The 1,108,360-nt window shown below is 39.5% G+C and overlaps 5 protein-coding genes, 7 long non-coding RNA genes and 3 other non-coding genes across 34 annotated transcripts; 8 read left to right on the top strand and 7 right to left on the bottom strand.

Annotated features, from left to right (window-relative positions):
- The first annotated feature begins 100,662 nt into the window (after positions 1 to 100,662).
- On the top strand, positions 100,663 to 104,339 carry LOC138755868 (uncharacterized). The gene is made up of 2 exons (XM_069922655.1): positions 100,663 to 100,754; positions 101,204 to 104,339. Exons 1-2 carry the CDS (start codon positions 100,663 to 100,665, stop codon positions 104,337 to 104,339), a joined length of 3,228 nt encoding a protein of 1,075 aa, XP_069778756.1.
- A 41,685-nt stretch (positions 104,340 to 146,024) lies between these two features.
- Positions 146,025 to 167,728, bottom strand: LOC138744264 (uncharacterized). The gene is made up of 3 exons (XR_011345417.1): positions 167,402 to 167,728; positions 148,186 to 148,251; positions 146,025 to 146,775 (listed from the first exon to the last, which is right to left on the bottom strand). It is a non-coding gene; the product is annotated as an uncharacterized lncRNA (long non-coding RNA).
- On the top strand, positions 165,623 to 223,953 carry LOC138744246 (uncharacterized). Of its 2 annotated transcripts, none has more exons than XR_011345401.1 (5): positions 165,623 to 165,712; positions 178,477 to 178,538; positions 218,547 to 218,817; positions 221,653 to 221,878; positions 222,379 to 223,953. It is a non-coding gene; the product is annotated as an uncharacterized lncRNA (long non-coding RNA). The 2 variants fall into 2 exon arrangements; XR_011345391.1 differs by adding an exon at positions 216,686 to 216,802 and having other exon boundaries at positions 221,653 to 223,953.
- Positions 173,696 to 620,026, bottom strand: sbf2 (SET binding factor 2). 9 transcript variants are annotated; one of them, XM_069900038.1, is made up of 42 exons: positions 619,761 to 620,002; positions 543,511 to 543,596; positions 469,651 to 469,788; positions 447,821 to 447,943; positions 433,012 to 433,122; positions 425,776 to 425,881; positions 411,621 to 411,753; positions 405,310 to 405,418; positions 402,446 to 402,559; positions 397,568 to 397,645; positions 397,357 to 397,470; positions 393,646 to 393,774; positions 379,244 to 379,342; positions 371,910 to 372,114; positions 369,075 to 369,184; positions 350,500 to 350,649; positions 313,638 to 313,706; positions 291,776 to 291,946; positions 290,707 to 290,969; positions 282,737 to 282,909; positions 280,361 to 280,434; positions 271,416 to 271,611; positions 270,264 to 270,391; positions 269,971 to 270,146; positions 266,933 to 267,081; positions 253,092 to 253,290; positions 242,938 to 243,134; positions 241,628 to 241,765; positions 238,118 to 238,219; positions 229,203 to 229,277; positions 218,520 to 218,701; positions 217,577 to 217,753; positions 216,656 to 216,757; positions 201,244 to 201,429; positions 198,293 to 198,419; positions 193,751 to 193,878; positions 193,404 to 193,643; positions 189,637 to 189,744; positions 182,209 to 182,393; positions 181,663 to 181,750; positions 180,875 to 181,006; positions 173,696 to 175,061 (listed from the first exon to the last, which is right to left on the bottom strand). In XM_069900038.1, exons 1-42 carry the CDS (start codon positions 619,966 to 619,968, stop codon positions 174,963 to 174,965), a joined length of 5,877 nt encoding a protein of 1,958 aa, XP_069756139.1. In that variant the 5' UTR covers positions 619,969 to 620,002; the 3' UTR covers positions 173,696 to 174,962. The 9 variants fall into 9 exon arrangements, 5 of the variants coding, with proteins under 5 accessions (XP_069756139.1, XP_069756155.1, XP_069756152.1 ...); XR_011345373.1 differs by having other exon boundaries at positions 174,982 to 175,061; positions 179,245 to 181,006; positions 619,761 to 620,004; XM_069900054.1 differs by lacking the exon at positions 469,651 to 469,788 and having other exon boundaries at positions 619,761 to 620,003.
- Positions 200,327 to 205,292, top strand: LOC138744260 (uncharacterized). Its single transcript, XR_011345413.1, has 3 exons — positions 200,327 to 200,426; positions 201,199 to 201,361; positions 202,313 to 205,292. It is a non-coding gene; the product is annotated as an uncharacterized lncRNA (long non-coding RNA).
- LOC138752057 (U2 spliceosomal RNA) lies at positions 310,425 to 310,615 on the bottom strand. Its single transcript, XR_011350344.1, has one exon. It is a non-coding gene; the product is annotated as a U2 spliceosomal RNA (small nuclear RNA).
- An 11,066-nt stretch (positions 620,027 to 631,092) lies between the features above and the next one.
- Positions 631,093 to 632,826, bottom strand: LOC138744252 (uncharacterized). Its single transcript, XR_011345409.1, has 3 exons — positions 632,633 to 632,826; positions 632,385 to 632,518; positions 631,093 to 631,364 (listed from the first exon to the last, which is right to left on the bottom strand). It is a non-coding gene; the product is annotated as an uncharacterized lncRNA (long non-coding RNA).
- A 1,803-nt stretch (positions 632,827 to 634,629) lies between these two features.
- On the top strand, positions 634,630 to 669,851 carry LOC138744208 (pro-adrenomedullin-like). 3 transcript variants are annotated; one of them, XM_069900021.1, is made up of 6 exons: positions 634,630 to 634,785; positions 635,215 to 635,324; positions 635,444 to 635,578; positions 641,033 to 641,141; positions 666,294 to 666,435; positions 669,425 to 669,851. In XM_069900021.1, the coding sequence occupies exons 2-5, from the start codon at positions 635,224 to 635,226 to the stop codon at positions 666,408 to 666,410; spliced, it is 462 nt and encodes a 153-aa protein (XP_069756122.1). In that variant the 5' UTR covers positions 634,630 to 634,785; positions 635,215 to 635,223; the 3' UTR covers positions 666,411 to 666,435; positions 669,425 to 669,851. The 3 variants fall into 3 exon arrangements, with proteins under 3 accessions (XP_069756122.1, XP_069756126.1, XP_069756112.1); XM_069900025.1 differs by lacking the exon at positions 666,294 to 666,435 and having other exon boundaries at positions 634,640 to 634,785; XM_069900011.1 differs by lacking the exons at positions 641,033 to 641,141; positions 666,294 to 666,435; positions 669,425 to 669,851 and adding an exon at positions 636,215 to 637,053 and having other exon boundaries at positions 634,654 to 634,785.
- Positions 648,837 to 838,980, bottom strand: LOC138744187 (USP6 N-terminal-like protein). 6 transcript variants are annotated; one of them, XM_069899988.1, is made up of 17 exons: positions 838,868 to 838,980; positions 827,369 to 827,635; positions 790,200 to 790,273; positions 781,744 to 781,820; positions 781,547 to 781,586; positions 779,509 to 779,589; positions 778,098 to 778,205; positions 772,234 to 772,343; positions 746,422 to 746,470; positions 741,233 to 741,353; positions 723,554 to 723,648; positions 718,939 to 718,992; positions 707,368 to 707,433; positions 702,544 to 702,643; positions 685,890 to 686,042; positions 652,542 to 652,617; positions 648,837 to 649,066 (listed from the first exon to the last, which is right to left on the bottom strand). In XM_069899988.1, the coding sequence occupies exons 2-17, from the start codon at positions 827,433 to 827,435 to the stop codon at positions 648,886 to 648,888; spliced, it is 1,452 nt and encodes a 483-aa protein (XP_069756089.1). In that variant the 5' UTR covers positions 827,436 to 827,635; positions 838,868 to 838,980; the 3' UTR covers positions 648,837 to 648,885. The 6 variants fall into 6 exon arrangements, with proteins under 6 accessions (XP_069756089.1, XP_069756043.1, XP_069756053.1 ...); XM_069899942.1 differs by lacking the exons at positions 648,837 to 649,066; positions 652,542 to 652,617 and adding an exon at positions 661,530 to 666,012; XM_069899952.1 differs by lacking the exons at positions 648,837 to 649,066; positions 652,542 to 652,617; positions 718,939 to 718,992 and adding an exon at positions 661,530 to 666,012 and having other exon boundaries at positions 838,868 to 838,979.
- A 570-nt stretch (positions 838,981 to 839,550) lies between these two features.
- trnaa-agc (transfer RNA alanine (anticodon AGC)) lies at positions 839,551 to 839,623 on the top strand. The gene has a single exon. It is a non-coding gene; the product is annotated as a tRNA-Ala (tRNA).
- Positions 839,624 to 857,148: 17,525 nt separating this feature from the next.
- trnav-aac (transfer RNA valine (anticodon AAC)) lies at positions 857,149 to 857,221 on the bottom strand. Its single transcript has one exon. It is a non-coding gene; the product is annotated as a tRNA-Val (tRNA).
- An 8-nt stretch (positions 857,222 to 857,229) lies between these two features.
- LOC138744185 (uncharacterized) lies at positions 857,230 to 865,146 on the top strand. The gene is made up of 2 exons (XR_011345347.1): positions 857,230 to 857,363; positions 863,590 to 865,146. It is a non-coding gene; the product is annotated as an uncharacterized lncRNA (long non-coding RNA).
- Positions 865,147 to 865,272: 126 nt separating this feature from the next.
- On the bottom strand, positions 865,273 to 1,049,695 carry lrp5 (low density lipoprotein receptor-related protein 5). Of its 4 annotated transcripts, none has more exons than XM_069899872.1 (23): positions 1,049,509 to 1,049,695; positions 1,007,862 to 1,008,255; positions 984,173 to 984,370; positions 971,557 to 971,753; positions 959,257 to 959,388; positions 942,133 to 942,529; positions 941,791 to 941,962; positions 904,978 to 905,194; positions 903,292 to 903,581; positions 902,300 to 902,526; positions 900,779 to 900,963; positions 899,727 to 900,050; positions 896,002 to 896,204; positions 893,089 to 893,300; positions 892,133 to 892,323; positions 891,079 to 891,288; positions 890,037 to 890,162; positions 887,499 to 887,735; positions 885,529 to 885,639; positions 876,446 to 876,685; positions 872,769 to 872,908; positions 867,939 to 868,036; positions 865,273 to 866,697 (listed from the first exon to the last, which is right to left on the bottom strand). In XM_069899872.1, exons 1-23 carry the CDS (start codon positions 1,049,561 to 1,049,563, stop codon positions 866,424 to 866,426), a joined length of 4,830 nt encoding a protein of 1,609 aa, XP_069755973.1. In that variant the 5' UTR covers positions 1,049,564 to 1,049,695; the 3' UTR covers positions 865,273 to 866,423. The 4 variants fall into 4 exon arrangements, with proteins under 4 accessions (XP_069755973.1, XP_069755981.1, XP_069755989.1 ...); XM_069899880.1 differs by having other exon boundaries at positions 876,446 to 876,682; XM_069899888.1 differs by lacking the exon at positions 1,049,509 to 1,049,695 and adding an exon at positions 984,905 to 984,953 and having other exon boundaries at positions 1,007,862 to 1,007,876.
- Positions 868,009 to 894,188, top strand: LOC138744186 (uncharacterized). The gene is made up of 3 exons (XR_011345348.1): positions 868,009 to 868,224; positions 870,030 to 870,220; positions 894,055 to 894,188. It is a non-coding gene; the product is annotated as an uncharacterized lncRNA (long non-coding RNA).
- On the top strand, positions 945,700 to 959,481 carry LOC138744182 (uncharacterized). The gene is made up of 3 exons (XR_011345346.1): positions 945,700 to 945,858; positions 947,391 to 947,692; positions 959,288 to 959,481. It is a non-coding gene; the product is annotated as an uncharacterized lncRNA (long non-coding RNA).
- Positions 1,049,696 to 1,108,360: the final 58,665 nt, after the last annotated feature.

Below are 1,108,360 nucleotides of genomic sequence, written 5' to 3'. Positions count from 1 at the left end.
TAACATAAATTAGAGGAGAATATCTCAACTTACAACTGTTGTAGAATATTTTCAGTGGAGCTGGAAGCATATAGCATTACTCTGTGGTTTTCCACCATATAAAGGGACTTCTGATATCAAGGGATTAGAATGGTAACATTTAGAAGTTTTGCAGGCTGCACCACCACCTTCTGAGGTACATATTGGGAGTGCTTTTTCCCCTTAGCATTTAACCTGAATAGTGACATGGCTAGCAGAAAACCATGACTTGGGGGTCCCATCATCATAGCCATAGTTGATGTGAAGGTGGGTAAATACATGCTACATCAGGTAGTTTGCTTCCACAGGGTCTTCATCGATACCACATTCTGTCGTATCTATCTCTGATGAACCATGCATTTCCAAGCTTGGGGGACTCTTCAAAGGAGTTCTTCATGAGATGTGTGTTATTCTATGGGAATACCTTTGGGCCATGCTCTAATACCTGGACTGCACACTTAATAATGGTCAATGTCATGTTGAATCCCACTTGGCAGATATTTGCTGCCTCTCTCAACTTGCTGCCTACCTGTGCATCAAAGAGAACACCCAGGTATATGTAAATAAAATTATTTTGACTTAACAAGGTGCATCTGAGGCACTGGGAATTACTGGCTTTCTATGGGTACAGTTGGTGCTCACAGCAGTTCCTCTGAAAATCCACGACGCAGAGAACAAGTAAAAATAATCATTTCATCAATGTGCAAGTCTTTATGGCTCACACAAAGAATTTGCATTTGCTGGTTGTGATGGACAGTGCATGATTCCTGAAGGAATCTTTGCTGATGGACTAAGGCATAATGATGGACTATTTCAGTAAGTGACAGTGCCAAGAGGGATGGATTTTGAGGGACAAAGGCTGCCCTTTATTTCCCTGCGTGGCTCCTCAGACTAGAAGGCTCGTCTACTGCAGCAACAACACATATATGAGGACTATATATGTGCCAGGACAGCTGTGAGAAGTGCCACTGATTTCCTCAAGAAGCTGCTGCAGCATTATAAACAAAGCAGATGTGGAGCTTTTCCATTCTATGATGCAATGCTACAAATCATTAATAGCAGCTAGTAGGAGATGGAGAAGGGGCAGCCCTGGGGGCCAGAGGGTCTTGGGGCAGAGCCTGAAGTCATTTGAAGTAATGGGACCAGAGGAAAGCAGCAACAATGAAGGGAATGTCTGCACTGAAATCCGCGGTTTCTTTCCAGGCACTGGGATTTTTGTAAGGAGTATACAGAACTGCAATTCCCTAAGAAAACCAATTGATTCTCTGCACAGTGTCATCTTCAGTGCTAAGAAAGTGCACAAATACTCAACATGAAGAGGAAATGACGTAGAATGCAGCAATAACATTGGACAATGAAAATTTTGTTTCTTGAATTTATGAATTTTGGTCTGCTGATCATACAAATCATCTTAAAAATTTCTGTTGCTTAGATATAATCTATTTATGTGATTTCCTGTCATAATTTTAACCTGCTTCAAGCATAAAAAACCAATGAAGTGCAATGTATCAATGAAAATTATTTTCTGCATTCGCCCTTGGACTCCTTCCCTGCTGATCTTGGTGCACAAACGTGCTCAGAACACAGCAACCGTGGAAAAGTGGTATCAGGGCAACTGGAATCCATCAATGCTGGCCGACTATTGTTGGACACTGACACGAGAATCATCAGATGCTGAGTACAAATGAAAATCAGCGGCAAAACATTTTTAGGTCAATTGAATTAATGTAGCATGTCAGCATCATTTTGCTTACACGTTTTTCTCCAACTTCTTACGTGATACTGCAAACCTGAAATGATCTTTGTGTTCATCTTGAAGTTGTCGTATCATAAACCCCAATTGTTTCCAATGCTTTCCACAAATTCTCAGTATTTCTTGATGAGTGCTCAGACCCTGCAGGAGTAAACAGGTGTGCAGATCACTGGAATTACCTTGTGTGATCACGTAAATTATTTCAGTATTGCTTGATTGTACAAGGATTCTTATTCCAGAGGATACTACTACAATCAATATCTTACTGCCATGGGTGGCCCTACCTGGAGCATAGCTCCAGACAGCATCACTCTTGGTATCTCAGGACCACACAAGCTTCTCCACTACAAGGTGACAATCCACCTACAACCTATTCTGATTGCCTTAAATTGTGCATTCACAAAACTTGGACTTAACAGCAATTCCAAAAAGACTTAAGTCATCTACCAACTATCACCAACTGAGACAAATCGGGTAGAACCATCGACTCAACTTGGCAAAACAAACCTGGAAAATATAGACCACTTTTCTTGGAAGTCACCTCTCTTCCAATGTCGACTTTAATGACGAGATACAACATCGTCTTAAATGCACTGGAACAGCTTTTGAACATCTCCAAATAAGACTCTTTTATGATCATGACATTTGAATGGACACCAAAATGTTAGTGTACAAAGCAGTGGTGTTCCTAATACTTTCGTATGCATTGGAAACTTGGACAACATACTGATGACATCTGAAGGCACTTGAAAAGTTCCATCAAAGCTGTCTTTGAAACATCTTAAATATCAGCTGGGAAGATAGAAGAGCTAATGTCAGTGCTCTAAATGAAGCAAAAACAACAAGCATTGAAGCCTGTGTCATTAAGAACCAACTAAGATGGAGCAGTCATGTTGTTCAGATGGAAGACAAATGTCTGCCAAAACAAATCTTCTATTCCAACAACAGAAGAGTTTCAAAGATGTCTTAAAATTCAACATGAAGAAATGTAACATCGACATCAATAATTGGGAAATCAATGCCAAAAACAGGAAACTGGAAAATCATCATCTGAGAAGGAACAGCTACTTTCAAAGCCAACAGATGTGCAAAATTAGAAGAAAAAGAAGTAAATGGGAAAAGAGGCAGCAACAACCAAAGCCTGATCTGCCATCTGGAACTACCTGTCCTGAATGCGGGAGATCTTTCAAAGCCAAGATTGGACTCATGAGCACTTGAGAGGCCATAAATAGATCAACAGAATGGTCCATCATCCTCGACCTTGAGGGATAGCCATGACAACTACAATCAAGTCCACAAGACTTTCAAAGGGTGGACCTGCCAGGTATCCTGGCCCTTCCCTTGATGCCCAGGAGCTTTATATCTTGGCATTAGTTTATTTGACTTTGCAGAATTATGGGAATTCCTCTTTGTTACAGTTTTTCTCCATGGTCACCAGAGTGTGTTTTTAAGGGTTGGTGTCTCTCAACCTGACAGGATATCTGTGGTATTCTCTGTACAACGAAGCAGTGAGGCCTGTCTCATTAAATGTACTGAAGACACAGATAGATTTTTGAAAAATACGATGTTAAGGGTTCTGGGGAACAGGAAAGTAAACAGTTGAGTTCACAGCCAGGCCGACCATGATCTCATTAATAGGCCAGGTGGCCTCATCCTGTTCCTATTCTTGTGTGTGAGTTGCATAGAATTTGGTGAGATCTGATAAAGGAGCATGCAGGTCCCCTCCCAAGAGCTTGTTTTTTGGTGTAAGGCACTCTCGTTGCTGTTTCAGCATTTTCATTTTGGTCAATTTTGTTATTTCCTTATATTTCCAAGCTGAAATCTAGCAGTAAATGCAATTGTGTTTCAATATCAAAAATGAGAGCCATCCAATTTTGAGGCAAATGTCATTTCCCTGGCAAACTATTTCCACCTCCTCCCATCCAAATAAAAAGCCCCAAACGCATCCTCAGCTGAGTTCGGTAGGATATCCCTTGACACGTTAGGTGGGTATACCTATCTTTGATAATGTACCATGAACAAGAAGGGCCATTAAGATTGGAAAGGTTAGGTAATGGTTAAAAAAGCACACCTGTTACGGTAATTTCAAAGTAAAGGATTTTTAATTGAAAATCAGTGTGTACCACAATTCATGTGCAAAGAGGAAGGGACTCGAATGGAAATACAATTATATTAATGTAAGACCAACATGGAAATGTATGCAGTGTCAAGGAAATTCAACACAGTTTTATTTGAATAAATAGAGGAAGTTCATAACATTTGTAACATACCCCTAACTGAAATATATTTTAGCTTGAAGTGGCATTATTTTAGAATTAAGGTTTCTTTGGTTTAAAAATAAATTACTAATTTTGGAAAGGAAATTTTTTGAGAATTCTCTTCCACTAATCTCTGATTTTAAAGAAAATTTAAATTCGAACTAAAATCTAATTGTTCAAAGCTGAAATCATAAAATCTCCAGTATTTCAAGATACAAGCACAAATTGATTTCTGCATTTTACTGTTAACGTGCTTGAATTAAAGTTCATAACTGCATACAAAGTGAAATTTTTATCACTATTTGTAAGTCTGAATCAAAGAAGTGGTTAGTTAAAAAATAAAGTTGTACGTCAAAAATGCAGTGTGGCTCTTGACTGCTAATTATCATATTGCCACCCCTCCCTGAACCTTCCACTTTCTTTCCCAAGCATTGGAATGTGAAGGCGTGTAATTGAGTTCCACCAGGAGCACTGTAGTTTCACTATGGTTGCTGAAGAGAAGTGGATCAGAGGTCAATCCATAGGACCAGAAGAGTGGCAGAGAGGATCATTGGAGACTCATTTCCCTCTCCCCCCCCCACCCCCCTTCAACGTGATCTACCGGGATCGTTGTCTGAAGATGGCACACAAAAGTTGTGTGTGTGTGTGTGTGTGTGTGTGTATATAAATAATTGTCCTGCATATGTATTATTTGTCTATGTGGACGTTGTGTGTGTCTGCGTGTTTTGCACTGAGGACCAGTGAATGCTGTTTCATTGGATTGTACTTGTACAATCAGATGACAATAAACTTTACTATTTCTATGCTTCCAAGTGTGGGAGAATGTCAAGAAGTTACACACCCCAGCGGATCCTGCCTTGTTACACCTGCTTGTTAACTGAACAAATAAATTCAATATAACTTAATCCATTTGTGTGCTTCAACAAAAAAAGTTTTTCTTTTTGGGACCAGAGGGAATATAGGCAGAAGTCACCCAGCACTTACAAACAATATTCTAATGTTTTTCTCTTTGTTCATTTGTTGCTGTAACTGTTGTATGGGATTTTGAAAAATGTTTGCTTACATTCTCAAGGAAATATTCGCTGATTTTTCATCTTGAAAATATAGTAAAGTTGAATAGGACATAAGGGTGATGCTGAATAAATAATTGGTTTAAAAAGAATAAATGGAGAAACATTTGTGCGATTCCTAGTTCGTGAAAGTATGACCAACTCCATTAGTACCTTTTGGCCTCAGCACATCTGTGGCAGAGAAAGAAAAATGTGTTGACTCCACCAATTGTATTGTTGGAAAGTACATAACTTTAATGTTAGATAAAGCAAAATCAGTTTTGGCACTTCTATCCTCCATAGCCCAACCTTCTTCTTGGGCAAGCCTTGAGGATAGGGGAATTTACTCTAATTTCATCATCTGAGGTTGATGATGAGACTTCCCCAAAGATGGGGCAGTTGTGTACCGGACATGACAGGAAGGTAGGTAGTTTGTAAGCTTTAGTGCGTTCCTCATACAAGGACTCAAAAGTTCCCAAAAGGATTCTATATGATCCCAAATGTAGTCCCCTTATTTAAAAAAGGCAATGGGGAGTATCCTGAGAATTATAGATTGACGAGTCTTACATCAGTGGTGTGCAAACTATTGGAGAGGACTCTTAAGGACAGGATTTATGAGCATTTGGAGAAGTACAATCAATTCAGGGATAGTCATCATGGCTTTGTGAAGGGAAGGCTGTGTTTCATGAGCCTAATTGACTTCTTTGATGAGGTAACAAAAGAAATTGATGTGGGTCTATATAGATTTTAGTAAGGCATTTGACAAGATCTGTCATGAGAGCTTTGTTCAGAAAGTCATGAGGCATGGGATCCATGGAATATTGTCTGTGTGAGGGTGTACATTAATGGTTTTTTCACTGTGGAATAAAGGTATTCAAATTTTAATTTTAAAAAATGGTAGGTGTGGTATTCTTTTGCACACAATTTCTTTTGACTCGCGATGGTTTTGCCAGAACGAAACCTGTACCTGCAAAACTAATAATCAAACTCTGAGATCCGTTCATCCCTCTGCAACTGGATCCTTGATTTCCTCATTGGCAAACCCCGATCAGTGAGGATTGCCAGCATCACCTCCTCTTCACTGCCCATCAACACGGGCACCTCAAAGATGTATGGTTATTCCCCTGCTCTATTCCCTCCACATTCAGATTGCATTGGAGCCAAGTTATTGTTCTAATTCAATCTGTAAATTCTCTGACAACTGCTATTGTTGGCTGAATAATGGGAAATTATGAATCAGAATAGAGGATGGAGAGCGAGCATCTGGTTGTGTGTTTCCAGTGGAACAATCTTGCTTTCAATGTCAGCAAGACGAAGATTATTGTGGCCTTTAGTAAGGGGAGGCCGAGTGACCATACCCCTATCATTGACAGGACAACAGTGGAGAGCACTGGTACCTTCAAGTTCCTGGGAGCCTACAAATCAGAGGACCTCACTTGGGGCCAGTACATTGAGGCAACCGTAAGGAGGCTTCGCATATCATCACATAGTCCATCCAACATTTGCAGGTGTACTGAGAAAGTATACTGACTGGTTGCATCACAGCCTGGTTTGGAAACTGAAATGCCCAGAGGAAATCTGAAGGCTGCAGAATATAGCACAAAAAATAGGGAAAGGCTGGAGGAACTCAGCAAGTCTTGCAAAATCCAGAGGAGGTAATATAACTGTCGTTTCTGGCCTGAGCCCTTCTTCAAGTATCACTCAGGGGTACCATCCTCCCGTGCACTGAAAGCATCTATAACTCAATGAGAGACACTGTTTCAGGAGGCCAGCCAGTATCATAAAAGACCACCCTCACCCTGGTCACATCCCACTGATCCCTTCGGGCAGAGCATACAGAAGCTTGAAGTAAATTATGAAAGTCTGCAGGCACTGTGGTTGAAGTAAATCACACACAATGCTGGAGAAACTCAGCAGGTCAAACCGTGTTCTTTCTGTAGCAACGATAAAGATACAAAACCAGTGTTTTGGGCTTGATAACTCCTCATTGGGGCTGTGCTCTTCCTGCCCCTCCCCCCCAGCCATTTTATTTGGGCACCTGCCTACATATTTCATACCTTGATGAAAAGCTCATGCCCAAAAAGTTGGTTTTGTATCTTTATCTTTGCTACACTAAGTATCCTCTTTGACCTGCTAAGTTTATCCATAACACAGAAACTTGAAGTCCTAAAGGTTCAAGAAGCATTTTTACCCAACAACTATCAGGTTCTTGAACTTTCCCATTCTACTGTAACCTTAATGACCCCCCAGGACCACCAAACATCTGTCTGCACTACTGAAATGTTTGTTATGCACTAATTGCATTTATCTGTCTTTTCATGTTTATTTTCTCTTTTTGCAGTCATTTACCATTTTACTACTGTAGTTGGTGTATCTTGTGTCCCTGTTTGGCTGCAGCATGAAATATTTTGGTGCATTTGTGGATTGTTATGTAGATGACAATAAACTCACGTCGGACATTAATGTTAAGGCAAAAAAAGTCACTGGGTGAGATGAAAATGTTAAATTTGGCACAATAAGTGACCAAGAGGCAATTTAGACCTGAGGACACACTGTGGTGAGGGGGAAGGTTGAATGTGGGATAGGAGCAAGGGAGCACATAGTTTGATAGTTTGAAGTTCATGAAGGATGGGAAGTTGGCCAGCTGAGAAAGCTGTGGAACAATCCCTCCCCAACAGAACAACGTGGAAATCAGAGTTCCAGCTGTTGATGAGCTGCGAGAAGTCATGTTCTGAAAGTGGAATTGATCAGGGTGGGCGAGGGATGCTATCTGATAAAATGCCGGTGATAAAGCACAATGTCAGCAGCCAACACTGTGACCAATCAGGTTTCACGTAGGTACACCTGGGGAGTGAATCAATGATGAGTGATGAAGCTTGCGTTGAGGTCATAAGGAAGTGGTCCAATGGTCTTTCTGCTGTTTCATTGGAAGAAATTTTGAATTTTCTGGATAATCTACCAATCCCTGTCAGTTCTGGATACCTGGGGTTTTACTGTAATTATCCAATTATGCTGCAAATTTTCCGGTTGCTTGAGACTCACTCTTACAATTTCTAATGAATAAACAGTTTAAAATACAAAATACAATACAAAATGTCAAGTAATTTAAAAAAATCAGTATTGTTTAATTATCTAAAGTTCATTTGAATGAGGTAATTCCTATAACTTACAAAACTTGAATTTAAGTTCGAACCCTGTTTGCTGGCACTGTAACAGTGTTGCACTAATCGCTATGCTAACCTTGCCACCATCGTAACTATCCCACCCTCAAAGTTTACAGATAAAGCTTTACTCGTATACTAATAAATATAAAGACTCTTACTAGGCAGGGATAGGGTGACACTTTGGGAAAGTTGCCCCAGCGGTGAGCAGCACTGGCCAGCTCTTCATCCTGGATGCCGCCATTTTATTCAAACACAACTTTATTGAAACAAATAAACAACTGCTGTGGGCGAGGCACGACCGAGGCCCTCCGATGACTGAATGTTTGCTCCCATCTTCATCAAGGGTGTTGGAGAACATTTACTTTTACAATTTTGGTTGCTTGGAGTTGCCGGTTGCTTGAATGGGGATTTTACTTTAGTATGTTAATATAATAAAAACAGGCTGTTCAACAATTAAGTAACACAAATCTGGTTAGAAATGTTTGTTTTTTAAATTCAGATTTTATTTGAGCTTGTTCATGTGTCTGGAATTCCCTTGGCAATGTGAAGTCAGTTGATTGCCTGGAACATCTGTTTCCCGAAGCAACAAGCTCCCACACCTGTTCTCTCCTGGTGGTCTCCCAGTCAGTTACTGACCGCAACTGCTTTGCCCAGAAACCAGCACAGAACACAGCTCCCAACAAAGGTAATTTAAGAAATATTTCTTGTACTGTATTTCTTGTACTAATTTGATCAAATTCTTGAACATGCTGCAGGTTCTACATTTTAATGTCAACAAAATGTGCAACAAAGAACACATTTTAAATGGAAAAAATGGAAATGCATTATCTTTTCTTTTTTCTTCATTGGCTTGGCTTCGCGGACGAAGATTTATGGAGGGGTATGTCCACATCTGCTGCAGGCTCGTTGGTGACTGACAAGTCTGATGCGGGACAGGCAGGCACGGTTGCAGTGGTTGCAAGGGAAAATTGGTGGGTTGGGGTTGGGTGATAGGTTTTTCCTCCTTTGCCTTTTGTCAGTGAGGTGGGCTCTGCGGTCTTCTTCAAAGGAGGTTGCTGCCCGCCGAACTGTGAGGCGCCAAGATGCACGGTTGGAGGCGAGATCAGCCCACTGGCGGTGGTCAATGGGGCAGGCCCCAAGAGATTTCTTTAGGCAGTCTTTGTACCTCTTCTTTGGTGTGCCTCTGTCTCGGTGGCCAGTGGAGAGCTCGCCATAGAACACGATCTTGGGAAGGCGATGGTCCTTCATTCTGGAGACGTGACCCACCCAGAGCAGTTGGGTCTTCAGCAGCGTGGATTCGATGCTTGCGGACTCTGCCAGCTCGAGTACTTCGATGTTGGTGATGAAGTTGCTCCAATGAATGTTGAGGATGGAGCGGAGACAATGCTGAGTGACAAAAACATTGTTCATGCTAACTTCTTGATTTATGTCTGTAAAAAAAAGTAAGCATTTTAATTTTAGCTAATAGCTTGACACAAGTTTATTCCCAAAGTGGAATTTAGGACATTTTGGCTCAAAAGGCTTTAGTTGACTGAGGATCTTTTTCTGCTTTAGATGCTGCAATCGTTAGTCCATGTTGATCTCCTTTTGAGCATTGGAATAATTGGATTTCAAGATATATTTTAATGCCTCTACAGTCCATTTAAGATGACAAGAGATTGAAAAATCTGACCTTTTCCTGCAAATGGGTCAGGTGTAAAGTTACAACACAATTGATGGTTGACTGTTGGGAATCATGTATGGATTTTATGAATGAAAGTCCTTCGACACGCTCCATTTTGCCCACCCCTTTCAGTTAGTAATTATAAAAAATTGCCAATGAATATTACATATATTAATACAGAAGTAGGTGTTCTTTCCTTTTGTTTTTTTCTTCCTTGGGGGGGGGGGGGTGGGTAGGGTTGGGGAGAAAATTGAAAATTTTTTGTATTGCTTATTAAGTTATAATATTGAATTTATACTTTGTATATATACAAATGATAAATAAAATTTTCCAAAAAAAATATGGTTGACTGCAAAAATTGCAGCGAGTCAACACAAAGATGGTTTGATGAGCAATACATTTGCCATGAGGCTGGAGACATTTTGTTTCACTTTTGTCACCAGGCATCTGCTGTACAGGAAGCAGAATCATAATGAGTTGCTGCATCTGTGAGGGAAAACATTATCCCCACAGCCTGTTCTGTGGGTTTAGTGGTCCTTCTCAGAATTAATGTTCAGTAAACTACAAATTTACAAGAATTTGATCTATTTTGGTTTAGATTTGATTTTTCTAAAGGCAATATAAAAAAATGGTCTGATGTGACCCCAGCAAGTGAAAGTTGAACCCCACTCTGGGGAATGGCTTGTTTTTGTGGCTAGTGCTTTTTCTAGTTTACTTTTTCACGAAATGACTAAATGTAAATTCTAGGCTGCTGTTTTAAAAACAAAATCTAATTCCTCTTGTGCACATTTAAAAATGCACTGGGCTGCTTCTTGCTGTGACTTTCTCAATGGTTCCTTACTTTTGCTGTTTGCCTATTGCTTTTAGGAAATTCTTGAGTGTAGTTGTAGACATCATATGAAGTTTCTGTAATGCTTAGAAAACATTGATTTACAAAGCTATTTTTCACTTTAATGAACGCTGTGCCACTGTCATTGCCTTGAAATGCAGCATTAAAAAAATGTCATAATGCAGCTCACACAGCTTTTCAATTTACAAAGTTTTAAAACAAAAGATGGCACACTAAACAGCAACCTGTTAAAACCTGATATAATTGTTTTTTTGAAGAAAAAGCTTCGAAGGGGTGGGTGGGTTGTAGGGGGTAATTTTTTTTAGATGAGTATATTTATATGTTTATTTTGTAAAATTCTTAATTTTTTTAAAAATTCCAGATACCAGAGGTTTTACTGAACTGTTTTTTTTTCTAAACTAAATCTGGGGATTCACAGGGTGGGACCTCAGCAAGTAAATGAGGACAGAAAATGTAGACTGTGCAATTGAAAAGGAGAAATGTTCAGCACGCTGTATTTTAAACCTTGCACGCAAATACCAAGGGCTCAACACAAGCATGCAAGAGTTGCAGATCAACACTACACTGACACATCGTTTTACAAATAACTACAGACTACTTTTCAGATTTAGTACTGTAACACCACATGAATATTCTGAGCCTGATATTTTTCTTCTGAGTCTGAATTTTGAAAGTGTTTTTCTAAGTCCGCAATCTCCTTTCCAATTCCTCAACCTCCCTTAAATATTCTCTTTTAAATGCTTTTGTATAAACAACTTATTTGACCTCTCAAGTATGCCTTAAGAGTGTCCCAAAGAAGGAATTTGTCCGCAGATGAGTTACAGTTGGTCTCACAGAACACATTTATCTAACAAAGCGACTTAAACTCTGACTTCTTCAACAGCATTGGATTAAGGCACCATCTGTACGCTGTCTCCTGTTTATCTGGCATTGCAATTGTCATGTCAAGGGGGAATGGTCTGACAAAGTCTTGCCTTCTATTTGGGCTGATGCCAAAAACAAATCTATCCTGGTGTAGGAGTCGTGCTGCTTCGAATAAAAGGAATAATCCCTTTCCCTTGGATGCATCACCTCTGTGCATCTATTAAATTCAGCTCTTTCATGAATGTCTAGGTAATTTTAGCAGCCCTGGCCTTGGTTACCCTTCTTGATGACTTATGCAAGACCAGATCCAGACAAAAATTGAAATCCTCCCCACCCCCCCAAACCAGGATGTTTTCTCTTCCCTCAGCCAATTTCAAAAAATATCTTGTATAAATTTCTCATCATCCCAATTATGGATGTTCAATAAAGTCCAAAATTTTGAACATACCTAGCAATGCACCATCACAAATCTTTCCGCTATATCCGTGACCATGCTTCCACCCTGACTGGAAAGTATTTTCTTACCAAAATCGCCAGCTCCCTTGCCTTAGAATTAAAGGAGGATGCTATTACCTGACCCACCCATCCTCTCTTCAGTTTTTGATGTTCACGTTCTATTTGACATGTTTCCTGAAGGAAAGCTATATCCACTCCCAATTTTCTTATGTGTGCCAAGACCCTTCTCTTCACCATTCTGTTTAAACCATTTACATTAAAACTAAGGTATTTTATGCAGTTGGTCAGTGCCACAGTGATTTCACCCTTAGTTGTGCCACCCTGGTATCCTCAAATCCCCCAATCTGATACCCATCTAGTCTTTTATCCTTAACCAGCTGGACCAGCCTGCTGGTTCCACGATAAATCTCGGGAAAAAAAATGAGAAAAGACAAAGACAACATACAATAAAACAGCCAATCCATACCCTTTCCCCGTTCCCTTCTCCTAACCCACCCCATCCTTTCCTCCCCCCCCTCCCCGGTGATCGCTTCTCCCATGCCGTCACCATTTTCCTCTATTGTTTGCTCTGTGTAGTCAACACTTCTTCCTTTCATCTTCCTCCTCCACCCTCACCCCAGAGTCCTCCCAGATCTCTTCCATTTCTCATTTCCAATACATTTTCATAAACCCAATATTTACATATATTTACATCAAAATACTTTACATTTTGCAGCAGCTGTTTATGTTGACATACATTAATCCCCGTTTTTATTTTTTCCCTGAGTGCTGGCAGTTCCTTGAGCCTTTTGCTGAGCCTTTCCCAGATCTGCAAAACGTCTCCTTTCCTCCCTGGCAGTACTGCTTTCAGAGTGGCCAGGTGCCTAAGGACACACTCAAATCCCTTCTGTTTCACCAGTCCTTTGATTGGTTCAATTCTTTTCTGTGCATTAAAAGTGCTGCACTGATATCGGAGTAGAAAAATACTTTATACGCCTCTAGTTCCATCAGCTCCCCCCTTCTCGCACCAGTTGCCACCACCCCCCCAAATGTTTTCCCTGTCACCAGGACTGAGCGAGGTTTCTGCCCGGGCCTTGGTTTCAGAAGGGGTGTGCTCTCTCCACCTCCACCCCTCTCAATATATGTCTGCCCACCACATCAGTGATCCAACACTGGGGGGGGGGGGGGGGGGGGAAACAACTCACAGGATTCTTCCACTCAATGACCTCCATCAACCCCACTATTTTTATATTATTTCTACAAGAGTAATTGTCCAGGTCATCTAATTTATCCCAGAAATGTTCACTCTCCCTCACCAACATATCCAATTCATTTTCCATCATGCTTATCCTGTCCTCATTTGTACCCACTCTGTCATTGTCTTCTTCCATTCTCCCTGTTAAGCCAGAGAGGGCACCTTGCATTTTGTCCAATTTCCTGGTCATTTCCTCGGCTCTCCTCTCCAGTGCCTGGAACAGTCTATCTTATATTAGTCACATAGCCTCTAACAAATCACACAAAGAGGGTCCCCCTCCTCCCTTTTCCTTGCCTCGCAGTCCTTAATGGCCTCGTGTTGCTCCTCCTGTCCTCCATTTTGACCACTGGCACCTCCGTTTCCATTGCTGCTCCCATCGTTGCTGCTTGCCATGTTGCCTGACCCATCATTGGATCTCCTTGGGTCTGCTGCTCTCCTGCTTGACGTACTCCCCATGCTTCCCGGCCACTCAGTCTCACTGCCGCTGCTCCCACTGACCACCACTTGCTCATCGTGCTCACCACAAGAGCTTTCAAGCTGGTACTTTCTCCGAGGGAGGGGGTCCCTGACCCCTTCCTGCACTCCGAATCACTCCACAGGACTTTCACTGTCCATTTACCAGTCCAGGGTAGTGTTGCTTCCCCTCCACGGACTGGTCTTAATTTGACCTCAATGTTCCTGCGGGTTGGGCTGCACCTCCATTCCCACAATGTACTCTGCAGTGGGCCTCGAGCTGGCACCACCATTTTCTTTACCATGAGGTGCCTCAAGTTAATCCCCTGGCATCGGAGCTTATTCTTTGGTGTTTTTGCTGGCTGTTTTATTTTTCTTTGACATCTTCCTACTATTGATCCCTTCCGATGCCACTGGTGAGTATTTTGATAGTTCTTTTTCATGTATTTCTAGCCTTTTCTTTCCTTTAGATTTGGGAGCTCCGGGTTTCACCTCCTCTCACTCTCTGCACATCATGTGACCCCCAAAACTGTTTATTCTTAATGCAGGCATATTAGTTATGTATTGCAAGAATAGGTAACTGGAAAACACACTTATCTGGCATCTACCAATCCCAAAGGTGCCGGATACCAGAGGTTTCACAGAAATCTAATTCAGATGTTAGTCTCTTGAAGTATGCACCTCTATCCAATTCACAAAATTACTGTATGACCTTCTACATTAAGGTCCTCTTCAGTTTTATTGCCCTGTTTGCTCTGTGTTCACTTGTGCTTATTGCTGCTTGGAATACATCATTTTGCTTACGATGAACTGAATGCCTTCATGGCCAGGCTCGCAAATCCAAACCTACCAATTTTCTCCAAAAAAGACCAGGAATGTCTGGAAATGGGGCATCTCTGGTACTTTTCTCTCCCAAAGTAAAGGGACATCAACAAGGAGCTGATAACTTTGTCCAGATGCTTGTAAAGTCAACCTAGAATGTGGTCCAAGTCTGGATAGCACAAAGTCCTGTAAACATATTAATTATCTACCCTGATGATCATCCTTTCCTGGCCCTCTGTAAAAGATGACCTATATCTTGGTCTAAATGAATGTTGTCCTGAATGAACTAGCCCAGAACTTATCTGGGTGGTTAATGTGGCTGGCACGTGAACCAGGCGATCAAGATTCTTTTATAGTAATTTTATGGGACAGAACGTGTAATATTGCAGAAATCGCCTTCTATCTGCCATAAGGCAGACAAAGGGCTGCCATAAATGTTATCCGGTGCCCATGACAGTAGGAGAAAGAGAAACAAAACAGAGCTCCTCAGAGTCACTGAATGTCTATGCATTTGCCTCCAGTGCTCTCATGGCCATTGCAATTGCAAAGACTCTTGTTCGATTCATCAGCGGCCCGAGCTCTAGATCCAAACCTCAGATATGATCAGGAAGCCTTCACTGACCAGGTCCCTTTGGGAGCCCTTCTTTCCCTCAGCAGCCACTCGAATCCGGGTTCCAATACCTGATTCCCATGAGCCTATGTAGGTCCTTCGGCCCAAATATGGCCCAGGCAAAGATCTTGTCATCTGTGCTACACATAAACAGAGATTTGTCTTCCTTTTAGTCCTCCACCAACCAGTTAATGAATTGCCTTAAAACAGGTTTTAACTTTTGCTGTCAATGACCTAAAACCAAAAGAAATTCCCATTGCCTGTGTAGTTCCTGTGATGTTCGTGGTTTTAGGAGGGAATTATGGAGAATCAAAATGTGACAACAATAAATAAATAAAAGGCAGATCTTTTTATTTAAAAAAAATGACCTTGAGCTTTCTTGGGAATTTTCTGTTGCAAAACTAGTAGAAAGTTGGATGGTACAGGAGGAAGGTCAAACTGCTACATTAACCATATTGTGTTGAAGCCTGAGCTAGGTGCATCTTTAATCATGGGCTCATATTTGAGTACTTTGGACACCGTTTTTTCAGCATCAATTTATCATGTTGGCCAGGAATTTTGCAAATTGAAATCTGCTTGAAAGTTTTAGAAGTGTTCACTTCAGTGATTTTAATCACATTCTATCAATGTAAATCATGAACACAGGTGGTCCACATTTTACATGTTGACATTCTTGTGTTTTATTATTTTCTTGCACTGTCTGAATTTAAAACAAAAACTCTTCTATGCAGCACAAAGCATTGCATCATCCATTTTGTGCTTCTTCACATTTAGAATGGAGTCATGTGCTTTCTCGGCAGATTTTGATTGTAAACCAGCAGACAGTATGTGCAATTGCTCACAGTCCATTAGACAATATATTAATTGAGGTTGAACTTTGAAAAGAAGTAGATATGATGTTGGCAGGCTTAATGCACTGCCTCGTACATGGGAAATCTGTGTGCTCACTCACAGTGAATGTATTCTGAATAATGAGGATGACGACTTCGGTGTGGGAACTTTTTCCTCATCTCCAGAGACCTGGCTTTAATCCTGACCTCAGGTGTGACCAGAGAGGAGTTTGCACATTTTTCCCTATCACAACACTAGTTCCTTCTGGTTGCTATAGATTTATTCTTAAATCCAAAGAAAACACAGTTTGGTCAGATAATGGTCACTGTAAATAGTCCCTAGTTGGTGAGTTGCATAATCTGTTGGGGGAGAATAAAGGATTAATGTAAATGAGCAGTTGATGATCAGTGTGGACTTGATGATGAGGGACCCATTTCAGTTCAGTATTTCTCTATGATTCTATGGCTCTGCCCATGGGATTTTCGATGTTCAGTTCTCAAAATGCAGGGAAATTTTTCAATTTAAAATAAGCTTGACAATTTCAGAAATAATGTTATCTCTTTGCTTCTTTATGGTCTTTCTGTTGAATACTATCCATTTGTGAAGGTAAACGGAAAAATAAATGATGCATTGGACTATAAATCTTACATTAAAGTTGATGGCAAGTGAAAGGATGATGCGTTTATGATCAGACCTCTGGGTAAATTAAACACAAAGAACCATGTGTAATGCGTTGAATAACTCAAAGACTTGTTGATTCAACCCAAGGCTTTTATTACCAAAAGAATGGAGTGTAGTATATCGAGCTTGACCCATCCAGACTGACCTGGATCTGGTTAGGTGCAGCCCTTTATGACCTAGCCAGTAGGTGTGGCCAAGTCTCTCAGCCAATCATCATTCTATGCAAATATATACAGTGGTGATAGGATCCCATACTATCACATATTGCCTGGTGGGGCATGATTTTCAATGGTTTAGATTAGAATAAGGAAGATAATTATAGCTGATGTAACTTGACCACAACCTAATATCTGCTGTGATATTTAAGCATGCCCTTATCCAGAGTTTACTAAGAGTCCAGGTTAACCTCCCATTTTATTTACCTACTGTTCCAGGCCCAACTCTTTTTATCAATGTGTAGAAATTACTGCCTTGTAAAGTGCAGCTTATTGCAACTTGAAGACAAGAGTGCAGATATTTGAGTTTGGAATGAAAGCTGTGCTGCTGGAGAACCTCAGCAGGTCAGGCAACATCTGTGGAGGAAGAGAGAAGGGCCATCAGATAAGTTGGAGAATTCTACCATCAGCTCACTTTATTGCATATTGTATTTTCAAAGTCGGTGGCAAAATACCAACACATGTGAAATCTGGTCATTGCCTTTGACAAACTAAGAGTTCAGAGGTGGAGTATGTACCTCAGATGGAGAATCGTTTATGGGGAGACAACACAGAATTTAGAGGGAGCAGGAGAAAAGCTGTAGATGGAGATAAAGAAGGGAGAGGGGAAAATAATCCCTTTAAAATAAATGTGAATCAAGGAAAATAGAATTCAGAGCATGAACTCTGTATAATGGAGGTCTAAGTAAATTGGCAAAGTCAAAGATAACAGGCAGATCCAGCAAAAAATTATATGTGTGTGTGTGTGTGTGTGTGTGTGTGTGTGTGTGTGTGTGTGTTTGTGTGTATATAAAATTATTTTTACAGAAAGTTATGGCCTAGAAGGAGGCTATTAACCCATTGTTTCTGCTCTGGACCATGTTTCTTCTTGTATGAAGAGCAATAATCTGGTTTGTAGACAGTTAACAACTATGGGCTCTGAAAATGTTTTTTTCCTCAAATTAATTCAAGAAATAGAATGCTCTTTTGGAACACAGGCATGTTAGCTCACTAAATATTTACAGATCTCACTTGGGTTGGTCAACAGACATCCCAGTATCTATATCCAATGAATGAATGAATGAGATAACTGAGTGAAAATATAATTTGTATCAGAGCTCAGTGGTTTCAACAGTGCACGTCTTCTGTCCTTAAATCCAATAAATCTCTGGAATTCTCTACTCCAGAGAGTTATGGATGCCAAGTCATTAACCATATTCAAGGCTCAGATGGACTTGAGGGAAATCAGGGGGATCAGGCAGGAGAGTGGAGTTGAGGCCAACAGTCAGATGGACCATGATATTATTGTGTGATGGAGAAGGTTCAAGGGAATGTGAAGCTGGCTCCTGTTCCTAAAATTCTGAGCAGGATGGTCTAGATGTCCCAGAGTTAGCAAGCAAAACAATTGATATTGATGTTGAATAGGTAATTGGCTCTGTTAGATTGCTACCTAGTAAGTCATGGAAGTTTCTGTTGAAAAGCAATTCCAAGTATGCCAAGATTGTGACAGCTAAAATCAGGCAGGCACATTAAATATATAAGTCTATCTCCTATAGTTTTGTTCATAGCTAAAGGAATAAATTATAGGGTTTATGGCAATCTGGTAGCACCAGGAGAGTGACATCAGGATCTGGCCATGTCTCAAGGCTGCCAAATTATTGGGATTTCACTGTAGCATGAATTTTTAAGAAAACAATTCCCATGCTTAATAAATACAAATGTCCATAAATGAAATTTATTTTCAAATGTTTAACTGATCAAACTGTTTCCGAAATCTCCAATACAGGTCAAAAAAGATTAGGCATGGTCTTGTTGGATGAGCCCTAAATCCAAAATGATCATCTTTGTCCACCTGGGTGGCCTATTTCACTGGATTCCACACTCAATGGTCTCAGCAGTGACAGACTCTCAGCCAGGAAAGTGCTTAGGCCCGGTCCAAAACCCACCTGAAAGACTGTGAGGCCTCCAAAACAGAGGCGAAGCTTTGCCTTTGTCGAAGCTGTCAAGGATCCAACATTTGAAATGTCACTGACATTTAACATTTATCCAAACTGAATAAATAACTAATAGATAAAAGACGTGGAGTTTTAAAATAAAAAATATAGTTAAATTTAAAAAATCAGAATTATTTGAAAACATGAAGCAAAATGAAAATAATCTGTGAAACATACATGTTTATTGAGGTTTGCTAAAAGGCAGAGACTACACCCAGCAAGATTCACCAGGGTTTTGTTCTTAACTTGAATAGGCGTTGAGATGAGAGCCTCCTCAGAAAGTTGAGAAAGAATTGATGCAAAGGCATTAAAATTGGAAACAGGACCCCCAGCTAAAGGTGTTGCATATGATTGGTGATTGAGGAGTCTGAGCCATAATTTACCTCAGAAACATTATTAGTTGCCAAAAATTTAAAGAATTCTGACTTTCCATGTTTGAAAGTCTTTTGGGGAAAAAATGTAATTAAACACTGAGATTTTTATGAGCTGAAGGACCATCAATTTGTGCTGGGAATTTGGGGATAGCTTGACTAAACTTTAAATGTTTCAAATTCAAATTTAGACGTGACAGGCCCTTCTGGCCCATGAGCATATGTCCCCCAAATACACCAATTAACCCACAAGCCTTTTGAAGGGTCGGAGGAAACTGGAGCATCCAGAGGAAACCCATGCAGACACAGGGTGAATGAACAAACTCCTTACAGACAGCATAGTGTTCAATCCCTGGTTGTTGGTGCTGTAATAGCATTGCGCTAACTGTGCTGCCAATATGCTAATAAATAGTTGGTTAAAATATGGTGAGGCAGAAACCTCTCCATATTTGGAACCTGAAATTAATTAGTAATGTTCTGGGGTGAAGAACAATGTTTAAATTTTAAGGATTAGGACATAATTGCAACTGGTGCAACAATTCAGAAGATTGTTTGAATTACCTGGTGAGACAAATTCATTTTCCAAGCAACCAGTGGAGCAATTGGATTCAGTTAATGTCGGTACCAATTATAAATCTGCAAAAGTACTAGATTGTTACATTAAAAAACTTTCTGAAATATAGAAACATTCAGCAAGACGGGCAGCACCTGTGGAACAGAAAATAGATGCAACAAGTCTAAAAGGAACAGCTCTCATAAATTTGTTTTCTCTCTTTCACAATTCTAGTTTCAAATTGCAGAAAAGGTGGGGAAGTGATAGCTTGGACAAGAGGAACATCTTCAATAAGCTGTGTCCAGGATTGCCAGGGGAATGAGGTATCTGGTTGATCAAAATGAACATAAAAGCTATGAAATGAGGCAGTTAGAGAGAGAATCCACAAAAAAATGGAATGTTTGACTGCAAAATGCAAGTTGTCAGAAACTCAACAGTTCCAGCCATGAAAATAGGAGGTAATAATGTTTTGGTTCCTTTATTATCATGTAAACAATATACAAATTTTGTTTTGTTTGGCCTGTGAAGGCACGCAGAGGAGCCACTTATCCAGGGCCTATACCAAGGGACAGAAAGCAAAAGGAGCCAACCTCAGAGCCAACGAGTGCCAATGGTTCCCGCCACTTCCTCCAATGCAGCCTCTTCCCACTCTCCTGGTACCTCCGTCGATGCACCACCTCCCATCCATTTCAGTGGTGAACCTGAGCTCCAGGCATCTGTCACTCCCCCTTTCCCGTGTTTCTGAAATCCCTGCCCCCAATATGATCAGAAAGTTGTTAACACCTGAGGCCCATCGGCACTATCACTCTTCTCAGTCGCAATACCTGGTTCCCAAGAACCAGCCCCTAACAGCCTTGTATGAGGCTTTTAGGCACAAGCCCCTCACTGGTCCACTGCTGCGATCTCCTACCCTCAGGTTTTCCCCTTCTCAACAGGGCAGTGTTCCCCCATCTGGTGCCCTGCACCATCTGCTCTTCCTTGGAGCCCAGAATGGTTGCTGCCTCTTGGGATTTTCTGATGTTTAAAAAAAAATCAACATCTTACAGATAGTTTAAACCTGTAAGATGACCAGTCATTAGGTCCCTCAGAGGCACCTGGGTTTGTACCTTCACTAATGACCAAAAGCTGAACCAGCCAGTTCATTACAAAATGAGAGCAGAGATACCTGAAATTGTAGAATTCAGTGTTGGATCCAAAAAGTTAGGTTGTATATGGTTTATTCCTTATTGGCCTTAGCTGTCTGTGACTCAAAGTTCAAATTTATTGTCAGAGTACATACATGACATCACATACAACCCTGAGCTTTTTTCTTGCAGGCCAGGTAGTTTTTTTTCAATAGTTTAACTGTACTTAAGAAAAAGATAAATGTACAAAAGAGAGAACTGCCAGCAAAGAAAGAAATATGAACAAACTGACTTCAAATACAGAAAAAAAATTCAATAATAAATAATGCAAAGTAAAAGCACTTAAATTAATCTCTGATTCTGTTGTTTAGGAATCAGATTGGGGGGTGGGGGGGTGGCGGTAGGTAGGTAGCAACTGTACCTGAATTTGGTTGTACAAATCTTGTGGGACCTTTACCTCTTTCTTGATGTCCTGGGTGGTGTGGATCCTTGCTGCTGCTCTTTGACACCAGTGTTCCATGCAGATTTTCTCGATGGTGGGGAGAGTTTTGCTTGTGATGTACTGGGCTGTGTTCACTACCTCGTGCAGGGTTCTGCTCAAGGGTGCCCCGCACCTGCGCCCCCCCCCCCCCCCCAATTCCAAGCCGTGACGGAGCTGGTCAGCATATTTTCCACTTCATATCAGTAGAAGTTTGCCAAGTTTTCTGATGTCATACCAAGCCTCTGCAAACTCTTAGACTCCAGATGTACCATAGCGGTTGACTTTCAAGGGTCGTCTGAGCTGCTTGAGCAGGAAACTCAATTCTATCCCTGCCAATTGCGCATAATAATTATCTTCACCACAGCTTGCAGTGGCTCAAGAAAGCAAATGAACATTCACTTCTCAAAGGAAACTAAGGATGGGCCACAAACATTGACATTCAATTAATGAACTTTAATAACATCTTAATATCACAACTTCTATTATATCTATTGACTGCAAACAGAGATTGGTCTGATCACAAAAGAGAAGCATGTGTTCAGTCACCTAGGTTTTGAACACCTTGTTAATCACCATGCCTCCCCCAGAGAGCTACATTTGATGATGTTTATTATCATACACATAAGTGCTATGCACCAAAATTCTTGCTTACTGCACCAAAGAAGTACTTGTTTTTTTAAAAAAACTAAAATAGTGTACATCAAATTACCCCAGTGCAGAATGCAATAATAAATACAAAAATATATTCACAGTTACAGTTAGTGCAAAAACAACATAGTGTTTCAATAGTGCAAGACAGATCTTTTTTGTGGTCCCAAAGTAGTTGACGCTGAGGAGAGATCAAGAGCCTGATCACTGTTGTGAGGAAAAACTATCCATGAACCTAGAGGGAGACCTACAATAAATATAAGAAACAAGGAAAAAAGATGTTCGGAGAACACATTGAATGCAAAAAGAATCTTTAGAAAGAAATTAGAAAAGCTAAAAGAAGGTACGAGGTGGATATAGCAAACAGGGTGAAAATAAATTCAAAAGGTTTCTATGATAGCAAAAGGAGAGTGAGGGATAAAATTGGCCCCTTAGAGAGAATCAGAGCGGACAACTGTGTGTGGAGCTGAAAGAGATGGGGGAGATCTTGAACAATTTCTTTTCTTTGGTATTCACTAAGGAGAAGGATATTGAATTGTGCAGGGTAAAGGAAGGAAAGAGGGTAATTATGGAAACTATAGTGATTAAGAAAAAGGAAGTACTGGAGCTTTTGAAGGATATATAGGTGGATGTCTCCAGGTCCCGATAGGATTTTCCCCAGGACCTTGAGAGAAGTTAGTGAACAAATAGCAGAAGCTCTGATGGTGATTTTTCAAAGGCCATTAGAGATGGGTATAGTGCCGGAGGATTCATGTATTGCACATGTGGTTCCTTTGTTTTACAAGGGTTTGAGGAGCAAGCCTAGCAATTATAGGCCTGTAAGTTTGACGTCTGTGATAGGTAAATTGATGGAAAGCATTCTTAGAGATAATATATAAGTATCTGGAGAGACGTGGTCTGATCAGGAACACTCAACACAGATTTGTATGTGAAAGGTCATGTTTGACCAATCTTGTTGAATTTTTTGAGGAGGTGACTAGGAATGTTGTTAAGGGCAGAGCAGTGGATGTTGTCTATATGGACTTCAGTAAGGACTTCGATAAGGTTCCACATGGAAGGTTAGTTAGGAAGGTTCATTTGTTAAGTATTAATTTTGAGATAGTCAAATAGATTTAACAGTGGCTAGAAGGGAGATTCCAGAGAGTTGTACTGGATAACTGTTTGTCAGGCTGGAGGCGGGTCCTTTGCTGTTTGACATGTAAATTACTGATCTGGATGATGGGGTGGTGAATTGGATTAGTAAATATGCAGATGATACTAAAATAGATGGAATTGTGGATAATGAAGAAAGTTTTCAAAGATTGCAGAGGGATTTGGACTGCTTAGAAGAGTGGGCTGAAAGATGGCAGATGGAGTTTAATGCTGATAAGTGCAAAGTGCTTCATTTTGGTAAGAATAATCAAAACAGGACATACATAGTAAATGGGAGGGCACTGAGGAATGCAGTGGAGCAGAAAGATTTAAGAATTATGGTGCATTGTTCCCTGAAGGTAGGGTGGTGAAGAAGGCCTTCAGTAAGCTGGCCTTTATAAATCAAAGCATGGAATACAGAAGTTGGGAAATGATGTTGAGGCTGTTCAAGGCATTGGTGAGGCCAAATTTAGAGTACTATATGCAGTTCTGGTCAGTGAATTTTAGGAAGGATATCAACAAGGTAGAGAGAGTGCAGAGAAGATTTACAAAAAATTTACCTGGGTTTCAGCATCTTGATTACAAAGAAAGATTGAGCAAATTAGGCCTTTATTCTTTGAAGCATAAAAGGTGGGGGGGGGGGGGAAGAAGATTTGATAGAGGTATTTAAGATTCTGGGAGGGATAAATAGAGTTGATGTGGTTAGGCTTTTTCCATTGAGAGTAGGAGAGATCATGTGTTAAGAGTTAAGGGGCAAAAGTTTAGAAGTAACATGAGGTGGAATTTCTTTACTCAGAGAGTGGTGGCTGTGTGGAATGAGCTTCTGTGAGAAGTAGTGGCGGCAGGGTCAATTTTGTTAAGGAAAAATTGGATAGGTATATGGATGGAGGTGAATGGAGGGTTCTGGAAAGGGTGCAGGTAAGTGGGAATAGAGGAGAGTACTTAGTTTGGTGCAGACTGGAAGGGGAAAAATGGCCTGTTTCTGTACCTTCATGACAGTTTAAGGCTTTATGAGGCCTGTAGCATAAATTTTAAAGGGGCCCTAAATAGTGCTGGCTGGTGCATGCATGGAGAGGAAGAAGCACTTGCACTGAAATTTCCCCTCTCATCCCCTCCCCTGTTAAAACTTATTTACACATTTTGTTAAAACGAAACTTACAGCAGTGGCTGGCCACTGGCTCAATGCGGGATCAATGACTGTCTTCATTACCCATAATCCCCCTGGCAGTGATACTGGAAAAGCAGTCCCAGGTGCATGGGGGATTATGGGTAATGAAGACGGCCATTGCTCCTGCATTGTGCTGTCTCCATGAGCTTCCGGGGCAGCTCCAAAGCAGCCTGATCAGATGCCAGAGTAATACTCCAGTGAAGTCCGGCAGCACTGCACCCCTGCGTTGGGAGTTAGATTGGGGGGGAGGTTGCAACAGACGGCCGGGGCTAGGAGCGAGGTGGTTGGGTGAGGCGAAGAGAGGACAGTGAGTCCCTCCTCCCTCGATGGCATGTTACATCCTTGATGAAAATGTATAATAATTTGGCAGGTAATTCTAAAAACCCTGAGTAATTTCCATTATGAGGAGACCCAACAATTTCATCACTACCAGGAAATGAAAGGCCTCATTCTGCTAAAAACTTTACAATTTCAATTATTTGCTCTAGAAATGTGCCTCAATATTTTTGTTCAGTCTCTCCATTTCACAGTTCATAATTCATAGTAATGTCATAAATGCGGGGGCCCTTCAAAATGGTGGGCCCGTAGCATATGCAACTTCTGCTACTATGTTAATTCGGCCCTCCCTTCTTCCCGAAGGTAGCAGTGGGAAGAAGTTGTGACCCGACATTCATTATTGCAATTTAAAGTCGTACATCGAGCTTACTTTTCCAAAGTTCATTTGGCTAAATTTTATTCTAATTTCTCATCAAAGCCTGAATGATGTAAGACTGAAGAAGGTTCATTATTTCATGTTTTTGACATGTTCCTCACTTTCCAGTTATTGGGAAAGTATCTTCCGTACCCTGTCTTTAGTTCTTAATGTTAATTTGGCTCCTACATTTTTTTTTTACCTATTTGATGTAAGCAAGTCAGATGATTTAAATTTGTCTGAGCGACAATCCCATGTAGTTGCCTTTGACTCTCCTTATTGCCAGAGGCGCTATATTTATGAGCTGTAAGGACGCTGTCCCTCCTACACATACTCCACGGTTATCTAATGTGATGGCATGCTTAACTCTGGAAGTAAATTAGATGCTCTATTAATGTAATGAAATTTAGGGTTTTTTTACATTAATTTGTAAAATTTCCTTGATTATTTTCAGAATTTTTAAGATCATTGGATCCTGTCTTATGGGTTGGTTGTTCTTTCTTTCGTACATTAATGGAATACTTATGCTTAATCATAACTTCACAAGAGAAGGGTTAGATCATTAGAATAGTTTTTGCTTTATATACACGTTGCTTTCTTGTCTCTTTCATAGGCTGCATACAGTTATTTGTTAGTATGTTTACTTTGTTCTCTATATTTTCTCACATACACATACATAGATAAAAGTCAATACAAATATTGGAAAGAGAAGAAGTTGTGACCAGGTTGATGGGAATCCTTCATGCTGTTGGAGCAATATCTCCAGAAAATAACAGGAGGCAGAGGAATAAGGGAATGGAGCCATGATCTCCTTTCCCCATACACTGACAGACATGTTTGGCTCCGATGCAATCTATAAATGAGCTGATGCCACCACTGTTGGCTGAATAATAGGATATGAGTCAGAATTTAGGATGAAAATCGAGAATCTACCAGAACAACAATCTTGCTCTCAACTTCAGCAAGGCTGCTGAGCTTGTGGAATTTTGGACAGGGATCCTGAGGGCCCGTGCACCTGTTCAAACTGCTGGGATGGAGAGGGTTAGTACTTTCAAGTTCCTGGGAGTCTACAAATTAGAGGACCTCTCCTGGAGCCCACACATTGAGGTAAGCATGAAGACACACCAACTTTCTACCAAGTCTGAGGAGATTTGGCATGTCGTTGAATACTCAGTCAAACTTCTGCAGTGCACTGTGGAAAGTATGCTGACAGGTTGCTTCAAGGCCTGGTTTGGAAACCAGAGTGCCCAGGAATGCAAAAGGCTGCAGAAATGGGCAAACCTTGCCAAGTTCATCATGGCTTCCAATCCATTGTCCATTGAAAACATTACCATAAGCCAGCCAACGTCATAAAGGACCTCAGTCACTTTAGCCACATTCTCTTCTTTCTGCTCCATTCAGCTAGAACTTTCAGAAACCTGAAATCCAGCACCACCAGCTTCATTTTATCCAAAAGCCATGGATTTTGAACTATCCTATTTTACCCTAACCATAAACAGCTCTGGAACTGTAAAAAGATCTGTCTTCACTACTTTTTATTCCACTTTCTGCAACTCACTGGGACTCAACACCCCTTTATGGTTGTCAACTTCAGGAGGTCCAGGGGAGATCACGCTCCTTTGACTATTGATGGCTCCTACCATTGAAGTCATCAAGAGTATCAAGTTCCTCAGTGTGCACCTGGCGAAGAACCTCACCTGGTCCCTTAACACCAGCTCCATAGCCAAGAAAGCCTAGCAGCTGCTCTACTTCCTGTGAAGGCTGAGGAAAGTCCATCTCCCACCCTCCATCCTCACTACTTTCTACAGAAGATGTATTGAGAGCATCTTAGGCAACTGCATCACCACCTTGTTTGGAAGTTGTACCACCTCAGACCGCAAGACCTTGCAGAGGATTAGTGAAGTCAGCAGAGAAGACCACTGGGGAACCTTACCATAAAGGGCATCTCCTACACTCGATGCAGGCAGAAAACAATAAACATTGTGAAAGACTCCACACATCCTGCACGTAAACTGGTTTCCCTTCTGCCATCTGGCAGGAGATAATGAAGCACTCGGGGTCTTATGTCCAGAGTGAGAAATGGCTTTTCCCCCTCCAAACCATCAGGCTCCTGAACTCCCAGTACAGATGTGTATAGTGTACCATGGACTTTCAGTGTAAATGTCTTAGTACCTTAATATTTTAATGTATTAACTGCTTTCCTAACTTATGCTCTGTGATCCTGGAGAAACACTATCTTGTCCTACCATGTGAGCATGGTATGAACGATAAATAAAGTTGACTTGACTTGGATTCTGGACTTAAGAAAGGAAAAAAAATCACAGTCTGTCTGGATCGTTAGCAGAAGGTCGAGCACCATCACGCTGATCACTGGCAAACCTCAGGGCTGTATGTTCAGCCCGCTCCTGTTCACGTTGCAGTGCCATGACTGCATCGCCAGATCCACCTCTAACAATGTCATTAAGTTTTCAGATGACACACGGTGGTTGGCCTCATGAGCAACTATGAGTCACACCACAGAGAAGAGGTGGAACATCTCATGATATGGTGCAAGAGTAACAACCTGAGTCTCAACATGAAAAAGATGAATCAAATGATTGTGGACCTCAGGAAGACCAGGGATGACCTCTTTCCACTACACATCAATAACTCTGTAGTGGAGAGATTAGAGAGCACCAAGTTTCTTGGAGTCCAATTAACTAGAGTCTTATTGTGAACACATGATATCTTCTAACTTGTCATGAAGGCACAACAGCGGCTGCACTTCCTGAGAGGATTGAAGCGGGCAAGGCTACTGGCCACCATTACGTCGACCTTTCTACAGGCCAATTTCATCACTGTGTAATACGGTTGCTGCAGAGAAATGGATTGGAGGTCAGTCCACAGGACCATAAGAGTGGCAGAGAAGATCACTGGAATCTCCCTTCCCACCCACTGCTCCCCCCCCCCCCCAATCGAGGTGGTCTACCATTGTCTGAAGGTGGCATGCAAAATTGTTAAGGACCCCTTCCACCCCGGACACACTATCTTTCAAGTACTCCCATCGGGAAAGAGATACAGGAATATCAGAGCAAACACCACCAGGCTGAGGAACAGGTTCTTTGCACAGGCAGTGAGAATGTTGAATGACCAAAGGAACTGCTCACACTACCCATCCAAGGCTCATATTTACTAAAACAATATTTATTTGTATCTATGAATACTTTTCCTGCATATATATTGTTTGTATGTGTGTTACGTCTGGTTGTATATTTGTGTGCTTTGCACCAAAGTCTGGAGGATGCTGTTTTGTTGGGTTGCACTTGTGCAATCAGATATTAATAAACTTGTGAATATTTACTAAATATCCCTTCATTATTAATTATTTCTCTTTCTGTCTTGGTATATTGCAGTAATTTAATATTTATTTCTGTTGTTAGTGTACCTGATGTTCCTGTTTGGCTGCAGTAAGTAAGAATTTTTTTGAGCACTTATACATTACTCTCCATAATAAGCCATGTATCTCCCAGTCTTACCTATTTTAAACTCAAATAATTATTTCAAGTTCCTTTCTGTGAGAATGCATTGTTATTTATTGGCTCTCAGTACAATCTCTAGTTCTACCACATGATGGGGATCTTGCATCAGTTACATTAGGATTGTTGCCTCTTAATCTTCCCTTCTGCTGTGGGTGAGTTGGGAGTAAATCTGTGTGCATCAAGTTATCAAGTGCTACTACAATCCTTATCAGGCATTGCTGAAAAGCTTTTGAGTCGTGTTGATCAAAGGCAGAAGCCACTAGGCCCCTGGAGGGATCTAAAGCAATGCACAAACTCACTGGAGAACCTCAGCAGGTCACATGGTGTCCATGGGAAGTAAAAGGCAGTTGATGTTTCGGGCCCGAGCTCTTCATCAGGAATAAAAAGGTGGGTTGAGAGGAAGGGGGCGGAGTACAGGCTAACACAGACAAGGTAATCGGTGGGTGTAGGTGGGAGGGTAAAAGAGAGCGAAATTGTGAAGTTACAGGAGCAAAGGACTAAGAAGGATAGCTCTCCAATAGAAGGGAGGAAAAGGATGGAAGAAGTTAGACAGCGATGGGGAAAGAGGGAGACTGGAGAGGGGGTTAATGGAAATTGGAGAAGTTGATACCAGGTTGGAGAGGGCCAAAACAGAATGTAATCTTTTTCCTTCAATTTGCGGGCGGCCTCAATTTGGCCCTGCAGGAGGCCATGGACAGACATGTCAGTGTGCCAATGGGGTGTGGAATTGAAGTAGTTGTTTTATCAGCAATGCTGTCATTCAATTAATGAACTTCAATAAAATCTTAATGTCTCAACTTCTAATATATCTATTGTCTGTCAACAGAGTTTGGTTCGTTCACAAAAGAGGAGCATGCATTCATTTACTGAGGCATAGAAAACGTTGTTAATCACCATTCCACCCCCTAGGAAGTCCTTTCTGTTGCATCGGACAGAATGAAGGCTCTTTGAATGATATTTTTAACGAATATAAAAGTTGCGGGAAATTAAGTTACATTTGTTTCGGGCATACAAAACAGCGCAATCTTAAAATTCTGCAGTATTATTTTTGTCTTGCTTCCACCCTGCCCCACTGCTTATTTTTTTTCTCCTTTGTTTGATTCTCTCATGGTTTCATCAGCTTCAGCTGCTCTTCATTACTCTGGCAAAGCAGCCAGTCATAAACTGGGACAGTGAATGTCAGCCTCCTGCTGCGTGCTGGAGGACATCACCTGCCACTCCCACCCTTATCCTCATGCGGCATCCAACCAAGTACTTTTGGATCGTGCCCCATGAGATAACAGGCTACAGAAAGTGAATGCTGCGTGCCCATCCATATTCTGCTCTGACGAACATAGATTAGCTTCAACCACTTTGCAAACAACGGAGCCATTGGGATATATTTTTCTGCAAAATGAACGTGGAAAAGGGATCCAGTTTTTAAAAAAAAAACATTTATTTGGAGATCAGCACTGCTGGCAAGGACACCTTTTACTGACCATTCCTCGTTGTCCCTGCGAAGGCAGTCATGAAACATCTGCTGCAGTTCTTCTATTCTCCCTCAGCCCTCTTGTGCAAAGCAGGTGAAGAAAAGATGTGCTTCCACAGCAGGCTGGTTTGCTGGTCTGCTCTTCTACTCCATAGTGGGAAAAGATGGGAAGCACAGTCAGAGTAATTGGTCGAGTCAATGGAGAACTTTGTGTTAACTATGGTGCACCAGGTGGAGGAACGTGTGATCAGGATGGCAGGCTGCTTTTCCCTGGATGGTGTGGAGCTTCTTGAATGTAACCAAATGAGCTGACAGGAAGGGAAGGGTATTCCATTATGCTTCTGGCCTCTTTTGTGGTGGAAAGGATGTGCGGTGATTTGTTCACCATAGGATACTATCTCTGGCCTCCCTTTTGCCATCAAAGTATCTATGTGGCTGTTCCCGATGAATTTCTGGTCATGGTGAGCTCCAGGATGTTGATGGGTCTCAGTAATAATAATGCCATTGGATGTCAAGGAGGTGAGAGCTGCGGCTGAGCCCTCTACCTGTTTGGATTCACCCTACCCTATTTTAACATAGAACAAGAACAGCTTCTTTGACCCATGATACCTGCCTGGACATAATCCATATCTCCCCCCACTCCCTGCATATTCAGGTGTCTATGTAGATGGCTCTTAAACATTACTATAGTATCTGCCTCCACCATTACTCCTGGCACCCAGTTCCAACCTATCACACTGCACATCTCCCTTTGAACTTCCCCTTCTCACGTGTTTGACATTTTTACTCTGAGAAAAAGATTCTGACCATCTACCCACACAATTTATGCCTCCCACAATTTTATTATCTTCTATCATGTCTCGCCTCAGCCCCCCACACTCCAGAGAAATCAAACCAAGTGGAACCCACCACTTGCCTTAGCTCTTATCCTCTAATCCAGGCCGTAACATGCTTTATCTCTTCTGAACCTTTCCACATCCTTACTGTATTGGGATGACCACAATTCCACACAATACTTTTTTTGAATATTTTGTTTATAGAATTTACAAGTCAAACAAACCATATAAATCCAACAATGTATTTAACAACAATCCTTCTTGTTGACTATAATGGCAAATAACCCTCCTCCCTCCATCTCTTCGAAAAAGAGAAAAAAAAACAAAAGAATAGGATAGAAAAACAACAGAAATAAGAGATGCAGCGGTAACAGGCACTTCTGGGTGACATTCAGCAATATCTTTGATCCAAAAAACAAGCCATTGGAGGAAGTCAGTGTGGGAAGAAAGGACTCATCAAGAGTTCAGATGGAGACCCTTCAGCAGGACTGAGAGTGGAGAGAGAAGATGGCCAGTCTGACAGGTGCCAGGAGGTGATGGTAGACTGAGGAGGGGTGAAGGATAAAGGGCAACAGGAGCCATTTGGGGGATAGGGATGGATAGAATTGGGACTCAAAAGCAAGGTGTTAGGGGGGAAGGTGATGGGTAGAAGCAGACAAGGGGAAAAAAAATGATAATCTGAGCCAGGAAGGGGAGGGGGAGGTGATGATAGCTGCTGGAGGTTGATAAGTGGGGACACAAAGGCTAAAGGTGCTGGAATCTGATATGTAAGGAAGATTATAGTGGAAACCATGAGAAGAGGATATGGGCAGATGGAACAAGCTTGATGAAGGGATAGGGAGGCTGAAGTGTGTATGTGTTTGGAACTAGGAGAGGAAAAGGATATAAATGGGGGGAATGGGGGAGGGGAACTGGTAGGGAGGGAGAGGAAGGAAAACAAAAATGGAAGGACTGAAGGTGGATGAGAAGGGGGAGAGAGGGAAGGGAATGGAGAAGATAAGGCTTACCTGAAATGGGAAAATTCCATGTTCATACCACTGGGTTGTTGACTACCCGTGGAATATGAGGTGTTGTTCTGGCTGTCCAGCAGTTTTCTTTTCTTTGCTCCAAATTCCAGCAGCTGCAGTCTCTTGTGTCTCCAATAACTTTGACCCACTTGGCTTCCAAATGCATCTGTATGTCAGCAAGAGTACTGGCATTTCTTTGAACTTTTAGCTCCATCCTGAGATGCTGCCTGTCTAATAAAAATGCTTGACTGGATAGGTTTAAAAAAAACCATGGCTGGAGATGAGAAGTGTGTAGGAGTGAAATATTGGTGGTTGAGACAGCAGTGAATAACTGCCAATTATGTATCAGTCATATTCAAGGTGCAGGAATGGACTCTTTCAAAGAGGACCGGAGGGTCCTGAAAAAATGGAAGAGTCAGTGTTCTGTAACAATTTGAACAAAAGAGTGAGAATTTTAATGTTACATTAGAAATCAGATCCTGATAAAGTTCAGCAAACACTTCACAATCAGCAAGTAAGTTAGATTGCAAACAGCAGTGCATTGTAAGATCTCAGAGTCCCACCATCTTCCATCATTAAGTATGAGGATTAATGCAGGGACTCTGCCTTGCACTCTCACCTGGGCAAATATGTCCTTTGTTGATGTACAGAGTTCAAAACTGCACATAGTGCTTCAGGTCAGTCCCAATGAAAGGTCCAAATATCTCTATTCCCCTCCCTTACCTCTGAGGCTCAGCTTAGCTAAAAGTCAACATTCCACTAACTTTCTTTTGTCGGTTTAGTAACTTGTATATTGCAGACCAATTGCTATCATTTTGGACATCTACTTCATCAGTGCATACAGTATTTCTCTCTGCAGCTTTCTTTCCAAGATGCATCCCCCACTGAAGGAACATGGTGGGTGCTGGGGGTGGTGGTATGGATTGGAGTCGGAGAACGCTGTGGAGGATGGCAACAAATTCTGAAACTTCTATGAGCTTGTAGGGTGGGCATGTAACTGGAAAATTACTTTCAGCATGGATAAACAGTGCTATCTGATTGAAGGATTATGGCCTGGATGAAAAAGCTGCATTGTCCAAATTTGCCGATGGGATTAAATTGAGAAGGACACTAATAATGTGAATGAAGAAGAAAGCTGCAGATGGATTGAGAGCAAAATGAAGACTATTTGGGCAAGTAGTGAGGTCAACCAACCTGGACCCAAAAAATATTCTCGTGAAGTAGAATTAAAAAGAAGAAATGTAATGCAAACTTCAGTCATAGAGCCTTACAACACATATTAGACCCTTCAGTTCAACTTGTCCATCCTGACCATTTTGGAATTCAGGGCTAGTCCTATTTGCCTGTATTTGCTCCATCTTGTTATAAGCTCCTCCTATCCATATGTCTGTCCAAATGTCTTTTGAACATTGTAATTTTACCCACTCCTACATCTTCTGTCAGCCTGCTTCAGAGGCAGGCTGTTCCTGAGTGAAAAAGTTGCCCCTCAAGACCCTCGTCTCTTCTTTCACACCGTAAACCCAATGCCCTCTAATCCTGGAATTGTCTATTCTGGGAAAATTCTGTGATTACTTTATCCACATCTATCATGAACTTCTGAGGTCCCTCTCACCCTCTGGTGTTCTCAAGAATAAAGCCCTAGCCTCTCCAACCTCTCCATATAAATTGAGCCCTCCAGTCCTGGCAACATCCCAATAAATTTTCTCTGCAACCTCTCCAACATCCTGTTTCTGGGCAAGCAAAACTGCACAGAATACTCCAATTGTGGTCTCACCAATCCCTTCCACAGCTCCATCACAAGGCCATATATGGAGCATTGTGGTTGTAGCTGCCATATTATAGAAAGGATACACTAGCACCCAGAAAGATACAAAAGTAAAATTCACAATAAGAACTGAAAGGTTATATCTTTAAAAGAAATTATAAATAGGCTACATCATATTTGTTTTGAAAAGGGAAGAATGACCAAATAGAAACTTTTAAAATAGTAGGTACAGGGCTTATGGGAAATGACAATAAAAGGTAATTGATGCAAGATAATCAGCTGGGTGATGAGGGTCCTTGAGGATAGAGGCTGCTTTCTTGTAGATGTCATTGGTGGAGTGAAGACTGATGGTTGTGATGTCACTGGCCGAGTTAACAACTCTCTGTAGTTTTTTTTCCCCTGTACATTGGCACCTCTATACTGGACAGTGATGCAACCAGTCAGAATGCTTCCAATTTAGACATTTTTGAGAGTCTTCGATGATGTACCATATCTCCTCAAACTCTTTACAAAGTATAGCTGCTGCGGAGCCACCTTCAAGATTGCATCGATATGGAGGTCCCAGGACAGATCTTCAGAGATGTAGACATCCAGGAATTTGAAGTCCTTGACCATCGACACTGCCCACCCATGATGAAAACTGATCCGTGCTTTCCTGAAGTTCACAATCATCTCCTTGGTTTTGTTCACATTGAATGCAAGTTTGTTGTTGTGACACAACTCAACTACCTGATCTACCTCCTTCCTGCACGCTTCCTCATTGCCGTCTATGATTCTGCCAATGACTTGGTGTCGTTGGAAAATCTGGATCAGTGACATTAAACACCCTCGATCTCGCCATCTGCAGAAAAGAGGGTTTTTCAATGAAGTTGAACAAGGAGGCACACCTCCTCATTAATTCCTGCATGTCTCCTCATTAATTCCTATTTTCCTTCTCATTACATTTGTCTGCAATGCATTTTGTATGTCATTGTTCTGTTAATACATCTTGTAAATTCAACACAACCTGTACAATGTCACTGTTCTTATCTAGGAATCTTCACATTACCATTTTAATCAATGGAGATAAAAGATTAACTGAACAGGAATATTGGCAAATGGACAATATGTGCGAGGTCTTTGGATTTGAAAATAACTGATTACAATGCTTTCTAATTGATCAAAACTCAGGAACAAAAGATTTAGAGATATATTCGTGTAGTTTGCAAAATATCATGGATAGGTACAGAAAATAATTAAAAAGAATATTTTTAACTTGTGGATATAACTGGAGAAGGTGCCATTATTCAATTTGATTCCTGGAAATGAGCTGGACTCAGTGGATCAACTATCAACGGGAAAATAGGTAGCAGTAATTGTAATGAGGTTTAAATGGCTCTGGAAAAGGATATAGACCACCCCAAGGTAAAACTAGTCAATTGTCGAAGGGCCAATTTCAATGGGAAAAGAACAGATCTGGCTCGGCAAATTGGAATCAAAACTTGGAGCAATTGTCTTTTAAAGTGGAAATGTTTCTGCTGCAGGATCTGTACATTTGCATGAAGGGGAAGGGTTTAGAAATTAAAACCAGAGCTGCTCAGAGGAACAAAATATATAAAAAGGAGCAGAGGAAGAACGTGATGGAGGCCGCACGATTAACCCAGGTGGGAAGGTTCAGAGGGGATGTCGACAAGGAACTGAGAGAGACCAATGACTGGCAGTGAACCCAAAAGAGAGTCCAAAAATATTCTGCAGGCATGTGAACAGGAAAAGAGCTGTAAGAGGAGAGATGAGGCTGATCAGCATACAGAAACAAAGAAAATCTTTGAGATTAAATTAACTGAAAGTTTCAGATCAGCCTTCATTAAGGAATAAGATGTACCTGGAGTTTCAGTAAAGAACGGCTGTATCAAGATTCTGGATAGGATGAAAATATCAGAGGGGAGCTTCATTAAAGTTGATACATCACCAAGCATGGATGGGAACATTCTAAGATCACTGAGGGAAAGAAAGGAAGAAATTGAAGTTCCTGGACTTTTTCTTTCAAATGTTTGTAGGCTCAGAAAGTGGCATTTGAGGACTGGAAAATTGCTAATTCTACACACTTTCAAGATTTAAGACTTGTTTAAAAATGGATTGAGAGATTAGCCTAGAAACTCTCAACCTGTTGTTTTAACCTTGGTGAATGGGAAAATTGTTTAAAGTACAAAGATTGTGGACAATCCGAATTAGTAGTCACTTGAGTAAGTTTGATTAGACAAAGTCAGCATTGATTTGTTAGATGGCAACATGTCTAACTGGAAACGTAGGAAAATGTAAACAGGAGTAGATTATTCAGCTCTTCAGCTGACTCTACCATTCAGTTCGATCGTGGCTGATCTCCTATCTCAGTACTGCATTCCTGCTCTCTCTCTCTCTCTCTCTCCACATTACTTGATGCCTTTCATGTCTAGATGTATCTCTTGCTCCTTCTTAAATGTAGTCTGTGGCTTGAACTCCACCAGCTTCTGTGGAAGAGGGTAACTTAATTTTATTTTTGGTGAAGTTACAGAGAAGCCAACGGGGGAAATAGGTTGATGTGAAAGATATCAACTTCCAAAATAAATGCGATAAGGTAAAGTGATAATCAAGGAGGATGGAATAAAATGATTTGGAGCTGCATAATACAAGGAAGTAGTCGTGAAGAGACCCGAGTAAATATTTCCTCAAGCATTACTCATCGGATCCTTAGTATGTGATAATCATTTTGACTTGGGCAATGAAATTTCACAATTTCAAACTTGGATATGTGGTGAACTGTGAAGCATATAGATAGGCTGGAGGAATGGGTGGCAAGGTGACAGATGACATTTAATGGTAAGAAGTTTGAAGAGTTAACTATTAGTAGTAAGAATGAGAATAAACATAAGTCAAGACAAAGATGGGAGACATTTAAATATAAATATTCAAGAGAAAAATTGGTTAGAACTTTGTCAAGGTAGTATGACCAATATAATAAATGTTTGTTACAGAATGTTACAATATAATTGTTTATATCAATTATATTTTACTCCTCAGAAACTTAATGGATTAAATCCAAATTTTTCAGATAAATATTTTTAGATGTAATTAGGATATAGGTACTTTTTTACATTCTACTTGGATATGCCCAAAGTTAAGACCTTTTTGGATATAACAAAGTTGATTTCTTGAGCGAGTTACAAAAGTCAAATTTCCTCAGGATCCAAGTATTTTTCTACTTGGAAATATATTTAATACAGAATTGAAATGAAATATCAAAAAGAATTTGTAAAGATTGCCCTTGCAGTGGTGAGGAAATGAACAGCAGTAACTTGGAAATCTGATGTTTATTTGGGGATGGATAGATGACATGCTGAAATACATACCACGTGAAAAAATGTACATGCAATTTATGGAATAAATTTGAAACTTTTCAAAAGATTGAGGAACCATATCTTCAAATTGCAGGGATTAGGTTGTAATCATCCAACCTAAGTCTTCCGACTCCTTAAAATTAAGATATATTTTGATGATAGTTTTATTTTTTAAAATGTTTGTTTTAATAATATCCAGATGTTGTCTTCCTGTCTTTTTTTTCCTTTCTTTGGGGCTGAACTTTATTTCGGGGGAGGGTGGAGGGGGTTTAAATCACTATGTATTAATCATTATTATTTTGAACATGTATACTTATGTATACTTTTAATGCATATGTGGAAAAATTTTAAAAATTCAGAATCCTGGAGGGGGAAAAAATGAGAATAATAGAGGTCACAAATCCAAAAGAGGTACAATAAATAAGAAATTTGAGGGTACAGTTCATTGAAAGTGATGTGGCTTTATAAATACAGGCATGAAGTACAAGGAAAAGAAGTACGCAATGAACCTTTAGACAGACAGAAGAGTGCAGCACATCTGGTCTGACCATGATACCATTTAACTCATCCCATGTACTTGCACATCCTACTATGCCTTGCATGCTCATGTGTCTGTCTACATGCCTCTTAAATGTTGCTATCATCTCCACTTCTACAATCTCCCCCGGCAGGGCATTCCACACACTTGCTGCTCTGTATAACAAGTCTTTAAAACACTGAATCCACCACATTGGATATTAAACTTCAGGAAGGATGTGAGGACTTTGAAGGGAGTGCAGATTTACCAAAAGTTCAAATTTATTGTCATGCCATCACATACAACCCAGAGATTCTTTTACTGCAGGCCAGGCTGAATTTCTACTTATAAGAAGTGTAACTGTACCCAAGAAAAAAATATGCATACAAAAGATAGAAATGTAAACAAAGAAATAAATGTAAACAAACTGCAAATACATAAAAAAATCAGTAATAAATAATGTGCAAAGGAAGAGTCCTTTAAGGAATCTCTGAATGAGTTTGTTGCTTAGGGATCTGATAGTAGAGATGTAGCAACTGTTCCTGAACCTTGTGGTACGAGTCTTGTGGCATCTATACCTCTTTCCTGATGGCAGCGATGGCAACAATGCATGTCCAAGGTTGTGTGGATTTTTGATGATTGTTGCTGCTCTCCAATGGCAGCGTTCTATGTAGATTTTCTCGTTGGTGGGGAGAGTTTTGCCTGTGGTATTGGGCTGTGTCTATTATTTTTTGCAGGGATTTTTGATCAGAGGTATTAGTCCCCCCTAAACCAGGCTGTGATGCAACCGGTCAGCACACTTTCCACCACACATCCGAAGAAGTCTGGCAAGGTTTCCGATGACATACCAAACCTCCACAAACTCTTGAGGAAGGAGAGGTGTTGATGAACTTTCTTCACAATGGGTCCAGGAAAGGTCCTCTGAGATAGCGACTCCCAGGAATTTAAATTTGCTCACCCTCTCCTCCTCTGATCCCCTAATAATCACTGGATCAGATACCTCTGGTTTTCCTTTCCTGAAGTTAACAATCAGCTGCTTGGTCTTGGTGACTTTCAGTGAAAGGTTGTTGTTAATATGCCATTCAGCTATTTTGAGTCTCCCTCCTGTTTGCTGACTCCTTTCCCCTTTATATACAGCCCACTCTGGTGGTGTCATCAGCAAATTTGTATGTGATAGAATTGTGATATGAGCTACACATCCATAAGTGTAAAGTGCGCAGAGCAGGGGGATAAGTACACAGCCCTGTGTGTTTCGGTACTGATGGAGATTGTGGAGAAGATGTTCTTGCCAATTCAAACAGATTGGGGTCTGGAGGTGAGGAAATCCAGGATCCAATTGCACATTGGGGTATTGAGGCCCAGGCCTTGGAGTTTGCTGATTTATTTTGAGGAAATGATGGTGTTGAATGCTGAATTGTAATCAATAAAGAGCATCCTGTTGCATGCATCTTTGCTGTCCAGGTGTTCCAGCAGTGGCTCTTCCTTGTTCTGGTTGTCAAATCGGGTGTAGAAGGCATTGAGCTCATCTGGGAGTGAAACCTTGCTGTCTCCTACTGCACCAGATTTGGCTTTGAAGCAGGTTATATTACTTAGGTCCTGTCACAGCTGTCAGGTATCCTTCATTGGTTCCATTCTCATCCGCAATCTCCACTTTGCATGGGAAAACCAGATGTGCATGATCATTGGGGGATCAGAGATGGAGAGGGTGAGCAAATTTAAGTTCTTGGGAGTCACTATCTCAGAGGCACTTTCCTGGACTCAACACACTAACGGCATCGTGAAGAAAGCACGTCAGCACCTCTGATTTACTAGCTGTTCCTGGGGAACACAGAGTCAGACATCCAGATTGGCTAGAAGACCATCAACTTGGTGAAAGATGCACTTTGGTCTGCTTGAAACCTGCCGGTCTTTCAACACACAGCGATGCTGTAAACTGGCACATTCCAGGCTGCAGGAGTACGTGTTGAGGGATACATTGAGGCTTGGGCAACCAATGCAAGGGGGCTGTGGGGAAGGACCACAGTCTAGAGTCCTCCCATTACTGGGCATTGAGGGGATGAGACCAACAGGAAGCCTCTCAAACAATAGAGAGGGGAGTAACGATAACAAGGTGTCTCAGTGGTGACAATGGTGTAGATAAAAAAGAATCTAACAATATACAGTGATGGAAATGAATGTAACAATGTACAGTGATGGAAATGTGGATATGAAATTAAGGATGTGAAGAGTCTTTGAACAGTTTCTGATTGTAAATAAAGTCTATTTTTGGGTAAAAGAAACGAGTTTCCAAGTCGAGGTCATTTATGTGAGCATTGGGATCGAGCCCTCAATATTTCCTACCTGAACTTATCTACTGGCTATGATATAAAACCACGAGATGTTGGAGCAAAATTAGGTCATTTGGCTCGAGTCTACTCTGCCATTCAAATCATGTTTGATTTTTTTTCTCACAACCCCATTCTCCTGCTTTCTCCCTCCATCCTTTGGCATCCTTACTGATCAAGAATCTATGAACCTCTGCTTTAAATATACCCAATAACTTGGCCTCCACTGCTTTCTGTGGCAATGTGTGGTGATACACCACTAGCCTACTGCAGGGGGTGATCTCTGTACCTGCAGGAAGATCACCGGAGGACAGACTACACCTGGCCGGCTGTCAATCAGCTGACTTGAATAGACCTAACTCCACCTGGCTGGCTGTTAATCAACCGTCCAGGATATAATCCTGAGCCAGTCACTCAGGAGCCACCAGTACAGCTACCACTATAGCAGAGACTTTTAACTGAATAAAGCCCGTTGTACAGTCTTTCTCAAGTTTTGTGTCTGCTTACAGCTGCAGCAGTGCATCACACAATGAATTCCACAGATTCGCAACCAACAGGTTGAAGAAATTTCTCCTCCTCAGGAGACATCCTTTTAGTCTGAGGTTGTGCCCTCTGATCCTAGACTGTCCCATTACTGGAAATATCTTGTCCATATCTACACTATTCAGGCCTTTCAATATTTAGTAGGTTTTGATGAGATCCCTCCTCATCCTTCCAAACTCCAACAAGTATAGGCCCAGAACCATCAAATGTTCCTCATACATTAAGCATGTCATCCCTGGAATAATTCTCGTAAATCTCCTCTGAACCCTCTCCAATGCCAGCTCGTCCTTTCTTAAGGTAGCACATTTAGTAAAGAAGTTGCGCATCGTGATTACAGTGCCAGTGACCTGGGTTGGATTATGGGTTTTCTTTGACTGCTCCACTTTCCTCCCACCTCTAAAATGCACTAGGGTTGGTAGATTAATTGTGTGTAATTGGGAAACATAAGTTTCATGGGCCGGAAAGATCTTCCACCATGCTGAACTGTTAAAATTAAATTTTAATAAAATTAAATATATGGGGTCTGACAATATTCCAAATGTTGTCTGATCAATGCTTTTGTATTGCAGTCCTTTCTAAATGAATGCATTTGCCTTCTAACCCTAGGGGAATCTTGCATGTGGACTCCCAAATCCCCACATAGCAGGATCTAGATCTTTTAGTGCAGCTTAAAGATTTGGGACCATTTCTATCAATAATCCACCCTTGCAAAGTCGGTTGCCACTGAGGTCTTGCTAATGAAAGAACCTTAGCAGCCCAGGTCCATGCCAGTGTTGAAGAAATGGATTGGAGGCTTTCTTACACTGTACAGGAATTTGTTGGCCAAGGAGAGGCAAATCACGTGCCTTTCTTGTACACTTTGGCCATGTGGCCATTGGGGTGGGGTTAGGATGGATTTGTGAAGCTTCAGTGATGGTGTAGCTTCAGGATTATACCAGCATTATTATTTGGGGAAAGATCTGAGCCAAGTGATTGGCAAGTTCAAACAGATGAGTGTGTTTTACACACTTTGCACTGCGCCTCAAAAAAAACCCATTCGCTTCAAGGTACTATTTCAATCTTTTAGGTTTACATTTAACGCAAGTGATAAAAAAGGAAAAATTTCCCAAATAGACAACCTCATAAGCGTGCAAGTATGATTTTGGCATGTTACCCTGGAATGTGGAGAATGGATGAAACTAACAAATTGCTCCCAGAAGAGTGAAGCCAAAAAAATACAGAATAACAAATTCATTATGTACTGTTTCAATTAATTCCTAATTTAATAGCAATAAACACATGGCAGCTAAATTGGCAAACTTTATTTGCACAGGTGGTCATTTTTTGCATAACATGGAAATATTGAGGCATTCACTTACGAAGGCATTTTTCCATTTGTTACAATAATTAATTCAATCATGTTGAAAATAAATGTTTTTTATTTGTGTAACCTAGACGTTAGCAATTTTCTGCAAGATTTTAGATGGTTTTCTGATAATATTTCACATATATTTTCCTTTAAATAGTTTCATCCCTGACTAATCTTCAAGTAGCAGTCAATTTTGTTTTGTGCAGGTGAAAAGAAGCATTGGACTTGTAATTATCAAGAGAGTTGGATTAAACTGTTCAGAAATGTGTGTGCTATACTGGGAGTGCCTCAATCACCACTTTCATGTTTAAGTAACTGGTTACTGGGTTGTCTATTTGGGAAAATTTTCCTTTTTATCACTTGCATCTCTTAAAAATTGAAATAGTACCTTGAAGCGAGAGAGGCAGTTGATTTGCTCCTCTTTGGCCAACAAATCCTCGTACAATGTTGGAAAACTTCCATTCCATTGCTCCAACATTGGCATGGAGCTGGGCGGCTAAGGTTCCTTCAATGGCAAATTTTGAAAGGAGTCTGAAATGTGTGTTATCAGTGCACTCCTGTTCATGGCAGTGACCATGACTACAACACCAGATCCAGCTCCAACAGTCTTCAATTTTGGTGATGATACGACAATAGCCGGCCTCTTCATTAACAACAATGCAATGCAGAGGAGGAAAATCTGAGTTGCAACATGGACGAGACAAAGGAGATGATCGTGGACTTCAGGAGGACCAGGAATGATCACCTTCCACTACATGGCAAGGTTGGTGTAGTGGTTACCACAACGCTGTTACACCACCGCCGATGGGGACTGGGGCTCAAATCATGTGCTGTCTGTCAGGATAAGGTACATATCCTGCTTGTCTGCTTGGGTTTTCCCTGGGTGTTTCAGTTTTATCCTACCGTTCAAAACGTACTGGGGGTTGTAGGTTAATTAGGTATAATTTCACATTCATGCGAAAGTGGAGAGCACCAAGTTTCTTGGAGTCCACTTAAGAAGTGACCTATCCTGGACACAAGATCTCCTCACTTGTCAGGAAGGCACAACTGTGACTGCACTTCCTTAGAAGACTGAGGCAGGCCATTCTGTCATCTTTCTACAGAAGTTCTATCAAGAGCATTGTGGTGGGCTCCATTACTGTGGATCACTAGGGTCCTCTCTCTTCCCCCCACCCTCCCCCATTGATGTGATTTACTGGGATTGCTGTTTAAAGAGGGTTCAGTATAATCTGTGAGGACCTCCACTCCACATGCAGAATCTTCCAGCTACTCACATCAGGAAAAAGATACAGGAGCATCAGAGCCCTGACTGCAGATCCCCACCCCAGCACCCCATCCACTGAAGCTCCCGCCACCCTGACCGCAGATCCTCAGCCTGGCTGCCTTCCCATCTGAGCTCCTGATGCTCTGACTGAGTAGCCTCACCCCAGCCACCTTCTCACCGGAGTTCCCGATGCCCTGACCATGGATCCTCACCCTGGATGTCTGCCCATTAGAACTCCTGACTCCACGACCATGGATCCTCACACCCTGGCCACCTACCCATCCAAGATCCCGTTACTCCAACTGTGTAGTCTCACTCCAGCCGCCCCACCCACCAGAACTCATGACCCTCTGACTGCAGATCCTCAAGCTCCTGAGGCCTCTCACTGTGTAGCCTCACCCCGGATACCCACCCACCCAAGTTCCCAACACCCTGACCATGTAACTTGTCCTTGCCATGGGTTCTTGCCCCAGTTGCTGGCCCATTGAAGCTCCCAACTCCCCAATTGCAGATCCTCACCTCATCCATCTGCCCAGCTGAGCTCCCAACATCCTGAATACAGTCTTGCCACCTGGACAACGCCATTCGAACTCTACTCCTTGAACAACACAGGTACTTACCGTGGTCAAAAGTAATACCCATTTAATAGTCACCCCCTAAATTTGACCCATAAAATTGGTCCACAAAACTCAACTATTATGCAAGAATATAAGGCATCATGTTATCTCGAGGAACAATATCTCATATTAAGCCTGCACAGTCCACAGCCCAATGCTATGATCATAGAATTTCCCAGTTTCAGGCAGTGTGTCCCCTCCCTCTTCTGTACTACTACCATTTTTTCGTGCCATTTCCCTATCCATTTTCAATTCCCTCCTTCTTTGGTTACTTCCATTTCCATCCCTATTTCCCTCTTTGGATTATTCCTCTCTCTCTCTCCTCCCCCTTTCCCTTCAGTTCCACCTGATCTCATCACTATTGTCACCTTCTTATCAGATTTAAGTACTGGCAGTCTTTGTCCTGCCCTATCACCTACCCTATCCTGCAGGACTCATCTTCTTCCACCTTACTCCTTTGGTTCTCTTGCTTTTCTCTCTCCCTCTATCTGGCATCTATTTGTCAACTGCCTCTGTCCATTATCCTTCACCTGAGGAGCCTGGTCCACCAATCCCCCACAGGTCCTGCCCTACGCCTCCCACCCCATCTGTCCTCAGTACACCTGCCCTCTCTCCCTCACACTCTCAGTCCTGGTGAAAGGTTCTGGCTCTTCTCCTACTAATGCAGCTCGATCTGCTGAGCTCCTCCAGCAGAATGTTTAGCTTCAGATTCCAGCATCTGCAGTCTTCTGTGTGCATGCGTGTGCGTGCGCATGTGTCTCCATCCTACCTGTACTACATGCTCTACACTGCTCATCATATCTTGTTGCTTCCTCGAAAGATTCATTGAGTCAGACCTGACCTTTACCCAACAGCTCCAGGCTGATCTCCTTATTAGCCCATGTTCCTCTAAGTGCTGACTTACGCCATATCTTAGAATATTTAACTATAAGTTTAGACATATAGCACGGTAAAATGCGTTTCCGGTCCACAAGCCCATGCTGCTCAATTACATCTATATGACCTACAACCCCTGTACGATGGGAAGAAACCTGAGCACCCAGAGAAAACCTATGCAGACACAGTGAGAACTCCTTACAGACAGCACTGGATTTGAACCATTGTTGCTGGCACTGTAACAGCGTTGTGCTAACCACTATGTGAACCATGCCCTCCAAATGATTGGTTCCAATCATTTCCCTTTATTGACTGCTTTAAATTTACTAAGCATATTCCTTTTTCCTTTTAAAATTATCATACCAAAGAAAGAATCTATTCATCCTGTGGAACATCATCTGTAGCCAAAGAGCATTGAAAAATAATGATTAGAATCAGTTATTTCTCCCTTTCCTTCATTTAGGAATTTGGGGTACATTTTATTGGGCTTGGTGATTTATCTTTAAGAAAACATTCAAGATCCTATAATCTGATTCCTTTCTATTTTACAATAGTTCAGTATCCTCAATATCCAAACTTTTGTCACTCCCTCTCCCAACTCACCCTTTTCAGTGATGATGAACAAATTTCTTCAAAATTAGACTTCTACCTGCATATTTGCATCTCTCTTTTGGTATCTCATATTCTTTTCTGCCGTAATTTATGGAATATCTTGGAGTTTTCATTGATTTTTATTTCCTAATGTTTTTCATGCATCTGCTTTGTCTTGTGATTTAATTTTTAATTTCACCCTGTGCATTTTCTACTTTGGTACTTTCATTTTATCTTCTGTTCAGGAAACACATGTTTTGTGAACTAATGGGAAATTTTGGGAGTTAATGTCTAAATAGGTCAATATTCAGAGCTTCCAATGTGTTTTATGCAAAACTTCCCAGGAATATAAATCCCTTTCCATTTATCGTACAAATCCTTGGCAGTTCGCACTTTGTCAAGGCTGTAACACTTCCACATATTGAAAGGATTTGTCTTCACATCAAAGACAGGCACAATCCTTCATGACAAATAATGAGAGAAAATACTGGATTAAATGTATTTAAAATTAATATTACTTGAAATGTAATAATTTCAATTATTTTCAAGAGTTCAGTTTTTATTATATATGATGAGTTAAGTGTGGTTGATATTCCTTAGCTGGATTGTACCACCAGCTGTCACTTGTCTTTAGTAAAATATGATAATTAAACAAAATTCATTTTATAGATTATAATGTTTGTATAATCTTGTCAAGACTTTATTTCCATTCGGCAGTAAATCTTGACTATTTTTCTAAGATTTTTTTATTGCCTTCAATGTTATAATTATGACATGCAAACATTTTAAAATTCATATACATGACAATATTATCCCTGAAAGATTTTTCCTTCATCAGAGACTTAGAATTAATGTGAACAAAAACCTGTCATAGTAAAATTACTGCAATAACGATATTGCCTATTTGAAGGGAGTTCAAATCTTTGTTCGTAGTTTCAGTCAAACTCCCGAATCTTTGAGCACAGGAGTGACATAAAACTCTGCCTACCTTCACATGTGGATGTAAATGAACTACCACCGAAATGTTACTTGCAAAACAAGAAGAGCCAACACACTCGACCACTGCTACACCATCATGAAGAACGCCTACCGAGCCATCCCACGACTACTCTTTGGAATGTCTAATCACCTGGCTGTATTTCTACTCCCGACGTACAACCAGAGACAGAAGACAACAGCCCCAGTGGTGAAGACAGTGAAAGTATGGATGAGGGAGGTGGCAAAGTGTCTGCAGGACTGCTTTGAATCAGTGGACTGAACCATATTCAAAGACAGCCTCAAACTTCATTGAATATGCCAAGGCTGTCACTGACTTCATCAAGACCTGCGTGGATGAGTATGTGCCCATGAGTACATATCTTATAGTCTGAATATGCATGAGATTGTCTGGTCTCAGAAGCTAAGCAGGCACAGGCCTGGTCAGTACTTGGAGGGGAGATCATCTCGGAACACCAGGTGCTGTAGGTTTCTGTGACGGGCGCTGCACAAAGTGGCAACTCTCTGTCTGCCTTACAGTAAACAAAAGTCAAAGAATTTCATGTATGTTATATTCTATTACATGACAATAATGGAACTTTACCAGATGTACCCTAACAGAAGCTGTAGATGAATCAAAGGATTTGCATCCTGCTGAGGGCGAGTTCAGTGATGTTTAAGGCCATCAAGCCAGAACTATAGAGGAAGTCCAGGTACAACCTGCAGAAGAGCATCACACCAGCAAAGAGGCAATTCCAGACAGAGTCAGACACTTGCCAGCTAGGATGTTATGGCCTGCAGACCATAATATCTTACAAGGCGAGGCCGAGCACCATAAATGGCTGTGATGCTTCACTACCCAAAGAGCTGAAAAGCTTTTATGCTTGTTTTGAGAAGGAGGACTCAATGATACCTATGAGAATCCCTGCAGAAGCTGATCACCCTGTGATATTTGACTCTGAGGTCTATATCAGAACATCCTTCAAGAGGCCTTGATAGTGAGGAGGAGTCATGTGATGGCGTAGTGGCTGGTAGGATAATACCAGCCCTCTCCAGAAAAGAAGGAAAAAAGTAAAGAAAAAGCAAAGCCCCAGACACACAAACCACAACAAATAAAAAATAAAGGTGTGGAGGAAATGGCACCAAAGAAAGAAAAGCCAAAAACAACGGGAAGAAAAGAAGGAAAGACGCCGGAAGAGAAAGGTGAAGGCCTTACCTTTACGAAGAAGCAGGGACCCGCCATGGAAAGAGGAGCCCACTCCCTGAGGTCAGTGGAAACCCTGCAGGGTCACGACCCACCAAACGCAGGACTACAAAGATGGCTCACGGAGCCAAACAGAGGTGCGCGATGTGCAGTGCAAAGACAACATCGGCAGGAGGGGGGACCAGCTGTGGAGTGGAATTCCACAGCTTGAACAGCTGAGAAAGACCTGACAGCAGGGCTCCCAGCGGGAAGATACAGAAAATAACGGGAACGGGAGGGAGGAGAATGAAAAAAGAAAATCAGAGACACAGCAGATGACCAGCCCAGAAGAAGAGGACCAACATCAAGACACCATAAAAAAAAATACCCAGCAAACTGAGATAAACAGCCCAACAGGAAGGTCAGGGGAGACACAGATATGAGGGAGAGGACACAGACCTTGGAGCGGACACAGGGGAAGAGGAGGGAGAGCATCAAGCTCTGCACAGAGAAATGGAAGATGAAGGGAATGGATAGTACATGGATAAAAAAAATTTTCAAGAATATATGGAAGCATTAAAAGAATGGCTGACATGAGAATTTAGTGAAATAAAAAGAAGAATAAAAGGTACAGAAGAAAAAGTGAGTAGATTAGAGCTGGTCATGACAGAAATAGGGAAAAGAGTAGACAAGGTGGAAGAATGAGAAACAGCCGTAGAAATGGAAGTGGATGACTTAAAAAGAAAATTGGAAGAAACTGATAAAAAAGTTAAAGAAACACAGGAGTTGTTAGCTCAGAGGATGGATATAATGGAAAACTATAATAGGAGAAACAATATAAAGATAATATGCCTTAAGGAAGATGAAGAAGGCAAAGATATGAAAGAATTTATAAAAGAATGGATCCCCAGGGTCCGAGGAATGCCAGAAATACAGGAAGGAATGGAAATAGAAAGCGCACACAGAACATTATCCCCTAAACCAAAGCCACAACAAAAACCAAGATCCATTCTAATAAAATTCCTGAGATATACGAGAAGAGAAAATATATTGGAGAAGGCAATGAAAAAAATGAGAGAAGACAAAAAGCCACTGGAATACAAAGGTCAAAATTTTTTTTTCTACCCAGACACAAGTTTTGAACTCCTGAAGAAGAAGAAGGAGTTTAACGCAGCAAAATCGATCCTATGGAAGAAAGGCTATAAATTTATGTTGAGATATCCAGCGGTGCTTAAAATAGTTATCCCGGGGCAGCAAAGCAGACTGTTCTTGGATCCAGAGAAATCACAAGAATTTCAGAATGCCTACAAAACAGACAGAGAAATGAAGATATGTAACAAGAACAAGAATGACAACAAACTTCATATAAAGAAGAAAAATAATGTATAAGTAAGAACTAAGAAGGGGAAGAAAGGAAGTAAGGGGGGAATTAAGAGGGTGAGCTTTGTTATATGTGAAGATAAAAGTCTTTTCTGCAGGGGGTTGGGTGGGAGAGAATAATAGTCACTGTGAAATCAGTTGACGCTTGTGAGCAGATTCGCAATCGAAATGGAGAGGGGAGATGTGGTTGCCCGGCAAGGGACAAGGGGCAACTCAGAGAGTGGGGGACATTTGGGGTTAAGGGAATTTTAGATGTGGGAATAGTGGAAATATTTTATGTTTGAGAAATGTTGTCTTACAGTGTGTTCAAAAAAAGAAAACAGAAATGGATAAGGAGGAAAGGTGGTGATGAGGAAGCGGAAATGAGAGGTAAAAAAAGTATGAAATGGCCATGTTGAACTATATGACTATAAATATTAACGGAATACACAACCAAATAAAAAGGAAGAGGCTGTTAAATTTACTGAAGAAAGAAAAAATTGATAGAGCATTCATGCAGGAAACACATCTAACTGAAGTGGAACACAAGAAATTAAGGAGAGACTGGGTAGGGCACATAACGGCAGCATCATATAATTCAAAAGCCAGAGGAGTAGCTATATTAATAAATAAAAATGTACCAATCAAAATAGAGGAGAAAATAATAGATCCAACAGGAAGGTATGTAATGACAAAGTGTCAGATATATTCAGAATTTTGGAATTTGCTCAATGTATATGCACCCAATGAAGAGAATCAAAAATTTATGCAAGATATCTTTTTGAAGATTGCAGATACGCAGGGGAATATACTGATAGGAGTGGTCTTTAACCTTAATTTGGACTCAAAGATAGACAAAAGACTAGCAGAAAGAACAAAGTAGCCAAATTTATGGTTAAATCAATGCAGGAAATGCAACTTTTGGATATATGGAGGAGACAACACCCAAAGGAGAAGGAATACTCATATTATTCGGGTAGACATAAAATATACTCAAGGATAGACCTGTTCCTTTTGTCAGCCCACATCCAAGGGAGAGTTAGAAAAATGGAATATAAAGTTAGATTGTTATCAGATCATTCACCCCTGTTATTAGCAATAGAGCTGGAGGACATCCCACCGAGAACGTAAAGATGGAGATTAAACTCCAAGCTACTTAAAATACAAGATTTTAGAGAATTCATTGAAGGACAAATTAAAATGTACTTTGAAATAAATACAGAATCAGTGAAAGATAAATTTATACTATGGGATGCAATGAAAGCATTTATCAGAGGGCAGATAATAAGTTATGTAACTAAGATGAAGAAGGACTACAATCGGGAAATAGAACAGCTGGAAAGGGAAATAGTAAGTACAGAAAAAGAACTAGTAACAAGGAAAGATACAACAAAAAGAAGAGAATTTGCAGACAAAAATATAAAATATGAAACACTACAAACATACAAGGTGGAGAAGAACATAATGAAGACAAAACAGAAGTATTATGAGCTAGGAGAAAAAACGCACAAAATACTAGCTTGGCAGCTTAAGACAGAACAAACTAAAAGAACGGTATTGGCATCAAGGAAAAAGGACAAACAAATTACATATAACCCAATGGATATCAATGAAAACTTCAAGGAATTCTACAACTGAGAATGAAGGGAAAGAAGACAAAATAGATGAGTTTCTAGCTAAAATTGAACTACCGAAATTGCAAGAAGAGGAGCAAAACAAATTAATAAAATCATTTGAAATAGAGGAAATACAGGATATATTAAAAAATCTACCGAACAATAAAACACCAGGAGAGGACGGACTCCCAATAGAATTCTATAAAACATTTAAAGATTTATTAATTCCTCCTCTCCTGGAAGTAATGAACCAGATTGAAGAAACACAAAACATGCCAGATTCATGCAAAACAGCAATAATTACAGTAATACCAAAGACGGGGAAAGATCCACTAACACCAGCATCATATAGACCAATATCTTTACTCAACACAGATTATAAGATAATAGCTAAACTATTAGCAAACAGATTAGCTGACTGTGTACCAAAAATAGTAAAACTAGATCAGACTGGATTTACTAAGAAAAGACGAACAATGGACAATATCTGTAAGTTCATTAACTTAATCCATGCAGTACAAGGAAACAAGACGCCAACAGTGGCGGATGCCTTAGATGCAGAGAAAGCCTTTGACAGAGTAGAATGGAATTATTTATTCAAAGTACTACAGAGGTTCAACCTACCAGAGAAATATATTAATTGGATTAAAGCATTATATAAGGGACCATTGGCAAAGGTGACAGTAAATGGATATATATCAAACCAATTTAAATTAAGCAGGTCAACTAGGCAGGGATGTCCACTATCTCCCTCACTGTTCAAGTTAGCTATAGAACCATTGGCAGAACTGATAAGAACAGAAAATAAAATAAGAGGGATAAAAATAAAAGAGAAGGAATATAAAATCAGTCTATTTGCAGATGATGTCATAGTATACTTAACCAAACCAGAATTATCAATAAAAGAATTACATAAGAAATTGAAGGAATATGGAGAAGTATCGGGGTACAAGATCAATGCAAATAAAAGTGAAGCGATGCCAATGAATAATGCGGATTTCACACAGTTTAAGAAAGAATCATCATTTAAATGGCAAACACAAACAATCCGATACCTAGGTATTCAACTAGATAATAATCTAGGCCATCTATACAAATTAAATTATCAGCCATTAATGAAGAAATTACAAGATGACTTAGAACATTGGAAAGATTTACCATTAACACTGATAGGGAGGGTAAATTGCATTAAAATGAATATCTTCCCAAGGATACAATACCTATTTCAATCGTTACCAATTCAGATAAATTCTTCAAGGAGCTGAAGAAAATAATAAGGAAATTTTTATGAAAAGGGGGGAAACCAAGGATAGCGCTAGATAAATTAACAGAATGGTACAAACAAGGGAGCTTACAGCTAGCAAACTTTAAGAATTATTATAGAGCAGCACAATTAAGATACCTATCAGATTTTTATCAAACAAGGGAAAAACCAGATTGGACCAGATTAGAGTTAGATAAAATAGGGGAGAAGGTACCAGAACATATACTATATAAGTGGGATGAAAAGCTGGTGCAACATAGGAATTCACCAGTACTACACCATCTGTTCAACATTTGGATGAAGATTCACGTAGAAAGGAAAAAAACAAATTATCAACTACCAAAATTAATACTGACGCAAAATCAACTAATCCCTTTCACAATAGATAACCTTTCCTTTAGAGAATGGGAGAGGAAAGGGATCAAAAGAATAGAACATTGTTTTTCGGGAAATAAATTATTATCTTTTGAACAAATGAAGTACAAATATGGTATAACTCATGGTACAATGTTTGCATACCACCAGTTGAAAACCTACATGAAGGACAAATTAGGAAGCAGGCTGAGGTTACCAGAAGGAAGCAAATTTGAATATGTGATTACAGACACAATAATAATTAAAAGATTTATAACAAACATGTACATCAAACTGCAAGAGAAAGAAAACGAGGAAACAAGCTGTAAACCCAAACAAAAATGGGAACAAGATCTAAACATAAAGATAAAGAAAGAAACATGGGAAAAGCTATGCTCCGGAACTATGAGAAATACAATAAACATGAAGTTATGCATGAATCAATATAATTGGTTACACAGGCTATACACCATGCCCCAAAAGTTAAATAAATGGGACCCAACAGTATCAGATAGAAATGAGAACAAAGGTACATGCAATTTTGGCATGTGAGAAAGTGGAAAAGTTTTGGGAAGATCTAAATCAGGAATTAAATAAAATCACAAAAAGCAACATACCAAAAAATCCAGAGATCTTTCTTCTAAGTAATATAAAAAATAAAGAACTTGGATTCGATTTGGATGGAGCGCAAAAAAGATTTATTATGATAGCCTTAGCTGTAGCAAAAAAATGTATTATGTGAACCTGGAAATCAAAAGATAGCCTGAGAATACAGTAACGGTACATAGAAATGAATAAATGTATTCCATTGGAAAAAAATAACATACAATTTAAGAAATAACATCACAGTATTCAAACAAATTTTGGAACCATACATGAAACACAACTGAGAAGCCCTACCACGGACCTCCACCACCTAAAATGACAGAAGGAGAAGAAGACGAAATGAACTGACCCAGTATGTAAAAGTAGATGACACAAATATCTTGTTTATTTTCATTGTGTGATGACATTGTTTAATGGGTTATATGTTGAATGTTGATTGGGTGGGGAGGGGGGGGGGTGAAGGAGGGAGGGAAGGGAGGGGGAAAAGGGGAGAAAATGACACTGTGTATATTCAAGAGGAAAATATTTGTGTGTATTTTCGTCAGTATGGTTCATAGTGTGAAAAATTTAAAAAATTTAAATAAAGAGGCCTTGATAGTGTACCTGGCAGGGGACTGAAAATCTGAACCAATCAACAAACTGGAGTGTTCACAGACGTTTTCAATATCTCATCGTGGCAGTCGGAGGTTCCCACCTGATTCAAAAGGGCATCAAACATCCCGGTGGCCAAGAGGACTAGGATGAGCTGCCTCAATGCCTTTCATCCAGTGGCATTCACATCTATTGTGATGAAATGCCTTGAGAGATTGGTCATGGGCAGAATTAACTGATCTAGACCCACTGCAATTCGCCTACCATCACAACTGCTTCACAGCAGATGCAATATCACTGGATCTCCAGCTATGGATCATCTAGATTACAGCAACATGTTCATCAGCTTCATCAACTGCAGCTCAGGTTTCAACACCATCATACCCCTCAGTGCTGGTCAACAAGCTCTAAAACCTGGGTCCCTTTACCCTCCTCTGCACTGGATCATTGACTTTCTCATCGGAAGACCACAGTCCGTATGAATTGGAAACAATATCTCCTCCTCACTGACATTAACACAGGTGCTCCTCTAGGATGCGTGCTTAGCCCATTGCTCTACTCTAGACCCATGACTGTGGGGCTTAGCGCAATTCAAATGCCATCTACAAATTTGCTACTGACACCACGGGACATCGGCAGAATCGCAGACAGCAATGAGGAAGTGTACAGGAGGGAGATAGATCAGCTAGTTGAGTGGTGCCATAACAACAACCTTGCTCTCAACATTAGCAAAATCAAGGAGCTGATTGGAGACTTCAGGAAGAAGAAATGAGGAGAACATGAACAAGTCCTTATCAAGGGGTCAGCAGTGGAAAGATTTAAGAGCTTGATGTTCCTGGGTGTCTGCATCTCTGAAGATCTGTCTTAGGACCTCCATGTTAATCACGAAGAAGGCTCACCAATGGCTGGGCTTTGGGAAGATGGTTGGTTTGTCACCAAAGACTCTTGCAAGTGTCTACAGGTGTACCATGGAGAGCATTCTGACTGGATGCATCACTGTCTTGTATGGAGGTGCCAATGTACAGGACAAGAAAAATCTACAGAGCTTGTGAACTCAGCCAGCCCTAACATGGGCATCAGTCACCACTCCATCAAAGTCATCCATAAGAGGTAGTGTCTGAAGAAAGCAGCCTTTATTCTGTACCCTCAAAGACTCCCACCTCCCAGGCCATGCCTTCTTCACACTGTTGCCACTTGGAAGGAGGTACAGGAGCCTGAAGATGAACACCCACTGGCACAAGAACAGCTTCTTCCCCTCTGCCATCAGTTTTCTGAATGGTCGTTGAATCACAGACACTACCTCACTTTCTCTTATTTTTGCACTAATTTATTTATGTTTAAATGTAAATTTAGAGCAATATGTGAACTGTAATGATGGTGCAAAACAACAAATTTTGTTACAATCATGTCAATAAATTCTGATTCAGATTCTGAAACTCCCCATTACTTATCCTGCTAAAGAGGATACCCCCTGGGGAGTCGGGATCATAGCATGTATAAGTAAAAGTCTTGTTTTTTTTCATCTTGAGTAAAATAAATATTTCTTATGTTTTTATTTTATTGGTAGCAGAGAAGTATGGAAGAAACCAAAACTTGTCTGCCTCACAGGGAAGGGGGCACATAAACTTTGAGCAGAATCCTGATAGGGCCATAACTAAAAAAGATTGAGAATGGCTGATCTAAATGCCACCAAGACATATTGCCTGGTTATGATCATGCTGTTGTTTCTGACATCTGACTATCCAAATCGATACAGCATTTATTTTAATAATAGTTCTAATTATGCTTTATTAAATGTATAAGGCTTTGGTATTTGCTAAGGATTCAAAGCAAGTTTATCTTTCCCAGAATGAGGCTGTCAGCCAAGTTTCCATAGGCTTTAAGACTAATTAATTTCATGGATCTTCCAACTTGTGAGAGTTCAACTCTAGCCTTGTGTATTGTTTTGAAGAGACCCTTTCCTTTCTTCCTGAAAGAAATTAATAGCTCAATTCTAACATTCAGAACCAAAGAAAAGGTAAAGGTTCCATTATTGTCATGTAATACTACATTTAGAATGTAACATACATGAAATTCTTTAATTTTCATCTACTGTAAGGCAGACAGAGAGTCGCCACTTTTGTCCAGCACCTGCTCGTAGAAACCTATAGCACCTGGTGTTTGATCTTCCCCTTCAAGTACCGACCAGTCCTGAGCCTGCTTAGTTTCCCAGATCAGACAATCTCAGGCGTATTCAGGCTATTTGTTGCTATAAATCTGTGCCATCTGAAAAAAAGGTCAAATGATCTATAACAGCACAGGAAAAGGCCACCCAAAGTATGGGAGCAGTCATTTGTGCTCAGACTAACTGTCCTCCAGTAGATAGCAAGGCATTAAGCTGGCTTGGAGGTGGGAGTAGCTCCATGGAGTTTGAATTAGCTGACCTCTCACATTGACAGGATTTGTGTTCCCCTCATGATCGTCCTCAAAGCACCTCCTTTATGCATGGGCAAAAAGAATGGCTCATTATTGAGTGCATTCTGAATTTGAACATTGTGTGTCAGGGAATCCAACAATAAAGGACAAGTTATGAACAGGGTTTCTTGTAGTTGGGATTGCAACTGCCCCTGCATATTAAAAAAAATCCAAGAAAAAGAGAAAGAAAAATTAAAAAATGTCTACCTGTCACCTTTTTCTGAAATTTGACAATGAAAAATGGAAAGTACAGAAAACGTGAGGTGGTAATTAACAGAAATTCACTGTTCACAGGTTTAATCTCAATTTCCTGAAGCTGAAACTACATCTGCCTTTCCCTTGCAGCAGCTTTAGTTGGGAATCTGTCAATCACGTTATTGTCAAACGGGAAAGTTTGTAGTCGCTGTGGTTGTAGTGCAACGCACAAAAGTTCTGGAGAAACTCAGCAGATTACCCAGCGTCACTTTTGTGATTATATCTTGCGTCTGGCTCCTTAGGGGTGATTTAAAAAAAAAAGATCTGATCAGCCATTGTTCCTGTCTCAGCTCTTGAAAAGAGTTTTAATAAGTCTGTAGTTGGAACAAACAAATTGGGTTTGGCTTTGGTCTGCCCGTTGCTCATTATCACTTGAACATAGAGGGAAATATAACTTTTTCACTTGAAACAACAATCAAATTGCAATCAGAGGTAATTAGGCAAGTTCTGTAGAAACTATACAAGTATCCAACAAATTACAAAACCTTGTTTGTCAGAGAAACGATTTCCCCATTGAACTAAGGCAACCCATAAAAGGGAGCAGACTTCTCCAAAGTTTAAGGATCTCATTGACCATACCTGATCAACCATCAGAATCACAAAAAAGTAATCCTTTGTAAGTAGGATGAGATAATCTAGGGTTGGTATTTCACCCTGGAAAGTTCCCCTCTATCATAGTTGCTGTTCTGAATTACCTGGATCCAGTATATCTGTCAGTGGAATTGTAGCCTAATTCCACTGTTGCCTTTCAGACGTGCAAAACTAGAGGGGAGAGTAAATTGGAGCCATTTCCACCATAATACTGCAGATTAATGGTCTTTGATATTGATTTTTGATTTGGCTTTACCAAGGATACCTATGCAGTTACATGTTCTAGAAAATCATTCAGTAAATATAAAATAACTTTAGGATTTACTATTTTCTATAAGAATGTTCTTAATTAGATTCATTCACTACAACAAATGGCTCCAAAATGCCCAAGAAATTTTAAGGAGTCATTGTGTTTATTTATCAGTCACAAGAACTCACAGATTTCTCCAATAGGGATATTTAATAAGTATTTACAAATACATCTTTTCATTTTTTTTGTGCAATTATCCAATGATTAGATTTGTCCATATTCTCTGGATGTACCACTATTGTAGGCCTTAGACCCAAGGAATTTGCCAGTCATCTATAACACGATAAGATCTTGGAATTAAGAGAAACTTACCCCGGTGGCATGAGGCAGTACCTTCAGATGACAGGATGTCTGGGTCCTGGTTAGAGTTGTGAGGCAGCATTTTCCCATGTCATTTACACTCCCACAATGACCTGACTCTACTGCCACAGCAAGCCTAAACACAAACCAGAAGAGCAGCACCTCGTATTCCCCTTGGGTAGTTTACAACCAAATATTAGCAAGCATCGAATCCATGCTGCTGAAGACCCAACTGCGCTGGGTGGGTCACGTCTCCAGAATGGAGGACCATCGCCTTCCCAAGATCATGTTCTATGGCGAGCTCTCCACTGGCCACCGAGACAGAGGTGCACCAAAGAAGAGGTACAAGGACTGCTTAAAGAAATCTCTTGGTGCCTGCCACATTGACCACCACCAATGGGCTGATCTCGCCTCCAACCATGCATCTTGGCGCCTCACAGTTTGGCAGGCAGCAACCTCCTTTGAAGAAGATCGCAGAGCCCACCTCACTGACAAAAGACAAAGGAGGAAAAACCCAACCCCAACCAACCAATTTTCCCTTGCAAACGCTGCAACCGTGCCTGCCTATCCCGCATCGGACTTGTCAGTCACCAACGAGCCTGCAGCAGACGTGAACATACCCCTCCATAAATCTTTGTCTGCGAAGCCAAGCCAAAGAAGAAAGAAAGATTAGTTAATCCACACCCTCAATGTTGCTTTCCCATTCCTGCCAATCCACCTATATCCTCTCTCCCTTTGTTCAATATCTGCAAAGCCACCCAACCATGTTATCTCAAAATATTACTCCCCCTCCTGGTTCGCTCTGTCCATCATCCACATACCTATGTTACTGGATCTTTTTCCTTGGCTCACCTTTCCTGTTCCCTCCCCAAACCCAGCTCCAAGTGCCTAATTTTTTCCTTATCTGTTTCAGCCTCTGTCTTACATCTCCCTTTCTGCTTCCCCACCTGTCTCCATCTATGGATCATCCCCCACCTTATTTTATTCTTATCAACTGCCAGGCTGTGTCTCTCACCTATCCCTCACCTCTTTGTATGGATAGTTTGTCTCTCCACTCTCAATCCTAATTCATGGTCTTGATCCAAAATGTCAATCATCCCATTGCTTCCACAGATGCTGCTTTGCTCACTGAAATACTCCAGAAGTTTGTTTGTTTCCCCCAGGTCCAACCTTTATGGTTACTTCAGAATGTTTTTTGAGCTTTATCTTGACAGGACCACTATTTCATCCATTAAGCATTGTTGGCAGGAAGGGCAATCTATTACCTCATGCTGTGCCTATCATTGTTTCATATACTGGCAAGAAGTCTAACACCACTAAAGAATTAACTATTTACTTCCTGGATAGAAACAATATCAGTTTAAGTGTGAATTTAACAATCTTGAATGTTTCCAAGAACTACTGTTCTTGCAGTCTTACAACACCCAACATCACAAGGAGTGTAAATTCAAAGCATTGCACTGATTTAAGGGAAAAATACAAGTATTTGTCAATTATTCATTATGAATTTGTATTTGCATTAATGTGTACTTTGTATCTTAGTCCAAATTGTAAAAACAATTTAATTTTATAATTGCTTAAGACACACATGGCAAACTCTGGCCCGCGGGCCAAATTTGGCCCGTGATATAATTATATTTGGCCCGCAAGATCATTTCAAAAATGTATTAGAGGTGGCCCGCTGGCCGCCGCGCCAGTATAGCGCATGCACAGTAATACTACAAATCCCAGAATGCATTGGCATCAGCCCGCTAATCGCCCCCACCTCCTCTGTTTACATTGCAGGGTCTCACCGTGGACTCTGGTTTTGGGGCCTGGCCGGTGTCAGGGGAAGCCAAGGCCGCTTCCCAGCGCCCGGAACCGGAGGCCTCGGGCCTGACCTCGCCAGGACCGTTGCCCACTCCCCCTCCCTGCCGCAGGCCGACCCGCGATTCACTGTGACGGGGCCACTGATCCGCCGAGATGCCGCCCTGCAGCGAGAACCGATGCCCCCGCACTGTCGTTGTCCAACCCGATCGCCCGCAAACCCCGCCCTCCCGCACACAGGCCTGAGTAAGGATTATGAACTTTAATCTCAGGATAAAACGATCTTCCAATAGTTTCATGTCACAGTGATAAATATATTCCTGGTTAAAAATGGTCCTGCACCTGGATACAAGCTCATTAGGCATAAAACTTGAAAAGTGTGTCAATCAAAGGATATCTGTACCAATGGAAAAAGGGCATGGCAAATAACCCTGCTAGAGTTCATGCCCACAATCAGTCACCCATTTGATTGTTTCAGGAATCATGTTATTCTCCCACATTCTCAATAGCCCTCAGATTTTACTATTCGACAGCACACTAGCAACATTTGACAAATCCTCTATAGAGAAATATTATTTATTGAATATTTTATTTCTCATTTGTTAATGCTTCTGGAAAGAGTTTATCCAAAACTATTATTAAACATTTATTTTAATAAGAAAAAGTTTAACATTACATGTTGAAAGAAGAGAAAACATGCAGATGTTGTTGAAAATTTTCAATAAATATTTAGTTCGGCCCTCGACTTAGTCCAAGTTTTTAATTTTGGCCCTCTGTGAATTTGAGTTTGACACCCCTGGCTTAAGATAACAATAGCCGCCTTGTGATCTGTCTGTCCTGATTTAGAAAATTGTAAGGGGTCCAGTTGGAGCTACAGATACAAAATAACATTTCTCAAATTGTAGTAACATTTCTGTTTCAAAAATAGTTTTGCTTGGTTATTAACAAATACGTGTACATTTTTCTGCCTCTATTCTGATTCTTGTTAATGTTAAATCAGATCTTTATTGGAAATTTTTATTTGTGTTACAATGTGTTAAGTTCTCTAGGACTTCTATGAGTTAAACAACTGCAATTCAGATTTTGCTGTTCAGCAGATTTTGGATACCGTGGTGAGGGACAAATGTGGCAGTACCTTCAAATAATACCTGGTATTTCCTCTTAATGGCACACTACTACTTGTTTTTGTGCAGTTAATTAATCAGCTGCTTTCTGGCACTGTAGAGAGATCTGGTTTTGGCAGCGTTACTTCATTTAATGGATGTATTAAATATATTGCCGAATACTTGACATGGGATGGCAGGAATCTGATGGCAATGGAGTTTCTGAACAGCATTTGAAGGGAATTTTATTAAAGTAGCACATTCCTGCCTCAGAGCTGTGAGAAACCTCATCTGATCAAATAAAAGTGCTAGCTGAAGCAATTCTGAGGGATGGAGGTAATTTAATTATAATTAGAAATAGGACGTAAAACCCCAACCAAGTGGAATTAAATGGATTTCTGATGACAAATGAACCAACAGCTCTTGGTTTTTGACATACTTTTTTTGAAATAAATATAACGACTGAAAATATGATTTACTTATTTTGATTTGGTTTTTCTTCACTTACATGCAAAAACTAAAACATGGAAAATAATTTAATCTTAAATCTTTAATCTTAAAATAACCTCAAAGTTTTAACCAGCAGGTCCCTATTCAAAGATGATGGTTAGCAGCTGCCATCCATTTTTATTTAAGAGCCATTTACATTCGTGGTATAATTCTTCCTCAGGACATTTTTCATTCTTTCTAATTACTTTCCTTTTAAAATTTTTTATTGGTATTTAAAGTATAAACAATTGAATGGAACAATTATACAATGTGTTACAAAATTAGAAAAAAATTACAAATATGGTCATAATTAAGAAATCCAGGGCACATCCTTAATAATGAAATAAAACAGAACAGCAACAAAAAAAAGAAGAAAAAAAAGGAAGGAAAAAATTCAAAACCCCTTCCTCTAAGCAAGGTTGAAAATTGACGTATATGATTCAAGTAACACCTTCTTGGAGAGGGACACGCAGCGCCAAAATTCCAGAACAACACTAAATCTTAAGATTATGATAGTAGTCAATAAATGAGCCCCATGTCTTTTGGAATCTAGTATTTAAATCCTTGATAGCACATCTAAATTTTTTCTAGATTTAAGCAAGACATCATATCGTTTAGCCACTGCATGTGTAGGTGGGGCATTAACTTTCCATTTGATCAAAATTGCATGTCTGGCTATCAACGAAGGAAAAGATAAAATTCGGCTCTGTCTGGAAGTCAGTTATATATTGTCCTCTTGAGATAGTCCAAAACGAGCAATTAAAAAGAAAGGTTCCAATTTTAAATTTAAAAACGTCGATAATGTTTGAAAATGTTTTCTTAGCTAGGGCAAGTCCAGTGTAAATGAACTAAAGAGGCATCACCTGTTTTACATTTGTCACATGAAGGATTCGTATCTGAATAAAAACAGAACAGTTTAACTTTAGACACGTGCTCTGTGGACACTTTAATCAAATTCCAAACCTCATTGGAAAGCAAAAGGTTCAAATCCTGTTCCCAGGCATTATTGATTTTAATTAATGAGACTTGCCTTCAATTAACCACTTTGTCATAAAGAAGAGATTCTTTCCAATTACAAATCTACACATTTTAAAAATAAATTCCTTCCTAAATTTAGACATACAGCATGGTAACAGGCCATTTTGGCCCACGAGTCTGTGCGCACAACAGAAAGGTGGGAGGAAACCTGAGCCCCCAGAGAAAACCCACGTAGACACAGGGAGAATATACAAACTCCTTACAGTGAGGGATTTGAACCCCGGTCCAGTCCCGATCATTGGCGCTGTAAAGGCGTTGTGCTAACTACTATGCCAACCGTTTCGCCCTATTTAAAAAATAACTTAATCTACTGACAGCACTAGTAACTGCTATTCACAAGATATTCAGTTGATAACTTCTGCTGTGTCACTGTGGTGTTTTATTTGCTGCCTAGTGTTGCAACTGTGTGCAATTGTTTGCTGCTGTTTATGTGAACATATCAACTGATTTGTTGCTAGAATGTCACACAAATAGCAAATGAAGCTTTTAATCAATAAACTGTTTTTGGTAATTGTAGAGCTCGTCGAAAGAATCAAAGACTTGTTGATCCAAACCAAAGCTTTTATTAGCAAAAGACAGGAGCTCTTCACAGGTGGCCGACCAGTCAGGAATGATCCGACCTGGCTAGGGACACAACCCTTTAAGGCCCAGACAGTAGGCGTGACTTAGCTCTCAGCCAATCGCTGTAAGCACAGTCTAGATACTGTAACAATATACACTATATACATTGGTGATAGATCTGTACTATCACAGTAATATTGATGAAGGAAAATGAAATATTCTTTCCTTAGAAGACCAGTGGTAGTCTGGCTGTGTAAATCTGGGATCTCTTATGGCCTTCTGATCTGACAGAGACTTGATTTAAAGTTGCATCTGAGGGATCAAGTAATTAATGAGCCAATATGTATCAGTATTGAATTTGGGTGATTTCTAGGATTATGGGGAATTAATATTTGGATAAAACAGCAGCAGGATTCTAGCTGATAAAACCAAGTCTGCTTGAAGTGCACAATGATAATTACAGTCTGAAAAACGCCTCTTGAAATTCAGAACATTTCAACAGTTAAGAGAAATCAAATATATACGTTTCATGATTAAGGTCTCCAAACATGATTAACTAGTAATGACAACATGTATTAAAATTTAAATCTCTTACTAAATCTTATAGAGGCTTATAAAATTATTAGAGTTATGGAAAATATAAACAGCATGGGTAGCAAAGATTTAAAGTGAAAGGGGAAAGATTGAAAAGAGCCCTGAGGGGCACCTTGTTCACACAGAGGTGGTGGGTATATAGAATGAGCTGCCTGGGGAAGTGGAAGAGTGGGGTACATCTGTAATGTTTAAAAGATGTTTAGACAGAAACATGGATAGTTTAGACAGAAACATGGCTGGTTTAGGTAGAGGGACATGGGTTAAACGCAGACAAATGAGACAAGCTAAGGTAGACAACATAGTTGCTGTGCCGTAGAGTCATTAAATATTACAGCATGGAAACCAGCCAAAGAGCCTCTTTCCATGCTGTAAAACCCAATGGCCATGGTTTCTGTTTGAAACATTATCAACTTCTTAGAAACTCTTGTCCAAATTAAACACATTAACTAAACAGAAATTCCCAAGACATTAAACTCATGTTAGTAATTAATAATCTTAATATTTGAGGCAATAAAGTGTGTAGGACTTCATCTCGACATTTTTCAGAGCGTTTTAGATGTGGTCAGGAGATAGGTACTTTTTTTTACATTCTACTTGGTCCTGTCCGAAAGTGAGACCCTTTTGGATAAATTTGGCAATTTTTAAAGAACAGGTTACAGGAATTAAATTCCCACAAAACCCAGTATTATTTTTACTGGGTAATATTGAAGGGATAAGACCAAAACCGAAATTATCCATAAACCAAAAAGATTGCGTTGGCAATAGCAAGGAAGTGTATAGCAGTAATGTGGAAATCGGACTCTCATTTAGGTATGGAGTGATGGAACACGGAAATGCACAGCTGCGTTCCACTTGAGAACATACTTATTATCTGAAAAATAAATATGATGTATTTTTGAAATTTTTTTGCCTATATTTACAAATTGTGGGAATTAATTTATAGATGTTTTCCCTAAACTTTGAAAATCTCATTGACCTCCTTGGAAGTATTAAAAGATACAAATGGCAATCAGGTTTCTATTCTTGTTTTTTTTTATTTCTCTTTTTCTTATGCTTTCTTTCTATCTTCTTCTTGGGGTTTTATTATGGGGGAGGGGGTTGGGGTTTTATACCATCATGAATATTAATTTTTGATTATTGTATTTTATATTTGGCTATGATTACATGTATGGATAAAATTTTAAAATAAAATTGAAAAAAATCTTCCTTACTAAACATCTTTACTTTGTTTTTGATACATTCTAAAACCTACTGTCACCAACATTTTGGTCATCTGCCCTACTGCATCCTCCTTTGAGTCAATATAAGTTTATTTTTGAGGGGTTGATTACGTCTCTCACAATTTCTTAGCAAGTCTTTCTGTTTTTAAAAATGCACTGTGCTATTTTACTTAATTAAAGCAGCATGTACATGTTATTAAAATATTTAGCTTGCTTCATTTCAAAGCACAAGAAAAGTCTGAGATCTGAACACACAGTCATGAACTCATCAGTTTTCTGACATTGGCAGGAATATTCTCCCATGTGGAACATTGTTCACTTAATGGTGTCTCATGTGCTATCAAAGCAAGACCATCAACTCCCCCTCAGCCATTCTTCCTCCTTCCCCATCCCTCTGTCTTCTTTCTTTCAGCTCTCCAACCTCTTCCCTCTCTGTTCGCAGAGCCATCCCCACCCCTTGTTTACTATTGGGCCCTCCCTCCCCTTTCCACCTGTTGCCTCCTGTCTGTGGGCTTTTACTCCTCATCCTGCCCCTCCTCCACCTACCATTTTGTTCAGATGCCTGCCTACATTTTCCCCCATACCTTAATGAAGGGCTCAAGCCTGAAACATTGATTATATATTTTTAAATCTTTGCTATATAAAGCACACTGTTTGATCTGCTGAGTTTCTCTCGCATTGTGCTTTTACTTCAATCACAGTGCCTCAAATTTTCGTTTTTTACTGTCATCATCCACTTAAACTTGGAAAAGGTGCAATAAATGGAGTTTGAATGACCAAAATAAAAGTTTTCTTTTGAAAGTATCTGACTCAGTGGCCCTGCCAACTCTGGAACCTCAATTACGCTGCAGAGAATCTGGGCAAAATCCTAAAGCTGTATAAAAGAGCAAACAGGGCCTCGATGCAGTTGCTGCTCCTCTTTGTATTTGCATTATGACAGGCATGGGAAAGAGACGTAACTTTACACCTAACATTGCTCTTCCTGATCTGTGGAAATTGCACACCAGAGATCGATTAAAATTTCAATTTGCCCACAGAGAAGTTCACTAAAGTTATAAACTGACTTGAATTCATGGGGTTAAGTAAAGATAAATGTAGTTTTTAATTCAGCATTCTTTGCTGGAGGTTTCATCTGAAGTCTCACTACGGGTTGGCTGTCTCAATGAATCACACAGTCTTCATAAAGTTGAAATAGACAAAAGCAGTTTGTGGGGCAATAACACGATAGCTCCATAGAAACCACAAATGCTTGTTTTATTTTGATCAGCCAAGGCTAATTCCTTTGGTGTCTTGTTTCCATATTTATGACAGTTTTAAGAAGAAGGCTGAAGTTTCAATAGTTATTTGTTCTGCTGACAGAATTGTTTGTCACATTATTCATTAATCTCGCATTACCTGTAATAACCATAAAAGAAAAACGATACACAAATATTTGGAGTAGTTTCTTGGTCATTAATGCAACTGGGAAAGAATCACATTTTAAATTTAAAAAATGCTACCAGTGGATTTGACAATCCTGAGGCTGCAGATTCTATGCTCAGGAATATCTGCCTCTCAAATCCACGAAATGCTGGATGGTATGATTTGGCATTTTCAACTTAGATTGTAAAGTTGCCTTAGATCCAGAATGCAGAAGCTGATAGGGACAGTATATACCTAAACTCTGGAAAGGATGAGAATTAGAAAAATCAGAGAAAACTAAGTGTCATACAACTAATTTTAAGCACAATATATAGTTCGGCTTTTGGAATGAACTGTGTTATGATATAGACTAGCAGCAATAGAAATTCACCAAGTCAATGGTATCTTCAAAACAATAATTTTTATTAATAACTATTAATAATATAAAATCTGACTTAACTCTAAACTTGAATCCCAACTATGTGCAAATGTGTATGTATGTGTGTGTGTATGTGTGGGGCAGATCCCAAACCATTATAGTTCAGGCACAATTCTGAAAAGTCATCTTCAAAGTTCAGTTTTGTGTTGAGACTCAGTGTCTTTAAACATTTGTTCAAAAGTAATTATGGAGTAGGTGAGATGCCAAGTCATAAGACTTCTCAAAACACATGAATTCTTAGAGAGTTGCTTTCAGAGAAATGTTTCTTCATATGAATGATTTTTACACAATTCCCCTCTCTTTCGTGGAGGTTACAGAATTTGTGATTTCCATGATGATTTCACAAACCCAGGCAAGGGTTTTCGATGAAATGACCATTACAATGGCCACAGTAGCACTGCTCTTTCTTAACAAAGAGAGACAATCGAAGTAGCTATATTTTCCAAAGCCACTTTGATTCTGTGTTCCTCCTTTGACAAGGAGATTACAATAGCAGTCCTTTCTCACAGAAAGTAACTGAATTTCTGATTTCAGATGAAAACTGGCTGAATACTTAAAATGCTGCTTCAACTGTCTCAAATCACATGACTGCTTTGATCACTCCATGATTTTTAGGATTCAATCTCTAGTTTCTTCAAAAGTATGAGTTAATGAGCAAATGGTCTTTGGCTTGTCTCCACAGGCTGTTTGTGTGCACAGATGCCTTTCTGAGCAAGCATTCATTGTCTTCAGTATTTCTATGGAACAATCAAGTCTAGTTTTATTGCTCTGTTTACAGCTGGACATAGCAAACTCAGTGTCTCCCAGAATAATGTGTGTGTTTCCCTGTTTTCTACCCACAAGTTACCTCTCTAAAATATAATATATTATAATGTAAAGATTAATAAATAGCATAATTCCCTAACAACAGGCACAGACTTGGACCTGAAAATAGTTGTGATCTTAATTTTAATACAGTTATTATATAACCCTGACTGAAAATGCCATTGTTTCATATTGCTTCAAATAACACCCACTCCGAAGATTTTAAGGATGTGATATTTCAAAATGAATATTAACATAACATAACATAACAATTACAGCACGGAAACAGGCCATTAGGCCCTTCTAGTCCGCACCGAACCAAACACCCCTTTCTAGTCCCACCTCCCTGCACAATGCCCATAACCCTCCATCTTCTTCTCATCCATATACCTGTCCAACCTTTTCTTAAATAATACAATTGACTCCGCCGCCACTATTTCTCCCGGAAGATCATTCCACACAGCTACCACTCTTTGAGTAAAGAAGTTCCCCCTCATGTTACCTCTAAACCTCTGCCCCTTAATTCTTAACTCATGTCCTCTTGTTTTAATCTTTCCTCCTCTTAACGGAAATAGTCTATCCACATCCATTCTGTCTATCCCTTTCATAATCTTAAATACTTCTATCAAATCCCCTCTCAACCTTCTACGCTCCAAAGAATAAAGACCCAATCTGTCCAATCTCTCCCCATACTCCAGATGCTTAAACCCAGGCAACATTCTGGTAAACCTTCTCTGCACTCTCTCCACTCTGTTTATATCCTTCCTATAATTAGGCGACCAGAACTGCACACAGAACTCCAAATTAGGCCGCATTAACATCTTATACAATCTCAACATCACCTCCCAACTCCTATAAATCCCTCTTCTTCTGATGTAGGCTTCCGAAACACTATGATATTTAATATGAAATAGACATTTCTTCATCTCTGGTATTGGTATTACCATAATGTATTTGACTCTGGAGTCATTGAGTATGGTTAATGAAACACTATTGGGACTCTCAGCTATGTCAATAGTTTTCTATACCCATCCCCTGGAGCTTGGTACATGTACATGTAGAGGTGCTGTTATTCATAAGAACAGATCCAGTGCCAAAAAGACAGTATGTGAAGACCTGACTGTGGTACCATAATTCCTCAGGCATCAAGCTAATGAGCACTACTCATCATATCTGAAGGTCCTGAGATCTGAGCTGGCAGTAACCATAGAGTGCTGCTTTGCTGGCTGATGGCAATCATGGTACCTCCCTATATTACTGCCTATTTATAAGTCCAAACATGGTTTACTTTTCTTTTTACAATTTTGAAGCCTCACCATTGTGTAGTTTGCTGCACAAGGTTAATAGTTCAATGTACAACTATGCACAATTGACCAAGGCTGTTATAAGGGCAACATGTTTTATGCTTGTTTCTTGTAATACTGGCCATTATTTTATTTTAATGGTTAGTTTTAATAGATTTCAGGACTGATAGTCCCTGAAATGAAATACAGTAAAATCCCTGGTATCTGAAATTCAAGCAACTGACAAAAAAACAACAAGGAAAATAAATAAATAAAAGAGAAATAATAATAAAATAATGTTAAAATATGTAAGTTTAAAACTGTAAAAGTAAATGTTCTCTAAAGTAACATATAAACCTTTGGTGAAAATTGGAGCAACTATTCATCCAGTGGAGTGCCTTTCTTGTGCTTTGCTCGTAGCAGCTGTTTGAATAAAGTTGCATGAAACAGCAAAGGCGTTGACCCTGATAAAGAACTGGTTGATACCACTCACTGTTGGGGTGACTCTTTTAAAGTGTCTCCTTATCTCTGCTTAGTAAGAATTACCTCAGTCAGAATTTTTTTCTGTAAACTTGGGGAAAGGGGGGTGTGTGGTTAATGTTTTTGTTTGTTTTTCATGCGGCTCCATGAAGAGGGAGGAACCTGCAGAAGCAGAGGCAGTTAAATGTTTTCAAAGAACGTAACTGAAAATAAAGTAAAATGCTTTAAAGTTCATATATTCATGCAAGTAAGGTTTGTTCAGTGTAAGTACAGTATAGTGTTTTTGTGTTTTAAACTGTTTACAGGTACTCCTCTACTTACGATCGGGTTGCGTTCCGACAAACCCATTGTAAGTTGAAAAAGAATACAGGCATACCTTGTATAACACCAACAGTGGTGTATCAGTCCCCACACTGATCCCACTGCCCCACTCTCTCTCATCAGCACTGAATTAGTCCCACTCCCCTGTTCTCCCACAACAGTATCAGGTCTCATACTAATCCCACTCTCCAGTTCTCTCCCCACAGCCCTTTATCACTCCCAACACATCCCACTGCCCCGCTTTCTCCCAACAGTGCTGTATCAGTCCCTAAATGCTTTCTGATCGAACTAAAAGAAGTGATTGAGCAAGGATGCTACAAAGAATTCACCTTAGAAGAATTATCAATATTTATTGGAAAAATCAATGATGCTTGCGATTACCTTACTTTAATGTACTACATGAAATTAAATAATGACTATCACACTATTGTACCATTGTAACTTCGAAAAATCGCAAGTTAGACCATTGTAAGTAGGGGAGCATCTATTATTAATGCAGGCATATTACTTAGGCATTGTAGGAGTAAGTCTCAAGGAACTTGAAAATAAAAATATCTGGAATCTCTCAATCTCCACAAGTGTCAGATACCAGGAGGTTTTACTGTACTAACATTTCAAGATTGTTACATTGTAATCTATCTTTCATGTTTTGGAAAGAGAGCAATGAAACATTTGAGACATTCAATAGCTTTGTCAGTTTTCATTAACTACTGGAAAATCGGCAAATAATGTCATGTAATGTTATGTGATTTTACATTCAACCTTTCCTTGACAAACAAATCAAAATGGAGTGATTTCAGATCCATCCAACTCAGTCAGTAATGATACAACTTCACCAGCTGTGTCCACAAAGCACTCAACAACTGGCTCCATGAAGGAGGTGAATAGAGCTTTTTTGGAAAATTTGAAATACACTTCCAGCAATTACTTAATAATTCTCATGGTTGGTGGAAAAACTAATTTTCAACAAATCTTTTATGATTGTCAATTATGTATTTTTGTAACTCTTTTATGTTCACACGTTTTTAATTTTTAATCAAGAGCTACTACATGTTGTCTGCAATTGCATGTGTTGCCAAAATAGATTGCCATCACCCATTGGTTATTCATTTTAGTCATTTGAATGCTAGTTCCAATAGGAATAGTTTTTCCTATTTGTAGCAGACTTCAGCAGGGATTTTATCTGAAGGTTGCACCTGGCAATTGAAGTCAGGTGACTCAGGCAGTTGAATTTGAAAGGCTCAGATCAGCAGAAATCTGATTGGGAAAGAGAGATCAAGTGATCTAGGGGACTTGCCATTTTTTTCATGAATTTGTGATACAGGTTGTGACATTTCTGAAATGGCCTATAACCCTGCTGTATGTCTCAATTTTTAAAAATTGTTTTAAAAATTTCATGCTTCTCTTAATAAACCAAAACATCCAAAATGTGCTTTGAATTGTCATGTCAGTTGGTCCTGCCATATTCAAAAACTTAGACCTCTGCACTGCACTGTCTGTAAATGTCCCACAGATTAAGGGAAGTGTGGTGTTGTCTCATGAATGGACCTCTAAATTGTGGAGGCCAGACATCAGTCTTGATATCTCTTTGAATCTACATCTACATCAAGATCCCACTAACCATCATCAGGATATCACTTCGCAGACCTCATCACTTCAGATGATCTTCCTACCATCACATCTAAGTTGATCGTTTCCCGATCTTACACTTAGAAAATGTCTTCTATCCAAAATTCACAAACAGAACAGATCTTTTGTTTCCATCTCCTCTTGCCCCAGAGAATGCATCTCCTCATATTGGATCACCATCTTCTCCCCCTTCATCCAGTCCCTTCCCACTTACAATCGGGACACAATGATCACTCTCTACCTCTTTGAAGAATTCCAATTCTCCAACCTCCACTACCTTCTCTTCTCCATGAGCAATCAGTTTGCAGATCCATTCAACAGGAAGACCTTAGGGCCCCCACTTCTCTCCTGAATGCAGTACCATTAACTAACACTCCCCTCTACTTGGTAAAACTTGTCCTCACCCTTTGACGTCTCCCATTTCCTCCAGAGCCTCTGTCGTCATGAGCACATGTGTAAGTCCCAGCTATGCCTGCCCTTTTGTTGAGTGTGTGAAGCTATCCAATTTCAATTCTACTTGGGTAGCACTCCCCAACTCTTCCACTGTTACATTGACAACAGCATTGGTACTTCTTGTACCCATGCAGATCTTGCTAATTTAATTAACTTCACTGCCAACTTCCTCCCCGTCCTTAAATTGACCTGTACTGTTTCTGATTTCTCTCTCTCCCTTTGATCACATTTCATTGATGGCCATTGAGTGCAAGCCCACTGACTCCTTCACCTACCTGAATTATGCTTCTTCCCCCCCCCCCCCATCTCTCCCTTGTAAAGGGATAATCCCTCATGAAGCAGAATCTAAAATTAGTCTTTTAGAGCAAAGATAAGAAAAGTGTAATTATCCTCAAATGTCAACTGATGCTGGATGAATTGTTAATTGTAAATCTGAATCTGATAGATTTTTGGTAACCATTAAGGGAACTGGTGTGGATCCCCACATTTGACAAAAGCTCTGGACTGTCTCTTGGAGCTCCTTGAATCCTAACTCCGATCTAGAATATTACCTTAATCTCTTCTGATTTAGTGTCTGCTTGGGCTAGAGCAATAACTTTCCAGTGAAGGCTCTTAGGCCATTTTACCACATTAAAATCAATGTACCCTTTTCGGGTCTTTGTCATGTTGGGGTTAGGCCAGAGCTTCGCTTCATTTGGGAACACACTGGAAGAACAAAACACAATGTTCCTCCTAGGTTCCTGTCATCTATGTCTTAATATTGTGACACACATTGGCTAACTTGTTCTTCCGGTTTTACTGCTCAAAGGGGTAATTCACAAGCCAAAGCAAATCACAGTCTGGAGAACTTGCTGGTTTTATTTGAACTGACAATTAAATGAGGGAGTGCTTTCTTATCAACTGGAAATGTTAAGAAGACAAACCTGGCGATGTTTCACCATTGTGGGGTGAATTAATAATTTGAGCAAGACTGCTGTTAATTACTGTTCAGACTCGAGCTGAGTTGGCCGCAGAAACCACCCTTCTTTCAATTCTCTGCAACACATAATACTAAACACCTGTGGAACCGACAGCACTTTGTGGCAATCTGGTTGAAGGCAGCTGCAAGTAATGAAAATAATCAGCTGCTGATTCCACGGAGCTTTAAACACACAATGCCTTCAAGTTCTCCAACACGCCTCGCTTATCATGCATGTCTATACTATTGGGACGTGCTGCGCGTTACCTCGTTCCATGCGAACTGTTTAATAAAGTACGAGGAGAGCAATGCATTTATAAGAAAAGCTTCCATTCATGCGTCCACATGGAATGAACTCTATTTATCCTTTACTCCCTTACCACTCTTCATCCACCACTCCACCCAAAAGTGACATGCAGGAGAGTGGCGAAGTAGCGCGGTGACAGGCCGGCTCGTCTACATGATAGGGATTGCTGTCGTCGTGGACTCGGCGGATTCGACACTGGAAGTATTAGATGACAGGATTTAATGCAGAATATTTTTCAAAGATTGTAATAAGGAAATGTTTACTTTCCAGGTTGGGTTGATATTTCCAACCTTGTCTCAACGGGAGCAGTTTGGAAAAATAAGTAGCGATCAGTAAATATTGGCAGTTTCAAGGTAAGAGAGGCTCTTTAATATTTCGATCCAAAGATTTTTTTTATTGGCTCTATTTTCCACGGACACTTCATTGTGCAGATTAAACAGGTGCATAATTGAACGATTTTCCTCCGAAAATGGGAATGATTATCTCTGAGTGCAAATACCAAATTTTAGGAGTTGGACACCTTTATCTCAAGCCTCTTTAGGTTTTCCAAGAACGAAATCTGTGACCTTTAGGTAAGTGATTAATTATATGAACTGCAAAAAAAAAAATGGACATTTGTTGACAGACCAGATGTTGAAAGGTTGTTTCCCATGACGGGACAAGAGGGCACAAATTCAGATTGAAGGGCTTCCACTTAGGACAGAAGTGGTAGGGATTTATTCAGCTCCGGGGTGGTAAACTTGTTGCCACAAGAGGCAGGTCATTGGGTGTATTTAAGTTAAATAGGTTCTTTATTAGCCAAGGCATCAAAGGTTATGGAAAGGGGGCTAGGTGTCGGGATGAGTGGACAAATGGATCAGCTCACGATTGAATGGGGGATTAGTCTTGATGAGGTGAATGGCCCACTTCTTCTCCTATGACTTATAGTCTTTGCAATTAACACCAATGCTTGTGTTTGAACAGTAAATTGAGTTGAGCCAATTTGTGTGAAGGGTTGTGCACTTGTACAATCCATTTACTTTAATTTCAGCCACTAGTTGAAGAAACCCTTGATAAATCAAACTTAAAGGAAATTCGACTGCAGTATTGTGAACAAGTGGCATGTAATAAGGTTAAATGAAATGTAATACAAGGATGAAATGGCTTTCTGCGATGTCATTATTTTTCATTTGATTTCAATTATCTATGGGAATATTGATGATTTTCTATTCACCCATTTAATTTTGTTCACTTTACTGGAAATCTGCATTTAAGCAATGCATAAGATTTTGTCTGTCAAGTCAGTGGTGAAGGTATGGGTTCTTCTGTGATTGGCTAATCAGTAGAAGCCATCTGGTTCAGTAGCTGTTGTGACTTTAAATGCAGAACATGGATTCTGACACAAATGAATGATTGGATTGGTGAAAAACTGTTTTGATAGAGTGACCAGGATTTGTGACTTGTCCAAATTTCCCAGGTTCATTTGCATCAGCTTGGAATTTGGAAAGAAAGTCCAGTATGCTGCCTACCAATTAGAGGCCTAATCCTGGTAAGGAAGTCAGGCCTGCTTGCCATTTCCACAGAGTACTGATGTTGTAAAGTCTCAGTGCAAAGCTGCTGAGAATTGTTCCATCTGGCTAATGTCACAGAAATGTTTTGGTGCTGTTAAGGGAATGTTTGAGCCAGTTTAGAACTGGCAGCAAGCAGGTAAATGCAATCTAAGTTCATTGCTTTAAAAAAAATACAAATTGGTTTCCACAAATAATACTGCTTCCAGTTGATGCATCCTATTGACAACTTTTCTTCTTGTACTTTCATATTTTCTTGATCCAAGTGCTTTAGATCTTTTAATAATAGTGTAAGTATTGAACAAATTATTAACTAAAAGCAGTTGGTGCAGAAAAAGTTCTCTATATGTTGGTCTTTTCTTTCCATTTCTTTATTCTTGCCCTGAGATTCCAGCTGCCAAGACTCAAAGCCAGATTGCTGTAATTTAAGTGGTCATTGCATTGCTAAAGAGCTAAATCTAGTAGCTTTGATTTAATGAATTTCTATTTGTACAATGTCTCTGGGTTGTTGGGTAAATCGTATGTTGAAATGGATATTAAAATTTATGACAATTGTTTGTAAGCAACCTCTATAAATTTTTGGTCAAAACTATGAAATGCCTGACGGGTTTCTTTGAACAGTGGAAGGTTCTATGATTTTGTAAATGGCTAGAGGGTGTTTTGACTTGAATTGCAAAGAATATTTGCTCTTTACTGGAATACTGACTACACAAAAGCTTGATTTCAAACCTAATAATATAATGGAGCCCTGAACAAACTGATCCACCTTTCTACTATATACAGTTGAGAACTAAAAAAGAAGCATCAAGGATTCCTATCTAAATTCTGTTCGACATCCCCAGAGCTGATGCTGCAGTTTTCATTTGAACTGGTTTTCATGGTACGAACAGACTTCACAGTGATGCACATCATGAGGATGATAAGAGGGATGGATGGGGCAGAATTTGTCAGGTGTGTCTAAGAAGGATTCCTGACACAGTAAGTGGACCAGCTGACTAGAGGCCATACTGGATCTAGTATAGGCTAATAAACCCGGTCAGGTGACAGACCTCTCGATGGAGGAGAATTTCAGTGAGAGTGACCACAATTCCCTGAGCTTTAGCATAGCTATGAACAATGATAAAAGCAGAAAAAATGGGAATGTGTTTAATTGGGGAAGGGCTAATTACAATGGGATGAAGCAGGAATGAGGGAGAGCAAATTGGGAACAAATGTTCATGGGGAAAAAGCACAGAAGTAATGTGGAGGATGTTTGGCAGCCTCTTGCGCAGGGTTTGGGATAGGTTTGTCCACTGAGTCAGGGAAGCGATGGTTTACAAAGCAGGTAAGGCAGCTAGTTAAGAAGAAGGGAAAAAAAAACATGCGTTAGATTTAGGAGGCAATAAACAGGAAGAACTTATGTGAATTATATGGTAGCCAGGAAGGAACTTAATGACTGAGGAGAGCTTGAAGTGGATATGAGGCCTTGGCAAGTAGGATTAGGAAGAACCCCAAGGCATTTTACACATATGTGAAGAACAGAAGGATGACGAGAGTGAAGGTAGGGCCACTTAACGGTAAAGGAGGCAACATATGCCTGGAGGCAGAGGAGGTTGTGGAGGCCCTAATGAATACTGTGCTTCAGTATTCACCAGATAAAAGGACCTTGATCAAGGTAAGATCAGAATAGAACAAGCTTGTGTGCTAAACCATGATAAGATAAGGAAAGAGAAGTGCTGAATCTTATTAAAGACATTAAGATTGATAAATTTCCGGGGCTGGACGCAGTATGCCCCAGGTTGATATGGGAAGGGATAGAAGAGATAGCTGGGGCATTAGCTCTTTGCATCTCTTTGGCCTCAGGGGAGGTGCTGGAGGATTGAAAAATGGTAAATGTGGCCCACTTGTTTTTTTTAAAGTGATTATGCCTGGAGGTCAGTGATTATGCCTGGAGGTCAGTGATTATGCCTGGAGGTCAGTGATTATGCCTGGAGGTCAGTGATTATGCCTGGAGGTCAGTGATTATGCCTGGCGGTCAGTGATTATGCCTGGCGGTCAGTGATTATGCCTGGCGGTCAGTGATTGTGCCTGGCGGTCAGTGATTGTGCCTGGCGGTCAGTGATTGTGCCTGGCGGTCAGTGATTGTGCCTGGCGGCCAGTGATTGTGCCTGGCGGCCAGTGATTGTGCCTGGCGGCCAGTGATTGTGCCTGGCGGCCAGTGATTGTGCCTGGCGGCCAGTGATTGTGCCTGGCGGCCAGTGATTGTGCCTGGCGGCCAGTGATTGTGCCTGGCGGCCAGTGATTGTGCCTGGCGGCCAGTGATTGTGCCTGGCGGCCGGTGATTGTGCCTGGCGGCCGGTGATTGTGCTGGCGGCCGGTGATTGTGCCTGGCGGCCGGTGATTGTGCCTGGCGGCCGGTGATTGTGCCTGGCGGCCGGTGATTGTGCCTGGCGGCCGGTGATTGTGCCTGGCGGCCGGTGATTGTGCCTGGCGGCCGGTGATTGTGCCTGGCGGCCGGTGATTGTGCCTGGCGGCCGGTGATTGTGCCTGGCGGCCGGTGATTGTGCCTGGCGGCCGGTGATTGTGCCTGGCGGCCGGTGATTGTGCCTGGCGGCCGGTGATTGTGCCTGGCGGCCGGTGATTGTGCCTGGCGGCCGGTGATTGTGCCTGGCGGCCGGTGATTGTGCCTGGCGGCCGGTGATTGTGCCTGGCGGCCGGTGATTGTGCCTGGCGGCCGGTGATTGTGCCTGGCGGCCGGTGATTGTGCCTGGCGGCCGGTGATTGTGCCTGGCGGCCGGTGATTGTGCCTGGCGGCCGGTGATTGTGCCTGGCGGCCGGTGATTGTGCCTGGCGGCCGGTGATTGTGCCTGGCGGCCGGTGATTGTGCCTGGCGGCCGGTGATTGTGCCTGGCGGCCGGTGATTGTGCCTGGCGGCCGGTGATTGTGCCTGGCGGCCGGTGATTGTGCCTGGCGGCCGGTGATTGTGCCTGGCGGCCGGTGATTGTGCCTGGCGGCCGGTGATTGTGCCTGGCGGCCGGTGATTGTGCCTGGCGGCCGGTGATTGTGCCTGGCGGCCGGTGATTGTGCCTGGCGGCCGGTGATTGTGCCTGGCGGCCGGTGATTGTGCCTGGCGGCCGGTGATTGTGCCTGGCGGCCGGTGATTGTGCCTGGCGGCCGGTGATTGTGCCTGGCGGCCGGTGATTGTGCCTGGCGGCCGGTGATTGTGCCTGGCGGCCGGTGATTGTGCCTGGCGGCCGGTGATTGTGCCTGGCGGCCGGTGATTGTGCCTGGCGGCCGGTGATTGTGCCTGGCGGCCGGTGATTGTGCCTGGCGGCCGGTGATTGTGCCTGGCGGCCGGTGATTGTGCCTGGCGGCCGGTGATTGTGCCTGGCGGCCGGTGATTGTGCCTGGCGGCCGGTGATTGTGCCTGGCGGCCGGTGATTGTGCCTGGCGGCCGGTGATTGTGCCTGGCGGCCGGTGATTGTGCCTGGCGGCCGGTGATTGTGCCTGGCGGCCGGTGATTGTGCCTGGCGGCCGGTGATTGTGCCTGGCGGCCGGTGATTGTGCCTGGCGGCCGGTGATTGTGCCTGGCGGCCGGTGATTGTGCCTGGCGGCCGGTGATAGTGCCTGGCGGCCGGTGATAGTGCCTGGCGGCCGGTGATAGTGCCTGGCGGCCGGTGATTGTGCCTGGCGGCCGGTGATTGTGCCCTGGCGGCCGGTGATTGTGCCTGGCGGCCGGTGATTGTGCCTGGCGGCCGGTGATTGTGCCTGGCGGCCGGTGATTGTGCCTGGCGGCCGGTGATTGTGCCTGGCGGCCGGTGATTGTGCCTGGCGGCCGGTGATTGTGCCTGGCGGCCGGTGATTGTGCCTGGCGGCCGGTGATTGTGCCTGGCGGCCGGTGATTGTGCCTGGCGGCCGGTGATTGTGCCTGGCGGCCGGTGATTGTGCCTGGCGGCCGTGATTGTGCCTGGCGGCCGGTGATTGTGCCTGGCGGCCGGTGATTGTGCCTGGCGGCCGGTGATTGTGCCTGGCGGCCGGTGATTGTGCCTGGCGGCCGGTGATTGTGCCTGGCGGCCGGTGATTGTGCCTGGCGGCCGGTGATTGTGCCTGGCGGCCGGTGATTGTGCCTGGCGGCCGGTGATTGTGCCTGGCGGCCGGTGATTGTGCCTGGCGGCCGGTGATTGTGCCTGGCGGCCGGTGATTGTGCCTGGCGGCCGGTGATTGTGCCTGGCGGCCGGTGATTGTGCCTGGCGGCCGGTGATTGTGCCTGGCGGCCGGTGATTGTGCCTGGCGGCCGGTGATTGTGCCTGGCGGCCGGTGATTGTGCCTGGCGGCCGGTGATTGTGCCTGGCGGCCGGTGATTGTGCCTGGCGGCCGGTGATTGTGCCTGGCGGCCGGTGATTGTGCCTGGCGGCCGGTGATTGTGCCTGGCGGCCGGTGATTGTGCCTGGCGGCCGGTGATTGTGCCTGGCGGCCGGTGATTGTGCCTGGCGGCCGGTGATTGTGCCTGGCGGCCGGTGATTGTGCCTGGCGGCCGGTGATTGTGCCTGGCGGCCGGTGATTGTGCCTGGCGGCCGGTGATTGTGCCTGGCGGCCGGTGATTGTGCCTGGCGGCCGGTGATTGTGCCTGGCGGCCGGTGATTGTGCCTGGCGGCCGGTGATTGTGCCTGGCGGCCGGTGATTGTGCCTGGCGGCCGGTGATTGTGCCTGGCGGCCGGTGATTGTGCCTGGCGGCCGGTGATTGTGCCTGGCGGCCGGTGATTGTGCCTGGCGGCCGGTGATTGTGCCTGGCGGCCGGTGATTGTGCCTGGCGGCCGGTGATTGTGCCTGGCGGCCGGTGATTGTGCCTGGCGGCCGGTGATTGTGCCTGCGGCCGGTGATTGTGCCTGGCGGCCGGTGATTGTGCCTGGCGGCCGGTGATTGTGCCTGGCGGCCGGTGATTGTGCCTGGCGGCCGGTGATTGTGCCTGGCGGCCGGTGATTGTGCCTGGCGGCCGGTGATTGTGCCTGGCGGCCGGTGATTGTGCCTGGCGGCCGGTGATTGTGCCTGGCGGCCGGTGATTGTGCCTGGCGGCCGGTGATTGTGCCTGGCGGCCGGTGATTGTGCCTGGCGGCCGGTGATTGTGCCTGGCGGCCGGTGATAGTGCCTGGCGGCCGGTGATAGTGCCTGGCGGCCGGTGATTGTGCCTGGCGGCCGGTGATTGTGCCTGGCGGCCGGTGATTGTGCCTGGCGGCCGGTGATTGTGCCTGGCGGCCGGTGATTGTGCCTGGCGGCCGGTGATTGTGCCTGGCGGCCGGTGATTGTGCCTGGCGGCCGGTGATTGTGCCTGGCGGCCGGTGATTGTGCCTGGCGGCCGGTGATTGTGCCTGGCGGCCGGTGATTGTGCCTGGCGGCCGGTGATTGTGCCTGGCGGCCGGTGATTGTGCCTGGCGGCCGGTGATTGTGCCTGGCGGCCGGTGATTGTGCCTGGCGGCCGGTGATTGTGCCTGGCGGCCGGTGATTGTGCCTGGCGGCCGGTGATTGTGCCTGGCGGCCGGTGATTGTGCCTGGCGGCCGGTGATTGTGCCTGGCGGCCGGTGATTGTGCCTGGCGGCCGGTGATTGTGCCTGGCGGCCGGTGATTGTGCCTGGCGGCCGGTGATTGTGCCTGGCGGCCGGTGATTGTGCCTGGCGGCCGGTGATTGTGCCTGGCGGCCGGTGATTGTGCCTGGCGGCCGGTGATTGTGCCTGGCGGCCGGTGATTGTGCCTGGCGGCCGGTGATTGTGCCTGGCGGCCGGTGATTGTGCCTGGCGGCCGGTGATTGTGCCTGGCGGCCGGTGATTGTGCCTGGCGGCCGGTGATTGTGCCTGGCGGCCGGTGATTGTGCCTGGCGGCCGGTGATTGTGCCTGGCGGCCGGTGATTGTGCCTGGCGGCCGGTGATTGTGCCTGGCGGCCGGTGATTGTGCCTGGCGGCCGGTGATTGTGCCTGGCGGCCGGTGATTGTGCCTGGCGGCCGGTGATTGTGCCTGGCGGCCGGTGATTGTGCCTGGCGGCCGGTGATTGTGCCTGGCGGCCGGTGATTGTGCCTGGCGGCCGGTGATTGTGCCTGGCGGCCGGTGATTGTGCCTGGCGGCCGGTGATTGTGCCTGGCGGCCGGTGATTGTGCCTGGCGGCCGGTGATTGTGCCTGGCGGCCGGTGATTGTGCCTGGCGGCCGGTGATTGTGCCTGGCGGCCGGTGATTGTGCCTGGCGGCCGGTGATTGTGCCTGGCGGCCGGTGATTGTGCCTGGCGGCCGGTGATTGTGCCTGGCGGCCGGTGATTGTGCCTGGCGGCCGGTGATTGTGCCTGGCGGCCGGTGATTGTGCCTGGCGGCCGGTGATTGTGCCTGGCGGCCGGTGATTGTGCCTGGCGGCCGGTGATTGTGCCTGGCGGCCGGTGATTGTGCCTGGCGGCCGGTGATTGTGCCTGGCGGCCGGTGATTGTGCCTGGCGGCCGGTGATTGTGCCTGGCGGCCGGTGATTGTGCCTGGCGGCCGGTGATTGTGCCTGGCGGCCGGTGATTGTGCCTGGCGGCCGGTGATTGTGCCTGGCGGCCGGTGATTGTGCCTGGCGGCCGGTGATTGTGCCTGGCGGCCGGTGATTGTGCCTGGCGGCCGGTGATTGTGCCTGGCGGCCGGTGATTGTGCCTGGCGGCCGGTGATTGTGCCTGGCGGCCGGTGATTGTGCCTGGCGGCCGGTGATTGTGCCTGGCGGCCGGTGATTGTGCCTGGCGGCCGGTGATTGTGCCTGGCGGCGGTGATTGTGCCTGGCGGCCGGTGATTGTGCCTGGCGGCCGGTGATTGTGCCTGGCGGCCGGTGATTGTGCCTGGCGGCCGGTGATTGTGCCTGGCGGCCGGTGATTGTGCCTGGCGGCCGGTGATTGTGCCTGGCGGCCGGTGATTGTGCCTGGCGGCCGGTGATTGTGCCTGGCGGCCGGTGATTGTGCCTGGCGGCCGGTGATTGTGCCTGGCGGCCGGTGATTGTGCCTGGCGGCCGGTGATTGTGCCTGGCGGCCGGTGATTGTGCCTGGCGGCCGGTGATTGTGCCTGGCGGCCGGTGATTGTGCCTGGCGGCCGGTGATTGTGCCTGGCGGCCGGTGATTGTGCCTGGCGGCCGGTGATTGTGCCTGGCGGCCGGTGATTGTGCCTGGCGGCCGGTGATTGTGCCTGGCGGCCGGTGATTGTGCCTGGCGGCCGGTGATTGTGCCTGGCGGCCGGTGATTGTGCCTGGCGGCCGGTGATTGTGCCTGGCGGCCGGTGATTGTGCCTGGCGGCCGGTGATTGTGCCTGGCGGCCGGTGATTGTGCCTGGCGGCCGGTGATTGTGCCTGGCGGCCGGTGATTGTGCCTGGCGGCCGGTGAATGTGCCTGGCGGCCGGTGAATGTGCCTGGCGGCCGGTGAATGTGCCTGGCGGCCGGTGAATGTGCCTGGCGGCCGGTGAATGTGCCTGGCGGCCGGTGAATGTGCCTGGCGGCCGGTGAATGTGCCTGGCGGCCGGTGAATGTGCCTGGCGGCCGGTGAATGTGCCTGGCGGCCGGTGAATGTGCCTGGCGGCCGGTGAATGTGCCTGGCGGCCGGTGAATGTGCCTGGCGGCCGGTGAATGTGCCTGGCGGCCGGTGAATGTGCCTGGCGGCCGGTGAATGTGCCTGGCGGCCGGTGAATGTGCCTGGCGGCCGGTGAATGTGCCTGGCGGCCGGTGAATGTGCCTGGCGGCCGGTGAATGTGCCTGGCGGCCGGTGAATGTGCCTGGCGGCCGGTGAATGTGCCTGGCGGCCGGTGAATGTGCCTGGCGGCCGGTGATTGTGCCTGGCGGCCGGTGATTGTGCCTGGCGGCCGGTGATTGTGCCTGGCGGCCGGTGATTGTGCCTGGCGGCCGGTGATTGTGCCTGGCGGCCGGTGAATGTGCCTGGCGGCCGGTGAATGTGCCTGGCGGCCGGTGAATGTGCCTGGCGGCCGGTGAATGTGCCTGGCGGCCGGTGAATGTGCCTGGCGGCCGGTGAATGTGCCTGGCGGCCGGTGAATGTGCCTGGCGGCCGGTGAATGTGCCTGGCGGCCGGTGAATGTGCCTGGCGGCCGGTGAATGTGCCTGGCGGCCGGTGAATGTGCCTGGCGGCCGGTGAATGTGCCTGGCGGCCGGTGAATGTGCCTGGCGGCCGGTGAATGTGCCTGGCGGCCGGTGAATGTGCCTGGCGGCCGGTGAATGTGCCTGGCGGCCGGTGAATGTGCCTGGCGGCCGGTGAATGTGCCTGGCGGCCGGTGAATGTGCCTGGCGGCCGGTGAATGTGCCTGGCGGCCGGTGAATGTGCCTGGCGGCCGGTGAATGTGCCTGGCGGCCGGTGAATGTGCCTGGCGGCCGGTGAATGTGCCTGGCGGCCGGTGAATGTGCCTGGCGGCCGGTGAATGTGCCTGGCGGCCGGTGAATGTGCCTGGCGGCCGGTGAATGTGCCTGGCGGCCGGTGAATGTGCCTGGCGGCCGGTGAATGTGCCTGGCGGCCGGTGAATGTGCCTGGCGGCCGGTGAATGTGCCTGGCGGTAATGCATTTTAGAATGTCAAACCTGAAGGCTGAGTGAGTAGCAGGATATTTAAGTGTGGAGGAACAGCAGAACATTGGGGGTCCAAATCTATACATCTCTCAAGGTTGATATGATAGCTAAGAAGGCCTATGGGATGCTGGGCTTCATTAGTAGGGGGAATGAGTTCAAGAGTCGAGAGGTCATGTTGCGACTCTAAAAATATCTGGTGAGATCACACTTAATGTATTTTGTTCAGTTCTGATCACCTCATTATAGTAAGGATGTGGAAGCTATAGAGATGGTGCAGAAGAGATTTACCAGAATGTTACCTGGATTTGGAAAATATCTTTATAAGGCAAGATTAGCAGAGCTAGGACTTCACTCTCTGGAGTGAAGAAGGATGAGATGTGACTTAATAGGTCTATGAGTTTCTGAGAGCCCTGTATCAGATAGACAGCTCTTCCCAGAGCAAGAGTAGCAAACACCATAGGACATCTGTACAAAGTGAAAGGAGGAAAATTTAAGGAGAAATCAGGGCTGTTTTTTTAAAAATCACTTGTGGATGATAGGTTGCCTTGCCAGGGGTGGCAGTGAAGTCTGAAACATTAGGGGCATTTGAGAGATTCTAAGATGGGCACATGAATGAAATAAAAAATAGAGCATTATGCGGTAGGAAGGGTTTAAATATTATTTTTGGAAGGAATTTATAGGATGGCACAACATCCAGGGCTGAAGGGCCTGTAATGTTCTATGTTCTAACCCATCATTGGAAGTCATAGGAAATCCAAATTATTTTGGACCCAGTCTCTCGCTAGGGTTCTCCGCCTCTGGTGATTTTCTGATGCAGTGGCCAAACAAGTTGGTCTTCCATCCCCATGGAATAGGTTTATGACCTATTGGAAAATTTCCAGTCTTGAAGTTATTTGAATGTCTTTGTTAGTAAGACATAAAAACAATCACAATTTGAAAAAAAATATAACACAATACTGAGGCTTTTGTAAACTTCTTTGGGCCCTTTGTATTGTGAAAGAGGCCTAGAATTGGTTCTTAGTTTAAAGCACAAGGTTGCCACATAATGAGTGGCTTTTCTCTTTCATGACCCTCTTTGAGGAAACTTGATTGAAGCTTAGAAAATAATGGGTTGGTTCATGTTAAATGCATAGGTTATTTCAGTTTGATGCAAGTGAGCAGGTTAATGTTTGCTGCAGAAATAGAAAACTGCTGAACTGTTGACTATTTTTCAGGGATTTTAAATGACCTAAAGGAAACTTGCAAGTGCAACAAAAATGTCTAATTTGTAGTTATAAATATAGTGTACTGTAATTAAATGCTCAAAGGCTTTCACAGGATTATTATTGCATAAAACCTCAATAATATTTCATATAGGTGACTAAATGTGAGGTGGGGGTTAAAAAGAGTGACTCAAAAGTGATTCAAGAAATTCTGATTAGTAATGTTCAAAACATCTGTCAGGAGTAGAGTTGTTGAAAATCAGTGGAAAATATCCTGCATAAGAGGAAATCAAAGGATGGGGTTTGGGCTTTGGAGGGTAGGGGGTGGGGGGGGGGGAGGCAGGAGTTGTGAGTGAAGGGAGAGAGTAAAAATTGAGTCATTCTTGGATTAGAGCTGATGAAGGGGACAGGTAGTGAATTTGGAAAAGGTAGCAGAATCTAGCGAGAATTTGAGTAGGAGGCTTGGATAAGGGATTTGGTGGTAAATGATGAGAGGCAGACGCACATATGGGTAAGGTACTCAGCTGCAGACATGTTGATGCAGATGGTCAGGAGCTCTGCCCTATCAAATAAACACGTTTTGAAATGTTTACCCAAGTCTAATTCAGCATTGGGTAATAGTCAGGGAGCAAGTTCTTTAGTGACTGTGATGGAACTAAATTGTGCCAGGGGACAAATGCAAAGGCAATTTAGTCTTGAGGTATTTATAGCAGTAGAGGTCGCACCCAAAACTCCTTGAGATTTCCTGTTAATATTACTGGACATACAAGGATTAACTGTCCTTCTCACTGTTATTTGAAATATTTGTAAATATTCAAAAAAATTCTATGCATGTCACTTTTTGAAATTATCCTTGTATTGAACTTTGTAGCTCCATGGTACTGTCACAATCTTGATGAAGCTAGTGCTCACTATATTAATTTGCAGCATTTGTACAAAAGAAAACGAATGCTAAAGTTGGAATGTTAAATTTCTACCCTTCTATAATTTGCACGGTTTGAGACCGCTGTCCCTCTAAGCTGTGCACCCGCACCTATTTTGCAACCGAGCACAGAAGGTGAATTACCAAAAATAATTCAGTAATTAATAATTATACTTATTGAATGCAATCATACTTTTATTAAAACTGCCAATACAATTTCATTAGCCGAGAGAGAGAGGCTGTGCCAAAAGGATCTTGAAACCATTTCAAGTTTACATTTGCCCAAGCATTCAGTGCACACATACTTTTGCCACAGGCAAAAGATTTTTTGCGCATACCGACAACTTAAAAATTAGAGGGAACATTTTTTGAGACCAAACATTGCACCATCAAACTGTTTCATATACTGTTGTCCTTCCCTTAGAATTCCAGCTCTTTTATCTCAATGTCCAATGAAGAAAATAATTGAACAAAGAGTACTTGGTATCAGTAGTTAGTCATGCAATGAAAAGATTGCTGCATCATAGCTGGAACCCAAATTTGAAGCTAACTTTCCAAATCTAGACACTTTGCCCTGCTATCCCAATCTATTATTCTAAAAGCCAAGTTTGTGCCAGTGATTCATTTATCCCACTAATGACAATTGTGCAACTTCTGTGAACAGCTGCCTGATTTAATGTTATCTAACGTAATTCTATTTGATAAAGCAAGTAATATGCCACATTTTTTATATGACATGTATGTTTTGATGCACGATTGGGGAGTTTTTTTTTCCTAACTGATGTTTTTGTGCAGTGGGATCAGCAAATTTAGCCGTTTTTGTTAATTCTGTAAACAACATTGTAGCAAATGTACATGTGATGTGACAGTGCCTTTGATGGGAACATCCTGCTAACTTCAGATACGATCCTCATGAAAGAACAATTCTCTGCATATTTCCACAGTGACTTTTCTTGGCTTGTTCTTAATTTGACAGCACACTGTAAAGAACTAATAGCACAGAAGGTGCTATTGAATCTATCCAGATTGGGCTTTTTGTTAGTGAACCAAAAATATTGGTTGCTTCCTCAGTGTTCACTGGCCTGTGCAATTAATTTTTTCTCCATTGCACTCAGTTACAATGTTAATGCCCTTTCCACTATCATTTCCCCACCACAAACTCAAGATGATGATGATTGATTTCCCTATTTATTTCATCAACATTTATCATGAACATTTCAACAAAAACTATTGTCTTGCTAATGTTCTCTGCTCCAGTCAAAATGTTCTCAGTGTCTCGAGTCCCTTCTTGCCCATGGCTACTCTTCATTGACTACAACTCAACTTTCAGCACCATTATTCCCTTGGTGCTGTTCAGAAAGCTTCAAATCCTGGATCTCTGTAATCTAGACCTCTGGACTTCTTCATTAGAAGACGACAGTCGGCATCAATCAGATGATCAACCTCAAGAAAGTGTATTTAGCTCACCTGCTCTGCTCCCTCTATACCCATGACTGTGTGGCTAAGCACAATTCAAATGTCACCTACAAATTTGCCGATGACACCCCAGTCGTCAAAAGAATCACAGACAGCAATGAGGAAGTGTACGGGAGGGAGTTAGATCAGCTAGTTGAGTGGTGCCACAGCACCCTTGCATTCAATGTTAGCAAATCTATGGAGCTGGTTGTGAATTTCGGGAAGGGGAAAAAGGAGAATACGAACCAGTCCTCATCGAGGGGTCAGCAGTGGAAAAGGTTAAGAGCTTCACGTTCCTGGGTATCAATATCTCTGAGGAAATGTCCTGGGACTGCCATGTCGTTGCAATCATGAAGAAGGCTTGCCAGCAGCTATACTTTGTGAGACATTTGAGAAGATTTGGTAAGCCACCATAGACTCTGGGGAATTTCTACAGTTGTACCATGGAAGGCATTCTGATTGGTTACATCACTGTTTGGTTATGAGGTGTCAAATACACAGAATAAGAAAAAAACTAGAGTTGTGAACTCGGCCAATGCCATCGTCAGACTCCTTTTGAGGACTTCTACAAGAGGTAGTATCTTAAGAAAGCAGCCTCACCACCCAGGGCATGCACTCTTTGCATTGCTACCATCAGAACGGAGATACAGGAGCCTGAAGGCGAGCACCCAACAGCACAAGGACAGCTTCTTCCCCGCTGCCACCAAATTTCTGAATGGACATTGAAAAACAAACACAACCTCATGGCAATAAATTTTGATTTTGATTCTGATTTTCTTGATGTTCGTCTATCAGCAGGTGAATGCTCTTGGGAATAGAAGTGTTGTCCATGATTTCATGAGTGGCTCTCATTTCTCATTTCATTAACATCTTTTGATTTGCTTCATAATCTTGCACTGATGTTTTGGGAAATTGTATGTTTGAACCATGCAATAGACTCTAGGCATCTATTATATCAGCATCTTTCAATTGAGCTTGGACACTTTCCTTGCTCTGCAGAATCTGAAAGGAATCTACCTGCAGAGTATTTAAATATTTGGCTTTCATTATTCCTCTGCTCATGTCTCCCTGGTATGAAGATGCAAATGGCATTGGTGCAGTTGTGGTGAATGATTTGCAGGCTCTACTTGAGGTCTGTTTCCTTAAAGTAGGGGTGGCCAACCGTTTAATTTTTAATTTAGACATACAGCATGGTAACAGGCCATTTCGGCCCACTAGTATGTACTGGGGGTGTAAGTTAATTGGGTAGCATGGACTCGTGGGCTGCTTAAAGCATAGCACATCTGGGAGTGAGTGGGCTAATGCAAATTAAGAGGAAGATGTAAATCAATGAAAAGCCTTTTGCTATGCTCGGTAAATTGTTATTTTTGGTCTGGTATTTCTATTGGGAGTCAGCTGTAGAATGAGGGCCTGCTCTCCCTAACGAGCTTCCATTGTCAACCAAGACTTAAAAAAACAAAAGTTGACTTCTTGGCTCTTGCTATAATCCACTTTAATGATCCAGTTTCTCCTGTCATTGTTCACCCTTCATTTGCATCTCTATAATTCTGAACCTGCTAAATTGTTCAATCTTGTCCCACTGAATCATGCTTGGTCTTTTGCTTCTTCTATCTGCATTTATTACTTGGAAGCCTCAAATGGGAAGTAGATGGCAAACTCATTCAGTTGCTCTTTGCTGAATTTGGGGTGCAGCACCTCTGCTCTTCAGTGTCCTGGAAGTGGTGATAACCCAAACACTTTAAAGTCCACCTTCTTCTCAATCCCATCACTTCCCATCCTCTTACTCAATGATATCTTCACTTGTTAGCTTCAAACCTGTGTATTTGTTTTTTTTTTCTCAATGCTGTCTCTCCTCCCTAAACTATATAGTGTGTGTTACAAAGCATTCAATGCAACCAGCATTGTTGTTCTTGTCATCTCCCAAATCTCTATGTAACCCTCTTTCCATCCCCCTTGGGTGCCTCTGTACACTATTCTGCTCCCTGTTGGCATTTCTGCTGAATTTTCAATGATGACCATTTTGTATCCTCTTGTGTAGAGTCCTGAGGGGCTCAACCTGCCCATCTGGAAGTGGAGGTGCAGTTCCATGAGCTTGCATTGAGTATTATTTGAACAGTGTAGGAGGCTGAAGATGGAGGTCAGAGTGGGAGTAGGATGGAAGCTTGGAGTCATCCTTGACGTGGTCATCTACTCTGGTTTTGTACCGATGAGGAGTCCACATTGTGAGCGATGAATGCAATGCATTAAATTAGAAATGTGCAAGTGAACTTTGCCTCACCTGAAAGGACTTTTGGGAATATTTTTGTCATTTTGGGATCATTGCAGTACCCTTGGCTCCTATTAAAGCAGATAACTCTGGGTCGTCAGACTTCACACATGGCTGGATGTTTCTGCTTCTAAACACCAGTAAATAATAGTAGCATTATGCTTCTCCTCCAAATTCCCTCACCACCAGCAACTTAAAACGTGTTTCCTGATTTGCAGTTGTAATGAAGGATTACTGACTTAAATCATTATCGCTCTTGTTTCTGGCATTTTCTATTTTTTGGATTTGTAGTATCTGCAGCTTTTGATCCACTTGGTTCCATTGTTCATTGCAGCTTAAATTTTATCGCTTCTCTCATGACCCTCACCCCTTATACTAGATCAGCTCTCTTTAGGCCATGGAGCTGGTTCCAATGGGTCCCATTACCACAAGTTCTTGTTGCAGAACTGGTGGTAATGTCACAACAAGGAACAAACTTTTGTCGTCCCTCATCAGCTGCAGATTACTTTTTCTGAGATGTGTACTTCTCTGGTGGTTTGATTGTACTTATTTTTCGATCCTGACTGGGGTGGTGAACGTTCAACAGGACTTGCTCCTGTTTCTACCCATGTCATTGTTTCAACATGAATCACATTTCTGGATTTATTCCCCTAGCCCCACCTCTCCCAGTTCTCCAGTTGGTATGAGATGTCAGGTGATTCCGAACTGGGTAAGCAACGTGGCTGTTAGGATTGATTTCCCCTCCTTAAAGGATTCTCTCTCTCACCTTTGCATTTCCATTGCTGCTCTTTACTCTCCGGGACCCTTGCTTTTGCCCCCCCCCACCCCAACCTCGCAAATGCATTGTGGCTGTTGTTATGATACCTCCTACCTTTCTCCTTTTTCCCCACCCCCCCCCCAACAGAATCTGTATCTGTGGGGCAGCCTTCTCTCTTTCCTGAAGTGAACCGTTCTTCTCCGTTGTCGCTGTGTGCTTTGGATATATTATCCAGAATATTCTGCCCTTGTGTTGGGAATAACCCAAACTCAAATGAGACTAAGAAGGTGATATCTCCCAGAGAAGTATTTGACAATTTTCCGAATGCTCTGACAAACTTACCTGTGGTATCTTACATTAGCCTTGTTTATTTAATAAGACGTGTTCAAGAATCTTGACATTAGCTCAACACACTAAATGCTATTTTCCTGGTCCCAGTGAAAAGAACATTTGTCGATCCTGTGACATTTTTGGAGAACTTGCACTTAACTACTCAGACCTAAAGGGAGGAAGTTTGATTAAAAAAAATATCCATTTTAAAAATTGTTGGAACTTGGCATGCAAATGCAAAATGGAAAGCTGCAGCATTCCAAGTTATTTTTAGCCAAGATAGCTGATCATATGACCTACTTTGGCCTTCCTTTGAGGTCCCACCATCATAGAAGCCAATCTTCAGTCAATTATATTTGTGCCTTGAGATGAAGGAGATTGGTCTATTAGTTTTACAAAAGGCACGGACCCTGACTAATCCTGGCATGCATTACTGAAAAATGTGCTCATACCAGCTGTGTTACAGTTACGATGTTCCAAATCAGCTATAATACTGATGGTTATCTGATCAATCTTGGCTTGTCCATGCTCTGTCCTCAGTCTCTAAAGCAGCCATTACAATCCCATTAGACTGGAGGAACTTGGTTTGAACACCATCTGTGCAGACCAAGTAATGATCAGTGATTTGGATCGAGATCATGCATCAGGATGCTTCAGGTTAGTGTCTGCAACCTTGACTCCAATCTCATCTCCTTCAACTTCAGCAAAATGAAAAATGCTCAGTCTAGTTTCTATCAATAGTGCTTTCCCCCATACTGTGGCCTTGTTCTACATAAGGGCAAAGGTGAGGAATACAAGAGTGAGGTGATAATCAGACTCGAACATCCCTGGTAAAATTCTAATCAAAGACAAAATTCTCTTTGCAGGAATGATGCCTAAAATGAAAGAAGATGATCCTAATAGATCACTAAGATTCCTTATGTATTATCCTGTGCCCTAACATTTTCAGTATTTTCTCAGTTGTAATGTCAGAATATTCAAGTCATATCAATATAATCATATAACTATATAACAATTACAGTATGGAAACAGGCCATCTTGGCCCCTCTAGTCCGCACCGATTTAAGTGAACTCCACTAGCCCCACCCATCTGCTCCCTGTCCATAACCCTCCATTTCTCTCACATCCAACCTTCTCTTGAATGACAAAATTGACCCTGCTGCAACCACCTCTTCCAGAAGGTCATTCCACTCAGCCACCACTCTGAGTGAAGAAGCTCCCTCTTGTGTTACTTCTAAAGTTTTGCACCCTAATGCTTAACTTGTGACCCCTCATTCCAATCTCACCTACCCTCACCTATTCACATAATTTTATAAACCTCTATCAAATCCCCCCCTCAAAGAATATTTGAACAATAAGTCCAAGATGAATCTCCAACTTGAGACATATGTAAATGTTGTCACATATTGCACCAGAAACATCCTGAATCAGCTTGACAACTAACATGTTGACAAGAGTGTCTCAAATGGTTAGCATATAGTAATTAGTGCAACCCTATTATAGCACCAGTGACCTGGGTTTGAATCTGGAGCTGTCTTTAAGGAGTTTGTACGTTCTCCCCATAATCAATGGATTTCCACCCAGATTCCAAAGATGTACAGGACCTGTCAGTTAATTGGTCACAGGTGTGTATTTGGGTGGTGTGGACTGGAAGTACTGTTCCTGTGCTGTCCCTCTAAAATAATAAAATTACTTGAAAATTCAAACACCAGTCTCCAACTTAAAGCCTCTCCAATTCATCAGGAATATTACGCTTGTCCGTTAGAATAGAGCAATATGTTTGTTCAGTTTGTGGACAGTGCGCCATTTTTTGATAAGGTAGGCAAATGACGGAAGAGCTTAGGAAATGTAATGAAATATTAAACTGAAGACATCGAAATGAAGGGTAAAAAGCTGGTCACCTGCTTTTTAGAATGCAGATACATTTTCATGATTTCATGTGATTAATGAGGTCTCTGAATAGCACCAGCAATGGGGAGAAGCAGCTTGTCCACAAGTGCAGTAAGATAAATAATTTCTTGAGCTGCAAATTAAGTGTCTATGATAATGCATCTGATTGTAACCAAATGGAAGATGATTAAGAAATCCAAATATAGAATGTGCTACTGACAAGTTATAGGATCATAAAGTGGAAATGGTAGGGACATGAAAAATCAGTTTAGATATTCTCAAGACTGTTTACAAAAATGTTCTGTGAAATTGCAGTTGACTTTTGCATTTGTTATGCCTCACCAGCAGCAATTGAGAGACACATAAACAGATGGGTTAAGTTTAATTCAAAATTTATTAACAATTGTCAATAACAGAATTTACTCAATAAACTTAACACCCGAATATAAGCCTTTATGGCAACTATATATTCATAACATGTATGTGGGGGGTGGAATGGAATCCAGACAATTACAGTGCAAGCCCAAAATAAAACTCCCAAAACAAAACCTCAAGTCAGTCACATCAAGTCAAAAGAACAGTCCAGAGAATCTGGTCTGCAGCCACTAATTTCTTAGTTCAGTTGCGCACAGGCTTTTTAGTTGGACGTGGAGAGAGATGACTGTTATCACTGCAGACTTACGACCTTGGCAGGGGAATTCAAGAGACTTTCCTGAGATTCAAATGTGGTAATGACCACCTTTAATTTTTTCACAGTGACCTCCTAATCATTAACATGAGGTCTGCTCCTCCAAAGTCCTTTTTAGGGTTGCCAAGTGACCTTCTGTCACATGAGTCTTCTCCTCTAAAACCCTGTCTTGGGTTGTCAAGTGACTTCTGCCACACGAGGTCCTCCTTTTGAAAGGGGACTGGAGAAGCATTATCGGGACGACCCCCCCCCCCCCCCATCCAGAGTGTCACAAACTGCTGTCAGGACAACAGTACTGGCACCCTCAGACAAAGCAGCTCAGTATCCTTTTCTCTAAATGAAGCTGCTGAGTGAGCATGCTTGCAGACAATTCCTCACAGCAGTGCTAGCACCCGTGAATGAAGCAATTCAGCCTCCTGCCTGCTGAACCTGTTGGGTGACCGACCATCTGACTGACCACCATCTGGCTAATTGTTCAATCTCAGCTTGCTGCGCTCTTCAACTCTTCCAGCGTGTGCCTTCAGCGCTCCTGATTGGCAGAGATGGGTTGACAACAGCGGGCATGCTCTCCATGAGCCCACTGCCTTCAGCTTGGGGCTCTCGTGCTCCCGACAGCAGTCAATTCTCCCAGCACGTGGCTCTTGTGCTCCAAGCATCTGTTCACTTTCTCAGCATGCTGTTTCAGTGCTTCCCACAGTGCACACTTCTCTCTCTCTCTCTCTCGCTCTCTCTCGCTCTCTCTCGCTCTCTCTCGCTCTCTCTCGCTCTCTCTCGCTCTCTCTCGCTCTCTCTCGCGCTCTCTCGCGCTCTCTCGCGCTCTCTCGCGCTCTCTCGCGCTCTCTCGCGCTCTCTCGCGCTCTCTCTCGCTCTCTCTCGCTCTCTCTCGCTCTCTCTCGCTCTCTCTCGCTCTCTCTCGCTCTCTCTCGCTCTCTCTCGCTCTCTCTCGCTCTCTCTCGCTCTCTCTCGCTCTCTCTCGCTCTCTCTCGCTCTCTCTCGCTCTCTCTCGCTCTCTCTCGCTCTCTCTCGCTCTCTCTCGCTCTCTCTCGCTCTCTCTCGCTCTCTCTCGCTCTCTCTCGCTCTCTCTCGCTCTCTCTCGCTCTCTCTCGCTCTCTCTCGCTCTCTCTCGCTCTCTCTCGCTCTCTCTCGCTCTCTCTCGCTCTCTCTCGCTCTCTCTCGCTCTCTCTCGCTCTCTCTCGCTCTCTCTCGCTCTCTCTCGCTCTCTCTCGCTCTCGCTGCACATTCAGTCCTGTTCCTGGTCCGAAAATAAAGCTGTCCAGGTTCCATAACACATTTCAAGTTTTAAAAACCTTGGAGAAGAACAATGAACAGCGAGTATTTCCAGAATGTATTTGTATGGTATTTAAATAGAATGGATGTCTGCTATAATTTTTGAAGGCCTATGGCCAAAGGTTACAAAAGCAACTCACTGGTGCTTTTGATAGTGCAGGATGATTTCTGGTGAAGGCCTGGTTAGAAGAATTGGGGAAATTAACAGTCTAATTTACTAAAAATGTGTAGATTTGCTACAGGTCAGCCCTATGTCTGATATGGCTTGTTAAGAGTGTACTCCAGTGGAGAATGTGTTTACTTTGTTTTTTTATGATATGCAACAAATTGAATAAACTGATTGTGATGATACACTGCGGTACATGACTCGGCCAACAGGTGGCCTAGGGACACGGCATCTGGCCTAATGACATCCGAACACCAGGTGGGCCCAGAGAGCCCATGGTATAAAGCCGAGGTCCCAATCATGTGCTCTCTCTTTCTCCCTGGGATCACACTGTAAGCACAGCTAGCAGCCAACTAGATATTTATGTGAGTGGAATACAGCTGTGTTGCCCCAAACAGTATTGTGCCTGTGTTTTCCTTTGGTGTAGCCTGTCACACTGATATTAAAGCTTTCTTTCAAGGAGGCTTGTATTCAACCTCACTGTAAAATCTAATGGCATTCTCTGCACAACATAAAATGCAACATTTTTAGCATAGAGCCAAAGCAGTGAGAAAGATGAAGGTACCAAGTATATGAGAATGTGTCTTGCCAAGTTGTATACCTTCCCAATTTCTCCAGGACTGGGGTAGATAGCATCTATAACTCTTCAAGAAAGAAGGGAGAGAACAAGTTCCTCTGTTGTCAGGAAATCAACTGATCAGAAGTTTTCCATCCCATGATTGAATGGGAAAACTTGAATACTGTGACCCTCCACTTTAAAACTTCATGGACAGGACAAGAACCAAGTTGACAAAGCCTTGCATTGCTGAAGTACCCTCTAATTTCCTTCATGGCCTTGACTCCTTTGCTGCTATTTTGACCGTCCTCCTTCCATCAGCATGTTCTGGAAGTTGAGGCTGCAGGACTAGGGATGTATTGTGATCTTCTAAAGCCCCAGCAGATTGGAGAATTTCCATCGTCATTTCATATTTTGAAAAAGTGCTTGGCTTGTTATGCTAATACCTGTCATCAGATAACTGATGGGCCTATTATTAAGGAAATAATAACCAATACTTTGGTATCACATAACTAAAATAAATTCACCTGAGTTTCTTAAGAAGGCTTGACAAATATATTAAATTCTTTGAGAACTAACAGGATGGATAAAGGGAGATAAAGTGGAATTGGTGTATTTGGATTTCCAAAAGACAAAGCGCCTCAAGGTTTCTATGGAAGTAATAGCTCATGGTGCTGAAGGAGGTGTATCAGAGGCCAGGGATGGCTTTCATCTTGCTGAACTACAGTTGGTGAGATGCTACCTGGGCTGATGCTGGGACCTGCACTGTTCACAGTATACATCACTGCTTTTTGAGAAGACACTGAATGTTGTCTCTACTGACAATTCAGAAAGGGGAGGAGTCAGTTAAAGCCACAAGGTTTGCAATAGTTATAGGCCAGTTAATGTGAGTGGGGAAATAAAACAGTGATGAGTAGAATGTGAGGACATGGTGAGGTGATCCATTTTGGCAGGGAGACAAAAGCAGATGAGTGATGCCAATAAAATCAGTTCCACTCAACCTCTCATTGCCTGCTATGCCATCCAATCAAGGTTGTTTTTTGCCTTTGTACTACCTGACATCTTTTGATAGCCTAGTGTGACCTCCAGATGGCCCTTGGAGCAAAAAAAGTTAATGTACAAGTATTACAAGTAATTAAGTGAATTAAGAGGTACATTTTTTTTGCAAGAGAAGAGGAATACGAAAGTGATGAACATAGGAAACTTTGGCCTCTAATCAAGGCCAATTTTATGTATTGATAGTAGATCAGAGAAACCATCGGATACACTCGTGTTGCCTTGAAATCAATGTATCAGTCCTATGCTTAAATGAGGGAAAAAGAGACAATATCATTAAAAAGCAAGATTCTGGTGGGCCTTGACAGGGTCAGTAATACTTGTGATGCATCTAACATTAGCTGTCATAATCTCAGGATAAAATGGTGTCCATTTAAAATGGAAAGACATTTTTGTGGATGGAGAATTCTTGGAGCTGTGGAAGCTGATTTATAAAATGCACTTCAGATGGATAAAGACATTTGGAAAACTGGGGAATCCAGAGTTATGAAGCATCAGGGAATATACAGTTCATACCAGCTAAGAGTTGATCATAATCTTACTCGGCAGGGGAGCTGACTCAAGAGGCCCTTTGCCCTGATCCTGGTCGTATCATGTCTTTGAAGTGGTTGGACAATTCTGTCCTTCCTCCCAAAATTCTCTGGCATAGATTTTGCTTGACTGTATCTTGCCATTACTTTGAAAACCTCAGAGAATTGATTGAAAAGCTACTTGCGCACTTTTTCCATGGGTTCTTCCAAATTTACAGCAGTCTGTCATCATAGCAATGCCATGAAACTGTAGGGAAGTTCCACGGGAAAATCTGCAGATGCTGGGGTTGAGTGCCATTCCTGAAACGGCAGTTATCCTTTACTTCCTATGGATGCTGCATGACCTGAGTTTCTCCAGCACTTTTCTACATTGTGTAGAAGTTCCAACTGTTTGTTCAAAGTTTAAATTACAACTTTGGGTTGCAAGCATTCCAAAAATGCAATGTCGTCAAGTATTTGCTATCATATACATCCATCTCCACAATTGTCCAGTTCCGCAGGGCAGGCCTTTTGCCTTCCAGCTACTCTGTGAGCACGTTTCCCCCAGTTTTGTCCGCTCTTCAGCCATTTTCTGAACCCTCCATTGACTTGCTGTCCCTTTTCTTACTTCTCAAAGATGTAACAAAAACTGTTATCTCCAGCATTTATTCCTTGCTATGTTTTTCAATCCCATGACCACCTCTATGCTGTCTCCCTGCCGTTTATAATGATGGACAGGCCAAAACTTGAGCTGAGTATTGATGCCTGAATGTATTAATTCTTTTGTGATCAACTGTTACTCTCTCCTAGCCCTATGGCTAAACTCTACAAAGGAGTGTGAATCTTGGCCTTTAGTATAATCAGTGGATTGCAAATGCCCAGCCGTTAAAAATTCTTAACCTAGCTCCACTGCCACTGGAATCATCAACTGTGCATATCCTGGCAACATTCTGGCCATTCTCTCATCGTTCACCTGCGATTATGAATGCCCACCTTCTGGTGTTCTGATGGCAACTTCACTCTGTTGAAAACTCAAGTATTTTCAGGTTCAAAGATTAAAGCATTATATTTAATCTAATAAATGTAATAAATTTAAAATTGGTTGATTGGGTCACTTAAAAAATTAGATTCAAGATTCTTTTTTTTATCATAGTAATAAAACAGTGTCATGTTACATGAAATTTCCTTTTGCCTGCTGCATGGTGGACAGATTCACTCTCTGATCTACAGATTTCCATCTCACATAAATACTTTTAAAAGTTATAATACCTGTAATGCCTTCTGCAGATGAATTCTTCCTTAGTGTGCATCTCATTCTCAATTATTCAAACAAGTAGTCTGATTATCTGTTGAGTAATCAGATATTTAGGTTTTTTTTTCTTTCATTCTATTTTCTGCATTTCCCTAAACTATCCCTTTGTATTGATGACCCGTTCACTGAGCACCCCATAATGTCTTGCTCAAGTGCCTGTTCTTCCATTGGTAAATTCAAGGCAATGAGCCTGGTGCCTTTGGAGCAAGCCTTCAGAGCCAAGTCCCATTCTGCTTTCAGCCAATGCAACCTTTTCAGTTGGATACTCCATTCCACGTCAAGATTGATTGAAACAGTTGAATTACTGCCCCTAGTGCAAGTAAACAGACCAAGTGAATAAACATGAGCAGCGAAAAAAGAAACCAACAAACTGAGTGAGGAACTCAGTGGATCAGGAAGCAACTGTGGAGATTGAAAACACCAGGCTCTGATCCAGGATCTTGATGCAAAATATTGATGATCCCTCTACCTCCACAGATGCTGCCTGATCTATTGCATTCCTCCAGCAATTTGCTTTTTTTTTTGCTCCAGATTCCAGCATATTCAGTCTCTTGCTCAAACCTGAGACCTCTTTATTCAGTACCTGAGTTGTGATGGATTTGCCTTCTAAGCCAGTATGAGTATTGACTTAATATTGCTTCCAAAAGAGCAAGTTACAGAAAATATGATGTGTGAAAATAACAGCAGCTGATGGGAACTCTTGGCAGCACCTTGCATTAGTGTGGTCAGAGACCAGAGCAGCTGAAGAAATATCCAATGTTTTCAACCTGACAGCTTGTTCTTCACAATTCAAATTTGCTCTATCAAACAAAGATATTAACAGCCAATTTTTATTGGATTTGTTGTTTAAAGGAGGAGGTCTAGCTTTTCCCTTGATTTTCAAAAGCAGAAGCATTTAAATTTACTGCATGTGACTATTTAGAACATTGAGCATCTTTGAAGTTGATCAACTCGCATTCAAATAGACTATATTTTGAAGAATGGGAACACGAGACTTGTCATCTGTGGCTTCTCATGTCAATAATTTACAGGATCACAAGTGGAAGTCTGTGAGCAATGCTTTTAATTATCGGTGTTCTGATGTCCCTTGTCAAACTCACCATTGTGAGCTGCTATTTTTGGTTAAATGAGTTGAATGAAGAACTTTTTGGGAGAAAGGTTATTCTATAATTAATAAAAGACCGGGTGACTCCATGTTCAGCGTGCTTCAGGACATTCCACACTGGCATTTGTTTTCACTTTATTGCTTCCATCCCTGCCCCCATCTGTTCTTGCATTTTTTTTAAGCATTTAATTTCTTTCCGTGTGGAATATGTCATTCAGAAAATATGCTTGAGTGGGTGGGTCACACTGGAATGGAGATTAAATCGATTGCTGTTTATCTTTATGATTTCCATGAAGACAAAAATTGGGAAGGGGGAAAAAAAAGACTAGTTTCACTCTTGGGGACTGGAGTAGAAACTGCCAAACATACAGGAAATTAAAAGTGTCAAGTTCCAAAAATATCTAGTGATCCGATTGCAAAACCCTTCACAAAAAATGTGGCTCACATGCTTGGGTCACGAAAGGGACATACTCAGTGCTGCAATAATGGATGGAATTTGGAAGTGGGGGGGGGGGGGGGAAAGAGGTCAAAAGGAGTGCAGTGGCTACCAAATTTGTTCATCCCCTGTGTAACTGTTCTCATTCTTATCCAGGTCAGTATGAAAATCCATAGAAGTTAGTATTGGAGTGGAAATTAAGTTTACAGCACTCACTTCTGCTTAACATCCAGCTCAGTGAGATTAAAAATAATTAAAATTCAACCTGCAGATGCTGAAAATCTGAAATTAAAACAAAATACCATAAAGCAGGGGTGTCAAACTCAAATTCACGGAGGGCCAAAATTAAAAACTTGGACTAAGTCGAGGGCCGAATTAAATATTTATTGAAAATTTTCAACAACATCTGCATGTTTTCTCTTCTTTCAACATGTAATGTTAAACTTTTTCTTATTAAAATAAATGTTTAATAATAGTTTTGGATAAACTCTTTCCAGAAGCATTAACAAATGAGAAATAAAATATTCAATAAATAATATTTCTCTATAGAGGATTTGTCAAATGTTGCTAGTGTGCTGTCGAATAGTAAAATCTGAGGGCTATTGAGAATGTGGGAGAATAACATGATTCCTGAAACAATCAAATGGGTGACTGATTGTGGGTATGAACTCTAGCAGGGTTATTTGCCATGCCCTTTTTCCATTGGTACAGATATCCTTTGATTTACACACTTTTCAAGTTTTATGCCTAATGAGCTTGTATCCAGGTGCAGGACCATTTTTAACCAGGAATATATTTATCACTGTGACATGAAACTATTGGAAGATCGTTTTATCCTGAGATTAAAGTTCATAATCCTTACTCAGGCCTGTGTGCGGGAGGGCGGATCAGCGGCCCCGTCACCGTGAGTCGCGGGTAGGCCTGCGGCAGGGAGGGGGAGTGGGCAACGGTCCTGGCGAGGTCAGGCCCCCCCTGAGTTTCTGCCGGACCCTCCTTGACCTGCTGAGTTTCTGCTGGACCCCCCTTTGAACTGCTGAGTTTCTCCCTTCTGGTGTTTTTACGAGAACCACAGACTTTCACTCATACATTGATGAGGGGGATCAAGGGCCAAACATTGTCAGGTACCTCTCTGCTGGATAAAGGATACGGTTTAACCTGCTGAGTTTCTCCAGTGTTGGGTTTTCACGAGGTAGAGTCAAAGGGCCGAAGGGCCTGTTTCTGATCTGTAATGTTCTACGGACCCTGCTCTTCTTTCCGTGCCGGTGTCCCAGGACCTTTCCAGGGCAGTCTCCGCACTCAGGACCGCGCTGGGATCCCGGTCAGCGGTGGAGGAGCAGGTGAACGCGGCTAATCCCGATCCAGCCCACGCCACTCCCAAGATTGGTGGGGGGTTCCACCCTACCTGCCCAACCAGCCTCGCTCTCCACGCGTACTCCGGGCACCCGCCGCTGGTCCGGTGGGAAGGCGCAGAGCGGCCGGCGGCCCCATCACCCGCCGGGGAGCCCCAATCTTCCCTCCGGCGTCCCGACTCCATCTGCAGCTCCTAGAAACGCTGTGCCACTGGGGTTCTGGGCGCTGCGGTGTGGGGGTGGGCGGGGGGACACGACAGCATGTTTATAAAACCACCCACCACTACTTTTCAAGGACCAGGATTTTTCTCTCTCTCTCTCACCCTGGGACACAGCAGTTACTGTGCATGCGCTATACTGGCGCGGCGGCCAGCCGGCCACCTCTAATACATTTTTGATATGATCTTGCGGGCCAAATATAATTATATCGCGGGCCAAATCTGGCCCGCGGGCCAGAGTTTGACATGTGTGCCATAAAGAATGGTGAGAGAAACTTCACAGTTCAGTCAAAAATCGTTCATCAGAATTGAAAATGAGGCTGAGAAAGATAGGACAAGTTGCAAGATGCCAAGGTTTCCTATATTTGTATATAGTTATCATTTTCAGTTGTATATATGACTCATACCCTATGACTCCTCCCCGTGGTCCTGGGCCATGAAGGTTGAACCACCTTTCCCTTGCCGCCATTCCTATCCTGGGATCCAGGACAGCAAGGTTCTTCTGTGTATTAAAGCCTATCGTTTCCTCAGCTTGTCTCTGTGGTTACTAGTAGTGCCCTACATAGGCTACCAAGATGTTTATAGAGCTGGGGTGCTGATTGTTGGGGAGGTTAGAAAGAGAAGACAAAGGGGAACATGAAATTGCAGGTCAGAGCTATTGATAAAATCTGAAACCTGAAGGAGAATAATAGAAATTCCCAACACGACACACCAACACATTTCTGTCTTTGTGAAGGGGGGAAAAATGAGTTCATGGTATGGAAAGATGCCCTTTGAGCAGAACTGGCCAGTTCACAAACAGAAGCAGCAAGTTAGCTGAACTGGTTGAAGAATACAAAATGCTCAGATGGACACTGGGCTGCGGTTCCTCAATTTTGATTCAGGTCTCATTGTGACATCCAGATAAGCCAGCACATTGGTGTTGCTACTGGAGCTATTGCCTAGCAGTGCAGCAATCCAAGTTCAATCTGGTGCTGTCTGTGTGGTGGTTGTACATTTTCCCTACGATTGTGCAGGCTTCCCCTGGTTTCTTCCCACCCCCTAGAGGTGTGTGGGTTGGTAGGTTAAATGATGTCAATAAATTGCCTCTTGCTTAGAGGCAGGTGTTTAAAATTTGGGGGCAGTTGGTGGAAAGTAGGGAGTATTGACTGCAGGGGAAATAAGTGGAGGGAGTAATGAAATTTCTTGCGGACTCAATAGGCTGAATAGCTTCCTGCATCATGAGGAAATATGGTTGATGTTACAGAAGAGAGGACTGGAGAAGGTGCTACGGAGTTACAAGGATGATACCAGAAATGTAGGATGTACAATCAAGAAGGATGACTCTAGGTAAGCGAAGTAAGAGAGTGAAAGCTCAAAATGTGGGTTATTTATCTTAGCTGTATAAAGTACACTGTTTGACCGGCTGAGGTTCTCTGGCATTGCTTTTTGTTAAAATGGTGATCTGTTTTGATAGAGTAGATACTTCTCCTACTACCCGCCCAGAGCATCTTCCACCGACTCCCACCACCCGCCCAGAGCATCTTCCACCGACTCCCACCACCCGCACAGAGCATCTTCCACCGACTCCCACCACCCGCCCAGAGCATCTTCCACCGACTCCCACCACCCGCCCAGAGCATCATTCACTGACTCCCATCACCGCCCAGAGCATCTTCCACCGACTCCCATCACCGCCCAGAGCATCTTCCACCGACTCCCATCACCGCCCAGAGCATCTTCCACCGACTCCCACCACCCGCCCAGAGCATCATTCACTGACTCCCATCACCGCCCAGAGCATCTTCCACCGACTCCCATCACCGCCCAGAGCGTCTTCCACCGACTCCCACCACCCGCCCAGAGCGTCTTCCACCGACTCCCACCACCCGCCCAGAGCGTCTTCCACCGACTCCCACCACCCGCCCAGAGCGTCTTCCACCGACTCCCACCACCCGCCCAGAGCGTCTTCCACCGACTCCCACCACCCGCCCAGAGCGTCTTCCACCGACTCCCACCACCCGCCCAGAGCGTCTTCCACCGACTCCCACCACCCGCCCAGAGCGTCTTCCACCGACTCCCACCACCCGCCCAGAGCGTCTTCCACCGACTCCCACCACCCGCCCAGAGCGTCTTCCACCGACTCCCACCACCCGCCCAGAGCGTCTTCCACCGACTCCCACCACCCGCCCAGAGCGTCTTCCACCGACTCCCACCACCCGCCCAGAGCGTCTTCCACCGACTCCCACCACCCGCCCAGAGCGTCTTCCACCGACTCCCACCACCCGCCCAGAGCGTCTTCCACCGACTCCCACCACCCGCCCAGAGCGTCTTCCACCGACTCCCACCACCCGCCCAGAGCGTCTTCCACCGACTCCCACCACCCGCCCAGAGCGTCTTCCACCGACTCCCACCACCCGCCCAGAGCGTCTTCCACCGACTCCCACCACCCGCCCAGAGCGTCTTCCACCGACTCCCACCACCCGCCCAGAGCGTCTTCCACCGACTCCCACCACCCGCCCAGAGCGTCTTCCACCGACTCCCACCACCCGCCCAGAGCGTCTTCCACCGACTCCCACCACCCGCCCAGAGCGTCTTCCACCGACTCCCACCACCCGCCCAGAGCGTCTTCCACCGACTCCCACCACCCGCCCAGAGCGTCTTCCACCGACTCCCACCACCCGCCCAGAGCGTCTTCCACCGACTCCCACCACCCGCCCAGAGCGTCTTCCACCGACTCCCACCACCCGCCCAGAGCGTCTTCCACCGACTCCCACCACCCGCCCAGAGCGTCTTCCACCGACTCCCACCACCCGCCCAGAGCGTCTTCCACCGACTCCCACCACCCGCCCAGAGCGTCTTCCACCGACTCCCACCACCCGCCCAGAGCGTCTTCCACCGACTCCCACCACCCGCCCAGAGCGTCTTCCACCGACTCCCACCACCCGCCCAGAGCGTCTTCCACCGACTCCCACCACCCGCCCAGAGCGTCTTCCACCGACTCCCACCACCCGCCCAGAGCGTCTTCCACCGACTCCCACCACCCGCCCAGAGCGTCTTCCACCGACTCCCACCACCCGCCCAGAGCGTCTTCCACCGACTCCCACCACCCGCCCAGAGCGTCTTCCACCGACTCCCACCACCCGCCCAGAGCGTCTTCCACCGACTCCCACCACCCGCCCAGAGCGTCTTCCACCGACTCCCACCACCCGCCCAGAGCGTCTTCCACCGACTCCCACCACCCGCCCAGAGCGTCTTCCACCGACTCCCACCACCCGCCCAGAGCGTCTTCCACCGACTCCCACCACCCGCCCAGAGCGTCTTCCACCGACTCCCACCACCCGCCCAGAGCGTCTTCCACCGACTCCCACCACCCGCCCAGAGCGTCTTCCACCGACTCCCACCACCCGCCCAGAGCGTCTTCCACCGACTCCCACCACCCGCCCAGAGCGTCTTCCACCGACTCCCACCACCCGCCCAGAGCGTCTTCCACCGACTCCCACCACCCGCCCAGAGCGTCTTCCACCGACTCCCACCACCCGCCCAGAGCGTCTTCCACCGACTCCCACCACCCGCCCAGAGCGTCTTCCACCGACTCCCACCACCCGCCCAGAGCGTCTTCCACCGACTCCCACCACCCGCCCAGAGCGTCTTCCACCGACTCCCACCACCCGCCCAGAGCGTCTTCCACCGACTCCCACCACCCGCCCAGAGCGTCTTCCACCGACTCCCACCACCCGCCCAGAGCGTCTTCCACCGACTCCCACCACCCGCCCAGAGCGTCTTCCACCGACTCCCACCGCCCGCCCAGAGCGTCTTCCACCGACTCCCACCGCCCGCCCAGAGCGTCTTCCACCGACTCCCACCGCCCGCCCAGAGCGTCTTCCACCGACTCCCACCGCCCGCCCAGAGCGTCTTCCACCGACTCCCACCGCCCGCCCAGAGCGTCTTCCACCGACTCCCACCGCCCGCCCAGAGCGTCTTCCACCGACTCCCACCGCCCGCCCAGAGCGTCTTCCACCGACTCCCACCGCCCGCCCAGAGCGTCTTCCACCGACTCCCACCGCCCGCCCAGAGCGTCTTCCACCGACTCCCACCGCCCGCCCAGAGCGTCTTCCACCGACTCCCACCGCCCGCCCAGAGCGTCTTCCACCGACTCCCACCGCCCGCCCAGAGCACCTTCCACCGAATCCCACCGCCCGCCCAGAGCACCTTCCACCGACTCCCACCGCCCGCCCAGAGCACCTTCCACCGACTCCCACCGCCCGCCCAGAGCACCTTCCACCGACTCCCACCGCCCGCCCAGAGCACCTTCCACCGACTCCCAGCGCCCGCCCAGAGCACCTTCCACCGACTCCCACCGCCCGCCCAGAGCACCTTCCACCGACTCCCACCACCCGCCCAGAGCACCTTCCACCGACTCCCAGCACCCGCCCAGAGCACCTTCCACCGACTCCCAGCACCCGCCCAGAGCACCTTCCACCGACTCCCAGCACCCGCCCAGAGCACCTTCCACCGACTCCCAGCACCCGCCCAGAGCATCTTCCACCGACTCCCACCACCCGCCCAGAGCACCTTCCACCGACTCCCACCACCCGCCCAGAGCACCTTCCACCGACTCCCACCACCCGCCCAGAGCACCTTCCACCGACTCCCACCACCCGCCCAGAGCACCTTCCACCGACTCCCACCACCCGCCCAGAGCACCTTCCACCGACTCCCACCACCCGCCCAGAGCACCTTCCACCGACTCCCACCACCCGCCCAGAGCATCTTCCACCGACTCCCACCACCCGCCCAGAGCACCTTCCACCGACTCCCACCACCCGCCCAGAGCACCTTCCACCGACTCCCACCACCCGCCCAGAGCACCTTCCACCGACTCCCACCACCCGCCCAGAGCACCTTCCACCGACTCCCATCAGGAAAGAATAAGAAGTATTAGAGCCAGATCCACCAGACAGAGGAACAGCTTCTTTTCATGGGCAGTGAGATTGGTGAATGACTGTTGAACTGCTAAAACAACTTCCCGTGACTCTTATTTACTATTAATATTTAGTAGAAGTATAGAGGTTCTATGCCTATGTATAATTTATGTGTGTTTGCACTGTTTTGCACCATGAACCGGAGATGCTGTTTTGTCAGGTTGTACTAATACAATTGAATGATAAATAAACTTGAACTTGCCACTCAGTGGCTAAAGGGACTGAAGCTGTTTGTCGATGCAGAGTTAATACCAATATTTTTAAAATTAAATTTTAATTAGACATACAGCGCTGTAACAGGCCAATTTGGCCCTACGTGTCCATGCTGCCTGAATTATACCCCATTAACCTACATCCTAGTACATTTTTGAAGGGTGGGAGGAAACCAGAGCCCCTGGAGAAAACCCATGCAGACGTGGGGAGAATGTGCAAAGTCCTTACAGGCAGCATGGGATTCGAACCCAGGTCCAGTTCCAATCACTGGTGCTGTAAAGGCATTGAGCTAACCGCTACACCAATCATGTTGCCCTGATCTCCTGTTGTTCTGAAATGTTAATTCTGTTTTTCTCTCTCCACAGCAGCTGACTAATTTCATGTCATTTCAAGCATTTTCCACTTTTATTTCAGGCTTCCAGCATCTGCGGTTGATTTTTTTTTCTCTGCCCTCAAATAATAGAAAGCTTCTTGATTACTGATTCTAAGGGAAGTGATTTGGACAAGAGGAATGGGAGGTGAGAACTGGGGAAAAGAAAAGAGGAGGGGCGGTTGGGGAAGATTCATAGCAAAAAACACTCTTAACAATACATCGTTTAGAACTTCAGAATGTTTTTGGCTCCAGAAACATTGGAGCCAAAAACATTCTGAAGTTCTAAACGATGTATTGTTAAGAGTGTTTTTTGCTATGAATCTTCCCCAACCGCCCCTCCTCTTTTCTTTTCCCCAGTTCTCACCTCCCATTCCTCTTGTCCAAATCACTTCCCTTAGAATCAGTAATCAAGAAGCTTTCTATTATTTGAGGGCAGAGAAAAAAAAATCAACCGCAGATGCTGGAAGCCTGAAATAAAAGTGGAAAATGCTTGAAATGACATGAAATTAGTCAGCTGCTGTGGAGAGAGAAAAACAGAATTAACATTTCAGAACAATAACAGATCAAGGTGACATGGTTAGCTTGGTGGATAGCATGTCGCTATGATAGAGCCGGGGAACGAGGTTCAAATCCGGCGATGTCCATAAGGAGTTTGTATGTTCTCTGTGTCTGCGTGGGTTTCCTCTGGATGTTCTGGTTTCCTTCCACCCTTCAAAACGTGCAAGGGTTATAGGTTAATTGGGGTATTTGAGCTACATCGACTCATGGGCTGGAAGGGCCTGTCACCATGCTGTATGTTTAAATAACTCAAGATAAGATTTGAGTTCTATTACTGCTTACCACATCAGTGAACAATCCTTCAAAATTGCTTAACTTCCCTTAATTTTAGCATTAAACATTGAAGAAAAGCAACCAATGAAAATAGCTTTTTAGTGAGTATTTTTTAATTCTATTCCACATCACAACAATTTAAAATATTTGTATGACCCTGTTCCTTGAAATTTTTTTGACTCTCTTTTGTTCTGACCTCTCTGTCCTTAAACTCCTACGCTGGTACAATGAACTTCAATGGAAGTCCAAGGAACATCATCTTTCAATTAGGCATTTTATAGGTTTCCGGACTCTAAACTGAATCCAACAATTCTCAGGCAATAGTTGCGTGTATTGAATCTCATTTTATCATTTTTTAGTTCCAATTCGTTACTTTTTCTTTTTGCTTTAGAATTTCCTTCTGTCATTATACAAAACCTGTTATCGACCTATCTAAGACCATTCCTTCCCTGTGGTGTCCCTTCATATTCCTCATCTTCACCACTCCTTCATCCTCCATGTGTTCCCCATCCTGCCACCCTCTCATTGTTGCTTGAATTGCTATGTATTTTGAGAGTTTGTAATCAGCAGATGCATGTATGGACTTCAGCAAGGTCTTTTACAAGGTCTGCATAGGATGTTAATGTGGTAGGTACGATCACCTGGGATTGAAAAGGGATGTTCTGATGGAGACCTGTATTTCCAGTGTGCTGGGTCCACTGTTTGCTATTAATGTTAACAATTTTGAAATTTAGTTGATATGATTAGTAAATTTGTTGATGGCACCACAATTGGTGGTATATTGTAGAGTGAGGAAGGAAATCTAGGTTCATAGTCAATTCTTTATCTATTCTGACCAATATTTCCACCAAGAGCTCTAATAAATTTGTCAGCTTTTAATTTCCTTTCACAAACCAAGATGATTTTATTTCCTTAAAATTATAACTTTCCCATATACAGTACTGCTAGTGTCTCCATCACAATCGATTTGAGCTATTATCCAATAATGGATATTATTGTCACAAAAACTGCTTTTTGCCTCCCAACATGGTATCATATTGGCAGCTTCCCAATTCTATGGTGCACCTCAAGAATTTTAAGGATTTTTGGAAGATTGTAATGTGTGCATTCAGCATCTCAGTTTTAACAATTTTTACTTGTAGATACTTCTATTGTCTTGCTAACTCTCTGCTTTTTGTAAACTCGTGTTTTACCTTCTTCCCCAATGTCTCCTCGACTTCAGTTCTAATCTTTTGCCGATGAATTATTCCACCGTTGGCGCTCAGGCTCCAAGCTTTGCAATTCTCTCCTGATGTACCTCTACCTTGCTCTATTAATTTAATATTGTCCTTGGAATTTACCTATTTAACCGAGTGTTTGGTTATCACCTCTGGTATCTCATTCTGTGGTTTGATGTTGAATTTTGTTCGATTAAAATTTTCATGAAACACTTTGTGGTGTTTAACCAATTTAAATATGGTGCAAGTGTTTGTATTTTGTGTATTGATTAATTCCATCCTTCATTCTGCAGAAGCAAATGTGATTACTCTCTGGTCCATTTGTTCACAAATGCTTTTTTGCAATAAGTTGAGGGATTTTATTTTCTATTATTCAACGAATGAATACAAGGACAGTCTGACAATTGAAGCTACTTGAGGGGAAAGCAAACAGCTATTTTTATGCAAAATTCAAAGATTTGTGATGGGGCCACAATTACTTATAATAATTAACAACTACAAGACTATTAATGGCATGGGGCAACCAGCACTGAGAGGCCATGTATTCAGAAGCATCAAAATATAATCAGATACAATTCAGCAAGTTGATAAAACATTAGTGAATTGACTTAGAAAAAGCTTGAAGGACCTTCCTAAACAAGGTAAAGCCAGATACATGGATTTTCATGTTTAAATTATTAGATATTGACAGCTGCAGGAAATATAATGTTTGCCTTGAGAAGATGTGCACGGTTAGGGGGAGTGATGTTTAGTCTAACAGTCATGCAATGCTTGTCAGTTCACATGTAGCTGTACATATCTGGGGGATCCAAATCCATAGATTCATAAAAGTTTAAGTAGGTTGGTAATCAAGTCTTGTCTTCATGAGTTCGAGCTTTGAAGTAATGTTGCAGCTATAATCCATGAGAAATCCATGGAAAATATAGATCATTTTCGACATATTGTGAGCTACCTTTCGGCAAAGGTGACAACAGTGACAAGATTTATAAACACTTGCAGTTCACCAATACCATCATTTGATATCTGAAAATTTGTTCAAAGACCTTAAATGTTGCTCATGGCATACTAATGATTCCCTATGCCCTTGGGCTCTTTAGATATCTGGAGCTGGCACTTCAAAGTATAGGAGGGGTATTACTGCCACCCTAAAATCCACAGGATAAGTGAACCAACATTGGCATCAGATCTAAACATTCCAATATAAATTCCAACAGTTTGATTCATCCCTGAAGAATGGACATTGACACGTTTTGCATGAGAATCAGAACACAAGCCCTCTCCATCAAATTCTACTGAAACAATGTTTCCGGGAGGGTAGAGATTTTCTTAAAACCTCCTTCAGAAAAAGGTGCAACTTCACCAACTCATGGTAACCCATGGCTTGTCCAGATAAAATGAAGAAGGGATGTTAGGAATGCATGGTTTACCTCAAGTCCCTTTGGGAGAATGTGGACACCAAGGAGAAGTTGAGAATGCTTCAGATTTATTGTCAGGGTACATACATGAAATCACACACAACTCTAATATTATTTTTCCTGTGGGCATAGCAGAATTACCACTGATTGGTAGTGCAAAAAAAGTACATAGCGTAAACATGTAAATAATTATAAACAGATAATGAATTTAAACGAACTGTGCAATACAGAGAGAATAAAAAAAAGAAAATCAATAAAGTGTACAAATAAGTGACCTTAAATGAGTCTCTGATTGTTTGCCATTGAACAGTCTGATGGTGGATGTGTAGCAGCTGTTCCTAAACCTGGTGGTATGAGTCTTGTGGCACCGAAACCTCTTTACTGATGGCAGCAGCGAGAACAGAACATGTGCTGGGTGGTGTGGGTCTTTGATGATGGCTGTTGCTCTCTGCTGGCAGCATTCCCTGTAAATGTGCTCCATTGTGGGGAAGGCTTCATATGTGATGTCCTGGGCTGTGATCGCTACCTTTTGGAGGGCTTTACGCTCAGGGATATTGGTGCCCCCATAGTAGACCATGATCCACCACACCTCTGTATTAAAAAAAATTGCCAAGGTTTCTGGTGTTATAATAAACCTCCACAAATTCCTGAGGAAGTAGAGGCACTGATGTGCTTTCTTCATGATGCCATTGGTGTGTTGGTTCCAGGAAAGATCCTCCAAGATCGTGACTCCCAAGAATTTAAATTTGCTGGATTGTACACCTCTGGCTTCCCCATCCTGAAATCAACAATCAGCTCCTTAGTTTTTGTGGCATTGAGTGCAAGGTTGTTGTTGGTGCACCATTCAGCCAAGTTTTCATTCTCCATCCTGTATACTGACTCATCCCCTTCTTTTATATAACCCACTACCATGGTATAGTTGGCAAATTTGAAGATGGTGTTATTGTCATATCGAGCTACAGAGTCCTAAGAGTAAAGCAAGTAGAACGGGGCTAAGAAGACAGCCCTGTGGTGCTCCTGTACTGATGGAGATTGTGGAGGAGATGTTCTTCCCAATCTTCACTGATTGTGGTCTGGAGGTGAAGAAATCCAGGATCCAATTACACAGTGGGATGTTGTGTTCCAGATCTTGGAGTTTTCTGATCATTTTTGAGCAGATGATGGTGTAGTTGAACTGAAGTCGATAAAGAGCATCCTAATGTATCCACGAGGTGCTGAATTCTCCACATATCCTATCTGTCAATCCTGTGTGGGGCTCTGCAGCTAAACTGAACCCTGATCCCAAATTGGAGCCTAATAAGATGAGAAATTTGTAGAGTAGAATAGAATTTTTGATTAACTTAACAGCAATTTCAACAGGTTTATATTTGATTCATTAAATAGGCAGTAGCAAAAAAAAAGTTAAAATTATTACTTCTCACTTCACTGTAATGGATGATTTTGAGTTTAGTTCAATGAAGATATTATACACACTGTTTCAACCATGTGTGAATGATTCAGAAGGTTGAGTTAACTACCTCTCTATGACCAAGAATTTGGTCCACACTTTAGTGTCAATACATCTGTGTGTGTTCCTCTTAAGCTGTTTGAAATTAGGCAGTGCAAGAAGTTCAATTAGGACATCAGTTCTGTTGGGATTTCCTGGGTACAACATTCTTGCAGTCCCCAGCAGGTGTCATTTTTGCAGCTAACTCTTAAAGGAGCATACCACATAACCAGCAATGGTCTTTAAGTTACGAGAGAATGTTGTTACAGTCTGGACAGGAAGGGATGGGACTAAGGGTCAGAGAGACATGACCAGGGTGGTTAAGAACAGTGCCTGCAAGAAGACTGGGGAGTGTCACAGCCAAGTGCTGGTGGGATGAAGTTGGTCAGCAGGTTTTTATATTGACTTGGCTGCTATTTATAACGCACTATCAGTGTCACTTCCGCATTGGCTTAGGATGGAATATGGAGGACCTCCCAAGTGCAGGAGGAAAGCAGCAAACTGAGATGTATCAGAAATTGGCAGCAATGATCTAGAAAGTTGCTCAAGCTTTGACCCTGAACTCTGTGAGTGCATGAGGTTCTAAGTCACAGACCTCAGTTGGGAAGCAGTTGGTTGGCCCCTAAATCGTATGTAAAGTGGGGTTAGAATAACTTGAATGTACCATGAATTTAAAAAAAAGCACTGTGATATTTCAGGCCAATGATGTTTTAAAACAAATCTTTTTCACCATTTCAACATTTGGGATTTTTTTTAATAAGAGACAGTTTTTCCATTGGATGCAAGGTTCTCAGTAATGTGCACAAGATTACTTTAGATCATGTTCTTTGGCTTGGCTTCGCGGACGAATATTGGAGGGGTAAATGTCCACGTCAGCTGCAGGCTCGATTGTAGCTGACAAGTCCGATGCGGGACAGGCAGACACGGTTGCAGGGGAAAATTGGTGGGTTGGGTGTTGGGTTTTTCCTCCTTTGTCTTTTGTCAGTGAGGTGGGCTCTGCGGTCTTCTTCAAAGGAGGTTGCTGCCCGCTGAACTGTGAGGCGCCAAGATGCACGGTTTGAGGCGATATCAGCCCACTGTTAACCTGATTTTAAATGGCACAGCACTTAAAAAAAATTTCACTGAACAAATCTCATGCCCTCCACGCTGCCGACTGACATTACAGGGAGTTCTGAGTCCCATTGTTTTTGACCAAGTTCCACTCTCAAGTGAAAATGAAAAATCCCAAGGCCCTATTTCAAGGATATTTTGGGCATCCTGGCCAGTATTTGCCCTTCAACTGATATCTGTAAAACTGATTGCACCCTGCTGCTTGTGGACTCTTGAACATAAAGGTAATTGCAAAATTTTCTACTGTGTGATAGTAATTACATTTCAAAGAGTACTGTATTAGGATGTCCTAAACCTTATGAGGGAGTTATGTGAAGCACTTTATTTTGTAAGGAGGGTAACATGTCAGGTACACATGGTTGTGGCCTCAGGACACAGATACTGAATTCACTTAAACTGCCTATCAGGGAGATTCAATCTGGGATAATGCAGATCTGCTTGACGATAGCCGTAATGAATCGTGGAGGGTTTCCCTTTGGGAAGCTGCCAGGATATGTGATCTCTGTACCTTGTGTTCTTGCCCTGTTGAGCAGTTCTTGCTGAGAGCATGTTTATAATTTTGTTACTGACCTTTAGATTTGTTTTTGTACTTTCTCTATCTTTGTGAAAAAAGCACAGAGGAATTGGAGACAGAAACGTCTGAGAAGTTCAACATCATTGTCAACTACCCGAAGTCCAGAAATTTGGGTTTTTGGCTGTGAGGGGATTTTTGTTTCAACAAACAGTTACAATGTGGATATGTTCTGGCCCATCACCATGATGGCAACATGTCACTCAAAGGTCATGCCACTCCACACAACCTAGACATTTTGAATTGGGATAGTAAATCCCTTCAAAAGTTAGTGGGCAGAGTGTAAGATATCACAGGCAAAACTCTCCTCACCATCGAGAATATCTACAGGGAACGCTGCCATCAGAGAGCAACAGCAATTATCAAGGTTCCACACCACCCAGCACATGCTCTGTACTCACTATTACCATCAGGAAAGAGGTAGAGGTGCCACACAACTCACACCACCTGGTTCAGGAACAGCTGCTACCCTTCCGCCATCAGACTCCGGAACAACAAACTCAATAAGGGACTCATAAGAACAGTCACTTTTGCACTTTATTGATTTATTTTCTCTATTACAGTCAAATTGTTTACATTTCTTTAGCTGTTTACATTTCTTGTTTACATGTGTACTTTGTGTACAGATTTTTGCATTACTAATAAGTGGTAATTTGGTATTGGTTGCAGGAAAAAGAACCTCAGGGATGTATGTGATTGTCATGTATGTGCTCTGATAATAAATCTAAATCTACATCCCAATATAATCAATATAGAAACCTGCTGACCAACTTCACCCCACCAGCACTTGACTGTGACACTTCCCATTTGCAGATTTTAAAAAGTCTCAGCCATCTTTGTTGGTGGTAAGTGTGAGGGATGAATGTGGACAATAAGATCTTGCTTTGATCATTGGAGTGAACCATTCTGCTTGTCTCATTTGTACCAACTGTTTCACGTGCAGGTTCCAACCTCTCCCGCCACATGCTGCTGTGTTATTCCCTTCAATACTATAATTGCTTCATTTTCTGCACTTCCTCTCCTTTACTCTGCACCTTGAAATTTGTTTAGTTTCTCCTTTCTGATGATGTAATCAACCTAAAATATTAGTTGTTGTTCTCCGCTCTGTTTGTCCTCTTGTGTATTTCCAACATTTTGTTTATTTCATTTAGTTTTGTTTTGATGTTGGTCTATGTTCTTGTGGTGGATCTCTGTAATACATGTACAGGTTGACCTGCCCCCGACACTGTAACTCCTCCCTCTCTGGATTCCTAATAAAGGCAGTATTTCCCAATCTCCCACCCCCACCCCAGTACTGCCTTGGAATTTGGCCAAAAGCATGCAAGATATGCTTGTAAGTTTATAGTGATTAAAGCCTATTAATCTTGATTTCTGGCCCGTTGTGTCTAATTGATAGTGCCACAATTTAATTGCTAAACTTACATGCCATGGACAAGGCTATTTGAGTGGAGAAGCTGGGCACTGACACTAAAGATCCAGGGGCCTCTATACAATTTGACCAGTGGTTGGACTGCCTGAACACCTTGATAAAGTGACATGACATTTGGGAAGCAGTTGATAAGAGAGACCTGCTGTTTGCATAGGTCATCCACCGCGTTTTACAGATGATTAGAGACTGTGAGACTTACTCAGCTGCTATGGGGCTCCTGTAAAAGCAGTACCTGGCCCCAAAGAACGTAACCTATGCCAGATACCTCCTGAGAAGCTGTCGACAAGTACCTGGTAAGTCTGTTTGATTAATACATTCAGGCCTTGCAGGAGCTAGGGCAAGCTTCTGGCTGCACCAACATTATGGCAGCTGTCTACCAGGAGGAACTGGTCAGGGACACCTGTGTGGCCGGTCTCGGGTCTGATCATATTATACAAAGGCTCTTGGAGAAGGGTGATCGGACCCTGCAGGACATGGTAAATCTCGCCAAGGCACGAGACAGCCCAACAGAATGCGAAGGCTTACTCCGGCAACACAGCTGCCATGTGGGGAGCATGGGCGCTGTCATCTTGGAACACGGGGTCCCAAACAGCAGCCGCTATTGCCGAGCACCCGAGATGCTATTACTGCAACCGGACTAAGCTCCTGCGGAAGAACTGCCCTGATAGAAGTGTGACCTGCTTCATCAGTGGAAGAAAAGGAAACTATGCGAGGGTATTTAGGTTCAGACCTTCCCCTTGCAGCTCCACTTGCAAACAGCATCCGTCGCCATCTTGGACCGTGTCATTTCTGGCTACACATCTGGTCGCGGAGAATGGCATGGCAGGAACCTGGCCATGATGGCTGGGGGTTGGCGTCACTTCTGGCGGCGACCGCGTGTGAATCATAAGGGCAGCCATCTTTGCGGTGGATATCTTGGAGGTCACTGATGCGCACATACAGTAGCAGCTAGTGAGACAATGAACTGTCACTGGCATCCATCATTCTGGACCAGAGCAGCCCACATCAATTAGCAAAGTCCACCATGGACAATGAGGTAAACAGCTGCTTTACAAACTGCTTGTTCAACATGGGAAGCACCAAAAGCTTTATACACATGAACACTGTATAGTGCTGGTTCCTCACAGTGACCCTAATCCAGTGTAAAATCTCATTGTCCTCCAAGTCTCATTCAACCAAAGTACGAGGTAGCTGAACAGTAATGATAACTATGGGTGGTATCAAATACAAGAATTTTAAATTGATAGTTATGCCACAACTCTGCACCGATCATACTGGGGCTGGACTTCCAGTGCCAACTTAAGTGTTCTGATGGAGTAGGACAGGCCCCACCCCTCCCTCATGGTTCATAATAAGAACTTTTAAACCACCCACCCGTCTCCCCAAACACAGCCAATCAGCGACCCAAACATCACCCACTGCTCACGCCCTGCGGTCTGTCCACCCTCCAGGTCCCGATACCCACTTCCCCATTTGAAAATTTCAACCCCGACTGAAAGCCTGTGGCAACCAAGAGCAGGGGACAGAGCCTTTATCAAGCCTGAGGTTAAGTGACTCCTGGTCAAGGGCATCATAGAGCCGAGCACCAGCCCTTGGAGAGCACATGTAATGACGGTAAAGAGTGGAGAGAAGCACAGGATGGTCATAGACTACAGGAAGACCATCAACTGGTTCCATCACTGTTCTCCCAGGCAATGAAGCTCAAACAAGTACATAAGAAACTACCTAGTTTCTCAGCCATTTCTAGATTCAGACCTAGGCAGAAATTTCTGTGAATGGCCTTTCAGGCTCTCTCTGAACCTATCTTTTGCTGTTTAGGATTTCACAACGACCCATTTTACATGTGCCATCACCGACGCTGCTTTGCCTCTCAAGGAGTCTTTGATGGTTGACTCTTCACCAATCCCTTGCATCTTTCACTTCCAATGCAAATTCATCAGTCTGAATTTCCATGTGTACAAATATTGCCAGGATTCTTTCTTTGTGGTGCTTTCTATTTGTAATACAGATTTCCTGCATTAGCAGTTCCTGGATTCTTCTATGCCCTTGAGCTCAAATTTAAAGTTACTGTTGACTCTTAAGTTGAAGAGTTTATTGTTCCGAATACATACCAATGGCCCCTGTTGTAACCCCATTGAATGAGCTAAATATTATTGCTCTATCTAGGCCTTCATTGACTTATTCATTGCAAGAACTTGGGCAGCTGGCTACTACTTGAAAGAAAAAAATTGTTAGGCTTTCTGAGCTACTGTGAATCCAAATAAGTTTACTTCTGGAGTACAACAAGATTGTGGCAATTTTTCACTGAACAAAAGTAGCTTACAATTTATGCAACGAAAGGGAAAATATGCCAAAAATACTAAAGCTGGTTGCAAGTTACCACGAGATTGTTCCCTTACACCTGAAGATGTGTACATTATATACTATCCAAAAGCAAGGCAGTGGATTTCAACTGGATTTCTACCATCCTGCTGCAAGTATACCAGATTGTAAGTAGATATATTCCAGCAAGCAAGTCTAGGTTGCCTTCCTCTGGAAGGAATTGCATGGCCCTCATGGTAATAATATGTATGTTTGCACTATGATGCTGTGGCAATGAATTCAGATTCTGATTCTGACATACAAAACTTTGAATGCAGCCGGTGGTTATAGTTTGAAAGGTAGATGTTTATGAAATAGATTTAATTGTCCTCTTCCAATATAGCATTGAAGGAAAGGATTTTCAGATGGCTGAAGTGGGCAGGGCAGCAGGACTACTTCTTTCATAGAGCCAGTGAGGACTTGACTGACAGAATGGTCTCATCTTGTGATGTGTTCTCTCTTTCTGCAACTTCCAAAGACCCATCATTTTCCCTGACAGGCAGCTGCACACCACAATCTGCAATATTTAGTTACAAAGTGAGAATTGGTGATTATATTGCTGATTTCGACAAAAATCTGAAAATAAAGAATGCACTTTAGTTTCGAAGTACCAAAGTGATTCTGGATAATTTGCTTATAGTTTCTGGTAACTGTAATCAACTTAAGTGATGAAATGAATGCTTTTCATGTTTGTAGTAATGAGGGAATTAGATGCTAATTATGTGTTTCCGTTCCGTCTTGGTGTTAAAGATTGCATGTTTATTCAAACCTTCCATTGCAACGTCTTAAATTTCTATAGTGCTTCTCTGATAAAAGATTGATGGAACAACTGGAAAATGGTTCTTTATACCATTATTGTGGAAGTTCCAATTGCCTTTAAACAGAATGTGGTAGAGACTGGGACAACCCCCATGGAGATGTGTTCCATAGCAATCATCTGGAGAGCACTGCTAAAACAGAATCGACTGGAGAATTCAAGCTGACAAGTTGCATCATATTTTGGCAAAGAGCAAGATGTTTCAAGGAGAGAAGATGAAAATAATGTAAATTCTGAGCTAAGAAAAGGTTTGGCTATTGGAAGTATCTTTCAATAATTTCCAAATTTATAATCTGTCATAGTTTCTGTAACTCTCACTGTCAAGTTGAGAGCAAATAGGATGAGGATACAATGAATGTGACAGTGTATTTAAAATATTCAGATCTGAGAAGGGAAATAAGTGAAGGGGCAGAAAGTTGTCAAATGGAGTAAAATGTGGAGAAATAAAAGGTTATAGTAGTAGCTTACAAATAAAAGCAGAATATTATTTAAATGGAGGAAGACTTACAGGCTACTGTGACACGGAGACATCTGGGGTTTTGTTTATGAAACAAAATTTTAGCCTCCAGGTATATATGGTAAAAAGGAAGACAAATGGAATGTTACAAGGGGTATGGAATGTTAGGTGCTAGCGAGGCAGAAACTGTGGAGAGAGTAAGAGTTAACCATTTAATTTGATAAGCTTTCATCAGGACTAGGGGTTGTTAGAAAGCATACATCTTAGTTTGCAGAGAAGGGAGAAAACAGAGTTAGGGTAGATGCCAAGAGACAAAGATGAAAAGGCACTGGTGCCATATGAGAAAGGATGGTGGAGCCTTGCTAATCGGTACTAATCTGTCTGGTTGAGATTAGACAAGATGGCATGATGGGAAGAGGTGGGGGTGGGGGGCGGGATGGTGGAGGCAATGCTGGAACAGTATACACAAAACATAGCAGTCGATAGAAATTTGGAATAAAATACTTGAAATGTCCAACAGGCCATGAAGCAACTGGGGAGAGAGAAAAAAAGGGCCTGATTTTTCCTTTGAACTGGGCAGTTCTGACACAGATTGCAAAGGCTGGCTGGCTGAAATCATTGACTTTTGTGTTGAGTCCTGAGGAATGTAAAGTGCTTCAACAAAAGGTCTTCGACTGTGGCTTTGTTAGAACAAAGGACCAAAAATATAGCAGTTAGAGTGGGAGTGACCTGGAGATTGAATGGAACAAGTATACAAGGAGCGTTATGTTACTGCTACTGTGCAAGGCTTTGATGAGACCACATCTGAAGTGCTGTGGACTCCCCAATGCATTGACAGCAACTTAGAGGTTTACTAAGTTGATTCCTGTGATAAAGGATATGTTTTATGAGCAAGGTATAGTGATAGTGTGCTACCACCAGGAGGAGTTGTAGATGGAGTGCATGGTATCTTGGGTAGATTCAAGATGGAGGCCTCCACATGTGGTCTTGGGTGTGCATGTTCTGTCCTTAGTGCTGTTTGCTTACTTAACAAATCTAGTTGTTTAAAAAGAATCCAAGTTTCTTTCTTGTAATAAAAGAAACATCACATGGTATCAGGAGTGGAAGAAAAACCAGGAATGTACTGCTGTACACAGGAACAAAGGAAATACCACAGTGTGCATAGTTAATGACAGTCAATATCAACAGAGAAAATATGGAGAGTTTAAAAACTCCTGATGCTGTAAAATGGACTCGAAATGTTGACTATGAGCGGAGGCTGTTTAAACAAAGATTTATGCTGCACCTCAAGTGATTGGAATAGATAGCAAACTGGATACATGGAAGATTGCACTGCTACCTACTGTGGTGGGACCTAAAGCTCTAGAGTTTTTCAACATTTATTTTTGCTGAGGTAGCAGACCAGATCAAATTTGACAAGGTTATTGAGATGTTTGATGAACATTCTTCATCAGATAAAAATGAAACCTTTGAGAGGTACATGTTTTGCTCGTGCACGCAGCTGCAGGGAGAGAACTTTGTTATTTTTTTTAGCAGACTTGAAATGAAACACATGGATCATTGCAAGATTCATTGATTTATGATCAAATTATGTTTGGAATATATGGTAAAGTGAGAGCGAGGTGGCTGCGAGAGACAGAGCTTACCTTAGCTGGAGCTGTGAAGCTATGCCATGCTAGTGAAATAGCTCTGCAGCCCATGTAAAAGTTCAGTGATAGTGTTTAAAAGCCAGTGAAAATCAAAATTTGTGCTGCTGATGTTCATGTTATGTTTGTGATGAACTTTAAATTGAAAGAATACTATATTAATGTGTCATGTTTAATCTAACATCTCAATGAAAGGGGATGTAGTGATAGTGCTACCAACGGGAGGAGTCAGAGATGGAATATGTGGCATCTTGGGTAGATTCAAGATGGAGGTCTCTACATAAGGTCCTGACTGTGATCTGTTCTTAGTGTTATTTGCTGAATTAATAAATCTAGTTGTTTAAAAAGAACTGGTTCCTTTATTGTACTGGTATTTTGAAGAAAATAGGGGCATTTTATTCTGATATTCTGAGGAGCTGTTTGGCAGGTAATGAAAAGAAGTATTTTCTTGTAGGGGAGTTAGTTTCAGCATCACAGGCTCATCCATTTCAGGAAAGTATTCTCTGGGGATTATGAATTTTTGGACTGCACCCTATGGCTGTAGGGGTAAACCATTGAATATTCTTAAGGCCAAAATTAATGGATTTTTAATCTTGAGAGAGTTAAGAGTGATGAGGAACAAGCAAGGAAAGGAATTGACATCTTGGTTAGATCAGCCATGATCTTACTGAATGATAGAATCTGCCCAAGAGGCGATTATGGCTGACATGTGCTTTCTTGTTAGTTTTTGTGAGGTGGATCTGACTGCTTACATTAGTAAAATACATTTTCTGAGGAGTTTCAGCTCTGCTTTTTGTGAATGCAGATTCCAAAAGGAATGTCAGATTTCAGGTATATTGTCAGAGTATATACATGACATCACACAACTCAGATTTCTTTTTGCACTACCAATTAGTGGCATAATTACCATTAATCGGTTGTGCAAAAAATAAACTGCACACAGTGTGAGCATGTAAATAATCAAAAGAATTGTAAATAGATAATGAGTGTGCAATACAGGGAGAGCAAAGAAAATCAATGAAGTCCTCAAGAGTCCTTCAATGAGTCCCTGATTGAGTTTATTGTTGAGGAGTCTGATGGTGAAGGGGGTAGCAGCTGTTCCTGAACCTGGTGATGCAAGTCTTGTGGCACCAAGACCTCTTTCCTGATGGCAGCAGTGAGGACAGAGCATGTGCTGGGTGGTGAAGGTCTTTGATGACTGCTGCTGCTCTCTGACTGCACTGTTCCCTGTAGATGTACTCAATAGTGGGGAGAGTTTTGACTGTGAAGTTCTGGGGGCTGTGTCCACTACCTTTTGGAGGGCTAATATGAATGTGCCTCAAAACTTTGAGGGAATAGGAACTCTCAGACTTGTGCCAGTGAAACATTCTTTCCTGGAAGTGTCAGTTCAGAATGTTTGGTTAATATGATGGTGTTGCTGTGTTTGGACAGATTTTGCAACAGGAATGAACCTAGAATAAAGCATCTGCTTTGTAGCATCACTTTACTCTGTGTTGAGTGCTCTGTAAAGTTTCACTATTGTTGATTGGAATGGAAAATATTGGGGAAATTTGAATAAATATTTTGGCTTTCAGTGCAGCATCTTGATTACATTAGCTTCAATTATGAAATCTTTAATGACTCCACTGAATTCAATGAAGTAAATAAAATGACAAACAAAGATTTGATCTTTTTTTTCTAATGACTTCCATAAGATCTTGAATGGAAAAAAATGACATGCCAGAGATCTAAATTAAATACGGAAAATGCTAGAATCTCTTGGCAGGTCAGTTAGCATCTGTGAAGGGAAATACAGAATTGAGTTTTTTTCAGGTCAAAGATGTTCTAATGTTAACTTTGAAATGCTAAATCTAATTCTCTTTCTACTAATGCTGCCATTTTGTTTTTATTCCATACGAATAGGATTATAATTACCATGAAATGTGACAATTGGCTTCTCCAATTGACTCATTGAGGACAACATAATTTATTCACTTTGTCTCAGAATTGAAGAGCACTGAGCACAAAAATGCTTAATTTTTAAAAAGATCATGTCTGTAGCTTTGCTTGGAGTACATTCTTCTGAGCTGTCCATCTCCTATTCAAGAGATTTGATGAGAACAAATAGTGTCCTCAGTAGCTGGTTCCGCTGTAGCCTTGCCTACACAATATTTCCATCGTCTGCACGTGGTCTCTGTCCATGTGCCTTTCTGTGGGGTGGAGTGGTGGTTAGGAAAGGGTTGTCTAGCCTGTTGGAATGCTTGCAGAAATCTATCTTTGGGGAAGTATGCTTTCCTCCTCTAGTGCTATAGGCTGAATAGTTGTGGATTTCCCACCTCTATTCACTTCAGAAAAACTTCACCCATAGAATTTTATGCAAGGAGAAATGGACTATGGTGTGCACTCTTCCTCAGTCAAACCTTGTGCCATTTTGCAGAGGTCAGACAATGGGGGAAAAAAAATACTGGTTCCTACCTCCTTAGTATTGTCAAAGATTGCAGGAAATGTAAGAGCAGGTTTTTAGAAAATTGCAATCTTCCTCTGTCAAAGGCATTGCTAAAGTTGTTCACAAGAGAAAAATTGACGTTTTGAAGAAAATGGGAGAATTTTATTCTGATATTCAAATTATTAAAAACTCATGGTAGCAAAAAATTGTAAAATAAATGGCATTTTAACAGAAATGCCCAATTTCTGTATTTTTATCTTAATGGGAGCCCTCTTTTTGACTCGCTCAGACTTTAGATTTATTGTCCGAGTTTGCATACAATCTTGAAATTGTTATTCTTGAGGGGGAGGGCAGAAGACTTTCCACCACACAGCTTAGAAATTTGCCAGGGTTCCCAATGTCATACCAAACTGGAGAAGGTACCACTTTTGGAAATGTGGTAGGGGAGGGAGTTGGTTCTTTGCTTGAATGTTGGAGTCAATGTGATATTTTGAAACTTGGTGTGGTATCTTGTCTTGAAGGGGAGAATGCAGATGACATTTCCATTCCCCCTGGGCAGTAGTAATCTTGGATCAAGCCCAGCAATCAGAGTTTTGAGTTTTGCTGTGTTTTTTTTCCAACAAGAATACATTTCATTCATAACATAGTCAGTGATACCAAAGGATATGTTATTAGTTTCCCTCATTCTGCTGAGCAATTGAGTACATGAAGTTATAATATGACAGCATCATAACTGTTTTAAACCCTACAGTACATTAATGAAAACCTGAGGGGATGTTCTGTGGGGTCCAGCTCTTTGGTGTCCAGTGGTGGTAGGACCCTGGACTGTGATATTTTCCTGCACAGCCTTTGAAGGGAATCCATCGGCACATACTCCTGCACCTTGGAGCACGTCACTCAACAGTACTGAAAGACCAACACATTTTGGACAGACCAGATACATCTTTCACTGAGTTGATGATCTTCCAACAGAAAGTGATGTTGGTCTCGATTGTGTGTATGTGTCCCAGGGAACAGCCCCAAGAGCATGGAGTTCTGTGTTAACACAGCTGCTCAGGATGAACCTCAGCAAAGACCGCAGTCTTCCTTCACATGCATTCTTGGCCAACAAAACATCCACAAGGAAGTGCCTAATGATCTTATCCACACCACAGCTACCTCCATAACAGCATAGCCCATGAGCTATGCCTGCTGACAGAGCTTTCCCTTCCACCTGTTCTCACAAACCGGCCCATCAACTCCCCTGATGCCCACCTAATTTGTAGCAGCCAACTACCTGCTGACACATCTTAGGATGTGGGGAGGAACGCACATAGTCACAGGGAGTGCACATAAGCTCCCTCATCAACCAACATCAGAATCATACTAAAAGCTCTCGAGCTGTGTGGTAGCAGCATTAATATTGCCACATTTTAGTTCAATGTGAAATGAACAGAAAGCACTGCCATTACCAAAAATTGTCAGGATATGGCATGGTGTTTTTATTATACAACCAGAGAGAAAAGATAATAATTTGCAATGCCTGAGTATGGTTAAATGAAAAATGCAAGGTTATGAATAAATGGGAAACTAATCAACATTTTCACACTTTTGATTAATGTTAATATTTTCCACAATAACTTCCAGATTTTTTAGTCTCTTCCAATACAAATAAACTCTTGTCAGGGAGCCCATGTTTTTATTCAAAGCACAATTATTTCTTTAGCAGACTATTTATTTTGCTGATAATCCAAATTTCTTGTCAAAACCTTTTAATTGAATTGTACAGGGCAGAAGGAAGTCATTTGGCTCCTCACCACTGGCACTGCCTCTCTGAAAGTGATCCAATGGGTGCTCAAGTACAGGAAGTGCTGCTTTATTGGGTTGCTTCAGATGGAATGGAAATCTGAAACTCTGCTTGCTCTCAGATGAAACATTACATTGCTGCTAATAGGACAGCAAGTTGGCTGCCACCTCTCCAACGTGGAGCCATGATGTCAGAGAGCCATACAGCATGGAAACAAACAGCTTTGGCCCAACTCATCCATGCTAACCAACTTGTCTACCAGAGCCAGTCCTGTTAGCTTGCATTTGGCCTTGGTCTCTGTCCATGTGCCTGTTTAAATGTGTTTTAAATGTTATTATTGAGTCTGCCTCTACTGCTTCATCTGGCAGCCTGTTCCATATACCCACCAGCCTGTTCCATATACCCACCAGCCTGTTCCATATACCCACCAGCCTGTTCCATATACCCACCAGCCTGTTCCATATACCCACCAGCCTGTTCCATATACCCACCAGCCTGTTCCATATACCCACCAGCCTGTTCCATATACCCACCAGCCTGTTCCATATACCCACCAGCCTGTTCCATATACCCACCAGCCTGTTCCATATACCCACCAGCCTGTTCCATATACCCACCAGCCTGTTCCATATACCCACCAGCCTGTTCCATATACCCACCAGCCTGTTCCATATACCCACCAGCCTGTTCCATATACCCACCAGCCTGTTCCATATACCCACCAGCCTGTTCCATATACCCACCAGCCTGTTCCATATACCCACCAGCCTGTTCCATATACCCACCTGCCTGTTCCATATACCCACCTGCCTGTTCCATATACCCACCAGCCTGTTCCATATACCCACCAGCCTGTTCCATATACCCACCAGCCTGTTCCATATACCCACCAGCCTGTTCCATATACCCACCAGCCTGTTCCATATACCCACCAGCCTGTTCCATATACCCACCAGCCTGTTCCATATACCCACCAGCCTGTTCCATATACCCACCAGCCTGTTCCATATACCCACCAGCCTGTTCCATATACCCACCAGCCTGTTCCATATACCCACCAGCCTGTTCCATATACCCACCAGCCTGTTCCATATACCCACCAGCCTGTTCCATATACCCACCAGCCTGTTCCATATACCCACCAGCCTGTTCCATATACCCACCAGCCTGTTCCATATACCCACCAGCCTGTTCCATATACCCACCAGCCTGTTCCATATACCCACCAGCCTGTTCCATATACCCACCAGCCTGTTCCATATACCCACCAGCCTGTTCCATATACCCACCAGCCTGTTCCATATACCCACCAGCCTGTTCCATATACCCACCAGCCTGTTCCATATACCCACCAGCCTGTTCCATATACCCACCAGCCTGTTCCATATACCCACCAGCCTGTTCCATATACCCACCAGCCTGTTCCATATACCCACCAGCCTGTTCCATATACCCACCAGCCTGTTCCATATACCCACCAGTCTCTGGGTGGGGGAGAGTGTTACTCCCTCCTATCCCCGATAAATCTTTCCCCCTCATTTTGAACTCCTCAGCCTTCCAGTTGGTCCAGATCCCGCTGCAAGCTTTGAAAGCCTTCTTCACTTCCACAATGCCTCCAATCTTAGTAAATAAACACAAAATGTTGGAGAAGCTCAGCAGGTCAAACAGTGTCCTTTATGTGGCAAAGGCAAAGATACAGAACCAATGTTTCAGGCTTAAGCCTTCATAAAAGTGTGACAAAATGCTGGCAGGCTTCCAAACAAATGGGGGGGGGGGGGGGTAAAGATAGGAGATAATAGGTGGAGAAAGGAGGGAGGGATGGCTGGGTGGGTGGGTAGAAGAACTGGAAAACATGAAAAGGGGGAGGGGGGAAAACAACCAAGTTTAATGGAAATCAGTAATGTCAATGTTCATGCCACCTGGTTGGAGGGTGCCCAGAAGGAAAATAAGGTGCTGTTTCTCCGAACTGTGGGTGGTCAGGGTGGGATAGTACATAAGAAGTACATAGGTGGGAAGAAAAAGACTATTTTAGTGAGGTCGCTACAGCTAGGTTATAGGCCTAAGGCTGTAGCTCGAATCCACAGGAGAAGAAAGGCGCACACACCAGTAGAGTGTATTTGACACTGAGTTTATTCAGTGGCAGCTCTGCCTTTTATAGTCAGCTCGGCTGCATCACCACTGGGATGTGGCTTGAGCGGACTGGCTGCTGATTGGTTACCTCAGATGCCCGGGCCCCGATTGGGCCTCCTGTGATCCACCAACGGTGATTGGCCAGTTTCACTGCTCTTCCAGCGACCAATGGAAATAGGCGTTTCAGCCTGCACGATACTTTGGTAGTCGCCACGCTCGATGGTCATTTCCTGTGTCGGCCAGAGGCATGGGCCGCTACACTATAACAGTTCACCTTTTCTCCATCCCTTGTGTCTTCATACATCCCCATAAAATTGGCCCTCCACCTCGTGTGCCCCACCAAAAAGAGGTCTAAGCTTATCTGCTTCCTCTTTCAAACTCAAGCCCTTCACTCCTCGTAACATCTTCTGATCTTTTCTGCACCTTTCCAGGATCCACAAACACAAAGATTGTATTTCAGTATTTTGTTGATCTTCAATAACTTAGGATGTCCTAAAAACCAACATGAAGGATGCTATGTTAATGCAGGTCTTCATCTCTGTGGTTCAAGCTGCCATTCTTGAAATAGAGTCCTTGTTGTGATCCCAAAATTGACATGGCTAAAGGAGGACTCATGGGTTCACATTTCCATAAAATAATAAAAAGTCCTTTCAACAGCATTTGATTGTTTCTTGAATTATTCCAATAATACAGTGAGGATATGATCCCATGAGATGACTACCTGTGAGGATATGATCCCATGAGATGACTATCTGTGAGGATATGATCCCATGAGATGACTATCTGTGAGGATATGACCAGAAAACAAATGAAGGAAATGAAGTTGCTGTAAAGTGCATTCAGTTTCCAATGATGTTGAGTGAGGCATTTCAAAGGAACTTTATTGTGATATTTAAGTCAATTGATTGAAGAAGTTCTTGATTATGCATACTTTTATTTACCTATCCACCATGCAGAGAAATGGTATTCAGAACCATAGAAAACTACAGCACAGAAAATAGGCCATTCAACCTTTCAAGTCTGTGCCAAAACATCATTCTGCTAGTCCCAATGACCTACATCCATCACGTAACCCTTCAGACCACTCCCATCCAATTTATTCTTAAAACTTGAGAGTGAACCCACATTTACAATGTCAGATGGCAGCTCGTTCCAAATTCCCACCACTTTGAGTGAAGAAGTTCCCCCTCAACCTTTCACCCTAAAGCCATGTCCTCTCATATTAATCTCTCCCAATTTAAGTGGAAAGAGCCTACTCTCATTTACTCTGTCTATTCCCCTCATAATTTTATAAACCTCTATCAAATTTCCTCTCATTCTTCTATGTTCTAAGGAAACTGTTTAATCTTTTGCTGCAACTCAACTCCTGAAGACCCAGTAACATCCGAGTACATCTTTTCTGCACTCATTCTATTTTATTCATATCCTTCCTGAAGTGAGGTGACCAGAACTGCACACAATCCTCCAAATTTGGTCTCACCAATGTTGTATACATCCACACCATAACATCCCAACTCCTGTACTCAGTACTTTGATTTATAAAGGCCAAGGTGGCAAAAGCTTTCTTTACAATCCTATCTATGTGATGCCACCTTCAGGGAACAATGTATCTGTATTCCCAGATCCCTTTGTTCCTCTGCACTTCTCAGTGCCCTATCAATTACTACGTATGTCCTACCTTGGTTAGTTCTTCCAAAATGCAACACCTCACATTTGTCTCCATTAAATTCCATCTGCCATTTTTCCAGTTGGTCCAGATCCCACTGCAAACTTTGAAAGCCACCTTCACTGTCCACAACGCTTCAAATCTTAGTAAAAAGCACAAAATTTTGGAGAAGCTCAGCAGTTAAATCAATGTCTTTTACATATTTTACTTAACCGATGTTTTGGGCTTGAGGCCTTCATAAAAGTATGAGAAAATGCTGGCAGGCATCCAAACAAGGGGGGGGGGGGGTCCGCCAAAGGCAGGAGATGATAGGTGGAGAAAGTAGGAAGGGATGGCAGGGTAGGTAGAAGAACTGGAAAGACAGGAAAAGTGGGAGGGAGAAAAACAAGCAAGTTTAATGGAAAGCAGTAATGTCAATGTTCATTGTCCAGACAGAAAATAAGGTGCTGTTTCTCCAATCTGTGGGTGGTCAGGGTGGGATAGTACATAAGGCCATAGATAGACATGTGAGTGCAGGAACGTGACTCGGAATTGAAGTGGTTGGCCATTGGGAGGTAGCTGTGGTCGCGAACGGAGCGGTGGTGATGAATGTAGCGATCTCCCAGTCTGCGACTGATCTCTCCAATGTAGAGGACGCCGCCAATCTTAGTGTCATCAGCAAACTTGCTGATCCAATTGACCACGTTACCATCCAGATCATTGATATAGACAGCAAACAACACCGATCCTGAGGCACAGGTTTCTCGTCTGAGAAGCAATCCTCCACTACCACTCTGTCTTTTCCCATTCATCCAATTTCAAATCCATTTTACAACTTCTCCATGGAGACCTAGTGTCTGAACGTTCTGAACTAGCCTCCCATGTGAGACCTTGTCAAATGCCTTACTAAAGTCCATGTAGGCAACAGCCTTTCCTTTATCTACTTTCTTGGTTACCTCCTCAAAAAAACTCTCAAGGTTCATTAAACACGACCCACCTGGCACAAAGCCCATACTGACTATCCTTAATCAGCCTTTGGCTGCCCAAATACTTGGTTATCCTTTCTCTAACAACACCCTCCAATAATTTACCCACTACTGACATCAGGCTCACCAGCCTGTAATTTCCTGGTTTACTTTTGGAGCATTTTTAAACAACGGAACAATGTGAGCGACCCTCCAATCCATTGGCACCTCCCCTGTGGCTAAGGACATTTTAAATATTTCTGCCAGGGCCCCTGTAATTTCTACACTAGTGTCCCTCAGGCCCAAGGGAATATCATGTCAGGCCCGGGGGATTTATCTACCTTTATTCACTGTAAGGCAGCAAGCCCCTCCTCCTCTTTTATCTCTATATGTTCCATGCCACTACTGCGCATTTCCCTTCCCTCTACTCTCTGCCAGTTTCCTGAGTAAATACTGATGCAAAAAAAAACTGTTTAAGATCCCCCACCAACTCATTAGGCTCCACACATAGTCAACCTTTCTGACAATCTAGGGGACTAATTTTGTCCCTTACTTTCCTTTTACTCTTAATATGCTTGTAGAAACCATTTGGGTTTACCTTCACATTATCTGCCAAAGCAACATCATGTCTTTTTACCTTCCTGATTTCCTCCTTAAGTATTCTCTTATATTTTCTATGCTCTTCTGGTACCTCATTTGCTCCTTGTTGCCTATACCTGCTATTCACCTCTCTAACATATTGCTAATATCTCTTGAACACCAACATTCCCTATGTCTGTTAACTTTGCCTTTAATCCTGACAGAAACATGCAAACTCAGCACTCTCAAAATTTCACCTTTGAAGGCCTTTGATCCCATTCTTGCCAGAAAACAACTTATCCCAATTTTTTCTCATTTCCACAAAATTGGCCTTTCTCCAATTTAGAATCTCAGCTTGAGGACCAGACCTATCTTTATCCATATTTCACTTGAAACTAATGACATTATGGTCACTGGACCAAAAATGTTTGCCCACACACACTTCTGTCACCTGTTTTGTTCCCTAATAGGATATCTATTGTTCATCCTTAACTGATTCCTTTTGTTAGGTCCGATGAGGCTATTAATAGGCATTGATAGGTCTGAAGATACATGAAAGCTGAATCGGGAAGGATAGTTATGAGCAAAATGGATCTACATAACAGTCATTTGTATCTACATTCCATTGCTTTAATTTTGAACAATTATCTACAAAAAGACATAGGAGCAGAATTAGGCCATTTAGTCCATCGAGGCTATTCCACCATTTAAATCATGGCTTGTAGTGGCAGCTAAATGGAGTTGAGAAGAACGAGACCAGTAGTTGGTGGGCTCATTTGCATTCCAGTTGTTTATTGAAACTTCCCATGCTGCGCCTTATAAAGCTATGGGCAAGTCCCGCACTTGTGCTGGAAATAATGACATGATGTTGCCCCACGCGCGCACGAACCCGGCTGATGGAAAAGACGGCCACAGTGGCACCATCTTGATGCAGCTGCTCCACTGCCTCGACCCTAACATGCAGAGCCGGTTCGCCTGTCATCAGTGGTGTGCACCGCCACACAACCCTCCCCATCCCCCACCCACCACCCCCCCCCAGAACCGGCAATAGTGTGTTGTGCCGAGTCCTATGTTGGTTTTACCTTATGGGGCCTGCCCCTATGCATGGCTGGCTAAGGTCAAGACGAACAAGTTTCAGGCAGTTGGCTGTGAACAGTTTCTCCCCGCCCAATGTCTAACGTGAACATGTTGCCACTCCTGTGGACCACCTTGTAGGGGCCTTCGTAGGGTCGCTGGAGGGAGTGGGGGAGGGGGGGTTGCTGTATCAAGATGTGGTCCTGTACATTGTGTCTCGGCATTGTGAATGAGAACTGAGGATTGAGGGAAATTTGGTCAAAATGTGGCTGTAATTGTTGGTGGGGGTGGTGACTGTGGTCATTTGCTGGTTCCGCATGTTGGTGGCAGCGAGCTGGATCATCTGTGATGTCTGGGCGTGCACCAGGCGTTTAGCTTTGAGGTCCACGAGTAGGCTGCGAGCTCAGAGGAAGTCTGCGCTGAGGAGTGGCTCCTCTACTGTGGCCAGTGTGAAATCCCAGCGGAAGGTCATTGTCGAGGTGTATTGACACTTGCCACGTGATAAAGGTCTTTATGGTGGTGTTGTTGGCTGCCCACAGGGTGGGGCCCGCGCGATCATGTTCGGATTTCTAGTGGCGTTATTGGAATGACGCTGAGCTCTGCCCCCGTATCAATGAGAAACCGGCGGCCCGTGATCTTGTCTGTTACATGTAGTCGCCAAAGCCATTAGTGGAAGCTGACCTGGGGGTTTCCAGGAAATGCACAGGGCTGCTTGCATTTATGGGCTTCTGCTCCCCAGCGCTGGTTGTAGAAACACCACCGTGCCTTTGCAGGCTTACAAGGGCGTGGCTGATCCCTGCTTGTTTGGGTTTTGGGCTACTGCTCTATCTTGGTGGGGGGGGTGGCATGTCATCTGATTCAGGACGTATCTGTTCTCCCTCTTGGTGTGTCAGACGATGTCCACCTTCTCTGCAACCCTGCAGGGTCGCTAAAATCTGCATCCACTAGCAGCAGCTGGCGTCTGTTCGAAGAATGCCTGTTCAAATGTGAGGCAGGGCTTGTGGCCCTCTGCCAGCATGAGCATTTCACTCATGAGGACAGATGACGTTCTGTTCCCTAGGCCTTTCAGGTGCATGAACCTGGTTGCTTTCTGGCGTCTGGAGAGCATGTAGGTGCTCACGAGCAGTGCCTTCAACGCAGAATATTTACCTTCCTCCAGTGAGTTCTGTATGAGGTCATCCACTTTGGCTGTGGTTTCTTGGTTCAGAGAGCCAATGACATGGTAGTACTTGGTGGAGTCTGAGGTAATCTTCTTTATCTGGATCTGTGCCAATGCCTGTCCAAACCAAGCACATGGGCAAAGCATCCAGAAAGTTGGGAGTTTGAGGGCGACTGCACTGACTGCTGCAGCATCCATAATGTTGAGTCCAGAGGTGTCTGGAGCCATCAGGGTCACCAATGTAGTGGCAGCTAAACAGAGTCAGGAAGAACAAGATTGATAGTTGATGGGGTCATTTCCACACCAGTTATTTATTGAAACTTTCTGTGCTGCGCCTTAGAAGGCTACAGGTAAGTCCCGCCCTCACACCAGAAATGTCATTGCCCCACATGCATGTGGACCTGACCTGGCTGACAGAAAAGACAACCCTGGCAGCGCCACCTTGACACGGCTGCTCCGCTGCCGCAACCGTAACACATGGAGCCGGTCCGTCTGCCATCAGTGACGTGCACTGTCATAGGGCTGGAGTGTTTTCCTTTCAACCCCATTCTTCTGCCTTCTCCACATAACCTTTGACGCCCTTACTCATCAAGAACGAATAAATCTCTGTTGTCACCACGACTAGCATAGCAGTTAACACCATGCTGTTACAATGCAGTTTGTAAAGAGTTTGTACCTGTGTGGGTTTCCTCCAGGTGCTCCAGTTTCCCACCATCCTCCAAAAGCATACAGGGATTGTAGGTTAACTAGTGTATATGTGGGGTATGGGCTGGAAGGGCCTGCTACTATGCAGTACATCTAAATTTAAGGTCTAAATAGACCTAATGGCTTGACCTCCACAGCTGTCTGTGGCAACAATTCCACAGATTCACCACTCTCCTGGAAACTTCTTGTATCAGTTTGAAAGAGTCATCTTCTTTTTCTGAGGCTGTGCCCATGACCTCTGGTCCAAGACTCTCCCACTACTGGAAGCATTCTCTCCATGTCCACATGTTTCAATGAGATTTCCCCTCCCTCCCTCTCATCTTTCTAAACTTAAGAGAGCACAGGCCCAAAGCCATCAAACACTCCTCACCTTAGCCCTCTCTTTGGGACCACCTTGTCAACCTCCTCTGGACCCTCTCCAACACCAGCACATCCTTAAATATGGGGTCCAAACCTGCTTCCAATTCTTCAAATGTCACCTGACCAATGCCTTTCAGAGCTGCAGCATTGCTTTAATATTCCAGTCCTCGAGAAATGAACATTGCATTTGCCTTCCTTATTAATGACTCAGCCATCAAGTTTGCCTTTAGGGCAGTGGTTCTCAACCATTTTTTTTCCACTCATGTACCACTTTAAGTATTCCCTATGCCATAGGTGCTCTGTGATTAGTAAGGGGTTGCTTCAGGTGGCACGTGAGTGGAAAGAAAAAGTTTGAAAACCAGTTTTAATCGTACCTAATTGGCTTATAATGTACACGGTTTCATAACTCCAAAGAAAATGGGCCAATGACAATTTTTCTCAAGCAAAATATTTCAGTAACAATTAGTTCTAGAGTAGTGATTCTCAACCTTCCCTTCCCACTCACCTTAAGCAATCCCTTACAAATCACAGAGCACCGATGGCATGGAGATTACTTAAAGTGGTATGTGAGTGGACAGAAAAAGGTTGAGAACCACTGCTTTAGCGAATCTTGCACTATGACTCTTGTCTCTTTGGACCTTTGCAGGTTTTTTCCTTATTTATAAAATAGTTTACTTTATTCCTTGTACCAAAGTGCATGACTTTACATTTCCCTATGCTGCATTCCAGCTGCTACTTCTTTGCCCATTCTCCTATCTGAGTCCTTTCAAGATTCCCTGTTTCCTCAACACTACTTACTCCTCCATTTCATATTCGCAAACCTGGCCACAAAGCCATCAATTCTATCATCTAAATCTTAGGATGAGTGTGAAAAGTAGCAAACCTAACACTGACACCTGTGGAACACCACTTGTCATTGGTAGCCAGGCAGAAAAGACCCCATTAATTTCCACTCTGCCTTCTGCACACATCAGTATCTTTCCTGTAATACCATGGGCGCCTACCTTATTCAGCAGCCTTTTGTGCAGCACCTTGCCAAAGGCCTTCTGAAAATCCAAGAACATCAAATTCACTGCTCATTTCTTCCTTAATGAACTCTAAAATATTTGTCAGGCAAGATCTCCCTTGACTTCAGTCTATTTGATCTTGTGCTGTCAGGTACTCTGAGATTCATCAGTGATTTGCAAGTGATTTGTTGTTGCTACTGGGCTGTTTTTTAAAAAAGACCAGTTCTCCAAAAAAAACCATTTATCCGAAATAGACCTGGTCCCAACCATTTTGGATAATTGTAGTTGTACTGTATTTTAATTGTGCTTTAGTAAGACATGTTAACTACAGTAAAACACCTGGTATCTGGCACCTATTGGTATGGGCAGATGCTAGATACGTGATTTTCCAATTGCTTGAGGCTGTATATTAAATGATTGGTGAACTAACGGCGAGGAGCGCAAATTTTAAACTTATGTATTTTTACTCATTTATTTTCTGTGATTTTTTTTGCCAGTTGCTTGAATTCCTGATAACAAGGATTTTACATCTATTAAATGCATTTGTTGGCTTTATCTTTACTATTAGCATTTCAGCAAATTATGGTTGATGAATGTCAACAACTGTTTCACTGTCTAATCATTCACTTTTCACTTCTGCAAGTTCACCGATATCAGGCAATTCTTATACTGTGCACAGAATTTAATTTCTGAATCTTCACTAGACTCTGGTGCTTAAAGTTAAATGGTTATCACTTAAGAAGTTTTTTGTTGGTTTCAGAGAGATATTTGTTACTCGTTGGACACACACAAACTGATTTCCTCCAATCAGTCACTTCATTGTCTTGCCAAAGAAACTTGCCCCATTATGGGTTTTCCAAATGATAACTTCTTCCAGGTCACCACAGAGTTCCTCTTGTTTCCCTTATTTCATGTGAAACACTCTAGCCAGCCATTTCCTCTTTGTAAGGACCTCAAGGGTTTTGAACAGGCTGAACTCAGAACTCACAACCTGTCTTCAAAATGGGGTTTTCAACAAGCTGCCAGCTTGCCATTTTGCAACCTCAACTGCTACTGTAGAGCTGACTTCTCTCTCTCTCCAAAAGAGAAGAATCACTTGATTGTTTTGTTTCTCTCTGCTTGTAAAAACCATTGACTTCTTACAGGGTTCCAAACTCAATCTTTGAAAGATCTTATCAGTATCTCTGAATCTGGACTTTATTGCCCATGCACAATAGATCAGTATTTTTCTTTGCTTCTGCAAAGTTGACCAGAGCCTCAATATCTAGCTTCAGTAAAGCTCTTGCATTGTAAATGCGATGTCTTTTGTGAAGGGATACGCTGTTTGTGAAGTATAACCTACCCTAAACCCCCACAATCTATCTCTCTTAAAGACATATTTTACCCATATCTATTCTAACATGTCTATAACATTAGATCAATTTTTCTGAGTATAACTGGCCTCTCCTGCTGTCCTCCAAGGCAATTAGAGTAGTTTGTATTAAGCCTCAAGGTCTAATTTATGAGGTAATTTATGAACAACAATGACCCTGTTCTGCCGTGTGCTTCATTCTTGCATTTCATATGGCCACAGGTTTAACTTTGCTGCTTTCTAGATCTGTTGAATCACCTTTAAAGGGACAATCCATTCTTCATCTGGCAGTGTGAAATCAATCTCCTACTTGGTGAGGTAACTAACAGCTGTGCGGTTGACTGAAATTGGGACAGTCATGTGTCCCCTGGTGATCTGCAGAATCTGACTAGTGGAGCAGAGAGGGAACAGCAATACATGACACCATTCTGATTATCCAGGAGAGGTGCCACCAAAGAACCCTCGTCAAAATTGGCCACCAATCCACACATGCTGTTTGAATGTGGGGTTTTTTCTGAGTTGTCCAGATTCTTTGCTTTCCAAGTACAATTGGATTCCAGTGATTTCAGGGCAAGCAGGAAAGTCTTGAATTCTGGAGAGTGAAATGGATCCAGAAAATACTGGAAAGGAACAGCATGAGGAGAAATAAGAATTTTCTCCCAAGTGAAAATGTCACTAAAGTAATAAGTAATGTAATATTGCATTGTACTCTGTCAGTATTGTCAAATCAATTTTAGTGTCATTTGATTGCACAAGTATAACCTCACGAAACAATGTTCTATGGTCGTCGATGCAAAACATGCAGTCACACAACCAGACATAACACACATACAGACAAACAGTACAAATGCAGGACACGTATTCATATGTACAAATAAATAGATCCATGTTGCTTAGAGTCTTGGATGGTTAGTGTGAGCCGTTCCTTTGTTTGTTCAGGATTCTCGTTGCCTATGGGAAGAAGCTATTTCTCAGCCTGGTGGTACTCCTGTATCTCTTTTCTGACAAGAGCAGCTGAAAGATATTGTGTGCAGGTTGGAAGGGCCCTGAAGGATTTGCATGCCCTCTTCACATAACAATCCTGCTAGATTGCATCAATGGGAGGGGTGGGGTGAGGAAGAGAGATGACCATGATTCTCTCTGCCACTCTTATGATCCTGTGATCAGCAATAGTCTTGTTGAAAGGCAAAGCAAACTTAAAGAACTGATTGGCCTATCTGGTATATTGTACCTTTTAGGAATATTATCAATTCTCTTGTTCAGTGGATCTTTAAAGTGGGTGATGAGACTGCCAAGTCTCAGGAAATAATTGATGGGACAGATGGTTTGGGTAATATGGTAAGCAGTGGGCCCTTTCTGCTATCTTGATGGTTTTCCGTGGGTGGCTAACAAAGGAGTAAGATATTCTGAATACCCAAGAGTCAGTGGGGAATATTAATTTCCTGGAGGTCACTTTGATGGCAACTTTGAAGCATTTTCTCTTTTATCTTGCTGTGGCTGAGCTCAGAGTCAAATACCTCCTTTGCGACTCTCACAAAGGGTTTCTGAGCAATGTTGTATGCTGTTCAGAGCTGAGTGTAATTAAATCTTGTTGTTGGCTTGGGAGGGTGTGTTGATGAAACGTTGTGGGTTGTAACACTACTGCAGCCCCAGCAACCCGGGTTAAAGCCGACGCTGTTTGTAAGGAGATTAAACATTCTCTCCATGTCTGTGTGGGTTTCCTCTGGGTCTCTGGTTTCCCCCCCACCCCCACCCTTCAAAATGTACTGGGGAGGCGGTTGTAGGTTAATTGGGTGTACTTGGGCGGCACAGGTTAGTGAGCCAAAAGGGCCTGTTACCATGTAAATTTTTTTAAAATTAAAATTAATCTGGTTACCTTGCATGTAAGAGTATTAGAATTAGCCATTTTCTAGCCCTTTGATGAGATTAAGCTTCAACTAAAATGTTATCAAAACTGTTCTAATCCCTATTAGTTGGGATTCATTCCAATCAAAGCAAATTAATTGATTTCTGACTGTTGGATAAAATATTAGGATTTGAAGTGGGTGAATGCATAACAGGACACTATTAAAACTTGAACAGTTAGTGGATCATATGGAAGGAACACACCAGAAGCTGATAATGTCTTCCTTCTTTACAGATGGTGAGGATTCTGAGTTCCCAGAAATTTTATTTAAGAAAAAAAGAAAATAATTGATTCCTGTGCGCTCTGAATCCAATCAGGCAGTGAGTGCTTAAATAGTACATGATGTTGGATCCTCTCCCTGAAGTTAGATGCAAGCTCATTCTGTGTTTTGATTTTGAATTTTAATATAAAATATGAGTTTCTAATGTGCACTGGTTCAAAGATTCCATGGAATGACAAGATGTCTGCCAGATTTGGACCAGTTCAGAGTAGCCAATATAACTTTGTGTGTGGGACATTATGTCTCTGAATTTTTCGAAGAGGCATCCAAGAAGAGTGATGAGGGTAGGGTAATAGGCTTTGTCTACATGGACTTTAGCAAGGCCTTTGAAAAGTTGATGCATGGTAGGCTGATCCAGAAGGTTAGAGGCATAGGAGAGTGTTGTAGAATAGAGAGACTAGCACTGTAGGTAAATAGACTTAGTATGCATGTGAATAAATGTTGGTGAAGAATGTGCTTTGCACGCTTGCTTTTATTGGTCAGGCGATTGAGTGCAGGGATCAGGACATTGTGTAACAAATGTACAAGACTTTGAGACCATACAGAATACTGAGTACCCATAAGGAAGGATTCAGAAGGGACTTGCAGGGCTGGAGGCCTTTAGTTGGAAGGAGAGCCTGGACACATTGGGATTATTTTCTTGTCGTAGAGAGGCTGAGTGATGATCTTACAGAGGTAAATAAAATCACGAGGCGAAGATATGGTGGCAGAGTCTAAAATTGGAAAGCATAAAGTTAAGGTGAATATAAAGGGGACTGAGAGGCCCCTTTTTTCACACAGAGGGTGGTAAGCACGTGGAACAAACTGGTAGAGATGGGTATAATTACAATGGTTAACAGACATCTGGACAATTTTGTGGATAGGAAAGCTTTCATGGGAGGTTGTCCAAAAATAAGGAAATGGGACAAGCTCAGATAGGCAACTTGGTCAGCATCAATGGGAAGAGCCAAAGGGCCTGTTTCTGGGACTCTGATCACTGAATCAAGTCTCATTTTGAGCCAATCATCCAATGATGAGCTATCCCTGGATTTTTTTAAAGCAAAAATAGACTTTATCACAATATTATTTACTAACCAAAAATTGTTCAAAGTCTCTTCACACCCTTAGTTTCGTATCCATACATTTCCATCACTGTACATTGTTATATTCATTTCTATTTTGAAGCATTGCCACTACTGTGGAACTTTGTCATTACTCCACTCTGTTATTTAGGGGGAGTTTCCCCTCATTTTCAGCCCCTCAATGTCCTGTGATAGAAGGACACCAGATTGTGGTCCTTCCCCACAATACCTTTGCATTGACTGCACCAAGCCTCAGTGCATCACTCAGCACTGCTTCTTCAGCCAGGAATGTGTGAGTTGGTAGCATTCCTGTACCAACATCTCCCTGTGCTGAAAGACCAAGAAGCTTTGGGCATACCAAAGTGTGTCTTTCACCAAATTGATGATCTTCCAGCTGCTCAGGATGTCTAACTCTGTGTGCATTCTTGGGAACAGCCATAAATCAGAGAGTCCTCTGTCATGCTGCTACAGGGATGAACCATGACAAGGACCCTTGGATCCTTCTCCACACACTCTTAGTGAATCTTCCATTCTGCAAGAAGGTGGACAACTACATCAAATCCACCGCATTTACCACAGGGGCAATGTGTGTGTTGGTGATGTTCCAGTTGTACAGGATGGATCTGACTGAGAGAGATCCTCTCAACCAGGTCAAGTCCTGGAGCACTGGCAGTGAGGCATTCCACTAGATGACGTGGACAGTCTGTTCAGGGAACCATCCCATAGTATCCATCAAGTCCTTGTCTTTCAGTGCCTGTAGGACATTCTGTGCTGACCACTGCCCTGGGTGAGACAACCTAATCCTGGATGTACATTCTGATTCAGGAGGGAGCAACAAGGCTTAAAAGTTGTAATTCCTATTGACGTGCTTTGAGCCAGGCCAAACCTAAGCCACTTAAAAGTCACTCCACAGCTTGAAAATGAGGTGTCCTTTGACTTATAAGGCATCCAAAAACTAAGTTAAGCATCCTACTAAAATTTATTTTAAAATTAAGAGATAAGCACTCGTATAGTTAAATACACAGGTATGTGGCACTTAATGTCTGCTCAGGCCACGTCCGACTGCATATACAGGTTGTCCTGTAATAGACTTCAGAAATCCCACTGGGAGAATGGGATGTAGCAGGTGTAACCAGATGTATTCAACGACTTCCTGCACCCAACACGTGTATCTCATGTCTTTTGTATACAAAGGGTTATGTATGCAGGTATTGTACTTTCTATCTATCCTGGCTCGCAAACACAGCAAAACCAGTGCCAGTGATAGTAGCAGCAAGAGGCAAAGGAGAAATATTGATTTGGAAATGAAACAAAAGGTTATTAAACAACACAAAGATTTAGGCATATCACACTCGACAATCACGATCCTCAAAAACAAAGAAAAAAATTCTCCAAGCTGTTAAAGGATCAGTTCCACTGAAAGCTACAAGGCTAAGAAAATGCGAGAGGGACCTACATCAGATATGGGGGAGTTGCTAAATGACGTTGATTGAGGATCAAACACAGAAGTGAGACCCTCTCAGGATGTTACGATCACTGCTAAAGCATGAAGCTTGTACTAGATGTTTAAAGAAAAAGCAGGACCAGACTACGATATGGAATTCAGTGCTGGGTCTGGGTGGTTCAAACAATTTTTCTGCTGCATAATGTGAAAGTGAGTGGTGAGTCTGCAAGTGCTAATGTGAAGAAGAATTTGTTGAAATATTAGATAAACTAATTGTGGAGGGAGGTTATTTGCTCCGGCACATTTTTGATATGGACGAAACCTCCTACATCCATAAGGAGGCCAAGTCAATGCCAGCCTTTAAGGTTTTTAAAGACAGAATGACAGTGTTGTTAGGAGGCAATGTTGCTGGCTACGAGTTAAAGCCATTTCTTATTTGGCATAGTGAAAACCCGGATGACACAAGTGCTGTTAAAAATGGAGAAGTACTGCTTGGAAGAAGGCATACCATTCAAGATTTTGCTACCTGTAGCCAATGCTCCAGGACATCCCCCTTTCATTGGTGACCTCCACCCCAGCATCAAAATGGTGTTCTCCCAACCAAACACTACCTCTTTAATCCAGCCAATGGACTAAGGGGTTATTGCAGTATTCAAGGCCTACTACCCAAGGAGGACCTTTGCTCAGGCTGTTGCTGGAACTGATAACACTGACGGCGTCCTGGAAGAGTACAACATTTTCCACTGCATAAAGAACCTTGCTTGGGCCTGGGATGATGTGACTGAAGAGTGCATGAATGGCATAAAGAAAAAAATACTGAAGCACTTTGTGTATGATTTAAGGGATTTGAAAAAGATGAAGAGATTGCAAGGATTACTAGAGCTATTGTCAACATGGTCAACAACAACTTGAATATAGATGATGAGGACATTGAAGAACTCCTAGAGATGGTTCTGAGGAACTAACAAATGAAGAGTTGCTAGAGCAAGAGTGAATAGCTGAAGAAAAACCAAGAGAAAAGGAAACTGCAGAAGGAGAAGAATAGGTACAGAGAGTTAAGGGGTTAGCCAAATTCTTTGCAGATCATAACAGCTTGCTGAAGAAATGGACACACATTGAACACTTTTCAATGATAGAGAGGAATGCTCATGCAGTATTATATATGGAGAAATTTATGAAGAAAAAGAAAACTAGGCAAACAACATTGGACATATTCCTGAAGAAGCCAGCACCTCCCCAAGAAGAGCCTCAGCCAGGTCCTTTAGACATTACAGAGTGACAGTTCATCAATGGAGGTTATTTGACCTGAAACTCTTCCACTATGAGGAAGTTGAAATCCTGATCTTCTTTGTTAAACTCTGTGTGATATAGGCAACAAAAATGTTTATATTAGTTTAAAAAGTGAAAAAAATCAGTTTAACTTAGCATAAGTTCACTGTCCCATATGGTTTTGCTAAGTATATATACAGTGATTATAGTGTTCGTACAACATCCACATTGCATGACACCCAATTTCACAGAATGTATCGTGGATGTTAAGCGGTGGATACCCTGTACTTAAATAAAAATGCAAATATCCTGCAACTTCTCTCACTTGCAGTGATTCCTCTTCATTTGAAATAACTGGAGGCACTGCACTTATGACGGTGAAACCTGCCAGGCTCTGTGGCCAGTGCTTGACGTTTGTGGTAAGTTGAGAGAGGGTTTGAAACTTGTGTGTCTATATGCGTGGGTCTCACACATCCTCGCAGCCATGAGGTAAATGCTGTGTGTGTTCTGGCTGCCTTCTCCTTTTCAGAAGAATTCTCAGCTGTTATTTTGTCAGGTGAAGTGGCCTCGTATAAGAGATTTTGGTGTGCAATAATGTGAGTTTCACTTCCAGGGTTTGAAGTTGTAAACATGTTTAAGGTTACTTGTTACTTCATTAAATTTGTTAGGCTGTCAGTAAATTTTAAATGCAAAACTGCAAATAACAGTAAAATGACAGAATTTCCACTTTATGTTCAGCAATTATCTAAAATAGTAGAGTATTTTAAGTATATTAAGAATTTAAAAAAAGCAAGGATAGATATGGGACCGATGCAAAATGACGCTGGAGAAATTGTAATGAGGACAAAGAAATAGTGGGGGACCTGAATAAGCATCTGCATCAGTCTTCACTGGAAGACATTAATGGTACAGGGTGTCAGGATGGGGAGGTGAGTGCAGTCACGAATACCAAAAATAAGGTGCTTGGGAAGCTGAATGGTCTAAGGGTAGATACATTTTTCAGACCAGATGGAATGCATCCTTGGGTTCTGAAAGAAGTAGCTATAGAGATTATGGAGGCATCTTCCAAGAATCAATACATTCTAGCATGGTTCAGGATGACTGGAAATTTGCAAAGGTCTATCTACTGTTTAAAAATGGAATTGGGCAGCAGAAAGGATGTTAGCTTAACATCGTTAGTTAGGATTGTAAGGGTGAGGTTACGGAGTATCTGGAGGTGCTTAACAAGATAGACCAAAATCAGTTTAGTTTCCTCTAGGGACAAATCTTGCCTCTCAAACCTTTAGCAAATTTTTTTTTGAGAAAACTACAAGTAGATTAGATAAAGGAGATGCAAAGGATATTGTATATTTGGATTTTCAAAAGGCCTTTGACAAGGTGACAACCATTTGGCTGTTTAACAAAATAAGAGCCCATGGAATTATAGGAAAGGTACTAGCATGGATAGAGCATTGGCTTATTTGCAAGAAACAGAATGAGAATGAAGGATCCTATTCTGGTTGGCTACTGGTACCAATGCTGTTCTGTGGGGCTCTACGTTGGGGCCACTTTTTGCATTGTATGTTAATGATTTGAATTGTGGAATAAATGGCTTTGTGGCTAAGTTTGCAGGTGATACAAAGATAGGTGGAGGGGCAGGTAGTGAGGAGGAAATGGAGAGGCTGCAGAGATTAAGATAGATTAGGAGAATGGGCAAAGAAGTAGTGAACAAAATATAATGTTGGAACATGTATGGTCATGCACTTTGTTAGAAGGAAAAAAAGGGCAAATATTATTTGGATGGGGATAAAATTAAAAATTCAGAGGTGCAAAGGAACTTGGCAGTCCTCATGCAAGTTACTGTAAAGGTTAACCACCGGGTTGAGTCAGTGGTGAAGAAGGTGAATGCAATGTTGGCATTCATATGAATAGGATATAAGAGCAGAGATGTGATGTTGAGACTTTGTAAGGTACTGGTGAGGCACCTCAGCTCTGCCAGTGGCCACCCATTTCAATTCTCCATCCCATTCCCTTGCCGACATGTCTGTCCATGGTCTCATGTACTGCCAGACTGGCACCACCCATAAATTGGAGGAGCAACACCCCATCTTCTGACTGGGCACCCTCCAACTGGATGGCATTAATATAGACTTCTTTGGCCATTTAAACCCCCCGCATCATCATTTTGCTTCACCCATCGTCCCTCCATTTTTTGTTTCCTTTTCACACAGACATGATAAATTTCTACCTAGCCCTTTATCACATCCAATTTTTATGATATATTTTTATTCTGCAATTAACACCTTTTGTCGGTCTGGATTCCTCCCCTATTGTTTGAATTCTGAAACTTTCTGACATATTCAACTTCTGCCTTTCCCTCGAAGAAGGGCTCCGGCCTAAAATGTCGGCAATATATCTTTGTCTCCTATAGATACTGAAAAGACTAGCTGAGTTCCTCCAGCATTTCGGTATTTTTACTACAATCACAGCATCTGCAGCCTATCATGTTTCTCTCGGTCTCACTTGGAGTACAGGGTACAGTTTTAGGCTCCTGACTTAAGATGTGCTGACATTGGAGAGGGTTCAGAGAAGATTAAAAAAAATTATTCATGGAATGAGGGGATTAGCATTTGAAGGCTTTTGGACTGTATTCTGTGGAGTTCAGAAGAATGAGGGGTGACCTCATAGAAGCATTATGAATGTTGAAAGGGCTGGACAGAGTAAATGTGGCAAAGTTGTTTCCCCTTGTAGGGAAAGAGAGAGAGAGGACCAGTGAGCACAGCATCCAGATTGAAGGGCATCTATTTACAACAGAGATGCAGAGGAATTTCTTTAGTCAGAGAGTGGGGTACCTCTGGAATTGGCTATCACCAGCAGTTGTGGAGGCCAAATTGTTGGATGTATTTAAGGCAGAACAGTCAGGGTGTCAAAGGTTATGGGGAGAAGGCACAGGAGTGGAGCTGAGTTGGAGAATGGATCAGCTCATGATGGAATGGAAGAGCAGGCTCAATGGGCCAAATGGCTTGTTTCTGCTCCAATATTACTTATTGTTTATGATCTAAAATAATCCAGCATATTTTTGAAAATTGAGTGATTATTGCTTAATTCTTCAGTGTAGTTCATACATCTGGCCTGGAAGGTGCATGGTGATCATTTTATCTAGTCTGATTTTTCCTCTTGCATGTGTCCAAGACAGCACAAGAACCATTGGTCCCCAAACAGTACCTGATGATCCAAACCAAATTCTGAGATCTCAAGGTTTTTTAACCAATTTGTAAAAGTTTTCTGTCATTATTATTGTTTTATTTCAATTATTGTAAAATAATTCAAACTGTTGTTATAACACTGTGCAATCCCTGATTGCCATTGGAACTTGGAGATTACAATGTAGTCCACAGCATTACAATATTTACAGTGCCATTATTTGCAAGAAGTTACCCAAGTTTGTCTGTAAATATTTACTAAAAATTTGAAGGACGTTTTAAATCAGTTACTGTAAATTCTCTCAGAAGGTAGCAGATACTGACTTTAAGTAATCTAATTAATTTTTAATTGCCTCTGCCAGGTTGCTTTGTAACACTTGCATTGTTCCTTGGGTAGTGCATTGTTCAAAAGTTGAGACTGTTTTATTTGATACTCAAACCTTTCTTCTGTATTTGCAATTCATTGGTGAAATAAGAATTTAATCCCAGCGAGTGGATCCACAACAGACTGGTGTCAAAAAAAGCTGTTCATTGCCACAACACTTCTCCCAATCTTCCTTCAGAATTTTGTCAGAGTATATACATGACATCACATACAACCCCGAGATTCCTTTTCTGTGGGCACAGAATTACCACATATTGGTAGCGCAAAAAAAACCTGTATACAGTGTATACATATAACCAAATAAAGAACTGTAAACAGATAACAAACATAAGCAAATTGTGCAATATCAGGAGAATTTGAAAAAAATCAATAAAATGCACAAGTAAAAGACCTGAAATGAGTCCCTGATTGAGTTTGTGGTTGAGGAGTCTGATGGTGGAGGGGTAGCAGCTGTTCCTGAACCTGGCGATGTAAGTCTTGTGGTATCTGTACCTCTTTCCTGATGGTAGCAGCGAGAACAGAACACATGCTGGGTGGTTTGGCTCCTTGATGATTGCTGCTGCTCTCCAATGGCAGTGTTCCCTCTCGATATTCTTGATAGTGGAGAGGGTTTTGCCTGTGATGTCCTGGGCTGTGTCCACTACCTTTTGGAGGGATTTACACTCAGCGGTATTGGTGTCCCCATACTAGATGGTGATGCAGCTGGTCAGCACACTTTCCACCACACCTCCGTAAAAAATTTGCCGGGGCTTCCTGATGTCAACTGCTGAGGAACTCCTTGCCATAAATGTTGAACTTTCTGCAAATCTTCAAAGCCAATGGGAAGGTGGTTGATTACAGTGAATACTCTCCCAAACCATTTGTCCTCTTAATCTCAGTAATCGAGCTGTAGAATGCAAATGACATCTGCAGGAATGCATCCTCCAAGGCTTAGCTCCAAGTCATTGAAGCTGGCTTTGGAGAGGGTTCAGAAAATATTTACTGGAATGATGCCAGGAATAAAAGGGTTAGTGTATGAGGAGTGTTTGTCGGCTCTTAGATTGTACTCGTTGGAGTACAGAAGGAAGGATGAGATGGGACGTTTTGAATGCTGAAAGGCCTGGTCAGAGTAGATGTGGTGAGGTTGGTCCCCATGGTATGAGAGTCTAGGGCAAGAGGGCATCAATTTGAAACAGAGATGCAGAAAAATTTCTTTAGCCAAAGGGTTGTGAGTCTGTGGAACATGTTGCCTCAGGCTGCTATAGAAGTGAGGTTGTTGGGTGTATTTAAGGCAGAGATTGACAAGGTATTTGATTCATCAGGGCATCAAGGGTTAAGGGGAGAAGGCCAGTAGTGGGGGTGAGTAGGAGGATGGATCAGCTCATGATAGAAAGTAGAGCAGACTTGATGGGCTGATTGGCCTTCTTCTGCTCCTATATCTTGTGATCTTCTGAAGGATTAAAGGGTGGGTGATGGATTGGACTTTGCATTCAACATCTGCAGGATCCGTCTTCGATAAACCTGGTCCAACTGCATAATAGCACCCTCTGACAAAAAATGGTTCATATTGTGACCCTGGAAGACATGGACCTTGTCCTATTTCCTTGCAGCCATAGCTATTGATAGTGAAACTCATTGTTACCTTCAGGGCATCATTCCCATATTGCTGGGAATTCCTATCCCATGACCAATGAAAGTGGAGGAGAAGTATTTGAGATGTATCAGAAGCCTGACATAAGGTGTGCCCCACCCCACGAGATGCTCAACTGCCTGTCCCATCAGGCACACACCCCCCCCCCCCCTCAATCCGAGAAGGGCTTTTCACTTATCACATTGGTCTTGTGGGTTCTGAACTGGCTGATGAGGTTACATTGGAAGCAAATTATCCTTGAGGACTGCCTACAAAGAAGGGGATGATAAAACACAAGTACACCGTTAGATGTGTACCACTGTTCGCTGACAGACGTCTTTAATTCCGATGGAAACTTTTAATTTCCAAGAAGGGTCAACAGGAAGTATGTAGTGTGTACTGTGTGTTACATATTCACTAAAAACAGAGTAAAGGAAATTGTAACCAGAACCACATTAGATAGAAAAATAGAATTTGAAGTAGGCATCCACAAAACATATGAAGATAATTTGAAAAAATTGTCTTCGTGGCTGGTTGCCTGCTGGAATTGTCAGCTGAAAGCCCCAAGGGGCCTATGTCCAATCATTCCCCTCTTCAGCGGAATTTGGTCCAAGAATCTTGCAGCTTTGCTGACACTAGTTCATACCAACTAAATCAAAATGCCTGTGATTGTTCTGGTTTTGATCATTAATCACTGTTACTGTAACAGAAAATGCAAGAAATTAATCCTGTGGCAGAAACATGTTTGTATTCCTGCTCTTTGTAAATCATCCATTTCAGTGCATCTTCTGTAAACATCTGTGCATCATGGTATATTTTGGCTGCCTTAGCGATCTCAAGTTGCTGATAATAAAATGAGCAAGATATTTTGTACTCATGTAATCACTAAAAAAAACCCTGTATGTTGCATCGTTTCATCTGCTGGCATCATCCTGGTGTGGCACATATAGCCAAGCTGTTTGGATTTGTATTTTGCTAATGAAGGATAATGGAGTAAGATAGTAAATAAATAAATAAAGTGAGAATAGGTTATTCTGCAATTCATTGGTGCAACAAGCAGAGCTGTGGCTTCAGTCCTGAGCTCAGGTACTGCCTGTGTAAACTTGGTTCATTCTTTTCGTGATCATGCGGGTTTCCTCCAAACATTCTGTTTCTTCACATGGGTTGGCAGGTCAATTGGCCCAAGTAAATTGGCGCTGATGTGCTAGTGAATGATGGAATCTGGTGGGGTTGTGCGTTGGAGCCGGGAGGGAGGCATTTGGAATTTGGACAGCATATGTATGATTGATGATTGGTACCCTCTGTGGATCCGTCACTGTGATGTGAGGCTCTATGAGTTCAAGTTCAGGTTTATTGCTGAGTCAAGTTCAGGTTTATTGCCACCTGGTTGTACACAACCCGATGAAACAGCATCTCTCTCTGCCACGGTACACGCACAAAAATACACAGTACATAATGATTACATAAATATTCGAGTGAAGCATGAAAGTCTGTGATTATAGTAAAAACACAAAACTGCTGGAGGAACCCAGCAGATCTCACAGCACCCACAGGAGGTAAAGATATATAACTAGTTATTCAGGCCTGAGCCCTTCTTCAAGGTATGAGTAGATAGCAAGCGGGCACCTGAATAAAAAGGCTAGGGAGAAGGGGTTCCCAGGAGCCCATGTCCAGCAGCCCACAGCCCATGTGGGTCCTCTGAATGCATCGCCTGCAGCTTATTATGGGTCTCTCCCCCACTCAGCCCTTCACTGGTCTGCTACTGTAGTCACCATCCTCGAGGATCCTTTAGCCACTGAGCCCTGCGATTGATATTTGTTAATTAATATCCTCATCTGATTAATTTATGGTACTTATTAGTAGTAGCAGACGATCTATCATTGATCAGAAATACTGAACTTTTTAAATAAGATGAGATGCAAGGACTTTGATGCAGTTTTGTCAACGACGTGAGTTTTCAGGCAGCAAGTACTATGACTGAAGCTTCACAGTTCTTCCAGAGGTTGTGTCACTCAACTTTACCTCAATCTTTTTTCTTTATTGCCTTGTCTCACACATCCAGTTAGTGCTGCACCTATCTCCAATTCTCCCGCAGGCCGTGCTGCTGTTTTGTTCAATGAAGTGTGGAAAGTCTTAAACTATGTAAAAATATTCTCATTATAATGTGCACACACATATATAGCACAGGTGTAGAATAATAAATTTGCATTTACTTGGGACAGGAGACAGTACACATTCCACAGTTTTATTGCCGCTACTACATTCCCATGCCCACTATAAATTGTGCACGTTATTTCAACATGTAAAAACATTCTTGTATATGTAGCACACACACACATATAACACACAGTTAGTAAAAAGTGCACGTTATATTTATAAAATGACAGTAATGAGCTTGGAAATTAATTTGATTCAAGTGAAGATGCAATATACTGGTTAAAGAGAATACATTTATGTCCATTGACTTTAAAGTGCATTTGTCAGTGCTGTATACCGACAAAGGCAGGATTAAAATCCATAGGATAGAGGGAAATGAAAGCACAGATACAAGATTGCCAAATAGATAAAGAGTCCAACTGTCACATTGAGTGATTTGTTTTTCAGGTTGGAGAGTTAGTGTCAAATTCATTGATTATATTGAGACTAATTAATGACTGGATAGATTCAGAAAGCATAATTTCAGATTTGGCATGTGGTGCAGAACTTCAAAGTATTGCAAATTACAAGGGCAACAGCAATTGGCTTCAGGCAGGAACAGTAGGCCGATTGGCCTACTTCTGCTCCTATATCTTGTGAAGTGGAGACACGAGAGAGACTGCAGATGCTAGAATCTGGAGCAGGAACACAACCTGCTGGAAGAACTCAATGGGTCGAACAGCTGCCAGTGGGAGTAAAAAGGATAGTCAAAATTTCAGGCCATGACCATTCATTAGGAATTGATGAAATGAGTGACATGGAACTTGATTTAACCCAAGAAGAATTAATGTGATTAAAGGGTCTCAAGAGGAGAAAGGAGCAAGAATGTGTGAACAAAAACATTACAGGATAAATGTGTAAAACAACTAAAAATCACAAGCTCTCCTTGACTTTAGAGGCCAAGAGCATCTGCGCTGAACATGAAATACTGGTTGGTCTCAACCGAAACGTTGTATTCATTTCTCACCACCCCATTTTGGGAAGAATGCCAAGGCCTTGGAATGAATGCAACTTAAAAAAAAAAGTTTGAGAAGAACCATGAATAAGAGTGCAAATATTAAGTGGTTTTCCTCTGAGTGGGGAGGGTTAGGGGGAGATTTTATCGAGACGTTCAAAAATGAGCACATTTTTGATGAAGTTTACAGCATCAGGAGACTTGGTAACCGGAGTGTACAGGTTTAAATTAATGGGCTGAAGAAACTGGATTTCCAAGATGACATTTTGTGATCTGAAATTTACAACCTGAAGTGAAAACAGCTCCAATAATAAATTCAAAATAAAATGAGGCCAAAAAAGGAAAGAAAATTTGAACTAATTGAAAAGTTTAATGATTATTAAAATGAAAAGTGTACCTCAGTGGTGACTCATTCTGCGATTCACAATCTGTTGATGCTTCTGTCTGGGTCTTTTGCGGAGAACTGATGGGAGATAACCCAGGTTATTGAAAAGGCCAGGTTAAGAGATTGCTGAAGCATTGGCAAAGATTTCTGCACCCTCACTAGCTGCAGGAGAAGTCCCAGACCACTGGAGAGTACTGATGTTGCATCTTTGTTCAAGAAGGGAAAGAAGGATAATTCAGGAAATTTTTGACCAGTGGAGCTTGCATCAGTGATAGGGAAACTATTGGAGAGGATACTTGGAGGTAGGTTTGGCACATATTTAAGAAAGCATGGTTAGATTAGGGACCGTCAACTTGGTTTTGTGTGGGGTATTTTGATAAGGTTACAAAGGTGGTGTGACTTGGACAGTGGATGTCTAAGTGGACTTCAGAAAAGCATTTGACAAGTCTCTCATGGGACGTAAAGGAGCATGGGATCCATGGTGAATGATTAAGCACAGATTTGGCCAGCCCATTGAAGACTGGGTAGTGATGGATGGGTATTATTCTAGATGCTGAAATTGGTGTTGGGACTCCTGTTGTTTATGATATATATAAATGACAGTGAAAATGTGGGTGGGTGTGGTTGCAGATGGCACTAAAAGAGATGGTATTGTGGATAGTCTGGAGGACTATCAAAGAATACAACAGGATATAAATGAGTTACAAATATTGCAGAGAAATGGCAAATAGAGTTTAATCCAGGCAAATGTGAGGTGTTGCATGCAAGAATATCAAATGTAAGGGAAAGATGATAGCAAGACCCATGAAGACATTGATGTGCAGAGGGCTCTGGGGGTCCAGATCCTTAAAAGTGGCCTCACAAGGAGACAGGAAGGTGAAGATGGTGGATGTCATTCTTGCCTTCATTGCTTGACATATTGTGCATCAGAATAAGGAAGTCATGTCATAGATATATGAAATGTTGGTGAAGCCACACTTGGAATACTGTATGCAGTTCTAGTCACTCCATCACAGGAAGATATGGAGGCTTTGGAAAGAAAAGGTTTACCAAGATGTTGTCTGGTTTAAAGGATATGAGTTATAGGGAGAGATTTGATAAACTTGTTTCCTCTGAAGTGTAGGAGGCTGAGGGGTGACCTTTATAAAACTGAGAGGCATTGATAGGATAGTCAATATTTTACACAGGTAGGTGTCTGGAACATTAGAGGTTGTGATAGGAGCAGGTACAACATCAGCATTTAAGAGACTTCTGGATATACACATGATTATGGCAGGGGTGGAGGGATATCTATCAGGTGACTATGAACACATGACTATGACAGGTGGAGGGACATCTATCAGGTTCAAGCAGAGGAGTTTGTTTTATTTTGGCATCATGTTCGGCATAGACAACCTTACTATATTGTTCTATGCAAGATGATCTAATGGGGATTTAGCTTCTCTACACATTGCCAAATGCATCCATGTGCATCAAATTAACATGAAAGAAGTGTAGAGTAGGCAACACCCACTTTTTTTTCAGCAATGGAATGTGATCATTCTATAGCTAGGATCTCCATTCCAGGGATCTGGTGAATTATGACTCCTGATGTAGCACTTGGAATCAGTTTACAATTGGAAAGATCAAGCTTATTTTTTCCTGACCAAGTATAATAAAATGTAACTAAATATTGTGGATTTTCCAAGCATCCTCCAGAGATGCCAGTGGTCAGATGGCACTTTATATCTGCATTCTTGACTTTCACTACTAACTTATGTTGTGGGACCTCAGAGTATCAATTACATGTGTCCTAAAACCGATGGTGCTCTTGCTGCTCATCTCAGGTAGAAAGTGACTCCAAGTTAGTTGCATGCCTTCACCAGATCAATTACATTAATCACTCACCCTTCAAATTAGTCCTTGATTTCTGATTTACTCTGTAAATCTTTGCTGTGGAGAAGGTCATGGACTCCAAGGGATTGAAAGAAATCAGTTGTGATGTCCTGGACCATTGAGGAAGTGCCAGGAGGATGCATTGGCAGCCTGAGAATGTATTCAAGTTCACAAATCCCCAGGGCCTGATGAAGTGGTGGGAAGCCAGGGAAGAAATTGCAGAGGCCCTTGCTCCAATATTTTTATCATCTTTGGCTAGACTGAAAGGTGGCTAATGATGCACCCTTGTGTAAATTGGGCACAAGGACAAGCCCAGAAACCACAGGCCAGTGACCTTGATGTAGTAGTTGGAAAACTAATGGAGGGGCAGGATCTACCAGCAGGTGGATAGGCAGGGACTGATAGAAGTGGTCAGCATGCTTTTGAATGTGAGAGATTTCTTTTCTTCTTTGGCTTGGCTTCGCGGACGAAGATTTATGGAGGGGGTAAAAAGTCCACGTCAGCTGCAGGCTCGTTTGTGGCTGACAAGTCCGATGCGGGACAGGCAGACACGATTGCAGCGGTTGCAAGGGAAAATTGGTTGGTTGGGGTTGGGTGTTGGGTTTTTCCTCCTTTGCCTTTTGTCAGTGAGGTGGGCTCTGCGGTCTTCTTCAAAGGAGGTTGCTGCCCGCCAAACTATGAGGCGCCAAGATGCACGGTTTGAGGCGTTATCAGCCCACTGGCGGTGGTCAATGTGGCAGGCACCCAGAGATTTCTTTAGGCAGTCCTTGTACCTTTTCTTTGGTGCACCTCTGTCACGGTGGCCAGTGGAGAGCTCGCCATATAACATGATCTTGGGAAGGCGATGGTCCTCCATTCTGGAGACGTGACCCATCCAGCGCAGCTGGATCTTCAGCAGCGTGGACTCGATGCTGTCGACCTCTGCCATCTCGAGTACTTCGACGTTAGGGGTGTAAGCGCTCCAATGGATGTTGAGGATGGAGCGGAGACAACGCTGGTGGAAGCGTTCTAGGAGCCGTAGGTGGTGCCGGTAGAGGACCCATGATTCGGAGCCGAACAGGAGTGTGGGTATGACAACGGCTCTGTATACGCTTATCTTTGTGAGGTTTTTCAGTTGGTTGTTTTTCCAGACTCTTTTGTGTAGTCTTCCAAAGGCGCTATTTGCCTTGGCGAGTCTGTTGTCTATCTCATTGTTGATCCTTGCATCTGATGAAATGGTGCAGCCGAGATAGGTAAACTGGTTGACCGTTTTGAGTTTTGTGTGCCCGATGGAGATGTGGGGGGGCTGGTAGTCATGGTGGGGAGCTGGCTGATGGAGGACCTCAGTTTTCTTCAGGCTGACTTCCAGGCCAAACATTTTGGCAGTTTCCGCAAAGCAGGACATCAAGCGCTGAAGAGCTGGCTCTGAATGGGCAACTAAAGCGGCATCGTCTGCAAAGAGTAGTTCACGGACAAGTTTCTCTTGTGTCTTGGTGTGAGCTTGCAGGCGCCTCAGATTGAAGAGACTGCCATCCGTGCGGTACCGGATGTAAACAGCGTCTTCATTGTTGGGGTCTTTCATGGCTTGGTTCAGCATCATGCTGAAGAAGATTGAAAAGAGGGTTGGTGCGAGAACACAGCCTTGCTTCACGCCATTGTTAATGGAGAAGGGTTCAGAGAGCTCATTGCTGTATCTGACCCGACCTTGTTGGTTTTCGTGCAGTTGGATAATCATGTTGAGGAACTTTGGGGGACATCCGATGCGCTCTAGTATTTGCCAAAGCCCTTTCCTGCTCACGGTGTCGAAGGCTTTGGTGAGGTCAACAAAGGTGATGTAGAGTCATTTGTTTTGTTCTCTGCACTTTTCTTGGAGCTGTCTGAGGGCAAAGACCATGTCAGTGGTTCCTCTGTTTGCGCGAAAGCCGCACTGTGATTCTGGGAGAATATTCTCGGCGACACTAGGTATTATTCTATTTAGTAGAATAATAGTGTTTCATGAATCTGATAGATTTTTGAAGAGGTGACAAAGAGGAATGATGAGGGCAGGGCAATGGATGTAATGTAGTGTATGTGGACTTGAGCAAGTCCTGTGACCAAAGTCCAGCATGGCAGTTTAGTCTGAAAGGTTACATCACATGGGATCTAATGAGTGTTTGCCAATTGGATTCGGAATTGGCTTAGTGGAAGTAGTCAGAAGGAATGGTCAGAAGGTAGTGGAGGGATGTGTTTCTGCTTGGAGTCCTGTGATCAGTGGAGGGGGTGGTGGGCACAGAGTTGGTGCAAGGTCCATTGTAGTCATTATCAATGTTAACAGTTTGGAAGGTAAAGTTGTAATAAAATGTGCAGTAAACAGCAACATTGGAGGTTTAATGAACTTTGGAAAGGATAACAAAAGGATCTTGATCAAGGTGGGCCAAAGAGTGGAAAATGGAATTTAACTCTTAAGTGTGAGGTGGTTTTGTACTTGGGTAGTCAAACCAGGGTTGGAATTTCATGGTGAATGGCTGGGTTCTGGAGAGTGTTGTAAGGTGAAGGAGGCATTTGACATACTGGCTTTCATTGGGCTGGCTTTAGAGTACGGAAGTTGGGATCTCACAATTCAGCTGTAGAAGTTGGTGAGACCACACAGAAACTCTGTGCAGTTTTGCTCACCCAGCTATAGAAAGGCCATCAATAAATTGGAAAGGGGAGCAGAGGAGATTTATCAGGATGTTGCAGGGTCGACAGGAATCCTAATAGAGGTTTATAAAATTATGAGAGGCAATGAATAAAATGAATACTCATTTTTTCCCCCCAGGGTAGATGATTCCAGAACTAGAGGGCATAGGTTTATTCTGAGAGGAGGAATTTAAGAGGGATCTGAGCAGCAACTTTATGGGTCAGATGGGCAATAATCTACCAGAGGAAACTATACAGGCAGGAAGTTTCGATGGAGTTGATGGAAGGAGAGGGATTTGTGTAATAGTCCTAGCTGCACTCACAGCTCCCTAATTTCCTGTTGTCTTTTCAGGAATGGATTTTTTTTGCATAAGCCACTGTGTTCATAATTGACATCTAAATAGAAATCATTTAGCAACACATTCCATTATTCAGGAATCTGAATGCAAGCAATTTGAGAATATGAGCTGTCACTTCTCACTCCTGCTGTGGTGATAATTGATGGGCTTGAATTCATTGGTGAAACATCAAAATATCGAGTTCAAGTTACCACTGTCTGAAGTGCTTTTTCTATAATTCCATTCTGGATCAAGAAAAGCATAAGCATTTCCAAAATTTTGACCAAAATTTGATGTTAAATAGCTGTCATATGAAAGATAAGGTTCATTTAACATTACCACTGCTGAAACAGTTTGAGAATCTATGAAATGTATGTAAAACATGCTAAGTAGCAGAATCCTGACAGGGGTTTACATGCTTCACCTTTTTCCGGGAATTGAGTGCCCAGAGTATGTAGCTTATCGTGAAGCTCTGCTTTTAACTTGTATCCCTAATATGTACGTAGAATTGCAAAACGGTCAGATATGAAGGAATGAAAATCCAAGGAAAGAAAAACAGGATGGAAGTAAAAAGAAGAATCTCAAGGCTCTCATTTCTGGAGGCTCACTCAGCTCCATTTGAACACCAACTCCCACTTTTTGACATCCAGAAGAACAAAGGCAGCATACAGAAAAATTCCTTCCAAATACACTGAAACCGGCTCGGATTGGTAGCTGCTGGATAAATTAATTACAATGCCTAATACATACACCTGCATTAAGAATATACAGCTTAAAATACAAAAATACTAAATTCTATTTACACTGAACAAACTTCACTTGCATAAATATATCAATCTTAAAGCATTTAATTTTATTTTCAGTTGTTGCATCTGCAGGTTCTGCCCTCCATGGAGTTGTCAAAAAGATGAACAATAACATCATAGGTAATTAACCCCCCCCCATTTATAGATAAATCCTCTGACCTAAGCAGGGATAAGAAGAGGGTCTCACCAACAACAAGCAGCATCAACCAGCTCTTAGTCCTCATCAGCAAACATCAAGGATCCACACCACCCAGCACACACACTGTTTACACTGCTGCCATCAGGAACAAGGTATAGGTGCCACAAAACTCAGACCACCACATTCAGGAACAGCTTCTACCCCGCTGGGTTTCCCCTCCTATAGTGCTTCTTGGTTTTGGTGGCATTGAATGTGAGGTTGTTAGAACACCATTCAGCCATATTTTCAGCCTCCCTCCTGTATGCTGACTCTTTCGATTTTTATACAATCCACTTCTGTGTTTCGTCAGCAAATTTGTAGAAGGTACTGATGTTATGTGAAGTCACAGTCATAGGTGTATAGCAAGTAGAGCTGGGGACTAACAACGAGGCCCTGTGGTGCTCCAGTACTGATGGAGATTGTGGAGGAGATGTTCTTACTGATTGTGGTCTGGAAGTGAGAAAATCCAGGATCACAGTGGGGTGTTGAGGTCCAGTATGAATTGGCCTATTTATTAGATTTTTCAATGGTCTTGCAACAATGTTTTCAGAAAATAATAATTGAAATGCTGGTTCCATGTTGGAGAATTCCATATCATTTAAGTGTCCTTCTTGTGGCATTGTGATTGGAAAATTTGAATCACAACCTAAACACAAGTGCTCAATGCCTGTGCAATCGAATAGACTGGAACTTGCTAGCTGTGTTGTGTAACTGCTGGCATTTTTCCATTGCAACCATGAATTCCATACATATGCTGTCAAGAATGGGAACTTGGGATTTACTGACATATCAGGGAGACAGAATCTACTCATTCTGTCTGGAATCCCGTGATGGAATTTGGAATCTGGCTCGAATTCCTGAGCAGAAAAAATGTTGCGGACACAAGGGAGCCAAATTAGTTATTCAAACATTAAATCATTTTAATTTTATTTAAAATTATACATTCCTACCTATATTACTTTAATTTTTAGAAGTAAAACACAAAAATCTGAAGACGCCATGGCTGAAGTGAACAAAGCTGGAGAAACTCAGCAGGTCAAACAGTGTCCTTTATATAGCAAAGGAAAAAATACATAACCGACGTTTCGGCTTGATACGTTGATGAAGGGCTCAAGCTTGAAACTTTGGTTATGCATTTTTCCCTTTGTTATTATAAAGGGCACTGTTTGACCTGCTGAGTTTCTCCAGTTTTGTGTTTCTACTTCAATCTTTATTTACTTGAGTTGTTTTTGTGCAGGTGTACCAGCTGTCAGGATTGGCTGCTTGCCACACTGCCCCTACTCAGAACACGCTACAGGGCTCTGGGATGCAGAGGGCCAGTGAGGTTTCAGCCAGGATTAGTGTAGGTCAAAGTGATTGCAGGTGGTCATTCTGACTGGGAGATGAACCAGCAAGTCTGTGCAGACCATTATTCAATAGTAGATCCTTAAAGCCTGAAGCAACTGAATACCAGACTCTGCAAGGCGACTGTCATATGGCTCCATAAAATTACAGCTCTTTCTCTCGGGTGCAGTGTGAAATTTATTAGCCTTTGTGCTTCAAATTATTTTTTAAAAATGAAATCTTAAACAAAAAAAAAACAGTAATTTCTGGAAATACTCAACAGGTCAGGCTGCATCTGTAAGGAGAGAGAGAGAGCTGTTATTTCAGATTGGAGACCTTTGTCAGAACTGAAAAGTAGACCAAAAGCTGCCGAAGGGCAGGGGAGAGGTATGTCTCTGATAGGGTAACAAGCAGGGTAACCATGGAGATGCCTTAAACAAGGTTCTCTGGACCTTGAGTGAATGGGAGCAACAAGAGGGTGGGAACATGGACAAAGTGTATGCAGAGCAGAAGGACAGGCCCTCTGGGTCAGGTTGAGCATATCCTCTGTTTAAAGGGAGAGAAATAGTGTGTGCGAGAAACCAGATTGGGTGACCATGATGTGGGGCATCAGCGCTCAACAAGAGCTTTGTCTTGCCTGCCTCTACAATGTCCACCCAACTCCCACCCTGACCGATTAGTCTGTGGCCACTGGCACGATCACTGTGAAGCTCAATGCAAGCATGAGGAAGACCACCTGACTTACCAGCTGGGACCACAGCAGCCCTTTGGACTCTATACTAAATTCTACAACATCAAGTAACTTGATTTCTTGGTCTTTATCAGCCATCCAACTGTGATATTTGCTCAGCTTGTTTCTGGGCTGGTCCTCCTGCCTGGATTTCAAACTCTCACATTCATTTGTCTGGATTTTTTTTTGTCTTGGTGCTGTTGAAGTGGACGTGTGGGCCAACATTCTCTATGAGTAGTGCCATCCAAGAAGAAAGAGGGACATTATTAAAAAGGAGGAATCTCAGGGCCAGATTGGAATGACAAAGTTGAATCTCCATTCCTGTACTCTCAGTTGGGTTCGGGTTCTGTTAAACAATACAGCAAGCAGACTTCGCCCTTCACCCATGGTCTGCTTTTGTCATCAAGGCCTGTGTTACTTGCAAATCACAAGGAGGCTATCCATACATGACACATTGACACTCCTCAACTATGCCTGGTGGGCTCCATCTGTAAATTTAAATTTAGACATACAGCTTGGTAGGTAGCAGGCTCTTGAGTTCGTGTCGTCCAACTTACACCTAATTAGCCTACACCCTTGTACGGTTCAAACGGTGGGAGGAAACCGGAGTCCCGTTCCCCGGGAAAACCCAAGCAGAAATGGGGAGAACATATAGACTCTTTGCAGACAGTGTGGGATTCGAACCCCAGTCCTGATTACTGGCGCTCTTGCAGCATCGCACTACACCAACCATATCACCCACAGGCTGGGAATACAACGAGAGTTGCACACTTTCACCTGAAAATATAAAGCTTTTTTTTTTATAAATAGTGATGTGAAACAATTGGGAGTTCAAAGTGGATGTAACATTAGGACAAATTTGGACATCTGAATGGCCAATTCCGACATCCTTTGTTATTAGTATGTTACAGCCTGCCTCATTGGTGATGGTGGAATTAATTGGGACATTCCTAGCACTGATAGGAAGCCATTGGATTATGGCTTCTCAATTTTATTTTTCTTAAATTCCATTTCTCAGCATTGATGCTTAATACCATAGATCAATCTTTTGCTGTTGAAGAGCATGTTTTGTCTGGTCTCCTGTAGTGTATCTGTCTAGGTTAACATGCTCATCTTATCTCATTCTTTCAAATCTGTGATCTCCCTCCTCCACCTCAGACATTGCCACTGTTTGTAAAACGATTCCTCACTGTTAGATTAAATCTAGTGTGTAACTTGGTACAATTTCTAACATGACTCATTCTCCTGCAGGCACTACAGTTTTTTATAATAAGATGAGGTGGACTTTGTACATTTTTTTAAAACTTGAGTGTGATTGAACTGATGTTTGACACTCACCATTTACAGTAAAGGTTATACCAATAACTGGAGACTGCCAATGGCAGTGTTTCAGATTCTGAGTTCAGTCCCATTTCATCATTGCACTAATTCATTGCTGGTCTGCTTTATAGCCAAGTTTATTTCAAATATAATTCCTGGTTTTTCCATAGTCTCTGAGATGCCATTTGGATCACTAGCAGGGGGTTGCGTTACATCTGTCAATCTTCAGTTCAGAATGACCTTTGCATGTTTCTTTCAGTCACCTTGGAGTGATATGTGAATCCATGACCTTCTCACTCTGAGGCCCATTGTGGAGGAGTGACCTTCAGGAGATGCACATCAGGAAGATGTGTACTTAACTCTCGATTAACTGATATCGACCAACAATCGACAGACTTTTTTTTAATAAGCTGCACATTGAAGAATCTGCAAGGAAAATTATTTTTCTTTCACAAATAAGATTATATCTGTCTCTGAGGATGATGTTAGAACGCCATTCAAGAGGGGGATTCCTCACAAGACTCAGGCCCTGACAGCGTACCTGTGAGATTACTGAAAATTCATGCCAACCAACCAGCTGCAGTGTTCACGGACATTTTCAACCTCTTATTGCTGCAGTCAAAGGTTCCCACCTGCTTCAAAAGGGCATCACTCATCCCAGTGCCCAAGAAGAGTAGTGTGAGCTGCCTAAATAACTATTGCTCAGTAGCACTAACGTCTACTGTGATTAAATGCTTTGAGAGGGTGTCCATGGCCAGAATTATGTACCCAAGCTACGAACTGGAACCATTGCAATTTGACCATCATCATAATCGCTCTACAGCAGATGCAATATTGCTGGCTCTCCACTCAGCTCAAGAACACCTCAAAAAACAGCAAGTCATACATACAACTGCTCTTCATCGACTACAGCTCAGCTTTCAATACTATTATTCCCTCAGTGCTGGCCAAGAAGCTACTAACTCGGGGCCTCTGCACTGGATCCTTGACTTTCTCATTTCAAGACCATAGTCAGTGTAAATTGGAAGCAACGTCTCCTCCTCAATGATTATAAACACAGGCGCACCTCAAGGATGTGTGCTGAGCCCACTACTCTATTCATGATACACCCATGATTGTGAGGCCAGGCACAATTCCAATGCCATCTATAAGTTGCTGATGACACCGTAGTTGTTGGCAGAATCACAAATGGCAATGAGGATGTGTACAGGAGGGAGATAGAGCAGCTCCTTGAGAGGTAACACAACAACGACCTTGAGCTGACATTAGCAAAATGAAGGAAAAAATTGTGGACTTAAGGGGGAAGTCAGGGGAACATGACCCAGTCCTCATCGAGGGCTCAGTAGTGGAGAGGGTTAAAAATTCCTGGGTGTCAACATCTCTGAGGATCTGTCCTGGAGCCTCCATGTTAGTGAGGTACTTAAGAAGATTAGATATGTCACCAAAGACTCTTGAAAGCTTCCACAGTTGTACCATTGGAGAGCATTCTGGCTGGTTGCATCACTCTCTGGTATGGAGGTGCCAACTCTCAGGATAAGGAAAAACTCCAGAGTTTGTTAACCCAGCCTGCGACATCACAGGCACCAGACTTCACTCATAGAAACATGGAAGAGCGGAGCAGGAGTAGGTCATTCGCCCCTTCGAGCCTGCTCCGCCATTCAACGAGATCATGGCTGATCTTAAAGTTCAGTACCCCATCCCCGCCTTCTCTCCGTAACCTTTAATACCCTTATACTGAAGAAATAGATCTAATTCCCTCTTAAATATATTTAATGAACCTGCCTCTACTGCCCTCTGTGGCAATGAATTCCACAGATTCACCACCCTCTGGGTAAAGAAATTCCTCCTCATCTCGGTCCTAAATGGTTCCCATCCTTGGAAACTTCCCATCTGCATCCATTCTGTCCAGTCCTGCCAGAATTTTATATGTCTCTATGAGATCCCCTCTCAATCTTCTAAACTCCAGCGAGTACAATCCCAATTTGCGCAATCATTCCTCATAAGTCATTCCTGCCATTCCATCGAGAACATCTACTTGAGGCAGAGTCTTAAAAAAGCAGCCTCTATCCTCAAAGATCCCACCACTCAGGCCATGCCCTCTTCGCTTTGTTACCATTGGGGAACAGGTACAGGAGCCTAAAGACAAGCACTCAACAGCACAAGGTCAGCTTCTTCCCCGCTGCCATCAGATTCCTGAATAATCAATGAACCAAAGACACGGCCTTACTTTTTGTGCCCTATTATTTTTATTTTTTATTATTATTATTGTTGTAAGTTGGTTCATAATATGAATGTTTGCACCATGACGCTGATGCAAAAAACACCGAATTTCAAGTCTTGCTCAAGACAATAAATTCTGATTCTGTTTAACCCAATGACCATCTACATTGTTTTTTTTTCCCACAATGACATTGCAGTCTGATTTGTTTGCAGAATTGTAAGAGAAACTTCTCCAGGTGCAGTCATAATCTCAGAGCTCTTCCCCTATCATGATTCTTCAGTGAAAATTGAGGATACAGATCTAGATTCGAGTGCAGGGCTTTGTGAGGAATAAACTGGACAGGGAAAAGATTAACCACAGAGAGAACGATTTATGACAAGCAGTGCCACTGGTTTGATTCTTTTGTAATAGAAGTAGAGGGATTTGGGTATGAACCATGGCAATTTTGCCAAGAAACTATAGACAGCCTGAGGCAATGGTGTTGACAGGGCCAAAAAGGGGTGAGTTGTGTCCAGAATTTAATGCTGTCTAAGATCGTTAGGACTTTGTATTTTTTTATCGTATAATTCTATAATTATAAAATTTGATTTGTGGTTACTTGTCATATGCTTTATTATTTGCAGTATTTTATATTATATCAGTTGTAAAATAAAGCTAATATTAGCATATCTTTCAATATCTGTCAATATTTTGAAAAGAGGCCCTGCATCAGGACTGAGAGAAGAGGGAAGATAGCGTGTTGAGCCATCCACCTATCACTTACTGGTCCCTCCCTCACCCCTCTCTGCCCCCTACCCTTTACACTGGCTTTCATCCCTCTCTACTCTCAGACCTGATACACGGTCTTGACTCGAAAGGTTGACCTTCCTTTTCTCTCCTATAGACGCTGCCTGACCAGCTGAGTTCTGCCAGCAGTTTGTTTTTTCCTCTTTATTCCAACATCTGCAGTCTCTCATGTCTCCCTAAATTTTAAGAATTGTGACTTGCTTTAAGTCTTGCCTGGCTCTTCTCCACCTGGATGTTGTAGGGGTAACCACAGAGCAGAGAGGACTGCCAACCAAGCACCAGTAACACTGGTTCAGAGACAGGACATAGGATATATAGCATTGGACATGTTTTGAAACAAATCTTGCAAATGGTTTAAAAGGAAACAATGAACTTTTGGAAAAACAGGCGAATGAAGGATTTTGGAAGGGCAGCCACAATAGGCTCAATGAGTTTTACAATTTCAAAACATTGCAATAAAATCTGGAGGCTGAATGGAGCAGAATCATTTAATTTTTACTCTGTCAGACAGTCTTTTAGAAAAACCCAGCAGATGGGGACATTTTCCCCTCAATGTTTTTTTTTCCCCTCTAACAATATGTAAGGATTTAAAAAGTAATGTGAATGAGCCCAGTTTAAGGAATAACTAAGACTTCTGGAATATAATACAAAAGTCTTCAGACACTGTGATTGAAGTAAAAAGGCAATGCTGGAGAAACGCAGCAGGTCAGATCGTGTACTTGATATAGCAAAGATATAACCCACATTTCAGGTTGAGCCTTTCATCAAGGTATAATAATACAGTACTGTCCGACCTGCTGCGTTTCTCCAGCTTTGTGCTTTTACTTCGGGAATACGATTCCTTTTTATCAGAAACCTGGCTGACCTCTTCAAAATATAGCTTTGCCCCACTGATGACAGTACATTTTTTTTTAAGGATCCTGATTTTTTTCCCTCAACAAGCATTACCAACGTAAAAGCTGGTAAAGGAGAAATGTGATTTACCAAAAAACAAAATGCAAATACTTTGATGTAACCTGGAATTATTTTAAACTGATCCATTGAACTAAGTAAATTTACAGCACATAACGAGGGGCATTTGGCATGTCTCTTTGCTGCTGGTTGCATGCTTCAGCAAGCCGAATCATTGCCTTCATCTCTTGCAACCTTTTTCCACCTGGTCCCTTATTTTGATTATTTATATTTTTCCCAGAAAGCCAATTCCATCCCACCAACAAACCAATGCATAAAGAATCTTCACACTGATTACAGAAAACTAATTTCCTGATTAGATGAGAAGTTTCCATCTTCATTTAACCAATTCTGTAATGAGGATGTGGAAAGTCTGCAGAGGGATATCGTTAAGCTGGATGAGTGGGCAAAGGTCTGGCAGATGGAGTACAATGTTAGTAAGTGTGAGGTTATCCACTTTGGCAAGAAAAATAAAAGAGCTGAATATTACTTAAAGGGTGAAAAACTACAGCATGCTGTTATGCAGAGGGACTTGGGAGTGCTTGTGCATGAATCGCAAAAAGTTAGGTTGCAGGTGCAGCAGGTTTTATTAAGAAGGCAAATGGAATGTTGGCCTTCATCGCTAGAGGAATTGAATTCAGGAGTAGGGAGGTAATGTTGCAACTGTATAAGGTACTGGTGAGACCGCAGCTGGAGTACTGTGTCCAGTTCTGGTCTCCATATTTGAGGAAGGATATACTGGCTTTGGAGACGGTCCAGAGGAGGTGTAATAGGTTGATCCCTGGGATGAAGGGGTTGACTTATGATGAAAGATTAAATCATCTAGGATTGTATTCGCTCGAGTTCAGAAGAATGAGAGGAGATCTTATAGAAACATATAGGATTATGAAGTGTATGGATAGGATAGATTTAGGAAGGTTTTTTGAGCTGGCCGGGGAAAGTAAAACGAGAGGACACAGTCTCAAGATTCGGGGGAGTAGATTTAGGACAGAGATGAGGAAAAATAGTTTTTCCCAGAGAGTAGTGAATGTTTGGAATTCTCTAACCGGGGAAGTGGTTGAGGCTGCCTCATTAAATATATTTAAAATTCGGTTAGATAAATTTTTACATGATAGAGGAATTAGGGGATATGGGGAGAAGGCAGGTAGGTGGAGTTAGGTCATAAATTAGATCAGCCATGATCGTATTGAATGGCGGAGCAGGCTCGATGGGCCATTTTTGGCCTACTCCTGTTCCTACTTCCTATGTTCCTGTGTTCCTAATTCTTTGTACTTCACTATCTTAAAACACATTGTTCACTCTGCTCCAACATAAATAGTGGCAATATCACCTGACAAAAATAATCTTGAAAACCTGGCATCAGCATTTTGGAATCACTAGCCTTAATATTTTTTATATTAATTCAAATATAAAATAAGAAAACATTTATAAATTGAAAATATAATTAGCCAGGGCTTGTGGCTAGGATTATGCTGGCTTTTCTATGTATACCAATGATGTCTGCCTTTTCTATATCTGTTAGTATCTACATTCTGCCCAAAACAGACCAGATTCATGATGACAAAGTCCCTGTACAACAACATGCTGTGTCTTGTGGGTAGAACATGGAACAGTTGAAAATAATTTATACCACTCATCAAAGATGGCATCATTTTGATTGTCCCTGACCTAGTAGAAGTGTAGCAGGCATATTTTGTAGTATAATTGCTGGAAAGCTTTGCCAAGTCTGTGTTCAGCTGCTGTAATCCACGAGTCCAAAGATGGGGACAGTAATCGTCAGGACTGAATCAGCAAACTTGGGACTTCGTCATTCGCTCATCTTTATTGAACATCCTGACATTGGCAAGTTACTGACCTGTAAAATACTGTTGCACCAGATTTCAAAATGGGAAATAATAACTTGAGCATTAATTGTTCAGAGTAGTAAAATGTTGACAGGAATGTAATATGTTTATTACTTTCAAAAGGCCTTCGATAAAAGTATTCACTTGGTAATTTGTAACAAAGGTCAGGAAATAGCACTGCTGATTAACAAGGGGACATACAGTGCCCTCCATAATGTTGAGGCAAAGACACTTTTTTCCCTTATTTGTCCCTGTACTCTACAGTTTTAAATTTGTAATCAAACAATTCACGTGATTAAAGTGCACATTCCAGATTTTATTCAAGGTTATTTGGATACATTTTAGTTTGACCATGTAGAAATTACAGCACTTTTTATACATAGTCCCCTCATTTCAGGACACCATAATGTTTGGGACATTTGGTTTCACAGGCGTTTGTGGGAACTCAGGTCTGTTTAATTGCTTCATGGGTGCAGGTATATGAGAGCTAGGCTTGTTTCTAAGCTTTTGATCACCTCTGGAGTCTGTAGTTCCCATTTTCAAGATGAGGACCAGATTGTGCCAATGAAAGTCAAACAAGTCATTATGAGGCTGAAAACAAGAATAAAACTGTGAGAGACATCAGCCAAACCTCAGGATTACCAAAATCTGGAATGTGCACTTTAATCACATGTGAATTGCTTGATTACAAATTTAAAACTATGGAGGGCAGGGACAAATAAAGGAAAAAAAAGTATTTTTTCCCACACATTATGGAGGGATTATCCAATAATGGGGCAAATGTACAAACTCTGCTAATTGCTGCATCACCTGGAAAATGACAGACAGAAATACTGGTGGAAATCGTTTGAGTTTATCAGAAGTAACCATAAGTGGAGAGAATGGTACTTGGGAAACATGAGATTATAAACATAAGGAAAAGATTTAATCGTCCAATGGACTCAGCAAATTCAAATGGCAAAATTAATTGTTAAAAGAGTTCATAGTTTGCTTTGGGATACCTTCCTGGAGTAATGCGCTGTGAAAGAAATATTTACACCTATACTGCATTTTGTGTAATGGGACAGGGATAAATAATGATCTTGTAATGGGTGAAAAATGGTTGCAATAATGTGGATTTTGCTGGGATTTCTTTGCATGAGTGCTGGTATATTAGGGCCTCTGTGTGAATGGGGAAGGCTTCACTCAGCAAAATCAAAGAAATGTCACCAATTTATTTTCAATTCTTGAGGGATAAAATTGAGTTTAGAACTAGTGTCTTGAACTTAGAACCAATTATATAGATATGAGGACTGAATTGGCTCAGTAGATTGGTAATTAAACAGTTCACTAAATAAATGATGTCAAATATTTAAGAAAATATTTTTCATTCCCAAAGGAGATACTTTCCATTGAGAGATGAAAGTTTGCCAGAGAAGTGAACCAGTCATTGCTCAGGAAGTTCGGGGATGATGGAAGTTAAGGATAGAATTCAAGTGCAATTAGCCTGAATAAGAAGGAACAGCAAATGATTTAAAAAAAAATGCAATTGGGCAGAAAATACATTGTGAGAGTAAATGTATGAGAAATATATTGTAAAACAATATTGCAAAGGCAAAAATATGTGGGTGTTTTCAAGACAATACTCAAGCATATTGTCAATTAAAACCATAAATAAACAAGAAAAAGACACACATAAATGTACTTTTAAAACTCAAGCTGATAAGCCTGTTCAAACAAAATGGGGTTGGTTAAATGGGCTCTGGATGGTGTAAAGCTGAGGTTCCAGATAGAAGGGTTATCTGACATCTCAACTCAGAAGATTATCATGGACTTCCCTTTGAGTCCAGCGGTGAAGTGAGGTGTTAGATGTGTATACCTCTGATCTTTGCATCCATGTGCGTGTGATTTTCTATGAAATCACTGGCTTCATGGGCAATGTTCCCTCTAATTTTTAGTAGTCAGTGTGCGCAAAAATCTTACGTTGTGGACATTTTTTCGCGTGACAAAAGTATGTGCGCACTGAATATAAACTTGCCAAACGATGCTTCAGTAAGTCAAGTTTCCAAATATCATCCCACTAGCAAATTCTTCAGCAACTTTCCCATCACAACATTACAAACAGATAACTCCAGTTTCTGAATCATGCATAAACTCGCAGCTGAACATTCATGACCTTATGATCAGGGGTGCAGTGCTAATTTTTTAGGTGCTGGAGCTCACCAAAAATGACCACAAGGAGGTGCCGGAGCCACCCCCTGAGGTGCCGGAGTGACGGTCCGGTGAACTCTGGAAGCACTGCACCCCTGTCCATGAGCTTTCATTGTAGCAGTTTTTATTATTTTGTTAAGTCATTCAACTTTAAACAAACTTGCAGTTCTTTTGAGCTTCACGCCCTTCGCTTCTTTTGAATTTGACATAGTGAATCAATATTTTTTCAATAAAAACTCAATAAGCTATCTACAGAATTTGAAACAGATATTCGTAAACTTTATGATATGAACACTGTCCGCCAAACATGGCTGCAGCTGTACAAACCGGAACAGGAAAGGTGAGGTGATGTAAATTAGTGATTTGCAAATGTGGTATTTGAAAAACTGACTAAGTAGTTAACAGAAACAGTAAGCTAAAAGATTGTTTTCAATAAGTATAATAATTACTACATTATTTAGGTAACTTACCTTGTGTGGATGCATTAATTTCCTTTGTGTGCTGGTTGCAAAACGTGTGCGCTTACACACACACACACACACACACACACACACACACACACACACACACACACACACACACACACACACACACACACACACACACACACACACACACACACACACACACACACACACACAGAGCTTAGAGGAAACAGTGCTCATGGGCAATGCTTGCTTGCCCAAAGGCTGAATGTTTAATTCCATTGCAAAGCAGACATCCGTCAAAAACATGTCAGTGTTACCAATGAAGCCATCAGCAAACAAAAGGACAAAAAAGTCGGTGAAGCACAAAATGTTTATAATAAGCAAAGACAAAGATGCCCAACAAAACGAAAAGGCTTTATCCCTCCACAGTTCACCCTCTCCAGTCAATGCACCTGATGTACAAGAGCTGAAATATAGAATATGCCACTTTCTAATCCATAAATGCATGTTCCAGTTATTAAAACAGGAGGAGGAATCTTTGCCTATCCCTTCCACCTCACTTTCCTCTTGTAGAAAACTACGAGGCATAAACCACATTGGAAGTGGATCATTCTTAGGGATTTCCTGGACTGTATGAATTAATATTACACCAGATACTTGAGGAATGATAAACAATGAATTGATTTGCTTCTCTTTGTTGCCATAGTGAAATCTACCTGAAGAGTTTATATTTAGGATATTTTGTGTTGCCTCTAAATTGTTATGTTATTTTTAAACTTGCTCTTTTTCTACATTAAATAACATGATTGTTAAGTGAATTCCAGATGTTCAATTTTGGTTTTAGAAAATTAATGGCAATCTTCTAATTCACAAATTTTTGGAGTTTAGTTGGCTTGTCTACAAAACAATGTGTTCTAGCTTGCTTCCTGATGCAAATTCTTTGCTTGCGTGACTGTTGTAAACAGCTTGCAACTTGGATCATTTTCAGTTTAAAGTCTGTGGCTGTCTGAATCATGCATTAAGTATTTACTCCAGCATTAAATTTCCCTCTTTTCTAATGTCAGTTTAAAATGACCTGTCAAACAAAACAATATAAATTAAGCCTGTGATGCAGAAAAGGAGTCACATTCATAACTCCAAAATGTAGAAAGAGGCCCAATTTAATCTCATGATTGCAGCAAGAACACATTTTTCTTGGGTACGTGAAACAGGATTAGAATACCCAGGTTTGGCAATTGACCCCGAATTGGAGTGGTATAATGTAACTAGTAAAACTTCTGCCTAATGGGTCCATCCGCCTGGATTTAACTCTGCTGGCCTGGAATTTGTGATGGCCTTAATATCAACTTCTCTAGTTTCTGTTAAACAGCCTCCTTCTTCCCCATCCCTTTTCCCCTTCTCTCTCTCTTGCCTTTTCTTTGTCTCGTTTCACAGAGCCAAAATCAATTCTCACCTTGCCTCTCATCAAATCCAATTAACACCTTTTGACTGTTAGGCTTCTCCTGCCATTTTTCAGTCTTTATTCAGGTGCTTTCCTGTTTTTTTGTTACTTATACCTTTAAGAAGGGCTCAGGCCCAAAATGTCAGTACGTTATCTTTACCTCCTATGGACTGTGCGACCAGCTGAGTTCTTCCAGCATTTCTTGCTGTTTTTACTATCACAAGCATCTGCAGACTTCAGCGTTTCACTTCCCAGTTTCCTCTCATATCTCAAACATAGCAAAAAAAATAAAGTGTAACTAAATAGACAACAGGGCTGGTACTTCACTTAGCATTCAGGATGTGTCCTCAGGAACAAGAGTGATCATGGATTTGGCATTATTTATAGAGAAGTCCTTAATTAACAGCATTGCTGGATTGCTGAGCCAAGCACTTGAAACAACTCCAGCAATAAATTTCTTACAGCTCAGCATGAAGATGTTATCTGTGAGGTGATGGTTGCTGAGGCAGGGTGAACACTGAGTTCTTGAGCTCAGGACTACACCCCAGCTCTTGGCTGGAAGTGGCCATTGACAGACTACCTGATTCCTGCAACATCTTTCATTACTCCGTGTTGGATGTGATGTAAGCTGCCTTCTCCTCTTTGTTAAGCTGTACAGCTCTCCCCAACCTGATAGTACCATAGTTGAGCTTGCAACCCTGGTGATGCAGGAGACCATCAGATGCAGTGGATGTTAATTCCCAGAACCAGCCCCTCAGTTTCAAGCTGTGGATTCATTGCTGTGGAGCACCAGTGGAAGGGAGGTATTTGCTCCCTGTTCTTTACACAGCAATGTGTAAACAAAGCTAGCCAATACCTTTTTTAAGATAAGTGGCTAAACACCAGGTGTTGGCTTGTCTACAAAACAATGTATTCCAGCTTACTTCCTGATGCAAATTGGAGATGAAAAATACTCTGTAGAGCAGCTCTGAGCCTTGTATCTATACTGTATAATTCAATGGTTCTTAACCTTTTTCTTTCCACTCACATACCACTTTAAGTATTCCCTATGCCATCGGTGCTTAATAGGGATTGCTTAAGATGGTATGTGGATGGAAAGAAAAAGTTTGAAAACCTAATTATGTGCACGGTTTCATAACTCCAAAAGAAATGGGCAATGACAATTGTTCTCAAGCAAGATATTTCAGTAACACTTGGGTCTAGAGCAGTGATTCTCAAACTTCCCTTCCCACTCACATACCACCTTAAGCAATCCCTTACTAATCACAGACCACTGATTGCATAGGGATTACTTAAGGTGGTATGTGAGTGGAAAGAAAAACGTTGAGAACCACTGCTGTATATTAAAGTAGTCAGAGGTTAAACTATCATTTTACACCTGTTCAACAGTTAAATCATTTTTGGCAGCAGTTATTCTTTTTATATTTTTAGTGTCTAAAATGAAACAGGATAATTAATTTAAGTATATAGAAGCCCTTAATTATGAGTGTTGATGCTTTGAAGGAACCAAAACAACAAATTAAACATGACTACGTCTAATTCATTAGAAAAATAGACACAGAAGTTGGAAGTCGATGATGGCTGCTAGTGTAACAATCGGCAATAAAATCATTGTGAAGAAGGGTAAAAGACAGGCCAGAGTATAAACTGCTAAATAGGGAGACTAAACGAGGGAAATGAACTACAGTGACATGAAAATCATTTGGCTTGAGCATGTAGATATTAGGAGAAAGGATGTGCTGGAGCTTTTGGAAAGCCTCAGTTTGCCGGGACTGGATGAGATGTACCCCAGGCGAGGGAGGAGATTACTGAACCTCTGGCAATGCTCTTTGAATCATCAATGGGGACGGGAGGGGTACTGGAGGCTTGCGGATGTTGTTCCTTTATTCAAGAAAGGGAGTAGAGATAGCCCAGGAAATTCGACGAGTGAGTCTTACTTTAGTGGTCGGTCAGTTGATGCGGAGAAGATCCTGAGAGGCAGGACCTATGAGCATTTGGAGAGATATAGTATGATTAGGAATAGTCAGCATGGCTTTGTCAAGGGCAGGTTGTGCCTTATAAACCTGATTGAATTTTTGAGCATGTGACTAAACACATTGATGAAGGGAGATCAGTAGATGCAGTGTATATGGATTTCAGCAAGGCATTTGATAAGGTTCCCCATGCAAGGCTTTTTGAGAAAGTAAAGAGGCACAGGGTCCAAGGGGACAATGCTTTGTGGATCCAGAACTGGCTTGCCCACTGAAAGCAAAGAGTGGTTGTAACCATATAATAATCACAGCACGGAAACAGGCCATTTCAGCCCTTCAAGTCCACACTGAACCAAGTACTCTCCTCTAGTCCCATCTACCTGCACCCTGCCCATTACCCTCCAATGCATATACCTATCTAATTTTTCCTTAAATGAAAAAAGGACCCTGCTGCCACTGCTTCTCCCAGAAGCTCATTCCATACAGCCACCACTCTCTGAGTGAAGAAGTTATTTCTAAACTTCTGCCCCTTAACTCATGACCTCTTGTTTCAATCTCTCCTACCTTCAAAGGAAAAAGCTAATCCACATCAACTCTATCTATCCCCCTCATAATCTTAAATACCACTATCAAATCCCCCCCCCCCCCCAACCTTCTACGCTCCAAGGAATAAAGGCCTTAATCTGCTCAATCTTTTGTAATCTAGATGCTGAAACCCAGGTGACATTTTTGTAAATCTTCTCTGCACTCTCTCTACCTTGTTGATATCCTTCCTATAATTCGGTGACCAGAACTGCATACAGTACTCCCAACTCCTGTATTCCATGCTTTGATTTAAAAAGGCCAGGTTACTAAAAGCCTTCTTCACCACCCTACCTTCAGGGAATAATGTACCGTTATTCCTATATCTTTCTGCTCCACTGCATTCCTCAGTGCCCTCCCATTTACTATGTAAGTCCTGTTTTGATTATTCTTACCAAAATGAAGCACTTTGCACTTATCAGCATTAAACTCCATCTGCCATCTTTCAGCCCACTCTTCCAAGCAGTCCAAATCCCTCTGCAATCTTTGAAAACCTTCTTCATTATCCACAATTCCACCTATTTTAGTATCATCTGCATATTTACTAATCCAATTCACCACCCCATCATCCAGATCAGTAATTTACATGTCAAACACAAATGACCCAATACCTGAGACACACCGCTTGTCACCTGCCTCCAGCCTGACAAACAGTTATCCAGTACAACTCTCTGGAATCTCCCTTCCAGCCACTGTTGAATCTATTTGACTATCTCAAATTTAATACCTAACGACTGAACCTTCCTAACTAACCTTCCACACAGAACCTTATCGAAGGGCTTACTGAAGTCAATATAGACAACATCCACTGCTCTACCCTTAACAACATTCCTAGTCACCTCTTCAAAAAATTCAACAAGATTGGTCAAACATGACCTTTCACACACAAATCTGTGTTAAGTTCCTGATCAGACCACGTCTCTCCACATACTTATATATATTATCTCTAAGAATGCTTTCCATTAATTTACCTATCACAGACGTCAAACTTACAGGCCTATAATTGCTAGGCTTGCTCCTTGAACCCCTGTTAAACAAAGGAACCTCAAGTGCAATACGCCAATCCTCCGGCACTATACCCATCTCTAATGGCATTTGAAAAATCACGGTCAGAGCCTCTGCTATTTGTTCACTAACTTCTCTCAAGGTCTTGGGGATAATCCTGTTGGGACCTGGAGACATCCACCTATATATCCTTCAAAAGCTGCAGTACTTCCTCTTTCACCAGACTTTCCATAATTATCTTCTTTGCTAAAGGCACTTCGCACCATCTTTTAGCTTTTCTTATTTCTTTCTTAAGATTATTTTTACATTCAATGTATTCTCCATGCATCTCCTTTATCCCTTAAAAACCATGGCTCTCTCAAACGTTTGACCCTACCTTTCAACCTAACAGGAACTTAAAGATTTTGTACCCTCAAGATCTCCCCTTTAAAAGACCTCCACTACATCCTTCCCATTCAAACAAATTATCCCAATCCACTGCTCGTAAATCCTTTCTCATCTCAGATCTAGCTTCTCCCCAATCGAAAACCTCAACCCTAGGCCCTGACCTATCCCTTTCCATAATTACTTTGAAGTTAATGGCACTCTGATCACTGGATCCAAAGTGCTCCCCCAACACATACCTCTGTCACCTGATCTATCTCATTCCCCAACAATAGATCCAACACTGCCTCTTCTCTAGTTGCTCTAAAAAACTATCCTGCACACATTTTATAAATTCTGATCCATCAAGCCCTTTCACAGAATGGGTTTCCCAATCTATATTTGGAAAATTAAAATCACAACCCTGTGCTTAATACAAATATCTGCTATCTCCCTACAAATTTGCTCCTCTAGTTGTAGATGAGTCATATTCTGCACGGAGGTGTAATTGAGGAATTGAATTTAGGAGCTGAGAGGTAATGTTGCAGCTATTTTGGACCCTGGTCGGACCCCACTTGGAGTACTGTGCGCAGTTCTGGTCACCGCATGACTGGAAGGATGCTGCGTGTTTTAGGGAGTAGGCCTTATGAAAACAGGCTGAGTGAACTTGGCCTTTTCTCCTTGGAGCAGAGGATGAGAGGTGACCTCATAGAAGTGTTTTAGATGATGAGAGACATTGATCGTGTATAGTCAGAGGCTTTTTCCTCAGGCTGAAATGATTGCCACAAGATGACATGTGTTTAAGGTGTTGGGGAGTAAGTACAGAAGAGATGTCGGGGTAAATTTTTTACGCAGAGAGTGGTGGGTGCGTGGAATGGGCTTCTGGCAACAGTGGTGGAGGTGGATATGTTAGGGTCCTTTAAGAGACATTTGAATAGGTTTGTGGTTAGTAAAAGAGAGGTCTATATGAAAGCCAAGTAATTTCCAAAGTAGGGACATGTTTGGCACAACTTTGTGGGCAGAAGGGTCTGTATTGTGCTGTAGGTTTTCTGTGTTTCTATCTAGAAACTGCGAGTGGAGGTAGGGTCTTCATAGTTCCAGTGACCTGGGTTCAATCTCAACCTTGTGTTGTCTGTGATGCATTTTGTACACACATACTCATGACCATGTGGGACTCCTTTGGGTGCCCTGGCTTCCTCAAGATGCGTAGTATGATGGGTTAATTAGGGCACTATCAATTACCCCTACTGCAGTGGATGGCAGAAACTAGGTGGAGGGAGATGGAAATGTAGGGAGAACCTACAGTATTTTGGAGAGTAATTGCAAAGGTCATAAATATGACAAGATCAATCTGTCTTGGACTGTGGGGAGTTGGTGAAACAAGAAGTTGCCACAGTGGTGGGCACAGACTTTGAACGGTTTTCCTTTTGTAAATAATTTATTGTGAATAAAGTCTATTTTTGGTAAAAATAAACATGACAAGATCAGGAGAATGGATTGGAGGAAAGTTTTTTTTTGGTGATTTGGATTAATGTTTGGAGAAAATGTACAATATTGGAAAATTCTGATGTAAACAGCAAGAGGTAAATGGATTATCCTTTGATAGGTCTGATGTAACAAATGTCTCTGGGGTCTTAACTTGCCTCAAATTAAAAGCTGATAAAAGACTGATGTCCACACTAAGAGAACAGCAAGGTCCTTGGAAAAGGTTCAATGAACATAAGTTGACTTAAGCCCCTTAAATGCGGGAATATTGCGCCATGCCTTCCGTGTAAAAGGTACGAACGCGGAATAAGGTGTCATTGTAGTCCCACCTTTAAGCTGGCAGCAGAGGCAGTCATAGCTTTGGATTGACGTCTGTGTAAAATGGGCGAGCCGGCAAAGGATGTGTACGTTATATGTCACACTTGATGCCACAAGGCCTGCCTCTTTTATTCCTGGAATGCTGGCTTGCTGTGTAAAATGACACACTGGCCTGGCACTGTTTGGTTCAGTGTATACGAGCAAAGCCAGCTAAATGACAGATCTTCTTTGCGGTGGTATTGCAGGATCTCTGTGTGAAAAGGCTTTTAAGTGAATGTGCCCATGTCTGTCAACATTTTTTCGTACCTTGATGAAGGGCTTAAGCCAGAAATGTTGGTCATGTATCTTTACCTTTGCTACAAATTACATGGATGAGATTAAAATGATGAGCAATTTATACAAAATTAGTTGCATTCCTTTGCAGTAAGACAGACAGATTTTTTTTTAAAAAAGTGAAATTCAGAGAAGATATAGAAGTTAGGATAAGGGACATTGGCAAAATGATGAAATTGTCAACAACAGTGAAATCATATCGTATTTAGTCTCTAATGCCAGTAAATGTGTTAGTTAGCACATTTAGATTTTTACTGAGCCTGTCCTCCATTTCTTCTCTCCAATGCAGATGAATACTTAAATGTAACAAATATACTTTAGTTTTGAGATGTTCCTGTTTGCTTTCAGATTTAACTTGTAGTACTATAAAGAATTGTAAAAATAACATTTAGCACTCATTGTTTTATAAGCATTTTAGTGTAAACAAGTCATAAAACTCAATGCCACATGAAGCAATTTACATAAAGCTGTTGAAAAAAATTAGTGACTGCATTTAATTCAACAAAGAACTACACAGTATCAGTATTTTACAAAGCAGATGAACGGTATGTACAAACTTCACAAAATTAAAATATGTGCAAATTGAGGCTACTGTTTAACAATCTTTTTAGCAAGGTCATAATGAGGAAATGGTGGAAACTATTTTCGAATTCCATTCATGCTATTATGAAATTTGAGTTGATTTCAGCCTCACCAGGAATTGCACAATTTTTGTTTTGTTTTAGCCCTGCATGATCAATCTTTTGGTCCTGTATGTGATGTCTTACTACATGAACTGTATAACTCGGAAGTGCTTCTTAAACCAGTTAAAATTAAGTTCATTTGTATCCATCAATTCAGGGAAGATAAATGTAACCAAATTAAGCCATATATACAATTCTTTAAAAAATACAAAATGTAATAAACATGCTATAAAGACACCACAGAGACATACCACAAGGTACATAAAAGTTTAAAAATTATGTGTAAGTGTTAAAAGGTAGAATAAGTTCTCCATTAGGACAGTAACACAAACATTTTTGAAAACACTTTTTAAAAAATAAGTATTAACTGTAAAAAAAATCATTAATTTGTAGTGTGCAAAACCTCTTTAAATATCAAGGTAAGCTACCCAAAAAAAATCATTTATTTACATAGTCTACAAAAATGCTGCCACAGAACTGAACTTGTGTTACTGCACTCTGCTTCACAGCTTTAAGTGCAAACATTCCAATGTTCCAATATAGTACATTTTAGAAACTTGGGTACTGCTGAGACAGTTAATTTTTGTTTTGCTTTAGATATTGATATACAATATAAAATGTTATGTTACAAATTAATTTTGGGAATTTTAAAACCATGCTGTTCACAACATTTCAGAACTAGGACTTAAATGACTAAAAACTGCATGCAAATCTGTGAAAGCAAAGGTTCAATTTATATTACAGAATATTAAGGTCTTTAGTGGTTGAAGTTTACATTTCACATTGTTAAAGAGCGATGTGTTAAGATGTCAGTGCAAGCTTCATGTGCTGAAGCAATTTCCCAGATTTTTCTGCAGTCTTCATCTCCTTTACTGATGAATTCTTTTGACACCCTTATCATTTGATTTTATTTAGAGGCTGTTGGGCTTTAATCTCCTTTGACTGATAATGATCCCGCCTGATCCTTTCAAAATGCATCTTACTAGGCATCTGAAATGCAGTTCTGGATTTTGTCCATCCACTGCTGCGCCATCTGTACATCTTGTGCACAGAAATTATAAACACGTTTATTTGTCTTCAACTGCATGAAAAAGGAAAAAAAAAACCCTTGTTATTCCACTAAAACATTCAAAGTATTTACACTTTTTAAAAAAAAGCGTGACAATTTTCCGAATTCAATTTGTGGACTTGCCTTTTGGGATTACAAAGTATGATCTAAATGATGCTCAGTGCTTCCAGATCTAATATGACAAGGAAAGGGACTAGGATAGCCAAGTGTATCTATTAACAAGTGCAAGACTTCCATGGTAATTAATTGATCAGCTCATTTTAAGTATTAATCTTAATTACTGTACTTATTACCATTTTACTTTCCAGTAATACAGCATATTGTAATAAAATAACAATTCACCTAAGTACACTTTATTACTGCAGTTAGTTTGACTTTATAGATAAAACTTTGTACCTTCCCAATTTAACTATTTGAAGTTTTTAATCTAAGAAAATATTAATTTATTTCAAGATGTATTTACTACAATCCTTCTGTCACACTTGTGACAACTGAAGAAGAGTAGTAAACTTTGTATGCTAATAAACTAAAGATCAGGTTGATTAATTCTCGTTGCATTAACAAAATACCTGTACAAACAGACATTAGAGAGTTATAGAGGCCTGGTACCTTAACTATAATATGTACTAAAATATAATGCATGTGAATTTTGCAATCGTAAAATATAAAGGGACTCTAATTGTGGCTTCATCTTACAAGATAAAGGAATCAATTATGTATTTAATTAGAACACGTCTATTGTAGCAGCAGGATGCTGCGCAGACAAATGGTTGAATTAATTCAATTGAGAAATTTTAAGTATTGTCTTCTGGGAGGTCTAACATGGTAGGGACTACACAAGGAATAGTTGGGATCTGGAGAGTGTTGTCGAGCAGAGGGATTGAAGAGTATAGACAGATGGGGTGGTCAAAAAGGCTTTTGGCCTTTAGGAGGTCATATTGCAGTTGTACAGGATGTTTGTGAGGCCCCATTTGGAGTACTCCGTTCATTTTGCTGCAGAAAAAGTTTTGTCAAGTTGGAGACGGTGCAAAAGAGATTGAAGAGGATGTGGCCAAGATTTGGGGGCATGAACAATGGAATAGATCAGTGAATGCAGAGTCTTTTGCCGAGAGTAAGAATAAATAACTAGAGGATAGAGGTTTCAACTGGGGAGGGGATATTTAACAGGAACCTGAGGGGTAACTTTTCTACATAGAGAGTCTGGAACAAGCTGCCAGTGGAGGTGGTTGAGGCAGCAATGTTTAAGAAAAAAATTGGCAGATACATGGATAGCATCAGTTTAGAGCAGTGGTTCTCAACCTTTTTTTTCTACTCACATAGGATGCCATAGCTGCTCTGTGGTTAGTAAGGGAATACTTAAGGTGGTATGTGAGTAGAAGAAAAATGGTTGAGAACCACTGGTTTAGAGGGAGAAGGTAAAATGCAGGCAAGTGCGACTAGTATGGGTGGAAAATATTTGGGCTGAAGGGCCTGTTTCCACACTCTATGAATGCTATCACATTCAAAATTTACAGAAAAGATAAAATTATTTATCTAAACTAATTCTCTGTAAAGATTATAATAGCATCAGTTGAAAGGGTGTAGATGGGCCAAAGAGCTAGTTTCTGTGCTGCAGTGTTCTATGGATAGTATTTGCTATTTCCTACTCCCAAAGGTCAAAAACAAAGAATGGCTGGTGATCAACGTCAAATATCTTTGCAAAAAAAAATATATCTGACTGTGTACAGTTGGTTAAAGGGAATAGACCTGATGTAAAATTTAACTAAATGGGACAAAGTTGACAATCCACACCACCAAAATGAATGCTCCATACTTCAAGCAGACTTGTCAAATGGATGTTGAACCTGAAGTGTAGATCTGACAATGTTCAGATTTGGAGATGCACCCTGTTTACTGAAGAGGTTTTTCAGCTGTGCATAGCAGAAAGGTGATGTAACTTATTTTTCACACCAGCAAAGTGTTATGTATCCTTGTGGGATTTCAGCAGTGGATATTAGATTGTTTATGTAATCTAATTCTATTTCAGCTGTGAGATTTTAACAATGAATCTTGTTGGGTCTGTGGTTTTAATGTCATGGTGACCTTTTTCACAAAAAATTCAGAGGCTCGAGAAGATTACACATTAGAGCAGAGATCAGAGAGAGAATGGCTTCTGGGTGTAAAGAACAACCAGGAAACTGGTTTCCTGGGGATAAGGAGGAAGATTAAGGGCAGGCGAACTGAAATGTTTACTAGGCTAATGTGGAGCCTTGTCATATAGCCTTTAGAGATTTGATATTCAAATGGATAGCAGTTTCTGCAATCATAATCCAAGTACCCTACTTCCCAAGAAGAGGGAAGAAGGATTTTTCATGATTTATGTCAGAACCCTGCAATGAAAAGCCTGAAGAACTTGCCTGCGAGGTAAACAAGAAGCATCTCACTGATGGAAACCTCCAGGCCTTGTGCAAATTGAGATAGGAATGAACAAAAGGTAAATGTGGGAAAGGGACATACAAGTGGATGAAATCTTAGTGCTAATATTGTGACAGAATACACCTGAACTAGACATTCAAATAGAATAGAATCTGTTTAGGTAAAACTAGAAGTAACCTAAAAAGTCCATGAGAACACAAATCTGCATTAAAAGAGGAATAAGGTCTTATTTCCAAAAAGTACTTCACAAAAGAAAGCTTATTAGGCACAGTAATACAGCAGAGAAACGTGTCCATTGGCCCATCCTGTTCATGTTGGCCTTTGTGCCTTCCATTTGCATTAATTCCTGTATCCTTTTATGTCTAAATGTTTCATAAATATAATAATTGTATCATATTCCACTATCTTCTCTGACACCAGAAAACAAGTACTCTGTGTAAAAGAAAACTTCTCATCAGAACTGCATACAATACTCCAAATGTTGTCTCACCACTTTTATGTCCTGACAAATGAATTCAAGCATTCCAAATGTCTTCTTTGCCACCCTGTCTATGTATGTTGACACCTTTAGGTGTCTAAAGCATTCTTACAAGATTGATGGTACAAATGTCAATGCAATATGAGAATGGTACACAGCAAATTGGAACAAATGTTGACCAATGAGAGTAATGGCCATAACTTAAGATGTGGTCAGAAAATTCCATTAAAAAGAAATTTAATGCTACATTCAAGCTGTATATATTGTGAAAGGAAACTCAAAGTCCCACGTGAGTTTTTAGGAATGAAATCCAACTTTAAGCATATTCTCCCATACATTTTTAAAGATAGAAATAATATGGTTTTCATTAATGTCTCAACACAGTACATGTTCTAATCATGGGTTGTGTTAGGGTGAATATTTAATGAAATTAAAGAATGAAAGCAAGTGTATGTTGAGGTAATGGGATACAAGTTACCATAGAAAATTAATGTTTCTAACTAATTGTGAAATTGTCTGACTGACATTTCTCAGGAATGGAACCCTTTCATAATCCAAGGACTACTTGTAACCAGAGGCCCCAGCACCACGCACAGGTAAAATAGATTACAGGTGTTTTAAAGCAGCACTATTTATTTGATCTACTTTAGTTAAAGCCATGGGAGAAATGGAAAATGCGGAACATACAATGAAACTGTTAGCTTAACAATGCAGGTAAAATATTTGTGATACAGAATAAATGAATCTTTGGAGAGGCATGGGTTAATCAGGATTTATTAAGGGAAGTTTTCTGTCTACTTTCAAGAATGATTTGAGGTGACAAGAAGAGCACGTGAAGGTGTTCACATGGTTTTATGATAAAGTCCCATAGTGGCAGATTGATCAGAAAGGTAAAAAGCCGAAAGAATTCAATGGAATGTGGATACAGTAAATTTAGTGACTGAAGGCTGCAGTTCTAATTTTTTGTCATTTATGTTGATAATGTTTTCAAGAAGTTAAAAATTAATTAATTTGGGGTAGGGCACCAAAGTTATCACATCAATGTTAATACAGCAAAACCCCTGTTAATTCAGCAAAAAAACTAAATAAAAATAAATAGGTTAAAAAATAGGGAGGTTTAAAATTGGTGCACCTCACTGTTAGTTTGGCAATCACACATCATGCAACCAGAAAATACACTCATCTGGCATTTACTAATTCCCCATTGGTACCGAATACAAGGAGTTTTACTGTATATCATTCTTGAACTACACAGTACTTTTGCTGTGACCAAATAAATGTTTCATACAGTTCTAATATTACCTCTTTGCTCTTGGATTCTAGGTCTCATGTGACTTCTTAATCACTTAATCCACCTGCTCTCCTACTTTCAGAGGAAATTTGAAGTTGTAAAGAATGATAATAATGAGTTTGAACATTATAGCACAGTACAGACCCTTTGGCCTCCGATGTTATGCAAACCTACTCTACAGCACTCAAAACCATCCCTACCTTGGATCCATGAGCCTATCTAAGAGTCTTTTAAATAACCCTATTGTACCAGGCTCCAATAGCTCAGTGGTTAGAACACCTGGGGTCATGAGTTCATCCCATTCTGGGGCCTCATTTCTGTGAGGGATGCTTGATTGTAGACAAAGTTAAAGAATTTCATGTATGTTACATTTGGAATGTATTACGTGACAATAATGGAACCTTTATCACCTTGAGTTAAAATTATTTTCATCTTAAACAGATGACATCTAGCTTCTACTATTGTTGCACTAGAAGGAAGGTATTAGCTGTCTATGCCTCTCATCTTCTGTCACTCCAAAGAGAAAAATCCTATCTCTGTCAGCCTTGGTTCATAGACATGTTCTCAAATCCAGGCAACAACCTGGTAAATCTTCTCTCCATGGTTTCTACATCCTTCCTGTAATTAGTTAACTCGAACTGAACAGCATTGCGTTAAGTGCGGTCTAACCAGAGTTTTATTGACCTGCAACATTACCTTATGGCTCTTGAACTCAATTCCCCAGTTAATTAAGGCTAGCACACCAACATGCATGGTAACCTTGAGATCTGTGGACCCTAGATCTGTTGCTCCACACTAAGAATTCTGCCATTAGCCACGCAGACACAGCCTTCAAGTTCAAACTTCCAAAGTTTGAAGGGAAAATTAATTCAGATACATAAAATTAAAAGGCTAAGACAGAATAAAAAGGATAACTTATTTTCTCAGCACAGAATTAACTGTAAAAATAGAATGCAGATTTAAATTAATTAGTAGGTACATGAGAGGAGAATTAATCCTTTTCCCCCAATTCAGAATTAATATGTGACACTTTCCTGTTTGTGGAATCAATCTCTGCTTTGGTGACATTGAATCCAAATTTTTCAAACTTTTATAATTAATCTATTAGATTTAAATATGGGAGATATTTCAGCAATAATGGTTTGCTCATTTATTCAAGATCAGATAATCCCATTTATATTAAGGAGTATATAATGATCAATGTCATCTTATTGACTTGTTTGTTTATCACTCCAATGGCTCAGCCTCATAAGCTTTCAGAAGATTTATACCCATAAACCTTTCGATTAAATGGAAAAAAATATAATCTGAAATAGTTTGTAAATAGTATAGTCTTTAATGCTTTTTAAATCTATAAAAAGCAAAGTAGCATAATGCAGATTCAGATTGTTTCCAAATTAGTTCTATTGAAATAAACAGTTTTAAAAGAATAAAACACAATGTCAGCAAGAACTGCTTGACTGCAAATCCATCTCTCTGATGACATTTTCATTGATCCTTACATTCACAGATTAAAAACAAAATGTCTGACATAACAGCATCTCCTCGCAACAGAAATATTATTTTACCCTTATTGTCAATTTCTGGTATTTCAAGTGGCATCACAACAAAATCTCAGTGAGGAATAAAAATGTAACTTGCATCAAAGAATGCTCTTTCATTTGAATGCTTGGGTGCACCCAGTGTTGATGATGCTGGAAGAACTGACTCCACCTCGGCCAGGTCTATGAATCCTCTGGGGGTTGTATCTTGACCACTGTCATAGTACCGCAACTAGAGAATAAAGTGAATGCATCAATGTGGAGGTAATGAGCAGGACACTCTGGTCAGCAACCAAGTGATAGCCCACACCACCAGCTTCAAAAAGCCAGTGAACTTTCCCATGGAATATTTCTTTTTTTCCTGATTGCTCTATGAATAATTTCTTCAGATTTATCAATTGTAATGTCCCCAAAGTGGCTAAGCGGCCAATTACAATAAGAAATTCTAAATGTGGCATTCCAAAACAAAAACTCTTTTGGCTAATATTTTAAACAAGTTAGGCACAACAAATTTGTGAAAATATCATTAAATATTTGAGAGGGAAGTATAATTCATACACAAAATAAATGTTCTTTTAAGTACGTGAGTTTACTGTGTAGTAATTATTGTTTGGTATGCTATTAAAAAGTCACTTGGTATTTCATGCAACAATCAATACTTTACCTGGTACAAGTTCAATTGGCAGATTCGGCAGCACTTTTGAGACTGGACTATACTGAAATTGATGGTGCTTATTCTAACACCAGCAATCACCAGTATATCCACAAATGGAATATTTGTTCAAGTAAAATAAAACAAAATTCCTCTTTTCTTAATTTCCAGTAATAGATATGAGCTGTTTTAATACACAAAATTGCACTGATTGCATTTAACTGCAAATGCTTTACCTGATGTTTAGTTATATCAAGAACAAACCAACGAGGTTTCCATCCTTTTAGTAAAGCACCTCTCTTGTAAAGTATGCCTTCAAATGATCTACAAAAGAGAAATAAAAAGATTAAAAAACCACAGAAAACTGGTTATATATTTTGGAACAAGTTTTAAAAACCTTTTTTCATATTTCCCACTTCCCTTTGATTGATATTTTATAGCTTAAACTGCCAGTGTTAAGAGTAATAAAAAGTATTTTGTATGAATGTCGATATATTAGCTAACTATTCATTAAGGGCGTAGCAGTTAGCACAACACTGTTACAGCCCCAGCGTACGGGGTTTGAACTGGCGCTGTCTCTAAGAAGTTTGTACATTCTCCTCGTGTCTGGGTGGATTTCCTCCCATCCTTCAAAATGTACTGGGGTTGTAGGTCAATTGGGTGTAATTGGGCTCATGGGCCTGTTTGTTAACATACTGCATGTCTAAATTTAAAATTATGAATACCAATGAGCTGAAAAGAGGGTATAGATAGAGGATAACCAATTCAAAATATTCTCAGACCTGTTCTCTACATCCTTTGAAGAAAATTGATTGTACAGAGTTGCTGCTCTCCTTGTATTTCCTCCATTTGAAGGTGATGTAGTGGTGCTCCGATCATTCTCACCAATTCCACTGTCTGCCAAATGCAGCATGGACCTTCTTTGGAAGGACTGCACATTAGACACCATGAGTGATGAAGCCAGTCTCTGTTAGAAGAGGAAGTAAAAGCTTGGCATAAAAGGAAAATCAGCAGGTGAACTGCTTTCTGCACCGACTTGGCCTATGGTCAACTTGTTGCTTATATAAATATGCACGTATATAGGTCAGGTATATTTAATATATATAATGTGTATATGTGAGAGAGAGACATATATAATAAAGGTACCAAAGCGAAAATAACTCAACTCTGAAAATAAAAATGAAATGAGACCAGTTTGGACAGAGGAAAGAAACAGCAAGAAGTGGTAAACTTAAAATCAGTGCAATGCATCCCGGTTTGCTGCTGATGGTAAGAAGGATGCGTGAAGGCTTCAAGAAAGGATGGATTTTCCCTAAAGCTACGTGGGTTACCTAAAGGTGGATCTATTTCCCCATGTCCCAAAGACATTCATTCTTTGCTTATTCCTTGAGGAAGGGTTCAAGCCAAAATGTCAGCAACATATCTTTATCTCCGATGGATGTTACAAGACCAGCTGAGTTCCTGCAGAACTTTGGGGTGTTTTTACTTCAATCACAGCATCTGCAGACTTTCTGTTAGGTTAATTATCTACTGAAAATTACCCTTGGTGTAGGAGTGACATGGAATTTAGGGGACATTTGATGCACATGAGAATAGGTTATGAGGAACTAAGGTGAGTGACGGGTCTGATTGAAATTCTCTGAACCATTATAACCTCCTTTCTGGGCTACAAAATGTAAGAAATTATATGAAATTAAAAACAACTATGTTTTAAAACACAATTTTGAAACTTTGAATGTCTTTGATTTTTTTCTGAGCAGCTTAAGAATTCCTGTTTTAATGTATGGGGAGTGGTGCCTGCAGTAATTCAATCAGGCACAAGATGTCACAGGTGAAATGCTACCTGCTCTGAAAGGAATTCAAATATAATGTTTGAAACTCAGTAAGTTCAGGATTTCCACATTACTGGAGCCCTGAAAGCGACTGCTGCATGTTGAAAATTGGCTGAATTTTCCAGCAATATCTGGATGACAGTACTTTGGATTTGTCCAAATAACAAAATATATATTTTGTTTAATTACATTTGGATTTTGATGATTTATGAAGTGCAGCCATTTTTCCAGTGTAACCTGAAACCCAAATGGGACATGAATTTGCTGTGATTTTAGGAACAACCAAGTCAAAAATTCCATGGAGCACAAAGATGATTTTTGCAAACATGAGTTTTGAGGGGGAAAGAAATGAACTTCTACAGTGTAAAACATGTGTGGATTTGGGTGGCATGCTCTCACCTGCATTTTTAGCAAAAAATCTGATCTATAAAGGCTATAAGAAATAGGAGCAGTCCACTCAGCTCCTTGACACATGTTAAACTGATGGCTGTTTTGCACTTGGCCTCAACACCACTTTCCTGCTCTCTTCCCATTTTTCTCAACTCCCTATAGTTTAAATGCCTGTTAACCTCTGCCATGAATATATTCCAATAATTCCACCTCGACACATCTCGAGGAGGGAGACATTTAAAGAGACACAAACATCTGAGAGGAGAACTACCTTTTCGTTCCCTTAATCTGGAACTAAGCCAAGCTTTAAAACCCACACAAGGAGAAACATCCTCTCTGCTTACAACTATTGATTCCCACTCAAATCTTAAATAAGATCACTTCTCATTCTTCTTTAACTCAAAGAACACAGGCTGAACCTGCTCAACTTCCATCTGTTTGTCTATCTTTTCATCCCAAAAATCATTCTAGTTAAATGTCTTTGCTCTACCTCCGTTGCAGCTGAATCTTTATGAAGACTAAAACTACTGCTGTTGTCTTATTAACACCCAGAAAAAATTACCTCTTTATCCTTTGGCATAATTGCTTGCTGCACAAACATGCTCACTTTTTCTTTTTCGTTTTCCAGTATCCTCAGGTCCCTTTGTACGGCAATACTTTCTAATCTCAGTCAGTTTAAGTAATGATATGCTTATTTATTCTTTCTTCCAAAGTGGATGACCACAGTCTGAGGGCTGATATTGGGCCACAATTCACTGAATCTTCCACTATCCCTTTTCTCCCCCAAAAAGGTCATATATACAAATGTCTAATTTGCGGTAACCTACTCCACTGGCATGGAAACATTCCGGAGGCAAGCAACTGGAAAGAAAGAATGCCCAGTCACAGTCCCTCACCAGCACAGGGAAGACAGCCAACAGTGACACTCATGAAATGAATGTCCCAAAGCTATATCTCTCCAAGCAACTAGCAAAAAAAACCCAGAAGAAAATAAAATTTAAATAAAAGTTTAAAACTATAAAGGTACATATTCTCGAAAGCCACCCTTTGGTGAAGATGGGAGCAAACATTCAGCCAGTGGAGCGCCCCATTCATGCCCCACCCGTAGCAGTTGTTTGAATAAAATGGTGGTGCCAAGAATGAAGAGCTGGCCAATGCTGCTGGGGCAACTTACGTAAAGTGTCTCCCTAGTAAGAGTCTTTATCTCTATTAATATATTATTAAGTCTATTAGTAAGGCTTTATCTGTAATCTTGGAAGAAGGGGGTTAATCATGACGACGGCACGGACAGTGCAACATTGTTACAGTGCCAGCAACTGGGGTTCAAATTTGAATTTACATTTTATGTGAATTACCTGATTAAATACTGCTACAATACTGTTTTTTGTTCAAATTATATTACATTTTGCACTGTCTTTTATACTGTTTATTCTTAATGCTGATTTAATAATTAGACATTGCAATAGGGTCTCAGGCAACCAGAAAATTTCCATATCCGGTATCAACAATCCCCAGAGGTGCCAGATACTGGGGATTTTACTGTACATTGTGTCAATTTGAGCACTTGATAGGTGGGTCAGCAGTCTCCAGTGAGTTATGGAGCAATATTGCGATATGCAAAACGTGAAATCTAAAATTCTATTGAAACATAGAACAATAAAAAAAAGCATTGCTTTTGTTTTGTCATTATGCTGACATTTAGCCTTTATAAAATCTAAATAGGGCTAGCCTACACAAAATATGCTACAGCATATATACTTCCCACTCAACCACTTCTCTCGATCCTTGTCTGATATCCAACCTGGAATAAGCTGCCTCCACTTGAACATTCAGAAGAATGAAAGCAATAAGAATGTTTCAGTCACAGACTACACATCTTGGCACCCAGTTTTATTTCCTCTATGGCCACTGAACAAGGCTATTTTTCAATCATCTTTAATCTGAGCATTAAAATGTAGATATTACATAATTTGTGCAGCTTATTCCAGCCTCAGCTATCTGAAAGCCACAATCTATACCACTAGGAAGAACAAGTACTCTAGGTACATGGAATCACCATCACTTGCAGGTACCTCTCCATGTAACACACCATCCTTTCTTGGAAATATATCCAGTAAAAGCCCAGGCACCTGGAGTTCAAAAAATCAGCAAAAAAAGGGAAAATAAATTAAAAAAACCCCCAAAATAATAGGTTAAAAAAATACACAAGTTTTAATTAGTGGAAGTAAATCTTCTTTGAAGTATCACATAAATCTTTGATGAGGATGAGAACACTTATTCAGCCAGTGGAGTACCTTGGTTGTATTTTGTTCATAGCAGTTGTTTGAATAAAGTTGTGTGAAACAGCTAAGGCGCTGTCAAGAAAGAAAAACTGGTTGATGCCACTCACCGTAAGGGAGACTTTCTTAAAGTGTTCCCTTATCCCTGCTGAGTAAGATTTGTCTTGTCAGAGGTTTTATCTATAAAATTGGCAGGGGGGGGGAGATGTTAATTATTAATAATGTTATTGTTCATCTTTTGGGTGGCTTTGTGGAGGGGAGGAACCTGTAGATCCAGTGACGGTTAAATGTTTTCAAAGAATGTGACTGAAAATAAAGTTAAATGCTTTAAGGCTTATATATTCATGCAAGTGAAGTTTGTTCAGTGTATAGACAGAATAGTATTTTTGCCATTTAACCTGTTTATTCTTATTGCACGTGTATTAGTTAGGCATTGTAAGAGTTGACTCTAGCAACTGGAAAATACACTTTTCTGACATCTTCTAAACCCTGTAGGTGCTGGATAGCAGTGGTTTTACTGTATCACTACTTTATCATCATTAAGTGTAAATCCAGGAAAAATCAGTCATAGAATTAGGAGATCATGAGAAGGAGCTAGAAAGAAAAATAGATTATTTGGAAAATCAACGCAGAAGGAATAATGTGAAAATTGTTGGTTTGCCAGAAGGTATAGAAGGACATGGTAGTCATGGTGGGGAGCTGGCTGATGGAGGACCTCAGTTTTCTTCAGGCCTTCCAGGCCTGGAAGTCAGCCTGAAGAAAACTGAGGTCCTCCATCAGCCAGCTCCCCACCATGACTACCAGCCCCCTCACATCTCCATCGGGCACACAAAACTCAAAACGGTCAACCAGTTTACCTATCTCGGCTGCACCATTTCATCAGATGCAAGGATCGACAATGAGATAGACAACAGACTCACCAAGGCAAATAGCGCCTTTGGAAGACTACACAAAAGAGTCTGGAAAAACAACCAACTGAAAAACCTCACAAAGATAAGCGTATACAGAGCCGTTGTCATACCCACACTCCTGTTCGGCTCCGAATCATGGGTCCTCTACCGGCATCACCTACGGCTCCTAGAATGCTTCCACTAGCGTTGTCTCCGCTCCATCGTCAACATTCATTGGAGCGCTTTCATCCCTAACGTCGAAGTACTCGAGATGGCAGAGGTCGACAGCATCGAGTCCACGCTGCTGAAGATCCAGCTGCACTGGGTGGGTCACGTCTCCAGAATGGAGGACCATCGCCTTCCCAAGATTGTGTTATATGGCGAGCTCTCCACTGGCCACCGTGTCAGAGGTGCACCAAAGAAAAGGTACAAGGACTGCCTAAAGAAATCTCTTGGTGCCTGCCACATTGACCACCGCCAGTGGGCTGATATCGCCTCAAACCGTGCATCTTGGCGCCTCACAGTTTGGCGGGCAGCAACCTCCTTTGAAGAAGACCGCAGAGCCCACCTCACTGACAAAAGGCAAAGGAGGAAAAACCCAACACCCAACCCCACCAACCAATTTTCCCCTGCAACCGCTGCAACCGTGTCTGCCTGTCCCGCATCGGACTTGTCAGCCACAAACGAGCCTGCAGCTGACATGGACATTTACCCCCTCCTTAAATCTTCGTCCGCGAAGCCAAGCCAAAGAAGTTAGAAGAACAAGAATTTTTCCCTGTGGGATTGGCACTGGAAAGAGCCCATAGAGCTTTAAGAAAAATACCCTCAGCTGGTTAACCCCTGAGACCGGTAATAATTCGATGTTTTGAGTTATTTGGATAGAGAAGCAATACTTCGACTTGCAGTACAAAATGCGAGGCAATGACAAACACCATTATTGATTCAGAATAGCAGAGTCTTTTTTTATCCTGATCTGAGTCAAGATGTCATTCAACGTCGACGTAATCCAATTAATGAAGTTTTGTGGCGTAAAGGTTATAAGTCTACTTTTCGTTACCCTGCAGTGTTGAAGGTCTTTTACGGAGACTATCAATTTCGGTTTTTTGAAACTGATTGTGAAGCAATGATTTTTGCTGACTCATTGCCAGATATAAGAGGACAAAGACGTAGTCCACCATTATCTCCTAAAGAAAAATTTGGTAGCTCTGGAAACGGCAGAAATGAGAAAAATGGGAATGGAAAGAGTCCACCTCCTTCCGAAATGGGATCTTCAAGATTGGAGTCTTTTGGATGAAAAGAAGAATTTTCTTATTTTATTTTTTCTCTTGCTATTATGATATTTGGATGTTACTGATTGTTTGGCTGGGGAGGGGGAGATTTGCACTAAGTTCTTTACTAGTCATCAGCCACTGGTGGGTGATCCACACCTAATTTTTGTTTAGGGGATTACTACCTTTTGTGGGGGGGGGGGGGGGGGGAGAGATTTAAATTTTTTTAAAAACTTTTTTCTTAGTTTTTAATTTTTTTATTGGAGGGCCTATATACGTTGATTTGAGTTTTTATATAAAGATATTATTGGTATTTAGTAATAATAGTAGATATGTCAAAGTTGAGGTTTGCTACTTTTAATGTTCGAGGATTAAATAGTTCGATTAAATGTAAGCGAGTCTTGGCGTATATTAAGAAAATGAAAATTGATATTGCCTTTTTACAAAAAACATATTTGAATGTGAAGGAAAGTGTGAAATTAAAAAAGGATTGGTTAGATAGCTGTTATGATAGTGTAACTAGATTGATAAATGCATGTTATGCAATGATTAATTACAATTTTTACATCAATTATATTTGACACCTGAAAAATTAAAAAAATATGGTTTTAATGAATCAGATTTGTGTTTTAGATGTGGTGATACAGTTGGTACTTTTTTTCATGCTGTTTGGTCATGTATACATATACAAATTTTTTGGAAGAAAATTCAAATGTTTTTAGAATATCTGTATAAGATTAAAATAATTTTAGATCCAACAGTATTTTTATTGGGTAGTTTGCAACCTCTGAAAGGCTTGGGATTAGATAAGTTTCAGCTTGCTTTTGTATATTTAGCTTTATCCGTAGCAAAAAAATGTATTGCTAGTATGTGGAAAGATACAAATATGATTGATATTAATAGATGGCATAATGAGATGAAATATTGTTTAATAATGGAAAAAATTACATGTTTCGCATGATAATTTTTTTATTAATAAGTGGCTGTTATACTCAGAATATTTACATTTCAATTTATATTGATTAGATTTTAATATGTATATTTAACTTTTTTAAAAATATTTTTTTTATGGCTCTCCTTAGGAGAGTTGGCTGAAGGGAGGGGGGGGGGGGAATCTTTTTTTTTCTATATAAAAAAAGTTCATGTTTAATTGCCATATATTATTTGTTTGTCATATATTATTTGTTTTTTGAACAAATAAATAAAGTTAAAAAAAAATTAAGTGTAAATCCACAAACCCTCAATCCAGGATTATAGGAGTATATTAATATGGACTGCAGTGGTTCACAAAGGGTAACTCATCACCATCTTCTCAATGTGTGTTGGCTTTGCTACTTCATTAAAAAAGTTAATTTAAACATTTTTTTTGGTTCCATATTCCATCCATTAATTATATTCCTTGAATTTCCTACATGGCCCAGCCCTATCTCCAAATTCCTATTCAGAACAACAATACTTTATAACTCCTGATAATTATGCTTGAACACTTGTGTCTTCTGACAAAGAAGTAGATATCATATCATCAAACACGTGTAACTGCAGTGTACTCACAGTTTGGTCCGGTATTAATTCCTCTTTGTGGCTAACTTTTACTCGATCCCAGACTGGTTTCCACTGTTCAGGACTTTGATTCAATTCAGTCTCCAGTCTCTCAATCTCCTGTAATTACAATATTCCAGTGTAAAATGGACATCATCACTGTAAATCATAGTATTCACACGAAGGACTGACTGGCCACACTTAACATTTCACATAAGCACAACACAAGTCACAGCCCAGTGATAATTGAATACATTGGAAGAACTGTGGGAAGGTTTGTCACAGTCTGTTCCAGAATTTGATACATTTGCAAAGACAGAACCATTCTGACTGCTGAAGAGAAAGCAACTTTTTGAAAGCAGCTCTGTGGCCAGCCATTTCTGTGGAAATCAGAGCAAAGCATGCTCTATGAATGACCAAGCCTTTTTGGTGGATTGACCTGTGCCAGGACAGTTTTTTGAGAAGCAAATTGCTTCATTTTGATTGTGACTAACAGTGAGGTTACTTGGAGAGACCGGTGCCAGGGTCTTGGTAGTTTTGTGGAGGTCGCCCAGTTCGAGTCTTGCCTACAAAAGGACCAGGAATGTTATGACCACAGCTCGTGTGGATGGATATTTCTTCAAAGGCAATGCAATAAAAATTGAGAGTCTGTAGTAGCCACAACTCCAGTCTTCCCATCAGTTCATCATTAATTCTGGGCATCAAGTTTCAAAGGGTTATGCTTCAACACTGAATTCAAAGACTGAACTTTGAAGTAACTTCCTAGATTTTGGCCTGGACTGTAATGGTTTGAGTACATCATATATACACACACTAGACACCTGCACACAGCTGTGGATAGATTTATTATTAAGAATAGTTTAAAAGATAAGACAATAGTTTAAGAGTTAGAAATAAAATTAGTGTTTTAAAAATAAACGTGTCTGGTTCAAGGCCTATTGCTGCTTATTACATGCAGTTCATAACACTATGAGCAACAAGCTTGAACCTTCAGGCTAGAAATAAAACATATCTAAAGTAATCAAGCAAACTTTGTTGATCCGTAATACCAGTATTGACATGTAGTGTCAATATGATGTGGTCTCTCGGACAAAACAATTTCCATCCAACAACAAATAACTCTAGTAAACATTAATCCAACAGATATGTTGGATTTTGTTTGCATTTCTCTTCATTGCATATAATAATGAACTCTCAATCATTCAATATTGTGCCAAAAGGCCATATATCATGCAATAAATGATTAACCTGTGCCTGAGCTTCATTTGCTTGCAGGAGGGACGAGTTTTGTGTGGCCTTACTCTTGCCCCACTCCATATTCTGGAATCTCAATCAAGGAAAACCATCTTGTTGAATTAATGCCATCATATGGTTTTTTTTTGGTCAATTTAAAGACCTTGATTATGCATCCCTGATCTTTTTTTTAAACCAACATGAGCAGCATCAGATGCAGAGAACAAACGAAAATTAGCGGCGCAACATTCTCAGGTCAGTTGGACTTACACAATATGTCAGTTTCATTATGTGATTAAACATGCTGCATTCAATAAAAGTTAATTTAATATTTCTTCAACTTCCTACATGATACATAAAATCTGAAATTATCTTTGTGTTTAGCTTTAAACTATCATAATCCCTTTTTTCAGGAAGCAAACCTTTTGGGAAAAAAAAGTGTTGTACAGTAATATTAATGGTTTATGGTTTAAAATTTTCTGTTGTTTTATAATTTGCAGATCAGTACAGGTCGAGTACCCCATATCCAAAGTTCCGAAAACCAAAAAAATCCAAAAAACAAAGTTTTTTTAAAGTGGTGACATGATGTCACAAGTTGAAAAAAATTCACCAACCATCTGACTTGCCTATGTGGGGCTCTGTTGGTGCTAGTTGGATAACAACGGAGCTCTGTGGTACAAAACAAAATCTTTGCTTTTAACCTGTAAGATACTAAATGGAGCTGGGCCCAAATCTTTAGCATTGGCTGCAGCTAGAGTCAGCAATGGAGACTTCATTCTCAATATCGGGTGCGGTGCCATCTGCATCGAAGAAGTTGGCTTGGGTTCCCGGGCAGGAGCAGGGATCGTAGTGAGTGACCAGTGGCAGTAAAAGACAAAACTATTGTTAATGAGGCAGATGACACTGGAGGAAACATATGAAAAAGCCATTGAGGAGTTTGGTGCTGCATTTACTGTATTTTCTTTTGTAATCAGAGATCAAGTTTTTTTTTGGGTAAGTATTAAACATTATCGCATTTTATTACGTGCTCCCAGTTCAGTTTCAATTGTGTGGAACTGTTACCTGATGAAAACAAATTTAACAAAGCCTTGCAGGCTTTGGAGAGTGACTGCAAACTGACAGCAAGTTGTGGACAGTGTATTCCTAAATTGGATACATCTGAAGAGAGAGGAAGTGCAGGAGCAGAGACCATGTGACCAACAGATTAAGGACAATACTCAGTTTTTCTAGGGGGAAAAACTGAGTACTGAGGAGGCAGTGCTCTTGGAAGTAATACAGTACTGACTGTGTGTCGTGAAATCTGTCTGATTTCCCTGTGTTATAGGAGAATGAGTGTGGCAATCTTGAGGAGTCAGTACTTGGAGAAGCATCCTTTGAAGGGATACTGTGCTGAATGTGTCCTTATGTGGTGATAGACAGTGTCTGATTTCTCCACTTATAGGGGAATAAGAACACCACTCTGAGACCAAAAAGTGAAGGTCACTTTGATCAGCTGTCCCATGAAAAGGGTTCTGGAAGCAGAAGAAATACTGCATTTGGATTGTGACCATTGTGAGGGTTACTTGAATTTGGTTGACCCATGGAAAGGGTTTTGGAAGCTTTGTGAGTGTCACTTGCTTCGTGATCCTTGTGCCAAAGAAGAGGGGAGCTTTGGTTGTTGCTCGTCTAAAAAGTACATTTTGCGGATGCATCTCAACAGGGTTTTGTGAGTTAATAAACAATCAGTCATCCCCGGTCTCTCCCACCCACTTCATGAACTGCTTCACACCCATCTAAAGCCTGCGGTTCACATCAATTTCAAGCCTAGGTGTCAACACAAAATTTCGGAAACTGAACTGAACTGCCTTTCGAGAATGTGCCTTGAGCTGTGGTGGCTTGGGATATTCCACACACACAAGTATATTCGTGTATAGTTGTGGATAAGTTAGTTAAATTAGATAAAGTCCTATAATATTATTGTTTATTAATAATTTAAAATATCATTTTAAATATAACACTGTCTGGGCTAATTTCTATTGCTGCTGTCTGGTACGTAACAATATGAATTTTCTACTTGGTGCTCAAAAAGCCTGCCATTGTTTCTTGTTGTTTTCTGCCTGATACTACTGTGCTGCTTCGTTCCATTGTTCTGAAATCTGGAAAAAAACCCTGAAAAACATTCTGGTCCCAAGCGTTTCCATTACCGGGTACTGTACCTGTATCAATATCAGTATTTTTTTTAGCTCAGCTCACTTGAAAGCACACATTATTATTCAGGAAGCAAACCTTTTGAAAAAAAAATTGTTATTCAGTGTTATTAGTTCAGTCTTTTGTTCTAACCTAAAAATGGTACTCAGAGTTCATAAATTAAGGCATGCCATACATAGAGAAAACAGAAAAGGAAGAAATTCCTATGCACAAATTTTAGCTTCATTAACTCAACACATTAATAGCAGTATTATCAAATATTGGCAAGTAAAACGTTTTCAGGTTTCTAGCAGCTCTATTCATAAAATATCTACATTGATTGCTTCATATTACATAATTAGCATTTAATTTGCTTATACCTCCAGGAGTTTGGTAATGGCATCTGGCTGCACTTTGCTGACGTTGTCATAACATGGCCATACCACTTTTCTGTGGGTTTGTGGGACTGAACCATCCATCTGCTCAAGTTCCTCAGAAGCACCTGTTTTTGCAATAACTATGTCCCACTCATAGGAAGGACCGCTGGCAAGAGTCTCTCCTGTGTAGTAATCCCATTTCTTCAGAGTGGAGATATTTACGCAGGGTCTTAGTATGTATTTCTATAAAGAATTATATATTTAAATATTAAAAATAAAATGAATTGCATGGATTCAGATTTAAACTAATGAAATGAAAAAATGATTGGACAATTATCTAAATATCATACCTCCCCATCTTCAGGACTGTACAAGTAGTTGAAAAAAACAGGTCCTTTCTTATGAATCCTGTCAATACATTCCCAAATACAAATTCCTCTTTTTGCTTGCTTGTCTACCCTGTCCTCAAATAAAATTCCTAGCAAAACAAAGAACAACCTCTGCATTAATTATATTCCAATTAATGTTAACAATGCTTAGAGAATTATACTAGCTATGTACATTAAAAATCTGCTTTCTGATGTAATCTGATCTACTAAAGCATATTTTACCAATGGGAACATTGTCAATTTAATGGTGATAACAGGATGTTTAAAATACAGAACCAAAATATTTTCATTACTTTCACAAAGAACAAAATATAGTCATAATCTTCATTTCAATTGATTTGCTGCTTTTAATGACCTATTAAAAGAAAATTACAATATTTCTACTTCTTGAGGGCTATGACACTGGATTTTTCTCATCTGCCAACATACAATTTTGAATTTATTTCCAATTTACAAATTATACAATAAACATTTGGAATTAATCTTGACAAACCATTCAAAATGGGTAAAAGTTAATTATTCAACCACAGAGGACATTTAATATATTAAATGACATAACAATTTGTGTCATGTTTTCAGTCTAAATGTAAAAATATTTTTCAAAGTCAATTCTCCTGTCAAAATATACAGCGTTGTTGATGATATAAAAACCTTAAAAAAAAAACCAAATATATATTAGAATTCAATTACAAATCAACAATCATTTGCCAAAAGAGGTCTCGGAAATTGTCATAATGACCTTGAGCCCTCTGGTATGGTTTGAAATTAACAGAGTTAATAACATTTGTAGCCATCAGATAGAGGCCAGGCATTTGTCTTCCTGGAAGTAGTTGATACAAACTGTTTACATTTTTGTGCATCTTTTTCTGTTGAAATTAGGAATAGAAGTAAGACAGAATAATGAGGATTGGCTAAGATGGCAACACTTTCATGTTTCTGGTACTGCATGTTCAAGCTCCATTCTCCATCTTTTTTTGGCTATTGCCCCCTTAGGACTCCTTTGTCCACCTTGGCTCAAAGTTTATGAGCCCCCATCCCTGTGCAGCAGTCAAGTTTAGTTGGTTCTTCCGTACTTCTCTCCTATTAACTACATAAAAAATATTTATGTTACATGAGGTGAAAAGAGCATTACAATTTTGATACAGAACAAACAAATAGAAAATCATTCTTATTGAAAATGTAGGAAAGAAAAAAAACATGAATACACATTACAAAAAGATTCTTAGAACCTTAAGCATACACTTGAGGGTATGGAAACTTAATAAAAAGAACTTTAAAAAATAATTCTTATAAAATTTTAGTGAGATCCTTGAGCTTGATGTTCCTGTGCAAGTTTTTTGATGTCAGCTTCCAAACTGGAAGGTTATAGCTGAAGGTCACCTCTTGTGATAGCATGTCTGCTCTTAGGTTTTGTAAAGGAAACTACCTTGCTCAATCCACATTCAACTCAGTCTGCTGAGGTAAAGACAATGAAAAATATTTCGGCCTTTTCCCATAGTTTTGGAAACCTATTTAGCAGATCATTCTTAACCCCAAAAATCTTTTTAAAATGTACTGAATTTATGGCGTGCAATTATATCACTTTGAAGATCAATCAAACGCTCTTGAATTTCTGCATCAACATCATTGGGCTTTTCCTCAAATGGATCTAACATCCAGTTCGAGATGTTGAGTTTTAACAGGCCATTAAATCTTTCATGCAGATCTGTGCATATTTGCTTTAGATGTTTCACATGTCATCATCCTTCAGTGCCTCTATGTTCGTGTTCCGATTTGGAAATTGTAAAAATCCCCGACGTCTGATATATTTTGAGATTTTTAAGGAAAGGAAGAATGGCTTCCTTACTATCGATGAGGTGATTGTGTTTAACCCTGCAAGGTTTTATTCAATAAATTGAGTTTTCAAAGATATCTGACAGTTAAAATATGTCCACCTTTGCATCAAAGAGTTTGTTTCCATGCTTGTTATGAGAAAGGAAACAATCATGTCCCAGAATGCAACAAAATGACGAAGACAAATTTCTTTGGACAGCCACCTCACCTCGGTATGCAGCAACAGTGTCTGGAAATCTTCGTCATTTCCTTCTCACAGCTGCCGGAATAGATGATCTTGAAGGGGGTGTGATTTTACAAAGTTTACAGTCTTTATGATGATTGAAAGCGAAGCATTTAAGTGTCCTTCTAGGTCTTTAGCTTCTAAGTGCTCCCTATGAATAATGCAATGAACAGTAAAGACTGAAAGTACATTTTTCAGGTGTGTGATGAACCCCATGTATTGTCTGACCAATGAAGCGGCACCATCTGTTGCTTTCTCGAATGGAATACTGTTCTCGTTTATGTAATTCTTAACTTCTTTGAAAATAGTCAGTCCCTTCGTGTCCATTTTAATCCTTCTGGCAAACAACATCTCTACCATCAACTCATCCAGAATCGGGCACAAGCAATGAGAAGAGTGTTGTTCTCTTGCAGAGTGGATTTTTCTAATTGTAAAGAGAATTTCTTAGATTGTAATTAAATGACTGTTTTTCAATATCCATCTCATCAATTCTTCTAGAAACAGTGAAATTATTCAAAAGAATTTCCTGAATAGCTTCTTTGGCATTTAAGTTCACGACGTCAGATATTATCATGGATCCCAAGGCAAAATAAGTGACTCAATGAAATTATGAGCATTTCTACTTTTAGCAATCAATTCCCTTATCTTGTACAATGCAAGAAGACCCTTTTCTAATTTCTGTGATGTTTCAGTAATCATCTGTTTGACCATTGGCCTTCTCTTGAAGGGTTTTGAAGTAATCCAAGAGTTTATCTTTCTTCTCTTTATGTATGGTCTCTAAATGTTGTTTCAGCTTGCTTGGCCTCGTGGTTTTGTTTGAAAATGTACTCAAACAAATCAAATGCATGGGCAGACACTTTTTTTCCCCAAGGAATTCATGGCAAAATTATTTCTGAAAGTAACAAAAATTAACTATTACAAAACCAAAGCATTTCTTACAAGGGTTAGCTCAGAATTTGACTTAAATTTTAAGGAAAATAATGAATAATACATACCTTCTTCAATAAAAGCTAGCAGAATGAGACATGCATTCACTACCTGTCACAAAAACTTGAAGCAAAATGAGGGGTCTTGCAGATACAAGAAAAGTGAGCAAACCTTTTCGGCCTGCACGCTTATTTCCTGGAATTGAAGGCAATAGAACAAAAGAGGAAAACCACATGGAAGGCAATTTGTAGCCAAAGCTAGTTCCATGTCAAACACAATCATGTAGAGGCAAGGAACACTCTGCAAACATTGTTAATTTACTACATTTATCTAAGTCATTAGGCCCTTTCAGGTGGACCAAACACCCTGTGTAAAGAGGCTAAATAATTACCTATCTAAATGTGCTGAGAGCGCATCTAAGGCACCGAAGCCAACCTTTCTTGGGGAGAGACAATCCGCCGGCTCACCTGAATGTACAGCCACGCTAAATGGCTGTTTGGGGCGGCCTAATAACTCCATTAGTCCGTGACCCATCTCCCCGTTACCTGACAGCCCCCTGCCCCGCTGGTGAGGGGAGGTCGGGGGGAGCCATCGGGGCAGGGAAGGTCTGCGGGGGCTGTCAGGGGTGGCCAGTGCAGGCTGTGACAGCCTGGCTGGCCACTCCGGCACCTCACTGGGCACTTCAGTCTTCGGTGCCACTCTCTGCAGCTCAAAACGCAGCATAACAATGGCAGTCCTCCTTTCCCTAATTCCCCACTTAGGAAACACAGAGCAGTTCTATTTGCGTGGGGAATTATGTGTAGGGAAGACAGCCATTGCTATGCCACATTTATGACAGGTGGTGTGGGGCACCAGTCTCCCTGCCTCCATCAGATCCGGAGGGTGCTACAAGGTGCCTCTGGATATGAATGGGTCGCTGCTCCAAATGTCTCCAACCTTGGGGAAAAAAAAAACTCACGTAGCTTGGCATCTATAGCTCAAAGCCTAGCAACAAAGTCCTTTTCTTCCCCCAATTTTTAAAAGTCTATTCAATTTCCATGCCAATCTATACACCTTGGGCCCCTCTAATGAAGTGTCTTAGTCTGTGGCGAGCCTTAAATGGGCTGAGAATGGCTGATCTAGTAGATTAGAAATGCACAATTATATCAAGGTGCTGTATTGGATAATTTAACCTTTGGAAGAGATGCAAAAAAATATGCCTGAACAAGCACATTATTATTTGAAGAAACAAAGCACGTTCACTAGCTGTCCTGGCCAACATTCCTCCACAAGCTAAAACTACTAAAACTCAGTCATTTGCTGCTTGAAGAATCTTATTCTATATCGATTGGCTATCTTTTTAATAGCTATTTATTGTGCATTGCCTTGGGATGTCCTGAGGATATAATTATCTGTATGCAGATTATTTCCATCTTGTCTTGAGATAATGCATTTACCAAAAACTACAATAATAGAAGATTTGTTTCATAACGTTCCTCAGAAAGCCAACAGAAAAATATTTTGATTGATGTAAAACATACCATGTTCTATTCTTTCATAATCAGAATCCAACAGGAAGGTTTTGAAACGATTAGACACATAATGGTATGCCAGGAACTTCAGATAATACTGGTTGAACTCAAATTCCATTGGATACTGGTGGTGAATCTATAAAGAAATTAGGAGGAGACAGGAAAACATGAAAATGGAAAATCTGAATTCTTAAAAGGAAATAATAGGCAAAAGAAACAAAGATGGGCTAATATTCAGCTTGCTTCATCTTTTCAGAACTGATGTACAAGGTGATCATAAATATGTTAACTTTGTCCTTCACAGGTTCCACAGTTCCAAAATGGTTTATGCAGCACCACCAATTAGGTATCACTTTTATGAACACAAACACGTAATGTTGCACCTTTACGTCTCGCGTGACAAGAAGGTTGAGCCAGTACACCTGAAAAATGGTACAATCTCACCCAATGTTAGGCCTGCCAGCAGTAAGTTTCCAAAGCAATGGACCCTCACCCAATTTTATTCGATTATGTAGGAAAGCAGCAAATCACACGTGCAGAATGAATATGGACTTGTATTTACCCCTTACTAGAAGTGGAGTTACATCGAAGGAGGGTTCAGGCCCGAAACGTCAGTTATATATCTTTACCTTCTATGGATGCTGTGAGACCTGCTGAGTTCCTTCAGCATTTTTGTGTTTTTACTAGAAGTGGAACCAATATGGAATATATTTTTAATCTGCAAGCCATGCCATTCCCTTGTATCATGCTTGCCAACCACACCACATAGTAAGGATTGTCTAAAAAGAAACTTTGTTTCATGTGATGTTGATTAAAGATGCCAAATTTTGTAAATAGCCAATAGAGAGGCTGAGGATGATACTCTCTATCCCTAATGTGAGACTGAATGTCATAAAGGGAAATCCAGTGATGTTAATATTCAGTTTGTTGTAAACTTAATGATGAAGCTTCATCTATCATGGTGACTAGGATTACTTGCATGGACAAGGCTGTGTTACAGGCCAGAAATGAAAGGAGTTGCATTTCTTTTATTATTAAAGTGTTTCCTTCTTGGTTCACCTGTACCCCATAATTCCTAGTTCACATGATGTCAACTTTGGTTCCTTTCAATATTAGCTCAATCTAATGCACAATGGTCAGTCTCTAGGGAGGTACAATCGAAGGCTTGTCTTTGGGCAATCAGGCCTCAACTTAAATCAAGCTGGATGTGGCAATGGGGCCTCACCTGGAGAGGATGATCATTCTGCAGGGCCATAGGTTCTCATCTGATGTCAGGTCAGTCTATGGAATTGCAAAATCTCAGTTGATGTCAGTTCAACCCAGCAGTCAGTCTGTGCAGCGTTGGGAGTATCTGATGTCAGGTCTACCTGGGTGTCAGCCTCTGAGGTAGTGGTCTCACCTAATGTCAGGCTCACCAGGGATCAATTCAATCTGATGGCAAACTTGGCTGATCTCAGGCCTTTCTGGCATTCAAATTTTAGATTTGGATTACACTGGACAACTGATTTTTCTTCCTGAACACTTTTGATCAAGAAAATTACCTTAAAATTTTCCTATCATGTACAGTTTTTTTAGATATAATACATCTTTGTGATTATCTGGCATATTTTAAATCTACTTCAAGCATAAAAAACATGAAGTGTAACACATCATTGAAAATTCATTTTCTGCATTCACACTTAGACTTCTTCCATACTGATCTTTGTGCAGTCAATGATGAACATGGTAAAAGGTTTTACCAGGACAGTGCGATCATGGAAAAGCAGTATCAGGGCAACTGGAATATATCAATGCTGGATGACTATTGATGGACACTGACTGATTCGAGAGTCGTCAGTTGCTGAATACAAATGAAAATCAGTAGCAAAACATTTTTAGTTCAGTTGAACTAGCACAATATGTCAACATCATTATGTGATAAAACATGCTAAATTTAATAAAAGTTAATTTAATGTTTCTTCAACTTCCTATGTGATACAGCAAATCTGAAATTATCTTTGTATTCAGCTTGAGGTTGCTTATCATAATCTCCAATTTATTTTCAGGACTCAAGCCTTTTGAAAAGAAAATTGTTGTCCAGTGTTAACTGATGATATCCAATTGGCATTCAAGGCATTTCAGCTGATTCCTGGACTCCCTGATGGTCAGTCTCTAGCATCGTAGGTCTCACCAATGTAAAGCCTGCCCACCAGTTAGTTTTGTATGCTTGAAGAAAACTTAAAATGACAGGAAATCACAAAAATGAAAAATTCGAGGTGATTTTCATGACCAGCAGCCCGTAATTTACATCAGGCATGTCAACCAGATAGTCTCTAGGTTAGAGAGGCCTCAAACTATGCCTGGCCTGCTTGTTTGGGGCTGGATTGAAGTTCACATTCAAGGAAAAGGACCAAGTATAGGAAACAGAGATAGTTCAAATGTTCTGCGGATCCTTTCACCTTCCTGAGACAGCATGTTCTCATATGCTTTGGTTTTGTTTTTATTGTTGTTTCTTTTGTCAATTTTAAATGGTTGTAGTTATTGTTGCCCACAAACCTCATCCATTACCTATCTTGTACTTTTGGGGTATAATGCCCGCAACCGAACCTGGAACAGACAAGCCCAAAGAAGTATTTACAGGGAAAACATTGGTTCAGTTCAATTCACCATGTGAAAAGAGAAAAATATTCAAAAATAACTTCAGTCCAATAAACTTTAACAATATAATGATGGATAAAAGCTTAGGAATATGATGTATCAGTTTAGAGGTGTAATTTGAATGTGACATGGCACACACTTGAGCTTGTGCATTAAAAGCTTTAATTCTAATTTATTTAAACATTATTTCAAACAAATTATGAAGTTTAACATTTAATTGACCTTTCAAGTTAATATGTGAAGATATGAGCTTTAATGTATTGACTGGGTTTTCTAAGGTGAAGAAAATCTATAAAATCTGTGGAAAATTAACATTTCCTTACCTGATGCACACAATCCAAAAACTGCAGGAAAATTGGAGCAAAGCCACTTCCCTGGCTGTTGGGAGTTAAATTACTACGTTGGCTGAACTTATGGCCAAAGGACAACCATTCTTTTTCAGTAAGTATTTTAAAACCTTCCAGTGTTCTGTAGAATGGATCACATAGCAGCTGTGCAAGGGATACAACCTTGGGAAATATCAGAAAAAGGTGTCTGAAGTGGCAGATTTAGACATCCATAAAGCTTCATAATTTTGCAGGAGGCAGATAAATTACAACTACATTACCACGCTTGATTCTTTGGAACATGAAAATAAATGAAAAGTTTTTCATCCATTGAATCACATTATTTTATCCCGCTCACTATTTCTGGAGGGAAGCAATTGCATTCATGCTATATATTGTGCATATTATATATCAAATTATTCGGTTCTATTCAGAAGTTCCCTTTCTTTTTTGCTCTTACCTGTTTTAAAACAAATATTTTAAAAAATGTAGACATGCAGTAAGGTAACAGGTCGAATTAACCTACAACCCCCATATTTTTTGAAAGATGGTGGGAATCAGGTTAAACTGGAGGAACGCCACACAGGCATGGGAGAACGTACAAACTTCTTACACAGTGCTGGATTCGAACCCAGGTCACTGGTGCTGTAACAGTGTTGTGCTAACCGCTATGCTAACTATGCCACCCTAATATTTTTCTTTCCCACACCACTCCTTAAAGAATTGAAGCATTATTCTTACATGATTATTGATTATAGCACCAAACAGAGTGCAAGAACCTGGTCCTTTCTTAATCTGCTATCTCAGTACAAGGGAGAAAACTAGTGGGTTCTGAGGGAAAAATGATGGCAAGTGGAGTACCTGAGCAGATGGCAATATTAACATAATAGTTCAATGACAATATGAGGCCCAGACAAAGAAATGTGAGAAAGAACAATGGGGAGTGGGGAGGAGGGCACCATACATTAAATTTATGGCCTGAATAAGCAGATTGATAGATTTATAACAATGTTTCTGTTGCTAAGTCAAATCTTGTGCCATTATAATACATTTCTTGCACCACCAGGGTTCAGATGATTCAGAACAGAAATGCAACTAAATTGTTAGACTTCCTTGGTCCATGAGGCTAACTACTCACTGGAAATCAATATGAAGATCAGAAAGACCTGACAATAAAATACTAAACACATAAAAAAGACAAGCACGAGATCAACGAATATTGGTAGATATATTTTCTGTCATTAATTTTAAAGGCTCAAGTGTTTGTAAGAATTTAATTAGGCTGAATGTAATAAAACTGGCTTAAAATTAAAGAGTGAAGCCCAAAGAAGAGGATGAGCTTTCTCATGTCAAAAGCAATTTGGCAACCATGTAAAATGCCTAGAAAGAATATTTTCTTGCACAACCATGCCCTCGAGTATTTTGTTCAGCAAGTGCTATGAATTGAAAATTGAGTGAATACTTAAGATTTTTATTCATAAGATTCTTCAATTAATATAAAAATAATAATCAAGTTTGTTATGGAGCAAATCAACTCCTGCCTCAGGAAGGATATGAATCCTCTTCAATTCACCTATTATCTCACAAGTCAACAAGGGATGCTATCTCTCTGGCCCTCCATTCTGCTTTGTGAACAGCTTGACCATCATTGACCACAGTTCAACATCAGACCAGCAGAACTTGTACTGAGGGATATAGGTCTCTTTTAGACCCTTTTCAACTGAAGCCTCGATTTTCTCATCAGCAGACCTCAATCAGTGCAGAGTGGCAGCATCTCCACCTCCTTACTGTCTATCAACATGGGAACCTCAAGGCTTGTGCTTAGTCCATGATTGTATTACCATGTTCAGCTCCAACACAATTGAGAAACTCACTAATGACATCACCTATGTTAGTGGAATCATGTGAAATGATGAGTCAGAATACTGGATGGAGATGAGAACCTGATTGTGTAGCTTTCAACATCAGAAAGACCAAGGACCTCATTGTGGACTTTAGGAAGGGGTGGCTGAGAGATCAGGTCTTTATTGTCCTTTATTGATATGGAAGCAGTGGAGAAGGTTAGTTCTTTCAAATTCCTGGGATATCAGAACATTTCCCTGGAGCCAGCACATCAACGCAACTATGAAGAAGGCACACCAACACCTCTACTTTCTAAACCTGAGGAGATTTGACATGTTGACAAATATTTTTTCAAACTTCTATAGGTGCACTGTGAAAAATATACTGAAGGCTGCAAAAGTGGTAATTCAGCCAACACCATTATTGTCATTGATCTCCCATCCATTGAAGATATCTATGTGAGTGAACTCCCATCCATTGAAGATATCTATGTGAGTGAACTCCCATCCAATGAAGATATCTATGTGAGTGAACTCCCATCCATTGAAGATATCTGTGTGAGTGAACTCCCATCCATTGAAGATATCTGTGTGAGTGAACTCCCATCCATTGAAGATATCTGTGTGAGTGAACTCCCATCCATTGAAGATATCTGTGTGAGTGAACTCCCATCCATTGAAGATATCTGTGTGAGTGAACTCCCATCCATTGAAGATATCTGTGTGAGTGAACTCCCATCCATTGAAGATATCTGTGTGAGTGAACTCCCATCCATTGAAGATATCTGTGTGAGTGAACTCCCATCCATTGAAGACATCTGTGTGAGTGAACTCCCATCCATTGAAGATATCTGTGTGAGTGAACTCCCATCCATTGAAGATATCTGTGTGAGTGAACTCCCATCCATTGAAGATATCTGTGTGAGTGAACTCCCATCCATTGAAGATATCTGTGTGAGGTGCTGCCTCATGAAGGCAGCCAACATCATAAAGGATCCCCCATCACCCTGATTACAATTTCTTATCACAGCTACCTTTTTGCAGAAGGTGCAGAAGCCTTTAAGTCGAGCACTTTTTACCTAAACATGAACACTTTTTTACCTAACTGCCATCAGGCAGTTGACCTTCCTCTTTTTATCCTAGCCTTAAACTAGTCTGGAACCACAAAAAGACTTGTCTACACTATTGAAATGACACCTTTTCTCTTCCACTAATTGCAATTGAATATTTACACATCATTTTATATTTATCATCTCCTTTTCTGTTTTGGCAATATAGTGTTAAGTTAATGTGTTCAATTGTAGTTGCTATACGTTATGCACCTGTTTGGCTTCGGCAAATAAAACTTTTGGTGCATCTGTACATTCTACTCATCTGTTTGACCTGCAACTCATTATCACTAAACAGTTCAAATAACATTCACTGAAGGATTCACAATTTCCTTTAAAATGTTAACTATAAAAGAATGTTTGCTCATCAGGGAATTTGGTTTGAAATGACCTCTACAAGGTCACCCCTCAGCATTCTCCGCTGCTGGAAATAACCCAGCCTGTCCAATGGACTTCTATAGCTCAGGCCCTGTAACATTCTGGTGAATCACTTCTGCACCCTTTCCAACTCTTAAACTGGAATGAAACAAAGCAAAAATACACTTAAAAAGTGACATTCAAGAAATAATATCAGAAATTGACAACTTTGGGTTACATAGCACCTGCTGGGAATGACACATTCTGATAGTCTCACCTCACTCCATCTAGAGAAAAGACAGAACTTGTGAATGGCTTTGTCATCCCAAATATGCACTGAAACTGGAGTGCTTACAAAAGTGAAATTTTAAGTACTGGCTATGAATGGGAGTAGAGGTTGAGAATCCATTCCAGCAAATTACCACTTCCACACAACCCCAATGTTGAAACAATGGGTGGGATTGAACATGGTAAGGCTTTGCAGTCGCATAGCTCTGAAGATTCTGCCAGAATCACTGCTTTAGTTGTTCTGCACAAAAGAGGGCCATGAACCCTAAATAGGCCGATGCCAATGGGAGGCAGACTGCAAAAATGTATATGATGGATGTCTGACATATTATCCTGCAAGAAGGCAAAGCCATTTCAAACATTCAATGAAAGAAATTTGAAAATATGGATACACATGTAAAAAAAAATCAAAGAAAAATTAAAACAATGCATTTATTTAAAACATGCCAATCTGCTGCTAATTAATTAAAATGTAAATGTGTAGTGAAATACAGAAAAATAAACAAAATATTTACTCAAACGCTCCTTATGTGACATCCTCGTCCAACAATTCTTTTGAATTTTATGGTGACAATGGTGCACAGGAAGAAATTAGGTGTACAAGAGTCTGAACTCCAGTGAATTCTTGATGTCTATGCTGTTATGACCAAGTGTGGAAGTCAAAAGTATGCATTGGGTACATTGCGGATACCCAGCAGTTCTCCCTGAAATTGCTAAGTTCAGGGTGAATATTCTATATGTCCAGTTCAACAGTGGATTTGCTAGTTGAAAACCAATTGAGTATTGCATGCATATCAACTGGTAAGTACAACTTCTGACAAAACAGTGGTCCAAGTTTAAGAGAAATGGATACTTCCATTGCAAGAGTGAAAAACTAAAAAAAAACAATGAAAAAAAAACCTATCTGGATGTTAATAACTGAATGAAAAATTTGAAAGTACAGACTAAACAATTTCAAAAACCACCTAAGGTGGTCTTAAAGGAGAAGGATATCTGCAGAATTTATTGATCTTAATGATGAATATTTGTATTTAGCAGAAGCAGTAAAAAATGATTTACTATCCAACAGTCTGTTGGGAGATAGACATTTGCTACTGAAATCAGTGTTTTGCATTATTGACACATACATGGAATGGCTTATTCCTGAAGGATATTAATGCTTACTGGGCTCCGTGGCCAAATACTTCAAAAACAGTTTTCCTCAATAAATTTATAACTGAAAATAATTCATACAACTGCATATCTTGGGATAAATACTATTTTCAAAGTACTCACAATTCACATCAATAATTTACTTGGCAGTGATTTAGAACTGGTAAATGTATACCCACTTAAAATTCCCATGGGCAGGAAAAGGTAAATGTTTGCTCTGGCCTGTCTGAAGACCTACTGCCTGTAAAGAAAAATTATAAAGTGTGTAATGGGATTTCAAAACAGTGTGTAGTTAGTTTGCTGGACTTGATTTCAACAGCTCAAAAAACATCATTATCCAGTTTTGTTTAACATGTCGATGACACTAAATATTGTTTGAGTTAATTCCAGAAAAAAGAGCTGGCAGCAAAAAAGTAATGTTACAATAGGAAACGTGGTTTTTAGAAAAATCATGGGGTGAGAGAAGAACTGGATGTTGGTGGACACATTTTTTGAGTGCATTTAGGGGCATAGCTGAGAGCTCAATTGCCAGCCAAAGACACAACCATTGTATGGAGGCTATTTTTCACTTCACCAGGAATACATGCTCCTAGCTTTATTGTCAGGTACTCCAGAGGAAGCAGATCACATTGTCTGTAAGATTATCCTGAGTTTAATGGGGCATTCTGACAAAGATCCTCCAGGGTAGTGACCAGATTGTACAGGAAGGGTGCTGCAAGGGAATTCCAAGAACACACAAATGCCTATACTTATTCTGTCTGCCCATGAGCCAGATGGAGAAGATGAAAAAGAGGGTGGTGGAGTGGACAATGTGACAATGTAGCAGTCATCAACAAACTGTGAGATGTAGCATGCATCAACAGGTGTATGCAAAAATTATTCTGATAGTAGGTGATACCATCCCCTTGGGAGCTTCTAGATCTTTTGCATCCCATGACATCCATTGAAAGTGTAAATAGTATTTAATTTGCAGCCAAACACAACCTGCTACAGGGAATCGGTGGGTGAGCAGCATTTACTGATAGACATTTTGAGCCAAGAATCTTCATGAAGATTGAGGAAAATTAGTATAAAAGTAATGTACAGAGTACAGAGTGGGAGGGGTGAGACAGGGGCCCCACACTGGATTGGCAAACGAGGCAGTGGTGAAATATGATGGACAGAGGTAGAGGAGTGGCAGGCAAAGGGGGAGAGAGGCAAGAGAAACACCCTGGTCAGTGGAGGAAGATAAGTGTGGAGTGGGTGATTAGAAGCTGAAGGATGCTAGTCTTGTATAAATTTCCTCAATTCTGATGTGTTTCGGCTCAATTTCATTTTCTTGAATGCAAGGCCAATTATTTAATGCCATCCCTGATTGCTCTCAAGAAGGTGGTAGTAAGCATCAATTTTGAACTGATTCATTCCCTTTGTATCTTTATTTTAGAATCATCAAAACCTGGCACTTCTATTAGTAATAGGCATTTAAGTGGAAATGAACTCCTAATTTTTTGATTCATGTAAAATACTGATGCCAAGGAAGGGTAAAAAACCACTTATTGGACTTGGCAAAATAACTGAATTAACAGCTTTCAAGTAACAACAGGGACAACGTCATCCTCTTTCAATAAACGTATCACAAGCATAACTGAGATGGACATAATCCATATTCCTAAGGAGCCATGGAACATATTTAAATAATCATAGACCCATCAATCTTCCACTTCAAAGAAAATAACACAATCGGAGTAACCTTATGGATCAAATGAAACCGTTGTCCAACAAACCCATCTGAACTTGTTGAGGAAGTGACAAGTCAAGCTGACTCTGCCACCCGATTGATATCTTTACTTTCAATGCCGTGGCAAATTTCACATGAAAGAATTGTGATTAAATTTTCAAAGAGAATAATTAAGGGGAACCTCTGGAAAGTGAATGCAGATTAAGAAATGGCCCATTCTTTGACCTGCTATTTCTCCAGCAATGAGTGTTTACTTCAATCACGGTGTCTGCACTTTCATGTTTTACTCCTGAAATTTTACGTGTTGTGGACAAATTCCTGGAGATGGTAGCATTTTTAAAAAAATGCCATTGGTAATAGAACTACTCCAGAATAAAGATCATAAAACCACCATATAGGAAAGGAATATATTTACAGGGAAGGTAACCATGGCAAGAAAGCTCAGCAGCTGAGAAACCCACACAGGTTGCGCGGTGTTGGTGATTTGGGCTGCTGGTGAATTGCAGTCGAAGGATTCACACCAGTCTGTGGGCTTTTGGAAGCCAGGTATTGAAACTGGAATTCGAGAAGTTGCTGAGGGCAAGGGTTCTCAAAGGGCCTCGATCTCTGAAAGCCTCTTGATTGTATTGGAGGTTTGGATCTGGAGCTCGGGTTACCAATGGATTGAACAAGAATCTGTGAGCTGTGGGTGTTCTGGTGATGAAACCACAGACACTCAGTGTCTCTGAAGGGACTCTTTTTTGCTTCTCTTTCTCCTATTACTGGGGACATCGGGTAATGCTGATGGCTTGTTTGCCTTTATAACAGGCAGAAGTTGACAAATTTTAATGCCATTTTTCTATTATTATATCGGTGTCAGTGCTGAGCAAATGCTCAGCAAAAGATGATGTACGGCACTCCTATCTGATAGCCTGCCTCCCAATCAGGGTCATGTGAAGCCATGAATTGCAGATGGATGGTTTTTTACAAGCAGATTCTACAAATGGGAATTTATGGTTGTAAAACTAAAAATGCTCGGCAGATGAATCTGCTGATCAATGGCCAGGGTTAGCCATCCAGTATGGACACTACAACTGAACAAGGCAATGGGAAAATACTTCAGTATTTTTCCCTTGTTTAATCATGAACTCAACATTGACTACAGTCTCAGTTCAAAGATGGAACCTTCACTGAAGGAGAAGAGGGAACACCTATGATTTGGAGGGATCAGAGATTGTAATGGATGGAGAGACATGATCGCCTACTCTAAATGGCAAGGCACCTGAATGATGATATTATTATGTAACAATAAAATGAATCTTAAATCTATATTATGCGAGTAATAAGATTTTACTACACCCATGTCAACTACAATTCTCTGAACAAACTACATTCCTTGAACAGAATTTTTTTGCATCACTGAGAATGACCATTGTTTGCAATGAGTTTTAAAAAAAAATTAAACATACATAGTTACAGACCATTTCAGCCCATGAGTCCATGTGACAATTTAGATGCAATTAACCTACAACCTCAGTATGTTTTGAACGATGGGAAGAAACTGGAGCTCTCGGGGAAAACCCATGTAGACATGGGGAGAATGTACAAACTCCTTACAGACAGTGCAGAATTCAAACCCATGTCTCTATCGTTGGCGCTGTAAAGGCGCTGTGCTAACTGCTTTTCCAACCGTGCTGCCCCATTTTCATTCAGAATTTTGATCTTGAAGTTCATTATTCTACATCATTCAGTATGCTGGTGTTTGAAGACTTGCCATTTGGATAAATTCCTTCAGGTTGTGTTATCCCAACAATTTCAGCAAGAACCACAAATCCATTGTAGGTGAGAAAAAATATTAAAAGTGGTGGAGTCACGTGATGGAGTAGTGGCCGGACGGTGAACTCCAGCCCTCTCCAGAAAAGTCGGGAAAAACAAGAGAAAATACAAAGGCACAGAAATACAAGTTAAAGAAAAGTGAGTATAAAGGTGGAAAGAAGATGGAGACAAAAGGAGAAAAATCAAAATCAACGGAAAGAAGAGAGGAAGAGAAGACAACGGAGGAAAAAGGTGAAGGCCTTACCTGTCCGAAGAGGCCCGCTGTGGAGAGAAGACCCCACTACCTCAGGTCGGTAGAAAGAGAACTACAACAATGGCTCACAGAGCCGAGTAAAAGTGCGCAACCGCGCATACAACAAAACACACCGACGGGAGGGGGGACCAGCTGGGGAGTCGATCTCCACAGCCGGCAACGACAGCTGCAGAACACCTGCAGCAAGAAGAGACCACAGAAGACAATAGAAACAAGAAAGAAGAGGAGGAAAGGGCAGCAAAGAAACAACAGATGGTCAACCTAGAGGAAGAAGAAGAGGAAGAGGAAGAGTACAGGGAAATAGAAGAAGAAAAGATAGGCAAGGTAAAGGAGGTACTTGCTCTTGTTAGAGGATACATGGAGTCATTTAAAGAATGGCAAACACAGGAATTCAATGATTTAAGAAGAAGAATAAACAACACAGAAAAGAAAATAAATAAAATGGATATGACCTTAACAGAAATGGGGAAAAAAATGGACAAGATGGAAGAACGGGCAATAGCAGCAGAAATGGAGGTAGAAGACTTAAAAAAGAAATTGGAGGAATCTAATAAAAAAACTAAAGAGACACAAGAATTACTAGCCCAAAAAATAGATATAATGGAAAATTATAACAGAAGAAATAACATAAAGATAGTGGGCCTTAAGGAAGATGTAGAAGGCAAGAATATGAGGGAGTTTATAAAAGAATGGATCCCTAAGGCCCTAGGATGTCCAGAACTACAGCAAGAAATGGAAATAGAAAGGGCACATAGAGCATTGGCCCCTAAACCACAACCACAACAAAAACCAAGATCTATTGTAGTAAAATTCCTAAGATATACTACAAGAGAAAAAGTACTGGAGAAGACAATGGAAAAAGTAAGAGAGGGCAACAAACCACTGGAGTATAAAGGGCAAAAAATCTTCATTTATCCAGATATAAGCTTTGAACTCCTAAAGAAGAGAAAAGAGTTCAATGCAGCAAAAGCGATTTTATGGAAGAAAGGATATAAATTTACACTGAAGCATCCTGCGGTATTGAAAATATTTATTCCAGGACAACAAAACAGACTATTCTCGGATCCAGAAGAAGCACGAAAATTTGCAGAACAATTACAAAAATAGACTGAGGGATGAAGACGGGTAATGAGAGCAAAAATTATCACGATTGATATGTATGTGGGTAAAGACAAAAATAGACTGAGGGATGAAGACGGGTAAGGAGGGTAAAAATGACCACGATTGATATGTATGCGGGTAAAGAGGTATAAGAGTGAATAGAGACAATGGGCATATGTGAAAGTATCTGTAATTAGAGGAAAACATAGAAAGTATAGACAAGAATTAATAAGGGAAGGTAATGGAATAGAGAGAATAAGGAGGGAACTAAAAGAGTGACCTTTGTGACATATAAAAAACGAAATCTTTTCTGGGGGGGGCTGGGTGGGGGGAAAAGAGCGGTCACTGCAAAATCAGTTGACGCTTGCGAGTGGATTCGCAAATCCAAATGGAGAGGGGAGATGTGGTTGTCCGACAAGGGATAAAGGGCAACTCAGGAGGGGAAGGGGAGATTGGGGATAAAGAAGATAGAAATAGGAGAATAAGGAAAATGTTGGATGTTGTAGGAATGTTGTCTGGTAAAGAGTTGAAAATAAGAAAACAGAAATGGAAAAGGAGGAAAGGTAATGATGGAAAAACGGAAAGAGAAGATAAACAAAATATAAAATGGCTACGCTGAACTATATGACTCTAAATATTAATGGAATACATAACCAAATTAAAAGGAAGAAACTACTAAATTTACTGAAAAAGGAAAAAATAGATATAGCATTTGTCCAAGAAACACATTTAACTGAATTGGAGCACAAGAAATTAAAGAGAGATTGGGTAGGACATGTAACAGCAGCATCGTATAATTCAAAAGCAAGAGGAGTGGCTATATTAATTAGCAAAAATGTGCCATTTAAAATAGAAGAGGAAATAATAGATCCAGCAGGGAGATATGTTATGATAAAATGTCAGATATATTCAGAGCTTTGGAATCTACTTAATATATATTCACCTAACGAAGAAGATCAAAAGTTTATGCAAGATATCTTTTTGAAGGTAGCTAATACGCAAGGGAACATACTAATAGGAGGGGATTTCAACCTGAATTTGGATCCAAATATGGATAAAACGGGGAAAAAAATTAACAGGAAGAACAAAGTAACCAAATTTATAATTAAATCAATGCAAGAAATGAAACTTGTGGACATATGGAGGAAACAAAACCCAAAAGAAAAGGAATACTCATACTACTCGACTAGACATAAAACATACTCAAGGATAGACCTATTCCTGTTATCAGCCCACATACAAGGGAGAGTTAGGAAAACGGAATATAAAGCTAGACTATTATCGGACCACTCACCCCTGTTATTGGCAATAGAGCTAGAAGACATCCCTCCAAGAATGTATAGATGGAGATTAAACCCCATGCTACTTAAAAGACAGGATTTTAGAGAATTTATTGAAAAACAATTAAAAATGTACTTTGAAGTAAATACGGAATCAGTGGAAGATAAGTTTATACTATGGGACGCAATGAAAGCATTCATTAGAGGGCAAATAATAAGTTATGCAACCAAGATGAAGAAGGACTATAATCAGGAAACAGAGCAGTTGGAAAAGGAAATAATAAACATAGAAAAAAAATTAGCAATAAAGGAAGATACAACCAAAAGAAGAGAATTGGCGGATAAAAAAATAAAATATGAAACATTACAAACATATAAGGTGGAGAAGAATATAATGAAGACAAAACAGAAATATTATGAACTAGGGGAAAAAACACACAAAATCCTAGCATGGCAGCTTAAGACAGAGCAAACTAAGAAAATGGTATTGGCAACAAGGAAAAAAGACAAACAAATTACATATAATCCAAAAGAAATTAAGGAAAACTTCAGAGAATTCTATGAACAATTATACCGAACCGAAAACGAAGGGAAAGAAGGGAAAATAGATGAATTTTTGACTAAAATTGAACTACCAAAACTACAAATAGAGGAACAAAATAAATTAACAGAACCATTTGGAACAGTAGAAATACAAGAGATAATAAAAAATTTACCAAATAATAAGACACCAGGAGAGGATGGACTCCCAATAGAATTCTACAAAACATTTAAAGACCTAATAATACCGCCCCTCCTGGATGTAATCAACCAGATTGATGAGACACAAAACTTACCAGATTCATGTAAAACAGCAATAATTACAGTGATACTAAAACAAGGGAAAGATCCACTCTCACCAGCGTCATATAGACCAATATCTTTGCTAAACACAGATTATAAGATAATAGCTAAACTATTAGCGAACAGATTAGCAGAACAGGTACCGAAAATGGTAAATTTAGACCAAACTGGATTTATCAAAAAAAGACGCACAACAGACAATATTTGTAAATTTATTAACTTAATTCATGCAGTAGAAGGAAATAAAGCACCGGCAGTAGCAGTTGCTTTAGACGCAGAGAAGGCCTTCGACAGAGTAGAATGGAATTACTTGTTCAAAGTATTGCAAAAATTCAGTTTACCGGAGAAGTATATTAATTGGATTAAAGCATTATATAAGGGACCGTTAGCGAAAGTGACAGTAAATGGACATGTATCAAAGCAATTTAACTTAAGCAGGTCAACGCGGCAGGGATGCCCACTATCACCATTATTGTTTGCGCTAGCTATAGAACCACTAGCAGAATCGATAAGAAGAGATAATAATATAAAAGGAATAAAAATAAAAGACAGGGAATATAAAATCAGTCTGTTTGCGGATGATGTGATAGTGTACTTAACAGAACCAGAACTATCAATAAAAGAACTATATAAGAAATTGAAGGAATATGGAGAAGTGTCGGGATACAAGATAAACGTAAATAAAAGTGAAGCAATGCCTATGAATAACGCGGATTTCTCAAAATTTAAGGAGGAATCCCCATTCAGATGGCAAACGCAGGCAATAAGATACCTAGGTGTGCAAATAAACAAAAATCTAGGCCAATTATATAAACTCAATTACAATCCACTAATGAAAAAATTACAGGACGATTTAGAGCATTGGAAAGAGCTACCACTAACACTGATAGGAAGGATAAACTGTATTAAAATGAACATTTTTCCAAGGATACTATACTTATTTCAGGCATTGCCAATACAACTGACAGAAAAATTCTTCAAAGAGTTAAAGAAAATAATAAGGAGATTTTTATGGAGAGGGGGGAAACCGAGGATAGCACTAGACAAATTAACAGAATGGTATAAACAAGGAGGCTTACAATTGCCAAACTTCAAAAATTATTATAGAGCCGCACAATTAAGGTACCTATCAGATTTTTATCAAACAAGGGAAAAACCAGACTGGACGAGACTAGAATTAGATAAAATAGGGGAAAAGATACCTGAACACATATTATATAAATGGGACGAAAAATTGGTACAACATAGAACTTCTCCAGTATTACACCATCTCCTCAATATATGGAAGAAGATTCATGTAGAAAGAAATAAAATAAATTACCAAATACCAAAACTAATATTGACGCAAAATAAGCTACTCCCTTTTACAATAGACAACCTTGCCTTTAGAAAAGGGGAAAAAAAAGGGATTAAAAGAATAGAAAATTGTTTTTCAGGAAGTAGATTCTTATCCTTTGAACAAATGAGAGATAAGTACAATATAACGGGAGATACAGCGCTGGCATATTACCAACTGAGATCCTACTTGAAAGATAAATTAGGAAGCAACTTGAGTTTACCAGAGGGAAGTAACCTTGAATATGTGATTACAGATACAATGTTAATCAAAAGATTTATAAAAAATATGTATATTAAACTGCAAGAAAAGGAAAATGAGGAAACAAATGGTAAAACTAAACAAAAATGGGAACAAGATTTAAATATAAAGATAAAAAAGGAAACATGGGAGAAGTTATGCTCTGGAACGATGAGAAATACAATAAATACGAGGCTGCGTATGATACAATATAATTGGTTACACAGACTATACATTACACCGCAAAAGTTAAATAAATGGGACCCAACAGTATCTGATAGATGTTTTCGATGTAAAAAAGAAAGGGGAACAACAATTCATGCAATCTGGACATGTGAGAGAGTAGAAAAATTTTGGGATGATCTCAATCAGATATTAAATAAAATAACAGAAAACAATATACCAAAGAATCCAGAGATCTTTCTCCTAAGTAACATAAAAAATAAAGAATTTGGAATTGACTTGGAGGATGCACAAAAAAGATTTGTTAAGATAGCCCTAGCTGTAGCAAAAAAATGTATTATGTCAACCTGGAAATTGGAAGATAATTTGAAAATACAACAATGGTATATAGAAATGAATAAATGTATTCCATTAGAAAAAATAACATATAGTTTAAGAAATAATATTGAAATATTCGAACAAGTATGGGAGCCTTACATTAAATACAATAGCGAAAACCTACCGGGAACAAACATTACCTAAGTTGATGGAAGGAGAAGAGAAGAAAAGAATGGACTCAGTAGAATTTCTGGTGTATTTTTGTTGAATGACAACATTGTCTAACTGAATTAATGCAACCTAGATTGTATAACTAAAATGGATGAGAGGGGGGGGGATGGGGGGGTGGCTTGGGAGGAGGGAGGGGGGAGGGAGAAAAAGTCACTGTAAATGTGTGGAAAAGAAAAAGTGTATATCATGGCTATTGTGATTTATGGTGTGAAAAATAAAAAATTTAAAAAAAAAAAAGAAAAAATATTAAAAGTGCATTGTCATTTTTAGAACAGAAAAGGTTTTGAGGATGAAATAAAAAAAAGAATTTGCATCTCCAACTCACTCCAGGTATTATAAAGTACAAATACACATGCTTGTATCTTTCAACTCAAGAATTCCGTGTAATATTTTAAGTGAATATTGGCAATGTGTTGGTACAGGAAGTACATGAATGGACAGACTCCTGCCATGACCTAGCTGCAGTGAAATCATGGTAAACATCAAAAACTGCCTTCCACACATTGGAATAGTCATTCACAAAATGCTGATGAGCTTAATTGGTAAATAAGTACATTTAATGTAATGCCACAAACAGCATTGAACAAGCTTAATTTGTCAGGCCTATTTAAATGAAATACAATAAAACTCCTGATATCTGGAATTCAAGCAACCTTCAAATATAAAATCAAGGAAAATAAATAAAAAAAAGAATAAAACACTGTACAATATTTTTTTCTGCAATGGTCATTTTTTAAAAATAACCCAGTAGCAACATCAAATCACTTGTACCAGTGTTTAAACAACAAGGGAAGGCTTTTTAAGCCTTAAAATAATGTTTAATTCTCGGCAAAAAAAATGCTGGCCACTACCAATCACCTATACCTCCCCACCGAGGCTCCGCTCGTGCTGGGAGCTCGAGGTTCCCGCTCCTGCCCGGGAATCCGAGGTCTGCGCTGCTGCTGGGAGTCTGAGGTCCCTGCTGCCTCCGGGAGTCTAACGTCCCCGGTCAGTTTGGCTCCAAAATAATTTCAGATAAATAAGGATTTCTGATTTGTTTAAAATTTCGGGTAAATAAGGATTTCGGAGAATCTGATTTTGGATAATCAAAGTTGTATTGGTTGGGAACTGTAAGAGTAAGTCTCAAGCAAATGGAAAATACACTTATCCAACATCTGCCAATCCCTAAAGGTGCCAGATATCAGGAGTTTTAATGTACTCTCATTCAATAAGGGATGGAAAGTGCAAAACTTGACTGATGGAGCAACATTCTGATAAGTTCTCTAAGTTAAAAGCAGAAAATGGCACTGGTTGTTTATAAAGTATAATTACTGAACAAATTTACAAAATTACTTTATAAACTTACCTGTGTTGTAATGTCCATGCCATCTTCCAGGCTTACCATGACTGAGGAACCACTCTCAAGCAGCTCTGCTATCACTACACCCAGTTGCAATATTCTATGTATCTGGAAATAAGAATAAATATGTTGTTGCAACTCCTGAATCCCAAAGTAAGTGTGACTTTCTAAATGCTGCAGTATACTAATATAATTGCACTGAGCCAACACACTGCCAAATATTTAGTTTATTAGCTCATATTAGTTCCATCAATAAGGACTCTCTAATTCTTAGTACTTTGACCTAAGTTATTATGTGGTGTCTTAATAATGAAAAATACTGAGTATTTCTGGAAATATTTATAACTCAAAAACTTTATTTACTCATTATTACATATTAGTTATTCTAATGAACACATTCAATTATCAACTGACAAAAAGGAACAAATAGTCTTTCTGGGATGAATGAATTATTCATCAGATATTCATCAGGCTTATAATATTGGTTAAAGAAGATTCCATCTTCAACAAAGAATACAGATCAGTTACTCTCATTGTTAGGCATTTTATTAAACATAATCATGTCCTGATAACAACTCTTATAATATAAATTACAAGAGCTCTTTATTGGTACAGGATTAAAACAACTTCTTCAATTATCAGACAATGGGTGATGAAAATCCATCCTCTAAATCTAACATATATTAACCCATACATACAATATCACATTATTAAAACCTATGAAAGAGATGCGATTCCTACTACAATATTTCTTGAATTTTGTTCCTGTTATGTCTAATTCCTGAAGAAGAAAAATGGATTCTGCAAATTATTTTCTGTAATCTTTCTCAAAGTGTGGAAGATTTCATTATAATCTCCATCACTGCATTCCATGTTTTGGAATTAAATAAACATAATTTTGAGTAAATGAGAGAGTAAAATAAATACCTGCAGCAGCCATTCTGACTCTCCCAGAAGCCTGTACAAAGTCATGTCCACATCAATGGGAATTGCGCTGGGTACACATGCTCTCATTAACTTTTTGAAACTAGCTTTCACTTGACGAAGATCACAGTAATCCACAGGTATGAGCTCACAGTTAATAGCAAGGTCAAGTTTGAAGCCCTGAGGACAAATACTTTGTTATTATTGTTAAGTGTTGAAACAAAATTAATTACATTTTATCTTTATGTTACAGCAGTGTACAAGTCTGCAACTGTAAAGGGGAAGGATGAAAGGAGCAAAGTAAAATCATAATTAATATCAAAAATTCTGGAGGTTTTCAGTCCACCTTAAACCATAGCCAGTTTAGAGCTGGCTTGCAGAATAGTTTTAAATAACATGTATTCCAATTTTCATAACCATTTCCTGAAACTCCCGTGTGAGAGATAGATGCAAGGTGTTTTGTATGTGCATCTCTTCATCCTTCCACTTTCCTTTAGCTTTTTGAAAATCAAATAATTTATGAAATTCAAACAAAATTATTTTATAGTGGTTCCAATTCTTAAAAATGTAAGAATCCCATGAATGCATAAATGTGAAGATTTAAAAAAATAAATAATTAAGCTGACAATGTATGAATTTTTATGTTTGCAAATACAATTTTGCAGGTGATCCAATAAGAACAAAAAGTGAGAAGATCCAAAGAAAATACAGTAAAACACCTGTTATCTGGAATTCATGCAACCGGCAAAAAAATTGCGGAAAATAAATAGGTAAAATAATAAAGAAGTTTAAAATTGGTGTGTCTCGCCATTAGTTCGTCAATCCACGCAACATGCAATCTCAAGCAACCGGAAAATTCACTTATCCGGCATTTACCAATTTCCCCCATAGGTGCTGGATACCAGGTGTTTTACTGGAATATGAATGGAATCCAGTTTCATCTTACTCTCAGCTGTGATTTTTCCCCAAACAGGTATAGTGCTGCTTGGTGCTTTAAGAGCTGGTTCTGCAGAGAATTTTCACAACCAGCAGTCACAGGAGATTCCTTTCCAGCTAACCTTGCTCCTACATCAGTGGTTGAAAACTGGGCATTGAAGCGACTACTGGAACGCAGGCTGGCCCACATCCCTAAAGAAAAGAAGATACTCAACTTTCAGAAACATGAACAGAAAATATTGACAAAAAACTAAATATTTTCTTTCTGTGAACCAGGCTACCCATGAGATCTTGGTCAAAAGATTACTGTGAGTGATATTTCTTTACAATAGTTCTTTTCGCCCCAAATTTGTTTTCAAATATTCTATATGAAAGCTCCCCACAAAGACCCATTGGTGGTAACAACATCTATTTTCCCAAAGCACATAGAAATCAATTTAAGGGAAGCAAGTAATATTGATTAATGTGCTAAATAATGATTTTAACCTCATATAAATGTACAAAAAGGTGAAATATAAAGGTTTTTGAAAAATATAAAGATAAAACTCATTATACAAAAAAATTGAGACGATCACAAATTCATGGCATACAAGATCCCACATTTTTCCTAAAAAAAAATTGCTCCAAAAAAGGTCCCCTCCCTCCATCCCCCCCCAACCCCGAGTCTGATATGCAAAGGTGACATTTTGGAGAGCATGGTATTGCCACCTGGTCCCAGTATCAATGGGGGAGGGGGATGCGGGGAAGAAATCCCTTACTGTCTGCTCAGTATTACCACTTGGCCGCAGTATCAGGGATAGGGGGAAAATCCCCTGCTGTCCTCCTGGTATTGCCTCAAGGGAGGGGGGGGGAGGAGGAAATCCCTCACCCTACATGTGGTATTGCCCCAGTATCAGAGAGGGAGGGATCCCCCCAGGACCAGGGGCACCACTTGAAGGCCCCCCGAGTGCCGCTGCCACCTCTAACACTAACCCCCTGAGCGCCACTGCTATCCCAGACATAGAAGGAACATATACCTGATCATCCTAGTGTTTGCTCTCAATGAAACAATGCCAAATACAACATGGTGGCCACCAAGGGCAGGTCTCGCGAGACCTGCTTACCCGTAAATACAATAAAACATGAACCTGCTTACCCGTAAAACTAAAAAATTTAAAATTTAAAGAAATGTCTTAATATTCCCTGCTGAAATTAGGGGTGGGGTGGGGTCATATATGCCATCATAAGATCTGTTAGTAAGACACTATGGACTTAAAAGATGGTCTGGATCTTCCACAATTTCCTTAAAACATAAAAAGTTATTGATTTCTGAGTTAACAATATTTGAACAGCAATCTCCACAGCACTTTTGAGATTGTGATCCCTAGTTCTAGGCAAACCAACTCAGTAAAAGTCCACATATAACCTGTCATGCCTTGTAAGAACTTTGAGTGTTTCAGTGAGATCAGCTCTCATTCTTTTGAAACTCAGGAGCATAGACCATTTCCTTAATCTCTTTTCACCATACCAACCCACAATCCCAAGTATCAATTTAGTAAACCTTCACTGCAGTCACTCTATTTCAGGTATACATTTCCTTAGATGGGGGACCATACTTATAATCAATGTTCCAGATATTCTCTGTATAATTGGAGAAAAGCACCTCTAAGCTTGTGTTCAAATCAGGCCAATGAATGATTTGCCTCCTTTCTTGATGACCAAGGGAGAATATACACCCATTCTGTCACTTAATTCCCTCCAAATCATTGATGTAGATCAGTGGTTTTCAAACGTTTTCTTTCCACTCACAAACCACATAATCCCTATGTCATAGGTGCTCTGTAATTAGTAAGGGATGACTTCAAATGGTATGTGATTAGAAAGAAAAGTTTGAAAACCACTGATGTAAATTGTGTTCTGCTGCAGCCCTAGCACCTATCTACATTGTGTTCTACTTGTAACAAATGCCTGACCAAAAAAATGACCCACTTATTCTGATAGAATTGTGATGTTATTTTCAATCCACAACATTGTTTTATTCCTTAAATGATGCACACCAATTTCAGAAACTCTGCAGTGCACCTTATTAAAGTCTTAAAGTTCAAATTCATCATATCCACTGATTCCCCATTATATTTTCTGCTATTTACGAAAAGATTCGATAGATTTAGTGTCATGGAAACTTACAAAACAGAGACAGGCCCTTTGGCCACCAAGAAAATGCTGTCCATATACAATAACCCTACATGAATTTCATTTTATTCTTCCCACATTCCAATCTACACACCCTAGATTCTGTCACTCTCCGAAACAGTAGGGGCAATTTACAGTGGCTAATTAATGCAACAATCTTTGGGATACAAGAAAAAAATTAGAATCCTGAGTCCTGAGGGTAAGAAAACCCAAAAGGTTACAGGGAGACTTGTAAACTCCATGTAGCCAGCACCAAAGATTGGGAGTGAACCCAGGTCACTTGTGCTCTGAGACTACTCCGCCATTCAATAAAATCATTGCTGATCTGGTCGTGGACTCAGCTCCACTTACCTGCCTGTTCCCTTGACACTTCATTTTCTGATTATTCAAAAATCATATCCATCTGAAATATATTTGAGGCAGCTTCCACTAATCAATTGAACAGAGAATTGCATAGATCCATTACATTCAGAGTAGATTTGAGAATGTTTAGGCTATGTACATTCATAATAATATTACCTGCCAGCAGAAACAACTTCCTCACTTCAATCTTATTTATAATAACTGATTTCTTAATTTCCTTCGCTCCTGATAACAGATATTCTCTTTTGCTCAGTTGGTGAGTTACATTCATTATATTCCAATCTGTACAAGTTTGAAAGATGAACAGTGTATCTATGCCAACCTTAGTTAAAGCTAATGGATACAGGCTGTCAGAAGATATAGAACACACAATTTTTTTACAACTTGTTTTCTTTGAGCAGCTCATTCAATCTAAATCTGAAATTCTGCATTATTTTCTGAACATTTTTTTGTCCTGTTCTATGATTACAGGCAAAAATAATTTGTTTAATTTCTCCATCATTTTCAGATTCTCCTATCTCAGTCTTTAATGGGATTTAATTTAACTGATGTCTTTTTGTACATTTGAAAAGCGCCTTACAGTTTTTCCCCCACACTTTCTTTCTCAGTGCCTTGAACCTTTGCAGAATTCTGACATTTTCCTCATCTTCCGTCGTCTCCGAATCATGGGTACTCTACCGGCATCACCTAAGCCTCCTCGAACGCTTCCACCAGCGTTGTCTCCGCTCCATCCTCAACATTCATTGGTGCGACTTCATCACCAACATCGAAGTACTTGAGATGGCAGAGGCCAACAGCATCGAATCCACGCTGCTGAAGATCAAACTGTGCTAGGTAGGTCACGTCTCCAGAATGGAGGACCATCGCCTTCCCAAGATCGTGTTATATGGCGAGTTCTCCACTGGCCACCGAGACAGAGGTGCACCAAAGAAGAGGTACAAGGACTGCCTAAAGAAATCTCTTGGTGCCTGCCACATTGACCACCGCCAGTGGGCTGATATCGCCTCAAACCGTGCATCTTGGCGCCTCACAGTTCGGCGGGCAGCAACCTCCTTTGAAGAAGACCGCAGAGCCCACCTCACTAACAAAAGACAAAGGAGGAAAAACCCAACACCCAACCCCAACCAACCAATTTTCCCTTGCAACCGTGTCTGCCTGTCCCGCATCAGAGTTGTCAGCCACAAACGAGCCTGCAGTTAACGTGGACATTACCCCTCCATAAATCTTCGTCCGCGAGGTCAAGCCAAAGAAGAAGAAGAATATAACCATCAGCATCTCTTGATGGTTCCAAAGGAAGATTATTTTGCATATTCACTTTTTGTTCTGTCTTACAGGGTCCAGCCCAGATAGTGCACCTGACCACATCTTTAAAGCCTGCATGGATCAACATGACATGAGTTTTGCAGATACTTTGAACATCTTGCTGTTATGGTCTGAGATCTCCACCTGCGTCAAAGGGACAGCCATTGTAATGGTGTCCAAAAAGAGCAAGGTGACCTGCCTCAACAATCTCACTTTGCAGTAGATTACCAGCGTTGGATCACAGGAATACCTACACCATTGACTATAGCTCAGCATTAAACATCAACAAACCAAAAAAACTAACAGATCAGGGACATGTTCATTCCCCTGAAACTGGATCTTCAATTTCTCATCGCCAGATCCCAATCTATAAATTAGCTGATGACACCATTGTTGTTGGTTGAATAATGGGAAATGATGAGTAAGAAAAAAGGATGGAGATGGAGAATCTGATTGTGTGGTGCAGTCAATATCAGCGAGACCAACAAGCATATTGTGAATTTTAAGAAGGGAGGCCGTTTGCATTGATGGGACTGGGGTGAAGAAGGTTACTACCTTGAAGTATCTGGAAGTCCACATATTGGATGACCTCTCCTGAAGCCTGCACATTGACACCACTGGGAAAAACACAAATCAACGCCTCTACTTTTTTTGAAATTTAACATCATGTCAAATATTATATCAAGCTTCTACACACTGATGTGGAAAGTTTACTGACAGGTTGCATACGGCCTGGTTTCGAAATGTAAGTGCCCAGCAGGCTACAGAAAGTGGCAACCTAGCTAGGTCTATCACTAGCACTTACCTCCCTCCATCCATTAAAAACTCCAATGAGAGACAGTGCCCCAAGAAATCTTCCAATATCTTAAAGGACCCTATCACCCTGATCACAATTTCAAGCTTCTCTATGTTCAGGCAGAACCCCTAGTTTCAAGAACTGTTATACATCCAACAGCTATCAGGATTTTGAATCTCCCTGTACTACCCTAACCCTAAACTGCTGCAGAACCACAAAAAAAATTCTATCTGCCCTATTGAGAAATCACTTTTTCATGCTCTAACTGCAATTGTGAATATTTATCCTTCGATTTTTTTTACTCTATTTCTGTCTTGACCTATTGAGGCAGTTTAATTTTACGAATGCAATTGATGTTACAGCAAATAAGAGTTTCAATTCATTGTTCTTTTATATAAATGAAAATAAACTCACAAGACATTAAAGAGATATGTACTTTTTAGTTAAACGTTTGGTGGTCATCCCTTTTAAAGTAGATTCTCAATCTACCACACTCAACTCATCCCTCATACCATGTAGTCAATTTAGTTTAATTTCTTATTTTCAGATTGAACTCAATCATTTTTATATATGAATGACCCTTGACAACCAGATCATCAGTTAACTACTTTTCATTGCAATGTACCAGATCCAAAATACCACATTAGTTCTTTGATTCTTCTACAACAGAATTAGGAGCAGGCTATGCAGTCTGTTCAGCCTTTAATAAGATTATATTAATTTATCTTATTTATAGATAATGAAACATTATGTACATGAATGACATTACCCTTATTTCTGAGCAGATTAATAAAGCAAAATTCTGGCACTAGATTTACCTACATTTGACCCTGTATTCAAAATCAAAACTTTCAATGAGTTTATTCAAAGACTATGAACAAAATAAGATAATGCAACATTAAAGTGTCATTAACCCCCTGACTTAAAACAATAAGATGCTGGGTTAAAAGTTACTTCCTCTTGTATAGAAAAGGTAATAGGGAGAATCCTGAGAATTATAGACTGGTGAGCTTACATAAGTGGTGTGTAAGCTATTGGAAAGGATTCTTAAGGATAGGATGTATGAGCATTTGGAGAAGTACAATCTACTCAAAGATATTCAGCACGGCTTTGAGAAGGGAAGGTCGTACCTTATGAGACTAATTGAGTTTTTTGAGGAGGCAACAAAAAAATTGATTAGGGTCGGGCAGTAGATGTGGTCAACATGGATTTTAGCAAGGACTTTGACAAGGTCCCCCATGAGAGACTCATCCAGAAAGTCATGATGGACAGGATCAGTGGAACCTTGGCTGTGTGGATAAAAAAAAATTGGCTTGTAGGAAGAAAGCAGAGAGTAGTAGTGGAAGGAAAGTATTCTGACTGGAGATCAGTGACTAGTGGAATGCTGCAGGGATCTGTTCTGGGACCCCTGCTCTTCATGACTTTTATAAATGGCCTGGATGAAGAGGCAGAAGGATGGGTCAGTAAGTTACAGATGATACAAAGGTTGGAGGAGTTGTGGATGAAGCTGAAGATTGTTGAAAGTTACAAGAAGATATAGACAGGATGTTGAGTTGGGTAGAACCGTGGCAGATGGATTTCAATCCAGATAAGTGTGAAGGGATGCATTTTGGAAGGAATAATCAGAAGTCTGAGTACATGGTTAATGGTAGGTTACTTAAGATTGTGGATGAACAGAGGATCCTAGGGGTGAAAATCCATACATTCCACAAGGTCACCGCACAGGTTGAAAGAATAATTAAAAAGGCCGATGGGATGCTGGGATTTATTAATAGGGGGATTGAATTCAGGAGTAGAGAGGCCATGTACAACTCTACAAATCTCTGGTAAGACCACACTTAGTACTATGTTCAGTTCTGGTCACCTCATTATAGGAATCTCCAGAGGAGATTTATCAGTATGTTGCCTGGATTGGGAAATAAGTTTTATGAGGCAAGGTTAGCAGAGCTAGAACTTTTCACTTTGGAGCGTAAAAGGATGAGAAGAGTCTTGATAGATGACTACAAGGACATGAGAGGCATAGATAGGGTAGACAGCCAGCACCTGTTTCCCAGGGCAGGATCAGCAAACACCAGAGGACATATGTACAAAGTTAAAGGAGGGAAGTTTAGGGGAGACATCAGGGGTAATTTTTTTTTAAACACAGAGAGTGGTGGGTGCCCAGAATGCCTTGTCAGGGACGATGGTGGGAGCTGAAACACTGGGGACATTTAAGAGATTCTTAGACAGACACATGGATTAAAGAGAAATAGAGGTTATGATGTAGGGAGGGGTTCATATCTTTTTTTTAAGGAAGGAATATATGGGTCAGCATAACATCAAGGGTAGAGGGCCTACACTGGGCTGAATTGTTCTATGTTCCAGCATTGATCTACCACCATATGATGGAAGGACAAGTTTAATTTTTGCAGGTTTACTTGTATCCTGCTCTGAAATGCAAGACTACAAGTTGAAATCAGGGTTCCACATAACATGCTATGATGAGGTTGGGCCAAAACAAGTGCTGCCCACAAATGACTAAAAAAGAATGAGAGAAAGTTAACCTACACCCCAGCTTAGCTGATAGTCAAATATTATAAAATGGTTATATTTTAAAAAAAAATTTAAAAACAGAAACCATTAATATCGTATATTTTGGTGCATGTCGACTGCCAGATAAGTTGGGTGCCAAAGTTCAGCCTCATTTTAATGGTTTTATTATATATTTGGCAAATCAGTTGACTCCAAAAATTGCAATGACTGAGCTGTTGGGCATTGACTGAGGGTGGTTGTTATCATGGAGGCTCCAGAAAAATGACAAAAGTATGAAGCAAGTTTTTAAGTTAAAAGTAATAGAAATGGCCAAGAAATCCAGCAATGGTGCCACTGCAAGAAAATGTGATATATATGAGAAGTTGATAAGAGAATGGCGAAAGAAAGAAGAGAATTTAAGATAAATACCTAAAAGGCAACGTACGAAGAGAAGAGGAATCACCCGTAGGCCAGAGTTGGAAAACCACGTTGCAGAATGGGTACGTGAACAGAAGCAAGATTGTTATGTGGTCACGCAATATAAAATAAGAGTATTTGCACTGAAGTGGGTAAAGCCGCACCCAGACCTCAGTAAAAATTTTGAAGCTACCGTTTCATGAACAGGAAAAATTTGGTATTACGACAAAAAACAAAAATTACACAGAAACTACCAAAAGATCTTGATCATAAATTTGTGAGTTTTCACCAGTTTATTGTACGTAACTGGCAGAAATACCAGTTTGCATTGGCAAATATTGGAAAAACCTGACAAAACCCTCATGAATGTTGACATGATTGGCAATAGAACACTGGAATGTAAAGGTGTGAAAAATGTGCAAATCAGAAGTATAGGCCATGAAAGGACTAGGTTTACAGTGGTGTTATTGTGCATGGCCAACGGGACAAAGTTAAGACCCATGGTAATAATCTTCAAAGATAAACTTAAACCTAACATAAAATTCCAGCAGGTATTTTTATACATTTTCATGAAAAAGGTTAAAAGGATGAAAATGGTGTAAAATTATGGACATATAATGTGTGGAACAGGTGGCCAGGTGATTTACGCAAGGAATGGAGTTTGAGTTTGCTGGTCATGGATATATTTCATACCCACTTAACTGAGAAGACTAAAAGTAGATAGCACTAAATAATTCTTGTGTGATGGTTATCCCAGATGGTTTGACATCTCTACTGCAACCTCTCAATGTCTGCTTGAACAAGCCATTCAAAGACCATGTACATGAAGAATGGAATACATGGTTGACGAGTGCAGAGCGGGGCAATGCATGCTGCATCACTTGAAAGCAGAAACTGTAATAAAATCATTTAAAAAGTGGGATATCGCCTCATCAGATATAGACTGGGATCTGTATGAAGACCATTTAAACAGTGAGAGTATGGAAGTGCTTGCTATGATATTTGGCTCAGACGATGATAATGATAGGATTTTAAATGTGCTTGTTTTCCAATAAAAATTTTATTCTATTAAACTGGTAGCATGATGATTTGTGGTTTTTTTTCAAGGGTCGATTTATATGCCAAATCAATCTTCAAAGCATTGTGACAGATTATAGATATGCTTTTGGGAGATAAACTGGGGCAGGTTTTTTTTCGTGTAGGTTACATACAAACACTTTAAAACAGATCTTATTTAAAATACTGGAGCTCTGCTCATGCTAGACATGTTGGGACTAACAGTCTTTGCAGTAGCTTTGGAGAACGCCCAAGGAACTTCATGAATGGATTGTTGTTTACAAAAAGAAAGAGCTTGTTGGAGTTGCAGGCTGTCTGGAGTGGAACTTGCTGTTCTAAGAGGGTCATGTGGTTTTGCAAGCAGAGAGTGTCAAACAGGCTTTTTCTCTGAAAGAGAGAGAGAATTCAGTTCTGCAGTTTTACAGTCAGCAGCAGTAGCTGGGACTGGAGCAGGTCAAGCTGGTAAGCTTGTGGAAATAAACCCATTTGGAAGATGGGTTGTGAGTGTGTAGTTCAGCCTGGTCAAAGACCTTGTGGTTCATGCAAGAGGAGAGGACTGGCTGCCTAATGTATCACTTAAAATAAGTGAAACAAAAATTAACTCTGTGGTGACCTGAAAGAAAAAGGTTATCATCTGGAAAACCCTGAAGGGGCAAGACACTGACATGGCTGATTAGAAGGGATCAGTTTGTGTCCTGGAACAACAAATCTCTCTCAGAAAACCGACAAGAACCTTCGTGAGTGGTAACCATTTACCTTTCAAGCACCAAAGCCGGGTGAACTTTATAAATGTTAAATTCTGTGCACGGTATAAGAACTGCTCGCAACCAGTGAACTTGGAGGAATGAGAAATGAGATTGGACTGTGAATCAAAGAACTTTTCTGAACTTACACACACATTACATACACGTGCACTTAGAATTAGAAGGGGGTTAAGTTAGGTTAGTTAAGTTAATAGTGACAAGTTAAAGTGTGATTCTATTTTCAGGTTTAAAGATAATTAAAAGCAACTTTTGTTTAAGTAACCACTTGTCTTGGTGACTATCTATTGCTGCTGAGTTTATGGGTCCTCTGGGCTTGTAACAGTGGTCAAGCAGTTTTTTTTAGATGAATTTAAGGACTCAAAGTATATCTGTCATATGTCGACATCCACTTTTGAAGATTTCAACTTGACTTATTCGCCAAAATATATGGTATATCAAATAAAATGTTCTTCAATAATTAAACATTTGCACAAATGCAATTTATTTAAAACTATAAATAACCTCCAATTTTTCCTTCCTCTTCATGGCAATCTGTCTCCAAAGAAATCTGGGTCTTAACCAGATGCAGATTCAACAGGCAAAATTCACCAGTAAAATAGTTGGGGAATTGCAGCAAGTTTGTGCTCCACCCCTGAATTCCATGAGAAATCCAATATCAAAGTATAGAAGGAAAATTGCGAACAGCTCTTGCAGCTAGTTTATAGCCACATTTGCTCTTAAATTCGGTGATAATTATAATGTATATGGGAGATTCAGCACAAAACTTCCAATATTTCCCTATAACTCCAATTTAACATGTTTTCTGAAGCACCATCACTTGATCCCCTAAAAATTGTATCTGCCAACAACTATGTATTATAATGAACAAATGTGCAAATGTTACATTTCATCCAGAGGTCAGAACAGTCACAAGAAGCAAATTAAAAAAAAAAATCAGGATGATGCTGAGAAAGAATCTGAAATAATTTAATGCATGCAAAAAGCTTTAGATGTGGTCAACTGATATTTATTTCTGGAAAATAATTCTGATCGGGAAACCGCTGTTTATATTAATGTTAACATCACAATCTGAGACACATCTTGAACAATGACAAATGCTATGCATTCCATTCTCAAAACCAGAAGATGCTGTGGAGATGGAAATGCACGATATGAATTTGCAGGGGACATTCTGGAATTAACCACTTATATCACAAAAACTGCTTTGAATCAGTGAAGGTTAATTTTCTGGAATCTGAAGGTTAATTCAGTTAGTGCCTTAGAAATACGGAGAGAAAATGAGGGTTCAAAAGAATACAATGCAGTACAGTACCTTGGTTGAAGACTCTTCCTTTAACAGTAGTCTTTTGCTGAGAATGAGTGAACAGCTTATCTCTGTACCCAAGTACTGGTGGATCATAGCAATGAGAGAGAAATTGCAGAAATTTTAGTATGTCTATCAAACCAATTCTCAAATTGCAAGCAAAAAAAATATAGTGTACAGATATCATAAAATATGATCCTATAGATAACACAGGTTTTGCTCTCATAATGGTCTGATTTTGTAGGGTGCAGGGTTTGAGCAGCAGACTTAGTGGGGGAATATCTGTCATACTTATGGATTAGATAAATATACACTTATGCACCTGCTTTCCCTTAATTCCAGTATCATTGTGCCCATTTACTGGAAAACTGGGATTCCAAATTACCTGTTTTGCCTAAACCAAAATCTATACATATTCATCTAAAAATCTATTTATCTGCACTGGTTTGGATGAGTGCCCAAAACTACTACATTTGGCACACTGTGCCTTGAAACTCTCAATTTATAGAGTTCCTCACCTGGTGCTATGCTAGGCATTATGCCAATTAAAATGGTGATAGGCTTCATTTCTACAGGACTCTGGAAAATATAACAATCTGACAGACCTTTGGCAATTTCCTGGTGTTATGGCAGGACACTGGCAGAAATCCAGTGGAATTTTTGGATCATAATCAACTCGTCATATTCTTTATTTACAAGCTTCAATTAAAAACTCATGTCTGTGATTAGGTAAATTAATAGCATTAGTAATATTTATAAATTTGTAAACACTGTTGGCACGGCTCTAAATTAATTAAGCTTGTAAATCCAAAAAAACTACCAAATGAAATTAAAACACATTCAAATCTGCAATGACAATTTAACAAAATGAACTGTTGCAAACATTTGCAATTACGATTGCCTCATTTTATGATGCAAAATTATTGGAATGTAAATATAAAAGGAATGTGAACACAATGGAATAATTACATTAACATTCCCAATATGGATTGTTGAGAAGGAAGGCACAAAATTACACAATTAATATTACTTCAGCCAGAGTACATTATTTTCTAATGTTGCATGCACTTTTTACAGAAAGTACAATTTAACCTTCTATGTTCTAACAGCTAACGTATCCCTTGCTGTTCATCCGGCTGTAGAATTTTTTCATCTTGAAGTTAACTAACTTGTAGATTGCTCAGCTCACAATACAATATTAAATTATGGTACCATGTTAAAATACCAAAAATAGCAAATGCTGAAACAACAGAATAAAGACAAACTCTAATCATCTAGTATCTGGTTGTTTGGAAATGTTGGTGGTATGGCATTTGGCTCACTCATTGTTACAGAACATGAGCCAGAGTACAAGTAGGATATGCAGGCAGAGCTGGGGATACAGAGTGCTGTGAAGTTGGGGCCAAGTGTGCAGTTGGAACCAGTAATGGGGTTCAGAACACCAAGGTCGCAGTCAGAAATGGGTCTGGAATGCTTTTATATTTCATACTCTTTTTAAAGCCGGTGGGTTTGCAACAAAACTTATTGTACGACAGGTTAAAAAAGTGAAATAAAAGTGTGTTTGGGTATTCATAGAAATAACAACTAATTGTCATAAACTCTGTTTAAACTGCATTACCAAAGTTTCAGATAATTGGAGTTTTGAATTAAATTCCAGGAGATATTGATGATGTAGTTGAAGTAGGGAAATAGAATTTAAGGCACACACAATATAATTCAGGTATTTCAGAGTTAGTTATTCTAAAGTACCTTAAAGCAGAAAAATATCTACAAAATCAAGCAATTTATATCAGAATTATATCCTCAAGGAAAGGAACGAATCACCTACATGGCATCAAATCAAGAAATTATTCAGTTTACTTGCTTTCAATATTCATCATGTCCTGATGCTATGAATCAACCAATGTAGAACTCCTTTATTCAAAAAGGTGGAGAACAAGATATAAAATATCCGTTTTTGTGAAAATAGTGAAACTCCATTAGAATCACATTCAGAATTTATTGAAATGAACAAGTCAAGAAATTTGTTGTTTTGCAGCAACATGGAGCAAACATTCATATAAACCAGCTTACAACAATAAATTAAAAAAAATTGCACTAAAAGTCAGTGTCTTTGGTTCATTGATCACCCAGGAATCTTATGGCATTGGGGAAGAAGCTGTCCTGTGTCGCTGAGTGCTCGTTTTTAGGCTCCTTTACCTTTTTCCACTTCAATGGTAGCAGAGTGAAAAGGGTATGGCTTGGGTGGTGGGGGTCTTTGAGGATAGAGGTTGCTTTTTTAAGACATTGCCTCTTGTAAATGTCCTTGGTAGATTGAAGTCTGGTGCCTGTGATGTCGCAGGCCGAATTAACAACCCTCTGGAGTTTTTTTTCTTGTCCTGAGAGTTGCCACCTCCATACCAGACAATAATGCAATCAGCCAGAATGCTCTCCATGGTACACCTGTAGAAGTTTACGAGTTTTCGGTGACATAGTGAATCTCCTCAAACACCTCACAAAGTATAACCGCTGGTGAGCTTTCTTCATGATTGCATCGACATGGAGGGTCCAGGACAGATCCTCAGAGATGTTGACACCCAGGAATTTGAAGTTCAAGACCCTCTCCACTACTGAGCCTTCGATGATATTAAAGCAAGAGAACATAGTTAAAGATAATCAGGTAAAATCAACATGATTTTGTGAGAGGGAATTAATGTTTAATCTATGAAGAGGTAACATCAGTAGTGGATAAGAAATAAATCTTGGATTCATGATGTTTAGATTTCAAGAAGGCATCGGATAGGAGCCAATGTTAAAGATTATTGTAGGAAGCAAAAGATCATCACAAAAGATTATTCTATCTTCTATTAGCATGGACAGAAGATTGGATGATTAACAGGAAACAGTTTGCAAGCATAAATAATCACTACAAGATGTAACAAGCTATTGCACAAAGCTCAGTGCTGGGTCCTCATCTTTTGACTTAATGGTCAATAAATTGGCTGACAACACTTCAGTAGGAACTACATTGTGAAAGGGACCAAAGGAGGTGACAAAAGAATAATGATAGTTTAACTAAGTAAACAATGATCAGAGAACTGAAGGACAATATGACAAAAAGTGAAATTTCCCACTAATTGGAGATGTACAAAGAGGATATTATCTACATAGTGAAAGATTTTGGAGCACTGACTTGCATAGAGATCTGGATGTCCAAGTATTTGATTCACAAATACTTGGATATCCAGATATTCAGATACAGGAAGCAATTGGGAAAGACATTTTTTTTATTGGGATGAGAATTGAATATATAGGAAGGAATGCTTCAATTACATTGCACACCGTTGAGATCCCATCTGGAATAGTATAATTTGTACAACATAAGAAATAGGAGCAGGAGTAGGCCATCTGGTTGATGAGGCTTACTTGAGGAAGGATGCTCAGGCACATGCACTGGAAGCAGTACAAAGAAGGGTAAGTTGTTGTATTATGAGGAAGGACTGGACAGATTGGACTTGTAAGTGCAGGAATTTAGAAGAGTGAGAGGGGATATGATTGAAACATCCTTAAATAAGAAGCAAAGAAGCAGCTAAGATGAAAAGAAATAGAAGGATATGATGTTGGGGTTTGAGGAAAAGGGCTGAATAACGTTCATGTGAAGCAGAAATCTATTGGACCAAAGGGCCTTCTTCTGAAATGTAAATACACTGCAAAATAATAGATCTGACTAAAGGAATTGTTTTGCTGTCAACATAAGAAATTAAAACCTTCTTGCATGTGAAAACTACAAACAAATCTGTTTCAAAGGTCTTGCCAGTATTCAAACTGACATTTGTGTTAATGAAGAATTTAGAACAGGAAATGTTAGATAAGGAAGTGACTTAGGCAAGTACAATAAAATTAAACCAAAAGAAATGGCGAACTCGTGCTACTTCCAAATCAGACCCTGAAATTCCCAGCACTTTGAAGTTTAGATCTATATATGGTGTCATTATAGTTCAATAGTTAAATACAGAAGGAATTTTGTATCATGTTACCCCAAATTCCAAAGACATGTTAACATATCAAGCATAACAACAGACTTGATTTGGTACACTGGATTTCAGTAGTGGTTGTGGTGGTGGTGCTGGGACAGGTGATTGAGTATCATGCATAATAGGGACTATGGTTAATAAAGTTTTTCTCGAGTCTGCTACACCACCATTTCCAATCATAAAACAGTGTGTAAAAAAAACCTCCTAATTTCTTCCTTGTTCTTTAGAAATTATTTTTAAATTGTACCTTCTCATATCTGACATGTCTGTTCTGATGAAAGCACCTCATCTTTAATTCCAGTGAAACATCTACCACTTTGAACACCCTTAATACATTTCCCTCATAGAAGCATAACAATCTTAAGTATCTCCACATGGCCAATCCTTTATCTTTGATACTATTCTAGTGAGTTTCCTCTCTACCTCTCCAAGGCTCTAATATCCTTTCTCCAGAGTGGCAAACAGAATTGAACATAATATTCCAGATAGTGTTTAACTCGTGATTTAAAATGTTTTACTGTAACTTCTTTGCTTTTGTGTTCTAACCCAATGTTTTGTAAAGATGTGGCTATATGTTTTGTTTCAAAATTTAGACCAGGACAAATGATCCATTTTTAGGTTACTCATTTAAATGAAGTAATAGCATGAAATAATTTGCTTTAATGTCACTGTTTTGTAATTAAAATTTTACCAATTGAGCATTATTTTCAAGGCTCAAGTTCATTGTCCTATACTCTTTATATGCTCAGATTCTTTTTATAACTTGAGACAAATCCAGTCTTGAGTAATCCTTTGATTCTTTGCATAAGTGATGATATTTATCCCATTAGCTGTACATCATACTTTTCCATTGAGGATCCAGCTGATTTAATATTAGGCTCATTTTTATTTTCTGTTTTCTAATTAAAAAACCCATTTATTCTGAGTTTCATGGAGGAAGTTTAATTCTACATAACTTATTTCCAAAAAGCAAGCACCTTATCTTTATGATGGATTTTTGAGGACAAAATATTTAGTAGCCTATTTCTCTTGCTCTCAAAGGATGCGATTTTTCTTGGAGTTTGCCACAAGTTTCTTTTGTCCAACTTTCTCCTTGCTGTTCAGGTTGCTTGCTTCTGATGCCTCCATTGTTTCTTTGGTTCTAAATCCTGCTGCAGGATTGGATTTATGCCTTTCCTCTGGAGATTTAACAGTAATATATATGTAGTTTGATGCCATGATATCAAGGAGGAAGTCTTTACTTCTCTCTCAGCACTGTTGATACAAAGACTTGCTTGTTTCAACCTTCAAAAACATATGTTGTTATTCCTTATCCTTTCCCTGTATTTTTCTAGATATCATTCTTTTAAACTTCATGTGTTTTTCCAAAATAAACTTAAGTTAGTTCACTGTGCATCTAAAGACCTGCCTTCAATGTCTGAAAGTCAAGTCCAAGGTTTATTTTCAAGATGAAAATCTAGAAATTGGTGCTGCAATTGGTCACCATTTCAGACACTAGCTCACAGTTTCACTCTCTTCTGAAGCTTGGCAAGGTTCTAGCAATGCTGGCTTCATGAGAGAAGTGTTGTCTCAAGAGTTTAAGCCAAGCGTTCAAAAGTTCAAGATCTATATATATTGTTTTGATGGGTTGTTTAAAAATGTTAAAAAAATCCCTGATAGGTAGAAAAATAAAATTAAAGATGTATATTCTAATCACTTCTAATGTCATTCTATTAAAGGTACTTGAAACAAAATAAAATTGTTGTTTCTATTAATTAAGTTAATGAACAACTTATATATTTACAAATTAGTTATTATTTATACAGAAAGGTAAAGGCTTGTCCCATTCCCCCAAAATAACAAATATGATTGTAAGTTAAAAAAAAAAGTTTGTTACTTAATTGATAATTTTGAGGTCATGATTACTGCTGTAATGTGGGCAATATGTTTCTTCATTGTCAAACATTTGTTGCCCCACATGGCCAAGCTGGTTTACATGGCCATGAATTCGTCTTGTCTGAGAAAAAAAAAGCAATACAGATTTTATCATAAGAGCCAGGGTTAGCACATCTACTACTAAACACAAATAACTATCCAGGTTGCACACAGGACAGCCCAGCCTGTAATATTGATTTGTTTTCCTCATCGTTGAGAAACATGGATGTTTCATATGCCTGAAAACTGAGTTCTATCCTTAAAGAAGCTGCTAAAAAGATAACTGTAAATTATTCCACTAGTATAATAAGCATGCTGAAGTTTAATCAAATAGAATAGACCAAAACTCTGCTACTCACACCCAATAAATACCCCTCCATCCCCTTCATATTCATGTGCCTATCTAGAAATCTCTTAAATGCTACCATTATATCTGTTTCCACCAATACTCCTGGCAGCGCATTCCAGGCACTTACCACTTTCTGTTGAAATATTTGCCTTGCACATCTCCTTTAAACCACACCACCCCCCCCCCCCCCTCTCATCTTAAATGCATAGTTTCTAGGATGTGACAGTCTTGTCCTGGGGAAAGGATTCTGACTGCCCATCCAATCAATAATTTTTTAAACCTCCATTAGGTCTCCCTTCAGATTCTTATGCTTCTGACAAAACAATCCAAATTTGTCCAATCTCTCCCCATAACTCGTACCCTCTAAGCCAGGCAACATCCTGGTAAACCTCTTCTGTACCCTTTCCAAAGCCTTCACACCTTTCCTGTAATGAGGCAACCAGAATTGCACACAGTATTCCAGGTGCAGCCTAACCAAAGTTTAATATAGCTGCAATCTTCTTTCTCGAGACTCAATGTCCCACCTAATGAAGCCAAGCATCCCCTGCTTCTTCTTTACGACCCTATCTATTTTTGTGGGCACTTTCAATGAGCTATAGACATGGACCCTAAGATCTCTCTGCACATCAATATTTTTAAGAGCCCTACCATTCACTCTATGCATTACTCTTGCATTTGGCCTTACAAAGAGCAGCACTTCACACTATCCAGATTAAACCCTATCTACCATTTTTCTGCCCATACTTTTTATTTCCCGTTGCATTCTTTGATAACCCTCTACTTTGTACACAACTCCACCAATCTTTGTATCATCTGTAAACTTACTAACCATCCCACCTTCTATTAAATACACATCATTCATGATAATCATAAACAACACAGATCTCAACACTTATCCCTGCAAAACACAGGCTTCCAGCCCTAATAATAGCCTTTCACCATTACCCTCTATCTTTCATTAGCCAGTCAATTTTGTATCCAAACTATCAATTCACCATGGATTCTAAGCATCCAAGGTTCCTTTCTAAGGTACAAAGTTCCTTTTATTGTTCAATCCATTGGCAACCTAAGTTCCAGATCCAAACCTCCGATATGATCAGAAAGCCTTCAGCGCCCGAGGCCCCTCGAGAGCCCTTCTTGCCTTTAGCACCCTCTTGAATCCCGGTTCCGCACCTTCTGAATCAGCCTACAATGAGGAACCTTATTTTACTAAAGTCCTCGTAGAAAACATTACTGTCCTACCTTCTTCAATTATCTTTGTCACCTCAAAAAACTGGATCAATTTGGTAAGTCATCACCTCCCATTTGAAATCCATATTGACTGTCCCTCATCTGACCAGACTTTCCAAATTTTCAGAAACATGATCCTCAAGTATCCTTACCAGTAGTTTTCCCTATCACAGATGTGAGGCTTATTGGCCTATAATTTCCTGGATTATCCTTTTTTTTCCCTTTTGAACAAAGGTACAACTTTAGCTGCTCTCTGGTCCTCTCCAGTTATTTGTGTGGATACAAAGATCTTTGTCAAGGCCCCAGCAATATTTTCACTTGCCTCTGTCAATCACTGTGCAAATACTGTACATCCCTTCAGGCCCAGGGTACTTGTCCACCTTTGGCTTTCCTAATGTCCTTCTTGATCTCACCTGTCTGATTGTAGCTTTCTGAATCTTATGCATGCCTCACTTTTAAAAAAATGTTAACTAAGTTTATGACCTGTCTCATCAACCGTTCTGTTTTCTTGCCATTTTTATCCTTCCTTTGCACTGGAACATGCTGGTCCTTGGCTCTTAAAACAACTGTCACACATCAGTTGTGGGCTTGCCCAATAACCATTAAGGCTCCTGACTAATCATGTAATTTGTCTTCCCCCAAATTAGTACATTTCTACAAGGTCCAAGGCTATAAGTGATTATTATTTCCAAAATGTTCCCCCACTCAAACTCCAATCACCTGGCCAGGCTCATTGCCAACAATGTGGCCCCCTTCCTGGTTGGACGATCAACATGTTGCTTCGAGAAACTCTTCTGGATGCACTTAACAAATTCTGCCTCATTTAAACCTCTGACACTAAAGCCATCCCAGCAAATATTCGGGAAACTAATGCTTCCCACGATGACAACCGTGTAGCTTTTGCAACTTTCCATGATCTGTATACGCCACCTCCTGATGACTATTAGGAGGCCCTATCAGAGTGATTGGACCTTTCTCATTTCTGATCTCTACCCACACTGCCTCAGTATTTGAGCCCATCATTAGGTCCTCCGTGAATGCAGCTGTGTCACTCTCCTGATGATTTGTAGTTCACTTATTTTGGTAATACTCTGGTAAACAAAAACACTTAAGTTATCTTGCTCTTCTTCATAAGCAACATTCCAATAAAGATTTCTGTGCACAAAATAACTATTCTATTTAATTGTGGCAGAAACTGAGTTGATTTCCTTACCTGAAGCACAATATCCTTTGCCAATAGTACTGAAATCAAGAACTCATTGCAAAGTTAAAACAACCATTGCTAACAGTAGACCTTTATCTCTGTGATCAGATCTCATACTTGAAGCAGTGAAACACAACAGGGGAGACTTTTTAAAATGACTGTGAATCTCATGAACCTGTACTTTGCAAAAAGATTGAAATGTAACATGACTAACCTCCACGTGTAAAACTGTTTGGAAGATGCACATCCAAATGTGTTGGGACCACCTGCTTTATCACACTGGTTGCTCGAGAAGATCGTTTGTCAATGGCTGTATCTAAAAATAAAGTTTTTTATGTTTCTCTTTGATTCAACCATTTACAAAATTGATTAAGTAGCAAAACAAAGGCAGTTTTAATGACTCAATATCCATTCAAATGCTAAGACACAGACTAGGGAAGCCCCAGAATTAATATTTAAAGTCACAGACTTAATACAGCATAGAAACAGGCCTTTTATCTTAACTCATCCATGCCAACCCATTTGGCTCAAATCCCTGTGAACCTCTCCTATCCATATACCTGCTCAAGTGTCTCTTAAGCATTGTAATTGTACCCACCTCCACAATTTCTTTTGGTAGCCTCTTCCATATAATCAATTGCCCTTTGTATGAAAAACTTACCCATCAGATCCCTTTAAAATTGTTACCCTCTCACCTAAAACCTGTACCCTCTAGTTTTAGATTTCCTGACCCTGGGAAGAAGATTATGACAATACACCTTATTATATGCCCTTTATGATTTTGTAAACCTCCATAAGATCTCAGCGTCCTTTGCTCCAGGGAAAATAGTTCCACTCTCTCTTATAACTCAAGTCCTTCTGTTCAAGCAACATCCTTATAAATCTTTTCTGCAACCACATTGGCATCTTCCTACAGTATGGTGATCAGAACTGCGGTCTCACCATTGCTTCAACAAGGCATTTCAACTCTTGTACTCAATGCCCCATCTAATGAAGGCAAGATACATGCCAAATACCTTCTATACCATCCTATCTATCCAAGTGTCCACTTTCAGAGAATACCCCAAGGTATCTGATGGACTTGTACCCCAAGATATCTGTTCTACAACACTCTCCATGGTCCTGACACTCCCTGATTTATCTTCCCAAAATACATCACGATCCAAGTTAAATTCCATTGGCCCACTTTCCCAGTGGATCAAGATTCTGTTTTAATTCTAGACAACCTTTTTCACTTTCCATCACCAATTTTAGTATCATCTGCAAATGCACTCACTTATATTCTTATCCAAACCATTCGTACACACACACACACACACACACATATAATATATATGACAAACTGGGGACCCAGCAACGATCACTGTGGCCTCCCATCTGAAAGGAAACCCTCCATGACTACAGGTGCTCCCCTACTTACAATGGTCCGATTTAAGATTTTTCAAGTTACGATGATTTGAAACCGTACTTTCAATTTTGAACTGTTCCTGTCTTTGTCTTTGGCTTGGCTTGGCGGACGAAGATTTATGGAGGGGTAATGTCCACGTCAGCTGTACTTGCAATATATACACACAAATATAAAATATATACTCCCTCGTGATGCTGACTCAACTACCCTCGCAGTCTTTGTAGTGATGATGTGAATGAATACACTATAAACAACCCATCATGTCTACTAAATGCCCATGTGTGTCTCCTGCTTATGAGAGATTACAAGAGATTTGCAAGAGCTGACAGGCAGATACAGGATACTCTTGCTTGCTAGAGAAATTTACAAATAAAAGAAGAAACAATTTGACAGTCCAAAATTGATATCTTCCTGAAGATTATGCTTGTTAAACCATCAACAAGTGTCGATGCCACAGTGCCTTCAAAAAGTGTCGATGCCCCAGTGCATTCTACAAGCTACTCTTGAGCATCATCAGAAGAGAGTGAAATTGATGACCCTGTTGCTTCAGCATCCCCACCATCCAGCAATTAATTTTAGTTCAATGCTTCAACCATTCTTCATGGCCAGTGTGCTTTCAGCTGTGTACATTAATGTTTTTATCAATGTGGAATAAAGGTATTCAAAATTTAATTATAAAAAATGGTAAGTGCGGTATTCTTTTTTGAATTATGATTTTTTTGGCACTTTGCCAGGATGTAACCCCATCGTAAGTTGAGGAGCACCATACTCGGCCCTTTCCATCAAATCAATTTTGTATTCAATTGGCTAGCTCACTTTACAGCCCAAATAATTGCACCTTGCACAACAGCCTATCATGCAGGATCCTGTCAAGAGTTCTGCTGAATTCCATGTAGACAATGTGTACTGCCTTGTCCTCATAAATCCTCTTGATCACCTCCTCAAAAAATTCAATTAAGTCCATGAGACACAATTTCCCATGCACAAAGCCTTGCCTAACATCTCTATTTAATCTTTTCCTTTCCAAATGCAAATCCTGATTCTCAGAATCTCCTCCAGTAATTCTCACCACTAATATTAGGTTTATTAACTTGCTTTTCCCTGATTTGCCCTGGAAGCCATTCTTAAATAAAGGCACAACATTATCTACCCTTCAATATTCCAGTGCTATTATCTTTGGCTTTAGAAGATACATTTCCTATTTGCCAGCCTTGCCTCTCATTCTAAAAGAAATATGTTGACCCGGATTTCTCTCTATCTCACTTTTAAAAGCTTCCAACTCGATAGATGTCCCTTTATCTACTAACAGTCTCTCCCAAAGTTTGCAAGTTCTTACCCAATACCATCAAAGTTCACTTTGCACCAATTGAGGAGATTATCATTTATTCTAAATGGAGTTAGCTAATCTAATATTTGAATTTGATTCAAAAATGTTAGGAAGAAGGTAATTAGTAAAGGTTGCTAATCCCAATCATCATTCAATGTTCCAGGTAGGAACAGTGGGATTAAGAAAGTTCAAATGATGCCTTATCTATGGTCAAAAATAACTTGGATAAAGGATAGAAAAATGTTGGACCATTGGAAATTTGGCTGAGTAGAATGTCAGTAGAAAAAGAACCAAAAGATAAAGTAAAAAAATGGAGAAAAAAAGGAAAGCTAATTTAGACTATAAAGTACATCTTTATCCTTAATAAATTCCTTGATTCTTCAAATGTCAAGACTGAAAAGCAAGTTCAGGCAAAGTAATAAAGATATTTCCATGGAATGAAGCAAGAAGTTTTTGATTATGTTGTGTAAGAGCAAAACATAGATTGAATGTATGATTTGATCAGTTCAACACAATCTGTCTTGCAGTCTTGCTTTCTAAATCATGTATACCAAATTATATTCAAATGAAACATTACTAGTAAATTCCACTGAGTAAATTACAATCAAGATTCTTTTACTAAACAGATATTCATAATTTTGATTTCATTTAAACCAAAAGCAAATAACAGAATGATTGTTCCAAAGAGAGACTGCACAACCAAGTGCTATTTTTCATGTTGTGAGAAACATCTTTGACCATAATTCAAACATTGCAAAGATTCTGCACTGAGTTAGTAATGTGGGCATGGAGATGAGTAGTGGAATGCCAATCACTGGATCTCTTAATAATGTCTGTAACAGCATGGAGCGTTACAAAAGCAGAGCCTGTGGCTTGCCAATGTTCCTAGGGTGAAAAATGATGGTGAACATAATTTTGTTTAAACTCTTTTCTCTGTCCTTTGTATCACTTATCCTTAAAAAAAAAAAGTACTTTTACTACAAGTGCACCTGGAGAAAGAGCGACGCTGGGATGGCCAGTAAGTGTGCTGCAGCCATTCATTTTGGAGAAACTAGGTAAGGCATTCAATAACGCTTGTAGATATTTTTCTTGTTCAATGCTACTTGACGATTCTGTGGATGCAGGAACTAAATGAAAGCATAAAAATAAAACCTTGTTACATAGAAAATTCACTGATAATCAAAGTGACAAATGATGGAGTAACATGCGGAGAATTCCAGAACATTAGAAAGCACATATACATGGAAATTGGAATGGGTTGCTCTAGTCTTCCAAATGCAGATCCCTCTGGTGATCATTTCTCCTTGAAATTTTGGCCTCTTGAAAATTAGACCAAGCACATTTGTGCAATGTTCATGTTGGCAGGGCTGATATTTCCTCTGTATAAGGTACATATCCCAATGATGTCACTATTCACAGAATATCTATTTCTGCCCTTGATATAAATTACAACTTTTATGGAACTGTCAAAAGATACAAGCAGCAGCGATACTGATATTCACCTATGCTAATGCATTAAAGCAACTTAATTCTGACATTGCTATATTGATCAAAACATCTACTGGATTCATACTCATCAAAATATTTTTCCAGTCATTTTTTCTTGCTTCATTGCTCTTGGCTTTTTAGCATCCTGCACCATGGGCCAAATGATTCTGAGAGCAATGGAAGGCACCTTGATCCTTCATCCCCACCATTCCCCCTCATTTCTTTGGCAACCATTTATGCAGCTTGCCAGTAGTTGCTTTGCTACTACGGTAGATCATTTAAGACCTGTCAAACTTCCTTGAGATTAGCATTAGTTTATCAAAGATAAAGAAGTGGATCGCAACAACTCTAGCTGGGAAAAATACAGTGTATATTAAAGGGTGGTCCATCTTGGGGTTATTTCATACCCAATTTTGGCCAATTCAAACATGTTTTGTAGATGAAATAAGTAGTCATTAGCATAAAATGCGACAACATTTCAGCAGAATGAAAATAGCTGAAATTCAATTTTTAAATAATAGTGTCCAGGAAGCATATACAAATCTTTATCATTGATTGGGTATTAGCATTTGCAGTAATATTTTTCTCCAACACCTGAGGTGGAAATAAAAATTAAATTTGAAAAGAATATATACTTTTGTTTCAGTTGAATAATCTGGAATTCTACACAATGCTAACCAGAGACATATCAAAGATGCTGAAGTGGATAGAAGTTGCAACTGATTAGTGCTATCTGTACCCGTTTTTTTTAAGTTGTCTTTCAAAGATCAAAGGCATTGTTGTACAATATGGGAATGCATAAAAATCTTACCAGCTGAGTGTGGATTCTGAGATTTGAAGAGCCCCACAACTCCCTTTCCATGAAATCCACCAGAGCGCAGCAAAACAGCCTTTGTTTTGTGGTGTTTCCAACACACTACTGGCAGTCTATTGTGGCGATAACAGCGTGCAACTTTTTGTAAGCTGCTATCCAGTACAGATTGAGGCACGACCAGGAGTCCAGGATAACTGTTAAAATAAAAGAGTAATCTGCTATTTAGCCATTTTAGTGATGCAGGGCTTAATACCAGCTACTCAACAAAATTCCAAAGAACAGTAAAATTATATTTTAGTTATTTGTTCCATATGATCAAGAGCTCAGCATTGTTTATCTTCTTTGTGAGATTTTCCCTTCTTTTGCATTGAAAAACTTCTGGAAGTAGGCACATGATGTTAAATATACCAATGTGGACAAATCACGAACCTAGTATTTTGACTTAGAAGAACTAGGTGCCGGGAAAGAAAAGATAACTATCATACCATGAGCAAAGAGTAGTCCTTACATAGACCTTTGACCCCAGTGTTTACTACAGTGGGGTAAGTAAGATGTGAAATCGAGAAAGTGAGATTTATCAGAGGATATATAATGATAGGAAGGGGAACATAATTGTGATGGTAGTAATGAGGAACGAGGGAGCAGAGATTGCAGCTGGCCAATCAACTGCATCTATCTCAAACTCCTCACGCAAGAGGGCATTGATGTGCAGTCTGAGAATAGATAGAAATCTTGCCCGCTGAGTGTGGATTCTGGGATTGGAAGAGCCCGACAAATGTCTCCAGGTGGCACTCACCTGATTTTTTCACACCTGCCCCAAATGTTTTGAGAGTTAAAAGAGGTCCTTTTATCCTCAACACAGGATACAATATATTCCTTGTTACAGCATCATAGCTGGATAGGTTTCATTTGCATCACATCAAAACCTTTCACACTTTTTAAAATGTGAAAAGAAAGCATAAATCCACTAGATGGCAGTGTCAGGTCATTTGCTCAGGATTGCAGATCATCCCTAACCACAACATATAAAATGCTGAATGTTTAACTTGCTTTAAATGTCAGTGCTGTATTTCAATATTTGACATGTTGATATGAAAAGGCAGTGTGACACTACTGGCACTGTCTAGTGTTGAAGGGATTCAGGTTATCAGAAGCTTGTTCTGTCATTTACTTCGCAGTGGGGACTGTATAACATCAATTTGTACGCAAAAGAAATCTTTCATCATATTGTGGGCATCTTTGAATTTCTTCTGATTGAAAACTTTTGAATGAGATTTGATGGTGTAGGCTGAACATTTTTAGGCTTATTATTGGCGGCAGCTTCCCAATTTAAAAAGACTGAGGCCATTCAGCTTACAAAGTTGGATGTCACCAAAATGGGAAGGAGTTATTGCAGTATTTTGGGAATAGGAATGAATACAGGAGAGGGCTGGTTGCAGACCAACTACAAGGAGAAATGGAAGACACAGAGAAGACTGCAGATTTTGAGTCTGGAACAACACACAATCTGAAGGAGGAACTCAGCGGGTTGAAGAAAAATTGTCAATATTTCGGCAGGAGCCTTTAACAAGGGGTGCTGAAACATCGATAATTCTTTTTCTCACACTAATGCTGCTCGACCCTATGGTTCCTCTAGCTGATTTCTTGTTGAACAAAAAGTCCCAGTCCTGTTTTCAAGTTGAAATTTTCCTCAGATTCCACATACCTTTCGTTGGAACCATATGCACAGCTCAATGCACCAATTTCACTGCGATATTTTAAACAGCCATTGTCTTATATCCATCAGTTCTGAACTGTTGAGTTCAGTTGTATTAATATTTTGCTAATTAAAAGAGCTAGGCCAGAAAGAAAGCCTCTAGTGAACAAACAGTGAAAAAACATTATCAGAAAAGTTGAAACATATTCTGATTCAGAAATTTCAACTTTGTTGTTTAACCCAGAAAATATTTCATTTGTGCCAGTAAAGTTACAACTGCTCAGAAACATTTGCAAATTATAAAATATGCATTTCTAGCATCAATCTATTCCATGCTCTATAACCATAGATATATCAGCAGTATACAGTGCAGTTTCAAATCTTAAGCAAGTAACCTGTTTCAATGGATGCAAATCTGAGCATCATTATATTGTTGCAACTAATACACAAGACAGAAAAGTCTATTTTCAATCTCAAAGTGAAAGACAATGTTCACCATTTCTGGGGCATTTTCTAGCCCCTCAAGAAATATGACATTGTACAAACCAACAATTCCTGTCTTCAATTGAGGAAATGAATCCATCCTGTTGACTTTTATACTACAGCACTGGACTACGACACAACAGGCTGAGTTTTATTCCTTTGTTACTGTTGCTTGGAAAACCCATAATATTAAGATCCATCAAATTCCCAATCCCGGCAAATCACTGATGGGAGATCCTCTTCTAAAGGTGATGACTTTTGGACAGCCAATTCACTACATCACTCCCCATTACTTCACCCTAAATAAGCCTGCAATGTAGCACAGCCAAGGTGCAAATTGGATTTCTAGCCTTTCACTCTCTTCTGATATGAGCTTGGTCATCTTGAAAAAGGAACAATAGCTGTTTGGATGCACTGGAAAACAAATGAAGTTGCCATAACAGACTTTGGGTGAACAGATTGCAAATGCAATTCACAATGACAATATTTCAGGCTTTTACTGCAGGCCAACATTTCTAGTTCAGATTTGGCTAATTTGAGAAATTATAATCTCTTCTTATTGTTTAAAATGACTTTTTACATGTAATTTGCTGTAAATTATTTTGCTCAATTTCCTGATTTTGAAATGAAGAGCTGAAGAATGTAAACAAAACCCATTTATATACCTTTTGCATTAGTGAGCAAGTTGCAAACTGTAAAGAAAATGTGATTCTGTATTCACAGAACAGATGGAAAAAACTATAATTATTTCACACTCTTGGCAGATCAGTTGTTTTCCATTCTATTCTACACAACTTTAAAAAAAAAGAACAATTTGAGCTATGTCGTGCTTTTAGTCTAATTTATTTATGTCCAAATTATTTTAAGGAAAGGTTATGCTACTTTCCATTACATGCTTCCATAGTTTGTCCCCAGACAATGAATGTCATGTGCTTGATAAAAGTAATATCCAACTAAATAAAGTACATATGTGGAGGATAATTGAGAGCTGCAAAAGTGATGACCACATATAGTAATTATTTCAGCACAGGCTCGTTCTTATCAAACTCTAGCTGCAATTGCCAGATTTTTCAATACATCTTTTTCCACAGTATACATCACTGGACTAACATTGCCAAATAATATAAACAGCAAAACATAATTTGAAAACATCTCAATTAATAACCAATTACTTTGTTGCTTCAGTAACACATATACAAGATTTCTAATAGAGTTCTTATTGCCAATTAATACATTTGAGTATCATGACTTATTGGAAATGTGAATTTGTTACAAATCAGAATGAGTTAGTGAATAAAAAATAACAAAAAAGCAGAAGATAACCCAATTCAATGTTACAAATTAAAATCAGCTGTAATATTTACCCTTTTTTTGCAATCGATGTTATTTTATGTGCAATATTGCTAGAATTTTGCATGATTTGCACATACAAAATTTTGTCACTCAAACATTCATTAGACATGTATTTTTTAAATCAGAAAAGGTGTTTTGCATTGTGAGAATTTATTATTTGCAAAGAGGAACTTTAAATGGCTGGTGTCATTTTTGCCATGATGAAATAGGTAAATAAGAATCCTGATTTCTATTACATAATTTTCTGATAACCACATTTTAGTAGGTAATGTAATTTTAAAAAATGATAATTTTTGGACCCATACATTGCACAAGGAGTGAAAAGAAAATCAAATTGGTTTAACAGATTGCATGGCTTTCAAGTGTGACGACATTGCCAAATGCACAAGAGAGTTCTGCTGAACAACCTGAGATACTAGAAACATTGCTACTGAGCAATAGAGGAATAGAATTTCAACAAATATAACAGTTATTAACTAATTAACTAAGGAAAGATTATTTCTTCCAGTTTGTAAGACAATATTTATCAATTTAAATTACAATTGCAGAAGCAATAGCAAGGTTAGAAAAAGCTTCTGTTTGGGAAGAATGGAAGAAAAAAGGTAAAGGCATTAAATATGGTCAAACAGTGGTGGAGCACACTTGCAAACAATACTCTAAATTTGGCCTCACCAATGTCTTGTACGACTTCAACATAACTCCTGTACTCACTACATTGATTTATGAAGGCCAATATGTCAAAGGCTCTCTTTAAAACCCTATCTGCTTGTGACGTCATTTTCAAGAAATGAAAATATCCTTATTTGCAGATCCCTCTGTTCTACTGCGCTCTACAGTGCCCTACCATTAGTTTTACCCTGGTTTTCCCTCCCAAAGTACATCACCTCACACTTATCTGCATCAAATTCCATCTGCCATTTTGCAGCCCATATTTCCTGCAGGTCCAGATCCCATTGTAAACTTTCAAAGCATTCTTTGCTGTCCACTACCCCAACAATCTTAGTGTCTACTTTCCTTTATCAGCTGAGGCACAGATGGAATAATATGCTGGAATTATACAAAGCATTGTGTACTGTTCTGGTCACTATATTAAAACAGAAGTATGCTTGCACTGAAGAAGATGTATGGGAAGTTTGCCATGCTTTTACCAACACTGGCAATTTTAGTTATAAGGATTTTTACAAAAACTGTTGCATCCTTTGGAACAAAGGAGAGATTTAACTAAACTGTACTAATTTATAAGAACAGATGTAGTAAAGATTATTTATTTTCCTTATTTCAGAGTTCAAAGTCAGGGGGTGCATGGATTTAAAGTAGTTGAGAGAAGAATTAAAGGAGAGATGAGGTAAGATTCACCAGAAAATCTGAGGGACATGAAACAAACTGCAAATATCCACAAATGAAAAAAAAATGAGTGGATGTACTGAAGGGCTGTGAACTGCAAAACTATGTATCAAGTGCCACAATTTAGGAGAAGATTGTATAACTATTTCACTATTGGCTCAGATTCAATGAAGAATAACTTCCTTCAGTGTCTAAAATGTTCTGAGTATGTAATTCACAATATAGCTTCCAAATATTTTTTTAATTATTCCTGAATCCCTGCTCTATTCAGCAATAACTTTAATATATTGCTCAGTCTGAGTGAAAATTAAAATTGCCCGTTGAAGTTTGAATTTCTTTCACCCACTCTCACAATTTACTTAATTTAAAGTGGAACTGAATCCAGTCAGTTGGATAAAAATCAGCTGCCAAGATTTCCAACATATAGCACTAAATAGAACATAGAACACTCCAGCCCAGTACAGGCCCTTTGGCCCTCAATGTTGTGCCGATCTATATATTCCGACCAAAATCATCTCTATCTCATAATTCTCTATTTTCCATTCATTGATATGCCTGTCAAGGTGTCTCTTCAATGCCCCTAATGCTCCAGCCTCCACCACCACCCCTGGCAAGGCATTCCAGTACCCACAACTTTCTGTGTAAAAAAAATTACCCCTGATGCCACCCCTAAACTTTTCTCCCCTCACTTTGTACAGATGTCCTCCGGTGCTTGCTACTCCAACCCAGGAAAAAGGTGCAGGCTATCTATAGTTCAGACAAAAGTTAAAGAATTTCATGCATGTTACATTCTCAATGTAGTATTACATGGCAATTATTTTAGTTTGTAATTAAATGAAAATAAAAATGGCTACATATTTTTTCTCTTTTTCATTTTGATGCACTCTACACTTAATACCATCATCCCAAGCAAATTATCCCCAAACTGGGATCTCGGCCTCATGCCTCCCCCCTCTCCAACTTGATCCTTGACCTGCTGTCTAATGGGCTGCAGTTGATAAAGATGAGTAACAAGATTTTCACGATCACACTCAACACTTGACACTCTGTAAGAATGTGCACTTCAATGGCACTGATGTGGAAAGAGTAGATGGTTTCAAGTGTCAGGAATAAACATCCACAATGATATGACCTGGACTAATTGTGTTGGTCAAGAAAGCATACCAATGACTCAACTTTCTGAGAAGATTAAGGAAGTTCATCTCCTCTGCTGGTGCCTCCATTGAAAGCAGATGCTGGATGAATCACAGCACGGTATGAAAGCTGCTCTGCTCAAGATTGGAAGATGCTGCATAAGATGAATGTAGCTCAGAACAGTATGCAAACGGCTTAAGAAGGAAGCCAACGTAATGAAGATTCCATCACACCCCAGACACACACTCCCTCCTCCCTTCAGGGTAAAATTGCACACCAACAGGCTGAAAGGAAGTTTCTTCCCTGCAAGCATCAGACCCTGAACAAATCCCACAATAGAGCAATCATGCTTCCCTTGCTTAGAATTAATTGATATATTTATCTGTTGTACTCTATAGTCTATAATAGTGCTCTTGTTTTTCCACTTTACACAGCAATATAAATGTGATTGTTGCTAAAAGTATACTTTATATGATAAATTTAAACAGTAAAAACAAAATCACTAAATTAACATAACAATGTTGAAACATTGCAGGTGCCACCCATCAAAATGGAAGGGAGTCTCGGTCCACATCATGCAGGTTAAAAATTAGCATCAGAAATTAATCAGTGAGAAAAAAGTACATTTACTGGGAAACATTACTCCAAACCTTGAGGTTAACATGAAAAGCCCTGTTTATTCTATTAAGAACAAGATATACAATATTATTAACCACTTAAGGTTTACCTATAAAATGTCAAATTTCAAATCATTTCATGAACTTGTTGGTTGAGAGATAAATTTCCTAACATTCTTATTTTGAATGTGAGAGCATTTTTCTCATCTCAAATATAAATTGAAAACAAATATTTTGTCATTTATTAAATTGACAATTGTGGAATTTGAGCAAATGTGTTGCTTATCTTTGCCAAAATCACAGCAGCAACAATACTTAATTGTTTGACATGTCAATGTTATGGGCCTAGAGGACCCCAAAACCTAGCAGCAATAGAAATTCACCAAGACAATTATCTTTAAACATGAAAACAGGCTCAAACTCTAACATTACTATTAACTTAACCCCCTTATAATTCTAAGCACACATATATGTAACGTGTGTTAAGTTCAGGAAAATTCTTTGATTCAGTCTAATTTCACTTCTCACTCCTCCAAGTTCACCGGTATCAGGCAATTCTTATACTGTACACAAAATTTAACACTGATGAATTTCATCAGGCTTTGGTGCTTGAAAGGTAAATAATTACCACTCAGGTCGATTTTCAGAGAGAGATTTGTTGCTCGTTGGACATAAACTGATTTTTTCTGATCAGCCACTTCAGTGCCTTGCCAAAGAGACTTGCCCCAGATGATAACCTCTTTCTTTCAGGCCACCACAAAGTTCCTTTTCTGTTTCCCTTATCTCAGGTGAAACATTATACAGCCAGCTATCTCCTCTTGTATGGACCACAAGGGCTTTGACCAGGTTGAACTAAAAATTCACAACACGTCTTCAAAATGTTTTTTTTTCCACAAGCTTGCCAGCTTGTCATGTTCCAGTCCCAGACGCTGCTGCTGCTGAACTGTAGAAATAAATTTTCCCTCTCTCTGTCTGTCTGTCTGTCTGTCTGTCTGTCTGTCTGTCTCTCTCTCTCTGAGAAAAGCCACATGACCCTCTTAGAACAGCAAACCGGACCCAATCTTCCGAGTCCATTCATCCGTTGCTTTCCAAAACAGTAATCCATTACTCCATAGCATGTCCAATTAACACCTACTTGTTCAGTCTCGATAGGCATTCTTCAAAGTGTTTGGAAAGGCACTCGAAGCCTGGACTGTCTGGCTTGAGCAGAGTTCTGGCATTTTAAATGAGATCTGTGTTGTGAAGAGTTTGTTCGTGACTTACTTAAAAACCTGCCACAATTTATCTCCTTTAAAACATATCTATATAAAATATAGATATCATATGCATTAAATGGTAGGCTATTGAGATGTGCAGAGCAACAAAGGGATTTAGGAGTTATGGTAAACAGTACCCTCAAGGCTGATACTCAGGTAGATGGTGGGGTGAAGAAGGCATTTGGAATGTTGGCCTTCATAAATCGGAGTATTGAATTCAAGAGTAGGGAGGTTATGATGAAATTGTACAAGGCATTGGTGAGGCCAAATTTGGAGTACTGTGTACAGTTTTGGTCACCAAATTATAGGAAAGATATAAACAAAATAGAGAGAGTGCAGAGAAGGTTCACGAGAATGTTGACAGGATTTCAAGGTTTGAGTTACAGGGAAAGGTTGTGCAGATTGGAGCTTTTTTCTCTGGAGCGTAGAAGATTGAGGGGGGATTTGATAGAGGTGTTTAAGATTTTAAAAGGGACAGACAGAGTAAGTGTGGATAGGCTTTTCAATTAAGAGTGGGGGAGATTCAAACTAGAGGGCATAGTTTAAGATTGAAGGGGGAAAATTATAAGGGGAACATGAGGGGAAATTTCTTTACACAAAGGGTGGTAGGGATGTGGAATGAGCTTCCGGCAGATGTGGTTAAGGCGGGATCATTGGTTACATTTAAGGAAAGACTGGATAGTTACATGGAGAGGAGAGGACTGGAGGGGTATGGACCGGGTGCTGGTCAGTGGGACTAGGAGGGTGGGGATTTGTTACGGCATGGTCTAGTAAGGCCGAACTGGCCTGTTCTGTGCTGTAAGTGGTTGTAAATGGTTATAACATAATCTGTCACACCAGGAACTTAAAAGCAGCACAATAAAGAGAATTTAATTTTCCCTCAACTTTAATACAGTTGTTGCTTTCTGACCTCATTTTTTTTCTAGCCCAATTCTTACTTTGATTCCCAACTATCCTAAGACTTTGTATTCCAAAATATCCTGCTCTCTCAACTTGCCAATGTTCAAAATACTGGAGGAGGGATGTTTGTCACTCTACTCTTTGACCTGCTCTATAATCTGGTTTCCTCTGCTAAAGTAGATTTGGTTGCTTGCTTTTCAGCCTCTCTTCTCTGTGCTCAAGATCTCCCACCATTCTGACACACAAGCAATAGAAGCTAGAAACCAAAACACAGATGGCAGTGCTCTTTACTTCTTCCCAATAAAATAACTGAGAGGAACATATCTTAACATTATTTATTCTTTGATTGTTTCCATCTATTGCAATTTATTGCCCAATTGCCCATTATCTAATTTGTAAAGGTGATGCAAGTTCTCAAGCAATGCCAGACTTGAACAAACTCGACCTGTGTAATTATAAATTTGTAATCAAATACAGTAACTTCCTAGATTATGGATGACCTGACATTTGGAGATCTATCCAATTCTCCTTTAAATTTTAAAGCATTTTCAAGGCAGGAAAGTACAGAAATGCAAAAATGGAATCAGGGTAAGTAGTAATTTAGTTTTTAAAAAATCATGCTTTTTGCATCAGTTATTAATTTATCTAACTATAAATATGCTTTTATAAATTGCCTCTGTGCATATCTTAAAGTCAGATGAAGAGGTCTCAATTTTGTTACAACCAATAATTAAAGTACTCTGACTTCCATTTAAATGTCAAATATTTGAAACAACACTGATACAGGTACACAATCCTTTATCCGGACATCTAAAATCCGGAAAGCTCCAAAATCCGGCAAGTGGGGAGAGACCGGCAGCGCAAGTTGGGTGGGCGGGAGACGGGCAGCGCAAGTCGAGCAGGCAAGAGATCAGCAGAGCGAGTCAGGCGGGAGGGGAGACCGGCAGCGCGAGTTGGGCGGGCAGGAGGGGGGAAACCGGCAGCGCGAGTTGGGCGGGCGAGGGGGGACCGGCAGTGCGAATCGGGCAGGAAAGAGATAGGCAGAGTGAGTCGGGCGGGCAAGGGGGGACCGGCAGCGTGAGTCAGGCGGGCGGGAGACCGGCAGCACGTTGAGCAGGCGAGGGGGGGACTGGCAGCTTGAGTCAGGTGGGCGGGGGACACACACGACACCAGCAGCGCGAGTTGGGCGGGCGAGGGGGGGGGGGGGGAGACCCGGCAGCATAAGTCAGGTGGGCGAGGTGGGGGGGGGGAACTAGCAATGCGAGTTGGGAGGGCGGGCGGGGGAGCGACGACGGGGGAGCGGCAGCCCAAGTCGGGCAGGCGAGGGGGGGGAGAGATAATATAAATGGAAAGCAATAATATACCAACCTTCTACAGAGTAAATACATCCTATTGGCAGCAGTTATCCTGAAGTATTCTGTCTTTGAACGAGATGAGCCTGCACCAATAGTTCCAAGACCCAGGCGCTGGTAGTCCCGAAAACATGCTCGCTCTACTAATTGTTCCATTGTTGACTTTTCTGAAGCTTTCAAAGTGCTGCTTGTTGGAAGTTCACCATCATCTGAAGCTATGAAGTATAATACAAAGAATATTTATCACCAAATGACCGACACAATTTAGTTAATACATAATTTTCATTGTTTTATAAAGCAGCTGTTCAGACCTTGTGTTTTCTCTCAATGCTTTAATAAAATTGCCAAAAACAAAATCACCGAATAATGTTACGTGCATAAACATGAAGGAAACAAACTGTTCCAGGTACAAAAAAAGGAATACTGAACAAGCAGAAATTGATGAAATATTTAACATAAAATTCATCTGTACAATTTTTCTAAACCATGACAATTGATTTTATCAAATTGTTTCTTGCTCCCCCCTCAAAAAAAATGTGGATTGAAAATTAAACTGAAGACATAAGTATTTTTGTGGAATTCATCTCTTCATTTCTCAAACAATGCAAGAGGGTGATACCATAAATGCACTGAACTACTCATTTTTTTTCAAAAGTGGAAAAGTGGACCTGGGTCAGTGATCTGTCCTGATATGAACTGTCCCTATGTACATGTAGCAAGATTGAGCAACTTAACTAATTTCATAAAGAAATCTGCAGTGTATGAAGAAAAAGGGATGGCTACAAATCACTTTTACTTTCCTACAATTTATTTCAATGTGTGCAGTCAGAAAGTTAAACTTAATGGAAGTAAGGTTCTACTTGGATGATGGTGAAGAGCACATTTGTACTGAGGCTGCATTTACTACATCAAGAAGTTGGTTTAGGTTTGCAGAACAATGAAGGTTTCCAAAGCACAAGACCCAACATAGTGGAATAATAGCTTGTAATATTTGTGGTTGAATATTGAACTTAGTTGATTTGTTCTATGGTATTTTTCACTTTTCATAAACTGAAAATAATATAGTCTGATGCTTGGTACTTTAGAAAGCTTAAAACTGGCTTATTATCACATTATTCCCTAAAATCTATGCAGTTCCAGAATTTGACTATTCCAGGATGGATTGTCACTTATCAGTAAATAAATAGCATCACATTAAAACATACTTTAAAGATTGTATGCTGCCACGTACTGTGATTAGAAATACATTTTGTAGGAGTCCTAGGACATGAAACAAGAACGAGAACAATACATTTCCTTAACCAGGAATAGTTTATCGGCTTGCACTGTCTGAATTAGAAAGTGCATTGAAATTCAATATGAAGTCCGATATAGAGAATAAATAGAGAGGAATGAAAAATGGAATTGTGAAAGACAAAAGAAAAAGTTAAAAAAAATTCTACCTGTTATTGACAGATGTCAGTGCTGTACAATTGCTCAGCAAAAGGAGGTGTAAGGCCCTCCTTCTGTCCGATAGCCTACAAATCACCCTTAGGCAAGGTGTAGAATCTGTTTTAGCCTCCCAATCAGGGTCACATGAAGCCATGGATTGTAGATGGTGGATGATTTTTACGAGCAGATTCTACAAATTGGAATTTATGGTTGTAAAACAAAGAACGCTGGATAGTTGAATCTATGGATTAAAGGCCAGGGTTACCTGTCCAGTATGGACATTACAGCTGAAGAAGGCAACAGGAAACCACTTCAATATTTTTCCTTTGTATAATCATGAACTCAACATTGACTATGGTCTCAGCTCAAAGATGGAGCCTTCATTGAAGGAGAACAGGGGAAGCAACAACTACAATTGGGAGGGTCAGAGATCATGACAGATGGAGAGACATGATTGCCCACACTGAACAGCAAGGCTCCTGAATGATATTGAAATATTAAGAGATAAGGTAACACATTTTTACATTAATTACCAGTGTCATAAAAGTTGTCTGAAAGTGATAAGCAATTTACAGTGGAAAAGAAAAGCCCAAGAATTCCTTGGTGAGGTTTCAATTCACTATAATATTGTGGCTTAGAGAGCAAGTTCATAATTTCCACATTTTGCAGTTATTGAGGAGATGTCTCGAAGTTGTCAGGTTTACACTTGGTAATTTAATGCCATATCAACATTTCCTTTATTATAGCAAGCTATAGTTATTGTCTCTAAAACAAATATCATACCTTTAATGCAATTACAAGGCTTCCAGTAGTATTTTTTTCAATGATTGAGAAGCTAGCCAAATGGCAACCAAGATTAAGGCTGTTTAATGTTAAATATATTCAATGCAATACAGAAATGAAAGCTGAAAATGATTTGGTGCTTTGCTAAGGTTACATTAGACTTTAAAATAAACGCAGCAAACAGCTTTTTGACCAATCCTATTGGAACATGTACAACTGTAGCGATTACTATTAGTTTAAATGGTTAAATCAGGAACTGAAAGAGAAATACAAAAGGTAGGAAGGCTGCATTAAGAGCTAAAAGGAAAAAGTTAAACACTAATTTAAGAAAAGTTTTCAAAAGTCTTCAACAACAATTACAATAAAAAGAAATGAGACTTTTCTCTTGGAATAGTCAAAAGTTTCAGTGCCAAAAAGGGTTGAGTATAATTTATCAATATTCAATCATGTTATTAAAAAGTCACTTAGACTTTAAGTAAGTTGTATCTATCATACAAGCACAAGGGGACACATTGTGGGCCAATCCAACCACTGGACTTGCCATGTGTTCCAGCCTGCCCACACATTTTTTTTCCAAATGCAAAAGGCTTTGCCATACATCAGCTGAAGATGAAAAAGCTCCAAAGGATGAGTATGTAACAGAAAAATAAATGTAAACTTAAGAAAGTTAATAAACTTAACTGCAAACATTTATTCAACAAACAACTAAAACATGAAAATAAATTAAACAAGTAAATCTTTATCTGGAGGTTTTGGGATTGTACTCAAATGTAAAAGGATGCTCCTCCAATGTTAATCCCGGCAATGTTAATGAAAAAAGATACAGCCAATTCCTCATGAACATGGTCAGTTATTAGAACTTGGGGGGGGGGGGGGATGTGGGGGGAAAAAAATAGGTTTTTCTTTTTTCAGTTCTAATGAAGGCTCTTCATCCACAATAATCAATATTGTTTTTCCTTCTATAGATGTTGCTTGAACTGCTGAGTACTCCCCACATTTTCTGTTTTTATTTCTGACTCCCAGCTTCTAGAGATTTTCTTTTAGATTTTCTTTTCTGCCAAGTCTTGAAAATGCATGCAGGCCCTCCCTTCAGCTCCAAGGCCGGGTTTGAAGCAGATGATTGGGATTCCCGAAAGGATGACGGTTGAGAGCCAGCAGGTCCGTTTAGAGACATTGACTGTCAGCCAGTATAACTATAAGCCCAGTAATGGAATCCTAGATAATAGATTTTTAAATTTCCCGTTAATTGCATTTTGTGTGGAACTGTGGATAGATAATAGCAACAATGCTACTAAGCTCAAGTGTTACTTTTTTCAGAAAGTTTAGAGCCACTAACTTTTATGATGCCACCTGAAGTTCCAGGGGAGATAACTCTTGTTAGATTTTATGACGCTGATAACTTATTCCTATTCCTGCCATTGAACTCCACTCCGAGACACAAATTTTTCCTTTCTCCCCATCCCTCACATCCAATCCTATTATCATGTTAGTGGGTAGAATTGATAGAATAGAGAGAGCTGAAAGGTTAAGGTCATATCTGAGGTTTTTTTTCTGCCAGAAGAAATATTTTCTCAAATCAGAATAAACTGTGTTGTTCCACATTTGACAAGCCACACACTGCTTTTGGGCCATTGTGTCAAGCTAAATACAGTACTACAGGTTGGACCTGACCAAAGTTTTACATAACTGAAGGAATAAGTTATTCCATGTTCTAATCCAAATATCACACTAAATTCTTTTGACTTTTGTATCAGCCTTTTGGTCCTTATGAACGTGTGTTTTTCAATTCCTGTATTTTTCTGTTCTTCTCAAGTTTCCAACTCTTCACCAATTCAAATATCCTCTAATTTGTCTTTCTTAGTCCAAAATGAACGATCTTACATTTCCCTACATTTGCTCTTACCACGAATTAGACCCCTTGGAATTCAATGGTCCAATATAAACTAACCATTTTCCTTTCAAACTTTGTGTTGTCCTGCTAACTCACTAACACTCTCCACTGTTCTCAGGCTAATGCACAGTATCAGAGAATAATGAAACACTGGAAAGGCTAATCCTAACATCAAGTTGTTTAAGTGGACAAAATACAAGAAAGAATTTGATTAGAGAGATTCTGCTTGCTCTGGGGTAAGGAAGAGGTTGAGTAACATTATCAGAGCCAAGTTATTCATATAGATATTAGAGCATTACTGTGATGCAAACCTTGTATGCCAAGTTACCAATGTCCTACTTTGTCATTAATTAAAAAAAAATTATATTCTTAGCTATACAAACTTTTCTTGTAAAATCAATACGGTAATAGACAGAGGTAATGAGGGTCTGAGATCTGCACCCGCTTCAAAAAGACATCCATTATATGGGTTAAAAGTAGGGTTGTCTCAGAAAACACCCCTAATCCAGAACAAATGAATCCCTATCATTATGGATAACAAGATTCTGGACATCTGGTGCCAGAAGGGGATCAGGTGTATCTAGGACTGATAAGAGAAGGGGCAGCTCATCATTTGAGCAATTAAAAAACAAAATGGAATTATCAGACAAAACCTTCTTTGGCTACCCTCAATTAAGATCCTTTTTGAAGGACAAATTAGGTCTGTGATTAGAAATACATTTTGTAGGAGTCCTAGGACATGAAACAAGAACGAGAACAATACATTTCCTTAACCAGGAATAGTTTATCTGTGTAGTGACATGGAGGTTCTAATTCAAAGGGGGATATCATGTAAATTCATCTTAACCATATAACCACTTACAGCACAGAACAGGCCAGTTCGGCCCTACTAGTCCATGCTGTAACAAATCCCCACCCTCCTAGTCCCTCTGACCAGCACCCGGTCCATACCTCTCCAGTCCTCTCCTATCCATGTAACTATCCAGTCTTTCCTTAAATGTAACCAATGATCCCGCCTCGACCACGTCTGTTGGAAGCTCATTCACATCCCTACCACCCTTTGCGTAAAGAAATTTCCCCCTTCAATCTTAAACACCTTTATCAAGTTCCCTCTCAATCTTCTACGCTCCAGAGATAAAAGCCCCAGACTGCACAACCTTTCCCTGTAACTCAAACCTTGAAATCCTGTCAACATTCTTGTGAACCTTCTCTGCACTCTCTCTATTTTGTTTATATCTTTCCTATAATTTGGTGACCAAAACTGTACACAGTACTCCAAATTTGGCCTCACCAATGCCTTGTACAATTTCATCATAACCTCCCTACTCTTGAATTCAATACTCCGATTTATGAAGGCCAACATTCCAAATGCCTTCTTCACTGCACCATCTACCTGAGTATCAGCCTTGAGGGTACTATTTACAACTCCTAAATCCCTTTGTTGCTCTGCACATCTCAATAGCCTACCATTTAATGCATATGACCTATTTAGATTTGCCTTTCCAAAATGTAACACCTCACACTTATCTGTATTAAATTCCATCAGCCATTTCTCAGCCCACACCACCAGCCTTCCTAAATCACCTTTTAATCAACGGTAATCTTCCTCACTGTCCACAACACCACCAATCTTTGTATCATCCGCAAACTTGCTTATCCAATTCTCCACCCCTGCTTCCAGATCGTTAATATATATGTAACAAACAATAGTGGACCGAGGACTGATCCCTGAGGAACTCCACTAGTCACCAGCCTCCAATTGGACAAACAATTTTCTACCACTACTCTCTGACACCTCCCATCCAACCATTGCTGAATCCATTTCACTACCTCCTCATTTATAACTAATGCCTCCACCTTTTTTCCTAACCTCCTGTGGGGAACTTTGTCAAAAGCTTTACTAAAGTCTAAATAGACAACATCCACAGCTTTCCCTTCATCAACCTTTTTTGTAACCCCCTCGAAAAACTTTTATTGATAGTTCTGGTTCTGTTAAGTATACTATGATGTCATCTACAAATAGACTGATTTTATATTCCTTCTCTTTTATTTTTATCCCTTTTATTTTATTTTCTGTTCTTATCAGTTCTGCCAAGGGTTCTGTAGCTAAAGCGAACAGTGAGGGAGATAGTGGACATCCCTGCCTAGTTGACCTGCTTAATTTAAATTGGTTCGATATATATCCATTTACTGTCACCTTTGCTTTTGGACCCTTATATAATGCTTTAATCCAATTAATATATTTCTCTGGTAGGTTGAACCTCTGTAATACTTTGAATAAATAATTCTATTCTACCCTGTCAAAGGCTTTCTCTGCGTCTAAAGCAACAGCCACTGTTGGCATCTTATTTCCTTGTACTGCATGGATTAAGTTAATGAACATACAGATATTGTCCATTGTTCGTCTTTTCTTAATAAATCCAATTTGATCTAGTTTTACTATTTTTGGTATACAGTCGGCCATTCTGTTTGCTAATAGTTTTGCTATTATCTTATAATCTGAGTTAAGTAGAGATATTGGTCTATACGATGCTGGTGTGAGTGGATCTTTCCCCGTCTTTTGTATTACTGTAATTATTGCTGTTTTACATGAATCTGGCATGTTTTGTGTTTCTTAATCTGGTTCATTACTTCCAGGAGAGGAGGAATTAGTAGCTCTTTAAATAACCATATATCCATGTACAGCACAGAACAGGCCAGTTTGGCCCTACTAGTCCATGCCGGAACAAATCCCCACCCTCCTAGTCCCACTGACCAGCACCTAGTCCAGACCCCTTCAATCCTCTCCCCTCCATGTAATTATCCAGTCTTTCCTTAAATGTAAATAATGTCCTTGCTTCAACCACCTCTGCTGGAAGCTTATTCCACATCCCAACCACTCTGCGTGTAAAAATTTCCCCTCATGTTCACCTTATAATTTTCCCCCTGCAATCTCAAACTATGGCCTCTGGTTTGAATATCCCCCACTCTTAATTGAAAATGCCTATCCACGTTGACTCTCTCTGTCCCTTTTAAAATCCCCCCTCAATCTTCTACGCTCCAGAGAAAAAAGTCCCAGGCTGCTCAACCTTTCTCTGTAACTCAAACCCTGACATCCTGTCAACATTCTCGTGAATCTTCTCTGCACTCTCTCTATTTTGTTTATATCCTTCCAATAATTCGATGACCAAAACTGCACACAGTATTCCAAACTTGGCCTCACCAATGCTTTGTACAATTTCATCACAACATCCCAACTCTTTAATTCAATACTCCGATTTATGAAGGCCAACATTCCAAATGCCTTCTTCACCACTCTATCTACTGAGTATCGACTTTGAGGGTACTATTTACCATAACTCCTAAATCCCTTTGTTGCTCTGCACTCCTCAATTGTCTACCATTCAATGTATACGACCTATTTAGATTTGCCTTTCCAAAATGCAACAATTCACACTTATCCATATTAAATTCCATCAGATTTCTCAGCCCACTCCTTTAGCTTTCCTATATCTCTTTTTAAGCTACGGTAATCTTCCTCACTGTCCACAATACCACCAATCTTTGTATCATTTGCAAACTTACTTATCCAATTCACAACCCCTTCTTCCAGATCGTTAATACATATAACAAACAATAGTGGATCTAGGACTGATCGCTGAGGAACTCCACTAGTCACCAGCCTCCAAATTGACAAACAATTTTCTATCAGTACACTTTGACACCTCCCATCTAACCAGTGCTGAATCCATTTCACTACCTCCTTATTTATTCCTAATGGCTCCACCTTTTTCCTAACCTCCTGTGGGAAACTTTGTGAAAAGCTTTACTAAAGTCTAAATAGACAACATCCACAGCCTTCATCAATTTTTTTGTAACCCCCTTGAAATACTCTATAAGGTTTGTCAAGCATGATCTACCCCTGACAAAACCATGCTGATTACTCCCTAGCAATCCCTGTACCTCCAAATATTTGTAAATACCATCCCTCAGAACACTTTCCATCAACTTGCCCACCACAGACGTCAGACTCACGGGCCTATAATTCCCAGGTTTACATTTAGACCCTTTCTTAAACAGCGGAACCACATGCGCCACCCTCCAATCCTTTCGCACTACCCCCGTGGCCAGTGACATCCTAAATATCTCTGTTAATGGCCCCACTATCTGTCCACTAGCCTCCCTGAGTGTCCTTGGGAATATTTTGTCCGGTCCCGGAGATTTATCCACCTTTATCTTTTTCAACACAGCCATCATTACCTCCTCGGTTATCCTTATATGCTTCATTACCTCCCCACTATTTTTCTTTACCTCAACTGGTTCAATATTTTTTTCCCTAGTGAATACCGAGGCAAAGAAATCATTCAAAATTTCCCCCATTTCCTCTGACCTCACTCAGCCTACCCTCACTATCTACAAGGGCTCCAATTTTATCCCTCACTAATCTTTTACTTTTAATGTAATTATAGAAACCCTTTGGATTTATTTTTACTCTGTCTGCCAAAGCCTCTTCGTGCCTTTTTTTGGCCTTTCTAATTTCTTTCTTAAGATTCCTTCTATACTCCTTGTAGTCCTCCTTCAAATTGTCAGCTCCCTGTTCTTTATACCTCTTGTACACCTCCCTTTTTCTCCTAACCAAATTTCCAATATTCCTCGAAAACCAAGCCTCCCTATGACTTCCAGCCTTTCCTTTGCTCCTCACTGGGACATAACTACTCTGTACCCTCAAAATTTCTTTTTTGAATATCCTCCATTTTTCATTTACACCCTCACCTGAAAATATCCTGTCCCACTCAATACTCCCCAAATCCCTTCTTATTCCTTCGAAATTTGCTCTTCTCCAATCCAGAACCTCAACTTTAGGCCCCTCCTTGCTCTTCCCTAAAACTACCTTAAAACTAACAGAATTATGATCACTAGATCCAATTGGATCTCCAACATTAATGTCTGATACCTGACCTAGCTCGTTCCCTAACAGGAGATCCAGTATTACACTGTCCTGAGTTGGTTCTCATACTAATTGATTCAGAAAACAATCTTGAACACATTTAACGAACTCTAGCCCATCCAGCCCTCTAACTGTATGGGTATCCCAATCAATGTGAGGGAAGTTAAAATCTCCCATGATCACTACCTTATGATTCTTGGCTATATATCTCCTGTTCCAAAGCGAGAGCCCGAAATTGGGTCTCCATAAAGCAAGGCAAAGATGGGTCAGATCGAGGAACAACAAATCCTGAACAATGCTGGACCGACTTCTGTCAGGACAGCATGACAGCAGTTATTAATGTCTGATAATAACTGCTGACAATACAATTTTTGACAGGTGGTGCAATACAATTTTTTTTAACCAGCTAAACCTTACGCCGCAAAAATTGTGTTAAGGTTAAACTAGAAATCACTGAATGCAGCATAGAGACAGGAACGTTTGTGTATTCAACGTGGCTATGCGCCAAGGTGAGACACTTTTGGGTAGAATTAGGGACATACAGAAAAAAATTTCAGGGGTGGAGTAGCTGCAGGATCCAGCACTGTTCCTGCTGGTGGATATTATGGACGCGAGTCCAAGATTGTCCAAACACCAAATTCAATTCATGAAGGTCGCCTTGGTGGAGGCCAGGAAAATGCATCATGCATACCTGGAAATCTGACTCTCAGCTAAGCAGAAGATGGAACATGGAGATGCAGAGTTGTGTTTTTTGGAGAAAATTACTTATAATTTAAGAGGGAGCCATGACACATTCATTGAGGTGTGGCAGCCATTGTTATTCTTAGTAATTGATTTTTATGCCTTTACTGAGGTTGAAGTGGGAGGAAGGGTGAAAGATGGGACGAAGAGGGGAAAAGAAAAAGAGAAGATTCAGCAAACAATGACCTGTAAATAGGGAGGATTGTTCCCCTACAATACCTGGCTAATATGAGTCTGTAAAACTTTAAATAAAATTAAAAAAAGGCATCCATTATATCAGTGTCAAAGAAGAGCGAGGTGACCCATCACAAAGGCTATCAACTGGTGGACTTACATCTACTGTGATGAAGTGCTTAGAGAGGTTGGCTATACAGCAAATCAATTATTGATTCAGCTTCAATATCAAGTTTATTATCATCCAATTGTACAAATACAATCCAACAAAACAGCGCACCTCTGGCCCATAGTGGTCACACACAAACAAACAGTACATCCTACACACAAACCACATATATACCTAGCAATCCAAAATAAATATATACAAAAATAATATATGGGTTTCCAGAATTGTTTAATCGTCTCATCGCCTGTGGGAAGAAGTTATTTCCCAGCTTGGCAGCCCTGGTTTATATGCTCCTGTACCTCTTCTTTGAATATAGTGTCTCAAAGATACTGTGGGCTTGATAGCAAGAGTCCTCGATGACTCTCTGAGCCCTCTCTAAGCACTGTTCCCGTAGATATCGTTGATAGAGGGAAGGGAGAACCCAGTGATCTTCTCAGTAGTTTTAATCACCCTCCATTCTGACCTCTGATCTAATGCCTGCAGTTACCAAACCACATGATGATGCAGCCAACCAAGACACTCTTTATTGTGCTCCCGTAGAACGTTGTTAGGATGGTGACCAGTAGCCTTGCCCTCCTCAACCTCCTTAGGACGTATTGGTGCGGTGCCGCCGAGCCTTCCTGAATGAGGTGGAGTTGTCGGTCCAGGATAGGTCGTCCTTGAAATGAATGCCTAGGAACTTTGTACTCCCCAATCTCTCTATGATTGTGCCATTGCTATGTCATGGGGAGTGGTCCTTCTGAACTCCACAATCATCCCCTTTGTTCCGTCCACATTGAGACTCATGTTATTGCTCATGCATCAATGTACAAGTCTTTCAACCTCCTCTCTGTAAGACAACTCATCATTGCTGCCCAATGAAGCCAAGTATCGTTTGTCATCTGCAAATTTGATAATTCTGTTGGAGCTGAACTTGGCAATAAAGTAGTGAGTTAGCAGCCTGAATAGTAGTGGGCGGAGCACACGGCCCTGAGGTGTACCAGTGCTCAAAGTGATGGGGCTGTAGGTTTTGCTGCCAACCCAGACAGACTATAGTCTTTCAATCAAGAAATTATTAAATTCGCTTTTCATCAGAACAATGGATACTCTCTACTCTGTGTTAGGTCAACTGAACCATGAGAACACTTATGTTAAGTTGCTGTTTATTGACTAACGCTCGGAGTTCAACACTTCATTTCAACAAAACGTAATTAAACTAAGGGATCTGGGATTCTGTCTATCCCTTTGTAACTGGAACCTCATCAGCAGTTCCCAATCAGTGCAGAATGGTTACATCGCTTCCATCTCACTGACCATCACTGTCGGCACCTCAACACTCAGTGCTTCACCCCCTGATTTATTTGGTATACACTCAAAGATGAGTGGCCAAGTTTGACTCCATGGAATGACATCACTGTTGTTGGCTGAATAACAGGGATTGATGAGTCAGAATATAGGATGAAGATTGAGCATCTGTTCATGTGGTGCCAGAACAACAATCTTGCTCTCAACTCCTCAAGACAAAGGAGCTTATTGTGGACCTTAGAAGGGGAGGCTGCGGGACCACATATTTTTATCCGCATTGATACGACTTGGGTGGAGAAAGTTAATTCCTTAAGCTCCTGGGAGTCCATGTATTGGAGGACCTTGCCTGGAGTCAGCAGATCGAATTAACCAGAAGAAGGCACACCGACACTGTTACTTTCTTAGTCTGAGGAAAGTGGCATGTCATCAAATACTCGATCAAGCTTCTATAGGTCCACTGGGGAAATGATAATGCCTAGTTGCATCATAACCTGGATTGGGAATTTGAGTGCCCGGGAACACAAAAAGCTGCAGAAAATCCATCATTGGACTCCAGCCTCCCATCCACTGAAGACATCTCTGAGAGGCTCTGCCTCACAAAGGCAGCCAACATCACTCTGCTCACAATCTCTTCTCACTGTTTTAGGAAGATGGTATAAAACCTGTTGAAGAGCAGTTTTTATCCAATGACTAACACAGTCTTGATCATCCCCAAACTAACCTAATAGTTACATCTCCAGGAACATAAAAAGACTTGTCTGATCTATTGAAACGCCACTTTTTTCTTGCATTAAACTGTAATTTGAAAATGGCGGTGCTGCTGGAGCTGTTCTAATGGCAGCTCTGCAGTTGATGTGGACCCACAGAAACCGGGGAGCAGAGATATAGCATTCCTGAGGGGTCCAACCGCTCAGTCCAATAGCAGTCAGTTCTGCACAGGCTTTGAATGGCCCGTTAAAGGAGCCAAGGGTAGTTTTATTAAAATTCTGCAACAGCAGGATCTGTGTCCAAGATGATGGCTCCTATGATTGGAAGCAGCAACAAGGGGTTGCAGACTCCAGGGAAGAAGAGGACTGACGCAGGGCACCAGAAACTACACCCCCCCCCCCTCCGAGAAGGAGAAGCAGAGGCCAGTGAAGGGTTCTGCGGCTAATGGACCCACACAGGATGTTAGTGACTTGAGGTGAGGGACCCACACAAGCTGTGGGCTGCTGGAGACTTGCACCAGGCTGTGGACTACTGGAGATTGGCTTGAAACTGGCTAAAAGGATATCATAGAGGGTACCGAGAGTGATGAAGGGTTCCTAATCATATCGGAGGCTTGGATTTGGAACTTGGGTTGCTGATGGTTTGTACTGTGTGGCTGCGGAGGCGGCAGGAATGCTGGAGGCAAATCCACAGATATTCGTTGACTCTGAGGGGAACTCGTATTTGCTTCTCTTTCTCTGACTGTAAGAGGTGCTTCAGGCAATTTCTGCCGATGGCAAATCTGTCTGTCTTATAGCAGACAAAAGGCAATTTAGTGCAATGACATTGTTTTTATAACATGACAATAAAATGAATCTTGAAATACGAATATTTACTTATCTATCTTTATATTTATTATCTTTCTGTATTGGGTTAATTTAAAGATAACGATGAGTGAGTTTATTGTCATACATACAAGTAAAATGTATGCGTGCATCAAAATTCTTACTTACTGCAGCCGAAAAGATACTTAGTAAAAAAAAAACGACTGCATACAATTTTAGATAGTATCGTAGCGGGTCGCTAGTTATAGCTCGAGGTATGGCGTGGTTACAACTCGAGATTATAACAAGAAAGAAGACTCTCACACGAAGGGAGTCTAGTCGACAATAAGTTTATTGAGATGCAGTTCTGCCTTTTATAGGCAGCTGGCTGTGTCACCACCAGGTTATGGGTTGAACGGAGCTGGCTGCCAATTGGCTGTCTTGGATCCGCAGGCCCAGATTGGACCCCCTGTGATCTGCTGATGGCGATTGGTTGATTTGGCTGCTATTACTGCGGCCTATGGGAGCGGGTCTCCCATCCCGCATGCTGCTTGGTTGGTTGGTGCGTTTGGCGGCCATTTCCTGTGTCGGCTCGCAGAGTGGGCCACGGGTTGCTATAGTATAACAATATATACTATTGCTGTTGGTGTATCTTGCATAATTATTTGGCAGCAACAATTTTTTTAGTGCATATATACATTGTACTTATGATAATGTTTATTGTCATATTGTTACATCATATCTACCTTAAAACAGTCAAGCAATTTAAAAATCATCCAAGATTGCAATGTAAATGTCACAGAATCCAATTTTGTTATATTTATTTTAAGTTGTCCACATCTTAGAAAATTGGAGGTTGTTCCTGCGTTCAGGTGCAAAACCTATAAATTATTCCTCAAATTACCATTTTGATTTATTTACAGCTTTGATTAAACCTCATTTTTACCTGAAACATCATCTTCCTCATTCCAGCCTGATCGATTACCTCTTTCATCTATTGCCAAAACAACTGGTTTCTTTTTCACTGTAGATTGACGGCCAATGGTCATTTTTCCAGCCTTCTTTGCACTTTTTACAATATTCTTGGAAAGTGTGCTAGAAGTAAGTCACAAAATGTCAATAAATATATTTTAAATTACAGAATTTTCCCAGTCTTGGAGCAAAGTGGTTTTCTCTTTCAAGTTTTAGAGGTCTGGATTAATTTTTTTTAAACTAAGAAATGGTTAATTTTGGAAAACTTTGATAATCTAGTTTTGGATATTATATATTAAAAAATTTTAGACCTATAGCTCGGTAACAAAATGCCTTCTGGCCCACGAGCACATGCTGCCCAATTACATGCAATTAACCTACAACCTCCATATGTTTCAAAGGGGGGAGGAAACTGGAGCACCCAGAGGAAACCCATGCAGACACCAGGAGAACGTACATATTCCTTACGGACAGTGCTGGACTCAAATCCAGGTCACTGGTAATATAACAGCATTGCTCTAACCGCTTCACTAACCTTACTGCCTGAACTGCAATAAAAACGCAACACACAATTTCTACATTAATGTGGACAAGGCAATAAAAAATAAGCAATATTTGTCCTGAGTGCTGCACACCTCAAACAATTCTAATGTTTTTTTTGCTGCAGAGGCATGGTGCCACATCTATCCTATTAAAATAGAAGCCTGAGAGACAGGCTTTTCTTTGATAAGAAGCATTTTTTAGTGTGATATGGCAGGGATTTGGGAATATGAAAGTATAACAGTTAAATCACTGGACAAGTAATCCATAAGTATGTTAATAGCACACAAACTGAACAATGTAACAATGTAGTTCTTAAAAATCTGGAATTTTAAAAACTCAATAATGGTAATCAGGAAAGTACTAAATAATGTGGAAAAAAAAACTCATCTGCGATTCATTTATTTCCTTCACCAATTGACGTAAATTGCCCTTACCCTGCTCTGAAATAGTGATACCAGACTTGTCTCAATATGATTAACTCGCCTTCCCTGAGAAAAAGCCAAACAAGAGCACAGGCTGTTAGAAGCTAATGTTTTAGATCACCCATTTATATATTTGCCTCGTGGTACATCTGGTTTACAAAGTCCACATTAATCATAAAATTCAGAAAAGAATGACTGAAGTACAAAATAGGAAAATTTTCAGACAGCTATCAAAATTGTCATTGTTCTAGATAAGTTCAGAAAGACAAAGAAAAGCAGGCTGTTTTCTTCTTTTATGAATTAGTGAATCAGATCAGTCAGAAATTATCAGAATCCTTCTAGTTTTCAGCAGACCCTCAGGATTACAAAACTCTGAACAAAAGATCCACCTTGTATACTAATGTTAGATATGTATCAGATGCAATAATCAAGTCTTTCAAGCTAATTTGCATCTTTTTCTTTTGTAGCCCCTTTTTAATTTTTTTTCTGAGACTTCCAAGATTCTGTAAAGTTGTTTTTCTCCTTGACATTCAAAAATTAATGCAAAGGAATCAGCCAAGTTTTCCCTTCTCTGGCCTGGTACTCTTATTCATGTCACTGAAGGCATTCATCTAAAATGTTGGAGACTGATCTGCATCCTGAAATCTGGGAGCGCTCACACATCCCATCACAATTATCTGTGAATGATCATTCAAAATTAGAAAAAAGGCAGCTCTGCCAGAGCCGCTGATGCAGACCTGTGGGGAGCGAGGAGCAGAGATTCAGTGCTCCTGCCGGGTCCAACCACCCAGTCAACTGCTGCCAGCTCTGCACAGGCTTTAAATGGCCCATTAAAGGAGCCAACGGTAGTTTTATTTAAAATCCCATGATGGCAGCGCCTCTTATTGGCAGCAACCACAAGGGGTTTCTGACTCCAGGGAAGCATTGGACTGGCGCAGGCACCAGAAAATGGAGAGACCATTCCCTGTCTGAAAGGAGAAGCAGAGAGACAACCCATGGGGATGGTGACCATAGCGGTGGACCAGCGAGGGGGCTCTGTGGCAGTAAAACCAATGCATGTGGTGGGCTGCTGGCGACTCGAGGTGAGGAACTCATGGAGGATGTGGGCTGCTGGAGACTGCTGTTAGGAGATTTGTGTTGGGTTGCAGACTGGCTCGAAACTGGCTGAAGGGGTACCAGGTATCAGAACCGGATGCGAAGTGGTGCTGAGGGCACTGAAGGGTTCCTGACTATGTCGAAGGTCCTGATCTGAAGCTTGGTTTGGACTGGACTCTGTGTGGCTGCAGAAGCATTGGAGGCAAATCTACACACACTCGGTAACTGTGGGGGGACTCTCTTTTGCTCTTTATCTCTGACCATAAGAGGTACTTCAGGCAATTTCTGATGATGGTGAATCTGTCTGCCTTACAGCAGGCAAAAGCAATTTCATGTAATATGACAGTTTTATTACAATGACAATAGTTGAATCTTGAAAATTTAGCACCTTACATAATTTAATTTTTTTAAAAATTAGACATACAGCATGGGAACAGGACCTTTTGGCCCATGAACCCATGCCAGCCATTTGACCTACAACCCCTGGTACATTTTGAACAGTGGGAGGAAACCGGAGCACCCAGGGAAAACCCATGCAGTCACAGGAAGAACGTACAAAATCCTTACAGATAGCGCAGGATTTGAACTCTGGTCCTGATCGCTGGTGCTGTAACAGTGTTGCACTAATCACTAGGCTAACTGTGCCGTATGTGAAAGAAGTGCATTTTAAAGAACTTTACAAGACTTGACTAGCATATGAGCTTACAATGACAATATTTTATAAAATTTCCCCTTCTAATTTGTTTAAAATTACTATTCCTTCCAAATAGTGAAGGATAACTGAACCCTTTTCAGTTTGCTCAAGTAAAGTGACTATTTCCTTACTATGATTTCAATTTTAAACAATCTTAACCCTATCACAAATAGTTAAAACAAGTATTAAAGCCATATAATGAACAGCAAAACCTCTGAGGCTCTTCACCACCACTCATCCACCTTTTCTCACACTTACCGAAATGAAGTGTTTTTTTCCTTCTGCTTTGGCAAAATTATTTGTGGTGCATTCTGACCCGCAGCAAAGGCAAAAGTGCTAAAGATTGATTGTGGATATCGAAACTTCACTATGTGTTTCTTGAAGATTTCCACCATCTCTGAATTCACTTCTTCATCAAATGCCACTTTAATTATCTGCAACAGTAATTAGATATTTTGCTGAAACTAGAACAACCATATAAATAAATACAATTACACTATTTTCCAAAAATATGTCAATTAGTTTGCAACAAAGTCCACGATTAAGTGTACCTGAAAGGTTGATGATCGAACCTGGAGTCCTTCCTGCATATTTTGTTGGAGCTGATTTTGGATACTGATCTTTTTCTCTTTCGTCATTGATGCAATGGGAAAACTCCGAACTATAGTTTGTTCACCAACTATACAAAACATGAATGAAGCAGCTATAAACTTCCCAATTGTATATGCATTTTCATATACACCAAATAAAATAAATGCTTATCCTTTCCTTTGAATTTTAAGTGACTTCATTCCAAATGCAATAAATAGAAATAAAATAACCAACCATGTTCTGGTAGCTATCCTGAAGAAACACAGCAATGTTTAAACAATGTTACTGAAAGGCTTCAAAGATGTGTCATTTTTAAAAAAATTTCAGGGTTTAATAAATTTCTAGCATTAATATCTTCAAAATCAATGATATATTTAATATTATGTTTATACAAACAGCTATATACTAACAATGCTGTAAGCATAGAACATTTGTCCATATTAGCTGAGGAAATTAAATTCAATAATATTGATGCCAACAAGTTAGGACAATTATGAATTTAAATCTTATATGTAATTCAAATACTTTCATTACTTATTTTACAACATACCAAGTGTAAATGTAAACATTTAAGTACTCCTGCACTTTATTAATTTTTGTTCCTCTCTGAATTGCACATTTTGTTTACATTTCTTGTTTATGTGTGTACATTGTGTGGTTTTTTTATGCACTACCGAAAAGTGGCAATTCTGCCTTGCCCACAGGAAAAAAAATCTCAGAGTTATGTGTGATGTCATGCATGTACTCTGACAATAAAGGTGAAATCTGAAATGTACAAGCTGGAAGAGAATAAATACATAATTTTGTGCTCCACAAATATGAGGTAGAAATCTAATCACTGATGTGAAAGTAGAGGGATACAAGAAAACAACTTAATGTATGACATTAGGTTAAATTGAAGACAATGATACAATAAAACTGATATTGTTTTGTTTCTCAAATGTTAACATACAAATATCAAAGCATTCCATTCACAAGAATTGTAGAAAACCTGCCAAATATTTTGTTTAATCTTTTTGGTTAAAAACATTAGATCATAAATTCTTCATTTCTTAATACATTTTATGTGATTAATTCTTAATGTTATTAATATAAAGTTGTTATAAACATACCCAAGGGATCATGTGGTGTGCCTTTGAAAATAATTCTGTATGTGGTTAGAAATAAGGCCCCCTCTGCAGGCAGAATATGAGGTCCACCCAGTGCTCCTCCTGATGCTTCCTCTCGACCATCTGGGTCCAAAACAACACGCAACCCTTCACCAACAAACTCTTCCCCAGGTAATAAAGCTGGCCGCAAAATCTTGGGCTGTAAAAGTATGGGAAAAATAAATTCTAACATGTACATAAATAACATACTTCAAAGAAACCATATCCCTTCTGTTGATTAATACAAAGATAATAGAAATTTGATCCTGGTGAGCAATGTAGTTTAGCTTGTTTAATGCATTTGGTTGTAATTATGAGATTTTCTGCAGCTCAAATGAACTCGAAGCAGTAATTTGATGATAAAAATTAATACAAAATGTAACCTGAGAAACTGAACAACAAACAATAGAGATATGGTCCTCTGAATTAAGGAAATATTCATCTTTTTAATATGAATTTTGTACAAATTGTAGCTGTACCTACTCAGTAATCCTTGGCTGTGGGTCTTCAGTGCCAGGTTGATTCGCCAATTCTGTCACAGATAACTGTACACAGGAGGTGGGAATCCCACAGTCTTCCATACAATCTGGTCATGTGACCCAACTATATCTGTTTTAAGGTCTGGGAAGTAGTTGGCGACCAATTCTAAGCATTTCGTATTTTCTTTCCAAGTGAATGATTTTCTCAGTTCCCAATTGGTAGCCTGAACCATTTAACTTTTCATAGCATTTTATTTAGATTTAGATTTTGCTTAAAAAATACATGAAAGAGATAGGAAGGGAGGTAAAAGAGTGGGTGTGTAGTATTACTAATAGTATCACAGCTGCAGAAAGGGAGGGCGTTGAGGAAGGATTATCTGAATCAGTATGGGAATTAGTCAGAAACAGGAAGGTAGCAATCACTGCAATAGTGTAGTAGTCGCTAAGCCCCCAAATCGCCCACGGGAATCTGAGGAGCAGATAAAGTGGCAGATTTTTGAATGGTGCAGAAGCAACAAGGATGTTTTTAATGGGAAACCAACTTCACAAATATTGACTGGCACCTCCTTATTACAAGAGGGATAGATGGAGCAGAATTCGTCAGATGTGTCCAAGGATTTCTGATGTAATATGTGGATTAGCCAACTAAAGGAGAAGCTATACTGGGTCAAGTAACTGGGCAATGAACCTGGTCAGATGACAGACCTCTCAGTGGGAGAGCATTTCGGTGACAGTGGCCACAATTCCATGACCTTTAGCATAGTTATGGACAAGATACAAGTAGACAAAATAGAAAAGTGTTTAATTGGGGAAGGGCAAATTACGATGGGATTAGGCAGGAATTGGAGAGAATAAATTGGGAACAGATGTCTTTGGGAAAAGCACAGAAGTAATATGGAGGATGTTTAGGGACCTCCTGCACAGGCTTCTGGATAGGTTTGTCAGGGAAACAGGGAACAGGGAACGATAAGGGAACCAAGATGACAAAAGAGGTGAGACAGGTAGTTAAGAGGAAGAAGGAAGTGTACATAAGGCTTAAGAAGCATAAGACAGGAAGGGCTCATGACAATTATATGGTAGCCAGGAAGAAACTTAAGAGAGGACTTAGGAGAGCTAGAAGGGGGCATGAGAAGCTCTTGGCAAGTAAGATTGAGGAAAACCCTAAGTGTTCTAGGCATACAGAAGGTTGACAAAAGTGAAGGGAGAGCCACTTAAGGATATAGGAGGCAACATGAACCTGGAATTTAGAAGATTGAGGGGGATCTTATAGAAACATAAAATTCTTAAGGGTTTAGACAGACTAGACGCAGGAAGGTTGTTTCCAATGCTGCAAAAAACCAGAACCAGGGGCCATAGTTTAAGGATAAGGGGGAAGTTTTTTAGGACTGAGATGAGGAAAAAGTTCTTCTCTCAGAGAGTGGTAAATGTGTGGAATTCTTTGCCACAGGAAGTAGTTGAGGCCGGTTCCCTGTGTAAGTGTAGGTTAGATTTGGCCCTTGTGGCCAAGGGGATTAGGGGGTATGGGGAGAAGGCAGGAACCGGGTACTGATCAGCCATGATCATAATCAATGGCGGTGTAGCCTTGAAGGGCCAAATGGCCTACTCCTACACCTATTTTCTATGTTTCTATTTTTTTTGGCAGCAGAGGAGATAAGGGAGGCCCTAAATGAATACTTTGGTTCAGTGTTTAGCAGAGAGATGGACGTTGGTCAATGTGATGTCAGCAAAGAACAAGCTTATGTGTTGAAGCATGTCGAGGTAAAGAAAGAGGAAATGCTGGATCTTCTTAAAACTATTAGGATTGTTAAGTTCCTGGCATTGGACAAGATATATCCCAAGTTACTGCAGGAAGTGGGGGAAGAAATTGCTTGAGTGGGGAGCAATGATCTTTGTTATCAGAGGGTTGGAGAATGGCAAATGTAGTCCCCCTGTTTAAAAGGAAGGTAATAAGGGGACTCATGGGAATTACAGACCAGTTCTTAGGGTGCGGTATAGTCAACAGGCTTTGTGAGGGGCAGGTCATGCCTCAAAAGCCTAATTAAATTTTTTGAGGAAGTAACAAAATAAAACTGAAAGTAGGGTTGTAGGTGTAATGTACATGGATTTTAACAAGGTATATGACAAGGTACCCCATGGTAGACTTATTCAGAAATTCATGACAATCGACTTGCCTGCAGAAAGCAGAGGATAGTAGTAGGAGTTGGAACATATTCTGCCTGGAGTCATTAACTATTGAAATTCCACAGGCATCTGAAGATCTATTCTGGGACCCCTGCTCTTTGTGATTTTTTTTAAATAAATGACCTAAACGAAGAAGTAGAGGGATGAGTCAGCAAGTTTGCAGATGACACCAGGTTGCAGATATTGTGGATTGTGTAGACGGTTGTCATAGATTTCAAAAGAACACAGACAGGATGAAGATTTGGGCTGAAAAGAGGGAGATGGAGTTCAATCTGGATTGAATTCCCTCTAAGTGTGAAATGATGCATTTTGGAAGGTCGAACTTGAAGACTGAGAACATGGCTAATGGCAGTATTCTTAACAGTGTGGAAGAACAGAAAAACCTTGGGGTCCAAATTCTAGATATCTCAATGTTGCTGCCAGGTTGATAGGGTTGATAAGGCAGCTTATGGTATGGTAGGCCTCATTCGTCGAGGGACTGAGTTCAAGAATCATGAGGTAATGCTAGACCCCATTTGGAATATTTTGTGTTCAGTTTTAGTTACCTCATTACAGGAAGGATGTGGAAGCTTTGGAGAGAGTGCAGAGGAAATTTACCAAGATGTTGCCTGGATGGAAGAACATGTCTTATGAGACAAGGTTAACAGAGCTGGGGCTATTCTCTTTGGAGCAATGAAGGAAGGGAGATTATTTAATAGAGGTCTACAAGATTATGAGGGTCACAGATATAGTGAACAGTTAGCATCTTTTACCTCAGGTGACAGTAGCAAACACTAGAGGGCATCTGTATAAGCTGAGGGGTAGAAAGTTTAGAGGAGATGACGGGGATAAGCTTTTTTTTTAATACACAGAATGGTAGGTACCTGGACTGCATTGCTGGGGTGGGGAGAGGGTGGTCCAATAGGAACATTTAAAAAAATGCTTAGGCCTTAGGTATATGGGTGTGAGGTAGGGAAGGTTTAGATTGTTGAGTAGGTTTATATTGGCCAGCACAACATCATGGGCCGAAAGGTGTGTACTGTGCTACAATGTTTTATGCACTATTTGCTAATCGAAGCCCTTTTTTGCTTCAGTCTTAAAGGACTGTTTTACCTCACATTATTGATTTTATAGTTTTGTTTATCTCCATTTCATCATTATTTACCTTGATTTAATACTCAGTTTTTCACAAGTTTTGCCTTACTTTTTACCTTTATTTGTAAGTTTGGGTTGAACTTCTTCATCCATTTAAAAATTAATAAATGATAAACCTTGCTGTTTTGTTGCACCTTTTCTTCATTCACCAGGGTTTTTTTTTTGTAAAATTTTCTCCAGTTTTTTCTCATCTTTGTTACCAATCAGAAAACTGAAGTTCAGAGTTTTTCCATTTTCAAGTTGTTTCTTTTGACTAAGCAGGAAATTAATCAGCATTATTTTATTTGGTACTCCCTATCATCATCTGAATTGTCATACTTGACAACCTCTTATGTACAAGTAAATCCTGGTGACCACATGGTGATGTCTTTTTATAGTGCTGCAGGTTTGAAAACCGACATTCACCTAAGATAATAGAAGCATACAGAATTCTTAAGTGTATAAAAGCTAGGTGTCTGTAATCAACAATTGTCAGGGCCTTCTGACATTTAAATTTTTCCACACAAATATACGATTTCCATTGACTTCTGATAGCTGCACCAAAGTTGATGGAAGTTCTGTTTTTTCCACATGTTGCTGGGAATCACTAAACAATAACTATTATTCATCAAATCCCACAATCTTTCTTTACTTAAAAGACACATGAGCACTTAATTTCATTGCTGTAAAGTATTATTATCTCTCTTTATTAATACATCATAAAAACTATTTTGGCATCTATGCAACCGGGGCAAGAGTTTAATGATTTATATTATAATCTGGAACATAACTACTATTTTCTCAACATTCTGTTGATTACAGTTTGTTTCATTTACGATAGGTTTACAAATCATAGAGATTTGGTCTATCTGCACAGAATTGAGTTCTGAGGAAATAATACATGGTTGCCATAGCAGACTTCAAACTGACCAGAGAGAGGAGGATTCAGTTAGGGACTGGAGCATTATGGTGGAGATGGAGACTGATACTTTCTAATTATTTCTGTTCTGTCACTGCATTCTCAGTATCTACAAGTTTCTAGTAGCCCACAAATTGGAATATGACGTTTAGTGATTCCTCCAAAACTGCACCTGGTTTCATGGAAGGGGGATCATGGAAGAGGGTAGAATTAGACTCCAAAAAATGATAAACACTTTTCAATTTATGACCTAAAATTTTAAATGTGGACCCAGTATTTGAACTGAACTAAGATTAAATATTGCATCATTATTCCTTTTTTGTAAGATGTTTATAGCGAAGATACTGCTCGTGTTATTTAGCTAATGTGTTGGCCTTCATCACAAGTTGCAGGGTGGTCTTCTGCATTTAAATGTTAATTGCTCCCATTTACCAGCAGGTATTGAGTATTTCTAGTGAAGGTTTCTGTAAACCCCTGACTTTTTATTGTACTTTCGGCTTCTCTTGACAATATGCTTATCTAAAAACTGATTAGTTTTTTGCAATGGATTTGCTTTTCGGAAGCCATATCCTTGAAGTTTCACTTTCTCATTAGTCTTTGTTCTCAATATAGGACATCATTAGTCATTTCACATAATTCTCTGGCATACATTATTTGACTATCTCTAAGGACCATTCAGAGTTAGTGGCCCTTTTTGTTTAGCCATATTCTATTGACTATAAATCACATATGTTATTCCAATTTCTTCCAAAGGGACCTCTTCAGCAAAAAATTTCACCCCTCTTTGAACTAGCAATATTCGGTTCCCTTTCCACAATCTGAGGATCAGAGTTTATTGGGTCTATTTTTGGCCTTCAATGTCTGACCTCATGGTCAATATTTTTCCTCAAGATTATCTAATCTCTAGAAGGTATAATTGGAACTTTTATTTACATTGACTTCAACTGTTAATTCACCTTCCAGACAATTTTACATTTCAGAAATGTCTTGACTCTCTTGAATAATTCAAATTACTTATCAACCATTGTTGATATAAAATTACTTATCAACCATTGTTGATATAAAAGGCACAGAGGTACCTCTCCAGTCATCCAGATTTGATCCAGAAATCCAATGCTGTTTGTATGGAATCTGCACAATCTCCCCATGACCAAGTTCTCCACTTTCATCTCATGTAGACGAGTAGAAGGGAATCACAGTGGAGTTGAAGGGCACATGAGAGAGAGTGGGGGAAATGGCATTACTGTGGCAGGTGGCAATTACCAATAGCTATGTTATGGTGGCAGGCTTCGGTGCAATGATTATACACTGCAAAGGATCAAATCTAAATGGGGATAAAAGTGCCTGAAAATTTTAGCCTCTCTCCTTATCAAACAAATAGAAGTGGAGTATTGTTTTGAAGTGGTGCCAAGGCATTAATTGTTTACTACTCTCTCCATATAACCTGTACGGATGCAATTCAACAGGACAGGGTAACTGAATATAAATGAGACTGAAATTTAAAATTCAATCACATAACATAAAGCCTATTTTAATTTATTCTGCCATTTTACTTAATGAGTTTTCTCCTTTGGATTTTTAACCTGTAATTTCATTATTTCCTGGAATCACTCATTTAAACAATTTTGGACAATCTTTGGACGTACTTTAGATTTCTCTTCCCTACAATTCTGTTGTGAAACTTGTTCCACTTTTTGTTTAAAAGGAAAAAAGTATGGTGCCATTTTAAATACAGCTGTTTTAAAAATGTTGCTACACCGAGGGGATATAAAAGTCCAAAAACATGGTGGAGGAGCCAAGTTAATATTTAATGCCAAAAATATTTAGGCACGTTAAAAAAAATTGCCTAGAAAACAGTTTGTTTGAAGAGAGAGATAAGCATGAGGTGATACAATAAACAATTTTGATGCAAGTTCTGTTAACGTGTCATCAAAATATACCATAATCAAAAAAATGTTTCCATTGATCTCATCAGGTTTTACCAGGCTTTCACCAATTCAAGTAATTATCTTGTAACATTTCTTTTCCATAAAATATTGGCAGTTCACTCAGCCAACATTATAAAAATAATTCTGTTCAAAATGTGGTCATTTTTTGGGACATTGCCTTGGTGATTTGCAGAGAACACATCTGTAAATGTGCTCTTAACACTGACATATATAACAGTAAAATCCCCATTATCCGGCATTCAATCAACTGGAAACTCAAACAACCATCAAAAATAAGAAATAAATAAACTAATGCTGTACATTTAAAGATAAATAAATAAAATTTTAAATAAAAGTTTAAAATTGGAAAAGTAAAAGTTCTCTGAAGCAACACACAACCCCATGGGAGAAAACATTCAGCCTGTGGAGTGCTTCCGTCATGCCCCGTCCGCAGCAGCTCTTTGAATAAAATTTCAATAAAGTCGTGTTTGGATAAAATCGCAGCACCCAGGATGAAGAGCCACTGGGATGACTCTCCCAAAGTGTCTCCCTATCCCCACCTGATAAAAGTCTTTATCTTTATTAGTATTAAGTATATTAATTAGTAAGGTTTTATCTGTAAACTTGGGGGAGGGGGAGTTAATTATGACTGCAGCATGGTTAGCTTGGCAGCTAATGCAACCCTGATACATCGACCGGGATTCGAATTTAAAGCAAGGTGCTCCAAGGGTCTGACCAGGACATACGTGGAGGCAAGTCAGGTTGCACAGAGGTCCTGACCGGGACACTTGCATGGAGGTGAGACAGGTTACACCAAATGACTGACCAGGACACTTGTGTGGAGGTAAGTCAGGTTGCGTGGAGGGTTTAACCGGGACACCAGGATGAAGGACTGGTCAATGCTGCTCGCGGCTCTGATGACTCCTAAAGGGTCTCCCTATCCCTACCTCATAAGAGTCTATATACTTATTAGTATTAGTAAGGCTTTATCTGTAAACATGGGGGAAAGGGGGGGGGTGTTAATTATGATGGAGGCATGGTTAGTGTAGTGACTAGTGCAACACTGTTATAGTGCCAGCAACTGGGGTTTGAATTTAAATTTTGACCCTTATGGGAATTACTTGATTAAAGTGAACTTTACATAAATAAAGAATGCAATACTAATTTATTTCAAATTACTTTTCATTTTGCACTGTCTTTTGTCTTTTAAATGGTTTTCTTAATGCAGTTGTATTAGTTAGATAGAGTCTGTCAACAAGAAAATTCACATTTCTGGCATCTGCGATCGCTGTAGGTGCCAGGTAATGGGGATTTTACTGAACAATATTTTGTTGCTTTCCTGATTATGCACCAGTATTTAGAATATGAAGTTACGGAATTAGAGCAAAGTCTAAAAGAGTTGAAAATTTTAACATGAAGCAAGATTAATATTACAGAACTGCTTGAAAATATTTGAAATCGAATTAAGATAAAACAATTGTAAACTGAAACAATTTCCATGGTAAGCAACATGGGACCATGAAATGGTGGATTTAATATGGCCTACAACAAATAAATTAATTCAAAAAATCCACTTCTCTAATACTTGGACCATCAATAACTGGAAGTTTTCTTTATACACAAAAGTACTGGAGAATCTCAGCAGATCCTGCAGTGCTCATAGGAGGCAAAAATATATAGCTAATGTTTCAGGCGTGAACCCTTGTGCAGGGCTCAGGCCCGAAACATGGCTTATATATCTTTTTGCCTCCTATGTCGCTGGAGGGCCTAAGATTTTCCAGTACTTTTGTGAATTAACTACAATCATAGTGTCTGCAGACTTTCTTGTTTCACTGGAAGATTTCTGTTGTCCAACAGACTAGCTGTTGTGATACCAGATGCTTATCACTAGGTGGTGCTGTAGTGATTAATTACGTTGTTGATTACCCTCCAGCCCTATTTACTTGCACCAATCTGAAAGGAAAGAAGAAAGCAAAGAATAAGGAAGTTTAAGAAGCATAAAGTCAAAATAAAATTACCATTGTGACATTAAAACAGAAAAGAACAAGTAAAGAGAACTAAAATATAAAAATGGTAAAGAGAGAAGACAGAAAAACAGAAGTCAATGATTTATAAAGCAAAGGAGATCTTACAACCATTCATATCAGATGTTATCATCAACTACTCTCAGTCCAAATCACTTTGGATCCAGATCTGATTTAGTTAATCATATTTTCTTTTTAATCCTAGTTCCTTCTGAATATGCAGTGCAGTGATGTCATGCGATAAGAAGTGAGCAAATTTGTTTACCTTCTGTATTGGTGGAAGCCTCCTGCTTTCCCGATGAACAGCCTCAAGTGTCTCAATATGCATTGCCACAATTCCTTGAATAAATAGTAAAGCCATGATCAGATAAACTACTTGTTCAATTAAAATTAATTAAATGTATTTATGACTTGTAAAAAATAAATCATTCTGAAACACAACTCCCTTTTATTAGGATTCATGACTTGAACATATTTTGAAATTTAAACTGTCATTTTTGTTGAAGAAAACTAAACTTTAGACCAGTGGTTCTCGACCTTTTTCTTTCTACTCGCATACCATTTTAAGTACTCCCTATGCCCTAGGTGCTCTGTCATTCTTAAGGTGGTATGTGGGTGGAAAAACGTTTGAAAACCACTGTTTTAATTGTACCTAATTGACTCGTTATATGCACAGTTTCATAGGAAATGGGCCAATAACAATTTTTCTCAAGCAAAATATTTCAGTTACAATTGTGACTAAAGCAGTGATTCTCAACCTTCTCTTCCCACTCACTTACCACCTTAAGCAATCCCTTATGAATCATAGAGCACTTATGGCATAGGGATTACTTAGTGGAAAAAAAAGGTTGACAACCACTGCCTCAGACATACATACAGACAGACAGACATACAGCATGGTAACAGGCCATTTTATCCCACGAGTCTATGCCGCCTAATTTACACCCAATTAACTTCCACCCCTGGTACGTTTCCATTCCATTTTCCTCCTGCTTCCCAGTCCAGTTTGTACTTAAGTAATAAATGATAAGACAAGATTTAAAAAAAATACATTCTAGCTCCACTTTGCCCATATCATTTGTCCCAAGCTGCCACAATTTCCTTTTCCAGGATGATCTGAGGGAATAGAAATATCAAATTATGTAACTTTATCTGATATGGCCTTGGTCCTCCTAATGGTTTTATGTGACCCTGACAGTTTTTATTTCACTCTGTCATTGAGAGGATGTATTTACAGACATTCAGATAACAGAACTTATACTTTCAAAGGCCAAAGAAACAAATAACCAAATGAAAAACAGCAAAAAGCAGAAAAACAAGAGGAATGCATTAGAATGTGATCATGGGCAGTTTTATATTTAATAATAGAATCACCCGAGATTTCAAATGAATGGTTAATAGTAAAAGGGAAAATATAAAATCTATTGCAACTTTTTTTAAAATAAGTTCACTGATAGTCACAAGTTATTTAATTCTACAAAAGAAATAAAAGTGGCACTGATTCAAATGAGACTGGTTTTGCCTCATATGGACTTTTAAGGCAAAAGAACAAAAGTATTTTTATGAAACCACATCAACAGGCAGCCATATCACAACCTCTGTGATCTTCTTGACTTCCTCTTGAAATATAGCCACATTTAATATTTTCAGAAACTATATACCTGGCTATTTCTCTCCATCAATACAATTTCTTTTTCTGATTCTAAGATTTGATGCAATTGTTTCAGAACTTAATACAGTTTTTATACCAAAAGGCGATAGCTTGCTCCACAATAGCTTGGAGAGATATTTATATCAGGTTGCTGAACCAGGGTTCTGCATATTGATTGCAGCAACAGTCATATTAGCATATCAGCATCAGTATAAAGTACAAGTACCATAATTTGGTACATCCTTGAAAAAAGTTAATTCCAGTTGAAAACTGAGCAGTTTTCAAGAATGGTGTTTTAAGGGATAATGTGGACAATTAGCATTAACCAATTTAAACCTGCAATTTCAAGTACCAAACATCATACAATTATGGCATTAGCTTATGGAAGTCAGTCAACAACAACCGTGAATGTACATGATTATCTCTTTAAATAGTGGCTCCCTTTTACTGATGAACTTATATTTAGGTGTGGGGAAATAAGAAGGGTCATGAGCAGGAGGGTTGTTCCAAAGTAGGTTAACTGGCATCAAATCAGGATTGATTGGACTTTGTGTGGATGGTGGTTGAATCTTAGCTAATTAGACAGTTTGTGGAAAGATTCTGTCCCGCATCGGACTTGTCAGTCATCAATGAGCCTGCAGCAGATATGGACATACCCCTCCATAAATCTTCATCCGCGAAGCCAAGCCAAAGAAGAGAAGGAAAGATTTTAATCCCTCCCATTAGTATGGAAGTGCAAATCAACATCGTTTGGAACTGAGACAGCTACAGATTCATATTTTGATAGTGTACTCAATCCTGATGAATAGAAAGAAATCTCTACAATTATACAAATTGAAATAATACCGGATAACTGCTATAAAAATGAAAACAGTAAGAATCAGAAACCGGTTTACTCACACCTAAGAAAATCAGCTGGAAAGAAAGACAGGTTAGGCATCCATCCAACCATCTACAGACTCGTAGTTTTTCTACACTTTAGATTCCAACCTGGTATCATGCAATGCAGATTCTTGATATGGTCCTGTGTGACCCCACTCTCAGTGCAAACTTTGTCAATAAACCTTGTTATAAAACGAATCACTGCATTGGCAACATCATTGTTCTCTGCATCTTCAAACCCACTTTCAGTGTCATAGCTCTCAGCAACGCTGCCGGCAATGCTGAAAGAGATCGAGTAAAAGCTTCAATAAAGAGCATTCCTGGCAATATTACACAATATAAATTACATTACCAAACCTTGCAGAGCAATATTTTTCTTTATTCAAAGAAAATGTGCAATTTTCCCCATTACCATTTAAAGATATGTGCTTCAGAGAATAGATGAGTACGAAGAGTGCAGAAAAGTAATTTAATTTCCAGTGCCAAAGTTCTCTGCAATTTGTTCAGCACTGCACTTGAGGCTAGAGATCTGCATTTATTCTATGGCTACTAAGAGACCTGTTTGTTGGGCTAATCACAGATGTACAATCCCTTCTCAGTTTTTTTTTAAAGAAAATAGTTTATATTCTTTCAGCATTGGAACAAAATCACCTACAAGTGTATCATCCAGCAGAAAACCACCAAACAAAATTCAAAAATGGCCCAGAAAAACAAATTGGATGGTAGATCCATTATTAAGGCTTCGTCATGGGGTAATTAATCAATCCTAAAATTATTAAATGGTCAGCATAGCCTTGTAAAGGTAAAATGTTTTGAATGGATTGAATTGAGCTGATTAAGGATATATCTTGCAGTATAGTCAAGAGAAAACTGATGGATGTAGTTTGGATTTTCTAAAAACTTTTTGCCAGATATAACTAATATTGTTTGATAGTGAAGAAATTTGATGAGCCTTTCCATATGATTTTGTGACAAGATCTATAATTATGCATAAGGAATAGCAAAAGTGTGACTCCCAAAAGGACAATAATGGGAGAAGATATCATGGGAGCCTCGGCAGAGCAATATTAAGACATTAATATTGTTATCATAGTTCAACTATGACTCAATCCTGTTTAGGCTGATATATTGTAATTAGTGTGGAAATTGTAATTATGAGTGGAAATGCTGATATGATCCAGTATTAATTTAAGTGATCATTTTGAAATCTATGAGAAAGGTTTTTCAGAAAAAAAAAGCCCATCGATTGATGCCACATCTGGTAATCAAATCAAAATAATTGAAGAAAATTTGGCCCATTAAGATTTTGTGATCCATGACCACTTTCCTGCCTATCCCCAAAGTTGTACAATTCTTAATGCCCAAATATCTATTGACATATGCTTTGAATATACTCAACAAGTTAAGAACTTCACATGAAACCATCCGACAGAAGTAAATCTCTTCATCGCTAAAATTTCTTTGAAATGGCCATTCCCTTTTCCTCAGGCAGAGCCTTAGCTCAGGACGCTCTATATTAATAAACAGTCTCTCAGCATTTATCCTGTCTATTCATCCCAGAAGCAAAATCTGAGAGACTGCAGACACTGTGGTCGAAGTAAAAACACAATGCTGGAGAAACTTAGCAGGTCAAAGTGTACTTTATATAAAAAAAGATAAAGGTACATAACCAACGTTTCGGGCTTGAGCCCTTCATCAAGGAATGGATAAAATGTGGGCAGACGCCTGAAGAATCATGTAAATCTCAATGAGATTACTTAATTTTTCTCAATTCAATATTATTTACACTCCAGTCATCTCAGCAAACCATCTGGCCAATTTGCAAAGCACTCGAGGTCAAGGCAAGTGTATCAGTCTCCTGATAAAGACAGCAAAATCCACAGTCCTCCTCAAGAGGTTTCATGAAAGCCTTACACAAATATTAATTATTTGCTTAACTTCCCATTTCATTAATCAGAAAAACTATACATAGTTTCTCCTTATTTAAAAACAGTTTTTAATTCCTTACAAGATCATCTATTTTTTTCTTTTTCTACCAAAGAAACAATATATGCGTTACCTTGCATTTTAAAACATACTCTTGTTTACTCCTTATTTTGATCTACTTCCCTTTGGATACTCTGCATCTTCCTTACAGCTCACTTTCCCATCCAGTTCTGTGCCATCAGCATAAGGGCATACATTACACAACTGTTCTTTCTTCACAGATAGCAATTTATTTAGTCAATATCAGAGGATCCCTTTGTGTGTTTCTTCAGGTGGTTGTTTTTCCAGACTCTTTTGTGTAGTCTTCCAAAGGCGCTATTTGCCTTGGCGAGTCTGTTGTCTATCTCTTTGTCGATCCTTGCATGAGATGAAATGGTGCAGCTGAGGTAGGCAAACTGGTTGACCGTTTTGAGTTCTGTGTGCCGGATAGAGATGTGGGGGGGCTGGTGGTCTTGGTGGGGAGCTGGCTGATGGAGGACCTCAGTTTTTTTCAGGCTGACTTCCAGGCCAAACATTTTGGCAGTTTCCGCAAAACAGGACGTCAAGTGCTGAAGAGTTAGCTCTAAATGGGCAACTAAAGCGGCATCGTCTCCAAAGAGTAGTTCATGGACAAGTTGCTCTTGTGTCTTGGTGTGAGCTTGCAGGCGCCTCAGATTGAAGAGACTGTCATCCGTGCGGTACCGGATGTAAACAGTGTCTTCATTGTTGAGGTCTTTCATGGCTTGTTTCAACATCATGCTGAGGAAGATAGTAAAGAGGGTTGGTGCGAGGACGCAGCCTTGCTTCACGCAGCTGTCAATGGAGAAGGGTTCGGAGAGCTCATTGCTGTATCTGACCCGACCTTGTTGGTTTTTGAGCAGTTGGATAACCATGTTGAGGAACTTGGGGGGGGGGGGCATCCGAGGCGCTCTAGTATTTGCCAAAGCCCTTTCCTGCTCATGGTGAGGTCAACAAAGGTGATGTAGAGTCCTTTGTTTTGTTCTCTGCACTTTTCTTGGAGCTGTCTGAGGGCAAAGACCATGTCAGTAGTTCCTCTGTTTGCGCGAAAGCCACACTGTGATTCTGGGAGGACATTTTCGGCGACACTAGGTATTAGTCTATTAAGGAGAATCCTTAATAGGAAAGATCAGCGTGTACAGAGCCGTTGTCATACCCACGCTCCTGTTCGGCTCCGAATCATGGGTCCTCTACTGGCATCACCTACGGCTCCTAGAACGCTTCCATCAGCGCTGTCTCTGCTCCATCCTCAACATTCATTGGAATGACTTCATCACCAACATCGAAGTACTCGAGCTGGCAGAGTCTGCAAGGATCGAATCCACGCTGCTGAAGACCCAACTGCGCTGGGTGGGTCACGTCTCCAGAATGGAGGACCATCGCCTTCCTAAGATTGTGTTCTATGGCGAGCTCTCCATTGGCCACCGAGACAGAGGTGCACCAAAGAAGAGGTACAAGGACTGCTTAAAGAAATCTCTTGGTGCCTGCCACATTGACCACCGCCAGTGGGCTGATAGCGCCTCCAACTGTGCATCTTGGCACCTCACAGTTCGGCGGGCAGCAACCTCCTTTGAAGAAGACTGCAGAGCCCACCTCACTGACAAAAGACAAAGGAGGAAAAACCCAACACCCAACCCCAACCAACCAATTTTTCCTTGCAACCGCTGCAACCGTGCCTGCCTGTCCCGCATCGGACTTGTCAGTCACCAACGAGCCTGCAGTTGACGTGGACATACCCCTTCATAAATCTTCGTCCGCGAAGCCAAACCAAAGAAAAGATCAGAGGATCCCAATATAGATCCCTGTCACCCAACTTGTAGCATTTCATGAAACTAAAATCCCATTTCTCCCTACCCTTTGATTTCTTCCTTTAAGCAATCAATTATTCATGCTAAAATAAAAAGTGAAAATGAGGGTCAGAAAGAAAAACAAGTGTTTGTTCTCATGACCTGAAATGCTAACTCTTCCCATAGATGGCAGACTGATTTCCTGAGTATTTCCAGCACTTTCGTTACATTTTTGATTTCCAGCGTCTGCAGTTTATTCCTGCTTATTTTATATAATCTTTTACTGACATAACGAGTCTTTTGAAAATTCAAACTACATCCATCAGTTCTCTCTTGACTATACTGCAAGATATATCCTTAATCACCTCAATTCAATCCATCCAAAACATTTTACTTTTACAAGGCTATGCTGACCATTTAATAATTTTAGGATTGATTAATTACCCCATGACGAAGCCTTAATAATGGATCTGACATTTTTACAACAACTGATTTTAAGCTACAGAGCAGTATTTTGGATCTTTCCCCCTTGTGTAAATAGAGTTAAATTTTATTTTAATCCTTTAAGACAGTTCTACAAAGTTCATCAACATCTTTGAAGCCATCTCTTTTAGAATTCTCCAGTACTTTTTCTATAATAATATTAATGTCTTAATATTGCTCTGCCGAGGCTCCCATGATATCTTCTCCCATTATTGTCCTTTTGGGAGTCACACTTTTGCTATTCCTTATGCATAATTATAGATCTTGTCACAAAATAATATGGAAAGGCTCATCAAATTTCTTCACTATCAAACAATATTAGTTATATCTGGCAAAAAGTTTTTAGAGAGAATATGCTAATAATAGGGATGGCACATGGGTATAAGTGGGTGGCACAGGCTCTCAGGGTGGAAGGCCCTGTTAATGCGCTGTATCTCTAAATTAAATGTAAAGAAAATTTAAACAGGTAACAATGCAATGAATCACCAACATTTCAAAACAGAGAATACTGCGGATAGCAATGAGTACATCAGCCAGCTGTGTGTGCTCCTTTTTTTTTCCTGCTTTATGGTCATTTCTTCAGGTTTTAAAGTGAAACATTTCCTGCTCAGCATGCTCTAAGTCAAGGTCATGCTATTATGAAAAGACCATTGGATTTCAAATCAGCCCATACGAAAACTTAATTTTTAAGATTTCTTAATAAGGATTTTATTTGATTATGTTACGAAGATGAATTCCCACAGAGATTTACAATGTTGTTTATTTTTTAAAAAAAGGTCATGTGCCATGTTTTCAGACACAATTTCAGCTACAATTATTGTGCTAACAAAAGTCACTGCAACATCGATTATATTAAAAAATAAAAGTAACTTACAAATGAAGCATGCACAATTACTACAATAGATAGTAATTTTATTGATTCCAAACAATAAAGCTATTTATCTAATGCATTTGTTTATTATAGAGGATATTCAAGGTTAGCAAGGATGTAAAAGCTGTACAAAGTTGGGTTGTTTTCTCTGAAGTGTAGCAGGTAGAGGGGTGACCTGAGGGGTACAAAATCATGAGAGGCATTGATACATTGGACAGTCAGAATCTTTTCCCCCGGGTAAAAGCATTACACATGAGAGGACATGCATTAATGGTGAAGGGGAGAAAGTTTTACATGGAGAGCAATAGGTGCCTGGAATGGGCTGCCAAAGGTAGTGGTGGAAGCAGATGCAACAGTAGCATTTAAGAGACCTAGATAAACATACAAATATGAACGGCGTGGTGGAAGATATATCAGATGCAAGCAGCAGAACTTTAGCCCGTTCCTGTGCTGTCATGCTTTATGCTCTCTGTTTAATTTTGAATGCTGTTAAGTTGAATAAAATAATTGTCTGAACTTCTTGCTTTGCAAATCTTACGAGCAGTTCCAGAATCAGAGATGAGTTCTATTACTAGCATCATAAACAGACCAAAAAAGTTGACATGGCCAACCTTTGATCTTGAAAACTTCAAGTTCAGTAAGTGATGTGCAACATTCCAATTTAATCTTGTTCATGTACAGCACGCCAAGATAAACACGCTGCATAACACAGTGGAAAATAATGTGCAAACAACCACTTCTCTTCCTCTCTCAGGAAGGTGAGATACAGGATGGCCCAGTGAGTTTCAAATTTAACCTTCAACTTTGGGAAACAGTTCAGTCCAGCACAACATTGAGATATTGTACACAGCTTTGGAGAAGTGTTAACTGTCATTCCAAATGCTGGTCTTTTTTAATGAAAATAAATTTTTTAAGATGACAAAGTAAAAAAAATCAAATCAGCCAATGAATGACACGCAGATCACAAAATATTAAATGAGCACAAGATAATAATTATAAAATTAAATATCAAAATAGGTCCTCAGAAAGCTAACACAAGTTTTGACCACCTTAGTCATTCATCTGCATGTGGAATATAATTTCAAATATCTGAAGAGGAGAGATTAAAAATAAGCTTTTTAGATGAAAAAATGAATCAGCTCGTAATTCTGGGAGATCTGAAAACACATAAAATAGTACACAAGGAGAACAGCAAATTCATTGCTGAATAAATCAAGTACAGTATTACCTCTGCAGAATTAGTAGGTGTTTTACAATTAAATACAAGTCTTCAGTCCATAATATTTTCAAAGTATCTTTAAAAATGAAACTATTTGATTCTGAAGGTCATATTCAAAACATTAATTTACAGATTTCTGGACAGCAAGAGAATCAAGAGACATGGGAATAGTGCAAAATAATGGATCTGAAACAATCTATGTGAATGGATATGCCAAATGACCAGGTCCTGCTCCTAATTTGTATGTTCAGAAGGCCTTTATATTGCTACACTGCTTATGGATCAAGATCTAGTTTAAACTCATGCTATATTTGTATAAATGCTTTCATTTTCTGTTGATTTACAAATGATCATAATACATCAAAGTCTGCAGCTAGTATTTGGCTCTGATAGTTAAACATAAACTATTTCAGGTAACAGAGAGATTATCAATTTTCCAACATTTTTCTTTGAAACTATGGTTGAAACTACATGTCAAAATTTTATATTATTTTTTGCATTTGTTCTAAACTCTTAATGATATTTTCTGTTTTAATGTGCATTTAATCATCAATAAAATAAACTACAATAGAATTCCCATTATCTGGAATTCAATCAACCAGATACTTAAACAGCCAGCAAAAAGAAAACCCAAAGGAAATAAATAGTTTTGAACCAATAGGACTGTGTGGATGGACCCCACACTGAGACTTCATTGGACACGCGCAGGTTTTTCCTGCTGAACTAACAATGCCCCACAGTGCATGCACATTCTTTTCGATGTCGCCATTGTGAGGAGGTGAACCAGGTTGTCAGCATGAGGAGAGTGGACCGAGGGCCTGACTGGGACACCTGCATCAAGGTGAATCGGGTTGTGCCGATGGCCTGACCACGACACTGACATGGAAGTGGGTTTGATTGCGCTTTGTGCCTGACCGGGACACTTGTGTGGAGGTAAGTCAGGTTGTCAGTGCAAGAAAGGTGCGCCGAGGGCCTGACCTGGACACTTGTGTGGAGGCGAGTCAGGTGGCAGCAAGGGCCTGACCAGGACATGTGTGGAAGTGAGTTGGGCTGCCTTGGTGAAGATGGGAGCAAACATTTAGCCAGCGGAGCACCCCAGTCGTGCCCTGCCCGCAGCAGGCGTTCGAATTAAGTTTCAATAAAGTTGCAGTGGAATGAAATGGCATACCCAGGATGAAGAGCTAGCTGATACCGCTCGCCACTGGGGCGACTCTCCAAAAATGTCTCCCTATCCTTGCCTAGCAAGTCTTTATTTTTATTAGTATTAAGTATATTTAATAAGATTTTATCTGTACACATGGGGGAACAGGGTTAATTATGACAGGAGCACTGTTAGCTTAGTGGTTAGTGTGACACTTATAATGCCAGCAACCGGTGTTTGAATTTAAATTTAAATTTTGTAAGTTACAGGAATTACTTGATTAAAGTGAACAACATAATTAAAGACTACAATACTGATTTTTAAAAAAAAACTTTACATTTTGCACTGCCTTTTGTCTTTTAAACAGTGTATTCTTAATCCAGGTGCATTAGTTAGGCATTGGAAGAATGAGTCTCAGTCAACCAGAAAATTTGCATTTCTGGCATCTGCGCTCCCTGAAGGTGCTGAATAATGGGGATTCTACTATAATATAACAACATTCTCACTAAAATATTTATTGTAATTCTCTAAAATTTTAAACAATGAAAAAAGGGAAGGGTGACATTCAAATATTTAACATGACTTTATACAAACCTGTTAGTAACAAAGCTATTACTCCCACTTTCCCAGTCTCCTGTTGTCGCACTTCGAAGTAATTTGTTTTTGCTCGTGTCCAAAGGAACTAACAAATATACCATGAGTTGGGCATAATGAATGGCTTGGCTAAACACAGTGTTTTCTTCTCCTTTCTCCAGCTCCTGCTGTTTCTCTTTCTGCAGTGTTGGCCATAAACGCAATTGTTCTGCTGCAATGTCCATGACTGTTTTCTCATGTTCAACTGGTAGCATATCTTTATCCTACAATAAACAAAACCGAGAACAGCAGCTCGTATTTTCTCTTTCAGGTTTTATTCTTGCATGTATGCCTTTTGTAAAGGCTGGACATATATATGAGCTACAGATAGACTGAAGTATATTGACTGAAGTATTACAATGCGATAATATTGAAAGGCATGTAGGATATGTAGAAGCAAAACAAAGATAGAAACATAAGATAAAATACTCCTGAAAGACCTTTCCGAATATATTTCACAAAAAATCTTCCTGGGACAAATACTGTAAGTAATCAGGTTCTATCACAGGATTCATTCTGAAACATTTCTGTTATATTTAATTTGCAATGACCCAAGTTACTTCACGGCATCTTAAATAGCTAGCAGTATTAGCACATGCCAGAGGTAAGCAACACAATGAGGTTCAATGATAACATAAAGAAAGCTATGATCTTTTTGTGAATATTTCCTTAATATCTGAACCTCAAATGTGATTCTACATAAAAGTTAGAGAAACTTAACACACAAGAAACAAAACGTGGAGGGAGGAGAGAAGACTATCTGAGATAAAATTAAATCACTTGCCTTAAGCCAAATTGATTAAAGGTTTAAATCATTTTGACAACAGTAAATATGGTAACTTGGAAGTTTTGTAAGGCAACACTATTTACTCATTATTGCTGATGAAGCAAATGACCATACGGTGATCAAGGTGCAATACATGTGGAGATAACCTCATGTTGTGAAGGGCTATCATTGTGCTAAATGGAATGGTTTGGATATGAATAGATCCAGCAGTTCAGAACAAAGGTTATTAATATCAGAAATTACCTTTTCCTTGAAATTGGACATAAAATTTTCATTTATAGAGGTGAGGTAGAGCGCTCGAATTTGACTCTGCACATCATTGTAGAATGTAGCTTCCCAAAATTGTTGGTTTGCCCAAACATGATGGTCTTGTACACATGTATAGGCAAACTGGTTGACACCTGTTGCCAATTTCTGAAATAATCAAAAATAGTTCTGTTATTTACCAGTATAAGAATTGTTCTCAGATAGCTTGTATACACAATAGTGTTAAGTAGGCATCATCATTTCATATCAGTGGAATCATGCACAATTCAATTCAGTTTATTCATCAACATTTATATGACAAATCAAATCAGAAAAAAAGGCCAATATATTCCAAAACATTTGCTTTTGATGGCTAGTAGAATTTTGCGTCAAAATCCGTGGACGACAAGGTTGGTGTAGTGGTTAGTGCAATGCTTTTACAGAGCCAGAAACCAGGGTTCGTATCCGGTGCTGTCTGCAAGGCGTTTGTTCATTCTCCCCATGTCTGTGTGGGTTTCCTCCATCTGCTCCAGTTTCCTTCCACCTTTCAAAATATACTTGGGTTGCAGGTCAATTATGCATAATTAGGTGTTGGGGCTTGTGGATCAAAAGGGCCTGTGACCTGACTAGATGACAAACAACAATGGACCCAGCACCAAACTCTATGGCACATCACTGGTTGGAGCCCTCCAATATGACTGGCAACTTTCCAACATAACCCAATGATTCCTACCATCAAGCCAATTCCATATCCATTTGGGCCCAGCTCACCCTAAATCCCATGCAATCTAACCCAGTCTAGCCTACCATATAGGAGCTTGAAAAAGCTATGTGTTACTACCTTGCCATCTTCAATTTTTCTTGGTCAACTCTTCAAAAAACTAAGACTAATTCATGATAGACGATTTCCCATGTACAAAGCCATACTGGCCATCCCTTATCAGTCCTTGACTTTCCCTTCTTTTTAAAATATTTTTATTGATTTGGTAGAGAGAACACGTTATAAATTGTCTACATATTAGCTACATAACTTTTATATAATGTAATACAGAATATGAATCATAAGTGATTTATACACTGTCTCATATACAATACTCCAATAAAGTAGAAATTCCCTTATAAAAACTTCACCTTATATTCTAATATTACGGCATATTCATTGTTGGTTATCTAATTGAACTAATCTCTTCTACTTATAATGGAAAAGAAAAAGAAAAACACCCCACATTTTAACCTTACCCCTCCCACTAAACATGGTCACCAGCAAATAATACGTAAAGAATCGATTCTTGGCTCCCGGACATTGGACAGGAAACCCTCAGAGTACCCCTGCCTATGTATTTAAATTTTGATAATAGTCCATGAATGGGCCCCATATCTTGTCAAATTCAATCTTGATTTTTTTAATGTTATATCTAATTTTCTCCAAACTCAAGCAAAACATAATATCCTGTGCTCATTGCATATGAGTTGGTGCTAGGCTTTTTTCCCATTTCATTAAAATTGTTCGTCTGGCTATTAATGAAATAAAAGCTACTATTCTTTTTTGAATTAAGTTCAAGGAAATATTTTCTTCTAGAGTATAGCCAAACAAAGCAATAAAAGGGCATGGTTCCAATTTTATCCTAAGAATCTCTGATAAAGTTTGGAAGAATTGTTCCCAAAATTCTTTTAGTTTTGGATATTCCCAAAACATATGAATCAGAGAGGCCTCAAAGATTTTTACATTTATCACATAATGGATCAAAATCAAAATAAAAACCTTTGCCTTTCCAAATGCATGAGGACCTTGTGCCTCAGAAACCCCTCTTATAAGTTACCCACATGCGATGTTAAGCTCACCAAACTGTGTCCTTGCAGTCTTTTTAAAATAAAGGCCCAACATTAGCCATGTTCCCATTTTTCCAGCATTTCACTCGTGCCTAACAATGAAAAGGACTTTTCTTCCAGGGTTCCTGCAATTTCTTTCCAAGATTTTCAAGCCTCTGATCATTTGATCACGTCCTATATATTTATCTACATTTATGCTTTTAAGACCTCCAGTACCTCTCTGCTGAAATATGGACTCTTCCAAGATTTCATTTTTTTCTTCCCCAAATTCCCTTGCATCTATGTCTTTCTCCAGATAAATAGTTATTTAGAACCTCACCTATTTCTTGTTGTTCCACATAAGGCACCTTATTCTCTCCTGGGTTACTCCTTTATCATAATAAACTTGTAGTCTCTTTTGATCCTTCTTTAATTTATGTCAGAGCCTTCTCATGTCTACTCTTTGCCCTCCTGAATTCTTTCTTCAGTGAACTCCAACATCTATACTCCTCAAGAGATTCATTTGATCTTACCTGTCCACACCAAAATGCTGTCTTCCTTTTCTTGACCAGTGCCTCAATATCTCTGTCATCCAGAGTTCTCTAATCTTGCCAGCCTCATCCTTCACTCTAAATTCACCCATCTCTCGTTTAAAAGAGTTTCACATGCTAGACTTCCCTTTATCTGCTAACAGTTGCTCCCATTCTTGCTTTGCATGTTCTTGTATAATGCTATCAGAATTGGCCTTCCGCCATTCAGGACTTTAATTTGTGGACCAGATCAATCTTTATCCATAATTATTTTTAAACATAAAGTTATGGTCACTGGTGCCAAAGCACTCCTCAACTGACACCTCAGTCACTTGCCCTGTTGTGTTTCCCAAGGAAGTCCAGTGTTGCTCCCTCTCTGGTCAGCACATCTATATTTTTATGAAACAATTTTTAACTTCAAACCCCTTGCCCTGTGAGGGTAGCTGAAATCATCTACTAGTATGATCCTATTATTCCAATAGTGGCTGCGACCTCCCTACATAGTTGCAGATCTACTTTCCACTGATCATTGAGGAACCTATAATACAAACCATCAAAAAGATCACCCACTTATTATTTCTAAGTTCTCACTGGGTAACCCCTCATGAAGCCTTGTCTTAGCCATGCTTTTAACTAATCCTTGCCCCATTGGCTCATGACAGAGTAATCCTGGGATTACAAACCAAGAGGACCTGCCTTTTCACTTGTCTCTTTGCAGGACTTCATCTCTTTTCCTGTTTGGATGAGGTTATGAAGTACATGGAGGTGCATGACAAGAGAGGCCGAAGTCAGCATGGTTTCCTTCAGGGAAAATCTTGCCTGACAAACCTACTGCAATTGTTTTAGGAAACCACAAGCAGTCTAGACAAAGGACATGCAGTGGAAGTTGTACATATGGACTTTCAAGGGGTCACACATAAGAGCCATGGAATTACAGGAAAGATACTTGCATGGGTAGAGCATTAGCTGATCAGCATGAAACAGAATGGAGATAAAGGGATTCTATTCTGGTTGGCTACTTGTTACCAGAGGTGCACCATAGGGGTTAGTGTTGGGGCCACTTATTTTTTTCATTGTATGTTAATGATTTGGATTACGGAATAAATGGCTTTGTGGCTAAATTTGCAGATCATACAAAGATAGGGGGATGGGCAGGTTGTGATGAGGAAATGGAGAGGCTGCAGAGAGAATTTGGTAGGTTAGGAGAATAGGCAGAGAAGTGGCAAATGAAATACAATGTTGGAAATTGTCATGCACTTTGGATGGGGAGACAATTCAGGTCAAGTTTATTGTCATCTGTTTGTACAAGTACAACCTGGCAAAACAGTGTTCTCTGGTCCTCGGTGCAAAACACTCAGCCAGACAACAAGACATAACTCAAATACATACAAATTATACATATGCAGAACAAGCATTTTATCCAAACAAATAAATAGATATTGTTTCTCGAATATGAGAGTCTCGAATGGTTAGTGTGATCAGTTCCTTTGATCATTCAGCATTCTCTATGTCCATGGGAAGAAGCTGTTCATCAGCCTGATGGTGCTTGCTCTGATGTTTCTCTATTTCTTCCCCCATGAGAGCAGGAACCATACCACACTGTGAGGCAGCCAGCCTGGATGCTCTTGATAGAGCTCCTACAGAAGGAAGCCTTGCCCACTTCAGTTTTCTCAGGAAGGCACTGATGCGCCTTCCTGACAAAAGAAGTGTGCACATAGATCATTCGTTAAGTGAACTGCAAGGAACTTGGTGATCTCCACTCTCTCTACTACAGAACTGTTGCTGTGCAGAGGAGGGTGGTCATTCCTGGTCCTCCTGAAGTCCACAATCATCACTTTCGTCTTGTCCACATAGAGACTCAGACTGTTATTCTCATACCATTTCACGAGATTTTGCACCTCTTCTCTCTAGTGCAACTCTTCGTTGTTGGTGATGAGACCAATTATTGTGTCATCTATAAACTTGATGACACCACTGGAGCTGAATCTGGTGATGCATTCATGGGTCAGTAGCGTGAACAGGAGTAGGCTGAGCTCACAGCCTTGAGGTATGTCAATGCTCAGAGTGTGGGTTCTGGTACTGACCCTGGCACACTGTGGTTTTTCTGTTAGGAAGTCCAGAATCCAGTTACAGAGAGGAGTGTTGAGTCCCAGAAAGGACAGTTTCTCCACCAGGCTCTAGGGAATGATCATGTTAAATGAACGGCAGCCAGGAGTATGATGCATTGTTCTCTAGGGGGTCAGGACAGAGTAAAATGACAAGACTATAGCATCATCTGTGGAACAGTTTCTTCTATCGGCAAATTAAAAAGGATCCAATGTCTCTAGGAAGTGTTCTTTGATGTATTTCATCATCTAACATTCGAAGCATTTCATAATGATGGAGGTCAGTGACATGGGGTGGTAGTCATTGAGGCCTGTTATTGCGATGATGAAGGTTGTCTTGAACCCTGTGGGAATGATGGACAGTTGGTATGAGGTGTTGAAGATGTCCACGAAGACCTCTGTCAATTAGTTTCCACAGTTCTTCAGTACCCGACCAGGTATGTTGCCTGATGCTGGCGCATTGTATGAGTTCACCTTGGACAGGATTCTCTTCACCCCGGCCGCGGCTATGCAGAGGGGCCGCTCATCAGGAAAACACAGAGGTTTCTTTGGTATCATCCTGTTCTTCTCATCCAGCCATGCTTACAAGATGTTCAGAGGTGCAAAGGGACTTGGAAGTCCTCATGAAGGATACCCTAAAGGTTAACAGGCAGGTTAAGTAGATGGTGAAGAAGGCAAATGCAATATTGGAATTCAAACCTGGAGGAATAGGATATAAGAGTAGGGATGTGATGTTGAGGCTTTATAAGGCATTGGTGAGGCTTCACTTGGAGTATGGGGTACAGTTTTGGGCTCCTTATTTAAGGAAGAATGTGCTGGCATTGGAGAGGGTTCAGAGAAGATGCATAAGAATGATTCCTGGAACGAAGAGATAAGCATATGTGGAATGTTTGACTGCTTTTGGACTGTACTCCTTGGGACCTCATAGAAGCATTTTTGAATGTTGAAAGGCTTGGGTAGAGTAGAAGTGGCATAGTTCGTTCCCATGATAGAGGAGTCAAGGATGAGAGGGCACAACTTCAGTATTGAAGGCTGCTTATTTAAACAGAGATGTGGAAGAATTTCTTTTGCCAGAGAGTGGCAATTTACTGCCATGGGCAGCTGTGGAATCAAGGTCATTGGTACTTTTCAGGCAAAGATTGATAGGTATCTGAATAGTCAGGATATCAGGGAGAAGGTAGGGGAATGGAGCAGAGTGGAAAATGGATTTATAATTTGCAATTTTTGAATAGATGTTTAATGGTTCCATGAATTTCTCTGGTCAATTTACGGTTAAGTTATAGTGACAATGGTCAAGTGTCAATGGTCAAGTGTAAATTGTGATAAAACAATATTAAACATCTGATACATATATAACAAGTAAATTATGCATTTAAGTCTAGAATTACAGGTCATAAATCAAAGATGATAAAAGTTGAGCCAAAAATTTCACTTTTCTATTGGACGGCTGCAGATTTCCAGTGTTGGACACCAATCTTTCCATAAAAGTGCAAGCATCTAGAATAACAATTCCAAACACATTTTTTTGCTTTCTCTTCATGGTAAATTAACTTTACAGATCCACAAGCATTTTATAGATTCTTTAAATATAACACAGTTAAGAATGAAGAACATAAAAACCCTCACAAATTGAATATAATTTAAAATAACAAACTAGGGCAAAAAAGTCATAATCACAGATAGATATCAGGAGTATAATATGACCTTTCCGTGCGGTACCGGATGTAAACAGCGTCTTCATTGTTGGGGTCTTTCATGGCTTGGTTCAGCATCATGCTGAAGAAGATTGAAAAGAGGGTTGGTGCGAGAACACAGCCTTGCTTCACGCCATTGTTAATGGAGAAGGGTTCAGCGTTGTCTCCGCTCCATCCTCAACATCCATTGGAGCGCTTTCATCCCTAACGTCGAAGTACTCGAGATGGCAGAGGTCGACAGCATCGAGTCCACGCTGCTGAAGATCCAGCTGCGCTGGGTGGGTCACGTCTCCAGAATGGAGGACCATCGCCTTCCCAAGATCGTGTTATATGGCGAGCTCTCCACTGGCCACCGTGACAGAGGTGCACCAAAGAAAAGGTACAAGGACTGCCTAAAGAAATCTCTTGGTGCCTGCCACATTGACCACCGCCAGTGGGCTGATATCTCCTCAAACCGTGCATCTTGGCGCCTCACAGTTTGGCGGGCAGCAACCTCCTTTGAAGAAGACTGCAGAGCCCACCTCACTGACAAAAGGCAAAGGAGGAAAAACCCAACACCCAACCCCAACCAACCATTTTTCCCCTGCAGCCGCTGCAACCGTGTCTGCCTGTCCCGCATCGGACTTGTCAGCCACAAACGAGCCTGCAGCTGACGTGGACTTTTACCCCCTCCATAAATCTTCGTCCGCGAAGCCAAGCCAAAGAAGAATATGACCTTTCCTTTCAATTTTAAAATGTCATTTAAGTTTTGAGATATAATGATTTATCATGTTAATTATGAACACACATGCCTAATTAAATTTAAAGTAAATTTTTAAATTATCCAAAGTAAACAATTTTATGACTAAATAAGACAAATGTAATAAACATTTGGTAATCACACATATCAGTTTCTATGTGAAGTTAATCAGTTAGCACACGAACTGCAATTTCCACCATGTTTCTAATTCAAACTCATCTCATTGATACCATCCCATTAAAATTAAAAGTTTGAAGTGATCAAATATATTTAGGCATATTTAGACCCTTATATAAAAAAACACAATACTATTTCTGTATACTACCAAAACCTTCCAAGAACTTCCAAGCCAATGGTGTTTCAAACAAAAAGTGAGGTCAATAGGTGGTGCTAAAATCCATGACTGAGCCGTTAATATATGTAAACTGGATGGCTTCACTGAGGAGAGTAATTAGCTTTCGCATTTCAAATAAGACAAACCAGATGACTTGAACTAAAATTTAAAAATCTGCATCAGTATTTAAGGAGTTAAAATATTTGGAGCCCCAGCAAATCAAAAATTATACGCAAGGCTAAAATTCCAAAGGAGCCAAATGCTTGGTGCCTCATATAAAACAGCTAAAAATGTTAGCACTCAGAAATCAAGACCGCGATGTACTCCAGTCACAATGTGAAGATATGAGAATGTGATGTCAGTCAAGCTTGTGTGGATCAAATGGGTACAAACTAACTATTGCCATGCAATATTGGAAATATTACAAGAGCTTTTATAACTACATTAGAAATAAAAACACTGATTTCTGGTCTGTACTTATTCCACTAATCCTAAGAGGCTCTCAGTAGTACTCAACTGAAATACAGATTTCATTTTACTTAAAATAATGCCTACCAATCATCAACATCAAGGATTTAGTTTCTTCCCTTTAAGCCAAAGGTTGTGCTTCCCATTGGTTATAAACAGTTATGTTTATAATACAATTACATTAGCTCTACAATGCAGAGTACTGATGAATTATTATCACTCATAGTTCTGGATTCCAACCACTTCAGGCACATACATACCCAGGGTAATTTACAAAAAAGACATCCAATGGACACCCACGCTGCTGTACCAAAAACCTGGGTGCCAGGAACTTGGCATCTCATAGTGTGGAGAGAACAACTGTAAGGGATGGTGCTGGCAGGTTGAAATGAGCAATGCTGCTGTTCAGTACGAGCATGCAAGACTCAGGACTGCACTATGGCTGAAAGATCATTACTAGGGACGGGCAGCACTGTAGTGAGTATGTGGACTGGGAAACGAAGTGTAGGCAAACAAAGAGAGGAGGTGATTATGCAGTACACAAGGAGGGCAGGAAGTTATGCCAGGTTTCTGTCCCAACAATTTGCAGCAGTGAAGAGGACAGGGGTTCACACAAGGTTTGTAGCACCTATATAAAAAGGCCTCATCCCTGCGGCAACATCCCTTAGTATTAGCATACGCAAGAGCGAAATCAATTATCACAAAAATAGTGTATTTGACCACTGTGCTTGTCTATCATACACATATGGTTTCAGCAAGATTTCCTACAGGTGATTATCTTGTATATATATATAACCTTGAATATTAACATCGATCTCGCTTCTACCACCACTGCTGGTAGTTCATTCCATACCCCCACCAACCTCTGCGTGAAGAAATTCCCCCTTATGTTTCCCTTAAACTTTTCCCCTTTTCCATGGCCTCTTATTTGAATCTCCCCCACTCTCAATGGAAAAAGCCTATCCACATTGACTCTATCTTTCCCCCTTATAATTTTGAATATTAAATGGAATACCAGTTATAAACAACATACAGATTTCTTATCAGCTTTTTTTACCAAAGCACAATACTTCTTCAACTCAGGTCCAGATAAAAATCACAGAAAATTATTACAGGTGACTATTGAGCCCATTATGTTCACACTTAACAAAAATGAGCCGTTCTATGTTCAAACATGTGATCTTTGTTCCTACAGGTCAAGGCTGCTCAAGTAAATATCCACAGGCATTTTTAAAACCTGCTGAAGGTTTCTGCCTCCAGTACCCTTTCAGTTGAAGAATTTGAAACCCCACCCATCTTCAAGAATTATTTTGTCATTACCCCTCTCATATTTTAAATTTATTTTGCTTCCTAGTTTTTGATGCGTCAATGCAGGAAATATTTATGAGGAAATATTTATGAACTTTTGTACACCTTAATTAAGTCTCTGCTCAGCCTGCTCTGCTTAAATCATCCCCAGATGATCCAATCTCTCCTCACTCTTAAATTTTCTAGCCTTATCACATTCTTGCAAGTAAGCTTAGCACCCTTTCTAACACATTCACTTCCTCCTGTAATGCAGAGAGCAGGAATGCACACAATGCTGATGCTGGAGTTACATGTACATTCCTATCATAACTTCCTTGTTCCGATATTCTTACTGCAGTTCATGAAAAAAAAAGCTCCGTATATTTTTCTAAATCAAATACTCTACCTTTACAAATACCTTCACTTATCGTCACTTTCCACTTTTTGTTCATTTCCTTTCTTGGTTTTACCTCCCTAAGTTTTTGTTTAAAACCATCAGATCAGTTAGAATTTCTTTTCCAAGATTCATACTACCCACTGAAAAAATATATTACAAATAATCCAGCTATTATTAAATTTACAATGAGTTAGACCATAAACTGTTTTCCAATAATATTCATTCTTCTGCATTCATATTCCATATTTTGTTTTAGGCATTCAATAATCTTACAAATGGATCGTTGCTTCTCAGCACATTCCAATTTGTGAAACTCTCTGTCCAAACAATTACATTCCATATGACCTCAGGTTCAGTATATTGCAGCATGAGGACTTCTATAACAGACTTACCTTGAACATGCTAGCTTAATAACAGTTTGTTTTAACTATAAAAATTCACTAGCTATCTGCATCTAGCACACCCCAAACATCTGCATATCTGTTGCCAAATCCAAGAAGAACTGGAGGTCAGATGCTGGCATATCTGGCCTCCAGCTCAGCTGCTGGACTCTGGATAAGTTCAGCAACAGGGCACCAACAGACTGGAGGGAGAGGTAAGGCCCATCAGATTCACAAGAGTGCATAATTTTAATGGATGCCAGCTGTCCTGAAATAGCACAGCATCAGATTGATTCACTAGATTAATTCCAAGAATGATGAGAAAAATTAAGTAGATTGGCACATACACACTTAAGTTTTGAGGAATGAGAGCTGATCTCATTTAAACAAATTTTTATGGGATTTGATGCAGGAATGATGATTCCCCTGGCTGGGATGCCTGGACCCAAGCCACAATCTCAACAAAGGGATTGGTCTTTTAAGTCTGAAATGAGATGACATTTTCTTCAGCAGAATATGAGTATTTTGAAATTATCTCCACAAAAGTGCTGTGAGACTCTTTTACTGAACTCAGACAAAATAGAGATCCAGAGATCTCAAGAAATTTAACAAATATGGCATTATTCCAGGAAAATAGTGTGGAGGTACACAAAAAAACCACATATAATTTTCTTATGGAAGAACAGACATGTGACCAAATGGCCAACTCTTGATTCTATTTTTGATGATCTAATTATTGAATTTAGGGAATGAATTTAAGACCAGGGAGGTTTTACTGCAACTGCACAGGATACTGATGAGGCTTCTGGAGTATTGCAACCTTGAGAAGAGATGTACTGGCTTTGGTGACAATGCATGGTAGATTCAGTAGGTTGATTCCAGAGATGAGGGATTAACATATGAGAAGAGATTGAGCTGCCTGGGTCTATACTCAGTGGAATTTGGAAGAATGAGAGGGGATCTCATTAAAATTATGAAAGGGATAGATAAGTAGAAGCAGGGAAGTGTTTTTCAGTGGTAAATGACAACAGAACTATGGGACATTAGACTGTGGAAGTAGATTTCTGGTCCAATAGAACAGATCTGGGGAGGAATTGCTTTTCCCAGAGAGTAGTGAATCTGTGGAATTCTCTGCCTAAGGAAACAGTAGAGTCAATTAAGGATTATGAACAAAAGGCAGGTAAGTGGAGCTGAGTCTACAGCTAGATTGGCCATGATCTTATTAAATGGCAGAGCAGGCTCAATGGGCCAGATTGGCTACTCCTGCTTCAATTTCTTATATTCTTATGACAGTGGACATTCAAACATGTTCTTATTTTACAGTAAGTATACGATTCTTAGACAGGATCAAGATATTGCTTACCTTACCTCAGGTGCATTTATCACTGGACTCACAAAAAGCTTTTAATCCTATCAGAATCTCAAGTTTTAAAAATGGTATTTAACTTTTAGCAGAGCACAACACACTAAAATGGCATAGAGAACACAGCACATTCAAGTCTTCCTTTGAGGATTTTTAAGACCCCATAAAGTACAATACTGTACAAAATAAATGGCATAATCTATTTAATAGGTAATCCTTGTGCTACAGCCACTCTTAAAGAATTCACAAATCACTACCCAGAAATATATGAGGTAAGAAATATAGATCGTTCAAATGAAATTTGTGGAAAAAAATACAAAAATGCATTAATTTTCAACTTGCACATATACAGATTTCATGGCTTCGTGATATGGAAAATCTCAAATTGGCTTGTTTTCCCAGGAATGCAACAATTATCATGAAATGTGATAATATGAAGTCAGAAGTATGATGAAATATTTTCTAGCTACCTAGAAGAGTGCAGCTCCAATAAGAAGCTCAATACCACTGAAAACAAAGTAGATCACTTGATTAGTACTCTATCCACACTTGCAAGCATTCATTTCCCCAACACAGTACACTGTGGCTCATTATTCAAACAAATTTGGGAATCGTACATGGAACACAACAGAGGGCCTATCGTGGACCTCCATCCCCTAAAATGATAGAATGAGAAGACGACGAAATGAACTGACTCAGTGTGTAAAAGTAGATGACACAATTTTCTTGTTTATTTCCATTGTGTCATGACATTGTTTAATGGGTTTATTGTATTGTATACGTTGAACGTTTAATGGGTTTGGAGGTGGGTGAGAAGGAGGGAGGGAAGGGAGGGGGGAAAAGGGGAGAAAATGACACTGTGTATATTCAAGAAGGAAATGTCTGTGTGTATTTTGGTAAATATGGTTCATAGTGTGAAAAATAAAAAATTATAATAACAGTGCACTGTGGCTGCAGTGCATACCATCTACAAAATACAGTGCAGCTAACTGCATCCCCCATTTGCATGACCTCCTCTATGAAGAAGAACATGGGCAGCAAGTGGATAAAAACCTGAGCGCTTATAGATTTGCTTTCAAGCCACATATTACTCTTATTTGAAAATAGACTCATATTCCTTCACTGTCTTTGGATCCAAATGCTGGAACTCAATATCCAACAATGTTATGGAATGCCTTCACTAGGATTCCAGTGGATCAAGAAGGTGGCTCACCTTTTCAAGAGCAACTGAAGATAGCCAATATATTCTGGCTTTGCCCGCAACCGTCATATCTCTAAAGTGCACAAATATTAAAAGCAACTATGTTCTTGTAGGTTCAGTTCAATTTAGATTGTTTAACCATATTATCCTGACATAAACCTGAAAAATGTCATTGTTAAGTGGTGTCAATGTAAATTAGTTGCCAAATATAAACATTTCCAGGTGAAGCAGATGAGGATCGCTAAAAGCAGAAAACAAATTGCTCGAAAGCAGGTCGATAGTTGATATAAAGAAGTGGGAGGGACAGGGTGAGACAGGAACATCTACATTCCAGCCTGATTGTTCTCAAAATATCCAGCATTTTGCCAACTTACAACTGCTGTAACCCAAAATCGAACAAAAGAGTTTCATTATAATCATTCAAAACAATTTGGAACACATTTTCATGACACTTTTTTAAAATCAAAGCCAACCATATAAAAACAGCATGATGAAGCAACGAACTACCAATGTCTGGCCAACATTAAAACTTGTCGTAAAGATTGCAATTTTTTTCATAAAGTATGCACTTAAAAATCATATTTTCTTCATGGTAGGACATATCTTTTCCTACTTTTCTATTTTCAAAATCAGCTGCTCTGACACAACATTTTCCAATATCCTGAACTATAGAGTAGCCGAAAAAAAACACGAGGTTAAAAATGTTGCCCTGCATAAGGAAAGCCTCAATAGAATCAAAATGCATGAAAACAGGACTTTGAACTCACTAGGTACATGCCAGCCATCAAATGCTTATATCAGTTTACATCAATTGGTTCATAACCTATAATGCTATGGCTTATGTCATTTCAAGTGCTCAGCTAAATTTTTAAATTTAGATATACAGCATGGTAACAGTCCCTTTCAGCCCATGCTGCCCAATTACACCCAATTGACCTATAACATTTTGAAGGGTGGGAGGAAACTAGAGCACCAAGGGAAAACTAACACAAACGTGGAGAGACCATACAAACTCCTTACAGACAGTGCCAGCTTCAAATCTGGAATGCTGGAACTTTATAGCATTGTGTTAACCGCTACGCTAACCATGCACCCATGCTGAGTATTTAATTGTGAGAATATCCTCAGGGCATCCGTTTTAGATTTCTTAAGACTCCTTACTTTAACTTTATGCCTTCTGGTAAAACCACCTCTAGCTGAGGAAAAGGTTCTCAATATCTACCTTATCTATGCCACTCATAATTTTGTACACCTCAAACAGGTCCCCACTCAGCCCTCCCCACCTCCAGGAAAGCAAACCTCAATTATCCAGTATCTCCTTCCAGATGAAATGCTCCATCCCAGAAATCAGTCAATTGTCTCTGAATTCTCTCCGGTACAAATAAATTGTTTTGTCTGGTGTGATAGCCAGAACTTTATCATAAGTGGCCTGAAGATGCCAAGACAGATCAAGTTTTGTCAGCAGTTTTGATATAAGGAAATATTAATTATAAAGGTACAGTTTGGGTATCCATCCATCATTATTGTAAAACTTAATTAACCCAGAACACTTCAAACCTTGGTGATGCTGGACAAAAAGGTTTTGGATATTATTTCTATTAAAACTCTAAAATGTTTTAATTTATCTTTTAAAATGTTCCCCAGTAAAACAGTGAATTTCCAGCAAACCTGGTGAATTGAAAAGGAGCCATGAAAAAAGCATCCCAGTGTATGAAAGGGTACAGGGGAACTGGATCCCAAATGTTCGCATGAGTGGCACAGCTAGTAGATCCACTGACTTACAATGCCAGAGTCCTGGATTTAATCCTAGCTTTAGGTACATTTTGCGTCGAGTTTGCATGTTCTGTTTGACTGCATGGGTATGGTTCCTCCACTTTCCTCTCATATTCCAAAGTCATGGTGGTTGGAAGACTAATTGCCTCAAGTATGTAAGTGAGCTATAGAATCTGGGAAGAGTTCATGAAAATGTGGGATTAATGTAGAATTAGTGCAAATGGGGGCTGATAGTTTGCACAGACTCAGTAAGCCAAAGATCTTGTCTCTGTACTCTCTAAGAATCGTATGTCCCAGCATCTCAAAAATTCTACACCTTTAATCATTAACTCTAAGCAATCCTGGTTAATACTGGGAAATTGTAATCTCTAAATTCAATTATTCTTATTTTACATCTTTCTGATACCTAAATCTATTCTAGTCTGTTGAACCCTATCACATTTTGTACACGAGAATAAGATCTGCTCTCAAATTTATAAACTCGAATTTATATCGACTGGTCTAAAAAAACTGAAGGTTCATTTGCACATCAAAGTTTTCCAATTTATAAGTTTTCAAATAATTTTCTGCCATTCTTTCAAACCAAACTGGATAATTTCACATTATACTGCATCTGTCATGTATTTTTCCTAATTGGGTTGAAGCCCCCATGTATTCTCAACTCACAATCTTACCCATTTTTGTTGACAGCAAACTTCAATATATTACATTCGGTTCTTGCATCCAAATCATTGCATTGCGAAGAGCTTGGGACTAAGCACGATTCCTGCATTATTCCACCAGTCAATGCCAGCTACCAGAATTCATGAAGCTCTGTTCCATAAACTTAACAGAAGTGGGAACGTGTTGGTGGTGGGGCCATGACATATTTTTGGGGGCTGGTGTCAATGGCAAAGACAGTATGACAGAGAATATAGATATGTTTTTGAGAGATAAATTGGGGCAGGTTTGTTAGTCTAGGTCACATACAAACACTTTAAAACAGATCTTATTTAAAATACTGGAGCTCTGTTCCTGCTAGACATGTTGGGGCTAACAGTCTTTGCAGAAGCTTTGGAGAGTGCCCATGAGACTTAACTAATGGATTGTTGTTTACAAAAAGGCAACAGATGAAAGAGCTTGTTGGAGCCGCAGATTGTCTGCAGTGGAACTTGCTGTTCTAAGGGGGGGTCATGTGGTTTTGTAAGCAGAGAGAGTCAAAGAGGCTTTTCTCTTAGAGAGAAAGAGAGCGAGAGAGAGAGAGAGAGAGAGAGAAAGACAGAGATCAGTTCTACAGTCAGCAATTGGAACTAGAACAGGACAAACTGGCAAGCTTGTGGAAACCCCATTTGGAAGATAGATTGTGAGTGCTTAGTTCAGCCTGGTCAAAACCCTTGTGGTTCCTGCAAGAGGAGGTCTGACTGTCTAATGTTTCACTTGGAATAAGAGAAACAAAAAGGTACACTGTGATGACCTGAAAGAGGTAATCATCTGTAAAACCCTAAGGGGGCAAGTTTCTTCAGCAAGACACTGAAGTGGATGATTTTAAAAAAGAATCAGTTGTGGATGTCAGCGTACAATGAATCTCTCTCTGAAAACCGACAAGAACCTTCTTGAGTGGTAATCATTTCAAGCCCCAAAGCCTGATGAACTTTATAAATGTAAAATTTTGTGCACAGTATAAGAATTGCCTGCAACCAGTGAACTTGAAGGAATGAGAAGTGAGATTGGACTGTGAATCAAAGAACTTTTCTTAACTTACACACACATTACATTCATGTGTGCTTAGAATTAGAAGAGGGTTAAATTAGGTTAGTTAAGTCAATAGTGTTAAGTTAAAGTGTCATTCTGCTTTCATGTTTAAAGATAATTAAAGGCAACTTTTGTTTAAGTAACCATTTGTCTTGGTGAATACCTATTGCTACTGGGTTTTGGGGTCCTCTGGGCTTGTAACAACAGGAACACAACAGTGCAGGAGTTAGCCATTCAGTCTCATATCCCTGTTGTGTTTTCAATTAGATAAAGGCTGATGCCTATACCTCAGCCCCCAAAGTTTCCACCCTGTCAATACCCCTCATGATATTAGTAAATCAAATTTTATATACTGTATGAATTCATCCTCCATAGAATTCTTGCTGATTTGATTTACCCAGTCTATATGCATATTAAAGTTCTTCTTGTCACATGCACCTCTAATTTCCTGAATTATTCCAGGCCCTGCATTACCACTACTGTACATGTCCCTAAAATAATGGCAGAGCTGCTGTTATGGCAGCATTGCTGTTGGTGTGGATCCAGGAGAGTGGGGAGCGGAGGCACAGTGCTGTTCTGTGCAGCCTTTCTGCCGACTCTTCTATACAGGCTTAAAGCTTGTTAGAGGAGTCAACAATATCTTTTAACATCCTGTAACCACAGAGTTCTGTGGCCAAGATAGTGGTGCCTGTGCTTAGCAGGGATGCCAGAAGCAGAAGCAGACTAGAGCTGGGCACCAGAGGCAGGAGAATAACCCCCCCTCCCCCACCACTTCCCTGCTGAGAAGGAGAAAGATGATCACAGCAGCGGATAAGTGATGGGTCAGAGGCTGAAGGACCAACACAGGCTGTAGGCTGCTGGTGACTTGCAGTCAAAGGACTCACACCAGATTGGGGGTTGCTGGAGACTGGTTCATGGAACCAGGTATGGAAACCAATTAGAGAGGGTGCTGAGGAAAAAAAGGGTTTCCAAAGGGCCTTTGGCACTGAAATCTTGCTGATCATATCAGAGGTTCAGATCTGGACCTCAGGATGCCAATGGATGGAACAGGAATTTGTGAAGCTGCAAAGGATGCGAGAGCATGGGTTGCAAATCCATGGACACTCAGTGTCTCTGAAGGGACTCTCTTTTACTTCTCTTTCTCTTATTGGTGGTGGTGCTGAGCAATGTTAGGGCATCTCTTTGAGAGCTTTTACAGCAGACAAAAGTTGACGCATTTTATTTATTAATATACTTTGCCTATGAGTACGTGATAACAAAGGAATCTTGATGGTGTTTCGCTCCACCCTAACCGATTTTACTTCTTGATTTCCTGCAGAATGCATTTTGCAGAAACCACCTCTCAGATAAATTGTTTCTAATTGGACAACATTGACTTAACTGGCTTATCATAAGTTCATTCATCATTCGACTCCATGCCTAAATATGCATTTCCTTTTTTGTACTTAAAATAACTTTAATTTAATTCTTATCTTAACTCTACCAATGATTCACACTTGAAAATAATGCAAAATAATTAATCTCATAGAGCTTGTGGTCTAGATTTAAAGGGTGTAATGATCTTGAAACTCTAAGCACATATATTGTTGCTTTAGGTCACTCAGTGCAGTAAAAAAGGCAAAAGTATTGAATTAATTGAATTAATTCATTCAGGTGGCATTAGCAATAAATTATAAATTGCAGAATCAAACTTCCTCAAAAATAAAATTGACCAGGATGGTTCTTCAGCTTTATGATGTGGAATATGGAGAATATTTCCACCTTTTGCAGACTTACATGTTTTTTAAAAAAAGCATCCCATTCTTGATGACCAAGTAACAGACATGGACAAACTGGTGAAATAGTTAAACAAAGTGAAGTCAGGCTATTTTTCTAGATTCCACCCTCTCTCACCAAAAGTAACAAAGTTCATCCATTCTTTTTGTCTAAAGAATTCCAAAATTCTAAAATGCATTCTTCAATTTAAATCAAAATTTCCCTCATGTCACTGAATTCTACGTCAAAACCATCTTTGACCTCAAATGGAGGTGGTTAATTTGCTCAGTATGAGAGTTAACAGCAGAACATTAACCTTACTTCAAAGTCAAATTCCAATGCTTAGCCAACTGACTCCACTCTAATTATTTCCTGAGTCACACAAACAAAACAACAAAAAGCCAGTGTTTTTACTAAAAATGATTCAAGATGTGCTCTTATCCCTTTAAAACACACCCCGTAATAAGTTGCTATGAAATTCACATATGCACACTTTTACCAACGTATCCCATGTCATTCTCATATAGTTCTTCAAAACAGAAGCAGGCTCTTCTGCCCAGCCCGTCAATGCTGACCAAGTTATCCAATTTTCCTGTCCATATACTTGTCTAAATGTCTTTTGAACATTGAAATTGTCCCTGGTTCTACCACTTCCTCTAGTAGCTTGTTCCATATGCCTAGCACCCTCTATGGAAGGTGTCTCTAAATTCCCTCTTAAATCTTTTCCCTCTCACCTCACGTAACTCTTTCAAAAGAATGGAACATTTGTTGCCATGATATATTACCTGACCAATAATCCACTATAAACAGTCAATTGAAGGGGAAATCACTAATGATCTAAATTCTAAAACTATATAATCCTCCTGCCACACAGAACATATTTGTTAGTACTCTGGACAAACTTATTTTATTGTGCAATGAAGATTGCACATTTCTTCTTTCCATGATATGAAAGGGCTGCAAGTATACACCTGAAAATCTCTCATGTTTTGCAGGTTCTAAGGTAGCTCATTAGACAAATGTGGACAGAGTAGAATGTGCCAAGTAATCTTCTTGATGCATGGATTCAAGCTTCTTTTTTTTTGGTGCACCGTTCCCAGAGGTACTGCAATACTGGGTCGTTGCGTGGAGTGGACGGAGCAAGCCCCTATTCCATCTCCCTGTTCCAAAAATCAATTTAATATATAGTCCCGAGATAAAGGACGTATCAGATATTAAACTGATAAGAACAGATACAACACTTGATCTTAGCCAAAAGGCCGAGAAGCTTCTTAATGCCATTCTAAAAGCTCCATCTCCATTTGAGCATCAAGTCAATAGGGATGTTAAACATTTCAAAGGTGGCTTTGAGAACATCCTTGAATAATTTTATCTGTTCCCCCTCTCTGCTGTAACAAAGCTCCAAATAGAGCATGTGTTTCAGAAGTCAGATATTGAGAATGCAATAGTGGAATCCATTGAGTGTAATTTGGTACTCAATACTGGGAGAGAATAATGTTATTGGCTTGCTCATCCCATCAATGAATTTGGAAGAAGAGGTAGGACTTATGGGATTTCACCTGTGTTTTGACATGCCTGTTGCCAGTAGCCCAAGTCTTAAAGCACACAGTAGAGATCACTGCTACCCAGAACACAGTGATTTTATTGCCAGACATTTTCTTTGAGGTACTGATGCGCTGTAGCGGAGAGCAAGAGCAGCACTTTGGCCGCAGAGGTTAGGATGAATGGGGAGAACCATTGGCGGGAAGAGGGGGAAGTGGATCAGACCAGAGTTGGGACAGTTACTAGATTATAACAATGGCTGTGCCAGTTTCAACTCGGTGCAGAATTCAATCTCATTGCATTCTTTTGGATTACCTTCAAAAGGGATAATTATTAACTCTGGGGTGGTACAGGTGATGAAAAGGACACTCGACATATTTACCTTCATAGGCTGAGGCACTGAGCACAAGAGCTGGGACATCAAGTTGCAAGAATGCAAAACATTGGTTACACTGTCCTTGGATGACTGTGTATACTTTCATTCATCATACTGCAGGAAGGATGTAATAGCAATTAGGAGTGCAGAAGAGATTCACTATGATGATATCTGAAATGTAGACCTGTAATTCTAAGGAGTGACAGGATAGGCTGAGTTTAATAAGCTGAAGAGTGCCCTTCACAAGATTTGTAAAATTATTTTAGGATTTCAGATTTATTGTCAGAGTACGTACATGATATCACATACAACACAGATTTTTTTTTTCCTGAAGGTGAAACATAATTACTACTTATTGGCAGTGAAAAATAAAAACTGACTCAAAATACATATGCAAACAAATAAATGTGAACAAACTGACTGCGCAATATAAAGAGAGATAAAAAATACCAATAAAGTGCAAAATAAGTGTTCTTAAATAAGTCCCTGATTGAGTTTATTGTTGAGGAGCCTGATGAGAGCAGGGATAGCAGCTGTTCCTGAACCTGGTGGTACGAGTCTTGTGGCAGCCATAACTCTTTCCTGATGGTAGCAGCAGGAACAGAGCATGTGCTGGGTGGTGTGGATCCTTGATGTTTGCTGCTGCTTTCCGAAGGCAGCATTCACTGTAGACGATCGTGGTGGGGGGAGGGTTTTACCAGTGATGTCCTTGGCTTTGTCCACTACCTTTGCAGGTCTTTAAGCTCGGAAGTATTGGTGCCCCATATCAGACTGTGATGCAGTCAGTCATCACGATGTGCACCTCAGCTCTGTAGAAATTTGCCAAGGTTTTCAATTTCATATCAAACCTCCACAAACTCCTGAAGAAGTAGAGGCACTGATGTGCTTTCTTCACGATACCATTTGTGTGTTGGGTCCAGGAAAGATCCTCTGAAATAGTGACTCCCAAGAACTTAAAATTTGCTCACCCTCTCTACCTCCAGTCCCCCAATGATTATTGGATTTCTGAAGTCAACAATCAGCTCCTTGGTTTTGGTGACATTGAATGTGAGGTTATATGAGGGGTATAATTAGGATAGCTAATCAGAAAGTTTTTTCCTTGACAGGAGACTATAGAATTTGGAAGGTTAAGGTAAGAAGGGAGAAACTTAATGGAGATTTTAAGGATACAGTGGTGAATATTTGGAATATGCTGCCACAGAAAGTAGTGAAGACAGATTTCATTAAAAGGTTTAAAAAGCATTTAGACAGCTATTTGAAGAGAAAAGGAGTTAAAGGGAGAAAGGCCTCAGGTGGGCTAATATTGGCATATATAGGCATTAGAGTTGACATGGACAAAATATGTTGTATAGGCCCATTCTGTGCTGCATCATTCTGCAAAATATTACACACAACGTTGCCTACAAGCTGCTTACGTATAATTTAAAATCAAAAAGAAAAAGGTTCAAGGAACGTAAATAGACATGGTTTAATATTCTTGAACAAAACAGTTAGTGGTCAATGGTTTTGACAAATTTGCTTGCTTTTTTTCCATGGCCTTAAATTCCCCATACCCCAGAGAATTTAAAAAAAAATCTAGACAGCCTCAAGAGATAGCTCTTCCATGATAAACATAAAATGATGCTGCAAAGGAAGGTTTACAGAAGTAAAGATACTTCTCACAATCCTTTTTGCTTTTTGTGACATTCTTTATACCAGTGTTTGTTTTCCACAAGGAAAATGCAAGAAAAGGAACTGAGGCCAATAAACCACGTTGAACATTCCTGACATGAAAATCTGAAACTGTTTCTGTGGCCAACATTGATGAATTTGTCCGAATAATATATCAAACCCATTCCCTCTCACCACAAACAAAAACCTCTGCACTATCTCTTTTCTATAATACTGGCAATAAATAAATTAGGTGTAATTTAATTCATATACATCATACTTTATCTCAGTTACCAGCATTTATGATTATATATTACGTTATCTGCATAGCAAGTGCCAATGTAGCAAAAATCTAATCACTTAAGAATGTCATTAATTAGAACAGATCTAATTCTACTTTATTTTTCTGCATGTTCATTAAAAAATAGCCAATGACTGATTTAAAAAAAGGTTCAGTTCACAACAGGATTTCCAGTGAAACTTCACACCACTTCATCCAAAGTACTCCATTAATTCTAAATGTAACCTGGCAAAGTCAACTGACAATATACATATTCTAAAGTGCCACATAATTCTGGTTTTTTTTCAAATAGCCTGCTGTTTTCAGCTCCTTTCAATAAATCCAATAGCTACATTTTGTACCCAGACCTCTTTTTCTGCAATCAAATCCAGACAAGACTGGGGTTTACTCTGAGGAGTTATGGCATGAAATCACATGGGCTTACCCGGTAAAATGCTGTAGTCAGTGGTAGCAATGTAGCAGCAACATAATATTCTTCAGAAGCTGAACAATCCTAGAAGGGAAAAAAAACAGGAAATCATAAATCTTGATACCTTACATTCCAGTCGCTCATGGTCAAATTATCTCAGCTCAATTACCACCCACCTGTTTGATAAAGAGGCAATGCGTGGAAGAATATAATTAACTGGCCCCAACTATAATTTACTACAGATGATCTTTGGGGACCTATCACTTAATCTTTAGTGTTCTATAGGGACACAAGCTGAATTTTGAATGAATAACTTGAAACAGAATCTGTTGCAAATTTAAAAAAATCCTCCTTAAAATATCCTAGATTAATTTCCATATGAGTGCATCTTCTCCAAAGAAATGACAACTTAATGAAGATTCTGAATTACACTCAATGCGAATTATTCAGATATTGATGAAGACCAATAGTCTATCCAAAATGGCTTGATACATCTGAGTTATTTTAACCAAAATGCCAAGCATGTTTCTGAATGCTGTCATGAGGCCCATAGCAATAAAGTTCACAGAAATCAGGCTATAATCTTCTAGTAAGGAAATGTTTGGAATGCCAAGATGCACTCTGACTTTCAGACCACAGCAGGGCTCCATTCTTGCAGACTATTCTAAGTTTTAAACAACAACAGATGCATTTTAAACTCATGGACACTTCTGAAGTCATTATAAGGATAAAGTTTAATTCAAACTACGACAAGCAACACTGATATTAAGGAGGAAATCTAATTTTCGAAAATTCTCCTAAATCGCAATTTTCTGTTATCCAAACCCCATTTTCCTATTAAATCACATATTTTAAGTGGAGATATTTAGGCATTTTATCATTGTGACTAAATGACCCACAGCAATATTTAACAGCTGAGGCCAACATTAGCTTCAGGGATGAATACGGCTTATGCAAAAGAAAGTAGAAATTTTATTTGCTCAATTTTGTGAGAACACTAAGATTTGGATATCACATCATCACGTTGATTCGGTTGGCAATTATAGCCAAATCAACTCTTTGCCTCGCCCTTTCCTGTCTAAAGCTGTGTGAAAAGACATTTCAGTGTGCAGCACTGCTGAGCTCTTCACTTACAAAGCTTGTTCCCTGATGCCCTAGGCTCAAGGAACACTAGAGGGTTGAAAAAGCTGGGATATCAGAAAGGGGTGTGATTACGATGCTTGTGTGCTCATGGTGAATGAAGAGTTTGGGGAGTGGGTTAAAGCACATTTACTTTGTGGAAGTGAAAACTGAAGGATTATTTTATGGAGGAGGCCGCAGCAACTGTGGTTCTCCATAATGCAAGTCAGAAGAAAATGCCTTCCAAATGAAGAACACAGCAACACTGCACTCTGAGTTGTCTATTCACATGTTCTTGGGAGTGGAGAGGGGATGGCAGAGGGAGTCTGTGTGACTGACAACTTAATTGATGTGCTGGCATCATATCCAATTTTATTGAGAAACAAAATATAAAAATTCAAAACATTTTTAACTATTTGTGCTATTTGTTTTTTCCCCCACTTAAGTTCTATGACAGCAAATTTTATTCCTTATCTCAAATTTTTAGGGAGTGATTTGTGAATTCTGTAAGGACAAATTTCCATAATCCAATAGCTTGTAACAGGGGTCACTTGTACTGTTAAAAACTGTGCTGGCTTTACCAGCAGACACTGAAAAGAAGGCATATAAAAGGCTGTAATTCGCAATATTCCAAATGGGAAAACTTGCAGTTGATAATTTTGCCAATTAAATGCTTGTAGTCCATTTCAACCTTGTAGGCAAAACTATTTTTGGAATACATAAATACATCCACATGCACAGAAATATACTGTATATGAGAAGTATGTTTGTTACTGTTCTTTTAACAGGATAGGTGTGAAAAGTCAGATGAAATGCCATGTTGCTTTTTGTCCAATGATCATTTGACTTTCCTGTTTTTGTGTGATGGGCATGAAGATGTTTCAGGTCTGACTATTAACTGAGAAGGCAGTTATGAATCATCAGCTTGTGGTGGAACTCTTCTGATTAGACAGCCAGGAATTATTTGATTAGATTCACCTCAGTTTAAAAGGCTATCTGGTGGAAAGATGATTGTGCAATGCCCAACAATGATTTGAACATTAAATTCAAAAATAAAATAGTAAATATAATTTAAAGATATACTCGGGATTTCTTGCAATATGATGCTAAAATGGTGAGGGTTTTGCAAAGTGACACTTCACATTGACCTTGGATGGTACAAAACTCTATCCAAGTTTGTGTAACACTAAATTTAATAACTGGGCATGCATCACCTTCCATCACACAATCTGCTCAGAGATTATAAAACAATATCAGATAGGTGTTAATCTTCAACTATTTCCATTAACCTGTTTTGTTTGTAACATTATCGGGAGATTGTGATGTAGAAGGGCGGCATAGATAGCACAACGTGTTACAGCACCAGCGATCAGATTTCGAATCCCGCACAGTCTGCAAGGCGTTTGTATACTCTCGCCTTGTCTATGTGGGTTTCCTCTAGGTAACTCTGGTTTTCCCCACCATTCAAAAATGTACTGGGGGTTGTAGGTCAATTGTATGTAATTGGCAGCACAGTGTCATGAGCCAAACGAGTCTGTAACTGTGTTGTATATGTGTCATTTGGCTACGTGCTCAAGGGACAGTGTTTACCTGACCAAAAGAACACCAACGTCTTTGCAGAAGTAATAAAATTGAGTGGTGAGTGGGATTCTTTAAATCAAAGTTGGAGGGAGAATATGCATTATTTAGTATTTCACAACTTCAGGAATACTTCACAACCAAAACAATTGTTTTGAAAAGCAGAATAGATGATAGGCACAACTTTTCTGACAAAACAATTCTCAACATCCAAGACTTCAGAAACATTAATGAGAAACTGAAAAGGTGGGTATTTCTATATCCTAGAAAAATTACTGGTCAAAAACAAAGTACATTTACATAGATGCTGATGAGGTTGGTATAATCAGTGGTAAAAATCTCTTATTAGGCAATTTCTTTCACATCTTTAACAAGTACCATTTCTGATTGCTTTAATAGAAAAAGGACAAACTACACAGGATATAAAACAATATAAAAGAGAATTTATCAATGCGTCTGAAATTTCTTGGGAATTTCTTTCCAATTTATTTAAAACAAGTTTCCATGAAAAGTTCATCCTGCCTGAGAAGGGGAACTGTATGATTATTTGGTACAAAGAATAACTAGAGATATGAATACTTAAGTATAATTTGGAGAGGAAAGTAGGAGAAAAAAACTGGAGGGAGTTTAAAAGTATAATCATTCCTCAAGTTAGAGGTGTTCCATTTATGAAGTTAATCAGGAACGTCTGCAGATACTGTGATTGTTGGATGCGGAGACTAGTGAAGTGGTAGGTGAAGACAAGGGGAATCCTGCCCTTGTTGCGTCTCAGGGAGGTGGATGGGGGGGGGGGTCAAGACACTTTGGGTAAGTGCCTTCTGCTGGCTTTCTTTGTTGTAGCAAATGGTATGCTGTTCTCTGCATGTACAAACATAATGTACTGAATGCCAAAAATACATTTTGACTAAACTTTTCCTTTTACAAAATTTTGATCACAAAATGCTTTTCAGAAACATGACCCTTTTGTAACTCAAGGAAAACATGTAAATAACAGCAAATCTTGGTAGCTTAATATAAGTACTTTGCAAATATCATGTCTTGATATTGATGCATGTAGTAAGTATCAACATAGTACCCTATAATTTAAATTTAGATATACAGCACGGTAACAGGCCCTTTCAGCCCACAAGCCTGTGCCACCCAATTAACCTACAACCGTGGGAGAAAACCAATGCACCAGGAGGAAACCCATGCAGACACGGAGAGAACATATAAACTTCTTACAGTTAGCGCTGGATTTGAACCCCAGTCGTTGGCCCTGTAATAGTGTTGCACTAACTGCTACGCTAACCATTTAGGGAAAAAACATTTTCAAAGAATTGAAAAAGAACAGCAAAGAGATAATCTCGATGGGCAATTGAAATAAATAATGTAAATATCTGGAGTGATAAATTCAATATCAATGTATACTGTCCTGAGCGATTACATTATTTTGTTTTTGTACTTTATTAAAAAATAAACATTTCAGCATGAACATTTATTAATCAGTCTAGGCTCAAAAAGAAATCCAGCTTTAATCCCATGTGCCCGGTCTGTTTTTTTTTGTGGCTTCAAGCTAATTCATAAATGGTTACACATTCTCATCTTAAATCTCTGTTACTGGTTAAATACAACTCATTTTCAAAAAGATTCATTTCCTCCATTCTGTAGCTCTTACATTCATTCAACATTTAGACCCATCAACCACTGAAAATAATGAGGTTCAATCCACTCCATATCTACCATCATATTAACACCTTATTTTGCTAATAAATTAGTTCTGAATATTTCAAATTTTAGTTTTTCTTCTCACACCAGGAAACAAAAATTGAAAATCATAAAAATGTCAAAATGGTAGATATACCAATGTCCTGAAATGTTTAACCCTGTTTTTCTCTCTGTAGATGCTCTAGCCTGTTCAATAGTCATACAAAGATATAGCACAGAAACATCCTTCACATCACTGAATCTGCATCAACCATCTATTTACATGGATTTTTAAAAATTCTCTGTATATTCTCATCAGTTTCTCCCACAATCTACCACTCAGCTGCATTCCATAGTGACCAAATAACCTACAATACTTCCAATATTTAATGCTTTTATTTCAAATATGCTATAGAAATCCTTTCCTTAGGGGTTAAAATCATGCCTCATGTGCTGTTAGAGATTTATACAAATATTACATATAAATTATATAAATAGTTCCCAAATATTGTATCCTATTCCTTTTACCACAATGCACAATGTTCCATTAACATGATCTGGCCCTCTAGTGTGTTACTTTTATCCCTCACCCATTCTACAGCAACCATATTTTCCATGAAACAGAATTATAACTCTTAATTAATAGAATCATTCTCACATTTACAAGGATCACGGAATTATTTTCTATGTTTTGCATTTTGTTGTCTGCAACTCTCCTGTACAATATTGTGACAGATTATGTTGCATCTGTATTCTGTATATATAGATGTTTTTGGGAGATAAATTGGGGTAGATTTTTTAGTGTAGGTCACATACAAACACTTTAAAACAGATCTTATTTAAAATGCTGGAGCTCTGCTCATGCTAGACAGGCTGGTGCCAAAAAACTTCGAAAAAACTTTGGAGAGTGCCCAAGACACTTCACTAATGGATGGTTGCAGGGGGGCGTGGCAAGATGGTGTAGAGAGAAGACGTGTGGTTCCTTCTTCCCCCAGTTAGATTTCTAAATACCTGACTTTAAAATTTGTAAAAGTGGTTAAAAATAGTATCTACAGATTTTGGAATAGTGAAGGATTGAAATGGCTGCAAATATGAAAAAATCAAAAGCTCAATTGCAAAAGAAACTACCTTACAAAAGTGTTGAAGAATTGAGGCGTACCTATCAAGTTGAAGCCACAGAGTCGTCGACTGGAGCCCCCAAGACTCAGAGGACTCCTGCTCGGTTAAGTATTAAGCTGGTACCGATCGCGCATCCGCAAGATGGCGCCGGTTCAGTGATGAGCTCAGCCGGTTCACGGGCGCGCGGGCGGATCGGCCGAGCAAGGATAGATCCACGAGCCCGCAACATTGCCTGGTGGTCCCGGGGCACGCAATGTAGCTTCAGAAGACGCACCTGTACAATTGGTGGTTCTGCCAGGCATGCGCAGTGCATTGCGGGTCCATGAATTACTGGATTAGGTGTAGGCTGTGGGGTAGCCCGAGAGGCAGCGGGCGGATGAGGTCAGCGCATTGTCGTCGGGTGTCCAAACTCGCAGCCGCACCGGAAGAGGACCTACTGCATTTGAGGAGGAAGAGAGCTCAACTTTATTGGAATTTACACAGGAAGAAATGGGGACTGACATCAGAGAAGATAGGCCTCAAAAGGAGGTGATGGAACCTGGACTGGATTCTGTGTTTACAATCTTGGAAGGGATTGCTCATCAAATGGAAAAAATGTCAATGCAGATGTCTACTCAGATGACTCAAGGATTTATGGAAGTGAAAACTAAAATGAATACTTTGTGTGAAGAAATGACTTTTATGAAGCAAGATATTACTATAGTTAAAAGTGAAGTTAGCAGATGCATAACATCAGTGGATACTGTACAAGATAATTTAAAAAAGATTGAAGAAGCTTTTTTTGAATGTAAGAATCAAGTGGAGTGCAAAAGAGAACAAATGGTAAAAGTGGAGGATTCTTTCATGGATTGGGGGATTAAGAAGAAAGAATTATTGAAGAAGATTGATTCATTAGAAAATCAAAGTCGAAGAAATAATGTAAAAATAGTAGGTCTTCCAAAAGATATAGAAGGTTCTGATCTGGTAAAGTTATTAAAGAAATGGATTCCTGAGGTCTTGGGCAAGGAATTCCTTCCGGATGGTCTGGAGTTAGATCAGGCACACAAATCATTAAGGAAGAAATCGTTTCCAGGCCAATCACCACGAGCAGTTCTGATTCACTGTTTGAAATATCAGGATAGAGAAATGATATGGCGAATGGCGGTGCAAAGGCACAGCAAAACCAGGATCCAATGATAGTTCAAAATAACAGGATTTTTTTTAAAATGCAGATTTGAGTCAAGAAACTATTAGAAGCCGCTGAGAATTTAATTGAGCTAAATAAGTATTGTGGTGAAAGGGATATAAATTTGCCTTTCGTTATCCAGCAGTATTGAAAAATTTTTATGGGAATTTTCAATCTCAATTTTTTGAAAATGATCATGATGGATTAATCTTTGCTAATTTGTTGCCAGATTTACGAGGAAATGGACGATCGTCACCGAAGAGGAGGGTAAATGGCAATGGAAAGAATGGAAAACGTGGAAAGAATGGGGAAAAAGTTGAATTGACGCAAAGTCTTCTTGATATTGAGGATCCGGAACAATCATTGGTACTGGAATTACTGGGTTGACTGTTTTTGTTTAAGTACTTTGTGAAAGTCTGACTGGGGAAGGTGGATGACACTGAAACCTTTAGTCACCTGCCACTAGTGGGTTTTAACACACCCAGATTTTTAGGGGACTACTACTTCTTAGTAGTTTGTTTTGGGATTGATTTTTTTCCTGGAATTTTTATATGGGGAGGGATTAGAATATTAAGGAAATTAGAAGGGGAGCATTATTTTATAGTAGTGGAATATATTTATTAGATTAAGAAATGTCTAATTTGAATTTTGCAACTTTTAATGTCCAGGGTTTGAATCAGCCAATTAAGCGCAAACGAGTTTGGCTTATATAAGAAAAATGAAAGATGATATTCCTTTCTTGCAAGAAACACACTTAACCGAAAAAGAGCATTTGAAATTGAAGAGAGAGTGGGTTGGTCATGTGTTCTCTTCTTCTTTTAATTCTAAGGTGAGGGGTGTTGCGATTTTAATTCATAAGAAATTACCGTTTGAATTGGAATCATTTGAAGGAAATGCTGGGAGGGTTTTGATGGTTAACTGTAAAATATTTGCTGAATCATGGACTTTGCTAAATGTTTATGCACCTAATGTAGATGATGAGCGCTCCATGTCGGAGGCTTTTTTTATTATTAGATCAGGCCAATAATAATATTCTGGTTGGGGGAGATTTTAACTGTGCTTTGGATCCTTTATTGCAGTGGATCCCAACCTTTTTTATGCCCTGCATCCCTAAAAAATTTTAATATGGTCTCGCACCCCTTAAAGTAATAATTTATTTAAGAATAAAGGTGAAGGTGACCAAAACAAATTTGTATAATCAATTTTTAAAAATTTAAACAGAAATGAAACATATGGAAAAGAAAAAATATTACAGCAAATTAAAAGTTGCATAACCCCTACAAAAAAATTAAATTTTCATCCATACATGAAATTTCTTTAAAAAAATTAAAGAACTAATATTCAAATGTTCATAAGACAATTTAAATTTAATGACTCTTTTGATCCTGTTTATTGTTTAAGAGTTTTTCAAAATGTGGCACTTTGTTGCTGATACCAATCCGCACATCTGCCTGTGCGCCCAAGCGATTTCTAGATTTTGTCTTGATTGACAAAAGGGCACTAAATCCAGACTCGCAGAAGTATGTCGTCGCAAATGGGATGAGCACAGTTAGTGCAACATGTCCATTGCCGGACACCAATATTGTTCCAAAGTTTTGCTTTCAAACTACATTTCAAGAACATGATTTGTGCGCAGTTCACTAAGATCTTCCTTCAGCTCTTCATCATCCAACATATTATCCAAATTGAAGGAGTATGGATTTATTAAAAAAACTGAAATGTTATCTCGCACCTCCCGGTATGCTATGTTGCACCCCTGGTTGGGAAACCCTGCTTTATTGGATAGATCTCCGAAAAGTATGAGGAAATCAAAGGTGGCAATACAAATAGGAGCTTTGATGAAAGATCTGAATTTGGTTGATGTTTGGAGGAGAGTAAATCCTACAGAGAAAGACTTTTCATTCATTGAGACATGATTCATTTTCTAGAATAGACTTTTTCTTGGTTTTGGCGCATTTGCAGGGTAGAATACTACAGGCTGAATATAAAAGTCGGGTTATATCGGACCATTCCATGTTATTTTACTCCTGTGTAAGTCCAGAAGTGGTGCAATCGTCTTATAGATGGAGGTTCAATACAATGTTATTGAAGAAACCAGAGTTTATTACTTTTATTCAGGAGCAGATTACCTTCTTTCTGGCTGAGAATGTCAATTCATTACGTAGTAATTTTACACTGTGGGATGCTTTGAAAGCATATTTACGAGGGCAAATTATTAGCTATACTATGAAAGTTAAAAAGCAATATGTGGCGGAAAGTTTAACATTGGAGAAACAAATTACTGAGTTGCAAGGAATTTCAGAAAGACGTTACAGAAGATAAAAAAGCTGCTTTAACGAAGTTGAAATTATGTTATAATACATTACAAACTTATCAGTATGAGCGTTTAATTTATCAATCTAAGCAACATTATTATGAATTGGGTGAGAGAGCTCATAAGGTACTAGCATGGCAGTTAAAAACAGAACAGACATCTCGAACTATTAATGCTGTGAAAAAGAATTCAACAGTTACCTATAAACCTCAGGAAATTAATGACCAGTTTTATTCATTTTACCAGAAATTATATACTTCTGAGGGAAAGCAGGACACTGGTTCTATTGAATCTTATTTATCTAAATTAAATTTACCTGTTTTAGTGGGGGGGGGTGGAGGTTAAAGAATTGGAAGCTCCATTCACGGATTTTGAGATTAAAGAGGCTATACAGGAGATGCCGAATGGGAAGTCGCCAGGAGATAATGGATTCTCAGTTGAATTTTATAAAGTATTTTATGAAGATTTATCTTCTGTATTTGGAGATGTATTGCAGCAAGAAACTGAGGTGCAGTTGTTATCAGAATCTTGTTTGAGTGCTATAATTACTGTGATTCCTAAGAAAGATTGGGTCCCGTTAAAAATGTCTTCGTATAGGCCTATTTCCTTATTAAATGTAGATTATAAAATTATAGCGAAGGTGTTAACGGATAGACTTGCCAAATACTTACCTCAGTTGATACATATAGATCAAACAGGTTTTATTAAAAATAGAAATGAGTCTGATAATATCCTCAGATTGATAACATTGGTCAATGCATTTCACCTTATTTAAGGTGTTAGAGAAGTTTAATTTTGGCCCTTATTTTATTGGTTGGGTTAAGGCTTTATGTACAAATCCAATTGCTAGGGTGGTGACAAATGGCCAAATTTCTTTATCATTTAAATTAATGCGATCATTGGCTTTCGAACCATTAGCTCAGACAATATGACAGAACAATAAGATTAAAGGAATGAAAATTGTGGATGATGAATATAAGATTAATTTGTTTGCAGATGATGTGTTGGTATATTTGACAGACCCGGAACAATCTTTGAAATATTTACAAGATTGTTTGCTAAAATTTTGGGAGTTGTCTGGATATAAAGTAAATTGGGATAAGAGTTAAATAATGCCAGTTGGAGATGGAGATTATTCAGAACATAAAAGTATTACAAAATTAAAGTGGTCAGATAGAATTAAATATTTAGGGGTGGTAGTAAATGCAGATTATCAATCTTTATATAAATTATGTTCCTTTATTAAAAAGGATTAAAATGGATTTGATTAAATGGAAAGATTTGCCGTTAACATTAATTGGTCGAGTAAATTTCATTAAAATGAATATTTTTCCTCAAATTCAATATTTGTTTCAGTTGATACCGTGTGTACTTTCAAAGGGTTTTTTTGGGATTTGAATAGAGCAGTGTTGGAGTTTTTATGGAAGGGAAAATTAGCATGAGTAGCTTTGCATAAACTTACATGGAAATATGCATTAGGTGGATTACAGTTACCTCATTTTCAAAATTATTATGAAGCAGCTCAGTTGAAATTTGTTAGTAGACTGATGGATATGGACCAACTTCCGAGTTGGGCAAAGGTGGAAATGGCTTGTATATCTGAAGCTGAGATACACCAGTTTATATTTAAGTGGAATGGGAATTTATTGCGGGAATGTAAACATTTGCTAAGGATATGGGTAAAACGAAATATGGTTTTAGGATCAAAGGGTAAATTATCAATCCAAACCCCATTATATCATAATCAGCTTATTCCTTTTTCAATGTTTAATAATCATTTAAAGAGATGGAATTCTAAGGGTATTAAGATAGTTCAGGATTGTTTTGAAGAAGGCCAGTTTCTTTCCTTTAATCAACTGAGGAATAAATTTGATAGATCTGTAAACTCTTTATTTTCTTTATTGGTCTATTATCAACATAGAGCTTTGATAAAAGATAATTATGGTGAAGAGATGTTGACAAAATTTGAGTCATTGATTTCCTCTGTACCTAAGAAAGGTTATATTTCAGGTATGTATCAATTGTTACAAGATGCAATGGATAAACCGAATTGGGAGAAATCTAGACTTAAATGGGAAAGTGATTTAATTTATATTTTTCCCGAAAATAATTGGGAGGCAATGTGCCATGACAAATGTACGTTATGGAATGGCTAATTATAATTTTTTTGCATCAGTTATATTTGACTCCAGAGAAAATAAAAAAAATATGGGTTTAGTAATTCGGATTCTTGTTTTAGATGTGGATTATGTACTGGAACTTTTTTACATGCTGTCTGTTCTTGTGTTAAAGTACAACAGTTTTGGGAAGGAATTAGATTGGTTTTGGAAAAATTATTTAATATTAAATTGCCATTGGACCCAACGATTTTTTTTGTTGGGATATATGGTTTCTTTGAAAGGACTCGGGTTGGATAAATTTCAAATTGCAAATGTACATTTAGTGCTGTCTGTAGCACGAAAATGTGTAGTTAGTACTTGGAAAGATAAGGTGGAGATTAATATAATATGCTGTCATAATGAATTGAGAACGTATTATTATGGGAAAAAATTACATGTAATTTACGTGATAATTATTCATTTTTTGTTAAAATATGGTCTCCTTATTTGGAGTATATGAAATTGGAAATACTTTGAAATATTCTTTATATTAACTATATTGTTTTATATTTGGCTCCCCTTAAGGGAGCTGGCGGAAGGGGTGGGAGGGTTATATATATATATATATATATATATATATATATATATATATATATATATATATATACATGTATATAATTGTTCTTTACTTTTCTTCATTATGTTTAACTGTATTTTGATTAAAGTCTTTAAATAAAATTTTCAAAAAAAAACTAATGGATTGTTGTTTTCAAAAAGAACTAATCGGAGCCACAGGCTGTCTGGAGTGGAACTTGCTTTTCTAAGAGGGTCATGTGGTTTTGCAAGCAGAGAGAGTCAAAGAGGCTTTTCTCTCAGAGAGAGAGAGAGATCAGTTCTGCAGTGCTACAGTCAGCAGCAGCAGCTGGGATTGGAACAGGACAAGCTGGCAAGCTTGTGGAAAACCCCATTTTGGAAGATGGTTTGTGAGTGCTTAGTTCAGTCTGGTCAAAGCCCTTGTGGTTCATATAAGAGGAGAGGACTGGCTGCCTAATGTTCCACTTGAAATAAGAGAAACAAAAAGGAACTCTGTAGTGTCCTGAAAAAAAGAGGTTATCATCTGGAGTACCCTGATAGGGCAGGTTTCTTCAGCAAGACACTGAAGTAGCTGGTTGCAAGGAATCAGTTGTGGGTATCCAGCGAACAACTAATCTTTGTGAAAACCGACAAGAACCTTCCTGAGCGGTAACTATTTACCTTTCAAGCACCAAAGTCTGATGAACTTTAAATTCTGTGCATAGTATAAGAATTGCCTGCAACCAGTGAACTTGGAGGAATGAGAAGTGAGATTGGACTGTGAATCAAAGAACTTTTCTGAACTTACACACATTACATACATGTGCGCTTAGAATTAGAAGGGGGTTAAGTTAGGTTAGTTAATAGTGATAAGTTAAAGTGTGATTCTGTTTTTATGTTTAAAGATAATTAAAATCAACTTTTGTTTAATTAACCATTTGTCTTGGTGAATATCTATTGCTGCTGGGTTTTGGGGTCCTCTGGGCACGTAACAATATCCATATCATTCAGCCAAATCAGCAGACACACTTACACACAGTATAGAAAGTTATTTATTTTTCTCTCCCATCAAATCCTGCTCTCTGGTTTAGAAATTCCAATTCCAGTTTTGGACTACAGAAAATTCCCTTAGGTAGATTCTGAAAAGACAGTTGGAAGGAGAGTTGATGAGGAAAAATAAGGGAGGGGAGGAGGTGGTGGGAGAACACTTGCAGAACAAGGTTCTTCAATAATGGAGTCAGAAAAAGAACACCTGTGTTTTATTTTTAAAATGCCAAGTTCAGGAGCTGGCCATTGATTCCTCTTCACTGCCCGAAACAATGTGCTGCACTGCATTATCAGTGTACTCAGTTTACCATGCAGTTGGATGCTAGCGTGCATTTTCTCAGCCTCTAATTCCTTTGTTCTTTCCAAACTCAATTCAGTTGTGTTCTTCCCATAATTCCATGGCCTTTAATACTTTCCAAATGTTTCCTTTCCTATCTTGCAAACCTAAACACAGAAAATTAAATGTTCCCTTCACCATTTTTCTAATTTCTCAAAGAAATCTTTAAATCTACCATCCCTCCCTCCATTTTAATGCTTTTAATTTATTTCCTTAAGCAGATATTTTATAATTCTATCATTAATATTTACAGTTTGTTAACTTAATTTCAGTCATCAACTGCAACATTCCTCATTTAACTGTTATTTGGCAGTCCTTTTCATTATCAATGTCAGATTTTATTTTGTGCGGTTAAGCCGTGCAAGCCATAGTCAAAGGATAAGTATGCAGTCTGAATTCAAATTTTAATCCACAATGACATTAGCAAAATTTGCAGTGTTAGCAATATATTTGTGGCAAGATTCTTCTTTTTCCTGTAACCTCATTTTCATCAACCTCCACGTTATGCACTATGCAGATGTAAAATAGCATTGTTAAAATTTACCCCTTGCTTTTATCCTGATGTAAGTACTGAACTTGTTGTGATAGGTGTAAAAGAAGAGAAACTTCATTAATTCATATGTTTTGGATGTCCTAGTCTGGAAAAGTACTGGAGAGAAACTTTCTACCCCCTATCTTTAATTCTGAATATAAAATAAGTGCCAAATCCTTTGGTTGCTCTCTTTGGTACAACAGGAAAGGATGGAGTTTCTTTATCTTCAGTTAAGAGTTGGACTCTTTCCTTTGCTACTCTTTTAGCAAGACATGTGATTTTGCTTAAATGAAAGATGCGGTCCTGCCCATTCACGATTAATGGTTGGGGAGTATCATGTCCTGTCTGAATGTGGAAAAGATTCAGTATTCAGTTAATAATTCAGGTATAAAATTTCAGATGTTGTGGGGGTAATTCATGACTCACTTCCCTACTTTATAATTTTTAAAACATAATTTTTCATTCCTTTTTCTTCCTTTGCTTTTATTTCGATGTTAAATATATATATATATATATATATATATATCATACAATGGTGGTAAGGGAAAGGGCTGTGATTTTTTTTCTTTTCTCTCTCTTTTTATTTCTTTTTTTTAATCTGTTTGAATAAATATACAACCCAGAAATAAGATTTATGGATGTGGTTTTCAATTTATATACTTGTCTTGATGCATTGATTGTTTAATAGCCATGTATAAACTTCATAATGGATTTTCATTGTATTTTTAAATTTGTATTGTTTAAAATGAATAAAAATAATTTATTTTTTTTACCCAAGCTGCTTCAAGAATGGAGGGAATTTTAAATACAAGCTATAAATTAGATGATTTATTATCAGTAATGTTCTGAACATAAATGCATTCAATTAATGGGTAAATTTAAAGGGATTATTAACTATTAGTAATAGAATGTCTGTTTGCCATTGACTCGTGCAGAATATGAACTTCTGCTGATTCAACTGTCAATTTGCACAACCACAATGGTGAATATTCAGTAGTGAGTATAATGGGCTAAAACAAATTTAAATTTTAAATTGTAAATTTAGGCATACCACGGTAACAGGCCATTTCGGTCCACAAATTGGTGCCAGTATGTTTTTGAAAGGTGAGAGGAAACAGGAGCCTTACACCTTACAGACAGCATGGGATTTAATCTCCAGTTCCAATCACCAGCGCTGTGAAGGCATTGCATTAACTGCTATACCTCCAAAATGTGTAAATACAGATTTAAGATGGCATAAAACAGCTTAAAAAAATCTTTTAGAGCTGACAATCCCTTTGTTTGTGGCCAACCTTACCAAATTGCCAAACCTGAAAAAAACATTACAAGTCTCTAATTTTCCAAATAAAATTGTTAAAAATTAAACAAATTTTAAAAACAAAACTACTTCAAAACACAAAGTTTTAATTCATTATTGTTAAAATATACTCAATTTCTTCAAGGAAAGAATCTTATCAAAAAAATATCTTGCCAACTTTCAAAACATCTTTCTTTTGAATAGATAGGAAAGATGGGCAATAGTCGTGTTTGCCATTCAACATGATCATGGCTGACTGCTGCTCTTAACTTCCACATCTCTCCATCAACCACATGTATAAATCTACATTCATCTCTTAAATATATTCAATGAATGATTCCTCAAAAGGAATTTCTTTCTGACTTAGTCCTGAATGGCTGGCATTTTATTTCAAGACTGAAATTTCTGGTTCTAGATTCCTTGCCCAAGGAAATAATTCCACATCTCCTCAGTCAAACTTCATTGAATGTTTGAATGAAATCATCTTTCATTCTTCTAAACTCTCAGTGCAGGTACAGTCTACTTGTACCCTCCTTATATGATAAACGAACCATCCCAGGAATCAACCTCGTGAACTTTTGTAACAGTTCAAATGCAAGTTCATGTATATTCTTCCTTAGGTAGGAAAAAGTACACCTGTACTCAATAGTTTAATCACAGCTCTTAGTATTTGGAGTAAAACATGTCTACTCTCTACTCTCCTACTCAAATTCATGCACCAAAGGTCTAATATTGTTTGCCTTCCTAGTTGCTTGCTGAACCTGCATATTAACTTCTAATTATTTAAGTAAAAAACACTTATGTTATCCCTTTTAATTTTCCAGTATATATATATATATATATATATATATAGCTGCGCTGGATGGGTCACGTCTCCAGAATGGAGGACCATCGCCTTCCCAAGATCGTGTTATATGGCGAGCTCTCCACTGGCCACCGTGACGGAGGTGCACCAAAGAAAAGGTACAAGGACTGCCTAAAGAAATCTCTTGGTGCCTGCCACATTGACCACCGCCAGTGGGCTGATAACGCCTCAAACCGTGCATCTTGGCGCCTCACAGTTTGGCGGGCAGCAACCTCCTTTGAAGAAGACCGCAGAGCCCACCTCACTGACAAAAGGCAAAGGAGGAAAAACCCAACACCCAACCCCAACCAACCAATTTTCCCCTGCAACCGCTGCAACCGTGTCTGCCTGTCCCGCATCGGACTTGTCAGCCACAAACGAGCCTGCAGCTGACGTGGACTTTTTACCCCCTCCATAAATCTTCGTCCGCGAAGCCAAGCCAAAGAAAGAGAAGATATAAAGTACACCACCTTTCTACAAAGGTTGAACCCGACTTACAATGGGGTTTGGTTCTGGTACTCGCATCATCAATCGAATTATTCTAAGTCTAAACAATTCTGCACCTTTTTTATTTATTTTTGACATTGGAGCTTGGATGTGAGGGCGGTCAGGACATCAGGAGCTCGGATGCATGGGCGGGCACGTCATCAGGAGTTAGTATGCGCAGACAACCATGTCATTGAGAGTTCGCATGGCGGGCAGCTTGGGCGATGGGAGTTAGTGTGAGCAGGTGGCTGGGACATAACAAGTGTGGATAAACATCAGAACTCAAAATCGAAAGTACAGATTCTGACCATTGCAACTTTGAAATATTCTAAGTCAGAACATCATAAGTTGGGATCTATTTGTATTTTCCTCAGTGAATATTTTCACATTTCTCCACTTTAGGTAAAATTACATTGGGATTCAACTTTAGGATGTTACAATAAAAATCCTAAAATCTGGTCCACTCGGGGATTGGATTGGTCCAGATTTTCAGATTTTCGAGCAGTACTTTTAAAGTTCGAATTTAAGGAGAATAAACAGGTACATTTTGATAGTCTATTATCAAAACATTTTTTCAAATAAAACAAAGTTTAAAAAAATAAATTATCATATTTCTGGAACTTCTGTGTGGTCTCTTGTTGCCACTGTGTATCTGTGACGTTTAAGCATGCACACACACAAAAGCCGAGAGTTTTCGAGAAGTCTGGATTTCAGCCGAGAGGATTCGAGGAGTCACAATTCTGGAGTGGTCCTGATTTCTGGCATCTAGATTTTTGGACTTTTACTGTACATGCCCATGTACAAAATCCACTCCATTCCCTCCTCCAAATCATTGACATGGATTATAGGTAATCGGCATCAGCCCTGCACGATCCTCAAGCTGAAAATGACTTCCTGATTCCGATGCTGCTGCTTCCTGGCCATCGATGAATCATCAGTATATTACCTCTAACTATAGTGCTCAAATTGTTTGTATTTAATAATCATTTCTCACCAACTTATCAAAGGCTTTGTAAACATCCAAATGCAATATATCAGCTGGTTCATGTGTAGTGGTCCAGTCCAGCCCCATACACAAGGGGCTGAATCACCACAGCATACAGCCGACACACAACGGCGCAGAGACCGCCTCCTCACTGAGGAGAAGCGCCAGGATTAAAGAGCGGTCTGCGGGAGCAAGCACCACTCCTGAGGCTGTGTGCTGACATCACTCCCGTTAGCCAGTGTGGCAGGTGGGAGGGGGGGTTTTGCAGTATTGCTTTTGTAGCGCGGTCTGTTTGAATAAACAGTCAGTTACTGGTTCACTCAGCTCAGTGCAGACGTGTTCCTTTCTTTGTGCAGCACCACTGTATCGTACGCGCTACAGTAGTGACCCTGCATTGGTTTCAACGGTTTGAGACCTACTGATTACGCAGCAGCTTGGACCCTACCAGCTTTTTAGTGGCTCCTGAAGCTGCCAGCAACGAACCTGTCATAGACTTCCCGCAGGCCTACAAACTGCTGGTGGATTTGACCAGGTGCCACCTCGTGAACGCAGCAACCTTCCAGATTTTTCCCCTTGCCTTACGCCAATAAAATTTCCAGCCAATGGTAGTCCCTACTGGCCAATTTCCCATCGCTGCGAGCCCCAAATTTCCACGATGTGGAACCTGGACATGGTGTGCAGCACTTCATTGAGACCACCTGACCACTAGTTTCCTCGAGGACAAGACAACTTCCGCAGGACAAATTATGGCTAAAACCAAGATTGCAACCATGGAGGAGTTGGGTATCATCCGCCACTCGAACAGCCCTTGGGTCTCCCCCTACATATGGTCCTCAAGAACTCTGGAGGGTGGCGCCTGTGTGGAGACTACCAGAGGTTAAATGATGCAACAGTGACAGACTGGATTCCAATACCACATGTGCAAGATTTCGCTGCTCGACTCTGGAGAACTCGGATCTTCTCTAAAGTCTATTTGGTTAAAGGATATCATCAGATCGCAGTGCACCCTGATGACATCCCAAAGACTGCCATCATCATCCTGTTTGGACTTCTCGAATTCAAGCACATGCCTTTTGGCCTAAAAAATACAGGCCAGACGTTCCAGAGCCTTGTTGCCGTGGTGACTCAGGACCTGGAGAGAATATTTGTCTATCTGGATGACATTCTCATCGCCAGCCCCAACGCAGGAACACACACGGAACACCTTCAGCATCTCTTTGCCAAGCTTCAGGCTTACGGGTTAACGATCAACCCAGTTAAATGCCAGTTTGGCTTGGACACCTTAGATTTCCTGGAACATCATATCACCAGCATGGGAGCCATGCCACTGCCTGACAAGGTGGAGGTCATCCAGTTTTCACAAACCAATCTCTCTTAAGGGGCTGCAGGAATTCGTAGGGATGGTGAACTTTTACCATAATTTCCTCCCAGGAGCAGCAGCCATCATGCAACCACTATTCGACATCATCAAAAGAGGTGAGAAGACTCTCACTTGGTCCAGTGAAGCACTTCAAGCCTTCGACGCATCCAAAACAGCACTATCTGAAGCCACCTTCTTGGCCCACCAAGTCCCAGACTCCCCTTTGTCACTGTCGACAGATGCCTCCGAGAGAGCAGTTGGCGCAGTACTGCAGCAGTGGTTCGATCAACAATGGAAGTCACTTGCTTTTTTCAGCAAGCACCTGAGGCTACCTGTACTTAAGTACAGCACTTTTGATCGGGAGCTGCTATCTCTATACCTGGCCATACACCATTTTAGGCTACATCCTAGAAGCATTCGGGTATTCACAGCATACACAAACCACAGGGGAAGATCTCTGACCCGTGGTCAACCAGACAGCAACACCACCTTTCCTATATCTCGGAATTTACTACAGACATCCGCATGCTTCAGGGACATCCAATGTAGTAGCAGACGCACTCTCACGCTCAATAATCTCCAAGGTTATGGGTGGTATCGACATGGCCCAACTAGCCAAGGACCAGGCCGCACGACCGTCACAGGACTGCAGGTACAGGAGTTCGCCCAGAACCAGGAGGACCACTACTCCATTGCAATATATCCATTGGCCGCCTGAGGCTCATCCTTCTCGCTGTTTGGAGATGCCAGGTGTTCAACCAAATGAATGGACTTCCGCACCCTTCTATCAGATCAATGGTCCACCTTGTCTCAGATTGCTTTGTATGGCACAGACTATGTCATGAAGTCTCTCTCTGGGCGAAGACCTCCGTACAATGTCAACGTGCTAAAATCCAGCGACACATCAAGGGACCGTTACAACCCTTCCCACCTACTGAAAACAGATTCCACCATATACACATAAACATTGTGGGACCACTGCCAATCCGCCAAGGGATGAGGTACCTGTTCACTGTGGTCAACAATTTCACACGCTGGCCATCCTGCGACACAAAGACTTGGGTGCGAGCATTGTTTTGGAGTCCCCTCATATATTACCTCCGACCGAGGAGTCCAGTTCACCTCCTCCCTGTGGTCAACACTATCAAAATTCTGTGGTAGCCAGTTACACCACATGACTACCTACACGACTACCTACCACCCCCAAGTGAACGGAATGGTGGAGCGTTTTCACCGCCATTTGAAAGCGTCTCTGAAAGCTCGACTCCAGGGACCGAACTGGATGAACGAACTCCCATGGGTCCTGCTCAGCATCCACATGGCACCCAAAGAAGGCCTCCCCACCTCATCGGCTGAGACAGTCTACAGGACGTTGCTCACCATTCCAGATGACTTCCATTTCAGCTCCAATAAACCTCAACCCAATGCCATGGACGTCCTGCAGCATTTAAAGGACAGCACAGTCAACCCATGCCTACTCCCTACTACCACACATGGCACACCACCCTGCCATGCACCAGAAGATTTGAAAACTGCAGATTTTGCTTTTGTCAGGAATGGGCCAGCCAGGAACCCCTTTATAATGCCCTTATGATGAACCTTTTAAAGTGCTTAAGAGGGATGGGGTGGTTTTTACTCTGGATGTTGGGGGTAGACAGGTCACGTTCACTATGGACCGTTTGAAATGGGCCCAATTAGATGGCACAGAACCTTTCCCTGTCCCTCGCTTGTGGCAATGTAGCTGCCCTCATAAGGACTCTAAATCAAAGACTGTGAGGACTGTTTGCAATTCTGGGGGGGGTGGGGGGTGGGGGGGGGTTAGTGTAGCGGTCTGGCCTGGCCCCACACTCAAGGGGTCAAATCGCAACAGCACACAGCCTGCACACAATGGCGCAGAGACAACCTCCTCTTGGAGAAGCGCCAGGGTTAACGAGTGGACTGCGGGACTGAGTGCTGCTCCTAAGACTGTGTGATGATGTCACTCCCGTGTGCCAGTGTAGCGGGCAGTATTACTTTTGTAGTGTGGTCTGTTTGAATAAACAGTCAGTTACTGGTTCACTCAGCTCGATGCAGACGTGTTCCTTTCTTTTCACGGTGCTACAGTATCGTGCGCATTACACATGCGTACTTTTTTGAGGTTAGAACTAATAGATAAGTAACTGACTTGTCAAACACGAGTTGTCTTTCATATAGCCATACCTCTCTGCTCATTCCAATAATCTTCCAAGTGTCTTATTAACACTTCCTTAATAATAGACTGCAACATTTTCTTTTTGTTGTAAGCAGACTAGATTCTTTGCTTTCTCTCCATATTCTGTATTTTTGTTAATGATGGTGTTACATTTGCTCTCTTCCAGATTGTGGCAACTATTCTCAAATTAATAGAAATTTTAATTAATTGAAATTGTAAAATTACAACCAATGAAACCATACCCATCTCTTTCAAAATCTTAGCATGCAGGTCATCAGGTTGTGGGAATTTATCACTTTGCAGTCCCATTACTACCTCAAATAGCAATTATTTACAAATGCCAATTTCTCTCATTTACTATCGACATATATTTGGTTAGTTTTCTATATCTTCTATGAAAATAATTTTTAATGGCTCTGCTAATTCCTTATTCTTCAGACTGCGATAGACCCAAACTCTATTACACTAATGTTTAGAATGTATCTATAGAACTGAGAAATATTTTATATTTCTCACTAACCCATTACTGTGCTCTTTTCTTTATCAATGTCATTATTCTACATTGCTGATCTTCTAACTTGCTGAATTTTTGGACTTGTTATGTGTTTTTCTTTGAACTAACACTATTGTTAACTTCTTTTGATTGTCATATTTGGACTATTAAAAAAAAAATCAGAAATAAACTGTGCATTTATTCTAAAAACGTTTGCCTTTGCTAATTTAATAGCTTACCTTTTAACATGATTTCCCCATTTATAACAGCCAAATGACATCTTATGCCTTTGCAATGCAGGGAAAGGTTGATTCAGCATCAGATCTAACCTACTACAAGTTTTGTGGTGGATTGAACAATGCAAATAAACTGAAACAACTTTACACCAAAACATTCCGGGGGAGTAGTTAATTGGGTGTAGTTTGAGCGCCATGTTGTAGGTCTAAAAAAGGATTACTGTATATAAAAAAACTTATTAAGGACTCTGAGAAATCTAGTGTCAGAGCACAGTTTGAAAAATATTGCTGATTATTGACCAATTGGGGAAACGTTCAGAATTCTCAGTGTCCCTGTATGTGAGGAAATCCTGTCAATCAAGCAGGAAATGCTTGATTGGAAAAGTAAGCACTTGACTTCAATATTCTTCTTTTCAGTTTTGTCTTTCAGATCATTCAAAGAAGACACTAGCTTTGGAATACAAGTTAGGATTAAACATGGTCAAACTTTTCTTACTCCTTTATTAACGTCGATGATTTTATTGTATATAGTATTGATCTGTGAAACACTCAAATGCCAAAAATGAAGACATAACCAAAAACTAAAGATAATATGATCCACCTAAAATTTGAAATACAAGTGTACATTTACAAATGACCAATTAATAAATTATACGTCAGCTTGGCAAAATCCTGCTTTTATTATCTGCAAAATATTCTTATAAAACTTTGCATATGGAAGCATTTTATTATCCATCTTGTTCAGTTCACAGAAAATAGACTTAGTTTGCAATAAAAATTCCTCATCCTTTTTCCTTGCTTGTATTTCTCTCACTTAGGATTATTGCATAATACATCAACTACCCTTCAGGTAAATTGACAAACTGTATAATCACAAGTTATTTTGTGATTTCATCTCTCAGCAGTCTTAGATATACATCTTACTTAATTAGTTGTTAGCTTCATAAAAATACTTGATCCATGATAGCTACACTTTGTGCAGCAGATAATGGTGCTGTATCAGAGCTCCAGATCTAATCCTGAGCTCCAGTATTCTATGTGTGGAACATGTATGTCTATGACCATATACTGCAATGTGCTGGTTGGTTCATTCACTGATAAATTACTTTTCATGTAGGAGAGTGATAGGAAAACCAGAAGGGAATAAATGGGCACATTGAGAAATCAGTGGGTGAGCGAGATTGATGAGATTGCTCTGGGATCTGACGTAGACTCAATAGGTATCTTCCATGTCATTCGGAAACATGAAAACAATTGTGTACATTATAACACTTGAGTAATATAGCAAAATATTAGAAGGGCAACATACTCTAGGTTTTGCTGATCAGGTAATTAAAGGGGAAAACCCAAATACTAATGGCTTCAGAACTGAATGTTATAGTATAGTTCCTATTAATGCGTTGCTACCAAACAACAGGAAGGCAATTTGACGTATACTCAATGATTAATTACATGGACATGTAATTACCCAAAAGAATGCTACCACAATTTGCTTAGACAAAACAAAACATAAAACTACAAAATGAGAAAAATTGTGCAAGGATGAAGCAACACTTGGAGCATAATGAACTGAAGACTCAAAATGTTACAAATTGTCATGTGCTTGGAATTTTATCAAAGTTACATGCATAGAACTAAAGTTCTTGGGCACACTATACATCTGGTATATCACATACTTTTAAGAAAGTATAGCTAGAAACGTAGATTCAAGCAGAGCTAAAGTTCAGATCCGTGATCTGTTTTCCCATTGGTTGAAACAAGAGATTTGAGAGAATGAGAGATGACTGTCTTTGCTAAAAACTGGCTCATAACTCATGGGAAATGGTCCATATTTTTATGGACCCTTTTGTCAGAGGGCACTGAAATGCAGCAGGGGAAAATTAGTACACGACTCTGTCATGTGAATGTTGAGAGCAAGGCTCCTTCTCTCACATGCTTTAATAAAAGCCTTGACAATAAAAATTTCAGTCTTTCCAATATTTTGCTCAGCTAAATTTTTGCTCATTCAGACCTGATGTCAGGACAATTTGGAGACAATGAAGGAATCAAGGAGGATGAAGAGCAGAAATGCTGGAAGAACTCAGCCAGTCAAGCTGAATTTGTTGAATGTGAAATCAGTCAACTTTTAGGGTCAGGAACACCTTATCACAACAAGGATTGAGAGAATCAGTGGAACATTAGAACCTGCAGTCACTGAAACTGATGTCACCAAGAGGAATTGCGTAGAATTAAAAAGGGACTGAGAAATAAGACTGCAACACACAAATGTGCTAAAGAAATTCAGTAAGCTGCATAACATCTATAGGAAGTATAGGAAGGGTAACCAGTGTTTTGGGCCTGAGCCCTTTGCCATGGTATGAACAAAAAAACAGACAGACACCTTAATGTAAAGGTGGGGAGAGGAAGGGGCAGGGGTAGGAGCACAGGCTAAAAGGTAAAAGATGAAAAGTGAATATAGGTGAGAGGGTAGAAGAGAGCAAAACTGAGAAGTAAAGGGGGAAGACAGCTCTCTCATGGAAGCCTGTTTTTTTTTTTTGCTCATACCTTGATGAAGGGTTCAAGCCTGAAATGTTAGTTATCCTTTACTTCCTACTGATGATGCATGACTTGCTGAGTTTTTCTGGCACATTTGTGTGTTCCATTTGACCCCAGTGTCTGTCGACTTTCTTGTTTAACTGAGAAATAAGGTTGCAAGTTCAAGGAGAGATCCTCGGGAGCCACCAGCAATAATCAATCAGATCTTTTATTTTCATGAGGGAACTTACCTGCAGAAGCCTTGGTCTCCAAAGATGGCATGGGCTTAAGGTGCAGCAATATCTTCTGTTCTGCGAAACCAGTGGCCAAGCCACATCAGTGAACTCCTCATGTCATCCAATGGGCCGCAGACACTTCTCCGGGCTTCTTGATTCTCAGGTTTAAATTTAGTACAGGCACAGCAGTCCCAAATGAAATAAATGGGAGGCATAGGCATGCATGAAAATTATTACAAAGCAAGATTTTAATTTTAATAGGTCCAAAGTGCAACTGAATGCTTGCGAGTATTAAAACCTGTCCTTAAGACATGCTGAAATGAACAGCAAACTCCAGAGATGGGAAGCCAATAACTTCAAGGCATTGGAAATTCTGCCCTGATTTTATGGGAGAACAGAGAGAAGCTACTGGAAAATTGTTCCCATACACAGCAACAAAGTATATTTTTGTTCAGTTCATTCACTATAGTATTATTATCATCGCAATTGCATTTTTCAGTATCAGCAAAAATTTGTACTTTGTCAAAAATGTGGTATACAACTAAGTTTTCTATTTCATCTGATAATCCATAACCACATCACCTTTTGATTTCAGTGATATGATAGTAACTTTCCACAATCCATATTACCCATTTGCTACACTACCTGAAATTTTTGGTGGGTGTTGCCAAGGACATAATGACTCTTCCTGTTCCTAATTAAAGCAACATGGCCATTTTTTCCCCTTCTCTGTATTGCACAGTTTGTTTACATTGTTTTGTTTAAATGTGTACATTGTGTACAGTTTTTTTTGCACTACTTCTAAGTGGTCATTCTGACTTGCCTGGAGAAAAAAAAATCTCAGGGTAATATCAGTTCATATTTTGAATGTTATATTTTATAAACTCATTAATCAATATCATGTGCAAATTTTGAATTTCATGTGTCCTCTCTTGATAATTCCCAAATTCCCACATAACTTCCGCAATATTTAAACTTCCATCAGCACAGATTCGTTTCCTTCTGTTTTCTGAATTGTTCTCTGAGGAATTTCTGTTGGAAATGCTGAAGGAAAAAAATTACATGGGAAACTGTCATCTGAAGTGCTTTTTTTTAAGTATGTTGTTTTGCTCTGAACCATACATTGTAGATAAAGCAATGAGTTGAATATGAAAATTTGGTTCATACATAATACTAATATCCAGTACCAAAATCTGGTGCGTCGATTTGTTAATCTGAGTATCCAACTCAAGACCCAACCAATTTCTCCACCAACAGATGTTTAGATTGTCATTGGAAAATATATTTATTTCATTAAAAAATTCCAAATTAATCAATATCCTCATAACACTGGTAGACAAATATGCTGATATCAATATTGATTATTCCAGGTTTCAAGATGATTTTATTCGGTCTCTCTGGATGAGACAGGATTTAATGATTTGTTCTACACACATGTCACATTCAAGTTAGATGCTAGCATGTTTCCCGAGATTTTCTGCTACATATATTAAAGCCATAGAATCTATCTAGAATCACTAAGGGTAGTCATGCATTATGCTACACTAGACTATTTTGTAAGAAAGGGTATGACTATTAGTAATTCATATCTCCATGACATTTCCCACCATTGCTACTGCACCCATGTTGAGACTGTCGTATATTACAAAGAACTGTATTAAATAAACCCTAATTCTTATAATTGACCGAACAATCGATAAAACAAAATGGTGCTTGATAAACTACAATAAAAGCTGAAAAGCCTTGAAACCCAGCAGGTCAACATGATCTGTGGAAAAAGAAACAATTAATGGTTCAGATCAAAGTTGTGATGAAGGGTATTTAACCCAAGGTGTTTGGTTTATTTTTCCATACCAGTATTTACAGCAATATGGGTTTATTTCAGATTTCCAGCAAACACAGCTTTTTGAATTTGAGTTACATTTAAACTACTTCTACAACTAAAAAGTCCAATTGTACACATCCAATTGTCCAAAATTACTGAAGTTGAATGACATTTGACACTGTAAGCCAAACATGCAAAAGGTAATTTGCAACAGAAGAAATTAATGGGTTTTGTATATTATGAAAGTGAATTCATATGGAAACTGAACATTGGAATTTGCACAATGGGATTAAGGCATTTACACACACTAAATTTCTGGCATTATAACCACAGAACATTGCCGCACAAGACCAGGCCCCTTCGGCCCTTCTAGTCTGTGCTGAACCATTTTTTTGCCTAGTCCCACAGACCTGCACCCTCCATACACTTGTCCAAATTCTTCTTAAATGTTAAAACTGAGCCCACATTCACCACTTCAGCTGGCAGCTCATTCCACCCGCCCACCACTTTCTGTGTGAAGAAGTTCCCCCTCATGTTCCTCCTAAATGTTTCCCCTTTCACCCTTAACCCATACCTTGTGGTTTGTATCTCACCTACTCTCAGTGGAAAAAAGCCTGCCTACATTTAATCTTTCTCACCCCCTCATTTTTAAATGCCTCTATCAAATCTCCCCTCATTATTCTATGCTCCAGGGAATAAAGTCCTAACCTGTTTAACCATTCCCTGTAACTCAGTTCCTGAAGACCAGGCAACAAAATAGTAAATCTTCTCTGCTCTCTTTCTATCTTATTGATAACTTTCCTGTAGTGAGGTGACCAAAACTGCACACAATACATTTATCTCACGAATCTCATGCAAGCATGATCATTGAAAGGAAACAACAGATGAACAGCAAATATGAAAACAACAATGAGGCTCATGCTCCACATGCTAATATCAGGAAAGTACAACTTTTAGCTACATGAAACTGATTTCAGACATAATTCCAATATAACCCCAAAAATATATAAACAAATCTGACTGAATTAAAATTTGCAACTCGAAAGTTATGTCTACATGAAATGATCAGATTTTGTTAGTATTTTACCCAGCAAATTAAAAATAAGTTATTGCTGTGATTACTCACCCAAACAAAATGATTAATATTGTTACTGACCAATAGTATAAATCCCATTATTCACATGGTTAATGTTATATAAAGGAGCAATTTCTAAAAAATAATTTAATTAAATCCATTTAAATGAATGGATTTATTTGATTGCTGACTTGCACAGCAAGGTATAAACTGAAAACTCCATACTTATTGAGGTCAGCTTCAATGTAAATCTAATGCTGAAAGTTTTTAAAAAATGATTGGAGCTGACTTGTATATGATCTGAATAATGATAGATTACAAAGTTTCGACACTGTTTTCTTAGTCTAAGTTCATTCAGGAAATAATACTGTGCCCACAATATTTCCAAAAACCAATTCAAAATGAGTCATATATTCCAGTATATAACAGATAAATAAAAAAAGTGGGTAAAATGTCTCAAGGAGTAATCATAAGAATAAATGCGTAACAGTGAATGCATTTACCACATTTTCAACTCAATACGAGTGTAACTAAAAGCTGACCACTGAAGATTCATAATGATAAAGCAAATACACTTCATCATGGAAGGTCTGCTCTTTTCCTTTCATTTCATAAATTTATTCTAGTTTCTTTAATACCCTTTAGAGGCAAGAATAAAAAATAGATCATTGGAATGTGGGCACATAGCAAAATTGTGATAATCCAACAGCTCAGTATAATAAAAAGTGTGAAATATACAGTAGATAAAAGGGAACTAGTGGATAGACGCCATAGATTTCCTGAAGGCGTTGCATAAGGAGACATTTCACAAAGTTTTTTGGGGAAAGTAAAAGCTTGATAATATATTAGAATGGATAAAAGATTGGCTGGATAATTGAAAATGGGCCATACATATTTTTTTTGGAGTGGTCTGCTACAGGATTGGTTCTGTGGTCTATATTTTCTTCTTCTTTCTTCTTTGGCTTGGCTTCGCAGACAAAGATTTATGGAGGGGTAATGTCCACGTCAGCTGCAGGCTCGTTTGTGGCTGACAAGTCCGATGCAGGACAGGCAGACACGGTTGCAGCGGTTGCAAGGGAAAATTGGTTGGTTAAGGTTGGGTGTTGGGTTTTTCCTCCTTTGTCTTTTGTCAGTGAGGAGGGCTCTGCGGTCTTCTTCAAAGGAGGTTGCTGCCCCCCAAACTGCGCTGGGTAGGTCACATCTCCAGAATGGAGGACCATCGCCTTCCCAAGATCATGTTATATGGTGAGCTCTCCACTGGCCACCGTGACAGAGGTGCACCAAAGAAGAGGTAAAAGGACTGCTTAAAGAAATCTCTTGGTGCCTGCCACATTGACCACCGCCTCAAACCGTGCATCTTGGCGCCTTACAGTTCGGCGGGCAGCAACCTCCTTTGAAGAAGACCGCAGACTTGGTCAATGCAATGAAGGTGTGGTGGCTAATTTTGATGCTGTCACAACGATAGGTGGTAATAGATAACTGAAATGCAAAATGATGGATTAAATGGAAAAAAATGGCCAATGTAATGTGGTAAAATGTGAAATTGGCAGTTGTATATGATCTGAATAATGAAAAATTGTAAAGTTTCAATGCACAGAGAGATGTGAGTGTCCAGTTTCAGACCAAATTTGGAGAATTGTATACAGTTTTGATTTACATGAGAAATAGTTCAGAGGTTTACTCAACAGTCACGTGGAACACAGGTTGATTTATGAGGAAAGATTGAATAAACTGGATTGCATGCAAGACTTTCATGGTGTGAAAGGGAACACGATTGAAACAAAGAATTTGACTTATTTTGACAGGGTATATCTGGAAAGAAGGTTTCCATTTATGGGAGGATCTGAACTAAAAGTCACTGTTTAAAAGATAAAGAAAAATATTTTCCCCCCCACAGAGCCAGGAATCTTTGGTGGAAGCAGAATCTTTGAATATTATTGAGACAAAGGTCGACAGGTTGTTGATAAGCAAAGAGATGAAAGGTTAACTATGGGTGGACAGGAATGCAAAAATGAGCTTGGACGTTATTTAAGGCTGAAGGTGGCTTGCTCCCGATCACAGTACAAAAGAGGGCACAGTAACAGTCCTCAATAACTACTGTCCAGTGGCACTGAGTTCCACCTCTATGAAATGCTTCAAGTGTCTGGTTATGGAATGTATCAAAACGTACCTCCCATAGCCACTGGACCCATTTCAATTTGCTTAAGGATGGAACCGTTCCACTATGATACTACAACCTTGTCCCTCCATCTTGATCAACCTGGAGAATGAAACCTCCTAGAGTGAAACATGATAGGCTGCAGATGCTGTGATTGTAGTAAAAACACCGAAATGCTGGAGGAACTCAGCAGGTCTTTTCAGTGTCCATTGGAGTCAAAGATATATTGTTGACGTTTCGGGCCTGAGCCCTTCTTCAAGGAAAAATAAGAAGACAGAAGCAGAATATATCAGAAAGTTTCAGAATTCAATCAATGGTGAGGAATCCAGACCAACAAAAGATGTTAATTGGATGTGATAAGGGACCAGATAGAATTTATCATGTCTGTGTGAAAGAAGACAGGGAATGGAGAGATGAAGGGGTAAGCAGGGGGTAGGGGTGGGGTTAAACGAAAGCCAGAGGTCAATATTAATGCCATCTGGTTGGAGGGTGCCCAGTAGTTAGATGTTTCTCCAATTTATGGTGGTCTCAGTCTGGCAGTACATGTGACCATGGAGAGACATGTCGGCAAGGGAATACTCTTCCTTTCCTTGATCTCTGTCTCTATCTCAGGAGACACACTCTCGACAGACATCTTCTTTAAACCCATAGCCTCCTTTGAAAGGATTCCATTCTATTCTCTCAATTCCTCTGCCTATGTCACATCTGCACCTAGGATGAGGACTTCCATGCCAGATCATCAGAGATGACCTCCTTCTTCAAACAATGTGGCTTCCCTCTACCACCATCAACTCAGCACTCACCTGAAGGACAGGATTCCTCTAGGCCTCACCTACAACCCCACCAGCCTCCACATCCAACAACCTCATCCGCTATTTCCGCCACCTACTACGTGATCCCACCACCAGACACATATTCCCATCTCCGCCTTCCGCGACTCCCTTGTCTACTCCTCCCTCCCCACCAATCATCCCCTTGGGACCTACTTCTGTGACCGCAGGAGCTGCTCCACTTGGACCTACACCTCCTCCCTCAGCACCATTTGGGGCCAAAAACAGTCCTTCCAAGTGAAGCAAATCTGCAGGGGTCATCTACTGCATCCAGTGCTCCCATGTGGTCTCCTCTACATGAAGAGACTGGATGCAGACTAGGAGATCACTTTGTTGAGCACCTCAGCTCTGTCCGCCGCAATAGTGTGGATCTCCCAGTGGCCACCCATTTCAATTCTCCATCCCATTCCTTTGCCAACATGACTGTCCATGGTCTCATGTACTGCTAGACTGAGACCACCCGTAGATTGGAGCATCAGATCAGAAATCAATTCACAGGGCCATAAAAGCGGCAAAGAGGATCACTGGGGTCACACTTTCCCCCCCCGCCCCCCCAACCTCCCTTCCATAGATGGGATTTATGGGATTATTTAGAGGGCTCGCAAAATCAGGAAATACACCTACCACCACACAGGAAGAATCTTCCGGTTAATCTGGTCAGGAAAAAGATACAGAAGTATCAGAGCCAGAATCACCAGGCTGAGAAACACCTTCTTCCCAAGGGTAATGGTCTGCTGAATGTGCTAAAACAACTCTCTGTTACTCTACTATTTATTAATAATATTTATTTTTAATACATGTGTACTGTTTGTTTAGCTTCCGAATGCAGGAACATGATCAGCTATACATGAACATTTATAATGCATATTTCCCATCTTCGAGATCACACATGTCAAACTCAGGCCCGCGGGCCAAATTTGGTCCGTGATATAATTATATTTGGCCCGCAAGATCATATCAAATATGTATTAGAGCTGGCCCGCTGGCTGCCGCGCCAGTATAGCGCATGCACAGCTCATACTACAAATCCCAGAATGCTTTGCAAATGCATCGGCGCCGGCCCGTCAGCCCGCTAATCGCCCCCACCGCCTCTCTTTACTTTCATTAGCATCTGCGACCTGTCGCCCAACTCACATGGAATAAACCCCTTACGAAAAATGGCCAAACGAAAGACAGAAAACAGGACCTTTCAAGATAGGTGGGAGGCAGACTATATGTTCATCATTTTAAAAGACAAACCTGTTTGTCATTGAAGCAAGTTGTTATTTTTTGACTTGTTGGCTTGTGAAAAAAAAACATTTAAAAGGAGCTTAAAGGCTATAGAGAAATATTATTTATTGAATATTTTATTTCTCATTTGTTAATGCTTCTTCTGGAAAGAGTTTAACCAAAACTATTATTAAACATTTATTTTAATAAGAAAAAGTTTAACATTACATATGTTGAAAGAAGAGAAAACATGCAGATGTTGTTCAAAGTTTTCAATAAATATTTAGTTTGGCCCACGACTTAGTCCAAGTTTTTAATTTTGGCCTCTGTGAATTTGAGTTTGACACCCTTGCTCTAGATCATAAGTCTAAGCTTATGAATGTTAATTTACATATATAGATTGAAGAACAAAGTGGAACCACTGATAGGACAGCATATGGAAATCAGATCTTGTTGCTGAGGTGACAACTGAGTTGGGATGATGTTATAAAGCTATTGAATGGTGAGAGGATGAGATAGATGAATAGCATGTGAGAATGTACAGTAATTTATAGAGTATGGAGTTTTTAAAAGCATTTAGTGTATGTTTTTTTTTCTTCTTAACTGCCATTGAATTTGCAGAATCCCATTTATGAACATCAATCCGAGGTTACCATCATTACCAAAACATAATAAAATCTTAAAATGTTAAAATATATTTTATGTTTGACAATGACTGCAGTAGATTTGATTTGATATATTTATTTCCAAGACTTGTTTTATTCAAGATTAAAATGCTTGGATGCCTCTATTATTTGAAAAATGTCATTGAAAAGTATCCCAACCTCTGTATATTGCTTATCAGGATATGGCATAGCTTTTAATTGTAACCTTGTTTTGATGTTACATTAATACTAATTGGTTCAAAAGCTGCAATTAAATTATAGCACAAAAAGGAACTGTTAAAATGTACTATAATGGCAAATAAAATGAGGTAGGTAAGGGGTAATGCAAATAAAATGGAGAGATAAGTAACATATAACATTAAAGTTGATTCTCACAGCAAATCTGTTTCACCCCCTCCAAGACAATTTGCAAAAATAAACTGTCCTTTAAGACATAAAAATCCAATTGTAGAAGTGATTCATCCATGACTGACAAGACAAATTAACGATCATTAAATACAATGAAAAGTCTTTTGAAGTAGTCAGAAATAGCAAAAGGTTTAATTGATAAGGGGTAATGGTATAGCTTTGCTAGATGTTAGGGATGGAACGTTGTGCATCATGTGCTGGTAAATAGTACTAGTATAGAACAGTACAGTATAAATAGATATTTTGCACAGGAGCACAGTAGAGAGACACCTATCTTGCTGTATTCTTGTGGTATGGTAGCTGCAAAGCAATGGACTGGAAGTCAAAACAGAGGACTATAAAAAAAGCTGAGAAAATCACTCATATCTCCCTTTTCTCTATTGACAACATTTACTGTGAGCATTGCTTAAATTAGGTTAAAAGAATTGTAAAAGACTTTTTCCATCCAGCACACAGTATCTTTGACCCACTACCATCCAGACTAGGAAAAAGCTTCTTCCCTCAGGCTGTGAGATTAATGAGTAGATTATCCTAAAATATTTATTTTAAGTTATATGTGGGTGTGTGTGTGTGTGTGTGTGTGTGTGCGTGCGCGTGTATATATATATATATATATAATATATACACATATATATATAATATATACATATATATACATACATACATACATATATATATATATATAAATAAATACATGTATGTATATATGATTAAGTATTAGTGACATGGACATCACCCCTCCATAAATCTTCGTCCGCAAAGCCAAGCCAAAAAGACAGTATGGCGTGTGTGTGTTTGTATCTGAGAGATGCACACGCACATGAGGATGTGGACACCGTGACCTGGAGATTTGCTGCCTCATCTGGTTTATCAGACCACTTTATCAGTTACATGATAATAAACTTGAACTTGTCCGTGATGAGCAGCATGGACATGATGGGCCAAAGGACCTTTATACCTTTATCTACACTGCACGTCTATGATATCGGGAGCATTTTAGAGCTCAACAGTGCACAATTACAAATAGATGAAGACAAGATAAAACATTAGAGTAAACAGGTGAGAATCAAAGACAGACTTCAAGCTTTCCTCATTACATAAAAATTAAAAGACATGAGGATAAGTGCAGATCCATTGCAGGAACAGAGATTTTTTATTAAATTGGGAATGACAGAGTAGTAGAATAATTGCTTATGTCTGTCTTCATAAAAGATATAAAACCTGCTGGGGAATCAAGACTTTGGCAAGAATGAGGAACTGAAAAAAACAAAGTATTAGTCAAAAGTATAAAACAAGTTGATGAGACTGAAAGCTGACAAATCCCAAGGAGCCAATGATGTACATCCAAATGTTTTATTAAGAGGTGGCTTGAGAGATATTGAATGTTCTGAATATTATCTATCAAAACTCTCTGAATTCTGGAATCGTTCCAGTGGATTAGAGATAAATGAGATCCCATATTTTAAAGGGGGAAGAGAAGGGAAGAGGAATCTGCCAACCTGTTAGCCTAATATCAGTAGCAGGGAAATTGCTGGAATTTATATTAAAGAATATAATAACAGCATCATGAAAAGAATTAAGCAAAACCAACAAATTTACAAAAGAAAAATCACATTTGATTAATCTGGAGTACATCAAGTCAAACAGATAAAGAGGACATCAGTAAATAGGATGTGTTTGGTTTCTCAGAAACTACTCAAAAAGTTTGATTTTCAAGGTTAAAGTTTCGGCTGGATGTGTTACTACTTATGCTTTAATTTGTTTTTACATTTACTTTTCAAAATGAACACTTTCGAAAACATTGTATTCAATGCGCACAAAATCAGTGCACCGGTGCGGACTCGAAAGGCCAACATGGCCTGTTTCCGCTCCGTAAGTGGTTATATGCTTAATGTGACATGTTCATGTCCATTCCTTCAACATCATCTACATCTCTTTATAGCATTGTCTTCCACTCTGTTGAAATTGTCAATGTGGAAACATTATATTTAGACCTAATTTAAGTCACAGATGCAGACAGCAAATAGATAATCCTTATAATACCTCATTTGTTAAAGGCTTTCAATCTGAAAATGACTTTTTTTTCCAACGTTTTATTTCTGATCAGAGGCTGGATATTTTGTGGTGAACATTCAACTCTTGCTCCTCAAAAGATGAAATACAGTATATGGCAGGAAACTGTATGAATGTAGCAGCAACAAAACATAAGCAATTTGATATGATTCAATTCAGATCAGCCCTCTTGATGTGCACTGTATGCATTATCTTATATATTTACCAGCTCAAACATCAAATCTCACAACAATCAGATTTTGTGTGATTCCTTCATCGTCTCTGGGCCAGGATCCCGTAACATGCTTCCTTACAGCATTATTTCAGTTAATTCAGAAGGTGTTACCAGAGTATGAAGGCAGAAAATCATGGAGATTTACTGCATAGAAAGACCCCTGTCCATGCTAGAAAACAATGGGCTTGGTTAATCATACTTTTTAGTTCTTGGTCCATAGCAATGCTATCATGTCTCCATGTTTTTTAAATGTTGTGTTCATTTCTACTTCCTCCCACCTTACAGAACTTCAAGACTGATTGAGAAATATAGTATTTTCTTAATTCCCCATTAATTCTTCTCCAAATTAACCTATGAGTCTCCAGTGCTAATGGGAAACTGGTCCTTTTATTTGAACTGTCTAGCCTCTCAATTTTATGTGCCTCCAATACATCTTCCCTCTGTTGACCTTGCACTGAAGAAAACTACCACTGAATACACAATCACATCTTTTAACTATAAATCTCTAGCCCTGTAACAGACTTTGTAAATCTCCTGAGCCATCTCTATATCTTTTAAAGGGGTGCACAGAATTGTACACAGTATTCAAACTGTGAACTAATTGGTATTTTAAAATGTGCCAGTATGACATCTCTGATTTTGACTGGAATCCTTAATGCCTTCTCAGCCACCTTTGTTACGTGTCTTACTACATTGTGGAGAAGCACTTGGTAGAAGTAAACATTTCTGATTGTTCAACCATTCATTGCATATTTCATTGTTTTATTTGCCCTTTCCAGGTACATATCACAGTTCAACACATTAAATTTCATGCGATCAGTCCATAGATATCTTCCTGTAGCCCAGAACCTTCTTTATCATCAACCACCACACTACCAATTTTGATATTTTTCAAACCCCATAATTGTGTGCCACACAATCAAGTTTAAATTATTCATAAAAACCACAAATGCAAGGGCCTGGTACATAGACCTTCTGAACCCTGCAGCATATAGTCTTCCAGTTACTAAAATTTCTGTTAATGTCCTTCTACAACTCGGTGTAGAATATACAATTCTGCATGGCATTTATATGCAGAATTGAGGGCTGATTCAGAGCAGCTTCGTCTTGCCACTGAGGAATAAATGACCCTTGTTCAGTAATGATCTTACTCAAAATCTCAACATACCTGGTTACCACACTATAAGAAGGATGAGATTAAGCCAGCAAGGGTGCAAATTAAGAAGGATGTTGCCTGGAAGGAGGGCTTAAGTAAAAAGGAGAGATTTGATAGGCTGACAATGTTTTCTTTAAATTTTAAATTTGGGATACAGCACAGTAACAGTCCATGCCGCCATATCAACCTATAACTCGGAATGATTTTGAACGGTGGGAGGAAACCAGACCCCTGGGAAAACCCACGCTGACACGGAGAGCATGTACAAACTCCTTATAGACAGCGCGGGATTCGAACATCTGTCCCAATCACTAGCTCTGTAAAGGTGTTGTGCTAACCTCTCTGCCAACTGTGCCAACTTACGGTTTCTCTGGAGCAAAGAGGCTGAGAGGCGACCTGACAAACTTTGTATAATTATAAGGGACATAGGAGGGAAAGATAGTCACAGTCTTCTTCCCAGCATAGGAGACTAACACTAGAGAGAACAGATTAAGATGGGCGAAGGTTTAAAGCAGTTCCGTGGGCAAGTGATGATATATGGAATGAGCTAAAAGGAGATGGAAGAGGCAGGTACAATTATAGTGTTTTTTAAAAAAACCATCGGGACAGGTACATGAATGGTCGAGAGGGATAGGGGCCAAATACTTGTAAATGGGGTTGGCTGAGACATTTGACCAAAGATCAAAGTTTGGCTTGTTTCAATATTATATAATCTAATGAATCTATGAATCAGGTCTACTCCTGTTCCACTGTTCTTACAGATTTCCATCCATAGCCACATTTCCTGTCTGCACTCTCTCAATTCTACTTTTCCACCCAGATCCTCATAGCTATGTTTAATCCCCATTGAGCTCCATGAAATGTCATTTGCATCTTAAGTAACTTTTAGTACAAAATTCTAACTTTGAGATTAAACTTTCTATAATTCAACTTCATTATAAGGTTAAACAAAAATTGAATAATTTGTCCTTATAATATATTAGAGATTCAACGAGTCTTTTTCATCCATCTCTGCTGGAGAATAGTTACTACTGATGTAGCAGAAAGATTTACCTGCAATGCACAATTCATCATTCTGACAATGTAGTCAAACTGTTGGTGATCCAGAATTGCCCGATTTTGTTGAACATGCAGACTTAATTCTTCAAGGAGGCACTGCCGAGCCACCCGACCCTTCAGAGCACGCATTGCGGCTGGAAGAGTCTAACAAAGCAAACAAAATTGGAAATGTAAACTTTATTTCAAATCTTTGAAATGTTCTAATACAGTTAATAATGGATAGGCTATCATTACATTGCCACACAATAATAATTAAAAAATTCAAATGGCAACAGATTATTTATATGAACCTGCACACTATCCTTATAAAATTTAATATCTTCCCAAACTAAACTTTGTAACCACTTCACTTTTTCTAATATGTGATGCATTCAAAGTATTATTCAATATATTCTCCAACATCAAGTCATTGTTTTGTGAATCTCAAAAACTGCTCGCCATTGTAAAATTCCATCCCAAAGGCACCTGTTTAAAAGAAAAACCTGTGTAATGTAAATTGAATTATGATTTACAACTTCTTATGTGAAGAACCTCAGCTGTGGCTGGAGCTTGGGGATCACCACAATTTAAATAGAAAGATTGCAAAACATTGGTCATGAGAAAAATTCTGACTTTGGTTTTAAGTATGTCATATCCAGGAGGTTTACCTTATATCTTCTACACAAATACATCAGCTTCATAACATTTGATGCTTATCAACTGTGAAGCAAAACAGCACTCTCAAGAACCTAAGGAGTTGGTCTGTTTTCCCTCACTGCTTTACTATTTTTGGGTATTGGGCTAGATTAGTCTGATAGCTGCCTGGCTGTTCTATTGTAAACCATCAATTAGCTGCAATGGATGTGCTGCCTTCTTCTTAACTTCTGAGCTGCATCCTGCAGTACACAAGTTCAGAATCCTGGGCAGTCAGATGCAGTTTTTACTGACCTTGTGCTCCATCCCAGAGTCAACAATGAGTTTAGGGATGTTCTTTTTCTATTGAGCTGAGATGTCAGAAACACCATGTATCTGGACCCTCATGCCATAGTTGGCGCATTAGGCATGTCAATCTTTTATCAAGAGTGTCCTGGCTTGTTGCATTACAGTGTATTATGGTTGCTGCAGAGTAATGGATTGGAGGTCAATCCACAAGACCACGGGCGGCAGAAAGGATCACTGGAGTCTCTCCTCCTCCACCCCCCCCCCCCCCATCAACGTCATCTACCATGATCGTTGTCTTTGTCTGAAGAGGGCATGCAAAATCATTGAGTGTCTCTCCCCCCCCCCCCCCCCCCCCCCCCACACACCCTGCACACAGCATCTTTCAGCTGCTCCCATCAAGGAAGAGATACAGGAAGATCAAAACCAGCATCACCAGGCTGAGGAACAGCTTCTTCCCATGGGCGGTGAGAACGCCAAACAACCAAAGGAACTGCGCACACTAACCATCCGAGACTCTCATATTCATGAAACAATATTTATTTATTTTTATAGCTATAATACATGTGCTGCATATGTTTTATGTCTAGTTGTGTGTCTGCATGTTTTGCACCGAGGACTGGAGAATGTTGTTTCATCGGGTTATACTTGTACAATCAGATGACAATAAATTTGACTTGAAAAAGTTGCACTGATTGTGAACTTTGACTAACAACTTAATTGATGGCAATACATTACATGGACTTTAAATGACTGAAGGAAGGAAAATGGATTCAACTCAAAAATATTGAGATTGTTTAATCAACAATGAATTAATACTTTTTTAAAATTTGGTTTTTAAAAACGATGATCATTGCCTTAGGGGACAATAAATTATAAATCAGCTTTCAAACCCATTTCCAAGTAAAGTTTAAAATCCTCATGTTCATTTAATCCTAGATTATTGACTCAAAGCAGTAACTCAAAGTTAGATTGATTTTTGTTTCCATTGTGGCTTTCTCTCTCATGCTGGTTGGGATTATATTTCATGAACAACTTTCATACACATTTGTATATAAACTAAAGGGACATGGTTTCGAAAGGTAATCCTATAGCAGAACATTGAAAGAGCTAACAACATAGATACCACTAAATAAAACTTAAAGTTGAAAACATACTTGAAATTATAGGAGAAAGGTGGTATGGGGAGATACTCCTCAGCCACACCCCAATAAAAACATACTACCTGCACCATGCATCAATATATTATATACTTTAAACATAAAAATTGTCTCGTATCAGACCATAAAGCACTTCAGTGGGTGGTGTGAACTGCCCAGTGGATTATTGACATCCAATTGCCCACCATTGAGAACATTTATCAGAAATGTTGTCTGGGCAGGGCAAAAACCATCATCAAGGATGCATCTCACCCCAACTGTGGAGTTTTTACTCTCCTTCCATCTGCTCTTGAACCTGCACAGGCTCAAGAAGAGCTTTTATCCTGAGGCTGTAATTGTTTGCTTACTGTTATGAGCCCAAAGGACCCCAAAACTCATCAGCAATAGACATTCACCAAGACAAGTAGTTTTTAAAACAAAAGTTATTTTTAATCAATTTTAAACATGAAAACAGAATCAAACTTTAACTTATCTCTATACTTAACTAACCCAAATTAACCCCCTTCTAATTCTAATTGCACATGTATGTAATGTGTATGTAAAGTTAAGAAAAGTTCTTGGGTTTACAGTTCAATCTCACTTCTCCTTCCAAGTTCTCTGGATGCAAGCAATTCTTATACTGTGCACAGAATTTAACATATATAAAGTTCACCAGACTTTGGTGCTCGAAAGGTAAATGTTTACCGCTCAGGAAGGTTCTTATAGGGTTTGCAGAGAGATATTAGTTGTTCCAGGATTTCGACAACCGAGGTACCATTAGTCACCTCAAGGACTCGCTGATGAAACTTGCCCCATCAGGGTTCTCCAGATGATAACCTCTTTCTTTCAGGCTACTACAGAGTTCCTTTCTGTTCCTCTTCTTATTCCAAGAGAAACATCAGACTGATCTTCTGAACAAATGGGAACTTACTCAATTTACAGCACTTTACATTCAAAACCAAGGTGATACCAAATTCAGTAATAAAGCTATAAGGTGTAATGGCACTTGCGGAATCTCATAGCTGGAGGTCAAGATCCAAGTTATCACTGACTCACTGAACCATACAAGAGGATCAGCCCAACTTTTAACAGCTGCATGACAACCGTCTTCTAACAACCTGCCCCCACTGCAAAATATTGCCCTTTGCTAATTAAAAAAAATCATGACCAGGCTCTACAAAATATGGACCACTTCTCAGATCTTGGGACTCACTTGTCAGCAAAGGTTGCTTTTAATACACAAATTCAAGAACCTGCTTGGGATAATTCAGATGAAGTCCAAAGAATCAACTCATTCACTAAAATGTACGTGAGGGTTTACACTTAATATGCCTCTAACAATGTTTTCATGTAACTGTAAAATATACACCATCTCCCAATTCTCTAAGAGACATCAATAACAATATTCATTACTTGCTTCAATGCACTCGTTCAATCTTTAATCCACTCAAGAAAATCCTGTTTGAATATCCAGATCTGAAGTCTGGGACAAAACTCATGGTCAACCAGGCAACAGTGATCCCTGGCATCCAATTTGCTTCTGAAATGTGGACTTCAACAAAGTCATCAAGGCACTTGAAAAACACCAACATTGCCATCTTAAAATTCTTACATTCCATGAGAATGAATGAAGTTTATTGCTATAACAATAAGCTCCAATTGGAACCAAATTATCCTTAAGCCCAAGGCATTACTCAAGAAGAAGGTGGATGAACAGGATACATTAGAACATATTGGAAAGTACTAACCTGGAAAACAAGAAACCACTGAAACATTACCAAAGGCAATAATGAAAAGAAATTGCTCAGAAATAAAATAGGAAATCAAGAGAGAACATTCTTACTCAGACAGTGATGAGAATTTGAAATTCAGTATAACAAGGATCAATTTGGATAAGAAGTAGAGATGTATTTAAAAGGAAATTAGGAGAGGCTTGCAATGAGAATTATGATTACATATGGAGGTTTCATTATTCGGTGATATGAAGGTGATATGAAGCAGCTTGATCAAAAATCCTATTTCTGTATTATATGCTCCAAATAGTGTCATGCAACTCTTTCTAATTTTTGATGCAGCCAACTAAGTTTGAATGAGCTGATTGACAGAGTGTCAATCAAAGAAAATTTGTTCATTGATCCCCCAAAGTAATACAAACTTGGATGTCTGCTGAGGCAGATCTTCAGAAAGTTGAGTGCTAGAGCAGAGGTAAAAGGTCCTCCTCAATGATGAGCTATCTACAACAGGAACACCACAACTCATCTTATCCTCATTCAATGTTCATTCAATGTCCAGTAGGGGTTGCTATATGGCTGAAGTTTCTCTCTCTAATCAAATGGGCATTTGGCTAAATTACAGCAGTTCTGCAGTTACCTTCTCTGAAATCATTTAACTTAGCATGTAATGGGGATTATTTATATTTTGTATAAATTAACTTACAAAGATGAATTTTCTGAGACATCAGGATGACCAGCCTCCATTATTGAAATGGCATGAAAAATGATCAAGCAATTGTGGAACATAACTTTTCTTATCTCTGGTAAATCAATAAATTAATTTCTATCACTTCACATAAGAATGTTTTGAAGAGAAGATGGCTTGGAGTTTGTCATATGTGTTCAGAAAAGTTTTCTAAATCAATATACAAGGTACAACTAGAGAGAGTGCAATATTGGATCACCAATTGAGAACGAGACAGGACAGGTGACAGAAGTATGTGTAAGGGAACATTTTGGGTCATAATGCCATTAGTTTCAAGTGGAGAAGGACAGGTCTGAGCTTTAGGTTGAGATTCTAAATTGAAGAAAGGCCAACTGAGAAAATGAGCAAGGATCCAGAATCTGTGGATTGGAATAAATTGTTTTCAGTCAAGGATGTGCAAGCTAAGTGGAGGAATTTCAAAGGTGAAATTTTGAGAGTACAGAGTTTATATGTTCCTGTCAGGATCAAAGGCAAGGTTAGAAGGCATAGGGAATCTTGGTTTTTGAGGGATATTGGGATCTGGTTCGAAAGAAAAGAGAGGTATATAACAGGTACAAGCAACATGGAGCAAATGAAGAACTTGAGGAGTATAAAAATGCCAAACCTCAAAAAAGAAATCAGGAAGGCTAAAAGAAGATGTGAAATTGTTTTGGCAGACAATGTAAAGGAAAATCCTCAGGGTTTCTACAGGTTCATTAAGAGCAAAAGGAGAGTATGGGTCAGCTTTGTATGGAGCCAAAAGAGATGGGAGAGGTCTTAAATGGTGTTTTTTCTCCATCAGTATTCACTCAGAAAAAGGGCACAGTGTCATGGGAAGTAAGGAAAACAAGCAGTGAGGTAATGGAACTTGCACAGATTAAAGAGGAGGAAGTGCTTGCTGACTTAAGGTTCTGCCTCAGGGATCAGTGCTGGTAGCATTGTTGTTTGCCATCAATATCAATGATCTGGATGATAATGTGGCAAATTGGATCAGCAAGATTCCAGATGACGCTAAGATTGGAGTGTTGTGGACAGTGAAGAAGGTTTTTAAAGCCTGCAAAGGGATCTGGACCAGCTGAAAAAATGGGCTGAAATATGGCAGATGGAATTTAATGCAGTCAAGTGTGAGGTGTTATATTTTCAAAGGACGGTAAATGGTAGGGTACTGAGGAGTGTGGTAGAACAGAGGGATCTGGGAATACAGATACATAATTCCCTGAAAGTGTCAACACAGTTGGATAGGCCAAATTTGGAGTATTGTGTGCAGTTTTGGTCAGCTAACTACAAGAAAGATATCAATAAGATAGAAAGAGTGCAAAAATATACAAGGACATTGTCTGGACTTCAGGAAATGAGCTACAGGGAAAGGGATTAGGACTTTATTCCCTGGAAGGGGCACTGAAGAGATTTACTAGGATATTACTAAAGGGCTCGAGTTACAGTGAGAGGTTGGATAGGCTTGGGCTTTATTCCCTACAGCAAAGGCAGCTGAAAGGAGATCTTATTAATGTTTATGAAATCACGAGGGCCATGGATAAAATGAAGGCTTAGTCTTTTATCTCAGGTACACAATTCTTGAATAAAAGGGCATAGGTTATAGAATAAGGGAAAGATTTAAGAGGGACAAAAGAAGCAACTTTTTCACTTAGACGGAGATCCATATCTGGAACAAGCTGCTATAGAAAGTTCTAGAAGCGGAAAGAGTAACATTCAAAATACATTTTTTGACAGTTTTATCGATAAGAAAGATTTAGAAAGACATGAACCAAATGCAGACAAATGGGATGTCCAAAGAACTAACAGTGAGCATTGACAAGTTGGGCCAAAGGGCCTGTTCTAAGCTCTTTGACCCTATGGTGTTAAGATATTTTAGTGCAATTATGTAGGCCCTTCATAGGACAACACTTACAGTTTTCTGTAAAGTTTTATTCTCCTTACCTAAAAAGCGGGATATTTCTGCCATACAGAAAGTGCAATAAAGAGTCAGCAGTCTGGATCCTAGGAAATTGAGGAGACAAACCCTGTGCTCATTCAAATATATAACTCAATGAATCTCAGAAAATTCTTACTAGGTTGGATGCCAACAGTATGCTTAGACTATAGGTCTGAGAACAAGGACCACAATCTCAGATCTATTTAGGGCTAAAATGAAGAGGAATTCCTTCACTCAAATGGGGGAGTGAATCTTCAGAATACTCCTGGAGATTTATGGCAGCTCAGTCATTGAGTTCATTCATTACGGAGATTGATAGATTTCACAAAAATATGAAATATGCAACAATGTGGGGAAAAGGCAGTGAGGTGGAAAATCATCTGTGAACTTGTTTAAAGGCTGAGTAAACTTGAGGGAACAGATGGCGAATAACACTTAATTCTTATGCTCGGATATCCTTCTATATACTCGGAGTTTAGAAACAATTAATAGAATATAGCTACTATTATCAAGTCTTCATCACCCTCCCTCAACTATCAGTGATCAATCCTTATCAGACATTCCTTTTTTTATATCTGAACCACTCCTCCTCTGCAATTTAAACAGACAGACAGTACTTTCTAACCTTTCCTTCTTCTGTTCGAGGGTTACAGACATGATACACTAACTTTGTTTCTCTCTCCAGAGATGATGTCTCAGTTGCTGCATAGTCCAGCACTTTGTACTTGTTCTTCGTTTCCAAAGGCATCAGTTTGGTTTGTGCTGAAAACTCAAATGCTGGAGCAATTCATCAGGTCTCGCAGCATCCATCGGTGTTAAAGATATGTTTTACCAATGTTTCAGGCTTAAGCCTTTCTTCAAGGTACGAGTAAAACGCCTGAAGGTGTCTGAATCAAAAGGCTGGGGTGAGGAAAGAACGGCCAGGTGGAGGAGCACAGACCAAATCACAATAGGTGACACAAAGCTGTGGAGGTGAGTACACAGTCGTAGAGCTTGATGGCAGCAGGGAGAGCAGTGTGGGAGCAGTGAGAGAGGCTCTCACAGAACTCCCTTTCATCAGTTTTTTTTTCCATTTGCATTCTTTTATTGAAAATAATTCAATATTTCCCACATATTTTCTGATCTCAAAGTCTCAATTTTAACTGTTTAATCATGGCAAAGAATATTTAATTCTCAAAAGGACCATCTAATTCCTAGAAAAATAAAATGAATAGCCTGGAATTTGAAGGAACAGATGAGCAATTAACTATACAAACGCTGTAATTTAGTCTTGCTGGTCAGAGGGATCTATGTGTCCAAGTACATTAAACACAAAAAGGTAACATTGAGGTACAGCAAACTATCAGGAAGGCAAATGGACAGCTGAGCTTCATGGCAAAGGGGATCAAGTATTAGAGACAACCTCATGTTTGTCAAACCACATCAAAAATATTATGTACATCTTTGATCTCATCGAAGGAGACAATTCAGAAAAAGTTCACAAGATTGATTCTGAAAGATGCAGAGGTCATTTATTAGAAAAATTGAGCTACTGTCAAAGAAAGAGATGTGATCTTAATGAAATATACAAGATTCTAAGGTGGCTTTACTAGGTGTATGCTGAGAGGATGTTTCCCTTGTAGCAGGATTTCAGAATTAGGCCAAGTTGTTTCAGAATAGGAAGCTATTCGGATAGAAAGGAGTAGGCATTTATTCCCTTGGAATAAAACAAAATAATGCTGGAAACACTCAGTGGGACAGGCAGCAAGGATGGAAAGAGAAAAAGCTAATTTGAATCTAAAATAATCAATTTATTTGGTTGGCACATTAGCACTTGAGCTGTGAATTATAATTCACTTTGAAAGTAGAAAGCGAGGAGTCACGTGATGGAGTAGTGGCTGGTAGGAGAATACCAGCCCTCTCCAGAAAAGAAGAAAAAAAAGTGAAGAAAAAGCAAAGCCACAGACACACAAATCACAACAAATAAAAAAAATAAAGGTGTGGAGAAAATGGCACCTAAGAAAGAAAAACCAAAAACAACGGGAAGAAAAGAAAGAAAGAGAAAGGTGAAAGCCTTACCTGTATTAAAAAGCAGGGACCTGCCGTGGAAAGAAGAACCCGCTCCCAGAGGTTAGTGGAGAGCCCGCAGGGTCGCGACCCACTGACCGTGGGACTGCAAAAATAGCTCACTGAGCCAAACAGAGGTGCGCAACTGCACTTGCGTGAGGAAACGCGTGTGAGCAACTGCGCATACGTGAGGAATCACGCGTGTGGGATGCGCACGACAAGGAAAACACCGATGGGAGGGGGGACCAGCTGAGATATGCCCGACAGCAGGGCTCGCAGCTGGAAGATAAAGAAAGCAACAGGAAAGGGAGGGATGAGAAAGGGAAAAGGAAGCAAGAGACACATCTGAGAACCAGCCCAGAAGAAGAGGACCAACATCAAGAAACCATGGAAAAAAAAATGCCCAACAAAATGAGACAAACAGCTCAACAAGAAAGCCAGAAGAGACACAGATACAAGGAAGAGAAATAGAAGACACAAACCCAAGAGCAGACACAGAATAAGAAGAAGAAGAAGAAGACCAAGCTCTGACAGAGGAATAGGAGGTAAAATGAATGGACAGTACATAGATAAAAAAAAATTTCAAGAACAAATGAAAGCATTAAAAGAATGGCTGACACTAGAATTTAGTGAAATGAAAAGAAAAATGAAAAGTACAGAAGAAAAAGTGAGTAGAATAGAGTTGGTCATAACAGATGTAGAGAAAGGATTAGAAAATGTGGAAGAACGTGTATGGCAGTAGAAATGGAAGTGAATGACTTAAAAAGAAAATTGGAAGAAAGTGATAAAAAAGTTAAAGGAACACAGGAGTCGTTAGCTCAGAAGATGGATATAATGGAAAACTATAGAAGGCGAAACAATATAAAGATAGTGGGCCTTAAGGAAGATGAAGAAGGCAAAAATATGAAAGAATTTATAAAATAATGGATCCCAAAAGTCCTGGGAATGCCAGAAAAGCAGAAGGAATGGAAATAGAAAGGGGACACAGAACATTAGCCCCGAAACCACAGTCACAACAAAAACCAAGATCCGTTTTAGTAAAATTTCTGAGATACACGACAAGAGAAAATATATTGGAGAAGGCAATGAATAAAATTAGAGAAGACAAAAAAACTACTGGAATATAAAGGTCAAAAAAATTTTTTCTACCCAGACATAAGTTTTGAGCTCCTAAAGAAGAGGAAGGAGTTTAACGCAGCAAAATCGATTTATGTTAAGATATCCAGCGGTGCTTAAAATAGTTAACCTGGGGCAGCAAAACAGACTGTTCTTGGATCCGGAGAAAGGACGAGAATTTGCAGAACACCTGCAAAACAGATAGAGAGATGAAGAGAGGTAACAAGAACAAAGAACAACGTCAAACTACATATAAAGATGTAAAAATAATGTATAAGTAAGAACTAAAGGAGGGAAGAAAAGGGAAGGGAGAAGGGGGGGAAAAAAGAGGAGTTAAAAAAAGAAAAAAAGAAAAAGAGAAGAAAAGAGGGGGAGCTTTGTTGTAATTTGAAGATAAAAGTCTTTTCTGGAGGGGGTCGGGTAGGAGAGAATAACAGTAACTGTGAAATCAGTTGACACTTGCGAACGGGTTCGCAGTCCGAATGGAGAGGGGAGTTGTGGTTGCCCAGCAAGGGACAAGGGGTGACTCAGAGAGGGGTGGGGGACACTTGGGGTTAAAGGAATTTTAGATGTGAGAATGGTTGAAATATTTAATGTTTTAGAAGTGTTGTCATACAGTGCATTCAAAAAAAAACAGAAATGGAAATGGGGAAAAGGGGAAAGGTGGTGGTGAGGAAGCGGAAATGAGATGTAAACAGAGTATGAGATGGCCATGTTGAACTATATGACTATAAATATTAATGGAATACATAACCAAATCAAAAGAGGCTATTAAATTTACTGAAAAAAGAAAAAAATAGACGCATCTAACTGAAGTAGAACACAATAAATTAAGGAGAGACAGGGTAGAGCACGTAACAGCAGCATCATATAACTCAAAAGCCAGAGGTGTAGCTATATTAATCAATAAAAATGTACCAATCAAAATAGAGGAGGAAATAATAGATCCAGCAGGGAGGTATATAATGATAAAATGTCAGATATATTCAGAACTCTGGAATTTGCTCAATATATATGCACCAAATGAAGAGGATCAAAAGTTTATGGAAGATATCTTTTTGAAGATTGTAGATACGCAGGGGAATATATTGATAGGAGGAGACTTTAACCTTAATTTGGATTCAAAGTGGATAAAACTGGACAAAAGACTAGCAGAAAGAACAAAGTAGCCAAATTTATGGTTAAATCAATGCAGGAAATGCAACTTTTGGATATATGGAGGGAGAAGGAATACTCATATTATTTGAGTAGACATGAAACATACTCAGGGATTGACCTGTTCCTGTTGACAGCCCATATCCAAGGGAGAGTTTGGAAAACAGAATATAAAGCTCGATTGTTATCTGATCACTCACCCCTGTTATTAGCAATAGAAATGGAGGACATCACACCAAAAACATATAGATGGAGATTAAACTCCATGCTACTTAAAAGACAGGATTTTAGAGAATTTATTGAGCGCCAAATTAAAATGTACTTTGAAATAAATACGGAATCAGTGAAAGACAAATTTATATTATGGGATGCAATGAAAGCCTTCATCAGAGGGCAGATAACACTACAAACATATAAGGTGGAGAAGAACATAATGAAAATAAAGCAGAAGCATTACAAGCTAGGAGAAAAACCGCACAAAATACTGGCTTGGCAGCTTAAAACAGAACAAGCTAAAAGAATGGTATTGGCATCAAGGAAAAAGGACAAACAAATTACATATAACCCAACAGAGATCAATGAAAACTTTAAGGAATTCTACGAGCAATTATACCGAACTGAAAACGAAGGGAAAGAAGACAAAATAGATGAGTTTCTAGCTAAAATTGAAATACTGAAATTGCAAGAAGAGGAGCAAAACAATTGATAAAAGCATTTGAAATAGAGGAAATACAAGATATATTAAAAAACCTACTGAACAATAAAACGCCTGGGGAGGACAGACTCCCAAAAGAATTCTATAAAAGTAGGGAAATTCACAAGGGAAAAAAAAAATATTGTACCAGTTGAAATAAAGAAAAATAGTGGGAGGTCATGAATCATATAAGGATAACTGAGGAGGTAGTGATGGCAGTGTTAAAAAAGGTAAAGGTGGACAAATCTCCGGGTCCGGACAATGTATTCCCAAGGACACTCAGGGAGACTAGTGTACAGATAGTGGGGCCATTAACAGAGATATTTAGGATGTCACTGGTCACGGGGGTAGTGCCAGAGGATTGGAGGGTGGCTCATGTTGTTCTGCTGTTTAAGAAAGGGTCCAAATGTAAGCCAGGAAATTATAGACCTGTGAGTCTGACATCTGTGGTGGGTATTGATGGAAAGTGTTCTGAGGGATGGCATTTACAAATATTTGGAAGAACAGGGATTGATAGGAAGTAGTCAGCATGGTTTTGTCAGGGGTAGATCATGCTTAACAAACCTTATAGAGTATTTCAAGGGGGTTACAAAAAAATTGATGAAGGCTGTGGATGTTGTCTATTTAGACTTTAGTAAAGCTTTTCACAAAGTTTCCCACAGGAGGTTAGGAAAAAGGTGGAGCCATTAGGTATAAATAAGGAGGTAGTGAAATGGATTCAGCACTGGTTAGATGGAAGGTGTCAAAGTGTACTGGTAGAAAATTGTTTGTCAAATTGGAGGCTGGTGACTAGTGGAGTTCCTCAGCGATCAGTCCTAGATCCACTATTGTTTGTTATATATATTAACGATCTGGAAGAAGGGGTTGTGAATTGGATAAGTAAGTTTGCAAATGATACAAAGATTGGTGGTATTGTGGACAGTGAGGAAGATTACCGTAGCTTAAAAAGAGATATAGGAAAGCTAAAGGAGTGGGCTGAGAAATCTGATGGAATTTAATATGGATAAGTGTGAATTGTTGCATTTTGGAAAGGCAAATCTAAATAGGTCGTATACATTGAATGGTAGACAATTGAGGAGTGCAGAGCAACAAAGGGATTTAGGAGTTATGGTAAATAGTACCCTCAAAGTCGATACTCAGTAGATAGAGTGGTGAAGAAGGCATTTGGAATGTTGGCCTTCATAAATCGGAGTATTGAATTAAAGAGTTGGGATGTTGTGATGAAATTGTACAAAGCATTGGTGAGGCCAAGTTTGGAATACTGTGTGCAGTTTTGGTCATCGAATTATTGGAAGGATATAAACAAAATAGAGAGAGTGCAGAGAAGATTCACGAGAATGTTGACAGGATGTCAGGGTTTGAGTTACAGAGAAAGGTTGAGCAGCCTGGGACTTTTTTCTCTGGAGCGTAGAAGATTGAGGGGGGATTTTAAAAGGGACAGAGAGAGTCAACGTGGATAGGCATTTTCAATTAAGAGTGGGGGATATTCAAACCAGAGGCCATAGTTTGAGATTGCAGGGGGAAAATTATAAGGTGAACATGAGGGGAAATTTTTACACGCAGAGTGGTTGGGATGTGGAATAAGCTTCCAGCAGAGGTGGTTGAAGCAAGGACATTATTTACATTTAAGGAAAGACTGGATAATTACATGGAGGGGAGAGGATTGAAGGGGTCTGGACTAGGTGCTGGTCAGTGGGACTAGGAGGGTGGGGATTTGTTCCGGCATGGACTAGTAGGGCCAAACTGGCCTGTTCTGTGCTGTACATGGATATATGGTTATTTAAAGAGCTACTAATTCCTCCTCTCCTGGAAGTAATGAACCAGATTGAAGAAACACAAAACATGCCAGATTCATGTAAAACAGCAATAATTACAGTAATACAAAAGACGGGGAAAGATCCACTCACACCAGCATCGTATAGACCAATATCTCTACTTAACTCAGATTATAAGATAATAGCAAAACTATTAGCAAACAGAATGGCCGACAGTATACCAAAAATAGTAAAACTAGATCAAACTGGATTTATTAAGAAAAGACGAACAATGGACAATATCTGTATGTTCATTAACTTAATCCATGCAGTACAAGGAAATAAGATGCCAACAGTGGCTGTTGCTTTAGACGCAGAGAAAGCCTTTGACAGGGTAGAATAGAATTATTTATTCAAAGTATTACAGAGGTTCAACCTACCAGAGAAATATATTAATTGGATTAAAGCATTATATAAGGGTCCAAAAGCAAAGGTGACAGCAAATGGATATATATCGAACCAATTTAAATTAAGCAGGTCAACTAGGCAGGGATGTCCACTATCTCCCTCACTGTTCGCTTTAGCTACAGAACCCTTGGCAGAACTGATAAGAACAGAAAATAAAATAAAAGGGATAAAAATAAAAGAGAAGGAATATAAAATCAGTCTATTTGTAGATGACATCATAGTATACTTAACAGAACCAGAACTATCAATAAAAGAATTACATAAGAAATTGAAGGAATATGGGAAAATATCAGGGTACAAGATCAACACAAATAAAAGTGAAGCGATGCCAATGAATAATACGGATTTCACAAAATTTAAAAAAGAATCACCATTTAAATGGCAAACACAAGCAATCCGATACCTAGGTATTAGACTAGATAATAATCTAGGCCATCTAAACAAATTAAATTATCAGCCATTAATGAAGAAATTGCAAGATGACTTAGAACATTGGAAAGATTTACCACTAACACTGATAGGAAGGGTAAACTGCATTAAAATGAATATCTTCCCAAGGATACAATACCTATTTCAATCGTTACCAACTCCCTTAACAGAGAAATTCTTCAATGAGCTAAAGAAAATAATAAGGAAATTCTTATGGAAAGGGGGGTGGGAACCGAGGATAGCGCTAGATAAATTAACAGAATGGTACAAACAAGGTAGTTTGCAGCTACCAAACTTTAAGAATTATTATAGAGCAGCACAATTAGATATCTATCAGATTTTTATCGAACAAGGGAAAAACCAGATTGGACCAGGATAGAGCTAGATAAAATAGGGGAGAAGGTGCCAGAACATATACTTTATAAGTGGGATGAAAAACTGGTGCAATATAGAAGTTCACCAGTACTGCACCATCTGCTCAACATTTGGAAGAAGATTCACGTAGAAAGGTAAAAAAACAAATTACCAACTATCAAAATTATTATTGACGCAAAATCAACTAATCCCTTTCACAATAGATAACCTTTCCTTTAGAGAATGGGAGAGAAAAGGGATTAAAAGAATAGAAAATTGTTTTTCGGGAAATAAATTATTATCTTTTGAACAAATGAAGTACAAATACGGAATAACTCAAGGTACAATGTTTGCAAACCACCAACTGAAAACCTACTTAAAGGACAAATTGGGAAGCAGGCTGAGGTTACCAGAAGGAAGCAGTTTTGAATATGTGATTACAGACACAATGATAATTAAAAGATTTATAACAAACATGTACATCAAACTGCAAGAGAAAGAGAACAATGAAATAAGCTGTAAACCCAAACAAAAGTGGGAACAAGATCTAAACATAAAGAATGAAACATGGGAAAAGCTATGCTCTGGAACTATGAGAAATACAATAAACACGAGGTTACGAATGATACAATATAATTGGTTACACAGGCTATACATCACGCCCCAAAAGTTAAATAAATGGGACCCAACAGTATCAGATAGATGTTTTCGCTATAAGAAGGAAACGGGAACAGTACATGCAATTTGGGCATGTGAGAAAGTGAAAAAGTTTTGGGAAGATCTAAATCAGGAATTAAATAAAATCACAAAAAGCAACGTACCAAAAAATCCAGAGATCTTTCTTCTAAGTAATATAAGTAGTAAAGAATTAGGCCTCAAACTGGATGAAGCACAAAAAATATTTATTACGATAGCCTTAGCTGTAGCAAAAAAATGTATAATGTCAACGTAGAAATCAGAAGAGAGCCTGAGAGTACAGCAATGGTACATGGAAATGAAGAAATGTATTCCATTGGAAAAAAAAACATATAATTAAAAAAATAAAGTCACATTATTTGAACAAATTTGGGAACCGTACATGGAACACAACAGAGAGGGACTACCATGAGCCTCCACCCCCTAAAATGATAGAATGAGAAGACGACGAAATGAACTGACCCAGTGTGTAACAGTAGAAGACACAATTTTCTGTTTATTTTCATTGTGTGATGACATTGTTTAATGGGTTTATTGTATTGCATATGTTGAACGTTTAATGGGTTTGGAGGGGGGTGGGAAGGAGGGAGGGAAGGGAGGGGGGGGAAAGGGGATAAAATGACACTGTGTATATTCAAGAGGGAAATGTTTGTGTGTATTTTGATTAATATGGTTCATAGTGTGAAAAATAAAACATTTTATAAAAAAGTAGAAAGCAAGTAATTGTATTTTTCTCTTCCCTTTCATTTTTATCTTCCTTTTGATCTCCTTCATAAAGATCAGCTGCAATTAATAAAAGTCTTCACTTCCTTCTCAGATTTGATCTTCCCACTTTGCTTCTTTCTTTGACTTAAAACTTGTTTGATTTTTTTTAGTTTTTCCAAGTTCTGATGAAAGATCACCCATTTGAAATTTTGACGGTTTCTTAGAGACACGTGAAAATGTAGATGTTACAATTTGGTGCAAAACAAAGCAAAGTGCTAGAGGAATTCAGCAAGACAGAGATCCTATGACCCCAAAGGGATAGTCAACCTTTCTGGTTGATACCCTGCACCAGGATTGTTTCTCCCTCCACTGAAGTTCCCTAACTTACAGAATATTTCCAGCATAATTCAAGAAATTTTTTGCATTTTATTTCAGGCTTCACTTAAAGTGCTCAGGTCAATATGAGGTATTGTAGTTTCCTGAAGCCAGGTTCAGTCTGGTCACCGTGGATGAGGGAAATTTAAATGTTCAAGAGTCTCACCATTTGTAATAAGAGGCTAACAGATCAGAAAATACAAGAAAATTAAAATGGACAGATGCCGGGTCAGATAATTCTACCGTCAAGAAGACACAGAGTTTTATAGCAATGAAATGGGCCCTTCAGCACCCCACATTCATGCTGGTCTTTTTTCCCTATCCACCTTAAATCTCATTTGCCAGTCTCAGCTCCATATCCTTAAATGGTTTTCCTACTCAAGTCTCTTTAACACAATGTGCAAAATTGAACAGAGCAGAAACAATAATAAAAATTTATTTGTCTGCAGTTGTAGATGAGATTATTATCTTTTGAACAAATGAAGTACAAATACGGAATAGAGTTGGCTTTTGTAGTATCTACATAGTTGCAGATTAACATCAAACTTGTTCACCAAAATATACAACACAAATTTATTTGATTCCCTAGCAACATTTTCCTGAGTCTTTTTATGGGCAAAATGAACAAAATAATTATTTTTTAAACCATGTCCATTAAAGACAGAATTTGCAATTAAAAAATTTCTCAGAAGGTCTGGACATTCCAAAGCAGCTTCATAGTCAATTAATTACTATTATGCTGGAAACCTTGGCAGCTAAGTTATTCACCACAAGTTGATACAGACAACAATAAATGGGAGTATATAAGCAAATACATTTTATGCTAAACAGGTCGAATACCCCTTATCCAAAATGCATGGGACAGAAATGTTTCACATTTTCGATTTTTTTTGGATTTTAGAATAATGTGTTTAGGGTAACTAAGCAACACAGTAGCATCAACAGAATACCTATATTAGCTGGTAAACAGCAACAAACAACGGCAGGCTTTCAGTCTCTACCTACGATGCTGTTTTGATCAAAAGGTCAGAGTAATGTACACTGTATTTTATTTTATTTATTTTCTTTAAACGCAATAATGTTGTATTTTAGGTGGGGGTGAATTGCAGATTTCACATGAAAATAATGTTTGGTTCCGACCAAAAAAACTTCATCTCTGCTTACAAAAGAAGACAAATGTAAAACCAAATACAGACATACCCTGCTTGACAGACAATTGAATTACGAAAATTCACTTTTACGAAGAAAGCCATGTTTGGTTTTACGAAAAGCTTTGAATGGGTTTTCACTTTTACAAAAAAGGCCTCCAATAGCTTTACGTCAATTCAGCCTACGAAAAGTTTCATAGGAATGCTCTTGTTTCAGAAAATGTTTTAAATTTTTTTTTAAAGATTTAAATGCCTCATTAACAATGTTTTTTGTCTGGCAGTAACAAATTGACACCAATAGACCATCAGAGCCTCACATGGGCAAGTGAGGTCAGGGATGGAATTTTCCACTTGTGGTGTCAAGTCGGTGCTCAAAAAGTTTTGGATTTTGGAACATTTTTGGATTTTCGGATTAGGGAAATCTGACCTGTACACCAAAACATTCTGCCTGATTTTTGCAGAACTTGGAAAAGTACATGGGGCATGGCTTAATTTCTCTCCCACAATGGATTATTCATGTATTTTAGACTCCAAAGGAAGCTTGAATTATTGTTCATTTTCAACACAGAATGGAACTTCCTCAAGAAACAAGGAAAGCGTGATACTTTGAATTAAACCTGGAAAAAGTTCTCTGTAATTTGCAGTCGTTGTTTGTTGGGATGTGAAAATGGAAAAATCTTTTAACATCAAAACATTTCAAAATTCTAGAGGAAAACGTGCAGTAATCACTGTGATTGATGCAAGAAAATGAAGCTACAAAAAGTGAAAGTTTTTCCTTCTGTCAATCTACAAAATGGTATAATGCTGAACTTGACAGGAAACTTTAAGTCTACATGACAGAACTGATTTTCTGCAAACAAGACCAAGTCAAATATTATCAATGTAAATATTTTATGAGTAGAATTAAGTAGTCTTCACTGAGCATATGAACACAGGAGGAAAGCAACTAAAGAAATAACTGTTCCAAATGAAATACAAACTATTCATCTTTGTACATGTAAAATAAACTGTAACAAATACTAATGAAATATAGTTCCTTTGTTCAATCATTCAATCTGTCAAATCTGAAGGCTAGATATAATAGAATAGTAAAATAAAGTTTCAACAGAGATGCATGCACACTTGTAGAATAATATACTTAAAATATTATAAATTTATCAATTACAACAGGAGCAAATGTACCTTTTCCGTCTCCAGTATTTTATTTTCAAAAATGTAGGAGATGCAGTTTCGAACAACCTCCAGTCTACGTGCGCTGTTAAAAATGGATCCCATTCTATCCATTATTGACACTAGGAAGGTGAAACAATAAAATTAAATTTGGTTGTTTCTTTACTTTAAATTATTAGAGAGTTAAGCCAGGATTATCAGAATGGGGTACAGTTATCGTTTTAACTGGGGCATGAGATCCCATTCTGACTCCCTATCATCAGATTTTGGGAAACCTGTCCAAGAGGAAAGCAACAGGGGAAGAAGTGGGGGGAGTTTAACAAAAACCAAAGGTCGATGTTAATGCCATCCGGTTGGAAGGTGCACAGATGGAAGATGAGTTGAGGAGTGTACTAACCAGCTGCATCATGGTTTGACATGGGGACACTAATATGCCTGAGTGGACGTAGCCCAGAACATCACAGGCAAAACCCTTCCCACCATCAAGATCATCTAGAGGGAATGCTGCCATTGGAGAGCAGCAGAAATCATCAAGGATCCGCAATGTTCCTGCTGTTGCCATCAGGATAAAGGTATAGGTGCCACAAGACTCGCACCACCAGATTCAGGAACACCTGTTACCCCTCCTCCATAGATTCCTCAACAACAAACTCAATTAGGGACTCATTTAAGGACTCACACTTCTACACTTTATTGATTTTTGTATTCTCTCTGTATTATGCAGTTTGTTTACATTTCTATTTGTTTACATGTGTATGTGGAAAAGTTTTTTTTTGCATTACCAATAAGTGGCAATTCTGCTTCGCCCACAGGAAAAGCTCAGGGTTGTGTGATGTCATGTATGTACTCTGACAATGAATCTGAACGTTCATGCAAGTGGAGTTTGTTCAGTGTAAGTACAGCATAGCATATTTTTTCTTTAAACTATTTTTTATTCTCAATGCAGGTGTAATAGTTTGGCATTGTAAGAATCTCATACAATCGGAAAACTCAATATCCGGCATCCAACAATCCCAGTAGGTGCAGGATACCAAGGGTTTTACTGTATTAGTATAAATTGATTTTGAATCCATTTCCATAAGTAAAGAGATTTTTTTGGATAGAAACCTGTCTTTTTCAGTTAAATGATCACATGGTTTTGCTGGGGAGAAAAATGAAAATATAATCAGTTGAATAAATGAGATTGCTTATGGTTTAATTTTTTTTAACTTAGCAAATATGGGTTTAACATAGTTATCAGATTAATTCAATTACTTATTTCTTATGTGAATCAAGGAACCGTCCACCAATTAGTTCCACCAATTCTTTTTGTATTTGTGTATGTATACGAGATTACTTGTGTTTTTCTTAAAATTTTGTATGTAAGTTTATATGTTAAACTCAATAAAAAATATTTTAAAAAGAAATAATTTTTTTATTGTTTGGTTTTATAATTTGTAGATCAGTATCAATATCAGAAAAACTCTTGCACAATTCACTTGAGCAGCACACATTATTATTTGTGTGCTCAGGTTGATACAGTGGTACACTTGAAACAGTTTTTGCCTCATGGCTTTAATGAGCCGTTTTCATTCCTGACCTCTGCTGCTACCTGTAGAGTGCATATGTCCTGCCTGAAACCACATGGATTTGCTCCAAATGCTCTGGTTTACTTCTAAATCCCAAAGACATGCAGATTGGTATGTTAATTGGCCACTGTAAATTGCCCTAAGAGTGTACATGAGTGAGAGAATCTTGGGAGTTGATGGGAATGTGAGGAAAATAGGATTAGTATAAATGGATGCTTGATAATTAGTGCACAAAAAATGGAGGTGCTGCTGTAACAGCAGTGCCGTTGCTCGTGAAGACCCATGGAGAGGGGGCAGCAAAGTCTCCATGCTCCCCTGCAGGGTCCAGCCACTCAGGGGCTCCCCTGCAAGGTCCAACCATTTAGTCCGGCTGCTGTCCACTCTGTACGGGCTTCAAATAACATTTTACTTTAAAACCCCACGACCGAGGTCTGGGACCAAGATGGTGCCTTGATAGGCAGCAGCCTTGAGATGTTGTATATTCTGTGGAAGCAGAAGACTGGCGCAGGGCGCCAGAAAACTGGGAGACCACCCCCTCCCCACCCCCTTTGAGAAGGAGAAACAGCAGAAACAACCCATGGGATGGTGATCTTGGCAGCAGAACAGAGAGGATCTCTGAGGCTGAAGAACAAGCAGGCCGTGCATGGGGTTTTGGTGATTTAATGTGAAGAACCCATGTAGGCTGCAAGCGACTGCGGTCAAGGAATTCACACTAGGCTGCAGATTGTTGGAGATTGGCTGAAGGGGTACCTGGTTTTGGAATGGGTATGTGAGAGGGTACTGGAGGCTTCCTAGTCATGTCAGAGATGTGCATCTGGAGCTCAGGTTGCTAATGGTTTGGACTGAAGGCTGTGTAGCTGAAAGCAAATCCATGGACAGACACTCAATCACTATGGGGGGGGGGCTCTTCTTCTCTTTCTCTGGCTGTGCAATTTTTGCTGATAGCAAATCTTTGTCTGCCTTACTGTAGACAAAGGAAAATTCCGTGTAATATCTCATTTTCTGTTTTATAACATTACAATAAAATAATCTTGGATCTTGAATTCAATGGACTCAATGACTCAATGAACCAACAGTAGTTCTCTTAAATTGTTTATAAGTTCATATATCAAACAGAACCTGAATAAACAGGATAAAGGAAAACAATCACATCCTAAAGAATTCTTTTGTATCTCAGTAACAGATTTCTATTGTACTCAAGCACATAAATATTTTTATCACAAGAAAGAATGATGCCCAAAGGTCAAGGCTGCCCTTAAGGCAAAGTATTGATACATACCGACTGGTGGGCCAGCTGGAACGATGCATTTTTTCTCAACTCGAACAGCAGGAGGTGAATTAAGATGCTTAGCAAGGCCTTCTTGGAGAAGAATCTCCACTTTGTCTTCATTTATCTTGGGGAATGGAAGTACATGGACTCTCATATGTGAACCTTCAGTAGGTTTAGGCACTTTTTGAAATGCCATATGTGGATTTGGATTTTCCTAAATTAAGTTTCAAATAGAAATTTGATAAATACATTTAAATATTATAAATTACATTTCTAATTCCTAATGGAGGAAGTTGCAAAATGGAACTGATTAACAAAACTGGAATTTGTCCAATATATCATAATAATGCAGACTGACGAGAAAATTTTCCAAAATAGTACCCGTTTTGTGGATAACCATGTGAAGATTTTCCAGTTAATTCACTTATAAAGGTAGAATATTCCAAATTTACACCAAAGAGTTGATCATTGACTTTAGGAAAGGGTGCACAGCCCATAGCCCTGTCCACATTAATGGTGCTGAAGTCTAAAGGACAAGTAGCTTCAAATTCTTACGAAGAAACATCTCCAATTATATGACCTGGGACAAGCACCTTGATATGATGATCAGAAAAAAACTCACCAGTGCCTCTTCTTTCAAAGAAGACGATGGAAGTTCATTATGTCCCCCTTGTCCCTCAACAACTTCCAAAGGTTTGAGTTACAGGGAAAGGTTGAGCAGGCTGAGACTTTATTCCCTGGAGTGTAGAATATTGAGGGGTGATTTGATAGAGGTATTTAAAATTATGAGGGGGGCAGATATAGTCAATGTGGACAGGCTTTTTTCCATTGAGAGTTGGGGAGATTCAAAGAAGAGGACATAGATTGAGATTGGAGGGGAAAAGTTTAAGGGAAACATGACAGATAATTTCTTCACTCAAGAGGGTGGTGGGAATGTGGAATGAGCTTCCAGCCAAAGTGGTAGATGCGGGTTCGATTTTAATATTTAAGGAAAAGTTGGATAGGTATGTGGATGAGAGAGATGTAGAGGGTTATGTGCAGGTCAATGGAACTAGGTGGAAGATGTTTGGCATAAACTAGAAGGACTGATCTGGCCTATTTCTGTGCTGTAATTGTTATATGATTATATATTGAAAACCAACTTTCTGATGCTTGCAATCTTCCTGATCTAACTTTTATTGCTCCTAGTATTTTTCCCCTGAAAGAAATACTCACAAAGTAAATGTCATTACATTTCTTCCAGATTGAACGCGTTTGTCCACTGATTTAATATGCCTTTCTTTGCCAGTCCCTACTCTTTGCCATAGGATTTGTCATACTTTAATATCTGCTTAATAATTGCAAAGAACCAGACATTCACTATACAGTTTGCCATCATACTTTTTTTCCATAACAGAAATAGGCTATTCAGTCCATTGAGTCTGCCCCACAATTTAATCATGAGCTGATCCATTTTGCCACTCAGGCCCACTACCCAGTCTTCTCCCCATAACTTTTGATGCCCTTGTAGCATCTGTTAATGGCAGCACTACTAAAATGAGATGTCCACACAGCACGTTAACCAGTAACTAAACTTTATTTTGAATTACTCGCGCTGCTCAAGGAGACAGCCCACTTCCTGTGAGAGGTGCGCTGGCCTTAGGAAGTGACATCAGCATGTGACAGCGTCACACCCTGTCCAGCAGCACGCCACACAGAAGTGGTGCTGTCCCCTGGGCAACATGTCACCAACTGCAGGCTTCTCCTTGGAAGGGAAGAGGGCCCGTGCCATGTTGTGTCAGACAACTGGGGTGGCAATTTGGCCTGTCTCAGCACGCAGTCGCTCAGCCCGTTACACCACACCCAGCAGAATTGCTGCCACCCTTTAAGCAAGTTACCATACAGTCTTTGGGCAGGCGGCCTCTGTGTCTGACCTGGGGATCTTGGGTGGGCTGGTTTGAGTCCAGATGCATTTTGAGGCAGTCAATGGTAAACCTGTCCTGCCACCTGCCAATGTCTAAGGTGAAAATGACAATGTTGCGCTTCAGCACCTTGAATGGGCCTATGTAGGGACATTGTAGGGGTGTCCCTTGCCGTCCTCTCCGCATAAAAATGAATTTGGTGGACCGCAGGTTTGCCAGGGCATGGCAGAGTGGAGAGCCATGTTGGGAATATGGCGGAGGTTTCTGTCTACCTGTTTGTTCCTTCAAATGCTGTTGGATGTCTAGAGCACTGGGTTGTGGGCAGGGAGCATTGAATTGAATGTCCCTTGGCTGATGATGCTGGTAAGTCCTCTTTTGGTGCTGTGAAAATTCCAAACAGCACCCATGGGAGTTTGTCCACCTAATTAGAACATTGTAGTCGAGCTTTCAGGGCTGCTTTCAGATGGCGGTGGAAACATTTCTTGAGGCCGTTTGCCTGAGGATGGTATGCCGTGCTGTTGTGTAAATGGCTGCCACAGAACTTCGCAAGGTTAGCCCAGAGCAAGGACGTGAACTGTGCCCCTCAGTCTAAGGTGTTGTGGGTCGGGACTCCAAAGTGTATGACCCAAATGGACAAGAAAGCTCTGGCGCAAGTCTCTATGTTGCATGTAGCAAGCAGTATCACTTCCATTCAAAAGGGCACCAAATGCACACCCACAGGGTTGGTCACAGCCATTGCAACTGTAGCGGTAGAGGTATCCTTCATTTTGTCACGCATAAGGTGAGTTCCAAAGACATTGAAACCGTCGGGGTCACCACTGTAGTGTCTGCTAATGGCAGCACTACCATAATGAGAGACGCCCATACACCACGAGATGAACCAGTAACTAAACTTTATTTTGAATTACTCACACTACTCAAGGAGACCGTCCACTTTCTGTGAGGGGTGCGCTGGCCTTAGGAAGTAACGTCAGCATATCGCAGCGCCACTCCCCGTCCAGCCGCACACAACATGGAAGTAGCACTGACCTTCAGGCAATACGTGTTGCCAACTGCGGGCTTCTCCTTGGAAGGGAAAGGGGCCCGCGCCATCTTGGGTCAGATGACTGGGGCGGCATTATGGTCCGTCTAACCACATTGTCGCTCAGCCCGCTACACCCTGGCTAATCAAGAACCCATCAATCTCTGCCTTAAATACACCCATGACTTTGCCTCCACAACAATCAGTGGTAACAAATTCCACAGATTCACCGCCCTCTGGCTAAACAAATTTCTCTTTTGTTCTCAGCAGATGCCCTTCAATCCTGAAGTTGTGCCCTTTTGTCTTAGACTCTCCCACCACAGGAAATAACCTTTCTACATCTAATCTTGTCCATGCCTTTCAACATTCAAAATGTTTCAATGAGATAACCCCTCCCCTGCTTCCTAAATTCCAATGAGTACAGGCCAAGAGCTGTCAAACAACCCTTCATATTTCTTTCTTTCTTTGGCTTGGCTTCGCGGACGAAGATTTATGGAGGGGGTAAAAAGTCCACGTCAGCTGCAGGCTCGTTTGTGGCTGACAAGTCCGATGCGGGACAGGCAGACACGATTGCAGCGGTTGCAAGGGAAAATTGGTTGGTTGGGGTTGGGTGTTGGGTTTTTCCTCCTTTGCCTTTTGTCAGTGAGGTGGGCTCTGCGGTCTTCTTCAAAGGAGGTTGCTGCCCGCCAAACTGTGAGGCGCCAAGATGCACGGTTTGAGGCGTTATCAGCCCACTGGCGGTGGTCAATGTGGCAGGCACCAAGAGATTTCTTTAGGCAGTCCTTGTACCTTTTCTTTGGTGCACCTCTGTCACGGTGGCCAGTGGAGAGCTCGCCATATAACACGATCTTGGGAAGGCGATAGTCCTCCATTCTGGAGACGTGACCCATCCAGCGCAGCTGGATCTTCAGCAGCGTGGACTCGATGCTGTCGACCTCTGCCATCTCGAGTACTTCGACGTTAGGGGTGTAAGCGCTCCAATGGATGTTGAGGATGGAGCGGAGACAACGCTGGTGGAAGCGTTCTAGGAGCCGTAGGTGGTGCCGGTAGAGGACCCATGATTCGGAGCCGAACAGGAGTGTGGGTATGACAACGGCTCTGTATACGCTTATCTTTGTGAGGTTTTTCAATTGGTTGTTTTTCCAGACTCTTTTGTGTAGTCTTCCAAAGGCGCTATTTGCCTTGGCGAGTCTGTTGTCTATCTCATTGTCAATCCTTGCATCTGATGAAATGGTGCAGCCGAGATAGGTAAACTGGTTGACCGTTTTGAGTTTTGTGTGCCCGATGGAGATGTGGGGGGGCTGGTAGTCATGGTGGGGAGCTGGCTGATGGAGGACCTCAGTTTTCTTCAGGCTGACTTCCAGGCCAAACATTTTGGCAGTTTCCGCAAAGCAGGACGTCAAGCGCTGAAGAGCTGGCTCTGAATGGGCAACTAAAGCGGCATCATCTGCAAAGAGTAGTTCACGGACAAGTTTCTCTTGTGTCTTGGTGTGAGCTTGCATGCGCCTCAGATTGAAGAGACTGCCATCCGTGCGGTACCGGAAGTAAACAGCGTCTTCATTGTTGGGGTCTTTCATGGCTTGGTTCAGCATCATGCTGAAGAAGATTGAAAAGAGGGTTGGTGCGAGAACACAGCCTTGCTTCACGCCATTGTTAATGGAGAAGGGTTCAGAGAGCTCATTGCTGTATCTGACCCGACCTTGTTGGTTTTCGTGCAGTTGGATAATCATGTTGAGGAACTTTGGGGGACATCCGATGCGCTCTAGTATTTGCCAAAGCCCTTTCCTGCTCACGGTGTCGAAGGCTTTGGTGAGGTCAACAAAGGTGATGTAGAGTCCTTTGTTTTGTTCTCTGCACTTTTCTTGGAGCTGTCTGAGGGCAAAGACCATGTCAGTGGTTCCTCTGTTTGCGCGAAAGCCGCACTGTGATTCTGGGAGAATATTCTCGGCGACACTAGGTATTATTCTATTTAGTAGAATCCTAGCGAACCCTTCATATAAAAACCATTTAATTCCCCAAATCATCCTTGTGAACCTCCTCTGAAGGCACTCCAACATCAGCACATCATTTCTTCAATGAAGAGCGCAAAACTGCCACAATGTTCCAAGTGCAGTTTCACCAGTGCCTTATAAAGCCTCAGCATCACATCCCTGCTCTTATATTCTATTTCTCTTTAAATAAAAGCCAGTATTACATTTGATTTCATCATTCCCAACTCAACCTGCAAGTTTACCTGCAATTCTCTCCCCTATTTGCCTGCTCATTAATTTTTTTTTACGTAAGTGCATGACTGTACCTCCAACATTGTTTTTCATTTGCCATCCATTCCCCTAATCCAAGTCCTCTGCAGCCTCCCCATATCCTCAACAGTACTTACTCCTCTACCTAACTTCATATCATCTGTAAACTTCATTCCATAAACTAAATCATTAATATACAACATAAAAAGCGATCCCAACATCAACCCCTGTGGAACACCACTACCAACTGGTAGCCAACCAGAATATGATCCCTATATTCTGATTCTCTGTTTCCTGCCAATCAGCCAATGTTCTACCCAAGCTAATACATTTCCTGTTATAACATGGGTTCATATCTTGTTAAGTAGCCTCACGTGTGGCACTTTGTCAATGGCCTTCTGAAAATCCTGACTTGCGACCTATGTGACTTACATCCATCTGCACACACGACCAAAATTTTTTTAAATAAATAAAGCAAAAAATACACGATTATGGTGAAAATCTGGCCTATCTATGGTGGCCACCATGTTGGCTGGTGGCTAACCTCTCGCGAGAGCTGACCTTGGTGGCTACCACGTTGAGATATTTCACCACATTTTAACTCCTTATGTTTTTTTTTCCAATTCCGTTGCTCAATATTCTGACAGTAGGACAGATTTTAGAAGCCAGTAGAGTCGACAGGGTGCTCAGGGACCGCAACAACAGAGAGAATGAGAAGGATTCGGAGACAGAGAATGGAAGGAAATCAATTGTCTTACTCTTCAGTATCACAAGTAGGACAATCCCCCAACATCCATCCATTACGAGATACAACTATTCATCCACAACAGAACAAAGATGTATGTCAGAGACACAACATCCATTCCCTATCCTTTATCTAGCCTGGTTGTCACTTGTTCAAAGAATTCCAATAGTTTGTCAAGCAAGATTTTCCTTTAAGTAAATCATGCTGGCTTTGGCCTATCTTGTCATGTGTCTCCAAAATTCAGGGTAAATTTGACTTTGCTTGTAAAGCAATCTACTACCATCTGCTCAGAACGCATGATTAATTTGCATTTGCTAGAATATACATAATTTCACATAGAAGATATTGAACTATGTGATAGTAACTGAACCCTGAAGTCTTTTTTTATGTCAGTCAGAACACTATTATTATTAAGAAATGAATGTTAGGACTTGGTAGTTCAAGCCATTTCTAATAACAAAACTACAGAGTGATAAAGCCAAAGATGCTTGATTTTACACCTATTTTGTGAACTTATTAGATATATGTATCTTTTTTTTTTAAATCAAGGATCTCAAATTCTGATAAAATGAAGGCATGATAATGCTCCAAAATATCAAGTTTTCAGATGAGACAATAGTAGTCGGCCTCACCAGCAATAGCGACAAGTTGCACTATAGAGAAGGGGTAGAAAATCTTGAGAAATTATGTGAAAGTAACAACCGGAGTCTGAACATGGACAAGACGAAGGAGATAAACATGGACTTCAAGAGGACCAGGAATGACCACCCTCCACTACAACTCTGTAGTAAAGAGAGTGGAGAGCACCAAGTTTCTTGGAGTTCACCTATCATGAACACTCACTTGTCAGGAAGGAACAACAGCTACTGCACTTCCTGAGAGCATCCTAGCTGGCTGCATCACAGTGTGGTACAGTTGCTGCGGAGAATGGATCGGAGGTCAATCCATAGGATTGGCAAAGAAGATCAGTGGAGTTTCCCTAGAGGATGTGCACAATCATTGAGGACCCATTTCCCTTTGCAGACAGCATCTTTCAACTGCTCCTGTTGGGGAAGAGATACAGGAACATCAGAGCCAGCACCACGAGACTGAGAAATAGCTTCTTCCCATGGGCAGTGAGAATGCTGAACAAGCAAAGGAACTGCTCACACTAACCATCCGAGACTCAATTGTGCAACACAATACTTATTTATTTATATAATCATAATACTTGTTTTGGAAATAGATTATTTGTCAGTATGTGTGTTATGTCTGTCTGTGTTTCTGCATGTTTTTGCACCGAGGATTGGAGAGTGCTGTTTCGTCAGGTTGTGCTTGTACAATCAGATAACAATAAACTTGACAAGATTCAGTACAGTAATTATGGTCGTCAACTTATTATTCAGAACAATAATTGACTTTAAAATTAAAAATAGTTTTGTTAATGGAAAACTTACATTCTTGTAGAGCTGCTCGGCAAGCTCTCGTATGTGCTTTAACATTTTTGGTGGAATTCCCTGCTCACTTTTGATTCTTTCCACATCAAAAGCAACCAACTACAAAACAGTGAGTAAAAATTGGAAAAAAACAATTTACATTTCCTTAACATGAAATTTTGCAAATGATTATATACATTTTAGAACTAAAACTAAAAAATTTCTAACAAACTTTACGCGTTCCAATTAGCTTTTAATGATTAACATAAATTACATTTAGTGGGAATGAATACATTGCTAATCACCACATAATATTAGTCTTTGATATTCTCAAATGGAAAATAAACATTTTTCTTAATTAAGAAAATTTGGTGGACATCCAAGGACAAAACTGCAAGACAGTTACCACAGAGGAGCAGAGAAATTTCTGATTTGGCGGTCCACTTGCCAAATGAGCACAAGCAGCAAGAATTCTTTTTCCTGCGCTTGTAGATGTGGAAAAGGCTCCTTTTGCAAATGACAGGCACCCCATTTTCAAAGAAGCCTTAAACTTTACAGAATACTTTTGGCATGGAAGGAAGCTACCTGCCTTGTCAAATCAATACTAAAAATAAGTGCTAGTCATCTTAATCTGCACCCTTCCTGCACATCAATTAATCTTTTTGAACACTACAAACAACTCTGCCTCTATCCCTACCTCTAGCATTTCATACCCAGTAATTCTCAATACAAAAAATGTTCTCCTCATGTTTCTATTAGATCTATTGTTTATCCTTGGATCTTTACTCTTTCACCAAATGAAGGTTATTTCTATCTTCTGAACATATCTTTTGTGACTCCTGCCAACCTCTATGGTTTTAAAGAGAAATAACGCAGCTTCTCCAGTCTTGGCAGAAAGTCCCTCCGTATCTCTTAGTAAATCTTATATCCACTCCAAAGCCTTCCTGAAATACTCCAATTTAACCAAACCAGTGATCTATAAAACAAATCTTACATGCTTTTGTACTTTATTTTAATTTTGTAAAGCCTTGGAATTTTTTTTAAATCATTTCTCATGCTGACTTCACATTGCCAATGAAAAATGCCTGCATTAATCCATATCTATTTCCATACCTTTTAATATGGTGCCCTCTAATTTATATTGTTGCTTTCTGACTAAAATATGAGCACCTAATTTTTCATCTCGTCTGCCCAAATCTCCTCGTGAGTCCACGGCTTCTTGAAGTCCACTCCTATTCTCCTCACAGCTCAAAATACCAAAGTTTTTGCTTTTTGCAAAATTTGGAAATTGGATTTACAATGCCATAACTCTAAGAGATTTGGCTGAGGAAAGAGCACAGAAGTTCCAAATTTTGCTAGATACAAAATGCTCAAGAAGGGATGGGAAGGGAAAAAAGGGATGCTGGATGGTAGCATTGATTAAGAAGAATACTGCAGTGTTGGGAAGCTATTTAAAGCAACAGTCTTGTTGCCTTCTTTCCCAAGATGGACTTAAACAGTGGCGTCTTTGCATGTTTATTTAATAGAAGCTTAGTTATTTCTCATACAACAGATGGAAATGTCCAAGATTCATGATGTAAACTAGCACAGACAAATTAAGCATCCTGATATTGTTCATAACAATTTCTTCATGTGGTCCATTCTGTTGTCCTCTTAAGTGATGCTACTCCCAGTCTAAATAGTTAGTTCTCCCTTCCAATCAATCAGAAGGTATCCTGTATCAAGTTTCAACTGGAATCAAGATACGTACAGCCACAGTAGACCAGTCAGCTTATGACTAGCAGCAAGAAAAAAATGAAAGTCTTGTTTGACCAAAGTCACTTAATTCTTCACAGATAATTAACAGAATTTTGAACATCCTAAATAATGTGCTTCAGAACAGCCTGATAAGTGAACTTCCACCTTGTCTCTAATTTCCAGTCACACAAGATCAGTTCTGGGATAGACTGATGTTCATAATTTTCGGTATATTAAATTATTGCTGATGAAGCCAACAAAATTTCTTTTTTTTTTAAATTTAGACATACATCATAGTAACAGGCCATTTTGGCCCATGAGTCCGTACCGCCCAATTTACACCCAATCAACCTACACCTCTGGTGCATTTCGAACGGTGCCCTCGGGGAAAACCCCAGCATACATGGGGAGAGTGTACAAACTCCTTAAAGACGGTGCTTGATTTGAACCCTTGTCCTGATCGCTGGTGCTACAATTTATAAAGATGAAAAGACATTAACTAGAAAGAGAGAATCACAACCGAGGTCTGCAAAATACTTCATTAAACTTGAAGAATGTGGATATGATCAGAAAACAGATTTCAAACATTGCTCCCTATGCAACATTAATGACCTACATCTCCCCCAACCCAGAATTAGCATCCATGGGTCAGAAGCTGAGGGCTATTCATACTGGTCTCCACATTCTGGAGTTCAGTGGCCAAGTATGCTGACAATTACAATCTCTCCAACAGTGCCATGAGGTGGCCAATCTCTCAAACACATCTTCAGACAGGGGGGAGTCACATGATGGAGTAGTGGCTGGTAGGGGAACTCCAGCCCTCTCCAGAAAAGTAAAAAAAAAAGGTAGAGGAAAAACAAAGGCACTTACACAGTAACCATAACAAATTGAAAGTGAAAGTGTGGAGAAAATGGCAGCAAAGAAAGAAAAACCAAAAACAACGGGAAGAAAAGAAGAAGGAAGGACGTTGGAGGAGGAAGGTGAAGGCTTTACCGGTACGTGGAGAGAGAAGCCTGCTCCCTGAGGTTAGTGGAAACCCCGAACTCAGGACTGCAAAAATGGCTCACGGAACCAAATAAAAGTGTGCAACCGTGCAAGACAAAAACAACACTGACGGGAGAGGGGACCAGCTGAGGAGTAAATCTCCACAGCTGAAACAGACAAGTACAACACACAAGCAAGACTCTCAACAGGAAAACATAGAAAATAACGAGAACAAGAAGGAAGAGAATAAAAATAGGAAATCAAAGAAACAACAGATGACCAACCCAGAGGAAGAAGACCAACACCAAGACACTTCTAATAAAAATAAGAAGACCAAAAATACCCAACAAAATAAAACAAACAACCCAACAAGAAAACCAGAAGAGACAGAGGTAAAGGACACAGATCCTGGAGTGGACTCAGAAGAAGAGGAGGAAGAACAGAGAAATGGAAGATGAAGGGAAGGGCAAGTACATGGATATATTTTTTTTTAAAGAATATATGGAAACAGTAAAAGAATGGCAGACACAAGAATTTAGTGAAATAAAAAGAATAAAAAGTAGAGAAGAAAAAGTGAATAGATTAGAGATGATCATGACAGATATAGGAAAAAGAGTAGATAAGGTGGAAGAACGAGAAACAGCCATAGAAATGGAGGTAGATGACTTAAAAAAGAAATTAGAAGCTGATAAAAAAGTTAAAGAAACACAGGAGCTGTTAGCTCAGAAGATAGATATAATGGAAAATTATATTAGAAGAAACAATATAAAGATAGTGGGCCTTAAGGAAGATGAAGAAGGCAAAAATATGAAAGAATTTATAAAAGAATGGATCCCCAGGGTCCTCGGAAGACAAGAATTACAGGAAGAAATGGAAATAGAAAGGGCACACAGAACATTAGCCCCTAAACCACAACCACAGCAAAAACGACCCTATGGAAAAAGGTTATAAATTTATGTTAAAATACCCAGCGGTATTTAAAATAGTTATCCCGGGGCAGCAAGGCAAACTATTCTCAGATCCGGAAAAAGCACAAAAATTTGCAGAACAACTACAAAACAGACAGAGAGATGAAGAGATGTAACAAGAACAAAAATGACAACAAACTATAAAGAGTATAAGTAAGAACTAAGAAGGGAAAGAAAGGGAAGAAAGGAAGTAAGGAGGGAATTAAGAGAGTGACCTTTGTTATATATGAAGATTAAAATCTTTTCTGGGGGGGGGGCTGGGTGGGGAAGAATAACAGTCACTGCGAAATCAGTTGACGCTTGCGAGCGGATTCGCAAATCCAAATGGAGAGGGGAGATGTGGTTGCCTGATAAGGGACAAAGGGCAACTCAGAAAGGGGAGGGACTACTGGGTTTAAAGGAATTTTAGATATGAGAATAGTGGAAATATTTTATGTTTTAGAAATGTTGTCTTATAATGTGTTCAAAAAAAAAACAGAAATGGATAAGAAGGGAAGGTGGTGATGAGGAAACGGAAAGGAAAGATAAACAAAGTATGAAATGACTATGTTGAACTATATGACTTTAAATATTAATGGAATACATAACCAAATCAAAAGGAAGAAACTGCTAAATTTACTGAAAAAAGAAAAAATTGATATAGCATTCGTACAAGAAACACATCTAACTGAAGTGGAACACAAGAAATTAAAGAGAGATTGGATAGGACATGTAACAGCAGCATCATATAATTCAAAAGCCAGAGGAGTAGCTATATTAATCAATAAAAATGTACCAATCAAAATAGAAGACGAAATAATAGATCCAGCATGGAGATATGTAATGATAAAATGTCAGATATATTCAGAATTTTGGAATTTACTCAATGTATTCTCACCTAATGAAAAAGATCAAAAATGATACGCAAGGGAACATACTAATAGGAGGGGATTTTAACCTTAATTTGGACTCAAACATGGATAAAACTGGAAAAAAACTAACAGAAAGAACAAAGTAACCAAATTTATAATTAAATCGATGCAAGAAATGCAACTTTTGGATATATGGAGGAAACAATACCCAAAGGAAAAGGAATATTCATATTATTCAGGTAGACACAAAACATACTCAAGGATAGACCTATTCCTGTTATCAGCCCACATTCTAGGGAGAGTTAGGAAAACAGAATATAAAGCTAGACTATTATCAGACCACTCACCCCTGTTATTGGCAACAGAGCTAGAGGACATCCCACCAAGAATGTATAGATGGAGATTAAACTCCATGTTATTTAAAAGACAGGATTTTAGAGAATTAATTGAACGACAAATTAAAATGTTCTTTGAAATAAATACGGAATCAGTGAAAGATACGTTTATACTATGGGACGCAATGAAAGCGTTCATCAGAGGGCAAATAATAAGTTATGTAACTAAGATGAAGAAGGACTACAATCGGGAAACAGAACAGTTGGAAAGGGAAATAACAAATATAGAAAAAGAATTAGCAATAAAGGAAGATGCATCTAAAAGAGGAGAATTGGCAGACAAAAAAATAAAATATGAAACACTACAAACATATAAGGTGGAGAAGAACATAATGAAGACAAAACAGAAATATTATGAGCTAGGAGAAAAAACGCACAAAATTCTAGTGTGGCAGCTTAAGACAGAACAAACTAAAAGAATGGTATTGGCATTAAGGTAAAAGGACAAACAAATTACATATAATCCAACGGAGATCAATGAAAACTTCAGGGAATTCTACGAGCAACTATATCAAACTGAAAACGAAGGAAAAGAAGACAAAATAGATGAATTTCTAACTAAAATTGAACTACCGAAATTACAAACAGAGGAGCAAAATAAATTAATATAACCATTTGAAATAGAAGAATTACAGGAGATATTAAAAAAACTACTGAACAATAAAACACCAGGAGAGGATGAATTCCCAATAGAATTCTATAAAACATTTAAAGACTTATTAATTCCTCCCCTCCTGGAAGTAATCAACCAGATTGATAAAACACAAAACATACCAGATTCATGCAAAACAGCAATAATTACAGTAATACCAAAGACAGGGAAAGATCCACTAGCACCAGCGTCATATAGACCAATATCTCTACTTAACACAGATTATAAGATAATAGCTAAACTATTAGCAAACAGATTGGCTAACTATGTACCAAAAATAGTAAATCTAGACCAAACTGGATTTATTAAAAAAAGACGAACAATGGACAATATCTGTAAAGTTATTAACTTAATTCATGCAGTAGAAGGAAATAAAAATCCAACAGTAGCGGTTGCTTTAGATGCAGAGAAGGCCTTTGACAGAGTAGAATGCAATTATTTATTCAAAGTACTACAAAAATTCAGCCTACCAGAGAAATATATTAATTGGATTAAAACATTATATCAGGGGCCATTGGCGAAAGTGACAGTAAATGGATATATATCAAAACAATTTAACTTAAGCAGATCAACAAGGCAGAGATGTTCACTATCTCCCTCACTGTTCGCGTTAGCTATAGAACCACTAGCAGAACTGATAAGAACATAAAATAAAATAAGAGGGATAAAAATAAAAGAGAAGGAATATAAAATCAGTCTACTTGCAGATGACGTTATAATATACTTAACAGAACCAGAAATATCAATAAAAGAATTACATAGGAAATTGAAGGAATATGGAGAAGTATCGGGGTACAAGATCAACGCAAATAAAAGTGAAGCAATGCCAATGAATAATGCGGATTTCACAAAGTTTAACGAAGAATCACCATTTAGATGGCAAACATAAGCAATGCGATACCTAGGTATACAACTAAATAAAAATCTCGGCCATCTATATAAACTAAATTATCATCCATTAATGAAAAAATTACGACGACTTAGAGCATTGGAAAGACTTATCACTAACACTGATAGGAAGGATAAACTGTATTAAAATGAACATTTTCCCAAGGATACAATACCTATTTCAGTCATTACCAATTCACCTAACAGAGAAATTCTTCAAAGAGTTAAAGAAAATAATAAGGAAATTCTTATGGAAAGGGGGGAAACCGAGGATAGCACTAGATAAATTAACAGAATGGTACAAACAAGGAGGCTTACAACTACCAAACTTTAAGAATTATTATAGAGCCGCACAATTAAGATACCTATCAGATTTATATCCAACAAGGGAAAAACCAGATTGGACCAGATTAGATCTAGATAAAATAGGGGAGAAGATACCTGAACATATACTATATAAATGGGATGAAAAATTGGTGCAATGTAAGAATTCACCAGTATTGCATTATCTGCTCAACATTTGGAAGGAGATTCATGTAGAAAGGAATAAAACAAATTACCAACTACCAAAACTAATATTGACGCAAATACAACTAATCCCTTTCACAATAGATAACCTTTCCTTTAGAGAATGGGAGAGAAAAGGGATCAAAAGAATAGAAAATTGTTTTTCGGGAAATAAATTATTATCCTTTGAACAAATGAAGGATAAATATAATATAACTCACGGTACAATGTTTGCATACCACCAACTGAAAATCTACTTGAAGGACAAATTGGGAAACAGTCTGAGGTTACCAGAAGGAAGCAATTTTGAATATGTGATTACAGACACAATGAAAATTTAAAAATTTGTAACAAACATGTACATCAAACTGCAAGAAAAGGAGAATGAGGAAACAAACGGTAAACCTTAACAAAAATGGGATCAAGATCTAAACATAAAGATAAAGAATGAAATATGGGAAAAATCTATGCTCCGGAACTATGAGAAATACAATAAACACGAAGTTACACATGATACAATATAACTGGATACACAGGCTATACATCACACCTCAAAAGTTAAATAAATGGGACCCAACAGTATCAGACAGATGTTTTCGCTGTAAAAAGGAAATGGGAACAACAATTCATGCAATTTGAAAGTGAAAAAATTTTGGGAAGATCTAAACCAGATATTAAATAAAATCACAAAAAGCAATATACCAAAAAACCCAGAGATCTTCCTCCTAAGTCATATAAGAAATAAAGAATTTGGACTCGATTTGGATGGAGCACAAAAAAGATTTGTTATGATAGCCCTAGCTGTAGCAAAAAAATGTATTATGTCAACTTGGAAATTAGAAGACAACTTGAGAATACAACAATGGTACATAGAAATGAATAAATGTATTCCATTAGAAAAAATAACATATAATTTAAGAAATAACATCACAATATTCGAACAAATATGGGAGCCATACATGAAATACAATAGAGAAATCCTACCATGGACTTCCACCACCTAAAATGACAAAAGGAGAAGATAACGAAAAGAACTGACTCAGTAAAATTTCTTGTTTATTTTTATTAAATGACAACATTGTTTAATGGGTTTAATGTATCTTATAGATTGAACTTCAAATAAATGGGAAAGGGGGTGAGGGAGGGAGGGGGGAAAAGGGGGAGAAAATGACACTATATATTCAAGAAAAAAAATGTCTGTATGTATCTTGGTCAATATGGTTTATAGTGTGAAAAATAAAAAATTTAAAAAAAAACACATCTTCAGACATTGTTTGGCAAACAACAAAACTAACTGTAAAATTACAGAGCTTTCAATATTTCTAAAAAGGTGGTGAATCTGTGGAATTTGTTGTCATAAGTGATTATGGAAACAAAGTCATTGGGTATATTTAAGGCAGAGATCGATAGGTTCTTGTAAATTTTGTGCCCATATTTACAAATTGCGGTAATTAATTTACAGATATTTTCCCTAAACTTCAAAACCTCGTTAGCCTCCTTGGAAGTATTAAAATATACAAATGGTCAGAGTCGTGTGGTGAGGGGTGTCCTCTGGCAACCAGGTTTCTATTTTTGTTTTTCTTACTTTTCCTTATTTCTCTTTTTCTATGCTTTTTCTTTCCTTTTCTCGGGGTCTTGTTAAGGAGGATGGGGTTGGGGCACTGGGGTTTTATATCATCATGTTTATTAATATTTGATTACTGCATTTTGCATTGGCTATGATTACATGAATTTTTTAAAAAATAAAACATAAAAAAGCTATATACGGGGAAAGCTGCCATCAGAGAGCAGTCATAAACCATCCAGCACGCACTTTGTTCTTGCTGCTACCATCAGGAAAGAGGTCTAGGCGCCACAAGACTCACACCACCAGGTTCCGGAACAGCTGGTACCCCTCCACCATCAGATTCCTCAATAAAGAACTTAATCAAGGCCTCATTTAAGGACATTTACTTTTGCACTCAGCATATTTTTGCTTTTTTTCCCTCTATATATATCGTGTACAGTTTTTTTTGTATTACCAATAAGTGGTAATTATGCCTCGCCTGCAGGAAAAATAATCTGAGTTGTATCTGATATCATGTATGTATTCTGTCAATAAATCTGAAATCTGGTCAATGACATGAAAGAATGCCTGATATTCACTGTAATTTTACTAGTTGAATCCTGTCAGTATCAATTGAAATTTGTCCAATCAGCTAACAAGATCAAGCTCATTATGTTAAGTTCTAGTTTCCAAATTTTAAAAGGATTTAAAGTCTCTAGGGAGGCTCCAAAAATATTTTCCAAGAATATCACCAGACTTATAAAGATGCAGGTTTTAGGAAATGATAAATGAGGATCTCCTTTCAGCTGAAAATGAGAAGATCATTCAGAAAGTTTTCAAAGTTGTCTCTAGTATTTCTTGAGACGGGAAACAATGCATGCTACTTTGATATTTAAGAAAGGTAAGAAAGAGAAAGGAGTGAATAAAGGATCAGCTGTCAGCAACACTAAAGTCTACAAGTAAAGATAATGAGACTGAACTTTTTGGTTTTCAGTTGCACAGAGAAAGCCAACATAAATTAATGAAGGGCATTTCATAAATGACAGTTTGACTGTAATTTTTCATGGATACAGAAATAGTGGACAGAAGGTGTTATTTATATGGACTTCTATAATGCATTTGGTAAATGACTGGGTAGACTACACTTTTGTTAAGAAGAACAAGTTAACCTTGATGATAGAGCAAAATGAATTTACCAGAATGCTATCTCACATTGGAAGGCAACATGGTGATGCTGCAAAAACTAAGGATGCATTCACCAGAATTTTAAAGCACAAAGGAAATCTTTAAAAAATCTTGAGAATTCTGAGGGTGCAAGAGGCTCAGTAACCCTTTGGCAGCTTCAGTGCTGCAATGATTTCTGGACTCAAAATGGAGCAGGAGCAATTGGCGATGCATTGAAAACCTCAAGTCTATGCATGAGGAGATACAAAAACTAATTCCCCACCTGCCCCATCCATGGATTATCAGTAGTTTTCATACAAGCCATTATCCAACTCAGAATACACGAAACCAGTGGAAGCAACTCATCCTCAATTCCAGTATCCCCTATTAGCCTGAGAGGGCATCCATATAAATTTATGAAAATGCTATCTGGACTCCAATAGGTGAAATGATGACAAATGCACAAAGTGCAATTTCAAAGACGAAGGGTCATCTTACTGATGTATTCAAGATTTTATGGGTAAGTGACTGAGTAGATGCAGATAAATTATTTGTTTACTGGCAGGAGAGGTGTCTATGAATAAAAATCAAAGTACTCTCTTTGGAAGTGAAATTGAGAAACAGATGACATCTGATAATGAATTTTACATTAATAACTGAATAGAAATTAATATTTATAAATTTATTAACAACTTTAACTCTTTGAGGATGGCAGGGATTTCAATAGAATGTAAGTGAGGTGTATTGTCTTTGTATTGGTATGTGTGACATAGGACTGACAAAGTAAAACATTACAGCTGCCAGAAAATTGCACACAATGGCCAAGTCAAAAAAAAGCTTCACATTTCGGCAAGGTTAACATTTTCAAGTAAATGAGTTTATATTTTGGGAATAGATACCAGAAGGGCATACATAGCACTTGTTACAAAGAAAGCTTCCTGTTCTAAGATCTGCTTGGAACCATTCTAAAATTATTTAAATTGAGTTGCTCTTGCACAAGTTCGCATTTGTGACCAAAATATGAACAGCATTGACCTCTAGCAAGTCCCCTGTTATTTCCTGGAATAACTTTGTGGTTTATAGCTTGATAACATTATTCTCAGCCAAGGTGCACTGTGGATCTTGGTTGCAGATTTGGCCAGATGACACAGCTTCTTCAAAACGCCATGACAACAGCAAAGTCTCCTGAGACAAGATTCTTGTGAAAGGTTTCAAATACATACTTGCTTTAATACATCCTGCAAAATGGATGGTGTCAGGATTTTCTCAAGCAATTACCAATTAAAATATTACATTAAAATTCCAGATAAATTATTTAAATTATAAATTCCATTAGGAACGTAATTGTGCACCTTTCAGGTACCAGCTCAATAAATGTTTTACATTTAATGTTCTACAATGTAATGTAAATGAATCTTTGGCGATTCTCTATTTTTTAAACCAAAACTTGTAGCAAGACCTAAAATTACCACAAGCAATCTCACTTTAAAATCTTTCTTTTCCCTTCAAAGGTACTTTGGCAAAGTGGTAAGGTGGTGGAAATACTGAGTTTAGAAGAGGCTGTATCATCTTCGCACTTCATCAGATAAAATTGAATGGAAATGATTGTGCAGCTTCAATATCAGATCTGGCTCTAAAACACAAAATATAGAACTATACAGCACAGGAGCAGGTCCTTTTCTTTCCCACCATGTCAGTGTGACCACGGTATCAATCTAAACTAATCCCATCTGCTTGCATGGTCCACATCATCCCATTCCATGCCTGTTTATAGGTTTGTCTAAATGTCTTAAATGCTGCTGTAATATTTGCTTCTACCACCTCTGCTGACAACATATTCCAGGCAACTATCACCCTTTGCGAAAAATAACTTCCCTCACAACTCTGTAAACGTTCTCCCTTGTACTTTAAACAATGTCCTCTAGAATTCGACAATTCCATGCTAGAAAAAAAGATCCTGACTATTTATCTTATCTTTGCTTCTCATAATTTTGCATAAATCCATCAGGTTGTCACTCAGCCTCCAGTACACCAGAAAAAATAATTCAAATTTATATAACATCTCATTACAGCTAATGGACTCCAATCCAGCACCCTGGCCACAGGTTCCACAACCTTCCTCTACTATGGGGACCATTCAGTGAAGGCAAGCATCCATAAACCTTCTTGACCACCCTATTCATTTGTGTTGCCACTTTCGGAGAGCTATGGTCTTGCACCCTAAGATCCCTCAGTGCATCAATCCTCCCAAGGGGCTTGCCTTTCACTGTAGGTTTTCCTCTTGCATTTGACCACACACTTAATTGTTTGCCATTTTGCCAACCAAATTTCCAACTGATCAAAAAACTTTGTTAATGTCCGATAATCTCTTCAGTTTCATTAGATAGATTTCCTCAAGCCCAGGTTACTCATCAACCCTAATGTGTTTCAAGTCACCTAACACCTCCTCTTTCATAATATCGATACGCCGTAGAATATCAATGTAACCCTCCTTAACTTCATCATCACACAACTTTGATGAATACCAATATAAAGGAGTCTCAAGGTTCTCAGCCATGTCCTTTGGCACTACGCATAAATTCCTTCCTATATCCATGAATGGACCTGTCCTTTTGCTCCTAACATAAATGCAAAATTCTATGGGATTCACCTTAATCCTACATGCCATGAAGTCCCTTTTAAACAATAATCATTTCTTGTTTAAGTTTTTTCTTGCTTCTTTAACATTTTTCAAGGACCTTGTTTGATTTTAGGCTCCTAAATTTTATGCTTACTTTTTCTTTTTGACTGGACTCATTGTCCAAGGATTCCAAACCTTGGTCATGCCATTTTTAATCCTCACAAGAACATGGAAGGCCTGAATTCTTATCAACTGGCCTTGAGAACTCCTATGTTAAACAACGTCTCCCAACCTACTTCCTACAGTTCCAACCTACCAATGTTGTAATTAGTTTTCCCCATTTAGCTCTTTTATTGGATGTCTAGTCTTATCCTTAGTTATCTTAAAAGTTACAAAATTATAATCATTGCTCCCAAAATGGTCCCCCACTGAAACTTTGATCACTTAGCCAAGCTCATTCTCCAATTTAATTTCAAGTATGTTCCATCCTTAATGAACTATCTCAATGTTCATAAGCCACAAGGCATGAACAACAACCTGGACTTTTCCCAAACAGGGAATTTTGATGCCCATGTTTTGAACAACTCTGAAAAGAAAAATGAAATCAGCATTAAAGAAGCTCTGCTTATTTTGCAATATTCTGATAATATATTGGCAGAGCTGTAATTACACAAGTTCTACTGACTACGCTTCCAATTTGGTTGATGACAAACTTGAAAAGATGATTTTATTACATGTGGCATTGCCCACTTGGTCAGGATCTGGCAAAATCACGATTTAAATTCTGGAAAGAGCTTGAACACACTAATTCCAGTATTCAATTATGATCTGCATATTGTCAGGAACTCAAAGTTCAGATTTGTTGACAGAGTGCATGCATGATATCAGATACAACCCCGAGATTCCTGTGTGCCAGGCAGAATTTCTACTTTCATTATTTCTACCTTGCCTTTGTGGAGAAAAAGGAGAGATCCTGACAATTTGAATAATTCGTAACTTGGAAAATATGTTCCAAGGATAACTATATTAAATAGTCATGAATGATCCACTTCACTTTGTTCATCAGTTATTGAATACGGTGCAGATTTATTGAAGATCTCACACATGGGTCTCTTTTAGAAAATGTTCTGTCCTTCAATGTACAAGTTGATGCAAGACTCAAGATGATCACTCAAAATGCAAACAAATCTACTCTGACTTTTTGACATTTACTGCATGAACTGATCTGTTTTTTTAAAAAAGTGATTTCACAGGTAAATAGAAGGCTTCTCCACAATTAGCCCTTGGTCATTCAAACTCCTTCAGGTCAAAGCAGAGTTGAGAGCAAGATAAACACGCCAAAGGAACAGTAACAGGTTTATGGTTCAGACTTTTCCCCACCATTGTCAAATTCACAAGGCATTAGCATTTCTTGACTTCACTATGGTTTTGCTTTTATATAACTACCTGCAAATTTAGTAAAACATTTCATACCCAGCCACAACAAAATATACAATTAGGAACTGAAGAAATGTTTTGCCCCATTATAAAAAGATAAACTACAGAGGTTTTTAAACATGGAGCTCTGGTGTGTAAAAGTTACCACCAATTATTTTCTTTTAAGGAAAAATAAAACTTTAATAATATGATCACAGATTGCATTTCTCAAAATTGGTGAGATGTAATTCTGAAATACTCCAAAGTTTGGAAATGAGCAGTGCAAAACAATTTTTAATGTATAAGACTTTAATTGTGAGGCATCATATTAACTAATTATGCATCCATTCTTTTTGCCAACTTGGAATGGATCTAAACCACAATCAAAATGATGTCCATTGGTCAATACCAAGGCTAAATGGAAAACAATGATGTCAGAAGAGAAAATTCTAGAAAACATACCATTTTTGTCCTCATACCACTGAAAGCAATTCTTGGAAACTCAAATATCAAGTTAAGCTAACAGGACTAGGAATAATTTATAACACATGCACAATATAATTATACAAACTATTTTGATAGCTAAAGACATTGGCACCATAATTTCTGCAACATTTCATAACGTAAAAATTCTAAAATTGCTACCATTAAAAATATTAAAAGGGGATAATAAAGTAATGCTTCAAAATTCTTACATCATCAAATAAATCACAAGATCTGTAGGGAGGTCCCCTTTCTGACACAAATCCTGCAAATGCCATTCCATCAAGAACCTTTGTCAAGAAGTCATTTTCAACCAATCCACGTTGTCCCAGAAAGGCTGCCTGCAATGTAATAAATATTCCCAAATAAGTAACAATGGATTTGCTTGTCACTCAAAATCACATTCATTAGGCAATGTGAGTACAATAACTTGAAAAAATGACAAGCACTTTTGAGTGAATGATAGTGAATCAGTGACCTTGTCAGTGCAATAAATATATAATGGGAATTTTTTTTTAAAAACCACACACAAAGATTTCAATTTATAAGCTTTCTAACAAAAAGTGGGACTATGGCACGTAAAACCAGCATTTTACTTGTGGTTCCCAAATACATTCAAGGCCTATGTAGCTCTTTTTTGCCCATTATCTGCAAAGGTCAGACAAGAAAGGAATTTTTAACATTTAAAACCAGATATGTGTTTACAGCTGAGCTGACAGTCCACAAAGATTATTGGCATGCTAAATCGGAAAGTAAAATAGGTGTCTTCGGAGGTTGATTCCATGTGACATCACTTCACAAAACAGGAAACTTTCCTCCACTTCCAGCTGTACCACTCCCAATTTGGGCAGAAAGGCAATATGTGCCCAAAATGAAAAATTATGTTTTTTGATTGCATTGCAAAATAAAAATGCAAGTCTTTGAAATGCTTTATAAATACTGAAAAGTATCAACAGGGAAAATTTCACAAATTTATCATCTTTAAGATTTATTTTCAAAATTATTCTAGTTCATGACACTCGTCAAACTATAAGTGGGTTATTTCTCTCTATTAGAACCCATGCAGGCGGTGGTGCGACCTGGTACATGAGCTTATTTACTTAACTCATTTTCATCCAGGAATGCAAAACTAAAGTGTGTAAATACCTCCTTGTGTGTGACTCCAAACCTTTTAGAGAGGTTTATTCCCAATGAAGAAAACAATATTATGGTTTTAAATATTTAAAAACACATATTCATATATACATTAAACGCTTAAACTGATCTATTACTTCCCATGCATATTGTTCTTTTGTTAATCCAAGACAATATTTGCTGGTATATAACCAATCATCACCAATATACCTTGTGAGCACTTAACCATATAATTTAAAGATTACCATGCCTGAAAAGGTTTTAAACCACTTTTGAGTATCAGGTGTTTTGACGATTGCTGCTGTTAACCGATGGCAGCGTTCCATGTAGATTTTCTTGATGGTGGGGTGAGTTTTAGCTGTGAGGTACTGGGCTGTGTCCACTACCATTGGCAGGACTCTCCACTTCCCCCATACCAGGCTGTGATGCAGCTGGTCAGCACACTTGCCACTACACATCTGTTGAATTTTGCCAAGGTTTATGATTCATACCAAACCTCTTCAAACTCCTGAAAGAATAGAGGTACTGATGTGCTTTCTTCATAATGACATTCATGTGCTGGGTCCAGGAAAGGTCCTCCAAAATAGTGACTCCAGGAATTTTAAATTTGCTCACCCTCTCCACCTCTGATTCCCCAATAATCAGTGGATTGTACACCTCTGGTTTTCCCTTCCTGAAGTCCACAATCAGCTCCTTGGCTTCGGTGACATTGAGTGCAAGGTTGTTGTTAGTCCACCATTCAGCCAAGTTTTCAATCTCCGACCTGCAGGCTGACTCAGAGAACCTGATAAAACAATCCACAGCTGCAGTATCCTCAACAAATTTGGAGATGGTGTTGTTGTTGTTGTACTGAGCCAACAGTCATTCGTAGATCAGGGGGCAAAGATACACATCCCTGTCACTAAAGAAATGATGAATGGTTTGGCCAGGCAAGATCTTCTGAAAGGATATTACCCAAAACACCATTATTTTGAATAGAGTGGATATGAAGCAAGTTGGTCTGTTATGCCTACATTTGTTTTATCACTCTCTTTGATTGAGGCATGATGCTCAATGACTGATTGTGATTTTTTTTTTGCCTCCAAAATCTCCTCTTCCGAGTCCTCCAAAACTCTGGGGAAGTACCTTCTTTCCTAGTAGATTTATTTACTTTGAAAAAGCTTCCATAAAATTTATAGATTAACAATTAATTTTACTTAGGGGATCTCCATTAGCAAAGAATATTTCAGCTTTTCTTTGCATAGCTACTTCACGAAGAAAAGTTTTACCGTATTCAGCTTTTATTGCAAAACTTGGTCTTTTTCACTGATGATCATCCCTTTTGGCATCTTTCTGCATTTCTTCATGGTCACTCCAGTGAAATCATTCCCCTAGCTCCATGCAGGATTTTTAGATATTCTCACTGCATGCCATTTGCTTTTACATTTATTTAGGAATGCATTTGTTTGGCTGCAATTGCAGAATTTGAGTTCATATTTGGTCCGCTATCTTTCCAGATGTTATTTTTGAGAATTACTTCATGTTCACTTTATGTGCATAACAGATAATTTTTTTTAAGGATGAAGCATGGAAAATATTAATCTATCAATGTGAAAAATATCCTATTGTCAGCATAATTATTAAATTTGTAAAAACACAAGTTTTCTGAAGGATGCTCAAGTTATTGACTTAGACATTGGCACAAAAATATTACCACCAAAGAGAGAAAATTTGCACCATTTTATCACTGCGGTAACAATAAATATGTATTCCACCAACAGGAGTTCGGCTGCCTGCTACTCGGAGAGTATACTTTTCAGAAACCTTCCTCTCATCCTGAAGAATGCTCCTGCTGGTGCTTCAGAAATTAAAAAAAACTCCTGTTGTATAATTTGGTAACATTTATAGTTAAAAGCATGGTGAACACTTTGGCCATTCATACACACTAGTGCCAAATGTCTCCAATTAATGACTAAGTCAGAAAATAACCTCTGCCCTTCTTTTGATATGTAAATGAGGAAAATTCCACAACCCTGAGCCAATTAAAGCATTCCAGGTAGACCCCGACTTACAACAGGGTTCTGTTCTGGGACACACATCGTTAAGTTGAAACAATACCTCATCTACCATTTCTATTTATTTATTTAAACACTGAAAACTCAGGTGTGCAGGCTGCTGGGGAGAGGACCCACGGCCAGGAGCACATATACGCGGCTGGCCAGGGAGAGGGACTGTGGTTGGGAGCTTGGATGCGCGGGCAGCCAGTGCAAGGATCCATGGTCGGGAGTGCGTACGCACAAGCAGTTGGGGAGAGGACCCATGGTCAGGAGCTCAGATGCACAGGTGACTGGGGAGAGGCCCCGCAGTTGGGAGTTTGGATGCCAGGCAGCCTGGGCGATGGGAGCTTGGATGCGTGGGTGGCCTTGGCATCAGGAGCTTCGATGCACTGGCAGCCAGGGAAAGGACCCGCGGTTGGGAGCTCGGATGTGCAGGCAGTTGGGGAAAGTGTCATTTCATCGCGTCACTGCGTCATGTATCACAAGTACAGGGAAACATCGGAACTCAAAATCAAAAGTACACTTTCTGACCATCGTGGAAATTTGTAAGTCAGAACATCATAAGTTGGGGTCTATCTGTACTGCTTTTGCATGCAAATTTAACAATGTTGTCTTGATAAAAATGAGTACCAGTAATTGATGTCTTTCAACACAACCATCTATATTTGAATAATGTCAGCATAACATGACTCCAAATTCTTAAGACAGTGCTAAATAATTTCAAGACCCTTTTGATGATGATTTGTTACTGACCTTGTGAAAGTGTATCACAGGTTCAGGATGAATTCGAATCAGCTGTAGGCATGATCGATACCCCTGAAAGAGCTGTGCAAACAATCTAAGGAATACTGCCCTGATTTCCTTATCCTAGAGTGAAAACATTTAAAAGAATTGCATAAGAAAATTATTAATTTCATGCAATTCAATCACAGTAAAATAAATTTGTTTAACCAGTCATACTCACCAACATTCTAAGATTTGAAGGAGTCGTACGAACAGGAGGAAAAGCATAGTCAGCGACCTCCAAATCTGGATGAATAACCTAAAAAAGTAAATAGCTTCATATCAGATGTCTACCACATTATTCAATAATTTAGTCTCTTCAATCAGCATGGAAATTAGTGTTATTAGAAGAAGTAACTTTCAGCTCAAGTAAATCTGCCTAACTGCACGATAAAACAATGATAAGTTGCAACCTGGAAAATAAGATTATCACTCTTTAATAACAACTCAATGAAAATCAAAGAATTTGATCATGCTAAATTAAAAATACTCAACAACAACAGTATTGGATTAAATCACATGATCAATATCCTACAAAATTATAGCAATTTAACAGATGTACAAATCATTTGGGATTGTAATCTATATCAAGTAGCTGAGCATACAAAACACAGTGAATTATTATGAAATGATTCAGTGCATCGTCATAATAATAATTGTGCTTACACACATTTTTGGCTATAGAACATAGCAAGTGTAAGCTGCAACAAAGGTCCATGAAAAAATGGACATGTTCTTTCTTTTTCAATCTTTTTATTAAGTTTCAGATTAATAAACATAAGAATGATACAAAGAGATCGGGATTGCATTAACAACAGTTAACATATACAAACACAGACATCAAGCAACATATGTAAACTGACCCTCCCAATCTCTTAAATGCCAAATATGAAAAGGAATCAAATTTTAAAATCAAAAATATCCCCCTAACTAAGAAACAAAACAAAAAATAAAATAGAAGCTGGGGTACCACATTTCAGATATTAATTTTGTGGTTAATTCCGCTCCTCTACAGTCGCAAAACAAATGTTGAAAAGGATCAATTGACATCGTATGAAAATGTTGAAAAAAATGGCCCCCCCATGTTTCTTCAAATTTAACCAAAAGGTCAACAGTAAGCTTCCAATTTTTTCTAAATTTAAACATGCGATAGTTAGGGAAAACCATTGAAACGTAGTAGGTGGTTTAAGGTCTTTCCATTTGAAGAGAACGGATCTCCTGGCTATGAAAGTAACAAATGCAATCATACGACAAGCTGAAGCAGAGAAGTGACCAGACTCCAAAACAGCAAGTCCGAAAAGTACAGTATGTTGTTGTAGGTCAATGAGCAAAACTGCTGAAATAATATCAAAAATTTCTTTCCAAAAATTTTTCAGGGAAGGCCAGGACCAAAACATATGTGTCAGGGAATCCACCTCAGAATTACATATGTCACATGATAGTGTTTAAATGGGAGTAAGAACGAGCTAGCTTGTCCTTGGACATATGGGCCCTATGACCACCTTAAACTTTATCAAAGAGTGTTGAGCACACATTGAAGAAGTGTTAACTAATTTGATAAAAAATTTTTCCCATGTTTTTAATAGGTAAAGGTATCTGAAGTTCTCTTTCCCATTCATTCTTAATTTTGTCAGAAATCACTGGATGTATTTTCAGGGTGAAATCATAAATTGTTGCTATTTAACTCTTCTGAAAAGGGTGTTAACATAAAATTTTATTGGTAAGCAGTCTGATGTGGTATTGGAAAAGTAGTTAAAGTAACATTTATAAAGTTCCCAATCTGCAGATATCTGAAAAAATATGATATAGGCAATTTACATGAGACAGATATCCATAAATAAATCGCAAAAACATACTATTCCCTTCGTATTCCATAAAAGAAAAGCTTGATTAATTCTAGATTGTTGAAAGAAAAAAAATTAGATACGACTTGACAAGATAAATTTTCAATCCAAAAAATTTACGAAATTGAAACCATATTTGTATTGAATATTTAATTATTGGATTCATCAATTGTTTATTCAATTTAGTGAGTGCAATGGGGAACAAAATCCCTAAAATAGAAGCCACTGATAACCCCTGCACCAACCTGCAGATTCACCCATCGTGGACATTGAATTTTATCCAAATCTTGTGTCCAGAAAATTATTAATAGAATATTAATTGACCAATAGTAGAATTTGAAATTGGGCATTAGCATCCTTCCTTAATTTCTGTAAATATTTGAAGAAATTCTAGAATATATAATATCAAAAAAGACTTTGGGATGAAGGTTCGAATTGCCTGAATTGGAAATAAGAATTTAGGTAAACTGTGTTAATTAACTGTTAATTTGACCAATGATAAGAACAAAGGATACAATTTAATAAACAATAGTTTAAAATGGTCAATTAAGGGTAAAAAGTTAATTTTAAATAAATCCTTATGCTTCTTAGTGATTTTGACACCCAAATAAGTAAAATGATAAGTAACCAATCTAAATAGAGATTCTTCATAGATTGGAACATACAAATTTTAATGGAAAAAGCTCGCTTTTATTGAGGTTCAATTTGTAACCAGAAAAACTACTAAATTGAGCAAATATTAACAGTACCTGTACTGCAGGGATAGATTTTTCAGGGTTAGAAGTATATAGTAACAAGTCATCAGTATATAGTATCTCATCCCCACAAATAATGCCAAATATATTTGGTGAGTCGCTAAGAGCAATTGCCATGGGATCCAGAGCAATGTCAAATAATAAAGGCCTATAATGGACATTTTCAACATTGTCCAAATCCTTTAAAAAAAATGCTTCAAACAGTTGAAAGTAAAAACTGACAGACAGAATGATTAAATGATGTCATAAAATACTTGATGAGATAAATGGGTTTTTGAGAGGAGGAGGGTTGGAGAGAGGTAACCCTACCCAACTTGCATAATAGAGCAAACAAACAGAGATGCACAGAGTAACTCCAAGTAGCAGATGGTTACAAAAGTGGGTTAATACATAAGCAAGGATGAAGATTCTGAATGTATTATACAAATAGAGAACAGTACCACCCAAAGGAAGAACATTGAGCCCATTAAGTTTGGGCCAACATTCATGAAACTGTCCAATTAGTCCTGCCCTCTTCTCCTGCTTCAAATCTACAAAACCAATTTTGAATTATTATCTTAATACCACAAAATGATATCCACCATACTATCAACCATACTATGAAATCCCACAGAAGACACAGAAACTATTACTCAACCTTTTGGCAACCAGATACAATTGCACTTTAAAGTACCATTTCTGGAACCACTCTCATAAATCTAAATGCCAAATTGCAGTTCATATTGATTTAGTAATTATTTTCTATTGCTTATATTCTTCATACAATCCCAAATGCTTCATTAACTGCTCTGTAAACCTATGCTTTCAATTATTCATGCAACAACACCATAATGGAACCATAAATGTTCCATTATTGCCGCTTATTGTCACTTAATACTACATATAGAATGTAATATATATTGTCTACCATATGGCAGAGTCACCACTTTGTCCAGCACCCCTCACAGAACCTACAGCACCTCGTGTTCCTAGGCCATCTCTCCTCCAAGTTCTGACCAGTCCTGAGCCTGCTTAGCTTCCAAGATCAGGCAATCTCAGGCTATTAGGTGCTAGTAGGTAGGTCTGTACATTCCTACCTGCTTTTAACATTTTACTATTTATTTTCTATTCTTTCTCAGCTCCTGTTATCAGATTACACCACTTTTTACTTTTTGCAATGATCACTTTTTTATTGCATTTCATTCTTTATATTTCTATGGTCTTAGTTATAACTTGATTCATTAGCTCAACTAAGGTACTAAAGTGAAAGCAAGTGGTGTTATAGAAATAGGCCATGGTGTAGCATAAAAATTAGGTTCTATTACACCATGTTTTTGAGAATTCTTTAAGCCAATTTCTCTGAGAATTATAAAAGAATGAAAATCCAGGACTTAGTGCCACTTGGACAGTAAATATTACTGCAAACAAAAATTGTTTAAAAATTGTAATTTCCCCCTTTTTTTTACCTACTTGCTTGGAGCTGTAAAATCACCATCAAGACAAATGGACACAAAGATCCTGGGAAAGGGAGGTCATAGTAGTTTCAGAATCCATGAGTATATTTGCAAATGTAGAGTGCAGTGGTGGCATATACTGACAGATTTACTATCATGAGTCTCTTCGCAAGTACATGACTTCTACATTTGGATGTGCTTACACAATTATTAACAACATTATGTCATGAACTGCTGGCATTCAACAAGATTTGTTTCAGAGGTTCTCAATCACTCTCTTTTCATCAGGTGCCCAGAGAGAAAATTGTACATTTTGATATTTGCAATGAACTAAATATTGAATTTAATCAATTCACTATGGACACACGTAAAAATTAGACTAATGGTATACAAATACAAGGGACAAAATTGTTGGGCAGGAAACTAGTTTGAGCCAGATTAAACTTGAAGAAAGAGAGAGCAGATGTGCGACCATAGCTGAAGTCAGAGCGTAGAGAGTTTTATTTTACAGGAGGATGTGCATCAGCTGTTTTTGATATTGACCACTGCACAGGTGAGGGTTACTTGTGCAGTTCAGAGCATGAAAACATAGAGTGCAGATGGAGTGCACCATGAAGCAGGGGTTTTTAGTATGGTTGTGGATTTTGAAATGCCAGGGATAGAGGTGGAAAAAAACAGTAAAATGGCACAATTTTTAGAATAGTCCAAAGCTGAGAAATGAAAGAAAGTAGAGATTCGAGGATGAGCAGGAAAAGAGTGAAATGGGAGGAAAAGAAATGAGATAAAGAAACAAAAATAAATTGTGTTCACTCAAAATCTGTTGAGAATACAAACAATTGAGAAAAAAAAGCATGATGCTAGATTTTATTATTAAATTGGGAAGGGGGATCAATTATTAAAATTATTCCCACGCCAATTATATAGGTACAAGAAAAGACCAGTCACCTTATTCAATAACCTAAATTCCAAATACTAATAAATGCCAGTTAAATATTTTAATAACATTGTCATCAGAAATCCAACTTACAAGAGAAAGTGCTTCTTGTGTTTGATGTAAAAGAGGCTCTGGCAACTGAGATAGGTGAATACATTCTGGAATTTTAATAGTACCTCCATCCAAATCAGCAATAATTACATCCAACTAGAAAAAGAAAATAATTAAATATAGCATCTCTGAGCTCAAGAAAATAGATGGCGTGCAAATTTCGTCACAGGCCAGATTATTTGTAAACTTTACAGAACTTTAAAAATATATATATTGGCACAGACATTAGCAATCTTACAGACATGTCAATCAAAGCATCCATATTGTATTTGTCTTCACACAAGCATTCATCTCAATCCTAAAAGTCAACCCTGAACACCTATTCATGATAATAAAAACACACTGAAATGCTGGAGGAACTCAGCCAGTCTTTTCAGCGTCCATTAAAAGCAAAGATATAATGCCAAAGTTTCAGGCCTGAGCCCCTCTTCAAGGAATAAGCAAAATGAACCAGAAGCAGGAAATTTCAGAAAGTCTCAGAATTCAGACATCGCTGGCTGGGGGAGGAATCCAGACCAACAAAAGGTGTTAATTGGATGTGATAAAGGACAAGGTAAGAATTTATCATGTTTGTGCGAAAGGAAGGGAGAGAAAGCTGGGAGAAGATGATAGAGGAAGAAATGAGGTGGGGAAGGGGGTTTTAACAAAAGCCAGATAAGTCTCTATTAATGTCATCTGGTTGGAGGGTGTCCAATTGGAAGATGAGGTGTTGTTCCTCCAATTTGCTGTCTGGAAGTGCATGAGACCATGGATAGGCATGTCAGCAAGGGAATGGGGTGGGGAATTGAAATGGCTGATCCCTTTTCTTCTAACAACTCTAACCTCTTCAATCACCATCTATGGTTTTTGAGTCTTGCATTCAAATGTATATGAATGTCTCAGTTACTAAAAATGCCCCAGTACCAATACTTGAAATGTACACTTTTCTTGCGGATAAGACTGCTAATTGCATAAAATTTCAATTCTCTCATAGATATCCAGTGCAGTGTTAAAGTACATAATTTCCACAACATTTTGCGACTATTTCCAGATCACAGAAGTATTAAATTTCAAATGGACTGTGTGACAGAGAATATAGATGCGTTTTTGGGAGATAAATTGGGAAAGGTTTGTTAGAGTAGGTCATATACAAACATTTTAAATCAGATATAATTTAAAATACTGGAGCTCTGCTAATGCTAAACATTTCAGCTCCACAGCTTTTGCAAGAGCTTTGGATAATGCCCAAGAGAATTCACCAATGGATTGTTGTTTACAAAAAGGCAACAGATGAAAGAGCTTGTTGGAGCCGCTTCTGTCTGGAGCTATTCTAGGAGGGTCATGTAGTTTGGCAAGCAGAGAGTCAAACAGGCATGCGTGTGTGGGTGCGTGTGTGAGAGAGAGAGAAAGACAGACACAGAGATCACCTACAGTGTTACAGCCAGCAGAAATAGCTGGGACTGGGACTGGAATAGGACAAGCTGGCAAGTTTGTGGAAAGCCCCATTTGGAAGACGGGTTTGTTCAGCCTGGTCAAAGCCCCTGTGATTCATGCAAGAGAGGACTGGCTGTCTAATTTAACTTGGAGTAAGAGAAACAAAAAGGGACTCTTTGGTGACCTGAAAGAAAGAGGTTATCACCCAGAGAACCCTGAAGGGGGTAAGTTTCATCAACAAGACACGAGAGTGGCTGATTAAAAAGGAATCTGTTGTGGATGTCCTGGAACAACAAATCTCTCTCAAAACCAACAAGAACCTTCCTGAGCAGTAATCATTTACCTTTCAAGCACGAAATCCTGGTGAATTTTATAAATGTTAAATTCTGTACATAGTATTAGAATTGCCTGCAACCAGTGAACTTGGAGGAATGAGAAGTGAGATTGGACTGTGAACCAAAGAACTTTTCTGAACTTACACAAACATTACATACATGTGCACTTAGAATTAGAAGGGGGTTAATTTAGGTTAGTTAAGTTAAAGTGTGATTCTGTTTTCATGTTTAAAAAGAATTAAAAGCAACTTTTGTTTAAGTAATCATTTGTCTTGGAGATATCTATTGCTGCTGGGTTTATGGGTCTTCTGGGCTCGTAACAATTGCAATACCAATAGTAATACTGGATATGGGATGTCATGACTCGATTACTGAAATGAAAATTGAGGTTCTGAACTATTCATCTCGAGTCTAGACAATGAGTTTGACTCCCACAGTGAAAAATTTAAATTCAAGATAGTAAATAGATTTTCAATTTTCAAAAAAATGTTTTACTAAGACTAGCTGCAGGATTGGCTTTTTAATGCCAATCTTATTTGCAACATCCATTAAACAAGGAAATCATCTGATCCGTCCTCCAGATGTAACAGATGAGCAATTATTTTTGACCTGCAAATGTAAAAGGTCCACATTCTGTGAATACCAAAAAAATCTCTCAGGCTGATGATTATCCTGATACCACGCACATCCTCCTCCCATTAGTCAACCAACGTTTCTATTCAATTCTAGTTTCAGCATTTCCAGAGGAACTACATTACTCTCACAAGATGCTTTGATTAATTGCTGACTTTAACCAACTCCAGTGTCATGTGGAGGATTTGCAAGAAAAAGATGTTTGTGAAAATTTAATCAAAATTGATTGCCCTGAATTTTAATCACTCAGGGATCGAACATGCAAAGTAATACTAATCAACTTAATTAATTGAGCACATTTCAACAATTTTCAACTTGTAGACAATTCAGATCCAGCAAGAAGTATGAAGCCAGGGAATAAAAAAATGTTTTGGTAATAATGTATATATGTGTGGTGTTGCACAAAATCTATCAAAACGCTAAAAATGCTCTTCAAAACAAACATACAAATGGGCTGCAACATACCAGTTCATGAATTTCACTGTGAAACATGGAGTGTACGCCAATGATAAATGGAGTTGGTGAGCTTAATACTTCCAAGAGCCGTGCAGGGAGAATCGGAATGTAAGGGTAACTGGGGAAAAACAAAGAGGAAATACAATTGGCAGCATTAATCACATCTTACAGAGAGAAAAAAATTTGACTATTTTTTTTTCTTCTGTGCTCTCAGTCAGTACAGCCTTGGGGAGTTTTATCAACAGATTTTAATAAGTAACAGATATAAACTCAGCTTCTTTATGGATTTATTGGTAATAAAATGCTTTTGCTGGCATGCAATTTTCATATTTTAAATAAATGCAAAAAAATTAAACAATTGTAAAAATCTTGGTTTGATAATTTAAACATGTATAGTTTTAATACAATAAAATCTCAACAAAGCCAGTTAAAGAATCTCCCAGTATAAATAAAATTCATGCTAAAGGAAATACTAGATTGCCAGACACTCTTCCATAAACAAAAAAATGTTTTTAAAAATATCCCATTTAATTGACAGCCAGGACTGGAATATCTTTTAAGTTTGTAAAATATTACACAAAAAGCTTCAGAAAATTAAACAATGCCTTAATTCTTGCTAAATGTTGTGTTTTACCACAAAACACAGAGCCTCTATTTTTTAAAGATACAAAATTCCTGGAAGAACTCAGCAGGTCCTGCAGCGTTCAGGCCTAAAATGTGGCTTATCTATCTTTACCTCCTATGAACGCTTCAGGACCTGCTGAGTTTCTCCAGAAATTTTGTGTATTTACTACAATCACAGCGCCTGCAGACTTTTTTGCTTCACAACCTTTTATTGTTTGTTCAATCTAGAATTTAACAATTTCAGACAACTATTGACTAATTTGCATCAAGCTTGGGCTGTTCTTGTGCCAGAACAGCCGATGGAAATATTCTGCAGGTCACGTGGCATCTATGAGACAGAATGGGATCTCTGGTTTAATCCTTTTGTTTATCGCATTTATCAAGGCAGTGAATTAAGAGCTGAAATGTTTAATTAGGAATGGAACAAAAGCATAGTATATGGGGAAATGGTGCAAATATGCTGTTTTATGTCATGATCCTCATAATTATCTATGGAGTAAATTTGAATATTTTGTGTTCTTAATTTAATAAAACCATAAGAAATACCTTCCAAATCAGGAACAGTTTGATGGTTAATTAGAATCATTTTGGAGCTGGAATGATTATTCCCAGTTCAATTACATACAAGCACTTTCTATTAAATGAAGAATAAGATTTATCATTACCATTATTTGGCCCATGATGCAATGCACAGGGTTCAAAATTATTATAATGGAATTAATCACTGTTGGCTGCATTTTAACAAAATCCTTCATTCTTCATTCATGGGAGTTGATGGACAGTTATTGTCTATCTTGCCCAAGGGAAAAAATGTAGATGTTATAAATCAGAAAAAGCAAAAGATGCTGGAAATACTCAGCTGATCAGGGGTATCTATGGAGAGAGAAGCAGAGTTATTGAGTTCAACAATGACCTTTTGTCTGAAACCAGAAAAAATGCAGAGAAGAGCAAGGTTGGCCAGGACAGAGGAAATGCCTGAGATACAGTGGAGACCAACAGAAAATGGATGACACATGATAAAGTTGACTGATAGAGTGAAAAATAGCTTGTTAACAGCAACTACTCTGTCACTGGGTAAGTAGAGAGATAAATATCAGAAGAACTCTGACTGTGGCAGTTGCTAGTAATCTTAAATAAAGGGGAATGGCAAACGCAACAGTGGGTTAAAAAAAGTAGAACTAGCTAGAGTATGAAAAACAAAAAAAAAATACAGATGCTGGAAAGCTGAAACACCACAGAAATGCTAGATGCACCCATGCTTCAACATAGAGAAACAGAAATGAAGTTCCAAGTCAGTGATTGACATTCTCACCCCTCTCAATACTCTATGGGCCAAATAATGGTAATGATAAATGTTATTCTTCATTTAATAGAAAGTGCTTATATGTAACTGAACTGGGAATAATCATTCCAGCTCCAAAATGATTCTAATTAAACATCAAACTATTCCTGATTTGGAAGAAACTGGTAGGTATTTCCTTTGGTTTTGGTGAAATTAAGGTCACAAAATATTTAAATTTCTTTGGCTTGGCTTCACGGACGAAGATTTATGGAAGGGTATGTCCACGTCTGCTGCAGGCTCGTTGGTGACTGATAAGTCCGATGCGGGACAGGCAGGCACGGTTGCAGCGGTTGCAAGGGAAAATTGGTTGGTTGGGGTTGGGTGTTGGGTTTTTCCTCCTTTGTCTTTTGTCAGTGAGGTGGGCTCTGCGGTCTTCTTCAAAGGAGGTTGCTGCCCGCCGAACTGTGAGGCGCCAAGATGCACGGTTTGAGGCGATATCAGCCCACTGGCGGTGGTCAATGTGGCAGACACCGAGAGATTTCTTTAGGCAGTCTTTGTACCTCTTCTTTGGTGCACCTCTGTCTCAGTGGCCAGTGGAGAGCTCGCCATAGAACATGATCTTGGGAAGGCGATGGTCCTCCATTCTGGAGACATGACCCACCCAGCGCAGTTGGGTCTTCAGCAGCATGGATTCGATGCTTGCGGACTCTGCCAGCTCGAGTACTTCGATGTTGGTGATACCGGTAGAGGACCCATGATTCAGAGCCGAACAGGAGCGTGAGTATGACAACGGCTCTGTACATGCTGATCTTTGTATGTTTCTTCAGGTGGTTGTTTTTGCAGACTCTTTTGTGTAGTCTTCCAAAGGCGCTATTTGCCTTGGCGAGTCTGTTGTCTATCTCTTTGTCGATCCTTGCATCAGATGAAATGGTGCAGCCAAGGTAGGTAAACTGGTTGACCGTTTTGAGTTCTGTGTGCTCGATGGAGATGTGGGGGGGCTGATAGTCATGATGGGGAGCTGGCTGATGGAGGACCTCAGTTTTCTTCAGACTGACTTCCAGGCCAAACATTTTGGCAGTTTCCGCAAAACAAAACATCACGCGCTGGAGAGCTGGCTCTGAATGGGCAACTAAAGCGGCATCGTCTGCAAGGAGTAGTTCATTGTCAAGTTGCTCTTGTGTCTTGGTGTGAGCTTGAAGGCGCCTCAGATTGAAGAGACTGTCATCCGTGCGGTACCAGATGTAAACAGCGTCTTCATTGTTGAGGTCTTTCATGGCTTGTTTCAGCATCATGCTGAAGAAGATCGTAAAGAGGGTTGGTGCGAGGATGCAGCCTTGCTTCACGCCGTTGTCAATGGAGAAGGGTTCGGAGAGCTCATTGCTGCATCTGACCCGACCTTGTTGGTTTTCGTGCAGTTGGATAACCATGTTGAGGAACTTGGGGGGGCATCCGAGGCTCTAGTATTTGCCAAAGCCCTTTCCTGCTCACGGTGTCAAAGGCTTTGGTGAGGTCAACAAAGGTGATGTAGAGTCCTTTGTTTTGTTCTCTGCACTTTTCTTGGAGCTGTCTGAGGGCAAAGACCATGTCAGTAGTTCCTCTGTTTGTGCGAAAGCCGCACTGTGATTCTGGGAGGAGATTTCCGGCAACACGAGGTATTAGTCTATTAAGGAGAATCCTAACGAAAATTTTGCCTGCAATGGAGAGCAGAGTGATTCCCCTATAGTTTGAGCAGTCTGATTTCTCACCTTTGTTTTTGTACAGGGTGATGATGATGGCATCACGAAGGTCCTGAGGCAGCTTTCCTTGGTCCCAGCAGAGCACGAAAAACTCATGCAGTTTGGTATGCAGAGCTTTGCCGCCAGCCTTCCAGACCTCTGGGGGGATTCCATCCATACCTGCTGCTTTGCCATTTTTCAGTTGTTCAATTGCCTTATATGTCTCTTCCCAGGTAAGGACTTCATCCAGCTCTAGACTCAAGGGCTGTTGAGGGAGCTGGAGCAGGGCGGATTCTTGGACTGAGCGGTTGGCACTGAAAAGGGATGGGAAGTGTTCTGACCATCGATTGAGGATGGAGATCTTGTTGCTGAGGAGGACTTCACCGTCTTAGCTGCGCAGAGGGCTTTGGACTTGGGGTGAGGGGCCGTACACCGCCTTTAGTGTCTCATAAAAACTCCTGAAGTCGCCAATGTCGGCGCTAAGCTGGGTTCGTTTGGTGAGGCTAGTCCACCACTCATTTTGGATCTCCCGGAGTTTGCGCTGAAGATGGCTGCATGTGAGACAGAAGGCTCGTTTTTATCTCTGGCCAGGAAGGCTTTGCAAGGTGAGCCTGGTGGGCAGATCGCTTCTTTGCCAGCAGCTCCTGGATTTCCAGGTTGTTTTCATCAAGCAAGTCCTTGTTTTTCCTGGAGGAGAAGCCCAGTACCTCTTCAGTGGATTGCAGTATGGCCATTTTCAGCTGATCCCAGAGGGTTTCAGGAGTCCGTGAGGCACTTTGCATCCTCGAGCTTTGCTTGGAGGTTTGCCTGGAAGTTTCCTCTCACTATGTCTGACTGCAAGTTTCCAACATTGAACCTCTTTCTGGGGGCTCCACTGTTCTTGAACTTTGGCTTGAAGTGAAGGTTGAGCTTGCAGCGAACAAGTCAGTGGTCAGTATGGCATTCCGTGCTGGGCATGACCCTGGTGTGGAGCACATCTCATTTGTCTCTTCCTCGTACCAGAACGTAGTCCAGGAGGTGCCAGTGTTTGGATTGGGGATTTATCCAGGTAGTCTCAGGCTGTCTCTCTGCTGGAAAAGGATGTTAGTAATGACAAGCCGCTGTTCTGCGCAGAGTTCCAACAGGAGGCGCCCGTTGTCATTGCACTTGCCGCCCATGCTTGCCAAGGATTCCTGGCCAGGTTTCTGGGTCTTTGCCAACGCGAGCATTGAAGTCGCCAAGGATGACAACCTTGTCGGCTGTGGATGAGGTTGCGCAGATCAGTGTAGAACTTGTCCTTTTCCGCTGGTTCCACCTGAAGGGTTGGAGCATAGACACTGATGAGAGTGATGTGTTGCTTGTTTTGAAGGGGGAGTCGCATGGACATGATCCGGTCAGAGTGGCCTGTCGGGAGGTTTTCGAGTTTGGAAGCAATGGAGTTCTTGACCATGAAGCCAACACCAGATAGGCGTCGTTCAGCCTGAGGCTTGCCAGACCAGTAGAGTGTGTAGCCCGCGCCGTGTTCTTGGAGGCTCCCTACATCTGCAAGGCGGACTTCGCTGAGAGCGGCTATGTCGATGTTGAGTCTGAGGAGTTCGTGTGCAATGAGGGCAGACCGACGTTCAGGTCGGTGGCTGTCAGCCTTGTCTAGCATGGTTCTGATGTTCCAGCATGCTAGCTTGAGTTTGTTTGCATCTTTTGAGGGGGAGGATGTGGACCAGTCCTCGGGCCTGCGCAAAGGAGCTTTTAGGTGGAGTGCAGTATGCGCAGTACTGGCCCCACCCTTTACACCCATGGTTCGTGTGCCGTGGCCAAGCAAGCTGGGACGTGGCAGCGAGGTCCTTGTGTCGTAGGTTTTATATTGGAGTGACCTTCTCCTATGCAGGTTGCTTAACCGGGCTGAAGAGGCCTGCCTCCCCTTTTAGGTCGGACCATTTCTGGAGATCTACGACCGCTGTCCACAGTTATGGAGTGGTGCGCCCTGGAATCGGCCTGCGTGCGTTTACTCCTGCCGCGGCCGAGTAAAGGGGATGCAGCATTGGTTGAGGATCAGAAAGAAAAGTTCTAGTAAATTTTTTTTTTAAAGACTGGAGAGAACTCTGCAATGGAGTTCACAGTTGTTAGTGTTTAGACTATTGGTTTTGAGGTATGTATTAAACTCTGAAATACACTAAACAGTTCTCATTGACCGCTCCCGGCCTGGGGCTCGGCTGCCAACGGTCGGGCTGTGCGGGCTGCCGGGGTTTGCCTGGTGATGGTAGCCTGTGTTCGGTGCTTGGGAAGCGGTGTGGGCAGGCTCGGTCTCGGCTGGCTGTCTCTCCCCGCGATGCGACCGTTACCTCAGGCGGACTCAAGCAGGACCTCGAGCCCCCCCCCCCCCCCTTCCCCGGTCAGCAGCGGGTCCTCGGGCCTCCGGCGGCAGCAACAACAGGACCTCGGGCTCCAATACTCCATAGATAATTATGAAGATGGTGACATAAAACAGCATATTTGCACCACTTCTCCATATACTATACTTTTGTTCCATTCTTAAATAAACATTTCAGCTCATAATTCACTGCCTTGATAAATGCAATAAACAAATTATTAAAAAGCTGAATCTATAAATTATTATTTATGCATATTAGTAACTGAGACATTATGAGACTCTCCATAGGGGAAAATGCTATACTATAAATTACAGTATATAAAATAATGTGTAATAGGAATTAAAGTATCACCTATATTTCAGAGGGAATATTAAAGACTCTAATGCTCTGGATGCCTCTCCAAGCCGCTGATAGCTCGTGGAGTGAAAAATAATCTTGTTTTCTGTAAGCATGGCACAGAAAAGGCTGAACACTTGTTGAATCCCTTTGAATAGAAAAGATTAATTAAAATGACATGCAACCCAAAAACATTACAAGTATTTACAACTTAGTGTCTGGAATATTGACAATCTAATGTTTGTTAATTTGAATGAATTTTCTACATTAATATATTTTGTACATTCTTTGTTTCAACCCAAACCAAAATACACAAGATCAACAATCCATTTATTTTACTTTTTAATGTTATATACTTGAATGATGTACATGGTCATAATTATGATGCACTCATACTAACATTAATTTACCTCAAATGGCTCAATAACATCATTCTACTCAAATCTTGCCCAACTAAAATATGACGACAGTACTTTTAAATCCATCCTAGAATTTTGAAGAAAATGCAAGAGAACTGATCATAATTTCCTAACGTCATTTGGATACAGCAAGTGGAGCAGGTGTTCAAAAAGTGAGGAAGGACAAGTCTACCAATGCGGGCTTGCTCGCTTCGCCTCAGTGCTAGAAAATATTTCAGAACTCTGGAGCGAAATTGAAAAGGTAACCCAGCATGGATTGATTTAAAGCAAATCTTATTTAATTATTATTCCAGAACTTGCTTTGAGGTAACAAATTAAGTTAATGCAGTTGATGCAGTGTTCACAGATTTCCAGAAGGCATTTGATGAATACCATACAAGAGGTTAAGCAAATTAAATGAAACACATTGTGTAAAAGGGATATGGATCACATGCATAAGATAATGGCTTGGTGACAATCAGTTGTGAAAGGTTACTTTTCAGTCTGGAAGATGGTGAATAGTCCCAAGTGATTTTTTTTTTTACATGAAAGAGCAAGTCTCGGGGTTCATTTAAAAAAAATTAAATGACAAAACCTTGGCAGCATTGTTAACTGAAGAGAAAATAACAAGAAGCTAGTAGAATAGGCGGGCACATGGAAGATGAAGATTAATTTGGAAAAGTAAGAGGTAATACATTTGACATGGAGAATGAAAATAAATAATGTACATAAAATGATGTTGTTCTAAATGGGTTACAGAAACAGATGGATGCAAAAGTTAAGAAAAGTGGTAGAGCAGATTGAGCAAGTTGCTAATAAGGCATATGCAATTCTGAACATTATCATTACCAATGCAGTATTCAGAACTTTCAAAACACACCACTCCAGTCTCAAATAGAGTACAATGCTCCACTCTAGTTGCCTTATTTCAGAAAGGATGTGAAGTCCAGAAAAGATTTAAGAGTAAAACATTTTTAATTTTTTAAACATTAGTTAAGAGAATGGTTCCTGGAAATCAAAAGGATACAGCACCTGGGACTGATTTCTTTCAAGAAAGCTGAGGAGAGATCTCAAAGAACAATATGAGGGGTCCTAATGGTCTGTATAGTGGGAGGCTGTTTCTACTGGCGTAGTTGTCAAGAACTAGAGGTCATACATATAAAATAAAGGGGATGAGATTTAACAGTAACATGAGAATTTATTTTTACATGATGTGGTTACATCTAGAATGCACTGCCTGCAGATTCCATTGTGGCTTTCAAAAGGGAACTAGATAAACACATAAATGAAGAAAATGTTTGCAAGGCTAATGAGAAGGGGACACCATGATATACTCCAGTAGAGAACTGGTACCAGATTAATGGGTCAAATGGCTTAATTCTATGCTGTAATCGATGATTAGACTTGAAATTACAATAGGGTTGAACATACTCAGAGTTATTTTTACTTAGAATATTAAAAACAAGTACTTTCAATATCAGCAACCAAAACAATAAAAATAAAACTTTCATGAATCCTAAATTACTTCAAAAAGTAATATTGACATTTTTTTAAATATTTAAATGCCATTGTTTTATTTTAAGATATATTTCATGCTTGATAGACATGGCCTTGCTTTTAAATCTACCTCCACTAGAAAGAAAAAAAAGCAGTCATGGAGCCCAGTTTTGACTTTGCTGCAAATTGAAATGAAGGCCAAAATGCATCATTACACACATTCCATTTGAAGTATGCAGTGAACTATCTACAGATCCCATGAGGCAGCTTTTCCTATGTTTTTAATAGAATTCCTTATGTTTTTAATTAGCCCATAGTCGTGAAAGTACAAAATAAGTAATGCACAAAAACAAACTTTTGCAAAACAAAATATTGTGGTACTAATTTTTAGACTATTGTTCACAAATGTTATTTTGTAATGTATTGATCAGTGTTCTTTGACCACATTTCCTCAAGTATATCGTGCGACCTGGCATTGGTCATGCATGTTTCCTGTTTTGCTTGTTGCAGTGGAGCAACTCATTCCATCTGAGGTGAATAATATCCCTCAAGATCAGTGGCATTTTTTTAGTCACCCACATACCATGTATCAGAAAATTTTCTAATACTTACAGAAAAAAAAACTATGTTAACACAATTACTTTACAATTCCTCTTCTCCACAAAATCGCCCTGAATTCCATGCATTTTTCCACAATCAAACATTTCTTGTGATAAATATACCAATAAATGTTTGAGACTTATGTAAACAGGAGCAATGAATAACTGAACATTAATGTCATAAATTTCTATCAGAAACATTTACATTCAGTTCAAGGTCAATAGACTATTGGTGCTCAGTTCTAAGGTAAAATATGTTCTTCTGCCCAATCTTGTATCCCTGTTTGGACAATCTGTTATTTCATATCGAGTAACAAAGATCACTCTTCATTTAAATTAATTTTCAAAATGGTTCCAAACAGAATTTCATTGATCAGATGATTTTTATTGTCTAGAATAGCCAAATTATTTTTTCTACAAAATTATTTACTCATGTCTGTAAAATTCTTGATATACTTATCACACAGGTAAGTTATTTTGACTATTCTACAGCAACATATTTTAAATCCTTTTGCTGTTCTGGGAAAAGAAAATAAATCTTATTTTATTGGGTCATTAGCTTTCCAATTTGTGCCCATTGTTCAACCGTGTAAGAGGTTTTGAGAATAAAAGAGGTGAAGCTGGGTCTTTGGTAGAGCATTAGGTGGATAAGGCTCCAGTGTCCAGTGGGAATATTTCCCAGGTTATGAAAAGAGACAACAGAAAAGATTGTTAGAGCATTGGTGAAGATCTTGTGTTCGCACTAGCAACAGGAAAGGACTCAGAGGACAGGAGAATAGCCAATGTTTTTTCTTTGTTCAAGAAGTGAAATAGGGATAATACAGGACACTATAAATCAATTAGCCTCATATCAGTGGTGGTGGAGAGGATACTCGGAGATACAATTTACACACATTTGGAAAGGTATGGCCAGATTAGGAACAGTCAATATGTCTTTGTGCAGAGCAGTTGTGGTCTTACAAACTTAAGTTTCTTGAGAAGGATTAAGGTGTTTGATGAAGATGGGGCATTGGATAATGTCTACATGGACTTCAGTAAGGCACTTGACAAGGTCTCTTAGGTAGGTTTATCCGGAAGGCACAGATGCAGGGGATTCATAGTGAATTGATAGTTTGAATTCAAAACTGGCTTGCCCTTGGAACACAGAGGGTAGTAGTCGAAGGGCATTATATTGCGTGAGATCCGTGACCCAAGGTATTTTGCAAGGATTGGTATTGCTATTAGTGAAATAAACATGCACAAAAGCAACATTGACTGTCACTAACCTGACCATGCCTTTCCAAATGTGTGTAAATCATATCCCTAAGTATGCTCTCCAATAGCCCATTCCCCACCACTAATATGCACATCTATTTATAGTGTCCTGTATTATCCCTATTTCACTTCTTGAACATTGCAAAAGATTGGCTATTCTCCTGTCCTCAGTTCTTTCCTGTTGCTAGAGGATTTAAGTATTAGTATGTCTCCAGATGTCACAAAGCAGGCTTTCAAATAATACAGCAAAAATATAGATCACCTACTGAAATGCAGCAATTATCAAAGACCCTCACCACCCAGCACATGCTCTGTTCTCGCTGCTGCCATCAGGAAAGAGGTATAAGTGCCAAAAGCCTCGCACCACCAGGATTAGGAACAGCTGCTACCCCTCCACCATCAGACTCCTCAACGACAAACTCTTTCAGAGACTCATTTAAGGACTCTTACTTGTGCACTTTATTGATTTTCTTTTTTATTCTCTCTGCATTGCACAGTTTATCTTTGTTACCTATTTGTAGTTCTTTATTTGTTTACATGTATACGTTATTTACACTACCAATAAGTGGTAATTCTGTTACACCCACAGGAAAAAGAATACGTGATGTCATGTATGTACTCTGACAATAAATCTGAAATCCAAAATTGGCAGAGAAATGGTAGATGGAGGTTAATCTGGACAAATGTGCAGTGTTGCACTTTGGGAATTCAGATGGAAGTGGAAAGTATATGGTTAATGGCAGGACTCAAAACAGCATTCATCTGCAGAGCAATCTGGGGACCCACATCCATAGCACTTTAAAAGTGGCTATTCAAGCAAATAGGGCGATAAAGAAGACATATGACAGGTTTACCTTCATTAGACTGGCCACTGAGTAAAAGAGAAATTAAGTCATGTTAGAGACACATTAAATTTTTGTAAGGTGATAATTGGAGTATTATTCTGGTCATCCATTACATGTAAAGGCTTTGGAATGGGTACAGAAGCAATTTACCAGGATGCTGCCTGGATTAGAGAGTATGAGCTTTAAGGAGAGGTTGGATCAATTTGAGTTGTCTCCTCTGCAGCAAACTTCTGAAAGAAGTTTATCAAATTACGAGAAGCACAGACATGGTAGACAGTCCGAATTCTTTTTCCCTGGATAAAAAAGTCAAAAACTAGAGCTGCATGTTGAAGGTAAATGAGGAGAAATTTGACAGAGATGTACGGGGCTTTTTTTTTCACACACACGGTAGGTGGTAGGTGCCTGGAATAGACTGCCAAAGGTAGTAGGGGAAGCAGACAGGATAATAGCATATAAGAGACTGTTAGACAAACATATCAATTGGCAGGGAATGGGGGAAATGTATCAGGTGCAAATACAGAGATTTAGTTGAATTTGGCATCATGTTTGGCACAGTCAATGTGAAACAAAGTGTCTGGCCTGTGCTGTACAGTTCAATGTTCTGTTCCAAGTACCTTCTAGCAAACATCTTCCTTTTAACTGTTTACACAGAAATAATTTTAAATACAGTAAAAGCCATTATCTTGAATTCAAGTGACCGACCGGCAGCCTCAAGCAACCAGCAAAATAAAAATTGCAGAAAATAAATAGGTAAAAATTACTGAAGTATAAAATTGGCATGATTCGTTATTATTTCACCAATCTTTCAAAACCCAATCTCAAGCAACTGGAAAATTCACTTATCTGGCATCAACCAATCCCCACAGATGCCAGATACCAGGGGTTTTACTGAATATATAATTGTCAATATACAACTGTAACATAATAATATGCTGTAAATTTTGTCTCCTGTATTACTTCTTATCTATAGTTATTTTAAGCAGATGTTGAGGACCCTTGGGCATATTCTGAAATCGTGATCACATTTACTTCACGCATTTACATTGCTGAAATGCAAATTAATTTCCTGCAGTATAAAAAAAACTCACAAATGACAACCACTAACTAAATACTAGAATGATCAACAGTCAGAATTTTTCATCTTCTTAAAAAAAAGTAACAACATCCTGCTGATCATGGAGATACACAAAGACAAATACAGAAGGAATTTATTTGGATATCATTTCCAATTCATGGCTTCAATGTTGAGAATCCACAAGATGTGAAATATTTGCCCAAATAATTGTGACCAATTTATGCAGTGCTTTTCCATGCACTATTTTGAAACATTCTGGCAAACTAAAGAAATTGTTTGAATTCATTTTCATCAGTGTATTTAATATAACTCATCAAATACACTTTTAAAAGGTAATTTCCAAAGGCATAACTTCCAAAATATTTGTCCTCATGAAAGGGAAATATGAACTGTGGATCAGCAATTTAAAATAAATTTCAACCTGAAGAATTTTCATCTGATATTTTCAGAAATACTGGAAAGGAGATATAGACATTCATTTCAAAACAATAAAAATCCATTGAGTAATGCGATTCAGAAACATTTGAGCTTATCACTCAGGTACTAATGATGGTTGATATTGTTCTTAGAGAAAGGAAGTAAAAACAAAGAAACCAGCTTGGGCAGAAATTAGCTTCTTCTACACATGCAGCTCATCACAAATGCTGGGAAATGTCTAACATCACCACATTCATTAGATGTGTAAATGATTATAAAAGATATGTCAAAAGAATCAGCTCAAATTCTATCTAGATCAACTGACCTCTGAGAAGGTATGTGAGCACACTATATAAAATAACTTTATTTATAGTTCAAACACTTTTCTTTTCTTTGGCTTGACTTCGCGGACGAAGATTTATGGAGGGGGTAAAAAGTCCACGTCAGCTGCAGGCTCGTTTGTGGCTGACCAGTCCGATGCGGGACAGGCAGACACGACTGCAGCGGTTGCAAGGGAAAATTGGTTGGTTGGGGTTGGGTGTTGGGTTTTTCCTCCTTTGCCTTTTGTCAGTGAGGTGGGCTCTGCGGTCTTCTTCAAAGGAGGCTGCTGCCCGCCAAACTGTGAGGCGCCAAGATGCACGGTTTGAGGCGTTATCAGCCCACTGGCGGTGGTCAATGTGGCAGGCACCAAGAGATTTCTTTAGGCAGTCCTTGTACCTTTTCTTTGGTGCACCTCTGTCACGGTGGCCAGTGGAGAGCTCGCCATATAATACGATCTTGGGAAGGCGATGGTCCTCCATTCTGGAGACGTGACCCATCCAGCGCAGCTGGATCTTCAGCAGCGTGGACTCGATGCTGTCGACCTCTGCCATCTCGAGTACCTCGACGTTAGGGGTGTGAGCGCTCCAATGGATGTTGAGGATGGAGCGGAGACAACGCTGGTGGAAGCGTTCTAGGAGCCGTAGGTGGTGCCGGTAGAGGACCCATGATTCGGAGCCGAACAGGAGTGTGGGTATGACAACGGCTCTGTATACGCTTATCTTTGTGAGGTTTTTCAGTTGGTTGTTTTTCCAGACTCTTTTGTGTAGTCTTCCAAAGGCGCTATTTGCCTTGGCGAGTCTGTTGTCTATCTCATTGTCGATCCTTGCATCTGATGAAATGGTGCAGCCGAGATAGGTAAACTGGTTGACCGTTTTGAGTTTTGTGTGCCCGATGGAGATGTGGGGGGGCTGGTAGTCATGGTGGGGAGCTGGCTGATGGAGGATTTAGTTCAAACACTAACCCTCATCCATATCCCTGAATCAAACTATTTGCAAGTTTGAGGCATTTCATCATGCAGACCACCTCTGATTGTTCCCATTCCTTAAATCACTGCATCTGAAACCCTCATAATACCCAATGTTATCTTAAGGCATGAAAATTAAGTTTCCATTTCTAGTCACTCATCCAATACCTTATCCAAATTTGTCTTCCTAGAAAATTGTGAAGCCCAGATACTAATTTGTACCGTCCCAATCACACATCACCCTTTTCACAATAAGCTCATCTCTTAATAACTCTATTCTTTAATCATACTAACCTCTATGATATTTTCACTCCATTGATTTACATTTAGACAATAGCACAACCTTTCAAATTCTGATCACAAACTTAGTTATAAATCACTCTATCCTTAACAACCTGATTTTCAGCTGCCTAAGTTCAAAGCTCTCAAATTCTTATCCCAAACTTATAAAACAATTTTTAAGTCCACCTCTTAAATTAAGTATTGATCATTGGACCTAATCTTAGTTTGGGCAATTTGGTGACACTTATGAAATTTATTTGGGCTTTTTATTGCCATGATGAAGGTTGCTGTTCTGTAATTTGGGCATAGAAAACTATACATCTATTCAGAAACAGGACATGGAATATAAATAAATGTGGTTGTCCATCACTGGATCATAAAAATAGAAAAATGAGCAAAGCGAAAGCTTGAAGTGATCTCTGTTGATTAGAATCCAGGATACTTCACAAAGGAATAAATTATGGGACAAAGCAAGTGGCAAAAAAAACTTGCATTGCCTTTGATGTACGGGGAAATGTAAGATCCCAGTTCTAAATGATGATACCCTGTTCAGTGGTAAGGGTTTATAGACATATGTTTTTAGATATACAGCAATGACAACAGGCCCTTTCAGCCCACAAGCCCATGCTGCTCAAATACACCAAAATGTCCTACAGTCGCAGGTTTTTTTTGAAGGTTGGAGGAAACCAGAGCACCAGGAGGAAACCCATGAAAATCTGGGGAGAACATACAAACTCCTTATAGGCAATGACGGATTCGAACGCGGGTAGGTGGCGCTGTAACCACGTTGCACTAACCGTTACACTAACCCTCACCTATAACAATTAGAAAACCTTACAGCTAGCAAAGATGCACCTCCAGCTTTGCCCGCTGATTATAAACTTGAATGCTTCTTAATAGCTCTCTTATTTGAAGTAGTCATAACCAATAATAAATTAGGTGGCTTGAAACTCTCACTGGAGGTGATCATGGTTTGAAAGTTACACAACCTGAACATTATTTGCCACACCAGCTCTTGTTTCAACAATGACTTTCTCTTGTTACGAATGTGTCACTTATTTACTAAACTGTAAATGTAATAACTATCAAAATGTTTTACCATGTAGAAACAGAGTCAATAATTCACACCAATACTGTAATTTTTAATTTTCATTGTTAAAATGCTTACAAGAACTAGAGTTGATGGAGAGATGGTGAGAGCTGTGAGTAAAAGAGTGATGGAGAAAGTTGGGGGTTAATGAATGATCCAGTGAATAACCAACCTTTAGGGAACAGTGATCGTAATATGACAGGATTTTATATGAAAGTGTACAATTATTTTGTTCAATCTAAAACCAATGGTCTTAAATAAGAATGAAGCAAACTATGAAAACAAGGTGTGAGCTGTCTTCAATCAATTAGGATATTAAATGAAAAGACACGACAATGAACATGCATTGTTAATTTTAAAGAATTAATACACCATTTACAAATAATACATCTCTATAAGGCGCAGATTAAACAGGAAAATTTGTCCGTGGCAATAAAGAAATGCTGTAGATAGTATTAGTTCAAAGGAAAAGACTTGCAATGTTCCCAAATAAAACAGTAAGCCTAATGATTGAGACATTTCTGAAAACCTTCCAGAACTCATGTAAGGCTAAATGCCTTAAGCAAATAAGAAGCACAAATAATTCATCACTAGCGAAAAACTGGAACTGGAAAAATCAATGGGCCTGAAGGGTGACTCTCTCAGACAATGATCTTCATCCCATCATCTTTTAGGAGATGGATGTAGAAACAGTGAATAGTATTTAAGAAAAGAGGAAGAGAGGGAAAAAATTAACCATACATCAATTAGCTCGGCACAAGTAATAGGGAAAATATTTGAACTTGCTATGAAGGAAATGGTAAAGGGCACTTATAGAATGGCAGCAGAATTAAGTAGAGTCAATGAGGTTACGAAAAGAACATAACATCTGACAAATCTGTTGGAATTTTTTTTGAAGGTTGAGACAGCACCCAAAGTCATAATCAAACCTGGATCACTGAAACTGCAGGATGACATTATAAGATGCAATGCCACTGTGCTGTCTCATGTTGTAAGGCTTAAGTCCATGGGATAGGATGTGGAAGATGGAATATAATATGGAAAATATAAATTATTTCACTGCAATATAAAAAGGAGTTGCTGTTCAGAAGAACCTGTGCATCCTTCAACAAGAATCTCTTAAATTGCTAGGATCTATGTAAGCAAATAGTATTGATCTTAATGCATGAGCACAAAAGTAGCTGCAACATAACAGACAAAACTCTTGCAAAAACACATCTATTCCATGTGATCTTGATACAAAAAAGTATATTCTTGAAACAAAGCAAATGCAACAAATATTCACCAGATTATCATACAAGGCTTTGCGAGTAGGCCTGAATTCCTGAGTTTCGGGAGAATAGGAATTATCTCAATATAACACACAAAATTGCCATGGGACTTAAGGTAGAAACAGTAGTTTTCCCCAGCTGGGATGTTTAGAACAGTGGTTTATAGCGTCAAAATAAATGGGTGGCCATTTATGATGAAAATGATTTTTTTTAAAATGAAAACTATTCTATATCAGATGCAAAATAAGCCTTGTAAACAATGAAGACACACTGATCTTCCCAGGTGAATTTCCATTCATCTTTATATGCACACACTTGCTCATGATCTTCACGCACCTGTCCCACTGAACTCCTCAATCTTTATTCCTTTCTAATTAGAATAACCACACCCAGCTCAAATCATTTCTTCTCCCCCATCATCTTCCCAGCAGAAACCCTCTCCCCTGAATTCCTTCCTTTCTTTCTCCCACCTCATTCCCTCTATTCCCTGACCCTCCTTAACTCTCCCATACTTTTCCTCCAACCTGCACAATATTAAACCCACCCAATGAGCTTTCTCTTCACAAATCCATTAACCTCTCCCAATTATACTCCTTTATCTTACCAACCAAGCATCTCCCCAGAACCTGCTTTCTACTCCTATCTGCACTGAAGTACAAGATTGAAGAGTAGAGAATTGTTATGGCAATTTAACACCCCCAGGCTCCAAGGAGAGAAATCTATTTCCCTGATCTTTCCCCATAGTGTTATAAATCATTCTCTTTCATATGTCGATTGCTTGTGCAGGCTGTAATTTATGGCAAGTTACATCTCATCTCTTTAAGTTCAAATTTATTATCATCAGATTGTACATATCTCTCTTTCTTTCTCTTTGGCTTGGCTTCGCGGACGAAGATTTATGGAGGGGGTAAAAAGTCCACGTCAGCTGCAGGCTCGTTTGTGGCTGACCAGTCCGATGCGGGACAGGCAGACACGATTGCAGCGGTTGCAAGGGAAAATTGGTTGGTTGGGGTTGGGTGTTGGGTTTTTCCTCCTTTGCCTTTTGTCAGTGAGGTGGGCTCTGCGGTCTTCTTCAAAGGAGGCTGCTGCCCGCCAAACTGTGAGGCGCCAAGATGCACGGTTTGAGGCGTTATCAGCCCACTGGCGGTGGTCAATGTGGCAGGCACCAAGAGATTTCTTTAGGCAGTCCTTGTACCTTTTCTTTGGTGCACCTCTGTCACGGTGGCCAGTGGAGAGCTCGCCATATAATACGATCTTGGGAAGGCGATGGTCCTCCATTCTGGAGACGTGACCCATCCAGCGCAGCTGGATCTTCAGCAGCGTGGACTCGATGCTGTCGACCTCTGCCATCTCGAGTACCTCGACGTTAGGGGTGTGAGCGCTCCAATGGATGTTGAGGATGGAGCGGAGACAACGCTGGTGGAAGCGTTCTAGGAGCCGTAGGTGGTGCCGGTAGAGGACCCATGATTCGGAGCCGAACAGGAGTGTGGGTATGACAACGGCTCTGTATACGCTTATCTTTGTGAGGTTTTTCAGTTGGTTGTTTTTCCAGACTCTTTTGTGTAGTCTTCCAAAGGCGCTATTTGCCTTGGCGAGTCTGTTGTCTATCTCATTGTCGATCCTTGCATCTGATGAAATGGTGCAGCCGAGATAGGTAAACTGGTTGACCGTTTTGAGTTTTGTGTGCCCGATGGAGATGTGGGGGGGCTGGTAGTCATGGTGGGGAGCTGGCTGATGGAGGACCTCAGTTTTCTTCAGGCTGACTTCCAGGCCAAACATTTTGGCAGTTTCCGCAAAGCAGGACGTCAAGCGCTGAAGAGCTGGCTCTGAATGGGCAACTAAAGCGGCATCATCTGCAAAGAGTAGTTCACGGACAAGTTTCTCTTGTGTCTTGGTGTGAGCTTGCAGGCGCCTCAGATTGAAGAGACTGCCATCCGTGCGGTACCGGATGTAAACAGCGTCTTCATTGTTGGGGTCTTTCATGGCTTGGTTCAGCATCATGCTGAAGAAGATTGAAAAGAGGGTTGGTGCGAGAACACAGCCTTGCTTCACGCCATTGTTAATGGAGAAGGGTTCAGAGAGCTCATTGCTGTATCTGACCCGACCTTGTTGGTTTTCGTGCAGTTGGATAATCATGTTGAGGAACTTTGGGGGACATCCGATGCGCTCTAGTATTTGCCAAAGCCCTTTCCTGCTCACGGTGTCGAAGGCTTTGGTGAGGTCAACAAAGGTGATGTAGAGTCCTTTGTTTTGTTCTCTACACTTTTCTTGGAGCTGTCTGAGGGCAAAGACCATGTCAGTGGTTCCTCTGTTAGCTCGAAAGCCGCACTGTGATTCTGGGAGAATATTCTCAGCGACACTAGGTATTATTCTATTTAGTAGAATCCTAGCGAAGATTTTGCCTGCAATGGAGAGCAACGTGATTCCCCTGTAGTTTGAGCAGTCTGATTTCTCGCCTTTGTTTTTGTACAGGGTGATGATGGTGGCATCACGAAGATCCTGAGGCAGTTTACCTTGGTCCCAACAAAGCTTGAAAAACTCATGCAACCCCATATACAACCCCATGAAACAGCATCTTTCCAGACCATGGTGGACACACAAAATCATACGATACACAAGACATAAAGATCGCATAAATAGTCAAAATATATTGAAAGAGCACAGCTTTACCTCCCTCCGAACATTGGATAAGCACATCTTGTTTTAAATTTCACTGTTAATTAATATACTGTAGTATATTTGAATATTCCAATAACCCCAGAATATATAAAATAGCCTGGATGGGATTGAAGCCAGACCACTCCATGGACTCACACTTCACAATGCTCCTCTTTCCACTCCAGATGCAGTTTCTCCAGGCAAGGAAAACAAACAAGCATCTGGTGAGGCAGAGTAGCTCTAAAGCATGAGCAAGACTCAGGTGGCATCCTGCTGAGAGCCTACACCATGAGCATTTTGACAACTTTGGACAGCCAACACCCAGATCAAAGGCTTTTAAACTATATTTATCTTAAAATCTATTCTTAAAAACTGTGCATAGATTTAAATAAATAAAAATATAAAATATATTAAAACATAAAAAAAGTAATTAAAATACCATTAAAAACTAACCATTATTTGAATTGTTTTTATTTAAATCTTCTAACAGTTTTTTTTTCAAATATTAAAGTATTTAAGTGTTTAGCTTTGACAAATGTTATTGTTTAATTGCTGTATTCCATTTTAAGGTTTTGAAGCATTAGAAATATTCAATCTTTTGACAGTTTTCAAGCAAGCTAATATCAGTTATTATCCAAGATTTTCAGTAGTTTCCTTGAGAGGATAGCTTGTTCTGTACAGTATCCTGGCCAACCATCTATAGCCAACTCTCACACCATGTTAACATAATAGAAGGTTCTACAGAGACAGCTTTGTCCCCAAGAGATTATCCTCAGCAGATCTACACTAAATAAGTTCAATCTTTCTTGCCAGGCCAGAAATGGCTTCAGGCCACTTATACCTAACCACAAATTCTGAACTATGAATGAAAATAACATTTACAAGTAGCATATATTTCAACTGTACTCCCATGTCTATAAAATTCCAATGTTAAAGTGTTTTCCTCAAAATGGGGAAGCTAAAACAAAGAACTACTTCACACCTTGTTGTTGCAACTGGTTGTTCAGTTAAAAAAACATTGGTTTCATCGAAACATAAAAATATACGAATTACACCCTTTGAGCCTGTTCCACCACCTAACTTCAGTTCCCATTCCTGCTTTGTCTTCATTTTTCACAATTCACTTTAGCCAATAATAACTATTTGTTGAATCAATATGGCCTCAACTGCTCTCTGTGGCAGAGAATTCCACAGGTTCACCACTCTTTGGGTGAAGAAATTTCTTCTCACCTCAGTCTTAATTGTCATTCCCTATATCCTTTGTGATCCCAAGTTCTGATTTCTCCACCATGGAGAACATCCTTCCTCCTCTACAACCAGAGAACACCAGAGGCTAGAAGGGGTAAGGAGAGAGGGAAAGAAGAACTACAAGAGGAAGGTTACAGGAATTCCAAACAATTTGTAAAGAACGTCCAGTTGTAACGATGTACATAACAAACGTCATCATACTTGGAAAAAAAAGTCACAAAACATATGTGGAGAATCATTAAGAAAATTACCCAGTTGTTGAAAGAGGAGGGCTACACTTGTACTCGTCACAGGAAGACCATCATACAAAGGAGTTTGAATCAGTTGTCTATCCCCAGCTCCCAATGAAAAGAGTTTCTACAGGAAAAGGATAAAATATAAAATCAATACAATGTCCTAACAGAATTCAAGGAAACCAAAGGCGAGCTGAGGCAATGTCCATTCAATGCCTATTCAAAACCAAAAGACCCCACAATGATAAAGCTTAACACTTCTTTATCAATGACTTTAAAAAAAACTATCTCTAGCTCATTCTTAAGTGGAAAGATGATCGAAATCCCAATCAAGAATAAATTAAAGTTGAGTGACAATGATCCTTGTCAATGTACAAAACAATTCAGATCATTGAAAGTATAATAGTTAAACATTAAACATTAAACAGAGAGAGATAATGCCATCTAAATAAATCATTATTGTTCGAACATTGTCTACAGTTCTAGCAGTGGCAGTATAAAATGAAGTTTATGATAGAAATTCGAGCATGATGGTTCAGTCAGTGAATTGGGCAAGCTCCCACTGGGAAAGTGAAAACTAATCATTGGGTTAATATAAATTGTTCTGATTCTCAAAGGACTTGATAATGTACATCAGAGCAAGCTTTTTCACCATGTTCTGGACAGTAATACCAGAGGACAAGGAGTCAACTTGAAATTCAAATGAAAATGAAGCACTATTAGCCTGGATTTCACAGGTAAACACTAAATGGTATCCAATGTGGACAATCCCTGCAACCTCAGGTTTCATGAAAAGGTGGAAATGCCAAACTTGCAGTTACCTATTTGTGTGTGTTTTTTTTTCAAATCTTGGACATTTTGTAATTCTAGATCAGATCAGAAATGATCTTAAATAGAGCAATTTCGTGCTGCTTTGGTATACATCTGAAACAGCATCATTTTGTCAATAAATTTTGTACATTAATAAACTTTATTAATAAAGCAAAACATAATTTGAAGAATCATTAAAACCTACCCATCTGTTGTAAAAGTGTTACATGCACAGTGGAGAATTCACTCAAACAAATTGCTCCTGGTTGGAGCTGTACAGTTTCCACTCCTCCATTCATTCCAATGGAGGGAAAAGGTCCAATGACTTAGGTAAGTATTAGTTCATTCAGATTTTGTTCAATTCTGAAGTTATTTAAATTATTTGAAATGTTTCTCAGTTTTTCATTCCGTAAAAAGTTTAATATTAAATTTGAATATTTTGTGAATTAATTAAAAATGTATCAACATGTATTTAAAAAGTCTATTACATGTATTAGAAATATTCCTAAGTATGTGAAATCAGTGGCCATCATTTAGCCATTTTTTTTCCAGGATGTGATGGAATTTATACTTTGGAAGAAAGTCCCTGTAATTACACAAGGCCTCAACTGATGAAGTCAATTTCCAACTGAGTGAACTGTTTAAGGGATGTCCAAATTTTATTCAAGAGGTTGGCAGCAAAAGTAAATGTTGGGCCATTATTTCATAAGTGAATGATGAAGCAATGGAATAAGCAGTCTAGGGAAATGGATTGATGAAGTTGGTATTAATTCCTTAAATCTCCATCAAATGGATTGTTTTTCAGAAAACAATATTTAACGGTTCAACATTTAAGTATACTTGAGATACGATCTGTAAGTAACAAATATGTTGCCTATGCAATAATGTTTTGTTATAACATTATTGCATAGACGAGGACTAGAGGGCATAGTTTAAGAATACAGGGTAGGCCCTTTAGAAACCAGGACAAGGACTAGAGGGCATAGTTTAAGAATACAGGGTAGGCCCTTTAGAAACCAGGACAAGGACTAGAGGGCATAGTTTAAGAATACAGGGTAGGCCCTTTAGGACGGAGATGAGAAAGCATTTTTTTACCCAGAGAAGTGTGAATCTGTGGAATGCTCTGCCACAGAGGGTGGTAGAGGCGGATTCGCTGACTATGTTCAAAAGAGAGTTAGATAAGACTCTTGTGGGTAATGGAGTTAAGGGTTATGGGGATAAGGCTGGAAAGGGGTACTGATGGTAATGATCAGCCATGATCTAAAATGGCGGTGCTGGCCCGACGGGCCAAATGGCCTACTCCAGCTCCTATTGTCTATTGTCTAATGCTGCATTTTCTTTCCTTGTTTAGGTCTGTTGCAAAATTACTCTCATACCCATAACTAAGAACTATTATTATTGCATCATACAACAACCACAACAGTTTAGATGATCTAGATGGACTTTAACTAACTTTAGCTTGCAATTTCTAGGTTCTCAGAAAAATTTATGTTTCAAGCATTGAAATTTGGTTACGTTTAGGATATTTCATACACTGCGCATAATAAGCACACTTAACTGAATGCCACTGAAGCATTAAGTTTGATTTTCATTTCAACTATTACAATTTATGGTTAAAAAAGGATCTTGAATATTTTTCAATGTTCTGAATCTGAAGGAAAAAAAGACTAATTTTTACTCCCATTATTTTATATTTAAATTAATATCCTTTGTGTCCCTCATAGTTTTCTTCGTTCCAATTTCTACAATCATGTTTCTGAATTGAAGACTTTGTCACAAAAACATAGTTTCTTCACTCAACAGATACCATTTTTAATATTTGGATGCAAGCACAGCCATGTGCAATCAAGTATAATGAAGTGCACAATAGCTAGAATCCCTGAGAAAGACCCAATTCCTACTAATACAGTTTTTTTTTTAAAAAATGCAGTTGCTGGGCATCTGAAATGAAACAGAAAATTTGGAAACAGTCAGTTAAGTTTCAACCAGATATGTGAACTCTTTTTCAATTATCACAGATGTGTGGTTTGCCACATGTTTCCAGCATTTTCTATGGTTAGTTTTGATTTCTTATTTGATAATAATATCAAACCATGAAATGAAATTAAACAGTTTATTCCTAAAAGTCTGTTTAAAAGTCAGAAAATGCCACTTTTTCTTTTACGGACCATTCCTAAATATACTGTAAAGAAAATCAGATCAGATATTATTGTCATGTAATAAGATAGAAAAGTAATATGACACAAAATTGTTTTCAGTCTGTACGGCAGACAAAGATTTGCCATTGGCATTGCCCAGCACCCCTTACAATCAAGAGAAAAAGAAGCAAAAGAGTTGAACAAGAAGCAAAGATTATTTCACAAGGTGGGCACATAGTTTTACAAGTTCTTCAGCAATTATACGGGCTATTTTGTTTAGATCATTTCAAATATTTTACCATTTAAAGATAATTATCTGACCTTCCTCCACAGAATATAGCAAAACAAAATGATTAATCAATAAGCAGCCGAGAACAAACAAATCTAAAATAATTCCAGATTATTTGATAATTTGGTGACTCTATATATGTGGGTATCAATCACAATGCTCTGATGCAGGATGTCATGCTGAATCCAACCACAGTGTCCCATTTTATTAAGAAACCCTTTCTGAGCCGGGTGTGGAATTGAATCAGAGTTCCTATTTGTTTGAATCCCCAAGTTACATTTCTCAACCTATACTTTTGCTGGCCATCCAAAAAAATTCTAAACACTCCATAAAATCTTATCAATACAAATCCACAAAGCATTGTTCTTTAAGTTAAAACAGCAAAGGAGCAAATAACATTGGAAAATCTGGAAATGGACAACTACTGTTAACTCCAATGGAGGTCTAAAGAAATAATAATTAACTTTTAACAGTTCAGTTTACCTATCAGTGAATAAAACAAATTTCCCAACAAATTCATGAGCAAAGGAATTACAAGTGTTACTTTGTAACATTGTGCTAGAATGTCATGAAACAGAATATCATACATCATCACTAAGTCTCAAGATAGAATCTGTCCCATCTAGCCTGTTCTGCCATTCAATAAAGATGTTTTTATGGAGGGCCTCTGCTTCGAGCCTGGCTCCATCCATGCAGAAAAATCTGAACTTACCTTTTTAAAGAGCAGTCCTAAAAGGTTGCTCTAGCATCGCTTTTATGCAGAGCAGCGCCTCGGTCACTGAAGGCAGGGAAACTGTTGCCATGGCGTCACTCCACAACATGACAGCATAAATACACAGCGAGCAGTGGCCCTCTTCGTTACCCATAATTCCCCATGCAGCTGGAACTGTTCTGGGAAACACAGAGCTGTTCCAGCTGTGTGTGGGGTTATGGTTAACGAAGTCAGCCATTGATCATTCTTATTGGAAACCAGGACTGCGGGAGAGGACAACTAGCGAACCCTCTCGTCGTACCCCAACTGCAGAGCTCCCTCTCTTGGGGACGGGGTTGATTGGTGGGGGAGGGAGAGTATAGGGGGAAGGGGATTATTAGAGACCAGGATCGCAGCACAAAGTCAGTGGAAAAATGGAGTCCAGCCATGCATCTCCGAGAGGAGGCGAACTCCCCCTTACACACAGGGTGGGGGGGTCGAGGGGTGAGAACTAGCACAGGCAGCCTTGGGGAGGCTCATTGTACAAATGTCGGCAGGAATTACCCAGGGTTCTGTCTGACACGAACTGTTTAGCACAGATTCACTAAACAGCTTTGTTAAGTCTTGGGTCGCAGGCTGACCCCATCATCGTGATGTCATCAGCCCGCCCCGAGCCAGTCACTTTCAGAAGCTATACATTTATGATGTGTGGTGGAGCGCTCCACTCCACCAATGACACTAGTTTGAAGAGGGATTGGAGTCGGCGCCTTGGAGCCGCTCATGGAGCATTTATGATGGTAAGTTCTGGTGACGCAAGGGCAGAGATTGTCCTCCTTTAGTCACATTTTTTCACTCTATAAAAAGGCCTTAAGATTATGGTTGATCTGATGATAGGCTTATCTCCACCTACCTGGCTTTTCCCAAAATCCCTTAATTCCCCTTCTATCTAAAAGTCTATCCTACCTTGTCTTAAATATACTTATTGACGTAGCATTCACTGCTTCAATAGTCACAGAATTCCGCAGATTCACCACTCTCTGGGAAAAGCAGTTCCTCCTTATCTCTGTCCTAATTCTACAACCCTGAATCTGAGGCTGTCCCCTAGTTCTAGTCTCACTTACCAATTTACCTGCCTCTATCTTAGGTACGTCTTTCATAATTTTAAATATTTCTATAAGATCCTCTCTCATTTTTCTGAATTCCAGCGAGTACAGTTCCAGAAAACTCAATCTCTCCTCTTAGGCAATCCCCCTCATCTCTGGAATCAACCTGGTGAACCACCTCTAAAGCTAGTATACTTTTCCTCAAGTTAGGAGACCAGAACTGCAAGCAGTACTCAAGTTGTGGCCTCACCAGTACCCTGTACAGTTGCAGCATAACCTCCCTGATCCTAAATTCAATCCCTATAGCAATGAATGCCAACATTTCATTTGCCTTCTTGATAGCCTGCTGCACCTGGAAATCAACCTTTTGCGATTCATGCATAAGCACTCCGGTCATTCTGCACAGCAGCATGCGGCCTTTGCTTGCCACTGACATAATAATCTGATTTCCTTCTGAAGTGGATGACTTCTCACTAACATAGTACTCCATCTGCCAGACCCTTGTCTACTCACTTAATCTATCTATATCTCTCTGCAGACTCTCCTAATCCTCTGTACAACTAGCTTTTCACTCAATTTCGTAGCATCAGCAAATTTAGATACACTACACTCTGTCCCCTCTTCCAGATCATTAATGTACATTGTAAACATTTGCTGGCCCAGCACCAACCCCTGTGACATCCCACCCACCACTGGTTTCCAACCAGAAAAATCCCAATGTATCCGAACTCTCTGCTTTCTCTTGGTTAACCAATTCTCTATCCATGCTAATACATCACCCTCAACTCTATGCATTCTTATCTTATTGTCTTTTAAACAGCCCCTTATCATACACCTTCTGGAAATCCAAGTAAACCACATTAATCCATTCACTACGCTCATTATATCCTCCAAGAACGTTTTCCAGGACTTGATTTATACCCAACCACCAGCTGTTTCCTTCTGGTGTTCATACAGTAAAGTGTATCTTTGCAAAGATTGGGGTAAAAACAGCTGCTTTGCCAAGTTTCACAATAAAAAAACGTACTGGAGGTAAAAGCAAGAACATTCAAAATTATTGTTTAAATATTTAGGACTGTAGGATATGAACAGGAGAGTGACTGGCAAAATATGACATGGTATCAGTGGTTGAACAGATCAACAGGCCCAGTCCACAGTATACATTATGAAAGACCCTCCAGCAATGGGCACCAAACACATGGAAAGATTGGTAATCACATTTTCCAAATTTACACTGAGACTGTCAACATATACGATATAAATGAGGCCGAGGCATGCCTAAAAGCTTAAAAATAGCTGGAGTCCACAGGGTTGAGTTCCTTCCTGTCTACCATACAATTCTCACAAACCCTTTTGGTCTTTTGCTTCCTACACTTCTTCATGTTAAGTAGCTGCTTCACCTGTTTTGTCAACTACAGTTCACTTTATTTTTATCCCATTTTTTTCCCTGCCTCAGTGGGACAAAACTATCCCAGAATCCCGCACAAATTCTTCACATTACTCCTGTGCTTTACCCCCAAGAATATTTGTTCATAATTTACTCTCCCTAGATCCTGACTAATCCTATTATTCCTTCCCCAATTAAACACTGTACTATTTTGTCTGCTCTTGTCCTTGTCCATAGCTATGCTAAAGGTCAGGGAGTTGTGGTTAATTTCACAAAAATGCTCCCCAACCGAGAGGTCTACTGTCTGACCTGGTTTATCACCCAGTACTAGATTTAGTATGGCCTCTCCTCTCTGCAGCTTCTCCACATACTGTGCCAAAAATCCTTTTGGACACACCTGACAAATTCTGATCAATCTACCCCTGTTGCTGCAAGGAAGAGCCAGTCAATATTTTGGAAGTTGAAGTCTCACAGAACAACAACCCTTTTATTTCTGCACCATTCCGAAGTCTGGCTACTTATCTATTCCTCAGTGTCCCAAGAACTATTTGTGGGGGGGGGGGGGGGGGGGGGCAGGCAGTTTCATAGACTACTCCCTTTTCTGACTTCCATCACACTGACTCAGTGGACAATCCCTCCACATTCCCCCTTTTCTGAAGTTGTGATGTTATCCCTGATTATTAATGTTACTCCCCACCCCTTCTCCCCACCACCCCCCCCCCACCAATTCAGAAGCTTCAGGCTCACCCATCAATTCTCCAAATAGATTGCCACATCAAGTGAACAGCAATTTATTTATATTGTAATTTCACTTGAAAATAGGGTATTTTACTTACCTGAGACCCTCCAGCAATGGGCACCAAACACGTGAAAAGATTGGTAATCACATTTTCCAAATTCACATTGAGACTGTCAACGTACACAGTATAAATGAGGCCGAGGCATGCCTAAAATGCGAGGGAGATAATTTTTAAATGGTTAATATTCTCTGAAAGTAGTGAATTTATCTATAGTACCTTGACCAATTTTGATCATCAATCAACATTTCAAAAGACAGACTTGTTGTTGTTTGTGGGATCTTGCTGTGTACAAACTAGCTTTCATATTTAATATTTAACAGAATATTTCTCGAGTATTAAGGATCATACAGCATCTACAGCAATAATGGGTAACCAGCGTTTCAGGCTGAAATAATTATCTTATTTGTTTAATTTTAATTCAGCAGGTCATGCAGTATTACTTATGGAGCAAAGATACATAACCAATGTTTTGGGCCTGAGCCCCTCATCAGGAAATGAGCAAAAAGCAGGCAGGTGTCTGAATCAAATGCAGATTAAAACCATTTTAAACAATGTTGAAAATACTCATCCAAAACAAACATTTTAGAAATGCATGATACAAAACATGATCTGAAATTGTCAAATTTAGTACCGCTTCCCAAGGGTTATAATGAGATAAACACAGTTCTTGGAAGTCTGAAGCAAATGAGAATGCTGAATATATTCAAATGTATAAAAATCTGTGGAAAATGAACTAGCTTAATGTTACAGATGGATAATTTTATATCAGAACTGGTTAGTTCTAGCTCAATCAGAAAAGGCTACTGATCCAAAATGCTTAACTTTAATCTTGAACCCAAATTCTTTAACTTGCATCGATAGAAGGCGAACTTACATTGGATGTAGGTGGGACAGTTTAGGAGACCAAAGACACAGGATGGAATAGGAATGGGATGAAGAATTCAAAATAAATCTTGTGGACAATATTCACAAGTCCTGCAATGCGGTCATCCAATATGCATTTGGCATCTCTTCCAGAGGACACTGCCCTGAGACCACCCAGTTCAAATCACCAAATGGGGAAATGTGCAAGTGAACTGTCACTTTATTTCTAAAGACCATTTAGCCCCCAGATGTTGCAGCAGATTGACCTTGATGCTCCATTTGCTTGTTACTTTAATTCCCTGTCTTACTCCCACTCTGATCTGTCTGTGGTCTCATACTTAGTGTGTGCATGATGGTGGAGGGTGTGAATGTTTATGGTGGTAGATAGGACTACAATTTGCTGTGTTGCGAGGCATCATGTCTCTTGAATGTCATGACAAGTATATTCATCTGGGCATGTGTTGAGTATTGCATCATACTCCTTACTTGTGAATAATGGAAAAGCTTTGGGGAAGTCATCTTGCCCAGAATAGCCAGTCTCATGTCCATAACATTTATACGGCTGTTGTAATTACTGTTCTGAACAATTGTGATTGGCAGCATGTTATCTGGAATTCAAGCAACCAGCAACCTCAAGCAAATTGTGGAAAAATAACTGGGTAAATAAGACAAAAGTTTAAAATTTACACACTTTGCCATGGTTCTACTTTCACGCAACACGCAGTCTCAAGCAACTGGAAAATTCACTAATTCAGCATCTACCAATCCTACTATTTGCATTGGGCTCAGTTCCTGGATCAAGGATTTCTCGAAGTTAGTGGGGTTGTTGCATTTTCTTGTTGTGGCTCTGTGAACATCCTTCAATCTTATCCACTCTCCACCTGGTAATCTCTTCCCACGACAGAGCTTGGAAAAGAATGTCCATTTTGAGAGTCTGGTATTAGGAATGTAAACAACGATCTGCCTAATAGAGCCAATGAAGTGTAATTAGGGCTTCAATGCTGAGAACATTGGAAGAAGAGAGGGCACCAACACTGGTTCACTTATTTTTCCAGTAGATAAGGGGATTTTGCAAAGACAATGATGATAAAGTGTTGCTATAGTTAGCCCAAACCTCAGGAGGGGAAAGGTCAGAAGGGACACCAAGCTGCATACCAAGTTTAAGATCTCAATTTTAATACATACTTTTCTTCTCTCAACTAAAACCTTGTTGGTCTATGTTAGTGAAAGCAAACTTCATCACATCACTGGCTTTGCTGAGAGGTGGCTCAGAATGAGTACTGAGTTTTGGATAGTGTTTTCTACCCATGTTAGTGAAAGCAAACTTCATCACATCATTGGCTTTGCTGAGAGGTGGCTCAGAATGAGTACTGAGTTTTGGATAGTGTTTTCTACCCATGTTAGTGAAAGCAAACTTCATCACATCATTGGCTTTGCTGAGAGGTGGCTCAGAATGAGTACTGAGTTTTGGATAGTGTTTTCTACCCATGTTAGTGAAAGCAAACTTCATCACATCATTGGCTTTGCTGAGAGGTGGCTCAGAATGAGTACTGAGTTTTGGATAGTGTTTTCTACCCATGCTTTATTTCATTAATCATCACTGCTGAAAATAAATGGCAAAGATAATGTTCCATAGATCTTTACAGCACAGAAACAGGCCTCTTTGGTCCTTCGAGTCTGTGCTGAACCTTTTTTTTTTGCCTAGTCCCACTGACCTGCAGCCCTCCATACCTCTCCCATTCATATACCTGTCCAAATTTCTTTTAAAATTGAGCCTGCATTCAACACTTCAGCTGAAAGCTCATTCCACACTTGCAACATTCTCTGTGTGAAGATGTTCCCCCTAAACATTTCCCCTTCCAATCTTAATCCATGTCCTCTGGCTTGTATCTCACCTACCCTCAGTGGGAAAAGCCTATCTACATTTACTCTGTCTATCCCCCTCATAAAATTAAATACTTCCATCAAATCTCCCCTCATTCTTCTACCCTCCAGGGAATAAAGTCCTAATCTGTTATTGCACTCTCTTTCGTTGGTACCTCTAATATACTGATTTAGAAAAGTTTCCTGAACACATTTGACAAACTCCATGCCTTCCAAACCTTTTACAGTATGGGACTCCCAGTCAATATGTGGAAAGTTAAAACCTCCTCATGTTTCCTGCAGCCGTCTGCTATCTCTCCACAGATTTGCTCCTCCAATTCTTGGTCACTGTTGAGCAGTCTATAATACAACCCCATGAGTGTGGTCAGACCTTCCAAAGAAGGGTTCCTTGGACCCATGCAATGAATCAGAGTAGGTTAGGATGGTCAGAAAGATTCCAAGGAATAGGTTGATGAGAACATCTGACTCAATACCTGCATATCAACTGACAGACAGAGAACTAATTATGTCAAACAATGGCCACCATTGATTCAGAGTTATGAAGAGGTTCCAGTGGATGAGCTACATCAAAGAGTTTTATATGGCAGTTCAATAACTGAGATAGGGTATCATATTAGGGCTAAGATACACAAGTGCAAAAGTGGAAGTTCAGTGCACCCTAAATTCAAATTGTGCCTGAAGATCTGCACATGTCATAAATCAGTGTGTTGATATTGGCATAACTTTTCAGAGGAATGCAAAAGGTCAGTGACTTGTCAAGAGTCATTCCAATACATAATGGTGTCAGGTTGTGGCAAATATTTACGCCACAGTAAGTAACATTGAGTATTGTGGTTTGCAATGAAGAATGCAGTGGCCAGATATTTTACTGAACTCGGTCTTTTAGAAATAATTGGGTATGCTGTCTGCCTACTTTGTCAATTGTTTGAGATTAGGAAGGATCAGTTTTGGACAGGATTCAGTTACTGCTCTTGTGAATATTTCTGACTGTTAAAATATCAACTCAGTGAATGCCATGGAAATTCAGAAATGCCCAGACAGAATATTAGGGTTCATCCACTGCATCCAATGCTCCTGTTGTGGCCTTTTCTACAATGGAGAGAATGGATGCAGACTGGGAGATAGTTTCATTGAGAACCTTCACTCTGTCCACTGCAATAGCTGGGACCTCCCTCCCAGTAGGCAATCATTAATTCTGCATCCCACTCCTGGCATGCCTATCCATGGCCTCATGCATTACCAAACAAAGGCCGCCGGGATATTGGAAGAACAACACCTAATATTCTGTCTGGGCCCTCTCCAACCAGATAGTATTAACATATACTGTTTCAGTTTCCAGTGGACCCACCTACCCTCTCTCTCTCTCTCTCTCTCCTTTCCTCTAGCTCCCAATCCCCGTCCCTCTCCATTCACAGAGCTATCCCCTTCCCCATCATTTTTCAGATTTTTTCTCTTCTGCCCTCCCACCAATATCTACCTATGACATCTTACCTGTGGGCCTGTGCTCTGCATGTCACTGTGCTCTGAAGCCCCCATCAATTCATTCAGGCATCTGTCTGCTTTTTACTCACGCCTTGATGAGGGGCTCAGGTCCAAAATGTTGGTTACATATTTTTGCTACACAAGGATCACTTCATAACTTACCGAATTTCTCCATCACTTTTATGTCTGCAGACTTTCTTGTTTATCTGAGGATCTACATTTCTTTTTGAGCCCAATTCAATATAGATTTTTGAGTAAATTTGTGGAGGTTTATACATTAAAATTTGACATTTGGGGGTATTTTTCACTTGTGTACATTGTGTTTTTGCCACTGGTAACTCTGCCTTAAAATGTCAAAGGCTCAAAACTCAAATTCAGGCTAGATCCCTCAAAGGCACACCCATCTTAAAATTCAACACTACAATCTTCAGGTTATCCATCTAAGTACATATTTTTTTGTTCTGGTTCAGAAGTCCCTTTGAGAATTTTATTTAATATTAAAGATGCTTCATGAATACAACATTTTTTTACTGTATGATTGGCCAAGTGTGTTTTTGTAAAATATTATTGGAGGTGTTCATTTACAACATTAGTATTAAACTCAATCAACAAGCTGTCATAATTTGACACATGGTCACTCCAGCTAAAATTTCTGATGTCACAGAAAAAAGATAACACAAAAATTTTTGAATGTCCTCTGGAAATGAAGATGTATGTCAACATTCATAACTTTTTTCTGACGAAATGTGTACAGAATGATCCACTGAAGTCCATGCTCACAATACTTCATGCTCTTTGTTATCCAAGATTCATGTTAACAATTTTCAAACTTTGAAAGACAAATGTTAATTTTAATATGAAGAAAATTAGTCTTTTTACATTACTTTTAGTCACATGGTTAACTACTCCCAAGAGACAACACAAAGCTGACTTGAGCAATGTCTGACATTCCTTAAATTCTCCTAATAGCAGCAGAATCTATGTAAGGTTCATGAAGTGTATTAGATGACATTAATGCAATGTAAGTCTTTCTGGTTTGGACATCTCATATTCTCACTGCCGTAGCACTTCCCAAATAATCTTTAATGTCGCAAATTCTGTGGTCAGTGGGTTACAAGAGGGCATCTGGTTTGGTCCTGGACAAAGGTTGCCAAAATTGTTTAAGCAGGCTCCAGAGCACAGACTTTGAATTTGGCGCCATCTGTAGGGAATCAATGGTATATAACAACTGTGAGAGGAATTTGGCAGGTTAAGTAGCATTTGTGAGAGAAAAAGCATTGTTGACATTTCAGGTGGAGATCCTGCATCAGGGCTAAGAGCAGAAGAGGGTGAGACAGGGGTCAAATAGGTGGAAGTGATAGATGATCCAAGTAAGTTTTTGACAAACACTCGACCTCAAATACACCGTTAATGTGGGCTATAAAAATAAGGTATTCTTCATGATCTTGAATTTTTTTGTGATAATTCAGCTTCTGTTTTAATCATACCCACATGCTTCCAACAATACTCTGCATTCCGCTGCATTATTAAAAAGCTCATTAAAATCAGTGCTGTTGCAGAGGTTCATCTTGTGCCTTCACAGAAGCTATTTGGCCTGCTAAATTTTTCCAGCATTCTGTTCTTTTGTTTCAGATTACACCAAGTTTGCAGTACTTGTACTCCAAGACCCCTTTGTTCCTCTCTCCTGCCGAGACTGAAAACTTCCAAATAAAAAGGAACCTCCCCATTCTTCTCTGTGGTGTACCCCCTATAGAACTGTTGCCTCACAAATTCTAAAGTCTGTGTTCAATCATGAACTCACAAGGAGTTTGCATAAATTTCCTGTGACAAACAAGTTTACTCTGTGTGCTCCATTTCCAGGCTGATAGATCTATTGATAACTAAATTTGTGCCTGGTACAGGTGGGTGGGAGAATTTATCGGAACTTGGGAAGAATAGGTTACAGGGAACATTTAATGAGGGAATGGGATCCTGTGACCTGGCATATACAGATGGTCTGCTTCTATACTATAATGAGATATGCAAATGTACTACTACTTGTTTAAAGATGCCAAAGCCAACTATTTGCCTTTTTGCAGTTTATTAATACCTACTTTTGTGATTATTCCAAATATTTTGCTATCTTTCCCCCTTAATTTGGTGCCGGGAATACTTCTATATTGCATTCTTCATTTCAAAGGATTAAACTACTAATGTAACTTATGAACTGGTTCCAATTTTGATCCTTACTGAATACATTTATCCATTTTGTTTTAAAATATAATGAACAGCAACTCTTTAATCCTACTTTTTGCTTTCTCTTTTGAAACCTGTCAGCAATCCATTCTGTTATTTGTCCCCTGATTCTTCCCTCTGGACTAATGTATTAGACAATTATGGGGTACCTTGTCAAAGAACTTAGATTGGTTAAGAAAGTTGGCGAAATATGGCAGATGGTGTATAATGTGAGAAAATGTAATCCTTGTCATGTTGGCAGGAATAACAGAAAAACAACAGAATTATTTGTTACAGAGTGATCTGGATGTCATCATCCATGAGGCAACAAAATTTGACATGCAGGTACAGCAAGTAATTAAGAAAAAAATGGATTGCTGGCCTAGAGGGATGGAGAAAAAAGTATGAAGGCAGGAAAAAATGCACAATACTTTTGGAATGTGGAGGACCAGGGGTTACAGGAACAGGCAGGAAAGAGAAATTAAGCCAAGCTCAGGTCAGCTATGATCTTACTTAAAGGTGCTACAGGCTCAAGGCATCACTTGATTTAATCCCTATTTTTTTTGTAAACAAACGATCAGTGGGTGAGGGCTATGTAGTGATAATTGATACCACTGCATTCTGATTGTTTCATGTAAAATGCTTCATTTGGATTAAGTCTACTTTGGCTCTGTGTTCTCCATGACATACTGACGCAACAGCATCGAAAATTACAATTAAGTGAAGGAAAATATTGATGTAAATAAGTACAGGTTTTCCTCTGGAGTGACACATGTACTGCTGTTAAGTCAGTCCATAATTGCTATTTAGTAGTGGGGAGAGACTAAGGGCTTGGATCATTCTATCAATTCCCTGCAAATATTCAACAAGAACATTTTCTAATGTTAACCCTTCATGGTAATGAGTCCCATTCAAAATCAATATGGTGTACAGAATATAATTTGTGCTCACATGAAGTCTGTTGGAGCTGAAGCACCCTGGAAATGAGGTACTTTCACAAGGTGCTACATGAGGCATGCATATTCCTCCCAAAGCATATCAATATAACGCAAGATTTTCCACAGAGCAGGTAGTTCAGTTTGGAAAGTAAATGGCTGCTTGAGCATGTTGGAGTTCCTTGACAAGGGCAAAGGCCACCTTTGCATAACTGTGCCAAGGCTTTCATCCCAGGCCTGAAAAAATGGTGCAAATCCTGATTATCCACATAGTCAATTTACACATGCCTGCCATTGGTGTCCTTGCTTTGTCAGAAGGTACAGTGATAGGGCAAAACACCTGGACAAATAAAAATGAAGCAAAGGACAGACAAGAATAAAAATTTATGTCCACTTGTCATTCTGTTTTTCCACTGGTTAATGAGGTTCAACCCAATGTGTCAAACTTTTGCACAAAAAAGCCTCCTGAACATCAATTTCCTGTCAAAACTGCAGAAAGCAGGACCACGAAACATTCAATTTCCTAAATGCTAATTGGTGTACTTATGGGGCAAGGACTCGTGGGCCTGTCATCGTGCTGTACATCTTTTTTAAAATAGTGGCAGTTACTCACTGTTTAATATGGATTACAGGATTCTGTCCAAGGTAATCACCAAATAAGTCAAATTTGTTCTGGTGGTTCTCCCAAACTAATCTTGTGTGATAAATGGAAAGATGATCTGACTACCTCATGCTGCTCAGGGACCCAAACACCTATTTGTAGAAGGAGGGGGAGTGTTAAGAGGAGTGGATGCCTTTGACGGAATATCACTCTTCATTAGGGGTTTATGGGAAGCATCTTGAAATAGATTTGAATGCTCATTGCAGACAGTGTGCAGTCATTACTTAGGAATCCCACATCTGCAGATTTTTCCCTTCGTTTCCCTCCATTCCAACTTGGAAGAGTATTGCTGGTCCTTCAATGTTGCTAAATCCTGAAGTTTTCTAGAAATAGTTTCACCAGAAGAATGACAGCAGTTCCAAAAGGCAGGTGACAAGCTCCTTCCAAAAGACTGTTAAGGATGGCCAGATCCAATAAAAATTAATAAAGATTTTTTTTTAAATGCTGACCTGGAGTATACACCAAGGAAAAGCACACCTCCTGTTGGAGAACTATAAACACAGTGAAAGATGCACTGCGGTCTCCCCAAAACATTCAGGCACTCCAAAGGAAAGCGTTATCGATGACCAAAGACTGGAAGCTGGAACATTCGAAGACTCGGGGCTACACTTTAAGCAACTACTGCAAAGACAATGTGAGGGAAAAAAACTTTCAAGCCCTTCCACTATTACTCATTAACGTATATATTAAATCACAAGTTAATGGAGTCAAAGCTACAAAAATAACTCATGTGGTGCTAATGCAAAATAACTTACAAATGAAAATTATTGACTTGAATGTTCTGTAATAAGTAAATACAAAACTATAAGGAATAGAATAATTTGAAAATGTCGGCACATTTCAGATTCCCTACAACGTGCATAAGAATATCATATTCTGCAGCGGCCAGGAATAAATCATAACCCTATATTAGAAGCATGCAGTGACTTAGCCTTTGTTTTACTTTGTTCTTTCCCACACCATCAATGACTTGTTAGCAATTAGCACCACACTGTCACAGCACTAGTGACCAGAGTTTGAATCCAGTACTGTAAGGGGTTTGTACTTTCTCCCCATGACCACAGAGGTGCCCCGGTTTCCTCCCACCGTTCAAAATGTAACGATGTTGCAGGTCAATTGGGCAGCATGGGATTGTGGGCCACAAGGGCCTGTGACTGTGCCATATGTCTAAATTTAAAATTATATTGTCAAAATAAATCATTGTCTCTTCCTTTCAATTTTAGATGCATTTCATTTCAAATTGAAAAAATGTCAGCCAAATATGACAGTATGATTAGCCAAATGTCACTGTCAGATTTGCCAATTAAATTCTTTCTCTTCCAGAAAAACAAGAACCTCTTTCCTGATTTAGTACAACTGCTCCATGATTATTATGTGAAAGTGTAACTGAGCATTCTTTGTTTTGAGTGCTGGGTACAATCCTTCAAAAAGCTTGAATGAAATGTACAATGTTAACTGCTGCTTTTAATATTTTCATCAAAATCAGAGGACATACTTTTGGATATGAAAGCTTTGCAGTAAATGCAACAATAATCCCATGTATGCCAGCTGCCTCAGATATCTCAGTTGCATCTCTGTTTCTACTTGCCAGAGTTGTGCAGCACAGAAAAGGTCCTGTGGTTCCCTTTATTCCACAATGGCTTACCGACACATCTGACTTCAGTTTCTCCATCACAAATTTCAGGGTGAATTCTATCATATTATGATCACTGCCTCCTAAAGATTCCATTACCTTCAGCTTCCTTATCACTACACAATACCTATCCCAGAATTGCCATTTCCCTATTTGCTACTCTAAGAAGCCATCCTGAGGGCATTCGTTAAGTTCCCTCTCTTGGAGTGCAGCACCAACCTGGTTTTCCCCAAACAACCTGAAAATTGAACCCACCCCCATGATGAATGTAACATTATCCTTTTTTCATGCCTCTCTATTTGCCTTTGTGCATTGCATACCACATCCTGGTTAGTGTAGATGCATAGTATACAACTCCCATCAGGGTCTTTTTACATTTACAGTTTCTTAATTCTGCCCACAGGGATTCCATATCTTCTGATCCAATGTTACCTCTCTCCAAAGATTTAATTCCATTTTTAACCACCAGAACCAACCCACCCATTCTGCCTACCTTCCTGATCTTCAGATACAGTGGATATTTGGTTCCCAGCTGTGGTCTAGTTTCAGCCATGACTCAGTGATAGCCACAAGATCATACCTACCAACTTGCAGATGCGCTCCTACATTATCAACCCTAACTTTATTCTGCGGGCATTTAAATACAAGATCTGCAGTGCTGTATTCATCACCCTTTTAATTTTGTTTCCAAAGTATTCCAAGTTAAATCCTTAATCTTACGCTTGCAAATTTCACTCTATCCTTCCTCGCAATCTCACTACAGTATATCTATTTGTGTATGTTCTGCTCTATTCAGTACCCTCTCATTCTGTTTCCCATCGCCCTACCAAACTAGTTTAAACCCTCCCCAACAACTCCAACAAACTATTAGGCACCACAAGCTATTAGGCCCCCTCCCATTCAGGTGTAACCAATCCTTTTTGTATTGCTCATACCTTCCTCAGAAGAGATCGCAATGATCCACAAATCCAAACACCTACACCCGCATTAAATCTTGAGCCACTCATTTATCTGCCATAACTCCCTATTCTTGGCGCACGGCACATGTAGCAATCCAGAAATTACCACCCTTGAAGATCACATTTTAGCTTCCTTCCTAACTTCTGACATTCCCTCTTCAGGACGTCATCACTTTTCCTATCTTTGTTATTGGTACTAATGTGGACCATGAATCTGGCTGCTCTCCCTCCCACTTGAGTATGCTGTAGATTCTGAGACATCTGTGACCCTGGCACCTGGGAGACAAGATACCATCCAAAAGTCTCAATATTGTTCACAAAACCTCCTATCTGTTCTTTAACTTTCAAATCCCCAATTGGTGAGAAAGGTTGAGGGAGTCACTGAGGGAGCAGTCCATGAGGAAGGCGGAGGGGAAGATGTGTCTGGTGGTGGGATCACGTTGTAGCTGGCGAAAATTGCAGAGGAGATTCCATTCATCCATGAGGTTTACACTTAACAAAAAGCACCTATTAACAGAAATCCTACTTTATTTTCTCTCCAAATTATACCACTCACCTACAATATTGGAGCAATTTACAGAAACCAATTACTGGTAACCTAGCAACCTGTATGTCTTTGAGATATGGAAAATCCCACAGGCAGAAAATACAAACTCCACACAAGATCATGACTGTTTGCGATCATCAAGATCCCAAGAATCAATCCTTGACTTGTCTTGGCTGTGCGGGTATGCTAGCTGTGAATACTGAAGGCCTCTGAAGGTCAGCAGGAAGGAGTGAAGATCTACTTGGAAACAATCAATAACTCTCTGGAAAATGAGAGGCTCCACAGCCTATACACCACTTCTCAAATCATGACTTCTGTCAGCAGTGATCTACGTGACGGGAATGCTGCAACGTCAAGGGTGCGACATTTCAGTGTCCCACTCAACTGGTCATTTTTGTCACAGCATTATTATTTCTTTGCTATTAACCCAGTTCAATATGTATTTTCCAACCACAGAGTTTATCAGACTGATCTGCTGTATTTGCAGTAACACAAAATTCTCCACCTCCATCTTCCATATGCATCTCATGTAAACTAAGTGCTGCACAATATGAAATACTGTACCAGTATTTGCATCATGACAATGAAAATTCTTTGAACATAATTAAGAGGCTGCTTTTCTGTCTTCTACGTTTGTCACATATTTGGTCAAAAACCATGCCGCCACTGAGAAGGACATTTCTCAATTTTTCAGAATCTCTCATCAAAAACTATGTGCACCTGTTACAGAGTTCTGTGTTGTGTATTGGCCTACGTGTTGTGTGGTTTTGTGTTGGAAAGTAACAGTTTGCCTTTGAAAGCCAAGGTGAAGGTGGACTGCTGGGTGTGAGAGAGAGAGTAGGAGGTGGACTGGGCATGTGCAGAAGATGATCTAGAAATTTCCAGACTTGGAAGACAAACCACCACTGGGTGTGGCTGTGGAGTGGAAGGAGGCCCAAGCAGAGTCATTGACTGGGAGGAGTTTAGAATGTTGGGCATTTTAAAAGGGAGGAACATTCCGAAGGCAGTCAGAAGGATCCGGACCAAGCCTTTGTTCCTCTCTCGACAAGCAACACAAGAAGACCACTTTGAATTTTGTGCTCTCTCTCTAAAAGATCTTATGGCTTCAGTTTACCAAACAAACTGAATTTTGTTTACGATCTTTACTTTGATTGCAATCAAAGTTTTGTGAGTCTTATGTGTTTTGTGTCTAAGTATTTTTCTGTGGGCTGGTTGGAAATATAACTTAGACTTTGATTACATATGTTATATCTAGGCTGGGGAATTTATTAGTTTTACACAGTTATAGAAATTTGTATATTAATCAGTGGGCATTGTTATAAAAGGGGGGGAATTTTGAAATGAAGTTTGAAGGTGAAATTTTGTTAATAAAGTAATTGTTCATCTTTACCCCTGTGTGATATACCTTCTTTGTGGTTACTGGTTTGATCTTCTAACACACCACAACCAGGATTGCTGAAAGAATAAGCTTTCCAGCAGCATTAAGGCTATATTTTCTTGCCAGTAATAAAATACCAGTTCGTTCTCCTTTTTCAATCAATAGACAGATTCAAGACTTGAATTAAAAACCCAAGGTCACAACCTAATGCCTATCAAGTTCAAACAAGGGTTTAGACCAGAAATGTTGACTAATTATTTCTACCTATGAATCCTGTCTGACCTGTTGAGTTCCTTCAGCAATACTACTTCAGTATGCTATTAGGTCAAAATACACATTTTGAAAACCACTGGTATAGAAGGCATGAGACAAAATGCTAGATCGACTACCGAATTTGCATAAATCATTAAAAATGAATTGCAGTAATTTGACCTATTAGTAAAAGATCACAATACAATGCTACCACACTCATGAAATGAGGGAAGCTGGGTTGATGTAAAAGGTACATTGCCCAATTTATTAAATTCAATAACTCAATATTGTTTTATTTCGAGATCCAATGTAATGAAAAGATAATTCAAGGTGATCATTCATTGATATCTTCCTTTACTTTCCACTCACTTTCAATCATCTGGCCAACTACTATATATCTGCAATTTTCTTTGCAAACAACAAAGGACCAAGCATAATAGAACACTGATCACATCACAATCTTGGACTTTGGTAATGTTAGACTGGTATATTATTGAGATTATTGTATATTACTCCTTTTAATACCTCAACATACTTTCAAATAATTTCTTTTTTTCAAAAAATGTTTGTTACATAGTATTACCATTTCCCACTGAGAGACAGAGTGAAGGAAAATATACAAATGTGCTGGAGAAACATAGCAGGTCGCATAGAATCCATTAGAAGAGTGACCAACAATTGGGGCCTGAGCCCTTCATCGGGTTTCAGAAAAAATTGGCAGGTGCCTGAATAAAACAAGGTGGGGTGTGAGGAGAGGAGGAAGGAAAGGGCAGGGGGAGGAGCACAGGAGGTCATAGGTGAATACAGGTGGGAGGGTAAAAGAGAAAAAAGTTGAGGTGATTGGGGCAGAGGGTACCTCACAGATTGGAGAAGGAAGGGGGTTGGGAAGGTGGAGAAAAGAAAACAAAAAAAAAGGGACTCTGGTGACAGGGTTAACTGAAATTGAAGTTGATGTTAATGGCATCTGATTTGAGAGTGCCCAAATGAAATGGTGCTGTTTCTCCAATTTGCAGGCAGCCTCGGTTTGGCAGGACACAAGGTCATGGACAGATATGTTGGTATGGGAATGGTGTGACGAAATGGAAAATTTGGCCAATGGGAGGTTCTGTTGTTGCGAAAGACAGAGCAAAGTTACTCAATGAAATGATCTCCCTACAGATCCAAAAACAAAGTGTTGTTTCACTTGGAAGGACTATTTAGGATCCCGAATGGTGGTGAGGAAGAGGAAGAGGTCCATGCCACAGCTAGGTATCAAAGGGGAAAATCATGGGAAGGGATAAAGGAGTCCTGAAGGGAGTAATCCAAACTGAAAGTCGGGGGGTTTTGAAGATATATCTGGTAGTGGGAAATTGTAAAGGATAATATGTTAGATGCAGAAGTTGTAAGGGTGTTGGGTGAACACAAAGTTGCACATCTGGGCCCACAACAGTTATGCAGGAAATAAAGGAGATGTGGGTGAGGACTGAGTTAATGGCAGTAGAGGGGAAGCCACATTTTTTGAAGGAAGACAAGTAGTTCTGGTAAATTTAAAGGAACAGCAGGAATCACCAGCTATGGCACTAATGCCAAACATTCAGGATTTATGAATAGTGAGAGAATGGATTATTAGAGTTTTATTTTACTGAGCTTTTCAGTCTAAAAAAAACTATGAATAGCATTTGCTTCCAGTCACAGAGCCAACTGAGCATTTTCTTTCAAGTTCTATGAGCATTTCATTTTCTAATAAAAAACACAATGAACACCATCAAATACCCTGAAAGCAACTTCCAAACATATAAAAACAGCAAAGAAGCTTTGCAATTGCTTTTAAAAAAATTACAACACTGTATGAACAGAGCAAGAAAAAGTTCAGTTATCAACTTCATTGAAGTCAAAGGAAATAGTTGTGAAATATTTTCTGATTTATGACAAACAGATTTTCATCAGCTATGCCACCTTCAAGAATTCAATGTCCATTAATTCAATGATTAAACACAGAAACTTTCCATCAATGTCTTCTTTAGAAGAATATAAAAGAGTAATTATAAGAGATTTACCTTGAAAATTTCAGGGTAATCCAGTTGAGAGACAAGCACCAAGCTTTTAGGTGCAAACACTTGTGCAGGTTGGATTAACCCTGTATCCTCCTCATCACCTTCTATTTCACCACGTTTGGAGCCCTAAAGTATATTTTAAAGATTGAAAACAATTTCAGCCAATGCATAAAGAAAGCTCTATGAACAGTTTATTAACCTATGTATCTCTGCATTTGCAAATTATAAATTCAAATTTTAAGTTTAAAAAAAATCATTATTGTTGAAGGAGGTCTTGCTTCTTTTGAACAACGGTCAGTTAATATAGATTATCAAATACTCTTTTTTTTTCAGATTATAGATTTTTTGTGATCTCAATTACATACATTTCCTCTAAGCACTGATAAGAATTTAATAGATGTAATTTTTAATTTATAACCTTTTTATAATGGTTCTAACATTTATGGCATGTTGTTGGGAAATAAGAGGGTCCTTTGGATAAAATTTAAAAAGCCTGGGAACAGGACCTACAGCCGAAGATCTCTGAAGAAATTTGGAATGTAATTTTCAAACTGGTTAATACCTCATCTTCATGTGCCCACCACTCCCTCCTACAATTTTAAATAGTCCATAGAGATCACATACCCAAAATCAAATTATCTCATTTTTATGTGGTTACATCTCCTCATTGTAGTAGATGCAACAATGGAGATGCTTCATTAATTCATATATTTTGGACATGCCAGAGCCTTGAGAAATACTGGAATGAAGTATTTCAAACTTCTTCTGTACTTTTTAAAAGTTAATTTTAAGCCTAATCCTTTAACTGTCTTGTTTGGTATTGTTGGAGAGTGTGGTATAACTCTGATGGCATCTGATTTGCATGTATTAGCTTTAACTTCACTTATGGCTGGGTGGGTAGTGTTGCTCAGATGGAAGGATGTTGCTCTACCTACTCATACTCAATGGCTATGTGGCATCATGTCATGTTTAAATTTAGAGAAGGTTAGATGCTCAATTTCCAATTTGAATTTAAATTTTCAAACACTGTGGGGACCTTTTATGAATTATTTTCAGAATTTCTAATTTGATATGAATGCAGAATTGTTGTCTAATAAGGTAATTTATTACTTTGATAAGGAATTCTTTTTTTCTTCTCTCTGTCAAACAGCATTTTTGGTAGTGGGTTTAGATTTTCTTTTTCTAATAAAATGTTACTGTAAAATAATTTGAGAATGTGGGGTACCTGTGATGAAATGGTATGATCTTAATGTACCTTTTTTAAAAACTTTTAATATGTACTCTGCATTTTTCGATGTGCAACTTCAATAAAAATATTGAAAAAGAAAAAAAATCATAATTTCTTAATGTTTTGTCAAAATAATAAAGCCATGAAGTATGTTAAGTCACAATAGATTGAGATTTGAAATATAATATAGACTGTATCAAAATTTCTAAAAATGTCTACAATAAAGCAACAATTACAGTATATCGAATTAAACCCAATACCACAGAATTTGCAGTAATTTTCGATCAGTAGCAACTTCTACTTTTCCAAAGCCAGTTGCTATCAGACATAAAAGAGGATTTAAAACATTCTTCTTATGTCCAGGAACTATGATGCCATGATAATAATTCAAATCAAATGTACAAAGAGCACCAAATAAAGATTAGAACATGCACTTGTGATAAAGATGGAAAACAAAATAATGAATATCACACTAATTAAAACATTTTAGAACTGTTACAAAACATGCTGGACAAAGAATACAAACATCAACTGCTTAATGACCAACTAGTTCATTAATTGTAGCTCAACTGGTCATTAAAAGCTTACTCAAACCTCAAATAATAACCAGTTTACACTCTTTCTGGTAGTTTGTCCAATTTCAGCGGAACATAGGAAATAACCTTAAACACCATCATTGATGGAAAAATATTGATAACTTCAGTAACTCATGTTATAGAAATGCTTATTGGTTTCATGGGTAATAATACTTTCAATGGTGTTACTCCTATGAAATCCAAGCCAATATTCTGCTCATCTGAAAAAGAGTTTTGAGAAAGGCGAGCATCCTGTTAGGCCAATTAATCCATCCAACTCATTGTTAATGTTTTGGAATCATCCATAATTCAAAAATGCTGGAAATGCAGATTTCTTTCTCCAAAAGAAATTCTCAACATTCATCAAACAAAGCTACACAATCCCACAGCCAAAAGATCAGAGAAATGATCTGAAGACCTGCCACATCCTAATGTAAATGGTGGTATAAATTAAACTAATGTGAAAAGGAGGCACCAAGAATATATCCTTCCTCACCGATGGGAAACCCAGAACTCATGAACCGAAAACAAGACTGAATAATTTGTAACCACCCAGAAATATTGACTAAATAACCATCTTGTCTTTATCCTAAAGACAAGTCTGTTTTCACCAAGTTTCCACATGATCTGATTTTTTTTAAAAAAGCACCAAATGCAACAAAGTCGACAGACCAAGGCAACATTTTGGCTTAAGTCACACATGTCAAACTCTGGCCCGCGGGCCAAATTTGGCCCGCGATATAATTATATTTGGCCCGCAAGATCATATTAAATATATATTAGAGTTGGCCCGCTGGCCGCCACGCCAGTATAGCGCATGCACACTGAAGGTGAAAATGAAAACGCCGGAGGTGTGGAGGGATCTCAGAGTCCCAAATCCCGGGGATCGGAGCGCCGCACTCAGCCCGCCCGGCTCCCGGACACACAGATGCGGCTGGAGTTGGGGACCATCCTCGCTGGGTCTGCGCTTCAGCGGCGACGCCGGACCGAACGTCTTGTGGGCGATGCCTTCCCCCTCGGTCCGTGTGCGGCAGACCCTGCCTCCCGCTCCTTTTGTTGGAGACGAGCCCGGCGCCGTGAGATCGCAGTTTAATCCCTCTCCAACTATGGGAGGGGGGTGGGAGCAATGCGCTCTTCTCAGCCAATTTCTCCACCGCCCCGGACGCCGGCATTTCAACGGGGGGGGTTCGGGTGCCTTCGTCAGGCGACCGACCTGTTGGTCCAAGACAAGGGGAGAGCGTACAAACTCCACACAGACAGCACCTGAACTTGGGTGAACGTGGAGCTGCGACCCCACATTCCACATCAGGACTGTGTGTAAGATTGGGAGCAGTGAGACGGAAGCTTATTTTGTTCCTGTGATTTAAGCCTTTCTTGGGGTGGGGGAGGGGGGGGTCCTTCTCTGACCACTTGCCTAACAATTAACCTAATCAGATGTGGAGTTATCACAATACAACAGTTCTCAACCTTTTTCTTTCCACTCGCGTCCCTGTGCCATTGGTGCTCTGTGATTAGTAAGGTGGTCTGTGGGTGGAAAGAAAAAGTTTGAAGACCACTGCTTTAATCATCCCTCATTGACTCGTCATGTGCACGGTTTCAGAACTCCAAAGGAAATGGGCCAATGACAATGAAAGAGTTTATCCAAAACTATTAGTAAACATCTATTTTAATAAGAAAAAGTTTAACATTACATATGTTGAAAGAAGAGAAAACATGCAGATGTTGTTGAAAATTTTCAATAAATATTTAGTTCGGCCCTCGACTTAGTCCAAGTTTTTAATTTTGGCCCTCCGTGAATTTGAGTTTGACACCCCTGGCTTAAGTGCTTCAGTAATGTATGTCTAAATTAACTATATCAACAGCTAATCTGTTCTCATGCAACTACAACACTGGTAAAGATAACCAAAACATATGGAAAAATTCTCAGTTCTCATCCCAAGAAGCAAAACAGATTTAATCTAGATTGCCCCACAAACCCTGATGCCACCATATAGCCAACCACTGAAAACCTCCCAAGGTCATCACAATGATCACTTACGTTCTCCTAATGAATGCCAAGCCACATTCTTCTTCTCTATTTGCATCTTATATACAGTACAGGCAACAGAATAGACAAAGAACCACAGCAAATAGGGGATTGTGCAAATTTCCAGTCCTCTATATTCAGCATGTATTGTCAAAAGATGAGCAAAAAGTTTTGGTAAATTCAGTCAGGATACGCAGATCCACATACTCACAAAGATGGTTCCTAGCCCAAAATTAATTTTTTTTTGAACAGGCACACATTAAGGGCCCAATTACTATCTGTATGAATGCCAACATGATTCTCTGGTGTGCACTGTTCTAACAGAGACCATCTCTACTGGAAAACCATCTCTATTTAACTGAACTAGTTGGTAACTGTACAATTTCCTATTTGTCATTTAATATTTTATTGCACTTATTAATGAACAGTGATGTTGTTAGCACTTATGGAACATTATGGTAGATATTTTGAAACGGAAGAAATATTGGCAAGGAGAAAACTTAGGTCAAAGGAGATATTAATGACATCTGCATTTCTGTTATTCACTGGAAGTTCATGCCCCCATCCATTACAGAAAATGATGATGATGTATTGAAAATTTTTGGAGACCAACTATTCAAAATAACAAAAAATATAAATGGAGATTCATGAACAAGTATGCCTGAAGATATTGAAAATGTATGTTATACAGCCAACTATGTCTTAAAATATTTCCAGTCTTCTTTCTCTGAATGCTCCTTGTTTTATCCTTGACACACTGGGAAGTTAAATAGCAAATAAATTTCACAAATTGTTTGGGTTGTCCTGAAGCACATCTGATGGCAGAATGATTTTTAATTAGGCAGATAGGTAGCAACATTTAAGAAACATTTAAACAGCACACAAACAAGCAGGGATTGGAAGAATATAAATCACATGCAAGCAGGTGGAATTAGTTCAAATTGGTATGCTCTATTTTGAAAGACTGGGTAGGCAGGGACATGTTCCCCCTGGAGAGTAAGAAACAGAATGGTGATACTGCCAAGTTGTACAAAATTATGAGGGGCATTGCTAAGATGAATAGTCAGTCTTTCCCAGGAGTTCAAAACTAGGGGCATGGGATTAAAGTGAGTGGTGAAAGATTTATCAAGGACGTGAGGAAAAAATGTTTCCACAGAGTGTGATCAGTGATTAGAATGAGCTGTCAAAGGAAGCTTAGAAGAGGGCAGCATTGTGAATTTAAAAGGCATTTAGAAATGTGTAGAGGTACATGGATAGAAAAGGTCTGGAGTGATAAGGGCCAAACTCATGCAAATATGATGAGCTCAGGTGGACAAGTAGGACCATGGAGACTGCTTCCATGCAGATTAGCTTAATGACTTTGAATCAATCACACCCCAGGCACACACTCCTTACTCATACTCCCTTCAGGGAGAAGGTTTATGAATGTGAAATAATACACCAACTGGCTTCAGACAGTTTGTTCCATGCAGCCATCATGATATTAAATTAACCCCATAACAGTGCTCTCATGTTGTCCTTCCCATGTTCTAAATGACCTCTTTCATTCCAATCCTCTACTCTGTAACTATGTTCTTGCCCTCCCATTTGTACGGCTGACGTCCCACACAGCTTCCAGAAGAACCTTTCTCACTGTTTCAATCAAAATGTGACAAGAAAACTCCAGTTCTGGTGGAGGCTTGGTTTTCAATACAGGTTCTTAATTTTTTTTAATCCAAAATCCTTGGGACCAGACGCACAAAATTTCGGAATTTTTCAGATAACGGAATAATATTAAAATGAGGGTACTTTTAAATAATTGTGGGGTGGGTCATAGTGGCGTTGGATGGTTGTCTGGTAAATGAAGTGACATAAAGATAGACCTCCCTCTCGCAGCTCGCCTGCCTAAGCCACACTGCCGATCTCTCTCTGCTCACCCACCCAAGTCGCGCTGCCACTCTCTCCCTGCTCACCTGCCCAAGCCATGCTGCCACTCTCTCCCCGCGCCCGCCCAAGCCACGCTGCCGCCCTCTCCCCGCTCAACCACCCAAGTCACGCTGCTGCTCTCTCCCTGCTCACCCTCCTGAGCCACGCTGCCACTCTCTCCCTGCTCACCCGCCCATGCGGCGTTGCTACTCTCTCCGTGCTCGCTCGCCCGAGTCGCACTGCTGTTCTCTCCCAAAGCCAGTTCCCCTGTCAATATCCTTTCAGCAGGGTTGCTGAAATTCTGCTGGAGGGCAATCCCTGTATTTTTAAGTAAAACATTCTGTAAAACTTGAAACTTAAACTGGCTCAAACTAAGCTAAACGCCTGAAAATATTCTGTACATGCAATTTAAAAAAATTTGGTTTTTGAAAGTATTCAGTTTTCAGAATTTTGAATAAAAGATTACGTACCTGTAATGGTACACTCCTAAATCTTAAAGTTCCTAACAAGTCAAAATGCAGTTATTAAATTGACACTCCTCACACCCAACAGTTGGGCTAATCTCCAATGGTCTGGGTGGAGAAGACTGGGCCAGAAACAACATCAAGTTAATAGATCTGCATGATTTACTGAAGATCCATGTACGTTGCATATTCAAAAAAAATTGTTGCAGGAACCACAGTAACGTGAAGTAAAAAAGATGAAAATATTTTTAATTTCCAGGTAAATAAACTAAAATAATGGAAAATATGCTTTTGCCAAATTATCTCTCTTATACAATTTATAAATTAGTGTCACTATATTTGAACCCAGTCCTCTGCAATTTAACCTCCATCGACATGCACTCCTTTCCACTGGCTCAAATTCATGCAATGATATTTCCAACATTTTTTTGAATATTTTATTTTAAAAGACTCAAGCAAATATACAAACAATAAGACATTTTCTTATCACACAATATAGTATACAGAGTCCAGGATTTTTTTCCCTGAATATTAAATAAGCCATAAAAAGCAAAGGAAAAATCAAAAATAAAATTAAAAATTAAAATACGTCGTCTGTGCCACACCCTTAATTTTAATTCACTCTCTTTATTTTTCTGTCGGGGCGGCTTGTATCTTAACTCATTTCTCAAGGTGGGGATATAGATTATATCTACACCCTCAGATGAGGCTACCACACTTTAATGAACGTATCATAATTCTTTCTCATGTTATAAGTAAACTTCTCCAGGGGAATGCAACTCTACATTTCTGTATTCCATCATGTAATACTAAATTGAGAGTTGGACTTCCACGCAACCGCTATACATTTTATGGCTACTGACAAAGTGATCTTCACAAATTGAATGTGGTGTTTGGGAGGTTTAAAATTTACTTCAACAATACAGGTACACAATCCTTTATCCCGACATCTAAAATCCAGAAAGCTCCAAAATCCAGCAAGTGGGGAGAGAGACTGGCAGCGCGAGTCGGGCGGGGGGGAAGACACCAGCGGCGCGAGTTGGGCAGGCGGGGGAGAAGACGGCAGTGCAATTGGAAGGGGCTGGGGTGGATACAGCAGCGCGACTGGAAGGGGGTGGGGTGGATACGGCAGCGCGACTGGAAGGGGGTGGGGTGGATACGGCAGCACGACTGGAAGGAGGTGGGGTGGATACGGCAGCACAATTCGGGTGGGTTTAAATCTGGCTTTCCGAAATCCGGAAAAATCCGAAATTCGGGACACACTGTCCCCCAAGGGTTCCGGATAAAGGATTGTCTATATCTCCCAAAGGAACAATTCTGGATCTTGTGGAAACAGTACTTCTGTAATTTTTTTTAGAATGCTCCCCAGGACTACCCAGAAGGATCTCACCTTCATACATAGCCAGGTGGAGTGGATAAAAGTTCCAACCTCTACACGGCATCTGAAAAACATATCCAAAATTTCTGACTTTGATCTATGTAATTTTTGCAGTGAGGTACAATTGATGCAGGAAATTGTACTGCATCAGCATGTATCTAGCACTGACTATCCCCGTCATGCTGTTCATACACAAGTCTTCTCACCAACTTTCATTAATCGTTGTACCCAAATCCGACTCCCATCTTTCCCTCAACCAGCATAATCCCAGTTTCGGGCACTCATTCTAGAGTAGGAAATACTTTCTAGAAATAAACATATATATTCCCCTGTCAAATGTTTCCAACTTTTTTTTAAAAATGTCTATTAACTTTACTGGTACAGTTTAATTGAATTGTAAATTCATTTTGCTTTTTCTTTAATTTAGTTCTGATTGCATCCTTAACTTCTTTAATCTTTATGATTAGTGTTCATTTGAATATTCTTTTCATAAAACCGAAGGATAACAACAGAGCTTGCCAAACCAGTTGGTCACTGGAATGGAATGCAATACATCTACTTTATCTTACTACATTAGGAACTTTGGAGTCTGACTGGGAGAACCGTGAACTTTCTCTCTTTAACAATTGATGTCCATAAGATCGACTGTCCAACAAAAGGAATTGATGAGAATGCCAGGATTCATGGGCCAATCACCTAGCAAAAAGCAGTTAATCATAAAAAGTGATTTTACATTATAATGCTGTTTGGATGCAAAATGTATTTACATTTGGAAAAATTACATACAAAATTGCAATGGAAAGAAATATTCAGGAATGGCATTAGTTTCTTGCAAAAATTTATCATTGTCAAAAAATGCACAATTAAACTATCATAAAAGGGAATAGATATCTCCCAACATTTGATCAACTGAAAATCTTTTGTAGCTAACCAGATGCAATTGCAGCATCTTTAGTAACAATGGAATTGTTGTTTCTTGGAATTAATTTGCTTTTCTCCACCTGAAATGTATCATCTTGTTAATAGGACAACTTTTCAAAAGTCGAGATCTTCTACAGATATAATTATTTATCCAAGGAAAGTTGAATTTGGCAGCAAATCAAGTATTTCCATCGTTTTAAGCAATATCAGCAGATGCAGTCACATTCTTGTCTGGAAATTTAATATATTAAGATGCAGTTTTTAAAAGGACTATATCTGGAAACTTTCTATTATCAACCAAAGTTTAAATTTGAATGGTCACATCATAATAACTTGCACTCTGCCTATCTATTAAATACTGTAATATTCATTTGTCAAGGGCTTGAAAGGGCATCATTTGTAGAGCCAATCAGCAATTCAAACAAAATTAAGTGTCTGATATCAAAACATATCAAAACATTATTGAACAATACAAAAAGTTTTGACAGCAAATACTTTTAATTCAAATTTGAATATACAGAAGAAATGTTCTAACTTTGTTACCCTAATCTTCTTCTTCTTTGGCTTGGCTTCGCGGATGAAGATTTATGGAGGGGGTAAAAGTCCACGTCAGCTGCAGGCTCGTTTGTGGCTGACAAGTCCGATGCGGGACAGGCAGACACGGTTGCAGCGGCTGCAGGGGAAAATTGGTTGGTTGGGGTTGGGTGTTGGGTTTTTCCTCCTTTGCCTTTTGTCAGTGAGGTGGGCTCTGCGGTCTTCTTCAAAGGAGGTTGCTGCCCGCCAAACTGTGAGGCGCCAAGATGCACGGTTTGAGGCGTTATCAGCCCACTGGCGGTGGTCAATGTGGCAGGTACCAAGAGATTTCTTTAGGCAGTCCTTGTACCTTTTCTTTGGTGCACCTCTGTCACGGTGGCCAGTGGAGAGCTCGCCATATAACACGATCTTGGGAAGGCGATGGTCCTCCATTCTGGAGACGTGACCCATCCAGCGCAGCTGGATCTTCAGCAGCGTGGACTCGATGCTGTCGACCTCTGCCATCTCGAGTACTTCGACATTAGGGATGAAAGCACTCCAATGGATGTTGAGGATGGAGCGGAGACAACGCTGGTGGAAGCGTTCTAGGAGCCGTAGATGATGCCGGTAGAGGACCCATGATTCGGAGCCGAACAGGAGTGTGGGTATGACAACGGCTCTGTATACGCTTATCTTTGTGAGGTTTTTCAGTTGGTTGTTTTTCCAGACTCTTTTGTGTAGTCTTCCAAAGGCGCTATTTGCCTTGGCGAGTCTGTTGACTATCTCATTGTCGATCCTTGCATCTGATGAAATGGTGCAGCCGAGATAGGTAAACTGGTTGACCGTTTTGAGTTTTGTGTGACCGATGGAGATGTGGGGGGCTGGTAGTCATGGTGGGGAGCTGGCTGATGGAGGACCTCAGTTTTCTGCTAGACTATGAAATGCTCATTGTTGGAATGCCACTGTGGATTCACCCTTCCCAACTGTAATCTTCCATCCTCAGATCTCAGCACATTTCCAATTTCTTTCACCATGCCACTGTTAACTAATGCAGCTCAAAGCAATCTTTTTTGACAAAGAATAGTGGTAAACAAAAAGTTACAAAAGTGCTGGAGAAACTGAGCAGGCCATGCAGCATCTATAGAAAGCAATAGGCAGTCGATGATTTGGGTCTTTCTTTGACTGCCTATGCTTTCCATGGATGCTGTGTGACCCACTGATTTTCTCCAACATTCAAGACAAATAACAGCATTTTTTTTTGTCAGTGATTCTTCAAATGAAGAAGAGCCTGAAGACGAGCAAGGATTGCAGATCCAGATCTCACAATTCCTGCACTCTACCTAGATTAAGATGAACAAGGGTCAGTTTCAAAGTGATGTGGTTAAATTAACACTAGATTCAGTAGAGCTGAAAATCTAAAGGGAGAGCAAGGTTCAAGGCTCATTTTATTGTCATGTAATAAAATATTAAAAATGTAACATATATGATATACATTTTTTTTCTGCCATAAGGCAGAGTTGTCATGACCCCTGTTCCCCTAACAATAGGAGAAACAGAAACAAAAGTGAGTCCCTTCAGTCACCAAGTGTTCATGGATTTACTTCCAGCACTCCTGCAGCCTCAGCAACGGTACAGACACCTATTCGATTTGTCAGCATCCCAACCTCAGAACCATAGAACTTTACAGCACAGAAACAGGCCTCTTTGGTCCTTCGAGTCTGTGCTGAACATTTTTTGCCTAGTCCCACTGACCTGCAGCCCTCCATACCTCTCCCATTCATATACCTGTCCAAATTTCTTTTAAAATTGAGCCTGCATTCAACACTTCAGCTGAAAGCTCATTCCACACTTGCAACATTCTCTGTGTGAAGATGTTCCCCCTAAACATTTCCCCTTCCAATCTTAATCCATGTCCTCTGGCTTGTATCTCACCTACCCTCAGTGGGAAAAGCCTATCTACATTTACTCTGTCTATCCCCCTCATAAAATTAAATACTTCCATCAAATCTTCCCTCATTCTTCTACCCTCCAGGGAATAAAGTCCTAATCTGTTATTGCACTCTCTTTCGTTGGTACCTCTAATATACTGATTTAGAAAAGTTTCCTGAACACATTTGACAAACTCCATGCCTTCCAATCCTTTTACAGTATGGGACTCCCAGTCAATATGTGGAAAGTTAAAACCTCCTCATGTTTCCTGCAGCCGTCTGCTATCTCTCCACAGATTTGCTCCTCCAATTCTTGGTCACTGTTGAGCAGTCTATAATACAACCCCATGAGTGTGGTCAGACCTTTCCCATTCCTAAGCTCCAACCATATAGCCTCAGTTGATAAGGCCTCTGGTCTGTCCTGTCTGACCATAGCTGTGAAAGTTTCCCTGATGAACAATGCTACTCCTCCCCCTTTCATCTCCCCACCCCCCATTCTATCGCATCCAAAGTAACGTAAGCCCAGAACATTGAAATACAAGTCCTACCCCTCCTGCAACCAAGTTTCATTAATGGCCACAATGTCATAATTCCATATGCCAATCCACGATCTAAACTCGTCTGCCTTCCCTACAATACACCTTGTGATGAAATGGATGCATCTGAGAACATTTCCACCACATTCAACCTGTTGACTTGAACGATGCATGCAGTTTTAACATCATCTTTTCCCTACTCCACTCCTCTATCTGTTCTAGCACTCTGGTTCCCTTCCCCCCTGCAAATCTAGTTTAAACCCACCGGAGCAGCACTAGCAAACCTTCCCTCAAGGATATTTCTCCCTCCATTTATGATGGAGACTGTCCTGTTGGAACAGGTCCCACTTTCCTTAGAAGAGAGCCCAATGATCCAAAAACCTGAAGCCATCTCTCCTACACCATGTCTTTAGCCACATGTCAAGCTGCAGTATCCTCCTACTTCTTTTCCTTTTTAAAATATTTTTTTAATTGAGTTTAACATTTAAGCATACATAATAAATGACAATTACATAATAAATCAAGTTCTTTCTTTGGCTTGGCTTCGCGGACGAAGATTTATGGAGGGGGTAAATGTCCACGTCAGCTGCAGGCTCGTTTGTGGCTGACAAGTCCGACGCGGGACAGGCAGACACGGTTGCAGCGGTTGCAGGGGAAAATTGGTTGGTTGGGGTTGGGTGTTGGGTTTTTCCTCCTTTGCCTTTTGTCAGTGAGGTGGGCTCTGCGGTCTTCTTCAAAGGAGGTTGATGCCCGCCGAACTGTGAGGCGCCAAGATGCACAGATTGAGGCGATATCAAATCAAGTAAATACATACAAAATGGAGAACAAAATAGGAAAATAATAAAATATACATAACTACATTTATAGTTATTGCAATAACTCAATCTAGTGATAAATATAGTGCATGCAACCATGTCAGACCCATTATTTGGACTGTTATATTTTAAAAAATGTAAAAAGAGAGAAAACAAAATTAAAAACTATAGAACTAAACTAAAAGAATCTATCCCCTCCTTCTAATCAAGGAGAAAAAAAATCAATAATGTAGAATCACTTGCAACCCCCAGAGAACAGACTAAGAATTCCCAGAATGAATAATAATTATTGATTCTCCAATTATAAAAACAATTCTAGAATGAACCCCATAATTTCATAAATTGAAACTTTCTATCTTTAAATTATATCTGATTTTCTCTGAACTTAAATAGGTCATTACATCATATAACCACTGCCTACAAGAGGGGATGAATCTCCTTTCCATTTCAATAAAATAGCTCATCTGGCTATCCGTAGCAACTCAAACCCACGTCCTATCTTTCAATCAGAAGGTCACGTTTAAGTCTCTAATCTTGACTCTGATGCACAATAGAGATTGGAACTTTATTGCATCTCCTTCCCTGTGTAGATTTTCACACTGTCACTATCCCTCCTTCCTCCAATGGTCACATTTTTTAATGTTTGTGTGACATTACTACACACAAGCAGGTGAAATAGCACCTACGTTTTAAAATCTGATACTTGAGAGGTGAGAAAAATTCAACCAACACATCTTCAGGCTGTTTTCATTGAGAAATGTTATGTCACTTGCTCACTGCACCTGTGTATATCCTGTTTCTAAAAGTTCAAAGTTCAGATTTATTGTCAGACTACATCTCCAATTAATTGTCCTATTCCTCACAATACAGATTGAACAAAGGCCAGGAATTCAATATATCTTTGGAGATGAGAAGGGAGATGACAGAGAAATTGTAATAATGTGGTCAACCCAATCATACAGATTTAATGCACAACAAGAAATGGAAAATACTGTTATCGTTCAGAGTGACCAGAAGCAATGGGATAATGGAATGGGTGCAGCTTCAAGGCAAGACTCTTGGTCATGGAAAGATGAGGCAACCAGGCTGCTCTGTCAGACTCTGAGATTTAGCTTACATGATTGTACTCTCCATCTATACTTTCCTTCAGGCTATGAGAAAACCATAAAAATGGTTCCAAGAAACTTTATCATGGTGGGCTATTCTAGGCAAGCCAAATGTGTAAAATTCTGGAATAGTAAAGGTGTAATCACTATTATGATGTAATATTATCAGTCTAGAGCACACATGTCAAACTCTGGCCCGCGGGCCAAATTTGGCCCACGATATAATTATATTTGGCCCGCAAGATCATATTAAATATATATTAGAGTTGGCCCGCTGGCCGCCGCGCCAGTATAGCGCATGCACACTGAAGGTGAAAATGAAAACGCCGGAGGTGTGGAGGGATCTCAGAGTCCCGAATCCCGGGGATCGGAGCGCCGCACTCAGCCCGCCCAGCTCCCGGACACACAGATGCGGCTGGAGTTGGGGACCATCCTCGCTGGGTCTGCACTTCAGCGGCGACGCCGGACCGAACATCTTGTTGGCGATGCCTTCCCCCTCGCTCCGTGCGCGGCGGACCCTGCCTCCCGCTCCTTTTGTTGGAGACGAGCCCGGCGCCGTGAGATCGCAGTTTAATCCCTCTCCAACCATGGGAGGGGGGTGGGAGCAACGTGCTCTTCTCAGCCAATTACTCCACCGCCCCGGACGACGGCATTTCAACGGGGGGTTCGGATGCCTTCGTCAGGCGACCGACCTGTTGGTCCAAGACAAGGGGAGAGCGTACAAACTCCACACATACAGCACCTGAACTCGGGTGAACGTGGAGCTGCGACCCCACATTCCACATCAGGACTGTGTGTAAGATTGGGAGTAGTGAGACGGAAGTTTATTTTGTTCCTGTGATTTAAGCCTTTCTTGGGGTGGGGGGGGGGGTGGGGTCCTTCTCTGACCACTTGCCTAACAATTAACCTAATCAGATGTGGAGTTACCACAATACAACAGTTCTCAACCTTTTTCTTTCCACTCGCGTCCCTGTGCCATTGGTGCTCTGTGATTAGTAAGGGATTGCTTAAGGTGGTCTGTGGGTGGAAAGAAAAAGTTTGAAGACCACTGCTTTAATCATCCCTCATTGACTCGTCATGTGCACGGTTTCAGACGCTAAAGGAAATGGGCTAATGACAATGACAATGAAAGAGTTTATCCAAAACTATTATTAAACGTTTATTTTAATAAGAAAAAGTTTAACATTACATATGTTGAAAGAAGAGAAAACATGCAGATGTTGTTGAAAATTTTCAATAAATATTTAGTTTGGCCCTCGACTTGTCCAAGTTTTTAATTTTGGCCCTCCGTGAATTTGAGTTTGACACCCCTGGTCTAGAGGAAAGGATATAAAGGCAGATCATGGATCATTGAGCAGTGCTTCCCATAATGTTTGGGACAAAGATACATTTTTTACATTATTTGCCCATGCTCCACAATTTTAAATTTATAATTAAACAATTCACGTGATTAAAGTGCACATTCCAGATTTTATTAAAGGTTATTTGTATACATTGTGGTTTGACCATGTGGAAATTACAGTACTTTTTATACATAGTTCCCCCATTTCAGGGCCCCATATTGTTTGGGACATTTGGCTTCACAGATGTTTGTGATTACTCAGGTATGTTTAATTGCTTCATTGGTGCAGGTATACGAGAGCTAGGCTTGCTTCTAAGCTTTTGATCATCTTTGGAGTCTGTAGTTGCTATTTTTACAACACGAGGACCATAGTTGTGCAAAGAAAGTCAAAGAAGTAATTATAAGACTGAAAACAAGAATAAAACAGTAAAAGACATCAGCCAAACCTTAAGATTACCAAAACAAAAATATGGAACATTACTAAGAAGAAAGAGCTCAGTAATCACAAATAGGACTGATAGGCCAAGAAAAACCTCCTCTGGTGATGACAGAAGAATTTTCAGCATAATGAAGAAAATTCCCCAAACACCTGTTCAACGGATCAGAATCATTCTTTAGGAGATAGGTGTGGATGTGTCAATGGCTACTGTCTGCAGAAAATTCATGAACAGAAACACAGAAGCTTGGCTGCAAGATGAAAACCACTGAAACAGGAGGACCAGATTACAGTTTACCAAGAAGTATTTTAGAAGAGCCTGCAGAATTCTGGATAAAGGTCTTGTGGACAGATGAGATCAAGATTAACCTGTAACATAGTGATGGCAAGACCAAAGTGTGGAGGTGTAAAGGAATAGCCCAAGATCCAAAGCATACCTCTTCATCATGTGAAACATTGGGGTAGGGGTGCTATGGCCTGGGCATGTATGGCTGCCACATGTACTGCGTTGTCATGATAATGAATATGTATGAGATGTACCGGAAGTCACGTGGTATGAGAGAGAGATAAGAGCACAAGCAGGAGAACAAAGGAAACGGGAGAATAAAGACACTCAGAAGTTTACCTGATAAAACTTGTGTTTAATGTTTTATTAACTTCACATTTCGGGCCACAAATGTGACATTGGCGACGAGGATGAAAGAAGTTTGAAGAAAATTAAAGACTAAACAAGATTACAGAGGATTACAGACAACTTCAAGGTGATAAGAATTTTCTCTTTGACTCAGTACTTTTGGGGCTGGAATATTTCCTCATGGCTGGGGCAGACGGTGACTTTCTAACGCATAGTGAAATTGCTCATTTTGACCTGACTGGTGATGCAAGTACTGTAAGTGTGAAGTGGAAGGCATGGCTGGAAGAATTTGAATCCTACGCTGACAGTCGTGGCCTATTTCTAGATACCGGTACAGTTGAACAAAAAGCGCAGAGAAGGGCGTTACTTCTTTTCACTGCGGGACCTGCAGTTCGGGAAACATTTAAGACACTTTTAAATACTGGAAGAAAAGATGAGTACCGGAAAGCGGTGGATGCATTAAATGCACACCATGTAGTGACACCGAATGCTACATTTCAACGCCATTTGTTTCGGAGAACGAGACAAGAAGATGGCCAGACAATTGCTCAGTACGTGAGGAGACTACGCCAGCTAGCTGTTGGATGCAATTACATGCCAGCTGATTTGGACAACCAATTATTGGATCAAGTCTTACAACACTGCAGATCAGATAAACTCAGAAGACGTCTACTGGAAAGAGGGAGTGAGTTGGAACTCACCGATGCTTTAACCATTGCTGCTGCATTAGAGGCTGTTGAAGGGCAATTTCATACCATGACCCTGAAAGACAACTCAAGCCAGCAAATTAAGAGGCTCTCACATCGCCATAATCAGCCAAGATATACGCCGACACAGGACGTGGAGTGTTATCGATGTGGAAACCGAGGTCACTTTGGAAAAGACCCATATTGCCCGGCCAAAGGCAAAGTTTGCAGAAAGTGTGGAGGTAAGGACCACTTTGCAAAGAAGTGCAAAAGCAAGTCCAATGCAGACCAGAAGAGGAAGAGTACAACTTCCAAAGGCAAAGCCTGGGGGGAAGGAAAGTATCCTGGAAAGAAAGATACCATTCGCCAGATAGACGGTGACGATGATGATACCCAGGAGGAACAGAGTTGTTACCAACTTACGTTGAATGAAGTACATCATGAGGAGGTCCCAGTGATCATTGGTGGAGTGACAGTGCAGGTCATTGTAGACTCAGGCAGTGACAGTAATGTGATTGATCGACATTTATGGGAGAAGTTGAAAAGGAAAAAGATCATCTGTACCTCAAAGAAGTGTTCCAAGAAACTGTATCCATACACAGCAATCAAGCCATTGCAGACCATTGGATGTTTTACTGCAACTATTGAAGCTGGAGATAAGTACACCGAAACAGAGTTTATGGTCATAGAAGAGAGGGGAGAACCATTGTTGAGTAGAAGCACAGCGCAAGACCTGGCAATACTTCATATTGGAGCTTGTGTCAATTCAATTCAGTCATACGAGGATATGAAGCAAGAATTCCCCGCAGTCTTCCAAGGAGTAGGAAAGCTGAAAGGTCGACAATTGAAGCTAGCGGTAGATGAAACAGTCAAACCCAAGGCACAACCAATGCGCCGAACTCCGTTTGGACTTCGTGGGAAAGTCGAAGCCAAAATTAAAGAATTGATCGAACAAGACATTATAGAACCGGTGGAACATTCGACACAATTTGTCAGTCCCGTAGTGATTGTGCCCAAACCAAAGGGTGACATAAGACTATGTGTTGACATGAGAATGGCCAATGAAGCTATAATTAGAGAACGACATCCTATACCAACAGTGGAGGAAATACTTCAAGAACTAACTACCAGCAAGGTATTCTCAAAAATTGATCTGAAATGCGGCTATCATCAATTAGAGCTGGATCTAGGTTCCCGAGATGTGACAACATTTGTGACTCACTGTGGATTGTATCGTTACAAGAGGCTATCATTTGGAATTAATGCAGCTTCGGAGATCTACCAGTATGAAATCCATCGAGTGATTCAAGGCATTCCTGGAGTTGCCAACATTTCTGACGACATCATAGTCCATGCACCAACGAAGGTGGAGCATGACAAACGGTTGAGGCGTGTACTATCTAGACTACAGGAGGCAGGCCTTACCGTGAATGGAAACAAGTGCCTGTTAGGTGTGTCAGAAACGGACTTCATGGGACACAGACTTACACGGGAAGAACTAAACCCTGCAGAGGCCAAGGTGAAAGCTATTGCAGAGGCACGTGCACCTCAGAACGCAACAGAGGTGAGGAGTTTCCTGGGATTGGTCAATTTTTGTGCAAAGTTCATTCCTAATTTCGCTACAGTGGCAGAACCACTAAGGAAATTAACCAGGAAAGGTGTACCTTTTCATTTTGGATCTGAGCAGAAGAAAGCATTCACAGCGCTGAAGCAAAGCCTGATAGATGCAAAAACTCTTGGATATTACGATCCAGCGGCATCAACCAAAGTCATAGCGGATGCCAGCCCAGTTGGTTTAGGAGCCGTGTTGGTCCAGATGCATGATGGAGGACCAAGAATCATTGCCTATGCCAGTAGATCGTTATCTAATGTGGAAAGAAGATACTCTCAGACAGAGAAAGAAGCACTCGGACTTGTATGGGCCTGTGAGAGGTTCCATGCATATTTATACGGCATTGAATTTGAACTCATCACAGATCATAAGCCATTAGAGGTGATCTATGCACCTAGATCCAATCCATGTGCCAGAATAGAGAGATGGGTACTCAGACTACAACCCTACAAATATAAAGTAATCCACATTGCAGGGAAAGCAAACATTGCTGATCCGCTGTCCAGATTGGTGAAGGATGGAGGTCCACAATCCAAGTCAGAATTGGGAACAGAAACAGAGAGCTTTGTACGCTTCGTAGCTATTCAGGCGACACCGAAAGCTGTGACTACGAAGGAAGTCGAGAGAGAATCCGAACGTGATCCAGAACTCAGGGAAGTAAGAGAATGCATACAGAGTGGACAATGGGACAAGTGTACTCACAAGGCTTACATTCCCATTAGAGACGAACTTTGTTGCATCGGACAGTGTGTATTGAGAGGTTGCAGATTGGTGATTCCGCAAAGATTGAGACCGAAGATCGTATCCTTAGCGCATGAAGGACACTTAGGTATTGTTGGTACCAAGCAAAACCTCAGGACCAAGGTATGGTGGCCAGGTTGTGATAAAGACGTCACTTATCTTCATTGATGATATAATTGCTTATGGCAGTAGCAAAATTAATTCTGAGGAGTACAGAAACATATTATCTGCTTAGGTTTGAGCAAGTACCTCCAAATTCATTTGATGGCGTTTCATCCTACAGCAAGACAATGATCCAATGAACCGAAACATACTATTAAAGCAACAAAGGAGTTTTTCAAAGTTAAAAAATTGGAAAAATCTTGGATGGCCAAGTCAATCTCCTGATCTAAATTGAACTGAGCATGCCTTCCATATTCTGAAGAACTGAAGATAGCTGCAGAAGAGGCCTGGCAGTGGATCACCAGAGAAGATACTCAGCACCTGATGATGTCTATCAATCACAGACTTCAAGCAATCATTGCATGCAAGGGATATGCAACAATTACTAAACATGACTAATATACATACCATTGCTATGCCCTGAAATGAGGGGACTATGTATTGAAAGTGCTGTAATTTCTACATGTTCAAACCAAAATGTACACAAATACTCTTGAATAAAATTTTCAATGTGCCCTTTAATCACGTGAATTGTTTGCTTACAAACTTAAAAATGTGGAATACAGGGGTAAATAAAGGAAAAAAAGCATCTTTGTCTCAAACATTATGGAAGACACAGTAAAACAATGGAGTCATTTTAGTGGATGACTTTTAACTGGCAATATTGATTCAGGTTGCCTTCATCCCAGGGGCTTCAGTGAAACAAATCTTTCAGGAGGAACTAGAAGGGGTTTATTGAAATTATAAGGTGCTAATCCAACTGGGGATAAGGCCATACTAGATTTTATACTGGCGAATGTCCCTGACAAGACGAATGAAGTTTCAGTGACGAGTGAGGAGTGGGGATTTTGGGTACAGTGACCAAAATTTCATGTTTTAATTTTAAATTGGAGGAAGGCTAACTAAAACAGTAGAAAGTAGATTGGGAGCAATTGTTTGATGAAAAATACATATCTCACATGATGGAGACTTTTAAAGGCCAAATGGTTAAAGTTCAAGGGCTCAATGTTTCTGTGAGGATGAAAGATAATAATAGCAATGCTCAGGTAAAAACACAGACTGGTGGATGCAGGTGCCTGGAACATGCTGCCAGGGGAGATCGTAGATATGATCGCAACATTTAAGAGGCCTGTTACATGAACAAACAGGAAATCAAGGTATACAGACCATATTCAGATAGGTGGGATTGGTTCAGATTGGCATCATAATTGCAGACATTATGGGCAAAAATGCCTGGTCATGTGCTATGTTGTTCAATATTCTCTCTCAATTTCATCATTAACGTCCAGAATCTAATGGGATAGTTTCAAGTAATCCCAAAAACAATACCGTTCAACAATGCTCAAGAAAGGGAAACTTCAAATAATTGCACCAGTTTGCTTAAAAAAATACATTCAAGCCATTAAGTATATTGAGGAGTGCAGTAGTAAATATATTATTACTTCAATAAAATGGATCTGAAAATCAGGTACACATTAATTACATACCTTAATGCAAATTCACTGACAGCACTAAAATTAACAAATTACAGCAAACAAAGCACTGGTGATTCCAGATGATGCAATATTTCTGCTGAAGTCTGAAGCATTTTATTTGTCAGTACTGTACTTCAGAGAAAAGAGGTCCTCTTTAACTTGGTCCTCAGCAAGCTAAATCCAAAGCATCAGCTTATTTATACATATATTGTCCAAGTTCTAAGTGCTATGGGAGAAATAGAAATTGGAAATCAAGGTCTAAAAAAGTTGAGAATGGCTCAAGATTTGAGCTTCAAGCTCAGGAGATAGCCTACACAAAATATTTTGAGAATATGATACAGTGTGTCAGAGTGCATGATTTTTAAAGCACGTATTAGACTGATCGATATGATAGAGAATTCAAAAATAAAGCAGAGGGGCACTAAAAGGCTGAAATTAAGTTTGTGGAATGACACCAAACGTCAGACGTAGAAAATTACAAATGACAGTCACAGAGTTGTCAAGAAAAAAGTGCACATTCACAGTGACCATGTGTATTTTCTCCAAATTCCATGATTACATCCTAAATACATGCTGTTCAATTAATTTGCTACTCTAAATGATCCCTTAGTGTTTGCTTATAGCAAAAATAATCAAAAGGGCATTTAAGGTCTTCTATAAAAGAGAACAATTTGCAGGGGTACAGGAAAATAAAGAATGAGAATAGGACTAATGGGATTGCTCCCTGAGGAACTGGCCTGATTCCAATGGACCAAATTGTCTCCTCCTCTATTAATAAAAATATAAGATTCTACAACCTCTGAAGTTATGTACCCTCGCTGTATCCTCTGATTGAGCCAATTTATTTGCAAACTGAATCTCCAACAACCACATATTGAGCTTTCATCCTTCCTACCAAAACGACGAATTTTCCAATTTTCAACATAATTTCATCATACCCTTCTCTGCCCACCCATTTGGTGCTGACATTCTAAATAATAACCACCATCACTTCTTGACTTGACTTTTACAATATGCTTCCACCTCCCTTCCATGTCATAAAATTCAATATATCCAAAATTCCACAACCTTTTTTCCTGAACGACACTGGCTCCTGCTAATTTATTATTACTATTCTATACAAAAATCTTGATTTTCTTCCAGCTATCTCAGACTTCACATTTAACATTCTTATCCAGGTGTTCAGATAGATGCCTTTAGAATATAGCCTATTCCAATCAATATCATGCTCCATCCCCAAAATGCTCACCCTTCCTTTAGCACAACGGACATTTCTCTCCACATCAGTGGTGGTGGTTTACCTTGCCTGTACCCCATGTTGTCAAGTAGGAAATATTTATATGTACTTACCTGCAGATTAATTTCTGCTTCATAAAATGTTAGACACGCACAATAATGGCGATCTGAGTCAATATCAGTTAGAACCACCACAAAATATGTGGGTTGTTTTCGTTCAGTAGACAGCTGCCAGCCAGCAGGTTGACAAAACTAGAGTTAAAAATAAATAATGAGAATAATTAGAACTTTTTTCTTCAAAAACATTAACCTTTCAACATTTTTAATGAAAGTTGATACTTTAAATGGTAATGGAAAATGTCAAACAGTGATGACTTGGATTGACAAGGCTTATACAGAATGTGATGGAATACACTGTTTTTCTGGATGAGTATAATTCCAAGACTCCAGAAATCATCAAGGTAACCATTCAATTCACCCATTGCTGGTGCACCATTGCTGCATTGAGTGCCGTCTACACTTCAGTTACTCGCATAGATTTCTCCTCAAAACTTTTTAGAAACGTTGTCACAAAGGACATGAGTAACTAGTGCAAAGAAACTTCACACCTTTAGAATTCCCTCATGTCGCGCACCATTTTAATTCAAAAATGTTGTAATTTCTCTACTCCCTTTCATACTGGCATCTTGTCCTAGTAATTGACGGCCAATCTTGCAGTGAAAGCTCCTTAATTGCCACGCAGGCATCAAATCATGCCGGGGATAATATAACCTAGGTAGATTTTTATCATCCCCGGCCTCAACTGATGCCTGCGTGCCATTTAGCCTAGTGTGAAGTTTTCTGAAAATAATTATAATTTGGTTTGTAGTTCAAATCTGAATAAAGCTCATCTGTTCACCCTGTTAAATTTTACTATCTCATCCAGAACATTGCACAGTAAAACAACAAGTGACATGACATTTTGGCCCACCAAGATACCAAATTATTTAATTTCCACCTACTTGCACATGATCCATATCTCTCCATTCCCTTCAAATCATTAGCCTGTCTAAATAGCTCAGAAATGTCACCATCATATCTTCTTACACCCCCCCCTCCCCCCAACTGCATGCTCCAGGCCTCTCTCTGTGGGAGAAAAAAAAAACCATGCACTCTCATTTAAACCTTCATCTTCTCACCTGAAAGCTTTTTCTTCTATTTGACAATGACACCCAGTGAAAAAGACAACAACTATCTACCTATCCTATCTGTCCCTCCCTCATAATTTTATAAATTCCTATTGGGTCTCCCTTCAGCCTCTGATACTCCACAGGAATAATAAAACAAGTTTGTTCAAACTCTACTACAGTTACTACATTTTAATTCTGGTGAACCTCTTCTGCACTCTCTCCAAAGCCTCCACATCCTTCCTGTAATGTGGCAACCAAAACTGTTCTTGCAATTATTTTGTTGGTAAATATATTGAATAGTCAAATTTCAGTTACATATTACTCAGTCTTCATCATGACCAAATGTTTGCTTTAATTATTCATACATGTAAGAAAATGGATGCAATAATTAGTTTATTGTCACATACATTGCACAATGTCCCAAAATTATTGCTTGCTGCAGCTGTGCATGTACTTAGTAAAGAAAAAGTAAAAAACCACTACATTCTAAAATACTTACTTGAATTAAGAAGACACTAAATACATAAAATGTAAACAGGTAATAAATATTTAGTTATCCAAGTGTTTTTGTGGTATTGGAGCAGTCACTAATTAAAACAACTCAAGGAGGTTCAAAAGCCTAATAATTGTTAGAAAGAAACTATTCTTGAACCTGGAGGTGCTGGTCTTCAGGATTCTGTCCAAAGAAAGCAGTGAGAAGAGGTTGTGACAAGGATGATGGGAGTCCTTTGTGACTTCAACTGGCTTCTTGAGGCAACTTCTCTTACAGATGCATTCAACAAATGGAAGGTCAGAGTGTGTGATGGACCTGGCCTGCACTTCTGGTTAGTTGAATTCCCAAATGAGGCTGACATGCAACCTGTCAGTATACTTTCCAATTTAACGACATGTAAAATCTCCTCAGAAAATAGAGGCAGGGGTGTGCCTTCTTCATGGTTGCCTCAACTTTCTGGTTCTTCTGAAATGTGTCACCCATAGGTTCAAATCCCAGCCACCTTCATCCCAACAATGCAAAGGAATGTGTGGTTCATCCATCTTTACTTCCTTAAAGCCCACAATAAGCTTCTTGGTCTTGGTGATGTTGAGAGTAACATTAGATTCTTCATCTCTATTCTGTATTCTGACTCATCATTTCTAGTAATTCAGCTACTTCCCTTTCCTTCTTTACTTTTTCAATATTTTCATTATTAATCCACTCATTATTGCATTATTTCATCTTATGCACCTTTAATGTTATCATCAATAAACTGCATCTTCTAATATTTGTACCATCTCCACAAACTATCAAATGAAGCTGTACCTTATTGACAAATGTCACAGCAAAAAAACTGGTCACACCAGCAAGATGTGGCACATTATTTCAAGTTCGTTTGTGCAAAAATGGATTTCTGACCTCCACTGAGGATATTTACTGGCTACAGAGACTTTTTTTAAAAAAAAGTCTTTAGGCATAATTCAATCTATCCCAAAATAATGTCTCCAAAGCTTCTCTGCATTTTTTTTTATATATGTGGCTCACAGCAGACTATGTCAAAAGAGACTGAGATAAACTCCAATGATATTATTTACCTACTCATATTCTTATTGACTTGACCAAACAAGATTAAAATTTTGTACGAGTTTAATGAGAGTACTGGAAAAAAAGTGGGGCTATTACCAAAAGCACCATTGTTCCAGACGAACTATTGCCCATGAATTTGGGCAGAAATACAATCTGTCAAGTGGAACCTTCTACTATTTTCTTCAGTTGAGCTCCTTCTCACGAGAGAGATGGGGTCCAATAATGGCCCCATCCTCAAGTAACAAAGTGGAGGGGGTGCTTCAGCTAGGAAATGCACAAATTCATAACTAGGATTTATTCTGCTCTCCTAGGCAAAAGTATTAAGCCAGGCCTACAAAGGTCAAGAGAGAGGTGGGAATCAGATCTGGGTGTTGCAATACCAGAAGAATGCTGGTCTAACTGGCATTTGGACAGCAATGACATCAACGATTAAAATCAAAATTGGAACCTTCTTACATTCTACATGGTCGTGTGTGAAGGTTATGACCATTCTGGCAATGATATCACTGAAACACTAACAAGAAATAACAGAAGTGACCTTCACATGCAACCTAAAGCTATATCTTCTCGGCAACCTTATGGAGGTGAGCAACAAATTGACTAAATTTCAAATCTGTTTTGTTAAGGTAGCCTTGGCTGGGCCAAGAAGTGTACAGCGATCACTTGGAAGTCCAACACTCCCCTTCTTATTGCTCAATGGGCCAGGGAGATGCATGGTTGTATACGCCCGGAGAAAATCACTTATAACTTAAAAATTAAGATGTGGAAAGAGGTGAAAAACATCATGTAATGAATGAAAATTTCTTTAGTTTGAATACTTATTTTATTGTATAATGATTTATTAAGTACATGTATAAAAAATTTAAATAAAATAATAAAAAAATATGGCAACCATACTTAATTACATAGGGGTCCAAATATAAACTTGACCCTTCAATGTATGTAAAGATGTGATATCCCAGAAAAAAGTATCATAAAAGAAATGAGAGCTCTCACAGTAAGCGAAGTTATATTCTTATATTGGTGGGTGGGGGGGGGGGGAATTCTTTTTCTTTTGTTTGTAAATATTTACTATATATATGAAACGTATAAAAAGTTTAAAGATTGTATGAATATATTTATAGAAAAATTTTAAAAATGAAGTATTTTTAAAAAGACATCAAAGAAATGTAATGCTACAACAGCTGGAGAGGAATAACAAGAACATGAAAAAAAGATAAAACACAAGTATGAGAACTTATAAAAGTGGATTTGAATGGATCAACATGAATAAAAAGAGCTGGTCATAGAACTTGTAGATAATCTGGCAAGTGATTGATCCAAGTCCAGCCAGAATGAGAATGAGGTTTATTGTCATAAACGTGCCACAAAATGTGTTGTTTTGTGGCAGCAGTATTGTACATTACAGGTGCAAATTGCTATAAATTAATTTCCATAAATGTTTTTTTTTTAAATAACACTGGAAACAAAATTACTTCCTGAACATTTTTGAGTGTATTTTATGGATTTTGAGCTGCAATCATAAAAATCACCTTAAAATGTTCCTATCATGTGCTGTTGTTTAGATATAACCTATTTTGTGATTTCCTGCAGTATATTAAGTCTACTAGTATAATAGTAAGACACAGTGCAGGAGCTATGCAAATATTATCTTACACCTGGGCATGCTTGGAAGGCATTTAAAGATGATCTTGAGAATTTTCTTGGCAACTACAGAGCACCAAACTACAGGTAGACCCTGACTTACGATGTGGTTCAGTTCTGGAACTTGCATCATAAGTTGAAAATATCTTAAGTTGGGGTCTATCGGTACAGATCAAAAATAAACACACTATGACCGTCTTATAATGCATTCCTGGAATAAGCCACCAAAAAAAAAAATGAAAATACAGTTAATACACTCCAGGCAAAAGAAAATAAGCAGTGGAAATAAGAGCTGCACAGAAGACCCAATCTTGATGCGAGTGAAGAAACGTACGTTGTTTAAAGGTTTACAGTGTCCTCTCCCCAACTATGCGTGCATCTCAGCTCCCAATCGCGGGTCCTCTCCCCTGTCATCCGCACATCTGAGCTTCCGTCACTCAGGAACTTGGATGCATGACCGGCCGGGGAGAGGACCCACGGTCAGGAGCTCAGATGTGTGGGCGGTTGGGGAAAGGACACTGAAAACATTTAGTTTTCAAAACAGTGTATGCTGAACGCAATCGCCAACATCGCAAGAGAGTCCCGTCACTGCACTGTGCATAGCAAGTGCAGGAAAACATCAAAACTCCAAATTGAAAGTATGGAATCTGATCATCGTAACTTCAAAATATCAAAAGTTGGAATATGGTAAGTTGGGGTCTATCTATACATCCAGCTTCAAGCGGGCAAAATCATGTGTACAACGTGGCATTGAAAATTAATTTTCTGCATTCACACTTGGACTTCTTCCTTGCTGATCTTAGTGTAGAGTGATGAACATGGTGAAACGTTTCAACAAGACATTGTGACCACAGAAAAGTAGTATCAGGGCAACAAGAATCCACCATTGCTGACTGACACAAGAGGTATCAGATGCTAAGTACAAACGAAAATCAACAGCAAAACATTTTTAGGTCAGTTAAATTAACACAACATTTCAACATCATGATGCAATTAAACGTGCTAAATTCAATAAAAGTTAATTTAATGTTTCTCCAACTTCCTATGTGATTCAGCAAATCTGAAATTTTCTGTGTTCAGCTTGATGTTGTAAATCATCATTCCCAACTTTTTTTTTAAGGAAACAAATTTTTTTAAAAATATTGTTGACCTGTTGAAAAAAGGAAGAAAATGTATGGTATTGTCTGTGGTTCATTGTCCATTCAGAAATCTGATGACAAAGTGGAAGAAGCCAGATGAATATTTCAGGAGGCAAAGCCTTAAAACATATATCAGAAATAAAAAATGTTAGAAATACCCACAAGAACTGAAGAATGGGAAAAAACCAGAAACATGAATTTCTATCTCCACAGTCTTGCCATATCCTGGATACTTCCAGCACTTAAATTTGTTTCAGAATTCCAACATCTGCAGCTTTTTATTTTGTTCTTTGTTCGTTTAGAGATCATTTGCTGATATGGTATTTTGGATTCAAGTATGAATTTCAGCCCCTCAAAAGTAGTATCCCTGTCATAATCAACCCCATAAGCATTAAAAATGGTCAACAAAATTTGACTTTTACATGAGTATATATGGTAAGCAATTTATTTTTAAAATGTTATGCTAATACAAAATTTTAATCTTACAAGAACATTAGAAATTAGAGGATTTTACAACTACTAATGGGAATTGCCAGAACACTTATTTATGTCCCTCTGAGCAAGTGGCATAGAAGCCAAATCGAATCTGAGATAATACCGTAGTAATTTACAAGATATCTCCATACAAGACCAAACAAATGCTAGACTATTTAAAAATCTAATTATTTACCATATTAGATTTGTTCCAAAATTATTTGGCATTATTTCTAGTAACTGAAATATCATGGAATAAGGCCATAATGCTCCAGAATCTTTATTGTAATGTCAAAGGCATCAGCCTAAGCTGTAGTTTTCAAGATTATGCTCAAGAGAAGTCAAAACTATGGTATTAATGTTGATATTATCAGAAACGAAGTGGTACATCATTAGCACGGGGCTTCAGCATAGAAATAATTGGAATCATGCCATGAGAATGCAAAGTTTTGATCCTTCAAATGCCTGGAAACTATAAAATGAACTAGAAATTGAATTTTGAGGGCCCTTGTCAATTTTACACAAGGTTTTCACCAATGATATACTATTGCATTTGAGACCCAAAGCGCCACAAGTGGCAGAAAAAGACTTGTGTACCAATCTTCTCATAAATCCTTTATGCAGGAACCATTGCCACTTTGTAGGGGAGGGTCCCAGATGAAAATAAAATTGGGAGGAGGAAAAGAGAGGGATGATCAGAGAGAGTGGACTGCAGGAAAGTGGGGTGACGATTACAGATGTTCACCAAAATAAACATTTAAAGTACAGTAGATGTCTTAACCCAAATTCCCCAGCTTAAAGGCCAGGTCCTTTTAAATCATGCCAAACATATCTCAACCCTCAAGAAAAAAAGCCTGCACCAATGGACAAGGCCATTTGATCGATGACATCAAAATAAGCATCATCACTCCACTCATCCATGGATTGGGGTCCCAAAACAAAAATACAGAAGTAAGCTGTTGGGTTTTTTTTTTTTTTCGGTCTCTAATGTTTAGTGATGAGATTTTTGATAGAATTCTACTGCTGATAATTTGCAACAACAATTCTGATTCATTAATATCTGATCTGTAATTAGGCATTCATTTAAAAGGAACATCAGAATGTATTGTCATAAAGATATGGTTTTAGAGATTCAGATTTATGTTTTTGTTGTGGAATTCAAAAAGGGACTTTTTCACATTCAGTTTGCTTTTGTAAAATTGTTTAATTTTGTTTAATTTTTGGTTGAAAGTTAAGAGAATTTTTAAATCAATTATATAATATTCATTTATTAACTGATCCATTAGTTTTTCTATTGGGTTTTGTGAAGGGTCTAAAAGAGGGATTAAAATTGGATAAATATCAAGTTGCATTTATTTGCTTGGCTCTCAATGTGGCAAGAAAATGTGTAGTGGCAATATGGAAGGATTATGTAGAAATGAGTATTCAAAGATGGCATAATGAATAGAAAATGTGTATTCCTTTAGAGAAAATAACATATAGTTGGTATAATAACTATTCTTTTTTACTGAAATGTGGGATCTGTATTTAAAGTATATGGGTATTAATATATACTATTTTTATATATGCTAAAATGAGGCACATATTTATTTATGTAAAAGGCTCCATTATTATCAAGGGGTAGGGGTAGTTTGGGGTTTTTTTCTGTGTAGTGGGGTGGGTGGGAGGTGGTGTAATTTTTTTGTATGGTATTCTATTGATGATATATTATTATGTATTTTTTAATATATATTTATATTTAATATATTATAAATAAAGTATTTTTTAAAAGAGAAGGTATTGTCATAAAAATCCAGTTATGGAGGCAGCATGACAGGTGCAAGCCTGCTAGAAATTACATTTAAAAAATTAGTGGAAAAGAAAAGTGAGATATTGCATATTCAGAAATACGATGGCAGATGGGAAGAAGCTGTGTTTCAACCATTGGATCTTCATCTTCAGGCTCCTGTACCTTTTACTGATGGTAGCTGTGAGAAAGGGGCATGGCCTGACCCTAATCCAAATGTGTGGGTGGTGAGGGTCCTCGAGGATAGAGGCTGCCTTCTTGATATTGTCTCTTGTAGATGCCCTTGATGGTGCTGGCCAAGTTCAGTGTTGTCTTTTCCTGTCCTGTGCTTTAGCTCCTCTATGTCAAGCAATGATGCAACCAGTCAGAATGCTCTCCATAGTACACCTGTAGAAATTTGCACAAGTCTTTGATGACAAACAAATCTCCTCAAACTCTCCAATACAGCCACTGGAAAGCCTTCTTCATGATTGCATTGACACAGAGGGCCCAGGATAAATCTTCAGGGATGTTGACACCCAGGAATTTGAAATTCTAAACCCTCTCCACCGCTGACTCTTTGATGAGGGTTGGTTTGTATTCTCCTAATTTCCCCTTCCTGAAGTCCATAACCAGTTCCTGAGTTTTATTAACAAAATGAGTCCAATGTTATTGTTGTGTATCTCACTCCTGAATGCTTCCGCATTGCCCTATGCAACTCTGCCAACGACCGTGGTGACATCGGCAAATTTGTGGATGGCATTTGAATTGAACCTAGCCACACAGTCATAGGTGTAGAGCAGTGGGTTAAACGTGCATCCTTGAGGTGTGCCTGTGTTGCTTGTCAGTAAGGAGGAGATGCTGTTTCCAAGTCATACTGACTTTGATCTTCTGATGAAGTCAAGCACTCAGTTGCAGAGGGAAGTGCAGAGGCCCAGATTTTGAAGCTTGGTGACTAGTACTGACAGTGTGATGTTGTTGAAAGCTGAGCTGCAGTCAATGAAAATCAGCCTAATGAACTTGCTGATGTTGTCTAGGTTGTCCAGAGCTGAGTGGAGAGCCAGTGAGATAGCATCTGCTGTGCTGCTGTGGAGCAATTGTGATAGTAGGTAAACTGCAGTGGGTCCAGATGTTTACTTAGGTAAATTCTGGCCATAATCAATTTCTCAAAGCATTTCATCACAGCAGATCTGATTGTATATCATGTAAAAGTCCAACTTCAAAGAACACGGATATGTGACATCTTAACAATTATTGAGGAATGGATGAGTTAAATTCCAAGTCTTTTGATTTATATCATGATGTCTGCAACAAATGGTGGGCAGTACTGTTAGTATAGCAGTTAGCGCAACGCTATTGCTGCGCAAGTGATCCAGATTCGAATCCGCCGCTGGAAGAAGTTTGTACACGTTCCCTATGTCTTCGTGGTTTCCTCCCGGTGGTCTGATTTCCGCCCACCCTTCAAAACGTACAGCGGTGTTAACTGCACTATTTTGGTGGCATGGCTCGTGGGCCGGAAGAACCCATTAACATGCTGTATGTCCAAATTTTTTAAGAATTTAAGAGTCACAAATTCAGCATATTTTCTCCAAAAAGGATTGTTTATACAAAGTTAGAGATAGCCAACAGTGCCAAGTATAAAGATCCAACAAATATCACTGCTCTGACATATTATGATGCCAAATGGCATATTGCAATATTCATAGGTCCCAAATTCTATTATACATGACAATCTCAGTAATATTTACAAATAAAAACATTTTTAAATGTCAAGAATTGTCAGATTTAATAGTATTAACTAGAATGATACACAAAAGAATAAAATTTTGTGAACACACCTCACATAAATATTAAATTGCATTACATAAAAGGTGGTAACAGGCCATTTCGGCCCACGAGTCAATGCTGCCTAATTTACACCCAATTAACCTACACCGCTGGTACATTTCAAACTGTAGGAGGAAACCAGAGCCCCCGGGGAAAACCCACACAGAGGCAGGGAGAACGTACAAACTCCTTATAGACAGCAAAGGATTTGAACCCAAGTCCCAATCACTGGCGCTGTAAAGGCGTAGTTCTAACCGCTACACCAATCATACTGCCCCAATTTGCATATTAAATAATATGCAAATCTGATAAAACATTTGTGAATTGAAAAATACTTAATCAGGCTGTTCTTTAGTAAATGTAAGAAATTTAGTCTCACTGTCATGCATTATAAGTAAAATTTATTTCGCTTACATGTCATCAAGTCCTGAAATGCTAAAGCATGCTCGATAAATAAATCTAAAAAAAATAAAACTTAGCATTTCAGTTATGTAAATATGACTTAAAATTAGAAGTAAGTAAACCCAAGTGTGATATATTTGAGGGCAGTAATATATAAATTATAAAAATTATAAATTAACCTCACCCCCAACCCACTCACTTCTCTCTCTCTAACTGCTCTCATTAATCTTTTAACTAGAGGGCTGCATGAACATTGCAATCATCCTATCAAAAATTATTTATTTTGTTCTATCCATCATTCCCATATCCTCTCTGCAAACCAACTTGCTCGTTCACTTATCGATTTCTGATCACAGAGTCAGTATGGAAACAGGCCCTATGGCTCAACATGCACATGCCAACCAAAATGTCCCATCCACACTTGACCCATCTGCCTGAGTTTAGCCGATATCTCTCTAAACCTATCCATGAATTTATCAAAAATGTTTCTTAAATGTCACAACAGTACCTGTCTCAACTTCCTCCGACATCCTGTTCCATGCATCCATCATCCTCTTTGCAAAATGTTAAACTTTAGGTTCCTATTAAATCTTAAACCTATGTCCACTGGTGCTTGATTCCTTTACTCTGGGCAAAAGACAATACATGTTCACTCAATCTATTCCCCTAACAATTTTGTACATCACTATGACATCAGTCCTCACCCTCCAAAGCTCAAGAAATTTCAATCTGACACACTAACTCTGACCTTTTGCATGTCTCCCGTAATTTTATTTCATATTTACATCATCCATAGTTTTTTTAAATCATCAATTTCCACTGTCTGCCTCTTTTAATTTAGTCACCTTTTTAAAAGATAATTTTCTCACCCAATCTCTTTCAAATTTCAAACAATTAAATTACCTTCAAGACAACATTGAAAATAAAATTGTGATAGGAGCCATCGATTGCTGCAAATTACATACCACTATTAGATATTATTTCAGATTTAAATCAATCCGAAACAATATGAAAATCCCCAATAACAGAGCAACTCTTATCCATCATTCAGACCTATTATTGAATCCTTTGATGTGTGTACTGAACACTGCAAATCTACTTAACCTACACGATATAGAGGCCACTTCTAAACCCATAAACTGAGTTTGTTTTGCAATATACAGTCTATAACATGGAACACCATCATCCTTTGAAAACTGATCAGCAAACTCCAAGGCCAGGGCCTCAATACCCCAGTGTAATTGGATCTTAGATTTCCTCATACCAGGACCATAGGAACATACGAAGTAGGAACAGGAGTAGGCCAAAAATGGCCCATCGAGCCTGCTCCGCCATTCAATACGATCATGGCTGATCTAATTTATGACCTAACTCCACCTACCTGCCTTCTCCCCATATCCCCTAATTCCTCTATCATGTAAAAATTTATCTAATCGAATTTTAAATATGTTTAATGAGGCAGCCTCAACCACTTCCCTGGTTATAGAATTCCAAACATTCACTACTCTCTGGGAAAAACTATTTTTCCTCATCTCTGTCCTAAATCTACTCCCCCGAATCTTGAGACTGTGTCCTCTCGTTTTACTTTCCCCGGCCAGCTCAAAAAACCTTCCTAAATCTATCCTATCCATACCCTTCATAATCCTATATGTTTCTATAAGATCTCCTCTCATTCTTCTGAACTTGAGCGAATATAATCCTAGATGATTTAATCTTTCACTATCATTGGTAAGAATATCTCCTCCACCAACTCCATCAGTACCTGAGCACCACAGGGCTACATTCTTAGCCTACTGTTCTATTCACTTTTCACCAATTACTCTGTGGCTCGAGATAACAATAACACAATGCACAAATTTTCTGACAATACAATGGTAGTGGGCAGTAGAAAAGGGGGCGATGAGTCAGCACACAGGAGGGAGATTGAAAACTTGGCTGAATGGTGTACAAACACTAACCTCGCACTCAATGTCACCAAAAACAAAGAGCTGTCAGTGGACTTCAGGAGGGGAAAACCAGAGGTGTACGATCCTGTGATCATTGGGGAATCAGAGGTGGAGAGAGTGAGCAAATTTAAATTAATGGGAGTCACCACCTTGAGAACCTTTCCTGGACCCAGCACACTAATGGCATTGTGAAGAAAACATGTCAGGACTTCTACTTCCTCAGCAGGTTGCAGTTTGGTATGACATCAAAAATCTTGGCAAACTTCTACAGATATGTAATGGCAAGTGTGTTGACCAGGTGCATCATGGCCTGGTATGGGGGCAACAATATCTCTGAGCAGAAAGCCCTGCAAAAGGTAGTAGACACAGCACAGTACATCACAATCCAAACTCTCCCGATGATCGAGAAAATATACATCAGAGAGCAGAAACAATCATCAAGTATCTAAATCATCTAGGACATGTTCTGTTCGCGCAGTTACCATTAGGATAGAGGTATAGGTGCCACAAGACCCATTCCACCAGGTTCAGGAACAGTTTTTACCCCTCCACCATTAGACCCCTAAACAACAAATTCAATCAGAGATTCATTTAAGGATTCTTACTTTTCACATTATTTATTATTGAATATTTATTTTCTGTATTGCACACTTTGTTTGCACTTCCTTCTTCTTTACATTTCTCTCTTTGGTCTACATACCTTTTTTTGAGTATTTTTTTTGCACTATATAAGTTGAAATTCTGCCTGCCCGCATGAAAAAGAATCTCAGGGCTCTATGTGATACCATCCATATATTCTGACAATAAATCTGAACTTTTAACTCTTTGAACTTTGAATAATCCACTATTCCTTTGTTTTGAAATCCCGTTTCCTGCTCTGCCTTAAAACTCACCATGGTCGTTCTAAACTCATTGGGGCTCTGAGCCCATAACTTCTTTAACAACACTAGATCCAGCTCCCACGAGGGTCATGTTTCCCCACTGTCTTAAATGCTCCAGGTTCCCTGCAAAGTATTATATTTTGTGTGGGATATAAGAAAAATAATTTAAAACATGTTAATATATTAATTCAGCAAATATCTAATAGTCCAAAAAATCTGTCCATCCAGGACTAAACAAATCACATGGGTGCTTCATTATCAGAGTTTTACTGTATTTCAGCTAAAGTGGACATCTTATTCTACCAGGGATTCATTCATTTAGCAGCCAATGAAAACTAGATCCCTGATTTGTCACTCTCCACGGTGATTCAGGCAAGATCCGTCTAGCCAAAATTCCCATTATGCTGAATAACTGGAATTCGCTCTAAAATTAAACACAATAGCATCACTTCAACCAATATAGGATGCTAGTAATGAAGTCCTTTTAGGCTTAATCCATATTCCTCGATAGCATGTTGAACTATATAATTATTAAATTAACCAGAAGTAGTTTTTCATAAATTCAAAAAAATCAAAACATCACAATACCTGAGTTAATGGTAAATGTATTCCAATATGCCATTCCACTATCTATTACAAACTGGATATCTTCATTATTTACAATCCTGAAACACTAACTTAGAAATACCAGGAATTAGAAGTGCACTTCATTCCTTTTCTCCTCGTCTAAATAACAAATCTATTCCCAGATTTAAGTTTCACTACATTTATCCGCATCATTGTGCAATGGCGTCAGCTACCCGCTTATGTGAAATGGCAAACAGTATGAAAATCACAAGGGAACCTGAATGAGCTTAAACAGCAGGAAGCTATGCCAAATTTGAGCATGACTTAAAACTCTTCAGCTCCAGCCATGACAGGATTTTAAAATTAATGCTTTAAGATATTTCTGTTAACTTCACTGTAAGAGTAATGTCGGTAGCCTGTTGGCATTCAGCAGCTTATGTCCAAGAAAAACAAAAGCTAGAGCGCATTGGGTTTTGAAAACAAATATAGCTTAAGTTCTGTGTGGCTCCAGTCTATTGATATTTTGAACATTTACTGATTCTGTGATTTTGCATAACGAGTTATTAAAGGCCAAAGAAGGATATTTTGCATTGCTTCTTTCAGATATCTATATTTGGATTCAAATATGCCCAATCATAACTTGCTACTAAAATCTGTGTCATCAAATCCTTGCTGAAATCCAGTTTATGTTCTTCCAAAATGTTCACAAAGAAAATAACGTTACAGATTCTCCAAAAAAAAATGCAATAAAACGTATGAATTGTGTTGAATCGGAGAAATGCAAACCTTCTACATCAGTGGCCTCAATTGTTTTGTCACAGTAAACTCCCCAAAAAGATTTTTACATAATAGGGGAATTAAGGGATATGGGGAAAAGGTAGACAGAGATGAGCCTATCATCAGATCAGCCAAGATCCCATTGAATGGTGGAGCAAGCTTGACAGGCAGGATGGCCTACTCCTGCTCCTATTTCTTATGTTCTAATGAACAATATCAAGTATCAACTCAAGCAATCCCCACATCCTGTTGTCATGACTTCATCAGGTTAGCTGGGCAACCAATCACCTTAAATCATTCTTACAATCAGCATACTAGAAAGCAAAAACCACAGCTTTGAACTAAAGTTCAAACATTTTAGTGTTAAATTCAGATTGACATACATGATAATGTAAAAGCCAAAATACCCTAAATAACAAAAAAAACAATTAAAATGTTTTATATTTTGAGTGATGGCATTAGATCCACAAATGCCAAATGCATTTTATGAGTGAAGACTTTACCAACCCCACTGAATTCTTGCAAGAATGCAAATATTTTCCTGGTTATTGACAGTGAGACATATCCATGAATGCATCCACATTGAAGTGAACAAATAGTGCCAAGTCCAGAGGAGAGTTAGGGTAAAACCAATGAAAACAACGAGGATTTCCATGTTAAATTATGAATGCATGGAAATCGCATAACTGTGATTATGAAATAATGATCATTTCTCCTTCAACACTACGACAAAACCTGAACCACAAAAACCCAAAAGAATTTGAAAGAAGTATGTTTTTAAAAATTGAAAGCACAGCCTCTTGTGTATTCAAATAATATAGAACTTGAGCGGCAGTAGAATCCCAAAAATGGAAAACCAGATTTGTTGTTGTCACATCATCCTAATATGTAGAAAAAAGTATTTATGTTCACTACATCTGGTGCAGAAAAATAGTTTTCTCCCTAAAGTATTCAAACATGCATTTGTAAATTATATTTTGTAAGCACTACTAAATTGAAACAACAGCTACCTGGCAATGAAAGTAACTATGTAAATGTTTTGTAAGATTACTCGCTGCTTTGGGATTAAGGAGGAATGCCAACATCTCTTTAACAGACAAAATGCAGGAAAGGAAGTAGGGAAATCTGGAATTGTACAAAAATTTACAGAATTTGGATGTCAATCGTCATAAATACTCAACTAAAGATGTGGTTAAACATATTTATGACTCAAAAATATGCTGATAATAGCATTTTCCAAATAGGAAAAATATTAGAAATTTAAGAGGTCACATCGTGCAGATTCGGCTGACAGGACTGAATTTATTTTTCACTGTTAATGCTGCACAATGCCGGTCAAGTCAAGTTTACTGTCACCTGATTGAACAATCACAACGCGACGAAACAGTGTTCTGTGGTCCTCAGTGCAAAGCATGCAGACACACAACCAATATAACACACATAGAGACAAACAATACATATACAGGACAAGTATTCATATATGCAAATAAATAAATATTGTTTCATTGGTCAATATGAGCAGTTCCTTTAGCCGTTCAGCATTCTCATTGCCCATGGGAAGAAGTACATGCAATTGACTGACTATTCACATCTGACACATTTTTAGGAATTGCTTTTGTGGGAAAAAAATCAAAATTGATCAAACCTTTATGACATACTTAACATTGTGGCTAGGAAATCAGGTATCAAATCAGTCACACAAACAGGGGAAAAAAGCTCCAGAATTGGGTTTTCAGAGAAGCAAAACGTCAAGAGAATAATTCAAGTCACGAGAAGTTTGAGGAATGGATGGAGAGAGAACCCAGAAGAAGGGAACAGAGAGCAAGAAGCCAGAAGAACCACCGAGAAATTCTGAAGATGCTAAAGGAAGTGGAATCAAAATGTCATCCTCACTGGAGGAACAAATAATAGCTTAATCTAGTGTGGAATGGAAAAAAAAATTACATTATCTCTTGAATACAAATGCTCTTTCAGACTTTTCCTCCACCATAACATTTTCTCCTGATGCCAAGCTTCCTTCTAATCCCTTCATCAATATCCCTTTTAGTCTTGATCCAATAGGATTAGTCTTCTACTAAGGTCAGCACCATTTCTTGAAATCACTGAGCCTGAACATTGCGTTGAGCTTGCCCCTCCACCCACTCCCAACTGCTTTCTTCTCAGTGGCCACGCTTCTTTCCTCATTGATTGAAGGAGGCAGGAGGGAGGACGGGAAAATCCTTTGAGGCATAGGTGGCCCAGCTGGTAGACCTGTTGCCACATAGCTCCAGCAACCTGAACTCAATTCTAACCTCCAGTGGGTATTGTGTGTAATTTGCATCTCTTCCATGTGACAGCTCGAGTTATTGTGGGTTGGTAGATTAATTGGCCACTCTCTTTCCCCTGATCATTGTGAGGGGTAGAATTTAAAGGGAGAATCAAAAGGGTAGGACGACCTGGCATCAGTGGCCAAAGGGCCTATTTCTATTCCGTTACATGCAGATCTGTTTTAAGTTCCTAATTAATCACTGGAACTCTTTGATTACCCCACAATTTCCCCAGATTAGTTTAAGCTGTCATTTGTTCAATAAAGCTAATATTTTGATCATTTCATTTGCACTCTGTCAATTCCAACAGTATTCTTCCTTTCCTCTCCCTTTGTCAAATGTCTATTACCCTCCAACCCCTCAACAGATCTTCAGTATCCCCTACCTCTAGTTCAGGGGTTCTCAATCTTTTCTTTCCACTCGCATGCAATAGGTTCTCTGTGATTAGTAAAGGATTGCTTAAGATGGTACATGGGTGGAAAGAAAAAGTTTGAAAACCACTGTTTTAATTGTACCTCATTGACTCGTTATGTGCACGGTTTCATAACCCCAAAGGAAATGGGCCAATGGCAATTTTTATCAAGCAAAATATTTCAGTAATAATTGAATATAGAGCAGTGATTCTCAAACTTCCCTTCTCACTCACATACCACCTTAAGCAATCCCTTACTCATCACAGAGCACTGATGGCATAGGGATTACTTAAAGTGGTATGTGAGTGGAAAGAAAAAGGTTGAGAACCACTGCTCTAGTATTCTACTTGATTTGTTTATTTTAACTGATAACTGCCAGCATGAGAGGGGTCTCATTCTAACTTGCCCATCTCTAAATTGGCATCACTCTTTCCACCAAGAACTCGCATTAGCATTGTCATTATACCAGCTGACAAAGTGATTGTTGTTTGTTAAACTGACCTCCAACGACTTACTTCACAATCTTCACAAGTTTCTATTTTCAAAGTGCCTTCTCATCTTCATTCTGGATGTCTAATCCTTTAAAAGCACCACCTCAAACCAAGACATTTGAGGACTCTTCATTTTAAATCCAACTACATCCCTGGACCAATAAAATAAACTTTTATCCTGAATGAACGGTTTAGCCCAGGCACATGATTATCTTCTCAACTCTGAGATAATGAGAATTGCAAATTTTAATTTCACATTGCCAATATGCAATTTTTTCTCTTGTAATTTCTGACAATAGCTCTGGTTCTTCAGCTTCATCTATTTCTTTGCTACTTTCATCAATGAAGATCAAGCTCTGCTGCATAAAATTAACATACAAGCATAGATGCGTGGAAAATATGGGCACTAAACCAGAGGGATACTCAAACCTTGCATCACACATACAAGGACAGACAAAAGATCTTTCCAACCCTTTTCCTCAGTCCCTCTTTTTCCTTCATTCCCATAATCTCCATAATATTGCTGCACTCTGTCTCCCTTCTTCTTTACTCCTTCACCCATTCAGCTTCCTTCTCCTTTTCTCAACATCTTATCTTTGCTCTTTTCTTCTACATTCTCTTGTCCCCTTCTTCCCTCCTATCCATAACCACCTCGCTACTCACTAGTTCCATGCTCTCTCCAAAACTGAGGATGCACTGATGCTGTTTGCCAAATATTTTCCATACATTGAAATATCAATATAGTTAAGTATTATCAGCTTCTCTTGTATCAACTAAAAGTGAGAAAAGATACAGCCTGTCAGCAATGTCAATATAAGTTTTAAAAGCTGTCGAGTTTCTCATTCAGTTTCACTACACAAACTAAATCTGATAAAAACAGAACACAGAAATGAATCTTAACACTTATGGAAAGATTAAGCCAAATTCTGAAAGGTTTATTTGAATAGAGAGAATAGAAGCAAAATATGGCAAAATAACCACTTGAGCTTGGTTAACAAAAATTAAATCTAATGTTTAGGATTTAGTGTTCATTCCAAGCTGGTTACAGCCAACATGAAATTCAAACCCTAACCTTAACCCAACTCCAAAAACAAAATAAAGCTTTTACTCATTCTTCAAGCTGTTGATTACCAGATTATATTTAGCCAAATCTAACAGTATTAGATAACATTCGTGTCTGTAAATTATTACAGCTGTTAGGTTGAAAGTCAGTGTTCAATTCATGATAGAATTCTTGCAGTCCACAAATTACAACTATTCCATAGATGCTCACTTAACCAATAAATCACCCACGAAAAGGTCACAGAAATCAACACATTATTAAAAAAACATTTTTAAAAAATTGAAGATACCTTTAAATTAACATAACATTAGTAAACAGGTGGATTAAAAAGTACAGAATTCACTTTTAGTGTATAACTTCATGTATGATCCCTCCACTATCAGAGATACAAAACAAAGGTAGCCTGGCACCATAAATCAAAGGGAAGCTCATCAACGGGAAGCTATTTTAATTTGACCATATTAAATATTCTTATTTAGACAGGTGCACAAAGACCTCAAAATGATTACAACATTAACCTTGCAATTAGACCAATACAGCATTATGTGAGCTGATGAAAAGACTAGACTTAAAGTACTAAAGTTTAGATCAACAGGAATTCATCTTTTCTAACCAAATCTTATCAATCCATAAAAAATGTTTTTACAGATAATGGTTTGAAAAGAGATCCAAATACTTACTTACATAATAAATCTAAGTAGATAATCTGCAAAAAAGACAGTTATTCTCCAAGATTTTATTAATAGCCAAAACAAAATCAGTACAATTGAAATAGCTTTGATGGCATTTTTCCAGTGGATGGAATACCTCCTATGCTTAGTCCAGATCTGAGAGGCATTAGGGCAGAAATCACTGCTGCAATTCAGACTATGATTTTAGTGTCAGGTCTGAGGTCTTGATCTTCAAGCACTGTTCTTTAATCTTCACAAAATTCTCCAAAAATAGGTGAATTAATACCAATGTAATCTCCCAAATAAACTTTCCAGGACTCCAGGTATCCCAACTACACTCAATCTGCTCATTCACACATTTGACACCAGAAATTTGTTTCTGAGCTCTGTAACAGGAAGAGATTGCCAGGCAGTCAAAAGAAAGAGGTCAAGGATGTGCTCAGAACCCTTTGGAGAAAAACGTGCAAAATTTCCACGACTCTTGGGAATCCCTAGCCCTCAATCACTCAAATTGGAGAAGGGCACTCAGGGTGTTATTGAGAACAATATCTTTGCATTTGAAACACAGAGGAGCTCTGTATATAATGAAAGGAGCATCCAATGCATATTTTGCTCTGTCACATACATGCTTCCCCATATGTAGAAGAGTCAACAATTTATTGGACCTTAAATATCTTTGCACCAATAAATCTGGATCAGAAGGAAGTCACCCTCCATCCAAAGCTAGTGTGCAAAGGGACGAAGAATTAATGAATGATTCTAATAAGAGCAAATCACATATTTATAATGTATGTGCCAACATTTGTTTTCTTCAATCCTAAATGCCCTTAAGAACATGGATGGTGACCCAATCCTTGAACCATTGTAACCTTCTAGTGAGTTCAGGTGGGCGAAGGTCTTGGAAGGATGCCTGAATACTGTGGCATTCTCATGCACTTGGTTCTCGTCCTTGTGGTGGAAATCATGAATGTGGAAAATGCTTTCAGTTTTCTAGATGATAGTGCAGACCATTTTGTTAATGTCAAGCAATGTTGCTGCAAAGACTGGTTAGGGCGCCAATTAAACAAAATGCATAGATACACAAAACTGAGCCCTTGATGAAGGGCTCAGGCCCAAAACATTGGTTAAGTATATTTATCTTGTATGGATTCTGCGAGACCTGCTGAATTCCTCCAGGATTTTTGCATTTTTAAAGCAAAATGCATTGTCCTAGATGACAGTGTTGAGCATCTTGCTCTGGCTCCGATCCAGCCAAATTTCCTCACGAATTTTCTCCAAGAACAATTCTCCCCACATTCTTATACCAACAGCACCAGAAGCCAGAAGCTGTAAGACTGCATCTCGGTTGCTCGAAGCTCCACAACTGTGCTGTCCACTGCAGAATCTGAAAATGAGTTATCACAAGATATCCACCCTCTGCATGTTGTCATACCCATGATATGTATCTGCTTCATCCTGTCGATATTCTGCACAAAGTGACCACCACCCACCTTTTTCATCTTCTCCCCCATTCCTCCCAAAATGTTACAGTTGAGGAATTGGCAAACGTTATTCCATTGAAGCAAATACTTTATCTCTCCTGGTGGAGATTATCACTGCCTGGCAATTTGGTGGGTGGAATGTTATCTGTCAATTCTCAAACCATGTTGGAACATTGTCATAGTCTACTGGATACAGATTATGGAGGTGGTGTTATAAGAATAGCTTCTCGTGACCTTTTTTCTCTCACCCACCCCAACCACTCCTCTCAATTCTTTTCACTATTTACACAATATTTATATGCAAATCAACATCTATACCAATACAGACAAAACAGGACCAATCACATTTATTAAGGATGTATTAAAAGATTACCTTAAATTGCTTTGGAGCACTTTATTGGCATGCAGGGCAAATGGTTCCATACAAATTGAAGACAGATCAGCATCATTAATCTTATAATGTTATAATCAACTGCATAACAATTCTTTTTTTTAAAATTACTGCATGTGAAACATTTACAAACGATCTGTTAAATATATTGAAGAAAGAGCTCAGTACACCCAATAACTTTTTTTTATTTTTAAATCACATTTGGAAATACTATAACTGAAAGTGTGTGAGGACTCCATGTTCAATTGTTACTTGGACACTTGTTGGTATGTTTGTGTCAAAGGATTTATGAAGAATGCGGGGAATGTTTTGTCATAATAGCTTAATAGGCTGAACTTTGCTTGCTCTCAATATAAACATTTCTCAAGCATTCATGAGAAGGGGGCCTTCCTTTGCTGTCCTCAATCAGTTATTCAGAATATTTACTGTTTGTTTAACTGAAAGTTCATATTGCTGATAATTGTAGATTAAGAATAACTGGAAACATTCAAAAGTAAGTCACCATTATTTTTGTAGAGCAATAAACAAGGAACATGATGTTCTTATCAAACAAGCATTATGGGCAGCAGCCAGGAAATGTTTATTTTCCACAAAAAAACTTTTTGAGATTTTAAATAATTTCAAAAATTTCTTAACAAATCGATAGACTTTTCTAGCTTTTTTCACTCATGACTCTGCAAGCTCACCTTGACCGTAAGACAAATTTGACTGAACAAATTTGAATTCCTGGGAGTCACCATCTTGGAAGATCTTTCCTGGACCCAACATGCTAACATCATTGTGAAGAAAACATATCAGCAGTTTGCAGAAGTTCGGTTTGACATTGAAAACCTTGGCAAACCTCTTCAGATGTGCAGTGGAAAATGTGCTGACAAGCTGCATCATGGGGGTGCATCATGCCTGTTATGGGGGTGCTAATACCTCTGAGTGAAAGCCCTGCAAAAAGTAGTGGATGCAGTCCAATACATCACAGGCATAACCCTCCCCACCATTGAGAAAATCTACATGGAAGGCTTCTGTCAGAGAGCAGCAGCAATCATCAAGTATCAGCACCACCAAGAACATGATCCGTTGCTCTGCTGCCATCAAGAGGTATGTGTTTTCATGCTGGGCCTCTGCTTCGAGGCTGGCTTCAAACATGGATAAAAAATTTTAATTACCTGTTTATGGAGCAGCCCCAAAAGGCTGCTCCAGCACTGGTTTTATGCAGAGTAGCTCATCAGTGCATCGTCCAGAGCCACTGGAGGAGGGGCAACCTTTGCAATTGAACCACTCCCAGAACAGTTTCAGCCGCCTGGAGAAATATGGGTATGGAAGACAGCTATTGTTCTGCCGCTTATTGAGCCCGAAGTGGCCCGATGAGGTGCCAGAGCGGACGGCGTGGTTGTCACAGTCCTCCCTGGCTGCCCCTGCCCTGACGGCCCCTAATGTGTCATAGAGGGATGAGTGAGTGGGAGAGAGAGAGAAGATGGGTGGCAGGCTGACGGCATCATCATGACATCGTCAGTCTGCCCATCCCTAGACAGCCGCTTACAGTGGCAGTACATTCATGATGCGTGGCAGAGCGCTGCACTCCACTGCTGACAATACCTCGGAAAGGGATTGGGGCCAGAACCTTGGAACTGGTGAGGGAGCGAGCAGACATGAAGATAAGTTTTCCGATGTGAGGCCGGAGGATCTCTGCCTCTATGTTCAGATTTTTTTGCTTTATGAAAGGATCCCATAGGTACCACAAGACTTGTGTCCTGGTTCAGGAAATTTTTTAAGTGATCAGCAGCCCAAAAGTGTACAGGAAGCAAAATCTTCACGTCCAGTGTTATTTATTACTGAATATTTATTTTTTTCTATATGGCAGTTTGTTTACATTTCTTTCTTTGTTTACATTTTTCTCTTTCTGTATATTTTCTTGAGTAGTAGTTTTTTGCACCACCAATAATGCTGAAAAGTGAAGATTTTTCTTTTGAACACTTTTGGGTGTATTCATTCTCACTTTATCTTCAAACTCTTATCTGCTGTAGTTATAAGACCCTAATTATCTCATTCCATTCTTATCTATCCATTCACAATGAGCAGCTTCTCTTCCCATACCTGCACCACCTTCCTCAAAGATCTATCACTGGTAAATTTATTTATAATCTACATGTAACCCTTTGTCAACAGAAGTTAACAAGGCGACAACAGGTATCTTCATCCTACCATTATGTTTCTTGACTGTTCTACCAGCTTTCAATAATAATATTGAATGAGTGCTAACTTTGGCTGGTGGTTTCATTTTGCTTATTGAATTACAATATTCAATTCCTATATTGATACAATATCTATGACGAGATGTTCATTTAATTTTCAAGAAAATGACTTGCCTGGATAATTACTGTTCTCCAATGTTTGGATAATAATTGGAAAACTGACAAATTATTAGCAAGGTTTGTATTTGAATTTTGAATCCATGTTTGCAAAATTACACTGAACAATGGAGATTTAGCTTCCTGACACTTTTAGGTGCACCTTACAGATTTTGGGCTGCTGATCAAGAAAATCACTTTAAAATATTTCCTATTATGTATAGTTTTTAAATATAACCTATTTTCAGGATTTCCTGTCATTTTAAGTCTGCCTCAAGCATACAAAACCATGCAGTGCAACATGTCATTGAAACTTAATTTTCTGCATTTGCACTTGGACTTCTTCCCAACTGACCTTGGTACAGTGACAAACAAGGAACATTGCAATTATGGTAAAGCAGTATCTAGGCAACTGGAATCCATCAATACTATCTGACTATTGTCAGACAAGGACATGAAAGGCATCGGATTTGAGTACAAATGAAATCAGTGGCAAAACATTTTTAGGTCAGTTGAAATAATGCAATGTGTCACATTATTATGCGATTAAACATGCAAAATCCAATAAAAGTCAATTTAATGTTTCTCCAACTTCCTACGTGATATTGCAAATCTGAAATTATTTTGTCTTCAGCTTGAAGTTGTCTATCATAATCCCCAATTTATTTTTCAGGAAGCAAATCTTTTGGAAAAAATTATTGTCCAGTGTTATGCATGGGACATCATGTTCAATTCTAATAATTTATGATCAAAAAAAATTCTTAGCAATTCAACATCTGCAGTTTTATCATTTTTCATGAACATTTGTGTGAATATAATCCTTTTTATTTTGAAATATATCTAAGTACTGCACACAATGAATATTTTTAAATGGATTTTTACTGTAAATAAATCCACAAAAATTATATTTTAATATTGTAATGACAGGACAACATTTATTTGTCAAAATAAATGAACAACCATCAATACATCCAACTTGATATTGACTATGTAATTATTTGGTTCTCATATTTTTCCAATCTTGTTTTTTTTTAATTAAATATGCTATTAACAGATCTAGGCAAACACCTGGAGTAAAGGAGACAGAAGGGACTTTCAAGCAGGGAAAACACCTGTCTGTGAAGACAGAGGTTCTTTGTCCTTATGCCTAAAGACGTACCTTTCTGAATGCGCCGTAGCCAGCTCCGAGGCAGTGATTCCAACCCTTCTTGGGGAAGGATAATCAGCGGAGCAGAGCACTCCGCGCGCCTGACCTGAAAATACAGCCGCTACAAGCTGATGATAATGTCAGTCCGCGACCCATCTCCCCACTCACCCCTCTCCCTCCATGACCCCCCCCCCCAAAGCAGGGGTTGCGGGTGGGCGGCGTGGGGGACAGCCAGTGTAGGCTGTGACAGTATCAATGGCCACTTCGGCTTTTGGGACAACTCTCTGCAGTTCCAACTGGATGGGAGATATGGGTAGGGAAGACAGCTATTGCTCTACCACATATTCATGACAGGTGGCATTACGGCACCAGTCACCCCACCTACACCAGCTCGCAACGAGGAGCCTCTCGATATGAATGCGACGCTGGAGCAGCCTTTTGGGGTTCTGTCCGAAAGATGTTTTAAGTTTTCAATCTGCTCTTGTAGCTGGCCTCCAGGCAGAAAAATGGAAGAGAGAGAGAAAAAGAGAGAGATATCCCTTTTACATGGAGATCCCACTTAATTGCCATGTGAATGACCCGTATTTAAAGCCAGGTTAGGTCATTCACACTGAAGAAAAGCTTGGTCGAAATCCCTTGGCAGTTAATAAACAGGATGAAAATTATCCCCAACCTGTATTCATTGCATTCACACAGGTAATGAAGCAGTTAAAAGGCAGTTAATTCCCATCTTTTAACAGCTGTAAAAAGAGGGCTAAGAAGCATAGATCAACAGGCAAAAAGTGTTAATTGGGCATGAATAGGACAGGAGAGGAAAGGGAGAGTTGCGAGGTGATCAAGGAAGAGGGTGGCTCTGTGGACGCAAATCTGGAAGAAAGGAGAGGGAAGGGAGAGAGAGAGAGAGAGAGAGAGAGAGAGTGATACAGACAGAGTGAGACAGTGAGAAAGACAGAGTGAGATGCAGGAAAGGAAACACAGAGAAAGATTTGGTGGGGGGGGGGTGCAGGTAAATGGAAACTGGAGAATTTGATGTTATAGCTATCTGGTTGAAGGGTACCCAGTGAAATATGAGGTGTTGTTCCTCCAATTTGCAGGTGATTTCAATCAGGCAATGCATGAGACCATGGGGTTGGGAATTGAAATGCAGTGAACACAGCAGAGATGCTCAACGAAGTGATCTCCCAACCTGTGTCCAGTCTCTCCAACAGAGAGGTAAACACAAGGGAGCACTGTATGCAGCAGATGATCCATCCAGATTCAAAAGGGAAGTGTTGCTTCACTTGGAAGGACTGTTTGGGGCTGATTTTTATTTTCCAACATGATCCTGACCTGTTTTGTAATTACTTGGCATTCAGTTTTTCAAGCTGGATTTTTATTAAATACACTATAAACTCATCTGAGCAAACATAATGAAATGAGTGGAGTGCATAATATGCAACAATTCAAAAGTACAGCTACATGGATTATTTTAATCCTTTGGCAACTGTCTTAAATATAAAACATTAAGAGACTGAGAGGCTGGAATATAATTTAAGGTGGTGAGCTCTAAAGACAATGAAGATCAGTGAGAATGACTACAATATGCAAAATAAATTTGATGTCATTTAGAATATAATCTGAAGGATAAGAAGCAGGCAGGAAAAGCCCAATCATTTTCTTTGAAATAAGTGAGACAGAAAGTGACAAAAATATCTTGGAAAGATTCAACATATACCTGAGGCAAAGATGCAGAACAAAGTTATAGAGCAGGGATCCCCAAATTTTTTTTAAGACAGTTGACCCCTTCAGAAACTACTTGGTGCCTCATCGACCCCCAGGCATGGAATCCCGGAGCTGGATGGGAGGCAGGGGGACTGGACGGGGAGGGGGGGGCAGGGGGTGTTGCGGCACTGGACTGCAGGGGGGGGTTAATGAATAATTAATTGAGTGAGGACCGTAGGCGGCATCCGTATCGAAGAAATCACCCAGTGCTCCCAGTACGTCTGACTGATGGGAGCACTGAGACAGGGCACTAGACGGGGATGGGTCGCGTTATGTCATGTTTGGCGCCAAACACAAGCTTTGGTGTGCAGACCACATCCATTAAAAAAATGTTCATCTTTCAGAGGTTGGTGTTTTCAGAATTTTGGATAAAAGATTGTAGAACCAGTTTCAGGCCTGAACCATTCTTCAAGTTATGAGAAAAAAAACAGGCAAGCGTATGAATAAAAGAAATGGCAGGGGGAGGAGTACCCACTAACAGACAAAAGGTGATAATTGGGTATGGAGAAGACTCAGGAGAAAGGAAGGTGTGAACTGATTGGGGAAGGGGGTTTTGGCTCTGTGAATGCAGAGCTGGCGTAAAGAAGAGGAAAAAGGGAGAGAAATAGATACAGAAAAGGAGTCAGGGAACAATGGAAATTGGAGAAGTTCATGATAATAAGTGAAACACAGAAGTCTGCAGATGGTGTGATTGTAGTAAAAACACACGAAATGCTGGAGAAACTCAGAGACAATATATTGTGACTTTTCAAGCCTGCATGCTTATTCAAAGAATAATACTGCTCTTTCCTTCAAGAAGGGCTCAGGCCTGAAATGTTGGCAATATATCTGTCTCCTATGGACACTGAAAGACCAGCTGAGTTTCTCCAGCATTGCAGTACGTTTTCACTTAAGTCAATGATAATGCCATCCAGTTACAGGATGCCAAGAAGGAATATAACGTGTTGATCCTCCAATTTCTAATGGTCTCAGTCTGGTAGTGCATAAGACTATGGACTGACATGGAGGCAAGGGAATGGGATTGGGAATTAAAATGGGTGGCCACAGGGATATCCCGGTTATTGCAGTGGAAAGAGCTCAGGTGCTCAACAAAGTGTTCTCCCAGTTTGCATCCAATCTCTCCAATGTAGAGCAAATGCAAAAGGTGACATCTGCAGATTCATAAGTGAAGTGTTACTTCATTTGGAAGGTCTGTTTGGGGCCCTGAATGGTGGTGAAGGAGGAGTGTGAGAGCAATTGAAGCATCTCCTGGTCACAGGTAAGTGACAAGGGGGTGATGGGTGAGAAATGAGGAGCTGACGTGGAGTCATTAAGGGAGTGGCACCTGCAGAAGGCAGAGTAGGGAGAAGCAAGGAAGACATGTTGGGTGGTGGAATCACATAGTAGGTGGAAGAAATGGTGGAGGATGATATGTTGGAATGCAAAAATTGGTAGGAGAGAAAGGGGAATCCTGTCCTTGATGCATATGGATGTGGAGGGGGCTGAGGCAGATGTGCAGATAATGAAGGATATGTGGGTGAGAGCCAAATTAATGGTGGTAAAGGCACATTGTTTGAAGGAGGAGGACATCTCTGATGATCTGGCATGGAAGACCTCATCCTGGGAGAAGTTGCCACAGAGGCAGAGGAATTGGGAGAAAGGAATGAAATCCTTACAGGGGACAGAGTGCAAAGAGGTGTTATTGAGGTAGCTGTTGGAGTGGAAGATGTCTGCCTAGAGATTTATCTTCAGAGATGGAGTCAGAGAAATTGAGAATGGGAAGAGTGTTGCTAGAGATAGACCAAGTCAGATGGAAGTTGGCAGTAAAATGGATGCGGTCGATTCCTCCCCCTGCCATTTTTTTTTTATTCAGGCATCTGTCTGCTTTTGGACACTGCAAGACCAACTGAATTCCTCTAGCATTTGTGTTTTTATTCCAAAAAAAAGTCTGTCAATGCAATAACAGTTATTTATATAAGTTTTCAATTATACTTCCATTAAGGCAGCAAAATTATAAACCTCAATAACTCAAAAATTAACAGTAAAAGGAAACTTGGGTTTCAGAAACAAAATAAAAACAGAAAATGTTGACTCAGCTGGTCAAGCACCATCAGTGGAAATGGAAGCAGAATGAACAAATTTAAGTCAAAGACTCTTTAAAAACAAATTAGATTTAAGTTGCAGGAAGGATGGGGAAGGAGTGAATCAGACAAAACAAATTGATAGATTACTGAGGGAGATCAAAAGAGGTTCAAGTTTATTGTCACATTTATCAAGATGCAATGACAGAGGTGTGATATCATGAGCCATGTTCACCACATTTTAAAACAGTGCAATGCAGGCGACTGATGTTACTGAACTTAATAAAAACTGCTGGACATGCCCAGCACATCAAGATGTGCCAATTTAGAGAGGAAAAACTGAGTTAATATTACAAACAAAAATTCTGACAGCAGAACTGGCCAGTACTCATACAAATATAGAAATCAAGTTGTCTGAAATTGTTCAACTAATTATCAAGTCCCAAAGGCTGCAATGTGCCAAGTCGGAAGTTGGGGTGCTTATTCCTCAAGCTTGCATTGGGGCCTTACTGGAACAACACAGGAAGCCACCAACAGATGTCTCAATGGGGTGGAGAATTCAAATTACAGGCAACTGTCAGCACAAGGACACCCCTGCGCACTGAAGGAGAGGCTTCGCTTAGTAATTCATTTACCATCAGGCATTTGCATGACGTACTGAGTGTTTCCAGCATTACTTTTAATCCCATGATGGAAAAGTTGAATTTGAAAACTCAATTATAAAAAAGAATTCAAAAATATAAACATGGTTCTCTTTATTCCAGTACAATCTTCTTCTTCTCTGGCTTGGCTTCACGGACGAAGATTTATAGAGGGGTAATGTCCACATCAGCTGCAGGCTCGTTTGTGGCTGACAAGTCCGATGCGGGACAGGCAGGCACGGTTGCAGCGGTTGCAAGGGATAATTGGTTGGTTGGGGTTGGGTGTTGGGTTTTTCCTCCTTTGTCTTTTGTCAGTGAGGTGGGCTCTGAGGTCTTCTTCAAAGGAGGTTGCTGCCCGCAGAACTGTGAGGCGCCAAGATGCACGGTTTGAGGCGATATCAGCCCACTGGCGGTGGTCAATGTGGCAGGCACCAAGAGATTTCTTTAGGCAGTCCTCGTACCTCTTCTTTGGTGCACCTCTGTCTCGGTGGCCAGTGGAGAGCTCGCCATATAACACGATCTTGGGAAGACGATGGTTCGCCATTCTGGAGACGTGACCTACCCAGCGCAGTTGGATCTTCAGCAGCGTGGATTCGATGCTGTCGGCCTCTGCCATCTCGAGTACTTCGATGTTAGGGATGAAGTTGCTCCAATGAATGTTGAGGATGGAGCGGAGACAACGCTGGTGGAAGCGTTCTAGGAGCCGTAGGTGATGCCGGTAGAGGACCCATGATTCGGAGCTGAACAGGAGTGTGGGTATGACAACGGCTCTGTATACGCTAATCTTTGTGAAGTTTTACAGTTGGTTGTTTTTCCAGACTCTTTTGTGTAGTCTTCCAAAGGCACTATTTGCCTTGGCGAGCCTGTTGTCTATCTCTTTGTTGATCCTTGCATCAGATGAAATGGTGCAGCCGAGGTAGGTAAACTGGTTGACCGTTTTGAGTTCTGTGTGCCCGATGGAGATGTGGGGGGGGGGGGGGGGGCTGGTAGTCATGGTGGGGAGCTGGCTGATGGAGGACCTCAGTTTTATTCAGCCTGACTTCCAGGCCAAACATTTTGGCAGTTTCCGCAAAACAGGACGTCAAGCACTGAAGAGCTGGCTCTGAATGGGCAACTAAAGCGGCATCGTCTGCAAAGAGTTGCTTTGGTGTGAGCTTGGAGGAGCCTCAGTTTGAAGGGACTGCCATCCGTGCGGTACCGGATGTAAATAGCGTCTTCATTGTTGAGGTCTTTCATGGCTTGTTTCAGCATCATGCTGAAGAAGATTGAAAAGAGGGTTGGTGCGAGAATGCAGTCTTGCTTCACGCCATTGTTAATGGAGAAGGGTTCAGAGAGCTCATTGCTGTATCTGACCCGACCTTGTTGGTTATCGTGCAGTTGCATAACCATGTTGAGGAACTTTGGGGGGGCATCCGAGGCGCTCTAGTATTTGCCAAAGCCCTTACCTGCTCACGGTGTCAAAGGCTTTGGTGAGGTCAACAAAGGTGATGTAGAGTCCTTTGTTCTGTTCTCTGCACTTTTCTTGGAGCTGTCTGAGGGCAAAGACCATGTCAGTAGTTCCTCTGTTTGAGCGAAAGCCGCACTATGATTCTGGGAGAACATTCTCGGTGACACTAGATATTATTCTATTTAGGAGAATCCTAGCGAAGATTTTGCCTGCAATGGAGAGCAGCGTGATTCCCCTGTAGTTTGAGCAGTCTGATTTCTCGCCTTTGTTTTTGTACAGGGTGATGATGATGGCATCAGAAAGGTCCTGAGGCAGCTTTCCTTGGTCCCAGCAGAGCTTGAAAAACTCATGCAGTTTGGCATGCAGAGTTTTGCCGCCAGCCTTCCAGACCTCTGGGGAGGATTCCATCCATACCTGCTGCTTTGCCACTTTTCAGTTGTTCAATTGCCTTGTATGTCTCTTCCCGGGTGAGGACCTCATCCAGCTCTAGCCTTAGGGGCTGTTGAGGGAGCTGGAGCAGGGCGGAATCTTGGACTGAGTGGTTGGCACTGAAAAGAGATTGGAAGTGTTCTGACCATCGGTTGAGGATGGAGATCTTGTCGCTGAGGAGGACTTTGTCGTCTGAGCTGCGCAGCGGGCTTTGGACTTGGGGTGAGGGGCCGTACACAGCCTTTTGAGCCTCGTAAAAACCCCTGAAGTTGCCAATGTCTGCGCTAAGCTGGGTTCGTTTGGCAAGGCTAGTCCACCCCTCATTTTGGATCTCCTGGAGTTTGCGCTGAAGATGGCTGCATGCGTGACGGAAGGCTTGTTTCTTCTCTGGCCAGGACAGCTTTGTAAGGTGAGCCTGGTGGGCAGCTCGCTTCTTTGCCAGCAGCTCCTGGATTTCCTGGCTGTTTTCATCGAACCAGTGCTTGTTTTTCCTGGCGGAGAAGCCCAGTACCTCTTCAGTGGATTGCAATATGGTAGTCTTCAGCTGATCCCAGAGGGTTTCAGGGGACGAGTCCGTGAGGCGGATTGCATCCTCGAGCTTTGCTTTGAGGTTTGCCTGGAAGTTTCCTCTCACTTCGTCTGACTGCAGGTTTCCAACATAGAACCTCTTTCTGGGGGCTTTACAGTTCCTGGGCTTTGGCTTGAAGTGAAGGTTGAGCTTGCAGCGAACCAGCCGGTGGTCAGTGTGGCATTCCGCGCTGGGCATGACCCTGGTGTGGAGCTCATCTCGTTTGTCTCTTTCTCGCACCAGGACGTAGTCCAGGAGGTGCCAGTGTTTGGATCGGGGATGCATCCAGGTAGTCTTCAGGCTGTCCCTCTGCTGAAAAAGGGTGTTTGTAATGACAAGCCGCTGTTCTGCGCAAAGCTCCAACAGGAGGCGCCCATTGTCGTTGCACTTGCCGACAGCATGCTTGCCCAGGATTCCTGGCCAGGTTTCTGAGTCTTTGCCGACGCGAGCGTTGAAGTCACCAAGGATAACATCCTTGTCGGCTGTAGGCGTGCATTGAATGAGGTTGCGCAGATCAGTGTAGAACTTGTCCTTTTCTGCTTGTTCCACCTGGAGGGTTGGAGCATAGACACTGATGAGGGTGATGCGACGCTTATTTTGAAGGGGGAGTCACATGGACATGATACGGTCCGAGTGGCCTGTCGGGAGGTTTTCGAGTTTGGAGGCAATGGAGTTCTTGACCATAAAGCCTACACCAGATAGGCGTCGTTCATCCATAGGGTTGCCAGACCAATAGAGTGTGTAGCCCGCGCCGCGTTCTTGGAGGCTGCCTACATCTGCAAGGCGGACTTCACTGAGAGTGGCTATGTCGATGTCGAGTCTGAGGAGTTCATGTGCAATGAGGGCAGACCGACGTTCAGGTCGGTGGCTGTCAGCCTTGTCTAGCATGGTCCTGATGTTCCAGCATGCTAGCTTGAGTTTGTGAGGATCTTTTGAGGGGAAGGACGTGGAGAGGAAGGACGTGGACATGTCCTCGGGCCTGCGCAAAGGAGCTTTTAGGTAAAGTGCAGTGTGCGCAGTACTGGCCCCACCCTTTACACCCATGGTTCGTGTGCCGTGGCCAAGCAAGTTGGGACGTGGCAGCGAGGTCCTTGGGTCGTAGGTTATATCAGAGTGGCCTTCTCCTATGCAGGTTTCTTACCCGGGCTGGAGGGGCCTGCCTCCCCTCCTAGGTCGGACCATACTGCCCGGATCGGGGCCGGGGCCACCGCTGCTTTCCCTGTGCCCGGACCGGGGCCGCCACCTCCTCCTTCTTTCTGCCCGGACCCTCCACCTGCTTCGCTCTGCCGAGGCCGGGGCCACCGCCTCCCCCTCGAAAAACCCAACTAGGACGAACATTTCCCACTGAATTCAAAGGCTGTTTTTAATTGTTTACAACCAGCCACATATTTTTTTGCCTGACAGCAAAAAAAATCCATGACCAGATATTCAAAAAGTTGCAAGTACCTGGTATTTATTTAGTTATTTATTCAGTTATTTATTTATATTTACATAAAATTTACCTTGAAAAGCCGTATTTTTACACTGTGTATATTCAAGTGGGAAATGTGTGTATTTTGGTTAATATGGTTCATAGTGTGAAAAAAATTTTTTAAAAAGAAAAGCCATGTTTTTGCCTTATACACGGTCTGTCTCTGGAGCCGGCTTGCTTGTTCACACAGAAAAAATGTCAAGTTGATGAGTCCTTTTAAGCATGCCGGCTTCCCGGGAGCAAAAGACGCAGGACATGAAGCACAGCAGCAACGACATCTAGTGTGGTGTAAACATACCAGGCAGTGATATTTTTTTGAAGCTCAATCAAATTCCTATGATACATAAAGAAACATTTAATTACAATACACCTCTGATTATCCAAAATGGTTGAGACCGGGCCTCTTTCAGATAAATTTTTTTTTTGAAGAACTGATTTTTTTTAAAAACAGTTCAGTCGCAAAAGCAAAGCACTTGTATCAATGTTTTTTTTTTATTTTTCCATACATTAATGAATCATCGTAATTCAAAAGATGTTTAAATTTTAAAAATTTTATTCATTACATGATGGATATAACCCCTCCCCTTCCCTCCCTCTCTCAACCCCTCACCCTCCTCTCCCTCAAAGAATATAGAAGAATGTGTAAAGAGTTTTTTTTATATATAGTAATAAAAAGTTTTTAAAAATGTAGAATCTTGGATTGACCAGGATATCACTCCCCACACACTGAATTTAAGATTTTATATGGTCATTTTCATTTTAAGGAAGAAGGTTAACACAGGTCTCAAAAGGCTGGAAGAACATTTCTACATATTTATACCTAAAAATTGCTGACAATTTGCAAAAATATAGAATTTTTATTTCTCAAATTGCATGGAATTTTCTCTAATGGACTACAGCTATAAATTGCTGCATTCCATCTTGCCATGCCTAAATGAAAGTCCGGTTTCCAAGTCACTGCAATATACTTCCTCGCTACTGCTAAAGCTATTTTAATAAATTTCCTTCTGTATTTCCCAATAGGAATAAATTTGGATTTAGCATAAATATTAAATCTGTAACTTGTTCCACGAAATTCCCTAGATCCACCCAAAAACATTTTACCTTGGAGGATGACCAAGTTGAATGCAAGAAAGTACCCAACTCTTCACCACACCTAAAACATTGATCTAATATTACTAATTTCATTCTATTCAAGTGATGTTAAATATAACTGATGCAAAAAAAATACCAAACTAATCTACATCTTACATTAATAGTATTTGTTATAATATCTTGACAGAGATCTAACTTCCATTTCTGTCTAGATTTATGCATTCCTTGTTTAATAGATTCCTATTGCAATACAAGTTATATTGCAGAAGGGAGTTTCTTAGTATTTCCTCTCCTAACAAGTTTCCATCTCACTATAATGGGTAACCACATCTCTAAACCCAACTTTTCCTTAAAATATTCTCAGCTGGAAATAATAAAGTATTGATAGGTATTCCATATTTATTCCTCAATTGCTCAAAGGACATCAATTGGCCTTGTTCAGAATAATCTTCAATATTTTTCACACCCTGAATAATAACCAAATTATTAAAAATCTATTATCTTTTGAAAAAGGTACAAGTTGGTTTTGAATTATAGGCATTCTTAGGCGATACAATTTATTTTATTCCAATTACGTCATTTATCTTTTTCCAAACAACAATCAAATGTTTCAACAATGGTGTCTCTTTAACCTCAGTTAATAATTTTGAATCCTATTTGTATATAAATTCCCCTGTAAATCTCTCTCCTATTTTATCTTACTATTTTAACCCATGCCAGTTTTTCTACCCTTTCAAAAAGAGAGGCAAGGAATCTCATTTGAGTTGCTTGGTAATAATTCTTGAAGTTAGGAAGCAGTAAACCTCCTAATTCATGTTTCCACATCAATCTTTCTATAGGACTCTTGACATTTTACCTTTCCAAAGAAATTTCCTTACATGTTTATTTAATTCTTGAAAAAAACTTTTGTGGCAATAATATAGTTAAGATTTGAAAGAGATATTGAATTCTTGGGATTAAAAGAACAAAGTCATTGGAATAATATCTAACTAAAGCAGTGTTAGTTATGAAAAATGTTAATACACTTACAGAATCCATATTGTATCAACAATAATTAGATATTGCACAAATATAGATACTGCGGAATCACCTACATACAATATTATTCCAGATTTGATTTTAAAACTCTTCACCATTTAAGGATTCTGATTTAACTGCTGGGGTATTATTATCAATTTAAATTTTAATACTACTTATACATTTTATTATTCCTCTTCTCTCTGTTCTGTCTTCTTTGTCTTGGCTTCGTGGACGAAGATTTATGGAGGGGGTAAAAGTCCACGTCAGCTGCAGGCTCGTTTGTGGCTGACAAGTCCAATGCGGGACAGGCAGACACGGTTGCAGCAGTTGCAGGGGAAAATTGGTTGGTTGGGGTTGGGTGTTGGGTTTTTCCTCCTTTGCCTTTTGTCAGTGAGGTGGGCTCTGCGGTCTTCTTCAAAGGAGGTTGCTGCCCGCCAAACTGTGAGGCGCCAAGATGCACGGTTTGAGGCGATATCAGCCCACTGGCGGTGGTCAATGTGGCAGGCACCAAGAGATTTCTTTAGGCAGTCCTTGTACCTCTTCTTTGGTGCACCTCTGTCACGGTGGCCAGTGGAGAGCTCGCCATATAACACGGTCTTGGGAAGGCGATGGTCCTCCATTCTGGAGACGTGACCCACCCAGCGCAGCTGGATCTTCAGCAGCGTGGACTCGATGCTTGCCTCAAATGTATTAACGTTGCCCTCATTTAATCCTTCCATTCTCCTAAGCAACTTTTGATTTCCTTCTGAGGGTTTATGAATTCTGTATCTTTTAGAAAGAACCCACTTGAATACCATGGATCAAAGATTTTCTTCTACCCAAATATTAGTACACAATCGCTGACCAGAAGAAGGGAGTTAATTCAGTTAAGAAAACCCTTTCGGAAAAAGGTTATGTTTGTATTTAATTCCCCAGCTACGTTGAAGATTTCATTACCTGATGACAACAAGAATGTGTTTTTAATTTTTTTTAAACAGATTGTAAACAAGCAGTAGAGTTTGTGGAGACATTACCTATTAATGAATCAAGGGAATGAGATGTGTTTATTTCATTGGTTGATGTAATTTATTTATTAAGGTTGACACATTGTTATAACATATGTACACCTGGCAGGTTAGGGGTGTCAGGGTCAGGGAGCCTCTGACCATGTGCTTTTTTTGTAGCAGACAACACATCCCGTATATCCAACAGCGCCAGTTGAGGGGAATTCTTTCTTTGTAATGGAATATTTGGAAATGTTTTTGAGAAATAAATTGGTAAATTTAGAGTAGGCTACATACATACACACTTTAAAATAGGTCTTATTTAAAAAACTGAAGAATTCATATTCAGTGACTTTACAGAAACTATGCAGAATGCTATGCACCTTTCACAAGTAGGTGCTAATTGAAATTATGTCATGAAATGAATGGACTGGAGACAGGTCGTCTGTGTTGAATATTTCTGACCTCTCTGCAAAGTCCTCACTCAAAGGTCAATGAGAGGTTTGCTTACCTAAAACAACAGATGGGAACAGAAGACTAACTCCTATTGTTTGCTGGAGAAGGAGGGGGGGGGCGGTTTTGAGAGAGAGAGGGGGGGGGGAAGAGGAGAGAGGGGAGAGAGAACGAGTGAGCAAACAAACAGTATCATCCAGGAGAAGCTTGTTGGAACTGAAACAGAAGCTCCAGAGTGGCAGATGGCTGGAAGTGCTATCTGTTTGATGTTTCTCTTGGAATAAGGGAACAGAAAGGAACTCTGATAGCCTGAAAGAAAGAGGTTATCATCTGGAGAACCCTGATGGGTCAAGTTTCATCAGCAAGACATTGAGGTGACTAATGGTGGTACCTCAGTTGTGGAAATCCTGGAACAACACATCTCTCTCTGCAAACCTACAAAGAACCTTCCTGAGCGGTAAACATTTACCTATCGTGCACCAAAGCTTGGTGAACTTTATACATGTTAAATTCTGTGCACAGTATAAGAATTGACTCCAAAGAGAAGTGAGATTGGACTGTGAACCAAAGAACTTTTCTTAAATTTACACACACATTACATTTTCGTGCGCTTAGAATTAGAAGGGGCTTAAGTTAGGTTAGTTAATAGTGACAACTTAGAGTTTGATTCTGTTTTCATGTTTAAAGATAATTAAAAACAACTTTTGTTAAAGTAACTACTTGTCTTGGTAAATGTCCGTTGCTGCTGGGTTTTGAGGTCCTTTGGGCTTGTAACATCTTTCTTCTTCTTCTTCTTTGGCTTGGCTTCGTGGATGAAGATTTATGTAGGGGTAATGTCCACGTCAGCTGCAGGCTCGTTTGTGGCTGACAAGTCCGATGCAGGACAGGCAGGCACGGTTGCAGCGGTTGCAAGGGAAAATTGGTTGGTTGGGGTTGGGTGTTGGGTTTTTCCTCCTTTGTTTTTTGTCAGTAAGGTGGGCTCTGCGGTCTTCTTCAAAGGAGGTTGCTGCCCGCAGAACTGTGAGGCGCCAAGATGCACGGTTTGAGGCGATATCAGCCCACTGGCGGTGGTCAATGTGGCAGGCACCAAGAGATTTCTTTAGGCAGTCCTTGTACCTCTTCTTTGGTGCACCTCTGTCACGGTGGCCAGTGGAGAGCTCGCCATATAACACGATCTTGGGAAGGCGATGGTCCTCCATTCTGGAGACGTGACCCACCCAGCGCAGCTGGATCTTCAGCAGCGTGGATTCGATGCTGTCAGCCTCTGCCATCTCGAGTACTTCGATGTTGGAGATGAAGTCCCTCCAATGAATGTTGAGGATGGAGCGGAGACAATGCTGGTGGAAGCGTTCTAGGAGCCGTAGGTAATGCCGGTAGAGGCCCCATGATTCGGAGCTGAACAGGAGTGTGGGTATGACAACGGTTCTGTATACGCTAATCTTTGTGAGGTTTTTCAGTTGGTTGTTTTTCCAGACTCTTTTGTGTAGTCTTCCAAAGGCGCTATTTGCCTTGGCAACAGAACATCTTTCTTACTTATTAGCAATTATGTATTAATCAATGGAATGGTTAAATTTATTATTATTTTTTCCTTTTATATCTGGATTTCAAGAGAAGTTGGGAGCAACTTGGAAGTAAGATTTGAATTATTGGGGGATAATTTGGGCAGATCTGAAGGAATAGTATATTGACATACATTAATAAATGGAAGAGGTAGTTTATTTATTTTAATTAATTGATCAGGAATACTCAGAGATGAAGAAATTATTATGAGACTAAAAGGGGTGTCAGTATTTATAAGTCAAATGTGAATATATACATATATATGTGTTGTGAAGAGTACTTCTGGGGCAATCCTCGCTTTCTTTTTTTTGCTATAACTGTTCTAATCTTTCTATTTTTTACTTTTTTCTTTTTTGGGCTTTTGGGGGAAGGGGTGAGGGGGAAATCAAACACAATGTAGTGTATATATGATTAATATTTGATGTATGTATTTGTAATTGATTGCATTGTGGATGAAAGCTTTAAAATATTAAAAAAAGAAAATTCACCAGACAACAGTAAAATTTAAAATAATAGATTTTATTAAACTATTAATAACATAACATTTCTTACTTATCTCTAAAGGTAACTCTAACTTTAACCCCATTATGCGCCAAAATTAACCAAAACCATTATAGTTTAAGCTTGATTCTGAAAAATATATTGTTGACTTCAGGATCCTTTAAAATTGCAGTTCAGAAGTAATTATGAAGTGCTTTTAAACATTTTCAGATCTCTTTAAACTCACGAGTCTATGGATGAACATCTTTCAGAGAGATATTCTTCAAACAGGAGTGACCATCTATGGGCATAATGAGGCTGCTTCTCCTTTCTTAAAAGAACAGTCCTGACTTTCCAGGATGTCAATTTTCAGATCTTCTGTCTTCTATCTTCAGTTTTCTTCCACAATGAGACTATACTCTATTTTCAAAAGAGCAGTCAGAAAATGGTTTCCTGTTCGAAATCCACTTTTTCCATATTCCCCTTTTATTAGGAATAACACATAACTGCACCTATTCCGGTTACTGTAATTCAACACGGTCTTTCACAACGGTCCAACTTCCGTGTGTGTCCCACAGGGTCTTGACTTCTGATTTGATTCAAAATGTCTGAATTTAACAATATATATATATATTTCTCAAAATCATACGACATTACATCATCATTGAGATCATCTCAATTCTTGGAAACCCATGTGACCACTGGAATATTTATAGTTGTCAGCTCCATTTTCTTGGAAATTATATAACCATATAACAATTACAGTGCAGAAACAGGCCATCTCAGCCTCTCTAGTCCACACTGATTTAAGTGAACTCCATTAGTCCCACCTACTTGCTCTCTGCCCATATCCTTCCAATTCCTTCACATCTATGTACATGTCCAACCTTCTCTGAAACAACAAAATTGACCCTGCTGCAACCACGTCTTCCGAAGATCATTCCACTCCATCACTACTCTGAGTGAAGAAGCTTCCTCTTATGTTACCTCTAAAATTTTTCCCCCTAACCCTTAACTTATGACCCCTTGATCCAATCTCACTTACCCTCAAGGGAAAGAGCCTATTCACATCTACTATATCTATCCCCCCCATACCTCTATCAAATCCCCCCTCAACCTTCTACACTCCAATGAATAAAGACCCAGTGGACTCAATCTTTCTTTGTATTCTCGATACCGCAATATTTTGGTAAATCTTCTCTGCACCCTCTCTACCTTATTGATATCCTTCCTATAATTTGGGAACCAGAACTGCACTCAATATTCCAAACTTAGCCTCACCAATGCCTTGAACAGTCTCAACATCACCTCCCAGCTCCTATATTCTATGCTTTGATTTATAAAGGCCAGCATACCAAAAGCCTTCTTCACCACCCTATCTACATGAGAATCCACTTTCAAAGAACAATGAACCATTATTTCAAGATCTCTCTGCTCCTCTGCATTCCTCAGTGCCCTCCCTTTTACTGGATATGTCCTATTTTGATTATTCTTCCCAAAATGAAGCACTTCACACTTATCTACATTAAACTCCATCTTCCACCTTTCAGTCCACTCTTCTAAGCAGTCCAAATCCTCTGCAGTCCCCAAAAACCATCGTATCTACAACTACCCCTATTTTTGTATCATCCGCATATTTACTCACCCAATTTACCACTCCATCATCCAAATCATTAATGTAAATGACAAACAACAAGGGACCCAACACCAATCCCTGAGGCACCCCACTCATCATTGGCTTCCATCCTGAGACAGTTATCCACCATGACTCTCTGGTGCCTATCTTCTCACCACCGTTGAACCCATCTGACTATCTCAACATTAATCCCTAGTGTTTGAACCTTCCTCACCAACCTTCCATGTGAAACCTTATCGAAAGCTTTACTGAAATCCAGATAGACCACATCTACTGCTCTACCCTCATCAACCTTTCTAGTCACTTTCTAAAAAAAAATTCAACAAGATTTGTCAAGCATGACCTTCCCCTCACAAACCCATGTTGGGTGTCCCTGATCAATCCTTACCTCTCTAGATATTTGTATATATTATCTCTAAAAATACTTTCCATTAGCTTACCAACCACTGACATCAAACTTACTGTCCGATACTTGCTGGGCCTGCACCTGGAGCCATTTTTAAACAGGGGAACCATGTTTGCAATGCGCCAATCCCACAGGACCACACCTTCCTCCAGTGACAGTTAAAAAATCACTGTCAGAGCCTCCGCTATTTCCTCCCTGACTTCCCTCAAGGTCCTGAGGAAAATCCCATCAGGACCCAGAGACTTATTCGCCTTTATATACCTCAAGTTCCAACTCCCTCTCCTTCCTAAACCCTATGTTTTCCATAATTACCCCTTTTGTCTCATTTATCCTACACAATTCCATATCCTTTTCTCTAGTGAATACCGACGAGAAGAACTCATTCAATATCTTCCCCATTTCATTTGTCTCTTCACACATTTGTCCGCCCCAATTCTCTTGTGGACCAATGCCATCCTTTAATCTCCTTTTGCTATTCACATTTGTTAAAGCCCTTCGGATTTACTTTCACCCTGTTTGCTATAGCTACCTCGTACCTTCTTTTCACTATCCTAATTTCTTTCTTAAGCTTTTTTCTACAATCCATGCATCTTCCAAGCATCTCATCGGTACCCTGCTTCCTGTATTTAATGTAGGCCTCCCTTTTATCTCAAACCAACTTCTTAATTTCCCTTGAAAAACACAGCTTTCTTGAACATTTTGCATTTTACCCCAACAGGAACAAAGATTTTGCACCCTCAAAATCTCACCTTTAAATGCCCTCCAATTCTCCTCTTCCTCCTTCCCAAAAAGCAAATTAGCCCAAACCACTCACTGCAAATCCCTTCTCATTTCATCAAATCTGGCTTTCCCCACTCAAAAATCTTCATCGTCGAGCCAGACTTATCCCTTTTCATAATTATGTTTAAACTAATGGTACCATGATCGTTGGATCCAAAGTGCTCCCCAACACACACCTCCGTCACCTGCCCTATTTTATTCCCCAACAGTTGATCCAACACCGCCCCTTCTCTAGTGGGTACCTCAACATATTGCTGCAAAAAAACTATCCTGCATACATTTTACAAATTCTAAGCCATCCAGCCCTTTCACTAAATGAGTCTCCCAATCTATATTAGGAAAATTAAAATCCACAACTAACACAACCCTGTGCTTATTGCATATTCCAGCTATTTCATTACACATTTGCTCCTCTAATTCTTGCTCCCCACAAGGTGGTCCATAAAACACCCTTATAATTGTAACCTCACCTTTTCAATTTTTTTTAATTCAACCTTCACCACCTCCCTTGACGAGCCCTCAAATCTATCATGCATCAGCACCGACCACTGTTATATTTTCACTGACAAGTAATGCCATACCCCTCCAATTCTATCACACCTAAAGCAGCGAAATCCCAGAATATTTAACTGCCAGTCACATCCCTCCTGCAACCACGTCTCACCAATCACCACCACGTCATACTGCCAAGTGCCAATACACACCTTCAGCTCATCTACCTTCCTTATAATACTCCTAGCATTAAAGTAAATGCATTTCAGAGACTTCCCACATCTTACCTTTTGCTCATCTCCCTGTTTACAGTCAACTATTATTTTTTTTACAACAATCCCTTCCCCCCCCCCACCCCCATCATAGCACCAATCCCTTTCCTCCTCGATCATCTGCCCTTCCACCCCTAAATTTTGTCTACAAGCCTTCTTTCTTTGCCGAAAAACCTTCTCCCTGCTGTCCTCCCTTCATGTGACCTTCATAACTCTGGTTTGTAGACATCAAGACTCCAAAAGATTAGTCACTTCTGAATGTATTGTTTGGATGTGTGTAACCTTGTACCAACCCACAATTCCCTCACTAGAAATACATTTAATTCTATAGCTTACTTTACTAAGACATTTTTAGATGAAACATAGCTTAACATAAACCTAAATATTAATATTAACACAGATCCATTACACTAGTGAGACCAAAACTATACTGCACACTATTCAGGTCAACACATTTTAGAAAAGATATGATGGTGTGAAAGATCCTGCAGAAAAATTAATGAGCACATTGCCTAGAGGAGCAAATTGCAATCATAATTATTTAAACTGGGGCTATTAACTTTGTAAAAAGAAAATGTGGTTGCCCAGGGATATGAATGAGGTGCTTAAAATGGTGAGGAGTCGAGAAAGATTAAATTAGAGGAACTATTTCCTTTAACAAAGGAGTCAAAAAGCAGAGGTCTCCAATTTAAAACAATTGGTAGAAGAATTAGAGAGATGAGGGAAAGGAGTTTAAAACTCAGAGCATCCAAGAGTCTCTGGAACATTGTCTAAAACTCTCTGCATGCAAAAATAAATACTCTGATGTGTAGTTCATAAAAATGCTGGAAAAACTCAGATGTCACGCAGCACCTATAGAAGGCCATTTGCAGTGAATGTTTGAGCCTGAACCCTTCTTCAGGAGTGCCGAAAATCAAGCAGATGCCTGAATAATAAGGTGAGGGGGGGTGAAGGAAAGGGAGAGGGCATAGGCCTGAGAAAGATAGCTCTCTAATAGAAGGAAGGGAAAAGGCTGGACATTTGGAGGAAGACAAATCTACTTGAAGATATGTGACCAAATAGGAAAGTGCTGGAATGTGAGATTAGGATTGTTAGCTTTTTGTCACCCAGCAGAGATATACATATATTATGGCATACAAGTCAAATTGTGAAACCCAAAAAAACTCTCAAAAAAGGGATTGACTTATGCGCTATATGTACTTTTGAGACCTTAAATTCAGCTCCAAATCCAATCCGAGCTGATCCGATTCAGGAAACAAGTCAACCTTGAAAAACAAAAAAACCCCAACTGCGACAAATTTTCATTGAGATTTTATTGAAAAACAATAGCACCCTTCAAAATCGTTATCATTGTCTGAAACAAATCAACACATTTAGAACCCTTCAAAATCACTCTCTCTTATCATTGTGTGTGTTTATACTAAGGACACCTCGTATCACCGCGATTTTTTGTCCTTCGCATCACCGCGCATTTTAGGACTACCCGAACTGTTTCTACCGAGCAATGAATACGCGGTGATGCAGGGCAATGCAAGGTGATGAGAGGAATGCGAGGTGATGCAGGGCGATGCGAGGTGACCAGGAAGTCCGATGAGCAATTGAAAACCACGGGTGAAAAATCGCGACTTCCGGTGAGTCACCCGCAGTGTTTCCACTGCGAGGTCATCCCTCGCATCACCCCGCATCGACCACCTCAGAAGTAGGACGCTGGAGCACCTCGAATCGTCGCACATCAGCCACAACCGGATGTGTTTACAGTGCAGCTAGATTCGAGGTGTCACTGCACATCACCGCGCTTCACCTCGCATTACCGAGCTTTCCCCGGCTCAGTAGAAACACCCCCATTGTCTAATGTAAAGAAGGCACCAAGCACATCCATACTCTCACTGTTTAAACAGTCATCATATGGATCCCAGTCTATATCTGATGAGGAGGTTTCAGCTTCGTCGTCAGTGTCCCACAATAAATCATCTTCCGTGTTATCAATCGCATAAAACTATTTTACGAGTCTCTACTTTAACTTTGTCCCATGCCTTGAAGTTACACAGCACATCAAGTGACACAGCAGGCATTGCTCCGCCTTTGGCAAACTATTTTTCTGCACTCGTCATCCATGAATTCCATTCCTCATGAACATGGCTTTTGAATGGCTTGTTCAAGCAGACATCGAGAAGTTGCAATAGAGACATTAAATAACTGCTATGTAAGTATTATGTAGTGCTAATCTACTTTTAGCGTTCTCAGCCAAGTGGCTACGAAACATATCCCAGACCAGCAAACTCCATTCTTTGCTTAAACCACCTGGCCGCCTATTCCACACATTGCCTATCCATCGTTTCACATCATTTTCATCCATTCATTCTTTGTCATGGAAATATACAAAAATTCCTTCAGAAAATTTCATTTTCAGTTTAATTTTTCATTTGAAGATTTCCATGGGTCTTGACTTTGTCCTGTTGGTCGTGCATGATAACACCATATTTTCTTGCAGCAGTGCAGTTGTTGGTTTTCTTGGCCATTTCTATCACTTTCAACTTAAAGCTCGCTTCGTATTTTTGTCACGTGTTGTGTTGTATCAATGGTACGATAGCAATCAATCAATGTGATCTATGAAGGGTCAACGTATCCGCCGATCAACGAGGTACCTCGGGCATCCAGAAAACGGGGGTCAACTTCTATGCCAGTTATACCATAAAACCCTTAAAATGAGGCTGAAGGGAAGGCGGGGGGGGGGGGGGGGTCAAGTTATAAGCCGGTCAACTTATACACCAAACTTACTTTATCATGAATTTACCATGATGCTCTATTTAAATGTTTTTTAAAAACTGTTTACTTGTCTTAGATATAAAAAAAAGTCTATTGACAGTATTTGATGTGGAGCAGGTGAGTTCTGGTATCCTAGTCAACATTTATCACTTAACCAATACCTAAAGTTAACTTTTCCAAGCTTTGCTCTGTGAAAATTAAGTGTTACATTTCTTGCATTACCAGAATTACATTTCAAAGGAATTTCATTGGTTTATAGAGCATTTTAGGATGTGCTGAAGCTTTGAAAGCTACATAGTGCTTTCTTATTCAATGTGAGTACATTACTCCCTCAACATTTTAAAATCTTAGCATTAATGATCGGTATAAGCAAAGGCCCCTGTGTCCTATTATCTAAGCATCTAAAATAGTTGAAAATGATGGGGTCTTAAATTTTGCAAGTTCTTGTAAACTTAAGTACTACAGAAATCACGTTGCATGGCATTGGAAGCTATAGTAAAAGTGTGCGCCACTTGGAATTTCCAGTGACACTATTTGACTTTTAAGGGAATTTTAACATACTATAGCTTGAGAAAATATCACAAGAGTGGGAATTTCCAGGACACTTGCAGTTACTTTGAGAATTCCTAAGTTAATACTAGTAATTCACGGGATCTTTCCTAATTTCAAGCATTTTAATTCCCATTACACACAAATTTGAATAGAAATATCACTCTGGGAGGAAATAATGTTGCAGGTCAAAAGTTTTCATTCTTACATACCCCTATCTTAAAATCATTATGTGACTGATATCCAATCCACTCATCCAATTCATAGTGGTAACATTGAAGTCTGCATGTCAAACATAATGCAACACTACTCTGCTCACTAAGTGCAGACTCTCACCATGGGCAAAACAAAAGAAATAAACAAACTCTCCACAATTCTGGCTCCAATTCATTCAACAATGTTTCATCTTTCCTTCCACCTCTTGATGGGTACATGCCAAGAATCTGCTCTGACCACAAGATCTTTGGGGACTGAGTCTAGAATACTATGTCAGGCTTCTCTCTCAGTATCTGGCTTCTTTCCTATTTTAGAATATTTTTAGTGATATTTCAGTCTTTCCCGGAAACTTGTTACAACAGGGACTACTAAAAAAATAGGAAAAAGATTCAAAATGATCCAACTGAATGCATCTGTAGGTGCACTCATTTTTTCTGACTAAAGTAAATTAATCCAATTATTGTGGAGAAGTGGGGGTAAAATTATTTTCTTCAAAACAATTGTATATTGCTGTGCACTTAATAAATTAAAGCTGAAGTGTATCTGTGTCATCTTCATTTTTGTAAAGTGCCCATCACCTTTGGACACCTAACCTTCACATAACATGCTTCACATCACAATCATTTGTGCAAAGCCAGAACTCCTCAAAAAATTCCTTGACAAATTCAGAAGATGACAATTGAAAAGTCAAACAATAATTTAGAAAAATTAAAATCCAGGTTGATAATAATGATGTTAAATATCAAGAAATAAATAAGTGGAATCACAAAACTGAAGATGCTAGAAATCTGTAATTAAAACAGAAAATACTGTGAACTTCAATCAATCAGATAGCATCTGTGGGAAACAAAGCAATTTGTCTTTCAGGGCAGGATCCTACATCAGAAAAGAGAATGAAAGACAGCGCTTGGTTTTCAACAACAAAGAACGTGGGAAAGGATGGAAAGAACTAAGTGCCTGTTTTTGATTGGGGGAGATCAAATGGGTGAATATAGCAGTTGGAGTAGAAGATGGATCAGATGATGTTTCTCTGATACAAAGTACATTGCTCATAATTAGGCTACAAAATATGCAGAATACACAACAAAGTAAAACTAAACCAGACAGAAATGCCCAATTCTGTTACAGGCAGAAAGAGACAAATTTGGAAGAGTGGAGAACTCAATATCAAGTCCTGAGGATGCTGCTTTACTCAAACAGAAAAGAATTGTTCCTCAACTTTACATTGCACCTCATTGTAACAATGCTGGAGGCCTCAGACAGAAAGGTCAGATTGGGAGTTGAACAGTGAATTAACTGGCAGACAACCAAAGCTCAGGGTCATTCTACAGAAACTGCTCCTCAAAGCAATCACCCAACCCACATTTAATTTTTATATGTCGAAGAATACGGAAAATGCCTAATAAATAGAGAAACTGCTTTAAATTATTTATGTATTCGTAATCAAAGAAAATTAATTTAAACTGGTGGGAGATCTTGGAAAATAATTTATTTTTATAAACAATCTTCAGTATTTCTAATATACTGTTTGGAATGGTGGTGGAAGCACGTTTCATAGAACCTTTCTAAAGTGAACAGACAAATGTAAAAATTTTTGAGGCCTCTCTAGAAGAGAGGATTTCCTTGAATTCAACTCAAAAAAGAAGAGTAGCTTTTATTTCATTGATGGCAAAATGAGAAATTCTGAAAAGGTGAAAAGACAGCGTAGCACCAACACATGCAATGCTTACAGGACATTATGTCTTGCTTGAGTGGAGAAAATTAGATCCAATTTTAAAGAGATCAAGGTTGGATTTGAAAAGATATGGAGCCCATTCATAGTCTATGATCATAATTTGATTACTCAGGCAGGGGTGCTCTGGAGGGTTTCTATCCGATGCCCAAGAGCTGATACTTGATTCTTTACGATTTATTTGCTGGTGACTGTGTTTCATGGGAGGGTTAGATTAATATGGTCTTTTTCTTTTTTTCCTTTGTTCTTTTGTTTTACAACTAAAAGAGATTGATCTATTTAGATGATCACAATGTATATCTCAATATTAAAATACGAGATGAAATTCTCATAAGGATATTTCACTTTTTTTGAAAATTATACAAGACAATGTATAATTTATATGTGACTCATATTCTGTATTGCATTATATATAAGCTATACAATTAATATCTAAACAACAGATATGTAATATTTCTCTCTATCAAATTAATAAAAAATATTTTAAAAAGGAAAAGTGAGCTGGATTTGCAAAGTAAATTAAAGGGCTCAATGGAAAGAGAACTGGAATGGACCAGCACAAAAATGTTCTGTCAATTGCTGCACAAGTTCATGTTCATTTAAAGCTTTTTCTTAAGTGAAGTGATCAAAAGTTCCCTAACGTTCGTAAAAATCTATGCATGTCAATGGAGCATTAGTGACTTTCATTTTCATGTTACCTACATATGACATAATCCCATTAATGTTACAGTTAAGTGGTTTGTAAAAGGGAAAAATCTGAAAGATCAGAACTACCTCAGATACAAATTGTAAATAAAAATATAACAGAACTTGCAACAGACTAACAGTGGGATCGTTAATGTTCACTATTACAACTCTGGGATCAACCTCGACAGCTAAATGGAAATCCAAATATACTGGCTGTTAATTCCTAAAGTCTAAGGCAGGGGTCTCTCAAGTAATCCACACTGTATTAATAAATTAACAAATTCCCACTTTCTAATCTCTTTGGTTGTAGTAGGGTGAATGCTAGATGAGCGAGGGGTTGTGTGCTGAACAGCACCGGATCTTGCAATGTTGTTACAATGACTCTCAGAATGTTGTATTCCATCATATGGCTGACGAGGTCTTTAGAAGAACGAGGGATGATTTTAATTTAACAAACAAGATCCTGCTGTGGCATACAGGGTGCATGCTTAAATATTCAAATGCAAGATTATTTGTTGCATTACATCTGATACAGTAAGAAGGATGCTTCTGCAAGCAGTCGACCAGGTCAACTCTAATATTCACACAGCCATGTAAAGTAGAAGGGCAATTATAAAGTATAGAGTTCAGACTAAAAAGAAAATCAGTCAAAGCATAACAGCCCTTTGGTGGGGTTCACTCTGGAGCCTGAAGGCTGCAAGGAAAAGCCATCTCTAAGCCTGTTGGTGAACGATGTCACATTCTTGAGCCCAGCAGGAGGAGGGAGATGAGTGGGTGTTCAGGGTGTGATGGGTCCTTCAGTAGGTTAGCTGTCTTTCCTTGCAGTGGGAGATGTAGATGGAGTCTGAGGAGGGGAGGTAAATTTGTATGATGTTCTGATCTACATTCACCATCTACTGCAAGTTCTGATCTTGAACCGAGCAGCTGCCACACCATGCTGTAATAGATATATCCAGCAGTATGTTTTTGGTGGTACACCTTATAAATTGTTGACAGGCATACCAAACTTCTTTAATCTTCCAAGAAATTAATTCTTCTACTATAATCTCAAAAAAGAGAACAGTTACAATATCGGGGTAATCAATCAACACCGAGTTGTATAGAAACTACTTCTCTCAGAGGGTGGTGAATCTTTGGAATTTTAACCCCAATAAGGAACAAGCTCAGGGTCATTCCTGAGACTAAACAAAGGTACTCTGCAAAGTGGTCATACAATATACAACTTGTACCTCTAGGGTAGAACCACAAATAAACATTTGATTTCTATCAAATCCTATAAATGCTAATAATGAAGATGAGAATTATAATCTAGTCAATCACATGCAACTCAATATTGAGTCAAAACTGAAAATATACTAAATCTAAATTGGAGGATTGTTTTGCTACCCAGTGCCAAAGTCAACCACAAAGAAAAACAAACAGGTTATTATCAGTGGATATGAGAAACTACTATTTACACAATTCTGAATTATGCCTACACCCTACCTTATCACAGTGCATCCACACAAATTATCTCAATTCAGACATCATTCATTTGTGTTTAATCACAAAGCATGAAAGTTAAATAAATACAAATCATTGAGACCAACCATGGTTCACAAAAGAACCCAAGTGTTATCCTTCTATTCTATCCAAAAGAATATATAGTGTTTTTTCCATACAAAGCAGAAAATTCATGGTAAATTATTTTAACTTGCTCATTTTGTGCACAATGTACAATCAACGTGTAAACATGCAAATTGAGAACCTGTTCCACTATTCAATAGGTTCAAAACTGATCTGATTGTAATTTCAACTCCACATCTTTACTCCATTTCCATTCTATGATGGCCCTTCAGGGTCATGCACTTCTATCTTTTGCCTCTTACTCTTCTAAACTCCAACACACAAAGTTTAACATGCCCAGCCTTCCCTCATTAGGCAATATGGCCATTCTAGCTATTCGGAGCACAAAAGTACAGAAGCTGGAAATTGAGAAAAAAAGTAGGTTGGCAGTGGAAAACTGTCAGTATTTTGAGTCTGCTCCGCAGGGTCCTACCACCCAATCCTAATGCCGACAGCTCCATACAGGATTTGAACAGCCTCTTAAAGGAACCAATGAGGCTTTTTTTTATATAAATCCTGAAAACACGGTCTCTGTCCAAGATGTTAGCTCTTGTGCTAGGCAGTGTACCACAAGGGAATGCAGACTGCGAGGCAGCAATGGACCGACACCAGAAACTGAGAGAACACCCTCCCACTCCCCTTGAGAAGGAGAAGCATAGGAGACAACCCTATAGGTCGGTGACCACAGCAGAAGACCAGCAAGGGCTGCGGCTTAAGGACCCACACAGCACACAGGCTGCGGGCTGTTGATGAATTTCAGGCAATGGCCAGTTGCTGGCTTGCAGGTGAAGGACCCACAGGCTGTGGGGCTGTTGGAACTAGCTCATGGGAACCAGGTATCAAAACTGGGATTCAAAAGGGAGCGGAGAACAAGAAAGGTTCCCAAAAGGCCTTGGATGTTAAAGCCATCCTCACAGTTTTGGTGGTTTGGATCTGGAGCTTGAGTTGCCAATAATTTGAGCCAGAGTCTGTGCAGCTGCAGATGAATCCGTGGACACTCAGTGTCTCAGTGAAGGGACTCTCTTTTGCTTCTTTCTCCCACTGTTAGGGGTGCTAGGCAATGCACATGACGACTTTTTGTTTGCGTTACGGCTGACAAAAAAGTTCATGTACATCTTGTATAATACATTTTTTATGTATTATTACATGGCAATAAAAAGAAACCTAGAACCTTGGATCAAGGATATGTTATCAGAACAACTAATGAAGCATCCTTGACCCAAATAATTTTGCTGTCTACTTTCTCATTCTAGCCATTAGTCATATTACAACATTAACCTTCAGTGTTAGTAACATGCTAAATATTTATGGTCAACTTATTTTAAGTTTATTAAAAACATACCTTCAGAATTATAAAATCAAATCTATTCCAATCACAAATTATAAAACATAGTAATTTTGAATACAGCATATTCAAATCTAAAATTTTACTGTGAACTTTAGAGTTTAAAATATTGTATAAAATAAAGATTTGTCCTTGTTTTGACTGCGAATGTCAATAAATAAACCGTTTAAGCAAATTTCCTATAGTGTATGAATGTTCAAAATGAAAACACCTGAAAAAATAAGATCTTCACATTAAAACCACACCAATTATTACTTCATGTGATGGCTTTGTTGTCAGATACAATCTTACAAAAAAATATTCATTTAATTTTGTTCTTTTATCAATTTCATGCCATAAATCAACCACATGAAGATTTAATTACACTTTAACAGGAATCAGAAGATCACAAACAAGGGGAAACTATACAAATGGGAACAGTAACAACATTCAAAGACATTTTGACAGATGTATGTATGCATAAAAGGGGCTTGGATGGATACAGACCAAATGGAATTAGCCTAGAATACCATATTGGTCGGCATGGACTGGTTGGGCCAGAGAACCTGGCCATGCTGTTTGTCTATGTTAATAAGAATTGCCTGCTTTCACTGAGAAAATTTAAAAAAAAAATCACAAATATTAAAACGTTAGCTCAAGCAAGTTATTTTAGAAACAAACAGTACTTCCTTATTCTTGCAGCTAACCTGAGAGACTTACTAATTCATCTTTTCAGGTTCCTTTCATCTTGGAAGATGTCTCGTGATGCAGTAGAGTCAGGAAGTGGAAATATGACTCTTCTGGGAATTAGTTTAAAAAAGTGTTAAATAAGCAAAGTACATTTAATCTAACCTATTAAAAACTGCTTAAGAACTACTTTACAATGATCTAACTACATCACCTAAAAGAGGAAAGACCGTCGCTGGCCAGTTGCGAACACAAACAGAACTAAAAGTCAAAGAAAAAAGGCCTACTATCTCAGTGGATCCAGGAGATGAGGAGAAAGCTCATCCCTGGGCGGGACAGCCCCTATGGAGGCAGTCCGATTCTCCATAGCACCATCACAGCTTCTTCTCCAGGGTGATGGCATCAAAGAGGAAGATGTGCAGGTGCAGACCAAAAGAGCTCCAAGATGTCGCTGGAGCAAGCAGCATTGTTTCTGGCTCAGACACATATCCAGCATTATTTCAGAAACAAGAAGAATTATTCTGTCTGATTTGCAGGCCAGCGATGGAGAGGAAGATCACTAAGAGGAAGCACCAAAGTCGATGAAAGTTTCTAAAGAGAAAGTAGGAAACTGAAAATGCCACAGGAAGAAGATTGTTCAAATGCTCAGTTATTAAAAGAATTATAATTGTAATTCCTAAATATTGAAATTGATCTTTTACTAGTTTAAACAGAAAATTGCAACAACCTGCAAAAGTACCTTTTGAGGGTAAAGTTCACTCTTATGTAAAGTTAATTTATAACCTGAAAACTGGCTAAATTGATCAAACATTAATATTTTTGGTATAGAAACTAACATTTGAAATGAAAAGCAATAAGTCATCTGTATAAAGTGATACTTTATGTTAAATTCCTCCTCTAATTATATCTTTAAATTCTCTATACTGTTGGAGAGCAACAGCTAATGGTTCCAATACTATATCAAAGAGCAAAGGACTTAACGGACAACCCTGCCATGTTCCTCTACTAAGACTAAACATTTTCAGTTGCTGTATTTTGGAGTGAATCGTTGCAGTACGGCATGAATACAATAATTTAGTCCATTTAATAAAAAGTGGACCAAAATTAAATTTTCCTAATATCAAATGCTTTTTTCAGCAACTAATGAGAGAACACATTCTCTCGATGAAGTGGAGGGTAAATACAAAATATTCAACAGTCGATGTATGTTATAAAAATTAAAATTTTTAATAAAATCCAATTTGGTCTGAGTCTATAATAATTGGTAAGATATTTTCTTAATCTATGTGCTATAACCTTAAATAGAATGGTCATATCAATGTTAAGTAATGAGATAGCTCTATAAGATGCACATTCTTTTGGCTCTTTCCCTTTTTTTTTAAATGAATAAGAGAGATACGTGTTGCGTGAAATGATAAAGGAAGTTTCTCTTCTTTTAAATGAGTCATCAAGCTTAAATGGGGTGCAGGAGAAAGATTTATAAAATTCTACAGGAAAGCCAGCTGGTCCTGGAGATTTACCAGACTGTAATGAGGAAACAGCCACAGCTATATCCTCCAGCGAAATAGATTTTTCCAAACTTACACATTTGTCTTGGGGAAGTACAGGTAAATCCAATGGATCTTGGAATTCCAACAGTGAAGCATAATCATCATCAAATTCAGAGTTATAAAGAGTAGTAAAATTCTCTAAAGATCTCATTTATTTCAAAATAATCTATTGTCATAGAAACATAGAAGATAGGAGCAGGAGTAGGTCATTCAACCCTTCGAGCCTGCTCCGCCATTCAACGAGATCATGGCAGATCTTAAAGTTCAGTACCCTGTCCCCGCCTTCCCTCCGTAACCTTTAATACCCTTATACTGAAGAAATATATCTAATTCCCTCTTAAATATATTTAATGAACCTGCCTCTACTGCCCTCTGTGGCAATGAATTCCACAGATTCACCACCCTCTGGATAAAGAAATTCCTCCTCATCTCGGTCCTAAATGGTTTGCCTATTATCCTCAAACCATGGCCCCGGGTTCTGGATTTTACCATCACTCATAGGAATCTTATTTGTTTTTTTTTGCAGAAATTCCTTTTAATTGTCCGGCAGGTAACTTACTAAATTTTTCCCCATAACAATAAAAAAGACTTCTATTTCTTAAGAGATGCTGTTCAATTGGATAAGTAGAGAGAAGATCAAATTTAGTTTTAAGTTCTACTCTTACATAATTTTTATTCTGAGCAAAATTGTCAATTATTCTCAATGTATTTTTTGGCTCTGGCCCCTTTAGGACTCCACCTTCCCTATGATGCAGTCATTTAGTTGTTTTTTTCCATACTTCTCTCCAACCAACAACATTAAAAAAAATTGATGATTTCAGTCCGTGGGCCATATTGAATGCGCTATGGCCCTGGCTGGGGGGGGCATATGGCTCCTGTGGAGAATAGCTGCTCTGGAGAATACAGTCTCCGGTCTCAGTTTAAAATAAGAATCCTGCGTTTGTGCAACCAGTCTAATGAACCTCCACTACACTTCCACTGTATCAATGTTATATGGTAAAATGTGAGATCATCCACTTTCATCAGCTTAAAAGCAGAATTTTTGTAAAATGGTGAGAATTTGCTGTTGATTTTCTAAGGGACCTGGAAATGCATATCCACAAATCAGTACAACCTTTCTCAGATAGGCAACTAGTGTGCAATACTCCAGGTGCAGAGTCACCAAATTCCAATACAAGCACAATAAAATTTCCTTTTTCCTCTAAGCAAATATTTAAACAAAAGGTTAACCAAACATTCCCCCCACCCCCCCCCCCCCCCCCGCCAATCATCTGCTGTACCTACATATGGGTCTTGATTGATTTGTTGACATCCAGTCATTCACAACACTACCTACACCTCCCTACTCATTACTCCACCCAATTTATTATCAAAACACTTTGAAATAAAACATTGAGACCCATCAGTGAAATCAGTGACATACTGGAACATTATGAATAACAGGATTTACAGCCAGATTGCTACAACACTCCACTGGCATCATTCAGCAAACCAAAGGATCCATTTATCCCTACTTTGTTTTCTGTCTCAGAGAATTCCATGTGCTCAAACTATGCTGAGCAATCTTCTGTGTGTTACTTCTATAAAAGCTTTTCCAAAATCCAAATACAACCCAACTGCTGGTTCTCCCTGTAACATCTCCAAAGTCCAACAGGTGAATCAAGCACCATTTTTCTTTCCTGGATCTAGGCAGATTCAATGCTAATTATTACAGAACAACTCTGATTATGCAAAATGGTCGGGACTGAGTCCATTTTGGATAAATGATATTTTCAGATAACTGGTAATTTTTAAAAACAGCTCAGTAGCAATAGAAAATCACTTGTAACAATGTTTTTACAACAACAAACAACAAGGTAAAGCTTTTTAAGCATGAAATAATGTTTAATTCACACCAAAAAACAACCTGATCAAAATAAGATAAATCCAATACCAAAAATTCAAAATTCCACTCGGAGGTTTTTCCCAATCTGTAATGTCAGTTCGGCTCCAAAAAAAATTTCTGATAACTGGGGATTTCTAATTGTTTTGGATATCCTCATTATCTGAAATTTTTCAGAGGCAAAATGACATCATTTTGGCTTCAAAATGAGGATTTCTTATTTTTCTGAAATTCTCAATTATCTGAACAAATTTTCAGACGTACTTCGGGTCCAAAAAAATTTGAATAACTGAAGATTTCAGAAAATCCGATTGCAGATCACTGGAGTTGTACTCTATTTTTCCACGATGTTCTGCTACTATATTCTATGCGATCAGATCCAAGCACTTCACCACCTACATTAAAACTAACAAGTCTCTAATTCCCCATTTACTCTCTCCCTCCTTTCTTAGGAGGACCACATTTGCCACTCTCTGATCCAGAAGTACAATTCCAGAATAAATATAAAAATTGAAGATGAAGACCAGAGCTTCCAATTTCTCCAGGGTTGGTCTCCTTCCAAATTCTTGAACATAGTTCTTAGAATCTATCAATTTTCAAGTTCATCCATTTCTTCATTATTATTGTTTAATTGTATTCCATGGGTGATGAGTTTAGAACAAAGGTAGTTTCAGAATAAGGGGAAGATTAGGGGTAGATAGTCTTGGGCAGAGATGAGAGAAATGTCTCTCATTGGAATTCTCTATCTCAAACAACATGTGTAAACACCAGCACTCTAACATTGAACTATGGATATTTCTGAACAAGTTTTAACATTCAGGTTTATTTTTTGTCAGTTTGCTTCTCACCTTTCATTCATAGTTCACGAGAGCAAACCTTCAGGAGAGGGCATTGGTTTGAACTACTACATGGCTGTCTTCAAATTTTACTTTCATGCCTTGATCTCTGGAACATTAGGGCAGCATTGTTAGTGTAGCAGTTAAAACAACACTGTTATAGCACCAGTGATCAGGACTGGGATTAGAATCCCATGCTATCTGTGAGGAGTTTGTACGTCCTCCCCATGTCTGCATGGGTTTTCCCCAGGAGCTCCATTCAAAACATACTGTGCTTTATGTCTAAATTAAATTAAAATAAAAATAAATTATGTAGCTTGTGTCCATTGGACTTTGGAGGCCATCTGAGACCAGTGAACACTCTAGAGACAGCTCTCTGTCCACGATTATATTTTAAGTGCTTGATTATGTTTTTGATAGATGCTTTAAAATAAGTGGTCTTTGTACAGTAAAACTTCTAGTTTGTGGAACTCAAGCAACTGACAGCCTCAAGCAAATAAAAACTGAGGAAAATATATTTTTAAATTAAAATTTAAATAAATAATAAAAATGATAGGTAAAAAATACTTATGTTTAAAATTGTAAAATAAATGTTCTCTGAAGTAACACAAACATTTGGTGAAGATTGGAGCAAATAAATATTCAGCTTGGGGACTGTCTTGGTCCTGCTCAACTTGTAGCAGCTGTTTGAATAAACTTGTGTTGCAACATCAATGGCGCTGTCCAGGATGAAAAACTGGTTGGTGCCACTTGCTATTGGGGTAACTCTTAAAAGTGCCTCCTTGTCCCTTCTTAGTAAGAGTTGCTCCAGTTAGAGGCTTTATCTGTAAATTTGTGGGAGGGGGCCTTAATTATCTATCATGTTATTGTTCATCTTTCGGGCAGTTCCATGGAGATGAAGTGACAGTTAAATGTTTTCAAGAGTGTGACTGAAAATAAAGTAAAATACTTTAAGGTTCATATATTCATGCAAGTGAAGTTTGTGCAATATAATTACAGTATAATATTTTTGTCTTTTAAAATGTTTATTCTTAATGCAGTTGTATTAGTAAGATACTAAGAGTAAGTCTCAAGCAACCAGAAAATACACTTATCCTGCATCTACCAATGCCCCTTAGATGCCAGATACCAAGGGTTTTACTGTACACTGTATTTGGAATTTTTTTGTTTTAAAAGCAGATGACCATCTCAGCATGAAGCTGAACAGAAACTTTACAGCAGCTTTAGCAAATTAAAACTGAAATGGGACATTTTTATGCTATCACTTTTCAATAAAAAACAGTAAAATTTGCAACCAAACTAACACCAAGTTCTCAGTCACAGGGGATCTGATGAGGTAATAACCACTTTCAAACATCAAAACAGCAGTACAACTGACTGCCAAATGTTTTCTCCACCTTTTTTTTGGCAGGAAACACCATGAAACAAATTTTTGACCTCGTCACAGAAGCAGGTCTGACTACCAAAGCTTCCTCAACAGTTAAGAAAGATCTTGAAAGATGGGAGGCAGAATGCAAAGAAATTTAGGGAATTCTCGATCAAAAAAAATGAAGCAATACAATCAAAATTATGTATGATCATGGTTTAGAAAAATAGCTACCTCTGAAATTTGTAGGGTTGAGAATTGAGGATATAAAGATAGAAAAAGGCAAGATCACAAGGAAAATAAAGGAAAATACATATCCGATAGATTGAATCCAATAGTCCCAGGATGTTAAAGTGGTTAATTTCTGGATAAAAATTCCAAAGTCATTTTGGGTTCATTACCAATAATTACTATTTAATATTCAGATGCTCTACCAATTCTGATATCAAATTTAAATGTTATTTTTTCCTAGCACAAGAAAAATTAGAAATGGAACGACCAGTACTCCCTGTGTTAAATAAACAGGTGTGTTGCTCTAAGATAAATAGAAGAGGACTCAGGCATAGAAGTTAGACAGATGCAAATTTCTACTGAAAGATGCAAGTACAGTACATTTATGTGGATGCTGTTTCTTGTAAAATATAACTTTTCCTTCATTGATGAGTTAAATAGATTAATTTCAAATTGCATTACTAGATTTTCCTGTTTAACACAGCAGAACAGGTGTTTACCCAAATTAATTTACAAGTGATTGCCTTAGTGATTTCCCTTAATCAGTATGACAATGTTTAGTGTAATTTATTATTGATGTTGACATTTTTGCACAATATTCAACACCATAAACAGTGCTTTGGTGTAAGAGAGAAGTTGTGGGTATATTCAATGGCAGCTTTTTTGGTGAAGAAAAGGCTCTGAATTCATTAAACTTTCCTGTACAAGATGTGCAGTCTCAAGTGCCACCATGAACATTGCCTACATTTGTACCTTCCTCTTATGACAATTGCTCATATCCCTTGCTGTTTCACTAACTGTTCCCATCCTCCATCACAACAGTAAGATTGCAAGACCACCCATGACTGCAGCAGAACTATTTGAGGCAGTCAACAACACCAACAAAATCTTGTACTGTTTAGACAATGTAAACTTTCCAGAATGATAAACTTCCCAAAATATACAAAGAAATTGATGAGCAGGCTAAAATGATAAAAATAGTAATTAGCCAGTCAATATGAGAAGATCAGTTTAAGTAACAGTGGTGAAGGTTCCTTCCTGACAGCTAAAGTTGCATGGTATGTTGTGCGACAGGATAAATCAAAATTGTGAACTATTCTAGAAAAAGATGCAAGACTCTATTTACAGAGTAAATTCAACACTTCGAATGATTCATTATCATACTAATCCAATTGCTGATATCAATAAATTTCCTAACAACAAAACAAAAATCCAATCCAGTCAGTCAACAATCAATTATTAGCAAGAATAAGTGCTATCAAGTGGCATTTACCAATAATCAGCTAGGTTCTAAAATATTAAAATGGTAAATATCTTCATTCATTTCACTGGTCTTGCTTTTCTCCTGCACACTCTTCCTATCACAGCTGTCTTCCAGTTTGTTTGATTGGCTGTGACAGCTTCCAGGCCACTTTTTCAGTGCATTATATTAAGCTCGCATGGCATTCTAACACCTCTACAGAAGGCCCACACAGGGACTGAACAAACAAACATAAGTATTGTAAGCTCAGTTTCATGCACTTTGAGATTTTCATCTCATCAAATTACACCAAACATGATCAAACTAAAAGAATACAGGACTCTGTCCCTCTGCAACTGGATCCTTGATTTCCTCGCTGACTAACCCCAATCAGCTCAGAACCGCAACATCTAATCTTCAAACACACAGGCACCTAGTCTTCTGTTCCATTTCCTCCACAGTCATGACTGCGCAGCCATGTTTGGCTCAAACACAAATCTACAAATTGGCTGATGACACCACTGTTTTTGGCCAAAGAACGAAAAATGACGAGTCAGAATATAGGATTAAGATCTAAAATCTAGTTGGGTGGTGCCAATACAACAATTATGGTCAACAAGACAAAGGAAATTAAAGTAGATTTTAGAGAGGCCAAGGAACCACATATGTGTCCACACTGATGGGATAGAGGTAGAAAAGGACAGTATCTTCAAGTTCCTGTGAGTCTACAAAGGGCTTTACACATTGGCAACCCACTAAATTAGCACGTAGACAACCAGTTTTGAAATACTGGTCCAATGAACTGGGATTCACTGGGAGTACTGATGGCTGGCTCCACCCCCACCTGTTCACATACAACCCCAGTTTCGCACCTAAATCCAGAACCTTCTGAAGACTACTGTGAGACCCTCCCCTCAGTTATAAGCTAATAAAAGCATTTGTTCTCCCTCCAGTTCTGAGAGCTTTTATTCATACGACAACTGGTAGGGTCATTCACATTGGGCCAAAACAAAAAAACGGCTCTGTGCACCCTTTCACATTACCTACCCAGTGTCACCAAGCAAAGGGGGGGGGTTCTAACCTTCAGCAGTGATGTCCTGAGTGACGCATTACATACTCACAGGCTGTGAGATCTCTCCATTCTCAGCAATGGCGGATGGCTATGCAGTTCCTATCATTGTCTCGTACCACATAGGCAATTTCACCAAGCACCGTGTCATTTCTTTGGAAATTCATAGTTCTACTGCATACATTGAGATGATAGACATCCTTGGAAATCCTTTTTCAAATTCAGCATTTTAACAGCCCACTTTGATAGCCAAAGTGTTGTTGAGAAGAAGGTTTAGTAGATTTGTTATTAATACCTCCAATGGTGTTTCTAATGTCTTGACAATGCTTCATGCACATGCTTCAATGATCACTGCTCCACTTCCTTGGACATAAAAGTTGTCTCTTCAAATTCAAATACTTTTTTCAGTTCTAATAAAACACTTTTCATTAATTAATTTTCACATCTTGGGAAGTCAGAACACAATAAAGGTTACCTAATTTATTCTGTAATCTTCAAGTCTCATCTTTAAATTCTACACCTTTCCTTCAATATCATCACAATATTTTACTACTCCACATAAAGTTCCCAAACTCCTGGTGGTTTAGTGTACATCAGAAGCTGATTATTGGAAATGGTCATTCTATATGTGGATTAAATATTAAATAAACTTACCTTGGTCCGACTTATGATTTTTTGAAGTTACAATGCTACAAAAGTGTGACAGTCGTTCCTTTCATGTGATATGTTAAAGATAATCAAAAGTATCATTGATTTTTTTTCGATAAACTTTGATAAATTCTTCTAAAGTGAATTATTTGTAGCCTCCTTGGTCAATAAGCCATTTCATGTCAGGGGTTGCAATATGCGGATCGGAGACTGCCTCCACACATTCAGAAAAGTGGGTAATTATGCTTTTTGGCGGAGTTTCTCTGCCTTTACATCTCAACTTTTGGGCTAGCTGAAATGGCCTAATGACTTCTTTTACTTCAGTTGGAAAGCTTGCAGGAACTGATACAGCGTTGTTGGAAGAGCAGGGCAGCGGGATCAGTGTGGGACTGATACAACGCTGTCAGAGAGCTGGGCGGTGGAATCAGTATTGGAAATGATAAAGGGATGTGGGGAGAGAGCAGGGCAATGAATGAATTTATATATCTCTCTCTTATAATATATGCATACATACACACATGAATATATATATATATATATATATATAAAACCCACACACACACACACACACACACACACACGTGCATATACAATATACATATTATAGAATATATCATTCACTTTAAATCTACCAAATGTATAAATCTGTCTCAGCTACATTAAGTGGCAGCACATTCCACACAGTAACTGAATGCATACATTCTTCTCAAATTCCTTAATTAATTTGTTAGTGGCCATAAATATTTACAACTCTAAGATACAAGAAAGAGCAGATCCTGGAATCCTGAACAAATAATGAGAAGCTGGAGCGACTCAGTGAGTCTGGCAGCATTCATGGAGAGTTCCCCTTTCATAATGTAATCCGACCTACTCTCTCTTGGCAGCACTTTCTGCATTTATTTCAGTTTTCCAGCATCTGCATTTTTTCCCCAATTAATGACCTAATGATTCCAAAAGCATTAAAATACAAAAAGTTGTAAGGGGAAGGAAAGATAAAATGCAATTAGAAACAGTGGACTGCGGATGCTGGAAGCTGAATCTAAACAATCTGCTGGAGGAACTCAATGGGTTAATCAACATCAGTGGATGTTCCTTCATCAGGACTGAGTGTGGAGAAGAGAGAAAGCTGCGACGTCAGAGTGAAGAATAATGGACAGAGGCAGTTGATTGGCAGATGCTAGACAGAAGGAGAGAGAAGCAAGAAGAGAAATTAGACAGGATGAGTGATCGATAGAGACAAAGACTGCCAGTGCTTAAAGAGAGAAGAGGTTGTGACAATAGTAATGAGATCAGATGGAACTGAAGGGAGGGAAGGAGTGGGGACCCGAACCCTGAAGTGAGAAAAAGGGTGGAAGAGGAATGAACCAAAGAGGGATGGGAATGAAAATTGGTAGGAATTAGATTGGAAATGTGGGAGCGTTAGGGGAAAGAAAATGGTCATAGTTCAGAAGAGCTGCAGTGTGCCTTGGTCAAATAGAGTTAGAGCTGTACAGCAGGGAAACAGGCTCTTCAGCCCATTGTGACCAAAAAATATCACCCACACTAATCAATCCAACTTGGCCATGTTTGGCACATATCCCTCTAACCCATTCTGCTCATGTGTCTGTCCAAGCTTTTCTTAAGCATTGCCAAAGTACTTACCTCAACCACCACCTCCTACAGCAGCTATTTCCATTTACCTACCCCTCAAGCAAAAAAGTTATTCCTCAGGTTCCTGTCAAAAATCCCCTGCCCAATCATCTCAAAACTATGACACCTCCACTCTTGGCATAAAACTCCCTGCATTCACCCAATTTATTCCTCTCAAGATTTTGAATACCCCTAAAATGAGCCCTCATCCTCCTGCACTCCAGCAATAAAACCCTAGCCTGTTCAAACTCTTCCTATAGTTCAGGCAACATCCTTGTAAATCTTTTCTGCACCCTCTCCTGCTTGACATCTTTCTTAAAAGATGGTGATCAAAACTGAACACAATAATCCACTCACAAACCATGGGGTGTTGATCCTCCAGTTCACTTTGGCATTGAAGCAGACCTAGCATAGACAAGTCGGTGTAGGAATGTGAAGGGGAACTGAAATGGCTGGCAACTGGGATCTTAGAATGCCTATTGTAGATTTAGCATGGATGCTCTGTAAAACAGTCCCTATCTCTGTATTTGGTCTCATTTATATTGAGGAGGCTACATTAGGAACACTGAATGCAGCAGATGAGGTTAGAGGAGGTTCAGGTGAATCTTTGCCTAGTGGAAGTACAATTAGCATCTCTGCAATTTTACAATTCTTGGGTTTTTTGGAATAGAATATTCTAAAATTCCACCATTATCTTTCTATTGTTCTGGCAGAAAGGTCAATTTATTTAGCTTTTTGGTGGCACAATGAGTTGATTTTAAGTCAGGAAATTTAAAATAAATTAAGTAGATTAAACAGCTTTTATCAAGTTATTATATAATACACTGACATAACAAAAGCATTAAGACTACTAACCACTGCCAAAAATAGCAGACCATTTTACAACTGCTGAGAGTGTGATGAGGTGCAGTGCAGCAGCAGGGCTGTGGTATTGTTGACATCTGTAAGATATTAACTCAAATCCATCTCAACCATCAACTGGGAAGCGAATTTGCTAGAGGAGGTCTCCACTAACTAGACATCATCCTTGTCAACTAGCATTGTGTGTGTGTTTTTGAGGATGGTAATAAAGAGCCCTTGTGTTCCACAAAAACATTGACAACTTTGTTATTAAGTATTCCTACTCCTGGCCTTATGAACAATAATTCTTTCTCCAATATTAGAGTAGAAATATTTGTCACCAAAGCAGCTAAAGAAACTCCACTATGTAAAATGAATCACTTCTTTGTATTAATCATATTTGTTGAAAAAAAGGTTACTGTGAATCTTTCAGACTGGACTGCTGTTGCTCCAAAAGCTTTTTTTTTAAGTATTCACTTTTAAGGGTGTGTCACTGATCAGTCCAACATTAATTGGTCATTCCCAAGTTTCCCCTCAAAAGGTGGTATCCTGGCAAACCTTCAAGTACAGGCATTCACACAGTTCTGAAATGTTGATATATTCCCAAGTCACCTCACCTCCAGACCACAATCAGTGAAGATTGATAAGAACTTCTCCACAATCTCCATCCGTACCAAAGCTCCACAAGGCTGTGCTCTTAGCCCCCTGTTCTACTTACTTTACAACTACGACTGTGTAGCTTGGTACGACAATACCACAGTGGTGGGTCGTATAAAGGATGGGAATGAGTCTGCATACAGGATGGAGATTGGCTGAATGGTGCACCAACAAGCTTGTACTCATTGTCACCAAAACCAAGGAGCTGATTGTTGACTTGAGGAAACCCAGAGGTATACAATCCAGTGATTATTGGAAGCTCAGAGGTGGAGAGGGTGAGGGCATTCAGGTTCTTGGGAGTCACTTTCCTGGACCCAACACACCAAAGGCATGTGAAGAAAGCACAACAATGCCTCTACTTCCTCATGTATTTGCAGAGCTTTGGCATTACATCAGAAACTTTGGCGAATTTCTAGATGTGTGGTGGAAAGTGTGCTAACTGGCTGCATCATAGTCTGATAGGGGGACACCAATACCCTTGAGCATAAGGTAGTGGACACAGCCCAGGACATTACAGGCAAAACCCTCTCCACTACTGAGTACATCTGCAGGGAACACTACCATCAGAGAGCAGCAGCAAAGATCCTCACCACCCAGCACACGCTCTGTTCTCGCTGCTGCCCTCAGGAAAGAGGTATAGATGACACAAGACTCACACCACCAGGTTCAGGAACAACAAACAAAATCAGGGACCAATTTAAGGACTACTGATTTTCTTTGTTCTCCCTGTATTACAGTTTGTTTGCATTCATTATCTGTTTCAAGATCAAGATTCAAGGTTCAATTTATTATCATTGTAACATTACATGAAATTTCTCTTTGCCTGCTGCAAGGCAGACAGATTCGCCCCCAGCAGAAATTGCCTAAGCACCTCTTTCAGTCAGACTTGTAGTCAGAGAGAGAAGCAAAAGAGTCCCCACAGAGTCACTGAGTGTCCGTAGGTTTACCTCCAGCACTTCCAAAGGCACAGAGCCCACAACCGAGCTCCAGACCCGAACCTCCAAGACGGTCAGGGAACCCTTCAATGCCCTCAGCACCTCCTCACATCCCGGTTCCAAATCCTGGTACCCCTTCAGCCAGTTCAAACCAGACTCCAGCAGTCCGCAAGTCTCCCGACAGATGTCTCCAACAGCCCACGGCTTCCACACCTCGAGTCACCAAAGCCCGCCGCATGCACTGGCCCCTCAGCCACAGAGCCCCTTCACTGGTCCGCAAACATGGTCACCGTCCCCTCAGGTCGTCTCCTCTGCTTCTCCCTCTCAAACAATGCGTGATCTTCCCAATCCTCTGGTGCCCTGTGCAAGTCCTCCGTTTCCCCGGAGTCTGCATCTCTTCGTGGCTGCTGCTGATTAATAGGCGCCGCCATCTTGGGCGCAGACCCGCGGTCGCGGAATTTCAACGAAAACCCCCACATCAGCTTGCTCATCTGCTCTTCTTTGTGCCATCATTATAGCCAATGAGCTTTTTTGGTAACTTTTTATTTCTTGCACGATGAACTGTATCAACAATATGTACAAATGTTCTTCAATAAATATACAGTGACATTTTTCCCTCTTTTCTCACCCCCCCCACCCTCCCTCCCCCCCCATTCTAAAAGCAATAAATATTAAACATACAAAATACAAGAAATCAACAGCCTCACAGAAAAAACAAAGAAAGGTCGTGTAGTCTACTTTTGCATATTGAATCTAATCATGTTTATCTTCTTATCACTTTAGGAGATGGAGGTCCGAAGTCGGCATTTTCTGTCATATTTCATAAATGATTCCCAAATATATTTGTCTTTTATTTTTTTCTAATGAAATACACTTATTCATTTCCCTATACCATTGTTGTATTTTTTGGTTCTCTTCCATTTTCCAGGCTGTCATTATGCATTTTTTTTTGCTACTGCTAGGGCTATCATAATAAATCTTTTTTGGGTTCTATCTAATTTGAGACCTAGTTCTTAATTAAAAGAAAAATTTCTGGGTTTTTTTGTTATGTTATTCTTGTGATTTTTCATATCCAATGAGCTTTTCATGCAGACCTAAATTTTGCAAGAAAGGTTAGAAGATGCTTGGGCCAGTCTATGTCTCACTATTGATCTCCTTGATGTTTCAATGAGCATCCAATTCTGAAATACTATGCAAGCTTCTCGAGGGCGAAGGAAATAGTGACAGTCAAATCAGCTGCAACCTTTCAGTAGGCCATGCTGTGCTGAAACAGATGTGGGATACACATGCAATTATTCAGACAGAAAAACCCAAGGGTACTAGAACAACTCATTGCTCTGTGGGGCAGGCAGCATGAAGCAGATTACTTAAGGGGCGAAAGTAATCAGGCATGAAATATAGAGTAGCTATAAAACCTAGTTGTTAATGATCAATCTTTTTCTTTCTCTTTTAACCATAGAACTACAGCACAGAAACAGGCCCTATAGCCTTTCTGGTCAGTGCCAAACTATTATTCTGCTTAGTTCCACTGACATGCTTCCAGTACATATCCCTCCAATCCATGTACCTGTTAAATTTTTTCTTAAATATTACCACTTCACCATATCACCTGGTAGTTTGTCCTATACTCCCAACATTCTATGCATGAAGAAGCTTCCCCAATTTATAAATTTAAATTTTAAATTATACAGCATGGTAAAAGTTAATTTTGGCCCACAAGTCCATGCCACCCAATTTACACCAAATTAACCTATAAGCCCCACTACATTTCGAATGGTGGGAGGAAACTGGAGCCCCTGGGAAAAACCCATGAAGACACCAGGAATGGCTGGTGCTGTAAAGGAGTTGTGCTAACCGTTATGCCAACCATGCCATCCTATATTCCCCTAAACTTGTTCCCTTTCACCTTCAACCTGTGTCCTCTGGTTTGTATCTCATCTAACCTCAGTGGAAAAGGCCTACTGCTTTTACTCTAGCTGGAACCCTTTTATATACCTCTATCAAATCTCCCCTCATTCTTCTATGCTCCAAGGAATAAAGTCCTAACCTGTTTAAACTTCCCATGTATCTCAGTTCAAGTTCTAGCAACATCCTCGTAAATCTTCTCTGCACCCTTTCAATCTTGTTGATTTCTTTATATAACTACAGATACAAATAAAATATTAATCAATATCAAGAAAGTCCTGAAAAAGGTAGTGTCCACAGCCCAGTACATTACAGGCAAATCTCTCCTTACCATCAAGAAAATCTACATGGAACGATGCTGTCAGAGAGTACCAGCAATCATTAAGGATCCACACCACCCAAGACATACAGGTATCCCTCGCTATTCGAGAGTAGAGCATTCCTATGAAACCTTTCGTAAGCCAAAAATGGCATAAAACAAAGAAACAATAGAACTACAGCACAGAAACAGGCCCTTGGGCCCTTCTGGTCTGTGCCAAACTATTATTCTGCTTAGTTCTACTGGCATGCTTCCAGTTTGTCCCATAATTTATATAATTTAATTTATATGGGAAAAATTTATGAGCATTCTCAGACCCAGTCACACACTGTCCCAACAGCCCACTATCAATCCCCACACTGATCTCACTGCCTCACACTGTCCCATCAGCCCATCAGTACCCACACCAATCCCACTGCCCAGCACTCTCCCGACAGCCCACGATTAGTCCCCGCACCGATCCCACTGCCCCAAGCTCTCCTGACAGCCCACTGAACGCTAGTTTTGCATTTAGCCTTTTTTCGTAAAAGCAAAAATCTTCTTTGGATTTCTTTCGGTTAGCGAAAATAGGTACTAATGTTGGTCTTTTGTAAAATCAAAGTGGCATAAAACAAACTTTCAAAAAGCAGAGGATATCTGTACTCTGCTCACACTGTCACCATCAGGAAAGAGGTATAGGTGCCACAAGACTCCTACCATCAGGTTCAGGAACAGTTGCTACCCCTCCACCATCAGACTCCTAAGTAACAAACTCAGACACATTTTAAGGACTCCTACTTTGCACATTATTCATTATTGGATATAGATAGTTCCTAACTTTTGACCATAATGGGGACCAAAGGACTGGTTGTAACTCAGGTTGGTCATAAGTCGGGGAAACTGGGACCTCGGGCTGTCAACGGGGATCACTGTATACAGTACTTTTAATACAAAATATGTACTTGTACAATAGTTTTGAAAAAGTTATTTTTTTATACAGTTCAGTCATATGTGCAGGTGGACGCAACTCGCGTAGTTCAAAGGCGAGGACTACCTGTATTTATTTTCTGTACTGCACAGTTTGTTTGCAATTCCTTCTCATTTACATTTTTCTCTTTTGCATGCACATCTTTTCGAGTAATTTATTTGTACTACCAATAAGTGGAAATTCTGCGTAGCCCACAGGAAGAAGAATCTCAGGGTTGTATATATCATGCAGTACTCGGACAATCAATCTGAACTTTGAACTTGAGCTTTCCTGGTGGCCAAAACTGCATACAATACTCAAATTTTGGCCCTTCCAATGTCTTATACAACTCTACCATAACATCCCAACTCCAAAACTCTATAATAAAACATGAATCACCCTGATGAAGGGCTCAAGCCCAAATTGTTGGTTGGGTATCTATAAGTTTGCTATATAAAGTACTTGCTTTAACCTGCTGAGTTTCTCCAGCATTGTGCTTTTGCTCCTGTACTCAATAGTTTTACATATGGTCTAATGTTCCAAAAGCTCTCTTTACCATCCTATCTACCTGCTACCCTACTTTCTGTGAATTATGCATCTGTATTCCCAGATCCCTCTGTCCTCTTGAACTCTTCAGTGCCCAATGTTCTTCCTACCTTAGTTTGTCCTTGCAAAATGCAAGGCCTAACATTTGTCTCCTTTTTGTAGCCCATTTTTCCAGGTGTTCCAGATCCCTCTGCAAAGCTTTGAAAGCCTTCATCACTATTCACAACACCTCCAATCTTTGTGTTCTCTGCAAATTTGCTCATCCAATTTACCACATTATTAATCAGATCATTAACATAGACAACAAACAGCAATGGTCCCAGCACTGATCCCTGAGGCACACCACTAGTCATAGACCTTCAGTCTGAGAGGCAATCATCTACGACCACTCTCTGGCTTATCTCAAAGCCAATGTCAAATCCAGTTTACCATCTCACCATGAATATCGAGTGACTGAACCTTCCTGATTCACCTCCTGTGTTGGACCTCGTCAAAGGCCTTACTTAAGTACATGTGGGCAACATCAACTTTCCTGGTAACCTCCTCAAAAAACTCTACATGATTTGTTAGCTATGACCAACCACGCACAGAGCATTGTTGACTATGCCTAATTAGTCTCTGACTATCCAAATAGTTATATATCCGATCTCTTGGAACACCTGTATACTACTGATGTCAGGCTCAATGACCTAAAAGTGTCTGGGTTATTTGTGGAGTTTTTAAAAAAACAAAAGAACAACATGAGCTACCCTCTAATCTCCTGGCACCTCACCCATTTAAATATTTCTTCCAAGGCACCTGCAATTTCTACACTAGCCTTCCTCTTAGTCAAAGTGAATATATTGTCAGCAACTGCTGATGTATCCATCCTTATTTGCTTTAAGACAGCAAGCACCTCTTCCTCTTTAATCAGTATCAGTTCCATGCCCCAACTGCTTTCTTACCACCCTAGACTCCAGATTCCAGAGTAAATACAGATGGAAAAAAAATGACCATCTTCCCTATCTCTTCTAGCTCCATATATAGCCGACCACTCTGACCTTCAAGAGAATTAATTTGTCCCTTAATATACTGTACCTGAAGAAGCCCTTAGAATTTTATTTCACATTGTCTGCCAAAGCAACTTCATGTTTTCTTTTAGTTCTTTTAAATTCTTTCATTATGGAAATATAGAACATCCATTATAGTTGGTTACTGTCTCAGGTACCTGAACTGCAAGGGTAAATTTGTGAGTCATGGGGAGCACTAAAGAGTGTCCAAACACTGCTATCAGAACACTATGGCATGTGCTAATGACAATGCATGTGGAAGCCAGAAAGTAGTGCTTTACAAGTTTACATTAGAAACAGAACACAAGTTACTGGAGCCTCATGTCTCCACACAAACCTCAAATTTTGAAATGACAAATATTACAATAACGAATTAAATCATGACTGTGCCCTCACAGTCACAGGAAATACCAATGTTGGTTTCCAGTTATATCAGCCTCACTGATCCACAAATAACTAGAATCCTTACTAATGGAATAAATTTGATTTTAAATCTGGATATGCCATATTTTAACATTTACTGTAAAATAGTAACCATATTAATTGATGTTTGTTTTTTTGACCATATGCAGAAATGCATTTTCAAAATATTAATTTTCAGTCTGTGTACATTTTAAAATAAATTTATTAAAAGAGTTAATCAAAGATGACAATATTCATTTCATAGAAGATGTTCTTAATTTCTTAACCAAATACTACGGTTGAGCATTTCCAGATTAAAATAAATCCATGTTTCAGGTCATTCTGATGAAACATCATTTAACCCAAAATATTAATTTTGTTTCTTCCTCTACAAATGGTGCTTGACCTCCAGCATCGTTTCAACACTTTTTATTTCTCTAAAAATAATAAGAGCAAAATCCTATGTAATCATATTCAATTTGTATCTTTTCTCTGTGCATTGTCAATTCACCATATATCACTTCCTAAAAAAAATGGCTCAATTCCCACTTAGAATGAGGAGCACATTAATCAATTACCAGCAAGCCTGATAGAGCATATTGCCACTTGCCACTGGGCCCCATCTTCTGAAGGAAAGCTGTACATTAGCTGAACAGGGCCATAAAACCTTACAAAGTATACATGGCCAGCTGCATCCTTTATGCTGGTCAGTCCTGCCCTCTGGCTTGCTGGTTATTAGAAAAATGGTTACTTCTGAGGTATAGCTGAAAATTTTCATTCTTGCTCATCCACAAATTGATTTCAGCAAATGTATTGTTAAGTTATCCAGAACTTTCTCACCACATCCTTCACCATTCAGCCTTTCCTCTCGATGGCTGGAATCAAATGACTAACGTGCCTTGCACATTATGAAATAAATATTCAGCTGATTACATCTTGAGAATCCAGAGCAAAGGATGGTGGCCAGGCTGTGGAAAGAGGCAGAGGCTGAAGCTCTCCCACTCAAACCTGGTCTTCTTAGATACCACCCCTCAAACTTTCAAGGAGCAACAACCACTAAAGCAAATTGGGTACAGGCAGTCGATGATAAAATTCTGTAACTAACATATAATCTGTGGTGGTAATTGTATTTGGATATGGTTCTATGTACAGATATGTATGGTAACAGAGTAGTGAATGTAGACAATGTATCTAGCACCTGATAACATTCATGGCATGGCTCCTTTGTTATGCTACTTCAAATGTTAGCTATAACCTTTGCTCTTAATTTTTTGGGGTGAGGGCAAAAGAGGAGAAAGGAGAATACTGTGACGGCTCACCACTAGGCAGGCGAACCGGCCCCGCTTGTAAGCCACGTGGCGGGGCAGCCGGCCAAAATGGCGTTGTCGGGGGTTTTCCGTTCCTTCCAGCAGGGGGCTCAGAAGCCCACGCTGGGGGACCACGTGACGCCCAGGTGACGTCAGCACTCTCCAGCGCCGTTCTCAGTCAGGTCTGGGCTGGGAGTAGAAGTGCAGCCCAGCAGCCTGCAATAAACTAGTCTGCTCACTGAGCTCAACCCGTCTGGTTGTGTGTGTTCTTTCAGGAGGAGTGTAGCTGCCGCTACAATACAATTCTTTACTTTTAAATGAACGTGTTCAACAACAGATACAAAGTACACTTTTAGGATTTTAATTGCTCTTGTAATTATTGCCATTGCCCAAATAATTGGACAATGTGCTTTGCCTTGGTGATATCTTGTAAAATCATACATTTTGCTTTCAGCTGAATTATTAGACAACACTATTATTCTCTGCTCTTCAGACAATAACTTGAATTGCTGCTGGAAATTTTGAGATGTTTTCAAAAATGAAAATTAATGCATCAGAACTAAAAACACTGCAAAACTCTAAAGTTGAATCAATTCAAGCCATTTGAAAAGTTCTAGTGCTTGAAACTAACCCGGGGCCCTTCCAGAATGTCAAAGGAGTGCACATAAAAACAGAAAGCTGCATCTTGCAAACTCCTCCAGTGTGGAAGATTGTCACTGTATAATTTATCACTGCCAATCAGAGAAGTAAAAGAGCAGCAATATATCACTTTTACATGAGATTTCAAAGCTTAGCTGAAAAAAGATTTGAACAATCTCTATAAATTTTGACACAAGTGCTCATTGCCAAATTGGAAAGCCATCATTTTTAAACAATTACTATAAAAATGATTTCATAGATTACATTGACCAACAAATTGCATTTGAACAATTTAATGGTTACATTTATATTGCAGCATTGTGAAATTTTACTGGAATTGTTAAATTCTGTTTGGTCTATGATAACAGAAATATTTAGGGTTTTTTGTTGCCTCACACAATCCAAAATGACATTTTGTGGGTTTTCTCACTTAGGATTCATTTGATGCTGAATGGATTCCCTTCATCAATCCTCCAACCTCCAATAAATGTTCCAGTTATGAAGCATGATGTTTGCAAATAATAATTATTCTATTCAGCTTTAGAAATCAAATTTGAAGTTTGAAAATGACTAATTTATCAAGATTCACTTTGATAACTTCTTTAGATCCACCTTAGTAGGCAATTGCTGCCTGACTGTAACTGAAACTCAAGTTCTACATTTTCATACTTATTTTTTTTAAAATATACAGCAGTTGTAATGTTTTCCCCAAATATCACAAATGATCCAGTCAATGGATCTATTTTTAAAGAAACTATGAACTACCATGTTATCCAATTCATTTGTCACTGTACCTCCCAGGTATCTTGCTTCCTTCTTATGCCACCTGGTTTCAGTTCATGTTCCCTCCTCAATCTGACAGACACAGTTATTTAAAAACAACCAAGTTCAGAGACATTGATGCTGAATAAAGAAACTGAATACTCAAAAATATGTTACCTCCTGTGAAGGCAACACAAGAAAAAACAATAGACCTGGTAGCACCCTAGTATCAAATATTTAAATAATTGAATTCAATTAAGTGAAGCTGCAACAAGATTAAATCTTTACAGCATGGCAGAGGAATAATTGTTAATTTACTGCCAATCCCAAAGTATTCAGATGTCATTTTCAGTTGCATCATTTCTTACATGCTCCCTTCCAGAAAGATCTTTGACTTTCTCCACATTTACCATTAATATCACTCATCCATCTAACATACTGTTTTAATAAAACAAATGTACATTTGCTCCCACAGAATTGTAAAATTTTATCTGGAAAAATAAACCAGGATAAAATCTTTTCAAATTGTACCACTTAAATGTTAGACGAGAGGCCAATTCCAAAACTAAATACAACTCCATAGACAGTGAAATTTCCCAACAGCTGAATATAATGATCATTCATAATATTTAATTATTTTTAAAGGAAGAAAAAAAATCAAACCCAACTAATAAAGTGTAACTTGCTTTAAGTGATCAGAAGACTAGGGACAAAGATTATACTTTCTTCACAAAACATGCTTCTGCTACTTTGTGGCTAGAATTTAACAAGGTCAGAACAGCCAGACAAGACCGCAAGGCAAAGGAGCAGAAATCAGCTCTTCTGCCCATCAAGTTTGCCCTGCCATTTAATCATGAACTGATCCATTTTCCCCAATCCCCACTCAGCCCCACTGCCAGGGCTTCTCCCCATAACCTTTGATGCCTTGGCTAATCAAGAACTTATCAATTTCTGTCTTAAATTTGCCAAATGACAAGGCCTCTACAATCACCTGTGGCAACAAATTCCAGTTTTACCACCATCGATCTGAAGATTTTCCTATGAATTTCTGTTCTAAGCGGACACCCTTCAATCCTGAAGTTGTGCCTGCTTGTCCTCCACTCTGTCCATGCCTTTCAACATTCGAAATGTTTCCATGAGATCCACCCTCATTCTCCCAAATTCCAAATAACAGGCCAGAGCTGTCAAACGCTCCTCACATAATAACCCTTTCATTCCTGGAATTATCCTAGTGAATCTCCTTTGAACACTCTCCAACTTCAGCATTTCTTTTCTTAAACGAGGAGCCCAAAAGTCCACACAATGCTCCAAGGTCTTACTAGTGTCTTACAAAGCCTCAACATCACATCCCTATTACTGTCCCCATACTTTAACGTACAAAACTGCTTTCAGTTTTAAATACAGTTGGCAACAATAAAACTGGGACAATTGTTAATACATCCATGAAATAAAGAGGGTAATTTATTTAAAAACATCAATGGAAACACCTTTCAAAATATTATTTCAATTCAATGTAACTATAAACATACAAGTTACACAAAACCAGTCATTATAATCAAGAATGTGTTAATATTTGGCCCATACATTTTCAGAACTCCTGAATTTCTCATTTTGAAAAGTTAAAAGCTTCTGTACTCACCAACTCTATTCCTTGTGGAAAAGGTGCATCATCCCAGTCTTTTCGTGGAAAACGCTGAATTATTTTCCCCAAGCCTTCGACAGATCCTGTCCAAAAATTAACACAGGATTACAGATATTGCTGGACTATTTAATAAAGGAAACATTCAGTAATGAACTATGCACCAAACTTACTGCCAGGCATATTGAGGGATTTAAAAGATTTCCACCTTCCAAAGCTGAATACAACATTCCAGGAACACATCATCCAACTGGACACATTACAGCAAGTCACCAATATCAGTGTAATTATTACAGTTGACCATTTCCAGCATTTTCAATTTTTTTTTGGAACCCCTGGTTATTTTCTCTACTATAAATCTTCAAACCTTAGCCTATTTTCTCTGGACAGGTCTTTAAGTAGTATAAAGAGGACAGGGACAATTGGTTGATAATTTCTGTGTTCAACTCCTCATGCCACTTCTGTCCTTCAAGTCCACTAAGTCACAGTTTCTCTGGTGTTCACAATCTTGAAGTTGCAACTCTCTCCAGTTTCTCATAGTCCAAAGATTTTTTTTACCCCAAGTTCATCACATTCATGAAGCTTATCATCTGCTCCATCAACATTATCCACAATAAAGTGCCAATCACCCAATTTCCATTACTAGCGCACATGTTTGCTGATCTTTCTCCATTTAGCTTTCCTTCAAAACATTTACAATCTTCTTTTAACCAAGGTCCCTGAACATATTTCCTCCCAAATTCATGCCCATCTTTCCAAAAACTACATTAAATCTAAAATGGCTCATCATATCCTACTTGAGACTGCAAAAGGGAAATTATTCCTTGCCCTTTTTAAACATAGATACCAACACCATTCTTCTTCACTACCATCTAGCTGGTTTGAACTGTAATCAGTCTATCCAATTGTTGATGTATTTTCTTAATAAAACAAATAAAAAATTATTAAAAGTAAAACACAAAAGTCTGCATCCATCATGAATGAAGTAAAACATAATGCTGGAGAAACTCAGCAGGTCAAACAGAGTATAGAGCAAAGTTAAAGATACGTAACCAACCTTTCTGGCTTGAGCCATTCATCATACCTTGAAGGACTCCAACCCAAATTGTTGATTATGTATCTTTATCTTTGCTATATAAAGTACACTGTTTGACCTGCTGAGTTTCCCCAGCATTGTTTTTGCAAAATACAAATTGATACCACACCTATTAACTATGGTGTCCCAAAGGTTTAACCCCAGCTCTTCCTTTTGGTAAGGTGCTGAATCAGCTAACAACACAACTTTATGCCATGGGAAACTTGGGTGGCATGCACAATTTGGGCCAAAGGATCTGTTTCTATGCTGTGAAACCAGGAGAACACAAACCAGTTTTCAGAGGGGTCAACAGTGGAGAGAGTAAAGAACTTGAAATTCCTGGGTGTCAACATCTCTGAAGATCATGTCGATGCAATCATGAAGACTCGCCAGCAGCTCTATTTCATAAGGAGTTTGAGGAAATTTGGTATGCCACCAAAGACTCTTGCAGATTTCTACCAGTGTACTGTGGGGGCATTCTAACTAGTTGCATCACTGACTGGTATGGAGGTGCCAATGCACAATACAGGAAAACTAGAGTTGTGATCTCAGCCAGTACCATCATGGACAATGGTCTTCACTCCATTAAGGATATCTTTAAGAGGCAATGCATCAAGAAGGCCATCAAGGACCCTCACCACCCAGACCATGCCCTCTTCTCACTGCTACAATCAGGAAGAAAGTAGAGGAACCTGAAGATAAACACCCAAAGTTTCAAAAACAGCTTCTCCTCTGCCGCCAGATTTTTGAACAGAATGAACCACAGACACTACATTACTTTTTTCCTTCTTCCTTTGCACCATTTTAAATAATGTATTTACAGAAATGTAATTTAGAGCAATTTTTTCACCTGAAATGCAGAATACTGCTGCCACAAAACAAATTTTGTGACACTTTTTCATGATAATACACTCAATTCTGATTAATTACATAGCCACTTCTTATGGGGCTCCAAATAAAATTTGGGAAGACAAAAGAGAACATCTTAATTTCCCATATTCTTCAAACATAACAGTTCTATGCAACCATCTCATGCTAAATCAAATCATTCACATGTTTAATATTTTATTTAATCTTGATAGAAGATGCAGCCCACATTCAAATATTACATTAAAAAAAGAGAGTTATCCAAATGACTCCTTGCATTCAAAAGTGGTTGATCTGATTCTAGCCTCAGCTTCTTATCTGGCCAGTTCCCTATAATTAGCCACGTTATACTCATTAACTCAGCCTGTACAGCTCCCCGTGGAAGACTCTAAGGTTCATGGCCCTCAAAAAAGAGAATCGTCAACCAACGTTGACCCCACCTGAAACTAGTGAAATTGAACAGTATGGATGGGAATACTCCAAAATTTATAATAAAAATGTATTATGCACTCCAAACTGAAAGTGCAAAACCAGGTTTACAAAGGTCAAGGGAAAGATGGGAGTCAGACTTGGGTGCAATTATCTCAGATTGGTGTACAGTACAGTATAATTTTCTACACCAATTTCATCTTACCTCACAGAAGTTACATTGATCAAAATGAGAAATTTCAGAGATATGTTTCAGATGTGGGACTTTTCTATGTGGTCATGCATAAAGGTGAGGCCATTTTGACAAGATATCACAGAAAAATTAACCAGGATAACAAGAGTGGCTTTGCAGGTGACCCGGAGCTATATCTATTAGGCAACTTTATTGAAATAAGCAACAAATTAATATAACCATATAACCACTTACAGCACAGAACAGGCCAGTTCGGCCCTACTAGACCATGCCGTAGCAAATCCCCACCCTCCTAGTCCTAGTAAAAGGGACAGACAGAGTAAATGTGGATAGGCTTTTTCAATTAAGAAAGGGGGAGATTCAAACTAGAGGACATGGTTTAAGATTGAAGGGGGAAAATTATAAGGGGAACATGAGGGGAAATTTCTTTACGCAGAGGGTGGTAGGGATGTGGAATGAACTTCCGGCAGACGTGGTCGAGGCGGGATCATTGGTTACATTTAAGGAAAGACTGGATCGTTACATGGATAGGAGGGGACTAGAGGGGTATGGACCGGGTGCTGGTCAGTGGGACTAGGAGGGTGGGGATTTGCTACGGCATGGACTAGTAGGGCCAAACTGGCCTGTTCTGTGCTGTAAGTGGTTATATGGTTATCATCTTACAAAGAACATAATCAGAAACCTTTGTTCTGTATTTTCTAGAAGAAACATACCTTCAGCTTTTACCATGCCCATCCTCCTTCCCAAAACCACAAATTTGCATATCTTTCTCCTGTATCAGCCACAGGAGTAAACATAGCAAATTTGGATGTATGGCAAATAAAAGTCTGTGCTTCATTGGTGTCAAATGAGTGATTGCATCTTTTGGATAAAAAGTGAAAGGAAATCTGGTAAAATGCCAGACTTACAGAAACCCAAGGGAAACAGTATTGCACTTTGTAAAGGTAGGAACACACATTTTAAAATAGCCAGAATTTTAAGTCGGATCTGATATTGGTTTATTCGTGCAAAGTAAAAATTAATTAGACTGTGGAAGAGGTTCTAATTAATTACATTAGCACTTTCCATTAGAGAAGCAAAAACAAAGTGCTCCTTTGGCATTACCGTCACCATCATAGTATAGTGGATTGGGCCACAAGTGACTCGAATTTCAAATGCATCATTCACATAAATTTCAAGGATTGGGGAATCGTTTTTCCAAGCACCTGTACTCCATCTGTCATCTGGAAATAGCAGGTGCCATCCATTTTAATTTCTCTCATCTTTGCATTTAACTGTAGTCTGACATCAGGAAACTTGAAGAATGGCACATCATATCTGCCTGGGTAACTTGAAAACCAATGGGGTAAACATTGAATTTTCCAATTTCAAGTAGTGATCTCCTCCAAATCCATTTCCACTTTTTCCATCTGCACCTGTTCCCATTTTCCTTGCCCACTCCAGTATTCTTTTCTTAACTCCAACATCCCCCCCCCTCTTTTGTGATCTTCACCCTACCCATTTCCTCAGTTCACCTCTCATCTGTTGGCCCCTCTCAACTTTTCCAGCTTCTCCCATTTTTTTTATGTATGTATTCACCCAATCCCATCTTAGTCTCAAAAAAAATCCCAAAAACTGTTCATGTGTCTCAATAGATTCTGCATGACCCAAGACTTTCCACTTTCTCTTGTTTGCTCAACATTCCAACATATGTAATTGTTGTTTCATACATCAAGGCAACAGTCAGGCTGCCGCCCCCTTGGCTCCCAGGCCACATCCCTAGTGCCCACCCCCCCACAAACATACCAAGAACACACACCTCCTTCTTGGTCCCTACACACATACAGCAAACACATACTTCTTTCTTTTGTGATCTACCACAAATTTCGAACAACTAATCTAACACTATATGCAAGTGTAAGTATTTCACAAATAAAACTTTTCGTAAACCAATTTATTTAACAATATGAAAAAGTAAATTTACATCTCAAATGTAACTACATTGTCTTTGGGCCATTAAGAACTCTATGGGTGGGGAGCTGGGGTGAGGATCAGCCGTCAGGAGCATGATGGTCAGAAAGAAGATCAGCCATCGGGTGTTGGATAGGCGGGCAGCCAGGACGAGGATCCACGATTAAGCACTCTGCAGCTCGATGGACAGGTGGTTGGGGCAAGGTTCAGCCATCAGGTACTGGATAGGTAGGCGGCCAAGGATCCACGATCGGGCCATCTTGAGCTTGATGGGCAGCCAGCTGAGCAAGGATCCACGATCAGGCCATCGGGGCCAAAAACGGGGGTGGGGGAAGGGGTGGTCATGTATTTACAGACAATTTAACAGTACAACCTGAAGATAATTTGAAATTCCTACAAACCTGGAGCCTTGGCTCTAACAGATATGAATGTGGTGCTTGATCTGTCCAGAGCATGTCATCAAGAAACAATCATTCACCACCCACTTTTTCTTTACCACCCCCTGACTGCCCCTTTCTCCTCACCGCCCCTTTGGATTTTTCCACTTTGGGAATCATTACAACAAGCATGCACATTATACTCAGTTTATAAAGTTTGGCTCTGCTCAAGTTAAATTTCCACCCTTGCTACCATTTTAATCAGAGCCTGTTATAGTTTTAATACTTCAAACATCTTTAGTCCTCACTTTCCAGAGAAGTATCTGAGCCTACACATCCTTTAGATAAAATCTAATTTCTGTTCTTATTTATGCAGACCCTTTTGTATTCTTTCCAGCACACATATTTCCTTTTTATGACATTGAAAGACTGCAGCAGAATACAAGCCTTTCAGCCCATCTGGTCCACAATTAATTATTCCACCTGCACCTAGACTATAACATAAGACAATGAGAATAGTCCAAACTACTCAAAGTCTGGTATTAATAAGATGTAGTACAAATTTAACACATCTCTACTTCCTTATTCGATCTTTCTATAAATATCGCCCTCCATGTCCCACGAGAAGGCATCAGTCTATTTCCTAGGTATGGAGAAACAAGGTGTGAATTTAAGACTGAATTTCCTCTTCAAATTTGAAGAGAACAGCAGGGATACCTTCTTAGCCATATCAATTTTAGATACCATTTGCTCATGGACATTTCTTTTGGAAGATAGCTTCAAGGTCCTCATTCACTCTCAAGCTTCTGGTAGCAAGCTGTAAACTGATGTTCTTTTGCAGAAAAGAACTTTTGAGTAATGGTTTGCAGGATGCTGTATGGTTTAGGCAGCCTCTTCAAATTGGGTTCTTAAGTTACTTCTTGGCACTTATCCTTACTTAATCCAATTGAATCTTTAAAAAGGATGAGAGTACACAGAAAAATCAAGGAGCCGGAAATACAAAGGTTGACTTAACCATTCCGAAGGAACAGAGCATGAGCATTAAGACAGATGTAGCTGAAAACTTACATTTGCGGGCAAAAGATGTATTCTGACATCAATGCTAACTCTTCTTTGGCTTGGCTTCGCGGACGAAGATTTATGGAGGGGGTAAAAAAGTCCACGTCAGCTGCAGGCTCGTTTGTGGCTGACCAGTCCGATGCGGGACAGGCAGACACGATTGCAGCGGTTGCAAGGGAAAATTGGTTGGTTGGGGTTGGGTGTTGGGTTTTTCCTCCTTTGCCTTTTGTCAGTGAGGTGGGCTCTGCGGTCTTCTTCAAAGGAGGCTGCTGCCCGCCAAACTGTGAGGCGCCAAGATGCACGGTTTGAGGCGTTATCAGCCCACTGGCGGTGGTCAATGTGGCAGGCACCAAGAGATTTCTTTAGGCAGTCCTTGTACCTTTTCTTTGGTGCACCTCTGTCACGGTGGCCAGTGGAGAGCTCGCCATATAATACGATCTTGGGAAGGCGATGGTCCTCCATTCTGGAGACGTGACCCATCCAGCGCAGCTGGATCTTCAGCAGCGTGGACTCGATGCTGTCGACCTCTGCCATCTCGAGTACCTCGACGTTAGGGGTGTGAGCGCTCCAATGGATGTTGAGGATGGAGCGGAGACAACGCTGGTGGAAGCGTTCTAGGAGCCGTAGGTGGTGCCGGTAGAGGACCCATGATTCGGAGCCGAACAGGAGTGTGGGTATGACAACGGCTCTGTATACGCTTATCTTTGTGAGGTTTTTCAGTTGGTTGTTTTTCCAGACTCTTTTGTGTAGTCTTCCAAAGGCGCTATTTGCCTTGGCGAGTCTGTTGTCTATCTCATTGTCGATCCTTGCATCTGATGAAATGGTGCAGCCGAGATAGGTAAACTGGTTGACCGTTTTGAGTTTTGTGTGCCCGATGGAGATGTGGGGGGGCTGGTAGTCATGGTGGGGAGCTGGCTGATGGAGGACCTCAGTTTTCTTCAGGCTGACTTCCAGGCCAAACATTTTGGCAGTTTCCGCAAAGCAGGACGTCAAGCGCTGAAGAGCTGGCTCTGAATGGGCAACTAAAGCGGCATCATCTGCAAAGAGTAGTTCACGGACAAGTTTCTCTTGTGTCTTGGTGTGAGCTTGCAGGCGCCTCAGATTGAAGAGACTGCCATCCGTGCGGTACCGGATGTAAACAGCGTCTTCATTGTTGGGGTCTTTCATGGCTTGGTTCAGCATCATGCTGAAGAAGATTGAAAAGAGGGTTGGTGCGAGAACACAGCCTTGCTTCACGCCATTGTTAATGGAGAAGGGTTCAGAGAGCTCATTGCTGTATCTGACCCGATCCAAGAAAAGTGCAGAGAACAAAACAAAGGACTCTACATCACCTTTGTTGACCTCACCAAAGCCTTCGACACCGTGAGCAGGAAAGGGCTTTGGCAAATACTAGAGCGCATCGGATGTCCCCCAAAGTTCCTCAACATGATTATCCAACTCAATGCTAACTACCCATATTGGAAACCTCGCAGGCTCCCTAATATTTTATAGATTCAAAATTGCACTCGTTAACGTAGTCATCCCTCTCTTGCTTCATGGTTTTTTTTAAATAATGCAAAAGATAAATTCCTAATTTTAAGTATTGGAACATTAGCTGCTGAAATAGAATTTATTTATTCCTTGGCATTTAAAAGGCATTTTTAATAACCTCAGTTGAGAAATGGAAAGGCAATCATTAATGGGAAATTACCACAAATAATGTTTCATAACACATACAAATGAGAGCTAATTAATCTCGGCCTTCCAGAACTTCAACAAATCTGGAAAAACAGCAAAATGATAGAGCATGGGGATTGCATTGATCATTTGAGAGCAGAGTTAATTTTTTTTTTCCGTTTAACAAATTGTTCGCTACATTTTCTATGTGGAATAGCAAAGTAAATATTTATTAATCTTATTTTTTTTGCTCTTTTTAGGGAAGGAAATGTCTCCAATTAATTACATTTGGAAGAATCCAGGGTGCTGAAACCATATTACCGACAATGAAACTTAGTCTTAAATTTTAGTTTATTGACATTGAGCAACAAGCTGACGATGGGAATTAGATTTTGGTGGAGAAAACTTGCTTCAGAAGACAAATAAAAACTAGCATCTCTTCATGGGATAATGTTTTCCAACTCGATTACATTTTTACTGTTCAAAATTGAACAATCATCTATTTTGGAAGATTAAAAATATGCTCTTAAAAAAAAATTGAGGCTTAACACTTTCAAATCAATGAAAACAACCCTTCAAAAAAAAGAGCATGCCAAGAATCAGTTGAAGTAGCAACCATTTCAAATTTCTGTCCAAATCCACAGCACTGCTATCAGGAGGGATAGGGTAGGTTACAGGAGTTTTGCTATAGAGAAATGTAATTTTTCCTGCATTGTTAGTCTTCTTTACCACCTGATCACCAATTATCACAAATAAAGAGCCAATCATAAAATAGATTTTTGTGGTAACCTGCCATGAGTCAAAATGAATAAATACAAAGTTACGAACATGCAAAGGAGTACACAAAAGTGCTGGAGAAACTCAAATCTTGAAGGGCTCAGGCCTGAAAAGTTAACTGCTTTACTTTCCATGGATGTTGCATGACCTGCTGAGTTCCTCCAATACTTGTGTACTGCACTACACCCCTGTATCTACAGATTATTTACCGACAAGCAAAAAGCAAGGTTGAGTGATGCACTTCTGAAGGAAGTCGCTGAACTCCAAACAAAAATCCAAAATCAGATAAAAGATTGAATGTTTTCATCCAGAATGAAAGAACACTAAACAGCTTGTATCTGCAAAAGTTTCCATATATCCATATAACAAGTATAGCATAAAAACATACAACAAGTACAGCCCTTCTAGTCTGCACCAAACTAAGTACCAAGCACAAACTATTAATACCAACAGCAAATTTCAGATCCCAATTCCAATATCCATCCCTCCATTTAACTTTCAGTTCTCAATTTAATAATTTCAAGAATTCCAGCAACATTTAATCTTCTACATCACCACCTACCAAGAGAGAAAGATGAAGCCACAGATGGAATAATTCCCCCCCCCCCACCAACTCCAAATATCAAAGCATTAGAACAGGGGTGTCAAACTCAAATTCACAGAGGGCCAAAATTAAAAACGGACTAAGTCGAGGGCCGAACTAAATATTTATTGAAAATTTTCAACAACATCTGCATGTTTTCTCTTCTTTCAACATATGTAATGTTAAACTTTAGGATATAACTTTAGGAGGATAATGTAACAGGTCAGGAGTAGATAGCTCAAGTTCACCCTTTGCTTGACCTGAGGGAAACATGTTTGGTCCCTGTGGAGATGTAGTCAGCATTCACAGGCTGTGTCCATTTTGGCCTGCATCAGGACTCAGCATTTCCTGCTCACTCCTCAGGCTCTAGGCCTCTATTCACCCTCGACCCACCATCCCTCTACCTGACCAGTCCTTTACCCAACCTCTACTCACCCCTTACTCCACTCGCTCTGCCTCTACCCACCCCATCCTATACACGCCCCTCTACTGCCTCTCCCCTCAACCTGTTCCTCCCTCTACCCGTCTTTCACCCTCTAATCACCCCTCCCCTACTCGCCCTGCCCCTCCCCTTTTACCTCTTCCCTATCCACCCCTCCTTCTACTCATCCCTCCCTCTAACTGCCCCTCGCACCACCATAACTTCCCCTGCCCATTACTCCTCACCTACACCCTCTGCCCACCCCTGATTACCCACCCACTCAGGCCCAGCGCGCTGCCAATCAGCCTTTGCGGACAGCCACCATCTCTCTCTTCACGTGCAGGGCTGTCCCTGGGGTCCGCGCGGGTGCATGCGCTGAAGGCCGTGGCGACCGGGAGAAGTGCGCTCGTGCTGTGGAAGGGCCGTCCGGTGCCAGTCGCGCGGGGCTTGCGCTGCCCGGGGGCCGTGCGCAGCCTGCCATGCCCGTCGTGCCGACAGGAAATCACAGGCGCTCGCCCATCCGCTGCACCGCTCGACAGGTGGGAGAAGTGACTGGTTGTGCGGGGAGCCTTCCAACTGGCTTGCCGGCTGATGACATCAACAGACTTCTCGTGTTACAATTTCTCGTGTTACAATGGGGAAGGATGTGCAATGAAGGGGGAGGATGGTGGGGGTGACATTACCAAAAAACAGCATTGGCTCTCGCTTCAGGGCGGGCCACCTCTAATACATTTTTGAAATAATCTTGCGGGCCAAATATAATTATATCGTGGGCCAAATTTGGCCCGCGGGCCAGAGTTTGACATGTGTGCATTAGAAGAACTCCACAAAACATTTATGTTTTTTTTGTTACTTTTATGGCATGGTAGAAGACAATCTTGGCCACTTAGACCCACGCTGCCCAATTACACCCAAATTAACCTACTACCCCGTACGTAATTTTTGGAAGATGGGAAAACCCAAGCAGACATGGGGAAAACGTACAATGCCGGGTTTGAACCTGGATCACTGGCACTGTAATATCATTGCACTAACCAAAACACTAATCGTGCCACTCCAATTATATCACAACAAAATTCATACTTGGTTTTCATTACAAATCCAAAATTTAGGAATCAAATACGATCAACATTCCAAGTAAAAAGTGCACATAACCTCTTGGAAAAGGTATATAAGAATGTCGCAGTGTTAAGTTTTGCCCGGATCTGACGGTTCCTGAGAGAAGGGAAAAAAATTGCACTCAGCCATGCAACTGTCTGACCTTAAGAAGATCTGCTATATTTCTAACTCTAACCTCCTATGTCCGCATTCTTCTCCCAATTATGAGATTAAAGTGCAAGACTCTTGCCATAAGAACAACCAAAGTTAGAAAGACAAGATAATCATGGGGGGAGGAAGGTGGGGTGGTGGTAGGCTGCAGGGTGGTCAGAGAAGTACCAACTATAGATCCATGACAAACTGAATGAAATGGGGGGGAGGGGGGGGGAAATGTTATTACAACTGCCAAAAGAAAAATATGGTTAATAAAGTTGTTGAAGTAGTTGTGCTAATTGATGAAAAAGATTTGGACTCCAGGAAGTTTTGCCTCGTCACTGCTCAACACTGCTCGGCACAGCATTTCTTGGACAACATTTTGAAAAGGCCAATTTGGATTATAATATTGGATTAAAAATTAAGAGTAAGATAAATAAACAAAAGAAGAAACTTACAAAGGATGGCAAATAGAAGTGGGATTAAATCTTTTAAAATACAGTGCACTAATCACAGCAAACTGGACAACAATTTGTCTGGAAGTCAAATTTAGAGTAATGATCACTCCAATGTACTTGAACATAATTTTTAATAAGGGTAGGAAATGAACTCTGAAATTGTTTACCAACTTGCACAGTATCTCAGACTAAAATACCCAAATATCCTTTGGTGAAATTATGCAGACAACTGAATTCTGTTAAAGAAAAATTCAAATCCTCACTATTATTCAAAGTCTAATGTGTTCAAATGCAATTTTCAGATACATTTTTGTTTATGATGGCCTTGATAGCTTGAGACAGTAGATAATGGGAGTTAAACTATGTACTTTCTGGAATGTGGTCATACACTGAATACAGATAAATGTATAACACTAATAACAGAATACATATTGACATCCACACTGAAGTTTTCATGTACAACTTAGACCTCTTTCTTTTCAAGATGTGGTCCAGGAAACATTGTTCTGGAGTTTATTTATTAGTGATTTTTTTTTAAAAAAGCATTAGAAAAAGTGTCAATTAAAGGGAATCTGCTTTTTGCTTATTCAAAACTTTACAGGCTGTGCAAATCGAAAGCAGTACAAGACTGCCTCCTGGAGATGGGTTCTATATTTGGCAACTCCATGATGGCATTTTATGGATACCTACAATAGATCAATTTTGTTGTTAAAATATAACTCAGCTGAAGTCAGAAATGGGCCATGTCACTTTAAAAACAATCAAATCTCATTCTAGTATTTAAAATGTTTCACAATGTTTCACATCACTTCCAAAATCTTTTTCATAATACTTCACTATGAAATAAAGAAATAAAATTTAACACTAATCAAGAAAACATAATAGAAGACTCAACCAAAAGTTAGGTCAAAGAGGTTAGACAAGTCTTGAGAGGCGGGAGACAGAGGCAGGAGTGAATTCCACAACTGCAATTTCCTCAAAAATGTTTTATTTTGTTTTAAATATTAATCTTGGTTAGTCATACCTTATAAAAAGGTATGACTAACCCCCCCCCCCTCACCCCCTCCAACCATGTTAATAAATGATCACTTCAGAATATTCTGTAATAAATTTACATTTCACAAAGGCAAAAATTCCATTTGCTTTGTCAGTAATATACTGCAGGCAGCATTTTGTTTTGCATGTCTATTACATTCTCCCTTTTCCATTCACCTTCTGCCACATGCTACTTCTTGACACCAAACAAATAATCATTCTCCGTTCATTAGAAAAATCAGTGACTTATCATTCCACAGCAACAAAAAATTCAGAATCACCTCTCTCTTTCTCTTCAGTGCAAGTTTGAGTTGGTACTCAACTCACCCAACTCCTGCTTCAAATCTGATCTGAAATTACTCTATAACGCAGTGCACTGCTATTTAAATTTGATTACCACACTAACTTGTGTAAAAAGTTTGTCCAGAAGGATATGCAATCAAAACAACTTTTGTAGAAATCTGCTCTTTCTCAGGTGAACTTTCACTTAAGAGATTCTCAAGGCCAATTTCTCCAACCATTTCAGCAAGCGTATCAGAGAAATGTAACAATTAGAAATGAGGAATAATGCTGAGAATAAGAACTGCTTATGTACACTTTATGGCAACATGCACACTACAAATCTTACTAAGCTGTATGAGAGGATCTTTGAAAACATCCTCATCAAATGATGACAGGATGTGCAATTTGTGCTCTGCACAACTCAAACTACAAATATCAACATGATGCATTATAAATTTGGATATCATCTGGTAGAAGTGAAATGGTTTCCTGGACAAGTATCTCTTGCTGTGACAAAAAATTTATTCAAGTATTTACGAACCAATAGAAATTGTTTCTACAAATCAACCTGTGGAAAGATGACCTCACACATGAGTCACTACGATGATACAGGATGTACATGACAAAATATCTAACCCTAAAGTAGTGTGCAGATGCACCCAAATTATTGCTTGCTGCAGTCATGCAGGTACACAAGAGCCTTTAGTGATCCTGTAGTCGTTCAAGGTTGGTGTAATTTAGGGATTGGTTGAGGTGGGAGTTCTTGGAGTTAACAGCTCCAATCCTCGTCCTGGTCCATCTACTTCCATGCAATGGCCAAGAATGAGCACTAGCACCTCGACTTCCTCAGAAGACCAAGGAAATCTGACACATCACCAGCATCCCTTCCATAAGTACACCATTAAACGTATCTTCGTAGGATGCACCACTGCATGATTCAGCAACTGACCCATCCAAGACTACAAGAAACTGCAGAGGGTTATGAATGTGGCTAAATCCATATTACACAATTCCCTTGACCAACTCCATCTACAAATTGCATTGCCTAGACTCCCATCCTCACTACACTCTTCATCCTTCCCTCATCAGGAGATTCACATGCTTGAGGTACCACCACCAGATTTAAAAACAGTTTCTTTCCTGTCCTTAGACTCTTCAATGAATCCCCAAAAAGTAAAAATGATGATGTTTTCCCTGCACTTTGGGACCAACTGATCTCCTTCTCGAACTCTGAAAAGATACACAAATGCTGGAGAAAGTCAACAGGTCAAACAGTGTCTTTATGTAGCAAAGGTAAAGATGCATCACCAACGTTTCGGGCTTGAGTTCTTCATCACTGCATTGTATTACTGCAGCCAAAGGAAAATATCCCTGAACAATTCAGATGATCAGAGATCACCAAGTAACTAATACACTAACTTACCAAGATTTGTTCTATTGATAATCATGGTAAATCCCACTGTTCACTTGATAATATCTCAATTCTCTTTGGCTTGGCTTCGCGGACGAAGATTTATGGAGGGGGTAAAAAGTCCACGTCAGCTGCAGGCTCGTTTGTGGCTGACAAGTCCGATGCGGGACAGGCAGACACGATTGCAGCGGTTGCAGGGGAAAATTGGTTGGTTGGGGTTGGGTGTTGGGTTTTTCCTCCTTTGCCTTTTGTCAGTGAGGTGGGCTCTGCGGTCTTCTTCAAAGGAGGTTGCTGCCCGCCAAACTGTGAGGCGCCAAGATGCACGGTTTGATATGATACCTATATTAATAACACTGTTGAAGATGAAGAGACAAATTTAAGGCTAGCTTCTGTGCGGGTGCCCATCAACAATTGGGACAAGTTATCAGGGCAAGAGTTCAAGAACAAGTTTCTTGAATTATAATAGTTCTGTTCCAAGCTTGTATCACTGATAATCAGTAAAGATTAAATTTGTGCTTTCAAGTACTTTACTTTCCTGAAAGCAATTTCCATCTTTATTATTAGATTGCCAGTTGCATAATTCATGAATTCTTTGGATACACTCAGTGCACCCCTGTGCCCGTTTCCCCATCAGTGCAGTATGGCAAGATCATCTCCACAATCTCAATCAGCATTGGAGCATCACAGAGTTATGTTCTTAGCCTCTCTCTCTACTTGCTTTGCACCTTGGACTGTAGGGCTCAGCGCACCACCATTTACAAATTTGTGAAGATGCCATAGTAGTTGGAGCAACAAGTGAGCTGACAGGAGAGAGATTGAAAATTTGGCTGAATAGTGGACCAACAACAATCTTTCCCTCAATATCACGACAACAAAGGAGCTGATTGTAAATTTTAGGAAGGGAAAACCAGTGATCATTAGGAATCACAAGTGGAGAGGATGAGCAAATTTAAATTCCTCGCAGTCACCAAATCAGAGGACCTTTCCTGGACTCTCATCATAAAGAAAGCACGTCAGCACCTCTACTTCCTCAGTTTACAAAGATTTGGTATAACATTGAAAATCTTGGCTAGGTTCTACATATATATATTACAGAAAGTGTGCTGACCAGTTGCATCATGGCCTAATATGGTGTTGGGGGTTGTGTACCAGTACCTCTGAACAGAAAACCCTGCAAAATGTAGTGGACACAGGCCAGTATATCAATATCACAGGCAAAACTCTCCCACCATCAAGAAAATCTATGTGAAATGCTGCCAGCGCAGAGCAGTCTCAATCATCAAGGATCCATATCACTAAGGTGTTCTCACTACTGCCATCAGAAAAAAAAGCATAGGTGCCACAAGACTCATACCACCAGGTTCAAGAACAGTTGCTACCCTTCCACCAATCTGGCTATCCATCCCACAGGATGATGATGGTCAGTTTGTGGGGTTTGATAGGATACCCCTACTCCTCAGAAAGAAGCACTGTGGGTGTGAATAGATTTTAGGTGAGCAGGGTTGCACAGATTGAGATCCACCCTCTCGACATCCCCTCCTGGATCCAGTAGCACAGTGAGGTACAAGGCGGTTGGGGAATGTTCTGTTGCAGTGAATGGCCAGACCACGCTTCAATGCAAGGGATGCCCTTCTGCGTTTCAAGGCACATGTTTGCTCGATGGTCCTACGAGAGGGTTCGTCCGCCCTTTAACAGGTCTTGTTTTTCATCCTGCAGGGTATCGAGCTACCCTCCACACCAGGCAAATCTAGTGGGGGAGCCAGTTTGGTCACCGATTTCCTGACCATGCGACAGGTAGTACATGTTACCAGTAGCACTCCAATGACCTGATGTCACCCCTCCACCATCAGACTCCTAAACAACAAAGACACCAGCAACTCAATCAAGGATTCTTACTTTGCATATTATTCAATATTTATTTTCCATATTGCAGTTTGTTTACATTTCTATAGGTACAATACGGTTTCTGTTGTTTACACTACCAATAATTAGAAATTTTACCTGGCCTGCAGGATAAAGAATCTCAGGGTTATATGTGATATCATATATATATATATATATATATACTCTGACAAATATATTTGAACTTAAACTGTACTTTTGTTTTATTGCCACATTGTGTTTATTCTTGCACTATCTGCTGCTCGATGCACACGGCTTGCCTAGATATCACACTGTTTTTCAGGGTATCGCAGTACACACAACTCAAGTTTTCATCATTGCTGGCATCTCAACTGTCACTATTAAAACATCCTTACAATGCACATAAAAAAGTGTTTTTACTTTGTGGCAGGAGTAGTTCACAAATGTCTGCAATTGTCATCAAGTCAATGATTTTAGTGTGCAGAATTTAGTATTATGGTGAAATTGTACTGTCCAGAGACTAGTTTCCATCACTTTGGGAGAATCAAAGCCAAAATGCTCCAAACCCCCCCCCCCCCCACCCTTCTCCAACTTCAGAACATCTCCCTGAGCACCAACTCTTCTGCAATCTGAAATATATAACCATATAACTGTTTACAGCGTGGAAACAGGCCATGTCAGCCCTTCAAGTCCACGCCGGTTCACTTAAACAACTCCACTATAGTGAATTAACTTTGGATGATTTGGATACTTAACTCTCCAGTCCTACAGTAAAATGAGAATGGCATCATGGCTGGGTTGATTTGAAATCTCCAGTAGAGGGAGGTATTTTTCTGTTGATTTATCATAAAGATATTCATAAATCACAATTGGTAAATCCATCAAACAATACCAAAATTTATCACATTTCTTCCAAATGAACGAGCTATGCCTTGAAAGACTACTGGCATTTTCTAAATTTCCTTTAATACTTGACCTTATTTTAAGATAACCTTAGACTAGATTTCCACATTTTAGATACACCAACTAATTTAGAGAATACAGAGATGGCACATTTACCATTGCTGACATAGGTACTCTAGGTCAGCCATTTTCAACCTTTTTTTGACTATGGTCCCCTTGAGGACTCTACTCAAAGTTTATGGGATCCCTTCCTTGTGAGGCAGTGAGGTTTATTTGGTTTCTTCCATGTTTGTCTCCTACTGACAATGTAAAAAAATCTCAGTCCATGGCCCAAAGTGGGCATATGGCCCCCGTTGAGAAATGCTGCTCTAGATGACTGCTTATTTTACAAAATCTGCTTATCCAGACATTCTTTAAAAAGCTTTACACCTGAGTAAAGAAGTAATGCAAGATATTAAGTCTTCATTCGATTTGTTTTCAAAATAAATTCAAAATTCAGGAGCAACTTTTTTTAAAAAAGGAATTTTCTTCTAGGATTTGTCAAGAGTGACAGTTGAACATTATCAGACAGATTTTACATCCACAGAGAAAATTTGATCTGAAATTAAAAAGTACATTTCAGACACCTATCCAAAATTAGTTTCTTCCCACAATTTTGATTCTGGAAAGAGCTGGCTGTAAAATCTTTAGCAATAGTAGAGAATCCAGATATTATGAATTCATCATAAAATTGCCAAATATAAATCAGCCACAAATCTGGCCAACTTGAAATCCAGATGCAAGTAATTCCATTTTTGCTTCATAACAAGATAGTCCTGGGGACATGATCTCAATAACCCCATGTACCTTTGATTTGGGTGTGAGCTTTTCTACATTTTGCGAATCTTAAACTTGAACACAAGACTTAAGAAAACACTGCTTCTGCACATCTGAATTTCCATAGCTATTCTAAATCTTGATAATATGATCTCCCAATGAAAATTGCTCCAATTAATAATGAGCTGAAGGGTCAAATATACTCCAAATCGGACTTCTCTGCTTACAATAACCAGAACAATATCAGGCTCATCTAAAACTTCAATTGGGTCAGCAATCTTTTTAAAAAAAGAAAGCAAAAATCTTCATGGTTTTTTTCATTAACTAAGTGTTTAATTGCCAGTGCTTTTAACTGACTAATTACAGTGAAATGGGATCAACAGCCTTGGCCTTGGAACATTAAGTTGTTGGAAGCAGTTTACCGCCACAAGGGTGGTGAGGCCACAGGACAAGTACAAGTGGAAAGTTGGATCAAGTACAATACAGCTCAACATGCCTTCAAGGAATTTTAGCTAACATGTATAAGAAAACCACAAGCATAAAACAATCAATGCTGCTGAGTAATCTATTCATGCATTCTTCCATCATGTATAAGTACAACAGGCAACATATTCTAATTTTAGAAGAGAACAATAAAATTCCTTGTTTTTCCACATGATCCCAAGTGCCAATGAAGTTATTTGTTCTTCAAAACAAAATTGGTAGCTTGAGGTTAGCAGCGAGTGTATAAATCTGCATTTAATTAAGTATAAAGATGAAGGAGCCAGCTGACTGTCACACCAGTCAGTGACATTCCCGTATTCAAAAAAGTCTGGATAAGCTAGGAAACTATAGACATTGAATAGTAAGGAAGTTATTGGAAAAAGTTCCAAGGACAGGATTTGCACTGTTAGATGGCAAGAAATGATAAAGGAACCAACATTTGCAAGGGAGATCCTGTCTCACAAACCTGATTAAGCTTTTGGAGGTAAGAAAATTGATTGTGACAGAACAGCAGATGTAGTTTACGTGGGTTTCGGTAGACATCAAGACTAAAACCCATATGGAAGGCAAGTCCAGAAGCTTCCAGCACACAAGGTGTGTTGGCAAACTAGACTCAAAACTAGCTACATAACGGGAGGTGGAGAGTAGTGGTTGAGGAGCATTTTTCTGACTGAAAGCCTGTAACCAGTGATACACCACAGGGATTTGTGTCCTGCCATGCTCTGTCATGTGCAACTTGGTTAAGAGTACGTGGAATGATCAGCAAGATGCTGACATTGCAAAGACTTGGTGGCATCTAAAAAGCTAAATTGTAGAATACACGGACATGGATCAGTTGGAAAGTTGATAAATTAAATCCAGACAAGTATGAGGTAATACATTTTGGAATTTCAAACAGTAACAGGACATACACAGTGAGAGGCATGGACCTCAGGAGCACTCCTATACTTTGAGAAACAAGCTTGAAGCTCTTGAAAATGATAACAGGTGATTAGGGTGGTGAAGAATTTGTTCTGAATGCTTGCCTTCATAAACTAAGTCACTAAATACAATGCTCCCACGTGCTAAGGCAGCTCAGGGAATAGGAATTTGATCTTATTGAAGTCACAAAAGAAAATGAGATACAGAATAAAGATTAATTTTTACAGACATAGCATGGGGTGAAAATAAATAGAAGATATGCAAAGAACTGATTTTCTCACATTGGCAAAGGTAAATTTCAGGATTCCAGTTCACAGTAGGAGGTCACTACTTAAAGAGACTGGTTTTGGAAATTGACATGGCACTCACTTCCACTGATACTTATATGGCAATATTGAACCAAACAATACAACATCAATTTCTATTCTGCCGACAACACAATCAGATTTCACTTGCACACCTACCAAGTGTTTATTTTAGAGAGAAAAATTTCTTGTGGAATTCAATGGAGTAATGTTCACATTAAAACTATGATATGAGAAAAAGGGGAGATTTGATAAAGGTATTGAAAATTATGAGGCATAGAGTAAATGCAAGCAGGAATGTTGAATGAAACAAAAAACGAGAGGGCATGGGCCAAGGCTGAATAGTGAAATGTTTAAGGGAGTGGGAGAGTGTGGAACGAACTGCCAGCTGAAGTTGTGAATGCAATTTTGACAAAAATTTGGATAGGTACATGGTTGAGAGTGGTATGGAGGGCTATGGTCTGGGTGCAGGTCATAGGGACTAGGCAGAATAGTTTGGCCTGTTTCTGTGTTGTAGTGTTCTTGGTTCTATGAGGGACCACGCCAAATGCCTTATTGAACTTCATGAATACAACATCCAATGCTCTACCTTCAACCACTTGTAACTCACAACAGCAAATTTACATGATATGACCTACCCCACTCAAAGCCATGTTGAATGAGAATACAAAGATTATTAAAATGATAATCAAAAAATCCTAATTTCTTCACTCATCCTTACTTAAATAACCCAATCAGATCTTGTAAAACATTTCATTTGTAATGAGGTTCCTCATAATGTACAGGAGGGAAAATATTTCTTGCAGATTTCTGCTCTCTTCTATGCGTTTATAAACAATAGCAACATTTCATTTGTTGAGATGCGCAGATTCACTGACATGTAACCAAATGCAAATACTCTGCCCTCTTCTCTACCCCATCCTGGAACTTCCCTTCACTTTTTGTTCCCCGTCCAATCACCTTTCACGCTCAGTGGTTCCTATCCACATACTACCCCCTTCCTTCCCCCAAACCATTTCACTTCTCTCTACCCTCTCTCACACTTCAAATCAATATTTTCCAGGGTTCTTCCTCATCTGTCTACATAATCATTATCCTCAAAAAAAATCCTGATAACAGCACCTTAATTACCAGCCATTATTCTAAATACACACAGTATACCTCCCCATCCAATTAGGTTTATTTCTGGTCCTAATTACCATTCCAAGAGTCCAAGTCCTCACCATACCACAATCTATCCCACTGGCTAGCAATGAAATTGCCCAGAACTCAATTTGCCTCAATTACACCAGGTAACCACTGCAATCCAACAGGAGACAGCATCTGGCTTAGAGCATCAAATATACACAAGACAAATCAGCCACTACCCAAGCATCAATTATTTTCTATTTATAATTAATATCTTTCATAACCCATGTATGCAGCAAATTAATTGGGCCATTCTAAATGATCAGAAGCGGTGTTAACGATAACAATTGAAGATGCATCTTTCTCCAATGACTGATATATTTGTACCAGTCTAAAAAATTTTAATCACATCAATTTTTTTTTAAAAAATAGTCTGACCTGAAACATTTACCTTTTCAAACGCTGCCCGACCACTATTCTTTGCTTCAATTTCAGATTTCTAGCATCTGCAGTGTAATTTTTATACCAAATATCCAACATTCACTGTTGCTACTATGCCTGCACAAACCAGAAATTAGAAATAATAATTTGCTTGAAGTTGGTGCAGAGGGGCGAAGCCTGAAATTTATTCCCTCAAGTTTTTTTTAAAAGTTCAATTTAGTTGCTTTGCTAATTTATAATAGAAAAGGAAGTGTTGCTAGCAAGGTGTCAATATTTATTGCTTATCCCTAGTTACTCAAAATGCTAAAAAAAAACCTTGCACCAACTGCTGCAGTCCACATGAAGGTTCTCCCATGCAGAAGTTAGGTATGAAGCTCAGATTTAAATTAGTTACAAAGCAATCTTTCACAATTTGTGTTCTATCCAATTTGAAGAATATGGAATGAATATATTTTCCATGCGCCTCTTTTCCATTGGGGTAATGAGAATTATTTCAGTGTATTTTACTTCAATTAGGAACACAAGAGTTGCCAAGTAACACATTCAAGAGTGTAGCTTTAATAAAGAACCACACGTCAAAGATCTTTGGCTTGGCTTCGCGGACGAAGATTTATGGAGGGGGTAAATGTCCACGTCAGCTGCAGGCTCGATTGTGGCTGACAAGTCCGATGCGGGACAGGCAGACACGGTTGCAGCGGTTGCAGGGGAAAATTGGTTGGTTGGGGTTGGGTGTTGGGTTTTTCCTCCTTTGTCTTTAGTCAGTGAGGTGGGCTCTGCGGTCTTCTTCAAAGGAGGTTGCTGCCCGCCAAACTGTGAGGCGCCAAGATGCACGGTTTGAGGCGATATCAGCCCACTGGCGGTGGTCAATGTGGCAGGCACCAAGAGATTTCTTTAGGCAGTCCTTGTACCTTTTCTTTGGTGCATCTCTGTCACGGTGGCCAGTGGAGAGCTCGCCATATAACACAATCTTGGGAAGGCGATGGTCCTCCATTCTGGAGACGTGACCCACCCAGCGCAGCTGGATCTTCAGCAGCGTGAACTCGATGCTGTCGGCCTCTGCCATCTCAAGTACTTCGATGTTAGGGATGAAGTCGCTCCAATGAATGTTGAGGATGGAGCGGAGACAACGCTGGTGGAAGCGTTCTAGGAGCCGTAGGTGATGCTGGTAGAGGACCCATGATTCGGAGCCGAACAGGAGTGTGGGTATGACAACGGCTCTGTATACGTTTATCTTTGTGAGGTTTTTCAGTTGGTTGTTTTTCCAGACTCTTTTGTGTAGTCTTCCAAAGGCGCTATTTGCCTTGGCGAGTCTGTTGTCTATCTCGTTGTCGATCCTTGCATCTGATGAAATGGTGCAGCCGAGATAGGTAAACTGGTTGAAGATAAGATGTCAAAGATAAGCTATCAATAAATGCTGTATAGTCCACAAATGGGCAAATTAAATACTTCGCAGAAAGCTACACATCTTTTTTGATGGAAGAGACAGCAAAAGACTTGTATTCACTACTCTGAAGTGCCAATTAACAGATTTAGTTTGTGTATTTTGTGCTCGAGTTCATCAGGGCAAGTTATTCATTTATTTTGATGTTCTCTCAAGGAAGGGAGGTGAAAGCAAATCCCCACAATCAAATATTAGATTCAGCAATGTTTTAAAAAGAAAATTCTACTTTATAACTAGTGGGTCTTTGAAAACATGCCACTGGACTATATTATAACAGGCTCCTCTAACACACCTTTCCCTCCCCTTCATAAACTCCATCTATATCTCCTACTACCCAGGAAAGGCAGCCAATGTACTGAAAAACTCATCACACCCCAGATACATCCTCTTCTCCCTCCTCCTATCAAGGAAAAAATCCAAGAGTGTGAAGCGCATACCAATAGCCTTAGTTTCTTTCCTGCATCCATCAAGTTCCTGAATGAACTCAACAGTTCTTGTAAGCTACCACTGCTTGATGCCAATTGACGTTCCTTTCCATTGTAATCCTGTTGTGCAAATTGTGTTCTTTACATAGGTATAAGTTATCCCCATTAGCCTGTTTGCAGAAGAACATTTACCTCTCTATTTTACATTTCAAAACAAAGTTAAAAGGGAAAATGTTCAGAACACAAGTGACATGGTACAATTTCTTACAAAAATACATTTGCCACAATTTGATTATTATTAAAACAATAGGCTCAAAATATTACAAATTATTTTTGACAACTAAATTTTCCCACACCAGTGCTTCAGAGATACTTTCCTTAACCACAGCTTTCCCTCTGATATGACTGAAAGGATTCTCAACCATGTCTTCTGTATTTTTGGAACTTTTGTCTTCATTCCTCTGTAACCAGCACAGCAAGGATGGTTTGGTTTCTCTTCTCGCATTTCACTCCACTCGTCTCCATATTTGTCACAGAAAGAAATGCTGGAAAAACTCAGCCAGTCAAGCAGCATTTGTAGAAAGAGAAATCAGTTAATCACCCTTCCTCAGAACGAGATCATTAACAAATTTCTCATTCCACAGATGCTGCTTGACAGGATCTTCCTACATTTTGGCTCTTATTTTAGATTTCAGTATCTGCAGTATGATTTCTATTCCACATTTGCCACCTTCAATGAGATTCTACCACAAGACATTTTTCCTCTCTGCTCATTTTAAAGGGACTACAATAGTCAAGATTCCCTCTGCTTCAACACCCCACCTTCTCATAACACTGATCCATGAAAATCCAGGTATGCAAACCTGTTCCTTTTCTACCATTCAGGGTCACAAACACTTTCAGGTGTAGCAGCGATTCAACTACACTTCTTTCAACTTAGCAAAATGCACTCAGTGGCATGATCTCTACTTCTCTCAAGAAATCAATATTTAGATTGGATAACCATTTTGCTCAGCACCTCCATTCAGTCCACAAAAATTATTCTTATTTTCAAGTCATATGTCACTTCATTTCTCCATCCTACACTGACCACTCTTTTGACCTCGTGTACTGTTGCAATAAAACTAAGGATTAAGAAAGCATAATTTTCCACTGAGAAAATGTGGCAGCCAACAAGAAGTTCAAAAAACAGCCTTTCCCATTTCTATCAGAACTAGCCAGTTCTGTCACAAAACCAATTAAAGGTCAGAAAATCAGTGTTTCTTCCAGAAATGCATTTCTTGGAAATGCATTTTTCAGTTGACTCTATCTTGTGTATTACGCATCAGACTTACTGAAATATTTTTGATAATCTGAGCAGTAATCTGCTTGAGGTGGTAAGCATCTCAAAATTGAAATTTAAGGTACATTCTAAGAGGAAACTTGCTGCTGAAGCGCTTTCACTTGTGGAAACAATGCTGATGTCCAACTTAGAATGAGTATGCTGCTATCACGGCATACCTGATAACCTGGGCATTTCTAGCATTTAACTCTATGTTCTGCATTTTAATATTCACGCAAGCTTTTGTTCTGAACTCTCTCTATTTCCATCATTCATCTTCCTGTACTCACACTCTTTCAAACAGATCCGCAATGGTTTAAACAAGCATCAATTTCCCTCTCACATCATACCAAAAGCAACTGGATATTCCAGTCATCATTTGTACCCACATTAACAACAGATACTCTCTTGTTTCTCTTCACCCTTCCCTTTCTATGTAGAAGAATGCTTGATTGTCTCATTTTCCCTTAATCTGATTGATCATAGACCAGAAATATTAATTTTAGTTTCTCTCACAGTTGCTGCCTGGCCTGATGGGTATCTCCAGCACGTTCTGTTTTAATTTCAGGTTTGGAGTTTTACATTGGAGCTAAATTGCTTTTTAATTTGGATTTTCAGAATATATAATGGTCCGAGAAGTACATCAAATAAAATGAAGTTTTCATTTCAATTATATCTTTGCAGAATTTACAGCTGAAGTCAGATCAAACTTTTCATGCCAGTTTTATTAATTTTGCTGAGTCATCTCCATTCAAATGAATCCAATCAGCAGACATTCCTATTCCATTCAGTTTCCTCCTAAAAGTATCTATGCTATTTTCTACAACCGCTCCATGTAACAATTCTATGCAGAGTATTGCAATAATACAGCTCATTCCCAATTTCCATTGTGAGGATGGCAATAAAGTTGCCCTTGCCAATGAAATATAAACAAAAAAGTGCTCTGAAGTCATAATTTCTCTGCTCTGAAGCCAAATGCTACAAAAAAAACCTAAGTACTGAAAAAAGGACTGAATGCATTTCTGAAAAACATGCTCTGGAGCTATCACTGTCAGCAACAATAAAGAACCCCATTCGACTGATAAAGAATTTCAGGCATTTAAAGACAAGGGTTATTGCAGCTGTGAGGAAATAACATTCCAAAAGAGAACGTAGAGAACTGTGAATTTTGTAGTCAAATTTGGCAATATTCCTGAAATGAAAGGTTAGAAGTCAAAATTAAAACAATAGTAACTTATGACCAAGCTTGCTTTGGGGGGGGGGGGGGGGGGGGGGAGTGAAACGGATGTAAAAGTTACAGCAGATTTAAGGACAAGAGCTATAGGGGAGTTCTCTACTTTGTCACTTGACAAAACTACATACCACTGAAACAAAGTAATCTTGTAAAAATTGAAAGGTTTTTAAAAAAATGTTAAAGATCCTGGGTCATCGACAAAAACATTACATGCAAGCCAATCTCAATTATATCTGGGCTAAAATCGCAAAATATTCAGAATCAAGAACAACTTCCAAAGTTTGGAAGACATCAGGATGACAAAGTACACTTAGGACACAAAAATAACTTCGCAGTCAGGTCATCTTAAAGGTAAAAGATTATCATTTTGAAGAAGCAAAACAGCTACAGCTATGAGAGGGTATGATAATGCAACACCGTGATCCACACAGATCCTCAAGTGCCTTATTTGTTTTACCTAGTAAGTGATCAATAATCAAATGACAACTTTTAGCATTGAGGAAGTGTTCTCATCCAAAGAATGGTCAGATCTGGGACTCAACGCTTCAAAAAGGGTGATGAGCCATTACATGAAAAGGCTCAAAAAAAAGAGCGGGGACATGGAATAACTGTTTAAACTGGTGTGGACATATTAATCAAAATTTCTTTACTGCAAAGTTTAATGGAATTACAAGATGACAACCAAGCAGCATACTCATCTAAGTTGGACATCAGCATTGTTTCCATAAGAGAAAGCGCTTCAGCAGCAAGTTTCCTCTTAGAATGTACCTTAAATTTCAATGTTAAGATGCTTACCTCCTCAAGCAGATTACTGCTCAGATTATCAAAAATATTTCATCATGTATAATACTGTTTTCAGTAAGTCTGATGCGTAATACACAAGATAGAGTCAACTGAAAAATGCATTTCCAAGAAATGTCCAGTTTCAATGCAGTTTAAATTGCTAGCTAGTATTCTGCATTTGTTCACTTGCCGAACTAAAGATGTCAGGCCCTGATGGCATACCTGGAAGAGGACTGAAAATCTGTGCCAACCATCTAACCGGAGTGTTCATGAACATTTTCAACCTCTCACTGCTGCAGTCAGAGGTTCCCACCTGCTTCAAAAGGTCGTCAATCATCCCCAGTGCCCAAGAGTAGAGGGAGCTGCCTTAATAGCTGCTTTCAGGTGGAATCACCTGGAGAATGCAGCTCTGGAGCGGCTGCGGGTGTTTCCAAAGGGACGTTCAGGTGGCAGCGCTGAAGGCGGTGTTCTGCCACCTGAAAGGTCTGACGCAGGGAGAGGGGCCGCAGAGCAAACGCCGGCTCCCGAGTCCGGAAAGGGGAAGCCATCTGACAGCCCCCTGCTGAGGGACAGTGGGGCCAGAGCGGCCGGCCCCGTAGTCCCACCCTGGCCCCTCCAGCCCCGTAATCCCACTCCAGGGGACTGTGAGGCACTCCAGGGGAGTTGGATCGCCAGCTGACTGTCATCAGCCCACCCCCTGCTAGGCACCTGAAAGCTGCAAGCAACTTTGCCTGGTACTGCTTTCAGGTGCAACGGGGGAATTCTCGGAGCAGGATATTATACCTACAGGAGAAGGGTTAGGTAGGTAAACCTCCTGGCCGGGTTCTTCACTTTCACGTGGCCACCCGACAGCCACATAGGAGTACAACAGGCACCTTAACAGTGGGGTATTGTAACCACCTGAAAGTGGCTAATGACCATTATCCAGTAGGACTCACATCTACTGCAATGAAATTGTTTGAGAGGTTAGGCATGGCCAGAATCATCATGTACCCAAGGATTGGACCCACTGCAGTTTGCCTGCTATCACATTTTCTCCACAGTACACACAATATCACAGCTCTCTACTCAGTTCTAGAATACATAGATAACAACAACAACAACTCATACATACACCTGCTCTCTGCAGACTACAGCTCACCCTTCAACATTATTATTCCCTCAGTGCTGGTCAATAAGCTCCAAACCCTCACCCTCTGCACCCCCTCTGCAATGGATCATTGTCTTCCTCATTGGAAGACCAGTCAGTACAAATTGGAAACAATGTCTCCTCCTCAATGAGTATCAAAACACACACCTCAAGGATACATACCTATCTCACTGTTCTACTCATTTTACACCCATGACTATGTGTTAAGCCACAATTCAAATGTTATTTACAAATTTGACAATGACACCACAGTTGTCAATTGAATCAAAGAAAGCATTGAGGAAGTGTACAGAAGTGGGATAGATCACAAGTTGAGTGGTCTCACAACAAGCTTCCACTCAATGTTAGCAAAATCCAGGAGGAAATCTGGAGAGCACCAACAAGTCCTTATCAAGGGTCAGCAATGGAAAGCGTCAAAAACTACAAATTCCTGGGTATCAACATCCGAGGATTTGTCCTGCAGCCTCCATGTTGATGTAATCATAAAGGCTTGCCAATGGCTTTACCTTGTAAGGAGTTTGAGGAGATTCAGTATGTCGCTAAAGACTTGAAAATTTCTACAGGTATACCGTTGAAGCCATTCTGTCTGATTGCATCACTGGAAGTATGGAAGTGCCTATGCTCAGGACAAGAAAAAAAAACTCCAGAGGGTTGTTAAATCAGCCTGAAACATCAAGGGCACCTACAAGAGGCAGTGTCTTAAAAAAGTAGCTTTCTATCTTCAAGGACTCCCATCACCCAGGCCATGCCCTCTTCACTCTGCTAAACAGACAGGAGTCTGAACATAATGACTCAGCAGCACAAGGACAGCTTCTTCCCTTCTGCCATCAGATTCCTGAATGAACCATAGACACCATCTTACTATATTTTTCTTTTTTTTTTGCACTATATTTACTTATAGTGTGAGGTGTTTATATACAACGAATTTAATGGCAATAAATTCTGATTCTGCAATGGGAATTTCTAACCAATTTCCATTATAGCCATTTAGAAAGATTCCTCTCATGCCAATTTTACTCACTCTAATTTTAAAACAATGAGAGTGAAGCACTTGCCAACCACAATAATTAACGAGAAACCTGCTTCATTAACACGAAGGCCAAAAAGAGGAGGAGCATGGGTGTTTCAAAGCTAAATACAAATGGCGTTCCATCATTTTATTCAAGTCACTCATTTGGCCCATTTTATTTCTTAGCAAGTCTCTTAACATTTCTTTCCTCCATTTTTTGGTCAGCTCTTTAAAACATTATTAAAGATTTAATTTATTGTCATTGTAATAAAACAGTGTCATATTACATGAAATTGCTTTTGCGTGTTGCAAGGCAGACAGATTGATATGACAATAAAGTGAATCTTGAATAATTGTGTAATAATCTTTTAAAGAGTTGACCAAAAAATGCCTGAAGCACCTCTTGCAATCAGAGAAAGAGAAGCAAAAGAGAGTCTCTCCCTGCCTTCCCCCCCCCCCCCCCCCCCAGAGTCACCAAGTCACTGGAGATTCACCTCCAGTGCTTCCACAGCCTCCGCAATCAAACAAAGTCCAGTCCAAACGATTAGCAACCCGAGCTCCAGATCTGAATCTCTGATGCAGTCAGGAAACCTTCAGCACCCCCTCACATCCAGTTCTGATAACTGGTACCCCTTCAGCCAGTCTCAAGCAGTCCGCAGCCTGGCGCAGGTCTCCCGACAGCAGTCTTCATCAGCCCAGAGCCTGTGTGTTTCTTGCCTCGAGTCATCAACTGCCCACCACGTGCATTAGTCATTCAGCTGCAGAGCCCCCTCACTTGTCCGCCGCTGTGGACACCATCTTGTGGGTTTTCTCTGCTTTGCTTTCTCAGATGGGGGTTGGTCTCCCCATTTTCTGGTGCCCTACGGCAGTCCTCCACTCCCTGGAATCTGCCAACCCTCGTGGCTGTTGATGATCATAGACGCAGCCATCTTGGGCGCAGACCCCCTTGGTCACGGGATTTTAAATAAAACCATCAGTGGCTCCTTTAACAGGTTGTTCAAAGCCTGTGCGAACCTGATGGCAGTTGACTGGACGGTTGAACCCCACAGGTGAACTGCAGCTCCTCTCCTTGTGGATCCACACCAACAGCAGAAATACCATTACAGTAGCTCTGGCAGTGCCGCCATTCATTATCATATTATCATTCACTCACTAAGTTAGTTTGGGTGGAAGAGTGTTTTTTTTAATCCGTATCATCACTTTCCATTCTGTCGCATGGGCTTTCCTCACTCCATCTCTTATATCATTGTGCAAGATTCTTTGATCCATACATGAATAAACTTTCAAGCCACACGGGCTACTAACAAGGTGCCAGAGAGAGACATTTTGTAATTCATAGTACAGTAAAACCCCTGGTATCTGGCACCAATGGGGATTGTTGCTTGAGACTTAATCTTACAATGTCTAACAAATACACCTGTATTAAGAATAAACAGTTTAAAAGACAAAAAAAATTTTTATACTGTGCATACACTGAACAAACTTCACTCACATGAATATTCAAACCTCAAAGCATTCTTTGAAAACATTTAACCGGCACTGCATCTGCAGGTTCATCCACCTCCAAGGAACTGCCCAGAAGATGAACAATCACATTAATGATGATTAAACGCCCACCTCCTCCTCCACCCACCCCCACCAAATTTACAGATAAACCCTCTGTCCGGGGAGGCTCGAAGCAGAGATAAGGAGACACTAAAGAAGTCACCCCAACAACGAGCAGCATCAATCAGCTCTTCATCCTGCGCAACGCCATTGCTGTTTTATACAACTTTATTCAAACAGGTGCTACAAACAAGGTACTCAGCTGACTATTTGATCCCATCTTCAAAGGTTTGTGTTACCTCAGAGAAAATTTACAATTTTAAACTTATGTAGCTTATGCTTCTTATTTTATTCACATTTATTTTAATATTTATTATCTTCATTTTTTTTGCAGCTGGCTGCTGGTCGCTTGAATTCCAAATACCAAGGGTTTTTACTGTACTGCACATTTGAAAATTTGGACAGTACTATTTGGCATAATTTGACATACTTAGTGCCAAGAATATAAGCAAATAGATTTTTCAAGTGGAGAAAAACGTCAAGCTGGGTAACATTCAGAATTTAAGTAGAAGAACCAAGACAGGTTATTCACAAAAAAGGACATTGAATAAATAATAATTTATCATAACTTTTTAAGGAATAAAATTTTGAGAATTCAATGCCCAGTTTTGAAATCTTCAACTTTCTTTTATAATAGATATCTGAAACAAACAAAATACAAAGTGCAGCAAATCCTTAGAAAGTACACAATAAAAATCTCTGATAATCATTCCAACAATAATTGATGATATACAAAGTAAATTTCCAAAGTTTTGAGATGAACAAAGTCTCAAAGTACAAATTTGTATTAAAATTTTAAAAAGCGGGAAAAGAGAATATGACCATGGAGAAGGCACTGATTTCCTTTTAATTTTGTACTTAATTTAAATTACAAAATTTCAGTTCACCAAATCTCATTGAAAAATCAAATTTAGTTAATCTGAATGAGATTTGGGAGTAGTCATTCAAGACAGAAATAAAGCAGTGTGGCGGCATGCCATTAGGCAGGCGAATGGGCCCCACATGTCATTTCATGCAGCCAGCCAAAATGGCACCGTCGGGGGTTTCTCCCCGACCTTGTCACCAGGCTCAGAAGCTCGTGCTCTGCGGCCGACGTGACGCCCTGGCGACTTCAGGGCCCGTGACGCAGTTCTCAACCAGTTCCGGGCTAGGAGTATAAAACCAGCCAGACAGACCTCAATAAATAAGTTTTGCTCACTGAACTCAACCCGTCTGGTTGTGTGATCCTTCAGTTAGCAAAGTAGCCACCGCTACATTGGTGACCCCGACAGGTTCAAACACCTTTGAACCCGATATGAAAGACTCTTCAATCAACGCTATAGTCATCAAGCTTCCTGACTTCTGGGTTCAAGAGCCGGAGACCTGGTTCAGCCACGCAGAGGCTCAGTTTCACCTCCACCAGATTTCATCAGATACGATCAAGTATTATCATGTGGTCGCTGCCCTGGACAAGGCCACTGCCAAACGATTGCTGCACGTCATTCAGCACCCACCCGCGGAAAGTAAGTACTGGACCATCAAGCGGGTGCTCACCAGCTCCCTCGGCTTCTCCAGGCACCAGCGTGCCACTCAGATGCTGCACCTCGATGCCTTGGGAGACAGAACTCCAATCACATTGATGGATGAGATGCTCGAGCTCTTGGGCAATCACACCAATTGCCCACACTTCGAGTGCATCTTCCTCGACCATATGCCCGAAGATATCAGGCCTTTACTGTCCCAGGAGAGCTTCGACAATCATAGAAAGGTCGCTCAAAAGGCTCAGGAGCTATGGCTTGAATGATTCCCAGAGGGCTCAGCAGTCCAGCAAGTTATGAATTCCGGCCATGACCATGCCAAACCTTCATCTAGCACTGCGGAGGAACATTCGACCCCTGCAGGGGCCTCAAAGAGCAGAGCCAGAAGCAAGCCATGCACTTCAGGTATCTGCTTCTTCCACCAGCACTGGGGAGCCAAGGCTCAGAAGTGTCGTCAGCCCTGCTCGTTCCAGAGAAACAAGCAGGACGGGTGCTGTTAATAGCTGCGGCAGCTGGCCAAGAACACAGCCTTCTCTACCTGCGGGATGCAATCAGCAGCCGACACTTCCTCGTCGACACCAGGGCCCAGATCAGCATCATCCCGGCCACAGCCATCGAGTCCTAGAACCGGCCTCAAGGACCTCAACTCCGTGCAGCCAATTCGACGGAGATCCAAACGTATGGTAACAAGACAGTCCACTTCCAGATCAGCCAGTGGAAGTTCTCATGGAGGTTCACCATTTCATCCCTCCCAACCTCCATTCTGGGTATCGACTTCCTCCTCATCCACGGACTCCTGGTCGACCCCCAAGGGAGGCAACTTGTTGACGTCCGTACCTTCCAATCTGTTCGCCTCAACACCTCCCACACAGAGCAGCCACAGATGGCCACGGTCAACGCACTCAAGGATGAGTTTCAGCGCATCCTGGACGAGTTCTCGTCCCTCCTCAAGCTGCAGTTCTCCGCCACCTCACTACGCCACAGGGTGTTTCATTATATCCCCACCCAATGCCCGCCGGTCCATGCCAAGGCATGCCGGCTCCCACCGGATAAGCTCCAGATAGCGAAAGAGGACTTCTCGCATCTGTAGGACTGGGCATCATTCGACGCTCCGACAGTCCTTGGGCCTCACCGCTCCACCAGGTCCAGAAAGCCTCCGGTGGCTGGAACCCCTGCAGAGATTGTCGACGAATTAACGACATGACAGTACCCATCTGTTACCCCATCCCTCACATTCAGGACTTGATGGCCAACCTGCATGGAGCGAGGATGTTCTCCATGGTTGACCTGGTGCGCGGGTATCATTAAATCCCGGTTCACTCCAAAGACATCCCCAAAATGGCCATCATCACCCCCTTCGGCTTGTTCGAATTTCAACGCATGCCTTTTGGGCTCAACAACGCCACCCAGACCTTCCAGCGCCTCATAGATATGGTGGGCAGGGATTTGAATTTTGTATTCATTTATCTGGACAACATTCTTGTCGCCAGCAGAGACCGGGCACAACACAACCAAATGCCAATTCGGGAAAGATTCCATGCAGTTCCTGGGACATACCATCACGGCCAATGGAGCTACACCAGCTGCTACAAAGGTCACTGCAATCAGAGTTTCCACGCCTTTCCTTTGGCTTGGCTTCACGGGTGAAGATTTATGGAGGGGTACATCCACGTCTGCTGCAGCCTCGTTGGTGACTGACAAGTCTGATGCGGGACAGGCAGGCACGGTTGCAGCGGTTCCAAGGGAAAATTGGTTGGTTGGGGTTGGGTGTTGGGTTTTTCCTCCTGTCTTTTGTGAGTGAGGTGGACTCTGCGGTCTTCTTCAAAGGAGGTTGCTGCCCGCCGAACTGTGAGGTGCCAAGATGCACAGTTGGAGGCGATATCAGCCCACTGGCGGTGGTCAATGAGGCAGGCACTAAGAGATTTCTTTAGGCAGTCCTTGTACCTCTTCTTTGGTGCACCTCTGTCTCGGTGGCCAGTGGAGAGCTCGCCATAGAACACGATCTTGGGGTGGCGATGATCCTCCATTCTGGAGACGTGACCCACCCAGCGCAGTTGGGTCTTCAGCAACATGGATTCGATGCTTGGGGACTCTGCCAGCTCGAGTACTTCGATGTTGGTGATGAAGTCATTCCAATGAATATTGAGGATGGAGCGGAGACAGCGCTGATGGAAGCGTTCTAGGAGCCGTAGGTGATGTCGGTAGAGGACCTATGATTCGGAGCCAAACAGGAGCGTGGGTATGACAATGGCTCTGTACACGTTGATCTTTGTGTGTTTCTTCAGATGGTTGTTTTTCCAGACACTTTTGTGTAGTCTTCCAAAGGTGCTATTTGCCTTGGCGAGTCTGTTGTCTATCTCTTTGTTGATCCTTGCATCAGATGAAATGGTGCAGCCAAGGTATGTAATATGGTTGACCGTTTTGAGTTCAGTGTGCCCGATGGAGATGTGGGGAGCTGGTTGATGGAGGACCTCAGTTTTCTTCAGGCTGATATCCAGGCCAAAGATTTTGACAGTTTCCGCAAAAGAGGACGTCATGTGCTGGAGAGCTGGCTCTGAATGGGCAACTAAAGCGGCATTGTCTGCAAAGAGTAGTTCACGGACAAGTTGCTCTTGTGTCTTGGTGTGAGCTTGCAAGCGCCTCAGATTGAAGAGACTGCCATCCAGGACTTATATAAAGCGATTAGAGAATTCTTATGGAAGGGAAAATTTCCAAGAGTAGCAATGAGAAAATTGATGTGGGATTTTCAATTTGGAGGTTTAAGATTACCGAATTTTCAGCATTATTATGAAGCAGCTCAATTCAAATTTCTTAGTGCATTAATGAATATGGATGACCCACCTAGTTGGGTAAAGATAGAAATGGCGGTTATTTTAGAAAAATTTCCTCATGAGATTTTGTTTCGATGGAATAAAAATTTATTATGAACTTATGATGTACCAATATTGAAACATTTATTGAATTTATGGACAAGTAAACTTAAAAATTGGGACTTAAAAATATATATTCTGGAAGATTGCCATTATATAATAATCAACTTGTTCCTTTTACGGTCTCCAATGCCACTTTGAAACAATGGGAAAAGAAGGGAATAAAAAATTTATCTGATTGTTTTTCTGAGGGTTGTTTTTGTTCCTTTGACGAATTACAAAGGAAATATGGTATTAGTGCAAATTCTATATTTGTATATTATCAATTAAGATCTTTTGTAAAACAGTTATGTGGTCGACATATGATTTTATTGCCTGAATCTAGTTTTGAAGAATATGTACTTTCAATACCAAAAAATGGATATATATCTGATGTGTATTGTATTTTACAAGAAATTGATAGTAAAAAAGACTGGAATAAAGATAAGTTGAAATGGGAAAAAGATTTAGGACATAAAATAGCTGAAGAAGCTTGGATGGAAATTTGTCAGAATAGTATTCGGAAATTAATTAATGCTAGACTAGCGATGATTAATTATAATTTTATTCATCAGCTATATTTAACGCCGGAGAAATTTTAAAAATTTGGTCTTAGTAAGTTGGATTCTTGTTTTCGATGTGATCAGACGGCCAATATTTTTTTGCATACTGTTTGGCTTTGTGATCGATTGCAACAGTTTTGGAAAGGTATTCAATCTATTTTTAACAGTTTATATAATATTCATCTTGTATTAGATCCCGATATATTTTTATTAGGGAACATGCAATCATTAATTGATTTAGGTTTAGAGGATTATCAGATTTCATTTATCTATTTAGCTTTAGTCGTGGCTAAAAAATGTATAGCACTTACTTGGAAAGATAGAAAAATACTAACTTTAGATAAGTGGTATTTGGAAATGAAATTTTGTTTGACTATGGAAAGGATATCTTTTTCAATTCAGGATAAGTTGTCTTTTTATAAGTTAAAGTGGACTCCGTTTGCTAATTATATGCATTTAAGTTTGATTTAAATATATGTTTAAGCGTGATATTTTAGTATTGACAATTTTTTTTTGTTAGAATTTTTTTAGGTTAAGTTTTATCTCTTTTTTTGTAAGTGGGTATTTTTTTCCATATATAATATTGTTAATTTTATTAACTCTTCACTCTTTATTTTGGGGGGGGAGGGTTGGACTAATTTTAAGTTAGACTATTAATATTGTGTTACAATTAATGGGGGGGGTTATTTTGTGTAGTTTTCTGATGTAATATTGTAATCATACTATTTTAATTTTTTTTTATTTTTCTTTAAATGTAATTCTCTATTGTATTCATGTTATAAAATTTTAAATAAAGTCTTCAAAAAAAAAAAATGAAGAGACTGCCATCCGTGCAGTACCGGATGTAAACACCGTCTTCGTTGTTGAGGTCTTTATTGGACTACCTCAAGGGACTACAAGAGTTCACGGGTATGTTAAACTTCTATAACCGATTCATTCCAGGCGCTGCACGCATCATGCAGTCGCTCTTCGCCCTCACTCGCCTGGACTCCAGAGGCCAACAGGGCATTCGAAGCCATGAAAGTTGCCCTCGCGAAGGCCACTCTGCTCGTCCACCCATGCACCAACTTTCATATGGTGCTCTCCATCGATGCCTCTTCCACCACCATTGGTGCCGTCCTGGAGCAGCAGGTTAACAGACAGTGGAAACCACTGGCATTCTTTAGCCGACTTGTTCATCCACCAGAGCACAAGTATAGCGCTTTCGACCATGAGTTGCTGGGTATGTACCTTGCTGTGCGTCATTTTCACTACTTCTTGGGGGGGGGGGGGGGGGGGGTGGCCTTTCACCATTTTTACCAACCACAAACCCCTCACTCAGGCGCGCACTATGGCTAGAGATCACTGGTCAGTCCACCAACAGCGACACCCATCCTTTGTGTCAGTGTTCACCACTGACATTCGGCACAAGGCGACGAAAGACAACGTGGTCGCCAACATGCTCTCCCAACCGGCCATTTGCTCACTGACACCCAGCCTAGACTATGACCAGTTTGCCCGGGATTAGAAGTCCGACATGGAGACACAGGCCTTCAGGACTGCCATCAAGGGCCTGCGGTTCCAGGACCTCCTGACTCTTCTCCATGATTATACCATCCTGTGTGATATCTCCATGAGCACCCCGCAACCAGTGGTTCCACAGCAGTGGCACAGGCAAGTCTTCCACCATATCCATGACCTTTCCCACCCTTCTAACAGCTCCACGGTTCGTATGGAGGCAGAACATTTTGTCTGGCACAGGCTTCGAAAGCAGGTTGCAGACTGGGCCAGAACCTGCACCCACTGCCAACTTTCCAAGATACACTGGCACACCAGAGCGCCCATGCAGGGTTTTGAACATGTCCAACAATGGTGCAGCCGCATATATGTGAACATTGTCGCCCCCTTTCCCGTTTCGCGAGGTAACCGTTACCTTTTCACTGTGGTATGCAAACATTGTACCATGAGTTATTCCATATTTGTATTTCAACTGTTCAAATGTTAATAAATTATTTCCCAAAAAACAATTTTCTATTCTTTTGATTCCTTTTTTCACCCATTCTCGAAAGGAAAGGTTCTCTATTTTAAAAAGGATTAGCAGATTTTGCGTCAATAGTAATTTTGGTATTTGATCATTCATTTTTTTTTCCTTTCTAAGTAGATCTTCTTGCATGTATTAAGTAAATGATGCAGTACTGGTGAGTTTTTATATTCCACCAGCTTTTCATCCCACTTATAAAGTATATGTTGCAGTACCTTTTCCCCTATTTTATCTAGTTCTATCTTAGTCCAGTCTGATTTTTCCCTTGTCTGGTAAAAATCTGATAAATACCTTAATTCTGCAGCTCTATAATAACTTCTAAAATTTGGTAACTGTAAACCACCTTAATTATACCTCTCTGCTAATTTATCTAACACTACCCTTGGATTCCTCCCTTTCCACAAGAATTTCCTTATTATTCTCTTTAGATCCTTAAAGAATTTCTCTGTTAAGGATAGCGTTTGAAGTAAGTATTGTATCCTTAGGAACACGTTCATTTTAATGCAGTTTACCCTCCCTATCAACGTTAGCGGTAATTCTTTCCAATGTTCAAAGTCTTCCTGCAATTTCTTGATTAGTGGTTGATAATTTAGTTTGTACTTAAGTGGCTTAAGTTATTATTTAACCTGATCCCGAGGTATCAGATTGCTTGTGCTTGCCATTTAAATAGTGATGCTTTTTAAAATTCTGTATAGTCTGCATTACTCATTGGGATCACTTCACTTTTATTTGTGTTGATCTTGCACCCCGATATTTCTCCATATTCCTTCAATTTCTAATGTAGTTCTTTTATTGATATTTCTGGTGATATATCTATGATGTCATCTGCAAATAAGCCGATTTTATACTCCTCCTTTATTTTTACCCCTTTTATTTTATATTCTTATCAGTTCTGCCAAAGGTTTGATAGCTCAAGCAAACAATGAGTGGGATAGTGGACATCCCTGTCTAGTTGACCTACTTAATTTAAAGTGACTCGATAGATATCCATTTACTGTTACCTTCGCCAACAGTCCATCATACAATGCTTTAATCCAATTTATATATTTTTCTGGTAGATTGAAATTCTGTAATACTTTAAATAAGTAATTCCACTCTACTCCATCAAAGGCTTTTTCGGCATCATAAGCAACAGCCACTGTTGATTTCTTATTTGCTTGAATTGTGTGGATTAGATTAATAAGTTTGCAGACATTGTCCATTTTCGTATTTTCTTAATAAATCCAGTTTGATCTATTTTTGGTACACAATCGGCCAATCTGTTTGCTAATACTTTTGCTATTATCTTATAGTCTGAGTTAAGTAGAGATATTGGTCTATATGATGCTGGTGTTAATGGATCCTTCCCCGTCTTTGGTATTACTGTAATTATTGCTGTCTTGCATAAATTTGGCAAGTTTTGTGTTTCTTTTATCTCTACTTCCAGGAGAGGAAGAATTAATAACTGTTTCAATGTTTTACAAAATTCTATTGGAAATCCATCCTCTCCTGGTGTTTTATTGTTCGGCAGCTTTTTTAATATATCTTGTACTTCCTCTATTTCAAATGGTTTTATTAGTTTGTTTGGTTCCTCTTCTTGCAAATTCTGCAGTTCAATTTTAGCTAAAAATTCCTCTATATTATCTTCTTTCCCCATGTTTTCAGTTTGATACAATTGTTCATAAAATTCCTTAAAATTTTCATTAATCTCTGTTGGATTAAATGTAATTTGTTTGTCTGTTTTCCTTGATGCCAGTATCATTCTTTTAGCTTGTTCTGTTTTGTTACCAGGCTAATATTTTGTTTTTTTTTCTCCCAGTTCGTAATACTTTTGCTTTGTTTTCATTATGTTTTTCTAATATGTTCTTGTACGTTTGTAATGTTTTGTATTTAATTTTTTTATCTGCCAATTCTCTCCTTTTCATTTTATCATCCCTTTTTACTAATTTATTTTCTGTACTTACTATCTCCCTTTCCAACTGCTCTATTTCCCTATTGAAATCCTTTTTCATCTTAGTCACATAACTTATTATCTGCCCTCGAATGAAGGCTTTAATTGCATCCCATAATATAAATTTGTCTTTCATTGATCCTGTGTTTATTTCAAAATGTCTTTTAATTTGGTGTTCAATAAACTCCCTAAATTCCTGTCTTATGTAGCATGGAGTTTAACCTCCATCTCTATGTTCTTGGTGGGATGTCCTCCAGTTCTATTGCTAATAATAGGGGTGAATAATCTGATAGGTGTCTAGCTTTATACACAGTTTTCCTAACTCTCCCTTGAATATGGGCTGACATATCAATCCTTGAGTAAGTATTGTGTCTACTTGAATAATATGAGTATTCCATCTCTCTTGGGTGCTGCCTCCTCCATATATCCATAAACTGCATTGATTTAACCATATATTTGGCTACTTTATTCTTTTTACTTGTCTTTTGTCCAGTTTTATCCAACATTGGGTCCAAATTAAGGTTATGTTAACTAGTATGGGTACACCTCTCACTTTTGAATTATAGGATGCTGCTGTTACGTGTCCTACCCAGTCTTTCTTTAGTTTGTTATGTTCCGCTTCAGTTAGATGAGTTTCCTACACAAATGCTATATCTATTTTTTCATTCTTCAATAAATTTAGTAGCCTCTTCCTTTCAATTTGGTTATGTATTCCATTAATGTTTATAGTCATATAGTTCAACATGGCCATCTAATATCTTGCATACACCTCTTTTCCACCTCTTCAACTCCATCCCCCTTTTGAGGAGTCACGTGATGGAGTAGTGGCCGGTCGGGGAACTCCAGCCCTCTCCGGAAAAGTTTAAAAGAACAGAGAAAACACAAAGGCACAAACACGAAAATTAAAATAAAGTGAAAGTAAAGATGGGAAGAAAATGGCAGCGAAGAAAGTCAAAAGCAACGGGAAGAAGAGAAGAAGACATCGGAAGAAGAAGGTGAAGGCCTTACCTGTCCGAGGAGGCCCGCTGTGGAGAGAGAAGCCCGCTCCCTCAGGTCAGTCGAAGTCATGAGCTCGGGACTACAAAAATGGCTCGCGGAGCCAAGCAAAAGTGCGCAACCGCGCATGCGCGACTCCTCGCGTATGCGCGATGCGCAAGACAAAAAAAAAAACTGACGGGAGGGGGGACCAGCTGAGGAGTCGATCTCCACAGCTGAAATTGATAGCCACAACACAGCAACAAGAGGAGAACATAGAAAACAACGAGAACAAGAAAGAAGAGAGTAAAAGGAAATCAAAGAAACAACAGATGACCAACCCAGAGGAAGAAGAGGAAGAGAAGGGCAAGTACATGGATATATTTTTTTTAAAGAATACATGGAATCAATAAAAGAATGGCAATCACAAGAATTTAGTGAAATAAAAAGAAGAATAAACAGTACAGAAGAAAAAATGAATAGATTAGAGATGTTCATGTCAGATATAGGAAAAAGAGTGGACAAGGTGGAAGAACGAGAAACAGCCATAGAAATGGAAGTAGATGACTTAAAAAAGAAATTAGAAGAATCTAATAAAAAAGTTAAAGAGACACAAGAGCTGTTAGCTCAGAAGATAGATATAATGGAAAATTATAATAGAAGAAATAATATAAAGATAGTGGGCCTTAAGGAAGATGAAGAAGGCAAGAATATGAGAGAATTTATAAAAGATTGGATCCCCAGGGTCCTAGGAAGACCAGAATTACAGGAAGAAATGGAAATAGAAAGGGTACATAGAACATTAGCCCCTAAACCACAACCACAACAAAAACCAAGATCCATTTTAGTAAAATTCCTAAGATATACAACAAGAGAAAATATATTGGAGAAAGCAATGAAGAAAATAAGAGAAAACAAAAAGCCACTGGAATACAAAGGTCAAAAATTTTTTTTCTATCCAGATATAAGTTTTGAACTCCTGAAGAAGAGGAAGGAGTTTAATACAGCAAAAGCGATCCTATGGAAAAAAAGATACAAATTTATGCTAAAGTACCCAGCGGTACTTAAAATAGTTATTCCAGGGCAGCAAAACAGACTATTCTCGGATCCGGAGGAAGCACGGAAATTTGCAGAACAACTACAAAACAGACAGAGAGGTGAAGACATGTAACGAGAGCAAAAATGACCACAAACTATATGTATGTGTGTATATATGTGTGTGTATATATATATACATAAATATACATAAATATACATAAATATAAATATATATAAATATAAATATATAGTTATATATAAAAATATATATATATATAAAAATATATATATATATATATAAAGATATATATATATATAAATAAATATATAAGTGTGTGTGTGTGTGTGTGTGTGTGTGTGTGTGTGTGTGTGTGTGTGTGTATTTAAAGGAAAATATATAGAGTATAGATAAGAATTAACAAGGGAAAGAAGGGGAAGAGAGGAAGTAAGGAGGGAATTAAGAGAGTGACCTTTGTTATATATGAAGATCAAAATCTTTTCTGGGGGATCTGGGTGGGGAAGAATTACGGTCACTGCGAAATCAGTTGATGTTTGTGAGTGATTTCACAAATCCAAATGGAGAGGGGAGATGTGGTTGCCCGACAAGGGACAAAGGGCAACACAGGAAGGGGAGGGGATAATGGGGTTAAAGGATTTTTAGATAGGAGAGTAATGGAAATATTTTATGTTTTAGAAATGTTGTCTTATAATGTGCTTAAAAAAAAACAGAAATGGATAAGAAGGAAAGGTGATGATGAGGAAATGGAAAGGAAAGATAAACGAAGTATAAGATGGCTATGTTGAATTATATGACTTTAAATATTAATGGAATACATAACCAAATCAAAAGGAAGAAACTGTTAAATTTATTGAAAAAAGAAAAAATTAATATAGCATTCACACAAGAGACACACTTAACCGAAGTGGAACACAAGAAATTAAAGAAAGATTGGATAGGACATTTAACAGCAGCGTCATATACCTCAAAAGCCAGAGGAGTAGCTATATTAATCAGTAAAAATGTACCAATCAAAATAGAAGAGGAAATAGATCCAGCAGGGAAATAGATATGTAATGATAAAATGTCAGATATATTCGGAGTTTTGGAATTTACTCATCGTATATTCACCTAATGAAGAAGATCAAAAATTTATGCAAGATATCTTTTTGAAGATAGCAGATACGCAAGGGAACATACTAATAGGAGGGGATTTCAATCTTAATTTGGATTCAAACATGGATAAAACTGAAAAAAAAATTAATACAAAGAACAAAGTAACCAAATTTATAATTAAATCGATGGAAGAAATGCAACTTTTGGATATATGGAGGAAACAACACCCAAAGGAAAAGGAATATTCATATTATTCGGGCAGACATAAAACATACTCAAGAATAGACCTATTCCTGTTATCAGCTCACATGCAAGAGAGAGTTAGGAAAACGGAATATAAAGCTAGACTATTATCAGACCACTCACCCCTGTTATTGACAATAGAGTTAGAGGACATCCCACCAAGAATGTATAGATGGAGATTAAACTCCATGCTACTTAAAAGGCAGGATTTTAGAGAATTAATTGAACGACAAATTAAAATGTACTTTGAAATAAATACGGAATCAGAGAAAGATAAGTTTATACTATGGGAAGCAATGAAAGCGTTCATCAGAGGGCAAATAATAAGTTATGTAACCAAGATGAAGAAGGACTACAATCAGGAAACAGAGCAGTTGGAAAGGGAAATAGCAAAGATAGAAAAAGAATTAGCAATGAAGGAAGACAACTAAAAGAAGAGAATTGGCAGATAAAAAAATAAAATATGAAACACTACAAACATATAAGGTGGAGAAGAACATAATGAAGACAAAACAGAAATATTATAAGCTAGGAGAAAAAACGCACAAAATTTAGCGTGGCAGCTTAAGACAGAACAAACTAAGAGAATGGTATTGACATTTAAGGAAAAAGGACAAGCAAATCACATATAATCCAACAGAGATGAATGAAAACTTTAGAGAATTCTACAAACAACTATATCAAACTGAAAACGAAGGGAAAGAAGATAAAATAGATGAATTTTTAACTAAAATTGAACTACCGAAATTACAAACAGAGGAACAAAATAAATTAATAAAACCATTTGAAATAGAAGAAATACAGGAGATAATAAAAAAACTACCGAACAATAAAACACCAGGAGAGGATGGATTGCCAATAGAATTCTATAAAACATTTAAAGATTTATTAATTCCTCCCCTTCTGGAAGTCATCAACCAGATTGATAAAACACAAAGCTTTTGAGAGTCATGTAAAACAGCAATAATTACAGTAATACCAAAGACAGGGAAAGATCCACTTATACCAGCGTCATATAGACCAATATCTTTACTTAACACAGATTACAAGATAATAGCTAAACTATTAGCAAACAGATTATCCGACTATGTACCAAAAATAGTAAATCTAGACCAAACTGGATTTATTAAAAAAAGACGAACAACAAACAATATCTGTAAATTTATTAACTTAATTCATGCAGTAGAAGGAAATAAAACTCCAACAGTAGCGGTTGCTTTAGACGCAGAGAAGGCCTTTGACAGAGTAGAATGGAATTATTTATTCAAAGTACTACAAAAATTCAGCTTACCAGAGAAATATATTAATTGGATTAAAGCATTATATAAGGGGCTATTGGCGAAAGTGACAGTAAACGGGTATATAATCAAAACAATTTAACATAAGCAGATCAACAAGGCAGGGATGCCCACTATCTCCTTTATTGTTTGCATTAGCCATAGAACCACTGGCAGAACTGATAAGAACAGAAAATAAAATAAAAGGGATAAAAATAAAATACAAGGAATATAAAATCAGTCTATTTGCAGATGACATTATAATATACTTAGTAGAACCAGAAATATCAATAAAAGAATTACATAGGAAATTGAAGGAATATGGAGAAGTATCGGGGTACAAGATAAACGCAAATAAAAGCAAAGCAATGCCAATGAATAATGCGGATTTCTCAAAATTTGAGAAAGAATCGCCATTCAGATGGCAAACGCAAGCAATGCGATATCTAGGTATACAAATAAATAAAAACCTCAGCTATCTATATAAACTCAATTATTATCCATTAATGAAAAAAATTACAAGACGACTTAGAGCATTGGAAAGATTTACCACTAACACTGATAGGAAGGATAAACTGTATTAAAATGAACATTTTCCCAAGGATACAATATTTATTTCAGACATTACCAATACGATTAACAGAGAAATTTTTCAAGGATTTAAAGAAAATAATAAGGAAATTTTTATGGAAAAGGGGGGAAACCGAGGATAGCACTAGATAAATTAACAGAATTGTATAAACAAGGAGGCTTACAACTACCAAACTTTAAAAATTATTATAGAGCCGCACAATTAAGATACCTATCAGATTTTTATCAAACAAGGGAAAAGCCAGATTGGACTAGATTAGAACTAGATAAAATAGGGGAGAAGATACCTGAACATATATTATATAAATGGGATGAAAAATTGGTACTACGTAGAAATTCTCCGGTATTGCATCATCTGCTCAACATTTGGAAGAAGATTCATGTAGAAAGGAATAAAACAAATTACCAACTACCAAAACTAATACTGACGCAAAATCTGCTAATCCCTTTTACAATAGATAACCTTTCCATTAGAGAATGGGAGAAAAAAGGGATCAAAAGAATAGAGAATTATTTTTTCGGGAAATAAATTATTATCCTTTGAACAATTGAAGGATAAATATAATATAACTGACGATACAAGGTTGGCATACTACCAACTGAAATCCTACTTGATGGACAAATTGGGAAACAGTCTGAGGTTACTAGAAGGAAGTAATTTTGAATATGTGATTACAGCTACAATGATAATCAAAAAATTTATAACAAACATGTATATTAAACTACAAGGAGAATGAGGAAACAAATGATAAAACCAAACAAAAATGGGAACAAGATCTAAGTATAAAGATAAAGAATGAAACATGGGAGAAATATGCTCCGGAACCACGAGAAATACAATAAACACAAGGTTACGTATGATACAATATAACTAGATACACAGGTTATACATTACACCTCAAAAGTTAAATAAATGGGACCCAACAGTATCAGACAGATGTTTTCGCTGTAAAAAGGAAACGGGAACAGTTCATGCAATCTGGACATATGAGAAAGTGAAAAAATTTTGGGAAGATCTAAACTGGATACTAAATAAAATCACAAAAAGCAATATACCAAAAAACCCAGAGATCTTCCTCCTAAGTAATATAAAAAAAACAAAGAATTTGGACTGGATTTGGATGGAGCACAAAAAAGATTTGTTATGATAGCCCTAGCTGTAGCAAAAAAATGTATTATGTCAACCTGGAAATTAGAAGATAATTTGAGAATACAACAATGGTATATAGAAATGAATAAATGTTTTCCATTAGAAAAAATAACATACAATTTAAGAAATAACATTACAATATTTGAACAAATATGGGAGCCATACATGAAACACAATAGAGAAAACCTACCGTGGACATCTACCACCTAAAATGACAGAAGGAAAAGATCATGAAAAGAACTGACTCAGTGGAATTTCTTCTATATTTTTATTGAGTGACAACATTGTTTAACGGGTTTAATGTATCTTGGATTCTGAACTTTAAATAAGTGGGAGGGGAGGGAAGGGGAGGAGGGGAGGGGAGGAGGGAAGGGGAGGAGGGGAGGGGAGGAGGGGAGGGGAGGAGGGGAGGGGAGGAGGGGAGGGGAGGAGGGGAGGGGAGGGGAGGGGAGGAGGGGAGGGGAGGAGGGGAGGGGAGGAGGGGAGGGGAGGAGGGGAGGGGAGGAGGGGAGGGGAGGAGGGGAGGGGAGGAGGGGAGGGGAGGAGGGGAGGGGAGGAGGTGAGGAGGGGAGGAGGGGAGGAGGGGAGGGGAGGAGGGGAGGGGAGGAGGGGAGGGGAGGAGGGGAGGGGAGGAGGGGAGGGGAGGGGAGGGGAGGGGGGAGGGGAGGGGAGGGGGGGAGGGGAGGGGAGGAGGGGAGGGGAGGAGGGGAGGAGGGGAGAAAATGACACTATATATATTTGAAAAGGAAAATGTATGCATCTTGATCAATATGGTTTATGTGAAAAATAAAAAATTTTAAAAAACTCCATCCCCCTTTTCATCTCTTAGTTTTCTCTGATTACACTTAATGTACGACAACACATTTAAGACAAAGTACCCCCGCAGTTCCCACATCCACTAATACCTTAACCCCAAAAGTTCCTTCCCTCTCTGAGATGCCCCATACCCCTTGCTGGGCAACCACAACTCCCCTTTTCATTGTGATCTTGTTCGCTGCATTAACTGATTTTGCAGTGAAAAATCCAGCCCTCTTCAGAAACACTTTTTTTTTTAAAAAAAAACAAAGCTCTCTCTCTTTTCCCCCCTTACTCCCTTACTTTCTCTTTTCCCTCTTTAGTTCTTTACATATACATTGTTTTTACATCTTTATATATACTTTATCACCGTTCTTCATTCTTGTTACATCTCTTCTCCTGTCCTGCAAACATTCTGTGAATTCTTGGGCTTTCTCTGGATCCGAGAACAGTCTGTTTTGCTCCCCAGGGATAAATATTTTAAGCACGGCTGGATGTCTTAATATGAATTTGTGACCTTTTTTCCATAAAGTTGATTTTGCTGTATTAAATTCCTTCTTCCTCTTTCAGAGTTCAAAACTTATGTCTGGGTAAAAAAATATTTTTTGACCCTTGTATTCCAATGGTTTATTATCTTCTTTAATTTTATTCCTTGCCCATTCCAGTATATTTTCTCTTGTCGTGCATCTCAAAAAAATTTTATTAAGATGGATCTTGGTTTTTTGATGTGTCTGTGGTTTCGGAGCTAATGCTCCATGTGCCCTTTCTATTTCCATTTCTTCCTGCATTTCTGTCATTCCCAGGACCTTCGGGATCCATCCTTTTATAAATTCCTTCATGTCTGTGCCTTCTTCACCCTCCTTCAGGCCCACTATTTTTATGTTGTTTCACCTACTATAATTTTCCAACATATCAATTTTCTGAGGTAACAACTCTTGTGTCTCTTTAATTTTTTTGTCACTTTCTTCCAATTTTTCTCAAGTCATTTACTTCCATTTCTACAGCCGTTTCCCACTCTTCCACATTCTCTCCTCTTTTCCCTATTTCTGTCATTACCAGTTCTAACCTTTGGATTTTATTCTTTTCATTTTCCTCTTAATTCCATTAAACTCTAATGACAACCATTCTTTTAGTGATCTCATTTGTTCTTCAAAAAAGACTATCAACATTCTGTCCCCATCAGTTTTACCTTCTATTTCTCTGCGTCCATCAGTTTTACCTTCTATTTCTCTGCGTCCATCAGTTTTACCTTCTATTTCTCTGCGTCCATCAGTTTTACCTTCTATTTCTCTGCGTCCATCAGTTTTACCTTCTATTTCTCTGCGTCCATCAGTTTTACCTTCTATTTCTCTGCGTCCATCAGTTTTACCTTCTATTTCTCTGCGTCCATCAGTTTTACCTTCTATTTCTCTGCGTCCATCAGTTTTACCTTCTATTTCTCTGCGTCCATCAGTTTTACCTTCTATTTCTCTGTGAAGATCTTGGTCTTCTTCTTCCTCTTGTGTGTCTCTTCTGTTTTTTCTGATGAACTGCTTGTATCTCTTTGTCAGTCCACTTCTTGCTGTTCCTCCCCTCCTGGGCTGCTCGTCTGTTGTGCTTCCTGATGTTGGTCTTCTTGTCGGTCTTCCCTCCGTCTGTTTTTCATGTCTGTTTCATCGCTCCCTCTTCTGTCGTCTTCCTTATCCTCCACCTGAGAGCCCTAGTGTCGGGCACCCCTCAGCAGCTCGCACTGTGACAGCCCGCTCCTCTGCTGAGCCCCTCTCCCACCGATATCCTCTTTCTCCTTTGATTGCGCAGTTGCTCACTTCTGATTGGCTCCAAGAGACATTTTTGTAGTGCACCGGCTGGTGGGTCGCAACTCTGTAGGGCAGGCACTGACCGAGGGTCGGGCACTCCTCATCACAACACCATTCTGTTCCTTCGAGCAGGTAAGGCCTTCTTTCTTCTCTGGCAACATTTTTTACTTTTTTTTTTTAAGTTGTTCTTACTTTCTCCTTCTTCGAAGCCATCTTCTTTCTCTTCTCTGTATCTTTATCTTCCATTTCCAATATTCTATTTTTGTTACGCTTTGCTTTTTCCTAACTTTTTTCCTATTTTCATGGAGAGGGCTGGTTTTCACAACCGGCCACTACTCCATCATGTGACTCCTCCCTCAAATTATTTTTTTTTATATAAATCATTTTTACTGTATCAACAGCATTCCTCACACTGACTCAATTACCCTTTTTAAAAAAAACAGACTTTTGTGTATCAGACCCAACTTGGAGTTGACTTTTACAAATCTGTGCTTCCTTTGCCTGATCAAATGCCTAAGTAACTGGTCCAAGAATATTGATCCTTAAAGCTTCCTATCAAGGTTAAAGAGACATCCCTAAAACTCTGGATTTGAACAAAATAATAATCTGCAATTCTCTCATCTTAAGGCAGCAAACTCAACGAACAGATGTTTGGAAGTTACAGTCAGTATATCTTCAGTTTCTCTGGATGCGCTTCATCTGAAAGAGAATTTACTATAAACATCTAGTCCTTGATCAAATTTTAACGCAACTCATTAGTTTCATCATTGGAAATAAATTAACAACTTATTTGCCCCATTTAGAAACATCGCAAATGGTCAAAGGTATTCTAATTTGCAATAGTTTCTGGAGCAAAAACTGCTCAGAAAGATTTTGCAAATGCAATGAATGGCAAAATCCAGTACAAAATTTCTTACTTTACAAAATAGTGCAGCAAGGAACACACAAAAGTTAAACATAATTTCTAAATATCTTTATTCTCAGTAAAGCATTTCTTCTATCTCCAAAATTTGCCATTACAACTATACATTTTTCTCATGTACACCATTCTAAATTTTCTATCAAAGAATTTCACCATTGCTGATATGTTATCAAGCTCTTACCTTACAGAGAAGTCACGTGATGGAGTAGTGGCCGGAAGGAGAATACCAGCCCTCTCCAGAAAAGAAGAAGTGAAGAAAGAGCAAAGCCCCAGATACACAAAACACAACAAATAAAAGATAAAGATGTGGAGAAAATGGCACCCAAGAAAGAAAAACCAAAAACAACAGGAAAAAAAGGAAAGACGCCATAAGAGAAAGGTGAAGGCCTTAACTGCACAAAAAAAGCAGGGACGCGCTGTGGAAAGAGGAGCCCCCTCCACGAGGTTAGTGGAGACCTCGCAGGGTTGTGACCTACTGATCGCGGGACTGAAAAAATGGCTCACTGTGCCAAACAGAGGTGAACAACTGTGCATGCGTAATGCACACGACAAGGAGAATACCGACAGGAGGGGGGGACCAGCTGTGGAGTGAAACTCTACAGCACGAACAGCTGAGAGATGCCTGACAGCAGGGCTCCCAGCTGGAAGGTAAAGAAAGCCAAGGGAAAAGGAGGGGTGACAAAGAAAAACAGAAGCAGGAGACCCAACAGATAACCAGTCCAGAAGAAGAGGTCCAACATCAAGAAACCATGAAAAAATAAATACCCAACAAACTGAGACAAGCAGCTCAACAAGAAAGTCAGAAGAAACACAGATACAAGGAAGAGAAATAGAAGACACAAACCCAAGAGCAGACCAGAAGAAGTACACCAAGCTCTGCACAGATGAATAGGAGGTAAAATGAATGGAGAGTATATAGATTTTAAAAATTTTCAACAACAAATTAAAGTATTAAAAGAATGGTTGACACTAGAATTTAGTGAAATGAAAAGAAAAATGAAAAGTACAGAAGAAAAAGTGAGTAGAATAGAGCTGGTCATAACAGATATAGGGAAAAGATTAGAAAATGTGGAAGAACGTGCAATGGCTATAGAAATGGAAGTGAACAACTTAAGAAAATTGGAAGAAAGTGACAAAAAAGTTAAAGAAACACAGGAGTTGTTAGCTCAGAAGATAGATATAATGGAAAACTATAGTAGGCGAAACAATATAAAGATAGTGGGCCTAAAGGAAGATAAAGAAGAAAAAGATATGAAAGAATGTATAAAAGAATGGATCCCAAAGGTCCTGGGAATGCCAGAAATGCAGGAAGGAATGGAAATAGAAAGGGCACACAGAACATTAGCCCCGAAACCACAGTCACAACAGAAACCAAGATTCGTTTTAGTAAAATTTCTGAGATACACGACAAGAGAAAATATATTGGAGAAGGCAATGAATAAAATTAGAAAAGACAAAAAAAGCCAGTGGAGTACAAAGGTCAAAAAAATTTTTTCTACACAGACACAAGTTTTGAGCTCCTAAGAAGAGGAAGGAGTTTTACGCAGCAAAATCAATCCTATGGAAAAAAGGCTATAAATTTATGTTAAGATATCCAGCAGTGCTTAAAATAGTTATCCTGGGGCAGCAAAACAGACGGTTCACGTATCCGGAGAAAACACAAGAATTTGCAGATTTCTGCCTGCAAGACAGAAAGAGAGATGAAGAGATGTAACAAGAACAAAGAATGACGACAAACTACATATAAAGATGTAAAGATAATGTATAAGTAAGAACTAAAGGAGAGAAGAAAAGGGAAGTAAGGGAGAAAGGGGGAAAAAGAGGAGGGGTTTAAAAAAAAGAAAAAGAGAAGAAGGGAGCTTTGTTGTAATGTGAAGATAAAAGTCTTTTCTGGAGGGGTTTGGGTGGGAGAAAATAACAGTCAATGCGAAATCAGTTGACACTTGCGAACAGGTTCGCAGTCCGAATGAAGAGAGGACTTGTGGCTGCCCGGCAAGGGACAAGTAGGAAACTCGGGGGGGGGGGGGGGGAGGAACACTTAGGGTTAAGGGAATTTTAGATGTGGGAGTGGTTGAAGTATTTTATGTTTTAGAAATGTTGTCATACAGTGATTTCAAAAAAAGAAAACAGAAATGGAAATGGGGAAACAGAAATGAGATGTAAACAGAGTATGAGATGGCCATGTTGAACTATATGACTATAAATATTAATGGAATACATAACCAAATCAAAAGGAAGAGGCTATTAAATTTACTGAAAAAAGAAAAAATACATATAGCATTCATGCAGGAAACACATCTAACTGAAGTGAAACACAATAAATTAAGGAGACTGGGTAGGGCACGTAACGGCAGCATCACACAACTCAAAAGCCAGAGGTGTAGCTATATTAATCAATAAAAATATACCTATCAAATAGAGGAGGAAATAATAGATCCAGCAGGGTGATATGTAATGATAAGGTGTCAGATATATTCAGAACTCTGGAATTTGCACCTAATGAAGAGGATCAAAAGTTTATGCAAGATTTTTTTTGCAGATTGTAGATACGCAGGGGAATATATTGATAGGAGGGGACTTGACCTTAATTTGGATTAAAAATGGATAAAACTGGACAAAAGACTAGCAGAAAGACAAAGTAGACAAATTTATGGTTAAATCAATGCAGGAAATGCAACTTTTGGATATATGGAGGAGACAACACCCAAAGGAGAAGGAATACTCATATTATTCGAGTAGACACAAAACATACTCGAGGATTGACCTATTCCTGTTGTCAGCCCATATCCAAGGGAGAGTTAGGAAAACAGAATATAAAGCTAGACTGTTATCTGATCACTCACCCCTGTTATTAGCAATACAGCTGGAGGACATCCTACCAAGAACATATAGATGGAGATTAAACTCCATGCTACTTAAAAGACAGGATTTTAGAGAATTTATTGAGCGCCAAATTAAAATGCACTTTGAAATAAATTCTGAATCAGTGAAAGACAAATTTATATTATGGGATGCAATAAAAGCCTTCATCAGAGGGCAGATAATAAGTTATGTAACTAAGATGAAAAAGGACTACAATCGGGAAACAGAACAGCTGGAAAGGGAAGTAGTAAGTATAGAAAAAGAACTAGCAACAAGGGAAGATACAACAAAAAGAGAATTGGCAGACAAAAAAATAAAATATGAAACATTACAAACATATAAGGTGGAGAAGAACATAATGAAGATAAAGCAGAAGTATTATGAGCTAGGAGAAAAAATGCACAAAATACTAGCTTAGCAGCTTAAAACAGAACAAGCTAAAAGAATGGTATTGGCACCAAGGAAAAAGGAGAAACAAATTACATATAACCCAACAGAGATCAATGAAAACTTTAAGGAATTCTACGAGCAATTATACCGAACTAAGAATGAAGGGAAAGAAGACAAAATAGATGAGTTTCTAACTAAAATTGAAATACTGAAATTGCAAGAAGAGGAGCAAAACAAATTGATAAAACCATTTGAAATAGAGGAAATACATGATATATTAAAAAAGCTACCGAACAATAAAACACCTGGGGAGGACGGACTGCCAATAGAATTCTATAAAACATTTAATGAGTTGTTAATTCCTCCTCTCCTGGAAGTAATGAACCAGACGGAAGAAACACAAAACATGCCAGATTCATGTAAAATAGCAATAATTGCAGTAATACCAAAGACGGGGAAAGATCCACTAACACCAGCATCATATAGACCAATATCTCTACTTAACTCAGACTATAAAATAGCAAAACTATTAGCAAACAGATTGGCCGACTGTGTACCAAAAATAGTAATAATAGATCAAACTGGATTTATTAAAAGGTCACACAATGGACAATGCAAGTTCATTAACTTAATCCATGCAGTACAAGAAAATAAGACGCCAACAGTGGCAGTTGCTTTAGACGCAGAGAAAGCCTTTGACAGAGTAGAATGGAATTATTTATTCAAACTATTACAGAGATTCAACCTACCAGAGAAATATATTAATTAGATGAAAGCATTATATAAGGGTCCAATGGCGAAGTTGACAGTAAATGGATATATAATCGAACCAATTTAAATTAAGCAGGTCAACTAGGCAGGGATATCCACTATCTCCCTCACTGTTCGCTTTAGCAATAGAACCATTGGCAGAACTGATAAGAACAGAAAATAAAAGAGAAGGAATACAAAATCAGTCTATTTGCAGATGACATCATAGTATACTTAACAGAACCAGAATTATCAATAAAATAATTAAATAAGAAATTGAAGTTATATGGAGAAATATCGGGGTACAAGATCAACGCAAATAAAAGTGAAGTGATGCCCCCCAATGAATAATGCGGATTACACAAAGTTTAAAAAAGAATCACCATTTAAATGGCAAACACAAGCAATCCGATACCTCAGTATTAGACTAGATAATAATCTAGGCCATCTATACAAATTAAATTAATGAAGAAATTACAAGATGACTTAGATGGAAAGATTTACCACTAACACTGATAGGAAGGATAAATTGCATTAAAATGAATATCTTCCCAAGGATACAATACCTATTTCAATCATTACAAATTCCTTTAACAGAGAAATTCTTCAATGAGCTTCAGAAAATAATAAGGAAATTCTTATGGAAAGGGGGGAAATGGAGGATAGTACTAGATAAATTAACAGAATAGTACGAACAAGGAGGGTTGCAGCTACCAAACTTTAAAAATTATTTTCGAGCAGCACAATTAAGATATCTATCAGATTTTTATCAAACAATGGAAAAATTAGATTCGACCAAGATAGAGCTAGATAAAATAGGGGAGAAGGTACCAGAACATATACTTTATAAGTGGGATAAAAAATCTGGTGCAATATAAAAGTTCACTAGAACTGCACCATCTGCTCAACATTTGGAAGAAGATTCACGTAGAAAGGAAAAAAAACAAATTACCAACTACCAAAATTATTATTGATGCAAAATCAACTAATCCCTTTCACAATAGATAACCTTTCCTTTAAAGAATGGGAGAGAAAAGGAATTAAAAGAATAGAAAATTGTTATTTGGGAAATAACTTATTATCATTTAAACAAATGAAGTACAAATATGGAATAACTCATGGTACAATGTTTGCATACCACCCACTGAAAACCTACTTAAAAGACAAATTGGGAAGCAGACCGAGATTACCAGAAGGAAGCAGCTTTGAATATGTGATAATTAAAAGATTTATAAAAACATGTACATCAAACTGCAAGAGAAAGAAAATGATGAAATAAGCTATAAACCCAAACAAAAGTGGGAACAAGATTTAAACACAAGGATAAAAAATGAAATATGGGAAAAGCTATGCTCCGGAACTATGAGATATAACTACGAGGTCACGCATGATGCAATATAATTAGTTACACAGGTTATATATCACGCCCCAAAAGTTAAATAAATGGGATCCAACAGTATCAGATAGATGTTTTCGCTGTAAGAAGGAAACAGGAACAACAGTACATGCAATTTGGGGATGTGAGAAAATGAAAATGTTTTGGGAAGATCGAAATCAGAAATTAAATAAAAATCTCAAAAAGCAACATACCAAAAAATCCAGAGATCTTTCTTCTAAGTAATATAAGAGGTAAAGAATTAGTCCTCAAACTGGATGAAGCACAGAAAAGATTTATTATGATAGCCTTAGCTATAGCAAAAAAATGTATGTCAACTTGGAAATCAGAAGAGAGCCTGAGAATACAGCAATGGTACATGGAAATGAATAAACCTATTCCATTGGAAAAAACAACATATAATTTAAAAAATAAAATCACATTATTTGAACAAATTTGGGAACCGTACATGGAACACAACAGAGAGGGCCCAACGCGGATCTCCACCCCCTAAAATGATGGAATGAGAAGACGACAAAATGAACTGACCCAGTGTGTAAAAGTAGATGACACAATTTTCTTGTTTATTTTCATTGTGTGATGACATTGTTTAATGGGTTTATTATATTATATATGTTGAACATTTAATGGATTTGGAGGGGTGTGGGAAAGGAGGGAGGGAAGGGGGGGGGAAGGGGAGAAAATAACCCTGTGTATATTCAAGAGGGAAATGTTTGTGAGTATTTTGATTAATACGGTTCATAGTGTGAAAAATAAAAATGTTTGAAAAATAAATAAATAAATATAGATTGATTGATAAATAGGTAGAATTTAAAAAATAATGGAAACTCTACTGGATCATCATAAAGAAATAAACAGCAAGCTCTTACCTGACACACCAACAGCTGTCAAACTTACCTCTTTACAAAGTTTGCTTATCCCACAATAAACAAGGCTTAGCTTAAAACATTTTAAAAGATCTGCTCTTTTCATGACATGCTGGATTTTGTACAAGACATGAGAGAAGTTGACAACACTCAGTTATTTGAATGGAAATGAGACTGCGATTTGTGTTTGGACATTCAGAAGTTCTGTCAAATATTCCCTGGTTCTCCCAAAACATCACTGCATCTTCAACTGCCTATTTCACCTTCCTCTGAAACATATTAAACTGAACAAGATTTCTTCTACCAACATCAGTTGCACATTAAACTTGACAAAAAAAAAATTAGATTCATGCATTCCAGCAAATTTTAAAGTGTGTGGTGGTGGGGAGGGTATAGTTTATTTAGATTACTGATACTGTATTGTAATTTTATTATTTTATTCTTAATTTTTTTTTAATGTAATCCAATATGTTATTCATGTTATAAAATCTTAAATAAAGTTTAAAAAAGTGTGGTGAATCTTACGTACTGCCAAGCAAAAACCCATGCACTTTAAAAAAACACAAATCGACATTTACTATTTGTGGATGTTCATTATTTGTAAGAATATTTCTTAAGATATTTCACTCAATATCCCAACAGTGAAGGAGGCCATTCAGCTCAGAATCCCTGCCAGGTCTCAAAGTATTCCTATTAATCACAAGCTAATTTACCTGTAATCTATTCTATCACCTCTACCCTCATTGATCTACCACTCACCTATAATAGGATGTACCAACTAGCAAGTATGTCTGTGTGTAAAATGTACAAAGTCCACAAAGACAGCACCAGAAATCAAGATTGAAACTAGATCATTGGAGCCCAGAGGCAAACACACACAGAACTTGCTCCACAATCATCCAACCCAATACACATATTGTTTACCCTTTTTGACATTAGTCTCTGCAGTATTTATTGATTCCTCAGTCTGAATTATTTCTACCAGTTTTTGCTCCATATGGCATTTAAAGATATGAGTGTTTATAAATAAACTCAGTGAGCAAGGAAAGCAGTGCTTTAAAAACCAATATGATATTCCTAATTTCACAAAATATTCTATATTACCAATTCCAATGCATACAATGGCCTCAAATTTTCAACCTGGTCATTTGTAGTACATCAAGGTGGAACTTTGATCCCCTGCTGTCTGCAAGGAGTTTGGAGGTTCACCTTGGGGGCTTTGGTTTCCTCCCACCATTCAAAAACTTACAGGGGGGTTGTAGGTCAATTGGGTGCAGTTGGGCAGTTCAGGCTCATGGGTCGAAATGGCCTGTTACTGTGCTGCATGTCTAAATTTAAATTTAAAAACTTTGAATTTTGAATACTTATGAAATTATGTAACAGGTCAGTGCAAAGATTAAGAACTCAATGGAATGCTGATCCAAATGAGCCTTAGCATACGATAAATAAGTTAAATGACCAAGTGATTCAATCAATTGCACAGAAACTTTGAAACTGAAAGAAAAAGATTTTAAGTTCTTCAAAAAGTACATCAATTAAAGGGATGCTTGGAACTAACTAAAGGAAATTTATGAATACAAAATAATCATTTGCAAATTTGGAATGAATGAATGTTAGGAATGATCACACTTTGGAAATAAAGGGAAAAAGTTGGCAAGAAAAAAAGCACTTTCATGATTTCTGATTAAACAAAGTCACAGAAATATTGGTTTTCGACAAAGCAGAAACATGACAAATCTGAACTATTACTTCATAATTAAATTCTGTCCAAGTTCCCCTTAAAGCAAAGCTATATGAACAAGCTCCTCTGAATTAGATACAAAAGGTTTGCTTGAAATTTTAAAATATAGGAATGGAAAAATGTGCCATTTATTCAAAATAATTCAAGTACTGTACATAAATCAAACTATGAAAACAATTTAAAACAAAAATTGCAAGCATGTAGTTGAGTCAAATGAAGGTTTGATAAATATTAAGGTACAATAAAAATGTCATCCCTGTTTCACAATATAAATGAAGTTAATATAACAGCACAAACTTGATAACAATAAATTACTATCAGGAGGATGGCATTCGGAATCAGGTTTACTGTCATTAACATCCATCACTAATTTGTTGTTTTGCGACAGCAGTATTGTGCATTTAAGGTCCAAAATTGTAGAAAGTTATGGTTCACTAAATAAGTACAGTATTTAAAAATAAATAAATTACTGCTAAAGAGAAAAGGTGAGGTAGTGTCTGTAGGTTCATTGTCCCTTTAGAAATCTGATGGCTGAGGGGAAGAAGCTATTTTTGTAACATTGGGAGTGCATCTTCAGGCTCCATTTGCTCCTTCCTTACAGGAGCAATTGGAAACTGTCACATATTTGATGTTCAGAAAGAACTACACATGGAAACATGATGCTTCATTTATTTGATTAATGCAGAACTTAACGGTTCCCCCCAAAACAGTACATGAGTGACAACATCATCATGCCCAGCGTGGTGACATCATACACGCGCATAACACTCTTTCCTATCCACCCCCCACCACACACAAAATAAGTGCTTTGTGAAAATAACATATGGGCAGCACCATTACTAAACTACAATAACTATGTGGTGCCCCTGGACTAGTAGTGAGAATGATGAATAAACTATAAAGAATGTAATATTAAACCCCCAAGTCACTGAACATAGCCCTCTGTGGTTGCCTCAGAGGTAGAATCTGTCAAGGTACTTTGCAACTTCGCTAGTCTCTGCTTTTGGGTGTGGTAGCTTAGTTGGTGATGAGGACTGTGAAGTTTATCTTTGGCGAACCACATTCAGATGTCATGAGGGACTGCTCGGTGGAGTCGGAGCCTCATTCCTTGAAGGAAATTCCAGAACATTCACAGATGATAGGCCCCTGAAGTTTCATAGGCCCATGGTATCTCAATAGGATCGTGAACCTTGGGTGTGGCCATTGGATTATCCACTGCTCTCAATTGATCAATGTGTCGTTGCCATATCTTTGTTCCCACCAGTATAGAGTAAGAACAAGGACTTTGTTTTTTTAAAAAAAAATCCTCTCACCCATGGTCCCCTATTATCCCAGTAGTTGCATACTAGTGCTGGTTCTCCCACTTCTAGAGATCTAGTAGTCTTATCGGGAGACAGATTATTTGAAGGCCGACGTTCGGATATACTGTAGAAAGCACTGTTCTCAAGTTACCTCCAAATATCAATTCAACTTCTGTTTGGTGGTACAGCTGCAATTTTATGACTCCATAATGCATTTAGTGTTTTTGCCATTTTCATAGACTTCTTGAAGATCTGTACAAAACATTCTGCTTCCCCATTTGTGCTTGGGTGTTGACAAGATGTGTTGAATACCTTAAAAGCCTCCAATACAAACAGTGGACCATGATCGGAAACCAGTTCAATCGGTAATCCATACAATGCAAATATGCTTGTTGTTGTCTAGTCTGCTGTTGTTTTCCTCATGTTCTACCACTGGCCATTTGGAGTGTGCATCAACTACAACGAGGAAGTTTCCCCATGAATGAATCATCAAAATCAATGTGAATCCTGTGTTAGGGCTGTGATGGTCATTTCCATGGATTTGCTTCAACCTGAGGGGCTCTGGGTTGCACAACTTGACAAATGCCACACCTTCTTACAGTTTGTTCAATGTACAGGCCTATTAAGGGCCACCAGACATGCATACATGCCAATGCCTTCATTCGAACCATGATTGCTGTGGAGTTCTGATAATTTGTCATTTTGTAGGGATGATTGTCCTGGTTTCCCACATTAAACAACCTTCCTCAATTGATATTTCATGGTGTCTTGTATAAGGTTTTAGTTCTTCCGATATCGCTTTGGCCTCAGTCCGCCCATTTGACCTGAAGTAGAGGATCCTTGATAGTAGTTTCTTTTTGTACTTCTTTACCCATTACAGGGAAAACAATCAGTAGACGGTGAAGTTGTTCTTGATTGATAGCTGTTCCCTCCATCGTCCATTTAATTATCTTATATTGCTATCTAGTTTCCAGTATGGGGCAGGCGTGAAAGCACAGCAGCAACGTTGTTTTGTGTTGGTGGGTTACGTCTTGAATTGCAGTCATATGCGGTGAGGAACATGGCCCATCTTTGAATTCTTGTCACTGCTAGTGCAGGTATCCTTTTTTAGGGCCTAGAATCAAACTTAGCAATTTGTTGTCTGTTACTACAGTAGACATTCTACCATACAAGTATTGGTGAAATTGTTTGATACTATACACTTTGGCAAGTCCTTTTTCCAGTTGTGCATAATTCCATTTACAGGGAGGCATAAGCCACCGGTTGTTCCCTTTTTCAGTTACTTGTCACAACACTGCTCCTAACCCTATGTCTACCGCCAGACTAACTTCTTTGTTTGGGTCATTATGGACGAGAACAGGTAGTGACCTGTTAGTATCTTTCAAGTAGTTCACTACGTGACTAGTCATTCCAATACCATTTCTGGTTTTTCTTTTCCTTTTTTTTTTTAAGTGGGCTGCACAGCATTGACATATTTGGGATGTGCTTCCAATAATGGTTAACCAAGCCCAGGAATGACAGCAATTCGGCTCGGCTTGTTGGGGAAGGTGCTCTGCTGACTGCTTCAGTGCCAACAGTGTCCATTCATACTCCTTCGCTGTTAATTGTAAACCCCAAATGTGATGGAAGGTACCATAAATATACATTTGTCTTAGTACAGCTGGACATTTGTTAGGATCTTTTCTAGATTGGATAGGTGCTCTGAGTCGTCTTCACCAGTAATTATATTGTCATCAAGTCCATGTAATAATTAGTACACGGCTACTTGAAATATTGCCAGGGTTGTTGACATTCCATATGGCATTCTACTATAAGTGAATAACACCCCAATGAGTATTGATCACCACACATTTCTTAGAATCATCATCCAATTCTACTTGTTGGAATGCTTGCGATAACCAACTTGGTAAATTTCTTTCCTCTGTTCAAGGCTTGGAATAGTTTCTTGGGCATAGGGTGTTCTGGTATCTGTAAAGCCTGATTAATGGCAACTTTGTAATCACCGTAAATTCAAATTTCCCTGTTGGCTTTTTGTACAATGAGAGCTGCCAGATTGCTGTATTGGATTTTTTCCAATATTCCCTCGTCTTCCAATCTGTTAAGTTCTGCTTCAATCTTTCCTTTTATGGCAGAAAGCACCATTCTGGGTTTCAAAAACTTAAGCTCAACACGCGGTTTCAAGTGTAATTTCACCTGGACTCCTTGGAATTTTCCCAGGCCTTATTTGAAAACGCCCGGTACTTCTTGAGAAGTCGCTCCAGTTTTGACTCGCCTTTATTTTCTAGGCACAAGTTCATTATGGATCCAATTTCCTCGCAATCTAGTTCAATGTAGGATAGCCAGTTTCTTCCGAACAATGCGGCCCTTTGGTGTCAACAATGTAGAGGGGTAGTCATTTTGGTGTTTATTCCTTATATTTCACTTTTGCTTGGCATTTTTCCAAACACCTTGACTTTCTCTGACTGTTTTTAATACCATGTTGGCCTGTTGAAACGGTAAAATGAGGCAAGAGTCTGTTTTAGATTTAATTGCATCGGCTGCTCCTGTGCCTAGCTCCATTCGAAGAGGAGCTTTGTTGATTTCCACCTCAACATAGAATTCTGATTTTCTATCATTAAATCCACAAATATACACAATTTCCCTTGCCTCATCTTCTTCCGAGTCATTTGTTTCAGTGCTGGGGCTTTTGTCCTCCTCTTCCAGTGGGACATCTAATCGTATCTGTCCCTTTTTATACTTTTTACCTTTGTTTCTCAGGCACTTGTTTGATGTGTCCTTTGTCACTAAGATGGCACTTAGACCATCTGAAATAACAGTTATCAGGCGTATGGTTGCTTTTGTCGCAGCGGAAGCAGTTTTGGCAAGAAAATTTGTCCTTCACTAGAGGATCACCTTGGCATATGTCCACGTTGTTATCAGCTGCTCGAAACCCAAAGCTGTCTCATATGCAGAATTAAAAGTTGTATCTTTTTGACTTAGTAATTTCTGTCAGGCACGAAGGTCGGCTGAGCCCATTATCAATTGATCTCTTAAACGATGCGTTAAGAATTGACCAAATTCACAGTGGCATGACAGTTTACATAATTCTGCCAAACATTCACTTACGGATTCGCCTCTTCTGTTTTCAGTAATAAAATCTTTGCCTTTCTACTGCAACGGGTGGTTTGGGACTCAGATGTTCCCCTATTATAGTACACAATTCTGCATAAATTTTAGATTCAGGTGTATCCAGAGCTATGAGATTTTTTCTTTTTTAAAAAAACAGCTGAAAAGTCTTACTACCCATTCAGCTCAAAAATATTGATTTCATTCAGTTAATAGACACAGATTCAGTAATATTATTGGCTACACAGTGATGATCAAATTGTTCCACAGACATACAAGTTTTCTTCTTAATTCACGAACTGCCCAAACTGTGCCTCCACCATTTTGAACCTTCTTTTCTTTCTTCTCTGTGGCTGAACTTGTGAGAATTAATTTGCATTTCCCTTTTAAACCTTTAGTTCAATGTTTGGAGTATAGAGGGAGTTTGTTTTCATCCTCATCACCAGTTTATCATATATGTGATGTTCAAAAAGAACTGCACGTGGAGACGTGATGTTTCATTCATTTGTTTACTACAGAACTAAAATGGTTCCCCCAGTACACTCAAGTGACGACGTCATCACACCAGCATAATGATATCCTACACACACAGGCATATATAAATATCAGAAACTGCTTGGCCTGGGTGAGGAGGGTTCTTGATGATAGAGGCTGCTTTCTTGAGACACCAGCTCTTAAAGAGGTCTTCAATGGAGAGAAAACCAATGCCCAAGATGGCACTGGCTGAGTTTTCAACCCTCTGTAGCCTTTTTCTATCCTGTGCATTGCCACCGCCATTCCAGACAGTGATGCAACTAGTCAGAATGCTCTCCACAGTACACCTATAGAAATTTGCAAGAGTCTTTGGTGACATACCAATCTCCTAACACAATATAGCCACTGGCAAGCATTCCTCATTCATGTAATTTGGAACCCAGCAACATAGAACCAGGCCTTTAAATTTTATATGTATTAGTATTTTTCTAAGTTCAAGTTATGGTTACTGCCATACAAGTTAGAGCACAATTGCTGATTATAATGTTCTACTGAAGATATCAATGAGTACATTACAAGAATCGCAATTATGAGGTTCATTCAAGAGGTGGATGGCTGGGTGGGTGGAGAGAGTCACGTGATGGAGTAGTGGCCGGACGGTGAACTCCAGCCCTCTCCAGAAAAGTCGGGACAAACAAAAGAAAACACAAAGGCACAGAAATAAAAGTTACAGAAAAGTGAGTATAAAGGTGGAAAGAAGATGGCGACAAAAAAAGAAAAATCGAAAGCAACGGTAAGAAGAGAGGAAGAGAAGACAAAGGAGGAAAAAGGTGAAGGCCTTACCTGTCTGAAGAGGCCCGCTGCGGAGAGAGAAACCCGCTCCCTCAGGTCGGTAAATAATGGACTACAAAAATGGCTCGCAGAGCCGAGTAAAAGTGCGCAACCGCGCATGCGCGAAGTATCGCGCATGCGCGATGCGAATGAAAATAAACACACCGACGGGAGGGGGGACCAGCTGGGGAGTCGATCTCCACAGCCGGCAACGACAGCTGCAGAACACCTGCAGCAAGAAGAGACCACAGAAGACAATAGAAACAAGAAAGAAGAGGAGGAAAGGGCAACAAAGAAACAACAGATGGTCAACCCAGAGGAAGAAGAAGAGGAAGAGGAAGAGTACAGGGAAATAGAAGAAGAAAAGAAAGGCAAGGTAAAGGATATACTTGCTCTTATTAAAGGATACATGGAGTCATTTAAAGAATGGCAAACACAGGAATTTAAGGATTTAAGAAAAAGAATAAACAACACAGAAGAGAAAATAAATAAAATGGAGATGACCTTAACAGAAATGGGAAAGAAAATGGACAAGATGGAAGAGCGGGCAGTAGCAGCAGAAATGGAGGTAGAAGACTTAAAAAAGAAATTGGAGAAATCTAAAAAAAACTAAAGAGACACAAGAACTACTAGCTCAAAAAATAGATACAATGGAAAACCATAACAGAAGAAATAACATAAAGATAGTGGGCCTTAAGGAAGATGAAGAAGGCAAGAATATGAGGGAGTTTATAAAAGAGTGGATCCCTAAGACCCTAGGATGTCCAGAACTACAGCAAGAAATGGAAATAGAAAGGGCACATAGAGTATTGGCCACTAAACCACAACCACAACAAAAACCAAGATCTATTGTAGTAAAATTCCTAAGATATACTACAAGAGAAAAGGTACTGGAGAAGACAATGGAAAAAGTAAGAGAGGGCAACAAACCACTGGAGTATAAAGGGCAAAAAATCTTCATTTATCCAGATATAAGTTTTGAACTCCTAAAGAAGAGAAAAGAGTTCAATACAGCAAAGGCGATTTTATGGAAGAAAGGGTATAAATTTATACTAAAGCATCCAGCGGTATTGAAAATATTTATTCCAGGACAACAAAACAGACTATTCTCGGATCCAGAAGAAGCACGAAAATTTGCAGAACAATTACAAAAATAGACTGAGGGAGGAAGACGGGTAATGAGAGTTAAAATGATCACGATTGATATGTATGTGGGTAAAGACAAAAATAGACTGAGGGATGAAGACGGGTAACGAGAGTAAAAATGATCATGATTGATATGTATGCGGGTAAAGAGGTATAAGAGTGAATAGAGACAATGAGCATACATGAATGTATCTGTACTTAGAGGAAAATATAGATAGTATAGATAAGAATTAATAAGGGAAGGTAATGGAATAGAGAGAATAAGGAGGGAATTAAAAGAGTGACCTTTGTGACATATGAAAAGTGAAATCTTTTCTGGGGGAGGCGGGGAGGGGGGAAATAGCGGTCACTGCAAAATCAGTTGACGCTTGCGAGTGGATTCGCAAATCCAAATGGAGAGGGGAGATGTGGTTGTCCGACAAGGGATAAAGGACAACTCAGGAGGTGAGGGGAGATTGGGGATAAATAAGATAGAAATAGGAGAATAAGGAAAATGTTGGATGTTGTAGGAATGTTGTCTTATAAAGAGTTGAAAATAAGAAAACAGAAATGGAAAAGGAGGAAAGGTAATGATGGAAAAACAGAAAGAGAAGATAAACAAAATATAAAAGGGCTACGCTGAACTATATGTCTTTAAATATTAATGGAATACATAACCAAATTAAAAGGAAGAAACTACTAAATTTAAATGAATAAATGTATTCCATTAGAAAAAATAACATATAGGTTAAAAAATAATATTGAAATATTCGAACAAGTATAGGAGCCTTACATTAAATACAATAGCGAAAACCTACTGGGGACAAACATTACCTAAGTTGATGGAAGGAGAAGGAAAGAAAAGAATGGACTCAGTAGAATTTCTGGTGTAATTTTGTTGAATGACAACATTGTCTGACTGGCTTAATGCAACCTAGATTGTATACCTAAAATAGATGAGAGGGGGGGGGGTGGGGGGGTGGTTTGGGAGGAAAGGGGGGGGGAGAAAAAGTCACTGTATATGTGTGAAAAAGAAATAGTGTATATCATGGCTAATGTGATTTATGGTGTGAAAAATAAAAAATTTAAAAAAAAAAAAAAAAAAAAAAAGAGGTGGATGGCTGCAGAGAAGAAACTGTCTTTAAGTGTTGGTGAACAATTTCACTCTTGAACCTTCTCCCCAACAGGAGGAAGAGAGTGGCTAGGGTGGGCTGGGGCCTTCATTATGTTGGGTGCCTTTCCTAGGCAGCAGGAGGGATAGCTAGAGTCAACAGAAGTGGGGGGGGGGGGGGTTTGTTTGACATTCTGGCAGAAATGCATCCAGCTTGGACCCTTTTGATGGTGCACTTTTAAATGTCATTAAAACAGACAAGGGAGAAAGTCAAGGTGTTTGGAAAATGCAAAGTAAAAGTTAAATATAATGAACAAATGCCGAAATGACTACCCTTCTACATTGTTGACACCAAAGGACCAGTGTTGTTTGGAAAAAACTGGCTATCCTATATTGAACTATATTGCATGGAAATTGAATCTATAATGAACTTGTGCCTAGAAGATAAAGACGAGTCAAAACTGGATGTCATTAAAACAGGCATGCTAAACTTCTTTGGCCCAAGTCAAATCACTGGAAATGTTTACTCCCAAGAACCTGAAGCTATCTACTTTCTTTACTTCCGTACTATTGATGTGGAAAGGGGAATGAACTCTATCCCTTCTTGAAGTTTATGATCACCATTTGGTCTTACACACATTGTACAGAGGTTGTACACAAGCAACTATTTAGAACAATTTATTTTGAAAAACATTAAAAATTGTGCTAGAAATAGAGATTGAAATTGCAGGTAGACTAGGTAGAAAACTTTAATGGAAATAATAGCACAGGATAAAAATATGGAAACAAAATACAAGATATACTTGCCAGATCAGGTAGCAACTGTAGAAAATAAAAATATAAATAATGTTTCAGGTTGAAGACCCTTCATCAGAACTTGAATGACTACATGACTGAACTGCCAATATTTTACACACTTACCCAATTAAGGAAGAAACATCTGTGCTGCATTCCATGCTTTCAGCCATTTCTTTACATTACATTGAATAAATCCTCACTGAAGATTGGATTCTTCTCACAAGAACCACAGATGGATCATGAATGAGTATTCTGTCTGAACATAGTTGTAAATATCTTTTATAAGGATGTTCTTGGGGAGGGCCCTCTCATTCTCCCACGTAGACCCTTGAAATAAAGAATGGCTTATGGATTCCAAAATAACTAATAAAACCAATGTGCAGTTGCTGCCCACAGGTGAGATAGGAGATAATTCAGGGGTGGTGCACTTCCTCCATTGATTATGGTGAAGATCCATGTTCCCATGACAAATGGTGGCAATGCCATCCCTTGTGCATATTGTTCCATCAGTGCTCTGTTCGATGTGGGTATAGCCACTGTATTCATGGTGGTGAGGCAAGTGACAATCTCCATGAAGAAGCTCCGAATGAATCGTTTCACTGAGCTGTCGAGCAGAGAGCACCTTCAGGAGATTATCACTCCATTTGAAAGAAAGGGTGGCTATCCGGTGTTCGCTGATGCCATTGAAGGTAACATATCCCCAACATTGCCCCACAGGAAGATCCATCATCCTACTGCAATCACAAAGGTTGGCACTCAATTATTCTGCGAGCTGTTGTCAATCTCAACTGCCATTAAGGATGAAGTCTCCTAATATCAGTTGTTGCCAATGAAGAAATCAGGCCTTGTCATTGCACACATGGTCATTTTGTGTTTCCAGCTTCACAGATGTGTATGTGGGCTGGTCTGATCACACCCATGATCCTCTAGTTCTTATCAACTCTTCCCTTTACAGAAGGGCTGAGAACACAAGTGATTATCACAGTGGAAGATGAAGTTTATGACATGCACAGTTGATCACCTAGAGCACACAGGTCAAACTCAGGCCCGCGGGCCAAATTTGGCCCATGATATAATTATATTTGGCCCGCAAGATCATATCAAATATGTATTAGAGATGGCCCGCTGGCCGCCGCGCCAGTATAGCGCATGCACAGCTCATACAACAAATCCCAGAATGCTTTGCAAATGCGTTGGCGCCGGCCCGTCAGCCCGCTAATCGCCCCCACCTCCTCTCTTTACTTTCATTAGCATCTGCGACCTGTCGCCCAACTCACATGTAATAAACCCCTTACGAAAAATGGCCAAACGAAAGACAGAAAACAGGACCTTTCAAGACAGGTGGGAGGCAAACTCTGACCCCAGAGTTTGATGAACTTGCATCTAAGAAGAGATGCCAAGTATCTGCTTTAGACCCAGGTGCATCAGAGTAAATCACAGTGTAGCAAGCTAAGCTTGGATTAATATTTTCTTTGGTTAACTTTCGACTGTTCATAGTTGAAAGATTGGATTTTCATTGAAGCAAGTTGTTTTTTTTTGACTTGTTGGCTTGTGAAAAAAAAAAATACATTTAAAAGGAGCTTAAAGGCTATAGAGAAATATTATTTATTGAATATTTTATTTCTCATTTGTTAATGCTTCTACTGGAAAAAGTTTAACCAAAACTATTATTAAACATTTATTTTAATAAGAAAAAGTTTAACATTACATATGTTGAAAGAGGAGAAAACATGCAGATGTTGTTGAAAATTTTCAATAAATATTTAGTTTGGCCCACAACTTAGTCTAAGTTTTTAATTTTGGCCCTCTGTGAATTTGAGTTTGACACCCCTGACCTAGAGCATCAGGAAAAGGCCTCTCAAGTTCTTTCTTATGCTCCTTGTACTCATTCCTCTGCTCCAAAGATGTTGGAGTGAAAGTCCCTGCACATTTGACTGAAATAGCTAATGATGGGGTTCACACAGATTCATGTTGTCAATTGACAGAAACAAAAATTAAACTATGAACTGAGTTTCATGCAAATGGCTGTGGAAAATGTGTTTAGATGTCTTAAAGGCCAATGCAAGTGCCTGTCTAAAAGAATGGACATTAATTCCACCTTCGTGTCAGAGATTGTTGTTGCCAACTGTGTCTTGCATAACATTTGTGATATTAACCAAGAACACTTTCCAGAAGAGTAGAAGAGTGTTGAATCAGATCTCCCTCTACAAGAGGACTATTAGGACTATTCTGTGTGAACGTGAAGACAACTGAGGCACGTCACCTAAATGTCAATAAAATGTTATTGCACATCTTATAATGTAGAGCAACAACAGCTTATTAAAGTGTTAGAATGAAAGTTGAGAATGACATTTGTAAACATAGACCTAAAATGCCATTAAAAGCAGTGCATTTCTGAAATCAAAAATTAACCACAGTCATGTAAACAGTGTTTGCATCTTTCAGTTCCCCAAGGTCCACATGAACACTTATCTCATTAGCATTAACAAAATAGTGCACCTTTTCATAGTGCACATTTAGAACTCGGCAATAGATAAATAACGCATTGCACTGCTCATCAACAATTACAACTAAAAACTATTGTAAACGTAAAGAATTTTGAAATAACATCTAATTTTCTGGCAGATCATGTGCAATTGCTTGCTTGGCATTCTCATCACTTCCTTCAGAAACTGGAAGCAAGAGGAGTGGAAAGGGGAAATGAGGAGTCATCTACAGAAACATCATCACCACCCTGTTACAGGCATGCCCTTCTTGAGGAGGTCATGGTGGTGGGCTTCACAGGTGTTAGAAGACGGCAGTGGGAGGATGATGGAATTTGGAGGGGAACAGGCTCTGGAAAGTGGTAGGAAGGAGGAGAATTGTATAGAGATGGCTGCTGGCAGTGAGATGGAGGGCTTCTGAATGGGGCACGTGGCTCCAGGGTGGAGGCAGCTGGTTGGAGGGAGGATGCAGAAGGCTGGCTAATGGTGGAAAGAGAATGGATAGTGGAGGGACATTGGCAATCACATCAATCGATTTTGCCAGGTTCCTTATCACACCTGTCTATTCATGCATCTCCTGCCGAATCTCAGTGATCAGGGGTGATAAACCTTTGATGTTTGCCTGGGGCTCGTGCCTGTCAGCCCATTCACCATCTCTGACTGCCTCTCCCTACGCTCCTGTTCTCGTCCCTCGGAGTTAGTTTGTGGTCTCCTTCCTTTTTGTGGGCTTCCTGCGCTTCTTCCTCCCTTTAGTTCCCGGATAACAAGCTCAATGCATGTGAGATTTACAAGCCATGACATGTCTATGAACTTGTAAATAAATAAGGAATGATGAACAGATGAGATACGATTCTTACCAGCCTCTGGTGCAGCAGTAGACAAGGTCCCACTTTTCTGGACTGTTGTAGTCTGCTAGGTGGCTGAGGTACTAACAGTGGATGAGGTGGAGGGAGAGGGTGAGGTACAGGGGAGGGAGGATGCAACTGGGGCAGATGAGGTACAAGGGGCATCCCATCTCTGTACCTCCTCCAGTTGCAAACTATGTTCAGCAGATTGTGCAGCAGCCCCCTGACTAGGCTGCATGTTGGCCACCAAGAGGGGCTCAGCTTGTTTCCTGGTACCACAAATACTACAAGCCTGTTTGAAATCAGGCCAGTCCAATAGGCCCTTCCCATTCCTCCCATTGTGGTCCACAACCTGATGGAATCACCTCTTAAGGGTCTTCAGATTATTTACATCCAAAGACTTGTCCCTGTCAAACTCCATTTCTCTCATAAAACCGGTCATCTTTAATGGTGCTCGTCAAATCTTACCCTACAGCCTCTACCATCCTCAGTGGGAGTATCTCTTGCACTTCTCCATCACCCCAGTTTGCAGACAATTTATTTTGTTATTTCTGATCTTTTAAAACTGCACACCAGATTTTATTCCACTCAGTTTTTATAATGCACACTTGATATTTAGACTACAATCATTTGGATTGCACTTCTAATTGAGAGGAAGAGACACTCTGACAGTCAGTCTTACCTTCTGACTCCAGCACACTGCCTCAGCACGTAGTTGAACGTGCTCATGTGTAAAATCACATCATTTCTGTCCTTTGATGGAAAATGTCCTTTTTCCCACTGGTTTAAATCATAACGCTAGTGTCAGCTGACCCAGGGATGCGAGTAGGGGGTCGAGGCCATCAATCAAAAGTTTTACCCAAAACCAGCCATGGACATTGGCTCTCTTGGGTCCAATAAGACCTTTCGTTATGCAGTTCTTCTATTAATTTGTCTTCTCCTAGCACTTGCAGGATTCCTGCTTTGAATAAATTCACCAGATTGCTTCCCTCAATTCCTTCTTTCAATCCAATAAATCTGATGTTATTTCATCTGCTAAAATTCTCCATGTGGTCGATCTTGTCCAGCAGACTGTGATTGCCCGACTCTCATTGCTTTGCATCTTTCTCCAAAGCTTTTAGCTTATCTTGTGTTTTTACCAAGTCTATTTCTGCTTGAGTTATTCTTTTCATCAAGTCTTCAACGATTTTTTAAATTTCAGTTACGTCTCTCATTTTTTTTTTTAAAAAAAACGCCAACAAATCAGTTTCTCAAGTTTTCCCATTTTCTCCAGGACAATATTTAGTTATTGTCCCAACTCCCCAGCTTTACCAGGGTCCACCAATCCTGAGGCCATTTTTGTGTCGCTCTCAGTGATCAGGGGTGATATTCCTGGCCAAGTAGAAACGTCTTCATTTTTTGTTCTCAGCTGCTTTGGTTCCTTGGTATTTGCTTTGTCCATTTAGTAAAAAATTCTTTACTTTAAAGTTTTAACAGTCTTTTTAATACTCTTCACAGAGAGCGCAAATCAAAAATCATCCATCTAGGTCCTTCGCATGGCCACACCCCCGCTAAAACCTTCTCTGGAGATACAAAGAAATAGTCAGATCGCAAATAAAACCAAACAAGGCCATTAAAAAGCATGGATGATTTTTAAATCAGAGGAAGAAAAAAATACAATGATGAAACTTCCAAGTTCATCTTGCCGTGCTAATGAGCAACTCCTTCAATTTTCATTGATCAATAATTTGAAAGTATTATTATATTACAAAAAGGAAACCACTGAAGTCATGACACAGATCTAATCTATCCATACGAAAAGGGTATATTTTCATTCAATCTGTTCAAATAAACATTCTCTTCCATTTTTACTGAACCTAAAAATTTTAAGGTATGCCATTCAGCTTAAAATAGCCTAACAAAATTAATGAATATTCAATAAATACTGTTTAGTGTTGCCTAAAAAGAAATTAAGATTCCAGATTTAACTTTTGGAAGCTACATTTATTAAGAAGGTAGCTACCAGTAGTTATGTTGCAATCCTACGGTTACTAAAACTGAACAGCAAAGTCTGCATTAGCAATCCAAAGCAAAATGCTGTTTCAAACTCTAAACAAAATTCTCCATTCACAGCCATTCACTTGTTCAATTTCAACTCTAGCATATTTGATGAGAGTGACTAAAATACATAATGAAGTTGGATTTCTGCACAATTAGCTGATCTCAACTGTACCAAGAAGAATGCTTCTTTGAATGCTGACCATATTGTAAGAAATGACAGGGGATCAGAGGGGCAACATTTTCCCCCATGAGGTTGATGGGCATCTAGAACATTAATTAAGACATTTAGACAGAGTGAAACGTGAAAGTCTGCAGACCTTCAGGAAGTGCTCAGGCCTCTCTTTCCCTCCTATGGACACTGAGACCGGCTGAGTTTCTTCAGCATGTGTTTGAATTGGTTGGCAACTTGGTGGACATGGACAAATTGGGCCAAAGGGTCTGTTTCTTTGCAATTTTAATGAATCAAACTAGCATAAAGTGCTGTAACTTACAACACAGGAAAAAGAACTAGATTTTTTGTGATTTTTGTACACACAAGATTCTTCACTCAAAGATTTGTGACCTGCTCTGGAAAATTTAAATTTGCAAGGGATGACAGTTTTAACCCAGCAGCAGCAAAAAAGTTTTAAACAAATTATTATCTAGAACAGAATACCAGTTTATTTCACAAATGAAGATCAGTTAATTTAAAAAAACAGAAAAGATTGGAAAAATATAAATTGCATTTAACTACCAAAAATGTCTATCACACTTAAGTAATGAAACAGTCAGTGATGGAAATGATGTTTAGGTGGTGCATGTTCCTTTCAAGGGGCATTTAATCAAGTGCTAAATAGAATGATCATCAAACGAAACTGATTGAACAAAAAAATTACCTGGAAACAGTAGCAAATGGCTCCACACTGGAGCACTGTACACAGGTGGATTCCTTTGGCTTTGGTACCAAGATTACTAGTTTTCTTAACTTGCAAGGTTTAAATGAGCAGATAACAACTTTGAAGCACTGTACAGAGGATAGTAATGTTCTTTAAGATTTGTACAGAACAGTGGAATGAGTGGAATACTGCAGGTTTTTGTTTTAAATGCAGAAAAAAAAGTTGCATTTCTATGCAAAGAACAAAAACACAGGCTGAAACTACAAAGAAAACTAGGATATTCAATCACAGATCTTTGAGAAAAATTTAAAAGGCATGAAATGGTCTTTGTCTTCAAAAACAGAGGCAGAGTATAAAAACAAGGAAGCCAAGAATGAGTTTTTCAGATTCAGATTTAAATTTATTGTCGGAGTTACACATGACATCACATACAACCCCTAGATTCTTTCTTCTACGGGCGAGGCAGAATTACCACTAATTGGTAGTGCGGAAAAAAAACTACACAGCATATACATGTAAACAAATAAACTGTAAACTGATGATCAGTGTATGCAAACTGATTGTACAATACAGAGAATTTTTTAAAATCAACAGTCCTGAAATGAGTCCCTGATTTTGTTGTCGAGACTGATGGTGGAGGGGTAGCAACTGTTCCTGAACCTGGTGGTGCCAGTCTTGCAGCACCTATACCTCTTTCCTGATGGTAGCAACGAGAACAGAGCTTATGCTGGGTGGCATGTATTCTTGATGATTGCTGTTGTTCTCTGATGGCAGCATTCCTTGTAGATGTTCTTGATAGTGGGGAGGGTTTTGCCTGTGATGACTTGACCTGAGTCCACTACCTTTTGGAGGGTTTTATGCTCCAAGGTATTGGTGTCCCCATATCAGTGTGTGATGCAGCTGGTCAGCACACTTTCCACCTGTAGAAATTTGCCAGGGTTTCTGGTGTCATATCAAACCTCCGCAAACTCCTGAGGAAGTAGAGATGCTGACACGTTTTCTTCACAATGCCATTTGTGTGTTGGATCCAGGGGAAAGACCTCCAAGATCTTAAATTTGCCCAGTCTCTCCACATCTGATCCAAATGATCACTGGATTGTGTACATCCTGTTTTCCATTCCTGAAGTCAACCATCAGTTCCTAAGTTTTGGTGACATTGAGTGCAAGGTTACAGTATGTGGGTTTGGCCACATCTTAAAACTGGGGCTACACTTTAAAAATCCACAAGATTTCTGGGAAAGCTAGAGTTGTTCCTGAATAAAGGGGTTATGGAAGGATTTAAATCAATAGATAGAGAAGAACGAAATAACTATCCTCATTGGTGGATGGATTAAGAACCAGAGGGTAATGAAGGAGATTGGGAAAAAAAACCAAAAGATGACAAAAATTAATATATTAACACAGGATGTGGTGAGGATCTGGAACGCACTGCCTGCCAAAGGAGCAGATTCAGCAATATTCTTAAAGAATAGGATAAACTCAAAAAGGGAAACATGCCAACAATGGAGACTAGGCAGTGTGATTAACAGGACTGCTCTTGCATTAAACTAGCAGTCTAAAATAAGTCTGATTCACTCATTCCATGCTGTAATACTTCCTTTTCCAAAATAACCCCATAAATATTTTGCATTTGCAGACACACAAATTAAACAGCTCATCTACTGCTTCCAGCGCACCAGTTTTTGGCCTTCATTTGCTGTTATGAATTATGGTACAAATTATATTTCTGTTTTTCACTGTACTTGTGGTATCCATAACTTTTCACAAGAAGCTACCACATTAATAGTTCATTCAAGATTCCTGTGTACCATCAATAATTTTTAACCAAAATTAGAGACATTCTATCTTATTCTTCAGAGAATGACAATATTAAATACGACATCATAACATTAATTTGAAGGTTCTGACCAAAAACTTTAACTGTTTCTCTTTCCACAGACAATGTCTGGATGCATGTTTCCAACATGTGAAGTATTTTGACTTTCATAAACAGCAAAAACAATATTGGGAGATGAAAACAAGTAATATTTTCAAAAGACTAATCAGTGCATTTTTAAATAAATCTTTTATACAAAGATAGATTAGCCAAAGTTATCAAACTCGCCATAACTTACATTAGTCTACCCTGATTGATATAATCATAGATCAGTTCCCATATAGATTCAAGTTGAAAAATACACCGATCAAAACTGGAAAAAGAATCCACAGAATTATTTCAGAAACAACGCAAGAACTAGACAAGTAATATTGATTATTATAAAACTAAAAAAGCATGGAACTATAAAAAGTTTAAAAATAAATTTGTTTAATTCAAAACTCAGTTTGAGTTAACTGTAAATTAAGACATACAAACTCAAAAGATACCATATCTATATTGTCAAATCAATCCACTGGATTTGCTGCCATAAAGATTGGGCCTGAAGAACAACTACTTTCTGTGCACATACTGTGGCTTTCATTGAACAGGCTGCACCAAAGCCCTCCAAGTCTTCTGGAGACAGAAGGTGATGAGCCTAATGGTTCCTCCAAAGAGGGCATACCTAATGAGTGCTGTGGCAACACTGGTGGTTGTTTAAAAAAAAACACCTGCAGTTCTAAGTTCATTCAATCACAATGGAATACGAAAACTGCCAGTGAGTGAACAAATCACACAGCTGCTCAATTAGTTTTATTTGCTGCACATGTAGTGGTTGTTACTACATTCTCTTTGACCAGTGTCAATTCCCAAATTCTATAGTTCTTTTCAATATTAAAAAGCCATGCACAAATTTTGTAGAAGAAAGCATAGAAATCTCTCCAAAGATTCAAAACATAATCAATGAAGATTTCTAAATGACAATTTGATTGCTAACATTTACTTTGCAATTACAATGAAGGTGCATTGCAAGAGTGTACATTTGCTTCAAAGTACTGAAGAAGCAAAGCAGCGAAAGGCAAGCTCAAATCAAATCACAGAAAGCTGCAGATAACAAAATTGATAAATTGGGAGAATGACAACAATGTTGACAAAAATCTTCCAAATTGAACTGGCTAACTTTTCTAAAGGAAAGGATTCTGTTCCTTCTATAGATTACTCTCATTTATATCATCTCATTAATTCACAATAGACTTCATACCAGATTAATAAAATTGATGTAAAAATCACATTTGACAGTGATAGATGGACAATAAAAATGCTCAATTCCCCATGAAAGAATGCAATTGAGGCACTCCATTTTCAATAAAAAGCAAATGATATAAAAAGTACAAACAGAAGCATCCAGAAAATTCCTAACTATTGTGAAGAAAATGAAAATATTTTTGTCTCTTTTTTCCATCTCTATCATTTTGAGAAGTACATCTGCCCTTCAAACAGAGGATACAAATAGATGAGCATTGCTGTCACCTCAATATTTTCCAGAGATCCCAAAATGGATCAATTCCAAATCATCTTTACTTCTGCAATTCATAAAGTGGTGGAGAAACTCAGCAGGTCACACAGCCTCAATAGGAAGCAGAGAGATATAACCATTGTTTCAGGCCTTAGCCTTTTGTCAAAGTGTGGACATTTTTTTTTCTTCATTACAGTAATTAATAATTTTCAAGTTCTTTGAATTACTCAAAGGAAAACTGCATTTTTAAATACACGTGCTCCAATTGTGCCTTTGAAACAACTGGGTGTTGCAAACAAAGTGCATTAAAAGTTGATGCTTTGGAACGAAGACTGATTCTTAATTTAAAAATTAAGTTAATATTTTAAAATTGAAAGTGTTTTAGCGAATTCCCTCAAAGAAAAAACAGAATCTTTAAAATTCCTGAATAAAGTGTTTTCTGTGTAATAATCCAGCATGCCCTCAATGAAATTAAAAAACATTATAAATTCATAAAATTTTCAACAATATTGGGATGTTGCTGAAGTATTAGCTTATTTTTTTCTTTCAATTAATGGAAGCAGCAGAATGTGTTCTTTTATAAATTCAAATCATTTAAACAGATTTTTTTTTAAACTTAGATGAACAACATTTTTCCACAAAACATACAATTTAGGAGATTTGTTGACAACACTATTATGGAAAATTTAGAGATTACAGCATTTACCATGGTACTTGCTCTGTCCAGAGCAAGCAGTTCTTGTCAGGGAGTAATTTCCCCTGTGTAATCTCACATGTCAGTAAAATTTAAAGTTTATCTGGCACACTCAGCTGTTTAATAAATAATTCTAACGAGACCCTTTCAGTAGCATTTCTTGAATGGAAGAAAAAAAACATAAAAGACATACAGGTTGGTTTTTTTCCCCCTAAATTGGTCATTTATTTTCTAAACAAGATCCCCACCATCAATAACTTTATTGTCTCCCCCTCCCCCCCCAGACTAAAATGATTAAAAAAAAACAATTGCAACTCAATGCTCCGACGAATTTAAAAACACAAATATGCTTTTGTTTTTCCAAAGCCACTCAACACGTCAATAATTAGTCACACAAAGCTGGAAAGCAGATTTTGTTTTCCACTGTTATGAATGATTCAATTATCAACAATAAGATAAAACAAACAACATACCTAACATACAAAAAAAAGGGTTTGAGGCAAGTTTACATTGAGCATTTGTAATTGAATAACAAAGAAGTTCAGTGTCCACCCTCTGCCCACTGATTCAGCTCAGCTGCCCTGCACTCACTCATTCACGGCCTAAACGATTCTCTTCGACTGCAACGAGATGGACACACATGACTAACGCCATCTCTTCCCCCCCACCCCCCACCCTCATTATTTTATTCTTTGCTCACCCGTCTTTTCGGAGTCGTAGCCGACCACCACGAAGTAATCAGCCAATCTCGTCATTCCTCGTGAATCGCAGGGCTCCGAACCGAGAACTTCAACATTTTTCTCCAGAGCAAACCTCAGCCATGTTTCCTCCCGGCCCGCGCACTGCGCGTGCGCCGACAGGATTGCTGGCGCGGCGGCGAGCCGTCGCCTGGGATCCCTCCAAAGCATTGCCCGGGGAGGGACTGGGACGCGGCGGTGCGGGGCAGCGCGCTCTCAGGGAAGCCGAGTAAAGAAGCGACGGTCAGCACTGTTGTTGGTCTTTCAGCGGTGTCATGTTCCAGTTTGCTGGCGTTGGAGGCAATGTTCAAATCATGAGAGGGCGCGAATGTCAATCAAAATAAAGCGGAATTTGCAGGTGACTCCAAACAAATCAACTCAGTCGGAGCAAGAGAGGCAGGTCAGCTTTTCACCAAATTTCAGTGTTGCAAATCCAATGAAGGAGGACGAGCAGCTCACCTCGAGCTAACCAAACATTCTGCTTTAAAAGGAGCAGATGGAATGATATGGGACACCGACTCCAACCATAAAGAATAGGCGCCTTTCAACCTCGATATCGGCTACTGTGCGGCAATTAAGGTGCAGTCATGGGACGCCATGGGGAAACAACTAGAACTGAGCTCAACAATTTGAGCACAAGAACATATTGTTGATATGGCACTCATCTCCACAGTGTTTGGAAAGGCTAGTGTTGAAACAGATCAGCTCCCGTCTGAGTGAGAGGCCATATGGATCCGCTCCAAGTCACCTATCGATGGCAGATGCCATTTCACTGGCTCTACACAAAGCCCTGGAGCACCTGGACAGTAAAGATGCATTCATCAGGATGCTCTTTATCGACTACAGTTCAGCATTTAACACCATCACCTCCTCAAAATTGATCAGCAAACTCCAAGACCTGGGACTCAACACCCCACTGTGTAATTGGATCCTGGATTCCCTCACCTCCAGACCACAATCAGAGAGGATTGGTAAAACCATCTCTCCACAATCTTCATCGGTACCAGAGCACCACAGGGCTGCGTTCCTAGCCCCCTGATCAACTCGCTATACACCTTGGACTGTGTACAACAGCACCAACTACAAATTCACTGACGATACCAAGGTAGGGGTTGTATAAAAAGGGGCGATGAGACAGCATACAGGATGGAGATTGAAAACTTGACTGGATGCTGCACCAACAACAACCTCACACTCAATGTCATCAAAACCAAGGAGTCTAATTGTTGACTTCAGGAAGCAAAAACTAGAGGTGTACAATCCAGTAATTATTGGGGGATCAGAGTGAGCAAATTTAAGTTCTTGGAAGTCACTATGTCAGAGGATCTTTCCTGGACCCAACACACCAATGGCATCATGAAGAAAGCACATCAGCACCTTTACTTCCACAGGAGTTTGCAGAGGTTTGGGATGAAAGCAGAAATGCTGCCAAATTTCTACAGATATATGGTGACTGGCTACATGACATTCTGGTATGGGCACATAAAGCTCACCAAAAGGTAGTGAACTCAGCCCAAGACATCACAGGCAAAACCCTCCCACCATTGAGAACATCTAAAGGGAACACTGCATTCGGAGCAGCAGCAGCAATCATCGAAGACCCACATCACCCAGCACATGCTCTGATCTCACTGCTACAATTAGGAAAGAGGTATAGGTGACACAAGACCTGCACCACCAGATTCAAGAACAGCTGCTACCCCTCCACCATCAGACTCCTCAACAGCAAACTCAATCAGGGACTCATTTAAAGACTCTTTGCACTTTATTGGTTTTCTTTTCTCTCTTTATTGCACAGTCCATTTGTTTACTTTTCTTTATTTGTTTACATATGTACACTAAATAGTTTTTCTGCACTAGAAGAAGGCAAATGCAATGCTGGCATTCACTTCAAAAAGAATAGAATGTGATGTTGAGACTTTATAATATAGCATTTCTCATTTATCTCTAAACTTATCTCTAAGTTTAATTCCACTATGCACAAATGTAAATGTGTATGTGAGATAAAATCCCACTCTGAAAAGTCAATTTCAAAACTTCAGCATCATTTTAGTCTTGCTTGAAGGTCTTAAATTCTCAGTTCGGAAATAATTACTGCTTTCCTCAGAACTAAAATGGCCGCACGCTCATACAGGAGTTTCTGAAATAACACTTATTGTTTGCATTATCTCAAGAACCACCATAAATCCTTTTCATCTTCTTGACTCTAACTTCAAGCAGCATCCATTTTCATCTCAAACTGGCTTCTGTCTTCTATCTCAAAGAACCATGTGTGTTTAAAATGCCAATGTGTTGTCTTTGTGCCCCAGTAACCACCCACAACTAACTTACTAAGAATACATCTACTAAGATAATTATATACGAGAAATATAGTTTAACATTAAAATAAAGATTAACATATATCCGTTACGCTGCAAAAGTACCTGACAAGCTGGCATTCCATCTGGAGGCTCTCAAAAGATCTCCCAAGATATCAGCAAATGATTCAATATAGTCTTAATGCCTACATTGACATTGTTCCCTCTAATATTTAAGTCTGACATCTGATTCCTATGAGTTGCATATAAATGCTGGAAGCAGACTAATAAACAAGTACCTCTAAATGTTTCATAGGGCAAAACAATTCGCATGAGAAACAAAAGCGGCAGATGCTGAAATCTTGAAAAGATAGAGAAGCTGGTAAGAAGGGGAGATAACGAGTATTTAAGGTGGGGGTCAAAAGGGTGATCGTGTTGATGAGGGACTAAGAAGTAGAAGCATTTTGGACAAAGTTAAATTACTCAGAATAATGCTGCAGTGAACCGGGTTCCAATCTGGTGCTGCCTATAAGAAGTTTGTACATTCTCCCCTTGACTGTGTCGGAACCTTAAGAGAAAAGGGGGGAAAGAAAAGTGGACAGAGGGGGAGAAGAAGGAAAAGGGGAAAGAGCTGGCATCAACATTTAATACAATCAGAAAGGAAATAATAAGGGATGAACATTAAACATAAAATATTTAATAAATAGACTAAACTATCTGGGTATTTAAATAATTCAAATAAGGCTGCCAAATATCTATGAATATGTTATATTTGTAGATTATGTAATTTTATCCAGGGGTATACAACTTTGCATTTCCATATTCCAACAACTATCCACTTTTGACACCCTCCACCATCAAAATCACTGGAGGTCCCCACTGACCACAAACTCCATTGGACCAGCCACATAAATACTATGACTACAAGAGAAGGTTAAGGGCTAAGTAAGTATCCTGTGATTCATCTCAGAAAAGACTCACTATCACCTGTAATGCCCAAGCCGAGCCATAATGGAATAATTTCCAATTGTCTAGTTAAATACTGCTTCAGTAGCACTCAAAACCTCAACACTATTCAGGACGAAGCAGTCCATTTAATAGGCCTAAATATTCAGACTCTGCATCAGTGGTGTACAGTGGCTGCAGCCTGTGCTATCCACAATATGCATTGGATTTATTGCCTGAACTGTTCCAACATGAGGAGAGAAAGCTCAACAAGTATATTGAAATGCCATTACATTCCAAAGGCGCTATTTGCCTTGGTGAGTCTGTTGTCTATCTCGTTGTCGATCCTTGCATCCGATGAAATGATAGAAAAAGAAAGATTTTTTTTGTCCAGCCATCCCCATGTTCAAATGGTATATAAAAAAAATCAAGATTCCAATTAACATAATCTACATAAAATTCACAAAAATCTTTCTTTGCTCTGTAAGGCACACAATGAGGCTTACTACTACAGCACCACTATCAAGATAAGAAAAGGAAGCAAAAGAGACTCTTCTCAGAGTCAGGTCTATGGATCCCACTTCCCCGCCTGTGCTTCCAACACCTCCTTATCTGCACAGCCACTAGACCTGTCCAGTAACCTTGACCCCTGGTTATTTTCCTTCACCATTACTCAGTCTGGCACAGTGATTATATGTTCTTTCCAGAAGAACTACAGAATTTCACCTTCTCAAGGGAAAATCTGTTTGGGCCTTAAATAGTTTTTTGTGGCAGACTGAAATTGAATGGACGAAAAATAATTGGAAATCAATTAAGAACATCCAGAATTATTCAAAAAATATGATTTCAAATGACAAAGCCAATGCCATCACACTTTCCAGTGTTTCACAAATACATATTAGACCCTGATGACCCATCTGCAACAAGGGCCTCAGATTCTTATGGTCTATAATTATTGTTCTATGTAACATTAATATAATTACAAATGACAGCTTCAAGATAGAAACTCAAGATCACAAAGCTCTGCATAATAATGCAACAGGACAAGTCATAGAAAATCTGAGAGGATTTAAATTCATCAAATAGTTCTCAATTTTTTTTTGATCTTACACTTGCATGTTTGTAAGAACACTGGAATATGGGGATGGCTGGACAAAAAAAAATCTTTCTTTTTCTATCATTTCATCGGATGCAAGGATCGACAACGAGATAGACAACAGACTCGCCAAGGCAAATAGCGCCTTTGGAAGACTACACAAAAGAGTCTGCAAAAACACAAAAGAGTCTGGAAAAACTGAAAAACCTCACAAAGATTAGCATATACAGAGCCGTTGTCAAACCCGCACTCCTGTTCGGCTCTGAATCATGGGTCCTCTACCGGCATCACCTACGGCTCCTAGAACCCTTCCACCAGCGTTGTCTCCGCTCCATCCTCAACATTCATTGGAGCGACTTCATCTCCAACATCGAAGTACTCGAGATGGCAGAGGCCGACAGCATCGAATCCACGCTGCTGAAGATCCAACTGCGCTGGGTAGGTCACGTCTCCAGAATGGAGGACCATCACCTTCCTAAGATCGTGTTATATGGCGAGCTCTCCACTGGCCACCGTGACAGAGGTGCACCAAAGAAGAGGTACAAGGACTGCCTAAAGAAATCTCTTGGTGCCTGGCACATTGACCACCGCCAGTGGGCTGATATCGCCTCAAACCATGCTTCTTGGCACCTCACAGTTCGGCGGGCAGCAACCTCCTTTGAAGACCGCAGAGCCCACCTCACTGACAAAAGACAAAGGAGGAAAAACCCAACACCCAACCCCAACCAACCAATTTTTCCTTGCAACCGCTGCAACCGTGTCTGCCTGTCCTGCATCGGACTTATCAGCCACAAACGAGCCTGCAGCTGACGTGGACATTACCCCTCCATAAATCTTCATCTGCAAAGCCAAGCCAAAGAAAAGAAGAAAATGGCCATGTAATAATGCACACGTGGACTAATCAAAGCTGTCAATTTCTATCAAGAAATCTGAATCAACCCATCAACCCAATCATGGATAATGTTATCAACAGCAAATGTGAACAGGTCCAAAGTCACCAGTTCACCAAAGGATGCAACACCTCATCCTTTACTGTATTGCAAAATGTTGTTTATTAAAAAGTTCCTATTTAGTTTGCATTTGAGTGAATCAATGCTGCTTCACAGTTCTGCTAAGGAATATACACCTGGATATGGTCAAGCTTGGTTGGTCCCTTCTGGTTCTAATATTTAGTACAAGGTGAAATAATTTGCTCTTATATACTACCAAATAGTGTGAGATTATCTGCCTCCACAACCCCTCTCAGGCACATTCCGAACACCCTCCCTGGATGAAAAAAAATCTTCCTCAAATACACTTTAAAACATAATTCCTTTCCTACGCCTATGCATTCTAGAGACTGTCACTTGGAAAGTTTCCCACCCATAACTTTATCTATACCCTATATTATTACCTATACCTCTGTTAGGTCTCTCTTCTATCTCCTCTGTCTCAAGGAAAGCCAAGCTTCTCCATTCTCTCCTCATGACTGAAATGCTCCTTCCCGGACAACATCCTGTCTAATCTCCTCACCCTTTCCTGAGCAAATATTTATTTCCTCTTGCATGGTGATCAGAATTGTTCACATTATTCAAGCTGTGGCCAATCCAATGTTCTCTGAAATTCTGTTCATTGATATGCAGAAGCCATATCCCAAATGTCTTCATCTACCTATGCTGCCACCTATAGGGATGCGTGGACTCATAGGCCAAAGTCCCCAAGCCGAGGGCTTTACCATTCAGGGTATGTCCTAGCTTAACTGGTCCTTGACGATGCATCACCTTATACTACAAGGACTAAATTCCATTTGCCATTATTCTGGTCAATTTACCAACTAATAATATCACTCCAGAGCCTACAACTGAAATGAAATGAAGAGAACAAATTAGTGGGATATTCTTCACAGAAAAATCAGCAAGTCGTGTTTTCTATTCGAAAAGGAAAACAAATTATGTCTGTTTTCAGTGTTTCTGTGTTGCTCTGTTCCAGCCATCACAACTCCAGCAGCATTGTTTTGTACCGGTAGGAATCTTCAGGCTGAGTTTGTTGCTAGCTTGCATTTCAATGTTTTGATCTTAGGCAAAAAAAGGATGTACAAACAAAGGAAGAAGGTGGAAGTGAGCACATAGAAAGACTCTAAAATCCAGCTGGTTTGAACTTAGAAGCTAAATGGTTTATGTAAATTTTTTTTAAATATTCCCTCACATCTTTTTAAAAAACTGCTTTCGATATACCTAAAATCTGTGCTTACTCAAACAGTATAGTAACCACAAGAAGACAGTGATAATGAATGCACACATTAACAAGGTTTCACAATGACAACCCTTGGCTCTGATACTGAAATTGCAGACAGTCTTGGAGAAACTAAATGGAAGAGAGGTACCCTAATAAAGAGGCCACTGAATACTCTTGTATAGATTTCAATTCTAAATCTGTCCATCGTGGACAATCCAATTTTTCAGAATAAAAAATCCAAAAAGTTAGATAATGAATATTAACAGCCCAGTAATAAAATCTAAAATTAGGTAGGGCCATACCTCCATCTTTTTAACTTTTGTCAATGAAGTGTACTAATTCTAGAGTTTTTGTTCTTCCAAATAAAGAACTTTTGAGTTAATATTATCAAAAAAAGACTTTGGGATGAAAACTGGAATTGCTTGTAGTAGATATAAAAACTTAGGTAATACTATAATTTTAACTGAATTAATACCACCTATTAAAGATAAAGATAAAGGAAACCATCGAGAAAAAGACAATCTCACTTATTCAAATAGAGGAGAAAATCTGAGTTTATATAAATATTTAAATCGTTTAGTAATTTTAACCCCTACGTTTGTGAAATTATCTCTGACAATCTTTAATGGAACTAGATAGGGGCCTGCATATTAATCGAAAAAAAGTTCACTTTTATGAAGGTTTAGTTTATATCGAGAGAAAGCTGAATTGAGAAAACACAGACAACATAGCTGGGTTGATCTTTTGGGATCTGAAAGATAAGCTAATAGGTCATCTGCATATGAAAAAGCCTTATGAGTTACTCCAATTCTGACAAATCCCTTGAACCTCATGGGTGTTGTTAAGGGCTATTGCCAGAGGTTCTAAACCTAGATCAAATAGCAAAGGGCTAAGGAGACATCCCTGTCTAGTTCCTTTAACAGCTTAAGGTTATTATTAGTAACCACCATAGCTAAGGGGAATTTAATCCATGATATAAAGCCCAGACCATTCTCATAAACCTCCTCTGGACCATTTCCAATGGTAGGACATCCTTCCTTAGATATGGAGCCCAAAACTGCTCACAATCTGACCATTGCCTTATAAAGCCTTAGCATTACATCCTTGCTTTTATATATGAACCTCTCCGAATGAATGCTAACATTACATTTGTCTTCTTTACTCAAACTGCCAGTTAACTTTTAGAGAATCCTGTTCTATGATTCCCAAGTCTTTTCGTGCTTCATATTATCCTAAATCTGGGATTCAGAAATGCAGTGGTTAAGTTACTGGATTTGGCGAGAAAGCTGTGGACCATTGAACCAGAGCCAAGAGTATGAATCCCACCATAGAAGCTAGAGAACTTAGATGCAAATAATAAATCTGCAATTCATTAAAACAAGATTCTTTAGCATTAACCAAGAGATGACCAGATCGTTGTGAACCTCACCTCATTCACCACTATCTCTCAGGGAAAGAAATCTGCTCTCCTTAACTTACCCGGCTAATAGGCAACTCCAGTTGGTTCCCAACTACCTCCATAGTTCAGGGAGAATGAAGGATGGTCAATAAATACCAGCATCGCCTGTGAATTCAAGATAATTGATTGAATAACAAAAGCAATCACTGTGACAGTTTTTTTTGCAGTCACAGAATGATTACAACATGGACTATCTACGTGGTCTGTTAAATCTACACCATCTCCCCATTTAAGAGCAAGTGAACTAGTTTCGCTCTACCTTTCTCTTCCCAAGGCAATCCAAATTCTTTCCATTCCGATACACATCCAGCTCCGTTTTGAATGTTATAGTTGAAACTGACCCCACCTACTACCCCTGGCAGCACATTTCTTATCCTCACCACTTACTGCATGAAAGAAATCATCATATTAATCTTTTGTTTGCTAAAGACTTTCAGTGTGACTCTGAATCCTTGCATTCATTGGAATAATTTTCCTTTATCCACTCTACATCTTGTATGTCTTTGATTACGCTATATAGATTATATTTTAGTAAATCTCCGGCACATTCTCAGAAACCTTTACATCTTTCTGAAAATCTGAATCAATTGACTAAATTCAGGAAGGAGATAATGCAATGTGTAATAATGCAAATTGGAAGAATGTTGAAGAAAGCAATGATTTAACTGTTATTTTGACTCAAAAGTGGCATGAATAGGTTTATGATATTGTATCATCTTTTGAAGTTTAATATTCAGCAAAGAGCTACAATATGATCTCACCACCAAAAACATCATCTCTCCCCCCCTCCACTTTCTGCAGGAAATGCTCCCTCCAAAACTCCCTTGTCCATTCATCCCTTCCTACTAATCACCCCTCAGTACCTACCCCTGTGGCTGTACCTCCTCCCTCACCACCATCTGGGCCCCCAAATAGTTCTTCTTAGTGAAGCAACACTTCACTTGTGAATCTCCAGGGGGTCATTGACTGCATTTGGTGCTCCAGATGTAGTATCCTATACAATGGAAAGATTGGATGCTGACTGGAAGATCATTTTGTTGAGCACCTTTGCTCTGTCTGATGCAATAGCAACTACTTCCCAGTGGCCAAGCATTTTAATTCCACATACCATTCCCACACCAACATGTCTATCCATGGTCTCATGCACTGCCAAACCAAGATTACCCATAAAATGGAAGAACAACAACTTGTTTTCTACCTGGGCACTCTCTACCCAGACAGCATTAGCATTGAATTTTCAAAGTTTGTTAACTCCTACCCTTTCCCAAAAACCTTTCCTCCAGCTCCCCACCCTCTTCCCTTCCATTTAGAGAGCTACCCCTCCCCAATCACCTCATCTTTTTCTCTTCTACCCTCCCACCTGCATCTACCTATGACCTGTTGGCCCGTGCTCCTCCTCCTGCTCCTTCCTCCCTCCTCTTCTCTCCTTCCCTCTCTCCCGTTTTACTCAGATACCTGTCTGTGTTTTGCTCATATCTTGACAAGGGGCTCAGGCCTGAAACTTTGGTTAATCTGTAGATGCTGTGAGACCTACTGAGTTTCTCCAGCTCATTTGTGTATTCCACTCAGCCCCAGCATCTATAATCTTTCCCGTTTAACTCTGGCCTGCTGAGAATTTTCTATTTTGTCTGTTCTTAGGTCAGGAGGCCTAAAGTTCAAACAGTCGTCCAATTATAGACACAAGAAAGACCTCAATCTACTAATGTCCAACGTTAAAAAATGTCTTTGTTATTCTTTAGGCACTGACATCTTATTCAATTGAATAACCTGACATTTGACATTGACTTCACCTCAGTATTCCTTCAGAATCACCTGCAGATTTGATGAAAGTAAAGTCTGTCTTTTCCTCTTTCACTGATATGGATTGTAAACTGATTGGAGCCAATATTGATATTTGTCGCATCTCAGTAGAAATGGCAAACTGAACATAATGGATTTATTCCCACTTTCTGACACTGACAAATTATCCCATTGGCAAAGCCAGTGGACCTACTGCTTCACGGCTTCAAGTGACCCACTTCAATTCTGACCTCCAGTACCATCTTGGTGAAAATTGAACAACTTCCTGGAGACGATGTGTGTGGGTCTTCCTTGGTTGCTTTGGTTTCCTTCCACAGAACCATAGAACATTATCACATTGAAAACAGGCCTCTTGGCCATTCTAGTCTGTGCTGAACTATTATTCTGCCTAGTCCCATCGGCTTCCATACTCCTCCCATCCATGTACCTGTCTAATTTTTTCTTAAATGTTAAAATTGATCTACAATTCACCACTTCAACTGGCAGCTGGTTCCACACTCCCATCATTCTCTGTGTTCATCCCCTAATGTTACCCCTAAGATATCCCAAAGATGGTGCAGGCTGGTACCTAACTTGTCCCTAGTATGCAGGTAAATAGAAGAGGTGCGGGAGGGGGGGTGGGAGACAGTTGATGGGAATGTGGGGAAATAAAATGTGAAAGGTGTAAATTCATGATTGATGGTCATCATAAGAGTTGATGTTCCAAAACGTTATTTCCACACTGAATGACTCTAACTGTGCTAAAATATTATCCCAACCATGCTCAGCATGTATTTCATGTAACAATATTTTATAGAACCACAGAACTCTACAGCGTAGAAAACAGGCCATTCAGCCCTTCTAATCTGTGCCAAAACATCATTCTTCTCGTCTCACTGACCTGCATTCATTTCATAACCTTCCAAATCTCTCCCATCCATGTATCTATCCAATTTATTCTTAAAACTTTAAAGTGAGCTCGCATTTACCACGTCAGATGATATCTTATTTCTTATCTGGTATATTATTAAATATTTTATTAAAATTTGAAATATACCACAATTAATGGGTTTCTTTTTTCAACCAAACCAACCACAATCTCAAAAATCTCAGTCAAATGTGTCGTGTGTGATTTCTCTTTTAAAAACTCTAGTTAGTCTAGCCCCTTTTCCACTGGCATCCCAGTACAGTGCAGTGTCCTGGGATAAGATGCCCTTTGTGCCGTTTCCACTGGGCCACCCTTAACTGAGACACAACTCATCCCCAGGGATCGGAGTGTTCTACCTTCAACTGGAAACAGGTGACTTTCTGCTGTCTCTTTTCCACTAGTTTTATCAGCTAGCCGGCATCAAGAAATGCCAGGGATATGAGTAGGGGTCAAGGTGGTTAATCCCTGGCTTGAAATGATGTCAGTTGATGATGGCATGCTGACAGTTTTCTTTTTCCACTGGTCCCTGTCCCAGTTAATTCCTGGCACAAGGTGCCAGTGGAAAAGAGGCTTCTGATTATGATTTTACAAAATGCCCTGTAACATCTCTTAAGATATTTCCAACACATTCCAACTCACTAGACTATGATCCTTCTTTATTTTGCACCATTTGTAAGATTTTGATCTGCTATAACTGTTGCAGAATCTTGGGAATTTTGGAAGATCACCATTTGTATGGATTTCAATGAAATGTTATGAAAGAGAGAAATACAAACAGCTACTGAACTTTGTAATTTGGTCCAGAGTGACCAAGGATGAAACAGAGACCAGATACTTCACTGGGTGAATCTGTGAATGGAAAAAATGAACATTAATTAGTGAAGCACCTTGAATTATTGTTTTCCATCAGTTTCTATGTTGGAATGAGACCATCCTAATAGTAAAACACAGCAAACTCAGCCGGTCTCACAGCAGCCATAGGAGGTTGGTTTCGGGCCTGAGCCCTTCTTCAAGGAATGATTTTTTTCCCTCTCAATCCTCGAGCAAGGACTCAGGCCCAAAATGGTGGTAATAATCTTTATCTCCTCTTGGCCCTGCGAGACCGGCTGAGTTCCTCAGGCATTTCAACTGCAATCACAGCGCCTGCACACTTTTGTGTTTCTCAGCACCAAAAATATTAATATTGAATCAGAGACAAGAACTCACTGATATTAACGTATATGAATGTACTAATAAAGAAAACCAGAACATTGCTGGCTAATTAGGAAATTATTGGAATACATAATCAAGCAATGGATCCTAAAAATTCTTAGTTGATTGGAGAGCACCAGCATAAATTTGTGGTGGGTACATCATGTCAGATGTATCTTATAGAATTTTGGAAGGGATATCTCAAGTAGTGGTCATAGACTCCGAGAAGGTATTGGATAAACTCCCACCCCCAAAACCGAGCTGACGCTGGCCTCCTGAAATTGATGGCTCAGAAGTTGGCTGAGCGGCGGGAGACACAGTGGGAACATCGTTAATGAACCATGTTAGGGACCAAAATGAAGCCTCAAGTGCCGGAGAAATGTCTGACGAGACGGTGAAGAGTTATGGGAGGGGGTGGGGAGCTAAAGACCTTTCATGGTGATCAATCGAAGAGAATCGCGAGTCTGGACAAGGACATTAAATGGATTGGTGGGGCACTTGACGTGTTAAAGACAAGGGCGGAGAGACTGGAGAAAAACGGTACCAGCGCAATGTTATGCCAGTCCTGGAACATGGAACAGGTAGGAACGGACTGATTCAACAGCTTCCCACCAGCATGCGGAATGCCAATGGAAATCTGGAGAATGAAAATTGCGCGATTTCAGAAATTCTCTTTACCTGATTATTTGTCGAATCTTCATATATTATGGCGACACAGAAAAGTGGACATTCGGTCCAGCATGTCTATTCTGGCTCTCGGAGGGGGGTGGTGGTCCCATCAGTCTTATTCCTCCTCTTAGTTCGCTGCACCACTGCAACAGAACAAAACTGCTGGTAAAATATTATTGCCCCGTCACGAAATGTTTGGAATTTTCGATTTCCTATGTCTGTAAAAGTTTAATTTATTTTGGTGAAGCAAAATTTACTTCTCTGAATGTGATGGTCATCGAACCCGGTTTCCGACAAGAGACTAAACATCTTTGTGCTGAATAGACCTGGACGTGCTGGGCATCTATTACCCTTTCTCGCTGAATTAGAGAAAATTCAGTAAACATTGTAGTATATAATAAATGATGCATACATACTACAATAGGGCATATCTGGAACATTACTAACACGAATATTTGGCAATCGATGTTGACTCATTTGACCAGATTTAATGGTGTCAAACCAGCATTGCACAACTCTTTCTTAAAAATGATTTCAGATGATTTTATTCATTACAGTTTCATGGCACATTGTTACCTCTCTTTATTCCCCCCCCCCCCCCCCCCCCCCCGTGGGTAATCACGTTTCATTTTAAATAAAATTATGGCGAAAAAAGTAAAAACACAACGCTAGAGACTCCCAGCAGGTCAAACAGTGTCCTTTATATAGCAAAGATAAGGATTCATAATCAACGTTTCGGGTTTGAGCCCAGTACTGAGCAAAATGTTCGTGAGTTTCTCCAGCATTGTGCTTCTACTTCAACCATGTTGTCTGCAGACTTTTGTTTTACTCATGGCGTGAAAAATATTCATTTTCTGACATCATTGCCCATTTGGAAGAAGAGCCTAATGCCAAGTGATAGGAAAAGCTGACTCCATTTAATAATAACAACCTGCACTTATACAGTGGGAGCAATATGGTAAAACAATCCAAGAAGTGCATTACTGAAAGCAATGTGACAGTTAGCCACGCGTGTCAAAAGTACTTCTGCGATCTCTGGACCGCACGACTCTCTGTATATAATTACAGAGATCGGGTAGATAACCTTTATCGTGGCATGGTTATGTGGGCTGAAACTGCTGATCTCGGTGTCCCACATGAAGTGTACAAGCAGCTTCTTTGCATTAGTAGTAATGAAACTCGCTCTGGGCTTTGTCGTTGATGTGGGGAACTGAATCTTCAGTTGGAGAAAAACACTACTGGTCGTAATATCCGCAAAGATAAACTCCTGTGAGATGACGATTTTTATTTCCTGGAGCAATGACTGTGCCTGTGCAAACTGCAGTCCTGAATTTATCTACTTTAATCAAGTGAGAAGTGAGAGTTTATCATTCCTACCCATGCCTCTAATCGGCCACTGGACCAACAACCCAGGAGACACAAGATCATTGTCAAATAGTAAAAAATCAACAGATAAGTAGCAGGTGATAATGCAAAACTAAAATGATCTTTTATTTGCAAAAAGTATGAAAGAACGGCGATGCTACTGATAAAACAAATAAAGTTTTCCTTGAAATTGGAAAATGTTTATCAAGTTGCCCAGGCTGAACTATGAAGGATGTACGTGACAATCAACCCCCCGATGCATTCCAATGATTGAGTAATGGATGATCGCTGGAGATACCAGAGGCATTGTCTCAGCATTACAAACAGTCATGTGGAGTCTCTGAGGAAGCAGGCAAGCTGGAACATTAATCACTTGATAAACATTCGGCCAATTCACCTCAGATGTATTCATAAAATTGCAATAATGTAAGTGGAATTAATTGGCTTTATCTTGAGGAATAAAATGTGCTTCACAGCTCGAATTAATTCCTCTCACTATTCTGATAAACCTCTATCATTGTTCTTACCTTGAGACCTTTACCTGCTGAAACCACTGTAACACCCTCACATTTAAAATAGCAAGCACATAAGGAATTTTATAAGCGATTTAAGAAATGTATGGTGCATCGTAAATTACATCATTCTAAATATGCAACGAATCCTGTTTTTGCAATGTTTAACCTGGTTTATATTTGTCGAATTATGTTTTATTTGGGGGGGGGGGGTGGGAGGGTAAAACCCATATTTAGTAGATTTATGGACTGAAAACGTATTGGCAGTTGATTGTATTTTTCATACCCATCAAATGACTGTATTAGTTTTACAGGATGTGCTAATGCTGTCACGTCTTGTCCAGAAACTGTCCATCAATCGAATCTCCGCCCCATCTGGAATTCTATAAAGAGAGACTCCGACTCTAACTCGGTCAATGCGAATCGAGAATAACAGTTTTGTCTCGATCTCTCTGCGAAAGGCTTAATAAGGATACGGTAAATAGACCCAGAATTGAAGAATTTTTGGAAATCCCATTCAGTAGATGTTATAGGTATGTATACATTGGCGCGTCTGCGAAACATTGTACCTTTCTCCAAGCCCAATGACCGTAATGGCAAAGATTGCAAGTATTTTGTCAAGTTTTCACAATTAAACGAAGCATAGTTATAACTGCACAGGCACAAGCAGGTTGCACTCGCCGTGGTTTACAGTTCATGTTTTTTTAAAAATGAGTCAGTAGGTAAGAAGGCGACCTCTGTGATGTTCATCACCCCAGAAACGTTCTCCGAATAGGACATTGGCACATGTCGAAAAATACTAACCTGACGGCGGTTTCTCTTGAACGGAGATGTCTGGGAAAAGATCACCGTCAAGGCGCTGCTGAGACACAGCCAGAGGCTGTCAGCAGCGCGTTCAAAACAAACAGAAATGGTCAGAGAATTATGCCTAACGACAGCGTGGCTTTTGTTTGGTCTGGCAGGGCTTCACCATGAGGTTGCTTCACGTCGCCCTTCTATACTGCTGCTTCGCCGATTCAGGCTTCGTCAACGTAGATGCCAAATTGGACGTAGCATCGGAATTTAGAGAAAGGCAAGTATAAAACGTCGCATTTTTGCAAAGGCTCATCCTGAATCATAAGGATCACACGAGGGAGCATCTGTTTGTACGTGCAGGCTTCAGTTCTCGATCGTGTGGATTTCTGTTCGCAGGTTGAACGCTTGGACTTCAAGCCGAGCGAAGAGAGACTTGAAAACCTCGAAGCTGAACACTCAGGGGGTGCCAGCGAGTCACCAGCAGTTTGTGAGGACAGAAGACGTGAAGGAAAACTTCAAGGTTCATTCCAGGTAATTAACCAAACACTTGAAATCGCGCTGGTGAAAAATATGACAATCAAAGTGGGGGGGGGGGGGGGGGGGTTGTTTCGCCAGGAAAAGGAACAGGATACCGTGACAATTGTTTTTGGACTAGATTATAGTTGGAGGTTGATCCTCCAACAAACATGAAAGATGAGAAGGAGAGTTTATTAGTCGGAAACACAGGGTAAATATTGGAATAAAACACAGTACCATTGGGCACTACCTGGTTTTGATTTTCCATCTCATCGATTAAGATTTGGTTCCAAATAACGGGGAGTGTCAAGCAAACCGAATGTGTCCTATCGCAAGCCTGGGTTTCAGGATTCTCTGATGAGCTTTCGCGGCGTCACCCCAAACTACTTGCTGTGAATCTTAATAACCGAGATTGAGGTCACTTTCCCCAACATTTGTATCTTTACCTTCGCCCATTTTACCACAGAGTTTTCTAGTCGCTCCACACAATCTGGATTGATTTCACTGGCGTATTTTGTTAACATTTGCAAGCTATTCGCGCTTTCGGCAGAACGTGTAGATGGAACAGATCCGGTTGTGTTGAAGTGCGGGGTTCTCCACATGTTGAACAGATTTTGCTCTGATCATGCTTAATGTTCCTCCCTTTATCAGCTCAGATGTGCGTGTTCGGATGAAGCGCAACAGACACGGGTTGCCGCATTTTCCTCAGCTCCAGCTGAACCGGCCCAGCTGCCAACTCGGGACGTGCCAGGTCCAGAAACTGAGCCACCGCTTAAACCAACTCCTGAATAATCCAGAGAAGGACGGTATGGCTCGGTGGAGCACGTGGAGCCCCAATAGCTACGGCAGGAAACGGCGGTCCGTGCGCTCCAGAATAGCGCTGACGCTGCCTCGACCACCGGGTTCACTGGCAAGGACGTGATGAGTTGTCCTTTGACAGGCGCACGCACATCTGCAGGACTGCAACGGCAGAGCGACTGCTCAATTGGACAGGAGGCGAGATGGCATTTTCCGCCGTCCTAACTCTTCTTACCTGCCAAATTTGCCAGATTTTTGTTTGGCGAAGTTTCAGAGCGAACTGAATGGAAGAAAAGGGCGCCACCTCTCAGCCTCACGTCTGGGAATTAAGGGTTCAGACCCTTCAAAGCGCCAAATTCCAGCCCATAATCTGCAGACTACATTTGAACTGATTATTTCTTTTTGTTTGGATTACAGGGAGTCTAAAATCCTGCTCGTAGAGAAAAAAATTGCATCGTACTTGAAAGCAACTTCTATTACAGAAAGTGCAATTAATGTTTTAATGTATGGAATGCATTGTACATAAAATTGTTTAAACTATTTAAATGTAACTTTTTTATTTCCTGTACTTGTACATCTGGAAATAGAACTATTTTTATACGTGATTAAAATGTATAAGGGCATTGTAGTATCAACAATCTTTGAATCGTCTGTCCATTATCTTGGAAATAAAATGTTTACTAGTTACCCTACTCCTCTTGTACGTTTCAGACTTATAATGACTATACTCTAGTACAATTATTTTTTTAATCATAATTGTTAAAAACAATAAACATTTGCCTTAGTGAAGATGCCTGTGTTTATTGCATGCACCGTCTTGACGAAGTGTCTCAACGAGACTATTTTAAGGCTTAGAGGTTTTCTTGGTGTGGTCTTTGATGGTTGAGGAACCCAAACCTGCAGGGAGTGTTTCTCATCACGGTCAGTTATGCTGTGTTTAAAATGCCTGCTTCTCTCTTAAAAACCTACAGCACGAAACAAACCAAATCCCTAATCGAATTAACGAATTTAAGGTAACCCCACTTCCATCTGAGTCCACTGCTTCAATCTCCTAACTGCTGTTCTTATTTTCTCTCTAACCACCCCCTCCCAATCCTCTCCCCACTAATCTCTCTCTCTTTGGACTCTACTTCTCCCACCTTTTGACAGACCCCCCACCTCTCCCACCTTTTGTCCAATGCCCTATCGCCCTCCCAGCTCCCTTCCCCTTTCATATGCGTAACCTCGCGTCTCCCTTTTTTAAAAACTTCAATATCATAAAACGGTCCTGATCCGAAATGGTGACTGACTATTTCTACCTATGGATGCTGTTCATTGTTTGGTCAAGATTCCAGGACCCTTTTGGCATCGCCTCGTTCATCCGACTCATCTCCATTAAAGGTCAACCACGTTATCGTCACGCTTCCTTTGTAAATCAAAGTGAAGGTTATGGTTAAAGAAGAGAGAACTCGCCTTTGAAGTTTGCGTGCCGATTGCGCGTCTGTGGCGCTGTATTTGACGATCAGCAGTGGGGGGAAACCATAGATCAGAAACCAGGAATGTAGTCAAGTCTGATAGATTTTAAATCTTGCAGCGCCGCCTGAGACAAAATCCAGACACGACAAGAGGTGGGTGAATAACCTCTACTTCAATCTGAAGGCAAACTCTTTTTAATGGTTATATATTATTTACCAATCTCTGCGATAAGGCATTATTCACATTAAAACCAAGCATTTGGAATGCATATTTTTTAACATTTCGTCATACAGTAAGTGCAAATGACCGAGTTTGACGGTGGTGCAGGACGGGACGGGCTCTGATTTAGTTCGACCCAACACGTCCATGCCAATCAAAAACGGGAAAACGTGGAAAATAAGGTTAACATTGATCAAAGCAGCGCAGCCGATCCTTTATAATTGATCTGTACAACCAAGCACGTTAGTTTGTTAAAATACTTCGTACTTTAATGTTTTCCCCATTGGTTTGTATTTAATTCCGCTTAATAAGAATAATGAAATTATTTTTAAAGAACTCAACACTCCATTTTTGATAACTTTTTAGTTAAAACTTCTTAATAACTTATTTTTTTATTTCCAAATGGCAAAATTAAGAAATAGAACAGCAACTCTCAACATTTGGAAGGAAAAATTGAGAACTCTGCAAAATTTGAGCAATGGCTTGGCATGGCTTGTCGAGAATTCACACATCGTGAATGGAGTTATTCTGCCATCTAGAGTTTAGAGACATTAAGTTTGAGTTTATCACCGTAGTTAAGAAGTGAACATATATTTTTGAAGGTGGAAGTAACAATATTCTCCAGGATGAAATGATCTTATGTTTTGTGAATGCTTTCCTTGCACTTCCCAAACACAATGTATTCTTTATAAATTGACCGGAACAAAACTTTTAAAAATTTCATAAAATAACTACATTCATCAAAGCAGGTCACTTCCAAGATTTCAGTCATTATCTTGACTGGAGATGATGTGGATGTATGTAATAAAATTGTAACTAGCAAGTACTCTGGATATTTAAAAAGCAATGCTTTCGAAAAATGGCCAAGAAACATTTGTGTTATTGAAAATACAGTATCTTTTTGTTTGGCTTGGCTTCGCAGACGAAGATTTATGGAGGGGTAATGTCCACGTCAGCTGCAGGCTCGTTTGTGGCTGACAAGTCCGATGCGGGACAGGCAGACACGGTGGGCTCTGCGGTCTTCTTCCAAAGAGGTTGCTGCCCGCTGAACTATGAGGCGCCAAGATGCACAGTTTGAGGCGATATCAGCCCACTGGTGGTGGTCAATGTGGCAGGCACCAAGAAATTTCTTTAGGCAGTCCTTGTACCTCTTCTTTGGTGCACCTCTGTCTCGGTGGCCAGTGGAGAGCTCGCCATATAACACGATCTTGGGAAGGCGATGGTCCTCCATTCTGGAGACGAGACCTACCCAGCGCAGTTGGATCTTCAGCAGCTTGTTACATAATTTAAATACATTTCCAGATATCATCAATGTTTCAGGTTGCTTGAGTTGTATATTGTCATAATATAGAAAGTCAGGCTCTGATCCTACAATTTCCAACCAAATTGCCAAATCAGATTTTGTTTTGCCATAGTTTATCATTCACAAGCATCAACACTTAAACCAATCTGCTGACTTATCAAAATGTGACTAAAATTGGCAAAAACATGTAAAATAGAAATCATTTTTTTTACATGCATTTCCATTTGAATCATAGGGAAGTGTGATGTCAACAATTACTGTGCTATAAATTGTTACTGAATTAAAATCAGATTTCCTAAAGCTTTATAGAAAAGTTAAAAAGTTTGAATTTATGTTAGCTCTTTCCAAGTTAAAGCTTCACAGAAGTGTTATTAAAATTTAACGTACTAATTTAAGATCATTCAACAAAGGCTGTTTCAAAAATAGCAGATGCAAATCCAAAATCTATAAATGCTGGGAATCTGAAGCAAAACCAAGATGTTGGAATCATTTTTCCAGGCAGGTCAGCATCAGTGCAAAAAAAAATAGAGTTCTCCAGTAGAAGTCTGATACAGGTATACCCAGCTTTGCAAAGGTAGTGTGTTCCTGAGAAACCATCTATAAACCAAAAATTCATCAAGTGAAGACCCATTGACTACTTGGAGGCAATTTTTGTAAAAACAAACGCCATTATAAACACAAGTTTCCTCATATAAGAAAATTTTCATTATTCGAGTATCCGTAAAGTGGAGTTTACCTGTATAACTCCACAGATTTTGTGTGACTGTGAAGATTTCCATCATTGTCTGCCTTCGCAGCAAGAGTAGCACGAGTTAAGTCACCTTTTAATTTTGCCTTTCAACTCAAATGTCACTGGGTTATTCGCATCAACCAGAATTTATCTTGCAAGGATTTGCACCTATTTACATATGTCTTCAAAAACAAAGGCACTGCATGTGACATGCCATCATTATGTCTTTAAAGGTTCCAAAACGTTCCATGAAGATATTACGTGCCATAGAATTGTTAATTTACATTGGCATGGTATTTCAATTTTCAGTAAACAAAATCTTGTATTTGGCAACCACATCAAATCATGTTTGCCAGAGTTGTTAAGCATGATACTTTGAGAAACCAAAGCTAGTTTTCCCTCCAGTAATTTGAAAATGTTTACTTGTGTCTTGTTGTTGGTTGCTATGTGAAAATCATGCCTGAGAGCCATTAGTCATAAAACCAATATAGATGGAAATATAGTCAAGTCAATTTTATTGTCATCTGATTGCACAAGTACAACCTGATGAAACAGTGTTCTCTAATCCTTGGTGCAAAACATGCAGACACACAACCAGACAAACACTAAATATGCAGGACTAGTGTTCATACAAACAAAGAAAACATTCTTTCATAAATGGTTAGTGTGAGCAGTTCCTCTGGTCGTTCGCATTCTCACTGCCTGAGGGAAGAAGCTGTTTCTCAGCCAGGTGGTGCTGTATCTCTTTCCCAATGGGAGAAGCTGAAAGATGCTGTGTGTGGGGTGGTAGGCATCCTCAACGATTTTGCACACCCTCTTCAGACAATGATCCTGGTACAGCATGTCGATGGGGGGGGGGGGGGGGGGGTGGTGGTGGTGGTGGTGGAGCATTGGAGAGATTCCAGTAATCCTCTCTGCCACTCTAATGGTCCTGTGGATTGACCTCCAATCTATTTCTCTGCAGCAACCATACTACATTGATGGAGGCCGGCAGCCTTGCCCACTTCAGTCTTCTCAGGAAGTGCAGTCACTGTTGTGTCTTTCTGACAAGTGAGGAGATATTGTGTGTCAAGGTAGGTCATTAGGTAAGTGGACTCCAAGGAATTTGGTGCTCTATACTCTCTACATTAGTTATGGATGTGTAGTGGAGGGTGGTCATTCCTGATCTTCCTGAAGATTACAATAATCTTCTTCATCTTGTCCATATTCAGACTCAAGTTATTACTTTTGCACTATATCATGAGATTTTCCACCTCTTCTCTGTAGTGCGACTCATCATCGTTGCTGTTGAGGCAGCTACTGTTGTGTCATCTGCAAGCTTGATGACCCTGTTGGAGCTGGATCTGGTGATGCAGTCGTGGGTCAGTTGAAATACCCACTGTTTCGGAAAGCATAGAATCAAATATGGATCTTGACAATTTTAGGGATTAATTTGGATAGACTAAGAGGCACGATCCTGTGGCTTGGATGGCCTGTTACCATGTTGAAAATCAATATTTAAAAAAAAGTTTATCATTTCTGATGAAATTGAGGCTGTTAATAACTTGCAAATTTATGACTATGAAAAAAAGTACAGACAATGGTCATAATGCCCATCAAACTCAACTATTTCAGGCATTGAATAACTCTACAGCACTGATACATCCTCAATAATGAAGTCTCCTGTGACAAGCAAAAAGAACAGATTTTTTTTGCAGATTAAGCAAAATTCCTCTAATTCCCTAAGGCATTTAGCAAAGCTCCAGAAGTCTGTGGTTGCCATAAATCCTTAGAAACACAACCAGTTACTTAGGCTCTGAAACTGAAAAGGAGAGCAGTGAATCCATATCCCCTACATGCTCAAATAATCTGTTCTGGAGGCTAATGACACTGAAAAAAAATCTAACTTCTGCTATGAAACTGAACCTTCTCTTGAAAAAGAGCAGTGAATCCATATCCCCTGCACGCTCAGAGAATCTGTTCTGGAGACTAATGACAGTGAAAAAATTCTATCTTAACAGTGCTAAAAGCAATGTGTTGAGTTGCCCTAAATTTGACCTAGAGTTGGTTAGTGTTGACAAAGAGCACAAAAGCCACAAGAAAAATGTCATCAAATATTTTGTAAAACCAGTTGACAAATGGTAAGAACACGAAGGAGCCATAAAACTGCATAGTTATTCAAACAGGAAGTTCATTCTCCTGTCAACTTTAATGAAGTAAGAGATACTTATTTAGAATATATGACCTCCACTATTGGTTACTGACAATATCAAATTAAAAGGCTCACACAAGTGCATTCACAAAAGGCATCAAATGAAGAGTAAGATATAAATAGAATAAGGTATGCAAAAAAAAGTACGTGAATGAAATTTGAAGGGATGTTACAATTAATGTTAAATATTATATAATCTATTCATTTTGAGTAATTCTGTCAAAGATAATTCTAGATATGAAAATGATCAATAAGGAAATGATGTTCTTGTTGAATATGGTACCTTCTTTCATTGTGGTGAGAAACCCCAAAACACCAAATGAATAAGCCGAACATATATAACAAGAAGTGAGCGCTGGGATTCATTATAAGCAGACTGTTGAAACTCTGCAGATGCAATTTTATCAGGGATGTGTAAAATTGTTTCTTTTTTATACAAGAAAGACAACTCAAAGTGCCCCCCGAAGCCAATGGAATATTTCTCTATCTTACTTAGTAGGCAGTGATGGAATATAAAAGAGGGTACTTCAACAATTCAGCTCAGTAGAGATTTGGCTAGAGCCCTATCTCAAGGATTGTATTTAGATTTGGGTAATGCATCTGAGGAAAGATATGTTGGCTTTGCAGACAATACAATGCAAATTCACTGGAAAGTTGGGACAAAATTAAGATTAAAAAAAATATACAGAAATGGAGATTTGTTGCTCTCTCCAACAAGAGGTTGCAGATGCTGAGTCTACTGAGAAATACATTTTAACCTGGTAAGAGTGAAAGAAGATAATAGTAAGTAGAGTTAAGAAACAGGTCAGCAAAGATCTCACTGAATGATGAAAGTGGCTCATGTTCAAACAGCTTATTCTTGTTCACTATGTTTCGAGGTACAGAATAAATCTTAAAAAGCCTGCTAGAATGTTTTTTCACACAAAGTGCAGAAATCCCCGAGCTAGTCACAACTCACAGCAACTACGGGAATAAGATTGGCAGTCACCAATGTGGAAAATTGCCAGATATGTCTTGCCTACAGAAAGCTTGACAAATCTACTCCAACTAATTATTGCTCACGCATTCATCAGCAAAATGATAGAGGTTGTCTTGCCAGTGCTGTTATGCATCACTTACCAATAATGCTCATTTAAGCTTTGTCAGGACCACTCAACTCTAGACCTTGTAAGACTAAAAGTGGACACAATAGCCAAATCTCAGAGGTGAGATGAAGTTAACAGTTCTTGACATCAAGGCAACATTTGACCAAATATAATTTCAAGAAACCCCAGAAAAGCTGAAATCAATGTGCATTAAAGGGAAAACATGCCAGTGAATGCAGTCGTCCTTCATAGAAATTAGTATTGTTGTAGGTGCATAAAGTCAATGGTCTCACACCCAGATTATTAATACAGTAATAATACTTTATGGTATTTCCTATTGGTCAAGGTCTTGCATAATCAAATACTTTATCAATAACCTCCCTTCAAAAGCACGACAGTGGTGAGGATTGCAAAATTTCAAAGCCACATGCAACTCTTTGGGAAATAAAATGCAAATCTTCATGTAACATCTAGACTACATTGAGCCCACAGCAAGACAGCAACTAATATTTCTGGCACAAAAATCCAATTAATAACCATTCCCATGAAGAATGAATTTAACCAACTACCTATCGCTCAATAGCTGTCCAAAAAATAACACCCTGGGGGTATCTATGACCACAATTTATAAATGCTGTGGCTACAAGAGCACATTGGTGTCTGGGTATCATGCAGCAAAACAATCCACCTCAGGAACACCCCAAACTGTTCCTCCATTTACAAGGTAAAAATTGGGAGTGTCTTGGTATATCTCCTAGTACACCCCCAACAATTACCCAATTTCATGGTTCAGGAAAAAAGTTATATACTCAATGCTTCACTCTAAACATTTTGACCCAGGGCAAAAGAGGGCACCATTTACAAAATGCACTATTCTTACCCCTCTAGACTGAACATAGAAAACCACAGCACAGTACAGGCCCTTCAGCCCTCAATGTTGTGCCAAACCATATATTCTTTAAAAAAAGTTCTAAACTCTCACTACCTCATAAACCTCTATTTTTCTTTTCTAACTTACTGTACTCTGATTGTACCTCCCAAAGCCTTTGATCTGTTTTTAACAAGAAAGGTAAGGGCTACTGCCTGTAGGTTCCATTCAAATTCAAAACATTCATACACAAAAAATTTGTTGACATTCTTTTATCATTCCTTTTTTTGAATGCTAGAGCTCTTATTAAATAACCCTTGGTATATCTTCTCCAGAAAAACTCCAGGTATTACAAATGATTCACCAACACTTTCTCCAGGATAATTAGTGATGGGCTGTAAATTGAGGACTTTCTAATAATTTCAACACTCTATAAATGAGTAAAGAAATTACTAAGGAGTACAGTAAAACCCCTGTTATCCAGAATCCAAGCAAACGGCAAAAGAAAAAACACACAGAAAATAAATAGGTTAAAAATATGCAAGTTTAAAATTGGCTTGCCTTACCATAAGTTTACTAATCATGTAACAATGCAATCTCAATCAACTGGAAAATTCATTTATCTGGCATCTACCAATCTCCATTGGTGTTGGATACCAGGTTTTTTTTTAACTGTATATGGAATTCTAAAAGGTTGCACCTCATTATATTACTAAAATTCCCAGAGACCTTCTTAATTTTACAAGTTAAGAAATGTATACATTACAAATAATTTAAATTATTTTTCAGTAAATATACACACAAAATCCTAAAACTGTCTGACCATTAGAATGATATCATAAAAAGAGAACTAATCTGAGATTAAAATGAGAAGATCTGTTTTACACCAATAAATATTCATGAATACAGATGATGTCAAGAAAGAAATTAATGGAAAACTGTAAAACCTAAGGTTTCTTTTTTTTATTTATCTTGGCAATCCTGTGCTAGAATATTATTCTGCAAGATGCTGGAATCTTAAAGTGAACACAATCTGCTGGATGAACTCAGTGGGTCAAGCAGAATCAATGGGAGAAAAAGACTGGTCATTATCTCTGGCCAGAGTTCTTCATCAAGACTGGGAATGTAGAGAAGAGAAGCCAATGTAAACAGGACAGGGTGGGAAGAGTGGGATAGAAGCCCATGTGGGATTGGTAAATCTGGGGCAGGTGAAGCATGGCAGAACAAGGTAGCAGATTGGTAGAAGAGGTGAGAGGCAAGAAAAACAAAGGGGCAGATGGAGACATAGAGGTGATAAGAAAATAAAGGCTGTGAGTGTTGGAATCTGATAAGAAGAGAAAATGACTATTATAGCATAAAGAAGAACCAGATGGAACTGAAAGGGGTGGGGAGAGAAAGCGGAAGCATCCATTGGGGAGTTGAGGGTGGAAGATGATGGAACCAAACAGGAAAGGGATGAGAATGGATCGGGGTTGAGTGGGGATGGGTGGGAAAGGGGACAAAAAAAAGGAAGAAGGAAGAGTGGGGTAGAGGGGAAGAATGGAAATGGCATGGAAGAAAAGAGAGAGGTCATAACCTGGAATTAAACAATTATACTGTATATCCATACCATTGGGCTGTAGACTGCTCTGACAGAATACTGTTTAAATAATCCTCACCTCAAAAGTGTTCATAAAAAAGTAAAAAATGCAGATGTGGAAATCTGAAACGAAAGCAGAAAATGCTGGAAACACTCAGCAGGTTAGGCAGCACTTATGGAATGAGAAAGAATAAATGTTTCAGCTATGGGATTTTTTGTCAGAACTGGAAAGAGAGACATGCCCCAGCCTTACTCCTATGCTATTCCTCTCATACCGTCTCTCCTCCTGGAAGCCACGAAGGTTCCCGGAACATTTTCTGCAGATTCTGCCAGACATGCTGAATGCTTTCAGCATTTTTGTTTTTATTTCAGATACAAAGGAATCGGTGAACAGAATGGAATTGAAGGGCGTCCACTTAGAAAAAAAAGAGAGGCGTAGGAATTTCTTCATCTAGAGGGTAGTAAAACGGTGGAATTTGTTGCCACAGGTGGTTGTGGAGGCCAGGTCACTGGATGTATTTAAGGGAGAGATTGATCATTCTTGATTAGCCAGGGCATCAAAGGTTATGGGGAGAAGGTGATTGAGAAAATTTCATGCTGAAGTGGTGGGGAAGACTTGATGGGCTGAAGAGCCTATTTCTGCTCCTATATCTTTGGTCTTATGGACTAATTGGAAATTCAGAAGGCCTGCATTATAATCTGCCACACAAGAGGGTACGAAACAAAATTTGAACACATGAGCAAAAAACAATCTGCTGGAGGACTTCTACATCTTTTATCTCTCAGCTTCGGAAGTCTCTCAGGAGTCCCTTGAGTACATGAGATTGGAAATAATTGGAGGATTACTGGCATAGAATAATGGCTATTTAATCAACAGAAAACAGGATACAGTTAAAATGGTCATTTTCATGTTGGGCAGCTGGCTGTTTGGCCACAGGGATTCATGCTAATGCTCTAGATCAGGGGTGTCAAACTCAAATTCACGGAGGGCCAAAATTAAAAACTTGGACTAAGTCGAGGGCCGAACTAAATATTTATTGAAAATTTTCAACAACATTTGCATGTTTTCTCTTCTTTCAACATATGTAATGTTAAACTTTTTCTTATTAAAATAAATGTTTAATAATAGTTTTGGATAAACTCTTTCCAGAAGCATTAACAAATGAGAAATAAAATATTCAATAAATAATATTTCTCTATAGAGGATTTGTCAAATGTTGCTAGTGTGCTGTCGAATAGTAAAATCTGAGGGCTATTGAGAATGTGGGAGAATAACATGATTCCTGAAACAATCAAATGGGTGACTGACTGTGCCATGCCCTTTTTCCATTGGTACAGATATCCTTTGATTTACACACTTTTCAAGTTTTATGCCTAATGAGCTTGTATCCAGGTGCAGGACCATTTTAAATCAGGAATATATTTATCACTGTGACATGAAACTATTGGAAGATCGTTTTATCCTGAGATTAAAGTTCATAATACTTACTCAGGCCTGTGTGCAGTAGGGCGGGGTTTGCAGGCGATCGGGTTGGACAACGACAGTGCGGGGGCATCGGCTCTCGCTGCAGGGCGGCATCTCGGCGGATCAGCGGCCCTGTCACCGTGAGTCGCGGGTCGGCCTGCGGCAGGGAGGGGGAGTGGGCAAGGGTCCTGGCGAGGTCAGGCCCCCCCTGAGTTTCTGCCGGACCCCCCTTGACCTGCTGAGTTTCTCCCGGACCCCCCTTAACCTGCTGAGTTTCTGCCAGACCCCCCTTGACCTGCTGAGTTTCTCCCGGACCTCCCTTGACCTGCTGAGTTTCTCCCAGACCTCCCTTGACCTGCTGAGTTTCTCCCGGATCCCTTCCCCTTGACCTGCTGAGTTTCTCCCGGATCCCCCTTTGACCTGCTGAGTTTCTCCCGGACCCCCTTTGACCTGCTGAGTTTCTCCCTTCTGGTGTTTTTACGAGAACCACAGACTTTCGCTCATACATTGATGAGGGGGATCAAGGGCCAAACATTGTCAGGTACCTCTCTGCTGGATAAAGGATACGGTTTAACCCGCTGAGTTTCTGCAGTGTTGAGTTTTCACGAGGTAGAGTCAAAGGGCCGAAGGGCCTGTTTCTGATCTGTAATGTTCTATGGACCCTGCTCTTCTTTCCGTGCCGGTGTCCCAGGACCTTTCCAGGGCAGTCTCCATGTTCAGGACCGCGCTGGGATCCTGGTCAGCGGTGGAGGAGCAGGTGAGCGTGGCTAATCCCGATCCAGCCCACGCCACTCCCGAGATTGGCGGGGGGTTCCACCCTACCTGCCCGACCAGCCTCGCTCTCCACGTGTACTCCGGGCACCCGCCGCTGGTCCGGTGGGAAGGCGCAGGGCGGCCGGCGACCCCATCGCCCGGCGGGGAGCCCCAATCTTCCCTCCGGCGTCCCGACTCCATCTGCAGCTCCGAGAAACGCTGTGCCACTGGGGTTCTGGGCGCTGGGAAGCGGCCTTGGCTTCCCCTGACACCGGCCAGGCCGCGCTGCGGTGGGGGGGGTGGGTGGGGGGACACGACAGCATGTTTATAAAACCACCTACCACTACTTTTCAAGGACCAAGATTTTTCTCTCTCTCTCTTACCCTGGGACACAGCGGTTACTGTGCATGCGCTATACTGGCGCGGCGGCCAACGGGCCACCTCTAATACATTTTTGATATGATCTTGCGGGCCAAATATAATGGCCTGCGGGCCAGAGTTTGACATGTGTGCTCTAGATTATCACAAACTATATTAGTAATGAGGGGATCACATTTATATCCAAGTTGCTGATGCTCGACTGAGTGGGAATATTGGTTCTGAGAAGATTGTAAAGATGCCTCAAGAGATACAGGGAGGCTAAATAAATGGGAAAAGACTTTGATCAGTGAGGAAAAATGTGAAGTTGTTCACTTGGGCACTAAAATAGAGAGGCGTATTTTTAAAAAATTATGAGAGTGAAAGATTGAAAGGAACTTGAATGTTTTTTTTTTAAGTAAAAGGTATTGAGTACGAGTCATACCTGGTCCTGGTGAAATCAAACCTGGAATATTCTGCAATATTTGGTCCCTTTACTAAGTATGTACAGTACATGTATTAGAGTATGTGCAGATAGTTCATCTCTCCCTTAAATACATCCAGTGACCTGGCCTCCACAACCACCTGTGGCAACAAATTCCACCGCATTACCACCCTCTGGATGAAGAAATTCCTACGCATCTCTTTTTTTCTAAGTGGACGCCCTTCAATTCCATTCTGTTCACCGATTCCTTTGTATCTGAAATAAAAACAAAAATGCTGAAAACATTCTTGCAATGAAACATTGGTTCCATGAGGAACAATTAAGTTGATAAGATCTATATCCTCTAAATGTACAAGTATGAGAGGTGATCTTATTGATACGAGAGTAAATAGAATATGTTCCAAGAAATGGCAAATAAGTATTGATATCAATTGGTTAAGTTCAATCAGCTATTTCCCTATTGTAAATTCTATATAATTCCTTTCAGGGGTAGGTCAATTTCATGATAAATTTATAGATGGATAACATTGGCATTGACTGTTATAATGCTGGCACATTGTCATGCGTGTTTTTATCAGGATTATGGGTTAATTAATATCACCAAGCTGACTGGATATTTTGGCATAAAGGACGTCAGTGAATTCCAATGACATAAAGAAATGCTGGTCTTGCTTCATTATGGCCCCCAAACAATTTGGGGAAAAATTACTATGTAATAAGCAGAAATTCATAATGAAAAGTCAATGTATCACAATGTTTGGGGACATGTTCCTGACAAATTGTTGAATTTAATGATTGACCACTTATTGAAAGAGAATATTGAAGAATATTGAAGTGGAATAAGCCATGAGACAAAATGATTTGTTCGCTTGAGATTAGAAGCAGATTTTACAGGTTGTCTGCATTATTTAAAACTAAAACTCCCCCTGCTTCAGCAGTTTTTTTGTTATTGTTGGTCATGATTTGACAAGGATAATCCCTAAAGCATGAATTATGGAACTTTATAGCCAATCAGTAAGCTTGGTTACTTTTCGTTGCTGAGTTTGACGTGAGTTACATAAGAAGAACAGTAGTAAATTTAATTAGATTGACAGATTATTTAAGTATTCTAAATACACAGTTCTAAATGTACCAAATCAATCTCACTTAGAGTAATTCAGGTATTTCCTTTCCAAGACCCATTGACGTCTTAAAAGCATAGAAACATCATATTCAAGAAAATAATTCAAAAAGATCACTTCTGCAATATTAATTATTAATTTCTCTCTCTCATAAATCTTGATATCAGTGACATTTTTACTTATTTATATTTCTGTTGTTGAAAGTTTGAGCCAGATTGGATATAATTTGTCTTGATGCTGTGCTGGGCAGACACAAGATGAAAAATAGTTCTTGAATATTGTCAATTGTAAAGTACAAGGTATTTGATCATTAGTATTGGAGGTCCGTGTGTGATCTTGACCACAGAAACAGGTGAAGAGGTATACTTTTCACAGGGAAAGTAAAAAAAAACTTGGAACAGGCTGTTGTAATATGCTGACCAACTGCTCTATTAGCACAGATCTTGCCAAATCTTTTCTTAGATGTAACAGGCATTTTGTTTAAATTAAATATTCAACTATTTTTCCACTGATCATTAGAAATTTATACTTATACAAATGGGAGGTGTCAAAGTGGAAGACATATAGGAACACATCTACATACACATTACCTGCTGAGTTTCTCCTGCACATTTGTGTACTGCAATAGACCCCAGTATCAGGAGATCTCTTGTTCATCCACATATATAGAAAACTCTCTTGCCCTAATAATTATGGGAATACAGGGAGGAATATATCAGGTGATAAATATGGAAATAGTGACTTCATTGGCAGGATCCCTATTATTTTATGCTTAATTTCTCAGCTGGAGAAGAAAGTGGATATTTAGGAGAGAATGAAGGATTGTGGAATGTAAGTTGTACTTTGGACAATAGTCAAGAGGGAACAGACGGTGGGATGGAATTGTCATGGGCAGGGGAAACATTGGCAAAGATGATGAAATAAGAAATTGCAGAGAAGAAGATAGCATGGTCAGGTTATCATGGTTGATGGTGGCCAGGTTGATCATTTATGCCCCTCCTTCATCATATGCACGGTGGGGAAACACTTTGCTGCTCAGTGAATTTCATTCTGTCTTTACACTGATGCCAGGTGTTCTGAGCCTTGGGTCAACAACAAATATGGCAACAGAGGTAGACAGGATGGTGAAGAAGGCATTTGAAAGTATTTTCTTCAACAGCAATGGCAATGAGTAGGAGATGATGTTACAACTGTAAAAGATGTTGGTGAGACAACACTAAGTATCCTGTGCAGTTCTGGTCACCTAGCTATAGGAAGGATGTCATTAAACTAGAAAGGGTGTAGAAAATATTCACAAGAATGTTACCAGGACTGAGGCTTTGAGTTATAGGAGACAGTGGATAGCCTGGGCTTTTTTTTTCTTTGGAGCATATGGGGTGGAGGGGTGAACTTACAGAGGTATATTGGATCATGAGGGGCATAGATAAGATGAATGGTCTTTATTGTAGAGTAGTGAAGTCTCAAACTAGAAGGGATAGGGTTAAGGAGAAATATTTAAGTGAATCTGACAGGCAACTTTTAAACATAGAGAATAGGGTATTAGGAGAAGAGAAGACAGGTACATAGATGGGAAAGATTTAGAGGGCAATGGGCTGACTGCAAATTGGAACAATTTGGTTTGCAAGGGCAAGTTGGTTTGAAGGATCTATTTTCATGCTATTAAACTGACTCAAAGTCTCTTGTTTGGTGGCTTGTGTTACCTGCAGGACATCATATCAGAAAATAACAAACTTCAATGACTTCAAATATTCACACTGTTTTGAACATCACCATTGAAAATCAATTAGTAAAACCTTTCTTATCTACAACAACCTTTTAGCAATTTAATTTAAGAAAATATCTGGTCTGGATAATGTAGTCAGAATGGGAATTGAAGGAAAAGAAACAATAGGATATGGTTAAGTTAAAGGAAAGAACATTTATTAGATGGTTCTGCATATTAAAATCTAACTTGATAGTTCTCCTTTCATAAGTCAGAAGATAAACTTAAAACAATAGTTCAGATGGCACATAATATTATTGATACAAGTTGCAGAATGATTTCCAAACAATCTTCCAGCCACAAACAACAAAATAAATCAATAAATGTCAAAATGCTTTGTTTTATGTCTCAAAGTTCCATAATCCATATATCTTCTTATTCTAAATATAACTTGTCTGTGCTTTTCTTAAATCTATCTGCTTTGGAGAATCATAGAGTTCATACAGCATGGAAATGGGTCATTACAGATTCCTGTCTATGCTAATCAATCTCATTTGCCCACATAAGGCTCGTATGTTTTTGTATCCAGCTACCTGCCCAAATGCTTTATAAATATTGTAATACTATGTTCTCCACTATCTCATCTGGCAGTTATGTAATGGCACTGATTCACTACAGCTTACAATCAAATAAAGAATACACTCACTCATTTCTTTCAGCACACCGTGAAGTTAACTTTTTTTAAAATTATTCACTAGACACAACATTGCATTCTTAAACTCCCCAAACTCCAACCAGCTCAACTCCTCTGACCTTCTCATTGGCTCCCTGCCACATGGGTGATTCAGTATACTGATGTTTAACACACCTGTGCAAGCACTATTACCTCCCGTGTTGCATTGCTTACATCATCAGCAGCGGCTGGCACCATTCCCAACGAAGTACACAACCACGACAGTTCCAGATAATCACAATGGTGGAACCTAATTGAAAACATAAAAAGGCTTACAACTTTGGCATACCGTCTAACTTTGGCCGACCTATTAATTTTTAATTTAGACATGCAACACAGTAACAGACTTCTCAGCTTACGAGTCTGTGCTGCCCAATTAACCTACACCCCTGGTGGGGTGAAATGTCCTGTAACCATGCTGTATGTTTAAGTTAAAAAATTAAAAGGTTGGCTACCCCCCATTTGGCTTGGTGGGATTTAATTGGTATTCAGTATAATTTCACTCTTCTGATTACTCTCCATGTTCATTTGGAAACAACTGTTACACTGGCATCTCCTTTAATGCTCAGGAGGTTTTCTCAGGAATCAGTGCTAAAAGGAGTCAACATAGCATTACATATATAGAGGGATGAATCACTGACAGTCCTCTCCTCAGCCAGGGTGCAGATCTGAATGCCACATCATAGTGTTGAACATGGTTGCATTACATGATTGGCCTATTCAAGACAGCCCTTACAGGCAGTCTCTCCACACCAACACTTGGATGATTCATTACTGGAAAAGTGCCTGCAAAAGGCAAGGGTTCAAGCCAGATTACCAGCAGAACAGTGCACAAAAAGTTTTTTTTAAGAGTATAAGGGGTGACATGCCTTGGTATGTGTTTGGACTACAGTGCCAAAATTAATTACTTGGGGCACGAGTCCACCAACCTTTTTCTTTCCACTCACATACCATTTTAAAGTTTAAAAAAAAGAATAAACCTGTGCTGAAGATTGAGAAAAGAGGTCCAAAGTTAGTCTGTCAATTGCTGACTGAAAGAAAGGAATGAAGTTTAGAGAAAATATTAAGGCAAAGAAAAATCCAGAGGGCATTTATGTCAAGGTCTTCTTGTCACAAGCAAAACTACTTGCTTTAATACTATCATTTGATGCTCCAATATATTCTTTAAAATGGAAGTGACAGGTTTCAATTTAAACATTTAGCAGAAGGGAGCAGCCACAAAATGTATAGGATTATACTGTTTAAACCTGGCCTCAAAAGTGATAATAATTTGATGGAGAGCAAATTGCTGGGCTTGCCATAACATTCTCAAAGTCCTTTGAACATTGCCATAATAGCATAACTTAAATCTGCACGTCATTGTGAGAATGTAAGTGTTAAAGTAGTAACCAAAATAAAATGAGAGAGAACATGTTTGTTTTGATGATTTAGCAAGGTTAAAGAGCAATAATTGTTATGTCTGCACTCACACAATTAAGACTCGGAGACGTGATGCTTTCTCATTCTTTACTTCTATTAGACTAACATGGCTACTGACACACAGGGTTATGTATAAATATATATATATATATATATATATGGAAAGGTGACATCATGTCGTGGGCATCATGATGTCCAGCAGAGGGCAGGCTTATACCCAACACTCTTCCCCCCCCCACCCACCCCACCCTGTGCAGTAAATGCTGACTGGGCCCCTTCAAACTAATAAGATTACATTGGGCCCAGGACTACAAGTGAGAATTAGAATAAGTATTTAATAATAAAGGATTCAGGTGGTCTTCTTTCTCGTTTGGTCCGCCTCGGCATTGTTTGCTGTGCCGGTCTTTGCTTGGGACTCGTAGTCAGGTCAGTGGTTGAGTTGGCGGCGACTGCCCATCTTTGCTGCCCTCCTGGCTGTGTCTCTCAGTTATTGTACTCCTCACTGGACTGCTCAGCTCCGTGACTGTCTCTGTCCCTCCCTCACTCGGCCTGAGGGGTGGGATGGTTGGGGCAGGCCACGGCAGGTCTGGTTCCACTTCCTCCAGTTCATGGACCTTAATGTCGCTCAATGTTCATAATTGGCCAATGCGTCACTTCCACAATCTGTCCCTTACTAGAACAGAGTATGAGAAGGGGCTCAATTTTTATAAGATTACTCCTACCACTCATGGGTCTTTATATTGTCTAAAATCTTGTACCAGAACTCTCTCGCCCACTTCCTATGTTCTAGGTGAGGTATGTGGCGATACTGGTTTTTTTTGCAATCGGAGACCCAGACTTGGATGAACTGTGGACAGCTTGGTCCGCAGGTTGCAGCCAATCATTAGTTCTGCTGGGGTGCGTTTTGTGGTAGAATGTGGCGTGTTTCTGTACCACAATAGAAAATCTGCAATTTTGTGTGTCCAGGAGGCATTTTGAAATTTCATGGTTTTCATTGCTTTTTTGAATGTTTGTACAAAATGTTCTGTTCCCCATTAGTACTTGGGTGATTGGGTGCGGACAAAATATGTCTGATACTGTTGTCATGCATAAATTTTTAAAAATGTTCTGATGTAAATTGAGGCCCATTGTCCATAACTAATTCACGAGGCAATCCGAAAGTGGCAAAGATAGCTCATAGATAGTCAATCGTGTGGATCTACTTTAGTGTTTTTCAGCTGCAAAACTACTGGCCATTTAGAGTGTGCGTCCACAGCTATTAGGAAAGTTTCACCCATGAATGGTCCAGCGAAGTCTACATGAATTCAATGCCAGGGTTTGGATGGCCATTTCCATGGTTACCTTCATCTTGTGGCATTTTTGACTGCATTGACTGACATACTTTGCATTCTCTTACTGTTGTTTCAATGTCTCTGTCTATGGAGGGCCACCAGACATGCATCCAGGTCAGTGTCTTCATTCGTACCATTCCCGGATGGTTGTGATGTATTTCTGATAACATGGTAGTTTGCCATTTGGCTGGAATAATTGTACAGGTACCCCATTGTAACATCCTTCTTCGACTGATAGTTCATGGCGGTGTGTGTAGTAAGGTTTTAGATCTTCGGGAATGATTTTAGATTCGGGCCACCGATTAAAGGTGAAGTATAGGATCTTGCTTAATGTTGGCTCTTTTTGGATTTCCTTTGCGATTATCTGGGCTGTAATGGGCAGTTGTTGAAGTTGTTCTTGGTTGACGACTGCTGCCTCTGCTGTTCATTTAATAATTTCTTCTCATTGTTCTGTCTTGGGTAGCGGCACGCGTGATAAGGCATCTGCATGGCTGTTGAGTGTTCCTGGTTTATGTTTTATGTCATAGTTATATGCCATTAGTAGCATGGCCCATCTTTGAATTCTGGTCGCAGCTAATACTGGTATACCATTGTGTGGCCCCAGGATTAAACTAAGAGGCTTGTTGTCTGTGATCAGGGTGAATTATTTTCTGTAAAGATATTGGTGGAATTTTTTTTTACACCAAAAATTATCGCCAATCCTTCTTTTTCTAGTTGGGTGTAATTGCGTTCGGTTGTGGTTAATGTTCGCGAAGCATACGCTACTGGTTGCTCACCTTTTTACAATAGACAATAGGAGCTGGAGTAGGCCCTTCGGCCCATCAAGCCAGCACCGCCATTTTACAGATCATGGCTGATCACTACTATCATCCATGATCTGTAAAATGGCGGTGCTGGCTCTGTGATTTGGGATATTACCAGTCTTAGTCCCATTGGTGAAGCATTCATGGCTAGTGTAACTTCTTTACTAGGGTCATAGTGGATCAGCACCTTATTTATCGACGTTAGTATTTTCTTTAGTTGATTGTTTTTAGTTTCTGTGTTCCAATATCATGTTTGATCTTCCTTGAGTAATTGGTTCAGCGGGCTGAATAATGTATACATATTAGGGATATTCTTTCAGTAGTGATTAACCAGTCCTAGGAAGAACTGTAATTCTGATTTGTTGGTTGGGTATAGGGCCTTGCGAACGGCTTCTGCTCCTGCTGGATTCATTTGCACCCCCTCGTTGTCAATTGTAAACCCAAGATATGTTGTTGAGAGGTGCATGAAGATCCATTTGTCCTTTCTTAATCTTATATTAGCCTGTTGCAGTCTGGTTAAAACTGTCATTTCGACTTGTAATGATGATATCATTTAGGTAACACCCAACTGAGAGTCCATGTAGTAATTTGTCCATTGTTGCTTGAAAAATCATAGGCCCTGCTGAATTTCCGTAAGGCGTGCATGTATAGGTGAACAGTACCAGATGGGTATTGACAGTCACATATTCCCTTATTTTTTTAATCTAATTCTATCTGTTGATATGCTTGTGTGAAATCTAGTTTTGTGAATTTTTGCCCTCTGTTTAGTGCTTGGAACTATTTTTCTGCCTTGGGGATTGGGTATTTTGAATGATGGGATGGTGATTTTGTAAATGCCGCAAATGTGTATTTCACCGTTTGCTTTTTGTATGGGTACGATGGGCGTTGCCCAATTGCTGTATTGTATTGGCTCTCATATGCCTTCATGTTTTAGTCTGATAAATTCAGCCTCAATTTTCCCATTCATAGCAAATGGGACTGTTCTAGCTTTGAATAATTTTGGTTCTGCATTATCTTTTAAATGCAGTTTGGCTTGAACACCTTTGATTTTCCCCAAATCTTGTTGGAAAACCACTGCATGGTTGTTGAGGATTTGGTTGAGTTCTGACTGGGAAATATTCATGTGGTTTAAATTTAGTATTGAATCGATTTCCAGCCAGTCTAGGGGAATGTGTTGTAGCCAGTTTCTTCCGATGAGTGTTGGTCCCTGGGTATCTACAATGTAGAGAGAGAGAGAGAGAGAATGTTTTTGGTCGCTGTTGTTTGTACTGAACTTGGACCGTACATTTTCCAAATTCTTTCATTCTGTCTCCTGTAACAGATTGTAGAGTTATTTCAGTTGTTTTTACTGGGAGGTGTGGTAGCAAGCATTCCTTGATATGTAACGGCATTAGGGACACCTCTGCCCCTGCATCTAACTCCATAGCATAGAGGAAATGTTTGGTTTCATCGTCTCTGGCTGAGCAGGGCCTGGACACTGTTTTCCAATAGGACTCATGTAGCATAGACTGATGCAGAATGTGTTTGATAACATTGGTCCCTCGTATCAACTTATCATGTTGTCCTAGACAACTAGTGTGGGGACAAATATCTTCCATTTTTACGTCAAAAGTACAATTTGGTTTAACACAAAGTCCAATGAGGACAAAATTCACATTGATCTGCTTTTTGTCCGTAATCACCCCAGCCTTTCTCAGTATTATTTCCATTGTTTCACCAATGCTGCAGGCCATTGAGCCACTGTCCAACATTCCATCTATTTTCACTGTTCTACCCATCACCACAGGTGTGTAGAAAAGTCTGTCACCACTGCCATCTTTGTGAATATTCTGATGAACAATTTCAGAGTCATTGCACAAGTTTCTCACAGAGGTGAAAACTCTCTCAGTGCCAGACATGTTGGATGGGGAGTTTGTGGTGTGACCTGTACTGCTTCCCTCTAAATACAGGTCAGCTAATTTCCCTCATATTGGGATTGAAAGGAGTTATTAGCAGGGCAATTCAGTCTGGTGTGGCTCGTGGAGAGGCAGGCAAAACATAATCTCTCAGACCTGCAGTGTGAAATGGTGATGTGGTTTGGGGCATTACAGACCTTACAAGCTGCTTCTCTGGGGCACCTGTCATGAAAGGCATGCTGGAAACTCCCACTTTCCATCTGATGAAGAGCATAATTCTGCTGCATTTTCTTCATCATCTCCTGAAACATGTCAACCACATGAGTGAGAAGCCTCTTCTCTGACTGTTGAAAATTTTGTGCCAGAGCTGGTACAGAGGCATAGCTTGAAGCATGTTGGACTTCACTTTGAATTGGGACAGACGTATAAGAGGGCCAAGGAGATTGACACACACGATGCTGGCCGCGGAGAGAGGAAAGTGAGGGACTCGGAATGTGGCATTGCTCAGGCACTGCCAGGCTTGATGATGGTAGATTGGGCAGCTAAGAGGTGACGGTCATGGTATGGCTTTTAATCTGTGCAACACCAGAAGTTCTGTTGCTAGCCCTCAACTCTGATAATCATCAATCATTAGCTGAACATCACATGAGATCTAATTGTGAATTGGCTTATGCTTAAAGTGCAGGATACCTCTGGGTCAGGGCAGTGCTTGACAAACATGAGTGCCACTTCATCATTCATGTTTTCATCCAGTTTCCTTGTCTGCACAAACCATCAAGAGCCAGGTATGCTGCTTTGTTCGGCCTTATTCAGTAATTGACAGAGTTTTCTCTGTGCTTGGCAGAACAGCATAAAGGTCAGCAAAAGGGTGATACGAGGAGGGCATCACTGAAATATTGGAGAAGAACATTATATATTTTTTTAGGTTCCTGGTTAACATCAAGCTCAGGACTACAATGCAACGCAGTCTTCACGTCTCTGGCCTTGCCCAACAAATGGCTTATAATTTCTTCTGCTTGGACATACACAGGAATCTTTTGCTTTCTGAGATGGGTTTTTGTCTTGCCAGTCTAGTCCTTGACTGAGTGTTTGTCAGTGTTGTCACCTCTGAATATGAGAAACAGGAAGGGAAGGCTTAGGAGGTGCATAAGAGATGTGCACTGTCGAACTCATTCCCTCTGGGAACATTATTAAAATTACAGTAAAGACGAGTAACTCATTGAGATAAAATTCAGAAATATAGATATTAAACCCATTTTTTATCTCTGTTACACCAGTAATGAAGGAATTGATATATTTTCCAAGTCAGAATGATGTGACTTTGAAGAGAAGCTTCAATTAGTGTTCCCATGTGCATGCTACTCCCATTCATCCTGGTGCTGTGTAATACAATGTTATTGGAATAGCCTGAGCAAAATAACTTCATGGGCAGCATGAGTTAGTGCAACACTAATTACAATGCCAGTGACCTGGGTTTGTACCCAGTGCTGTCTGTCAGGAATTTGTATGTTCTCCCTGTGATCATATGGGTTTCCTCCGGGTTCTCCAACTTAACCCTAACCCTAGGCCTCACCCTCCAAAAATATATGGGATTTGTAGGCTAGTTATATTTTTGCACAGCATGGGCTGGATGGGCCTGTTACTGTGCTCTATCTCTAAATATATGCTGAACCAGGGTGCACTGGCATTTGATGATGAATAGAATGACAATCAAGGAAGGTGCTTTGTTGTTGAGTCATCATCTTCTCCTTCAAAAATTTAAATCAGCGAGAAAGTGCTGAGGTAATGAACTTGCCATGTTTGAAAATGTGTGGAAGATGTGAGATAGTACTTTGCAGGTTAGAGCAATAGTTAATGCGTAGTAGTGTGGTGTGGCATATGTACGTATGGAGTTAGGGACAAGAAGACCCAATTGATAGAGACAACTGGTAGATAAATGAGTAGGGCACATTCATTTGAGCATAATAAGAAGGTAATGAAACAAGTGAGATGGACGTCTTTAATTTGACTGTGTATGTGAAGTCCATGAAATTTTTTCTGCATGCTACCCTTGTCCTTGAAACATAACTTTTGTGTTGATTCAATTGCTGTTGCTTTAGCATTTGCCTGTGGTACTTCCAAACTCTCATCTTCCTGCACACCTGTCTCATCCACATCATGTAACAAAGCCTCCAATTCTGGTTAGGAAAATCAAGGCAGCCTATAATCAATTTTTGCTTCCAGCAGAATTCAAAGACCAGTTGCAGCCATAAAGGACTTCTCAGTTAAGAGATGCAAGCTGATTTTAATCGGCATTAATTGGCTTGAAATGAAGTTAGCCATTCATAAATTGGGTCCTCTAGTCACACACAAAAATCAACAGTTAGCAATGGCTGGTCACCAAACTTTTGTGAATGAAGTTATAGCAAAAAAAAAGTTTAAGTGCACTCGGAGCTGGGCTACAGGGAAATAACTTAGTCAAGTATGGTGATCCTTGTATCGATTTTCCAGTGCTATCCAATATAGTCCCCTGGAAATCAACAGCAAAATCAAAATTGATAGTTTAATAGAAACACATTTCCCAAAGTGAATAATTTCTGACTTGCATTTTGATGCAACGCCATCAATTCTGGGCAACTTCCAAGAAGCCATTTTTTTGATTTAAACTTAAACAATAGGTATTTAAATATTTTTGACTGTGATGATCATCAGAAAGGAATGTGATCCCTTAGCCATCCAAGAGGGAAAGAGGCAGAGTTTCCAGCATCTTATTAGGCTAAATTTACTTCTTTTCCACTTTAAGCCTAAACAAGAATCCAGTCATGTCCTTTCTTTCATCCTTTTTTGTCTTTTTTTTAAAAAACATTTTGAAAATTATTTATTTTCCTCCAAATTGCATATTTAAAATATGGATTTATAAAAGTTGAATGACCACATTCTGAAAGATGAGAACTAATAATGCATAAAAGAGAACCCTTTAAAATAGTAGTGTAACAATTTATTTCAATTTCCCCACCAGTCATCCTGTTTCCTCCTCCTCCTCCCCCACCACTACTGACCCCCTCCCCACCGCATACCTTGAACTGTAGACAAAGGGGATTTCCTTTTGTGCTTGACTTCCTGTTTCTGTTTATTCAACAAGAACTTCGAAGTATTGGTTTCAATGCACAGTTTGCCAATAAGTGGGCACATTCCCAAATGGAAGCAGGAAAATGATAAGGACAAGAAGTACAAGTTTAAGAATGGCCCATTCAAAAGTTATTACTCATCTCATGATTTCCACAAACATCTCTGACTGAAGAATTTTTGCACCTTTAGATCACATTGCATAAAATAATGAGAAAGAAATGCTTTATAGTTATAAAATGTGCTAATAATTTGATTGATTGGATTAAGATGATGATGGGGACACTTAGTATGCAAACTTTTCAAATTACAATGTTATATAATCCAGAATAAATTCTTAAAATAAGTCAGTTCACTCCAACTTCAAATGTGCTTTCAGTTCTAAATCTGCACAATGAATATATGTTGCTGGGTGAACATTTGCTGAATGTTTTTGCACTGTTTGATGTCTTTCCACAGCATTCTCTGCTTTGCTCCCCCCACCCCCCCCCCCAAGTTCTTTTTTCAGCTTTCAAATGTATTCTTAATTTTCAAACATTCCAGTTGTTGCTTTAAAAATTCTAAATTCCCTGGGCTATGTTCTCACTAGTGAATTAATTTTTCTAAATCTCTGGTTGGTAAGATGATTTATTCTGAGAAATACATTCAGAGCTTTCTGCATGGCATTCTTAAATTAGTAAATAATTGACAATCATTTTAAAACCAATTCTTGACATATAAAAGGGCAAAAAGGAATACATATGAATATGACTCGATGGACATTTCTTTTTCATCAGTGGGAACAATGGATAAATTAGCGGAGATGTGCCAGCTGTCCTTCATCAGTTTTTCAGTATAATTGGGAAGAGCAGGGATGGAAATGGCCGAATGGGTTGAAACTTACCTAAAATGCACATTTAAGACACAGGGGCCTCTGCCAGTTTTGTATGAGGTCCCCAGGCTTCGGTGTCCCATTATGTACAGGAAACAAGGTGTCCTTACATGGTTTTCTCTCCATAATCTTCTGCAATGGATTTTGCAGAGGAAAGGTAAAACCAGCAAGGGGATGTGGATGGTAAGGTGGGAAGAGGATCTAACTGTGAATATCATCAGGGAAAGGAAGAACTTGGACAGGTGACTGGATGGTCAGGGAGATGATCAAGGGGATCAGGAGACAACATGGCAAGAATGGATCAAGGAAAAGTGGTTGAGGGTGATCAGGAGCTATGACATTTTATAGGAAACACCTCCTAGCAAGATTATGGTTTTCCAGCTATGAATCAGTTAAGGTCAGGTTCCATAAATAATGTCTTAACTCTATAATGTTTGATGTCTATGCTATTGACTTGCAGAAGACAATGTAGACAAGCAACATAAATGTCAGTATGCCACACTGTTTAAGATCACAGTGTGTACCCTGTGTTGTCTATCCTTATAGATCATATAGGTAAGGACTCTCCTAACGCAGAGCATACTTGATTGTGTCTAGCAATCGTTCTTTTTTTAAAGAAATTCTATCACATGACTTACAAACTAAAACTGAATTTCTCAGACCTTATTCCTTTACATAGTGCTAATAAATAATGTTTCATCTAGGCCAACAATAAAATATTAAACCTACCAGACATTGTTTTTATGTCTTCAAATCTGTTCCAGCTTTTTGGGAAAGTGGGTTAGTTAGAACCAATGCTAGTTAAAATTACTTGGTGACTGATTTACTCATAATTTAAGTGGATTACCAGTACTCATATGCCTGCATTATCTTGCAATTTGAAATTGGAAATAGGATTTGAAGGGAACATTTTGAACTGGTCACCAACTGGGTTGCTGCTAGGTGACAGTTAAAATCATATTTCACTGATGTGCATAGTTTGAATTTTACACAAGTCAATCATATATTTTTAAGCAATGACATTTTCACCATGCTAAATTTAGGCCACAAAATACAATACAACACATCAAAAATGTTCTTAAAGCTTTGTTTACAATATTGTTGATGCTCAGACACAATGTAATGTTTCCACACTATTCCAAATAATTCACCTGTTTTCTAATGAAAGAACAAAACAACATACAAGCCCTGCAAAAGTAAATTTACAATATTTTAACAAGTAGAACAATATTATTTTCATCTCATCAATCCATCATTGAAACTGTACAACTTTCAAAAGAAAAAAGTTGGCTTGCCTGTCCGTAACAGACACAAAGTGCAAAATTAAGCAGACTTTACGAAAAATGCTAAGTACATCACACATCATTTAAATATTTCCATTCCTATCTCAAAATTATTATTTCTTCCACGAGAACACATATTACACAACTTATGTTTAATGTGCGAAACACCATGACATGTTCTCTTTTGCTTGCTGCAAGTATTTGTTGCAGATGGTCACCAAGTAAGAATACTGTATTCCTGAGTTGATGTCAAAAACAATAACTTCTCAATTCTGACCAAAAGGTTATATTGATTATTGTTACAGGCAAGGCAAGTGCTAGGGAATGGCTTCAAAAATCTTCCCCTCACAAAAAAATAAGTGATTACAGGCTTAGTTTCAGCACTATTTTTACAAAGCTTCTTTCTAAAGTTTATAGTAAACATCAACAACTACATGTCCGGTCCTTGAGCATAACCACACAGATGTTAAGATTATTTTTTCACATCCTTAAAAATTGTTGTTATAGGTGACTAAAAATCACGTCAGAAACTCCTATGACTTATTTGCACAAAAATGTCACGTATCTGAATTTTGTTACTCCATCTCTTTTAAGTACATTGCGTACAAGGGATATTCTAAACAGTAAAAAAAATCTGTGTGCAATGTTATAATTTCTAAATGAACAATTGTTGTTTCATTGCAATTCCTATATCAAAAGCAAACAAGGCAGAAAAGCTGCTTGAAAAAAAACCAATTAACATTGGTTGCCACTAATTTTGTGATAAAATATCAGTGCATCTGGGAAAAGAATGCCAGTTACTTGTGTAAGTGAGGTACAGTCTTGTCATTTTGTGACAATGCTCACTCCCTTTTTGATTTGCATTGCTTTTGATGGTGATTATGCACTGGGTTAAATAACATGTGGCATGACTTTCGGTTATATAGACTGAAATGCTTAAATGTTTTCTGTGTGATATACAGAATGAAGAACATTACAATAGCATTGATGTAACTGTGAAATGAAACATTTTGCATAGTTTTTTTTAAATGTAATAACTCCATAGCCATACAGGGCTCCATAAAACATAATTGAACACTCATTTAATGGTTGGAAAATGTATGGCAGCTTTAGTTTTATAAAATGCTTGGAGTACAATAAACATTTGAAACTTTGTGGTGCATTATGATAAAATTGAATGACTGTTGTCATAATGAAAGAGATTCATAATCTTGGTAGTCTGGAGAAGCTGCCAAATAGTTCTCAGAGCCGAAATTTTCATTTTCAGCTGTGGCATGTTCTTGCTGCATGCTTGCATCAGTAGGGGCAGCAGGAGCTGGTATTTTTATCAGACTGACAGTTTCATCCATATTCACATTGCTACCTGGAATAATGACTTCAGGTAAGTCGACCTCTTGTACTGTGCAGGTTCTTTCTTTGTCACATGTTGCAACTAAATGTAAGTCATCCTGTTGAGGCAATACCATGTGCCTGAAGTTCAGAAGTTTTTGCTCAGCTGCATGTGCCACATGCACTGAAGTCATTGATTTTACTACTTTACAAGATGTGTTGAAACACTGCCTGACAGGCCAGGTCTGTGTGATAGCTGTCAAATGCTCAGGATTCTGTAAATTCTGATTTCTCATAGGGTCCAGCTTGTGCACAGTTGGTGAATACCTGGGAGGACTTTGGTGAGCAGAAGAGACCCTATAATTTTCAGGCCTGTGTGAGTCCCAAGAATGTTGATAAGCTGAAGTTTGTTCAACTGGTTGTAATTTATCTAACAAATCCAATGGCAATGGTAAATTAACTGCACTGACAGGAACGTCCACCAATTCTGGTATCTCAAGTTCCTCACAATGAATAATGGATTCTGCAATAATCTGATCATGTTCATATTCATACTGAGAAACACTTGAAAGCCTTCTTCCACTTTGGAACTCACTCATATCATTTATATTTCTGCTGCTCAGATCATCTGAAGTTCTGTGTGCTAAATCAGTAAAGAATAGTTCTTCTCGAGATAGAAATTGCATTCTTGACAGAGGTTGTGATTGATCAGTAAGGGTCTGTGCTTCCATTTGATGAGGATCATCCAGAACACAAAAATCAGTTTGTGGTGGATTTGATGCCGACAAATGCTTTTCTTCAGAGATCAGCTCTGCTGGTGGTGTCATTACTAAAAGTGATGGAATATTCTCAGTGCTTTCAAGTTCCTTATGTTCATTATTTTTTTGTGGCAAGACCTCAATACCTTTATGTTCTTTATCAAGTGACTGATCATTCTCTGACTCTGAAACAAGGACCTCGAATTTTTGTGGAGACTCTTTAGACATATTTTTGATGTCTGAAGAGCAAGCAAACTCTTCTTGCAAAAGTTGGGTTTGAGTTATTTCATTAGTTCTTGTATCTTTGCTCACGTCTTGACCATTTATCATGTTTTTTTCTGGAGAGTTGGTGGTTTCTTTCTCTGGAATTACACAGTTAAGTTCTAAAACTGGGATTGCAATATTTCCTGCAATACAAGTCTCACTATTTTGAGCAGGTAAGGTATTTTCCTTCTTTGGAGGTTGTTCTGAAACTTTTTCTAAGCTGGATGGTCGACTCGTTTCTGAAAGCAGTACTTCACCACCTTTTGCTAATTGGGTTTGGTCTTCTAAGAGAGATTTGGAACAGTCATGATCTGGAGCTTGAGATTCACACATTTCCAAATGGATCATTTTTTTCTCCGAGGCAGTCTGATATTTTTCTGGAGAAGGAATCTCAGGCCCAGGGAGAGAATGCTGGATGTAATTTTTTTCTGGTGATTTTCTGTTTACATCATGATCAAGTTCAAAGACGTTTGGTCCAGAATGAACTTTTTCATCCTTGCCATTGGCCATGATGTTGGTCTTCTCTGGTGCTAAAGTGACAGAAATTTCCTGTCCTAATGGTTTGCAGGGAAACTCATCAGGTTTCGCTAAAATGAATAAAAGAAAATGCCATTTAATCTGAAGATTTAAAAAAGCAAGAAAAGCAAAACATAATCTTTGGGTCTCTGAAACCCTCTAAAACAACAATACATAAGGTCCAGCTTCCATATTATTCCAGTGCTGGCAATATGATTTTCATGTGCATACCTCATACATGTTCCTGTTCAAGTTGTGCTATTTTCTTATACTTAGCATGAGGAATTTCACAACTTCTGTCGACTGGATGAAACTGCTTATTTTTGACTATTGTGTCTTTACCTTTTAAAAGGAAGGTTGCCACTACATTCAACTACTGCCACAAGTTACACGATGGAATTCAGGAAGCTTCCAGCGACAGAAATTACTTCCCGAAGTGGAAGATGGACACAGGAATAAATGCTTGTAGTGATTCTTTAAAGTCTTGGTCCAAGGTGCAAACTAAGTTTAATGACTTAATACAGTACTCTCACTTCTTTTTTATAATGTTAATTCTTCCTTCATTTGACATCTCTTCCCAGCGACATCTCTGACAGTTCTGACAACTATCAGTACTAAGTTTCCAGGTCACAACTGTCTCTTTTTCACTATAGATTACCAATCCCTCTTCTTCTCCATTCTCCCAGTCTTAGGGTCATTTTTCTCTTCCTCTTTGAACACAGGTTGAACAATTTCCTTCTACCATTACCCTTTTTACCTGAGTGAACTTTTCTCACATTGATCAAGTTCTCCTTTTAATCTCACATCTTCTAACTGACAGGTGTACAAATGGGTCCAAACTGTACGTGAATCTTTGTGGAATATGTAGAATGCCCTTTATTTCAATCTTACATGGGCCCTCTCCCTCATCTTTTATGGGAGGGGAGTGATTATATTTGAACAAAAGAACATAAGAAATAGGAGCAGGAGTAGACCATCTGGTCTGTTGAGCCTGCTCCAACATTCAGTAAGATCATGGGCATGGCTGATCTGGCCATGGACTTAGCTCTACTTATCTTGGGTTTCCCTTACAATGTAAAAATATATCTAACTGTCTTTTAAGAGACTTTTTGATTGGTACATGGAGCTTAGAAAAATAGAGGGTTATGGGTAAGCCTAGGAATTTCAGCACAACTTTGTGGGCCGAAGGACCTGTATTGTGCTGTAGGTTTTCTATGTTTCTAAGTGCCTTAAGTAGATGTGAGTAAAACACGGAAGTCTGAAGAAGTAAAAACACAGTGCTGGATAAACTCAGCAGGTCAAACAGTGTACTTTATATAGCAAAGATATATAACCAACAATTTGGGCTTGAGCCCTTCGTCAGAGTGTAGATTTAATAAGATAGCATCCACTGCTTCCTCAGGCAAAGAATTCCACAGATTCACTAGATCAGTTTTTCTTCATCTCCCTCATAATCTACTCGCATGAACATTGAGACTATGACCCCTAGTTTTGGCTTCACCTTTCAACGAAACAACTTTTCTACCTACCATAAATATGTGTGCATAAAGCGAAAAATTTTGTACTAAAATTCGAGCTCAAAGTAGAGGGTTGAATTATACACGAGGTTATTATTTTAACAATTTTTTTTGCCAGGTTTAACGATCAGTAAGATTATCATCAGCCGCCTACATTGACGGCAGCAAGACTAGGTTGGGCGGGGGAGGAGATGGCAGCGCGACTCGGGTGGGCGAGGGGGAAGAGAGACAGCAGCGCGACTCGGGCGGGCGAGGGGGAAGAGACACGGCAGTGTGACTCGGGTGGGTGAGGCGGCAGCGCAACACGGGCAGGCGAGGGGGAGAGACGGCAGTGCGACTCGGGTGGGGGAGGGGGAAGAGAGACGGCAGCGTGACTCGGGTGGGCAGGAGGGAGGAGAGAGAGACGGCAGCATGACTCAGGTGGGCGGGAGGCCATATTATACATGGGGCTAAAATTTTTCTCCCTTTTCCTCCTGAAAAAATGGGGGTCGCATTAAACTTGAAATGTGTTATACACGCATATTTACGGTATATCTTATGTATCCCTTTCTTAATTTTGTATAAGATCCCCTCTCATTCTTTTGAATTCCAACAAGTATAATCCCAGGGGACTCAATATCTCCTCATAGGCTAAACCATTCATCTCAGGAATCCACTTAGTGAACCTCCTCTGTACTGCCTCTATAACCTAAAGGAGACCAGAACTGCAGGCATTACTCCAGATGTGACCTCACCAATACCCAGTATAGTAGCAGTGTAACCTCCCTGCTCTTAAATTCAATCCTTTTAGCAAATGAAGACTGACATTCCATTTGCCTTCTTGATTACCTGTTGCACCTGCAAACCAATCTTTTGTGATTCATGCATAAGCAGAAATGAATATTTTATACCTAAAATTCCACCCTTTTTAATTATTGAATGAACTCACAGAAACATCTGCAAAATTGGTTAAAATACTCCATTAAAATGATACTTGTTTATGCAAAACTTATTTTTGAGATTAAATGTAAACATTTCTTGGTCATGGAATCTGAAGAAAGCATGAAAGCATTGTAAGGAGAAAAGAAAAATGGTTTTGGCAAATCTTTATCAAGTGCTCCTCCTAGTGGGTGAGCCACAAATTAGCACAATAAAATTGGGAACATGATATTTGGAAAAGTGACGTAGAAAGGCGAGATAAAACGTGGTGGTCCAGAACCAGGAACAAGGACATTGCACTGCAGAATGACAACAGTCAGTCTTACTCGAATAGTTGATGAAGGCATTTGATATAATCAGCCTCTGATTGATACAAGGTGAAGGTAAGAAGGTGAAATTAATTCATGTAGAAGGACAGAGATTGCAAATGAAAGCTGGTCTGTAAAACATATGGAGAACTGTTTCAAAGTGATAATTGGCCACTCTAATCAGAGAATTGTGTCTGTACTTAATTATTCATGACCATAGGTGCTTGTCATTCAATTTATGTGTAATTGTTCAAATATAGAACAACCAGAATGACATTATTCTCCAAATAACCCATTAAAATTATAATTGATAAATCATGGGTCATATATGATTTAAAATCTTTTGAGAAAATTATACAAGTTTCTTTTTTTCATGTGACCAACTGATCGTTTTAAGCAAATGAATTAGGTACATAAAATATATTGCCCTGCCTTGGATGTACAGTATTATAATTTTACTAAACACAATGATAGACCTCACATTTATTATTTTAAAATCAGGCAGGATAATCGCATTTTAAATCCTAGTTATCAACGAAAGATTAAAAAAAGTAGCAGGACGCTGGATTAAATATATGAACCAAAATTATTACACTGAGTTATATTATTTTAATTTTATGAATTAATTGCCTAGATCATTAAAGATATATTTTCAGTTTGTCATAAGAAACAGACGTGATTTAAATCAGTGGACACTCTCTAAAAATACTTTACAACATTTTCTTTTCATTTATACACAGATGGCAGAGCCAACATTTAATCCCATCTCCAAGTGACTGGAAAAAATGGTGGAAACTGCCGCAGTTTGTGTGGTAAAGATACACAAGGCTATTGGAAAGAGGATTCCAATAATTTAATCCAGTAATGATGAAGGAATGGGAGTAGCTTTCCATGTCTTAAGAGTGAATGACATCAAGTTTCCAAAGTAATGTTACAACTGCACTCAATCAGAATGTTCGAACAAATATGGGAAGCATACATGAAATACAATAGAGAAATCCTACCATGGACCTCCACCACCTAAAATGACAGAAGGAGAAGACAACGAAATGAACTGACTCAGTATATAAAAGTAAAAGACAAAAATTTCTTGTTTATTTTTATTAAGTGACGACATTGTTTAACGGGTTTAAGTATCTTATAGATTGAACTTTGAATAAATGGGAAGGGGGAGAGGGAAGGAGGGAAGGGAGGGGGGGAAAAGGGGAGAAAATGACATTATATATTCAAGAGAAAAATGTCTGTATGTATTTTGGTCAGTATGGTTTATAGTGTGAAAAATAAAAAACTTTAAAAAAAATCAGAATGCAGATATTCCATCATGCGCCTGATTACTGTCTTGGAATGGCTTTGGAGTCAGAAGACTCATCACTTGATGCAAGATAAAAAAAAGTCTCTCACTTGTTAATGGTGTTGATCATGCCCACTGAATATTATGAATAAATTACTGCAGGAGGTTGAGCAGACAAAGGATTGCAGGAAGAACTTAGCAGGTCAGACAGCATCCATTAAAAGAAATGGTCAGTTAACATTTTGAATCAAAACATTTTATCAATATTTGATAAGGGGTTCTGACCTCAAATGTTAATTGACCATTTCTATGCATAGATGCTCTCTAACCTGCTGAGTTCCTCCAGCAGTTCTTTATCTGAGCAAGATTCTAGCATCCGCAAATTTTGTGTCTCTCCACTGAGGTAGGTTAATTGGCACCTGTAAGTTTCCTCTGGTGTATTGGTGAGCAATGGATCCAGGGCAAATTGATGGGAATGTGGTGAGAATACTTTACAGATAAAAATAATGGGAAATGGGATTGTTCTGTGTATTGGCATTGGACCTAATGGGCTGAAATTATCTATGTCAAAAAGAAATAAACTTACAATTCATGCAACAAGTCAAAAAGTAAACATTAAACCTGCCCCATTCATCTGTCACAATTTAGAACACTTGAGGCCTGAAGTATCTACTGTAAAATTTATTCCTGGTAGATGACACTAAATGCACAATAGAATTGTAGCAGAACGTTGTACCCTACATTTGAAATTCAGTTTAGTGCAATCAACTATTACCTAGCCAAATTTATCATGAGGACCAGCTACAAAGCTAAATTACTCAAGGTGACCAACCTCCTGTCCATTGATAACATTTTGGGAAACCACCTCAAAAACAGCAGCAAATATCTTAAAGGACCTCCATCATCATATTACAATCCCTTCTCCTGGCAGAAAGTACAGAAACCTGAATTCTATCACCTCTAGGTTTAAGAACAGTTTTTATCCAACAGCTATCATTCTCTTGAACCTCTCCTTACTACCCTAGCCACCAAATGATTTTCCTGCAATACTGGAATGTCATTTTTTCTTGCATAACTGTAACTGAATATTTATCAATCTGCTCTTTTATATTTATCTTTTTTTTGTCTTGGCATATTGTGGTAATTTAATGTAAACTATTATAGCTGGTGTATCTTACTTGTTTGACTGTGCAATAAAGAATTTTGGAGCACCTGTACATTGAACTTGCAGACTTGACAATAAACTCTCACTACTGATTACTCATTCCATGGAACCAAATCATTTGATCAAGCAAAAGCTATACAGTGCTTTAAGATAAATGTAGGTTGTTGCATTGTGGGCTTATCTGTACAATATTATCTATTGGCTAAATTCTCTGTAAAGGCCTTGGGTTGAATCTCACTTCAATGTCAGCTGATCTCTACCAATTTAGCATGAGAGCTATAATTAGCCTCAATATTCTTAGGTTACGCAAAGAGGAAAATATGGGCTTCAACTTACATAGAACATGACAGCACAGAACCAGCCCTTTGGCCCACAATGTTTTGCTGACTTTAAAAAATTTTTTATAAATTTAAAACCACAAAAATTCAGATACATTGCATTACTATAAATCAACTTCTAATACAAATAAATGTGAAATATGAAAAGATAGGGAATTAAGAAGAACTCCCCCCCCCCCCCCCAATATCCCTCATCTACTAAAAAGAAAAGAAATAAAATATAGGACAAGAGATTCACAACAGTAGTACTTCATATTATAAAACTTCTTCTAATGTAAAGAGATCTTTAGGAGAAAGGGAATGTCTGAGTTTTATTTAAATATTCATACTGGCCCTTTGTAAATATGCACACCATATTTTCCAAAATATATAGTTCTAAGTAATTTTTTCAAGTGGTATGCAACTCTGAACTTCTGCATACCTTCCTTGCATTCCCAAATCTGTATCTGATTTCCAAGTTATAGCAATACATTTTCTAGCTATTGCTAAAGCAATTTGTGAAAATTTCACTTGATACATATTCAATTTTAATTTAGGTTTAACTTTTTTAATATCCCTCAATAGAAATGTGCTGACTCAGGCAAACCTACTGCACAATAATCTAATCTTCCCTTACCCATAATCCTAATATTCCATACATCCATATGCCTTACTTTTAAATGTCCCTATTGTTGCACCATCCCTGGCAATGAATTCCAGGCACCCACTGCTCCTAGTGTTAAAATAAACTTTCCTCCTCTCACCTTAAACAGAGGTCCTCTGGTATTGGTTACGTAAATCCCAGGAAAAAGATGTTAGATATTCACTCTATCTATGCTCCTCATAATCTTATAAACTTCTATTATCACCTTCCATTCTTTGTCACTCCAAAGAGAAAAGCCCTAGCTCTGTCAACCATGCTCTCCAAATTCAGGGAATATCCTGGTAAGTCTCCTCTGCTCCCTTTCTAAAGCCTTCCTGTAATGAAGCTTAACTGAAAGCAACACTCCAAGTGTGGTCTAACCAGCGTTTTTAAAGAACTGCAACATTACCTCATTGCTCTTGAACTCAATCCCCTGATTAATGAAGGCCAGCACACCATGTGCCTTTTTAACCAATGTATCAACTTGCATGGCAACCTTAAGGGATCTATGGACCTGGACCCAAGATGCCTACATACCTGTGGACTGTTAAGAATTTTGCCATTAACCACCATCTTCAATTTCAACTTTCCAAAGTGCATCACTTCACTATTCAAAAATTTTTGAGTGAGCAGTAAATATGAACTGAAAACATTTTCTCTTGATTTTCTCAGATGTTCGGTGTCTTCAGGTGCAATTCATTATTGTGTCATTTATTATTGTTAAGATAACCAACAGAAGATTAAGTTCCTCTTCAGATTCTTTTCATGATTTCAATTTTTTTTCTTATCTCTTAATCCACAGTTAAGGTTATTTACTGTACCACCTAAAATTATATTTCTGGGCATTTTCTATTATTGAATGGCTTCAGCCCCCTGTTGCAGTGTTTTTCCCCTATATCCACTCACTGGAAAAACACAATTTATGCAAATCTTCTCTTTTGTTTCTTTAATTCATTTATTTTGTGAGATGAAGGCAGCACTTATTGCTCAAGAAGGGAGTGATGATTCACTTTGAAATAATCCATCTGATGAAGGTGTTGCTGACATGCATTTGGGTAGGAGGTTCCAGGATTTCAACAAAGTGATGATGGAAGAACAGAATATAATTCTGAGCCAATATGGTGTGTGACTAGAAGGGGAACTTGCAGGTAGTGGTATTTATCTGCTGCCCTATCCCTCCTGACACTGGAGATCATGGCTTTGGCAGGTTCTTTACGTAAATGACTGCACACACTACAGTCACTGTGTGTCAGTGGTTTAGGGTGATTGAATGGATACCAATCAAGAAAGCTATCTTGTCCTGGATAATGTTAAATTTCTTGAGCATTGTTGGAAATGGTTCATCCAGATATTATGTTCCAGACCTGTGCTTTCTAGAAGGCAGAAAGAGTTTGGGAAGTCAGGAAGTAAAGCAGTCACTGCAGAATATTCCATTTCTGTCGTACTCTTTCAGTAGCTGATTCATTTAAGTTTCTGATCAATTATGACAATCTAGGATGTTATTGTTAAGGACGCAGTGATGGTCACACTGTTGAATGTTAAGGACAAGATATTTGACTGGGTATTGTTGGCTCCTGCATGGTGCAAATGTAATCAGCCATGCCTGAATGTTGCCTAGGTCTTAATGAAGATGAGCATGGATCAGTTTTCAAAGGAGTTGAAATGGAATTGAACTGCACAATCAGTGACAATTCCAATTTCCCTGCCTATGTCTAGTAATGTGGAGATTCTATTTTGTCAAGAGGATGTGTGTATATTTCTCCAATTTACATATTCCTAAATAAGGGCTTGAAGTCAGGCTTACACAGGTCAAGGGAGAGATGGGAGTTGGACTTGGGCACAACAATCAATGAAGAGAGATGGCAGGATCTGAGTCTGGACAGTGTGACTGGGGTAATTAACACCAGATACAGGTTGGTGCAATATAATTTTTTGCTCCAGCTATACTGCACACCACAAAAATTGCATAAATCAAAGCCAGAAATGTGCTTTAGGTGTGGTGTGGAGATCGGAACCTTTGTCCACTCTACCTGACTATGTATAAAGGTGAGACCCTTCTGGGAAGAACTGGGGGACATGTGGAAAATAATTATAAGTGGATTTTCCACAAGATCTGGAGTTGTATCCTTTGGGAGATATTGGAAATGTGAGTTTTAGACTGTCCAAATATCAAGTTCAGTTTGTGAAGGTCGCTTTGGCAGTAGCCAGGAAGTGTATAACGTTTATGTGGAAATCTGACTCCCAATTAAATACTACATGATGGAATATGGAAATGCAAAATTGCATTCCCTTGGAGTAAATCAATTACAATCTTAGGGGGAAATGTGACACATGTATTAAAGTGTGGCAGCCATATCTAAAATACATGGGCATGTAGACTGACTATCTCCCCCTCCCTGTGAAATATGGATATTATAAAAACCTGTCCTAGTAGGGAAAGGATTGGAATTAAGGAAATGGAACATGACAAAGGCGATGTGCATGTTTTCTTTTTAACCCTTTGTTTTTTTAGTTTGTTTTATTTTAGTTTGATTTTTCTTTCAGTATTTTTTTTTTTCTTTCTTACTTGAGTTATTTAGTTAATTAGGTTGTTCCTTTTTTTAGGTTTTTGGTGAGGGCTCTGAACTCCACTTTATTTGTGTAATGTATAATCAGTCTGGTTGTGTGTTTGGTGGCAAGACTCTGTATGTTTTATGAATGTTGAAAAAGATTGTATTGATTGTTAAAATTACTTTGAGTCTGTCAAAATAAAATATTTAAAAAAAGGAGGAAAGGAATGGAGTGAAACACCTGAAGATGGTTCTTCAGGCCTGCGGAACTCTTGAAATGATGCCCCGGGATTGGGATAATTGACTTCAAATATCAACAATCTTATTTCTCAGTTTGAAATATGAATCGGATCATCAGAATGTTTAACAATTGATGCAAATGACTTGTGCTTTACTGGGGTTGATGTTGAAAGTAATAATATAGTTTACAATACAAATATTTAACACAATTATTTTTGTTGAAAACTGAACCTCTCCATTCATAAGGGTACATGGGGTTGAATGCGATGAACTTGAATGAGAATAAAGTAGGAAGAACAAATTTAAATGATTAATTTATTGGTTTTGTACAAACATGAAAATGTGCAATTCCCTTGCATTAAATAGGTAATTGGATCAACAATTCCCTTTCAACATCTTATGATTAAGTGTATCATACAACATCATGGAAATCAAGCGAAGAAATTGCTAGGGCCTTGACAATAGGTATAATTGTTAACCATGGGTGACGCATCATAATACTGAAGGCACCTAATGTGCCTTTATTTAAGAAGGACTGCAAGGACAGACCATGGTACTGCAGGCTAGTGAGCCCGATATCAGTGGTGGGAAATATACTAGAGGTGATAGTGAGATACAGGATTTACCTACATTTAGAAAAACAAGGACTAATTAATGATAACCAGAATGGCATTTGCATGGGAAATCCTGTCTCACAAATTTTCACTTATTTTTTTGAAGAAGCCACAAAAAGGATTGACAAGAACAAGGCAAGAGGCATTATCCACATGGTAGGCTGGTTGGAAGGTTGGATTGCAAAGGACCCATGATGAGCTAGCCAACTGGATTCAAAATTTGCTTGGTGGTCAAAGTCAGAGGATGGTGGTGGGAGTTTATTTTCAGATTGGAGGCCTGTGACCAGTAGTGCGCTGCATGAATTGGTGCTGGGTCCATTGTTGTTCATCATTAATGTAAAAAATTTGGACGAGAATGTATTTGCCATGGTTAGTAAGTTTGCAAGTGACACCAAAACAGTGAAGAAGGATATCTAAAATGACAGCAGGATCGACCACTTCCAGGATCAAGAATATTTTTTCCCCCACAGCTATCAGGCTCTTGAACCTCCTTTACCCTCACTATAAACTACTGTAGCATCAGCAAAAGACCTGTCTACACTATTGACTATTTCATTTTCTATTTTTTTTCTTGCACTAACTGTAACTGTGAATATTCATTATCTATATTTTAAACATTCTATCTCTTTTTGTACCAAGGTAATTTAATGTACACTATTGTAGTTTCTTTTAAAATAAAGTGCCTGTTTGGCTGTGGCAAGTATGAATTTCAGTGCATATGTAAATTGTGCCAATATACTAATTATTATTATCACCATCATCAACTGGGAAAGTGGGTCAAAGAAAGACAGCGAATTTAAATTAGACAAGTGTGAGATGTTGCATTTTGGGAAATTAAACTAGGGCAGGACTTGTCCAGGAAATGACAGAGCCCTGGAAATTGTTATAGAGCAGAGTAACTTCAATGTACAAGTCCATAATTCCCTGAAAGTGGCCACATGGGTAGACAGGGTTGTAAAGAAGATCTTTGGCATTCTTGCCTTCATTAATAAGGGTACTGAGTACACAACTGCACACAATACTCAGTGTATGGGCTCATGAACATTATTTCGCTGGTAAGGATGAAAAAAAATCAAGGGATGTTATTGGGATTTTTTTTCCCCCCCAAGAGTATTGGAAGCTGAGAGGTTATCCAATGGAGGTATATAAAATCAAGAGTGGCATAGACAAGGTGAATAGTCAAAGTTTCTTTTCCCTAGAGAAGACCTAGATTTAAGATGAGAAGCAAAAGATTTAAAGGGGAACTGTGGTGTAATTTTTTCATGCAGTGATAGGTATGTGAAACGAGCTGCCAGAGGAAATAATAGAGGTGGGTACAATTACAACTTTTAAGTGACATATAGATATGCCTATAGATGGGAAAGATTTATAGAGATGTGGGTCAAATTGGCCATTATGGATGAGTTGGGAAAAATGTCCTGTTTCCATGCTGTTCATTGACTTTCTGATTGTTGGTCTCAACCAAATGGGAGATTTTAGGGTAGGTGGTGCGAAGTATTATAAAGACAACTGGGTTGAAGAAGCACCACCAAAGGTTTTGGTGTTTAACGAGTAACAGAGTACAATTAGAACCAGGAAAACCATAGATTTAGAAACTATTACTTTAATTCCTAATGAGAGTTGGATTCTGGAGAACAGGGAGAAGCTGAGATTACATAAAATACATTTCAACTGCTCCAAGTCCCTCTGCCTGCAGGTTTCTTGAAATCAACAAACGAAGTGTTTAGTTTTAAATGCAACCAAAGTATTAGAATTATGGGACCAGCCTTTCCAGACATGGTATGTTTGAAATGGAATCTGGCACAATCTGCTTGTCAGCTTTGGAAATGGCAGATATTACACATTTGATAGTTTAATCCACCATCATCACTCTTTCTCCTGTCAACTCACCAAGTATTTCCCCCATGTTGTAGATGGTTTGAAATTCTTACCACAGTTTAACTCTATGACTTCTCCAGAATTTTATTTGTTTGAGTGCTTTTAAGGTTGAGTTGTTGGCGAGCTGTCAAGAGACTATCAATGATGAAATTAGCCAGTAACAGCTAATTTAGTTAAGGTTTAAAAATGTAAATGCCCACATGACTGCCTGTGATAAATATAATTTTTGCACTATATTTTCACAGAGAATACTGGAATAAATCAAAAATTTCTAAACTTTAGCAATCTATGAATATTGATAATCCACATATTAATAAATGTTGGAGAGCATTAGAAATTAGTTAGGGTCAAGATTTCCAAAGTCCTTTTGGGGAATATAGTCTTTTTCAGGGTAGGGGTAGAGAAAGAGGTGAGGTTATGGCTGGTTGTTTGCAATGCTCTGAGTTGCTACATCATTTTCCTCACCCTGGCTTGGTTCAACATCAGCAGAGAAGCTCCTGGTGAAATTAGGAATGCCAAAAAATTCAAATGACAGTTGTGGATCTCCTGGGAAAGTGGAAGGTGAAAAATCCTTACCACAGTTGGACATTGTGAATTACATTGAAAGTACAACACAGAAACAGGTAATTTGGCTCAAATGCTCCACATTACTGGTTCCATGAGCCTCCTTCAACCCTTTGATGCCTTAGTACACCTCTAACATTTTTGTCAATTAAGTACTATCCCCCTGTCTCATAAATTATCAGCAATGGAATCCCAAAAAAAGTAAATTGTGGTTTTAGGCTCGGATGACATCACGATCCATTATTTGCCCATTTGTTGTGTTCATCTTAAATCTGAGAACACAATTTTGAGGAACAAGCAAAGGTCAATGACAAAAGAGAATGAGAAAATAGTATGGAAATATAGTTATATATTGAGGAGTCACGTGATGGAGTAGTGGCCGGTAGGAGAATACCAGCCCTCTCCAGAAAAGAAGGAAAAAAGTGAAAAAGCAAAGCCCCAGACACACAAATCACAACAAATAAAAAATAAAGGTGTGGAGAAAATGGCACCTAAGAAAGAAAAGCCAAAAACAATGGGAAGAAAAGAAGAAAGAAAGTCACTAGAAGAGAAAGGTGAAGGCCTTACCTGCACGAAAAAAACAGGGACCCACCATGGAAAGAGGAGCCCACTCCCCGAGGTTAGTAGAGACCCCGCAGGGTCGCGTCCCACTAACTGCAGGACTGCAAAAATGGCTCACTAGCCTGCAGTACCAGAGGTGCGCAACTGCGCATGCGTGATGCGCACGACAAAGACAACACCGACGGGAGGGGGGACAAGCTTTCACTCCACAGCATGAACAGCTGAGAGATGCCCGACAGCAGGGCTCCCAGCTGGAAGATAAAGAAATGGGAGGGAATGGGAGGGAGGAGAATGAAAAAAGGAAATTAGAGACACAACAGATAACCAACCCAGAAGAAGAGGATCAACATCAAGAAACCATGAAAAAAAAATACCCAACAAACTGAGACAAGCAGCTCAACAAGAAAGCCAGAAGAGACACAGATACAAGGAAGAGAAATAGAAGACACAAACCCAAGAGCAGACACAGAATAATAAGAAGAAGAAAAAGACCAAGCTCTGACAGAGGAATAGGTGGTAAAATGAATGGACAGTACATAGATTAAAAAAAATTTCAAGAACAAATGAAAGCATTAAAAGAATGGCTGACACTAGAATTTAGTGAAATGAAAAGAAAAATGAAAAGTACAGAAAAAAAAGTGAGTAGTATAGAGTTGGTCATAACAGATGTAGGGAAAAGATTAGAAAATGTGGAAGAATGTGTAATGGCGGTAGAAATGGAAGTGAACAACTTAAAAAGAAAATTGGAAGAAAGTGACAAAAAAAATTAAAGGAACACAGGAGTTGTTAGCTCAGAAGATGGATATAATGGAAAACTATAGTAGGCGAAACAATATAAAGATAGTGGGCCTTAAGGAAGATGAAGAAGGCAAAGATATGAAAGAATTTATAAAAGAATGGATTCCAAAGGTCCTGGGAATGCCAGAAATGTAGGAAGGAATGGAAATAGAAAGGGCACACAGAACATTAGCCCCGAAACCACAGTCACAACAAAAACCAAGATCCGTTTTAGTAACATTTCTGAGATACACGACAAGAGAAAATATATTGGAGAAGGCAATGAATAAAATGAGAGAAGACAAAAAAATTCTCTGGAATACAAGGGTCAAAAAATATTTTTTTACCCAGACATAAGTTTTGAGCTCCTGAAGTTTTGAGCTCCTGAAGAAAAGGAAGGACGCAGCAAAATCGATCCAATGGAAGAAAGGCTATAAATTTATGTTAAGACATCCAGTGGTGCTTAAAATAGTTATCCCGGGGCTGCAAAACAGACTGTTCTCGGATCCAGTGAAAGCACGAAAATTTGCAGAATGCCTGCAAGACTGAAAGAGAGATGAAGAGATGTAACAAGAACAAAGAACGATGACAAACTACATATAAAGAAGTAAAAATAATGTATAAGTAAGAACTAAAGGAGGGAAGAAAAGGGAAGTAAGGGAAAAGGGGGAAAAAAAGAGGGGTTTAAAAAAAACAAAAAGAAAAAGAGAAGAAATGAAGGGGAGCTTTGTTGTAATGTGAAGATAAAAGTAGTTTCTGGAGGGGGTTGGGTGGGAGAGAATAACAGTCACTGCGAAATCAGTTGACACTTGCGAACGTGTTCGCAGTCCGAATGGAGAAAGGAGTTTGGTTGCCTTGCAAGGGACAAGGGGCGACTGAGAGAGGGGGGCGGACACTTGGGGTTAAGGGAATTTTAAATGTGGGAATGGTTGAAAAATTTTATGTTTTAGAAGTGTTGTCATACAGTGCGTTCGAAAAAAGAAAACTGAGAAATGGAAATGAGGAAAAAGGGGAAAGGTAGTGGTGAGGAAGCGGAAATGAGATGTAAATAAAGTATGAAATGGCCATGTTGAACTATATGACTATAAATATTAATGGAATACATAACCAAATCAAAAGGAAGAGGCTATTAAATTTACTGAAAAAAGGAAAAATAGACATAGCATTCATGTAGGAAACGCATCTAACTGAAATGGAACACAAGAAATTAAGGAGAGACAGGGTAGGGCACGTAACGGCAGCATCATATAACTCAAAAGCCAGAGGTGTAGCTATATTAATCAATAAAAATGTACCAATCAAAATAGAGGAGGAAATAATAGATCCAGCAGGGAGGTATGTAATGATAAAGTGTCAGATATATTCAGAATTTTGGAATTTGCTCAATATATTTGCACCTAATGAAGAGGATCAAAAGTTTTTGCAAGATAACTTTTTGAAGATTGTAGATACGCAGGGGAATATATTGATAAGAGGGGATTTTAACCTTAATTTGGATTCAAAGATAGATAAAACTGGACAAAAGACCAGCAGAAAGAACAAAGTAGCCAAATTTATGGTTAAATCAATGCAGGAAATGCAACTTATGGATATATGGAGGAGACAACACCCAAAGGAGAAGGAATACTCATATTATTCGAGTAGACATAAAACATACTCAAGGATTGACCTGTTCCTGTTGTCAGCCCACATCCAAGGGAGAGTTAGGAAAACGGAATATAAAGCTAGATTGTTATCGGATCACTCACCCCTGTTATTAGCAATAGACCTGGAGGACATCCCACCAAGAACGTATAGATGGAGATTAAACTCCATGCTACTTAAAAGACAGGATTTTAGAGAATACATTGAACGACAAATTAAAATGTACTTTGAAATAAATACGGAATCAGTGAAAGATAAATTTTTATTATGGGATGCAATGAAAGCCTTCATCAGAGGGCAGATAATAAGTTATGTAACTAAGATGAAGAAGGACTACAATCGGGAAATAGAACAGCTGGAAAGGGAAATAGTAAGTACAGAAAAAGAACTACCACAAGGGAAGATACAATAAAAAGAAGAGAATTGGCAGACAAAAAAATAAAATACGAAACACTACAAATGTACAAGGTGGAGAAGAACATAATGAAAGCAAAGCAGAAGTATTATGAGCAAGGAGAAAAAACGCACAAAATACTAGCTTGGCAGCTTAAAACAGAACAAGCTAAAAGAACGGATTTGGCATCAAGCAAAAATATAACCCAACAGAGATCAATGAAAACTTCAAGGAATTCTACGAGAAATTATACTGAACTGAGAACGAAGGGAAAGAAGACAAAATAGGTGAGTTTCTCGCTAAAATTTAAATACCGAAATTGCAAGAAGAGGAGCAAAACAAATTGATAAAACCATTTGAAATAGAGGAAATACAAGATATATAATAGCCTCAAATTGGATGAAGCACAAAAAAGATTTATTATGATAGCCTTAGCTGTAGCAAAAAAATGCATAATGTCAACTTGGAAATCAGAAGAGAGCCTGAGAGTACAGCAATGGTACATAGAAATGAATAAATGTATTCCATTGGAAAAAATAACATAGAATTTAAAAAATAAAATCACAGTATTCAAACAAATTTGGGAACCGTACATGGAACACAACAGAGAGGGCCTACCGTGGACCTCCACCCCCTAAAATGATAGAATGAGAAGACAAAATGAACTGACCCAGTGTGTAAAAGTAGATGACACAATTTTCTTGTTTATTTTCATTGTGTGATGACATTGTTTAATGGGTTTATTGTATTGTATTGTGGGTAGGGAGGGGGGGTGGGAAGGAGGGAGGGATGGGAGGGGGAAAAATGGGAGAAAATGACACTGTGTCTATTCAAGAGGGAAATGTTTGTGTGTATTTTGGTAAATATGGTTCATAGTGTGAAAAAAAAAGTTATATTTATGTATTACAATAAAATCTCTGGTCCTTGGAATTCAAACAACCGGCAGCCTCAAGCAACCAGCAAAAAAAAAGAAGGAAATAAATAAATAAGAATAAAATAATAGGTAAAAAAAATTGTTTAAAATCGTAAAAGTAAATGTTCTCTGAAGTAACACATAAACCTTTAGTGAAGATGGGAGCAAATATTCAGCCAGCTGTTTGAATAATGTTTGAATAAAGCTGTATTTAATTTAAAACACAATGCTGGAGAAACTCAGCAGGTCAAATGGTATAATTTATAGAGCAAAGACAAAGATACATAACCATTGTTTCAGGCTTCAGTCCTTCATCAAGGTGAAAGATTTTGTATTTTTACTTCAACCATGGTGTCTTTAGACTTTCGTGTTTTACTTGTGTTTGAATAAAATGGCATTGCCATTTTACTATGCCATACAGCTGGTTGACGCTGCTCATCGATGGTGTGACTCTCTTCAAGTGTCTCCTTATCCCTGCTTAGTAAAGTTCTCCCAGTCAGAGGCTTTATCTGTAAACTTGAGAGAGGGAGTGTTAATTATCTATAATGTTATTGTTTGTCTTTCGGCCAGCTCCGTGGATGGGGAGGATCCTGCAGATTTAGCAATGATTAAATATTTTCAAAGAATGTGACTGAAAATAAAGTAAAATGCTTTGAGATTTATATATTCATACAAGTGAAGTTTGTTCAATGTAAGTTCAGTATAATATTTTTGTCTTTTATCTTTGAAACTGTTTTTCTTAATGCAGGGTGTATTAGTTCGGCATTGTAAGAGTAAGTTTCAATCAGCTGGAAAGTACACTTATCTGGCATCTACCAATCCCCTTCAGTGCAGGGCTTTTATTTTACTATGCCATACACTTTCAATTATGTGTAGAAATTTTATTCAATTCTGTTTAACCACCTGCATACATTATCCCATTAAAAACAACACAGTTACCCCTGATATCAATGGAATGAGTGTTATATATTATATTATTCTGGTATTTGGTGTCAAGGGAAATAGAGTAGCCAACTTCATCTTGTTGAAGCCATTGTCTCCACAGAAACATTTTAAAAGATCTTGAGTTTCATTTCAAGGATATTACATTTAAGATCCAATTAGATGATCAATGCAAATTTTCCAGCAGTCCGTGTAACAAAAGTAATCAACAGATGGCAATCAACTTAAATCAAAAGATCAAAACAAATTATATTGCACACTTAAGTTTTTCTAATTGTTAATTATCCAAGTGATTACTCTATTTTTATATTTTGAAGTCAGGGTTAATATGCACAGATCAACGTAGAAGATTTCACAAACTATCTTTAAAGGTTTTTTTTTACATATATGGACTGTTAACAATTGTTTGTGCAGAAGGATCTGAGGAAAATAAAACTGCAGTTAGGATCCAAGGAAATGTGTGAAGATTAACAGATCAAATCCTGGCACAAAGCTCATGGGATATCTGGTAGTAGTGATTGTTATCCACTTATATTTTATTCTGAGTTATGAACAAGGAATATCAAAGCATTGGAGAATTACTCCAAATCTACCTGCAGGATCAGCAAACCAAAGATAGTACCCTCTTCCTGGCCAACGTTCCAAGAATTGAGACCTCTGTTTAGTCAGCTCAGACAACTTTGTCAAGTTTTAAAACTTTTTAACACATTGTTTTGTCCTTGTAATTGAATAATGAAATGACCAGTGAGTCTTAAATGTGGAATTGGCGACTTAAATAACTGAATCCAGTGGCACTGAAGAAATTAGGGAGAAAGAAACAGAAAGGAGAGGGCAAATTAAATAATGGCTAAAGGCCTAGAATAATTGGGCTCAATGGCTTGCTTCTGTAATGTGAATTCTACACCACAGCAATTTGATGTCAAATTGGTTTTTATTTCACAGCTGAAAATGCAATTTTCCACATCACTTCACTTCACACTGATAATCTGATTAGGAATTTCCTTATGGAGTGAGGGCAGAGAAATTAAGACCATAATTACTTTCCATCCTTCATGAACCCTCCCCCTGCCCCAACCTTTCCCCCATAAATACACAATCAATTGCCCTGTCACCATTCTCTCACCTCTGTAACTTGCTGGTTGCCCTGTCCCAATTTCTCAATCAACCCTGTATTTTCTGATTCCCAATGTCATAATTCAAACTTTTAATTCTCCAATAGTCCCAACTGTCTGAATGCCTTAACTCACAATACCTTGATTCCAATCTTCCAATGGTCACCTGATCACAAATCCAATCTCTCAAATCAAATTCCAGTGTGCTGATGGCTGACTATGAGATTCTCCCAAACTTGCTTTCTCCCAGACCTCAAATAAATTTCCCCACCCCCTCCCATTTCCCCAATCCAGATCCTTTCACAGTGAACCAACATTCTTACCCCAGACACTGATCGGGCCAGGGCCTCTCTCCACAATCTTGCCCAGCCTCAAATCCATCATCTTGTCTATTGCAACCAGACTGTGCAACATAATAAGTGCAATACAATTTCAAAGTATTGAATTTCACCATTTTACTGTTATGTTTTAGGTGTAATATCTTAAATGAACACAAGGCGGTATAAAAACCTAAAACATCTGATGGCAACAGGAAATGGATGAAAAGTTTAAAATGAATCCTGCTTTCTGGAAAACACACATTTGAATACTATACCAGTTGATATTAACAATAATATTATATGTCTTCAGGAAATAAAGATTAATTCCTGGTGAATCACCCAGAAGATAAATCATTGAGTGTCAATAAATTTTGGATTTTTTTACAGTTTTATTGAGCATTACTTTTGCTATGGTAAAAACAATAGATGGAAAACTATTTTTTGAGGTGAGGCGATAATTGAAAAGAAATATAATGTGCTAAATATTAATGAATAATATCCAATCAGAGCTGGAAATCACAATACCTTTACAGAAAGTTTACTGGTTTGTCCTAAAAATCTTAAAGCAATTGTCATTATATGTTGCAGTACACAACAGTGCAAGAGGAATTCAGCAGTAGGCAGTATCCATGGAAAGCAAAAACAATCAATGATTTTAGCCAAAAATGGGGAGAATGGCCTAATTTTGCTCTTGAAGACCCTGTACTGTTTTATAATGTTCTATGTTCATGTTTTATAGTCTTACAATCTTGTGTTACATGACTTGCCAAGTTCCTCCAGTACTTTGTGTACTGCACTAACCCCAGCATCCACAGACTTTTTGTTTATTTGTGATTTCATTTTTCAAGTCACAATCAAAATTAGCTGAAGTCTACTTGTGGAGATCATGGTTACATGGACTAAATTATAGAATACAATCCTTTAAATCTAAATTTAAAAAAAAATTTTGTATTCACACGAATACATCCAGTTACTTGGAAATGGTCATTGAAGACAATTTTCTATATCAAAGAAAGGAGCAATCCTGAAGTTCATCAATGGGCCAAAAGCCACATATTTACAACATGGACACTTTTTTTAAGCTTTTAAGTTGTATATAGCTGAATGAACATGATGATAAGATAGGTGGTGACAAAAAGCTCAAAGGTAGGAAGAAGCAGAAAAATGGACATCAAATTAATGTAGATTAAATATATAATTTATTTTAAAAATTGTATTTAACATGCTTCCTCAAAATTTAAAGAGTTGTTAAAAGATGGACTGATTGGATTTGCTACATACCTGGTGGAGGAAGTTCAAGCTTCAGTTTTCTAAGCTCAGATATTGATTTTTCCAATTGTTCAATAACAACATCATTTTCATAATGAAAGTTGTTAGACATAATTTCCTGAAGGAATTCTCGGAGATCTTCTAATGACATCTTCACAAGGTGTTCTAATTCAAAATGACATGCACTCATTAACAAATATTTCTATTTTAATTCTAGTTCAACTATGATTTTGTATGTGAGAAATGCCAGTGAAATGCCTATATTTAACTTGTTTTGAAAGTTTTCATATCTTATACTTTAATAACATTCTGATAAAAACAATTCAATACATTTCAATTGATGAACATTCAATCAAATCTCAATCTATTCATCATTCTATCAATTAAGTCTCGAAGAAAGGCAAGATTTATGTATAGATTTTGAATCATGCATTAATAATAGAAAAGGATAGTTTTATGTATCTCATCCTATTCCTTTTCTCTGGCTATTAATAAGATGCTTCTCTCTCATGGTAGGATAATTGAGCAGAGATTCAGATTCAGGGTTATGCAGGACAAACTCGAGCAATAAATCAGGAGGTATTTGTTTGGCATGCAATATTGGAAAAATTGAACAGAATAACTGGGAAATGGTATGGTATGAAATCAAATGAACTAGAGACTCTTCCTTGATTAAATCTATCTTCAGATTTGTTGAACAAGGCAGTATATTCCAATCAATGGATTAAGACAAAAAGCAAATCTGAGCCCAAAGCTCAGAGTCAATTTCAGAGTCAATATTCTGATTGGTACTTTTATTACATGAGTTTCAAGAAATTATGTCATCTGAAATTAGTGATTCTTCATCCTGTGGAGGGAAATGGGATATCAACATTTCAGGCCAAAACCCTTCATCTGGACCCTCCATTAGGTTGTCTAATTTAGATCAGCCAATTAACCAGATGTATCACAAGTTAAATAATCCAATCTGTGTCACCATGCATTCATGTCTGATTGAGAAAGATGGAGCAAAGGAGATGAGGGAAAGCAGGAAAAATATAGCAAGTTATAGATCCTGATTATACTCAGCCACCTACAGTGAGCCGTCCATGTTGTTTTCATGCCTGATCCCAGAACCTTAAACAAATATCTCTGTTTTGGGAAAAGATCATCAGGCAAAGGTTATTCTCAAAGTCCCTTTGAAGAACTGCAACTTTTCCACAAACTCCTGGAAATCTTTGCATGACTACTTAGTGTGGGAAAAGAGCATTTGGAATGTTATTGACAATCTCCAGTCTATACACTGGACGCACACAGAGGCACTGCATAAACTTTTCTTTCTCACAATCGATTCTGGCTGCGTTTGCCAACCTGTTAATCAGATTTTATGCACTGTATTTAATAACAATGCAACATGACATTTTTTCCAGTAAATGTTAAATCAACTTGTGAAGGAAAGTGTAATTGAATGCAAGTTCTAGTTTTGAAGAGACAGGAAAGCTTAGGAACACAGGAGACGATATGTAGTTACTGAATTTTCTGACTGCTGAATGCTTTCTGACAGGTTTCATGCTATTTAAACACACCTTAATTATCAGATTTCCTGCAGCAAAATTCATGTCATAATTCTGATCATTGACATATTTTTATGCATGATATCCCTTAGAAGAGAAAAAGAAAAGGTGAAGGCTGAAAGTTTAATTCATGGATTCCTGTTGCTCAAGTGCCATAAGTACAAATGAGAAAGGACTTAGTAATTTAATGAGTTTCACGAGTCCTCATCTCCCTTCAGATGTGAACTTACCCAAAGACCCAGAAGTCTCGCATTAAAACGAATGAGAGACAAAGTATGATGCATACAGCTCAATTAAAAGTGGAAAAACGTTTCAACAGACATTTCCAAATAACTGAAGGATTATTCATCTGGATTGTTTCAGAAATTGTGCTTGCTTTTGAAGACAAGTGCAGATTTACTTCATGGTGAAATAACTCCCCTCCCCCAAACTTTTCAATCATTCTGTGAGGTGATGGGTGATTTTTCAATTTTCACAGAGCTGACATAGGTATGCCAAACCAATGGCAGCCTCTTCCTTTGAAACAATTCCAGACATATGAAAAAAATGCAAATCAGTTGCTGCCAGTCTAAATTTAAAGTTGGCTGCCAGCCATTTATTCCATCTCTATAAAAACACATCAGTCAGCAGATTAAAGCTGCTTTCTTGCCACAGTCAGAATTTTTGTGATCCACCAACAATTTCTCCACCCTCCATTATCACCATATTAAAAGTCCTTTTTATGGTTCTATTGCATTTTAGTTCATATCTTTTGAAATGCTTAATCAACAGAAAAATCAACCATGTATATTCATTATTCAGTTTTTGATGATTTCTAGATTTCCATCACCTTTGTGTGATAGAGCTTGCTGTTTTCATACCTAAATATAACCTATTTCCTCAGTCTAGATTTTGTCATTATTCAAAGTAGATTATTGACAAATGTTCCAAAGATGCAGTGACAAAAGTTGTTTGGCGAGCAGAATATACATAGTAAAATGAGGAAGACACAGCATGAAAGTGTAGAGATACACAGAGATAAATTAGTTGGTATGGAGCAAAAGCAACATAATTTTACTATTTTGAGGTTTATTCCAGAGTCTGTTAATGACGGGAAAGAAACTATCCTTGAATTTGGCAGAATGTGATCTCATACTCATGAATCTTTTTCCTGATGGAAGGGGGTAATGTGATGGGATGAATATTTTAATATATTGGCTGCTTTTCAAAGGCAGTGGAAGATGTAAATAAAGTCAATGGAAGGGAGGGGTGTATATGTAATGGCCTGAGTCATGTTGATGACTGCAATTTCTTGTGATCTTGGGTAGAACAGTTCCCATGCCATGTATGATGCACTCTGATAGGAAACTTTCAGTGATGCTCCTGTAGAAGTTGTTAAGGGTTGCAGATGAGATGCCAAGTTTCCTTAGGCTTCTGAGGATGTAAGATAGATAGCAGTATGCTTTCTTTACCATTGCATCAATGTACTGAATTCCTCCATTTCCTCTTTCTTCACTAAATGAAGCTTAGGTTTCTTCTCCTTATTTCATTTGGAGGGCTGCATTTAAAGCTTCAAAGACTCACAACACTCTGAGCAAAATAGAGGCAGTCTTGAGTTTCAGATTCTGTCATGAAAGGAAATATTTTTTCCTCATTCCTGTCAAGACCCTTTAAGATCTAAGATTTAATTAAGTCTCCTTTTAATATTCCAAGCGTAATGGTTGGAAGTAGTAGCTGGTCCAAGCTTTCCTCACAAGACAACCCACTCTTCCAGGTATCAGTTCAGCAAGCCTTCTGTGAATGCCTTCCAATGGATTAATTTCCTTAAATGAGCAGACCAATACTGTACAGTCATCAATATTTAGTCTTATCAACACCCTATATAACTGAAGCCTAACTTTCCTTCTTTTGTATTCCATGTGCCAACAAAAAACAATGATGATAGGTTAGCTGTCCTAATTACTTGCATTGTCATATTTACTTAGAGACTCTGAGAACCAATGAATTATGAATGGAAAATGTTATCTACGTAAATTTCCATGACTAATGGAATCATAATTATTCTGAACCTGTTGGGAGATTATGACAATTCCACACAAAACTGCTGAATGAAATTTAAGACTTCTGTAGGATTTCTAACTGGCATTCTGATGTTTTGATGCAATCTAGTGGCAGTGCGTTGGAGTTATGTTAGAACCAGTAGAGCTATGAATAGTCTATTCATTTCAATGGAGAAGAATGGTATGAGGAAGGGGGGACTTAAAATATTAATTTATTTTTATGTTTAAATTTATTATAGTTAATTAAACATTCTATGTATTTTTCTTATTTGAAAAGGTTATTAAAATGAGATTGCATTTATTTTTTACTAGCACGATACCTGGGCATTGCCCAGGAAATAAAACACTCAGTTATTTTTTGTAAAAAAATATTTTATTTTTGTTTTTTTTCCCATAAATATACATAGAAAAACTCTCCAATATTAAATTGTGTGTGTGTGCATGTGCGTAAAACTTTTTCCCCTCTCCCCTCTCCCATTCACAGTAAATCCATACACTGTCATGGCTCACATTTACGTTGATCATCAAAAATTCTATTTGGGGAAGTCACTTACATTTATACTTCAACAACATTTATTATTATCCTTATTATTATATTTATAATTACAAATGGGCCCCTATATGATCCAAATATGGCTGCCATATCTTAATAAATGTCATATTTGTTCTTTAAGTTGTATGTAATTTTTTCCATAGGTATGCAACTATTCATCTCAGCAGTCCATCGTGCTATAGAGAGGAGTTGGATTTCCAAGTATTCGCAATACATTTCTTAGCCACTGCTAAGGCTACATTAACAAATAAAATTTGGAACTTAGTTAATTTATTACTTATTTCAATGAAGTTGCCCAAAAGGTAAACCTCTAGGTTGTCCAAGAAGACCTCCCTTTGCTATTCTTGTTAATATTTCAGTTATATCTTGACAGAATGATCTCACATTTACACACGGCCACGTAACATGTAAAAACGTTCCTATTTCTATCCCACATCTAAAACACATTTCTGATATTTCATTTATGCAACTTCTGGGATGTGAGATCTAGCTGGTGTAGAAAATTATATTGCACTAATCTGTATTTTCCATTTAAAATTGATGTCATGATATCCAAACACCAATCAGACCAACATTTTTCCATTATTGCAACACCTAAATTAGACTCCCATCTCTCTCTAAATCTCTGTAAACCTGATTTTGCATTTTTATTCTGGAGAGCATTGTACATCTTAGTTATAAATTGTTCGTTACATTTCACTAATTTCAAATGGGCCCAGACTTGGCCCTCATTTTTCTCTTAGGAATGATCTTAACTTGAGAAAACAAAAGAAAGTCCCATTGGGCATTCTGTATTTATTTCTTAATTATTCAAAAGACATGAGATCCCTCCATACAACAATTATCAATATATCTTATTCATTTATCATACCATGAAATCATAGTTTGTTACCCAGATTCATAGACAGCAATAAAATTTTACATAATGGTGTTCTTAATGATATACCTGATTTTTTTCTCTAATACATTCATTTATTTCTTGCCATATTCTAAACATATGTATTAATATAGGGTTATTCATCTTTTTGTAATTAACTTAATATTCCACATAAAGTCCTTCGCTGTTTCTTCTTCTATTGAATTCAATCCCATTCGGATCCAAGAAGGGGGACTGCCTTCTTCAACAAATGATAAAAATCTTGAGCTGATAAATAATATTTCTTAAAGTCCAGAAGTCTATGTCCTCCCAATTTATAGTCCCATGTTAGCTTTTTCTTTTTAAAATTTTTTTTATTTTTCACACTATAAACCATATTGACCAAGATACATACAGACATTTTTTTTCTTGAATATATAGTGTCATTTTCTCCCCCTTTCCCCCCTCCCTCCCTCACCCCCTTTCCCATTTATTTGAAGTTCAATCTATAAGATACATTAAACCCGTTAAACAATGTTGTCACTTAATAAAAATAAACAAGAAATTTTACTGAGTCAGTTCTTTTTGTTATCTTCTCCTTCTGTCATTTTAGGTGGTGGAAGTCCATGGTAGGATTTCTCTATTGTATTTCATGTATGGCTCCCATATTTGTTCGAATATTGTGATGTTATTTCTTAAATTATATGTTATTTTTTCTAATGGAATACATTTATTCATTTCTATGTACCATTATTGTATTCTCAAGTTGTCTTCTAATTTCCAGGTTGACATAATACATTTTTTTGCTACAGCTAGGGCTATCATAACAAATCTTTTTTGTGCTCCATCCAAATCGAGTCCAAATTCTTTATTTCTTATATTACTTAGGAGGAAGATCTCTGGGTTTTTTGGTATATTGCTTTTTGTGATTTTATTTAATATCTGGTTTAGATCTTCCCAAAATTTTTCCACTTTCTCACATGTCCAAATTCCATGAATTGTTGTTCCCGTTTCCTTTTTACAGCGAAAACATCTGTCTGATACTGTTGGGTCCCATTTATTTAACTTTTGAAGTGTGATGTATAGCCTGTGTATCCAGTTATATTTTATCATGCGTAACCTTGTGTTTATTGTATTTCTCATAGTTCCGGAGCATAGCTTTTCCCATGTTTCCTTCTTTATCTTTATGTTTAGATCTTGTTCCCATTTTTGTTTAGGTTTACCGTTTGTTTCCTTATTCTCCTTTTCTTGCAGTTTGATGTACATGTTTGTTACAAATTTTTTAATTATCATTGTGTCTGTAATCACATATTCAAAATTACTTCCTTCTGGTAACCTCAGACTGTTTCCCAATTTGTCCTTCAAGTAGGTTTTCAGTTGGTGGTATGCAAACATTGTATCATGAATTATATTATATTTATCCTTCATTTGTTCAAAGGATAATAATTTATTTCCCGAAAAACAATTTTCTATTCTTTTGATCCCTTTTCTCTCCCATTCTCTAAAGGAAAGGTTATCTATTGTGAAAGGGATTAGTTTATTTTGCATCAATATTAGTTTTGGTAGTTGGTAATTTGTCTTATTCCTTTCTACATGAATCTTCTTCCAAATGTTGAGCAGATGATGCAATACCGGTGAATTCCTACGTTGCACCAATTTTTCATCCCATTTATATAGTATTTGTTCAGGTATCTTCTCCCCTATTTTATCTAGTTCTAATCTGGTCCAATCTGGTTTTTCCCTTGTTTGATAACAATCTGATAGGTATCTTAATTGTGCGGCTCTATAATAATTCTTAAAGTTTGGTAGTTGTAAGCCTCCTTGTTTGTACCATTCTGTTAATGTATCTAGTGCCATCCTTGGGTTCCCCCCTTTCCATAAGAATTTCCTTATTATTTTCTTTAACTCCATGAAGAATTTCTCTGTTAGGTGAATTGGTAATGACTGAAATAGGAATTGTATCCTTGGGAAAATGTTCATTTTAATACAGTTTATCCTTCCTATTACTGTTAGTGGTAAGTCTTTCCAATGCTCTAAGTCATCTTGTAATTTTTTTCATTAATGGATGATAGTTTAGTTTATATAGATGGCCGAGATTTTTATTTAGTTGTATACCTAAGTATCGCATTGCTTGTGTTTGCCATCTAAATGGTGATTCTTTCTTGAACTTTGTGAAATCTGTATTATTCATTGGCATTGCTTCACTTTTATTTGCGTTGATCTTGTACCCTGATACTTCTCCATATTCCTTCAATTTCCTATGTAATTTTTTTATTGATATTTCTGGTTCTGTTAAGCATCGAGTCCACGCTGCTGAAGATCCAGCTGCGCTGGGTGGGTCACGTCTCCAGAATGGAGGACCATCGCCTTCCCAAGATCGTGTTATATGGTGAGCTCTCCACTGGCCACCGTGATAGAGGTGCACCAAAGAAAAGGTACAAGGACTGCCTAAAGAAATCTCTTGGTGCCTGCCACATTGACCACCGCCAGTGGGCTGATATCGCCTCAAATTGTGCATCTTGGCGCCTCGCAGTTTGGCGGGCAGCAACCTCTTTTGAAGAAGACCGCAGAGCCCACCTCACTGACAAAAAGCAAAGGAGGAAAAACCCAAGATCCAACCCCAACCAACCAATTTTCCCCTGCAACCGCTGCAACCGTGTCTGCCTGTCCCGCATCGGACTTGTCAGCCACAAACGAGCCTGCAGCTGACGTGGACTTTTACCCCCTCCATAAATCTTCGTCCGCGAAGCCAAGCCAAAGAAGAAAAGAAGTATATTATGATGTCATTTGCAAATAGACTGATTTTATATTCCTTCTCTTTTATTTTTATCCCTTTTATTTTATTTTCTGTTCTTATCAGTTCTGCTAGTGGTTCTATAGCTAACGCGAACAGTGAGGGAGATAGTGGACATCCCTGCCTTGTTGATCTGCTTAAGTTAAATTGTTTTGATATATATCCATTTACTGTCACTTTCGCAAATGGCCCCTTATATAATGCTTTAATCCAATTAATATATTTCTCTGGTAGGCTGAATTTTTGTAGTACTTTGAATAAATAATTCCATTCTACTCTGTCAAAGGCCTTCTCTGCGTCTAAAGCAATCGCTACTGTTGGAGTTTTATTTCCTTCCACTGCATGAATTAAGTTAATAAATTTACAGATATTGTCTGTTGTTCGTCTTTTTTTAATAAATCCAGTTTGGTCTAGATTTACTATTTTTGGTACATAGTCAGCCAATCTGTTTGCTAATAGTTTAGCTATTATCTTATAATCTGTGTTAAGTAGAGATATTGGTCTATATGACGCTGGTGCTAGTGGATCTTTCCCTGTCTTTGGTATTACTGTAATTATTGCTGTTTTGCATGAATTTTGTGTTGTGTTTTGTGTTTTATCAATCTGGTTGATTACTTCCAGGAGAGAATTCTAGAATTCTATTGGGAATCCATCCTCTCCTGGTGTTTTATTGTTTGGTAGTTTTTTTAATATCTCCTGTAATTCTTCTATTTCAAATGGTTTTATTAATTCATTTTGCTCCTCTGTTTGTAATTTTGGTAGTTCAATTTTAGTTAGAAATTCATCTATTTTGTCTTCTTTCCCTTCATTTTCAGTTTGAAATAGTTGCTCGTAGAATTCCCTGAAGTTTTCATTGATCTCCGTTGGATTATATGTAATTTGTTTGTCCTTTTTCCTTAATGCCAATACCATTCTTTTAGTTTGTTCTGTCTTAAGCTGCCACACTAGAATTTTGTGCGTTTTTTCTCCTAGCTCATAATATTTCTGTTTTGTCTTCATTAAGTTCTTCCCCACCTTATATGTTTGTAGTGTTTCATATTTTATTTTTTTGCCTGCCAATTCTCTTCTTTTAGTTGTATCTTCCTTTATGGCTAATTCTTTTTCTATATTTGCTATTTCCCTTTCCAACTGTTCTGTTTCCCGATTGTAGTCCTTCTTCATCTTAGTTACACAACTTGTTTATTTGCCCTCTGATGAACGCTTTCATTGCGTCCCATAGTATAACTTATCTTTCACTGATTCCGTATTTATTTCAAAGAACATTTTAATTTGTCGTTCAATGAATTCTCTAAAATCCTGTCTTTTAAGTAGTATGGAGTTTAATCTCCATCTATACATTCTTGGTGGTATGTCCTCTAGCTCTATTGCCAATAACATGGGTAAGTGGTCCGATAATAGTCTAGCTTTATATTCTGTTTTCCTAACTCTCCCTTGAATGTGGGCTGATAACAGGAATAGATCTATCCTTGAGTATGTTTTGTGTCCATGTTAGCTTTTTCAATGAAATTCCTGGCCTTTATTATTCCATAGGAATTGGCTTATATAATTATTCAATAGTTTAAAAGTAATATTTTTGGTAGTGCAAAAGGCAATGATTGATAAGGATACTGTAATCTTGCCATCACATTCATTTTAATACAAAATACTCTTTCCACTAGAGTAATCGGCAGGTCTGTCCATTTCTGTAAATCTTTCTCTATTTTTTCTAAGAGGAGTGTAATTAGATTTATACAAGTTCTGTAAATTATTATCTGCCATTACTCCTAAATATTTGATTTCATCTATCCTCCATTTAAATCTACTACCTTTTTGATATCTTTCATAATCAAAATGTTTCAATGGCATTATCTCACTCTTGTTCATATTTATTTTATAATCTGATATTCTTCCATATTTTTCAAATTTTTTTTGTAATTTTATCAAGGATTCAGCCAAGCCAGACATATATAATAGCACATCATCAGCAAATAAACTAATTTTATGTTCTTCCTGTCCAATTTTGAAGTCTTTAACGTCCAGCTCTCTTCTTATAATCCCCGTCAGTGGTTCAATAGCTAGGATAAAAAGTGCCAGAGACAGAGGACACCCATCTACTCGATCTACTCAAGGGAAAAACCACTGACATTTGATTGTTGTTTGTAATTTTGGCATGTGATTTATGATAAGAGTTCTCATCCAGTTTATAAATTTTCTGCCTATACCAAATGTTCCAATGTTCCATTCTAATCAATCAAATGCTTTTTCTGCATCTGGAGAGATGCCGAAACTTGGATTCAACTTTGATTTTGCCATGTGTTATGTTAAATAGTCTTTTTAGACTATTTGAAGAATGTGTTCCTTTACAAATCTCAACTGATCTGTAGATTGGTAGATATTGTCCCAGTCTTTTAGCTAATGCCTTTGTCAATATTTTATAATCAGCATTGAGGAGTGATATAGGAGTGATATGATGGAAGTTTTTAATGGATATCTGCCTTTATTCGGAAGCACTATAATTATAGCAGTTGAGAAAGATTCCAGAAGGTCTGGCTCTCCACCGCCCAGTCCAATACATTCATCATAAGAGGTATCAATAAATTGTTAAAACTTTATGCACCCATTCTCCTAATTCATGATGTTTTTATTTAGTTTTTAAATATAGTGTTTTTTTCCATTCTATATGTTTGTAATGTGTTATATTTTAACTTTTTATTCTCTGTCTATATTTTTTCTTGTGACCCTGTTCTCTGATATTCTTTTTCCAATTTTGTTATATCTTTCTCTAGACCATCCAGCTCTGTAGCATATCTCATGATTTTTTTGTATCAGAAATAATTTGTCCTTTTAAATAAGCTTTAAGCATATCCCTTATTAAAAGCTATCATCAGTAGAAGAAAGGTTAGTTTCACAGAATAGTTCTATCTGTCTCTTAATAAACTCATAAAAGTCCTCCTTTTCAATACTGTGGCATTGAGACACCATCTGTATACATTCTCTTGTTTTTCCATTATTGCAATAGTTAAAGTTAATGGTGAATGATCTGATAGAAGTCTTGCCAAATATTCCATTTTTACTGCTCTACTTTTTAACTGGGCAGACATTAAAGACAAATCAATCCTTGTATGTGAATCATGTACCCTTGAGTAGAATAAGTAGTATCTTTCTATGCAGTTAAACTGCCTCCATATATCAATAAAATTTAAATCCTTCATAAATGATAGTGTCTTTTTGCAGCTTTTGCCCTGGTCACTGTCCTGGCTGATTTATCCAGTATTAGATCAAGACAGAAATTGAAGTCTCCTCTAACCAGTAATATTTTGTCTTCCCTCTGCTGTTTTTAAAAAGATATCTTTTATAAAGGCTTCATCACCACAATTTGTTGCATATATGTTCAGAAACGTGCAAGATTCTGCATAAATTTTACAATGTGCCATTCCATATCTTCTATCTAGTTCAGTCAGTGTCTCTTCTATTATTAGTAGTATATTTTTATTAATTAGAATTGCTACTCCTCTTGTTTTTGAGCCAAATGAAGATGATATTATTTGTCCCACCCATCCTCTTTTTAATTTAGCATGTTCCAATTTGGTAAGATGTATTTCTTGTTGAAGACTTTATCTGCTTTTAATTTTTTTTAGGTGTGTCAAGACCCGCCTCCTCTTCACTGACCCATTTATCCCATTAACATTAAGACAATAAATATTAATGTTCTGTCCATATTCATTTTCAAACAAATATTTGTTTAACAATAAAACCTTTTTAATTGTTTAAATAATAGTGATCTTTCCCCCTTTAAAAAAACACATACTATGTCTCTGCCTTGATGGTGACGTAAACAGAAAACCCCCAAAACCCATGAGAAAAGACCCCAGAATCTCTCGAGGAAGAAGAACCTCTCCCTTCAGTGCTATCTTTTATAGATACTCCTCTCCACCTTGCTACTACTTTTCCCAAGTTTTCTCTTTTCTGAGCTCTCTGTGAACATTTCAATAAAATTTACTTTTCAACAATAAATATATGACAGTTTCTTTTTTTAAAAAAAATACAACTTTTACTTAGTCCCATTGTAAACATATTTCACAGTCTTCCTCTTTAGCAGGCTTAGGCTTTTCATAAATCTTGCAGAAAGTCTTCCATCTCACTCTTAGTCTTGTAAAATCGTCGATTACCTTCTGCTACTTTGACCCTCAGAGACTTAGAGTATATCATCGAATATTTCAAATTTTTGGTACACAATTGTCTTTTTACATCATCAAACTCATTCCTTTGCATAATCAAAAAAAGTCTAAAATCTTTAAAAAAATAGCATTTTTTTCACGGTTATTCTCAGGTGGACCATTATTTTGCTGTTCCCAGAATTGTTCCCCACTCCTGGTAACTCAAAAGTCTTATCAGGACTGGTCATATCACTGGCTCTCTTGAGTCCAAGAATCAATTGATCCCTTTCAATATGCAATTTTTCTCTGAATTTGTCTTCTCCCAGCACTTGCGGGATTCATGTTTCGAGGAAGTTCACTGGATTTCTTCCTTCGATTCCTTCTTTCAGTCCAATAATTTGGACATTATTTTGACTGCTAAAATTCTCCATGTGGTCGATCTTGTCCAGCAGACCTTGTCTGTCTGACTCCCATTGTTTCACATCTTTCCCCAAAGCTTTTAGCTTACCTTGTGTTTTTACCAAGTATATTTTTGTGTGGGTCATTCTTTTCATTAAGTCTTCAAAGATTTCTTTAATTTCAGTCATGTCTCTCGTTACATTTTCAACGCTAACAAATTGGTTGCTCAAGTTTTCCATTTTCTCCAGGATAATATTTAGTTCTTGTCCCAACTCTCCAGCTCTGCTGGGGTCTGCCACTTTTGTGCTACTCTCTTTAGGGCTTTCGCTTGATGTTCCTGGCTGAGTAGAAACTTCATTTTTTGTTCCTGGCTGCCTTGGTTTCTTAGTAGTGGTTTTGTCCATTTTTTAGTAAAAAATCCTTAATTTTAAAGTTTTAACCTTCTTTTTAGTACTCTTCATGGAGAGCTCATTCAAAATACATCTAAGTCCTTTGCATGGCTACGGCCCCAAACACTCAGATGGTGACTATATGGTTTAAACAAAATACCCAAAAAACTTCATGGTAATTCTCAGCAGATTCTTGTCTGCTCATGGGATACCTGGCAATATCAGCCCTGAGGTGGGTTTGGCATTGTTCCTCAGTTTCCTGCTGTCTGCTCCATGTTTGTCTGGAGCCTGCGCACTGAGGTGGCCTGGTGCTGCTGGGCTGTTTCCTGCTGCCTGCCCCTTGCCGGTCTGGAGACCCGAGCACTGAGACGGGCCTGGTATTGCTGTTCTGTTTCTCGCTACCTTCTCCTTGTCTATTTGGAGGCCTGAGCACTGAGATGGGAGCATCGCTTCTGTTCTGTTTCCTACTGCCTGCTCCTTGTGTGTCTGAAAGCATCAACAGTGAGGCAAGACTGATGTTCCCCTGCTTTCTCTTTTGTCTAACTCTATGGGCTTGTGAAGAGCTTCTACTAATGTTGCTTTACTTTTTTGGACCATATTGAACTGGGTTTGGTCACTGGTTTTTATTCTGAATGTACATTGATGCACAGCACTGTAACTAATTGAAGTGTCCCTGGTGCGAGTTCATTTTTAAAAAAACATTTGAACTTCATATGACCTTAAAGGTTAAATTCAATGTGGTCATGACATTCAGCATCAAATATTATCACAATTATAATAAACAGTAATGCAAGTCAGTGCAAGCTGGTCTCAAAGCATTTTTGAACTTCATATGACAATAAATGTTAAATTCAATGTGGTCATGAAATTCAGCATCAACTGTTACCCCTACTGAACCTGCTTGGCCATTTGTAGAGTGCTCCATGTTGATTTACAAATTAACAGACATACATGCACAAATATATATTAAATAGTCTACATGTTTTGGAATGGCAGAGTCAAAGCTTCTGATGATGTTAGGTATTGCGGTTTTGCTATCTTTCTAAGTTATATTCTGCTAGTTCCTGGTTGTTGATTGCTTTGTGCAATGCTCTGTCATAGTTTTAGATCTGGACAGCTTCAGCAGTAAATTGAAAATGGCAAATCTGGCAAATGCAAGTTTGCACTTACTCATGGGTCTACAGAAAACATTGTGGTAGGAAGTTCTGGCCAAGTATATTTCTTTGGCTTGGCTTTGCGGACGAAGATTTATGGAGGGGGTAAATGTCCACGTCAGCTGCAGGCTCGTTTGTGGCTGACAAGTCCGATGCGGGACAGGCAGACACGGTTGCAGGGGAAAATTGGTTGGTTGGGGTTGGGTGTTGGGTTTTTCCTCCTTTGCCTTTTGTCAGTGAGGTGGGCTCTGCGGTCTTTAATACAGCAGCATTATTTGCAATTAGGGAATAATATATATTTTTTAAATTCTGAAGATAAATGCAACGAGCACAGGTTTGGCATCACTCCCAACTGCTGCATCTAACAAATTGATTGTAGATTGTAAACTTATTCTTAATCAGAAAGGTGAAAATAATGAAAATTCACAAACTGTATAGATTCAAAAACAAAATTATTATTTGAGAAACGAAATTACTGGATAGTTTAATATTGCACTTTAAACTTTCACCTGAAGGCAGACTATGTGACCAAACAGTAATAGAAAAGTGGCTTGTGCTATTGAAACTAGCCTATGTGCATTACAGCAGAGATTCTTAAAGAGAAGAGGATATGATGTGAAGCCACAGATGGAAATGATTGCCTCATGTCTTAAAATGATTGTGGTTCTAACCTCAGCTCCAAGTTCCTTTCCAAAGTTATGTAAGTACTTATGTGGCAATCTATTGACTAAGTCAAGAGAAGAACAGCAACATCCTGAAAATTAATTGCATGGAAGATGAGAATACGAAGCAGCACAATGGAAATTCTGAAGAATAACTGGCATGGAAAACATTAAAAGAGCTCTGATAGGTTTGAATAAATGATCTTAATATGGAAAACTGCATTGTCATCTGAAATTTCAGTCCAATTTAGACTGTTGGAGATATTGATAAATTATTTTCCAAAGTATAAAAGTTAAGGAGATACATCCTGAGAATTAAAAAAATGTGGAATTCAGAGGTAGCAATAAGAATCATAGGGGACAGTCCTTTGCACTAAGACCAAGCCTGTAAGTAGAAGAATATGAGCAGAAACTCCTTGAAAATGAATGTGTTCAGACACATGGTGGATCTTCAATATGCTTATTTAATGACAGATCAATTGGTTAAATAGCACTGATGGAATAATTTCTGAGAAAGCACAAAGTTGCTGGGGTCACTGCTTGGACATTACAGATGAAATACAAAAAAAGTCTTCAAGTTATGTAAAAACCAGAATTAATGATATGACAGGGTAATTGATGTGCAGTAGCAACAAGTGGAAATTTGAAGTCATGGATGCTGCCTAACCAGCTGATTTCCTCCAGCAGTTCATGCTTTACTGAACTTCATGTCAGGATTGGAGAAGAATATGGTGTGGACAGAATCCAGTTGTCATTGACTATGTTGGAACCAAACACAATGGAATATCTGGGAAGAAGGTTCTTCTAAGAGGCTTTGATATACTTTGAATGGGTTAGGGTTAAGTGTGATGTGAAGCATTCCATTTTGATTCATTGACATTGAGGTTCAGTGACAACAGCTTCTCCTCAATAATCCTTAACAATACTTCCCCCCCTAGACTGCAGCCCCAGCCCCTTAATTACCCCCTATACACACATTTCTGTTACCAAACACTGGTCTGATTCCAATTAAAAGTTTGAAGATGACACCACCATTATAGGTTGCATCCCAAACAAAATGGAGATAGAGAATCTGGTGGCATAAAGTTAGGATAACAATGTCACCCTCATTGTCAGTGGAACAAAGGATCTCGTCATTGACCAGGAAATGGAGAGGAAGATATAGCCCTGTATATATCAATGAAGCTGAGGTGGGAGCTTCACATTCTTAGGAATCAATATGACTAATAACCTGTCCTCATTCAAACATGTCAATGGTACAACCAAGAAAGCGCATCAACTATCTTACTTTTTCAGAAGCCTGAGGTAATTCAGCATATCCTCAAGGTCCCTTACCAATTTTGACATCAAAGATGCCCTACTGAAAGTCTTCTATTCTGTTGCATCACAGATTGGTACAGGAACTGATCTGCCCAAGATATTGAAATAAATTGCAGAGAGTTGAGAACATAGCTCAGGCCAACATGTAAACCAACCTCCTCTCTGTCCACACCTCCCACTGTCTTGGGAAAGCTTATATCATATTGAATGACTCATCCCACAAAGGGCACACTCTCTTCTCCCCCTTTCCATTAGGCAGAGGTTCATGTGCCTGAAAAAAATCTTGAGACCTAAGGACAGTTTCTTCCCTGTTGTTATCAGCCAATTAAATAGATTTCTCATTGGCAAAAGATGATGCACTGATTTTAAACTGTACTTTTCGCTCTGCCCGCCACTATTTGTATACACTATACCCTTCTCCATTTGACTTATTAGAATACCACTCCCTACATTGTTGTTTATTTATTGATTATTATTACATTACCTGCTTTATGAGTTGACTTGCCTAAATAGCATGTAAAACAATTTAAAAAAAAACTGTGTCTTGGTACATATGAAACCAGTCATTCAGTTCAACTCCGGGTATCAATAGTTATGGGGAGAATGCAGGGGGGTGGGGCTGAGTGGGAGAATGGATCAGCTCATGATGGAATGGCAGAGTGGACTCAAGGGGCCAAATGGCCTGCTTCTGCTCCTATATCTTATGGTCTAATTTAATAACTGATGCATTTTATTTCTGGCATGTAGCTCATTTAATAGTATTAAAAGGTATTCATGATAAAACTTCATCAGAAAGCAGCAATCATCTTACTTTTGTGCAGCTTCATGATGGTATATGCCATAGCAGCAAGGACTTTCTCCCCTTCCAGAATGTAGATATCCCATAGTCGTAGCGTGAGGGTAAATGGTGTCTGACAATTAAACAAAAATTATCAACATTCCCTGAAATATAATCATTCTTCAAAAAAAAAATCCAGAGTTTGATTGTGAAACATAATCACTTAGACTACAGGTGTAGGCAAGCTATTCAGTCCAACTTTTTAATTACTGAGTGATAGAAAACAAGCATGCATCTTGATTAAAACTTCAGATTTTACAGTGTTGCTTGAATCACAATCAAAACTGAATTTAAAGCTCAATTCTATTACACAAATGTTTATTTTGATCTTTAATAATCAGCTGACATCCTATTCAACAATATTTTGGTAAATTTGGACAATAAATTTGGCCGAATGTGTGTGTTTGCTAAATTTGGTTTTACAATACGGTTAACAAAGTGTGATTTATGGAAATGGTATCCTGTGATGCATGTTTTAATAAAAACTTGAATGGTAAATGACAATAAAGCTTCACAGATCTTAAACTTAATAAACTTTCCCAAATAAAATTGCACAATGGTGGACTCCAACAATTATCCAAAAGCAATTCTCTAACAATGTACACTAAATTTCTTACAACGTGATGTTAATAGAAAGTCTGAGATATCAAAACCATTACCTTTCAACCTGAAGTGGGTGATTCCCTTTATTATATACTTTCCAGGAATGGAAAAAGTGTGTTATACAAAATGTCTTGGCCTACTTACCAGTAAGTTGGTGACAATACCCGATTTGGAACTAAATATATATTGGATCATTGGTGAACTGAACATCTTGATTTTGAATATTTGTTTGGATCTTCATTTACTTTGAAGTTAAAACATGGAATATATGCTTTGATGACAAGATGATAAAATTAATTTTCTGCCATTGAAGGGTGCAACAGGGGGGCGGTGCTGATGTTTGATTGGGTGCATAACACCCATTCTGCACCACTTGGTCATATATATTTTTGCTGACGACCCTTCCTCCAAAGTCCCCTCCATCAGACTAACCCCCACCCTCCAATTTGTAGTCCATGTGAGTTCAGGTGTTAAATCTGCAAGGGTGTCTCTAATAGAGAAAAACTAATGGATGAAAGACCATGATATTGGGTGACATGGTTAACATTGTGGTTAGCGTAACGCTGTTACAATGCCAGCAATCGGGACCAGGATTTGAATCTTGCTCTGTCTAAAAGGAGTTTGTCCATTCTCCCTATGTCTGCATGGATTTTCCTGGGGGGTTTCGGTTTCCTCCCACCATTAAAAATGTACTGGGAGTTGTATGTCAATTAGGCGGCATGGGATTGTGGGCCGAAAGGGCCTGTTACCATGCTGAATGTCTTAATTTAAATTTAAAATTTACATACTCTATTTGATGGCATATAAGACCCACTTTTTTCCCAAAAATTGGGTCAAAAATATCCCCCGGGTCTTGTATGAGAAGTTGAAATTAGGGTGATAATTAATCCAACAGTGATCATCACTGGGTGCCTCAGTGTCAGGAAGGCAGGGATCCCCTGCTGTCCGCCCGTATTGCCGCCTGGGCCCGGTATCAGGGAGGGAGGGATCCCTTGCTGTCCACTCAGCATTACTGCAATGGATGCTGGAGCAGGTCGTCATCTACGTTCCAAGTTTCACAGCTTCACGGGCCATCTTCCCTTGAATGGCCCGTGCTTTCCGAAGTTGCTGCCGCTCATTTTCCCCAGTGAGAATGCTGACCACGGCATCCCCTGCCAACAACGCAAGACTGTGGTTTCCAGAGCTACCACCACCATTCACTTCCATCAGTGAGAAGGCTGACCATGTCAGCCCCTGCCAGCAGTGCAAGAGGTTCATGAGGAACCCGTTTGCCAACACCTGCAGGTTGCCAGTGGGAACCCCGGGCCCTAGGGCTTGGTGGCCTGCCAAGGAGGAGCTGCATAGTAAAGTGAGTGAGAACTGAATTAAAGACATTCTGCTTACTCATAAATACACAAAAGAATTCTTAATATTCCCTGCTGAAATGGGGGTGGGGTGTGTATTATATGCCCATGGGTTTTGTATGCCGTCATATATGGTATTTTAACATGTGAGGCATGCTCATTTCTGAATTTGTTCCAGCTATGCCTAGGCTTGGATGTCAGAGACAAGCTGATCTGTAAGGATTCTCCACAGAACCACCAGCAAATGGTATGTACATTTAGGCCTATCCAGATCAGAAGAGTCATCGAAACCTAATACAGTCAAAATATAATAATCCTTATGAATAGATAAAAATATTTTGTCATCACGCTTATATTGTCAAACTATTCACGATGCATCCTATTGTGATGCCAGAATAAATTTCAAGTTCAATTCTATCATTCTGGCTTTCTTACATTTAAAAAATAATTTAAATTTCTAATTTTCATTTCATGTTGACTTTAAAATGCATCCAACCTACTCCTTCAATCCTCAACTTGACAGAACAAAAAAGCACTGCAGAGATCGAATTTTTCCAGACACATTAAAACCTCTATTGTTACCTTTCATTCATCTCAAGAGCCTAAAGCATTAAAACTCTTCCTTGAATCTCTAAATTCAGCAACCAGATTGCACCCTTTTTATTGTTCCCACTGATGATTCAACTTCTCTCTTTACAAAGGCCGTACCTGCAATTTAAAACTCAGCACATACAACTTCAAAGTGTGGTCTTGAACATCTGAAAAATTCAGTTTATTTATACTCTGAACTATTTCAAAAATCTATTAAAACTATTAAAATTCTTGGATTTCAGGCTTGCATTATTTCTCGAATCCTGCAGCATAGAAACAGGTCCTTCAGCATACTGAATTCATACCAATCATCAAGCAAACATTTTACACCTGTCCCACATTTCCATCAACTCTCCCAAGATTTTACAACTTACTGACACACAAAGAGCAATTTACTGTGGCCAATCAACTTACCAACCCGCATGTTTTTGGGAGGGAACTGGAGCACCTGGGGGAAAATTGGGTTGTTGGAGTTGTGAGGCAGCAAACCGCTAAACTGTACCCCATGTTGTCACTTATTATGTATTTCAGACCCTCAAACGTATATCTAAATCACGTTACATAGATTTGATTTGATCTCCATCTATTGCCTGAGAATTCATTGACCAAGTAATTCTGTTTCTCTTTGATTATCCCATATTGCTGAGCGTAATTGGCTGAATCACTCAATTTGGCACAACTATTAAGGTAGAAAACAAGCAATATCCTGCTCTCTACCTTTTTAACATTGATCACCATCAAATTCACTGGAAATCAATTTCTTCTCTGTTGCCTCCATACCACATTGCCATCTTGCCACTCAGCTCTATAGCTACTTCAACTTCCATACATTCACTTATGAATTATTTCGGGAAAATTTTAGAAATGCAGCTTAGACCGTGCAACTTATTTTAAACATTGAAGTTGGGAGCAGATGTGGACCAGATTTGATTCCCTTCTGTCAATTAATAATTATAGCCAATCACAGACTTATTTCTGCCAAACTGCACTAACCTTTTTAAATCTAGAATCTACTTATCCCTGCCTTAAAAATATTCAAAGACCTGTTTCCACCACTCTTTGAGGAAAAGTTCCTCAGACCCACAACCTTCTGAGAGAAAGGTATTTCAAAGACAATGATTCCTCAGATATAGATTCCATCATAAGAGGAAACATCCTCTTCTCCTCCATCTTGTTAACACTTTTCAAAATTGATTTATTTCAATCAAGGTTCCTAACACTTTTCCACTCTCCATCTACAAGTGTAGCTGGTCTAATTTATCCTCATTAGACAAATGATACATCTGGACATCTGTCCAGGCACCTTCTCTGAACTGATTCCAATATACTCTTCTATAAATAGAGACTGACACTGTACACAGCATTCCACATGAGGCCACACCAATGTCTCATACAAAATATTTCTTTTTACTTTATCAGGAATTCTTAGCAGTGTGGAGGAACAGGGGAATCTTAGAGTCCAAATCCATAGATCCCTCAAAGTTGCTGCTCAGGTTGAGAGGGTGGTTAAGAAGGAAAATGTTGTGCTGGCCTTCATTAGTCAGGCAATTGAGTTCAAGTGAAACGTGAAAGTCTGCACATGCTGTTAAAATTGTAGTAAAAGCACAAGAATGCTGGAGGAACTCAGCAGATCTTGTAGCTTCCATAGGAGATAAAGATATATAACTGATGTTTTGGTCCTGAGCCTTTCAAGGTATGAGTAAACAAAGCAGGCAGGCTCTTGAATTAAATGGCTGGGGAGAAGGAAAGAAAGGGTGAGAGTAAGAATAAAGACCAACAGATAAAAGGAGTAAATTGATACAGATAGGAGGATAGGTGAGAGGAAAGATAGAATTTATTTGGGGAGAGGTTGGCTCTGTTAATGCAGAGCTGAGGGAAGGATTATGAAGGCTCCTTGGGAAAGGCACTGCAGAAGGATTGTGAAATAGTTTTATTCATGTCATTGTGGCTGAATGGCCTGTCCTGTGCTGAACTGTTCAATCCACAACACCCGTAACCTTCATAAATAATGTAATATATTTGTCAGATATACCTTGACAGGAAAATTACTTGATCTCCTTATCAAGTCTTTACAGTTGATCTCTTTTGTCTTTATTTCATCAATGCTCATCAATTCCACAAAGCTAGGTAATTTCTAATTTAAAACTTAATACAGGGGTTATCTCTAGTTTTGCTCCAAACTGGTTTCAAACTGCTTTCTCCATTGTATCACATTTCTTGAAGCATTATTCCATATTGATGACATTAAATATTTACTTACTCTTTCTATAAAGCACTGCAGGAACCATTTAGTGGTGTATATTCCTGTAGACATCTGCTCTTTGTCCTGTAATGTAAAAATTACAAATACAAGTTAGAAAACTAGTATATCTGCTTATTCATGTTGGATCAATCAGAAAGAAGATTCTTGCTCTATTGGCAGTCTTTTCTTATTATTGAATAAATTAAAAAATAAATGTAGCATGCATATAGCATGGTTATCATTGCATTTAATGCAAAGCTATTATAGCCAGCGACCCAGGTTTAAATTTGCCAGTCTGTCAGGAGTTGGAACATTTTCCCCATGTCCGCGTGAGTTTTCTCTGGGTGTTCCAGTTTCCTCCCACTTTCCAAAGATGTATGAGGTTAGTAGGTTAATTGGTCACATAGGTGTATTTAGGCAGTGTATGCTCATGGGCTAGAAGGGCCAGTTACTGTGCTGTATCTCTATATAATATAAACTAGCATTTTAAATACTCTTTGCTATGGAAACATAGTGCTGATGTAGGTTCATAATGGTAAAATGCCTCTGAATGATAAATATAACACATATATATTCTCAATTCAATACATTCTTTTGGGCAATTTAGAACTGTATTTTTTAATAAGGTAATTTTAACATAAAGTTGCAAAAGTGTTTTACACTTATTAACTGCATAATGGTAAGCGCCTAAGGAACTTATTAACAATCTGAGAATCATATATTCAATAGCATCAGGGGAATAAAACGGAATATTTTGTAAATTAAAAACAATTATGAAGGCTCCTCATAATATCCAAAAAAAAACCCCCCACCAAATTGGTTCACAATTACCCCACTGGCAAGGGAACCTGTCACTCTAACCAATACTAGATTACATGACTATATATGGATTCCTAGACTATATATGGATTTTTCAGAATTGCTTTGCCTATGTTATGTGCAATATATTTGTTTTCTTTAAACACTGACTTAACTTTGAGATAGCATTAATTCTTATCTAGGGTAAAGGAATTTCAAACCTCCACTGATCCTTCAGGACAAGTATAAATCCCTGGATCTTATGGAGTTGCAACTATGTCATAGTCAAGCCAAAGGTCTATTTTTAGTCTATTCATTCCCATTAACCTATGAATTCTCATGCATCATGAAGTTTCAAATTTGCAACCAAATACTGTTATATAAGTGTTTACAAACTATTTCTTACATTCTGACACTCAATAGTATATTGAAGTACAGTAGAAAGCCTTCTGGTTTTCTGATCTGATGAACATGAACATTTTGAAACAATATAAAGTGTATCCATTACATACAAAACCTCAAGCCAAGCTACAGTATAAGCTGTATCAGTGGACGATGGCGTTGGCATCCTCACAAATGTGGAAAATTTCCCAGGTTTGTTTCATCCAGAAAAAAGCTGGACAATTTCAATTGCAACCCAGTTAACTTTTTCATCAGCAAAATGACTGCTGGTATCATCGGCCCTGCTATCACACAGGATTTGCCAATAACCCATTCAATGAAGTTGAACATCTTCTGGAACAAACCTCATTGCCACTCTGGTACAACAATGAATAGTTGAAGCCTAGAGATAAGATTGACTGACCATATTAAAGAGCCTTGATGAAAATGAAGTCATTGTGAATCAAACTTTTCAATTGCTGTACAAAGGAAGTGAACTGGATATTGAAAGTCAATTGCTTCAGAAGAAAAGGAGAGTGCTCCAGTTGTATCAGGTTGCGTCCAGGATTCATTAAGACCCAGATCTTCGGTTGAGATCTGCCTGCATTTAGTAGGAAGCTGAAGTTGCAATAGCGACTGCTTAGCATTCTTTGATGAGCTGGCCAAATGCCTGAGTAAGTTGGGCATATTGACCTCAGGGTGGAACTTGTGCAGCTTGGTCTTCATTGGTACATGGTAAATGTCATTTGAGAAGACTGATAAAGTATTGATGATCTCAGCATTGAAGCTCTCCTACAAAACCCATTTCTCAATTTTCCTTAAGCTTATGTGAAAAGGTATTATAGACATGCTCCAGCAACAAATATGTGGGACATAGGCAGGAAAACTGGGTCTTCAGCCATTTTATACTAATCCTACATTAATCCCATTGTTAAAATTCTCCCCACTTTCCATTAAGTCTTCCATCTTTTGGCATCCTTTCAATTACACAGAACAAATACATTTGTTCCCCACTTACATAATTTACCACCTCCCCTGAGTTGCATACTAAGCCTGAGACTTTGTTTCCTTTTGCAATCTCATTCCCTCTGAGGCCTCCTGACAGTCACTATGATGCACGTATGCCAACAATTCTCGGGAGGGAGGGAGAGTGAGAGTGAGAGAGAGAGAGAGAGAGAGAGAGAAAAAAAGAGAGAGAGAATTAGCGAGAAAGAGAATTAGTGAGAGAGAGAATTAGCGAGAGAGAATTAGCGAGAGAGGGAATTAGCGAGAGAGAGAATTAGCGAGAGAGAGAATTAGCAAGAGAGAGAATTAGCGAGAGAGAGAATTAACGAGAGGGAATTAGCGAGAGAGCCACATGATATAGAGAGAGTGAGAAAGAGAGAGAGTGGATATGGCAGCCAAGGCATCTTTCAGGATGTGGGTTGTCAGGGAAGCCAGCAGTATCCCTGATGACTTCATCTGTGAGAAGTGCATCCAGCTGCAGCTCCTGAAAAACCGAGTTAAGGAAATAGAGCTGGCATTAGAACTCCAGATCATTTGGGAGGCAGAAGATGTGATTAACAGGAGTTACAGGACACTATCACACCTAGGAGGCAGGAGTACATCAACAGTGATTGCTGCCATTGGAGAGCAGCAGCAATCATCAAAGACTCACAGCACCCAGCATATGCTCTGTTCTCACTGCTGTCATCCGCTCCTCTATCAGACTCCTCAACGACAAACTCAACCAGAGACTCATTTAAACACTCTTACATTTGCATTTTATTGATTTTTCTTTGTTGTCTCTGTATTGCACAGTCAGTTGTTTACATTCTTTACCTGTTAACAGTTCTTTTGATTGTTTACATATTTATGATATGTACAGTTTACTTTTTGCATTACCAATTAGTGGTAATTCTGCCACGCCTGCAGGGAAAAGGAATCTCAGGGTTGTTTGTGACATCATGAAATCTGACCTGTTCCAATGGGGCGGTTTGGATCTGAATTGGAGGGTGACAAATATCTTTGTGGAGAGGTTTGCTCGTGCTGCTCCAGTAGGGTTAAACTAGATTTGCAGTGGGAGGGGATCCAGAGTGCCAAAACTGATGGAGGAGTGGAGGAGGGAAAAGATAATGTTAAAAATTGCATGCACTGTGGCGCTCTGCGCAGCTGGAGAAAGCATAGTCACCACACCAAAGGTCATTAATGACTGTTTATTCAAATTCAGTGCGTGCCCCTTTAAGGGCATTGTGGGTTCAGCCACTATGTGCATGGTGACATCATAATCACTGCCCAGGGCACGCGCTGGAAGGGAGGCTGGAGTCAGGCTGGTGTGATGGGGGTGGCAGAGTTAGGTTGGCCAGTCTTTTGCAGAGGTCCGCTAGCAGCTCACCTTCTTTGCATTGGCCTCTGGGCCGAAAAATTTGCCTGGTAGGGAGAGTGGCGCGCCATATACTATCTCTGCCAACGAGGCTTACAGGTCTTCCTTGGCCACCGTTCTGATCCCAAGGAGGACCCAGGGTAACTTGTCTGCCCAGTCTAGGCCGGAAAGTCTTACCATCAGAGTGGACTTTAAGTGTTGTGGAACCTCTCCACCAAGCCGTTAAACTGTAGGTGTAGGCCGTGGTGTGGTGGAGTGTTACCCCAAAAGCTTCACCAGCTAAGTCCATATGCAGAGGTAAACTGGGCGCCTTTCGCTCGTGATGTGTGTCGGCACGCTGAAACAAGCGATCCACTGGCTGACCAGGGCTCTGGCATACCTCTCTGCCGATGCCTCATGGACCGGGATGGCTTCCGCCCATCTCGTTGCTCTGTCCACTATCATAAAAAGGTAGCGCAACTCTATGGACACCGGCAGGGGGACCATGACATCCACGTGGATTTGCTGGAACCTCCGCGTTGCCGAGTCAAAATGTTGGATAGAGGCCTGCGTGTGCCTGTGAATTTTAGAAGCCCGGCACCTAAAGCAGTTCCGGGCCAATTCCACTATCTCTTTTTTGAGCCCATGCCAGACGAATCATTGTGCCACCATCCTCACGGTTGCCTTTATTGAAGGATAAGCGCGATCATGGATCGAACTGATAACCCTCGCCCTCCACTCCTGTGGAATTACTGGGCGCGGTGGGCCAGTGGAGGTGTCGCAGAGCAGCACCTGAGGAGAGTTGGGTAGCCGGATATCCTCAAGGAGCAGACCCGAGATGACAGTCCGGAGGGCTTGTGTTTTGGCATCCATGCTGTTGGCTGGGCGGGAGAGCATGTCAATGACCATATTGTCTTTGCCCGTCCTGTGCCGGATGTCCGTGGTATATTCGGATACAAAGGAAAGGTGTCGCTGCTGCCTGGCCAACCACGAGTCCTTGGCCATAGCCAGTGCTTGGGTGAGGGGCTTAAGATCAGAGAAGACTGTGAAAGTTCTGCCCTCCAAGAAATAACGAAAGTGGCGGATGGCCAGGTACAGCGCCAGCAGCTCCCAGTTGAATGCGCTGTATTTAAGCTCCGGTGACTGCAACTACTTACTGAAAAAGGCCAGCGGGTGCCATTATCCATCGAGCCACTGTTCCAATACATCCCCGACTGCCGTAGCCAAAGCGTCGACTGAAAGTGCCATGAGCTTCCGTTGCTCTGGCGAGGGCCTGTTTTCCTGCTGTGAAGGCCTCGTCCACCTCCTCTGACCTGGCTACGGTCTTCTCCTTTGCCGCAATCAGCGCAGACAGAAGGCACATGGTCCGGGTGGCGCTGGGGATGAATCTATGGTAGAAATTTACCATCCCCACAAATTCCTGTAGGCCTTTAAGGGTGGAGGGTTTGGGAAAACGCTGGATGGCTGCCACTTTCTCCAGTGCTGGAGATGCCCCAGACGCTGAGATGGTGTGCCCCAGGAACTGCAATGTTTGTTTCCCAAACTGGCATTTGGCCTTGTTGACCGTGAGGCCGAACTCTGCCAGCCGGGCAAACAGAGTACGGAGATGGGCCTTCGTGGCTGCGGCTGGTGACCAGAATGTCATCCAGGTAGATAAAGGCAAAGTCCAAATCCCTATCCACCGTGTCCATGAGGCGCTGGAAGGTCTGGGGCACATTCTTTAACCAGAACGGCATCTGGAGGAACTCAAATAGGCCGAAAGGGGTGATAATAGCAGTCTTTCCAATGTCATCGGAATGAACTGCAATCTGGTGGTATCCCCGCACTAAGTCGACCTTAGAAAAGAACTGCGCTGTGGAGGTTGCCGCGAAGTCCTGGATATAGGGGACTGGGTACCTGTCTGGAGTTGTGGCGTCGTTTAACCGCCTGTAGGCTCCACAGGGCCTCCATCCACCAGATGATTTCAGGACCATGTGTAGAGGCACCGCCCAGGCACTGTCTGACCACCGGACGATGACCAACTCCTGGAGCCTGGAGAATTCCTCCTTCGCCTGATTCAATTTTTCTGGTAGCGGGCGTCTAGCTCTGGTGTGCAACGGAGGGCCTTTTGTGGCGATGTAGTGAAACACTCCGTGTCGGAGGAAAGCGACGTCGGAGCGTGGCTCCAGGATGGCGGGAAACTCACTGTGAATCTCAGAGTACTTGTTGCTGGTGGCGGCTACTGCGACAATTCTGGCTCTGTCATCATCCGCCATGCCCAGCTGCACTGAGTGAAAAGTGCAGGTGTTGAGCAGCCTCCTGCCCCTCACGTCCACCAGCAGGCCGTGAGCCCTCAGGAAGTCGGCCCCCAACAGCGTGGTGCCCACCGAGGCCAGCATGAACCTCCAGGTGAATTGTTCTTCCCTGATCTGTATCAGTGCTCTATGTGTACCATAGGTCTTGATTACGGAGCTGTTGGCCTCCCGCAGGGTTGGACTGGGAGATTGGGTACGAGTCTCCAGTGCTGTAGGGTGCAGGGCGTTCAACTTGGCCCGTGTCCACCAGGAACCGGCGGCCTGTGGATCTGTCTGTGACATGAAGGAGGCTGTTCACATGGCCAACTCACAGCCATCAACGGCGGCTAGCCTGGTCATTTCCCTAAAAATTGCAGGGTTGCCGGCACTTATGGGCTTGTGCTCCCCAGTGCTGGTGGTAAAAGCACCATGTTGACTGGGTTTCCTCTGGCTTGTGCTTGGGGGAAGCCTGCGGTTGACAGGATCCTGGTTTGGAAACCTGGCTGAGGGCCGCCTCGTTTTCCCACCTTGTACGCCAGAGGGCATCTGCCCAGGCTGTGGCCTTATGGGGGTCAGTGAAGTCCTCTTCAGACAAATGTAGCTGGATATCGTCTGGCGTTTGTTCCATGAAAATATGGCGGAAGAGGAAACATGGCTTGTGATCCTCTGCCAGAGCCAGCATCTCGTCCATCATGGCTGAAGGGCTGCGTTCACCTAACTCGTCCAGGTGTAAAAGCCTGGAAGCACGCTGCTGGGGGGTAAGGGCAAATTTCCCCAGGAGCAGGTTTTTGAGGGCAGTATATTTGCCCTCTGCTGGTGGTCGATGCATGAGGTCGTCCACCCTCGCTGCCATCTCCTAATTCAGCGCGCTTTCGACGTGGTTGAACTTCGTGGCATTGGCTGAGATGTTGCGCAGGTGGAATTGTGCCTCCGTCTGCCCGAACCATGTTCATGGGCGATGGGACCAGAAAGGGGGAACCTTGAGGGCTACAGCATTTACCTCAGCTGTGTCCATCGTTAAATGGGTCCAGACAGACGTCTGGGCCCATCGGGGTCACCACTGTGGCGCTCTGCGCAGCTGAAGAAAGCACAGTCACCACACCAAAGGTTGTTAATGACTGTTTATTTGAATTCAGTATGTGCCCCTTTAAGGGCAGCGTGGGCTCAGCCACCACATGCGTGGTGACATCATAATTGCTGCCCAGGTTGTGCACTGGAAGGGAGGCTGGAGTCAGGGAGAACCCCTGACAACACCATCTTCCCATGGCTGCCCCGCCATGTGGCGATACATGCGGGGCCGGTTCGCCATGAGAATGAGCGCCACCACAGCAAAAGTAGAAGTCAACGGGTTGAACGTGGTGGTGGAAAAGTTCTTGCGTGCATCTATTTCAATGCAAGGCGTATTGTAGGAAAGGCAGATTGGCATGTGGAATAATGACATTGTGGCCATCAGTGAAACGTGGTTGCAGGAGGGGCATGACTGGCAGCACAATGATCCTTAAATACTTGTAAATCTTGTTTTGAAAGCTTTGGTTTGTTTGGCGATCACCTGTGAGTTTTTCTAATACTCTGTACTTGTAATTGGGATTTTTATTGGATGCTATCCTTACTTGGTGCTAATTGATCTTTCTCTTCATTGTTATCAAACCTAAATTGTGCTCTTGAATATTTGTCATCGTGGCTATCCCTTGAGATCAAGGATGATGGACTCCATTCCGTTGATCTATTTATGTGCTCTCAAGTGCTTACGAGTCCAATCTTGGTGTTGAAAGATCTCCTGCATTCAGGGTAGGTAGTTCCAGATGGTAGATCAGGCTTTGGTTGTTGCTGCCACTCTTTCCATTTACTTATCTTTTCTTCTAATTCTGCACATCTGTTGGCTTAGAAAGTAGCTTTTCCTTCTCAGATGATGGGTTTCAAGAGTTTCCTGTCCTTTGGCATTGGTTTCTTAATTATTGATGTTGATTTTACATTTCTTCATCTTGGATTTTAAGATGTCTTTGAATCTCTTCTGTTGTCCACCTCTTTTATGTTTGCCTTCTTTAAGGAGGGAGTAGAAGATTTGTTTTGGCAGATGTTCATCTTCCACCTGAACAACATGACTGTTCCATCTTAGTTGGTTCTTAAAGATGTAGGCTTCAATGCCTGTTGTTTTTGCTTCATTTAGCGCACTGACATTAGCTCTTCTGTCTTCCCAGCTGACATTTGAGATGTTTCAAAGACAGGATTGATGGAACTTTTTAAATGCCTTCAGATGTTGTCAGTATTTTGTCCAGGTTTCTGATGCATACAGAAGCATTGGGATCACCATTGCTTTGTACATTTTCTTTCTTTGGCTTGGCTTCGCGGACGAAGATTTATGGAGGGGGTAAAAAGTCCACGTCAGCTGCAGGCTCGTTTGTGGCTGACAAGTCCAATGCGGGACAGGCAGACACGATTGCAGCGGTTGCAGGGGAAAATTGGTTGGTTGGGGTTGGGTGTTGGGTTTCTCCTCCTTTGCCCCTTGTCAGCGAGGCGGGCTCCGCGGTCTTCTTCAAAGGAGGCCGCTGCCCGCCAAACTGTGAGGCGCCAAGATGCACGGTCCGAGGCGCTATCAACCCACTGGCGGTGGTCATTTTAATGACCATTCAAATGTCATGATCATAAAAGATTCTTATTTGGAGATGTTCAAAAGCCATTCCAGCGCATTTAAGATGATGTTGGATCTTGTCATTGAGATTGACAAGAAAGAGAAGTGACTTCCAAGATACGGAAAGTCGTCCACATTTTCCAAGATCGTTTCCCTTGAATGTCAGAGATAACCTGTTAGTCTGCTCACAGATGAACCCTTCTCATTGTACCAAGCATTTGGTGACAAATAAACTTAAGTTTATTTAAGTTTACTTGAAATTAGCTCAAATGATATCTTTGGGTCATTTGCAGTGTCCTTCATTATGAAGATTGATGCCAAAAATTGATTTAACATGGTCAATTTTTCAGGTGCCAGGGTTAACAGTTTCTGAATGGTTGTAATACATTCTCAAAGGGGATGCTGCACAGCCAGAGGTCAGTTTGCATATTTGAATAGGTCAGAAAATGGATGAGATCTGCTGTGTTAATTTAGGGAACTTGGAATGAGACTAAAAAGCTGAAGTTCAAGGGTAGAAACTTTGAAATATTCCTGGAGCCAAGTACTGGTATTAGCAAAAGAAAAATAGGGCAGATAAATGAGTGTTTGAGGAGCTGGAGGAGAGGGAAAGGATTCAGGTTTTTCTATCACTGGGATCTCTTCTGGGGCAGTATGACCTGTACAAGAGGCACTGAAGGAGGACTAATATTCAGGCAGTGAGATTTGCCAGTGATACTTGGGGAGGTTTAAACTTGATTGGCAAGGGGATGGGAGCCAGAGTAGATTGAGGCTGATGAGAAGTTGGAGGCTAATACTGTACTCAAGGAGAGCAAGACAGGAGAGGCAGGAGTATGGCAAAGAGAAAGACCCGAGGTTTAAAATGTATTTATTTCAGTGTGAGAGGTCTAACATGTAAGGCAGATGAACAGAGGGCATGGATGGCTCAGGAGACTGGGACATAATGGCCATAACAGAAACATAGCTGAGAGGACAAGACAGGCTGTTTAATAGTTCAGGATGCAGATGCCACAGGCATGATCGAGGAGCAGGTATGAGAAGAGGGGTGTGGGGGTGGTGGTCATTGCCTTTTTGATCAGAGAAAACACAACTTTAGTTCTTAGGTAGGATATTCTTGGGATATTGTAACATTTAGTAAAACTGTGGATGACATTAAAATTGGGTAGAACATAGAAACAAGGTGGAAATGATCGCTTTGATGGGGCTGTATCATGGGCTCACAAATAATCAACTGGAATTGAAAGAGGAGGTGCAGCAAGAATAATAGGGTAGTATTATTTGGAAATTTTAGATTCCCTAATCTTGACTGGGGTACCCAGATTACAAAGGAATTGGATGGGATGTAATTTGTTAAGAATGTCTAACAAAGGATCTTCAATCAGCAGGGCTCGAGCTGAGAGAATGCAACATTTGACTTCCTTTTAGGGAATGAGAAAAGGCTGGATGTCAACAGTGGAAGAGTATTTTGGCATCAGTGACCATAACTCCATTGATTTTAAAATAGCTATGGAAAAAGATGGAATTGGTTCATAAATTGAAGTCCTGAATTAGGGAAAGGCTGATTTTGGAGCAATTTGGCAAAAACTTGCAGAAGTTGATTGGGAGAGGATTGTTGCAAGCAAGAGATGGTTGGAAAATATGATGTTTTTAAAGGTCAAATAGCAAGAGAGTTCAGGCACTGCATGTTCCTGTTAGGGTGTAGCGAAGGCTGGAAGAGATATTGAAGTTCTGGTCAGGAAAGGGGAGATACATGTCAGATTTACATCTGGATTAAACAAATCTCTCAGTGAGTAAAAGAAGTATAGTCATAATAGCTGCAAGACTACAAAGGCAAGGTCTCTCAACTTCCAAGTGACAGGGATCTCCCAGTGACTAACCATTTCAGTTTTGCGTCCCACTCTGTTGACTACATGGGGCAGCCTCATGCACTCACAATACGCTTGCCATATTCATTCACTTCGCTGCCAACTTTCACACTGATCTCAAATTCACCTGGTCCCTCTCTAACAACACTCTCTCCTTTCTGGATCTTTCTGTTTCTATCTCGGGAGACAAGCTTTCCACCAAAATATATAACAAACTGATCAACTCCCCAACTATCTTGACTACACTTCCTCACAATTCCTCCGTCTCCACCACATCTGTTCCCAAGATGAGGTTATCCAGTCCAGATCTTCTGCTTTCTTGGACAAATGTGGCTTTCCCTCCACCACCATTAACTCAGCCTTCACTCACAGCTCCTCATTTTCCTGCTCATCTGCCCTAGCCCCCTCAATTCCCCTTGTCCTCACCCACCACCCCACCAGCCTCTATATCCAACACATTATCTTCAAGAATTTAAGGCACTTACAACAGTATCCCATGACCAGACACATTTTCCCCTCTGTGACTCCCAGGTGACATCATCCCTCCCTAATAATTGCACCCCCCCCACCCCCGCCTAGTACCTTCTCCTATGGCTGCAGGAGGTGCCACATTTGTGCCTACACCTTTTCCCTCACCACAGTCTGGGGCACCAAACTGGCCTTTCAAGTGAAATAACACCTCACTTCTGTATCCTCAGGATTGATTTAATGCATCTGGTGCTCCCTTTGTGGCCTTCTCTAAAATCGGAGAAAATAGGTGAAGACTGGAAGATCGCTTCACTGAGCACCTTCGTTTTGTCCGCACCAGTGACAGGGATCTCCCAGTAGCTAACCATTTCAGTTTTGCGTCCCACTCGCATATTTGCGTGTCTGTCCATAGACTCATGTACTATCCCACCAAAACCACCCATAAATTGGAGAAACAACACCTGATTTTATGTCTGGGCACTCTCCAATCGGATGACATTAACATCGACTTTTCCGGTTTCTGCTAACCTGCTTTCCTATCCTCCTTCCCTTCTTTTCCCCCATCTTCTTTCTTTGGCTCTTCACCCCTTCCCTCTCTATTCACCCAGCCATCCCTCCTTCCCTTGCTTGCTGTTGTGTCCACCTTCCCTTCTCCACCTATTACCTCCTACATTTGTGACCACTCCTCCCACTTTACCTTTTATATTCAGACACCTGCTGACATTTTACTATACCTTGATGAAGGGCTCAAGTTTGAAACATCTGTTATATATTTTTATCTTGCTATATAAAGGATACTGTTTGACCTTCTGAGTTTCTCCTGCTTTGCGTTTTTACCTCAACCACGGTGTCTGTAGGCTTTTGTGTTTTACTTCCAAGTGTAGTAGTATGCTTAAGAGGGAAATCAAAAGGACAAAGTGAGGACAAGAAATGGAGCTGGCCAGTAGCTGAAAGGAAAATCCCATGAGATTTTACATATTAATGAATGGCTAGGGAGAAAATTGGTCTCATGAAAGATCAAATGTGTGGAGCTAAAGGAGTTAGGTGGGTGCTTGAATTAATTTACAGTCTTTACTGTGAAGAAAATAAAAGAATTGAATGAAATTAGTGGCAATGTCCTGGACCACATTAGAACAAGGGAGATCTTGGCAGACTTGGAGCATATTAAAGTTGACAAATCCCTAGGGCTTGATGAAGTGCACCTTTTGGGAAGCTAGGGAAGAAATTCCAGAGGCCCTTATTGAGACATTTACATCATCTTTGGCCTCGGGTGAAGCACTGGAAGTCTGGATGGTGACTAATGTTGTGCTATTATTTAAAAAGACAGCAAAGACAAACCAGGAACAGCAGGCCAGTGAACTTGATGTCAGTGAAAAATTGCTGGATGGGATACTGAGGGACAGGATTTATAGTCAGGGACAGATTGGAGGTCATCAGCATGAATTCATGCATGCCATGTTGTATTTCATGAATCTGATATTTTGAAGATGTGAGAAAGAAGACTGATGCAGGCAGGGCAGTAGGCAAAGCATTTATTGACTTCATGAAAGCCTTTGATAAGGTCCCAAATGGCAGTTTAGTCTGGAAAGTTTGATCACTTGTGATCCAATGGGAGCTGGCCCATTGGATTCTAAACTGACAGCAGAAGGAGACAGAGGCTAGCAGTGCAAGGATGTTTTTTTCTGATTGCAGGCCAGTAACTAGTAGTGTAGTTCAGGGGTCAGTACTGGGTCTACTGTTGTTTTTCATCCATATTAATGATTTGGATGTCAATGTAATTAAGATAATTCATAAAATTGATGGTGTAGTGGACAACGATGAAGGATAGCCAAGTTAAAAACTGGAAAAGAGGCCCAAGGAGTGGCATATAGAATTTGATTCTGACAAGCATGACATATTACACTTTGATCAATTAAACCAAGGCAGGACTTACATCATGATGGTAGGGCACTGAAAAGTGTTTGAGAACAGAGAAACCTTGGGGTGCAGGTACATAGTTCCTTGAAGGTGGAAACTCAGGTGGTGGTAAAGAAGTCATTTGGCACACTTGCTTTATTGGGCAGTGTATAAAGTACAAAAATTTGGACCTCATGATTCAGCTGTACAACATGTTGACTATGGTGTGCATTTCTGGTTGCCCAGCTATAGGAAGGACATCAATTAGTTGAAATTGGTGCAGAGGAGATTCACAAGGATTTTGCTGGGACTGGTAGAATTAAATTCCTAGGCAAGGTTACATATGCTGAGTCTTTATGCTGCACAGCTGAAGGAGGGTAAGGGATGATTTTATAGAGGTTTCAAAATTATAAAGGGCACGGATAAAGTGAATGCCCATTTATTCTTTCCCAGAATAAATGAATCTAGAACAAGAGGACATAGGCTTAAGATGAGAAGGGAAAGATTTTAAAGGGGGACATGAGAGGCAAGTTTTTTTCCACTCAGAGGGAGGTCTGTAACTGCCAGAGGAAACTGTTTAAATGGGTACAATCACAACATTCAAAAGGCATTTGGACAGATTTATGAATAGGAAATGCTTAGGAGGGTATTGACCAAATGCAGGAAAGTGGGACCAGCCAGAATGTCAACTTGATTACCTTGGTTGAATTGGGCTGAAGGGCCTGTATGACTATCTCTACCACTTTTGTTGTTTTCTGCTATTAATATATCAGCCTTGTTCTTGAGATACAACACCTATCTCAGCTGCTTCCTTTCTATTTAATTAAAACTATGACTGTTTATTTTAGTATTGCATGCAGATTTTCTTTCAAAATCAATCTCCTCTCTTCTTTCAAAAATTTTAAGCTTTTGCTGCTGAATCTGCCCTTGCCCGAGTTTTCAATTTAACATTACCTTTGACACACATTTTCTCATTGAATCCTTTCTAACTGGGACGAATACCAGTTCTGTGTTCTGGAATATCTATTTGAAAATGTTTCAATGTTCATCAACTGTCCTGTCTCTTAGCTTATTTTCGGAGTCCACCTTGGACAAACCCACCTTTCTACCTGTCCTTAATCAAGTTGAAGACAGTGGTGTTCACCCTTAAATTGCAACTGAAATTCTATCCCATTGTGGTCCTCTGAGTGAGAACTCACACTAAATCTTCCTCATTATTTATGATGAGATATCAAATAGCCTGTTCCCCGGTTGGTTCCATAACATACTTTTAGAAGAAGCAATCTATGACATACTCTGTAAATTCTTCTTAATATCCTTGCCATATTAGTTCATCCAATCAGAATACAGATTAAAATCTCCCATGACAATTGCATTTTTGGTCAAACATGCCCCAGATAGCTCCCCGTGAGAGGTCATGTTTTGAGAATGCATAGACGATTCCTACTCATGTTTCCTTTCCCCTGGTTTCCATGATTTCAACCCAAACACATTCTTCATTACTATCCATTGCCTCTCCAGCATGAGTTATATCTTCCTTGATGCTATCCTGTCTCCTGTCCTCTTTGTTTGTTCTTTTGCAACATTGTATAACCTGAAAAATTGAACATCCAGAATAAAAAGAGAAAATGTTGGAAATACTCAGCAAGTTAGGCCACATCTGTGTGAAGAGAAACAGAGTTAACATTTTGGGCCTAAGGAGGTAAACAAGAAATCTGCAAACACAGGGGCCCAGTGCAGTACTCAAAAGTGCTGGAGAAACTCAGTAGGTTACACAGTATCCATAGAAACCACAAGGCAGTGGAAGTTTCGGGCTTGAGCCCTTCTTCAGGAGTGTCAAAAATTAGGCAGACACCTGAATATAAAGGTTAGGAGAGGCAAGGTAAAGGGAAAGGAGAGAAGCACAGGCTAATAGGTAAGGGGGAAGAAAGGAAAGAAACTGAGAAGTGACGGGGGAGAAGGCAGTGCGTTAAGAAAGATAGATCTCTGATAAGAGAAGAAAGGGAAGTGGCTGGGGAGCTGGAGGAAGGGAGACAGAGGGAAAGTAAGACCAGGGAAGGGTGTTAACAGAAAGTGGAGAAGTTGACATTAATGCTGTCTAGTTGGAAACTGTCAAGATGAATACAAGGTGTTGTTTCTCCAATTTACAAGAGGCCTTAACTTGGCAGTACGAGTCATTGAAGTGGTGGCCACTGGGAGGTCCTTACTGTTAAAGTGAACAGAGTGAAGGTGCTCAAATAAGCAATCTCCCAAAGTGTATCCAGTCTCCCTGATGTAAAGGCTGCATTTGGAGCATTGGATGCAGTAAATGACCTCAACAGATTCACAGGTAGAGTGTTGGCAAAGAAGTTTCTTAAGCTGTATGCAAGGTGGAGTATCTCTGATAGAGTAAAACTAGGTATAAATTGTAAGAATGATTATCTCATTACCTCAAATTTACCCAATCATAGATATTTACTTCTAATCCACACCTGCAGTGCAACATGCTTCTTTAGTCTTCGTCCGACTTTCAAAGGTTTTTTTTGCTTGAAATGTTAACTCTTCTCTTCTTATCACAGATGTCTGACTTGCTGAGTATTTCCAACATTCTCTTTTTATTTTTGATTTGCAGTTTCTGTTATCTTTGCTTATGTATTGAGCACCCAGACTTCATCAACCTACAACTATACCTCCGTTACATATATCTGTAATACTAGTGTCATTCCACTAATATTGATCAGTTACTCACTATTAATACTTCGATGGACATCATTGACTTGTGACTTAAATGACAAGAACAAGTCAGAGGCAAAGTATCCTGCATAGAATACACTTCCTGAATCTTTTCTACCATATGCAGGACATATCAGGAGTGTGATAGTGGACTGATTGGCCAGTCAAAACACTCCCATGCAACATTATGGTATATGGAGGAATACATGCATCTTGGAGAGGGTACATACACCCTCCACATGCATCTTGTCGAGGGCTTTGCACCAACTCTGGAGCATGGAAATTAAGGGCAAATCTATTGGCACACTCTTACCTGAATCATAATGTTGGATCTGATGACTGATACCTTCATTGCAGCAGAAGCCAGTGATTGTTTGGGTGGTGCAATGGAAGGTCAGTAATCTGCCACATAAACTCATCTTGCCTGTGGTTACTAAAGTTCAAAGTGACATGCAGGATGTTATAGCAAGCTTGCAATCTGTTGTCTAACAGTATACAAGTATTGCTGAGTCAATGTTGTGGGGGAGTGGTTATAGCTTCATGGAGCACAAATCTGCAGTCCTCATACTTGTGAATATGCCATTGCTGGTTTCAATATTCCTTTACTCATCCTGGTAAATTTCCAGGTCCCCTCCAAACGCTGATCTTTGGGACCAATATATTCAGATACAGGTTACATTTTGATCCATTCAGTTGCCTGACATGTATAATTTTGATGTTTTAATAATTCCTCCAAAAAGTATCAAGCCAAGGAAGAGCAAAAAAGAAAATGAAGGAATAAAAGAATAAACCAAGAGCTAATGTATTTTTGCAGAAACTCCATAACAAAAATAGATCTTCTTACCAAATGTTTTTTGAGCTTTGGCATGAGTTTACTTAAAATCTGATCATGGTGTCCCTGAAATCTTTGGAGCTTTGGAAATCCAGGAATGAAAAATCCTGTAAATAATATTTAAAAAAAAAGATAAATAGTGAAACAAATTAGGCTTTTCTGGTTAAATGGTGGAAATATATTCAGCAGTATTCCTTCCAAATGCTGCTCACCTGACCAGCAACAATTAAATGTCAACGACTTTCCACTCCGTCCTCTGCTACATGCCCAAGAGCCATTGCTGGCAAGGCAAGCCACCAACTTTCTGTTCTCTGAAAATGGGCAGGCTCCAGGGAGGGACAAAAGCATGCACCAGCAGCTGTTCCATATTATTTGTATGAACCTTTTGGCTCTATTTCAGATGGACCTTGGCGCACCATGTTCAGGAATATCCAGGGAATTTAGAGACCAATCTCAATTTCCATCTCATACAAATTCATGCTATGATCAAAGATCAACCCATGCTTGAAAAAAATAATTGCAATATTAATTAAGTGGAAAAAATCTGACAACCGGTGCATAATTTAGGACCAGGAATTATTCATCCTTGGCTTGTTTTGGTTTATTTTGGCAGTCAAGAAATAATTTGATGCAACCAGTTTAATATCTGTTCATTTCTCATAGGTTACTTTTAAGTTAAAGTGAAATGAGAAGCATTAGGATAATTAAATGATTACATTTGGTTATTCCTGGAAATAAATAATCAGTATGATCTACTCTGTGTGGCTAACCACCTCCATGTCAACCAAAAGAAAAATAAACATTTGGATTATTTTAAAACTTATTTTAAAAGTAATTATTTTAAAGCGAGCTATACATCTTGTAAAAATGAGAATGGGAAGAGACAATATCTGTCGGTATTTGTGAATCTTTAAATGATTAACAAAGCAAATTTTTAATAAATGGTATGATGTGCAGATAAGAGGAAGTAATGGTTTTCTTCGGTGTAGAAATAATTTTTTTTTCTTGTGCAGCCCTTAAGGGTTGAGGATGACTTGCTTCTACTCCAGTTTGGTAGATTCTTAAATGACTGATGAGGCCAATATGGGATTTGTAGAATCTGTCACAGGTGGAGCAGGAGGTGTTTGTTTAGGTCAGTGGGTGTCTGGAAGATGGTGTACACCATCTGCCATTTCCCTGGGCATCCACATACTTCAAATGAAGGAACAGAAGATTCTCAATGACAATGTGAATACTTCCCCATTTTAAAAGTCATAGGTTGGGGATTTCCATGAGTTGGTGATGTTATATTTTAGCGGAAGGAAATGCTGAGAATATTCTTGAATAATTTTTTGGAGATTGAAACACAGTGCTAGTTTTAGAAGTGCAGTGTTGAGTCTGTAAGGTATGTGACCCAATCATCAGAACTGCAAGAGTGTAATTAGAAACTCAATGCTGGGAAGGGTGGACCAAGAGTGAAAGCTCATTTTCAAGCTGCTGAAGAATTTTGTAGGGCTACCATATCAGACCTTTGATAATACATGCTGTAGATTGTCTGAGAATAATTCCTGCCCAACTGACTCTAAGTTTTGTGCTGGATTGATCTTCAGACAATTTTTTTCTGACAGGCCAGTACATACAAGGCATCATATCCACCTTTGCTGAGAGGTAGTTCTTGACATTTGCAAAATGACTGAGATTTTCAATTCACATCATTGACCTTTATTTGATCAAGACAACAACAATCACAAGTCAACCTTGCCAGTTAAGGACAATGATGCCACCCTTCTGGACAGGCTGAACATCTTCTATGCATGTTTTGATAAGAAAAACAGGATGACACCAAAGGAAGATCTATGTCCCCCTGATGAATGAGTTCCCTGCATAGCAAAAGCCGAGGTGAGGAAAACCCTATCCAAGGTGATCTCACACAAGGCAGCAGAACCAGACAATATACATAGTCAGGTAATGAAAGATTGTGCAGACCAATTGATGGATCTTCACTGACGTAGTCAACATCTCATTACAGTAGTCCATCATTCTTGCAGGGTTCAAGACAGCCCCCTCATCCCGGTACCCAAGAGGGCGACAATGACAGGCCTCAATGACTACCAATCAACCTGTGCCACTGACCTCAACCATTATAAAATGCTTTGAGTACTTGGAGATGGAAAACATCAAACCACACACCTCTCTGAGACACTGGACCCATTTCAATTCACCAGTAGAAGAAACCGTACCACAGACAATGCTATAGGCTTGTAGATTCACTCCATCCTGGCCCACCTGGAGAATGACACCTCATACTCAGCCTGTTGTTCATAGACTTCAGCTAGGCATTTAATACGATCATTTCTCAGAGGCTGTGGGAAAGCTGTCCTCACCATCTCTGTAACTGGGTCCTTGACTTCCTAACAGAAAGACCACTGGGTTGGTAACAGAATGTCGAGGACCATCATGCTGAACACTGTTGCACTTTAGGGCTGTGTGCTCAGCCCACTCCTGTTCACACTACTGATCCATCTGTATCGTCAAATCCAGTTCCAACAGTGTCATACAGTAGTTGGCCTCTTCAGCAACTATGATGAATCACACTATAGAGAAGAGGTGGAAAATCTTGTGATATGGTGTGAGAGTCATACCTGAGTCTCAATGTGGACAAAATGAAGTTGTTGATCATGGACTTCAGGAGGACCAGAAAGGACCACCCTCCACTTCACATCAACAACTCTGTTGTAGGGAGTGCGGAGAGCATTAAGTTCCTTGGAATTTACTCAACTAGTGAACTATCATGGACACTCAACATCTCCTTCTCCAGGAAGGAGAAGCGATTACACTTCATGAGAAGACTGAAGTGGGCAAAATTACTGCCCACTATTAGGTCAATTTTCCATAGGAACTCTATCGAGAGCATCCTGGCTGGCTGCATCTCTGCATGGTACAGTTGCTGCAGAGAAATAGATCAGAGGTCAATCCACAGGACCATGAGTGGAAGATTGGATCACTGGAGTCTTCCTCCCCTCCAACAACATGATCTACCAGGATCGTTGACTCATCAGGACATGCAAAATCATTGAGGACCTCTTCCACCCTGCGCACATCACTCAGCTGCTCCCGTCGAGGAAGAGATACAGGAGTATCAGAGCCAGCTCCATCAGGCTGAGGAACAGCTTCTTCCTATGGGCAGTGAGAATGCTGAATGACAAAAGGAATGGCTCACACTAACCATCTGAGACTCTTATATGCACAAAGCAAAAATTATTTATTAATTATTTGCATAGATGAAATACTTGTCCTGCATATACATTGTTTGTCTGTGTGTGTGCTATGTCTGATTGTGTCTGCATGTTTTGCACTGAGGACCAGAGAACAGTGTTTTGTCAGGTTGTACTTGGACAATCAGATGACAATAAACCTAACTTGACTATTTTGTAGTGGGAGTGGTTTATTAAAGGACACCTGTTTTTAATTTTTTTATGAAATACATTTAATGACACCCGTATGGTAGAAGGCCCTTCTTGCCCATTAAACCAGTGGTGCCCAATTACATCCAATTAGCCTGCCAACCCCATACATTTTGGAGGGTGGGAGGAAACTGAAATATCTAGAGAAATCCCATACAAGTTATGGGGAGAACATACAAATCCCTTATAGACAGCCATATTCGAACCCAGGTCTCTGGTACTGTAATATATGGATGTTTAGTGTTGGGACCACTCTATGGTTGGTTACTTGGAATCTGGCATCTGAAAATGTACACACATAAATGTTGTTGGGAGTAATGCAGCTTGATGATTAAAGTTGGGGTGACATGGAGTCTGGATTAGAGACAACTAACTGAACAGATTTGTATTTATTTTGTTACTTTGTTCCAACTTGTTGCAAAGTAAGGTGCAGCATGGTGCAAAGGAAAAAAAGGGTGGACAATCAGTTAGATTTACTAGTCATGAGCATGCATTTCAGCATGGAATAGAAAATGAATGTGTGTCTGAATAATGTTAGTCTGGTTTTGGAAGTTATTTTTTACTTATAGTAATCAGTGGTTGCTGGTGCCCTCTCTAACAAAGATGTATTGAAGGTCACTCTCAAAATAATTATCTCTTGGTTGCATTTTGAAACTACATTTTCAAAAGAGAATGATTGAACAAAGGTTCCCACATGCATAATATTATAATAATCTTGATGAATATAATGGTTAAAAACAGATTTATCTTGTGAAGAGTATTTTTGGTCCATTTTTTCTGCCAGTTGGAAACAAAAAATGTTGTCATTAACTGAGGATGTTCAAAAACAAGATTAATATGATATTTTAAAAAGCCCAACAAAAATTGAGCTGTATTTATATGATTTAACCACATTTCATTCAAATACATTGTCAGCACTTAAGGAAAACAAAATCCGAATCATCTAAAAAAAAACACACCAAGATTTGCCAAGTCTCTGGTATCAACAGCAGAGAGTATTTCAATGTTTATCACCAGCTCATCAGGATGGACAAATTTAATGCCATAATTTAACTACAACTCAAGATAACATCATGCTGCTGTTTAATAGTAATTTCCTGCACACAAGTTCTTTAAACTAATAGTAAAATCATAAAATGCTGGAGAAGCTCAGCAGGCCAAACAGTTTCCTTTATGTAGCAAAGGTAAAAACACATAACCAACGTTTTTGGTTTAGGCTTTTATTAAAGTATGAGAAGATGCTGGCAGACAACCGAACAGAAAAAAGTGGTGGGGGGGGGGGGGGGGGAAGGAAAAGGAGGGTGACAAAGGCAGGAGATGATAGGTGAAAAAGGAAAGAGGAGACAGCCACAATGATTAAATTAGGGGTGATATTGAGTCTGGATTGGAGACAACAAATTGAACAATTTATTTAATTACTTAGTTCCGGCTTGTTTCAAAGTAAGGAGGAGGAGGGTTGGCTGGGTGGAAGAACTCAAAAGACAGGAAGTGGGGGAGGGGAGGGTGGAAGAAAAGGTGAGCAGGTTTAGTGGTGAGCAGGTTTAGTGGAAAGCAGTAAAGTCAATGACAATGCTATCTGGCTGGAGAGTGCCTATTTGCATGTAGTCTGGATGGGATAGTACACAAAGTCATGGACAGACATGTGAGCGTGAGAGTTTGACTTAGAATTGAAAAGGTTGGCCACTGTGAGGTTGCTGTTGTTGCAAACGGAGAGGAGGTGCTTAGCGAAGCGATCTTCCAGTATGCGACTGGTCTCTCCAATGTAAAGAATGCCACTGGATGCAGTAAATAAGTCCCTTGGATGTTCAAGTGACGTGTTGCTTCACTTGAAAGGCCTGTTTGGGGATTTGCACCATGTTGAGGGAGGTGGTATGGGCACAAATGTTGCACCTCCTGTGGGCACAGGGGAAGGTGCTGGGGTGTGATGGGTGGGGAGGGATGAGTGCATGAGGGAATCGCAGAGGGTGCGGTCCCTGCAGAAGGCTGAGAGGGGAGGAGAAGGAAAAATGTCTGGTGGTGGGATTGTGTAATAAGTGCTGGAAATTTGGGCAGATAATGTGTAGGATGCGGAGGCTGGTAAGGTGGTAGGTGAGGATGAGGGGGTTTGTTGCATCTCGGAGCAGAGGGGACCATGGCAGACGAGCCGGAAATGGAAATGTGAGGGCTGAGTTGATAGTGGTGGAGTGAAAGCCACGTTTGTGGAAGAAGGCAGACATTTCGGAAGATCTGGAGTGGAAGACCATCTTGGGAACAGATGGAGTGAAGACAATGAAATTGAGAGAAAGGGATGGAATCCTTGCAGGGAACAGGGTGTGAGGAAATGTAGTCCAGGTAGTTGTGGGAGTTGGAGGGTTTGTAGTATACATCGGTGGAAAGCTGGCCTCCCAAGATGGAGACAGAGGGATACAGGAAGAGGAGATGGATCAGGTGAGTTTGAGATCAGGGTGAAAGTTGGCTGCGAAGTGGATGAAGTTGACAAGCTCATCATGAGTGTATGAGGCAGCCCCGACATAGTCATTGATATACCGGAGGAAGAGTTGAGGGGGTCTTGCCTGTGTAGGCATGCAGCATGGATTGCTCCACAAAGCCCACAAACAGACAGGTGGAGCTGGGACCCACGCAGGTACCCATTCTACTTCTTTGATTTGGAGGAAGTGGGACGTTAAAGGAGAAGTTATTTAGAGTGAGGACAAGTACTGCTAGGCAGTTGAGGGTGGTGGTAGAAGGTGACTGGTCAGGTCTTTAGACCAGGAAGGAGCGAAGTGTTTTCTGACCTTCCATGTGGGGATAGAAGTATAAAGGGATTGGACATCCGTTGTGAAGATGAGGCAGCCTGGTTTTGGGAATCTGAAGTCATTGAGGAGTTGGATGGCATGTGATATGTCGTGGATGTTGGTGGGGAGGATGGAGTCAAGATAAGATGAAACTCGTGCAGTGGGGCAGGAGCAGGCAGAAACAATGGGTCTACATGGATGGTTGGGTTTATACATCTTGGGGAGAAGGTAGAAACAGGCAGTGCGGGGGTGGAGAGAATAAGGTTGGTGGCCATGAGGGGAGGTGGCAGAGGTGATGAGGTTGGAGATGGTGTTGGATACAGTGGCTTGATGTGCAGTGGAGGGATCCTGTGAGAGGGGTCGATAGGAGGAGGTGTCTGAGAGCTGTTAATTGAGGTTGGCAAGGTAGAGGTCAGTGTGGTAGATCACAACTGCACTGCCCTTGTCTGCGGGTTTGATGGTGAGGATGGGATTGTTGCAGAGAGAGTGGAGGGCAGAGTGTTCTGAGGAGGTGAGGTTGGAATATGAGAGGGGGGTGGTAAAGTTGAGATGGATGATGTCTCAGTGGCAGTTTGAAATAAAAAGGCAAGAACAGGCATCTGGGCAGGACAAGGTGTCCAGGAAGAGGAAGAAGGCTTGAAGTGGGAGAAAGGGTCTTGGGTGGGGGTGAGAGTCACATTCATGGAAGTGAGCCTGGAGGCGGAGGTGACAGAAGAAGAGTTCAGTATTGTGGTGAGTGCGGAACTCATTGAGGTATGGGTAGAGGGGGATGAAGGTGAGCCCCCCTACTGAGGATCGAGCACTCTTGTCTCAGAGAGGGGAAGGTCAGAGGGGAATAGTAAAAACCAAGCAGGGGTTAGAGGGGGGATTGGGGTTGTGGGGGGTGTTGGGGGAGGGGCAAGAGGAGGGTTGGCAAGTTCTGAGAATGATGGAAGGTAGGGGAGGGGCAGGAGGAGGTTGGCGAAGTCTGAGGGTGGAGGTTCGAGGGAGGAGGAGGAGGGGATTGGTGAGGTCAGAGGAGATGGGGGTGGGGGAGGTAGGGGGATCAGGGGGGATAGGAGGGTGGGGGGGAAGAGATAAGGTCTGAGGTGAGGAGGGGGCAGAGAAGGGGGGAGAAGGCCTTGTGTACTATCCCACTTAGCACTCTCCAGCCTGATGACATTAACATTGACTTTACTGCTTTCCACTAAACCTGCTCACCTTTTCTTTCCCCTCCCCCTTTTCTGTCTTTCGAGTTCTTCCACCCACTCAGCCATCCCCCCTCCTCCTCCTCATTGTTGCTGTCCCCTTCTCCTTTCTCCACCTATTATCTCCTGCCTTTGACACATCCCTTTCCCTCACTCTTGTTTGGATGCCTGTGCCATTTTCTCATACTTTGATGAAGGGCTCAAGCCAGAAACGTCAGTTCTGAATCTTTACCTCTGCTACATAAAGGACCCTGTTTGACCTGCTGAGCTTCTCCAGCATTTTGTGTTTTTACTTCAACCACAGTGTTTTCAGATTTTTGTGATTTACTCCTTAAGACTAATGGTCAAGATTGTAACTCTTTATTATCTAGAATTTATTTGCACAAGTGGCATACAAATTTAGAATATATTTTTGACATTTCCCACACAAGTCAATTGACAAAATGCTTATTTACAGTTCATTGTGAAACAGTTACTTCTGAACAACAGTATTTGTGTGGTTAGTGGAATTATTTTCTACCTTGTCTTTGCTGCAAAAGCAAATACCTAGTGAAGAATGGAAACAGCAAAAGTTGGCACCAGTTGCTGCAGTGTTGGAAAAGAGGTTTACTTCAAGTGGGCTTTTGACCTACATTACCTTGCTACATCAATTCTTGGTTTAAATCTCGAAAATTGAGCTGCCCAATAAACATCTTTACACAATTAATCGTCATGATTTTTTCTCCCAAATTTCCTTGGTTTTGCTTAGATTAAATTAAAAAAATATTTTCACAAGAGATGTTATCAACAAAATATTTCAGGGAAACATGCACGAGCATGAAACATGCACAAAACAATTGTATTGTAAAACGTTAAAAGGATAACGAGTCAAAGAAACAGCTTTTCTCATTGATTGTTCTTCCTTTTAATCATGGTCAATATTTTATTTTTACATTTTTAGTGCCTGACTTTCTCCAAATACTTGTACTTTGATTTTACTTCTGACATGTTTAATTTCTAACATCTCCTTTTTTTATTTTGTGTAACCCATGCCCTGGCAACAATATCCATTTGCATTGCTGCTTGTGGTTTTCTGCTATGCCTCACATAGAGGAATCTATTGGTTTCAAATTTCTGTGCTTTGAGTCATGGAACAGTTAGGGCTCAAACAGAGGCCATTTGGCCCCTTGAGCTTAAGTCAGCTCTGTGCAGGAAATTCACATTATTTCCATTCACTCACTCTTTTCCCTTAGTCCTGCACATTATTCTTTCTTGGGGGCCTTTTGAAAACCCTTATAGAACTTGTTTCCATTACCCCTACAGTCAACGAGTTCAGGTCAAAATTACTCTTCCATATAAAGTTTTCCTTCACATTCCCAATACCCTTTGTCTCAAATTTTAAAACGATACTCTGTGATCCTTGTTAAAAAAATTTTTTCAGTTTGATTAATCTAAATCAGTCATGATCTCGTATTTTACTATCAAATCTTTATTTGACATAAAACAACCAGTTTCTGGGAACTGTCCAGTAAACATTTTCTGCATTATCCCTTGGGTCTTCATATGTTTCTTATGTTTCAGAATTAGATGCAATATCACAAATACGGCCATACCAACTTTTTGTACAGGTTCAATGCTCCGGTTTTGAACTACGTGTATGCAATGAAAGTCAATGTCCCATGTGCTGAATTAACTATTTTTTTTCAATATACCCTGCACTTTCAAGGAGGCACATACACTCTGATTCCTCTGTTCCTACATACAGTGGCCTCCATAATGTTTTTATTTGCCCCTGTGCTCTACAGTTTTAATTATGTAATCCAACAATTCAATGTAATTGAAGTCCACATTCCAGTTATTTTACAAAGTTATTTGTATACATTTTGTTTTGACCATGTAGAAATTACTGCACTTTTTATACGTTGTACCCTTATATCAGGGCACCATAATTGGGTCATTGCAATGGTGCTTTGTTGGTACATGATATGTGCTTTGTTGCATATCCCTTGCCTGCAATGATACTTCTTTTTCTTTGGCTTGGCTTCGCGGACGAAGATTTATGGAGGGGGTAAAAAGTCCACGTCAGCTGCAGGCTCGTTTGTGGCTGACAAGTCCGATGCGGGACAGGCAGACACGATTGCAGCGGTTGCAAGGGAAAATTGGTTGGTTAGGGTTGGGTGTTGGGTTTTTCCTCCTTTGCCTTTTGTCAGTGAGGTGGGCTCTGCGGTCTTCTTCAAAGGAGGTTGCTGCCCGCCAAACTGTGAGGCGCCAAGATGCACGGTTTGAGGCGTTATCAGCCCACTGGCGGTGGTCAATGTGGCAGGCACCAAGAGATTTCTTTAGGCAGTCCTTGTACCTTTTCTTTGGTGCACCTCTGTCACGGTGGCCAGTGGAGAGCTCGCCATATAACACGATCTTGGGAAGGCAATGGTCCTCCATTCTGGAGACGTGACCCATCCAGCGCAGCTGGATCTTCAGCAGCGTGGACTCGATGCTGTCGACCTCTGCCATCTCGAGTACTTCGACGTTAGGGGTGTAAGCGCTCCAATGGATGTTGAGGATGGAGCGGAGACAACGCTGGTGGAAGCGTTCTAGGAGCCGTAGGTGGTGCCGGTAGAGGACCCATGATTCGGAGCCGAACAGGAGTGTGGGTATGACAACGGCTCTGTATACGCTTATCTTTGTGAGGTTTTTCAGTTGGTTGTTTTTCCAGACTCTTTTGTGTAATCTTCCAAAGGCGCTATATGCCTTGGCGAGTCTGTTGTCTATCTCATTGTCGATCCTTGCATCTGATGAAATGGTGCAGCCGAGATAGGTAAACTGGTTGACCGTTTTGAGTTTTGTGTGCCCGATGGAGATGTGTGGGGGCTGGTAGTCATGGTGGGGAGCTGGCTGATGGAGGACCTCAGTTTTCTTCAGGCTGACTTCCAGGCCAAACATTTTGGCAGTTTCCGCAAAGCAGGACGTCAAGCGCTGAAGAGCTGGCTCTGAATGGGCAACTAAAGCGGCATCATCTGCAAAGAGTAGTTCACGGACAAGTTTCTCTTGTGTCTTGGTGTGAGCTTGCAGGCGCCTCAGATTGAAGAGACTGCCATCCGTGCGGTACCGGATGTAAACAGCGTCTTCATTGTTGGGGTCTTTCATGGCTTGGTTCAGCATCATGCTGAAGAAGATTGAAAAGAGGGTTGGTGCGAGAACACAGCCTTGCTTCACGCCATTGTTAATGGAGAAGGGTTCAGAGAGCTCATTGCTGTATCTGACCCGACCTTGTTGACCCCCCCATTCCACCATTGTTGCTTTTATACAGGTAGGTAAAGTGGTTAAAAAGCAGTTCATTCCTGTCTTTTAACGGCTGTGTAAAAAGGGTTTATGACTCACAGTATGTTAATAGTATGACAATGACACAATGCCATTGAATATTAAGTGGAGGTAGTTAGACTCCCTGTTGTTAATTGGCTTTGACTGGCAGTTGTGTAATACAAATCATACTTGCCACTCATAGCTGAGCCTGAAATCTACCCATGACCTGTGGATTCCAAGTTGGACTACTTTGCTACACTTGGAATTCAAATGAAACAATATCAGCTAACATTCTCTTTTCTGGTCTTATGATGGTGGGCAAGACGTGGACAAAATATCACATCTGAAGATACACTGAGGAAGTTCTCGGGCTGACAAATGACTCGAAGAGCCACAATGCTCTTTGTTTAGGATTCCAGGAAGGACTCCATCTGAGTAGTCACTGTCATTTCACCTCTAATTGCTTTTATCTAAATTTGGAATAAGTCTGAAATTTTAGAATGCAGACCAAGTATCAGTAAACTCTAGCACTGTATTTAATTTGAAACATGCTGGGTATTCTGCAAAATGGCTTAGCTTAACAGAAGTGGTGTTCTGATGGCCAATACCCTTTTATGCATTCAATTGTTGCCTTGATATCACTTGGAGCAAGTCAGATTGGTTAGAGACTTCAGTGAGAGGGAAGGCCAAGATGCAGAATCCACTCAGCAGCAATGGTTGAAGATGGTCACAAACACCTTATTCTCTTTTTAAGTTCACGTATTTTAGGAAGCTCTCTTTCTGAGAATTCCAGAGCATATCTTTTTGCATCATCTCTTGTGATTTAGTGATTTAATTGTTCTCCCCATATTCAACTGCATTTGGCAAGACTGCAAATATCTGATCTGTTTAGCAAATGAAACTATGTTGAGGTTGAGTGAGGCTGCATTCATATTTTTTAGGTACACTGACTCTGCCCTACTTTTATCAATGAATATGGACACTGAGTGATCTGCTGAGCTCCTCCTGCATTTTTGAGTTGCTAAACTACAATCACAGCATCTGCAGAGTTTTGTGTTTCACTCTAAAATAGTTTTTTAGATGTGCATGTGATTGGTAAACTGTATTTTGTTAGTGAGTTAAAATCAGGGGTAAGAAATAAAACAATTAAGTGAGTTTGGATATAGATGAAAAAGGTTCAGAAGACTAATAACCATGAAAATAAAATAATTAACAAGAATGGATTATGCATTTCACTGGGTTTATGGTTATTAATCTAATTAGATAAAATGTTTGATCTAAAAAACATGGTAAAAGCTTAAATTTAATTCTATGTTTCAGCACCAAAAATAGTGAATTGTTAAAATCTCAAAGTGTTGTACAGTACAAAAGTACAGTTGTACAGTGTTGTACAGTACAAAAGTATACATTTCATAGAATGTGTGTGATGACATAATGGGGGGGGGGGTCTATTATACTGACTGCTTGCTATTGCCGATGGATTTGGAGATACTGCACCCTACTGCGATAACAGATGGAGAATTTTAGAGAGAGAGCGCGAGTGAGCAAGAGATTCTCTCTCTTCCGATGCTGCCTGACCAGCTGAGTTCCTCCAACAGATTTATTTTTGGTTACAAAATAGATTATAGTTTAGGAGCAGTTGCACTGAAACAAGGATGAAGACGGGTGATATTTACTGAGGTGGAAATCAGAAGAAAGGTGGAGCAGAATACTGTTCAAACCTCAGATGAAGCATGAAGCATAAAATAGGATTAAATTGCCAATAATCTACTTCGGTCTCAGATAGTGACCTGGGAGAGACACAAAATCAGTGGCTATGGTTTAGGAATTAATTATTTCCAATTTTACCCAAAAAGCAAAGAAATAAAATGCACTTAAATAGTATTATATCATACACCCATAATTGATGGGACATGATACATTATATATATTATACAATACCCCATAATGGAGATACAGTAGCCTGAAGACACACACATTACTGCAGCGCAATCAATGACCACTCACAGACACAAAGTAAGGGCCAAAGGCTTTATTGATCTAAAGATCCAAGCATGCCTCAAGTCCAAGGGCAGGTATGAGGGAAGAGAGTAGGGTTCTTTATTAGGGGTCTTAGGGGGAGGGGCTACCAGTTCAGCAGGCAGGCCAGCCTGCCCAGCTCAGTGGGGAATGTGCCCGCAATACCATCTTCCACCACATTCACCCTCCTTTTTAGATAGAGTCCAGAAGGGTGATGTGGGACACAGTCTTTATAGTCCACGAGTTGCACAGTAATGTTCACAGGTTTAGTCTTTCTGGTGGTTTTATCTATTGTTGGGACCTCTACAGTCCTACTGGCTGTGCTTCTTTCTCCGGTGGCCCGGTCACTAGGTTGGCTGTTGGGGGACTGAACTGTGTCAGTGTCTCCAGGTCCGTGGGAGTTGGAGGGTTAGTTAGTAACCAAGGAGAGGAACCCTCCAGCGTGGGGAATCATTCAGGAGGCTATGCTGGGGTTGGGATCTCTGAGTTCTCAACCCAGGTGGTCCCCGAGGCCAGCTGGTGGATATTAAGGGTATTGGATGCATCTCCTGCACTAGGATTCCTGCTCGCGCTAGGTCCCGAATAGACACTGTGTCGTTCCGTCTGCCTGGGTACCTTACCAGTGCATTCTGGGGGTTTGGAAGCAGGAGGTGAACTTCCTCCACCAGTGGGTCTGCCTTGTGGTCCTAACGTGCTTCTGGAGAAGCACTGGCCCAGGGACCATCAGTCAGACTGGCAGCATGGTTCCTGACACTAACTTCCTAGTGAAGGTGAACACTCTACATTCGTAGCAGTGCAGAGTAGGGACCTGGTGGCATGCAGCGCTTCCAGAAGTACCTCTTGCCACTGGGACACATTCATCCCTTTTCCCTTTAGGGCCAAATTGTGCTGTTTTCCCTCTTGGCTATTCTCTCAGGGGTTGTAGCTGGTGTCTCTTCTCGTCGCTATGCCCCTGGGGAGAAAGTAATGTCGCAGCTCCTCACTCATGAACACTAAACCCCAGTCAGTATGCACATATGTGGGGTACTCGAACAGAGTGAATATGATGCAGAGTACTCTAATGACCGTGGCTGTGGTCATGTCTGGGCAGGGAATGGTGAATGGGAAGCACAAGTATTCGTCCACAATGTTTAGGAAATAGCTGTTCCGATTTGTGGACGGGAGGGGCCCCTTGAAGTCAAAGGGGCAAGTGGCCTTGATGAGGTGGGCTCTTTCTTGCCTGTAAAAGTACTGTTTGCATTCCGCACAGACTGGGCAATTAAGTGTCAGCTCTCTGAATTTCCTCCACTGAGTCGGGAAGGTTACGTGCCCTCACGAAGTGGTAGAGTCTTGTGACCTCGGGGTGGCAGAGGCTATCGTGGAGGGTGTGGAGGCGATCTACTTGCACCCTGGCACAGGTTCCCCTGGACAGCACATCGGGGAGCTCATTGTGCTTACCTAGCCAGTACAAGATCTCATAATTATATGTGGACAGCTCAATTCTCCACCGCATGATCTTGTCATTCTTAATTTTGCTCCGCTGTTTGTTAGTAAACATAAAGCAATGGCTCTCTGGTCTGTCAGCAGAATGAATGGCCTGCCGGCCATGTGGTGCCTCCAGTGGCGTACTGCCTCCACTATAGCCTGTGCCTCCTTCTCCATGGTAGAGTGTCTGCATTCGGGGCCCTACAGGGTGTGCAAAAAAATGCCATTTGCCTGCCTGGTTCAGTGTGGTGGCCGGGGCGAAGTCTGAAGCATCGCTTTCTACTTGGAATGGGACCAACTTGTCAATGGCATGCATTCCTGCCTTGACGATCTTGTCCCTGATGTTCTTGAAAGCCTTACCGGCCTCTATTGTGCATTATGTAAAAAGAGCCCCAGGCACCTTTTTAAAGCCTTGGGGTTCTGTGGTGGAGGTAATTCCAGGAGGGAGCGCATGCACTCAGAGTCAGCAGCAATCACACCATGCTCCACTATGTACCCCAGAATCGCCAGCCACTCCATGCTGAACACGCACTTCTTTTGATTGTATGTTAGATTGAGGGTTTTTGCAGTGGCCAGGAATCTCCATAGGTTGTTGTGTTCTTTCTGGTCATGGCCGCATATGGTGATATTATCCAAGTATGGGTAAGTGGGTTTTAACCCATTGTCGTTCACCATGTGGTCCATTTCTCTTTGGAACACTGACACCCCATTTGTGAGGCCGAAAAGGACCCATAAGAATTGTTACTGTCGACTGTTAGCCTCAAATGCTGTGTAGGGCCGATTCTTTGGGTGTATAGGGATCTGATGGTACGCTGACTTGAGATCTATGGTTAAGACCCTGCATTTTGCGATCTCACTCACCATATCATCACTTTGGGGTGGCGGTAGGCATCCAATAGGATAAACCAGTTGAGGGTTTGACTGTAGTCAGTCACCATCTGGTTCTTCTCTGCCCCCTTTACCACCAGCACCTGTGCCCTCCATGGACTATTACTAGGCTCTATTATGCCTTCCCTCAGCAACCGTTCAGACCTGATGAATCCTGTGTCCTCCAGGCTGTACCATCTACTCTTAGTGGCCACCAGCCTAGTCTGGGGTTGGGTTTTGGAACAGCGGGGTTGGAGGGACCCGTAAGGTGGCCAGGCTGCAGGTAGGTAGCACCAGGTAGGTAGCGCTGACCAGCTTCCAGGTATATGATTGGGCCTCTCCAAAAAAAAGAAAGAGGGGGCAGGACCTCGCGGAACTGGTTGTTCCTGACTGTGAGCAGGGGATGGGGGACATCAAAATGTATCAGTACCCCTTTTAGCTGCCATTGGAAATCCAGTCCCAAAATGACAAGGGTGCAGAGATGGGATATCACCAGCAGTCTGAAATATTTGTATTTCGTCCCCCACCATGGTTAGGTTCATGGAGCACTTCCAACGGATTTCTGTCAAGAGGGACTTGAGGCTAGTGCTACCCGGCACTTCACAGGTGACTCAGTCAGGGAGTAGCGTTCAGCGATGCCTGGATGTATGAAGTTCTTGGGGCTCCCCGTGTCAAACAGGCAACCCGTGGTGTGACCATTTACCTCTATGTCCATCATGAAATGACCCAGCTGGTGTGGTTGACTCTGGTCCAAGATGATCGAGGCTAACGTCAGTTTGCTGTCTGACCCACTGCTGCTGTGTCGTTGAGTCGGCAGCCGCCAGGATGACTGTGCGGGAGATCGTGAAGATAGCCACCCCCATGGATCGCACGGGGTGAGGCCTGGAAGTGAAGCCAGCAGTGACGTCCCTCCTTGTCGAGAGGTGGGCCCGGTAGTTCAGTTCTCCGTAACTGGAAGTGACGACTAGAACTGCTCAATTAAGATGGCTACGCAGGTCATGAGCCGCACATGGCACTGCTTGCATAACCTTGTGTAGTGCCCCTTCCACCGGTAGTTCGAGCAAGTCATGCTACGTGCAGCACAGTACTTTCATGGATGCTTGCTCTGGCCAAGTAGTTTTATCTCATGTGCTTGGCAGTTGCAATGGCAGTCAGGGGCAGGGGGCCTGAATCGCAAGATGGCACCACCTGTTCTGCATATCTAGAGGTCATGTAGCCTACGGCGTAGGCCTCCACATACTTTTGGGCCGTCTCCATGGCCCGGGACATCTGCACGACCTCCTGTAGGGACCGAGTGCCCTTCTCCAGGAGTCATTTGCAGATGTGTTGGGAGCAGAACCCAATGACCAGCCCGTCATGGATGAGCTCCTCTTGGTACTCTGCCGCCATCACATCCCGGCACCTGCAGTCTTGTCCCAGCTCCTACATGGCTTGCATGAACTTATCGACTGACTCACCTGGGCCTTGGCATCAGGAGCCAAGCTGGAAGTATGTGTACATGGCATTCCACGGTGCCCCGTACTGTTGCTGGAGCAGGGCATACTCATCACTGTCTGATGTGATTTTGTGGAGCCTCATGTAGGCCTTCAAGCAATGTAGCCACATGTCGAATTTTATGGGCCTCTGGGTCTTTTGGGTCAATCTCCAGCTTCTCCAACCGAATCGTCTTGTCCATGGCGCTTAAAATTTAGATTAATAAATTGTTGTCCAATCAATGACCACTCACAGACACGAAGCAAGGGCCAAAGGCTTTATTGATCTAAAAATCCAAGCATGCCTCAGCATGCTGCTGGCTCAAGTCCAAGGGGAGGTATGAGGGAGGAGTTCTCAGCCTTTATTAGGGGTCTTGGGGGAGGGGCTACCGGTTTAGCAGGTAGACCAGCCTGCCCAGCTCGGTGGGGAACATGCCTGCAATACCATGTTCCACCACAATTACAAATATTGCTTCTCCCCCTCCATCAGATTTCTGAATGGACAATGAATCTCACTCTCTCTTTTTGCTATAATTATTTATTTTTGAAATCTTGTATTTATGGAATTGTAATTTATGGTATAGCAATTTTGCACCTTGTTCTGCACAATACTACTACCACAAAACAACAAATTTTGTGACATGTTCACAATTAACCTGATTTTGATTTCCAATTGTCCCTTTGCTTCTGATAATCCAATTTCCATTAGAAACACGACTACCAGTTTGTGCATTGCAATTTACCAAATAGAAAGTAACTGCGCAGCCAGATAATCTTTTCTTGTGGGGTCGTCGATGAATGAATGTTTGTCATGTTACAATAGAAAAATTCTGATTTTCTTTCAGTAATGCAATGGCATAAATTTAAAGCCATAGAAACAGAAAGGCAGGAATGTGGTTTGATGTCCCATTTGAAAGAATGCCACTTCAACAATGAAGTAAAGTCACTGTATTCGACTGAATCAACATTCTAGCTTATGTACTTAAGTACAAAGTCACCCATCTGAATGATATTTCTTATTCTGATTCATGGAAAAAAACCTCACAAATGTGCGGAGTATTTAAAAATTCACATAAGTACTGTAATAAACAAATAAAATTCATGACTTTGATGGAAATAATACTTGGTCAGGAAGTTGGGGTGCTGACAAATATTTATCATCCTCTCAGAATGCTGAGGCTCTTACCATGCATTGAATGCTTCTGATCGGTCAGTAGTTGAGAAAGAGCCCAGAATGCATCTTCTTCATTCAAATACATCAAAAGAATGGCTGCAAGCTGGCTCATTCCTTGACAGTAGCTCACCTCCTTGAAGAGAAGCAGATTCAATTTAAATAAAATATTACAGGAGGGAATTAATGAATTGGATCATAAAGAATTTAATACAGTTATATTGCTCATAGAAAAAAAATACATTTTAAATTTCAAAACATTTTATAAAACATCAGTAATGCACAAAAATAGATATTTTTGGTTTCAGATATCTTAGATACATGTTTTAGCTGTTTTATTACTTTTTTCTATAAAAAAATTGAGTGTCTCTTCAATAAAATTTCTAACCCAATTATAAACACTTCACTGGCGGTAAAGGTTCCATTATTGTCACGTAATACTAATATTATTGGCCCAGAGGATTCCAAAACCCAGCATTAGAAATTCACAAAGACAAATGATTACTTAAACAAAAGTTGTTTTTAATTATCTTTAAACATGAAAACAGGATCAAACTTTAACATTATTATTAACTTAACCTCCTTCTAATTCTAAGCGCACATATATGTAATGTGTATACCAGTTCAGAAAAGTTCTTCCATTCACAGTCCAATCTCACTTCTCACTCCTTCAAGTTCAGTGGTATCAGGGAATTCTTATGCTGTGCACAGAATTTAACATTTATGATTTTCACGAGGCTTTGGTGCCTGAAAGGTAAATGGTTACCACTCAGGAAGGTTTTTGTCGGTTTTCAGAGAGAGGTTTGTTGCTCGTTGGACACAAAATGATTCCTTCTGATCAGCCACGTCAGTGTCTTGCCAAAGAAACTTGTCCCATCATGATTTTCCAGACAATAACCTCTTTCTTTCAGGTCAGCACAAAGTTCATTTTTGTTTCCCTTATTTCAAGTGAAACATTATACAGCCAGCCATCTCCTCTTCAATGGACCACAAGGGCTTTGACCTGGCTGAACTCACAACCAGTCTTCAAAATGGGGTTTTTCCACAAGCTTGCCAGCTTGTCATGTTCCATTCCCAGCTGCTGCTACTGAACCGTAGAACTGAATTCTCTCCCTCTCAGAGAAAAACCACATGATCCCTCTTAGAACAGCAAACTGCACTCAGTTTGCGGTGCCAGACCTAATCTTCTGAGTTTGTTCATTTGTTGCTTTCCAAAACGATAATCCATTACTCCACAGCATGTCCAATCAACACCAACTTGTGAAGTCCTGATAGACATTCTTCAAAGCTTTTGCAAAGGCACTCTGAGCCTGGACTGTCTGGTTTGAGCAGAGCTCTGGCATTTTAAATGAGATCTGTTTTGAAGTGTTTGTACGAGACCTACACTAAAAAACCTGCCACAATTCATCTCCTTTTAAAACATATCTATATACAATATAAAATATAACATAATCCGTCACACTACATTTAGAATGTAACATAAAATTCTTTAACGTTTTGTCTACCGTAAGGAAGAGAGTCATCACTTTGTCAAGTGCCCCTCACAGAAATGAGGCCCCAGCTAGGGTAACCAGGTTTTCAGCTGATTTGGCCTTTTGACAATTCTCCCTTCATTTTCTAACACATTCTTTCAACCATACATATTTATCCAAGCTTTTGTCATCTTTCCCTTTATCTGCTACTTGGCTTATTGTCACTTTTTATTGACAACATTAATGCATAGTGATGGGATAATTTACAAATATAAATGCCATCTCCTCTACATGTGTTGTTGTAGGAAACATAGCATTTTTCTACTATCTTTGAAAAGTTTGTCAATGTCATCTTTCACCATGTTTCCTGTTCTGCTCACAAACTCAGCAGAGTTCCCAATTCCACTTTTACCCATCATATTATAATATCAAGTCCAAATTGCAGCTTCTCATCTTGTCCCATTAATGTACACCCCAGGCTATAACCTTGGCTACTCTTCTTCTAAGCTTACTTAATGGCTTTTGCCAATCTGCTCTTGATAGCTCAGTGGTTAGAGTACTAGTCTTATAAACCAGGGGTTGTGAGTTTGATCCTTGTTGGGGCCTCATCTCAGTGAGGGACACTGGACAAAGTGGTTTACTTATTCCTTATGGAATTTCATGTATGCTACATTTTAAATGCATTATGTGACATGGTACATTTATCTTCATTTGATCACCTTCCACACATGCTGGCTACATATAGATCCATCATCTCCCTTGATCCTTTCACTAATCAATTTATTAGCTATTTGCTTCATCAATATTGTAAAAGTGAAAATTTCCTTCACTTAATCATCAGTAGGACAAAAACTCATCTTTTGCTCCCTTCTATCTGCAATATTAAAAGGCTATTTTTTTTCTTGCATGAACTGCAGCTGTGAATATTTACCTAACTATCCTTTTACATTTATTACCCTTTTTCTGTCTTGGAAAATTGTAGTAATTTAATGCACATTATTGTAGTTGGTGTATCCTGGAATAAAGATCCAGCCTATCCAGTCTCTATGTCAAGCCCTCAAGTTGCAGCAACATCCTGGTGAATCTCTACTAATCTTTTCCATCTTAATAACATCTTTCCTATACCTGGGTGACCAGTGCTGCACACAGCATTCCAACTGTGGCCTCACCAACTTGTATTGCTGTACTACGATGTCCCAACTTCACCATCACTTAACTAAATTTTCTATTAACATTCTTGCTGTCCTCTCTTAGTCTGCCTCATTGGCCATATCCTATTGTACACCATATCCCATTATACACCATATCCCATTTGTTAATTACTTCCATCCTTGCTGCATCACACCAACTAAATATTCAATTTAAAATTATCACCTCATATTCAAATCTTTATAGGCTTTCATTCTTCCTCACATTGTGACCTTTTCATTGGCAACGGTGACTAAAGAAGTTAACAGCATTAACCAAGAGCTGAAAAAAGAGCTGGTAAAAGTGTGATGTTCTCACATGCATAGTCAAAGTTAACACATACATCCACAAATCCAATTCCCCAAAACTGCACCTACTTTGCTATTCCAATGCATGCACTCCATTAATCCTCTAACAATTATCCTATTCAATTAAAATCACTATATAACATATTGGCCCACCACATCCTCACACTTTTGTAAATACTGCAAGTCAAACACAGCTTACACACATTCTTAGCAGTTGAATAATAACAGGAAGAATTGTTGGAAAATACTCACTAACACTTTTCCTTTTTCTTCCAGAAGTTTCACCCAATTGCTTTCCTAATAACTGACTGACAACTGGCAGGAAAATGTTAAATGGCCTTAGCACTCTGGAGGACAGAATGCTGACAAATATTGGGAGAGTCCCTCATGTCCTGTAGCTAGTGGTGATCAGAGGTAAGTAAAGATGATGACATACTCAATTCTAACACTTCATATCTAATATTCCTTCCAGCCTGCCACAGCCTTGTCAGATTTAAAAGGTAGTTTCATTATTGACTCCTGTCATGTCCTTCTCATTCTCTTTATTCTGTAGGAGTATTGTGGGCAAAAGCTATGCTCATATTTTGACTAGTTTATATTGGATGTAGCCAAACATGGTTTCTTATTTATATTGGGGAGCATTGTGAACCAGTCCACATGATGCTGGTTGCTTAAGGACTCTGACATGTGTCACCACAATGTTCCTGATTGCTCCATGGATGTCCATAGGTGATTGATTACTAGAGCCCAATCTGATTGCTGCAATAGATTTGCTCATCTTCACAAGTTTAAGTTATTGGTTCTGCTTATTGGTTGAAATATAGTGGGTACAGTACACTAATTTGAGAATAAATGAGTTATGAAAGCTCCCTGGCTGCAAAGTATTTTCCATCATCTTGATGTTGCAGAGAACTTGTATGTTCAGAGTATCAATATTCTTGAAATACAATGGTCTTTAGCATCCTACAAGCAATTGTGGATCTCCTTAATTAATTCTGATGGGTTGTTCTTTCAACTGATAATACCTGGTTATCTGTGTGTGGTTCACAATCTGTACTAATGCAGTGATATGATCCAATTTGGCTGGGCAAACATTAATTCAAGTTACCCGAGGGTTACTTTTACCAAATGTCTTTGCTGATAGCTCTGGAGCTAATGTAACAAGTGAGATGTACTCTATTATTGCAATTGTGATGCACAATCATCCATGGCATTGAAAAATAATATTTAGGTATTTCTAAATACATTCTGTTTGGTTTGTTATTTTACTCTGGAATTCCTCCAACTCTCACTCCTCCTTAAAATCGACATCTGATCAGATTTGATTGCTCATTTTAACTGATCATTTATTCACTTCTCCATTCCCCAAATATGCTTAATTAACCTCTTGTGAAGTGTCTTTTAATTTGTTTCACGAGTGAAGGCTTTATGCAAATGTAAAGTTTTTTTTCTCCAGAGTTAGCAACTTCAGTCATAAAATTGTATAAACTGGGGCTTTGAAATCTCTCCTTCTCAGAATGAGCAACACATTAAGAAAAAAAAACATTCTTCCCATGTTGGGTTCAAAGCAAATATTTATGGTTTTAAAATAGGTTGGTGCACTCTGAGACTGCCAACAAGAATTGTCCATGTTCTAAAACAGGAAAAGCTGGGTGTGCCGCTATCCTATTAAATATTTTCAAATTTATTAACAGTGGAATTAGTAGCTGTTAAAATATGAACATTATTCCCATATGCACAAGTTTCAAAGTCGCAAAATAAGAATACTTTCATATTCAGTTATTTTAAATTTCAAGATACAGTAACGTGCCCTTATGGTTCACCCAATTATACCCATATGGGTATACCCAATCAACTTACTAATCTATATGAAACGTTGGAGTAAACCAGAACAACTGATAGAAACCCATGTGGTCAAGGGGAGAATGTACAAACTGCTAACAGAGATGTGATAATATTGCACTAAGCACAAGGTTAAGCATGCTGCCCCAGAATGAGCTTTGTAACAATGAATGTTTTTGTATCACGAAAAACCCAACACCCAACCCCAACCAACCAATTTTCCCCTGCAGCCGCTGCAACCGTGTCTGCCTGTCCCGCATCGGACTTGTCAGCCACAAACGAGCCTGCAGCTGACGTGGACTTTTACCCCCTCCATAAATCTTCGTCCGCGAAGCCAAGCCAAAGAAAGAATATACATATTAATATACTCCATTTGTTAATTACATTTTCTTACCGTGTTGTATACGGAATAGGCGGTGAGTACATGAAATAAAGCTTGCTGTCTGTTTAAAGAAAATTAACTAAAATTAGAGACATTGCAAATTAAACATCACAGTCAAACATTTCCTGTTCTTGTTCATTCGAGGATAGCTGTATACACATTTAGTAAATCCAGGTGCAAAATAGCATCGCACCTTATAACCAGTAACCGTTACTCAGAAAAGATGCCCTTTACTGACTACAGTTCAGCATTCAACACAATCATCTCCTCAAAACTGATCAGCAAACTCCAAGAACTGGGCCTCAATACCCCAGATTTATTGTTGAATCCTGAATTTCCTCAACTTCAGACCAAAATCAATGAGGATTGGTAAGAACATCTCCTCTACAATCTCCATCAGTACCAGAGCACCACAGGGCTGTTTCCCTAGGTCTCTGCTCTACTTGCTTTACACCTGTGACAATAACACCATCTACAAATTTGTTGATGATATCATGGTAGTGGGTAGTATAAAAAGTGGCAATGAAGCAACATACAGGAGGGAGATTGAAAACTTGACTGAATAGTGTACTAACAATAACCTTGCACTGAATGTCACCAAAACCAAGGAGCAGATTGTGGACTTTAGAAAGAGAAAACTGGTGATTCATTGAGGGAGTCAGAGGAGCAGAGGGTGAGCAAATTTAAATTCCTGGGAGTCACTATTTCGGAGGATTTTTCCTGGTTCCAACACACGGATGTCATCATGAAGAAAGTACATCAGTGCCTCTACTTCCTTAGGAGTTTGCAGATGTTTAGGTGTTTCATTGAAAACCTTGGCAAACGTACACAAATGTGTAGTGGAAAGTATGCTGATCTGCTGGAATGGGGGCACAAATACCTGTGAGCATAAAGCCCAACAAAAGTTAGCAGACCCAGCCAGTATATCGCAGGCAAACCTCTCCCCACAATTGAGAAAATCTACATGAAATGCTGCCATTGGAGAACAACAAAAATTATCAAGGATCCACACCATTGAGGATACGCTCTGTTTTTGTGCTGCCATCAGGAAAAAGGTTTAGATGCCACAAGACTTGTACTAACAGGTACAAGAACATTTGCTCCTCCTCTACCATCAGACTCCTAAACAACAAACTCAGAGACTCATTCGGCCTTTTCACACCGCGGTGAACAAGTGGGTAAACTGGGCAATTTGATCTGTTACCTACCTGGGAATCCCAGTGTGAGGTCAGACTGGTCAGGGCCAGTCAAAATCAACCAGCTCTGAGACCTAGGTTGGGAGTACTCTCAGAGCCTGGCTGAGCTCACCTGCCAATCACTTTATGGCAGTGTGAATCAACAAATGACCTATCGGGAAAGCTTCGTGATGTCAGTGATTAAAATTAAAAAATATACCCAGTTATTTGTCCAACATGCCAACATTGTCTGACACAGCGAAAACAAATTCAAATGGCCTTTTCACTCATGAGAAGACCATTTCATCAGTCAGCTTCCTTTTGTTTTGATGAAGTTCAAATGAAGTAAAACAGCTGATGAGAAGTTGAGAGAGATTAATGAAAGTCACCATGAGAAATCACAATACATGAATATGCCAAGAGATGGTGTGAGGATGGTGGTGACATATTTACCGTACTTTTGGTGCAAGTGTCTGTCTAAACTATACACAGGGAACAAAGATAAATAACACTGACTCTTCCACTCAACTGCTCCCTCTCCATATATCATCTTATCCGTCTCTGTATCTTTACTTCAATCATTCAGTTTTCAAGTGGATTAAAGTACAGTTTATGCTTTATTAACTGTTCCTTTACTACTCTATACCATACTTGCAAATGTCATTACTATTTTTCTTCCTCCTGTCAGTGCATAATGCATCACCCCTTAAAGTGCCCAATCGCCGATTTTCCAGGTCAGTAAGGTTGCGGAGAGAAAGATCCAGGAGGTGCAGCCTTCCCAGCAACTTAACCCAGGTCCCAGAAGGGTCCCCTAAATTCAGCAATGTGAAAGGAAGGTCTCTTAATTTGCATATTATTTATTATTTAATATTTATTTTCTGTATTGCAGTTTGTTTACATTTTCTCATTTGTATATTTATCTTTCCTGGAGTAGTTTTTTTTTTGCACTACCGATAAGTAGAAATTCTGCCTGACCTGCAAGAAAAATAAGCTCAGGATGTCAAGAAATTTGAACTGTCAACTTTGAGATGACTGGAATGGGAAAAATGGAAACAATGGTATAGTATATGTGTTCTTCTGATGTAAAGGGTCAACCATCTTCTTTGAACCTATAAGGCACTTGAATGTAAATATTGTAATCATCTTGTGACAATGTGTATAACTTCCAGAATGCAGTGAAAACTACAGGAAGAGGAGTCAGTACAAATCAATTTCTATAAATTTTATTCTCATGTATTATACTGCTTCTAAAATGCAACAACTAGTATAATTAAACATTCTGGGTAGATTCATATTCTTACCCTATTATGGCTCATTGCTGAGAACAGAAAGGAGCATTGGTGCAAGAAAAGCACATAAATGTAATCAAACTAATTTCCTATCAGAGTGAATAATAATATGTAACATATAGTATGCAGGTACACTGGATTTTAAAAACATTGTTAAAAAATTATATATTGTTAAACAGTGTTTATTAAAAAAATATTTACATTGCTCTTAGCCATTTAGGGATTGGGATTGAAAAGTTAAACCAATGCTTAATTTAGATACCTATAAGATTTCAAAAGAAAGGAAGCAGCAATCTGAACAATTTTTTAAAATGTAGAGTATGTGTTACCCTACCAGAAAATTTGAAACCTTTGAACTTTTTGACCCTGAAAATGGTGTCATGCTGAATGTTAGGTTCCACTGCTCTGATCTTTTGCCAAGAGTTTTGAATACTATATTGAAAAAAAATTCTTCGATCACTACTGAAAATGGACATTATCTGGTACATGGATATGATCTAGCTTGCCAAGAATTTCAGATGAAAATTGATAAGCAGGAGGAAATTAAGACACTGGGAATGCATGCTGCTTGCATGGCAGTTTATTTGGAATGACTTCAAAATGGAAGTTGAGAAACTTTCAGAAACTTGAGTCATGATTGGTTTTCAGAGCTGGAATGAAGTCAATTATTAGCAGGTCCAAGGTGCACTGTGAGTTTTGCAAATTGAAACTGACCAATGCAAAACTACAGCAATGGAAAATAGAGAAACAGAGAGAAATAAATACACAGAAGTGCCAAAGAAACTTAGCAATCTCTGCAGCATTCAGAGGAGATAAAAATATATAACCAATGTGTGTGTCAAGCCCTTCATCAAGGAACAAGCAAAAAGCAGGCAGATTGCCTGAATAAGAAGGTGGGGGGAGGGGGAAGAAGGGGTAGGAGCCCAAGCCAACAGCCAAGAGGCCATAGGTAAACATATAGATAGAAGGGCAGGGAAGAAAAAAAAACAAGAATTGATCAGAGGTAGCTCTGTGAATGCAGAGCGAGAAGAAAGGAGACAGAAGGATAAAAGAGAGAGAGAAATACGGTCAGACAGACAAGGGGTGGGGAGTTAGAGGAAAAAGAAGACATTGGGTAACAGAAAGAGAGAAAAAAATGGTGTGTTTTTTGTATTTATTACTAGTACAGTATCTATAGATTTCGTTTCACTCCAAAAGAAAAATTCCAGATGAACAAGGATAATAGCTAAGGAATTGGATTCACTTGAGCATGACTTTCAAGCATGAATGTACAGAGAAAGTATTTTAGCCAAGGTAGGCATGACGACTGATTAGTTCTAAATGAAACTGTGCCAGCAGGAAAGTGGCTGGGGATCTTGTGTGCTGCTGACATTTGTCTAGTATTAGTCGTGCACCAAATAACATCATAGGTTGCTCACATTTCTTTTATTTCAACAAGAGTTGCATCTTTTGGTGTAACCAAGGATTTTGATTTTGTCAAACATTCACAGAAAAATTTGAAAAACATCATGTAGGGGAATTAGCAATAAAAAACCAATGAAATAATATCCCCTGTCACATTGATGTCTAACTCTTAGCATTTTCTAGCCTCAGCTTTAAAGGTGCAAAATCACTGATGGTCTCTTCAGCATTTGCAACCTGCTGAAACAGTGACCTTGTTACAGTAGGCTATTGCAAAAGGGGTGTCCTTTCAAACTGATGTATCCTTCCTGTTTTGCTTTTCATGACAGCCTTTATGGAACTGTTATTTGGCTGCATTAAGGATGTGCTTTTAGCTTTTCCTACCAATAAAGAAGCAACCTTTTCAAGCATTTCTAATGGAGTACAAATGAACAAATTGTGTTTCCAATGACCTTTTGCCCAATTGACAACCTTCTGTAGTGGCAAATGAAAAGCCTAAATGTGTATAAAAACTGTACACAATACATATTAGCCACAATAATAAAGGATGAAGTATGTTGGCAAATGACATGAAACAGGAATTAGTAAAATGGAGAGTGTAAGACAAAGTTAACAGAGACTGCAAAACAGTAAATGTGAAAAACAAATGATTGAGCAGAGATAAATGAGAAAAAAGGCACATTATTGGAGGCAAGAGCAGCAAAAGAAAACAAGGGAAAGAAACATCAAAGGAATTTAAGAACAAGGACGAGGCCATTCAGCCCAATATCCAATCCACTATTCAATATAGTCACAGCTAATCTTTTACCTCAGCATTACATTCCTGCATCATCACCATATTCTTTGATTAATATTGATAAAATCCATCGATCTTTGTCTTCAATATATTCAGCTTTTATTGACCTAGAGTGCAGAATTATAAAATCTCTACATTCTCAGGGAATAAACTTTTTTTTCTCGCTATTGAACACCAGATAGCTTATTTTGAGATTGTAACCAGTGCTTCTGGATACACCACAAAGAAAAACATTTTCCTTGTACCTATCATGTCAAGACACTTGATAATTTTCACTTCTAAACTCAAAAAAGTATAGGCCTAGTCCACTTATTCAACCCTCATACAACAAACCCACCATCCTTGGAATCAGCCTTGAACTTTGAATCTAGAACTTTAAATCTTTTTTTTTAATTTTTTCATTTTTCACACCATAAATCACATTGGCCATGATACACACTTTTTCCTTTTCACACATATACAGTGACATTTTCTCCCCCCCCTCCCTCCTCCCAACCCAGCCCCCCACCCCCCCCTCCCATCCATTTAAGGTATACCATCTAGGATACATTAAACCAGTCAGACAATGTTGTCACTCAACAAAAATACACCAGAAATTCTACTGAGTCCATTCTTTTCTGTCCTTCTCCTTCCATCAACTTAGGTAATGATTGTCCCCGGTAGGTTTTCGTTATTGTATTTAATGTAAGGCTCCCATATTTGTTCGAATATTTCAATATTATTTCTTAAACTATATGTTATTTTTTCTAATGGAATACATTTATTCATTTCTATATACCATTGTTGTATTTTCAAATTACCTTCCAATTTCCAGGTTGACATAATACATTTTTTTGCTATGGCTAGAGCTATCTTAACAAATCTTTTTTGTGCATCCTCCAAATCAATTCCAAATTCTTTGTTTTTTATGTTACTTAGGAGAAAGATCTCTGGATTCTTTGGTATATTGTTTTCTGTTATTTTATTTAATATCTGATTGAGATCTTCCCAAAATTTTTCTACTTTCTCACATGTCCAGATTGCATGAATTGTTGTTCCCATTTCTTTTTTTACATCGAAAACATCTATCAGATACTGTTGGGTCCCATTTATTTAACTTTTGAGGTGTAATGTATAGTCTGTGTATCCAGTTATATTGTATCATACGTAGCCTCGTATTTATTGTATTTCTCATCGTTCCAGAACATAATTTCTACCATGTTTCCTTTTTTATCTTTATATTTAAATCTTGTTCCCATTTTTGTTTAGTTTTACCATTTGTTTCCTCATTCTCCTTTTCTTGCAGTTTAATATACATATTTGTTATAAATCTTTTGATTATCATTGTATCTGTAATCACATATTCAAGGTTACTTGCCTCTGGCAAACTCAAACTACTTCCTAATTTATCCTTCAAGTAGGATCTCAATTGGTAATATGCCAGCGCTGTATCTTGAGTTATATTGTACTTATCTTTCATTTGTTCAAAGGATAAGAATCTATTTCCTAAAAAACAATTTTCTATTCTTTTAATCCCTTTTTTTCCCCATTCTCTAAAGGAAAGGTTATCTATTGTAAAAGGGAGTAACTTGTTTTGCGTCAATATTAGTTTTGGTAATTGATAATTTGTTTTATTTCTTTCTACATGAATCTTCTGCCAAATATTGAGGAGATGATGTAATACTGGAGAACTTCTATGTTGTACCAATTTTTCATCCCATTTATATAATATGTGTTCAGGTATCTTTTCCCCTATTTTATCTAATTCTAATCTCGTCCAGTCTGGCTTTTCCCTTGTTTGATAAAAATCTGATAGGTATCTTAATTGTGCGGCTCTATAATAATTTTTAAAGTTTGGCAGTTGTAAGCCTCCTTGTTTATACCATTCTGTTAATTTATCTAGTGCTATCCTCGGTTTCCCCCCTCTCCATAAAAATTTCCTTATTATTTCCTTTAACTCCTTGAAGAATTTTTCTGTCAGTTGTATTGGCAATGCCTGAAATAAGTATATCCTTGGAAAAATGTTCATTTTAATACAGTTTATCCTTCCTATTAGTGTTAGTGGTAAATCTTTCCAATGCTCTAAATCGTCCTGTAATTTTTTCATTAGTGGATAATAATTGAGTTTATATAGTTGGCCGAGATTTTTGTTTATTTGTACACCTAGGTATCTTATTGCTTGCATTTGCCATCTAAATGGAGATTCCTTCTTAAATTTTGAGAAATCCGCATTATTCATAGGCATTGCTTCACTTTTATTTACATTTATCTTGTAACCCGACACTTCTCCATATTCCTTCAATTTCTTATATAATTCTTTTATTGATAGTTCTGGTTCTGTTAAGTACACTATAACATCATCCGCAAATAGACTGATTTTATATTCCTTGTCTTTTATTTTTATTCCTTTTATATTATTATCTATTCTTATCAATTCTGCTAGTGGTTCTATAGCTAACGCAAACAATAAAGGTGATAGTGGGCATCCCTGCCGTGTTGACCTGCTTAAGTTAAATTGCTTTGATACATGTCCATTTACTGTCACTTTCGCTAACGGTCCCTTATATAATGCTTTAATCCAATTAATATACTTCTCCGGTAAACTGAATTTTTGCAATACTTTGAACAAATAATTCCATTCTACTCTGTCAAAGGCCTTCTCTACGTCTAAAGCAACTGCTACTGTAGGTGCTTTATTTCCTTCTACTGCATGAATTAAGTTAATAAATTTACAAATATTGTCTGTTGTGCGTCTTTTTTTGATAAATCCAGTTTGGACTAAATTTACCATTTTTGGTACATGCTCTGCTAATCTGTTTGCTAATAGTTTAGCTATTATCTTATAATCTGTGTTAAGTAAAGATATTGGTCGATATGACGCTGGTGAGAGTGGATCTTTCCCTTGCTTTAGTATTACTGTAATTATTGCTGTTTTACATGAATCTGGTAAGCTTTGTGTTTCATCAATCTGGTTGATTACATCCAGGAGGGGCGGAATTAATAAGTCTTTAAATGTTTTGTAGAATTCTATTGGGAATCCATCCTCTCCTGGTGTCTTATTATTTGGTAATTTTTTTATTATCTCTTGTATTTCTACTATTCCAAATGGCTCTGTTAATTTATTTTGTTCCTCTATTTGTAGTTTTGGTAGTTCAATTTTAGTCAGAAATTCATCTATTTTCCCTTCTTTCCCTTCGTTTTCAGTTCGGTATAATTGTTCATAGAATTCTCTAAAGTTTTCCTTAATTTCTTTTGGATTATATGTAATTTGTTTGTCTTTTTTCCTTGATGCCAATACCATTTTCTTAGCTTGTTCTGTCTTAAGCTGTCATGCTAGGATTTTGTGCGTTTTTTCACCCAGTTCATAATATTTCTGTTTTGTCTTCATTATATTCTTCTCCATCTTATATGTTTGTAGTGTTTCATATTTTATTTTTTTTATCCGCCAATTCTCTTCTTTTAGTTGTATCTTCCTTCATTGCTAATTTTTTTTTCTATATTTACTATTTCCCTTTACAACTGCTCTGTTTCCTGATTATAGTCCTTCTTCATCTTAGTTACATAACTTATTATTTGCCCTCTAATGAATGCTTTCATTGCATCCCATAGTATAAACTTATCTTCCACTGATTCCGTATTTATTTCAAAATACATTTTTATTTGTTTTTCAATAAATTCTCTAAAATCCTGCCTTTTAAGTAACATGGGGTTTAATCTCCATCTATACATTCTTGGAGGGATGTCCTCTAGCTTTACTGTCAATATTAAGGGTGAATGGTCCGATAGTATTCTAGCTTTATATTCTGTTTTTCTTACTCTATCTTGCATACTAGCTGATAACAAAAATAGGTCTATTCTTGAGTATGTTTTATGTCTAGCCGAGTAATATGAATATTCCTTTTCTTTTGGGTGTTGTTTCCTCCATATATCCAAAAGTTGCATTTCTTCCATTGATTTAATTATAAATTTGGTTACTTTGTTCTTTCTGTTAATTTTTTTCCCAGTTTTATCCATATTTGAATCCAAATTCAGGTTGAAATCCCCTCCTATTAATATGTTCCCTTGCGTATTTGCTACCTTCAAAAAGATATCTTGCATAAACTTTTGATCTTCTTCGTTAGGTGAATATACATTGAGTAGATTCCAAAACTCCGAATATATCTGACATTTTATCATTACATATCTCCCTGCTGGATCTATTATTTCCTCTTCTATTTTAAATGGCACATTTTTACTAATTAATATAGCTACTCCTCTTGCTTTTGAATTATACGATGCTGCTGTTACATGTCCTACCCAATCTCTCTTTAATTTCATGTGCTCCAATTCAGTTAAGTGTGTTTCTTGCACAAATGCTATATCAATTTTTTCTTTTTTCAGTAAATTTAGCAGTTTCTTCCTTTTAATTTGGTTATGTATTCCATTAATATTTAAAGTCATATAGTTCAACGTAGCCATTTTATACTTTGTTTATCTTCCCTTTCCGTTTTTCCATCATTACCTTTCCTCCTTTTCCATTTCTGTTTTCTTATTTTAAACCCTTTATAAGACAACATTCCTAAAACATCAAACATTTTCCTTATTCTCCTATTTAAAACTTCTTTAGCCCCAATCTCCCCTTCCCCTCCTGAGTTGTCCTTTATCCCTTGTCGGACAACCACATCTCCCCTCTCCATTTGGATTTGCGAATTCACTCGCAAGTGCCAGCTGATTTTGCAGTGACCGCAACTCCTCCCCACCCAGCCCCTCCCAGAAAAGATTTCACTTTTCATATGTAACAAAGGTCACTCTTTTAGTTCCCTCCTTATTCCCTCTATTCCATTTCCTTCCTTTATTAATTCTTGTCTATACTATCTATATTTTCCTCTAAATACGGATACATTCATGTATGCACATTATACATATACACACATATACCTCTTTACCCACATACATATAAATCGTGGTCATTTTTACTCTCATTACACGTCTTCTTCCCTCAGTCTATTTTGTAATTGTTCTGCAAATTTTCGTGCTTCTTCTGGATCCGAGAATAGTCTGTTTTGTTGTCCTGGAATAAATATTTTCAATACCGCTGGATGCTTTAGTATAAATTTATACCCTTTCTTCCATAAAATCGCCTTTGCTGTATTGAACTCCTTTCTCTTCTTCAGGAGTTCAAAACTTATATCTGGATAAATGAAGATTTTTTGCCCTTTGTACTCCAGTGGCTTTTTGCCCTCTCTTACTTTTTCCATTGTCTTCTCCAGTACCTTTTCTCTTGTAGTATATCTTAGGAATTTTACTAAAATAGATCTTGGTTTTTGTTGTGGTTGTGGTTTAAAGGCCAATGCTCTATGTGCCCTTTCTATTTCCATTTCTTGCTGTAGTTCTGGACATCCTAGGATCCTAGGGATCCAATCTTTTATAAACTCTCTCATATTCTTGCCTTCTTCATCTTCCTTAAGACCCACTATCTTTATGTTATTTCTTCTGTTATAATTTTCCATTATATCTATTTTCTGAGCTAACAGTTCTTGTGTCTCTATAACTTTTTTATTAGATTCCTCTAATTTCTTTTTTAAGTCCTCTACCTCCATTTCTACTGCTGCTTCCCGCTCTTCCATCTTGTCCATTTTCTTTCCCATTTCTGTTAAGGTCATATCTATTTTATTCATTTTCTCTTCTGTGTTGTTTATTCTTCTTCTTAAATCATTAAATTCCTGTGTTTGCCATTCTTTAAATGACTCCATGTATTCTTTAATAAGAGAAAGTATATCCTTTATCTTGCCTTTCCCTTCTTCTATTTCACTGTACTCTTCCTCTTCCTCTTCTTCTTCCTCTGGGTTGGCCATCTGTTGTTTCTTTGTTGCCCTTTTCTTCTCTTCTTTCTTGTTTTCATTGTCTCCTGTGTTCTCCTCTTGCTGCAGGTGTTCTGCAGCTGTCGTTGCCGGCTGTGGAGATCGACTCCCCAGCTGGTCACCCCTCCCGTCGGTGTGTTTTTTTGCATGCGCACTTTTACTCGGCTCAGCGAGCCATTTTTGTAGTCCACTTTCTACCAACCTGAGGGAGCGGGTTTCTCTCTCCACCGCGGGCCTCTTCGAACAGGTAAGGCCTTCTCCTTCTTCCTCCGTTGTCTTCTCTTCCTCTCTTCTTACCGTTAATTTTGATTTTTCTTTTTTTGTCGCCATCTTCTTTCCACCTTTATACTCACTTTTCTTTAATTTTTATTTCTGTGCCTTTGTGTTTTCTTTGTTTTTTCCGACTTTTCTGGAGAGGGCTGGAGTTCACCGTCCGGCCACTACTCCATCATGTGACTCCTCCCTAGAACTTTAAATCTTGAAGCTTAAATCTCTGTTGAACATTATCAATCACAAGTATATGTTTCCTCAGGTAAGGAAGCCAGTGGACAATATTCTAGATACAGTCTCTTCAGGTCCCTACATCTCAAATCCTCATACAATCTACTGTTATTGCCTCCTGTTCCTGCATGTTAACATTGTGATTTATGTATACCCATATCTCCTTGAGCAACACCTTGTAAACTCTCACCATTGAAAAAATACTCCTTTGCTATTGAGCTACTGAACTGCATGATTTCACATTATCGACACTATCTTGCTCTCAAAAACAGCAAGACTAAGGAAGTTATTGTGGACTTCAGGAAGGGGAGTCCTAGAGAACACACACTTATTTTTATTGGTGGGACAATGGTGAAGAGAGTTAACATCTTCCAGTTCCCAGGAATCCACACATTTGAGGACCTCTTTCGGAGCAACCGTGAAGGCAGCATATCAAAATTACTTCTTTCTAAGTAGTCTGAGGAAATTTGAAATGTTGTCAAATACTTTAATCAAACTTCTAAAGATGCACTGTGGAAAGTATGCTGACTGGTTGCATCACTGCCTAGCTTGGAAACATGTGCCCAGGAATGCTGATGGCTGTAAAAAGTCGCGAAGTCCATCATGGGCACTGACCTCCTGTCCAATGAAGGCATCGATGTGAGGCACTCTCTCTAGAAGAGAGCCAACAAGAGGTCATGTGATACAACAGGGTTAGGAAGCAAGAACGTGACTCTCACAGGAAAGTGATTAAAAAGAGCTAATAAGTTTTAAAATACAACCTTGAAGAAAAAGATCTATCTGAATACTTCAAGAATGTCACCAAAGAGCAACAAACCTGTTGCAAGGTTTTCCAGAGTCCAACAAGCAGTCAAATGAGATCGGGACCAGAGGCCTGCTGGCTAGAAGAAACCTGGGGCTGGAGTTTGATCAGACCCTAGTATGAGTAGCTCGCCCATTGGGGTAACGGGAGGTACATCTCCACCACCTGTTGGCACAGCTAGTGCTTTTGGTATTACAAGCAGAATCTAACCGTCGCAACAGGACGCAGAAGAGGAGAATGAAGTCATAACTCACTGGACGGTGATAACAGTGCAAAGAAAGAAGAACAACACTCTATACAGAAGAAAGTTATAGGGTTTGGTAAAGGTAAACAACCAAAAGGCTCATAGAGCACTAAATGTACTCTTGAAGAGCTAATGAGAGAATTGAGAGAACTGAGAATTTCAAATAAAAAAAAGAACAAGTATCTTAAGGTTGTGAACAATATGCAAATTGCCATGGGTAACCTGGATGCAAGAGTTAAGACTGTAGAAGATGGAATACAAGATATAACGGAAAGAATGGAAAAAGTAGAGTATGAAATGGATGCACGGGCCACTGAAAGGAACAAAATGTGGGAAAAATTGGATGCACTAGAAAATGTTAGTGGAAGGAAAAATATTGTGATTGTTGGACTTAAAGAAAGTACGGAAGGTCCAGATCCTATTAATTTCTTCCAAGAATGGATACACAGAATGCTGGGAGCAGAAAAGGTAGGACAAAATTTTGAAATTGAAAGGGCACATAGATCCCTTATACCACGACCAGCATATCAAAAACCATGTTCTATATTCATTAAATACTTAAGGCATCAAGACAGGAAAAAGATACTGGCTGCAATGGCAAAACGAGCAATAGAGAGAGGAGGTCTGCTGGAATATGAAGGAAATAGAGTATTCTTCTATCCAGATACAAATGCAGAACTGTTGAAGTGAAAACAAGAATTCAATCCAGTTAAAAAAATCTCTCTGACAAAGTCTACAAGTTTGTGTTGAGACATCCAGCAACTTTGAAAATCATTCTGCCAGATGGTGGAAATAATTTTTTTCAGACTTTAAACTTACAGCAGAGTTTGTGGAAACATTGCAGAATGTTAGACCAGTGGAGTGATTAATTAATGACAATTGTATTTTTCTGTTTTATTTAGATATTACTCTTGTATAAAAAGATTCAGTAATCATTATATGGAGAATTTTCCAGGGGATGTGGTTGGGGTGATGAGAACCTGATCCCTGTCATATCATATGTAATGTGTGGCTTTTGCCACAACCCATAAAATGAAGGGAAGGTAACATTGTATACTATATTAGTTTAAATATTATGGATGCAGTATACATTATGTAAGTTTATTTTAACTATATTCTTTTTTTTCTACGGTTTGCTGGAGGGTGTGCATCTCACCATGGAAGAAAAAGAATAAGCAACTTTTGGAGAAGGCATGTGGAGAGAGAGATAATATGGGAGCATAAAGAGAGTATAATGTGCTTTTGTAGAGATGAAAAATACAGTTAAATTTTAATGTTAATTGTTTGAATAGGTCAGAGAAGAGAAGGAGTGTTAGCACATTTTTTAAAAATGGGAGTTGATCTAACATATACAAGAAACTCATTTTGTTGAAAAAGAGCATCAAAAACTAAAAAGAGACTGGGTTAGCCATGTATTTCCCTCCTTGTTCAATTCAAAAGCAAGAGGTGTGATCTTGATACAGAAAAACTTTCCAGTTAGTAGTAATACATCCAGCAGATAGGTATGTAATAGTGCACTGTCAAATATATTCTGAATCCTGGACCCTTATGAATCTATATGCACCAAATCTTGATGATGAGAAATTCATCCACGAAACATTTCTTAATTTGGCAGATGCCTATGAAAATATTTTAGTGGGAGGAGATTTCAATTTTTGTCTGGGCCCAATTCCAGATAGATCAACAAGGGCAGTGATAGGGGCAAAAGCCAGTTTGAAAATAATAAGAGCTGAACTTAGTGGACACCTGAAGAAGGATTCATCCAAGAGAAAGAGATTATTCTCATTCTGTACTTCACTTTGCATCGTTGCCCTAGAAAACGCATCAGCTAACACAATAAGTTTCCCTGGTGCTTACACCAGTTCAAACATTGTAGCTTCATTATCAGTTTTTGGATTCTTGGCGACATTTCACTGAGATTTTTTCTTGATTATTGCTATTAAAGGCTTGTGGTCTGTCTTTGCAAAAAATGTTGGTAGACCATACTGTGGAATTTCTCGAGTCCGTAGACCAGACCTAAACACTATCTCAATCTGTGCATATCGACAATCAGATGCTGCCATTGTCTTTGATGTGTATGCTATTGATTTCCAATCTTCTTTTATAGCCTAAAGTAGTACAGCATCTGTTCCATCTTTTGAAGCATCTGTGGACATTTTCATCTTTCTGGATGCGTCAAAGAACATCAAAAGTACCGGTTCGGTAGTTAGAATGGTCTTCAGTCATCCCCATTCTTCCTCCTGGTTCTCGGTTTTGGAAGACAGGGTTGGTGTAAATTTACTAATGAAATTGATCATTCCCAGCACTCTCAATATGCCTTTATTGTCAGTGTGTCTGGGCATCTCTAAAATTGCTTTCACCTTGTTCTTGTTTGGTTCTATAGCTTCCTCTGACAGTTTATCTCACAGAAAGGTGATTTCTTTCACACCAAACTGATACTTTTCTCTGTTTAACTTTAATCCATGCTTCTGGATGCATTGTAGCACTTTGATGAGCCTCTCGTTGTGTTGTTTGTGTGGATCCCCATAGGATCCTGTCATCCATGTACACATACCCCATTTATGTCTTCTATAATGAGCTCCATTGTCCGGTGGAACACTTCCAGAGCTGAGGAAATTCCAAAAGGCATCCTCAGATAGGAGTGTTTGCCAAACAGTGCATTAAATGTACAGTATTTTGTGCTGTCATCATGCTGTTTTATTTTCCAGAAGCTCTGATAGCATTCAATTAAGTGAAAAACTTTTCACCGGCCATCTCACATAATGTTCCCTCTTTCAATTGGAATTCAAATCTTTTGGGTCACCATCCTTTTTGACATACCCCATTGAATTCAAGTGGGCTCCTCCACTTGCTTTATGACCCCTAGTGCCATCATTCAGTTGAATTCCTGCTTGAACTTTTCTTTCAGTGATGCTGGCACCTGCCTCGGGGCACGCACTACTGGCTGTGCGTCCTCTTTTAACTGTATCTCGAACTTCAAGCCCTTGAAGATGTTAGGAAATTGATCCAGTATTTCCTCTACGCTGTTCTGTGTATGGTCACTGTTAATGTGATTCTCCTTCTTGACTAGGTTTAAATTTTCACATGCTTTATCAGCAAGCAGTGAATAATGTCCATTTGGCCGACTGTAAACCTGAGGTGGTGCTCTTTATCTTAAACTTTCACGTTGAGTTTACAAGTACCTTTTGTGTCGATGATCTTTCCATTGTGGGCTTTGAGCAGTACAGGATTTGCATGGATGTATAGCTTCATCTTCATTGTCCTGATGTCATGCTCAGAGATCAAATTAACCTTTGCCCCTGTGTCTAACTTGAAAGGAATATTTGTTCCATTTGTATGCAATAACACAGTCCATTTATCCTGCTTGACACTGTTCACTTCCTGCACTACCATGCCCATGAAAAGATTCACAGAGCTGTTTCTTCTATAGTGTGTAGTGTCTTCTATATTGTCTTCTATAGTGTGTACGCTTTTATTTCTTTGTAGATTCCCTTTGGAAAAACATTGGTTTGCATAGAGATTCTGCCCTTTGCAATTGTTACAGACTTTTCCATAACCTGGGCATTACTTTGGTGCATGCTTAGTGCCCCATCGCTTACAATTGAATGTCTCCATCTTTTTGTTGATTCCTGTATCTCATTTTTGTTTGTGTGTGTGTCCAGACACTGTGACTACAACTATGTCTTCATTTTCACTGGCTTTTACACGATCAGGAAACTTTTTTGCATTCTAGAGCTAGTTCACTGGTGTGGCATACCTTCACAGCTCCAGCTATGGTAAGATCTGTCACTTGCAGAAACCTCTCTCTCACTTGCTTATCATTAATTCTGAACACAATTTGATTACAGATCATTGAATCTTGCAGCGATGTAAAACTGTATGTTCTTGCTTTTAATTTTAAGTCTGTTAAAAAAATCATCAAAGCTGCGTGCGCAAGTGAAATACATACCTCTCGAATCTTGCATTTTTCTTTGGTGAACAGTGTTCATCAAACATCTTGATAACCTTGTCGCATTTGCCCTGGTCTTCTGCCTCAGCAAAAACAAATGTGTTGAAAACCTCTAGAGCTTGAGGTCCAGCCATGGTAAGTAGCAGTGTAATCTTCTGTGTATTCAATGCATTATTGATTCCAATGGCATGTTGGTACAGCATAAAGCTTTTTTTAAAAACAGCCTCCACTCATGGTCGACATTTTCAGTCTGTTTTATAGCATTAGGAGTTTTTAAACTCTATATTTTCACTGCTGATATCGACTGTTACTCACTATGCACAAGGTGTGTTTCTTTTCTTTCACATGCACACAGCAGAACTTGGCTGTTTCTTCCTCTCCTGGAACCATGTGATGTTTCTTCTATTACAATAAAGAAACTTGGGTTCTTTTTTTAAACACCTAGATTTATTAACTAAGCATACAGCACGAAGGATAGATCATACACATGCCAGACCTCATATGGAGGCATCCATCTTGAATCTACCCAAGATGCAACAGCATTCCCAAGATGCAAAATTCCCCAAATGCTACACACTGTCTCTTTCTCCTCCTGGTGGTAGCACTCTATCCCTACACTATTCACTTGTCCATTGACTCTGGAAGGCTTTCTGAATCCTCCTCATGACCTACCAACCCAGCCATCTTAATATAATCAGCATATGACATTTATCTTCTCATCCACGTTGTTGTATAGATGGGGCTCCAGCATTTTATATGGTGACATTTCATCTGTCAAAGCTTCTAAATCTGGTAATTATTTGTTTACTTCTATTCTATTGTAAAAATGTAGCCTGAAGGAAAACATTTGGACAGAATATACATTTTTACCATTTTCTTCCTGACTTTGGTTAAGTCTCCAAATTTTGCATTTAAAAAATATTTGAGAAAATTAATTTCAGTCAATTGTACGGTCTGGGAGGAGGAGTCACGTGATGGAGTAGTGGCCGGACGGTGAACTCCAGCCCTCTCCAGAAAAGTCGGGAAAAACAAGAGAAAATACAAAGGCACAGAAATAAAAGTTAAAGAAAAGTGAGTATAAAGGTGGAAAGAAGATGGCGACAAAAAAAGAAAAATCAAAATCAACGGTAAGAAGAGAGGAAGAGAAGACAACGGAGGAAGAAGGAGAAGGCCTTACCTGTCCGAAGAGGCCCGCTGTGGAGAGAGAACCCCGTTTCCTCAGGTCGGTAGAAATAGGACTACAAAAATGGCTTGCAGAGCCGAGTAAAAGTGCGCAACCGCGCATGAAAAAAAACACACCGACAGGAGGGGGGACCAGCTGGGGAGTCGATCTCCACAGCCGGCAACGACAGCTGCAGAACACCTGCAGCAAGAAGAGACCACAGAAGACAATGAAAGCAAGAAAGAAGAGAAGAAAAGGGCAACAAAGAAACAACAGATGGCCAACCCAGAGGAAGAAGAAGAGGAAGAGTACAGTGAAATAGAAGAAGGGAAAGGCAAGGTAAAGGATATACTTTCTCTTGTTAGAGGATACATGGAGTCATTTAAAGAATGGCAAACACAGGAATTTAATGATTTAAGAAGAAGAATAAACAACACAGAAGAGAAAATGAATAAAATAGATATGACCTTAACAGAAATGGGAAAGAAAATGGACAAAATGGAAGAGCGGGCAGTAGCAGCAGAAATGGAGGTAGAAGACTTAAAAAAGAAATTGGAGGAATCTAATAAAAAAACTAAAGAGACACAAGAACTACTAGCTCAAAAAATAGATATAATGGAAAATTATAACAGAAGAAATAACATAAAGATAGTGGGCCTTAAGGAAGATGAAGAAGGCAAGAATATGAGGGAGTTTATAAAAGATTGGATCCCTAAGACCCTAGGATGTCCAGAACTACAGCAAGAAATGGAAATAGAAAGGGCACATAGAGCATTGGCCTCTAAACCACAACCACAACAAAAACCAAGATCTATTTTAGTAAAATTCCTAAGATATACTACAAGAGAAAAGGTACTGGAGAAGACAATGGAAAAAGTAAGAGAGGGCAACAAACCACTGGAGTATAAAGGGCAAAAAATCTTCATTTATCCAGATATAAGTTTTGAACTCCTAAAGAAGAGAAAAGAGTTCAATACAGCAAAGGCGATTTTATGGAAGAAAGGGTATAAATTTATACTAAAGCATCCAGCGGTATTGAAAATATTTATTCCAGGACAACAAAACAGACTATTCTCGGATCCAGAAGAAGCACGAAAATTTGCAGAACAATTACAAAAATAGACTGAGGGATGAAGACGGGTAATGAGAGTAAAAATGATCACGATTGATATGTATGTGGGTAAAGACAAAAATAGACTGAGGGATGAAGACGGGTAATGAGAGTAAAAATGATCACGATTGATATGTATGCGGGTAAAGAGGTATAAGAGTGAATAGAGACAATGTGCATTCGTGAATGTATCTGTACTTAGAGGAAAATATAGATAGTATAGACAAGAATTAATAAGGGAAGGTAATGGAATAGAGAGAATAAGGAGGGAATTAAAAGAGTGACCTTTGTGACATATGAAAAGTGAAATCTTTTCTGGGGGGGGCTGGGTGGGGAGGAGTTGCGGTCACTGCAAAATCAGTTGACGCTTGCGAGTGGATTCGCAAACCCAAATGGAGAGGGGAGATGTGGTTGTCCGACAAGGGATAAAGGACAACTCAGGAGGGGAAGGGGAGATTGGGGATAAAGAAGATATAAATAGGAGAATAAGGAAAATGTTGGATGTTGTAGGAATGTTGTCTTATAAAGAGTTGAAAATAAGAAAACAGAAATGGAAAAGGAGGAAAGGTAATGATGGAAAAACGGTAAGAGAAGATAAACAAAATATAAAATGGCTACGCTGAACTATATGACTTTAAATATTAATGGAATACATAACCAAATTAAAAGGAAGAAACTACTAAATTTACTGAAAAAGAAAAAAATTGATATAGCATTTGTCCAAGAAACACACTTAACTGAATTGGAGCACAAGAAATTAAAGAGAGATTGGGTAGGACTTGTAACAGCAGCATCGTACAATTCAAAAGCAAGAGGAGTGGCTATATTAATTAGTAAAAATGTGCCATTTAAAATAGAAGAGGAAATAATAGATCCAGCAGGGAGATATGTTATGATAAAATGTCAGATATATTCGGAGTTTTGGAATCTACTTAATGTATATTCACCTAACGAAGAAGATCAAAAGTTTATGCAAGATATCTTTTTGAAGGTAGCTAATACGCAAGGGAACATACTAATAGGAGGGGATTTCAACCTGAATTTGGATCCAAATATGGATAAAACGGGGAAAAAAATTAACAGGAAGAACAAAGTAACCAAATTTATAATTAAATCAATGCAAGAAATGAAACTTTTGGATATACGGAGGAAACAAAACCCAAAAGAAAAGGAATACTCATACTACTCGGCTAGACATAAAACATACTCAAGAATAGACCTATTTTTGTTATCAGCTAGTATGCAGGATAGAGTAAGAAAAACAGAATATAAAGCGAGAATGCTATCAGACCATTCACCCTTAATATTGACAGTAAAGCTAGAGGACATCCCTCCAAGAATGTATAGATGGAGATTAAACCCCATGCTACTTAAAAGACAGGATTTTAGAGAATTTATTGAAAAACAATTAAAAATGTATTTTGAAGTAAATACGGAATCAGTGGAAGATAAGTTTATACTATGGGACGCAATGAAAGCATTCATTAGAGGGCAAATAATAAGTTATGTAACCAAGATGAAGAAGGACTATAATCAGGAAACAGAGCAGTTGGAAAGGGAAATAGTAAACATAGAAAAAAAATTAGCAATGAAGGAAGATACAACTAAAAGAAGAGAATTGGCAGATAAAAAAATAAAATATGAAACATTACAAACATATAAGGTAGAGAAGAATATAATGAAGACAAAACAGAAATATTATGAACTAGGTGAAAAAACGCACAAAATCCTAGCATGGCAGCTTAAGACAGAGCAAGCTAAGAAAATGGTATTGGCATCAAGGAAAAAAGACAAACAAATTACATATAATCCAAAAGAAATTAAGGAAAACTTTAGAGAATTCTATGAACAATTATACCGAACTGAAAACGAAGGGAAAGAAGGGAAAATAGATGAATTTCTGACTAAAATTGAACTACCAAAACTACAAATAGAGGAACAAAATAAATTAACAGAACCATTTGGAACAGTAGAAATACAAGAGATAATAAAAAAATTACCAAATAATAAGACACCAGGAGAGGATGGATTTCCAATAGAATTCTACAAAACATTTAAAGACTTATTAATACCGCCCCTCCTGGATGTAATCAACCAGATTGATGAGACACAAAACTTACCAGATTCATGTAAAACAGCAATAATTACAGTAATTGTACGGTCTGGTCTTTTGATTGCTTTGCACCTAGCAATTTTCTAATTCCACTCATCTGCATGATGTCAACAGAGGAGCAATGGCCAAATTCAGTTCTAGCATAATCTTTAACCATATTTATCTAAGTTACTCATTTAACTCAGTTAAGCGGCAAATGTTCAAAGGTTCAAAGCAATATTTAAAAGGACAGACAATTTCTCCTGCTATTTTATCAAATCTTTCTGTAAAACAATCTGAACCAAATTGAGTTCTGTGTCACCATATCACTAGATAGGAAACTAACAAAGTGTAGAGGATAGAAGTGCTGGGAATACAATCTGCAAACAGAAAATCATATCCTAATCATTAGATGAGAATTGAGTAAAAAATCAAATATGAGGCAGCTAAAACTTTATCCATTAGACTTTTCAGGGAGCTACTCTCTTATTACCATGCTTTGCCATAATGTCTGTGCAGGCATTTTTCCCTTGGTTTTCAGGGACTGATCATCCAAATTCAGTTACAGTGAAAAGCAGAATGGAAGCTGGTTTTATATGTTTGCATACTGTGTTCATTTGTTTGATGCTGTGTAATTCTGGCCAGCATCTCTTCAGTTGATTTTCTGAGGTTACCCTGTATTCATCTTCTGATGTTTGAGACTAAGCTGACTCATTAGTTGCTTCCTGCTGAGCAGCTGAGCTCGTTGTCTGTGCAGAAAATACTCTAGGATAGCAATTTTTAAAAAAAATCTAGCCATGCATTATTACTCAATGAAATTGTTTAAATGATCACACATTATTTCTCATTCTACTGAATGAAAATATAAGCAGGCACAATATAAGACAGAGTTCATGATGCATAAATATTGCAAAAGTATCTTCATAAACTTTGACTCCATTAGTGTAAAATCTAAAGGTTTTCCAATACAGTTCCAAACTCTTTTATTTGGCCAGAAAGTATTAAGAATGATTTTATTTTATTTACTCCATGAGCCATTCTTTTCCTATAGGATGTGCACTTATTAATAAATTACAATGTTCATTTATTTTGCACTTTGTTTGCTGATTGTGGTAAATGTATCATTCTTTAACCAATGCAGATAATGAATGTTGTCGTGAACACTCAAACTGTAATTTAATAAAGTGTTTTCAAAGATATTAAAAAATAAGTGGATACTATTCGTTTAAGGGCTCAAGTAATAAGTGTATTTTAAATCAAATACAACTCTACCCAAACACTTGGCAGTCATGTCAAAATTATATTTGCAAATCTACTCTAACTAGTCAGTAAAATTGTTAATTTTACATTTTTAAATTTAGACATACAACACGGTAATGGACCCATCCATCCCTCGAGCCCGCCAAAGTATCTGAATTAACCTATGACCCTGGTACATTTTTTGAAGGGTGGGAGGAAACCGGAGCACCCAGAATGGGGAGAATGTACAAATACCTTACAGACAACATCGTATTTGAACCCACGTCACTGGCGCTATAATAGCATTGTGCTAACCGCTCCGCTAATTGTGCCACCCATCATGGATTTCATTCCAAAAGATTGCAGGTAAGTTCAAATTTAACTTTATTTTCACAAAATATCCAAGACAATGAGAAAAGCTCTTTTGCTACCAGACAAACGTGTGATCTCTAACAGTCATAATGTTATGTAAAAAACACAATTTCCAGAGAATAGAATTCCAATGCAAAGATCAAATATCACCAATCAAGGGCAGCATAATAGCACTGCTATGAGGTTCATGGTTGCAAGAGATTTATACAAAGTTATACTTTCAACTCAAATTTTAAATTATCAAATAAAAAAGTTAATTGTCAACTGTATTCCTTCTCTACATTCCTTCGAGACGTCCCAAAAAATTCCAAATTTTGGAACAGAATTAGGCCACTCAGCCCATCAAGTCTACTCAGCCATTCAAATCATGGTTGATGTAATTTTCCTTTCAATCCCATTTGCTTGGCTTCTCCCCATAACCTTTGATTCTCTTAATGATCAAGAACATATCAACCTATGCTTTAAATATATCCAATGACTTGGCTTGCACAGACACATATGGCCACAAATTCCAAAGATTCACAACCCTTCAAATAAAGAAATCTCTCTGTTCTAAAGGGACATCCTTTTATTGTGCAGCTGTGCCCTCTGGTCCCAGACTTTTCCACAACTAGAAACATCTTCTCTACATCCAATATTCAGAATGTTTCAATGAGATATTCCCTCATTTTTCTAAACTCCAACAAGTAACGGCCCAGACCCAGAGCCATCAAAAGCTTCTCATATATAAACCTTCTCATCCTGGGATCATTCTCATAAACCTTCTAGGACACTCTCCAATGCTGGCACATTCTTCCCTAAATATGGGGCCCAAAACTGCTCGCAATACTCCACATGTATTCTGACCAATGCTTTGCAAAACCTCAGCATTACATCTTTTCCTTTATATCCTAGTCTTCTCAAAATGAATCTGCCTTCTTTACTACTGACATTCTGCACTCTGACCCTATAGACTTCTGCTTTTTGAATCCTCTCCCCATTTAGAAAATAAATTATTTATTCTTTATTCCTTTTACCAAAGTGCTTGACCATACACTTTCCCACACTGTATCCCATCTTCCAGTTTCTTTTGCTTATTCTCTCAAACTATCCAAGTCCCTCTGCTGACTCTTGACTTCCTCAACACTACCTGCCCCTCCACCTATTTTCTTATGATCTGCAAACTTGGTCACAAAGACACCAATTTCATCATCTTAATCATTTACAGATGGGATGAAATTTAGCATACCCTACACTGATCCCTGTCATTAATCATGAGTAGCCAGCCAAAGACCCCTTTATTCACCCTTTGCCAACCACCACATTCAGCCGATCTTCTATCCATGCTAGTGCGTTTCCTGTTATACCATGGACTTCTATTCTGTTTTGCAGCCTCATGAGCAGCACCTTGTCAAAGCCTTCTGAAAACCTAACTGACCAATATTCACTGACATTCCTTTGTCAGTCCAGCTCATTACTTCCTCAAAAAAACTCAACATGTTTGTCAGACAAGATCTCCCCTGAAGGAAACCATGTGACTTCAGCCTATTTTATCTTATGCTTTCAAGTACTCCAAAGCCCATCCTTAATAATGGACTCAAAATCTTGCCAACCACCAAGAGTTAGACTAAGTAGCCTATAATTTCCTGTCTTTTGCATCTCTCCCTCTGGAACCATTTCCAGCTCTAGCCATTTCTAAAGATCACTGCTAATGCACTGACAGTGTCCTCAGCTTCCTCTTTCTGAACTCTGGGGTAGTCCATCCTGTCCAGGTTAGTTCTCCACCTTCAGCGCTTTTAGTATCCCAAGCACATTCTCCTTCGTAATAGTGACAACGCCAGTGATGTGCCAGAAATTTGGGAAGGCCAGAGAAGTGTGTGTAGTTGCTATTACTTGAAGGCTCTTCAATACTGATTCAAAATGCCTATTCAGTTCATCCGTCACTTCAGTTCTGAAGCTTTGGGGATAGACTTCAATTCTTTCTGATTGAGAAATGGTTGTGGGAGGCTAAGACTATAATAAACAGACAAGTGAATGAGAGACAGATTGAAAGAAAATGTAACGATAATTTCTGCTAACAAGTTCTGGTCTACCTGATGGATTAAGTAACAGGGCGCCAATGAATTTCTCACTGTTTGCCTAATGCTGTTCAAAGGTTTTTATTAGCATTTTTGACATTAATTATTTGTCATCTGGCCAGGAGCAGAACAAAATCAGGCAACTGAGAAGGGGCAGTGGGTGAGGAGTGGGGTAGGAAATTGGACACTGTTAATATTGAATGAAATGCGAAGATAGGATGTAGATCACAGGTAGAATGAACAAACTCATTACAAAGAGTACTGGATCAGAAATTGGGTCGCTGGTACACTAATAGTGTTACACTACTGCTATGCAAACCATGCCTCCCTTCTGTGCTGCCTGTCTCACTACATCCAGGTTATTACAAACAGATGCTAAATTGGTAATTATTTTGTTGGTTGTAACAATACTGCTAAAATAACACAAATACTTCAACACTCACATTCCAGAACATAATTCCAAGATACAAGTTGGGGAGCAGAAGACCTGTGTTCAAACACTTGGTTCACCTCAAAAACTGTGTCTTGGTTGGGATTAACAATTGAATTTCTGCAGTTCTGGGCATCTGAATTAAACTGGTAGCACCAGCAGTCACATAGAAACATAGAAGATAGGAGCAGGAGTAGGTCATTCGACCCTTCGAGCCTGCTCCGCCATTCAACGAGATCATGGCTGATTTTAAAGTTCAGTACCCCGTCCCCGCCTTCTCTCCGTAACCTTTAATAACCTTATACTGAAGAAATAGATCTAATTCCCTCTTAAATAGATTTAATGAACCTGCCTCTACTGCCCTCTGTGGCAATGAATTCCACAGATTCACCACCCTCTGGGTAAAGAAATTCCTCCTCATCTCGGTCCTAAATGGTTTGCCTATTATCCTCAAACCATGGCCCCGGGTTCTGGATTTTCCCATCATTGGAAACATCCCATCTGCATCCATTCTGTCCAGTCCTGCCAGAATTTTATGTCTCTATGAGATCCCCTCTCAATCTTCTAAACTCCACTGAGTACAATCCCAATTTGCGCAATCTTTCCTCATAAGTCATTCCTGCCATTCCAGGTATCAGCCTGGTGAATCGCCTCTGCACTCCCTCCATTGCAAGAACATCCTTCCTTAGATAAGGTGACCAAAACTGCACACAATACTCCAGGTGTGGTCTCACCAAGGCCCAGTACAGCTGCAGTAAGGTATCCTTGTTCCTATACTCAAACCCTCTTGATATGAAGGCCAACATACCATTTGCCTTTTTAACCACCTGCTGTACCTGCATGCTCGCCTTCAGAGACTGGTGTACAAGTACCCCTAGGTCTCTCTGCACTTCCCCATCTCTTAATCTATTGTCATTCAAATAGTAATCTGCCCTCCAGTTTGTATTACCAAAGTGGATAACCTCACATTTATCCACATTGTAGTGCATTTGCCATGTATCTGCCCAGTCCCTCAATTTATCCAAATCACACTGGAGCCTCCTGACCCCCTCTTCCGTGCACACAACCCCCCCTAGCTTAGTGTCATCTGCAAATTTGGAGATATTACATCCAATCCCCTCATCCAGATCATTAATGTAAATTGTGAACAGCTGGGGTCCCAGTACAGATCCTTGTGGCACCCCACTGGTCACCGCCTGCCACTCAGAAAACGAGCCATTTATCCCAACTCTCTGTCTTCTACCTGCCAGCCAGTTCTCAATCCACATCAATACTTTGCCCCCAATCCCATGAGCCTTGATTTTGTAAGCCACAAATGGCAAAACTCAAAAAGTTAGTGGAAAAAGGAGATATGGCTACACTTCACTAAATATTAAAACACTTACTTCACTCCATATCGATCCCGAAACATGATATGGTTTCTAAAAGTGCGATTTACATCAAGATCTATTTGTTTAATTTCTGATGAAAACTTTTGTGCTTGTATTTTCATTCTCTGTAATAGAAATGGACAATTGTAAAAAAAACTTAATTGTGTTGAATTTTCATAAAATGGTACAAAATATTTAAAGCACAGAGACACTGGCACATGTTCAGGCCTGTGATATTGCTCTATTTGGGTCCCCACCTACTTATCATCTAATCCATCAGTAAATTCCCCTCAAATGTTCCTTGTAATGAGTTTTGCATATTCAATGGTGTTTTTAATTAAAATCTTGCAACTGCAGAGTCTGTGCCCAAGATGGTGGTACCTATGCTTGACAGCAGCCACGAGGGGTTGTAGACTCTGGGGGAGCAGTGGACTGGTACAAGGCACCAGAATTGGTGAGAACACACCCCGCTGAGAAGGAGAAGCAAAGGGGCCGACCCTACAGGACAGTGGCCACAGCAGTAGACTAGCAAGGGCTCAGTAGCTGAAGGACACACACAGGCTGCAAGCATGCAGTGACTTGCAGTTTATAGAATCATGGAACCAGAATGTGAGGGTGGTGAGGGCAAGAGGACTCCTGAAGAGCCTCAGGTACTGTAGGCTTCCTGATTGTGTTGGAGCTTGGGTTGCAGATGGATTAAACGGGGTCTGTGTGGTTGCAGAGACTGGAGGCAAATCAGTGTCTCTGAAGGGACCCTCTTTTGCTACCCATTTTCTATAACTATAAGATGCGCCAGGCAATGCTAATGGCGACTTTTTGTCTACCTTAAGGCAGGGAGAAGGAAATGCCTATTAGATTTTAGTGATCATACAGTTGTAGCCTTTGTTTCTGATCCTGACATCAAATGGTCACACTTTATCCACCTTAACTCTATCAAACTCTTGAAATGCTCAATTCAGAAAACTTGTGAAACAATTTTAAAGTAACTGTGATTGTGTTGGGGAACTGGAGCTGGATGAATTCCAGATCATTCTAGAGGCAGAGGGAGTTCTAGTCAAAATCTAGGAGACAGTTACAGCCAAAAGGCAAGAGACTGTTAGGAGAGAGAAGGGGAAAGGGCAGTCAGTGCAGAGTACCCCTTTGGCCGCTCCCCACAATGCATACTGCTTTAGATACTGTTGTTGGGTGGGAGGAAGGGGGGGGGGTAACAGTCCATCAGGGACAAGTCATAGTGATCAGGTCTATGGCACAGAGTCTGGTCCTTTGGTTCAGAAGGGATAAGGGAAGGGGGGGTGGTGGGGAGGAGGAGATCTATCGTGATTGGGAATTCGATAAAGGTAAAGATAGGATGTCCATCAACAAGAGTGGGACTCCAGGATGGTATATTGCCTCCAAAGTACCAAGGTCAGGAACATCTCAGTTTGAGTCCTACTATATGCATATATTTATCTGTTTGGGCACACCCATTGCTCGATTGTACGCGTGGCTCCTCTCACAGGTTCCAGATTAAAGGTAACTGTTCCACAGTCCTTTCTTTTTTTAAAAAAAAGTCCAGTGGGGTGAAGTGATGATGATATAGTTACAAGTCAATCAGGTGGTCTCATTTTTTTTTCCACTGTGACTGTCATAATTCGGCTATGGTTGTGGGGTAGCAGTGGGATCCTGGGCAGTCTGGGGCGCGTGTGTGCAATCGTCGACATTGGGCTGTTGTGTCCTTTGTTGGGGGTGAGGTAATGTGCCATGGCCCTGGTGCATCATGAGTGGGTAGGGGTGAGGGGTTGTGATCAGTGAAGGTCTCCAGGGCCCCTGCGGGCGCCAAATCCCTAACGGAGATAGTGTCCTCATGCCCATCAAAGTACACCACCAAGTGTATTGGGAGTCAGTAGGAAGAGGTGAACCCTTTCGACCAGAGGGTCGAACTTACGGCTCTTCACATTTCTGGAGTAGGATTGGTTCTGGGGACGTCAGCCACGCTGGCAGAGTCGTCCCAGTCGCAGATTTCCTGGGAAAGGAAAACATACATTCATGCAGTGTGACATTCGTGGCAGCACATAGGAGAGACCTGATGGAGTGCAGTGCCTCTGGGAGGACCACTTGCCAGCAGGAGACTGGAAGACCCCTAGACCATAGGGCTAGGAGGATGGCCTTCCAGACCATGGCGTTCTCCATTTCTACTTGCCTGTTCCCCTGAGGGCTATAGCTGGTGGTCCTGCTCGTGGCATTGCCTCTGCCCAGCAGGCACTGCCACAGCTCATTGTTCATTAAAGAGGACCCCGGTCACTATGAATATAGCTGGGAAAGCCGAATAGAGTGAAGTGACTGAACAGGGCCTTGAGGACTGTGACAGCTGTCAGCGTCAGAGCCGGGGATGGCAAACAGAAAACGGGAGTACTCATCAATAACATTGAGGAAGTAGACATTGCGGTCCATGGAGGGCAGGGTCCTTTCAAGTTGACACTCAGGTGTTCAAAGGGGCAGGTGGCCTTTATCAACTGCACTCTGTCTGGTTGGTAGAAGTATGGTTTGCCCTCCGCGCAGAGCAGGCACTTTTTGGTCATTGACCTGATCTCTTAATGGGGTACGGCAGGTTGCTGGCTTTGACGAAGTGGAAAAAACTGGGAACTCTGGGTGGCAGAGATCATTGTGAAGGGCATGTAAGCAGTCAACCTGTGTGCTGGCACAGGTTCTACGAGATAGGGCATCAGAAGGCTCAGAGTTTCCCTAGACTGGTACAGGATATCGTAATTGTAGGTGGCAGTTCGATTCTCCACCTCAAAAGCTTGTCATTTTTGATTTTACCCCACTGCTGATCATGGAATATGAACACAACAGCCCGTTGGTCAGTTAGCAGAGTGAATCATTTACTGGCCAAGTAGTGTACTGTACTGCCTCGACAATGGCTTGGACCTCCTTCTCAACTGAGGAGTGTTGTCTTTTGGGGCTCCAGAGAGTATAAATAGAACTTTCCAAGTTCTAGTAATTCCCAATTTCAAAATGTGTCATCTTCAAAGAGACGTGAGCAATGACATTCCAAATTACTATCTTATTAATCCAATAAATTGAACTTCGTAGTTGCAGCTATAAGTAGCTTTAATTTGTTGATAAAACAAATAAACATTTTGCATAACTTCATTGATATTTTCATAACGATGAGTAACAAGGCATACTGTATAATCATAACAATATTCAACTTTAAACAAATATAAAAAAATAAACAAAATAAGATGAATTAAGATGGAATTAAGAAAAGTATCTCAATCTTGCATCTCTGCCCTGACAGAAATTTTGCATGTTTGTTGGCAAAGGGTGAAGTGAGTTATGATGAGCATTGGGAGAATAACAAATGCTGAGCTGTTTTGTAAGAAGGACTGCAATGAAGTCAAGTAATTAAAGCTGGTGAAAATGATGAAAATGTTGCTGGAGAGAATTCTGAGAAATTGGAATTATTTACATTTGAAAAAGCAAGAATTGATTTAGGATAGCCAGCATGGCACTGTATGTGGGAAATCATGTCTCACAAATATGATAATTTTCTTGAAGAAGTTATCAAGAGGATTGTTGAGGACAGGGCATAATAGGCTGAACCAGAAGGTTAGAACTTATGGGATCCAGGATTCAAAATTGTACACAAATTGGCTTGATTAGAGGAGGCAGAAGATAGAGTTGGATGGTGATTTTGCAGATTGCCATGATTAGTGGTGTACCACAAGTGTCAGTTCTCAGTTCCCTTTTGTTTGTGGTCTGAAGAGGATGACATAGTTAGTGAGTTTGCAGATGGAGCCAAAATTGATAGTATAATGGACAGTGAAGATGTTTGTGTAAAGTCACAAAGGAATATTGATCATCTGGGAAAGTAGGCCAAAGAATGGCAGATGGATATTAAGTGGGACAAGTCTGAAGTGATGCATTTTGGGAAATTAAACCAGGCCAGGACAAGCACAACAAGCCAGTGTTACAGAATTATGCTATTATTAATCTTTAGGTTATGGCATATTATTTTTAGTGAAATTATTTTGTGGGTTTGGAAACAAGGAAACACACACACAGAACACCATTTTGAGAGATGCTGTGTCTCCTATGTCCAGTTATATACAAGCTTGTATCATTGTTCAGTTGAAAGCTGTAAACAGCCATAAAAGACATGATTATTTCATAGAAATACTGAAGACAATGAATGTTTGCTCAGAAAGGTACCTTTGTGAACAAACAGCTATTTGCTGCATGATCAGCATAAACAAGTTGGAGACCACTGACATAGAAAAAGAGCCAGTGATGATCAAAGCAAGTCATGTGATTAAAGACATTTGAAAAGCTGCATTTTAAGTATTCAACCAGATTCATGTGAAGTCAGAAATGCAGTAACATTCTATGAAAAAAACTATTGTTGTGTTTTCCTTATCAAGGGAGGGACACAGAATTGGAGTGGCTTTGGAAAGAATGGTTACTTTGCTGCTTCTCTTTGTCAAGAGAGAGAGCAGTGCTGTTGAGGCCATTTTAAATGGTCACTTTTGAATGATATAAAGCAAAATCATTCTTGCATGTGGATCATAGCCATTTTTAATGGTTAATTCATAAAACCTTGACCTGGGCTTGTGAAATCATTGTGAAAAATCACATGTTCTGTATCCTCCATGCAAGAAAGGAGAATTGTGAAAAAAGTAATTTGTATGAAGAAATAGTTCTCTGAAAGCAACTCTACAAGAATTCATGAGTTTTGAGAATTTTTGCACAACAGTTTAAAGGCTCTGAGTTTCAACACAAAAGATCTCCAAGATTGAACTTTAAATCTGAATAATCTCTTCAGAATTGTGCCCAAACTCTAATGGTTTGGGATCTGCCACACATACACATTTGTGCATTGTGGGGGTTAAGTTTTGAATTAAGTAAGAAATGCTATATTATTCATGGTATTAATAAAAATTATTGTTTTTAAGATATCATGGTCTTTGTGAATTTCTATTGCTGCTGGTCTATGCTGTAATAACAGGAAACTGGAGCTTCCTGTTGAACAGAGAACTAGGGGAGTATCAGTACATAGTTCCAGGCAAGTGGTGACACTGGTAGACAGGGTGGTGAACAAGGTGCATGCTATACTTTCCTTCATCTGCTGAGGCATTGAATATAAGAGTTGGGATGTTATGTTACAGTTGAACAAAATGTTGGTGAGACCATAGTCGAAGTATTGTGTGCAGTTACATTTGCCACACTGTTGGAAGGACGTGATAAAGTTAGAGTGAGTGCAGAAAAGATTCACAAGGACATTACCTGGACTGGAGTGCTTGAGTTATAAGAGATTAGATGGGTTGGGACTTGGGTCTGATTTTCCTGGAGTAAAGGAGAATCAAAGGTGACCTAAGAGGAGATTTATAAAATCATTAACAGTACAGAAAGGGAAGAGAGCTATATAAAGGAGTCAAAATTGGTGGGTAGATGAATTTTCCTGCAGTAGGTACAAATGCAGGTTGAAAAGACCTCTCCATAAATGGATAGAAAACATTTACAGGAATATAGCCAAATACAGGCAAAGGAAACTAGCTGAGTTAGGCATCCTGGTTGTCTGTTTCTGTACTGCATAACTCTGAGTTGCCTAAGTCTATGACTCTAATAATTGCAAGTCATTATTCAGACCAAACAGCGCCAATTACGAGTTGACAGACAATCCAAATTTTACAGTAATCAATATCGATTGAATGTGATGGAAGTTTCTTCTTCTCTTCTAGCCTGGAGATTTATCTATGATAACAAGCTCCACAGCCACAGACCACTCTTCAGTTTGTATTTGCATAACTCCTATATATTGGTGACTAAAAAGGATTGAAGACCAAAAAAAATATAGCTGTCATTCTGATTTTTAAACTCAGAAAACTTAAATAATTTACCTCATACTTCCCTTCATTTTCAGATTTTAACTTTTCCAAATCTAACAGTAGTGACCAAATCTGACCACGAAACTGAAGCGGGATTCCTTTGTAAACTCGACGGATCATCTGAAATAGAATATATGGCCTTGAAAATCATGGGCTGCATTTGTACAAATGCAAAGGTTTGAAGAAAACCTAATTATGTTCGCAATTCAAGATAATTAAAAAAATACTGCACATGCTGCAAGTCTAAAATTAAACAGAAATGCTGGAAATGTTCGGCAGTATCTGTAATGAGAAAAACAGAGCTAAAATTTTAATTCGACTTAGAAAGTTAACTCAATTTTCTCTCCACAAATGCTCATTGATCAATTCAATAATTCCAGTGTTTTCTGTTACATACTGCATTTTTGATTGGAAATAGATTTAAAAGTCTAATGTATATTTTATTCTATTTTAATAAACTATAATCATAATCATGAAAAGCATAACTCATCTTTTTCAACACAATAACAATTCTTTTATTACCAATTATAAATCTATTTCTGAGGAGAAATAGAAATGCAAATTCACAGTTAATTTTCAAGGCTTCTTATGATATCAAACTATTTTTTTTCCCCAACACCAATACTAAAATCAATACTAAAATTAATACTAAAACCAATACGAAAATCAATACCAATACACTTAACATATAGCCAGCTAATATCTATTTAATAGAACATTAATATGAATTGGAATTAAAGGGAGCAAACAGACTAAACATAATTTACCTTCAAATCAATGTGATCACACACATTACATTAGCCATGACACATGTAAAGTTGAAGAGCCAGATCTCAAGTGCAAACATTTTTTTTTAAATTGAAGGTGTTAGAAGTCCGAAATAATCACAGAAATACTATAAACGGTGATCACTTCTAGAAGCAGTTGGAATTCCTGAGTGTTTCCAGCATTTTCTGTTTTTATGTCTCATCTCAAGTGTATCCAGTGCCTCAGATCAGCAAATTTGAACCCCACTCTTGGACTCAATGCTGACTGCCAGCATGTTCCCGAGTTCATTGTTACAATGAGCAGGTATGGAAGTCAGGAATCCATTAAACCTTAGTAAAATTATGGAAAATATAAGTTACTTAAAAGCTATCCAAACACTACAAATATAGCTGGTATTTCCTTCCTCCTTATACCAACATATAATTACACCTGAATTCACCTTTGTCCATTTAGAAGCATGAAATCTGGAATTCAAACAGTGATACTGCTTTACCACATTTTCTTAAATTGTAGTTCAGTGCTAAGAAAATAAAACATCAATTAATTTTGCAAGTGAAATTTGGATGATTTTGGCAAGTTTCCTTGCAAAAACAATTATCTCAGAAAATTACAAGATTTGGTTTATTATACCTGACCTTTAAGTCCTCAATGTTACCTTGTCACTGTTTCTGTACTTGTCCCACTTCTTAACCATTTTTACCCATTTGGGTATTCTCTCAATTTCCAAATGTTTTTGCTGTAAAGCAAAATAAAAGTGTTACAAATACAAATGTGCATATTTTATTAACTTTTTTTATGTACTGGCAATGCATTTTTGCATTTTAAATAACTATTATCAAATGTTATTGATATCAACTGTTATTAAATGTTATTGGGTTCAACTTTCTGGGCAAAAGTGTGCATTCTGCTTATTTTATCTCAGTATTGAAATGCTTTGGGAAAGAATAACAATAAATATAAAAGTATAAGCACTAAGAAACTGAACAATATATTATAATTTTGGGTTTGTAAAACAATTTGATACTAAGGTTGAGGTTAAAAAATAATCTGGAATATAATGATCTTTGCATTAAAAAATTAATGTTTATAAATTCTGGGAACATTTTGCTAACAGGATTAACAAAACTCTTAACAAGCACAAGTACAAAAAACATCAAAAATATAATATTGGTATTTACATTTAAAAAATATTATTTCCATTTCAAAAATGGTGATCGCACCAAATGTGTTACAAGATTCAATTTCTGTTGATTGTGCAAGGAACAAAACTGCAAGAAAACTGCAGATATCGCCAGTAATTTATTTATTCATCTAATTATGTGCAAGAACAACAAAGCAGAAACAGCATCTACAATGAATAATTTTTTGAATGTATAAAAAGTTTTAATATATCAGCATTGATTAATCTGGACAAAAACTGGTGAAATTGAAAATAAATTGGAAAAAAATCTTCAACATCATTTAAAATTAAGGACAAGTCAACATTCTGTGATTGGAAATGCATTTGGAAAAGTAGATCCTGGATTTTTATTTTTTAAATCCTCACGTTACCACATTTAATATTCAAGTAAATCATCCCTTTCTCATGCTCATTATTCCATTGAAACATTTTGAATATCTTCCTATAGATATAAAAAACCCACTACAGCAGTTTCAGCAGCAAAATGTGAGGTTGGTGGGGGGGGAGATGGTGTGGGGAAGAAAATGTCAATATTTTGGGTTGAAACCGTGCATCAGAAATAGATCAGAAACTGATGGATCACTTTGCTGGTTCTAGAAAATTTTTACAAAACTGCATGGGTTTGCTTCTTGAAGCTTATGATAGCATGCCTTTTCTTTTTTCTCTCAGTACTGTCCTGTTGTTTGATATATGCCAAGGAGTGGTTCATTTTCAGTCAACCTCTACTTTTCCCTTCCTTTCCTGTAGCAAAGTGTTTTATTCTTGTTATTGGCATTTTGCAATCACAACAGAAAGCCAAACATACATAACTATTCCAAAATGCTGATCATTAAATCAACAATTGGTGCCAACTTTTCCTCACTGTTTTTCAGATGTTAATTTGAGGCAAAATACAACATACTGTCATTTTGAAATAGTTCATTTAATTCCATTGAATAGAATGATACTTGAGGTAAGATTTATTTCCATATGTGGTAATGGGAGCAATTTTATTAATTAACTACAATAAGTTTCTGATTATCTGAAAACCACTTACACGAAAATCTCAGTTGTCCAAAAATATTTCGTTGGCAACATGACATCTCAAGTTGAAAATGTGATATGTGCCAATATGTGGAACTGACACGCTGTTAGCGCCACTTTGCTAACAACAGAGCTCAGAATCAGCCAGGAAGACAGACATTGAATGGCTCGATGCTGGCTCAGAGAAGCAGGAGTGGGGACCTTGGGCTCCCAGGCAGGAGTGGCGACGGCAGTGGGGAAGTGTCAGGGATCGGCAACAGCAATGAGATGGTGTTGGAGATTGGCAATGGCCGATACAAGTATTCTGCAGATGCTACAGGACTGGTTAAAGCCATTTCTCACCGTTGCTGAAAAATGCAGTTAACCAATACACATCCAATCCTAAGTGTTTCACGTAATCGGAAATGTGCTGTACCATTAATAGATCAATGCAGATTTGTGTAATAACGATTAACTAATTATTTGTTGGCAACTGTAATCCATATCATACCTTTTCCTCCAGTGCAGTTGGTGTTGGTAATTCATATTCACTGAAAATATATAATAACATTGTTATTCATCTATTCATGTTGAAAGACGAGCAAGAATTGAAGATGTCAAATGGATCTGACAATCTTTAAAAATGGAAAATTGATTTCAAATACAGTACAGGGTATTCAATATGTCCTGGAATAAAACATGACTTACTGCAGAAAGCCAAATCTGTCTACTGCTTTATACAAATTGAAATCTTCTGAATCAACTGATGCCCCATCTTGCTTGCCCTGTTAAAAAAAATGTCTTTAGTTTAAGAAACTATGAATGGCATAATAATCCCTATTAAGTATAAAGATAAAAGGAGTTTATAATTGGTTCCAATTCAGACCAAACATCAAGTAATTAGATAGTTTCAATCCACTTCCAAGAAGGCATGCACAATCTTCTCAATTTATTTTCTCTGTTTCACTGTGACGTGTGATGAATGTACTATGATTAATCTTTAGTCTAATGTTAAAACTATTATGACAGAGTATTTAGAGGCAGTTTGGGAGGAATTGTTAGAGCAGTTTGCACACACACACTTTAAAACACAATATTTGCAGGACGCTTTTTGCAGGAGGCAACAAAGTATTCAACAACAGCTTGCCTGGGAGAGCATGTGATCTTCGCAGGCAGAGAACAGTTTTGCTCTCAGAGAGGGAGGGTGTGAACAGAAGAGAGGAGTGACAGAAATTATTTCCAGAAGGACAAAGCTGACAAACTTTGGAAGGCTGTCTGGTCAAAGGAGAAGACTGGCAGTGTGAAAGGTGACCTGAAAGAAAGAGGATCATCTGGAGAACCCTGAAGGATGCAAGTTTCATCAGAAAGACTGATTGAGAAGGAATCAGTTGCGGATGTCCTGGAAAGTGAATCTCTCTCTGAAAACCAGCAAGAACCCTCCTGAGTGGTAACCATTTGCCCGTTAAGCACCAAAGACTGGTGAACTTTGTCAATGCTAACTTCTGTGCACAGAACAAGAATGGCCTGCAACCAGTGAGATTGGACTGTGATCCAAAGAACTTTTCTAATCTTAAATATACATTACACACTCCTGCACTTAGTGTTAGAGGGGGAATTAAGTAGTTAGGTAGGTTAAGTAATAAGTTAAAGTTTAATTCGGTTTTCTTGTTCAAATATAATTAAAAACTACTTTTGTTTAAGTAACCCTGTGTTGTGGTGCATATCTATTGCTGCTGGTTTTTGGGGTCCTCTGGACTCTGTAACACTATATTTCATATATGTATATATATTTTAGTAAAAGTGAGTCTTGGATGGACAAGGCCCATTTACATTCTACAAACACACATGGTTCTTTGCAGCGGTTAGCTGGCTTCAGCATAAAGACAACATTAGCATTTTAAACACACAAGGTTCTTTGAGATGGAAGATGGAGAGCTATTTTCAGAGACAGAATGGCTGCTCATTGAAGTTGAAGCCAAGAGATTAAAGGATTTATGATGGTTCTTGAGATACTGAAAACAATAGGTATTATCTCAGAAGCACCTGTGTAAATGAACAGCCATTTTGTGTCCATGTGGGTAGACATCACGGAGACCCAAGTGGATTTAGATGCTTTTTAGCAAATCAGTGTGAAAAGACATTATGAACTTCAAAGACAAAAATGATGTCACATACCATGTGACACGAGATATTTTCCAGAAATCTATTATTGAAATCCAAGACAAAGAAGTCAGTTTTAGGGAACACACCATCCTGTTGAGAAAGGATTGAAAGCAGCAATATTTCTTGCAGAGGGGGAAAAAGCTGCCCATGTTACTTCTGAAAAAGGGGAACACAAGTGGCTTTGGAATGAGTCACTTTCTGACTGCTCTTTTGAAAATAAAGAGTGCACCCTTATTGTAGAAGAAAACTGAAGACAGAAAACTTGACCTCCTGGAAAGACAGGACTTGTATTATCATATTTACAGGAGATACAACACAAATGGCTTTTAAATAAGTAAAACAACTTCTCATTTGTGCCCAAAAGATGGTCACTCCTGTTTGAAGAATATCTCTGAAAGACAGGTCATTAAGACTTGTGAGTTTAAAGAGATCTGAAAATATAATGTTTAAAAATGTTTTATAATTATTTATGAACTAAGTTTGAAACCTTCAAAAAAAACACTAAAATAATGTTCAAGGTTTAAAATTAACTTTTTTTTAGAGTTTGGGACTTTAATACACACATTTACATTTGTGCATAGTGGGGTTAAATTTAGAGTTAAGTTTAGAGATAAGCAAGACATGTTATTAATAGTTTAATAAAAACATTATGAATTTACCATTGTCTGGTGAATTTTTTACCATTGTAGTTCCTTTGTTAGTGCTAACAAAATCTTTTTAATCCCTAACAAAATTGAGAGGGTTGTTAGTTTGTAACAGTCGCCCAAGAAGTATTCTTGGGTATTTCATTCAAAAAAGACATTACAGAATGAGAACTTCAATATGAGCCTTCAGATAAATATTCATGTCCATAATCTCATAAGAATTTGGATCTTGCAGCTTCAGGTGTCCATCCAGGCCAAAAAACTACTCTCAAGTGTGGAGGGTTGCAATTGTTTCTTCCACTTTATTATTATATGTACATTAATGCCATATCAATTTTGTTTATTAACCTAAATTATGAAGTGAATTGTGAAATTTATTTGCTATTTTTAATCACTTCTAGAATAATAGCTGAAAATAGTGGTATATATCTGAAAATCAATTTAGCTAAATATCTACCAAGACCACTTCATACCCATTTTTCAATCACATCTTAACAATTTCAATACCCAACCAGCATAGGGTCTTCATGTACATTGTCAGTATATCACTACATATCCAATTCTTGAATATCTAGTGTAAGAACTAGTAGCTGGTTATTATCATAATTAGTCTACACCTCTTAAAGGTGATTTATTTTGTGACTAAAATTGGTTTGAATGTAATTTCAGAGGCTTTAGCAGGTTGCTGGAAATCTGGCTGAATGACATGTCATTGGTGGTTTTGAGGAAATGCCTGAGGAAAATAAGCTCTTCCAAACATATGCTAAAGTAATAGTGGGTTTGGTGTGGGCAGTCAAGTCTCCAGGATTTGGATGCAAAGATCTAAAAAAATAACATAAAATATGCTCAAGGTCAATTAATACATTTAGAAATGCCTTGGCATTTACAAGGGCCCTTGCTTTAGAATTATGAGTGCCAAATTTCTGGCAGGTTGTTACACAGTGCATCTATAATGCAAGTTCTGCCATCAACAATTTGAAAAGAATTGAGGAAGTGCAAAAACAAAACCATCCCAATGAGCAGATTATAACCTCAGGGAACAAAAATGTAATTTACCAAATTTGAACTCAATTGTACAGCTAAAGCCATGTAGTCAATTTGTGCAATGGATCCTGCATTCAGCAACAGGAAGGACCCCACCAGCCTGAGCTTTTCAAAGAAATTATCAATTGTTTCCAGGCTTATTCCTGATTAGATAAGGGAATGTGGTGGAAAATATTTTGATTTAGTTCTTTTCAAGATTGCATATTTTGGTAGACCATGTTGTGTTGTTAAAAAAGTATGTGTTGATTTCTAGCTTCAATTTAATTCTGCATTTTCATATTTGAGTGCTCTAAGGGCAATCCTAGCGCAGTACAAAAGAATGGGAAGTATGAGAACATTGTAGAAGTAAAACAATCTACCTGATCAGAGAACAGAAGGCAGAAGTTATACACAGTAAGGATGTTTAGAAAGACTTAAGTGATGTGTCCCTCACTGAGGAACATTGGTTTCAAGTACTGCAGAAATACAGCCAATGAGCAACATCACCAGAAAATTTTTAAAGGTTGTGATAGCCATCAAATGCTTTGCTCCTGAGTTTTGCAGGATGGGTGATCTGCAAAATCTTGGAATTTGCACACAATCATTAATTTAAAAAACAACAGGCCCAAGGCAAAATATTTTCTGATGGAAGTAAAACACAAAAATATCTGTCAACACTGTGGTTGAAGTCAAAGTTCACAAAGCTGGAGTGTCCTTTATATAGCAACAGTAAAAATACGTAACTGATGTTTCAGGGTTGAGCCCTTCATCATCTTGTTTCTGAATTTGCAGGGGTTATCTATTGCATCCAATGCTCCTGTTGTGGCCATCTCTACTTTGGAGAGACTGGACTCAGATTGGGGGATCATTTCGCTGTGCATCTTCAATCTGTCTGCAGCAATGGCAGGGATCTCCCAGTTTCCAACTATTTCAATTTTGCTTCCCACTCCAGTTCCAACATGTCTGTCCATGTCTTTATGCACTGACAAACTAAGGCCACCTGTAAACTGGAGGAACAACATCTAATATTCTGTCTGGGCATTCTCCGCCTAGATGGCATCAACATCGACTTCTGTAGTTTCCATTAGGCCACTTCCTGTCTCCCTCTCTTCTCCATCCTTTCCTACAGCTCTCCACCCCCTTCCTTCTCCATTCAGAGAGTGACCCCTCACCCCGATCACTTCTCAGCTTTTTTCTCATTACCTCCCACCCATATCCCCTTATGTCCTCCTCCCTGTGGGCCTGTGCTTCCCCCCTACCATTTTATTCAGGTGCTTCACTGTTTTTTTTGCGCACACCTTAATGAAGGACTCAGGCCTGAAACATTGGTTTGTATCTTTATCTTTGCTACATAAAGAAAGCTGTATGATTTGCTGACTTTCTCTGGCATTTTTATGTAAACAGCTTACATCATATCTCTTTTTGGGTAAATGCATATGATATTGAAACACTGGGATGAAAATATTTGGATTTGCACAATTTCTGTTTGCAGTGAATTTAACTTTAACATTTTAATACAACTAATCTGGCCTCCAATCAGCTTTCAGCATTTGATTAGAAAATTTCTCAAAACAAAATCATTTTATCTTCATACAAATTTGTTTGGCAACCATTAATTTTCAATATTGTTTGAGTAATGATCAGTGTGATGGCAAACTAGTATCTTTTTTTAATGTTATGCAATACTGATTGTGGTATGCATGTCTCATGGAAAACATTTAGATTTTTGCCAACATGCTTCAAATTAAATTTAAGAATGTAATAATTTTAACATTAATATAATTGCTGTAAACTTCTTACTAAAGTAATCTAGCAAAGTCTACACAAGCCATGTACAACAGCTTCTCATGGATGAGCATTGTTGAATTACTTCATGTGGCACAACTCAACAGTATACTTGGGAAGGTAGACTGCAATTATTGTAGAGATGGTAAGTACTGAATTAAATAAACTTTAGAGGACACCAAATTTTTTACATTTAATTTTTCAAAATTTAGACATCAATCACATAAAGTTATGAATGCGATGATACTACAACTGTAATGGAGTGTAGACCATTTCACTTTTAAAAATATTCTGCGGGGTGAGCATCTCAACCATTGTCCCAACAATGACCTCTGAATGCAAATCTCAAAAATGTAGTGTCTTTGCAGAAGCCAAAAAAATCTGCCTTTTTATAAGTGGACCTGATATCACTGCAGTGAAGTGCACTCGTGTCTAATTGGCAAAGTGAGAGAACACAGTACATTTAATCAAACTGTAAACACAGTATAATTTCAATTATTTGAAAACTGCAGGGTTTTTTTTCCCTTATTTAGCTATAAAAGCTTACATTTTTAAGTCTATCATCTGGTTCCAAGTGAGCTTCATTACTATTCTTTCACAGGGAAAAAAACATCCACTCCCTACAGGATCACCTCCAAAACTAAGTTTTGTAACTTTGAACTCAGTTGGTCAGATAGCATCCATGGGTAGAAATAGTCAATTAATCTTTTGAGTTAAGACCTTTCTCAAGACTAAGATTAAAAAATGAAATTAAATATATCAAAGAAGAAAGAAGATGTGGAAGGAAGCCAAAGGTATCAGGGTGTTGACCATAAAGGAATTCAAAGCAGCGAACTGGAATGAGCTACAGACAGTGGAAGCAGAGAAATGAAATGTCTTTGTTCTTTGCATGCACATGTAAAAGTGGAGGCTGACATTTTACTGTTCTTACAATCATTGTTTTGTGACATGGAGTACTGTAATGTTTCTTTTATTACAATAAAGAAATGTTTACAGCAGGAAGAACATGAAACTTCTTTTAAGATAGATTGTCCTGATGACTCTTGGACAACAAAATCAAACCAAACAGTTGATTTGATATGGAAAGTAAAAGGATGGAGAATTAGGGAGAAGAAACAGCGAAAACTCTAGAGACCAACCATTGTTGAAGTGTCTTAATCCACGAAAGAAATGTGGAGATTTCATCGGGAATATCTGGCCAGCGAAGACTCCTATTCCTGGGTATTATTTTTTTCTATTTTTTATTATCTTGAGGAAAGTTAGGGAAACCTTAGCAGGTATGTGAACAGATATTTAACTTTGTATGATTGCGTGTTTGATATTATTAAATGAATCAATAAAAGTATTTGTTAGTACAGATTCTCTCTGTGTCTAACTGATAATTATTGTTGAGGGTAGAAAAGCAACAAGGGTTTTGACTGAAGGTTTGAGAAGTGGAGAGACAGATAGAGGGAGAGTCTGCTAGAGAGGACGAGAGAAGAAAAGCTTGAGAGAGAAAATAAGTACAGGAATATGTAAAGAAGAGATGGAAACAGTGGAATCAGATGGAGTGGAGGGGTGATGTAAAATTGAAAAACAAATTCTTCATGATTACTCAAGATATCACCATCTGCAGCTTCTGTGTTTTTTGTAAGTTTGATGTTCTTCCTGCTGTAAACATACTGACTCTCTAATATTTGGGCAGTCTTCATTGAAAATGCCAAATGATTATTCAAATGAAATGACATAATTGCTTTAATATTCAGGATTTAAATTGGCCACAAGCTCAAAACTTAAAATAGTTTCTGAGAGTTTGAAAGGAGCAATATTTAAATATTTCTTTCAACCTTCACTGCACCAAATGGTATAGATACTGCTATCATAGTTCTAGAATTGTAAATGCAACTGGATGTCATGCAGTACATTTTTAAAATTTCTCTACAGATTTAATTTATCTTTCCAAATGTCTTTCATCTTTTTGAGGACCACAGCAGTCTTAATTTTCCATATCAAGACTTTTTTTAAAAAACTGTTAGAGCAACAGTGTCTCAAGTAGAACCTATGGAGGAAAAGGAATTGTACACATTTTGGCTCAAGACATTGCATCAGAATTGAGAATGGAGAGGGAAAACATCTCTTAACAGAGGCTGCTCAACCTTCTGAGTTCGCCTTGCAGTTTGCTTTTTGGTCCAGATTCAGAATCTACATTCTTTTGTTTCACAATATCAATATTCATTTGCACCTTCAATCCCACATCAAAACCCAATTCCTAACCATTTCTACACATGTATTCCTTTTTAAAATATATTTAATGAGATTAACATAAATGTACATACAAAACGCATAACAAATCATCTCATATACACACAAATACAAAAAATGGATGGAACTACATTAGACATTTCCTTTATCCACATGAGAAACAAATTATTGAATTACTCTATGATAACCATGTTAATAAAAATTGATAAAAATGAAAAAAAAATCCTAAAACTAAAATCTAATGTATCCCCTCCCTCTAAACCAGGTTACCTTTGTAAAAGAAGAGGGAAATTGTGGATCAGACAGAGAATCTCAGGAACATTCTTAATTCTTCCAATCATGATAATGGGCCCCACATCTTTAGACATATTAAAGATAGAATGTTTCAATTTGTAAATTTTTCCAAACTTAAATTGGACATTACATTGTGTATGGGTAGGTGAAGAGTCATCTTTCCATTTCAATAAAATTGCTCGCCTGGCTATCAGCGTGATAAAGGCTAAACTTTCTCCTGAGTTGCAGACAGAGGTATATCTGGCTTAGGTGAAAAACCAAACAGAGCAATTAATGGACATGGTTATATTTTGATCTTTAAAATCGCTGTTAAGGTTTGGAAAATAGCTTTCCAAAATCTCTAAATTTGGGCACTCCCAAAACATATGGATCAGTGAAGCTTCAAAAATTTTACACTTCTCATACAGTGGATCAATATCTGCATAAAAATGAGATAATTTAAGTTTGGACATATATAGTCTATGTACCATCTTAAATTGCACAATGCCTTGCACAAAATGAAGAATCATTAATCAAACTGAGAGTACTAATGTTCATCTGAATTTATGTTCAAATCTCATTCCCAATCGTTCTTAATCCCAGACATTGAGGCTGATCTTATATCCAATAAGTCATTATAAATAATTGATATGAATCCACTATGATAAAAACCAGCAAGTTTCAAAAATGAATAAAGGACATTAGTATTTGAGATTCGAGGAAAAATATCAGAAAGCTTGGACTGAACAAAATGTCTAACTTCTAATCTGTTAGAAAGATTAAATACTCCTGTATTTCAAGACTCATTAAAGATATTATTACCATGGTATTATCTTAAAACATATATTGGACAAGCAAATTGTAAGATATCATAATCCTAAAGAACTGAAAATCCAGGAGATTGATACAATTGTGATTTTTCTGATTAAAGCAGATGCCAATTTGCAATGATCTGATTGACATTTAGCACAAAGACAAAATCAACTCATTAAACAGCTATATTTCCTTTGCCTTACTTTTCAAATAGTACAGTACCTTTATATAATTAGAAATGATTTCAGCCCGTTCTTCTGCAATTAATGCCTCTAAATCTTTCTTCATGTCAAAAGCTGGAAAAAAATTAAGATACTGGTAATTCATATGCTAATCAAAATACAATAGTTATTCTAATTATTTCACCTTCAGAGAGAAAGTGTTCAAATAGATTGCTCACATGCATGCTATCCTAGAAGTTCTAGATTATTTCTATTATGGGCAGAATTATTTCCTGATAAAATTTACTTGAAATAAATCTTTTAAATACAAAACATTAACTGCAAAGAATGGATTATGAGAGACCTTTTCAATTGTTAGTATAATTATGGAAAAGTAATTTGTAAGATTTCTGTATTAATTCTTTAAATTATGATAGTGTTCTTGATACTTAGTATTCTGTATTATTTGATATTACACATAACAATTAGCAATGAATGCCATGTAATGGCAATTCAATCAGTTATTACATCTTGTGATGTAATAATATTACATTCTTGGTAAACACTGTGGTTTCTGCTTTGAAATCATTTAAATACATATGAAAATATTGATGATGTATCTCTTTAAATTGTTTCTGATAAAACAGAAACATCACCAGTTACATAAAATTCATCACCATATCAATTCCATCAAATTGCTTGAGTCTCCTTAATAAATTCCTACCTTTTCCATCTCCCTTGCATTTCATTTAATTCCATCCTGATTACAAATTATATTAGAAAGATAATTTATGCAGACCCACCTTATTTTATATTTTATTTGTATTACTTTGGCTACACATCTCAATAGCCAGATGATTTTCAGACATAATTCATTTTTAAAAAGAATTTTGGCACATTCATTCTGCACATACAAGTTAAGATGAATTTGATTAGTAAAAAGTAATCTAATAGACACCATTACATTGTTTAGTCTAACATCTCTAATAAATTTCTTCATGTTCACTGTATGTAAATAGTAGCTGATATATCAGTATTTCCATATTTGCACTTAAATAGCAACAGATTTAATGAAGGGAGTTTGAACAAATTTCTGTTAAAATTCAAAGCTCTCCAAAGCAAATAAAACACTTGAATGAATTCCACGTTTGCATTTGAAGTGAATAGCTTGTTGTCTCCTTTATGCATTTGTCACAGAAAAATGCTGATGCTGCATGCATATTTAACTAAATCTTCTGCATGTAGTACGAAATTCAGCATTAAAACCTACAAAATGGAAGTAGCAGTAAATAGCAATCGGACAAGCTTGACCTGCTGTGGCTCAGATACCTTCTTCCACACAACATCGCTCAGTCACTTTTACCAGTAGCACAGTTGATGAAAGTTTTTTTTTGTCTCGGAAAATATTTGCTTGTATGCAGAACTGTAAAATGGAAACCTTCTTCCAAACCATTTTGATGCAAGATGAAATTCTATTCTACAAACACCTTTAAATCTTATTTTTCCAGATGTTATTCAGTAGAATAAAGGGGGAGGGAAAACAAATGAGTATTGAAAAGAGAACAAGCCAAGTTTAAAGGAAGCACAGGAACTTGACCTCATGAAAATGTAAGAAGAATGCAGGACCTAAGCCTTTGCATCATGAGTACTGGGGCCACAGTGACTGGAAAAGAAATGAAAACAAAACAATGCCCAGTGAACAGATGTGGAGCTTGGGAATCACTCTCTGGTGGACAGGGTGGAGGACTAACATCACTGCTGAACCCAATTGCTGGACTATTAGGATTTAGCATATCAGAATTTTACTGTGAACACAGGAATTGCTCATACTTTTCATTTCTTAAAGAAATAGACTACAAAACTTTGAAACAATTCCAGACCAGTTTACGTAACAGTTATTGCCCATTTTATTCAAGCTTAGACTTGATTCCTAAAGTTAAATTTAGAATTCCCTCAATGTTTCCAATTTTCTGTCAACACTTAAACTGCTTGAAGTTCATAAACAGTCTTCTGTAAGATTTTTATTGCAACTTCTAAATTTTCTTGCACACCATCATGTGTATAGCAATGAGAAAGGTGGCAAAAGGCAAACTATCACATAATGAAATCAGAGTAGCAACTGCATCTCCAGGTCCTTCAATTACATTCAATCCAAGTAAATACAACATTTTTTAAGCTTTAAAGGAAAAAAATGCTTCAGAAAATCTAACATTATGAAATGCTGTGATGTGAGGTATCGACATCACTCATGTCTTTCTTTTTAGTTTCATTACTTTATTTTTCCATCAGGCTACCTTTGTCCCGTTTAGAAGTTGGCAACTAACTTCTTTCTCCGTGAGAATTGATTCAGAAAGGGCATGGTAATGAGATAATGGAGTCTGTATTATTCCTCAGGTAAAACCATAATGGGAGATTGGAATAAGTTAAATCCAGGAACCAGCAATGAAAACACACTGAAGTGATAGCCACAGATTTCTTCCAATCTCTTGCATTAATTGTGATAGAATGAAGTAGAGAACATTATAGGTATTCATTTCTTTGAGGATGGGAAAATTATTACGGTACTACTTTATTCTGAATTATTGTGATGCAAAAATAAAGATGCAAGCCAAAGAGAGAGTTGAAAGCAAAGAAGTCAGCCTAATGTTTCTAATGAATGTCCTGTAATTCCCTCAGCCTACCCCAGACTTACCCACTGAGTCACTTGTTTCTTCAGTCCCATGCATCTGCTCAGGTGTTTTCATCCATATGGGAATTAGAATTTTATCAACTGCTGGAAATGCTAATCAGATTTGGTGGCAGGTCAACGAGATTTTTACTTTCATGGATGCTGCCTGACCTGCTGAGGATTTTACAACATTTTTGGTTTTATTTCAGGTTTCCAGCATCTAACAGTTTTTAATTTCCAAATTAAATTTTATTGACAACATCATTCATATAATTCATGCAAATTTCACAAATGACACTCTATTCGTGTCTTAAAAATGCTTTTAAATTATTGATGAAGCCATAACAAATTATTCACCATAAGGATAACTAATCAAAAAGTCATTTAAAAAAAATGGTTTGATTGTAATGTTAGCAGAAAATAAAATAACAAAGTACAGGTTGCCTTAATCAAATTCTGAGAAAACCCAACAGAGTCATCTCACAACATTCTTGCTTCACATATCGTGAACTGCCTGGAAACTTGTCAAACTTAGTTTCAAATATTCAAAAGATAAGAGAGAACTGTTAATCTTATCAACTTTTGCACATAAAAAAATAGAATTCAGAAGAGAAGCAGGTTCATATTTGTACAAAGTTGCCTTAAGCAGTGAAAATTTTTCATAGGAAGCGCCATAATTTAGATAATGATCCATTAGTGCACTCTGAAAATACTGACCCAACATTCAGATTGTAGCTCAACTGTAGATTTGGCCTGTTATAATAAGCTTTATTCTTTACATAAATGCCATATTATACTGTGATTTCCCTTTCTTGCAAATTGAAAATATGGTTGAAATGTAGGTTTGTAATAAAATAGATGTTTCACATTTTTATTTATACAGCAAACACGAAGCTCCAATGCATTAACTTAATCTCATTTATTCATTTGAAAGGTCAAACACATTTTTAATGTGTTTGAGTTTCCACTCTAAACTTGAACTTCTCTCAAACTTAGCATGTATATGAATTGACTTTCTGTCCTTGCAGAGGATTTCACTGCATTGATATCCAAATATTTCTTAGGATTGGCATTTTTCTCATGTTTCCAGTGAGATCCTAACTAAACAGACTTGGGCTTTGTCAATCTTTTGAAGGAATACCACGCACAATAGGACTGATGAAACATACGATTCAACCATCAGTGAATGCAATAAGGATTCAATAATAATCAACACAGGCATAGCTCAGGGATGCATGCTTAGCCCAACGCTCAACACCCATGACTATGTGGCTAGGCACAATTCAAATGCCATCTACAAATTTGCCGATAACACCATAGTTGCCAGCAGAATCACAGACAGTAATGAGGAAACATATAGGAGTGTGATGAATCAGCTAGTTGACTGGCATCACAACAATAACTCTGTACTCAACATTAGCAAAACTATGAAACTGATTGTGAACTTCGGGGGTGGGGTGGGGGGGGGGAAATAAATCAGAAGGACATGAGCCAGTCTTCATCAAGGGGTCAGCAGTGGAATGGATTAAGAACTTCAAATTCCTGGGGGCATGGCGATGTGACAATACTGAGCAGACGTATTTTGGGTGAGCTCTCCATGAAGAGTTTTTTGAGATTTTTCTGCGACAAAAGGTTATTGATGGTGATCATTAACAAAAATGACTGGGGAACAAACAAGTCAAAACTAAAGTCAGAGTTTGCCCGCAACATCGACTGATCGTCCAAATGGAGCTGCCTCAACTTCATGAACATTTGCACGAGAATTACAGACAATCCTAGCGGGGTGGAATCCATGGGAACACGGTTTGCAAAAGTTGAAGGAGTGATAAAAAAATTAACAGACTCAATCAAAGACACGGGTGAGTCAATTACTGATTTAATGGAACAAATGAATAATGCTGAGAGAGACTTGGGAAAACACAATAAGAAATTGGAAGAAATTCATAACCAAGCAAAACAGTGAGTGATGGATAAACAAATGCTCCTTGATAAGATTTAGCAGATGAAATAATATATGCTTAATTGCTTTAGAAGGAGGGAGAGATGTGGTTAAATTCTTTGAATCCTGGATTCCTGAGGTACTTCGTGTCAAGTTAATCGGAAGACAAGTATGGATTGAGAGAGCCCATTGAACCTTTGGACCTAGAAGAAATGAAAATATGCATCTTTGACCGGTCCTTGTGAGGCTGTTGAGCTTCAGAGATTGGGAAGCAATCTTAAGAGCAGCATTTGAATACTCTAAAATGAATAACACCCCAGTGAAGTGGAATGGTTGGGTGATCGTGTTTTTCCAAGATTTCAGTCCAGCAGTTGTACAGAAAAGAAAAGAATTCAAGGAGGTCAAGCAGCAACTCCAGGCAAAGAATTTTAGGTATTCCATAGTTCATCTAGCAACCTTACAAGAGGAGGTGTCAGAAGGCAACCAATGATTTTTCAAGACAAAGCAAGAAGCAGAAGAATTTGCTCATGGACTTTTTGAAGCAAAATAACTCTGGAAGAGAGATTTAAGAAGATTGTATTTTTGTGGAGTAAGTAAAGATTTTTTTTGAGTCACATGATATTTATAAGGTAATGTTAAACTTTCTTAATGATACTTTGCAGAGAGCCCAGGGAAATGTTAAATGTCTAAGTGGGATAATGGTGTCAGGAGGGAAGTTTGTTTTAAAGATGATGCTTGAGGGTGGGGTTCTTTTTCTTTTCGATCCCTGGATGATTTTGCAGGATTTTTCTGTGGGCTTCCATGGTTTCTTGTTTACATCACCATCACAGAGTGGCTTTGTAACTTTTTTTTAAAAAAGGGAAGAGATCACGAGATTGTTTAATTACTTATTGTGACTGTATTACTGTGCAATATTTGTCTGTAAATCAACATAGATAAGTTTTAATGTTAATTGTTTAAATGGAACAATCAAGCGGAAGAAGGTCTTAGCTCACAAAAAGAATTTAAAGGCAAATGTGGTCTTTTTACAGGAAAAAATCTTACTAAGGTGGAAACTGACAAGTTAAAGAAAGGTTGGGTGGGGCAGGTTTTCTCTTCATCATTCAATTCTAAGACAAGAGGTGTCGCGATTTTAATAAATAAAAATATTCTGGTTACTGTAGAGAACATCAAAAGATCAAGCAGGGAGATATGTGATGGTAAATTGTAAAACTTATTCAGAGTCATGGATGTTTATGAATATTTATGTGCCAAACTACAATGAAGAAGCCTTTATGAAGGATACATTTTTGAAAGCTGATGAAGGGAGACAAAATATTTTGATAGGAGGAGACTTTAAACTATGTTTGGATCTAATATTGGATAAACCTTCAGGGTTAGGACTGATAAAACAATATTATCCTATATGAAGGATTTAAACTTGATTGACATATGAGGGCAGGCTAACCCAACAGAGAGACACTATTCTTTCTACCCAAGGTGCATGACTTACCTCCATGAATCAATTTTTTTTTACTGTTAGCAAGATTAAAAGATAGGGTGATAAAATCAGAATATTTATCGAGATTAATTTCTGACTATTCACTGCTTACGCTATTTTGTTAGCGGAGAAACAGGAAGGGGCTTACACATGACATCTGAATTCGATAATGTGAAACCAGGAGGATTTTAAACAATTTATTAGGTGACAAATAGAAATCTTTTGTGAAAGAAATCTGGGTTCAACAGATAATAGTTTTTTTTTTAATATGAGATAGAATCAAGGCATTTTTGAGAGGTCAGATTATTTCATTTATGAAAAATGTGAAGAGGAAATATAATACAGAATTAAATAATTTGGAAAGAGATATTAGATTTAGAAAAAATATCAGAAAACAGGGGAACAGAATAAATATAAAATAATGGAAAATTTTTAAAAATACATTGTAACACCTTAAACATAGAATGGAAAAAAACAATATTTAAGAATAGACAGAAATATTATGAACTGGGGGACAAGTTAATAAGGTGCTTGCACGGCAATCAGAGGCAGAAGAGTCAGGAAAGGCGACAGAAGGAAGTCAATGTAATTACATACAATCCGAAAGAAATAAACAATGCCTTTTGACAATACTACACTGAGCTTTAATCAGATATACTAGGGGATGAAAATGAAATACGTGTTTTTAGAAGGGGTTGAATTACCTAAATTGGATGAAAATGATAGAAATGACTTGGATTCTGCCTTTACTATTTCTATTGTTGCTGGGTTTTGGGGTCCTCTGGGCTCATAACAAACTGATTAGAATGGTCTTTTTTCTTTAAAACATTGGAGAAATTTGGTATAGGAAGGGGGTTTATTAATTGGATCAAAGCACTTTATCACAATCCTCAGGCAAAGATAATTATGAATAGTCAAATGTATTCCTTTTGAGTAGATTGAGTAGGCAAGGATGCGCTCTGTCTCTGGCACTGTTCGTAATGGCAATTGAACCTTTGGCTGAAATTTTAGAAGAGATCCTAAGATTAAGGGCTTCATGGTCTGGCAGGATGAGCATAAAATTAGTCTATTTGAAGATGATGTATTATTGTATTTGTCAGATCAGAGAGAATCCCTGGAAAAGATACAGGAGATTCTTAGAAAATATGGTAGAGTGTCTGGTTACAAAATTAATATGGATAAAAGTGAAATAATTACAACAGATATAAAAGAGATAGCAGGTTTAAATGGAAAACAGATAGATTTAAATATTTGGGAGTAGTTACAGAATAATTTACAAAATATGTATAAGCTTAACTATGTTCCTCTGCTTAGTAAAATAGAACAGGATTTACAAAGGGGGAAGGATTTTCCATTAACATTAAGAGGAAGAGTGAATTGTGTCAAGATGAAAGTGATGCTGAGACTTCAATACTTGTCCACTCATTGCCTATACCTTTACCTAAGAATTTTAAAAAATTGTTAAACAATCAAAAAAGACAATTCCTATGGAATAACAAAGTGCCCAGAATTACATTGGAAAAACTAACCTGGAATTATAAATTAAGTGGTGGGGGTGGGGTTGAGACTTCCAAATTAAAAAAAGATACTATCTGGCTGCACAATCAAGATTTTTGGCATCTTTCTTTGAAGGGAATTCACCAAATTGGGTTTGTATGGGTCTACATTTAATGAATGAAGAAATAGCTAAAGATTACCTATAAGTGGAGCCTTAAATCAATAATTTAAAAAAAAACGACAAATGATTCTATTTTGGTACATATGGTAAAAAATTGGCAGGTAATTAGTGAATGTATCGAGAGAAAAGTGGGTATTTTGCAATAATGTATTGGTACCTATGAATATGGGTAACAGAATTTTAAACATATGGTTACAAATGTGGTAAGGCAGACTGTTACAAAGATGGTGTAAATGAGACAGATCTATGGTGTACCTAATGGATTTATAAGGGTGACCTTCCTGGAGGGGCTCCAGAACTTTATTTATTTGGCAAATTTAGAGATTATAAGCAATGATCTCACACAATTTCAAATTTTGTTTGCTAAAAATGCACTGGCAGTGGCCAAAAAGTGTATGCAATTATGTGGAAGTCAGATTCTCTGGTTCCCTTGACAAGATGGATTACAGAGATGGATAGTTGTATACCAATGGAAAAATAACATACAATTTAAGGAACAAGTAAGATGTTTTTGAAAAAATGGCAACCATATTTAAACTATGTCAGTGCTCAACTTCAATAATACTGCTAAAATCAAAAGTCATCTCTCCCTAAATTCTGAGGTTAATTTAAACTGTGAGCTATGATGGAATTTTTAATAAAGGGGGGTAGAGGGAAAATAAAAGGGGATAGAGTTAGGGTTTTATTTTTGTATGTGTGTCCTTTTGCTTTATATAAAATTTTATATATATATGTATATTTTTGTTAAAATGTTATAATTGTTCATTTTATTTTTATGAAAAATAAAAAATAAAATATTCCAAAAAAAACTTCAAATTCCTGGGGTCAACATGTCTGAAGATCTATCCAAGGGCCTCCAATGTCAATGCAATCATGAAGAACACTCACCAGTGGGTATGCTTCATGAGGAGTTTGAGGAGATTTGGTATGTCATCAAAGATCTGTAAATTTCTACAGGTGTACCGTGGAGAGCATTCTGTCTGGAGGTGCACAAGACAGGAAAAGATGAGAGAGCTATGAACTCGCCCAGCACCATCAATGGCATCTACAAAAGGTGATGTCTTACAGCAGCCTCTATTTTCAAGGATTTCACCACTTAGGCAATGCCCTTTTCTTGTTGTTACTATCAGGAAGGAGGTACAGGAGCCGGACGATGAACACCCAATTGTACAAAAACAGCTTCTTCCCTTCGGCCATCAAATTTCTGAATGAACAATGAACCACAGACACTACCTCACTTTCTCTTCACTTGCAATAATATATTTTTTAAATGTAATTTATAGCAAGATTTGCACCTGTAATGCTGCTGCTCGTGACAAGTTCATGACAAGAAATTCTAATTACACAACAAAGATGTCTTTTACCAAATGATCATCAAAATAGTGTTCTCTAACACTGTGAAAGTTTCCATAATTTCATAAAATTATTCCTAACATCTATATCCATAAAAGTAATGCCAAAACAATAGAATTTGTTGCAGTTTGGGATAATAAATGATCATAAGACTATAAAGCACGATTTTTACACCACGGAAGACACTGTGGTTGCTACATTAATGTCTTAGGAACAACTCTACATTATAAAGTTGTTGAATGACTTAAGACTCAACATTCCTGTGACATTAATTTAGCTACCATAATGATTTATATTGTATTACCCAAAGAAAACTCAATGTTGCAACAATAAGATTTTCCATAATTTTATCACCATCCTGAGAAAGGCAGAAACAGTGGGCCAAACCTGCGGCCAAGTTTTGAATTTGAATGTGCCCCAAGAGATTGATCATTATGTCACTCAGGTTTTCAACTTCACATTTGGCTCTTCAACAATAAAATGGTAATTTAATGAATATTCCGTTATATCATACACATGGCCTCAGCCAACATAGTCTTCAAGAAACTCAACATTACAGCTGAATACATGCTTTCAGCTGAGCGTCATAAATAATATTCAGAAATGCGTAATATTCCATTAAAAATGCAGTGTCATCATTTCAGTTTTTTCTCAATAGGTGACCCATAATTTGGCAATCAGTGTCTGCGTACAATCATACAGATAAATAGTGCAAAACAAATTCCATAACCTTTATACCACATGCACAAAGAAATTACATTTACCATGGGAGTGGCCAGGGAAATGGAATTTCAGGAAAGAGAACAGTGATATCCTGATACATATCAACATCATGATAAAGGAGGTGCAGGTGGTGTTAAGCATACAAAGGTGGATAAATTTCAAGGTCTGACTACAATGTTGTGGAAAGCATGGGAAGAAATTTCAGGAACTCTGGCAAAAATATTTGTATCTTTCCGAGCCACAGGTGAGGTAACATAAAACAGGAGGGTGACTGATGTGCCTTTATTAAAGAAGGGCTGAAAGGACCTATCAAAGAGCCACAGACCAGTGAACATCAGTGGTGGGAAAGTAACTGGATGGAATTGTGAGAGACAGAATCTATTTTCACTTGGAAAGGCTGAGACTGATTAGAGATAGCCAACATAGCTTTGTGCCTGGGTGAGCGAGCCAAAATTCACTTGGTAGAAGGATGCTAGTAGAGGGTTGTTTTTCAGATTGGAGGCCTGTGACCACTGGTGTGCTGCAGGGATGCTGGGTTCACAGTTGTTTAATATACATCTTAATAATTTGGAATAGGATGTAGGTGGTATAGTTAGTGAGTGAAGTAAACTACAATGTGATCTCAGTTATCTGAGGAAGAGTGCCAAGGACTGGGAGTTGGAACTTAACTCAGATAAGTAAAAAGTTATGCATTTGGGCAAGTAAAATCAGGATAGCACATACATTTACATGATTTTTCATGCCAAATTTTAATATTTTTATGGTAGATACATTTAATATAAAGGCATTGGGGTACATAGTTATCTGAGGAAGTAATTGCATATCAAAGAGTTCAAAAGGCTAACAAATTACTCAAGTATGAAATTATCTACAATTGGGTTACATTATATAGTTTGACATTTACTTCTGTTCAAGAACAGAAGTGTAAAAATCTGTTCCTTTCATAAAAGTTGCCTCTCCTGCTGAATATTGGTAGTGCTTTCTTTTATTTCCTGTTAGAGTTTCTGCTTATATAATTTGAGTAATACTTGTATTTTCCTCACTCTCATGTCTGAGGTTTTCAATAATTTAAATTTTCACGTCCTTTTAAGATATTCGCCATCATGAGTTATATGTAAAGTGATGTAACCAAATAGTAAACTTGAGTCAACCTGGAATCCTTGTGACTTTGGTAATGTCCTGGACTAGTAGATTTGACATCATCAAAATAAATTAATTGTTTTATTTACATAAACTGACAAATACAGAAACAATTTAAGGGATTGGTTTGTAACAATAAAGTTAAACATTTTAAACATGCAACTTCCAGAATGGATCGCCACATCTCGAACACTAAATTAGCACTGACATACTCAATGTGCTAAATTCCTATGATTCTATAAATTAAATACACTATCAATATTATATCAAAGCAATCAACAATAAAATATTATTAATTTATCCTTTAGTTTTTTGAAAGCAGTACAGAGGAAGTTTACCAAGTGATTCCAGAGATGAGAGGGTTAGCCAGAATTAAGAATGAAAAGGGATCCTATAGAAACATATACAATAGCCAATAGATTCAATTCAATTAGTAGCTTATTTAATATTTGATGATCCCCTTAAATCATGCTTATGGGCACCTTTTTTTTGCTGCTGATTGTGCATTTACCTGTGTGACAGTACAACAGAGAATGAGCTTAATTGCTGAATTCCAAAGTTAGGACACTGCATGCTGAAGGAGGATAAGAATGTATTCTCTGGATCAATCTGGATAACATTAATAACATAGGCAAAATAAGCAATGAAAAAAAATTCTGCTTATTCCTTGAAGAAGGGCTGACGACTGAATTTTTGTCTCCTATGGATGCTGAAAGACCAGCTGAGTTCCTCCAGCATTTCAGTGTGTTTTTACTACAATCACACCACCTGCAGACTTTCATGATTCACTTGCATCTGAATAATATGACCTGCAACTATGCCAATGCCTTCATCCAAAGTGAGAAGTCAATAGTATGTCTGGGAGAAGAAGTTATGAGGATGCAAAGAATGGGACAGGTGGGATTCCTCTATTGGGAGCTGGGCAAAGTCGATATGGAAAAAAAATCATCATTTTATACAATAGTAAGAATGTGATGAGTGTGTGATAATGGTGCTTGTACAATTGCATTGAGGTGAATGATTACATTTTGGTAGCTTAATAATGACAATTATACAAATACATCACAGACATACTAATTCTGGTTGCACCATATTAACTATCAGAAATAATCCGTCTCCCAGCATGAGCAAGGATATCCTTTGTTTTTCAAACTGAGATAAAGTCTCAGAAGGAGTGATTATGAAAAGATTTAGGCTGAGAGCCAAGAATAACAAAGAGATAATTTTGAATTCACCACCTCAAACACTTGGAAACCATCTTGTGTGAGGAAAGAAGAGTAGTCAGTGATTTGAGTGAGATTAATGGGATGTATTGAAGCATATTGATGGTGATGATGACAGAGGAGATAAAGACAGCTTGAATGCTCGTGGCTGGTCAAATTGAGATGCAGGAAAATGCATTGTCAGACATGGGGTCAGTTTTAAGATGAGTTGATGCAAGGATTATTGAGCTGGACTAGAGTTACGATGAAGTTTAAGTGAATATGCCACTGTTCACTGTTCCTAATCCAACATCAATCTCTCTGACTACCTTCCCATATGCCCAGTTCCCACTTTCAAAATCTTCTCTTTGCTTTCATTCACTTCTTTGATCATAGAAATTGATGTAGATTCTAACTACCAGTAGATCTGCTATTATTCAGAAAATAATGGGTTGGTGGGTGAACTTGGAGTTGGTGGCAATTGGCAATGAAATTTCATTTTTTAAAAAATATTATGGAGAAAGAGGCCTACTCAATCAATACTGGCTCTCAGAGCAATCCACTAGTCTCATTATCTCCACTGACTTCCCCATAACCTATTCTCTCTCACATATGAGAGCCAATCAAATTACAATTTAGGATGTAGGAGGAAACCAGAAAACCTGGAGAAAACTCACACAGATCACACTGGGGTTAGAAATGAATCCTAGTTGCTGGAGCTATGAGGCAGCAAAACTTTGCAATCAATCTCATTTATGTTCACATTCTACCTTTCCACAGTTGATTCCACAGCTGACTGGCCCTTTCTCAACATCTTAAAAACAAATCCACACATACTGACTCCACCATCCTTGAGGTGTTCTGCCTTCTTGTGATCCTTACCACTATGAGAGTTTGGTTGTACATAGACAATGCTATTGCATGACATTATGGGCCTTTTGTGGAGCAAAGTATCACCTTTAACAAATCTGCCATGTACTCCTTTACTGGATTGCTTATTAGCTTTTCATTTTTCTTGGTTAAGGGCATTACCCTCATTTTATTCATGTATTTAGGTAAGCAATGCCTATTCAGATTTTGAGTTCCAACAGTTATTTTGCAACACCAAAGTATAAACTGTACAATGTCAATAGGAGATAAATGTGCACTTTTATAGAACATGACAGCAAGTTCAGGGCCTTTGGCCAATTATGTTGTTCTGACCCATATATACTGACCAAAAAAACCTAAACCCTCGCTACTTCATAACCCTTCATTTTTCTTTCATCCATATGCCTGTCTGTTTCTTAAATGCCCCTACTGTTCTAGCCTCCTCTACCACCCCTGGCACTGCATTCCAGGCATCCATAACTCTGTAAAAAATCTTAACCCCAATGTCTCCCTTAAACTTTCCTCCCTTCACTTTGTACAGCTATCTTCAACAAATTTCTTATAATTATATTGTGATTTTAATATTTTCTCTTCAAATTCAAGGTCCTTGATTAATATAAAGAAAGCCAAAAAAATCTGAACAATAAATTAAGTGGACCAAAAAGGGTCATGAAATGCCCTTGACAAGTAGGATTGAGGAGAATTCAAAGTCATTTTATTCATTGGGAGAAAGAGGAGGGTTGAAAAAGGCTAGGTCCATTCAAGGATAAAGGCGAGAGTTTATGTGTTGAGCAGAGGAAGTGGATTTTAATCTGCACAAGTGTGAGATGTTGTATTTTGATATGTCAAATGTAATGGGAATGTAAACAGTTAATGGCAGGATTCTTAAAAGTATTGATGTTCAGATTCATACCTCCTTGAAAGTGGCCACACCAAAAGATAGAATGGTAAAGGTGTTTAGTATGCTTGGCTTCATTGGGCAGGGCATTCAATACAAGAGCAAGGAAGTCATGTTGCAACTCTATAAAATTGGTTTGGCCACACAGTGTATTATGTGCAACTCTGGATACCATTACCAGAAATATGTGGAAGCTTTGGAAAGGGTACAGAAGAAAGATTTACAAGGAGATTACAAAAAAGTGATGGAAGAACTCAGCAGGGCATACAGCATTCATAGAAACCAATAGGCAGGTTTTAAAAATAATTTTCCACAGATGTTGCAAGACCGGCTAAGTTTCTTCAGCACTATTGTATTCTGTATCTATGGACTTGTTTACCAGGAAGCTATTTATAGAGCAAGATTGGATAAGCGTGTTGTATTCTCTGGAGCTTCAGAGGCTGAGGGGAGACCTGACAGGTTTCTAAAATTATGAGAAGCATTGATAGTCAGAATATTTTTCCCCAGAGTAAAGAAATGTCAAATACTCGAAAGCATGTAGGGTAATTTTTTTACTCTGACAGTGATGGTCTGGAATGGTCTGCCAGGAGTAGTAGTGCAGTATGAACATATAAAAAGTTTATAGGTAGACACATGAACATGCAGGGGGTAGAGCGATATGCACCTGTGCAAGCAGCAGAGCTTTAGTTTTATTTGGGCATCACGTTCAGCACAGGTACACAGATGAAGACTCTGTCTGGAGCCACATGTTTAGAGGGTGAGATTCTTAATGAGCATTTTGTATAAGTATTCACCAAAGAGGAACTGAAATTATGAGGTTTGGGAGGGTATGTTGATATTGAAAGGCACATTGATATTATGAACAAAGGTCTTGGAAAACAAAGTTGAACAAATCCCGAGGGGAGCAAGGGAGGAATTGCTGGCTGGGGGTTCTAGAAGACTGCGAATTTATTTAAGATGGGCAACAGAGACAAACCCAGAAATTATATGCTGTTCTGCCTAACATTAGTTGTTGAGAGATTATAGGAGAACGTAGGGACTGGATTTACTAGAATTTGGAAAAGAATGGACTTATTGGGGATGGCTATCATAGCTTTGTGCAGGTCCATTACTACAGGAATGGATATGGTAAAATGACAGGAGCCTTAGGAGCATGTATAGCATTTACAGAGGGATCTTGAGGTGGAAATTTAGAGCTTGTGCGATAACACATGGATAGGGTAGTGAAGGTGTGCAAATGCTTGCCTTCATTAGTCAAATTGCCAAACCAAAACTGAAATTTTATGATGGAGAGCAAAGATTCTGTGCCTGTAGGAAATCCTGAAGAAATCAATGTAAAAGGGAATTGAAATGTTGCCTGAAAAAAAGATTACTGTCCCTGTAAATATTGCCAAAGAAAACTTTAAGCTGTTTTATAAATACACAAATGAAAAGACAATGTAGAAAAGAATAATGCCTGCCAAAGGCCAAAAGAGTTATTTTGAGTGTGGAACAAATATTTTGTGCCTGTCCCCACAAAAGAAGGGAGTGGTGCAGTCATTGAATGTAAGGTGGAAGAAATGCTTAAAAAAATCTATTATGACCACACATAGTGACTAAAACACCAGGCCTCGACTAAAAATCTCCCAAATCATAAGGGAGCAATATCATTTGTAAATATTGCAAAGGAAGGAATTAGATGCAGTCATGGAAGGTTTTTGGGAATAATGGGGCACCTGGAGTGTGGATCAACACCGAACATGAATTAGTGACAGTTTGGAAGACAAGGGTTTTTGAGGTGTGTTGGTCCCAGGGAAATTTGGAGTTCTTATCAGGAAGTTGGCATTCCACCTCCGACAGTTTAATCAAAATCATTTCAGTGCTGTTCTTATTCATGTTTATTTCATTTTCACTATTAGCAACTTTTATTAAAAGACAAATTATAAATTGTGACGCCCTAAATTTTGACATTTTGAACTTTGAATATTTGTGGAGTAACACCAACAGATTCTGTAATTTAAGAGAAGGTTGGATGTGTACAAGGAGGTGAGGGGGTTGGAGGGTTATTGGCGGTGAGCGGGAGATTTGAGTTATTCTAGTGAACTGGTGCGGACTCGAAAGGCCAACATGGCCTGTTTCCGCTCCGTAAATGGTTATATGGTTATGGTTATATGTGAAGCTCCAAATGAGTCCAATGCACCAGACTCAACATTAGGCAGAACAATAGACTCATAGGCTTTAATTGCCTGATGTTAAGAGTTTGGCTGCAATAATTAAAATAATCAGGAAAACAGTGGTTTTTAAATTTCAAGCTTAAGAATAAATAGTCTATAACCAACAAATTGGGTCTGAATTAAAAAGCATTACAAGAGAAAACTGTTTTTGCTGTCCTGAAATCGCAACGGAAATGGAAGATATCAGAAGTGTGGTCAAAGAGCCAAAATGCTATCAGGCTTTTTAAACCACTGACAATGATCTGACATGCACCCAGCCGGATGCTATATATAGCAATAGAACAGTACTAAAGTTTTGTGATGGAGCTCTGTTCCCACAGATCAAAAAATGCAAATTACTCCAAAATACTTCACAATTAAACCAATTATCAATCAAAAAAAAAAATTGATCTCAATTTTGAGAATGATCCAACTATGTGCCAACTCCCCCAAGATGAATATTAGCTGATTTACCACACACATGCAGGTCACTAACTCATCCATTTGTAATTTGTGAACAGTAAACAGAAAAGGTATGTATGTGTCCAGTAAACTTTGCATTGTACATTTTAAGCATCTCCTGAGCAAAGATAAATGCTGAACTTTCATTAATACTTTTATAAATCTTGCTATTCACTATACACTTATATTCAAATATTTTGATAATTGGAAGCCATAATCATACTGCAACTGTTATTTTCTTAAATAGATTTCTTTTAATTTTAACACCACCATTGCAGAAAGTTGAGATCTTCCTTGCACATTTTTGACAATTATTATGAACTCCTAATCTGAGTATCACTTTAAGGGCTAGTACATGGCTGCAACCATTCTCAGCTGTGGAGAGAATGGGTGGCAACAACTACTATAGACTGAACCTAACTTCGCTACTTGGAGAGGAGAAGGAACATTTATTGCTTTTTCCAAGGACACAGATGGTGAAAGTCATGTGGGTGAAACACTGAAGAAACAGGACATTATTGACCACCAGCCATCTCATGGAACACTGAGATGGAGTGACTGTGTGAAATGGACAATTCGGCTGATTCTCCCTGTCAAGGGAATTATTGAACCACTGTGACCAAAGGAAAGGTCATTTTGATTGACCCATACCTGGGTCTTGGATGCATCGTGGAAGTCACTTGTTTTGTTTCCTCTACACAAGGAAAACGGGAGTTGTGACAACTGTTCGTACAAAAGGATCTTTTCTCTGGAAGAAATTCAACAAGGATTCATGAGTTTTTGGCTCAAATGACAGAAAAAAGTGATGACTATTTGTTTTTTGATTAGTCACTTGTAAAAAAATTCTACATATTGCAACCAAAGTCTATTGAATTACAGTGATGAAAATAACGAAGTAAAAGCCATGGAAAGAAGGCACATGGAAAAAAAAAATTGGATTATTTCAGGCTCCAATCCATCCTCCTCTAATCTAGACTACAAGATCTCTAATAATTCCTTCTATGAAACTTGATAGAGAGAGAGGTACAATGAACTAAAATTTGCCGGATTGCCTCTGTGATGTGCTCTTGCTCTTCCACTTTGTACTGCTCTCTGAATGACTTGATGGACCACTTGCGAAATGAACCTTTTGCACTATATTAAGTGTAGTGTGACACTAATCAAAACTTTGTGTTGTGAAAATCCTGCCTTAGCATTATTTACCAAAATGCAACACCCCTCTTTTGTTCAAGTTTCATCTTCCATTTCTTGGCCTAATTCCCCTGTTCTGAATATCAACTGCATACTCCCTTCTTCTGACTCTTACCATCAAGCCATACTGAATCCAATTGGCTAAATCACCTTAGTTCACGTGTAATCTGACCTCATAGTCTAGCCTATCATGTAAGATGTAGATGAGGGTGATGATGCCCTTCCTCATGGAATCTGACCAGCTGCCAGCCAGAAGCATAGCACTGTACACTTCCAGCAGGTCTGGGCTCATCCAGTCCCGTCATCCAGCATGTGTAACTCAGCCAGTAAATGACGCTTCTGGGAGTTTTATTTGACCCAGCAGAATAGGTGGAGCCAATCAGCTCATCTAGGGTCAGTGACTGGTCCAGACTCTCTTGCTTGGCGTTGTCCCTGATGGAGGGACATGCACTTGCTAAAGTGCATGTAAACAATGCCCATCCCCCCGCCTTTGTCAATACTATCAATCAGCTCTTCAAACAACTCCAGCAAATTTGTGAGACACAACTTCCCACAAAAAAAGTAATCTTGACCATCCTTAAGAGTCCTTGTCTATCCAAATGCTGGTAGATCCCATCCCTTGGAACTCCCTCCTGTAACTTTCCCACCACTAATGTAAGGCTCACCAACTTGTCAATACCAGGCTTGTCCTTGTAGATCTTCATAAATAAAGACATATCATTAGCCACTCTCCAATCTTCCAGCACCTCACCCATAGCTAACGATGATGCAGATATCGGTGCCAGCTCCCAGCAATTTCTTCCCTAGATTCCCACAATATCCTAGGATGCCCTTGAGGTTTTATGGACCTTAAAATGTGTTAAGACTATTAGCATAGATTTTGATGCAGTTGAATTTCCAAATTTTTTTTTTCAAAAATAAACTTTATTCACAATAAAACTATGTATATAAAGGAAAAATGTGCAGTAATTTTGCATCCTTTGAGTCATTTTCATCCATTCCATTACTGTACACGGTTACATTAATGCTCTAATTTGCTACTACTATGGCCCCTTGTAATTTTCCCCCTCAGTTGTTTGAGTCACTTCCTCTCCAGTCTCAGCCCTTCAATATCTGGTAGTGGAAGGACTCTAGACTGTCCTTTGTGGTCCTTCCCCACAAAGCCTCTCAGGATTTCCTGCCCTCCATCAGAGACAATGCCAAGCAGGAGAGTCTGGACCAGTCACTGACCCTAGATGAGCTGATTGGCTCCACCTATTCTGCTGGGTCAAATAAAACTCCCAGAAACGACATTTACTGGCTGAGTTACACATGCTGGATGACGGGACTGGATGAGCCCAGACCTGCTGGAAGTGTACAGTGCTATGCTTCTGGCTGGCAGCTGGTCAGATTCCATGAGGAAGGGCATCATCACCCTCATCTACAAGCAGAAAGAGGTCATTAGGAATTGGAGATCCACTCATTGTTAAATGCTCATTTCAAAATTCTCCCAAGGTCATTGTCAATTGGGTCAAGCCTACTCTGGGACAGGTGTTCAACCCAGATCAAATCTGTGCTGTTCTGGGTAGGAAAATGTTTGATAACCTAAAGCTGCTCAGAGATAACATTGTCTCCATGCAGAACATGGAGGGGGGAAACCTGCAGGTCAGCTTGGACCAGGAGAAGCCCTTCAGCAAGATATTGCTCACATACATGATGGATGAGCTCTCCAAAATGGGTCTTGGAGAGGGAATCAGAAATCAGATTCAACTGTTCTACATGGATATCCATAGTGGAATTTAAAATCAATGAGTGGAAATAGATAGCTTCCCCATCAAGTCTGGAGTCAGGCAGGGTTGCTCACTCTCTCCTGTCATGTTTGTGCGATGCATGAACCCCTTTGCAGAATTTATCAGAACATAAGAGGGGCAAGGAGGGCAAAAGAGGGGTGACATTATCTAGGTAAGTGGAAGCACCTAGATGAAAGCCTCCCTTCTGCTCAGAAAGATGAATGAACTACTGATTGATCAGCATTTGCAGACAGATTTAGTTGGCATCAGGCACAAGAGTTAAACTGAAGAAGATGAACAAGACAATGCAACTCAGTAACTGACTTGATTGGCCCACCATCACCTTCACCATTAGGTCTGACTACCTGAAGGTGTTGGGGATCTTGTTGGGAGGGGCCAAGGCAGGTAATGAAAATTGGACAGAAAGGATAATGGAGGTCCACCAGAAAAAAAAATGGGACTGTGGAAGAGGCATTCCCTCTCAAAAATGGAAGAATCTGCTTATCAGGTACAATGTGCTTTCAGTACTGCTGTACTTTCATAGGAATGACCCATTCTCCTATGGGTCTGCCCAGGCCGTCTTCCAGAATGCAGAACGTCCAATGATTGGCCACATTCAAGTCACTGGACAATGGTGGCAAGGGCATACCCAATGTAGTCTTTATCCTGAAGACCACCTTCAGATGTGGCTGCATCAGACTGCTCAAGAGCATCAACTGCCTCTTTGTGCTGAGATTCTTCCTGTCCCAAGTTTGGCCCCATTGTCACACAATGTCCCAGTCAGTTGTGCATTGCCATAATATCTATCCTTTGTGGAGATCGTCTTCCAGACAAAAATCTTTGACCAATAGTCCACTAGGCAATGGTTTGCACATATCGTTCTACAGGCATTAAGGGACAAGAGCACATAGATACTATGGTGTATTTTTAAGTATAAACTGATTCTTTGGCTTGGCTTCGCGGACGAAGATTTATGGAGGGGGTAAAAAGTCCACGTCAGCTGCAGGCTCGTTTGTGGCTGACAAGTCCGATGCGGGACAGGCAGACACGATTGCAGCGGTTGCAGGGGAAAATTGGTGGGTTGGGGTTGGGTGTTGGGTTTTTCCTCCTTTGCCTTTTGTCAGTGAGGTAGGCTCTGCGGTCTTCTTCAAAGGAGGTTGCTGCCCGCCAAACTGTGAGGCGCCAAGATGCACGGTTTGAGGCGATATCAGCCCACTGGCGGTGGTCAATGTGGCAGGCACCAAGAGATTTCTTTAGGCAGTCCTTGTACCTTTTCTTTGGTGCACCTCTGTCACGGTGGCCAGTGGAGAGCTCGCCATATAACACGATCTTGGGAAGGCGATGGTCCTCCATTCTGGAGACGTGACCCATCCAGCGCAGCTGGATCTTCAGCAGCGTGGACTCGATGCTGTCGACCTCTGCCATCTCGAGTACTTCGACGTTAGGGATGTAAGCGCTCCAATGGATGTTGAGGATGGAGCGGAGACAACGCTGGTGGAAGCGTTCTAGGAGCCGTAGAGGACCCATGATTCGGAGCCGAACAGGAGTGTGGGTATGACAACGGCTCTGTATACGCTTATCTTTGTGAGGTTTTTCAGTTGGTTGTTTTTCCAGACTCTTTTGTGTAGTCTTCCAAAGGCGCTATTTGCCTTGGCGAGTCTGTTGTCTATCTCATTGTCGATCCTTGCATCTGATGAAATGGTGCAGCCGAGATAGGTAAACTGGTTGACCGTTTTGAGTTTTGTGTGCCCGATGGAGATGTGGGGGGGCTGGTAATCATGGTGGGGAGCTGGCTGATGGAGGACCTCAGTTTTCTTCAGGCTGACTTCCAGGCCAAACATTTTGGCAGTTTCCACAAAGCAGGACGTCAAGCGCTGAAGAGCTGGCTCTGAATGGGCAACTAAAGCGGCATCGTCTGCAAAGAGTAGTTCACGCACAAGTTTCTCTTGTGTCTTGGTGTGAGCTTGCAGGCGCCTCAGATTGAAGAGACTGCCATCCGTGCGGTACCGGATGTAAACAGCGTCTTCATTGTTGGGGTCTTTCATGGCTTGGTTCAGCATCATGCTGAAGAAGATTGAAAAGAGGGTTGGTGCCAGAACACAGCCTTGCTTCACGCCATTGTTAATGGAGAAGGGAATCTGTTAAAATACCTCTTTACCAGAACCCACAAACCAGCATCAAGATCTCACTGGCTGGTAGTGAAGAATTCCTACTGGTTAGATCCTCCTGTATGACTGGAATAACACCTTAATGCACATTGGCCTCGAGATGACTGCAATGGGGAGGAGTACATGTCCACTTCTTGGCAGACTGTGGATTAGCTCAGACAGCTAAGAGGTTCTGGAGAAGGATGCAAGGGACCTTGACATGGTTTATCTCGAGCAACTTTGTAACAGAGGACTCTCTTACATGCAGATTGTTCCCAGAGTTACACAGGGTCAGACATCCAGAGCTGCTAGAAGATCATCAACTCTGTGAATGACACTCTTTGGTTTACCTAAACTTATTGATGTATCATGGTGCAGGAAGACCAATGTGGGAGAGCTGCTGACTCACTCATTCCAGGTTGTAGGAGTATATGCTCAGGGACCCACTGAAGCTAGGTGCAGTCAACATAAATATTTTGATCACAGTGTAAAGCAGCCATTTCCAACCTTTATTTGGCTACGGGCCCCTTAAGACTCTTCTCAAAGTTTAATGGGCTCTGTTCCCTGTCAAGCAATCAAATTTAGTTGATTTCTTCTACATTTCTCTCCAACTGACTATGATTTCAGCCTACCCAAATGTGCTGTAGCCTCCTGAATCGGGGGGGGGGGGGGGCAGTGTATGGCTCCTGTTGATAATGGCTGGTTGGTTTAAGGTGCTTCCATGACTGGATTGTGAAGGGCTGAGACTTGTGCAGGAACCCCCTCAAACAATGGAAAGGTGCATCACCAAAGAGAGCCACTTGAGAGACAATATGCGAAGAATAAAAGTGAAGTTCTCACCTTACTATGCACAGAACCTGAATGTATAGATTAAAAATCACAATACGTATGGATAGACCCCCATGCCACTAAGAATATAAAGAGCTCTTGCACCACATTTGTCCTTTGTCTAACATTTTACTTGTGAATTGTTTATTTTTTTTAAATAAAAAAAGCTTTTTGACTGCACTAATGATGAGTAATGCAGAATATTTTGAGAATGATAGCAATACTTTCCGCATAATCAGTACTTCTTTCAAAGATTCAGTGATGTCCCACTTAATGCTATTCCACAGAGCAATGATTTGTTATAGAGCTCTTGATCATCCTGTCTGAATTCCACAGATAGGAATCTCATTGCATTTTTTAAAAATTGGTTAGGCGATGTGTTGCTGTGCCAAGTACCTGCTGGGAACTCTTGTCCTCTCTTATATTTCACTCTGCTGTTCTGGGAAGCTGATGGAAATGCTTGCTTTCCATTCACAATCTTAAAGTATTAACTTGCCCCATGATCCAAATATGGGGAGGCTGTGTGTAATGACTGGGAACGGGAGGGCTGGGGTGAGCAGTAGGCTCACTCAGTGTTGAGATATGGATTCAGGGCTGGATCCAAAGTGGTGTGATGAGTGCAGGTCACTGCTGTGGATTGAAAACAGCTGCTCTATGTCCACTGGATTCTATAGATTCTCTCATCATGTCCATCAGTACATGATGAAAGCCGCTAGCTCACATCCTCTCAGTATGGCCTCAGACAAGAGATTTCTCTAAGCTATTAAGCCGAAGAGTGGTCACTGACATAGCAAGCACAATTCCACAAAAAATGCAATCATTACCTCATTTAACAATAATTCCACTTGTGCTCTAGTTCCTCCAAATGTACCCGGAAATCTAAGCAAGATACCACTGTAATTTGAAATGCAACATCTCCACGAAATAAAATAGAAAATACTGAAGAGCTCGTCGAAAGAACCAAAGACTTGTTGATCCAAATCAAGGCTTTTATTGGCAAAAGACAGGAGCTCTTCACAGGTGGCCAACCAGTCCGGAATGATCCGACCTGGCTAGGGACACAACCCTTTAAGGCCCAGACAGTAGGCATGGCTAAGCTCTCAGCCAATCGCTGTAAGCACAGTCATTACATACTCTAGATACTGTAACTATATACATTGGTGATAGGTCTGTACTATCACATTCGCCCCTTCTTGGAGAACTGACCCTGGGGTGGAAGGGCTGAAAAGGGAGAAGGGAAGGAGAAAAAAACGAGGGAGAGAATGAAAGGAAGGGGTAGGTTAAGGACTGTAGCGGTCAGGGGGTCTGACCATCCGGCGTGATCGCCGTGGTGCCAGGATTGGGGTCGCTGGAGTGGTGTCGCCAGCGGGTTCGTCGGGTGCGACCACTCCTTCGCTCAATTCCCCAGCCGTGCTGTCGGCAGGGTGGCCCGGGTCGTTGGGGTGCTGTTGGTCCTTCTGTTCCAGCACGGGGCCTGGGGAATAAAGAGTTGGGGAAGGTTGGGTTGGGGGGGTTGCTGGGCCTACCGCGTCCTGAGCTAGATCCCGCACCAAAACAGTGTCCTCCCACCCATCTGGGAACCCAACGTAGGCGTAATGCGGGTTCGCGTGGAGTAGAGTCACTCGGTCGACCAAGGGGTCATTCTTTGAGTGCCGGACGTGGCGACGCAAAAGGACGGGGCCAGGGACGGTGAGCCATGCCGGTACAGTGGTTCCTGATTCAGATTTCCTCGGGAAAAGGAACATTCTTTCGTGTGGGGTAGCATTTGTTGCGGTACATAGGAGGGAGCAGATTGAGTGTAAGGCACTAGTGAGAACCTCCTGCCAGTGAGAGGTGGGGAGACCTTTAGACCGGAGAGCCAGTGTAACTGCTCTCCAGATGGTGGCATTATCCCTCTCGACCTGGCCGTTACCACGTCGGTTATAGATGGTGGTCCTGCTTGAAGCGATACCACACTCCAGAAGGTACTGTTGCAGCTCTGCGCTCATGAATGAGGACCCCCTATCACTGTGGATGGAATTGGGGTACCCGGAAATGGCGAAGATACTGTGAAGGGCCTGTATCACTGAGGTGGCGGTGGTGTTTGGGCAGGATACAGCGAACGGGAAGCGGGAGTACTCGTCGATGGCCGTAAGGATGTAGTTATTATGGTCGGTCGACGGTAGGGGCCCCTTAAAGTCTACGCTAAGATGCTCGAAGGGGCGGGTGGCTTTGATAACGTGGGAGTTCCCCGGATGGAAGAAGTGGGGCTTGCATTCAGCGCACACTGAACAGGCTCGGGTCATGGAGCCTCCTCGACTGTGTAGGGTAGGTTGCGCGCCTTCATAAAGTGGGCAAACCTAGTGACCCCTGGATGACAGAGCGCCTCATGGAGTTTCTGTAGTCTGTCCATCTGTACGCTGGCACACGTCCCCCTGCAGAGCGCGTCAGGTGGGTCGTTGAGCTTATCAGGCCGGTACAGGATGTCATAGTTAAAGGTGGAGAGTTCGATTCTCCATCTGGCGATTTTGTCGTTTTTTATCTTACCTCGCTGGGTGTTGCTGAACATGAAGGAGACCGCGCGTTGATCAGTCAACAGTGTAAAGCACCTCCCAGCGAGGTAATGTCTCCAATGACGCACCGCTTCATCTATGGCCTAGGCCTCCTTCTTGACCTAGGAGTGTCTACTCTCTGGACCCTGGAGGGTTCTGGAGAAGAAGGCTACAGGCCGACCGGCCTGGTTCAAGGTGGCTGCCAGGGCGAAGTCGGATGCATCGCTCTCGACTTGAAACGGGAAAGACTCATCGATCGCGTGCAGTGTTGCAGCAGCGATGTTGGATTTGATTCGATCGAAAGCCGCTCTGGCTTCGGTTAAGAGGGGAAAGGAGGTGGTCTTGATAAGAGGACGCACCTTGTCGGCGTAGTGTGGAACCCATTGGGCGTAATATGAGAAAAACCCCAGGCAGCGTTTGAGCGCTTTCTGGGTATGGGGGGGGGGGGGGGTAAGTCCATTAGGGGACGCATGCGGTCAGGATCTGGCATCACTACTCCGTTCTCCACCACGCTACCTAGAATCGCGAGTTGTGTGGTCCAGAAGACACACTTGTCAAAATTGTAGGTCAGGTTCAGCCAACCGGCAGTTTGAAGAAATTTGTCTAGGTTGGCATCGTGGTCTTGCGTGTCATGGCCTCAGATGGTGACATTGTCCAGATACGGGAAGGTAGCGGTTAGCCCGTTCTGGTCCACCATCCGGTCCATTTCCCGCTGGAAGACCGCGAAACCATTCGCGACCCCGAGTGGTACCCTGAGAAATTGATACAGCCACCCATTCGCTTCGAAGGCCGTGAATGGTCGGTCCTCACAGCGGATCGGGAGCTGGTGGTAGGCCGAACGTAGGTCAATGGTGGAGAATATGCGCTATTGGGCAATCTGGTTCACTACATCGGTGATGCGTGGCAGGGGGTACGCATCCAGGAGCGTGAAGCGGTTAATGGTCTGGCTATAGTCGACCACCATCCGTAGCTTTTTCCCCGTTCTTGACAACCACCACCTGGGCTCTCCAGGAACTTGAACTGGGTTCGATGATGCCCTCATCCAGCAATCTACGCACCTGTTGCCTGTTTTCGTAACTATATTGCCGACTTTTGGTGGCCACAGGCTTCCAGCCAGGGGTGAGATTTGCGAAGAGTGCTGGCAGGGCAATCAGGAGTGTGGAAAGGCCGCAGGAGTGGCCCCAGGGCACGGGGGCGGATTGCTCGGGTGCTTCAGGGGTGGGGCGATGGCAGACCGAGAGGGGGGCGTGGGGTCCCCCAAAGTATAGGGACACCGTTCGAAACTGACACTGAAAGTCTAATCCCAGCAACACTGGGGCGCACAATTGGGGAAGGATGAATAATTTGAAGTGGGTGACCGTTACGCCCTGTACTTCCAGCGTGGTGATGCAATACCCCTTTATCCCAGTCGAGTGCGACCTCGTCGCTAATGAGATCCTCTGGGTAGTGGGGATAATGTCAAGTCCGCAATGGAGGGCCAGATCTGGCCGGGTAAAACTGTCAGTTGACCCAGAGTCAAATAAGCAATTGGTGTAGTGTCCATGCACTTTAATCAGATCCATTGCTTTAGTGAGGGGATTTAGTGTTATAGAAGCAGCCACTGATCCTGTTGACAGGGGAGTTCCACGTGTTGACATCACGCAACGGGATGACGTCATAGACGCAGTCAGCGCTGGAGGAGCAGGTTGGAGTTACTCCCGGAGGTGCTATTGTGGCGGCGTCGGTGGATGAACAGTAAGCAGTGGGCGTTGTTGCTCGTGGTTGGCGGTGGGTAGGTCATCGGTCGCGACGGTCGGGCCCCAGTGGTCGTCAGCGATGGACGCTAGGGCGAGTACATGGTTGGCCGCGGCGGGTCCCCAGTCGGTCGTGGTGGCCGCACCGGCGGCGGCGTGGGCAGCGGCAGCAGGGGAGCGGGCAGTGGTAGCGTCGTCTCCGGGGGTGGCTGTGCCGGTGGCAGCGGCAGCAGCAGCTGTAGCGTCGGCCCTGGGGGTGGTCGTGGCTGTGGCAATAGCGGCCTCTACAGTTGGGACCGAGGCCGGGTCGAGTGTTCCACACGGGGGCGAGAGGCGGGCCAACATCATGGTTGCGAGGGTGGGCTGCCCCTTTCGGGTTCGGTATCTCCGTGAAGTCAGGCGTTGCCGTGCAGGGGAGCCCTCGCTCTCATTGGATGAGAGCTCTGGGGAAGAAGAGTTTGAATTGGATAGTGGCGGTTGGGCTTCACACGAGGCACTGTGTTTGCCGGTGGTCATTTTAGACCTACAGACTGCAGCAAAGTGGCCGATTTTAAGGCACTTTTGGCACCTGGCTTTTCTTGCTGGGCACTGGGACCTGCTGTGCTTGTCCCTCCCGCAGAAATAACATTTTGGGTTCGCAGGGGGCAGTGTAGCAGCAGCCGACAGGCCGTCAGTATATTGGGGGGTGGTAGGGTAGAAGGGCATTTGACTCACATCCGAACTTGGGGTCCAGTCCCTAGAGAACTCGTCTGACTTTAAGGCTGCATCCTCCATTGTGATTGCAATCCAGGCCACGTCCTCTAGTTTTTCTACCCCTTGTTCGAGCAAGCGCAGTCTCACTTCATTCGATTGGAGCCCGGCCACGTAGGCATCCCGGACAAGATCGTTTGTGATCTCGGCAGCAGTTTTGTCCACACAGTTACAGTCCTTGCCCAACACCTTTACTACTTGTAAATATGCCCTGCTAGACTCGCCAGGCTGTTGCTTCCTCGACGCAAGCACGAGCCGGGCATGAACTCTGTTCATTGGTTGATCGTACAGTTCTTTCAGTACCTCTATGGCTGCGGTGTAAGTGGTCTCATCCTGGATGTTCTCGTAGACTCTCAAGGACACCATAGACAGCAATGCTGTTAGATGCTGGTTATCCTCCTCCACCTCAATGAGCCTTAGGAAGTTTTCAAAGTTCAACAGGCAGAACTTAAAGGCTTTGAAGGCTGTAGCTGATTGTGGGTCGATGTAAAGTTTTTCTGGCCGAGTCAGACACTCCATCCCTTTTTAAAAAAGTTATTTTGCTAATAAAATTGTAGAGCTCGTCGAAAGAACCAAAGACTTGTTGATCCAAACCAAGGGTTTTATTAGCAAAAGACAGGAGCTCTTCACAGGTGGCCAACCAGTCCGAATGATCCGACCTGGCTAGGGACACAACCCTTTAAGGCCCAGACAGTAGGCGTGGCTAAGCTCTCAGCCAATCACTGTAAGCACAGTCATTACATACTCTAGATACTGTAACTATATACATTGGTGATAGGTCTGTACTATCACAAATACTCAGCAATTCAGACACCATCTGTGGATAGAGAAATAGATAATGTTTCTGTTAAAAACCTATTTGTCTTTTCTCAGTTTATCTGGGATTAAATGACAGAAGATATCTACCCCCTCCCCCCCCACCACCTATCACAGCCTTCCCCTTGCCTTGCCTTTCCTTCCAGCATTCAAAAGGAATTGTTTCTCTAAGATTCTCCAATTCACCCTTCTAGCTTCATAAATAAGTGCCTCACTTCACATGGGACCTACCCCTGAAAAGGTTACAACATTTGTCCTTTTACCTTCTCCCTTCTTGTTGTCAAAGCCCCAAACTCTCTTTCCAATAGTAGCAGCATTCTCCCTCCAAATTAGTATAATATATTTGGTGCTCACAGCATGGTGTCCTCTACCTTGGAGAAATTAGATAAATGGAGAAATATTTTAAAACACTTCTGTTTATTCTGCAAGGTAGGCCTGATCTGCAGAAATACTCCTACTCCTTTCTGACCACCCTTCTTCACATCTCCAATGTTATTCAAACAAAATTTGACATAAACTTGAGGAAGAGCATCTCCTCTTCTAAAATGACACATGAAATACTTCTAGATTCAACAGTAATTTCAACAATTTTATACATCATCTATTCTATTCTTTCATTTCATATTTCAAGCATTTAATTTCTTCTTCCAATACTTTAGGGCGCTAGGTTTAATTTGTTTCCTCCGATTTACTCTTCATCCCCAAAATGTCCTTGTTGTTATTCACTGGCATTCTCCACTTTCTCGGCTAATCCCTCCACCATTTGTATAATTCAATCTATTCAATCTCCCTGGGTGTCCATCCTATCATAGACATATATTTTATTTTTTTCATTTCTCTGTATCTTTTAGATTTATTTATTTATTTCTTATTCAATTCATTGAAAAGATTAATCTGAAAAGTCAATTTAGCTTCTTTCTCCACAAATAGTGTGTGGCCTGCTGAGTATTTCAAGCACTTTCTATTGTGATTATTCATTTAGATAACTGGAATTTGAACTCCTGGTTAGGTACCGGTAATTAGAAAGACAAGCAAATTTTTAGTTTTGTTAACCTTTGATCTATTTGTTGCATTTAAAACTACACCAGCAAATTCACAACTTATTTCAGCACCTTGAATGCATCAGTCACATTTATTCTCATCAGATCGGTCTGTGAAAAGGAAGTAGCTGGTGATGTGTGAGGTTTTTTTCAAATAGTTTTACATTTTGGAATTTAACTACAACTTAAGATATTATTGAACTAAGAATTCGCTATTCAAGGGTAAAACTAACAGAAAACATGCTATTTGACAGAAATGGACAATGTTTCCCATTGAAAATTTGTATATCATTTTACTATTTTCAGGTTGAAAGATGAAGATAATACAGAAAAACTGGGGGAGGAAGTGGGACAGCAAAGAATGAAACCATACCATACTCACAGTGGTCAGGTGCAAAAGTACAAACAAGCCTCGAAGCAAGTACTTTGCTGCAACTAGCTATAAAAGGAAGGAGAAACATCAAAGAAGCAATTATAACAATCGTGGAGCTGCGGACCAGATTTCTTGACTGGATAACAGCACGTGGCCTGCACATGTATGTGGCTGTGACGTTGTTGGGAAAGAAAGCCTGAAAACAGAGTTGGTGCTTGAAACTGCTCAAAGAATCTCTGAACATTTTTATCTCTTTGCTTTCCATTGACAATACTTCTTTAAAAAAAGTTTATTTAAAAAAAATTAGACATACATCACAGTAACGGGCCATTTCAGCCCATGAGGCCATGCTGCCCGATTTGCTGCCAATTAACCTACACCACCCCCAGTACATTTCAAATGGTGGGAGGAATCCGGATCCCCCAGGGAAACCCCATGCAGACATGGGGAGAACATACAAACTCCTTAGACAGCACGGGATTCGAACCCCAGTCCCAATCGCTGGAGCTGTAAAGGTGTTGCGCTAATGGCTACACGAACCATAGACAGTTACTTATTGTAACTGTGGTGATACTCCATTGGTTGTAGTTTTTCCACACTTCATTTCACTGCAACTTCAAATAAGGTAGGCCTACTCTCACCTCAGCAGGGGAGGGGTAAATTGCATTGTAAAGAGAACATTTCAATTGCTAAGATGACAATCATCAGCAAGTTGTTTCATAGCTATAGTTCTGCTCTTGAAATTGATCTACATGATTCATAAGGTAAAAAGTTCTTACCTCTTGTAATGTATTGAAATTGGATACTACATTTGAATTGCATTCATCAATTAAAATAAAAATTAATCACTGGATACAAAAATTTTCATGAAATAATTTCATATTTTTTTTCTTACCAACTATGTCCAATTCACTACCATCACCAAAGCAGATGATTCTATGAAATAGCATCAGAATTAAATAATTAACTGTCTAATATCTAAATTACCAAAATACACATTATTTTTAGTTAAATTCACACTTTGACTTCACTGCTGGTTAAATATTACCAAACTGGAAAACAAATACGAGGTGAAAGATATTCTGGAAGCAATACAGGGCAATGATTTTAGTGCAACATTCAAGTTAAACTGTGCTTTTGTATATTTGCAACTTCCTCTCAAAGTTCGGACAAGAAAATATGAAAATATTGTCAGGTACATCAATTTTAAGAATTACTTTCATTTTATTTTTAAAACAAATATGTAGAACATAATCCATTTAATTTAATCATTCATGTTCTCTAGTTATTGGTTTCATCAATTTGTCAGACATTTTCTAAGACTCAATTTGACTCTTGCCAACTTTGGTATCCTACATGATCCTGTATGAACTTTTGATGTCACATTCTCTGACAAGGGAGACATCAATAATCTGATGGGTTAAATTGGGATGGTTGAGTGAGGTAATTTGCTGAATTCACTATTCAGGCCAGCAACAAAGCCGTGGCTCCTTGGAGCAGGAGTCTTGGTGAACTATGCACCTGGCCATTAGCTTTTTGCCTGGCATAGGAATAGAAACTATTTCTTTTAAATTTCAAGTTTATTTTAAATTTTAAAAAGAATTAAAAACATTAAAGTAAAATAAGTGTTTTAGATATTTTGAACAATAAAAGCTGCAGATCCTTGTCAGGACACAAATGTGCTGGAGAAACTCAGTAGGTCAAACAATAACCATAGGAAGAAGAGAGTAACCAACATTGATTACCCTCTACTTATGGATTCTGCATGACCTGTTGAGTTTTTCCAGCACATTTATGCATTGCAGTGCTTCAGCTGTGTTATTCTAATATTTTAATTGTTTATGTTCTGTTTTTATTGTTTTTTTAAATAAAAAGTTTTAATAATTTAAATTTTTAAGTGTATCAAAGAGCAAATTATCACACTGAAAAATATTCTGCAGCCTTTGACAACTGTTAAGTCCTACTCAGAATACAGTACAGTAAAATCCCCTTTATCTGGAATTCAAAAAACCAAAATAAATTGAGGAAATTTAAAAAAAATCAAATTAAAAATAAAACAAAATTTTCTCTCACCTCTCTTCTCGGATCCTCACTTCTTATATCTTTAAATAAATTAACAGTGATTACTTTGAGGATATGGATACAATTTAAAAAACATTTTGGTTTAATGAGATTTTTTCTTTCTTGTCCTATTTTTTTCTAATTATTTCTTTAAATCTTCCATGATTGATGCAACCTTTAAAGAATGGTATAGAGTGGGCATTAAATGTTTTAAAGATTTATTTGTCAAGGGGAGTCTTGCTTCTTTGGACAACTTCCAGTTAACTATGGTCTACCAAAAACTAATTTTTTTTCCATTATCTACAGATTAGATATTTTTTTACAATCTCAAATACATACATCTCCTAAGAGGACTGATAAGAATTTAATTAATGTTATTTTTAATTTACAACCTTTCTATAATGGTTCAATATCTAACATTTAAGACATGTTGTTGAGAATGAGAGGCTCCCTCAGGTAAGCCTGGAACAGGACCTACAGCTTTCAATTCCTGAAGAAACTTGGAATGTAATTTTCAAATTGGTTTATACCTCTTATTTGTGTTCCCACCACTTTCTCTTATAATTTAAAGTATTCCATAGGGCTCACATGTCCAAAGTCAAACTATCTCTTTTTTTTAAAGACTTTATTTAAAATTTTTATAACATGAATACAATAAAGAATTACATTTAAAGAAAAATAGAAAAAAAATTAAAAAGGTATGATTACAATATTACATCAGAAAACTACACAAAATAACCCCCCCATTAATTGTAATACAATATTAATAGTCTAACTTAAAATTAGTCCAACCCTCCCCCCAAAATAAAGAATGAAGAGTTAATAAAATTGACATTATATATGAAAAAAAATACCCACTTACAAAAAAAGAGATAAAACTTAACCTAAAAAAAATTCTAACAACAAAAAAAATTGTCAATTCTAAAATATCACACTTAAACATATATTTAAATCAAACTTAAATGCATATAATTAGCAAACGGAGTCCACTTTAACTTATAAAAAGACATCTTATCCTGAATTGAAAAAGATATCCTTTCCATAGTCAAACAAAATTTCATTTCCAAATATCACTTATCTAAAGTTAGTATATTTCTATCTTTCCAAGTAACTGCTATACATTTCTTAGCCACAACTAAAGCTAAATAAATAAATGAAATCTGATAATCCTCTAAACCTAAATCGATTAATGATTGTATGTTCCCTAATAAAAATATATCGGGATCTAATACAAGATGGATATTATATAAACTGTTAAAAACAGATTGAATACCTTTCCAAAACTGTTGCAATCGATCACAAAGCCAAACAGTATGCAAAAAAGTATTGGCCGTCTGATCACATCGAAAACAAGAATCCAACTTACTAAAACCAAATTTTTAAAATTTCTCCGGCGTTAAATATAGCTGATGAATAAAATTATAATTAATCATCACTAGTCTAGTATTAATTAATTTCCGAATACTATTCTGACAAATTTCCATCCAAGCTTCTTCAGCTATTTTATGTCCTAAATCTTTTTCCCATTTCAACTTATCTTTATCCCAGTCTTTTTTACTATCAATTTCTTGTAAAATACAATACACATCAGATATATATCCCTTTTTTGGTATTGAAAGTACATATTCTTCAAAACTAGATTCAGGCAATAAAATCATATGTCGACCACAAAACTGTTTTACAAAAGATCTTAATTGATAACATACAAATATAGAATTTGCACTAATACCATATTTCCTTTGTAATTCATCAAAGGAACAAAAACAACCCTCAGAAAAACAATCAGATAAATTTTTTATTCCCTTCTTTTCCCATTGTTTCAAAGTGGCATTGGAGACCGTAAAAGGAACAAGTTGATTATTATATAATGGCAATCTTCCAGAATATATATTTTTAAGTCCCAATTTTTAAGTTTACTTGTCCATAAATTCAATAAATGTTTCAATATTGGCACATCATAAGTTCGTAATAAATTTTTATTCCATCGAAACAAAATCTCATGAGGAAATTTTTCTAAAATAACCGCCATTTCTATCTTTACCCAACTAGGTGGGTCGTCCATATTCATTAATGCACTAAGAAATTTGAATTGAGCTGCTTCATAATAATGCTGAAAATTCGGTAATCTTAAACCTCCAAATTGAAAATCCCACATCAATTTTCTCATTGCTACTCTCGGAAATTTTCCCTTCCATAAGAATTCTCTAATCGCTTTATATAAATCCTTAAAAAAACTTTTTTTTTTTTAAATAAGGAATTGATTGAAACAAATATTGTATTCTTGGAAAAATATTCATTTTTATGGTATTAATCCTCCCTAGTAACCGCTGCAATCGTGTCTGCCTGTCCCACATCGGACTGGTCAGCCACAAACGAGCCTGCAGCTGACGTGGACTTTTTACCCCCTCCATAAATCTTCGTCCGCGAAGCCAAGCCAAAGAAGAAAAACCCAAAGGTAGATCCCTCCACCTAATCAAATCTAATTTAATCCTTTTTATTAAAGGAAAATAATTAATTGAATATAATTCTTGAAATTCCGTATTAACATTAATTCCTAAATATTTAATTTGTGTAGTCCACTTCAAATTTGTAATATTTTTATATACTGAATAATCACCTTTACAAATTGGTAAAATTTCACTTTTAGCCCAATTTACTTTGAAACCAGATAATTGGCCATAAATTTCTAAACATTCTTGAATTGCAGGTAAAGAAATATCCGGATCCACCAAATATAAAAAACATCATCAGCAAATAAATTAATCTTATATTCCTCATTCAGAACTCTCATACCTTTAACATTTTCATTTTGACGTATTAATTGTGCTAAAGGTTCAATAACTATAGCAAATAAAGCAGGTGACAACGGACATCCTTGTCTAGTAGATCTTGTCAAACTAAAAGATTCTGAAATTTGGCCATTAACAGCAATTCTAGCCTTCGGGCTATTATATAAAGCCTTTATCAACCCAATAAATGAAGAACCAAAACAAAATTTCTCAAGTACTTTGAACAGAAACTTCCATTCCACTCTATCAAAAGCCTTTTCTGCATCCAATAAAACCACTATTGGATAATTCAACTGAAATTTAGATTTATTTATCAAGGTTATTAACCGTAAAATATTATCTGACGCATACCTGTTTTTTATAAATCCAGTTTGATCACCATGTATAATTTTAGGCAGATATTGAGCTAATCTATTAGCCATAATTTTAGCTACAATTTTATAATCTACATTTAACAACGAAATTGGTCTATAAGAAGAAAACTGTAAAGGGTCTTTATCTTTTTTTTGGTATAACCGTAATTATTGCATTAGAACAAGACTCAGGTAATTGAAAAGTATTGTAAGTTTGTTGTAATACATCCTTATAAATAGAAGACACATCAGCATAAAAAACTTTATAAAACTCTATAGAGAACCCATCTTCACCAGGTGCCTTTCCATTCGGCATGTCTCTTATTGCCCTTTCTATTTCATCTTCTGTAAAAGGTTTATCTAACTCTTGTCTATCTTCTTGATTCAATTGTGGCAAGTTAATATTTTCCAAGAAAGAGTCTATTGTATCTCCAGTTACATCTTTACATTCCGAAGTATACAATTGTTTATAGAAATTACAAAATTCCTCATTAATCTCCTTTTGATTAAAATACCTGATTTCTTTCTAATCGCTGGTATAATCCTAGATAATTGTTCCTTTTTTAATTGCCATGACAAAACTTTATGAGCTTTCTCACCCCATTCATAAAACTTATGCTTAGTTTGATTCATTAAACATTCAAACCGATATGTTTGTAATTCATTATATTTAAATTTTAAATTAGTTAACTGATTCTTTTGCGTTTCGGTAGCATGTTTTTGAAATTCTTTTTCAGTAGCAGTTATCTTTTCCTCTAAGTCTTCAATCTCTTTAATTCTCTACTATCTCGTTTTTAACGTGGATGTATCTCTTCATTGTGACAAATGCAACAATAGAGATGCATAATTAATTCTTATGTTCTGGACCTGCCAGTCTTGAGAAATATTGGAACGAGGTATTTCAAACTTTTTCTGCACTTTTTAAAGTTAATTTTAAACCAAATCCCCCATTTTCTTTATTTGGTATTGTTGGAGTGACGTAACTTTAACGACATTTAAGCTGCATGTATTAGCTTTTATTTCTCTTATGGCTAGGCGGGCAGTGTTGCTCAGAAGGAAGGACATTACCACGCCTAATCATGCTCAATGGCTACTTGGCATCATGTTATGTTTAAAGTTAGAGAAGATTAGAAGCTCAATTTCTGATTTGAATTCAAATTTTCAAACACTGTGGGGAGTCTTTTTGAATTACTTTTATAATCTTTGATTTGTAATGAAGATGTTGACTAATGAGGTAATCTACCACTCCAATAAGAATTCTGTCTTCCTTTTCTTTTTTTGACCGAAAGGCTTCTTTCTTGGTAGTGGGCTTAGATTTTCCTTTTTTCAAAAAATAATAAAATATCAATTCAATGTAATCTGTTTGATTGAAATGTGGAGTACCTTAGATGAAATGACATGATTTAAGTGTAATATATCATTTTGAATTTTAACATATACCCATATGTACTCTGTATTTTGGATAAGAAGAGGCAAGCTTCATGAAGTTACAGCGAGTTAAACGTTTACAAAAGAATGTGGCTGAAAATAAAGTAACATTGTTTATGGTTCATGTATTCATGCAAGTGAAGTTTGTTCAGTGAAAGTGTTTAGAGGTATACAATCCAGTGTTCATTGGGGGAAATCAGAGGTGGAGAGGGTGAACAAATTCAAGTTCTTGGGAGTCACTATATCAGAGGATATTTCCTGGATCCAACACATTCTAGAGCAGGGGTGTCAAACTCAAATTCACGGAGGGCCAAAATTAAAAACTTGGACTAAGTCGAGGGCCAAACTAAATATTTATTGAAAATTTTCAACAACATCTGCATGTTTTCTCTTCTTTCAACATATGTAATGTTAAACTTTTTCTTATTAAAATAAATGTTTAATAATAGTTTTGGATTAACAAATGAGAAATAAAATATTCAATAAATAATATTTCTCTATAGAGGATTTGTCAAATGTTGCTAGTGTGCTGTCGAATAGTAAAATCTGAGGGCTATTGAGAATGTGGGAGAATAACATGATTCCTGAAACAATCAAATGGGTGACTGATTGTGGGCATAAACTCTAGCAGGGTTATTTGCCATGCCCTTTTTCCATTGGTACAGATGTCCTTTGATTTACACACTTTTCAAGTTTTATGCCTAATGAGCTTGTATCCAGGTGCAGGACCATTTTTAACCAGGAATATATTTATCACTGTGACATGAAACTATTGGAAGATCGTTTTATCCTGAGATTAAAGTTCATAATCCTTACTTAGGCCTGTGTGCGGGAGGGCGGGGTTTGCGGGCGATCGGGTTGGACAACGACAGTGCGGGGGCATCGGCTCTCACTGCAGGGCGGCATCTCGGCGGATCAGCAGCCCCGTCACCGTGAGTCGCGGGTCGGCCTGCAGCAGGGAGGGGGAGTGGGCAACGGTCCTGGCAAGGTCAGGCCCGAGGCCTCCGGTTCCGGGCGCTGGGAAGCGGCCTTAGCTTCCCCTGACACCGACCAGGCCCCAAAACCACAGTCCACGGTGAGACCCTGCAACGTAAACAGAGGAGGTGGGGGCGATTAGCAGGCTGACACCAATGCATTCTGGGGTTTGTTGTATTACTGTGCATGAGCTATACTGGCGCGGCGGCCAGCGGGCCACCTCTAATACATTTTTGAAATGATCTTGCGGGCCAAATATAATTGGCCCGCGGGCCAGAGTTTGACATGTGTGTTCTAGAGTATAGAGATTTGGCAGCTCAATGTACAATCTTTGATGGGGAATGGATAAAATCCAAACCAAGTCTCAAGGTAGATCCTGCATTCATGAGCTAAGGGTGAGAAACATTTAAAAAAAAAGGAAAATGCACCAAGGAAAATTAGTTAATTTATTTAAAATACTATAGGACAATGACACCACTAGGATAGAAATTCCATAAAACTGGGATTTTGAAATAAAAGCAATTTCAATGGACTTGTACTGACTGAAGACCAATCACCAGTAAAATATTGCACCAATTAGAGCATTTTCCATTGAGATATACCAAGGCCTATCTACACTTTGATGAGAACAAAACAAAATTCCATGGTACTATTTTAAAGAAGAAGAGTTATCTTTGGCATCTTCACTAACATTTATTTTTGAACGAATATCTAAGAAAAGATTATTTGGTCATTCTAGCTGCTGTTTGTAGACTGTTGTGTATAATCTAACTGCTGTGATTTCTACAACGCAACTTTGACCGTACTTCAAAAATGAATTAATTTTTTTGCAAAGTACTTGAGGACAATGTGGTTGTGAAAGATACCATACAAATCTTTCTTTCTTCAAGATATAATTGATATATTTTTTGGGAAAAATAGTGTGAATGTATTCAGAACAAATTGAAGCAAAATTGTTTGCTCTAAGTAAAACTTTAAAACTTCAAATGAGAACTTTAAAATTGGCATCAGAGAGATGATGGAATCAACCTTTGAAGATGCTAACCAATAAATAGACCAGAACACAGTGAAATTACAGAAGTTATTCTCAACATGAAGAAAATTGATAGGTTTTTAATTCAATCGTTTGTGTTGACATTAGTTCTGAAAAATTTTCCTCTGTTTTAGAATTAATTTCTGAGGCTGCTCTTTGTTATGGAATCTACTGTTCATCTCTGATTAAGAAGTTATCATGAACATTAATTGAATTAGTACAGCATTCCAGGGCATTGATTGAGGCAACAAAGAAAATTGATCCCATCAAAGAGATAGGTCTGAATAAGAAAATACAGGTAAATGAAATAATAGGCCCACTTCTGCTCAAATATCTTTTTCATAATGCAAGATTAGGGCTGATATTGATCTTCACTTTGCTATTTCATGTCTGTATACCTTGATTTCCCTGCTATCTGCTTCACTGCCTTAGCTGTGTTCAATGACACAAAATGCTCATTTTTCTGAGGGAAAGAGTTCCAAATATGCAAACTATCAATCGCGCAACCTACCCTACACAGTTGAGGATTATACACAGTTGAAGATAAGCAGGATTATCTTTGTCCTGATCCTTGTTCTGGATTTCTTCCACACAGCAAATATTATAACATTTTCAATCGTGATAAACCTCATCAGAATTTTATATGTTTCACTTAAACAACCTTGTTTCTTCTAAACTACAAACAATCTACTGACCTGATCTGCACAATCTTTCCTCAAAAAACAACCTATTAAACCTAGAAGTCCAACTAGTGAATCTCCTATACACCATCTCAGAGGCATGTAAATTCTTCCTTGAACAAGAAGACAAAACCACATGCAAGTCCTGTCACAATGTCCTGCACAGCTACAACAAACGTTTCTACTTTTGTATTGCTCTTGCAATAAACAAAAACAATATTTAATTCCTTTTCCCAATTACTTAGTACATACTGTGTGTTAACTTTGTATTTCTTGTTTGAAGATACCTAGAACTCCAAGTTGTATGTATTAGTCTCATAAATGTAAATAATATACTGCTTTTCTGCTCTTCCCAATAAAGTTGATAACATCAGTTTCCTATATAATACTCCACTTCATTTTTGCCCACATATTCAGTCTCTACATTCTTATGCCCTCCTCACAATTTACTTTTGTATTTTCTTTACATCTTCATAAAACATGAATACAATACACACACTCTTCATAGTCTATAAACTAAATAGCTGAGGAATCCCACTAATTTTAGCATCCTGATCAGAAAATAATCCATCTCTGTTTTCAATCAGGTTCTCAACCCTGTGATAATTAATAAGGTACAATCAAAACCACAAGTCCTTACTTTGTGTAATAACTCTTATTGCCACCTTGCTGAGCACCTTTTAGAAACTAATCCTGCTACAGTAATTGCTAATATCTTTATCAAGCAAAATTTCTCTTTCATAGAATCTTGATATTACGATTTTCTGAATGTATTGTTGCTAGTTCCTCCAAAGTAACAAATACAACTTGGTCCAAATCTATAGCTAACCAAAGAAACATGCGAGGTCCAGAGAGGATGAAACAAATCTGGAAGGATGATTTCCATGATATGGGCCTATTATGGCTAGTGGTGACGCGGGGGTGGGTACATACACACACACACACACACACACACACACACACACACACACACACACACACACACACACACACACACACACACACACACACACACACACAGGATGTGAAAACAGTGTAGGAAAGATAACATGGACTTAGAAAGAGACAATATATTCAAGAATTTTGAAAATGACAGGGGTGTTAGAGGTGGGACAGTGGCTTATGAAGGACACAAGGGTAGGATTTAAATGAGAAAGAAATAGCATCTGAGGAGAAGAAACTATTCACAATATTAGCTATCATGAACATCAAGAAGCAAAGTTAAATGGTCAGACGTTAATGGAAATAGAATTGTGGGTGAAGTAAGTGGGCCTCATGGTCAAGATGAATTCAGAAAGAGAAAATCAGAAAAACTAAAGATGAGAATTAAAAACTGGAAATTGGAAAATCATAGAGGTTGCTTTGTTTAGTGGGCTATGGAAATCTGAAAGGATATATAGGTGGATAGTTCCAAATTAATGATAAAGAAGCTTATGAATGCCTTCCACTTGTTCATAGAGTGAGAAAACAAGTAAAACATGAAAGTCTTCAGACATTGTGACTGAAGAAAAATGTTTAACACAATGATTTGCAGCAATGGAAAAAAGTAATGAAGGGATAGAAAGAATGTTGCATTCCAGGATTATCTGGGAATGATGCATAGTTTGTCAGAGAAAGGAGAACCCAATAGTTCTTTATATGCTAAAATATAGCTAAACTAGTTGTTTGCTAATCTTACATCACAGACCAGCAGCAATAGAAATTCACCAAGGCAAGGTTATATTTGTCTTTTAAAACACTTTTTATTAATAACTACCTATAATATAACAAATGATTCAAATCAAGTGTGTATGACAGAGTGAGAGAGAGAGAGAGAGAGATTGTCAAAACTCAGGCTTTTAAACTGATGCACAGAAGTAATCATGAAGGAGATAGGAGACTGAGTGAATGGACTGCTGAAAACTCACGAATCCTTGTCATGTTTCTTTCAGAGAAAAGATCCTTTTGTACGAACAGTTGTCATAACTCCCTTTTTCCTTGCATAGGGGAAATGAAATGGGTGACAAAATGTTAAAAGATGGAGGACTTTTATGAGGCAAATGAAGGAACACAAGGCCACCTCAAAACAAAATTACAAACATTAAGAGTGTTGAGTGGAAGCTAGGAATATATTTTAGATTCAAATCTAGTATAATTTACTCCATATAATGTTTATTTAAAATGATTCAGCTGCTTTCCACCATATCATGTCAATTTCAAACTCGGTCTTGATATCAAACCATGATGAAATTTGAACTTTGTTTTGTGACTGTCTGATCTATCTAGTTCATTCGAGACACGGAACTAATTCTTCACCTTGACTAAGAGAGTATTATGATGCTTGCAATGGAAAAAAGGACAAGACAAAGTTATTTGATTGTTTACACTCTCTTGGTTTCCAGCACAAAGCGGGAATTTTAACAAGATATTTTGTGCCCAGTTAAATGAATAAACTCGTTATTACTTGGTGTCTTTACTTTTGTTTATGCATTTGTAAAACAATACCCCAGTCAGTAAAACTGAAAACAACTGTTCCATTGTTAAGAATGCAACCAATGTTTTCACTATGTACAGTATAAAGAGAAGGCTCTGTTGCATGATATGATATACCTCTACTGTCTCACCACTGCAACAATGGCATATCCAGAATAATTCTAGTTTGAGAGAGTTTCAAAAATTACAACATTTAGATGAAGAAATCTCCAATCCCTAGAAACACTGGCTATAATCACAATTTATCATAATCATTTCACATTTAGGCAACACTAAACTACTGCAGGAAAAAAAGCAATTGAATACATTCTCAAAAGGTTTGAATCAAGAGCTAAATGAATCACAAGTTACAAAGTCATACAGTACAGAAAGAGGCTCTTGGTCCCATGCTGTCCTCTTTTGTCCATCGACAATAATCCCATTTGTCTGCATCCTTCCATAACTTAAGTGGGTGTTTAAGTGCCTCTTAATCATGGTAATTGTATAGGATTCCACTACCTCCTCTGGCAGTGCACTCTGGATATCAACTGCTCTCTGCGCAAAAATACACCTATCAGAACCCCTTTAAAACATTTCTTCCTTTCACCTTATTCACTTTTGTTTTTGATAAGCCTACTGCAGGAAAGAAGAGATAAAGTCTATCTACTCCAAGTCTCTCATAATCGAATATACTTGTCCTTGCAACACAACATTAAAACTCTTGTATTTCATAGCCTGACCTTTAAAGACAAGCATGTGTTGACCCTTTCAAGGAACTATGGATTTGTCCCCAAGGTTTCTTTCTTTATCAACATTCCTTAGTACCCCACTGTTAACTGTCCATTTGACTTTCCAAATCACATCACCTTGCACTTGTTAGCATTAAAATTCCATCTAAAAATGCTCTACCCAACTTTCCATCCATTCTATATCCAGCTGTAGTCTGAGACAACTTTCATCCCTATCCATAATAGCACTAATATTTGTGATATCGGCAAACTAAATGCCTCTAACATTAAGAGTGTTGAGTGGAAGCTAGGAATATATTTTAGATTGTTAATATGCATCACAAACTGCAAAGATCCCATCAGCAATTCCTGTGGAAAACCACAAGTCACTAATTTCCAATCCGAGAAACATCCTTTCACAACTATTTTCTGACTTCAAGCGTCATGTTCATTTTTGGACCCAATTACCCAGCTCACTTTGGATCCAATGTGGTTTGACCCTCTGAACAGCCCACCACGTGGAATCTTGACAAATGCTTCACTAAAGCCAGTACAAGATCTACCACCCCACATTCATCAATCTCCTTAAAAATAATCAAATTAGTGAGTCAGGATTTCAACCGCACAGAGCATAGCTGACTATCTCTAATCAGTCCCTGCTTTTCCAAATGAATATAAATATACATAAATCCTGTCCCTTAGAATTTTCTTCAGGATGTTCCTTGCTTCTGACATAAATTCACCACCTGTGACCTGGCTTATCTCTGCTGCCCTTAAATAAAGGAACAGCATCAAGTTTATTATCATCTGATTGCACAAGTACAACCCAAAGAAACAGCATCCTCCGGTCCTTGGTGCAAAACATGCAGGCACACAACCAGAAATAACACACATACAGACAAATAATATACTGTATATGCAGGACAAGTATTCATAGACAGGTATACAAATAAATTAATAAATATTGTTTCGTAAATATTGAAAGTCTCAGATGATTAGCGTGAACAGTTCCTTTGGACATTCAGCATTCTCTCTGCTCATGGGAAGAATTGTTTCTCAATTTGATAGTTCAGGTACATGATCCTTTATCTGGACATCTAAAAGCTGGAAAGTTCCAAGATCCGGCAAGTGGGGAGAGAGACTGGCAGCGTGAGTCGGGTGGGCGGGGGAGACACTGGCAGCACGAGTCGGGCGGGCGAGGGGGGGGAGACTGGCAGCGCAAGGTGGGGGGGGTGAGGTGAGTGCGAGAGATGGCAGCTCGACTGGAAGGGGGTGGGGGTGGATACGGCAGCACAATTAGGGTGGGTTTAAATCTGGCTTTCCAAAATCCATAAAAATCCAAAATTTGGAACACACTGTCCCCCAAGGGTTCCGGATAAAGGATTGTTTACTGGCTCAGATACTCCAGTATCTCTTTCCCAAAATTGCTGTGTGCTCGTGGATGGGGCCCGCAATGATTTTGCACACCCTTTTCCGACAAAGATCCTAGCATGGATGTGGGGGTGGGGAGAAGGCAGACTCTACTGATCCTCTCTGCCATTCTTATGGTCCTGTGGATTGACTGCCAATCCATTTCTTTGCAGCAACTGTACCACAATGTGATGTAACCAGCCAGGACACTCATGATAGAGCTCCTGTAGAAGTTGAACATGATAATGGCCGGCAGCTTTGCCCGTTTCAGGGAGTGCAGCCACTGTGACGTCTTCCTGACAAGTGAGGAGATGTTGGGTCTCCATGATAGGTCACTAGTTAAGTAGATCCAAGGAACTTGGTGTTCTCTGCTCGCTTCATGATAAGAGTTATTGTGATGTGTAGTGGAGGGTGGTCATTTCTGATGCTCCTGAAGACCACGATCATCTCCTTTGTCTTGTCCACTTTGAGACTCAGGTTGTTACTCTTGCACCATATCACAATGTTTTTGTCCTCTTCTCATATTGCAACTCATTGTTGTTGCTGTTGAGGCCGACGACTGTTGTGTCATCTGCAAATTTGATGACACTGCCGGAGCTAGATCTGACGATGCAATCATGGGTCAGTAACATGAACAGGAGCGGGCTCAGCACATAGCCCTGTGGTATGCCAGAGCTCAACATGATTATGCTCAACATTCTGCTACCTGGACCTGACTGCTGCCTTTCCAGTTCCATAGAGGGGTATTGAGTCCCATCAAGGACAACTTCTCCACCAGCCTCTGGGGAATGATCATATTAAACACCGTGCTGAAAAATCAATGATCTGGTGTAGGAGAAATCAATTTCCAGGTGGGTCAGGAAGGAGTGAAGGGACAAGTATTTCACCTGAGACTCAAAGATGCAGGAACCATCATCAGGGCCCTAGCAATCTCTTCTCATTTTCATGGAATTCTGGGAGATTCTACTATTAAGTAATATTTTATATTGTGTGTATATTAGAAGAAAGATTGTGGCTTTTTTTTTTAAAGTTAGGCCACACACAGTTACAAACATTTCAAAATAGATCTCATTTAAAATTCAAGAACTTGGCTCAAGCCAGACAGTCCAGGCTCCGAGTGCCTTTGCAAAAAACTTTGAAGAATGCCTGCAGAGACAGAGAGAGAGAGAAGAGAGAGAGAGAGAGAGAGAGAGAGAGAGAGAGAGAGAGAGAGAGAGAGAGAGAGAGAGAGAGAGAGCAGCAGCTGGGACTGGAACATGACAAGCTGGCAAGCTTGTGGAAAATCCCATTTTGAAGATGGGTTGTGAGTTCTTAGTTTAGCCTATTCAAAGCCCTTGTAATCCATTCAAGAGGAGATGGCGGACTGTATGTTTCACTTGAAATAAGGGAAATAGAAAAGGACCTCTGTGATGACCTGAAAGAAAGTGGTCATCACCTGGAAAACCCTGATGGGGCAAGTTTCTTTGGCAAGACACTGAAGTGGTTGGTTGGAAGGAATCAGTTTGTGTCCTGGAACAACTAATCTCTCTGAAGACAGACAAGAACCTTCCTGAGCAGTAACCATTTACTTTCAAACACAAAAACCTGGTGAAATTCATAAATGTTAAATTCTGTGCACAGTATAAGAATTGCCTGATACTGGTGAACTTGGAAGAGTGAGAAATGAGATTGGACTATGAATCAAAGAACTTTTCTGAACTTACACACATTACATACACATGCGCTTAGAATTAGAAGGGGTTGAGTTAATAGTACAGGTACACAATCCTTTATCTGGAACCCTTGTGTTCCAAATTTCGGATTTTTCCAGGTTTCGGAAAGCCCACCCGAATTGTGCTGCCATATTCACCCCCACCCCCTTCCAGCCCGACCGCCTCCCCTGACCACCGGTCCCTCGGCCGCTCAGCTGTCTCCCCCGGACGCCTTCCCCAACCACCCGGCTGTCTCCCCTGACCACCAGTCCTTCGGCCACCTCCCCCGACCGCCAGTCCCCATTTACCAGATTTTGGAGCTTTCCGGATTTTAGATGTCCGGATAAAGGATCATGTACCTGTAATAAGATAAAGTTTGATCCTGTTTTCAAGTTTAAAGATAATTAAAAGCAACTTTTGTTTAAGTAACCATTTGTCTTGGTGAATTTCTATTGCTGCTGGGTTTTGGGCTCCTCTGGGCTCATAACACTACAGAGAATGAACCTATCCCTCCTGGAACTCACCATCTGCCACATCCTTCTCCTTGATAAATATAATGAATCTTTTGTTTAGGACCTTGTCTACATCTCCTGGCTCCACATATAGATGGCTGTTTGATTCTTCAGGGGAAGCATTCTTTCCTTGGAGTCCAATTAGTACCAAAAAAAAAGCGCATCGCAGGCAAACAAGCTTATCTACAATGTAAAATCTATCAAAATAAAGTAATGAATAAAAACAACAATTCAAACTGTATTCCATCTTTAAATGTTATCTTCCATTTATGGCTCAGATAGATATTACAGGGTTCTGATATACTACTCAAGGAAACAACATGTTTTTTTTCTGTGATAATACCTAAGAAAATCATAAAATATATGAGAAAGGAGTCCATTTAACCAATTCTGCCTGTTCAGGTTGAAAATGAGCTGTACAACTTTGACAAGTACAATATGTTGCACGTTGGTTGGTTAAACCAGGTGAGGACTTGCATGGTGAATGATAGGACCCTTGGCAACTTTGTAGAACAAAGAGGTGCACTTCCATGCAAGTGGCAATGCAGGTGTGGTAAAAAGCGTTTAGCATATGTCATTGGTCAGGGGATTGAATTCAGGAGCAGAAACACCACGTTACAATTGTACAAAACAATGATGGGACCACACTTGAATATGCAAGGCATTAAAAGATAAGGTATCAATATTCAGTTTTGGTCATCCAGCGAGAGGAAAGATATTAAGCTGAAAGGGGTATAGAGAAGGTTTATTAGAATGTTACCAGGACTGAAAAGCCTGAATTATAAGGAAAGGCAAGTTTTCTCCCTAGAGCAGAGACAGCTCAAAGGGACCTTAAAGAGGTTTATAAAATGATGAGGGGCCTGGATAAGGTAAATAATTATAGATTTTTCCAGGGTAGACAAATCTAAAACTAGAGGACAGATTTTTGAGGTGAGGTGCACAGAAGATCGGTGATACATGGAAAGAGCTGCCAGAGAAAGTAGTAGGAGTGAGAACATATGTAACATTCAAAAGACATTTAAATAGTTGTGAATCTGCAATGTTTGTCTTTTGCACCCAATACTCCTGTTATGGCCTCATCTCCATCAGGGGGTGGGGGTGGAGGTGTGCTTGATGCAGACTGGAAGATTGCCTCACTGGGCACCTCTGCTCTGTCTGCTGTGATAGATGGGATCTTCTGGTGGCAAACCATTTCAATTCCCTGCCCCATTCCCCACGCTGACATACGTGTCTATAGTCTCATGCACTGCCCAATTGAGTCCACCTGCAAATTAGAGGAATTAGATATTCTATCTGGGCACCCTCCAACCAGATGGCATTGACTTCTCTATTCCTACCCACACCTCCCTCTCCCCTTTCATTCTCTATCCCAATGTCTCCTCTCGTCCAGCTCCCCATTTCCTGCCTCCCTCTCTTTCCCCATCCCCCAGTCTCCTTTTCTCTCGCTCTACATTCACACAGTGACTCTCCCCTGACCTTTTCTCTCCTGCCCTCCTGCTGATATCCACGGTGGCCTCTTGGCCCGCACTCTTCCACCTGTCCCACCTTCCTGAGCAGTAATTCAAGCATTTGCTTGATTTTTGACAAAGCAAAAATGTTGGTTTTATATCTTTGCCTCCAATGGTCACTGACCTGCTGAGTTCTCTTGCACTTTTGTGTATGTACTACAATCACAGCATCTGCAGACTTTCTTATTTCACGAGAGAGAGAGAGAAAGGAAATCTTGAGAGGGAATGTGGAATGTGAGCCAAATGCAGGGTACATACGAGAAGCATGGTTGACATGGACAAGTTGGGCTGGAGCCTGTCACCTGAGCTGATTTGATCAAGTCAGGTTGATTGTCACAAGTAACAACCCGACGAAATCCTATTCTCTGGTCCTTGGTGCAAAACATGCAGACACACAAGAGATTTCAAATTACATCCAGAAGATTGTATGTGGGAAGGGCGATGAAGAGAAGAATTGGGCGTAATCATCAGAATAGCACTCATACAGAAAATGTCTTAAATACAGAAATGTAAGTTTTTACACCAGTAATAGCTACTGGTCCTATATGTAATTGACTGGGTTGTGTTTCTTTTTTTTTCCCATTTCTGGAGTCCCCCCCCCCCACAAAATCTATTTCCATTTTAAAATATTTTCCACGCCACTTATGCAATTTAATCATCAACTGCAGTCAGAAAAGTTTTGGTCGAAGTGAAAATTCGCTTCATTTTCTCAAGTCAAGTGGCGGCTGCAATGTTTTAGTAAGAACTGTCCATTATGTTTCTTTGTTGGAGTATTGGCAGCGGGAAAAGCAAAATGCCACGGTCTCCAATCAGGTCAGGGATAGAATATATTGCCGGATTTTCTCAGCAATTTCTATCCATGTTTGATAGCGGACACAGGAGAGTGGTACATTATTTCTAGATGGAGGTGAAAGAGAATGGGCTTTCCAGGCGAGGCACGGTCCGACTTCCAGTCCAGCAAAGGAGACAGCAATCTTCCCGAGGTTGGTGCCCACCATCGACCGACTTACCTCAGTTCTGCTCCCTTCGCGTTGAAAAGCTGCACCGGATGCATGGCTTTCGCGTTTCAAATCATTCGGTGCCGCACGTCCTTCGCCCTTTGAAACGTGCTCCCACCAACAGTTGGGCGGTGCAAGCCCCGAGCCCGAGAATCAAAATGCCGAAAGACCACCTCCAGATGCCCAACGGGTCAACCGACGCAGTTCTCTCGTTCAATAAGAGGCTGCGGCTTGGCGGACCGTTCCCGGTCTCGCCGACGTCGCTCTCCGCGCACTGTGTGTGGGGGTGGGGGGGGAGGAGGAGGAGAGGAGCCCGACCGGCGTGTTACCTTGTGTCGGAGCTGACAGTTCGCCGCTCCCTCGTCATTCTTCCTGACGCCGAGATGCTGCCTCTCGCCCGTTTCCCGGCGCGCGCCTTCTGCCCATCAGCGCCCGGCGCGCTCCAATCACAGGCCGCTCGTGCTCGGCGGCAGCGTCTGGTCCCCCCCCCCCCCCCCCCCCCAGCTGGGCTGCCCTTGGAGGAGGGCGCTGCTGCATCGATTCGAGATGTTTGTCCCACGGGGTTTTGTTTGCCTTCCATTGTCTTGACGCGCCCACAAAAAGTGCAGGAGGGCCAGTCCCTGTTCTTGCATGTTGCCCTGAAACGCTGCCCGCCCCGTGGATGCTGGCTGGCCCGCTGACCCCTTCCCCCCCGGCTTCTCCTTGCTTTGCTCAAGTTTCCACCATCTCTCCTCTTTAGATTTCCGTGCAAAAGCTCATCCCAGGCGCGACGGTGTTCTTTTTAAATTTAAATATAACATAGCGAGAACATACTCCATATTGTTAGGATTAAAAAGGGATCCAATATCTGTCAAAATACGGAGAATCTCGCGAGTCGAATGCACTCTTCAAAAGCTGCGACCTGATAGTGTGAAATGAACAGTTTTATTCAAGAGTGCATTTTAATTTAAAAATCACATTAATAGGAGTATTTCAATGTGAGGTAGGTAAATAGGGCCGTGGTCTTCAGCGTGGGGAATTAGCTCAAATGGTAGAGCGCTCGCTTAGCATGCGAGAGGTAGCGGGATCGATGCCCGCATTCTCCAGACGATCTCTTTTGTTGCTACAAACATTTACATGCTAGAATCTACTGATCATTTGCACCACGCTTTAAATTGTGATGCACACAGCATCTTTCTAAACATTTTCATACTGTCATTTCATATTCTTGAGAAATATTCTACCCATAGTAATCCTGCATCTTTCAATGAGCTGGCCTTCTGAATTCTGGAAATTACACCCCAGTGTACTTTATCTCCTTTTATATGACAGATCTGCCATCTGAGGTCCTGATCTGGTATACCTTTGATTCCCTGAATAGCAAATATTCTTTTTTTAAGGAAAGGTAACTAAAACTGTGGTCTCACAAGTGACATTTGCGCAAGGACATTTAGGTCCCTTCAAATATCCAAATTTCCAAATGTCTCAATTTAAAGAATAAACACCATTTCTGTTTTTTTTTAACCAAAGCGAATAACAACATTTTACTAGTGTTATTCCATTTGTTGTCCATTTTGTCTATAAGCCATTGAAGCCCCTTTGCATCCTCTTCACTACAGACATTTTCAGTTTCACATCAAGATGTTGGGATCACTGTGGTACCACCACAAGCAAGTCATTTTCTATAATTCCACCAGCCATCAGCTTTTGTAAGAGAAAAACTTAATTTCTAGTTGCTGTTTCAAGGTAAGGAGGAGTGATTGCTCTCAAGTCTTCAGAAATGTTTTTGAGTGAAGCACTGTTTTTCATGAAAAATTACTTGGCAAACACGTGTTCATTTGTCTAAATAAGTATGATGCAAATAAATTAATACACAAATTGTCTCATTTGCATGTGACAAAACTAGCAAATAGCCAGACTCCATTGTCAAACAAAACAATTCTAATACACTTTACCTAATATGTCCCTGTGCAAATGCATTATGCTGACTAACTGAGGCATGTGTGCATCCATGATCTGCGAGTGAGTCCCTGTCAGCACCACAAGGGACGGTTTGGTCGCTTATTCCACTTTCCTATCTGAATTTGGACAGACCTTTAAGACATTTTTCATGCATCAAGATTCAGAAATGAAAGATAAATAGCTATATTTTGGAATGTTGTGTCTATATTGTTTTGAAAGAGCACTGTTCACTCTGTAATTGGAATTTTCAAATGCTACAGCTTTTGAAGATGCAGAAATAAATATTTTAACATTTAGTGATCCTGGAAGCAATCACAATCCTTTGGGTCTGTTTCCAGTGAGAATAAATATAGAGGATGCTCAGTGGCATAAAAATTGAAGAGTAATTGATAAATATGCTCACAGTAGGTATGGTTCCATTTGTAGTATCTCCTGGAAGAACATACTTCCAGAATTTGCTTTGTCAGCGCTACTGAAGGCTAGTAGTTTCATACACAACTACAGAAGTGTTTTTCTCAATGTACTTGTCAATCATTATATTTTCATAGAATCAACATTCTACACCTTAATCATTTTAAATGATTACTGTTCTTGTGTGTGCATATCCTTCAGAACCCATAAGTAATTTTGCTCATAAGTAATTTTGCTCATCTCCAGCTCACATGAATACATGAATACAGAATGCTTAACATTCTGATGGGCATTCTGATGGGCATCAGGAGAAATACAGTTTCTCAAAACCGCTGTAGCCTTATGGGAATATCTATTTTTATGCATAGAGTCATTCATTTTCTTTTGGTAGCTTAATTCTCCATAAATAAATTATTTGGGTGCCGGCTCTGAATTTAGTCTAAATATCAACACTAGCCAGTTTATTTTGCCAGCTGTTTGTGGAAAGGAAAGGAGTAATTTTTTTTCCTAATAAAGAACAGGGATAACAAGACATTTCTTCTCCCAGACATCTGTGAGACTTTAAAACGATCTTTTCCAAAGGGCTGTGGATGTTAAGCCACTTCATTAGTATTTATCAGATTAGTCGACTTTTGGTTTCAGCAGATTTTCACATAGGTGGAGTTGGGGTTATTGAATGGTGAAGTCAGTTCATGGGGGCACGGTTTGGAGTTTTTCTTGCCCTTATTTCTTGTTTTCTTCAGTTTTACAACAGAAGGCTGAGCTGTCGAGAATAGATGTGAGATTTATGATGAAAAAGATTGAAGCAGAATGCAAACACATTTAAACACATAGGTAAGATTGTTTTTACGCTTCTGAAAATAATCATTCCCAAATGTTTAAATGTGTTACAATTGTAAGGTTCTATTACAGAAAAAGTGAACACTACCATTGATAGAAAAATACCTGCACGTAAAAAAATAAAGAAAAATAAAAGAAATGCACAGCAAATCTGAATCTATAATGGTAATACAGATTAATTTTTCAGAAAAAGAAATGTTTTGTCAGAGATTGGGAAGTGGTGCATGAGAAATTATTTGTCGAAAGACATTCACCAGATGATTTGGTGGTATAAAGCTATAAAAAAAACTCTGTAGAAAGGGAATGAGTCTTAGGTTCACACTTCATGGCTTTTGGCTGCTGTTCTCTTCCCTTTCCTTCAAACACAGAACCCTTTACGGCCACACAAATCGCACTTCCCAAGGATCTCCATATGATGGTTTAATTTGAAGCAGCCACATACAAAAACATATAAACCAGCTTTAGAGATGAGAATCATCTTTTACCCAGTCCTGACACTGATATTTCCACAACAGCAGTATAATGATATCAGCTCCCCCTTCATGTTTTAGGGAGGCTAGGATATGTGATAGAATGTGATAGTGAACAAAGATGAGATTTAACCTTGCAACAAATTAATGTGGCAATAAATTGGATAGCTTGACATTTTAATTTCCATTATTCAGTTTATATTAGTCATGCAGCGTCTTTTGCGGATGGCCAATTGACACATGGGCAGTTGTAAGCTGGGGGAAGGGATGCAAGAACCATGGCCTTCAGGTAGCTTTGTGCAAAGGAAAATGGTGGATTTATTGCCTGGTTGAATCACTATGTGAACAGACTAATTCAAAACATGGAGTGAATTTTTGGATATACTAAAGAATCCCTGTCTCCCCTTTTAAATAACAGTGTTATTAAATTATTTTTAAATCATTTTATTAAGACAATTGTTGACTGTTCAGAATAGGAACAGCCCTAAAATAACCCACCCTTAATTCCCACTGGACCTACTTCAGAGCCAGAGCTGAAGATGTATTAGCATTTCCATCATTTGTAATATTGATTTCCAGATTCAGATAACAATGGCTTAAAAGTCCTGCCTTATGTTATTTTCCAATACCTAGTCTCTGGAGCAATCTGCCCGTTATCTTACAGCTGGATTTGTCAATTTGCTTTATTTACAAGAATACTGTTTTTTTTACATAAATAATTTTAATAATCTTGAAACCTTTGGACATTCATAATTCTGAAAAAAATAAGAACAAAGCCATCTACATATTTTTCAAAGGGATGTTACAGAAAATGCTGCTTTTTTCAGTGTTTTAAATATAGCTGGTTGCATCATTCCAGGATAGCACCCCAAGCCATGTTAGAAAACATAACCATTTTGTATTTTTGATTATTTTAAATTTGGCAGAAAATCTGGCTTTTGAATTATTTTTCAAAGATGTTCAAATATGTAAAAGTTATTTCTATTTAAGACTATACAACCTTGTTTTAATTATAATGTGTTCATCCTTGCACATTTTTATACACCAGTGAAAATTAAACTTTCCAGCATTAAAAATCTTTTTCAAATGATCATATATGTTAAATCCTTTTTTTATTATTTCCAAGTTTTGTCTGAACAAAAAATATTTTTTTCTGTAGGGAATGACTAAAACATACTTGGATAGACATTGATTTTGTGAAAGAACATAAAATGGGTAACAATAAAAATAAAAATGGAAAACAACATGAAATGCACTGACAAGTTCGAGCCCACCATGCAATGTAACATTTACAATAGTAAAAGACAGTAATGCTGAAGGAACTCAGGTGGTCTCGCAGCGTCCCTAGGAGGTAAAGTGTGGATCTTCCAGTTGCAACCCATTTCAATTCCCCACTCCATTCCCTTGCTGACCATGGTCTCATACTGTCAGACTGAGACCTCTCGCTAATTGGAGGAACAACACCTCATCTTTCTTCTGGGCACCCTCCAACCGGATGGCATTAATATTAACTTCTCCAGTTGTATTAGAGTGACTACTCCCACCATCTTCTTTCCCTCTCTCCTTTCCTCTAGCTCTCTTTCTCCTTTCACTTTTCCCTGTCTCCTTTCAAGTCAAGTTTATTGTCATCTGATTGCAGAATTACAACCCAGCGAAACAGCACCCTCCAGTCCTTGGTGCAGATGAACAATACATATGCAGGACAAGTACAGTATTTCAACTATACAAATAAATAAATAAATATTATTTCCTTACATATGAGAGACTCGGATGGTTAGTGTGAGCAGTTCCTTTGGTTGTTCAACATTCTCACTGCCTGTGCTGCCTGTCCCTCAGCCCTGGAGGTGCTGGCTCTGATATTCCTGTATCTCTTCCCTGACAGGAGCAGCTGAAAGATGCTGTGTGCAGGGTGGAAGGGGTCCTCAGTGATTTTGTGTGCCCTCTTCAGACAACGATCATGGTCGATCACGTGGATGGGGGGAGGGAGACTCCAGTAATCCAATCTGCCACTCATGGTCCTGTGAATTGACTTCCGATCCGTTTCTCTGCAGCAACTGTACCATACAGAGTTGCAGCTGGTCAGGATGCTCCCGATAGAGCTCCCATGGAAAGTTGACATAATGGTGGCCAGTAGCCTTGCCTTCCTGACAAGTGAGGAGATTTTGAGTGTCCACAATAGGTCACTAGTTAAGTGGAGGGTGGTCATTTCTGGTCCTCAAGAAGTCCATGACCATCTCCTTTGTCTTGTCCATGTTGAGACTCAAGTTGTTATCTCACACCATTTCATGAGATTTTCCACCTCTTCTCTCATTGTTTTTAGTGAGGAGGCAACTACTGTTGTGTCATCTGCAAACTTGATACTGTTGGAGCTGGATCTGGTGATGGGTCAGTAGTGTGAGCACACAACCCTGAGGTACACCTGTAGTCAGCGTGACGGTGCTTGACATTCTGCTACTAACCCGGACAGACTATAGTCTTTCCCTTAGGAAGTCCAGGATCCAGAGTATTGAGTCCCAGCGAGGACAACTTCTCCACCAGCCTCTGGGGGATGATCATGTTAAATGCTGAGTTGAAGTAAATGAACAGCAGCTTGCCAAAATCAGTTCTCAGCTTTCCTCTTATCATATCGAATCAACATCTTTTGTCTGGTGGTCTATACTCCTCCCTTCCCCGTCTTCCCCCTTTTCTTTCTCCAGCCTTTAATTCAGATGTCTGTATTTTTTTTACGATACCTTGAGGGAGGGTTCAGGCCCAAAATGTCAATACTATATCTTTACCTCCTATGAACTCTGCGAGACGACTGAGTTCCTCCAGCATTTCTGTGCTTTTACTACAATACAGCATCTACAGACTTTCATGTTTCACCACAATTTTGACAATAAATCTGTGAAAATATTGATGCATTTTAGGGGAAATTTGATGAATTGTGAGAGAAGAAGGAATAAAAGGATATACAATAGGGAAAGATGAATCGGCTTGGTAGTATTTGATCTTGTGATTAAATGGTGGCAGTTCAGTTGAGCTGATGTCTTAATTTCATGTTGTAATTCCAATTAAAAGTGTTTTTAGAGGTTACAGCAGTGCAAATAATATAAATCACTGTAAAATGGCAAACAGGTCATGAAGAAATTTTGAAAATGATTGACAATGTTTTTTTTAATCATATCCATCCCATTTCCTAAATTCATTTAGGACCAAGATTCAGTCAGTAGTCAGCACACTTTCCACTACACATTTGTTGAAGTTTGCCAAGGGTTCCAATGTCATACTACAGAGTGTGTCGAAAGAATCAAAGGCTTGTTGATCCAAACAGTGCTTTTTTCCTCACAGCTGTCTTATTCCTGGATACACTTCATTTCTGTACCATTAATTTTACAACATTACACAATTGCAACTAATGTTAATGTAACCCTAGGGTTACTCCCCTTTTTGTTGTTTAAGTGGTTCAAACAACTGAATGTTGAAGTGGAGTATGTACATAGTTATAATTACACCATTGCCATCACTGTGGCATCTTGTTGTTATTCCCCTCTCTGTTGCTTGAGGGGCTTTCCCTCAGTCTCAGCTCCTCAATGCCCAGTGATTAGTGACATAGTGTGGACACTCAACATCTCCTCACTTGTCAGAAAGGCTCTTGAGAAGACTGAAGCAGGCAAGGCTACTGGCAACCATTTTTTCAACTTTCCATAATCTGCTCAGGGAACCACCCCACAGTATCCATCAAGTCCTTGTCTCTCAGTGTCTGCAGGACATTCTGTGTTGACCATTGCTGGCTGGAATTATGGTCAAACATGTTTCTCTGGAAAAACTTTTCCACAAAGAATAGGGAATGTGGCAAAGTCCAAATGAATGGAACATTGTGTGTCAATGGGACCAGGCCCATCCTTTGCAACATCAGGGTCAGATAGAACCTCAGCACATCCATGCAGAGCCTAATGCAGCTACACACAAGGGCGATCATTAGGATGAGGGCCACATTGGGTTCGCCCTTGCCTCCATTGTGTGGCAACTTGTCCTTTGGACTCTTTCCATTTTGGATCCCCATATGAACTGAAGACTGCTCTGGTGACTGCTATGGCAGAGTTGTGGGGAATGGGTCACATCTGTGCCATGTACAGCAGTACTGAGAGCACCTCTCACCTGATGACCAAGTTCTCCTCTTACTGAGAAGGGAGCTTTGCACTCACAGTCCCAATTTCTTGTGGACATCCTCACAAATGTACTAACATACAATATATATCAAAAGTTTCTCTGCTATAGTGTTCTGTTGCTTTACAAGCTGAGTGTTGAGAAATAGGATTAGTACAGTTAGTTGGCATGAACATGGTGGGCCAAAGGCCCTGTTTTACTGCCTATAGAATGCAGAATGTATGTTTCAAAGTTCAAGTTCAAAGTTCAGATTTATTATCAGCATACATAAATGGCATCACATACAACCCTGAGATTATATTTCCTGCGGTCAGGCAGAATTTCTACTTATCTGTAGTGCAAAAAAACTGTTCTCAAGAAAAGATATATATACAAAAGAGAGAAAGGTAAACAAATAAAGAAATGTAAAATTGACTGGCCAATACAGAAAAAAAATTCAGCAATAAATAATGTGCAAAGAAAGAGTCCTTAAATGAGTCTCTGATTGAGTTTGTTGTTGAGGAGTCTTGGTGGAGGGGTAGCAACTGTTCCTGAATCAGGCGGTATGAGTCTTGTGGCACCTCTACCTCTTTCCTGATGGCAGCAGCAAGAACAGAGCATATATTAGGTGGTGTGGTGTGGATCCTTGATGATTGCTGCTACTCCCATAAATTTTCTCAATCGTGGGGAGGGTTTTGCCTGTGAGAAACTGGCTGTGTCCACTACCTTTTGCAGGAGTTTTCTCTCAGAGTTATTGGTGTCCCCATACCAGATCAAGATTCAGTAGTCAGCACACTTTCCACTACACATTTGTTGAAGTTTGCCAAGGTTTCCGATGTCATACTGTAGAGCGCATCGAAAGAATCAAAGGCTTGTTGATCCAAACCAAGGCTTTTATTATCTAGAAGACTGGAGCATATCACTTGTAGATCGACCAGTCCAGAATGACCTGGTCTGGCTTGCAGCAACTCTTTAAGACCTGCCAGTAGGCGTGGCTACGCTCTCAGCCAATCACAATCATCCTACACTACAATCTTTACATATACACATTGGTGATAAAATCTGTACTATCACATTCACCCCTTCTTTGAAAACTGACCCTAGGGTGGATGGAGGGCTGTAAAAAAAAAGAAAGAAAAATGGGCCCGGTGGAGGTTAGGGGCTGTACCGGTCAGAGGGCCTGACCATCCAGCATGATCCCAATGGTGCCGGGATTGGGGTCGCTGAAGTCGTGTCGCCGGCAGGCTCGTTGGATGCGGCCACTGCTTCGTTCAATTCCCCAACTGTGTGGTCGACAGTCTGGCCTGAGCTGGTGGGGTGGTGCTGGTCCCTCTGTTAGAGCACATGACCTGGGGGAGAAGGATTTGGGGGAGGTTGGGTTGGAAGCACAGCTGGGCCTGATCCAGCTTGGGCTAGGTCCCTTACCAAGACTGTGTCCTCCCGCCTGTCCAGGTACTCAATGTAGGCATAATCCGGGTTCGCATGGAGCAGAGTCACTCGGTCAACCAAGGGGTCATTCTTTGAGTATCGGATGTGGCGTCGCAGGAGGACCGGCCCGGAAACCGTGAGCCACGCCGGTATGGTTGTTCCCGATTCGGATTTCCTCAGGAAAGAGAGCATCCTTTCATGGGGGGTGGCATTGGTCGCGGTGCATAGCAGGGAGCGGATGGAGTGTAGGGCACTAGTTAGCACGTTCTGCCAGCGAGAGGTGGGGAGACCTTTGGACTGGAGGGCAAGCGTAACCGAATTCCAGACGGTGGCATTCTGGCCATTACTGTGTGGGTTATAGCTGGTGGTCGTGCTTGAAACAATACCACGCTCCAGAAGGTTCTGCCGCAGCTCCGCACTCATAAACGATGACCCCCTGTCACTGTGGATGTAACTGGGGTACCCGAAGATGGCGAAGATGCTTTGCAGAGCCTCTATGACTGAGGAGGTGGTCATGTCCGAGCAGGGCACAGCGAACGGGAAGTGGGAGTACTCATCGATGGCTGTAAGGATATAGGTATTACGGTTGGTCGATGGTAGGGGCCCCTTGAAATCCATGCTGAGACGCTCAAAGGAGTGGGTAGCTTTGATGACAGCAGCGAGCTCAGCAGTGATGGCGGCAGCGAGCTCAGCAGTGAGGGTGGCGGCAGGACTCTGGTCGGCAGCGGCAGTGGCTGTTGAAGTCAGGGCTGGGGCCTAGTCGGACGTTGCTTTGTGAGGGTGGGTGAAGCAGGCCAACGTCATTATGGCGAGGGTGGGTTGTACCTTCCGCGCTTGGCGTCTGCCCTGTGACGTCAGGCGCTGCCGCGCTTTGGAGCCCTTGCTCTCATTAGACGAGAGCTCTGAGGAAGAAATGTTTGAATGGGAGGGTGGCGGTTGGGCTTCACACGAAGCACTGTGTTTGATGGTGGCCATTTTGGAGTGACAGACTACAGCTAAATGGCCATTTTTAAGGCACTTCTGGTACGTGGCTTTTCTCACCAGGCACTGGGACCTGCTGTGCTTGTCCCTCCCACAAAAATAACACCTTGGGGTCACATCGGGCAGTGTAGCGGCAGCCAACAGGCCGTTGATGTGCTGGGTGGTAGTAGGGTTGAGGGAGGGCATCCTACTCACATCAGAGCGTAGGGTCCAGCCCTGAGAGAACACGTCCATACTTAAGACCGCATCTTCCATTGTCTCTGCGTTCCGGATCACGTCCTCTAGGTTTTCTCCCTGTGCTCTAGCAGGCGCTGCCTCACCTCATTCAATCGGACCCCAGCCACGTAGGCATCCCGAATGAGATTGTCTGTGGTCTCTGCAGCAGTTCTGTCTGTGCAGGCACAGTCTCTGCCCATTGCCCTTAGTGCTTGAATATAAGCTCTTCAGGACTAACCAGGCTGTTGCCTCCTTGTTGCTAGTTTGTACTGAGCGTAGACCCTGTTCGCCATTGCTCGTAGAGCCCTTTCAGCACCTTCATGGCTGCAGCTTAAGTGGTCGCATCCTGGATTCTCTGGTAGACTCTTGGGGACACCATAGTCATCAATATTAGTAGTCGATGGCTGTCCTCTATCATGGCAGGGTCAGAGAGTTGTACGTATGTTTTGAAGCATCTCACCTTAAAGTCATTCGAGGCTGCTGCCGACTGTGGGTCGATGTCAAGGCATTCCATCCGTAGCATATGCTCCATCCCTTTAAAACTTTCTAGTTAATAAAATTGTAGAGCACGTCGAAAGAATCAAAGGCTTGTTGATCCAAACCAAGGCTTTTATTAACTAGAAGACTGGAACGTATCACATGTCGGTCGACCAGTCCAGAATGACCTGGTCTGGCTAGGAGCAACCCTTTAAGACCTGCCAGTAGGCGTGGCTATGCTCTCAGTCAATCACAATCATCCTATACTACAATCTATCCATATACACATTGGTGATAGAATCTGTACTATCACACATACCAAATCTTGGCAAACCCTGAGGAAGTAGAGACGTTTTCCCTTCCTAAAGTCCACAATCAGCTCCTTGCTCTTGGTGACATTGTGTGAGTTGTTAGTACACTATTCAGCCAAGTTTAAGTTTTCAATGTCCCGCCTGTTTGCTGGCACATGGCCCCTTCTTATACCACCCACTACTGTGGTATCGTCAGCAAATTTGTAGTTGGCGTTGTTGTACCGAGCCACATACTTCATTGTTAAAGACTTAAGTTTTCTTTTTAAAATTTTATTAAATGTCAATTCTAAAAAGAAATACAAAATTACATTGACTTAGTAGATGAAAAAATGGTGTATTTGTCTGGGTCAAAAGTAGAGTCTTGCATTTTTAAGATATTTTGAAAGCATAACCTCAGAAATGACAGGAACTAACAGGAAACCTATTTGCTGCAGTAAATATTACTGAAAAGCAAATGGAGAAGAGAAAATTTTGCTTGAAGTGAAGAACTGCCACGCAGTTCACATGTCCATATGGGCCTGCAAGCAAATGGAGAAGAGAAAATTTTGTAGCACAAAAGTTGAAATACAGTTAATGTTGTAAACATTTCAACATGTGACAGTAACTGATTCACCACTGCGGGGTGGACCACTCCGGCCTTCACCTTAATATGTACCTTCATTCTACTATTAAATCATCAAGAAAATTCCCATTTATTGTCATTGGCAGTTGCATTTATTATTCATCACTTCAACGATGGGATGTAAGCTGACATTGAATTTAATTGTCTGCCATTTAATTGTAACTTTGCACTTCTTAAAGGGAGACATTAATAACAGGTGGCAGATCTCAAACTTGCTCACAGTGCCTTAATGGAAATCCTTTTAAGGAAGGGTATGTGGAGATGAGAAGTGGAACAGTCTCCAGTTTTAAGATCATTTCCTCCTTTGGCTGTTTTTATTTTTCTAATTGTCAGTGCAGCTTACAATAATACCATTATACAGATGATTCCCAGCTTTTCCTTCAGAGCTGAGTTGTGGAGCCGCGGTGGGGGTGGGGGGTGGGGGGTGGGGGTGGGTGGGCTGCGGTGAGTATTCCTACTTTTGTATTCTGGCATTAAGAATGGAAAGGAAAAACAAAACTCTGCAATTCTCACAAAGCTTCTTCAAATGTGACATCTCTTGATGTTGACAATAAGCTATATTTAAATAGATTTCCATTTGCAGTTCAACTTCTAGCAACCTTCTAAAACAAATTCAGTCGGGCCAGCTTACAGAGGAAATTATGGGGAGTGTTCTGAATCTTTTCCTGGTAGATCATTTCCCTGTGAAAGCAGACAAGTGATCATTTAATACAGCCCTGCCCTGGAGTGAACCTGCTGCTCTCCTGTTTTGATCCATAGAGCCAACACTAAGGAGATTTGCACAAATTCACGACGTTTCTTATGTTTAACTTAAGTATGACGAATGTCATACTTGGAAGCCCAAGTGCAATCTGACAGTGTTTATGAATTTCCTTGCAGGCTAATGTGATGGGAAACAATATATGAAAATAAAACAAAACTGCAGATGCTGCTAGTCTGAAACAAAATGAGCAAACAATGAGAAGGTGGGGGAAATCAGAAGGCCAGGTGACATCCATGGGGTGAAAAGAAGAGTCAATGGCTCATGTCGTGAATTTTTATCGGGACTGAGACAGAAAGAGCAAAAATAGTAGAAGTCTGAATATCTGGACTATTCTGGGATTGGGTTGGTCCAGAATTTTGGATTTTCTGGATTCTTGGGTATTACTTTTCAAATTAAAATTTAAGGAGGAATGAAAAGGAAATGAATAGATAAATTTTGATAGTTTATTCATTAGCAAACGCAGTATTCTTCATTTATCAAAATGAGCAACCATTAGTTTCATCACCACCAGTGACTCGTGGTGTGCCTTAGGGATTGGTGCTGGAACCATTGTTGTTTGTCATCTATATCAATGATCTGGACGATAATGTGATAAACAGATGATACTAAGATTGGAGGCACTGTGGACAGTGAAGAAGATTTTCAAAGTTTTCAGAGGGATCTGGACCAGCTGGAAAAATGGGGTGAAAAATGGCAGATGGAATTTAAACCATACAAGTGTGCATTACAACCTTGTTCTGGTTCTGGATGATGGTGGCTGCAGTGGCTTCTCCAGACCTGATGCTACCGCAATGATTAAGTAAGGTGCTGTGCAACAATTCTTAATTGCTGAACATTGGACGGTGGAGCGCTGTGGAGCTGTGGAAATGTGAGAAATGTGAAGTAAGGTACAGACCTTCGGAAGAAAGCTATGGGGCTGCATGGCCTGGCCTGTTGTGGCAAATGGGCCTCTCTTGTGGGGACAAGGCCTCCAGACTTTGATGCCATTTGCTGCTGGTTGCCGAAGAGGAGAAGCTCTGGCGGGTTTTGCAGAGGTGTGTTGGAGTGGCTGCGTCGTGTGCCTGACTGGGAGGTGTCACATTTGTGGCCCGAAATGTGAAGTTAATAAAACATTAAACACAAGTTTTATCAGGTAAACTTCTCAGTGGCTTTATTTTCCCATTTCCTTTGTTCTCCTGCTTGTGTTTTTATCTCTCTCTCATACCACGTGACTTCCGGTACATCTCATACATATTCATTATCATGACATCCTTCCTTTAATCAGAAATAAACTTTACCTTCACTTACCAATATCCCTCGGAAACCTACAAACATCCTAACTAATGGTAATACTATAACTCAACTACATAAAATTTACTTCCTACAGCACTCATACATGCACTTTATGATATAAGATTAAATACTGTCCCAAAGTTCTTATTAAAACTATGGCACAAAGTCTTCGTATCGTTTGGGCACTTTCCGGTTTCGTTTCGGCCTGCCTGCGATATTGTCGTCGCTTCTCGGTTGTTCACTCTCAGCGTCGGAAATACTGCTCGCCACGGCTTCGAGTGTTTCTGGCGCTCTAGTCACTTCATCAGGAGTGCTGGTAACTGCCTCTGGAACATCATCAGGTCTCTCAGTTTCAGCATCTCGTATTGGCCTTTCAACCTCTTCGCTCGATGTATCTCTGGACTGGTACCTTTTTACACCTGATACATTTTTCTTATACAGGACTCCAGTCGGAGACTTGACTGTCACCATACTGCCACTTCTGGATACGACAGTATAGGTTTGATGGTAATAAGGTGTGTCTAGCTTACCACCAGTTTCATGCCTCACTAGAACATTATCTCCTGGCATGATGTCTGAGTACTTGGCTCCACGTTTCGAATCTGTGTACAGCTTTGCTGCACCTTTCTTTTCAGCATCGTGGTCCCTCATCTCCTGGTCGTCTCGGATTTCCTTTATTTCTGGCATCTTTGTGCGGATTTTTCTCCCAAAAAATGCTTCTGCAGGACTTTTCCCAGTGGTTGCATGAGGCGTTGCTCGATAGACAGCCATATAAGACAGCAATGCTTCTCGCCAATTTTGTCCTTCTGTGTGTGCAATCCTCAATCGTGTTTCAATGGACTGATTTTGTCTCTCTACTTCCCCGTTGGCTTGCGGCCATTTCGGAGTTACTTTATGATGGTGGATACCTGTGGTCCTCATGTATTCCGCAAATGTCTCTGAAATGAATTGTGGACCATTGTCAGAGTATAATATAACAGGGAATCCATATCTTGCGAATATCTCTGCTAATGCTTGTATTGTTTTTTCAGTGGTTGTGGACTTCAACACCATGTACTCATAGTATCTGCTGTAGTAATCTATCACTACCATAATTGATTCACCTGTCGGTAAAGGTCCAAGAAAATCAACAGCTACGTCGATCCATGGTCCTGTCGGAAGTTGCGTACTCCGGATCGGTTCTGGCGGATTACTCCTACTTGTGATTTGACATCCGTGACAAGTTTTAACAAATTTCTCTGCGTCTTTATTACAACCTGGCCACCATACCTTGGTCCTGAGGTTTTGCTTGGTACCAACAATACCTAGGTGTCCTTCATGCACTAAGGATACGATCTTCGGTCTCAATCTTTGCAGTATCACCAATCTGCAACCTCTTAATACACACTGTCCGATGCAACAAAGTTCGAGTCTAATGGGAATGTACGCCTTGTGAGTACACTTGTCCCATTGTCCACTCTGTATGCATTCTCTTACTTCCATGAGTTCTGGATCACGTTCGGATTCTCTCTCGACTTCCTTCGTAGTCACAGCTTTCGGTGTCGACTGAATAGCTACGAAGCGTACAAAGCTTTCTGTTTCTGTTCCCAATTCTGACTTGGATTGTGGACCACCATCCTTCACCAATCTGGACAGCGGATCAGCAATGTTTGCTTTCCCTGCAATGTGGATTACTTTATATTTGTAGGGTTGTAGTCTGAGTACCCATCTCTCTATTCTGGCACATGGTTTGGATCTAGGTGCATAGATCACCTCTAATGGCTTATGATCTGTGATGAGTTCAAATTCAATGCCGTATTGGAACCTCTCACAGGCCCATACAAGTCCGAGTGCTTCTTTCTCTGTCTGAGAGTACCTTCTTTCCACATCTGATAACGATCTGCTGGCATAGGCAATGATTCGTGGTCCTCCATCATGACATCTGGACCAACACGGCTCCTAAACCAACCGGGCTGGCATCCGCTATGACTTTGGTTGATGCCGCCGGATCGTAATATCCAAGAGTTTTTGCATCTGTCAGGCTTTGCTTCAGCGCTGTGAACGCTTTCTTCTGCTCAGATCCAAAATGAAATGGTACTCCTTTCCTGGTTAGTTTCCTTTCCCCCAGGCTTTGCCTTTGGAAGTTGTACTCGTCCTCTTCTGGTCTGCATTGGACTTGCTTTTGCACTTCTTTGCAAAGTGGTCCTTACCTCCACACTTTCTGCAAACTTTGCCTTTGGCCAGGCAATATGGGTCTTTTCCAAAGTGACCTCGGTTTTCACATCGATAACACTCCACGTCATGTGTCGACGTATATCTTGGCTGATTATGGCGATGTGAGAGCCTCTTAATTTGCTGGCTTGAGTTGTCTTTCAGGGTCATGGTATGAAATTGCCCTTCAACAGCCTCTAATGCAGCAGCAATGGTTAAAGCATCGGTGAGTTCCAACTCACTCCCTCTTTCCAGTAGACGTCTTCTGAGTTTATCTGATCTGCAGTGTTGTAAGACTTGATCCAATAATTGGTTGTCCAAATCAGCTGGCATGTAATTGCATCCAACAGCTAGCTGGCGTAGTCTCGTCACGTACTGAGCAATTGTCTGGCCATCTTCTTGTCTCGTTCTCCGAAACAAATGGTGTTGAAATGTAGCATTCGGTGTCACTACATAGTGTGCATTTAATGCATCTACCACTTTCCGGAACTCATCCTTCCTTCCAGTATTCAAAAGTGTTTTAAATGTTTCCCGAACTGCGGGTCCAGCAGTGAAAAGAAGTAACGCCCTTCTCTGTGCTTTTTGTTCAACTGTACCGGTATCTAGAAATAGGCCACGACTGTCGGCGTAGGATTCAAATTCTTCCTGCTATGCCTTCCACTTCATACTTACAGTGCTTGCATCACCCGTTGGGTCAAAATGAGCAATTTCACTATGCGTTAGAAAGTCACCGTCTGCACCAGCCATGAGGAAATATTCCAGCCCCAAAAGTACTGAGTCAAAGAGAAAATTCTTATCACCTTAAAGTTGTCTGTAATCCTCTGTAATCTTGTTTAGTCTTTAATTTTCTTCAAGCTTCTTTCATCCTCGTCACCAATGTCACATTTGTGGCCCGAAATGTGAAGTTAATAAAATATTAAACACAAGTTTTATCAGGTAAACTTCTCAGTGGCTTTATTCTCCCGTTTCCTTTGTTCTCCTGCTTGTGTTCTTATCTCTCTCTCATACCACGTGACTTCCGGTACATCTCATACATATTCATTATCATGACAGGAGGATCTGGAAGTTTTGTGGTGGAAGTGTCTGGGAGACCGGAGTGGCCATGTCAAGTGCCTGGCCTGGAAGTTCTGGAGGCTGTGCCATCTTGGAGAGCGGGGCCCTTCAGCAGATGGTGGCATCGGCGAGGAGGTCGTTGAGTCTCTCTATTGTTATTGTGCTGAAGCTTGCAGGCCCGTATGGACATGTGAACTGTGTGGCAGTTCTTCACTTCAAGCTACTAGACTTTTTAAAATCCAAATCCTCAGCAAATTTGTGAATCATGCCATGAATTTTTTCATCTAAATCATTGATAGAGATGGCAAACAGCAATGTGGCAGGTCACAGGCCTTCAGTGTGGAAAAACAACCTTCCACTATCATTTCTTTTAGGAAGCCACTTTTCTATCCAATCTGCTCTCTCTCTCTGTGGTGATATGTTTCCTCCATTGCATATAGTTATCATTGAGGTTGTATTTATGGAGCTGGCCTGCCCATGGATGACTCATACCCTATGACTCCCCCACCCCCCACCGCGATCCTGGGCCATAAAGATTGAGACACCTTTCCCTTGCTACCATTCCTATCCTGGGATCCGGGCCAGCAAGGTTCTTCTGTGAATGAAAGCCTACCAGCTGTTACTGGTAGTGCCCTCCACTCACCTTGGACCCTACATGATCTAACTTTCCAGACCAGTCCATTTTTATCAAATGTCTTACTGAAATTCATACACACGCCACCACAGCTCCGCCCTCGTCAACCTTCTTGGTCACATCTTCAAAAAACTCAATCAGATCTGTGTGACCCAACCTCCTACTTGCAAATCAGTGTTGACTATCCCCCTTTGTCGATCTTCTCCCTCGAAATCCTGTCCTCACGTATTTAATGTCGTTTAGTACATTTCATTCCCCCCCACCCCCCTCCCCCCCCCCCCCCCACATTGACATCAATCCTGTTAAAAAGGCAAGTTCACTGAGGTGGAAGTGAATCATAGATGTTGCCTTCCTCGTACATTTCCCTGTGGTGACATGTTACTGTTCTCAGGAGGTCACCGCAATTCGGAGCAATGATGAAGCCCGTTCGCAAGCTGAGGCAGACAATGGTGCCATCTCCTGGAAAAATAAAACACAAGAGGCCGTATTTTCGGCATTGACATTTTCCCCATTAATAAATCAGTAATTTCTTATTGAAACAACTCAAGATCAACGAGCAGCGCTCACAGCGCGACCATGACCCAGACGGATGTCATCCTGCTACAATATTGATACAATATCGCATTGCTTAATGCAATTCAAGGACAAAAATAGTTAATGCAGACACACGTTTCGTGTGGAAGATTAATTACCTGGTTTTATTTTAATTATTGAGTGGTTAATTAAAAAAAGTCTTTGTTTTCTAAAGACGCGTTTGGGTTTTCTTTGCTTCTGGCTCTCTCTGATGAGGTGATCCAAATGAATGATTCTTTAATGTTGCGGTGAATGGCGCCAAACTGAAGGTCAATATTTGTATTTTCTATAAAGTAAAAATGTTTCCGCCCGGTTTCGAACCGGGGACCTTTCGCGTGTTAGGCGAACGTGATAACCACTACACTACGGAAACCTCGATGAGTAGTTATGGGGGTCACGGATAGACAAGTCGACGGAGACCGCTCTTCACACTCTCGTTGGCCAGGCAGTTATGGGCTGAGTCCGCAGACGCCGGGGGCACGCAAAGTGCTGGAGAAACCCAGCAGGGAGTCAAGGTAACCGTTGCTTCGGGCCTGAGCCCTCTGTCCGAGTTTGATCTTCAAGCAGTCTGAATAAAAAGATGGGGGTGGGGGGGGGGGAGGGGTATGGGGAAGGGGGAAGTAGAGGGAAAGGGGTAGGGGATAGGTGGAAGGGGTTAGGGGTGGGGGTTAAGGGGGAGAGAAAGGTATTAGGGGAAAGGGAATAGGGGAAGGGGTTAGGGTGTAGTGGAAAAGGTTGGGGAAGGGGTGGGGGTTAGGGAGCAGGGGAACAGGTTGGGGGTTAGGGTGTAGGAGAAGAGATGGGGAAGGGGTAGGGAGAGGTGTTAGGGGAAGGCGTTAGGGAAAGGGGTTAGGATGTAGCGGAAAAGGTTGAAGAAAGGGTGGGGGTTAGGGTGGAGGGGAAGGGGTTAGGCGGTAGGAGCAAGAGTACAAGCTGACAGGTAAGGTGGGAGGGTAGAAGAGAAAAATGTTGAGAAGTGATGAGGGAAGGGGATAGTTCTCTGATAGGAGAGGGAAAGGAAGAGAGTGGGAAGCTGGATGAAAGGGAAGGGGGTGGAGAGGTGAAGGGAAGGAGTCAGAGAGATAAGAAAAGAGAAGGACTCAGGCGAAGGGAAGGGGTTGGTGATCTGGAAGAAAGGAAACCAAGGGATCGGAAAAGAGACAAATGCAAGGTTTAATGGAAATTGGAGGTCAATAGCCCCTTTCCCTCTGGCATCCTAATTAATTGGCTGTGCAATGTCTTGGAAGCCCTTTGTGCCATTTCCACTGGGCCACCCTTAACTGGGACACTAATTGCTTTTCAACTGAACATGCTCATCCCTGGGGATCGGAGTGCTGGAAACAGGTGACTTTCTGCTGTCCCTTTTCCATTGTTTTTATCAGCACACCGGCGTCAGGAAATGGGGATATAAGTAAAGGTAGAAATGGCATGAAATGATATCATTTAATGTCGGCATTCGGACAGTAGTCCTTTTCAACTGGACTCTTTCCCAGTAAATTCCTAGGAAAAGGGGCTAATATTAATGCCGTCTTGTTCGAGAGTGTTCCTCCAATTTGCAGGTGTCCTCAATTTGGCAGTGCTTGACGCCATGGATAGACATGTAGGTGTGGGAAGAGTGCAAAGATGCTCAACAGAACTATCTCCTAGAAACCATCCAGTCTCTCCAATATAGAGGTCTCAATAGCTTCATTTGGAAGGATTGTTCAGGGCTCCAAATGGCAGTGAGAGGGGAATGTGGGTTCATGTGTTGTGTTTCTTGTGTTCACAGGTTTACATACCAAGGGAATGATTAATGGGAAGGATTGGTGGAAGGATTCCCAGTGGGAAGAGGGTAGGGGAATATGTGTCTGGTATTGGAATCACATTGTAGGTGGTGGAATTGTTGGATGTGGAGGTTGGTGGGGTGGTAGTGAGGATGAGTGGAATCCTGTCCTTGCTGCATCTTGGGGCAGAAGCGACCAGGCCAGACGTGTGGGAAATAGAGGAGATGCAAGTAAGGGCTGAGTTGATGGCAGTGGAGGGGAAATGACATTTTTTGAAGGAGAGCACCTCGATTGTTCTGGAATGCAAGACCTCATAATGGGAGCAGATCCAATGGAGGCAGTGAAATTGAGAGAAAGGTATAAAATCCTTACAGGGGACAGAGGGTGAAGATGTGTAGTCGAGCTTATGGAGTTGGTAGGTTTGGAGAAAATATCTGTCAAGAGTTTTTCTCCCAAGATGGAGACAGATATATTGAGAAAGGGGAGAGTGTTGCCTGAGATGGATCAAATGAATTTGAGGTCAGAATAAAAGTTAGCAGTGAAGTAGATATATGGATGAGAGAGTTGTGGAGGGTTATGGGCTGGGTGCGGGTCAATGGGACTAGGTGGGAGAAGGTGTGCGGCATGGACAAGGAGGGCCAAACTGACCTGTTGCTATGCTGTAATTGTTAAATGGTCAGGTGAAGAAATAATTATCAACAGCAGGTGGTAATCAGATAGTGGCAAATTGCTTTCATTATGCTATTGATCAGTCTGTTGTGTCATTCCATTGTAACTAATGACTAACTGCATAATACTCCATGCCACTGACTTTTTTAAAACTGGTAGAATCATAAAAAAATGATTTTGACCAAAGATTAAACAACCATTGAATAAGTAGTGTGTAATCATTTGTAGGTTGGAATAAGGGGAAATAATTCTGAAAACATCAATGGAGTATCCATTCAGGTTTCAGGTTTAGCAGAACTGGAATCTCTAGAAACTTTGGGCAACATAAAAGTCAAAAGACAGTAATCATTTGCTGTGTGACAACAAATCTGATCTCCTGGAAACATTATTTAAATGAAAATAAAGATTTTCATTGTTTTCCATTTCAATAAATTTACATTTTGATCTTCAAAATACTTCCATTAGATACTTCACCAGAGGTTTATTTTTGTTCTACCTTTTCAACAGAAAATTTAAAATATGAATTTCAATGGACACATATGCAAATTTGAAAATAAAACATTTTATTATAAAAATCAACAGCATCTTTATTACAATTGCAGTGATTTGATGTTGATTTTACAAATATTTATACAACAAAATAGCATAGAGTTTCAACATGCAAGTCCGGATTTGAGAGTGAAAATGAACCAAATATTGGTCATAAATTTAAACATCAGAGAGAAACATTATTCAACACAAAGAAAAGGCTGATGACTAAGAAAGTAAAGCCAACCCCATGGCAGCTATTGTTGTACAGTGTTTCAATCAATTGTCCACCATCAGACATGTTTACATCCTCACAGCCTTGAGTCTTCCTCTACTTGCACATTTTAATCCGTTTTTCTTAAAGACAATGATCATTTCAATTATGACGACAATGTGACAAACTGCAACATGAAATCTTTCCATATTTATGGCCATAAACAATTCAAAATTTTCCAAATCCCATATTGAAGTTCGTCCCTGCTACTGTAAATTAGTCCTGGGTTGTCCTAATTACCCTTTTGTTTTGGTGAAGCTCTCTACAACTTTCATGACTTTGCTGTGATTAGGATCCAAAATTCTGCACTGAATTTTCACTTGAGGGCAGTGTCATAGATTCTGCAGAACAGAATCAGGCCATTAAGCACAATTTGTCAGAATGTGTTGATACCCCAGAGGACAGTTTCATTTTCTACCTCTTCTAAATCTCCACCTCATTCAACCACCCTCTCCCCCACCCCACCAAGTTGGCAATGTTATCTGCTTCAATGCACTGCAGTAAATTCTACATTCTGTGCAGATATTGTTTATAACTTTCTTATTCTGTTAATTGTAGGTATCAATTCACACATCTGGGCTTAATGCAAGGTGGGAACCATTCTTTCACATCTATTGAATCAATCCATAAAATTTTTAAAGCACCCCATTAAGTCTCATTCTTTCCATTAAACATAGTCACCACTTGTTCAAGTTTTTTTTCTGGTAGTTGCATTTAACTTTTTAAATTCTTCCAAGGGGTTTTCATCCTTTCTGTAGTTTGACTAACAGAACTGCTATCTAAATCAACTCAGAACATGGGTCAAGAAGTGGCAGATGGAAATTAATTCAGATAGTGCAAGATGCTGCATCTTGATAAGTTAAATTAGATCAGGACCTGCATGGCAAAATACCATGGAGAGTGTTGTAAAACAAGAGAGCCCAGAGGATACACACACAGTAACCTGAAAGTTGTGACACAGGTAGATATGAAGTCTAAGAGGAGGGTTGGTGCACTTGCCTTCATTTGACAGGACACTGAGAACAAAAGTTGGAACATCACGTTATAACCATACAAGACAGCATTTTTTCATATTTTGGTCAGCTAGCTAGAGGAACAATGCCATTCAGCTGGATTCGGAGCAGGAAAGATTCACTAAGAAGTTACCAGTAATGTAGGGCCTAAGGAGAGATTGGGTAGGCTTTGTTTGTTTTTCCTTGCAAAGTAGCAGGGAATGTGGAGCCTTATAGAGGTTTATAAAGTCATGAAGGTCAAAGAAAGGTAAATGGTCATTTTCTTTTTCCCAGGGCAAATGAGATGATGTAGATTTAAGGTGAGAGGGGAAAGAGTTACAGAAATCTGCAATGGGTATTTGGAAAGAGCTGCTAGAGAAAGCAACAGAAGCGGAAACAATTATGATGTTTAAAAAATATTTGGAGAGGTACATAGATAGGAAGGTTTATAGGTAATACCAGCAAATCAGACTAACTCAGGACTAACTTGGTCAGCATCGATATGTTGGGTGAAGGTTCTGTTTCCATGCTGTCTAACTCTGTGAATCTAGTTAACTAGATCATTATTTTGTTCAATGTTTTGCCTATCTGCACTCACACTTAAAGGGAATTAGGTGAATACTAAATAGATGCTTAAATGAGATATAGATATTTATTTAAATTAATTTCAATTTATTAAAAATCAAAATACAAATTAATTTGATAGAAATTATTCTCTGGATCTTTAAAACCAAATCATCTAGAATGACTTCAAGGCAACACAGCAACAGTTTCAATGCGGAGAATCCTTGGTCCACCTGGTCATCTATTCTCGCATAATAGCACCTAGATGAATTGCTCAAACATTGCATATTTAATCAGTTAGGATGCATATCTATATATGATCCCTCACTTAACATTAATTAGGAACTTTCTCCCAAAACAAAATGTGAGGATTGGTGAAAAGGCTGATGGATGCTTAGTTTTAAATGTCTTTTGGGGAAGAGGAAGTGGAATGGTGAATTGCGAACCCCTTCCTGTCTGTCAGCTGGTAGCTGAATGAAAAACAGAAGTGCCAAGACTTGAAATTGGATCATTTTATTTGTTAAGTACAAAACTGAGATTGATGTGATTAAAAATGATGAAATGAAATAAATAAATAATATTCACCAATCTCCAAATCAATAACATTTTAAACTTTGAAGTGACTTGGCTCGACCCCTAATTTTCCAGTTTAAAAAAATACTTGTTTATGAATGGGATATTTTTTAACAATTAGGAATGCTCATCAGAAGATTCCATACTGTTCATAATATGCAATGGTGTATTAAGGCAGGTAGTAGGTATACCATTATGGTACAGGATAGACAAATACTGGGGTATTAACTAAGTAACCACAAGGACAAATGATAAAGCAGTTTAAAACAGACATTTGCTTCAAATGGGTATGGGGGAATAAAAGCACAAATTAACTGCTTTAAAGGGGAATAAAACAGCTTATTGAAAAAAAATTACATATTATAAATGGAAATGAGATGTGTCATTTGGAAAACTTCACCCTAAGGTTAATGGTATGTTCCTATTCCATATATTGCATAAAATCATTAAGATTTTGTTGCACAAACACAAAAAAATATATAGTATAGCAATTGATCACATTACATTGGTAGCATTTGAACAGCCAAGAATTGTGCAGCTGACTATATGCCACTCTCCCAGATCAGCAGGCCTATATTTGCAACAGAAATAGCATTCAGCATGCAAGCAGGAACACTACAGGAACTATTTCCTTTACCTCTTCCACACCCTCCCCATAGCAAATGCCTCTTTGTTCTTTTCCCAACTTGATTGCATTGATACTTTCACATCATCTCACTGATCACAGTTGACAACAAATTCAACATTTAAAATTTCATGTAAACACATGCATTTGCAGAAAAAGTGTACTATTAATAATTAAAATGATAAAAAATTTTCTATTGAAAATAAGAATGGATGAACAAAGCATATTTACTTAAAATAGATTCAACTAAACTTCAGACACACAGGAGACTGCAGATGCTGGAATCTAAAGCTAAACACAAACTGCTGGAGGAACAGCGCTCAAGCAGTATCAGTGGGAAAGAAAGAATGGCTGACGTTTCAAGCCAAAGTCGGAGAAGCCAATATAAAGAGGATGGACCTTATCCACTTTATAAAGAAGCTGCTTGATCCACCAAGTTTGTCCAGCAGAGTGTGTAATTTCAAGTTCAAAGAAATAAATTTCAGAGACAGACTAAAATGCGCTGACAAGATAAAGCATTTAGTGCACCAATCCCACAAATTTCTAGCCAATTACCTTTCATCGGTTAGGAATTCAGTTTTCCATTTGGTAGGAATTTGCTGATTGTTTTTTATTTTAATAGTATTTATGGAAAATGTATATTTTTTTGATTACTACAAATAGCAATCAATCAAATTAAATTTCAGTTCTATAATGCACAATTAAAATCAGAAATAATAACATGAACATTCAATTCATATTCCACCATCTCAGAGGTCACCATTGTCAAGTCACCAACCAGCACAAAGGACAAATAAGTGGGACATCTCAGAGGTCACCATTGTCAAGTCACCAACCAGCACAAAGGACAAATAAGTGGGACATCTCAAAGGTCACCATTGTCAAGTCACCAACCAGCACAAAGGACAAATAAGTGGGACATCTCAGAGGTCACCATTGTCAAGTCACCAACCAGCACAAAGGACAAATAAGTGGGACATCTCAGAGGTCACCATTGTCAAGTCACCAACCAGCACAAAGGACAAATAAGTGGGACATCTCAGAGGTCACCATTGTCAAGTCACCAACCAGCACAAAGGCCAAATAAGTGGGACATCTCAGAGGTCACCATTGTCAAGTCACCAAACAGCACAAAGGACAAATAAGTGGGACTGGTGTTCTGAAAACATTCTTGAAGAAAAGTGAATGGCAATGTGATATGTGAATGTTTGACATTAATAATATGCTTGGATTTTAAATAACAATGGGGATACTTTTTCATTTTTTTAAAAATGTAGGAAATGCTAAACAAAATTGAAACCCCACATAAATAAATCTAGAGTTGTGTTTGCTTATAAAATTAAAACTGGATATAAACCTAACAGTCAATCCAAACCTGATCTGTGCCCTATGATTTTTCTCTAAAACCCTGGGATCATCCAGAGAATATCAATAAGGGCACACAGCATATTCCTACTGCAACCATCATTACAAGTAAACGCACACTGCTTATGAAGTATTCAGTACATTTCAATATGGTTGGGCAAGCCCACTTGCCCTGAACCTGGCACACATAGTCTGATCTTGACAGTTTGGAGGCTAGCAGCCAGGTTCCAATGTAAGATCCATCTTTGTTTTTTTGAGAACCCTGATTTGCTCTATGATAGATTTGAATACACTGCAACAAAATAAAATATGTTTTGATGAAAGGATCAAAACAATACTTGTTGGATAATAAAACAAATCATATTTCAGTACATCAACCCTGTATATTTCTCTAAGGCTTTAAAATATATAGAAAGTATACATAGTTAAAACCAAAAAAAAAGGAACATTCTGTAATCTGTCTTTTCACTTCAACACACAATGTTTCAAGGCAGGTGTGTGCATGTATTTCAATAGAAAGCTGCAAGATTTTTTTGAAATTAAGTTAAAATTTGCCTTAGTGTTATAATTGGACAATTCAATTGGATACAAAAATCTAACTTAAAAATATAGATAGAGTCAACATATTTTATGGACTTAACCTAAAACACAGCCAAAATAAAGAGAATATGACTGAAGGTTCTGCAATAATGTTGTGTCTTGTGAAGCTGAAGTGGCGCCTTTGCATGAAAAGCAGTAATTTTGTTGTAGCGAAGCTGTTAAAAATTGCATACATAATCTGTAAATCACAGTTTTCGTTTTATAAATAATTATATTTAGTGAGACAAAGTGTACTTAAATTCTATGGTGCAAAAAGATAAATCTGAAACATGAACATTCTTGTAATTATTTGAAACATTGATGCATATTATGACAATTTTTCATAAAAAGGCTTCTCTGGAATAATAGATACCACGTACCTCTATTTTGTCAAAAGCAGTTGGAAATTGTCCCTCGTCTTAAATTGAACTGCCACAGTAAATTAGTGGTACAAGCATGAAATCCATGCTAGGAATAAATAAGGCAGCTTAGTTATCCAATAAAATCTTAGTTATTTATTATTGGTGTGCAAGTTCCTGTGAACTGATTTACAAAGGGCACTTTACAAATACTTCAGCAGTGTTAGCTACAACATTCTGTACATACAAGCAAAAGGAAAATAGCCAAACACTAAAATAATTCCTCATGGAAAAAAATTTGGTTTGCCATCCATGATAAATAACTTAACATCAAATTACAAATCGCACACCAATCAGGTAGAACTTTGCCTTATAATATTGTGTGGGTAATCTTGTGCTTAACAAAGTAAGGAATATTTATGTTAAGAAGGTAGAACATTATTTCATTATGTTTATACCATCAACTGCTACAAATGTTGTAAAGTACCTCAAGTCAGGTACAGGGTTAAATATTCTATTCCGTTCATTTTCATCCTAACCTCAGAGTTTACTCTATAAATGCACCAATTTGATAATACAATTTCCCACAATAAGATCCTCTCAGTAACAGTGCTAATTTACAACACGGTGGTGGCATATTATTCTGCTGTGAACCTGCATCTTTCAGGAGCTGGACAGGTTATATTTTAATTCATTTCATAAACAATCCTTACACACAGCAATGAAACACACCATAAGATAACCGACTTTGATACTGAACATACAGCAATTCAGGCTAGTGGTTTATATATTGAGGATTGTGTATATTGAACATAATTCAATAATAGAACTTGTTGAGATTGTTTGAAAATATCAACAAATGTAAAATTTAAATTCTAAAGATCAGCAAATATAATTTTGATAAATAGGTAGAAAAACTATAAAAGAAACAATAGTCGATTTAGTATCAATGAATATTGCATTTTATAATTTCATTTCCAAAATTATTTGAAACAAATAGCACAGAAGCAGACTGTTTTATTGCCTGTGCTAGTGAACATTTTATACTTTTGCTTCTCTATTTGGCTCTGTACAATAAATGACACAAGGCTGTAAGTGGTGTATTTGCTTGAAAAAATTGTCATAAATATTTTTCTTTCCATCTGTACAAAATTTCATTGCTCTGTACACTTTCCTTTCAATAATCCCACCCACCTGCTATTTTTAATTCATAAAATATACTTTTTCTCTGTATGTATTTAAAGCTATATACAGAATTATAAAAAAATGATTCTTTTGTTATGATCATGAGGAATCTGTACAAGGAGATGGTGGGGGAGGGCAGAGATGAAAATAACTTCGTTCTGTGGAAGGAGGTGATGGTGGGCAACTTTCACAGTTCTCCTCTGCTGACATGTATGGGCTTCGAGGTGTAGGAGGAGGTGGGTAAGGGTCCGAATCAGAGTTCAGATCCATGTAGTATTTGGGACTCTTCCATCGGCTTGTGGTATAATCACTATCGCATACATCGGTACTGCATGGTGTCGTAGGTGGTGCGATACTCTGCATAATGTAATGTCTGTAAAATTGAAAAGCAATTGATTAGTTTCTTTTCCTTTCATTTCAATGCCCTAAAAGTGCATTTGAAATATTTGAGGTGCATAATTTTGTCTTGACTTGTATACAATTGTAAACCAAATAGGTATGGACTGCTCATTAATTCACTGGTTCAAGGGATTGTGTCTTGCTACCAGGTCAGCAAGTTACTTTCAACCCTGGTCAACATGCTTCTGTACCTTGCATAAATACACATCTAAAGGTGAAGACTGCATTAGTCGTTATCTCAGCTGCTGACCACATTGGTTTTCTCTGCTTTTATTACTAGGTTAAAAATTCAACATTCTAGCAACAAGGTTAAATTGTCAGCATTTATTCCCCATCCCCCCCACCATTATTGGTATTTTCCTTTCTTGATCAAAATAACAGGACACAGTCATATCTCCAATGATACTCACCTATAGTTGCTAGGAGGCCTGAATAATTTGGTCCTTAATTTTTATTTTCTCTTGAAGATGCCTGTTGACTCTTGCAAGTTGCTTTTTTATGAGGATATTTGAATATGATTCAAAATTAATTTTAATCAAAAAACAGTACTTTGTTACTGACCATATATGACCTTATATGGTCAGTAACAAAGTTATTCTTTAATGCATTTGATCACTATTGATCAATAGCATGTTTTAACATATTTTGTCTTTTTGGCCTCACTTTCTATCTACGCAGCTACATTGATGTTGGAATCTCTTAGATGTTACTCCAACGTATTTTTTTTAAGTTACTAATCAAACAGATGCAGTCGCTGATTTTCTTTCTTTCAGGAAGATATTGTCACAGCATGAAGCGTGGCTTCCGGTGTAGCCACACATTTTATTTGTCAAAGGGTCAATATTAAATCGTTCCAAGTGCAGCATGGGCAATTTTGGTTTCAACAAAAGACTATAAGGGTCAGTTCTAATGCTCAAGAGACCCAACTTTGAACATTTTAGATTGAAGTAGTAATTACAGACTCCAGAGAATAGAGGGATAGGCAGTTGAAGTGCAAACTTGTAAAAAATATCTAAATAAATGTTCATCAAATGCCACTTGAGAATATTCCTAAAGTTGCAGCCGCATCGTTTTGCAGTTTCTGAAGAAAGGAGGTGCTGCCATGGGCTTCTCAATCTCATCCTTTTCAGAATACGAATGCATCTCTCTCTCAGTGGTAACAAATATTAAAAACAAATAGGCTGTGACATGTTAGAAACAACTAAATATACACACCTGTAAGACCTGGTAGTGGAAGGACTGTTGGAGGAGTAGCACATTTCCGTATTATAGAGGGAACGATCAGTGGCTGGGGATGGAGGTGGGTTTAAGATCTATTGGTGGAAAAAACACAAATGATCGAAGTTATCTCTAAACAAGTAAAATGTTTATATTTTTCTGCAGGGCTATCACTAAAGCATTATGAGGGGCTTTTCTCATTGAATGAAGATAACCTGTTGGAAACTATTGCCTTAGTTTCATACTGGCCAGTGATTGCCTTCAAAAATAATCTCCCTTTTCTGTAAGTATTGCTTGGCTCACTGACTTTTTGTGTTTAACCACCTGTCAGCAGATTGTCACCGTTGGTAACCCTCCTCTCACCAAAATCTTCAGGGGAGCAGAACAAACACCCACTCTCTGCTATCCCATTTGCACCAGGCTCTTTTTGTAATCTCCTCCAGTCCCAATCTGAAATTAGCTCTTAGAATCAAGCATATACAGAGCCCTCCATAATGTTTGGGACAGACACTTTTTTCTTTTATTCGCCTGTGTGCTCCATAGTTTTAAATTTGTAATCAAACAATTCACATATAATTAAAGTGCATTTTCCAGAGTTTATTATTTGTATACATTTTGGTTTGATCATGTAGAAATTGCAGCACTTTTTATACATAGTCCCCTCATTTTAGGCCACTATAATGTTTGGCTCATTTAACTTCACAGGTGTTTGTGAGTACTCAGGGATGTTTAGTAACTTCATGGGTGCAGACATAAGAGAGCTAGGCTTGCTTCTAAGCTTTTGATCACCTTTGAAGTCTGTCGATGCCATTTTTCAACATGAGGAATGAAGTTGTGCCAATGAAAGTCAAGGAAGCCATTATGAGGCTGAAAAACAAGAACAAAACCGCAAGAGGCATCACCTAAACATTAGGATTACCAAAATCAACACTTTGGAAAATCGTTAAGAAGAAAGAGCGTACTGGCGAGCTCAGTAATTGCAAAGGGACTGGTATTCCAAGGAAGACTTCCACTGCTGGTGGCAGAAGAATTCTCATGATGATGAAGAAATATCCCAAATCGTTTGTCTGACAGATCAGAAACGCACTTCAGAAGGTAGGTATGGATATGTCAATGACTACTGTCCACAGAAGACCCAATGAACAGAACTACAAAGGCTACACTGCAAAATGCAAACCATGGTCACGGTAGTATGCTTTGGATCTTGGGTAGTTTCATTACGCCTCATCACTTTGCTCTTGCTATCACTCTGATACAGGTTAATCTTGTCCACAAGACCTTTTTCCAGGATTCTGCAGGTTCTTTTAAATACTTCTTGGCAAATTGTAATCTGGCTATTCTTTCTGTGGCTAACTAGTGGCTTGCATCTTGCAGTTCAGCCTCTGTATTACTGTTCAAGAAGTCCTCTGTGGACAGAAGTCATTGACACATCCACACCTGCCTCCTGAAGAGTGTTTCTGATCTGTCGGACAGGCATTTGGGGATTTTTCTTCAATATGATGACAATTCTACTATTATCAGCAGTGGACGTCATCTCCACCAGTCCCTTTGCAAATATTGAGCTCACCAGTACATTCTTTCTTCTTAATGATGTCCCAAACAGTTGATTTTGGTAATCTTAAGGTTTGGGTGATGTCTCTTACTGCATTATTCTTGTTTAGCAGCCTCCTAATAGCTTCTTTGACTTTCACTGGCACAATTCTTGTTCCTCATTATTAAATGTGGCCACACTCTGCTTTCTCCCACAAAGAAAGGTACCACCAGCATCCTCCTCAACTATTTCCTCCTAGTGCTGACCCCCCCTGAAAGCGCAACATGAATTCTATCCACCAGAAAAACAGTGAACACCTTGCAACAATTCTAAGAGTAATGCACCAACCATTGTATACATTTCTTTTATCACATTTAAATCCTTGATTTAATCATCCAGGAGGACTGAGGAACACTTTCCACAAATTCCACTAACCTCAGAATTTCATCTTCATCCCACACTTGGTTAATGAAAGCCGTGGTCATAATCAATGGGTCTACAACAGAGCTGATTTTATTTCACTGGTGCCTAACTATTTTTATTCTTTCTAACCACAGGGCCTCACATCAATTTATTCTTTAGAATTAATGGAACGATGCTCATTCCATCAGGTGTCAGGATTTGACAGCAATCTGCACCAACCAACTAGCTGGAGTGTTCACAGACATTTTCAACCTCTCATTGCTGCAGTCAGAGGTTCCCACTTGCTTCAAAAGGGCATCAATCATCCCAGTTCCCAAGAAGCGTAGTGAGTAGTGTGTGCTGTCTCAATGACTGTCACCGAGTAGTATTAACTTGTACTGTGATTAAATGCTTTTAAAATTATATGTACCTAAGCAAAGGACCGGACCCACTGCAATTCACTTATCGTCACAGTTGCTCCACAGCAGACGTAACATCACTGGCTCTCCTTTCCGTTCTCGATCATCTTGAAAACATACATATGGCTGCTCGTCATCGTCTATAGCTCGGCCTTCAATACCATTATTACCTCAGGGCTGATCAAGAAGCTACAAACTCTGGGACTCTGTAACCTACCTCTGCAATTGGATCTTAGACTTCCTCATCAAAAGACTACAGTCAGTACGAATTGGAAACATTGTCTCCTCCTCACTGATTATCAACACAAGTGCACCTCAAGGCTGCATGCTTAACCCACCGCTCTACTCATTATACACCCATGACTGTGAAGCCAGGCACAATTCCAATGCTATCTACAAATCTGCTGATGACACCACAGTTGTCGGAAGAATCACAAACAGCAATGAGGAACCATACAGGAAGGAGATAGATTAGCTCGTTGAGTGGTGTCACACCAACCTCATGCTCAACGTTAGCAAAACCAAGTAGATGATTGTGGACTTCAGGAGGAAGTCAGGGGAATACGCCCCAGTCCTCATCGAGGGCTCATTAGTGGAGAACTTCAAATACCTGGATGTCAACATCTCCGAGGATCTGTCCCTGGGGCCTCCATGTCAATGCAACCATGAAAAAGGCTCGCCGGTGGCTACATTTTATGAGGTGTTTGAGGCAGTTAGGTATATCACCGAAGACTCTTGTAAACTTCTACAGGTGTACTGTGGAGAGCATTCTGGCTGGTTGTATGGCTGTCTGGTATGGAGGTGCCAATGCTCAGGACAAGAAAAAACTCCAGACGGTTATTAACTTGGCCTGTAACATCACAGGCACCAGACTTCACTCCATCAGTGACATTTACAAGTGGCGATGTCTTAAAAAAGCAACCTCTATCCTCAAGGATCCCCACCTCCTATAGGCCATGCCCTCTTCACATCAGGAAAAGGGTACAGGAGCCTAAAGACAAGGACTCAGTGGCACAAGGACAGATTCTTCCCTGCTGCCATCAGATTCCTGAATAATCAATGAACTAAAGACACGGCCTTAATTTTCATGCACTATTTTTTAATTTATTGTTATAAGATGGTTTATATAAATGTTTACACTAAGACGCTGCTGCAAAAACGCATTTCGTGACTTGTTCATGACAATAAATTCTGATTCTAATTCAAATGAAAGCAGGCACACTAAAGTCACCCAAATCTCAGTAGTCAAGCTGCTGCCTGCTGGATGACACATGTTGGTCTATGCTCAGAGGCTGAACACCAAGCTATCTTTGACTTGTCTACTGAAGCACACAGGAGAATAGGCCTTATACTAAACATCTGTATATTACCTCCATGATCACTGCAAAAATATCCTAATTTATTGCAGTGACCAAATTTACTGCTCTGTCCAGGAGAACATCTTCAGTGCTGAAGGCCTAATTATTCTCAGTTGGCTCACTGAGCAGCCAATGTTGTCAGCATGACAGGTGATCTGTGATCTATTCTACGCACTGTTTCACAAAGATGTTCAAAGATGTGTTCAAAATGTCCTTCAAAAATTCACCATCATCTCCAGCCCATGAGTTCTTCAAGAATAGAGGGAGCATTGAAAACTTTGATTCAGGAGAACACATCACCTCTCAAACTACCCACCCACCCTAATGGCCACTTCCTGCTCCACACAATGGAAGTCTGGGGTTCATATTGGCATCATCAGTCACTGCAGAACCCACAAAACAGGAATGGAAGAAAGTAATCTTGGATCCAGAACGACTTCCAAGGAAGGTAAAGAGCCACATACTGGCATCCTTCACCATGTTAAAATCATATAAATATGCAGTTTTGCAGATTATACAGTTTAGGTTCATAGCTACATGATAGTTGAACACATCTGCAATTTTTTCAGAAAGTTATAATGATACAAATATTATGTGCAAATGGAATTTTCAGCAAGTAAAACAAAAATGTTTTAATACATGAACAGAGAATATAAAGAAAAACCATTGAAATATTGCATCCTTTCTAGAATTACACCGTATGAAATAGCCATGTAGATACACTATACATTCTCACATTGTGCTCCAAAATCACCTGCCTTGCAATAGTTTAGAGAGAGAGAAAGAAAAAGAGAGATGGTTGACAGATGAAAGAAAGAAAATGTAACAATAGTAGGACAGAATGATGCAGTTCAAAAATCTTTCCATTCTGTTGTGTCACTTGAACTCCAGAATGATGTTCATCAGTGATATTCAATGAACACTGACAAAGGCAGACCATACCACAACTTTTGGAAATAGATTTATATCAAGGGCTTTAAGTTTCATTAAACAGCAAAGTTCAGAAAATGAAAAGATTTTTCTAACCTCAGAATTTTAGTTCAGAAAGCCCCAAAGGAGAACCATGCCTTCAAAATTACTGACAAAATCCTTGTAATAATAAACAGCGAGTGCTCACCTGTGGGTAGAATGTTCCTTTTGTACTCGATGAACTGCTGGATGATGCTCCTGTCACGTGATTTCTATCATACAATGGGGCCCCACTGCTCCCACCCATCAGACTCATGGAGCTGATCATGGATTTGCCACATGACATACCTGCACAGAGCAATTCAAATACAACATGATTTATTACACCATTTGCATGATATTCAGCAGAACCTGTATTAATATGAATTGCATCTACTCTGGCATTAAGTGACAATTTTACTTACATTCAAATGAAAATAATACATTTTCAGTTTTTATTTTGCCATTTGTAAAATCTCCCTCTTTAAATATAAAAGATCATTACATTTGACTGCAATAACAATCTCTTTTTCCCTCCAGAAAATGCTGACACAGGTCACTGGGTTCTGGGACCTTTGGTGCCTTGAGCATGCAGCCATAATCCTTTGTGGTAATAGATCACACCAGAATGAGCAGTATAATGATGCTGATTTTCTGCAAGTATTCATTTAGCAGAATGGGTCACAGAGGAATTCACTGATTGTCCTATCATGGCACCCAACTTGAGTTAAATTTAAATTTAATTTAGAAGTTCAACATGGTAACTGCTGCCCATTAAGCTTAATTAACCTACATCCTCCTTATGTTTTGAAGGGTGGGAGGAAACCGGAGCCCCCAAAGGAAGCCCACTGTCACTGTAATAGTGTTGCACTAACTGCTATGCTTAACATGCCACCCAAGGAAACGATTCCATCCAAGGATGGCATGGATGGTGTAGCGGTTAGTGCAACGCTTTTTTTTCTTTGGCTTGGCTTCGCGGACGAAGATTTATGGAGGGGGTAAAAAGTCCACGTCAGCTGCAGGCTCGTTTGTGGCTGACCAGTCCGATGCGGGACAGGCAGACACGATTGCAGCGGTTGCAAGGGAAAATTGGTTGGTTGGGGTTGGGTGTTGGGTTTTTCCTCCTTTGCCTTTTGTCAGTGAGGTGGGCTCTGCGGTCTTCTTCAAAGGAGGCTGCTGCCCGCCAAACTGTGAGGCGCCAAGATGCACGGTTTGAGGCGTTATCAGCCCACTGGCGGTGGTCAATGTGGCAGGCACCAAGAGATTTCTTTAGGCAGTCCTTGTACCTTTTCTTTGGTGCACCTCTGTCACGGTGGCCAGTGGAGAGCTCGCCATATAATACGATCTTGGGAAGGCGATGGTCCTCCATTCTGGAGACGTGACCCATCCAGCGCAGCTGGATCTTCAGCAGCGTGGACTCGATGCTGTCGACCTCTGCCATCTCGAGTACCTCGACGTTAGGGGTGTGAGCGCTCCAATGGATGTTGAGGATGGAGCGGAGACAACGCTGGTGGAAGCGTTCTAGGAGCCGTAGGTGGTGCCGGTAGAGGACCCATGATTCGGAGCCGAACAGGAGTGTGGGTATGACAACGGCTCTGTATACGCTTATCTTTGTGAGGTTTTTCAGTTGGTTGTTTTTCCAGACTCTTTTGTGTAGTCTTCCAAAGGCGCTATTTGCCTTGGCGAGTCTGTTGTCTATCTCATTGTCGATCCTTGCATCTGATGAAATGGTGCAGCCGAGATAGGTAAACTGGTTGACCGTTTTGAGTTTTGTGTGCCCGATGGAGATGTGGGGGGGCTGGTAGTCATGGTGGGGAGCTGGCTGATGGAGGACCTCAGTTTTCTTCAGGCTGACTTCCAGGCCAAACATTTTGGCAGTTTCCGCAAAGCAGGACGTCAAGCGCTGAAGAGCTGGCTCTGAATGGGCAACTAAAGCGGCATCATCTGCAAAGAGTAGTTCACGGACAAGTTTCTCTTGTGTCTTGGTGTGAGCTTGCAGGCGCCTCAGATTGAAGAGACTGCCATCCGTGCGGTACCGGATGTAAACAGCGTCTTCATTGTTGGGGTCTTTCATGGCTTGGTTCAGCATCATGCTGAAGAAGATTGAAAAGAGGGTTGGTGCGAGGACACAGCCTTGCTTCACGCCATTGTTAATGGAGAAGGGTTCAGAGAGCTCATTGCTGTATCTGACCCGACCTTGTTGGTTTTCGTGCAGTTGGATAATCATGTTGAGGAACTTTGGGGGACATCCGATGCGCTCTAGTGTCAAAGACCCAGGTTCAAATCCGGCACTGCCTGTAAGGAATTTATATGTTCTTCCTGAGTCTGTGTGGGTTTCCTCCGGGTGCCCTGGTTTCCTCCCATCTTTCAATATGTTTGGAAGTTGTAGGTAAATTGGGGTGTTTGGGCGGAAAGGGGTCATGGGCCAGAAGAGCCTATTACTGTGCTCAAGGTCGAAATTAAAAAATTAAATAAAAATTTATTTAAAAATTAAAACCCTTCAAAAATGTACTGTGGTGTAGATTAATGGGATGTAAATTGGGCGGCACAGACTTGTAGGGCCGAATTGGCCAGTGACTTTTTTTAAAAATTAAATTTAAAATGAAAAACTAAACGAGTCCAAGAATTCAGAGGTTAAGTTTACAGAATGAATAAAAAGAATCAATGATCATACCTCAGCTGGTTGGTTGTTTTTCAAAGTATCTGTTGGAAATACAAATTAACAGGCCCTTCTATCAAGAATTGCTCATGCAATGCTCATAAGATGTCACCAAAATCCTTTTCAATTGGCAAGGCCAAAAGAAAATGAGATCAAATGGAGTCATATCACAGGGGACAGGCTCTTTGACCCAACTTGTCCAGGTGAACAAGCTGCTTATCTGAGTGAGCCTGTGATTGATCCTATCTCATTATTTTCCATCCATATCCCTGTCCAAATATCTTTTTAATTTGGTAATTGTCACTATCTCTATCGCTTTCACTAGCAGCTCATTCCATATGCCCATCTGCTTCTGAGTGTAAAGATTGCTCATTAGGCCCCTTTTACATCTTTCCCCTTCAGTTTAAACCTATGCCTTCTAGATTTAGCTCCTGCCTCCTGGAAAAAAAAACATGTGACTGTTCACCCCATCTGTACCTCTCATGAATTTGTACACCTTTCTAAGGTTCACCCTTCAGTTTCTTATGCTCCAGGAAAAAAAAGTCCTGCTTATTCAGACTCTCCTTATTATTCAAGACCTCCAGTCCTAGTAACATTCTGCCTCCCTTTCAGCTTGTGCCCTACCATTAACCATTTATGTCCTACCTTGATCAACATCAAGATCTCACTGTAATCTTAGATAACCTTTCTCATCATCCATTCTACCACCAATTTTAGTGTCATCTGCAAACTGACTGACAACACCACCTCTGTTCTCATCTAGATTGCTAATATAAATGACTAATCCCTGTGGCACACCACTGGTCACAAGCCTCCAGTCTGTGAACAACAATCTTCCACCTCCACCCTCTGCCTGGATCTAATCTGGACCAGCCTCTCATGCTGTACCTTGTCAAAAGTCCACATAGGCATCACCTACTACTCTGTGCTCATCAAGCTTCTTGGTCACTTCACAAACCTAATCAAATTTGTGAAGTAACATTAAAAATAAATGATAACCATTAATATCTGATGGCATAGTGTATACTTTGGCAATTTAAAATACCATTCCTTCGAAATTTATTTTTCAATATTTAGGTTTATATACAATTATAAAATATTGTTCAAAAATGCACATTGTTAAGCACAATGAAAAGTAAACACAAAAATTGTCACTAACATCCAGAGAAACCCAGAGGACTCCTTACCAGTAAATGTGCCATGTTGAGAACTGCTGGGAGCAATAAAATTAAGGGGAACATGTGGAGCTCCACTGATATATTCATGTGGAAAGGGTCCATTGGGTCCTTTGTATCGACGACAGACAACACGTTGGCAAACAAAGTACATCGCACCCATTACAAAGAGTGATAGGATTATACCAATCACAGGTCCAATTGCACTGCTCTGAGACTGGAACTCATTCATTGAGGCTTTAGTTAATTCTGCTGGAGAGAAAGCAGATTATTGTCTATTACCAAATAGGATATTTTAGAATTTATAAAAAATCTACTAAAACTTATAACAATCCAAATATATTATACATTCTATTCAAAAGTCATCAAATATTACAATTAATCTGGAAAAATAATCAACAGCATTATCAACAGACCAATCAAATCAGAGTGAGAATGCTACACCCAGGTCTGGGATAAGAGTTTAAACCAAGGAGATTTTCGCGGGTCTCTGCATTAGCAACGGACCAATCAAGTCGTAGAGTGAGGAAACAGAATAGGAACAGAAGCAGGCACATAGTGGAGCAGGCATTGTGGGAAAGGCCGATGTGTGAGTGGCTCAGGGTAGGAGTGGGAATTTGAGGCTTTGGTTCACAAGGCTTCAATGATCAGAGCCTGAAGAGAAGGTGCAGGAGTTGAAGTAAGATAAGGACAGATTTTCCCAACTTTTTTTCTATTTCATCAATAGTGGGAATGGCAGCCAGGGCAGGGACATGCTCCTCTTGCACAATGTGGATTATCAGGGAAGTCAACCTATCCCGATGACTTCTGCAGCTCCTTACAAACCGAGTTAGGGAATTGGAGATGGAGTTGGATGGTTACAGGGACACTATCACAACTGGGAGGCAGGAGGAAAGCAGCTGGGTGACAGTCAGGAGAAGGAAAGGGAACAGGCAGTCAATGCTGGGCACCCCTGTGGTTGTTCCCCTCAATAACTGTTGGGAGGGGAGAAAAACGATCAACCAAGGACAAACCGCAGAGGTCAGGTCTCTGGCACGGAGTCTGGTCTTGTGCCCAAAAAAGGGAAAGGAGGAGAAGAGACAAGCCTCAATGACAGGGGATTCCATAGTTAGGGGGACAGGTAAGAGGTTCTGAGGAAGAGATCGAGAATCCTGGATGATATGTTGCCTCCCTGGTGCCAGGGTCCGAGATACCTCAGATCAAATTCATGCCATTTTCAGGAGCAAGGGTGAGCAGCCAGATGTCGTGGCCCATGTAGGGACCAATGACATGGGTAGGAAGAATGAGGAGGTCCTGCAAAGAGAGTTCAAGGAGTTAGGTGCTCAGCTGAAGAAGAGAATCTTGAGGATTGTGAGCTCAGGATTGCCTCCCATGCCATATGCTAGTGTGGTTAGAAATAAGAGGATACTGCAGCTTAATACATGGGAAAAGACATGGTGCAGGAGGGAGGGCTTCAGGTTTCTAGATCACTGGGCTCTCTTCCAAGGAAGGTGGGATCTGTTCTGACCAGGATGGTTTGCATCTGAACTGAGGTGGACTAATATCCTTGCAGGAAGATTTCATATTGCTGCTCTGCTCTGGTTTAAAACTAGATTTGCAGGTAACCAGAGTGCCAGAGGAGATAATGGAGGGTAGGAGGAAAAACATGATGTGAAGACTGCATGTAAAATCAGGAATAAAAGGATTGAACATGGTGGAAGTGTTCTCAGGTGCAGCTATTTCAATACAAGGAGTATTGTAGAAAAGGCAGACAAGCTTAGAACATTGATTGACATGGGGAATGATGACATTGTGGCCATTAGTGAAACTTGGTTGCAGGAGGGGTAGGACTGGCAGCTCAATGTTCCAGAGTTCCATTGTTTCAGGCCTGATAGAACAGGAAGGATGAAAGGGGAAGGAGTGGCATTGCTCATCAGGGAAAATATCACAGCTCTGCACAGACAGGAGAGACAAGAGGGCCCATCTACTGAGGCTATATACGTGGATTAGAAATGGGAAAGGTATGACCACACTCATGGGGTTGTATTATAGACTGCACAATAGTCAATGAGAATTGGAGGAGCAATTCTGTAGAGAGATAGCAGACAGCTGCAGGAAACAAAGTTGCCAAAGTATGAGATTTTAACTTTCCACATATTGACCGGGACTCTCATACTGTAATAATAAACAGTAAAGATTAAATGCAAAGCTAACAGGCATCGACAACATTTTGTCAGTCATGTGCAGATGAACATAAGTCGCATAGGTTGCAAGTCGGGGGGGGGGGGGGGGTGGGGAGAATACCTGTATATCAATAATCTGGATGATAATGTGGTAAATTGGATCAGCAAGTTTGCTGATTTCACTAAGATTGGAGGTGTCGTGGATAGCGAGGAAAGCTTTCAAAGCTTGCAGAGGAATCTGGACCAGCTGGGAAAAATAGGCTGTAAAATGGCAGAGGGAATTTAATGCAGACAAGTATGAGGTGTTGTATTTTGGAAGGACAAACCAAGGTAGGACATACTTGATAAATGGTAGGGCACTGAGGAGTGTGGAAGAACAGAGGGATCTGGGAATACAGATACATAATTCCCTGAAAATGGCTTCACAGGAAGATAGGGTTGTAAAAAGAGCTTTTGCCATATTTGCTTTGATAAATCAAAGTACTAAGTATAGGAGTTGGGATGTTATGGTAAAGTTATATAAGACATTGATAAGGCCAAATTTGGAGTATTCTGTCCAGTTTGGTCACCTAACTACAGGCTTCCAGAACTGAGTAACAGGGAAAGGTTAAACAGGTTAGGACTTAATTCCCTGGAATGTAGAAGAATGAAGATTTGATTACAAAATTATGAGGGGTATAGATAGAGTAAGTGTGCAAGTAGTTTTTTTTCACTGAGGTTAAATGAGTTATAAACCAGAGGACATGGCTTAAGGGCAAAAGGGGAAAATTTGTGGGCAAACTTCTTCACACAGTTATGGGTGTGTTGAATGTGCTGCCAGCTGAAGTGGTGAAATATGGGATCATTAGAAAAATTTGGATAGGAGGGGTATGGAGGACTATGGACTGGGTACAGGCCATTGGGACAAGGCAGAATTATAGTTCAGGACAGACGAGAATGGCCTGTTTTCAATGTTGTATGTTCATGGTTCTAACAGATAAAACAGCCAACAGAAAAGTACTAAAGCTACAACAAATCTGAAGTATAAACTGCTGGAAATACTCAGTTCTAAGTAACTAATGCAAAATGTTAACTTTTTTTTATTTGCCACAGACACCACCTAATCTGTAGAGTATTTACCAAATATTCTATTTTGTGAGCACATGGATGAAAGTGTCCATGGGGAGCAATCTGACCCTGATACCAAAACAACCAGAATGTCAGCACGTAATAGGGATGACTCTTCAGTGCAGTACTGAGTGAATGTTGCAAGGAATGTGATGTTAAATCAAGATCTAGTAGATAGTGATTTATTCATTCAAATTAAGTTGCATTAGCAGAACATTGCACAGCATGTGAGCTACTTTTTAGGTTAGAAGGCTGAATTTGCACCTTAGTTTACAAGGCCAAATATGGTGGGCACTACTGATCAGTGGTCCATGACCAATGATGGGTATTGGGCAGTGGGGTGGGGCTGTGATCTGGGTGATGAAGTGCAGTGTTCAACCAGGCCAGTAGTGGTCAGGTTATTTGAGGTGATCAGGGTCCGGGTCAGTGACCTGATCAAGACAGCTATTTGGTGTTTTGGATGCTGGGAAGAAGTTGTTGGGGAACAGATCAAAACAGTAAACTCTTGTTTCACAGGTTTTTATGGTACCAAATTTTCAAGCAATGGACATTTTGAAAATCAGTTCATAGAGTAAATGTTATTTCAAGTGTTAATGCAAACTAATTGTGAAACAAGTGTCTTATTTACATTTGCACACAAAGGATTTCGATGTAGGCCGGTTGGGAACAAAATCTTCTGAAAATTTCATTTATTTTTGTTAGAAATTATATTAATACTATTAAACCTTTAAAAATAAAATGACTGTGTAAAGGTAATGAGATGACAAATAGTTTGGCAACTTATTAAAACATTTTGGCATTGAAACAATTGTGTGTAATCAATGTTGTTTCTTTTGAGCAATTCCAATGTTCCTCATTCAGGTGGCTAAGTGCAAACTGTAAATAAAGCATTTTGACCCGAGTCTTGCTCCTCTCATTGAGAGCCCCCTTTAAATTGAGAGATAGAACTGCAATGAAAACTTGTTTGGATTGATCATACCCAAAAACTGCTGCAGATCAGACTAACATGAATGTATCATTGTTTGACTTTTAATGAGAGTTGCACAGCATAGGAAGCCATTACGTGCAGTTCCAAAGTGGCTAAAATCTGTATTAGCATTGTTCCCCTTGGAATTTCTTATTCATCTCCAATTGGTCTTGACAGCTCCCTCTTAAACTATCCCAATTTTACTCAAGTTGGTACTCCTCCAGTCTTGGGTACCAAGTTCCTGAGTTTAGACCAAGTGACACAGGAAGGAATAAAAAATTAGAATGGAATGCGACTTGGAGAGAAACCTACAAGTTGTGTGATAAAAGAAAGTCTCCAGACACTGTGATTGTTGTGTAATACATGGAAGTGCTGGAGAAACTCAGCAAGATGTTTTGCTGCCTTTCATTATTAGCAGTTGTATTTTGGGAGATGCTGTTAGAGTGGCCTAAAAGAACTGCAGTGTAATATGGTTACATTAATAACAGTGCCCTCTATAATGTTTGGGACAAAGACACTGTTTTTGTTTATATGCACCTGTGCTCCATAGTTTTAAATTTGTAATAAAAAAATTCACATGTGATTAAAGTGCACATTCCAGATTTTATTCAAAGTTATTAGTATACATTTTGATTTGATCATGTAGGAATTACAGCACTTTTTGTATAAAGTTCCCCTGTTTCTGGATGCCATAATGCTGGGAACATTCTGGTTGACAGGCGTATGTGATTACTCAGGTATGCTTAATTTTTTTATTGGTGCAGGTATAAGAGAGCTAGGCTTTTCATCATCTTTGGAGTCTGCAGTTACCATCTTTCAACGTGAGAATCAGAGTTGTGCCATGTGACGAGCTTGACCTGGTGAAAAGAGTTTTCATAATGGCTTCACAGACCGAAGATAATTACACAACACTCCTGGAAGGAAGGATAACTACATTGGAGAAGCGATACCTTTAATGTACAGAGAATCAACCTCATTACATGACATGAATGACAAATTGGAAAAAGAGTTGGCAAATAAGGAGGTCTTCTTAAGCCAGCTAGAAGACAAAAACAGACAGTTAAAGGAACATTTGAAACTTGCTGAACAGAAACTGCAGTAAACAATGATGTGAAATTGCTGAACTTGCCCAGCAAATTGCAGCTCTGACAAAGCATTACCAGAAGTATTGCTGAACTTGCCCAGCAAATTGCAGCTCTGACAAAGGCTGAAGAGGGGCCTGGCAGTAGAGAAGAACATTTGAGGCATTTAGAGACTCAGCTTAAAGGAGCCGCCACACTGTCAGAAGAGGAACTGGCAACTATGTTGCCCACTGCAATAGCAGTGGCCAAGATTGTGAAGTGTGGAATGAAGCTCACAGAGTTGTACAATTGAGATGTTGAAGCCCGAGATCAATTGCTATTGGTAAAACAGGAAAATAAGAGAGTGAATAAATTCTTGGGTGAAAATGTGAAAGAGGCACTGTTGCCATAGCAATTAGCACACTGCCTTTACTGCGCCAGTGATTGGGACTGGACCGGGGTTTGAATCCTGCACTGTCTGTAAGAAGTTTGTACGTTCTCCCCGTGTCTGTGTGGGTTTTCTCCGGGGGCTCCAGTTTTCTCCCACTGTTCAAAACTTAATGAGATTAATGAGGCATAGACTTAAGGGCTGAAATGGCCTGTAAGTGTGCTGTATGTCTAAACAAAAAAGTGGAGAAGAAAGCTCCGCTTCTGAAGAGCCAGCTTGAAGAATATGAAAGTGTGCAAAACTCTCTCAGAGGAAGTGGAAGATGCCATGAAGGAAATGCGCCGTTATAAAAATGTACTGATGAGGCAAATAAGCATGCTTCATTACTCAACAGGGAGAATCAGAGATACAAAATGGAAGTGTCAGATCTTTCACAGCAGAATAGAGTGCTTTTTGATGGAACTAGAAGATGTACAAGGAAATCATATTTTACGTGAAGATGAAGTTAGTTCTGCTGACATAAGCAGTTGCTCTGAAGTGATTCCTCAGCATCTGGTGACCTATTGAAATGTTGAGGAACTGCAACAGCAAAATCAACAGCTACTGGTGACTGTGAGCTTGATGATAAATGGAAACCTCTTCATGTATTTCTGAATATCAGCTGAATCTTGCGCATGTCCTTGCTGACTTTAAAGACTTTGTGAAGTTAGAAGTCATCAGATGCAACTTATGGAAAGAGAGTAACTACAGAATGTAGATCTTTCCGTTATGTAGGCCTAGTATTTTGTTTGTGTTTTAATTTTTTTTAAAAGGGGAAAGATGTGTTATTATGTGTATCTCTTTGGCTTGGCTTCGCGGACGAAGATTTATGGAGGGGGTAAAAGTCCACGTCAGCTGCAGGCTCGTTTGTGGCTGACAAGTCCGATGCGGGACAGGCAGACACGGTTGCAGTGGCTGCAGGGGAAAATTGGTTGGTTGGGGTTGGGTGTTGGGTTTTTCCTCCTTTGCCTTTTGTCAGTGAGGTGGGCTCTGCAGTCTTCTTCAAAGGAGGTTGCTGCCTGCCAAACTGTGAGGCACCAAGATGCACGGTTTGAGGCGATATCAGCCCACTGGCGGTGGTCAATGTGGCAGGCACCAAGAGATTTCTTTAGGCAGTCCTTGTACCTTTTCTTTGGTGCACCTCTGTCACGGTGGCCAGTGGAGAGCTCGCCATATAACACGATCTTGGGAAGGCGATGGTCCTCCATTCTGGAGACGTGACCCATCCAGCGCAGCTGGATCTTCAGCAGCGTGGACTCGATGCTGTCGACCTCTGCCATCTCGAGTACTTCGACGTTAGGGATGAAAGCGCTCCAATGGATGTTGAGGATGGAGTGGAGACAACGCTGGTGGAAGCGTTCTAGGAGCCGTAGGTGATGCCGGTAGAGGACCCATGATTCGGAGCCGAACAGGAGTGTGGGTATGACAACGGCTCTGTGTACGCTTATCTTTGTGAGGTTTTTCAGTTGGTTGTTTTTCCAGACTCTTTTGTGTAGTCTTCCAAAGGCGCTATTTGCCTTGGCGAGTCTGTTGTCTATCTCATTGTCGATCCTTGCATCTGATGAAATGGTGCAGCCGAGATAGGTAAACTGGTTGACCGTTTTGAGTTTTGTGTGCCCGATGGAGATGTGGGGGGGCTGGTAGTCATGGTGGGGAGCTGGCTGATGGAGGACCTCAGTTTTCTTCAGGCTGACTTCCAGGCCAAACATTTTGGCAGTTTCCGCAAAGCAGGACGTCAAGCGCTGAAGAGCTGGCTCTGAATGGGCAACTAAAGCGGCATCGTCTGCAAAGAGTAGTTCACGGACAAGTTTCTCTTGTGTCTTGGTGTGAGCTTGCAGGCGCCTCAGATTGAAGAGACTGCCATCCGTGCGGTACCGGATGTAAACAGCGTCTTTATTGTTGGGGTCTTTCATGGCTTGGTTCAGCATCATGCTGAAGAAGATTGAAAAGAGGGTTGGTGCGAGAACACAGCCTTGCTTCACGCCATTGTTAATGGAGAAGGGTTCAGAGAGCTCATTGCTGTATCTGACCCGACCTTGTTGGTTTTCGTGCAGTTGGATAATCATGTTGAGGAACTTTGGGGGACATCCGATGCGCTCTATTATTTGCCAAAGCCCTTTCCTGCTCACGGTGTCGAAGGCTTTGGTGAGGTCAACAAAGGTGATGTAGAGTCCTTTGTTTTGTTCTCTGCATTTTTCTTGGAGCTGTCTGAGGGCAAAGACCATGTCAGTAGTTCCTCTGTTTGCACGAAAGCCGCACTGTGTTATTATGTGTATAAATAAGAACTATATTTCCCAGCATGCAAAGTGCGGGGTTGGGAAGAAGCAGGAAGTGGGATATATCGGTGGTTGTCGCTCAAAGTTGGTTGAAGCTCAAGGAAAATGAAGTTGGTCCAAATTGTTCCTGTTGAAAGAAAGCATAATAGCAACAAAGGAGTTTCCCAAAGATATAAGGGAAAATGAGCATGCCTTCCATACATTGAAGAGAAAACAAGGGAACAAGCCCCTGAAACAAGCAGGAGCTGAAGATGGCTGCAGTAGAGGCCTGGCAGAGCATCACCAGAGATGATACTCAGCACCTGGTGATGTCTATGAATCACAGACTTCAAACAGTCATTGCATGCAAGGGATATGCAACATAGTGCAAAAAATGGCCACTTCAATATACTTGCCATTGCTATGTCCCAATTACGGTGCCCTGAGATGAGGGGACTATGCATAGAAGTGCTGTAATTTCTATATGGTCAAACCAAAATGTACACAAATACCCTTGAATAAAATCTGGAATGTGTACTTTAATCACATGTGAATTATTTGATACAAATTTAAAACTGTGGTGCACAGGGGTAAATAAAGGAAAAAACTGTTTTTCCCCAAACATTATGGAGAGCACTGTGTATATTCAGGTAAATGAAGTTTGTTCAGTATAAACACACTATTGTATTTTTGTCCTTTAAACTGTTTATTCTTAATGCAGGTGTATTAATTAGGTTAGACTCAAGCAAATAAAAAATACACTTATCTGGCATCTCCCAATCCACATTGTTGCTGGATACCAGGGGTTTTTCAGTGGTTACTTAGAAACATTAATTTGACAGACACACAAATGATCCCAAATGAAATTGGCATGGGAACATGCCAAGTCAAGTCACAAAGACAATTTAAAGTATCAGTCACACTCAATAGCTGTACCTCGTGTGGAAAGACAGGAATTTTCTATTCATCAGCTTAATGACTGGAAAAATATCAAGCTGTTTCAATGTTAAATCATGTTTCAAAATGTTCTTCACACATTTGTTTCAAGAACCAGAATATATATGTATTTTTAATACAGTTTGAATTTGAAAAGTGCTGCGGTAAACAGGTACATACCACAAAGGAATTCATCTGATCCATCATGGCAATCGGGTAATGAATTGCAACGCTGCTTCTTCAAAATGCATTGGCCATTGTTGCAGCGGAACTGATTTGGATGACAAATAACTGGAATTAAGAAAAATATTTATTTATGAATATTTTGAAGATAAAACTATTTTTTTAATTTGAAAATATTTTGTGGTATGACCAACCAGCTTGATATTCATTGTAATTCAAAGAACACATGCAAAAATTCAGCTGATTATACAAAAGAGAAGTGGATGTACATTGATCATGAAAGGTTATTAATGTAAATTTTTGCTTGGAAAATAAAAACATTGAATTTCCACTGCATCTGAAATCTGCCATTTTTGCAAGTCTTCAGATTCTCCTTTGCCTTGTCAGTGGCAATGCGACAACACTGCATGGTTTGATGATAGGTGTCCATAAAGTTCCCCTTTCTTTCCCCAGCCATTAATTCAGACACCTGTTTTTTCACTAAGGGATCAGGCACAAAATTATTGGTAATGTTTCTTTACCTCCTATGGACACTGCGAAACTGCCTGAGTACCTCCAGCATTTTGTCCATAAAGTTTGCATAGCTTATTGAGCAAAGACTCATTTTCTACTAAACCCTTTTAACTCTCCAATAAATTTTTTAACGTATAGTCCATACCACTCTTTTGCTAAGATTGCCATTTTCACCCTCTAATCCTACAGGTGCAATGAATAATTCATTTTTATCGTCAGATCTTAGAGACTCATGAGATAGCATATTCTGGGACCCAAAACAATCTTCTGGAGGAATTCAGTGGGTCTGGGTCCAGGTGTTAAACTGTCCTTTCAGGTGAAGAAATGATTCACATACACCTCCTCCGACCCTTTCTACTACATTCTCGATGTGGCCTCCCTTATATGAGTGGGATCAAGCGCAGACTTGATGATCATTTCACAGACCGCCTGCACTGTCTGCAGTGGGCACCCCAGCAGCCTGATGCTTGCCATTTCAATTCCCCTTTCAATTCCCACAACAACCTATTCATCCTCAGCCTTCTCCATTGCAAAATAGAGGAACACAGCTTCATTTTCTGACTGGAATGTCTATAGTTTTATTTTCTTCTGGTTCTTCACCCCTCTCCCAATTTTTATTGTTCCTTTTCCCATCACCAACAGCCACCCATTTTTATCGACCTTCCCATCCTGGATCCACCTTTATTGTCTAAAATATTTCATCACTGGCTTCCCGCCCCCCCCTTCTGGTTCCATCAGTTGCCATTGTCCTTCACCTCTCCTTTGATGGTTCATGTTATCACCATTCTCACTTTTTTACTTATCAGATTCTAGCGCTGGTAGCCTTTGTGCCCACTTATACCCTTATTCAGTTTTCTGCATCTGCTCATCTTGCTTTACCCAGCCCCCTCCTTGTTTTTATCTTATTTTTCTCTCTATCTCGCACCTACCAATCATCTGGCTCTCTCCCTCTCAACTCAACCTGTCACCTTCCCCCATCTGTCTACCATCCTTCACTTTTCCCTGGTTCTCCAACTGGCTACTGTATCGCCCCTCCCACCTTCTCCTTATACTGTTATCTCTCCTCCGTCTTGATGATGTTTTGAGTCAAATATTGACAATTTCCTTTCCCCACCAAATAATGCTGCTCGACCCATTAAGTTCCTCTTGATTTGTTTTTTTTTGTGGATTTGGTTACAGATATTTGATAAGCATTTCTATTTTCCCCATCTTTCTGCTTTGATGTTAACATTGCCTCTATTGACTGCTATAATTATTTTCCACAGGAACAGAACCAAATTATTTAATATTCTCTAGCAACGCCAATGATTGGACAGAAAAATGCTAAATGGTGGCTTCAAAATATTAGCTCTTTATTCATGAACTATTTAATTTGAACTTTCATTTCTACAACTGTTTACTGATCAGTTTAAATCATGTCTTTTAAACTAAATGAATATGAGAAAAAAAATTACCATCACAGTTTTCTTCATCAGATTTATCTTGACAATCTACTTCACCATTGCATCGTAGACGTCCATCAATACACTGGCCCTTTTCACACTGAAAGTGGTTGGCAGAGCAGATTGGGCAGTTTACCTCATCACTATCATCATCACATTCTGTAAAGCCATCACAGCGCCACGCCATTGGGATACAATCAATCTCCCCTGTTGCGCATGTAAATTGCTCTGGTGAACAGGTTGGAGGTTCTGAAAGAAGATTTGTTCCATTCAGCTCAAAATAAACTTTTCATCGTTGACACTGGATTTTTTTTACCCTCTTTTTCTCAAGTTTCCTCTCATTGCTCATTGAACCAGGAAATTGTCAAAAGGCCAAGGGATTTGGATCGAGGATTCTCTGTATTGGCATCAATTACAAATTAGTGAGGTATATGGGTGTGTGTTGAGCTCATCCCAGCAGAGTGCAAATAATTTTCTGCAGGGTGTGGACACAATCTCTTCGGCATAGACTTGCAAGGGATTTTACAAATTAAAAAAATTGTTCCATTCAGCATCTACTCAAATCAATGTCATTGAAGATGACACAATTTAAAGATTTGGAGTTAAAGATTGGTCATGCAGTTGATGTGCAGACAGGGACTACTTGCCAATATAGGGGGTCATCACATTGTAAGGGTATTTAGAGAGCCTCAGATAAAATTTGATAAAACTCAGCCTATATTATGGAGATGAATACAGCTGATCCAGATCATGTTCTTGCACACTCCTTTTTAGAAAGCAGTGTAAAAATGTTAACCAGGATGGGAAAAGTGTATTTTCTATCTTTACACCCCTGAAGGATAGTTTTATTTTACATTTTCCCAGGGAGTATTAAGATGGTTACAAACATCAAACCAAAATAAAATTCAAATTTCAATGAAAATTTGCCCAGGAAATAAAAGTTTAAATCCTAATAGCAGCATTTTAAATGTATGGATTTTCAGAAGAAACAATCACTAATAATTCTCCAAGAAAAGCTCTGTTTATCAAAGTAATGTGAAACAATCAGGATTGAACAGATTCAACCAAAAATTGAGTAGCACTTGAAAAGGGTCATTAAAGTATCAATGGACAGGTGGAGGTCGACATGAATATTGAGCAAAATATCCCAGCAAAATTATTCTCCTTCAGAAGGCCAAAGCATGCTGCATTATCTACTGTGGCAAAACTGTTGGAGTCAATTAGTCAGTCTGAGAATTGTATGAGACAGTGTTTATCTCAGAGAACAGGAAGTAAAGGCAGGGGAGGGAGCAATAAACAAAACATTTGCTAGTTGATTATTGGTGGATCAGAGCTGTGCAGACAACCAGGGAGGAAAATAATGAGAGCATAAAGGAGGATGAGGAGATGAATAAGCAAGAAGACAGAATGGAAAGGGGATGTTGCAGAGAGGGGAATGGGGGTAAAGAAGAATCATTGTTAGAGGGATGTAGAGATGATTAGGAGGTATTGAGAGAAGATCATTGGGTTGTTGGAAGAGGATTGAGGTGGATGTGGCTTAAGGACCTAAAAGCAATGGGCCAAGATCAGGGAAAAGGGGTCAAGGATAGTCAAAGAAGGAATCAGGCAAGGGATATGTGAAGGAATGAGGGGCCAGGGGATAGGCTTTGAAAGAAGAAGAATCAAGATGGGTATCAAATTGGTGAAATGGAAAAACAGTCAAAGCAGTACTTCCTAAGCAGAAGACAGATTCCTCATTTCACTAGCAGCATATCATGTTCCTTTGGACTCCCTGACTTAATACTGCAGTGGACCCCAATTAAGACTTGCTTCACTCTGCAAGATCAGCACTGCGTATGGTGCCCAGACACGTATGAATTTTGTACTAGTAGCATCAAAATAATGACCTGACTGCACATGCTTGGAGTCCTGTGTGTGGAGATGACTGTGTCTCAAAATGAAGAACATTTTAAGATCCTTTTCTGAATTTCCTCTGCTTCAGGGTAATGAAACGTAGGATACAGAATTGGGTGTTCTACAGAAGTCTGTGCTCAAGATGGCAGTCCCCATGGTTGACAGCAGACCTTGAGTGCAGGGCACCAGAGCAGATGAATACTACCACATTGAAAAGGAGAAACCTGGTAGAGGACCCTTCAATGGACTAGCAATAGGCTCGGGGCTGAAGGACCCAACCCAGGCTGCGGGAATCTTGTTTGTGAAAGCCAGGTACTGGAACCAGGATTTGTGAGGGTGCTGATGGTGAGCAGGGCTCCCGAAGGGTTTGGGTGTTAACAGCTTCTTGTTCGTATTGAAGGTTTGGAATGGACAGGAGATCATGTGGCTGCAGAGGTTACATATATGCAGGAAGCAAATCCACAGAAACTCTAGTCTCACTGAAGGGACTCTCTTTTGCTTCTGTTTTTCTTATTGATGGGGGAACCGAGCTAGTAGTGCCTCTTTTTGTGACTTTACAAAAGTTAACACATTTTGTGTAATTATGTTCATGATTATAAAACGATTCGAGATCAAAGAAAGGAACCAATACTATATATGATAGAAATGGTGCAGTACCTCCACATGTCAATAGGTTCTGTAACAGTACCAAGTGTACAGGGCATGAGCATCGTGGAGTGCCATCGCCTTTTGCAATGCAGATATGTGAGCAGCCACCATTATCACGGGAGCAAGGATGCGAACCTGTGAAGAATTACGTGAGAATTTAAATCCAGCAATTCATGCTTTAAATCTTTTTCTTGCATCAGTCAATCTCAAATTAAGTTTACAAGCAGCCATTCCAGATGCATAGTGAGAGCCAGGCATTAAGTAACAATTTTAGGATCTATGGAGGCACACAGGAGACTGCAGATGTGGATTTGTAGCAAAACACCATCTGCAGGAGGAACTCAGAAGGTGCAGCAGCATCTGTGGGAGAAAAAGAATGGTCGATGTTTCTTTATCGAGACTCTTAATAAATAGAGAAAATTGGAGCATGCGAAGGCAATTCTGTCCTTTGAGCATCCTCCACCATTTATTATGATCATCGTTGATCATTCAATTTCAGTACCCTGTTCCTGCTTTTTCTCCAGACCCTTGATCCCTTTAGCCATTTTGAACATATCTAATGAAAGAATTTGAGCAAAAATGTTGTCCACTCTTTTACTCCCATTCATGTTGTTCAAGCCACTTGAGTTCCTCCAGCATATTGTGTTTAGCTTAGTATTTAAACGATATGATTTGTTTAAAAAAAAAATCACTCAGTAGATTTCATATCAAATTACTAAGTACCAAATGCAGTTATACCACATTTAGTGTATTGACTCTTACACTATAAAATTTGCTGAATTATAACATGCATTTCTTGCACTATATTTAGTATAACTTATGCAGCAATTTCTTGACAGATTCTTTTTTATGTTTAAAGTTTTTTTTAACTTGATGGGGTAAATATTAAATACCATAAACAACCATTTATATATGTTTTTGTGAATTAGGCTGTGCATGCAACAGTTGATTCATCTTCAATATATTTTATCATTAGAGCATTGTTTGTGAAATAGAATATTTTCTGTACATTGTATTAAAATATCAAGATTATGAAACAGAGCAAACGTACTGAATTCTTCTACATCCAACTCTTCTACTGCATGAATATCAGTAAGATGAACGATTCTCCCCTGAATTCTAGTACGTTGTTCTCCATTGGTCTTCTCAATGCGCTCAATCATCTGTTGCTGACGATCAATCCAATAAATATGGTTTCCAAGTATAGCAAGTCCCATTGGCTGGAGAATACTAGAATCCTGCAATGTCAGCCTATTAGCACCTGTAATTGAACAGGACATCTTATCTTTAAAATATAATGCTCTTGCAAAACATCATATAAAAATATGTTCCATTAATAAATTGTACATGATAGCACTCAAAGAAACTGTTTGCGCAGTTTTGCACCTGATATCTTCCCCCCACAGAATGGTTTCTTTTAGGTTTGTGGACAAAATTTCAGGAGACATATTGTGGGCAAAACCTCAGTATCCTACTGGATGTCTACTTGAAGCTGGAAAAATACACTCAGCTGAATTATATTGAAAAGAGCCAGAACCAATTTCTCAATAGTCATTTATTGACCAGGTAATAATTATTAGCATGATCCATGGTGTGAAAAATGGTTTCTATGTGCAAAGTGCACTTAAATGTTTTATGAAAATAGTTCAAATTTCTAGGTTCTAATGACAATACTGTGCACTCTCTCTAATATTGCAACAGAGGTATTATTCCTCACTACAAAGTTTGAAGCTACGTTTAAAAGTATTCCGTTTTTAGGTCATTCGATTATCCATTTTTGGATGGTGCTTTGCAGTTTGATCTGGTTCATTATTAATTTGGTTACATGATCAATTTAATATTCCCTCTTGTTTTCTTAGGTTCAAGTAAATTTGGTATTTTGAAGTTTGTGTCTTGAATCATAAGATAATAGAAAAGAAAATAATGCAGTAAAAATATACTTTATTTTGCTAGATTCAAGTTTTATCAAACTGCATGAGACGAAAAAGTGGCAGAAAGTTAACGTGAATATAAATAATATAAAGCTGGAAATTAATTTTGGTTTCACATTCAATATCCAAAGAGTCATTTTATAAATAGAGAGATAAAGCAGATCAGAAACTTACCAGATAAATCACTGCTTTCAATGCGTTTTAGATCTGCATCAACCCAAAAAAGTTTTCCCAATTTATTATCAATTGCCAAGTCAACTGGCCGAATCAGTCCAGTTGAAAATAGTACTTCTCTTTCAGTTCCATCAAGTGCTGCTCGCTCAATTTTTGGTGACCTTTCCTGCATGTTTGTGATGTACATGTACCTATATATTTTTAAAAATTGAACATTAAAACAAGGATGTAACCAACAAGATAAATGCATAAACATAAATGAGTGAGACAGACAGAAATACATCGAGAATACCAATATGTTTGCTTAAAAAAAAATCTTTACGCAAAGTTGAAGGTCAAATGGTTGTAACAATTCTTAAATGTTTCACTGACAATGGTTAAAGAATGAATTTTTGTTCATTAGAAGTAATTTTAAAAAAATGAAGGTCTCTGTGAAAGTGGATATCGGTGGGGGGGCCGAAGTTATATGGTGCTCGTGAACCAGAGGATTCAGAAATAGAAATGCAGTTCAAGGCCAAAGATGTTCAGTATGAGATCAAGGATAGGAAAGCACTTTAGTCAGTGGTGAGTGTATAGAGTTCAAGTTTCTTAATGTTCAATAAGAGAAACATTTGCCTCATTCAACATTGAATGTTGTACAGGCAGTGTTGTATCCCTGAAGTGGTGGGCAGAACCTGAGAATTGGGAGAAAAGTAGATGAATTAATTAAGGGGATATTGAGAAAACACTTCAAAAACATAAAATGCAATTTCCAATGTTTACAGGGTTCTATGAATCTCTACAGACCAGACAAAATCAAAAAGCAATAAAACTATATTTTTTTGCAGAATAGTAATTTCTTAGCTCATTAACCATTAACTTGAAATAATAAGCAAATTACAATACATGACTATGACCTGCTCCACTGATCCATAAATTTGCCTTCAGCAATAAATACACAACAAAAAATTTGTTACCCCCGTTCTGCATTGACAACTATAGCTCTTGGCCGGTCATGTTCGCCTCGAAGGACTATTCCAATGGACTTCCCATCCAGCCTGTTAACATTTACAGTGTTGGATGCTTCACAAGTCCAGAAGATGGTTCGACTGAAGATATCAAGGCTCAAGTCATGGGGTTGAATATCTGGATTTTGGCTTTGGTTTGGTCCAGAAACAACTACAAATGCCTAAATATATTAACAAGCAAAAAAAAAGGTTACTGATTCACCTATTACTATATACAATTCTACAACAATATCATGACTACTTCACAGAATCAATAATAACACCAGCAGACAGACTTAACCTTTAAGACGTTTGTTAAACTTTGTGCCCCACTTCACCCTGCTGGACAAAATAAAAAAAACATGGGGTGAATGTGGTGAACCTTAATTATCAACCACTGGGTTCTGATATTGAGAAGTCTAAGCTGGTAGATCATGAGATTGAATACTGTTAAAGAATTATATAATTATATACTGTTGGGTCCCATTTATTTAACTTTTGGGGTGTGATATATAGCCTGTGTAACCAATTATATTGTATCATATGTAACCTCGTGTTTATTGTATTTCTCATAGTTCCGGAGCATAGCTTTTCCCATTTTTCATTTTTTATCTTTATGACACACCCATGGCATCATGAAGAAAGCCTCTACTTCCTCAGGAGTTTGCGGAGGAGCTAGTGGAGTTGTTCAAGTGAACCTGTGTGGACTTGAAGGGCCGACATGGCCTGTTTCCATGCTGTAAACGGTTATATGGTTATGGTTATATGTATAATTTCTTTTGGTTTTGGAAGTAGAACATTTTTCATCTCATTTAAAATGCACACATAACAGATCAAAATATCTTTATATGTAAATATATATTGCTGTCATCTTTTCCATAAATGTATTCTTACATTGTGTAGATAAACAGAAATAATTTTCTGTACTTTCTTCAGCAGAAGAATCCAGAAAATTATCAAATACAAGGATGATCAAAGTGGATATCTCACAGCTCAATAACAAAGAATTGTATACGAGTACCCGAAGATTATAAACATCAGATTTTGAACTCTGAGGTAAGTTATTAAAATTGGTGCAACATTAGTTGTAAAAAATAATGAATTACAGGGAAGTCAACACAATCCAATCTCTCAATAACATCACTCATTCTACAAAATTTCAGATAATTAATGGTTGCTTCCATCAAACTTTCATTCCAAACTAAATCAAAAGTTAATAAGAATTAGCTAGGAAACAAAATACTGATGCATTCTAATTTGAATTCTGCACAGTCAGCTTTCTCATTTTCAGAATCAAGGTATACAGAAAGTGCCTGGGATGTGTTATTCATTGATTGATCTCCTGATAATGAAACTTTTGTTGTCATGTTAATCTTTGCCAAGATGTCACAAACAAAAAGACTGAAGGAAAAGCTGGGCAGGTCCTTATAGAATTTCAATTCAGAGTTCATCAGTTAATGAGCAGAATGTGAACAAAGCATATTTAAAGTGAAATAGATAAATTTCCTGGAAGGGAGGAAGGTTATTGACAGCTTAGGAGATGTCAAAATTATCAAATACAAGGATGATCAAAGTGGATATCTCACAGCTCAATAACAAAGAATTGTATACGAGTACCCGAAGATTATAAACATCAGATTTTGAACTCTGAGGTAAGTTATTAAAATTGGTGCAACATTAGTTGTAAAAAATAATGAATTACAGGGAAGTCAACAAATGATTTAAGTTAGAATTACAACTGTTGCAAAATAATTCGCCTGTCAGGTATTTAGGATCCTCACTGATGTCTCATGAGCAAATGCAAAGAGGATGAAGCACAACAAAAACATTGTTCTACTATTACAACTGCTTTGCACTGAGATTATCAATAATGAAAGGTTCAGCGGGGGTCGAACTAAAACTGGATTGATTCTGGCTGCTATTTGGTAGCACCTAACAGAATGCACAAATACAAAACTAAAAGAGGATAATGTTTAAGGGCTGCTAATGCAGACACTTGATTTGGATGAACCACAAAAGTGTTTTAAATGTGTAATATCATCCAACACAATTGCATTGCCTGTGACAAGCAGTTCAGTGTTCTGTTCTTTCCCCACAAATATATCTTTGACATGCTGCAAGTCTAAGACTTACTGAATGGCAGCTGCCAAAGCACCTGCCACTTCACTGGAGTGTGTTGGAGTTACACAGGACAATCTACTACTTCAATCTGATATCTGGCATGAGATCAGAGGACTCCCAGATGGAATAATGCTGAAAATATGTTTCCCTAGCTCTTAGTTCAAAGTTTTTACTGATTTGAAAAACGTTTCAAGGTATCTTCAGCATTTAAAAAAACCATTATTTTAATTAGTTACATAATCTTAATTTTTAAATCACTGAATATCACACCACTGGCTTTGATACAAGGCAAAGGTGCATGTCCAGCTTTCCCTGCTGTCAAAGACTGTGAGGATCCTCTGTTGGCAGGCTACAGGAAGATGACTATGTCAAAGCTGAGGTCAAAAGAACAAATTAAATTGGAGTTCTGGCTGTGCACTCAGATCTACTTACCCACCCATTCCTTTAATTCTTCTACTCTGCAAAATATCTACCTTAAATCTACTTCCCTGAAACTTGAGGTTTCATAAAGGCATTAAAAATACAGAAGATTGTTCCAAACTCCTAGGCACAGAAGGTCAGTAGCATCAGCTCTCTGCATTGATCCAGATTAGTGTGGGTAGGAAGAAATCACAGTGTCAGGACAACTGCAGCACAATCAAATTGATGGTCCATATGTTTCAGGAACTGAGGAAAGATGATGTGAGGAAATTTTATGGGGAGGGTTGAAATATCTGTTAAATCAAAAGTAAATTACAATTTTATTGTAATAAAGCCACTTGCCTGTGAGCCATCATCTCTGGCTCTTTTGATGATATTTTGGCGTCCATCTATCCAGTAAATCAACTTGTCAACTGCATCATAATCCACTGCTTTCACATTTCGCAAACCATGTACAGGCAAAATTATGTCTGGACTCTGTTGTTCATCCAAGATCATACGACTAATTGCAGTCTTCTGACTGAACAGCAAGAAACTAATGGGTGCTAAAATAGCAGAGACAAATTCAACAAGCATTATGCTTCAAAAAAATTGTAAGACCAAACATTTCTAAATTGAATTACAGCAAATAACTGTGAAAGAAAATCACATCATAAAACAGTATTCAACATGTTAACCTTGTAGACAATGTAAGAATAATAGCAGTTATCAGTGTTCAATGTAATTAAAGAAAAATCAGACAGAACATATTGTGATTAAATGCACTTAATTAAACATAAAATATAAACAATTTTTGTCCCTGCATCTCTTCAAACTTTGCCAATCCAGTAATTTGTTTACAGACTAAATTTAAATATATGTAAGGATTTCTATATCAGAAAAAAATGTTTAATTTACAAATGAAAATCTTTTTTAACCATGCATTTTTCTTTAAAGTGTTCAACACCTCATAAGGCATTGTAAATTAGCATTTAAAATTGCACAGTCTCAACACCTTAAAATATGTCTGAAGGGTAATCATCAAAATGTAAAGAATAACTTCTTTCCATCCTTCATCCCTCAGTTCATTCCACCTTTCTGTTTCTTTCTGTATTTAAAGTGGCATTAACTTAGGAACTCTGATATGTTTTTCTTGATTCAAAATGTCTAGGTCAATAAGATCCTTCAATAATTATGGAGATAGATAATTGCACTCCTTGTTCACAAAGTTTTCAGGTTTTTGTATTGGGTGCTGCCCTATTTGGTTTCAAAACTATAAAAATTCAAGAGCAAAAAAAAATCATAATCAAAAATAATTTGTTCATAACAATCTTCTATATTTTTAATGCCTTTATGAAACCAAATATTTAAAAATTGATTATCTTTAGTAAAAGGTGTGATTATTTTGAATCAAGGGTGTCTTAGGTGATATACTTCCTTTTATTCCAATTTCATTATTTATCTTTTTCCAAATAGTAATCAAATGTTTCAACAATGGTGCTTCTTTCACACCATTTAGTAACGTTAAATCCCATTTGTATGTAAATTCCTCTGCTAATTTCTCTCCTATTTTATCCATCTCTATTTTGGATACCAGTTTTCATGATCCCTCAAAAAGAGAAGAAAGAAATCTCAATTGAGCTACTTGGTAATAATTGTTAAAGTTAGGAAGCTTCAAACCTCCTGATTCATATTTCCACATTAGTCTTTCTAGAGAAACTCTTGAAATTTTACCTTTCCAAAGTAATTTCCTTATTTGTTTATTTAATTCTTGAAAAATTTTTTGTGGTAATAATATTGGTAAGGTTTGAAAAAGATACTGTATTTGCAGAAAAATATTCATCTTAATACAATTAACCCTTCCCACTAACGCTATTGGCAAGGTCATCCAATTTTTAAGATCCTCTTCAACTTCTTTAAGCAATAGTAAGTAATTCAGTTGATATAAATTGTTTAAATTATTATTTATCTGGATCCCTAAATATTTAATTGCCTCTTTTGGCCATTTAAATTGAGTATTTCTTTGACAAAGACTATAATCTCCTTGTGCAAGGGGCATAATTTCAATTTTTTCCCCTATTTATTTTATACCCAAAGATCTTACCATATTCTTTCAGAGTTAGATGTAGTTTCTGTAAAGAAGTCTCCAGTTCTGTCAGATATATCAAAACATCATCTGCAAATAAACTAATTTTATACTCTTCCTGACCGACCTTAAAGCCCCATAATTTCTAAATCATTCCTAATTACCTCTGCTCGTGGCTCTATAGCTAAAATGAACACAGCTGCGGATAAGGCACAGCATTGTCTGCTGGATCTTGCCAATTGAAATGGAGCAGACAGTCATCCATTAGTTACTAACTTCATTTTTGAACCAGTTTATAAATGTTTGGCCAAACCCAAATTTATCCAGCACTTTTAACAAGAAGTCCCACTCCAATCTATCAAGGTCAATTGATGGCATATCAACAATTAAGGAATAAATATGGAATAACCCGGAATACACTTTCTTGCTAGCTTCAATTGAGAGGATATCTGGGGAAAAAATAAGGTCGAACAATGTTCTTACTGGCTTGTAGTGAGTTGGAAATTATTATTTATTTCTGCAGTGTATATTTTATTACAAGTTGGCACTATTAAACAGGGAGTTCATAAATCTAGACAGAAATAGGAGGCAGATCTAAATATTACAACTGATTTTAAAAAATGGTCAGATTTCTGTCGAGATTGTATGACAAATATTATAAATGTAAGGTATAGATTAGTTCAATATAATTATATATATCAATTATATTTAATGTCGCAAAAATTGAATAAAATGAAATCAGATTTATCAGATAAATGTTTTAGATGTGATGAAGTGATATGAACTTTTTTACATTTTACTTGGTCATGTTTTAAAGTCTTTTTGGGTGAACTAAGGATATTTTTTAAGAACAAATTACAGATATTGTATTTCCACAAAATCCAGACTTTTTCTTATTGGGAAATAGGGAAGAAACAAGACCTTCGTTAAAATTATCATTCAATCAAGTGAAATTTATTAAAATAGCATTAGCAGTGGCAAGGAAGTATATTGCGTGACTTGGAAATCAGATGCACATTTAGGTATGGAAAAATAGAATGCGGAAATTCAAAGTTTATTCCTTTGGTGAAAATTACATATAATTTAAGAAATAAATATCCTACCGTTTTACAAATTTGGAGCCACTCCATGCAAAGTTTAGGGGTGAATATGTAAAAATGTTCTTCTGGCTTCTTAAGATATGTAATAATCATCTTCCCTAAAATGGTTGTATAAATACTGTAGGATCCCAGTGTGCAAACCGACCCTTCATGAAATCCAGGAAACTATCTCTCTTTTTCTATATTTTATATTACTATATATCTCATTTATATCTTATTATATGGTTTATTGAGTTGGGGAGGGGGTACAAGGAGGGAGGGAGGGAAGGGTAAGGGTAGGTTAAAACCAACATGTAATAATTGGAATTTTAAATTTAAATAATATTCTGTCTATGTAAAAGTTTACTAATTACATGTATGGAAAATATTTAAATAAAATATTCAGAAAATATATATTTGAGGACAAATGTAAGTGTGATGAACAGCTGTTGCAGTGAAATATAATACCTTAAATATGTTCTTTGAATAATTATGGTATGTACTTTGGAAACAATATTTTAAACATAATAATATGTTTGCAAATTCTTTGACATTTGAGTGATGTAGATTGCTTAGAGTGAATAACGTCCTATTTTAGCTGAGCAGGAAACCATTGCAGGATAATATCTAGAACAAGCAGCAACTGCACTTAGAATATTCTAATAAAAAATATAGTAATGTTTCACTGAGCAATTTTGTCAAGTTGCAACTGATAAGGACAGACTTAATTTTCACTAACTTTTTAAATCATGCTTCAGTCGCCCCTATTTTAGGTTTTAAATTTGGAACTATTATTGATTACTCTTGTTCTATAATTATAGCCTCTATAAAGGCAATAATTGATCCTAAAATCAATAATTTTAATAGCTTTTCCATTCATGTATGATAACTAAAATTTTGAAGGAATGAAAATAAAGACTTACAACTACAAGTTCTGTTATTGCCATCTAGTACATAATGTGATGCGCATCCACACTTATAGCCAGTTGGCACAGCAAGGCAAAGATGAGAACACTGTCCATTAGATTGTACACATTCATTCCAGCCATCTTGCCGTGAAGAATGAAAAACTAAGATATCCATCACATAGTCCAAATGTCCTTGAATAAGTGTTCGGTTTTGTCCATTCATCTTGTCAGCACGCTCGATACTGCGCAAATTCCAATCAGTCCAATAGATATAATCCCGGTACTGCGTTAGTCCAAAGGGGTGAGGAAGATCATCGGCTATGATTTCACGCTGTTGTCCTTAATTGGTGAATAGCAATAATTAAATTATGTTGTTTGCAACCAATTTATGTGAATGCATAATTTTTTTTAAAAATCACCAAGTTTTCAGCAATGCTGAATAAGTTAAAATAAGTTATCCAGTTATAAGTTAAAAATGTGACTTTGGTTAAACACCAACTTATATTGACTCAACAGCCACAGCCCAAGGGTTTTTTTTAAATAAAGAAAACAATTTCAAGACGAAAAAAAACAGAAAGCTGCTGCCTGTTCCATCAACTCTCAATCCAAAGAAAGTGGCCACAGATGGAGAATTAAAAACCAAATGTCTTGTTAGTATTTGAATTTGCTATTTCCTGTCAAACACTGATGTGTGCAGGCAAGTGATGGAAACCTCATTTTGAATATTGATGACAGAGGTCCAAAATTTGGGAGGGTAAGAGAGGTTTCAACTGCCAAACACACAATGAAGAATATCATACTTAAAATTGTACTGCTCTGAACAGATGGCTTCAATAGTCGATGTAGGATGAAAACTACATGGAATCAAAAGTTGTACAGTTTTCTCAGTTCAAAACTTGAAAAACAACTCGAAGAAGCATATTTTTATGCTGTTTGAGCCAAAGTCCACAGAACGTTTTAAAAAAGACATGTTCCAAATGTAAACAATAAATAATTACAATAGAACAAATCCCTAATTCACATTGCCTCAAAACATTTTTTGGGCCAAGTCTGGAATTTTGTCTTACCCAACATATTTGAAGATTCAATCATTGATGTATCCAAGTCAGTCCAATAGAGTCTTTTCTCTGCATAGTCAATGGTAAGACCATTGGCACGTCCCACTCTGTCCACCAGAGAAGCACTATTTGTGCCATCCATGTAGGAGCGGACAATTCTTGGCTTACCACCCCATTCAGTCCAATACATGTATCTGAATCAGGGAAACAAATATATCAAAATGCTTTTAAGACAATTAAATAAATTTCATAAACAATCCTGCAGAATTGCAATTGCATGATCTTGATGAAGTCAACATCTTTCTGTGACAAGTTGTGTGTAAAGATACTGTTGTTTTAAAGCACTGGGTTAGATAACATTTCCATTCATTTTCTCTTTTATTGAAAAGCAGAGTTTTTTTTTGCTATTACAAGTCTTCATTTTGGATACCCAGAATGAGCATCATGTTACGAACATGCTGCTTCAAGCTTAGTCGCAGAAGAGCACTTTCTGTTGAATCTAGGAAAAGTGTTCTGCTTCATTTTATATTAAAAATTATAGAGTAAACTGGATTATTTTTTTCACATCTCAGAACATAAGATTTCCAATGTATTTCATTCTTGTAATATGGAGAGACATACTGTCATTTGAATTTTGCAATATACAACTAATTCTAAATAAGCTCACTTAAAATAGTAAACCTTCAATTTGGTTATGTGGATTGGGAGATTTTCCAGACTACTGAATATTACTCCCGCTAACACAATATTTTTCAAATGTGACACAGCAGTGTGATATATTTTCCAGAGAACCAGTTGAGCTAATGAACATATTTGGGATGAGTTTGAATGGAGTGTGGGAAATGGAGCCCCAATGAGGTTAAAGGAGTGTGGGGAACAGAGTCCCAGTGAAGTTAAGGGGAGTGTGCAAAGCAGGGTCTGGTGAGCTTAACAGGGATGTGGGAAAGGAGAACCAGTGAGTGTAAAAGGATTGTGAGAACTGGGCTTTATTGTGCTTTAAGGGAATGAAGAAAACAGAATGAGTTGAGACAGATACTGATTATTGGGATTTCCAAAAAATCAATGAGTAGTAATTCATAGCTAATATTTCCATACTGAGCTACCCACTTTATTGACACACACTTACTATGCAATGAAACACACAACAGACTTGATTATAATGGGCAAAACAGCCATGTGTATCATTGTCAAGTTTGTTAAATTTCTATATTTTTATTTTCAAACTTTGAGTATTCATGAGGTCTTGATCATTCTTGATCATCAACCAATTACATACACAGACACTAATATGAAATGTTGATAAACTATAAATTATAACCCAAGAAAGGTTCTAATTTTTCCTGGTTGATGTCAAATCTGTAACCCAGAGGTAAACTCAGTTATGGTTTAACTTCAAGCCTACAATCAATTTTAATACACTCAATATGTCAATCTTCAGAACAAGTGCAGTTCATTATTTCTGGTATATGTGTGGGGGGCACTTTACATAATGGTGTAGTTAAGGCCTTAAGATGCTTGGCTTTGTCTTACCCTTCTGAAGGATCAAGAGCTAAAGCCCGTGGATTGTCTAGGTCTTTCCAAACCAAAACCTGTCGATACTGCCCATTCAGCCGTGCCACCTCGATTCGATTGGTTCCTGTGTCTGCCCAGTAAAGGTTCTTTGACAACCAGTCCACTGCCATTCCTTCTGGATAATCAAGGCCAAACTCAATCACGTGTTCAACTGAGCTTCCATTCATGAAAGCACGACCAATGGTCTATCGGAAAAGAAAATAACACAAAATGATGAAATATTATACACTTATTGCACAGTTTACCTCATGTTAACCGAGTGACATGAAATTAATTGTTCTTCCATCAAATCCTTTAAATATTGGCATATTTTACTGTAGAAAACAGAATATTAGCCAAATGTTTCTTGTGAAGAGTAACATCTTGAAACTGAGCACTGAAAAGTTGTTTACTTTCGCCTCAAGTGAAAAATTTTAACCTCTCAGATTTTATAAATATATATCAACAATACAAGTGTCAAAAATTAAACATTCATCTTCAAACAAAGGAAATCCAATAGCAAAATTTTAAATGAGAAGTATGCTTTAAATCTACAAACTTGTTGATTAAACATGGTGCCTTCAAAACAATCATTTAAACGAGCAAAAAAGTAATGATGACTATTTCTACATTATAAAAATATTGTTTATCTTTTCCTCTGCAAAACTATATTTTGCCCCAAAAAATAACAATTCAGTCCCAAATGGACCTGAATTCATTAATACATTAACTGGCAATTTTGACATATATGTATTTTGTGTAAGAGTGCATGAGTTTTATTTAATTAGGAACTACCTCATCTATAAAAGAGTTTCACTACTGACATTTTTGGGTTTTTTTAAATAATCATTGACTAATATTAAACACAGAAACGGGCTCTTTGTTTTATTCAAACTAAGAGCAAAATTAAGTATTTCCTGAATATACAAAAACATTCTCATCTATTTTCAGAACTGATGACTATTTGTTACCTTCAAACTAATGTCTGTCCAATAAATTCTGTTGTCAGAAACATCAAAATCAAGAGCAGATGCTTCTTTCACTCCTGTTAATGGAATTGCCACGTCATTGTTGTTGGTTTCCAAAGAAATTCTCCGGATGTCAGCCCTACTGGAGAACAAGAGGAAGGCTTCGGGTACAATGCAGGTTTTCATGTCCATTATTAACTCCAGGCCCATTGGACAGGCACACCGTGGACCCTGAGGCACATACAGACATAGGTGGCTGCAGCCACCATTATTCTCTGAACATGGATTTGTTCCTGTAACAACAATATACAATAATATCATTATATAAAGAGGTGCCTTCAGCAAAAGAAAAATTTAGGAACTCAAGGCTTAATTGTGCAGTTTTGCTGCAGTGGAGACAGTACACATCTGTAAACAATATTTTTGGGTTGAAGTGAGAACCATTACACCACACTGAGCATGCGAAGTCCACCCAATCAAAGAAAAAATTATACTCTGCGAATTGGACAATACAAAGAGATCACTTAAAGAAGTATCTAATTGGTTCTTCTGTCTTGAACCTATAAATTGTACTGTAGCACAGTCCGACAGAGGTCAAGTACTTCTGAGCACCTTTCTCATTATTGGGCCCTCCTTAATGGTTAACTGGCGATCCCCTTAAGAAATACTGACCAACTGCAATGTATGTCAGTGCATTGGAATATGTAGTAGTGTGTAAAACACTGGAGATCAGATGCTGGTGCATCTGACCACCCACTTCATCCCTAGAGTCAGCATTGTTGAAGGATGGACCTTAATCTTACTGAGCAGAGGGGTTTGATACAACTGGCATCCACTCACTTGCCTTAACCTGAGCCAACTTTCATTAATGAGTGAAACCATGTTTGATTTTTCTTCTTTTTAATTAATATTAAAGTTTTACATTGTTGAATGGATCTTAAAAAAAACTTATTTTTTCTAATTTTACAGAAGTCATTCTCATTGTTTATAAGTATTTCATCATCCAAGAGATTTACAAACAGTGGAAAAGGATGAGTGAGCTTGCACTGCCTACCTCTTTGATCGTTTAAATGATTGCTTTACAGAACAACCAATGCTGTGAGCTCTTCAACAACACAAATGCATCTTGCAGTAATATAGAAATTTAATATAACAAGGTGCTTCACAGGGGCACTATTAAATAACCTTTGATTCTGGGACCGGAGATTCAGTTTAAGAGATGAGACTTAAGTAGAATTATCAAGAAGAGAGGCAGAGAGATTCACAGAGAGGATTCCAGATTTCATGGTGGCCACGGAGCAATGAAAGGTGAAGATCTCAAATATGATTGCTGGGATCCCACAGGAGGCTCAGACAAGTGATTATCCAGCCACTACTGTGCACATGCTGCTGGCAACATAAAAGGTCAGCAAAATTTCCAACTCTGAAGCCCATGAAGTTCTGAACTTGTCTTCACTTACAAATTACTAGAAAGTTTTTGGAACCTTGGAAACATTGGTTAAGCAGAGGGAAAGCAAACAGCTTGTTTATGATGGAAGCATTCCTTATGTGATGCCTAATCTGCATTGTATATCCATTGCAGTTTGGAAAAGTGGTCAATAGTCAACAATAAAGGCAGGGGCCCAGAATTATATTTTCATAAGTTCACGTAATGCTTAAGATCAATGCTCATCCAATAACATTACATACCAAATGTTTTTGTAACTCTGGTTGCCTTCAATCCCATTAGGTCAGGTAGCTGATCGATGATTATTTCCCTCTCTGCCCGGTGCTTATGAACACGTTCAATGCTTCGTCTCTGCCAGTCAGTCCAGTAGATGTAATCACCCAACAGAGTGAACCCAAATATGTGTGGAAGCTTATCTTCTACAAGTGTTCTCCGGCCTGTTCCATCTACATTGATCACCTGTTTTAAACAGACAAAAAATATTTGGATCAGAGAAGAATGGAGGTTGGTGTAAACGATCCAAAAGCCACATTTCAACCAAGTACATGATTAATTTCAAACATTGTTTTTGGAAAGAAATCTCCTGTTTTTCACAATCAGTTCATCTCGTAAGACCTATCACTGCCCATATGCTTCGGGACTCCAATCTGATGTTGTCGCAGATGAGCTGGGGAAACAATTGTCTCAGCATGTGAGTGGAAGGAAGATGAAAAGAGGAAGCACATTTAATTTCCACAACCACTCAATGGTAGGAAATGTACTTAATTCACAATTCATGTTTTTTCAGATTATCCTCTGTTAAAAACATGTAAACCTAGTTTATATGAAACTAAACAAACTTCCATATTTTAATTATGAATATTTGTCAAAAATAAAATGTAAAAGAAAATAGTGATTAAAAAGAATGATAAAATGTTCCACAAGGATAATCAGTTAGATTTTTAATTGTTAATTTAGACATACGGCATGGTAACAGACCATTTCAGCCCATGAGTATGTACCGGGGTGTAGGTTAATTGGGTGGCACAGACTGGTGGGCTGAAATGGCCTGTTACTGTGCTGTATGTCTAAATTAAAAATTAAAAGATTGCCTACCCCTGGGCTGGAGATATACATGTCTAACTAGGTAGATATAATTGACAAAAGCCAGATTAATTTTTGCATTAACAAATGCTTGTCCAGCAATAGTAGACTACCATTAATAAACTGCTACTTGAAGGTTAGACACTCAGGATATAATGGATACAATGAAAATGTCACTGGTTTGAGTAAAAGGATTAGACTCTTAATGCAGTGGTTTAAGAACAGCGAAATTATATTTGGATCTTTATAAACCTGGGCAATTATCAATTGCAGAAACAAGTACAAAACAGTTAATAATTTTCCTTATTGTAAGTCAATGAGTTATCAATCAAAATGAAGAGCATATTCAAATTATTATAAATATGTGAATATCAATGAAACAACATACATATTAATATTATTTGCTAACTCCATTAATCAGCAAAGCAAACTATTTCCACAGGGGAAAATTACCCGAGTTTGCCTGATCTTTTCTGCTGCTCATGTAGAATTTTATTTTTTACAAAATTGTTTGTGTTGCATGAATTCAATTGGCAATCTGCAAACAAGTCTGACTTGTTGATGGCTCTTAAATGCCATCTAATAAGCACAGCAGAATGCAAAGCTTCCTAGTTTCATTCATGAATGAAACAGTTTACACTGATTTGGCTAGTGGGGCCAACACACTGAAACACAAAAGTAGTTATTCAAAATGACTCTGGTTTCCAAACCTAGCCCAACTCACTGTCCCCTCTCTTGGCCCTGAATTTTCTCTCAATTGCCAACCTGCTTGTCAAACATCTGGAGAAGCTAAAACCTGGCTAAATGAAATATTGGGAAGCCTAAAGCCTTTGTCTTCCATTATAGTCTCCCTAACCCCTCCCACCAATTGTCCAAAACTGAACTAGCATTTTCACAACTGTGGTGTTACATCTGCTCTTGCATCTATATTTCCCTCTGAGTGTGCCTGTAGTAGGAACAGATTCTGCTCCTGTCTCCGCACACTCGTCCCGCCTTTGTTACCTTCAGTCTTTGAAACTCCAAAATGTGCTTGGCTGGGAGCCCAAGATTTGTTTTTGATTTATTTTAGCTCATCCAAAGCTCTGCTGCTGAAACTTGCAGCAAGACCCGTTCATCCAAAACCTCGTGGTGTTGACCTATTTTGGTGCCTTGATAATCAAAACCTCATTTTTAAAGTTCTCATCTTGGATTCCAAACCTTTCCAGATCCTCAAAAGTATTACAACTTTCCAAGAGACTTGGGTTTTCTCGCATCTCTGATATTAATTGGTTTATTATTGCTGGTCTTGTCTGCAGTTGCTTGAACCAAAACCCTGTAATTTAAATTTAAATTAAAAAAAATTTACAACATGGTACAAGCTGATTCCGCCCATTGAGACCGACTCAATTACAGCTAATTAACCCACAACCTTGTATATTTTGGAGGATGGGAGGAAACCGGAACACCCATAAAATAGTACAACATTGGATCAAACATGGGCCACTGGTGCTGTAATAGCATCGTGCTTACCGTCCCACCTGACATTTTTGCCTTTTTAACTGCTCTTTACGCTTTGAAGACTGATGTTAACCTTTTTAGGATGCAAATACAACACAAAGGGAAGTTTATCAGGACGATGACCAATATTAAACATGGAGAGAAATTGCACTGATTCTTGCTGCAGACCAGACAACATTGGTCCATAAGCCCAATGAACGTAACAAGAAAACAAAGAAATGAAACTGAAGTAGGTCCTGTGTGGGCGCCACCATTCAAAATTAACTTGGTTTCTTTCTTTACCAGTTGGACCTGACAAAGAAACTGCTTCTTTTTCCACAGATGGTGCCTGACTTATTGAGCAGTTTGACATGATGTCAGATGTATACAATTTGATTCTCTCACCCAAATCACTAATACAGATGAACAACTGGTGCCCCAGTATTGATCCCTGCTGTACTCCACTATTCTCAGCTTTTCAACGTTTTGAAAATGACTCACACTCTCAGACAACCTTCCCCCCACCCCAGATATAATAATTCTGGAAGCACTCATCTGGTCAGGCATCAACGTAAAGAGAATCAGAGTTAACATATCAGGTCAGAAACCATCACAACTGGGAAAGATGTTGTTTGACCTGCTGAGCTTTTTTCTATTTCAAATCTCTAGGTCTTTCCCCATTTGTCTCATTCCAGTCATTGAGCTGCTCATTCAACTCTCTGATTTTAATAATCAATGCTAATTTGCATGTGACTTGGTTAGTATTTAGAGATTTACTACTTTTCTGGGTCTGTTTTCTAAATTGAATGCTGGCTGCTCGAACTCTAACAGAGAACCTCATTGCTTCTCCTATCTTTGTAATGGTTGCCACTTGGACAATGGCAAGATCTTTTCCTTTAGGTTCCTTTACCTCTGGCCCCGAGGAGATCTCTAACATCAGACGGATAATAAAATTTTTATGACTCTTATCAATGGATACGAAGCACAGTTCAAATCCCCATAACCCCAGGCAATGGGCAGTGTTATTGAACAGCTTAACCTCGGAGTACAAGCACATCATCTGCTGAAAATGGCAACATAGATGGACAGACTGCTGAAGAAGGCACATGTCTTCCTCAGCTGAGGCACTGAGGAAGATGAGATTGGGATCTCATGTTACGGTGGTATAAATAGTTGGTTCAGCGGCAGTTGGAGTACTGTCTACATTTCTGGTCATCACACAATAAGAAAGATGTGGTTAAACAAGAGAGGGTGTAGAAAAGGTTCACAGGAATGTTGCCTGAACTGGAGGGCTTGAAAAATAAGAATAGGCTGAGAAAGACTGACAATGTTTTCCTTCCTCTCATAGAAATTTATACATTTATGAGAAGCATAAATAGTGTAGCTAATGTATTTTTTTCTCCTAAGGGATTCTAAAACAAGAGTATATGGGCTTAAGGTAAGGGAGGGGGGAAGGGATATGAACAGCATTTTTTTTTTGACAGAAGGAAATTGAACAAGCTGTCAGAGAAGTTAATAAGGCAGGTACAATTACAAAATATATTTCATCAGGTAAATGGATAGGAAGGTTTAAGGGGAATATGGGCCAAATGCAAGCCTGGATAAGTATCTCCATCAGCATGGACAAGTTGGGCCATAGGGCCTGTTTCCATGCTGTATTACTTCATGAATCTGCATATATCATTCCCCCAAGTTGAAATGCACTCTGTACCACAAAGTTGTGGTCAGTTGCTTATGCTCTCTACACTTTCAACACTTGTCCACACAGGGTGCAAGAACTTTGTACTTGTTTGTAAAGTGCAAGAGCTGAGACTTCTCCAACATTATCTTCTTGATTCCAATACTTGCCTGAGTCACAGAACCAACATACTGACCCTAATCCAGCAGAGTTAAAACCATAAGATATAGATCTAAGTAGGTAATTTGGCCCATCAAATCCGCTCTGCCATTTCATTATAAGCTGATCCATTTTCTCACTCAGTCTTACTCCCCTGCCTTCTCCCCATAACCTTTAATACCCTGACTATTCAGATACCTATCAATCTCTGCTCATGGCAGCAAATTCCAGAAATTCACTACCCTCTGGCTAAAGAAATTCCTCCGCATCTCTATTTTAAATGGGCCCTTCTGTCCTGCCCTCTTGTCCTTGACTCCTCTACCATGGGAAACAATTTTTGCCACATCTACTATCTCCAGGCCTTTCAACATTCAAATTGCTTCTATAAGATCTCTCCACATTTTTCAGAACTCCAGTAGTACAGCCCAAGAGCCTCAAATGCTAATCCTTTCATTCCAGGAATCATTCTTGTAATCTTCTCTGAACCCTCTCCAGTGCCAGCACTTCCCTTCTTTAGCAAGGAACCCTGTATACTAAGTGAGACCTCGCCACTCCCTTATAAAGTCTCAACATCACATTCCCTTCCCTTGTATCCTATTCCTATAGATATGAATGCCAACATTGCATTCACCTTCTTCACCACCAATTCTCACCACTGGTGGTTAACCTTTAGAGTAACCTGCATGAGGACTCCCAAGTCCCTTTAAACTTCTGAATTTTGAATTTTTTCCCCACCCAAATAATTGTCTGTCCTTTTACTAAAAGGCATGACCATATCTATCTAATCTATCGGTCTTTTAGCAGCCTCCCTGTTTCCTCATCACTGCCTGACACCCCCCCCCCCCACCCACCCACCTATCTTTGCATCATCTGCAAATTTACCCACAGCCATTTATTTCGTAATCCAAATCATTAAGAGACAATGCAAAAAGAAGTTGCCTGAACACCACTGGAAGATCAGTAGCCAACCAGAATAGGATTCCTTTATTCCCACTGTTTCCTGCCAATCAGCCAAAGCGCTACTGATGCAAATATCTTGCAGCCTCATGTGCTGCACCTTATCAAAGTCTTTGACTTTTGAAAGTCCAAATATACAACATCCACTGCATGTCCTTTGTCCAGCTTATTTGTAGTTTTGTCGAAAAAAATGCAGCAGGTTTGTCAGGCCAAGATTTTCCCTAAAGGAAACCATGCTGACTTTGACTGATCTTATCATGCATCATCTTTGACAATTGATTCTAACAGTTTTCCAACCACCCTTGTTTGACTAACAGCTCTATAATTTCTGAAAAGTTCTTAACCTAAGTCGCATGATTATCTCTTGGAACAAAGCATCCAGGTTAGGGTTCTTCCCTCTTCCTGGTGAATTGCAGTTTTTGAATCACAGTTTCCAGGTCATCAACCATGAGCCAAAAGATCCTTGCCACAAATATGCACAGCAGGGATCTCAATGATGTCAGGGTATACCCGCAGATATGATAGAATATTTGACAACCTGCCAAATCTTCTTATACCCTTTAGAAAGTAGTGGTGTTGGTATGCCTTCTTCACAGTTGCCTTGATGTGCTGGCTCCAATAAATGGATTCTCAAAAAGTTGAAGGTACTAACCCTCTCCTCTGCTAACCTGTCAATGAAGACAGATGCATGGTATCTCAGCCTCCCTTTCCTAAATTGCACAATTAGAACCTTGATCTTGCTGGTTGTTGTTCTGGCACCATTCTCAATTACTAATCAATATTTTTATTTCTCATTTCTTGTTATTTTGCCAATAAAGAGGGGTCATCAGCGAATTTGTAGATTGCTTTGAAGCTGAACTTGGTTATACAATTGTTAGTAGAAGGAATAGAACAGGGAAATAAGAATGCAGTCTTAAGGTGCCCTTGTGTGGAAGGTCAGTGAGGAGGTAATATTGCCAATCTGCATTGATTGGGCTCTGCTGACAAGGAAGTCGAAAAGCTAGTTGCAAAGGGAGGAACAGATTCCTATGTTTCATTACTAGTTTTTCCGGCATGACGGTATTAAATGCTAGGCTGTAGTCAATGAATAACAACCTGATGCAGGTGTTCTTGTGGTTCAGGTGATCTAACAAAAAGTGGAAGGCGAGTGAGATGTTGTGACAGATGGCGAATTGAAGTGGGTCCAGGTCGGACCTAAGGCAGGAGTAGATTTTCTCCATAACCATCCTCTCAAAGCATGTAATTTTGTTACACTGTTCAATGAATAATGAGGGGAAAATACCTGTTGATTACAGCCACTTAGTAAAATGAATAGCTGAAGGAATGTCATGCATACAATGTACCTGCCTGAAGGCACAAAAGAAAAACACTGATTGAAACATATGCAAGTTCCACTTTGTTTAGTGTCTAGCAAATTTTGAAGGAATGCAGTTTAAGTATCCACTATTTAAATCACATGTACCTGTTTGGACAGGTTTATTTTGCCATCCTGAGTCCTTGAAAGGACCAAACACTCGCAAAAAATATTTTGTCCAAAAACTGAAATAGAGCCATTTTGTGGGTAATTTTTTTTCTCGACACTGATACTGTACTGAGCACTACCCTCCAGAGCACTTGGTGCCCTCCAATCTGAACAACCAGGTATCATTGAAAATTATTTTAAGAAAGCTTTTTTGTTTGCCTTGAGGTTGGTCAAGAAACTATTGAAATGAAAAAAAATAGAAACTTGTTTAAATACTGCATTTGAGAGCAGGGGCTGCTTTTGAACAATACTTTTAAGTGAAAAATTTCTTAGAATTGCTGCTTAAAGAGGAGTAAAGCTGCCAGCTAAAAAAAACTACCAATGCTGATAAATGGTTATGTTACCAGATTAATATCAAATATCAGGAAGAAAAAAAACCAAAGAAATGAAATCAAACCCCACCACAGAAGTTGCGTTATTTAAATTCAGTTAAAAATAATCTTGGTTAAAAAAATAAAATAAAAACATATGGGAGCTGTGTATATTGGTAGAAGTCTTACACAATCTAGTTAATCAACAACCTGACATAATCGTGCAATTAGAACGGGGGTGGGGGGGGGGGGGCGCGGGGAGTAGCATTGACAGTTCCACAATACTGACTTCAGACCTCATGTACTCTCATGGTTTATAGCATTGAACAGGAACTGATCCTTCAATTTACAATGATGACAAACAAAACTAATCCCATCTGCCTGCATCTAATCTACAATCCCCCCCCGCCAGTCCTCTGTTTGTTCATATGTCTGTCTAAATGCCTCTTTAGTTCTACCATCGTATCTGCTTTCATCAAAGCACCCATCAACATATTCCAGGTACCTCCCATACTCTGGAAAAAAATAATGCTTCATGAATATCCTTTAAAACTATGAATTTATGGCCTTCGATCAGGTCACTCCCTCAGCCTCCAATGCACCAGAACAAAACAATCCAATCTTTCTTGAACCAAAATATTGGCCATCTATTTCTCTTCATGGATGCTGCCTAACCTGCTGAGTCCCTCCAGCTTCTCAATGTTTACTTCTGAGGATTCTAATATTCACTATATACTTTTTTTACATATGACCCACCACATCATACTTGTCCAGATTAAACTCCACCTGCCATGTCTCTGCCATATTTCCAATTTATCTGTGTCCCACTCTGTTCTTGAAAACGTTCTTTCACTATCTTCAGATCTGTCAATTTTCCTATCACCTGCAAAATTATGCCTGTTATTACCTTCGAATCAAAGGTGCGGTCATGGGACCCACCTACGGAATGGTTTTTGTTAGTCACGTCCAATCCTACACTGGCACCATCCCCAAATCTTCCTCTGTTACATTGATGATGGCATTGGGATTGCTTCCAGAAACCGAGCAGAACTCATTTATTTTATCAACTTTGCCACGAATCTCCTACCTGCTCTCAAATCCACTCAAACCACTTCTGACACTTTGAGCCTCTTTCTGGATCTGTCTCCATCGCAGGAGACAAACTCCAAAATGGCATTCACTACAAACTCACTGACTCCTACCATTACTTTGACTACATGTCCTTCCACTGGTCGTCAATAACGATGCTGTCCCAGTTTCTCTGCTGTTGCCACATCTGCTCTCAAGATGAGACCTTTCATACCAGAACATCTGAAAAGTCCTCCTTTTCCAAGCAAAGCAGCTTCTCCTCTACTGCAGTCAATAGAGCCATCTCCTGCATTTTCTCCATCTCTCAGAGTTCTGCTCTTCATACCCTCCCTTCAAAGTGAGCAGGGATATGGTTTGTCTTGTCCTCACCTTTCACCCCAGCAGCCTCAGCCACCTCAAACTAATGCATCTGTAGACTTACGACATCCGGTTGTGAATTATGTTGGACATTTAAAACATTCATGTAAAGAGGAGAACCCATGTCCAAGATAGTGGCACTCAAGCTTGACATCCCAGACCATAAGGGTTATAGGATCTTGGGGAGCAACAGACACCAGAATGGGAGAACATCACCCTACCAAGGAGAATCCTGCAGAAGATACTACATGGTAGAAGAACACAGCAGCTGACTAGTGAGGAGCTCAGTGGCCAAAGGACTTGCACAAGGCTGTAGGTGCCTGTGGAGATTGGCTCGTAGAAACTAGGCACTGGGACTGGGAATCATAAGGGTGTCGATGGCGAGCTGGGCTCCTAAAAGACCTCGGGCATTAATAGCTTTCTAATTGTATTTTGGTTTCAGAATCATAGTCTCAGAAGGGTGATATGAATACATGGAGTTTGGGTTCATCACTAGAATAAACAGGAGATCAGGTACCTGTGAAGATTATTGGAGTCCAGGAGATTGGTGGCATTGGGGGAGGTGGTGGGATCCATGGGCACTTGATGTCTCTGAAGGCATATCTTTTGCTTATTGATATGAGTGCTGGATTAGTGGCACATCTTTATGGGCAAACAAAAATACACATTTTGTATATTTATATAAATGATAATGGTCATCAAGCTCCAAATCTGGCCCATCAAAAGACCATGGTCAGTATGAATCAGAAAGAACATCTCCTTCTCAACACAGGCCCACCTTAGCCCACAGCTCTACTTGCTATACACCCATGACTGTGGGCCTTGGCACAAGTCAAATGACATCTACAAATTTGCCGATGACTGTTGTTGGCAGAATCACAGATATCAATGAGGAAGTGTACAGGATGGAGATAGATCAGCTAGTTGAGTGGTGTCACAACAACAACCGTGCAAATCCAAGGAGCTGAAGAAGAAATCAGGAGAACACGACCAGTTCTCATCAAGGGTCAGTAATGAAAAGGGTTAAGAGCTTTAAGTATCTGGGTGTCAATATATCTGAGGATCTGTTCTGGGACCTTCATGTCAATGAAATCACAAAAGGCAGCTTGCCAGCAGCTATACTTTGAGGAGATTTGGCATGACACCAAAAACTTGCAAATTTCTACAGGTGTACTGTAGAGAGCATTCTGACTGATTATATCACTGCCTGGTATGGAGGTGCCAATGCACAGGACAAGAAAAAAAACCAGATAGTTGTGAACTTGGCCAGTCCAATCATGGTTAACAGCCTCCATTCCATTGAGGACATCCTCAAGAGATGACTTAAAAAAGCAGTCTCTAACCATAAAGACCCCTCACCACCTAGGCCATTCCCTCTTCACACTGTGACCATTGGGAAAGATGACCACCCAGTGGCACAATGACAGTTTCTTCCACTCTGCCATCAGATTTCTGAATGGACAATGAACCACAGACACTCCCTTACTATCTCTTATTTTTGCACTAATTTATTCATTTTTACATGTAATTTTATAGCAATATTTGAACTGCAATGCTGCCACAAAACAATGAATTTCGTGACAATAAATTCTGATTCAGGAACAATGAACCTTTTCAGGCCCAAATTGCAGCCTGATCTTCCCACACATCACCACTAGGTGGCTCAGCAGCTATTGTCCCACACGAATGAAACAGAAACACCGATTCATTCATGGATAAATGTAAAAATGTTGGTATGAAATGAAAGGTGATTCAGTCAAAATTAATCTCAACCACACTCATGCAAGCTGGTGTACATTAACAGCAGAAATATCATTTCAAAGTACAAATATGAATATGTGAATTAGGAACAGAGGAACCTTTTTAAACAAGGTCATAGCTGATTAGATTGAAGCCTCAACACTGCATTCAGGACTTTTCTACCACTTGCTTATCAAGAATCCATCTGCCTTAAAAATGCTCAAAGGCTTTGCTTCTACTATCGTTTGAGGAGTTTGAAACATTCATGAAAAAAATTCCACCTCATCTCCAAACTTAAAAGGACAACCCCCCAATTTTTACACAGTAAATTATAGCTCTAGAATCTCCAACAAGAAGAGAGATCCTCTGCTCATCCACATTGTCAAGTCCCCTTTGGATCATATTGAATTGAACGAATGGGCAGATGTTAAACCAACCAGAAGGTATCCCAATGGGATTTGTTGTATGTTCAAAAAATTAGAATCGTATTCAGCCTAAGATTGTGGAAAAAAGAAGAATGAATACATATCAGCAGCTTCCTTAAGTTGTTCATTTGACTAGAATTACTTCAGCATCATTGTTTTTTTAAAAAATGAGTTATTAGTGTGTTCACATTTGGATACTTAATTTTATTTATCCCAACAACAATTTCCATGTGCAAGTGTGGCAGAAATGTTTTTAAATTGCTGTAGATTTCACTTTTCCCTACAACCTCTTTTATTTCCTTGTCATCTTGTAATTCACAATTGCAATTTTTACTTATGTTGTAGAACATTTTTTGAAAAAATTAATTGATTATGAAAATCATTTGGAGTTTCTGCTCCAATGAGCAGTAATCTCAGATGAGAACGGAAGGCTTAAAAACAACTTTACGTTCATTTCTTTAAATTTTGTCTAGGTTGTTACATTTAATGAGAACATGAGAGGAATTTAATTTCTAAATTCACATTGCTCTTTTCTTTGTTATTGTTGTACTCCTTGTGGGGATCTTCCATAGCTAAAATCAAGGTGAACTGGAGATTTGATAAGATTTTTAAATCCTATGCTGAGCAAAAAAACTCTCTTGAGCATCTGTTAAACCACTGGACTTCGACTATTACTAATTTTCTAGTAGCGATCCACCATCTTGATCCACATTAACAGGTTTATTTAGCACAATGCCAGCAATCAGGACTGGCGTTTGAATCCCATGCTGTCTGTAAGGAGTTTGTATGTTCTCCCCGTGTCTGCATTGGTTTTCTCCAGGGGCTCCAGTTTCCCTCCCATTGTTCGAAACACACTGGGGGCGAAGGTTAATTGGGTGTAAATTGAGCGGCAAGGGCTGGTGAGCCAAAATGGCCTGTTCCTGTGCTGTGTGTCTAAATTTATCCCATATTCCACTCTCTCCAATGCGCCTTTCACATTCTACAACAACCAGCTTTATTTATGGACAAAATGTTGTTCCACCTGGTTACAGCAAATGAGCAGAAAATTATTGCATTTTCAGAATCGGAATTTATTATGAACAAGTCATGAAATTCAGTGTTTTTTTAATTATATAGATAGAAGTAGAATAAATAGAAATATGTTCTATTTCTACATTTATATTGTGCTTTGTCTGCAGAAATTCACCTCAAGGGAAAAACGTGGATACATAGTGAAGACACATAGGAGACTGCAGATGCTCGAACCTGAAGCTAAACACTCTGATGGAGGAACTCGGAGAGAAAAAAAGGATCGGCATCTCCATTCTCTAACTCATGCCACTTATCCTACTGAGTCCCACCAGCAGATTGCATTTTACTGTGGATGGAGTGAAACAGTTTTGTTCCACCTCTGTGACCGTCTTGATTTGTCACCTAAGTTTCCAGAACTAAAATCATTCAGTCCTTGAGGATGGGAAAGAGAGAAGTGGAAGGGTAGGTGAAATTTCAGGGGAGAAGGCAGGTCATAGTACTGGAATATTTCTGGCTCATCTCAACTGTGCATCATTCCCTGGGACTACTTGTTCAATTTTTAGATTCTCTCTCTCCATCTTTTCTCTTTTTTTTCTTCAATTTTTCATTTTGCTCCAATTATTTGCCTTCTATTCCACTTTTCCATTTGGTTCGTCTGTCATCAATGCCTCATGCAGCAGTATGAACTTACAAGAGGTCAAGTTTACATAGGTGGTTTCCATTATAATTATCGACATAATAACACAGAAAACAAGGAGAGAACAGACCACTCAAAATTAGTGAATGAATAGTGTTTGTACATCCCAATCAAATTAGCCTCTGACTTCTAACCAACTTATACAGAAAAATCAACAAAGCTAAAACCTCTCTCGGAGATGTTTGATTTGACCTTGTATTCTTTCCTGTCCAGACTGGGCATGATTCATACCAGCTGGAGGAAATACTCCAATATCAACTTCAGCACTTCCTGAATCTGAGGAAGTGTGTTTAAACTCCATGTCCTTGGCTATAAAAAGAAATTCTTAAAAATCATTTATGGAGTAGTTGCACAAAAACGTGAATTTAAATTTAACACAGAATAACATCTTCCTCTTCGAATCACAAAAAATAATTTAAAACAAATATGGTTCAAGGCAACTCCTTTAAAGTACTCCTCATGACAATACTTTGATTCAAAATTGAAGTAAGTTAGTTCTGAAACAAAAACAATGGGAATACTCAGAAGAGAAAACTGGGTGTGAATCACAGGACTTTCAAGAACTTCTTGTCAAGTACAAGGTATTTACGTGTGTTATTAGATTGCTTATGGAAGTGAAAACAAAGTTGGTGAGGTGAGGCTGTTGAAGTTAATGAGGAAATATTCAAAGTGAGCTTTTGAATAACCCACTTCAACCAGTGAAAGATGTGCAGGATATTACTTGGAGCCTGAGTGGCTCCAGAAATCAATTAAGGGGTGAAAATAGAAAATTGGGCACAATGAAATTCTGACAAATGAGAAAAAATTTAAGGACTTCATTAAATTTTAAATTATTGCTTGGTCATAATCTAACACCAATATTACTTATATGCCTAAAGGTGTTTTTCAAATTCACTCAATCAAATTAACAAATCAAATTCTTTAGAAATTTGTTGTATAAACAAAGATATTAACGTGCATGTCTACTGATACATATAACATTTGTGCCGGTCAATCATGCCACCAGCTGTGATCGTGCAATGTCTGGCAACACATCAGCACCTGTCATTCATTCTCAATTTCTTGCAATATACATCTCTACCATATTTGAACACTACTCAATTAACACACTAGGTTTGTACAAAAACTAAACTTATAGAAGTAACGTACAGTCACAACTTCCATCAATCACGAACTATCACACTTGATGTTAAAAACAATCAGTAAAAAAAAAATCAAGAATAAAGTCTCTTGGTTTCGAGCAAAGCTTTGATATGATAAAGGCTTTAAGCATACTACTGAAATGAGCAATCTGATCCAAAATTAATATCAATGTGTCAAAAATTCTTCTGGAAAAATTACACTGAAACAGACAGTTTCAATAAAATTTTCACTGAATTGCAAGTTTAATGCGTCACACAAAAGACTGATGTCAGTCTTGCAATTACAAGGACTTGCCTCAGTTTGTATCATTGGATTTTTACTGCACTTGGCATTTAGCAAATCTCATTTCAAGAAAATATAGTGGCTGTATGGTGGTTTGGAACACAGTGAAAACCTATGTTTAGATCCGATCAACGCAAGCATCTTCCTCCGCAATTTGCTCAAGATGCCTTTTCCCAAAATTCTGCCGTCTATTTTCTTACATGTCTAGTAAATAACTGAATAGTTTGTAATTGGATTGCTCATTCGGCCCCAATAAAATGTGTCTGCATTTTAGGGGAATATATGAAAGGAAGTCACATTAACTAGATTTTACTGGAAAGAAAGGAGGCAGAGAATAAATTTGCAAGCTCAATTTTCATGCAGTGAAATATGAACTGTCTCAATTTCCATTTAATTCTTGACTCCTCCACTTTAAAAAAAGACCAAAACACTGAGCACTGTGTTGACATCTATGCAGAGAAATAAACACTAACCCTGCCTGAATGGAGCTGTTAAAAAGAACCTCGAGTTTTAGAAATGTATCTTTAAGTAAAAATTGGAACTTAAATATTCATGAAAATCAATTTGACTACACAATGATAGCTGGCACCTCAAGTAATTAAACATGCAGGCTTCGACGTTACAGCACAAACACATGAAACAGAAATCACAGTACTTATGTTGAGGTGCAGTTTCGTCACTTGCAGATATTAGGGATGTTCTTGTTAAAGATGAGTCATGAAACTTGGTAATGGATCCTGAATCCAAGATTAGAAAGAAATGAAGTTTTACAGTCATTGGAAAGGAAAAAAAAAATCAAACATATTTGAAATTCAGCAGGTCAGGCAGCTGAAGCAGAGAGAAATCAAATTATTGGGCAGGTTGAACTAATAGTGGACAGGTCTGCCACATAAAAGTACAGTACAGGAGGGTATATGTAAAACCTTCCACTGTTCTCCTGGACTCACCAGGGAATTCAAAGGGTTTTATGTCATCTACTGTGCCAAAGAGCTACTAATGAGAGACCAGATGCAGCTCATTTCTGCCCCCCCCCTTCCACTTTTATTCCAGCCTCAGCATATCAAACATTACCCCATTCTTTTGAAAGGGACTGTCAACCTTCATCAAATGTATATGTTCGATGGTTTTTCTTTATTATTCTTTATTTCACTATTTACTTCTTTCTAAAAATTACTTTTATAATTTTCATGTTTCAAAAGTCTCTGATTGAGCTGTAAGAGAGGTCACGGGCTCCGGGTTATCAGCACATAGGTACTGGCAACAGCATACCAAAAGCAGGAGAACGCCCCCAGCTGAGAGGGAGAAGCTTGGGAGATGCCTCGACAATGAAGGAGACCCCAGCAGCAAGGGGCCCAGCAGCTGAAGGACTCACGCAGGCTATGGGCTGTTGGAAAATGGGTCACTGGAACCGGGGTACCGGGAGCAGGATTCATGAAGTGTTGGCGGCAAGAAGAGCCCCTCAAGGGGTTCGGCCACTGAAAGATTCTGATCATACCAGAGATTCTGAACCGGGAGCTTGGGTTCATGAATGGAGTAGACAGGAGGCTGAGCTGCTGCAGAGATTGAAGGAGAGCAGGAGGCCAAGTCCATGATAGTTCAAGGTCTCTGAAGGGAGTTGCTGTTGATTCTTTTCCTTATTGTTGGGACCCTGCACTCTAGTGAGACAAGTACTTCAGTTTGTGCCTTCATGGCAAACAGAAGTTAAACAGATTTTGTGAATTATTATATGACAATAAAAGAATCTCGAAGGCAAGGACAGAGGATGGGGGTTGGGCAGAAAGCAGCGAAGCAATGTGCAAGCAGTGAGTTGGATCAAGCACCGTCCAGCACAAGGTTTCATCTCAGGCTGAAACACTCTGTTCCTCCCCACAAAAATGCTGCCTCACCAACTGAGAGCATGGAGCATATACTGTGTTTGCTATAGATTTCTGTTACTTCACTTGCCCAAAAACAATTATGATTTCCCAATTAATCTAATGTCTTGGAAGGAAATGTTAATTTGCAAGAAAAACTGCTTGTCCATCAAATAACTTTAGAAAATTACACAATTGCTTTACAAGACTTACTGTGTTTTGAAATTCTCTTGCTTTCCAGTAGCATATCAAAGCTTTTGTGATATACTTTATAAACACAACTATAAAGATTTTCTTGTTAGACAAAGCACTTCTTGCCAAAACTCAAGTTCACTTGGCAACACTAAATTGCATTTGAATGTAGACGTAGAGTTCGCACGCAAATCCTTATCCCTCTGTTAGATCTTGCCTGCTATAAATGGATTTTAAGAGGGGAGAAAACGTGTTGTGTTTCAATGCCCATTATTCAAATGGCTTGAACCCTGTAAATTCCATCACAATGGTCTGTTCACATATGGAATCTATTGTAAGCAGACAGTCTTCCAGCTGCTGTGGTGACTGTGGACCACAAACAAGTGGAGTTGATGCCAGTTTCACAAAAATGGTGTTAATAAGCCAAACAAAACCAAATGCAAAATAAATATCGCCATGTGCAGGTCTTCTGTCTCAGACACAAAGGACATATGGGTTATTTTAAAGTGAGGAACTAAATGACACAAGAATAACATTATTTGAGCTTGTCTGTAAGTTTGTCTGCGTCCATGTGGGGTTCTTTGTATTGTATTGATGTATTTCTTTCTTTGGCTTGGCTTCGCGGACGAAGATTTATGGAGGGGGTAAATGTCCACGTCAGCTGCAGGCTCGTTTGTGGCTGACAAGTCCGATGCGGGACAGGCAGACACGGTTGCAGCGGTTGCAGGGGAAAATTGGTTGGTTGGGGTTGGGTGTTGAGTTTTTCCTCCTTTGCCTTTTGTTAGTGAGGTGGGCTCTGCGGTCTTCTTCAAAGGAGGTTGCTGCCCGCCAAACTGTGAGGCGCCAAGATGCACGGTTTGAGGCGATATCAGCCCACTGGCGGTGATCAATGTGGCAGGCACCAAGAGATTTCTTTAGGCAGTCCTTGTACCTCTTCTTTGGTGCACCTCTGTCACGGTGGCCAGTGGAGAGCTCGCCATATAACACGATCTTGGGAAGGCGATGGTCCTCCATTCTGGAGACGTGACCCACCCAGCGCAGCTGGATCTTCAGCAGCGTGGACTCGATGCTGTCGATCTTTGCCATCTCGAGTACTTCGACGTTAGGGATGAAAGCGTTCCAATGAATGTTGAGGATGGAGCGGAGACAACGCTGGTGGAAGCGTTCTAGGAGCCGTAGGTGATGCCGGTAGAGGACCCATGATTCGGAGCCGAACAGGAGTGTGGGTATGACAACAGCTCTGTATACGCTTATCTTTGTGAGGTTTTTCAGTTGGTTGTTTTTCCAGACTCTTTTGTGTAGTCTTCCAAAGGCGCTATTTGCCTTGGCGAGTCTGTTGTCTATCTCATTGTCGATCCTTGCATCTGATGAAATGGTGCAGCCGAGATAGGTAAACTGGTTGACCGTTTTGAGTTTTGTGTGCCCGATGGAGATGTGGGGGGGCTGGTAGTCATGGTGGGGAGCTGGATGATGGAGGACCTCAGTTTTCTTCAGGCTGACTTCCAGGCCAAACATTTTGGCAGTTTCCGCAAAACAGGACGTCAAGCGCTGAAGAGCTGGCTCTGAATGGGCAACTAAAGCGGCATCGTCTGCAAAGAGTAGTTCACGGACAAGTTTCTCTTGTGTTTTGGTGTGAGCTTGCAGGCGCCTCAGATTGAAGAGACTGCAATCCGTGCGGTACCGGATGTAAACAGCGTCTTCATTGTTGAGGTCTTTCATGGCTTGGTTCAGCATCATGCTGAAGAAGATTGAAAAGAGGGTTGGTGCGAGAACACAGCCTTGCTTCACGCCATTGTTAATGGAGAAGGGTTCAGAGAGCTCATTGCTGTATCTGACCCGAAAGTCCCTTGTAGCTCGAGTAAAAACTCCATCAACATGTGTGATATGCCTGTAATCAATCGATTTGAAAAAAAATGGCTGCACTGCCGGAGCTGCTGTAACGGCACCACTGCTGCCCGTGCAGACCGGCAGATAGTGGGGTGCGGACTCATAGCACTAACCCATGGGGTACAAATGCCCAGTCTGACAGCCATTGGCTTCATTCACAGTTTAAGTGGCCTGTTAAAGGAGCAAGCGGCGATTTATTTTAAAATCCTGCAACTGCAGGGTCTGGTCCAAGATGGAAGCGTCTATGTTTGGCAGTGTCCTTAAAGGGCTGCAGTAGAAATAAATGCTGGAGAAACTCAGACTGCGTTTCTCCAGCATTGTGTTTTTACTTCAACCACAGTGTCGCAGACTTTTGTGCTTTACTTTGAAGGGATTGCAGACTCCAGGGAAGAAGAGACTGGCACAGAGCACCAGAAAACAAAGAGATCACCCACCCCCCCCCCCCCCACCGCCATTAGAGAAGGAGAAGCAGAGGAGACGACCCATGGGATGGTGACCACGGTGGCAGACCAGCGAAGGACTCTGAGGCTGAAGAACTCACAGACGGTGGGCTTTTGGTGACTCGAGGTGAGGAACCACACAAGCTGAGGGCTGCTGGTGACTGCAGTAAAGGGACTTGTACCAGCCTGAGGACTGCTGGAGACTGGCTCAAAATTGGCTGATGGGGTACCAGGTATCGAAACTGAGATGTGAGAGGTGCCGAAGGTGCTGAGGGCTTCATGATTGGTCAGAGGTTTGGATCTGGAACTCGGGTTGCTGATGGTTTGGACTGAAAACTCTATGGCTACAAGGCTGCTGGTTTTCACTACAATCACAGCATCTGTAGACTTTCATGTTTCATCTCTTTCCAAAGATACCTGGATTCTTCTTTTGGTTGTCATATCATGTGTAGCTGTGAGAGATTACGTTGCAGAAAATAGATATGTTTTTGTCTTACAGGTGATCAGAGCTAATAAATAAATGGCAGTCTCACTGAGGTGATTGACAGAGAACACACATAAGGTGCCTTTTCACAGAGTTTATTGTCACAAAATTCATTATTTTGTGGCAGCAGCACAGTCCAAATGTTTATCTAAACCATCTTACAAAATAAATAAAAATAGTGCAAGATAAATAAAAGGTCAAAGTGAGTCAGTGTCTGTGGTTCATTGTTCATTCAGGAATCTGATGGTAACAGGGAAAAAGCTGTCCTTGTGCTGCTGAGAACTCATCTTCGAGCTCCTGCATTTTTTTCCTGATGGTAGCCGAGTGAAGAGGGCCTGACCTTGGTGATGTGGGCCCTTGACGATAGAGGTTGCTTTCTTAAGATACTGATGGAGTGAAGACTGGTGCCTGTGATGTCAATGGCAGAGTTAACAACCCTGTGGAGTTTTTTCTTGTCCTAAGCATTGACACCTCTGTAACATACAGAGATGCAACCAGCCAGAATGCTCTCCACGGTACATCTGTAGAAGTTTCAAGAGTCTTCAGTGACATACCAAATTCCTCACAAAGTATAGTCGCTGGTGAGCCTTCTTCATAATTGCATTGACGTGGAGGCTCCAGGACAGATCCTTAGAGATGTTGACACCCAGGAATTTGATGTCATCTCGTACACAGGACATTTTTGAAATCATCATTAGTTTCAAGCTACAGCTCTCATGCAAAAAAAACCCACAAGTTTGCATTCCACGTGCAATGATGTAGACATCTGGTTTTTAATAGCTATTGCACTAAACAAAGTCTGGTACAATCCTGTAGTTCCAAAAGGTCATCACCATTTAATACTTCATTCTAGATCCATTCACCAGATGAAGAAGTTTCATCCTATAAAGTCCTTTAATTCAGTTCTGAGGAAAAGCCATTCACTTGAAATGTTGCCTTCTGCATTTTCTAACATTATTATGTATTGAAACAAATGTTTCTTTTAATTATAAGAACATGCATCATTTGAACATTTTCTAATTAAGACCCAAAATGTGGATTATGGCTGCTTAGAATATACAAGGGTCATTACAAATGTTCAATGGGCTTCTTCTAACGAGTTGGTGCAATGCGAATTGTGTGGCATTTAAGAATTTTTATATTTGTCTTCTGGATTATTACTCCTTGCAAAATAAATATCTTCATGAAACAGGCAAAGCAGTTCCTTAAAGTCCATTGGTTTGAAATGTCAATTTTAAGAAAAACAAAATGTTTACTAATTTGTTTCTACATTTTAAGAATATCTGCATGAACCTGCTGTCTAAAAGGTTCCGTTCAACCAACATTCAGAACAATTCCCTTTCAAATATAAATATATCCAATACAACTTTTAAATAAATATTTTTATAATTACATTTGAATCTAAGAACAAACAGAAGTAACAGAGGATATTTTTGTAGTGTACATGCTACGCGAGCGTGTAGAAGAACCACACACACACACCAAAGCCTTGGAAAATGAGACCGATTTATTGCTCTGGCCATTGCATTTATATGGGCCCCGCGTCATCGGAGCGCTGGCCTTGGATTGGCCGCGTTCCCACCAGAGTTCCCCATCTTCCCACCATGCGGAGGTCATCTGGGATGACAGCCAGTATGACCCCATCCAGATAAGTGCGCTTGCCATGCTCGTCGGCCATTTTGTGGGCTGATCCATGTCTCCATGCAAGGGCTGCTACATTTTAAATTTAAAGAGCTGACTTTAATATGTACAGCTAAAAACATATGCCAGTTTTCTGCCACAAGAAATTTGTATCCAATAAATCAAACTGACACAAATTATTTCATTGTATGGATAAAAACGAGGTCACTTGAGCAATCCTTCAATGTCAGTATTAATTTTATATACTTAGATTAAGCTCAATTTTGCTATACAGGTACACGATCCTTTATCTGGACATCTAAAATCTGGAAAGCTCCAAAATCCGGCAAGTGAGGACCAGCAGTTGGAGGAGGCGGCCGAGGGACTGGCAGTCAGGGGAGACTGCCAGGCGGTTGGGGGAGGCGGCCAGGGGAGACTGCTGGGCGGCTGAGGGACCGGCGGTCAGGGGAGGCGGCCGAGGGACCATGGTCAGGGGAGACGTCTGGGTGGCCGAGGGACCGGCGGTTGGGGGAGACGGTTCGGTGGCCGAGGGACCGCGGTTGGGGGAGACAGCCCCAAATGCCAGCATTTTTATAAATTTTTACTAAGTTTTAAACTCCACAAGTCTTGAACTTTCTTGCAGTTGCAATTCCATATTTTTTGACGAAATAGGCCATTTTGGCCCATTGAGTCAATGCCAGTGCTCAAAGCGATCGCATTCCCCACTGATTTTCTGTGCAACGTATTCTCCCCGCATTCCAATCAACTTCCCCTAGATTCTACGATCCACCTACACCACAGGCAATTTATGGCAAGCAATTAACCTCTACCAATTGGGATGTCTTTGCGACATGGGAAGAAACCAGACCACCTGGCTGAAACCCATACAGTTATATGGAAAATATACAAACTCCACACAGACCAAACCAGAGACCATAATTAAGCCCAGGCTGCTGGAGCTGAGAAGCCATAGCTCTCCCAGCTGCACAACCGTGTCATCTATCACTGGAGTTTTAACTGCACTCAGAAATTGGACTCAACAGTCCAATGGTTGAGCACAAATGTACTGTAATTATCCAGTACTTGCACAATTTACTGAATTGTTAGCAGATTAAATCTGTTGTCGGAAGAGCAAGTCCATTAATTTCAATGGAGTGGAATGAGTTGATAAACATTTTTTCAATGAATTATTTTTAAATATTAAATTATTTAATGGCACTTTTTCAATTATTTTGCTTTTTATAATGGTTTTTAAACTGATTTGAATTTTTCTGAATTCAAATTTCCTGAAAGACAGTGACTCAGTGACCAAAACTAAGAAACAGATTGGGGACCTCAGGAGGGGGAAATCAGGAGAACACAAAGCAGTCCATATCGAGGGGTCAGCAGTGGAAAGGCTTAAGAACTTCAAATTCCTGGCTGTCACCATCCTGGGGCCTCCATGTCGATGCAATCATGAAGAAGGCTCGTGAAGTATATCTACTTCATAAGGAGTTTGGAGGAGATTTTTTGATATGTCAACAAAGAGTCTCACAAATTTCATGGAGAGTATTCTGACTGGTTGCATCACTGTCTGGTACGGAGGTGTTAATGCAGAGGACAGGAAAAGATTGCACAGAGTTGTGAACCCAGGCATCATGGGCATCAGTCTTTACTCTATCAAGGACATCTACAAGAGGCAGTGTCAAAAGAAAGCAGCCTCTATCCTCAAGGACCCTCACCACCCAGGCCATGCCCTCTTCACCCTGCTATCATCAGGAAGGAGGTACAGGAGCCTGAAGATAAACACCCAATGGTACAAATACAGCTTCTTCCCTCCGCCATCAGATTCTTGAATGGATAATGAACTACTGACTCTTTCCTCTTCTTTTGCACCAATTTATTTATTTATTTATTTAAAAAATGTAAGTTGCGCCCATAATTCTGCTGCAAAACAACAAATTTTGTGACACATTCAGACAATAAAATTCTGACTCTGAGCTACCCGGGGAAGTTGAGTGATATCTGACCCATTTTGATCCCCATCTACAAAGATCTAGTTCCAATATCAGACAGAATGACTGTAGGACAAGTATTTGCTTTGAAACTCCCCTCGCCCTAAACTGCAATGAGCATCACCCACAGAGGTTCACTAGCCCACGCAACCCTCCCCCCCCACCAAACACACATCATACTGGATCTAACCATCATCTCCTCTGAACTCCAACATGCTTTACATCATACCTAGGCCTCACATCATCCATCCTTGCTGCACCATTCCACTGGGTATCAGCAAGAGCGCTGCACAGCATGGGTGATTATAGAGTATTACTAAGGAAATATGCCTGGCCACAATGGAAGGAAAACAAACACAGGCAGCAATATGGGAGAGGGGAACACAGGCATGGAGAGGGCCATAAGTACACTGATGCAGCAGATGTGCCATAACAGGAGTCAGAGCAGAGTGCCTCAGCAGAGATAGCAGCCATGGGAATGGCAATGGCAGTAAAGGAACACAGGTCACAAGATCCATCATCACCCCTGCCTCAGCTCATTTCACTTTTATGAATGAGTACCCTGTCCTATTCACCCAGACCAGATACAATACGTAAATAGTGTTCATGCAAACTCCTCTCTGTCAGACGAACAAGAGGTCTTATTGCTTAGTACTTGCATCAGGAATCTTCTAATGCTAAATGTCAATCTGTGTTGACTTGAGTAACATTGGCTGAGAGAGGAAAAAAATATTTAATCTGCAAAAATAAACAAGTACTCACTGGAAGACACAATCTAGAATAAATTCAAACCATAAGGGCGAGAGTCTGCACATGAAGAAGACTCCCCAGGTTGTAAAACCTCCTCATGGGTATGACCACATAAAGAAAAATCTTTGCTTCTACAGAATGTGACCCACTTGTTTATCATTTGTAAAAGGTGGTCACCCGATCCCGGTGACTTGGCTCAGGCAGCTGTCAGTGTTTTTATTCAGCTGTTTCATGGAAGAGCACATACTAGTTGATCATCACACAAAGCTTAGGGTTGGGTCTCACCATTTAGGACTGAGATGGTATTTCTCAGCAAGTCAGCGCTCGTGGGCGCACTTGTGTAATCAGGTACTTATCACATGGGGCAAGTGCAAGTGCAGATAGCCTGCTCCTGACATAAGGAACTTCATTCAAAACTTCCTTCGCATTGCTCAGAGAAGGGAGTGTTTAATTAATCGCTTATTCCAGATGCTTTCCTATTAGGTGACCTCCCCATTTTACTACATGCACTGCAAAGCACCCCAAATGACAAACTTATCCATTTTTATTTTGGAAAGTGATCAGCAACACTTGCCATGGCTCATTAAATATTTTCCTATTTGGACGCGCAGAGATTTAGCTTAACTGGCAGGATTTTATTTTTAAAAATGAATCTTTTTTGAGAGATCAGCATGCAAAATAAAACCTGCTCTACAATTACGTTTCACCTCAAAAATTTGTTATTCAGAGAGAAAATAATGGAACAAATAAGTAATCTAGGATACTATTCCACGAGAGCTGTACTGTAAAATGAAATTTAAATAACCAACACAATACTCAGATTGATATGTCAAGTTTAACAGGGAATTGTTTATTGTCACATACCCCAAGATCCAATGAAAAACTTAGTTTTGCGCGCTTTCCAGGCAGCATGCAAAAAGCCACAAACATGGGTGCTATTTTGGGTTTACAAATACACTGAAAAAGGCACATGGTGAAGACAAAGTAACAAGATTACTCATGAAAATGGCCAAACTGGGTCTCCAGCATTTTAACATTACAGGCAAATCAAATTATTTTGCAATGCTTCCTACCATTCCAGGAGCACATCCTTTGGTATTTCCAAGCTACATGATTAAATACAATTTAACATCTGGTTGCACATAGGAGTTAGGTAATTGTAAGCTTATTTAAAGAGGAGGAAATTAATGAGTTTCCTAGAGGATGATGGAGAGATCAAGATGCAGAGTTTAGGGGACAAGTTTCAGAAGCACAGCCTCAACAATAACCATGCTAAAACAATTATATTGGGGTTGTAGAAGCAGCCAGAATTAGATCAATGCAGATTCAAGATTCCTTTATTGTCATGTAATAGTACAGAACATGTAATATTGCACAAAATTGGCAGAAGGCAGACCAAGAGTTGCCATTAGTTTCACCCGGTGTCCCTTATGGTATGAGAGTAAGAGAAGCATATGAGAGTCCCTTCAGAGTCACTGAGTGTCTGTGGATTCACCTCCATTGGCAACAAACATCTGACAATTAGGAAGCCTTCAGCGTCTGAAGTCCTTCAGTTGTCTCTCTTGCCCTCCGCATCCTCTCGAATCCAGACTTCAATACCAGTCTCCAGCACAGCAGGTTCAATGGCTGCGTCTCCCGTCACCATCCTGTAGGGTTGTCTCCTAAGCCTTTCCTTCTCAACAGTGTGGGTGTTCTCCTTGTCTCTGGTGCCCTGCGTGGGTCCACTGCTTGCCCGCTGCCATCTTGGACACAGACCCGTGGTTACAGGATTAGAGTTTAAAAACACCATTGGCTCCTCGGACAAACTGTTTAATGCCTGTATGGAGCCGCCAGTATCAGGTCCGAGTGGTTGAACCCTCCAGAGCAGCGCTGACTCCACTCTCCTAGATCCACACAACAGTGCTACCATGTTTAGCACAGGGAGGTTAAAGAGATTATGGAAATTAGTGACTTTGAGAGCATGGAAGAATTTCAAAAGCATTTGAAAATCAATTTTCAATTGCTTGATCTTTAAAAAAAAAATCAGTGTTAAAGCATTGAATTTCCAGGCAACCATCTTTGGATACATGCCAAAAACTAGCTAGAGGTGGAAACCAAAGGGTCCTGCTGAAGTTGCTCTCCACATTTATTTTTGGACATTAAATTTAGAGAAATACGCATCTGTTTGTTTTTTTTTCCCCTCAAGTGGGCCCTTTGGCACAAGAATGAGGAGGTACACAGCTGGTGAAGAAATTTAAGTCTACAGACTTCTCTCAGGACTGGAAGAAAAAAAGCTGTTGCAGCAATGATTCAGTTTGCCAGTAGGAACAAGGTTCTTTTCAGAAAATTAGTTTTCCTAGGCACAGGGATAGCTACCCAGGGAGCCTGGGAGGGAAGTTGCACAACCAAAAGTCTTCCATTTATAGTCATTCAGGCACTGAATAGGGACATTCCAAATGCCACAAGGCATATTCAGGTCCCTTCAATCAACTGACCGTATGTTTATTTTATCTCTACAATGAACATTTTAAAGATGTACAGCATTATATTCCAAATGAATAGAAAAAGACATATATTTTTGTTTATGGTATTTGCAGTCTTATTATTCATGATCATGTTTTCTATTTTCTTTAAAACAAAAGAAACACATTTGTTTTTATTGCTCAAAATTTGACCATTTTTTTAAGAAATGGATTTCGATTAAAAATAGCACATTTTAATGACTGTGGAGAATTTCTAAAAAGAAATGCTGAAATAAAAGATTGTTGAATGAGTGTGAGAGCTTTCTGTTAAAAGGAGTGTGTGGCAGACTGTGGGGGTTCTCACAGATCCCAATCAGGCCCCCATTATGCCCTCATTGTTCGAGAAGAAGGTGAGGGTCACCTCCCGTCAAGAAAAGGACAGCTTCCTTTCCCACAGAATCACATCGGTCAATGAAAAGCTCCGAAAGACGAGCCTCTTTCTGCAGCCATGATTGAGTACTAATGTCATTTGGATTCAACAAAGCTCCAAAAAAAAGAATGTGCAATACGAACATCATTCTGAGGAAGACAGTTAACAGAAAATGCTACTTTGTAAAGAATTGTCAAGGGTGGGAGGAGAAGGAATTCTGATATAAAAAAATTCTTTAAACTTCAAATGTTCTAAATTTATCATGACACTTTCAGTATTTTAATTATGAATGCTTTCAAAAGTAAGGCTTGACTTAATTAATGATTTTGCTGCAGTACAATCACGATTTTTAAAATGTTTAAATATGCAATGTTCAATTCCAGATGTCTATACAAATCTATAAGCACACAAGACTAAACCCAAAGCAATTTCCTTTTGATTAAGTCATTCAGCAGCTATAATCCCTGGAGTGCAACATTTCCTCTGCACATTGAAAGAAAACGTTAAAATGTTTGCTGTTGCCCCGCCCTACACAGTCTATCAGTGTTTTTTTTCGTCCAGGGCTTTTAAAGAGAAAGATGCAGAAACCCAGAAAGATGTGAAGGGGGAAAATCAGAAGTTTTAAACAGTAGAGCATTCGAACTACTTCATTTTAATGCACTCAAAATATTGTGCAAGAATATGAATGATAAACAACTTAATACATATTCAACCTCCATTTTAAAATTAAACACATAAATTACTGCAAAACATATCAATAGTAAAAATAGTTTACTATTTAATTAATCTGAAGTTTTGTGTCCATCTTTCCCATTTCTTGCGAGAACCTGAGTTTCTATTTCCATCACAGTACACAAAAATGCCTCTCACAAAAGTTACCAAGAGCCTATATTTTAAACAAAGATAATCCCCAATCACCTTGAACGATCTGCCGCTTTTCTGACAACTCTACCCTAGAACTGCCTTTAATTCTTGTCTGCCTGGGTAGTAAGGACTCCATTCTCTTCAATCCAACTGAACTCACAGCCATATACAATGACTCTGATCCCTTCCTGTTCCATTACCTCTGGTATCTCCTGTCCTTTCTTTGTATTCCTCCCACCTCAGTCATATTTTTCATCCATATGCTGTTCTTCATCTGAAGAAACAGATTCATGTCTAGCATTTTTCCAGTATTCAGATGTCTCTCTAAAGTTTTACAAAGCTCAAGGAGAATTTGCTTAATTTATTTCCCCCAATTAAAAAAAATACTCATGGGCTGCCTCTTGCAACACTATTTTAAATGGAGAAGAGCAGACATTAGGGGTTCAACATTTCTTTTCTTGCAGCTCTGTCCTTGTGAGGTCACATATAAAAGTGTTATACAACTAACACTTGCTCAGCAATGGGAGCGTTGGCAAGGAATGATCACAAACTATTACAATGGGAAGGGGTTGACAGAATTAGAACATAAAATACAGAACATTACAGCACAGTTCAGGCTCTTCGGCCCACAATGTTGTACCGTCCTATGTAAACCAACTCCACAACAAGTTAATACTTCCCTTCCTCACACCCATAATCCTCAATTTTTATTAAATCCATGTGCCTATCCAAGAGTAATTTGAATATCCCCATTGAACCAGCCTCTCCCACAATCCCCAGCCACACATTCCAGACACACACCACTCTGAATAAAAAACATACTTCTGACATCTCCCCTAAACTTTCCTACAAGGGAGGCAATGGAATTTGTACAGGCTTCAAGTAAACTATCAGTCCTTAAAAGCTATTTACTGAGGTCAGAGCTGCGAGGAAAAGTGGAGAAGAATTTTAGTGGCTCATTGATCTTGCTCCCATTTTAATAAATTTCTGCAATAATAACTCTTGGGATCTGTACCCCTCTCTGCAACTTGCTCATTGGAAGACCAGAATCAGTATGAATTGAAAACGTCTCCTCCTCACTGATCATCAACATAGGTGCACCCCAAGGATGTGTGCATAGCTCACTGCTCTATTCATTATACACCCACAACTGTGTGGCCAGGCACAATTCCAATGCTATCTAAAAGTTTGCCGATAACACCACAGTTGTCAGCAGAATCACAAACGACAATGAGCAAGTGTACAGGAAGGAGATAGATCAGCTCGCTGAATGGTGTAATGACAACAACCTTGCGCTCAATGTCAGCAAAACCAAGGTGTGAACTTCAGGATTAAGTCAAGTGAACACGAACCAGTCATCGAGTAGTGGAGAGGGTCAAGAACTTCAAATTCCTGGGCGTCCTCATCTCAATCTGTCCTGGAACTTCCACGTTGATTTATTCACAAAGAAGACTCGCCAGCTGCTATATTCTGTGAGGTGTCTGAGGAGATTCGGTATGTCACTGAAGACTCTCAAACTTCTACAGGTGTACCGTGGAGAGCATTCTGGCTGGTTGCATCACTGCCTGGTATGGAGGCACCAACTCTCGGGTCAAGAATAAATTCCAGAGGGTTGAGGACATTGACAAGAGATGGTGTCTTATAAAAGCAGCCACTATCCTCAAAGACCCCCACCACCCAGGCCATGCCCTCTTCACTCTGCTACCATCGGGGAAAAGGTACAGGAGCCTAAAGATGAGCACTCAACTGCACAAGAACAGCTTCTTCCCCACTGCCATCAGATTCCTGAATAATTAATGAACAAAAGACACTGCCGTACTTTTCATGCCCGACTATGGTTATTATTATTTTTTATAGTAATGTTGTAAGATGGTTATAATATGAATGTTTGCACGGTGATACTGCCGCAAAACATCGAATTTCACGACAATAAATCCTGATTCTGATTATAGAATCTCTTCTTTTTTGAAATGAATTTATCTGGGATTTCTGATCCTTTAATTTTGAAGGAGATCTGCAGAAATTTCTTAAAGATGTGACAACTGGAATCTTAATGTGGGTAATGATTATGAAGATTTTATTTTTGTTCTACAGATAGTTGTGCACGGCCCTGCCTTTGACTGAAGAAGGCATGTGCCTGAGTCCTTAACAATTCTGAAAGCTGAAAATGAACATTATTTAACAGCTGATTCTTCTCAGCTCCAGGGATTATTCTGAGTAATGTGGTTGAAAATCTCGCTGGAATTGAACTTTGGGTGCTGAACTGTTGTTAACATCAGTGGGCCAGTTGGATGCTGAAAACACACCACAAATATGCAAGGAAATGTCACACAAAGACATCCATTCAAACATGTGCAAAATTACATAATGGTGTGTTGAGATAAAAACAATGTTTCACATCAAAAATTTGAATAACAATTTCCACACATTTGCTAATTCCTTCCACATTTATCTCACCACTATCTATCTTGACTGCTCCACTGTCTCTACATTGTGAAACTGCTTGTCCAATAACTAATAGAGGAGGAGTATAAATTTCTTCCATTTCAATATTGGGAAGACAAAGTATTGAGTTCAGTCAATTGTGTTTCCTATCCATTCACTCAATCCCTCTCCCATGTGATTATCTAAATTGGAGGGATACTCTTTCCAACCTCAATTTGTCTATTTCTACATTCTTTACATCATCTAATTCTAGACTTGGAGGTGGGGGGGGGGGGGGAGGGGGGCTTAACTCTTGATAAAATTCTTATTCAACCTTTCATTGTATTTAGATTTGGCACTCCTGGCTGGCTTCCCTTTTTCTGCTCTCCATAAACCTGAGGTCTTCCAAAGCCTCAGCTGCTTATGCCCTACTCCACTCCAAGTCCTGTTCACTTGTTACCCCTGCATAAGCTGACTGATGCTGTTTTCAGATCCAAGTTTTCCTTTATCCCCATCATCTTCAGAGAGGTACATTTTCTTCACATTCCACCTATCTGAGTGCAATGGGTCATTCCAGAACTGGTTGGTGTTACTTCAGCGGAAGATTTTCTCCTCTTTAACATTCCCCAGTTAACTATCAGATGGCATTTTGGTGCACTATAAAGGCATAAATCAGTAACTTGTTATTGCTGATTAAGTTAATTAACAGGCAAATTGAAAAGCAGGCTACCTTCTTCGGCCTGTCATTATACAGAACGGGATTATGATTCCAAACCTGCATTCAATTGAAAGGTTTCAGTAAATCTAAGCAGGCACACTTTTGACAAATATTTGGAACAATTTACCAACATACTGCCATTGCTAATCACTTGACAGAAGAGAGTGTCTCTTCCTAAAAATGATATACTGATAGCCAAATCCCTGACTGATGCCTCCGGAGTATCCAGTGAATATCTGAAGCACATTTCCCTCTCATAAGTACTCGTTAAAAGAAAATACAGATGCCAAGATGAACTATGAGAGTCTGCAGTCAGAGGATGATGAAATATTATGAGGGCCAGTGAGAGCCTGAGTGTATAACAAGCAGAGATCAATTTTAAACTAAATTAAAATTACAAGAGATTGGGCATTTTTTAAATTCAAAGCTGCTACATTTTATTACTAATATTTACACTTTCCACCTGCAGTTTTTTTTCTAATTCCTTGTGTACTTACAGTATCAAAATTCTTGAAAGCTAGCAACTTGGTTTCAAAGTACTGTAGCAGAATAAAAGGTAAGAACTTGTAATGATGCATGTGGTTGAGAACAGGAATTCATTGTGTGGAAACACATGTCCATCACCATGTGGACAGAAGTACAAACGACATGGCTCCTGTTTTCATCAGCTGAAAAATAATGTAAAATTAGCTTCTTTGAATATTTTAAACATTGCTTTGTGTTGTTCACAATGTAATCAAAGAGGAGAGAGATTGTGGGAGAAATATTTCTGGCAAAAACAGCAGCTGTCACACAAAAGGCAAAAATACTTTCTGGACAAGTTGGGAGAACTCCGAAGCCCAGAGAAGGCAAGTGGCATGTATAATTGAAAAGGTTGTGTGATAGGGAATAAAATCACGGCAGATTACGCTTGCAATATCCCTTTTTTGTAATAAACATAGATTGACTTTTTTTTCTCCTCAGACTTCCCATGTTAAAACCAGGCTTCACTAAATCTGCCAATTATGCCCTCAAGCCTCCATGTCTGACAATCTGGGACCTCTCAAAACCTGAAGTTCCCTTTATACTCCAAGTATTCTCTTTTGCCAGTTCCTGACAACACTAAAAACCAAAAAGTAAACTAAAAGAAAGTCCTGCTTGATCATCCTTATTGATTTTTTTTAAGGAAATATAGAGAAAGTAAGGGTAGCTGATATAGATGTAATGTATTCAGATATCCAAAAAGCCTTTAATAGGGTACCATAGTGGAATGTAGGGACATTTGAGGTGGCAAAGATGAGACTCTGCAACAAAATATGCTGGGAGCACTGTTGTGAATAACAATTTAACAACTTAAAGCGGTTAGCATTAAAAGAAAAGAAATATGCAGAAAAGATCATGTTCATGAGGAGGACGAGAGAAAGGAAGCTGGAGGTTAGGGAAATAGAAAGCATAGGTTGTGAAGGAGTAGATCAGAAAGTGCACTGAGGTTCTACAGACACTGAAAAAGATAGGAATGGTCAAGGTTGGAAGCAAAAGTGGCTTAGTTAACTTGGCAACCAATGGAAAGATGAATCCTGTCTTCTTGACTAAGATCAATTTAGCCCAGATCATGGATCATCAGGTAATGAAAACTTTATTTCCATGGAGACAAGTCCATTGGAAGAATGGTTGCTACTTTCTGTGTGGCATTCTCCTTCTGACGCAGTCTTTTGGGATTGAACATAACTCACCTACTCCAGCTGAGGAAGCTAATGAGGACAATATGCAGAACTCTACAGATGAGGCAGAACGTAGTTAGTCTGTGAGATGGGGGACTTCTTTTGTGACTTGAAACGGGTTTCTGCATGCCCTCAATACATGAACTCAATTTTCAAATCCACCCCAATGCTCCTTCTTCACTTTGAGTGATAATGGGCCAGAGCTTCGCAGAAGTCAGTGGACATATTGCACTTTTTCAGTTCTTCAATCTTTCTTTGTTGTTATGTATCAGACAGCAGCAATAGAAATTAGTTATATTTAAAATAATATTTGAATTATTAATCAACAATAATATAACACTTTATCTAACTTATCTAAACTTATCCCCAAACTGTACACAAATATACTTACGTGTGTGTGGAATACCCCCAAGCCACTACAGCTTAAGTCCCAATTCTCAAAAGGCAGTTCAAAGTTCAGTCTCAGAACATCCAATATTGACACATAGGTTTTAAATTGATGCGATATGTAGGCTTAGATTAATGTGAAGCAGTTCACAAAGTAGGGTGGGAGAGTCCAGGGAGGTAGAATATTTATCTTATCAGAATATCACAAAATCCTTGTCGGAAATATCCTTTTTAGACAAGCGACAACCAAAACTCCCCTTTTCTTTGGCGTAGGGGACATGAAGCAAATGATGCCCACAAAGCTTCCAAAACATTTGTCGTGGGTCAGCCGAATTCAAGTAACCCTCACAATGGTCACAATACAAACGCAGTATTTTTTCTGCTTCCAGAACCCTTTCCATGGGTCATCTGATCAAAGTGACACCTTTTGGTCACCAAGTGATATTCTCATTTGCCTATAACCTGGAGAAATCAAACACTGTCTATCACAACACAAGGCAACAGTCTGCACAGTATCCCTTCAGAGGATGCTTCTCCAAGTACTGACTCCTCAAAATGGCCACACTCATTCCCCTATAACATGGGGAAATCAGACAGATTGTCTATAACCACACACGAGGCTACATTTAGAACTGTATTACTTCCAAGAGCACTGCTTCCTCAAACTTGAATCCTTTGGTCACATAGTCTCCGCACCTGGGCCCCTGCCTCTCTTTTCAAATGTATCCAATTTAGGGACACATGGTCCTCAACCTGCTGTTAGTTCACAGTCACTCTCCAAAGCCTGCAGGGCTTTGTTAAATTTGTTGTCTTAATGTGTCGGTCCCACACAATTGAAAATGAACAGAAAAATGAGAGTACATAACACTGTCCACTTGATAATCTCTTTCCACGATAGACCACAAAATAGAGTTTTTTTTATGGAAGTCTGGCTTTGGGCATACAAGCAACATGGCTTGGCTGATGTAGCTGAATAAGAGTAACCAGGACCTCAATTATGGGAATGTTGGCTTGGCTGAGGATGTTGAACCTCGTCATGAACTTGGAGGATTTTGCAGAGATATGATTGGTAGCTTTTTTCAGTGCCTTAAGATGTTTACTGTAGGTGGTCTAGGTCTCAGAATCTCATGGGAGGTAGGAATCACTACTGCCTAGTAGACTAAATTTTGTTTCACGTGCTTGGTCTTGATCTTCAAATACCTTTCCTCAATTGACCTAATGATGTTTTGTTGTACCGAAGGCAATGATGAATGTCAGTATGGATGTACACATTCACCAAGAGGTGGCTCCTGAGATATGGGGAGTGGTTGATGTTTTCCAGGGTCTCAGCATGAATTTTTAAGTTGGAGCTCAGGGTAGTGCAGAGAGGGCAGATTGGTAGAAGGGAATGTTCTTCAAAGTCTGAGTGCAAGGCCTTAGCAAACATATTGAAGTATTAAACAAGTTGCATTATTGCATCAGGAATTCTCTTGATCTTTCTGTTTTAATCTCACCTCCAACAAATTTTCCAGGGGTGTGGAGAACTAATAGGAAACTCTTCAACCAAAACAGACAACACTCCAAAATCAAAGTCACCCAATCCTCAGTGGTCAAGCTGCAGTACGCAGTCGATGCAGGTATTTGCACAACTCATGATGCCAAGTACCAAGATTTATTGTTTTTGACGGCTAATTTCTGAGTACATTCATTTTCATTGGCCTAATCCTGCTATTGTTTTCAACAAATCAGTTTTTTGACCTGATCACAATTAAAGTTTAGTAGACATTAAACAAAATAGCTTTTTCTAGACACATTCCAATACAAGTTAATTGCTATGCTTTTCATAAAACCAATATTACAAACAGCTCAGGCATCTCAAAAGAGCTGGAGTATTTGTTTTGTTTTAGTTGGGCAATCGATAATGCAGACACAACAGAAATATGAACAACTATGTAACAAATCTGTGTCTTTATATGGTATTACACTTTATTTCTGCAGATGTTTGGCACTAATGTTAAATTGTATTAAAAATGACATCGGAAGAGGAGAAGGGAGAATTTTGTCAGTCATGAGTGGTGCAGAACCAGAAAGGCAAAGAAAACCAAAGCCTGTTGCTTTTACTTAATCCATGTACTGTACAATAAATCTGAATCTGGTTTAAAAGTTTCCATGTGCATAATTTTATTTTAACATAAATCAGTCAATATGCACACACCATGCAAAATTTTAATGAATCCCATATACAACAATTTTTTTTAATAGCAAAAAAATCCTTAGAGCTGGCAGTTTCAAACAATTGTACCACAGGATGCCAAAACTTTTGGGGAAGCCCTGTAGCCTATTGTAACAAAAGGTTTGACAAGCTGTGCCAAATGGCTTCTTCAGAATACAAGATTTTAATGAAGTGACTAGATTCTTTGTGTTGCAACTGAACAGCACAGATGCAAAAGTTACTGCCAAGAAAAATAACTGCTGGTTTCACTGCTTGAAATTTCACACATAACGAAGCCTCCTATGAAGCCACGCAGTTAATCTTCAGTTCATATGGAAGTTCTTCTAACCATCAAGCTTGATACACTAAGATGGCTGAGAGGGGATTTGATAGAGGTATTTAAAATTATGAAGAGAATAGATAGAGTAGACGTAAATAGACTCTTTCCCCTGAGGGCAGGGGAGGTTGGAACAAGAGGGCTTAAGTTAAGGGTAAAGGGGCAAAACTTTAGGTGAAATATTAAAGGATGCTTTTTCACTCAGAGAGTGGTGGCAGAATGGAATGATCTTCCAAAAGAGATAGTTGCGGCAGGGTCCCTTCTGTCATTTAAGAGAAGGTTGGTTGTGTACATGGATGTGAGGGGTTGGAGGGTTATGGGGGGAGAGTAGGAGGGGGAAGCTGGTGGAGTTGTTCAAGTTAACCGGTGTGGACTTGAAGGGCCGACATGGCCTGTTCCCACGCCGTAAACAGTTATATGGTTATAAAACACATATAAATATAGTTAACCAAGAAACATTTGGTTAAAATAAGTCGCACTGCTTCAATCACAAACTAACTTTTACAAGCTACCACAGCTGTCATCATTCCTGTCACCTCCCAAATTCAATTGCATCAATGAATTGCAAGTGGAATTTCAAGTTGTTAATTCATTTTGAGAGGGTAGAAGTGCCACAGGAATATAATTTTATTTTTATTTAACTGTGCAGTTCACAATATCCTAGCATATGATATCTTGAGGAAGACAGGGTGTTGGTAAATATTTCTATTATTTACCACATTTGCAAATACCATTCACATCAAGGTAATGAAACATAACACCGAAGATACAGTAAAATATGCCTGTAACTCATCTATGATTGTTTAGCCATATTTTCTTAATATTTCTACTTTCCAAGTCTCCTTCCACCGCCATCAACATGATCTACCGAAATCATTTAGGACCCCTTCCATCCTGCACACAGCATCTTTCAGCAGCTCCCACTGAGAAATGGATACAGGAGCATCAGAGCCAGTACCACCAGGCTGAGAAGCAGCTCCTTCCCACGGGCAGTGAGAACATTGAAAGACCCAAGGAACAGCTCGCACTCACCATCCGAGACTCTCATTTTCACGAAACGAGATCTATTTATTTTATTTAAATAGATATAATACTTGTCCTGCATATGTATTGCTTGTCTGTATATGTGTTATGTCTGGTTGTTTTGCACCAAGGACCATAGAATCCTGGTTGTAATTGTACAATCAGATGACAATGAAATTGACTTAAAAATATACCTTTGTATGTTTTATATACTATATTGAGGTTATGAAATATAACATTTTCTGTACAAGGCTAAAGTAGATTAAAGCACATGGTTGAATTTCAGGAAGTTATATATTAATTAATATTCTGACAACAGCACTACAGTACAACTTCCAAAATTGCATTTAATTTATTATTTGCCAGAGCTTTTCTAACAAGAGGAAATTCAAAATGTGAACACCAAGAGGTAGTTTTCATTAAATCAGGATACAAACATTAAAGGTGACAATTTTAAGCTCAAGGAGCCACAAGCTAAACTTTACTTGGCATTATTCATTTGTGAAATATTTATCAAATATCTTAAGTTACTTGGCTAATAAGTGGAGATCACAGTTTCATGCAAATACATTTCAACTTTTTAATTTGGAAATGTAAGTGGAAGTATGCATTAAATAGAAGAGTGGTATAGAAACAGAAAATAGGTGTAGGAGTAGGCCATTCATTATAATCATGGCTGATCAGTACCCGGTTCCTGCCTTCTCCCCATACCCCCCAATCCCCTTGGTCACAAGGGCCAAATCTAACCTACACTTAAACATTGACAGGGAACCGGCCTTCATTGGAAGAAAGTTAATCAGGTTATGGCAGCTAAATTAATAGAATTGCTGCATTTCAGCTGCAGAAAAAGCATTTAAGAATAAGATAGTGTGTAAAGCAGGATTTTTTTTCAATTTGCCAGTAATTATCGAGTGCAATAAGCTACCAGGAATAGCTACTGAGGTTGCCACGACAAATTTAACAGACAATCCTGAAGACCGAATGCTTTGATAAAAAAATGAACTCTGGGTGCCAAATTGATCTGATGGTTTTATTTTATTTTATTGTAACATATGTTGATGCCTCATGTTTGAAATTATCCTGCAGAAAGGAATGAGATCAATCACTTTATTCATAGTTTTTCTTCAAAGTTTTATGCATTGCAAATTTAAAATCTTACAATTATATTGTGTTTTCATGTTGTCACCTCTGCAGTTCATGTGAAGTCTTAATGAAATTTAAATTCAGAACATCTTCCCTACTTGCTGGATAGAAAACAGAAATGGCTTTGATGTAATATTTTGCCCAATATTCACCTCACGCACCACCGCTTCATTCATGGTCCAATAAGTACTCTCATCTCATTGATAATGGTGTTACATCAACAACAAAATCCCCTTTCAGAACTTACCTCAATTTTGTCTGTTTTGGCATCGCCCCAGTAGAGTTTGTCTTCAGCATAGTCCAGTGCCAAGCCATTCGGCCAACCCAGAGAAGTATTTACCAAAATTATTCGATCAGAGCCATCAAGGTTTGCACGCTCTATTTTCGGGTTTTCACCCCAATCCGTCCAGTACATATAGCTGGAAGAATGTTTATACCGTTAATGTTCTGATTCTTTTTAAACAGAAAACTTTTAATTAACAGAAGCATTCCATAATACTTAAACTTAAAATTTTTAACCTTTAAAATATGAAATGTAATTAATAATCTTATTTGTTATGTTGATTTAAATAAAAATTTGTTCACCTACCCAGTTACTGGATTAAGGACAATTGCTCGAGGCTCATCAAGACCTTCTGCAATCAATATTTTTCTAGATGTGCCATTAAATCGAGTCACCTCAATGCGGTCAGTTCCTGTATCAGTCCAATAAAGATTCTGTGCTATCCAATCAACAGCTATTCCATCTGGATGATTAACTTCTGTGGTCACCAATGTTTGGGCCCCTGAACCATCTAGAAATGCACGGCGAATAGCTCTGACTTCATCGTCAGTCCAGTAAATATATCCCTCCACTGGATCATAGTCTATTGCTATTGCATGCCGAATATCATCAAGTTGAAGAATGACATCTGTGAAATCAGGCATGTCTAAGGAGATACGTCGCAGGTCTGTCCTTCTTGCAAGCAGCAACACCTCTTCAGCACCTGTCATAAGACAGCAAAAATATTAATTGTGACGCTTCCTTAGAATTTCAAATCAGTAAAAGTATATTACCCCCGGATTCTGACCTCTTATGTTGCCAAATGAAAGAAAACTATATGGAACACCCTCCATTCCACACATATGGGAACAATGAAAAACGTCTTTCCGATTCATTCGAGAATAAATGGGAATGAACACATTTAAACAGAATATCCTATTAAAATGGGGCAGCATGTGTGCAATTTCATCTTGGCATATTTTTTACAAAATAAAATTAAAGGTAATTTTGAACTTCTTTCCTTTGGCATAATACTGTATACAGGTACACAATCCCTTATCCAGATATCTAAAATCTGGAAAGCTCCAAAAACTGGCAGTTTTTTTCCTGGTGGTGGTACAGCGAAGGGAGAGAGAGAGAGAGAGATGGCAGTGCGACTCGGGTGGGCGGGGGGGAGGAGAGAGAGAAAGAGACGGAAGCGCGACTCAGGTGGGCAGGGGGGAGAGACGGCAGTGTGACTCGTGTGGGTGGAGGGGGGAGGAAATAGATACAGCAGTGCGACTCAAGTGGGCGGGGGGAGAGACGGCAGCGTGACTCAGGTGGGCGGGGGGAAGAGAGAGAGAGAGAGACGGCAGCACGACTCAGGTGGGCAGGGGGGGAGAGACGGCAGTGTGACTCGTGTGGGTGGAGGGGGGAGGAAAGAGATACAGCAGCGCGACTCAGGTGGGCGGGGGGAGACGGCAGCGTGACTCGTGTGGGCGGGGGGAGGAAAGGGATACAGCAGCGCGACTCAGGTGGGCAAGGGGGCAGGGAGATGCTAGCGCGACAGGAAGCAGGTGGATACTGCAGCACAATTTGGGTGGGCGGAAATCTGGGGCAGCTGGCTTCTGTTCTGAAATCTGGAAAAATCCAAAATTCGGAACACATTGTCCCCCAAGGGTTCCGGATAAAGGATTGCGTACCTGTATACTTTACTTAAAAATCACACAAACTAATTACGAAGACCTGTTAATCTTCAATTACAATGAAAATGTGGAAATGACAAGTTCATTGAAGGGATAAAAATAAAGGAGAAGGAGTATAAAATCAGTTTATTTGCAGATGACATCATAGTATACTTAACAGAACCAGAAATATCAATAAAAGAATTACATAAGAAATTGAAGGAGTATGGAGAAATTCTAGGGTACAAGATCAACAAAATAAAAGTGATGCGATGCCAATGAGTAATGCAGATTATACAGAATTTAAAAAAGAATCACCATTTAAATGGCAAACACAAGCAATCCGATACCTAGGTATTAGGTTAGATAATAACTTTAGCCACCTGTACAAATTAAATTATCAGCCACTAATAAAGAAATTACAGGAAGACTTAGAACATTGAAAAGAATTACCGCTAACGTTGATAGGGAGGGTAAATTGCATTAAAATGAATGTCTTCCCAAGGATACAATACTTATTTCAATCGTTACCAATTCCCTTAACAGAGAAATTCTTTAATGAACTAAAGAGAATAATAAGGAAATTCTTGTGGAAAGGGGGGAAACCGAGGATTAACAGAGTCGTACAACCAAGGTGGTTTGCAGTTACCAAACTTTAAAAATTATTATAGAGCAGCACAATTAAGGTATCTATCAGATTTTTACCAGACAAGGGAAAAACCAGACTGAACTAAGATAGAACTAGATAAAATAAAATAGGGGAGAAGATACCGGAAGATATACTTTATAAGTGGGATGAAAAGCTGGTACAATATAAAAGCTCACCAGTACTGCATCATTTACTCAATATATGGAAGAAGATCCACTTAGAAAGGAAAAAAACAAATTACCAAATACCAAAATTACTATTGACGCAAAATCCACTAATCCCTTTTTCAAGAGATAACCTTTCCTTTAGAGAATGGGAGAGAAAAGGAATCAAAAGGATGGAAAATTATTTTTTGGTAAATCATTTATTAACATTTGAACAGTTGAAGTACAAATATGGAATAACTCATGGTACAATGTTTGCATATCATCAACTGAAAGCTTATTTAAAGGATAAATTGGGAAACAGACTGAGATTACCAGAAGGAAGCAGCTTTGAATATGTGATTACAGACACAATGATAATTAAAAGATTTATAACGAACATGTACATCAAGCTGCAAGATAAGGAAAATGATGAAATAAGCTATAAATCCAAACAAAAGTGGGAAAAGGATTTAAACATAAAGATAAAAAATGAAACATGGGAAAAGTTATGTTCTGGAACTATGAAGAGTATAATAAACACAAGGTTACACATGATACAGTATAATTGGTTACACAGGTTATATATCACGTCCCAAAAGTTAAAAAAATGGGATCCAACATTATCAGATAGATGTTTTTGCTGTAAGAAGGAAATGGGAAGAACTGTACATGCAATTTGGGCATGTGAGAAAATGAAAATGTTTTGGGAAGATCTAAATCAGATATTAAATAAAATCACAAAAAGTAACATACCAAAAATCCAGAGATCTTTCTTCTAAGTAATATAAGAAGTAAGGAATTAGGCCTCAAATTGGATAAAGCACAAAAAAGATTTATTATGATAGCCTTAGCATTAGCAAAAAAATGTATAATGTCAACTTGGAAAATGGAAGAGAGCATGAGAATACAGCAATGGTACATGGAAATGAATAAATGTATTCCACTGGAAAAAATAACATATAATTTAAAAAATAAAGTCACATTATTTGAATAAATTTGGGAACCATACATGGAACATAACAGAGAGGGCTTGCCTCAGACCTCCACCCCCTAAAATGATAAGAAGACAAAACAACTTGATCCAGTATGTAAAAGTAGATGGCACATTTTTCTTGTTTATTTTTCATTGTGTGATGGCATTATTTAATATTTTATTGTATTGTATATGTTGAATATTTATTGGTTTTGGAGGGGGGTGGGAAGGGGGGAGGGAAGGTAGGGGGGAAAAAGGGGAGAAAATGCCACTGTGCATATTTAATGAGAAACGTTTGTATATATTTTGGTTGATATGGTTCACAGTATGAAAAATAAAAAAATTATATTAAAAAAAAGAAGGCAGTCAACATCATGGAAGCTGTGTGACCTACTGAGTTTATCACAAGCGCATTGTCTGCAGACTTTCCAGCATCATAAAGGACCCACATCACCCTGGTCATAATCTCTTCACTGCAACCTTCAGGCAGAGGTCATAGAAGCCTGAAAACCCACACCTCTGTGTTCAAAAACAGTTTCTTTTCAAGTTATCGGACTCTTGAACCTCTCCTTGTTACACTAAACATGGATTGCTCCACAGCACAGGACTGTCTGCTCTACTGTGAGTTACTTTTTTGCTCAAGGATTATTATGAATATTTATAATCTATCATTTATTTATGGTTTCTTTTAATTTAATTCAATTAATTTACTGCTGCAGATTTGCCTTACAGGTACCTGTTTGGCTGTAGCAAGTAAGAATTTTGGCACATCTGTAAAATGTGCAATGTGTATGATGATAAACTTATCCTTCTCATCATCAAAGTTTTCCAATTTTATTTGAATATAGGTGGTGCCACAGAATCTGGAAATGGAAAATGTCACTTTCTCAATCAAAAAAGGGAAAAAGGATCAGCTCTAGAATCATACATATTAACATCAGTTATAGAAATCATTTAGAAACATTAATCTGTGAGGATTAATCAAGTCAAATCAAGTTTATTGTCATCTGTTTGTACAACTACAACCTGTCGAAACCGTGTTCTCTGGCACTTGGTGCAAAATAAATTGACACACAACCAGACAGAACTCACATACAAACAATACATATGCAGAACAAGTATGATTGATAGATAGATAGAGAGAGAGATAGCGAGAGAGTGAGAGAGAGAGAGAGAGAGAGATAGCGAGAGAGTGAAAGAGAGAGAGAGAGATAGCGAGAGAGTGAAAGAGAGAGAGAGAGAGAGAGATAGTGAGAGAGTGAGAGAAAGAGAGAGAGAGAGATAGATAGAGAGAGATAGATATATATATATATATATATATAGAGAGAGAGAGAGAGAGAGAGAGATAGATAGATAGATAGATAGATAGAAAGATAGAGAGAGTTTAATGAATACGAGTCTCAGATGGGTAGCATGAACAGTTCCTTTGGTGGTCCAGCATTCTCAATGCCCATGGGAAGTCATCAGGAGGAAAATGGATGAATTAAGGCTAAGTAGGATACATTTGTTAAAGGCTAATTGTATTTAATCCAAGGATAGGATGACTTTTATGAGATAACAGATAGTTATTGGGGTTAATGTAGTTCATATTGATCAAAGACTTCTGTTTTGTCACATAACAAGCTTATCAACGAATGTGAAGTACATATCATAAAAGGAATATTAACAGCACAGATTTTAAAAAGTTGGGCAAGTCACAGACTACACAGCAAGTTCAAAAGTTTTAAAAAAAAACAAACTTCGATTAATTATAGTGCTGTGTTTCAATGTACATTCAGAATAAAAACATGTGGCTAAACCCAGCTCTTCACAAGCCTGTAGAGTTAGACAAAGGAGAAAGCAAAAGATAGCAGAGGAACATGTCTCGCCTCCCTGTTGATGCTTACAGACATGCAAGGAGCAGGCAGCGAGAGACAGAACAACAACAGGCCTGCCTCAGTGTTCAGGCGTCAAGATAAACAAGGAGCGGGCAGTAGGAAACTGAGGAACAATGCCAAACCCACCTCAGTGCTGATGCCGCCAGGCATTCCATGAGCAGACAACAGGAATGTAAATGTTGTGATTGAAAAAATATATTTATGTTGAATTACCATGACATTTTTTGGGTATTTTGTTTCGACCATGTAGTCAACAACTGATTGTTTTATTTCCAGGGCAACATTGGGTATCGTGCTGGTAGAAAATATAAGAAGGTAATGGAGAAAACAGCAAAGCTGAGATGAGGGCCTGCAGTTCCAAGAGTAAATTAGAGAGGCTTTGGAGAAGTCTGCGGAGAGATTTGTTCAAATATATAAAGGATTAGAGGTCACATGTATAAAATAAAAAACTAATGAATTAAGACTAACATGAATGTGGTTGAAATCTGGAATGCATTGCTTACATCTGTGAGGGCAGCTCGTTCCACTGGTCCTCAAGAAGGAATTGGATGAATAATTTGTGAAGAAAGATTTATCAGGTAACAGAGGAATTGGCGAGTTGGTTTGATAGAAAGAGTAAAAGGGACTATTCTGTGCTGCAACCATTCTATGTCTATTTGATCAAAAACCTTTTTGTTTGAGTGATAATCATTGTTGCAGTGTAAGAAATAACACTGTTAAGTTGCACTTAACAAGTGCCATAAACAACAACGAGATAAAATACCAAGTGACTTTTTGGCAGAGTACAAGATCAGATCTTGGCTTTTCCAATTCAACCGTTACCTTTACTGATTAAAGTACACACTGTGGTGCAATCAATTGCAAAGAATCCCATTCTGATTAATTATTAAGATTAATGAAACATTATTCCTCTTGGTTTCTGAGATATCCATCCACAATGAAAGACATTCTTTCCTCAGTTAACAAACAAGAATAATGATAGGCCAGCATGTGTTGGTTGTTGTAAGTGGTTCTTTTAGGTTTGGACTAATGCTATGGCATATCGCAATGAAGTAAAGAAATACTAGAATTCCCTGACACTATTATGAAGAAATAAACTTTTCAATCATTCAAGATAATCAATTTGAAACCTCCACTAAAGGGGATTGTAAGGCAAAAGGAAAAAGGAGAAGGCTATTTTAAAAAGGTTATTTAATTTTATTTCTTTAATTTTGGAGAATGCTTTTAGTTATTTAAACTTGCTTTCAATAGTTTTGAATTCAACTGCAGCTTTTACAATGTAAAGCCTCAACCCTTGTTTTGCCGTCTACCAAAATATATCAGAGGATTTATAGGGGAAAGACCTAACTGCCTCTGAAGACCCTCTTACTATGCAGAGCATGCTACTGGAGACCCAGGTTGCCCATCCATATCCAGACTAGTGCTGCTGGGGACACTATCAAGGATAGTGATTCAAGAAGGGAAAATGGCAACCAAAACCTGTCTCTTTACCACTGTCAGAGTTAAGAAATTGAATAATCCAGCCAAAGACAATGGGCTACAGTTTAAAGTAAGGTGCAATGTGACAATGGACTTTGAATCAGTTGTGACAGATTATGTTGTATTTTGTATTGTATATAGATATGTTTTAAAGGAGATAAATTGTGGCAGGTTTTTTAGTGTAGATCAAATACAAACACTTCAGAACAGATCTCATTTAAAATACTGGAGCTCTGCTCAAACCAGACAGGCCTGACTCTGAGTACCTTTGAAAAAACTTTGAAGGGTACCCAAGGGACTTCAATAATGCATGGTTGTTTTGAAAAAACAACAGATGAAAAAACTCAGAGGATTAGGTTGGGAGCCGCAGGCTCTCTGAGTGCAGTTTGCTGTTCTAAGAGGGTCATGTGGTTTTGCAAGCAGAGAGAGTCAATCTGACTTTTTTCTGGGAGGGGTGGGGAGGAGAGAGAGTGAGAGAGAGAGAGAGTTCTGTTCCGCAGCAGCAGCTTGTGGGAAAACCCCCATTTTGAAGACGGGTTGTGACTGCTTAGTTCAGCCTGGTCAAAGCCCTTGTGGTCTATACAAGAGGAGAGGGCTGGCTGCCTAATGTTTCACGAAATAAGTAAAACAGAAAAGGAACTCTGTGGTGACATGAAAGAAAGAGGTTATCATCTGGAAAACCCTGAAGGGGCAAGTTTCTTCAGCAAGACACTGACATGGCTGATTAAAAGGAATCAGTTTGTGTCCAGTGAACAACAAATCTCTCTCTAAAAACCAACAAGAACCTTCCTGAGTGGTAACTATTTATATTTCAAGCACCAAAGCCTGGTGAAACTCATAAATGTTAAATTCTGAGCAGATTATAAGAATTGCCTGCAACCAGTGAACTTGGAGGAGTGAGAAATGAGATTGAATTGTAAATTAAAGAACATTTCTGAACTTATATACACATTACATATATGTGTGCTTAGAATTCGAAGGGGGTAATTAGATTAAGTAAGTAAATAGCAATAAGTTAGAGTTTGATCCCGTTTTTATGTTTAAAGATAATTAAAAGCAACTTTTGTTTAAGTAACCATTTGTCTTGGTGAATTTCTGTTGCTGCTGGGTTTTGGGGTCCTCTGGCTTGTAACACAGTTAAGCCTGAATACAAATGTTTATACAATTAATTAGAAACCAGAAAATCAAATCAATAACCTTTCAACATTCTACCATAAATATACATAGTAAACTCTCCAATATCAAATCACACACTCTCAGGGCTCACAATTATATTATCCATAAAAAATTCTGCAGGGAAAGTCACTTGTATTTATACTACAGCAGCATCCATTATTGTTCTTTTTATTATTGTAGTTATAGTTATAATTGGCCCTCTATATGATCCAAATATGGCTGCCATTTCATAATGAATAAGTCATATTTGTTCTTTAAGTTGTATGTAACTTTTTCCCATAGGTATGCAACTATTCATCTCTGCAGTCCATCACTAAAAGCGGAGGGGAGTCAGATTTCCAAGTAATTGCAAATCATTTCTTAGCCACTGCCAAAGCTATTTTAACAAATGAAATTTGGAATTTAATTAATTTATTGCTTATTTCAATAAAGTTACCCAAAATAAAGCTCCAGGTCACCCCTGAAGGCCAGCCTTGTTATCCATTTTAGTATTTCTGTAATATCCTGCCATAAAGATCTCACCTTCACACACGACGACATGTAAAAATTTTCCTATTTCTGTCCCACATCCAAAATGCATCTCTGATATTTCAGATTTTGATTTATGCAATGTCTGTGGTGTAAGATATAATTGGTATAGGAAATAATATTGAATTTATCTGTATCTTACATTTATAATTGATGTCATGCTATCCAAACACTAATCAGATCAACATCTTTCCATTATTGCAACAATTAGATCCAACTCCCATCTCTCTCTTAATCTCTGTAAACCTGGTTTTGTACTTTCATTCTGGAGAACATAGTACATCTTAGTTATAATTTAGGTATATTCCCCAGCTAAACCATTCATTCCATTTCACTAATTTCAAGTGGGGCCAAACCTGGCCCCCATCTTTCTCTTAGGAATAGTCTTAACTGGAGAAAACAAAGTCCCATTAGCTACTCCATAGTTATTGCTTAATTGTTCATAAGACATAAGAGATCCCTCCACATAACAGTCATCAATATAACTTATTTCTTTATCATACCATGAATTCACTATTTTGTTGCCCAGACTCATAGGGAGCAACACATTTTTACATAATGGTGCTCTTAGTGATAGCCCTGTTTTTTTTTCCAATACACTCATTTATTTCTTGCCATATTCAAATCATATGTATTAATATAGGGTTATCTGTCTTTTTTGTTATTAATGTTCCACATAAATAAAGTACTGTGCTGTCCCCTCTCTTATTAAATACAATCCCATTCAGATCCAAGAAGGGAGACTGTCTTCTTCAAAGAAGCAAGATAAAAAAATCTAAACTTGTCCTGAAAAATAATACTTCTTAAAATCCGGAAGCCTGAATCCTCTAAGATTTTTATCCCATATTAACTTTTCCAATGACAGTCTTGGCAATTTGTTATTCCATAGTAATCACCTTATATAATTATTTAATAATTTAAAGAATTTTTTAAGTAGTGCAATAGGCAACGATTGAAAACGAAACTGTAATCTTGGCATCACTTTCATTTTTATACAATTTACTCTTCCCACTAGAGTAATCGGCAGATCTTTCCATTTCTGTAAATCTTTCTCTATTTTTGTTTCCTGAAAGAGGACTATAATTAAATTTATATAAATTCTGTACATTATTATGCATTATTCCTAAATATTTGATTGCATTGGTCTTCCATTTAAATCTATTACCTTTCTGATATCATTCATAATCAAAATTTGTCAATGACATTATCTCACTCTTGTCCATATTTATTTTATAACCTGATACTCTTAAATATTTTTCTAATGTTGTTTCTAATTTTATCAAGGATTCAGTCGGGTCAGACCTATATAGCAACACATCATCACCAAATAAGCTAATCTTATGTTCATCCTATCTAACTTTGAAGCCCTTAATATCCAGATCTCTCCTTATAATCTCTGCCGGTTCAATCGCTCGAATAAAAAGCACTGGGGATAAAAGACTCCTCTGTCTACTCAATCCACTCAAGGGAAAAACCGCTGATATCCGATTATTAGTTATAATTTTGGCTTGTGGTTTATGTTAGTTTTTATCCAAATTAAAAATTTGCTGCCTATACCAAATTTTTCCAGTGTCCATTCTAAATGGTCAAATGCCTTTTCTGCATCTGGGGTAGACTGTTAAATTCAAATTCAACTTTGATTTTGCCATATGTAATACATTAAATAGTCTATTCAGACTGTTTGAAAAGTGTCTTCCTTATTTCCCCAATCTGTTTGCTAGCACCTTCACCAATGTCTTATAATCAGCATTCAGAAATGATACAGGTCTGTATGATGAAGATTTTCATGGGTCTACACTTTTCTTCAGTAGCACTGTAATTATAGCAGTTGATAAAAATTCTGGGAGAGTCCTAGTCCCCATCATAAGAGGCATCAGCAAGTCTATAAATTGTCTATAAAACTCAAGATGAAACCCATCCTCCCCCAGAGACTTATCAGCTTGTAAAATACCCAATGGTTTCTCAATTTCTTCCCTTGTGAAAGAGGCATCTAAGTCAAATCATTCTCTATCTTCTAATTTTGTAAGTTCATATCTGCTAGAAATTCATCCATCTCATTTTCATCTCCTAATAATTCTGATTTATATAGTTTTGTATAATGTGGCCTACAATATTATTTATTTATTTTTGATTTTATGTTAAAATATCACACTCTGTTTTTATTGTATTTATCATCCAAAATGACTCCTCTGCCTTTACCTGCCAAGAGAGAACTTTGTGTGCCCATTCTCCTAATTCATAATATTTTGTTTAGTTCTTAATATAGTTTTTACCTTTGTAATGTGTAACATCTCAGTTTTTTATTGTCTAATAGTCTATATTTTTCTTGTAACTCTGTTCTTTGATATTATTTTTCCAGTTTTGTTATATCTTTCTCTAAACCATCCAACTCTGTAGCGTATTCTCAAGAATTTTTGTTTAAGAAATATTTTGTCCTCTTACGTAAGCTTTACGTCCATGCCACGTTAAAAAGCTATCATCAGTAGAAGAAAGTTAGTTTCACAAAATAGTTTTATCTGTCTCTTAATAAATTCACAAAAGTCTTTCCTTCTCAACAGTGTGGCATTGAGATGCATCTATATAGTTATTTGTTTTTCCGTTATCACAATAGTTAAAGTTAATGGCAAATGATCTGATAAAAGTCTCACCAAATATTTTGTTTTTACCACTCTACTTTTTAACTGGGAAGACATTAAAAACAAATCAATCTTTGTATGTGAATCATGTACCCTTGAGTAGAATGGATAGTCTCTTTCTACAGGGTTAAGTTGCCTCCATATATCAATCAAATTTAAATCCTTCATAAATGATAGTATCATTTTTGAAGCTTTTACCTTTGTAACATTCTTGCTGATTTATCCAATATTGGATCGCAACAGAAATTAAAATCTCCTCCAACCAGTATATTTAGTCTTCCCACTGCAGTTTTTAAAAAAGATATTCTTCATAAAGGCTTCATTGTCATAATTTGGTGCATATTCATAAACATCCATGATTCTGCATAAATTTTACAATGTGCCATTACAAATCTTCTGGATTGGTCAGTCAATATCTCTTCTATTATTATTGGTATATTTTTATTAATTAAAAATCACTACTCCTCCTGCTTTTGAGCAGAATGAAAACAATATTACTTGTTCCCCAATCCTCTTTTTAATTTAGCATGTTTTGATTTTGTAAGATGTGTTTATTGTAGAAAGACTATATCTGCCTTTTAATTTTTTTTAGGCATGTCAAGACCTGCTTCCTTTTCACCATCCCGTTTATCCCATTAACATTAATACTAATAAATTTTAATGTTCTATCCATATCGATTTTTAAACAAATATTGTTTATAAAATAAAACCTTTTTGATTGTTTAAATAATACAAAGATCTTTCCCTTTTAAGTCAATAAAGGATATTAACATTTAGTCCTACAAAACATACCTAAGAACATGCATGAATTTTATACAACTGTTAGTGGGATTTATGCATACTTGAATAAAATAAACTTCAGGTGCATAATCAGGAAATTTCAAATATGGGTTAAAAATTGTGCTAGGTTTTGCGGAGTGTGGCTCACTGCAAAATCACCATTTTCACTGCACCCTTTGCTGGATTTATCTGGTATATATGTATTTGTAGAATTCTGCTGGATTTCTGGATCCTAGAAACCTCAGAGATAACTGTAATTCAAGGAACAGAGTGCAAAGACCCTAACCCCAAAATGACCCTGACGTCTTTGGCTTTGCCTTGTGTCAAAAATGTGAAGCATTTCTTTTTAAAACAAAAGTGACGTGAGCTCTTCAAAAAAACAATTTTAAAAAATAAGTCAATTAAAAACACAGAGAATCACTAAAATGCTAAGGTGGAGCAAAGTAATTTTCAAAAAACTTTCCAGGCCACAGGCCCAGAATCCCCAATGAATTGAATTGTGTCTTCAATTCTACATCATGTCTGACATGGTTTTAGATTTCAGTAATAATTTCAAAAAGTAAAGCTTGGAAATCTGAGTAAAATAGGGATATCAATGCATTAACATCTGTCACTCTGAAAATTGAATCCATAGCACATCTTTAATTCCTTAAAATTAATTCATTCAAAACAGCAAAGATATAAATTTCTTTTCTCTTTAACCTCAGGGTGATGGAGAAGTACTATACCTGCACATTTCTCAATGGGCAAAAACATTATTGTTCACAAATAACAATCCATGCTTGAACCATGGATCCACAGCAGTCTTTGTTTCAATGATATGCAGATGTAAAATTGACTTCTTTCTGGATTGAGACTCACTTCTAGTTATTTCTAGGTTAAATTGCACAACTCCAGAAATCTGACAAGGCACTTCTGGTTGTAAATGTGCTTGTGCATTGATGCATTTTCCACAACAAAAATCCTTCCTTGTCCCAAACTCTTTTAGATTCTTTTATGAGTGTGCAGGTTATTGGGCACCATCTACAGAACAATGTTTGAAATGTAATGATGACCCTGCAACAGTTTGTGTTTAAAGAAACCTACAATTACAAATGGAATTTTGTAAATTCAGCTAGCCAAAATCTTCAGCAAGCATCCATTCTGATTACAAAATATTTAACCTGAAATATTTACCTTACTCCCTCTTTTTATAAGCTCCTTTGGTTCCCAATAACACACCAGCCCTATTTGAATGGCGTTCCCCTTTCCACCCCTCCCCCCCCCCCACATAGCAAGTTTATAGAACTCAGATGGCTATCTCCTTGGTGTATCTTCTGAATCCTCCCCCATCCCACTGACCTTCTGAGTAATCTCATTCACGGTTATCTCCACCTTCCAGACTCAATCAGTAACTCCAGATAGTAGTGACGTGCTCCAAAACCCCAAATCTCTAGGCCTTTATCCTCCCTACCTACATTTGTCTGCTGTGCAAGCCTTCATTCAATAGCACTGGTGTCTCATACTGAGGATCTTGCTGAATTTTTAAGAGGCAGGCCCAAAATAGTTTTTTTAGTAAATCACATAATACTCCTGTGAAAACTTCTGAAATTCTAGCCACTATATTTATTACTTATGAATATTTCTTCAACTTTTCAAAAAAGTATTCCTCAGATAAAACTTATTTGCCAAACTGAAATCATCCAAAATTTAAAATTAAGCAACAGGGGGAAAAAAAAAACAGATATTAGTGGAGCAAGGTATATTTTCAAATGCTATAAAAGGATAAATTTAATAATTAAGAAGCCCCTTTAGAATCTATAATCTTTTGAGAGAGACTTTTTTTAAACATTGCAATGATTTTAGAAAAGAGCTTTAAATGCCAGCAGTGCACAAAGTAAATTAATGGAAGCTCTAATTAGTTTTGAAATGGAGTTGGTGCAAGCCATTAACTGGTTATTGATTAAGGTTGTATTACTAAGTCATGTTTCAGGACTGAAAATTCCAGTTAAATCACTTTTGTTAAGCCTCAGTCAAGAGTGACATGAAAAATGGGAGAACATCCTCCAAGTTGACAAAGATGCTTTTTTATCTTTCTCTGCACCACCTCACATTTGACAGATGACAAGACAGTTTATAATATAGTAACAAATGTGTCAATTTATCAACCTAATGCAAACAAATGTAAAGAGCAGCCAGAGTCCCCCAAGCCCTGCAAGAACGCCTTGCCATTTGTCTTTCTACTAATCAGATTAGTACAATGTGTCATTGTTTCATCCAACTTCTCAGTCAACACCGCTGGGAACTCTTGTTCTTTTCACTCTGAGTAACGAAATAGGCTATGAACAACTGGATTCCAAAGCTATTCTTCCTTCTCTCTAAATGCAGAAAATAACATCAAGATAGCTATAGTTACAGCCTGCATGGAACTAATTTCCAGCATTCAGAGAAGCTTTACTTGGGCCTAGTGTGATGCTTGCTCTCAGAAGGGTGGTTTATTTTATAATCTACACTCTAATTTTAACTTAAAACTAATGTGTCAGGAAGCTGTTACAGTGATCAAGTGAAAGCATAATGTTGGCACTTTTCACCAAGCATGCTATGTGTTTCAAGACTGTGGCAGCATCAATAAACTTGACTATCAATGAGCACCATTCATTAAACCTCATTTAAACAATGTTGTTTCTCTGTTCAAAATTTCAACTTGTACACAAAGAGTATGCAACATTTTTTTTAAAAAAAGGTCAAATCACCTCAGCATAACAGCAACAGGAAATTTATAACAGAGAACGACAGTTAGTGCAATGCTGCTGCAGTGCCAACAATTGGGGTTAGAATCCAGTGCTGTCTATAAAGTGTGTGTACGTTCTCCCTATATCTGCATGGGTTTCCTCTGGGTGTTCCAGTTTTCCTCCCACCCTTCAAAATGTACCAGGGTTGTAGGTTAATTGGGTGTAATTGAGCGGCATGGACTCATGGGCTGAAAGAGCCTGTTTTAAATTTAATTTAAAAGAACAAAGCTGAGAACAATATTAACCTTTCTAAACTATTTTCAATAAAGTATTTTTCCTTTCTTTCAGTTTTGCTTTGGTACTGCCTGCAACATTCAAACTATTTCCACCAAAGAAATGAGTGAAGCAGGAATAGCCTCAGCAAATATTTTTCTACTCTTTATGGGAAAATGATTGATCTATGCAATTAAATCTTGTTCTATAACTGGGCAGCATGGTTGGCATAGCGGTTAGCGTGACGCCTTTAAAGCACCAGCGATTGGGACTAGGGTTTGAATCCAATGCTGCCTGTATTGAGTTTGTACATTCTCCCTATGTCTGCGTGGATTTTCCCCACCATTTGAAATGTAGGTTAAATGGGTGTAAGCTGGGCAGTACGGTCTTGTGAGCTGAACTGGCCTGTTAGTATGCTATATGTCTAAATTTAAAAATTTTAAATGTAACTTGTGTTTATTTAAAAATATTTCTGCAGGCATCCTGTGCAAACCGGCCCTGCAGTTTGTCATACAAACAAAATGGAGAATGTAATTTGAACATGTTCATTGTAAACTTATTCAATTTACATTCAGTAAAATTTGCTTCTGCGGACAAACTACTGCAGATGCTAGATATATAAAACAATAACACAGGATGCTGGATATACTCAAAATGTCAGGCAGAGTTATGCAGAGGGAAACAGGGAGGTTAATAATTTTTCATCAACTCAGATACAGCTGAGTATTTCCAACATTTTCTAATTCCACATAAAGAAGATTTAGTCTGTTAAAACAAAACTCTGGTTTAAATGAAATCAATTCACATCTAAAAGTTCACCATTAAAAACATATTTGCTATTTTTTTTAACTGTCTGTTAATGTATATGGATTTTAAATGTATGCTTTAATATTAGAAAAATATGAAGCAAAATCTATCCAAAAATAAATTAAATACTATGTAGAGAAGACCAAAAATGAGTTTTATCCCAAGAGGATGAAAGTACGGCCATGAAAAATCTCTCTGCAAATTAAAAACTGGAGAATTTTTTAATGTCGAGGAGGCCACAAAGGTTTGGAACAACAAGTACTAAAATCTTGGTGACTGATTTCCAAATTTCACTGAGATGGGAAAATGGGCAGCCGGCCAATTGTTTCCAGATTGGTTGTCATTTTAAATATGTTAGTGAGGTGGAAACCTCTGATTTAACCTTTTATTGTTTCACTATGGATGGCCGAGTTTCTCAAGCTTTGGGAAACCTGGCAGCTGCAGTGAAGTGAGCACAGTTTCGGCAAAGGTAAGAGCCTTGTGGACAGGAGCACAACTGCTGAACTCTCTAACCAACACAAGCTGCAATGTTTCCCAAACAACCTTCCAAATCTAATAACTTAACACACTCTAGTAATTAACAAGAAACATAGAAACCAACTGCACCAGCACCGAATTGGCTCTGAAGCACAGTGTTGACCCTTCTCTAATAGTTGCCTAGAATTTCCCAACTCCATAACCCTCTATTTTACCTTTGTTTCTTAATAGATCCCATCTAGAACAAGAAGGCACAACTTCAGGATAAAAGGGAGTCAATTTAAAACAGAGATTCGGAAACAATAGATTTAGTCAGAGTGTCGTGAGTCTGTGAAACATTGCTGGGTGTATTTAAGGCTGAGATTGACAGGTATTTGATTAGTCAGGGAATCAAGGAGTGAAGCTGGGGAGTGGGGCTGAGTGGGAAGTGGAGCAGATTCGATGGGCAAATGGGCCTACTTCTGCTCCTATATCATGTGATCTTGTACCTGCCTCCACCACTGTTCCCAGCAGTGCATTCCATGCACCCAACAGTGGGAAAACACTTCTTTTATCCCCCCCCCTGACCTTACACCAAAGCACCTTAAAATTATGTCTCCCATCTTAGCCATTTCAGCCCTGGAAAAAAAGCCTCTGGCCATCAACACGATCATTGCCTCTCATCATCTTATACACTTCCATCAGGTTACCCCTGATCCTCCATCAATCCAAGGAGTAAAGACCAAGTTGACTCAATCTATCCTCAGAAGCATACTCTCCAATCTAGGCAGCATCCTTGTAAATTTCCCCTAAACCCTCCTCTCTCGCCTCTACATACAATTCCAATTTCTTCCAGAATTTGGCAGCAATACACAAATGTGCTGGAGAAACTCAGCAGGTCACACAGCATGCAAAGGAAGTCAAGGGTAGCCAACAGTTCAGGCCTAGGTGCTTCATCAAGTAAGCTATGGATTGCATTCGACACCAACATCCGCAGACTTCAGATTATATTTGGCTGCTTGTTTTTAAGATTGAACAAGGAGTATTATTTGATCAGTTTGTAAATGCAGTTGTGCACGAGGTTCAAGGTAAAGTCTTCCGTTGAGCTTTCAGGATTTTGTGTGAAATGGTGCTGAAGACTGTACATTCTGAAACCAAACAGATTGAAGCAGCAACCAACACATTTTGAAGACTGCATATATCCAATCACAGCTTGAACTAGCAAATCTGGATTCTCCCCTTCTTTTGTATACAAATATTTTGATGGCATTTGGGAATATTAATTGGAATATTTACCTTCTTTACAAATTTTTCCATCTTTTTTCAGCTGGACACCAGTTGGGCAGGCGCATTTGAAGAATGGTTCTTTTGGTGAAAGCAGACATAAATGGGAACATCCCCCATTAATTCCATCACATCTGGTGGGAACTGCAATAGATGGATACAAAAATGAAGATCTTTTCCACAGAAAAGAAAAAAAAGCAACTAATGCCTCAATGCTCAAATTAAAATGAATGAATTCTGCCTCTTCTGCTTGAAATCTGACTACTTTTATTTCAACTTCCACCTCTTCTGGTTTGAAGATATTGACAGATGTACAACAGAGTCAAGAATACTGTAATTTGCTAGAGAAAGAAAGTAAAATTAAAAAGTAAGCTATCAGTTTTAATCATGATCCAGTGACATCCTACAGTGTGATGAACAAATGGTGAATAGCAAAGACTGTGACCAAGAGTCATGCACAAGTATGCATAGATTAATCATCTGTTTCTTGCATTATTGCAATACCATACAACAATCTATGCACATTCAAGAATTTTTAGGTTAGGGATTAACATTCCAGTATGGATTGGCAAACAGGGACATATCTAGGGTATGGCAGGCATGGCAGGTGGCTGGTGTGCCTCTTGAAGGGGAGGCACCATTTGAAGTTAAGGTAAGATGAGTCCACCCCCCACCCCAGCTCAGCACCCCTGCTGCCACCCCAGACTTAAAAGGAACACATACCTGTTTCTTCCACGCTCAGTACTCTGGTTATTCTTCCTCATCCTAGCGTTCACTCTCAATTATCCAAATGCCAAACATAACATAGTGGCCACCAAGGCCAGGTCTCGCAAGACCTCCTTGTCGCTGTTTATTTTGATGCATTGGCCAAACCTGCCATAGGCGCTATTTTGCATAGATATGCCCCTGTTGGCAACATTACCTCCTGCTTAATGATCATCAACACAGGGGCATTTCAAAGGTGCATGCTTGGTCTGCTCTATTCCCTCCATATCCATGACATTGTAGCCAGGTTTGGCTCCAACAAAATCTAGAACTGCACCGTTGACACTACCATTGGAGGCTGAATAAAGAGCACTGATGAGTCAGAATGCAGAATGGAGACTGGACTTCACATAAGAGGCTGAGAAATCAGTCAAAATTTATTTTCAATTTTATTGTCATCTCGTTAAAGGTATTGTACAAATGCACAGAAAGTGGTGCCAAAACAACAATCTTGCTCTCAACATCAGCAAGACCAAAAAGTCAATTGTTGACTTTAGGAAGATGTCGTCAAGGAACTATATACCTATCTTCATCAGAGGTCTTCAATGATGAGAAGGCAGAGAAGAGAATTAGAAACTTCAAGTTCCTGGACATTCACATATCAGAAGACCTCTCCTTTCAGCCAGCACATGAAGGCCATTGTGTAACAGGCACACCCTCTCCTCTATTTTCTGAAGAGTCTGAGAAGATTTGGTATTTCATTGAATACACTAATAGATTTCTGTAGGTGTACTTTGGGAAGTACACTGACTTCCTGAATCAGAGTCCTTTTTGGAGCCTTGAACGGCCAGCAATGCAGAAAGCTGCAGAAAGTGACTGACCCAGCCAAGTCCTTCACATACATGGAAGACATATGGGAGGCACTGTTAACAAAGGACACTCCCCCACACCACCACCCCCCTCCCCACCCCCCAACCCCAAGTTCACCTTTGGCATGCTCTCTTTTCTTTTTCCAGCTTTGTTCAGGCAGAAAGTACCGAAGCCTGAAGTTTGAGACGTCTAGGTTCAAGAATACTTTCTTATCAACAATTGTCAGGCTCTTGAACCTCCCAGCATTACCCTCATCATAACACGACTTCAAAATCTCCAAAGATCTGTCTGCACTCCTGATTCAGACCTATTTTTACACTATGACTAACAGTGTATACTTAATATTATTTAATATTTTACCTCTTCCCTTTATATTGTTATGCTATAATTTCCTTGTGTGTTTTGTGCTTCAGGTGCCTGAGAAGCAACAGCAAGCAAGACTTTCCGTGCATTTGTACAATGCCCTTCACGAGATGACAATAAAATTGAAAATAAATTTTGACTGATTTCTCAGCCTCTTATGTGGAGTCCAATCTCAGGACTGTCAAACTTTGGAAAGGTTTACCACAAAATATTTGGAATCCTTTGGCTTTCTGTGGCAATTAATATTTTTGATATGACCCTTTTCTTGCATCTAATCTGCCTATTCAGAAGATACTTTGGGTGGAAATCTTCCATTCCTGTTTTCAAGAATGCAAATAAAATTGAATCAGGCAGATGCAATTGTTTTCTTCGTTTTAAAGGCACCTTTGCCAGCATGCAAAAGCAGACTTCGATTTTCTTCTGCGTTATTCCTATTTTCCCTAATTAAGATTGGAAGTGACTCATAACACTGAAAATTTGCAAGGCTGGCTTGATGAAGAGATTAGTTTTACATGGCATGACAAAATACAATTTTGTTTAATTACCATCTTTTGAAGTTAAATTTGTTTTCAAGTTTTATTTTGGACGGACTTGCTCAATTTCAGATTTGGATTGTAATGACTTGTTCACTTTGGAGTTAAAGATAAATCGACTTGAGATAAAAATTTTCACCACATCACCACCAAATCCCACTGAAGGAACTAACATTAATCCCTCAAAGTAGCAACACATGATCCTCTCAATTTAAGAAGGGATATTTGTCTTTCTCCTTAAACAAACAGCACACTCATAAAACATGAACATGCCTGGTTCTTGAGAATTAGTTTTCATGGCTGATCATTAATTTTAAAATATCCTCCAGTTTTCTTCCTTAAAAAAAGGAATCTGAATTGCACCACTAAAGTGTTTGACTGCACAACACCAGGGATTTTTGGGTGGATCCAACCAAGTTTACTATAAAAGCAAGACTCTTGGCACAGATTTTAGCCTTGAATTAGCTTTTTGCACAGGGTATCTTGAAGCTGGAGTGGAATTAGTGGGGGGTGGGGGGCGGGGAGAAGGGCAAGGACACATTATTAATTAATGCACAATGCCCAATAATTGTTCTTAATGACTAAAATATAATTTTTAAGTGGCATTTTAAAAATGCAATTTTTGTTTTCCATTTACAGGAATTCAGTCTTGATTCTGTGGGCTAACTAAATACTGAAATGACAGGGTAATTTCAGTTTTATGCAATGCAAACTTATTTACATACTTCTTTTTTAAAAAATCACACTGCATTTTATCAGCCTGATATAAGGAGTGAATGGGACAAGAGGATTATTTCTTTGATGATTTGAATGGATTTTGGAGTTTGCATTTAGACTTCAGAGAAAAATTGCTGTTCATAGCCACAGCTCTAGCAATCAGTTTTGGTAAAAGAAAATATTTTCATAGATTTAAATGGAACAGAAATTCAGTTCATGCCCCTTGTTGCTCTGTATTAAGATAATGTAAGATTTTGAACTCTTGCCTTGTTACTCAGGGAGTTCAAAGTGCAATGGATGTCATCCTGGTTTTATCTAAAACAGGGAAGTCTCCCTTTGAAAATGGTTGAGTACCAAAAGAAACACAAAGATCAGTGAACATAGTGTGCACTGCCCGACTCCCCAACTCACTTTACCAAAGAAATAAATAGCCAAACCAATTTACATCCACAAACTGACCCACTGAAGAGGCTTTTTTTTAAAAAAGTCCCACGATTTCTTTTGTTTTTACATCTACGTGTGCTCACATGCGAAAAAGCACTCTAATCTGACACCAGATTGTATGAAAATCCTGCCCCAATCCCCTTCAGGTGCCAACACACATGCACCACAATTCTACCTCCCTGCTTGGTCTTTACATGCCATTCAGTGACATGTGAGCTGCATAATGTTCAAAGCCAAACTTGCTTGGGCAACAAACCTATGCAAATCCTTTCTTCACCTTAATGAGAGACGGAATAGCTCTCGGCGGTCTCCAACCAGACAGCATTAATATCCAATTTCCGTTAACCCTTCCTCCAGTCCCTCTCTTTCCCTAACCTTCTATCTGATTTTCTCCAGCTCCCCTCCCCTTCTTTCTCCTATCAGCCCTCTGCTTTCTCTTCCTCCCTCCCACTTATATCTATTTATTATCCCTTTCTTGTTTGCCTGTGCTCCTTCCCTTCCTTCCTCTCTCCTCTCTATTCCTCTCCTCCTCCCCCCACCTTTTCAATCAGGCATCTATCTGCTTTTCCTTACTCGATGAAGGGCTCTGGCCCTAAACGTTGGTAACCTTTTACTTCCTCTGAATGCTGCGTGACCTGGTGAGTTTGTCCAACTTGCTGATGGAAACTTGTTCAACCTTTAACAGTGAGGCCTTTGTCAGAATATGGATGTAGGGCAGATGAACAACCCTTATCCTCAATAAAGGTGAGGAAACTACTGTCAGCAAACTCAGCCTGTCGAAAACATACAGAAACATTCAAAAATATGGAGATGCAAGACTAAATAATTGATACCCCAGGTCAAAACTAAATGTTCCAAAACAACTACATTTATTATGACTCAAATCAAAGCCACTGGGCCCACTGACGCAGCTTCCAGACTCCTTCCAGCTCCAATTCCATTCTTTCTCTTACTTCCCTGTGATCTATTCTCTCTCTTATGATCATCAATTCATCCTATTCTTCTTCCACCCAGTTAATTTACTATTGTCCAATAATCTACCAGCACACTTTTGGGATCCGAGAGTAGACAGAAGCGCATGCTGTCGCAGGGAGAACAAACAGTACACAAGGTGAAGACTGAAACTAAATCGCTGAAGTGGCAGCGTTCTCTCATTCTTCTGTGCCACATTACATTTAAATGTGTATGTAAAATACCTATTTCAGACCAGGAGGAACTAAGCACATATTAATGGGTGGTACAGAACATGTTGCTGGACTAGAGGCCTGACAATGATCCAAAGGTAAATCAAAATCCAACCATAGAAAGCTATCACTAAGGTGGAAAAATTGCTGAAAATATTCAAAAGGATATTACCGTGACTGGTGACCCAAAGGGCACCTTCGCAGAGCTTGATACGTATATAGACCAAGCTGTCAGAGAAAGTGATAGAGGCAGGTACCATTACTACTTTTAAAAGGCATTTAGATGGAAACATGGATAAGAAAGGTTTGGAGGGATATAGGTCAGCACAGGCCAGTGGAACGAGCTTAGATCGAAAACCTGGCTGACACCGTGGAGTTGGGCCGAAGAGCTTGTTGCTATGTTGTAAAACGACATCAGTTGTGAGATAGTAATAAAGTTAATTAAATAATTCTCGAATAAAAAGTTAATGATAACCGAAGAACGGTTGGTGAATTGAAACAATTTGTGAAAAATGTTCATCAGGCAAGGGAATCTGCCTTCATTCCGCCATCTGGTTTATACACCCCCAGATTCTAGCAATGCAGTTGTCTCTTTAAATATTTTCTGAACTTGTCAAGCAAGTCACTCAGTTTAAGCAATTAGACTGGGCTACAAATGCTGACCTTGACAATGACAGACAGGGCAGTAGCTGAACGTTTATGCTTGCCTTCCAATGATTCAAGTTGCCCATCAGCCAGCATTTGAAATGATTTGACTCATGAGCTGTATGTGCACTGATTTGCTATAAAACAGCAGGAGTCGAGCACACATCATTTATTCTGATCATATTCATTTTTGGCTTTGCCTAAAATGACAATGCAAGGGGGGATGGGGGAGAAAGAATCTGTTCATTTACTAACTCTTGAACTAAACTGTGAACTGGCTCTAAATTCACAGTGACTTTACAAATCAGTTGAGTACATAGGTTAAAATAACATACAAATTATAACTGTAAACCATACAGTAATCTTCATAAATCTCAAAGAGGATAGCAAAATAAAACACCATATTACCAGGCTACATATTGGCTATGTATCTAGACAAAACACGAGGCCTACCACTGTACAGATGATAGTGGTGATAATGTCTATTGTCATATACATAGTACAATTTACATATGCACAGAAATTCTTACTTGCTGCAGTCAAGCTACATGCAAAAGTAAAACTTCAACAGTATAAACTGCAACCATTCAGAAAGAGATAGTATTAAAGATAGATAATGAATATTGACAGTTGCAGAAGTGCAAGAAAAATGTGGCTTCTCAATAGTGCAGACAAGTCTTCTGAAGTATATAGTTGGGTGAGTAAGAAAAGGTTTAGGAACTTGATAGTAAACTGTTCTTAAACTTATAGGTGTTGGACATCTACCTTCTTGGAATGTAGCAGCGAGAAGAAATTGTGACCAGAGTGATGAGGGTCCTTCATAATGATGGCTGCCTTCTTGAGATAGCACCTACATAGGGATCTTCATTGGACAAATGGATGGTGCCATTAGTGGATTTGGCTAGGTTTGCCACTTGCTGTAGCCTTCTGCACTTGAGTTTCCAAACCAAGCTATGATGCAAACAGAGAGTAGACGCTCCACAGTTTGATTGAGTATTCAAACATATGCCAAATCTCTTCAGACATCGTGGAAAGTAATGCATTGCTGTGCATTCGTCATGGTTTTCTCAATGTGCTGCCTCCAGGAAAGGTCCTCTGTCATGTGGACTCCCAGGAACTCGTTACTAACCCTCTTGATTACCATTCCATCAATGAAGGTAAGTGTATGGTTCCTTAGCTTTCCCTTCCTATAATCCACCTTAAGATCCTTGGTCTGGTTGATGTTGAGAGCAAGATTGTCTGGCACCACCTAACTAGGTTTCCTGACTCCATCCTATGAGTATTCACACTCATCATTTCCCATTATTTTGTCAATAACTGTGGCATCATCAGCAAAATTTATGGATTGTGCCAGAGCCAAACTTGGCTATGCAGTTATGAGCTTACAGGGAATAGGGCAGGGGACTAAGCGCCTAGCCTTAGGGTGCCCATGTTGATGGTTATGACATTTCTTTTATTGTAATAAAGAAACTTGGGTTCTTTTATGACAACTATTCTTTATTAGCTAAAGTACTCACGACTCATGGAAGCATCCATTTTGAATCTATTCCTAGTTGCAACAACTCATCTCTGATTCCCTCTAGTGGTCAGGATTAGCACTAGCTCTCTATCATTAAAATGGTTATTAAGGAGGTGGCAATGTTGCCAATCTGCACTGATTTGTGTCTGCCTATGAGGAAGTTCAGGATCTAGTTGCAGAGAGAATAACCAAGTCCCAGATTCATTAGTTCGGTCACGAGCTTTGCCGGTACGATGATGTTGAACAATGAGCTGTAGTCAATGAACAACAGCCTGACATAGGTGCTCTTGGTGGTCCAGTTAATTTAACACAGAGTGAAGGGCCAGAGAGATGATTTGTTGTGATGAAAGGTGAAGCGAGTCAGGGTCCATCCTGAGACAGAAGTTGATTTGCTCAGTAACCAACCTCTCAAAGCACTTCATCATGGTAAATGCATGCTTCTAGCTGTTAGTCATTGAGGCAGGACACCTTGTTCTTCTTGAACACTGGAATAATTTATGTCCTTTTGAAGCAGTTGAAGACTCATTCCACAGCAGTAAGATATCCAAGTATCCAAAGTGTGGAGCCATGTTATATACCTGTGCTATTCACCTTCTGACCTGACGATATGAAATGAAATTATTTAACACTGTAGTCTGATTGCACTGTCCTTCCTGTGGTAATAAATTACACTAGTTTTCTATTCCTTAGCCCCTCAGCCTATAGTAGTCACCTCCATTCTCCAATGAATTCAACTTTTCTGCTTTATAAATTACAAATATCAAATAAACCTTGATAACACTCTCTAAGATAACCATAAATGGTGTCTTTCCACACAAAATGCTGGAGAATAAATTAAGCATGTTGTAAGAAACCTTGGAACTGGCAAGGGCAGATAAAAGTTTGTTTGGAAGTTGGTCACGTCGGCACATTGATCTTATTACAGCTGATCCAAGGTTCAGAATTTTAGTGCACACATTGCGGGTGATTTACTTCTAGAAAGTCAATATTTCCTCTACATTTCAGCTCAGCCATAACCCCACAGACCATTACTTTTTGAAATGGGATTGTCAATCTTTATCTCACATTATCAAGAAAACTTGGTAAAGGACCTCTCCAAAAGCAAAGCTACAGGCTCCACCATATTATCGAAGTGTCCTGTGGATCAGATTGGCAACTTGAGTATATGAATGAAAGACAGGTACTGATTCACAACCCACCTGTGCCACGTTGTGCTGTCATTTCATGGGCTGCACTTTATTCTAGCGGAGACTTTTGTGCATGCTGATTGGCTGCTGTACTTGCATTACAATGGTGACTGCACTTCAAAGTATTTTGTTAACAGAGACAAACTCTAAAATTGGGTTTTAAATCTAAAATTATTTAGATTTTATCAATTAAGTAGGAGTAACTAATAGCAATCTAAATTATTCTATCACTTTCTCAATCACTTTTAAATATTTGCTTCTTAAATTTAGTCAATTTATCAATGCAGATACACAACAACATTTATTTTTGTTTTCAAGAAATAAAGAAAATGCTTGTGGAGCAAGAAAGTTAGCACAGTTGCTCTTCAAAATTGTACCTGTAAACCTTGTAATTTATGCACCTTCACTGTTTGTGGCATGTTAACTGCTGGCAAGGGAAACATTTACAGCATTGGTTCTCAACCTTTTTCTTTCCACTCACATACCACTTTAAGTAATCCCTCTGCCATAAGTATTGCTTAAGGTGGTATGTGAGTGGGAAGGGAAGGTTGAGAATCACTGCTCTAGACCCAATGATTACAGAAAATTTTTTGCTTGAGAAAAATTGTCTGGCTGATATCGCCTCAAACCGTGCATCTTGGCGCCTCACAGTTCGGCGGGCAGCAACCTCCTTTGAAGAAGACCGCAGAGCCCACCTCACTGACAAAAGGCAAAGGAGGAAAAACCCAACACCCAACCCCAACCAACCAATTTTCCCCTGCAACCGCTGCAACCGTGTCTGCCTGTCCCGCATCGGACTTGTCAGCCACAAACGAGCCTGCAGCTGACGTGGACATTTACCCCCTCCGTAAATCTTCGTCCGCGAAGCCAAGCCAAGAGAGAATGAAACCGTGCACATAACGAGTCAATTAGGTATGATAAAAACAGTGGTTTTCAACCTTTTTCTTTCCACCCACATTCTACCTTAAGCAATCCTTTACTAATCATAGAGCACCTATGGCATAGGGAATACTTAAAGTGGTATGTGAGTGGAAAGAAAAAGGTTGAGAACCACTGATTTACATGCTGAAAGCAATGAAAAGCAAGTTCTCGAAATGTAAGGCTTGTGTGCCTGACCGTCCATTGTTAATCTTAACATCGATGCTTCTGCCCACTGGTCACATAATGCTTCTTCCTTCTTCTTTGCTGGTCTTTGGGTTAACAGAGCTGATCTCTGAGAGGCAGCCAACACTGAAGGCAACTGATTAAATTTGACCAACACCTTTTGTATGAGTCACTCTGAAATTAACAAGCTCCCTTTCAGCATACTGATGAATGAGGTCAACAGCAATACCTACCATGCTGAAAGATACACCAGTCATGTTGACATTTACCTTCTGCCAGGAAGCTGACTCCTATTCAACAGAATAGAAAAAGTGAATCCCTAATGAACAATGCTAAAAGAAAAAAAATATTTAATGCACATTATTTGAATAGGATTTCAATAAAAAATATTTTGCACTGGATCAGTGACAATTAGTCATCAAGAAAACAATTTGTATTTACAGGTATTTCTCTTTTAAGACATTCAATCTCAGTATAGTTCTTTCAAATTTGTGCCAGTGTTCATTTACCTCGTGTTATCTTTCCAGTTATTACTAACTGACCAAAAGAGAAACAGCAATATTACCAACATTGACACAGTTCCAGTGTAATGATTTACAAAACGGCACTTAGTCCAACTCTCCTGTACTTTGGTCACAAGACTAAAATTTCAGAAAGCTTTTCAGCCCTCACGACTGCTCCTCTGTAAAGACGATGTATTGCCAAAATGCATCTCGTGCTTATTTCTACTTCACAGAAAATTGTCGTGTCATTTCAAGAATACTTTTATGTTTCAACTTCTGAAAAAAGTTACAAACCACTTCAGTTGAACACAAGCAGGTGGGACTATTGTGGGTGGGATATTTTGGTTGGGATTGGCAAGTCAGGCCTGTTTTCACGCTCTATGACTCGAGAACTCTATTAGAAATTCCCAAAGGAATTTTTTTTTTTACCTGATTCACAATTTAATGCATACATTTTCCTTTCCTCCACTAGGAAAGTCACTTAAAAACTCCATATTCACTTTCTCTTTTACATGCGATAAATGAAACATTTTAAGATCTTTTACATTTAGTTCGGATTCTTTTTAATCTTATTCATTTGTACTTCTGCTGATAAAACTATAAATCTACTTTTCCTTTCGATGTCTGACAAAAAACACACACATTAAAATGCAGACAGAAAGATTAGAAGATAAACAATGCCACCAGGCATGATTTCAAAAACCATAAGCACTGTTCACTATGCATTTAATACAGGAAACAAATACAGTGACAGAATAAATATACAAGATGTTCTGCTGAGTGCTGGTATATATAGCTCACTGAGCTGCTATACTTGTGAATCATGACATGTTGACATTTAACCCCATTAGCATCAAGCCCCATGATATTTAATGGAACCAAACATTTCATAGTCAGTGCCTCACAGGGCGCAAGAAGACATTGTACAAAGGCAGCAATGATAAAGTGCTATTAGTATTCTCAAAATATACACCATTTCTGTGTCTGTCTGAAAAACAAGACTGCGCTAAATTCAATTCTCTTTGGAACACTCCCAGCCTTAATACCAGCATTCTTCTGTATGAAGTCTATGCTGTGCATCTGAAATGTGTTAAGACTATTCATGTCAGGATGCAGAATTATATATTCAAGAACCATTACAAACAACTATGCCAGTGATACTTCTGAGTCACAATCAAGAATACTCTGAAACTTGCTGCCAGTGGTATTTTGCATTCAGTATTGCAAGGAGAAATTGCCCATCAATACACACCTCTCTAACACTGCTAATTTTATATAGAAATTCTGCAGTTGAAGTAAATTGGTGTGTACTGTTGGCTATTTTGAACAGAAAGGGCTCACTGGTGTAACTCCTCTGTGAAGGGTATCAAGTTTTAAAAATGAAAATAACTAAAAATGACATTATTTTTGGCTATAAGTTCTGGGAATTAGAATGGTTAACAGTATTGTAGATATCAAATACTGCTGCCCAGTTTGAAACAAATAATAGCAGAGACAGAAGTGCTTGATTGTATTGGACCAAAGCTGCTACTGGAATTGAAAAGTAAAGTTCTGTATGCCCACTGTTACCTGGGCTGGAAGAGAAGAGTCTATATCTCAATGACGAGCAGCTGGGCTATAGATGACCTAACATTGAAGCTTTCGTCCTGAATTCTTTGCCAGGCTTCCACAATCAGTAAAACTGTGAGTGGGCTGACATTCAGAGAAATTTCCAAAATTAAATTCTGAATTATTTAAAAACAAATTGTTAAAAAAAAGGTGAAAAGCAATAATTGAATTAAAACACACCATGTATAAATAATTTAAAATATTAAACATGAGCTCATTTTTTAAAATAATTTCCTTTTGCTTTAACAGATTACAAGATAGATCTGACTAGCTAAGGCTCTGAGTAACAGAAAGAAGGGACCCAGGACTCAACATAGTGACTGGTCGATCATTTATCACTCATTAACAATGGCACAGAGAAGTCCAGTGGGATACAACTTAATGTTATTACTATAAATAATATTCACATTTTAAAAATGTAACATGTGCTTGAATTCTTTTGATGCACTTATGGAAATTTAAAGGAATATAATTGCAGTAAATCATTTCATATAATTTTTCTAAGTAAATTACTGGGATAATAATTAGCTGAAGAGAGCAAAGCTCTAATGAATCCACATTACAAGTATAGAAATATAAGTTAATAATTCAAAATGTGCGATTACATATAATAAGCAATGGAATCATCCATAAACAAAGTTGAACATACATATTATTTGAAGATTATAATTGTGAATTTGATTTTTTTTTGCAAATTTATCTTCACAAGTTTGTTTGGATCAAGATTACGGACCATTGCATGTGAGTACATCAGATAATGACACTGTATTTTATTTTAATTCAAATAAATATGAAAAGGTAATTACAACATCAGAATAGATCAACTATTCGGCTCATTAAATCTGAAATATTGTATTTTGCAAAATCATCATAAAATACTTTTATTTTTAACATTTTGGTCATCGTTTATGCATTAATCTCCAAACTTACTGTGTGGTTGCCTCTCCTGACTGAAGACCTGGATATCCATAGGAGAGTAAATACTGACAAGTATCTCACGCTTGTTTTCCCCAGTTCTCTTGTTGCATGCATGAATTGAGCGAGTTTGCCAATCTGTCCAGTACAAGGTCTGCCCAAACAATGTCAGGGCGAATGGATGAGTCAAAGTACCTTGGACCACTTTTTGCCTATTCAAGAACAAAAGGAAATGAAACCATTAAACTAAAATAGTCACTCAATCACACACACAAAAAATTAAGCATCAAGTAAGCAAAGTCATTGCTTTCCATTTGAAGAGCAAATGGAAAACTTTGTATAATCTCCTTTCATCTGCTAGTTCACAGATAAAGAAAACACCTAAAAATAGCTTCTCTATCTGGGCATGGAGATGCCTGCAAATCATTAAATGTACCCATCAAAAGGCCCTTTCAGAACCAAGCAACCAGAATAATTCAACAAACACTTCACATTTATCAACTAAATTTTCAATTTCTATCTCCATACAAATTAACAGAACTTTAAATAACTGATGTTCTCACCTCCAAGAACAAGTCTTGTGTTGATTCAGTCCCATAAAAAAGCATGCACATGCCATCCTAAATATGTTAGGGCTTCATTTATCTGCACTAATTATCTACTTAAGTTTTAAAAAAAGAATCCGGTGACCAACTGGTAACGCACAATAAGATTAAGATTCCCTGTGTGAGGGGTGTTGAACTGGTAGTATGGCAGAATGAGGTAATAATAAGCAATTTGACAATGAAGAGCAACAAATCCAGAAAATGCCACTTTAATTGTCAGCAAGTAGACAACGAGTGTACAAGGGCATAAATGGCCAGAGGCTTTCCCAGACAATTGCACTCATTTATTGAAGGCGACATTGGAGATTAACCAATTGGTGAATTAAAATTTGCGTTTGGTACGATTAAATATAGGTGAGATGGGGCAGCACGTCGTATCGTTTCTCGTCCAAAATATAAAAGAGTGAATTCTATTACAGGTACACAATCCTTTATCCTGACATCTAAAATCCGGTAAGCTCCAAAATCCAGCAAGTGGGGAACAGCAGTTGGGGGAAGGGGGAGACTGCTGGGCAGCCGAGGGACCGCGGTTGGGGGAGACGGCCAGACGGCCAAAGGTCCGGCGGTCGGGGAGGCGACCGGGCGGCCGAAGGTCCGCGGTTGGGGGAGACTGCCGGGTGGCTGAGGGACCGTGGTCGGGGGAGACGGCCGAAGGACTGTGGTCGGGGGAGACAGCCGGGCGGCCGAGGGACCGCAGTTGGGGGAGACAGCTGAGGGACCGGCAGTCGGGGGAGACAGCAGAGGAACCGCGATCAGGGGAGGCGGCTGAGGGACCAGCGTTTGGGGGAGGCGGGCCGGGCGACTGGAAGGGGGTGGGGGTGGATACTGCACCACAATTCGGGTGGGCTTTCCGAAATCTTGAAAAATCTGAAATTCGGAACATACTGTCCCCCAAGGGTTCTGGAAAAAGGATCGTGTACCTGTAGTGCTCCAAAGACTCTGTAAATATCAAAACAAACAACAGTACAAGAAACCAAATATAATCTGATGGAGGGACTCAGTGGGTCAAGCAGCCTATGTGGGAGAAAAAGAATGGTCTACATTTTGAACCCTTTTTATACTGTCTCCTGCGAGTCTCCAATGGTGCGAGAAAGCTGGGAATAACACTGGATAAATGAAACTTGAAAGGAACCAATGATCAAAGGAGCAAAATGCTGCTTCAAATCTTACAATGCAGGTTAGTTCGGTCCACTTCTATAAACATCACATCTGAGCAGTCATTTTATATGGGCCAACCAGAGATTGCTCACCACTACATGAATGTGGCCTACTTTTAATACTACCAACTGCTAACTGGCAACTACCCACAGTGCCAATATCCAGCAGCCACTTCTGTGTGGGAGATTTATAAAGAGGCATCTGCTGGACTTCAGGGCATTGTTGCTAGTTGGCCACAGTTTGAGACGGGGTAAAGGTTCTTCTTGTCGAGTTACAGACAGGGAAACAAAACAACAATTTGATGAGTAGATTGTCTAGCCAGGTGAGATTTTGGAAGCTTAACAACAGGTTGTACCAATGCAGTGTAAGTTTATCAAGTTCAAAAATACTCACGCACGCATTGAGGACTCCCAATTCTACATAGTTAAACTTGAAACCTTACTTGCAGAAGCAGATTCCTCAGCAGCTTGAATTGGTAACTCAAATGAGGTGATAGGTTTTTGTGCATGCCAAACACTTGGTTGACCAAAAAAGAAATTCTTTTGTATTTCTGCTATGATCCATTAAGTTCAAATTCAAAACAATTTTTGCTAATGCTTTTTACTGTTGAGATAAATCCCTGTCGTCCTTTTAACATATGGGAGCAATTTGTATAAATACATCGGTATGTTGTTACAACTAATAGTTTTAATTGCAAGATTTTTATGCTGTTTGCAGCCTTGTGTACTTGCCTGAAAAAAATCTCACTCGTGGTCCAGTAAGTACTCATGTTGATGGGTCAAATGAAAACAGCAATTACTTCACTTTGTATTTAACCAAATTTTATCTTTTTATTTTAAGCATGAAATAATATAAATCAGAGTTGATTTAGGAATAGTTTATCCTTCCAACAAAGCAAAGTCTGAGTCAATATCTCTTCATTCTTTTTGACTCATGTTTTAGCTGTACTTTGAAATAAAAAAATATTTACACAGATTTTAAAACTCTTCAAATAACCTAATTTATTTAAGTCACTACAACACAACAAAATGATGGCTTTGATGCGTCTTTCAGAGATGATCAAACCCTAGCATTTACAAGTTTATTTGCTCACGGCAAACCTCTGCTTGTTTAGAATTAAGCTGACTTAATGAAACTCCATCCCTCCTGTTCATCTCTGACACCAGCCAAAGAAAGCCTAATGAAGACTGCATGAAACATGGTTTTGAAATATTCTTTTCAGATTATATTTACTCAAATGTCAATATTACAGTGAATACACAGCAGTTCTGAAGTACAATGGCATTTTTCAATTATTTTGGAATAAATGATAGATATGTGCATTTCTTTCTCAAAATATACATAAGAATTAACTAAGACGTGCACAGCGCAACAGTCTTCACTGAATTTTTTAAATTGTGAAATGGACATTTTTTCCCCTCAGTGTGGCCTCCTTGTCACCTTATCTAACCGTTAGATGCAGGATCTGTGGTTCAGTGATATGACAGAAGAAATACAGAGGTGTGCTGATGAGAAAGAATAAAAATTTCTATGCTACTTTAAAATCTGTATGTGGTCCTCAGCCATGTTAGTAAGTGCACAAGGACTGACATTCATCACCAAAAAGATGCAAATCTTAAGAGAGATGGGCTGAGCAATTCATCTGTCTTCAATAGTCTATCTACAATCAGTGATGAAGCAATTGACAGCATGCCATGATTTCAGCTCTTGCTGAACCCCCAGGCCTTGGCAGTAGTTCCAAAGTCATCGTCACAATTGACATGTGGAACAGCTCCAAGAGCAGATGGTACACTAGCACAAGTCTTCGATTATGGGGAGTTGACTGTTGATTGACAAACTGCAAGGCTACCTCAGGAGTTATGGAACAAGGAAAAAGCACTCCAAAACTTCAATGAAGCCATAATTATGCACCAGCACAAATGGAAGGGTAATGGTGGTAGTGTGAATAAAAGCTCTCACAATCGGAGGGGGAACAAATGCTTTTATTAGCTTATAGCTATGGGTAGGGTCCCACAGTAGTTCGGAAGGGTTCTGAGTTTATGCAGGAAACCAGGATTATATGTGAGCAGATGGGGGCAGAGCCAGGCATCAGCACATCACACTACCAGTGAATCCCAGTTCACTGCAATGGTCAAGTCTGCAATATTCACAAAGGACCCTTTACTTTTCACTTCTGGTAACATCTTCTTTGGAGTCCCTGTTAAACAAACTGATCATTTGTGTTGAAGAAGGCCTACTTCCAGGAAACCAATATGGTTTCCATGAAGGGCTTGGAACAGTACACTTGATCTTCCCAGCAAGACATTCCAAGAGAAGTTGTCCAAGAACAAAACTGCAGCCTGTTCACCTCCTTTGTCGATCTTACTGAAGCTTTCAACACTATTTTTTGTGAGGGCTTATAGAAGATCGTAGCAGAGTCTAGCTGTCCCGAAAAATTCACCACAGTTGTCTGACAACTCTATGATGCCTAGAGTAATGGATGACACTGATTCTTTATGCCCATTTCCAGTCACCAAAGTTGTCTGCAAAGCCATCTGATGCCTACTCTTCTATTAAAGATGGAACCTAGATCCAGAACTGATGGTAATCTTTCCAAACTAAGGAGACTCAAAAAAAAATCGAAGTACAAGGAACCATCTTTCTGATGAGTGTGCACTCAATGCAAGCTCACAAACTGAAATTCAGGAAAGCCTATGGCAAATTTGGCCTCACAATTAATGTAAAAATACAGAAGTTATTCACCATCTTGCACCAAATGCCCAATGGAAAGAATCAAACATCTTTGTGATTGGTCAAAGGCTTTCAGTAGTGCCAGCCCTCTCTCAAGATTGGTTAACATTGATGGTGAAGTCAACCACAGGATAGCAAGAGCCAGCTCTACTTTTGGATGATGATGTAATAAGCGTAGGAACAAAGAGGAATCAATCCAAAGACCTTGTCCCACTATTGTCATACCTACCTTACACTCGCAAGACATGGACAGTGTAGAGCAACAGGTCAGGCACCTTGATTACATACACCTCATCTGTCTACACAGAATACTTGACATCAAGTGGCAAGGCAGGATTCCAACTAAACACATTCCAACCCAGACAAACCTCCACAGCATCTATACACTTGAAAGAATCAGAGAACAGATGGGCAAGACATCTAATCTCTGAAATTATGAGACGCATTGATAGAGTAGACTGTGATAATCTTTATCCCAGGATTTTTAAAAAATCACATGCGTTTAAAGTGAGGGAGAAAAATTTTAAAGCAGATGTGTGGGGTAAGTTATTTTTTATTACAGAGAATGGAACGGGTTGGTAGTGTTTAAGTGGCTTCCAGATAGACACATGAATGCACAGGTGATGGAGGAATATGTATCACATGCAAGTAGCAGAGTCTTAGTTTAATTTTGGCATCAAGTTCTGCCCAAACATCTTGGGCTGAAGGGCCCATTCCTTGCTGCATTGTTCTCTGTTTGATGACATGTGAAATAGAATGTTTGATGACAAATAGCAACGGTGCTTCTTTCTGGAGAACTGGCTGAAGGTAAACAGTCATGTGGTAGACTGGAAAAATGATTCAATTACTCTCAGAACATTTTTCAAGAGGTTCAACAATGACACGCATCACAGGGAATAATAAGCACTGGATTGGGCTGTTTAGTGAACATGCTTCTACGTGCAAGAAAGAACGAAGGAAGCAAAATGATAAAGAGAATCTGGAAAATAAAGAACAAATGCTACTAGAGCGTTCCTACACCTCTGTCAGCTGGATGAATGGAACTTTGAGCCCAAATTTGTATGATCATCAACCTTTGTACACATCGCACTACTAAAAACTAGATGTTACAGTCTTAGTTAAAAAATTAATGATAAATAGCAATGACAACCTATTTTAACTGTGGAGCAGGACTCAAGGATTTTTAAACATGTATAATAAGATCTTTCTGTTCCTCAGTACTTCCCAAGTCCTATCATTCATTACACCTTATTTGTACTCCCAAAATTCATCACTTTTTTTTGAGGATTAAATTCCAGTTGCCATTTTTCTGCCCATTTTACCAATCTATCAATGTCATTTTGTAATCGAAGGCTTCCCTCCCCACTAGCAATAATACCACTAATTTTCATGATATCTGTAAATTTACCAATCATACCTCATTCATTCGTATCCAAATTTTACTTGTATGCTGCACCACACAGCAAGGATCCAGCTCCAATCCGTGCAGTGCACCACCAGTCACAGGCTTCCATCCACCAAGAAAGCCTCAACCACAAACCAGAAAGCAGATTTGAAATCCAATTTTCCAAGTCACCCTGTATCCAATGGGTTTTTACCTCTTCAATTAGTTTTCCACATGCAACTTTGGCAAAGACTTTTTTGAACTCCACGTGGAATACCCAAAAAGCCATGCAGAAGGAGTTGACAAAAGGTCGGGTTAGTGATTCAGAGTGTGACATTTTGGCATGTTTAGAGGATTGGCTGAAGGCCAATAACAGAAACCACAAATAGATAAGGAGTTGCTAGTGAAATGCCATAATGCTCAACATGGGGAAATTTATATCAATGACTTTGTCAATGATGCAAAACTGAAAGTAAACCAAGAGAAAATGGTTGGAAATCTACAAAGGAATGTGGAAAACTTAGATTCTTACAGAGTAACATCTTCTGATAAAACGTTATTGATATGAAATCTTAACTCTGCCTTCTCACCAGTTAGAGCATCTCATTTTCTGTTACTGTTGCAGAGTCATCTTGGTGAATGGGGATGTCAATGTTTTTTAAAACAATGGAGAACTCACCAAGGTCTGTGACCAAGATGGCAATGCCCATGTTTAGCAGTCCAGACCATGAAGGCTGTGGGTTCCAGGAGCACCCGAGCAGAACACCACCCTACCGAGAAGGTGAAGTCTGGGAGAAGACCCTACAAGGTATCAACAGTAGCCAGTAAGGGGTTTGGCAGCTTCTGGATTCACGCCAGGCTGTGTGTTTCTGGAGACGGGCTCCTAGGAACTGCGTATTGGGACCGGTACAAGTGATTGGGTTGATGGTGAGCAGTACTCCTGAAGGACCTTGGGCATTTACAGCTTCCTAATCATATCTAGGTTTGGAACCAGGGTCCGAGGAGGGTGACGTGAATTCCTGCTGTTTGGGCTCACCACTGAACCAGGCTGGAGGCCATGGGAGTGCAGGAAGCAGAGGCACCGGAGGAGGTGGTGGGATCCACAGACACTCGATTTCATTGAAGGGACTCTCCTTTGGTTCTCTTTCTCTTCACTGGACTTAGTGATGCCTCTGTGTGTGGACAAAGGAAAACAAATTTTGTGTATTTTTGTGCATGACAATAATTATATAACCTTGGTGTGCTGGTCAAGAAACAAAAAGAAACATGCAGGTGCAGACAGCAATTAAGAGGTTAATGGCATGTTTGAGAAGTGAAGGAAGCTGTTCTGCAATCATTGATCTTACTGAGACCACAGCTGGAATACTGTATGAAGTTTTAATCTCCAAACCCAAGGAAGGATATATCGAGTCCCAAGGCAATAAAGTTTAGATGTACAAGATTCATTCTCTCGGAATGAGTGTAATCCAAAGGGAGATTATTTTGGATTTTCCATTATTTCATTGTGTTTAAAAAAAAAAGAGAATTGTGTTAAGTAAAGGATATTCTGGGAGGCACTGACTGGGTCAATGACAGAAGGTACTTATCTCAGGATGTACAGAACAAGGGAAGATGGTCTTGGGCTAAGGGTCTGTGACTAAGAAGCAAGCTGAAGACAAAATCCTTTGTTCAGACATCAGTCACTCTTAGATTGTCCAATCTGGAGGGCAGTGGGTGTTCAGTGTTTGAATATATACAAGGCTGGCTCAACAGATATGGATACGAGGAGATCAAACAACATGGCGAAGTCAGACAAGATAATAGTCAAAATAATAGATCAGACAACATCCTGTTAAATGGTCAAGTTAACACAATGGACTGTATTGTGTACTCATGCTTCTTTCACTTCATCTTCAGAGGAATGAATGACTGGGATAAGAAAACAAGACCCTGTCCATTTTCAATATTTTTTAAAGTCACTATTGTGCATTCCAATATTTAAAAAAAAATCCTTCCTTGTTCCAACAAGGGTACAAAAAATATTCAGCCTCACTTGAGCAGCTGATATGACTAAATCTGAAGGCTGAAGATGGCAGCACAGGTGAACACCCATATCTGTCTAATCTCATCCAATTTTCCACACAAGATGCTGAGGGCAAGATGGACTCCCAAAGGTGAAGGTTTCCTCATCTTGTCAGAGGATTGGATCTGGAGCTCAGGTTGCTGATGGATTAAACAGGAGTCTGTGTGGCTGCAGAAGCTGTGAGAGGTGAATCCATACACATTCAGTGCCTCTGAAGGGACTCCATTTTGCTTCCCTTTCTCTCACTGTAAGGGGCTCCGGGCAATATTAATGGTGACTTTTTGTCTGCCTTACTTCAGGAAAAACTTTACATTACATTTTTAATGTATTATTACTTGACAAGAAAAGAACCTTGACCTTGAAACTAGGCTCCTGTTCATCCTGAAACTTCAAGAGCCCAAAATGCCTTCACATGGGAGCTGGAAGTTATGCAATTTGTATTTCTTATTTTGAAAAGTTCTGGCCAATCATTTGTCCAAGAACCACATAACTTCCTTATGATCATAACTGGAATCAAATGGCACAAATTCGGATAGAGAAATGTACGTATGAAAAGCATAACATTGTATTGGCAATTATTTAAACCTCAGAAAATTGTAATGATTTTCCTCAACAGTTAAAATTAAATGTCTGTAGCACTGTGTATTCTTTGCAGGCGTAAACAGCATCTGTGGAGACAAAGGGCTCGTCCATATTTTGGGTTGACACCCTGCATCAGGACTTTACTTGCAGGCATAATGGTTATTACAGGGAATATAAGAAATAGAAGTAACCATTTAATAAGATCAAGAATGGGTTTTTTTAACCTAAACTCCCCATGTCCAATTCCAAGCCCAAATTCCTTGATTACTGAACATCCAAAAATCTATTGCTTTCCCTTGAATACACTCAATGACTGAGCTGCCTGAGCCCGTGTAAGAAAACATTTCTCTTCCTCTTTGTGGTAAATGGCCAACTTCAAATTTTGAGATTGTGACCCCAAGACATTCAGTGCAAACATCATTCCTGCACCTACACTGTCAAGCCCTGTTACACTTGAATGAGATCATAAGAAATAGAAGTAGCCCATTCAGCTTGTTGACCCTGTTCCGCTAGTCAATAATATCTTCGCTTATCTCATCGTGGACTCAGTTTTACCTACCTGCCTTTTCCCCAAAACTATTAATTCCCCTATTTTGCAAAACTATCTAACTGTGTTTTAAATATATTCAATGAGGTAGCCTCTACTGTTTCCGTGGGCAGAGTACTCCATAGATTCATTACTCTCTGGTTAAAGCAGTTCATCCTCAGCTCTGTCCTGAAGCTATTCCTTGGAATCTTGAGACTAAGTCCCCGAGTTTACTCTCGCCTATCAGTGGAAACAACTTTCCAGTCTCTATCATATCTATCCCTTAAATTATACTATGTTTTCATCAGATCCCCTCTCATTCTTCTGAACTCAGTGAGTACAGTCCCTGGTGACTTAATCTTTCCTCATGTGCCTACCCTCTCATAGAACCATAGAACATTACAGCACAGAAACAGGCCCTTTAGCACTTCTAGTCTGTGCTGAGCCATTTTTCTGACTAGTCCCACTGACCTACACCCAGTCCATAGCCATCCATAGCTCTGCAATCTAAATTCTTCTTAAATGTTAAAATTGAGCCCATTCGCCATTTCAGTGGCAGCTTGTTCTTTACTCCTGCCACTCTCCATGTGAAGATGTTCCCTCTCATGTTCCCCTAAACTTTTTCCCTTAGACCCTTTTTCCATGTCCTCTTGTTTGTATCTCACCTATCTACATTTACTCTGTCTATCCTCCTCATAATTTTAAATATTTCTATCAAATCCCTCCTCATTCTTCTACACTCTAAGGAATAAAGTCCTAACCTGTTCAACCTTTCTCTGCAACTCAGTTCCTGAAGTCCAGACATCATAGTAAATCTTCTCTGCACTCTTTCTAACTTAAAAATATATTTCCTGTAGTTAGGTGACTATAACTGCACACAATACTCCAAATTTGGCCTCACCAAGATCTTATACAATTTTACCATAACATCCCAACTCCTCTACTCACTACCTTAATTTATAAAGACCAATATGCCAAAAGCTCTCTTTAGAACACTATCCACCTGTGACACCACTTTCAGGGAATTATGTATCTGCATATCCAGATCCCTACTCCACAGTGCTCTACCATTTACCATGTATGTCCTTTCTTGGTTTGTCCTTCCGAAATGTAATACCACACACTTGTCTGCATTAAATTCCATCTGCCATTTTTCAACCCATTTTTTCAGCTGGTCCAGATCCCTCTGCAAGCTTTGAAAACCTCTACAATGCCTCCAATTTTTGTCTCCTCAGCAAACTTGCTGATCCAATTTACCACATTATCATCCAGATCATTAATACAGATGACAAACAACAATGGTCCCAGCACTGATCCCTGAGGCACACCATTAGTCACAGGCCTCTAGTCTGAGAAGCAATCATGCCCCACTACTCTCTGGCTTCTCCTGTCCAGCCATTGTCAAATCCAATTCACTACTTCATCAGGAACACCAAGCGTCCGAACCTTCCTGATTAACTTCCCATGTGGGACCTTCTCAAAGGCCTTACAAAAGTCCACGCAGTCAACATCCACAGCCTTTCCTTCATCACCTTTCCTGGTAACCTCCTCGAAAAACTATAAGATTGGTTAAATGCGACATCATGCATAAAACCATGTTGCTTATCCCTAATCAGTCCCTGGCTATCCAAATAATTGTATATCCTATTTCTTAGAACATCTTCCAGTAATTTACCTCCTACTGATGTCAGGCTCACCAGCCTATAATTTCCAGGCTTATTTTGGAGCCTTTTTTAAACAATGGAACAACGTGAGCGACCTTCTAATCCTCGAGAAGCATTGCCATGGCAAAGGACATTTTAAACATTTCTGTCAGAGCCCCTGCAATTTCTACACTAGCCTCCTTCAAGGTTCTAAGGAATATCTTGTCAGGCCCTGGGGATTTATCCACCCTTATTTCTATTTAAAACAAAGTATGAAAATCAAACACATCATATTGAAACACTTCTAGAAGCTACCCAGCAATTTTCTGGCCACCAGTAAAATGAACATTACACAAAGAGATGTAAAAGTGCATTTGATTGACAGACTGCCTGTCAAATAACCATAACCAATAAGTCAAATTTTCTTCAACTTAAACATTTGAAAGGTTGGCAATGTTGCCTTCAGTTTGTCCTCTATAAATACCTGATCTTAGGCTGAACCAGTCGGTTCATATTTGAGTAAGACCAGGGGTGCAGTGCTGCCAGAGCTCACCGGAACACCTCATGGGGCAGCTCCAGCCCCTCATGGGGCAGCTCCAGGCACCTCCTTGTCACTGTTTGTGGTGAGCTTCAGCACCCAAAAAAATTAGCACTGCACTCCTGAGTAAGACTGGGCTTTCCAATCCACTTCCTTCTCGTTATAAGACCAGCCACTTTAACCTCCATGCTTTCCTGCCTTGCTCCTAGTTTTGGGTCCTTCAGACTCTACTATTTCAATGCATTAATGATCAGCCTTCAAAATGCATCCTTCCATTACATTTTCACTGACAGCTCGAATGCCCTGAGGTCTAACACCTCTGGCATCAACTTGGTGAATCACCTCCATACCACATCCAAAACAAGAATATCCATTCTAAAGTAAGGAGACCAGAGCTCCATGGAGTACTCCAGGAGTGGCTTCATCAGTGCCTTGTACAGTGGCAGCAGAACTTCCATGCTCTTAAATTCAATGGCTTTAGTAATGAAAGTCAACCTTCCATTTGCCTTCTTTTTGTACCTGCACACCAATCTTTTATAATTCAAGCACAAGTACACCCAGCCTCTCTATATGACAGCATGCTGCAATCTTTCACAATTTAAGTAACAATCTGATCTACTTTTCCTTTGAAAGAGGATGACCTTAACATTTATCAGCCTTGTATACTAGAACCTCGCCCACTCTCTTACACATCTTATTTTCCTAAATACTTCACTGTATGAGCCCAGTCTACTCAATCTTTCATCATAGCACCATCCGAGAAATTAATCTGGAGACTTTCCTTCGAAAAAATGTATGTAAATATTTCAAGTGTATCTCAGCAGAGCCTTATATAGTAGAAGCAAGACTTTTTCTTCTTGTAGTCAAATACTCTTGTAATAAAAACCATAGTTTAATTTGCCATCTTCCTGGGTTGTTGTACCTGCATGTTGACTTTCAGCAATTAACTTACAAGGACATTCAGATCTCTCTGAAGACTCGACATTTGTTACTCTTTCATGATACTAATGGCTATTTTCCTGCAAAATCATTGTGAACATAAGTTTTATGCTAAAAGATAGCAGCCACATTGAATCTTTTCCACTGAGCAGGAATGCTGCTTTGCATGGCCTTTGGAGACATACAAAGCCTTGAGAAAAGTTGACTTGCAATCAAGAAAACTGGAGGTGGCCATTAAAAGATTAGGTTTTTTAGGAATAATGATTAGTAAAACCCATCAGGGCAAAACATTACCAGTCAGAATTAATATTTTTATTGCAACAGGAAAGTAATTATGTCATTCAGACACATTATTGTGCTATTGGTTTAATTCAATAACTACAATGTTATTATTCTGAACAATAAACAAGGTATATCATAAAAAAACAAATACTTTGGAAGCTTAACTAACAAATGAAAATTACCTGGAAGAACCATCCAAGTTGGATCTATGAATAAAACTCAGCTTCGCATCCGCCCAATAAAGTTTCTGCTCTTCAATGTCAATTGTCAGTCCATTTGGCCAATAAATATCAGAGTTCACAATGACAGAACGACTGCTCCCATCCATGCCAGCGCGTTCAATTCTTGGAATTTCACCCCAGTCTGTCCAGTACATGTATCTAGAAAAATGTACAGAGAAGAAATGGTGAAATAAAAATTAAATACAGATATGGACTGAAACAAGAAAGTCTGCAGATGTTGTGATTGTAGTTAATACACCAAACTGCTGGAGAAACTCAGCTGGTCCCACAGAGTCCATAGGAAGCAAAGATATGTAACCCCAACGTTTCAAACCTAAGCCCTTCATCAAGGTATGATATATAATGGTGGTTATACATCTTTGCCTCCTATAGATGCTGCAGGACCTGTCGAGTTTCTCCAGCACTTGTGCATTAAACACAGTCCTGGCATTTGTTCTTGTTTAAGATAGTCCCAGATTATATGCAGTGTATTAATTGTTCAAGTCACTGACTCAAAGATATTTTGGCTGTAACGTCTGTAGTTATCACAAGTTTTGCACCAACTAGCCTTTGCCCAAAGGCTAAAGACTAAAAAGATCTATACACCACCATCTGCATACTTAGCTTTCCAAAGCAGTAATCATTAGAAATAAAATTGCATGTTATTATTATTCATATATAGCTTCTGCTCACATTTAGAATGAGTACCTTTTCCTTTCATTTCAGAATGCATCCACACCATCTGAATGAAAAAGTGATACGAGTTAGTGAAGCCACTTATCTTCACATTTGCAAACATAGTGTGACCACAGTCTTCTCAAGAATGAAACTCTTGCCAGCATTCTCTTATGCAAACTACACTCGGCTTTCCTCACAATTTTGCTGCCATGAAGTTAGGACCAGTGTGATATTAAGACGTACAGACACATGGCTTTTTGTTGTGTCACCTGGACAGTACCACAACATTATTCTATGGCTTCAATTTTTGTGACAGAATTTCCTGAAGCAGCAGACCATGTCTGGAGCCAGGGCATTGCACATACAAATATGTTAGAGTGAGGCCCAGAAGAAACACATCCCAGACAACAAGAGAAAAAACATCAATGTCCCATGGATTTAGACGACTATCAAATCTTCAATGTTTCTCAATATCTCTCACGATAAAAAAAATAAACTAATTTTAATTATAATAAGTTGTAAACTCCCTCAAAATTCATAAGAAGCACAGAGTAACAAGTCATATTTATGTTTTGTTACTTCAATGTTTACATTTCCAAATTACTTCACTAGCTACCAGAATGATTTAGAACACCCTTTGTATGAAATGCCATATAAATGGGATCTTTTATTGATCACCTCCATCCATGCAAACTCCACCAGCTTTAAATTCAATTATTTAACCCATATTTAAGTGTGAGACACAAAACTCTACAGATGCAGTGATTGTAGTGAAAACACAGAAAAGCTGGAGGAACTCAGCAGGTCTCGTGGCGTCCATAAGAGGTAAAAGGGCTCAGGTTCACAATGTCAGTTATTTATCTTTACCTCCTAAAGATGCTGCAAGACCTGCTAAGTTACTCCAGCATTTCTGTGTTTTCACTAACCCATATTTAAGCACGTTTAGAACATCTCACCCCCGCACCCCCACCCCCCTTAGCAACGTTTTTACCCTTTCATTTCTTGTTTGTTGAAGCCCGCAAATTGATTTTCTTCCGGCCACAACTAAATAATATAAAATTTGCACCTACACCATGATCATCATAAATGAATCGTTGATTCCCCTCATCATAAGGTTAGACTGGTTGCAGAGAGATAGACATCTATGCTTTCAGCTGAAATGTAAAGGTTCAGTCAATGCTGGGAAACATACAGATGTGAAATAAATATTTTTCCTCAGTGAATCAGAGATGGCAATAGGTGCTGTAAAACAGAAACAAAAAAACAATGGCGGAGAAAGATATAATGAAAACAGGCAGATAGGCAAAGACAAGGACATACTCAGTTCAAACAGATACAGGGAGTGATGAAAAGGGCCAGGTACTAAAGCAAAGAGAACAAAAAAATAGCGAAGGCTTTGACTTTGATGTCTACATGGTTGAATTGTTTACATTGTGCAGCTTGTACCAGAAAGCAGAGAAATGCCATGTTGTAGAATTTTTGAGGGCTATTTTTCTGAAATTCTGCATAAAAACTAAAATTCAGCCAAATAAATTAGAATTTTGCTATTTCTTCCAGATTCCAGACTATCTGGATTTTTTTTGTGACACTTGCAATCTTTCTTTGGCTTGGCTTCGCGGACGAAGATTTATGGAGGGGGTAAAAAAGTCCACGTCAGCTGCAGGCTCGTTTGTGGCTGACCAGTCCGATGCGGGACAGGCAGACACGATTGCAGCGGTTGCAAGGGAAAATTGGTTGGTTGGGGTTGGGTGTTGGGTTTTTCCTCCTTTGCCTTTTGTCAGTGAGGTGGGCTCTGCGGTCTTCTTCAAAGGAGGCTGCTGCCCGCCAAACTGTGAGGCGCCAAGATGCACGGTTTGAGGCGTTATCAGCCCACTGGCGGTGGTCAATGTGGCAGGCACCAAGAGATTTCTTTAGGCAGTCCTTGTACCTTTTCTTTGGTGCACCTCTGTCACGGTGGCCAGTGGAGAGCTCGCCATATAATACGATCTTGGGAAGGCGATGGTCCTCCATTCTGGAGACGTGACCCATCCAGCGCAGCTGGATCTTCAGCAGCGTGGACTCGATGCTGTCGACCTCTGCCATCTCGAGTACCTCGACGTTAGGGGTGTGAGCGCTCCAATGGATGTTGAGGATGGAGCGGAGACAACAATTACAGCACAGAAACAGGCCAGTTCAGCCCTTCTAGTCCATGCCGAACACCTTCTCCCACCTAGTCCCATTGACCCGCACTGGCTCATAACCATCCATGCCCCTCTGGCGCATTTAATTTCTTATATATATAGTGCCACAGTCCAGCTGTTCAGTCATATAGCACAGAAACACTAATTAATGGTGTTCAGGGAGAGGAAAATATTGCCTGCAGATTTTTCACACCATTCATAAGATGAATTTTTTGAGACTAACAAACAATCCCAAACCTTTGTTTTCATGAGGGGTCTTTCAATTCAATTCTGGTATTTGTCTCTCCATTGAATTGACAAGGATGGCAGTAAAACAATGGTTCACCAGAAATCTGTGTTAACCTGGCTCCAAAAATTTGAACATTAATGTAGAATGCGGCTTGGACTATGCCAAAAGATATTCATGGCTGTCACGAGCTACACACAAGACACAAAATCTCATTCCCAGGATATCATGAAAAATAACTGATCAGATATGAAAGGGGGAAAAAAATTGATGAATAAATATTTATTCGTTGTAGAATCTCTCTTACAGCGAGATCAAAGTTAAGAGTGGTTTGAATGGTGCACTCATAGCTATAACGTGCTGAAGAAATAAACAGCAGTGGGAATGAAAACATCAAAAAAAAGCAACCAAATGGAAACCTTGCTGGATGTATCTATTACAATAAAAGCTTTCTTCTGCTACCACACAAAAGACAAATATAACTTTCTTTGCTGTATTTGTGCCAGCAGAAATGTAAGAAGTTTAATCCAAATGCTAGTGCATTTAAACAAACGGCTAACAAAATGACCATACTTTGTTAAAAATTTTAACCTTGCTGACAGTCATGAACAATGGTTCTCAGCAGTACATGTTTCTGCATATAAATCATTTGAAATGGAATTTGGAGCCAAAAGATACAGAAATTCTCTGGCCATTTTCCCTGTGACAATTATTACCTTATAGCAATTTGACTCAGTTTAGTAAATTTTAAGCACGTCTCTGTGAGCAACTCTGAAAAAGAATTTTAAATGATCAATTTCTGAGGAAAAATAAATTCAATTCCTCTACAAAGGCAAATCCGGCAGCACTCACGATTCAGTGAATCCTTTTGAACTACGTTTCTTGTACGAACATGTACTGAGTGCTTTTTATTTTGAAGTTTAAACCAGTCTTTTATACAATGGTAACATTAATTCTCTTCTACCTCAGATGTGTGCAGCAGGGAAATATTGAAAACTTCTCATTACTTAATCTTTTAGAGGGTTATTGCCAATGGAGTTCAGATCATTACCTCTGATTTTTTTTAAAACTTGGAAACAGCAACATTCAGACAAAACATTAAATTTTGCTAAAATGGAAATTTTGCTTAAAATATTTTGTTGTGGACTTGAAAGGGAATACATGGTCACTGAGTATTTTGTTTACCAAGAATTATTAAAACTTACAACTACAAAGCAAAGAACTGCATATGGTAGGCCCCCCCCCCCTATCCGCAGGGGATATGTTCCAAGACCCCCAGCGTATGCCTGAAACTGTGGATAGTACTGAACCCTATACAGTGTTTGTGCCACTTAACATCCACAATACGTTCTGTGAAACTGGGCGTTGTGCAATGTGCAAACACCATATTATCTACTCAGCAAAGCTACATGGCATACTGTAGTGTACCTGTAAACTTTTCATTTGTATGTAGGTATCAGTGAGGGAACCGACACGAGGCTCTAGGCAAAGAGTGGGGCAGTGGGATCAGTGTGGGGACTGACATGGGGATGTGGGGAGAACGCGGGGCAGTGGAATTAGATGGGACTGATACAGGGCAGTTGGATCAGTTTCAGACCACAGTTGACTGCTAGTAACTGCAACCACGGAAATCAAAACCACAGATAAGGGGAAACCACTGTATTTTGGAGTGATGAAGGATGAGAAATTACTAAATAAAGGTACAGTATAACCCCTGTTATCTGGAATTCAAGCAACCGTCCTATGGCATTTGCTGCTGACACTCTGGGGAAAAGGTGCTGGTTGTCCACCTGATCTATGCTTCTCACAATGTTGTAGATCTTTATTAAGTCTCCTCTCATCCTTCTTCACTCCAAAGAGAAAACCCCTAGCTCTGTTAACCTTGCCTCATAAGACATTCTCCAACAAACTGGTAAAATTCACTTGTATCTACTCCAAAGCTTCAACATCCTTCCTGTAATGAGGCGACCAGAACTGAACACAATATTCCAAGTGTGGTCTAACCAGAATTTTACAGAACTGCAACATTACCATATGGCTCTTAGGCCCCCCGACCAGCATATTACAAGACTTCTTAATTATCCTATCAACGTTTGCGAAAACCTTGGATTTGGACCCCAAGGACCTTCTGTTCTTCCATACTGTTAAGAATCCCACCATGATCCATATACTCCACCTTCAAGTTCCACCTTCCAAAATGAACTACTTCACACTTAATCCACCTGTCATTTCTCCGTCTAACTCTGCACCCTGTCGGTATCTTGTTGACACTGACACTATCCACAACACTTCCAACCTTTGTGTCATCTGAAAACTTACTAACCCATTCTTCCACTTCTTTGTCCAGGTCATTCATAAAAAGTCACAAAAAGCAGGATTCCCAGAACAGATCCCTGCAGAACTCCACTGGTCATTGACTGCCAGGCAGAATTTGTTCCATCTACTTCTACCCTCTGCTTTCTGCAGGCAAGTCAATTCTGAGTCTACACCAGGGGTCCCCGAACCTTTTAGACTGTTGATCCTTTCAGGGATTACGTGGTCCTTCATTGACCCCCTGGCATGGAATCTTGGCATGCTGGATGGTGGGGGGGGGGGGTTGCCTGGATAGAGGGGGGCTGTATCCAACTAGAACAGGATCCCTTCATTCACACTCTGTTTTCTTCCGATCAGCCAATGCTCTACCCATGCAAGTATCTTTTCTGTAATTCCATGGGCTCTCATGTTGTTAAGCAGCCTCATGTGTGGCACCTTGTCAAAGTCCTTTTGAAAATCCAAATATACAACATCCACTGCTTCCCTGCTAATGGTTTCCTCAAAATACGCACTAGGTTGCCAGGCAAGATGTTCTTAGAAGGAAACCATGCTGACTTGGCCTATCTTGGTATGCACCTCCAGGTACTCTGTAACCTCATCTTTAGCAATTGGTTCCAACAACTTTCCAACCACCAATGTTAGGTTAACAGGTCTATAATTTCCTTTCTGCTTCCTTCTCCCTTTTCAAACATCTTGGCAATTTTCCAATCCTACAGAACCACGCCAGAAACTTTTGATTATTGTACAATCATTACCAATGCATCTACAATTTCCATAGCTACTTCTTCAGAGCCCTCGAGTGCAGTCCATCGGGTCTGGGAGACTTATCAACGCTTAGAACATTCAGCTTCCCAAGACCTTCTCTCTGGTAATCGTGACTGCACTCGCCTCTCTTCTCCAACACCCTTGAAAGTCCAGTATACTGTAACTGCTTTCCATTGATGCAAAATACTTATTCAGCTCCTCTGCCATCTCCTTGCTTCCCATTACAATTTCTTCAGCATCATTTTCTATTGGTCCTAAATCTACTCTCATCTTTTTGTTTTAAACTCATAATTATATTTAAAGGAGCGTATTGAATCCTTTTTGATGTAGCTTCCTTCCAAAGCTCATCTTTTCCTTCCTAATGATGTTCTTAGTTGCCTTCTGTGTGGTTTCAAAAGCTTCCCAGTCCTTTAACTTCCCACTAATTTTTTTCTTCCTTGAATGCCCTTCCTTTTGCTTTTACTTTGGCTTTAACTTCTCTTGTCAGCCACACATTTTTTCATTCAAATAGTTTTTTTTTAATATACCAGTCCTGCACCTTCCTTATTTATTGCAGAAACTCCAGTCATTGCTACCTCTGCCATCCTTCCTGACAGCATGCCTTTCCAATCAACTTTGGCCAGTTCTTCTCTCATATTTCTGTGGTCCCCTTTCTTCCACTGGTATACAAACACATCTGATGTTAGTTTTTCTCTCTCAAACTGCAGGGTGAATTCTATCATATTATGATCACTTCCTCCTCCCTTACCTTAGCTCCATTATCAACTCTGGTACATTACACAAGACCCAATCCAGTATTGCCATTTCCCTGATCAGCACAGACACAAGCTGTTCTAAGAAGCAAAAACACAGTGCTGGAGGAACACAGCAGGTCAAACTGTCAGCAGGCAGTTGAATGGGGGGGGGGGGGGGGGGGGGGAAGGTGTGGTCACAAAGCCAAGGAGGTACTAGGTGGAGAAGGGAGGCACAGCAGCAAGCAAGGGGAGGAGGGATGGCTGGGTGAATAGGAGGGAAGGGGGTGGAGTGTTGACAGAGGGAAGGGAACGGAGGGGGAAAGGGGAGCAGAAACTGGAAAAGTTTATGTTAATGCCACCTGGCTGGGGAGGACCCAGGTGGAAAATCAGGTGTTGCTCCTCCAGTTTACAGGTGGTTTTGGTGGGACAGTACACGAGTCCATGGACAGACATGTGAGTATGGGAGTGTGATGCAGAGCTGAAAAGATTGGTCACTGAGAGATCCCTATAACGTGGTACAAACAGAGTGAAGGTGCTCAAGAAAGTGACCTCCCAGTCTATGCCCAGTTTCTCCGATGTACAGAAGTGACCTGTGGATACAGAAGTGGTATTGCTTCACCTCAAAGGCCTGTTTGTGGCCCCAGACTGTGGTGAGGGAGGAGGTGTGGGCGCAAGTGTGGCACCTCCTGCGGCCACAGGGGAAAGTACGGGGGTTGGTGATTGGTGGGGAGGGATGAGTGCATGAGGGAGTGGTCCCTATGGAAGCCAGAGAGAGGAGAGAAGATGCATCTGGTCATGGGATCCTGTTGTAAGCGTTTTAATTAATCTTCTGCAGTGTGTGAGAATCAGTGTCTGCAGACTTTCGTATTTTACTTAGCTGCTCTAAGAAGCCATCCTGAAGTCATTTGTTAAGTTCCTTCTTTTAGGATCCAGTACCAACCTGGTTTTCCCAATCAACTTGCACATTGAAATCCCCCATAACCACTGTAACATTTTTTCATGCTTTTCTGTAGTTCACACACCACATCCACTGTTAGGAGGCCTGTATTATCTGCTCAGTTTTACCCTTACAGTTCCTTAATTCTCCCCACAGAGATTCCATATCTAATATTGGTATTCCATACAACAAAACATTGCAAAAGAGAAAAGCATTTCTAGTCAAAGGGCTGTAAACAGGAGAGATGTCAGATTTCATCATTTATAGGTAGAAAAAAAGAACGCACACTTTCTAACCAGTGTCCTGCTAATTCCTGTGATTCAATGAAAAACCTCTAGGGATTGGCATTTATGCTGGATTCCTGTAATAGTTCCACTGACATTTCTCATTCCTTTAAAATGGATTTACATAATACATGTTCTGGAATGTGTTATCCAGACATGTTGTCAATTATAATTGTATCTACCAATGATAAAAAATAAAAGGCTCTTTTGTCAGGCACACTAAATTTAATTAAAAGTGACAATAAAATAAATCCAGCATGTAATATTATTGTAATTTTGCTGGGTCCATTAGGACAACGTGTGATAGAGTTGTTTCCTATTTTGTCAAGTTCCATCTTATCACTTAGGTATTCCCTTGTGGGTTTACATTACGGAGTACCCACTATTAACTCAGAAGCACAAAGCTGAAGACAACAACAAAATACACATACATAGATATCAAATGAGGGGGAATTATGTGGTGTAATGTTTGATGGTCATAAGTCCCAAAAACACTTCACAACCAATAAGGTTTTTCTTTTGAGATTTACCTAGCATTACAATTTTGGGTCCTAATTTGCATAGTATGTCCATTTACTGTTATGAAACAAGCAATCGGACCACCAGCATCCAATATGGACAGAGCAGCTAAAATCCATCGCTGAGGTGAAAATAACTTGCTCAAAGTAGCATTTGATAGAAAAGAGCAGCAAAAAGCTTCAGCAAGTTTGAAACCTAATGGAATCAAATATCCTGCATGGATACATCGCAGCTTGGTAAAGGAATTGCTCTGCAGGAAGTTGAGAATATAGCTTTGTCCATTCTACTGCTCAGGGATAGGATTGGTCCAGATTTTTGAATTTTCCAGATTCTCAGGCAGCACTTTTAAAATCAAATTTTAATCAAGGTAACCTTGATTAGAGAGAGGGGGGCTATAGATTAGATTTAGTTTTAGTTCTTCATTTCATTTTTTAGATTTTTTAGATTAATGTGTTAAATATATGTTTAAATATGGTTGGCAAAGATCATATCATTAAATTAGACAGAACTTACCCTTTGTTTAGATCAAGGGATTACCTAATGTTGTTTTACTTATTTTCTATCCATTTGTACACGATATGACCTGTTCATTTGTTTTATTTTTTTGTAGGATTTATATGTTAAGCTCAATAAAAATATTTTAAAAAGAAAGAAAATCAAATTTAAGGAGGAATAAAGAAGAGATGAACAGGTAAATTTTAAGTTAATTCATTATCAAAATGAGCAATTTTAAAGAAAAATAAAGTCAACACTTTACAAAAATGTAAACAATTTTTCACAACAAAAAAGCATGTAATGCTTGAAATTATGTTTAAAGTTAACATTGTAAAAGTACAGTAGACAGAGGGAAGCAGGTTATGTCGTAAATTATTTATTTATTTTTAGTTTGTTAACAAAACATTTTCATAGAAAATAAAAAATACAAAAAAAATTATTCATTCATTTCCACGACTTTTATTGCATCTGCTGTGTGATTCCTTGTGGCCGCTGTACATCTGCGGCGCTTATTCATGCACGCACACAAAAGCCTGCTAAATTTAAAAAGTTTTAGTTTTCAAAATGTCCAGAATCTCAGGTCGTCTGGATTTCTGGCATCTGGATTTTTGGACTTCTACTGTACAAACCAACCTCCTCTCCATTAACTCCAATACCTGCTACTGCCTTTGGAAACCAGCCAAAATATTAAAGGACACATCTTACATCATTCACACTCTCTACTCCTTCCTCTCATCAGACAGAAGATGCATGAGATTGAAAACCTGCTTTCCAGATTTGAGATTAGTTCCTTCCCTGCAATTATCAGACTCTTGAATGGACCTTTCTTTAGTAAAACGTAATGCCTTGCACTGCTTAACTGTTATTTTTTCTTTTACACTGCACTTTTTTTTCATGTGACACCACACTGAACTTTTGTTTTATTCCCTGTAGTTTTGTTTATATTCCTGCATAGCCAGTTGACTTGCCTGAATGGTGCACAAAGAATCTAATTATATCTCAGCACACATGATAATAAACAATTCAATTGAATTCATTAAATATGAGAGGGGAAAGTTGAGGAAGTTGCTAAAAAAAATACATGGAAAAGAAGCTGACTATAAGAGCAAAGAAGTTATAGTGAACCTTTATAAAAAGATGGTCTGGCTGTAACTAGAGTATTATATCCAGTTATAAGTTCCAAACCTAATAAAAGAGGTGAAGGCCTCAGAGAGGAAACAGGAGAGATTTACTTAAATAATTCCAGAGAAAAGGGAAAAGCTGGGGCTGTTCTCCTTGGAACAGAAGTGATTGTAAGGAAAGATATGGGATGCCATTGTCAGATGAGTTCAGAATTAGTTGAAAGAAAGAAGGCAGTTGGCAAGAGAAAGTGGTCTCAGAAGGAATTCAAGTATTTCTGTTTTGAGTGGTCAGACAAAGAAAATGGATAAAATCTGAAAGGAAATTAGCAATGCTATGGGAAGAGACAGGGAGCAGAATTGGTTGGAGGCTCAAGTGTAGTTCTTTCCATGTTATAAGCAATTCCAGGCACTTTAATTTACAATTCTATCCAGACTCAAAGAACTCAATAATTATGCAGCTCTCAGGGTTCAAGGTTCCTTATATTGTCATGAAATAATTCACACAAATGTAATATACATGATATAATTCAACCTTTGTCTGACGTATGTCAAACAAAATGTGGCCATGAGCATTGCCGAGCACCCCTAGCAGTAAGAGTAAGAGAAGCAAAAGAGTGTCCCTTCAGAGACACTCCAGCATTCCCACAACCGCTCGGATTCCTTTTCAAATCATTTGCAACCAGTGTTTCAGCTCCAAAACCCCAGCGCCCGAGGCCCTTCTTGCTCTCAGTACCCTCTTGAATCCCAATTCCAAAACCTGGTTCCCATGAGCCAGTCTCCACAAGCCCGGAGCCTGTATGAATCCTTCGAATGCAACTCGCCATCTGCCTGCAGCCCGTGTAGGTCCTTCATTCACTGATCCCCTCATTGGTCCATTGCATCTCGTCACTCTTGCTTCCCACCCTATCATTGTAACCCTCATAAATGCATCAAGCCTTCTCTTCGATATATTAATGTTATTAATTAATTACTGATTACAACTGTGGCTCCATTTCAAAAAATTTTAGTGCTGTAAGACACTTTGGGACACTTTAAGATTGTAAAAGGATTTGATATCTGTTATTTTGTTTTCTATTAAAGTTCTACTGTGTTTTTTTTTAAAGATATTGCTAAATTAATCGGAAATGTTGAAAATGTTGCGAAAGATATTTTGGTCGATTGTATAGACTTCGCTTGCTGCCTGTTTTTCATTTTCTACTTTTGATCTGCAAGGATGATAATGTTTTTTTTTCTGTTTTATTTTATTGCAGTTTTCTTTATTTATGAACTTTGAGCCAGTCAGCCAATGTGCAACAGACAAGCACAAGTTAGGATGCACGACTTTGTACTTTGTGAATTTATACCTGTGAGATTCCATTAACACTATGCAGCAGAAATGGGCATGTTAAAGTCCAACATGTTAGTTTGAAAATTCAATAAGAAAACAAAATATCCTTGCATCTCTATACCTAAGCTGTATACAAAAATTATGTGTATGTCCATTTTTCAATGGGCATTACATATGATTCACCCAAATTCAGACACAACTTCCCTGTTTCACCTGCATGGCACAGTTCCCAGCATGCTTACGGAGATTAGATCAAAATGTTGTGACCTTTGACCATCACAGTAAAACAAGGAAAGCCATCACATAAAATATCATAACATATCCTGGAATTAAAGATTTCCATCCTTTACTTAAGCTGTTCTGAGGCTTCATTCTACTGATACTAACATTAATTTCACATGTTGCCCTTTTACAAATAAGTCACTGCTAATTACTGTGATCTGTGACCCCAGTGATCTCTGCAAAGTCGTACCGTGTCATTCTGTAGCTTGGAGGACCACATTACATGGTATTATTCCATTTAACACTTCCTCTACCTTGATTCCCTCTGTCCCCTGACTTAATAATCTCCCTTCTTCTTTGTTTCCCTTCCTCTCTTACTCCTGTGTGGATCCCAGAGAAAACTTACATATGCAATGCTGACTTGCTTCCCAGAGGCCAGCACTTGAATGAAATGCCAGTTGAGAGCACAGCTCTCAAAGGCCAAGTCAGTCTCTAACACTTTTAAATGGAAGAAAACCACGATAACAATTTGTTAAAGCTTGAATGTCTCAATTTTTTTTTGCAGGTGGAAAACAATTTGGAGTTGGTATGAACCTTGAAGTGCTTATTTACCACACCAAATATGAGTGAAATTCAATCCTTAGGACACACATGTCAAACTCTGGCCCGCGGGCCAAATTTGGCCCGCGATATAATTATATTTGGCCCGCAAGATCATATTAAATATATATCTTAGAGTTGGCCCGCTGGCCGCCGCGCCAGTATAGCACATGCACAGCAGCAAGCACCACCATAGTAGTTTTTAGCACTTCCGCAGCAGGCACAGCAGTCACCGATATAGTTAACGGGAACGTTAATTAGATATTCACAGCGGCGCCGATACAACGGACCCGCCGCCTAGCTCCAACGGACCCGCCGCCTAGCTCCAACGGACCCGCCGCCTAGCTCCAACGGACCCGCCGCCTAGCTCCAACGGACCCGCCGCCTAGCTCCAACGGACCCGCCGCCTAGCTCCAACGGACCCGCCGCCTAGCTCCAACGGACCCGCCGCCTAGCTCCAACGGACCCGCCGCCTAGCTCCAACGGACCCGTCGCCTAGCTCCAACGGACCTGCCGCCTAGCTCCAACGGACCCGCCGCCTAGCTCCAACGGACCCGCCGCCTAGCTCCAACGGACCCGTCGCCTAGCTCCAACGTCTCCTTGAGCTTCATCTGTGGGTGGGTGCTGCTGGGCATCGGACTTTCCGCTGGGGTGGAGGTCGCGGACGAGTTCCACCGCTCTCACGGTATTCCCGGTGAGATGGCGAGACCAGCGGGGACTCCTTGGGTTGTTGGCGGCGGTTGCGGCAGGCGGAGGCGGGGGCGGAGGAGGGAGAGGGGACGGGGGGGGGATGCCGCTCGGGTTTGCTGGCTGGGCTGGGGAGGGCTCCCTGCAGACCTCCGCTCCCTGGCATGCTTCTCGGCAACGTGCGATCCTTGGCTTAAAGGCTAGAGAGAAATATTATTTATTGAATATTTTATTTCTTATTTGTTAATGCTTCTTATGGAAAGAGTTTAACCAAAACTATTATTAAACATTTATTTTAATAAGAAAAAGTTTAACATTACATATGTTGAGAGAAAACATGCAGATGTTGTTGAAAATTTTCAATAAATATTTAGTTCGGCCCTCGACTTAGTCCAAGTTTTTAATTTTGGCCCTCGGTGAATTTGAGTTTGACACCCCTGCCTTAGGATCTTAACTGTGATGATTAAACAGTATTATTTACAGAAGTTATGTTCCTTGTACAAGATTTCTAATACATGATAGATAGAACAAAATTGACACTTGAAGCCACTGGTAGGCTTGAGAAAACTGCAGGAAAAAAAGTATTTTGCAGAATTACTAGAAAATCAACAATAAAACTTTTTTAAAAATCAAGCAATGTAACAGATTCACAGGACCAAGTTCATGATACTATTGTCAATCAAAATCACTTCTCTGATTAACAATGTCAAAAATTCAATCAATGCATATCAGAAGATGATTGGGACCCAAACTAAAAATAACTGGAGTGGGTATTCTAGTAATTCAAATGAGGTACAGGAGCTAAAATAAAAACTGATACCAAACTGATACCACTGTACATTTGTACACAAGCCCTCATGACACACAGAGATTGTGTCAACAGTAAAAGTATTTCAAGTTAAACCTGCAATGATATTTTTAGTAATTTTTAGGTTGAATTGATCCCTGACAATCCTCAGTGGGTCACAACAAACAGCAGCAGGTAGGTATCATTGATTAAAGCGTTGGGTTGCATTTCTGGTCACCACAATTTCTTCTCAAGGGGATGACTGCTATTTGTGAATTGAACTTCTGTCCATTCTTTCTTTCTTTCTTTGGCTTGGCTTCACGGACGAAGATTTATGGAGGGGGTAAATGTCCACGTCAGCTGCAGGCTCATTTGTGGCTGACAAGTCCGATGCGGGACAGGCAGACATGGTTGCAGCGGTTGCAGGGGAAAATTGGTTGGTTGGGGTTGGGTGTTGGGTTTTTCCTCCTTTGCCTTTTGTCAGTGAGGTGGGCTCTGCGGTCTTCTTCAAAGGAGGTTGCTGCCCGCCAAACTGTGAGGCGCCAAGATGCACGGTTTGAGGCGATATCAGCCCACTGGCGGTGGTCAATGTGACAGGCACCAAGAGATTTCTTTAGGCAGTCCTTGTACCTCTTCTTTGGTGCACCTCTGTCACGGTGGCCAGTGGAGAGCTCACCATATAACACGATCTTGGGAAGGCGATGGTCCTCCATTCTGGAGACGTGACCTACCCAGCGCAGCTGGATCTTCAGCAGCGTGGACTCGATGCTGTCGACCTCTGCCATCTCGAGTACTTCGACGTTAGGGATGAAAGCGCTCCAATGAATGTTGAGGATGGAGCGGAGACAACGCTGGTGGAAGCGTTCTAGGAGCCGTAGGTGATGCCGGTAGAGGACCCATGATTCGGAGCCGAACAGGAGTGTGGGTATGACAACGGCTCTGTATACGCTTATCTTTGTGAGGTTTTTCAGTTGGTTGTTTTTCCAGACTCTTTTGTGTAGTCTTCCAAAGGCGCTATTTGCCTTGGCGAGTCTGTTGTCTATCTCGTTGTCGATCCTTGCATCTGATGAAATGGTGCAGCCGAGATAGGTAAACTGGTTGACCGTTTTGAGTTTTGTGTGCCCGATGGAGATGTGGGGGGGCTGGTAGTCATGGTGGGGAGCTGGCTGATGGAGGACCTCAGTTTTCTTCAGGCTGACTTCCAGGCCAAACATTTTGGCAGTTTCCGCAAAACAGGACGTCAAGCGCTGAAGAGCTGGTTCTGAATGGGCAACTAAAGCGGCATCGTCTGCAAAGAGTAGTTCACGGACAAGTTTCTCTTGTGTCTTGGTGTGAGCTTGCAGGCGCCTCAGATTGAAGAGACTGCCATCCGTGCGGTACCGGATGTAAACAGCGTCTTCATTGTTGAGGTCTTTCATGGCTTGGTTCAGCATCATGCTGAAGAAGATTGAAAAGAGGGTTGGTGCGAGAACACAGCCTTGCTTCACGCCATTGTTAATGGAGAAGGGTTCAGAGATACAGCAATGAGCATTCTTTCTTTACTAATGGAAATAAACACCATAAATGGAAAACCAACATTTTAATGAGTCACTGAAAGAAATAACAGAGAAAGTGACTTGTAACAGTACATTTGACTTGCTTTCAACTGAATTTAAGGGTTTAGGGACACAGTTACTTTATTGTATATTTCTTGGAACAACCAAGTTAATAACTACTAACTGTGAACTGCTTTGAAAAAAAACCTGATAACACAGTCTTCACTCCGACAAGGACATCTACAAGAGGTGGTGTCTTAAGAAAGCAGTTTCTATCCTCAAGGACCCTCACTACCCAGGCCATGCCCTCTTCACACTGCTACCATTGGGAACGAAGACAAACACCCAGCGTCACAAGGACAGCTTCTTCCCCTCTGCCATCAGATTTCTGAATGGACAATGAACAACAGACACTACTTCACTTTCTCTTATTTTTAGACCAATCTATTTACTTTCAATTGTAACTGTATAGTAATATTTACACTAAGATGCTGCTGCAAAACAATGAATTTCGTGACATGTTCATGACAATAAATTCTGATTCTGAAACACATCAAGTTAATTCAAATTGAATCAATTTCTTTTGAAAGCTTGTAATACACAAGATACCATGAAAAATTCAATAGATTCCATGTTTTGTCAATGTTCATTGTAAAATATATTTTAATTCAGCTTCCAAACATGAAATCAAAAGCAATCAAGGAAATAGGGTTTTGCTATTTGATGATAAAATGCATCCAAAATATGTCCACTTCACTCCACAGACTGGACACTAAAAAATAAAGAATAAAAATTTGAAGAGCTTTCCCTAGTTTATGGAAATTTGACAAAAATTTTAATTGAGCTGCCAGATAGTAGTTTTTAAAATTTGGTAGCTGCAACCCCCTTTGTTTTTATGACCATGTTAACTTGTCCAAAGCCACTCTTGATTTCTTACCCTTCCATAGAAATTTTCTCATTAATTTATTCAGTTTTTGGAAAAAAAAATTCCTGATAAGGGAATAGATAACAACTGAAAAAAATCCTGTAATCTCGGAAATACATTCATTTTAATACAGTTTGCCCTCCCTATCAGAGTTATGGGTAAATCTTTCCATTTTTTCTGATCATCTTGGACCTTTTTTAATAGTGGTTGATAGTTTAATTTAAACAGATGATTTAAATTATTGTCTGTTCTAATACCTAGATAACGTATTGCCTGCATCTGCCACTTAAAAGGAGATTCCTGTTTACAATGGCATTGCTTCACTTTTATTAGAGTTAACTTTATATCCTGATACTACAAACCAAACGAGAGGATTTTTCCAACCGATTGCTTGAGAGAATGGGTGGTATGCTTTTAAGTGGGCTGAAATGTTGAATTTAAAAAAAACTTTAAATTTAGATATACAGCATGGTAACAGGCTTTCAGTTTAGTATGTAACATCCTTATTGACTTTTTGGATTGTGTTAAGTACAAAATAATACCATTAGCAAATAGGCTAATTTTAAATTCTTCATTTATTTTTATCCCTTTATTGTTTTATCTGATCTTATAAATTCTGCTAATGGTTCAATTGCTAAAACAAAAAGAGAAGGTGATAGTGGACATCTCTGTCTAGTTGACCTACTTAATGAGTAAGAATCTGAGAAAAAAATTGCCTGCTTTTCAATAAGACTTTAAATAGTGGCCTCTATCTGTTGAAGTTCCAAGATTGAATGGGACAATTTTAAAGGGCGTGTGATTCCAATAACCTAGCTGTTATTTACCAATCAATCAACATCACTAAAACAGATTATCTGTGCATTATCATTACTGCTCTTTGTGGGCCAAATGACTGCCTTGTTATCAACATCACAACAGCACTTATACTTCAAAAATGTCATTTACTGTAAAGAATCCTGAGCTATCCCAAGATCATAAAAGGTATAATGTAAAAACTAGACTTTCTTTTAAATGTTTCCAGACTTCTGCATTCTTAAAAACTTTTTTTTCAACATATGTAATTTTGCATTTTAAAATATGATAGAATTAAGAGGAGTTGGTTATGATTTCTCCCTTATGGGGCAGCACGATTGGTGTAGTGGTTAGCATCGTGCCTTTACAGTGCCAGCAATCAGGACCGGCTGTCTGCAAGGAGTTTATGTGTTCTCCTCGTGTCTGCGTGTGTTTTCCCCTGGGGCTCTGGGTTCCTCTCACCGTTTGCAATGTACCAGGAGTGTAGATTAATTAGGTGTAAATTGGACTCATGGCACAGACTCATGGACTGCAATGGCCTGTTACCATGCTATATCTAAATTTAAAGTTTTTTTTAATTTAAAATTTCAGCCCACTTAAAAGCACATCACCCATTCTCTAAAGCAATAAGTTGGAAAAATCCTCTCGTTTGGTTTGTAACGTACACCATATTATCATCTGTCAAGTATCACCTCATGCTCTTATCGTTTCAACCTTTTCAAATGCCAATAAATATGTTAGCTGTAAATTATAAACGGAGTCTCTCCTCTCCTGTGCTTTGTGGGGATAAGTGAACATCTATGTTAATTAAAATATGAACTGGTTATTTTGGACAGATAAACATATCTCTAAATCTTTCATCATGAAGAAATGACATTTCCCTTATTGTTTTGTGACTATCCAACTGAAATTTGAGGCTTAGATATTCAATTACTCTTCTCAGATACCACACTTTCTGTCAAATGCCAATGCCAAATCAAACTTTGCACCTGGTTACCTCTTTCATGATTTTTTTTTTTAACTTAATTTTCCTCATCTGGGCCAACTTGTTTGAACCAATCTCAAGAATTGAGATTGTGTTGAAACTACATTTTTGCATTTTAAAATATGATAGAATTAAGAGGAGTTGGTTATGATTTCTCCATTATGAAGCCCACTTAAAAACACACCGCCCATCCTCTGAAGCAATTGGTTGGAAAAGTCTGCTTTTTTGGTTTGTAACATTCACCAAATTATCATCTGCATTTAAAATTACATTTTTAGAGGTCTCTTTTTTAAAATTAGAAGTTTCAGGTTTCACTTTTGAGCTCTAAAAGCTTGGGTAAAGTAAGTTAAATTGTGATAACGGACTTTATCAGAGCAACCCAGAATTTAGAAAGGGAACCAATTCAATTCTTCTATGAAACATGCACAAGACATGGAACAGGACAGCACAGGAGCAGGGTCTTCAACCCATGATATCTGCACTAAGCAGGATATCAAATTAAACAAAAACACTGTTGCGTTCAATGATGATCATCTATCTACGTCACTTAAATTTTCTGCAATAATGGATCAAAATTTGCCTTTACTAAATCCTCTAGTTGGGGGAAAAATTTATATCTAAATATCATATAACCTTCTTTGTCCACTGAAATTGGCCTGGGTAAAAAGCAGGGGCAGGGCAATATGCCGCCATCCATTGCTTCTGAGTTTGTCCAATTAATCTTATAACCTGAGAATCTAGGATAAGACTTTATAATATTCAAAGGACATGGCCCCGACTGACCAGGTCCGACTCAAATAATAAAATAGAGAATCAGTTTATGAACCTGTCCTCCCACAGATGTCCCTACAAAGTTCTCATTGTCTCTAATATCTGCTGCCATGGGCTCCAAAACTAGACAGAATAACTTTGGGGAAAGCTGGGAAACCAGTTGGGTACCCTTCCTAAGAGAGAAATAAGGTGAAATGTAATCATTAGTTTGAACTGATGTCTCAGGGTTATTATTATAACAACCTAATCCATTTTTTAAAAATGGGTCCAAATCCAAAGAACAGAAGAATCTTAAGCAAATATCCCCATTCCACCTGATCAAATGATTTTTCAGCATTGAGTGAAATAGCTGCTAGAGGTGATAGCAACCACCAACCACATAATATTCACAAAACACATGATGTTATCAAATTACCTGTGGCCCTTAATAAATTCCACCTGATCACTATGTATCAAGCAAATTATTGCCGTATCTCAATGTTTTGTAAGGATCTTTGATAAGATTTTCACATCCATTGGAATTAGGGAAATTGGTCTTTAATTCTTACATTCACATGTAATTAGCACTTGTGATCTAGTAGGGGATAAATTACCCCACGCTATAGATTCATTATACCTCCTCTACATAGCATTTAAAAAATTCTGCACTAAATCCATCTGGTCGAGGAGCTTTTCCAGTGGGTAACATCTTAATCACTGATATAATTTCTTCCAATGTTATAGCAGAATCAAGATATTGTTGATCTTTTGTCAACTTAGGTAACCTTAATGGCCTCAGAAAACTATCAATGTCCTCACTAGAGTTGGAGGCAGATGTATATCGATCCTTATAAAACTCTTGAAATGCATTATTAATATATTTAGGTGTCATCTAAATATCACCAGTTGCTGATCTAACAGCTGGGATGACAGACATTGATTCTCTGTTTTATACACCTTGCCAGAAGCTTGCCAGCTTTCTCTCTTGATTCAAATTACCTTTGTCTTGCTTTAAGATGCCAAAACTCTACTTTCTGGGATAATATTAGATTGTATTCATATTGCAGCCTTGTTAATTCTCTCATGTCTTTGGATGACATCTGCTGCTTCAATTTTGGCTCATCTCTTTCATTTTATTTCCTAAATTTGTAATTTTCTGATTATTCTGGTTTTTTTAAAATAAAAAGAAGTATGTTAAATAGTATATCCCCTCGGAACTGGCTTCAGGGCTTCCCACTGAATCCCTGCCGAAGAGGCCATAGGTGTATTTAAATACTCTTTGAGTCGTTGTCTCATAGCTTGCCTAAATATTGAATCTTGTAGCAAGGATGAATTAAACCTCCATGCATGTTACTGTACAAACCCAAGCATGATTTGATATTATATTACCAATTGCACATTAAAATACTGACTGAGTAAGTGACTTAGATATAAGAAAGAAATCAATCCTTGTATGTTTTATAAACTGCAAAAAAATGGAAAAAATTATGTATGTTTCACGTGATAATTATAATTTTTTATTAATAAGTGGTTGTTATATTCAGAATATTTACATTTCAATTTATATTGATTAGATCTTAATATGTATATTTAATTTTTCTTTAATATTCTTTATTTTTTCTTTCTTTATGGCTCTCCTTAGGAGGGTTGGCTGAAGGGGTTGGGTGATTCTTTTCTTTTCTTTTTTTATTATATATATAAAAAAATTCATGTTTATAGTTAATTTTTGCATATGTCATATATTATTTGTTTTTTAAATGAATAAATAAAGTTTAAAAAAAAACTGCAAAAAAAGTGTAGACCCTCTCACTGGGATTCATAAGGCACCAAACATCTACAAGCCCGAGAGCCTTACACATTTTTTGTACCATTACAGTGGGCTTTGAGATCATATCTTACTAAGGTCAATGATTGGATCCATTACCAAATTAAAATCTCCCCCAAGTAGAATGTCATAAACTCCAATAAAGTGTAGTTTTCTTTCAAGATCCACAAAAAAGCCGGCATCTTCTATATGCTTGCTAAAATAATATGTTGCTACACTAAGCAGGATACCAAATTAAACCAAAAAGCTGCTGTGTGTGCATGATGCATATCCCTTTTTCCTCTGTACATCAGATATAAATCCAGAAGCCACTTAAATACTACTATCCCATTTGCTCCCACCATTATTCCTGCAGTCCGTTCAAGGCTCCTACCACTCGCTGTATAAAAAACGTGCCTACACATCTCTTCTAACTTCCTCCTCATCCCTCATTTAAGAATGCAGGTCCTCTGACTGGTGACATTTTTATCCTGGGGAAAAAAAGATTATGACTGTCTACCCTGTCTATGCATTTCTTAAGTTTAGAGACTTCTATCAGGTTTCTTCTCTGCCTCCGACTCTCCAGAGAAACCAACCTATTTATTCAACATCTCCTTGTATCTCATATACTCCAATTCACTCAAAATCCTGGTAAATCTCATCTGTCCCCTTTCTAAAGCCTCCATATCCCTTCTGTAATTGGGAAACTAGAAATGGGCACAATAGTCCAAATGTAGCCTAATCAAAGTTTTATGCAGCTGTCACAGAACTTCCTTCCTCTTATACTCAATGCCCCAACCAATGAAGGCAAATATAACCTTACTAACTGTCCACATGTATGGCTACTTTTAGGAAGGTATAGATTTAGACATCCAGATGACTCTACACATCCATGCTGTTAGGAATCCTGCTTTTAACTGGATGCACCTATTATATTTGACCTCCCGAGATATCACACCTCACATTTCTCTGGATTAAACACCATCTGTCATTTCTCAGCCCATATCTCTAAATAATTTATGTCTTGTTATATTTTTTGATACATCTCCACACTGTCCACAAATCCACCAATTTTTGTGTCATTTGCAAACTCACAAACCCAACTTTTTCTTCCATCATTTATATGTAATCATGAACAATAAGGGTCCCAATACTGAGTTAAAGAAGAAAATCTGCAGTGTGGTGATTGCAATTTAATACACAAAATTGCTGGAGAAACATCAGGTCCAGTCAATCATGCAGTGATCTAATATCCTTTCCAATCATAATGATCAGGTAAACTTCTGAAATGCAAAAACTACCAGGAAGTACTCTGAAGAGCTGCTAATGCAATGGAATCATATTTCAAAATCATGAATTAATTAGAAAATTGTATTAAAATAAAAAGAAAATAATAATAACCGAGTCATGAACAAGTTGGAACTCAAAGCTCATCAACAAAATATTTAGGCAGATTTTAGATGCTGGAAACAAAGCAAATTTTTAATTATGGTGTATAATTTCTATTTTTAAAAGGTCAAGCATGTATTTAGCAACCATTTAGCCATGTAACCAGTTTCTCCGCATTAATATGACTGCTAAAGTGCAGGGATTTCACACAACTAAATATCTCAAGTGGTCTTTTCTCCTTGGAATGAAAGAGGATGAGGGGTGACCTGATGGAAATGTACAAAATGATGAGAGCCATTGATCATCTAGATGGCAAAAGGCTTTTTCGCCAGAGCGGAAATGGCTAGCACAAGGGGGCTTAGTTTTAAATGCTTGGGTACCAGAACAGAGGGGATGTAAGAGGCAAGTTTTTACAGAGAGTGGTAGGTGCATGGAATGTGATGCTAGCAATGGTGGTGGTGGCAGGTACAATAGGATCTTTTATGAGGCTGTTAGATGGGTGCATGAAATTGAGCAAAAATGGAGGATTATGCAGTGGGGAAATTCTAGGCAGTTGTTAAAGTAGGTTATAAGTCGGCACAACATTGTAAGGCAATACTGTGCTGTAGATTTCTATGATCTATGCCTGAGCCCTTGTATTTAGAACATCTTCAACAGGTTGGCCTTACTTAATTCAGGCAAATAAAAATATGATTGATCCTCCTGTCTGATATTTCCTTCAGACAAGGGCTCTGATAGACCTCATAAAAGTAGAGTCAAATCTTACACTGTTTACGGTACCATGACTGGGGCATCCAGGACATTATGGAAGTGCCTGGTGATTCTGTTGCTGAAGTCACCAAGCACCAGGTTTCTTCAAACAATAAAATATAATGAACCACAAAAAAACAATGTTTTTTCTTTCACTTTAATACATTCCTCTCACATTGACAGAATATTTTTTTCATGATTGCATCCAGTTATCTGTACTACTGCCTGATTGACCATCAAATGCATCCAATGCCCTGTGTATTCACAAGTTGTGGGGAAAGATTATTGCAGGTCATCTTATTATATCTGCATAACACCATTACTCATTAACATCAGAACAATTATTAATGGGATTCATCAAAAAATTTTACACAACAAATATCATTTAAAATAAACCACCAAAGTACAATAATTATAAATTTGAGATGTTCTATGCTCATTATTTACTAACTTTTTAATCAACATCACTTCTTGCAAGATTTACCTTGTAAAATAAACAAATTAAATTCCAGACAACTGCAGTGGAAATAATATAAAATTAAAATATTCCCGATGGACTATTCAAATGTTTCGTGGCAATTGCTGGAAACTAAAAGGAAAGGGAAGTAACAGCATTGCTTTTTTATTCCAGATTAACCAATTAGGCTTCATTTGAGAGTTGCATTGTTCAGAAATGCAAGTCAGATTATTTCAGGTTCAGTCTGAACATTTATTTATTTTCACAAAAGGGAAACAATACCTTTGAAAGATTGGATTAGCAGCAAAAAATCTCATATTTCTTGTTTTGTGCCAAATCAAAATCTCAGCTCTTGAAATAAAAACATGAGGCAGGCTGAAATACTCACCCATGCTGTGGATCAAGAGCGATGGCCCTCGGTTGATCAAGATCTTGCCAGAACAGGACTTTACGATACATTCCATCAAGATTGGCAACTTCAATCCGATTTGTTTCAGAGTCAGTCCAATATAATTTCTTGCCTAACCAGTCGCAAGCTAATCCATCTGGTGAAACGAGGCCAGAGATGATCACTTTTTGGAAATTTCCAGTCAGATTTACGTGCGTCTGTTTAATGGCTTCTTCACTCACATCAGTCCAATAAATCACCCCTTCAGCGTACAAAAAGTCAACAGCAGCTGCATCTTCCAAACCACCAACTACCACAGTGGATTCGGGTTTGGCCGATTCTGCATCTACCAACCTGACATCGCGGCGATTGGCAAAAAGCAGCAGAGGTGAGGCTGTGGAGAAACAGGAAAGCACGATTAGTTAATTTTCTACAATATCATGCAAGTTCATAAATCCTGAAACATCGCAAACCTTTAACAGCCTGATATCAGCTCACAAACATTTCCAGCCCAGAAGCTAAAAAGCATACCAACCTCAGATTTTTCTCCTTTGTGGTGACAGAATTTGTACTCATCCCTCACCCCCCAACCCCGAATATCATCTAGAAATGGCACTGAAACATGATTACATTCTTCAACTTAGAAAGCTGAAAAATTATAAATCCTAATTTTTTTTTAAATGCACCATCAGAAATCATATCTATCTGCAGCAACACACAAAAGTGCTGGAGAAACTCAGCAGGTCACACAGCATCCTGTCTGTAGGAAGTAAAAGTCCTGGGTCAGGAATCTGGTATAACCGATAGACTCCAGCACTTTTGTGCATTGCACTTGAGCCCAGTATTAGTAGATTCTCTTGTTTAACTACATCTACAGTCTAGGCTACTTATAGCACATCATGATAACTTCATCATACTTTTGCTTGTGGTACATATTATTTACTAACAAAACAGAGGGTGATGATGGAGAGCTGTTTTTTGTGATCCATTGGTTACCACAGGGATTGGTGCTGGGTGCTTAATGTTTGTAATTTACATTAACAGTTTGGATATGAATGTAGGAAGTATGATTAACAAGTTCACACATGGCTCAAAATTGGTGGTGTTATCAATAGTGAGATTAGTCTTAGATAACAGCAATATATTGATCAGATGGTGAAATAGGTGGACCAATTGCAAATGGGATTTAATCTTGATCAAGTGTGAGGTGTTGCACTTCTTTTCCTACCTAATAAAGGCAGGAATTGCAGATGAATGGTAAGGTCTTGGGAATTATTGAGGAAAAGAAGGATCTCTGTACAAGTTCTAAATAAATAAGCAAGGAATTTAAATTAGTTGGGATTAACAGCGGCTGCATATTAAATACAGCAGCAATTTTACGGAAGTGGGTATTGGGATGGGGGATTGGGTGGGTTATGGGAATGCACATGTGCGAGTCATGTGCACATGAAGTCAGATCACAGAGTTATGTTCTACAGGGAATTTGGTGCCATCTTCAAATGAATTATAGCTTCTCTGAGTATCGAGAGACCAGCAGTGATAGTTCCAAAGAGGACAAAGTGGTGAAAAAGATTTAAAAATCCACACTCCGGATGACGGGATCCACAGTATTGCTAAAAAAATGACTTTGGAGGTACAAACTTGGTGAGAAAAGAATAACATCGGGCGACAAAGCATAAGCCCAGCAGTGAGAAAAAGGAAGAAAATCGAGAGGAAAACAACAAAAAAAATAAGAGAAACAGTGAAGTGAAAGAGAGAAAGTGAGGGGACAAACACAAGAGCTGTGGGCATGACAGCCAGGGGCCAAACTCAAGAGTCGCGACCAGAAAAGCCAGGGAAACCAGGATTTGTGTAAGCGTTGAACCAAAGATGCTTCAAATTCTTACAAAATAAGGCTGAGGTGGCATGGGAGAGTAAACAAAGTCCTATGGTGCAAAGGAAGAGTTCATTTACTTCATCTCATGAAGTGTGGAAATACACCTGTGAAGTGGGAATCAGCAAGGTGGACCTGTGAATGGAAGATATCGAAACCATCCTGAATACATTGATATATGATGGGAAGGTAGAGATGACTATTATAGCTGCAAAGGAAGGCGCTGTTGGTTGGGCAAATAAAGCTGTAGAGAGAAGTCAACCAAATCATCCAGCCCACTGATCTAATGAGAACACATTGTGGGATGTTTCCATTATTTGATGATTGCCACGAAGGTAAATATTTCTCCAGCAACTTGTCAATACATTACTGAGTGGTTAAAACCTCCAGAAAAGTTGAGGGGTCATGCTTGGGTTCGGTGTCCTTCATCCCCGAGGGGATCCAGGGAAGGGGAACACCCTCCAGTACATTTAGAAGACTAGGTGCAGTGACTCGCAGACTTTATGCCCATCTCAAAGACTATGGGCTGGTTACTTAAAGACTTTGTATGTTTCCAGTTAATACATTTTAAGTAAAGAAGCACACAATTTACAGTTACTGTGATTAGTTGAAGTTATATAGACAAATACTCTGTAGTGTTACAATCGAGTGAATGCAATCATGCAATATTTTGTCACATTATTAAATTATACAACACTCTCAATTATACAGCGCCAAATACAACATGGCAGCCACAAAGGCCAGGTCTCGCGAAACTCCTTGTTGCCATTTTTGGTGAGCTCCGGCACCTAAAAAATTAGCACTGCACCCCTGCTAATGGCGGACCTGAATATCCTATCCCTGCTCCTATTTCCTAATATTTGAGAGTTTGTTTGAGTGAAAGGCATATTTCTGGGCCTTGAAACCTAGGTTCCAATTCTCTGAGAACAGGGTGCCCAATTTTTACGACGGAGATGGAAAGTTTAATTTTGCATGTGTACCTGTTTGGAGTTACTTTGGCAAAAGAATATCATTTGAATTGCATGGGACAGTCTATAACAGGAGTGGCCAACCTTTTAATTTTTAATTTAGACATACAGCACGGTAACAGGGCATTTTGGCCCACAATTCCGTGCCACCCAATTAACCCACAACCCCAGTACGTACTCTTATAATGTGCAACTGCAGGTAAAGGCATTAGAGTAGGTGGGAGGGAGCAAACATTGTGTCTGGAGTCCAAAGTACCACAAATTCCATGAAAGAAACTACCCATGACAGAAAAATCCCTGGTGTGAAGGATTGGTCCTTTGTGTGGAAAGAAAGGAATGAGGGGACTGATATTAGCCATGAAAGGAGGAAATGTCAAGGCTGGAGAGATTGCACGATGTCTTGCAGGAAACACGATTTTTCCAGTTCCTCCTAGTCCTTTGGGATTCCAAAGAAAATATTATTTTTTTTAAATTAACCTTGGCTTCTTCTGAATGATTTGTAACAACCGTTATCATACTTTTCAAATGCTGAAGTTGCTTCTTTCTCCCTCTCCAAATTTAAATGGAACTGCCTGTCTAGAGCAGTTTGTTCCATCCAGGTCAACTTAAAGTTACAGTTGAGGGGGAGGTGCTTATGGGTTAGAAGAGGAATGCTTTTAACAGACCAACTACACATCTACGTCATCCTCACAGAGTGGTTAATAAAGAGTCCAACTTGGAATTTGTACAGAGATTAGATGAACGCTAAACTGCCAAACATTGCAAGAGCAGAATTAAAACAGCCACTTCAAATACTGTGCCATATGGACCATGAAGGATGATCATTTCATTTCTGGTAACATAGATAACTTGTTCATCCTTCTGTTACGGAAGGGAATCCATTTTAAAATGAAACAAATGGATCAGAAGCAAGACCAGGAAGACAGATTAAAGAAGGCAATATTTTTTGATCATGATTAGTAAATTAAAGTTGTTTATCATTTAAGATGTCTACCTATTTGGATGGTATTCTAAAGTACTATTATAGAAACTGAATCCCGATTTGGGTAATCCCTCAAATCATGTCAGTACTTACTCACAGAGCAATATATTTTCTTGCACACTATTCAGGAGATATTCCTTTTTCACAAATGAAATGATGGTTCCCTATTTCACTGGATACTATACTGTGCTCTCCATGATGCTTGGGAAAATACACTTTTTTCCTTTATTTGCTCTTGTGCTCCAGTTTTAAATTTGTAATCAAACAATTCACATGTAATTAAAGTGCACATTCCGGATTTTATTTCAAAGTTATTTTGGTTTGACCATGAAGAAATTACAGCACTGTTTAATACATGGATCCCCTATTTCAGGGCTCCATAATGTTTGGGACATTTGGCTTCACATGTGTTTGTAAATACTCAGGTATGTTTAATTGGTGCAGGCTTTGATTGCCTTTGGAGTCTGTAGCTGCCATTTTTCAACATGAGGACCAGAGTTGTGCCAATGAAAGTCAAAGAAGCCGTTAAGGCTGAAAAACAAGAATAAAACAGTAAGACATCAGGCAACATTAAGATTACCAATATCAACAGTTTGGAACACCATTAAGGAGAACGAGAGTACTGGGGAGCCCAGTAATCACAATGGAACCCTCCACTGCTGATGTCAGAAGAATTCTCATCATAATGAAGAAAAATCCCCAAACGCTTGTGCAACAGATCAGAAACGCTCTTCATGATGCAGGTGTGGACGTGTCAATGACAGAAGGCTTCATGAACAGAAATACAAAGGCTACTCTACAAGATGCAATCTACTAGTTAGCCACAGAAGCAGAAGGCCCACATTACAATTTGCCAAGAAGTATTTAAGAGAGCCTGCAAAATTCTGGTAAAAGGTCTTGTGGACAAATGAGACCAAGATGAACCCTGTATCAGATTGATGGCAAGAGCTCAATGTGGAGGCATAGAGGAACTGCCCAAGATCCAAAGCATACCAGCTCATGTGAAACATGGTGGTGCGGGTGTCATGGCCTGGGCATGTATGGCTGCCATAGGTATTGGTGGACTTATGTTCATTGATGACATGACTGCTGATGGCAGAAGCATAGTGAAATCTAAGGTGTGTAGAAACATCTTAACTGTTCACGTTTCCTCCAAACTCATTGGATGAGTTCATCCTACATCCTTCATCCTACAGCAAGACAATGATACCAAACATACTGCTAGAAAAACAAATGAGCTTTTCTTTGATTTTTAAAATATTTTTATTGATGTTTTACAATATAAACAATTGAACAGTACAATTATATAATGTGCTACAAGATTCAAGGAAGAAAAAATGAAACTATTATACAATATTTTCATAAGGAAATCCAGAACACAATCATAATAAAATAAGATTTAACAACAAAAAAAACCAAAGAAAAAAGAAAAATTTCAAAATTCCTTCATCTAAGCAAGGTTGAAATTTGACATGTATGAATCAAGTGACATCAACTTGGAGAGGGACAGCACAATGCCAAAATTCCAGAACAACCTTAAATGATAATAGTCCATAAATGGGTCCCATGCGTTTTGGAACTTAACATTTGAATTTTTGGTTATAATATATCTAATTTTTTCTCGACCTAAACTAGGCATAATATCTCTTAGCCATTATGTATGTGTAGGTGGAGTATTATCTTCCCATTTAATCAAAATTGCACATCTGGCTAACAAAGATGTAAAAGATAAAATTCGGCTTTGAATTGACGTCAATAATACATCAACATCTTGAGGTAATCCAAAAAGAGCAATTAAGGGGCAAGGCTCCAAGGATTACTGATAGAAGAATTTTGGAAAGATATTTTTCAAAGACCAAGTCGGGGCAGATCCAGAACATATGAACTAAAGAAACATCACCTATTTTAAATTTGTTACATGGAGGATCTATGTCTGAATAGAAATGAGTCAATTTAATTTAGACAAATGTGCTCTATGTACCACTTTAAATTACAGTAAACAATGCCGTGCACATAAGTCATGTTAATCAAATTAAAAATGGAGTCCTAAACCTCATCGGACAATGAGAGATTCAAATCCTGCTCCCAGGCATTCTTGCTTTTAAGTGTGGCGGGGGTGGGGGGTCCCGAGTCTTTGATCAGCCAAATTATAATAATTAAGAGATATTAAGCCTTTATGGGAAGATTGTAGATCAAAAAAAGGTGTGAAGAACAGTCGCCTCAGGGATTCTCGGAAAATCAGGGATTTGAGATCTAATTTATATATATATATATATATATATATATATGTGTGTATCTAAAAAAGTTTTGGGAAATTAAATTTTACCACCAATTATTCTAAAGATGCAAAATTGTTGCCAATAAAAAAGTCTTGAAAACATTGAATATCCAATCTCTTCCAGTCATTGAATGCAGTGTCTTGTAAAGAAGGTAGAAAAAGGTGATTGGATATAATAAGGCTGGCAAGAGAAAAACTCTGAAATCCAAAAAAACCTTCTAAATTGTGCCCTTATTCTCAAACTACAATACAACTCCCATTATCCTAAATGGTTGGGACTGGGCCTATGTTGGATAAACAGTTTTTTTTAGATAACTGGTCATTTTTAAAATTAGCAAATCACTTGTATCAATGTTTAAACCAGGGCTGGCCCTTTAATTTACACATTCAGCATGGTAACAGGCCATTTCAGCCCACGAGTCCATGCCGGGGGTGAAGGTTAATTGGGTGGCACAGACTCATGGGCCGAAATGGCCTGTTACGGTGCTGTATGTCTAAATTAAAAAGTTAAAATCAAAAGGTTGGCCACCCCTGGTTTAAACAACAACAAACAAGAAGGGAAGGCTTTTTGAGCAACACTGGAAAAGATACTCAGCACCTTGTGATGTTTATAAATCACGGACTCCAAGTAGTCATTGTGTGCAAGGGATATACAACAAAGTAGTTAATATACATACCATTTCCGTGTCCAAATATCATGGTGCCCTGAAATTTAATTTCTACATGGTTCAACCAAAATGTACACAATAACCTTTACTAAAATTTGAGATGAGCACTTTAATCACATGTGAATTGTTTGACTACAAATTTTAAACTGTAGAGCCCAGGGGCAAATTAAGGGAAAAGAATGTCTTTATCTCACCTCACTGACAAAAGGCAAAGGAGGAAAAACCCAACACCCAACCCCAACCAACTAATTTTCCCCTGCAACCGCTGCAATCGTGTCTGCCTGTCCCGCATCGGACTTGTCAGCCACAAACGAGCCTGCAGCTGACGTGGACTTTTTACCCCCTCCATAAATCTTCGTCCGCGAAGCCAAGCCAAAGAAGATGGAGGGCACTGTATCTAAAGCAATATGCCTTTCTGCAAATTCCCTCTAACCAAACACTGCACTTCATAAAATCTCACCCAAGTATATCAATTTATTCCTGGAGGGGAAAGGGGTTGTTTTTAATTTCTGTATTTATACTCATCCGAGGTTAATTAAATTTTGTTAAAGAGAGGACAGCCACTCTCGTTCCATTCAATAACACAAATAGATCAGAACTGTCGGTTAGCTGATGATCCATCTAGTTTTATTGGCAAGTTCAAAGGTTTCTTAATTTGTGTGCAATTTGAAAATCCTTTTCAGAAGTAATTTGTTTTACACTCAAGTAATTGCTTAAAGTTATTTGCTTAAAACTGGTGTTGTCTTGTTAAGACAAATAAAAATTAGTTCCAGAAAAACTAGAATTATTAATCAGCATTTTGAAACATTGGCAATATATCTGTCTGCTAAAGATGCTGAAAAAACTGGCTGAGTTCATCCAGCATTTTGGAGCGTTTAGTACAATCACAGCGTCTGCAGCCTATCATGTTTCACTTACTCAGCATCTAGTCTGAGTAACTTCAGATCATTAAATATTTTGTAAAATATTGTTCCAAACTATTTTGTCATTCCATTGATGTATAGTGGATAGTCAGTTAATTAATTAAATAATTATTGTTAATTTAGTGTTTTGTTTTGCTTAAAATTCTGATTTTAATTGTCTGAAAGACCTACAAAATGGCTCAATAATCTGCCACGTGCTGTGGTGACTAATTGTGAAGCATGTCTGTGAATGGTATATTTTTTCACTTGCAGTGTATTTTGTACTATCATAAAGGATTCTGGAAACTCAATTCATTCACATTTGACTTAAAATAGTGACGAATGCTTTGAAAATATCTGAAACATATTGGGGGAAAATTCAAAAGTAATGTTACTGAAACTATACTCTGATTAGGCAACTATTTTGCAATTCCATGGTATTATCAGGAATCGTCATTGCTTCAACAGGATAAATAGTCAAGGATTCAATCACTGAGACTGATTGCCAGCATCAGTTAGCAAAAGGAATAGCACATAAATGCCATTATAACATTTATTAAAACATAAACATAAAACAAGTTTGGAAGCAAAACAGTCAAGAAAATAAATGGGTGAGTTTTGATGAGAGCTTTTAAGGTTTACTAAAATTTAGAACCACAACTCAATCACTTTTTCAACAATTATAAGGGCATTTTTCTTTTAGCAATGTAAATCCACCTACCATATGTACCCTCTGGCTAAAGTTCTCTTCTAGCCAAAAGGAATAAACGGAATAATCACATCCTGTACTATGTGCTCACTGAAACATACACAGATTTATTAATCAAAACTTTTTGAGGACAAAACATATTTTCTGAAGATGCTCATTCTTCGAAATTTCAAATTAATCTATTATTGCCTTGAGAATTACAGAAATGTAACCTGCAATGAATGGTGGGCCAAGACAATTGTTAGATTGTTTTTTTTAAATTTTAGACATACAGTAGGGCAACAGGCTATTTCGGCCCACAAGTCTGCGCCACCAAGTTTATATCTATTAACCTACACACCTGGTACTTTTTGAATGGCAGGAGGAAACCGGAGCCCCCAGAGAAAACCCACACAGTCACAGGAAGAATGTATAAACTTCTTACAGACAGCATGGGACTCGAACCCCGGTCTGATCCCAATCGCTTTAGAGCTGCATTTAATTTAGTCATTGGAATGTTCATTAAAATTATACAAGTCTTCCAATTGTAAGCATATATACCATGCATGGCATAGCAAATTTCCATATATTCATCCCCAAAAAATCCTTTACATCTTCTGATAAGTTTATCAAATAAGTAAGGAATTATAATGCTTCAGACGTATTAATAATCACACAACACTCAGTACACAAGGAATATGAAATGCATAATAAAGATTAAGGTTTGAAAGTTAGATTCATAAAGGGAGTCACAAAGATAAATAATTGTTAAATGTATTGTTCAGTATTAAGTACATTTCAGAATTGAATGACAGAATTTTGTAATGCACACAGTTACTAATTTCAAACTGATTAAAGCATGGTTTCCAGAGTTAATATGAATCTAATTAAATTGTTCAAACTAGATATGAATGCAAAGCTCAAAGGAAGGTATTCCAAAAGGTTTTTTTGCCTGTTCCTACAAGTGCAAATATTTAAGGTTTCCAAAATTCATCTTTATTTGATGTAGCCTCTCTGCAAAACAAAGAGTAGAAAATGGGGTGTATTCCAAGAATGCCAATTCACACAATTACCATAATTTCTACATCCATCACGACCAATAAAACTTTAATTTTAAACAAGAAAACTGTCAGCCCTCTGCAGACTTGCATTGGTAACAGAATATTTTTCAATATACTGTATTTGTAATAACGGAACCACAGTATTAATATTTCTTAATCATATCTCAAGGTCACAAAGAATATTACCAGTTATCAATGTTACCAACAATCACTTCCTGACCAACACTCAAAAGGTACAACAATGTACAAAGCAGGTTCCCAGCATCAGCAGTATTTTAATGTTGGATCAATTTCTAATATGAACTTGAATATGAAAACTGATATTGTGCACCATCTTTCAGATAATCAAGCTGTATAAACAAGATGGAAATATCAGATATTCCCAAATAACTTTTTTTTAAAGTAATGGCAAATATAATGACATTTTTACATTGAATTTGATCATGATTCCACAATACTGGGAACAAGACTGTATACGTTCCACAACAAGGTGATGTAAATATCCAACTAAATCACATTGATCAGGGGAAAAGAACTCTGGGAACTTTTTATACTGTCTATCTATACTGCAGAGCCTTGAAATAACTGTTATAGGTATTGGCAAACTAAAATACAGGACTATTTTCATACACAAAAATGCTGGAAAAACTCAGCAGATCATACATTCTTTATATAGCAAAGATATGTAACCAATGTTTCAGGCCTGAGCCCTTTGTCAAGACCCAGCCTATTCAACCATTCCCTATAAACACAAGCCATCCAGTCCTTATTGTATTCCTTCCAACTTACTGATATCCTTCCTATTGCTAGCTGATCAGAACATCACTACCCCAAACAAAAGAATTAAGCCTTCACCAACAAGGTGGTGTAAATATACAATTAAATGTGGAGACACAGTACTACAAATGTGGTCTCATCAAAGCCTTGTACAGCTGTATCACGAAGTCTCCCGTAAAATGAAGGCAGGCAAACCAAATGCTTTCACCATCACCCTGTCAACCTGTCCTTTAATTACTAAAAGCTTTGTTGCTTTTTTGTCTCCTAAGATAAACCATCTCAGAAAAGTTCTTTAGCAAATCCTTCACACGTTTGTAAGATCCAACTTTAAAACACATCCTCATTTTCAATCATTATGGAGTTCAAAGGAAATATCACAGGGGGGAGGGGGGGTGGTTTAAATGAACATCATCTACAAGTATTTGCACATGAATGGAAGTGCAAGAAACAACTTTTAAAAATTGTGCACACTAACATTATCATGAGAACTTATCACAAGAACTTCAGGAGACGTCCAGGTACAAATTATATAAAAATTATGTATGGATTAAACTTCATTTATTCCAATGGAAACAGGCTCGATTCCAGTAAAATGCATAATTTCAATTCAGCTGATAAAAATGCATTTAATTGACTTAATTGTTTTGTATTTTTGTACTGAACTTTATTTAAACTTTTCATAATTAAAAATATATTCATAATAGGTCATGATGGTCATTGTATATCTTATTTGCTAGCTTTGACAATTGGCACAGGCTGGGGAAAACGAGCAAAACTTTTCTCTGGAATTTACATTTGAAGGCCCTGCATGGGACATGGTCGCTCTTCTCAAGTCAGTGCCAATTTCACCAAGGAAGTTCTTGGCAGGGGATCCAATTAAGGCAAAAGTGAATTCAGCAGGTAGCTTACAGTGATATGGAAATTCCAGACCACAGGATGAATGTGTTTCACTTGGAACAGTGGAGAAAAACTAATCTTGGGATGGAATGGATACGGAGTTGGAAATGCTGATCAAAATTAATATGATAATTTTACCTCTCTTATTCACAAAACAAAGCCACACATCTTGGAACAATTTAGTAGTTTCGTGGATACATGACCGATACCAGCTTTTCACTTCTTTAGCCGCATTTTTATTTAATTACTTGAATATCAGTTGCCTAGCGTACATGCTGAGATTCAAACTTGTTTCCTGATCAATATTCAGATTTCAGTGTCCTGATTCATATGCCACAGTAATCCACTGCCAACGGGAGAAGGCTTACAAGCTGACAAATTGCCGAAATGTTGCACATGGCCAAAATAAATGGAAAAGTTTATCCACGTCTGATAATGAATGCCAATCCAAACAGTTAGGCCAGAAAACTGAGCGAGTACTATCTCTGACCGAGAACTGAAATCAACAAGGAGTTTTATTCCTTGTTTAAGTTTTATTTTTCACTTAATAGTAAAGTTGGGTAGACTACAAGAAATTTCATGTCACTAACCAATTTCTCATGGTCTCAAACTGAATCAAAACATTACATTGGGTCCATAAATGGGATTGAAGCAACAACGTGTAGCCTTAGATCCAGGAGAGTTATGAGGCATACACATTACCCAATTATCTTTCAAGAGCCAAGCTCTCTTTTTCCTTAAAGAACAGCAGTGATTAAACAAAAATGCATTTCAGGTAGCCATCCAAATTAGGTCAGAGAAACAAGACAAAAAGACAACAAAAAAGATAAAGTTTTCATTTCTACTGTGACTTTCGAGTTTCTCAATATAGTTTTCAAACAATGCTTTAGAAATGGAGTCATTGTTGTAATGAAGGAAACCAAGCAGCCAATTTATGCTCACTTACTTCAACAAATAACATTTTGAAAATTACCAATCTCTTTCTTGTAATATTGCATGAGAGAAGAATGGTCAGGCCACTGAGATAATTTGGAGAGACCCCACCCACCCATTATTCTTCCTGCATCCACACAAAATAAAAATCAACCAAGATCTTGGCTAATATCCAATGTTGGGTGAAGACTTGATCCAGGTTAATACTAACCTAGCTTAGTCCAGGAGTCCGGAGAACAACAGTCAAGTGGCCCCAGTGTTATGGGTAGGCTGGTACATTGCTACAAATTGGTGCATATTGCATTTTTCCATAACATAAAGCCACATCATTTGTGCACATCTCAATAAAATCAAATTGAAAAAGTTTCATTTATTTACTTCCCTCCCCCCCCCACACAAAAATTCCAGAGAACATATTTCATTCCATTTCTTAAATGTTATTGGGTTGCAATTTGTGAATTCAATATGGCAGAACTTCCATTACCTGAATGTCCATAGTACAGTAGGCACCAGTAGTTCAAATGATCAGTAATTTATGAACCAATGAAAAGCTTACAAAGTAAGGGCACCATTTTTTTATTGTGGCTTTTTCCATAGAGACAAACTTCTGGAACGTTACACACTAGACAATGTTACAACATGGAGAACAGTTGGTTTAGTACCAACCAATATTACATTTGCCACACATGTTACACTGACTTCTTACAAGGCTGTCACTCACAGGACAACACCAGACATCTGTTCAACAATGCTCTTCAAGTTAACAGCACAATTCTGTGAAGAAGTGTGCTGGTGCTGGCCTACATCCAAACTTCTTGGTTAAACTTGGATTCCAGACCATCACACACAATCCCCTTCTCGGGCCGACCATTCAAGACTTCCAGAAGGTCAGTGAGAGTCCAGGAACACCCAGAAATAATGGAAACACTTGCTGCCTGGAGAAATTACTATTACATTAGAAATTGCTTCAAAAAGACTTCCGTTCTGACCACAATTTGTACTTACAAAGCACTTTAAAGGTGAAAAATAATCTTGTGATTACAAAACAAAATTTGACACCAAGCCACAAGCATGTAATAAAAAATAAAAGCAAAGAGAAATCAAAAATAGTTCTAACAAAGTTTTAAGAGATAGGAACAAGAGCAACAATAAAAAACTTTTGGAGGGGACTCAGAGCCAAGAGTCTTGGCAGATGAACAGGAGGATGGCAAGATGGAGCAAGTATAAGCCAGAAATGGAGCAGTGGAAAAATATCAGAGGACTGTTGAGCCAAAGGATTTTGCAGAGATAGGGACGAATTTGACTTTTATATTAAAAATTAGTCAGAATGGATTCCTTTCCCCCTTTTTTAGATTGGCCTTACCATGGATCTATCGACCTTTATCATCGTTGAATAAAGGGAAGAGGGATGAACTTTGTTTTTGTAATCACCTGAAATCAAAGTTTGAAAGGCTTTGAAGATCACTGTTGTACATCTATTGGACTTTCAGACAGAGGAAGTCATTTCATAAAACTCTGAGGATCAAGTCTCGAAATGTTCACTTTTTTTTTGATTTTATCCATTTTAGGCAGATCCCAGGGATTATGTTCTTTGATTGTTCAGAGGTGTTTCAGAATATCAAAAACAAGAAATTCTTTAACTCTGTTCAGGAACTCATTCTCCAATTACATACACCCCCTGCCTAAAAAGAAAAGCTTCTTTTAAAATCGCAAAATCTCTTTTTTTTTAAAACAACCCCATTTCCAATCTGCATAAGATAAATAAATCAGTTAACTATCAGAGATACTGGTAAGGCATGGAAAGCTACTGGACGGCAAGCAGAATATAAAACCAGTGGATCAACAAGATGGAAAAATATTTTAGAAGGTATTATTGAACAAATTTCACTTGCTTATGATCTTTTTATTTTGTTGGTACTGTAATGTATTGGGCAGGAGCCAATTAATAAAATGGAGAAGGACTTTATGTAAAGATAGTGGGCAGACAGGGCAATTGTGAACTTGCAAAACTCCCCAGACATCAAAGCTTCCTTTCTTGATACAGGTATTCCTATTTTTTAAAATTTTGTTTACAGCACAATACAAGCAGATTCTGCCCATTTAAACACATGCTGCCCAATTACACCCAAATTATTCTACAATCCCATACATTTTGATGGGTGGGAAGAAACCCACACAGACACAGGGAGATCATACAAACTCCTTATCAATAGCACCAGATTCGAACCCGGGACACCAGTGCTGTAATAGCTAACTTTGCCACTCCATATTATATTAATTTTAATAATTACATTCATTCTGGGGTCTCCATTAGGCAAGTCCTTCAAAATAAAACATACTTACTGAATTATTCTAAACACAATTTTCAAAGTGAATATTGTATTGAGAAGAGCATGCTGGATATTCACGGTTCTTAAATACTTGAATTATAATGCAGTGATTCATTAAAATAAAAGAAATAACCACAGATACTGGAAATCTAAAATAATTCTGACACAGACAGTTCTGATTAAAGGTTTTTGTTCAAGTTTAATGTCAAATGTACCAAGATGCAGTGATAGAGGTTGTTTGCAAGTAGAACAATTGCAGAAATGAAGAGTTACAGAGAGAGATCAGATGGTTACAGAACAAAGGCATAACCTTACTATTTGAGGTTCATTCATGAGTCTGATGACAAGAAGAAAGAAATTTCCCTGAATCTGGTGGTGTGTATGATTTCATACAGGTGAATCTTCTTCCTGATGAGAGGGGGATAAAGAGAATGTGGCCAGGATGGTTCAATGTCTTTTAAATATGTTGGCTTCTTTTCCAAGGCAGTGGGAGTTATACATGCACTCAAGAGGAGTAGAGTTTGTGTGGTCCTGAGTCACGTTCAGAACCCTCTGCAGTTTCTTGCAATCTTGTGCAAAGCATTTCCCATACCAGACAGTACTGGACCCTGAGAGAACACTTTCAATGGTGTACCTATAAAAGTTATTGAGTGATGCCAAATTTCTTCAGGCTTCTGAGAAAGTAGAGACACTGATGCATTTTCTTAGTCATTGGATTGACAGAGGTGAACCAGAACAAGTCAGTGGATATGTTTACATCCAGAAACTTAAAGCAGTTTACTGTTTCCACTTCATCACCATTGCTGCAAATCAAGAAGTGAGCTCTGCCCCTCTTCCAGAAATCTACAATCAGCTCCTTGACCTCATTGACATTGAGAGACTGTTGTCCTAGCATCAAGCCACTGATCTCTCGATCTCCCACCTGCACAGACTCACCATTAACCATCGTTTGACCTGAAGCCTCTTTTTCTTCCAACAAATGTAGCCTGACCTGCTTATGTATATCCAGCATTTTCTGTTTTCATTTTTGCAGTAATGAAGGTTGATTTTCTAAAGTTATACCTATTACAGCAGCAATGTATTGATGTGTTTCAATCAGTCCGAGTGTTTTAATTATCCACTGTCTTTTAAAACTAACTTGCATTTTATTTGGACTGTCCCCATTGCCATTTCTATGAACTATTCCTGTACATGCCTTTAATTTGCAGTCTTTTATGTGGCATCTCTCTTTGCTGTAACTTAGTCTGCAGGCATGCCACACAAGTAAATCTCCATGTGCCATACACTATCCTCTTTCATTTCTAGTCTGATGATTACCAACCTCCAAGAGAGAGCTATATTAATTATGATTCTTTTCTTCTCAAATCCCTTAGCTTGCTTTCCAAATGTAATTTTGGCAATCTCACATTGCAGCTCCCTCCCTCTGCCCCCTTCCCTGCTACTCCCCAGTTCAAGAAACTTCAGAATTATATCTCCAGTGTTTTGCTACTCTGACAATTGGCTACATTACATTTTTTATAATCTATTTCAATGAGCTTGCAAAAAAAGTTCAAAAATCACGAAGGCAGTTAGTTAATTGAGATTAATGATTAACAGGACGAATTGGGCAAAAATGTTCGAGTATCCATGAGTATGGCTGCGGCTGCAACATTCCAATGGAAGTAAGCAGATATACATGGAAACTTGCCCCCATTTTATTTAGTATCCAGACTGCTAAAATTCATCAGACCATGACCAATCAAAAATATAGCACTGATTTTTAAAAAATATTTTGCCATAAAATCCAAGATCTTGACTACTAAAAATATTGTGGTCATATAATAAAAATTAAAGTAAAATATTATAAAATATCTATTTTTAAATTACTGAAATGGTCAAAAATATAAAACAATGCTAATACTATGCCAGCAACCCAGATTCTAATCCAGCGCTATCTGTAAGAAATTTGTACGTTCTCCCCATGCCTGCATGGGTTTCTTTCGGGCAGTCAAATTTCCTCCCACACTTCAGAACGTACGGGGGTTGTAGATTAATTGGGGTATTTGGCAGCACAGCCTCGTGGGCCAGAAAGCCCTGTTTCTGTCCTGTATGCCTGAAACATTTTTTTAACTACATTTAACTTTTAAAATGAAACTGAAAGAAAAAGTTACATTATAAAAGTAAACTAGTACAAAATATAAAAACAGCTAGTAAAAGTTTTTAAATGTTTAAAGCAGAAAAGAGTGACTCAAGTAAACATAGGTTCCTTAGAAAAATGGCTAAGATCTTTTACAAGTATTTTGTGTCAGTCTTCAGTGTTACACAGGTTACATGCTAAAGATTGATCTTAATGAGGCAATAGGAGGTGAGGAACTCAATACAACTGCCATCACTAAAGAGGTAGCACTGGCTAAAGGAATTCATCCCAGGGCACAAAAAAGAAATGGCGGAAGTCACGGCAGATGCATTTACCAAAATCTTCTGACTGGGCAGGTCCTGGCAGATTGGAAGACAGCAAAGGTAATGGCACTGTTTAACAAAAAAAAAACAGAAAAAGGCAGGTAACTATATATATGCCAGGTTGCTTAACATCTGTCATTGGGAAAATACTGAAAGCAAACATTAAGGAAGAAATAGCAAGACATATAGATAGAAATTGTTCCATTAGACACAGCATAGATTCTGGAAGGACAGGTCAAGTTTAAATAATTTATTGGAGCACAGATGGGAATAGGTGGATGTTGTGTCTTGGACTTCCAAAAGGCATTTAATAAGATTTCTGTATAGGATACATGGGGCTCAGGGTAATGTATTAGGATGGATAGAGGATTGGTTAAATTAACAGAGGGAAGAGAGTTGGATAAATGGCTGTTTCTCTGGTTGGCAAACACTGGTGAGCAGAGTGCTGCAGAGATCAGTGCTGGGCAAACAAATGTTCACAATATACGTAAATGTTTTGAAGTTGGGGACCGAGTACAGTGTATCTAACTTTGCTGATGACACTAAATGAGTGGAAAAGCAAACTGTGCAGAGGACAGACAGAGTCTGCAGAGAGATGCAGATAGGTTAAGTGAGTGGGCAAGGATTTGGTGAAGTACAACATTGGTTAATGTCATGTCATCCACTTTGGAAGAAAAAATTAGTAAATCAGACTGTTATTTTGCAACCTGCTATTGTGCAGAGAGGCTTGGGAGTGCATGCCCTTGAATTGCAAAAAGTGATCACCAAATCAAAAAGACAAAGAGAATATTTTGCCTTCATTGCTGGATGGATTGAATTCAAGAGCAAGGAAGGTTCTGCTGTAACTGTGCAAAATACCAAATATTAAAACAAATATAATTAATTCATGAACACATGCACATATCAGAATCACCTGGTGCTTTTCTCAACAAAAAACAACTGCATTTTGAAATATGCAAGCAAATAAGGATAGATGGTTGAACAATTTGGTGAAGAATATGTCACAACATCAAGGAAAGCTCATATTTACTCTTCCTTCTCTCAAAAGCACCGTCAATCTGGGTTTCTACTTGAAGCAAGTTTTTAAATTTTACACGAGTCAAAAGTCCAAACTTTTAATTAAATGTCAGTGGCTTTACAAGTTTTTGCAAGTGTGCCAATACGTTCAAAATCCACGTAGCTTTCCTGTTGCTGCACCTAATTCATGCCAGCTGCACATCAGATTGCATCATTATGTTAAAACCATCTCTCAATACATCTATTTAGCATTATTCTTGTACATTGCCAGGAGCAAGAAGACCATCGCATAAATATGAAAGGAAGAATGTGCCTTTAAATTGTCTCTCAACATATTCATTGGATGGCTTAAAGCCCAAGGAACTTTACAACCAATGGATCATTTCTTGTCGTTGGTGTGGTTATTTGAGCAACTATTTAACCTCAATGAATGTCTTTAAAAAATGCCAATGCCAGGTATTAAACAGCCACAAATGAAAGACAGATATGACGAATTATAAACCATCCTTCACTTCAGTGCTTCAGTTAACATTTTATAGAATTTTCTGGTGTCTGAGTTATTAGTATTGGAAGAGAGAGACAGTGGCAGTCCAAGAGAGCGAAACCTCGTCTAGGACTCAGTACAATACAGAAAGAATAATATGGAATGTAGATGATGCAGACAGAGGAGGAGTGAAGGACTCAGGAGAGCGGTGAGAATCAGCCTAGGTGAGTGAACTGTTTTAAAAGGAGTGTGGAGAGGGGACTTAGGCCATTTCGTTCTTGGGACTGTCACAGACAGAGGAGGAATGAGGAACTTGGGAGAATGGTGAGTGGTGGGAACCAACCTAGGTGAGTGAACTGTTTTAAAAGCAGCAAGGAGGGCAACTGAAGGATTAAACCGTGTGTTGGCTTGCTTGAGGGAGTGAGTACTTGAGATAATTGGCATGGACAAATAAAAAGAGGTGTAGCTCAAGAGGAGTGGCCAGTGTGCGAGTGGCCCAGTGAAGGAGTGGAGTTTTGAGGCTTTGGCTCGAGAGGCTTCAGCGAGCTGAGGAAGAGCTTGCTTCTGGTGAGGTAAGACCAGATGGAGTAATTTAATCCTTTAATTAAATTTGGAGTAGATAATAGAGTTAGCTAGGGCAGTGGATTGTTCCGATTGTGGGATGTGGGAAAAATGAGACAGTATAATTGTCCCCGATGACTACACCTGCAAAAAGTACATCCAACTGCAGCTCCTAACAAACTGAGTTGGTGAAATGAAGCTGTATGAACTCCAGAGAGAGTAATAGAGAGGAGTTTCAAGGAAATAGTCACCCCAAAAGTTAAGAGGCAGGTAGCTGGGTGACTGTCAAACTGACAGAGAGAGCAGAGAACCTTTGTGGCCATTCCCATCAGTTGGTGGGGATGACCTATGAGGGTCAAGTTGTAGTGGTCATACCTCTGGCACTGAGACTAGACCCTCAGCTCAGAAAAGGAGGAGGCAAAGGAGGAGTGTAGTAATGATAAGGGATTCAATAGTTAGGCAGACAGGTAAGAGATTCTCTGGCAGAGATCAAGAATCCTGGATGGACTGTTGTCTCCCTGCTGCCTTACAGTGAATAAAGGTAGATAAATCCCCCGGACCTAACATGATATTATCTCAGACCTTAAGGAGATTAGTGTAGAAATTGCAAGTGCCCTGGCAGAAATATTTAAAATGTCTTTAGCCACAGGTGAGGTGCCAGAGGATCATGTTGTTCCATTGTTTAAAAAAGGCTCCAGAAGTAAACCAGGAAATTACAGGCCGATGAGCCTGACGTCAGTAGTAGGTAAGTTATTGGAGGGTGTCTGAGAGATCGGATTTACAATATTTGGACAGCCAAGGGCTGATTAAAGGATAGTCAGCATGACTATCCTCAAATTGGATTCAAAATTGGCTGAATGGGATAAGACAGAGAGTGGTAGTGGAGGATTGCTTCCCAGAATGGAGGCCTGTGATTAGTGGTATTCCTCAGGGATTGGTGTTGGCACCATTGTTGTTTGTTGTCTGGATCAATGATCTGGATGATAAACTGGATCAGCAAGTTTGCTGATGACACTAAGATTGGAGGTGTTTTAGACCGTGAGGAAGGCTTTCAAAGCTTGCAAAGGAATCTGGACCAACTGGAAAAATGGGCCAGGAAATGGCAAATGGAAATTAATGCATTCAAGAGTAAGATGTTGCATTTTGAAAGGACAAACCAAAGTAGGACACTAACAGTAAATGGTAGGGCACTGAGGAGGGTGGAGGAACAAAGGAATCTGAGAATGCAGATACTTAATTCCTTGAAAGTGGCATCACAGGTAGACAGGGTGGTAAAGTTGGCATCTTGATCTTCTTAAATCAAAGTACTGAGTACAGGAGTTAGGATGTTATGGTGAGGTTTTTAAGACATTGGTGAGGCCAAATTTGGAGTATTGTGTGCAGTTCTGGTTGCATAACTACAGGAAGGATATTAGTAAGATTGAATGAGTGCAGAGGAGATTTACTAGGATATTGCTGGATCTTCAGGAGTTGAGTTACAGGGAAAGATTAAACAGGTTAGGACTTTATTCCTTGGAGTTTAGAAGAATGAGGGGAGATTTGATGGAGGTTTACAAATTATGAGGGGTATAGACAGAGTAATGCGAGTAGGCTCCTTCCACTTAGATTAGGAGCAATAAATGCAAGAGGACATGGCTTTAGAGTGAAATGGTAAAGGTTTAGGGGAAAATTCTTCACTCAGAGAGGGGTGGGAATGTGGAATGAGCTACCATCTGATGCAGTAAATGCAGGCTCACTCTTAAGTTTTAAGAATAAGTTGAATAGATACATGGATGCGTGAGGTCTGGAGGGTTATGGAATTGGTGCAGGTTAGTGGGACTAGTGGAATGTTTTGGCACAGACTAGAAGGGCCAAATGGCCTGTTTTCTGTGCTGTAGTGTTCTATGGTTCTAAAGTGTGAGGGGCAATAAAAAAAAAGGAGAATGAAGGAGAGGGAAGGTTGTGAGGGAGAGGAGCGAAAGATGCAATCTTTAATGAACATCATGAAATGGAAGGAATGTCATTGCTTACAATTTTTCTCTCCCAAACAGGAGGATTTTGTCAATTATAATACACCTATTGTTGTTTGTGGTGAATATGGCATCTGAATGAAATGAGACCACCGAGGTGTTCATGACACAACTGTTTGCTAATTAAAATTTATGCCAAACATAAAATACTTTTGATTCTAATCCATGTAATTTTAACAAGTTATGTTTACTTGACATTTAACCAATGTTGTTAATATGTGGAATATTTGGTCTAAATATTTACTGTTCTCTTTTACAGTGAAAGTTAACAGTGCAAAGATGTCATTTATGGATAAATTAATTCTAAATTAACATCCAAGTTCATGTGAGTGTTCATACATGCCCATGGGAATATTTGCCGAGAAATTAGATTATGCCTTTTTTGGTGTGCATGTGGTATCAGCAAATCAATGCAGAATGTCATTAAAATAATATATTCTATTTACAAAGCACCAATGTAACTCATGTGGCCTCTTTGAAAAGTACACCCATCAAGTCTGTGAGACAGAGCCCCTCAATGTCCAGGATCTGAGATTGCAGTCCTTCCATCGATCCGCATTGGGCCCTTTGGCAGGTACTCCCGCAGCCTGGAACATGCCAGTAGGCTGGGTTCACTGACAGACATCTCACTGAACTGGAGAATCAAAATTTCGGGCAGACGAGAAAACTTCTTCAATTCAGGTGATGATCTTAAAACAGCAAGACCACCAGGCTTTCTCTCTTTGGCTTGGCTTCGCGGACGAAGATTTATGGAGGGGGTAAAAAGTCCACGTCAGCTGCAGGCTCGTTTGTGGCTGACCAGTCCGACGTGGGACAGGCAGACATGGTTGCAGCGGTTGCAGGGGAAAATTGGTGGGTTGGGGTTGGGTGTTGGGTTTTTCCTCCTTTGCCTTTTGTCACTGAGGTGGGCTCTGCGGTCTTCTTCAAAGGAGGTTGCTGCCCGCCAAACTGTGAGGCGCCAAGATGCACGGTTTGAGGCGTTATCAGCCCACTGGCAGTGGTCAATGTGGCAGGCACCAAGAGATTTCTTTAGGCAATCCTTGTACCTTTTCTTTGGTGCACCTCTGTCACGGTGGCCAGTGGAGAGCTCGCCATATGACACGATCTTGGGAAGGCGATGGTCCTCCATTCTGGAGACGTGACCCATCCAGCGCAGCTGGATCTTCAGCAGCCATGAAAGACCCCAACAATGAAGACGCTGTTTACATCCGGTACCGCACGGATGGCAGTCTCTTCAATCTGAGGCGCCTGCAAGCTCACACCAAGACACAAGACCACCAGGCTTTGTAGCTGCTGCATATCTCCTGCAGGGGGTTGGCAGGAAGCAGAGTTGAAACGACTTGAAAATCTAAAATAAAAATCCAGGTGTTGAACATCTAAAAAAGGAGCAGAATATGCCGTAAATATTCAGCAGCTCCTTCTGTACGGGTGGGGAGAGTAACAAAATTAATTTTGGAAGACACTTTATCAGCCACAGTATGAGTGCCAAGGCGATGAGGATAAACACTGGGACAGGGAATGGAGAGATCTTCTGCATGTCTGGAATCCAAAACCCATCTGCCAATCACTCTAATCGTCTGACCCAAGTGAGTACTGGGTCATAAGTGGACCCATGCCACTCTTGGGGGCATTTTCAAAGAGCAAAGTCTACCACTGAAAATTAATTTACACAGAGAGTCCAAAATCGATGAATGAAACACTTTTGAATCATTTTATAAAATGCTGATAGCTGAAAACTGCAGCTGAAAGATATTTTGTGCAAGATATCATTGTTACGAACAATTCACTTCGATGCCTCTCTGATGGCGATCCCTTAGCAATCAACCACAGGTGCAGTTTCTGCCGGTCATGGAGGAAATGTGCGCTACGTGACCCACAACATCCTAAGGTGTGCATTTAATGCCAGGCCAACATCAGCTGCTCTAAGGCAAACCATGCAAGGAAGTGCCTCAGCCAGTCTCCCAAAGGGTGCAATTTCACAAGGGAATGGCAGCCAGCTCAATTTCCACATAAAAGGCATGCATAAATGCATCCAATTTCCAGGCTATTTAAAGAAAACTGGAATTCTCCAAAGAGTCTTGACCAAAGTTTATATAACACAAAAAACAGGTGTCTCATCATTACATTCAGCAGTTATAACTGCTTTTTTTGGATTTCAACAAGTTGAAAAAGTATTTTTCAATCTTCAAGATATTTTAACCAAAAATAGACTTTATGCACAATAATTTACTTTCAAAAGAAAAACCATTCAGAGTTTGTCCCCACCCTTACTTCCACATCTATGCATTCCCAACACTGTATACGTTACCTTCAATTCTATTTACACCATTACCACCACTGAGGCGCCTTTTTGCTTCTCCCTGCTCTGTTGTTTGAGGGACTTACCCTCAGTCTCAGCTCCTCACTGCCAGGTAATGGGAGGTCCTTCCCCCAGCGCCTTTGATTTGGCTGCACCAGGCTCAGTGCGTCCCTCACCCGCTACTTCTGCAGCCTAGATGTGCCAGTCGGCATCATTCCCTCACCAACATCTCCGTGTGCTGAAAGACTAACAAGTTTCGGGAAGACCAACGTGCTTTCACTGAGTTGATGGTCTTGCAGCAGTTCTGGATGTCTGACTGCGTGCATCCCCAGGAACAGCCCATAGCTCAGAGTCCTCAATCATGAACCGTGACAAGGACCCTTGCATCCTTCTCCACACTTATTTACAAAATACTCTTAGCAAATCTGCATTCTGCAAAGAGGTGAGTGACTGACTTCACTCCATCACAGTCATCTAGAGGATGTTCTGGTTGTACAGGAAGGATCTGACTGGGAGGGGTCCTCTCACTATCAGCCAAGCAAAGTCCTGATGCTTGTCTTTGAGCCCTGGCGATGAGCCTTCGGCCAGATGACCTGGACCGTCTGCTCAGGGAACCACCCCACCAGGTCATTTATTATCATGTACACAATATTTGTTTACCTTTGTCTGCTCTGTAAAGAAAGGCACATAAAGAGGCTTTACTAGCCCAGCACCACAATAAAAAGAAAGAGAGTCACTTCAGGGACACCGTGTCCGTGGACATCATCCTTTCCTCCAATCACACCTCATCCTGTGCCTCTGTCACCACTCAACCACCTGTCCAGTCTAGTGGTGAATTTGAGCTCACGGCACTGTCATCATTTCCGTCCCTGGCTCGGAACCCCGAAGTAATCTGGAATCTGTCAGTGCCTGAGGCCCTTTAGGATCCCTGCTCTCCATCAGCACCCTCATCATTCCTTGTCCCAGTACCTAGTTCCCAGACACCAGATGACAGCAGTCCATAGCCTGGAATGAGGCCATCAACCACAAAGCTCCACACTGGTCTGCCGCAGTGGTCTTCTACACTGCAAGGTCCTCCTTCTGTGGAGTTGGTGGGGAGTGGAGTGGTGGTAGGGTAGGGTTGGTGGTGCAGCCGGGGTGTGTTCTCCCACTCTGGTGCCCTTCGCCGATTCACTCCCCCCACTCCCACACCCCCGCCCCAGGGCCTGGGCAGCCGAACATGAGCACTGCAACCTTGGGTACCAGATTTCATGAATCTTTGAAACAAAATAAAACCACTGCTGGCAACACTCTACGGGCAGCTTAAAACTACACAGGGCAGTAGGACCCTGTGGAGATGCACTGGAAGATTGCATTTCCACTCCTCCTAGGTCTGCACCAGCACTGTCATTTTGATGTGATGTAATAATCTTTAGAATAGCCTGAAGTTATTGGAACAAACTGGAAGGTGCTGCATACATTCTGCTCTCTACTCATTCTTCATGTGACTATCTTCCAGGTCATCTTTGGTCTCTCTCTGTCACGGTTTCTCTCTTCCAATCTTAAGGAACATTGTAACACATGGTAAATAAATGTTCTCAATTCAGCAATATAAACAGGAAACCTGTCTAAAAACTAATTTATACCTTCTGCTTAAAAGGATCCTTTTTAAATTTTTTTTCCCCCTGATGTTATGAATGTACAAATATCATACAACTAAATCCAACAATTTCTTTTGTAACCAATTAGAAGCCCAATGTAAATTAATTGAGTGGCAGGGAGTTCCAATTCTGCAAGTCTCTGGGCCACGGTTCCAGCAATAATAGCAACTATTTGGAGTCATTTTTTATATATTTTTTTTGAGGGGATAGGCCTTACAGTCAAGGCCTATACTTATTGTCCTTGAGTATGTGGTGGAAACATTAATTTTGAACCTGTATAATCATTCTTGTGAAAGTCAGAGCAGTGCTGTTATGGTAGGAATTCCAGGGGTTTATATCCAATAACAATGAAGCAACACATATAAAGCTCCAATGTTTGTTTACAATTGAAGACTGATGTTAATGTGGATGTTCAACCAACAAAGCCTACAACAAAGATGAATTGAAATTGCAACCAATTGACTGGTTGTGGTTCCATATGGACACCAAATTCAACCCAGTGCCAAATCACAGCTTTTACTCTGCAAATCAAATCAGTAAGGTGACAGAAGCAACACATTTTTCCCACCACTGCCTGGAGATAGGATCACTTAGCTGACTACTATCCACTCAAATATCATATTCAAATGATCCTAATCTATTTTTCCCCCATTTTAAAATGTAGAACAATAATAATAACATAACCATTACTTTTAATCCACATCAGATCACATTCTATATCATATGTACTTTTGAGTCAGAATCATACCGCTACACTAATCCCATTTGCCAAAACCAGGTCCAGATCCTTTTATACATTGCACATTTAAGAATCCATCAAAATGTCAGTTAAACAGATTGCTTCCAACTCTACCACGTCCTCTGGCGAGTTCCAGATATGAACCACCTCAATATATAAAAAAATATGTCCCATCAAATCTCTTTAAAACTCCTTCCTTTCACCTTAAGCCTGTGCCCACTTGTTTTATACCTCTACCATGGGAAAAACTATCTACCCTTTTTGTGGCTTTTTTCATTTTGCAAATACCTTTATCAGGTCACCCCTCAGCCACCTTTGCTCCAGGAAAAACAAATCCAGCCTATCCAATCTCTCCCCATAAAGTCCTCCAACAGAGAAACCATCCAACAACAACAATAGGGAACATAGGAAGTAGGAACAGGAGTAGGCCAAAAATGGCCCATCGAGCCTGCTCCGCCATTCAATAAGATCATGGCTGATCTAATTTATGACCTAACTCCACCTACCTGCCTTCTCCCCTTATCCCCTAATTCCTCTATCATGTATAAATTTATCTAACCGAATTTTAAATATGTCTAATGAACCACTTCCCTGGATAGAGAATTTCAAACATTCACTACTCTCTGGGAAAAACTATTTTTCCTCATCTCTGTCCCAATCTACTCCCCTGAATCTTGAAACTGTGTCCTCTCGTTTTAGTTTCCCCGGCCAGCTCAAAAAACATTCCTACATCTATCCTATCCATACTCTTCATAATCCTATATGTTTCAATAAGATCTTCTCATTCTTCTGAACTCGAGCGAATACAATCCTAGATGATTTAATCTTTCATCATAAGTCAACCCCTTCATCCCAGGGATCAACCTAGTAAACCTCCTCTGGACCGTCTCCAAAATATGGACCTTCCTCAAATATGGAGACCAGAACTGGACACAGTACTCCAGGTGCGGGCTCACCAGTACCTTATACAGTTGCAACATTACCTCCCTACTTCTGAATTCAATTCCTCTAGCGATGAAGGCCAACATTCCATTTGCCTTCTTAATAACCTGCTGCACCTGCAACCTAACTTTTTGTGATTCATGCACAAGCACTCCGAAGTCCCTCTGCACAACAGCATGCTGTAGTTTTTCACCCTTTAAATAATATTCAGCTCTTTTATTTTTCTTGCCAAAGTGGATAACTTCACACTTACTAACATTGTACTCCATCTGCCAGACCTTTGCCCACTCATCCAGCTTAACTATATCCCTCTGCAGACTCTCCACATCCTCATTACAATTTGCTCTTCCACTCAATTTGGTGTCATCCACAAACTTGGCTACACCACATTTTGTCCCCTCCTCCAAGTCATCAATGTAAATGATGAACAGTTGCGGGCCTAGCACTGACCCCTGCGGCACCCCACTTACCACTCTCTGCCAACCTGAAAAACTCCCACTTATCCCGACTCTCTGACTCCTGTCAGAAAACCAATTTTCAATCCATGCCAACAGACTTCCCCAGACTCCACTTTCCTGTAACTTACTGAGAAGTCTCTTGTGTGGCACCTTATCAAACGCTTTCTGGAAATCCAAAATATACATCAACCTGTTCCCTTCTATCCACCGCACCCATTATATCCTCAAAGTATCCTAACAAGTTTGTCAAACAAGATCTTCCCTTTCTAAAACCATGTTGCGTCTGCCTGATTGAACCCTTACGTTCCAAAAGTTTCTCTATTTCATCTTTAATGACGGCTTCAAGCATTTTTCCAACTACAGACGTTAAGCTAATTGGCCGATAATTTCCAGTCTTCTGCCTACATCCCTTCTTAAAAAGTGGCGTGACATTTGCTGTCTTCCAGTCTGCCGGGACCTGCCCAGAATCCAAGGAATTTTGGTATATGACCACCAATGGATCAACTATAACTTCTGCCATTTCCTTCAGAACCCTTGGATGCATATCATCAGGACCAGGTGATTTGTCTGGCTTTAGTCCCATTAGTTTCTCCATCACTACTTCCTTAGTAACAACTATTTTATCAAGGCCCTCCCCAACATTCGCATCCTTAACTCCGCACTTGGGCATGCTGGACGTGTCTTCCACCGTGAAGACTGACACAAAATATTTGTTCAATGCCTCGGCCATTTCCTCATTTTTTGCTACCAGCTTTCCTTTCTCATGCTCCAAGGGTCCGATGTTAACTCTGGCCACTCTCTTCCGTTTTATATCTTTATAAAATTTTTTCCTTTCTGTTTTTATATTTTGTGCCAATTTACTTTCATAATCCTTTTTCCCATTTCTTATTACCCGCTTTGTAATCCCTTGTTGTCTCTTAAAGTTATCCCAATCTTCCAGTTTCCCACTGCTCTTTGCAGCTTTGTACACCTGCGCCTTCAATTTTATACTCTCCTTTATTTCCTTTGTTAACCACGGTTGATTTTTCCCTCCCTTACTGCCCTTTTTCCTAACCGGAATATATTTTTGTTGAGCATTACAAAATATTTCTTTGAAAATCTTCCACTGTTCCTCAACTGTTTCATCAATTTACCTGTGCTCCCAGTCCACTCTGCCCAATTCTTCGCTCATCCTATGGTAGTCACCCCTGTTTAAGCATAATATATTAGTTTTAGATCTAACTATTTCCCCTTCCATCTGAATGAGAAATTCAATCATACTATGATCGCTATTTCCCAGATGGTCTCTGACTATTACATCATTTACTCTACCTATCTCATTGCACAACACTAGATCCAGGAGAGGATTTTCTCTTGTTGGCTCCTTAACATGCTGCTCAAGAAAGCTATCGCGGATGCATTCTATGAAGTCCTCTTCCAGACTCCCACGACCAACTTGATTTTCTCAATCTATGTAGAAGTTAAAGTCCCCATGACGACTGCCCTATCATTATTACATGCCTCACTTATCTCTCTATTTATTTCCTGTGCCACTAAACTATTGTTATTTGGTGGGCGATAGATAACACCCACCAATAATTTTTTCCCTTTGTTATTCTTTATCTCTACCCAAATGGACTCAACATTATGCTCTTTAAATCTTATATCATCCCTCACAATTGCCTGGAGCTCATCTTTGATTAAGAGTGTAACTCCACCTCCCTTACCATCCTGTCTATCTCTTTGCACCACCTGATACCCTTGAAAGTTTAATTCCCATTTATGGTCATCTTGTCGCCATGTTTCCGTGATGGCTACCCATAGGCATGGGTACCGATTTGCGCCTCAAGTTCACTAACCTTATTTCTAATTCTGCGGGCATTCAGATAAAGTGCCCTTATGCTCTTTGTCCTTTTAATATCTAGTGACTTCTGTAACCCTTTCTTTTGATTTTTCTGCCCACTATTTTTCTTTGTAATTTTCTTAACACTAACATTGACCCGAAAACTCACTGCATCATCTGATTTTTTACTTTCTCCTCCCAACATTACTTTTCCTATTTTACTTTTCCTGGCCATCTCTTTATCTTCCCTACCCTTTTCCCTGTCACTCAGGTTCCCATACCACTGCCAAATTAGTTTAAACCTTGCCCCACTGCTGTACCAAACATACTTGCCAAAATGTTGACACCTTTTGGATTTAGGTGCAACCCATCCTTCTTGTAAAGATCATGCCTTCCCCAAACGAGATCCCAATGATCCAAGAAGCCAAAACCTTGCCTTATACACCAGCCCCTCAGCCACACATTCATTTTCCTTATCCTTACATTCTTTTCATCACCTGCATTTTGAACAGGTAGTAATCCCGAGATCACCACCCTAGCATTCCTGTCTTTCAGCTTTTGTCCCAGCTCGCTGTAATCCCTTTTCATTACCTCCTCCCTTTTCTTGTCAATGTCGTTTGTACCCACATGTACCAAGACATCAGGCTGCTCTCCCTCTCCTCTCAGAATATTTTGGACCCGATTTGTGATATCTCGTACCCCTGCACCAGGGAGGCAGCACACCATGCAGGTATACCTACCTGGCTCACAGAACCTCCTGTCTGTACCCCTGACAATGGAGTCCTCAATAACTACTGCATTTCTCCGTTTCTTTTTCTTTTGCACCACTCTGCCAGGCTCATTGCCATTGACCAGGTGCCCGTGCCATCTTCTGTCCGGTCATCTCCCTCAACAGAATCCAACACAACATAACTGTTGCTGAGTGGGATAGTCACTGGTTTGCTCTCCGTTTTTCTCGCTTTTTTCTTTCCTCCCCTGACGGTTTCCCACTTACCTGACATTTTGGAGTATTTATCGCCATGAAAGTTGAGTCGATCAACTCCTCACTCTCCCTTACAAGCCGCAGGTCATCAATCTGCAACTCCATATCCCTAATTTGGTCCCTTAGTAACTGCATCTCAGTACACCTGGAGTTCAGGTGTTTGTTCAATTAATATTAGCCAAAGTTGACAGTTTGAGGTTCCAACTGGTTTTTTTCCATCACCAATAATCATTATCTTCTTCAAAATGAAACAGCTCCACAATTCAGATTTGCTCTGTTATTTCACCCAATCTTTCAGTATTTGAATTGAACTGTGTATATCATGATGTTATAAAAAGTGTTGCTTTGTGTGCTATCCAGGTAAGTCAACCTCTGCAGAGTATAACAGGCAATACAAGAATAAAAACGTTCTGTTCCAATAAAACAAAAGTGTACAGTATGGTGTTAAAGAGAAATGGTACAGTTAAACAGTACAAGGCTCATCTTATATCAATGGGAGATCCATTCAAAAGTTTGGAGGCATGTGCTTTCCAATTTATCTTTTGCCCGAACCGAGAGGGGAAGTGACCAGGGTGAAATGTGTCCTTGAATATTTTGTCAGCCTTCCTTGAGGCCGTAGAAGATGTTGATGGAGGAGAGGTTAGTTTGGGTGATGGCTTGAGCTGCACTCACATCTTTCTGTACTTTCCTGCCAATAGTGTGCAGAGAAGTTCCAACACCGAGCTGTGATGCATCAGGACAAGATACAATCAATGGTGCATCTATATCATATAATCATATAAACCATATAACAATTACAGCATAGAAACAGGCCACCAGCCCTTCTAGTCCATGCTGAATGCTTTTTTCCACCTAACCCCACTGACCTACACTCAACCCATAACCCTCCATTTCTTTCCCATCCATATACATATCCAACTTCTCCTTAAATGCTAAAATCAACCCTGCCTTCACCACTTTTACTGGAAGCTCATTCCACAAACCCACCACTCTCTTAGTAAAGAAGTTCCCCCCCACCCCTCCTCATGTTTCCTCTAAACTTTTCCCCCCTAACTCTCAGCTCATGTCCTCTTGTTTGTATCTCCCCCTTTCTTAAAAGGAAAAACCTCTTCATGTCAACTCTATCTATACCCGTAATAATTTTAAATACCTCAATCAAATCCCCTCTCATCCTTCCTCATTCCAAAGAATAAAGACTTAACTTATTTAACCTTTCCCTATAACTTAGGCCCTGTAACCCCAGCAACATTCTAGTAAATCTTCTCTGTACTCTCTCCAATTAATTGATATCTTTCCAATATTTTGGTGACCAAAACTGTACACATTACTCCAAATTTGGCCTCACTGATGCCTTGTACAATTTTAACATAACATCCCAGTTCCTACACTCAATGCTCTGATATAAAGACCAACATACCATAAGCTTTCTTCACCACCATATCCACATGTGACTTCATCTTCAGGGAACTACGTACCATTATTCCTAGATCCCTCTGTTTTACTGCACTCTTCAATGCCCTACCATTCACCATATATATCCTATTTTGATTTGCCTACCAACATTTAACACCTCACACTTATCTGCATTAAACTCCAAATGTCATCTTTCACCTCACTCTTCTAACTGGCCTAAATCCCTCTGGAAGCTTTGAAACCATTTTCACTATCTATAGCTCCACCTACTTTAGTATCATTCGCATACTTACCATCCCATCATCCAGATCATTAATATATATGACAAACAGTAAATGGACCCAATACTGAACTCTGAAGCACCGACTTCCAATCTGACAAACAGTTATCTATCACTACTCTATGCCATCACCCATTCAACCATTGTTGAATCCATTTTACTACTTCAATGTTAATACCTAATGATTGAACCTTCCTAACTAACCTTCTCTGAGGAACCTTATCAAAGGTCTTACTAAGCTCCATATTTCCAACATCCACTGCCTTACTCTCATCAACTTTCCTAGTAATCTCCTCAAAAAATTCGATAAGGTTTGTCAAACATGATCTTCCCCTCATAAATCTGTGTTGACTATTCCTAATCAAACCTTGCCCATCCAAATATTTATATATACCATCTCTAAGAATACTTCCCATCAACTTACCCACCACTGACGTCAAACTTACCTATAATTTCTACATTTACTCTTAGCACTTTTTTTTGGAACTACTTGAGCTACCCTCTAATCCACCAGCACCATTCCCATTACTAATGACATTTTAAATACCTCCATCAAAGCCCCTTCTATTTCTACACAAACTTCCCTCAAGGTCCTAGGGAATATCTTGACAGGACCTGGAGACTTGTCCACCTTTATTTTCCACAAAAGCACCAGGACTTCATCTTCTTTAATCATCATAGTTTCCATAACTTCCCTACTTATATCCTTTACTTTATACAGATCAATATCCTTCTCCTTAATAAATGCTGAAGAAAACAAAAACTGTTCAAAATCTCCCCTATCTCTTTTGGCTCCACGCACAGCATCCATTCTCTAGGAGACCAATTTTATCCCTCACTATCCTTTTGCTCCTAATATATCTGTTGAAACCCTTTGGATTTATTTTCACCTTACTTGACAAAGCAACCTCATATCATCTTAGCCTTTCTAATTTCCTTAAAATTCTTTTTACATTCTTTATATTCCTCCAACACCTGTCTATACTTTTTGTACACCCCTCTTTTTTGCTGAACCATATTTCCTATAACCCTTGAAAACCAAGACCCCCTCAAATTTTTAACCTTTCCTTTCATCCTAACAGGAACATACCAGCTCTGTACCCTTAAAATTTCACCTTTGAATGTCCACCATTTTCCTTCTACTAGTCCACACCTTCCAAATCCATTCTCATATCCTCAAAATTAGCCTTTCTTCAATCAAAAGTCACAACCTTGGGTCCAGACCATTTTGTTTTAATATGGAAATTTTTTATCCTGGTTTAAAAAGTCATGTATGGACTTTAAAATTAAAGAAACACTATTCTTGATATATTTTCTGCTATTATTCATTGTATCATCCCCGTTGGCACCCAAGGCAACCCCTTCAGTCCCATTCCCTGCTAATTTTTCAATTTACCTGTTCTTTCTTATTAACTTTTACTATTTCTCCTTATGATCAATCAGGCCAGTAAACAAAACAGAATATGGGTTCATTCATAAGGAAGAATTTTAAATCAGACAGGATGTTAAACCATTAATGAACATTACACTACACCCAAGTGTGGTCTAACTGTTACTGTTTATTCTTCTCTATGTTATTAGGATTAGAGAAGTTGCAAAAAATGTTACCAGAACTGATGTGGTACGTTGCAGATTTAACTATGGTCAAACAGGTTCGCAATTATCTTGAGATCTTCAATATCCAGCAGTCTTCAAGAGTCTGACTGGACAATTGTAGCATTGACAATTTCACTTTTGGATGGCACTAAGACCTATATTAATCACAAACATCCAACAGGGAATTCAAATGTAACTTCATCATACAGTGAATGGTTAAAATATATAACCATAAGCAATAGGTAGGGACAATAATATCAACATAAGTTGGATAAGCATGCAAGAAAGTAAAAGAACCTTAGATTTAAATGGAGAGATAAGGCAGAAAACCCGCATGGTCTGTTATTATGCTATAAATACATAGTCATGACACCTATTTAAAATGTTACAATCTGTTCTTGGTGTGATCGTATCAGCTTTATAGACTATCATTATTGTCAGAGCATGCATTACAAGAACTGGGGTTTACAGAATAACTCAAGGAAAAAAATGCATCACTTTTAATGCAATTTTACTTTCTATATTTATTGTTTCTCAATTATCAAAGTAAGGCCAAGAATGCTTTAATCAGTTTCAGGATTTGCATTCTTCATTGATTGCTCATTTGTTTATTTGGCGTTGGCTTGGCTTATGTTGTATTTGAACAGTTCATTAAGCTAAAATAATAAATAAAATAATTAAAACTCAGGCATTCCTGTTCTTATCATTAAATTAATATTGTAACTAAAACTAGCTGACTTGCAGTTTATCTGACAGCCCAATATAGTGAGGTCGAATTGATTACAAAAACATGGTATATGTTAATTTTCCCGTTAATTGCTTCAGAACTTAAAAGGGTAGTTAATAGACAATAAACAATAGACAATAGGAGCTGGAGTAGGCCCTTCGGCCCGTCGAGCCAGCACCGCCATTTTACAGATCATGGCTGATCATTACCATCAGTACCCCTTTCCAGCCTTATCCCCATAACCCTTTTGATGTGAAACATTAAAAATGTAAACTTTATTTCAATTTTCCTTTACTTTGCAATTCTGTTCCCCCCGCCCCCGCCCCCCCCCCCACCCCATTCTCTTTTCTTTTCTGGTTTTATCTCCATACCTTGCATGACATGATATAGGAGCAGAAGTAGGCTATTCAGCTCATTGAGTCCACACTGCCATTCTATCATTAGCTATGCATTCTCCCACTCAGCCTTCTCCCCATAACTTTTGATACCCTAGCTATTCAGATACCTATCAATCTCTGCATTAAATACACCCAATGACCTGGCCTCCATAGCCACCCATGGCAGCAATTTGCAAAGGTTCATCACTCTCTGGCTGAAGAAATTCTTCCCCATCTCTGTTTTAAATGGGCACCCTTCAAACCTGAAGTTGTGCCCTCTTGTCCTTGACTCCCCTACCATGGAAAACAACTTTGCCTCGTCTATTCTGTTTAGTCCTTAGTCTTCATCTGGTTATTTTACAATAGTTGGAGATTCATTGTTATTTCTGTCATATACTCTGTTGTATCATGCCCCTTTCATATCCCCTGACCAGCAATATAGCTTTAATAGTCAACATCTTTGTGAAGAAGTATAATGATAGCTGATGTCCTGCTCCCACAACAACTACCCCAGGGTGAGAGGTATTCAGGAGGCAAAGCATGAAGCTTCTTGCATTATACTTACATGCGAATTTGCCTTTCCACAGAATGCAGGCATAAATTTTTAAGACTGTGTCCACAAATCTGAATAAAGTGAGGCACTGGGACTTTTAAAACATTGCTTAAATGCAAGAAAATTTTCTCTAACATATTAGAAATTTAAAGTGCTCAGTGACAGCAGTTGTGTATCAATTCAAACATCAAGATATGCCTCTGCTATAAAATGCAATTAAGTGTTTTAACTGAACAGATATGCAATTGTTAGGCCATTATCAATTTAGTTAGAAACATTAAAAACTAAAAAAAAATTCTTATTAATTAACATAATTAAATGTTATAAATAACACTAAACCTCTCTGTGCAGTGCACACAAGTAGCATTCAGTACATGTTGTTCAAAACCTCTACCTCAGTAATGAAGTTAAGTCCAGCTGGGAAAACTATTATAACTTTCGAAAAGTAATTCTGGTTACAAAGAAAATAAGAACAGCAGATCTCTCCAACTTGATTATAGAACAAGTCAGCAAAAACTTCTGACAAAAAAAAATCCAATATGAGGCAGCCAAAAAAAACAGCATTTTTTAAAACTTTTAGGTTGTTAATTTAAAATGTCAGTAGCAACGTAAATCAATCATGCACCTTTTGAACAGACTTCAACAGATGCACAATATTCAAAGCAGCTGCTCTGCCAAATAATTTGAAGTAGAGGACCCCATAATTATCCAGGTATCATAAACATAAAAAAAACTCATCTTCAATAATATTCATTTTGGTATTGCCAAATCATAAAAACATTTGGGTACTGAAATTCATGACTGTAATTGCCATAAATGTCACCCGGAGTTATTTTTTTCCATTTTCACTGTCTCAGCAACAAGCTCCCTTGTGTCACGTGAGATGCCAGTTCCCCACCCCCCTCAAATGATGTTCATATAATCCTTTTTATTCTGAAGTGATGAAGAGAATAATTTTCATGATGTTAAATCACAAATACAAAGACTAATTTCAGAATAAGGGGAACTATTCTTCCTATCTGTCGAGCACACACAAAATCCGAATCATGTATCAGGCAATGTGCCATCAATTTAACTTCTGTACAGGAAGATCTTTTCCCAGTATTCTCAGCAAATCAATCAAAAAGTCCATTCAAGACCCTGAACTCCTCCTGATTATGCTTTTCTTATTTGAATTCGTCCACCATAAATTGTCCAGTTTTCAGAGACAACCCTAAACTCAGGTGCTGTTTTGCTCAATATCTCTTCAACTCTCTCTTTCCCCCTTCTCTCCTCTTTCTCCCCTTCCCTCTTAGTTTCCATTTCTTCCTCTTTCCCTCTGTCTCTTTATCAAGGCTCCACATATTCAAAATGCTAGACTGTGTTTTTGGTCATCTTGGTCAATAACTTGTTTGCTCTGGCACTAAATATTAGTTGCTACAACACCTGTAACAAAACACAATATTTTTATAGGAGCTACATAATTAATGGTAATTGCTATAATTTGGGTTTATAAAGCAGAATTTAAATTTGTGATCTATTTTCTTTAAAGACGAGCAATATAGAAATTGTAAAGTCAGATCTAACATCCTTAAAGTATTGAAACTTCACAATTCATGCTGCTACAATTAGTTCATTTGTGAAATAAAAGCAGAGAGCTTTTCACTGGAAACAGAGGCCCCAGATGGCACTCCCTTGTCCTGGATGGTGTTGAGCTTCCAAGCATTCAATGGACCTGCAACTATCCAGTCAAAGGAAGAAAATTGCATCATGTGCCTGGCAGATGATCAAAAGACATCAGAGAGTCAAAAGATGAGATTGTTGCTACTCCTAATTCAGACAAACTCTTGTCGATGTGATTTTTGGAGGCTGCTCAAGATCAGTTTTGGTCCAATGATGAACCCCACCCCAGGATATTGAAGATGGAGATAGGATAGAGAAAGAAGTGATATCAACAATGGTCAGACCAATGAATTTAAAGATGGGTAGTTGGACCCTCTTGTTAGAAATAGTCATTGCATAGTACTTTGGAATTATATATGGCTCCCTCCCAATATCCTTGAAAATATTGTTACCTTCCTCATTTCTACCCATCTTTCTCAATGCTCCTGCTTCTCATTCTCCATCAGTCACCTCTTTCTTATCTGAATAATTGAGTCGTTCTTTTTGTGCTCATACACTATAATCTGAGAACTTGATGCTAAAGGTGTTCTTCCCGGCCTTGCACTATTTTCCAGAGAGAGCGAGAGAGAGCCCAACTTCCATCATTCATTTGCAGGCTCTTCTCACACAAGCAACCCCAAAATGCAAATTCCATATTAGGGGCAGCATGGTTAGCATAGCAGTTAGCAATCGGGACCAGGGTTCAAATCCTGAGCTGTCTGTAAGGAGTTTGAATGGTCCCCCTTGTCCGCATGGGGTTCCTCTGAGTGCTCCAGTTTCCACTTGCCCTTCAAAGCATACAGGGGTTGCAGATTAATTGGGGGTAATTGGGTAGCATGGGGCAATGGACTGAAAGGGACTGTTATCATACAGTATGTCTAAATTAAAATAAAAAAGACCAATGATAGTCTACTCGACTTCATCATCATCTTTTCCCACCCTTCCTCCTCTGATTCTCTGTATTGTTAACCCTTGATGGTGAAATCTTCACAAATTTAGCAAGAGAAGGACTGAAGATACTTAAGATGCCTTTGTTCTCTTCTGTCACAAACTTCTTTTGCTAATCTTTATTACTGTCTTCTCCCTGGCCACTATCACCACTGACAGGGCTAGACTGTTTACAACCTCAGAAAATCATCTGTTGCTTTTATATTAATCTATGTATCTTCATCCAAGTGCACTAAAATGTAGCCAGATTGATGTTTTGCCTAAAGACTTTGTTGATTACCAATGTCTGAACTTTTTGTTGATCCATTCTGGAGTGAAATGAATCAGTTAAAAACCAGCATTCTTGCTGCGGCTGAGATGATCATTCACGCAGCACTTCTGACTGGTCTATTTCACACTTATCTATTGATGGGCTCCATGCTTTTCCTCCTGATAGCTATGTAATTGCTCACAATCATTCAAAACGAGATATGGCATAACTTTGATCTAGCCTGGTGGTTGTGAAATTCCTGAGTTCTAGCAATTACATGATGTTTAGCACACATATGATCTTCTGTTGTTGATTTGCCCATTTGGCATTTCACTTTTAAATCTACCTGTTGCTTCTCCTGGCATGTCCTTCTACATTCCCAATAAACAGTGATTGGTAGAACAATGATGGCATTGTAATAAACATGCCAATGAAGCAACTGAGTGCAAAAGAATACAATTCTACTACTACTAATGGTCCAGTGTTTCATGAATGCCCAGATAGCTGACAAATCAATTCCAAATACATATCATTTTGCATGATGGGAGGGACTTTGGTTTAAGCATGTGATATTGCCTACATACCTTATAGAAGACAGATCAAGGAAGCTCAGAGAGGAAGAGTTTAATTTGGTGAACCATTCTGGTTCACTTACCACTTGCTGCTGACCACTATAGCAGTTCTGTTCTTCAGAAATAGTGTCAGCTCACTGGACCTACCTAAACCATTCTTGGTGATGAACAAATAAATTCACAATACTTTGTGTCCTTGCTTCTTTTAGAGGTTCTTCTAACTTCTGTTTAGCAACGACAAGTCATGATTCAACAGCTGAGCAAGGCAATCATGTCTTTTTCTTTTCCATGTTCAGCCTGATGTATGGGGCTTCATGGGGGTCTGACACCCAGGATCACACAGCCACTTCTTTCCAACTTCCTATCATTATATTCCATATCTAGTTAGTCTGTCCTGCCAATGGTTCATGATGTATGCAGGGACAGAAAGGGAGGGATAAAGGACACTGAGTGAAAAGTATAATTTTGCAAGTATGGAAGTGTCAGTCTTCTGCTTAACTCTTGCATGGATTGCTCACTTTACACCTACGACTGTGTGACCTAGTGCAACAATAACACCATCTACAAATTTGCTGACAATGCCACAGTAAAGAAAGATGGTGGGTCAATATACAGGAGGGAGATTGAAAACTTGGCTGAATGGTGCACCAACAACAACCTTGCACTGAATGTCACCAAAACTAAAGCACTGATTGTTGACTTCAGGAAGGGAAAACCAGAGGTTTCCAATCCAGCGCTCATTGGGGGAATCAGAGCAAATTAAGTTCTTGAGAGTCACCATCTCAGAGGATCTTTCCTAGACCCAACATACCATGAAGAAAGCACATCGGCTCCTCTACTTCCGCAGGATTTTGCAGAGGTTTGGAATGACACCAGAAACCCTGGCAAATTTCTACAGAGGTGTGGTGGGAAGTGTGCTGACCAGCTGCATCACGATCTGGTATGTGAACACCAATACCCCTGAGTGCAAAGCCCTCCAAAAGGTAGTGGACACAGCCCAGGATGACACAGGCCAAACCCTCCCCACTATTGAGAACATCTACAGGAAATGCTGCCATTGGAGAGCAGTAGTGATCATCAAGAATCCACACCATCCAGCCCATGCTCTGTTCTCGCTGTTGCCATCAGGAAAGAGGAGTAGGTGCCACAAGACTCACACCACCAGGTTCAGAAACAGCTGCTTCCCCTCCAGCATCAAATTCCTCAACAATGAACTCGATCAGTGGCTCACTTCAGGTCTCTTTCTTGTGCACTTTATTGATGTTTTAAAATTCTTTCTGTATTGCAGTTTATTTACATTCATTATCAGTTTACAGTTCTTTATTTGTTAACATGGACACTACCAACAATTCTGCCTCACCCACTAAAAAAAAAGAATCTCATGGTTGTATGTGCTATCATTTATCTACTCTGACAATAAATCTGAAAAGATTCTCAATTTGAACCACAGTTGCCAGATGTTTAGACAAGAATTTTATGAGTTGACTGGGCTAGGAACAAAATTCCCAAGCCTGGATCCAGTGCCCAAGTTAATATATCAGATGATCCACCAATTTAATTATTGTGATCCAATGTTGTGCTTTTTGTGTATTAACTAGGCAACTTATAGTCAAGCACATTGGTGGGTCAGCGAGTCACACATTTGCCAAACTAATTCAGTGCTGTAGATTTCCATCCTCAAAGGACATTAATGAACCATATGGCTTTTTACAACAGTCAAGTAGCTTAAAGCTGACTGCTGCTAATGTTAGCTTTCTTTACCCTTCTCCAACCCTGAGATTATTTTCTCAGCACAAAATGGGGATATATTTTAGGATTTTCCTGGAGTGGAAAAGTTTGCAAAATAATTTCACTGACTCATTGGCCTCTTTAAATATCATTCCATCATGAGGGTGCTTTGATGTGTCTGCATTGTTCCAAAGCCCAAATGGCTAATTAATGCAATTTTACTGTTCACCTCTTTTTTTTATTACATGAACATTCTGTACAAATAAATAACAAATACACATCTGTTCATCTTTGAAGTGTAGATTATGGTTTAACAGAGAAATATAAAGTGGTAACATGTTCAATTTTGAATCTACTGTACTTCATATGTTAAAGAAGCAGTTCTGCAATGTTATAAAACTATGACAATTAAAAACACTTCCAAAAGTTATCTGATGAAAGACCCATTCCAATTAATTAAAAGTTTTAAAATTTAATACACAGAAGGTGATCTTTTCCAAAAGCTGAGCTATTATAATTATACTATTTGAATCTCTGGGTCATATGCAAGTTTTTAGCAACTAAGCACTTCCTTCATAATTGAATAAATTGATGGCTTTCTAATACAATAGTTGAGAATATTTGGTGAATCACTACAAAACTTTCAATGAAGATTGGAATATCGTTCCCATCATTAATGATACCCATATTTTCTAAACAGTAGCTGTTAAAACCAATCCAGGTTTCGATTTTAACAATGAACAATTTAAAATTAGATGAGTGAATTTATCCTGCGCAATATTTACGTGCAAAGTATTGAAATACAAATTTAAGGAACACCTTAACTTCAACGTCAAGTTAATGAATCTCATTTTATAAAATCAAACAATATCACGTGCCACAAAGAAGACAGAAATAGGAATGAACATTGGACTTCATTTTTAAAAATTAAACTCAAATAAATCAGTCCGAATACAAGGATTGCAAAGAATGACTAAACCTTATAACTTTCTACAACTGTTCACTGTACATGAATTCCCGTTCCCCATACAAATACATGAAGTTGCTTACTGCCCACACTGAAGAATTTCGTTCTTTGCTGGTTTCAACGTAGACATGATCGCGAAAGACCTAGATTTCGTGGAAAACGACTGTGCGTGTCTCCTTAGCTGATGCCCGCTGAAGATTATTCATGAATTCATACGATTAGCTCCAAATTGAAACTCGCAACTTCTTGAAATTGTGCGGATGTCATCTTCCAGAACAGATATATCGCCCTATAAATACATTCACGTCGGCAGAACTGCACAACAAATAAACGGGGCGATCTGACAAAACCAACTCAAGTGTCAACAATCGCACAAACAGATACTAATCGCTACGGAACAAATGCCAACTTTACACAGGTCGCAAGTTACATTTTGACCAACTTTTCACAACACTGCGAAGTGACACCCGACACGACGTCTCAGACGCCTGTGTCCGCGGCCTTGGAATAATTAATGTTTCCATATATTTTTTGCATATCTGACCTATTTCAACTTAACCAAGTCGCGGTTCAGGTTCAGACTCTACACGATGACGAAAATCGGTTGAAGACCAACTCAAATATTTGACTACGATCTTTCAAGGGTTTTGTTGGTTGGGGGGGGGGGGGGGGGGGTGATCTCTCTGTACAACGATCGTGATCCGAAGACTTTTTTTGTGCACGGGCACAACACTTGAAGCAGCTGATTGCCCTAAAACTTTCATTTACAACAAATAGAAACCAACAATGCAGAGCCCCGGTAAGATCTGGGATAAACACCCCGTTTCACAACAGACCCACACCTACCTGTTGCAAACAGACAGTGACCAAACGCGATCAACGTCAGGAACAAGGTCTCCATTTGTAGAAGGAAGGAACAAGTGAAAATGCTTCACTCAGGCCCCATCGTTACAATGTAGCACCTCGCAGGAGAGCGCCTCCGGTCGCTACTCTGTCGCCAGCTCTGTCTCCGCCGGTCAACTTTTCTCTCTCTCCCCCTCGCCCCCCAACCCCCCTCCCACCCAAGCCCACCCCCCCTACTAGCCACTTCCAAAGTCGCGAGCGGAAACCCAGCCACTCGTTTTGATCGACGGCACTCTTTAGCCAATCGCCAGGGGAGCTCCGCACACTTGCCCTTTCAGGCGGCGAAACCACCGACTCCCACTCGTCCAATAGCAAATGAGAGGAGGCGGGTCCGAGCCGTCGACGCGCCTTCCCTCTCCCCTCCAAATAGAAGTTCGGGCTGACTTGAAGAATGTGTCGATTTGGCTCTTTGCCACAGGGACTGTCTGAAAGAGTGTCGCCAAAGTCGAGCAACTATTGCTTTTATGTTAAAAGTAGGTTTATATTTTTCTTTCATACTCAAGTTAAAAATCAAATATGCGAGTGTAGACGCGCGTTGAAAATTAATTATCCCCGGGGAACGAGAGGTATTCCACAAGCACTTTCTTTAAGTTTCTCAATTCACGAGAACGGGGCGGGGGGAGGAGGAGAAGCCCTGTATCTGTTGTAAATGTTGCCGCCTGTAACTTCTTCGAGGCAGTAAAGATTGTCTCAAGGGTCGATTGTCTAATGTGGTTGCATTTTTTTTGTCAAGTGTGCAGCCAGATTCTTCAAGATTCGCATTTTAAAAAAAATACTGCCACCAATTGGCGTCAAGGCAAACAGCAAACCTTTGCTTTAAATGTGATGACCAAGTCGCGCCTTGCTCCAGGAATCTTGGCCCCGATGCACACTGCAAATAGACCTCAATTATGGCTATTTCCGGGATTTTTAAACGCAGAAGTTCGTTTCCAACCAGCTTTGCCAAAGTATGAATTTCGAGGCCACCCCCCACTACCACTCAAACTACCACGGACTGTGTCGCGACTTGCACTGATTTCTTGCTTCATTTGCTCTTTCATTGTCATTTTTGCAGACTTACGGAGTTTGGAAAAACCTGCAATAAATGCCTGCGGCTTCATTTTAATGTTCATTCACCAAATGTAGATGAAAATCCTGACAACCTTCGAGCAGATGATTTTCAACACTGAGATGCTAACTTTAAAATGTCCATTTTGAATAATCTCAGCTATTTTCTTTCATCAAAATCAGTCTTCCTTTGAACAGTCTGTCTGGTAGCCAGACACAACTGTGCGGCAATATGACACAGAGAGTGAAGTTACAAATACTCTCCAGGGAAATTATTGTTCTTTCGTTATTTAATGATGCGAACATTAATATGTTTTGTTCAATATTTTGCTCACCAGAAAAAGTATCTCAACTTCGGTTAGCCTCAGCCAGGCTAAAATGAGGTCAGGAACCTGCTTTGTGAGGAATTGCAACCAGAATCTGAATTAATATAAGACCCTTCAGTGTTGCAGAAATCTCAAGGAACCTCAGAAGTGTTTAGTGAACAGTGTGACATTAAACTACATTAGAATGTATCTTCTCCTCTCTTCAGAAGTACTTTGTTGGTTTGATGTGTTTTCTGTCTTCTTGGGAAGGTCATACAATTGTTAATGTATATAAACATAGAATTTTTAATGTTCAAATCACCAAAAGTTTGGTCAAAGAGATTTGCTTCAAGGAATATAGCAAAGCAGAAAGAGAGAGAACATGCAACTGAAAATCTAGAAGGTTAAGATCGTGGATACATTTCAGAACAATGGACGTTTTGCTAAACTGGAAGCCAACTTAGACCACCAAGCACAAGAGTAATGGGTAAACATCTGCCCAAAGAATTCATGACATTTTTCTGTCTTTGGCAAATTAGGGTGAAGCAATGATGGGGCTTTATGTTGTCATATATGAAGTCCAATCATTCAACCCTGACAGTTGCTTGATTGTAGCTGGCGACTTCAACCACGCCAACGAAATCTGTTCCGTCTCGGTTTCAACAGCATGTTAACCTTGCCACCAGAGGAGATAATGCCCTGGATCAAATCCACACCATCATCCGTGGCTGCCCCTTACCCCCAATTCAGATACTAAGATCTGCTAACCCCACCTCCAGACTGCTGGAAAAATGAACAAAGGCACTTTGCAGTCATGGCGGACACAGCAGCACTACAGGACTGCTTTGAGGCCAGACTGGAACTGTTTCAGGAAGGTGACCACCTACAACGATCATGTAAAAGTGGAGGAGTACTTGGGCTCAGTGATGGAGATCAAATGCTAGACAACCAGGCTAACCAGAAACCTTGGTTGGATGCAATTCCACTGATGATGCTATAGCCTTGTCTCTCTATTCCTTCCTGTGGCACCTGGAGAATGACACCTCATATGCCAGGCTACTGTTCATTCACTTCAGTTTGCCATTTAATATGATCATGCCCCAGAGGCTGGGTGGAGAAGATGTCCTTGCTTGGACTCAACATTCTTCTCTGTAACTGGATTCTGGACTTCCTAATGGAAAGACCACCATCTGCCCAGGTCAGCAGCAAAACACTGAGCACTCGTGTACCTCAGGGCTGTGTGCTCTGGCTCCTCTCGTTCACACTACTGACCCACGTCTGCAACATCAGATCCAGCTCCAAAAGCATCATCACGTTTGCAGATGACTCAAAAGTGTTGGCCTCATCAGCAACAACAATGAGAGAAGAGGTGGAAAATCTCATGAAATGGTGCGAGAATAACAACTTGAGTCTCAATGTGGAGAACACAAAGGAGATGATTGTGGACTTCAGGAGGACCAGGGTCGACCACCCTCCACTAAACATTAATAGCTCGGTAGCAGAAAGAATAGAGAGCATCAAATTCCTCGGAGTCCACTTAAGTAACCTATCCTGGACACAAAACATCTTGCTTGTCAAGAAGGCACAACAATGACTGCACTTCCTGAGAAGAATGAGGCAGGCAAGGCTACTGGCCACCATCCTGTCAACTTTCTACAGGAGCTCGAGTGAGAGTGACTTGTCCGGCTGCATCACAGTGTAGAGGATCAGAGGTCAATCCCCAGGACCATAAGAGGCAGAGAGAATCACTGAGGTCTTCCACCCCCACATGCCCATCAACGATGGGATCTATCTGAATCATTGTTTAAAGAGGGCTCGCAAAATCAGGGTGGTCCCCTACCAACCACGTGCATATTCCAGCTACTCCAATCGTAAGACTGCTGAATGGTTGCTAAAACATCTTTCCGTGACTACTATTTGTTAATAATATTTATTTTAATATATGTAGATCTGTATTGTGTGTATGTATCATTTGTCTGTATGTGCATTAAGACTATGCATGTTTTGCACTGAAGAATTCTGTTAGGTTGTGCTGGTAGAACTGGATGACAAATAAACTTGAACAGAACTTTTGTGGGTTGATGGTGTAAAATTTAGGATGACAAATTTATTGAGGTAGAATGAGCAGTTAAATCAGTCTTTGAATCTTAAATGTTGAGGTAATAATACCATGGATAAAAATATTAGCTGATGAGCTGAGGCAGTGTGTTTGAGCAATTTATTAGTGGTGGGAAAGAGTGGTTTTAATTAATGTCTTAGGTATGTAATAGAACTTTCACTTGGCATCATATTTGGCACCAAGACTTCAGACAGTCTGGTTCAGAGGCAAGTAGTTGCCAGAGAGATATTAAATCTGTCATGTGGGAATGAGGTTTGTAATGAAAGCCAAGGGCAATATTTCCCAATATTTCTGCTCATCCAATGTTGGATGTCAGACCAAGAATCTGACATTACTTATCTTGAATTTAATTTACCCATAACAAAATACATTTCACGGACTGAAGTCATCAGTCACATTTGGAAAGGAACTTGGACACCTTCCACTCATTAGATAATCCATTATTACAACATTGAACTTGAAATTGAAGTGTTTTCTTCCATTGATGCCATGAAAATTCTTAGGTGGTATTTGCTCAGATCTTCAAAATAAATCTTGACAGTGTGAAGCGTTTATTAAAAATAAGCAAGTTCCAAGACCTTAAATCACCCAAACTGGTCTGACAGTGAAATAAATGAATCTGTCCAGAGTTAAAACCATAGGCTTGAGTCAAAACCTATGCCCAACAGTTCTCTGCCATTCCAGAGTTTTTGATGATGACACAGGCATGGTACCAGAGGATTGGAGAAAGGCAAATGTGGATCCCTTGGGATTTCGGGGGAATTATCAGTATTGTAGACCAGTGAGCAAACTACACTGGATAACAACTGGATTTTGATAGACTGAACACACCAAAAGTATTCAGGAAGCAAAATCTTCATTGTCCAGTACTATCAGGGAGGATTCTTTGGAATAAGATTTGGAAATATTTGGAGAAGCATTATCTTGTTTGGGACAGTCGGTATGGTTAAGGCATGCCTCGAAGAGGTGACAACACACATGAATGAAGGTACGGCATTTGATGTAGTTCCTCATTAGTAGGTACATCCAAGCTTGTCCAGAAAGTCATGAAGCATAGGATGTGTCTTGCCCACTCAAGGTGAAGGGTGACTATTGGTTTTCCATAGGAGTGTGTTTTTAGATTTTTTTAAAGACATACAACTCAGTAACAGGACCTTTCAGCCTACAAGCCTGAGTCACCCAAATGCACCCAACTCCAACTTGTATACCAACTCTAGTACATTTTGAATGGTGGGTGGAAACTGGAGCCTGCAGGAAAAACCTACGCAAACATGGGGAGAATGTACAAACTCCTTACAGACAGCGAGGGTTTCTAACCCAGTTCCCGATCGCTGGCACTGTAACAGCATTGTACTAACTGTACTGCTCATGGACTCTTGCGCTGTAATTTTAATAAATGACTTGGATGAGGAGGTGAAGGGAGTGTGTCAGTAGGCTTGCAGATAACACAAAGGTTGGAGGTGTTTTGGTAGGTTACAACAGGATATGGGCAATGCAGAGTTGGCAGAGAAGTGGTAAAGGATGAAGTACTCTGTGGAAGATTGAACTCAAAGACAGAGTACATGGTTAATGGCAAGATTCCAAGCAGTGTGGAGAAACAGAGATGTTGACATCCAAGTCCATAGATCACTCAAGGTTTACACAGAAGTGCTAAGAAGGCATATGGAGTACTGGCCTTCATTAGTCGGGAGATTGAGTTCAAGAGTCACAAGGTAATATTGAAGCTTGATAAAACACTGAGACTACACTTGAATATTTTCAGTTCTGGTCAGCTCATTATAGAAAGGATATGGAAGCATTGGAGATAGCGAAGAGGAAATTTACAAGGTTACTGTCTGGATTGGAGAGCGTATCTGACGAAGAAAGTTTGAGCAAGCTGGGGCACTTTTCTTTGGAATGATGGAGGTTGAGACATGACTTTAAAAAAAGTGTCTAAGATTATGAGAGGCATAGATATGGTGGGCAACCTACAACTTTTTTTCCAGGGCAGCAATGGCCAGTACCAGAGAAAAGTTTAAGAGATGTCAGGAATAGATTTTTTTAAACTGAAAGTGGTGGGTGCATGGAATGCTCTGCTGTGGGTAGTGGAGGTGGCTGATGCAGTATGGACAATTGAAAGACGGGCTCATGGATGAAGGTAAAATGGGCTGTAAGGGAGGGAAGGGTTAGATGGTTGTGAAGTCATTTTATATGTGGTTGAAGGGCCTCCTATATGCTGTACTCCTATATGCTGACTCCTGGCGAGCTGTTTCAAAGAACTCCAAGTGACACAGTTAGTGTAGCAGTTAATGCAGTGATATTACATCACCAGCAACCTGGGTTCAAATCTGGCGCTGTCTATAAGGAATTTGTATGTTCCCCAATCTGCTTGGGTTTCCTCTGAGTGCTCAGGTTCTTTCAACCATTCAAAACTATGTTAATTGGCATTTTAGGGTCAAGGGCTCTTGGGCCTAAAGGTTGTGTTACCATGCAGTATGTCTAAATTTAATACTGGTAAAATGTGAAGTAAACTATTGATCTAAATACAATATTGAATGGTCAGTTTCACTGTTCAGGAAATTTTCATTTTACTATGATGCTTTTATTAATTGAAGGTTGATTTTTCTTGCATTTCTTGTCCCTATCTCAGCACCAATATTTTGAATTTAGGGTCCATTAATTTAAGTGTTTGGTGTCTTGGAAATTTAATAGCACTACATGATGTGAAAATTGTTGAAAGTTTTGGGAGAATATATCAGTTCATTTGTATGTAGATAGAATAAATAAAGGATTTCCACAACTCCAGACCATAATCAGTGAGGGTTGGTCAGAACATTTTTTCCACAATCACCATCAGTACCGGAGCCCCATAGAGTTGCATTCTTAGCCCCCTCTGTATTTGCTTTGTCAGACCCAATGCCAATTTTTTAAAAAAATGGTTATTTGGGACACGTGCAGCTTGCCATTGATCGGGAGGGAGAGAAAGCATTGGCAGGCCTTGCATGTGCTTCAGATCATAACATAGGTTGCAATGTAGTTACCAGGCACCATCTCGGGCTCCCAGCAGGAGTGGGGACGTCAGCCTCCCTGAGGAACCGATTCCCATTGTAAGTAGGGGTCGACCTACAGTGGGTTGTATAAAAGGGGCAATGACTCAGCATAGAGGAGGGAGAATGAAAACTTGGCTGAATAATGTACAGCTTTGTACTCAATGTCACCAAAGCAAAGGAGCTGATTGTGGACTTTAGAAGGGGAAAATTAGGTGTATGATCATTGGGGGAATCAGGGATGGACAGGTTGATCAAATTTAACTGCCTGTCACTGTCTCTGGGGATCTTCCCTGGATCCAACTCCAGAATGTCATCATGAAGAAAGAATATCAGTGCTTCTACTTTCTCAGAAGCTTGCAGAGATTTGGCATGACATTGAAAACCTTGGCAAACTTCTACAGATGTGTAATGGAAACTATGCTGGCATGGGGACACCAACATCCGAGTAGAAAGCCCTGCAAAACTTAATGGGCACAGCCCAGGAAATCACAGACACAACCCTCCCCACTATCAAGAACATCTACAGGGAACGCTGATGTAGGAGAGCGGAAGCAATCATCAAGGATCCATACCACCAAGCACATGTTCTGATCGCACTGCTGCCATCAGGAAAGAGGTATAGCAGGGGTGTCAAACTCAAATTCACGGAGGGCCAAAATTAAAAACTTGGACTAAGTCGAGGGCCGAACTAAATATTTATTGAAAATTTTCAACAACATCTGCATGTTTTCTTTCAACATATGTAATGTTAAACTTTAGGATATAACTTTAGGAGGATAATATTACAGGTCAGGAGTAGGTAGCTCAAGTTTACCCTTTGCTTGACCTGAGGGAAACCTATTTGGTCCCTGTGGAGATGTAGTCAGCATTCACAGGCTGTGTCCATTTTGGCCTGCATCAGGACTCAGCATTTCCTGCTCACTCCTCAGGCTCTAGGCATCTATTCATCCCTCTACCTGACCAGTCCTTTACCCAACCTCTACTCACCCCTCACTCCACTCGCTCTGCCTCTACCCACCCCATCCTATACACGCCCCTCTACTGCCTCTCCCCTCAACCTGTTCCTCCCTCTACCCATCTCTCACCCTCTAATCACCCCTCCCCTACTCGCCCTGCCCCTCCCCTTTTACCTCTTCCCTATCCACCCCTCCTTCTACTCATCCCTCCCTCTAACTGCCCCTCACACCACCATAACTTCCCATGCCCATTACTCCTCACCTACACCCTCTGCCCACCCCTGCTTACCCACCCACTCAAGCCCAGCGTGCTGCTGATCAGCCTTTGCGGACAGCCACCATCTCTCTCTTCACGTGCAGGGCCGAACTAGCCGTCCCTGGGGTCCGCGCGGGTGCAAGCGCTGAAGGCGGTGGCGACTGGGAGAAGTGTGCTCGCGCTGCCCGGGGGCCGTGCGCAGCCTGCCATGCCCATCGCGCCGACAGGAAATCACAGGCGCTCGCCCATCCGCCGCACCGCTCGACAGGTGGGAGAAGTGACTGGTTGTGCGGGGAGCCTTCCAACTGGCTTGCCAGCTGATGACATCGACAGACTTCTCGTGTTACAATTTCTCATGTTACAATGGGGAAGGATGTGCAATGAAGGGGGAGGATGGTGGGGGTGACATTACCAAAAAACAGCATCGGCTCTCGCTGCAGGGTGGGCCACCTCTAATATATTTTTGAAATGATCTTGCGGGCCAAATATAATTATATCGCGGGCCAGAGTTTGATATGTGTGAGGTATAGGTGCCACAAGACTTGTACCAGCAGGTGCAGGAACATTTGCTACCCATCCACCATCAGACTCCTAAACAACAATTAGGCACATTTAATGACATTTACTTTGCCCATTATTTATTATTGAAGATTTATTTTATGCCAAAACAGGGGGGAGGGGTCAAAACAGAAGGGTGCACAGTCAGTTTGCTTGCACTTTGTTTATATTTCTTGTTTTTGTACACGTTTTTGAGTAAAGTTGTTTGCACTACAGACAAGTAGAAATTCTGCCTGGCCCACAGGAAAAATAATCTTAGAATTGTATGTAATGTCATGTTAGTACTTTGCCAATATATCTGAACTTTTAACTTTAAATACATAGCTGAATTTATTTTCATATTTCATCTGAAACACTTCACTGTGTAAAAAAAAAACAAGATACATCAGAAAATCTTGTCCACCTGTGATAGGTTCATATTATTATTTATTTCAATTTTTTCCTATGCATTAAAAAAAATCATGTTGAAGGATTGTGATTTACAATAGAATACTTCAAAATAGGCTTTTTCAGGTGCATTCTACGCTAAGAACGCGCATGAAGAAGCAGAAGCGGCCCTTTAAATTGCCATTCAGGTGGCAGCATTTAAAGCGCAACGCTGGCCACCTGAAGGACACAGCTGCACAAAATGAGGCTCTGAGCATACTCCGGCCCCTGCCCAGTGTCAACTGTGATCAGCCTGACCCTTCAATATCCACTTTCAGCCAGCTGGATTCAGGTGGCCGGGGGAGCCGCTGAGCTTATTATCCCTGTCAGAGGAGGGTTATGTAGCTCGCCTCAAGAGCGGCTCCTGCACATTCAGGTGGCCTCAAAACAGCCACATATTGCCTAAACATGTGGCTTTACATGCAGGGCAATTGGCCACCTGAAAGTGCTCAATATTAGCATTTACACTATTCTACCCCTTGAAGAGTAAGCCTGGGGGCAAGTGGAATTGATTGTTGACATGGTGAAGTTTGAAGTGCCAATTGATTGAATATTCATTTCCTCTATCACTGTTGGTAACAAAGCAAGCATTGCCCTACAGGAGTGCCTTCACCACAAAAAGTGGCCTGGACAGCCTCCACAACTATTAGGAAATGGCAACGAATGCTGAGGTTCCATTGATGCTAGGAAGGAATATGCATGTGATCCCATTCCTCACACAATGCCCTATTACTAGTTTTCTTGTGAAATTTAAATATTGCTATGCACATTTGAGTTTAATGAAGTCTGATGTGAAGATCAAACACAAGCCCTGAACCTACGTTTTTAAATGGTGCATTTAGTTTTGAAGGGTGGGGTGAAAACAGAGCACCCGGAGGCAACCCACTCAGATGTGGGGAAAACGTATAAACTATGGACAGCACTGGATTTGAATGCCAGTTACTAGTGCTGAAACAGTGTTGCGCTAACCTTGCCATCCTTGTTGGGAGGATAATTAATCACTTGCATGTTTATTGATGGTTTGAGGTGAGCTCATGATATTCAATGGGAGTTGAAGGTTACATTTTGAAGGCTTGGAATATTTGGATGAATGCTGACTTAGCAGCAGATGCAACAAGTAATTAACACAACAAATGTAATGTCGGGTCTTTTATGCAAGGAAAGTGAAGATTGGGACAGGGAAGTAATGTTACAGGGTATTTGTGAAGCTGCTCCTGTAGCATTGTGAACTTGCATTGTGAACTTGCATTGTGAACTTGCATTGTGAACTTGCATTGTGAACTTGCATTGTGAACTTGCATTGTGAACTTGCATTGTGAACTTGCATTGTGAACTTGCATTGTGAACTTGCATTGTGAACTTGCATTGTGAACTTGCATTGTGAACTTGCATTGTGAACTTGCATTGTGAACTTGCATTGTGAACTTGCATTGTGAACTTGCATTGTGAACTTGCATTGTGAACTTGCATTGTGAACTTGCATTGTGAACTTGCATTGTGAACTTGCATTGTGAACTTGCATTGTGAACTTGCATTGTGAACTTGCATTGTGAACTTGCATTGTGAACTTGCATTGTGAACTTGCATTGTGAACTTGCATTGTGAACTTGCATTGTGAACTTGCATTGTGAACTTGCATTGTGAACTTGCATTGTGAACTTGCATTGTGAACTTGCATTGTGAACTTGCATTGTCCCCCTATTTAAGAAAGGATATACAAGCATTAGAAGCAGTCTAAAAATATTATTTAGACCAATTTCTGAGATGAAAGAGTTGACCTATAATAAACAGCTAAATAAGTTAGATTTGTTCTTTGGATTTTTGAAAAATAATGGGTGATATTATTGAAACATGAAATTCAAATGGGGAAAGACGAGACAGATGTTTTCACCAATGGGAGAGTCTTAACTAAGATAGTAAGAAAAAGGGGAGTCACTTAAATGAGTTATTGTCATATACATAATTACAATGTACAAATGCACCAAAATTCTTAATCAGCCAAACCGGTACATAAAAATACACCAACTTTAATAGTATACATTAAATTGCCAGAATATGCCAAGAAAGAAAAAGATATAATAAAAGGATAGATATAAAGGATCGATAATCCAAGACTAGTCCCAGACTAGTTTATGCATTGTGTAGTATAGGGAGATTCAAGCAATTGATTGCTGTTGGATAAAAACTTCTGAAAACCAGAAGTACCAGACTTCAGGCTTCCATACCTTCTGCCTGATGGTAGAGGTGATGGGTGACCATTATGATATTGGCTGCTTTTAAGGCGGCATCCCACATGTCTTCATTGGAGGGAATGTCGGTACCTGTGATGGACTTGACTCGGTTTGCACAATGCCTTCTGCATTCCTGGGCTTTCAAGTTACCAATCAACATCAGTAGAAATATGATAGTATTTGATGACATTCAAAATCTCCTCTGACATCTGAGAAAATAGAAGTGTGGTGCTTTCTTCACAACTCCTTCAATGTGCTGGCTTCTCCCAGGAACTTAAAGATACTAACACTTTCCACTGCTGTCCCACCAATGAAGACAGGTATGTGGTCTCTCAGCCTTCTCTTTCTAAAGTCCACAATAAGCTCCTCGATCTTGCTAATATTGAGAGCAAAATTGTTCTGCCACCTTAAAACCAAAGTCTTAATCTCCATTGTGTATTCTGACTCATCATTTTCCATTATTGGGACAGGACTTTGGTGTAATTAGCAAATATATAGATTGAGTTCAAGCACAAGTCTGCTATGGAATGATGGAGTGTGTAGGGAATAAACAAGCAGTCTTGATGTGCCCATGTTGATGGACAGATAATGTTGCCAATTCACACTGATTGAAGTTTGCCAAAATTGAAGAGGATTCAGTTGCAAAGGGACAAAAATACCTCAGTTTGATTAGAGGTTTTGCTGATATGATAGTGTTAAATGCTGAGTTATCGTCAATGAACAACTGGTTCAGATGATCTAACGCAAAGCATAGGGCCAACAAGATGGGACCTGCTATTGACCTGTTTGACAATAGGTGAATTGAAGGGAATCCAGGTCTTTCCTGAGAAATGAGTTGATCTTCTCTGCAACAACCTCTCACAGCACTTCATAAGTACCACTGGCCAGTGGTCATTAAGGTAGGTCATCTTGCTCTTTTTGGGCATTGGTGGTGATGGGGGTCCACAGAGAATGCCAGTGAGAGTTTAAAAATATTTGCAAAAACTCCAACCATTTGGTCCATGCAGATTTAAGGGTGCAGCCAGGTATACCGTCTGGGCTGGATACGGTAGATTCAACCTCCAGTAGATTCTTTTCACATCTCTGCATGGCCCAGTTCACTGACTCGAGAGAGACATGAAGCTGCTCTTCTGGCTCCCCAGAGCTTCTCTGTATAGTCTACTTGTGTAGTGCTCCTCAGGTTCTGCAGAAACACACCCAAGTGGTCCAACTTTCTGAAGTGCAAGTGTGGAATGGTGGTTCTTGATGGTAGTGTAGCATTGGTTGAGAGTGTTTGATCTTTTGGAATTGCAGGAGATGTGTTGGTGTTATTTTAGATAAACCTTCTTTAAGCTAGCTTGACTAATGTTCCTAGCAATAACTGAGAATGCATCAGGATATGCCTAAAGATATTTGTTGATCGAGGAGTCACATGATGGAGTAGTGGCCGGTAGGGGAACCCCAGCCCTCTCCAGAAAAGTTAAAAAGATAGAGAAAAAACAAAGGCACAAACATAAAAACCATAACAAAGTGAAAGTAAAAGTGGAGAAAATGGCAGCGAAGAAAGAAAAACCAAAAACAACGGGAAGAAAAAAAGAAGGAAAGATGTCGGAAGAAGAAGGCGAAGGCCTTACCGGTTCGAGGAGGCCCGCCATGGAGAGAGAAGCCCGCTCCCTGGGGTCAGTCGAAGCCCCGAACTCGGGACTACAAAAATGGCTCACGGAGCCATACAAAAGTGCGCAACCGCACATGCGCGAATCCTCGCGCATGCGCGATGCACAAGACAAAAATAACACTGACGGGAGGGGGGACCAGCTGAGGAGTAGATCTCCACAGCTGAAACAGGCAACTACACCACAACAGCAAGAGGAAAACATAGAAAATAACGAGAACAAGAAGGAAGAGAATAAAAATAAGAAATCAAAGAAACAACAGATGACCAACCCACAGGAAGAAGACCAACACCAAGACACTTCTAATAAAAATAAGACCAAAAATACCCAACAAAATAAAACAAACAACCCAACAAGAAAACCAGAAGAGACAGAGGTAAAGGACACAGATCCTGGAGTGGACTCAGAAGAGGAGGAAGAACACAGAGAAATGGAAGATGAAGGGAAGGGCAAGTACATGGATATATTTTTTTAAAGAATATATAGAAACAGTAAAAGAATGGCAGTCACAAGAATTCAGTGAAATAAAAAGTACAGAAGAAAAAGTGAATAGATTAGAGATGATCATGACAGATATAGGAAAAAGAGTAGACAAGGTGGAAGAATGAGAAACAGCCATAGAAATGGAAGTAGATTACTTAAAAAAGAAATTAGAAGAATCTGATTAAAAAGTTAGAGTCACAGGAGCTGTTAGCTCAGAAGATAGATATAATGGAAAATTATAATAGAACAATATAAAGATAGTGGACCTTAAGGAAGATGAAGAAGGCAAAAATATTAAAGAATTTATAAAAGAATGGATCCCCAAGGTCCTAGGAAGACCAGAATTACAGGAAGAAATAAAAATAGAAAGGGCACGCAGAACATTAGCCCCTAAATCACAACCACAACAAAAACCAAGATCCATTCTAGTAAAATTCCTAAGATATACAACAAGAGAAAATATATTGGAGAAGGCAATGAAAAAAATAAGAGAAGACAAAAAAATTTTCTATCCAGATATAAGTTTTGAACTCCTGAAGAACAGAAAGGAGTTCAATGCAGCAAAAACGACCCTATGGAAAAAAGGTTATAAATTTATGTTAAAATACCCAGCGGTACTTAAAATAGTTATTCCGGGGCAGCAAAACAAACTATTCTCGGATCCGGAAGAGGCACGAAAATTTGCAGAACAACTACAAAACAGAGATGAAGAGATGTAACAAGGACAAAAATGACAACAAACTATATGTATGTGTGTATGTATATATATATAAGAACTAAGAAGGGAAAGAAAGGGAAGAAAGGAAGTAAGAAGGGAATTAAGAGAGTGACCTTTGTTATATATGAAGATTAAAATCTTTTCTGGGGGGGATGGGTGGGGAAGAATAACAGTCACTGCGAAATCAGTTGACGCTTGCAAGCGGATTCGCAAATCCAAATGGAGAGGGGAGATGTGGTTGCCCGACAAGGGACAAAGGGCAACTCAGAAAGGGGAGGGACTATTGGGGTTAAAGGAATTTTAGATATGAGAATAGTGGAAATGTTTTATGTTTTAGAAATGTTGTCTTATAATGTGTTCAAAAAAAGAAAACAAATGGATAAGAAGGGAAGGTGGTGATGAGGAAATGGAAAGGAAAGATAAACAAAGTATGAAATGGCTATGTTGAACTATATGACTTTAAATATTAATGGAATACATAACCAAATCAAAAGGAAGAAACTGTTAAATTTACTGAAAAAAGAAAAAATTGATTATAGCATTCGTACAAGAAACACATCTAACTGAAGTGGAACACAAGAAATTAAAGAGAGATTGGATAGGACATGTAACAGCAGCATCATATAATTCAAAAGCCAGAGGAGTAGCTATATTAATCAATAAAAATGTACCAATCAAAATAGAAGAGGAAATAATAGATCCAGCATGGAGATATGTAATGATGAAATGTCAGATATATTCAGAATTTTGGAATTTACTCAATGTATTCTCACCTAATGAAAAAGGTCAAAAATGATACGCAAGGGAAAATACTAATAGGAGGGGATTTTAACCTTAATTTGGACTCAAACATGGATAAAACTGGAAAAAAACTAACAGAAAGAACAAAGTAACCAAATTTATAATTAAATCGATGCAAGAAATGCAACTTTTGGATATATGGAGGAAACAACACCCAAAGGAAAAGGAATATTCATACTATTCGGGTAGACATAAAAAATACTCAAGGATAGACCTATTCCTGTTATCAGCCCACATTCAAGGGAGAGTTAGGAAAACGGAATATAAAGCTAGACTATTATCGGACCACTCACCCCTGTTATTGGCAATAGAGCTAGAGGACATCCCACCAAGAATGTATAGATGGAGATTAAACTCCATGCTACTTAAAAGACAGGATTTTAGAGAATTCATTGAACGACAAATTAAAATGTACTTTGAAATAAATATGGAATCAGTGAAAGATAAGTTTATACTATGGGACTCAATGAAAGCGTTCATCAGAGGGCAAATAATAAGTTATGTAACTAAGATGAAGAAGGACTACAAACGGGAAACAGAACAGTTGGAAAGGGAAATAACAAATATAGAAAAAAAATTAGCAATAAAGGAAGATACAACTAAAAGAAGAGAATTGGCAGACAAAAAAATAAAATATGAAACACTACAAACATATAAGGTGGAGAAGAACATAATGAAGACAAAACAAATATTATGAGCTAGGAGAAAAAATGCACAAAATTCTAGGATGGCAGCTTAAGACAGAACAAACTAAAAGAATGGCATTGGCATTAAGGAAAAAGGACAAACAAATTACATATAATCCAACGAGATCAATGAAAACTTCAGGGAATTCTACGAGCAATTATATCAAACTGAAAACGAAGGAAAAGAAGACAAAATAGATGAATTTCTAACTAAAATTGAACTACCGAAATTACAAACAGAGGAGCAAAATAAATTAATAAAACCATTTGAAATAGAAGAATTACAGGAGATATTAAAAAAACACCAGGAGAGGATGGATTCCCAATAGAATTCTTTAAAACATTTAAAGACTTATTAATTCCTCCCCTTCTGGAAGTAATCAACCAGATGGATAAAACACAAAGCATACCAGATTCATGCAAAACAGCAATAATTACAGTAATACCAAAGACAGGGAAAGATCCACTTGCACCAGCATTATATAGACCAATATCTCTACTTTACACAGATTATAAGATAATAGCTAAACTATTAGCAAACAGATTGGCCGACTATGTAACAAAAATAGTAAATCTAGACCAAACTGGATTTATTAAAAAAAGACGAACAACAGACAATATCTGTAAATTTATTAACTTAATTCATGCAGTGGAAGGAAATAAAACTGCAACAGTAGCGGTTGCTTTAGACGCAGAGAAGGTCTTTGACAGAGTAGAATGGAATTATTTATTCAAAGTACTACAAAAATTCAGCCTACCAGAGAAATATATTAATTGGATTAAAGCATTATATAAGGGGCCATTGCGAAAGTGACAGTAAATGGATATATATCAAAACATTTTAACTTAAGCAGATCAACAAGGCAGGGATGTCCACTATCTCCCTCACTGTTCGTGTTAGCTATAGAACCACTAGCAGAACTGATAAGAACAGAAAATAAAATAAAAGGGATAAAAATAAAAAAGAAGGAATATAAAATCAGTCTATTTGCAGATGACTTTATAATATACTTAACAGAACCAGAAATATCAATAAAAGAATTACATAGGAAATTGAAGGAATATGGAGAAGTATCGGGGTACAAGATCAACACAAATAAAAGTGAAGCAATGCCAATGAATAATGCAGATTTCACAAAGTTTAAGAAAGAATCGCCATTTAGATGGCAAATACAAGCAATGCGATTCCTAACTATACAACTAAATAAAAACCTCGGCCATCTATATAAACTCAATTACCATCCATTAATGAAAAAATTACAAGACGACTTAGAGCATTGGAAAGACTTACCACTAACACTGATAGGAAGGATAAATTGTATTAAAATGAATATTTTCCCAAGGATACAATACCCATTTCAGTCATTACCAATACACCTAACAGAGAAATTCTTCAAGGAGTTAAAGAAAATAATAAAGAAATTCTTATGGAAAGGGGGGAAAACCGAGGATAGCACAAGATAAATTAACAGAATGGTACAAACAAGGAGGCTTACAACTACCAAACTTTAAGAATTATTATAGAGCTGCACAATTAAGATACCTATCAGATTTTTATCAAACAAGGGAAAAACCAGATTAGAACTAGATAAAATGGGGGAGAAGATACCTGAACATATACTATATAAATGGGATGAAAAATTGGTGCAACGTAGGAATTCACCAGTATTGCATCATCTGCTCAACATTTGGAAGAAGATTCATGTAGAAAGGAATAAAACAAATTACCAACTACCAAAAGTAATATTGACGCAAAATCAGCTAATCCCTTTCACAATAGATAACCTTTCCTTTAGAGAATGGGGGAGAAAAGAGATCAAAAGAATAGAAAATTGTTTTTCGGGAAATAAATTATTATCCTTTGAACAAATGAAGGATAAATATAATATAACTCGTGATACAATGTTTGCATACTACCAACTGAAAACCTACTTGAAGGACAAAATGGGAAACAGTCTGACGTTACCAGAAGGAAGCAATTTTGAATATGTGATTACAGACACAATGATAATTAAAAAGTTTGTAACAAACATGTACATCAAACTGCAAGAAAAGGAGAACGAGGAAACAAACGGTAAACCTAAACAAAAATGGGAACAAGATCTAAACAAAGATAAAGAATGAAACATGGGAGAAGCTATGCTCCAGAACTATGAGAAATTCAATAAACACGAGGTTACGCATGATACAATATAACTGGATACACAGGCTATACATCACACCTCAAAAGTTAAATGAATGGGACCCAACAGTATCAGACAGATGTTTTCGCTGTAAAAAGGAAACGGGAACAACAATTCATGCAATTTGGACATGTGAGAAAGTGGAAAAATTTTGGGAAGATCTAAACCAGATATTAAATAAAATCACAAAAAGCAATATACCAAAAAACCCAGAGATCTTCCTCCTAAGTAATATAACAAACAAAGAATTTGGACTCGATTTGGATGGAGCACAAAAAAAATTTGTTATGATAGCCCTAGCTGTAGCAAAAAAAATGTATTATGTCAACCTGGAAATTAGAAGACAACTTGAGAATACAACAATGGTATATAGAAATGAATAAATGTATTCCATTAGAAAAAATAACATATAATTTAAGAAATAACATTACAATATTCGAACAAATATGGGAGCCATACATGAAATACAATAGAGAAATCCTACCGTGGACTTCCACCACCTAAAATGACAGAAGGAGAAGATAATGAATAGAACTGACTCAGTGGAATTTCTTCTATATTTTTATTAAGTGACAACATCGTTTAACGGGTTTAATGTATCTTATAGATTGAACTTCAAATAAATGGGAAAGGGGGTGAGGGAGGGAGGGGGGAAAGGGGGAGAAATCGACACTATATATTTAAGAAGAAAAATATCTGTGTGTATCTTAGTCAATATGGTTTATAGTGTGAAAAATAAAAAAATTAAAAAAGATATTTGTTGATCGTACCAGATCGATTCTCTTGTGCCAGCTGAACATTTGACCATGAAGTGAATGTAGACTGCCATCAGAATAACAGAGATGAACTCCTTCAGAATGTAGCAAGGTCAGCACTTCAGTGTGAGATACTTAAAACAGATGTGCAGGAATTTCTTAAGATATCTAATCTCTGGTATGCTCTATCCTGAAGAGAAAAGTTTAGATCACACATGTCAAACTCTGGCCCGCGGGCCAAAATATAATTATATTTGGCCCGCAAGATCATATCAAAAATGTATTAGAGGTGACCCGCTGTCCGCCGCGCCAGTATGGCGCATGCACAGTAACCGCTGTGTCCCAGGGTGAGAGAGAGGGAGAAAAATGCAGGTCCTTGAAAAGTAGTGGTGGGTGGTTTTATAAACACGCTGTCATGTCCCCCCGCCCACCCCCCCACCGCAGTGCGGCCTGGCCGGTGTCAGGGGAAGCCAAGGCCGCTTCCCGGCGCCCGGAACCCCAGTGGCACAGCGTTTCTTGGAGCTGCAGATGGAGTCGGGACGCTGGAGGGAAGATTGGGGCTCCCCGCTGGGCGATGGGGGCGCCGGCCGCCCTGCGCCTTCCCACCGGACCAGTGGCGGGTGCCCGGAGTACATGTGGAGAGTGAGGCTGGTCGGGCAGATAGGGTGGAACCCCCCACCAATCTCGGGAGTGGCGTGGGCTGGATCGGGATTAGCCGCGCTCAACTGCTCCTCCACTGCTGACCAGGATCCCAGCGCGGTTCTGAGCGCGGAGACTGCCCTGGAAAGGTCCTGGGACACCGGCATGGAAAGAAAAGGGGGTCTGGGAGAAACTCAGCAGGTCAAGGGGGGTCCGGGAGAAACTCAGCAGGTCAAGGGAGGTCCGGGAGAAACTCAGCACGTCAAGGGGGGTCCGGGAGAAACTCAGCAGGTCAAGGGAGGTCCGGGAGAAACTCAGCAGGTCAAGGGAGGTCCGGGAGAAACTCAGCAGGTCAAGGGGGGTCCGGGAGAAACTCAGCATGTCAAAGGGGGATCCGGGAGAAACTCAGCAGATCAAAGGGGGATCCGGGAGAAACTCAGCAGGTCAAAGGGGGATCCGGGAGAAACTCAGCAGGTCAAGGGAGGTCCGGGAGAAACTCAGCAGATCAAAGCGGGATCCGGGAGAAACTCAGCAGGTCAAAGGGGGATCCGGGAGAAACTCAGCAGGTCAAGGGAGGTCCGGTAGAAACTCAGCAGGTCAAGGGGGTTCCGGGAGAAACTCAGCAGGTCAAGGGGGGTCCGGGAGAAACTCAGCAGGTCAAGGGGGGTCCAGGAGAAACTCAGCAGGTCAAGCGGGGTCCGGGAGAAACTCAGCAGGTCAAGGGGGGTCCGGCAGAAACTCAGCAGGTCAAGGGGGGTCTGGGAGAAACTCAGCAGGTCAAGGGGGGTCCGGGAGAAACTCAGCAGGTCAAGGGAGGTCCGGGAGAAACTCAGCAGGTCAAGGGGGGTCCGGGAGAAACTCAGCAGGTCAAAGGGGGATCCGGGAGAAACTCAGCAGATCAAAGGGGGATCCGGGAGAAACTCAGCAGGTCAAAGGGGGATCCGGGAGAAACTCAGCAGGAAAAGGAAGGTCCGGGAGAAACTCAGCAGGTTAAGGGGGTTCCGGGAGAAACTCAGCAGGTCAAGGGGGGTCCGGGAGAAACTCAGCAGGTCAAGGGGGGTCCGGGAGAAACTCAGCAGGTCAAGGGGGGTCCGGGAGAAACTCAGCAGGTCAAGGGGGGTCCGGGAGAAACTCAGCAGGTCAAGGGTGGTCTGGCAGAAACTCAGCAGGTCAAGGGGGGTCCGGGAGAAACTCAGCAGGTCAAGGGGGGTCCGGGAGAAACTCAGCAGGTCAAGGGGGGTCCGGGAGAAACTCAGCAGGTCAAGGGGGGTCCGGGAGAAACTCAGCAGGTCAAGGGGGGTCCGGGAGAAACTCAGCAGGTCAAGGGGGGTCCGGGAGAAACTCAGCAGGTCAAGGGGGGTCCGGGAGAAACTCAGCAGGTCAAGGGGGGTCCGGGAGAAACTCAGCAGGTCAAGGGGGGTCCGGGAGAAACTCAGCAGGTCAAGGGGGGTCCGGGAGAAACTCAGCAGGTCAAGGGGGGTCCGGGAGAAACTCAGCAGGTCAAGGGGGGTCCGGGAGAAACTCAGCAGGTCAAGGGGGGTCCGGGAGAAACTCAGCAGGTCAAGGGGGGTCCGGGAGAAACTCAGCAGGTCAAGGGGGGTCCGGGAGAAACTCAGCAGGTCAAGGGGGGTCCGGGAGAAACTCAGCAGGTCAAGGGGGGTCCGGGAGAAACTCAGCAGGTCAAGGGGGGTCCGGGAGAAACTCAGCAGGTCAAGGGGGGTCCGGGAGAACTCAGCAGGTCAAGGGGGGTCCGGGAGAAACTCAGCAGGTCAAGGGGGTCAGGCAGAAACTCAGCAGGTCAAGGGGGGTCCGGGAGAAACTCAGCAGGTCAAGGGGGTCCGGCAGAAATTCAGCAGGTCAAGGGGGGTCCGGGAGAAACTCAGCAGGTCAAGGGGGGTCCGGCAGAAACACAGGGGGGCCTGACCGCGCCAGGACCTTTGCCCACTCCCCCTCCCTGCCGCAGGCCGACCCGCGACTCACGGTGACGGGGCCGCTGATCCGCCGAGATGCCGCCCTGCAGCGAGAGCCAATGTCCCCGCACTGTCGTTGTCCAACCCGATCGCCCGCAAACCCCGCCCTCCCGCACACAGGCCTGAGTAAGGGTTATGAACTTTAATCTCAGGATAAAACGATCTTCCAATAGTTTCATGTCATAGTGATAAATATATTCCTGGTTAAAAATGGTCCTGCACCTGGATACAAGCTCATTAGGCATAAAACTTGAAAAGTGTGTAAATCAAAGGATATCTGTACCAATGGAAAAAGGACATGGCAAATAACCCTGCTAGAGTTCATGCCCACAATCAGTCACCCATTTGATTGTTTCAGGAATCATGTTATTCTCCCACATTCTCAATAGCCCTCAGATTTTACTATTCGACAGCACACTAGCAACATTTGACAAATCCTCTATAGAGAAATATTATTTATTGAATATTTTATTTCTCATTTGTTAATGCTTCTGGAAAGTGTTTATCCAAAACTATTATTAAACATTTATTTTAATAAGAAAAAGTTTAACATTACATATGTTGAAAGAAGAGAAAACATGCAGATGTTGTTGAAAATTTTCAATAAATATTTAGTTCGGCCCTCTACTTAGTCCAAGTTTTTAATTTTGGCCCTCCGTGAATTTGAGTTTGACACCCCTGGTCTAGATCATTTAAGATGTAGATTCTTTTTGTGAGCAGGAAATTAGGGCTGTGGAGAAGAGTTAAGGCCTGGGGCAGATCAGTCATTTGGGTGGCATGGTTGACAGAGTGGTTAGCACAACGCTTTTACAGCGCCAGCAATCAGGACTGGGGTTTGAATTCTGTGCTGTCTGTAAGGAGTTTGTACATTCTTCCCATATCTGCGTCGGTTTTCCTTGGGGCTTCGGTTTCCTCTCAGTTCGAAACTTACCAGGGTTGTAGATTAATTGGGTAGCATGGACTCATGGGCCCAAATGACCTGTTACTGTGCTGTATGTTTAAAATTTTTTTAAATTAAAATAGCTTTGATGGACCAGATTGTTCTTGTGTTTCTTTTCTGGAGGATGAAGTGTGAATGGAAGCCTTCATTGTAGCATCACCAGGCCACCAGAACAACTCTACTCATATTCTGAAACATCAGCAAAATAATGGAAGGTATCACTGACTGTGTTATAAAGTAGCACTTAACTGTCAATAATCTGCTCACTGAGGCCTACTGTGAGATAGCAGAATGATGCAGCTCATGTGGTTGTTGTTGCACAACTCCTGCAATCAGAGTTCAATTCTGATCTCTGGTGCTGGCTGCCTGGAGTTTGGACATTCTCTGTGACCACATGGGTTCCTCCTACATAAAGATGTGCAGGTCAATAGGCCATTGTAAATTGCCCCTAACATGCAGGTAAGTGATATTACCTAGGAGAAGTTGATAGGAATGTGGTGAAGATGAAATGGGATGAATGTAGAATTAGCAAAAATGGATATCTGTTTGTCAGCATGGGTTCAGTTAGCTAAAGAGTGTGACTAATGTTTTGATCTTGAAATATCCTGCTCAATCAACCAAAGGCTCTGCTGGTAAATTGGTGAATTTCATTTTTTTTGGAGGTGAACTGAGTTTCTTTAAAGAAGCAAGTCATTGAGTGATCAACTGTGTGCACAGGAGGCTCACAATTGGCCACAATACAAGACGATGAGCAGTCTTCAACTGTAAAAACTCTCTCTGGCTATAGCGCCCAAGGCTTTCCACTGCTGAGAACCAGGATGATGGAGGTTAAACCCAGAGACAGATGAAGCCAATGACTACTGGAAGAAACTTTAAAGAAATGCTCATTATTATCCTTGATGTAAGTACACATCACATCCCCCACTCCTGAAGTTGAGAAGGCTGTATCTAAACAAACTCAGGATCAGATGGTATCCATGCTGAAATGCTAAAACTCACTGGTGAAGGACTTGAGTTACAGTCTTCAGCTTCATCAGTGTAGTCTGGAAAGAAAAGGATACACCACGGATCCACAGGGAAAATCATTGATAAGTGTCCTCAGCCACACCCACCCAGTGACCTGATTGTTGATCTTCCAAATGAAGATTCTGTTCATTAGACATGACCTTTCCTGTGATTATTCAAATGTTGATTCACTTTATGGTCATTGTACCAGTAAACAAGCCAATGAAATACAACCAGCATCTAACTGGAAGTTTTTTTTTAAAGTGCGATGTACATTACATTAAAACACGTGCAATTAAAACCAACAGCAAACTATTCTACAACAAACTGATTTTACAATGCGAGTGCAATACCACCCAGCGCCGTGATTCAGTGTTCAACGTAGTCACAGCTTCATTTAAAAAAGCTCTTGAACCTACTGGTCCTAAAGCATCTACCCAATGGGAGAAGAGTTTATAGTCCATGATTCAGGTGTGATACATCTTTAACGATGTTTCTCACCTTGCCCAGATATCATTCCCTATAGATGTTTTCGATGGTAGGCAATTGGATGCCAATAATCCATTGTGCAGTTTTCACAACCTGGAGTGCCTTGCGATCTTGTGTAAGACAATTTCCATACCACATTGAAATACCATATGTTAGCATACTCTCAATTGTGCATCAATAGAAATCCAACAATATCCTTGGATAGAGATGCATCTTCCTCACATTCAAAAGAACAATGTTGTGCAAGATGCTGAGAAAATGGACTATTTTGTGGCTCTCCTCAGAAACATCCCCTACTCAGTGGTTAGAGAGGTAGCTGGTTATCAGAACACAGTGAATCTCCTTGGAGCCTATAGTTTGATACAAGACTGGTCCTTGCTTATGGCATATCAATTTTATTAACAGAAGAAGCCACCTCTACTGACCAGTGGGATAATTTGCTCCATCTGTTATACTAGAAGGGTGGAGCCAATCTACAGTCATAACCAATAGCAAAGAGTCAGCATAATACACCTTTTTAAATCAGAATTGGAGAATTCAAGGACAATGTGAGAGCTTCAGCAATATGGACGCCATATTTGAAACTTGATAAACGTTCTATTACCACTCCATTGATGTAAATTGGGACGCGAGTGTGGCTTCTGGCATGCCTGAAGTCCACGTTGATCTCCTTGGTCTTCTGAGTTTTGAGTGTCAAGTTGTTATTGGCACACCACAAGGCCAGGTACTGAACCTCATCCCTTTGTCCCCTTTAATCAGGCCTACCACCATGGTGTCCTCTGTGAGCTTGATTTTTAAATTTGCACTGTACATACGAACGCAGTCAGATGTAAAAGGGAATATCAAAGGGGGCTCTGGGGTCCGCTGGTATTCAAGGGAAGAATGGAAGAGAAAATATTGCCTAGCTTAACAGATTGAGGTCTGTTAGTTAGGAAGTCCAAAATCCATTTACAAAGTGATGGGCTGATCCCATGCAGATGAAATTTGGTTATCAGTTTAGAGGGGACAACAGTGTTGAAATTAGAGCTATAGTCGATGAATAGCATTCTAACACAAGAGTTCGAGCTGTCCAAATGAGTCAAAGCAGAGTGAAGAACTGCTGAAATGGCATCCTCAGTTGATCTGATAGTAAAGTAGGTGAATTGATGAGAATCCATCGTGACAGGCAAAAAGAATGTCAGGAAAGACAAAACCAACCTCTCAAAACACTTGGCAATGATGAGGGTGAGTGCAACTTGACAGCAGTCATTTAGACTCAGCGATAGAGCGCTTCGGCACAGGCGTGATGGGAGCAGTCTTAAAGCTTGTTGGAACAACTGCTTGAGGTAGGGACAGATTGAAAATGCCTGTAAAAGCCCTGGCCAAATGTTCTGCACAGGCTCAAAGTACACGGCCAGGTATATCATCTGGACCAGCTGCCTTCAGTACATACACCCTACTCAAGGTGCCCCATATACCAGTGATGGGAATTGAGAGAGGTATTTCATCAGGTAAAAGATCCACCTTGAAAGTGATATTCTCTCAGTCAAAGTGAGTGTAAAAATAGTTAAGCTCCTCATAGAGGTAGTTACAACTAGAAGGAGGCACAAAACTAGATAATTTTAGTCTGTGATAGTCTATATGCCCTCCCACAATAGCTCTAAGGAAAATACAGAATGCATATAAAGCCTTCCCAAATTCATTTGCCCTCAGTAATGTCTCCCATTTTACACTTGCCCCTTATCAGTATTCAAGCTGTAATATTAACCAATGGGGCTACAGTAGAACCAAACTCAATGAAGCGTGGTATCAAACAAGATTACATCATTGCCTCCAGGAAAAACAAGGACTCGTTTGACGAAAACAACCAGGAAATCCAGGAGCTGCTGGCAAAGAAGCGATCTGCCCACCAGGCTCACCTTGCAAAGCTGTCCTGGCCAGAGAAAAAACGAGCCTTCCATCTCGCATGCAGCCACCTTCAGCGCAAACTCCAGGAGATCCAAAATGAGTGGTGGACTAGCCTTGCCAAACAAACCCAGCTTAGCGCCGACATTGGCGACTTCAGGGGTTTTTATGAGACAATAAAGGCGGTGTACGGCCCCTCACCCCAAGTCCAAAGCCCTCTGCGCAGCTCAGATGGCGAAGTCCTCCTCAGCGACAAGATCTCCATCCTCAATCGATGGTCAGAACACTTCCAATCCCTTTTCAGTGCCAACCGCTCAGTCCAAGGATCCGCCCTGTTCCAGCTCCCTCAACAACTCTTGAGGCTAGAGCTGGATGAGGTCTTTACCTGGGAAGAGACACAAGGCAATTGAACAACTGAAAAGTGGCAAAGCAGCAGGTATGGATGGAATCCCACTCCCCAGAGGTCTGGAAGGCTGGTGGCAAAGCTCTGCATACCAAACTGCATGAGTTTTTCATGCTCTGCTGGGACCAAGGAAAGCTGCCTCAGGACCTTCGCGATACCATCATCATCACCCTGTACAAAAACAAAGGCGAGAAATCAGACTGCTCAAACTACAGGGGAATCACGCTGCTCTCCATTGCAGGCAAAATCTTCGCTAGGATTCTCCTAAATAGAATAATACCTAGTGTCGCCGAAAATGTCCTCCCAGAATCACAGTGTGGCTTTCACACAAACAGAGGAACTACTGACATGGTCTTTGCCCTCAGACAGCTCCAAGATAAGTGCAGAGAACAAAACAAAGGACTCTACATCACCTTTGTTGACCTCACCAAAGCCTTTGACACCGTGAGCAGGAAAGGGCTTTGGCAAATACTAGAGCGCCTCGGATGCCCCCCCAAGTTCCTCAACATGGTTATCCAACTGCACGAAAACCAACAAGGTCGGATCAGATACAGCAATGAGCTCTCCGAACCCTTCTCCATTGACAATGGTGTGAAGCAAGGCTGCGTCCTCGCACCAACCCTCTTTACTACCTTCATCAGCATGATGCTGAAACAAGCCATGAAAGATGGTGTTTACATCCGGTACTGCACGGGTGGCAGTCTCTTCAATCTGAGGCACCTGCAAGCTCACACCAGGACACAAGAGCAACTTGTCCGTGAACTACTCTTTGGAGACGATGCCGCTTTAGTTGCCCATTCAGAGCCAGCTCTCCAGCACATGACATCCTGTCTTGCGGAAACTGCCAAAATGTTTTGCCTGGAAGTCAGCCTGAAGAAAACTGAGGTCCTCCATCAGCCAGCTCCCCACCATGACCACCAGCCTCCCCATATCTCCATCGGGCACACAGAATTCAAAATGGTCAACCAGTTTACCTACCTCGGCTGGACCATTTCATCTGATGCAAGGATCGACAAAGAGATAGACAACAGACTCGCCAAGGCAAATAGCGCCTTTGGAAGACTACACAAAAGAGTCTGGAAAAACAACCACCTGAAGAAACACGCAAAGATCAGCGTGTATAGAGCCGTTGTCATACCCACGCTCCTGTTCGGCTCCGAATCATGGGTCCTCTACCGGCATCACCTATGGCTCCTAGAACGCTTCCATCAGCGCTGTCTCCGCTCCATCCTCAACATTCATTGGAATGACTTCATCACCAACGTCGAAGTACTCGAGCTGGCAGAGTCCACAAGCATCGAATCCATGCTGCTGAAGACCCAACTGCGCTGGGTGGGTCACGTCTCCAGAATAGAGGACCATCGCCTTCCCAAGATCGTGTTCTATGGTGAGCTCTCCACTGGCCACTGAGACAGAGGTGCACCAAAGAAGAGGTACAAGGACTGCTTAAAGAAATCTCTTGGTGCCTGTCACATTGACCACCACCAGTTGGCTGATATCGCCTCCAACCGTGCATCTTGGCGCCTCACAGTTCAGCGGGCAGCAACCTCCTTTGAAGAAGACCGCAGAGCCCACCTCACTGACAAAAGACAAAGGAGGAAAAACCCAACACCCAACCCCAACCAACCAATTTTCCCTTGCAACCACTGCAACCGTGCCTGCCTGTCCTGCATCGGAATTGTCAGTCACCAACGAGCCTGCAGCAGACGTGGACATACCCCTCCATAAATCTTCATCCGCGAAGCCAAGCCAAAGAGAAAGACATCATTGCCTGAACATTCTTTCCAAGCTTATTTCCTGCATTTTGCATCTTAATGCCAACAAAATTCTCCAAACTCACCTGAAGGACAAGCAACCCAATGTCATCACCCGGTATCAGTGCCAAGATGATGGTTACACTTAAGCAGCTGCTTTGGGTAGAGCACATCATTCACATATCCACAACCAGATTCTCCAAACAGGCTTTATTCTGATCTCTGTCATGGGAAGAAATATCAGGGCACAGAGGAAAAGATTCAAGGATGTGTTCAAAGCCTCTGAAGAAATGCAACATCAACATTGATTTTTGGGGATCTCTTTCCCATGGCAACCAAAAGTGGAGGAAAGAGCATTCAGGACGATGTTGAGCCCCTGCATTGGCAGCACACAGAAGTCCTGTAAATGGCAGAAGGAGACCATGTATAAACTACTCACCTACCACAACAGCCATCACTTGGCCCATCTTTAAATGTCTGATTCCCACATTGGCCTCATTAGCCAGCTCAGAATCAACAAAACCTGAAAGGATGCAAGGTAGAAGATGAAGAAGTAAGACAATAAAAATATATTACTATTTCCCATTATTCTCGCTGGCCAACAACTCAATTAACTTCTCTCTCTTTGGGTAATAAAGCTGTGCTACATGCAGCAGAATGTTGCATTTTTGGAACCACACCAACCTCACCAGATTTTTATGATATGATTTAACAGTAGTAACTAAATTAATAATTAAAGGCTATGTCATGAGCCTTGTTGCATTTTCAGTGCTGTTGTTGGTTTCCAATAAAGTCATGGCTACAAATGCTGGCCAAGATATCTTAACATCTGTTAATTCTCTTGTGACCTTCAAATAATGTAGACACATTAAATGTTTACATCGTAAAAAAGATCATAAGTGCTCCTGGATAATGGGTATTAATGTGAAGGATTACAATTGTGTGATCATAAACCATATTCACATTTCTTGAGTGGAATTTCTTTCCTGTTTATCTATGTATCTGTGATGTGAGAAACACTTGGCCACTTGGGTTCCATCCATAAAGTTGTTGGGCAACCTGCCAGAGAGTCAGACTTCTGTTGCTTTTCTATTTGGTATATCATCTCTATTGCAAAAGCGATTAAAGATTTCCCCTCAGCAAACATGACATCAATCTTTTGATTCAAAGCTGAAAAACTAAAGACTGGTTTATGTGCCAGAGCATTGTGACTAATTGTAGGCACTGGAGTTTAGGAAGGATGTGAACAAGCCTTAGAGTGAGGGATTTTGGTTCTGTTAATAATGTTGTTGTCCTGACAATGGAGAAGATAAAAAGGTGAAATCCAGAAACATTTCCAGAGGCCATGAATTTGAGCTGGTTGGCAAAAGAACTGTAGGTGATGCTAGATTGCATTTTTTGACAATCCCACAGCTGAAGCTAGAATTGACCAAAAATGGTGGTTGGAACAGATTCAATCATGGCATTCAAAATAAAATGAGCCATTTTAGTGTATTTAGATCATGGAATAGATAAAGCCAAACAGTGCTTGAAATATGAATAAAAACAGAAAACTTTGGAAATATTCAGCAGATCCAATAGTATCTATGGAGGGAGAAACAAAGCATATCAATTAGATAACTTTTCATCAGGATGAGGGAAGATCAGAAAGCAAGGATATTTTAAGTTGTAGAGAACTGTAGAAATATTCATTATCAAAATGGAGATGAAAAGAGACTGAATATTTCTAATGATGGTGCTTCAGCCTGAGAGAAGATGATAAAAATTAGTCACTTGCCAAAGATTGCACTGACAAATGTAAATCAGAATTAACGGAATACAAAATGGAGAGCATAAAGACTGAAACTGTGCGAAGCAGAGCACTGCAGTTCGTGGAAATCTGAAATGACAATGCGAAAATGTCGACTGGTGAGGCATGAAAGTCTGCAGACACCGTGATTGAATTAAAAACACAAACCTGGAGAAGCTTAGCAGGTCAAACAGTATAGTAGAAATAGCAAAGATAAAGGTGGGGTTGCTGCTGTGTACAAGTGAGAGAGAAAGACAGTGTATCCGTATTACAATGCATATGTAACACAGTGTCTGTGCTTAGTGTCTAAATTGTCTTTATCTGTATCATGTAAAAACACAAAATGCTGGAGAAACTCAGCAGGTCAAACTTTTTTATGTAGCAAAGGCAAAGATACAGAACTGATGTTTCGGGCTTGAGCCCTTCATCAAACTACATAAAGGACATTATTTGACCTGCTGAGCTTCTCTAGCATTTTGTGTTTTTTCTTCAACCACGGTGTCTACAGAATTTTGAGATTTACTTCTATCTGTATCATTGTGTGTATGTGTAACAATGCATGTCACAAAAAAAAATGACAGCAGCTCCATAAAGGCTTTAAAAGTCCTGTTAAAAGAGCTGATAGTGTTTAAGTAAAATCCTGCAATCACGGAGGTCTGTACCCAAGATGGCAGCACCTGTGCTCAACAGTGGCTTCGAGGGGTTGCAGGCTCCAGGGAGCAGCGGATAAAGGAACCCTCTCCTCTCTTATATATCCTAGTACCAAGAATTTATACCTGGATAAAAATGAGATAAATTTAGCTTTGGACATGTGTGGCCTATGTACAACATTAAATTGTAGTAAAAATGATGAGCACATATTGATGAGTTATTGACCAGTTTAAAAATTAAATCCCAAACTTCATCTGTTATTGAAAAGTTTAAATCCATTCCCAGGCAATTTTAATTTTAAATAATACGGCCTGTCTTAAACATAGTAACTAATAGTAAATAATAGATATTAAATCTTTATGAGAAGGCTGCAAACTAAAAAAAAACATCCACAAAGTTGGCATCGGGAATTCCAGATAAATCAGAAATCTGATCTGTTATTAAATAAAATGCCAAATTTGCAAATATCTAAAGAAATTATTCAGAGAGTTGCTCGAATGATACAAAGCTATTGTCAATAAAAAGATCTTTCAAACACTGAATACCCACTCTGTGCCATTCCTGAAAGACAAAGTCATGTAAAGTAGATTCAAAAAAAAAATTAGATAAAATAAGACTTGAAAGAGAAATCCAAAAGGTTTTCTAAACTGTACCCACATTCATCAGTGTTATTTAAACAATGATCAATCACTTTCAAAATTGGCACTGATTAATTTACTTCTTAAGTTGCTGGTACATATGGTGCAGTTCCTTGACTGAGAATGAGACCAAGACCACTGCGAAAAACAAGAGGAACAAGAAGAAAAAGAGAAATAGCACCTCCAACAGATTCTTTGGCTTGAAATAATCAGAACTATTTAGTAACCAAAATCGTAATTACACTTCTTTCTATTGTCTCAAAATCAATCTTCCCTTTATCACTAATCGTCAGATCACCCTGATCACCTCATTGCAAAACTGAAGGCCAACATTAAACAACATTCTCCATCAAAACTGTAAATTGAATCACACATAAATTCCTGCAAATATAAACTAATTTATTATTTTTCATGCAGTTGTTTTCTATGTGCTCTTGCCTGTCCCATGTGGTGCATAAAAGAGATTTTAGATTCAAGGTGCATTGAGATTAGTTCTGGGAAAGGGAAGACCTAAACAAGCTGGTTGAGTTGTCCAGGTACACAATCCTTTATCCAGACATCTAAAATCCAGAAAGCTCCAAAATCCGGCAAGTGGGGAGAGAGGCGACAGCGAGAGTCGGGTGGGCCGGCTGGGGGGGGTGGGGTGAAGGGAAGGCGGTTGGGGGACTGGAAAGGGGTGGGGGTGGATACGGCAGCACAATTCGGGTGGGTTTAAATCTAGCTTTCCAAAATCCGGAAAGTTCAAAATTCGGAACACACTGTCCCCCAAGGGTTCTGGATAAAGGATCGTGTACCTGTACTTGAACAGAGCCCAGAGCAATTTTTTGATGGGAAGGATAACTAATAATGTGAAGAAGAATTTAAACTGCTTTGGAAAATGGAGCCAGGTCAGAGAACAGCAGCAAAAAGGAGAGACCTTGTTTGTAAGAAGAGAGAGGGAGAGAGAGAATGAGTGAAATAGAACCTTGTGATATTCCAGTGGATATTTGTTAATATATTAAGGAGGATTAAAAATTTGAGTTTGAAAAGTGTAAATTGCCACAAGTTATTGTACTATTGTGACTTCAATGGGAATCTGGCTCAAACAGGGGCAGGAAAGAGAATATACCACTTCTGAGTATAATGTGTTCAAAAATAAGGGAAGAGGTAAAAGCAATAGGGTGGGTATTGGTGCTGGGAGGGGAGCATATATATGGATAGGACTGCAGTCTTAGTTAAAGAGAAAATGACAATTCAACAGATAAATTAGAAAGTTCAAAATTATATTACAGTAAAATTCCAGAATGCAAGCAACCAGCCTCAAGCAACTGATTTTTAAAAAAAATATAGGTAAAATATCTGAAAGTTTAAAGTTGGTGCTCTCTAGTGGTTATTTTGCCAATAACACAACACAATCTCAAGCAACCGGCAAATTCACTTATTCGGCATCAACCAATCCCCATTGATGCCAATACCAGGGATTTTACTGTATTTAGTTTGAGTGAAGAGAAAGCTGTTACATTGCCGCTTGTTATTCTGGACATGAAGACAGTGGAGCAAATCTTACAGGAAGATTACATTGAGATTTAAAAAGTGTTAATTGCAGCAGAGCTGTAATCCTAATAGAGAAAAAAGAAAAACATCACCCCTTTTCATACTGGCTAACCAGTAGATCTGCCTTTCAGTGAACAGTTAAGGAAGCTGTTTTTTTTATAAACCTTTCACACTGGACCACTGCTCACCAATTCTGTGTCTTTTCACATTCATCACAAGGCATCCCCAGGGATTGTGGATTCTATCCTCCACCAGTGATGTCTGAGTGATGCCAAGTGATGGTGGACCTGCCCTAAATCCTGATCAATGTATTATGATCTTGTATTTTTTTTAATTAATCATGCCTAATTATAACATGATTAAGCACTATGTACAGCACAGTATGAGCCCTTCAACCCCTGTTGTTGTGCTGACCTATATAAACCTTTATAAATTAATAAAAGACCATGGGAAAGTATAGTCGCACGATTTAGAAACACCGTGGGAAAGTTCTAGCAGCAATAGCACACAATTTATAAAGACCATGGGAAAGAGCGATGGCATACTTCCCTCCCAGAATTCCATGCAGCAGGGAAAGGGCTTTATGCACGGAGCACTCATGGAGGGTTCTCTCTCAGCTTTTGTTTCCTTCACATTCCAGCACTTATGCAAAAACATCATCAGCACATCACCAATTTGTCCCAGGATACCTCATGTCCCTTTCACATTGGGCAAATCAGCACACAGGCATCATCAGATACCGGGATGATATTACCTAGGTAGGTAGTATCGTCCCCAGCATCTGATGATGCCTGTGTGCTAATTAAAGAGATTTCACACTGAATCCTTAACCAGTAGATTAGCCGTCAATTAGTAGGTCAAGGTGCCAGTGTGAAAGGGGCTATAGATTAGATATTGGCATTGCAAAATAAGCCAGAAAGTAGTAGGTGATCATCGCCCATCTAACTAGAGGCCTGTGACTAGTGGTGTGCCTCAGGGATCAGTGCTGGGACCATTGTTGTTTGTCATTTATCAACAATCTTGATGATATTGTGGTAATCTGGGTTAGCAATTTTGCAGATGACACAGGTTGGAGGTGAAATGGATAGCAAGGAAGGATTTAAAAGCTTGCAGTGGGATCTCAATCAGTTGGAAAAATGGGCAGCAAAATGGCAGATGGAATTTAATGCAGACAAATTTGAGGTGCTGTACTTTAGGAGGACTAACCAAGTAGCACAGAGGGATATGGGAATACAGACAGACAATTACCTGAAAGCGGTGTCACAGGTGGATAGGGCCGTAACAAGAACTTTTGGCACATTGGCTTTCTTAAATCAAAGTACTGAGTATTGGAGATGGGATGGTTTGGTGAAATTATACAGGATATTAGGAGACCAAATTTTGACTATTGTGTGGCAGTTTTGGTCACCTAACGACAAGAAATAAAGTTGAAAGAATGGAGAGAAGACTTACAATGAAGTTGATGAGACTTGAAGAACTTAGCTACAAGAAAAAGTTAAGTAGGTTAGGACTTTATTCCCTGGTGCATAGAAGAATGATGGGAGATTTGATAGAGGTACACAATATTATGAGAGAGACAGATAGTAACTGTTAGCAATATTTTTACACTAAGGTTAAGTGAGGCGTGAACAAGAGGACATGGGTTAAGGGTGAAAGAAGAAATGTTTAAAGGGAACATTGTGGGGGACCTTCTCGCAGAGAGTGGTAAGAGTGTGGAATGAACAGCCGGCTGAAGTGGTGAATGTGGGCTCATTTTGACATTTAAAAATTTGGAATGATACCTGGATAGGAGGGGCATGGAGGGCTATTGTTTTGTTTGCGGATCATTTGGGCTAGGTGGAATAATAGTTTGGCACAGACTAGATGGGCCAAAGGCCCTGTTTCTTTGCTGTACTGTTCTAGGGTTCTATAGTGAGGACAAGAGTTTCTACGATGTTTGTAAGAAAATAAATCTACCTTCCTTGTGTTTCTAGTCTCAGGAGGTTAAAAACAGCATTTTTTCTTATTCTGCAGAATGAAGCAAGTGGATTGTATTTCAATCAAAGAGCATGTGGTTAATGGCAATTAGCATGTAATTAGGTTTGGAAAAAGACAACTAAAAAACTGAGGATGAAAATACCCAATTGAAAGACAGCTAAATTAAGTGATCTGAGAATTGATCTGGTACAATTTGTCTAGATACTAATAGTTCGCAGTAACAGCGAATGAACACATTCTTGCAAGAAAAATAGGACAGATATAAAACTAGTGCACCTTGGATGACAAAATAAAACAATTTGGAAATTTATGACATGTCTTGTATCACATATGGAATGCAGGGAGAACATTGAGTGTGTGGGGGAAATGAATGGAAGGTATTAGGTCAAAGAGATAGCATGAAAACATTAGCAGATTATATAAGAGATTACATAAATCTATAGTAAAGGATGTTGGAGGTAAAAGGGAGACAATTATATATTAAAAAAGAAAAATTGTTGTGGAGCTAGAGATATATTTGAAGTACTGTAGTGTGAAAAGAGATGAGAAAATGTGGTAATAGTGGTATTGACTAGAATGGACAGAGTGCTAAATTGGTTGGCAACCAGCCCAGAAAAAATGTATCCTAAACTGCTGACAATAGTGAGGGTGGAGATACCATAATCCCTAGTCAAATCTTTGCATTCATGCTTAGAGATTGGGAATGGTGCCAGAGGCAAAAAAAATTAAGTGAAAATTCTGGAAGTGCTCAGCCAGACAGCAGCTGTGGAAAGAAAAAATGTCTTAACGTCTCAGGTCCGAGACTGCCAGAACTGGGAAAGAGAGGTAATAAAAGGTCATTTTAAGTGGTAGAGAAGATGGTGGTGGGAATGAATAAGACAAAGAGAATATCTGTGATTGGGTGAGATGAGGTCAAATGGGTTAATGGGGTAGTTAGATGGTAATTACAGTTCTTTGTCTGTATTGTTAAGAGCAGGACTAATATCCAGCAGGTCAGAATCTACTGCTGGAGAGAGAAAAAACCCTGAGCCAAAAGTAGATGACCAGTGTGTGAAAGTGTCAAAGGCCATCCAAAGTGTCAGATGGAATTAAGAAGGGATCAGACCAAGGGAGATAAGATTGGCATAAATGTAAAGATGGGCAAGGCTGAAACAATGGGTCTGTCCTAATGGTCCTGCTTGTGCAGAAGGTAGAAGTGGGCACAAAAAGGTCTGAAGCTGTGAAAATGAAGATCCCAAGAAGAGGTCCTAGATTGGATGAGATAAAATAGCCTCATGTTCAGTGCTGGAGTCATGAACCATAGGGAAAAACGATAATGTTCCAGTTTATTGGCATGCACGAGCAGACCAATTAGATATCTTATTCATGTCAGCAAGAACAGTTTAGAGAGAGCATGGGAAAGCTCACAGGGAAACTCGAATACTTTGAGATAATTAATCCAGCAGAAGAGAGCAAAGTTTGCTCATGCTATCCAGCTGGATTTAATACGATAGCTAAACCAGTTGAGAAATGGCTTTAATGGAGCTAAGGCATAAAAAATGGAAACGCAATGGTATTACTTTCCTGATTGATCATCCCAGTGATGACCTGGTAAATAGTGTCAAAGGGTGGACACATGATGTTTTAAAAGTAAAATTAGAAGTTAATTTAGAGGGAATTTTTCTGGGCCCTGACATTGAACTATACAAGAATGAGAAAGAGAAAAAACATGGGTGGAAGGTACTAAAAAGTGCGATTGCCCTCTGTGATTTACACAATGGGAACAATAACCTCAGGCTAGTCTTAAATGAGAAAGAATGTAAAGGAAAGAATAGTTGCCATAGGGTTGACTTGTGTATGTATTTATCAAATTCATGTACTTTAAACATATAACCATTTTCTTGAAAGATAGAGCAAGCATGCAATTGTGTTGCACATCACGGTCAACAAACATTCTGTAATATTGAGTACCCATCTAGAGATGGTTGTACGATCATCAACTATTGACTTTGTGCACTAAAGTTTTAGACAGGATTTGGCTTTGAAGTTATATTGCTGTTCTCAATGCCCAAACAAAATAACTATGCACATATCCAAAGAAATAGACTTAAAGAAAATTAATTTTGCAAATGAATTAGAAATAAATTGAGACACAGAGGAAGCTTTCCAAGGTTTGGGATAGATCATTTACGAAAGAAAAATTGCATTAAAATCATTAGTCCCTGCTGTTGTTTTTGGGTTTGACTGCAAGATACAATGGTTTGTGAGAACATACTGATACAATTTATAATAATCCTACCACAGCATGTTGTGATTCCAGCTACTTTTTTCATAGGGCAACATGCTGATAAACACCCAGATTTTGGCCTGAAGGCAGTTTAACAACAAATATGAAACATATTGTGGCTGAATCGTTATCCAGTGCATGTCTAACAAAATAGTAACAGCAGTGGATCAAAGGGTAATACAGTGTTTTTGGGCCAAATTCTCTTTTTCCTTACTGCAATTGTCTATTATTGCAATATAGGTATTTTTAATCGAGCTAGCAAAGAATTTTCTTGTAATTTTTTCAAAGCCTTCATCCATTTTCTCCACCCTCCTTCAGCTTGGAAAGCGAGCTGTAATAAATCGTATTGGTTCTATTGGTTAGAAAAAAATTGCTGTGTAACTGCGCACTTCTATACTCAAAGTTCACTTTATACCCTTATATTGACAAGATATAGGAGCAGAAGTAGGCCCATTAAGTCTGTTTTGCTATTCTAATCATGAGTTGATCAATCTTCTCACTCAGCCCCATAACCTTTGATACCCTGGCTAATCAAATACCTGTCAATCTCTGCCTTAAATACACCTAATGACCTCACCCACAGCCACCTGTAGCAACATTTTACAGACTCACAACCTCTGACAAAAGAAATTTTGCCACTTGTTTCAAATTGATGCCCTTTCATCCTGAAGTTGTGCCCTTTTGTCCTCAACTCCCCTTTCATGTAAAATTGAAGAGAGTGAGGATATCAGGATTACTAAGGGTTCTCAATTTCAATTCCAGACACCAAGAAAAGCATGGAGGGAAAAGCAGGACATCCTCAAAATTTGTTTGTACTATATCTTGGCGTATAATTTAATCCATGTCTTGTACTCATTTGTTTTTAGGAGGCAAGTGTGGGCTTATCAATACATCGGTGAACTAGGAAAGAAGGTAGAATGGAAATTATGTTAGTTGTAATGGGGAGTTGCAGAAATAACATGATGGAATCTTCCAGGAACTTGCACATTTTTGTGCAGCACGTCTGTAATAGGATGGTTGTTGAAAACATCATAATCGTTCCTTTCAATTCAGTTAATAAAATTAAGAAATAGGCTTGTATGCAGTCCTCAACTTGGTGATTTTGGGGATCCTATCACATGGTAAAATTGTAGAGCTTCTCAAAGACTGTGATTGTCGAACTCTTTGGAAAGTGAAGGATCCTCTGTTATTGCTTGATGCATTTGTCAGAACTGATAACATAATTATCCATTTATCCTAAATGTAGGGTTATGGTAACCTGCATAGTCATTAGTAGTGCAGAGATGAATGTGATTTCTTGGCCTTATGCCGCCATATGGAATGATTGACTATTGGACTTGTAATTGAAGTGTAATCTCCACCATCACTGTTCACATGGTAACAAGAGCATTCTGCTGAGTTCTTGCGAGTGCAAGTGTGCCATTAAGTGGGAGCTTGCCGCACCTTGTTCAGCCTGATAAACTTGGATTACAACTGCTCCTTTTCAAAAGGAATTCCTATTGTTTCCACAAGTAGGCAAATTATTGAATCTGTAAAGCAAAAATCAGATAAATATATAGACAGGATTATTTGGGTCATAAACAAGAGTATGCCTGAACTTCAGAGAACACTAAATGTTAGAGCATTTTAGATTCTTTGGTCATCTTTTAAATTGTCCTGTTCATTAGGTTATACCAGGCACATCATAAATGTGGGTATTTAGAGCACAGAGAAGGACTGAGTTACATTTACTGAGTTGCAAATAATGTAATTAAATTAGTGGTTTCTGATGTCATCATTATTGTTAACAGATGATCATCAACAGTAGAAGGTACATTGTAGATTGGAGTTTTATAATCCAAATCCATCAAAACACAGGTAGTTAATACATGAAAAGGTCTATCCCAATCTCTCACCATTTCCTTCTTTGATTCACTCTCTAATTATTGAACCTATGAAAACCCTTGGTTTCCTTAATTTCTCTTTTTGCTGGCATTGAAAAAAAATGTTTACCATTTTAACTTCTTAGCACAATAGATTGCAAAAGAGAGGACAATGACTTTGGGTTGTAACAGAGGTTTCTTAAATCCAAAAAAAAACAGGATCACATTTGCCTGTCTACAAACTAAACAAAATTTTCAATCGAGGGAAGTGAAATCTGCAAAATTTTCTCTAACCCTGTGAATGCTCATTAGAATAGGTTTTCCTTAATCACGAATAATGTGTGTTAATTCAATATTACATTCACCGTGATCTTAGAAATCACCACTTGATTGAGACCATTCTGAAAATCCAAAAAGATCACATTAATTCTTCAAATTATACCAGTTTCAAAGTAATTAAAAAATTGAACGTCTTGAGTTTTCAGTAGATGGAAAAATTAAGCATCACGTCAATTAAGTCTCATGTGCATGCTTGTTTTGTGCTCAGAAACATGATCGGATGTCATAACTACACCTAATATAGGCAGACTATGTGTCAATTATTTAATTTATAGATCTCCACATGAATTGTACTGATGAACACCTTCAATTAATTCACAATGCCAGATATAAATCTCCAGTAATTGCAGAAAACTATATTCAATGTTTCAAAAAATATCTTGCTATCAATTCAAATAAGCTTGAGCAACATGGTTCAGCTTGTTAACTTCAATGCAGGTGAAAGTGGGAATTTGAATGCTTTATTTTTCCAGTTGTAAATATTTTCTCAAAAGCGGTTTTTCCACTTTAAACAAAATGGTAAGAAATCCACATAATTATCAATTTACCCTTTGAAATGAATTTTCCAAGAAAACATTCTGTAATCAAAGTGTTGCTTGCCACTCAAAGATGAAACGATGCATCAATCCAAAATCCATAACAGCCTCACAATGTTACAGTATTATTTAGACGTGGAGCACAGTTTTAACTTATAAATCTCTGTGCCAAACAGTTCCATTTGAGTAGCTTCAGGACTAGTGCCTTCTCATTAAGAGTGAAACTAAGGCTGCAGGCACTGTGATTAGTGTTGGAGAAACTCAGCAGGTCCCTTCGTCTGTCCTGGGAGGCAAAGTAAGTAATGCAATTACCGTCTCATTAAAATGCTGCTACAATTATTAAGAGCATCCTTTTTTTTGTAAAATTCAAGATTTACAGCAATGAGCCACTGTTCATTGCCGAAATGTTCACTTTGCTTGTTGTTTACAGTAAAATCATGTGTATGTTTTTATGCCCTCTTTACAAAGTAGAAATATTCCTGCTTGCTTGTGTTAATTCTGAGTGACACCCCCCCCCACCCCCCCCAATGAGCATAGTTCAAAAATTACCAACCATAGTTTGGATAAAAATCAGCATTTCTAAGGGGTATTAGATCATTTTTATTTTTTAGATCCTAAATATAATCTTAAATTGATTTTTGATTCATGTCAAGTCATGCTGAAGCCCAATGTTGTTTAACCTAAACCCTCCAAAGTACAAAAATTCAAAGTTCAAAATTATTGCCAGAGTACACACGAGATCACATACAACCCTGAGATTCTTTTTGCCTGTGAGCCAGGCAGAATTTCTACTTATCAGTAATTGTAAACTGTACTCAAGTAGAAAGATATGTATACAAAAAAATGTAAACAAACTGACTGTAATACAGAAGAAAAAATAATGTGCAATGCAAGAGTTGTTAAATGAATCTCTGAGTTTGTTGTTTAGGAGTCTAATGGTGGAGGGATAGTGTTTGTTCCTGAATCTGCAGTCTTGAGGCACCTATATCTCTTCCCTGATGGCAGCAGTGAGAACAGTTTGTTCTGGGTGATGTGGATCCTTGATGATTGCTACTGCTGTCTGACAGCAATATTCCATGTAGATTTTTTCGATGGTGGGGAGAGTTTTGCTTGTGATGTATTGGCTTGTATCCACTACTTTTTGTAAGGATTTCCACTCAGAGGTATTTGTGCCCTCATACCAGGTCGTGAGCGTCAGCAAACTTTCCACCACACATCCATGTAAGTTTGCCAAGGTTTCCCATGTTATACTGAACCTCCGCAAACATCTGAGAAAGTAGAGGCACTGACGTGCTTTCTAAATAATGACATTAGTGAGGTGGGTCCAGAAAAGGTCCTCAAGATAGTGACTCCCAGGAAATTATATTTTCTCACCCTCTCCACCTCTGACACCCAATGATTACTGGATCATACACCTCCTATTTTCCCTTCCTAAAATCCACAATCAGATCCTTGCTTTTGGGGACACTGAGTGCAAGGTTGTTGTTAGTACATTATTTAGCCAAATTTTCATTCTCCCTTCCGTATGCTGACTCATCACCCCTTTTTATACAACCAACAACCGTGGAATTGTCAGAAAATTTGTAGTTGGCATTATTGTCATAAGTATAAAATGAGTAGAGCATGGAGCTAAGAGTGCAACCCTATTGTGTTCAGGTGTTGATAGATATTGTGAAGAAGATGTTCTTGCCAACCTTCACTGATTGGGGTCTGGAGGTGAGGAAATCCAGGATCCAATTACACAGTGCAGCATTGAGGCCCAGGTCTGGGAGTTTCGTGATTAGTTTTGATGAGTTGATAGTGTTGAATGCTGAACTATAGTCAATAAAGAGCAACCTGATGGATGCATCTTTGTTGTCTGGAGATCCACGGTTTTGTGTCGAGCCAGTGAGATGGCATCTGCCATAGATCTGTTGCCCCAGAAGGCAAATTGGTCATTGCTCACACAGGAGCTGATATGCCTCAACCCTAGCCTCTTAAAATACTTCATTACTATGGATGTAAGTGCCACTGGTTGATAGTCATATAGGTATTTTCCCGCACTCTACTTGGTCACTGGTATGATGGAAACTGGTTTGAAACAGATGGGTACCACGTCCTTTCAGAATGATATCCATGAATATATTGGCCAGTTGGTCAGCACAGGTTTTCAGTACTCAGCCAGAAACTTCATCCAACCAGATATCTTCTTTTGATTCACTCTCCCAATGTTTCACCCCTGCCTAATTTAAACATCAAATAGGCTGCTTACCTCACCAACAACTTTACTATTCACATTTATAAACACATTGTATTAACGTCCTATTGAGATGGTGCAGCTGAGACTAAAAGAGGAAACTCTTGTGTTCAAGAATAGGTTTGATGGGTTCAAAGAGAATCAAGGCTGGACACGTTATCAACAAACAGTGGGCTTCGTTTACATGCAGGGGAATTCACAAAAGGACACACACTCACACAGACCAACATCCTTAGCACACAAGCATGGTATGTTGAGAAACGAGGGTTTACTTCTTCAGCACTCACAGGAATGGTATACCGCTTAACTAACGAGTACATACACATGAATCTGATCTCCAGAGTCACCGCTGATCAGGATCCGGGATTGAGTTGGCCCTCTCGTAGCCTGGAGTTCAGCAATGGTTACAACTTCTTTGGCTTGGCTTCGCGGACGAAGATTTATGGAGGGGGTAAAAAGTCCACGTCAGCTGCAGGCTCGTTTGTGGCTGACAAGTCCGATGCGGGACAGGCAGACACGATTGCAGCGGTTGCAAGGGAAAATTGGTTGGTTGGGGTTGGGTTTTTCCTCCTTTGCCTTTTGTTCGTGAGGTGGGCTCTGCGGTCTTCTTCAAAGGAGGTTGCTGCCCGCCAAACTGTGAGGCGCCAAGATGCACGGTTTGAGGCGTTATCAGCCCACTGGCGCTAACGAACACATAAACAGCAATAATACACAAATAACTACATATCAGGTGTGAATAAGTCACTGCTAAACATTCTCAACTCCCAACTGGGAATGAGAGGATTAAACACACAGTACCATTAACTCTCTCTATCTCTAGCAGGTACCACATACTAACAAACAGTAAATTAATTACAATTAACAAATATATCAAATGAACCTGATCTCTAGCATTGCCCATGGCTTGGGATCTGGGATGGGTCCATTTCATTCAGCCCTCAGGAGCAGCCAGTAGCCTGGAGTTCAAAGAGAAAAAGCAGAAACTGCACATGCTCAGCTGTTTCAATGCAAGACCCATCCATGTGACCTGCGAGGACCAATCATACATCAGCCTCACCTGTGGGCAGATCTAACCCTTGATTGGCAGATGAGATGATTTCTGATTAGGCTCCAGTCAGACAAGTCATGTGACTCTCCACAATCCACATTCCCACCCAATTTCAAACAGAGAGACAACATTACCTTTCACAATCCACATTCCCACCAGGTTCCAGATAGAGAGGCCACATGACCCTCCACAATCCATACTACAGTGGCACAGTGTTTATGGCTTTTTATTGCATTTTTCCATAAACTGTTACTAAGTTTATATTTTCAAGTCAAGTTAATTGTCATCTGATTGCACAAGTACAACTGGACAAAACTGCATTTTCCAGTCCTCTGGGTGCAAAACATACAGACACACAACCAGTCATAACGCACATCTTTCTCTTTGGCTTGGCTTCGCGGACGAAGATTTATGGAGGGGGTAAAAAGTCCACGTCAGCTGCAGGCTCGTTTGTGGCTGACAAGTCCGATGCGGGACAGGCAGACACGATTGCAGCGGTTGCAAGGGAAAATTGGTTGGTTGGGGTTGGGTGTTGGGTTTTTCCTCCTTTGCCTTTTGTCAGTGAGGTGGGCTCTGCGGTCTTCTTCAAAGGAGGTTGCTGCCCGCCAAACTGTGAGGCGCCAAGATGCACGGTTTGAGGCGTTATCAGCCCACTGGCGGTGGTCAATGTGGCAGGCACCAAGAGATTTCTTTAGGCAGTCCTTGTACCTTTTCTTTGGTGCACCTCTGTCACGGTGGCCAGTGGAGAGCTCGCCATATAATACGATCTTGGGAAGGCGATGGTCCTCCATTCTGGAGACGTGACCCATCCAGCGCAGCTGGATCTTCAGCAGCGTGGACTCGATGCACATACATACAAACAAATAATACATATGCAGGATAAGTATTCATAGATACAAATAAATAAATAAATACTGTTTCATGAATACGAGTGTCTCAGATGGTTAGTGTGAACAGTCCTTTGGTTATTCAACATTCTCGCTGCCCATGGGAAGAAACTGATTCTCAGCCTGGTGGAGCTGCCTCTGATCCTCCTGGATCTCTTGACTGATGGGAGCAACTGAAAGATGCTGTGTGCGGGGTGGAAGGGCTCCTCCATGATTTTGTCCACTCTCTTCAGACAATGATCCCAGTGGATCATATCCATTGGTGGGGGAGGGGGGGGTCAGGGAGACAGAGACTCCAGTGATCCTCTCTGCCATTCTTATGGTCCTTTGGACTGACCTCCAATCCATTTCTCTGTAGCAACCAGCCAGGACACTCTTCATAGAGCTCTTGTAGAATGTTGACATAATATTGGCTGGAAGCCTTGCCTACTTTAGTCTTCTCAGGAAATGCAGTCACTGTTTCACCTTCCTGACAAGTGAGGAGATGTGTTTCCACAATATGCCACTAGTTAAGTGAACTCCAAGGAACTTGGTGTTCTCCACTCTCTCAACAAGAGAGTTGTAGATGTATAGTGGAAGGTGGTCGTTCCTGGTCCTCCTGAAGTCCTTCATGTTGTCCACGTTGTGGATCAGGTTGTTACACTCGCACCTAATCACAAGATTTTTGAGCCTCTGTTGCTGATGAGGCATCTGCAAACTTTGATGACACTATTTGAGCTGGATTTGGCGATGCAATTGTGGGCCAGTAATCTGAACAGCAGCGGGCTGAGCACATAGCCCTGAGGTGCGCCAGTGCGCAGCATGAACAGGAACAAGCTAGGAAATCCAGAATCTTGTAGCAGAGAAGGATGGTGAGGACAACTTCTCCACCAGCCTCTGGGGAATGATCGTATTAAATGCCAAACTGAAGGCGTCATTCGCCAGGTGGGTCAGGACAGAGAAAGGGACATCTATCTCTGTAGATTTTATTTGTTCTTTGAATTCTTTAAAAAAATTAATTTTATTTTCTTTCAATAACTTTTTAGTATCATCACATACCATTCCCTAAGAGGCCTGAGTTTCCATAATTTAACCATTCTGGAGAAATGTCTTGCAGCTATAATATTAGAAATGCTTATTGACATTTAGACAACATTTAATCAATTCCAAAACGGTTCAATAGTGTCAGGGCACTTAACTCTCACGCATGCACCAACCGAACTCCAAATCATGAACCCAACACGCATGCGCCAACCGAAGTCTCGTGAATGCACCAACCAAACTCCAATACACACGTCAATTTTAAACTTCCATATTTTTGCCTGGTTGCTTAAATTCTGGATAACTGGGTTTTACTGTAATATTAAAAGAAAGTAAAGGATAATCATAATTAAACATGATTAGTCTGCTTTAGATTGACAAATTATCTACTTTCTGACCACTGAATTTTTTCAGCTGAAAATGAATGTTAAAAAGTAAATTAACTTTTATTTGAAAGGATTTTCAAAAAATATCATAGCTTATGGTCACTATAAGATTTGACAGCAGACACCTTTTTTTGCATGAACAGTGACCCTATGCGCGAAGATGGTAGCAAAAACACCATTGTTATTCATTACTGCTCAAAGTTAAAGATGACAGCCATGAAGCAGTTGAAAGGAGATATTGAGGGATCCTGGTTTCAAAATATGTTATTAGCTGCAGAAAAGTTCTTCCAATAACTACTGGTTGTATCTTGGCCTCTGGTGCCTTGACACAGATCATAAAAATGAAATGTGAATGAATCTCAACCAAAATTTCCAAAGAAGGGTCCAAGTAAAGAAAGATTCAACAGCTTCAAGGGTTGATCAATTTCAGAATGACTTAAGTAGTATCTCCTTTAATGTAATGCAATGTAAACATTTTGAAAACCAGCGTTAGGCATGTTCTTTTCATCTTGAACAAGCTGGGGCCACAATGTAAAATGAATGTATTTTATTGCCAGTCAAACTGTTATCTGAACCTGATGCTTTACTTCATAAAATCTTTTGTTGATAGTTTGTATGCTCATCTTAGAAAATGAATATATGTATGATTTGCCTTTCAAATCCACTAGATTTCCTCAGTGTTTTGCATCTAACTGATTAATTGATTGTCACACCTTGAAGAATGGCTCAGGCCCAAAATGTGGGTTATATATCTTGATGCTGTTGGCCTGCTGATTTCCTCCAGCATTTCTGTGTTTTTACTGCAACTAACTGATGATCTTTCTGAGGTCTGATCTCTGCCGCAAAGTGGGTAAAGACAGTAATTAATTTGTGCAAAGTCTGACAAATGAGCACCTATTAGTTTCCTCATTGGTATGGGCAGAATCTTGACCAGAACACTTGGATAACACCTTTGTCTCTTTGATGAGTCAAAGCCTTTTGCATATAAAATATCTGTAGACGATATGTTCTAAGTGATCTAATCCTTCGGTACTGCAGTCATGTCAGATTCCATTATAAGTTCATAATCTACAGATTTACGTTTACAATCAGCATTACCAACAGCTCCAATTTCTTTCTTACAGTAACAGTTAAGAGCATCTAATAGAAGAGTCCATAATCTATTTGAGAAGATGAAAAAGGGATCTTCACAGACATTTGAAATTGAATCTCAACACTGTTAAAATTATGAATTTAAAATGTCAAAGTTGTAAAATCAGTCCCATTGAATCAAATGTCTTAAGATTAATTAGTCAACTGGAGGCCATTACAGATATAGAGAAAAAGGCTTTCAATAATCAAGGTATTTAGAGGAATTCATCAAGGTTTATTTAAAAATTAAAAGTGGCCAATAAATTGATGCTGGCAAAGGAAACTGAGTGTGTTACTGGCCAATGGAGATGAAACTTGCACAAGAAAATGTTTGTGAAAATAAAGAAAGTAAATTTTCCTCGAATTGAACAAGTAGTGGTAGATAAGATGCAAAAGAACAGCAATGCCTTTATTTTTTTAGTCAAAATTGTGGAGAACTGTGAAAAATGATGAAAGGGGCACATTTTGAAAATCTGGTCCATAGTTACCAGCAACAGCCCACAGACAAGTAATTTTGTTGGGAAGGGGAAGGACGATGTGAAGAGACAGACAAAAGTAATTTCAATGACACTGTTTTGTTTAAATAGTTTGAGTTTCCAATTAGTATTTTGTGAAAATTGTTTTTGACATTTGTCATGCATTACTACCTCTGTTAAGAAAAATCTCTTGTGTTATAGAATTAATTTAGCCAATTATTCAGTCAATCAGTGGAATTTTTGTGCTGTTTCTTCTTTCCCGTTTTACACTGCACCGTTATGTGGAAAGCTCAGGTTGCTCGAGAGAAATCGCATCGTTGGTTCAATTGGTTAAGCTTTTTGTGGCAGAGGGGCAATGTGAAGGCACCACAATTATTCTGTGATATTTGTAATCATTGATCTCATTTAAAATGTTCCCTTCCTTCAAGCGATCATGCAACAGAGGAAGTTTTCATCATAACTTATGAACAACTGCCTATCCCGCTCATAATTCATTGAATGTCATGGCAAGAATGGTAACAGAAAGGAAATTAGATCCTGGTACAAATTAGACAAAGAAAACAATTCTTTAAATACGTTTACAATATTTAACATTAACATTTACTTAAATTAACAACACAGTTTTGAATTTCTAGATTTTAACCTGGACTTAGCACAAAATATTATCCCTTTGTTGAACCTAAAATGGCACTATTCCTTTGTTTGAATTTTCAATTCTTATTTATACTTTTGTTGATTTTTTTGCATTTGCCACGATGTACCTGTTTACAATAATTTCACAGCTAGTGTTATTAATTTAGCTATTTATCCAGTTAATTAATGGATTTCTTGTGTTGATTTCAGTCTTGCTGTAATAGAAGGGAATGTTGCAGGATAAAGTATTAAAATCAGCCAGAAACAGAATGACATCCCAATTGGCATTTCTAATGTCTGTTCATGTCAGGGAAATTTTTTCAAGCTGCTACACTATGACACAATTTTGAAGAAAGATTTGGAGTGAAATTTATTAACGTAGATTTACAGCCAAATATTGACTTCGTAGCTAATTGTGAATAATATCGCATTATGTGAGAATGAGAAATGCTTTCACTGGTGTTTCCTTTGTGATACTTGATATGGTTATTTTTTTTCTTTTGTGTCACTCTTTCCATTCCATCGAACAAGTTGAACAGGCTAAACAGGGTGTATGACGCACATTGCATGACTCTTCATCCTGGTTAATTAGAAAATGATAGAGAAATGCAGTTACAGGGAGAAGGTGAGGTAGTGCAGTGAGGGATCGTGAAATCACATTAATCAATCATTTTACAGCTGCAAGGGGCATGTGGTGAAACAACACACAAGGAAAGTGCTGGAGAAACTCAGTGAGTCAGGCAGCATCCATGGAAAAGATTAGAAATCATCATTTCAGGCCAAAAAAGCCTTCATCAGGAATAGCAAGAACTGGGAAGACTCCTGATTAAAAAGGTGGGGAGGGGGATAAGGCAGGAGCGCAGGCTGGAAGGTGATCAGTGAATAGAGGTGGGAATGGGAAGAAGGGAAAGAAGCCAAGAGGTGATGGGGAAGGGGCAGGAGGCTAAAAATGATGCACTCTGATGGGAGGAAGGAAGAGAAAAGGTTGGGCCACTGGAGGAAGAAAGGTGCAGGAGAGGGTGGGAAACAGAAAGAGAAGGAGAAATGGGACCAGGGAGATGAGAGAAAGCAGAGTGGGGAGGAAAAGGTGGCTACTGGAAAATGGTCAATATTAATGCCATCTGGATGAAGGTATCCAAGACAGAATAAAAGATGCATCAAAGTTCACAGAGGTTCGGACTCTTTCACTAGAGCTTAGAAGAAATAAAACAACCTCACTGAAATTCCTAGGCATTTAAAATAGTAGATACATGGTGGTATTCCCCCCAGCTACAGTATGTGGATAAGGAGTCATTGCAATTATTTTTCAACCCCATATCAAGAAAGAATCCAAATTGTTGACTAAAAGATTACAGGGCTATTATTGAATTGAATTAAGAATTGCTTTCAGTACTGCAACCAGATAATTGTGGTAGATAACAGATTACTTTTTTTCTGGAATGCCATTGACACTGTGATCAAGTTCACAGATGCAATAATTATTTTTGTGAATGTTTAGAAAGGAAGAACACATTTATTCAGCACTTTTCTCTTCAAGACATGAAAAAAAAGTTCTAAATTGTCTCTTACTAGTTCACTGAGATTCACCTGGACTTTGAGATCCAGTTTCAGGAACAGAACTTAAATTCCCAAAGATTAATTATGCTACAAATTAGCCAAATCTGACATCTAAATCGAGCTCTCATGTCACAACATGCAGTCGGGGAGATCATGGACTACATCTAGTTAAATCCATTTCAGAGACAAGTGTAATCTTATGCACATGGGCAAGTCTAATGCCCAGCATTTTACCTTGTGAAATTAAGGAGGTTCCTGTGTTAGAGAAAGATCTAAATCTAAAAGCTTGTTTTCATGATTGATTTCATTTCAGGTTAAGATGAGGAAGTCAACTTGCCGGGAGTTTCATGAGTAAAATTAAGATAGAAAAAACTTTCAAATTTAGATTGTGAGTAAAATTTTGGATTGGGAGAGAACGCAAAGAGAACACTTGAAATTGATAGGTGATTTACAGCTCTTGTTTCATGATAGCCTCAGTGTTTTGTTCGAAATTTAGGAAAATAGACTTTGACAAGGCTTGATTATTTTTAAAGAATATTAGTATAATAAGTGATAAAATTTCATCAATGTGGTAAGGTTATCTGAGCCAGACTCATTGATGAGAACAGAGGATTTTTGTATAAATTACATAAACATAGAACTAGATTAGTAATCAGGATACTTTTCTTTTGAAAGAGTCATAAAGTATTCGATTGAGTTGATGGCTTATCCCATTCGTACTGATTCAAAAGGGAACATGGATCATAGCCAAAAGAAGTTGGAACGCAGGATGTTCTGAAACTTTCAACGTTTTCCAAGACTAAAGAGGAATTTAGCAGATTTAGTTTAGCATCGCCAAAATCAAGTACTATTGGCAAGGCCATCTGAAATAAAAACAGAAACTCTTGGAGGTATTCAATTCATGTGGCATCCATGAAGGGTTTGCATTTCAGGTCGATAACTGAAGGTTATCGACATGAAAATATTAGTTCAAGGAGATACAGCTTGATCTATGGAGTATTTCCAGTATGTTTTGTTTGTGGACCAGCTTTTTTTCTCCATTATATTTTTCAGTACATTATATGGATCAGAGGATGTGGGTGATGTTAATGGAGAGATGAGTCATAATATATTTAAAAATGACTATTAGATTAAAAGATATTCAATGGCATTTTCCTGTACATTTTCAGATCTGAAATCAAAGACCAAGCTTCAATGTTGATGCGAGGCAGAAATTCATTACTTGATGAAATAGCTACTGATGAATAAATTTGGTATATATGTTTCCTCTTGCCTATTCAGATGTTAAATGGGACAAAATAATATGAGCATGGTAGATCTTTACAATATGCTGAATATTGTATGTTCAGCAAAAACTTTGGAGGAACTCAGCAAGTCATGCAGCATCCATAGGAAATAAAGACGTAACCAATATTTCAGCGCCAAGCCCTTCTTCAAGGTCCGAGCAAAAAGCAGGCAGGCGCCTGAAATAAAAGGATGTGGTAAAAGAATGTGGAGGAAGGAAGAAAGAACAGGGGGAGGAGCAGAGGCCAACAGGCAAAAGGCCATAACTGGACATTGATAGGAGGATAGGAGAGGAAAGGTGGGAATTAATTGGGGGACGAAGTGTCTCTGTGAATGCAGAGCTGGAGGAAAGGAGACATAGGGATAAGGGAAAGGGATAATGGGGTGTTGGAGGGGAACTAACAGAAACTGGGGATCAATTTTAATGCTATCTGGTTGGAGAGTGCCAAAATATGAGTTATTGATCCTCATTTCTGGCCATCTCCAACCTACGGTTCCCCAACCTGTACCTCCTACCTAAGATCCACAAACCTAATTTACCCAGTGGACCCACTGTTTCAGCATGCTTTTGCCCCATGGAACTGGTATCCACTTACCTCGACTCTGTTTTATCCCCTGGTCCAGACCCTCCCCACCTACATCCACATAATAATGAATATGTATGAGATATACCGGAAGTCACGTGGTATGAGAGAGAGGTAAGAACACAAGCAGGAGAACAAAGGAAACGGGAGAATAAAGCCACTAAGAAGTTTACCTGATAAAACTTGTGTTTAATGTTTTATTAACTTCACATTTCGGGCCACAAATGTGACAATGCCTTCTATCACTTCAACAACTTCCCTCCCTGAACTTGATCACATTACCTTGTACATCCAATCATTATGCACCTCCATCTCCCATACCAAAGATCTCAAACTCCTTTATTTTTTCCTTCGACAAGAGACCCACCCAGTCCCCCTTCACCCATCACCCCCCTCAGGCTAGCAGAACTTGTCCTCACCTTCAGTAACTTCACTTTTGACTCATCCCACATTCCCCTTTTTGTTGGCTATGTGGAGCCATCCATGCTGAAAGTCTACACAGGCAAGGCTACTCAACTCTTCCTCTGCTTGATTGACAACTATATTGGTGCTGCCTCTTGCACCCATGGCAAGCTCATCAACTTTATCCACTTTGCTACAAGTTCCACCCCAACCTCAAATTCACTTGGTCCATCTCCAGCAACACTTCCCCCTTTTTCAATTTCTCTGACACCATCATGGGAGATAAACTCTCAACCAACTTCCACAGGTACCTCTACAGTTCTTCACTCATTGTCCCCTGTAAGGATTCTAATTATTTCTTGTAATTCCTCTGTCTCCATCGCATTTGCTCCCAGGATGAAATCTTCCATTGATCATCTGAGATGTCCTCCTTCAGAAAAACGTGGCTCCCCTCTACCACTACCAACTTAGCCCTCACCCGCATATCCTCCATCACCTACATAAATGCCATGGCCCCCTCTGCCCCTACGCACAACAAAGACAGGATTTCCCTTGTCCTCAACTATCATCAAGGTTCCTTCATGACAAAGGCATCTTTTCACAAGCAGAGTCAACCAACTCACACAATTCATCATAAAATTTCTTTCTCATCCCACCAGTTGAAAACACTTCAAACTCGTCTTCCTCATTGGATCCTTCCTCAAACATTACAAGTGGCCACAACTTTGGCCAGCATCTCTTTAATGTTTCACATTTCAAAGAATCCCAAGCACAACTAACATTGTAAATAACATTCTTGAGTGAATATTTCTTCATAAATCCAGTATTGTGCCATCAAAGTTTGACATGTCCCACATGAAATCACATCTTTACAACATTTTCACATTTTCCATAGGTCGAATCAGGCTTATCACATTTAGAGGGAGATACATAGAAAAATTTTACCATTCATAAGTTCCTCAGCAGGAAGATGAGCATGACAGTTACCTAAAAGCAAATAACTATTATTTTCTGACATGCCCTTCCTGTGTAAATTCCCTTTGACACTGGGGATAAAGATGTGATGAAACCTCTTGGTAAGGATGTCAACTTCCATCCAAGCATTGCTCTGTGGCTGATAACCAACAGGAAGGTGCGTGATACCTTTAAAGCACCTTGGTTTAGCAAATTTTCCAACCACAGGTATTTCAATCTGTGGCTGCCAGAAGCACTTGCACAACGAGCACAGCTCTTCTTTCTTTATTCGGCTTGAAACCTTGAGCAACCTTTTCATCAGCATTTGCCAGAATAGTGTTGGGCAAACGCTTCTACATTAACCCTGTCTCATCAGCATTGTAAATTTGTTCTGGAGTTAAGCCATTTTCAGGAAATAGCTCACTAAAAACATCACAAATCTTATCCACTGCCTCACGATCTGCAGAGTTCTGTTCATCAGATAAGTCTAATATATGGATACTGTGACAAATCTTGAATCTGCTCAGCCAGCCATTTAAAAAAGAATACTCAATATTCATCTTCTCGTGAAACTTCTTGCCTTTTTCTTGCAACTAACCTTCAACCTTTTCAAACTAAATCATTCAAAAAAGAGCTTGGTCAAGTAAGTCCATCTTGGAGGTATGAAGAGTGTGATGTCACTCAACACTTTTGTTAGTGTTGGACTTCATATGAAACTCCTTAATTTCCTGAGACTGGGCCTTAATGTCAAGGATGGTTTGATGAGCCAATGTTAAATCACTCCATAAGCGCTGTGAGACTTTCACCTTTTTCCAGTCTCTTACACATCTCCGTCTTCTGCTTAAGGGTAAGCGCCACACGTTTACACCTGCCTGGTTGTTTTTATTTTGGCATGATGACATTCAGGGCAGGAAATTTGTCCAAAGTAATGCCCTGCAAAACAGAATTTCTGCTTGTTTACATTGGTCACAAGGTGGGTTGCAGGTGTTGCCTGGCGCGCGAGTGGTGGATTGGCAAACTAATGGCGAGGCCTGCTAATTTTAAATTTTTGTATTTTTACCTATAACCTTATTCTTATTTATTTTATTTTTTATTTATTTCCTCGCCTTTTTTTGCCAATTGCTTGAGGTTGCTGGAATTCCAGACATCAATAGTTTTATTGTAGTCAATTAAGACTTCAACGTTTCTTTTTAAAAAAATTCAGATTTATTGTCAGACTACAGACATGACATCACATACAAACCTGAGATTCCTTTTTCTGTAGTTGCAGCAGAATTACCACTAATTGGTAGTGCAAAAAATAAACTGTACATAGCATAAACACATAAACAAATAAAAGAACTAAACGGAGAACTAATGTAAACAAACTGACTGTGCAATACAGAGAGAACAAAAAGAAAATCAATAAAGTGCACAAGTAAGAGTCCTTAAATGAGTCCCTGATTGAGTTTGTCGTTGTGGAGTCTGATGGTGGAGGGGTAGCAGCTGTTCCTGTACCTGGTGGTGTGAGTCTTGTGACATCTATACCTCTTTTCTGATGGCAACAGCGACAACACAACGTGTGCTGAGTGGGAGGGTCTTTGCTGCTGCAAACATTGAGTCGTCACTGAGAACCAAAGTGGCGTTCACAGCAGTGGCAGTTTACGGCCCCCCACTCTCCCCCTCCCCACTGCGGCAGGGACCATTCTCCTCCCGCAGCAGTGACCTCTCTCCCACTGCGGCAGCGTCCCTCTCCCCACCGCGGCAGCAACCCCTCTCCCCACCGCTGCAGCGACCCCTCTGCCCCCTGCGGCAACGGCCTCTCTCTCCTCCCCCCCCCCCCCCCACCATCGCGGCACCGACCCCTCTCTCCCCCTGATTTCAGCCAGGCATTTCCCTGTGACACCAGAGCACAAGCGCTGACGTCACAGGAATAACCGGGTCGGCCATTTTTCTGTTCAGGTCACAGGTGGACGTGACCTAGTTAAGTTTAACTGGGTTCCCTGACTACCTCTGAAGTCGGTTAGGTACCCGGTTGGATTAGGACCACATTGACCACGTCAGACCCTTTCAAGCTGCCGTGCGAGTGGGGCGTTAACCGGGCAAATTGAAAGGGCCTATTGAGTACAAGGTTGTTGTCGGTGTACCGTTCAGCCAAGTTTTCAATCACCATCGTGTACGCTGACTCATCCCCATCCTTCATACAACTCACTGAAGTGGTATCGTCGGCAAATTTGTAAATGGTGTTATTGTCATACCGAGCCACACAGTCATAGGTGTAAAGTGAGTTGAGCAGGGGGTTAAGAACACAGCCCTGAGGTGCACCTGTACTGATGAAGATTGTGGAGAAGTTCTTACCAATCTTCTCTGATTGTGGTCTGGCGGTGAGGAAATCCATGATCCAATTACACAGTGGGGTGTTAACTCCCAGGTCTTGGAGTTTGCTGATCAGTTTTGAGGGGATGATGGTGCTAAATGCTGAACTGTAGTTGATTTATTGGTTGTATTTTGAAGTTACTCATACATTTTCATCAGCATTTGCCAGAATAGTGTTGGGCAAACACTTCTACATTAACCCTGTCTCATCAGCATTGTAAATTTGTTCTGGAGTTAAGCCATTTTCAGGAAATAGCTCACTAAAAACATCACAAATCTTATCCACTGCCTCACGATCTGCAAGCAATTGAGAATCAACTGAAAAGAAAGTCAAGCAGAAGAGGAAAGTGATGAAAAGGTCAAAGAGGTTGAAAAAATCTCTTGGAAAAACGCTATTGCAGAATTTGCACTGTCATTGACTTTGTAGAACAGCAAACCTTTCTTAACCTCTCAACATGTTATGCAGTTGTACATCATGCAAAACCTGACTTTGCACAAGAGAAGGCCTTTCAAACAAGCCGATATTCGTACATTACTCAAGAAGGCAGCCCAAAAGTACACCCGCTGATCCTGATCCACAACATCCATGTCATCTGCTAACCTTGATGACCTTTTGGTGAATATTGTGCTTTTTATTTTTATTCAAGTTAATTCTTCCGAAAAAAAAGTTTAAGTTCAAGTAGCAAGCGAAATGTATTCAACATAGTGGTTAATGCAACACTGTTACACCGCCAGCGACCGGGATTCGAATTTAAATATTGTAAATTATGGGAATTACCTGATTGAAGTGAACTTTACATAACTTAGGACTTCAATATGAATGATTTTCAAGTTACTTTACATTTTGCATTCTTTTGTCTTTTAAACTGTTTATTCTTAATGCTGGTGCACTGTATGAGTTGGGCATTGTAAAAGTGAGTCTCAAGCAACCAGAAAATTCACTTATCCAGCATTTACCAATCCCTTTCGGTGCTGGATACCAGGAGTTTTACAGTATTATGTTACTTATCTGGAGAATTTAGTAAAATCTAGGATAGGACCAAGAGTACTTAAATGTGAAATAAACTGATGCAGAGCTACACAGATCAAGAAACTTGTCTTAGTTCCAAGAAATTTGTTGACTTGGTTCTGAGTGGAATAAGGTGCTTTGATGAAATTGGAGAATTTGGAAGGGAACTTATTCTCATAAAAATCATAATAAATAATACTCATGATATAAATGCTTTTATATGATAATAAAATACATTTATTATAGTAAATAAAACCATGAGGCTCAAATCAGACTGAAATTATTTCACTATCTTTTTGGTGCTAAGTTAAATGAAGGATTCGTTGATGATGCACAATCCATCTGATAAAATTTATTTGAAAAGACTGGGTCATTTACTGTCATTTTAGTCAACAGAACCATCTGCCTTTAATAAAAAGCAGGTTTCTTGTGTTCATTGTAAGCAATGGAAATGAAACGGGGTCAGGGTATAAACAGCAATTTCAATTTACTGACTTTTGGAAAGGCAAGGACAGGAATTTGAGCTAATCAAGTTTTTGGATGAATTTTTTTAAAGTGGGGAGCATGACCCAACTTTCCTCCATATCCCTGACCACTCTGCGTACTTCCTTGAATTGTGAAGTTTCTAGAATGAGCAACTTGTCGTCTTTGCCAGGTTATGTCCTGGACATTTCATTTAAAAGGAGGGAGTTACATGTCATCTGGCCATGGAAATTTGCTAAATTTCTATGTATTTAAATTAATTTGATTTTTTAAAAATGGGATGCGATTTTATATGTGCTATCCGTTCCTGACATAATTTTCTTTATGAAACATGAATGTCCACGCAGCGCAAATAAATAAATAACTCAATATATTCTGATGGATGAAAGAGAACCTTACAAACCAGTCCATTGTCTCCAAGGATACTGAGGTCTGTTACTTGCTGAACAGTTTTACAATCAATACAGAACTAATAATAGAACAGCTGGAGAAATGAAAACCCACCCACAGTCTAGGACAAAGCAAGACACTAACCATTTGCCAAAAATTTTGACTGCATCAGAATCTTTACTAGCAGTCTGTGGTACATGAGACACTATTATAAAGATGTTTGACAGAATGCCACATCCACACTATCCACCAGCATTCCCTCTTACACATGTTTCTACAGCACTTAGCCAAACCACGTTCATCAACTTTGGCCTCAGCAATGACTCAACTTTATAGTCTACAAATTTAGAAAATAACTTTTTAGCCACAGTTGAAATGAAGTGCAGCCACACCTTACTGTATTTAGTAAACAAAGCATTTATTTTGATTGAGTATGTATCTTGGTAATTGTGGGCCCATTGCACATACGACATCTTTTTCATACTATTCAGTGGGATAGCAAGTGTAAGGTTTGTGCTTCAGTCAATACCCATGTAAAAGACAAATTCTATGGACCAATTTTTTGGGTAAAATTTAAAGTGTTGACTAATACAGGCATACTATTTTTGACTGCAGTATGTAACTATTATTCGGGACGCCAAGAGCTCGAATGGGTGGCTGGGACCTAGGCGAGAGATGGCAGTCGGGATGTCATGAGTTACGGTGGGCAGGTGGCCAGGCCCTGGGTGAGAGTTGGTAGCCAAGGCGGTTGGACAGGTGGCCAGGGCCTTGGTGAGAGTCTGCAATTGAGGCGTCAGGAGCTCCGGAGAGCGAGCAGCCAAGATCAAAAAGCTGGGGGTGGGGGGAAGAGATGTCAACTTTTACATGCGATATATGGAAAATTCCAGATTTTTGGGCCAAAAATAGGGGGTCAACTTTCACACAGTACTGACTATTACACATGAATATACAGTAAGAACATTTTAAAATGCAGGTTTAAATCACTGTTCTTTGCAAAAGAATAAGGACGTAAATGATATGCAGCCATCACACTGCTGCTCAAATCCTACATGCATCACCTATCATAATATCCTCAAACTCTCTAGAAATACCTGAGATGGTGCCTTCAAGAGCAGGGAAATGAAACAGAGTGCTGTAGAAGAAAAAACACAAAATTCTGGAGAAACTCAGCAGGTCAAACAGTGTCCTTTATGTAGCAAAGACAGAGAGACATAACTGACATTTCAGGCTCAAGCCCTCAATGAGAAAATGCCAGTAGGAGAGTCAGAACAAAAGAGTGGGGGGGGGGGGGGGGGGGGGGGGCGGGTGGCAGGGCAGGAGATGATAGGCTGCTTTCCATTAAACCTGCTTGCCTTTTCTTCCCCCTCACCCATTTCCTGCCTTTCCAGTCCTTTCACCTACACAGCTCTGCCTTCCCTCCCTTCCCTTTAGTGCTGCTTTCCCCTCCCTCCCTTCTTCACCTATTATCTCCTGCCCCACCAACCCCATTCCCCTCCCACTCTTTTGTTCTGACACTCCCGGGGATTTTATCATACTTTGATGAAGGGGTCAAGCCCGAAATGTCGGTTATGTCTCTCTGCCTTTGCTACATAAAGGACACTGACCAGCTGAGTTTCTTCAGAATGCTGTAGAATGTGACTTATTGGTATCATTGCAGCCAGATGGTCCCTCTTCCAACCAAATCATTGAACCAAAGACTTTTAGACTGCAGGTCTTGCTTCAAAATAACCCTTACAAATCCAGCATTGGACCCCATGATGGTGTGATAAAATGGATGCATGTAAGTGGAGAAAAACATGGAGGAAGGAAAGAAATACGCCTGATTTTTGGGAAGCTTAGTTTATTCTTGCCTCAACTCAAACACACATCACACAATTTAAGAAAACAAAAATTAGATTCATTACATTTGATCCTTCTTTTGTATTGCAAGTAAAGAAATAATTGTTGAAAAGTACCAGAAATGGGAGCAGGGAGAAGCATGGTAAGCATCTTTGTCTGTGTAATGGTGAGGCTGTTGGACACACACAGCAAACCAGAAGATACAGAGAGAATAACAAAATCTGAGCAAGTAGAAATGGCCAATTCTGATACAAATAGAATGCCTACGGAAAACTTATTGTTCTCCACTAACTTTTCTGACATTGGGTCTGTTGGGCGCTATCAGTTGCCCCAATAATCACAGAGACAAAGACTGAGGGGAATGATAGGCTTTATTACACAAGAGACTACTGGCCCAGGTCAAGGCTAGGGAAAATGAGAAGAGGGAGAGGGGACTCGACCTTTACGGCCTGGGTCACATGGGGGGAGTCTAGGAGATGATGTTATCAAGAGGGCGGGCCAGCCCGTACACACAACCATATCACTACAGGGTCCCGGATCCGAAACCTGGACTTTTCCTCTTCCATGGACTGAATTTGCAACTTGTTTCATTTTCTTGTAGGATGTGTTGCATGTAAGTAATGGACTTATCTTTCCAAAAGGTGATGTAACAAATGTTGCAATTTGAGGAAAGAGTTATTGTCAACTCTGATGTCCTACTCCACAGACATCTTGGAAAGTTCTTCTGCAGAGGGCACAGCTTGCAGACTTAAATGATCATATAATATGGTGAGTGGAAACTTATTGTACCATACTTTTCCTATCTCTTTGGTAAAGTATGACTAATTTTAGCCTGACGCATGTGCCACAAGAATGACAGTGAATGAGCTTCTGTAGTTTATGGAGTGAGCATGGTGACAGGGTATTGCATTCCTAGTATTAGGGCTGAGTATAGCAATGAGTGACTTCATAACATTTTGGAAATATAAGCAAAACGTGAGATTTTGAGGATTCATATCAGAAGAATAGGAGTAGAAAAGCAAATGAAGCAGATTTTAAAGAGTTATGAAAAATAAAGAAGCAGAATCTCAGAAAGTATGCAATCTAGGTGTGTACTGTTTAATATTGGTTATTAATAATGATTGTCGTTTTTAAATTGCATCACGTTAAAGATTGTGTCATTGTGACTATTTTCTGGCTTGCACCATTATGGAACTTACTGGGAGCTGACTGCACCTGTGGAAGAAAGCCACAACAAAATA

Source organism: Narcine bancroftii, chromosome 1, assembly GCF_036971445.1.
Source record: "Narcine bancroftii isolate sNarBan1 chromosome 1, sNarBan1.hap1, whole genome shotgun sequence".
Lineage (NCBI taxonomy): Eukaryota > Metazoa > Chordata > Chondrichthyes > Torpediniformes > Narcinidae > Narcine > Narcine bancroftii.
This window is presented reverse-complemented; position numbering and strand designations above follow the sequence as displayed.

What these genes read in the sequence shown, in the direction of transcription:
- lrp5 (XM_069899872.1), bottom strand. Translation starts at nt 1,049,563, where the DNA reads ATGGAGACCTTGTTCCTGACGTTGATCGCGTTTGGTCACTGTCTGTTT. An exon ending in GTTGGATGTAGAAGAATTCA is followed by an intron (nt 890,163 to 891,078) that starts GTACGTTTGCTC and finishes AATTCTTCACAG; the next exon opens with GTTCGCATCCTTGCTCCCGT. An exon ending in TCAACATGGCACATTTACTG is followed by an intron (nt 872,909 to 876,445) that starts GTAAGGAGTCCT and finishes TGCTCTGTGCAG; the next exon opens with GTATGTCATGTGGCAAATCC.
- LOC138744187 (XM_069899942.1), bottom strand. Translation starts at nt 827,435, where the DNA reads ATGCCCCCGCACTGTCGTTGTCCAACCCGATCGCCCGCAAACCCCGCC. An exon ending in AGTACAGAAACAGTGACAAG is followed by an intron (nt 778,206 to 779,508) that starts GTAACATTGAGG and finishes ATTCTATTTCAG; the next exon opens with ATGATCCGTCGAGTTTACAA. An exon ending in CTACAGACACCGTGGTTGAG is followed by an intron (nt 707,434 to 718,938) that starts GTAAAAACGCAA and finishes TTTACATTACAG; the next exon opens with GACAAAGAGCAGATGTCTAC.
- LOC138744208 (XM_069900011.1), top strand. Translation starts at nt 635,224, where the DNA reads ATGAGGTTGCTTCACGTCGCCCTTCTATACTGCTGCTTCGCCGATTCA. An exon ending in GCATCGGAATTTAGAGAAAG is followed by an intron (nt 635,325 to 635,443) that starts GCAAGTATAAAA and finishes TTCTGTTCGCAG; the next exon opens with GTTGAACGCTTGGACTTCAA. An exon ending in AACTTCAAGGTTCATTCCAG is followed by an intron (nt 635,579 to 636,214) that starts GTAATTAACCAA and finishes TCCCTTTATCAG; the next exon opens with CTCAGATGTGCGTGTTCGGA.
- LOC138755868 (XM_069922655.1), top strand. Translation starts at nt 100,663, where the DNA reads ATGTTACAGAAGAGAGGACTGGAGAAGGTGCTACGGAGTTACAAGGAT. An exon ending in ATCAAGAAGGATGACTCTAG is followed by an intron (nt 100,755 to 101,203) that starts GTAAGCGAAGTA and finishes ATCACCGCCCAG; the next exon opens with AGCATCTTCCACCGACTCCC.
- sbf2 (XM_069900038.1), bottom strand. Translation starts at nt 619,968, where the DNA reads ATGCTTTGGAGGGATCCCAGGCGACGGCTCGCCGCCGCGCCAGCAATC. An exon ending in GAAAAAAACACTTCATTTCG is followed by an intron (nt 267,082 to 269,970) that starts GTAAGTGTGAGA and finishes ACTTACTTCTAG; the next exon opens with CACACTTTCCAAGAATATTG. An exon ending in TGAGGAAGATGATGTTTCAG is followed by an intron (nt 253,291 to 266,932) that starts GTAAAAATGAGG and finishes TATACTTCATAG; the next exon opens with CTTCAGATGATGGTGAACTT.